The sequence below is a fragment of the Passer domesticus genome, chromosome 2, assembly GCF_036417665.1.
Source record: "Passer domesticus isolate bPasDom1 chromosome 2, bPasDom1.hap1, whole genome shotgun sequence".
NCBI classification, from domain to species: Eukaryota; Metazoa; Chordata; class Aves; order Passeriformes; family Passeridae; genus Passer; species Passer domesticus.
In genome coordinates, this window is record NC_087475.1 from 100,906,224 (window position 1) to 101,966,498 (window position 1,060,275).

The following is a 1,060,275-nucleotide window of genomic DNA, read 5'->3' on the forward strand; positions in this document are numbered from 1 at the left end:
ACTAGCATATAATAAAGCAGATAGAGAACATAATATAAATACAGCAGTCTGATAAGAAACCACAGCTCTCTCACCATTATTAGGAAAAAATGCAATCAATCACTATGACAACCAAGAGGACTACAACTCCATTTCATGGCAGCCTTCTAGAATACCAAAATAAAATTTGCTTCACGTATAATTAAGGCAAATTGATGTTTCATTAAAAAACAGAAGTAAGCAAAGTGTTGCACAGAAACTTTGATAGGACTTGGGAAGTGGTTTGTTTTCTTTTAATTTGGTCTTTCAGTGCTGGTCTCTTGCTCTGATTCTGAGTGGAGACTTCATTCAGACAAAACAGGGACCAGTCCTTATATAAAGTCAATCTTCCTTCATCTTCAAAGTTTTCCCAGGGAAAAGTTTTGTTGAAATATAAATATTTCTGCAGTGCTTCTTGAGTGACAGGGACACTTCTTGTTCAGCTGAAAATTTCCTCTCTCTCTCTGGGTCTAGCCTCCTAGGACACGGCTGGAGCGGCAGGGGGGCATCCCTACACTTCTGCTGCTCCCTGCCCCTCCTCTGACGCGCAGGACTTCAAGCCGTGAGAGTGCTAGGAGATTGGACGTATCCATGGGGAATAGCTACTCTAATACTTTCCTCCACCCCCCCAGTTCATGAATTTGTCTAGACACAGAACAATTTTCCCCACGGCAGATCAACTTCCTCGGCCCTTCCTGCCCCTGGGCCGGACTCAACGGCGAGAGTAAGGCGACGCGGGAGGCAGAGCCCACGGTCCTGGGCGCTTTCCCCGGGGACAAGCCCTCTGGGTCTCTGGGAAGCGCCTGGACGAACTCCCTGGCACACCAACGCGCGGCCCCCAGACCCGCTGCGCCGCCTGCGGGCGGGGGACGGCGCCACCTGGCGGTGCCGCGGGGGGCGGCAGGTGTCGTGCCCGGGGCCAGTGCCGCCCCGGATCGTCGCTGTCCTCCCACGCCCCGATGTCACCCTGCGCTTTCTGGCTCCGTTTCACTGCCTTTCGCAGGAGATGCTGCTCCCACCCCTCGACTTTCCGCAGGCGGCGCCTGTTTCGGTAACAGGCAGGGCTGTTTGCGTGAATGCCTCTCCCTCGTGAATGCCTCTCCCACGTGAACGGAAAGGCGACTTTTCCCGTATGACCAAATGCTTGTGTAAGAACAGGGGAAGGAACAAATTCAACCCGTCTCGTTTACATAGCCCCACTCTGTCCCCGTGTCTGTGAGGTGCTACGGGACAAGTATGAAACTGCCTGTGTGAAAGTCTCTCCGAACGCCACCGGTGACCTGGCCTTGATGGGTGGCACTGGAGATTTGTGAGCCACTGACATAGCAACGACTTCTAGACCAGCCAGGCCTTCCTCTGCGCCTCCTCTGACCCCAAATGATACTTGTGGCAGTATAACACACGTCGTGCTACTGCACCTCCAGAGAGGGAAGATCTCTGTTCAAAGGCAACAGTTAACCCCAAGCATCCTGTATTGGTGCTCTACAACCTCCTTTCCACCGCCTTCCAAGCCCAAGTGCTGGTTAATAAGCTGGCGAGCCTGCCTGCAGTTGATGCTAAGTGAAAATTAAGTCAGCATGCTTCAATTCCCTAAATGCCATTGTGCACTTTTCATGATGAGCTGCTAAGCTCCAGTGAAACCAGGAAATTTTGAGGCTATTACAGCATCAGAAGGGATGTTTGCAGCCTCAGGTGGAGACAAGTGTGAATTTGCACTGCCTGTCTTTCCAGATGCCGGGATGCGCGCTGTTCCAGAAGATGCTTGGATGCGCGAGCATGGGACTGGCACCTGAGCCACAAGAACACAGACATGCACCAAAATGGGTGCCAGCCTGAGCTGTCACCAGCCCCTGTGTCTTGCAGATTGGGTGGAGCTACCATCATTATGCAGATACACCCCAAAAACATTGTAGCTCAGCTGTGGTATTTAAAACATTAAGGGTGCGGGACACAGAAAGCAGCACATTTGGGTTAAAAAACAAGTTTTTTCTCTCAGTCACTGAAACAGCTAGGAGTGCTTGGGTGGAGGGTGAATGATGAGCAACACTTGACCAAGAGACTGCACACTGCACTTGTTTACACACCACAAGAACTCCACAGGCTTCATTGGATCTATTTGTTTGGCACTCATAACAAGAGGATGGGTACCCAAGTCCTAATCTCACAGATACCTGAAGGTATGTGAGCATGGATTCCTGCTTTACCTCCTCTCTTTTTCCTCATGTTCAACTTTGGCTTTTTAACATCACTCTTGCTTGTCATAAAGCAAAAATTCTTGCTTACCATGCAACATAGGTATATTAAGAATACCTAAACTGTCAGGAAAGGTAACTTCCATTATGCAGTGGTTCTGGGAATCAGGCCCTAAACCATGGATATAGCATTTTAGCACTGAGCACATTTTAAAGCTAATTCTTGTCCTGGTTGGGCCATTGAGGGGTGGGCTAAGAAAAGGTTCAAAATGGTCAGTGTGAATTGCCCCCTCTCAACTGCTCCTTAAAGTGTTGGATTGGTTTTTTTCCTCCTTTTGAAAAGCCTCAGAGAACAAAGTTCTAAGGGAGAGGAAAAGGAAGACTAGAAAAAAACCCACACTTTATTTATGCAATCCTAATAATGGCAGAAGTTCATGTCTGAAGGATGAGGGTAGAGGTTTTCTACTCTCATATTTTTTTAAGAACAATGCATCCTCTTGTTTTAATGACAGCTTATACACATGTGCAGGCTAAAGGAGCTTCCAGAAGACAGCATTTTTGAGAAACATGGTGCATAGGATAGCAGGGGAACCAGGCTTTGCTGTTTCTAAGGATTCAGCACATCAGCTTTGTTGCAGATAGAATAATGAACTAATTTCTCTCTTTAATGTATACAAAGTAATCTGTGTTTCATCCCAAATGGCATCTCTAATTAGACAATAATCTGTTTTATTGTCTAAATGGGATAATCACTTTAAAATAAAAACAATTGAAGTAATTAAAAAATGTACAGTAGTCCCTAGATCTAGAAAATATGCCATCTGGACTGTAAGATTTCAAACAATACAGTTCAGAAAACACATATTGAAAAACATAGGGTATAAAAATCAACGGGGAAAGAAATTTAAAAGAGCAGGACATTCAGTATCTGTTTGCAGCTGAACATTTACTTCAAAGTCATTGCTTCAGGCAATTTGCTAGCTAATAAGTATCAAATTTTCCCACTCTAGCGTCACCTTTGGAGAGAGTTTTCTGCCTGCATGCCCTGCCACTACCAGTCACACAGCAGCTTGTAATATTCCAAGAACTTCTCACTTGCTCTCTATGCTTTTTTTTTTTTTTTTTTTGGTGTCCCCAGTCTAAATGTGCTCATCAGATTCAGTGACAGTTAAACAAAAGCACCATAAAAAAACAGACCAAAGAAAGGTCTAGCTAAATGCAGTATTTCTCAGTGGCTTATTTTCTAGTGGGTTATCCTTGCTGGAATGAGTATGTAACAAACTCTGCTAACCAGTGGAAATTCCAGAGATATGTTCATAGCAGAGATACCTGGCTCCATGCAGTTCTGGGTAACTCGTGCAATAGTCAATCTCAATATTCACTTGAATAAAAAACTGCTAAATGCACTTGGTAGCTTTTTCTGTGTGTGTGTGTATGTGTGTGTGTGTGTGTGTGTGTGTCTCATTTTGCTTGTAATTCATGGAAGCTCATAGAATTAAATATGTGGCAAAGAGAGCAATCATGACAGCAAGGTTTTGGAGATGTTTGTGAGAAGGCAACAGAAACATTCACCCATCATGCTGGAAATTAATTTTAAGCTCAAGAATTATCCATTCAAGACCAAGCCCCCATATTGTCTGCCGATATACCTTTTTGCAGACTTAAGAAACAAACCTTCTTGGTTCTTGGAGGAAATGATTTCAAACAATTCCTGGTGTGGACAATATGTACCCATCTGAACCATTCACTGAACCTTTCAGAACAACCAATTCATTCTTAACTGCATTTCTTTATTGATAATTTTGAGCAATGCTGGGGTTGAGTTGTAAAGAGAATCTGCCTGGGGAACCTCTAGCAGTAGATAACATATGTGAAAGGAAGACGAAGTGCAAGGATACCCCCAACCTTCCCATACAGTGAAAAGAATTTGAGTAGGGGCAGTATCACCAGCCATGCCCCTGAAAGGAAAGCCCTGAGGTGTGTGATAGGAGATCAGATCAGTTATGTGATGGGAGAAACAGACTGGAGAATACATAAGAAAGAAAAGTTAAACTACAAAAGTGGAACAGATAGGAACTGTCATGTAACTTCTTCTCTGTGAGGTCTGTCACTTGTCCAAGGCTCAGAAGTATCTCTTTTACACTCCCATGTGATGTATTTAACATCAGCTCTGCAGAACTGCCAAATCATATGATGAAACTACGCAAAACATGAGCTAAGGGACTAACTCTCACATCACTTCAAGCTGCATTTCAGGCTCTTCCCCTTCTAGAATTGTTCTTTTTGAACACGTGTTTCACAATCTAAAGCCCTGGGGTCTTGATATGCCAGGCAGGAACTGATACGTTGTGCATCTGTAAGATGCTTGCCTTGTAGCCCCTTATTCAAGTGGTGGTGCTTCATTAGCAACAGCTTAAAAATTGATTCAAACATTATGTTCATTGCACACAAACACTTCTCACAGTCTCCTGTTCCCATTGAGGCTAAAAAAATTCCATTGTATGCGTAATCTTTTATGAGTGCATTCTTTGAATACTTTATTTCTTAGAACTGAACAGTTCTGTTTATAAAAAGAAATTATACTGACAGCAATGTTAGAAACTTTCAGAAGGGACCACTTAGATCTTTAAATTTCCATATTAGTCCTGTTTCAAGAAAAATACAAAACAAAGAGCCTCAATTACATAGTTTAAATTCTTTAAGAAACAGCTTCACATGCCAGGCTAAGAGGATAGAAAACCCAATCTTTACCCCCTTCATCAGATCTTGCAGCCTTCTAAGGACAGCTTCACACAGGATTTTTTAATTTGGCACAGGTTTAATAACCAAATCAGGTTTTCATGTTGGACTGGGATATTTAGAGAAGGTAGCAAGCTGAGGACTGAGAAGAAGCACAGGGCTGACTTCTTGCCAAGTTTCAGTGGGAGCAGGGTCAAAGTCCCCAGGGATTCTATGTATGTCAACCAGGATCTGTGTCCAAGGAAACAGATGGAATGGTGTGCCCACTGTCCTCTTCTTAATATCCACATACTTTTTAACATGAGTTACTTTTACTGAAACAACTGCAGTGCAACACTTCAGGACAGGACCTTGGAGACTAATCTGACCACCTGAGTGCTGTTCAGAAACAATTCCCACTGAATCCCCTGACTTTGAGCACAACAGCTGTGGAAATCTAGCATGCAAGCAGTTGGTATGAATTACTACTTCTTTCAATATAGAAGAAGCATTCTTCTTTTTAATGAACATCCTGTCTCTCAGTTTAATGAAGAACAATGATAAATAGCACATTGCTTTAACTGTTACAGTTACCAAATAATCAATCTCAAGGAAATATTCCCTCAGAGAAGTATTCACTCTCTCACAATGACACATGTTGTTGGAAAAAGCAGTTAGCGCTGCCATGAGTGACCCATTTCTGTGTGCTTCACTCTACCGCTGGTAAAGGCTGTAGTCTTTTACAAATCTGCTGAGAAATGAGAACACATGGGAGAATGGGGATAATGCTCTGCTCTATTCCTCCTGCAGAGGTAATTATGCATTGTCTGAAAAGCATTACATCACTGGACAGGTAGACAATTAATTTCAGAATTCAATAATTCAACAGTCAGGGAAAAGAAATAGATCTGACACCCTTGTTTACAAAAAAGCTCTTCAATGCCTCAGTCCAACTTGCCAGAATAAAGTGCAGACTTAAGAATTCTCTTTCCACAGAGGCACTGCACTAGATTAGAAATAAGGGCATTAAAACTTTTCAGTGTTCAAAGCCTCTGTTGTTATGGATCAGTACTTCATGGGCAAATTAAGACATTTCTCTGCTCTACCTGATCTCCTTCTGTAGCTTTTATTTTTTAATACTTTCTTCATGTTTGCTAAAACACTGTTTTGAAGGAAAACAGCAAAATATGCTGCCACAGTAAAGCCTTGGAAAGACTGTGCTGGACAAAAGTACCCACAGTGACCATGAGGTAAACCATTTGAAGAGTTTTGCTAAAGCTACTGCATGGACAATACATGGCCCCCTTTTTGCCATGATGTCTAAGTCATGGCAAAGTGAATACATCTTCCATATTCCAGAGAAGTAAGCCCTTTTGACCACTTGGTTCTCTTGATCTGCTTGAGATCCCTCTTTAATCCTCACTCTACCTTCTATTTTCTTTCCACATCAAGCCAGCCAAAACACATTTTTTAATCACTGCACAGTTAAAAATTGATAATTAACGAGGTTCCCTCCAATTAGCCTGATTTGAATGCAAGCAGTGACTGGAGATCCAGGCAGGGCTGAATGCCTCTATTACCTCCTAATCCTACTTAGAAACACCCAAGACCTCATTTGAATTAGCAGTTGTTGTATGATGCATAGGAGTCTCACATTAGAGGAAGTAACTGAATTGTAGGTCTAACAGCAAGGCATGACCTTTTTTATTTAATCTTGGTCTTTGTGCTGCCTGTAGCTGAGAGAACCTCACTTTTAATTTGCTGCTCTTTCTCTTGCCATTTTCCTGGTTCTTCTCTTATACTGTTGCTGTGGGAGGAAAGCACTCCTTACTCACAGCTTCTGTTAAGCTTTCTGTTAGGTCTTTCCCATTTCCTTCCTTTCACTATGAGTGCTAGTTTGAATATGAAGTAAATTTAGTTTATTTGCAAAAGCACTTGCTTCTTTTTCCTCACATTAAAACTAGTGCAAATAAAAAACATAGTGGAATTTATAATAAAGTACTTAAAATACATTAACTAGTCCTTTGGCCTCGAGGTGAGGCCCAGGTAAAACTTCAAGTGTCATGCATGAATGACACGGGAGCTTACTGGAAACAGTCTGGAAGAGAGCAACAAGAACAAGTGGAGGTTTACACAGCAAGACCTATGAGGAAAAATTGAGTAAGCTGAAATTGTTTCCTTTGGTGAAGAGAAAACCAAAGTGAAGAGAAGTAGCAATATTTCAAACTGTAAAGGGCTGTAGCCAGGTGGAGAGGATTCCACTGATTTTTGTGCTCACTGGAAACAGCATTGGTAGAGGGACAGGCTATTTGTTGAGGGAAAGGAAAGAAACCATCTGGTTTAGTTGTTTTTTCTGAGATTCCATGAGAATCTCTTTCAACTTTGGTGTATTCTGTCATTTTCACTACACACACTCTCTCACTAGACTTAGTGCAGATTCTTTTATTCTATAGTACCAATTATCACCATTTTGAACCATCTATGTTGCTATACTCAGAGAAATGAGCTAGCATTTTCCTGGATTTCCTTTTATTTTAACTGTAGTTAATCTTTTCCTTCCTTTTCAGACCTCTCCTCCAATATACTGGCTAGGAGTACTCTTCTGCATATTGGAAACCAAATTCCAGTTCAGTGAGGGTGATTATTTGAAATTTGTTGCTATCCTCACACAGGAGCCTTTGATTTAATGTCTACACTATATTCTGCTTGGCTGCCAGCCTGCTGAGCAGCACTCCCAGAGGTAGCCAAGTTACTGTGCACCATGAGTGACTGGCTTAAGACAGTGCTACACCTTGGAAAAGAAGATATATTAACTCAGATTCATCCCTATGGCAATGAAACCATCTAACTTAATTTTCTTTCATTCTCAAAAGGGATTTGGTTACTAAGGCTGAACATTATCAAATGGATTCATTTGAGCATTCAAAAAAAAAGTTTTCCTTCTCTCCATAGCCTCAAACTGAGGAAGTCTAGGAAAATCTGAGGCCCTAAGAGAAACTACAGCACAGAGGTTTTACCCAAGGTTCATACAGCCGTCTGCACTTTTCCATTTGTAAAATGAGTTTAAATGACAGTTCCAACAAACTCTCACATGCAGGTAAACGCCATTCACAAAATCACACAGGGTAATGCATGCAATGTAACAAATGCAGATTTCTTTCATACAGATCCATTCCATCAAATTCCTGCAGGTTCTCCCTGGTTTGAAGAAAAGATGAAAACTTATCCTTAGTAAGAGAGTGGGGGTAGAAAAGATACTTCATTTACAGAAGCTGCAATAGTGTGCTGGTAAGTCTTACTGCTGTTTTCTCACAGTGAAGAGATATATTGCATCTACAGGCACTGAGTGAAGCTCTCACTGCAGCCAATTGGCCTCGTAAGAGATCACCATAAACAGGTTGTGAAATCAAGAGATTTATAGGAAAACACTTGAAAAGTGTTCAAGGACTTTATATATTAAATCAATCCTGATTTATTCAAAAAAGCTTTTAAAGTTATTTATACAGGGGGAAGACACACACAAGACTATTTGCCAAGACTTTCATCCTTACGTAACACAAACAGATACACACTTGAAAACACCACACAGAACTTCTCCACCCCCGTGGGTGCAGATTGACCCAGCCTCACTCTGCTTGTACTCTGAATGGTAGGGACAGAACCTAGTCCTGATCTAAAATCCATGCACCCTTCAAATATTGTGCTTCATCTACTGTAATTTTTTTGCCTTTTTGCCTCTCAAAAACAAACAAGAAAACCAAAAATCTAACAGTCCACCCCACCCCTACCAAAAAAAAACCAAAACAAGCCAATGCCTATCTGTCTCCCCCAACACCCTAAAAGAGTACAAAGAAAGTAATCTGACTTCTTCTGGTACTACTTTTCAATAGACCACTTTCTACCTGGTGTCCCAGCAGGAATAGGATAATGGTTGCAAAGAAAAATAGATCACCAGCTTATAGATTAGCTTATTTGACTACAGAATTCTGGTTTTGGTCAGCATCATTATGCATTTTGACATATCTAATCTGAAGAATACTGATGGCATATTTTGGATCGTACAGAGAAAGGAGATCCGATGACATATTTCTGACATGCCTCAGACACCAGCTCTTGGACTCAAACAGAAAATAATTGTCTTTGCTCTCAGAGATTCCATTTGGCTTCATGTGAGGAAAGGAATAACAACAATCACAGTATAAGGAATGACAATTTCCTGATTTGCTTTTTTCTAATAACTACAGTAAATACAGATAACTACAGTAAATCCGGTTGTCTTTTAATGTCTTTTCCCAAAGTATGTCCATTCATTTTGAGGGTCCCATTTTAAGACATCTTAGTCCTTGTGTTTGTACCACCAAGAGAGGGAGAATCAATCCTCAAAGGGCAAGTACTGAAGGCTTTGGAATACAAGGCAATGTAAAGTTGCTTGCTTTTGAGACTCAGGTATAGGGATTGCCAGAATGTTAAAAAAATCTGAAATTTTAAGAATGACAAGTGTAAGGTATTCATCACTGTTAATACTAACTTTAAGTGGAAATGGAACTATATAGGGTTTCTGAATAGCAGCCAGGAAAGTCTGGAACTAACATGTTGAGCAGGTAGTGGTACAGTCTCATCAGTGTGTTTTTCCAAACCAGTGAAATGGAGGCAACAATCTTCATGAGTTTAAACTGTTTTAAATTGGAATTAAGATTTTGCCACCTTCTCAAAAGATTATGCTACCTGTATAAATTACAGAAAATAATTTTAAATCCCTACCGTTTATTTTGTACTGTTCATAATGTGGCTCATAAAATCAAAATTTATGTTAATTGACAAATTAACATACAAGTCAAGACAAACAGTAGCAAAGACCTTCAGGAACTATAAATATGTTTGAAAGCTGCTTGAATAACTTGCAGATTAAATTAATATTCTTTTAATGAAAAAAGGAAAAAATACAGGAAGAGGATACCCTGATTACCTACATCACGAGAATCCAGATGAGTCTACATGGATATTCTGAAACTTTTATCATCTCTAATGATGAGTCCCTGTGTAAGAGTGGAAGGATGCTGAGGTAATGTTTATTTCTTCCTGACTGGGGACTTTGTAATCAGAGTTGCTGACCTCAGTAAGTGGTGTTTTAAATAGGCTGAATATCCTACAAGCAATGCAATGAAAATCCAGATGTCATAGAGAAAGTAAAAGGATCAGAGTAGGGATTTCATCCCTTTGAGATGTCAGCCTAAGACTGCTCTTAGATGCCAGCTGAAGAGATGGAAGTGCAGCTAATGATTTTAACTTCTTATTTCAAATTGACCAAATCAAAAGATCTCAAAACCACCCATTTTCACCAAATAATAAAGCTCGGTGACCTCTGTGAGAAGCAAACTAGCAAACTCTAAAGTAAAAAGAAGTAAACTCAAAGTGCCTTCTAAGACAACAGATTTTGTTTGATAAATGGTTATGCTTTCTATGCTTCCAGAATGGCTTTCCATGTGTTTCCTTATATGGGCAGATTTTCTTTCCTCCAAAACTTCATTGCAATGCATATACCCTGCAAGTCATGAGGAAGGGGAAAAAAAGCCAGCAGACCTTGGAATTTAGGACTCCCACAGACACAAAAAATATGCTATCTTAAATGTAAAAGAACAAAGCAGAACTTTTTCAATTAAATTCAAAATTATTTGCACTGGCAATGGGACCAAGACAGAGCCAATATATATATCTATAAAAAAAACCAAATTGTTCAAAACATACACTAAAATATCCTTCAGACCAAATGACAATATTCAATGCATATACTGTATTTTCCATTTCCCAATGCTGTTTAAAAATCAACTAATTAAACTGGCTGACAGTCCCTGAAGATAAACAGCAATATAGATTATAGTGGTTTTAAATGGGGAATACGAGCATGAACATCATAAAGCAAGGAGACTCTCCTGACTTCTCTTACAGACACAGTCTTGACTTTGCCCATGTTCTCTGCATAAACAAAGGTGATCTGATACTTATGAGCTCAGTCATCTATTTACTAGAAAAAGAACACAGTTTGCCTTTCTAAAACGTGTCAATGTCTAAATTTAAGTAACTTGCATTTGCTGTTGCTTGTAATGTACTGAGAAACATTCTGAGAAACTGCAAATTGTCATGCATACAGAAAATATTGAGAAAAGACCAAGGAGAAAATCAGCATTTTGGGTGGCACATGACAATGAAAATCACTTCTTCCATTTCACAGCTAAAAGGCAGCAGGGGTTTCAGGCTGACTTGCTTTGGATAAAATATCTTTCTTTTCCATTCACCCGCCACAATGTTTTGAGTAAAAAAAGTGCTTGCAGAGTTTGCAAGCCCATGGCAAAAGAAACATCTTGGCCTATATCTGATGAGAGCTGCAGATTTCTTCTTGCAAGTTTGTTCTTGGTCTATGCTTGCCACAGATAAGTGGTTGTGTTTTAGACTTCCAGATATAAGACATTCAGCTATCTTCTGCAGTGCAGAGTGGAATAGTGGCATTATGTATTTTTCATTGGTTTAATTGTCAGGATTAAATTTAAAAACTTAAACAGTGGCACAAATCATATCAAAGGCAGAGGTTTGTCCTAATAAAGTTTTTTTTTAAATGCAATAAAATTCCAGGATTATTGATTACAGTGTCCAGAATAGGAAGAAATACACTATTCTCAGTACAAAGATAAAACACTACCAAAGTAAAATACCAGAATAAAATCCTTTCCACTCAGAATAGAGAGCTAAGAACATTTCAGTCCTCTTCATTCAGCATTTGAAGGCTGTCTTGTATTCCTTTCAGACCCTGGTACCATACTTCTCTCTTGGAAGTGGGTGCCTGGCAGGCAGACCTGGCATGGCTACTGGCATGAGCAAATGGGTCCTTCTCAGTTTTGGAGGTCATGGCTTTCACGCAGCAAGCTCATGAACAGTAAGAACTGCTGAGGTTATTGCCATTGGCAAACTTCCCTGTGAGAACAGCACATTAGAGAACCCCTGAATAGTTGAAAGCAGTAACTGAAGTCTTTGGAGTTTACCAGCCAAATTAACAGGAATCTTTCCATTCCCATCTACCATCATAGCAAGTTAGAACTTGGAATGCAATACGTGTTTTCTAGGAAAAACCTTTTTCATAATCATTTACAAGTAGGACTTTCTATCAGAGACTCCAGATAGCCCCTGCAAGTATGTGCAGCCCTCAACACACTGCCCTGATTTACAGGTGAAGCAACAGAGGCAGAAATAACCAGATTATATCCTGTGTAAAGGAATTACTTAAATGAGGACTTTGAAGTGACTGTAAGTGGTAAGATAAGGATTCAGTCTCAAAAACTAGTGCTCTATGGAGCTCCATAAAGAGCAACTGTGCCATTCTCTATGATACTACCGGATAAAGAACTTCATTTTCAGAGGTTCCCACTACAAGTTGTTCCCCACTGACACTGGAAGCTTAGGCTACCTTAACATCTCTACCCACTGGTCCTATGAGAAGTATATGCTACATTTTTTATGGCACAAGACTTGACCTGCAGTAATGAAAATTATAATGTTGGTTCAAGTGCGTGAAAGCCACTGAACACTCCACTTGCACAGATTTCACAGTGACAAGAAGATTCAGGTCTTGGTGACAAGTATTTTGCATGTAAAACTATCCCCAGTCATATGAATTTTAATTATAAATGTATTCTTAATGAGTACTTAATTAATTATTCAATAAGAAATGTTATATTCACAAGAAAAATGAAGCAATGAATAGAAGGGAGTTTCAGGAATTGAAACAGAAGGTGCAAAATCAAGATGGAAAACAGAAGCCAGATACAGAATTTTCTTCTGGGATCATGAACCCTTCCCTAGAATTTGATCCAAGAATCCATATCACCTATATGTCAGTGGGGATCTGCAGATTTTCAGGGATATTAGTGGGAAGTTGCACAAATCTTCTTGTATCTTGCAGGAACAGGCTGGAGGCTAGAAGAGCTCCCATGATACTCATACCTCTAATTAAGAACAGCAGATTGGAAGGGACTCTTGGGTCATTAAGTTCAGTCCCTTGTTTTTGTAGGCAACCATGCCATATAATCTTTTTCATATGATGGCTCTGCTTATAATAAATAAGAATTTTTTTGGTTTGGGGGTTGGGTTTTTTTTTTTGGTGTTTTCGCTCTTGCTACTCTTAGGGGAGAGCTTCATAGAGTCTCATTTGTTTTAGAATCAGAAACATTTTAAAATCCAGAATAACAGTACAGAAATAGTTTGTATCTACTTGCTCTTGTGTCAGCATTTCCCTTAGCTTAAATAGCACTTTTTCTAATGTATTTATAGAATACAATCTTACCCATCTTTTTGTTTTGCCTGAACATGCTGGCTAATCTTTCTTATTCTTTCTCATAGGATCCTTCCAATCCTGGGAGCACTTTTTTACACCTGTTTGTTTTTTAATTAAGATTTCTTAAGTAACAGGTAATCTGGCTGTACTGAGTATTCCTGACTGATGAAAACTATCAGATATCATGTTTCCTAACAATGTTTTTGGAACTGAAACAGCATGAAGCCCATTTCTGTCAGACATACTAAATGGAAATTTCAGAAAAAGTCCCACTGCCTTCAGTGGGTAAGCCCTGTCTGCTTTTTATTTTCTAATATCCAAACATCATTTCCCAGTAAAAATATAATTTTCACCAACTATTAACATTTTGGATAATAACAAAAACTAGAAATATGTATTTGCACGCACTTATGAAATAAGAAGCAGTAGTACTTGTACCAGAATTGGAACAAATATCTTTGTGAGAATGAATGTTAAGTTGATTGAGTCCAAAAGCAACCACAGTATTTTCTGATTATCTGAGCAACACTTGTAACAGTATATATAAAATATGTATCACAAACAAGAATTTTAAAACTCTGCTGTAGTTCACATGAAACAATTCAGTCTTATCTCACTGCTGGATGCTATATTTGGCATGAATTCCAAATTTGCAACAAGGTGGAGTATTTGATCAAAGGATCCAGAAAATTTACATGGGTAGCCAAAATCAATCTGTTTGGCAAAACATGTAGATGATGTTTCTCTCACATTGCTTTGGTATTTTGGAAAACTTGCACTATCAAAGGAAAAGTGTGTATTCAATGCACTGGAAGCAGTAAGTCATTAAAAGGTGTTTTCTGAAGGAATAAGTAAGCATAGAAGATGCAGGATTTGAGGCTGGAAATAGTGGTTTTTTGTACACTCATAGTACTAATCCAGGAAATTCAAAATTGTGCCTCCATCTGCTATACTGCCCACTTTTTCAAAAGTGGCAGCTGATACTTCTTACTGACTTGATACACCCTGAAGTGATACACATTTCTGATTCTGCTGAAAACTGTGCTCTTTGAAGTATGTCCTAAACTAAGGCACATTAAAACACTAATTACACATGAACAAGCTGGTAAGCATGCTTAGTATCTTCATATATTATATATACTTGTCGAGAACAATAGAAGAGTAATCCAGCTACAGGACATTCTAATGATGAACTCTCATTTATGTGTATTTTTCTTTTTCAACCATGTTTCAGTTTTGGAACATGGACTTAAATTATTTGTAACGTTTTTATGACCAACTCATGCTTCCAGAGTAATGGCACTAATCATATTGTAAATCAGAACTGGTCCTATATTTACTAGATGTGCTTGCAAAAATCTTTGAACGCTTTTAAAAGACAGATTCTTAAGCTGGAAGTCTTCCCACGTTTCCTTCCTGGTCACCCTATTTAATCAATAGGCGGGATTAAAAACTTCACACTTTCCTCTAAAATGAAGCTGTATTTGGTATTGGTGCAATTGCAAATTAAACTGGCTAATTAACATTCCTATCAGTCATAAGGAGTCTCCGTTTAACAGGACTGATGCTCTCTTGGTCCTGGAAAAGTGCTGAGTTATAAATTAGCTGTCAAGATAAAATAGATACGTGTTCAATAAAAACTAGTTCTAATCTTACAACTATGTTTTCACTGCAATTATCATTATTGCAAGACATCAGTACTTCCAACATGAAAAAGGAAGGTTATATAGACAAATTATTATTGTCAAATATCAGGCAATTCAAAAAATAGTGTCAAGAAACCCATTTTCATGTAATTACTGAAAGTCATCTGGAATTTCCAGTATTATCTGCAACTAAGTCTAGTCCTTCTCCAAGGTCTTATATTAAAGTGTGGTTGAACTGGAGGATTGGGAAAGTGACAGCTTATTTGCCTTGGCTGTCGGTGTGTCTCAGCACAACTTTGATATGAAGCAAGCCAGTTCTAACCCCAGCTTTCAGGAACTGGGCATTGAAAGAAGAACAAATAGTTTCAGCTTCAGCTTATCCAGGAACTCAAAGGAATGAGTTATGCTGTCAGTGAAAACTGCTTAAGCCAAACAAATTTAATTTTTCGTCTGTATTTGAATGCAGACATGCACAAACTTGGCACACAAAAGGCACAGGAAGTGTATGTTATTTCATGAATTTATTGCCAGCAGTAGCAGTAAGCTACTCCTAAAAGCAATTTGTGGATGCTTTAAATACACTCCAGCACTTGATTAGAACAGGACTGAAAGGTAGAATGATTATAAAATCAATCAGTGCTACACTTCTTTCCCTCTTTGAAGTCTGATTTCAGTGGGATCAGAGTCAAGCCAGTCCATGGCATAGTTGAAATCTGTCATAAGATTCAGATCTGTCTGGACTACTGCTGCATTAGTCATGGATCTCTCTGGCCTCCCTTCTTTCCTCTTCTTCTGCGCCCACCCTGTCAGAGCTTGTGTTACTGTTCCAAAGGTGCTCCCGCTTTAAAAAATTACCTCTGAGGTTTGTTTGCTTTTCCACAGGCATGGCTCTTACTGCAATCAAATCCTCCAAATCCAGTAGAACAGAGCTGAATCTCTGAGAATCCAAAGAATACTTCTGAATATCCATCATTCCCTGAAGCAAGCACCAGAGACCAGCAAAGAAACATTTCTCACTTTGAAAGGACTGGCCAGGGAAGGGAGACCTACATACCACAAATTATCGGAAGACTCGAATCTGTAGTACTTGTACTATGGGAAGGAAGAGGGCAAAGAAGAGCAAACTGCTTCCTAGCATGACAGGATCATTAGAGGTGTGCGCTAAGGAGAGGGGAGGGCTTGATGCTCAGCTAGATTAATAAGCTCTGATTAAAACACTTGGATGTACAGTCCAATGAATCTGAGCGTGTCTGCCCATTTGTATGTCCAGCTCTGCCGGAGGTTACATCAGTTTAGCACAGCTGTCCAGTGGAAACTGTGCTGCACAGCAGCAATAAACAAACAAAGCCCCCGAGCTTTCCATTCACTTGGGCCAACTGTGCCAGTTTCAACCCAGACAGAAATATGCTGATTTTGCATGGGAGGGGTGCATCAATTTGATATATTAACAGATCATATCTCACATTTCACATGGCTGTAAAATAATGTTAATAATTTATTTAGGGTGCTACGTTATTCGATTAAGGAAAGAAATGCATTTTGATTCTATTTCTATAATGCTTGTTTGCTGGTACACTGAGTAGCCTTAAACAAAGAACCAAGTTTTTCTCAGAGCAAAAATAATGAACTGGGACATCTTTTTTGATTAATATGATCTCTTGTTGCCAAATACTTCACATTTTAAGTAACGGCTTAAATTTTGGCCGTGCTTCCTAGGTAAGTCTTTTCTCATAGCCTTTAGAAAGTATTTTCAAGCAGAGCTTTTACCATATTAGAACTTCACATGCAATTGTGAGACCATATATTTGATTTTTGATCACAAAATTCAAGGTCTCATTGTGGACTTCTCATTATGTAGGTGCATTTGAATACAGGGGTTTGGTTTGGCACCCCATTCTATTTTTTCCTAAATCAATTGTCTTGCTTGTTTTATTTTAAAGGTACTTTGCTACTTTTATTTTTATAGGCACAGGGTAAAGCAAAAAGGAGCTTAAACACTGTCAGAAATAATGAGGGATGCAATTAAATACTGTAATGAGGAAAAAAATGAAGAAACTCTGTTTCAGATTTTCTCTTTCATTTCATATTTAAACTGAAAATATCTGTTAGTTGAACAGTTTGTCTAATGTCAGTGATCAGAAGCAGCTGAGTACTGCATGTAATAAAATAATGAATGTAAAGCTGACTTCCGTGCAAAATAACCAGAAAAACTCATATTCCACTTTAGCTCTTAAAACAGGATTTACATGAAATTCAAAGGGTAGATCAGTTTGTGGAAATAGTTCAATAGCTACTTCCTTTAAAAATCCATGGGACAAAATAATCAAAATCCTATTTAATTCCTTTCCTGTTTATAATTTTACCACCATATGACTCTGACTTCAGAGAGACAGAGGAACAGCCAAGATGGAGTCTGTAACTGTCGGTAGCATCATCCCAGTAATCGAAACATAGTGCAACACAGAAGTAGTAACCTGAGAGATCATTGTGTCAGAGAGCTCTCATACAGATCTAAGAACTCCTGGTCAAGGCTGTACAGATCCCTTTTGCAGTTGCTGGCAATTAAAAAAAAGTTACAGCATAACAATCTAAAACAATGTGTGTCTTCAATTTTTAGCAAATCAAAATGATGATGTGGATTTTTTTGTTTCATTTATTTTTGCTTAATTTATTTTCAAAACAATGGTTTCTAAAACATACTTCCAAATATTTTGTAGGTTTCTTTTCCTATCTGAAAAGCTTTGTTTCAAAGTGTTTCAAATACAAAACTTCAGAAATAAGAGACTACTTATTTTGAACACAAAACCTTACCTATACTAGCATATATTTATGAAATGCTTTCTTTCACAGTTTTTGTGAGCAAAGTTCTGACCAAGACATTTTTTCAGCTCTGTTTCATTTTCACTTACTCCTTTCTGTAGATGCACAGTATCAAAATGTCAATATTTAGGTCCAAAATCCATTCAAGAGTGCCAAGATGAAAGGATTCCACTCTATAACTTGACAAGTCACTTGTCAAATTTTTATTTAATGTGGCAAGTATTTGATCTCTTGCATTACACACAGAGTTTGAATAGGCACTTTGGATCTGTAGTGCCAGACTGAGAAGTGGAAACCTGTCAGAGAACTTAGACAGAACCATAGGATAGACTCATAGAAACATTTACATTGGAAAAGACCCTTAGGATCATTGAGTCTGACGGTTAACCAGTATGTGATGCCTTTGACAGATTTCAAAATCTCTGCTCCAAGAGAAAGCATACAATGAAGGAGAAATTTTGAAAGACAGCAAGAATGAAGTTCCTGTGTGTCACTTATGCATATAAAGAAACTGCTTCATTCACACCATGCCCTGCTGAATTTCTAATACTGCAATTAAACAGCTAATGGCATAACTCTATCAGTAACAGTAACCTCACAAGAAAAATGAAATGTAGTTATACTCATTGTTACCACATACCTTTTACTTTCTTGGACAAGACTGTCTAGCACAAAGAGAATTATTAATTTCAATTAGCTGCTGCTTCTATCCATGGCTACCAGCATTTAGCTGACTGGTAACACAGCTTCATCTTCAACTACATTCATCCAACAGACACTGGAGTGAAAAATACTGCTTATTTTTGCTCTAACTGACCCCTACCTTCAAACTAGATATCTAAAAATGTTTTGTCCTCCTCTGTCAGTGAAGAGATGCTCTATTACAGTGCAGGCTCTGTAAATGTTACTCAGAAAAACCAAGGTGATAGACAGCTTTATTTAGGTAGGATTTTTAAAATAATTAACTGGTTTTGGAGCATAAACACCACTGACTTTTACTGGTATTTAGACAAAAGGAAGCACCTCAACTGCTTTTTCTTTCTGCTATACTACAGAGTAGTTTTGAATCTTTTGGGGGGGTGGGGGAGAAATGTGAAGAAAATGTGAGAAGAGTCAAGAAAAACTAACAAACAAATAAGAACACAAGTCCCAGAAGATTTTTAAAGTAAGCAAGATGCTTTGGGAATAGCTGTTCTGAACAATTACTTATTTGAAAGTTTTTTAATACCACATTCAAAAGTTATCATTTAAGTGTCTCCTTCCAGTACAAAAGCCTGCATCACAACTCCCACCAAAATAAGTCTGCCAGAAATGGCAGGGATTGCATGAGTTGCAGACATTTTCCCTTCCAGTCAAGGTGGCTGCACAATTCCAAGAGCTTGTGCAGACAGCATTTCTTCCAGTGTCTGCCTCCTTGCTGTAAGAAAACCCCCAATGCCCTATTCATGATGATTCTCCTTGATAGTGCCCCAGTGGTGCCTTGCAACTGCTGAAAGATCCCCAGGAAAGATGCTCAGATCTGTGAAATATGTCATAATGCCTCCTTCAGTTTGTTATCTGTTTTCAGTAAAGTGACAGACCCTGATCTACTTTATGAATCAATTAAAAAAATATATCAAAATCACCACACCATAAAAAAAAACTCATCAAAAAAACCCAACCAAACAAAAAAAACAATTAAAAAAAAAAAAAAAAAAAAACAAAGGAAGAAAACCTAAAAACTTACAAATTAATCCTACTACCATCACTTGTCTATGTGAGGTTTTGTGGCATTTTGCAAGTGACTGTTATATTATCATATGGATGGCCTAGGCTGAGAAAAAACAACCACACCTCTGGCTTAATTCCTTTGTTAAAAATTAAAATATATTTATGCCCAAATTAGTACATTGCTGAATCCAAAGATAACATCTGTAGGAAATTTAAATGGAAAGTAGCATGTATCTATCAGAAAACATGTAATTTGTAAGAAATTTTGTTGTCAGGAGCTCAGGCAAACACCCACATGATACATTTTAAGAGAACACTATTTAAATATGGAACAAACTACTCTAAGCCACAATGTATGCGCGTGCCATCTTAGATAATGGAATGTCCTTTGTAATCAGCAGTTTAAGTCCTCTCTACCCCATTCACACTTTTATTAATCGAGTCTACTCATGGCATACAGATGTGAGAAAAGCTTTGCAAGTGTGAGTGCCACCTGATTCATTTCCATGTTTTACACTTTACACATGCAGCAGTCTGACACTGCGTTGATGCTGCTGAACATTTACTTTTGCAGTTCCTCAATACAGTGCGCTCTGAGAGACAGCAAAATTTGTCCATCTTTCCCTCCACATGTGGGAAAGGGATACGAATGCCGTTCCTACAAAGCTACAGATCATATGAAATCTAACCCTAGAAGACAAAGAGAATCCAAGCAAAGAAATCTTGTGTCCACTTGGATGTCCAAAAAACAAAGTTTCTATGTGAGATTCAGCAACTAATCAAAATAATTGTTTTGTTGCTGTTTTGATGGTTAACATTCCTGATATACAGAGACTACAGTCCAGTGACATGCAACTTCACCCAATATTTTGTGACGAGAAATCTAAATGCTGGATGTCTTCTTAGTTCAATCAGTAGCTAACAATAAGTTCCTTTTTTGCTGTCTAACGAGATCCTTCCCTTCGTCCTTCCCCAGCTGCAAGAAAATAGTGGCTGGAACGTGGGTGTTTTATTTCACTCTGTAGCAAGTCTAAAAGAGTACAATTGCTGTGCTCTTAGATATTTAGATTAATAAATGTGTCAAGATTTTTAAATTCCCAGGGGATGTTTTTTTCATATTACCATTTTTTGTACAAGGCAATGAACAAAGAAGACTTAATCTAGCCTAAGGAGTATAGGCATTATTGTAAAACAAAAAATCCCCAAACATAAATCTCACCTTTGCCACTGGCATGTGTCTGTAGTGAGGATGCAACTATTGTGGAAGCTGATGAAATCAGCAACAGCTGCAGCCTCTGCCCACTGTAAAGTTAGTATTTGACACTTGTGACAGACAGACAGTGAGCAAAATAATGGAATGAAAGGGTTACACAACCCTATGGCGTTTACTGGACCTGCTGCTGTACCCATGTAAGTAAACAGTGGTGAGGACAGCAAGCCCTGAACTGTGCCACTTCCTTCCACCAGAGAGCTTGGGAAGGGGTTCTGTTAATGGCAGAATGGAGCACTATTAGAATGTGGCTGGGAACAAGTCTGACATACCATTGACATCTTTCCATCTGATATTTCCTTCATATTGTATGTACACTTCTAGATAGAAGAAAAATCTATAGCACCCATACAAAAATCAGAATCTGATTTTAAGACATAATTATTAGCCCTAATTGCTAAACCAATATCATTAAATACAATTCCATTTTTTATCATGCAACCCTTTCAGCCATTTTTTTTAAGAAACATTTTTTTGCCTTAAGTTCTTGTGTTTGGTCTGTAGCCAGAGGAAATTATTTTGGGAAAGTGTAAGACCACTTGGACAAGAGATCCATGGGAAAGTGGACTTAAAAAAAAAGGGCTGTTGTCACTTGTCACTTCAGAAAAAAGATTGCTTTCCCTCACTCTTTTCTTGCTTATAAGCATATCTTCAAAACCTGGGTTAGAAGACAACTCTAAAGATTACCTTTTTTATTATGTAAGAATGCATAGGATTTTCTCTCCTAAGAAAAAGCACAATTTTTGGAGATGATCATCAAACAGTCTAGACTATGACTCCATCATGGAGCATTTAGCACCTACCTACCATGCCACTCCTTTATATATAATTTGGAATTAACATCACAGATATTTTCACTCACAGATGGTTTATTATGCTAACAGCCTATGTTAATATCCAGCTATCAAGACAACAGAAACTTCCCAGAGAAAGACCTCTTCCACATCCACCACTATATTACAATTCTATAACACGAGACAAAGAAATTTCAGTTTGTTCAACCCATTTCACAGAAAGAGGGCAAAAGGAATCATGTCATAAAAGTATTTTCATTTCCTCAGACTAACCACACATGCCTTCTATCATCTGTCTGCCCTTAGCACATGTAACACAGAGTTTCAGCTACAGTCAATACAGTGTAATTCAAATTTACCCTGACTGTGCCAGATATGAGTTTTCAAGAACCATCTAAAGATTTAAGTTCCACTGAGTCCTCTCCAGGTTTTTATAAACACCATGCCTGGAATATCTTCCTTTATGGCCTATTTTAGACCAACAAGGACAAGAATGCAGAGTATTTCTATTTCTTACCCAGAAGACACAGAGTGCCTAGTTAGTCCTTCTGCAAGAAGGGTAAGCTTGATGCCTTCACTTGGTGGCATCTGTGGCATTCAGACACAAGGAAAAAGTTGTCTTTTCCTTCTAACAATTTACAACCATTTGTTTTGTTGGGGATAGAAAATTGCAGCTCAGTGTAGATAAGGGCAGCAGGCTCTCAGAGATTGAAATAGACATGGAATCTCTGACATAGAAGGGATTTCAGTGCAGGCAAGGAAGGATGAAGGTGTAAGATAGATCTAGGCACGTGAGCATCTTACTCTTTCTACGGTTTTCCTAGCACATGTGAAAAGGATAAAACAAATAACATTTCCAAGTCCCCTGAGGTGAATCCTAGTGACAGACCTCCTCCTCCCACAGTGAGGGGTCTCACAGGTGCCCAAATGGACAAGCCAATACAGCTGGGAAAGGTTCCCCTGTTATTCCCCAGCAACAGGTTCTGTCCAGAGCAAGGCCCACTGAGAAGCCAGGGTACACTCAGAGAAGTGTAAAACACTATTTTGTAACTATGCCACAATATTACATCATCCCCCTTACTAACAATCTTATATTTCCCTTCAATATAATTTTCCTACACGCTCAGTTCTGTGGTTCAGACTCAGAAGTGAATATTCATATCTAGGTGTACTTGCACTGCAGCTATGATAGAAGCTCTGCAAATAATCCCAATGTACATAAGTTCAAGTATTTTTCTGTCTTCTAAATTCTCACTGATTTAACTATATATTCAGTGACATTTTCACTATTGTAATGATTCCATAAACACATTTTTAGGATTCTTGCCAGGGCTTTTCCTACACTAAGTGCTTGCATATGTATATTTTTGTGCATGCTAGTTTTTATGATAAACTTTTCAGTGTACTATTCTTTCTGACTGCCTGATGGTCAGGAATGGCAGTCCTACATTGAGGGGTTTTTTCTATGAGGCTTTTCAGTAACACAAAAAATTATATTCAGATGAATTCATTGACTCTGTGTTTGTTTAGTCAGCTTCCCCCCTACCTTAATCAGGTCTTTATACACATCACTGTCAAATATAAACTCCAGGTGTAAGTCAGAGTACATGCCACAGGCTACTTCACGAGCCTGTGATTATGTGATGCAGGTATACTGCACTTTGGCTCACAAACCAGGATATTTCACCCAGAAAGCAGTGGATATTAGGTAAGGCTGACAGATTATTATCTGGGAAAAATGACAGCCAAGAAGGGTTATCATAGTGGCCCATAAAGTCATGACTGTTACAGGGAAATAGTTCTTCACTATCTCTTCCACACAAGAATTACAAGGCAAAGTTGTTGCCCAAATTCAAATTCTTTGCTCTGGCAGCAATTAGAAAAGTTAAAAGCATTTGGGAAAACCATAATGTTTCAGAAATACATGTACAATATACTAGAAGCTCTCTGGAGAAAACTGATAAGGTTCTGCCCAGTCACTAGACAGAAATGGTTCCTTACAGTTGTTCTTTCACTTAAGGGAGTCAGACTCCAAGCAACAGGTAATATTACAGAATTAGACTCAAGTCTTCAATAGGTGCAAACAGAACTTGACTTGAGAGAAAGAGCTTAAAAATGTCTAATCAGGTAGGAAGACTGTTCACATCATGGAAAAATATATAAGGAAGCTAGGAGCACAAGCTGCAAGAAGACAGCTGTATTGCAGTAGCTGTATTTGAGACCAGCTACAAACAAGAATGGCAAAATGCATCCCATTGTCTAATTTACGTCTTGCAAGTAGTTAGAGAAAAATAATCAAATTTAGATAAGCAAGCACAAAAAAAAAAAAAAAAAAAAACACAAAAAACCAAAAAAAACCAACCAAACAAACACAAAACAACCAACCAACCAAAAAAACAAACAAACAAAAAACAACCAGCAAGCCTATCCCCAATCCCAGATGTTCTGCTCATGGACAAACTGAGCAGGTAGTTCAATACTGGAGCCTTCCACAGCAGTTAAAGACCCATTTTACTCCTGGACATGTACAATAAGATCTGGCCCGTGTCTCCATAGTTGTTTATAGCGATCTTTTCCCCCTCTTTTCCCTCATTTAACCACTATTTCAGACATTTTAGGAAGTTATTTTAGATTTTACTCACAGAATGCAATAGCAAATGCAACAGCAAATGCAACATTTTGTGTTCTTAGGTAGCACAAGGTATCTTTTGTGATGTGTGCAGGAGAGGAAATGAGAGCAACAAAACGATGGGGAAGGAGACAAGGGAGGAAGTTAGATAAAAAAGAAAAAAAACCCTCCAAACAAACAGATGGACAGACCATTGGAATTACCAGCCTTTTACCTAATATACATTCAGTTCTCTCTTAACTACAGAGTCTAGACTTAGCATTGATTCAATTTCTATATGATGGTTTATTTCTCATCTTCCTCTTTGGATTATATGTGAAGACTTCTTTCTCTCTGAGAGGAATCATTAAGGACATAGCTGCCCTTCTTTTAAACTATCCAGAACTGTGATCTCCAGTTACAGTCTCCATCACATGGGCAGTAAGAATCTAGATTTATACTTTGCTCATTGGTGGCCCTAAAAAGCCAAGAGGATGCAATGTTCTCTCTTTGGTCTCCTTTCTTCCCTTCGCAGAGGCACCTTCTGGGTGCTGTAGAACAGGCTGGCTCTCCAAGATGTGACCTGAAATGTGACCTGAGATGTGACCCCCTCTGTATGACCTGCATGGTTTTGTCAGGCCATAGGGATCCTTCTGAGCCCCTGCAGCAGAGAACAACACCCCTGCAACTCCCCTGCAACACATGTGCAGCCCAATTCTCTGTTATCAATAATTCTTTAACTGTATTTACACTAATTTTAATTTACTACCTATTTTCCTGTGAGTACATATCACCTCTCCCTAATAAAATGTTAAAACATAAGTTTTAAGTGAATAACAAATTGAATTACTGATACAACTGAAAGTTCAAATATATTTACAAATAACATAAGTTTGAACAGGGGATGAGACGGATTCTCCAAAGAAATGTCTAAATTTATGGCATAAATAAAGATGCAACAAGTTTCAGTTTTTAAAAAGCATTTATCTTGCCAATATTTGATTCGTAACAGTCAAACCATAAGACAGTTCAATTTTTAAAAAGTCCAAATTTTGTTGTTCTGCTAAGCGATGTCCACAAGCAGTCACACACATGCACACCGTAACTCTGAACTGCAGCAGTTTATCATTTACTTTATTCTAAAAATTAAGAGAGTATTGGATCATTATTCAGAAACAAATATAGGGTTCTGTAAAAACTTTTTATAATAGTTTACTATCTTCTGATACTGACCCTGATTCCCCATTTTAAACCTGCATGCCTCACAATTAGGTTATAATATGAAAAGCCTGGTTTTGCAATACCCTCTCATCTACTGGAAGTTTGCACATTAGCTAAAACCCAGGACTTGCACGCCAAGCCTGCTTTCTTCTCTTGCTAAAAGAAGCAATGTGCCATCAGTAGAATCAAACTTATTATCTAGAACGTTAATAAGTTTCTTTCCTAACATCTATTTTCTTAACTCACTAGGATAGTAATCTGATTTTTTTTTGATGGGTGAAGTCACTTCAGGAAGAAGAGGGAAACTGAAAGGTAGGAGAAAATGTCATTTAGAAATTGCAACTTTTTATGATTATTATTATGGGATTTATCTGATTTCTGTGATTCTGAAAGATAATGTGAAGTGGGTCAGTGTTTCTGTAATATCTTAAAATATAATTTAGAAAAGACCTTTGGCACATATTTTCTTTGTCCAAGAAACACATTATTCTTTATTAACAGCTCTAACAGCAAAGGGCATAAACTGGAAACAATGGGCAGCTGGAAACATACAGAAGAAGATGGACATGGGAGACAACAGAAAACAACCACACTTTTAAAAATTATGTCCATGTGAGAGGAAGTAATGTGAAACATAAGGATTGAATACATGAGAAGACCTGGAAATATTAATGCTGAATGATTTACAAGGAAAAATAAATACTGAATGTGGCTGGACAGTTCATAGGAATAACTTAGGCACTTTTAGTTCAGAGTTGGCTCCTGAACAGATCAGCATTCAAACTTAAGTAACTTTTTAATGTGAGTATATTTGACTTTATAAGACTGCAAACAAAATGCTCATAATCACAATTGCCCTAAGTAGATACTATTCAAAGCATGCAATGTCATTTCGAGTGTTTAATACCGATTCTCACACTGTATAATTCCCAGTGCAACACAGATCTCTCTAAAGTTGACTGTACAGATGTTCCAATACAGACTAGTTGAGATCCTTCTGCAAATAAAGAATTTATATGACAGCAAACTCTGCTTTTTGTTAATCCAAATTTTAACTTTTTATTAATTTGCCTCTTCTTCTTTGTAATGTGTTTTTACATACTTCTGAAGGCTTTTAGTGTGCTCCCTAAACTTTCTCTTTCAACCAAACTACCCCAGCTGTCGTACATTTCTCATAGGTAAGAAGTCATAGACCACTGTGATCACTCTCTGCTGTATTCTGAACCCTCCTGCCTCTGTATAATCATATCTTTAGAAGCTGGGTGCCTGAAGTGAGCCCTTGTCAGCTCTGTGGAGAATATGAATATTTTATTATGCAGAAAGACACCTTTTTTGCAGAAACAGTCATGTTTTAATAATACTGTATGTTATGTGAACAAACAAATGCAAACAGAGAGAAGGTGGCACCCCAAATATTCAGATGGTAAAAGCCAGAACTGGTCTTTTTTAGTTTAAATAAATTAATTGTCTGTCTCTGGATATCCATAATCTATGTTTTTATTTTGTTCAACCTGTGTTAAGCACCAACTGAATGACAATGAATAATCAATCAACAGGAACACACTGAACGCATTCAACTGCTGCACACGTATCAGTCCATGCAACTTCCATTGAAAGCTGCTGAGCAAAAATTCAAATACTCCACCTAAAAAACAGCAGGGGGTTTAATAGTTGGGGAGCTGAATTAAGAGCTATAAGCCACCTCTCTAATGACTCACTATTAAGTTTTTTTACATCAACCCAGTATAGCACAGCTACATATGTATATGCATAAATAAAACACTCCACACTCCCCAATGCTAAATCAAATAATTACATGGCAACAACACTCAAAACTTATGTTCATTCTTATTAAAAGGTCTTAGATTCCTTCCTCATATATAGTATAATTTATTCCCAGTTGTCTTAGGAATGTGGAAAATATTATGACATGAAATGCAATTTAGGAGCATTAAGAAAGTTGAATGTTTATATTCAGTAAACGCCCTTGATCCTTCTTCTGTAGCCAGTGTGCACAGTGCATATATTTTAAAACAACAGATTAAAATATAACTGCATTCCCATTTAACTTACTAGCCAATCTACAGACAGTGACTGGTTCCCAGCTCTCATTTTTAAGAAAATAAATTAATACATATATTGGAATTTCCCCCACCAGACAGTCACACTTGGAATACACAATTCCCTTTCCTAAAGATCCTAAGTTCAGTCAAAGAAGGGGAAAAAAATCTCTTGAGTACTCTCCTATTTCCCTTTTCTTCTAAGTCTGGAAAAAAATATGCTGAAGGAAAATGAGCTCAGAATTGTACATGAAACCTTCTTTTTTGATTGACAATGAATATTATATAGGTATGTTAATGTTAGGGTTTTTTGGCAGAATTTCTACAGAAGCTAAATGTTATACAGAATTTCTTCCTGAAACAGTTTTACTTAAGTGAAAATGTTGGAACTGCACAGTGTCTTTCCAAAATTTGTCCTTTTAGTAGTTTTTAGAATTTTTTTTTAAATGTAAGAGATCCATAAATTTGTTAGCAAAGTTTACCACAATTTTAGCAACTTCAGCAATGAGACTATGACCCATTGTAGGGATCTCATTGACAAAAATAACCCCTAACAAAAAAAAAAAAGCAAAAAGTGCTGTCAAATAAGAAAATAAATTAATAAGACATTTCTGAAGTATAGCCATATTTGAATCATCAAATTGTAATTTTGCAAAGTTGTGAACTCTTAAAAAAAGTTACGAAAAATATAACACGATCTGCAAACTTCTGGTGTGTTACCTGACATTGGCTCTGTCTTGTCTCCCTCAGTGGATTATTCCACAGTTAGAAGCTTTGATCAAGTTCACCTCATCACTAGTTCTCATGAACTTCACCATGAAATTTGCTGCTCCAAAATCATAAAGTTTGCCTACAAGAGACACAGTCTGGAAAGCCTGATGGAAACTGGTCCTCATTAACTGAACACCATGAAAAAAATAAATGAAATCACTTTTTGCTGTTACCACACTGTGGCATTTGCTATTACTGTACAACTTCACCACCTGCAATATAGAGGGAATTAAAAAATAAAACGTTTTTTGCTGGGCAGAGGAAGTGAGTTTGAAGGTAAGAATCAGAATAGAATGTAAGACAAAAAGTGGTAAAAAACTTTAAAACAATCTTAAGCAAATGGACAAAGCTAGATTTCATGAAAAAGAGTGCATTAAACAGCCTTCAAGCTGCCTGTAATTCATCCTAGTTTGATTTCTTTCGTTTACCATAATTAGAGAAACACTAAAAATTTTCAGGCAACATGACTGTGATTTCAAAATACATCCAAGTGCACCCTCAGTCAGTTCACAGACAACAGGAAGCTGGTGAATGTTGATCTACTGGAGAATAAGAATGCTCTGCAGAGGGATTTGGACATGTTGGATTGATTGGCTGAGGGCAGTTGCACAAGGTTCAGTAAAGTTCAGTAAGTGCCAGGTCCTACACTGGGGTCACAACAAGCCTATGCAGCACCACAGGGTGGGGGAAGAGTGGCTGAAAAGCTGCCTGGCAGAAAAGGACCTGTGGGGGCTGGCTGACAGCAGCTGAACACGAGCCAGCAGTGTGTTCAGGTGGCCACGAAGGCCAATGACATCCTGGTCTGTATCAGCAATAGTCTGGCCATCAGGACTAGGGCAGGTATTGTGCCCCTGTACTCAGCACTGGTGAGGCTGCCTTGAGTCCTGTGTCCAGTTCTGGGTCCCAAAATTCAGGAAAGAAACTGAGGTGCTGAAGCCTGTCCAGAGAAGGGCAATGAAACTGAGGAAAGGTCTGGAGCACAAGTCCTGTTAGGAGTGGCTGAGGGAGGGTGTTTAGCCTGGAGAAAAGGAGGCTCAGGGGAGCACCTTATCACCCTCTACAACTGCCTGAAAAGAGGATGTAGTGAGGTAGGGGTCAGTTTCTTCCCTCAGATGACTAGTGATAAAAGGAAATGGACTTAAACATGTTTAGATTGGTTATTAGGGAAAAAAATCCTCATGGAAAGGCTTGAACAGGCTGTCCAGGGAAAAGGCTGAGTTGCCATCCCTGGAGGTATTTAAAAGATGTGTAGATGTGGTACCTGGGCACATGGTTTAGTGGCAGGCTTGGCAGTGCTCGGGTAATGGTTGGACTTGATGATCTTAGAGGACTTTTCAAACTGAAGCCATTCTGTGATTCTGTATTCTTCTAGTAGTGTACCTTACCTTCTGAGATGCCAACAGAATAAGAGCTCAGTACATGCTGTGATTTTCTTTCTTCCATAATACTAAGCAAACAAATTAATATGAAAATGTTATTAAAGAAAAATTATGGATAAAACCAGCTGATAGTTCCAAATCATTAACAAAGTATTCATATATGCCCTTCCCGTTCAAAACTACTCATCATAACAGCCTGAGAAAGAATGGAGTCATGGTATTTGCTACCAGAAAAGTAGAAAGAATCCTATGAGAAACTTATTTCCAGCATCTCTGACTTCTGCTGACTATCCAAACCAAAAAGTGAACAAGGACTTAACCTCAGAGTTTCTCTGGAATGTATATCTGATTAGACAACATTTTATCAAGCAAAACTGTGATAAACCATGGCACAGACAAAGGGGTCCAGCACATTTGACAGCATTTTACAAGAAATTTCTCTTCCCTGAGTGGTTCTTTGTTCAGAGCTGCCTCAGTTTTGCTGCATGGTAAGAATATGCAGAGCTGTCAAGCAGCAGCTGACTTGCTAAACAAACTACTTCCTTCTATACTCAACTGTGTACACCCAGTTCATTTCTGAACATCTCTGGGAGGAATTACTCTAGAATTATTTCTGGGAAGCCTAATGGAGCTACAGAGAAATGACTCCATCAGTTTAGAAAATCAGAACACAACACAAAAAAACCCCACCCAAAATATACAAATAAAAAGCTCCTCTAATTCACATAGACTTCATCTTATGTCTGCGGGACAAAATAATTTTGGCTTAGAGCTTATTCAAATGTTAACAGTAACATACAAACATTGAACTGTTTGAGAAAAAGCAACACTTGTTCACTCCATCCAGTCCAACATAAATAGAAATAAATGCTTCAAGATATGAAGGGCTTTTGCATTTGGATGGAGTAGAAAGGCTTTCACATAACATGCTATGCTGAGAGTTAAAGCTTCAGTAGTTCAGCCTGCCTTTTCTTGTTGCAAGTGCATGAATGACATATGCTAGAAGAGTTTCTGTTCTTTTGTAAAATAAACAACCTTGAACAGAGCACTCACAGAAATAAACCAATGTCAAGCTCTCTATACTTTTAAAAGTTTCTAACACTGAGTTCGGACATGGAGATGGGACTATAAGCAGTTTGATAAAGAGTCTAAAAGTATTCTAGTGCAAAAGAGCCACATTGTTAGAATAGCATAAATCTACATATCTCTCAGTGGAGAATGTAGGGTTTGTACTAGACACATTACTCTCCTTCTATGGCAAGTGGAAGCACACTGTTATTAAAAAGATAAGATAATTATGGATGCCTCACCTCCCTGACATTAATGTAACTGACCTGTATTAGGAGAAAAATTCTGTGAAAGAACATAAAATATAAAATAAGTATTTTTCCTTTTACCAATGTACCTCTTAATATGTTGGCCAAAGGGAGATTGGAGATGAAGAATACTGGAAAATCCTTTCTGCAGGTTGGTTTCTAGGTTGCCACTGAAGTCTCTCAAAGAGACAAACACAAGTGAAAAGCAAGCTTATTAGTATCCTCTTAGATGCAAAAGGTCTAAGTTAAGTAAGTGGTGAACTTACTCTCCTATCATTGTTCTAGCATTACTGAATGTATTAATGAAGGCTGCTTAAAGCTTTGGATAGATTAAATTAAAATAGTAATCACTGATCTAACTCCTCCACCTATATGAAAAGTATGAGAATGCATCCATTATGCAAAATGAGACAAGTTTATAGAACCAAAGAAATTGTTATGAACTTAAAGAGTTGTCTGAATTTCTAGAGTTAGGAAAAGGCCTTTGTCCGGAATATAATACATAGAAATTACCATTTTCTAGTCAATGTTTCAAGATAATGTTTTGAATGGGCACAAAAAAAGAGGGTTTCTTTCCAGATGAAATGCCATGGCAAAAAAAAAGAGACCAAAGTATCAATTTGGGAATGCATGCAGAAATGCTGATATGTCATTGAGCATTTATTTTTTCCTTCTCTCCTCCTGGTGAACATGGTGGCAAGCAAATTTCTTACTCAATAATAAAACTCAAACAACTTCAAAAATCTTAAGAGTGCTGAAATTTACTTAAGTAAGTGCTCATCAACAATGTGCTCATCAACAATGTCAGATAAACTTTCCATCCACATCATCATTTGCTGTAGCTGCTGCCCAGTAGCAATGATTTCAAAGATGAGACACAAGCTGGACAGAGAACTCATGTGTTCTTCATCATCTTCCTAACATGAACCCAGAGTATTTTTTTCCATAATAGACTGCTCTTTTAGAAGCTCACTAAAGTATTTCGTTCTTAAAAAAAATAGGAGGGTGGGGGAGGGCAGGAAGAAAATTAAAGTAGGGGGGAAAAACCCTGTAGTGGTACTTCACTTTCATGAACTTAGCCAGCCTGTGGTTCTTGGGAATAGGTTAACATTGTTTAATGTCTACACTGAAAGAGAGCAATGGAAACACTGAACTGTGAACAAAAATCAGTAACTTCCAACTTAACTCTTACTGCAACTTAACATATAATAAATATAATGGAACTGATGCAAGATCTGCAAGTGGCATTAAACTGACAGGCTCTTTGCCAAACACTCCATAGGCCATGCTCTGGTCTATTACAGCAAAGTAAGAAGATTGAAATAGAATGAAGGATTGAAAAGTGACTCTACCAAAATCTGTGAGCACTGCCAACCATGTCTCTGCTCAAGCTCCTATTTTTCCACAGTACAGCTGAGAGCAGAAGCTGCCCTCCTTCCTTCATACCACATTCTCAGGAGTTAGAATAAAAAAAATACTGTGTGCCCCCAGCACTAAAACTTTATGCAATTTGAGTTGCTACAAGACCTATTTTTGGCAGCAGTAAATATGCAATAGGACTATGTTTTCCCCAGTCCTAAAGAAAAAAATTGTAATGATGTTTGGAATCAAATTCTCATAATATTAGGCAGTTTGAACATTAATGAAGATGAAAAGTTTAATTCTGTCTCTATACAGCTTTTTTTTTTTTTTTTGTGCTGAAAGGAAAATAATTTATTAATTATGTAACCGGGATATCAAAATAGTCTATTATTTCAAAAATTATTAATTGTGTAGTTTGGAAGTGAGCAATATCTGTGAGATAAGGCATAATACACAAGTGGTAGAGATGGATTAGAAAATGTGAACATTTTTATTCAGGTTCTGTTTCATTCCCTTTTTAATTTCAGTGTCACTGAGCCAAGTATTTCCTTTGATCATAAATTTATTTTCCCAAGGATGCTATATTTCCTTTGAAACAGAGGACAAATTATGTTTCTAAAATAATTTTTAAAAACCCTACGCAATCTTTTGACAGAAAGTTTTCAAATAATATACATATCTTACAGACAAAATGTGTGCCACTTGGCTTCATTCAATAAAATTTTAGAAAGCTTATTTAAAATAAAGATATTCAAAATGCACACACAGAATGCATAATACTGCTACCAAGCACATTCTGGTGGAACTGAACATAAGTTTAATTTAATCCTCATTCATGTGTTAAAAGGTTATGATTTTCATGTTTTATCTTGGCTACTTCTCAGAAATTGACAAACACTAGGTTTGAATGCAGGGACAATTTATCAGGTTTGATCATCATCTGGGCCAATGTCCCAATCTCTGAAATGCAGATGAACTGACACCCATCAAATCTGAACTCCTGTATAATATCACCTGAGTGGAAGCTCAGTATTTTGTACAATGACATAGCAATACAGCATCATTAGGGATATTAGAAGATCTTTAATGGAATCAATTCCTGCTTGAAGAAGGGTCAGCCATAAAGTCAGAACATGCTTCTCAAGGTTTATCCACCTGGCTCTTGAAAGCCTCCAAGAATGGAGCTTGCACAGCATTACAAAAAACCAGTTCTGCTGCTTGATTGCTTTTGAAGGGAAGCTTTTCCTTACATCCAGACACAACCTCCTTTTTTCCAACTCAGGCCCACTGTCAGTTGTCCTTCCACCACCATGGAGCCTGTCTCCACCTTTTTAATAACCTCCCCTTAGGTACTGGAGGCAGCTGTTTGACAAATCCCAAACCCGACTGTTGCCAGGCTGGACAAGCCCTGCTCCTGCAGCTGACCTCCAAGGGCAGGGGCATTAGCCCCAGAGGTAACGTCAGTGGCTCCTGCTTACCCTGATGCAATTCACTGGCATCTTTCTTGCACCAGGAGGCTCAACACTGGACATGATCTTCTTAAATATGAAGATGATGTAAGAAGCCTAGTAAGTGCTGAGTAGAGGGAGATAATCACTTTCCCAAGCTACTGGCTATGCTCCTGTGATTACAGTCCAAGATAATGTTCTTCTTTGCTGTCACAAACTACTACTGGCTCACATTCAGTTTGCTGTCTAGAAAGACTCCCAGTTTTAGCAGAATTGCTTCCCCAGTCAGTGAGCTCACAGATTTTATATTTTCCATTGGGCTAATGCTGTAAGCTCACCTTTGAGAAAAACTGCCAGTGTTTAAGTTAACACTGTGAAGAGTTGCTCCATTAAAAAAATATATTATCTTTTTTTTCTGTTTTGGTATGGCAAGCATCAACATCAGCTAGAGAATCTCAGTGGAAATTCCAGAGCTGACACATAGATAAATGAGTTCAGTAAACACAGGAGATAAATGGCATTAGTTACAGCTAGAGTACAGTCTGTATAAATTCTTTTCTTTTTTCAATTCTGCCTCTATCAGGTGATGTGCTAAAGAATCAGCCTTGTAATACTATAGTAAACATTGTTAGACATGTGCTTCCTCCACATACAGTAAGGCCCTGGGTGTATGCTCATCTATACAATGCAAGATCTGCATTTTCAAAATGTGTCCTGATTTTGTATCCTACACTGGATGGCATACAGTGGTTTTGTAGCCAGACCATCCCACTGGCACTAATCTACAGATACAAATGTGAAAGGCAATATCAGGCAGATTCTCAGTATCATGCAGAGAAAACTTTGAGAACTGTTCACTCTCTCCCATTATTCTCCCCTCTAAGTTTATGAATCTACTATTAAAAAAAAAAAAAAACCACCAAAAAACCCACCAAAAAAACCCAGCCAACAATACTCTATAAAAACTGCAATACTGTCACACATTTAATTCTTTTAAAGGCAGACTTGCTGGAAAGACTTTGAATAAAACTTACAATAATGGGAAGCATGACAGAAGATAGAACGTTGCCTGAAACCAGAGGTTAATAAAATATACCATTGGTGAAATGGAGACATTGTTGGTGTCTGTGGTCCTACAATCCTATAGTCAAATAAGATGAAAAAAAGAATAGATTTACATGGGCGTTGCATATGGTAACAGAAATTTACCTGTAGACTTTCAGAATATTTTTATATTAACAATCACCAAAACAAAACCCTGAAATGTTTTCCTCTTTCCTGAATTATGAATTTTTTTACATTTATAGCTGAAATTTGGAAGTGTTAACTTATACCTCACAAGGCTGCTATTGCCTGTGTTATGCCACTTTATATTAGGAGGATTCCTTCTAATACTTTTTGGGTTGTGTTTAAAAACAACATTGACACCTTTACCTTGATAGCTAATCTTCTGCCATCACTATGCTACCCAGCTGTGTGGGAACTCTCCTCCTTTGATAATATTGCCAAACAGCAAGTAGCCACCTACCCAAGCTGCTGCTGTGATGCTACGTGAACAGTCATTTATCTCCAGAGGTTCAACCTCCCAATCTATCCATGGTTATTCTTTCCACTCCTAACACATTAGGTCACATTATTTTAGCTCTTTCACATTCAGGGCAAACTGGGGGTAATCAATTCCTTTATGGAACAAATGTAGGGATTTATGTCTATCTCCTCTTAAAAGATCAAAGTGAAATGCATGTCAATTGTACAGCTATAGTTTTAACCTGGCTCTTCAGGATGATGTTAATAATCTGTTAATAATAGCTCTTTGCCATACACTTTGTATGCCAGAACTAATTTAATTTAATAGAAGAATCTACTACTAAACAAATTGACAGAAGACTCATTGAAAGAAAATGTGCTTGTTCTCAAAAGTCTGATGAACCATCTATCCAAGTTTGAGTACTTCATTAACTTGATTGTTACTAGCAGTTCTGTTTTGCACTATGTGTATAGCCCTACCCTCAAGTAAAGCAAGTACCTGATACAGATTTTGGAAAGGACAGGCTGCCTCAAACAATCCTTTCAAGCTCATAACAAACTAATATATTTTGAGGCAAGAATGGAGTAAGAGGGCTGGAGCGCTGGAGGGTTTTATTGAAAAAGTAGCTTTATTTTTAAAAGGCAGATGGAAACTGAAAGTTTGGACATCACTCCTAGTCATAGGAACGTGAAAACCTTTCCTGCCATGTGTCCACATTGAATTTACTGTCCAGCCTGGCAGTGTGCCCTGAAATCCAGCTGATTATATGATGACCTAATTCAAGTTTCCCATGGATATTTTGGTAAAGTTTCATCTACTAAAAGTCTCATTAGGGAAGCTAAGTATTGCAGTGACCAGAAACCCAGCGGACAACCTGGGACAGGGCAACCATGGGTGTGTTTACAGATTGGGGAATAAGAGGCTGGAAAGCAGTCCTGTGGAAAGGCACCTGGGAGTCCTGGTCCATGGAAAGCTGAAATCTGAGTCAGCAGTGCCCTGGCAGCCAAGAGGGACAACCCTGTCCTGGGGGGCATCAGGCCCAGCATCACAGCCAGGCAGGGGAGGGGATTGTCCTGCTCTGCTCTGAGCTGGGGTGGCCTTGCCTCCAGTGCTGGGGGAAGTTCTGGGTGCCATAATGTAAGAAGGAGATAAACTGTGAGAGAGCTTCCAGGGGAGGGTAATGAGGATGCAGAAGGGCCTTGAGGGGAAGCCATTTGAGGAGTGGCTGAGGTCACTTGGTCTCTTCAGCCTGGAGAAGACTGACGGGAGTTTTCCCACAAGTGGATGTGCAGGGGAAGGAACCGGTCTCTTCTCTGTGGTGACCAGTGTCAGAACTCAAGGGAATGGCCTGAAGTTGTGTTGGGGGAGGTTTAGGTTGGATATTAGGAACAGGTTCTTCACACAGAGGGGGGGTAGGGCACTGGAACAGGCTCCCCAGAGAAGCGGTGACAGCACCAAGCCTGACAGAGTTCAGAAAGTGTTGGACAATGCTCTCGGGCACAGGATGTGATTCTTGTAGTGCCCTATGCAGAGACAGGAGCTGGTCTTTGATGATCCTTGTGAGTCCCTTCCAGTTCAGGGAATGAATAATTCTATGAAGTCTCTGCATAATGTTGTAACATCATCAGATAATCTTCCATATAATTTCATCATGAGGGTGCTTTAATAATCAATAATATAGGTCTAATACTTTTTATCCATGTTATATGTTGGTATTGAACACTTGTAAAGTGCTTTAAGATTCCCTGAAGGAAGGAACTAAAGAAAAACTTTAATTATTCTCTTCTAGAACTATAAAAAGGTAAAGCTATCCTTTAGTCTGTGGTACAGTAGGACATGTGACCAGTGCATGCAAACCACAGAGCAGGAAAGAGTACTGGTTCAGTTCTGAGAACTGAAGTGGTGCTTAGCACCTGAAGCTTATGGTCAGGAGTAAAAAAACAAACAAAAATACACCAACATACAGCTAGTCCTTTACATTCAAACTTTTGTTCCAAAGATAATATAAAAACAGAAATTCACCTCTTGAAGGTATTGAGTGTGTATCCACTGACTTTAGAGGAATCCACTGATTTTAGAAGGGACCTACAGAAAGCTCAGCAAATTGGAGAGAGCAGAACAGTTTAATCATCAAACAAGGATGAGGGTACCTAATTACTCTCTAACTTTCGATAATCTCAACCTAGATTTTTATATGTACAAAATCATCTGATTATTTAAATGTTAGCTGAGTAGAGTTCTACTTTATGCATATCACTTAGTCGTTTGAAACACTACCTGGTGCAATAACTGAACTAACTACATGAACTTATTGCACTAAGTTGTAGCCTTTCTTTCCCTATTCCTATGTTATAATTAGTATGTGTAGCCTTCCTAAAAGCACGCTGTAATCTCTTCACAGCAGAAACTAATTTCTTAATGAGAACCGTAAAAATACTTCAAGTGCTGCAGAAATAACAAAATAACATGAATTCTTTTCCCAGTTAGTTGCAATAATGCAGAAAATGCCCTAGCCAACAGCAAATCAATACCTGTGAGAAATATTAGCAATTAAACCAGTCCTTTTCAGTTTGACAATTCCAAATCTCAGAGGCTACATCACCAGGGTTATGCAACTTCTTTTGCCACATAACACTGTCATCCAGGTTGATGGGTACTTGATTTTTAAGCCTTTTTTGTAAAAAGACAAGCCTAAATAAAATTGTATGCAACTCACTATGTTCTGATCAATTCACTCAGTACTGCTTTAAAAAAAAAAATCTTACAACTCTTTAACCAGTGATCAGCTTGGCCCTTTTGCAAAAGAAGTAGTAAAATCATACCTCATCTCCACAAGCTCTGCTACAAACTTATCTCAACTAAGATACTCATTCATTTTTCTACCTGCTCCTTCCCAGATTTTAAGTCAGGATGGACCTCTAGACTTTCCCTTAATTGCACACTACTGTTCTCCCCTTGCTGTTCTATCTTTCCAGCTTTCTCCACCTATTATATGTTCCAATACGACATAGGTTTTACTAGTGTATTATGGAAAATAACACAGGCCCAGATGCCTCATGCAGGAAGATATATAAATAGAGAATTAGTGTATTTGAGATGGGTACAACTGTTTCGCCCGCAGGAGCCAGTGTCAGCAATCTGTGCCGTCCACTCTCCTGAGTGCAAAGCAATGAATGAGTTAAAATGAACAATGAATGATTTTACACAGAAACCACCAGGAATGCATATTCCTACTGGTTTGTCTTTTTGGCTACATTTGCCTTTTGAGAATACCACTTGGGAAAATTGTTTAGAACTCAGACACAGTGAACAATAATACTGCTCTAAACTAAACTGCTAGAAAGTCAGTGTGTAGATGGAACATGTTACAGCTGCCTCAAGAAAAAGCTGTGCAGTTCAGCAAAACAGAAACTTAGGAGGGTTCCTGATCTGAGATCTAGCAGACGTTTGGAATATAAAGGAAGTTCAATCCTTGAGAAAACAGACAATTTCAAAGACCAAGGGGCTGATTCTTCATAGCTATCTATCCCTTTTTAGAAAGGGAAACTGACCTTTCTGATAAAGACTTTGCATTAATATCTCACTGCCACAAAAATCCTTCCATCAGATGAAGTGAGACCTAGTAGTATTGTAACTGCAACTGGAATAATGCAGAGATTTGGATTTAGAAAAATAAATACAGTAGAAAGTCTTTAATTAACTACAGATTTTACAGAAAAAAAAAAATCCAGGAAATAAATCCAACACTATTTTTCATGTATAAGCCATCCAGCTTGCTTTTCCTCCCGCTCTGTGTCCCCAAAGAGCAAAAACCTAGTCTACAATGCCTTCTGAAGGCTGTCTGCCTGCTATCTTCACTGCCCACCTACCGTAGGGAGCAGCTCCTCCCACCTGCACATAAAAGCCAAATGCATGCTACCAGCAGCAGATCAGAGCAGTTTCTCAGTTCTCCACTGTTTTGAGCCAGTGATCTTCTCTCCTTGGATCTTGTGTACTCAAGGTAAGCTAACTGCTACTTCAGGTTTCTGTTTTAGCCAGCTATTGTGAGAAAGTCTTAATGTGAACTTGAGCACTGCCTTGCTGGGTGGCGCTCGCTGCCCCCCCCCCCCCACCCCCGCCCCCGCTTTTTTTTTTTCAGATGTAGTGTCATCTGATATTTAAGTTAGTAACAGTCTGTTGTTTCAGCAGAGAAATAAAAACAGATCTTGCTGGGAAACATTGTGGCTGGGAAAAGGTCTTCTCTCCCTTTCCGATGGATTTTGGAGAGATTAGTATGCCCAGACCAATTATAGCAATGTATCATCCCTCTTAATAGTCTCCTTTTCAGTCCAGTCAAGTTATGAAAAAAAAATTCACTGTAAAGCTTCCTTAAATTCTGTTTGAGGAAAAAAAAAGTGCTTAGTGTTAATTTAAGGAAGGAGCTGGGTTTTGTTGCTAATGTCATTGACTAGCCAGATTGAGACAATATTGGGACTGAAGTGCATCTTCACAGGTTTCATTGCCTTTAAAAAAGGTGTGATGGAAGCCCTTACGGAAACACAGTAATAAGACTGATGGAATTCATTATATTGTAGCAAATATACTTAAAGTACATATTTTACAAGCAAAGTCCTGCTTCTTGGAGCAACAGACCTTGTGTCTCTATGAAACTTTTACATCAACTTTATATTTTTCTGCAGTTTTCCTACACAGGCATTTCTAGCGTTAGAGGAAGGAATAGTGCCTCAGAGACAGCTACTGAACAGTTAAAACATTTAAAAGTGGTTTCAAAACTATATTTGCATTCTCATCTGTCCATCCTCACAGAGATTAAGCTATTAGTGACTAGTAGCAGTTATTCACATTGTGTGAGTCAGTGCACTTTTAGTACACACAGTCACCTGTTTAAAGAAATTCCATCACAGAAATCCTAATCCTACAATGCCTCTCTCCAGTGCTCAGAGAGGAGGGAAAGCATGAGCTGCCAGAAGCCGCAGTTAATGCTGTCTGTAAATACAAAATATAGTCTTCAGTTAAATAGTGGTATTTTCTTCTTAATGTCTAATTCTCTTTCTAAACTGAGTCCTTTTTGGTCTTTCACAAATAGAAGGTCTTCTCTAGAAAATAATTATGTCCATATATAACTGTATTCACATTAGCTCCAATATTTTAAGCTATAGTACTTGTATAACAGCAGAACTCTGCTTCAAGTACCCTTTTCTGCATACTGTATCCAAGACTTTTTTCTGATTTTGTATGTTATCTATTCTAACTAGTGTGGAAAGAAAAACACTGCCTTCAGCTATTTGCCTGGCAAGATTACATAAATATCTTTAAAAAAAACCCCAAACAACAAAAATCCAAAACCCAAATAAATTGAACTATTCAAAAATCAGAGTACAGTGTTTTCTACAGAAAACTTAGAGTAAAAGTATTTTTGCATCCAGGTAATTAATATAAGTTGCCCATAGAGGAAGGGAGCCCAATGGTTTTCCTCATAACTGGCATTAACTCCAAGCTACAAAGTTTTATTTCTCAGTTAACATGTGGTTTTTACAGCAAACCTCCCCTTTCCAAAAACATCCCTGTTGTAAAACACAGATATGTGATTTTAAGTTCAATGCATACATAATTTAGGTCTACATTGTGGCAGTAAAGCCTCATTTTTTCCCACAGAATTTTACTCCATCAGATAAATCAAAAATTTTAATAGATCACATTTCATGGGAAAAAAAATGCATTTGCCACAGGAAATGTGTATGTAGCAAAATACCTTTTATAAAAGTCTGCTGTGAAATGTAGTGTTTTAGCATTTGAAAAATGGATTGCAGGACATGTTAAGAAAACTTTATTCAAAGGAATTAATCTAATTTAGATCAGAATCTCTTCTGAGTAGTTTCTCTCAGGCTGAGTAGATAATTCAGCTTAGCATCACTGTGCAGCAGGGGATGAAGAGAAACTTCACCCAGCAGGTCTCCAAGAGAGCTCAGATGTCTAGGAATGCATTTATTGACCTCTGTGTTCATCTAAAACTCCTTTTTACAAGAAGAAAGCACACTGATATTAAAACAAAAATGCTGTTAAAAATAATGGTACAACCTAAATTAAGGGGTAAAAAAAGGAATCACTGGGAGAGCAAGGAATTCAGATTTTTTGAGTAATGATCATAACATTTAAAAATAATAAAGGTAAAGAGACTATATTAATTTTTTCGACCAAAGACCAGTTAAGTGTTAAGCAGGGATGCTAAGTCACTTCTCCTGGCAGTTATGCTTAGGTTTGTAGGTGTTTATTTAAGGCAGTAATATCTACTTAATCCACTAGTGTAACTCCCAGCGCTGTCTAAAGTGCTAGACTAGATACATAGAAACAGAGGATGAACATATCACTCTCTGCTTGTCTATGCATAGTTCTGCCACTGCTTGGGAGAAATTCTTACCTTCAGGAATTTATTTTCACACATCTCTTTAGGGACACATTTTGTTTTCCTCTGGCCCTGCTGTCACTAAATATATAAATTATTTTACTCAAGGTCATACTGAAAACTCATGTAAGAATGTCAGATTTAGCTCCTCTGGTTTCCAGGCCAGCACTAATCCCACACTTCATTTTGTATTCAGCCTGATCAAGTCCACCCCTTTGTAGCTTCTCTGTCTTTGCTTGACTCTTTAGGGCTGAACATCAGGGAGAATTCCAGTGACAAGTCTTGAGGGAGGTAATTTACTCCTAACACTTTCAAAATTCCTGTGAAACCCTTTACAAACCCCTTTAAGGATTTACAAATAAATTGTTCTTGGAGGGTGTAGATAAACAATTAAACAAATAAGCAAATGCTCATCTTTTTCTTACACTCTGTGGTTAAAAGAGACCAGGCCAGACCCTTGGCAGGCTGAGGAAGCAGAGATCCACTGCCATGGACCAGAAATGATGGACAGCATCTGACTAGAACTCAGCCTTGGTAATTCAGCAGCAGTAAAGAGCTCAAAGAGAAGCTCATAGGACTTAAGGAAAATTATTGAAAGGATCTTTTAGGAGACATAAATATTAATCTTCCTTTCTTTTTCCCTTCTGTAAACATACAGGATATAATTTCATGCCCATTAAAACAAACAAGCAAGCAAGCAAACAAACACAAACCAAAGCCCCAACCACCACCTTTGTCCTATCCCTCTGATTTTTAGCCCTTAAGTTAATTTATGAGGGTACAGATTCATAATTGCTCCTATGGCCTTGCAAATACTGAATTTCAAAAAAGACCTTAAAGCTAACAAAACAAAATCAAAACTAAATAAACAAAAATGCACCTCACCCAACAAATTCCAGCGCTCAATTTCCAGAGTTATTACCCTAGCAATAAAGGTCTTGTCACTTACTCTTTTAACTTAAAAAGTACTGCTAAGCGTGCATTGTTCATAGAGAAAGTAGTGAACATGTGACAGGTAACTGGAGGACTAGAAAAGGAACCATTAATGGTCATCTCACAGAAGACAATTTTTATATATCTATGAGCATATCTTCATGGCAGAACGTTCTGCCCCCTTATTCTGTGTCTTGCTATATATCTCAGGGGAGGTAAGATTAAGTTTTATTTCTTAAGCCTATAAATATGTCTATACATTCCCTTACTTATTTTGCCTTCCAGTTATTATAGGCTGTGGGTTCTTTCCTTCTACAGGGAGATAATTTTTAAATCACACTAATGTAATATTCCTGAAGAGCAATGGTTCAGTGGAGGTAATATAGTGAGGAACAAGACAATACAAAAACATTAGAGGTTGTGTGTTCTGCCTGTTAAAAAACCAGCAAACAGGTGTATTTAACTGTACAAAAGTTCTTCATTTTTGCCACTTACACTTTCTAGAGTTTTGTGCAAGTGTTGTTGCCTGTTTTGTAGGTTTCCCTCTGCAAACAGAAATCCCAGAAAAAGTTGTGGATCTATATATATGTTCAAAAAGATAATGATGACTCCTGGTTCTGAAGCATTTTTGTGGGTCTGGAGCAATAACTATGCCTATTCCCTGTAGTCACCAGTAAACAATTATGCTTGCTCTCCCTGCACTCCTGAAATGTTAGATGTGTTTTTGTAATTGTCTTGATGTGTAATGAATTTAATGTCTCATAATTGCACTGCAGGGAGTTAATACCAATATGAAGTCTTGGGACATCTTTAGGTGATTAAAACTTCATGCAAGTCCATATTTTATAGCAAAAGCAAGATAAATATAAGTTTGTCGCTTACGAATGGCAGATGAAACTGTTGAGGGTTGACATTACATGGACTCTTTTCAGAGGGGGTGAGAATCAGTGGCCTCTCTTGGTTATAAAAAACACATAAAGCAGTCCTATGAGAGTGTTTATCAGTTCCCTCTGCTGGGTACAAAGCCCAGACCAGATGAGCAGCTGTGTTTGCGGAGGCGAAGGTCTGAAGTTCTATTCCCAGTGCTGTGAGCTGGTAGTGAGCTGATGACTGTGGTGTCTGTGCACGTCTGTGGACATCATTCTTTATTGAGATCTCATCAACAACCACACTGAGTTCAACATGAGGGCACTCAAAAATAATATGGACTGCCCTGTAAGTAAGAAATTTTCCACTTTAGATTTGGAAGCATGCCAGCAGTTATGCCATTCATAATTCTACACGACTAGGGCATCCTTCTGCATCTTATGCACACCTTGCTTTTTCCACCTCTTCAAGACAAATGTGTGTGTGTGCTCATTACACTTATTTTAGAGACATCTGGGCAGTTAGAGCAAATATTCTTGGCAATCCTGAAGTGTAACACTCTAAAATGTCAGCTTCCGAGGACTCCACATTTGCAAGTAAGCAGTAAGTGGTACTCTCTAACCTTAAAAAACTCTAACCTTAAAAAAACCAAAACAAACAAAACCAAACCAAAAAAATGACAAATCAAAACTAATGAAAACTGCACCACGAAACAAAATAGAAAAAGCACCTAATTACTTCTTTTCCATTCCTGTAAGATAAGGCCTATATAACCTGGTTACACGACTGGAAAAACAGGTCATACAGTTTATGCAATGACTTTGAAATAAAGCTGAGATGGAAAAAAAGTGTGCTGCAAACTTAAGAAAAAGTTTTTGTTTTAAAAAAATATCCACAGCACTAAAAATCACAGACTCCTGGATCAGCTATGCCAGTTTACTTCAGCTCCTAGGAATCTATACAACAACATATAGGATACATAAAACCTATCCCATTAAAGGGAGAACGAGGCAAAACTAACATCTTGACATGGTAGATATCAAAAGTATATTAAAAGCCAGAACTTTGAAACATCTGCAGCACATGTTTCCTGCTAACTAAAAAAGCAACCACTCTTTCCAGGTGAACATACTTCTGCTCTGAAAGTAAGAGGTTGACAGTAGCACACTGTGGATTTGCGTAGTGAACTCCAACCAAAGTATTTGACCATTTTTGCAACAGAAAATTCTGGAGAGTAAAACAATTTTCTAACAAAACCCATTCATTATATGAAGCATCAACACATGTATGTAATACATATTTTCTGGAATGGAGATATTACTTTGCCTCTCACTCAACATAGTTTTTTCAAAGGGACAGAATGGAAGGTGGCACAGCCCCAGGGACACACAAACCAAAGATAATCAATTTATCACTAAAGGAATTAGCAGTCAGGTCTGCTTATGGCAGCACATAACTCACTGCTGTTCTGCCCTTCCATTCTTCCCACCATGCATGGAGTTCCAGTGAATGCACAGTATCAGAACAAGAGTCATTATGTAGCTTGGAGACCAGAAATTCTCCTTCAGCTTGCCTTAAAAATAGCAGCAACATCAACAACAAAAAAGGGTTCAGATATTTCCTAGTATTCCTTTTTAAATGTAGTAGGTCATCTTAGTTGAACTCTCAGTTGGTTGATATTAATGTAAAACACACAACTGGGACCCTTGTTGGCAAATTACAGCAAAAAGTCAAGAGGTAGTTGCTTTAGGTCAAAGCTGAGCAATAAAAGCAGGCATGTGAGGAAAGTTTGTGTTGCCAGCATTAATAGATCTGCCACCTGCAATATAGATGAAAAGCAAATAAGCAAAGAGCAGTTAAGGAAGTATATCTCACAAGCACTAGCGTTCGCACAAAACACATTTTAGAAAATGAAGGGGAAAAAAAGACAACATTCAGTACTTATTTCCTTTCAGTCAGTAGCTTGAATTGAATTTACCATAGTAGCATGTCACATTGTTTACTGCAGAAAAAATGCAAAGCTTAGGCCTTTAGGAATAAGTATCTTGTGCTTTACTGATTTTAAAAATGTCAGTGCTTGTCAAAGTGTTTTTGAAGTAAAACCAATACTATGTTACTAAAATGAACTTTCCAAGACAATGTTGTCCAAAACTGATTCTTAGATTTCTTTTCAGTAATAAACTGCCTCTGTGGTTGCTGAGTTGATATGGAAAAGGATTAAAGAATCAAAGCCAAGTTCTAGTTAACTCAGGGTAAAAAAACCAAAAAAAAGCTACCACTGAAACAGAACACAAGCCCTACAGTAAATGGACAGACTTTTGCTGAAGGTGGGCAGAGCTTAGCAAAATCTAGCCGTGCTTTCACTAATGGCTGTAATCATTATTAGGCTCTAATTGAAAATATTCCAGGGTTGCAACATTCATTGTAGGTACACCTTGTGATATGCTGCTGTAGGTTACTGGACAAGCCTCAGTACTTTAATATGTAATCACAGGCTGAATGTTAGCTCAGAAGAGCAACCACGCCTATTTATTAATTCCCTAAGTGAATTAACAACTGGAAGGATTCTGTCCCATCTTATCCCAGCCTAATGGATGAACAGCTCAAAAATACGCTACAGTGAAGGCTGAAGATGTTAACGATGAGCTGAGTTCCTGCTGTGCACACAAGCTGCATGCAAAGCCAGGCAGTGAGAGCTGTGGACTGTTCTCCTCTCTGTTCCTATAGGTGCAGATGCAGCAGCGGTTCCTGTCTTCTATGGAAGAAAGTGGTGCCATAGTTGGACATTCTGTGTCTGTTACAGGAATTCCTGCTCTCCTCCAGTTCAGCCACCCTATCTAAATTTAGGATGGCTGTGCAGTACAGTCCAAGCTGCCACTGCAAGGATATTATTTTTTAAGGATTTTTTTTTTTGGTTTTTTTTTCTGTTTTTTTTTTTCATTTTTATGCTTAGGAACTCTGACAGACTATTATTATTTTTTGGATATCTGAGCATAACTTAATACATCAGGAAACATGGAAGACATTTCAGGATTGTTCCCTAAGCTTACATTACTAGTCTAAGCTAAAAACATTGTTCATACAGAAAACTGTATATTTAACATTCAGTCATCATACTTGATTAAAGAGTAATTTACAGGAGTTTTTGTTTGGGTTTTTTTTGTTTTTTTTTTTTATGCACTGGTATGGAATTATCAGATGGCTTTTAAATTGTAGTTTAAAGGAAATCCATTCATCTCAGGTATGTTTTGTAATGTCACCTTCATTCCACTTTGATTTTAGATTGCTCTTAAGCAGCTAGCCCCAAATACTCAGTGTTTAAAATCCAAGCAGTGGTTGTTAGTTCTGGCCTGTAATTCTTACGGAATATTTCTATTCCACAGTCAGGATGAGATAGCTCTTTGATTCAAATTTCAAGCACAAAAACTGCCTTTCACTGAGTTCAGAATTCACTTACAATGAATATTTTATATTATTTTTCTAAATATCTTATTTTCAACATCACATCTCTCACTTCTATGCTAAACACTGTCAAGAGCTCAATACAAAAGGACTCACAAGCAAAATAAATTAAATTTGTGGTTACTCAAAGGCATTTTCTCTGCTACATGTGCTTTGAACTTTTTACTAACTGCTTATCTCATGAAAATAAGTATTTCAAAAATAAGTAAACAGAAACCTATTACATTTTCAATGCTCCACTTGTCAAGCACGTTTCAAGAGCTGGGGTTTTAGCTTGGACATTCACAACATGCACACTGCCTTATCCTTCAAAACAATGACTGCAGCTGAGACTGAGAGCTGCTCCTGCAATTCCCCCCAAAACTAAAGGAGACCGAGGAACTAACATGGCATTTTCTGGGAGCACTCAGCATCACAGACCTCATCTCGGGGTGCACAACCCTTCCTTCCTGGCTTCTCCTTTTCTGCAATGAGACATGATGAGGAGAAATACTTTTGCTTTCTCAATTGCCTATAAGTTGAGAGAGCTTCAGAAAAACACGAAATGTTGTACCTAATGCCCAAAAGCTATCAAGATAGCAGGAGTTTGTGTCTGCATTCTGTGCATTCTGCATTCTTTGTGTAAACTGTCAGTGGGCATCCTTCTTCCCAAGCTTTGTTAACCTTGCCTGAGGTCTAAGATGCAGAAGCATGTGAAGGCCTAAACCTTAACATCAAGGCCTGAACCTTAACAAGGCAATTCTACCAACAAGTAATTAGTTTTTCTACCCCCTGGCCATTGCTTAGAGCTTCCTTGTTAGTTGCTCTCTGTTTTGTGGATTAAATATCCCTTCTTGCTGATTAGGCTTGAAAGTATACAAAGATCAAACATTAAGGAACATCCTTTCTTAAGAAAATTTTCCATATTCCACATTTTCCAACAAGCGGATTGTATTTCGCAATGATTGAGTTGTAATGGTGTTGTAGTCTACTCTAAAATAAAACCAAACCGCAGGGCGCCCTGAGGGCTCCACCCTGCTCCATGGCCATTGCCTGCGGTAGCACGGTCCTGCGGAAAGCTGTGATGGCCTGGTGGGGTGGTGACAGCTTGCCCTCACCGTGCTGTGGTGAGGGCAGGGCCATCCCAAGCATGGCTCAGGGCCTCTGTCAGTCAGGCTGAGCCTCCTTGCCCTGGAGCGTGGTTGTGGTTCCCTCATGCTCCCAACGTCAGTGCCATTTCTGCACAGAGGCAGTCAGAAAACTCATTTACAATCTGTGCCTCCCATTCCCAAAGGACATGCAAGGGTTGAGGAGAGCAGAAACTCTCCACAGCCCAATCGGTTGAGGAGCATTTGTGGAAACAATGCATTTGAGGTTTCTTGGGTTTCAGAGATACAGCCCCAGGGCTTTGCTGCTTCATGCCAGCCCTCGGTGCCCCTTGGAGAAGGATCTGGGCAGCATTAGCTTGCACAAATGCCGACAGTGCTGGAAGGCCAAAAATGAAGGCAGCTGCTGGGGGGGGTGGGGGTCCACTCTCAGTGGAAAGAAAATGTCACATCATGTGAGGGAAGGCTGCTCAGAAAGAGAAGGAAGTCTGCTCCAGTACACACTACAGGAGATTCAGGACCTTTCAGATTTCCACATCTGGAGGCAAAACTGAAACTGCTGTAAGTTAAAGAAAAAAAAGAAAAAAAAAAAGAAAAAAGAAAAAAAAAAAAAAAGAAAAAAAAAGGAAAGTAAAATAAGGTTCATTTTGAAGTAAATGTTCCTGGATCTTAAAATCAAAAAAATCACCTGCAAAGGATACTACTGTATATGGTATCTAGTATAAGAGTAACCAGTGCTGTAGAGTTGAAATTCTAAACCCTCAGAACTCTTCCAAAAAATACCACTTGGGTGGGATGTGAGGAAAGAAATGTCATGTGAGGAAAGAAAATGATAAACCAACTGCACTCAACAGGCAGGGAGTTCAGAAGGCAAACAGCTGAATGTTAACAGTTTTGTGATTTCTTTACAATGTATTCTCCTGGCCCTGCTTTGTTCGGCACAAAGGTTTTTAAGGCTGAGTTCTTTTGATCTGTAGCATGGTGAAGTCCTGACTCATGATCAAGGGTTTGATACAAACAAAAAGTAGCAGCTCCTGAACTTCAAGGCTTGTAAATTGTACACAGAGCAAAGCTGACTCCTGGACTCCTGCTCCAGTCACTTTAGCAGAGTCCTGTTCACAAAGATGATTGGTATGTCTGGAAAGACACTATGCTACAAATGCTTCACCTCCCTTCCTGGCTTCAGAAGCATCCACGAGCCTCACACACAACAGGTTAATAAATTTATCCTTACAAGCACCCTGGCAACATCTCTCTCATTTTAGAGGAAATTGAGGCACAGAGAAAGTTGCTGGTGTAGCATTTCAGGAGATTGCTACTGGCCAGATTCTCAAATGTCTTCCCATCATGATGGGAGCTAGATAAAGAGTTTGATTCCCATCTGGGCACCTCAATGAAAACCAGATTTTCATGACTGATCAGTACCCGGTAGCTCTCACAATGACACTTGCAGATAGATTTTCTAAGAAATTCCTTTGATCATCTGGCCACTGCCTCAGTGGAGGCAGAGAGCTTTTGAAAAATCTGATCCTGTTTGTGGGTGCTGGGCACTTCTCAAAATTCTTCCTTAAGTAACCTGGCCAAGCATGCAGATTAAAATCTGAGCAGAACCATTATGCCTAATCCCTACGCCAGTGATTAAACCACAAGTGTATTCTTCCATCTTCAGCAGAGAATGAATAGACACTAGTTGGGGCAGCAATCAAAATGCCAAACAGCTGCCAGTATCCGTGCTTGCCAAGAAAAATGCCCAGATACTTGTGGGCAAAGCAGACAGCTACATTTTGGCACTTTCCTGAGAAAGAATTATTTCTAGTAGCAGTGCCAGAGTCTGGCAACCTGGTTTATGCTCTTTCCAGATGTACCTCTTTCTTTCTGGGCAAAAATCTTTGTGAACATGGCCCCATAACAGGCACACCCTTCCCACTCTTCAGAAAAAACAGCAGCTATCCAAATACTGTCCTGTCTCCACTATTATCAGAGAGCCAGGCATGCTTGGGCAAGACAACACTATTTTGTGTAACAACATTAAGAAGCAGTGATCGTGTCAGTGAAGGTTCTTGTTTTCATTGAATATTTCATTCATTTTTGAACATAAGCAACCACTTAGATGCAGAGGAGGAAACACATGCTATTCTTGGCCAGACTTTACCTCTGTGGGAAGCAGCAGCCTCCTTAAAGCAGCCTCTGTACACTGTATGATTTAGCTACATTTATGATTGTCCTGAACCTCAAGCAAGGACTTGAGTATCTGAAAGTTTAAATGTGTGCAAAACCCCCAAGCCCCAGCGTGGATCCTCTATTTTATGACCTGTTTGTGTGGGGTCCATTTGCAAATAACAGTTTCCAAAGCCATGAGCTAAAGGCTAACTTAAAACTTCTTCTTCGAACTGAACATATTCATTCAGCTGCCAATTGAGATGTGTCGCTCAGCAGCAGCTTGTTGGACTGTCTATCACAGGACTCCATGTCAGAATCCAGCTTTCATTAAATATTCTTTGTCCTGCCTCTGTCCCCAGCTTTCAGACCACCTCCCAAGTAAGTATTTGACCATTGAGGCAATATGAAGATAAGGCACCCCTCACTAGTATGCTTTAAGGGAGCGCAGATATCACATGGTAACTATTGAATGAAAATGTTTACAGAAAAATAGTTTTGTAAAACAGCTCAGACTAAGCTGTTGCTGAATATTGAGCTCAAACCTCAAGCTGTATAAGCCAAAAACCACAGCTGTATCTTTTCTAGCTGCAGCTAAAACCAGCAAAGTGTACTGGAAAAACCTTTCTTTTTTGGGCGGGGGTGGGGGGGTGGGGGAGGGAGATACTCTCCTAACAGAGGATTATATCTAGAAGCAAGTGTGAACATTTTTCTGCTTTGCTGGTTCTGTACCTGCAATAGTACACAACATAAATGATGGTTGTGGTTTGTACTTTGATTGTTGAATGGCTGCTTTCACTTGATTCTGACATCTGCTGCAGTAATTATTTTAACAACTCTTGTCAGAAGCTGGACTTCAGAGCACTGCCCCAGTCTAATAATCCAACCTCAGCTTTACAAACAGATAAACTGGGGCAGGAGGTGATGAGCTCATGAAGCACATTTATGCAGGCAGTTAATGGCACATGCTTTGATGTGTGTTGTGACCTAAAATGTTAGAGGGAATGTCACGGAGGAACTTGATTTATGATTAGTTGTATTGTGGGCCTTACTATTTTGTTAGTAAATTTATCACTACAACTTTTCACTTCTTCCATCTTGTGGATTTTTATTTATTTTAAACTCTCTTTTCTTGTCCCAAGAGAAACCAAAGCATTTCAGTGAAAAAGCAGGGGTCAACTGAGGGCCCAGGTCAAGAAGTCTGTCTTGGGTGACACCTCCTGTAAACTCAAAATCTAGCAACAGTTCAAAGAAAGGTCTTAGTTCAGAGAGCAGTGAGGTAATCAGGACACAGCCTGCTGGTAAAGGACTGGGAGACATGACACTGGAGCAGAGGTACCAGAAGGACCCGTGAAAAAGGCTGGCAGGTTTGATAGTCCAGCCTGATGTGCCTTTGGAGCAAGAGCAAACAGGAATTCCACTGGTGACAGGGAAGGATGCTGACAGTAAGCAGGGTTGATATGCAAAAGATGGACCTTCTGTGCAATTGGCTTACTCTGGAGTCCAGGTCTTGGGACAGTGGGGCTGTTCCATTTTGCTTTTCGAGCTATATATATCAGCACTGATTTTTTCTCCTGGTCCTAAATGTAATTTGTGGCTTACATCTTTTGTATTAACAAGATTGCACAGAGACTTAAATGTAGGATAATCACCTCCAGATAGTCAGTCTCATTATGAGATGCTGTTGCTCTGGGAAGTCTGTGTTTCTGTCAAAATTTGTCAAGAAATGCACTCAAGAATTGGGATACATTTCCTTTTATTACTAATGCTTGCATTTCCACTAGGAAGCTGTCATTTTGAATTTACATATTCTGAGAAAATGTTTTGCTTATAAATTCCTGTGTATTCCTTCGGGAAATAATTGGAATTACTTATTAAATATAATCACTTAGAATTGGAAGAAAATTCACTGTCAGGAGAGAACAGTCAGCATTTCCCAAATCATTCTTCTCTCTGTGCCCATGCAAACAGTCACTTGAAATCACTGCCTGACACAGGACTTCTAAGAACCCAAGTCCCATTTTTAACCCAGACAAGAGAAATTTGTACTTCAGGAAACTACAAAAGGCAGCCTCCCTAAACCTAGTAGTTTTCCAGCCGTTACAGATTCACTCATGACAAAGCAAAACAGCCTCCTGACTGAATTTACACAGCTAAGTAAATAACTTTTTAAGTGTTTAAATGTCATTGTGAAAGTAAAAAGATTAAATGTGCTGTATATCATCTCTACAAAACCAGAATTAGTTATATTTTAAATAAACAGAGTTTGCTTGGTATTAGAGACATAGGAAATTCCATTCAAGAACAGACAAATGGCACATCTTGTCTGGTATCCTGCATCTGGCATAGGCCTATAACAGATGCTTAAAATACTTGGCTCCCTTGGTCCACAGTCTCCCCTGTTCCACCTACCACCAACATTATAAATCACTGTTTTCCTAACCCTGCCCTGCTTACTTGCATAATGTGGGAGGTGGAAGCAAGGGCCAAGGGAATATATTTGCCCTGTGTGATCCTTATTGCACTGTTTGGTACCGATTTTGCCCAAACTGTGGTTCTGACTGGCACAGAACATATAAGGCATTGCTGCCTGTGCTGCCCACATAGCCAAACATAGCAGCTCATAGGTGAGGACTGTGCTTGGCTCCAGAGAAAGGGGGAGGGAACTCCTTCTCACCCTTGTTTGCACACAGGAGGCCAGCACAGCTACCACTGGCCTGATACTAATCAGCTGCCCTCTTTCTATCAAGGCACTGCCTCCTAATTGCACCCTAGTGCTCAATGACATTTATATCTAGGTGTTGCTTTCTTAGGAACTTTGAAATTTAACGCAGGATGACTAAAAATTAAATTAGTTTATTGTCTGTCAAGGAGAGTTCACTTTTGTCATTATTCCAAAGTTTATCAAACATGGTCCATCTACCCAGTGGGCCACTTAATGCAGGTTCCCCTCTTCAGGTGACTGGTGCTCCTAGCCATTGTCTCCAGTGTGACATGCCTGTATCCAACAAAACTGACTGTGACATTCTCCCTTACTAGAAATTTTACTTGCCACAGATGATCTCCTTCATAACCAACATGAAATTCAATGGTACAGTTCATTAAAGGCCTCTAAAACAGACAAATGAAAAATCAAAACATTCCAGCTTTAAAAGTTAAAGGTTTTAAAACCCTATTTAGTAATTGCATTAAAGCCTGTCTGTATTCCCATGTGAAATATAGTATATTAAAAAGGCTACAGAGAATTTATGACTATAGGTAAAGCAACCAGCTAGGAAAAAAAAATTGCATTTGAAGGAAAAAAATTGTGCCCCTCAATTTGAGCGTATTGACTCTACAGTTGCTAAACACTTCTTTTAGAGAATGACCTAATAAATCTTTACATATTATTAAGGGAAAACTCAATCCTGATGGTGTGCAAGGGCTGTTGGATACAGTTTGATATGTCAGTTTTCTCCATGTTCAAGGATCTTCTGATTTTGGTTCCTTCCTACTGAATATAACATTCAGTGTCAAAGGTCAGAATGTAGAGCAGACCTTTGATCTAGCTACCCCAAATTTTGTACGAAGGACAACGTCCATGAGGGACAAGACTTGGCCACATCAGTCTTCTTGAAAGAGTGGACGTTTTAAAGCTACTACCATACCTAGGAGAAGTTTGCATCCTTTAACATATTCCAAATTGATATTACATTCAGTGAGATTTGGTATTAACAGGAGCTCTGTGACTTTCTGTACTTCTTTCCTGTTTCATAAGAGCAATGACTTCCAGAATATTCATCTTATTCCAGTCAGGAACAGTTGTAGAGTTTTTTCAAAGCAGACAAGTGAGTCAGACACTTGTTCCAAATAAATTAAAATGGTGTTCCAAGTTTCCTAGACAGCTTTAAAAACTACATACAGAAACTCAGCTGCTTAATCTATTATGTTCTACATCTCACATTTAAGAGGACACAAAATTGCTTGCATTTTATTCCAGATATAGGTTGTTTTGTCCACAGGCACCTCATTTTGTCTCTGCTGTTCACATACATGTTGGCCACCTTGCTCATGCTATTTCTAAGAACACAAGTAGCACTTTTCAGAGCAAAGAGAAACTGCTGAGGTTCCCAGACTGCCATGGATATCGTAAATAATAGTGAACCAAATTTCCTAATGTCTGTGATTGCCTTTGCCCATTTGTTTAATGAGGATGTTGATATTTTGCTTTCCGAGGAGAAATGTTGTAATCCCTCAATTAATATATCCCTTACAAAAAGGGCATGAATTACAGCTTTAACTGTGCAGTAAAACAGAACATCTGTGTGAATACATAATTATAAGGAGATATATAAAACTATAAAAATAACTTTACTGCAAACCTTGCCTTAACAAGAAACATAACTCCTTCATCCCTCAAGAAATCTGAATACACTGACTCATGTCTTTGTTTAAGTGTCATGGTAAATTTGTTCTTTTATAACATGTAGTAGTTTAGCTTTGAACTTCTGAGTTTTGGAAAAGGCAGAGCGGAAAAATGTTTTCATAGGAGAGGAGTGCACATTCCAGAGCTGTTGACTGTTACTCGTTTATGAGGCAGGGGAAAAACTACTTTAGTTTTAGGGTTTGGTTGATGCAATTTGTTGTCTGGTATTTTGTGATAAACCAGAGCTTACACTGTACACTGAAGTATTTCAGTTTTCTCTCTCATCATTACAGCTTTTGGTTGTTTAAAATTCTGACCAAGCTTGAAAATGACTGATGTTGAGGAGAGAAAAACTAGTTGTGTACAACTAGAAAGAATGACCCTTTGTAATATACGAAGCAGTCCAGTGAGAAAATAACACAGTTTTCTATGAATTATAGAGTTGCACCAAAGCATAGTGAAGGAACGAGATGATATTACACATAAAAACAGAACAAACCAAAATAAGAACCGTTCATGGTGCCTTTGTAACCTGAGCAACAGTTTTAAACAAATTTCCCGGACTGTTTCATGTTTATTTCATGAATTAATGTATGATTATGTCAAAAATTTTAAAGTAAGAAAATAAAATAAACTCTGAGTAGGCTTATTTATTCAAGTAAAGTCAAAATATCTTTTTGCTCTCCTGCCTTTTTGAAGGATATTAACATATAGTCTTTCTTCCTTCTTTTTCTAGAAAAGAAAATGCAGATTGTCAGAATCCTTCAAATTTGATACTCAGCACTTTTATGATCTCTTCATTACTGGATGTGGAGTCTGGATATCAGAATTGATATCGTGAAGGTCTCCTCTATTAAACTGAGGTAATTTTTTGACATAATTAATGAAAAAGCCTAATGCTGAAACAATGCAATTAACACATCTAAGTTCCATTTCCTAAGAGAAATTATTGCCATGAAAAAGGACCTATCTTGTCAAAAATCTTCAGAGACGAGGTAGAAACTACATGAGAATGCTGACCTAGAGATGAGAACATTTCATCTCTAGCCAGAGATGAGAACTTCTCCACTCACAAAGCCAGAAGATGTCAGGGTATTCTGAGAGAGGGGGGCTTTGCTGAGGACATAATCTTCTTTTCAGACAGAAAGTGAGATCAGTTTCTTCTCATTGGGATAGGCATCCCTACAGTGGTTTACTTCATAAATATGACTCACTCAGCAGGAAAAGTGCCTTTCTGAAAGCCCACCAGTCACTGGTCAGCAGTGTCACATTTTCCCTCAAGAATGGAACTGCTCACAGCACAGGGATGCTGTAGGCACAGTGTGTTACAGGAGCATGCAGCTGAGGATGCAGACAGGAAGGCACTCAGCTGCAGAATTGTAGTAAAAAATACAGCCTAAGCAGGTGGCTCTGAGACTTGCCCATAAGCATGTAGAGATATAATTAACTTCAGAACCATATCTCTACATGTAAAGAAGATTTTCAGAAAGTATCTTTTCCTTTCCTGGCACACCAGTGATGAAGATACTGTCAGTTCTGTGTCCATTTCCCTAATAGCATTGCACAACATTCATAGTATATTAACATGAATCCTGAAGATTTAAATTGGTTGTCATCAAATCACCATTCCAGACAAAAAGAAATAAAATGCAGAGTTAGGAGCACAGGAAGATCAGCTAGAGGATAGATATATTCTTATATCTAACAAAGCTGCTGCAGGCAGAAGATGCTTTCAAAGTACAGGAATTCCATTACAAAACAGTAACCAACATGGAACATAGTTCTTTGAGGTCATTTAAAGCCTGTCTGTAAAAGAAATGATTCTCCAATTTATTTTTTTTTCCAAGGCTTCATATTTTTAATATATTTTCAGCAATTTTTGTCCTATCTATCTCCTAAACCAGCACTTTGGACTGCTGAGAAATTGTTTGATTAAAGCCAGAACTCTGATTTCAATACCTTTCTTTTATTAATATTCCTTAAGTTGCATTTCCGCCTCCAATCAATGTTTGCTGCACCAGTTTCTCTTTTGATGCGAGTCCACTGTACAGTACCTTGGATCTCAGCTAGAATGCACACCATGTCATATGAACAGTAAAAAACAATATAGCTCAACTTCCCCAAAGCAGGTTGGATCAAGTGTCTTAAGAATAATCAAAACCACATTTTTAACAGCAAGCAGAGCCAGTAAGTAATTGAAACTATACAAATACATTCATATCCACATTGCACTTTATTAGAAAAAGAATCCCAAAGTCAAAAAATTCAGAATATTGAATAATTGTGGAACCAAAAAATGGACATGAGAAGTGCATCATAAAAGGGATTCCAGTAAAACAAGGTGATTCTGCTGACTTTGTATAAACTTTTTTATGCCTTTCTTAGCAGATATTGGAAAACTTGAAGGACTTGTACAGAGCAGTATTACAGAAGAATTTATTACTTGTACTCTTTAGGTGAAACTTAATTATGTATGAATTGATATACAAATATGTATGTATTTGTATATCAACTTTGGAAGTGCAGGTATGTTTCCAGCAAAACCTGTCACTGAATATTTAAGACTACCTGATAGTCTGTCGTAATGTCAATAGATAGGTGCCAGTCAATTTGATATTTTATGTCAGTAGGTTATTCTACATGTGATAATACATGTGTGTAAATTCAACAGTATGTTTCTTATGGATGTTTATGTGCAAATCTTTACAGTACTTTTGTCTAGATCAAATCTGAATTTAGACTGCTGTCACTGAGAATCTATGTACAGTTTCTTTCATGTTTAGTTTAAATACTGGCTTGCTTTTCACTGCTAACTACAAAGGCGGATTTATCAATATAAGTGGAAGTTACCCTAATAGCAGCCAATATAGAAAAGAGTCAATAGCAGCAATTCATCACCTTCTTTAGTTTGCTGTGGTTTTTTTAATGCTCAGAGCCCATACAGGCAAGAAACTATTTCCCATATTGGAGGAGGAAATACTGCTCACCCTCTTGTAGAATACAAAGCTAAGAATTTAAATTTAAATGATTTAGTCAAAACTAAACACTTTCCTTATCTCAGAAAGGTAGCACTGCCCAATTCAGTCAGTAACTTGTGGCTGCCTGAAAAAGGGAATAATTTGATCACCTATGCCTGAAATCACATGTTTTTAAGTTGTTCTAACCACAGTGTAGGCATAGCTTAACTGAATGATTTCACCATGCAGAGTTATTTCCCATGTTCCTTTGTTACTCCAGTAATGTAAAAAAATTCAGGAACTGGAAAGTCATATGATCCACAGAAAAGAGAATATTGTGGTTTCTAAGAAAAATATTTATTACCAAGTAAGCTTTTTTGATTTATTAAATGATAACTTCCCATCATAGTGGTTTTTGATATGGTGTTTGAAACCACAATGATTGTACAAAGCCAGCACCTTATTTGTTTAAAGGCACTCACTTGTGTTTTTCTTCATAGAAGTATCAGTTCATAACAATGCCAGGTTCACAGAAGCTTGTCCAGGAATAAATTTTTGAAAAATTATTTTTTTCCTAGAGTGTCCATTAAGCCAGGGCAGGCACTGTGTCCCAGTGCTAGTCTTCTAACATTTGATTTATAGGATGTTATAATTAACAACAGGTGATGGGCAGCACTACATGCACAGCAAGCAAAGTGAAAAGACTAGCAGCTAATAGCCACTTGTGAATCATCAAAGCTTTTCCTGGATAAACTCTGTAGTAAATCTGATAGGTCTTCTGGCAATTTTTTTGGGTTGGCTTCTTTTTGTTTGGTTTGGTTCGTTAGCTTAGGTTGTTCTTTTATTCCACCACCACCCTTGATCCTTTTTCGTATCAAAGATTAGGGACCATCTGTCTGTTTTTACAGTTGTGTAGCTTTTCCACTTCTGTGTTTACTATCTATAAAGAAACAAATTATGCTTCCCTACTCACAGAAGACTTCTTAGAGGATTACAGACAAGTCTGTGCAAAATTTTGAAACTATGCAGATTTTTAGGAGACACTTGTGTCTCTATTATTCCAGCTCTTTCAAACTTGTGTTCTGTAAAAATAACAGCAAAAAAAGGGTTCAAAATACATACACCCTCCACTTCAGTTTTAAGCAAAGCTGTGCTTCAGCTTAGGGGTAAAAAGGAGGAAGAAAGACATGAATTGGCAAAACAAAAATATGTCCCAAATGAATTTTCCTTTGCATTGCTAAACAAATACTTTTTTCTTCTTCAGTTGTGGGAATATAAGCAAGGCAAGGTATGTTGGGAAAGACAATGACTGTTTAACCAAGTGAAGGACATGCATCCCAAATCTACCAACAGCTCTAACTTCTATGAATAATTCTCAATATACTAACCTGATGTGATCATGATATTCATGAGTTAAGTATATGTTGTAACATATTGATTATAACATAGGAGTACTTTATTTTAATTGAAAAACCACATCTGTTTTGGATAACCTACTGTATATTTTCATGGACAACTAGTAAATACTTTAAATGCACCAACTAGTAGAAATATATAAAAAATAAATACTTAAAAGAAGAAATATTTAACAAGAAAAACAAGTCAGTATTCGTGCTGTAGAAAAGATCGGAGATTTTTCATAGATATCGTGCTCTTGCCAATAGTCCAGGATTTCCTCTACAAATAACTCTTACACATTAAAGTAATTCCTGCTGAAGCTCTTTTAGTGTGTTTCTCTTCTCCTTTCATCCTTCCCACCTCAAAATACAGTTGAATCAGTAACCTTAAAATTCTTAGCACTATTATATTATAGAGCAATTGCTATTATTCTAGGTCTATATTACCAGGTTGCCAACAGGACCACATGGTGCAGTGTTAAAGTTGTCCTGCTTGCTACAGAGTTTGCACTTCATTAAAATTCACACAGCAGTGCTTATCTGTAGCTGAGACAAAACATGGCCCAGGGGAACACTTGTTACTCTGGGTAATTAATCAGAGGTGATGGGAAATTTTTCTTAGTGTTCTTGATAATCTCTAGGGCATCATCCAACTGTGAAATTTTGGCGTTACTGAAGTGGAAAGCAAATTTCATCAGTAACTAGAGCAGGCCAAGACATTTCTCACAAAGCACTTCACGACCTGGTGTCATCTGGCAAAGTTTCTTTCTCAGTACGGTCTTTTTTCAGAGCTGGAGCAGCAGTTCATTCCTGTTGAATGTTTCACATGCATACATTCTTTTGGCAACCATAAGCATATTTTAAGAAAGGTTCTGCACATTCTTTAGGGTAAATACCTTTATAAAGGGCTTGAATCCATAATCAGAAAAAGTCTCTCAGCTCAGTAAACTTGCAATCACATACCCAGTAGGAAATTCATGATTTCACATGGGCAGGGAGAAAATACATAAGACTGTCAAAATGCTTGAAGATTCAAGCACATAGCTTGACACAGCTGGAAAACTTCCCCTTTCTAGAGTGAGGGTCAAAGATAATTTTTTAATTAGAAAAAGAAGAATCATTCCCTCCATCAGATACTCAAACTTAAAGTTGCATTACTGAAAAAACAAAACTCAAACCAAGAGCATTTTATTGTTGTGGTTGCTGGGCACAGATTTTCAAATTTGTTTATGTTGAGACCAAACAGAAGTGTGTTGTTCTTACTGAAGTGCTTCAGGATTTCTAAACTTCTGTGTTGTTCTTACTGAAGTGCTTCAGGATTTCTAAACTTCTAATGCATAGAATAGGAGGAAGTTTAAAAAGACTGAAAATATTTTCAATTCAAAAGAAGAATCTTTCGTAACCCAAAGGACTATTCAAACATCAGTCAAGTCTCTAAGAAAAAGTTCACTCATTTAGAGAAGTGTTAGACAGAGCTGAAACTGACTCTGCAATTTTATTTCCATTTAGCTCTTCCAGGTACAGCTATATTATTAACGACCATAAATGATGAATTAACATTTATTTCATATTTTTATAAACTATTCATTAGTTTAGCCCTTCTTGTCCTAAACCTAAAGATTTTTTCCAGCTATATTTAAAATACTTAAAATGACATTATTTCAAGAGTTATAATATATACAAAATAATTGAATCATGAACAGTTATGGCATATAGGACACAAATTTACAGGCTAAATTTAAATTGACTGATATTTAAGTGTTGCTGCAACATAGAGAACTGCTGAAGAGATACTGATGAACAGGTTTACTGAAGCTCACAAAGACAGCAAGCTTCCTATTTCTTTTTTTGACTGAACCCTAGCTCATAGTAAATTTTTTTCTGATTAAGAACATACTGTGTTACTGCTGGATGCTTTTGTTTTGAGTGTGTTGTACAAATTTCACTGTGACAGGAGCTAAATGAAAGCCCATTTTCTCAAATTACTAAACAGCATCATGAATTCTAGCATGGACGTTTCAAAAAAGTTTCTCATTGTGATGACTAGTACAAGCTCTCCATATTAGATTCATAAAGGGATCAACAATTTTTTGAGTTTAGCAAAGTAACTGGCTCTCAGCATTAATTGCTGCCTTGAAAGTCTATCCTAAACAAGTCATCATAATGCCTTGGATCCAAAACAGAATCAGTTCTTTTCTTAACAGGTAGATACATAGATGGATGTAGCTTCTTGATACTATTTTTTCTAAGTGAAAGTTCATGCTGGTATTGTGCTTTTAGAATGAGCTACATGTCACTGATTGAGTAAATTATGAAACAAGACATTTCTGGGTTCACGGTACAAGCATGCCAAGGTTTGCATTTCAAGTGCAGGACCTGGATGCAAAATCTGTATGCACACTCATGAGGCACATAACTTTCCCTGAATACTTCCAATGATCAGCAGCAAGGTCACCCACTGCTTGTGTAAGTCTGAGTAAAATTTTTGTGTGTCTCAATTTCTTTGTGTGAAAACATGCTGGTGATACACTCCTTAATATACCAGTTAGGATGATAAACTGGTTAGTGTTTGTGAAGTAATAGCATGTTGAAATCTGCTTAGCTCATCTCCCTGGACTCAAGGATAGAGCTATATGAATTCTGTCTTAAAGAACATACAGTCTTTCAAACAGTCTTGCTGTTTGAAACATCCACATTGCTGAGATAAGCAATAAGATAAGGTTCAGCTTAACCTGCTGAATCTGAGATCTAATTCAGCAATCTCAGTCTGAATGGTTGGAGTTAAAGCAATGTATACATTTCACACCAGAGATAGATCTGGTGTGAAATGTATACATTCATTAAATATCTCCCTGATATTTCGTTTAATATTTATGCAAGTGTATACGTGTTTATGTGTAGAATTTTCTTAATGGGGAACTAAATCAAAAGTCACATAGAAACAATATAAACTACACCAAATTTGGGCTACAGAAATAAGGGAATAGTAAGATGAAGTCTATTTGCACAACTAAATTACCTTAAACTTTGTTGGTGAACAGCACAACAAAACCTATAAAATTTCCAGTTCAGCAAAAATATCCTTTCTATTTCTGTTCCCATAATAAAAGAATGAATACTATCAAGCCTGCTAGAGACATATATGTAGTGTATGCTTGTCATGCTAACTAACATCCATATAGATAGTGTGACACTTGCTGTCATTGTATCAGGAAAAACCTGTGATAGCAGGAGAACAAAGGAAATTCAAAATCTCTTCAAAGATTATTATGCAAACTTTACAGATTTCCTTGCACAGAATTACTCATATCACACCACCAAACAGCTGAGTATGACTGCCCCCAAAACTCTGCAGATAAACACTGTAAAAACAAGCTGTATCTATATATATTTGCCTGAGTTTAGTACTACATCTAGGTACAAATTTTGAAAGTCGGTTACAGAATATGCTGCGCCTCAGACCTGACGGATTAAAATAAATAATTATTAATATAATTTCTTTCAAAAGAAGTAATTCCCAAATTAGAATACTTTGGAAATTAGTAGGGAAACGAGCAACTAAAGTGATCGGTATTATTCACAGACTTAGACAAGATGGAAAACAATTAGATCATCCATCCCATTTTCCTGCCAGTGCAGTATTGTTCCCTGCAGTACATTTTCTAATGCTTAGTTTTTTAATTCCCTTGAGAAGGGAGATTCCAGCATTTCCTTTGGACACAAACTGACCTACTGTCAAGCAGGTTTATCCTCCCTCTCTTCAATCAAGCATTTCCTGTCTCTTCTTACTTCATCTTCCACTCAAGAATTCTTCCTCCTCCTTAGTGCCAGAGCCTTTCAGGAATGCAGAAGGGACACTGCCTACAGGAACAGATATTCCCAGTATAGGATATTTCACAGTGTGGAAACCTATAGCAGACAATTTTAGGAGAACATTCTAGTAGGCTCCTTTTGCTGGTCCTTGTGTGCTGGGCAGGATGCATCTGAAAGGTGCTTAACCACCTTGGAACATTTTCAATTCTTCAGTATGAATTTTGGGGAGAATATCTGTGAAACCAAAGGTTGACTGCGTTAGAAGGACTGCTGAATGAACATCCTGCAGTGAAAAATAAGTACTATGTCACTAGTGATTTTCCCCTTTAAATAAGTGGACATAAGAAAGGCCTGAAGAAAGCATAAATATACAGAGAAAAACATTGGCCCAGTGGAGACTGAATACAAACACATCTGTGCTGGATGGATGTGCTGAGGAGGGCATCACATATAGGTACAATATTCACAGTCATGCTACTGACACAGTAGCCCACAGCAATTCATTCAAAGCAGTTCTCTTATTGACAGAGTAGTTGTGGAAAAAGATTTATTACCACTCAGCAGGCTGTGTGCAGACTCAGCACCGTGAAATCCTGGTGTGTGTTGGTGAAGAGATCCCTCTGCAGTTCCTTCAAAAGATGGTGGTTCCTAGGGAGCCCTGGGTCAAATATGGTCTAAAGGTTTAAGACATCTGAAGAGTCAGGTCAAGACAGGAATTTAAGCAGGGTTTGCTGAGTGGAAATGTTAAGCTTGTCAGATTGAATAATACAGCCTTTTAACCTGAGCAGTCCAAGTCTGCTACCTTGACAACAACATTGTACTACAGGTCATGATAAATGTCATTCTTGAACTAGAGGTTTAGCTTTATCTTGAAGAAGCCTTGCCAGAGTACTCAGGGATATCTTCTGAGAACAACAACAAATGTTAAATATCTTTTTGTTCTTCATATTTGAGCAGGTGGACTTAGTAGTTGTTGGTCTTGCAAAACAGTTTGCAGCAGTGAAGGATTAAGTTTCCATTATCTAAGTCAAAAGACTGGCCAAATATAAAACAAAAATGATGAAATAATTTGGTTTTAATTTGGTCTGGGTCTTTGAAGGGATAGAAATATTAATGGATGTGTCCTTTGTTTTGACACATCTATGCCAATTATGAATGGAAAGGCAAAGTTGGAGTATTACTTCCTCCAAACTGTCTCAGCCCCACTTTGTTCTAGTGTCTCTGACAGGATCCCTTTGACATGGAGTGAACTTTCTCTTTTAATATAATTATTCTTGAAGGTGTTTAAAGCATCCAAAAGAGAAAAGGAAAATGTTCTACAAGTAATTTGTGGAAATCTGGAAAGTATCTGTAACTTGTAACTTATACAAGGCAATGTAATTTTAATAAATCTTTTGCTGCTCTTTTAGAAAGAAAAAGTAGAGATAGAAAAGCTGCATCAGTACCTTATTTCACTTAAAATTCAGAGAGCTAAATCAGTGTCTTTTCTTTTATGTTTTACTGAAACTGTCTTGGGTGCTGCTTCCTTCAGCATCAATTTCAGGAATGAAAGCAAATTATTGAGAATAAAGACAAACACATCTGGAGTGAAGAAAAACAGGCTAAAAATTAGATCTTTATATACTTCATTTGAAGAACTGTAAGAGCATTCAAAACGGAGAAAAGCAGAACAAAAGTCCTGTGAGGATTTTTGTCCTGAATTACCGAAAATTGGATGATCATCAACTGACATCCAATTTCTATTTTAAAACATAGGTCATCCTTAAAAAGGGGGCTTTTTAAATTTTGATGTAAGCAGAAAAAGATACACTTGTTGCTTTGAAAAGAGGGGGAAAATAATTTAGAGTGTTTTGCAGTGCTTAATTATTAATTAGCAACACAGTAACCATTGGTTCCCCCATCACACATGTGCAGCTTCATTTGGTGGTAAATTTGGAGTTTCAGTTAATTATTTCCTAGTATATTGTGGAAAGGCAGTTCCTGGGAAAGCCATAAAAAACTTGTCCCATTTTAGTGCGCAAGCTTCACCCATGCCGTGTTTTTGACAGCAAACGATGAGGTATACTAAACTAAATTTTATTCTGCATCCTGACAGGAGGTGAAGTATAGAACAACCATCAACCTCTAGTGATGGTTATGTTTATGGACAGGATTGCAGCTTGGGCAAGCCTCCTCCTGTTAGGGCTCGAGGTAGTATCTTCAGGGCAGAGACAGCACAGTAACATTGCAAAGACCTTAAGATCAGTTCAATATTCGTGGTGAGATTGAAAAAAAAACCAAACAAAAAACCAAAAAAAACCACCAACCTTCTATTGAGTCACAGGAACAGTGAAAAAGAAAATAGGAGCAACTTAGAGTTATGCATGGAAGTTACCATCTATAGTATTTCCAGCTATTCAATCAAATGTGCAGTTAGTCATAAAACTTAGTAAAAGAAGCAGAATTCCCCTGAAGAACCAGAGGGAAGAGAAATCTGAATCACAGGCTTTTTCTCCTATACAAGCAGCAAAACAGTCAGGTATTTGCCAGCACCAGTATGAGATCTATAAAATTGAAAAGAGGAGGAAGTTTATGTACTTGCACTACTTCCACTCCCACCTACAAAAAGCAAAAGCTTATTTTTTTCCTAAGTCACAGAAATCAAAGAACTTGTGTATTTACGAATTTAGGAATTTATCATCAGAAAAACTAACAAAAAAGTAAAACCCAAAAGCCCAAATACCCCACACACCACACATCCCCAAACACACCACAATCAGTTTGGTAGGTAGGTATAAAACAGATATAGGTGAGCAATATAACATTAGTTAAAGCTATTTGATTTTCACCCTAGCAAAATAGGTGAAGTCTGTTTAATAAGCCATCATCTTTTAGAACACAGGAAGAACATTTCCTTGAGATGCATTTCCTGTTTCCCTCTCATTATTCTTTAGAATGGAGAGGGATGGTGCTTCCTTCTCCCCTGGGGCAGATGGTTCCACAGCTTGAGCTACTACTTTGATAAAAGCAGAGGGGGTAAAGATAAAAGCTTTGATAAAAGCTTTTGAAGTCCGGATTCCCATGAATAAGCACATCAAGCTTCTTCACAAATACTTCACAACAGCTTCCAAGCTTAGTGATGGCATTGCCTTGAAACAGTCCAGTGAAGAAGATGAAATCATGTAAATACAACAAACTGTAATGTGTTTATAATGATTTTTTCACATCTAAAATAACTTCTTTTTAATGCAATTATGTCGTTCCTGGAAAGACTCACTGCAGAGACAGATTACAAACTGCTTCATTCCCTTCTCCTGCAAAAGAATCTCTATTCACCAGAAAAAACTCTTGTAAGGCAAATGACTTCTAATCCAGTTGTGGGCAGCTTATTGATTCTTTATCACTACATGTGTATGAACCACCTTCCTTATTAAGCGATGAGGATTTTACATTGAGCAGAGCAATTGAAAACCTTTGTGGCTAAGCAGTTGTCAGTATGGGTCTTCCAACAGAAGCCACCTTGACATAAACAATTTAAGTTTCACTTGATATTCCATGCCATTTATTTCACGGATGCTGCCTCATCCCAACTCCTTTAGCTGCTGTACATCATGGAACCCAACCCACTAGAAGTACAAGTTGTGGCGAGCAGTAGAGGCCGTGAAAGCTGATGAAAATCTCACTGCTGTTTGTGCTGTCCATTGCAGCATCAGCTCAGCCCACAGAGCTTGGCCAGGTATTTTAGCAATGCTGTGAAAACCACAGCCTTCCCAGCTTTGTACACAGCTACACAAACCACTGTCGCTCTTTGGGTGTGAATGATTGGTGACAGCGCCCAACTGTGAGGAGCAGAGGGCAGTTTTTGATTATGGAGGTCACAGTCAAGTCCTCTAAGAAAAAATTCCAGTGACTTTAGCTCCCACACAAAGCAAACATACTGGCTAATAACACTTGGTCTCCCTTCTCTGTCAGATATGACACTTAAGCTCTGCCAGCCACCTAAGAGTTGCTAAAATAAATATGCAGTGCTACTAGCAGGTACTGAGGTACTGTTTCCACTTGTTTGCGTGCCGCACCCCCCCCGCCCCGTTCATGCTGTCAAGAGAGTTTCTCCAAAAGAAAAAGAAACTGTGGGGTTTTTGACAGGGAAGGAAGACCCCAATTTTGTATCAGCTTTCTTTAATTTATCAAAGCTTACACATTATGTAGTAATATTTATCCAGTGAGTTTGACACAAGTGACAGTATTTAGTTTAATTAGACAGTCTCTGCAGAATAATTTCCCCAAATAGCAGTGTGCTAGATTGTATGGTGTTCAGACTCCTTCTTTGTGTTGTCTATGTGACATGAACACTGCATTCAAATCAGAGAGACGTATTTTCAGATGCACTGCTTTCTCTTCTTTAAGGGTATTGATCTGCAAATTCTCTAAAAACTTAGTTCTCACACAACTAAGTTGTCCTTCCTTCCTTCCTTCCTTCCTTCCTTCCTTCCTTCCTTCCTTCCTTCCTTCCTTCCTTCCTTCCTTCCTTCCTTCCTTCCTTCCTTCCTTCCTTCCTTCCTTCCTTCCTTCCTTCCTTCCTTCCTTCCTTCCTTCCTTCCTTCCTTCCTTCCTTCCTTCCTTCCTTCCTTCCTTCCTTCCTTCCTTCCTTCCCTCCTTCCCTCCTTCCCTCCTTCCCTCCTTCCCTCCTTCCCTCCTTCCCTCCTTCCCTATTTTGGTTTTATCCCATGATTTCATCCAAGTTTCACAAATGTACTTTGGAGATAGGTTTCTTAAAGCAGGTCCCACTTTCATAGCAAGGTCTACCAAACAATTCAAATTAAGTGTTCCTGTTAAGCTAAATTTTTATATGATAATTCATTTTTGTTTTATTGGTTTAGTAGGGGAACTCAGATTATGCTTTTCTTATGAATATGTAATAGAAAGATTCCAGTGCAGAAACACAGCTAAAGCAGAAATGAGGATGCATTAATATTTTGTAATTTATTTCTGCAGTTAATTCCTTAGCTGATTCCTGACTGATTTTGCAGGTCACTGGACTTGCCAACACATTTTTGCTCTGAGTCACTTCTTTGCCAAACCAAAAAGAAAGGAAACAAACTTATCTTTCTACCTCCACTGCTATATACAGGACAGGGCAGGAAATAATTATGGAGACAACAAAAGGAGTACAAGTACTTTTACTTTCTGTGCATAAGCACACATGTACTCTTCCATGAAAGAAGTAATTTAATGTATAAAATTTTGGGAAATACTTCAAACCCATCAATACTTGACTGTTTAGTCCTGAATCAATTCTTCTCTACAGCACTTTAAAGGTATACCTCTGAACTAAAGGGTTTTATATTCCAAGCTACATCGTCTAGTCCTCTATGATGCCAATGGGATTCACAAACCTATCGATGTGACAATCCACCCTGCAAAGTGAAGAAAATTCTGCATTTAAACCAGAACACCCTGTTACTTGATACTCGGGTAATTTCCTATTATAAATGTAGCCAAAGCATCACACTACAAGTGCTCCCTGACAAAAGGCAGAAGTCCTCTTCATAATGTTATAGGGGCAGATTATACAACAGCTTTTACATCATTTGTTGGGACACCACCATTTTCTATGGATATGAAACTTTAAAAACTTTAACATTTATTTATTTCTACCCAGACTTCAGTGTGCTAAATGAAACAGACTGGTTTATTGACATCTGTAAGACCTTAAATTTAGAGAATGAATCTATGGTAAGTTCAAATGCTAACTCAATTAGGGTGTTTACATGGGGTCTTAGCACAATGTTTATGAGATGAAGTTTGAAATAAAACCCAGACATATTCTGTTTCTGTTTTGTACCACAAGGATTGCAGTGCAGCTAGGAAACATACTTCAGTGAGTCACATCTTGGAAAAGAAAAAGATAAATGGCTAAAAATGCAATAATAGTAGGATATCTGGAAATAAACACTAACTGAGCTAGCAGATTTTTTGTACTCCAGCTCACAATCACTTCTAGTCCGTGTTCAGGATGTTGCTTCTGCTACCCAACTTTAAAAAAAAAAAGGGAAAAAAAAAAGAAAAAAATAGGGGAGACAATCATTTCTCTTGATGACATTACATCTGTAATAAAGGCAACGGAATTAATTGCTGTTGCTCTTCTGTATTCAGTTGAGTAAGGCTGTAGAGGTTGAGAGTCCCAATATTTGCCATTTCAGCTTCTAGCTTATCAACAGCCCTTAACATTTAACTTCATTTCAGATCTTGGATCTCCTTGCAAACATAATGAGCCAGTGCTTTGGTCTTGCAAAGACACACAGCATTGTGCAGGTACCCCTGCCATGCAACAAGAATTGGCAGCAGGAATTCCATATGTACTTACAGCAGCAGAAATGCAGAGGCCAAACACCAATAATTCTGTTGGTATCATATACCTGTGGGGGTTTTATTTGCACAGAAGCATTCATTACACATAAATATCAAGGGAAAAAGGAGAAAAGGTTGTAGTAAGTAATGAAAAACAATGTCAAAATTAAGGCACTTGATGTGTTTGAAATCTTTCCCTTGCAATTCTAACTTTTCACTTCATCCCTGTTTTTTGACCAGGGTAAGAACTGTGTACGAAGTCACAGTCCAGTGCATCTGTAAAGCAGAGGAGTAGGGTATGTTCTACAAGTAACTTTCTGGCAGTGTTTGGCTCCAAATGTCTCCTCTTCACCTAAATACATTGCCACAGTTGAAAGTTTTTGAGTTAGGCCTACACCCTTTGCCACAAGAAGCACTGCCTTACTCATGTCCTCTGCCTTAAAGCAGGGTTTTCTTACATTGCAGAGGTTTAACCAGAAACAGGACCAAAGTAATCTTTACCCTGAAGCAACCTTATTTAAAAAGTGTATTACTAGAACAGCTGCTTGCTGCGTGCATTGCATTTGCAAGCAAATACTGTCACCTTTTCCAAGTGACTAGGAATTTATTTTGAAGCAGAAGCAAAGGGAAAATATCCAACAAGTCATCTGATTTATTGCAGTAACCCTCATATGCATGCAGTGTTAAAGAGATCATATGGTTGGCTGTAGAAATGCTATGTAATTCAGTTCAGTGGAAGGGTTTAAAGGATTAAGTGATACACATATGCTTTTGTAATTACATCAACATGTTGAAAAACCCAGTATTTTTTAAAAGTGCTAAATCACTGTATAGGATATGCAAGCTAAACCAAAAGCTTACTTTGGAGAGAAAAGTGAAAAGATATATTTGCCAAGTTAGACAACAAAATCTTGGCATCTCTGAAGATCTTGAATGCTTCTACACGTAGGTGTGATTAGAGGCAGTATGCACACATTTCCAACAGCAAGATCTGCAATTCCTCACCATCCTACCAAAAATCCTAGGGGATTCTGATAGTCTCTGTACTACCTTGGCTGAGCCTGCATGTTCACTGGTGCCAGATGCCATTCTGAGTGGTTTTACACTCCAGCATGGATAGCAGGACTTAGTGTCCAAGAAGTCCTTAATGCTTTGTTATTTGTGAGACATAAAACATGGGGGCTTACCTTTCTTTTTATTGTTTTGTTTGGGCTTGATTTTTTGTTTTTGTTTGTTTGTTCTTCTAAAAAACAATGTTTATTTAGTATGATGTTTTCTGGTCTATCAATCTGTTCCTCCCCTGAATAACTTTGGAGGTTGCTGGGCAATTTGAAACTCATCCTGAAAATCTAAAAGAAAACCATATCCTTGCACAAGTTCCTCAAAGTCAGTGGGTGAGCAGTGGGTAGAGACACAACTTGGCATCTTCACAGGTATAAAAGGCAGACAAGATTCATTCAGTTTGGCCTCAGGAAAGCAAAGAATGCAAATCCAGGAGAAATCAAAATTCTTTGGTTTTGCCGCTAATATAGCAACTTGGAAAATCTAAATCTTGTTTTCTTGGGTGATACATAAACAAACCGTTAGGGATCCAATCCTGCTTTCTCACTATTGATTGAGGTAGGAAGGGAGCATCAGTAGAAATACAGTGAGATAATACAGTTTAGGAACTTAATCTTTTATTCCACTCCAACACCACATCTTCAAACATCAACCTGTTTGGTTGGGTTCTTTTGTGTTGTGTTTGTTTTGAAGTGTCACAGGACAGTTACATGTTTCAAAATAATGAATTTTTCTTCAGGGAATATCTGTTTGATGAGACTATTCCTTAAGAACCCAGTTTAGACTAATGATACTAAATAGTAATGATAAACACATAATTCCCTTTTAGCCAGCATTCTGCTTCAGGGTGATCTGCATGGCAGAAAACCAGAATTCATTACAACATTTTTCATTGGCTTAACTGGTCATGTAAAATCACACTAGGACTCCCTTGTAGGCTAACTCTCACTACAGTTTTTGGGTGTCATCAAAAGGTAATTTCCATTAACAAAGCAGATATTTTCCTGGTTAGGCTGAGCAAGAGAGAGAGGGATAGGCTGGTCCAAAAGGAAAAAAAAAATCTCTAGAATAATTCATTATGAAAAAAGCAGACAAGGATATGAGTTTATATCCTGTTTTGAAATTACCTTTTGCTAACACTAGTGACTCACAAAAAATGGATTAAGTTTTTAGCCACATGGATGCTACATTGGGTTTGAGCATGATGGAAGAATTTACCAACTTCAGTCCATTAGGTAACCTAGGTTTGACTTGAGTTCCATGTTGCCTTGAATAAAATTACAATGATCTACCACAGCTTTTGTCCTGTGGGGAAAGAAGTATTCAAAGCTGTTAAAGTGATTTCAGTGTTTTTTTCCAAAACTTCTTTTATAGATCTATTAGGTTCTTGTAAACCCTGTGACAAAATAGGAATCCTGATCATAAAAAATCCTAACTAGAAAAAGATGAAAGAGGGGTTTTTCACTTCATTTGTACTAAAGTGTTATCTTCTACTCTTAACAAAGTGTTTGTAACCAGTTTGTAATCAGAATTTTATTTATGTAGATTCAGACTTTAGCATCTGATATTTGATGTTCAAAATATGAGCTGTCCTTATGGAGACACATGAGGACATACATTTTAAAGATATTTTTTTCTTGACTCAGTAAGGGAATGCTCAGCCTCACATTTTAAGGGCCAGAAGTTGCCATTACAGGTTTAAAAGTCTGCTTGCAGATGGATTCAGCTGCAACTGGCTGCTACAAAGAACATGCCCAACAAAACATTTTGTCATTTAGAACTTGAGCAGAGAAGCCTAAAGACAGTCAAAGAATTCAGATGAACATTTCTGAATTTTGTTTTCTACTACTAGTATTTGCTCAGAGAAACAGAATTACGAGAGAAGCTGAGTGAAAAAGTAGGTTGCCATTGTTAAGAACAGTGAATATGGCATAGCCAACATGCATACCAGACTGTTACAATTATGCTGAAATAGCCACATTTCTGTCTAGCTTTCCTTCCACTGCACTGTCTGCATCCAGAATCCTGCCGCAGTGGCATATGTTGATTGGAGGAATGGTAATTATTGATTACCACTCCTCCAATCAACAATTATTGATTGGAGGAATTGATTAGGAGCAATGGTAATTATTCAGATCCTTTTAATTATTTATTCTTCTGCAGTGCACATATTTGTGCCTGGTCCTTCCACTGCTCACTCATCTTCAGCAACGAAATTCAGCTAGGTTTCCATATGCAAATTATTTTGAATATTATCCTCATCCTAACCATGGCAAATCAAGGACACATTACCTGGGTACAAGACCAATGTTAAGATAAACATAGAATTTGTGGAAGGAGAACAGCCAGATGATCTATCTTTTTGAAAAAGAATGAGCTATTTTCATTGCTTGTTTGTTTTTCCTCATGCAAAACCTTCCATTTAGCAACACATTGTTTAATCTGAGGGACAAGTTAAAGCTCTTCAGATTTGTAATGAAACAGATGACAGAAAATCAGAGCAACCATCATTCTGATCTACATGTTCCATAGGATGGAAAACAGATGCCAGTGTCCAGCAAGGGAACTGTGTACTGAGTTTGAAAGAAAAGGTGAAGGAATTATTGCACTATTAGGGAGGGGAAAAAAAAAAACCAAAACCTTGTCTGAGAAGTGCTGTACACATAATAGAAACCTGAAAGCTTATCATGCATTCTACTACATTTACTGCTATTGAAATACCATATTCTGTTTTGGCTTTTTTATCTAGTCCTACTCAATCTTAGGGTTTAAGCAAAATGAGTTAGTAACAGAACACCTTAAAAATAGTAAAACATCCTTTAAAATGTTGAAGTCTGCAAATTTAGAAATAAAGAGTTAATCACCAGAGAATGTAGTCAGACTGTGGAGAAGTGATAAAGTGGTCATCAGCCTCTCATAAGCAGTATTGCCTCTCACAGGAATACATACCTTTCCTTTTAACACTCTTGCAAAGTCCCTTCTCTCTTACCTTTGTAGCTTAGAATCTTATCTGCATGCACTGCAGGCAAATTTCAAGCTTCACCATTTTCAAATATTTGAGCTAAGTTCTTCAGCTTTTACTAAAATATGGAAACCATCCACATAAGGGCCTAGTTCAACATTTTGCCTTCAAGTAATGCTCCTACTTTCTTGAAAACAGAGCTTTGCTTAAGATGAGTCAGGTATAGTCACAGTTCACAATATCCACAATATCTGGTGCTTTCCTGCCAGAGGTTATTTAGAATAAAAAGAAAAATAGAAACAGAAACTATGCTCTCTAACTCTTTAAAAACAGAGACTTCATAATTATGAATGCCTTATTCCTCATCACAGTATTTTTTGCTATCAAACTGAGAATGGTAAAAGGAAGGAGTTGGGTGGCATCAAATCAAGGCACTTCAAGAGCCTTTGGTGCAACATGGCTCTTCATGTTATGTAAATCCACCTCTATAGTCCAGAAGAACATGGGAAACACCAGATACCTTACTCTGCCCATAGGCTGGTAGAAGAGATCGCCCCAGAGCAGAAACACAAGATATTTTCTCTGCCAGGCCTGGGAAGAGACACACAAACACAAGTAGATTTAGCTCCCTGTGCTTCATCTTCTACAGTCACCTGCTGAGGTAGTCCTGGTAGTGTTTGTGAGGCTGATGTGTCATTAAAAATTATAAAGCTGTTGATCGTTTTCAAAAGTATTTTTGTTCAAAACCTCCTACATTTGAGTTACATTTAATTCATATTTTTCAGGATTATTTCAAGCCTTCCTGAAGTACAAGGTTCACAAGCAGCTTTACCAAATAAGATGTAAAATTCTAATATAATCCCTCCCATTTCAGGAGAACTAACCAATACCTTTGTAACATCTCTGCCTTTATTTTATTAACAGATAAAGGATGGAGAAAGTGTATGCATGTATAGTACAGAGAACAGGGAAGTTGGCAAATTAATTCAGAAGTGGTTAAATGCTCATCCTGCCTTCCCTCCTTCCTCCCCTCCCCCAAAAGTACAAAACCAAACCACAGCACTTTTTAGAGGCCTAAAGATTGACAGTCATTCCTCAGTTAGTGTTATTTTTTCAAAGTGTGGTATGGTAGATATGTTATCAGCATGGATTTATATATATAAATACACACACTTGTTACTACTTTTTCCCCAGAAGAATGACACTTAACAAATATAAACCCACTTCAAAAGCCTTAGCATTTCATTCCGGTTCTGAAATTCATATTTCCATTTTCACTGTCTCCTTAAGTGTGACAGAGAAAAACAAGTAAGAGTATTAAAACAATATAGCAGGAATCAAGAGCACTTACCACTTGGAAGAAGGAGGTGTAGCAAGCTGCAGCCATCTCCAAAATGGCCCTGCTAGGGCTGTAGCTTCTTGGGTCTACCAATAACAAGGAGAAAGCCACAAAAGAAGTACAGTGGGGAGAAAAATTCTTGTTGCTGTCTTGCCAGTTTTCAGATACGGTATTTTTCATTAAGAGCTAGATGTCCTCAAGAGACCATATGATTTTTGCATTTAGAAACAAAAACAAAGACCCCAGATATTTTTGATTAAAACATATTTGCATAGAAATGCAAGCATAAAGTATCAAAACAATCCTCCTGCATCCAGCTTCTGAACCAGTCTAAGGACAGGGAGATGGCAATAACACACCATACTAACAGGCTGTGGGAAGGGCTAAATGAGACCAGATGTACCTCAGTATCAAGGAGGAGTTAGGAAGTGTTTTCTCTCATCACAATTCTAATAATTTCTTCCTGCATCTTCAGTTTTCATGGTCTGCTCTTGTTACTTATTCAGTATCAAGAACATTTTTTAGTGTTTTTCAAATGCTGTGCAAGTTCCAAGTTATTAAATTTGTTTAAAGCTAGTTAATAACTAACCAAGCTTCTCTGAGCACCTGGTAAGTAGATGAAAATTATGTCTTAAGACAAAACTGAGTAAAGTTAGGCCTAATTTCATGAAGGAGTCAGGACACTTGCACATAGAGAAGTGGCTGGTAGCCAGCTAAGAAATGAACGTCCAGGGCTTTGGCTAGTTTGTGTTCCCTGCCCATACATAAGCACTGTAATAAACATAAGATGATTTCTCTCTCAGCAAAAATAAGGAATAATTACTTCTGACTTTATTTCTGGAAGGCAGGAGTGGATAAATCTATTAGCATAGACAGTGTGAAAAAAAAAAAATCTCAACAAAAAGTTGTTAATTTCCCTGTTAGAGAATATAATGGTGCTTAATTGCAACACACATACTTTGGACTGAAACTGTAACCCTAAAACCACCCTAGAGCTGCCACCTAAGCATGGGGAGACCTAAACTTCAAAGATGCTGTACTTCTAGAACTTCCTTCTGTGATGAAGCCATTTGCCTAGAAGAACATGAAAGACAAATAAATTTATTAGGAGACTAGTGATGCTTTAAGTTTAAATGGAATGAAAGTAAGAACATATAAAAATAAGAATCTGTGTCTCAAGAAAGGCTTATTCCTACTGTGTAACCTTGAGAGGGTGTACCTTTAACACAAATAAGAAATTTTTGCAGGAAAATATAAAAAAAGGAGATCAAAACATCTCAGGGAAGTGAAGCAAACATTGAAATCTGAATGAAATAACATTTTACCATGAACATTTCCCTATCCTTACACTCCTATGCTAAGAATATGCTTGAATCCTGGAAGTTAGTCACATTTGTATGAATTCTACTTTACATTTCTTGCATTGAACCTGACCTCTGACAGCTTCAGACATGGAATCTGAAGTCAACCCTCCCTTTCACTTAGCCTCACGTCTTTCCAAATGACTCAACAGAAAAGTTTGTTGCTTAGTGCTGTTCCATAAAACAGTTAATCCAGACCTGACCTTATAAAGCCTGACCCCTGTATATCATACTTCTGGCACAGTTTTATAGGTGAAGATCTAATCCCATGTACATATGGCTGGCTATTAGTGATTTGCTTTAGGTTTCCATGGAATCAGTGCAGACTGGAGTGAATTTTATTTTTTTTCTTCGAATTATCCAGTCCAGAAAGAGTAAGGTGAAAAAAAAATCAAGTAACTCTCATGCTGAACCCTGCACTAACCTCATTTGCACAATATTTATGGTGCTAAAACAATAACGTTTCCAGGTCAGCAGGCATAAGGCAAGGGTAATTCCAGTCATTCCTTCTGCCAACAGAAAGTCATGCAGGGTGGACTCTGGTCCACATGCAGGAACTCAGTCCTGATAGATAATCAGTATCTACAATTTCGTCTGAAGAAAGTCAGAATGAAAAATACCTGCAAGATGAAATGGCCTTATGCATATATAATGTGTCCATAAAGTATTACTGTTCTTACCACTTCAACAGATCATTAGTGTACCCTAAATATTCACCTTACTTGTGCTCTGTAGCTCAGCTCTGTTACATCTGGTCCCTAACCCTAAACAAAATCCTGAGTGCCTGGACTAAGGTGCTTAAATCTGTGCTTAGCCACAGCTGAGCACAAAAATTCATTCTCCAAGTCTCTAGAAAATTTTGATGCTCAGCACCTCTGAAAAGAAGCCAGGCTTTAGGCAATGACATTTGGAAAATGTTGGCCAAAGCTCCTTGGTTAAGCTCTACATATCTTGATAAAGAATTTTGTAAACATGGATCAAGCAAGCAATCCTTGTTTGGGCTGCAGGCAGCAGTGCTTGAGATACACACAAAGGAGCATTTTGATTAGAAGGATAAAATACCAATGCAACATTAGCTTGAGGTGGCTGAGAGGGGTCCACCTGATGGCTGATAAATGAAAAGGCTCATAAACCTGAGGCTACTTGTTCCTGGCTGTTACTTTTTTAAGAATTACAAGTTTTGTTTTCCCCATTCCATAGATTAAACATGCAATCTCAGGGCATGTTAGGGCTTTTCCTGACATGATAGGCAGCACTGTGATTGGTGAAGAATTTTTGGAAAATTTGATAGAAAAGCAAAAAGCCCAGATAGTCTAAGTGTACCCTACTCACTTGAAAATTGACCCTTAAGTTCTTTCTCTTTTGCAGCACATGCTTCTTTCCTTCTAAAGTGTTTTAGGGATTGTTCTGGCAAAAGCAGATAGTCCTTTACAAATCACAGCATTCACTAGTTTTTAAACTCAAGACAGTCTTTTTCTGTTGGCTAATTGCCATAATTCATGACCACTTGCAACAATCTTGGTAACAGTGATAATAAAACTGATGGCATTTGTTAAAGACAGACTTGTGTTCACAGAGTTTCTTAGCAATCTTTTATTTAGGTTGGTTTCAACTCTCAAATTGTAACTTACTTTTCATTAGAACAATCACTGACAATTATAAAACTGATTTCAATTTTTGTTCTTGCAATCAGTCATTCAGTTTGTGGGCACTTATTTAGCTGCTTCAAATTCCACTCACATCAGATGACTGGAACACACATTCAAAGGAAAGAGGGATTTTGGAGATTTGGCTTTTTGAATACCCAGCTGGAGACAGCACAACAAGGCCAACCTTCACCAAGTACAGACCACCCATTTCTAAGAATAAGATTGCCTCAAAGTGTTTCAAACTGAGGATCAGACACTTTTAAAACTTAGGCATACTGTCATCATTTGTATCATGCATAATACTAGAGTTGCTATTTTTTTAAAAAGTAAGGAAGGTGAGACATCAGTGTTCATTATTTCTAAAAAACAGGTGCGATTTTCTGTTTGTGATAGTGTCATGGATTGCTCTGCAAATTTCAGCACCTTGGAGCCACAAATAAAATAAGACTGAAATCTTAATCAGACAAAATTAATTTTTTCCCTGATACTTTAAGCTGGAAAAAGAGGAATAAAAAAAATCATATGAGCAAAATTATCTGTAAATGGAGTGTTTTAAAATGTTTCCATCAGGCATCAGTAGATGGGTCTTTAAATGAAAGCCAAGTATTACAATGGCATCTATTTTAAGTATTACATTCCAAGACAGAAAATATGAGCCAAATAAGTTAGTCTGTGTTGACATGTAAAGTACATCACTCCCACTGGAAGGGCTGTTGTGGATCTGAATGACCCAAAAGATGCTCTGTGGCTCAACTGAATACCAGAGAGCAGAAGCATAAATGAACTTGGACATGGGTAATTAAATTGTAGTTGTTGCACTTCTGAATCAGCCTGTATGTAAACTTCCACCAGACAGAAAGCACCTGGAAAAGCTCTGCTAAGAGGCCTTGATTCTTTGGCAGCTTTGGATGACAGCCTACATAAACAGACAAGAAAGAGAGACATTGTCTTGTTTTTTCACTACAGCACTGTTTTTAAGATCACCTCCAAACCCCCAAATTTACAATTAGAAAGCATTCTCTACAAAGACAGCATGCTTGGGGTTTTAAATATATGCTTGATGTTTTCAACACTCTTCAACTCATGCTGGTTTTCGTTCAGTGCTTATACCTCATTCTCCCCTGAACGCTCTAAAACTGAAATTTTTGCACACACAAAAGCTTCGCTTCTTAGTTATTAACTTAATGTATGATATCACTTCCTTTTGTTGTTTATAATCAAGAAGACTGTTCAGAAACATCCTGTATTTGTGTAATCTAAATTAATTGAAAAAATAATCTTCATTTAGACAAAATGATGTGAAAATCAACATGATGTCAAAGTGAGACTGATTTCAGTCAGTTACTTTCAGACAGTAACTGATTAACTTCATTCTGTTTAACAACGCTGCTTACATTTTCCCTGCCTCTCCTTAAAGTCAATTGTTTCAAAACACAAGGGATTTCTCTTATGCACATCTGCAAATTCAATGTCAGATTCAGATTCACATTTTGGTGGTGAATCAAGCTGGCCTCAGTTCACCCAATGAGAGCCCAGTTTTTACCAGACAAACAAATTAAGGTGATTTAATTCTTGTGGGGTTTAACTGACATATTTACTTGATTTTGCCATCCTTTTTTCTCATCTAATGAATCAAACTTATTACTACACACTGTTGATAAATTGAAAATTATAGAAGAGAACAGATGTGATAGACATTAACAACTTTAAACAAAAGATGCCCAGTTTAACTCACTAATATCTGACACCACCAGCCCTTCAAAAGGAAGATTACATTTTTTTAAAGGATTGGGAAAGAGAACTAAGACTTAAGGATCTTTTTCTTTTTTTTTTAAGCTGGGCATGCTAGAAATATTTGAAATTACTGTACCTTCAAAATTTTATGTCTCAGTAGCATACACATATTACTTAACAACAGAAGTTACCTATATGTATTCTCTTTATATAAATGTTGATAATGAAAGACTGATCAGCACATCAATAGATAAGGAATTTACTTAAATTCTTAGAAAATTAAAAAGCTGAGAACAGTACACTAATGTCTACTAATCTGATATGTATATGCAGTTGTTTAATCACACTACAAAAATAAAGTCTGAGTCTGCTTTTTAGTACAGAATTAAATTATGTTAAAAAAAAAAAAAAGTTACTTAGTGTCTAGTCATGACCTAAGCCAAGTTATGAATTTACATGAATTGAACTTTTTCCACCAATGGGAATGAAACTTGGCTGCTAACATCTCTGTTCAAAGAGATACTTGACTCTACACAGAGCTCAGCAACAAGACCTAAGCTTGGCACTGCCAGTGACTTGCTGGGAGCCTTCAGGCAAAGAATTCTTTCAATTTTCCTTGGTTTTCCTAACTCAAAGTTGGTAGTAACAAAACCTGAATACTTATCCTAGAAAGTCTTGTGGCTGAAAGCTGTCTTCAGCTCTAACCAGCATTACTACACAACTGTCAGTGTTAGGCACTTCATTTTGTTGAGAGCAGAGGCATCATTTCATTTTCTCTGGTTGTGGTATGTCAGCATGCTCCCAAAGGAAGCAATACCCTTTCCCAGTTTTTTTTAAATCCTGACTGAAAACCAGCAGTCTACCTGGAAATGCTGTTTTCAGTGGGCTTTTTACACTTTCACATACATATGTTGTTACACTATTGGTTCACAGGCTTTTCTATCAAGTGGAAATGAGATTGGGCTGCTCCCTTCAGCAGTATCAGTTTGCTGCTGAGCAATAGCAGTTCATGAGACCTGAAGAGTGATCTTGTGCATGTTGCTCATGTTGACTCATACTGATGACTCCCCAAGTTCTTTCATGAGAGGCACTTAGATTAAATAATAATCAAAGAATTGCTTGGGCTGAGAGAAGCAACAGCATCCATGTGTAAGGCAAATCGGGATAATATCCTCATGTTACTCTCAGTTTTCTGCTGTAAAGACAGACTTACTTAAAATATTGTGGAATACTTTCTTGGCCATGTAGAACACAGAGTTTTCTGCTGATATTATTTGATGCAGTGAAAAAAGTCAGAGGACCAGTTTAAACTGAATTACAGGCATTTCTGCTGAGAAAGCAACAGCTGCCTCACAGACATTGAACAATGAGGTCTGCTTTGAAGAGCTAATGCAAGTTTATTTGCTCTGCAACAGAGAAAACCTTCAGTTCTGATTTTTTTAAAACATTCTTTCAATGGTTTAGCCGGGGCCTTTACAGAATTAAACACTCTAGCAGACTGCTGCCAACAAAGGTTGCTTAATTCCTCAGTAAAGGGGAAGTCTTGTTATTTAGATAAAGTAGCTACTGTAGTAGATTTGCAGATATGTTAAGAGTATTACAGGATCTAGAGGTAGATTTAGGAAGAAAATACTGTAAAGCAGAAAAAATTAAACAGAGTACTTATTAAAACTTGAAAGAAATTATGACGTGATGTGATTGCATCAGAAACAAGCAGGTAGAATTGTGTTACCTGCAGTGTAATGCATGTTGCAAAGTGACACTTGATCATAGTTACACTTCCCTTTAAAACATAGTCACCTTTTAAGTCTCCCACTACTAATTACATTGGAGGAAGAAAACAGAAGCCACAGGGTTCTTCTGTCTGCAAACTGTCATATTACATTTTCCTAAGTACCAGTATGTTAGCCACAAATTTTTGTCTGAAACTGGACTGGTGAATTCATCTGCCCTAGGTTCACTGTCACAGGACAGCAGCTGCTGTTACTAGAGGAACCACAGCAACACAGACTATTTAGTCTAATGCCTTCACTGTAGGGTCACTTTGCAATAGCCTTTCTGGAAAAAATTTCCAGAGTCAACTTAGTTTCCATTCTTCATGTGAACACAAGCTTTCATTTTGCTTTACTCACCAAAATGGAAGTATTAAGTACTTCACCATGGTGCATTACAGCAGATGGGCTGCCTGTTGCTGGTTGATGGCTGACTGTCTGTGCTTTGAAACAAATGTCAGGCTCTTGTCATAGAGGCTTTACATAGAGACCTCACCTAAATCACACATGTGTGTGTTTAGCTAGTGATATAGACACTGGAAAGACACAACCAGTCTAGATTTTTTTAACTTGTGAAAAGCTAAAAAAATTCATCTGTCAGACCAACCTCTTGAACAAACATTCTGAGATTTTATTGGAAAAAATTACTTGAAGAGAAATGTTCTCCCAGCACTCTCAAAACCCTGTATGCAAATGCGGTCCCTTTAGAGACTCAACAAATATTTTAGCAGACTCAGCTGCAGAGGTTTTATTGTCAGGTTATTATAAGCTGCATTTTTTTTAAAATATAACTTCAAGAAAAAAATTTAGACACTTACAGGAGACTGACAATACTAAAATATGGAGGAAGAAAGAGACACCTGGCAAAATACATGAGCAAAACCCAGAGCTGGTTCTCCTCAGAGCTTGCTTTGCATAAAATATTTATGATCTCCATCAAAGCCCATGGACTTGCATAAATTTAAAGAGGAATCAGTCGATGTGTTTGCTGCACAAAGTGAATGCATAGGAATTCTTTCCTTTCCCTGTATTCTTGGATGATGTTTTGCTACTAGAAATTACAAACTAACTAAGCATTAACAAGTGCTTTTCCCTAACACCACTGAATGGTCTGGTTTATTACTTTTGTTTTGGGATGATAACAAACTCTGGAATCAATAGGTTTTTAATGTAAGGTGTGATTTATCTTTTGTTCTCTACTAGATATTTATTACGCTAATAATATTCCTTTGGTATCTCAGTGTCCCCATTATTTGACACTATGAATATCTGCCAGTATATAAATATTTAATGAACTACCCATAACCTTGTAGATACACATATAAATCATTAACAATTGTAAGAGAAATTCTGGCATGTTTCAAGTCAATGGCAAAACTTTCCTTGACTTCAGCAAGGATCAGATTTTGCCTCTGCCTGGTTTACAATGTGTCTAGCATGTGTCACTGCCCTTTTAATGCCAGCTGTCAGCAGGTGTCTTTGCTAGAAGTTCCAAATAACAGCATTTGCCTTATTATCCAGCATATTAAAACTGTATTTTCTGCTGGCTCACACTGAGCTTTCAGTCCAAGGTGGAGGTTGTGACATCTGCTCAAATGAGATTGCATACTGCTGGAATGAATTCCCAGATCATTCCCTGGTGTGTTTGGAGCTAACAGAATCATAAACTGAAATGGGTTTGTGTTCTATATGGTCAGAGGGTTGTAATAAAGCCTTAGGATGGTTGGTTTGTCCAAAGCACCCTGCCAGTTATAACTGGTGTTTATACCACTGACCTCATCTGAGCAACTGTCCAACACTGCATTGCATCAAGTAGGTTTCTGTGCTGGCATGTGGCAAACACGTGAGCAAATCATCTGGGTGTAGAAATAATAATATTAGTGAATATTTTGGATCTCTGGCACACTTTTCAGTCCAAGAGCTTTAAATAACTACACATGTTCATTAATGTCTTCCAGCTTCCACTATGAGGTGTGTAAATATTAACATAATCATTCTGTACATGGGAAGACACTAGCACAGAGCTGTTAAATGCCCTGCCTGCTGGCTGGTAGGACTTCTGTGGGTGGTGGACCCTGCATGTAACAAGGCTGTTTGTTGTGTGCTCTCAGGCAAACCAAGTCAGCTGAAGATAAGCTGACAACGTATCTCTACATGTTCTGCCTAACGTACCCATCTTTTTTCAGTCTCAGAATTGGATCTACCATGTAGGTGATAAATGGCTTCTTGAAAACCACATTTCATTTCCTCTGCTGGAGATACTCATGTTCAATGAAATGGTGACCTCTGCAAGAATTCATACGTCTAAGTGATGGAGAGTTCATCTCTGGGGGGAAATTAACTCACAGGGATATCTTTCTTTGAAGAAGAGCTCATTTTAGGAGAATAAAATACTAATTTTCTCTTGTTATTTTTAGGAGTCAGAGCATATCTGCTTTTCCCCATCTTTAGTCATTGTCATCCCATATCTGTCCTCAGATATTTTTACACTTCTTTCCCCGATAAAAATATACCTGAAAATAGTGATATAAAAAGAGGATGTTAATAGCTGTGCAAGTCTATTGCTAGTTTTGATCTCTAACACAGCTATGTTGATCAGTCACATATAAATCTGACCCATCTTCCTTCATCAGACCTCATTCCAGTCGATCTATTATTAAATTAAAATAACCATATCCTTTTTATTGCTGTTTTCATAACCAAATATGGTATCTACTAAAACAGATAGCTATCCTGCTAAGATCTGAAATATCTTCTTAATGTTTGCCAGACGTAAAACTTATCCCAGCCAACCTTGTACTATTATTGCCTAAGAAATTAAAGGCATTAACCAGCTGCTGAGGAAGGTAACTAATTTCATGGTTTTGTTTGCATTTGTCAGTTTTTGAGGGAAGAAATGGTTTGTATTTTTCTGGTTTCCAAAAGCTAAAGGTTCCATTTAATTATGTACTTCCATAGTTTTAGGCTATCACTTCTAAGCATGGCCAGGTTGGATGGGGCTGTGACCAACCTGCTTTAGTTGAAGATGTCCTTGCCCACAGCAGGGACATTGGAACCAGATGATCTTCAAGGTCCTTTTCCAACACAAACCATTCTAAGATTCTGTGATTCCCATCTCCCTATGACTTGGAACCAGTGAAGGTGTTTAAGTATGTTAAATTCTCCACATTTTGAGTCATGAAAACAGGGGACGGATTTATTTTCTACCACATACAACACAGAAATTTTCTGCGGGTAAAGTTATATCCATGTTGAAAATTAAAAGTTTACAGATCACTTTGACTGACATGTCACCGTGATGTTATCCAGAACAGGGGTGGAACTTACCTATAAAGTGGTTTTACAAGTGTTGTAGCATATTACTTCAAATTAGTTCAGGTTAAAATACCAAGGATAAAAGTAAGGGGGGCCTAACTCCTGGAGAGTTCTCTCACATGCACGGAAATTTGACTTTAGTACCAAGTGCAGTTTGAACTCTAGAACAGAGACGTTATATTGTCACATTCAGATGGCTACAGTATGTAGAACAGTTTAGATTTAGCCACTCCATCCCATTCTGTCAAAATCCTTCTTGCTACCTCCTGAAAAGACAGACATCAGACTCAATTCTACATTTATGGAAAAGCAAAATGAAATAAACTACTAATATTGTCCTGAATTTGTTCTTAATTAATCTAAAATGGTACACATCTGATTTAGACTTAAAAAGACCATTTCCATTCTGCTGGCCAGAATGTTGTCAGCATCTTACAATCCATATTTATTCAAGATCTTTGCTTTCTACACATCTTCATAAATTCAGATGTGTTAGAACTGTGATTAGAAACATTCTATCACCAAACTTTTTCTTTTAACTCAGAAGAGGTATCTATCTTTAGAATTAGCATTAGTAAATCTTTTTATTCTCAGGAAATCATCAAAGCCTGGACTTCTGTGGCTTTTTATAGCTGAAATATTTACAGAATCTCTGCTTAGTTATGTTTCCATCCAAATGTTCTTTCTGTTGCTGTCTATAGGACTTCAGCTAATTCAAAGTACTTACTTTATTTTGCAGTGCTTGTGCTATCTCTTATTATATAAATTTGAGAAATTTTTTAATGCTCTGTATCAGGGAGGATGGAGCTAGGGGTTCTTTACAGTCCCTTCCAACCCAAATCATTCCATGTTTAATCAGTCATCATTTTTATCAGCCCATGTTATTAGTTATAAATATTCAATGGCACTTGCCATGTTTATTGCATGACTCATGCCTGACATCTGAGCATCACTGCTGACTTGTCACACAACTCACCTTACAGCTGCTGTCTCTTTAAAGCTTTTAATCTGCACAGCTGTACAGCTGAGAGCCTAATGCAGTCACATGTGTAAATACCACCTACATAAACAGGTCAAGGGATGAAACTTCAGAGCAGAAATTCCAAGCATGATAGCAACACAGTATGTGCTGTAAGTTTTAAGTAGCAAAGTACACTCATAAGATATAAATAATTCAGTGCTTGGAAAAGTGGAGGCATTGCTTTTGGCGGTTAAGGAGTCAAGGGGCAGGGGAACATGAAATCTGGCTCAGTTCACAAGGATATATCCCAAGTGCAACACAGTTCAAGAGGTGGGATGTGTCATAATTCCTTTAAAGAGAAGCAGTGTTTGTGCTGCTACTCCTGGATAAGGCTCCATGTTCCTGGAGAAAGGAAGTACCCTGAGACAGGGAATACCTCCTTCCTATGCCCCACATCTCTTACACATCTCCTGACCAGCCTTGGGGGGAGAACTTAGCCTCATTCCAACCACAAAATGGGAGTAGTACCTCTTCTCTATCTTACAAGGTACTGTGAAGATAAATATGTGACTATTTAGGTACTACTGTAAAGATGACCAAATAAGCCACTGGCATGAGCTTATTGGGTACTATATTAGCATGGAGAGGAATTATTTTTGTCTGTAATGGGAAATTCTAGAATCTTGCCTTAAAAGGAACAGACAATAAACAGCATGAATCCCTGAGGGGAATGAAGAGGAGGTCACACTTTACAGTCCATGTAGACATTTTGCTTCCAAGGGGAGCATTTGGAACATATTCTCAGTAGTTTTTACTCAGTAAACCTGAAAGCATTTTCCTCTGTGATGAAATGTACAAATATAGCATTTCTCATTTCTGATAAATAGTATTAGACTGTGGTCCTTTTCATTTCCTGCTCCTAACCTGAGTATAATGTCTGTTTTATTACTTTGATTCTATTCAAGAGGAAAAGTATGGTGAAAAAGAAAAGCAGCCATACTTTCCTATCATTGGTATTTTGATCCCTGCTATATATGGGGGCATTTCCACCACTTTAATATGAGCCCATATTCAACAAAGAATCTAATCATATACACAGCTCAACATCTGACACTCTCAAAAATAAATGAGCTGCCTGCTTAATTATTTATCAACTTAGTGCTCTGGAGACTTGAACAGAAAAATTTTGCCTTTCCTTTATGATGTGAGATTCTATAATGACAATGTAGTAACTGTTTGGCAATTTCATGTCCTTTAGGCTTTTCCATTTCCAAAAAATCAAAGGTATAGAGTGTTCTATATTCAGTTATCTGGGTATCATCAATGAAAGATAGAATTTACTTTTGTTTGTTTGCTTGTTTCTGCACATGTACAGTGTGCAGATGACAGTCAGAGTTGTTGTCTGCCCTGATATTTTTCATCTGGATTGCATTTATGGAGTTTAGATTATTTCTTTCAAATATGCACTACATATTAGTACTTACAGAAGTTAGCATAGTCCTTATGGCTCTCCCTAACTTTTAGAGAGAAATTACCTAAAAGGATGTAGTATGGGTCATGGATTTTATCCAAACAAATCAACAAAGCAACAAGAATTGCCTGCCAGGGTAAGGAACACTACCTATACCTGTGATAAACAGAGCACACTGGTCATTAGCAAACTATAGGTTCTAACTTTTTATTAGATTATATGAAAAATGTGCACTTATTTTTCCTTATGAGACTAAGCTGATAAAAATTCCAGAATGGATAAAGAATTGGTTTGTTGAGATTGGCAGCAGTAAGGAACTGGAAAGTTTACACTAATTTTCTTTTTTTTCCCCTTCTTTTCTTTTTTTTTTTTTTTCTTCAAGAGGCACACACAAATAACCTGTCTAAATTACACCATGCCCTTTATACCCACTCTTTCCTTTTACAAGTACCTCTCCCAGAAACAGCTAGTCTTGGCTGCACTAGCAAATCCTTCGATGGGTTAGTTAGAATCAGGAAAAAAATCAAGACAAAAGTTCAGTAGTCCTAACAGAAGTTTAGATTTCATAATAAATTTGAATTTCTGTCCAAGTTCATGATGTAGAAACATACCAGAGATAAACATGCAGAGATACATAACTCTGTCCTGAAGGCCTGGCAAAATTTCTGTCTGGACCAATAATACCTTTTTATAATCTTCTTGGTCCTTGGAGGCCTACTCATTAATTGCAGTTCAGTGTGTTCCAACAAACCTTTTCTGGGGAGGTGGTTTTGGAGGAATTACTTTCAGGCTGAAATGACTGAAAAGCTTATCACAGTTGTAAGCCACTATTAACAAGAAACACATCTTGTGATAGTTCCAGTAAGAAATGGAGTACCATTACCCCATGTGCTTTTGTTTACCTCCAGGCATGGATCTCACACATTCCCTGGCAAGCAAATACTAAATTATTTAATTTTCATGGACTAAACAAAATACAGCAACTATACCTATTTGCAAACAAGTTGCAATCACACCCCAATAGCCTCTGATAGCGCAGTCATGAAGAATCAAGTTACTGATGTTTGATGGATTATAGAAAATAATACTTACAGAATAAGTCCAAAGTACCGCATAAACTAAGGTTGAAAAATTCCTTGGGCATGATGAGGCAAATTAAAAATGAAGAAAAAGGAGAACTTTCTTTTATTGGCTTAGGAGAACACCTTTACAGCTAGATACTGAAAGCATTGTGCTGGTTCCTAATTATTCAGACACATATTTCTCTGAATAAAGTCCTCAGGAATTGTCTGCCCAAAACCACCCATTTAGTTCTTAAATGTTCACCATTTTTCCATAAAGTGCCAGTTCACTTTCCATGTTTACTGTCTCCTACACAGCATTAAAAAGTGGCATAAATGCAGCCCAGCCTAGCATGGTATGCACTGAACAGTTACTTTTGTTATCATCTGAGGAAAAGTCAGGTTTTGGTGAGGAGTGGGTAGGAACAGGGTCCCTGCTCATAAACCAGAAGAACAAAGTAGTGTTAAGCAGAGCTAATATTTATCTACCTAAATCACTCAGATTATGCTTCATATGCAGACTAAGTTAGCCACGTATACTGAAATAGTAAATTCCCTTTAAAAGGCAGTCAGAATGATTCTTTTCAAAGACAAAAACCACAAGATGTTTTTAAGCAACACAGAAATCCCGTAAAGCTAACAGGAGTACTATCTCAATGATTCTGAATTTACTACAGTGGGGGAAAAAAATAGGCAAGAGGATGCCATGACATCCTGGCCTTCTGTTGTTACTCTCAGTCACTGGTAGAAACTTGGCACACCATTTCTGATGCGACTGCAACAAACTCAGTTTTTCTTATTTTCTGTTCGTGGTTTGTTTGTTTGTTTGTTTGTTTATTTGGGGTTTTTTTTGTGGTTTTGGTTTGGGGTTTTTTTTGGGGTTTTTTGTTGTTTTGTTTTTTTGTTTTTTTTTTTGTTTTTTGTTGTTTTTTGGTTTTTTGTTTTTTTTTTTTTTTTTGTGTGTGTCTGTGAAGGAGCATAAGAATGCTTTTACCTCAGTGTTGCTCAGGGTTTTGGTTCTGATTCAAGCATCTCAAAATATTAAAAATAATTGCAACATTATGTGCTGCCAGCATTTGCAGTACAAAACTCTGTGTCTTTCTCACACTTTATTTAAAAAAGAACATTTTGCACCTCAATTGCTAGTTGTGGTTTTGGATCAGAAAGCACTAAGGGTTTTGTTCTGTTCTGATTCCCACCCCTTCTGTCTCATTTTTCTTGTGGCTTAGAACAAAATATTAATGTGACTCATCTGTCATAAGTAATTTTCATATCCTCTACCTTCTGTTTTGGTGTGTGATTAGACAAACGCTGTAGTTATGTAAAATTATTTGTGGTTTCCTTATAATGGAAGATATGAATCACAGGTACTTTAAGCAAAAAAGAGAACAATGTCAGGAGAAAAGTGAATTATAAATGAAAGCAACTTATATATATTATAATTAATAAATACTTTATAACATGCTATTTCAATTTACTATTTCTTAGTATTAAATATTACAGCTGTCATCTCTGGAACACTGTAAAAGGAAGTACTAAATGAGAAAAAAACCTGAGTTTATGGACTGTCTTACCCAAAGTGAGTCCCAACTTTGATACCAAAACATTTGCAAGGACAAATTATTTATACTTGGAAAGCTGGAATTCAAAATGGTAAATGTCAGTTCTGGTACAGTTGAGGAAATCCTGTGTCGTATGCTACTTTCAGAAAAGGCAATTATGTGTATATACTCCTGTAACTTTTCTCCAGAGCAACCTTCTATCTCACAGTAGTACTTTCTCACAAAAAAAAACCCTTAAAATTCCCTAGAAAACAGAAAAATGAATCAGTGCATTAGTGCTACAAAGGCATTTCCAACAGTTGGCCAGATTCTTCTTTTCTCCCTCAAGTAGCAGACTGAAATATTTTACTAAGTGGATCCAGTTCAGTGCAAGCTTAATTCCATGAAAGTCATTTGCATTTGGGCTGAATACTGAATGAGCAGGACTTAAATACCTGCTTAAAATAGAAGTTCTATTTCTGTGACTACTTAAATTAACTCAGGACCATGCTGTTTCTGTGCTAAGAGAGAGAATACAGTGATTTTCTACCTTTTTGCTTTTGTCTTTCTGCACTTGAATTGCAAACACAAAATGTTGTTTTCCACGCTGAATTAATACCTGCAGATAGCAGAGTGGAAAGGAGAGAAGACTATAAGCCGCCTCACTATATTTGAAGATTGGTCCACAGAACTGTACTAATCGTACTAATTGAAGATTAGTACACAGAAAATAAGTTCTCTCCTCTCCTTTCAGATACAATTTTGCACAAAATAATTCTTAAAAGCAAAGCAATGAAATAAAACTATAGCAATCAAGAAAATCGATGCTTAAATGTTCTTTTAGGAATGATTTCTATCATTCTTCTCTCATATTCCCTCCCTCCCTTCCTTCTCCAAGAAGCCTTCTTGGGATTTATTTTCTCCATAGCAAAAAAACACTCTTGTTGCTTCAAGTTGCTTACATCATGGCTTGTACTTAGGATTTCTCCAATCTATATAGCAGGATCTGCACGTGACTGAATAACACAGGAAAGTCAGCAATTGTACCAGTAGGAAATCTTTCAGGATATTTTTTCAAGTTGAAAGAAATTATCTCACCATTACAGATTATCAGTTCTGAAAGTAGTGAAGTGGAGGAATGCACACCAAGTGATTGGTCTCAGAACACAAAGAGCTGGATAATAATAATCATAATCATAATCATAATCATAGTAGTAGTAGTAGTAGTAGTAGTAGTAGTAGTAGTAGTAGTAGTAGTAGTAGATGAATGTTAAAGAAAGCATCTCAAAGTGGCCAGGAGTTCCCCTAAGAAAAATCAGTGGAAGCCTGTTGAATGATCTACTGGAACTGGAATTTATCTTTTTATTTGTTACATTGTGTAACAAAACCAAACTCCCAGCTGAGGGCATCCTTGGAGCAGACAAGGCAGGCAGGGGTAGCAGTGGTGGTGTGGGATGGGGAAAGATGTGAGAGTGGGGATTGAGGGCTTCTGTGTGAAGAAGTTTAAAGGAGACAGGGCACTTTTTCTCATGAAGCTGCTTACCCTCCTTGTGACCCCTTCTTTTACTTAATTTTTCTCCTCCTCAGAGGGAGGACACCCAGAGACTTTCCCTTTACTTCCATTGTTTCCAACATCACCATCTATACACTTTTCTTTTCTTTTCTTTCTTGATTGTCAAGTAGGGATCAGTCCTGGTTTGGACAGACAAGAACTAGGCCAGGACCAGGGCAAAAAGGCAGAGAAATCCTGCTGCAGATAAAAGGACAGATGTGACTGCTGCTGTACTGGGGCCCTCTGGTACACACTGGCATTCCTTTACCCTCTCCCTAATCCCACAAAGGCAGTAACACCAGCATGGATGGTACAAACAAGAGGCAGGAATGAGCTGTTTGGCTGAAATGCCTAATCCCTCTCTCACCAGTCACAGGCAAAGTAGCTGCCATCCCCCCTTCAGTGTGGCAGGTTTCCATTTTGCTAAGTATACAAAGCTACTTCTGACTTGGTGACTTCCCCTCATTCACTCAAGAACCTGAGGCAAAGCCCCAGCCTTAAATACCTGAAAGTTGCAGAGAAGTTTGTATACCAAGCTGAACTGCAGAGCACAGAGGTGTCTCTAAAAGTTCTGATAGGGTGTAGATGTGTTCTGAATTACTGCCTCATCCTTTGAAGCAGAAGGCCTGTTTAGAAGGATAAACAAGGAGAACCTACTCTTCAGAAAACTTGGAAGCAAATGACGACAAAGTTCTGCACAACACATTGGCAGTTTCTGCTCTTCAGGCTTTTTTAGAGTCCTCTCAGAAAGGTGGCAAATGAGCATTTCCTTCAAATGAATTGGATGAAATAAATTGCAAATAATACATGCTACTTAGGCATTATCTCCTGTTAGTTCCCCAGGTGATCACATATCTCCTAAACTGCACCCCAAAGTCATCAGGGATCTGCTTGCAAGTGAGGGGTGGAGTGAGGAGAAAATCAACACAGATTATCTATAAAAGCAAGGGTCGATTGGAGACCAGATTGGTGTTGCCAGAAAACTTGGCCTATTATCATTAAAGAGATTTTTTAAAATAAATTTTACACTAGAGGTCAGAAAGCTTTGTCATGATTAATCTAATCCATAGTCTAAAACAAAAGGCCTGAAAAGCAGCCAGTTTCTGTCTGGGTTTGGACTTAAAGGGGAAGGTGCCTACTGGCTGCTATGATGCAGCAGCTCTCAGAGCCTGTGCTGGGACTAGGTGGGCAGCTGGAGTCAGATGAAGAGAGAAACAGATTCCCGACAGCAATTAGAAACTCAGGGGCTGGGTGGAAACAGTGTTACATGGAGGTACCAGGGCTGATGTTTGGAGATCTCCTTTCTGGCAGAAAACTCTCTGCTGTCTAGAAAATTCAAGCCTCTTTTGTTAAAATTCATTGTTCTGAGAGTAATTTAACTAGTTCTTTTGTCAGATTTGAGAGACTTTACAATAGGCCTGCTGTGGCATTCAGATGAAACAGGGTAGTGGGCACATTTCAAACAGACTTGAATAAATCTGAGGTAAAACAGTCAAGCAGGTTTCCATTGGGAACTCAGTACTCCTCCTTTTCAAAATGCTTCCGGCCCCTCATGGTCTCTTGGTGGCCGGTTTGCATGGTCTCTTGGTGGCCAGGCTGCCTGGGGTCCACTGGCTGTTGGGGTACAGGGCAGTGCTTCAGCACAGCCCTGCAGAGGTCAGGACCTACTGATCTTGAATTTGCATTTTGCTGATAAATGCTTAAAGTAAATTGAGAGATACCTTTGGGTGTCTTTGGCTCCTTGGAGTTACTCTGATTGGTGGGAAACCAGTGGCTCTGGAGAGAAAAACACAGGCAGGGAAGATGTAAGCCAAGTACCTCAATTTTCGACCACAAAGCAAATCAGCACATGAAAAGCGATCACCCTGCTTTTCCATGAGCTGGGTTGCTGGAGCCCATGGCTCCCTGTGGGACAGATGCTGAGCAGCAAGTGCAGTGCATGGTGAGCAGCTGAGGGCAGGGGCTATGCAGAGGTTCAGGGCCCTCCCCAGCTCTGATCCAGCACAGCACTCACACATATGCTCATTCCAGCTGGAGCACACTCATCCAGAATTCTCCATGTACAACTGAACCCTAAACAGCTCGATGGCAGCTGAACCAAACAAATCACAGGTATTCTTCCCAGTCATGTCAGTGGGATTTGGGTCAGGTAAAGCACAGAGGACTTGGTAGCAGCTGTGTGAGAACGATCAGAATATAAAATGGAAAAGCAGATTTTATTTTATATAGAACACTAGCATTGTCTGTGGCTCCCCTTGTTAGTAACCTCACATTATGAGTGCAGTAATGCTTGGGACTTTGGTAGTTTCCAAGCATAATGCCTCTTGGGAACTAATGATTTTATTAATGCATTGCATGAAAGGGTTTATATGTACATTTTCATGGGCACGACACACATGGAGAAATATAAGAGTAGGTAAAAGTTTTTCATCTGTATTTCAGACTGATAATTTTATACCTTGTAATCTGAAAAAGTTATGCAGTGTCTCTGTAGAAGGGTGGGAACAATGCTCAAGGTACATTTGAAATCCAAACCCATATTTTTATTTACGGCATAATTATTACAGGATTGCCAACAAAAACACCAAACACTAGGATTTTTGGTCCATAGTCAAACTGCTACATCAGTTTTCACAAGCACTGAATAAGTAAAAAGGCTACTCAGAGTGAATTAGTTGGCCAGTTTTCATATTTCTGAAGAGTAGACCTTGAATAAGAAGCTGAAATAGGGAATTAAAAGACCAAGTTAAGCCACTATGTTTGAAAATTTTGACTAATGGTTCTTGATGTTTCTGGCGGGGTAAAAAAAGGATATTATCCTCATACATTTCTTAAAAGCTTTATTTTTCCCCTAGGACCAACCTAAAATTGACAGATTAACACTGGGCCTAACACAATCAGGAAATCTGTGTCTCTTAGTGTGAAAAGCAACCAACCTGTCCATCTTCTGCCCTGTCCCAAAACCTCTATGTAAGTAAGCTTTTGTAATGTAAGCTTTGCAATCCAAAGCAAGTTCTATGTAATGCCAAAAGCAAAGCACAACAGTTTAAAATGTTGACAACTTAAGACAATGTTGACATTTTAAGACAACTTTGAAAGTTGTCTTAAAGCCATCACCTACACAGGATTTGATAAGTTATTCAAGTGTTTGCTATACACCAAAGCTTTTGAATTTTGAGTGGAAAATTATACAGTACATAAATTTTGGTGATCATCTTCAGCAGCACTTTTTATCATAGACAAAGAAATCTACCCTTTCAGTCATTCTCCATTCTCCATTTCAGTTGTTTGATAGGAGAGAACATGTATAGCATTTGACATATTTGTGTTTCTGTAAAGAAGCTTGGTTTTATCTTGGAAGTAGAATGAGCCACTCTGCTGATGTGCTTTTGTTCCCCAAAATGCATATGTACATGTGTTCACTTCCAGATGTATGTACATGCTAAAATGTACAGCAGTAACATTCATTGAGAATTCCATACTTAATACAATGTTTTGTTTAGCTCAGTAATGAGAAGAATATGTTAAACATCATTCCGAGCCTTAATGGAAAAATTTCTGATGAGACATTAGCTCATACTGTCCACGGTCATCTTATGCCTATGAATATTGTTTGTTATCAAGTGTGACTTCTGGAAGAAAAAATGCATTATTGCTTAACAAGTTGCATTACAGTAGTGTCCTGCACTGTTTTGGTTTCTAGAAAGCTAATGAATTGAAAGAATCCTCATGGTAATAATTAATCATGGTAATCCCTTAGACTTTCTGGACATCTTTTAAGGAGGCTGAGTGCCACATTCAGTAGCTTTTCTCGCTTGTGGAGAAGTCATATGCAATTTGTCTGAGATGAAAAACCAGCAGAGTCACACAAACATGGGAACCCACTGGAGAGCTCTGAACTACGAACCCAGTGGGGAGAACTGGTGCAGTGACAGAATTTTAGGATCTCTCGCCATTCCATGGATCTCCATGGCTGAGGCTGTCCCTGGTAACTGTTTTCACCCAGCATCAGCTGCTGTGATCAGCTGCTAGAAAAGTCTAACAAGAGAAAAAAGAAGGAACAAAAAGAGAAAAAAAAATGCTCAAGACTCTAGCTCACAAACTACTGACAAAGAATAAAACACTTCTCCATTTTTACTTTCTCCCAGAGCATCCATAAAGTTTTAGAGCCCATCCACTTAAGAAAACATCCATCCATGAATGGCAGTGGACTTTGATAATTCAGCTGTGAAGTTTCTGTAGCAGTTGGTGAAAAGACTGTGTAACATCACTGCTCTGTTCATTAGTCATTTCTTCAAACCTTTCAATAAATATCTTCTGGTGTTACATAATTTAGATCACTTTTAAAAAGTATTGAGTTTTCAGTGGTTTAGAGTCCTTTATTATAACAGGTGAAACAGTAATATAAGCTATTAAATACAGCTGCTAGACAAAAAAAAGCAACAGTTAAGCTAAGCATTACAAATTAGCACCCACTACTTCTCAAGAGTGGCAAAATTGCTTTGAGAAAAGCACTGTCCTCAACAATTCACAGATATCAAGGAACAGAGAATTAAGGGGAACACAAACTTAAAAAGAGGTTGAAAGTTCTGGAAAATATTGTTATTTCCTTTTTTTCTTTTAATCTGTTCCAGTGAATGGAGAAGAATTTCAGCAAAACATTCAGATCTGGATAGAAATATACCTCAAATGGAAAGGAAACAAAGCCCTCTATCTGTAGCAAGAATACAGAAAATTTTCAGACTTGATCGTCAGCTGGCAGACAGATCTGAAAGGCATTGGGGTCAAATAGAAGTCCTGAGCTGCTACCAAAATCAAGTCTAATTGTCTCAGCTGAAACTGGGGCTTAGCTGTTGGGTTTCCTGTAACTAAATCTTGTCACAAACAGCTCTGTGAAGTTTTTCCTCCAATAATAAAATAAAATACAGCAAAAATAAGATAAATACAACAGACAATGAAGATGAGTATATAGTTCCCAAATAAGGAGGGGAGCAGATGTTAGAGAAAATTCATGAAGAAATCAAAATAGTTCTTGTCAGTTCTAAATGGTTAACATGACAGTTCTTTAAAAATAAACAATCAAACATCTGAAAGTAATTGCTAGACTAAGGATTTTATTTTATTTAAGCAATAAGGTATTTTAAAAATATACTTAGAATGTCAAGCTTGCTTCAAATTGCTTTGGTTTTCTATACAGTGTTGTGGTAGTCACTACCCACCCAAAAGTGGTATTTTAATAATATTTTTTAATTGAAAGACAATAATTGAAACAAAGGAAGCAAAACCATTCAAAAGGGTTACCAGAATGCTTGACTTCAGACACTTTCTAATCTGATCAGGAAGTAAAATGAAAAAAAAAACCAAACCACTGTACTGAATTCAGAGGCACTGTGTCAGATTATAAAGTTATGCAATTTTATGTGGATTCACTGAGGTCGTATCTCAAAATCCAAAGCAAACCTAAGCGACTGAAAGTAATGTTTCAGTTTATATAGTCTGATATTTTTTCTGTCTATCCTTTTTCCTGTTGAACTGCCTTTTATGCCTCTCAGTGTATAAACCTCTTGAACATAAGCATCTCCTCTGTCCACAGTTTCCTCCTCATTTTCTCATGCTTTATGTGCCTCCATTCAATCCCTGCTTATCTGACAGTAAGGATCAGTTTACTCGTCTGCCTTTCCCTGTCTGACTTGGGGAGCTGGAAATACTTGGAAGACTTTTAGTGGAACCTAAACCTCAAATTACTCAAGTATTTATGGAAATGTTACCTTATATTTCCAGGACCATTTATTTTAAATAGGAGTCAGTTGCTGGACTTCTTCACTCACTCATGAAAACATAGCTTCAGACTCCTCACAGCAGCTTTGGATGGGAGGAAATTAAAGGAGAATTACAAAAGCAAAATCTTTTCCAAACATAGTGTTATTCAATAGCTTAGAAATTTACCTGTTGGTGAATGTGGTTTCTTTAATCCAGGCATTATTGTGAATGAACCCAATGGTTACTTTTGTCTGTGTTTTGAAGAAAAGGGGCTTGTTTAGGGTGTTAGTAGTGATAATTGATGCAAAAACTCCAGTACAGAAGAACACATAAAAAGAACAGGATGAACTTTCCTCCACGAATGATTAGAATTGGGGATGTTGTATAGAAACCTCCTGCTTGCTGTTAGTAATGATGGTGATCAGTTTATGATCCCAGGCTGTGCAGAGCAGAGATCTGAGGAACCTGCTGCTCACTAAATTCTCTGCTTCCAAGCCCCCCTATGCCCCAGACCAACTCACATGAAAAGAACTTGAAGGAAGTAGGCAAGAGATTTTTACTCTGGTAACAACAAGTTTTTTGAAGACTGGAACAATGTGCCTCTCTGATTTGGGAAACAGTTATACCAAACAATAAATGTTCTTATAGGTTTTGCATTATGCATAAATCCTCCTGTTTATATGCTAAAGCATATGGTTTATTAACCACTAACTCATTAACAGTAACATATAGAGCATACAGCTGCCATCTTCACTTTACCAATGTTTTCCATACATTTTCCACAGCTTTCACATTCAGGAAAAAGTAACACTAAGTGAAAAGTTTTCTTTCAAAAGCCTCATTAACATAATGTACCAATGAAATGATTCCTTGTGAACTCAGTTTCTTTTGGAAACACCAATGTATTTTCTATGCAGAAGTCTCTCAGGAAATGGTTCATTTTAAGACAGTTTTCTAGATCCTAAAGAGTTCAGACACAACTCTATTAATGCCTTTGCCTTGTAAAGTTCAAGGAAGGCTACCACAGTGTGAAATTAAATTTTAAATACTTTAAATATTTGAATAGTCAGAATAATCACCCATCTAATACTAAGAGTTCACCTAAAACATTTGTTATATAATTCAACCTTCTATGTAGTTTCAAAGGAATTTCATGTAGCTGTCTGGTTTATTTAAGTAACTTATTAGGCTCTCCTGTTTTAATTGGCAAAGTTACGCAAATAGCAACAAATATTTCAGTTCACAGTAGTCTTCCACAGGAACAAGAATGGTTGAGGTCTAAAGGCACCTCTGGAAGTTACCTTGTCCGGTCCCCCTGCTCAGGCAGGGACACCTAGACTGATTGCCCAGGACCATGTCCAGAAAACTTTTGAATTATTTCCCATGATGAGACTCCACAACTTCCCTGGCAACCGATGCCAGTGTTCAGTCACCCTCACTTTTCTACTCTCTCTACTCTCACAATTTCTACTTTATACATCTCAACTGTCCTTTGTACATGTTCTCTGCAACAGTCTAGCTCCTCATTTACAAGGGTGGATGAATGTTGAAGCACAAGGCTGAAATCAGGGATATTTCATTTAAGAAGGCAGTGCAGTTCTTTGCTGAATGTATTTTGGACCATTTAGTTGGCAGTCACCTGTATGTTCCTGTCTTAATGCAAGATGGTGTAAATGGAGTCAGCTGTGCAGAAGTAAGGATTCGGGACACAACTTGGGAATATGCCAGTTGATGGCAAAGCTAAGACTTTCTATAGAATATTTTCTGCTTTGGGTGCAAACAGCATGTTTCATGCTACTTTGCTTGCATTACAGCCATTTTTAAGCAATCCACAGAATGGAGACTAAGTATTTTGAATGTGCAAAAGGTCTGGTGTGTGCTCAGGTCCCCCTTCCTGTGCAGTGTTTGTGAAGCTGTCCCTTGATAAATGACAAACTGAAAAGACAAAGAAAACGCAACAGCTTGTAGCCTCTACTGACAGTGTAAATAGAAATTTGAGTTTGGCAGACAAAGTTCACAGTTTGCAGTGAAAGGTCATAAGGATTTCAAGCATTTTTGGTATTTTGTCTCTGCTGTCTGCTCAATATCAAGCAAATAAAAAAACCCTGATAGACAGCTTCCAAATCTGTATACTTGGCATCCCTGCTCAGCCTGAAGGAACATAGGAAGTTCTGTCTTTGGCATTCTGCAATTACTTTAGGACACACCATGCTAACAAAGCTTTAACACTTACTTGGTCACAACTTTTGATGTGATGTTTGGTAAGATAAAAGGCTTACCCAGCTCAGGTAAGCCCAGTGGTCTGCAGTTTTTCTGCTAAAAAATTAGCATGATGAGGAAGAGTTATATGTTAACTCTCAACAGGATATGTTTGTTTTTTCCCAACCATTGTATACATTAAAATACATCAAAAACTTTTATGAGAAATCTCCTACAATCTGCAGTTGAACCAAATGAGACTTGGAGGTGTCTGACTTTTTATTATTACATTAAATTTTGCCTGCAGTGAGTTCATTCCCTCTTTTGGATATTATTAACATCTCTTTTAGGAAAGGTTTAGCTCTGGCCTCAAAAACACTGACAATGATATTTTTATTTCCCAAACTCAATTAAATATATACCAAGTGGAGATTGTTTTCCTGGAGGTATGTAATCTCAGAAATCTAAAGAAAAGTTATATTACCTATGTACCTCAGATGTGACTGCAACCGCTGCTTTCTGTAAAATCACTACTTGCTGTGGTCAGGACTGTGCTGTGGAAATGGAAAAAAAAATCTTCTGTTTTAATCTTGTCTTTGGGTGCATCTCTCCTGGACTCAGAATATTCAAAGATATCTTAGGAGTGTTATTGGGATTAAATAGGACAGTGGGTGAGCCAGGTGTTGGCTGAATTTTATTTTTTTTTTTTTTTTCGCAAAGTGTATCCTTTTAATCTTCCAAGTAAGTTTTTTCTTTGTGTTCCTAACTTCACAACCTGTGGCATATCTCAGCATGATCATACAGGAGGAGATTGTTGTTCACACTGTGAGTGCCAAACACCCAAGCCCACTTTGTGTCTACAGGTGCTGAACATGCCTGGAGGGGTTTTCCCTGTTCCACCCACAGGCATGAGGGATCTATTTCCAAACTCAGATGTTCACATACTTTGCACCCCTTGTCCTTCAAGCTCGGGCAGAATACCCATTCCAGCTACTGTGCAACTTATTCCTTCATATCCTTCTTGAGGCACATATTTCTATACCTTGAGATACTAATTTCTTTACAGTACCTAAAACCTGATGTCCTTTGTGCCTGGCTCAGAAGTTTTGTTACCCACACGAGTAACAGTGGCTGTGAAAAGCAGAAGATTTAAGATCTTTCCAGACAGTCCTCCTTTGACTTCCTTCTCCTTTTGATTTCCTCTCCCCTCTCACTTTTTACCTGGATATGGACAATTTTTCTCTGAGATTCAGTAGTGCCGAATGGAGCAGAAAAAATGCCTGAATGTAGGTGTTTCCTCCTCCTCCTACCATGGCCAGATGTGGAACACATACACCATTTCATGTTGTGATTAAACTCAGCCAGGAATGGATATGGCCCCTAAATGGAAGTTGTAATGGATAGGAACTGCAGACACACTCAAACTTTGTTCTCTTTTCCCCCTAAATCTAGAATGGTTAAGATCAAAGGGCTGATGCTTACCATTTTCTACTCACCAGCAGAAAAATCTGCAGATTTTGCTATGCTCAGAGCAAAGCACATTCCAACATGACACATTTCCATAATAGCTAGAAAACAAAGCCTTTTGACAAGTGAGAGAGAGTCTAGAAAGTTAAACACAGTGTAAAAGACCGGAAGGCAGAAACGACTAAAAGGAAAGGTTTGTTAATGCTTAGTTTATATAATATTTGCCCTCGCCAACACAAGGAATACAGTGCTTGTAATGAGCTCTCTGTAGGTGATAAAAGTACCTGAAAGGAAGGCAGACTCTCCTCATTCAAAGGAAAACACTGTGTCTTAAAATATGACTTTACCATTACCAGAAAAAAATATCTTTCATTTATCACAACACTGAAGGCGTTGTAACACTGCTGTGCATCAGCCAACACGGTCCACAGCATCTATATAAAGGACAGTTATGTGAGCATCTTTTTATTATTTTGCTTTTCTTCTTTGAAACACAAGAGGAGCATTAGTCCTGTGTCTGTGCGGAGCGGGTGGCTCACGCCACCTGCAGGGCAGCTTCAGTACCGAGACGTGTCTGCTCCCGAGGAGCGCCCGTGAAAACCCAATGCCGTTTCCATCCTGATCAAAAATTGCTCCAACAGACATTTGAACTGGCTGTAGCACCTGTCAGTATTTAAATACATATACATCTATAAGAAACATTTGATCTTCAGATGCTACACCGTTTGGCATTCAGTTTGCTTGATTTTATAAATATAATTTATAAATATTTTTAAAACCCCATTTTTTATCATGGTTACAGATAAGTTTACAAAGACATGTATTTCTCCTTTGTTATTGCTACAGATCAGTTATGGTGACTGTATCTGGAGTTAGAAAAATTATACAAGATGGGTTTTAAATGCCAAACCCATTCTGTCTACTAAAGACTGCAGTAAGGAGTCTAATAACCCCAAAGTTTACAAAGCTGCAATTGCTTATAAGAGTTGACCATCCCTGAACTGCCCCGTGCAGTGTTTGCATTAAGCCAAGATGAATTCCAGAGTGCAGCTTTGATGCTAAAGAGGAAAATGCCTTGGATTATAGCTGTAGAAATAGTCCCCTTTTCTTAGGACAAGTACTTGTTTCCTTAGGGCTAACACTAACACTATTGCCTTTAGAGAACTGTGCAGGTATCAGCCTTCCCAGTGCTTTCAAAGGCTCATTTCTATCACCCATTTCAGCTCTCTTTTTGCTCATTAGCACTACCTAGTTCTTTAGTCATAACAGGTCACCTCCAAAAGCAGGCCTCAGCCTGGGCTGCTGAGCTTGAAGGTGGGGCCTTTGATGGTGGTAGGAGTCCTTCCCCCTAGAGCAAAGGGTTAATCCTCTGGGACAGCAGCCCCAGGCTGGCTTGCTTTGCCACCCTGGGAGAGAGTGGAGGTGGAGGAGCCAGAAACTGCATATGTGAAGCCATAAGAACTGCAGTACCCCTTCCCCACCCAGCCAGAGCACTGGAAACAGCCTGTGGCAGGAGGCCAGTGCATTCCCAAGACATGGCTTCCCCATGCATTTTACCCAAATCATGCCCTGTTTTGTCTTGTCTTCCTTCAGCAAACTGGGCTTTTTACAGCATGACAAGGACTACTTACATGATTAAAACAAAAAACTATTCCAGACCATATTACACTGTTTTCTCATTTTTAATGTACTAATTTGCAGAAGGTCAGTGTGATTTTTGGTCAAGGCTTCTTTACCCTCCTCACCTCCTATTCCCTAGGACTCCTGAAGTCTCAGTGTATGCCATATTGGAAAGTTGACAGTAAGGAGGGCTCCCTTCCTGTTTGTCAGGAGATAAATTAGCTACAAACATGAAGCACTGGTTCTGTTCAGCCATGATATCCCAATTTTACACATGGACACTGCCATTGATGCAGTGGAGGATTCTTTTAAATAACACTACTCAGAGATGAGCATCAGGGCCTAAACTTTACTCCTCTCTCACAAAGTGTAGAGTTGTTGTAAAGTTTCCTTCCAGTAAGACCTGTTATCTTCTTGACAAATGTCTTTTCAGGAAACAACTCTTTTGCATCTGACAGCCTTGAAGAGAACCTGAAGAAGTGTGTCTGCTCATCAAGACTGACTTGTGGTCTCTGTGTGGCTTTATCTGAAGTCAGAGGTTCAGAGACACCTGTAAACAGTCACCTGAAGGGACTGGAAACTGTGGGAAACAATGCAGTGCATAAAAGAGCTTACTGCCACTTACTGCCACACTTACAGTAAATTCATTTGGGAAAAGTGTAAGCCAGTACTTCCTTAGTTTTCTTGGGGCAGCATGTTCTCCTAGGAGATGGGAACAGTATTTCACAATTATCATTTTCTAACCCACTCCCCTCCAGCACCGTCGGAAGAAAGAATATCCTATGAGAACAGTAAACATTCAGCATGTGCCTGTTTCACCATTCTGAATCAGAGCACCAGCCCCACATTCAGAGATAACTGTGGGAGGCTGTGTTTTATCTGCAGTAAAAACACTGTCTTTTCTGCACACTAACACTTCAACTCATTTACAATGTGCATCCTTTGGCAGCACAGAGCTGAACAAGGTCATAGAAATGTATTTTAAAATGTCGTAATTCAAATTGGGTTTTTCTTGAGAAGCATATATGTTAAAATGACAATTACACTGTTGCATTTCTTCACAAGACAATTCAATTTAGGATTATTACTTTCAGTCAGTGAGGCATCATCACCAAGAGTGAACAAGCCTGAACTATGAGAAAGTTTAAAGCATCTTACTAATGAGGTTAATATATTTGGAAGCCCTGGATCCTCCCATGCTTTTTTTGCACTGATTTTCTGTGCTTGGACAAAGATCAAACATAATTGTGTAGCCAGCACACAAATATACATGATCACTTTGGTGAAATTATAAAAAAGGCTAACATCTAACTTGTCCATTTCATATCATTTGGCAAAATAATGATGTATTTAAATGGGTTTAAGTACCAAAAACATATGTATCCATTTACATTTAAACTTTTTTCCTCCCCAATTTACAAAATAACGCTTTTGTTAGAGAATAAAATTCAACGAGCTTCACATGTAACTGGTGAAATTCTGTAACTCAATTATTTCTTCATCACAATGGGATGAGAAGCTTCAGCACACAAATAATGTAGCAGACTTATAGAGCTGATTGCAGCACTAACACTAGCCTGCAGAACTCCCAAGCAGGCCAATGAGGAGTAGCCTTTTCCACAGGTATGAAGTGGGTTTGCTGGTGGCATCAGTTAATCCATGGTGAAGGATATGAGTAGAACATTTCCAGCCCTACTTCCAGCTAAATCAAGAAATCTTTGAAGTATGATATGTTGATTTCATGAGTGTTTAAAGAAAGCTACTGCAGGCAATGGGATCCACATGCATGTTTTCTTGGGAGTTCCTTGTAAAACACTAGTCAAGTCTGAATATAAGTATGTATTTTTAATGTGACAGATTTACATTACAGGTTCTTTCCTAATTCTCCTAGTGCCTGTAGGTCTGTACACCAAGAGAGACATCCAAAATCTGCTTTCATTTAATCAAATGAGATCTTTGTTGCCAGTTGAAAAAAAGGTCAGATATATGAAATAATGTCTGTTCTCATTACATTTCCAGCCCAGTTTCCAGGAGGACTTTGGGATAGTTTTGAATAGATGAAAAGAATGATAAGAAAAACATTTCCTTAAAAGAAAATTATTAAAGGCAAGCAACACTCTCACTTATCTTCCAACTCTTCCATCTTTGGAAAATTTCTTTTTAGCTCAGAGGGGCTAGGCTAGTGAAACTGTTCATCTGGGACATCCCATTAAATGTCATAACTAGCAAGATAAGTTGCAGTAAAATGGACTCAGTAACCATCACTGTTGTCCACTTCAGACCAGATACATGAACCACACTGATAATGTTTACAGCAGAATACCAATATCAATAAATTAGGCACATGCAAAACCTGGGACTCAGTGATATTGGTTTTTCTCCTTAAATGGGAGTTACCTCCACTGCAGTCAAAATGCTTCTATAACTGAGTACAGAATCTGGGCCAGTAGTGGATACCTGTTTACTTAGTTGCACAATAACTGGCCAGGGTTTGGGTATATTTAAGCTAACACAAACCAGAGTGCTTCTAATTTTACTGCCTGAAAATGGTAATTTCATAGATCTAAACTGACATTTTTTCCTTGCCAAAATATTTTACACTGGCACTTACTGTTGAAAAGACTATTTTTTTTTCTACTGCCAAGAATGGAATAAAAGTCAACCAAATTGTTCAGTTCTTAATTGAGCAAAATTCTCATTGTAGTTTTGCTTGATTATGAAAAACGGGCTACAGTCTACTGCATGGATAACTGTCTGGGTATGTACAAGTTGAGATTAATTTAAAAATATTTAACAACTAGCAAATTTTATGCAGGTTACAGTTCTCATTGTAATTAATGGTGTTACCTACTTATGCCAAACTGCTTGTCTGCACAAGTGACCAGTACTCCAACTCCTGAGTTTCACAAGCTTCTAATGTTCTAATCTTGCTAATTGTTACATGGAAGTAATTAATTTAATTACTTGAGAAAAATCTATTCCAGATCATGTAGTGGCCCGAATTACTGAACTCTAGGAAATATACTTTTTACTTTACAAAATACATATTCACCAGTATAATCAATGCACAGGACCTGGTGGGACACAACTTTCTCGAAGTTACAGTCTCTATGGCATGTATTTTTCCATCATGCTGTTCAGATTTCTGCATTTTATCTGTGTCACAGATCCTCCCAAGGAGAATTACTAGACCTTCATAATCAGGAGGTTTCATAAAGTATTAAACTTCAGCAATCATTTTTTTGCCTGAGGCAGACAAGGGAAAACTAGCCAGGAAATTCTTCAACAATATTGTGTTAATTTGCATTTACAAATGGAAAATAAGTAGGTTTTTCGTCTCTTCCATAACAGTTATCACTGGACTATGAATGCCACAGCAGTGTTGTATGGTCACAAAACACTGATGACTGCAAGTGCAGGAAAACACAAATCTGGATATCTTGTCATGGCTTAGTCCTCCAAACACAAGTTAATTTCAGGTGTCACATTTAATCAAGATGAGGACTTCATTCCAAGCCAAAGACATAATAGCGTGTAATCTTTATTACAGTACCCAAAAAAGTAAATAATTTTCAATAGACCACTGTAAGAGACTGATTTGAGGAATAAATATTAAGCACAAGAAAGGATAAAACAAGATATAGCTATTAGTCATAGAGAGAAGACAGAGAAGTAAGAAGGAATTCAAGAAAACAAGAAGCAGGAGTAGAATTTAGCAACAGTTCTCAAAGGTGATTTATGAGATTTGTACACATATTAGGAGATAATCCAGTCTAGAAGCTGAATAGGCAAAAACCCCAAAACTGAAAAAAAAAAAAAACCAACCAATTTGAGGGTTTTTTGCAATTTCTTAGTGATTTTAATTACTGGTACTCCCTTTTAGGTTGAAAAGGAGTGTGATAATTTATTTCTATAGATACTATTCAAAATGAATCCATTTATAGGCAATGACATTGTCATGTGGCAGCAGTTTGTACATTCTGCCCTCTGTTTCTTAAAAGAAGAGATGAAAACTCTTTGTAAGTTTGCCTTACTTCCCCTCTCTGCATGTTACTTTCAAAAATCTGTATTGAGTACAGTATCTGATGAAAGAGCAAACATGAATGCCATAAACTCCCAGAGATTTTAAAATCTTTTGGATTTTTGTCCAGTACAATCACTGCTGATTTATTATTAAAGCTTAAGTCAGTGATGATGGAAGAAAGTGGATTACCTCCCAATTCCAAGCAGAGAGCTGTTAAATCTCTGGTATCTCAATTAATTCCTTCACACATTCCCCTCCATTCCAGACCAAGTTCTCCTCCAGGTGTTTCTTCCTTTGCCTGCCATGAAGCTGCTGTGCTCAGTGTGAAACAGTTATGTCAGCACAAGCTACTCATATAGATGCAGAAATACCAGCAAAGCTGACTTGGAGTTTTGATTTCTTTATTTGAATTCTCACTGATTGTTTCATTTGTGTGCATATGCTCAGGTGTGCATACTTGGGCTGTCCCAGCACTCTCCCAGCACCTTGCTCAGGGCTGCTGTTTTGGCTGCTTTTCAGCTACGAGTAGCTTGTCATTTAGTGTTTCAGCAGCAAAGTGCTCCTGCTTTAATCACAGCCCAAACTGCACCTCATATCCAATGCTGGCACTTGTCCACATGTCTCACAAAGCTGCAAACACACCTTTGGAAACATTAGCCCTTGGGTGACTTTTACTAATACAAACTGTGAGTACAGTCCTCTAAGGAGCTCATTCCTGCAGGATCAAATCAGCCTTACTATTTAATTTATTGAGAAATTTGTGACAATTTTCAAGCAATACTGTTCAAACCAAAGAAAAAAACCCTCTCACTCTGATCCTGTGGGCTATAATTATATACTCCAGAATATCTCTTTCATTAGCATAGTTACCACAAAGAAGATCAGAAGTTTTTCTGTTAAGAACACATTATTTCTGCTCACATTTGAAAATCTGAGTATGTTTCTTGACTAAATGCAAAATTAACTTGGAATTAATGTAGGTTCCCCATCTCAGAGTCAAACAAAATGCACAAATGAAAATAAATTTTAAGCACTGCTGATAGCCATCCCGCCGTATGAAACATAACTCCATTTTGCTTGCTAAAAAAATACCAGCCTAGTGGGTTTATTTTTGAATTTGATTGAGCCATGGCCTGTAAGTAGCCATAAACCTTTGGTTCTGATGTTCAGCAGTGAGAATCTGGTGGACAAATTTAGAGGGAAGGATATGGAATAATTTAAGTGCATTGCTTTTTCTAATGCCATATTTTGTGGAATTAGTCACTGTTGATCTAACTGCATCATTCTAGGAATATCTAGCACGTGCCTTAACTACACCTTTGCACAGATACAAGAATAATTTTTACAAATGTTTATCTGCTTTTAAAAAGTCTAGATTTTTAAACAAAAAAAAAAAAGGAGGGTGGGGCAGGTAATGAAGGTCTTAGCTGATTGACAGTACAGGATATAGAACCTTTCAGATCCTAATCCATGAGGGGGACGTTTGCATCTGGCTCCATAATGCCTGAATTAGATGCCGGTACTCCAGGCATGTGTGTAAGTGGAGTTAAGTGCCTTGGAGGGGTATTCACAAAAGCCACTGTTTGGGGAGTTGCCTAAGCCAGCCAAATAGGGAAGGCTGAAGATTGCAGTTCATCCTAAGTCCTAGCTCTGTCCTGGGTTTAAGTACCTTCTGGTGAATGAAGTACACAGGCACAAGTTCCTCCACTCTTGGCTCATAGCTCACAATCCTCTTTTGAAAGCAGGTGCCACATTTTTCTTTAAAATTCCAAGCAACCATCAGCAGCTCAAGCACAGTCTTACTTGGACTGAGGAACATTGGTCTAATTCTTCCTTTAGCAAAAGGCGCTTCTGAGGTTTGCATTCCCTCCCTCCTGGGCATGCCTGAGCCAGGAGGCTACAGGCATCAGCTCCCAAGAGGTGGGTAAGAGCTGGCACAGGTCACAGCAGACCCAAGAAACCATGGGGAGGAGGGAAATCAATGAGAGACTTCATCTGAAAACCTGGGAAGTGTCCACAGGTAAAGGGACACTTTACAACAGCACAGCCAGCACCAAGAAAGGCTTGTGCACTGGGACCAAGATGCCTTTGAGGAGGATTTCAGTGGTCTAACAGCTCAGGCATCATCTTCTCAGGCCCTGATCAGGGGCTTGGATTTCAGTTGTGGATTCCAGTGGTTTAATTTCCCCCACCAATCCTACATTCTCCTGTGCTTCCAGCCCCAGCTCTACCTTGTAGTGCTGCAGGAAGCTGAAGAGAGGCAGGTGTTCACCCTCGATCCAGTTGAGCAGCTTGGTAGCTGCACGTTTGTCAGTCTATCCCTTCATACTGGCTGCAGCATGGATGAAACGCAAATGCTGGCTCCCAGTGCGGATATTTTATAACTATTAGTCCCCAGAGCTGAGCACCGACCAGCTTTCCAGTCTGTGCATTTGCTAGTCTCAGTCATCATGGGTCCAAATGGCTGCACTGAACATTTCAGATTGTTTTCCTTGATTAGAGTTGAGAGACTGAAGTGAGTGACTGATAGTATTTGCTCCTCAAGGCTTGACTTTGCTTTCCTTTGGCCTCAGTCAAAGGAAGGTGACAGATGTGGTAATATCAAGTCCTTAAACCATAGGACATTGGATTGCATACAGGAAATTAATTCCACCTCATGACATTTTTGGAGTTCAAATGACTGTATCTTTCATAACTTTCATAGAATAAGTGTATGTGAGTGGAATGGGGAGGGTCTTTCCTCTGTGTGTGTGCGTGTGCACGTGTGTGTGTGTGTGTGCTTCAGAGGTTTTTTTTTTCCTTTGCTGTGCCTTTGAGAGGCGTGGCAAACTCTTGCTGTAAGTATTCACTGAGTCAAACCTACAGAGAGCATTTCACAACTTAGGTTGAAAATTTTTTTGGTTGCGTCCTGCTACCCTGATTTCTGCACTTGCAGAGTGGGAAGTGGGTGGTACCTGTGTAGGCCTGTAAATGTAACACTTGCTAACAAATAACAGTGAGTTCAAGCTTTGTCTCTCTGCCCCTCCACTGATGTGTGCTTTTGTGCTGAAGCAGATTTGAGTAAGATGCATTTCTTAGCTGCTACAACAAGAGGAAAAGACAGAAGGTCTTTAGGAACAGATCTGTTCCTGCATGACACAGGGATGTGTGTGTGCAGTTCAGCCATGATGGTAGCGTAGAAGAGCTTTCAGTGATTTTCAGCAGTGTTTTTTACGCAAATGCCAGATGATGAAGGGACCTACACTGGGAGATCCACTGCCTACCATCTAGCAACTCCACCTTCATGTCAGCCCAGAGCACAGAGGGTCTTTGACGAAAATTACAAGACCAGTTTTGAAACCATTTTAACCAAGTGAGTGTTTAGTTGTAGTTATTGTCATCTTAGTCTTTAGCAAGAAAAGTAGCATAAAAGTAAAATAATTTATCCATTTAGGAAATATGTTTGTGAGCTAAGACCTGCTTGAATTTTGTGAATGGAGTGTCAAGTCATGATTAGCACATCCTAACAAATATGATGATACCTGCCATATTTGACAACAAAATAGGAAAATAATTACTGCTAAATAATTTTAAAGCATGCTCCTGATTTCTCTCTGGGTGGAGTAGTTAGTTTGTTTAATCTTCTAAGGCAAGACAATTTCTTCCACTGTTTGAGCAAAGGTAGGAAAAGCATGCAAAGGGCAGGAATTTTTTAAATGGCAAATAACCTTCCAAGAAAAAATTGTCTGAGAGGAAGTTTTCTCAAGAAAAATATTTTACAGACATTTGTTACTGTTTTCATATCTCCCTTGGAATGGGACTTCGGGTTTCTGGGAAGTGGCAGAGTTAGAGCACAGCAAATAAAAATAAGGGAGTGAGGAGCTGCTCTTTTTCTTGACAAGCTGCTCATCAAAGCATGGTGAACGGAAATATTGTAAAATGGTAACAATTTGTCTCCAAAATAAAGTCTCCAAAGCCTCTTGCTTTTATTTAAAACAAAAAGTCATGAAACAGCATGAGGGAAAGAGCCAAGAAAACACATTTTGTATGCCATCAATGTGAGAAAAGGAACAGAAATGCTGTGCCAGTTTCAGACAGAGGCAATCAAGTAAATTTTCTGGCAAGAAGGCAATGCATAAGGCCACAGGATTGCAACAGGAGTCACAGAGAACAATAAATTATTTCAAATTAGGATCAGACCAAGTACTTCAGGAGACCCACACAGATTGCAAAGGATGGAGTATGATCACTGCAAAGGGGCACAGGAAATAAAATTTCTTTATAACCACAAGACTGCAACCAAAAAATCTGCACACACAGACTTTCTTAATGAGATTTCTTGATCTTGATTCCTTGATAGGGGTTAAGGGCTCCCTGTAGTGGATGACTGTAAAGCATTTAAATTTAATCAGTGCTAAAAAGAGCTAGAACATTCTACACCTCAGAGAGGGTCCTGCTTCATCCTGATAATAAACAGGCTAAAACTTACCCCTTTCCAAAGAGCCATCCCTCCTGCCTGCCCCAGGCACCCTAGAGCTGCCAGGAGCCCTCACCTCCCAAACTGTCTCACAGCAGACCACTGGCCAGACCAGGTGTTAGCAGAGACAGACACCTGTCTTTCCAAAGCTGTGGCTGTGTTCTGTCCACCCATGACAGAGCAGCCTTTGCATCCCCAAAATGAAGACATGGTGACATTGTCCATGGCATGGCAGGATATCACACCACACATGGTGTTGAGTGGCTCACAGGTCATGCAGGGCAGGTCAGACCTCAAGTGGCACCAGCGACTGAAACAGTACTTGCTGCAGCCTTGGGATCAAGAGAAACCCAAGAGCAGCTTCTGGCCACTTTTCCCTTGTGTCCTTAGGTTTGGCACCAAGTGTACCTCAGGCTGAGAAGTCCAGCCTACACGAATATTACAACTGCAGACAGCTGTACTGCTTTACATAGCACTTAAATAAGAAGACAGATTATCTTCCCTGCAACACTTGCAACAATCAGTCCCTGTCATTATCAAGAACACTTCTATAATCAGGATTTTTCTTTCCACTGCCATCTTTTGAGAAGTGCTTAAGAAAAAGACATACTTCAGCACTTTTGTGTCTTGCATGTGTCAATTAAGAGAATTTCTGCATGCACATCTTAAGTTTTCTTAAAGGCGTTGAGATCTACTAATTCATAGAATGCTCCTTCTCCAATCAGTCCTTCAGACACAAGACATAAAATCCTAAACCATGCCATATTAGAATAAAAAGATTTAAGACTCAGTGCACCTTCACAAAGCTGACAAAATATTTTTTTACTTTTAGTACAGTAATTCAATTAACTGAATGAGGAACTAAGAGTTCTCTAACCAGTAAAACTGGTAGATATCCTTCAGAATAGCATTCTGGGACTTATGCATATTTGGCCAAAGATTCAGGATATACCTGAGTTTGTTAATTGTCGCAGAAAGAGACAGTCTTCTTCCCTCACTTCTGTCTACTCCCACATATCGGATGAGATGGAACATTCCACTGACTAGCAAGTTTAACAATGAACTGTGTGGATTATTCCCTTGTCATTTAGAGCCAATTGCTAGCCTCTGTTCTCAAAGCTGTAGCTGGCTACCCCAAGAGGTAGTGAAATGAAAACTCTTTACACGTCTACCAGTGAGTATAATTCATAGCAGCACTGCTAGAGGCACCACTTTGGATTAAAATAGTAAAATGCTGTGATGCACTTTGCAAACTATTATACCATAATAACACAAAAACAATTGTATCATGAAAATTTGGGAGACTTCTACTGCAGGGAGCCAGCACAACCTATCCCAGGGCAGAGCAAGGCCAAGAATGACGAGTGACAGCTGAGAAGGGAGGTTTCCAAAGCAAGCCTGCAGTTCCCTATTCACACTGTGAGGAAACCAGCAATCACCATAGTTCATTATCAGCACCTCAAGGTTGAGCCTACTAATCACACGCTTCAGTCTGAAGTGCATCACCAGTTTTGTGTCTTTGCATTATTATGGGGTCAGTGGACTGGCAGTAGATGTGAAGTGTTCTCACCGAAACAAAACCCAAATCAACAACACCCTAGGGAAACAGTTGGTTGACTATACAAGCACTTCCATGAAAACCAGCCTCCTTTCCAGTGTGTTGTGCATGGCAAACCCATTCCATCTGATAAGGAGAACTCCTTGGACGATGTCAGTGGCTGTGGCATGTGGGAAGCTCCTTCTGTAGCGCTCAGTAGCACCAGCCCAGCAGAGAAGGAGCCCTCAGCACAGTTCCCACATTGAACAAACAGCTGTGCTCAGACACATCGGTGGCCAGGCTGAGGCTCTGTGCCAGCAGTGCAATTCCGTGCCGATAAATGGGGAGGCGGCTCTGAACTTTGATCACTTTGTGTGTTCCACATCACTGGGTCCAGCTTTGTGTGCCGATTGCTGCCGATCGCTGAAGCGGGATTGAGTGGCAGTCATTTAAGTGTCTCCATCAATCAGCCTGCCACCAAGACTGCAGGCAAACTGCCCAGAAGAGAGCATTAGGCAGAGGATTCGAGTGTATGCTGTATAGCAGAGAACAGGAAAATATATTCAAAGGCAGGTATTTGCTAAAGCCTACCTATAATTCATTCTAATCCCATCATTAAATTCGTGTGCTTTTCTGCAAACATTCCCCCACGTTGGACTTCCACCTCAGGCCAATTCATGCAAAAGAGTACATGCCACGAGGAAAGAGGGGACTGTGGTCACCCGACCCGTGGTGCCCAACTTACTGATCCTTGTCACGGCTCCCTGCCATCTGACTTAAAGTAGCTTTCAGGCATTTTCCAGCAAACAGCATCTGGGCCAGACCCTCAAAAACACACAAGAGACGAACCTGCCTGGAAATCAATTACCAGCGCCGAGCATCTTGATGTCATCATAAATTGTGAGCTTCTTGCTTGTGCTGAGCAAGCAGAGATCTGTGCATGGGAGTTGGGGTTGTGGGGATGTGAAACTTACCATGCCCAGGTTTGCAGAGATGAGGAGATGCCTCCCTGAGGCATAGGTAGGCTCACAGCACACTGGGCATGAGGAGGAGGCTAGAGGCAACATAATTATGTCTGCATTGGGCTAAAAATCTCCTTCTCGTTTTAGCTGCTTCCACTGGGAGGGTGTTTTCACACATAGGCACACATAAATACCTGCACACAAGCAACAGATAGAGGCCCACATGCAGATATACTCTGTTTGGAAATAAGAAACTGAGGAAGCCCAAGAGTGCCATTTTCATACAGAAGGCTGGGTGATCATCCAGAGTGAGCACACACATGAATGTGTTTGCAGACAAACTGGAGCAGAGGCAAGTGCTTTGTTTTTGGAAATGCATTTATAAATGGATAAACAGAGACCTCCCCAGGCATTGCAAGAAAAGGTCATATAATCAGCCGTGAAGCCAAAGAGAGCGTATGGGTGACCATTGTTTTTTAAGATGAAGCCATTTATTTAGATGTTATCACACTTCTCCAAGAAAGAAGCTCTAGGCACCATTTTGATTTTTAAAAAAAGTAGAAACAAGCATCTGCCATGTGTTGAATATTCCCCATTAGCAGCAGGTTTATGCATGCATGTATTTTAAAATGTTTATTATGACAATACTTCTTATGACTGCCTTAGCTTTAGTAAATACCGCATGATAATCAGACACAGTTGTTAGACCTTGAGCAAAATATGATTTAATTTCTTTTTAACATACTGAACAATAGCTATTTCTTGGTAATCTAAACTGAACACAGACACTTGAAACTACTTTGTTTCCTTTGAGGGGACAGTGAAAAGGAGGAAGGGAAAAAAATAAACCTGATCTCTGTGGGAGTTTCTCAAGAAGCAAAAAGGCAGGATTACATTTACCATAAATCCTACTTTCCTCCCTACTGAATGCATGAGCCCTTATAGACCTTATAGCAAGGTAAATTCTTCACCTACTGAAGAAACAGGTATTGCCTTCAGTGGAGTTTTAGGCACTGTTACAAGCAATATGGTGCAGGACCCCAAACCTCTTGAGGCATAGATCAACCATCTCATGCCAGTAGCATGGCTGGGTCCTCACCCATGGGCTGTGCTCCTCTTTACTGTCCTCCTGCTCTTCACTGATGAAAAAAAAGATGAAACCACTGCAGCTAGTGTTAATTTGGGTTACAAAACAGGTTAGCTTTCAGAGGAAATCCATCTCAAGGTATATTTGGCTGCCCTCACTCCCTGCTTTTATGTGGAATATGATTGAATTTGCAAAAAAAGAAACCCCCTACAGCAGTGTTTAATTAGTTTGCTGGCAAACTGGAAAACATCTGTCCAAATGAGATAAAGACTCATTTGGCACAGAAAGACAGAAGTGTGGCAATGTATGTGTTAAATGGCACTTGAGCACGTACAAAATTATATGGCATGCAGAAGGTTTTGTTTTTCCAGTACCTGAAAACAGAAGTTTCCACTAAAATTCAGTCTCTGTACAGTACAGGGTACCCTCAGGTCTTTTCAGAAAGTACTCACTGACTGACAGGTTAGTCCTCAAATGAGTTAATGATCCAGAGATGAATTTAAGCTGTGATTAAGTTTTGAAATAGTGTTTTTGAAAACTGTGGACAGCAGTGTGCTGGGAAATTCACTGCTGAATTTGGTTACACTTTACAGCACCAGTGCTGAGAACAACAATCAACATTTGCTTTATTCTTGTACCTGAAAACACCCCACCCTTGAAGTCACAAGAGCTGTTCACTGGATAGGAATAGCTTAGTTCGCTACAGGAACTAAAGCCGAGATAGCTGCTCTTCTAATTTTGTGCTGAGAATTCTTCCAAAAAAGGTACCTAACAGAATTAGTTTACGAACGCCAACACCCCCATCCCCAATTTGTAAGTCCAGTGCTTAATGCAATGCTTTTCATGTGGTGGAAACCTTAAGAAAGACATGTATGTGGTGGGAGTGTGCACGTTTGCGAGCACAAATCAATCAGTGGTTTAAGGGATCTGTATTGTAGAAAGCAGGGACAGGATAGGTACTTGTTCCCAAAGTAGCACTTAAAATGCAAACAGAAAAAAAAAAAAAAGAAGTGCTCAGTTTGTGAGGACTTCAGTTTTCTCTTATAAGCCCTTCTGTAACATTTCTTGAGCTGTCACGTACCTCTGTGTATGAACTGGGGCCGGCCAGTGGAAACCCCCCAGAGAGCAGCTGTGCACCTCACCCACCAGCTCTCTGCAATGCATTGGGGCTGCTCCTTATGCACCTCAACACTCTGTTTGCCATTTCCATTGCATACCACTGCTCTTGCATGTCTCGTCCATATGCCTGTTTGCCATTTCCATTGCATACCACTGCTCTTGCATGTCTCTGTATTACAGACACTTTAGTGAAGTGTATAATGCTCCTGTGGGATTGGATACACCATTGTAGATACTTGGTAATACGATCTGTTATCAAGGTCCCCCCAGAAGTCATCCTAACTACTTCTGATCTCAAGACAAAAACATGCTGGAGAATCTACCTTTTTATCTATCGTCAATTTTTTTTAGTAGCACTCTTCTGTGAACAAAATATCCAGTCACTAGGATTTTTATTTCGCAGCACTCCTTTTCCATGTGGAAACTAGAGCACTAGCAAGGCCATCCCCGCAGTGCAGTGGGGAACTGGTCCCTGCAGCTTCAGGCAGCCCCTATGGAAGGGACCACAGGGCTTCAGGTCACTGAGATCTACTCATGCCTTATGCCTGTTTGGGAAATACAGCAATTCAAAAGCAAGGACTGGTAAGTTAAACCCATGGGGGTAGTCCATGGGGGAGTATCTTTTAAGTTCTCAGACAACCCAATGTTGGTTGCAGAGTGATGACTTTCCTGTAAGAACCAATAAATCAAGGTCTAGCTTCCACTCTTTGCAAGACCACCTGTGATTTCAAGTTCCAAGTGGGTGGGCATCACTCTTTCCATATATTCTTTACATAATTAGGCTTAAACAGCCAAACTACTTCAAATCAATTTAAGAATTATGACTGCTGGTACATTTTGTTTTGTCTCCTGTTTCTGCTGACAAACTCAAATAGCCAGAGGAAGGTCCTTTATAGTTTTCTCAGGAGAACAGCTCTACCAAAGAGATTATTGAGAAATGTTCTCAGTCAAGCTTTGCCTGTAAAAATATATTTTTTCATGGATTCTCTCTCACCCATAGAGCCAACCAGATGCCTTCACACACAAGCAACTGAACACTGTGGTTTAGGATAATGTTCCTTCACCCTCAAGTGTCTTGTCACACCCTAGGTAAAGCAAAATGTTTGTTGTGGCCTAATCTAAATGACTGGTGCAAATGACATGTCACATTGTGGGAAGGCTCAGTGGCTCCTCTCCTCCATCTTCCTTCCAATATCCAAAGTCGCAGTAAAACTTTGCTTTCTCCAAGCCCTTGGCTTCTCTAAAGGTGCTCTCCTGCATTTATTAACCTGCCACAAACACACAGACACATTCCTATTGCTTTCTGACAAAAACCCTAGAAAATTCCAATCCAAAGCCAACAATCACTTTGGAAAGCATGTCAGATCGCATTACATGAATGGGTTTGGAGGGTGATCCCTAAATTGCTGGGATTTGGGTGAAGGGGGTGGGAAGTCTTACACTTTGGCTGCATCTTCAAAACAGGTTTTTCTCCTCTTCATTCTCCTTGAGAGAGAGGAGGAGAAAACCTCTTTCACCGCTGGGAAAACATCTCCTTTAGCTGTCCAGAAGCTCTAGAGGACCTTTCCAACATTTAGGATCTATAGGCTTCTTTTGAAAACCAAGAGCAATATTTTCAGTAGCTTTTAGGCATTTAAAGATGCCCATAGTCAATGGGTTTCACTGGGAAATCCATTTAAATGGTTTCCTAGTGAGGTCTTCAAACTAGAGCTGTGCACCCAGGCAATTCAGAAACAAACTGCAAGGCAGAAAAAACACACCTTCAACTTCTCCCAGTGCATAAATAACTTTTTAGAGAAGCTGAGTAGGATGAAAGGCAATGAGCAGAAACTGAAGGACTATCCCCGGCATCTCTCATGCTTCTGAGCAGGCTTTCCCTGTAGTAATGGTATCTGATAGCAATAATCTAGCAGCAGCACATATCTCTCATCTCTCACATATCTACCACATCTCTCATCAAGACCAATTTTGTCTGATCCCTCCTTCCTTTGGGAGCAGGGGGAGACAAGCTGGACAGACAGTACCAAACACAGCTTGTGTCTTCAGTAGCTGTAGCAGACTCCAAGCCCCAGACAGCTCATGAGGCCACAGGGGAGGCTCTGACCTCCTCCCACAAGTATGTCAGCCAAGTCCCATCTAGCCCAAAGTTGTTCAGTAAATAAACTCTCACCTTGCACCTCAGCTAGTCACACGCACCTGCCCCAGGCAAAATCAATAGATGAGAAGCAATCTGTCACTTCCAGGCCACACTGATTGGGTTATGGATGAGTCAAAAAACACTACTGGAAACACAGATGTGGTGAGATCACCTCCTTCTCTGGAGCCTTCCTATTTTCACAAGTCTTGCCTGATCTCCCTCAAAATTTCCATGCGCATACACAAAACAATCTTGTGTACCTTGTGGTCATGCCTGTTCCAGTGCAGGTGCATTGCGTGATGCTTGGCAGCCTGGCACGAGCAGCAGGAGGCTGAGTTCACCCTGAACTGCAGGCAGGCTGGTGTCTCCCCGTAGGAAAGTTTTTTCAATTATTTCAAATGCCTCCCACTTGCACACAAAGTCCATGTTTTGTAATAAAAACAAGGAGAAAATCTCATCCAAAGGAATTTTACCTATTTCCCCCTCTACTTATTCCACTGAAGGTATCTTTTTTTAAAAAAACAACCCCCCAAAACTGACCATCAGAACAACAAAGTAGCCAAGATGCTAAATTAATACCCTCATTCGTCAAAATCCACCTTGCCCTTCATACTGACAGTCCTATATCATCCAGTATCTTGTCATTTTTTAAAAGGATTCACTGAATTTCTCCCTTCATACAGATAATGTTTTTCCTTTGAGAGAGAGGCAGAGAATAGTGAAAATTTTCCAGTTACTGGGATTTTCCCTGCAAACTAGGATAGGCATTACCCTAGTCAGCTGCAGAGACGCAAAGGTGTTGCAAGTTACTCCTTCTGTACAGAAAGGAGCAGGAAGGCCAAGAAAGACAAGGGGGATCTATTCCTGCCTCCCCCATTCCCCCCCAAAAGGTTGCTTAGGGTCCATGTGTCCAGATGAAGCTGCAGTGGGTTAGTTCAGTCACCCCAGCCAAGCCACAATAACTGATCATGCACAGGCTGTCCTCCCACTCCAAAGCTCACCATTTCCGCTTTAAGGAGAAACACCACATTCCAAGGCCCTAATCCTTTAGCTCACAGCAGCACAGCCAGCTGTGGGCTAAAAGCCACACTAAACTCACTGGAGGAGAAGCATTTGCTGAAATACTTTGCTGAACAAGGATGAGCAACTGTGCTTGGGCTTTAGCTACACTTACAAACTCCTGTACATCTTGGCTCTGGTTTTCTTTGCCACATGGCAGTTGGTTACGTCCAAGAATTCCTGGGAGGGAAAGTGACTGTAGAAACTCAGCTGTGCAACATATGCTCCATCTAGTGTTTATTCGTAGTATTTCATTTTCTTAAAAGGTTTGGTTTGCTGTTAACACATATTTCCATCTTTTCTATAGTTCATGTGTCTATATATGATCATTGTTGAAAACAACCTTCTGCTTGTTTCAACTACACCATTTTGATCTAGCCTCCACTTACACCTTCAGTAATGATTATATACCTATTTCCATTTAGAGATTTAATCTCATAGAGCAAAATGAAGGGAAATGTTTTAAAAGAGCAGCAAGGGTTTCCCCAGGTACTCTGCTAACACCAAGTGAATGGAAAACGTCAAGCAGGAGTGAAACATAAAACCTGGAGGACACACAGGGCATAAATGACATAAATGTTTCTCCCCATAAATGATACTTCCCAGACATGAGGGCACAGTGCTAAGCCCCTTTGCCATAGACTGAGGTACTTTTTTGTTCTCTATGTCAAGCCAGCTGCTGGGAAGGGGCAGGAAAATAAGCAGGTGACATAAAGTCCTTGCTGCCTCTTCAGGCTACCTTCATCACACCAGAGCACAGCAGCTGCTGGGAGCAAGTCCTGACAAGCAGTTTGGCAAAGCTCTGGAGCACAAATGACCTGGAAATGCACACAGGTTGACTGCAAGGCATCTTTGCATGGTAGAAAAAAGGGACAGTGGCAACAGCCACCAGGCTTGGCAACTGCCATATGTATTTGGAAAGAGCAGGACTTGCATGCCAGATTTGGTTGTGGGGCAAAATACTCCAACACACAGTCTCTTCTTATCACATGCTGTCCCCTAATTTGCATTATACTTGAGGGAGTTCCTGGTTCCTCATTTGCTGTTCAGCTGATTGTAATGCCCTTAACTGCAAAAAGAAAATCCAACAGCAGGTGGGACAAGAAGTCCCAAGCTAACATTTTGAAAAAGAAGTAAAAGAAAGAAAGCCCAAACCCATTCTGTTGTGTTAGCAGGACTGGTGAGGTGTTGGGATGGGCTGCCTTGCAATGGGCCAGGATCTGCAATCGGGAAGACCTTCAGAAAAACGTTGAACATTCCCAGAGGAAGGCTTGGGTTGGCTGATTCCTACCTGGAGTGGTGGCAGCCTGAGCAGGCACACTTTTTCTGGGAGGTGGCCAAGAGGATCTCAGCCCAGCTAAGAGGAGAGCTGGCAAGGAGCTGTGATAGAAACAGACAGTCCTTGGACACTGCAGCCACAGGGTACAATCCCAGGCACAGATTTAAGCTTAGAAACAGAACTTTCATTGCTGTGGAAAGTAGAAGGGGAACTGACAATACAGCTTCCTTTGGCAGAATGCATTTAGGAGATCCCCACATCCCCTGCCTGCTCTTCCCATGTGCCAGAGCTTGCGGCAGAGCTCCCCAAAGCTGTGCTGTGGCACCTGCACAGGTGAGAAGGCAGCAAACTGGGAGCAGGCCCCTGCGTGGAGTAACAACAGAGGGCTCCTGTGGGGTGGCATAAAACTAAATACATAGAAGGGCATTTGCTGTAATAGCACTACTTGAGTAGACCGTCCAATAAATCAGATACAGGCCTGCTGCAGGATATCTTCTAGGGCAGCACACAAACCAGGGCCACTTTGCAGAGATTTAGATCCAGTTTGCTGCAGAAAATGAGAACAGCTTGCCCGAATGAGGAATGCACAACATGAAAAAACATCTTCCAACTGTGTGTTTTGTGGTGCTTTTCACAGGTGATGGTCATGCTGCTCTTCCCCATGCAGCTGCTGGCAGTGGCTGTCACTGTTTACCTAGAGCTGGTGAGGTCTGCTCAAGGTGGTGCCTACTATGGGCTCAAGCAGCTGCCACCTCAGGTGCCCCAGTACCAACCCCTCGGACAACAAGTACCTCACATGCCACTGGGCAAAGAAGGCATCCCAATGCAGCACCTGGGCAAGGAGGTGCCCCGCATGCCCTACGGGAAGGAGTACCCCCATCTGCCCCAGTACAGGAAGGAGGTCCCGCAGATGCCCATGCTCGGCAAGGATATGGCTCCCAAGAAAGAGAAAGGTAGGTCAGCATGTCCCTCTCTACTCCTGCATGGTCCCATCTGGCATGCCAGAGCACTGTTTGCCGTGGGGAAATTGAACATTGGAGCAGGCTGTTGCTGCTGCAGGCTGGGCACAGCACCCTTGTCCCAAAGGGCTGGCCAGGCTCATACTTGGCCACAGGTGGACAAAACAGGTTCATGGGAGCTGTGGGGCAGCTCAGGGTCACCAGCACAAGACCACAGTCATCCTCTGGGCTGCAGCACAGCCTCTGAGCAGCCCTACCTGCAATGAGCCTCCAGCACAAAAGTTTGTTCAGGTGCTGTTCAACTCTAGGAAAAACCTTGTTTTCCCACCAGTTTGTAGGAGACCCTCTCATGGGTTTCAAATGATGGCCCAGAGTCCTGTCTGGATCTGTTCCCACTCTCACTGTAACAAGCAAACATATGAACTAAGAGCCCCAAGGCTTGAATTTATGGGAACATCATCGTTCTGTCTGACTTGTTCCAGACCCTGTGATTTTGAGGTTTACGGATAAAAATATAAAATTGCTCTGCAGCTCCGGAGTCCTCTTTCTGTACATTATTTATGGGTGTAACAGAGGCATTGAAAGTACAGAGGATTAATGCACAAGTCTGCATGTACAAGCACTTTCCCTATTCAGTAAAGGAAGTTTGGACATTATTAAGGTATTTAAGAAAAAAAAAGTCCAAAATACAAAGGGTGACCAGGAACACCTAGTGTCATAAAATCCTTGTGAGGACCACCAGCATCTGTGCAACTGCAGACAAACTGGGTAATTTTGTATTATTGATGCCCCAGCTAACCACAGCCTCCACTGACTTCAGAGGGAAATGGAAGATTTCGGGGCCTATTTTTGGAGTGTCTGAACAAACACCATTGGCTGTAGTAAAATCAGCCTACCTCGTGAGCAAAGATTTTTGATGTGCATAAACATATGCAGAGAGGGAAGGTTTCTACCTCCCATAAAGCAGACGTCTGTCCTCAAACCTCATCTCCTGTCCTTCCCCAAATCTCTCACTTCTTTACACATTTTAGAGCTGGAAAGAGTTTCCATTAACCCAAAAAGCAGTAGCTGGAAAAGCAACCAACCCCAGCAGCAACTTCCCTACCCTGACCTGCAAAGATAAGTGGTCACATACACAAAAATGTGGGTTTCAACAATAAAAACCTTTTGCAGAGTGTTTAGAAGAGCCATAACTAGAAATGGCTATGCCAAAAGAGCAATACTGATTAAGGCTGCAGGTTTCCAGTAATACTCTAATGGGAACCAAAGCCATGGGGAAAATACAGACATACCCTATATATAAACTTCTTACTAATACAATCTTTTTTAATTGATCTTGCTCATTTACACCCCTCCAGAAAAAGCACTTTTATGCTAGGATTCCTCCCACACCACAACAGCGCCGAGTTTCCTGCAAAAATTCTTAAAAGTAGATTGATCTATAGCAACATGGGACAAAATACAGATTTTGCTGTTTAAGACTGTATAGGTAGAAAACACCACCAAAGCACAAATGGCTTTTACATATGACGCACAGTAATTACTTTGTGGAAACAGAAGCATGCATGGAAGTTTGGAGTATGAAAAACAGTAGTAACATCCTCTTCATTCTCAACACCAACCTGTAACTTGCTAGCTGTCTCTGTCTACTACAGAACCACAAGGCATCATAAAAAGCATATTCAATTCAAAACTGCCTGTTTTTTGAAGGATGTGACTGTATTCACCTTTTATCTCTCTCTCTCTCTCTTCCCCGCTTTCTTCGTTTCTTCCTGATCCAGAAATTCCCATGCGCAGTCTGAGGGGTGAGCAAGGTCCCCCGGGTGAGCCTGGACCAAGAGGGCCACCAGGGCCACCAGGATTACCAGGTCATGGTGTACCAGGAGCCAAAGGAAAACCAGGCCCTCAAGGATACCCAGGAATTGGAAAGCCGGGTTTGCCAGGGATGCCAGGAAAACCAGGGGTCATGGGGCCCCCAGGGCCAAGAGGGGAGATGGGGCCGAAGGGGGAGATTGGGCCCATAGGGATACCTGGACCACAAGGACCACCAGGGCCTCATGGGCTTCCTGGGATAGGGAAGGCAGGTGCTCCGGGACTGCAGGGGCAACCAGGGCCAAAGGGTGAGCCTGGGATGAAGGGGCCACCAGGAATCCCTGGGATCCCAGGGCCAAAAGGGGAGAAGGGGATCGGGATCCCAGGTTTGCCAGGTCTGAAGGGTCCACCTGGGCTGCCTGGTCCCCCCGGTCCCGTGGGACTGCCAGGGGTTGGCAAACCCGGCATGGTTGGCTTCCCTGGCCCACAGGGACCCCTGGGCAAACCCGGACCCCCAGGAGAGTTGGGTCTGCAGGGGCCTCCAGGGGCCCCTGGGATCCAAGGCCCTCCTGGCCCACCTGGTATTGGCAAACCAGGCCAGGACGGCATGCCTGGCCAGCCTGGCTTCCCGGGTGGCAAAGGGGAGCAGGGATTGCCAGGCCTGCCCGGCCCCCCTGGCCTCCCTGGGGTTGGGAAGCCGGGTTTCCCCGGGCCCAAAGGGGAGCGAGGTGTGGGTGGTCTGCCTGGGCCCCTGGGGCCGAAGGGGGAGAAGGGGCACGCGGGGCCACCTGGCATGGGAGGGCCACCAGGGGAGCCCGGCCAGCCAGGACTGCCTGGCATCATGGGTCCCCCGGGGGCTGCCGGTTTCCCAGGACCTAAAGGGGAGGGGGGTGCCGTAGGGGCACCAGGACCAGTCGGCCCCAAAGGGGAACCCGGCCTGCAGGGTTTTCCAGGAAAGCCAGGCTTTCCTGGGGAAGTGGGTGGCCCTGGGCTGCGGGGGCTGCCGGGTCCCACAGGACCCAAGGGGGAAGCCGGACACAAGGGCTTGCCGGGGCTGCCGGGAGTCCCGGGTCTTGTGGGGCCAAAGGGTGAGCCCGGGCTCCCCGGTGCCCAGGGGCTTCAAGGCCCCTCGGGCATCCCGGGCATCGCGGGACCCAGTGGTCCCATCGGCCCCCCCGGGCTGCCAGGGGCGAAGGGGGAGCCAGGCATGCCCGGCCCCCCTGGCTTCCCTGGGGTAGGCAAACCTGGTGCTGCGGGGCTGCAGGGACCCCCGGGAAAGCCTGGGGCGCTCGGTCCTCCTGGCCAGCCTGGGCTCCAAGGGCCACCGGGCCCCCCCGGGCCACCAGGTCCCCCGGTCATCATCCCGCCCACGCCACCAGCCGTGGGACAGTACCTACCTGAGGCGGGGCCAGGAATAGACGGCTTGAAGCCCCCCTACGGCTATAAGAGCAAGAAAGGCAAGGCTGGCGGTATTGTCTACGAGATGCCCGCATTCACGGCAGAGCTCCTCACGCCCTTCCCCCGCGTCGGGGTACCCGTGAAGTTCGACAAGCTCCTGTACAACGGCCGGCAGAACTACAACCCCCAGACGGGGATCTTCACCTGCGAGATCCCCGGCGTCTACTACTTCGCCTACCACCTCCACTGTAAAGGCGCCAACGTGTGGGTGGCGCTGTACAAGAACAACGAGCCGCTCATGTACACCTACGACGAGTACAAGAAGGGCTTCCTGGACCAGGCTTCGGGTAGTGCCGTGGTGCAGCTGATGCACGGAGACAAGGTTTACGTTCAGATGCCATCCGAGCAGGCGGCAGGACTCTATGCCGGGCAGTACGTTCATTCGTCATTTTCAGGGTATTTATTGTATCCCATGTAAAACAAAACAGACACACATACACAACAGACACACAAAATAAAAACCTTTCTCCTGTGCTTCTAACTTTTATACAACAAAAGATGCATTTTATGACCATTTTGGACCATCTTGTACAAAACCAAAAATAATAAATACAAAGTTTAACATTATGCACAGCTAGTTATAAAAAAAGGTGTGGTGAACATACCTAAAGATGTGTATCAGGTTCATAAACAGTTTTGCACCCAAGGGGGACATATTAGCTGTACACATTATATATTTCCGCAATGCCATGCTTACTTAATTTCATTCACAGCAATTCAGTACTCAAATTCAAATCAGTGTATGTCACTCACTCCTGTTGCATTGATCATAGTTATGAGATGAAAAACAGTGACTTAAAGCAGAGTAGGTCAGTCTCTAATTATATTTTTTAAAAAATTGAGTGGCTTATTTTCTTGGTGGGGGTTTTCTTGGATTTTTTTATAGCAGATCTACCTGACAAGTAAAGGTTTCCTTAGCTGGAGACTTTTATTTCCCTTCCCCTGTAATAAAATAATCCTGCACGTGTCGTTTTTTTTCCTAAACAATTTATTTATGATGGAAGAGGAATCCTGATGGCATGACCATTCCCACCTGAGCCTTCTCCAGCAGGACCTAAAATGGCACTAGTGACTCCAGCAGGCACTGGTTTCACTTCGAAATGCCACAGCACTTAAAAAGTCTCCGTTCTCTTATTCACACAGCTCAAGTAGATGAGGTAAATCTCCCCCATTTACTCGTGCCATGTCATTAAGACATTTTGGCCAACACATGGTAATACTTCAGGGTGGTATAAATTTGCTTGGATTTCTGTGCTTGTACCAAGAACTCACTTGGCTTGTCAGAAGAGACACCTATTCTGCCACTCAGCAAAAGCTGAATCAGTTTGCTCTTCAATGACTAGGCAAAGCAGAAGTAGCTCTGTTTGCTTAACTGATTTGTTGCTTGAGAACTACCAATAACTTTACCAGCAATACTGATCACGCAAATTTATCTGAGAACTTGGTTCTGTCTAAAAACTGATTTCCAATCCTTATTTATATATTACCAGTTGTCAAGGAGAACCTGCAGGCCGCAATACTTTTCTGTACTTGAGGACATCGACTTCTGTGCATGAAGTCTCTGTCTGCTCATCAGTGGTGCTAATCTCACCTCAACAAGTGTTGTTTCCAAAGGGCAGTGGACCTTGCTCTGGTTCCCTGTACGGTGCTGCACATCACACACGGCTGCGCTAGTTCAAGTGGTTAAGTGCTCATCACTTCCTCAGTGTCTTTAACTACCGCTACTGCTTTTGATTAAAAAATAAACTAGATTTTTTCATGCAGAACTAAAATCGGATTTAACTGGCATTACCATTATTTAAATGCAGAGTTTAATGCAGTCTAACATTGACTAAGGATTCCAGTGATATAATGTGGTGCTTTATCTCAGAAATTTTATGGAACAGTGGCAGGAATGGACAGACAGTTTACCAGACACTGGTGACTTCAGTATGTTCCCAGAATATATGAGATATGTCAAAAGCAAGTAATTTTGTATTTAAAATTTTTGTACTGATTTGAAAGAAATATCTTATTAAATATCTTTAAAGATAAGACCAAAAACCAATTCTGTCTTCATTCAGAACTATCAGAAGGAACATTCATCCTGCTAAACTCATTTATCAGACCACAAGGGCTCTCTGAAACCACTGACAGCCTGATATAGAAGGGAAAAAATAAGAGATACACCCTTTTCTCTAGTTCCCATCTCCTGGCAAAACATGCTCTAAGAGAGGGAACACACCCCATTTGGTGGGAGGGCACAGCAGGGTCTAGGGGGTACACAAAGAGGGAGGGGCTCCCTCAGGCAGCACCTGGGGACAGATACTGCTCAGCATGAGCCAACATGAGAGTGCAGCTGAAGAAGGCAGAGGGGCAGCCAAGGAATCAGCCACAGAGGTTGCTGCTAAGGGGCTTGTGTTGCCTGAAAAGGCAGTACTGGCTGCCCAGGATGAGAGGTGCTGGCTCTCCTGATGTGGCTTCCCCACCTCACCTCAAGACAAGCATTTTGTCCAAGCTGGTGAACTCGTGAACTGTCCTTACTGAAAGCAATACACTGAATACCTACTGTGCCAGAGAACTGTTATCCAAATCTCTCTTGGACTCCCTGAAGCCCTCAGCATCTCATTTTTACTGCACAATGGAAAAACAACTAGCTAAGTACTGCACTCAGCATCTCTTTCTCTCTAAAGCCATTTTCACTTTCTGAAATTTTTTATTGCACACTATCTTCTTTGTTCTGCATCTCTTATGTTAGCATTCCTCCGTCAGCCCACAGTAAGACCAGCTTCAAAATACAATGAAAAATTTGAATCACAAGGATGCTGCTCTTCATCTTACCCACAAAAAACATGTCTCAGCCATGCCCATACTCAGCCTGGAGTTAGATCTCTAGCCACAGTGCAACTCTGCCCACCTAGGTTCAAAAACTTTCAGTTGTTTGCTCTACAAAGCACTAAAGTTTGTTCCAGCACTTGAAACCGTATCTGACAACACCATTTACTTGCACACTAATAATAACAGCCCTGAGCATACCCACACATCCACACTCGTATGCAGAGCACCAGCCTTGCAAAAATAAGTCTGAGGGCACTGTCTTTAACAGTTTATTCAAAGGAAAATAATCTCCTTCCACATGTAGCATTCAAAATTTCACTTGAAACAACTCTAAGAATTCTTCAAAATACAGGTGGCACTTTAAAGGCATATAAAACTTAAGACAAATGGCAAATAAGTATTTCCCAATACCAAAAACATATGCAGAGCTTTGTATATTCTTAAAAACCACAGTCCACTTAAAAGGGAAGGTATTTATACTCTCCCCCAGAGCATTGCTAAAAAGGAAAGCACGGCATTGGAAACAGAAAGTACCACATGCTGATTAAACACCGAAGTTGTGATTCTGAATTATTATCGCCAATACAGTCCCTGAAAATATCTGGAATATGTTTAGGAACATCTTTTAGGCACTCTCAGATTCACATTTAGTGCAGCAGTCTGTGACTTCCCTTAATTATTACAGCAGAGGAAATAACAGTTTCCCAACATCCCTTAATTATTACAGCAAAGGAAATAACAGTTTCCCAACAAAGAAACCTCATGAAAGTCTGAGCCAAATGGAGCTTTCAACCAACATGTGTCATCCTGCCTGTTCTGTACACAGTTTGGTATTTCAGGGCTGTGTCTGTCTGACAGTGCAGCATTTTGAGAGGGGTGGCAGATAAAATGCAGAAGCACCTTTGCTGTAAGGTGACGCTGTCTAGAAATTCAGGAAGCTGCCAGAGAACATGAACAGAGTTAATAAGGGAGGAGAACATCTGACTTCAGATACAAAAATGATAGGAGAAACTGGGGACTTACACAGTTACACCATTATCAGACACAGAAATAAAGCTGGCAGCACTCTGGGATTCAAAACTGGCAGCTTCACTCCTGATATAATAAAAAAAAAACCTGGATAGCTCTTAAAGGGAAGTTTCAGTGCAGATTTCATTTTCAGAAATGACAAAAAGGTAAAATAGTCTTAATAGCAGCTCAGGTTCAGGAACTATCTAAATATTTGGTGTTAGCATTATTTTTTATTCTGAAAGCCGTAAGTTAAGTCTTCAGTACTGGAAAACACCTGTGAAAATGTGTGCCCAGACAGAATAGACACTGATCTGTAAGTACTGCTGAGAAACACACTACACATGGGTGTTCCTGCCTGAATGAAGTTCAAAGCAAGACATGTCCTCGTGGCAGAGCAGCAGGAATGATGTGCATGAAGCAGGTGCTGGAACAGTACACAGGATCTTGTGGGGAAAAAAATTCATTACTTGGCTCACTCCTTATTATAGAGGAGAAAAGCTATGGGCCTGCAAGCTGGGATTTCAAAAAAAACCAAACCAAACCAAAAAACCCAAACAAACAAAAAACAAACAACCCCCCCCCCCAAAAAAAATCCACCACAAATGGCCCATAGTTTATCAGCAGCATCACCTCTTGGCTTGATCCTGAGGGAACAGTTTAATTCAAAACATTACCCAGTCACCCAGGGACAATAACTGTGGTGAACTCAACACCCCTGGCAGGAGCACAGAAGTGGGAGAAAAATATCCCTAGAAGTACTGCTTAATTTGAAAAATAAGTCAGCCATACCATGGGAAGGCTTATTAGGATATAAAAAGAAACAGGTGATATGGATAAATGCTTGTAGAGAAGAGAACATATTAAATTCCTTGAGAACACCAAACATTATTTTTAAAAAAATTCAGGGAGATCAAAAAGCTGATGTGGCAAAAGTGAAGAAGACTGAAGGGATTTTTTTTTAACTACAAAGAGTTTGGGAGACACCATTTCTTTACCATGAAGCTGCTATTTTTTCCAATTATTTTGTCTGTTCTGCTACAGCTAGAATCCAAATCCCAAAAAAACCAGAAAACTAGAAAAATCAGAGAAGGAATCAGTTTATATTAGTGGGAAGAGTATCTCTGGAGATTAAATAAAGCAGAGAAAATAACCACATCTTCAAAAGCAGAGATCAGTACCCACTTCCTGGAACTGGAGCCAGGGTGGAGAAGCAGAGGGATGCAGTCACCACCATCACAAGAACTCTCCTCACAGTGTCTGGAAGATATTCAACAGCTCTTCTGGAAAAAAATCCTCATGGACAGCATCCTGCAAGACATTACATGGATGCAGCTGGACCACAGCAACAGCCATTGGGAGAGCTGGGGGCCCCAGCTCTGGAAACAACCGCAGGTTTTGAGGGTGAAGGGGCAGCCCCGCACTTCTGCTGGCCTTGGCTCTCAACACAGTCTAAGATCTACCCAGGGGCTACTCTGCAACAACAGCTTGGAGAACACTGCTATGTCTGCAAAAAGCCTTGCCACAGCAGTGGAATTACTACTGTCAGGAGTTTAAATCACTGTACGTCTGCAGCGGAAGAATCACATACAAAACTCTTTAATTAACTTAAATAACCAGGAGAAATAAATGCTGGTAGAGACACAAAGATAATAATGTCACTATTTTCTTAGGTGAAACCCCACCTGTTATATTGAGATTTTCAAGCAAAAAATCTCTCCAAAGTCTCAGGAAAAAATAAAGGAAATACATAAAATTAAGAGCCCTTCTGCCGCTTGAAGAAATTATTATTTCCTCCATTTCTACCACCAGTGTCACCTGTTCCAACACCTGGGGACATGCTCCCTCTCCTCCACACCCCCACCTGCCACCCTACACGCAGCTGGAGTGTAGGTGCAGCCAAGCAACATGCAGCAGACAATACACCATGGCACACCCTGCCCCTTGCTGGGACACACCTGCATCCTTCCCCAGCCCATGCCACAGATTTTTCTGACATCTCAAGTTATTTCAGGTATGTCCAGCTTGCTTGAAACAGACCAAAGCTCAGGAATCACTGGGTGAAAACACAAGCCTCCTTCCCTTCAGCTGTGGCACCTCTCCAGACCACACTGCCCTCCCCCTAATTCAAAATGGCAATTCCTCTACATAGCTGCAGCAAAATAAATTGTGTTCAGTACTCTTGCAAGCCTCATCTTCTGCAAATAACGTTATGTTCATATTGTGATTGTTTGCATTACTCTTAAATGTATTCTCTATATAATTTTATTTAAAAGCAACAACAGTACTCCTACCAACTTCAAAGACTTTTTAAAGTGGACTTATTTGTGCTTTCTTCAGGTTTGATTGATAAACCACAAAATATTCCAGAAATTCTGCCATAATTAAAATAAAAATTTTATACAGATGTCCTGTGAAGAGAACTGGAACTGCATATTGTTGTTCTTTGACAGCTGTCAAGCGTGTTCCCAAGCAGATTTAATTTATTCACAGAGACAAACCAATACAGGAAATATAAACATCCCATTAAATGTTTCAACTAAAATCTTGAGCAAGTTCCCACTGCTAAATGATTTACTTCATCCACAAACTTCAACCTTAAATATCAACACAGAAGAGGTAAAATGATGATAATTCAGCTGAGGTACATGCTGGATATTCCCTACCATGCTCTACTACCAGAAATGGGAGTATTCCTTGTTTGTATTGGTTACAGCATCTGAGGAAGGAGATTGTTCTCATTTGGAAAAATCCACCTGTTTTTGAGGACCAAACAAAAAAATGCGTGAGATGCTGTCCTGGAGAACTAGAACTCCAACAAACATTGACTCTAAACTCAGGCATGAACATCTCTGTCCAAGCTTGTGTTTCTATTGTGGTGTGGGGGCTGACACACAGGTAGTTTGGACAACTCTTCAGTCTTCATATTCCCTCTTTTTTAAGTCGAGTCAGCAACTGTAAGATTTACTGGATGAACAGCATAGAGAGTATGATTTTTCCATAAAATGGGTACAACACAAGCACTGTCAACACCAACATCTCCATGAATCGGACAAAGGGTCTTCACCTTCAGCAAAGGCAGACAGAAGCTCAGAGTTGATGGTCAGCGCAGAAGCTGTGGCTGCTTGGGTGAAGGTGGACATCCTCTCCGCAGGAGTATGGCAGAACAAAACCTGTACAGTCTGTATGTTCCCCCTTCTCCAAAACACACAGTAATGATTTTGATGCATAGTTTTTTTCATACAAGACAGACAGTCATGACTTTATATTCACCTACTGAACGAACATCGGTCATCTCAATCTCTTGACAGTGGAACTCTTTTGGAGGACAACATCAGAAACAAAAGTATTCCAGAGAATTAATCATTTGGAAAGAGTTCTCAGTGATAATAAAGTGATGTACATCACATTTTTATATATCCCTGATACTTTCAGTTGAAAGTTTCATGGTTTTCCCACTATTAAATAGCTTCACAGAAATTCAGTTAACTCTTTTTGCAGAAGTCCATTACCCTCAGTTAAAAGCTTTTGCCTTGATGGGGTTTCTGGGCTCCTTTAAACAGTAAACAGTTATGCTGCACTTAAAAAATAAAAATGTCATACAAAAAATAAAAATTTTTCAAATCTTGAAAATAGTGATTGTTCTTTGTATTTTCCATTCAGCTTTCACGTCAAATTGACTACAAAGTTCTTGTCTATAAGCTTCTTCAAAAATTTCTGCTCGGCGGTGATGTTGTGGTATTCATTCTAAAGAGATGTGAGGGAATAATAAAATTAATTATAAAATCAAATTATAACCAGTATCATCACCTGGCTGTTCATTTCTATTACCTGGGATACTTGGAAGATGCTAAGAACAGAAAAGGTCTGGGGAAAAGACTTCTTAGCAAAGGCTTAGCAGTTTCCCAAGAAAACAGGATGCTCTAAACTAGATTAGGTATTTCCATAAGGACATGACCAAAAAGGATGATCCTTTGGTGATAAGAACAGGTGAAATGTGCTCTCGCAGAAATCCTTCCATTATTAACTCTCCCAACTCCTTGTCCTGCTTATTCAGAACAACAGCTGTGTAAGAACATTTACAGCACCAGCAGTAAGAAAACTAGCAACCCTCAAAGCTCAGTGCAGGTTCTTGAAAGGCACATCAGGCACTTGTGGTTCAGATACATCCTGCCAATTAGGTTCAGCAAGCCTAAAGCAACACATCTTCTGTGCTATATCCAGGTTCTGGATACACAGGAGACTACTAAAGTTAGTGGAGGGCAGCACAAGGAAAGTAAATTTACTTAAAGACACTGAATCCTGTAAATTAAAATTAAAATTAATATGTATACTACATAAAAGATTATAGAGATGTCGTATACTATTTGCAATTTATTGCCATTAAAGAACTAAAAGGAACATTTTTGTTTAATAGTATTTTTTTAATTTTCAAGACTTAGGAAACTTATGGATTCAATAATTCAATAATTCAACTAATGATCAGTCTTACTCAAACTGAGTATGTCTTGCAGAAACGCATCTGCAGAGAGGAGCCTCCAAAGGAAGGTAAGATCAGTGTCAGAGGAAAATTATCTCAGAATAGCAGGCATCTAGGAGTTCTGAGAAAAACATGAAAGGTTCCTAAGGGCATTGTCTCTACTCTTCCTCTTCAGCAACTGGAAGAGGAGGAAAATGGTAGCCATATGCTTTGGGAAAATGGCAAAGAAAACTTCACACTGCAGTCAAGGGCTAAGACAGGGTTGCTTGAAATACAGAGACGAAGATAACTGAATACAAGAGCAGAGACATAAAAAAACCCAGGGGCATAGCCTTAGCAAAGCAGCAGGAAAGAGAAGGCATTCCTGCTGTTTTCCAGGCTCTTGCTGCTCCCTCTCCTGCTGAGTTGTGGCTTCCCTCTCCTGGAAGCAGTTCCTTCTCTTCCTACCCTCCTTTAAGAACTGCTTTTCTTTTCTGCTTTAAGTTCCCAAAATTCAGTTCTTTTCCTATGCAAGACCTATACAAGTTCATAGGTCTTTATTCTTCCATTTCCCTTTGCTCTTCTTTCTGCCTTTTAAGGAGTCTGACAGCTATGACACACAGTACAACTAGGTGCCAAGGAGAAAGAGAACACCAAAAGAAACAACACGGCTCATGTGCTGACAGTGCTAACAAAGATGTCTCTAGGACAAGGGCTGTGCAACCTAAGGAAAACACCAGCAAAGCAGAACACAACATACAAAGGACATCTCATGCGGACACTGGCAGAATATGGTATAGCACAAGGGACACAAAGATCAGTATCTGCATTTTTCAGAAACAACAGCAGACAAGAGGAGATTCAAGCAGTGTTAACTAACAAGTAGTTGAACCAGGAGAAGGTGGGAGGCCCTTCTGACCTGCAGTCCACACTTCTATCTATATTGAAATGCCTTCCTCAATTACCAGCTCTATTTCTCTCAGCACAAAAAGTGTTAGTTACCTGCATCATCTGAGACATGGTTTCATTGCCATAGTAGTGCAAAGAGCTATTTCTGTCAGTGAAGTCATACTTGAAGCCTGCCAGGTGGACTTCATGGCATATGTGAAATGCCAGTGTAATGGCAATTAGCCCCGTTGTTGGATGCTTGGGTTTCTGCAACAAAACATAATGAGAACACACACATATATACCTGGCAGCCTGATGGGAAGAGCAAACTTAAGAACAGAGAACAAGGGTAATCAGGCAGCCTTGGGTCTTCTACAGATGTTTGGTTTCACCGGCTGATCCCCTCCTGTCTCTAAAGAAATAAGGTACTGCCCCCACAGGTTTCCCATGACCAGGGTGTCTGTCATGTCAGCCTTCCCTGGAATTCCTTGGTTTCTAGTGAGGGCTGAGCCCATAGTGTAGCCCTTCACTCCAGAGAAGCATCAGAAGTCTCCCCATTGCTCTGCTCAGCTTCTTTCATAAAACTGGACAGGCTTCACTACACTGGAAAACAATTTACAACTCCCTCAAATTTAATTGAATTATGAGATGTGCTCAGAAGTTGCTAGATGATGGAGACCCTGATGAACAGAACATGATATGACAAAATTTTCATAGCAACAAACTAAAAAAGCATGAAGGCTATGGCTACACAAATTTGACTGAATTTGCATTTCTTCAAAGCAGGGAAATTCCAGAAGAACTTTGCTTTAGACCTTCCCATGCTATCCCCATTAAAAGAAAAAAGATTTTAAATATAATTATTTCTCTGTACAATAAGTTCAGAAGCAAATGCAATGTAAGATGAAGAGCACATCATAAACAGGTTTTAACTGCGCAAAATTAAGAGCACCTAACCAAAAGGTAGCATTTCTCAGAAAAGCACTGAAGAACTCCATGCAACCATCTGCCCTATCTTGTGTTCAGATACATGACACTTTAGTAGCAGCAGAGGCTAATATGATCTGGGGAAGTAAATGAGGCATGCTTTTTTAGAGAGATTAACTCATTCATTTGACCATGACGAAGCTAAGGTGAAAAGGTGTCCCCAGAAATAGACAAAACTTTCAGGCACCAATACCTTTCTTAGCTCAAGAAATATTTTTCTCAGAGACCAAATGAGCTATCATATGCTCTTAGTAGTGGCAGTCAAACCTCAAACTGAGCACAAAATCATGGGCTTTTTTTTGAACTCTGACCCTAAGACTCAGTTTGCCTCTGAAAAAGAAGCAGACAAACCAGTACTAGACAACTCTGCATAGAAAAGACAAAGGCACTCAATGTATTTCATTGTGACACTTTCTGTGACAACACAAAAAATCCCCAGGAAGAAGTTATTATTCTCAGCTCTTTAAAGCCTAACTGAAGTCACAGAAAGGAACGATCACCTTTTACAGAAAATTTTTTGGTACCTTTATGCAACTCTTTGAGTATTCCAGAAATATTATCTGCTTTAAATGCGCACTATGCCAAGGGCTCCTGCCAGTTAGCAAAATAACTTTCTGCCCTAGGGGCCCAACATCATAAACTTAGTGGCGACTCTGTTGCAACATCCATACTAAACAGGACCCCAAAACATGGCAGGAATGCTACACATTGGGATTAGTGCTATTTGGAAATACCAGGAATACCAGAGGGTGTAACTACCTCTGTTTAGCTGTAGCTATCATAAAATTCACCTAAAAATATATAATTTAAAAGCAACTACTTTTAAACTGTACTATCATGCAATATACAGATATGCTTCACCTGCAATTAAATATTTTCAGCCTACTTAATGGGAATAGGCACAGCCCTGGAATGACACCACTACACTTTCTGAGTTTAATGGTGCTGCAGGCAGAGGGGGATGAAGCACAGGATAGCGAAGGCAGCACCAGCTCTGCCCAGGGACAAGCAATGGTACAGAGAGCCTCAGTGTGAGACCTTCCTCTCACATAGCCCGTAGTGTGACCTGCTAAGCTTAACCAAGTTGTGCCAGGGCCACTGCAGATGTGCAGGCTCCCAGTCACAGAGGTGGGCATTACATTCTATGGCAATAAAGATGCAACTGCCTCTAAATACACATTTCGTTGCACAAAACTAGAAGAGACAAAAGGAAAAGTGTACCTCCTTCTTAGGAAACCTTGTTGGGAAATGAAGCCACTCATAAGCAGTTTTCCTGGTGATGCTGGGATCAAGAATCCTGATTTGACTCGATTTGTATATCATATTCAGAGCTGGTTTCTTCCAAAAGCCCTTCACGCTCTGTGACAGGCAAGTAAATACACATTTTTAACAACTGAAAACAGTTGAATTTAGTTTTGTAGCAACTCTAACCAGTGTAAACTCCAAGAGCATGAGGTTAAAGAAGAAGAAGTGCTAAGTTCAAAAACACCTGCTCTTGCAACAGGAAACACAGCTGTGGCCAGCTGGCTGGAAAACAGCATTGCAGAACAGTCCCTGATGGACAACATGTACCAACAATATGCCCTGGAGGCCATAAATGCTCAGTGTGTGCTGGCCACGTTAGTAAGAGCATAGACAGGCAGACAGAAGCTGCTATTAGTCTCAACTAGTTTGCACTGTCCCCTTTCTGCAGTCCTAAAAATGCTGTGTTAGGCTCTTCTCTGTGCAGAAGAGTGTCAATCAGCAGATGGTCGCTACAACAGTCAAGGGGCCAGAGCTCACAGCAAACAAAAAGGGTCTGAGCAGGCTGGATTTGTTCAGCCCATCTTCAACTATCTGGAAGGGGTTAACAAAGATGAGATCACACTCTTCTCAGAGGCACAGAGTGAAAGGACAAGGAGAAATTTTCTCCTGCAAGTGTGCTGAAGCACTGAAATGGAGTTTGTAGAAATATTCTTGGAAATACTCAAAGTTTACTCAGACCTGAAAACCCAGTATGACTTTGAACCTGGCCCTTAATGAAAAAGACTCAAAAATATTCTGGACTTAAGACCTTCTGAGAGAGATCACTTTTAACATAATTCTGCAATTCCTGCAAGTATGCAGGGTAAAACAATTTGGGAAATGGCTGGAGCATGCACATTAAAATATCAAACAACATTAGGAAGAGGATAAAAATACATTTCGCAGAGGTAAACTGCTCAGTGGTGAGGAACTGATCAAATATGTGCATTAGAAAGACGATAAAGCATTTATGGAAGAGGGATATTAACTACAAGGAGACTGACTACAAGGAGATCCAGAGCTCCTCACAGAATTCAAAATGTTCACAGAATGACTAGGTTAGAAGAGACCTTAAAGATCATAAAGTCCAACATGCCCTAACACCTCAACTAAACCACAGCAGTAAGTGCCTCCCTCTCAGCTGGGAGGACTACAGTTAAAAGCAAATGTGTATTTCACACAAGAAATGTGTGGCAAGACAAGCCATGGCACATGAATAATTGAACTCACTATTTTCTGACCACCAAGTATCTCCCAAAGCCACTTCAAGTCCCGTGGTTTGAAGACGATGAGAACAACAGTGGTATTCGGGTCGTAGTGGATGGGATCTGAGAAGATAGATTCTGGATAAGAAAGGCGGAAAGTCGTCCTCCTCCCAACATCCTCTTCGTATCCTATCACAGGGCCATTATTCATTCTGCAGAGGACAGAGGCACAGAGACATCAGTGACTGCCCCACCCGTGTTCTTACTGTGCAGTGGCTGCCACACGAGTTATTAGTCTGCAGGACAGACACTATGTCTGGGTACAGGAAATTTAGCAGCCCAGCATTTAGGTATCACATTACACAGCAAAGGAGTGAGCAATTATCAGGTGCATTCCCCCTCTACACTCAGAGGGATCGAGCACACACAGGAACATGGCCACAGTCGTTTGGAATAGAGTCACACAATTGCTTATTGTGTGTCACTCAAGCAGAAAGCAAGTGTTCTGATTTGGCTCCACCACACACACACTAGAGAAGGGCAGAGAGAGTACCTGGCCTTGGAGAATTACCTATTGCTCTGTGTACACAAAATGAAAAGGAGATAGCATTTACCTTATTATGACATCATACGAGTCAATTTTTTCCCCTAATGTCTTATTTCGAAGTACTCCTCCATTACCAACCACAATGCACCGTCGACAAGGAATGCTGTGGAACAAAGAAGTTTCAATATTTGTGACTTCCCTGGCTTCATATTATTAATGATACTTCTGCATGTTAACTGGCTTATTTTCTAAGTGAGATCCTGTATCTTTTGCAGCCCTTGGCCCCTACAAAGCAGATTCAATCCTGTATCATGTACTATGGCTGCTTAAAAAAAAAAAGGCACTATTTCAGGGACTGACAAAGTCAATAATTGACTTCTCTCTTGTGAAACTTTTTACACATCTCCTTTTTCTAATGGTCTGCTGTTTAAGATCATCTACCCAGTTTGTGATATGGGTGCTATTTGATAAATCATCTGCCACAGTTCTTTAAACTTGTCCCAGTCTGGAAAAGCTAACTCAGTATTAAGGTGCTTCTGCAGTATTATACAATTCCACACCTCCAAACAAACTAAAGCAGCAAAATTTATGTTCACCTTACAGGCCTATGGACTGTACATGTAAAAAATCTTAGCCCAATGACACACAACAGCTTTTCAAATGAATATGGCATGGATTCTTCTCCCTCTACTTAAAAGGTGCCATCAAAACACGTTTACATAAGTGGCATGTGTGCTGTCATAATGTAAAAAGATGGATTCCTTGATTAAAGGTTGCATTCTCATATGATCAGATTCAAATTAGACAGCATTACTAAGCCTATAAAATACTATGTGCTAAAATATAAGATATTATACTGCATCAAATCAAAAGAGAAATTTTGAATTTACAATACATTTAGAGATAAAAAGCATGCAAAATAGTTATTACGGAGATGTTAAACTTGAAAGTTTAAGGGTAAGATTTTCAAAGTCACCACAGGTTTTTTCAGTGCATATTTAGCTTTGACCATCTTGTTTCAATGGTACTAAAATGTACTAAAAAAAAGGGGGGGGGAGCACACAAATAGGCTTGCGGGTTTTTTTCTTCAATATATTTTGTCTTTTTAGGGAAGGTTTAAATCAAACATGTAAGACTGTAAACTCCTTTCAGAATAAGCACATCATTTTTTGTTGTAGGAATGCCTCTTTGTTTAGAGCAAAAGCCATTCAATTTGGTTGCAGCAGGAACAATGAGAAAATATGAGTCGCTTCACAGTAACACCCCACTCCTTTAGTTCTTTCTTCAAGTAAGAAAAAGGCTCTATGCCACTTCTTGCTCTAGGTTCAGGACACCAACACTGTGTCCCAAAAACCACTATAACTTATATTGAATTCCCATCGTGGCACATCATGCAAACTAATTAATTTCTTTCTCCTCAAATAGTCCAACCTGTTTTTTCAGCTCAGAGTTATTATTCAATATCTATGAAAACAACTCGTTCCAGCCAAGACTGAGCAACATCCCAATGTACAAAGCAGTTGCCTCAATTTCCTACAGAATTAACAACCTCTGAAGAGATAGCTGCCTTTAAATATATATGTACGTATATGCATACACACACACACACACATATAAAACCAGTGCTCTAAGTGCAGCTTTTAGGGTTGGGTTACATGAAAAAAGCTAGCATACCTTTCTCTACTGTTTCCTGAACAGCTTAGTAGAAGGTAAGCATTCATAAAAAGACTTCCAGCTAATACCGTAACTCATGTGACCTGGTATCTTGAAAATCAGAAGGGTGAAAACCTGTTATACCATCCTGTCTGCAGTACGCTCACACCCTCTACACCCTTAATTCCCTTCCTTCCCTCCCCACCCTTAACTCCTTCTGACCATTCATTTTCCATTTTATTTTTCTATCTAGTTTGAAAGTATCTTAAGAAAGCAGGCTGATAAACATAAGCCTCTTACAATTTACAGCAAGAGTAAGAATGCAGAAGTTGCCATTTTCCTAAATTACACCTTGTTACTTACAGCTATAGCTTAGAGCTCAAAGTAAGAAAGGAAAAGAGAAAACCAGATAAAAAAATGTGATCAGTAAGTAATGAGAGTGGAGTGAGGGAGAGGGGCAAAAAGCACAAGATTAGCATATGGTTGTATCGTGTGTCCTGGCATTTACTGTGAGGAGGCACTGCTTTTTCTGTTCCTTGTAGATTATAACTTAAAGTAATTCCTTATTACATACCTTTCAACTTTTGGAAGAGGTGATTTAAGATACCTGTTCAGCAAGTTCATCTCTAGCAACTGAAATAATGCCTTCCACTCTGGTATACAATTAAGAGGTCTTTGCTTTCTCCTCTCTGTAGTCATGATGCAGCAGGACACAGTATAGGGAGGGCAAAATAAAATGTAACTTCAGAGCTGAGCAACTGAGGTTTGTTCAGCTACACAAGTTGTGTAGCTGTTCTCAAGTTAAATTCAACCTTTTTTCTCACTGATGAATGCAGACTAGATTTTGTTTATGACTAAGAGTTGACTAGTACTACTTGGACAGAAAACAGAGTGGAATTTGATTAAGTTTCTGAATTACAGTGCCCTTCATAAGATGCATACTCAAAAACAAAGTTATCACCTGCCATCAAATACCCAATAAAAATCTGAAATTAGTATTTGAAGTTTTGAAATGGGTAGTCAAGAATCAGATCAAATATGCCTAAAGAAGTGTACACAAGTACAGTCAAACAAATTAAAATAAACAGTAGTACTGGGCCCACTAACAACAATAAGCAGGGAGGGAAACTGTTTATGTTAAAAACCAGAGCATACTATCATAAAAAATGAACATATGATATAGAGATAAAAAATATGTAGCAAGGCTGAACTGCATTTAAAGGTTCTGAAGTTAAATAAACAGCAGATCACAGGTCAACACATGAATTTTCAGCAGACCGTTACTCCCAGGTATTTTAACAACCTCACTTCTTAAAATTTCTTTTTCCTGTTTTCAAATTGAACAACCCCAAACATTCAACCTTTCTCCAAGTCAATATATTGACAAGAAGAGAAATTAGTTTAGATATCCTTAAGCTGCATCAGCTGTGCTACAAGTAAAATATAACAGACTGCAATATCTGGCTCTTCAGTAGCACAATATTTGTGACAGTGAAAAATATTATACCTTGGCTGTACCAATAGCTGTAGGAAAGGTCTGAGTGACAAACAGATATGTCAAAGATCTACTAAGAATACAAACAGATCCCAATGCAAACACCATGGTAACTGATTTCCGATGTCTGCAGGTAGTAAGTCACTCAAACCACTGCCTTATTCAGGTGGTGAATCTCAATCTCAAGGCCAGGCCTTGGATTATGTAGTTTGTTTCTATAGTGAAATGCTAAAAGAAACATTTTCCTAGTCTATAGAAGAAAAATATTGATAAATGGAAATGTAGCCTCTAAAGGTCAGAAGGTTTGCATCCTCCACATTCTACTGAAATACTATTTCAGTGGAAAAAGAAAAGATCTCAGACTCCACTCCTTCAAAACACCCCTGTAGTCACTTGAGGAATGCAAATTATTTCCTTTGAAGTTATTTTATGAAAGGAGGATGCAGAGGTCACATTTTGTTGACTCAGGCCTGTATACAATTAAGAACTGCATTTTTAAGAACTGTTGAGTTTAGAGACCTTAGAGCACTCAGCAAAGAACTGAAGTCACAATCGAACTGAAGTCAGTGATACTGTTCATTTCCAAACTCTTTGGGAGAGCCACACCTTTACAAAGTGAGAATTTGATCTTAGTTTGGAAGAAAAAAAAACCCAAAAACTTTGTAGCTCACTGTGTATAGATTTACCTAAGTTGTACACAAATACACCTATATAAGCACCACAGACTTTGTGCTTATCTAGCCTAATATTTGTCTGCCTTAAAAAACTTTTATAGGGAAATCTGGTTTGTGTTCTGCCAAGAAGGCTGAAGGACGACAGCATTACAGAGCTGCCTAATAATTCTGTATTACTGGAGAACGTTGTCAGGATTAATTCCTAAAGAGTTGCACTTTTAAAAGCCACTACATCTCAGTGAAATATATGTATAAAACTCTTCCCAGATACAGTGATTCATGCCCGAAGAGGGCTGTACACAAAATCTGATGGATCTAGAAAGAACATATTGTATGAAGTCATTGTCTGCTTGATTTGTTTATATTACTGCCTATTAAATAGTAATAGGTCTCATTTTGCTTCAGTACACTGAAGTATGCTTCATTTTATTAAAAGTAACATACTTCCCAGAACTACTAACCACATCTACATCTCAGAGGATCTACATTTAAAGGATGAATACAGATTTCCTCACTTTTCATCTACGGGACAAACATTTCCAAGGTACAAGCATCTCTGCTTTACAGCACAAACAATTAAGGTCCTGAACTTATGGTTTCAGAAAATTTCTAATGTAATGTTTGGCACTCTCCTCCCAACTGCAGACAAAAGAGCAGCTTCTGTCAGCCAATTCTGTATAAATTTACCCCATTATTACATTCCTGAAAGAAAATACAGAGTTTTACTTTTTCCCTTCCTTTTCTTAAGAGTAGACTTGAACATCCTAGAAGCAGACTAATTACAGAGAAAGGTAGGAGTACAGTAGGGGGGAAAAAAAGAAAAACTCTATTAAAACAAATCCTTAGGTCTGAACATATTCCACCCAAGTTTAATTAAACTGTGATCCTGACATTTGGCTTCAAGCAGCAATCTTTTATGATCTCTGTAATTAAAAAAACAAAAACAAGTACAGCCAAGCTCAGCATTATTTGCATTCACTCTATTAAGAAATGTGTATATTAATATCACATCTGGCAGGCTGTCAGCCAATTTGCTAGACTGCAAATCTAAGGAGTCATTTGCATCACACTTTGTAAACACAGGACTTTAGTCTACTTGCCAACCCTACCTGCAAAAAATCCCAACAAAAGCCAAACAAAAAGCAAGACACACAAACACAAAGGCCCTCCAAAACAAAACAAAATCCTGCAGACATGGCTTCCAACAAGAGATTTAATCTAATTAAAGATTTATTCTAATTTAATCTATCTAATACATGGCAAGCAAGTTATCTAAGGCGTTCTTCCTTCCATGCCACACCCTTGTTACTTCCAAAAGGACAGCCTTTCCTGTCTTCCTAGGTTTCCCTCATCCACAAGGAAAAGGAAATTGAGCGCAAGTAGGAACAAGGATGCACAGAAGCCAGCACATCAGAGGCACAAGCATACGCCCATGATTTGTTCTGCTTAGAAGCAGACACTGGTTTGCAGCTGCTTATCTCAAACATTCTCCATCTTACACTGAATTTGCAAGAGAAGGTCACATTCAATTTAAGTATGAAAAGATACTACAGGAAGATGGGACTGCATTCAGCTGGAGAATTTCTAAAACATTTATAAAAGGAAATTTCTATGTTAAAGATCTCTCAGAGTAATTTTTCTAGCATGCTGATACTACTGAAGTGTAAAATCAAGCCTACTGAAACCTTGGAATCAGCTCCGCACTGCTTGGACCCTGTAAATCTGCTCTAACTACGTGTCTTGACTAATTTGAGCAATTCAGGATAACCCCACAGACATTCCTTTTCAGGTAAATACTGAATATTAAAAATGCCACTAACAGAAACAGTGGCAAATAAACCATCTCACCTGTCTTCTTCACTGGAAAGGCCACAGTTCTGCAGTCTTGAAAGGGCTAAACGAAAAAATTGCTCTAAAAAGCACATATAAACAAGATTAATGAAAACACTCAGTACTTGCAACACAAAAATATGCATGCCACCCTGACCACAATGTTTTTAAGCACAGCAGTACACTGTGCATAAAAACATCAAAGTCAGAACAATTGTAACTTAGTGCCACAGATCAACCAATGATGCCAAAGAAGCCGAGATCTATCACAGCTCCACTGTGAGTTTTTTCTGCCTCAAAATACAAAATAGCATGAAATCTCTGTTTAAAAAATCATCTTAGTTACAGGAAACAAGAACTGGAAGAATTTCCAAAATCCACATCCTAACTCACTTTGGTTTTTCTTCTACCCACCTTCAGGTGGGTAGACTCAAGTGGGTCCATACAGCCAGGGATAGTAATAGCATTATGTATCTTAGGAGAAGACATCAATCAATGTGGCAAAGCTAGACAGACACCTTCCCATCCCAGCCCACCCCTGGTGGGCAGGCTCCTGCTGGACACTTAATTTGCCTCAGAGGAGAAATCCACTCATTCCCAAATGTAGTTTTCCTCACTGTAACCCCAAAAGTGCAGGAAAATGCACCATCACTGTTACCACTGATGGAGGGCAAATCAAAAGTTGAAAGCCCAGATTAGGAAGGTGCACTGTTAGTGTTAGAAACCCTGAAATTTAAGACATTACAACCCTTTCCAAAAGGGTGGCTAAGACTCTTACGGTGTCAGCCCTATTTATACCAGCCTGACCAACATAGGCAGTGGGAACGTGCCAGCAAACCTTTCGACAGGTCCAGCAGCAAGGCAGTGTCACCAATTCCCCCCTGTGGCCCCTTCCACAGCAGGAGCAGCCAGCTCAGTGTCATGGCTTAGCCCCAGATGGCTGTTAAGTGCCACACAGCCACTGAGTCTCCACCATCTGACAAGTAGGAGGATCAGAAAAGCTAGCATTTGTATGGAAAAGGAATGAGAAAGGGGAATAAAACCCAAGAAAAACAAGTGATGCAGAATACAATTGCTCACCACCTACTGACTGATGCCAGTTCCCAGGCAGCTACCAGCCACTCCTGTTTAAGTACTGACATGTCATATGGCATAGAATAGCCATTTTCCAGCTGGGGTCAATTGTCCTGGCAATCCTACCCTCAGCTTCTTGTGCACCTGCTCACTGACAGACCACAGGAAACTGAAACATCCTTGACTCAGAGTAAGCACTACTTAAAACATCCATGTGTTGTCAATATTATTCTCATGCTGAATCCCAAACACAGCACTGTACCACCTACTAAGAAGAAAATAAACTATTCCAGTCAAAACCAGGACAGTAAAATGAAAACTTCACTTATGTAACCACCTAAACCTGAGGACTTCTGCCTCAGTAGGACTCTGAGTTCCAACCAGTTTAGGTGTTTTGACTGATGCCCATCACACTGACTCAGTATTTCCCCTAGCAAAGCATAGCTCAGTATCTCCAGACCACATACAAACAGAAGGAAGCTGAATAAGGTCCAGTCTTCCTCACTCACACCTTTTTGGAACTTCTCTGCTAAGAGGGGCAACCCCAACCCAGTGTTTTACTTGCTAAAACCAAAAAGGTGTCAGGTCAGAGGGACTGAACAAAACCATTAAGACACTGCTAGACACCCCATCAGTGCACAGGAAAGATCATGGCCACAGATTCAGGTGGCTTTACAAACCATTTAGGTATTTCTGATTAAAAATAAGGGAAATACATGGGAAATACAAACCTGCTCTCTTTATTCCATAAGGTAGTTCAAACTTATTGCTCCCTTGGAACTCTGCCACTCTGATAAAATCATTAGCGCACAGGAATGGGTATATTTTGTCAACACTGATGAAGGAAAAAAGGAAGAAGTTTTAAAATCACATGATGTACCTGCATAAGCCAGTAAGTCATGCAAGTCCTTTGTAAAAAGCTCTCTTTATACTACTATTACCATTTTTATCATATTATCACCCATTTTTAAAAGAAAAAAATCCACGAGCACAGGGAATGCAAACAGATGACTGAAAAGGGTAAGATCTTGTAGCAGAAAATAGAGGCAGAGAGTGAGATAAAAAGACTGGTCTATTTGTACAATTTATATAGACTCATTAAAATTGTGTGGCTGAAAGCTTGCACCACAAGACCACATATTTAAGAGAAGACATAACCCAAGAAGACAGTGAATAATTTCAGGTTTGAAAATAACAGAGGTAGAAAGGAAAATTAAGAGTTATTATTGTACATGGCAATTGAATAAATAAGAACAGAGTTTGAAGCAAGGTGTTTTAAATTGAGAATACCATCTCCTGGTTTGAGCTGCACTCCTATTCCAAACAGGTGACACTATATGACGGTGTTGACAGTAACAAGTTGTTTGGGGCAACACGGGTGTATCTAAGCAGCAAAAAAGTATGGAGTTCTCATGTCCACATTACATGCACCTTGGGTATTTTATATTCTGTACTAAATCTAGAAGGGTCCCAGCCCTTAGCTGCACCACATGGGCTACGCTACTGCAGTGCATCTTCTGGCTTAAGCAGATGTCTGAAAAGATCCCAGTGCATTCACACCAGGGCCACCCTGGGATGAGAAGCATGGTGTGTGGGGATCACAATGACATTTGCCTCAAAAGCACATTCTTCCTGAAAACTACAGCATGATGGCATTATACCTTGTAAGTGTCAAGCTAAAAAGAATGGGTGACTTTTTTGTTGAAAGACAGGAACCACAGAAAAGGGTCTTTCATAGCACGGAAGGCACTCCTATTGCCTTAGTGCCAAGTCCACCCCAATGAGTAACAGCAGACACAAACATGTCACATGCTATCATGCCCTTGGCTTCACCTTTGAATTAACTGAACGCGCGCTCAGTGTACTGGCTGACTTTGTAATGATCCTGCATATTAGGTCTTAGATTAAAATGTTAACACAGAAGTATACAGTCATCAGAAAACCTAATGTTAATCATAAAAAGCCCCAGTCAGCACATGACTTGTTTGTCCACTAAGAACATAAATAGCTATTAAGAAAACCTTCTTTCAGTTTCCCAAATCAAAGCTAATTTAAGCTCTATGTATTAATAAGATACTGACAGTAAAAAGGGAAAAGAACCCCAAAACCAAAACACTACAGCTCACACACCACGAAACGGGCCATAGCTTAACTAAGCAAGACCAATTAGCTTTGAGACACGATGCACTAAATATCCATATCAAATTTAGTAACGTGCTCAGAAACAGCTGCTAAGCTTAGACATAATAAATAATTTACCTACTGAGAAAAGATCCTCAATTCTAGCTTTTCTAGCTCTGGTTCCTTTCCAATAAATAATTCTGCAAGGTTAGAAATCCTTTCAACCTCCCAGGCTATTACCAAAGTGCACAGAACAGATCTTCAGCTCATGCAAACTGTCTCTATAAAGAAGTTACAGAAATGCGTGAGACTGTCCTAGCTGTGCACATACCTTCTTCTTGCTGTGTACCTCTGAGCCCATTCCTGCTCCTCTGCTGAACACTACAGCTACCCTGCTGCACCCAACACGCAGACAGTCTGGGCACAATCCATGGGAATTAGGATCACCTCACCAGACCAAGAGCTAACAAAACTCAAAGGCTCGAAGTCTGCTTTGGGTGGCACAAACTTTACAGGCTTCTATGTGCTTCAAACCCACAAAAGCACTAAAACTATAGCCACATTTTCTTATATACAAAAAGCACCAGGGAGAAAAAAGGCCACAGTGTCTTTCTACAGACGTTTAAGACTCCTTCAACCAGTTCTTGGTCTAATCTTTGCAAGCTTTCTCAGGGCACTACTCAATGTTCACTCCAAAATGCGTAAATAGCCCAGTTCTACCTCAATCAGCACAGCCATTCCTTCCCCATCTCAATTCTCATGGAAGACTCACCCCAGTAAAGATTCAAATGCTGGTTTCAGGAAACAAGTGTCCAATGCATTCCTCCTCTCTACAGCCGTAGGCGGCAGCCTGCAAAAAACCAATTCCAAATAAATAGCAAGACCAGGAATGGGTAGCACAAACAAGGTAAAGGAAGTTGGACAAATCAAATTAGTAAAAGCTGACTACTGAGTTAAGATCACACTAAGATTTCATTACTCCCTCCCCCTGTGATAGAGATGAAACTTTCTCATTGCAGCACAATTACTTTTACTAGCAAAGGCTTTTATCTCACAGTGCTGCTCCAAGGGAAGCTGTGACCTCCCTCACTCAGCAAGTGTCAAAAGCAGGCATAATCAGAAGTGAGAACTGAGGCCCACCTCCAGAGAAGAAGGGCTCCTGCACTCAATCACCCCTGCAGCCTGATAGCATCCCCATAACTCCTCAGGGAGCAGACAAAGTCTTGTTTGGAGAAGGAAATTGGGCACTTTAAGGAAAATTATATTCTTTGGGGTAAGACATTCCACCCATAATAAGGTTAAGACTCACACTTCTAAGCACATTCCTGACTTGGAGATTTAGCCCATTTAATCACAAATATGATGCCCAGAAGGGAAGGTAAAGTTCAGTGTGAGCAACACGTGCCGCTGGATTGCATTAAGGACAGAAGGATGAAACCACCACATCAGAACCACGAGCCAAAGAGACCATTAAGGTTAACTGATTTTGGTAACCTCAAGTTCTTATGGTAACCTCAAGTTCTTATGTGAATACTGATGCTGAGAAAGCACCCTGTGATACCTATCAGCTGGCCACCTTGCTGCTTTCCAGCATCACAGATGGCATTTTGCAGCATACCTTCAGAGAGAAGAGAGGTTTGCTTTCCAGTTTAAGCATAGGTGCTCATTAGTCCCACAAATCTAACTGCAAGAAGTCACAAGCACAAAAGCTGCCTATATATACACTCGAATACAACAACTGAAACACACTTCTGGTTTAATAAGTTTTAAGGAAGGAAGTTGCCCTCCAAGCTGTGCTAACTTTGTTCAGGTATAATTCAGAATTGCACAGATTTGAAAATTATAAGCCAATGTCCTTCCAACAATTCACTGCTTGTTAGAGACAGTTATTCAAAATGGCCATAAAAATTAAACAAACACTGGAAACATAACATGGACAAATTACTTTTTGACAAACACCTTACCACTGTGTTTATAACAGGAACAGCCACTGGATGCAACTGTACAACTGAGCAGGGAGCCTATCGAAAAAGGCTACAGATTTTAGCCTCAATCCCTCCCACCTATCCAAAACCAAAAAAAAAAAAAAAAACAACAACCCCACCACAAAAATACTCAACTGCTGAACTTACTGATTGTAACTGATTGTAACTCCACTAGTCACATAGGAAGGAGAAGCCCTCACAGAGGAAGTCTGTCCATAAAAGCTAATCCTGCAAAAAGGGAAATGTCACAACACTGTGGTCTGCTGTAAATAGAAACCACAACGGAAAGCTATTTGTATCAATTGTACACCATAAACAAGATAAAGGGAGCACATTAACTACTTTTAAAAATTATCACTTATCTTCATAACAGTCTGGTCAGTCCTGGTCACAGCTGTGCAAAGACCAATGGAAACTCAACTTCTTCAAGTAAGTCTCCCAAATTTTAGGTACCAAGCCACCCGTCCTGTGAGCCTGGAGACAGTGACGCCTCACTGTCCTCAAGGGCTGCTGCTGGGCCTCAACAAATCTCAGTTTTCCAAGAGGTGCCCCCTGCACCTGCAGTTATTCCCAGGTGTGGAAAAGGCCTCCCCCACATCACTTATCAGACATTTAATAGAACAAACTAACACTAAACCCACATGGGGTGGAGGGAGATGTGGACACCTTATCTCTGTACTTCATGTAACTCCTCACCTGAAGACCTATTTTCATGAACCTCAGAGGGGCTCCCTACCACTGAGGTCCTGACCTCTCCATACAACCAGGCTCAAATTAATTACTAGGTTTGAAAGTGACACAAGAAAACAGGTGACAGGACAAAACAATCATACCAATTTCCTCAGAATACCAAAAGATCTCAACCACAAAACACACACACACAGAGTAATCACTTACAATGATTACTAGTAACACTCATGGAGCAACACAAGAATTCACAGACACATGTCTCATACAGCCATGAGGTGTCTGCATTCTAAATGAACAAAGCATCACCATACCAGTAGAAGTTATTTCTCCACAGATTTCCATGCAGGATACCATACATAACAGCAGCAGCCAGGATAAAAACCAGAAGAATTCGTTTCATGACTGATAAACCTGAAATGTAAAAAAAACCAAGAAACTGAAACACATGATGAACTAATGCATGAATTTTCTCTAAAGCATCTGGAAACCTACAAAAGAGAAGTTATTGTCATTACAGACATTCTCTACCACCAGAAGTCTGACAGGTGATCCCTCCACTTTGGTTTCTCACATAAAGACCCGGTGCCAGGAGCTGCATGCTGCTTTGCACCTACCCTGTGTGTGTTCTCTGCATAGAAGCATGGATTCACTCTAGGTTCTATCTGAGGCCATGAGAGTAGAACTCTTCTGTCCACTGGCAGCCCAAAGAAACCAGCTGGCCTTTAGCAGTGCCTGTGCTTCTCCGGTTTCTTGTGCCACACACCATCAGTTTCCATAATTACGCAGTAAAACCAGCATTGGCACAGTGCAGGAGGCAGATAGGCTGATGCTGATGAAACAGAACACGGCATGAGCTGCCACAAATTTCTACTGCCTTTTTTAGGGTCACTGAGTGTTCTTAAAATCCAGTTTTGGCATTTAAAGCTGCACTGAAACTATCTGCTTATGCCTGCACAGTCTTCAGCTACTGACCCAAGCCAAACTTCACTGCTCAAGCAACAGAAAAATGTTATTTTCACACATTGCAAAGTGAGGAAGAAAAGTTAGGATCCCATGTGTTGAACTTATGGAGAAACATCAGAAAAAGAGTCCATTTTTCAAATAGAGTTTTTGCCTCATCACACACTCTAGCAAAAGAAAAAGAGAAATATCAGAAACACAGATCTGGCAAGACAGACTCAAGGAAAATCAAGTCGTGTATTGCTCACATCTTAAACAGTGAGCAGCCTTTTCAGTAGCTATGAATGAACTGTTGTTGCTTAATCTTGTGAAAGTCCAAAATAGCCATTCCGGCCACAAGTTACCATGGAAATTTACTTGACAGGTACAGCCTCCTACTATTCCACTTCTCCCCTAACAGCATCGTCATTACTTTACTTGAGTGTAACAAGCCACTACTTCCTTATTCTTCTCCACTCATATCTTGCACCAGAATTTAGCTGTAGAATTAGAGATGTGGTTTTATAACAGTACCTACCAGTAACAAAGCCATGCAATGAACCAGGCAGAATTTCTCAATCTTAAGTATATCGTACAGGCTATCCTGCTCTGTTCTGGAGCAAATACCTCACAGGCTGCAGCTGTTGCAATTCCAACCTTTCAACTGCCTTTGGAAAGTAGCACTGCCACTTTTCAGCTCCAATTCCCTTGACTCTACTTGAAGGATCGCTGCAAATTTGTCTTGACAGTCACTCTCAACTTCTAGAGCCATCTCTAAGTTTTTGCAGGAATTTAGTAAGAGTTTTTCCTTAAAACTCCAAATATAGAGGAAAACTCACCTACTGGGTTCACTCATGTGTCATTAACAGCAACTGGCTCATAATCTCAAGTGCCATGACAAGACACATACAGGACAAGTGAGGGACCAGGCCCAGCTGCATGGGTTTATGAAAGGCAGGTCTGGCTTGACCAACTTCATCTCCTTGTATGACAGGGTACCCTGCACAGAGGATGAGGGAAAGGCTGTGTATGCTGGGTACCAAATCGTTCGTAAAGCCTTAGACAGCATTTCCCACAGCATTCTCCTGGACAAACTGGCTGCTCGTGGTTTGAATTGCTATGCCCTCCACTGGGGAAAAAGCTGGCTGGTTAAGCCCAAACACAGGTGGGGAAGTTACATCCAACTGGCAGCCAGTGGGGCTTCCCAGGACTCAGTCCTCTTTAATATTTTAAAGAAAATATATGGTCTGGACAAGGGGATTGATTGATTGTCACTTTGCAGGTAACACCAAGCTGAGTGGGAGTGTTCATCTGCTGGAGTGCAGGAAGGCTCTGCAGAATGATCTGGACAGGCTGGATCAATGTGCCAAGGCCAATTGGAGGAGGTTCAACATGGCCAAGTTGAACTCCTCTGTCTGGGTCACAACAACCTCAAGCAGCACTACAGGCTAGGGGAAGAGTGGCTGGAAGGCTGTCTGACAGAAAAGAACCTGGGAGTGCTGGTCAGCATTGGCTGAACATGAGCCAGTGTGTGCCCACACAGCCAAGAAGGCCAGTGACATCCTGGCCTGGATGAGCAAGTGTGGCCAGTGAGATGAGGGAAGATATCACTTCCTCCTCTGTTCTCAGGACTGGTAAGGCCCCACCCTGAACCCTCTGTTCAGTTTTGGGCCCCTGACTGCAAGACAGAAACTGAGGTGCTGAAGCAAGTCCAGAGAAGGACAAAGCGGGTGAAGTGTCTAGAGAAGCAGCAGCTCAGTGGGGACCCTGTCACTCTCTACATCACCTGAAATGGATTTGTAGCAAGGTGGGGTTAGTCTCTTCTCCCAGGCAGCAAGTGACAGGACAAGCAGAAACAGCCTCAAGTTGCAGCAGCAGACATTTAAATTAGGTATGAGGGGGGGAAAAAATTCTGAAGGGCTTGTCAAGCACTGAACAAGTCTGCCTAGGGAAGTGGTTGAGTCCCCATTTCTGAAGGTATTTAAAAAATGTCTAGGCATGACACTTGAGGACATGTTTGAGTGGTGGATCTGGCAGTACAGGGCTAATGGTTGCACTCCCTGATCTTTTCCAACCTATGTGATTCTATTATTTACTTGAAAAAGACTGCACTCTCTAGTAGCTCTTTTCCTTTCACTATTAGCATTTTTACCTCATTCTGCTTTGAAAAGGTTTGCCAAAACATCCCACTAAAGTGTTTAGCCTTACTTCCTAATTCAATCAATGAAAACTTCAGCTAAACAGAACACAACAAACTAGCTGTTTAGATAAAGTTGCTAAACTAGCAACTGATTAAATTGCTGATTTTCCAACTTCAGTGTAAGAAAGAACCTTGCTGAAGAGTCAGACCAAGCTACAAAACAGAAGACAAGGAAAAGCAGGCCATAAAATATCTACTAAAACCCAGAAATATTATTCGTAATGCTATTTTACACAGAGGGGAAAAAAAGTGTTCCACTTGCAAAGTATTTACAAAGATATTCATACAGCCTGGATTGAAAAAAACATTAAAACACGAGAATAGAAGTCAGCATCATTCTTCAAACAGGATCATAAGGGAGCTGTAACATCTTGCTGTGTTTTATGTAAGATACTCAGCCTGGCACAGATGTGAAAATGGGTCCACCCCAGCTCCAAACAACCAATCAATTAGAGTGTACCTAACACATCCCTTAGACACATCAAATGGTCTTTAATTATGTAAGTATCTTGTCACCATCCCATGCCCCAGTGCCTGGCTTCATTCTGTGTTTGAGAGAAAGTTCTGTAGCCAAGAAAGTCTTCACTAAGAAGACTGTTTTTCTTAATCTGGTTTAGTAAACAGATCCATTGCTTTGTTTATAGAAGAAATTATTCTGGGAGTATATTTAATGATGACAGCATCTTCAAGCTCTTCCTCCCTATTTTAAAACAGCTGAATGCTGCAGAAAGTTAATTAAAGGGACACAAACTCCTACAATGCAAATATTGCACTAGAAAATTTCCATAGTTGGAGACGCAAGAAAATAGGGAATTGAGAAGACACAGTTCAGATGGAAAACAGCAGTTCCCTTTCACTTTATTCATTTCAACACAAGAGCCAGCAGATTGATTTAAGCCCATCAACCCAAGTGACACAGGCCATGGCTCCCTCCCATAGGTCGGTGTCAATCAGAGTTAAACAAAATAAGGAAGACAAAGCTGGAACTCAACTTCAATTTCCTCCTCTTTCTTAAAACCCTGCAGGGATCTACACAATGAAAGAAACAAGGAACCCAGTATGACCATGCCTGGTGATCATGGTGTCAGCTGGTCAATTTTCTAAAAGCAACCAATGGGATATGGAAGTGCTGCAAATCATGCATGGGCATTTTTTTAACAGTAATCTAAGCTAACTTCTATGGGTCAACTTCTCACCCCCTACAGAGGACAGAGTTACAATTACAGAATTAGACAAGACTGACTCTGTTATGCTATTAAGACAACCTCAGAGATCAGCCTGCATCTCCCACTGACAGATTCCCCCAAGCTCCCATCAACCCACCAGAAAAACTCATTTGGGTATGTGATCTATTAACTATATAAGACCTAAGGCTAATATTTTCTTCCTTTGATGGAAGCACGGAACCCCCATTGTTGTCAGAGGCAAATCATTACTTACAATTAGTTTTTATTCTAGTACAGTGTGGTATCTGCTATGAGCCACTGTATCAGACCCTCTCTTTATCTTTTAACTTACTCTTGCAGTCAATGCAGTGATACCACGGAACGTACCCTGCAGGAATCTACAGCTGTTGGGCCAGGCAGTCAAATGACCACACTACCATCACCCTTCTTTCATAACGCTCATAAGCCTTCCTTTCTTCCGTAAAAATTACTAGTGTTATAGCACAATAAACGAAGCTTTTCCATCTGCCCTACTTATTTTGTAAAGTACCTCTGACTACTACTGAAGTTAAGGTAGTAAGTATTTAACTATAAAGTGGATACTACTAAATTAAATACTAGGCAGCTTAAAACAATCTTAGCTCCATAAACTGTCCCAGGACAATGTCAGTTCTTTGCTGGTGCCATTAAGTGTCAGCCTGAAAATTTCAGCTCATTGGGACCTCAGATGCCTAGCCCTTGTAGCTGTGGGGGTGGGAGTAAGCTTGAAAATATGCTTTGAGCAGACCTTGAAATTTAAAGGGACAGCACAAAAAGCACATAAAAACCTAATAAAGGTTTAGAAAGAAACATCAGAATTTTTAAGATGTAGTCAGTATTTTGTGGGTTTGAGCTTGTGACCTGCAGCACTGCTTCCTTTTGGTCAGGATGTAGCACATGCCTGGTGAAACAGCCATGCAGCAAAAAAATAATCGAGGAAGGAGCTCTCACATCATTATCTTTCTCAAGCTGTAAAACACGAGCACATTAGGGCACAGAAGTATTTCTTCTGCCAAATCTAAGCACCATTCATCTTTTCACACTATTCCCTTTTCCAGTTCTTGCTCCAAGTATATGCCTAATTGCATCATTCATTAATTTTCCCCCCTCTTCAGGAAGGGAATGCTGCAGAGAGACTACACAACAGCACTGCCACACAGTCTAAAAGGTACTGAAGTGGCTGAGTCAGTCTAGTGCTTTTCCTCACACCCATGCACCAGAAATTCTCATAATTTCTAAAGCTTTTTCATTTTAGTTTAAGAAACAAAAAGTCCTCAGAAATATTGTTTAAGCAAGATGTATTGGGTTATCCTAGAAAAGTGGCTCAGAATTAAAACTAGTTTTCTAACTCTCCAACAATGCAGACTTGGCTTTGAAGTTATACATTTAGCAGTATCAGAACTGGAAAAGGTTCTTGTTAACTTGTCGTGCCCCACACCAAACTGTTAAGGATATAGTTAGTAATTCATGGAGATAAAGTTGTATTTTTTTTATATATACATACATATATATACACATATATATAAACCAAACCAACTGTATATAGGGGAAGGGAGAGGGAAGAATTTTTATCCTCAGAATGGCGAAACCGCGGCAGGTGGACAGAGAGGCACCGCAACATTTACGTGCGAAGGAAACCTTGGCTGCACAGGAGATGGGCATTCACAAAAGCATGTGCCCAGTGCCGCCCAAGAGATGATGGCCCGGACAAGATACCTATCTGAGAAGACCAGAGCCATCAACACCTGCCATCTGAATGCCAGATTCCAGGAATCGGGGAAACGCATTAATCAACTCCCGGATGAAGGCTTTGTGCAGCCTGGACTGAAGAAAGGACCCAACTTGAATACGAAGAACTCTAAAGAGAAACAAAGGGACTCTGCCGCGGGCAAATTAAAGAGTATAAGAACCGCTGCCTCGGAGCAGCCGGTGTGGACAAGTGGGATTTGGTGCGATAGAGACCATATCTACGCTCACCCAGCTTACCTCCCGGGAGTGTTATGCTGTCCGTTTGATTGTTGGCTGTCAGGACTGTATTACGGTCGCGAAATAAATTCTTTTTTTATTGGAAAGGGGCATATTTAATTTTTACTTATAGTAAAACCAAAGCAGTTATTCCTCTTCCTGAAAACCTGTACAAACCATGACGTTAAAAATACCTAAGGTTTAACTGTGTCAAAATATAACTAAGGGCTGCCAGCATCACACCACATCACATCACACATACAAGTAACTGCTGCCAAAGTTATTCTCTGCACTGGAAGGTAAAACACTTTCTGCCCTAATCCCTTCCAGCAGCATGGGGATAAGCAATAGAGGAACAATTTGCTGTCTATGACAACTGACACCTTCTTTCTCTCCAAGAAAACACCAAACTACCCATTTTACTTCCACAGCATGCAGGTATCAAAAGAGACAGTCTTTCTCCAAACACAACTTCTCTCTGTTAAGGAAAGTTTCCAATGTTTTCCCTATCATTTCCTCTCTGTCCGAATATTGCAGCAAGCCTGACAACAAACAGCAAGATAACCCTTTCTCCAAGTACCCAACAGCAAGCAATAATGTTCAGTAGATATGACATCACAGCAGTAGAGATGTTTAACAGATTTAGTCAATCTTTGTTCTTTATTAGCTTACACAGCCAGAAATGTAGCCTCTGTCGACATTAATTTACTGTGTAGACACAAACTAGAGCTGTGCCCATCTTTGACCTTGTGCAGCATTTCAGGACAGGCAATACGTTGGTTTTGCAATGCAATACATTGGTTTTAGGGCCTAAGTGCTTATCTCCCTCCCCTTCATCATCCTGCTAATGGTGAAACATATTCTGTACCACAAGAGACAGACATTTATTACTCTGTGGACAACAGAGGATTCTTTTATTCTGTTTTTGTCTTTCAATAACGGACACTGGTATTGTGTCCTTCAGAGCATAACTGCCAGCTGGGCCAAGCAAAATGAAAAAGCAACTTAGTATTTTTCACCAATGATTGCTATTTCAGTTTGCTTTTGTCCAGAGTCTACAAGATCTCTGCATCACTTTCCCTCTGGTGTGGGTGTGCAGATGTATTTATAATCTCAGAAACTCTTCCCACACAAGCATACTCTTTGGCTAAAGGATATTGATAAAGATTTCAAGTCCAGTTAAATCTATTGTACCTTCACCCCCTGCTAATACTAATTCACCTAGACAGCATATCTGGTGGAGAGGTAGGTTACCTGCCTTCCCAAAGGCTGCAGGAACAAGCACAGTTCATCTCCGTGTTTTGGGCAGAACAGATGACAGCACCTACAGCTCTCCCAATCTTATCTCAAGCTCCACACATTCTCACCTCATCAGATCAAACAAGATCAGAAAAACACAAGTTTGTAGCCCTCAAATACGACATGTCATCAATACAGAGGGGTTTGGCAAAAGCTACAAAAGACCCAATCGTCCTGACTTACAGTCTCATCACCATGTTCAGACTCCCTTGTTCTTACTGCATGAGATAACCACTGAACAGATGACACCTTATCTGCTTTTTCCCTCTTCCTCCCTCCTCCTGCCTGAGGAACCAGGAGCTCTTACACATATCCCACAGTGGGAACAGAATCAGAAAGAAATTAGGAGACTGCATGCACTCATCAGACTGTTTCTTGGAGAGCAAAAAGGCATGTGTACAAGCCTAGGTCAAGTTACAAGCTTTTTAAAGCTTACTAAAACAGGTCCCTATTTGGCTGCAAAAGAAAATGCTGCGATCCTGTTCTCTGAGGCATCACAATCAATTATGTGCACTGTTTGACAGAGATATCACTTTTGGGCCTACTGATGCAAAATTTCACATGACTTCTAACTGACATGAAATACCAGTTCCACAGAAGCACAAAGCATCAGCCAGTGCATCCTGCCAGAAAATCCTGGTGAGTAAACTACAAGGGAGCAAAGGCATTGTGTTCCACAGAAATGGCCCCTGAACCGGAACAGTATTCAGGCTGAGCTCTTTAGCCCTGCTGAGAGGCAGAATATGTCACCTCCAGCTTGGGGCTATCACAGGGTTCCTATGCCACCCTTGAGATCTGAGCTAGTATTTCAGCTGATTATCAACAGTGCAATGTGGATCCCTGGCACCAGCTCAAGGTGACAGCATGCTTCATGGCATGGTGTACACACACAACTAAAACTGCAAGCACAAAAAAGAGATAAGTAAACTGATATTTTTCATCTGGTAAATGATATTTTTTAATTATTTTTCCCTTCAAGATAAAAACCAGTATTCTTTAATGTTCCAAGATGGCTTAGGATTTATTCCAGTAATGGATACACAGTTAAACACTGCTAACTCAAGCTTAAAAGTCAGCCCTGGATAGATACAAATCCGAGTTATGGCTTTGAGGGGAAAGAGAATAATAACTACAGGATTCTCATCTAACTGGTACTTTGTCAGTATCACAGATTTCCAGAAACCTTGCTTATAATTACAATCAAAAGTAAGATCAAGTCCACAGCCTCATCTTCTTGCCTATTTTTGTGCCTTAAGATGAGGGAGGACAAGAAATAGAAAATCTATATAAAGGCACACATAAGTTTGGAAGAGATGTTTCCATATGCTTTCCCTGTCCTGACCCTCTACAGCCCTCCCATCAGCACACTTCACTTCTTTTCCCTCCTTCTTCCTCCCGTGGACTCAGAATACAGATGAGCAATTTCTGTCACAGCAGCAGCCACAGAGTTGCCATGCAGTGCATAAACAATTATTTGGGGATTGGTCAGAAGCTAACCTGTGCACACGAAATCAGACACAAGTATGAGCTGAGCACAAACAGCTCTGCTTCCTCAACTACCAAAGTTTTAAGCAAACATAAAAAAATCCAGCTTCAACTGTATCTAAAAAAAATATTAAACACACACACACACACAAAGTCCATCAACCTTAGCTGACCGATTTTTTTCCTTGCCCTCTTGCGTTCTTCCAGATTAACCTCTAAAGCTTTAGCCAGCCTAAGCCAGGCTGCTAATTATATTTTACACATCATAGGTGTCTGTATAACAAACAACAAAGAAACAGAGTACTATAAATCCATACAGGTCTTCTGCAAGCTGTGGTGACAACACTGCTCCTTCTCAGTCTGTTTCCCCTTTTCCTTCCAGCTCTTTTTCCAGAGGGGACTGAAATATAAACAAGTCTGAAACATGTTCTGCGAGTCAGAGCTCATGTCCTTTTTTTCTCATATTTTGACTTACACAACTGAAAGGTTTCAGTCAACTTCAGCTGCTCTTCCTACAAGGAATAGAGCATCATGATTTATTTTGCTTCTTCACCTCCTTTTAAAAAAGCCAAGGCCACAGAAATACTACACAATGCCTGGGGGGAAAAAAATCATTAATAGAAAGATATAGTGCAGTACTAAATCAGTTATTCATTCACACCACTGCTTTGTCCACAAGTGCCTTCCGAGTGAGAGGATTGAGGTCAAACCAGCAATCCTTCTCAGGTTTCCCAGAGTGAAAAAAATTGAAAAAATTAAGAGAAGTGGCTGGAAAAAGGCAAATTAGTCAGGCTTCAAAACAGTTCAGTTACAAACCTTATCCGGCTCATCATTTTTTCCTCCAGGAACTATGATCAATCTAAACAAATAAAGGTCCAACCAGAAAAGGTGATCTGTATTTATTTTATGCGCACATTCACTACAGCATTAAGTTCACCTTAAAACAAGCCACACTTTGTCTTCTAACAATGCCTAGGATATCCAAAGCATCCTGGCTGATATGCAGCTAGAGATTTAACCTCAGATCTCACTAAAATGGCTGGAATTATAAAACTAAATCTACCAGTCAGTTAGGGGGAAACAAAGAACAAATCTCAACGAGATTAAAATAAATCCCCCTCAAAAAATCCAAGGAAACAAAATACACAAGAAACCACAACATCAAAGCCCACTCACAAGCAAAAGGAGGGATCACCAAATCCCACTAACAAATTAGGGCTCTCAAGGGTACGGAAAAAACATGGTGAGGTTTTTTGCTGCCTTTTTTTCCCCAATGGATAACAGAGGGCTAATTTAGTAGCTCCACTAGCAACACCTAAAGAATTAAATGCTCCCCATCTTCACTGACAATAAATCCCAAGTAGATCAGATTATTTTCTCACTTCACTGTAACAGCATCAATTCTGACCCATACTGGTGTCAGAATCTGTCCCTAAATAGAAACAGGTGCTTTCTGTATGACTAGTTTCCACAGTAACATTTGTAAACCCTAGTTGTGATAAATTTCAAATGCACTAGGACTGCCATCATCAGATGGCACAGCTTTTTACTGTAATTTTTATTGCCTACATTTCACCACATTTTAAAAAGGAACAGGTTATATTAAGCAGGTTTGTACGAATTAAGAAGCTCAAAAAATAGGTATGAACATGCACCTGGCCAGCATACAAAACTGAACATTTAAATTTTCATTTAAATAACATGCCAAAAATGTCTGCAGTCAGAACCCCAAACACATTTCCTCATTTTTGTTGTGTTGCTCCCTGTCTTGCCTCCAATGCCAAAGAAAAATTTTAAAAAACCCCTATCACCACCATCCCAAAAAAAGACCCAAACCAACCACCACAAAAAAAATCCCTTAAATCCCCAGCTGTTTGTGATGCAATTTGCCCCACTAGCAAATCCTGCAAGTCAATCTGCTGCAAGGTATCTGTGCAGAAGGGAGCTCTAGGATTCTCAGGAATGCAGCAAAACAAGTAAGTGGAAAGTGTAAAGCTAAATTAATTCAGGAAGGGAGGAAAATGGAGATAAGTGGTACCACTTACCCCACACTACTGCAAAATCCTGGAAGCTTCTCACAGCAGGGATCCTGCCAGCTCAGGAGGAATCTGCTGTACACTAGCAGTTTGAGCAGCTTCTCTGATAATGTTAAAGCCTTAAATTTCCCAGTGTTCTCAATGAATGCACTGACTTTGCCTTTGGATGAAAATCAGAACACAAAACTTCAGTGCTAACTACCACCAGAAAACTAACCCAAAACTGACAGTGCCACACTGGAAAAACTTGAATATTGTAAACATTAAGACTATTTTCACAAGCTTTCTTCATACACAGTTTTGTTTTCTTAGCATCGAAACTCAAATACATTATGTACAATAACAACAAAACGAACCATAAGAAAAGCTGTAATGAGCCGCTTCAGAATCATGAGAATGCTCTGTGGACATAAAACGTTTTAGAACTTACAAGAAAATGTCATACAGTTTGCATCAGAGCCTGTATCTGATCCCCTAAAGGCTTTCAGGGCTTTGTTTTGTTTCTTAAATGTGACAGGAAAACTACCACACAGAATATCCAAAGAGTGCATATGCTGAGGACTGAGAGCTACAAGATACACAGCATTGTACAAAAATGTAGGCCTCTACAATATTTAACACTACGTAAAGTCCTGGCATCTTCTCTGAATGGGAAAGGTTACCAGTGAGTCTACATGCATAAAAACGTTTTAAAAAAAAAAAAAAAGAAGAAAGAAAGATTGTTTATAAGGTAGTGAGCTTCCCAAGTGGAACACAGATGAAGGTGTATCTGAGTTCAGCATTTAGAGTATCATTCATTGCATTTCATTAAACAAAACCAAAATCAAATTCATAACAAAAAACAAACGAGCAGGGTAAACCGTATAAGCCCAGAACTCGAATTTTTCACAGGGCAACTGTTTGTGCTGTAACAGAATTCAGTTCCTTGCAGAAAAGTTTGCACATGTTCATTTATGTACTTCTGTGTATTCAGGTCAATAAAGTGATACTACAGCAATCTGTACTGCAGCACAAACTTTTAGTGAGTATCCATCTTATACTGCAGCTCAATAGCCCTGAATTATGCACTTCAGTTTTCTTACCTATGCAAGAGGAAAGCTAATTGTATCTGATTGTAATCTTCAACTGCCATCTGTCTGGGAGGAAAACTGCCTACATTAGTCACTACAACATGCTAAGCTTATATGCTTTTCTCAGTGCTGCACAGAGACACCCATTTAAAAGACTTTCAGACCTCTATCCTCACTGAAGGTTAAACATAACCCCCTTCCTCTCCAGCACTAACTGCTTCCTTTTTCCTTTTTTTAATTAATTGAAAAGGACAGTCATGCCTAAAACTTAGGGGAAGCAAAGGTGCCTGCCACCCCACCCATGCATCCTCCCTTTCGGTCTCACAGCCCTCCTGCTGGGGGCTGCTAAAATTCCTAGAAGCACAGATGAGAGCAAGGAGGTACAAGGGCAGCCAGGCAGGAAACTGAGGGTAGGCTGAAGACACACAGTCTCAGCTACAGCAGTGGCTTCACACAGTATCTTCTCCTGCACATCACAGCTCCCTCTGACAGTTTGTTTTGCTCCTTCACAATCCAAGTCTGGATTGTTGTAGGTGAAACAGAGCGTCTGGTTTTGCTGTTCAATTCTGTTTCACCAGTCCTTAAATGCTACAGCAAAACAAAGGGGAGTTTCTTCCGGACCACAGTATCTTTAAACAGATTAACTATTCTCCCCTACCTGATCTTCTCTGGGCACTGGATATGCTCAGGGCTACATGAGAACATCTCCTCTGATGACAAGAGAGTAAGACAAGGCTCACCCCCCTGTGAGATCACAGCAGGGCAATAACTTTTGTGGCACAGATCTGCTCTCCCATAACCAAACTGCCCCATGCTGCACCAGTGATAAAACACAAAGTCTAATATTTCCTTCAGCATAAAACCTGAAGTCCTCTAGAGCAAAATACACTGCACCTGCTGTGCTGCCTACCGACATCTTTTCTTGCTACCCTTACAGTGCCAAACACAGCTCAGCCTCCAGCACCACCATGTTCTTTCAGATTGCTATCCATGCCACAGACGACGCAGAACTCCATTAGAGCATGAAATGTTATACAGTAAAAGGCTTTTTGTTCTATTCTATCACATGTGTTCTCAGCATGAAATGAGATTTATGCAACCATACTCTGTTTGTGGGCATGCATGCCCTTTTCTTCTACCTTTCAAAAGTTCCCTAAAGAACTTTTGAACCACTTGGGCTGATTTCAGTCAAATGCGAGAGATCAGAAACTTATGTATTTGAGACCTCCTCAAGTTTTGTAAAAATAAACACCAGGCTGGGTAGAAAAAAAAACTACTATGTAATTTCATTTCTCATTAAATATCACATAGTACATACAACATAAAGACATCAAAAATATGGTTTCATTTTATCACACAACTATGTGGTAGAGGTATCACAAGAGCATCTAGCCACTGAGGAAACAAAAAAGTGCTCTAATATTGAAATGCCTTGCACAAATATGTAAGTGTCCAAATTTCCCAACAGAACTGTATGAAGTTCAACAACTTAAATACTCTTTTCAACCACTTAACAGGTAGTGTTAGCCAACTTCCATCACCCAGCTTCAAAAAGTCACTTCAACACTAACCAGTATTTATTATAAGTAATGTTCTCTGTGAAAACTGAAGAATGAGATATTCTATTTCACTTTACATTTCTTTCCGCAAAGCTCTGAACAACATTTTCTATTTAGGTTAGAAATCTTTAATGTAAAATCTACCTTAGCTGGAGGCTAAGCCATCTAAGAACCAATGTCCCAAGTCGAAAACAAATTATAGTGTACTGTTAGCACACAAGTATGAAAATAACTATTCCATTCAAATTGTTTCAATGAAAATGCATTAACAGTATTTCCTTAACACGTACTGCAAGAAAAGGCAGTCACTGTTAAGAAACTATACTAATGGTATGTACACTAACCAGCATTTTAATCACCTGGCTACCCAAAACCCAGTTTACACACCTGGCCTGTGCTCCACAGCACAAGGCGAGCAATGAAAGCACAAGAAACATTTTGCTACATCAGACCAGTGTCCATCTAGTCCAGTTCTGTTTCCAGCAGTGACAGAAGGAGATGATTACTTAGAGGCAGTATTTTATGGCCATTTTGCGTTTCATTCCTGTTGTGCACCCATATCCCCAACATCTCAATTTTCTGAGAATGGAAAATTAAAACTGCCATGGGTGTCATATTCACATTCTCTGAAAAAATCCCTTCACCCACGATTTTTCTCCTGGGAACCTGAGAAGCCTCAGAAGAAGGAAAACAATTCTTACCCCATTTGCTTCTCCTGTGTTCTCCTCATATGGAAAGTTTGGAGATTGTTTCATTGGTTTCTGGTGTGAGTTGTTTTGACTCAATGGCCAATCAGTGCCAAGCTGCATCAGGACTCTGGAGAGAGTCACGAGTTTTCATTATTATCTTTTTAGCATTTAGTAAGTATCTTTCTGAATTCTTTAGTATAGTTTAGTGTAGTATTCTTTAATATAATGTAATATCATGAAATAATAAATTAGCCTTCTGAGAACATGGAGTCAGATTCATCATTCCTTCCTTCCCTCATGGGGGCACCCCGCAAATACAATACCATAGGTGGCTGTAAAACTGGGAGGCCGTGAAGGGGGCTTATACAGCACTCCAGGTTCTAAGCTGAGACAAGTGTCACCCTGACACATTAAATATGACAAAGCCAGCCATACTTTTAACAGTTTCCTGCAAGGGAAAACAAAACAAAACAAAAAAAAAAAATCAAACCCAGGCTTTTCCCAGATGATTCCCAAAATGAGAAGGCAGTAACTTGTCTACACAAGGGGCACAAAAAAACTAGCTACCACATGCCAGCAAGCCTTGTGCACATTCAGCAACCTGGACAAATCCTAACTTGTTCCCATGCTTCACCAAGTGGATTTAATATTATGTCTCCATTTAATCTTGTGCAAATGTGTTCAAACAAACCTTACGCGTCTCTCACATCGACACCACCCTCTCCTGGTCTCAGTCCCACACCTCAACTTCAAACTACCCGAAGCACTGCAGAGATAGAAATTATGTTTCCAGGGTGCTCAGATGCAACACTGGTGGATGATACGAAGTTGGCGGGTTCCGGAACTTTCAAGAACCAGGAAATACCTATTTTAACTGGTAGATGATGAACAAGGTTTCATTCACCAACAGCTCCTTGCCAGCAAACATATTCCTGTCTCTTCACTGCAGTAAGAAAAACCCACAGGATCTTGCTTTGCATTGTGCTTGGATGCCCCTGTTCTGAAACCGGTCAATTCCCCCCATGCATTATCATCCTGTAGGAAAAAAACTGTCAGCACAACCCACCTTCAAAAACCACCTGCCCATGAGGGAGCTATGTTAACCTACATGTACATGAGAAAAAAAAAAAAAAAAAAGATTATGGCAGGAACACAATTTCAGTTTCTTTCTTACTCTGAGAAAGGGACTTCTCATCTCACATGTGATGTAATTTGTATTTTAAACACACACACATTCTGTATTGACTATTAAATGGCCATCACATTTCCTCTGCCCACCTCTGCTAAGGCCCTGGGTAAGCTCATGCCCCTCACACCATTCTCATTTCACTGCTGGCCTCAGGACTCCACAAACCAGGGAAAACAAGCAGTGTCTGGCTACCTCTGCAATGCAAATGTTAGTCTGCAGATCCAGTCCAACAAAGAACTTTTCTGAGCTCTGCAGTAGATCCCTATTTTAGTGTTTCTGACCTGCACTCACAACAAGGGCTAAAACTATTCTTTTAAAAGTGAGTAAAAGAATCTGTGGAAATCTAATACTGCTAGCCACACACCTTACAAATAAAGTTTCCTACTGGCTAGTGGCCCAAAAGAAAGCAATAGTGCAGCACAGGAAATGGAAACTTACATTGTAAATCAAGAGATATTAAGAGTTTCAGGGATTAAGAGAGACTATCGTTTCACTCCTGCCTGCTCTTAAAACCAGTTCCTAGATTACTCCATTCTGGCCCTCCTAACAGAATGGAAGATAAACTGAAGCCTTCCCTTCAAAGTCAGGGCAAGTGGAGGGTATTTCATTCTTTTTACTTTGCTCTTCCTGGCTCTCCATTTACACTAAGAATGTAAAAAAAAAAAAGCCCTGGCACACCATATTCCAGCTTTACTGCTGCTGTTATGGCTGGGAGCAGAGGCAACTGAACAGTTTCACACAAATTTAGGGTATTATCCAAGGACACTCACAATTTGCTTACTCTGTGACAGCGCTGTAAAGGGTCTTTCTCACACGATCCAAGGCTTCATTTTTGCCTTTGAGACCAAAGAACAACCAAGCCTGGAATACTGAAGAGCCAATCCACCTGAGCAAAATTAACTTTAAAAGGACATGGTATTTTCGAATGATAGGTACAGAACACAGCAAGAAGTACTGCTGCAGAGTATTTTACCACACCCTGTACCTGCACTTCTTCAACCCATTTTCCTAAAGGTAGAAACACTGCATGCAACCCATGCATTCCTTGCTTTTGCTTCACAGCCTACTCTAGCTAATACTGCCCCTCATTTTTCAACCTCACTGTACAAATACCACTACTGGTATCAGTGATTAATACACTAAACTGCAAAGTGACAGCTGTTGAAAAGTGACTTATAAAGAAAACAATAGCATGCACATCCTGTTTTCCTCTAGACTTCAGTGTAAATCAAATCAAGAAAAGTTGAGGTTTCAGGCTCTTCTGAAAGGAGGATAAAAGAAAAATTTAAGCTTTAGGAAATTCACACAGCAAATAATATGTTCAAGTAGCTTTATTTTCATTTCTCTTGAAGACTGTGAAAAACTACGCAAGCAAGCATATATAACATTGCAAAAGTAGAAGAAACTGTATTAAAGGGGAAGTTTAGGGGGTGGTTTACTCTGCTACACATCTTCTGGTGTTTTGAGAAAATTGATAGTACAAAACAGACACTCCGAAAAAGGAAAAATTCTGTACATTCAGTTACCCCATAAATTAGTTACTCAGTATTACTATACTATAGCTTATCTATAAAGCTAGATAAATTGATGAATAAATTATTCAAATGAATTACAAATTACATGTCATAAGCTTGAAAAACTAAACTCCTCCTCAAAACACAGGGCACACTTCAACTGATTTAGGTGAAACAGTGCAAACATCTGCAGGAAAAGTTCTCTGTAACAAAAGGTATTTCAAGAAGTCTTGAGCACATCCCTAAAATGCATTTAACTAGGGAGCCAAGGCAGAGTACCTCACATCATACATGAAGCAAAACCAACCTTTTATGCTCATAAGTAAAATAACCTTAAATGTTAATGCAAAAAGACAAACCCAGATCCTGTGCTACAGCTAGCAAGCCATACTGTGTACGAGCGAAAAAAAACCCACAAAACCAAGAGCCTTTCCTCAAAAGCCCTTTTAAGTCAATGGTGTAGACAACCTCATTGAGACTTATGGTGGTCTCACAAGTTTTATGTTCAAATGATCTATGTGACTGCATCCTCTTCCAGGCCAGTGTATCTAGAACAACACCCAGAAGCATATGAAACAACACCAAAAAGAAAACCACCAATCAGCCAAAACAGGTTTATGTTAACTTTTCCAAGCCTGTTTTGGGGAGACAAACCAAACTTTTACCAAGAGACACCAATCACAGCATGTTCAGAAACCAACAAAGAGAACAAGCCCAAGATAGCTTATTTGTGCTATTAGCGCTTCTATCACAACACCTTCTATCCAAAAATGAAGACCTAAGGAAGAATGCAATCACCAAAAATCTTCTAAAGCTGCCTCTGCTTGTAAGCTGTCAAAGTCTTGAGGAGGAGGTAAGGGAGAAGCAAAGGAGACCTGCCACCACTTCACCGGCTGTATTTTCCTCTTCAGTCAGGCAACTCCCCTGCATAATTGCTGAAACCATTATTTAACAGCACACACAGTATGTATCAACATAATGTCTTGTTCAACACCTTGTTCTAGCCAAAACCACTGTAACTCAAGTATCTCCCCACCTGCTGATAACTTAGAACTCAGGTACTGGTGATCTTTCTATCAGCTTTCAGGTCCTAGTCTCAATTGGACACTTTGCAGCTGTTCCCACGGACACATTCCCAACTAGCAACTGCTTCCAGAGAAGAGCTTTTCCTCCTACCTTTTAACAGGGAGGGATAAGGGCACTGGGAGACTCATGAGCCTCGGGGGATGAGTCATATATCCCACAAGCATGAGAAGTCTGCTAAAGCCACTATGACCTTCAGGGGACACCCGAGACTTAGACACCTTTAATTCTGCTGCCTTAATAACAGCCATAAGCCTAAAATGTAACTTAATGATACAGTCATCAGTTCAGCAAAGACAGATGAGCTAAAGGAGCAGGTACTGCATCAGATTGGGGAAAAAAGATAAGCAGATTTATTTAAGTGAAATAAAAACCAGAGGTACAGCTGTGAAAGGAGAGTTATTTTGCTTTCAGAAATATCAATTCTGAGACCTAGTCAGACAAGCATATTGCATGTTGATGGGTAGGAAACCCTGCTCCGTGCACATTTCCTTTTCCTTCAGACCTCTCTGGATTTAGTTTCTTCAGTTTAGGAGTGACCAGTCTAGTACCATGGCACTCTCCACAGAAATATTTTATATATACCTTTTCTTTGTAACATTTTCATATTTTTTATCTATAACATTTCCACACAGTTCAGCTAAATTACCACGTTAAAATAAGTAATCTTATCTCATCACGAAGTTCAATCTAAACAGTTCTGCAATCACACTATGAGAGAACAGCTCAGTAAAACACGGATGAAGAAAGAGACAAAAATTGAAGAAAACTAGACAAAGTTTCAGCTAGGTAACAACAGGCACAAATCTCAGACCAGCTGCTCATCTCCCTGGAAATTTTGAGAAAAGGCAGCAGGACTGACCTCACCACTTGCTCTAACTAAAACTGAAACACCACCCCCACTGACAATTAATAATACAAATCGTTAAAAAGTAATAAAAAAAAGCAGCGGACACGAAACTTCCAGAGTTTGCTTCTTTCCTCAAATGCAAATAATGGATTTGCATAACTTAAGGCAGAGTCTACCCACAGAGCCATTGCTCCTTCCCCGAGGCCTTCGGGATTTCAAAGAAGCAGCTCCCTTTCGGTACCCTCGCTAGAAGCAATCTTTCATCCGAACCTGCGTGACCGGCAGGCATGGCAAAGCGGTCATGGATTATCCGACCCAAGCAATTCAGCAGAAGCCACGAAATCTACCGTCTAATTTTACTTACGGGTCGCCGTCAGCTCCGCCGGGAGGATCCCCTTGGAGGGGCTGTTCTGCCCGCATGAGCCCACCGTCGCCCAGCCCTGGTCTGCCCACCTCGGAGCACCGAGCCCCGCCGCCCCTTTATCCCCCCATCCCCTTTCCTGCACTCACCTCCCGCCGGCGCGCTCGCCCGCCCGCCGCGAGTCACCGCGCGCGGGGGGCCCCAAAGCGGCTCCACCCGCCGCCCCGGCCTACCAGCGGAGCTGCTCCGGGAGGCCGGGGAAGGCGGGTGGCTCACACGCCCCGAGCCCACCAGGAGCAGCCGGGGAAAGTCGGGCGGCCCCTTCCCTCCGTCAGTGCCACCCCCCGGAGCAGCCTACCTGTGTGCGGAGGCGCACAGCTGCCCGCTGGACCCTCCCGCGCTCCCCGCTGCTCGAGGGAGGCGACACCCGGCCCCGCATGCGGACCCGAGCAGCGCCTCAGCCTGGCCTGTGCCCCGCTCCCCGGCGCCGGCGGCCCGCCTGCGGCATCAGGCGCATCCAAGAGCCGCCGGGAAAGCGGGGGGCGGCGGCAGCACTTCGGTTTCTGTTGGGCTCATCCCCACCGGGAACCGGCTCCCGGCTACACCGCCGTGTTAAGAGTTTTGCCGTAAAGTTCCCAGGAATCTCTGGGAAAGGTCTGGGACGTCTCATCTCACCAACTCTCAAAACCGATTAAAATTGTGTTCTCTTCAAAAGAGGCTTGTAGAGGCAGGCTCCATCCCTCTGGAAATACAGTTTAATTCCTTGAGTGCTTTCACCGAGGAACACGCTGATGTACTGAAAGAGTTAGCTCTGCCTTTGAATACGCGGTAATTTACACTGAATAACAATGGCAGCTGCTGCCATCAGCATTCACCTGAAGGAAATTTTAAAACTGGAAGCATGCATACAAACTCTACATGAGGTTAAATCTGGAAGCGTTCCTGTCTGAAATGACGCAAAAACATCTTGGAACGGTTACGGTTGGAAAAGACTCCCGAGATCCGTCGTGTCCAACCGTGGAACGTCTCCCGACAACCGTCACATGTCCTGCGGCAGAGACGCCGGCAAACTCGGGAACAAGCACTTCCAGCGCATCCAGTCCTACGGGTTCAGGCAACGTCCACGAGATCCACTCAGCCTATGCAAGGGTTTACAGAGCTATACTGGATATACAGGGGTGTTCACTTACCGCTTGTTAACAGAGCAGCTTATTTTAAGTCATCCCAAAGAAGAGGACAGAACTCGTCGCTTCTGCTCAGGGCCGCCCAGGCTGTTGCTGCAGCCTCTGGTAGGTCCAGCCCGGTTCCCACATGGTGGTGCTTACGACGGGATTCAAGATAAAGGCTTGTTCAGCTGAGCCCCAGCTAGAAGAGAAAACGTAGGAGAAACCACGTTGTGTATTTACACAGAAATGTTCTGCTCGAGCGTGCTGAAATTCCTCTTCTATTTATAGCAAAGCCCACCGGGGGAGGAGATACTCACGTGACGAGAGATGATGCAGTGCTACGTCTTCCCCTTAACAGTGTCTGTCTTTTCTGACCGACTTCCCTACGGAGCCGCCGACTCTACTCTTCCACCCTCTCCTCCCCCGCCTCGGGCCGGCGGCAGGAGCCACTCCCCCGCCCCGACAGTCCGAGAGGGGGTGGGAGACTCGCAAACCGGGGGTCAGGGAACCACCCCCAGCCTTCCGGAATCACCATCTGTTTATAAACTAATCGCCACCGTGTGTATGTTGAGGGGGATTACGATCCTGTAGGGGCAGGATTACCCCTCCTCAAATTTTAACCCCTGCCATGAAACCCTAGGGAAAGCCGGCAGGGGAAGAACTACCCCCTGAGGAGCTGTTGCCAGGACCAAAATGAAGCCCCACCCAACTGAGGCGGGAGTCACTGGGCTCCTGGAAAATCTCTCCATACCTCAGCGCTCAAGCGTTTGGGGCTGGATCTTGCTATTTCAAAAGAAAGTTATTAAATAATTCTGCCTCTAATAAAGAGGATGAAAAAATGAATTTGTTTGGAATCCTGTACTGCATCAATGCTGTGTTTTGCCCAGAAAAGTGTATCATGCCAGAAGAAATCTGAGGGGTTGTTAATAATTTGACTGTTCTCTCCTGTTTCTATCTTTATACTCCTGACCACTTCTAGTCTGAAAGTTTTCTATATGATGCTTCAGTGACGTCACAGTATGTTTTTAGCATTGTATCACAACAAGATGATTCTTTGATTGGAAAAGCAGCTCCTGCTTTCTGATGGCTGTCACTGGGAATGACCAGAGATGGATTCTGTTCTCAGCGGCAGTCTTCTACAGCCTATGTGTACACATAATAAAAATAACAGATTGAAAGCTGGGAAATTCTGTCTGTTCTTCAGGGGCTATTCCAGCCTTTACCCTGCCGAGATAATTTTCAGTTATTCTGGGCTGGGAACCAAAGTTCAGACCTCTGTAATTTTTCTTCCCTTGAGCTGAAAATACCTTAGTACTTTTCCCCCCTCTCCCAAGAGGCTCCTTCAGGTCTTCACCCTTCACATCCTGCCCTTTACAAAACCAAGCTTCTTCGAAGTATATAGCTAAACTGTGTGCCTTCTAAAGTTATTTATTTAACTCTGCTATATCTTTTCCCATTAGCTGTCAGCTCTTCAGTCCCTACCCTTCAATTCACCTAGGTATCATAGGCACACAACTGATTTTAAAAAAAATCATTAAGGATATACAACAAAGGACTCAGAATTAGGATATATTAGAAGACTGATTTTGTGACTTCATGTCAGTCCCCCTGCTCATACGTTTCAGGACCTTCTTAAATTATGTAGTCCAGTATTATTTTGTTCTGGCCTTGCTTTATTTTTCAAGGCCTTGTCTTTGTTTAGGATACAGGATGGACTTTCAGGATGTACCAGATTTTTGCAGAGCAAGTCCCAACTATTCACCACAGAAGAGTGTAGGAAACCTTGAGGAAATGGATGGTATTCCTGCCTCTGTTCCAGATAGCTGTGTGTGCTGCAGCTGCAACTTTTGTGCATGAGTTCATGGGCATGAGCTTATTTCATACTAGCTAAGGTAGGGTATCAGTACCAGTCTAGCAGGGATCTCTGGGCAGGCTGAAGGGCACAGGAAGAAGAACACAAACATGCTGTGGGCAGGACTGAGCCATGGCCCAGAGGCCGGCTCAAATTACTGGTGCACATCTGAAGTGAGCTAGACACATGCAGTGTTCATTCCTGTGGTGGTGCCATGTGGCAACTTAGAAGTCATTTGATTTTACAGCTGACTGCAAGTTAAGTGTTTGTCAATTTTCTCAGAGTCTTGCACGAGGCATCTAACTCTAGGAAGAGCTGGGTGTTCACAACTGCAGCCCAAAGTCCATAGGAGATACAGTTCACTCACAGTTTTATTCCCTTCTGTTAAAGGCAGTGTGTGTAAGAATTGTCTCTAAGGTAGCTGAATACACCTTTATCTGGAATAAACTCCACTATATTGGTCAAGAAATGTAATAATCTAACTTGCAGTGATGTAATTTCACTTCGGTTTCTTCTAGCAATTGTAGCTGTCCCACATCAGCAACAGAATGAAAGCTGGTGTTTGTTGTTATCTAAATATGTTGAGCTAAATTCAAGGATTCAATGGCAATTTGAATAATTAATATAGTGCAGAAAAAGTTTAGTTCCTAGTTGTTTTCCAAATAATCTCTACAAGCAATAAGTTAGTAACTAATCTGCAACCCAGTGAATTTTTGGGCACAAATTACAAGGAAAAGATAAGGAATCACTGGATATAGTCTATTGCAAACAAATTATTTGACAACAATAAGAATCTTTCAAAATGCTTTTGAAATGATGACTACCAGGAAGTCAAATGAATTCTCCTGCAAACAAATGCAATGCATGTGACCAAAAAGTCAACAGATTTGCTCTTTCAGTTGAAAATCAGCACTCCTGAGACACAAATCTCTCCCCAAACCAAAGATGAAACCCCATAAACCTTTAAATGTAAAGCAATAACTAAAATAAATCTGAATAAAATGTAGTAATATTTTAGTTCCAGGAGAAAACATGTACCTCCTGAGCTGTTACTAAACTAAGAAAGTAATGTTGCCTCTATCCCAGCTTGCAAAGTCAGAGAAAAATAAAGAGGAAAATTACAGGAAATGGAAGGGGAAACTGTTGAACATGGGAAAATCAAAACTAGAGAGAAGAAGGAATAAAGAGAATAGAAAGATGCAGCATCACAAAAGTGATTTCCCCATCAATCCAATAAGAAAGATGACTAATCAAGCTACGTGTGGACAATGCACCATATCTATCATACACGTCTGGTCTTAGAACTAAAATGCAATAGAACTGTCACCCTTCATAATTACTTTGGGAGATAATGCATTTATAGAAATACAGATTGTCACAACATGCTTGTGGGTCCCTTCCAACTCAGAATATTCTGTGATTCTGGGATCCCTTCTCCACTTATCTTCAGGCTTTACTGCCCACCATCACAGTCTGATCCTAATCTTTATGTCATGCCATGAGTACTGCCCTGAGTTCCACACATGCCCAAATCTCTCCTACTGAGCTCCAAAACCTGTCTCAGCACTACTCTGTTTTGTACAGGTTCTCAGGTTCTCTCAGTTCCCTTGCCTAGGTGCTTGGGGCTGCCCCCAGTTGCTCTTCACTGCACTTACAGCTCCAGTTGAAGTAAGCACCAGTCCTTACATAGCTTTAGTCGTCAATCTGTGGTTGCATGATGTTTCTTCCAGAGACATTTTGCCAGGAGACAACTTGCTGAAGCCTGTCCCACGAGCTTTAAAAAATCTGGTTAGTGGTTGTAGCACATCTCACCAGAACCCACAGTGTTTGTCATGAGCTCACAGTGTACAACCCCCACCTGGTTTGAGGTCACTTTTTCAAGACTTGGTCAACCAAAGAACTGCTGAGACAACCAAAGAACCAAAGTCACGGCTGTGACTGCTTTCTCAGTCCCCAGGGCCTGCCTTTGCTGGGAATTGCAGAGGGCTTTCCCCTGCTCCAGGCTGTGCAGTGCTCCTCTACTCAATCTGGGAGACAGGACACCAGCAAACAAAACATGATGGCAGGAAATGTCATGGGGGTAACCCAGGCAGGCTGAGACAGCTTCCCTTTATTTTTACCCCAGTAAAATGCAATCTGGGGTGGTGAGCACATTAGGAAGTGCTGTTTGCCAACCAAAGTGAAGCCTTTAATGCATGTGTTTATGCATGAGCATCTACAAACCCATAAAGAAATACATTATCTAATAGGGACTAGGCATTCTTGTGCTTCATTAGGCATATGCAGAGGAACAAATAGGTCAAAGCACATCCACTGAAAAGCATTGCAAACAAAACAATGGAAAGGAAAAAGGAAAATTGTTTGAAAAATTACAGAAAATAGGAGCAGCTTGTGGTTTTCACCAGGTCAAGAGAAACATTAAACCTCAGGTTTCACTGCACCAATTGTTCTCTTGTTTCCATTTAATTACAGTGTCATATGGAATTCAAGTTCTCTTCTTGTCTCTTCATCCTCCCAATGGATGTCAGTATACTGAGTGACTCCACCTCTATGTGTGTCCATGGGTAACCCAAACTAAAGCTTCATGGTGCTGAAAGCAGCAAAGCAGGCAAGAGCTGCTGCTTCCTCCCCTGCCAGGAGACAAACCTCTCAAGATCCAGTTCTCCTACCCATCTGCCTGGGACAGCAGTCTCCTCCCTGTAGCTTGCAGGTATGCAGTGGACTTCTGCTCCCAGAGAAGGTCAGCTGTGGCATCTGGCACAAGGGAAATTTTGGAAAAGGAGAGAAGTGGAGAGGTGCATGGGACAGTTAAGCAGCTGAGGGGGGTAGCAGGGTGGTGGGAGACTCTTACTTGCAGTCTGCTGCTAGGTCACAGCCCCAGTGCCAAATGCAGGGGGGCACTGAGCTCAGAGAAAACTAGAAGTCCTTGATCCCATGGATCTGGGTCCCTACCTACTTTGCCTGTGTGCTCAGATGACTGACATAAGCTGCTTCTGGAAGATGGAATCCTTGCTCTTTTATGATAGCTCTGTTAGGCCTACAGTACCATGCCAGGACCCACTCTCCTTGTCTCCTTTCCAAGGAAAGGCCTGCATGTAAGATGCCTTTGCCATTTAAAGCTCAGCTTAATGCCTGGTTTCTTTCTCTGTGCATTTTGTGAAAATGTTTCCCTGTTTTTCCTGCTGGCTCCGCAGCCTCTGATTCTGGCCTTCAGACCCCCAAGTTTTTGTCCTATGTCCTGCTGGCTTCACCCATACAACCAAGTCATTATTACAAATGCTCAGGCAGTTACTGCAGCTCTCAGATATATAACCTTTCCACTTCATACTTTGGGCCCACTTCTTTGGCCAGTGTTAACTGGCCTGGATTTCTTTACTGGTTTGCTGCCAAAGTTCTGGGAACAGGTGCACAGTTTTTCTGGCAGGTACTTTTCAGACTGGTCTTTACTTGAAAATATGATGTAGCAAGTCAGTATGCAAAACAGGGCTATAAAAACAATACAAATAGCTATGATTAGATTCCAAGGAGAAGGAGAGTGAGAAGTTAGGTGAGCCTCTGTAAGTCAGAAATGTTATGACAAATGGCTAGACGCCTTGCCATATGTGATCAGCATGCTAATTTCACATTTCTTACTTTTAAAACTTTTGCATCTTTCTTACTTTTAAGACTTCAAGTTGCACTCAAAGTCTTGGATGTAGAAAAAACATGGGAAAATTTCAAATGCATTTCTTTCCATGACTGACTTACCTACTTACAACTCCTGCCAGGTAATGCCCATGGCTAGTGAGCAAATGGTCACTTGCCAAAAGTTTGGAAGAATCAGTAGGAACCCACACAAAACTGGGGTGGTGACACAGGAAACAGGATCTTCCCTTCATGGCACTCCAAGGTGAAGAGAGCAATCCTATGGCAGAAAAGGCTGGCTTAGTCTCTGTAACTCGGGAGAAAAATAGCTCATGGATCAGACTTTTCTTTTTTTACTGCTCTGCTCCTGTTCCAAATGGAAGCTAGACCTGACCCAGGTGGATATGATCAATAGCCAATATCCAAGCCATATGCAATCTTAGTATAATATTCCTTCTATTTCAATGTTTAGCCATTTAATCAATGCAAGTGGAAAACCAGCTGATCTTTGCAATTTATTAGAAACCATCTGTCAGTTAATTCACCATCATTTAATTAATCATAAAATTCCCCATTGTATGGAAACAGGAAGCTCCACTTCCAGCAGCCCAAGCCACCTGTTCACAGCCTCTGTTTTTTTGGGGGAGTGGTTGTTTTTGATTTGGACACATCATTGAAACCCGGCCTTTCTTGTCTGCAGCTAAAATATAATCAAGAAAAGGTCTATCACTGAAATGTTATTATAGAAACATTACTGGGAATTGTGTCATGGCCAATTTTAACTTCTTAGATACTATTTGGGAAACAAATACTTCTAATAATAAACTTGGGCCCAGCTAGCCTTGTGTGTGACAGCTATCAGATTCTTTCTCAGTACTCACTCAGACAAAAAGAGACAATCTCAAATTAGTAAGTAATGAAGACACTAAAAAAGAACTGGTCATAGAAAACTGTGTTGGGCTGAGTACTCAGCAATCGTTTCCATTTCCATGGACAGAAAAACAAACACAAGCAAAGGGCAAACTGTCAAATTAAGGAAACTCACTAGCAAATTCACCTTGACTGAGGAGCTGGAATACTTGACTGTGGAGGGAGATTGGGATAGATCTAGATCAAAGATACAAAAACTCCCAGTGTATATATTCCCAGCAAGAAAAAAATCTTATTGGGAAACACTTTAGACCTGAATAAATGGGGGGGAAATCACTTCAGAAAGGTTCTTAGGAGTCAGAAATAGTAAACAATCCTGGTCAACAAAGATAGCTTTAGAGTAGAGATGCATAGGATTAAGGCCAGTTTTGTCAAAATTCAAATGAGCTGGAACATGCAAAGATGATTGAAGTAAACAAGAAATAAATCTTCATCCACTCACAGAAAAGAGAACATGCCTTAGATAGTGTTTCCCTAGCAGAGGCAGGGAAGCAGTAATGCAAGTGTACAGAACTCTCTGTGGTGCTTCCCCCAGAGCACAGTCTATAACTTGTGCTCGCACACTTGAGAAGAAGGCAGTTCTGGAGAAGATACAGAGAAGTGTTACACCAAGCACAGACAGTCTGTCTTGTGAGAGCAGCTAAACAAGGATGGCAGGAGAACAAAGGGATACAAATTGACTGTGAATTTAATAAATTCCTTGCCATAGGAGAAACCTGCTGACTTGTTGGTACCTTTGCCATGCTTTCTGCCCCTCTATCTCTGGCTCATTATCCTTTGGTTCTTGGGCCTGTTCCTGCACCCTGAAGTTTGTTGTAAAGCACTTGAAAAGACCCTTGGCACAACATAAATTGGTGGGATATGAAGGAAATGTTTTATGGACATTTTTGAACAACAAACTCACTGTGCAAAGTTGCATGCCTCATAGGGTGGGGTTCATCCAATAAAACTGGTGTCATTTGAAGACAAATGCATTTCACCTTTCTCCTTCTTCCCTTAAAAGCAGGGATGGGCTAAGTCAGAATACTTACAAATGCACACAAAAAAAGAGAGCTCTTTGTAAATGGAGAGTGCTTGTAGTAACCCACCTGATAAAAAGCTGCAAACTCACACCTTCTCTTACAGAAATATAACCAGAATTAAGCAGCTTTCAGTTATATTACAACCTCCCTGGCACAGCAGATGTTTGCATCATTACTTGTGCTTTTGAGCTGGTTGTTGAACTTGGTATGACCATGTGGAAATATCTTCTCTCCAGCAAGTACACGTGAAGCCCAGCTGTCATTGCAATGGAGGTAGTGAAAACCAGGCACTGCCCCTCTATTATTCACAGCTAAAAGCAGAATCCACCTCATTGCCTGTTTTAACAAGCTTTTTTTTTTTTTTGTTCTGAAGATTGTTTTTGGGTTTGTTTAATTACTTTTCTTCTTCTCTATTTTAGTAATTGGGAAGATCAGTTTTCTTTTAACTTTCTTATGAATCTGCTCTGAACCAAAGCAGATTCTTGCCCTGAAGGAAAGAAGGAAAAGATAATTACAGAATTAAATTACCTGTGACAATGAACTTCACTTTGCCAGTTTATGAAGTTGTCCCATGAGTTAGACCAACTTGGGTAGCACAATATTTGGAATGGTCAGAAGTCAACTCTAATGTACATATGTGATAGTTATTTCAAAATAATTCCAGCTAAGTAAATAGCTCTGTTAAGAATTTCCCATTACCGTGCTTGGTAGGAGCTGCCTTGTACCCCTACAGCAAAGACAACCTTGGTGGAGTGTTGCCAGAAGGATTTGCTTAAATATATACTTAGAGCTGAATTGATAAATCAGAGGATACTTTATAAAGTGAACATCTACCTTTAGGTGACAGAAAGTTTGATCCAAAGTCAACAGTAAAGTCCACATCCCACAAGTAGGTATGTTCTTGTAACTCATCATGTTGAAGAGTCATGACCATAAACATGACAATTACCCCGCTACTATTGTGCCACCGTTGCTGGCAAAAAATCACAATCAGTGATTTACAACAGAGCATTACAGAGATAATGATAGAGAAATTTGGGAGCAGAATCTGAATAATTGATGCTGCAAGTCAAAAGGTGCACTTTATTAGAGAGAAGGGTCCTGTGACCTTTGCAGAAGAGTCAAGTAGCACAGGATGCCAACAGTCGCAGAAGTTGCAGAAGTTATCACCTCAGAAGCAGACGTGGTCTTTGCAGAAATCATACCAAGGATTAAAGACTTATTTTCAAAAGGAAGAGAACTTAAGATTTTATCTTGTCGAGGCTGAGCTTTTTTGCCTTTACTCTTTCCTGTGTTTCCAGTTTTCTGCTCCAATAGGCTGTTCTCCTTGTTTATCCAGTGTTTATTCACTGCTTGTGAACAGTGTTTCAGCATGGTAAATAACACAGCCTGCTTTCTGAACATGTTTTCTTCCATCTAAAATGCCTGCAAAGTGGATGATTACTAAAATACCCAAATTAACTATCACTTATTACTAGAACTTGCCTGATTATTTTAGATTATCTTAAAATTTATCAAAATATCTTCCGGTGTTAAGAAGCTTCTGCAAAGTGAATACAAATGAATGATGCCATGTGCCATTCTAAGTGGAAACTTTTTGCTTTTTACAAACAAAAAAGGTGATTTGTTTGGCCTCTTCAAAACAGTGTTCAGTCATTTCTTGAACCAAGACGGCAAACTGCTCCCACCTAAATGATGACATACATCTTGATTTTTCAGGTTTTCAAGATCAGTAGGCAAAAACAGAGGAAGAAGACAAGGCTATTTGGAGGGAAAGAAGAAGGATGACTTAAGAAAACCCCAAAATTGTTGAAAAGGGGTTGGTTTGGTTTTTCTGAAACTGCACAGTTTTAGTTAATTTTTTCAACAAACATTACCTGCTTTTTGACAATAACTTCTATTTATGTCCAAGGTGTCTGGAAAAAGAGGTTTTGGGCCGACACTGGAGTTCAATTCAGACACATCATGATTCAGATCAGTCTTCAGCTGCTGCGATCAATGTGTCCTGTGGACAACGGTCAGCTGACTGAAAGGGTACTGCTGGCATGTGTACTGGTTGGAGGTGCCAAGTACTAATAGGGAGTCCACCAGTGAAACTTGGGAACGGCAAAGGACATGACTCAGATTTTCAAGAGCTGCCAAACATTTGTAGAAAAGCATTGCTACGGTGATCTACCAAGTGTTTGTCACACTCCCTAAAGTCTTGAGAAGGAAATCACTGAAATACACTGTTAATGTAAATAGCACCAAAATCAGTCCAAGTTTTCTGTGTTTAAGTAACTCAATGAGTGTGAAGTTGTACTAATGATCCCTACAAATGAAAACACCTTCAGAAAACAACTGTGGTCTGGTCTGTGCCACTTGACCCAGCAGGCTGCTAATACCAACAGTGAAAGCCCATAAACACCATCTCCAAACATCAGCAGCTTTTCCAGTGCTTCCTCTGCTTCCAGTGCTTCGCGTCCCCACACACACCTCAAGAAAGCAGGAAGTGCAAGGACCTGAAAAGAAAAAATTAAAAAAGAAAGGCAGATAGTTTGTTTCTCTCTTGTACCCTTGGTGCACTGGTTGGCCAACACAGCATCACAACCCAGGTATATCTGTTTGAGCTTGGATCTCCCAGGAATGTCCACAGCAGGTGGCTGATCAGCTCTAGAGAATAACCAAGGTTTAAAGGAACTAATAGAGGCAAAACTTAAGAGTCCTGGGTATTAACATTCACCCATGGAGTGGAAGTTCTGAAGGTTTCTAACCAGGAAGTAGCCTTTAAGTAACCTTTAAGAAAGAGTTATCTTTTTAAAAAGGCCTTCAGCTCTTCTTGATCTGTCTCATCTACTGGATCATGCTTTAGCTCTCTGTAATAAAACCACAAGACACAATCATGAGACACAGTCAAACATACACTCATTGTTCCCTCTCCTCTCTTCATTATGGCAATTTTGGGTGTTAAATCAGATCTCTTGGTTAAGGTACAGCTGAAATGACACAAATTTCTTAGCAGTTGAAGGAAAATTAATAGAGACGTCTAGTAAAGCTATTCCAGCTACCCCACAAATGAAAACTACTCTCACTATACACCAATTTGTGATTTCTATATTTGCTCATACATGAGCTGCAATCTACCTCTTATCGTGGGCAACTATTTTCTGTGTGGATGCCTTTTCAGTAGTCTTGTTTTCTTGCATATTTTCTTGCCAAGCTCTCTCCTTTCTGTTCTGCACTAAAGCATGCCCATTCTCATACTTTAGTTTTTCTTCTCAAGTATCTTATCCTCTTTTCTTTCCTCCCTATGAAACTAATCATATGTGCACAAAAGGCTTCTCTCCTTCTTCAGTCTTCTTTTTACCACCCACATCCCTGATTTCTGTCCAACTCTTCGGTCACTTGGAAAGAGACTTCCCTGATCCCAGGATATGGCCTCCAATAAAGCCCATCAATACAAAAGAGAAAAATACCCTACAGAATTCCGAAAATGCTTTTGTTGTATGGTACAGAATCTGTGAGCCTGATCTAAAACACTGAAAGCCTCCTTAAAGCCACTGAAACACTTACTCTAATTTGGACTGAAAGTTAGGTTTTACAAAGGGGAACAAAATAAGAAGTCTTTTATAGACCAGCTCTTCTGTGAGTCAGCGAGCAGAAAGCTTGGGTTGCTTCACCCCTGTGTAAACAGCTCTTGCTGGAAGAAGGATTTGGGGGGGGGGGGTGGAAAAGGAAAAAAACCTTATTTTGAGGTAGCTACCTGTTCCCAAAGCAAATGTCTGATAAGAGCTGTCTTTGCACAGTCGTCCTAATCCATTGTTGATTTTGCTGGCATTATTTTAATTTTGATCAATGTAATTTCCTCAAGGCCTAAATGGGAAAAGATTACTTCTTTATGCATTTATTTACCTTCAGAATCTCAGCAATGATCTTCATGCTCCATAGAAGAGGACAGCTGGCCAAGTTTTGTGTCTACCCACTCAAACTCTTTACTCTGACTTAGTTGTAATGATTTAGCTAAAGCAGACTGACAATCTGAAATTAATTAACCACAGATAATAGACTGAACTAGCTTCAGTTATTGATGACTTAGGAAGAATACACACAAACAGTATATGCATTGATTAAAATTAATTGAGTCAAACTAATGCAATTGTCTTGATCATCTTCCTCTTGGTTTCTCAATCCTGCATTATTTCAGAAGGGCCATGACATAGGCTTTTTTTCTGGAAAAATGCGGATAAAATAATTGCCTCAGAAGACTTTTCTAATTAGAGTCCATGTGGTGACCACCAGAAAAAAGATCACAAGGTGGAATTAAAAGAGATATAAGGCATAAAAGCTGTTATACTTAAAGCCTAGCACTGCTTGGTAAAGCAGTGTTTTTGTGTCATTTCATTGATTGGGATTATGCACTTGCTGCACTATGTCAGCCAGACTGCTGATGAAAATATTTAATGACGTTCCCTTCCAATCTAGGCACTTCCCAGTCTGTCTGCATCAATTAAAACTGAATAATGGCAGAGCGAGAAGAACGACTAGGTGAATTTAACATGTCTGGGTTAAAGTAGTTTTCTACTTGAGACCTCATGGTATTACAATAAACACACATGCAACAAAAATTAATGCATGGTTCTACACAATTTCTCTGTCACACCATGTGGTTTCACATATTGCCCTCAATTATGCCATGGCCATATACATGCAGTATGTACCAAAAAACCTGGGTGAGTGGTCTGGTAGGAGAGTAGAAAGTGCAGAGAGAACAGAGGTGGGCTGAAGGAAAAACATAGCGATAGGAAGACACACAGCAAAGGAAGGAAACTAAGATAGAAGGAAAATGTGTGTGAACTAAAGATGTATTAGAAGAATAAGACTGAATTAAGAGAAGAAAACAGTCAGATATTCCAGAATTTCTTCAATAAGAATACTTGAATGACTATAAAAATAATAAACACTTCACCCAAATGATTACTAGGGCTGGAACTGTCAGTCCAGTTTGCAGACCTGTACAATTCAGTTTTCACTTTTGAGAACTTTACCTGGGATACAGGCTGCTTTTTGCTGGCATTGGAAACATCATGGCTACCTGGTGCTTACTGTTTCAGGGGACATTATGTCACATGGGCTCCTCAGCCCAAACGGTCCCTTCATCACTGCAGATTGCCTGTGTGATCTAATGTTTTACAGCAATGCATGGGCCAAGATTAGGGTATGTCTTGGAGCATACACATCCCCAGGCTTAGACCTGAATTCCACAGTCCAAAAGAGAGAACTGAGCATGTATCTGAGCACTTGCATACACAGCCACAGACTGGTTATGAAATAGCCACACGGGCTCAAGAATAAAACAACTGGCCCTCTCTGTCTTTGCTCCCTTATATATATTTTGTAGGCATGAATGAACTGTGAAAAGTAGCCAGAACATCTTGCATTCTAAGCCTTGTCTGGAGGCTCTGGTGTGATCTCAAGAAAGTTATGTCTGATAAATCCCTGATTTCAAGTTTCCTTCTCCTTAAAACTATAGCCTTCTCTATCTCGTTAACAGTTTTTTCTAATTGCTGTTGCTTTCCTTTTGTTCATAAGGAGTGAAAGCAATTTATATTCTTTAACATACCCTTCAAAAAAACCCCGCCCCAAAACCCCACACCCAAACTACAAAGCCAAGGAGGATCTTAAAACAGGTTAAGACAGCCATCAGGCCAGTGTAGCTTGGGGTGGCTACAGTAGTTAAAGTTTATAAACAAGATCATAGTGGAACAAAAGAAGTTTATCCCAAGTTCTATCTGGAATTGCTGTTTCCACTGTTATTTCAGGTGAATGCCAATGTAAATTCATCACATGCCACCTTCTGATGTACATATGTATGTTTTAGCTTTTGGACGACAATAAAATAGTGACATATATATACAACTTCTATATAGAGAAATAAGGTATACTAGTCTAATTAATTTGGTATCTTCTGCTTTGGTTTAACCTGAATATTGGAGAATGGAAACAAAGCATAGATGCAGTCAGGATACTCCTTTCCTGTATAAGTAAGGCTCAAAGTGCCAAGGCCTTACTTTGAACTCCAGGTGATCTGGAGTATGTGTCCATTGGCATGACTGGTTGTAGACTTGCTGGGAGGTCCACATGTGCTGCCTGACAGTTCCCTCTGCAAGGTTTAGTGGAGAGGAAATGCTAGCAGAGGTTTTGCATTTTACAGCGTAGGTATATGTGGCTTTTAGGCTACAGCAAGCCATGAAGGAGATTTTGTAACCAATACGCTCAGGCCCCATTTTTACTATCATGAATGCTGCCAATCACAGAGGAAGAGCCATCAAGAGTAGATTAAAAAGAGGATGGTTACATACTGTACATCCTTATGGTTTTCAGCAATATTCACTTTCAATCTTTTAGAGTCATGAGAGTGCCTGAATCATGGCTTCTCTTTGACACACATGTGACCCTGCAAAGAAACCTGGATGTTTCCTTAAGGAAGCATTCATTTACTTACACTCATGCTGCTCCAATAAGTGTTTTATCCCCACATCCTGCAAAATGTGATCTCCCTATGGCTATAGAGAAGATTCATTATCATTCCTTGAGATTACAGCAACAAGAGGGTCCATTCATATTCTCAGGAAGAATTACTAGAAATAGTATCTTTCACTGGTGTTGAAAAGCAATTTAAAAGGACAGTAATGCTACTCCACATTGCTAAACAGTGTAATATCTGCGCTTCTGTCTGAAGGCTTACTCATGTGATCACATGACTACTACACATAACCTTCAACTGCTTTGATAAAAGTAGTCTTTCAAAAGTCTTATTAAAGATCTAAAGCTGAAAAATCTGACCCCCTAGGTAAGATGGCAAATAGAGAAGAACTGAGTTATTATGTATTTTAAATAAATCTTGTGACTTTGAGTGATCTTTGAATGCATGGCTTAGGCAGTATCCTATCTCCTAACCACTCCTTAAACTCTGCTGATAATCTCAGTCCCCCAGTACAAATATTACAGACAATCTCATTTTAAGAGAAATGTGTGGAAAAGATTGTACCTTCCAGCATGTTTGTATTGGACCTGGCCATAGGAGGCCTCATTTCCAATTGCACAGTGCAGAATTGTAATTGCCATTTGAGCAAACAAAACAACAGACACTGCATCAAGTATTTTCTTTGCATCTCACTGTTTTTATTTTACTTTATGGGGAAGTGCTGTGTCTAGAACTGAATAACTACTGCAATGGATGGCCTGCTGCTCAAATAATGAAGGCTGAAGTCTAGAGACTGGATTTCTACATTCAGCTCTGCAGGATTTGAAAATGATGAAATCAGAAGCAGCCAAACCATGTTCTTTAACTATGACTACTATTAATATCTGATGTATTGCGTAGCTCATAAGACACTGGATCCAGACCCCTATAATATTACACATTGCATAAATGCAGAACAGGAAGCCTGGCTCAGTCCCCAGGGTCTTACTGCTGAATGACTTAAACAGTCATTTTTGGATACTTGGCTGGCAACACATTCTGCCAGTTTTCAGAAGTCCCAAGGGGAAGTAGCTCTCAGCAGTAAGAACTAGGGCTGCAGGTCCTCAGCATCCTTCTATTTGACTTAAGAAGTGAGCACATTCTAAGATCCTATGGCTAGTGTTTTTGGTTGACAATAGTTTTTTAAAGAAATATGGTCAGACAACATGAATACAAGTTGTTTTAACAGGGCCTAGGAAATGTCCCAGACATTGAAGCTTGCAGCATTAGCAAACATTCTGAAAATTTTGGTAGTTGTCCTTGTACTCATCAGAATGTAATGTGAAGCAGAACTCACCAACATTCTGCAAAGGGTTCATTAATCACTGCTCAGTCTTTACAGTTAATATGATTGAACCAACAGACCTTAAGAACACTAACAAAAAAATATGAATGACTAATTTCTTCTCAGCTAAAGCACCCCATGTACTTATCCAGGTTGTTAATGTTGTTAATGAAACAGCAAACATGAAAAACACAACAAACAAACCAGAAAAGCAGTGTCAGCCCCAAACTGCTGCTGTTTATATTCATGCCAGCACTAAGCAATGCAACCATATGCTAAAAAGTTAGGGGTGAAGGCATTTTACTAAACCCGCACAACATAATGTAAGAAGCAGAGAGTATCATGACAGAGTCACTTCTTAATGGGAAGATAGGTGATTACCACAATTTCTCAAGGACTATAATGTACATCAACAAACCTTGCAAAAAAATGTTTGGGCTCCACTCTGCCATGCTAAGTCTGAAACCAACTGAAGGCCTTTGATTCAGTTGTTGAATTTGTGTCTTTTTCCTTTTTCTTTTCCTTTCTTTCATTTAGGAATCCAAGCCTATCTGAAGTTGTGTTCCAGTTAATTTTGTTTCATTTTTTGTCTGTACTCAGAAAAGAGGTCAGCATTTCTTGGTCAAATGCTGGATATTTTGCCTCTGATTACTGTGAAGCTAATTATTCGGTAGGTTTAGCCTCAGATATCTCATGCGCTCAACTGTTTATGCATTTTAGTCCCTCCCATTACAATGCCAATACAATGTATCACATGTTTGTGGCACAGGCACATGAAATGGCTCTTTCTGTAGTTGATGCTCCTTCATGGGTGTTCAGCAAACATGGCAGATGAAGAACTGGGGTTTACACGATGACTTGCCAGAGAACCTTTGAAAGGTATCTTTTTCAGTAGATGTATATACTTGCTTGCATACAGTCTGAATTAAGCATTCAAGGTTTTGGAAACAGAGGTCACAGAGCAAAATAACTGCTGTGTGAAATTAGCCAAATATGCTGTCACTTGGCCACATACATTTTTGACAATAACAAGTCAGAAACCTTAGTTTGCTTCTCTCAATCTACTGCCTTCCCCCTTCTCCAAACAGTGAGTTACCCTGTGGTATTGTTTTAACAAAAGGTCAAGTTAATCTTCAAAAGAAAAAAAATGTCACTAGGTATATGGTTAACAAGAAAAATATATCTTATGGGGTTTTTTTGGTGAAAGTAACTACTGATTTATAATATAAAAGGAAGAGAAAGTTATATTTAGAAAGCAGTGCTGCTATTTTTTTGAGCAACATTCATGTTGCCAGCAACATTTTCTTGAATACATGCCTGTCTTCCTCTGAAAAATGTGTGGTGTGTTTGACCAGCTTCATGCCTACACAACTTTCCAGAACCTATATCTATCTACCTTTTTCACAAGAGAGCCAGAGTGTGCATTGCTCATCCACATATTTGATCTGTCACCTTCCTTCTAGCTTCAGCATTCTTTCAAAACCTTTATCTGAACAGAGCTGTAAAAAATAATAAAAATAGCAAGATATATGCTGTCTCATAGTTATGTTCAGCAAAACTTGAGCACCAAGTGTAAAATGTGTCCTATTTGTCATTTATGGTTGCAATTATATATGTGATAAAGGATGTGGCTTCTAACATAGCTGGCGCAAATTCAACAGCTTATGTAGGTCTTCCTTGTAAGGCAAGACATGCAGCTGCAGGTGAGCCCAGCTGCAGACATAAATATCGCTCAGACCAAGAAAAAGCAAGAAAGATGAGCATAAAAGTAACTCTGAGGTCAACACTTCTTCCTCTCCACCCTTTCCTGCCACCACAAAAAAGTGCACTGTCTGATACGAATGACAAAAGTGTTTTTCAGCCATTCTATTTTTGACAGAAAATAAGACTGACTTTGTGACATTCATGCCTGAGTTAGAATATTTCTGTAGTGAGAGGCACCAGCAAAGTACAGCACCATCTATGGAGACTTTCTAGCATTGGTGCTAAACAGTGTGGCAATAAAATACTGGTTTCAGCTTAATGTAACTACATCACGTTTTGTTTACTTTATCATAACATCAATGGACCTAAATGGGGTAGGCACTGTGAAAAATCTGGAGATTGAAGCTCATACTCTTCTTATTTGAAAATAATAGCCAATGAAGTGACATCTATACACCCTTGGTATTCTGTAAGATGTGCATTTGGGTAAGGCACAGCTGGAATTTCTAAATTAACTTCTTGCTGATCTTAAGGACAGCTCTTCAATAAACCCAGAGGAAGAGAATACAAATAGAGTAGTAAAACACAAATGTATTACTAAACAAATTATTGGTTGCTTTGTCTCTTGCAGAAACAACTGGAGAATTGCCTAGAAGGGATGAGAATGTCAGACTCTTCTTTGCTGACCCCAGAAAACAGCCATGTGGGACAGAGAGAATCACAAAATCATAGAATGGTTTGGGTTGGAAGGGATCTTAAAAATCATCTGCTTCCAAAATCCCTGCCATGGGCAGAGACACCTTCCGCTAGACTTCCACTAGGTTGCTCAAAGCCAGGCATCCATGTCTTCTCTGGGCAACCTGTTCCACTGTCTTTGAAAGAAGGAAAATGTGTCACAATCAGCATGTGTGATGTAAGCTGAAAATTTTCTAGTATAAACTAACTAAATAAAGAGTTTGTAATTTTTCCTTTTCCCTAGCGGGAAGCTTATACCCATGCCAGTACCCTAGTATAACAAATTTGTTAAAAATGGCCGAAAGCTTACTCTTTAAATTAGAGACAAATGGGAATTCACCTTAAAAAATAAAGCAAATATTGAGTTCCATGTAATTCATACCTCAAAAGAGGCATATACATTGATATATATTCAAGACCTTACAATTCTCCAACTCCCTCTTACTGGAATTCCTTGTATAGTCATTATTCAGATTTTAGTATTTAGTTTAGAAAAGTATAAACCTCTTCTTATGGTAAATTCAACAAAACAAGCATTCTGGTTGTGGTTGTATCAGAGTGAATCTGAAACAACCCTGCTGTATTCTGCAAGTTTCTTCCAACCAACAGAAAAAACAGAAGTCAGGCTCTGGAGCTCAGGACCCAATCTGAGATGGAAGTGAGACAGATAAGTACTTTTAGCTCAAAATAACAGCTCAGTATGCTGACAATTCAATCATTTTCACTTACTTCCTTGAACTGTCATCAGGTACCAAACAGTGCTTATTTTAGTACTGGAATGGACTGCTGTAAGACACTTAGGAGAAACTGCCCTTTTAACTTTATTTTGAAAGTTATGGTCCATATTTACAGGCAATTTTGTTCCTGCAGAAACATAGAGCTGGGGCACTGCTTTTATTGTGAACCTTTTATTTTCTCTTTCTGGCAAGCATCCTAGATTTTGTAATTTAATATTCCTGCCAAAAGCACTGGAAACATTTGAGAGGATCCTCATGAGATTAAGGACAAACTCTGGATTACATTCCTGGCATTGCGCTACACTGGAAGCCATAATTTTTCTTGCTATCCCTGAATATTTTTGAGCTAACCAAAAAAGAACACAGCAGAATTAAGAGTAATTTGATGTTGTTTTACTCTTTCTTGTCAAACCATCCCAGGGTCTAATTCACTTGTGCTCTTAGTCTAGGGAGTATGTTTAGGTCAAGCAGATGTGTTTATGCTGATTAACCTTGCATATTAACAAAGTGAGAGCAGGTTGTGGTGTGGCTGAGGACGTGATTTTCACTTTTTTTTTTTCTGCACACTAGAAAATGTGTACTTAGCCATGAATCCTGCTTCCCAGATGTTGGGGGTCAGTGACTTAAGGACAGCCACAGTGAATCAGACCAAACCTATGAAAAGCCAGGCTCCTTCCTCTGACAGTGGCCAGTAATGAGTATTTTGTGTAAGAGTACAAAAAATGGGCAAGATTTACTCTTCTTTTAATACATCGTAGTGACATCTACTAATTCGCTGCTCAGGGACAGACAGAGCCAGAAGCTCGTTGTACATCTGTGCATTTAAAAGCCTTTCTATTATTTTCTTAGTTCCTTTTTTAAGCTCATTTACACCCTTGGTCTCTGTAACACCCTGCACCTCTCAGTCTCAGTTTATTTCAATTGTGCTGTGTAAAAAGAACTGGCCTTTGCTTGCTTTAAGCCTGCTCCTGGTAATTTCCATAGACACTCTGACTTCTTGTTCCATGATACAATAATCCGCCTCAATCACCCACAGACCACATGCTGAATACCAGGTCAGCAGCAGTGGAACCACAATCACCAGTGTGTGTCCCACCATCCTCTGTGGGGCAGTGGCTTGATTTACAAGTACAAAAGAAGATATAGAGACAAAACAGAGTACATAAAGATAAAACATACATTTTATCTTTTGCCATCACCATAGCCACAATATGGAGAAAACTTTCAGAAAGATAATTGCATTGAATCTCAACAGTTTCTGAACTCACTAAATAACAACCAAACACTTCAGGCATCCAATAGGTCTCCGTTGCAGAAAAAGCCCAGGGTTTTGTACTTTAAACAAAGAAACTGCTCAGACTTATGGATGACAGCTGTTAGAGTTCACCTTCCAATATTTCCAGAAGGGCTGGAAAACATGCTAGTGGGAAAACAGTTTTCAAAATCCAAAGATGTCAGTACTAAACAAGTCAATCAAATATATCAAACAGTTCAATGCAAGCTGTAACCTGCTCCCTGAGTTGATGAACAACTTGTCAAAAATTACACAAAAAAGTATACAGCAAGCATTAAAACATACAGAACAGTTAAGCAATTTCTCTTTTACACTTGTAAGTGAAATAACTAAGCTTCAGATAACATTGACTTCAAATTCCCAAGAAATCAATCAGTTTAAAAATTACAAGAATTAAAGAACCTTGCCTATTTTCTATATTGTAAGATTATTCTTCAAGAAAGGTGTCTGCTTTCTAAAATGCTCATGCTTTCATGAAGCCCTCAAAGTAACCCAGTAGACAATACCATTATAGTCCTGTGACAAAACTGCCATGGAAATATAACAGGAATCAGTCAATATGTTTAAGAACAGTATCTTCCACAGTTCCACTGTCTAATAGAGAGTACTGTATATGGTTTGAATTATCTAGAGAAATGTTACAGCACTATTAAAAATAACTCACTTTTCTGTTACATTGGACAGTTCAAATAATGCTCCACAAGTTTACAGAACTTGATGCACAGCTCTGAGAGAGCTTAATATTTTATGTCCTATATCTTTTCTTATAGCTAAATACAACAAAAGCAGGTACCATGCTCCTGTGACATGTCATATCTGACATTAGCAGAGAATGAGGAAGTCCAAAAGAGAGAAAAAGTTTGAAACTTGTGGGAGAGGAGAAGCTGCAGGAATGTTACACATAAAGGAGTAGAAAATAGCTCTCTCATGAAAAGTAGTCTCAGGACAACAAATGTAAGGACTTGTGTTATCAGCAGACATGGGATCCATGGGGAAAACCAGTGATGAGCATGTGACAGTCTAGCCAGGGGTTTTCAAGGCAGTTTTGAAGAACAGAGGAAGGAAAGCATCAGGACAGTGCTCTGGGGTTTATTACACTGAAAAATAATGAAACAGAAGAAGTACCCAGAAGGGAAAGATCCAGTATTGTCTAAGACACTCCGTTTCATTTAAAAGCTGAAAAGACAATGAAATCCCACAGAACTCATGACAAGGCAAGCCCTGGAAAGAAGGCCAACTTTTATAAATAGACAAGAAAAGGAAGTCTAAAGCTGAGATGGTGCAGCTGCCCTACAACATCCTACACCTTATCGGCATTTTTGAAATCTCTGGTAGGGAGTTGTACAGAGTAAGTTCTTGACAGCTCTAGCATCAGTTAGAATTTGACTGTGGTTTTCAATGCACTGACTCAAATCCATTTCAGTCCTTGCAACCCCCACTTACCCAAGAGGGCTCCCTTGCAGGAGTTCAGACTGCTTTGGAAAACTAACCTTTAAAAAACATTATTAGTGTTCAAACAAACTATCCCAACCTTTTCTGCCTCTGCTTTTGCTCTCTTCAAAGTACCCCCATCTGTAGAGGGCTTGCTCCACCTCTCCACTCTAGCCCAGTCCCCAGCACTCCTGCCTAGACTTGTCTTTGCAGTCCTCAGGCTCATCTCTGGCATGATATTTCCGCTTTGGTGATATTGCCTCGTCCACAGACCTAAACCAATGTGAGGTGAAAGATTAAGAAATTCAGGCAATGAAGGAAGTGAAAGCTGTGATTCAAAAGGTGGTGATTCACTTTAGGCAAGACTGCAGTCTGAGAGCTGCCAAGACTTTTACCAACTGGCCTTTTAAAGTACTTCTTTTCAAACCAGACACAAGAACAGGGAGTAACAAAACACTGGTTTTTGTTTTTTAGAGTTTTGAGAGAACAAAAACTGCTGTAGGCAGTGAGTTCATTTAGAAATCCACTAGCCTGCTGATGAAGTTTCAGGTTGAGAAACACATGCATTTTCAGGGGTAAGCAATGTGTTCTTGACACATCCTTTGCATGTGGATGGGGACAGTGGTCACCATGCAAAGGAGTTAAAGGGTTATGATTCTCCACTCTGGTGCAGAGACAGGCCTGATGGCATGGATAGAAAAAACTCTTCACTGTCTCTTCAGCTATTCAAGAATAAGAAGCCATCAGTGACGCTAAGAGAAGCTGTGTTCTAGGCAAGCCCTACAGATCACAATGCTGCTTGCCTGAGGATTTTTTAGCTGCAGAACATTCTCAAGAGAGACTGAACAAGCATTTAGAAGAGAGACCTGTTGACAGTCACTAACTGTGTCAATAACACCAGGTTCAGGAAATCCCTAAAGTGAAAACACACATAGTCTGGGAACGTATCTGGCTGAAGTATTGTGCCTTATTCTTCTGCTTCCTGGCATCTTTCTTTTGGATTTGGCTTGCTTTCAGTCAGGTCAGATGTTAGGTCTGGTAATAGAATAATGGCCTTGGCAAGACCTGTAGTTACAACTTCTATGAACTAACAGCATGAGGAAAGAGTTACCTCTTATTTGACAGCAAATAATGGACTAAGCAGGCTTTATAATTAGTTTTCTGGAGGTGATGCAGGAAAACCTGTTTATCTTATTTTCATATAATTCCTGACCTTATCCCTGCAGTACAGTATAAGTAAGGGTCAGATAAAGATGGTGCATTAAGCCTACAGTTCAAACCAGATGGTGAATGAGTCCCACTGCACCAGGTTAAAAATGCCTGAGCCAGGGATCATCATGAGTCCCAAACTGCCAGCTTTAAAATGACCACCGAAGCCCTCTTGTGTGTTGTGCACAATTCTTAATATTGGTCACTTTCCTTGTCAGCATGGGTGAGCATAGCACCTTTTCCCATGGAAATTGCTTTTCTGTCCTAAAATCCCCTGCTGCTTCTCCACATATGCATCCCACGCTTCCCTGCCTCTAGTCTTCCTGATAATCCTGAGCTGCCCAGACAGTAAAGATATTTGAATTATACTACCACAATGTATGTCTGTTACTCAGAACTAGCTGCAGACACAAGTCTCTCAAGACCTGTGAGCTAATTCAGCCAGTCCTTTAGCTTAACCATAAAAAAAAAACGTACCTATTATTCCAGAGAGGACAGAAAGCTATGTATTTTGGCTTCTGGGTGGACTTTCATAACAGTAAACATTACATTAATGTGTATAAACATCTACAAAAAAAATTATTGTGACACTGGGGCAGGGGAGTAACACAAAAAGAATCCTTGCCAAGAGATCACTTCTGCTCATTGTTTCCCTTTCCTTGGAAACCTGGGAGAGAGGTCATACTTTGGCTTTTCCTGGATGAAGTCATGTGCAATAGTTATGGCTGGGGAAAATTCCTAATGTTTTATGAAGATGGTGCTATGTGACAGCAAATCTGAAGGCAGAGCTCAGGGAAGGGCACAGAGGAAGTGGGAAAACCATGGATCTCATCACACAGAAGATGTAGTACCTGACCTGGAGTGCTAGCACATTTCCAGGGGAGGCTGCACACAAAACACATTTTGGGGCCTGTTAGTGCAAACCTCTATATTTCACTTTTTCACTTATTTTTTATTAACTATGCAAAGGTGATCAATCAGTAGTGGAAGAAAGGTTTTCCTAAGGCACTGCATAACTCCTCTTACCTTCCAGGAGGTAGCCTAAAAGAATTCCAGCAGCTTCTTGTTCTGTAGTTATCCTTTCCTTCCTTCATACACCCAGGGAATCAATCCTGCATTTTAAAAAAATGAGGGAAAAAAGGAGGATTCTTATGAATCTGCCATCCAGACAAATTACTGAGATAAAAGATGCAGAAAGAAAGGTTTTCATCTTTCTTTTACAACCTTCACATCACCTACTGTTTCAGCTCAGTCACCAAAGCTTTCACTTCTCTCTCACTGTTATACTGAGATAATAACTTAATTCAACTTGTAGTATCATGCAATACCTTTGAGATGACCTCTGTTAAACAAGAGGACTTGTCTAACTACAAGCCCTCAAAATCTTTTTGAAGTCACAATCAATGCTTTTTGTGATAAACTGGATGAAAATGGCTCTTTCAATTTCAGAAGTAAGAGAAATGCCAATTGATGGGGAATTTTTGTGTTCTCAATGCATCTTTTTCTTCCTATTTTCTGATAAGCAACTGCATTAATTTAGTACTCAAAATAAAAGTATCCAACAGCCTAAGTGAAAGCATGTGCATGTCTCAGTATGAATGAGACTTGATTATGCTTTGCTGCTTTAGAACATGCAGTGTCTCTTGTTCTTTTGTTAATATCATTTTTGTCCATTAAATTCTCTGTAGAAAGAAAAATTAAACCAAGGTAGATGACAAATAAATACAAGCAGAAGCAGAGAAGCTTCAGAACTCTTTTTCAAAGTATAGGGAAAAACAACAACAACAACAAAAAATTAAAAGCATTTTCTTCATAAGAGATCACCTTACATAATACTGTAAGTAGAAGTCCAGTTCTTCAAATCTACTTGAAATCACTGTAGCCCTACAACCTTCTCTAGAATCACACTCACTTGCACCAGTAGAGGTTTTGACTACAAAGCAAATCTAAATGGCTTTGCTGTCACTGAAAACAAAACCTATTGCAAGACCCTCACAACAAAACACATACAGGTATGAAAATGGACAAGATGCTAAGAGACAAAATATTTGAAGTCATTTCACCCATGCATATTTTCAGTCAAACTTTTAAAACTGACATGGAGATTTTAAGGGAGGCCAAAACCTTGGGATTTCATGTAGCTCCGTAAAAGAGCAAAAGGTACCATTCCTCAGATTCAATTCTTGTTCAGGTAAACGCAAGACCAATTCCAGGTTTAAGTCTTTGCCCTTCACTAAACTCTAAGTGCCTTTTTCCTCTTCTATGAGTACTTCCACAGAAAGGCCTATCCTACACACCATCACTATACACTGCAAAAGCAGATCAAAATGTGAGCTGTCATTTTCTTGCCTCGTATCACTGCTGAGCATCTCACACACATCAGTACTTGGCTGACATTTCAGCCTTAATGTGCTGCCAGAGAGGAGATCCTTGCAAGGTGCTAACATGACAGGATTCAGCACAGAAACATTGTGAGTGTCTTACACTGTGTCACTCCTCATCACCAACAGAGAATGAAAGCCTGACTTGGCTTCTGCATCCAGCCTGAGCAATCCCAGTGTATAAAGCAGTCATGCTTCTAAACTTCACTAGCAAGAGCAAGACATTGACCTGGGAATGTGGTTGCAGCAAAGGAAATTCTCACCAGATTCTTCCTGGTGGGGGTGGTGGAGTGCTGAGGCAGGAGCCCAGGAAAAACGAGGAAAGAGGTTTTTCTAACTGCAGCTGGATAAGGAAGACCTTGCACAACCTCATCCAGCCTGGGAATGGTGAACCCCTGGGGCTGGACTAGAGACCTCCAGAGGTCCTGTCCAGCTGAATTACCAGATGTTATCAATTAAAGATTGCATTCAACCTCATACAGAAAAAAACCCACCAACATATGAAATCAGCAGGAATGTGTTTTACATGTCTTGGCCCTGACATTTATTTGTTTTTAATAATGTCTAAAAAAAAACCTACTGAAAGAGCAGAGCTTTACTACAGTAAAGAGCTTGGAAGGGCACTAACATCTTAGGGGTTTTGGCTACTCTAAGCAGCTCTTTCCACAGTTCTTTATCCAGGGCTGGCAGTGATAGCTCAGTTTCTTCTTGAACTGTATCTACTGAATACATCTAAACGTTTTGATGCTAAACAGTATGCATTATGCACTTTCAAGCTATTTACAAGCCACAGACCTCTCTTAACACATTCACTCCTACCTCCACTGGGTCGGGTTTCCTTGCTTATCAGGGATCATTTTCTCCAGCTGATGGCAGAAGAGAGATAAGCGGAGATCTGTTCCACGTTGCAGAGCTTCAGCAGCTTTACAGCATTCTCTGCTGCCAAAGAGCAGAACCAGATCAGAAATAAGAATATGCCTGAAGATAACGTTTGAGCAAACGTTATCACTTTATACAGACACTCCCCCCAAAAATACTCTGCAGTGAAAAGAGGCAGATAATGAAGCCCAGATCCATAACAGAGATTAATCTCCACATTTTCCACAGAGCCACATTTGAAACTGATCTATGCTTGGGTACTACAGGTGCAAATCAGTTCAGAAATACCAGATTACTGTTTCCAAGGAACAGTCCCATAATGAAGTGCAATCTTTGCAGAGCTGAGCCATTTTTATGCTATGCAGTACTTTTTAAACACCTGGCACTACACAGACCTTCTCTTTGGTATTCTGAATTCTTCTTTTCACAGAATCACAGGCTGGGTAGGTTGGAAGGGACCACAGTGGACCATCTGGTACAACCTCCCTGTTCAAGCAGAGCGATCCCAGAGCACCTGGCATAGGATTGTGCCCAGATGGTTCTCCAGGGAGGGAGACTCCACATTCTCTCTAGGCATCCTCTTTCCATGCTTGGCCACATTAAAGAAGTTGTTCCTCCTGTTCGGGTAAAACTTCTTGTGCATCAGTTTCTACTCAGTGCCTTCTTGTTCCATTGCTTGACACCACCAAGCAGAGCCTGACATCCTCCCCTTCAGTTATTCATCGACACAGATGAGGTCCCCTCTCAGTCATCTCTTCTCAAGGCTGAACAGACCCAGCTCCCTCAGCCTTTCCTTGTAAGGGAGACACTCCAGACCCTTAATCACTTTTGTCACCTGTGGTTTCTCCAGCAGGTGTCAGGGTAGTTAAAGTCCCCCCGGGAACCAGGGCCTGTGACTGTGAGGCTGCTTCAAGCCGTCTGTAGAAGACCTCATGCACTTTCTCCTGCTCAGGTGGCCTGTAGTGAACACCCACAACAGTGTTACCTTTACTGTAACCTATTACTGTTACTGTTACCTATTAGTCTGCCCTTTTTTCCTAACACGTGAGATCATGACTTGCTTGTTTTCCACCCAAGTACTCTCTGACAGAGAGGGAAACTCCACCACCGCACCTTTCTGGTCTGTCTCTCCTAAACAGGGCATAGCCCTTCATGACAACGCTGCAGTGATGCAAGCTATCCCACCATGTCTCTGTAACTGCAGTGAGATCAAAGCCCTTTCACTACGCGTCTCTAGTTCCTCCACTATATTAGGAAACAACATGTGCTTCAACTTTAGAAAGAAAAAAGGATGTATAAGCATGTGTCCTCCCAGATCCATGGGAAATAATCCTATTGCACTAAACTGGTGGTCCCACAAACTATTCAGGTTCTAAAAACTCCTTACTATGAGTAGAAAACCAGAAATACCATACACAGAAGAGCAATTCCACATGGTTCACAGGACAGCTCAGTAAAATACAGCCTTACCCCTATTCCAGCAATGCCTGGCCCTGCACAAGCCATTACTCACAAAATTACTCTGCAGCCCCATGTAGTTGCATCAACAATATCAGGTTATTTGTAAGCAGTATGCAGAGATATTTTATAGGCACAAGGACAGCACAGCCCCCTCTCCCAAAGCTGCGTCAGGCGAGGTGTGGCACCTGAGTGCTGCATCCGTCGATGCCTCTCCCTGTCACGCCACTCTCACGCAATGGGCAGCCCAGATCCTGATGGGAGGGTATTAGGATGCTTGCACTCTTTCACAGCAGTCAGTGTGGATGGGCTTTCTTGTACAGACATGTATGAGCCAGCTGTGTGCCAATGGCATTTTGGCCTCTTTCAGAAATAGCATGACCAGCAGGACTAGGGAAGTGATTCTTCCTCTGAACTCAGCACTAGTGAGACCACATCTCAAACACTGTGTCCAGTTCAGGGCTCCTCAGTTCAGGAAGGCCATTGAGGTGCTGGAGCAGGTCCAAGGAAGAACAATGAAGGTGGTGAAGGGTCTGGAGCACAAGTCTTATGAGGAGCAGCTGAGGGAGCTGGGGTTGTTCAGCCTGAAGAAAAGCAGGCTCAGGGGTAACTTTATCTCTCTCTACAGCTACCTAACAGGAGGTTGTAGCCACGTGGGGATCACTCTCTTCCAAGCAACCAGCGAGAGGACATAGTGTTAAGCTCTGTCAGGGGAAGGTTTAAGTTAACATTAGGAAGAGTTTCTTCACAGAAAGGCTGTTTAGACATTGGATTGGACCGCCCAGGGAGGTGGTGGAGTCACTGTCTCTGGAGGTGGTGTCAATGTGGTGATAGACGACAGACCAGACTGGATGATCTCAGAGGTGCTTTCCCTAATCGTTTCCGAAGGCAGACAGACATTCGTATCTAGCGCGGCCCCCGCCCCGCCCCGCCCCGCCCCCGCCCCGCCCCCGCTCCGCCCCGCCCCCGCCCCCGCTCCGCCCCCGCTCCGCCCCGCCCCCGCTCCGCTCCGCCCCGCCCCCGCTCCGCCCCGCCCCCGCTCCGCCCCGCCCCCGCTCCGCCCCCGCTCCGCCCCGCTCCGCCCCCGCTCCGCCCCGCTCCGCCCCCGCTCCGCCCCGCTCCGCCCCGCCCCCGCTCCGCCCCGCCCCCGCTCCGCCCCGCCCCCGCTCCGCCCCGCCCCCGCTCCGCCCCGCCCCCGCTCCGCCCCGCTGGCACCGTGGCGCCGGTCATGGCGGCGGCAGCGCGTCTGTTCCGCGGGGCCGCTCGCGGCCCGCCCGCCGTCGCCTTTGGTCGGGCGCTGGGCTCCGCGCGGCCGGGGCCGGCGGGCTGGGGGGCGCGGCGGGCCGCGCTGGCGGCCGCGGGAGCCCTGGGCGGGCTGGGGCTGGCGCTGGGGCTGTGGCGGCGGCAAGCCGCGTTGGCGGCGGCCCGGGAGGACGAGGAGGAGAAGGAGATGCGGCAGCGGTTCATGGCGCCGCCGGTGAGCGGGCTGCGGGAGCTGCGGCGGCGGCGGCGGGAGCTGCGGAGCCGCATGGAGCTGCTCATCATGGAGACGCAGGCGGAGGTGTGTCGCGCCCTGGCCGACCTGGATCCCGGTGCCTCCTTCGCCGTTGACAGCTGGGAAAGGAAGGAAGGTACGGGGAAGCCGCGGGGGAGACCGCGGATACCGGCACCCCGGGTTCGGTCACCCCTCGGTGACCCTGACCTGGAGCCTGGCGTTGGCAGGCGGAGGCGGCATCAGCTGCGTGCTGCAGGATGGCGAGGTCTTCGAGAAGGCGGGTGTGAACGTGTCCGTCGTGTCCGGACTCCTGTCCGAGGAGGCAGCGCGGCAGATGCGGAGCAGAGGGAAGTCTCTGAAGGCCAAGGACGGTAAGGCGTCTGTCGCGCAGTTGGGAAAGGGAACGGGGACGTGTTCATCTGAGTATTCCCGTTCAAGTACTCTGAAAGCAACCTGGCCTTTGAGTAGAACATGAGGAAGGCCAGACTGATGAAAGTTCAAAGGTTTTCATTTGTATTATAGTGATTTCTGATCAGTAAGCCTGATAGGTGGATTTTCATGTCCCTAGAAAGCTAGGTACGGGAGTGCTTCTCTCTCTGTCTTGCTGCTATGAGGAATGTATTGTCGGCACAGGTGACTTCTCAGTAATGACGCTGTAACGCAACAGTGAAACAGTGCAGGAATGTTGTATGTACCAACGAGGTGGAGGGAGAAACCCAACAACACCTGTAGGCTAGAGGGTACTCAATACACCTTTGTGTAATTAAGGGTAATTGTGAGGACTGGGGGTGGTAGAAGGCAGTGCCTTATGGTTTAAGTGGTCTTCATCTAGTGGGTTCTCCAAAGTATTGTCATGTTTTAGAACAAATACCAAGGAAATAACTGAGTTCGGTGCACAGAAGTGTATAGATGAGAAGTAACTTGCCCACCGATTAATAATTATGGTGACCCAACATGAGACTGTTTCCTGTTGTGCCTTGGAGCGTAAGGGAAAATAGTGATATTTCTTAAATTATGACAAATGAAGTTTATTGAAAAACCGAAGAGCTTTTTCTGTGCATCTTTTTATGCAGGGAAGCTGCCTTTTTGTGCCATGGGTGTGAGCTCTGTTATCCATCCAAAGAATCCTCATGTTCCAACCATGCACTTCAACTACAGATACTTTGAAATTGAAGAAGCAGATGGTAAGGATCATAGTCCAATGAGAAATGTATGAAATGTCTGACTCTGCTCCAAGGAAGTGTGAATGCATGGCTGGGGTAAGAAATCAAGAACCAGTGTGAGTTTGCTCCCAGCTACGTCAAGAGTCAGCAGCCCATCTTGTGAAACTGCTGTCCTATAGTCAGGGTCAGTGGTCGAAAATGGTTTTCACTACCTTGGAGTTTGTTTCATCTCTTCCTGAAGTCACTGATCATTGCACTACCTTGTAGGCAAATTTTTCACTATTGATGTTTAGGGACACCACTGAAAAATGATGTTGTTTTGTATTGTAAAAGTAGTTGTTATTTCTTGGTGAACCACTAGCAACAAGTTGCTGTTCAGAAGTTTAAAAGAAAAATGTTGCTGCTTGCCTCTGCTATAGGAACTAAACAGTGGTGGTTTGGTGGTGGGACTGACCTCACTCCAACTTACTTGAATGAAGAGGATGCCATTCATTTTCACAAGACTCTGAAAGAAGCCTGTGACAAGCATGATCTGAAGCTGTATCCCAAGTACAAGAAATGGTACGTGGATGAAGGTGTGCTTGGGGGGAGCAGAAAGCAGCACTAGGTGTTGGCAGTTAAGTGTATGCTAGGAACTGTAGGTTCTGCTGCCTTTTGAAAAGTATCAGAAAGCCCTAATGAAAATCAGAAGTGTACTGGTACAAATTGTTGTCTAAAGAAATATCTTTATTTACATAATCCTGGATTTTCAAGTTATGATCCTGACAACTAGGATCGTAAGTCTATAGCCCAAAGAAAAACCAAGCTGATTCATCAAGGTTTTGTTGCACTAGGCAACTTAAAATTCCTTTTAGCCTCTGGTGTTAAACTAGGACAAGACTTCTGCCCCATGGACTTGTACAAATTCTGTTTACAGTGAACTCATGGTAAAGGTGCATGATTCAGTGTGAGCTCTTGGGCCATCACAGCAGTTTTGAAAATCCCACTTTTGTTTTTCTGCCTTCAGTCTGGCCTTTACAGCCAGGTAATTTCCAGGTATGTGAAGGACATTGTCCTTAATGTAAAATCTTCATACTTTGATGAAGCTGTATTTTTTCCTCTGGTGACACAATCACTGGGAGTTCAACAGCACATTTTCTAAGATGCAAACTTTCAATGTTCTTCTTGAGCTGAGAGATACAAGTGATGGGATCTTCCACTACCAAGTGGGAGCTTGCTGTTCTGTGTCTGATAATCCTATCTGCCACAAGCTGTGTATGCAGGAAGGTGGGAGTACCCTTTTGTAAGCTATTGGGTCTTGTCTGAGGACAGGAGATAAAGTGGGTGTTATAGTTTGGGTGGCAACCACTTAGTAGAGAGACATTGTCTCTCTGCTTTCTGTCTGAGGATTTTTTGCATGGTAGTTTAGAAAATCTACCTTAATAGTCTGGTTCTTTGCTGCTTAAGTAAAGCTGCAGGGGATAGGCCTTTTCCCACTTTGTTGAAGATAAACATTATTACACTTACCACACTGTCTACCTGATCTAAATTTAAGATTTTTGCCAGGCTTATTCTCTTTTATATTTCTGACTTGGCATTTTTCTCTAACTCTTCTGCCTATCAAAAAACAGAAAACACTGATTGATTATCCCAGTGAATAAAAAATAGTATAGGTTATCTGTTACATCTCCATGTCTCTCTTGTTATGGCCATGCCATGTATAATGCTTGAGAACAGTTGTGGATATATGGAAAACTGGTCCCGTATGGAAAACTAGTCATAATGGAAGAGCCGGGTTTTCTTGATGTTGATGGTTCCTGCTTCCTACTTCCCTTTGCTTTCTCCTCTGTCTGAAGAGTTGCACGCTCAAGCAAGGAATTATAAAAAAGACAGAGTTAAATCATTCAAGTTACAGTAATTTCACAACTAAATACTCCCTGTAAATACAAAAGAGATTAATTGCTTTTAGGATAAGCTGTCCTTACTCATTTATAATCTTAAACATGAGTCATGAAAAGCCACTGCTATAATGACTCAGTCTTTCAACTTACAACTATTTAAAAGCCTTTTTCCAAGGAAGGGTGCTGTGACAGTTGCTTTCTTATCTGGTCTTCGCACCTTAGATTACTTGTGTTTTGATGAAGAAAATTCTTTTACTTGGATGGCGAACAGAATAAATTCTGTAAATAAACTCTTCCAAATTTGAGTTCATATAAAAGCTGTCCAAATAATTTGAGAACTACATATAATGCTAGGAACGGAATCTATCAAAAGCCCTTAGTTTTTAAAGTTTTGAAATCAGATGTCCCTGTTCCAAGTAGGTAGAGGATGTGGATTGGATCAGCCCACGTGGACGCATCTGCCATGGTGTTCAGTGACTTTGTGGTGATGTGTAGCTTTACAGAGACCATTTAATCAGAGCTTTTACTGCAAGTGACACAGGAGTGCTTTCCCGGTGATGCTGCACTGTCCTGTCTCTGGGCAATCAGGGAAACAGTGGGGCACCCAGCCCTGCAGAAACTGACTTGTGGGCAGTATTTCACTGGTTCTGTCCTGCAGCATGTAGCTCTTTGGAGTACTGTTCATGTCTTTGAATACTCTGGACCATATTAGTAATCATCTGATGCTGCTTCTAGGTGTGATGACTACTTCTACATCAAGCACCGTGGTGAGCGGAGAGGGATTGGAGGCATATTCTTTGATGATATGGACTCTCCCTCCAAGGAGGAAGTATTCCAATTTGTAAAGAGTTGTGCCAAAGCTGTCGTGCCTTGTTACATTCCCATTGTGAAAAAGCACTGCCATGACTCTTTCACACCAGAGGAAAAGCTATGGCAACAGCTTCGGAGAGGACGGTGAGTACACAGGAGGTGGACTGGGCTGGCAAGAAAAAAAAATGAGCTAGTTTCTTTATGGTTACAGGTTGTGTGGACCAAAAAAGCTCACCAAGAATTTCAGCATTTTTGTGCATAGAACTAATTCTGAAATCCAGTGCTGGATTGCTAAAGAGGGTGCAAAGAAGGCATTTCCCACTCTTCCATGTTGCAATACAGGCAACCCATACAAAGCACCACCATTTCTTTTCAACTCCTTCAAAAAGCAAGAAAAGAAGAACAGGCCAAGGGGTGTGGGTGTGCTTTATGTCCTCAATCCTGCCCTCTCCTGCAGCCCAGAGATACTGGATATAGGGCTGCCCTGACACATGAGGAGTTAAGGGTGAAGGAATGGTGGCTTCCTATTAAGTAGTGCAAGAAAACCTCAGAAAGTCAGGAAGTAACTGTACTTGAGTACTTTCAGCTCCTTACGTACATATTTATTCCATCTGATCTTGGCATTGAAATTCCTGTAAAGGAATTGAGGATACCTGTAGAAGACTTAGGAGGATGCTTGTTAATGTCACCAACTGTTAATGCTGCAAAAGCTTAAGTACATTGGTCAATACAGTTGTACTCTGTTCTCCATGTCCTGTGAGTGTTTGAGCGTATGGAGAATTGAAACTCTGCTTTGTGCTTAACTGGAGTCTTTAGTTTCTGCCTGTTCTTCAGAGAAATGTAAGACTGGCATGGTAAGAGTGTAAGCATTCAAGTTCAGATCACTGGTCTGCAGCTGCTGGTCACTTAAGCAAGCGTCCTTAATTTGGTGGGACTGTTCTTGGAAACATCTTTCAGGATCCAGTGTGTGAATGGGATTTAGCAAACCTGCAAAGTTTAAAAGGGGGAATAGCTTTTCTGAGTTGCAGCCAGGACCAGCTTGCGGCCTATTTCCCTGGGTCTGTTTGCAGGTTATGGGGGCTATGTAAAGCTTTCCATTTCTGCACATAGATAAGAGCTTTTGCCTTCCTGTATCTTTAAGTACAAATGCCCTGTACTGGCTCTTGAGATAATCCCTGACGAATTGTCACAGCTCTAGTCCTATGCTGGTAGCAGAAAATGGTCTATTTCATCACTTACAAATCCCAGCCACCACTCTTAAGCTATCTGACTTCTGCTGTTTCCAGATCTTCCCAGGAACCAGGAAATACTGTTCTAGCCTTGCTGCTTAACGTGTCCTTCAGCATGGAGGACTGCACAGTAGGATTTTTTGTCTGGTTATTTTCAGTACCTTTAAGGCCTCTCTATTACACACCCACAAAGAAGAGAAGAACCAAGGTAAATGTAATGTTGAGCTTGCCAGCAGGGCTGAGGCCTGGGAGGAATACAGTACAGCACAGGAGCCTGCAGACCGCTCTCCTTTGAACAGTTGGTGTGCTCTAGTCTCTTAGCTGAGGTCACTTCTCCCAGTGTTCTGTGGAGTGGCAAGGTCACACCCACATTCCTATGCAGAGAACGCTAAAGAACAGTTGACCCCAACTCAGCAGAAAAAGAGTCTGGTTTTGTTTGACGTCTGCCATTTGAAGAAAGCACAACCAATTTCTGCTAATAAGCTAGGTTTTTTTCTGTTGCATCTCTTCATTCCTGTAGGTATGTAGAGTTCAACTTGGTTTATGACAGAGGTACAAAGTTTGGCCTCCTGACACCAGGATCAAGAATCGAAAGCATTCTTATGTCTCTGCCACTGACTGCAAGGTAAGGGTGTGATTATGTGGGGTTGCAGCAGGCACTGTTCTTAGTAAAATACTTAATAGGATTAAATCAAAGGTCTCTCCTGGTCTCTAGTCTCTTAACAGTGATAAGTTCATGCCTGATACAAGAACAGTTCTCTGTTCTACAAATGCAGATGCTTCTCCGTTGTACTCACCTAATTGCCAGTAGTATGTGGCATAGAGATTTTCGGGCAAAAAAAAAAAATACAGTTCTTGTGCTTAGTTCCTCTTGATAGATTTATTGTTCTCGCTCTATGGGTTTATGTTTAGTAGCCCTTCGAAACCATGAGAGCTTCTGGCAATCCTGCCAAATGTGGGGCAAGGAGCTCCATGGTTTAACTAACTGTGTGTTGCATGAGAAAGTACCTCTTTGTTTTCTTCTTGAACCTGATGACTTCATCTGACTTTTCACTAAGTAACATGATTTTCTTCCTGTTCATTTTCTCCATAACAGTTTTTATTTTACAGGCTTTTGGGGGTTTTCATTGTTTGTTTTCCAGGCTGACAGTTTGTTTTCCTGCTCTTTTTTGTCTTTTGTACAGTTGATGTTTCATCCTTTTGCCACTTTTACTAGGCTTAAGTTTTCTGTGCCTTTTCTGAACTGGGGATAAGGAAGAGACAATGTAAGCTACATATCTGGATACAAGATGCAGGTGTGCTCCTGACTCATAGTGGCATAGCAATATTTTAATTCATTATTCTTTCCATAATCCTAGTATTCTGTTTGCTGGTTTTGACTGCTGTTCAGCAGTCAAAAGGTGACCACTTCAGGTGGCTTTTTCATAGAACTGTTACAATGCCAGGGTCTTTTCTGGGCAATACAATTTAAGTCAATTTGTGTGCAACTTTTTTCTGTGTCCATCACATAAATCAACAGTGAATTTCCTGCCATTTTATTACTCAGTTGCTTGGCTAAATACTGTTTTTAACTGTCCTTTTAGGTTTTAACCCATCTTGCTTATGCTTGTCACACCAGCCAATTTGGTCATTTACTATTTATTCCCACTTTCAGGTTGCTTTTGGGTATCCTGTCATGAATTCCTAGGAAAAAACTGCCTGCTGCCTTGTAACTGTGAAGGCAGTGCTGTTCTCACCATATATCTTCATCCCACTGACAACATCTGATGTGTCCCTGACCTGGTGGTGCAGCATGTTCTGTGTTTTGTTATAATTTCTGTGGTTGTCTGGGTTTGCTCTTTTTCATCAGTAAACTAGCTCACTTCACAGCATGAATGGGTCATTCCTTGTGGGGGTAAAGGAGCAAGGAGGATATACCCATATCTCTTTGACTGCTGACACTTTCCTTTCTCTCTTGTGTCTCTTTCAATTGCTTTTTCAATGAAAAAAGGGATCTTTCACCACTTTTGTTCTTAAAACCAAGATTCAACAAAGACTCATAGAGTTTCCAGCCAAAATTCTGGAAAAAGGTTGTGTCACTGTCAGAATTCAGCGTGTTCCTGTTTTTGTTCACCTTCTTTGTGATACTAGGGTGTCACAAGAGACTGTTACAAGATTTTTGCAAATAAACCTGCATGCCTTGTGGGGAATGGGGTACTGCTCTTTTTCCTTGTCCTTCCAGATTTTTCAAAAGTTGGTAAAAAAGATGAAGCTAACATTTCTCCTGTCTACCCTGGTGGCATTATTATTTGTTTTTACTGAACTTGTGATTTGTAACTGTATCTGTCATCTCAGCCAAGAGTATCAACTGTATATGTAGCTTTGCATCCTAAGAAAAGGCAACTCCAGTCCAAACACAGCCTGGTGCAGAGAAGTGGCTGCCAGCTGGGCCATCTGAGTGAGTTTCACTTGTCCTTGCAGGTGGGAGTATATGCACAACCCACCAGAGAGCTCGAAAGAAGCAGAAATTCTGGAGGTTCTGCGAAATCCCAAAGACTGGGTGCACTGACACAGATCATGAACAAGATTGATTGCTTCCACTGAGCCATTCTGAGAGAACAGGAATACCTGCAAACCAGCCCATTCAAACTGCTGTTGTGTGGTGTTTCAGTGTGTCTATTTATACTCTTACCTCCTGCCTTAATTATGCTGTAGACTTGTTAGAACTTGCAAATGTTTGAACTCATTTTTTTAGACTGATGGGCTAATGTTGTCATCCCCTGTTGCTGTTGCCTTGTGAAGGACTGGTGAAGGCCTCACAGGGCTACTCTGCACGCTTTAGATGACTGCAAAATGGCAAACTACTGTGGTGTCTTCAGGGAAATGAAAGCATTATCTGTGCCTAAATAGCACTGCTTACCCTTTTAAAATGTTGGTGTGCTTAAAAACATTTTTTTAAAGAATAAAGGGAATATTTGGTATTATATTAAACCTTAAACTGTGCTTTCAGGAAGCTGTGTAAAAGGTAGTACTTCACATGTATTTTGGTGATGTTTTGATTGTAGGAGCGGGGGAAATGGTTTAAGATGTGCTGCAGCAGCATAATTTGGCTGATGTGGGTTGAGGTCTCGGTGTTACCTCATGAGAATGGAAGAATGGCTGTCTTTGAGAAAATCAGCACTGAGCGTCTGTGCCGCGATCACACAGCAGAGTAATGCTGCTCGGGCCGGCTCCATTGCCGGGGAGGTCCATGGTGGATCAGGACGCTGCTGCGTGCCTTCATGCTCCTCCCAGCTTTGGACAAATGTGATTGTCTTGTCTCTCAGCTCGAACTTGCTGAGCTGGGAGGGGAAAAGCAAGTGGGGCGTGGGTTTTTTTTCCCCCACCGTTTGAGGGGGGGGAAAACCCAAAAAGCTAGTATGTCTCCCCGTCGGGGAATCGAACCCCGGTCTCCCGCGTGACAGGCGGGGATACTCACCACTATACTAACGAGGAATTAGACATAGGGCTCCTCTCTCCCAGTCATCACGTGGTATCAGCTCACCTGCTGTCAGCTCCTGGTGTACGGGTGACACTTGGCCTGGCCCAGAGTGGGATAGGATGGGGAGAGGTGCCGGTCCAGCTCGCACTCACTGTGCCCCCATGACCGCCCAAGTCCAGTTTCCTCTTGGCCGTACCGCGTTCCTTTCCGTGTTACCCCTCCGCCCCTAAAACAAAATAAAGTGATCCTCTGCAAAGTCAGTAATCTCATGGCTAAGGGGGGGGAAAGAACCCAAAAACAAGCACAATAACGTGGCCCGTACGGGGATCGAACCCGCGACCTTGGCGTTATTAGCACCACGCTCTAACCAACTGAGCTAACCGGCCAACCCGTCGAGGGAATATTAAGAACCAGTATCCAAGGCACTCCCACACCCGTGCTGTGGGTGCAGCTACTGCCGAGCGCCGTTCTGCACCATTACTGCGATCGCTCTTCCTAGACACCGCCTGCGTGAATTGTTTCGGGGAGCCGTGGTAGAGCAGCAAGGGCACTAGCCAGAGTGACGAGCATTCCTAAAAACTTGAGACTTTAACAACCTTTCGTTTTTCTCTGCCTGTTCCCTCCTCCGGTGCGCAGGGGGCACGGAGCGGCTCAGCGAGGCTGCACCCCGCACACGGACGCGCACCTCCCAGCGGCACCACTGCAGCGAACCGCCACGCTTTGTAGGAACCATTCCCGACCCTTCCCTCTCTCCCTCCTTTTGGCCACGCCGCGGACGGGAATGCGATGGAAAGAGTGATGGGTCATTCCCCCGGTGATGGCTCATTTGGATCACTCGTGAAATCAAGACATTGATTAGAAAAATGCAGAAAATATTTCAGAATTAAATACCTCTGAGTCAGTGAGAAAGCCGGAGAGGAAGAGGACGTCATCAAATTCCCAGCCCTTCCCCTCACAAACTGTCAGTATGAGTGCTAAGTTTAGCTCTTCTTTGTTGTTTCATTTGCCATTAACACAACCTATCATTAAATACATCAATAAAAAACATACTGGGAAGCTAAATGTAAGGTAATATCTGCATAGAGAAGCATATATAAAAGTGTCATGACAATACAAGAGCTTCCTCAAATCCTGGGCAACATTTAACAGACATGTTCCCACAGGCTGCAGAAAAAGACCCCAAAGCTGCCACCAAAGCAATGACCAATACATGGTGTGAGGAAATGGTCACAGATCATGTGTAAGAAAATATGGAGTAAGGAAGGAAAAGGACAGGAGACATCTGATGAAAAAAGGGCAGAAAACTACAGATGTGCATGAAGAGGAAAGAAGCAGAAAGCCCCACAATAAGGGGACTTTTTAGAATAAAAATTTCTAAATTGAAAAGGCATCATTTATTAGTGACATGCTGGGCCTTAAAAAAATAAGTGGGCAGTCTATAAAATAAAAAATTATTTGATTAGCTGTAGAACTGGAAGAATCTGCAAAAAGTCATATACCTAAAAAAGCAACCCTGACGTGGTCTAATTTCAACTGGTGCTGTTTTTCTTTCCTTAAGCAGCAGCATTCAATCACTAATACGGTGGGACTCCAAGACTGTAGGTTTTCCTACAGTCACCGGACCACAGTCCTCGGAAATTGATCAAAAAATTTTAGGAAACAGGACTGAAGCAGTAGAATCACTCCAGAGGCAAGATGAAGAGTGTCTGTTGTAAGCAGAATATGGATTTTAAACTCTGTCTCATGCTTTCTCAAAAACACACTTCTAATGGATTTTGTTAGATTTTCAAGCTCAAGAAGCATCATGATAAAGACAACAGTCTGTTGTATTGTGTTTTATTATCTTTGTTTGTTGCATTGTGTTTTATTATCCTTGTTCTCAGTTTGAAATGGTTTCACCTATGTACCCCTACTTCCTTCCCGAAAATGGTTTGCCCCCAGTTACTCCCCTCCTCCCTCATGTCAATCCTCCCTATATCTGCAGAGCCATTCCCTAGTCTCCTCCCTGTACCCCTGTTAATCACCCGACAGCCCTTCCCCTCTTTCCAGAATCTTCCCTCAGAGGCATCGAGTGATTGGGCAGAGATCAGGGCCCTCCCTTAAGGTACCTCCTAATTTGTGATCCTTCTTGTCCATCTCCCGGGTTTACACACCCCCTGTTTCCCCTATTGGATGTTTGCTGTATCTTTCCCTTGTTTCCGCCCCCTCCATTATAAGCTGGTGCAGGGGGTCAGTTTGTGCTCTCTGCAGTAGGTTCCCATGAGGTTTGGGGCTTTCTTGTGTCCCGTAATAAACCTTGGATTTACCCCTGCTGAGAGTTGACCCTTTCCTCCTCCACCGTCGTCTGCCAGCTTCTCCTCTGACTTAGGGTTGATATCCTTAGCTGCCCTCCTGTACCCTCTGGGCACAGGGGACTGTCCCCTGCAGTCGACCATGTCAGGCTGCTTGGTCACTGAGAGGACGCGGTGACAACAGTCGGAGAAGAGAGAAGCTGTACAGTCACTTTGTGTTTCTGCTGTTGTTAGTAGACCTCAGTGTAAAATAATTTCAGAGACACCAGGACAAGACCTTTTCCAGAGCAAATTGCTCAGTAAAGAAAGAACAACTGCAAAATTGTGTGCCAGGACCCAGAAGATACAATGCAACTGCAATGAAATGCGTCTTTCTGCAAGAGAAGGTATTTGCAGCCCTAACTTACATTATTACCAACCTTGACTCTTTTTTATTAGGTTATCCCTAATTTATTGACCACTCATTCGTTTAAAATACCATTTTCTAAGACAATTATGAACTATTTCACCATTTTTAAAATGCAAGAAGCACAGTTTGTTTTGTTCCTATTTAGCTATTGTGTCATTACAGTTCAAAATACATTTCCAAATACATTTTCCAGTCTTTCAGGATAAGAAGGATGCCTAGGGAGAGGTGTACATTATTTTTTCTTCCTGGAGTAAGAAATAAGTAATTGTCTTGTCAACTGTTGCATCAGGAATGTGCAGGTGAAAGATGGTGAATCTTTGATGACAGATGTTTGTCTAAATGCAATACTTAGAACTACATGTTTGAAATGCCTGTTTCCTTTTCTTTTCCCCAAGGAGTCAGATTTAATAAATTTAATACTTTCAATATCTTTCCTTTCCCAGGAAAAACAGTTGTTCCAAGAAAACCACATAAGAAGAACTAGTCCAGGAATGAGGAAGTAAAGGATGACATTTACTTTCCCCCTCTTAAATATGGTACGTTGCAGGTAAGTGATCGTGTTCGTAAAACTGATTTTTGAACTTCAGTTTAGCTAAGAACTCTTTTACAATATAATGGTTTTAATTAGCTTTATAATTAATTTTTAATAAATCATAAGCAGTGTGTACTACTCATAAACGGTGTGATTTTCCACTGTAACCAGCAAGCAGCAAAGTTTATTTTACCAACTGCTATTGTTAGAATAGATTTGGAAAATTAATTAAACTTTTGAAGTTTTTGCCAAACTAACCCTGATGTCACCTTCAGTGAACAAAGCCTGGGGGAGAGAGGTATTGCTACACCTGGAATGCAAAATTTATAGCCTTCCTAGGACATGTTGCAGGAACCAGAAGTTAAAGAAGAAACTAACAAAGACAATTCAGCATTTGTGCTGGAAATGCCTTATTAGGGAAAAAGATTAGTAAAAAACCTGAAAATGTTCATAATGAGAAATCAATAACCAACAAGACACAGAATACTGTTTAATGAAAATAATTACATAGTTTATAACCAATAGACATTAATTTCTTCGTTTGATAAAAATGTGTAAGTAAGTGAAAAGTTTTGAAAGTGGCCCAGCATTTAGGCAGAGCTATATCCATGCACACACTGGCACTGTGAATAAAGCAATGCCTACTTTCTAATACTAAAATATAGTGTTTGATTTATCCCGATGCTTTTGGCGACAGGTGGAGCAAAAAGACGTATGTACATGGCCAAAACTGGTTACAAATGTGCCTTAAAGATGCTAGATTCTGATGGCTTTCTGCAGGTTCTTGATCCCCCCCAGACTTGTGTAACACTATAGGAAATGGCATTTTTAAATTGTTATTGCCCCCTCCCTTTTTTTTTTTATTACTGAAACCAATTACACAGTGCCAACTTTGCCGCCTTTTTAGCAAGGAAAACCCAACTACCCTTGAGAGACTATCTGAAATTTCTGAATGTAAACCACCCAGCAAACCACGCCTTTCATGATGGCAGACAAGAGGTTGATGGATTTGGGAGCCAGGGGGTGGGTTTCCCTGTCAGCCATACCCTTCAAATGCGCTCCGTGAGGCGGGACTCACCGTAAACCTCGTGTTCAAGCTTAGAGCAACGCAAATGCAGGAAGTCGCGAGCCGCAGGTAGTTAGGAAAGCCTCGGTGGGGTCTCCCTCCGTGCCCGCTCGGGCGCGGCAGCGCTGACGGCTCCCTGAAGGCGCCCAGACGGCCGCCATTTCCCCTCAGGCGCTTCCTGCCTAGCCTGGTTACACCCGGCCTCAACATACTAAGGCGCTCCTCGTTAGTATAGTGGTGAGTATCCCCGCCTGTCACGCGGGAGACCGGGGTTCGATTCCCCGACGGGGAGGTCATGGTGCTATTTTGCTGCGCCATCGCCACTTTACTTTTCTTCGGTGAAATTGCCATCCATCCCCTTACCATCGGGAACATGGCTGGAGGAGTGGGGCGGAAAGGAGTCGGCGTCTGCGGCGGTGGCGCCGGGCGTTGGGCGGCCGTGATCGTATAGTGGTCAGTACTCTGCGTTGTGGTCGCAGCAACCTCGGTTCGAATCCGAGTCACGGCAGGAGCATGTGGTGTTTTGCTAGGCTTTCTCGTCTCGTCTCGTCTTTTTCGTCTCCCTGCCGCCATCGTTGTCTGAGAGCGCCTTAGCCGAGACGGGGCGAGGTGACTTTCGTCCTCCTGACCCCGGCTACGGGGTGGGTACGCCTGGGACTCGTTCCTGGGCGGGAGCGGTTTGATACCAAGAACGCTAAAACGGCAAGAAAAAAATAAAGGCTAAAAAAAAAAAAAAACCAACCAAAAAAAAACCCACCCCAACAAAAACCCCACACCAAAAAAGGACCACCCAAAAAGCCTGCTGGCCCGTACGGGGATCGAACCCGCGACCTTGGCGTTATTAGCACCACGCTCTAACCAACTGAGCTAACCGGCCCACTGTACAGGTGCTCCTATAGGCTTGATTGGCAGCCTATCAGCTGCCTCGGTCCGCCCCCGCTTGCGCAGACGGGTGGGGGTGGCTCCGGGACTCACGCGCAAATCCCGGCGACCCTCGGCGGGGGTGGCGCCGAGTCGGGAACACGCTAGGAAGAAGTACTGCAGAAAGTGAGGGGGCGAAGGCGCCGATTTGACGGACAAATGCGGAAAACCTGAGAGACTGTATATGCAGTAGTCGTGGCCGAGTGGTTAAGGCGATGGACTAGAAATCCATTGGGGTCTCCCCGCGCAGGTTCGAATCCTGCCGACTACGAAGAGGTTATTTTTCTCCTCCTAAATATTCTTCTCTCTGCGGTGTCCCAAATTCTCTTCCTCTTTGCCTTTTTTTTTTTCACGAGAAAAAATTTTCACCAGTAAGAAACGAAGAAACGAGGGAATTCGGAGTCACTCCCCGAGAGTCTCAGCTCAGAGCAGGAACCCTCCAGTGGGAAAAGGATGCCCTCAGGAGCGCCTCGGATCTTTTTCCACAGGGCGAGGCGGTGCTGTACCCGGCCCGCCCGGCGCCGTGGCTTAGCTGGTTAAAGCGCCTGTCTAGTAAACAGGAGATCCTGGGTTCGAATCCCAGCGGTGCCTGTGTTATCCATGGCGTTTCCCGCCGGTTTATTTTGGACGAGCCGCCTCAATTCCCTCGCCGGGTTTCTTCCCCCTCATCCCGTGCCCGCAGCAGCGCAGCGCGGCCCAAGTTGCTCGTGTCTGCACTGTAGCGGGTTAAGGTGGGCGTCGATCGTTTTCATCATTTACACCGCATAGACGGAGGAGCCCCCCTGTACCCATGTGCCGTCCTCTCGAAGGGCGTCTTCTAGTGCCGACGGGCATCTCGGCCCGTGTCGTTTCCTACAGGAAATCGGGCTGTGCCCTCCTGCGGAGATCGCCCGTGACAGGTGAGCCCTGAGCAGCGCCTTTCCTTCAGCCCCTCTCTCACGTCCGGCTGGACACTGTCCTCCACAAGCATCAGCCGCGGCTAATCAAGTCGTAACCGTAGCAGCTTTTATTTGGCTCTGCAGGTGAACACGGAAGGGTGTGGGCGCCTCCAGAAGGCGAGAATTTTCTCCCTCTTCTGCTGATCGGCACAAGGAGTGCGTCAAGAAGCCACACCAGCAGTCCCCATCACCTGGGCGAGGCCCAAAAAAAAAAAAAAAAAAATGGCCCGTACGGGGATCGAACCCGCGACCTTGGCGTTATTAGCACCACGCTCTAACCAACTGAGCTAACCGGCCTGTTGCTTGAATTTTTTTTGTTTTTAATGAGTTTTCTACATGTCAGACGGCTGCCTGGGCAGTACTAACCACGACCTGCGCGGCTGCCGCGGCGCCGATCCCTACTGAGCCGATCCGTAAGGGCATCGCCTGCACCGAACGGAGGCGCAAATGCGTGGGCACCACGCGTGTCCCTGACGCACTTACCTCCGCTCACCCACCCGCGTTCGACGGGACCACGCATCAAAACAGCGCCTCACAGGGCCCAAGCAGAAAATTCGATGTCAGGAGTGGGATTCGAACCCACGCCTCCAGGGGAGACTGCGACCTGAACGCAGCGCCTTAGACCGCTCGGCCATCCTGACCGCTGCTGTGATTTTCTGGCCGCCCCAATTCAGTTCCACCGGAACCCGGGGCTCCCCCGACCATACACGGAGTAAAAGTGCATCGTTTATGCCACCTGAACGGCACAGCAGCAGAGCGATGCCAGGGTAGCAGGGCATCCCAGCTGCCCTTTGCAGCCCCCAGGCACTGTATAAGCGCCCCCAAAAGGCCACCCTGAAACACCACTCAGCAGCAGGAGCCACTGTTCTGTCACGCCCTCAGAGATCACAGGTGAAGAGGGCTCTCAGTCCTCCACAAGAGACCAAGGATTTCTGGGTTACAAAAACCCACTTACATTAGAGCAGTCCAGAGACCAGGACTAACATTAGAGATACAGTTTTGCACAGACCTGTAGATAACTGCGCAAACCAAAGTCACTTATTTATTATTACTTAAAAATAATTGTGTGATTTTGGTATTCAAAGTCAATTCACATCACTTTGCAGCAGAAATTTGCCAGTTCATGAGATGGCAGCTAAAGGTGGTGCTAGACCTTCAATTTCAGAATGTCCTCAAAACCAATAGTCAGAAAAAAAAACAAAAATCCCCACAACAATTAGAAACTCAGGTTCTGTTTCACAGAAACACAAAAGAAATCTAAGTCCCTACTTCAGTAAATATTTTGAGCAGGGTAGAAAAAGTCCTCCTCAAGAACAAAGGAGAAAGTGAAGTATTTGTGATGGTGGAACAGCAGGCCAGAGCCTTAAAACTGAGCCCTGACTTGAGCAAACAGAAACCGTGAGAAAGCTGCCAGCTCTGTGAGAAGAGAGTCCTGCAGCAGTGGAAAAAGTGGAAAACAACCTGCTTTCTCTGAGAAAAAACTCTAGGACTGTGAAAAACACTAGCCACCTGTATGAACTTTTTACAACCCTTAGGTGGAAAAATGAAAACATATCACAAACAACTTTTTCTGCATGTACACACCAGGGGATTGAGTGACCAGTCAATACAGGGTAACAACTTGTTACTACCCAATCAGGGATAGACAGAGGGTGTTCTTTAAAACTCTATATAAAGAGACATGGGAATAAACTGACACCTTCTTTTGCTCCATAAGAAGTGTATCCCGTGTCTGTCTTTAACAAGCTCAACAGCAACAGTATTCTTCTAAGTCCTTCCTTAATTTTGTCACATTTCTAAAATGTATAGTCTTACAGAATACTCATTTTTTTCCCCTTTCTTCATGCCCATATAACCTCACCACACAACCTCTGAACTTCCCTACCTCATCTTTGTCTCCCTTTCTTGTTGCACTTACACCTGTGCAACACCTGAAAAGTGTTCTAAGTAGAAGGCATTCAGAGAAAACCAAGAAACATTTTTGTTTTAAAACAATACCTTAACTTTATTAACCTTTGTATAAATGATCAATATTGAAACTAGCTATTGAAGTTGATAACTTTCCAGAACAGTTACAAAAATGTAGTTGTTCAAAATAAACTACCACCTCAGAACAGAAGCCTTATGATGAAATCTGCAGTTACTCGCAGGTATAAATTACTTTCTGTTGGGTATTGCAAATAATAATTAGATGCCAAAGAGAATTTTGAGGTCAGCCAGAGTGAGCTTAGCGAAGGTCTCTCCTTTGCCTGACAGAACATGCTGGGCAAGACCTTTCTTCCTCTTCTGGAGTTGCAGGATCTTTTCTTCTACCGTTCCTTCACAGACAAACCTAAAAAAAAAAAATTTAAAAAAGGACAAAACAAATGCACACCATCTCAAGTGCTACGAAAAAATGTCAGTGTTATATAAACACTTCCCCAGTACATTTCAAAAGACTCATCTTACTTAGAAATTAATAATTAGCCAATTATATGACTGATAAAATACTTTTCCTCCTATTTTGTCTCAAACTGAGACAACCTCTGAACAGAAAACAGCTATCCATGATAGAATTTCAAATATAAGTCTGATGCACTTCAGGTCTCAACTTTGGTCATCTGAAATAACATCAATCCTGTGACAAAATCCTGCAATTATTGCACGATAACTGATGGCATCTATTATACAAAAATAATACCCAAAAGAACATTTTAGATTCCAGTCTTTGAATGTACTGTGCATTTATAATAATTAATTTAATTGTTCAGTACTTTGTTACAGATGCTTTTTCTAAAAGTCAACTTTACCATTTATTAGAAATGCTTTATGTGTTTTTTAGAAGGGCTCAGGCTTAGAGATCACAGTGAAAAAAATCTCCACTTAATTAAGAAAAATGGTTTGGAGCCCAAACTGTTCTCAGGAATGAACAGGACATTCCCAATAATCCACAGGCTAAAAAACAAGAAACCCCTGTTAGCTGTTAAGACAGCAACATGCATGCAAGTGCCACACAGAACACATGAAAACATTTTTATTTCACTGCCCAAATCTCAATGCCACTGTCAGACCTTGTGTCTAGCTCCAAGTAGAGAAAGCAAGGTCTTGTTTCACTAAAGCCAGACAATGCATAAGCAGCAGCTCCTCATTCTGCTAAGTAAAATGCTGACCTGTGTATCACAACATCCTTCTTCTGCCCCACACGGTAAATGCGGTCACATGCCTGGTCCTCCAGAGCAGGATTCCTACAAAGTAATTAAAAAAACCAAAAAAAGTTACCTCATTTTGCTGCCTCCAAGAAATCCTGTTTTCTTCCTCTGTAGAACTAAAACTGCTTCCAGGCTACCTTAGGTTTACCAGCTTGATGGCCAGCCTTCACCCTGATGGTACTTCCCAGGTACTGCCCTGGGTTTCACACAAAACCAACTGCAGACCACTGGACTGAGACCACTGGTCCACATAGCCCTAAGCCTGGCCAACAGTCGCTACTCAGAGAAAGCTGAGGTGAGGCAAGAGAGTGAAGCAAAAAGGCAAACCCCAGTGAAAAAGGCCATCACTCAGGAATATTTACATAAGAGGTGGGTCCATCTGTAATGATAACAAGTTTCAGGGAATACTTGTTTGTGTAACCTCCATATTGTAGAAGCATCTCCTTAACGATACTACATAGCAGCTGGTTTTGTATGAGGCACATTAGTTTGCTTTTTAAGTTCTCATGAGTAACGTTTAGTTTAAAAAAAAAACTGATTTTGATGAGAAAACCTGACTTTGATGAGATAACACAAATATCAGGAGTTGCACACACTCTTCTCATATCTAAAACCCAAAGGTACTCTAGCTGTGCCCAGTTACTGACTACACTTAACACCATTGACTTTTTTCAAGCCAAACCACCTGCAGGCATTACTGCACCACTTCTATTACTGCAAGAAATGAAGCCAGAGACTGCCAAGTCCCTGGTAGCATTTTGTGATACAGAGCGGCATACCTGGATTGCTGTTATATTCCTGTATTTTTTCTTGGCCCTACAGAACTGTATTTCAGGGCAGTGAGCACTGGATTGACAAATCAGTATTTTGGATAAAGGCCACAGTAAAAACACTTTTCCCCAACTAACCACTAACCCCAGCTATAACCTAAACACCTCCCTCCTAACCCAGCTGCAACAAACATTACGTTCAGTGACAAAGCAAGCAGCATGCACATACATATCCTCTCCAAGATGGAATTTGTATTTCTCTTTACCAGTGCATGTCAAGGAGAAAGAGATGGTTTCCTCCAGTCAAGTTCAGGCCAACGCCTCCAGCCAGCAACGAGACCAACATTACCTTCAAAGGCCAAAAGAGCGTTAAGGAACCTGTTTACAGTCACAGAGTCAGACATCACAGCTGCTCATAGCAGGGCTAGGGACTGCTTCCCTGCCCTGAATGCATACCTGAGGCCCTTTGGGATTGTTATTGAACTCTTCCACCACAGCCATCCTCTGTTTGGGATTGACAGAGCCATCCACTGTGGCATACTTCAGCCCCAGGCGCTGCAGGTGCACAGCTACAACTTTGAGCATGCTTGTCCACTGAGAGACAACCACGCTGGAGACAGAACAGGGAATTCACAACCAGCACTCCATACTGGAACAGTTTGGTCATTGCAGTGTCTCACCCAAGGGGTCACAACTATTCAGGCACCCTTCCCCACTGCAAACTGCAGCCAAGCCCCTTCCCAATTCAGAAATAGAGGTGTAGTGGTAGAACTTGCTGTGGAAGACTAATACCCAATAAACTTCATATAAATTAAGTCTATAACTTTCACCTCTATTTTTGGATTTGACATTTTCACCTCCTAACCACAAACCTGAATCACAACATAGCTTTTTCTGAAAAATCAGAAAAATGAATACCAACATCAAGTTTAGATTCACTATAGCCTGTCACTCCCCAGTTTCTTGGACTAAGCAGTTTGTGAGGCAGTAATTTGTTTCATAGTTTCTTGAAAGGGAACAAAAGCAATGTTGGTGCTTGCATTCTTATGAAGGGAATGCTTTTTGGAAAAGACTGGAAAAAAGCTTTCTATAGGTCCTCTGATCAATGCATTCCTTTATCTCTAACAGGTTCAGTTTTAATCTCTACTTTAGTCCTCCACTTCTTTTCGTTATGGGGTGGGCAAATACTTCTCATCACAACTAAATTATTCCCAATCCTATTTCTGGAGAATAGTCTTCCTGGGCCTCAAGGCCCGAGACTTCTCACACATTCCCTTATGTTTCCACTTATCTGTATCTTGAACTCGCTCTTTTGACTTAGACTTTTTTTCTTCAAGAGTTGTGTTCAACTACTGCAGCACTGTCACCATTTTATCATACCATGAGTTTTGTACTCAATTATTTTAAGCTATTTCTGTTGTTATCAAGAAACAGTGTGCTTCTCTCTATCACTATGACTAACAAAAATGACATGGTTACTAACCTTTTATGAGGCTCTGTATGGCTCTGAATAGTTTTCAATTCAGCCAAGAGTTGAGCTATCTGTAGGAAAAAAATCCAAAACATTAGTCTACTTGCTCTCATAATCCAGCTCATGCTTGGATATTCTTTATTAAAAGTAGAAAGTGATCAACTTTTCTTTTCAACTGAAATTTTCAACTGAAATTTCTTCTGTGCTTAGAGTTTGAAGAGGTTTTAACAGTCATTGGTAAGAACACTCCCCCCACAGAAAACAGGGCTAGGAAATCAAATCATACAAGCCTGTCTTACAGATTCCAACCTTCCTGTGGGAAGTTATTGAAACCTCTCCTCTTGCTGCCAGCCCTTTTTTCTAGCTCATCACAAGCACCATGATCTCACATGCAAGCTCTTCTGAGCTTCTGGGAATCCAGTGCTTAAGATTTTCACTTACAGTTTTTCAGCAGTCACATTCTCACAGCTTCACTAAAAGTACCCCTCAATGTGTGAAGTTGGAGCCTTCTCAGAAGGGGCTCAGCAGTCTATCAACCTACTCATCTAATTTCATCTCACTTGGCAACTTTGCCTCTTAGATGGTAATTGCAAATCAGGCTAAGTGCTGAAATCCAAGTTTCTCAAGGAAGATAAGAATGCCACAGTCAGAATACCTTGGTGCTCTCCCTGGTGATGTCAAAGATATCTGTTTGAAAAGCTGTGCCATTGAGGTAAACTGTGGACTTGGAATCAGGAGTCTGGAGCTCAGACAGTGTCAAAGCACCAAGCTGTTCCTCAATGGAGAGTACAAGGCCTTCACTGTTCAAGTTAACTTGATCCAGAGCCTGTGGGAAGAAAGCAAAATAATAAGGATCACAGTCAAGCCTGAGATCAAATTCAGTACTGATCCAGACAACACAGTATCTGCTGAGGACACTGGGTTTGAAGGATGCTATGCAATATGAAGACATAACAATTAAGAAACCCTACTGGATCAAACAGTTCCTTTGGACCTTTATTCTGCCCCAAAAGGGACAGTGTATGGAAAGCATGTGAGCCATTTCCTGTGGTCCAGTCTCCTTGGACTCGCCCCAGCCTCAGCATTTAACAACTGCAGGACTGCAGATGTTAGCACATAAATTCCTACCTGTTCCCCTAATAGCTGAACTTTCTCTACAGCTGCTATATATGTATACATATATAGTTCAGAGCCAAGAACTCCTGAAAGATTAGTTTGCTTCATACAAGGCAACCTCATAGCACTGACAGAGCTCTCCAACACAAAAGCCCTTGAAACAGGCTATACTTGTGGACTTTTCAAGACTAGGCTAAGATTACTTTACCCTTAAAATTCTACTTCCCTTTTTGTTTGAATAAAGGTATTTCCAAAGACACAGCTGCCCATATAAGTCATGCTGGGGAACTCATCAGTAGAAGGTAAGCCCATGTAAAACATCTTAGGCTTCAAAACACAGAGTCCTAAAATTGACGCTATTCATACTCTCATAGCTAAGAGAAACAAAGATGTTACCAAATCTGTTAACGTGCATGAACACTTTAAAAAAACCCCACAAAACTCCCCACACCACTACAATGCAATTACCACTTTCAGTAAGGAGAGATGGCAGCAGCACTGACGGAGTCTCAAGAGCATGGACAAGATATGGACAGTACTTGAGACCTGGGAGACACTTTTTGAGCCTGCTAGAAATTCCTTTTGACTGATTCCAAACTCTTGTGCAACTGCTGAGGAAGAAAGACACAACGTCAAGAGCTATCGGAGGCATTTCTGAGCACTGCCCATCCACCTCCAGGAAGAGGCTCACAAAGAGGAGTCAAGAATTAACAGGCAAGCAAATACCTGATTTAATATAGGAACCCATCAACCCCCAATTTAAGTAAAAAAAAGGGAAAAAAGACAACAACACAAGTCAGAGTATGATATACCATACACTCATGCTGACATATGTTATCTGAGCAACTAGACCTTTAGTTCAAAGGAAATTTTAGGCCCAGAAGGGTTAAGAGATTTTCTGAGAGCCACAACAATGAGAACACACTTAGAATACTAAGATACAAGTCTTTGTAACATGAGGGGAGCATTTTCTGAAGAATTTCTAAGTCCTGACCCCAGGTCTGTTCCCCCTTCTGAGCTGTGCACTTAAGAGCCACTTCTGAAAATATTTTCAGAGAAGGGCATGCTCAAACCTTTCTCAAAGGGGTTACCACCATCATACTCTCTGTCTTCATTTTTCTGCTCTTGTCTCTTTAGGTACGACTGTAGTGTTGACCTGTAAAAAAAAAAAAAGACAAAGACAATGGGATTCACAGCATGAAAAAAGGCAAGAGGGACCTGAGCTTAGCAAACTGATGATGCATTAAGGTAAGGAAGGTTTCATTAATCATTCAGTCACAAAAATTATCACAAAAAACCCCCCAGTCTTGTTTAACCTGAGTATGATCAAAACCAAAGATGCATTTTGGAAATCACAAGGGAAAGCAAGTCTGCTTTTTGAGTATGAGAACACTTTTAAATGTATATTTAAAAGGAAGGAAAATTCTTTACAGTGAGACTGCTGAAAGAGCCTAGGAAAACACAAAGTTATGCTGGCTTACATTATAGCTATCTGGAGAGGCCAGCAAAATTTCTAATTGTACAAGAATCACAGAGCAAAGATGATAATTCTGTCATTTACAGGTGCTCACACATCATCATTTAAGAACTACTTGTTGCAATTCCAAGTCTTTGGAGTCTTGAAATCAGTGAGATTAAGTGTAAGGCGAAAATACAAAGCTCATATGAGGCATGAATATATGGGAGAAAAAAATTAACCAGTTTTGCCTGCTACCTGAACAAGCAGTGTATTTTCAAACACACTAGACAGATAAATCAGAAGGGAAAAAAATTAACAGGAATTTATCCAACTTCATCTGAATTTAATTTTTCCTCTGATTTCCATATTAATAAGAAACAAACCCACAAAATACCGTATGTCTATCCACATTCATACCTGGATCTTGCAAAGAGCACATTGTACACAGATTGCTCCTCTGCTCTAAGTTTTAACTGATGCAACTGTATCCTGCGCTGGGGCAGGGATACCTGAAATGAAAATTCACATGCTCAGATGTATGTAGTGCAAAAGTCTTAGACAGCATCACAAACAGCAGCAACCCAAGATTTAACACAACACTCTAAGTCTCAGAAGACAGCTGTTTGTTCACTAAAGCCATATTAACACAGTTATGACAAAACACAGAACTCCAAGGAGCCTGGTTAACACTCACAAGAAAATCTTTATTCTAGCTCATCCAATAACAAGTTCATACTATGTATGAACTGCTCAACAACTACCATAAAGGGATTAATTTTTGTGTTGTTAAAGTACCTAATTTCCCCATTCAAAATCAGACAGGACACCAAAATGATACCTTTTAAAGGCTTAAGACACACCTATGACTAATATTCCATTCAACAGATGGTTTGTAAAAAGCAATGCAGAAAGCCAGTGCTCCAGCACACACCAGTCCATTTGACGTGTGGCAGCTTGGAGTCTCAGATCCAGGCTAGTCCAGTGATCTGGACTAACTTTCCACTGAGTGGCCATCTGAATGCAATTACTTGGCATAATTTTGTCTGCATGTGACTTATAACTGAAAGGTTTCATCACTTTCTTTAATTCTGATTTCTGGGTAAGCAACCAAATCTTCCCACAGACATTTGCTTCTCTTGCTGAAGAGGCTGCAGCAGATAGGAAACCCCACCCATTAACAAATTTATGCAAGTAAATAACTAACTGTCTGCTGCAAGGAAAACAATGGAATGATGGTATAGTTTTGGAGGGTAAAGTTCTTACCAGGGGCTTGCCAGCTGAATCCAGCTGGCCCTTAGTTCTCTGCAGTAAGAGGCTCCTGGTTAAGAGGCTTAGCCTCTCCCCTCCCTTCCTTGTGTTGTTATCTACCTGGTACTTCCAAACTTTGTATTCATCAAAAGGAGAGCAACGTAGAAACCTGTGACAGGAAGGAAAGAAACTTCACACCAAGGGAAGAAGAGCTCTTCACTTTGGAGTGACCAGAACCAAATTTCTTGCTATTCCTTGCTACCAAAACAAGCCATTTCCAAATGCCATAACTGCATGACCAAGGAGCAGTAAAACATTTCCAGTGTAATAGTGGTAATAACTTGTTTGTTTAGATGTCCCACCATCACTTATATTTTAAGTATCTGTTTCTGATTCTGTACCCATCACTTCCTCTTAGCCCGTTGTTTCAAGCATCACCAGCAAACAAAGGACATCCAGATGCAGAGGCACTTTCCAAAAAGCATATTCTTCTGTTATTTCAAAATAGCAAACTTCTTACTTGACAGTTTATTTCAATTATAATTTATTAATTATAAAATTTATTTCAAATGCAAGTTCTCTCTGCTTCTCCAGCACCATTTGTAACCTTTTCCCCATCAGCAATGAGGACCACCTGTTTATCACTGTGCAGAGAATACAAAGTTTTCACCCTTTTCTTCAATGTCCTTGTAGCACAACACTCCAAGAAGGTCCTCTCAGGATGTCCTATTAACAACAGGATTAACTTAGAAAACCTCTGCTCATTAAAATTGGTTTTGTCCATACTCATCTTGAAGACAAACAAGATCCAAGGTAATTTCCCCTTTGTTCTCCATGGAGGCAGAAAAGCTACATGTAACAGCAGACACATGGTCAGTCTTGTGCAACCACGTTGCCTCAACCACAGCCTTTGCAATCCAGTGCTTATCATTAATATAACTAATCCTACTACTCCACCTATCTTAGGGACATCTCAAACTTAGAAACAACTTCCGCACTTCATCAGAGAAGAATTACTAAGACTGGATCCCTGTCCACCTGGTCACGTGCAACCAGCTCACCTCAAGAGAGAGTACATGTCCAGCAAGTTGTTCTGTATCGGCGTCCCAGTGACAGCCCATCTGGCACTGGCTCTCAATTTGCACACAGCTATAGAGGTTTGAACCCGTGGGTTTTTAATATTGTGAGCTTCATCCAATATAATTCGAGCCCAAGCTACCCTGAGCAAAGGGGAACAGGCAGATGATCCACTCTGAAAGAAAAGCAGACTATAACCTGAAGCAAAACCTAGGTTCTCTAAGGAGGCACAAGCAAACGCATTTTTCCAGCACATTTTTGTGATGTTAGTCAGCAGCAGTTTGTGCTCTTACTGTCACGTAAGAAATGGTCTCCAAAAATCATCTCTTTAAAGCTTCCATGTTTAAAGTTTATAAGCCAAAAACTAACTTATTTGCCTGATCTCAATAATAATTTCTAGTATTTTGTTAGTTTTCTTGCTTTTAACATTTTATCTTATAATATTGTTGTTTCAAGAGGTGTTTCATATCAGTAAAGTTTTGCTATGCTGAGATGAAGGACCATATATAATTATTCTGATCTCTCAAAATTTTACAGATGCCACCTAGAAATTTCAGAAAATTCCAAGTCCTGTTTTCTTCAAGAGCTACATCTAGAGCTGACAGAGAGGTAGGAGACAGCAAGGGACTTCCTCTATACTGTGTAGTCATTTCAGTCAGCAATCACATCATCCTTTTCATAGCCCAGCCAGCACACTGCTGTTTCTTCAAGGCAGCATGGAAGCTGCCTCAGTCTCAGTTCAGACTGACCAAAAGCCTGAGGTTTCTGGTAGTTTAGGGTGGCATTAGTGCTTCAAGCAACAAAGAACATCAAACAGGAGATTCTACTACTCCTTCACCTCAAAAGAAGAATAAGATTCACCATTGCATTCTTAAAATTACTTCTTAAGTAATTTACATTTCAACTGTCTGTATTCAATGTAGCATAATTCTACAGAACATATATATTGTGAATATATCTGTTCTTGCTCCACTTCACAGCACTTCCTCTCATCACTTTGCTTTTACAAAAATAATCAACAGTAGTTATGAAAAAAAAATCAAGTTGCTGCTCACTGTAGCACATATAAGGTGCTACTTGAAACAACAATGGTAACACCTCAGAACAAAACCTTAAGGCAATGCCCTATTGACATTATGGCTTCTCACCCTCACATCATAGTCCTGAGCAGGGACTTCCCCCTCCTCTTTGGTTGTGGGAACCTCCTTGGAGAGAAGGCTGTAGGTTGTGACAACAACATCATATCCAGAAAGCCTGAATGAAAAGAAAGTAGTGATCAGGAGCAAGAATCAATATGGATTTTTTTTTTTGCAAGAGAGACTAAATGCATGCTGAAGAATGCATTTAAGAACAACAGTGCTACAGGAGCTGAAACCCTGAGCTTTGTTGCAGTTAAACAGGAAAAATGCATCATCCCCATTTTAAGGATACTGGAAGTAGACAGATCAAGCTCAAGAGGACAGTAAAAGCCCATGGATCAGAATGCACACCACATGGCATGAGCCCTACAGCCTGGCACCCAGGAATACTGCTCAGCATGGCCTGAAGAGGTCTGGAACATATGCTGAATTATACATACCGCTGATAAAAAATACAGCTACCAAGCACAAGCATGGAAGAAACTGCCATTGACAATCTTTGCAAGCAAGAGATATTTTGAAAAATATACACCTTTTTTTTGCTAGCAGAAGCAACAACAGCCTCCACCAGAACCTCTGCCTGAGCATGGGCACAGGCCATAAGCATTTTACTAAATACACCTTGACAGCACAAATCAGCCTGGCTTTCTGGACCTCCCACATTTCAATACTTCCTGTTCTCCCATCATTCTACATCCACTTCCATTTCAACTTTGATAAACACAGTCTCTTGCTACATAGTAGTTTGCTTTTTTTGGTCATATTTATGGTTTAGCACTTACACCTCTGCATGCTTATCTCTATTTGCCCCGTGGTACAGGCAGACCCTCAGTTTGCCAAAGGCCACGTGTCCCTCAATCTCTTTCTTCCAGTGGTGGATCAAGGATGCAGGACAAATTACTAAAGTGCCATGGGAAGGGATAACAGTGAAGTCTAAAAGAAAATATTGCAAACAGGTTTCAATGTCTTCACATTAGACTAGAACAAAGACAGAATTTTTGGTAATTCACAATTGAAAAGAGTGTCCAACTAATTCCATGAGGATACAGACAGCACAGACTGTGGACACAACAGCAATACTTTTTAAAAAAGCACTAACATCCCCACTGTCTGTGGACAAGATAAAAGTAATCTTTGGGGGAGAGCTGGAAAGAAAAAAGATCAGTTACAGAGAGGTGAGTAGTAACTATTTGAAGTCCCTATGAAAACTATGCATATGTTTAAAAAACTGTGAAATCTTTTGCAAACCCAGCGTATCATTCTCTACAACTTCCTGAAAGGTAGTTGTAGTCAGGTGGGGGTTGGTCTCTTTCTCCAAGCAATAACTGACAGAATGAGAGGTCATAGTCTCAAGCTGCATCAAGGGAAATATAGGTTAGATAGTAGGAAAAAAAATTTCACACTAAGAGTGATAAAGTACTGGAATGGTCTGTCTGGGCAGGTGGTGGAGTCACCATCCCTGGATGCATTTAAAAAAAGACTGGATGTGGCACTCAGTGCCATGGTTTAGTTGAGATGTCAAGGAACAGGTTGGACTCAATGATCTTGAAGGTCTCTTCCAACCCTGTGATTCTGTGATATGCTGGCTTTAACTATTTCAGGAAAACAGTAAAAAAAAAAACCAAAATCTCCAAACAATATAAAGTAATGAGTTGGAAAATCCTACACATCCAATGGGAGACAAAAATGACCCTGATCAGAGAAAGGCCATGCAAGGAGGCACAGTACAATTTAGCCAAATGAAGGTTTCCTGCAGAAGAAAAGTGAGCACAGATACAGTGTGTTGTTCTACAGCCCTTTAACCTGTAATGCTTTAGGCATTTCAGATGGCACTTCATCATAACGTACATGCTATAGGATGCAAAAAAAATCTGTACCATTTTTGGATAGCCATATTTCTAACGTCTCCTTTCTTTTCTCTGTCTTCAGTTGCTTCTGGGCCAGAATGAGAGCAATCATCGTTAGAGTCTTCCCCAAGCCCATGTCATCCGCTGCAAAAAGATGCAAGCAAGTTATCACCTGCAGAAATGAGACCCCTTAGATCTACACTGAGTGAAATACTACAACAGAAAGTAACCATAGATGAAAATGTCAGGGTATGATTTAGTAATTGGTTAATACTGGTACTTGGTAATAAGGCACAGAAAATAAGCCCTTTTGACATGTCTACAAAATTATTGGCCTCCAAGTAAGTTACATGCAAAACTATGCTGCCATAGGTCTGCCCCACAAAATCCACTTTGCCATTCTGTTGCTCACCCAGAATTCCTCCACATGGCCTCTGACTCTCTCTCCAGAGGAGCCATGCAAGCGCCTGTTTCTGGTGCTGCAGCAGTGAGACCTGAGGGGGTGAGTGAGACAGAGGATTTGAAGGAAACACCTGGCAAAATTTAGACACTTCTGCTTCCTTTATCAATTGTCATGTTCCAACTGTTTTACTACAATCCCGCTAGAAGGAGTTTACCTACCTGATCTTCTTCCACATGAGCTGGGATACCCAAGCTAAGCAACTTCTGCAGACAGGAGGTAAGCAGTACCATAAATGAGTCTTCCCAATGTTTCCTGCACTAACCAGCCTAATGCCTCATAGTGCTCTCAGAGAACAGATAACAATGGCTTGTTCAGCCAGAAAATCCACCCCAAACTGCCTTACTTACAACAGATACCACTGTCAAGGAAAGGGATTGAGAACACTTTCCCTTTTCTCCCCGAGTCTAAGACCCCTACAGACTCTTAAAACAGGAAGATGGACTACATACTACCATCACAGGACATTCAGTGGCTTTGCCCACCACTGAAAAGGTCCCAAGACAACATGACAAGTGACACAACTTATATGCATCTACACACCACCCTGTAGAGGCATGTGCCTTTGTTACAATACCTTGCATATAACCCCAAACAGATCAGAATGATTCTGGAATCCATCACATTCCATGAACACAATCACCTGCAAACCTTTTTTGAAAGATTATTTCTTATAGCTCACCAGGAAGAATGAAAAATTAGGTTCTCAACCTGTTCCTCACAGCTCTGTTCTGCCAATCACGTATAGATAACATGGATGGAATGTAATTAGAGTATCTCCTTCCAGCAGGATGCAAAGTGGGAAGGAAGGAATGCTCTAGAGTACCACTCAGAAGATGTGATTCATTCATCAGCATGACAGCTTCCATCCTTGCCAACCCACCTTCAGCCCAGAGGGATCTTCAGCTGCTGTCTCCTCTGTTGGACAGGATTCTAGAGATTTGTGAAGATGATTAATTGCCTCAGATGTGGCACTGTGTACAGCCCTGATTCGGTCTTCTGTCATTCTTCTCCCATACAGATTCTGCACGCCAACACTCACTGCAAAGGTACAGTACCAGGGATGTGTTTACAAAGCTAACTTTCCCTAACAGATGTTTCACCTCAGAGATTGACTTCAGTGTCTACAGATGCCTGAGGGACAGTATGCAGCAACAAAATAGGCTTAGTACTCTCACATGTATTCACAAGTCTCAGGATTATTTCAGAAATAGTACTCAACAGGATTCTCTGTAATAGCAAAGTCTTTCTATACTTACTTCCAAAACTTTGGCCACTGGAACCCAAAGTAGCAGCAGCTGAGGGGTGACTCTGTGAGCCTGCAGAGGCCTTTGCTGTAGGATCCTGAAGCAGGAGAGGTGTTATCAACTTTGTATCACCTGGCCTGCCAACTGGGTTAGATAAAGACTCTTCACAGCAGCTGCTGCTTATGCTATCCTGCCCTTAAGGAGAAAAGAATCACAGGCTGAAAAGATTGCACAGTGAATCTCAGAGCCTTGCTCTATGGTCCAGGGAAGAGCCTTCATTTTGCCCAACAATCTATTGCAAAATACTATGAAGTGGTGACACCAGTTTAATAGCAGATTACCACATCACCTGAGCCACTGCAACTACCAACATGTGCTCTTGGCCTGCTACTGTGACAGGCAATGTGTCCAGCTGCAGCCTCATTATGTGGTTTCTAGCAACACAGTGAACTCTGCAGCTGTGATCAGAGTAGTGCAGACAAGTTTAGTTTTGCACCCTGTTCCCAGATGATTCATTAATATTGAAGGCATCTCTCTTGTCAACATTTTGGACACAAAAACTATTGAAACATCCCAGAACAAATGGGCCAAGAGAGCTTTTCTCTCTCAGGAATGGCTGGAAGCTGCTCATTTTGAATCTGGTAACTGGAATTCAGTGACAATAGCATGCATGAACAGCACAGTTCCATAATGCAACAGAGGGAGTGAACACTTCATTGGCATGTTCTCATAGAGATACCTGTCTCAGTCATGTAGCCAAAGCTGGAAACCAAGATCCTAAGGGTGGGTGGAAATTCCCTTGGGAAGCCACTACATTACAGGAGAAACATTTGAGTTGTTCCATTCATCTGCTCCCAGACACGTACTTTGCAATTAACAATTTTCATCTTCAGTAAATCTCAACAGACAAACATTTTATAGACCACAGGCCATATATAAGTATATGCTATGCTTCCTCCATATTAACAACTATTTTAAGAAAAACTGTTTTGTAAACTTCTGGAGAGAAAAAAAAAATATATATATATATATTAGCCCTACCTTTTTCACTAGTATCTGCTGTTGAAATGCTAAGAGCACTGAGTGCAGCTTCCAAATCCTGCACTTGCTTTAATAAGCGCTCCCCTTTATCTGGCAGCATCTGAACGTTCACTGTAGCCAATGTACTCTGCAAAAAAGAAAGAAACCAAAACTTGAGTGTAGTCACCAAGGTCTCTGCCAATACAGAACAATCAGGTCACAAGGTTAAAAAGAACTAATCCTATCCCATTTTAATTGGCATTTTGATACTGTTATGTAGTCTCCAAAAGCTTTTAAGTGCCATTCAGTGCAATTAAACAGTCTTTTAGCAGAAAATAAACTAACCATTAGTGTTCTTTAGAAAACTAACCATTAGTGTTTCATCAGAAAATATGGCAGGACACAGGGACTCCTCCTTTTTATGAAACAGGCAGTCAGGCGAGTCAGACAATCTTAACATCTCTCAAAACATCTACAACATTTAACCTACTTGCACCTTTCTTTCTATGCTTGCACAAACAATAGTTCTGACTTTATTTCAAGGTTCTGTTCTGAACTCCAGACAAACAGAGGAGTTCATAATGAAAACTGTAAAACATAGTGACTGGCAATTATTGAAAAAAAAAAGGCAAACAGGCAGGTAGTTTATTTCACCCCAGTGTAAGCTTTCATAGCTAGACCACTCCTACTGCACAAGGCCCAGAGAGGCTACCAGAACAGCCATGTTATTTACAAAGGTTAAATTGGTTGTGCACTATTCCATTTTATGCAAATTATTTTCAGGGTAAAAGACAAGACAACCTCAGGTGGGTCAAAACTGAGCACTCCCAAAGGCAGAAGATAGTACTATCTTAGAAGTAACTGGTTTGTATCTGCTTATTACAACCAGTCTATTACAAAGGCTGAATTCCTTCCATCCCACATCTTCCTAAACCCCATTTTGAGTTTCTGCTGTGAGGAGACATATTCTGATGCCTGTCACAAGTAACAGAAGTCATCTTGAAAACAGAACAATAAAACCCCCAAATAATAGGTGCAATAAATGACCTTTTTCTGTTTCAGCTGGAGTAGAAGATGGTTATGAAGCACTTTAGGGTCCTGGGGTCCTTCCATATGATGTGATGCTGCTGCTCCTGGCAAAGGTGTCCCCTGCACACTCTTTCCTGATTTTCCTGAAGGAATCTCAACTGATTTCTCAGGTTCATTTTCACCTGAACAAACAAACTGTTCTTCATCGCTGTCACTGCCAGAGGCTTCACCAGGAGGCTGTGGCAGCCCTGGCCTGAGCTGTGCCTTGGGCAGCTCTGCCTCTGCCCCTCCTCTCAGGGCAGCACACCGAGATGCTGACTGCACTCCTGCTGGGGAAGGGGCATCTTCCTTAGACACAAGTGTCATTTCACCATTCTTCTGACCAGTGCAATCCTTCTCTCTTGTTTCTCTATCCCTACAACTTCCTAAGATTTTTTCACCAAGCTTCTCCTCTACTGGAGGCTTGGTACTTGTACCTTGCTTTCCAAGACTTAGTGGGAAGAGTTTTGATCTTGTGCCTGGCTCCTTGTCCACACAGTCAGAAGGCTTCTTGGATTCCTTGCCACTGCCACCATCTTTCTCTTCCTCTGAAAGTGTATTTTCCCCTTTCCTGGTCTCAGAACAGCAAAGTTTAGATTCAGACACTGTAGTCTCCTGAAGCTCTGGATCACTTTTACTTCCTGTGGATGATTTCTTTTTGAGCTCTTCCAGAGGTACTGTCTCTATGGAGGAATCAGAGAGCGATTTCTTTTCTTTATGTGACACCAGCACACTCTCATTCTCTGCTTTACCTCCTTTTGCTTTAACTTCCTCTCCATTTCTTTGCTTCATTGTTTTCCAGGAAGATGGTGCATGACTCTCATCTAGCACTTTGAATGGATTTCTTTGGCTAGTGAGATTGAAGAAAGGTACTGTTCTGGGCTGGGATTGCAAGGGTTTTGACACTTTGGTAGTTTTTGGATCCTGCAATATGTACATGGCAGTAAATGCAAATGTACAAATTATTAAAGCCTGTTCATAATACACACAACCTTATCACCTCAAGCAAGACTTCATCCTCTACCAAGATTATCTTTCCTATCATTTTAACAGAATCAGGACAACATTTCATAAGAAATCCAAAACAAAAGCTGATTTTCTACTTTTTTGCCATTCCCATTGGTTTTTTTTGGGATCAAGTCTCAATAGCACAATCTCTAGAAAAGAAGACAGCCAGGAATCAAATCCAAGCTTCTTCTAAGACTGAAGAATAGTGAGTACTTCACAGAGCTTAGGAGAAAGAGAAATCTCATCTAGAGGACAGCAGACCTCATACACTTCTTGGCTGGAAAATATAAAATCTCCCACTAAGTAGTTTCAGAGGTGATTATGGCATATGGAATGAAAAGTCATGCTGGAGTAAGGCAATACTGGAATACAAACAAAACACCGTACCTGCCATGGGAAGCTTCCACACCATTTCTTCCCATTCAACTTACTCTTAAGGCACCGGTAAAACAACCTACCAAGGATTAAAACAAGATTTCAATCCTAGGAGCCAATAAAGAAGCTCTATTATTTTAAAAGTACTTTGCAACAAAAACCATCACAGACAAGTTCTACGAATCTGTACTTGACATTCAGACCTTTGCACAACAAAAGCCCATGAACACTGGCAACAGAGCTTTTTACAGGAGTAGTGTTCTCTGAATAAAGATTCCTAGGGTTTGGGGTTTTTCTAAATTTTAGCAGTAGAAGAGTAACTGCTCAGGCAAAAACACTATCTATGTTTAGAGCCTTAGAAGCATCTTATGATTTCAAGGTGCAAGGAAACAGCTCTTCTTTTAGTTGCACTGCACAGGCTACCTCATCTTTATAGCAACTTTTTTTTAAACTAGCAGCCAACCAGGATTACTGAAAGTACTTTATCAGAACTAACATTGGGAAATTTGACCCTGAGTTTGGATGAACCCAACCACAGAGCCATGTTCAATTCTGTTAAAAAAACTATTATCTGATGACCCTGGTTTATACTATTGGATGTAACTGCTAATAAAAGTGGCAAACATTTGGAAACAGGGTAGTGAAGGCCTCAGAGCTCAATGACTCTCTTCAGTTTTAGAAGGAAACCGCAAGTTCTGTCTGGTTCTCCAAAACCATTTGTTTCAACATGTGCAATAAACCTCTGCTTTCATTTTGAATGATTTGTAGTTCAACTCTCTCACTTGTTCATAAATAATAAAGAGAGCTAAGAGCCTCCTGATCCTAACAATCTTTATTTTTAAGAGGAAGCAGCCTACAAAGTAAGACTTCAAAATGCCATAAAAATGAGATACTCTAAATAAGGGCCCTCCTTTCCCCACAGAACACAGGTACAGCTTAGGTGGATGTTAAATCCTTATTAAACTACTTAATCACAGGATTCAATTTTTTCTGAAGTAAAACTGTAAAAACTAAACGACCATTAGTCAGAATCAGTTTGAGAACATTATTTCAAGCACTGAACATAGGAAAAGAAGGAAAAAGGGACACGGGTTTTACTCGTTTCAAGGCAGACATCCGGTTTTTTAAAAATTTGAGGAACTTACTGGTATTCATCTCTGTCCGGCTGCTGAACCAGGACTTGCAGCTCCACCACGCACCCCTCATGGATCAAGCAGTGAGAAGCAGGAATCCTGAAGGGAAGAAAGGAAAAGCGGAAGAATACAGACAAGACGAACTGCCCAGGAAACTGCCACCGCAAAGCAATCACTTACGACAAAACAAAGGCTACGTAAGAAAACAAGTTTGCGACTGCTGGCACAGCAGTGAACTTCCCTCAGGACAGCCAAGTGTATCCCCTTTCCCATCGTCCCCCTCCTGCCGCTCCCGCCCTCCACCTACGGCGCTGGGAGGACGAAGCCGCAGGCAGCGGGGCCCTGCGTCCCGCACACGTAGAAGCTCTTCCCTTTGTTGGGGCCATCGCGGACGCCCGTTTTCAGGAAGCAGAGGGACCCTGCGGAGCGGAGAAGAGCGGAACTGGTCAGGCGGAGCCCCCCACACACCACCCCTCATGGAGACCCCGGACCGCCCCTCACCGTGCTCGGCGCACAGCACGGCTTCCATAGCCGGGCAGCACGGCCGCGCCCGCCCTTCGAACCGGCCAATCACGCCGGGCCGGCGTCCCCACCAATTACCGCGGGGCAGGGGCGGGGCAGCCAATCGCCGCTGCGCTGTGCTCCCCTCGCGCACAGCCCTCGCGCCCCCGAGGACGGCAACAGGCGGGCGGGGAGATGCTAAGGGGGCGTGGCCACACGGACAAGAGGCGTGGCCCTGTGAGGGCGGCCTCGGGCCCCGCCCCGCGGACACACCCGGCGCGGCCGCGCTCCTAAAGCCGGCCCGGTGAGGAAGGAGCCGTGCTCCACCCGGGACACCTTCCTGTCCTGGAAAAGGCTCCAGCTGCCGCGCCTGACAGGATCATCCTGGACACACGTTTAAAAGTAAAATATTTAAAGATGAACGTAAGTTGAAATAATAGTACAAACACCATAGACCATCAGGAACTGGAAATAAGTTGTTTTTTTTTCTCTTCTGTATTTAAGATGGGAAATACAGTTTTACAAAACGTGTGCATTTCTCAATTACTGCTTTTGTTAATGATAACTCAAGTGAGAGAATGACTCTGGTAACAGAGTTATGGAAGGGTTATAATGTGTGTACAAAAATATGAACAACATTTACACTAACAGATTAGTGACATTAACACAGGCAGCCGAATCCAGCCATGGTGTAAACTCTTGCAACGCCCCCAGACCTGCTTGAAGGCTGCATTTGTCTCAGTACCTGTGTGAAAAATGTGCTTTTTACACAATCCTATTGATTTTCTGCTTCCACACATGCCTTGGAATTTTTTCTCCTAATCACAGCATTTTGGGCCAGCACCTACTCCTCCACAATGCATTCATACTCATGTGTGCCCTTCTGACATTCAGCAGCAGCTCTGCTCAACTTGTTTCAAGCAGGAGTACAAAATAAAAGGGAAGCACACAAAATACTTCCAGGCAAGTGCACAGCTTAAGGAGTGTTGAGTACTACAAGGGACTGTGATGGTGACAGCAATAATGACCTTGCTGCAGAGTGCTTCCCAGCTAATACTGGGATTTTTGGTTCTTTTTTTCCTAATGAATACCCACAGGTGCAATCTCTAACATATTAGAAGTAAAAAATGCAGGAGTTAGAACCTCCCTATTATTAATTGATTTATTCCTGCATTACACTAAGAGCCATCTTTCTGGAGCTTAAGTGTTCTTGCTCCAACAGCCTGTACTTAAACCAGCAAACCATGTACTGAATTTTAGGCATGCAGTTATATTTTACATGGGAAGGCAATGGGATTCAGGCTTGTTCAGAAAATCAAGTTGCTTTGTCCAGAGATGGATATAAGCTTGTGCTGAAATACAGTACTGGACCGAGGCTCTGCCTCACAACACTTTGCTTCTGTGCCTCTGAGTAAGTCATACAAAGACAAAACTTAATGAGTGTACACTCCGTTTTTACCCAGATGGAAACATCCTGCTCCTGATTTCCAAACAATCTGTGGCAAAACCTCATCCAAAGCACTTCTGGGGAAAGGTAGAGCCACAGAGGATCAGACAGAGTAAACAAATGCAAACCCTTGGTCCTTAAGTCTATTTGCTACTGACACCAAGGAATTATCCCGCTCACTTATGTCTCCTCTCTGACATACACAGTAAGGCAGGGCTTTAACCCCACAAAGCAAGGAAGGGGGTAGTCCATGAAGGCATGGAAAGGTTCCTCAAGCTGGATATACTCAAATGATCCACCTCTTCCCTCTTTTCCTTACAAAACTTGCCACCTTTGCAGCTTGTTTCACTGCCTGCCAGCAGCTTGGCTGTGCCAAGTTCCCCTTCTTTGGCAAGTGGGGCTGATCAACCCTCTCACAAAGGCCTAACAAGGTAATGTCTTAAGAACATGCAAAGTGCAATATAAGTGCCAAATGTTCTTATTTTTGAGATTAATGAATTAATACTCCAAGCAATAGAAGCACTGAGGTAACTACAGCTTAAATACTACATTCCCTCATGATTTAAAAAAAAAACAAAAACAGCTCTCTTCTCTCTAGAAGATGAACCCTGAATATGAAGTGATAATATTTATATTCTGTCAGGTTTAACACAGACACAGAGTGCCCTTTTAATAACAGCAAAACATGAGCTGAAGTTCTCAGAGAAACCAAGAATTCTGCACTAATGATTTCCTCAAATCCCACCTCTGTGCTGTTCCCAGCACGTTTACTCCCATTCATTACAGAGGAACTGTTTACTCCCATTCATCCAGAAGAGCTGGTGTCCCATGCCACTGAAGGAAAACACAGTCTAATGTCAGATCTGGCATTCTGATGGCTGAACAGACAGAAATATCCCCCAGCAAAGGTAAATAGCACCATAATCTGCTCTCGGAAAAGTTCAGGTTTTGTCCTTAGCGAAGTCCATGTTGCTCAGCTGGGAGTAAGGCTTTATGTCTTATCCAGTGCACAAGCTCCTATCAGAGCACTCCAACTATCAAGTATCAGCTGATTATCCTGTGGTCAGATGTCAATGGATGTAACAATGAGTTAAACACTGCACATACCTTTTCTGTTTTGTTCCTGTATCAGCTTTGGCCAATGGACCCAAGAGTCAACTGACTAATGATGTGGTCAACAAAACCAAGCCCTGCATTCCTATATGCTGTATGATAATGATGTGGCAGAAGAGTCAACTGCACCCCAACCAGTAAACTAACACTGCTGTAAAATGCTAATGCAAGTACCAGAACCCAGCTGTTTCCATGTGAAAAAACACTGGAAACATCCTGACGAGGTGTCCTGGTTCTGGTGAAACACTACCAGCTGCAGTTAGCCCTGCTTAGTGGTTTCATTCTGTTTTCCCACTCCAGTGCTTGTGTCAAATGTTCCCTTCATCGATGCTCTGCAGCTTCAGTCTTTGGCTGGCATGGGGTCTGGCACCACACCGGGTGTACCCACTGCTTCCTGCCAGAGTCCATGAGGGGAACAGGGCTCCTGGTAAAGCATCTTCCCCAAACAGGCTGAGTTTCACATCAGCTTCTATAGCTTGGGCCAGACTGGCTGCATAACTGTCCAGAGATTTATGAACTTCAGCTTTTACATGAAGAGCAGTATTCTTTGCAGCCTCTGGAAAAAAAATAGGTAACAGTTGGTAAGCATGGCTGTGTAAATGCTTGAAAACTAATATAGATCCTGTTGTAAAGGCATGATCATTCCCTCTGCAAAAGAACTACACATTCATCCACAATACTCAAGCTTCCTACACCATTCTATGAACGCAAAGCTTACAGAGCTTCAGACCTGGATAATCTGTGTCACTGAAGCTATTTTTGTAGCATCTGTACACCTCTCCATCCACCAACATGTTGACCAATACAAGAGTTCATCCTAAATGTAACTCTTCAGTGAGGCTGCTGAAATACTTTAAAGCCTCAGGGACGCTGACAGAAAGCCTGAGACTCACCAAGAAGAATTGCTGAATCTGTAGGGAATTGTGTACTGAGACTTTCCTCTTTCACTCTCACAAGAAATTAGATGTCTGCTCCTATGTAATCACTCAGAAAGATAGTGGAAAATGTATGCTAATGTGTTTATACAAGGGAATATAAATCTCATGCTGGGAAGAGGGCAAAAGGAAATTTTGCCAAGATGTTTAAAAATTCTATAGAATAGTTTTCCATAATTTCAGGTTTTATTATTACTTGATTCTTAAAGGCATTATGCTCATTTTCATAATGTCCATAATCACATATTGTTTAGAAAATTCAGTTGTTATTATCAAGTCTTCTATTGGAATTACTATAACTATCAGCAAAAATTAATGTTCCGACATTTTATAGATGATCACTGCAATGTTCTGCTAGCCCAGAAGCAACAAGCTGACTGAAAAAATTGCATGTGGTTCATCTGTTTTCACCTATACCTGCTGAAGAACACACCTAGTAAAGCAAAGTAGAATTTAAGTACGAAAAATTAAATTAAACAGAATAAAATTATATTCAGATCATTAAAGTCTGTAAATGGAAGAATTTCAAGTCTCTAAGTGATAAAGTTGAGAAGAGACAGAAAATGAGAAACACAGGGATGATGCAACCAAAATATGAGGGCAGGAAAATATATTCCCCAAGAAACACAATACAGGCAAAACTTGTAACAGCCACTACGATGAGTGAAATTGGAGAGAGGATACTGCTGTGCAATTTAATTTATATATGTGCAGGGAATCGCAGCTTCTAACTCTTGTCCTTGCCTGCTGCTACTTGAGATCTGGAAGAAAGGCCTGATTTTGCTTTCTGTTGTACCTGCATGAATGATCAGGTTTGTCAAGGCACACAGTGGTCAGATACTTTTCAAGACAATTCTCAAGGTCCCGTGAGGTTTCCTGAGCATTCAGTATAGTTGACTCTGAGCATTTTCATACTTACCCCAACACTCACCTTTAATTTGTTCCACTTCATCTTCAAATGTCACTGAACTCCTCCTTCGAGGGGGACAGATGCAGGGTGGGGCATGAGGGCCATCTGAGCCATAATCTTCAAGAAGCATTGTATCTGTTCCTGAAAAGAGCAAGAATCCCCAAGTAAAACAGTAACACTGAGATACAATATGGTGACAAAATATTTTCAGCAGTTCCTTCAAAAGATGTCTAAACCCAGCTTTTGTGAGTAAATTTCAGCTCAAATTAAACACTGCACAGGAAAAGAATGAGGACAGTTTTCACTGAAAGGATTGGGAAATCTTCTCATTAGAGACTGGGCATTGCAGGTCCCAGCATCATGTATTACATGCAGCAAGCAACACACAAGAGGGACTAAGGCTTCCTTCTGCTCTTTAGTAACTCACGTAAAAGCATACAAAGTGAAACAGTATTTCACAGTGGATCACTGTGTATCTATTCCCAGGTTATTTTTAGCGCTCCCTCCTTAACCAGCGGTGGCACTTCTAACAGCATTTTGGTATTGCTTTAGTTTTGTTCAATTGCTTAAACTGCTGTCACAAGATGGTAACACCACATCCTCTTAACTAAGGCAGGTTTACCAGGAGGCTGCTCTCCTTTATCACATACAACTGCAGAATATCCACAACAGACAGAAAACTACCAGCACAAAACAACTACCAAAAATAAATCCCAGCTCCACAGACTTCCTTTACAAAAGTAGGAAACAAACCCCTTACACCAAGCAACCCTTAAAAGATCACCCTCTGGTGTCTCTAGAGCAGAAATACTCTCTAAAATAACTACTGCAGTTAAGGACTGGTAGCTGAGTCAACTGCCAGAAAAATCTAGCAACAGATCTGGATAGAAAATTACCATCAGAACTCTTTTTCCCTTTTCCAAACCATCTTCAATTGAGAGATCTTAAGTAGTAATGAAACCATAAGCTGAAACCATCCTAAGTGTTCATGTTTACACTGCAGGATGATCAAGACAAGGTATCTTACAAAATAGGAAACAGGGAAGGACATTGTTCACTTTGTTGCTCTGTTCCTTGTGGATACAGAGAAAGTCTCCAAAGAACAACAGAAACTGAAGGAGAAGGGCGCAAAAGTAGGAAGTCTTGTTCCCAGGACACGTTACCAAGGGACTGTCATCATTCTGTAAGCTGCATTTTGCAATTAAATCTATTGAGGGCAAGGGAGGAAAAAAGCAACTGCGGCAGTTTTGTTGGAACAGCTACAACAGATGCTTCATGTAATTTGTCCACCAGGAGGCATGTGTGGCTGTAAACATTGGCTGTATACAAGACTGCTGCCAAGTGCAAACTTCTGCCCAAGTAGGGACCAAGAAACTTGCAGTTACCTGAATCCTGTGAGCAGCTGAAACCTGTGTCTCCTGTGCTGCTGCTGTTTCCCAGTGGCCTCCCACCTGCCATGAGGGCAGTAAGGTGAGGAGATAGTCCCAAATCTGCAAGAAAGTTTTGTTTTTGTTACACAGTGAATGATTAAAGAGTTTGCAAAGGTAAAAACCTCTTCCAGTAATACCCACTCTACTGCCTTATTTATTATTCTGCATATAAAACTTACCTTGGTGAAGCAGAGAGCACAGCTTCTGGACTTCCCATCTTATAAATCCAGTCAGCAGCTCTCAGGTTTGGAAAGGCAAGTCTCCTTTCTCTCTACACCATTTCCCTCCCACTCTTACTGCAACTGTGTGTGTTTTGTCAGCCAGACAGGATGAGCACCAAGCATATTTTTTCACATGGTTTGGAAGATGGGCCAGGCATCTTTTAGAAAGAGAATAACCTGGTAGGCACCAGCAGCTGTGACAGGCCATTAGTGTGGGGAAGAAGTTCAGGAGCAAGGTAGGGGCACAGAGATACCCAAGTTCTTTTAAATCTCCAAAACAAGAAGAGAGGAGATTGTGTGATTTTTACGAAGGTGCTGCTTTAGATCCCACCTTGAGATTTTTTTGGGAATGTTTTTCTCCTCCCTATCAGCCTCCAACTAAAACATCTGATAAGAAGCTGACAGCTTCAAGTTTATCGCTTGGAAAAAGAAAGACATTTCCTGTCTTTTCCCTCCCCACCTCAGCTTCCAATGTATTAAGTCACAGCATTTCCTGGATACAGACTTGCCAAAGCTCCTGGAGGTTATGTGGCTACAGCTCCATAACTCTTTCATTTACATGACAGTGTCTCCCAGTGTTCCCAAGTTGCAGAAAAGATAACGGATGCCTTGCTGCTCTCATCTTCCTTCTGCATTTTAGATCATCCTTCCCAAGTAAATAACTTCAGTTCCTGCCTTTGCATGAAATATCCCTTGAAGATGTTCTATTTTTGGAAGCTTCTGAACACGACCAAGGAAATTATTAAAAATCTGAATGTCACTGCATTGCTACTTTAAAAAAAAACAAGCCACCAAACTGAGCAACTGGAAGTCTCAGTCTGCAACTTGGGAACACATCAAATAGTTCTATGGCTTTACACAGATTTACTTTGTTTATGATCTTTTCTTCCTAACTATTAATCCTAAATGCTGAACTTGCAGAAAGTTATGCCAGTGGAACCTCAATGGATTTTAGAGAGTTGTAGCATAAGGCCATTAATCAAAGAAAAAGTGCAGTAAAAAGTACTGTTGGTAGAGCTCAAATCTGGGCAATGCAAAATGGAAGCACACAAAACAAAATGTTTGAGAAAGAAGAAAATAAATTATTTTTATTAACATCATCACTATGTCTTCTCTGCCTGAGAAAGCTTTACTATAGTAGAATGATGTTAACTATAAAAAAGAGAAAAATTCTCCTTTCAAATGTAACCTGATTGATAAAAGACTGCTAAAAATTCTAGAAACATCCAACTCTCTTTACAGAGTCCTGAAACATGTCAAACACAGGCAGACAGGAAGCCTTGCTCTTGGTGATATTAGGAAAGTGGTTTTTGCAGCCACATCTTACCTGTGATCCTGTTGGAAATGCTGAAGAGCCGTGATGTCCTGTGCCGCTGAACAAAGGACTTGCGGTAATACCGATCCCCAAAGCACATTCCCAGGAGTTCCTTGCGCACTGTTTTGTTCCACAGCCCATAAATTAGCGGATGGCAAATGGCACTGGAAAAGGACAGCCATGTAGCCAAGGTCTCCAAAGCAGGGGAAATACTGTTTTTACCCCAAAGTGCCTCTGATGTTATTACTACCATGTAAGGTCCCCACGTAATGACAAAAGCCCCAATGACAACCAAGATGGTTATGAAAGCTTTGCACTGGTTGGCTGAGTAAACAACCCCTTGGAAAGCATTCCTTCGGCTGCCAGAGGAGGACGTGGATGTGCTGGAGTTCTTCCTCCCATTCCTCTGTGAGTCCTCCTCCACAATGACAACACTCCCACAGTGAATTTTGCGGGCCTTAATCCTTGCCACACGGAATATGAATCCATAGCAGATCATCATGACCACAAACGGCAGCAGCACACACCAGATCTGCCAAAAGGCCGTGTAGGCAGCCTCCTTGTGCCAGGCTGCCACACACATCCACTTGAATTGGTCAAACTCCAAGGAGGACCAGCCGAAAAGGGGAGGGAGGCAGCCAATAAGGGAATGCAGCCACACGTAAACAAGAGCTAACACTGCTCTGTTGCCTGTTATCTTCATTGGATAAACCATAGGGTACAGCACAGCGTAGTACCTGCGGGGCAAGAAAAGAATAGTCCACAGGAGAATAAAAGACATAAACAAAGAAAAGAACATGTTTTAATGATGCTGATATCTAGTTCTTTTTTCTTCAAACAGGCTCAGAAGCCCTGTTTCTAGAAACAGGTACATGTAAAAGTAGGTATCACTGCAATCAAGACTGTCAAACTTGGCTAAGGCACAAATGCAACCATTAAATCTGTTCTTATGTGTGAGTAAGGTGTGAGCTTAGGGTATAATCTGGAATTTTAAGTCACTATTTCATGTTTATCAAATAGTATGTTATTATACCATCAAGAGCTTTAAAAAACTCTGGATGAATGTCTGCATTTTCCATTATTGATGACATCATTTTCTCTTGCTCCACATCAAAAGTTCATGAGGGGCTGAAGTAAAAACGATACTCCATCAGTACACCATGTAACCCTCTGCAGTGCTTCTCAACTCTATGAACAAGAAGTGGTTACGCTATGAGAGGACCAGGCAATTTGTTACAATTCATTACCAAAGAGCAGCTTACCGGTCTATAGCTATGAGTCCCAAAGTGAGCATGCTGGCTGAGCTGATCAGCATGTAGAGCAGGGCTGAGAAATTGCACCAAACAACCCCAAAGATCCATTCTCGCCTGATGGAGCTGGTCACAACAAAAGGCAGCACCAGCACGGAGAGTAGAAAGTTGGAGAGGGTCAGGCTGAACACAAATTTGTTGCTTAAGGTGAGAAGGTATGACTTGCGATATAGAGTAACAACAATCACCAGGTTGCCCAAACAGATGAAGATGGCAATGACAATTATAGCAATGGACTCGGTGACTCTGACTGCCCCATCTTCCTCTGTGGTCAGGTTCCTCAGGCCCTTTCCATTGCTGAGGGAGGAATTGCTGCTCATGGTCAGAGTGTGCAGATCTGGAGCAGCCAAGACATGCTGAGCAGCTAGAAGCAGAACAACGTTCAGAAACATTCAGGTAATAGTTCTTCAAACTCTTTCCAAAGACTGGAGGCCCTTTTGCCTTTGTTGAAATTTACCTGTAGTATGCAAGAAATTGCATATTTTAGATGGGCAAGTGAAGGGGCAGTAAATTTCCTGTGGGCACACCAAAGAGGATAACACCAAGCCTAGAAGAGGGAAGACAAGAAAAGGTGAAGGGGGAGGAAATAAGAAAGAAAATAGGCACATTTTACTTTAAAATTTTCTACAGATCTTACTTGTTTCTAAATCCTACTTACCAGCCCCTTCAACTAGGCAGTGAAGAAACAAGACAAATATCAAGTATCTTTCCTTATCTTGCTTTAAAGGAAGTCACATTTTTAAAAAAATTCTGCCTGTCCTGATAGTTACCTTGTATTCTGCCTATACAGCATTTGCTGGTTTCTATGGATGCCTGGCTAGTCATACCTGCTGTTTATTGCACTAAATAGTTTATTTAGTTGTTTTGCACTGGGTTTGGTATTTTGCACTGAATAGTATGTTTGTATCCTCATGGGATTCCCCTCTCATATCACATGGTCTTCCCCTCTGCCCTAAGCCCCAGTGGTGGTGGTTTCTCCCTGGTCTACCCCTCCTCTGGCCCCTCTCCTGACTTGTATCCCACTGGCTGTAGCTCCTCTCCTCTGCCCCCCTTCCCCTGGGCTTAAAATCTCCCAGGAGGGAACCTCTGACCTCTCTTTGCCTCCCTTGGACTTCCCTGGAGTGGTTCCACAATAAAGTGGGATGATCATCCTGAGAGGAAAGAGCGCCTGTAGTCTTTCACTTTTGTCCTTGTAAGACTGCGAGGGGCCAGGGTCCAGAGCTAGCTGGATTGGACCCAAACAGCCCTAGAGTTCAGTCTTACACCCTGCTGACTCTTCCTTAACAGTTGCTAAGTAACATTGAAAGACTCAGGGACCACTATATGTACTCTCCCAACATCATTTCTGCGTGTTCATAATCACCTTAGCTACACTGCTGATTGTATTTTACTGCCAACACCAAAGGACTGGAGGAATTGGCTTTCTGTACATGAGGTTTGAAAGATACTTCCTTGCATTAAGATGAGCTCCACGCCACAGAAATGCTTGAGAACCTTTAATCCTTGACTTCTCAGTGTTAGCATCTATTCCATTGATTCACAGCCTCATTTTGTGAAACCTTGTTATTTCTTCCAATTCCTTAGCAATTTCTCTTTTCCCTGCTGCCTTCAAATGGCAATCACTACCTACTTTATTCAGTCCTTCACCTCTCTGTAGGACAGCATAATGAACAAACAAAAAAAATGCAAATATGCAGACAAAAAAAAAAAAAAAAAAAAGAAGAAGAAGAAGAAAAAATAGTAAAAGAGTCCATCAGTGAACATAAAGTTGATTTTAGCATTTCTGGGATGGGACTCAGAAAAGTTATCTTAGCTAATTTTGCAACTCTGCCAGACATGGGTCCCAGACAGTACTTACAGAAATGCTTCCATCTGTGTGGCTGCTATGGCATTAGGCAGCACTGTCAGTCTGGAAAGACGCCTTTTTTCCATTTTTATCAGTGCTCTCCTAAGAACATAATTAAAGACATTACTGGGCCATGCTTTGAAAAAAATGTAACTTAGCTCTTCCCTCTGACTGAGGATGTGTGCAAAAACACTTCTCCTCGAATCTCTTTCTCTCTCAGCATGCCTGCACCTCTGGGTGCCTTTCCAACACTTTTTGGCCGTAGCGGGTTTTGGAAAGGCGGCTTCCCCCGCGCCCACACTCTGCGATAGCGATGCCCGGAGCACCTGGAGCGCCCCGTCCCCTCACGGCGGGAGAAAGCGACATCGGCAGAGGCGGCCCCCCCGGGCCAGGGCTGCCCAGGGCGGGGACAGCATCCCATCCCATCCCGTCCCGTCCCGTCCCGTCCGTCCCATCCCATCCCATCCCATCCCATCCCATCCCATCCCATCCCATCCCATCCCATCCCGGCCGCAGGCACCGCGGTCAGGCTTCCCGCACACCCACGAAGCGAGTGGGACCGAGTTGTAAATACGGTGGGGAAGGGGGGTTTCGCCATTTTGCCCCTGCGCTCCCTCCGGCAGTGAACAAAGGGCTGGAACAGGGTCCTCCGCCCCGGGCATCCATCGCTTCGCCCCCACCCGCCGGTGGCGAGCGCGTCCCGCCGCCTCTGTCCCATCCCCGGCTCTGCACTCACCGCCTGCCGCCGCCAGAGCGGGACGTTCCTGGCTGGGGCGCCCGGAACCCCCGTCAGCCGCCGTGGCCTGCCCCACCATGGGCACGGCCCCGGCCCCGGCCCCGTGCCTGCCCCTCCCGCCGTCCCGTCCCGTCCCGCCCCGCCGCCTCAGCCCGCCGCGCCCCCTCCGCCCGCCATGTTCTCCGTAGCCGCGCCGGGGGCGTCCCCGGGAACTCGGTTAAAAGGGAGGGGAAAAGTACTTTTCTTGGATAAAGTCAAGTCATTTGCCCCGGCTCGTAGTGCCAGGCAGCCGTAGAGCCTAGGTGCTAGACTTCCTAGACCCCGAAACACTATTAAAGTTAACACAAGATTTGGGGAAAAGTTTTTCCCACACGCATATCTGAAGCAAGACATCGGATATAGTGTCAGTATAAAGGGTGAACAAAAATTAAATGCTGTGCTTGTGCCTCCCTAGTTTCTGCCTTTCCCTGGCAATACCCTTGAGCACAGAGGGTGACTGCCCTGATGTGAGCTGTGCTATATTTTGATTGCTCTGTGGAGTTTTTAATGCTGTGGACATCAGTTTTCTGTAGCTGATGCCTCCGTTTTCTCCAATGCTCCAACAGCAGGAGCTGGACTGTATGTCTTGTTCCTGTGCCAGGGGAAGTCCACAGGGAGTTAGTCTGCTCTTTTGATGATGCAGAAAGGCAAGACATGCATCCACCCATCAGTGCTGGAATACTAAGCTGATGCATCATTCTCAATCAGTTCTACTGATACTTTTCTATAGTCTTTTTTAAGCTTACCACACCATTGCACTTCGACATTTTAAAAAGACCATTTTTGGACAGTATTCAAAAATGTATCAAACAAGAGATTACACAATGAGCAAAAACTGATGCACAGTAGTTCCACCTGAAAGTGAGGAAGAACATATTTCCTATGCAAATGACTGTGCATGGGTTGCCTACAGAGGTTGTGTAGTTTCCCTCACTGAAGATATTCCAGACCTGTCTAGACACCATCCTATGCCATGTGCTCTGGGATGACCCTACTTGAAAAGGGAAATTGGACCAGATGATCCACTTTGCCCCATTCTAACCTTGCCCAGATGTGATTCTGTGTGCACACATGTGTGTGTACTAACACAGCACAGGGCACCTGTGTGATGGAGCCAGGCAATGCTTGCTGCAACTGTGAGTGAGGCCATGGAGATGGCCCAGGACCACCAGAGGCTTCAGAGCTCCCCAAAACTGCTCCTACCCACTGCTCTTGGTGAAGTACCTATGGGGAAGTAGCTGAGGCACAAGCACTTGTGGGGCACACCAACATTCTCCGCTAGCTTCTGCAGCGTAGCTTCACTGAAACAGGGGTTTGGGTGAGCTTGCTGGCTCTTCATCCTGGGCAGTGGAGATTGGAGAGCCCCACTCTCCCCACGGTGGCTCCAGAAGCACAGAGAAGTGTGGATGCCCCTTCCTCACCCATCTGCCCCCCATATCACCTCACAGAATCACAGACTGGGTAGGTTGGAAAGGGCCACAATGGGTCATCCCAGAGCACATGGCACAGGGTTGTGTCCAGACAGGTCTGGAATATCACCAATGGTGGAGGCATCACAACCTCTCTGGGCAACCTGTTCTAGTGCTTGGTCACTGCACAGTAAAGAAATTCTTCCTCATGTTCAGGGGGAACTTCTGTGCATCAGTTTCTGCCCGTTGCCTCTTGTCCCATTGCATGGCACCACTGAGCAGAGCCTGGATCCATACTCTTGGAATCCCCTCCTTATATATTTGTACACATTGATGAGGGCCCCTCTCAGCCACCTCTTCTCGAGGCTGAACAGGCCCAGCTTCCTCAGCCCTTCCACCTAACAAAGATCAGTCACTTAATCATTTTCGCTGCCCTCTGCTGGACCCGCTCCAGGAGCTCTATGTCCCTCCCGTCCTGGAGAGAACACTCCAGATGTGGGCTCACTAGAGCTGAGCAGATGGGCAGGATCCTCTACCTCGCCCTGCTGGCAACACTCTCCCGGATGCATCCCAGGATTCCGCCGCCGCCGGGGCTCCGCACCGCGCGGCCCTGGAAGCGGAAACGCTCCGAGGCGGCGGTTCCGGGGGCGCCGGCGCTGCCGTGAGTGCTGTGCGGGAGCAGACGGGAGGAGAGGGGCTTCGCCGCCTCCGCCCCTTCCGCCGCCTCCTATCTTCTGCTCGGCGAAGAGGAGGCCGCCATGCACCCCGTTTTCCAGAGCAGCCGGCGTGACTTCACCTTCGGGCCGTGGAAGCTGAGCGCCGCCCGGACGCACATCATGAAGTCGGCGCAGGCCGAGAGGTGGGGCGGACTCTGGGCTGGGGGTGCAGGGGGACACAGCACAGCACCGTGTCCCCGCTGTTCGGGGAGCTACCGCGGGGCTGCGGCCTCGGCCGTCACAGCGAGGGGCTGGGGGCGTCGGGTGGCCTTGCGAAGGAAACACGCAGCGTTCCCAGGGCGGGGGAGACGCTCTTCGGCTCCCGGGGTTGTTCCTTCTCTTCAAGCTTGATTCTCTGGCTGGAGAACTCGGGCGATTTGGGTTACAGGTAATTTCCAAAATTTTGTTTCAATGATTGCAGAAGGCAGCCTACAAGAAAGACGAAGAGGGACTTTTTACAAGGGCATATAGTACGGGGAAAAAGGGGAATGGATTCCAACTGAGAGGAAATTTAGATTGGACCCTAGGAAAGAAATTCCTGACTGTGAGGGTGCTGAGTCCCTGGAACGGGTTGCCCAGATAAGCTGTGGATGCCCCATCCCTGGAGATATCCCAGGCCTGGAGATATCCCAGGCCAGGCCAGGATGGAGCTTTGGGCAACCTGGTCTGGTGGAGGTATCCTTTCCCATGGCAGAGGCGTTGGAACTTCACCTTTAGGTTTCTTCCAACTCAGACCATTTTGATTGTGTAATTATAATGGTTTTGGATCTCTAGATCTCTGTGAACTGAGACCCGCTAATTAGAAGCCTGATTTTTTAAATTACTTTTGAAAAAGAATATTTTTACTGTCTCCTACCATGTCTTGGTAAAACCTCTTTTAAGATAGTGGTTTTCATTAAAAATTTATAATTTTCTCTCTTCTTGTAGGACTTTCAAGTCCACTGAAATCATTGGAGGAAATGTTTCTGTATCAGCATCAATTACTTAAGTTAAATTTGCTAATGTGGAACTGGAGAGTTCAGTTGTGCCATAACTGACCTTAAAGGCGGATGGATTTGGCAGATACTTCTCAGTTTCGTTTTCTGGAATAAATTTCAGTATACATAGAAATCTCATCAGTCTTGTTAAATGTACTTTCATTTGCTTTTACCTTTTCTGAGGCTAATAAGGCATCCTCTGGGAGGAACTGGCTGCTTATGGCTGGGATGGGTGCACTGTTTGCTGGGTAAAACATTGTCTGGATGGCTGAGTTCAAAGAGTGATGGTGAATGGAGTTACATCCTGCTGGTGGCCCATCGACGGTGGTGTTTCCCAGAGCTCAGTGTTGGGGTCAGTCCTATTCAATATCTTTATTGATGGTCTGGACAAGGTGACTGAGTGCACCCTCAGTAAGTTCACAGATGACCCCAAGCTAGGTAGAAGTGTTGATTTACTGGAGGGTAGGAAGGCTCAGCAGAGGGATCTGCACAGGCTGTATCAATGAGCTGAGGCCAGTTGTAGGAGGTGCAACAAGGTCATAGTGATCCATTATGTCTTTTTTATTGCTTGGGGCACATTATTAGTATCTGTAGGAATTTTATTTCTGGCAAATATATATTCCAAAAATCCCTCCGCAACCTGTGTGGAAAGGTGAAGGATTAAATGTGCCATAGCCAAGAACTCTTTTCTATGCAGGGGTTGGGTTTTGCAGGTCAAGGGCTCCTACACTTGATGAAATGGAAAAGTTCATAATGTTATTCTGCCTTCTTTGGGAAAAAACATAGAATCTTATTTTCCAGGTCTGTGAATTTACTGTTTTTATTTTAGTTAGGTTAACACTGTTCTTTTGTATTCAGGGTTACAGAAATAACCACTTTTGTTCAGGAATGTCTTGTTACCAATGTGAACATTATGATTGGACACTCTTCTCTCTCCCCTCACTCAAATAGGTGTATTTCCTAAAGCTTTCTTCTCTTCAGATTTCAGATACTCCTTTTTGATCTTGGGAAGTCAGGTAGGCGAGGAGGAAAAGTTTAGGAAGCGTGCCAGTATGTGTCTTCTACCAGCAGAATACAGTAGTGTCTTCTGCAATTTTTACATACTCTGCCAGGATTGTACATTTTTTGTAGGCTTCTGAATTTGGAGCTATTATGCAGTGAATTCAAACTTGCATATGATGAGTCCTTATTCCTAAAGGTTTCTTTGAGCACCTACTGAAGTTAGTCCACTGACCATCCAGGGATTTGCTAGCACAGGTGGAAAATTGCTTCTACATTCTTCTCAGATACTCTTGATTCCTCATGTGTGAGAATTTTGTCTGAGCCTGATGGCGAAGGAATGTTTTAGGAGTATTTTTTTTGGTGGAAAAGTCACTTCAGATCAATGAGTCTGCATTTCAGGTGAAATGATTAACCTGGTGATGTGTCTTCTAAGTTATCATGGTCTAAAGAATCCTAGTTCCAAAACAAGGACTGCTTTCACTTAGCTGTGATCAGCTGACTGATGCTTCTCATTTTTCTCTGCAGGTTGGCTGATGAATTACACATGCCTTCCCTACCAGAGATGATGTTTGGAGACAATGTCCTAAGAATACAGCATGACCATGGTTTTGGAATTGAGTTCAATGCTACAGATGCTTTAAAATGTGTCAATAATTGTCAAGGTATGATCAAAGTCGCTTGTGCAGAGGAGTGGCAAGAGAGCAGGTACAGTATTTTTATCACCAGTGGGCAAGTACTGGGTTGTTGTCTCTGGAACTGTCATACAGTAGTTAAAGGAACAAACTGAACTCTTGAGGACCACATTGCATTTGATTCTACTCTAGATGCAGCATGTGATCACAGAGGACACTTTGCTTTTCTTTGCTGTCATCGTCCTTTCTGTCAAATTGGGTCAGCTGTATTTTTCAGCTGTGTCATGGATTTCTTAAAGTAAATGTCAAGTTTAACATGACTTAATGCTGTTTCTGTTTATTCAAACTCAGAGAGCCTTAAGCATTGCAGGACTGTATTGTGTGGTGTTCCAAAGTGCTGTACATGTTCAAAATCTTGGCCTTAGGAATAAAGCAGAACAGTTGCCATGCATGAGAACTAATTATGATGCTTAGTATTTGTCAAATTTGATTTAGTTGTAGAGCATCTGGAAATAAAGCACAGAAACAAATCAAAGTTATCCTGAAAACAAAGTTATCCTGCAGTGTTAATGATTGCTGTGTGTTGTCAAGAGATCACTTTCTGCCTACTTAAAGAAAGATTCATCTTGAAATAAAAATTTTTCAGCAATAACGCGTGAGAATCTTTATTATGAGTCAGAACTAAGATAGATCAAGAATTCTCATAATTGTTTTCAGAATTATTATGGAAACAGATGTGAAACCATGATTAAGTCTTGACATTGTGATTGCAGCTCAGACAATGCTGCTGTTTTTCATTAGGAACAGTGTCAGAATTCTAATGCACAGTCATATGTGAGGTTGTAATTTTTTGACAATTGCTATGAAGCAATTACTACAAAGCTGTTTTCTCTTTCACTATTGAGGAGTGAGACTGAGCACAGTAAGGAAATTGTCAAGCCATATGACTGGACTTACACAACAGATTACAAAGGAACTTTGCTGGGAGATACTGCAACATTAAAGGTAATAATTTTCTTTTTGTTAATTGATGACTGCATCTTGCTTCAGTCAAACTTTTTTTAAAGCTGTTATTTACCTTTCAGTAGGCTTCTTTAAAATCTTTTGTGCTTTGTAATTTCTGATTTCAAAGTGTAATTTGGGCTTCTCATGTCTCTCAGCTCAATTTATCCTAATCAAATAATGGCTTATTTTAATAATGAGGGTGGGTGGTGTCTTAAAGCATTTTAGAATTAAAGCATATGGGAGGCTTCAGCTCTTGCAGGGGCCTGCTCTGGAGCCTCAAGCTGCTCACATACAGCAGAACTATCAGCTGTGTCATTCTGTAGTGCCTTCATGCTCTGCTGCTTGCATGTTTGTCTGTTTTCTGACCTGGCTGCTTTCAGTGGTCTGATATTTTTCTGCATCAGCAGCTCAGTAACTCCTCATATTTAAACTCACAGGCCCCCCCCATGCCTTTATTTTTGTGAAAATAAGACTGAAGTTCCCAGCTTCTGTTTACTGCATACAGGTTGCTTGCTACTAAGCTGATAATCTGTATCAATTCACTAGAATTGCTTTAGTCAGAGATCATTTGAGTTGTGCTGGAATTAAAAGTACAGCATAGAAATGAACAATGTTGGTCCATAGTATTTGGACACCAGAAGTGTCTGTGGAGACCATGAGATGCAAAACATAGAGGTACTTGATTTCCATGGAAAAGCTTTATTAGAATCCTTTTCAAGGTGTGTTGTGGGCTACGGGTGCTAAATGCACAGAATTCTATTTATAAACCTGAACTTCTCATATGTATGTTGAACACAAGACATCTTCAAATGTTTTTAAAGAAAGCAGAATTGTTTGTAGTTGAAACCCTACTGAGCCTGGTACCCAGAGAGAAGTTTAGTCAGAATTTTCCAGAAGAAACTCTTGGAAACTTTGATTTTAACTTTTTCTCTTAGAAATTTGGGGTGTCTTAAGCTTAGTGCCCTAGAAGATTTTTCCTTATTAAAACTGTGGAATTCAAAATATCAGAACAAACTTTATGTAGTTTGGCAAAAAGTTAATATCCTAACTGCTCTTAATATTTTTCTCTAGGTTGTTCCTACAACAGAACACATAAATACAGAGAAATTGAAAGCCAGGGAACAAATTATGTTTTTTGAAGAAGTACTCCTGTTTGAAGATGAACTCCATGATCATGGAGTATCAAGTCTGAGTGTGAAAGTAGTGAGTATTGGGAGGTGTATAAAAGATACCTGGGGACTCAGTTGGCTGATTAATGCAAAGCTGCTTTTTGCATGTTGTTTTTTCTGGGACTTAAACTTTAAAGCACGAAGTTCCTCATCCTTGCTCTTACAAATATGATCTTACTGGAGATGTTGTCTTGAAACCTTTGTCATCTGTCATGTGCTCCAGGGGAAAATCTTTTGTCTCCTGTGTCCTGCCTAACAGTCCTTTGAGACACTGTCTGCCCCGCTGCCCAGTCATAGCTGTAGCAAATCAACCGCCCAAACTTTGACTTCATTCTTGAAAACTTCTCATATTGTCTTGCATTGTGAATATCTGATGTAGACAAGTACATGCTTAAAGTAAGCCTTTGTAAGGTGCTGAATGGGCCATCTTTATTTTTGCAGAGAGTTATGCCGTCCAGCTTTTTTGTGCTGCTGAGGTTCTTCTTGCGAGTGGATGGGGTACTCATCAGGATGAATGATACAAGGCTTCATCATGAGGTAAACCCTTACTTTCCATGATTAATTACTTTACAGATGTTCCCTTGCCATTTTACTTCCAGTGACTCAGTGATATTCCTCTAATTTAATACTGATGTTTGGGAGCACAAAAACTTCCGAGTGTATTTTATTATTGTGGTAGTGCTGAGCTAGCCACTGAGTGCTGGATGCCATATGTATGAGCAGAGTAGGCTACCCCTCATGTGATGTAATCATTTAAATACATTTGACAGACACAGATTAGAGAAGGAAGTACAAGAGGAAAAATAGGCAGCAGTAAAGGGTTCAATAGGGTCTTGTCTCCAAGTACATTATTTTTGTCTTACACTTGCAGTCTAACTCTATTAGGTAACTTGCAAACAACTGTCCATAGTACATTGAGTTCTGGTGTCTCACCAAATAATACAGGATGTTAAGATTTGGGGGTTGGTATTTCTGAGTAGATGTGTAGGAGTTCTAGCTGAGTAAAAATTAACAAGCATATTCAGTCATATTTTTTTGAAACATGTACGCAGGTGGTTTTTGGAAAAAAACAACATTGTTGTCATCTGTCTTCATGAATTTGAACGTACATTTCTTCTCCTAGGTGAAAATTTGTGGTCAACCAAATTCCAATGCTTCCTAAATTAAATGTATTTAAAATTCTTGTTTTACTGATACCAGATGATTGATTTTTTCCATTAGGCTGACAAGACCTACATGTTGCGAGAATACACATCCAGGGAAAGCAAAATATCAAGTCTAAAGGTATTGGATTTTTAAAACTTTGGTTCTTTTCCTTCTGTGTGCTTTTTAGTTTTATGGTCAGCATAGAAAATACTGTCTCTTAAGTGCTTCTTTGTTTGGTTTGGAATTAATACCGAAGAAAGTTCTTTCTGCTTATGCAGCTTTTGTTTTGGTGATTTTAGAGCAGATTTACATTTTGTAAATGCTCAGATCACATGACAGGGTATGGGATTAGGACATTTTTTCTACTATTGAGGTCATAAAATGTTTTTATTATTTTATTTTTTCATAGAACTGTTTAGCTGCAGAATCAGGTACTCCATGTCCCATGATGTTAAATTTCATGGCTGGTTGTATGCTTCCAACCCATGTTAGGGGTTAAGATCTGTTTGGTAATAGACTTCTTCATTTTTTTCTCAAATATTTGAGATTAATAGGCCACCTTAAAACTCTAGTAATGGCTCAGAATAATTTGTGGTATATTTGGAGTTGCAGCTGTGGTTGTTATTCGTGACAAACACCTGAACTTTCATTTTCTTGTACGTTTTCTCCTCCTTTACTTTTAGTTTGCCTCTAAAAAGTTTGCCTGTAGTGGTGTTTACATTCAGTAAGTTATAAATTGTCTGTAGTAGTTTGGAGTTGGAATACTTTTTCTTATCCCCTCTTTTCTTTCACTCATTTAATGTAAAATTTTTGCTTTTTAGAACGTTCCACCTTCCCTGTTCACGGAACCTAATGAGATCTCTCAGTATCTACCCATAAAGGAGACAATCTGTGAAAAACTAGAATTCCCAGAGAAGCTGGAGCCTAAACCAGAAACATCACTGGAAACCACATGTGCTAAGTCTAAATAAATGTGACTTTATAGGACTTGAAGTATACTGGAGATTATGTGATCGCGGTTGTTGATATATGGGGGGTGTTTCACTACTAGTGGAATGAAGAACTTGGCTAATTTTTTTGTAGCCTTTAGAAGAAACATTTCAAACAGGTTTTGCTAATGGTGTTTTTTGTTTGTGTTTTTTTTAACCTGTGTTTGGAGTTGATGATAGACTGGTGGTGAGTTACAGTTTTCAGCAGCATTGGAGAAATGACTATTGGGAATCTGGGATCTGTTTAGTTCACCAAACAGGCAGGAGTATTGTCTGGACTCCCAAACACTAACAATTCTATGAAGATTTTGTCATTGCTGCTTCAGATACTATGAAACTGCCAGAGTTGTAAAAATGGCGTGATTTTATTTTTATTGAGAAATAATCCACAGGGGGAAAAAAAAAAAAAAAAAAAAATCCGCTGCATTTATTTTGATCTGTACATCCTTGACTACCCATTTTGCTTCGCTTCCCCTACTGGTAACCAACAAAGTTACTTCTTGTAGTTTCTGATCCAGGGTATCACCTAAGAATATTCATTTCATCTGAGATAGGTTTAAGTGTAGGGAAAAAAAGTATATTTGTTTGACCCTATATAAAGGTAAAAATTATTTGTGAAGCATTAATGCCAGAGCAGGAGGAGAGCTGGAAGTTAACAGAGAGACACTGCTAAGTCTCTTCACAAATGCTGGTTTAATCTGGTGTCAGCTGGAGTTCTGTGGGCAGTTTTGGGACTCTCTGGGCAGTTCTGGGACTCTCACTTGAGGTCCCTGTGCTGCTCTGGTAATGTACGATGCTGGAAAGGTATTGCCCTGCACTGGCCTTCTCTTGGATGTGCCCACATGGGCCGGTTCTACTGCCCTGATAGCCAAGTTGCAAAATTGCAGTGAGGCTTAAGGCTGGGTAAGTCTGATCCCTAAAGGGTGCTGGTATTTGCAGTTTTAGAAATGAGATCCTGTGTGGCCTTAGAAGGATGCTAACATGTTTTCCAGATGCATAATTTTGATTTATTTTAAAATTCTTCTAAGTTCTAGTATTGGTAGAAGTGTGATCACTTGTATAGTCATGGTTTCAACACTCTGAAACTGAATACTTGTATTGCTTTTGGAAATTCTGCAGTATATTACTGGTTTGGCTTAAGAATGGGGCAGCCAAGCAGGCTTGCCTGGGTTTGCTGCTGACACTCAGTGCAGGAAGCAAGTAAGTGCAGTGAAAAGCAGGCCCTGTGGTGCAAGGTGCTTGCAGATAAGAACATGGACATTCTGATGTCTTGGGGTTTTTGTTTAAAAATCTTCATATTCTACACCGCATGGCTTACTAGCAGCAACACACCACAAAACCTAGTATTTAATAATGTATTTTGTGAAGTGGTTTTCATGTAGAGAAGACCTTGAGGTTTTTATTGGGGCAAAAAAGTGTACTGCCATGTAAATGACTGTTTCCTTATTAAAAAGAACACACTGATTTCACTTTTATTTGAGACAGCCTGGTCTAGTGAGTTCTACAGCAGGTAAAAAGGCAGGAACTAACTGCAGTTTTTCCTGTGTTATTGATTTACTCTAACCATGGGGAAGACATTTTTCTGTGCTTCCATTCCCTGTATGTAAAAATGAGAGTTAATATATGCCTACCTCACAGAGAGACTGTGAGGATTAGTTTGTACAAAATTATTGATTAGAATTTTTTTTTTCCTGAATACAACTTCAGCCTTATCTTTGGAATTCTTTGGAAACGATTACTGCTAAAAAATTATGTATAAGATAAGTGAAGAGAACTGATAGTTTCTGAAAGAAGTTGTCAGCTGTGATAATTACCAGATAATTATCAGACATGATCTGGGTGAATGAATTTATGACCACTTTGAAATAGAAGCAAGGTCCTCTTATGTTCCCTGTTACAGTCCTAAATTCTCTTGGCTTTTTTTCATCTTCCTGCCCTTGTTTCCTAAACATTTTAGTGTCAGGATGAAGAAAGGGACTACAAATGAATGCAGCACCAAATAGATTAAAATCCATTTAGTAATGGAAGATTATTTTTTAATCCATTTCCCTCCATTAATAGAGGGAAGTGAGGAAAGAGTGAAAACGAAGAGAACGACAAATGGGGATGAAGAGTTATTTTTCTGGTAGAAGTAAATCATGGCACTTGCTCGAAGGCATGTATACTAATAAATGCTTAGAGTTTATAAAAACACTCTTTTACAGCTGGTATGACTGGGAGCAGAGCTCATGTAGTGCTGGCATGAAGGAAACTATATCTGCATTTGTTAATTCAGATTGTGATTTGAGCTTGGTCAGTGATGCTAACATTAAACTCATTTGGTCTGAAATAGTGTGGGGGAAAGCCACAGAGTGGGGAGGGAGCAGTGGAAAGGGCGCTCTGCATGTTTAGCTTATACTGTGTGTTTTCTCTTGTCCATCATACATCCTAATTTGTGACCTATTGGTAAAGTTTTATGGAATTGATTTGTATCCTGACTGTAGATAGGTGCTCTCGGTCTATGCTAAAGAGCGCTTTGCATTTCACTGAGACACATATTTGGGAAATCACAAGAACACCTTTAGGAGGTTACAGTTACAACAAGTTCAAAATCAGAACACTTTGTGACTGTCTTACACCAGGCAGATTACAAAGAAGCAGTGGTATAAACTGGCTTACAGCAAGTGCTCTGACACAAATTTTCCACAGAGAAGTAACACTTTGAATAAATAACTTTGGCGGGGAGGGAGTGGGGTGATTCTCCAGCTGTTTTGTGTCGAGTTTTATGTGGCAGTTTACATTGTTCATTGTATGTTGCTAAATAAAATGTACCAAACGTTTTACAATTCTGTTTTTAACTGAACAAAATAAACTGAAATAACTACTTGTGATGCTGAATTTTGGCTGCTAGTAGGACTTTGCATCCACACACCTTTGGCAGGAGACTGCTAGGCTCGTTACGAAAATAAAGTAGCAGGAGAAGAGCCACAGCCGTGGGATTAAAATGAAACCTCACTGACTATAAAATGAGTTTTGCTACTGCCAAGCGATGGACTGGAAAGTGCTGGGAGGAGGGAGGATCCATCACATCTGGACTACATTCCCCGGCAGCCTTCGCGCCGCCCCGCCGGCCTTCCCCTACCTGCGGCGTGCAGGTGGACGCGGTGGCTGCCGGGGCTGGTAGTCCCTGGAGAGGGAAGGGAAGGGCAGGGCATTCCGGCCGGCTGGGCGGGCGGAGTGCGGAGCCATGGACAAGCTGAAGCGGGTGCTGAGCGGCCGCGACGCGGAAGAGCCGAGCGGCCTGGCCGAGGTATCGCTGTGGCTGCCGCCCCGCTGACGGGTCGGGGACCCAGCGCCGCCCGTCCCCGCTGTGCTCGGCGTGCTGGCAGAGCAGCCGGTGCGAAGGTGCCGGTGGCATGGGCGGGCGGTCCCGCGTGGGCTCCGCCAGCGCTGCCCCCGCGGCTTCCCGGGCCGTGGCATGGCCCCCTTCCCGCGGGACGCTCGGGAGAGTGCCGAACAGGACACGGCGCCGCAGCGCCTGAGGAAGTTTTCGCTTTCGGTAGAAGGCAAGAGCTAAAAGTAAAGAAGTTTCACTTTTGTTTTTCTCCTCGTTTCCAGGTTATCGATGCGACTTCCTTAGGCTGGGGCGCCCGAGTGAAAGGTTTCATTGCCTGTTTTGCGATCGGATGCCTGTGCTCGATCTTGGTAAGGACTTTTTACCAGATCTCCCCAGTATCTGAATTTCAAGAGCCCAGATAATGACAGCCTCCCTCTGTGCTGCTGCTTGATTTTCCCGAGTCTCTGTGGAGACCTTTGACTCGGTTCCAGTTAGATGCAATACACTGACTCTTAACAAGAATGCCAATAATCGCGATTTACTTTCGTATGCATAATTCTGCAGTTTGGCTCGAAGTTTTCTTAAGATTACTTTCGTGACGTGACACTTCTTGGATATATATGTTTGTTTCAATTTAAAACCTGTTCATTTCCCCCTCCCCCTTTCTCTAAATGTTCCTTTTTAGGGTAGTTGTCTGCTATGGATACCAAAGAAAGGGCTGGTTCTCTTTGCAGTGTTTTATACCCTGGGGAATATTGCATCCATTGGGAGGTAACAATCTTTATATATATTTTCCCTAATAAAGATGATAAACAAAAGCACAATGATAGTGCATGAGTGGTAGAAGTTGTTGCATTTGCGAGAGAAGATTTGCTTTTGTAGATAATTTTTTCATTGAATTCTACAGAACAGCATTTCCCCAGTAGTGCCCTGAAATGGTAAAGAAAATTTTCATTTGTTTGTTGTTCTTAGTAGTGCATTCAAGGTAAAAGTTGCTCATCAGTAAACAGGAATCATACACATGCTGTAAGCATTGAGGTTTTTTGATTTTGTTGGTTCCTCCTCCCCCAGATAAAAATAATTCTTTGCCATTTTGCATTTGGCAGTGTTCTGTGTGTTTTGGTGACTATGTTTGGGGCAGTCCATCTGTCAGGGCAAGCATATATAGTAAGACTTCCTGGCCTTCGAGGTTCATGAAGCAAAGCCCTCCATACTCTGTGACAAGCCCAGTTTTCTGTGACTGGGGAAGCTTAGCGTGATGCAGGAAAGCATAAATAATGGAATTGGAAGTAATATGCTAATGAGGCAGAATTATATAGTATATGAGGCAGAAATATCACTTCAGATAAAACTTTCACCTTGTGTAATTCATCTATTATCTATCACCAGGGCCCTAAATGAGGCTGCAGATCTGGTAAGGGATCAGAGAACAGATGCAGGCATGAAAACAGCCTTTTATGTAGAGGAATTGAGTTGGATTACTTGGCAGTCCATACAGAACCTCTGTGGATGGTGTTCTTGAAAAGCAGATTTAAAAAGCATTTTTTGAAAAGCACGTTAGAAAAGCATCTGTCAAGGATTATCTGATTGGAGCTGACCTTGGCCTGTGCTTCTAACTTAATAGTTCTGCTCTGCTTCTGTTAATTTTAATGGAACAAGTGTGAATAAAATTGTAAATACCTTGCACAAAGAAAAGGGGGAATGGATTTTGTCTCATTGTATAATCCCATTTCTTCTGTTTTGCTGCACTGAGTGCCATAACAACACAGTGTACTGATGCCCCTATGGCAGCAGACAGTTTAATCTTACCAAGTTTCACTTTTGCCTTTCTCATTTCCATGTTCATCTCGACTTGTTTTTCACAGCACCATGTTTCTTATGGGACCAATGAAACAATTGAAGCGGATGTTTGAGCCTACACGTTTGATTGCTACTATTGTTATGCTAGTAAGTGTCCAAGGAGTCACTTTTAACTCATATAAACCTGGTAATTATTTATTGTGAAGTCCTTTCATATCCATCAATCCAGGTATGGCTCAGGACGTCCCTGGGGGTGGTTTTTTGGTTCATGTTTTTTTGTCTTTTCTTAAATTGTCCAACACTGCACATCTGCTGTAGTGGAAGGGTAAGTGTGGCAGCAGAAACGCAACTCTCTGTTAGGCAATACTGAGCTGAAGCCAGCTTGTTTAGCTAAATGAGCATTATGGGTCTATGGCTGGTCTGTGTGAACCATGCATGTGCTTTTTTAGGGTGCTTGAGGTCACAACATCATATTTATCTGTGCTTTAAGAAGTGAATGATGGGAAACTAATTTTTTAAAAAGTTTTCCTATGAATGGCACTAGATATTTTATTTTGCATTGTTTTGTCTTTTTATATTGGGTCTGATTGCCTTGAAGGAGCTGTGTAGGTATTTCTACCTTGATAAATCATCTCTTTGTAACAAAGCAGCTGGGGAAACTGTGCCTTGGTAACCTTGCATTAGGGATCTTCCCAGCTGGCTGATCACTTCAGATTTTGAAACTTGTATGACAGAATGAAATTGCAAATTCAGCATTCAGTGGAGTCACCCTGGGGATTATTTTATTTTCAGAAGATGGAAGTTATAGCAAACCTTGTATTGTGTGTGTTTCTGTGTCTGAAAGTTGCTGTTAAGTTTCAGACTGACTCTTCTTTAAAGTACACAGGTTTTTTTTTGTCTCTGCAACTTTCCTGTTTGCTCCTGGTAAGTCAAAAAGTTGAAAGGTGGTTTAACTTGCATGAAACTCCCATTTTCAGTCTGAATGTCTTCAGAGTGCTTGCTTGTATCAGCACTTCCCAATTTCTCTTTACACATCCAGAGATGCTGCAGAGCTTGAGAAATTGACTATGTATGCTTGCAGATCCAAGCAAGAAGCTACTGTGTGGTGTATATATGTGTGTTTTGTATGCATTCAGGATGCCTGGAGTCAGGAGAATTCCTGGAGTGTTATTCACTGGGATAAAGCCAGTCATTAGATGTATGATGCAGTATTTAGACCAATATACAAATCACCACCTTAAAACTAATGGAAGAAATGCATTTATTGTCAGTACTGGTTGAGCTCAAGTGTATGATTTCATTGGCAGTGCATGTCTTAGTGTATGAATATACAGTACTCTAAAGAGGTTTTTTTTCCATTCTAGCAGAAAGATGCACATTATAATCTCTAGTAGCACAATGGTGCATGTGTATCTAAAGGCTGTTAGATGCTGATGAAGAAGATGAATTATCAGCATCTATCATAGATAAATGAGCTGTCATATCTTAAATTGAAAATGAAAACTAATAAGAGGCGTCTATTAAAACTGAGGATTAAAGCAGAAGATTATCCTACTACCCCCAACATTTTAGCTGTGTTGCACATAGTGCAACTCTGAAAACAGAAAAAGTGCTGGTTTGAATGACTGTGCCTTACTTCAGTATATACACAGGAGAGCTACTAAGCAATAGCCCAAAGTTCTTGAAAATGTAATGTGGTTTAATTTGTGAGCTTTTAAGTAATGACATAACTTCAATGCCATGGTAACCATGTAATCATCAGGAACTGTGCAGCAGCAGAAAGGCTAAGAGTGGTAACTGAAAAGTGTTTGAAAAGTCTTACTTATGCAAAATAATGAAATGTGGTGTGTGCCTGTGACACCAGGAAGTGTGTGGGATGGAGTTTGGACATACAAAAGAGCTGCAGGAACCTCTTCCTCTTGCTCCTTTGCAGCCATAAAATAATTTTCTGGAGATACCACCCTGATATTTTCTGATTGCTTTAATTCACGTCAGAAATCTAAAAGTGAGAGCATTTTAAATACAAGAAACTTTTAAATATGAGGAACTCTTATAATGCAGAATTGAATAAAACTGTGAAATTATGTAATTCATTTCTGTCTCTGTGAAGGACCCCATTACAGTGTTGCAATATTTATAGAAACTGGAGTTGTATCTATTTTTAATTAAAATAATTTACTTTCTTCTAGTTGTGCCTCATACTAACACTGTGTTCTGCTTTCTGGGTGAGTACTGGAGTCCTGTATGTACATATCACTGGAGTTAATGTAACTGGAGTATATTTTAAAAGTAAGATTCTTACATTGTTGTCTCTGCTGTTTTTCTTCCTCCCTCCCCTCTTCTCTCCCCTCCAGTGGTGTAAGGCAGGACTTGCACTGCTTTTCTGCATCTTACAGTTTTTTGCCATGGCATGGTGAGTGATTTCCTCTCTACACACTCCACGTTCTGTTGCACCTGACACCAGTAGCTGAATTGTGAGTGGATTTTGATGTTCAGTTAGGTGGAAGGAAAATTTTTACCTTGTCAATCCCTTAGATTCAAGACAATGCGTCAGTGAAGTGCTGACCTGTTCCCACTTCTTGGTCTCTCACACCACTGCAGAGGCCTTGGAGACACCTCAGGGCTCCATTTCTAGAGGAAGTTCCTTTGATTTCTCTGAGTTTGAACTGAGCTTATTTTTTTTTCCCTTTTAAATCAATTTGTTGCCTACTATCTGGTATTCCTCTTTTACTCTCTCCTGAATTTGTCTCATTCAGAGACCCAGTTATGCAAATCAAACTGTCAGTGTTCTTCATGTAAACATATGACTGTGCAAGGTCACCAAAGGAGTGCACAAACTGATATAGACACCTAGCCAGCCCTCAGTATTAATCTTGCCTACCTGTAGGTGTTGGAGCATGAAGAATACTGGATGCAGGAGAGTTGTGTTTAAAATGCTTCCACAACATCCCCCTCTATTTTGCCCTAGTGTTTCATACCCTGGCTAAGATGGCTTGCAAGGGTGTTCTCCTGTAGGGTAACTGTTCTCCCAAGGGTAACTCTTTTCTGTTACTCACAAACTCAGAGCTTCATTTTGGTTATGTAACTTGCAGTTTAGAATATCAGAGGGGTTGTTCTTATATGTGATTCTAATAAAATCTGACATGAAAAGTAACTTTCAAAATCCTTCTTCTTAGGTACAGCATTTCCTTCATACCATATGCAAGGTAAGTTTCTCTACTCTCTTACTGTTTGTCATTTTGAGGTTTAATCATATAGAAGATTAGCTTAGAGAAGCATTGTCATGTGTGGCTTTAGAGGGTTTCCCATGGTGCAGGAAATACAAGTAGTTACATCTGAAAATGAAAATAAGCATTTTCTCTAGTGGGAGAACACAATTGGAGAAAATGAGAGGGCTTCCCATAGGAGTATATAAGCTTACTGACCAAATGCTGAGCATAAGGCTTACCTTTGGAATGCCTGAATGTTGGTCCAAACTGCTACTAGACAAGTATATTCTTCTGTGTCTCTTTTGGCCTGTTCTCCCCCATAAGCACTGTTCTGTATGAGCACAGTTGTGTCTCCTGCCCCACCCTGCTGCAGTGCCCTGCCTCAGTGAAGTCTTGCAGATGTCACTTCCACAGCAGGTGGGCATTGAGCAGACCTGTTTGTCTCTAAAGCAATTGTATAGTCATGAAAATCAGGTTAATGCAATTAATACATGATCAGCTGATCTCTGCAGTCCTCAGTGTCAGTAGGATAGTGGCATGGAATGACTCTTATCAAATCATGTAACTGAGGTGACTCTGATTCTCTTGTGTTTTTTTCTTTCTTCTGCCTGTAGGGATGCTGTGAAGAAATGTGTTTCAGTCTGTCTGTCCTAACAGGAATACTGGGTGTCTGACGAAGTTCTAGGTAGAACTGTGTTGGATCACTGTGTTGTGTAGTCTCCTACTTCTGTCTTCAACACGTGCCTTTCAGCTGCTTGTTAGAAGCTCCTTGTGTTATACCCAGCATCTGCATGCATTGTAAGCAATGGTGTCTGTGGGACAGGGGGCTTGTGATCAAATGAAATTCAATTTGGCAGAAGAACTGGGCAGAGGTCCACAATTTGTTATGGTGATTCTTGCATAAATTCATGCATTTGGTTTTGCAAAAGTTTCAAAGTAATGTGTGAATTCTGTAAAGTGAAAATCTTGGCTCTGGTGGGACTGTGCCAGTTCTGGAGTTGAAAACTGATTTCTTACCAACAACTTGTTTTTTTTTTTTTAATAGCCTTATGTCACTTAATCTTTGCACTGTTTGCCTTAGATAATGAAATATTGATATTCTTTCTTTTCCTATCTCTCTTGAAAAATTTTAGTTTTATGAGATTTCTAAAAGATGTAATGCTAAAACTAAACACGGTTTTGGACTAACCATGAAATGTTTGCATCTTTGATGAAATACTTAATTCTCAGTCCATACTGATACTCTTTCCTTAAAATACATGAAAGGGACATTTTCATCTGAAAAATCTTGTTCCTGTTGGAAAAGCATTCGTAAAATAAGGTCCATTGATTTTTCAGCTACCAGGAACCTGAGTTCTTTTCCTTGCTCATGGTTGCAAGGTAGGAAGCTGACATTTTTCACACGAAGTGAGGGGCTTCTCTTCCAGCTGTAGAATAAGAGCAATGCAAAGGGCGTGGTAGGCAAGCAATAAAATAATTTATGTATGTCCTTTCTCAAAGGACAAACTGTCATAAGGTAGAAGTGGGTTATTGTTTTTAAGCAGCCTGGGTCAGGGACATTTTCTTCTGAACTTGTAAATAAGTTAAAACTCCAACATTTATCTTTGTTTCTTTGTAAGTAGAATCAGTTTTCTTTCTGCTAAGACTCTTGCACACACCAGTGAACTTCTCTGCATGGAGGAGAAAGCACAATATTCTGTTGCCTGTGGTAGCAAGGAAGGCATGAAATAATCCCTCTGCCAGCTCCAAACAAGTGCTGAGTGGTCTGTATCCAAATTCCAAGGCCACTCTGTTCTCTTCATCTTCTGAGCTATATATAATCATTTACTCCCATGGCATTGCAGTGGTCAGTTTAATATCTGAGCACAGATACCTGATTCTGCTGTGTGAGATAATGTTTAACTACTTTCCCCTTTCCTCTTACCAAACTGTCTTGCTGAAGCCAGTGTTTAAGATTATGGTTTTCCAGTGCACTCTAGTGGAAACTGAAGCATCTCTTCCTCAATCTACTAAGAGTTTAGTTGTTTAAGAGCATTGTGTTTGTATGGCAAGGGTATCCCTGACTTGTACCACAAAGACTTTAATGCAAGAAAAATCTGGATCTACCTGGCTGTGAAGTATAAGCTCACAGTTTAGGCTAATACTTCTATGGCTTCCAGAAAGTTACTAAGAAATTAATTGATCCAAAATTTTAAATTTAAGTGTCCTTCTGATAATTTATAAAGCTCAGTACCATCCACCTGTAAGGATCCTCCAGAAAAAAAATAATTTAAAATTCCCTTTGTAGACGGTATCAAAGGGAGATTTTGATAAGCGTTCTGTGGATTCTAGGTGCCAGAATTACTGCTGAAAAGGAATTTGAATGGAAAATGCCACCTTGGAAAGATGTCACTGATGTTGGAATGAAACAGTTATGCAGATTCAAGTACTGCGTCCTGGTGCTTTTTTGCCTCCCAGGATTTAGAAGTCTGTTGAAATAAATATGTTGACTATTAATCTTCTTGAAAAGATGATTTGATTAAATACCCAAGAGAGACTGGGAATTAAAGAAAACTGATCCTTCTTTTCCCTGACTGATCTAAGACAAGTGTCTAAACTGATGTGTGTCTTTTTTTATCAGGGACTAAGTTCAAAACCTAATTTACATCAGTCAAAGGACCTATGCCAGTCTTTTCTTAGGACTTTGATAATGTTTACAGAATTCCTTTTGTGTAAGGGAAATTGAAATGCAATGCTCAAACCTTTTACATTCCAATATTCCTTTAATTTTATAATCTCCGAATGTCACTGAAAAAAGCTACAAGCACAGTATCCATTGTTTCTCCTTCCCCTCTCCAGTTAAGTTACGTTAACTCTGATCATCATTCCAGGTTCAGCAGCCACGATAACGGAATTTGACTTTTGGGATTCTTTTTTTTGATTACTTTAGATTGGGAGGAGTACATACCTTTTGATTATTCCTTGGATAGCTTGGGCAGGGTTCTGGTAGCCTGACTCTCTGGCAGTTCTTTTGGAAGAACAGTACAGTTGGGTATGGCGAATATTAGTTTTTCAATGTGCACTATTTCTAGCTAACTAGAACCTTTTAGCTGGCTCTTGTGAACACAACCAATTAGAAGTAGGAAATTTATGAAAATACCAGTAGAGAGCACATAAATGGATTTTTGTCCTTTCCCCCTCTCGTCTCAGTTTAAAACTGTAATTCCAGCTTCACAGCCTTTTATGCAGGAAGAGAGAAGAACAAACCTTCATTTGACTGCACAGCACATGAGGCTAGGCAATTGTGCCCTTACAGGAAGTGAACTCAAGGGAAGATGGCAAGGACAGACACAAGGATCACAAGAGTGCCACTGGGGTTTATTCAAGAGTTGCCCTTTAGTGTTTTATTCTGTTCCTCAGGACATCAGACAGTAGGAGAGACTTGCCATATTCTTGCCAATATGTGAAATGTACTCAGGGTTTGTTGCTTCATCTTCAAGCAGTTTTTATTTAAAGTAGCTCTCCCAGAACAAAACTCTTTAGATTCTTACTCACTTTCAAATAGTTGTAGTGACACTGTTTACAAGTTTATCAGCAAAAGAAATTTCCCTTTTATTGAAGTATATTTTATATGACTTTTACATAACTAGGGAGTAAACTATATGAATAAACTATATGAATATTCCCTCTTGAGTAGTTTTAAATCTGAATTAGATTATATCATTATACCTTTTTTTTGGTCATTAAACCTACTTTGTGTTACATTTTGATATCATCAACTTTGGTTATCTGCTTGGCAGGAAGCATGGTGAGTATTTCTGAAGCTTTCCATCTCACTGTCCTTGAGGGCAGGAATGTGTGTTGGTGTGTTGTGTGCACTTTACTGTGAATAGAGAGCTTCTGGTTGGAATCACAAAGCTCCTTCCTTCCCAAAGTCCTTGCTCAGTTGCTTACAGCTCTTAACTCAAGGCTGACTTCCCTAAGGAAACTTCTTTGGTGTTGGGTGCCCATCTCAGTAGGATTTGGTGTTCTAAAAGAAAGTGCTTTTTGCTCATTCTGTTGACCAATTTGTCCAACTTTTTTTCACTTTTTGCTGTACAGATAACCTCAACCAAGCAGCCTTAGCGTACAGTTCTAGCAGGAAATTTGTGTATTCTGGATCAGCTGACTTTCCAGCTATATTAGAAAGGGAGATAGGGAGTGTGATAGTCATCTGTTCCCGAAGTACTGAGACTCTATACATTGAAATACGGGAATTTTTTTTCACTACTTCAACATTTTGCTCTTTTCCATGTGATTAAGTCCATTCTGCTGGATCGGTCCATGTCTCACAAACGGGATGGGACTCTGACTGGTTGCAGACTTAGGATTTATTATCTGTCTGTATCATACAAGCAAAAAGCAAGAGACACAGGAAAATAACAACATCCATGCAAATCCAGATCAAAGACAAGATGGCAGCTTATGCAGAGCCTTTTTCTACATATTCTTTGAACCAGTAGCATAAAAGAAAAGGTGTAAGGTCATTATATTCTAGCCAATAAGAAAAGGATCCATGTGGGTTTAACATTAACAAAAGGACTTCTATAAACCTCAAACAATACACAATAATTCATTATTTAAGATTGAAACTTTTTCTGTCTTTGCAAAGACAAAATATATCTAGAACTTGTCACATCTTGAACTAACAATAAGTTCTTGTTCTTTCTTGTTCCTTATGATATATATAAATGTATTCACTTGGTTTTTAACTTCCTAGTTTCCCATGAGAAGGTTTAGAAATTTCCCAGCCTTTGTTAGCTTTGTGTCTACTTTCTGAGGATTTTTGCACTTTCTAAATTCTTTTACCTTTTTATATTCCTACAGTCCATTATGAATACTCATACTATCTGAAATGTTTCAACACTGATGATGTGAACAATTTAATCTAATTCAGTATTTATAGTAATAAGATTGTTCATGAGCTGTTACAAAAATCAAGGAAGAATTTTCTGCCACAAGTTCTTTTCAGAAACCATATTTTTTAAAGGAAAGTATGTTGGGCTCTATGTGTGCCTCCAGCTTCCTGAGAACAGCTTTTCCTTCATTTTGGTACTTAATCATGTTCATGAGATCACTGTGCTATTGTAAACTGAGGAGGAGGAGGATGTTTAAACACATTTGTCTTAAATACTGATGTTTACAACCATAGCATGTGCTGACCATTTTGGAGGGAAAGCACACAAATGATTTATTGTCTTAAAACCATGTGCCTCGCTGGAATGTAACTAAATATTTTACCAGCTGTGGAATATTTTTGTAAAATAGAAACCAAACTCAGAAATTCTCTGCAATATTTTATGCTGTTACTGGTTGTGTTTGCTGATGTGCTTTTCCTATGTATTTACATGTTGCGGTGGATGCTCCATGTGTGGGGACACGAGGCTCGACTCCATTTCCTCAGAAGGCTGATTTATTATGTTATATATTATACTAAAATACTACATAAAAACTATACTAAAAGAACAGAGAGAAAAGAATGATCAGAAGGCTACAAAGAACAAGAATAGAATAGAATGCATAACAAAATCCTGTGACTGCTCACAGCCTTGGCACAGGTGGCTGTGATTGGTCACTGATTGAAAACAATCCACATGGACCAATGGAAGATGCACCTGTTGCATTCCACAGCAGCAGATAGTTATTGTTTACATTTCTTTCCTGAGGCCCTCAGCTCTCAGGAGGGAAAAATCCTAGGAAGGGATTTTTCATAAAATATCATAGCTACATTTACACTGTTTGATTTTTACTTTGATAAACATCTTTTTTTCTGACTTACAACTTTCTCTGTAATGAAGTGAAACCCTTACAAGTGGTGTTTATTTCCTTTAGTAAAGTTATCACTGTATTAAATTAATTGTTCTTACAGTTAATGTTCTGAATGTTCTTGTGAAATACAAAGCTGTGTTTCGTGTCAGGTACATACAGGCAACCTGTGTATCTGTGATTGTGATATGTGTGGAAACTGACCATGGGACAGTTATAAAGACAATTCTAATAAATAACTGAGGAAGTAAAGCATGGAAGAAGGCTTTTAAACCTATCCTTTGTTTGCAATTAACCTTTATAAGTCTTAAGTTGATTTAGGAACATTCGAATTAAAGCTTTGAGGATGTTGCTGTTTGACAGGAACTTTCTGCTTCTAGCTAAAAAGTGTTTTGCAATAATAACCTTTTGAAGTATAATTTTAGAATATTGCTTGTAGTAAGAATCTTTGAAACTATAGCTTTAGAATATATAAAAAGGAAACATGCTTATCTCGATGCCTTAACAAAATATTGAAAAGGAGCTTGAAAAAGGAAGATGAACATCAACTCAAGGATTGATAGTTTCAACCAAGGGAAGCTGGACATCACTCTTATGAGATTTAGAGTCCTTGCAATTAAAAGGTGAACCCACATCTGGAATCTGGACATCACCAGCTGGGAGACTTCTTCTTTCAGAAGCTGGACCCCACCATATGAGGATACTCTTTTCTGAGATACATCCTGACAAAAACTAAATCACAATAATGTATAGAATTGTGACGTAAAAATTTGGAATAGAAACTGCTGAGAAAGCTTTTGAGTACTCCTGTATATATCTGTAAGCCCCAACTATCGGTGTGCAGTTGGAGGGAAAATTTCCCCCACTGCACCCAGCACTGTATTGCTCATACCTTACCATATTAATTAATAAATTGATTGCTGCTTGAATACTGACCTAGTCAAGCTTCTCATTTATAACATTCTTATAGCTTTTTAAAAAATGCTGATTCTCCTGATGATGCTGGAATTGCTGTGGTTAGTTTATTTCCTTTTATTCGTGTGTTTAGGTTTTTTTAAATTACTGTCCTGTCCTCACGTTCTTTGCTGTGCACACAGCTTGTACTGCTGGGGGGAGTTTTTGTGTCACCAGTGTTTTGCAGCAGCTTCACTGAGCAGTTGCAGGCACCTAGACAATTAGTTGGTACAAGTGGAGTTGTTGAGGTGAGGATGATATTTTCATTACTTCATATTTATTTACCTTAAGAGTCAACCTAGGTATGCCAACAAGCTATCCTTAGTCCATGCTACAGAGGAGATAATGCCTGGTCTTATTCTGTCAGCAAAGACAACAGGAAGCAACACACCTCTGAAATAAATATGCTCTGAGTACTGATGTACACTCAGTAAAATGTAAATAAAGTAAAATATCAATGATTTAGAAAGTTGTGTTAAAAATAATTAGAGGCAATTATTTTATTTTTCTTAGCTTTCAAAGAGCTGGTCTGTTTAACTGTGTGCCTACTATGCATCCAAAGACCTGCCGTGGTTTAATATTTTTTGGCAGTGTATCAAGGCTGTGTGTCCATCAGGCTGTTCAGGGTATGTTACACTGTCTCCTAACTGACAGGCAGGTGGGTTTTTTCCCTGTCTGCAAGGGTGGTGGCGAGACTTGTGTGCTGTGGGAGACTGTTTTCAATTATATTTTGTTGTTTTTGTTGATTGTCTGTCTCACAGCTGACTGAAGTGGACTTTCTGTCCTATAGGAGACTCCAAAGTTGAATTTGGAATACAAGCAGCAGCCTGTCTTTGGTAGTATAGAAACCTAGGGGTTTGCATTTTATCTTTTTGAAAAGGTTAGAGTGTCCCAGGAATGTCAGGAAAGCTGGATACATCTGTGTCATATCAAGGCAACTGCAATTCCTCATAGGGCAATAAATCCTTTCTGTGTCTAATAGCTTAGAGGTATTTTGCTTGCCTAACTCAACTTCCTGCATAACAACAAAGCTGTAGAACTTTGGCACTTCATTGTCATGCTGAGGTCTTAATGCTTGAATGATTAAAAACAAAAAAAAGGTGAAATATTGATTTTTAATCCCTAAACAATGATCAGCTGCCCTAAAGCGCATTCTGTTGATTAATGAATTTGCACTTTAGAAATGCTCTGAAAGGGTTCGTCAGCTGTGCTACAGCATCTAGTCCCTGAATCCCATTACCTTGCAAAGTCACCAGCATTCAAATTCAGTGACAAGGCACTTGGAAAGCTGCTGTAATGTCTGCCCCTTTCCCTTCTCCTTCCTAAACGTCTGATTTGCAAGAGAAGGTATTTAATGCATGTGAGCCATTCAAAGGTGGGGTTTGATAGTTATTTTGCATCCCTTGCTTGTACCTTTCCTTTTGAGCTCAGCCATGGTTCCAATATTTGTGGGGGTACAGGCTTCTAACTTCCTAGCCATGAAGAGCTGGAAATTCCTAAAGGGAAAAAAATTCAGGTTTTCTCACTTTTCAGAAGAAAGCTGCTGGTGAATTAGAGATGGAATAGTCTATCTAAACTGCCAGTCTTTAGGATTGCTATTTTAAGTTAGCCTGGTTAAAACCCTTCTAAGTTTCTCTTACGTTCCCTTGTGGCCTCTCTAAGAGAAGTTATTCCTGAGAATTCGTGCTTTAAAACCTCTGTGGGAATAAGTGTGGAGTAACATGGGTGTAGTGTAAAAATGGTACAATAAAAGTGTCACCTGCTCAGTGTGATTTCATTGCAGCTCTGAGGGGCTGTCATGCCCTAAAAGCTGGGGAAATACTGAAAGCTGGTGGGGGGCTTTGTACTGGGCACATAGTGCACAGGACAAGGGTGAACAGTTTCATACTGGAAGAGGGGATGTTTAGATTAAGGATTATGTGGTAAATAGGTATGATTCGTGCTGACAAAATTGAAACAGTGATCAATATTGATACAGTAATTAATATTTGGAAATAATGAAACAGTTAAATGTGTAATGCCAAGAAAGAAAGGGAGAAGAGGGGTTCCCCCTGCCTTCTCCTGCAGATGTTCAGAACAGGAAGAAGCAAGAGATAACTATTACCAAATTTAGTTAGAAGAGAGGAGAATTTGGTTGGACACCAGGAAAATGTTAATTATATGAGATTTATTGCTTTAAAGTTAGAACATAATATTGGCTTATATTATACCAGCTTGGTGCACATGTGTAATCCAAAAGGTTAACTAAAGGACACCGAGGAAGAGGAGGGGGCTTCCTCAAAGAAGACTGCCAAAGAGTGGCGCGACCCCCTAAAAGAATGGTGGAGGATGCGTGGTAAAGGGCAGTGATACAAGTCTGACAAATCAAAAATGGGAGGAAATGGTAATGACATACAGCATAAAAGGGGAAATTTTGGCTTGGCAAGCTCGTACGTACAAAAGCCCTACACTCCGTACCCCACACCCCCAGTTATTTTTGCTTATGCACTATTATCAGAACCAAATTATTCCTTATTTTAAACAAATTATATTGTCAATATTTTGAGTGTATTTAATTTTATATATATTAAGCTACTTAATTAAAATTGCTGTCACATTTAATTTCGGGTTTTTGGTTTTTGGGTTTTTTTATTAGATAATTGGGCAAATATAACAATTAGGAAGAAATCCTTTACTGTGAGAGTAGTGAGGCACAGGAACAGACTGCCCAGAGATGCTCTTGATGCCTCATCCCTAGAAGTGTTCAAGGCCAGGCTGGATGGGGATCTGAGCAACCTGGTATAGCAGAAGGTGTCCCTGCCCATGGCAAGCAGGCTGGAATGAGATGATCTTCAAAGTCCCTTCCAACCCAAACCATTCTATGTTGCAATATGTGGTGTGAAAAGAAAACATTTTAAGATGAGCATGTGCTCCTGTGGTTTCTGTTTGTGTGGAACAGGATGTGTCAGGCTCATTGCTTTTGAGAGAGTCAACTGCTTCAACCGAGTTATAATTGCAACTTGTTTAGCAGAAAGCTTTAACCTACACATTCAGGTCAAAAGTGCATGTTTGGTTTGCCAAGTAAACACTGAATGTATTATTTTCGTTCTGAACTCTTGTAAGTAGAACTTAAAGCTTTGCTTAGAATCTCTTTACTTTTTTAATTATTTTCTGATCTTAAAGATGGGAACAGTAATAGTTTCTTCCTCTAGGTGATAATTCATGTCTGAAGACATCACTAAAGATCTTCAAGTCAAAAAAAAACAAATTAGAGATAAGTATTCTTGTTTAAAGCAAACTAAATTACATTTATCACCAGCCTGACTATATATATTTGGTTTCCTGTTAATGTTTTGGTGAGGCGACGACAGGGGTGGCTTCCCATACATTGACAGAGCCACGGCCAGCTGGTTCCAAGATGAACTCAGTGCTGAGTAAGGCTGAACCTGCCAGCAACAGTGGTAGCACCTCTAGGGTAACATATTTGAGGAGAAAAAACCCTTACACTAATGCAGCCAAAGAGATGGGAGAGAATTTGTGAGGAAAAAAGCACTGCAGACACCAAGGTCAGTGGAGGAGGAGGGGCAGGAGGTGCTCCTGGTACCAGAGCAGAGATTCCCCTGCAGCCTGTGGTGCTGACCATGGTGAGGCAGCTGTGCCCCCACAGCGCATGGAGGTCCATGGGATGCAGAGACCCACCTGCCAGAGCAGATGGATGCCCATAAGAGGCTGTGATTTGTGGGAAGCCCAAGCTGGAGCAAACGCCTGAACCGAGGAGCCCACACTGGAGCGGGTTTGCTGGCAGGACCTGTGACCCTGCAGAGAACCCACACTGCAGCAACCTGTTCCTGAAGGATTGCACCCTGTAGCAGCTGGTTTGAGGGGGCTCCCGGGGAGTCCCTGAGGGGCCCCCTAAGCTGCATGTTTGCTGGTAACAGCAACAGGGAGACTCCACACAGCTTCTGAGGGTGCTAATTACATGAGGGTTTATTGGGGGTCCCACCCCCTGGAGCTGCATGGTTTCTGAGGGAGAAGGGGGGAAGGGGGAGGGAGGGAGGGAGGGAGGGAGGGAGAGCTCACAGAGAAAAAGGCCAAGAGAGAGTCTGGTCTCCCTCACACAGTTTAACAGGGAGATTCAAAGTGGGTGCAGAATTAAGATTTGGGCCAATGGGATTACAGATACATGATACTTCAGGGGAGGACCACAGGCTTGGAATAAACTGTACATTTTTGAGGGGCAAGACAGAGCATACCATTTAACTAAAATGTAACACCACAGCACCCCATGGAAGTGACCCATACTAGAGCACTATGTGAAAAACTGAAGGCTGGGGGAAGGAGTAATGGAGACGTTCATGGAGGACTGTTTTCCATAGGAGAAATACTATGCTGGAGGAGGGGAAGAATGTGAGGAGCCCTTCCCCTGTGAAGGTCACTGGCAGGAAGGGAGAAGAGAAAACCAGAAGGAAAGTTAGGCCTGGGAAAAAATGAGGGGTGGAGGGAAGGTGTTTTAACATTTGGCTTTATTTCTTATTAACTTACTCAGTTTTGATTGTAATAAATTACACTAATTTCCCCAAGTCAAGCCTGCTTTGCCCAAGATGGTAATTGGTGAGTGATCTCTCCCTGTCCTTATTTCAACCCATGAGCCTTTTGTAATATTTTCTCTGTCTCTGCTGAGGAGGATAGAGGTTGGGAGAGACAGAGTAGTACCCAGCCTTTGGCAGGTACCTGGCACCCATCCACGGTCAACCCGTCACACTACATTAGGTTTTTTCCTTGGGTTTGGTTTTTTTTTTTCTTCTTTCTCTTTTAAAAAAGCATGGAAAATATTCCCTGCTCTCTGAGCTCAGAATTAATCTCAGTTAAAACACCAGACAGGGAGGTACCACTCAAAGAAGCTGCCTGCCTTTCTGCTAAAAACATGCCTGGGGGATGTTACTGAAACTGTGCCCTCATCCCGACATTAATGAAAAGGCTAATCTTCTTTAAGTCTCCTCTAGCCTAACAATCTCTTAAGGGGCTGAACACATGATTAAAAAACAGAAGGAAAGCAGCTGTCTTTTTATCCGTTCTCAATTATTCCGTGGTAGCTGATAGGTGTTGATTTCCTGGGATGGAGGTTACATTTCCCTGTGTTCTTGGGACTCACTGTTCAGAGGGGGGTTAGTTGAATGCTGCAGTGGGAGCTTTGGAGATGGAAAGAGTGAGTCTTATTTTCTGCAATTTCATCTGATGATGAAGGGCTTCCTTTTCTTTGGAAACATGCAGCTAAAGGCCACAAAACAGCTATCCAATGTCAAGGCAATAAAGGCCTCTTTAATTACCTTTTTCTTGTTTGCATTTTTTCCCCCTCCTTTCTGTGTACCTCACCAGCTGGTGGCCAGGAGCATTTAAGAATAAGCTTAATTAGAAAGTCAGAAATAACCCCTTGCTTTTTCCTGCTGTAACGTAGTAAGTGAAGTCCAATAAGTATTGCAGGATTGTTCTGATTGTTCTTTCACTGCTCTCCCCAGTCCTCATTGCTTCATTTAAAATGTGAGTTACTAAATTATTATTAGTAAATGGAGATGATTGTGAGTGTTGTGCTTACATTCTGAGCTACTTCTGCCTATGAGCTACAAGGAGTCTGCTTGGAAATGCCCAGCTCTCCCAGCTAGGTTTCAGGGAAAGCTTACAAATTTGCAGGTTTTGTAGGGGCATTTTCTGGTCCTTCTGCCACCCCTACTGCTTTGCTTGTCTAATTAAATGGGTGATAAGTGCAATAGGGGAAATAAACAGTCCCCCCTTCCAGTGGCACTGGCTGTCAGTCACCAGGAACACTTACTGTGCTCCTCTGTAAGTCCAGCTACCTTTTCTTCAAATGCCAGGTTCAGGGAAATTTAACTTCCAGCCCAAGAAATAACTCACACTGGAGAATGGATTGGTCTCTGTGCCTTGGCAATATCTACAGCTAGTGACATTAATCTGTTTGGGCCTCTGTTCCAGGACCTGTAGACTTGAAAAATTAATCTTGCAAGAAAGTAGGAGAAAGAAGGGTTGTTTGGAAGGCATTCCAAGTTGTTATTTAGGTGAATAGAGGGACAAAAGATTAGAGGATGTCTCTCATTTCTCTTAAAACAGGATAAATATTCAAAGTAAATTTCCACACGTAGTATTTTTGTTAAATGAAAAGCCAACAAAAAACAAAGAACTGTGACTCTGGATCTCTCTGGTTTCTGTTCTGCAGCCCTCTCCCACGGCAGCTGTGTGACACAGAGACAGTGCACAATGCAAAGAAGCATCATTCATGGAATCTGGAAGTGTGTTTTAAAGTATAATCTCAGGCCCAAGTACATTCAGCTGGTCATGTTCTTGCATATGTGTAAACTTATTATTTCTTTGGGTAATTCTTTTAGGTTGGAAAGATATGTCAGTGGTGAACTGTGCCTTCTGCTACATCCAACACAAATCACTCTTAGGCTGAACTCTTAGAGCTGAAACAATCTTCCCCATGCTGAAAATAGTAATTGGGCTGTTCCCACTAACTAACCACAGGTAACTACTCTCATTTTGGAAAGTTTTGAGGTTTCAGGTGTCCTGAGCTGTGGTAACATAGTTACTAAAATTCAAACTGTATGAAAGTCAGGTATTTTAAGTTGTTAGATTTGTGGTTTATTTTTTTCCTCTGGACACTAGACTTTCAAGAATCAGATACCTTCTATGAGTGATAACTAAGCACACAAGTGTTACCCACTTCTGGGATGTGAAAGTGCATTTTATTAGTGTGCAGGATACAAGTTTTAGTATGATATCCCAAAGTAAAAACATTCATGCTTCTCCCTTAGGTATGCTAGCTGTAAAAAAATCCAGTCTTATTGATGAAAAACTCTCATCCCAAACCATTCCTTCCATACATGCCTTCTTCCCTACAGCTCAGTCCCAGGAGTGCTTTGGGCAAGCAGCGCACTCCAAGCAGGCCTTCCCTTTCTTTTGCTTTGTGGCAGCCTCCATTTCCAATAAATTTTTTTCTGAGCAAATCCTTTACCTGTAGTGATGCACAAGTGTCTGCTGGTGAGAGAGTTTAACTTCCTCATTTACAAACACTTCCACCAATGTGAACTGTTGTTGCTTTTTTGCATGCTTTTGGTTCCCTTTAAGTTCTAAGCATCTTGAGGAAGGTAGATGGGATCTGATTTTTTGAGTCTCTAATCCAGTATCGCTCCACTTGAAGCCCTGCAGGAGAGATGGACAGTGAGTACTTCTGAAATCCAGGCTTCTTCTCTTTTTATTTGTCTATAGAAAGAACTGTGTGTAACTACTGGAATATTATTACTTTTATGAGCTGTTGTCTCTTTACCTGCCTTGACTTTGAATCTCCAGATTTCTGAGCAACTATATCTAAAAAGCCTGTATGGAAATAGGGCTTCAGCTAAAAAAAAATTCCCAAAGTGACATGTACCTGTTTTAGAAGTTCCTGAAAACCTGAAAATGTTTAATTAAAATTCATGGCACTTCCACCAGCTCCAATTTCTCTAGCTATTTGCATCTGTAGTATAATAAAGTTTAAAATTGTCACATATATTTTCCTATGCATTTCCTATGCCACTTGATCACATGAAGGGAAAAATTACAGTAGTAGCTTCTCTCTCCTCTTTGAGTATTTGAAAAGGGGAACCCAAACATAAACATATTCTATTTACACCAGCATACCTGAGATGCAATTATTTTTCAAATGCAAAGTGGTACCCTTCCAGGTACCTAAATATCCTATAGATTTTGAAGTACATTCTTTAGTTGTTCAGCAGGGAAAGTGGGCTGCTTATCAACTAGAAGTTGCTATCTGACACCTGCTATTGTAACTCACCTGAGTTTACTTGTAAAATAATCTAGCTATTTTGGTTATGAGTTGACAATTAAAAAAAAAGAAGAGGGGAAGAGGTGTTGGAGTGTGAAGTTTGAAAGCAGCAAAGAACCACAGAATTATTTGGGTTGAAAGGGTTCCAAATAAGGTGCCATCAAGCTCTGGCCATTGTTGTTTAGGTGGATGGCACCTCTCAGTTTTTTTAAAGGTGAGATCAGTTTGCCTTGTTAAATGATGGATTTAACTTAAATTCTCTTTTATAAAGCCTGCCATGGTCTTTTTTGTCTGTAAAAATTCCAACAGTGATCCACCACTTTATTTTGTCTTTCTAAAAGAGACAGAAACACAGAAATTTAACAAGGGCTATTGAATCGAAAGAACTCAAAGTTCTCAATAAGCAGACAGAAAATTTATTTCTCTAAAAATGACCTCTAGGACTATGTTTTCATAATCAAGTCCCTGACTATGTCATGTCCAGCAGACCGGAAATTTAAAATACATTATCAGAGATAGATGTATCACAAGAAGTTAGGTACTCCAGTATTTGTTGTATACCAAAGCCCAGTGTTTACAGGTCACTGTTATTTGTGGGGCTTCCACTTAACCCTCCATCAGGGGACTGAGCCCACATCTCTTGTCTCCTTAAATGCTGAAATTGTTGGAGACCTCAGTAAAATGGTGGCTTTTTTGTGGAGGGCTTGTGTTGTTGGATCAGGCTTGTCAGAGAAGGTCTCAGGATGAGGTGAGAGGGAATGACTTATGCGGATGCTGATGGAACTTATGCATGAGGTGGTCCTTATGCAAGGTCCATTGGTGGACCTTGAGCTGGTCAGCAGTGCCAGGCCTCAGACAGTTAATCTCATACCAGCCCCAGAAGTGTGCGGTCTGTCCCTGGAAATGCAGCCAGAGGGGTGCTCAGCCACCTGTAAGGTGCAGCAGGGGTTTTGTGAATGACAATGGGACCAAGGGATGGATACAATATCCATCAACAATGGAGGATAGGGATGCTGCCTTCTTGTGCACTGAAACCTCAGTGCTGCAAGGTCTCTTACTATTATATTTTGATTTAGGAGTGTAGAGGAATGAGGTTAATGCATTTATGCAACATTCATGGTGAAAATATTTTAAGACAACCTTCTCTGTGTAACTATCTTGACTCTTCCCAGCTCCTTCGTTAGAGTCCGCACCAGCGTGAATGCAATTTCCATGCATTGTTTCAGTCTGGAAATGAAACAATTTTCATTAATGGAAATCTGGTTCTCAAGCAGAACAATTAGACCCACTTCAGGTTGAAAAAAGATAAAAGCATGCTAATTTGGATGGAGGACTCTTCTTTCAAGGCAGCCAATTGAGTCATCAGCCAGCCACCCACCTGACTGTCTAACAGGTAATTAGGAGATAGTCCTCTTTTTGTGTGGAGTGTGTGCGTAAACCTCCACACACTGGTGTCACTGCCCATTGGGACTTCCAGGGGAAAGAGCTAGGCAGTGGCAAAAGAGTGAGGAGAGCACATTTGTCAGATGGTGCCCAATGAACTGACTTCTTTTTTAATTTTTCTTATTATTTTTGTCTTTTCAGCAGCTACCTGAAGTTTCTGGCAGTAAAGCTGTCATGGCAAACCTGGGCTGCAAAAAACCCAGCGACTGCACCGTCTCCAGGCTCCTCAGCGTAGTGGAGAGTGAACTCCTGGCTGGGAGAGACAAAGGAGACCCCACGGAGAAACAGCTCCAGGTTGTCTTGGAGGATGCGACACTCTGGCAGAGATTCAGGGAAGTCACTAATGAGATGATTGTGACCAAGAATGGCAGGTGAGTGATCTGCTCAGCACTGCGGGCTCAGTGGAGGTAACAGCCAGGGGGGTTAAGCTCTGCAATAATAAACTGTGTGTGCAGACTTGAGAGAAATGCAATGAGCACACCAGAGTTTATAGGGGACTGCAGCCTTGCAGTCTGCTAAAACCAGTGCATGAACAAGACGGGGTGACCCCACTTTTTTTTTGTCACTGCCAAACCATTCCTCCTATGAAGCATACTGGAAAAATATATAGACTAACTTGTGATTGCACAAAAAGGAAACTTTTGTGAGGGAATATCTCTCAAAACCTTTGTAATGAATTCTTATGCCAATAATCATCAGTCTGTATTAGCAAGTCAGCACCTATAGGCTTCAAATTACTGCACAGAAGCAGATTGGTGTTGTTACACCCAGCTGCAGTTCCCATCCCTCTGGCCATGGGAATTAAGAGCTTGTACAAGCAGTCTGTACCAGCGTGTGTACAATAAAACTGCCCTACATGCTCTGTGTGTATGTGCAGTCTGAATTGCTTGGTCCTACAATTGTTGCTGGTGCCCTTAAAAACAAGTGTGGAATATTGCTTAATATACACTGTTTTAGAAGGACAAAACATTGCAGTGTAAATGAATGTCTTACTATTTGGGGAACACAGAAAGGCACAGGAAAAGAGAAAAATCTGGTGAGAAGGATGTTAATTCTGAATCAGGCATTAGCTTGAAGAAGGTTCACCACAGAGATTCTGCTCTGAACTGGGCTGACAGCAAAGTCCAGTCCATAACAGACAAGCAGTTACCAGAATAATATTTGCACAATGGTACTAAGGTTTTTATTTAATTTATCCTTGCCAGCCTTTTGCTGCCCCCCACCCCAGCTGTTCCCTCAACATACGCATGTTTTATGAGACCTCTCAGGAGATCCACATAGGAGAGAGGAATTAAGAGATGGAAAGATTTACTCATGTGGTGTGACTTTCAGTAATTTTGCAGACTTTGATTTAGCAGAATTTGTGGATGAAATTACTCTTGACTGTAGCTTGATGAGGGATATAAATGAAAGCAGTAAAAATGAAAAATCTTGTCTCTTGGCTCAGCAAGGTGATTCTGCAATGAGAAGCTATCTTCCCAAAGTACCAGCTCTTGGTGTAAGAGCACTGTTGCCATTCTGATTCCTACTAATAACCTATACTGATAGAAGTCTGCTGCTGAGATTCTTTTTATATCATGAAGCTGCTTTTGCTTCATTTAAATTGCTTTGAAAACTGCTGTTAGGCTACAGATAACTTCCAAGTGCACTTTCACTTGGTGTACAGTAGCTTAAACTGTCTCCCTAAAAGTGTAAGTGACTAAAAATGTGGTAAGATGGGTTCATCTCTGATTAATTAAATTGGTACAAAGAATCACACCTTATCAATAGGGTTTTTTTCAGTTTCTTTCCTTGCAGCTAATGAAAATCATGACTTCACAATGATAGTAGTTCCTTCTGAAACGTCAGGGTGAGTGTGCAGATAAAATATTTTTATAATGTTGATAAGGGAATATTTTGTTATCCGAATATGGCTGGGTGCTTTTTATTTCATTGTGTAAGCTGTGTGATTTTTAAATTTTAATTTATACACTCCTTGTCAGTCTGATTCCACTTTTTCTATAGCCAGTGACATCTCTAGAAATGTCAGTGAAAGCAGCAATAGAATTCTTTATGATCAAACTACAGCAAAACTAAAAATTACAAAAGTATGTCACACTGCCATTTACATTAATCCTTTTAACATAGTTGCTGTAGCAGAGACTATGAAAAAGGATCTCTGCATTTCTGAAAGTATTTTTCATTAAAAACCACAGCATCACACTAAAACAAAGAAAATACAGACTGTGGCCTGCAGCAAAGAACTCTGAACCATACTATTCAAAAGGAAACAAACTTGAGACAATTTCCTGTGATTGCTGAGTTTTCTCAGGTTCAGGATTCTTTAGTGATTATCTCCAGAGAGATTCTCAGGAAAAAAAATATTGATCTTATTCTGCTGCTGCTAAATGAATACAACTAAACCATTCTTGATGAAGGGTAGATGAATGCATTTGAAACTGTGTCCTGCAATGAAAGAGAGGAGCCAGCCTGAACTTGTGTGTGTGGAAACTAAAACAGTTGGTGTGGACAGACACATTGTCAGCAAAGCTCAGAAATTAAACAGAAACCCAATATAGGAGTGTCCCAGAGAATGAAAGCCTAATTGACTAGTGATCCTCAAGTGTTAAATTCTAGCATGCACAATTCTATCTGCTCTGAGTCATCTCTAATTGGTACCGAGGGTCCCAAAATGTCACAGTTAGATGAACCAACTTCAGTGTTAATATACAGATATACCTCTGTGGCTGTATCATACTTCATTATAACAATCACCTGCCCTAGCAATATGCCTAGGGGAAATAGATATATTCTGAACAGGACAGACATAATTAAAATTGAAATATGTGCTATATCACAAAATATATCTCACTGGGTGCAACTGATAGAGTGGGAAACCATCTCCTATTTTACTCAGACCTATTGTATTCAATTGACACTTCAATATCAAATGCAGTGTTATCTGACTGAGTAGGTTTCCTCTCTCAGTGTTATACCATACTAGCTACGCAGTATCCTGAGACTTTGCAATCCCTGTTATTGCCTGGAGACAGGTAGGTGCCACTGTTCCCCTCTGTGTATGAGGAGAATCCATAGGGGATCAGTTCAGGTAGCCATGAGTGGGGAAAAAGAAGCTCTTTCCAGGCTTGAATGCTTAAAAAAACCCCCAAAAAACTGGTAACTGCACATTCAAGTTTGATATCAAACATCTTCCCACTCAAGGTCTGCACTGCAGAATAATTGCAGCAGATTTTGCTTTAAACAAATTGAAGAGGCTGAAGTGTTTGGCTGTTGCAGCAATGGAGGTCAGGTGTGCACCTACCTGATCATTGAAACAAACATTCTGACTGAAACAAATTTGGAGAAATCACAATTTGCCATGCTAAAATACAGATTTTAACAGTAAAGCCAGCAGAAGATGTTAGGTGGTAAGTTTTCCATCGTTAGTCAGTACAGTCAAAACATGCTGGTCCAAGTGAGGCAGGGAGCAACTGGGAGTGAAGATGGTTAACACAGGGAAATACTCTAATTTTAGTGCTACAGGAGGTTAAAGTGGATGGTGACAGTATTCTCTTCTGGATTGGTCTATAGGTCCTTTGGAGCTAAACTTGAGCCTCTCAAATAAAAAGGCAGAGCAGCCTGCCTGCACTGTGGGCAGAGGAATTAATAATGTGTGTGTAACACAAACAGCTCTGCACAATCTAGTGACATTAAATTTTCATGTGGATTAATTTTTTCCTCTAATTCAATTTTAGCTATGTATCTAAATATGTTCCTTTAAACATTGACTGGAGGAGATCTAAGCATTGGAAAGAGCAATGTATCCATACTTTTTATCACATCCCAGTTTGGTAGCTAGTACATCCTTATCAGAAAGCCATGTGTAGTGTGTAAATCCTTGACTAAGCTTCTATTTAATTAGAAAGGTCGCAGTTCACAGTTCCTTGGAGACCAGTGAGGAGTGCTATTCCTGAGGGGTCAGTACTGGGAATAAAGCTTTTGTCACCTTTGTTGGTGACAGGGGCACACCCTCAGCTATCTTGCCAGCAATGTCCAGCTGTGTGCTCTGGTTGACATGTGGAGGGAAGGGATGTCATCCAGAGGGATCTGGACAGGCTTGAGAGCGGGGCCCACATGAACTTCATAAATTGAACTTTGTGGTTCTGCATTTTAATGGACAAGGACTCAGGAGAGTTGGTGGATAAGAAGCACAACACGACCCAGCAATGTGCACTGACAGCCCAGAAAGCCAAACACATCCTGGGCTGCATTTAAAGTAGCGTGGCCAGCAGGGCAAGGGGATTCTCACCCTCTGCTCCACTCTCGTGAGAACCCACCTGGACTGCTGCATCCAGCTCTGGGGTCTCCAGTACAGGAAGGACATGGACCTGTTGGAGCAAGTGTGGAGGAGAGAACCTCTCCTATGAGGAAAAGCTTAGGTAGCTGAGGTTGTTCAGCCTGGAGAGGAGCGAGACCTTTTAACAGCCTCCCAGTACCTAAAAGGGGCTGCAAAAGAAAAGGAGAGGGACTTATTTTTTAAGGACATGGAGTGATACAAGGGGTGGTGAGGCACTGGGAAAGGCTGCACTGGGAAGCTGTGGATGCCTCATCCCTGAAGGTGGTTCAAGGCCAGATTTAATGAGGCTCAGAGCAACCTGGTCTAGTGGAAGGTATTGGGGACACCAATCTAGAGACTAGGACAAGATGATCTTTAAAGTCCCTTCCAACCCAAACCATTCTATGATATCTTCTTCAATACTGCACTGACATATATCAACAAGTATTAATATTAGATGAAAAATCTCAAATTTTTCAAATTCTGTCTTTCCCTGTCAGCAGAAGGTACTGAATGTATGCAGCAAAAACTATATCAAAGGTATCCAGAAAGGTGAGTGGGATGTCATGATTGTTAGCAATTTGCATTTGGGTGTCAGTAGATAGGATGACTGCAGGGGCAGAGACTTCCAGTGTGCTTTGAAACAGCCTGGAGTTTCAGCTCCCTTCTTATGGATTTTGGATGTCTTGTATGGCTACCTAAGCCTTGAGAGCTACCTTACCTTAACACCATTGCTGTGGACCTCGGGCCATTCCTCTGGTTGCTTGGTATACTCTCTCTGTACCCATAGAGAGAAGAACCTCAGAGATTAATTTGCTTTCGTTGGAATTTATGGTCCATAAAAATGTCGCATGCAGAAATGGCAGTTGCCAGGAGAGGTCAGTATGGAGATGACTGAGGCAGGGAGGCTGGTTACTCATGGGAGAGGAATGTAGGAGGTGATATGTAATAGCAATTACGTGTGTTCCTTGACAAGCTAAGAAGCTTAATAAATAGGATACCTTTGCTGGGAGACACCTCTGTTCTGATGTCCACACATTATTCCCAGTTCCTGCAAGTGTTGGAGCCCTACTAGCTCTACTGCTGCAGACTTTCAGGTGCCAATTCAGAGCTGTGTGGCATTGATCACAAGCACTGGGACAGATAGAAAACCACTGAAAGTCAAGCTATGACCTCCTGCAAATCTTCTTTACAAAAAAAAAAAATAAAAATAAGAGGGGATTGAGAAAAGGTGGCATTGCACCTTTGGGCAATGGAATGGAGCTTTTTCCCAAAACTAAACAAAGGCAGGATTTCAGTTTTAAACACATGAGATAATGGAAGGCTGGGAAGAAGTTTAGAGCTTGATGTAAGATGAAACTTAAAGCAAAAGGACATGGTCAAGCTGCTGAGGTCAGGGAATTTTGAAGTATGGGACCAAATTACTGGAGAAACTGCCAAGTGCAAGGTCTGATGGAAAAGGTGGATTGAAGGAAGGGAGGATGTTTTTTTATACTGAGCTAGTCAGTGAGCATCTGGAAACAAACATACTGAGAGGAGTCTTTCAAGAGCAGTTTCCAGTCGTGTCCCCCCTTTTTGTTTCCCTGGCCAGGCGGATGTTCCCTGTTTTGAAGATCAGCGTGTCAGGCTTGGATCCGAATGCCATGTATTCCTTCCTGCTGGACTTCGCTCCGACTGATGGCCATCGCTGGAAGTATGTCAATGGAGAATGGGTGCCAGCTGGGAAACCAGAGCCACCAAACCACAGCTGTGTCTACATCCACCCAGACTCTCCCAACTTTGGGGCCCATTGGATGAAAGCTGCCATTTCCTTCAGCAAAGTCAAACTTACCAACAAGCTCAATGGGAGCGGGCAGGTATGGCCTGATGTTTCCACATCACCTCTTGGCTTCAATTGCAAGCACCTACCAATCAAGAAATATCAAGGGTGCATTTATGTAATTATAGAAGCCCTTACAGGCCTCTTCACCCACAGATGCCAATTATTCTCTGGAGGCCAAATGTAAACAGGGATAAACAGGCCTTAATTGGCACTTTCAGATTTTAATGGACTTCTTGATGTTAAGAGAGACAGAGTGCTGTGGTTTACTTAATCGTCAGGGGTCTTTTCAGAGCTGGTCTTGTGTGCTTAGGATTTTTACATAGGACTTCAGAGAAAGGGGGGAAAAATGGCCACGAGTATTAGGTTTTTGTTGTGCTCCCCAATGTTGTTTGGTGTAAGTGGAATGTTGGCAGGAGTCAGATGGCAGAATAAAAGGCTGTTCCTAAATGAAATAATTACTCTGTCTGCTTCTACATCATGATAATTATCAATATTGTATTGAATCAGCTTTGGCCTTTGGAAAGAAACCACATGTACCAGAAATAAGTGACTTTCTCTTTGAACCGCTTAAAAATACAAACAGGAAAATTAGTTTTGTTTCATATTTTATTTTTGATGATGCATCTAAAGGCAAAATGTTGTACAAGACCTTTTGTTTGCTTGTTTGTTTGGTACAAAACTCCTGCGGTGGATGATACTTGTCAGCCCAGAATCAACTTCTTTCATGTAAATGTTATATGCTCTCAATCTGCTAGTTCCATTAGGTTTGTGAGGTACCTCTGTAAGCTTAGTGCTCTAATGAGGTAGGAAATTATCTCGGGTTTTACTGGTTGGAGAACAGGAAGATGATCTGACTTTTCCTTAGTCATATGTGGAACCAGCACACAAGAATTATTGCAGAGCATAGAACAGGATCTGAATTTGCAAATGCTTGTCATGTGTCCAGGATCGCAGAAAAGTCAAAAGCCTCAGAAAAACATGCATGGGGGGGGGGGGGGGGAAGCTACAGGAAACTTGGAGGGTCAAAGAGTCCCTGGGGAAAAAAAACAGGGGAACACTCTGTATATATACGAAGGAGAGCAAAACAGTAGAAAGCAGGAGAGGAAAAACCATATGAGAAACAGAACCCAAACAAAAGTTACTAAACAATAAATGACTGAAGCTTCCTTTGTTTTTTTTTTTGAAATCATGACCATAGTGTTAAAATAAACCATGTTCCCACTCTGTGCTTCAGCTGCCCCTTCTGTGATGGTATTAGAAAGTAATTGATGATTATCAGCTCTTTATGCTAATAGCTGTGTTCTTTCTTATATATACATAGATATGTATGCATGTATACATCACTTTGCAAAGTACCAATTTAAAAAAGACTCTTTTTCTTGCACTAGAGCCAATTAAAGGACCTAATAGACTTCCTGGAATCAATGCTGTTCATAACTTTTAGTGCCAGTTTAGACGATCTGCCAAGGCCTGTTTGGATACACTTAATCTTTCCCAGAGAGGAGTCTGGATGACTGCCTTAGCTTCCTGCTGGCACCTTTTCTGTGATGGTGATTCTGGTCTTTCAGAAAGCAGTAGCAGGACAGGGAGTGCCCCTGAGCTGTTTCAGCCGCCCCTAGTGCAGTGGGAGCCCAGTGGTTTGAGGGTCTTGGCTGCTAACACAACTATCACTGCTGCTGCTGCTGCATCCAAAGCCTTAAATCCAGTCCAGTGAAGTCTCATTCTGTTCAGCCTGTGGTTGTTGCAGGCGAGGAAGGCACCTGCCCTCCTGCTTCAGGAGTCAGTGGCTGACGAGGTTCAGCAGCGACAGCTGCTCTGTCACAGAGCCAGAGGGTGGCTGTGAGGTACCAGAGTGGCACTGGGGGCTGTCTCTCTGTTTTGTTTCCTGCAGATAATGTTGAACTCCCTGCACAAATACGAGCCCCAGGTGCACATAGTTCGCGTAGGCGGCCCCCACCGGATGGTGATGAACTGCTCCTTCCCTGAGACGCAGTTCATAGCAGTGACTGCCTACCAGAATGAAGAGGTAGGCAGGTACCACACTGTGCTCTGGTCACCACTGATAGAAGCTGATTTACTACAAGACCAGCATGCCTTTTTCTTGTTTCCCCACCAGTCCTATGCAGTGTAATACTCCACCCACTCTAATACTCTGTTTTTTCTCTGCAGTAGAATATTGTCTAATCTAGTGTCTGGCTTCAGTACTAAGCCAAGTTTAGCTTAATATCCTGCCACAGCTATTCCAGACTGGTTCATCTGTCCCAGCTTGCTGGAAATAAAAGCCAAACAGCCCTACAGTCAAGCCCAATATCTTTCTCCAGCAATAACTGATAGTCATAATGATAACCCTATCTCTCCATGTTCCCTATAATACATAAAACTGCAGAATAACACAATATTGCATGGGAAAATTCCTGCCCTTGAGGGATGCTTTGGACTGTAAGAATTGTTAACTCCTAAGCCACATCCCTTAGCTAATGTTGCTGCAGATTTTATTTGTACTTGATAGGAATTCAGTGTTTAAACCCTCTTGAAAGGGTCCACCATTCCACCACATTTACCAGACAAGCTCATGCCAGGCTACCCCAGCTGGTGTTTTGCCTGTGTCATTGATCACTACACAGCAAAGCTGTCCCCTACACAGCCCTGGGAAATATCAAGTGTGGGGATATATTTTAGGCTAACCCAGGCAGTTCCCCTCAGATTACTCTGGAGGATGTTTTGTCAAATTTTTATTTCAAATTGCCTTCACTAACATGCCTTGTTTTCTGTAAACTCAAGATAACAGCTCTCAAAATCAAGTATAATCCCTTTGCCAAAGCCTTCCTGGATGCAAAGGAAAGGTGAGTTCATATTTTGGTTGTTTGTTTTTTTTTTTTTTTTTTTTTTTGATCCAGTAGCTTTTTGCTGCTGATATGGTTAAAACTGTGACATCACCATATGAAAGATAAATTACATAACTGAATCTTGTTTCTGCTAAACCAGAGTCACTCCAATGGTATTATGGGGGAGACTCTATAATTATAATAATAGGTGCTGAAATGGGTCAACATGCTCTTGGGGATCCTGGCACTTATGTCTGTCTATACAGAAAGCCTGAAATGAGATGGTGTGATCTCCCCCAGTAGTGTTATACCCCACATATGTCTACTACAGTATACTTGCACTCCAGTGAATCCTGTAATTTGATAGGTCAGGGAGAAAAAATGTTAACTCCAAGTGTCAAAAAGCATAGTTGAAGTGAAATGACAATGTAACTGTAATGTACATTACAGTTGTAACGTAATGTAACTACACTGCTGTTATTAAGTCTGTGTGATAATTTATGATGGTTTTATTAAAGGTAAGATGTCGGAGACGTTTCCATCGGAAATTAATTGTAGTTCATCTTGCAAAATTTTCCTTCCATCAGCCACATTAATACACAGTGGCATCCAAATGATGCATTCTAGCCCATAATTTCTAGTTAATTTTGTTTGGACCTGCTTTATCTTCTGACATGTGATGTGTCCCACATGCCTGCAGGAGAATCTGTATTTCCTTTCATTCCTCTCACCACTTAAGAAGTTGCTGTGTCTCAGTGTCAGGGTTTCCAGTTGGGGAAGGGGGAATGTGGCCTCAGCTTGCCTGCAAGCAGGAATGATGCCTAGAGGCAGATTTAGAATTCCATGTTCACCTCCCAAATATGGCAAAAAATTAGGAACATTTTTGTTTACATCAACAAACAAAAGCTCAAGCTTCCTTTATGGCAGAATGTAGAAAGGTTTACTGCCGCCTAGCAAGGTTAAAGAAGAGGGATTTCCCTCCTTTTTGACTCCTCCAATTTTTAATTAATAGTTCTGGTTATAACTTTTGTAATTTTTCAAAGAGAGCACTTACCACTAAGTATTTTGCTTTTCAGAAGTCATTCTAAGGATGCTCCAGATACAGTCTCTGAAGGTCAACATATGACATATTCTCACTGTAAGGTTTTTATTTATGTCAGCTGCAAGTTTTGTGAGATATGATGGATGCTGGGAACCTGTGCCTTGCTTAACAGTTTCATGCTGGTCACTTACTGAGTCCTGAATTGTGTTCATAGAGAGGGACCCTTTAAAAAAAATAAGAAGATTGAAGAGACCTCACAGTAGGAAATAGAGGTCCTGCAGAGGGATCATTTTCCATAAAATCCAATTTTTCAATATTAAAAGGAATCTAGAATCAAGATGATATATGATATTTTTAGAGTTTTCTTACCCCTTTGTTTTTATATTTGTGAATGTTTTTGTTACCTATAAATTTATCTTTCATGGGTAAACAGGTAAAAAAATGAGGGGAAGCAGAAGCTGCATTTGCTTTACTGATAGCTTTTCTTTCACTTGTTCTTTAATGTTTGTGACATTTTCTGGTTGCTTTCAGGTCTTGTTTTCAGTGTTGGTGGGTTGGGAGGGAGGTGGAGGTTTGCTATTTTTTTGTCAGTTGTTTCACAAACCAATATCTTAGCATCTGCTTGGTATTTCTGAGGCACAGCTGATTCTGCAAGAAGGCTGTTTATTTCTTAGTTGTATTGTAGCACTTACAGCAATAGTAATAGTTTTGTTCTCTCTTTTCTCTCAAAGTGGGTGGCTGGTTGATTTCCAACCCAGATCCAATGTGTGCCTCGGGAAGCTCTAATTACCAGTACAGTGGAGCTTTGCCTCTGCCCACTCCACAGGCTCCCCACAGCTGTGAGAGATACTCAGCCCTGCGAAGCCATCGGGCTGCTCCATACCCACCCTCCTACATGCAGAGGAATCACTCCCCTACAGGTATTCCTGGAGCACTGCTCTGCTGCTTCTGCCTGCCCCTTGCTTTAGGTTAGCACAAGCACTGGAGCAAGGCCGAGCTCAGGCTAGGAAAGGACATGGTGAGTCTCTGGGACAACCTGCACAGGACCCTTCAGGCACCTGCGGTGATTGAGGCAGCAAAACAAGAGGTCCCAGGAACTGGGCGCACTCTTAGTGATAAACCAGGGTGTATGGTCTTGCTTTCACTACAGCTTCCAGTTATACAAAAAGAGCATTGCAGGTCTTCTTTCAATGTCCTGCCATGACAGCGTTGAGTTCTCAAGTCAGTGCAGCTCTCAGATAGGAGCTGATGTGAGGCAAAGGCATTTTGGTATTGTCAGAACATCCTTTGAGTCCCTTTTCCTTTCTAGATCTGAGTGCAAATCCAGAAATTGATTGTACTTCGATCAGAGGAAGTGGGTCAAAAAGCAGAATAGGGATAAAGTAATCTACTTGCTAATTATAATTTAGCAATAATTCCTGTTTAATGGAAGTATTTATCATGGAAGGGTTTGGCTTGAAAGGGATCCTAAATATCATTCTGTTCCAACCTCCTTGCCATGGGTAGGGGCACTGTGGCATGTCCTGGCTAGATGGTGAAAGGGGGCGTGACAGACCCCCGCTTTGAGCTCCGCTGAATCCCAGCTACCAGTTGGGCACAGCACGGAAACAAAAGAGCAGAACGGTCCTGGGGCGGAACTGGGGCAACTTTATTTGATGGCAAAAATCCCCCTCCCCAGCGTTCCAGGACCCCAAACTGAGGGCAGACAACAGCTTATAAATGAGAGGGAGGTCTCAGGGGAGGATATGATCTTTAACTAATCAGGAGAACTGGGGGTGGAACACAAGGTGGGGAATACAATGTGTAAACCAGTAAAGAATTTCAAGGGAGGAGAACAGCTACAGTGAACTAATGGGGTTTGGAAAAATAGAAAACTGACAGGGAAGTTTCTAGGGGGAAGGCAGGTTTGGGGAGGGATTAACATTTAATGAAAGGAGGAATAAGGAAGGTTCTGGGGAAAGGGCAGGGACAGGAGGGGTTAGCAACTGGGAAGGGGAGGGAGGTTTAAACTTTGGAGGGGAGTAGCTAAGTAACAAACAGAAAAACCAACACTTAACTAAATAACAATGAGGGAGCAAGTCTAGTTTTAGAAACATAAAATACAAAATGGGAAACCTGTGCCACTCTAAAGGCAGAAAAAGGACAGCGTAAGGAAATGAAAAAAATTACAAATCAAACAGTTAAGTATACTAATAAAACTAAAAAAACACATTACCACAGGGCACCTTCCACTAGATCAGGTTGCCCAAAGCTCCATTTAACCTGGCCTTGAAAATTTCCAGGAATGGGCAGTATTTATAAAACTTTATTAAGTATTTTAGCTCAAATTATAAGGAAATCTGTATCAAAACATTGCCTGATATATGTCAATTGTGAAAAACTATTAGTCAGACTTGCAGAAATGCAAATCCTATGTCTGTCATGTTGTACCTTCTCATGTATCACCCCTGGGATTGGAATGGCACCTTGCTGCTCTCTTAACAAACATGGGAATTTTGCCCTGTGGTTAGGACTTTTGTCCTATTACCTGTGGTTGGGCACTTCATGATCAGATTGCTGCCTTACACCTGTCCGTGTTTTGCTGTCTTAAGACCTTGTCTGCAATGTCACTGAGGATTTGTTTGTTGCTTTTTTTTTCCTCCCCAAAGTTAACTTATTGGACAGCTCCAGCAATAATCTTCAGGTATTCTCAGGACACGACAGCTGGACTTTGCCATCTTCTCCACACACTAATTTGCTCTCTGTGCCACACACAAAGGGAGGTGCCAGCCCTGGACCCAGGTAAGGTTACAGGAAAACTGCTAGTATGAGGAGCACTGAGGCTGGTAGGACTGTCCTGGTGATTTGCCCTTTGTTCCAAACTTTAATCAGTGTCTGGGATTTGAAATGTGTCCTAAGTGCCCAATTCAAGATTCCTGGGCAAATCTTTCTGACAAGCTAATCATTCTCTGCTCTATGGAAGCTTCATTTTTCCCCAGCACTGCTGAAAACCAGGATCTTGGAACACCTACAAAGAATTCTGGTCTCTATAATCTGTGAGCATTTTAAAACCAAATTATTTTTCTTCCTGTATTACTCACTATTATCCTGCATGAAATGAGGATCCTATTCTAGGGGTAAATGGAATTTATACCTAGACAATCAATTAATTATCAAATATTTTCCCTTATTTTCCCCAAAGGAATGCAATAATTTCTTCTCTAACTTAGGTGTCAGGAAAATCAGCTGCAATTTCAAATGCACTGTAATCTGATTGAGTAGGTTTTCTTCTCAATGTTTATACCCTAGTAGCTAGGCAGTATCCTGAGACTTTGTGACCTCCCTCTCTAGAAGGTCTTCTGACTCAGCCCCTAAGATGGGAAGAAGAGAAGTCACAGAGGCGCATAAAAAGATCCTTACATTTTGAAATCTTACATATACTTGTACATTTCTCTCCATACCTCCTTCCAGGGTCACCAGGTGATGGCTACTGATGATTTTTCACTTAAAATCTTCAACACTGATCTAGTTTGGTAACCTGATTTGAATAGCTACCTTTTAACAGATAGTGAAACTGACTTTACTGTGGCAAATCTTATGCAGGCTAAATGCTTTGAAATAAGTCATTTGATCTGTGCTGCTTCTTTTTCCAGCCACTACCCTTGCCTGTGGACAGTGAGCAACAGTGCTGTAAATGTTGCCAACCCAGGAAGCGAGGTGAACAGCAACCCTCCAAGTGTGTTTTTAAGGGGTAATGTCCCCTTACCTGCTGCATCATCAGTGCAAATCCCTCTGCAGGGAATGGTGTCTGGTGGCATGGAAGCACAAGGGGAAGGCACTCTCACCAGACTGACTGACTCTGCGTGGACATCCTCACACTCCTTTTAATGGACAGGCAGTTCCTGAGGGAAGCTCAGCCAACCAAGACTGACACAAATGGCAAATGATCCCCAAGGAGTGCAGTGCAGAGATGTATGCAGGAAAAAGACTTAATCACTTCCCATAATGTACCTTTTGTGTGCCAGCTAAGCCAAAATGCAAAGGCAGGAAATATTATAGGAACCAGCTTGTTGCTGCAACTTTTATGCTTCATTCAGGATAATGTCCACAAAGAAACTTTTTAGTTAGCTTTGGTTCTATATCACATTAAAAATGGTCAGAGACATGGGACTGAGTGAAGCAGACATGGCAGCTGGATACCCGCATGTCATTGTAGAAGTTCCTTCTGTAACTAACAGCCAAGTCCAGGGAAAATTGTGAGCAAGTTTGCAACTGGTCATTTGAGGGGACAGCACTGTTTTAAAGGCTTTCTGGATCTCTTACATAGAGGCTTTCACAATACCTGAAACTAAACCCCTCAGGGGATTAAATTAGTCTGACATCCTAATCCCACCTGCATACAGCACTCCCTGTCCCCTTCCCTTCTTCAGCTGCTGTTTGCTGTGTGTGTGCCGTGGGGACAGTGGGCAGACCCCAAGTGCTAAAGTGGTCACATTGTAGCAGCAGGGTGAAGGGCAGCTAGTTTCGCATTTAGAGTCTGATTTTACAGTCTTGGAAATGGAAAGCTCCAGTGTTTCCAATATGTGCTATTTTTGAAAGGGTGGAGGGAAAATAATTAGAGAAAAAATGTTCAGCTTGCATTTCCACTTTTCTTTAGCTATACTGTACAAATAAACTATGAATACGTGGTGTATTATCTCCTCAGTGCCTTTCCAAGGGGTAAACACACACAACAGTCTTTCTCACTTAACAACCTCTGAGCTATTTAAAGAAACTCTGCCAGAAGCAAGTTGACAGAACAGGAATTTTCTATTCCTTGTCCAGTTACTGGGTGTAAACTCCTGGGCATGGTATTTAATGTCTTCACACCTGTTTCCCTTCTCACTTTGTCTGCTCCAGCTTCCTTTTTCTGGCTACTGCTTTTCCGATCCTGTGTGAGTGTACAACATTTAGCACAGTAGAGTCCTGATTCTGTCTGGGATTTCTAACCACTACTGTGATGCAAATAACAACAGTCATCCCCCAGTCTTCCTTGTCCTTTCAAGTATGCCCTGAGGCAAGCCCTATCAAATTCTCAGAGAAGAATTTTGCTGTTTGGTCTCTATAAAGAAAAACTAAAGAAATCTGCAAGCTAACTAATGTAGATATCTCCCTGTATAATGCAATGCCCAGCAGCAATTCTGGTCTCTAGAGTCATGTGCATTGGTAGGGGACCATCCCCAGCACAGAAGAGGATTCTCTAAAGCTCCTGTGAGCTGATGTCTCTGCTTCTGCTAGATACAGCAACATTCCCTTTGTTAGTACTAATTTACTGCATACAGATTCTGGGAGCAACATTCTATTTTGGGTAGACATTAGAGGCAGCAGCAAGAGGAGCCTTTTGATACACATCTGCCTGGTGAACTCAGCAAGCTTCCATTTGATATTCTATTACCTGGCCCAGAACCACCCCCTTAAGTCGCTCTCAGTGTTATGCATTTTCATGCCTTCCCCATCTGGCTTTTCAGATCTGCTGCAGGCAAGATCATGTGCCAGAATGTACTCAATAACAGTTTTGCTGACTTGTGCTGTAATCCCCTAAGATCAAAGTAATACAGTTGCTTTGGGTGTGCATTTTTATTAATAGCAGCATTGGTCAAACAAGAGTTAATAGAGTGCAAACAGCTCTGCATCCTGCTCTCAGTCTAATCGTTGTCAGTTCTGACTGCAAATCTGCCTTCCCACATTCTGACAAAAGCTTGGTGATGGGTTTGCCAATGTTATGTTTCTCTACCTTGTGGCAAGAAATCTAAGTAGGTGTTTCTCTCCAAAATAACTGCTTTACAGATGAGGTTTATTAACTAACTTATGCTACCCTCTTCTGGCTGTTCAGCTCTCCACAGACATACCACACACAGAGTCTACATAAAGATGCTAAAAAGCAAGCAAGTGGTGACTTCTATGTGTTCCAGGACTTGCAATGCTTCTTTCATGGTTAATGAATTGGATAATTTCTTATCCCATATTACTGCATTACAGTAATACACGAGTAATTATAAGGTGTTACTCAAACTGCATTATTTCACAAACAAACAATGTAGGGGAACATCTAATTAGCTTTCCTGAGAGTCCCATAGGATTGGAAGAATTAAAAAATTATCAAAATGAACAGTCAAAGTAATTTGTCTTCCTTTTCACTGTAAAAGCAGCCATGACTCATGTCACAGGAGGCAAAAAGTTCTGAGATCTCAAAACTGAGCTAAGTCTTTGTCATTGCAGAAAACCTGATTTAGCGTGACCCTGAGAAATGATGCAGAAAAATAAAAATGTCCTTGGTTTGCTCACTACCTGTGCCACTATCTCAGTACAAGCTGGTATTTGTAGCCCAAAGCCTTGGGCTTCAGGATAGCAGGGAGTATACTGATCTCAGGTTTCGTGTTAGGGAGTCCTGCAAGGAACAGGGAGTAGGACCCAATCCTTATGGGTTCCTTCCAACTTGAGATCTGTGATTCTGATCTATAATTTTGCAACTCTGGTATATTATTTGGGAACTGCTATCTGGTTTGGACAGATTACTTCTAAGCATCAGAAGCACTGGAGAAAGCTTTCGCTACCTGTTCACAAGAAAAACTGGTGTTCTATCTTCACAGCTGTCCTTTCTCAGAACAATGGACTTCCCCACAGCAAAGTAACAGGCTGGGATGCTGGCTGCAGTGTTCTCCTGTGGGTGGCAGATTCCCTTAAACTGTGTATAAAACTGTTCCTCTCCTAATAAACCATTACTATGGATTTGGTTTTGCTTATTGCATCATTACTATGGATTTGGTTTTGCTTTAGAACACTTGTTTCTCAGCAGATTTCTGCTTGGCATTAAAACCCATACAAGGGTAATTTCTGAATGAGTATTTCCCCGGTTGTTGTAAGCCGTAACCAAAATGGCAGCATGAAACGAGAGCAAAGAGCCTTCTCTGCAGTTTTTATATATGTTTTGATAAAATCATTTCCTGACTTTGTGTAAAATAAATATACTACAAGACTGGAATAACTCTTTAGAAATCTCCAGGGTAGATATGCTACCTGGTATTAATGATAGTTTGTAGTTTTTAACTTGATTTGATCATTGTTATAGATGAAAAATGAAAAATAGCCAATTTTAATAAAAGATGGAAAAATAATATTTATTTCGCGACCGTAATACAGTCTCGACAGCCACCAACCAATCGGACAGCGTACCACCCCCGGGAGGTGATCCGGGTGAACGTGAGATTGGCCTCGCTAGCACCAATTCTTCCCCGTCCACACTGGCTGCTCCGAGGCAGCGGTTCTTATACAGTTTGTTTCGCCCGCGGCAGGATGTCTTTTTTTCTTTCTGAGTTCTTCATATTCAAATTGGTTTCTTTCTCTGGGACTGCACAAAGCCTTCCTCCGGGAATAGAATAATACACTTCCCCGATCCCCGGAATCTGGCATTCATTCAGAAGGAAGGTGTTAATGGCCCTGGTCTTCTCAGACAGGTATCTTGTCTGAGCCATCATCTCTTGGGTGTCACTGAGTGCATGTTTCTGTGAATGCCCATCTCCTGTGCAGCCGAGGTTTCCTTTGCATGTAAATGTTGTGGTGCCTCTCTGTCCATCTGCCGCGGTTTCGCCATCCTGGGGAAGAATCTCTCCCCCCCGCCGTATACCAGTATACCAGTAGTTCATTTTTTATATAAATATATATATTTGATACATCTTTTATTCCCACGAATTACTAACCATATTTATAACAATCATGAAGCCCACACGGTAGGCTTTTGTCCTGCCAGAAGCAATGCTGGGTACATGGATGGTACCTCTGAGGTCTCTCCCCAGGGCAGCCAAGGGGCCAGGGCTTGGGAACACAACTACAAGCAAATCTCCATATTATTAGAGGAGGGAATCCTTCATTTTCAGTATTTGCAGAACTTTAGTACTACAATACTCAATATAGCACTATAGTACTCACCTACTAAATGTGAGGTTGCAGAGTGGTTTTTGTGACTGTTCATATAAGCATATTAAAAAAGAAGTGGAGTGTAGGTACACAGTTTGTGGTGATTGGGAGTGGGGCTGTAGCTGAGCCTCATCCCTTATGGGCTACTGCTGTGAAAAGCAGGTGACTAGCATTGAAAGCAATGAGACATGGAGTGCCCAGGTGCACTGACCCATCACCAAAGGCAACAGAGGTCACACAGGTGCAATGCATGTAAGATGAAGGGTATAAAAGGTTGGGCTAAAGAACAAGAAGGGCAGACACTTGAAGCTTTCTGATAGAGTATGGTGTTACCCTGTATGGGTATGCTTAAAGCTTTCTGGTATTGTATGGTGATACTCTGTAGATTGTGACCATCTTGACTGCGACATGTGCTGTGACATATGCTGTGACAGCAGAGGGAAGTGGTTAATGAAAGCAGAAGAGCTATATGGTAAAAAATCCAAGATGTCAGGACAACCTGGTTCCCTCTGATGCCGCAGTTGCTGCCCTGCGGTCTGCAGCTGCCGCTGGGCATTAATGTCCCTGTTCTGGGAGCCTGCCCCTAAGTTCTTCCTGGGGACTCCAGTGGCTCCTGGATTGGGTCTTCTCCTTAGCCTTCCTGCTGTCCTGAGACATGTGCCTTTTGTCTCAGGCTTTTCCCTCGCAGTTTATTTTCCTGGCTCTGGGACATATCCTGCGTCCCAGTAAGGCAAAGAAGTGCCTCTGGCTATGCCCAAGGAGGTGTGGAGCAGGTTTCTTCTCAGAGCCCATAGCTCCCCAGACATGTCCCTTTGTAGCGCAAATGGAAGGCTGGTGCCTACAGCTCTCTGGGCACTGTGGGGGGTATGGTCAACAGCCTGTGTATCCTCATCCCAAAAAGTCCCTTCTCTCTCTTGTGCTTCACTGTGTCTCTTTGGGAGATGTGCTGCTCTGGCAGCACCTCACTCAGGCCAAGAGAAAGGCTTAACATGTGGCATCAGGTGTTCTCTTCCATGACTGTTGAGTCTTAAGGGAATGTCCCTATGCTCCCTGATAGGCAGAAAACTGGAGAGTGACAAACACCTCCTGCTTGAATTCTCCAGTGCGAGCCCAGATGTTTCCTGTGAGCCAGTCCTGGGTGCCCATCCAGACAGACACCCATGGTCCTGACAGTTTACACTTTGCTGCTGTTTGTCCACAGTGGGTGCTTGGTTCAGCACTCGGGTGTAGCTTTGTTGTGAAGCTGGTTCTGGTTTCTCATCCTTGGGCAGATCCTCTGCACAGCTCGTTTGGCTTCTCTGTTTCTGTTTGTTCTTAAAATAAGCTTGGTAACAACTGTTAATATTTAATAATTTTTATATTTCAGCCATGTATACTGGTTATACAAGTTAAAAATAAACCTTCTAAATTTAACTCACTGGTACAAATCCACTGTTTCTACCTAATGGTTGTAGCTGTTGTGTGTCACAGTCTAGTAGGTCTACAGCAACAATAAATAATAGTCCTTACTACAGAGATGCTAATACTTGCTATGTGGTTTGGAAGTGTCTCATTTTGAGAAGTTGTTGAAACATAGATTATGAGTGATTTTTATGGATAGCTCATTTTTTAAATGAAGAATTAATGGAACTAGGGGGGGATATGACTTTTATGGGCTGAACACCAATAGTTTTCATAGATTTTCTGTAGGAATTTGTATAAGTTATTAAGCCTCATAGGTCAGGTATCCAAGCATCTTTTTATTGTCTCAGTGGCAGTGTTGCATCAAACATCTCAGTTTCTTATCTGGAAAATGGGCATTTTACCTTCCTCTCAACCTCTGTAGCGGAAGACTTCTGGGGTAGGAGCTTCCCCTTACTGCCCATATGTACTAACAAAATGACTCCTTGTCTTACTGGGGCGTTTTGGTGTAGTCTTTCATGTAAAAGTTCCACATCCTTGAGTGTTTGTATGTGTATCACCAGCAGAGGCAGAATCAGTAGTACTGTGGTCTTAACACTCTAAAGCTTGTGAGTTGTGCTCTGAACAAGACATCATTGTTGCTCCCAAAACACAACTTGGCTCCGAGAAGGAAGCAATGTGTCAGTAATCTGCTGTGGGGAGTGATATCCCTAAAAATGTTTTAGAAATGTGTTTGGCGGTCTGTACATTTGCAGTGAAATTGAGGTAAAGTTGTCTTCTGTTGTTCTAGGTTGCTGTGGGAAAAATCAGGGAAGCTTCCCTGTAATTCACCTCACCCTTACTTTTGTGACAAGTATCGTACAGAGGTCAGATGCAGCCCTGGACCAGGACAGACTGTGGGCTTTCTATGTTGCACTGGGTGTCATCACCAGGAGTACCAAACGCTGTGAGGATGGAGGTGCTCTTGCAGAAAATCTGTTGCAAAAAGTGCTGTTTTACTGGTCAGGTCTGGAGTTTGTGTCCCCATGTCACTGATCTCTGTGGCTGTAGCTGGCACAACACTCCTAGAAAAGGAGTGAAGAGTCAAATTCCACAGGCACAGTGTGCTTGCTGGCTGCTGTAGCCTGTACTTATTGGATTTTACTATTAGATTGCTTTTCAGAGAGGATGTAGTGAAACACTAAACCATAACTTCTGGTGATGAGACATTTACAAAGTGCCTAATTTAAAACACAAAATACACTGTGACCTTTGCTTTTGCCAGATTTCTGAGTTCACTAATTAGCCTTAGTTGTCCTGAACTCCCTACCTGGAGCCTCCACCCACACTCTTGGAGCCTTATTTAAACTCAGTCTGAGGGTATTAGTTCCTACCTGGGTTATTTTAGGGAGTTATGTGCTCTGACTCTTGAGTTGGTGTTTGACTTCTGTCCTAGGTTACAATAGGTAACCTACTACTACTAGATATTCTATTCCCATCCTCAAGAGCTGCTGAAACCAGGAGGGGCATTGGTTTTTTTCTTTATCTCCTGTTAACAGGCCCATCAAAGTCTTGCCTCATGACTCAGAGATAACTCCTTCCAGGAGCCATTTCTGTTTAATGGGCAATCAAGGACCCACCACATGACTCAGAAGGATATCAGCCCATTGTGAGATGCTCTGCCCAGTGGGGAGGAGTTAAGCATCCCCACCTGGATATAATCTGGGTTTTGGGACACAACAAGCAGTTTTTTCACTGGTTTCCCAGAGGAACGGCCACCCTCACTCACTAATTTTCCAGAGGACAAAGGTTATCAGATGGTTTCTACAGGATCACCACTTCAACAAGACCATTTCATCTGGACTGCTACCACCACCCTATCTAACAGGGTGTCAGGTTGTATTCTGACTCTGTCAGTGGTTTTTCTTTTGTATTTATGTGTCATTGCAGACAGTTATGACTTTGCTCTTTGGATGCTGTATTTCTGAATGCCGCGTTTCATTAGTTATCCTCAAGGGCAGTATGAAATGCAGAAGGTGCAGACTTTGCCCCTTGCCCAGAGGACTAAGGCATTGTCAGAGCAGAAGTGTGGAAGTTTAACTGAGGGTAGGTGTGAGTGTCAAGCCCTGCTCTGTTTGAGATGGCTGTGTAACTCGGCAGAAGGACTGACTCTGGTGTGAAGATCAGGGAACTGAGTTGTTCTGAGGCAGGCTTTCAGTTACTGTGAAATTCCACTTTACAGTGGAAAGGGTTTCACCAGCTGAGCATTTTCATTTGAAACTCTAAAGTCTCCAGAGCAGTCAATTTTAGCCCTAGGATATCTGTGTGCATGTGTACCTATGGATAATCTGTATGTGTAACCCTTCCCCTAACAGTAGCTGGCAGACAGGAAACTGGACATGTTTTCTATCTGATGTGTTTCAGTATCCTCAGGTCCTTGCCATCTCCTCCTATAGAAGTTCCTCTCTACCCAAGAAAATATCCAGGCAAAAGAATCCATTTGTGTAATATATGATGGTCAATTGCGCTAATTTTGCTCTGAGAAATCTAGTGCCCAAAATGGACACATTGTTTTTTATTTATTCAGTCAGCTTGCAAGAAAATGTTTTGTCATGATTTGTTCAGATCTTTGGTTTGAATCACCTTGAGCAGGTTTTTTTGTTTGTCTTTTTGTTTTGCTTTTTATATTGCTTATAGCAAGAAATCTAGTTTCTGGAGCCTTTAAATGTGTTCAATAATTTCTCTGTTAGAAAGGTTGATATAAATAGATGATCAACACAAGAATGTAGAAAGGTCAGGGAGCTCCAGGAGTATGCTCTATTCCCCTGCCATTGGAAAGAAAACATGATTAATTTTATAAACTAATCAAGATTTGTTGGAATATTAATTCACACTTAGGACCCAGTAGGCCATGGAGAAAAGGCTGACATTTAGAAAGCTTATATGTTCTAGCTTAAATGTGTTTATGGCTAATTCATAAATATTAGTTCTTGGACCGGTCTGAACTGTCCTTTTGCTGAAATTATTAATTTCTTCTTTCATTTTTTTTTTTATGTGGTATTGAGGTTTTTGGCTATGTGTTGTTTGTTTGTTTGTGTTTTTTTTGGGGTTGGGTTTTTTTTTTAGCTGCTGTGCTTGGCAGCACTTGACAAATTGCCTTCTGAGTACAGTTTTATACTACATTTCATTGGGTCTTTCTCCTGCTGAAGGAGGAGATGCTTGCTTTTTCCTCAGCTGCACATTCTTGCTGCTCCCTTTGTCCAGCCTCTCCATGCTGCAGGCTCAGAGTGAGCTGTATGGACTGGTGATCTCCCTCACTTGGTGCTGGGGCACTGTGGGACTGCGGCAAGTGGGACTGCTTTCTGATGGGCAGCTGCTGTCAGAGCAGATTAAAAGTGTTTTTTAACTGCAATCTCAGTATTAATTTTGCTGCCCAACCAAGAAAAGGTTTTGTTTTAATTCACTCCCTTCTGAAGTATTTTGTTTTTCTGTTGCTGTGTTCATCCTAGTGCTCTTTTCTGTGGTGACTCAGTTGAAATCCATCAATCCTGCACTTGGTGAGCAGAGCTGTCTTCAGTATTTCAGAGTCACTCTTACTAGTGTTTTGTACAGTGCCACAAAAACCACCCTTTTTCTTCTGGAAATACCTCAGATTCACCCAATGGTCATGCTTGCCTCTCTCACAAAAGGTAAGTTTCCATTTTGGCAGAACTGATACATGAAGAATGACCTTTATTTCCCCTTGCTGCTGAGGGGAACCTATGATTCAGGAACTCTTGCAGCTTTTACAGTATTATCTGAACCAGCCTGCTTTCTGCTGTGAGGTTTTGCTAAATTATTAGTGGTACCAAAAAAGCTGTAGCAGAGGGAGAATAAAGGAGAAGATGCATTTCACCTGCAGAGGGTGAAATCCTGGCAGCACTTGTGCTGACATAATAGAGGTGCAATAGGAGTCAATAGAGAACCTGTCCTTTCCCTCAGTATCTGACTTAACCAGGACCTTTCATCAAATCTGATGTCTGACTGTTGAACATGTGATTCATCCCTAATTTCAGTATAGAAGTAGGAAAACAGAGGGGGAAGAAAAGCAGGGGGAAGTAGGAAACTCAACCTCCACAGTATCCTTTTAACCGATGCAATTTCAGTCAGCGTTCACCTCAGTGAAACAAAAAGCTTAATCATTGCATCACATCTTATAAGAAGCCAGATGATGTGTGAAATCAATTTGACCTGAAGAAACAGAAAGAGGGTGCAGTCTCCTGCTCTAAATAACTAATTAAAAGCTATCATCTTGCATCCAAAAGCAGTGGCAGCTGCCTAATTGGATGTTAAAAATATGCCTGCCAGTCTTTGAAGAGTACATGTTCATGTTTGCATGGCAGTGAGAACTGGTCCTTTAGCCTTTGTACAGGATGTTAAAAACCAGGGGCTGATGTCTGAGATAATGTCTGAATGTGTAATGGCTGCTTCCTCTTGCTGCATAGGCTCTGCATCCCCAGCCTCTGACTCATACTGAGGTCCCAGATTTCAGCAGAAAGCCAGCTCATTTTTACACTCCTGCAGAATTCTATCCTGACTTTGCAGAAATCTTGTTTACAGGACAGCTGTATGCTTTTCTTGTGGTTTTTTTTTGTGTTTGTTTGGGTTTTTTTGTTTGTTTGTTTTCTGGTGTTATTTAATCAGGAATGGGTAAGGCTGGTATACAGGTCAGTGACCCAGAAGTGTCACTGCGTGGCACAGCCCCCTGTAAAATCTGCCCCTGGGCAGGGGCAAATTTTTGTCTGTGAGTGCCTGTTAGTGTCAGCAGCCCAGATTTGCCTTTAAGAAAGAAGAAAGCAAAAATAAGCCATGGGTGAGAAGAAAGGAAAAACAAGACATGGGCATTGGTCCTTCTCACCATGCCAAAACATTGGCATGGTGAGAAGGACCAAATCAAAGCCACAGACACCTCAGTGTTTGGGGTGGTATCTTTTCCCTTTCTGCCTGACAGTGAGTTGCTAGTATAATTTTTTTCTTCCAAATCCAGCAGATGGTGTTAGATGACTATTTAATGACTTGCATGGGATGGAAAGATCCTGGTAATAGAGCTGGGAGGGTGCAAGAAAGAACTGTTTATAGGGATGTTCTGTGAATCTGAAAGCTGTGATAGGCTCCTGTTTTAAGCATCTGTGTGTATGTTTTCAGCTTGCTACTACTAGGGGGTGGGGAGCTTTGGAGCTGTAGTATTTGATTTAAATTGAGGTTTCTGTGACATCTATAATATTTTCCCTCTAAAGGGACTGTCTGCTTGAGTGCGATGGAGCAAAATTAATATAACCAATGGCCCTCACTGGGCACTTTGGGGTTGGCAGTTGTATAACTTATTTTGGATTGATTTTTTAATTGGATTTTTCCTTGTGTGCACCTTAAATGGAAAAGTGAAGTGGTACAGTCTCTGCAGTGTACTCCTGTGACAGAAGTATTTCCTAAATCCCACAGTCCATACAAATAGATAAGTGAGGAAGAATCAATGTGAGCTCAGTAGGTCCAGCCAGGCTAAAACATGGCAACAGTTTCTGTCTGCTGTTAGCTGGATGATGAATGCACTGGGCCTTGATCAAGCTCCATTGTCTGTCTACAATGACCTGGATCTCATACAGATGATATTACATGAGGAAACCGATGTCTGAAATTTATGAGTACCTCTGGGTAGGAAAAAAAAATCAACCTGGATAGATATAGACACAGATGGGCTGTAATTTGCTACTGTTCAGGAAAGATTTGGAGTATTGTGGATATTTCATAGACAGTCTGGCACAGACACAGCAGTTAAGAATTGTAGAGAAAGGTAGTCAAACATCTGTTCTGTGGCTATATATGCCAGTGGTATAACCCACCTCTTGAACACTGTAGCCAGTCCTAACAACCGTCTTAAAAAGCTTTAGAAGAGCAAGAAAAGATGTGGAAGAGTACATAACTAGTTTGACCCTTGACCCTGGAAGCAAAGGGACTGGGGTGGGATATGGAGGAATGCTATAAATAAGGGATGTGGGGATATGCTAAAGATGAACAGAGAAAGATTATTGCTATTTATTAATATAATTGAAGAAAACACCCTACAACTTCCTGTGGTTTTTTGTTTGGGGCTTTTTTAAAGTCTGCTGGTTCCCATAGTGCATGAGGAAATTGTGGAGCTTGTTTTCACTTGACTTTTCTTTCTTCTTTGTGGCATTAGGAGAAATAAATGGGCAAATTCAGAAGATCCATTGTTGGCTGTGAGGTATGTCTGCATGAATGCAGGTTCTGGCAACATAAGATGAGAGGAGTCAGCCTGCAAATTCCCTTTCTAGTCTTTTGCCAAGCATAGTGTTTGCTGGCAATTTCTGATGGGTCACTATAAGCGTTCAGTGGTTACGCTGGGTGGCTACTGGAAATGGGATTACAAACTTTCTTTCCTGTGAGATGCACTATTTAAGTGATGGATTTTAGAGGTGGGGCTCTACAGGTCTGTTACTGTAGGCCTAGATGCACCTCCTGCAGCCTGTGACTCAGCTACTTGTAGAGCTCAGCCTGAATCTGCTTCTGCCTTTGAAGCACCCTTCAGCCTTAGGGCTGGGCCAAGGATTCTGGTAAGATTCACCTTTAAATTAGACAGCTAACAGGCTGACACAGAAAATCATCAGCAGAAGTCTTGACATGCCAGTCAAGGGAATAATTTATACAATCCCAGGAAATTTGTTTTTATAAAGTAACAGCTTTTAATGGTGGCATAATGTAGTCTACTTGTTAGTCTTGTTCCTGAGCAGTCACTAGAAACAGCACACACTGGGGTATACAAATGTCCTGAGGAGAGACACAAGAAATAAAAGAAAGTTAGACTAGCATGACTTGTCTATTATTAGACTGCAGGACTGCTGGGTTTTCCTGATTTTTTTTTTTTTTTTTTTTTTTTTAAGAAGCTACTCCTTTGACAGGATGGGGCTGTTTTCTGTCCTACAGTTCATAAATCCACACCCAGTAATTAGAATAATTTATACTATGGTGTTTAATCTTAGAGCATCCTAAAGCAATTTACAGCCTACTGTCCACAAAGAGAGCCTTATCAATAACTGATTTGGGAAGATGAGTCATCTCTAAGTGTGACCAACCCTTTCCTAGGTGGTCATCATGCGTCCATTCTGCCTGCAGAGGCAACCTCCCCATCTGCCCGAAAGAGACAAACACCCTCCTACCTATATTGTTATTCCTAGCCAGCTTTCAGAATCCTTTAGAGGAGGCAGGGCTGTGATTTTGCCTCATGATCTGAGTTTTCCCTGGGAATTTGCTTTCCTCCATGTTTTTCCTTGTGTTGGATTGCTCAGAGACAATAAAAGAAAAACCTGTGTAAGGAAAGGTTAAATGCTCCTGGTTAGTGCACCTCAAAGGCCTTGCTGGTTAGAAGGAGAATGTTGTGGATGCTAGTACTGCCTTGATATCTGATACATATGCAATTCTGCATTGCAGATCCAATGTAGATGAGCTGGCTGAGTGTGTAATGTACACTGCTTGGGCATTAAACTTGCTTAGCTCTTGGTTACTTTTGAAAATTCTCTTAACCGCTTTCATCCCTTCTGGATGTCCATAGATGGTGTCCTTGGTGGAAACAGATTTATCCTCACATTTGCAGACAATAATTCTCTTAAGTTAGTGGGGTCTGATTGGGTTTTTTTCATTCTGCTGATGTAAATTTAGCTTATCAGTTTCTGACACAGCTGTGTCTCCACACTGTGTGGGCTGAAGGGGAGCAGAGGCTCTCCAAATGGCCCTTGGCAGCCAAGAGGGGGCAATTTCATGAAAAACTGTTGCTGCGGTAACACATCAGCACTGTCTTTGTGCTGAGTTTTCACTGGTAGGTGCTAACATTTAGGATTATTAACCTGGGCTGGGAGTGGTCGTGGTGGCAGAGAGCTGCAAAATGGGATTAACCACTTGAGGGTGAGTTAAGTGAAAACATTCAGTCCTTGCCTAGATGGCTCTGCAGATTGGTGGGGGGATAACACAGCTTTTAGTGGGTTTGGGCTCTTTAGTGATCCAGACAGAAAATGTGGGTATACAAGTGGATAAGTCCCCAGGCTTTCTTTTGTCTTAATTTTGACAGTCTAAGCAAAAAGTCCAAGGGCTGAGATGAGAAACTGGTGCACTTGGATGTGTTCAAAATCCTCCTTTCCTTGCCAGTGACCACTAACCAAATACTGCTGAGAATTGACAGAGGCACTGTTCACGTTGAGGCCAAGTTGTCAAAATCTTTGGGATGGTTTTAGCACAAGTCCACTGACAGTGAAAGAATAAATTGAAGCATTACTTAGGAATCTAAACATCTTAATTTCTTCTCCCAATTATGCTTCTTGAAAACAACTTGTTCTATTTTTAGAGGCCAGCTAGAAATAACATTTTTAATCTTACATGTATTAATATTCTCTCTGGAGTGGAAGAACAGCATGCATTATTCAAATGGACTGTATGTTTGTTTGTGTTTTGGTCTTCTTTATCAAATCAAGTGAGATTAATTTAATTGTATTTATATTCAATTTTATTTTTTGGTGTGTGTGTGCTAACTCTGTCCCTAAATAATCTTCCTGGGTCGAAGAAAGGTTTATTTTGTCTTTTTTTTTTTTTTTGATGTGTTCTTGTTTGTTTGGTCTTTTTTCCCCCTTTTTATATGAATAAATGTTTGTTACTTCTAATCATATAGCAGCTCTGGATCTTGAGAGGTCTATTTTTTCTAAAATATCTCCTATTTTCAGGATTAATTAAATCATATATGCTTCAGTTTATATGAAGTACCTTTTTTCTGGCAGTAGCTTTGGATTTCATGGGTTATAAGCCTGGATTTAAAATGAAGTCTTTTAACAGCCTATCTTCTCACTGCTACCTCATCTTTTCTCACACTAAATATGCTTAGTTAATATGAAACATGATGATTTCTTCTGAACTTCTTGCTGGTGTCTAAGATATTTACTCCTGTACTGTGCATGCAGGATCACATTAATGCACCTTAAATTACCATGTTTTGCCTGACAATTTGGTACAGGGCTTTCAGAAGTTTCAGACACGGCAATTGCTATGACATTGGATTTTGTGAAAAACGCCAATCACTTGTTTTTGAAATTTTGAAAGTTTAATAGTAATAAAATGGTCATAAAATAGTAATATAATCAGAATAATAAAATTTGAACATCTAAGATTAGGACAATATGAGACAATAAAAACAAAGAGATAGGGACGTCCGGGTACCTTTTTCTGGGCAACACAAGCCCGAAAAAGGACACCCCTTAACAGAGGATTAACCCTTAAAAACAATTGCCTGTTGCATATTCATACATCTCATACATGATGCATAAATTCCATTCAAACACAGGATTCTGTCTGGTCACTCAACTTCTTTCTCTTAAACCTCATGCCATCTTCCTGTCTGAGTGAGGTGGGAAGAAGTTCGTTTTCTGCTGATAAGGGAGCAATAAATTCCCTTTCTCTGAAAGATTTAGGTTTCCTGTAGCTTCTATCTGGTGCGAGTCCTTTCTTAAACAAATATCTTGCATAGCATAGTTTCTATTTTAACATTATGTTATAACCTAAAACTATATTTAATACGCTACTTAAGAAAATTAATATAGCATAACTTTCTAGCATAATACAATATTCATTTTAATACTTGCGAAAAGCCAATCATAAAATACACATTTTTTACAAATCTTATTCTATTTTTATGAACTGTTGATCTTCTGTGAACTTTTAGCACCAGCAGCTTTTGCTTGAAGAATTTTACATCCCCCGTGTTATAAGTGAAAAATGAAAAATAGCCAATTTCAATAAAAAAATTAAAAATAGAATTTATTTCGCGACCGTAATACAGTCTCGACAGCCACCAACCAATCGGACAGCGTACCACCCCCGGGAGGTGAGCTGGGTGGACGTGAGATTGGCCTCGCTAGCACCAATTCTTCCTGTCCACACTGGCTGCTCCTAGGCAGCGGTTCTTATACAGTTTATTTCGCCGGTGGCAGAGTCCCTTTGTTTCTTTCTGAGTTCTTCATATTCAAGTTGGTTTCTTTCTCTGGCTCGGGCTGCACAAAGCCTTCATCCGGGAATAGAATAATACATTTCCCCGATCCCCGGAATCTGGCATTCAGGTGGAAGGTGTTGATGGCCCTGGTCTTCTCAGACAGGTATCTTGTCTGGGCCATCATCTCTTGGGTGTCACTGAGTGCATGTTTCTGTGAATGCCCATCTCCTATGCAGCCGAGGTTTCCTTTGCATGTAAATGTTGTGGTGCCTCTCTGTCCATCTGCCGCGGTTTCGCCATCCTGGGGAAGAATCTCTTCCCCCCACCCTGTACACCAGTAGTTCATTTTATACATATATATTTGATACATCTTTCATTTCCACGAATTACTAACCATATTTCTAACACCCCGTATATTTCCTTATGATACATATCAAACTTAACCTAATCTCTTATTCTCCCTAGTGAAGCAGTGTTCCTGTCTGATTTAGATGATTCAGGAAGTACTTGTCTGCCTTTAGTGCAAAATAACTGCAATAACTCAACAGCCTCATAGTGATTTCTTGTCTCAGAACTGATAGTTGTACTTCTTTGCCAGCATGGGCAGTGTAAGCCTGTAAGCTCCTCTGTGACCATTATTTAAGAATACATATATTTTGGAGGTGCATCTGGGTCAGCATGCAGCCTTACAACATGGTTCTTAAATTTATTAACTCCATATTTAAGCCAAACATCAGTCTGGAATGATCGGGACAGATGGCAATTAACTCTCCTGCAATTGTGTGATGCAGCCTGCCTGTTCTACAAAACCTTCTGAACTTTGACCAGGTCAGAAAACTGCTGTGCTAATTTGCTTTTGGCTGCTTCAAAGGTAGAGCATCAGCTGAGGGATCTCTTCATGCTCTTAAGGACTGAGTGGAAAGAACTAATAGTATTTTTCCATCTGTGCTACGGGGAGATAAGTGGGGAGAAATACTTTTTCTCATCTAAGACAAAAGGATGCAGCTTCATTCTATAAATCAGTAAGGTAACAAAGATAAGTTTCTCACTGCTGAAACCATGTCCCTGTTTAAGGCTCAGTCTTTAAGACTTCAGCTTTGCAGTTGTCTTTTTGCCCTCAGGCCTGGAATTATCTGTCAACATGTTAAGGGAATTTAAACCATGAAATGTAATTTGGGTGAATTGCAAAATTCCTGATTGAATTCAGGAAGGGAGCCAGCACCCACTTTGTCCTTCTCTGATATCTTATCACAAATAAGAAACTACAGTTGACAGCTGGAATTAGTTCTAATATGAGTGGAAAGTCCCATATTCCTCCCTCCTCTCTCTTTTCCCTGCTCTCAGCCCTGGGAAAGAACAGGACAGCAGCACTCCAGTTAGTGGGTTAGAATTTGTGCTGGTCTTCCTGTGATTCCCTGTGTGGGTGTCCAAAGGAATGTAAATGGCACCAGAAAAAGGTGTCTCTATTGAAGATGAAGTTTTTGTACACAGTACCATTAAAACCATACCAGTGTAGTCCTGCTGCGAAATTCTGCTTTGTAGGGAAGCTTGATGGATGTCACACTAGGCTTATTCTTTGCATGGTCAGCAAAATAGTCCAGTGCTTTCACATGAGATCCAAAAAGCTTAGAAGCTCTTGTCTCTTCAGCTATTTATACCAAAGTGCAGGACACGAAAGACCAAATGATGTTTCATTTTTCACAAAGCTTTCACAGTCATTTCTGCTTTTTTTGCTATGACCCCCTTACTGAGTGGCTGATGGGTCTGCTGCCATTCCCACTCTACAGCAACTGTTCTAGCTCAAAGATTTCAGCCTCTCCTATATTGCAGACATCTTTTCACAAGCTCATCCTCCCAGACCTGCAAGTGCCATAAGACGGGAACCTTTGGGCACATTTTTCACCCTTGAGCCTTCTCTGCTCAATATGTAGGGCAGGCTTGGATCATGGCTCCTTGTAAAAGTAGCTGTTTTCCTTGACTTCCAACTGTATATTCCTTATGCTCTGCTAGTGGGAGACTGCAGAACAGATTGGTTGTTTTTTGTTTTGAAACTGTCATTGAGCCTAAGTATAAGATGGGCTGGAATGCTTTGCTAAAAGTATTTCCCTGGTGAGACTACAGAAATTTTAATTCTTCTTGTTGCTGTTCTTTGTCTTGCTGCTTTGTGTGACTTGTTTTCATAATTTGATTACTGCATGATGCTGGAGAAGGAAAGAAAGAGAAAGTTGCTCCTGTGGGAGTTGCAACAGTTAAGAGGTCACCAGCAAAAAAGTCACAGCCTGCATGGTCAAAACAATAAACTTTTTTGAAGGATGGTAGTAAAGATTGGTTTTGTGTAGAAAAGCCATAGCTTCAAAAGCAATTTTAAATGAATGGGTCATGGTCATGTTCATATATCACATCACATTATATGCTGTTGTATGGTATCACATCATATGATATTGTCCTGGTTTAGGGCAAGTTTGGGAGAAAACCCTCCAGAAAGCAAACCCACACACCCCCCCTCCCCCCAACTGGTTCAGGAAAGGTTCCTCAAAGAGAAGTGTAAAGAACCTGTTTATTTAACAGGCAAATTACCCCCCAGCGCACAAAATAAACAATATTGGATGACAACAGTCTTTCACGACTCCGATAAGGGTGACAAATTCAGAAAGTCTCTAGTGGAGGTGGTTGCTCTGTTATTGGTTGCTCCAGCACTGGGAATGGCTGCTGCAGGCCACAAAGTGCAAACTCTGTTTCCCAGGTCTCAGTCTGGAGCAGGTTTGAATGGTTCCAAGAAAGAAAGAAAAACAGTCCAGGGAAAAATCAGACTGCTTAGCTAAACTAACTAGCAAGCAGAAGCAAGAGCAAAGCAAAAAAAAAAAAGCTGCACTATGTACTGCCCCATCTCTGTGTTCTGCCAGCTGTGGGGGAGCAGGCTGATGACAAAACAAAACTTTGCTCTTCAGAGTCAGTCTTGAAGGTACAGAACATAATATCCAGCATAAACAGAACAACGACTGGGGATACAAGCATCATAACGTCACCCTAGGATAGATATTGACACATAAAGAACAGAAATTTTAAAAATATCTGATTGTTCCCCTCAGAAAAAACTCGAGAGAAAAGAACAGCTTACCCCATCTACCCTTTCACAAACAAATACCAAAATATTGTACCTAAGCTGATGCTTGAATTTTAAAGCCAATCTGGGAGATAAACTAGGGTGAAGTGCCTCCTGCTGAAAAGGCTCGTGTGCCTACTGGATTGCTTAAAAAACTTGATAAAAGGAAAAAAGGGGGGGGGGGGGGGAGGAAGGCTTTAGTGTCTTAGCTTCAAGTTACCATCAGATTGCTACTGTGCTTGAAGTTATCCTGTCCTGCCAGTGCAGAAGCTCCTGTCTTAGAGAACTTACTTGCATCTAGATGCAAAACTTCTCTTCAGATTATATACTTGGAAGCAAGCCTGGCAGATAGGTGATTTGTAAGTCATTCAGACCTTGATGTGCCTAAGTGACTTCTCTTCTTCCCATCTTGAGAACTGAGTCAAAAGCGTTTCTAGAGAGGGAAAAGTCTGTGTTCTCCATTCAGTTCTTGAATGGCTCTGAAGAGTAGCACCTCAAGCTGATATATATATATATAGATAATAGAAATGAGAACTGGATGGGTGGTTGTAAGGTTTGAATGTTCTAAGGCTCTATCATGTCCGGTATATGAGCACAACTGTCAATGATCAACATTAAAATCAGCCTCACAAATGTGCTTCTTGTCTCTGCTTGCAGCAGAAATGCTGCCCTGGCTGACTTTCCCTTTTTTGTCTTACAGACAGGTTTGCCTTATCAGTAGCTTTCACGTTCCTGTAGATAATCCTGGACAAGTGTGCAGCAGGGCCATTCATTACACTGACATTACAGCATCAGATTCTTAGCAGTAGCCATTTTAAACTGCCTCAGGGAATAAATAAATTAAAAAAGAAGGTTCAAAAACCAGTATTTGATTGGAAGTATTAAGTGACCTCTATGATACCCACAGAGTTGACAAATACTCAGATTTCCTGGTTTCAGTAGAGGTAACCCAACATCTGCCCCATTTAATCCAGAATTTTGGTAGAGAAGGGTTAACTAACCAACCCCAAGGTGCTGGGGACTTGAGTATTTCTTACCTACAAAGATCCAAACCCTCTGCCACCCTGTCTTTGCAGATAAGTGGTGAATAGGGTATTTCCAAGATGAGCTGCCTTGCCAGGGGTCATTTTGTCACGCTGGAGGGGAGAGGTTGTGTGGAGAAGTATTAACATTTTGGCCAGCTCTTGCCTTGTGCATTGGGCTGTGCCAGCCCCCACTTCAGAGCGTGGGTTTAAATTATGGAGCATCTGACAGGGGTGATGAACATCGTATGTTAACGTCTGGGAGAGGATATTGTTTTATTTATAGGTATTGGTTAGTGGAAAATGGTAGCAGGTTAATTTGTTAACCACGCCTGTCTGGCAGTGGTGTGAAAGTTGACTCAAACCAAGCATTTGCTGTCTCTGCCCTAACTTTTATTTCTCCTTCTGTAAATCTCAGGACTAGCACATTCAAAATGTAAATACTCTTTTATAGGAATTTCTGTCTCTTTGTTACATTATCTGCGCAGCTCCTGCTTTCAGGGGACCTGCACACAGACAAAATTGATCAGTGGCCGGAGGAGGAAAGCAGCAGTTGCTGTGGCAACTAGTGATGACTCACCCGGGTAGCAGTCAGCAAAAGCTGTGAGGCTGCAGTAATTTTCCAGATGCTTAATCCAGCTCTCGGGGCTTTTTTTCTCTTGCTGACAGGCAGAAATCCTCCTCTGCCTTTCTTTGCTCAGAGACCCACATAGGCTGCAGCCGTGATCAGAGTAGTCCTTTGTGGTGCTCACTCAGGATGGCGTCACAGAGACGTGTCTGGACAATGTAGATGAGCTACTTCACTTAACTGAACTGTAGGCCCCAAAGATGATAAAAATAGAACCTGTCTGTCTGCAAAAATACCGCAGTGTGTCATTGGCTGCCCTCAATTTCTATTTCCCAACTAACAAGACATTTACTGTAACTACAGCTATGAAATATTTAATCAGTTCATCTTGTTTCTCTCAGTAATGAGGCTATCCCTGTGCTGCATACGGAATGTGCTAAAAAGAGAAAAGTGAGCTGCGTTCAGTACATACATTTCCATTAATTAGCTTCTCATTTGTATGACCTGCTAATTTTTGGGCACAAATTTCAGTCTGCACATAATGAAATAGAGCAGGTTAAGAGCCTTACCCAGGACAAGGGCAGTTAAAGGAGCAATGCCTTCCATGTTACTCAGGGGATACCTGCCTTGGGGTTTTCCTGCAATGACTGCACTGTAATGCAGGCCTTGCCTCAGGTGGGGCACTCTTATTAATATCTGCGTAGTTATTTACTTTCTCTGGTGGTGATGTGGAGTTCTTTGTGATTGCTATAGGATGCTGAAGAATCCAAGTGTAACTAGATTAAAAGTAGTTTCAGCTTGTTTATGTAGAAGGTACACATTCCTCCGTAGAGCCAGGAGAGCAATTAGCACAGAGTGGTGGTGGAATTTGGTTTCCCTATTCAAGTGAGTTCATCTGGCTGTGAGGAAAACAAAGCTGCTCTGCAGCATGTGGAGAAGGAAGAGCCTGTGGGGAAAACAGGGAAAAATAGAAATAGAACTAAGTGTTTGCTTCATGTTGGGGACAAAAAGTATTGATGCTGCCAGCTGATGTCTCATGCAATTGCTGGAAGGCAGATGGCTTTCTGTGGGTGAATCAAGTGAGGCCATCAACTCTTCCTTCCACAATGCAGCTTCTTGCTTTCAAGTCCTCATTGAAGATTTGTGAGGGTGTGCAGCTGAATCAAGCTGCTGCATTGCTGATAGGCTCTGCAATGTATTGCTGGCTGAAGTTAAAGCCATGTAAAGCCACCACGTGTGTGGGGCATGAGAAAGCTGTCTGTGATGTTTCTGCTATATGTATTGTCTTGATTCTGCCTCTTGTTAGTAGGTGGGATGTGTAAGCACTTAATGAGTGTGCTGTGGCTGCTCTTCAAGGGAAATCAGTTTGAAAGATCACCCATGCAGGCTCCTCTTGTTCTTGTGAGATCCACAGTTGTGGTGCTGTTCCTAACTATGGCCAGATCTTGGATGTCCAAGGGGAGATCTGTTCTATGATCAATGCCTAATACTGCAACCTTGTTCAGGTTAGAATATCTGGTTTAGGACACTGACTCTGCTTCACTTTGCATCCTTTCTTGAGAACTAAGTACACTATACACTGCTGAGTTTGTTGAAAGATGTCCTTTCCAGGAGCAGACTGTTTTGGTATCAAAAAAATCGAAAGCCAAATACGAGATTTTTGATTGATTCATCTCACCCCTCAAGATGGGGAGCATTTTCTACCTGGGCAGAATGACATGTAATAAAAATATTAGTCAGATCTGCAATTTCAGCACCAATTACTGCAGGCCTGCCTAGCTGTGCTAGTTTTATTATAATGTGTATTATTCATGTATTTTAAGTTAGCACCCAAATCTCTGCAGTTCTAGCAAAATCCTTGTGTGAAATCAAATCATCAATTGCATTAAGCTCATATATATCTTGTGGGTTCTCTGTATTTTTGGAAAAGCATTTTTAATGCTGTTATATTCATTACTGATAAGGATATATTGACTTGCTAATGCATTTTCTAATAAATTAGACTTCAGTAAATTGCCTGAAATCTCATGCAATGGCATCTGCTATGCTGAGTGTAGGTAACAGCATCTGTAATTAATTGTATGCTGATTTCTTGGATACTTGGTTTGCACAGGCACATTCTGGACAGAAGCTGGCTAAGGCCACTGTACCCCTTGAAAGGGCCTGTGGAATTAATTAATAAGGGCTAGAAGCCTTACTTCTTTACAAGGTAACAGTGTATTTCCAGATAACTTTTTGCTCTTGGAAAACATAGTTACTAATAATTGCGACTGGATAAAACCTTTAATAATCAGGGCAGCCATGGGATATTTGGGGTTGATGAAAAATCATATACTGTTACCCTTGCTGCTTCTCAAAATATGTAAAATTGCATATTTGAAATCTTTCCCCTCCTTGATATTTTCTTTCTGAAGGCCTTTTGTACTGGGAGAACACTCTTCCAAATCTACTTATTGGATATCCTCTACCATGGGAGCCTTATGGGAAGGTAGCACCCGTCTCCCTTTCAAAGTCATCCAGGTCAGTACCAGAATCAAACAGAGAAAAGCGCTGCTGAAGCTGACAAAGACGTCTCATCTCACTTCTCTGTTCCATGCTGTGGATGAAGTCAGGCATCTAACCTTGCATGCAAGCAAAGGATCCAACCTGTGTGTCAAAATCTGCCCCTGCCATGGACTCCCAGCAGTATCTTGGTTTCCTGGATTGCAAAAACAAATACGAACAGATTTGGAAATCAAAACAAGCTTTGCTGGTGGTTGAAGTCTCTTTGTGGAGTAAGTGAGGTGTGAAGAAGGTTTGTTCAGTGGAGGCAGAAGAATGGTAGAGTTCCACACACTTATATGTGATTTCTCAGCTAGCTGGTAGTCTGGAGATGCTGGAGCAGGAGCACCATCCATCATTGCTGTGGGCTGAACTGGTATCCTACTGAGCCAGTCAGCTCTGAAAAAAAAAAAAAAAAAGAAAAAAAAAAAAAGGGGGGGGGTGACATTGTATCTCTGTGGGAAATCAGTAGTTGCCCTTGACTTCACAAAGCTCTAGGCTCAGTTATCTCCCTGGAAGTGCTGTAAAAAATGGGTTTTATTTTTGCTTATCTTAAAAGACATGTGGCTTTGTTAGTTTACAGGAAAGAAATATTTAAGCATTGGGAACAGCATGAACTAAATCCCAGATTCTAAACAACCGAGCTTATATTTTCATTTGGATTTTGAAACTGCCTGTTCTAATAATGTGCTCTTTAAAACCCTCTGATCCAAGTTAGTGTTTACAGAAAATAGGAATCTTATGTCTGTGGGATAAAAGGCTCTGGGGAAACTTAAAAGCCAGGTTTATCATACTTCATGATGCCCTATACCAACAAGGGAGAGAAAAGTGTGGTTCTCATCTTGGTTGGTGCTTGGCATCTTTGTATGGAAACTCCCAATCAGAAGCTCTTTACTGCTTACTCAGTTTTGGCATTTGGATGATTGTCTTTTGAAAACAATATTGTAGGTGGTTGAAGAAAGCACAGTCATCCCACTAATGAGATTTATAAATTTGCCTTCATTTTAGTGCATAATATTTCCTAGTAGTGAGATGTATCACTTTGATAGGTTTGCAGGGGAAGCAGTAGAAATATTACTTTCTTAAGCCTTAAAAGCCACAATTAGTGAATTTTGGGAAAGGTGCTGGATGTCCTTGAGTAGGTGCTGTGCAGTGTCTGGCATGGCAAATCCTAGTGGATGTGGCTGCTACATCACCTCTGAATAGCAGCAGGACTCCTCACAGCGCTATGAAGTTATGCCTTATTTGCACAATGTCTTCTAGTACCAGGATGATGAGTGAGAAGCTGTGTTCAGCATTGCTGGATGAAAACAGAGAAAATCAAAGTCCTGTAGCGTTCCTGGGCTCCTTGTTTTTCATGGGATTGATTTTTATCCTTTGCGCTTCTTTAAAGATGCCTACCTGAATTTCCTTTGTTTAGGGATGCATGGAGCTGTCTGTTAGTAAATCTCCTGTATAAGAGACACAGAAGAAGTTTGTAGTCAAAGTCCTGTGATACTAAAGTTTCTGAAGTAATTAAGAAAGAAGAATCTAATGCTTTAGGTAATCTGTTATTGCACTCAAATTTAGTCTCCACTTTGTGAGGGGAAGTGGACCTGAGCTGCCTGTACTTTCCACGCGATAGAAATCTCTTGTCTTTGCTTCATGAAACAGTTGCAGCTCTGTCTAGCAGAGCTCTGGCTTGTTATCTCTCTGTTTTTATACTGTGTTCATAGTGAATTCTATTTATCTCTCCTCGGTGTGCCCCAAATATCTATGCCACTGCTGGACACTGATTCAGAATTGAATGCCATCTCCTGTCTTTTGCACTGTTCCCTAAGGTGTGGTGAGATTTCTCTGCAAATCTATCTCTGAAGTTTGGGTCAAGTCTGCTTTGCCTAGATAAGAACTATCAGTGGTGAATGCAGTTGTCTTTAACAGTGAGCAAAGTTATCTTTAGTTTTCTTCCTCTGTTGGCTCCTCATACATTTTCACCCATGAGCACTGCAGAATTTCCTCTGTTCAGCATCTGTGTGTCACCTGTGAAGCTTAACTAGCACCAGTGTGACTGGGTGGTTTGCTGGGCACAGGCTTCCTCCCTTTTTATTTTCTTTTTCCCCCCCATGTCTTCATTATTATGGCACTTGTGTCAGTGCCTCCTTTGGCTTTGCAGGTAAGTTCACTTAAGACCCCTCCTGTGCATCTGTAGTACAGCACAAAGTGATTTGAATGACCTATCAGTGCAAACAGTTTGGGTGAAGACCACTGTATTTTAACAGTAGCCTTTTCTTCTAACCTTTTTAACAGGTCACCTGTGTACATTGTGTAACAACACCCTGTCACTCATTTGTCTGAAGTTTTTTCTGCCAAGAGTATTTGGCATCTTTTGCTAGTATTAGGTTCTCCATAATACCTTATTTATTTTAAGCAGCACTTACATTTCCCAGACTGACAACCACTGCCTTGGGATTCCTGGGAGCATCAGTAGAGAAAAAGAATTTTCTTCCCCTACAGAATTCAAATTCCTGTGTTTTTTTTTTCCTTTTCTTTCTTTTTTCCCCCCTATGATATGCCATTTGAAGACAGTAGATCTAAATCCCTTTATTTTAGGAGAGGGCAAAAAAAAATTAGAAATAAGCTTTCAAAAGATGCTTCCATTTTGCAGCTCTCACCTAATGAAAAGGATGAATATTTTTAAGGATACTACTGGGGAAATTAATTATGTTGTAGAAATACACCACACTGTCCTCCTACAGGATCCTTCAATGCTTCCATTTTTCCTTGGAAGTCAGCTGAGGGCTAGAGAGCCTTTTGTTGTCCTGAATGGAGGGTATTAAAGCAGCCCTTGAAGTGTTTTCAGTTTAGAGGAGCACAGCCTAAGGCTGCATTCCTGTTTACGTTGGGTTTTTTCCAAGTTCTGCAGCCCTTGGCAAAGGAGGAAGGCAGTACCACATCACATGGGAGCTTCTCTCTTGCTGAGTTACTGGGGATGAAACACATAATAATTTTGTTAATACCTGAAGGTCATTGTACATCAGCTTGTTGGGAGAGTGAGAACATTACACAGGCACTGCTATAATGAAGCATGAGCTCGCTTTATCCTTTACCTTTACTAATTCAGTTTATCAGTTTTAGTAAATGTTCTTGAGATTGCTATTTATGACACTCATAACTTTTGGGCTGGGCTTGTTTGTGGTGGTTTTTTTTTTCTTTTTTTTTTTGTTTTGTTTTTTGGTTTTTGGTGTTTTTTTTTTTTTTGTGACTTTGGTGTGGTAGCTCTTTTCAATAAGAATTTATGCCTTTTCTGACATGTTGCCTATGAAATATAATTTTAAAAGTCAATAAACAATAAGGTGAAATCACTCTTATTTGAAGAACTAGCATTGCATAGCTTCCAGAGCTTTACATAGAAGTGTTCTTACATGGAATCTTTATATGCATTTAATAGACCTGGCCAGGATTTGACCAATGCTATAAAGGTGGAAACATGATGGTTTCTTCCTTGAGCACAGAGAATAACTCATGGGGATCTAAATCTTATTCTGCATGCTGAGGGATGGCAAAATGTTGCTTATTTTTCAGAGGATAATCTTTTTATTCCTACACAGTTGTGGTGTATTGTCATGGGGTGCCTCAGTTTCCCTGGTTTCTCCCTGAAGTTTCCTTCCCCAGGTGGTGTGTCAATCACCTCTCCTTTCCCCCACCTTGACTCCTGCTGAGCACTGTCTATCAACCCAGAAATTTCAGGGGAGCATCGAGTGATTGGCAGGTTCAAAGGATGCTCTCCACCCTCTGGGGGCCATTGGCCCATCCAGCCTCTCCCCTGAGGCCCCCTCCCCCCGTACCTGGTTGGTGGTCCCTGTGTTCCCTCTCCTGCCCCTCTCCCCCAGGTTAAAAGGGCAAGCACACCATGCGCTCGGAAGAGTCCTGGTGGAAGCTGTTACTACATTCAGAGGCCATGCGGCCCAGAATAAAAACTCTGGATTAAACCCTCCACCAGGACTGACTCCTTCTTCACCATCACCTTAAAAGGTTTCTCCAGCACAGGGAGGCCTGAGGAGTGACCCTCTTCTACCAATAAGCCCCAGCCTGTAAGCACTGGAGCTCGGGGCATGCCTGGACTTGTCCCCAGTGCTTGGGAACTCATAGCTAGCCAGAGCACAACTCATAGCTAGCCAGAGCGTCTCTGGGGTGAAAACACCACAGTTGCTGCTATTTGGTTCAGCAGCTGGTGTGGTATTCACATGCCCTCTGAACAGAGAGAAGCTTTGAGACAAGCAGAGAAGAAGGAAAAACATAATTCTTATCTTGCTGTGCTGAAGTGGAATGCAATATAGAGATTGTTTACCCGAAGTGAGGATGTTTTGTTCTCTTGGCCTTTCAGGGCCAAGACTTGTGGGTGTGTTAGACTGTCACAAGACAGTCAGGAGAGGATCAAAGATGAGTGCAGGTCTGTGCAGTTGTGAGCAAGGGTGAGTGCAAGGCAGATTCACTTTAGATACAATGTATACAGTATAGAATAATAAAGTAATTATTTAGCCTTCTGATGATGGAGTGAGATGCATCATTTTCTCTCCCTCTTCACACACGTCGGGAGCTGCCTGAGCTAACAAGCAGGGACCAGACAAGCCAAGGTACGTCCCATTCAGTAATATTGGTAAAAACCAACACTACACGTTGCAATTATGGCAGATCATGCACAGAGTGTACCATGCACTATTTCTTCACTTGCTAAATGAAATGGTGTTACCACACTTAGAATATGGGCATGCATGAGCTCAATGAGCTCTCTGCAGGGTAGGTGAGGAAAAGTGCCTTAAGGAATAGCACTTGGATGCAGAATGCTCCATTCCTGTACTTGGCAGTGGAGGAATGTAGCCATGACATTTCATGAAAAATCCTTTGCTAGGATTTTTCTCCTATTCTAGCTGAGAAGCCTCAGAAAAGAAATGTAAACAATTAACTAGCTTATGGCTGTGGAATGTGGTCTGGACATTGTTTACCAACAGGTGCAATCTGTGATTGGTGCATGTTGATTGTTTCTAATTAATGGCCAATCACAGTCACCTGGCTTGGACTCTCTGGGAGTCGGGAGTCTTTGTTATTCATTACATTCCTGTTCTTTCTAGCCTTCTGATGAATCCTTTTCTCTCTATTCGTTTAGTATAGTTTTAGTATATAATTTTAATATATATCATAATATAATAAACCAACCTTCTGAAACATGGAGTCAAGATTCGTGTCTCCTCACACAAAGCATCGACCAGAGAGGAAAGCCCATACAGCTTCCTCCTTGAGAGGATTGCACTCAAGACTGCTGCAAGGGTTTTGATGGGGTGAGAAAAACTGGGGAAAAACTTTATCTTACTTTGGGGCTACAACTTTTCATGTGATGTATAGGGAGGGTCCCAAGCCTGGATTTTGTTCTGCCTTTCCCTGCTGCTTTAGTATTGTGTGGTTCCTGGGAGGCATCCTGGATGATGTGACTAGGAGGTGGATAGGGTGCTGCTGCCTTCAAATGGATGGGCACCTCCCTCCTCCCCTTACAGCTGCCTCTTACTCATAAAAATGTAATGATCTACAAAGTGAAAGGCTGAGGCTCCCTAATAGATACAAAAGTATCTTAACCATTCAGTAGTGTTGGTTCAGCCCTCAAGTTTCACCTGACAGGCTTTCCTGGTGTATCCTAAGAGTAAGCAAAGCCTGGATACCATTTTCATCCCCCCTCTGAAAGGTGCTTTTAATTATGAGCTGCCAGAGCATGTCAATTTGGCAGATGTCATCAAGGGCAGACTGTTTCTGGACCCAGACCATCTAATCACATTCCCACTTCTGACAAAGCAGAGGGAACCATCAACTCCTATTTTTTTGATTGGTAAAAATTAATTAGTCTTTCAAATGAAAACCAACTGAATTCACTCTGGGAGTAAAGCATTCAAGGACAGTTCTTGACAAACAATTCCCAGGCTTCAGCTGAAAATGCATATGGTAGGTAATTCTTCTACATTTTCCTGAAACCTAAGGGGAAAAAAAATGCCAGAAACAGTTGCAACTTAGAAATGTCAGTGAAAATGGTATTCTTTACTTGTTGTAGCATTAATTTGATCCCAAGTGCAGGGTTTGGGTTATTCTCTAATATGGGGTATTTAGTATAGACCTTCAGGAAAAAAAATCCATTATGAGATCCAGTAATGTTAGGAAGTTATAAAGTGTTTGATATTGGAGTAGTTTTATAACTATCATACTAACATGTTGGGTATTATCCTGGTAGACTTGATCTTGTGTCAGAGAAAACATATGTACCAGATAACTTGAAGAGCTCCCCTGCAGCTGTATCTTTGGAACAGGCAGTTTCCCTTTTTAAGATAAATCTGGCTGTGATGATGTGCTACCATTAGTACCTTACAGGCACAGAAATGGTTTTAAATAGCCAGGAAAAGAGAGCTGGGAGGCCTAGGTTCTATTCCTGCTCTGCAAGTCGACTGTGGATGAAACCTTTTGCTTTCTAAGTTAACTTTCTGGACCTTATCTCCATCTCTCTAACTACAGATTCATTGGTGTGGGACTGATTCTCAGCATGTCTTTGCAGAGCATTGAACACAGCACAGCTCCAGTCCTCTTGGGGCTGCAAAATGACGATAATGTTAATTCTGATTTTCATTTATGGGTGAGGGAAGAGTAAAAGGCAGAACTTGGAACACTTGAAATGTTGTCTTAATAAGCTAGGTTACTGTTTTTACTAACAGGGTGTGATTCAAAATATTGGGAGCTGCTTCTGAGAGCAGGTTGTGCACCAAAAGGCAGAGCCAACAAGATGGGCAAATCCTGGCCTTGTAAAGTGGTGTCCTGGTTTAGGAATGGAATTCTTAATTTAGTACTCCCACTGAAAAAAACATCATGTGCTGCTTCTTCCCCTCTGCTTCTCCAGTTTAGAGGCATTTGATTTTGTAGAATCAAAAAGGTTTCCTTGGTTCTGCCTGCCACTGCAGAGGCTGGAACAAAATATCTCTATAGGGAAAAAATTGTGATTAATTAGCACTGGTTCCCAAGGAAATAGCACAGGGTGGCTGAATACAATCCAGCAGTGGGACGCTTTGTTTCTGGCAGCAGGGTGCAAGCCAGAGGCCTGGCTGTGAGGAAAGTCAAAATGCTGAGGTGCTTGCCTGTTCTCCCTGTAGGCGTTTGGTATGGCTTTGCCTCCCAGCTTTCTGCTTCCAGCCCTCTTGGGATACAAGCAGCTGGGAGAAAGCTCTTTCACATGGGAAGGAGGAGATACTGGTTTTTTGCTTTGCTTAGAAACTTCTGCCTGTCTTTTTATTTATATCTATTTATGTATAAAGCCAAACACCCTAAATAAGCATAGATAAATAAATTCAAGCATATATGAATACTCAAGTACTGCCATAAAAGGGGGTAAATTTCTGGACTGAAATCTTACTGGCTTTTATTTGCTCTAAAGTTAAATGAGATCTTTATTCTTATTATTAATGTAGCAAATCCTTTTTAGAGAATATTTTCTTCTAAAACACATTGTGCTATAGAGTCTATGAGAACAGAGGTACATTAGTGAAATGTTCAGAGATCCATGAATGATTATTTTTTGAAGGTCAAATAAATCTCTTGGAATAATGATATGCCCTCTACCTGGCTTGGATGATGAAAATATTGAGTGTAGATGGTTGCGGTTTGGTTTAATCTTGCATTTTCTTGCAAGACCACTTTTAACTGTAGCTTCTTTAATAATGGTGTAGCTATATTGGGATGTCAGAACATGATAGAGAAGGGGGATGGGACAAGAATGTTCCTTTTAAAGTCAAGGAAGCACATATAAACCTCACCACAAATGCCACTAGATCTGTGCAATTTGACAGATTATATAATTGGTAACATCTCTTATTTTATCAGTAAGCAACAGAACCCTGCTGATAACATTTCTGCTCTTAGTAGTAGCAAGGATTGTAATTAATAAATCATCAGGTATAAGGCATACCACAACATGATGTATTGTAGAAGAAAAATCTACAGTAAGAAAGACCAAAGTTATTTCTGGTTGTTCATTAAACAGTTGAGCAAAAAAATAAAATGCAATGCTTAGCATGATTCTAATACTTAAGCAGGCTGGTCCCACTCTGACTCTGCTCTTTTAACAAAGACTCCTGTGTTGATTTTGTGACACAAATATAGCTGAGGCAGGCAGCAATTAGAAAATAGCAGGAATGACTAGGAAGAGCCATTTTTAACTGAGTATTTTTTGAAACTATCTTTCTGTACCTTGGAAGAAGTAAAGACATATATAAGTTTGCCAGCTATTATCCTGCTACTGCCATCTGGCCTCCAACTCCAAGAAACCGACTGAAATAATGGAATGGTTCCTGGGACATGATAGCTGCCAGGGAGCTCTTGGCTGTAGAACAGATGTGGTACTGCCATTGTTATTGGGTAATTGGGTGTTATCTTTTTCCCTCCGTGACCCTGTAGGAGAGTTCAGAAACTGTGGAAGACACAGCGAATTAATCTTCTCTTGGTACCTGGGATAGAAACTACCAACCACTTCAGTGTAAAAAGCTTCAAAAAATGTCTTATGGTTGATAGAGATGCCTTTAAAAATGCACTCTTTCTACTTAAAATAAACCCCTGTGTCACCATGATATTTTATGGAAAATCCTTTCCTAGGATTTTTTCCCTCCTGAGGAGCATGGAACCCCAAGAAAGAAATGTAAACAATAACTATCTGCTGCTGTGCAATGTAACAGGTGTATCTTCCATTGGTCCATGTGGATTGTTTTCACTTGATGACCAATCACAGCCACCTGTGTCGAGGTTGTGAGCAGACACAAGATTTTTGTTATGCATTCTATTCTATTCTTGTTCTTTGTAGCCTTCTGATCATTCTTTTCTCTCTGTTCTTTTAGTATAGTTTTAATGTGGTATTTTAATATAATACACAATATAATAAATCAGCCTTCTGAGAAAATGGAGCCTCATGTCTCCACACATGGGTGGTTCGCCGCAACAATTGGTGACCTCCAAACATGTGGAATTGATGGTCACCCCAGGAGTGACCACGGAGTCCAGCCTGGAGCTGAAGAACCGAGACCCTGAAGATGGGCAGAGTTCACAGCCAAGGCAAGAAGAAGAACCTTTTGGAGTTTCCTGGACATCATGTCCAGAGACCGCAAAGCAGCACAGCTGCACAGTTGATCCAAGGACACTGTCTCAAGGTACTGTTATTTTTTCCCTTCCTGAAGATCCTGCCATTTGCAGAATGTGGGAGGAATGTTGGCAAAATGTACCTTCGGAAGCTCAGGTTCCATTTACTGCATCAGATGAGAAAATTGTTAAGCTCTGATGCAGATGGGGATTTGAGGATGGAATCGATATGTTGGAGAGACAATATTATGAGTTTTTCAGATGGGCAAAATTTCATAGATTTTTTTACAGATGTGGTATACTCCCTTTATTTAGATTTAGATCTTTGGGATTTCATGGAGTCTGTTTTTGAGTGGACAAGGGACCAGAGTGTTAAAACTCCCGACAATGTATGCAGTGTTCTGAGCCCTCTTCCGTGTTTTGAAACGAAGAGAGGCTGTCGGGGGGCTTGTGGCTCGCTGTCGCGCCCGCGCCCCGTTTACACCAGGTACGGCAGAAGAGGAACCTCTCGAAGAAGACCAACTGCCGGTTCCCAGCCCCCCCGCAATTCCCGTGGCTGAACGAGAGTTTTTTTCTGCGCCTTTGGAGTGTGCGCAACCTTCCCCCCACCCCGCTCTTTCTCTTGGGGGGGATGGGGAGCCGGCCCCGCCCGCTTCGCCGCGGCATTCTCCGCTCCCCCCGTTCCGGGAGGGCGCGGACCTGGCCCCGTCCGGCCCCGCGGGAGGCGCCGGTCCCCGCGGCCCCGCCGCCGCGGCCCCGCTGTCTCCGGCAGAGGTTGCCGGTGTCCCGACCGCGGCAGCACCGCCTCCCGCGGATTCGCCCGTGTTGCCAGGCAACGCGATCGACTGCAGCGGCCATCAGCAAGAGCCTGTCCCGCTGCCTCCCGGGCCGGTTCCGCCGGCTTTGATGGCTGCGCGTGCGCCGCGGCACCCGGAAGCGCTCCTCGCCGATGCCTCTGGGTTGCCAGGCAACGCGATCAACAACAATGGTTCCCCGGCGCCGCGACGCGCGGCTGTGCTGCTGTCCCCGGGAGCTGCAGGAGCTGCCTCCGTGCCTTCTCCCTCTGCATCCCAGCCGGCAACTGAATTCGCAACGGTGCAGGCGGCGCCGGCACGGGCCGACCCCGTGCCGAGCCCGCCGCTCCCGGCGGTCCCGCCGCTCCCGGCCAACCTGACTGCCGTGCAAGAGCATGCCGAGAACGGTGCTGAGCCCACGGGACCGTCTCAAGAGCCGATCCCAGCGCCCATGCCGCCCTCACCGCCCACCCCAGCTGTCCCACTGCTTTCCGGAGCTCCATCCTTCGCATCAGACCCTGCAGCCAGCCTGTCCCTCCGTGGAGGGGGAAGGCCCGCCAGCTGACTGCAGGAGCAGCTCGGCTGGCTGCTGTCAAGCTCAGCGTGTTTCTCGGGTCATTTCACGTGTGATCGGGGGCTTCTCCCTGGGGGCTGGAGTACCTGCCTTCCTCTGTGCGCCCCAGCGGCGTGGGGGAGTTGGCTCCTGTGGCATCTGCCTCTGGTTCCCAGCCCAGAAGGGATGGGGGTGGTGCCGCGGGGCAGAAAGCAGGAGCAGTTGCGTTTGCATTGCAGGAGCAAGAGAAACAGTGCAAAGCAAGCATTGCTCACTTGCTCTGGGGACAAGAACCCCTCAGATCTGGGATGAAAATTCCTGAGAATGCTTCCCTTCCCGAGCTGCCGGTGTGCACAGGTGGTGCTTATGGGGACAGGAAGCGTTTGGTCACTTCTGCTCTCAAGACACTGGCAGCATGGTCCTGCCAGGTTGTGAGAACACAGAGCCAGCCTCACGGGCTGGTTCTGGGCAGTTTGGCTCATTTCCCTGGGCCGGGACCACCGCCCCATCCTGTGTTGGGTTTGGGAGCTTTGAGCTCCCTGCCCAGACTTGGGCCAACGTTTTGTGGGCCAGGTCTGGGTTCCCTGGTCCACCCACCAGGACCAGGGCCACCGAAGGGTCCTAAAAATGGCCCTCTGCTGCTGCTCTTTTTTTGGAAAAAAAAAATAAATAAAGTGGAAAGAGCTAGCAGCTCAAAAGCATTGAAAAGCAAAAAATTAACCTCAGCCCAAGTGGTTCAATGAAGGGCTGTGGCCAAGGCATTCCAGAAATTTTCTCTGAATTGTTTGATAACTGTCAATTGATTTTTTGATAATTCTTGTTGATTTTCTCTTTAGCAGTTCTTTGTTTCAGAATTCTGCAAGCCTGTTTCAGGACCAAAAGAGACTTCCAGAGACATCAGAGAAGGACATCTTCAGTCCATGGACTCTGTCCTGAAATTCAGCTGTTTGGACTTGAAACAATGAACTTCATTTGCATGAGTTTTTTGCATTTTCTTATATTTTAAGATTGTTTTAGTGATATGGTAGAATTTGATGTTTTACAGGTGCAGAATTTCCCTGAATGTTTTACAGGTGAAGAATTTCCCTGACCATTCCACATCAGCAGTTGATTGAGGTTTTGATTGGCAACAGATGAACCTCAATAAATGTTTGTTCTTTCTTCTGCAAGGGCCCAGTAGAAGAAATTACAAACATTTCTTTTTCTATTTAATTTAATAAATTTTAAAGGGTGACATGTCACCATGATATTTTATGGAAAATCCTTTCCTAGGATTTTTTCCCTCCTGAGGAGCATGGAACCCCAAGAAAGAAATGTAAACAATAACTATCTGCTGCTGTGCAATGCAACAGGTGCATCTTCCATTGGTCCATGTTTTCACTTGATGACCAATCACAGCCACCTGTGTCGAGGTTGTGAGCAGACACAAGATTTTTGTTATGCATTCTATTCTATTCTTGTTCTTTGTAGCCTTCTGATCATTCTTTTCTCTCTGTTCTTTTAGTATAGTTTTAATGTGGTATTTTAATATAATATACAAGACAATAAATCAGCCTTCTGAGAAAATTGAGTCAAGCCTCGTTGACATGGGTTGTTCGCCGCAATACTCCTGTAGTAACCTGATGCTTCTGTACCAAGTGTGCTCATTCTGTGAGTAGAAACCAGGGAGCTTTTTTTCTTGTAATTACTTCCTCTGCAAACTCAGGCTCTGGGCCTGTGTGATGATGAGCCCCACGACAGAAAGGGACAAGATTGTCCACACAAAAAAAACCACGCTGAACTAATACAAACTCTGCCAGTTAAAGTTTGGTTGGAGAATGTCAAAGGTGCTGTTTTATCTCATAGATTTTATGTTAAGTAATTTCATCTGTTCTTTGGCAGCTGGGATAAAAGAATAATGCTGTTTGTGTTCTGTACTGCTTCAAACTGCAGCTGAGCAGCTGCACCAAAAACTGGTCTGCTGTGGGTTTGAAAAGCTGTTCCTCTCAAAAGATGTTTGCTAAGGATACAATTCCATGTATACTTCTTCTAGTGCTGGTGCCATGCAAACAACTTGAAGTCCTGGGGTTCAGCTTCCCCCCCAACTTTAAACAGTCATCAGATTTGAGTCTGGCACAGTTGAGATCTACCACATCTCTGAGGCAGAGATGGGAAATGGAGAGAAGAATGAGAAAGGGCAGGGACAAGCAGGAATATTTTAAATCAGCTTTGTTATCAGAGAAAAAATGTAACACAGCTTTGATCTCAGAGGGATGTGTAGTCAGAGAAATCAAGACTGGGACTTGATAAACAAATCTGCTGATGTGGAGTAGATCTGTGTGTGCTTCTTCAGAGCTGAGTTGCCTCCGTGTGGTGAATAGGAACAGAAAATAAACTCAGGACAGTCAAACCAACATATTTTCAAGTAACATTTTGAGGGAGAAGAAATAACAAAAGGGTTTTTTTGAGGTAATATGTTGTTTTTTCTTTTATGTTGGTTTTTATAATGAAGGTCTGACATTTCACAGTTTCAACATTAATCCTTGAACATAGGTGTCAATTCCACGTTTGAGTTCTTATCCCTATCTGATGCTCACTGTGAAAACCCCAGCCCCACAAAACTGGGGTTCTGAAAACTTGCCTACTGCCTTTGGGATATATTCTACTTTGGGTCTGTATGCAGAGCAGACAGATTCTGGATCCCCTCTGAGGAATTAAATGAATAGGAGAGGACACGGCAGGCTGAATGCTGCTGTCTTCCCTTTGGAATCCTGTTCCTGATTCCAGAATGGTAAGAGGATGATGTCAGGCTGGGCTTTCTTCTCTACTCCTAATGAATGGGTGTAAGATCATCCAAATGTGTTACTATAGCTGTATCCTTTCTAACATCACATTGTCTGTTTTACTTTTCAACTTTTCCCTTGTGTTTACAGCACTTCATTATTTATATTTGTATTTGTGATGTGGCACTGCTGTAGAAGAAAAGTGTGATTTCGTAAATTCTTGATCTTACTTCTGGTGGTAAAACTGAGCAATGCTGTGCTTGGTGAGATCAAGGCACAAACAGTATTGCTGCAGGCATAAATAGAGATAGACTCAGCAGTGTGGCTGTGCAAGTGGGGTAGAAAAATAAGTAAATAGAGGCAGAGAAACAAATATGGCTGTTACTGCAGGAAGATACTTGTGTCTGAAATAAAAAGTGCAAGGAAATTAAGTCTTTGTGGCCCTGTATTGTAAATTCTCAATGAATTTTTTTTATGTGAGTGTAAATGTCAGTGCTCTGCTGAGAAGATGGGATAGGTGTCTTAAAATAACTTTTCCCCTGCCTGTCCCCATACCCAGATCAAAGGTGCCAAAACCTTCACATAGGTTTGAAGAACTACCATCAGGAAACCGGCAGTCAGCTTCTTTCGAGTTCTATAAATATTTCAAGAAAAAGAAAGTTGTGTCCCATCATTTGGCTAGTGAAGCCCTAATGTGCTCATGTAAGTAATTACATTAAGCTCTAAATCCTTCATATACCGAGTGAAACCCATTTTCCAGAGGTAATACCTGTTTACAGACTGGTCATGACAGGAAAATGGGTCCTCGTGTATTGAAAAAGAGACAGCTATGGTTCTTTATTTGTAATTTCTTTCTCTATCATCCTTCAATGTAATTTGTTTTTGTACTTTCTAGTGCAGAGTCCTTAATTTTCTTCCCTGGGAAACATAATTTCCAGTACTTGTTTAAGAAATTAGGGAAGCTCTATTTTAGTATTAGTGTGTGCACTTAAATCTTATCACAAGTGTTTGTTGGGATGTATTAGTGTTGGTCTTGTTATGGATCTAATGGTAATTCGTGCTGATAGAATATCTATATAAGAATAAAATATAAAGCTTTGAAATCATACTAGCAAGGGAAAAGGGGATTGCTTCATAGGGTGGCAAAACTGCAGCTGACAGCTGAGGAGGAGGTATATCATTAACACACGAAGTGAACCTAGCCCAGACAGGAGATGCTTGTTCTCACTGGTATGAACAAGGGAATGCCCAGCGATGATGGCCCATGAAGATGTTCATCTTAGATAGATGGGACCATCAAGGACATACATCTGAATGCGGGATTCCGGTAACCAAAGAGTGGATACACATCCGTTTCCGGACAAGGTTTTGTCCAGCACAGGGCAGAGAATAGAGGCAACTTGAATATGAAGAACTGTGGGGAAAGAAAAAGGGACTGCACCACAGGCAAGAAAAAGAGTATAAAAACGGAGTCTGCCAAGTGGCATTTGTGAATGCAGGGTGATTCGGTGTGATAGAGGCCAGATCTGTGTTCACCCAGCTTCCATCCCAGGGTTGGTGCTGTGCTTGATTGTTGGTGGTCAAGACTGTACATTGGTCACAAATAAATTTCATTTTTATTTGTATTAAATTGGCTCCATCCCCCTGTGGTAGTGAGGGCTCTGTCACAGGGATTGTTGACCTAGCAACTTGCTGCTTGAAATATGGCTGATTTGCTTTTAGTTTCCTTTCTGTGGGCTGGCACTGGTGCTTGGGTGGGATCCCTGCTCGGTGTCCCCTGAATGCTCAGTCTCTTCAGTGGGCAGGTTTTAGAACCATTGCAAGCTTGCTAGGAGTTCTTGTGGTATTGCTGCCTAGTCTGAAGTGGGCACAAAACATGAATGGAACTTCTTGTACTCTTTGTAGGAGGAAACAAATCTGTTTCTGAGAAGCATCATGCTTGGATCTGTTCCTGGAAAGTCACATAGATTTGTGTGCACTCACTTTCCCCAAACATCAAGAAATTTACAACATGTAAAAGAAAGATCATAAGATGTTAAAGACTTCTCAGTCTTTAACATCTTGTTTCTGTACAAGTGTTTTGTGATGCTACAGAATATGCTAGCCTGATGGTCCCCTCTGGTCAGCAGTTTCTGAATTATGTTTGCTATTCTATTTCTTTTTTTTTTGTTTGTTTATTTGTTTTGAGAGGTTTGTGAAAGCAATGGCAGCCTTCATCTTTCTGACTGGCAGTTAGTACATGCTTTTGCCTTTCCTAACTGAAGGTAATCTTTGCATATAAATGTGGATTTCATTAGACCCTGCTTTGTGGGAGAAAAGCTGATCAAAGAATGCTGCATTATTTTATTTTTCCTTTTAATGCTGAATGAGGGAACACTGTTCTTTTGTAGGCTACAGTTACTTTCCTTTTGCTGTGTTGGTCATATTATGAATATTGTGGTAATTCGTTCTGGTAGAATATGATTATTAGAATAATACAATATAAAGCTTTAAAATCACGCTGGCAAGAGGGAAGGAGGGTTACTTCACAGGGTGACGAAAACCGCAACTGGCAGCCGAGGAGGAGGTATGTCTGTCATTAACATACGAAGTTGTTATAAGTAAAAATGAAAATATGCCCAATTATAATAAAAATATAAAAAGAATTTATTTCGCAACCGCAATACAGTCCCGACAGCCAACAATCAAACGGACAGCATAACACTCCCGGGAGGTAAGCTGGGTGAATGCGGGAAATGGCCTCTATCGCACTATTGTCCACACCGGCTGCTCCGAGGCAGCAGTTCTTATACGATTTATTTTGCCCGCGTCAGAGTCTCTTTGTTTCTTTCTGAGTTTTTCATATTCAAGTTGTTTCCTTTTTTCAGTTCAGGCTGCACAAAGCCCTCATCCAGGAATTGAATAATACACTTCCCCGATTGCCAGAATCTGGCATTCAGATGGTGGGTGTTGATGGCTCTGGTTATCTCAGATTGGTATCTCGTCCGGGCCATCATCTCTTGGGCATCACTGGGCACATGCTTTCGAGAATGCCCATCTCCTGTGCAGTGGAGGTTTCTTCACATGTAAATGTTGTGGTCCCTCCCTGTCCATCTGCTGCGGTTTCTCCTTCCTGAGGAGAAAAATTCCTCCCTCTCCCTTTCCCTATATACAGTAAGTTCATTTTTAGATATATTGTAAAAATCATAGTATTTTTCTCTTAGAAGCTATAAGCCTGTTCTTATCATGGTTGTATTTCCATTCAGTTACCAGCAAGAAAGGATACCATTATAAATTAGAGATGCTTTTATACATATTCCTTTTATATAATTCTATTGCATGAATTGCTAACTATATCTTTAACAAAGTGAGCCTAGCCCAGATAGGAGCTGCTCGTTCTCACTGGTATGGACAAGAGAATGCCCAGCGATGATGGCCCATGAAGATGTTCATCTTATATAGATGGGACCATCCAGGACATACATCTGAATGTGGGATTCCAGTAACCAAAGAGTGGATACACATCCGTTTCCAGACAAGGTTTTGTCCAGCATAGGGCAGAGAATAGAGGCAACTTGAATATGAAGAACTCTGGGGAAAGAAAAAGGGACTGCACCACAGGCAAGAAAAAGAGTATAAAACGCCAACTCTGCCAGGCAAGAGAACAGGGTGATTCGGTCTGATAGAGGCCGGACCTGTGTTCACCCAGCTCCGATCCTGGGGCTGGTGCTGCCTTTGATTGTTGGCGGTCGGGACTGTATATTGATTGTGAATAAATTTCATTTTTATTACAATTGGCTGGATAAGTTTTTACCTGTAACAGTCATGTCTTTAACTGGGATGTGCACTGAATGAGCTGGGTACTTTTCGTGCTTTGTTCAAATAAGTTATTAGACTCTCTAGGGAATTCAAACACTGTAATGAAATCCCATTCCTGCCTGCCATCCAGGCTGGTGAGAGGGAGGAGGGAAGGTATCTATTCAAGACACTGCAAGGTGCCCTGGGTAGTATAACAGTACTTTTTATTTACACTTATGACAGCTTTTTGTATGTGCTGTGTCCCCTATTTTATGGATGGGAACCTGCAGCACATTCTGTCACATTTCCAAAGGAATTCATCATAGAGGTTCCTTATAGTTTTGCATGTGTGTTTTGTTCTGTTCTTCACATACTTTTCTACATTAAAATAATTGAAGTTGAACATCTTGATCTTGTGATAAATGTATTAAATTAGTGCTTATATAAATATGATAAATATGTTTGTACTTATAGAAATATATATCGAATCATGCTTTTAGAATATATGTTACAGAAAACACCCAGGTTTTAGAAATCTTACACAGGGACTGGGAAATCGGTTAGCTCACTGGATTGTAACACACACAGGTGTTCATTGAATAGAAGTCCAAATTAGCAAGTGAAGGGATTAGCTCTGCAGAAACTCTGAGTGTCTCAGAATACCGAAACCATCATCGGCCAATAACGACCGTAGATAACCGAGGACAGCCCTGGACTGGCATGTGAATACCCAGTTCCCGTAACTCGAACTTTACACATATCGGTTCCCGCACGCGGTATTGTTTTTCCCAAGACAACTTTGTCCGAGCAAGAGACAGAATTCCTCCAACACCGGACTTCCCTGGTCGCTGTTCTGTCTACTCAAAGATAGGATTCTTCCAGCACCCGACAAGGGATGGGGACCGCATGAATATTCGGGGAAAGAGAAAGGAACAAAGGAAACTTCGCTCCAGGCAAGAAAAACAGTATATATAACCGCAGCTCACCAGATGGACTTTGTGAACTAGGTAGATCTGATGTGAGAGGGGGTGAGATCTGTGTTCACCCAGTGTCGAGTCCCAGGCTCGGTGCTGTCCCTTTGATTGTGGCTGGCAAAGATTGTATTTCGACTCGCGAAATATAATCTATCTCTTGAATTTTAATCTGGCTTTCTCAAATTATTGATTTGGCCTTATCTGCTTGTTACCTATAGCAATCTATAACAATGCTGCTGAAAACCTTTCTGTAACTTTAGGTATCTGAATGCATTGCAGAAAAATCTTCCAGGAGCAGGCTTTCAAAGGTCATGCAGGGAGTTTGTGAATAAAACCTGATTATGAGGGAATACAGAGCTGAATTTTGCCCCCTGTTTGCCTTCCTGCATTTTCATTTTCCAACCCAGGTGGTGTACTAAGTGCAGAAGGGAAAGGAAGTGTTAAGAAGACAGTTTCAATGGTGTTTCTGTGGTGGCCAGCCCATCTTGCCCACTGCTTGACATAGTGCCAGTTTTCTGAGGAAAATGCACACCCTTCAGTGAGGCATGCTCTCACCAAAAGGAGCCAGGAGCACAGAGCTGTGCTGCAGACAGTGCAGCTCTGCATCTTCTGAACAGATGCGCCCAGGGTTTGCTGGACCCTGTTACACCATACAGTTATTGTAGCAGTGCAGCTGCTGATGCAGAATCCCAGGAAAGCTGCATTGAGTAGCCTCCTGAGCACCAGCAAGCCCACAGGATGCTGACAACAGGGTCACGCATCTCATACCTTTCCTCATACCTCAGCACATAGCCGAGGATGTGTGTGTGACAAAACTATTGCATGGTTACAGCAGAGAGGTGAATTACCTGACAGTTTTCAAGGTAAAACTGTGTCATCACTTCCTTGACTTATTTTAGTGATAATTTTATGGCTGACAATGGGCAACAGTGTCATCTGGAAATGCAGTGAACTATAAGCTTAGATCTTAGTGAAGACAGAGGATATGATATCAAGGTAGAAATAGCAGTAGTTGCTGTAAAGTAGTTGCTGTCTTCTCCTCCACTGAGTATACTGAAGGTTGTATTTAACAAGTATTTACCAGACAGCCCTGCTTATATCCCAGGTTGTGATCCAAGCTAGATAGTAGTATTGCTTCTTGTTTTACAGCTGATTGTTCAGCACAGTTGTTGCACAGTGTATTAGGTGCCTCAGCCCCTTATATTGCTTGTGGCCTTCTCTTAGTGGCTCCATGAGCTGCCTTGCACAGGCAACTCCATGCCCTGGCCTTCCAGGCTGCCATGACTCTGCTTTTACAGATCCTCTAGGGCATTATTTCCTTTCCCTTGTTGTTTGTATTATTCTTATGGCCTTGCACTCACAGCCTGAAGTGACAATCACAGCTGTGAGCATTACCTGCTGGGCTGTAGCTCTTGCTTTTACCTGAGGGCACCCAATGATGTGTGCACAGAACTGGCACATGGCACCTGCCCCTGCTCAGCATGTGCTCTGATCTTTTTCTGTGGGAAAAGGATGGGGAGAAGTGACCTGCTGCACTGGGGGTATGCCTGGCAAAGATGCTCATTTGGGAACACAGTCGCTTCTTGTCCTGGATAGCCACAGGAGAGTGTTTTTCCTTCCTCTTCTAGTTCTGTCTCTCTCCTTTATTTTTTTCATTTTTTTTCTTCTAAAAGGAAAGGAGCTTTTATCACTACAGTTGATGTATAGCATCAGCTGTGGATGCTGTAACAAATATTTTGTGAGTACACAGGTTGCACTGCTCTTTGTGAGGGTGCTCTAGTCTCGAGTAAGACAGTCCTTTTACAGATTAAATGCATCTGATGCTAATGATGGAGGACTCTAGAAATTACCTTTCATCTTCTAAGCATGGTTGTATAATAATTAAATAAAATCTCTTTAACTTTGAGTAGTGCTTGAGACTGATTGTGTCCAGACCTAAGGAACTACTGCAGCCTCACATATGCTGAGAAGGACCTGGACTCTGTATTAGATTAATATTATATGGCAGCTTTTCAGATAGGCTTTGATGAAGGTTAAAGTGATCTGGACCGGACCCTGCTTTCAAGCTGTGTGCCTGGGAGCAGGACAGGAAGCAGCTATGGAGCTGTCATTTTACTGATGCAGTTCCACATTGACCCAAACTGAAGTAGTAACAATATCAAAAGAGCTTATTTGTCAGGCAGAGAGGGCTTAATTCTCCACTAGTGTTATTAACCTGAAGGAGCAATAGAGTCAGTGATGCTGGAAATGCCTGTGCTTCCCTATTTCTAACTGACTAGGAACAATTGCTTAACTGGGCTTTGTACCTTGCTTGCAAACCCTTTATTCCTATCCGAATTTTGCTGTGGCCCTTCTGCTTGTGAGGTAGAAGGGGTAATGGCTTATGTGAGGAGTCTGCACAATGAAGGCACAGCTGCAGGGGCTTCCTGCAGGCATTTATTCCTGCTTCTGTTACCTTCCTGCAGCTTCTGTGTGCCTTGGGTGAAGGCTGTGCTGTGGCAGACAGCAGCCCATCTGCACCTCTGCTTGCAGCTTGGGCACTTGCAGCCTAATGTGACACATAGAAGGCAGGGCTCTCGCTTATCTCGGGCTTGGCTTCTCTCTGTTTTGGTTTCCTCTGACTTCCCAGTGGGAAATGCTTTCTAACCTGTACCTTCTTATCTTAGTGTTTACCTTCAGAGGCCCAAAGGAAAGGATTAGTCGGCAAATGTGATATGAAAAATCCAGCATATATTCGTAGCAGAAAGTCTTGTTGTAAATGGATCTGGGGGATGAATAAGCCTTGAAGGATGATACTTTACAAATAGCATTACTGATGAAAATGCAGATAAATTTTATAAACTTGAATGGTCCCCTGCAGATGCATCCAAATGTGGTGAGTTTGCACAACCACTGTGAACTTGCTCTGGTTGGAATTTGCTTTCTGAGTTATAGAATCAAAACTGCAAAGAGATGCTTAGCAGATCTTGCTGAAGCAGCTGGATGGACTTCCCTGCTCTCCTGTTATTCAGTGCTGCCTTAACTTACAGTACACTAATTGCATAAAACCCCCTGCAATTTAGGAAATTCTGTATTCTACAAGATCTATTGATTCATTTAACTGGGTACCTTTGCTTCCTGAACAAAGCAGTGGGTGCACTTGTCTTGTACCCTGCTTTGTAGAGTCATGATGGGGAAGTGAGTTTCTGGGTGTTGTTGTGCCAGTTATAGTGACTAACTCTAGATGTATCTGAGGAAGTGACTGCTCATTTTATCAATTTTTAATTTTGTAGCACCTGGACTGTTGAATTAAGTCATGTCATGGTAAAGAGAGCTCTTTTTCCACTTTCATAATGAATAATTTCTTACCTGGAAAGTACCCAGAATAGCAATTATACAGCTAATGTCTTTCTGGTTATTTTGCTATCTGCACTGTAGGTGAATGTTTTTGTGGGCTGGCTTTTAGTTTTGTTTTGGTGTTTTGTTTTTGGAGATTTTTTTAGAGTTTGGTCTATTTGGCTCTGTGACTTTGGAAACCAAGTGTAAAACCACAGTTCTTTTTCAGAGGCTCTTTGTTTCAGCTTTGTTATGTATATTATACACAGTAAAACAGATTGTACAGGCAGCAGAATTGCAGGCCTTGGATGCAGGATCAGCTTAAGAAGAAGTTTTAGATCTTATTCACAAGGCAATGAAATGACCATATCCAAACTTTGATTTGTCTTAGTACCATGAAGCAATTGATATTCTTAGTGGAAATTACTGAATGCAGAAGCCATTTTGGAAAAACTCTCATGTAATAAGCTGTGGAATGGTGCAGAACTGTGCTAACAGAATGAGCCTGAAATCTGAATGATTGCTCAGTTATACTGAACCAGCCACGTTCAGAATTGACATCAGATACTGGCTGTTTTATTATGGATGTGAAAGCCTTTTGAATGCCATAAAAAGCTGTAGGGCTAATTTAATATAAAGTTTCAAAACAAACACATGCACAAAAAAAGGAAAAGCAAGTGTTTAAGTCCTGACCTTTTTACAGGTGAGACAAGGGAGTTACTCTGAAAGACTGCCTAGAGCAACAGAAGGTAGGGGATAAACCATGCAGTGTTAAGGCTGGTGGTGGGGAAAAAGGGGTGGCTATAAAATCCCACCATCCTGTGTACAGAGGGATCTGATTCCTCTCCTGTGTGCTGTAGTGGTAATTCAGAATGGATGGTACTGTGAGTTCACACTGCTAAGTGCAGCATGAAGATTTGGAGCTTTTCTGTCTCTAGTGTACAGGCTGCTCTTCTACATATCAGCTGAGCATATACTGAATATCTTTAGACCAAATCTGACAGAATATAGGAATTTTTGCAGAAAGTCAAATACCCACCTAACTTTGTACGTCTTTCTGACAATGAGCAAGAGTGAATTGCAAGGAAAGTACAGGACCATAACTCTATCATGAGTGGAACTTTCCCCAGGGAACTGTCTCAGACCTACCAATGGATTATATGTATCCTAGTAATCCTCATTTCTTTGAATTTGTCTAATTTCACATCAAACCCCAAACTTGTATTGTCCACAGCACCCTGGGGTTGTCAATCTGATGCTGCCAATCTGCCTCTGCTTGTTCTGTTCTAGTTGCTAATCTCTACTGGTATATTCATTGAGTCAGTCCCTCTGGCTTCACTGCAGCTGCTGCTGAATCCTGCTGCCTTCATGAGCTGAAGGGAAGATTGGATATGTCAAAACCTCAGCTTTCTCAGGAAACTCACCTCCATCTTCCTGCTAGTGGATGTGGGTTTTCCTGGTGGATCCTGTACCTATGTCATGACAAGCCAAGCTGAGTCTTGGTCAGGCCTGTGCTGCACATCATTATTTCCAAATTCTGCTTCTCTGTGATAATGTTAACTGTCGTTGTGTGACCTTTTTGCTGTTTGGTTTGGAGTAATACTTGTAAATCCATCTGAGACACCTCCTCTACCCAGCAGGTCAGCAATCCCATCCAACATATCCTTCTCTGCCCATCAGAAATGCACATACAGTCATGGAGAGCTTAATCTCCTGCTGCAGACACAGAGCATGAGTTGCAGGATCAGGCTGATCTTGTATCAGACACTTGTCACCCTTTCTGAATAGGAAAATCAAAGTGGAGGGGATACCATGACCAAATGCAGTGCACTCTTGTGTGCTGTTGCCTCCAGAAGCAGGAGACATGACTTGTCTGTTTTAACCTGAAGGAGGGATGCTTACAGTTTAGTGAATGACTGACTTAGTAGTGTCTAAAAACTGCAGTAAACAACTGATGTGCTGTTATGTTGGTTGTTGTATATGAATGAGCACAGCAAACTCTATTGTGTTAAGTGACATTAAGTTTGTCTTTGGCACCAGCTCAAAGCTCCGCTGGTGCAGGGCTTGTCACCGGTGCTCATGATTCATTACTACTGTCCTGCTAAGTACAGAGTTTTCTTTTCAAATTGGGTTTTCTAGGTTACTTACATAAAGTTGTTCAGTGTTCAGAATTGGAACCAGAATTCACACACAGCTGGATCTTTTCCTTCAGTGGAGTTTGTGTCTGGATTGTTAGGTAAATTAAACTTCAGGCTGACTTTATGCTGCAGAACATTGTTATCCAACTTGGTCTCTGTCCAGAGTAGCAGGGGTAAAGTGTATTATCCTCCTATGCCTGCCTGCTATTTCCTTCCTTCCCAGGTGGGAGAAATCTTGTATGGGACTCTGATTAGCACAGATGGCCGTGTCTGTTGTTTCAGCTTTCCCTATGATCTCAACAGATGGAGTGGGCTTGGTGCTCCAGTGTTAGAAGCTGCATGTGTGTGCTTGGTGGAAGCAGCAGACTGAGTTACTTAAATATTTGTGGTGTTCTTCCTGTAGGAAAGATTAACGTTGAGATGAAAAGTGAAGGAAAAATTGCTACCCTGCAGAAGTAACCATGGTTTCCAGTGTGGAACTATTAACAGCTAAACTGTGAAGGCTGATTTGTGAAGAACAATAAAAGGAGGAATTCTGCTGAACTCAGTTACGTGATGATAACTCTTAGGTCATGATGAAGGCAAGCTGCTATATAAAGTGGAGCACAAGGACACAGACAAATTCAAGGGAGAAGAAATGAGTATACATACAAAAAGCTGGTTGAACATTGCAGAAATATTCTGGGCAGTGAGACCTTTCTTCTGCTTCCTAAGGAGAGTGGGAGAGAGCCCCAGCATGATGAATTGGTTTTGTGGTGAATAAAACAAGGTATGCTGTGTTAGAACTTGATGGCTGTAGAGAGATGAAGAAGGGACGAAATGTGGACTGTTCACATCTCAGAGCTGGCTGTACAAAGGCAAGTTCTTGCTTCTTTGCTTTGGAGCAGGTGTGTGAAGAGCAGCAGGTAGACACTGAAATTATTTGTCCTAAAACTTCTCCCTCTCTTTGTTTCTTTTTATGAAATTGGGCTCCTTTGGCTCTTTTGTGAATCTCTTTTTTTCTTTCCTTATAGCCTGAGCCAGCTCTGGCTTGTACAGCCTGCAGGCTCTTCCTCATTCCTGGAAACTTCTGAGGGGATTAATGTAAGCTGGAGCCAGCTGCTCAGACTTTCTTCACATGACAGATCTGCTTGGAGCCTTGCGAGGGAAAGCATAAGACACCAACTTTGGAAACAAATTCTAGGGACCTAAAGTCAGGTTACCCCATGCCTGCTTCTCTGAGATGGTAGAGATCATACTCCTTTAGCTTTTCTAGTCTCTGCTAGGAAATACCTCAAACCATAGGCTCTTTGGAATCAACTTGTTCCTTCTCACAATTTAATCATTGCAGTCATATCAATTCACTGAGTGAAATAGGCTTTGCAAGAGGTAATTTACCGCCCAGGTGGAAATCAGCAGCAGTACCAGTTAAATCGAAAAGTTATGAAGTTTGAAAGTTGTAGGAAAGTGAAATGAAACACAGCCATTTAACAATTAAATAGCTATGATTTTTCAAGTATATTTTTCCTTCTTAAGAAGCATCTTAGAGCAATACAGGATAGATCAAAAATTACCAAAATTCCAGAGGATAACAAGGTGAAGTTTCAGAGGATTATGTGCAATTCTCCTCAACACAGGGCAATCTTAGTCTTATACAAATGCTTCTTTCATGTTTTTTTTTTTTTTCCATTCCCCTACTGCAGCCTGTCACCTAGTTCACGTAATAGTGACTTCTTGATAGTTTGGCTTCTTACTTTTGATTAAACAAAGAGGAAGAGAAACCCAAACACATTTCCATGTATCCTTTTGGTCCCTTATTGATTCCTGCTGAGAAAGTACACCATTCACATTCAGCTTCCAAACAGAAATCTGCAGTTAGGTGTAATTTAGGATATGGTTTCCTGGGGAACAGCAATGCCAGTGAGTTCTGATTGTGCAAGTAAAGAAGCAGACCATCTATCCTGTGTTTGTTCTGGGGCTGCACTATTCCATCAGGAGAAGTGGAATTGCTGTCTCCTACAGGGGCCAATGTATGTCCTGTAGAAGTAGGGATAAAAATCACTTAAATCACATCTCTATTTAAGGGCTCAGGTTGAATTAGTGAATTCCATACTATTTGTGCAGAGTAGCTTTATTGTCTGAAGTAAGAGAACAAAGAACAAATTTGGATTTTATCTCTTGTGATTTTATTTAACTTTTGTTGGTTTTTATGAAGTTACTGTATTGTGTATCACAGTTACATCCCATACCAATAGATTTTTGGTTTTCTCTTTTTGTCTTCATGGAATCTCTAATGCATAAGGCTTGCTCCACTTTCTGCCATTTTGTCTGGACTTGGAGCCAGACAAAATGCCACAGTTTTAGCTTGTGGAGGATTTTGAATGTCCTATTGGTGAATTGGACTTTTTCTTCAATTGCTCTGTAAAATGTTTTTCCAGGTTGCTTGTTTTCTCTTTCCTAGAAGGTGCTAGCACTTTATAAGGGAATTGTACAGGTAACAGGTCCTGGGACTGTGTTCCCTTCTGGTCTTGATAATGCCTCAAAACTTTGCAGCTGGCCATTGCCAACTGAGGAGAGAGGATGGGGTACAAAGTATACTACTGCAAGGCTAAGTAAATATTTGTTTGCAGGAGGTTTCCTAGCGAAACGGAGGCACCTGGAACGTGGTTCTACACAGGCTTCTTATACCCTTCAAGTGTTCAGGTGCAACGCAATTTGACTAGTCATCATCTCTCACATTGCCAATTACTAATCATAGCCAAACTACAAAGCAGCTGTATTTCTGCAGCTCTGTTGCTGTTTGTCTATTTATGCAGATGTCTCTGGAGTCCGTTTTGCTGCAATTACTTATCTATTATGCTAGACAATGTTGGGAGGGTTTCAAAGATGTTAGAGGGGCCAGGAGGCTGGTTATCCACAGGTATCTCTTGTCCTTCATGGGCAGCTCTAAGCTTCTGAGAATCAAAGCCTTTATTTCCAGGGCCAGGCTGTACTTCACTTGTTTTATATAAGCATGAGCAGTACCAAAACCTACATTAAAATTCCACTACTTCCTTACGTTACAGTATATATTGTAAACTAATAAATATTTACTGTTATAGTCATACAACAGTTTGTTATTATAGTTAGGGAAGGGGATTTTTGTAACGGTTTAGAATTAGTTTGAAAACTTTTCTGGTGGACTCTGAGTATTATTTAGTTTTTCTATCAATCAGTGTGGCAAATTTTTGTGACTTTATCCACAATGACAGTATTGAAAGTTCTTATTTTTGTACCAGCACAGACCAGAGTGTGTGTTTGTGGTTTTTATAATTATCTTGCTACCTAGCACCTAACATGGTCTTTCCTCTTGTTATCTGAAAGGTAAAATGATCTACATCTTTACCTATATTTGATGGGTACCTTTGGGACAATGCTAGTTATATATGCCTTATGCTGATAAAAATGCACAGCCACAGGACTGGATTGTCCCTTTCTTGACAGCTGCTCCTGTGGTTGCATCACACTCTTGTGGTTTCCACTGCACTTGACTTTATCTGTCTCCCACTGCCCAGGCAGTGTCTCATCCTTTGTTTTGCTTTGTGACGAAAAGCATAGCTATATGTCTCCTCTCCCTTCCTACTTAGAACAAAAGAAAACATCTCTGCCACCTCCCCTCTTCCACACTGGCCATCCAGTCTTGCCTTTCTGGGCTTATTCTGTTCTTTGTACCTGTTATTCTCACAGAGACTTCATGTCTGTAGAGTGTTCTATGAAAGCAGTTGGTGTGGGAGCAGCCTGAGTTACTGTATCCATGCTGCTTAACAGGCACCCTCAAGCACAGTAACAGGTATCTGTTAAATTTGTCATGCTTTTGATTCTTGCTGTCTGTAACAGCAATCCCTACACTATTTTCAATTATTTTGGAGAGCAAAAGACTTGAGAGATAGCAATGGATTGATTTTGAATACCATCAAAGAAGTAAATATCTCTACCGATTATCTCAGTTTATTTAAAATACAGTAGAGAAGAATAGCTGATGTGAGAGTAGGGATGATAATTTCTGGCAGAATAATGGAGTGGAACTCTTCTTTGAGTGTAAGGTGAAAAAAGGATCAGTTGACTACTTTTGGTGGTCAGGATAAGTATGCCCTCAGCTGTTGTGCTGGGCCTTAACCTGTCTGACAAGGTAACTGAAGGCTCTGTACATATTTTGAAAAGCTTCTTTATGGCTTTGGGCATTGGGTGAGATGACTACCAGCTAGCACCCCAATGCTAAGAGAATGGCATCTCTGGCAAGCATGACATAGTAAGACCACAGTGCTAGACAGTTTTTCTCTGTGGATGGACTTTCGGAATTATTGTTAAATGTCATAGGGTAATGTAAGGTAGGGTACTCTTGGTTACTCTTGGGGATAAGCCACAAGAGCCACAAAACTAACCCAATCAATCTATGGCTTGATTCTATTTGTTCAGGAAAAAAACTCTATGGAACTTTGGAGCTCTTTCTTGCTTAAGAAAGCTCTTTCTTGCTTAAGCAAGTTTGCTTAAGCTCTTTCTTGCTTCTTTATCATGATAAATAGATGAGTTGAAGAAACAATGAGGCATCCTTCAGTGCAGGAAAACAACAGATCTTGGATGATATAAGGGGCAGTGCCAAAATGAAGCTGCCGGATAGGACTGTAACAAAAATAACTTGCTAATCAGGTCTAGAAAAAGGCTTTATTTCCTGGTGACTAGTACTGACTGACTGGTCAGGGCTTCCTGAGCTTGGGGGCTTGGTCAGAGGTAAGTTTCACATGAGAAGAGTGATGTGGTTGTTTTCACAGCCTATCTGAGGAAGTTGTGTTTCAAATGTCCACCACTCACCTGGGAAACAAATGGGAAAGCTGAGGTGTGCTAAGTAACAGAAAGTCAACTCCCACTCTTGGCTGTGTCTATAGGGTCCATATAGAGGGGATAATTTTTATACAACCATATGTAGTTACCCAGGAGAGATGAAAGTAATCCTTAATGAAAAAGGCTCTGTGGATTGTAAGGTATGCAGTGGATTGTAAAATCAGAGTTGGGCCAAAGACACAGAAGTGCTCTTGGACCGCTGCTCTGAGACACTGAATTGAAAAAGAATGCAGAAGAGGATAACAAAGGGCTGGGTAGAAGGGGAGAAAAGTGACTCCAAGCCACTTCTGTTTATTCTGCTGGGTGGCTCATTTAATCAACCAAGTTTACCACAGATTGTCTTTTCTTGGTCTAAATATGAGCACTGCTAGCTCAGATCACTCTGTTGTTGAACTTGCTCTTATAATAGCAAAAAAGGAAAATCATGGCTTCCTGAGTAATTTTCCATTTGTTTGTCTCTTGAGATGCCTCTATTCAGACATGAGATAGCTGACAAGAAAAGCCTCATCCAGAATCAAGTTATGACAGCTTTGCACTAAGGTGGTATTTAGTTTCATCTCTCTGGAAATGGACAGAGAATTGCAGAGCCACATCATTTGGGTCCTGCAACTCCAAAATGCATTAATGTCTTTGTGGGTATCAATTCCTGTTAATTTCTTTCAATCCAGTTAATCTAGTTAGTCACCCACTGGGCTTGCAGCTCTCCACAGCAAAGTCAGCAGGATAAAAAACAGGGTACACTTCTAATCTTTCATTTTTTTCCCTTTTGCATCCTTCTGCATCACATGACATACTTGAAGCTAGGAGTTTGAATAGTCTCCAACATGTAGCTAAGTCAAGTGTGTGCTGACTCTGGAGGATCTGATCAGCAGAGCAATGTGGGTCTAGCCAGGGGTGCTGTCTATCCCCATCAGCAGTGTGGAGCAGGAACAACAGAGCAAGCTAGGGAATTTAGCCTGTCGTGATAATTTGTTTCAGTTGGTGAAAACTGTTGAGGTTTGTTAGACACTCCAGCAGGAATTAAACACCTTGGCAGTTCAGTGAGAGGAGAGATATGACATGGATAAACGTACAATAATGCCCATTGGCAAAAGTAATCCAAGTTTCTCTTGCTTGCCTGAGCTCTGAATTTGCTGTGAAGACATAATGTTTGGGTAGATGCTATCGCAGCTTAATGAAGTATAGAGCCACAGTTTGAAAAGGGAACTGAGCTGCTTGTGTGTTTGGAAAATTGATAAAGTAACACAGAGGGAACTCTAATACATGGATATTCTGATTAAAGAGTTAATGGCGAACACACAGGGCAAAATTGATGCTGTGGTTGCCTCCTACTGAGAACTCAGTGGGTCAAAAAGAATTATCTGCTTGCATGGATATTAAAAGCACCCCAGATTAAATATATGAGAAATACTTAAAAGGCTGTTCTATCTGTATTCTTCAGAGGCATGAGCTATTTCCTCTTTGAGACATGGAAGAAGCATTAAGGACATGGGTATTGTTTCTCAGAGGTTTGTTTAACATCTTTCCTTTGAAGCGTTAGTACTGGCTACTGGCAGTGAGACAATACACCAGAAGGGACTCAAGTCTGATCCAACCAGGAAAAAAGTTATACTTCTGTCTCAAAATTACAGTGATACATAGTACAGTGCTCTGTTATATCAGTTAGCTCTCAGATATTTTGTCATCCCTCCTCTAAAGAAATGTACTATCATCTCATTAAATGCTAGATCTATGAAATTTTGTGCTGAGTTGGGCAACATTTCATTCACCAGGACATAGCTTCAGAAGTCTAAAAACTCACATGCAAGTGGTGAACTTTTAAGATAGTCTGGAAGACTCTGCATTTCTGACAAGAGCAGGCTTTTTTCTACCAGGTTGGTCTTCTTGTAGCAAGGTTGGTCTTCTCTGTAGCAAGGCACAGAAGAGTATATGAAAAGCATTTTGACCTCTAAAGGAGTGTAGTGTAAGGATGTACCAAGGAATACAAGGTGAACCAAGGGCAGGAACTACATTTAGAGGTTGCATAATGCTCTTCATATTTACCCTGAGTGGTTTCAACACATAAAAGTAGGAAATACAAACACTTTCAAATGTAGTTCTCCTTTTTCAAATGCACAGGACAGACTATACTGCCTTTTCATAAAGTGATCAAATGACACTATGCTTTCAATACCTTACTCCTGATTTGCCTTTTCAATGCCAAGTTGCAATCCAAATGCTTTTTCCTGGAGCCATATAATTTGCAGCCATTATTGCACCAGATGGCACAACTTGGGTTTCTATTTTTTCCTGAATTTGCCAGTCTGGATTTGTTTGGTTGGTTTTTTGCAAGCATTATTGTGCTGGGGAAAATGTTGCTCTGGCAATCTAATGGTATTACTGTCCTCCTTGCAGGCTATAGCAGCACAGGAAGAACCAAACTAAATTTCCAGGGAGCACACCTGGTGCCTGGGCATGGCCAGTCCTTGTGCTGCTCCTGATGTATTATGGGGACTACAGTGTGATAAATTTGCATTGTAGACCACTCAGACATCAAACTGAAACAAAGCATTTCAAAAGGGCCCTTGGAGGCTCAAACATTTCCCATCACAGATCTGAGGTCTGTTACTGCAAGTACCAAGGTGAACATGCCAGGTCTTTTTGATTTCATCCTGGAGGTACCAGTACTGTGCAAATTCATGCTGGTTGGGAATTTGAGACACCTTGTGTCATTTCTTCAAAGCTTTGCCTGCATCAGGTTGTCTGTCTGGGTGCTCAGATGGCTTTACCTCAAGGTTTGTACAAAACATTCTAGGGCAATATTGTGCAAAAAAATCTCATGTCAGCCTTTTCCCTAAGTGGTCAGTGGGATTTATTAGCTAGTGAGCATTTTCATTGAGGGACACCACTAATGCCCGTGTTGTGTGGTACAGACCTTCTATGCATTCAGCTCCTGAGACACTAGTCTGATGTATTTAGATGTTTTTTAGTTATTTTCTTTATTTAGTTCTTTTCTAGGAGGGAAAGCATAAAGAAACTTGTTTCCCCAAAGTCATTTTGTAATATGTAATTTAGGATAATTTGTGCTTATGTAGAATATGATAGAAATGTGCATGATATAAGTTATGACGTTTTAAGGACTACCCTTAAAAGATTGCAAGTCCACACGATGGAGCCGAGGGATCATGCTGAGAGATTGCCTCATGCCGTTGCAAAACCACAGATGGCAGAGAAGCCTAATTTGCAACGAAAAGCATGTGGCTCTGGAAGGGATGGGCCCTTACTCAGGAACAGCCCGAGCGATGAATACCCGATAAATATCAGAAATCAAGATAGCAGTAACATGTATCCCGATGCCAGGTTCCCATAACCAACATCAGCACTCATCGTTTGCCAGGAACTGCATTGTCCAGCCCAACACAGAGAAAGAAGACAACATGACTATGTGTAACCATGAAAAGAACAAGAGACTCTGCCTCATGCTGAATAAAGTGTATAAGAAATGCCCGGACCAGAAAGCCTTAGTGAACAGAGGGGGATCCGGTGCAATAGTGGTCAGATCAGTGTTCACCTAGTGCCGATCCTGGGCTTGGGGCTTGGCACTGTCCCTTTTGATTGTGGCTATCGAAGACTGTATCTCGGTCACAAAATAAAATATATCTTTACAAATTATTAATTTGGCTTGATCAATTATTACCCATAACACTTTTTATGTGCATTAATCACTTTAACTGGCACACTGCATGCCTTCTCAAAAGCAGCTGCATGGTATGTTCCCTGACCCTAGACCATCACTTGTTGAGGAAACAAATCAAAGACTGACTAGATCCTCAGCTGATGAAAAATGGAATTGGACGCTAATCAATTTTTGCTAGCTAAGGGCTTGAATCCTGCTCCTTAAGAGCTGCCTTCTTCCCTGTTTTAACAATTTTTGTTATGGGAAGCAATTATAGAGTAAAAGGTGAAAAGGTATCCAAAACTGTTCTCATGAGTGACTCTTCCAAAATAGAGTTGAAGGATGAGAAGGAAGCCTGAATAGTGTTTGTATAGGGAAGTTGTATGGATATGGTGGTAATTCATGCTGGTAGAATATGGTTATATTAGAATAATATAAAGCTTTAAAATAACAACAGCAAGGGAGAAGAGGATTGCTTCACAGGGTGATGAAAACCACAGCTGGCAGCACAGGAGGAGGTATGTCATTAACATACAAAGTAAACCTAGCCTGCGCAGAATATGTTCTCACTGGCATGAATGAGAGATGATGGCTCATGAAAATGTTCATCTCAGACAGACGGGACCATCAAGGACATAACATCTGAATGCAGGATTCTGGGAACCGAGGAACAGATACACATCAGTTCCTGGACAAGGCTTTGTCCAGCACAGGACAGAGAATAGACACAACATGAATATGAAGAACTCCAAAGAAGGACAAAGGGACTCCGCCGCGGGCAAGAAAAAGAGTATAAACTCGAACTCTGCCAGGTGGCATTCGTGAACAGGGGGATTCGCTGTGATAGAGCCTGGATCATAGTTCACCCAGCTCCGATCCTGGGGTTGGTGCTGCGTTTGATTGTTGGCAGTCGGGACTGTATATTGATAATGAATAGGTTTTTTTTTTATTACAATTGGCTGGATCAGTTTTTACCTATAACAGAAGCAATAAATCTTTGTTATGCCAGAATTGGCTATTTTACTGTAATAAAGCACGGACTTTGGAATCTGCTACTGCCATCTAGGCAGGAATAGCTGTAGTCTTGTCACCATAGAGTGAGGGAGGCTCTGGCTATTTTCTCAAGCATTCCTATGACAGTCACTGAGTACAGGATACTCAGCACTGCATTCAAAGCTGCCCCTGCTGCAAGCAGTGCCTAGACCTTAGTGACTCCCTCAAAGCAATTTAAGTCTGAGTGGCTGCTGTTTTTGAAAATAACCTTCAATTCTTTGATAATGTAATAGTACCAACCTTTATTAACTTGCAGTCTGTGCTCTGCATTCACAGCAAACTGCTATTTACAGCTGCCTGTGTGGTTAACCCATGGGAGTGGATGTAAAGAGGCACAGCTGTTCCTCTGAGCATAGAAAGGAGTTAAGCATACATTAACCATGTGTTTTCTGCTAAGAGTCTTGGAAGTTTAAAGATGGATGGGCTCTAGTCAGGCAAAGTATTGCAAGTACACATCGTTGCCCCTGAGTCAGTAGGCTTCCCATTTTGTTATTGTGTGTTGATACAGCCCAGCAATGTGCTGTACTTCAGTACTAGACTGAGCAGATGCTGTAGAAACTTGACTGGTTTCAACATTACCTGTTTTCCAACCCTGCCATGGGGCTCTGTCTTTTCTAGTAAATTTGAAGACACTGATTTCTAGGTTTCATTTCCTTTTTCTCTTTGTACAACTCATGTCGTTCAGGCCTGGTACCTCACATGCTGTCCTAGCATCCTATGACCAAATGAATGAATTTTTTCCCCATTCCATATGCCCTTTGGCTCATAGGGCGAAGAAAAGGCTGGCTTGACACACAGGCATCCATTGCAGACCTTTGGGGTGAGCTGTGACCAGTGTAAAAGTCTGCCTCCATTACAGACCCTCAGCACAGAGCCAGTCCTGATTATCTTGTGTTTATCATTCTAATTTGTAAAGTGCAAGGAGTCATCCTGCCACAGGTTGTGAAGTCCCCAGAGGCAGTGACAGGCACAGGCCTATCAGTGGTGTAGGGCAACATTGATAATGATGGTGGAAGAGCCTTGGTTCCTACTGCCTTTTTTGGGGCTCATCTTTCCATAGAGACTAGTGTTTTTCATTTATGAAATTATTCCCCCAAGTAATGTTTCAGGCCTGAATGTCTTGCTGCTTATGCCTTGTATATTTTCTGCTCATCAGCAGAGGATTTTAGTTTCTGAAATGTGTTATTGTCCCTACAGTTCACTCAGCCTATGACCAGCTCTCCTGGCATCATAGAGATAGAACCCAAGGGCAAATCCATGTGCACCGGCACTGACGCTCACAGAAATGTGTTCTTGTAACAGAAGTGGCAGTCCCAGGAAGGTCTGAGTCTCACAAGTGAAAGTATGGCTTGCTAAAGAGCACAGTGGTCTTGTGGCCAGGAAATAATGTCTTTTCATGGTGTGAAGCATGTGGTAAGGTGGGGGAAAATATGTATGTGATGCTGCTTACTTGGAGGGGAAATGTTAGCAGAGGGGAGGAATAGGGTGTGTGGGGAAACATCTGTGTGAAGAGCAGTGGTAGGAAAGGGTTTGTGTGTGAGGAGGTTCATGAGTCTGGTGTGAGTGAAGGAAAGAGTGGGCTTTGCTGGTGACAGCTCTGTGTGCTTAATGATTCTTTGGCTTACACAGGAGGAGAAATGTGGGGGAAAGAGTGGAGTCATCGGGCTCTTTTGAGGTAATAAATAACCTGTGGGTTCAAGAGATTTATCTATAGCATGGGTGGCCATCTGAATGGTTAAAGTGAAGAATGTTCCCATGGGTTCGGTTTCCTTCCCTCTCATTAGTGTCTGTAGCTTTTAAAGGTTGCCTTGGGGCAAGGCCTTTCTGGTGAAGGATCATGGAGAGATTGAATACACTGATCCCAAACCATACATCCTCCTTCCTCAGCATTTGAGCTGTGGAGCTTAGTCTCTAGAGTGTGGGGTTTACAGAGCTTACAGCTCAACTTCCAAGAGGCTGTATGTCTCTTATCTGGTGGTTGTGAGCATTGGAGAGCAAGTCATTCAGACAATGTTTGAATGTTTAACTAATCCCAGTTTCTGAATCCTGGCATGGACTGCAGAGAACTCAAACTTTTTGGCTAAAACCCTTCTGATTCTTCTATCTTGCAGAAATTCTTTGTGTGCTGTAGTTGGTAGGGCTATGTTCTTCCTCTAGGTCAGCTACACCTCACTGAATTTGGACCATGATCTGTCAGTGTGATTTACCTCCTTGTTTAGAGACATCTGTTTTAATGTTAATTATGTCATATCCAGAGTGCAGTTCAAAAGCCAACTCTAGTGCCAAGTGTCTTTAAGTGTTACCTGAGGTCATCCTATCCCTGAAACTGTGGGCTAAAAGTCAATCAGCAAATTTAATTGATGGTAATAGCAATGTATGATTCCATTTCTTTATGGGGGAATGTCTAAGCATAAGTTAAGATACCTGTAAGGTTTTATTTTTAGTTGAAAATAAACAAGTAATCTGTGCCTGTTCAGGTTAAATCCAGTAACTTGCCAAGGAATGGCTTGTTCATCCAAGGCTGTAGGCATACCTGTTTATCTGGCAATGTATTCACAGACATCTGTGGTGCCTGGTGCTCTCTGATATTTACCGTGTTGCAGGCCCCCAAAACACAACCTGTGAAAGCCAGCTTGTAAGCTGAAATTCTTCTAATTTCAGACTGATATCTCAGCTAAAAGAAATGGCTTTGCACTGAGAGAGGTGTTGACACTCCATGGTGGTGAGCGAAACTCAGGCGTCCTGTTCAAGGACAGCTTACATGATGTTGTCAGCTTCTGAGTGGTGACTATGATGACAACCCTTGTCTGCACCTGTGGCATTCTTTCTCCCTAACTTTTCAGCCTCTGGTTCCAGGTAGGTCTGTGACAGCTTTTACCTCAGCTTTTACCCGGTGTTGCACACCGACCTTTTCAAAACAGCTATAAACTTTTCAAAGGATGATTTTATGGAGGAATGTGTGAGAGTTTTGCATGAGTATGGGATAGAAGTACACAGAGGCAATGTGTGACAGCTCAGTTGCTAACTGTAAATTGTGTGAAAGCAGGACTTCAGTGTGACATTGAGATATTGGTACAAGCACTTGCAAGCCCATATTTCTAGAGCACCTTGCCAGGTTTGGGGGATAATAGAGTGATTCAAAGTGAAGTTGAACCATAATTTACCAGACAATAGAGTGCTTTCTGTTTTACCAATTTCTTTATGATGAAGAACTGAGAACTTCTGCTTCTGTTTCATGTATAGCTAGTTATATAAAATTATATTGTAAGTGGTTATTATTGTTGGCATGGAAGGCTAAGGATGCTGGCCTTGTTTGCTCTAATTTTGAATTTGGCTTTTGGCAAAGGCAATTTTGTGTTCATGATCAGTCACTTTTTTATTTTTATTTGTTATAAAACCAAATAAATGAAAGTCTGTCAGCACAGAAGTGGAAGGAAAGGAGTCAAACCAGGATGGAAAGCCAAAGAGAATGAGATGAACTAGATATCAGATACACTCACATCATAATTGATAGAGGATATTTCCTGCCTTGAGATAGAAATGGATTGTGTTTCTTTGTCACATTGTCATCTTCTTAAGGCTAAGGCTGGATAAAAAAGTGGGATTCAGTTCTTATGCGGAAAAATCCTTCTTCTCTCAGTCCCCAGGTTCTGTTCAGGAAGCAGGAGACCAGCAAAAGAGAAGGGGTAGAAAATCCATTCCCAGGCTGCATCTGAGTGAAAGAGGATAAATTGTGCTGTCACTTGTGTGCACTTCTTTTTTGCTGTGGAACAGGAATAAAGAATTCCTGATAAAGATAAAGAATTAGTGGAGTGAATACACAATGGTTTTAGGACTAGCAGAAAGCTTTTTAGAGCTTTGCTGGAAATGGCTGGAGTTGAATTTTGGCCAGCTAGAATATTCTTACGCTAATTGTCTGTTCATCTGACTGCATCTTGAAAGTACTTAACTATAAGGTGTATTGTGACTTTCCTGTTGGTGCATTCCTACTGGAAAGGGAAGTGGTTCTCTATGAATATTTTGTTTATGGTAATATATTCTGCACTGTGGGAAGGTAAAGGAAAGGCAGATAATTCACAATATGGATTTGGCTCATTAAGCCCCATTTAGATCCACAATGAATTGTCAAAATGTTGTGCTATCTTAAAAGAGTAAGTCTTGTAACATGTTGTTCCATTTTCAGTCTTGTCATAGGCATTTTGACATATTGCTTATAGTATGCCTAAGATGTGTTTTTGTACCTGTTTTGTGCTATCTCTGTGAATGCTAAGCTGTGTTTGTTTGGTGTTTCAAGCCTATTTAAATTCAAACTAAATACTTCCCAGAATATTACCGAGGGCCACAGGAAGATTTGCTGTATTTGAATCAATTGACTTCAGTAACCAGAAGGGGAGAATAAGTATGGATCATACATCCAGTATAAGAATAGGTACAGAAAGTAATTTTCTTTTAGGAAGTGCGTGCTGGAAACCTTCTGCTTTTAGTAAAAAACTATTTCTTTGAAAACCCCAATTTGAAAAATTCCTGAGAATATCTCCAAAATTAAATGGGATTTACCCACTTACACCCACTTAGCAGCCTGTAATAAAACACAATTAAAATTTGTATTTAAGGAACATTCTATAACCAACATGTACAGTATGGACAAGGACTAGCTTAGAAACATCTAGCCATGAACATTCAGCTGAACATTGCTGAAAATCTGACCCAGACCTGGATTATCACCTCACATGATCTTCCAAGTCTAGAAATTTCTTTCATTTTCACTTGCTGAAACAGTTAAAAATTGAGTTTACTCCAAAGCAGATGTCACATGTCAATGGCAGTTTCTGCAGATGAATAACAAAGCTCTTCAGTAGTACTAAAAATAGACATAAACTATAGCTGGGAAGAGTCAATCCCAAACACCTAATCTATAAATAAACAAGCTATTGACTATTATGATAGGTTTATATCTTTCATGTATTTTAAGCACTTTGGAAAGCAGAGATAACATGATGTGGATTTTAAAAGAATAAACTAAGCGACAACTTCTGACACATGGTTTAGGTGACTTGCATCACAGATGTAGGTTTTTGGGATCCTGCAGAGCAGTGGTACTGTTTTTCAACCTTCACCAATTTCAAAATGTAGTGTGATAAGATGGGTGGGACATTTTTAAATGCAATCCTACCACTAGATGGGGAGCAGTAGTTATCTTGACAGTACTTCACAGTTCCTCTTATTACAAGAAAAAACAAAACAAAGCAGAAACAAAACAAAACAAAAAAGGCTTTACTGTATATGCTTCTTCTATACCCAGTATGCTGCTTTTAAGCACAGTTGGCCTGACACAGTGCAGGTGCTTGCAGTCTGAGCAGGTCACTTGGACTTTATATGCAAGAGAGAACAATAGTCACATCAGCAGTTCATTTTCTCTTTTTCTAAAGTAAATCTCTAAACAAATAGGCAGCTGAATGGCATGGTAAAAGTGCTTGTTTTAACATGTCCTGGACTATAAAGAGATCCTAAGTGGTATCTCATCTCAGATGGAGGCATCTTTGTTGTAGGTGTCAAAAAGTGGATGAAGCAAGCCCCACAACTCTCTTCACTATTTGCAGGTGCTGTCTTTCACAAGCTTCCTTTCTGGGAAAGCACTTCTGTCCATTGGACTGAAAGATTAGGAAAGGACCTCATATGCCTTTGTAACCTGAAAGGTTTGGGAGAAGTCTGTTTCTGTTTCACCATCTGTTGCCTCCAAAACAGAGGAATCTCAGGGGTATGTAGTTGCTTTGCTTTTATCAGGGGGATCCCACTGTGGCCAGGGCTCCTGCACACTGCAGGCTGCTTTTTCTGTTTCATCAGTGTCACACATGCTCCAGCTCTCTGGTTAGAGCTGAGGGAGATTTCAAGTGATTTCCACATCTACTCCTTTCTCTGAACAGCTTTCACTTTAACTCATGAAAATGTACAAATGTTGGGGGGGGGGGGGGGGGGGGGGAAGGAGGAGGGGGAGGCTTAAAGATGGATTTCTAGAGGCAGTGCTCAGTTTTGTAAGACTTATGACTGTTATGATACTTAAGCCAAGCTGAAAACATCCCCTCAGGTAGTTCTTCACCTTTAAAGAGGCAATTCTGAAAGACTTAGGTCTGATTCAGTCCACAGAGAACATTAGTAGCAAAATTGTTTTGAGTTTCACTGGCAATGGATAAGGCACAGGATTCACAACACATCCAGATGGGTTTCCCTATTAAATTTTTCCAGCAAAAGTGCTAGCAATTATAACTGCATTGAAAGCTGTTACATTTGAAAAAGCGCTAAAATCTCCCAACCTGTACCTTGCCAGGCTTATGCCAACTTATCTATGTCCTTGAACTCTTTGTTCATGCTAAATTAAAAGGACACAAATTATTGTGACCTGGCTTGGCGATAGTTTAGCTTCATCTTTCTTCCTACCTTCAGAAAGACTTACATGAGAACAGACATAATAGACCTGCCAGCAACTTTTAAATTTTGCTGAGGCTTCCTGCTTCCTTTCTAACGTGTGAAAATGTGGCTTAGTTGTAAGGAGGCAATGATGAGAAAAATTAAGAGTCATGCACCTTTTTATTTAGATAATGTTTTGTTTTCAATACTCCTTTTTTGTCCTTAGAAGTGTTATAGGTAAAAATTAAATATGTCCAATTCTAATAGAAAAACAAAAAGAATTTATTCATGACCGTGATACAGTCCCGACAGCCAACTGACAGCACAACACCTTCGGGAGATAGGCTGGTGAACATGGATTTGGCCTCTATTGCACCAAATCCCCCTCTGTCCACACTGGCTGTTCCGAGGGGACAGTTTTTATACTCCTTATTCCGCCCGCGGCAGAGTGCCTTTGTCTCTTTTTAGAGTTCTTCATATTCAAGTTGGTTCTTTTCTTCAGCATGAATTGCACAAAACCTTCCTCTGGGAATAGATTAATGCTTCTCCCCCCGCTTCCCCGGAATCCTGTATTCAGGTGGCAGGTGTCCATGGCCCTTGTTATCATAGATGGGTATCTTTGTGGGCCATTATCTTTGGGCATCACTGGATACATGCCACCGTGAATGACCATCTCCTGGGCAGCCGAGTTTTCTTTCATATGTAAATGTCATGCCATTCCCTTGCCAGTCTGCCGCGGTTTCACCATCCTGAGAATGAAATCCCTAGCCCCTCTCTGTACAGCCAGTTTGATTCATATACCTTATAGAAATCTATATTTTATCGGCATGAATTACTAACTATATCCCTAACAGAAGTGATTGGTCCTGTAGGCTTTTAATGAAGATCAGTTTAATAGCTATGTATGTACATATGCACACAAAAAATGCATCCAAAGTGTTGCTTGGCTCTTACCAAAGTGGTGCTCTTGGGATGAATAGAACTTCTAAGGATTGCTTATTTGGATGGATACATATTTTTTAAAATAAAATAAATAAATTGTTTCTGTTTAAAAGGTGATTCTTTCAAATTGTCCTTTCAAAATGAAAAGCTTAGATCTTTAATTTTGCAGATTTCAAGCCAGAATAGTTTTGTTTTCTCAGCACTAAATAAAGTAATGTCTTTTAATCTAAGTGCATTGTATGATTTTGCAAATATTATTGTCAGCCTTGAAGACTGCCATTCTGGGGAGAATAAGTACTTGAGAGAGTGGAGAAAAAGAAAGGGAAAAAGTCCCAGCAGGTCTTGCAATCTAATGAGCTTTCTAATCAGAAAAATAATGTACAGGTGTAAGGGAAATAGGTAGGGTAGTAATTTCAGATAGAGCTTGAAATAAATGGGCAGGAGATCTTTCTCCTTTTTAATGCCTTTATTAAGAAGAATCAGCTCAGGTGGGGAGAAATCGACGGGTTGCGCCCGCACCGCCGCTGCTCCCAGGCGTGGCACGGAGAAGGAGGATGATGCAGCTTTGTCCGCTGGTCTGCAGGCAGAGCTGGGGACTCTGTCCTCACGGGAGAGTCGTAGATTCCTGGCTTGTTTGTTTAAAAACCGTGGGTGTCTCTTTAATCAGTATCTTTTCAGGTTAGGGTGAGAAACAAAAAGGGTCTAAGCAGGTATGGGACTACGCTCCCATCCTTAGACGTCACTTAAGTCACTTGTTGGCTCGTGATTTTAGGGGTTTTTCTTGTAAAAACTGTAAAACTGTAAAAATTCAGGGCGCAATGCATTTCTCATCTGCATACTGGCTCTGATGTCACTGCCTATTCTCTTTACCTTGGAGGGTCTGTCCTGGTGTCTTCTTGGCAAGCAGCCAGCATCAGGGAAACAATAGTTAGTCACTGGCCATTAACAGGTAATTGAAGAGTTTTTCTTCGGCAGCCAAACCAAAGAGGCCTGACTTGTTTTTTAACTCTGAAACTCAAAAAAAATACAACTTTCTATTCATAACAACGCTAAAGCAGGGAATGTTTAGTTGCTAAGGCTGTTAATCTTGACTTGTATTGCCATTATAACTGATTTTCTTTTTATACAAGGTCCAGTTGAGAACCTGGATGGTTTTTTTCCCTATAATTACAGGTCCAGCTGAGAAGCTTTTAGGACCTTTCCCATCCTCTTGAACCTGGAATTCTGAACTGGAATTCTGGCTGGATACCATGAAGGAGTAGTTTTCCAACACTTTTCAATTCTACTAATGTTTAGAAAACCTTCTCTCTTTCACTGGGAAATATATAAGTTCATCAGAACTGTGAAAGAAATGTGCTTCAGTTTCATGATGGGAAGGTTGTTTTTCTACCTAAGCTATGATATAACACTGTTTTTAAGCTTTCTATCATCCATCCCCTAGCCAGGGTAAAATTGCTCTTTGAGGCATAAATTCCTTTGTTCTGCTAGGAAGGTTCTGAATGAGGAGCGAGCATTATTTAGAAGCTGAGCTGATAACCAGGAGAGCTACACTGAGTCCCTTGGACTGCCAGCCTCAGCAAGTCACTCCTGGGCTTTAAGCCACCTATAGAATGGGATCAGTGATGTGTTCCCTCACTGTTTGTTTCACTTCTGTAAATTGTAGAACATATGGTCCACAAATTGTCTTTCCCTTGGTGCCAAGGACACCAGGGATCTAGATTGCAGTTGTGGCTTCCAAGACAAGCCATAAACAATAACAGGAAAATACATTTTTTTCTTGACTCTGTTTTAGACAGATCTCATTAAGAATTCCTTTGTGTTCTTCCACTTAATGTGTAAGGATAACCAGCTGTTTCTAATGGGGAGCTACACACTGAAAAAGTGAAAGTATCAAAGTCTCCTTACCAGGAGAAAGCTTCTCTACACCTACCCCTGCCCTCCTTTTGCTTATTCTTGCTGGGAATGAATTTTGACTTGTGAATCAGTGAAGATGGAGGTACTTTATGGCAAAGAGAGGAACCCGTGGGTGTGGTGAGAGTAAAGAGATGGGATGCATAAAGCAGCAAAAATGTTGGTAACATGGGGAAGATGCTGAGCAGTGTGGGAACACAAGACAGGAGTTTTGTGTAGACAAGAAGGATTTAGGTAAAGCACAGGTGTGTATTATGTTAGTTCTGTACAGGATGAATTACGAACTGCAAAATCCCGTGGCTCATTCTGCTGCAGGCAACAGTGATTTTTGTGAAAATTTCCACAGGAAAATACTGTCCTTAAATAAGAACCTGTTATTTCCTTTGAGAAAAAACCTGAAAAATATAAGGTTAAATCAGTATTTTGAAGGGAAACAAGGATTTTCATTTGTCTTTTTCTTAAGATGCTTTTGTCTATTCCTTGTTTATGAATAAAAAATATATAAAACACAATTCTGTTTTAAATTGGCATAAAGCAAAACTAATTGTTTTATATCAAACCACAAGAGTAATCATGAAAGGGTGTTATAAATTAATACTCCAATAATTAAAGAAATTTATTAAATTATCAAAATATAAATTTGGAATAAACCACAATCTAAAATGAACTCTGATGTAGGCGATCAGAGTTGGGAAGATGTAGGATTTGGTCCTTTCCACCAAAGTCCCTGTGGTTCTCCAAAGAGTAGTTCTCAGAAGGTCTGTTTTGTACAGTTCTTCATATCTTTGGAAGGGGCTCCTCTTTAGCATGTCATTGTGTTTCCGGTGGATGATTGATGGAATCCTGTCAGAAAAAGACTTTCCAGGAAAGACTTCTGATGATGCTTATCAATATGCCTCCTGCTGGAGTCTGGTCAGACAAAAAATCCCTTTGGATAAATATTGGAATATGCGTCTCTGGAGGTAGTGTCCTGGTATTTGAATTTCTATCACTTAGTTTGTGGTTGCTGGTGATGCTTATCAAAAATGCCTCCTGTCAGACGACAGCAATCCCCTGGAATATACATTTTTGGGTACAGCTGACTTCCTATTTGAATTTTCTATACATGGTTAAACTGTATATAAACATATGTTTATGTATATAAACATACATATGTGTATATATAAACTGTATAAACTGTAGGGTTTTTGTTTTATTTCATTTAACATGAATTATTTTATAGTATATATAACAAGGGGATTTTTCTTTTCATGGCTTAATAGTTGTGAATAAAGGGTTTTTTCATCTTTTCAGGTAATTTTTAACTATCACTAAGTTGTAATGTGCTGTTTAGTGTTTGTTTCTTGACAGATAAGATAAAATGCTTTGTTGGGAAGGAATAGTTGCAGTGTTACACACTTCTGACTCCCCTTTTGGGTAATTGTGGCTTATATGACCTCTCCTGCTGGATTTGGAGGCGTAAACAAGGTGCATCAGGACCACCATGTAAACATAGAGAAATGAGTGGCCTCAAAGCTGTATAGAAATCCTTCTGCTTTGTCATCTAACCATATCTGCAGTGACAGTTATTGGTATAAAAGAGATGGAGGCTGCTGTGGGCAGCCCAGAGCTGCCTACCTGGCCTGTGCCAAAGCCCTGCCAAAGGGGTTTGAGCTCTGGGGCGCCGTGGCTGGCCCCTCCTCACACCACAGCCTTGGCCACCCTGCCACGGGCAATTCAGCTGGGGCTTTGTGTCCCACAGCTCTTCATCCCAGGTTCTTGTCTGTTATAAATGTGATTAGTAATTCGTGGAAATAAAAGATGCATCAAATATATATGTATAAAATAAACTGCTGGTACACAAGGGCGGGTGGGGGGGAGAGATTCTTCCCCAGGATGGCAAAACCGCGGCAGATGGACAGAGAGGCACCACATTACATTTACATGCAAAGGAAACCTCGGCTGCACAGGAGATGGGCATTCACAGAAACATGCACTCAGTGACACCCAAGCGATGATGGCTCAGACAAGATACCTGTCTGAGAAGACCAGGGCCATCAACACCTTCCTTCTGAATGAATGCCAGATTCCAGGAATCAGGGAAGTGTATTATTCTATTCCCGGAGGAAGGCTTTGTGCAGCCCCAGCCAAAGAAAGAAACCAACTTGAATATGAAGAACTCAGAAAGAAACAAAGACATCCTGCAGCGGGGCGAAATAAACTGTATAAGAACCGCTGCCTTGGTGCAGCCAGTGTGGATGGGGAAGAATTGGTGCTAGCGAGGCCAATCTCACGTTCACCTGGATCACCTCCCGGGGGTGGTACGCTGTCCGATTGGTTGGTGGCTGTATTACGGTCAAGAAATAAATTTTATTTTTCTATTTTTTATTAAAATTGGCTATTTTTCATTTTTCATGTGTAACATTGTCTTTCACATTGTTATAGGTTGTCTTGGGTTGAAAAGACAGGAGCCTGTGAAGGAAGGCAAAAGCCTCCTGTGAAATGGAGAAGGTAAACCCCCTCCCTCCGAATTATCACAACTTCAGAATTAAAAAAAGGCTCTCAGGCAAAGATATGGGAAACGGGAATAACAGTTCTTTACTGGAAGAAAAAAAAACAACTAAATAACAATGTAATTTAACACAAGCAAAACAACCACTGGCAGAGTGAGAAAAACCTGGCACCCTGAGAAGTCAGGGTGCTGATAGCAGTCCAGCCAAATGCTGGCTGCTCCTCCTGGAGCGGCGATCTGCAGAAGGGTGTAGATCCCTTCCGAAAATGCAGCGAAGGAGCAGCTGGGCCTCGGTTCCTGATTCCTCTCGGAAATCCAGCGAAGAAGGCTGTCTGTGGTCTCAGAAGTGCTTGTTTTATGGTGGCAGGGATGCTTGGCTCCTCCCTCAGGGTGGAGCATCTCCCAATGGGATGATGTAACTAATCTTACCAGCCACAGTGAGTGATTCAATAGCCCATTAGCAGGACATTGTCTTCCTGGCAGTGTCATTGTTCTTGAAAGAGATAAGAAAAAACTGCCTAACCCCCAACAGATGGCAAAATAGAATACATGCTTATTTTACAAGCCAGGACATAGGTAAAAAAATTGATCCAGCCAATTTAATAAAAATAAAAGTAGAATTTATTTGTGACTGATATACAGTCCTGACAGCCAACAATCAAGGCACAGCACTGACCCTGGGATCGGAGCTGGGTGAACACAGAATCCGAGCTCGCTAGCAGTGAATCCCCAATGTTCACCAAGAAAGCCTGGTAGAGCTGGCTTAAATACAGTTTTTCCAGCCCGAGGCAGAGTCTCTTGTCTTCCTTTCAGGACTCTCATCTTTTTTTCAGGTTTTCCCTATTCATGTTGTTTCTTTTCTCTGTGCAAAAGTCCAACAAAGCTCGTCTGGGAATCTGGAATGAATTTTCGCTGCTGAGTTCCTGGAATATGTCTTTTGAGATGTAAATTTCTGATGGCTCAGATTATCTAGGTCAGACATCTTCATGGGCCATCATCGCTGGGTGGCTCCTGGTTCATTCCAGAGAGAACACCCATCTCCTGTTTCGGCCAGTCTTTTTCGTGTGTTGATTCGGATTCCTTTCCTCTGCTGCCAGCTGTGGTTTCCTCACTCCCTGCAGCAATCCCTTGTCTCTGGCTAGTGTGCCCTTCATGATTTCTTTTATTAGAAATCATACTACATCCTATATAATACTCATAACACAACTCACAGAATACTCATAATGTACGAATTATCAATATAGACATACACATATAGTCTCAATCAGCACAAAATACACATAACACCATGGTGAGAGCATGGTGAAATCTTGTCCCTGCTGTCTCATCCCTTGGCATTCACACTGACTCAGTGCATACAGTTCTGCTTGGCTGAGCAACAAATGCTCTATGAGTCTGCTTCTCACTGCATTAGGCAGTACTGAAGCATTCATCACCTGCATCTTCTGATCAAAGAAGAAGGAGACTTTTCTGGGAAAATGCTTCTCTACAGATTAAACTGTGCATATTGCCTGAGTCAATCTGGTTTTTAGCAGGCTGCTGCAAATCTATGCATGTCTTTATTTAGAACAGGATCTTCAGCTTTCCTTATAAGATAAAAAGCCAGAAGAAGGGCAACTGACAGTAAAAGTAATTCCTTATGTGTGTGTTATAGGTAAAAATTGATAAAGCCAAATTAATAATTAATAAAGATAGTTTTTATTTTGTGACTGATATACAGTCTCGATAGCCACAATCAAAGGGACAGCATTGACCCCGGGACTGGCGCTAGGTGAATACTGGTCCAATCTCTACTGCATCGGATCCCCCTCTGTTCACAAATGTGGTCTGGTACAGTCTGGTTTTATATTGTTTTTCTGGCCCGAGGCAGAGTCCCTCTTGTTCTTTTCATAGTCAATCATATTAATGTTGTTTCCTTTCTTCGAGCTGGACTGAAGAATACAGTTCCTGGCCAGCGATGAGCACTGGTCAAGCATATTCATATCGTCCTCTTCCTCCGGGTTGTGTTTGACAACATAGTTCCTGGCAGGCAACGATGGCTGGTGGTGAGGTTACAGAAACTCTCCCCGTAGCTCCCACTATCTTGATCTGGAGCAATGAGCATTCAAGTGGTCTCCACCCAGGCTAGGTTCTTTAGATTGTAAATTAGATCCCTTCCTGCTGTGGCTGCAATTTTGTAATGGTATGCAGTTTTTCCATAGCATATAGCATGCCTCAAACCCTGCATGTGAGTTTAAATAATCCCTGTACATTCCTTCTAAACATTATAACATGTATTTATTTTATATTCTAAACAGCACGAATTACATATATATAACATGTGTCTACTGTTTGTGTAAAATACAGTCCAGCAATGTTTGCTGTGTCAGTTGAAGTACAGAATTGTTTTTTGAGTTCTGAAATATTGGCAACTGTGGAAGAGCATGTCAGCCTAGTTGTGTATTGGTTAAAGCAACGGTTCCATTTTTGGTGCACATCTAACATGAGAATTAATGTCTTGGAGATGTCAGAGAAGAACCTAATTATGGACTTGAGTTTTTAACTGCTACCCTGTTTTGACAAATGTCATGTGTAATTGGAAGCAGAAGACTAAGCTTTGCACTCTAATCTTGTTAGGGAAAAAAGGGCATCCATTAGCAAGTAAATATTACCTCTTGCCAAATGACTGTTGAAATGAGAGTTGTATATTCTAATATTTGCTGTGGACTGTAGGGAAATAGTAATCCAAAGCAAAATGTGTTATTGTGCTGGCATTTTTTACATACAGAAAACTGGAAATCAAGCATCAGGGAAAAAGAATTAAAATTGAAAAAGTAGAGCAGCATTTGAAACTTATGATAGATTATTTTGATCTTCTGGTGGTCAGGAACAAAGGCCATGTATTTTAATGTTAAAAACTATCTGGTGTGTACTTGGATAGGAGCTTTTCATTGGCATCCAAACTTCCCTGGCAGTGATAGCAATTTGTTTTCTCTCTCAATCAACTCCAAATTGATGGAACAGGGAGTTTGTAGACTTCTAGTGGCAGGAAACAACTATCCTTTAAGTGACATATAAAATTGAAGACTTAGCCTTACATTTGATCATTTCAATCCACTCATTTCTTCAAGGCTTTGTGTTTGCTGTAATTTTATTTCTTGTCTCTTGCTGTGGTAAGGTCTGATTTGTTTGGTATTTCTTGTTTCCTGTCTTCACTCTATGTTTTGGATGTGAGTTAAGCTTGAATCCCTTTTACTTCAAGCTTCTCTTCCTGATACTCTAGTTAATTCTGTTTTAAGCTGAAACTTGCCCACTCAAAGAAGTCCCTTTTGGAATTGAATGTAACAAGAGCTTTGGATGTCACAGTCACTTTGTGTTTGTCAGTGCTTTCTAGAAGATGGCTAAAACTGGAGTACTATTTAATTCCATATAATTGTCACTGTTCTTGGTGGCAAAAAGTTGCCACATGGGGATCTGAGCCTTATTGAATCTCCTCAATATTCAGAAGTAGTTGTGAGAGAGTCCTCAGTCTGATCCATTAATTTAAAGGCTGTCTTGAGGTGGTATTATGGTAATATATCATACTTTCTGGTCAAAAGCATTAGGAAGAAATGGACTTTTGATGATCCACTAAAATTTAGCAGGAAAATTTATATTTTTTGTCTTTTTTTTTTCTTTTTTTTTTTTTTTTTTCCCCAGGGGAAAAAAATATATTTGAAAGGTATTTGTGACAGTTCTTATGGAATGACTGCTTTTCTCATACTTGTTTCTTTTTCATACAAATTATACACATAGTGCTGCTTTTACCTCTGGTTGAATTAATAAGAATAGCCTTTAAAAAACACTGAATATGGAACCTAAAGTCAAGTCTTAGAAGTGTGCCCAGAAATTCAATTTGTAGTTGTTTTTGGGGTGGTATGCTTTTTTGTTTGTTTGTTGTTGTGGTTTAAATTTTTTTCCCCAACCCTCATGGCTGTAACAAAGGGATTTGGGGCAGTAGACTGCCAGCCTTGCTGATTTGTTTCTGTCTTTCTGTGCTCTATCAGAAAACCTCTGAGAAATCATACTGCAGCAATTTGAAATGTCAGAATGCTGCATTTCATGGGCATGTAACAGTACTGACAGATCTTGGTGTCTTGGCTATCCCACCTTGCTGTATGAGTCTGCTCTATTAATTTATGTTGTAATGAAAACAGGCCTGCACAGCTTTGCTGAGCAGAGAACTGGAGTGTCAAGCAGACAGAATTCTTACACCAGAATTCTTAAGTGGTATAAAATTGGTGAGATAACAGCAAAATTGGAACAGGCCAACTCTGTTGCTCCAACCTCAGACTTGGTAGGCTTGAGCAGGCTGAAGGTGTAAACACTGTCAGGTGCTGGACAGAGTTGGCTTGAGTATATGTGCAGTTTTATGTCAAAGCAGAAAAATTTCTGCTCAAGTATTTGTGTTTCAAAACCTTCACTTTTAATCTGAGTAAGGGCTAGAGGCTTAAGAAAGAATATTAGAAAAATACTCATTTGAAAATGAAAAAAACTACTTTAAAAGCAAATAAGCACAATAGTCCCTGCTCCCCAAGATTTACTCATACATTTTGCTGGTCCTGTTATAAAGCAGAAGACAGTTTGAAAAATGTCAAGTTTAAGTCGTACCATAGTCCATGTACCCCATTTTTCTCTGATACTTAGGCTAATATTGCTTAATGTTATGTGTATTTTGGTAATTTGTGCTGATTGAGACTATATGTGTATGTCTATATTGATAATTCGTACATTATGAGTATTCTGTGAGTTGTGTTATGAGTATTATATAGGATGTAGTATGATTTCTAATAAAAGAAATCATGAAGGGCACACTAGCCAGAGACAAGGGATTGCTGCAGAGAGTGAGGAAACCACAGCTGGCAGCAGAGGAAAGGAATCCGAATCAACACACGAAAAAGACTGGCCGAGACAGGAGATGGGTGTTCTCTCTGGAATGAACCAGGAGCCACCCAGCGATGATGGCCCATGAAGATGTCTGACCTAGATAATCTGAGCCATCAGAAACTTACATCTCAAAAGACATATTCCAGGAACTCAGCAGCGAAAATTCATTCCAGATTCCCAGACGAGCTTTGTTGGACTTTTGCACAGAGAAAAGAAACAACATGAATAGGGAAAACCTGAAAAAAAGATGAGAGTCCTGAAAGGAAGACAAGAGACTCTGCCTCGGGCTGGAAAAACTGTATTTAAGCCAGCTCTACCAGGCTTTCTTGGTGAACATTGGGGATTCACTGCTAGCGAGCTTGGATTCTGTGTTCACCCAGCTCCGATCCCAGGGTCAGTGCTGTGCCTTGATTGTTGGCTGTCAGGACTGTATATCAGTCACAAATAAATTCTACTTTTATTTTTATTAAATTGGCTGGATCAATTTTTTTACCTATAACACGTAAGACTAAAATTAGCTCACTCTGTTTTCTTCCCTTGGCCCAAATTCTTTCTGACTTTGGGGGACCAAGGCTTGGTTTGTTACTTACACTGCAGTATTAAAGTATTCTGTTGCTCCCTACCAAATAAAGTTTTACTTTGTTTTCTGATAAGATTGTAATTTGTAGTCTTCGGTCATGTTCATATTTCTCTGGATATCAGAGGAGTCTCTCTGGTGATTGAGGGCTTTAAAGTTCTTTCTAGGATCTCTGTAGTATAACTCTATCTCTGGAGGCTCGAATGTGGCCAGATATCCTTCAAGTATCTGCCAAACTTTCATCAGCCTCACTAAAGATATAGAGCTGGAGAAAAAAGCTGCTTAAGTAGATTTCTTCTGGGAGTCCTGAGGTAGCACTGCTTTTTGTAGTCTCAGCTTGCATAAATCTAAAGCTACCACTGAGTGGTTTTGGCAAGCATGAAGGAAAGCAAACATATTTAAATTTACAACTGGCTGGTTGTATCCTCAGCCCTAGGCTTATTCTTCACTAAGCCAAACATGAAGAAAAGAACAAAGAGCTATTGATAGTCCATGCTCTGCTGGTTTCTCATGTGCTGCTTTTGAGTTTTTCTTCCCTTCCTCCCACCCCTCCCCCCACCGCCTCCATTAACAATTGTAGATTAGATCCTTTCAGCTTCTCTGACCACCTCAGAATGGTTTCTTTAGAGATGTTTCATTAATTCAATGACTGCACTTTGCATACAGAGTGCGTTTTACTGGGTTTAATATTTAAGATTTATTTTAATATTTTAACTATTTTACTGATTTTATCTGTTCTTCAGTCCCTCTGTAGGATTTCTCAAAGAAAATAGCAAGCATAACACTTACTTGGTGAAACTGAATCCAGTGTCTGCATCAGGGATGTGCTCACCTGCTCAGTCTTGTATCTGGCTCTGCTGAGATCGATGGGTTCACATTCCATGCAACTGGCACACACTATGATTGCTCTTCCAAAAACCCTTCCAAACCCTCCTTCCTCTGGACATTGTGTTTATGTATGTAGCTTCATTAACAAATAACCTTGGTACAGCACATGGGCTTCTGCAGGGTTCACTGCTTTCACACAGACAAAGCAATTTACACATAGCTGAGGTCTGAGATAGGTGCCCAGCATCAGCAGTGACCAACTTTTAGCTATTTCCTTTAGAGGGTTGGCTTTGCCTTTGGCTCACACCTACAGTCCTGGCAGTGTGGGTGTCTGAGCCCTTTCCAGTTCATCTGGGGCTGTATTCCCTTGCAGGGAGTTATGTTATCTGAGGGAACCTTGCCTTTTGGGACAAGTATTCCTACAGCACAGAAGTGTCTCTGCCTTTTCTTTAGATGAGAGTTTTAACAGGTTTGTCCTAATCTTAGGGACAAGGGGGAAGGAACATTGTACCAGGGGCATGTTGAGGGCTGGATACAAACAGGACAGTGGGCCTCAATCCAGCTATGAGGTGTTTGGGGGAGCTAAGCACCCCTCTCCGCCCTGTGCTTTGAACAGAGCTTGTGAGAAGACTTGTGCTACTACTGTATTTATTTCTCCTCCTCCTTATTTCTGGTTTAACTGTTCTCTGATATCACACTGGCACACACAGAAAGCCAGAGTGGCCTGTGAAGCACAGGGACTGGTGAGGGCTGAGCAGCAAACACTAAGAAAAGACCTTAGGGTTTGGCTGGAAGATTAGTTTATATTTTTGCTTTTGCCTTGGGCAAAGCACACTGTGAAAATAAATTGATCTAAAAATAAGATGGGAGTTTGTGTGAAATGGGAATAACTAAAAAGGGGGTGACAGGAAAAGCAGCAGAAATATACAGGACAACAGCACTAGTTAGAATCAGAAGGTAGGGTAGAAAAACTAATGTGAAAGCAATCAAGTCCCCTCTTCCTACATCCTTTTACATACACATAGTTGTACACGAGGCTCACCTTGTTCACATAAAACACAACCTGTTCCTGTGGGGTTTTTTGTAGGTGTGGAGATCCACCCTCAGAGCTGCTTGCCACTTAGCTAGCTCTGCTTGAGGAAAAGGAAAGTTGCCAGGAGGGTACTAGGGACAGATAAAAAAACTAATACTGGATTGCAGACGTACTTGCATGATCCCAGCACCAGCAGAAGGCAAACTCAACTCCCGTAAGAGAAAATTATATTGCTCCTCGGGTGACTGAAGAGATGTTGGTCTCTGGTATAAGCCAGAGGTTTGGCAAAGGAAATGTACCAATTCAGCACTGGGATCTCATGCTGGGGTTTTTTTGACACCATTAAAATATCTACTAGTAGAAAATATCTAATAGTGGAAAAATTTTAAAATAAGATTATAAAATGTTTCAAAGAATATCTGCTGCATCTGGGAGAGTAGAGGTTAGTACCTTCAGGTTTCAAGAGTCTGAAATGAGGAATCTGCTGACAGGGCTTTCAAGTAAGTCACAGAAGAGCAGACTGTCCTGTGAACCTGAGATAGACTGTCCCTGGCCTACTCACTGGAAAAGCTCAGAATAAAAAGACTGAAAAAATCACTGTGCAGTTGAGGAGCCCATTCAACTCCTTTGTGAAAGTCAAGTTGGAATGTCAGAAACGTGGGGGTCTTCTGTAGCTAAATCTGTATTTAAAGATAGACCTATTGTATAGGTACACACTGTGTGGGCTGGTTTAGAGTTACCAGGAGGCTGCTGTTCTTTCTGCCATTGTACAGTGCTAAGAATCTCACTCCCTAATATGTGAATGCACGTAAAACATGTCTGTATCTGTTTATATAAAATGAGGGGGAGGATGAAATGGTGCTGGTTATTTCTGGAAACTCCTCTACAAAAAATCACCCATGCTTCTGTCTAGATAGTGTGTACATGTTGGTCTAATACACAGTATATTTAAAAAATATATTTATTTCTTCATAAACAGCTGTCATTCTAAAAACACTGCCCTCCCTGAGGATGGAGCTCATGTCTTTTTTTGGAGCCACCATTTATCAATATTTTGGTTGTAATTTAGTTATATCATCTAAGACAGGATGTTCAGTTACTGAAAGGATAGAGGAGGAGAGGTACTTCAGTGCTGCAAGGAATTTTGTTATATACTTGGCAATATTTCTTTTATTTTTTTTCAGAAGCAACATAGTAGAACTTGCTGTTAAGTACCTCTTAACAGCTTCTGCAAACTTCCTTTAAGTAATGGATTTCCATTTGGTTTGCCACCTTAGAAAAATAGAAAGTGGTTAGCCATCCTTGCCAGAGGTAATCTGCATGTTTAGTCAATGCAACAATGGTATAATGAGAAAAGTAAATTTATCATGTTTTTGTGACTTTTTTTTTTTCCTTTTGAATTTTAAAGCTAAAGAAAAATCATTCATGTAGAGAGATATGTAGAGAGATAAACAGTCTAAAGGAACAAGCTTTGGAAAAACTCCCCTACTCCAAGTTTTGGTGTCCCCTTCCACATCAGCTCACATTCAAACTGAGTATTAGACACCAGTGAATCAGGACAGTTTTATGACTAATTCACATGGAACCCCAATTCTGCGTACAGCGTTCACTGTCTTTTGGGGAGTGTAATGAACCAAAGATCAGAACAATGGAGAATGAACTCCACTGTCATTCTCAAGCAGTCAAACAAACTTTGTCCTTCTTCCTAATGTTACATGTTTGTTCACATTTTTTTTCAATTTACAAAATAAGTCTATGCTGTGATGTGGATGTACATACAAAACTGTTGGAAAAAATACATAAAACTGGAATATGGATGGACTACAGTATGTCCTTGAATTACAGATTAGAGGCCTCTCCTCATCAGATCTCATCTGGAAATGACTGAATTCGATGTATATTTAAAGAATCCACTATATAGTAGGTAAGCAAGTGACAATTTACACTAATTGAAATTCATATGTAGTACTTAGGAGATTTTAAATCAGCTCTATTGTTTTTCCAAGACTCAGGAATGCCTTGGAATGAAGATTTTTTGATCTGTTCTTAGGTCTAACACTTACTAGTAGTATAACAACAGATGTGGCACTCAGTTTCTGTGTCAGCTTACTCATTATGTGATGGCATGTAAGATTTATCAATACCTAGTTTCTGGGGTTATCATAAAGTTTTAAAAATTATCATTATGCAACCAGACATTCTCAGGTAGGAAAAGCAATCTAAATGATAGGTTTTGACAACGAGAGGTAGTGAAACTCAAGGTTATTGACCTTCGGAAAATACAAAATTCTGTAAAAAGAAGGTGTTTCCACTTGGTAACAGAAAAAAAGTAGAACTTTCTCTGCAAAAGATTTTTTTTTTTTGATTTTGAGGAGGAAATATGTTCAGCTATTCTGTTTATTTAAAACACATAGCAGTTTCTCTGGAATTTTATTTCTAGAGGTTTTCCAGGCTACATCCAAGCATTTGAGAATAGTTGTTTACCCTTGGTACAGAGAGTGGATTTGGTAAACTATGACTCTTCCACCTTGGGCAAGGGTTCTTTGGACTTTCTGACTCCTAAAAAAGACTTGTGTTCATACAGTTGCTTTGGAGCTGTGCAGTGATATCTGCTTCCCTTTGGATTAGGGACCCCAAGGCTTTCCTAACCTGAAATGACAGAACCCATGGTCCGTCCTGGGGCCAGGCCACACAACTCCTGCACAGTCTGCAGATCCAGATAGATGGGTGCCTGCAGGTGTCAGTATTTGCCCTTCTGGCCCCATGGCAGGGGCAGCAGAAGCCATGCCATGAAATCAGATTAAAATCACAGCTGTCAGAACTTCTCTCCTTGATGAAACATATCTCTCTGACATCCTAATGTTGTGTGGTGTCCTGTTGAAGTCTTGGGAATTGCAGGAATTGCAAGTCTCAGCTTACAGAAATTTTGTGGGAGCCCATTGGAGTTCTCATGGAGTCTCCTGAGGCTTTGTTTGGCCAGGAGGAATGAACTGGGCCCAGAATCAAGACAAGCTCTTGGGAATTGTGGCACTTCTATATTGAATTTTTGTCTGAGGGGATCACAGTTGTCTTGGTTAGGAGAGACGTGTCAAGCTGTAATTACAGTTTTGGGATGGTGCATCTTTGAGTCATTGCACAAATCTCTGTTAGACCAACTTCAGGACAGCTCTGCCAGCACTGCTCAGCTCAGCAACAGGCCCTTGGCATTTGTGTCTCCATGCTAAATTACTGAAGAGTGTTGCTAGAGAACAGTGCCACAGAGCTCCTGAATTTCAGTGCTCACTGATTCTCTGTGCCTGTGTGTTGAAGCAGAAAGCCTCTGCATTTATTTCATAAGCCTTACAAATGCTACCCTTGCTGTGAGACGCTTTGGCTGAAAGATACCCAGGTGACTCAAACAACCGTCCTAGAGGTCTCTTGTACCAGAACTCACAGCAGCTCACAGCAAAACCTTTTGGTTCTATCAAAATCCTTTGAATTCCTGTACTGTGCTAATCAATTGATAATATAAGGATATGAAGAACAGCAATGGACTTGTACAGAAAATGAGAGAATAACAAGCTTATCTGAGCATTGATTACATAAATAAACTTGGAGGATGGTCTTAAAGATTGACAAACTCTGGCTAACAGTTGAAATGAGTATTTCAAATAAGACCTCTCTTTGTGCTCAATAGAAAACATCTTATTTACACTCATTGTCTGGTTCAGAAGGGAGAGGGAATTGTTTCCAGTCTTCTGAACTGAGCTGGGTCAAGAGCATGATACAAGGCAAGCACAAATTGGATTTCTGACCTTTCCTGTTGTGAAATCTTCTCCATTGTGAAAGGGATAAGGATTGTGAGGATTGCTATAGAATCTCTTTTGACATCGTTACTGTTCCAGCCGTGTCTACTTTTCCTGTACTTTATTCACCAGCTGGTGACCACAGAGGCCATTCCCATGCAAACAGTAATTTGGTTTTGTTACCAAATATAGTAGTATTGAGATGATCTAGACTGAGAGGCCTGGAACCTGATGTCCTCGCCCTTTGGAGTGATTCCATCCTGAATACCTTCAAAACTAGATTTTCCTCTCAGGATTTATCTCACTTCTAATGGGTACCAGCAGAGGAAGCAAGCAGGGGGCTTAATTGAGATCCTTATTACCTGAAGTGTGGCTTAGGAAAATATTCAGAGGAGTTTATGAAGCACAGGAGAAGCTGAGTACCTGGCATTTCAATTGATCTAGAGAGTGACTGTGTATGGAGGCCAGTTTTGGGCCCTTAGTTGGGTCTGTGTCTTCCAGTGAGGTCCAAAAGTTTTGGCCTGGGTCCATTGGCTGGCCTAAAGCATTCCTTTCACATTGAACACTTGGACAGATGTTTTCACAACTTCCTGATGCTACTAATCTACAGATGGTATGGGAGTGGTACAGGCTTCTCTTTTTTTCTTTTCCTTTTTTTTTTTTTTCCCCATATATCAGTTTCTTGGACATTAGCAGAATTCTTCATTATTTCAGATGTAGATTTCATAGTGTCAATTGTTACAAAGGATTCCTTTGTATCACTAGCAGTAGTCCAAGATGTTTTAAAGTCTAAATCATTCATGATCAGCATGCAGCATGCTCGGATACATTCTGTGTTTTCCCCATCATATCACATGTAGGATCTACTGCTGTTCCAGTAGAAAACTCCCCTGCTGAACAGTTAACAAAAAGCAAAACTGTACTTTTGATGACACAAGGACCATTTATATTGTGTAGTTAAGCAGAATTTTGCTTATACTCAGCAAGTAAAGTTGGCAGAGAATTTCTTCTGGTGTAATGGCTTTGTAGAGACCCTGATGAAAGGACTGTGCAACTCTGCATCCCCTAGAAATGCAGGAGACCCAAATAGTCACTGTGCCTGCCCTAGCAAGGCTGAGATTCACTAGCTATTTCAAGTGATCAAGCATGCCTGCAGCCATCTGTTTGAGTGCTCGAATTTCTTCTTGAAACCTTTTAATTTAAAATGAGTTAGGCAAATATTTTCAGAATTAAAATCAAAGTGATTTAACAGATAATTTTGTGAGTTAACCTGTGAGTTTAAACTTCAGGAATATGTTCGTTAGCTAAGCCAAAAGTTAATAGAGCATTTGTCTTACACTAAAGAATCTGGCCTACTGTAAGCAGGGACATACCTTTGCCTGTCCAGAAGGGGTTTATAACAGGATCACAGTTAACTCTAACTCTAGCTGATTTCATATGAGGCCAGGAAAGAGAGATGGAGCAGATCACATAAAAATGCAATCTCATACAGTATTATTTCATTCTTGGCACTTATTTTGCCTTCTTATCTTACGTAACTGTATGTGAAGGATCACTGACTCCACTCTGACTGTATCAGCTTGTATTTGGAGTCTTGGAAGAAGGACATTATAAATCTTGTGCAGTACTGGTTGCCCAGGCCCCCAGGAACAGAAGCAGAAAGGCAGTAATTCATATGGTGTTGAATAAATCCAGAAGAGAACTTGACAGAGAAAAGGAGCTAAAGGTTAATTGATCTGAACAATCTCAAATTAACACACACCACCTGCCTGCTCCTCCCTCCCTCTATCAGATTTGAATCAGCTCTTCTGAAGCCTAGAAGTGCTTTCCAGTAACCCATATTTTCAGCAACAAAAAAAAAAAAAATCCTGTGGGAATAAACAGCTAAAGCAACCATGATTTTGTCAGTCAAAACTACTGGGCCAAATTCTGCACATCCTCCATCTGTATTCTGTTAAATTACTGCTGGCATCAAAAAGAATAATTTTGCTTGAGTCAAAGGATAGTGATGGCATGGTGCTTCTGGGCTGAGTGAGTGTGTCTGGATACATTTGCTACTTGACTGTGAGAGGACCAGCAACACAGTCTGTGACATCAGTGAGAAAGGAGCCATGACTTGTGTTTGCAAAGTGAAAAAATCACACCAAATGAATAGCCAGAAGGACCCAAAATCACAGCTGAACTCTCAGACAAGAACTGGAGAAATAAACAGGACTGCATGATTTGTCTGTACGATCTACATTTTAAAAAGACAGTCTGGCAGCATTTTTAAGAGTGTTAGGAGACTTGGAAGATGTGAGTTTTTGTCTGTGTTCACTGTACTCTGGGAAGCTCTCATTAGCCTCCCTACTCCTTCAGTGCTCTCTGTGAGGACAGCTCAGTGGGTAAGAAGAGCAAGCCCAGATGGCAGCAGGTGCTGGAGATAGCCTGACAGCAAGGGAGCCTTCATGGAGCCCTTAGAAGTAGCATTGCTTATTCCAGCAGAAGTACAGGACAAGGCTTCTTTTGTTTATTTTGGAACCTTGAAGGCAGGTGGGTACTGTCCATGGCAAATTTAATCTGAAATAATAGAAGAGAGGGGAGAAACTCTAGCATAAGGCTGCAAACTTTTAGTAAACTGAAATAATGCTCTGCTTCAAGTGTCTTTATCTGATGGCAGGCTTAGACTACAGTAGGACAGACTGCCCATCCCTCCTTTGATGCTCTTCTATACATAAAGGGAGTTTAGATCCCCCAAAGGATCTTAGTACATTTGGCAGCTTTTTCTAAGTTGTAAGGAAAAATTTATAGCTTTGTTGATTTATAAAATATATGCTTTTGACTGCTAGAATTGCAAACTTCCTAGATTTTGGGGTGTTCTTTCTTATTTTCCTTACTGAGTTTTCTAAGCTAATTATGTTACAACCAATTCAAAGCAGCCATGTATATACCCTGTGCAGCTCTTAAACATTTGCTGAAAGGTGTAACAGGTGGCTGGGTGGCAGGTGGTCATAAATAATTCTTTACTGTATTAAATTAAGATTCAAACATAGAGATAAGTTGTTCTCTGTCTCCTTTCCTGGCTCTTCTGTGAAGATGGTGTCTGTGGGGTTTTCTGAGGGCAGTGCGTGATGGGCATCATGACATTGTGTACAGTGAAGCAAGCAAGATAATTTCCACAATTGTTATCTGAGTAAAAATGAGGTTTTGTTGGACCTTCCCCCAACCACCTTTTGTTCATTGTGGGTTCCCTATTGTGTATTTTCCCCTCCATTAGCCCCATTTAACCAGCCCACAACTTTGTCATAGGTGCAAATGTCAAGTGGCTTTAAAAATGAATCAGATAACCCTGGGGTATCTGATTTTCTGTATTTGCTCCCTAAACTGCTTGGTATGTGCTAAGTTGGACTAATTACTAACATATAAGTGTAAATTGAATTACTGGAACTTATTTGGTTCCTCAGCCATATTTTGGACTTCTCACATATTTTTCCTTAGTTGTAACAGCTAATATGTTTAGTACCTCATCCCACACCATATTAGCATCATTGCCAGGATTTATAGGGGTTTCCAAGAGTACTAATTTCTCATTTCTCAGACCAAAATGCAAACTTTATAAGAACAAATTCTATTTCATTTTCCAGGAAATTAATATTTTAAATTTATTTAATTTTAAAGCTTTTACGGATATTTTATATTTAAGGTTATATTATAAATAAGTGTTAAATTATAAAAACACAATAAAATTTAAAAGTAAATATTATTTTTAAAATTAATATAAACTATAAATACAAATGTAGACAGATGAAACAATTAAAACTTTCAGGATTTTTGTGGGATTTACTATTGATATTGCCAACCCAGGAGTTTGCCAAGGTAAAAATTAATTTTTTAGTTACAAAAATGTTTTGGTGTACTTGAGACTTCTTCTTTAAATTTCTGCAAAATCTCAACTATCAAATGTCATCTTCAGTTGTATGAGCAGGATTCCTTATTAAAGTGAAATAATATGATTTTGTGGCTTCAAGGAGCTGTTTTGGTTTATTCAATGAGCTTAGATTTACTCAAAGGGCTCTGGAGCCTCAGACAGCTCAAACCCCATTTTTCCATTTAATAAGCAATGTATGGTATGATAGACACACCTCTCCTCACATGATGCGGTTACAGCTGGATTTCTCTGAATCTCATGCAGTTGTTAATTCCCAGAAAAAACAAGCAGAGGTGTAGGGTTGACTGGAGCCAATGTTTGTTCAGAGACTTCCTTCCTGCCTAGTGATTTACAGCTTCAAGTAGTTTGTGTGCACATGGTGAGCTTGCTGTTTCTTGCTGTATTTGGTGCCCTCTTTAGTTACTTGCAGGAGGTTTGTTCTGTCACTTATGAATGGGTTTGAGTGGCTGTGGTGCACACAGTGATGTTGGGATTGGGGATAACTTCAGGATTATGAGTAGCCTTTGAGTTGTTTTAGGACAACTACATGGCCCTGAGAGTACATTTGAGGAAGCCTCTGTGGCTGGGCCAGAGAGTGGCAGTGGGGTGCTCATGGAGCCTTTTGAATCCATCTGGAAGACAATGTGGTCTTGGGACAAGTATCAGGAGTGGCCATGGTCTCTGGAAAAAATGCAATCTTTGATGCATTTGTCTAGCCCTTCGTGTGTGTTGGGAATGACATTCACTGCTCTGCTCAAAGGTCTTTTCTTTCTGACCTTTCATCTGATATTTCCTTGGCAACTTGCTCCCATTGGAGATTAGTCCTCACATAGTTCTTGTGAGATTAGTCCTCTTCATAGTTCTGGGTAAGGAACCTGTAGAAGAGAAGTGAGGCCAGGCTGTCATTGCACTTCTGATTCCCAATCCAAGATTTGCTACAAATACTTTAATGGGACTTTTTAAATACATTTTTCATCACACATTCCATACAAAATCAGGCAGCAATATTAACTGTTCATACACTGAGCACAACTATAATTATCTATATTATAAATATATATAATTATGGTCCTGTGCAGTATCTGAACAGCTGGCATTGCTGTATGCAACTGAACTACTCTGAGAGGTCTCATATACAGAAAATAGCTGGAGAAGCATTGGTAAAAGGGTAACTAAGCTGAAGGGTAAATGTACCTGGCAAAAAACATTATTTGTGCTTAGGAAACAAGTATGTTTGTGAAGAAGCACTAAGTACTGCCTGTAGGAACATCTCAAAATGTTCTCACAAGGACAGACCAATGTTTACATAGAACGAAATCTGCGCTCCTTTTTCTCCAAGTGTAAAAACTGCAGTGATTTTATTTTTGGTGCCAACCTTTAGTATTATACAACAGCTATTACTTGTGTATGAACAGCAGCTCAGCTCCAAAAAGGAAGGTTGGCTTGTCTTAAGATAGGTATCCAAAAATAGAAGTCATTCCCTCCTATCCTTGGGCAGCAGTTTTGAAAAGAACGAAGTGTGACTGTCAGAAGATCAACAGCTTTGTTCTGAGAGCTAGGGAAGTAATGGTGATCCCAGCCATTATTCCTCTCTTCCCCATACAGGTGTGTTCTGCAGAGGGAACTCACTATGGCAGAGATGAGAGTCTGGGCAGCTCTTACCAAGAAACTCAGAGTATCTGTGAGCATGTTCTCAGCTCACACTGCAGGAATCAGCCTTCTAAGAGAAACTGGGAAATGACATGGGCACCACAATCCACATCTATTGTTGCTTGTCCCATCTAGATGGTGACAAACAGGGATGTGACACCCCCTTCCAAACCCCGCAAAATCCCAGCTACCAGTCGAAGTTCAGCGTGGAAACAAAAGAGCAGCACCATGGGTCCCAGGGTGGAACTGGGGTACCTTTATTCGATGGTAAAACTTCCCCTCCCCAGTGTCCCAGGTCCCCAAACTGGGGGTAAACAGACCAGGGGCAGGTCTCAAGGGAGGATACAATCTTTAGCTAATCAGGAGAATTGGGAGTGAAAAACAAGGCAGGGAATACAATATATAAACCAATAAAGAATTTCAAGGAAGGAAAACAGTTTCAGTGAACTAATAGAGCTTGGAGAAATAGAAAATTGACAGGGAAGTTTCTCGAGGGAAGGCAGGTTCAGGGAGAAACTGGCATTCAATGAAAGGAGGAGTGAGGAAAGTTCTGGGGAAAGGGCAGGGACAAAAAGGACAGCATAGAAAATTACAAAATTACAAATCAAACAGTAAGCATACTAATAAAACAAAAAACCACACCACTATAATAAATAATTTCTTTTTTCTCCTTTTTTATTCCTGTCATTCACTTTTCTGATTTTTTTGTCTTTTCACCCTCTATCTGCCTCCCACACTCCTTTGGCACTACTGTTATTCCCTGTTGTTCCCTTTCAATTTTTTCTTTTCATGACAGGACCAATACATCTCCCCTTTTTTCACTCCTTGCAATTAATTTCCCTCTTAAAAGCTATTGTTGCTGTGCCTTTAACACTGGATTTTTAGAAAAAAACAAACTTGCCTCCAACAGCAAATTCCTTGAAAATTATCCTCACAACATAGTCTCATAGGCACGTTTTTATGTCACTTTTTCACTCAATTTTTGGCAAAATCTCTCTTCTTTAGTGTGTTAGTCAACAGACCTATTAGCTACCTTGGTTACACTTCTAAGCCTTGTCACCTTTGCATAGCCCCGGTACTTAGCAACAAAGAAACCTCAGGGTATTTTTCTACAGACTTTCTCCTGCACCTCTCTCTGCACATGAGAATGTTTATAGTAAATTATCCCTCCCCCCCACCAGAAATATTTGGCTCTGAAAAACTACTAACAATGTGGCAAACAAGGAAGATAAGCTACAGAACTCTTCAGGAAAACACTGTGAATAAGCAGCAGCAAAAAACAGCGCCAGTAACTTCAGTCACTCAGTAAGGTGAGGGTGCAAGGGTCACTTCACAAAATGTTAGAGGTGTCCTTTGGTTTGGCTTGTCCATGTTGTGTGAATTTGTTTAATTTTGTGCTTTAATCTGAGTCTCTACAAAAAGGTTTTTTCTTGTTTGCTGTTATGTATATGAGAGCTTCAGCAGAAGGTATGGTCTGTGGATTTGAGGCTGTATCTCCACTGTAAATAGTAGGCAACAGTGGTCTAAAGGTATTAACAATACAAAGTCAGGAATAAGACTTCATTATATAAATCACTTGTACTCTTTTGTCTTGAATGTTGTTTATGTTTCCAAAAGCAACAAATTTTGTGTGTCCTCACATCTGTAACACATGTAACAATAAGATAAAATTCCAACAAAGAGGTAAGATACATTGTCAGAAGTTGACAGGCTGATAAATGAGGTTACTGGAAGATTAGGTCTATATAGACAAGAAAATGGTAAGTAAGATGTGAAACACAAGTATGCAAGGCAAAAAGGGAAAGACTGTATCTGAAACTGGCTTGGGAATGTTCATAAAATGCCATTAACCCATGCAGCTCATTGCCATAAGGCATCAATGACATTAGAAGACATTATATATAAGGCTTCCAGATGTCACAGTTATAGGAGAAAAAATAAGAGATTTCTGAGGTGCAGAAACTCTCCTTGCATTAAGTTGGAAGCCCACCACTAAGAGAAATATTTCATTAGACCAGGTTATGCTGTAACTGCCTTCAGCAGAATTTCTTGCTGTTTTGATCAGAGGAATCAGCTCTGCGTGAGAATGAATTCGAAGCTCACCAGACTGCAGGTGCAACATGGTTGGGAATTCCTGTCTTCCTATTGGACTGGAAATTTGCATCTCACTATGTGCACAGTGACTGTGGTGTGAGTCTCACTGCTCGTGGCTTCTGTGTTAAGGCAGAAAAGAAAGTGGTAAAAATGACCCTCAATTAATTGAGTTTTTGTACTATTGTTCATTTTTAAGATCCTGGTTTTGGCAAAAGTGTAAGTGGAGTAGTGGGCACTGGGCATGTGTAGATGATTTAAGTTCTGGTGACAAAGAACTGTGTCTTTCCTGTCCATTATTTGTTAGTAGCCACCATGTGAAGGCATTTCCTGTTCAAATCCTGTTGTGGCTGAAGTTCTCTGAAATATGTTTCATTTTAGCCAGTTTTAATTTCACTGCTTTTCTGCTTACTATGCTGCCTACATTTTGAATCTGGTACATGAAAGGCCCCACAGAAGCACAGAATGGCACTTTCTGCTTGACAGACCACTGACAAGATCAAAGGAAAGGCCAATTTAATTAATGGGAATAAGGTATCCCAGTCATAATAGCTGTGTATTCCAGTGACTGCTCTCCGGCACCTTTGATACCACACATTCTTTTGTAGGGTGGAGCTTGTCCAAAGTTTAATACTTTCTCCTGACTCTAGGGAGCCCTGGCTTGTACCACAGTGTGCTTAGGCTGGCTGAGGGAAAGCATGGAAGACGTGTTCTCTCCTGCAGAACTTAACCATCACCACAAACCACCTCACGAATCCTGCTTTTGAACAGGGACTCTGCTAGGCAGCCACAGGGAAGTCTGTGGGCTTTGAAGCAAAAGCACATTTTAAGAGCTTGCAAATATGTTTGTGTAATTCCAGACTGTCATCTGAAGTCCTGGGAGCTCTTAAATGGTTTTTGAGATGGAAAATGCCACCCATTACAGCTACTAAAACCTGTAGCTGTAACCATAAAGCTTCTTGCAGAGTTTTCTGTGTGATAACTGTTTCTTATGTCTCTAGTTTAAAAGACACATTTTTGTAATTTTCATTCACTACAAGTAGTCACAATAGGGAGGAATCAACCAGTTTGAGTTTAAAGAGTGAAGTTTACCCCAGGCATTTTTCTCCAATTGGATGATTTTTTAGTTTTAAAAATCAAATAAAACTTGATCTAAGGCATAAAAATATGCCTTAGATCAAGTTTTAATAATTATATAATGAACTGTATCCAGTAAGTAATTACCACTTCACTTTTTTCTAGGGTACTAAAAATCTTGAAATGGAAATCTGCAGTATTTTGCCAGATTAGTTGCTTAACTCATTTGGTATTATTACAAGTCCTCCTGAGCAGACAAGGTCTCCCTCATGAGAGATACTGATGCTAGAAGGCCTTTATAAATCAAACCTGAACCAGATAGCAGCTCATGAAAAGCACTCAAAGGATACTGCCAGGTGAATTGGTGACTCATAGCATGGGAATTCCTGTTCAGGGTTTATTTATAGGCAGGTTTTAACCCTGGATGTTGACTGGACCCCTAACAGTCATTTTCTTCTCACGTTGCACAGGAAGGCCCTGGGCACTTATCACTTGAGGGGTTCTGTGTGAGTCAGTGTTATTCCACTGCAGAGTAACTTGCTAATGGCTTCAGAGCAGTTGGCTTGTTAAAGCTGACAACACAGTGGATGTTAGATGACAGAGGGTAGGAAACAAGTAGGTATTTTTCCCCACTGAGAAGCTTATAAAAAACTTGCCTTGAACATGTGTCCACTTGTGTGCATTCATATTCTTGTACACTCTTAACGATCACTCTTTTCAACACCAATCTCTCAGAAAGACTCCAAGTCTTAGTGCTTAGTCTTATGACAATAATGGTTCTTGAGAAAACTGTAGCCTCAGAGTGGAACCAAAAGGCTCAGAAACTCAGAGGGGACAAAAGAGTTATTGGATTTGTTTCAAGTGTTGAGTTTCTAAATAGCTTTTGAGGTGTTTTTTTCCTTGAGTTTTTAAGGATTTAATGCAAGAAATATTCAATATGATACATAATACTCAGCCTAAATCAAATAACAGACAAAAATGCACAAAAATGAACAGTAAATAATTAGGAGAGCAGGACATGAGTTGTTATTTTTGGAGTCCTTTCCTTGTGCCTTAGTGACAGGACCAGATATTTCCTTTGCATAGCAAACACATAATAATTTGGTCTAGGCTCTTTTGTCCTAAACCACACAGGTGGGAAGGAGAACCAAAACTTTTCCATGAAGAAGCCTGCTGTGCACCCACATTTTTCTGTTGTTCTTTTAAAACATCTAAGAGTAAAGGCTATATGCAGGCCTTGAACCAGAAATGCAAATATCTCAAGTGAGCCTCACAAAGTTAAAAAGTTCATTTAAATTGCAATCCTGTAATTCATTTGGTATAGTTATTTACTGTTTTATACAACAGTAAATGGAAGGAAAAGTAGACATTGGCATAACAGTAGAATACTTTTTAAATCTTCTGTGCAGTGTCTGTAGGAGTTGTCTTGGTAAGTCTCTTCTTCTCAGATCCTCTAACCAAACTAAAAGTTGTGGGTGGATAGATAGCAAGAGGTGTTAAAAGGCAGACATAAATAGCTCTCAAGATAAGAAAGGGCCATCATGGCCATGGACACCCATGGGCAGTGAGAGCAGTCAGAGGTGCCCATGGAACTAGCCAGGTGCTACTGCTGGAAATACCTTGGAATTACCTGTTCCCTGGGACATGCAACAGTGATGGTGCTGACCACAAAACACTCTATAGAGAGCTTTATAGGGCCCTACAAATCACGCCCAGATAAAATTTGTGTTTTGAATTACACTGACAAGCATCTGCAGATTAGTGATTTCAGATGTTTCCAGTTTGTTCACACCCACATCTTTGCTAGTGGAAGAGTGTAGTTGAGGGCTTCCAGGTTTATGGCACTTCTTTTAAGCTTCTTCTTCTAAGGTGAAGAGAGACTTAATGCACATGCAGTGCAGAGTTGAAAACTCAAGGGAGCTGCTAAAAGACTATGATTTATTAAGGACTTAATGCCAGATACTTCATACCACTATGTGCTGAAATGACTCCTTGTCACCCCTTTTCTATTTTTACCCTCTTTCCCTTTTCCTGTACTCACTTGCCATAGAATTTGAATTACTATCTTCTGTAGCAAATACCAACCATTTGGGTTAAGTAATCAATTAACTGGCAGTTTAGAATATATGCTTTAGCTTTCCAAAATGCATGCACTGCATTTTTCCACAGGAATGGGAGAAGAATATAATTGTGTTTGCTAAATTAACATGTCTTACTTTTTGTATCATGCACCAATATTTGTACCTCTGTACATCACTGATGCTATTTTGAATAGGGTCACTGATGTACAGAGGTACACAATCCTCCTCCATTTTCTTCTTCCCATTAAGGGTCTCAAGCAATCTGTTAAAATAGGTGGTCTGCTGATGAAAACCTCCAGCATAAAGCAAAACACAAAAGGTAGTCAGAAGTTATGTAAAAAACTAAGCCAAAACAAAACCAAGAAACTCCAAAAATCAAGGAATATCTCTAACTGGGGTCTAGGCATTGAATGATGTGTTAGCAGTTTCCAGGAAAGCTGATGATCATTGTAAACGTTTAACTTTCTGGTTCCTTAATTATAAATATATAGTGAAAAGAATACAGAAGCAGCTATATAAAGTCATTGCCTAGGAAGAATTACTGCTTTTGTGCCAAAAAGCCAGCGGACCCAAAGGGGTGGGTAATTGCCCTGTCCACATCAGCTGAAGTGAGGGAAGGTGTGAATACTCACACAGGCTGAGGGTTTCTCCACTGTGCTCTCTGGTGCCTTTTCCTCTGTGCCAAAGACCCAAACAGAGTGCATCTCTTAAGTCTCTGTGGAAACTTAATTGGTGTGGTGTTGTAGTGTGCTTTTGTACTTTGTAATACTTTGTAATAGTTTTGGTTTTGTATCCCCTTATTTTCCCAAATAGTGTACCCCTTTTTGTACCCCCTTCCTCTACCTGTGTAATCATTCTCCTGTGTTGAGATCATCACCAAATCCCCGCCCTGGCTCTCTGTCAGTCACTCAGCATCCCATCCCTTCTATCTAGAGCTTTCGGTCCAAGTTGTCGAGTGATTAGTCCGACAGGCCAGGGGTCAGCCCCCCAAGTATTATTTTACACGCTATCCCAAATGTCCATCTTTAAGGTTGCATCCCTGGAGGGTCTTTATTGGTCAGTAAATGTATCTACCTTCGGTTTCCTCCCCCCCTTTAAATGTAACCTTGAGAATCCTTTTGTTTTACTCTGAGCAAGACGCACACTGAATTGAGGGGCTCCCTTGGGAGCTCCGAATAAACCTTGGACTGGCCCCTTGCTGAGAGTTGGCCTTTATCCTCTACCGATGTCTCCAGTGTCTCCTCTGCTGCAAAGGCAACTAGCCTAGCTGCCCTCAGTACCCTCAGGGAACCAGAGAGTGTCTCCCCGCTGCCGGCTGCTTCGGGGCTGCCCCCCATTGTCTGCCGACCCGGGGCTGGCCGGGGTTCACTGGGAGGCACCCCCAGAGAGATGGAGACAGTGTGGTACAGGAAAGGCATAGTTGATTTTTTTCAAATATTGATGCCCACTGGCCTGCCCACATATATCTGGAAACTCCTTTGTGGCAAAGTGGTGCACGGGTATTTCAAAAGGAGTCAATGAAAATCAGCTGAAGTCTAGCAAAGGTTGAGCAAGAAGGGAAACGGTGACCATATGTTCACTGCTCTCTACCTTACTTGGAGAAGAGATGTTGGGCAGCCAGGACTTGGAAGAACATTAATTCAACCACAGCCCCAAATCTTCAAATGTACCTTAGGCCCTAAGCCTATTTTTTGTGGGTTTTGTGTGTTTTGCTGTTTTGTAGGTGTTTTCTAAGATGTTGGAAAGACCAACACTATGGTTCCTACTTGCCTCAAATACAAGAGCACCACTCTGGCTCTTCATTTTGCATTTTCTTTTTGCATTTGTGTGTATGAAAAGGAAGTTTAATCATGTTTTCCATTCTTTCTTTGGAAAGACTTAGGGAAAAGTGCTAGGGAGAAACAGAGCTATTACAGATAAACTTCCAGATTATCCACAGCTAGAGTTGTCAAAAATAGCACACAACTGAAACCATAGCTAAGGCACAATCAGAGAAAGACAGAGAAGCTCCTGGAGTTTAATGTTGAAGTAGGAAGAGATACTGAGGGCCCTGATCACCAATAGTAATTAAATGTCAAGGACTGTGGAAGGATCTCTATAGATCTTGCAAGGTATAACAAACAAGGACTAATTGTTAAGTAGGATGATCACTCTTAAAACTTATACATCATTCTATGAATTTTGATGAGGATGAACAGATATAAGGTATTAATTGCTATGTGATGGTTAATATATCCTCATATTGGGATAGTCCTAATTAAAAAAAATATATTCGCTTTGGCAAGATTCATCCCAGGATATGATACTATTAAGTATGAGAATAGGCATTAAAATTCTGCCTGCAAAAAGCATGCTAGATAGTTTGGGTCCTGGATGAATTTGATCTGTCAGTTGATGTTATTTATCTGCAAGTGTTTACCATAAAAATGGTTTTATAGGGGACCTGGTTTGTAGCCTACAAATACTCTGGTGATGTTGAAGGGAGCAGAAGTGTTTCTGTTGTCTATAATATGAGGATCTGGGGCCTTGAGATCAGCAACTCAAAATTATTGAACAGTTTATATAGCGCAATACTCCAGTAACATCTTACTGTCAACATTTCATTCTACCTATAAAGCTCTCCTTGCAAAGTTTGTCGCAACAAGTATTTTTTCCTAGTCTTGTTGCTATTGGGAACTTAAGAAAGGAAGCATAACTCCCAATAACAGAGACTCAATAGCCTGCCTTGGTCTGTTCTGTAGGGTAACACATATGGTCATCATTCTTTTCCCTGCCTTGGCAGTAGCACTATTAAAAACTTGTCCTGGATAGTGAAAACTAAATCTGTTGCCCCACACAGGACTGAGCTCTTATAAAATGTGAGCCACGAGAGACAAATTCTTTCTAAAGTTTTGACCAGAGCAGTGAATGTAAAGACTGACTTTTAGAGTAGAGTGATCTTATTTGTATGGTGCAGTTTGGAAGTGCTGTAGTTCCATGAGTATCTTTGAGTAACTAAGAGGTTATGTAGGATGAAAAGCCCATAGGTTAGCAGCAGTGCAGGCTCCATCCATGTGGTAATATGAGTGGAACTTTATTCCAGAAGCACCTCTGCCTATACCTCTTCTCTACCCCTCAAAGTCCTCAAATGCCATCTTTTTTCTCTCTGAGCAGAGAACTCTTCAATTTCTGCTTCTGGTAACGTGGGGACCACCCAAGGATGGTATGAACATTATTTCTGAAGTATGTGAACTTTTGAAGAGGTATGATCTGAAATGTGAGCTGAAATATGATGTAGAAAGCTTGGAATCAGATCATTCCAAAGCCATCTGAGTAATAAGTCAGCAATAGTGTCAGCTCTAGCTCAACTAGCCTATGAGTTCCAAGATTTGTGCAGTCATCTTGGTACCTGTTTCATCAGTATCCATCTGCATTATAATCTTGCAAACAAACTTGCCATTTGATTCAAGTTTATAGTAAGTTTATTAAAATTCAAAGCCTTCTGTTAGTAGCATATATCAGTTTTAAGATATTTCCATGTACATAGTTCTCTAGGGCAGGGAGTTCCTATGAGTTTGTGAAATACAGATTCCAGCCATGGTTTGTTCTTATTCAAAGAAAAGCAATGGGAAAAGCAAACCAATTGTTTCACGTTTGTTTCACGAGGGCAAAACTGAAGTAACTTCACAGATGGCATTGGTAGGATAAGGCTTCCCCAGGGCAAGACCGAGCAGGGTTACATTCATTTAGTTACACTGAATTACTCCACATCATCCCTAGGTGAGAATATTCACACACACTGTTGTGAACTGAGCTAATAAATAGTGCAATACTGTGTGTAAAAATAGAAGACTCAAGGATCATCTTCTGAATATGGCACTGATCAGGGAATAGCCTGAAGCATGAAATCAGTTTGTATAGGTTATATAAGAGTGACTGACTAACTTAGACAGCACCTTCTTAAAACCAGCACTCAATGCAGAATGTTCTGGTCTCCATCAGCATGGAGGTCTGCACTCTCCTAGCCCTGTGGGTGGTCATCCTCACTACACTGCGTGAAACTACCAGTCATTCACCATTAAATGCCATCCTGATCAGGACAGCAAGGATGAGATGATATCTACATTCAGCTGTAAATATATATTAGCAAGCATTTCAGAAAATAAACAGACTAATGGAGTTCAACCATAAAATGAAGAAGTCTCCAGGCATTCAACCAGAGATGAATAGATTCTGGTGAGTTTGTGTTTGTTCCAAGATTTTATTGCCACTTAATAAATAGGAAATAAAAGCAGATAGTAAGGTTTTCCTCGATGTTTCATGCAGCACTGATGATGATTCCAGCTGGTTGGTCTTAGATACTTGGATTATTTGCGTTTGGCAGCACGTCTTTCATCTATTCTCTTTATAGCAGCCTGAACCCATTTCTGATTAGGACTTACACAGATCTTGATACCTCCTGCAGTGATGAACCTATTGGAAAAAGGAAAGCAAACCAGGCAGCCATAAAATTCTAGTCTCTATATACAGGTCTGTTGTTCTTGGTTTATATTCAGAACATAAGTAAAAATGTGGTAAAACAATATCAGGTGCTGAAGTTTGTAAATGTTAGTAAGACTAACACCAGTTAGTGATGTCAGTTCCCTGTTCATGGCATAGGTACATATGTAGCATACATGGTCATGTACATATATGCTGATTTTAGATAACTGAGCATACCTGCTATTCTGGGACTTTATGCTAAATCTTGATGAGAATTTATCTCCCAGGAGCTGATCCCACTTGAGATAAAAATGCATGCATCTGAGATCAGAGGACCAAACACAGCTCCTGGCAAGACTCAGATTTACTCCATATTCTTTCATGTGATCTTTCTCCCTGACTCACTTCATGCACAGGGCCTCTGACTGCTCTGCCCTTGTTGAGATTTTTCCTCACTCACTGGGCACAAAGATGTGAGCTGGTCAGTGAGCTTCCTGACATTATTTATGAGCAGCACACATCTGTCAGCTCTCTGAGGCCTGCTTGTGGCCCCTCACTCCCTCAGTTGCCATGTGGCATGAAGGAACTGGAAGGGTGACCTGGACTAACCAGATTTAGTGAGTTGGGCCAGCAGAATTGAGTTCTGCTGCCCCTTCCCTATTTGATGGTTTTGTGTTTGCATAAGGAAGTCTGAAGGGTGCATGAGATACTTACATGATGGCATCTGTTGGTACTTGTTGCTTTTCATAGCTCACAAGATTTCGGATGTTCAACTGCTTTGTAGACAGATCTACACACCTGAATTTGCGCATGGATTGACTGATAGCGCTCCCTAGATGGGAAAAATAGATAAATTACAAAGGGAATAAATACTTTTATTGATATTTAGCCATAATTACTTAATAAACTTGGAATTCCAAAAGATTCCTGGTGATGGTTAGACCATGAGAGTCTCATGATGTACAGCCACAATACCAGTCATACCAGAGAGCCTAAGCTATTTTTTGTGATGCATCCTACCATCTCTAAATTGTTGTCTATCCCTATGGAGTCACTGCCTGCATAGCAATAGAAGAGTTTGACATCATTCATAATTAGGTCTACATCATCTGCAAGTAAGTACGCATATGGAGGTAACATTTAGAACTGGCATTTTATTGGGTATATTTCCATATATCTTTTGAATATGGATTAGAAATTCCTCCTTTTTTCCAAAAGGAAAGTGAGCCTACTTCTCTCACATTCAATAGCAGTATTAACAAAAATTGTTAACAGAAAGGGAGAGATACCTGCCGGTAGAATAAGTGCTTATATCCTCTGGCTATAACTCTGATTTCATGGGCGGTGGGGTGCTTCTTAATCCTTGCATTCCTCCAAGATTTTGATACAATTCAGAGAAATGTAGTGGTGATTAAGAAAGAGGATCACAATATTGGTATAAAATTTTCTGGGCACTTGTTATCTTACATGATGATAAGTAAAAATGGGAGCTCACTTAAATACAATGGAATTTACATTAGTGTTATTCTCCATTGCCAGTTCCTGGTTTTCTCCTGTTCGTGGAAGACAGATTTGGGAAAGCATGCAGGGGACAAAAAGTACACTGCTCTACTCTGTGGTTTGTTTATAAAGAATTTGGAGAGGTACTGGCTTGAGAAAAGTCCAAGAGCTGTTGTGGTGCACCTTGCTAAATGTAAAACCTGCTGCACACAGTCTTGCCATTGAAATAATTGGAGTAGCTGAGACAAACGCAAAGACAAACTTTGGAGAAGGTGTGGGATAGCCATTGCACAGGTACTGGCAGATCTGCTAATTCCTGAGATTTTGTTTGCCTGAAGGAATCTCCCTTCTGATCTTACTTTAGTAATGAGTAACACAATGTAGATTTTTTAGTGTTTCATGACACATTTCTTACTGCCTCAGACTGGTTTTCAAAATGTGACATTAAAAGAGCTCAAAGACAGTCAAGCAATTGTTACAAGTCCTGGAAATATTTCTCCTGCTACTGCACAACCTTCAGGGAATGGATGCAGGGAATAGCAGCAAAATTTCTCAAGACTGGGAATAAACCCCAACTGATCTGCACCTAGAACTACCTTATTTTTCAGGTGTATTTGGGTTTTTTTTCCCATTCTTTCTAATCCTTTTTTCTCTCCCTTGTAGACCATGTCATTGTGCTTTTATCAAACTTGGTGATACTTTGGGCCAATTACACAGCCTGGACAATGACATTGTCTGTGATATGAAGCCACTGTTGCCAGGATGAAGGGCAGTGTCACCAATGAAAATAGGAGAATGTAGTGGGGTGTAGCTGCAGAGGCAGTGGGTCGGCATGAAGGCTGTGTAGCCTCATAGACCTGTGAATGCTTAGCAGGCCACAGTTTGGATTTGGAGTGGTTTTGTGAGGATACCTTTTCTCTGTGTTTCTGACTGCATATTTATGGATTTGCATATAGCTTGCATATCAGTGGTTTGTGTGAAATCTACATGTGATGATATGACGTTTGTAATGGGAATATGTTCATGTTTCTCCACGATCCATGGAGCCTAATCCAAAATTACTGACCTAACCAGCACTGCAGACAAACCTATTTAAAGCATGGCTAATAAACATGACTCATCTCATTGTTCATAACTGGTTTGAAAGAAGATGTTCAAGTGTATGAATTAGTGAAACGAGAGAAGATATTATATAAATCTATTACTCCCCTTTTTAGTTATTGTTCCTTTTTTCCCTGCCCGTACTAAAAGGTTTATCTAGAAACAATTCCACAAACAATATGGAACTTATAAACTGTGGAGAACTTCTTAAAATGTAGATATTAGAAAGATTAAGACTATATTGTTAGAGGAATACATATAACAATTAATACCATAAAATTAATATAAAAATAATATATCCGGATAAAGGAAAATGTACATATTATCCTAGAAAGATTTTTCATGACATGTTGTTAACCTATAGTACACATGTATATATGGTATCAATGAGACTAGAATACATGGTATATGGCATCAGTGAGACTAAAAGACATTGTGCCTTCAAGAATTCTTTGATTTTAAGTGGGAAATCATTGCACAGAAAGCCTATAAGGGCTCTCAGGCACAGAATCTATCCTTGCATCAAAAGAGACACCGACCACCAGCAGGACATCAGATGAAATCCGCCATAAAGCTGCCTTTCTTGCAGATTTCATCTGGATGTCTTGCGTGTTTTATCTTATAAATCAGCTCTCTGCAGCAATTAATTTTGCTCATGAGACCACAGGTGCAATGTGGAGCAATTCTTGTCATCCTCTTGACTTGCAGACTTACCTTTGACTGTGTGCACAGTGAAGACACCAAGCCAGAAGAGGAGCAGGATTGCTGCGGTGTGGAGCTTCATCGCTGTGGCTTCTGTGTCAAGGCAGAGCAGAAATTGTCTACTGTCAGGCCCCTATCTCAGGGTTTATATATTGTCATTCAGTGGGCACTTCTTGTGTTCATTTTTATGGTGTTCTGGAGGGTCTGACTATAAGTGGAAAATTTGAGTATGCAGTACTTTTTCTGGTGACAGAACCGCCTCCTGTCCCGTACCAGTCCTTCACTAGCCCTTCTGAGAAGGCTTTTCCTGCTCAAACCCACTGTGGTTGCACTCGCTTCTGTACTGTGACTTGGGTTTATTTCAAGCTGCAAAAAGTGAGAGCTCTTGTGCAGTAGTGGAAACCTGTAATAAATGTTCCTGTCATTTCACACTTCAATTTTGAGACCTTTAGTGGAGCCGCACCGCAGAGACACAGAGTGACATTGAGAATTACCTCGCTGACCAATGAACCACTGGAAGGGGGAACTGTGAGCTAAAGGATGATGGAAACAGGAACACCGTGGCTCTTTCCAAGCAGCTGTGGGTGGTTTGTCACGTTAACTTGTAGCTGTGGAGGGGTATCACTGCTATTTCTTATGAGCAGTGGATGTTGTCAGAATGCTTGTGTTTGCTCTGTGACTTGATATGGCCAAAGCTGATATCACTGTGCTGGAAGAAGCAAGATTGAACACACCTTTGGATACAGATCCAGATCCAGTATACCTCCTGCCAATCAGGCATAACTAAAATGTGATGGTTTCAAAGAGGAATGAGAGTTTGTAAAGGGTTTCTTTGCTTGGGTTTGGATTTTTTGTGGTATGAACTTTCTAGTGCAAAGAATGAGGCCCAAGAAAGCAACTTGGTAATCAGAGAGGTACAATTTGTAGAAAAGATCAACAAAAAAGATTATTTGCACTTTCATGTAAGCATGCTGCTGATAAGGCCTGTGAGCTTGTTACAATTATACCTCTATCAAAAGCGCCTTTTTTTTGCACAGTGTGCCAACTCTTTCACCCAGATTTAGGTGAATGTGGTCTGAATTACTGGACAGCATTGCTACAAGCCAGTGGTTTTGAGCCTGCAAATATTTGTCAGGCCAGTTTTGGACTTCCAGACCACACACAAAGCAGCACCGCAGCTGGCATCTTTTTCCAGAGCCTCACAGCAGAAATCTTCTCACATGCTGTGAGAAAGGAAGTCCGCTCCTCTTAAATTTTTAAGAGTTTTAATAAATGATAAGAAAGGATAATCATAAAGCAAATTTTGCTATTACAAGTCTGGGTGCATGGCAAGACCAGAGACACACCCAATTCTTCAGTCTGCAGTCTTTTATACTGTTACAGTTCCTGTACTTTTACTTCCTTGGATGATTTTGCAGATTTATTTTGGGCTTGTTGACTACAATCTTGCTTCAGATTTTTGCGATGTTTGCACAATTCAATAGTTGCAGATACTGGCAGTCTAGGGTCTTCTGGGCAGTCTGATGGTCTTCTGACCCCTCTTTAAACTTGTTACACTTCCTTTTATGGTCTTCTGCTCTCCACTTATTCCATTTTGGATATACATTTTGCAATAGCAAGGATATCTTCATATACATCTTTCACAAGCCCGCTTACATCTTGTGAAAGCCTTGCTTCCCCATTTACACTGCTCACAAACAAAAACTTGAAAAGCAGTTTAACACTTAATTAATTACAAACAATTACAGTTTTATAATTAACACAAATTTTAGTGAAAGCCAACTATTACGTAGCCGTTTATAACACGTGCCCTCTGCAGCTCTATAGAAGAACCCAGCTAGTTTTGGTATGAATAGGTAAACACCAGGCTGCCTGATGCCTGCGCTTGTGAACAGCTGTCAGTGCAAGGACTGGAGAAATCATGAGGGTATCCTGGTTTTGACTGAGATGGAGTAATTTTCTTCTTATTGGGTGATACTGTTCTGGGTTTTGGATTTAGCACAAGAATAATGTTGATAACACACGATATTTCAGTTGTTGCTGAGTAATGATTACCCTGAATCAGGGAGAACTGCTAAACCTAATAATTTTCTTAATTTGTAACAAGGTCAAGAATTTTTTACTGTAACAATTGTGGTATGTACACTGCTTCATGACAGCATTCCTGCTGAAGGAAAAGAAGTATGCAGTGAGCAGAGTTTTGCCTAGTATCAAGAGTTTACGTATCAGGGCAAAGCGTTTGACGTATTGAATTTTCTCATCCTGTAGTCAGCTTTTAAAAAGAGAGGTCAAGATCTTCAAGAATAACTAAATTCCTAAGCACTCCTAGAAATTATTATCTCTAGTGGGTGTTCAGCAGTCCCTTGAAGATGAATTTGTACCATCAGGTCACTCAATCACTTCTGAAGACTAAATGAGGCATTCAGTGACTTTCAGAGGGGACTTAAGAACCTCAGCTTAAACATGGCTGTATCTCAGTTAACTGGTTTTAGGAGGGACTTTGTCTACTCCAGGGGATAAATATCTCTTTCTATTATCAATAGAAGCAATTTGTGCATCTGTCGTATGCAGGACACAGCAAGCTAGGTGGAATATATGGGACCCTAACGTATTTTGATTTTACATTGTTTCTTAACACTTGGAGTACTGGTTGAAGAATTACCAGCAAGTGACATCCAGTTGTGATGTTCCCATTATTTTCTTCCCTTGATTTTCATCACTTTTGCTCTGTAGTTTTCATTCTGATTTCTTAACTACCTGAAATAGTAGTTTGTGTTTAGTATTTTGATTCATATTGTAATGGGGTAGAAGCAAACACATTCTCAGTGCTCACATCTCAGCTGAGAGATGATTTCTTGTCTAAATTGATGGCTGCAATCACATTTTTAATAACTACTCTGTTTTGTTCTGGTTTTGGCAGAACTCCTTCTTTAGAAATGTAACTCTATTAACAATACTTTCTCTTAATCATAATAGAGTTTTTGCTTGTAGACCATCTGTTTCCACTACTACACTGCCAACTTTTTCCTGCCAGGTTTTCCCTGGTCTGGCCAACTTTTCTTGATGTATTATGTGCTCTTAAATAATAGTCAAAATTCAAATCAATCAAAATCTTTCTTTAGTAATTCAACTGGAAGTATTCAGATATGTAAAATTACACTGGGAAAGATTTGGTTTGAAAGGGCCCAGAGATCTTTGCTCTTTCTTTCATTCAGTGTCATCTTGTTTTGGTTTAGTTCAATGACCTTGTTTTTCTTTAGCTATACATACACCCAAGATCTACAAAAGCAATATTCATATTCTCATCTTTATAATCCTAGTCCTGTGAGATTTTTTTGTTTGAGAAATCAATTGTGGGAATTCAACTAAACCTTGTGCAATCTATTGCTGCAGAAAAGCACAGAGGTGAGTGTTGCTCAGTTCTGTGATGGTACATAATATTGCACATGCTGAAACAGGAGTCAAATACCTTTGGAACTTTGTAGAATATTCTCAGTCCATGTAGGGATACCTCCTAGCAGCCTTCCAGTACCTGAATGGGGCTTATAGAGAGCTGGAGAGGTACTTTTTACAATGATATGTAGCTGTGGGACAGGGGGCAATGGCTTCAAACTGGACAAGGGTACTCTTAGATTAGATATTAGAAAGAAATTATTTACTCGGAGGGAGGTGAGGTGCTGGAACAGGTTGCCCAAAGAAGCTGTGGATGCCCCATCCCTCGAAAGGTACAAGGCCAAGCTGGACAGAGCTTTGAGTGATCTGGTCTAATGAAAGATGTCCCTGCCCGCAGAGTAGGGGAGGTTGGACTGGATAAAGTCCCTTCCAACACAGGGCATTCTATAACTGTATGATATGAATATCCTTTTTCTTCCTTGTTTTGTTGGAATTTTTTGTTATTTCTTTTTCCACTGCCTCAACTGTCACACAAATCAGAAAAAGCAGATTTTGTTTAGTGCTTCTTTTTGTGTGTGCCATATCTGCATGATCAAGGATGGGAACCAAACTTAACTGCATAAGTGTTGTTAGTCTTCAGGAGAAGAAAAAAGATGGTTTTGTGAAAAATAAATAACTTTACCTGAACAATGCATGGTCAGTGCCTAAAGCACTGGAAATGGATCAGAACCAATATGCTGTTTCTGGATAAAGCTGAGCTTTTCTCAGAAAACTGAAGAAGTTCAGCTACTTATGTTTCTCAGTGGGTAACAGTTTTGTCAGTGGTACCTCACACTTTAGAGAGAGCTCCTTGGCCAGTCTACATATATTTGGATTCCTTTGCTCCATGAGAGTCATCACAGGGAATATGTTGAAGAGCTAAGATTGTTGGTGGAAAGAGGGAGTTACAGGTACAAGAACATACATCAGTGATATCTGTATGCTTCAAACATAACAGTGTATACAGTTATTTACAAGTATACAGACTTTTTCTTATTTTTCACATTAAATACTTCTGTCATCATATCTGTTGAAGGGCAGGCTGTGTAATACAGAATCACAATAAAGCACCAACTTCCAGGGAGCAGAGCAATAACCAGAACCAGTAAGCCTGGATTCAACTTCTGGTCTTTCACCTGCTAACTTTTCTTCCCTCCACCCATTAATTGTTCCAACTCCTCAGCATATGTTTTCACGTGCCAAAGGAAACCATGCATCCACACTTGGCTGTCCAGGTCACTTGTGCTGTCAGACCTGCTGCATTGAATATCCCTTTTCTGCTGGATTTTCCCCACAGAGGAGGTACCATCCATAGTCTTTTTGCTGTTGAGATGCTAGGTTTTGAAAAATTCATTGGGACTTTTGCCTATTGTTTACCATAAATTGAAATTGGATTAAAATTAAATATAGTGGATAAAAAAAAAATTAAAGGACACATGAATAATTTCAAATTCCTTTTTTTTTTTGAAAATGTCACCTTCTTGAACTTTCTAAAAGAGTTCAAGGTATTTTTCTTCTGTTCTTTGTTTGGGTGGCTTTCTTTTCCCCTTAAATAGCTGATTTCTAATAAATGCATTTGTTTAAAACAATAATTATCCTTGTAAACATTTTTAATATCCAAACCTTCATGAGGTCCTACCACAAAATTAAAAAAGATATGACAAATTTTAACATATAATTATGATTTTAACCCCTACAACTTCAAGGATAAAAAAATATTAAAAAAAACATCCCCAAACCAACCAATCAAACAAAAAAACCCCACCAAAACAACAAAAATCCCCTAAGCAAAACAATTAACCAAGAAAAGATAAAACAAAATGAAAAAAAAAAAACCTAAAACAAACCAACCAACCAAAAAACCAACCCCTCCCCCAACCAACCAACTACCACCAAACAAACCCTCCTGCCCACCAAAACACAGAGAAGAAGATAGGAACAGATCATTCAATAATTTTTGCAAAAGAAATCTGTGGATTTTTTTCCTCCAGAGAGGATACTTTTTCCTTTCTTCAAAGAGAATTACAGTGGCCCCTGGAATAGGTGCTTTTCTACTTCATCTCTGAAGATGAAGAACTGTCACACTTTCTAACCACACTACTGGTAAGATACATTGTCTTCATTCACACTGGTGAATTTAATCTGACAATTTTGGGCCACATCCTGTTCCACAAAGCATTTTAGAGCTTCTTAAAACTTATCACAGCACTTGATCCCCACCTTGCAATGAAATGCAGCTTGGTGCTCTTGCAGCTGTACCCTCAAACAGATACAGACTAAGAAGTAATGTTTTTCTATAAGCTGGTTTCTGTATTAGATATTTTCTCAGTGAGCCCCTAATAGCAGGAGAGTCACTGTACAGATGAAGGCTTAAATGAGAGAGGCAAGGGAAAAAGAGCTTACAAGGTGCTGTAGCAAATACCCACACTTGAAAATGTTCCACTCTGAACATTCTAAAAGAGAGTCCTTGGGGTTTATTCATTCTATGTTTTTTTCCTCTGTTGTAATGACAGTGAGTATGAAACCACGTGTTAGACAAATGCATCAGTCTGTATTCTTCACCTGTGTTCATTGCAGTACATGATGCTAGTGGGAGGCAAGGGGCACGGGAATGTTCTCCCCCTCAAGTTAGCATTAATTTTATTCTTTGTAGTTTCAGACTGTTAAATGCTGTTTCACTTCTCCTTTGCAAACTACTTCTATTTCTCACCAAGGACTGTAGAAACCCTCATCACGTCTGAGACAGCAATAAATTAAGAGCTCCCTCCCATGGTTATCATATTTCTTGCACCTAATTTGGTTGCATTCAATGTGGTTGTCAACTTCTATATTCCTCACCCATGATTCCAGTTCCGCATGGCCTTATGTGTAGCTCTCCACCTCATGCAGCAAAGCTTACCAGGCATGGTGAATGCCTTCCCCTTCTCCTCCTCCACAAACCCAGCCCAAACCAGCCACATGTCCCCATGGCCAGTAAAGCTGCCTGCTTGTGCCAGGTCTAGTATCAGATTATCTGTTTGCTCTCTATGCATTGGTTCTCCATTCCCTATACTACTTCTTTAAGATAAATGAGTATTTTCCCTGTTTTGTACACAGAATGAAATGGAGGCCATCACTCTCACACTGTCAAAGACATATGTGAGAAAAGATGACCTAATATCTGCTTGGTAGGGCAATTTGTACTTCAGGGCTAAGCAGATATTGATGCAACCCCAAATGAAATGAGATAAGAATCACCTGATTGACGCTAGTTGCAAGATTCAGAGACTGCCCTGCCTGTTTATCTTGGTCCTCACCATGCTCAATCTCTTCTCTGTCAGTCCAGCTGTGAGTTATTTTGCTTCCTCTTGCCATGTGCAGCTAGCAGATTTGTGTAAACAAAGACACATCTCTTGCATAGCCCTTCTCTCCAGAGATTATCAAAAGGTTGTAAGAGTATTGGACTGTTTAATCCCAAAAGAGAAAAGATCTGGGTCTAGTAAAAGAGGAAATTACTGCTGCAGCAGTGAACTGTTCCTCAAATTGTCTGTGAAGAGGGCAGTGTAGTTTTCAGGCACCACTTGTCTTTGCTTCATTCCTGTGCTCTATCAGTGGATAGAGCTCTGTTTTTCTATTAGATGTAGAAGAAACTGCATGGCCCAGGTCTCAACGGCATTAGAAAATAGCTAAGTAGGAGCTAGACTCTGCCTTGGGTTAGCAGTAGTAATATTCAATAACAATTTGCTACAGTTATTAGAGTTTAGGTAAGATTTATATGTGTGTTGTATTGTGTGGCAGTGAAAACCACGAGAGGTGTGCAGATCTGGTGCTCCTTGCAGAGCTGCAGGAGTTCCCTCTTAGAGAACTGGAACTGGGAAGTTTGCAAACTCTTCAGTTCTGTCTCTACCATTTGTGTCTCAATCCTTCCATCACAGGCTTGGTTGACCTCACAATTGGGATTTATTCTTCATCTTTGAAGAATCTCATGCTCTTACTTGTTCTCTTCTATGTCCTGTGACTAAACATAATCCATTCCTGTGTTTTTTCTTTGTGAGGAAGCATAGCTCTCATTGCAGATCAACAGCTCATCAGCTGGATCACATTCCAAAGCTCTGCCTAACTCCTCTGGGCTCTGTCCATTGCTTCTTCTCTGAGTGGGATGATAGCTGGGTCATGGAGGATGCTCCCCTTTTCTCCAGACCTTGGCTTGCCATGTAGGTGGCTTGAGCAGAGAGTAATGAACCTTGTCACAGTGTTACTGTGCTACCCTCCTACAAGCACTCACCAGCTTGTAGGGAGGGAATGTAGAACTTCCACAGAATGTGCTAAGGGGAAGTGGACAGAGGTAGCTGCAATCTAAACCCTCTAAGTCATAGCCTTTAATAGCTCATCTACTTCCTTATTGCCTAATATCTGTTTTGTGATTTAAACTTTACCTTGGGGGAAAAAAAGTTTGAAAGGTGCGCCATGAACCCAAGATCTTAAACGTGGGAGACCAGGCTAGCCTGAGGAGCCAGGGGAAAAAAGAGATTGAAAAGAGAAGAAACTGGCAGGCAAGTGTTAAGCCTCTTCTCCATGGACAGAGCTGTTGAATGCTGGAGAGGAGGAAATATCAAGGATTTAGAGGCTTGGTTGCCTTGGGGACATGGAGTCTAATAAAATGAATTTCAAGGGAAAACTGAGCTGGCTTATTTTATTGAGAGGAAAGAAACTGAATGATGTTTGCCATATTGTGAACAGCCTCATTCTTCTCAGTCAGGGACTGGAGACACTGATCTTAGACTTGCCCTGGCCTCACTTCAGGTTAGAAAGAGGTGCCTTTTCCCAGCAGCTATTCTCTGCAGCAGCCTTTGTCAAGCAGGTGTGCTGGTCCTTTCTGGCCTGAAAAACTGCTGAAAGCCACTTCCCATCAGCAGAGCTTGCCTTGCAGCAATTCAGTTTCAGATGACTTTGGGCATGACCTTGTTTAGGCTTGTTCCCAGAAGGGGAAAAGAGGATAAAGTTCAAACAGGTGAGAATCAGGTTTAGTGCCTTCATGGTCCTGGTGTGCCTTGGAGGCTCCCAGCACTCTGATTGCTCTGGATGGGTAAAGGCAGGAAGCTGGTGAGGCAGAACAGAGGTGGTTAAAAATCAACAGGATGTACCAACCAGAGATAATGTGCTGTGCTCTCAGAAAGGGAGAGAAATTACTCTCAGGGCTTTTTTATTGATGTGCAAATGTCTTTATGTAAAGCTCCCCCATTTAGAAGCTGACTGTTGAGGAACATCTACTTTTAAGTTTTGTTTTCTAGGCTGTGTGTTAAGTCTGTTTACAAACAAATCACTACACTTTAATGATTATAGTCTCCAGGCCAAAACATGGGCAAGTAGTCTGATTTGTGCAGAACAATAAAAACAATACAGTATTTTTCTTGGTCAGCTACATCATGATCTTAATTCTGAATTAACTGTATGACCTAAACTGTCTTCTAAAAACTTCTAAAGCCCCTTTCAGCATAGACTTGACCTGCTCCAGAGGAATTTTTTTCTTATTCTCCTCCATATGATTGTAAGGTATTGGACCTGCTTGGTGCAGCATGAACAAGTAAGCACATGAATAGTGCAAAAGTGCACAGATGGTCACATGTATTTTTTCATATTCTCTCCATGGTGTGTGGTATTGTTCCAATTTTACCTGAAAAATAAAGGAATTGGAACACAACAAACAAACAAGCACACCCCCCCAGAAAACCCCACAAACAAACAAAAAAAACAAACAAAACCCCAGCTGAAACAAAGTAGGGAAGCCAAATGCAATTATCCTTAATGTCCATCCTCTTTTGTTAAATAGTCACCCTTCCCCATACCATCTGGATCAAGAGGGCTTCTCAGTGGGTAATCTTTGCATGTTCAGAAATATGAAGTATTAGCTTATGAAAGTGTTTAAGCACATCCAGAACCTGATTTGGATTAAGCTGAGGGAGCTTTCCAGAAGTCTGCTGTACTCTCTGTTATGAAAGAGTGAATAATATTCCCTACTGGATTTCTGAAAAGGCAAGTGAACCTCCTGACTTTGTAACGATCACTTAAGGCTAACTGCCTTTGTTCCCTCTGTTTCATACCTGGGGATTCAGTGTGTGTGTGCAGATGTACCACCTCTCTGCTATTCTAAATGGGGTTACCCAGCAGGTTCCTTCCACAGCAGGTTTTGGTTTTTCTTTCTGTGTGTTGGTGGCTTCAATTAAGACATGCCATGCCAAGTCATCATAGTGGTTCTTTATGCAAAAAAAGAGCCTCATTTTTTCAGAAATATTCTGAAGTCTGGATTTGTCTTGCAAGCTACTTATTTCCTCCTGTAAATTTTTGCATGTGTCTTACATGCAAAATGCTGCTATGCCTACCCAGTCAGAATGTTGTTTATTTCCTCCTCTTAATGTAAAATATGTGCTTTTTGGATTTATGATAACCAACATTTCCAATCTGAAACTCCAGGAAACTGAAGCTTCTTGAAACATGCGGTTAGATTGAAACACCGTTGCACTTTATCAAAAGAAGGGTTTGCTTTTCTGTGGTGAGAATTTTGAGTGTTTAGGGATATGGTCGTGTCATACTGTCAATATTTTCTTCAATATCTTGAGGGAAAACTTTATTTACTCTAGAAGTTGAAACACGAATAAAAAGCTGCTCTTTTATGAAGCAGGTGTGCCACTTACTGAGTGGGAAAGCAAAGGTAGGGAATGTAACTGTCCTCATTGCACTTGGAATTCTGGCAACATTGAATGTCAGATGACAAGTCCCTTGGGCACCACTCTAAAATAATGCTGATATTATTGTTTCCCTGCTTCTTCCATTGGGCATATGGTTCCAAATAACGAAACAAATGAGATGAGTGTCAGCCTGGCATGTGAAACCAAACCTTTACCTTCTCCTGCTGATCATGCCTCTGACTCACTTTGAAATGAGATGCTGGGCATAGGTCTCCTTCATAAAAGCAGCTGGGTGGCTTGAAATATATAAAAGCCCTCTGGAGCAATAATGCTGTCATGTGGCAAAAGCTAGACAGGCTTCACAGTTTCTTCTTTCATCTTGGTGAGCTCTGTTTAAGCCCAGCCTTTTCTGAGGGGCTGTAGGCAAGCAAGTGTGTGTGTGCTCAAACACACCTTTGGTTTAGCAGGGTGCCTCGGTGCTGCCTGTTTTGCCTGCACCTCTACTGTTGTAGAGAAGCAGTTCCAGGAGGCACAGACAGCTGGGGTTTTTTTCTTCTGCTTTCTTTAAAAGACTGGAGTCCAGAGAGACTTTGATCAAGGTCAGCTTTGCATCCTGCCCCTGCCTGTGTATCTCTTTTCCACACAGTCACAGACAGGGGGTCACAGACAAGCCTTTGCAGGCTTGCCAGGTTGTAAACTGACCCAATAGGTGATGTCAAAGTGTCAAATGCTGTTGAAATTGGATTCCAGCCCCATCTGAAACTGGTTTGTCCCTGTTTTCTCCTCTAATAAACACTGTGGTAATTGGTGAGTGCTGTCTTGGGGCTGTTCTTACTGGAGGATGTAAACCTTGCAAGTGAATTTTGGGATCCTATTCTGAGAATATGAAAGGCTGTCAGCTTATATAAAGTCTCATGCAAGGAATTATTCTAGGGAGCATTCAAAGCTGATTTTTTCCTCCCACCTGTGGCTATTCATTACATTTTGCCTACGTGTTCTTTCCATGCCTTTTTTATTCTTTACTGAACTTAATACCTAAGCTACTGAGCACATTAGTAATGCTTGATTGCAGCCCCTAGTGCCTGTGCTGCAATGCTGTAGCTCTGTTATGGAAGTGGGAATGTCCTTGGCCTCTTATTCAGCTGCTCTATGAGCAGGAAAAACAGTACCTTATCAGTATGAGGTTGGAGTCATTGGAGCGAGTCCTGAGGAGGCCACTAAGATCATTAGAAGGATGGAGTACCTCTCCTATAAGGAAAGGCTGAGAGAGTTGGAATTGTTCAGCCTGGAAGAGAGAAGGCTTCAGGGTGGCCTAATTGCAGTCTTTTGGTACCTGAAGGGAGTCTGCAATAAAGATGGAGGAGACTATTTACAAGAGCATGCAGTGACAAGACAAGGGAGAATGGCTTCAAACTAAAAGAGAGTAGGTTTAGATTAGGTGTTATGGGAAGCTGTTTCCTGTGAGGTTCTTTTATGGTATTTAGCCTATCTCCTGGCTATTTAGAGGTCTGCTTTGCCTATAAATGTATGTAGAATCGTCTCAGTGCAGTTTATTGATGGACTTAGTATTGTGCCTGCTTAGTCTTTACCCTGAGCTGTTGCAGATTTACCTGGCTGGGTGTGGTCTGGAGACCAGCTGCACTGCTGGGGGGGCACACTGGGTGCTCTGGGGACATGAGTGTAGTGAGCTTGGGGGCAGTGGTGCTTCCACCACATGAGGAGAGCCCCATGGAACACACCATCAGGGCCTTGGGTGCACAGGGCAGCACCTTGGAGCTCCTCCTGTGAGGAGCAGCTTTGTGCTGATACAAACTGCAGGAAACTGATACTGTGCTCTACAAGTTTTCACCTCCCTCATGTGCTGCACATTAGAATAAGTTGAGCATATACAGTAATGGAAATTTTTTGTCTTTCTTGGTACGTTTTTTCTCTGTGAAGAAACCAAATAGTGCTGTACTGTAACATTTGTGCATAGAGGTATGGATACCAGTTTTTGTGTACGGGGAGAGAATATAGTCTAATTTACATTTACTCTCTTGCATATTTCAGATCTCTGCAGGACAGATTTAGTTGAATAAAGAGTTTCTTTCACTGATTCATCTATTTAGAAGGGCCTTCCTTGTGGGGTGATTAGTGACAGGACACTGTAACCAGCTTCATCTGAATTTAACAGCTTTACAATTTACTCTGAAAACTGCTGATATTTCTGTACTAATTGTGTCCAAATATTGCACTGCTGCAGGGGACAGGCAGCTGCCTCTGAATTCAGTATATTCTACTGGTCAGAAGGGATTTACACTTAAATTTTTCAATTTGGTATTAAAACATTGTTCCAGATGTATTTTGAAAGGGAGAGACTCAAGTTCCTATAATATTATTTCTGCTGCTTGTTAGAGATCTCCTGTGTGGATGTTTGTCAGAGGTCTACTTAAGATGTACCAAAAGAAAGGTAGAGAACACAAGCGGGAAAAATTTCAGGCACACAAGCATTTCTACTCAAAAAACAAATGTAAAAATTGTGCTTGTTTGACATGGAAATGGAAGATGGATTGTGACTTGTACAATGTACACAACTGAGTCTGAGAAAATTCAAGTAAAAATTTCAGTTTTGGATTCTCAGAGGAAAAATTAGCTATTGATAACCTATTGCTAACCAACAGTTAGTTGAAGTCTCAAGCTCCATCAAAGGAAATATAGGTTAGAAATTAGGAAAAAGTTTTTCTTGGAAAGAATGATAAAGTACTGGAATGGTCTGCCTGGGGAGGTGGTGGAGTCACCATACCGGGATGTGTTTAAAAAAAGACTGGATGTGGCACTCAGTGTCATGGTTTAGTTGAGGTGTCAGGGAACAGGTTGGACTCGATGATCTTCCAACCTAGTGATACTGTGATTAATGATAATAATTATACTTCATACAATAAATTATTCCAGAAGCTTTTCCACAATTGGTTTTCAAATTAGAATGAAGGAAACTTCATCAGATTAAATACTTTTCTAGCAGTTAGGGTCTCCCTGAACAGGATCTACTAAGGATTCATTTTAAGTCATGTCAATTTTAAATCAATAAGTTTAAAATTGTCTTTTAATTCAGTGACATTGGTACTCACATTTTCCAAAATCAGGAATTGTGGTGCTAACTATAAAATATTTTAATTTGATTGTTGGCATCAAATGAAAATCTTTACACAGTATAGCTGGGGGTCTTTTTTCTGATAAAGATACTCTGTGCATCCTTAGGAAATTATAAAATATTTCTTTCCATTCTAATATTCCCACTGTAGATTTAGGAAAAGGAGAATTAAATGTTTCATTTCTGGCTCAACTACCTTTCTGTTTGCTCTTTGTATCAAGTTAATCTTGGAAGAAGACTGAAACACAGATTTATATATTGAACACCAGCATTCTAAATGATTTCTAATATGACTTAATAGATTTTCCACACTGAACAAGTTTCAAAATATTCAGTAAAAGTTGCACTTTAAAGAATTCTGGATAACAGCAGTGAATATGCCAATATAGAAAATCTGTATGTGATGGCATTTGGATGAAGACAAAGTTTCTTAATTCAGGAAATGATTTATTGTACTTTATAAATAAATAAAAATATGATAATTTAGTTAAAGATATTTCACCCCATTCTTTCAATTAAAAAGATCAACTACTATAACTACTCACAAAAGCTTAATGAGTCAATAAATTATAGTTTAAAATTGACAAACTCATAGTATTATAATTAATTATTAACATTTGCTGTTTTAATTCCATTTGAAATACAAAATAGGTTCACTTCTATAAATATAACGATATAATCAGAGAAAAACTTGAAACCTATATTCTAATACTTTGAATAAATGATTTTTCTCTACCTTGTTTACTTACTAAAAATTGAAGTTTAAAAAAGATAAAGCTACCTTATTAAATATAAAGATTGCTGAAACAAAAGAAAATAATAAGTAGTCAGTAGTGATTACAGAAAATTGCTGTGGGTGATCTGGAGTAGAAACTCAGGTTTCTAATTTCAATAATGTAGTTTTCCCTCCTATTGAAACTAATTTAGGAGGTTTATTTCTTGTCTGTCTGTACTTCAAATTACCAGCCTGTCTTTTAACTCAGTGCTGGAGATGGGTGTTTAACTGGTGCTGGTTAAATGGCTGTTCTGGATGAGGACTTCAGGACTTTGAGCTTATTTAGGCCATGAAACTGTACCAATGGGATGCAAATTCCTGGTGGCAAACCTGCTTACTTCCTAGCAAGGACTAGCCCTGTGAACTTCAAAGTTATGCTTCCTTTATGTTGAGCCACTTAGATATGTAAACATTTTATAAAGTGGAGAGCAATAACTCAAAACTCTGATTTTTAAAAAAGTGTATTTGACAAGCTAGTCTATATTCTGCCCCATTTTTGGCAGTGGGAGGCTTAATTGGCAAGCAGAAGTTGTGGAATATTGTTTTGTTTCATTTTATTGTTTCCTTTGCTGTTTCTTATGTCAGTCTTTAAGGCTTTGATCAAAGAAAGCTTTGAATTCTTTCTTCTTCAGTTCTTAAGAAACTCTAACTTTAGATCAACCAATTCCATAAACATAGAGGCCAACTCCCTCTTGTTTAAAGAAAGTCAGCCCTTCTCAGTGTGGTAAAATGCACCTCTTCAGTGAAGAATCTAAATAGAGAATTTGAAGTTTTGGTTCATCTGGAAGAATTCTGCAAAGTAACTTTGCAAAATGATGTAATTAAAAATGTGTGGTTTAAAATGCTCTTTCTTGTACATTTAACAGAGATGAAACTTGATTTTCTTTGCATGCTCTTATTAATGTAGTCTAAGTGGAAATATGAAGTTACATTGTGAAAAGACAGGAGATAAACACAAGGATAAAATGGCAAATAAACACATTAAGCCCATCTCAGACTGATTGAAGTGCAGAAAGTAAGCAGATTTAGTAATGGACCCATTTTATTGCCTTAACTCTTGTAATTTATCCTGAATCAGTCTATGCTGTTTCACCAGTTGCTTTCATTTTATCCCTTGCAAGCAAAATAATGTGCATCTAACATCTCTGACAGTGATGCAATCCAAAACATGTCTGTCTGTCTTTGTGGTTTGTTACAGGATGATAGCATTTGTGCTCTCTTCTTTCCTTCTCAAATCATCAATCTTGACTCTTCTACTCTAATTGTTTAAGGTTGTAGTCATATAACAAACCGGAAAAAACCACAGAAAGTCTCTACAAGATAAAAAGAATGTACATGTAGAGTATTTGGTTGCCCATCTTTTGTCTTTTTTACTCAAGTTGTGAACTCCTATTTTAATAGAATTATTATTGAATAACATACTATGGTCATTGACATGCTGTCTTGGGCTCAGTAAGATAATTACATCAAGGTTCTGTCAGATTAATAAATTATCTTATAAGTTAAAGATTGAATACTGGCACAAATATTCAAGCTAGGTCATGTATTTCTTCTTTTTCATCTTGTTCCCAATGTTGTTAAGAATTCATATCTGAAGATTGTTCACACTTTTTTTGTCCACCAATTCATCACCTCATGGACAAGGATTTACAAAGTGTTTTTGTAAGTCCTTCAAATCAAACATTTGTTGGCTGCTATGGAAGGTAGGGTCAGCTGGCTGCTCCTGATTCTAAAGGAGATGTCATTGACTGTGTAAGTTTGAAAATGGGATGCATCTTTTCTTTTATACAACTTGCATATAGGTGATCCTTTAATAGCATTGCACATCTTGTCTCTTTTGGTAGTTTCATCGATTATTCAGAGCTATTGGCCCCATGTAAGTGTAGCAATCACTTCAGTTGAAAGCTTTAGGACAGATATATTTGGCCTAAGGAAGAATTTTATTTGTAATCAAAATAAGATCCAGAAACTCCAGTCCTGTATCAAGAACCATTGTGGCAGAAAATAAACAAAAATGTAACAAAATAATATTTTGTGAAGGACAAATCCACAATCTAAGTAAACAGCTGAAAGGTCTAAGCCAAACAGGCACCCAGAGCCACATTTGAAAGGAAGATTCCTCAGTCTGACAACGAAGCTGTCATTATGGCAAATGATTTCACGTTATGTTGTAGGTCTATGTAACCACATAAACATTTATTTGTAAATGTTGCATACATTATATCAGATTGGTTTTGTTTCATATCAGATTTCTCATTTTGTATCAGATTTTTACATAGAGATGTTGAGTCACATCTGTGTGACTGTTAAGATATGCAATATTTACAGCACATTGTAATAGCACCATTTAGGTTGTTTGCAAGCTGGAAGTCCTCCTAGCCCATTTCTCCTTCTTTCTGCCTATCAGATACATAGGCAGGTGGGGAAATGTTTTCTTTTCAGGGAATTTCTATTACAGAAGCTTCAGTGGTCAGTGCTGAGCAAGAGTTGATTGGCTTCCCCTGTGTTTCCTTCTGTGTGCTTTTGCTGCTCATACATACAGGAAAGGAAATAAGGAAATAGGAAAGTATCTCCAAATCAATTGATACAGAATTGGAGAAGAATTCAGAGAGGTTCTTCTTGAAGAAGGCAGACCTCAGCTATAAAATGTGCTTTGCAGAAGAAAACAGCTGAGGATTTTCAGTTACATTCATAAATCTGCTCTCCCAGCTGACATTGATTTAAAGATTAAATTAATACATTTGTCTACATGACAGCTAAAAGAGAGAACATACTCATGTTCATAGGGATGGCAAGTGCTAAGTTAAAAAAGTGGAAGTGTCTTTATTAAGAATTAAATTAAAGATGGTAATTCCAATAATATGATTAATAATCAAATATCTAAAAAAAATCATAGTAGTATGGAGAGCAAGGTAAATGTTATGCCTTTTTTTACAGCTGAAATACCTACAGATATGACCCACAGAAATGCTACCTATGGAAGCTGTAACAAAAACATCCCCATGTTATCAATGTTGTTTTGGTCACAAATCCCAAACATAACACCATGCAAGTTATTACACAGAAAATCACCAGCCCAAACCAGGAAAGGATAAAATATCTCTTGTCTTTTGAAAACATAGAAGACTGAGAGATATGGCCTGCAGCATTAGATGAGCCTGGAATCGTTACTTGAAATGAAAAATCTTGATGAGTCTTTGAGCAAGGAAACTCCTGAGCACCAGCTCAACATACTTAATTTTATCTCTTTTCTTTTCTTTCTCTAAATAGACATGTGTTTTGTTTGTTGGGCTTTTTTGTTTTGTTAATGTTGCTTTGTGGTATAATATTGCATGTTTCATTAGGCTTATTTCCAGATATGCTGTCACTGGCCATGTTGTACAGCTGTGAATAATTAGTACCTAAAATCTCCACTGGCACATGCGAGAAGTGTGAGAAAAGGATCTCATGAAGTAGGTGTACAAGCAGGATATCATCTCTAATGTTTCAGTCACTGGGTTTGTGCTCACGACCTCTTAGTGTCAGAGAGGGCAGAGGTTTTGAAGGAATTGGTAACATCTTTCCTTATACCAGTTTAAATATTCACAATATGGAAGGAGTATCAGGGTCGTGAGAGGCTTAACTTAAAGAACTACCTTATCTTCAGTCTCTCAGGGACAGAAGAAAAACCCACAAAAATGTTCAAATTATAGATTGTCCTGCATGAAGTGCCTTCCTTTCCCCAAGCTTTCTAATTTTGTTTCAATGAGTTTATATTTGGAAATTCTTTCTCCTTTTCTTTCTTTTGATAGTTACTTCATGATTATGCAGTCATAAGGTGTTTTTGTAAGGTTTCTGAAGGTCCAAGGCTGGCTGTGCATGAGACCATGGGAGCATGGTTTGCTCATAAAGAGGCAAAAGAAAGTGTAAACAGATAGATGGCAAACATATCCAGAATTTTAAAATCCAGCTGATTCTTCCTTTCTGAAGACTTATCTACTCCTACACCTCAGTGTGCCAGTGACACAAGCTTTGACTCCCAGCACAAAATTTGAAGTAATGGGGTATGAGATGGCTGGTAGATATGTGTAGCTTGTGAGTGAGACCAAGCAGTATTTGACTTAACATTATTTACTGGATGCATTGAGGGAAAAGACAGACAATTTTGGTTTCCTTATTTTAAACTCAGGGACTGTTTCTGTGCTAATAAACAGTCCCAGAGGTTGTTTCTATATGCTGAGTATTATTTTTTTTTTTTAATACTGTCATATGAAAAGGGGAAATTTGCTCCACCCTTTAGTGTTTTGGTAAGTCTGTCAGCTCCACAGGAAAACTGGGACCCTTGTGCCAAACCAGTCTGTCAGTGTCTTGTTGTGAGGGCCCTTCACTGAGCAGTTCCCTACATGGAAGGGCAGTTTGACTGACTTGTTTAGGGTCACATGCCTGAGAAACTTTATCCTGGGTCTCCACACCTTTACTCACTGCCAGCATGCTTGAAGGATTCCCACTAACAGGTGATGGAATAACACTCTTTATTAATATAAGTACAACAGGCTTAAGGGCTGCTGCTGGTGCTATCTCACTTCAAAAAATGTATTCAAAGCAATAGAATAATAAGCAATATAATTCAAAACAACATACAAACAAGATCTAATCCCTAACAAAAGTTAGCTCAAGATAACCCTTCAGTGTGTGTAAAGTACAGTTCTTACCCAATAGGCGTCCCTTTGGAGGGAGGAGACAGATTCAGCCTGTCAGCTGATCCAGAAATTATGATGGAGTCTTCCCCAACTTCTTCCCATTCTTGACTCACTTCTATACTATTTCCTTACATTTATGCTGAGCTTGAGTGAATTTAGTTATACATCTGAGTTACTGAGGAGTGGTCATACCATGGGGCAGATATCTCAGTATGGCATCCAAGAAAAGTGTTGCACGGGCACATGGATCAGTCCAAGGAGAGTGATTTCACTACAGCTGCTGATTCAACAGGAGGACATCTTTCTCTGTTTCCCTTGGTTTTCAGCTGTTGTGCAGCTTACTGGCTAGAAAGTACCACTGAGTTCCCTCTTCTGCAAGGGTTTTGACAGAGTGTGGCCATGGTGTTTCCACTCTGCTTTGCCGCTCCTCTTCCTCCCGGCTAGCTGATCATAGGGCAGGGGGTGGCAGAACTTCCCTAGAGCTTGGTTGAATCCCAGGTGTCAGCTGTTGGCGCGTCATAAAACACAGGGGAGCACACAGGTCCCAGGGTAACTTTATTTGATGGTAAAACTTCCCCTCTTCCTTGGGACCCTGATCAGGGGGGAAAGGGCACTTATATTTGGGGCAAATCCCAGGGGAGGATACAATCTTTAACAAATCAGGAGAATTGGAAATAAAAAACAAGATGGGAACCACAATGTATGAACCAATAAAATTCCAAGGGAGGAGAACAGTTTCAGTAAATTTCGAGAGTTTGGAGAAATAGAAACTAACTGATGAAAAATCTGGGAAAAGGCAGGAATAAAAAAAGAAACAGCATAAAGAAAACTACCAAATTACTAATCAAACAATAAACCTACTAACAAAACAAAAAGCACACTGCAACACTGCTCCACCCTGTGTTTAGCTCCCCTTAGACTGTGTTGTGTGTGGGAGGTCAGGTGTACTATTCCATCCTATTTTATTTTCCTCTGTAATTTCTGTACTGTTATTTTTCAGCCCTAGTCATCTTCCCACAAGTGTTCAGCTACTGTCACTGATCTGTTTTGGCCCCAGACAAATAATATGCTTCCAGACAATTCACAGGCACAGCTTGAAAGTTAACAAGGACTAAAATGTTTTGGGCTATAAAGGAGTTGGGCTTTAGAAGTATGTGAAAAAAAGTCCAGTCTGTTCTAGAGAGTAAGTGCTGGGGGTGCATTTACCATCCCAGTATGGACATTAGGTATACAATGAATAATGTATTTTGTCAGCGGTCTGCAGTAAAATGGTTGTGCGGCTGTCACTTGACATGGATTAGCCAGAGCTGAATCTAGTGTGGGCTCATAAAAGGGTGTTTTTCCTCCTTATGTTTGAGTCTGACAAGAAAATTTGGTGGATCCCAACAATATTTTCTTTTTAGAACAGGTAATTTCCTCCGCTGTGTAGTTTGTGTATCATCATAATCATCTGTTTGAAGATGAAATAATTAAATTAGTGGTGGTTTGATTTCTTTTCCTATTAAATAATAATTCTTCGCATGGAAGATGATCTGACTCATTGCCCTGTTTCATATTGGTGAACACTGTAGGTAAATGAGAATAGTAATGGAAAAATAGGACTCTGTAAAGTTTTGAAAAAACCTACCCCTTATGCTTCTGAAATGTCATCCTAATTACTGAAAAACTTTTAATTTATATCAGCTGCTTCTGTTGTGGGGTCACCTCCTTGCACTACATCTCCCATGATTCACCCACAGCCTTGGTCTGCTTCCTCTGGCACTCACCTGCCTTTGCTGACTCATGAGTGATGACACCTGCTAGGAAACATCTTTTCAAGCAGTCAGGCGTTTTCCTGCATAGCATTTTGGTTGAAATCCTGTCTTTCAAGTCTTCCCAGGGCTTTGTAATTTTGAAAGAGAAGCCAGTGTAATAGTTTTAACTCGTCACTGCACTCTGAAAATGCTCTGCAGCACAGGGGAAGTTCTGCCACCCGCAGACGATAGACAGGGAAATAGAGGCATGGTGACTAATCTGCAGTGAATAGCATATCTTAGGAACAGAGTCCAGGTCGAGTGCCCCCTGCCAATTATGCTAGAATTGGTGATTTAAAGGTGAAAGGCTGCAACTGTGAGAGGAGTGGCCTTCCTTTTTCAACATTCCTGAAAAGCCTGCCCAGGCTTATGGCAGGTAGTCATGATTAACTGCCTCTGAGGATCTTTATGCAATGATTTACATGCCAGCTGTAACAAGCTCAGATGCCTGAAACCTTGAAATTTTACTTGCACTATTTTAAATTTTCTCCTTAATTTAAATAAGGAATATTCCTAAATGTTTTTATGGTAATAATATGGAGGTATGTAATTTCTTCTGGAAGAAGTGAACTATTGGAAAACCTCACTGAGGCATTTAACAGATTTATTTAAAAACATAAAATCAAACCTAGAAATGAACTTTCTAATTCAATTCCTTCCTGCACTGGCACAACAGTGCAGTGGCTGTTACTGCATCGCCCAAGTTTCCCTGCCTGCAGTGGTTTAGCTTTTCTGCCTCCAGTAATGAGGTACCTCCCCTTCTAACAGAGCAAAGCTAAATTTAGGCCCTGCAGAGTGCACTATTCCTATATTTAGTGCTGTGAAATTCAGACTTCAGCAAGGAACTGGCTAAACTATGAGATGTTCTGCAGTCCAGGAGACAGAAATAGAAACACAGCAAAGTGCCTCTTTGGATTTTCCCCCTGTGGCCAGGCAGCAGTGACAATGAAGGTCTCTGTGCAGGGACAGCATTTAAAAAAAAAAAATATATATATATATCTATCTCAGCAGTTATAACGGAATACCTGAATGTGAGCAGGCAAAGAGCTGCAGAGCATTTTCAGAGCCTAGTGCCACTGGGAGGGCACGGAGCAAGGCTGCTGACTTTGCAACAAAGGGAGGCTGCTGGCACCGAACTGGGAACACAGCGGCAGTGGTTCTGGTAGGCTATGCAGCATACCCGGGTGCCAGCAGCACTGGCACAGTAAAACACAGCAGGGTGGGCTCCAGCTGTGTTTTACTCCTCTACCCTGCAGCTGGATAGCTGCTCACATACGGTATGCATAGAAATATGCCAGTGCTCATGTGGACCATCAGGGTCCGATTCTCATGTACCCAAACTTGCCATGTGTTAGCTTGGTGTGATTTGTAAGACAATATAATACTGTTTGTTAAGCCAGGTGAAGTATTTGGGAGGGAAGCAGGAAATTTGTGGGTACTTTCCTTTGGGTTTTCCATCAAAGCAGGAAATGCACGCCACAGATGCGCTGTGGGGATGGAAATTGTTGTGGCTTCTACTCGTATGGTACTGAGCAGGTGGAAGAGTGGAGTGGCGATGGCAGCACCCACCACGATGGGGGCCCGGCTCTGCCTGGCCCACAAGCATGGACAGCACTGCTAGAGGGCTCTCAGGATGGGGATTGCCATGTCTGAAAGAAAACTAATTAAAACTGTAAGATGTGCTAACACTGAGCCCTTTTTCTGCTACTGACAGAGGTTAACAGAATTATTGGAAACGGGTACTCAATGATCACTTCAGATTGTCTCTTGGGCACCGCCAGCCATATGATTTAATTCCTGTGTGAATCAGAAAGCATCTTTTGGATAGACATTGTATTGATTTGGTCAAGCAAATAATTTTTTGGGTTTTTTATTCAAGTCTGCAGAGTTTGTACCACAAATAAGAATGGATGAAAGTTTGATGAAAAAGACTTAGTGTATCCTAAAACCCTTGGGAGAAGCCTGTTTTCAGAAGAAATGTAAACAGTCAAGAAAGAGAAGTATATAGAGCTAGAAGATTCCTGAAATTATCCTCTGCTTTCATAGCCATCAGGCCACACAGTAATAAAACTTTCCTAAACTAATGTTGTTACTTTCTAAAAATAGACATGTTTTTCCCGCCCTGTTCTCTTCCTGGCAGGTTCTTGCAGAACAGTACAGGTAGAATTGTTTACTAATTCCAGCCTAATTTTATTGTGGCTCACTTATTTCCATTTTTTCTTGTGCCATTTTTTCTTCATTAGCTCTTCTTCCTCCCCAGTGTATCCTCCCTATAATACCCCTGGGATAATTATATTTTGTGCTAGCCTTTGCTTCACTAGGCTAAACAAGCAGAGTTCTTAAAATTGCACATTCTAAAATAGGCCATCAAGCTTCAGGACTGTTGCCACAAGGCATAAGGACCTTTTTTTTAAATCTTATTTTACCCCTTTGTCTGTTAGGGAACATTGCACAAGTGGGGGTACTGTGACATGGGGAAAATTTGCCATAATGTCTTTTTATGAAGTGTGGCAACAGAGTAGTTTTCTGAGACAGAATATTGCTCTAAGAGACCCACTTTATGATGCAAATTGGCAGGTACTGGTCTAAATGAGCCATTTGCCTTTGGAATCTAATTTTTTAATGTAGAACAGCTTAGTTGCTATAGAGAAAGTCATACTGGTATAAACCAAGGAACATGACCTCAGAAAAACTGAAAGCCAAGCCATCTATTGTTATAGATGGCTAATGAGATGATTGGCTCTTGCAATTAAGAGATAACAATTGTGTGAATATTAAGAAAACTTTAGTAATATATAGTTACATTATTGTAGTTTAGATGTCCTCTGTTCTCCCTATAGTTCCCTTCCCCCCCCCCGTATTGTTGCCATCAGACAGCCTGGGTTGTCTAGGACATTTAGAGAGAAGGCATACACGTGTCCCTTACCTGGGGCAGTTTGGAATGGAAAACTTGTTGCTTAGGGGGTGAGGCATGGCAACATCTGATCTCCAATCAAGTTACAAGAAAGCAGTCTCCACCAGTAAATGGCAAAGAAGAGCTGACTGACAGACTTTGGGAGGAGCCAGGGCTGGCTGATGCAACCCCCAGGGGTATAAAAGACTGAGCATCCATCTTGAAGATGAGCTGGTTGCATGTGAGCAGTTCCCAGCGCTGTGAATTTTTCCTTGTGTAGTCCTTTGTTGTATTTTTGTTAAGGTTTAATAAACCTTTTTGAATTTTAAAGTGAGCAGTTGTTTTCTCATAGTATCAACAGCAGAGAAATAGAGCAGAGCCTTTGAAACATCTCAAATTTTCCTGAATTTTCTGTGAGATTCGGGAGTATATTAAAAATATTCAAGACAGCATTCACATATTAGTATCTTCTCCCTTATGGGCTGGTTCTTGGAAATAGGAAAATGTTTCTAGCCTTGCCACAATATCCCAGACTGCAGTGAGACCTCTGCTCCTTTTGTCTTGTCTCCTGGCTGAGTTTCCATGCATGCAATGAGTTGCCAATGATGGCTTTTCACAGAATCACTAGGTTGGAAGAGACCTTTAAGATCATTGAGTCCAACCTATGCTGTAACACCTCAACTAAACCATGGCACTTAGTGTTACATGCAATCTTTTTTTAAACACATACAGGGATGGTGACTCCACCACCTCCCTGGGAAGACCATTCCAGTACTTGGCAGATGATTCCAGTACTTTTGACCACTACTTTCAGCTGTGTGACCTGACAGGCAGTGAAAACTGACTCTGTATTGGAATGAGAAAAGGGAAGCATCTCTGAAGAACAAGGTTGAGTCCCTGCAGTGCTCAGTCTGTGTAGCAAAGCTCATGGCCGGGAACAGTCAGTCAACAACCATTGTTGACTATGGAATCACAAACCCTGGACTGTCCTGAGGCAGGAATGACAGGCACAAAGACAATGCCAAACCTCTCAAGTTCCTATTAACTTGTCTGTTGCCCATAAAGTATGCTGTCTTCTGAGCATTCACTCATTTACACAAGCATTAAGTATATCTGCAAAAGTATATTTATCTTGACATCCTCTGGCTCTGTGATCAGGGCAATGCTTTGATAAAAACAGGGAGTGAAAGGGTCTTGTTTTAGCTGGAGGCTAAAAGCTGCTTGAAAGGAATGGAAAGGGAGGGGGATTCCGTACTGAAGGTAGTTAAAGAAGATGAAGTACTTAAGTAAAGTGAATGCTTCACTGTGCAGAATTAATGCTGAATTTCAGTGCTCTAGGAAAAGAATGTTGCTGCTCAGATTTGTGTTAATAATTTTCTTAAATGCTACTGAATGACCCAACTCACTTTGTTGTGGGAACAGAATATGATCCAAACGACTTAAGGAAAAGCTCATTATAAAGAAAGCCAATTCTGTGCTGTGACAAGACAACATGTGAATTTTTAATGTTATCCAGGAGATCCAGGGGTTAAAGGAAATGGAGTCTTTGTTGGACAAACAGTGCCCAAGACATGGAATCACAGCTCCAGTAACTTGTAGTCTTAACAGATGTAAGGGAAACACCTCTCACAAGGGAGGTGAGAAGCAAGAGCAGCATGATCTGATGTGGGAATGCACCAGTCCAGCAAGCATTAATGGCTCACAAGAACTTTATCTCCCCCTTACCATCACTCCGGGCTGAAAGAAAGGTGATGGGAATTTAACGAAATACAGATGCCATTCTAGCAGAGAGTCTAGCAGCAGAGCGACTGCAGGCAGCTCCATATGGGCTGGCTGTGTGGCAATTGCCAAGGTGATGTCTATAAGTTCATCTTCCAGAGCCTGTATATCCATGTTAGCACATTGATTTGCCTCAGCTGCAGGAGCCAGGCACAGCCTGGTGTGGAGCCCCTTTTCCCAGTGCTGGGCACCATTGGAGCAGAGGTGCTTGGGGAGATCTGGCCTGGCTGCACCCATTTAGCTAGTAATGCAGCTCAGCCTTTACCTGGACCTGGAGCCTTGGTTGTTTCTCAGTATCACAAGGCATTAAAGCTGTGTTGAAAACCGGATTTGCTCAGGTCTGTTGTCAGATTTCCAGTGACTCTGAGGCCAGGATTTCAGCCTGGCAAGCTATTCGGCAGTGCTATCCTCACAGCTGTAACTGAATTAACCATGGTACTCAAAACCCTTTGTGATTTTCCCCTTCTTGTTTCTAGTTCAGTTGCTAAATAGCTACACATACCAGTTGCCCTTTTTCTGTTTCTCAGGTGCTTTCTTCTGTTCCCAAAACATCTCCCTCCCTGGTAGGCAACATGATGGAGGATGGCACTGCTGTCCTTCCCCAGATGGTCACTGCTGTCTCCTCCTCAGCCACCAACTGCAGAATGTGAAAGGATTCATGACACAAGTGTCCACATAGTGAGAGGCTGAGAAATTCCCTGGCTTGTAGTACTGTCCTCACCCTGACCTTCCTCTTCATCTATATTTTCATTTGCCACTCAGGGTGGAGGAGAGCGGCCATGAGTCATCTTAGGGGCTGATGACTCATATTTTCAGTCAGAGCAGTCAGTGTGCTGAGAGTTTCTCAAGGCTCTGCCCAATCTTTCATGCCCAGAAGCTCAGCGCAGGGTTTGTGCATGGATTTCCCTCCTTATGATTTCTAGCCCCCAGCTGGATTTTCTCTCTGTTTCATTGTTTCCTCCCTTGCCAGTAGGTTTTCCCTGCCCCCACAATCCACTCTGAGCTTTCCAGTTCTAGACTAAATCTGTCTGCTCCATATATGCTGACGTTTCCCTCTAATATCCTGTATGCTTTTGCTGCTTGGAGAGAGCCCACTAGTATTTGCTGTCTGTGTGAGATGCTGCTTCGTCATGGCTTGGACAGCCTGTGGCAGTGTGCTTGAGTTTGTGCTAAGAAACGCCACATTCTTTTCAAAGCTAAGCTGTACATGTTGATGTATGCCATCCCTTGCAGCTGGTATCAGCACAGAATCCTAGAATGGTTTGGATTGAATGACACCTTAGATCATCCAGCTCCAAGTGCCCTGCCATGGGCAGGGACACCTTCCACTAAACCAGGTTGCTCAGGGTTCCCCTCCAGCCTGGTCTTGGACACCACCAAGGATAGGACATCCACAACTTCTTTGGGCAACCAGTGTCTCACTACTCTCAAAATGAAGAATGTCTTCCTTGTATCTAATCCACAGGCTTTTGTAACAAGCCTCTTTCCCCTTTTTTAGATACTGAAAGGCTGTTCTAACTTCTGCCTGGATCCCTCTCTTCTCCGTGCTGAACAACCTTAACTCTCTCAGCCTGTTGCCATAGGAGAGGTGCTCCCTCCCTCTCTGGCCACCTTCCTAGCCCTTGTCCAGACCTGCTCCAGCAGGTCCCCATCTTTCTCATGTTGGAGACCCCAGAATTGGATGCCGAACTCCAAGTAGGATCTCACCAGAGCAGAGAAGACAAAAGGCATTTCCATTTTGACACAGAGTAGGGAAAATCATCTCCCCTGACCTGCTGGCCATGCTCTTTTTGATGCAGCCCAAGAGGTGTCTGGCTTTTTGGGCTGTGTGCCCTCAGGGTTGCGTCATGTTGAGCTTCTTGTCCACCAAAACCTGTCAAGTCCTTCTCCTCAGGACTCCTCTCAGTTTGTTCTCCACCCAGCCTGTGTTTCTGCTTGGGATTGCCGTGGTCCAGGTACAGGACCTTGTGTTTGGCCTTGTTGAACTTCATGAGATCTGTGTAGGCCCAGCTCTCAGGCCTGTCCAGGTCCCTCTGGATGGCATCCCTTCCCTCCAGTGTGTTGACTGCACCTCACAGCTTGGTGTTGTGGGCAAACTCATTGAGGGTGAGCTCAGTCCCACTGTCCATGTAGCCAACAAAAGTGTTAAACTGCCCCTGTCCCAGCCCCAGCCCCTGACTGCACTTGAGTGTAACCATCCAGCCAAATCCTTCTCCACTGTGGTGTGGTCTGGGCCTCTCCACTTCAGAGACCAGGATGTTGTCTGGGAGAGTGTCATCTGCTTTGTTTGTACAAGGCCAGGTAGATGATATCAGTTACTCCTTTCTCATCCACCAATGCCCTCACCCATCATGGAAGGCCATGAGTTTTTTCAGGAACAGTTTGCCCTTAGTGAAGCAATGATGGCTGTCACAAATCTGCTCCTTATTTTCCATGTACTTTAGTATAGTTTCCGGGAAGATCTGCTCCATGATCTTAACCATGGGTAAAATGGGCAACTTTCCAGCTGTGCATCTGTGGTTCTTAAAATACCCATCCAGTCCCAAGTTAAGGTCTGCATATGACCTCATGGTGAGTGGCTGAAACAGCTGCTAGGCCCAAGCATTACTTGTCACTTCTTGTTTGAGGTTCACCTTCACATTAGACTACAGCACCCAGATGAAGCACAAATGGGTTCTCAGGGAGCAGTGGCAAGTTAGGAGGTTGGCCACACAGCAATGAGGTGGTTCATGAGAAACTGTGGGAAGAATTCTGCTTGATATGTAAGCCAGTGGTAATACTAGAAGGTGATCTGAATGAGAAGGGCATATGAGAGGTGCAATATGCTGGGAAAACTATAAAAGAGGATAGCATTAAAGTGTAACAAATAAGTAATTGAAGTAACCCCAGCTCCATTGAACTGACAAATATTCTTATATTCAAAGATAAGCGTGCACAAAAAAAAGAACTTATTTTTATAGTACAGTGCATGACTGATATATTGGCAGTATTTTGTTCTCACTCTGCATGTCTTTTACTTGAGGTTACCTAGAAACAGCAAGGGATAAAAGTGTTTCACCATGACTGAGTCTTAATTATGGGAGAGTTCGTAGAAAACCTAAACCATATCAGAGGAAAGAATGGAAAGCCAAATTAAGTTGTTCTCAGTCTTTTCAGCTTCTCTTTGATTTACAGACTCTTTAAGTAAAAAAAAAAAAAATAGATAAGAGTTATGTGAACCAGTTATGGTTTGATCTATTATGTTTTTTTCTGTTTTCCCAGCTTGAAAGGGAGAGAGAAAAAAATGAAAGCTAACTTAGTTTAGGGCTCTGAGTCAAGAATCCTAAGCAGAAGTTAAATTTTGAATCTCACTACAAACGTCCTTCATAATACTTATTTTTTAAGAAAGTCAAAGTTTTTGTGTTTGCTGGAGAAGTAAACCAAACAATATGAACTGAAACCACAAACCACACTGTACTTGGTAGAATTGGCTGATGGTCTCTGGATACGTCTTTTCTTCAATAGATTTAAAGGTGTGGGCTATGCAAAGAAATCACAGAAACGAAACCATTTACCAAATTGCAGTGAATCTCATATTTTATGTGGAAGGCTAAAAAATTTCCATTGCATTAAACAAGCTTATTCATGGATAATAAATAAATGAGCTGCTAAAAGGCTATCAAGAATGTGAAACTACTCTGTCCCCTTTTTTGTAATTATAAAATCTCAAGGATACCAGGCTAGGAAGTACATTTACACAGAAATTCCCAGATCAAAGTGCTCCCAGAACAAAAGATTTGCTGGAATAAAGTAGCTTCCAAAAAACTGGATAATTGAAGTCTTGGTGGAGCCAAGCCCCCTGGAAGCTGCCAGCCGTGTTGTGTGTCATTTGGCACCTCTGCAACATATATAAATAGCTGGAGCCCCTTCTGCAGCCAGGAACAAGTGAGATGAGAAAAGGCTCTGTTTCTAAATTTGAAAAGAAAGCTGTAAACAACAGGCATGCTGATTTTAGGTATGCCAGGGGACTATGGGAGTCTGCCCTTTGGTCCTTGCTGCAGGCAAGGTCAACTTCCCCTCCATTTTGTTTTGCAAACACAGATGGAGCATGACCACAGTCTGGGACTGCTCTTTCTGAGAACCAGATCACAAACTGAGAAGATGAAACTTATCCTGGTGTGATCACAAGCCCCACACTGAAACCTTTCCTTTAATAAGGCTTTGCTAACCAATTGTCCAGAGTAGCTACCTTAATAATGTTGCTGTGCAGTTCCTCTTCTTAATCTAGCCTTTGAAGGTGTCAGTCGGAATTATTTATAAGGTAAATACAAGGAATAAAGATCTTGGGCCACAGCAAATAGTACCACATTAAGTAAATGACAATTCATTACAGCATGAGCAGTGGAAAAGTTCATGTCCTTCCTCTGTCCAGGACCACCCTGAATTTGGCATCTGGCCACATGAGTTTGTAACACGCCTTAGATGTCTTTGCTGTTCCCTAGTCCTATTGAAATGCCAGCCATATTTCAAACACCCATGAACTCTGCACACTCCACACAATGAACTGGATATTCTGTTAATGGTACAGTTTTAACCACTTCTGATCCAGTCAGGACAGAGCAACATGGTTTACTGAGAAGCAAAGATGTATGTTAAGCTGTGTTTTCAAGGATTTCCATTATCTAAAGACTCAGGGTCTCATTTCAAATATTTTTGTTTATCCTTAACTGAAAATTTTGCTATGTTATTTTTGCAGAGATGTTTGCATAATTTCATAAAATTGTAGGACCATTGAGGTTGGAAAAGATCCAGAGCTCCACATCTACACATTCTTGTATCTGAAGAGAAATATAATCCAACAAGACAACTGAGGGTTTTTCCAACTACAGTGTTAGGTTAGTGGAATTTTAGTACCTTTAGGAAAAAAAAAGGTTGTATGCTGCACTAGGAGCACAACTGAAGGCAGCAGCTGCCTAGGTGGTATTGTGTGTCAGTGGAAGCTGTAGCTGAGCAGGCAGCTGCACATAGCGCATTTCACACTTCACCAGCCCATAACCACTAGGATAACTTTTCATTTATTTCTTCCTGCAGACAAGGTGGTGAACTCCAGAAAAAAATACCCACATAAAATAATTCCTAGTTCCCTAGATTATTGCTTAAGGTGCTTCAGTTTATTAAGCCTTTGGCTGCTTCTTGTATGCTCTTCTGGTTCACTGAAGCGACCCTTCAAAATTTGCAGCACAGAGGGCTCTGGCTACAAGCACTTTTTTTAGCTTGTTTTGCTAGTATGTTTCAGATACTCTTCTTCAGAGTCATTGTTTCACTTCCATCTTTGTAAAGCTAAATAGCTTTTTATACACCCTATTTTTACACCCTATTCTTTCTTTTTGGGTCCAGATTTGACATAGGAGAGGAAGGTTAGTTCTATGTGCCATGAAAATATTTGTCATGGCACTTTCTGTTGTGCTATTTGACAGTGGCCTTCTTGTATTTGGCCAGTTACTTTTACCCAACTCTTTTTTCTAGAATCTACAGCCCATTTATCACAAATGGTCCATGGAGTATTCAAACATTTGTGCAAAGCATGTTTTCCTCAGAGATCTTGTTGTGGTTTAACCACTGCTGGCAACTAAGCACCACACAGCCTGTCACTAATTTCCCCTCCAGTGGGATGAGGGAGAGAATCTGAAGAGCAAAAGTGAGAAAATTTGTGGTTGAGATAAAGATAGTTTAATAAGCAAAGCAATGTGTGCAAGTAAATCAAAACATGGAATTCATTTGTTCCTTCATTCATCACTTCCCATGGGCAGGCAGGAGTTCAGCCTTCTCTGGGAAAGCAGGGCTCCATCATATATAGTATGTGTCCCCCATCATGTATAATATGTGTACCCTCTTCCTTCTTCTTCTACTTCCTTTATATGCTGGGCATGATGCCACATGGTCTGGAATATCCCTGCGACCAGTTGGGGTCAGCTGTCCCAGCTGTGTCCCTTTTCAACTTCTTGTACATTCCCAGCCTACTCACTGGTGGTGTGAGAGGCAGAAAAGGCCTTGGCTCTGTGCAAGCCCTGCTCAAAACATCCCTGTGATATCAACACCGTTTCCAGCACAAATGCAAAACACAGCCTCATACTAGCTACTATGAAGAAAATTAACTCTGTCTCAGCCAAAACCACCATAGATATCCATTCTGTTACAGGTTTTGCTTTTTCTTGTTTTCCACAACATTCTTATGTCATGATGACACTGATTCCACCTGCCACCATAGTAAACTCAGCTTTATTAGTAGCATGTAATAATATAGAGCAGAGTCTGGACACTGTAAATGAGATCAATTTCTCTGTCTCACAAGGGAGCACTGTTCTTTCTGTTTTGTGGGCAGAGAATATAGCCTTAAAGAGCCTCACAAGAATACCACAGAGAAACCTGATTTGTTTTCTGAAACCTTTTTTTTTTAATCCTAATCAGAGGACCATCCTGCCTTGCTGGCATTCCTCTGGTGCTGTGAATCACAGTGTGCTTAATTACCAAGTAGCGCTGTTCTTCCATGCAAGAATATTTTGTTCTCAAATCTTCATCCCAGCTTCAAGACACAAGAAATATCTGTGTAGATGAAAGAGCTATTACTTTAGAACAGCTGTTCAAATGCACATAAACACCCTGCTGAAATGGCTGTTTTGCCTATGATTTACATTTTTAAGAGGCCTTAATAACTGTTTCTAGTATGAAATTTCAGCTCAAGCTTAGAGCTAACACTGGTATAAGCTGCAGTACTGCCAGAACGCTGTTCTGCTCTCATGCTGCTCTGCTTGCTTACCTGCTGAGAGTGGAAGTGACTGACGAAAAGCTGCTTCAGGAACATGCAATAGAGGAAACTCTTCCCTTGATGCCTAATGGTATTTATCCATTTTGTCTCCACGGTTCCTGCCTCTAAGAGCTTTCTAATTTCCTCTGTGATGGGCATGAGGATGGCTGCAATTTGATTTCTGGTGAAGAGTTTCTGCATAGCTGATGCTATGTGTTTGGGGTTATTTTTATTATCATAACAAGGAAAGTATCAGGGCAGTGGGGACACAAAACTTTTCCCTGAGTGTGTAGCTAGGCAAAAAGCTCATTGTGGTGTGATGGAAACGTATTTGATGAGTGGAAAAACAGAGGTCTGCCATCTCTAAGACACTGTGGCCTTTCTTAAAGGAGGATACTTCATTTTTCTTCCCACATGATGAGTTCCTAAGTGACTGGCATGAAAATACAGAGAGACACCAAAATGAGATATTGCTGCATTTCCAATATCCAGTATAACTGCAGGGAAAGCTCTATGTGGTGATGGTAGAAGCAGATATTTGCACACCCATGTTAATGGTAGATGCAGATGAGCAGGTAGAAATTTGCCCAGTGTGCTGTCTTTCATGGAGGCACACCACTTAGAAGCAGATGATGGTGGTGTTACTATAGCAGCACAGCTCTACAGCTGTCAACCTGTGTCATAGGTACAAGGTGAAAATTTAAAAAGTTCTCAGTTTCCAAAACCAAAAATTAAATACGTTGATTTTTTTCTTTTTTCCAAATTTCATGGTTTGTGATTAGAGAACAAATACTTCAGATTGAAGACTGACTTAAAACACCAGGGGATATGGCAACTAAAATGTGGTGATTTTGTCCTGAACCTACTGGATCAAGTCATCTCTCACTTTACTGTTGTAGTGGATAATTGCATTGCCTTGTCCCTGAGAGCATTCTGTGAATATACCTGCTTGGTGGTGAGGAAGGCCAGCAGACGGTCAGCCATGGAAATAAATAGTGAGTAATGTCAATGTAGGTTTTTTCATATCTTTTCCTTATTAGTGTGCACATGCCTCCTGTCATATGCCTTAGAACTGGTCGTGGTGGGAGCTGATCATTTTCCCTCCAACACATCAGCTCACAATTCTTAGTTCTCAGTCATGGACCAGTCCCCAGTGAAAATTATTGGCAATACTGACTGTATTTGGTGCTGGTGTCAGGGTTTTGGCAGCAGGGACTGCAGCGTGGCCCCTGTGAGGAGAGGACAGAGGTACCCCTAGCTGGGCACAGCCGGTTCCAGACAGCTCCAAACGACCACCACAGGACACAGCTGAACCCCGCAGCCACAGGGAGAGGCTGTGGGATAAAGGACTAAATGCTGCTCTGCAGGAAGAGTGAGGGAAAGAAGTGTGATAAACACCCTGAGCTCTGAGGTGAGGGCAGGAGCAGGGGAAGGAGGCACAGTAATCTGCAGATCTCAACACGGCACCAAGAGCAGGGGTTTTCCATTGGAATGGTGTTATTAATGATCCTAAGAAGTTGTGTTCTGAGATGCAGTGCTGCAATCTAAAAGAATAAAATGCCACTTGGCGGTGTCTGGGGCTCATTTTTCATCCTAAACTGCTGCTAGTGGCTTCAATTGAAGACCATTCCAGTTTTGAAACTGGGACTTTGTGAGGCTGAAGAATGAAGTAAACATAGGGGATGAGCGGGAAGCTGTAACTTATGTGTCTGTTAGGTCGTGACATGGCTGTGTACAGAGTGATACACTGGCAACACCAAAATCCCAGCAGTTTACTTACAGAACTTTCTTCTTAACTGACAGATGTCATGTTTCTAAAAACAATTAGATCCCTAAGAATGCCCAGAGGTGCCTCATTGCGCTTGCAAAAGTGTCTACACATTCAACTTAAGGGCAATAAGTGAAGTAATTTTCATTTCCTTATTTGCATTTTGGATCCTTAATGTTTTTTAAAAAGCTGTTGCTGGGAGGTCAGATATGTTGCAATTTATGTTTATTTCCTGACTAATTTGTAACGGTGGCCACAAGTTTTACTAACATTTTTGCTATAATTATACCTGTCACACAGTGTGCATGCCACAGAATTATTCTAAAATTGACTATATCTGTTTTAAAGGAATTCATACAGGTTGTTTTCTCCCTACTATCTAGTTCTCACATAAAAGGCATAAACAATCAAAGGATATTGTAAAAGTTATATGTAAACTGTTAATTATTCTGAATCAGGAATTACTTATCTCATGGGGCCTTCTGTGCTTTCCTTTCTAAAGAATTATCCTTCTCTTCCAAAGAGATTTTGCTTCCCAGTGATTGCCTAATCATGCTTCTTATTAGAAATATTATGTTAGGCTAAGCAGGGAAATGAAATCTTACCTTTAACAGAGGTGACAAATCAAGCAAACCAAGTACATTGCACACTGCTCATGTTGAAATGCATATCTATACAACCAAATTGTTAACAGTTGTTTTCTTTTCTTTTCTTCTTTTTATTTTCTTGGGTTTTTTTCTCTTCCTTCTTCTTCTCCTTTTTATTTCCTCTTCCTTCTTTTTGCCTTCTTCATTTCTTTTCCTTTCTTTAGGTTGGCTTAATCACAGGTGGAGAACTATATTTCTAGACCTTGGTTCAGCCCTGAGGGCTTAACCACAAAACTTACACCTATTGCTAGGTCAGAATGGTAGGTCTTAACCTCCCCTTACATATAAAATTTAGTGAAAGGAATTGGAAAGAATATGAGTTACACTGACACCAGAGGAAAAAACATTACCTTTTTTGGGCAACAATCAGGATTTGAAGATTTTCTTTCTGTAAGCATGATATGAAGTGCATTCAGTTAGTGAAAGCAGGAAAGAAATCTGGTAAAAATTTCTGCTGACAATCTATAGTACTGGATCAAAGAAGTACAACCCAGCATTGGTGCAACAATTGCACTATTAATGTGCATTTAATGAAGAAAAAAACAAACATCTTAGGTTGCCAAAAAAATACTTGTTTTAGTTATTAATATGCAGGCTAGTTTGGTTTGACCAAACCAAAGAAAGAAAGAAAAATTCATCTGTCTGAGTTTTCTGGCTATGCTCCCATTTTTTCTGCATAATTTAAAACAAAATATGGTCTTGCCATGCTTGTTTAAAGGCTCTTCTTGCATTCCACTTGTTTTGTTCTGAGTTCATGATTTGAGGGTTTTTCATTCTCTTGCCTCCAGCCAAGGTTTCCCATATTGCAAATGTTGATCATACTGAGAGATATATATATTTTAGTTCTACTGTGAGGTTAAATTGAAATGTTTGTTGCTGTCCTTCTCTGGCAATGGCGAGGTTATGCAAACATAAAAATTTTATTTGATAGAAGAAATATGATTGTGAAATGTTCCTTAAGTTTGTAGGTCAGGTTTGGATATGTTCCCATTATTTATATTGTCCCCCAGTGACAAACTATCTCATATTTACCTGTCCAATATCCACCAAGCCTCCAGGGTGGATTACTTGTACTACAGCAACATCTGGGCCATAAGAGCAGCCTAGCAAGGAACAAAATAACTGCAAAGCACAGAATAGGCATGTGAAGAGCTGGGTGGCTGCTGGATATTTCTGCAGCACTTGATCACGGACAGCTCTGTACAACTGCAACTCCAAAAGCAGTGAACAAGCTGTTGCCATCAGAAAATGCCAAGTTTGCAAGTAGAGATTTCTTTTTCTTCTTGGATACATTTGAGTGTTAGTTTGAATTATGTATAACCCCTAGAATTACCTCTCATCTGATCTCAGAAGAGTGTTTAGGAAAGAAACAAAGTAAAATTTCCAGGAAAACAAACAGGCAATTCACTTTACTTGTAGGGTACAGGGAGGTAGGTTCTGTGGGTGACTCATTTGCCAGCCTGCCTGCAGCTTGGAGACAAAGCCCTGCAGTCTCTTTTTCTGCTGGAGCTGTGCCTGGTGTCATTTTGCCATCCTTCAGCCCCAGAACTGGTTCCAGGAACACTACAAGGCAGCCAGGGTAGCAGCAACTCTGGAAGCTGCATTCCTGCTACAAAACCCTAGAGATTGCCTTTTCTATGTTGCTAGAGGCACTAATAAAATCAGTAGCTCTTGACATGCCAATTGGCTTGAAAGGCTGTCCTGCTGGTGGTAACCCCAGTGTCCATCAAATTACTATTCAGTGGTGAAGAAGAGTGGGAATTTGCGGTTAAGTGTAAGTCGGGCACCAAGACAAGCCTGGAATGAAGCAAATGAGCCCAAGCACAGGATTTGTATTATGATTAATGCTATTGAACAATGCTGGATAATACTTGTTCTTTCTGTGAAGTTGCTGTGAGTGATAGCTTGAAAATACTCTCTGGCTAACTGGCAGAAAGATGCCAGTCAAGCCAGCTGCTCTCCAGACAGGGCACAGCAGTACCTGCATGTGTTACTGCTGCTTCAGCTTTTGGAGGAGACTCATGGAAAAGCTGAGGAGACACATAGAAATATGACTGAAGGCAGAGAATGGTAAGCAGCAGGTGCTGAGCACTCTGTATGAAGGCTGAAGGCTTCCTCTTTGTGCCACAGGTGTGCTCTGTCCAGCTTTTGCCCTGGAAGCTTCTGCTCTGGAGCACAGAGCTGACACAGTCCACTGCTTTTCTAGAGAAAGGCACCTAAAAATATTTGGGGAGCAGCAGCCAGCCTGCAAATAAGAGCTTGTCGAGAAGCTTGGAAACTTATGACACACAATCTGTGCTCCTGTGCTTGTTCCACAAAAACTTCCTGAATTTAACTCTTGATGAAAATAATTTAGAAAAGATCATAAGGAGGAGGAGTATGAAAGATCTGAGAAGCAAAGAAGGTGCAAAATTCCATAGAGTGGAGCTACTTTCATTAAGTATTATAAGACTTCATTGTTTTACTCTACCAATGCAAATTGGTTACAACAGCAAGTTTTAACATTAGTTTCTCAATAGAAGATCAGTCTGAATGACAAATGTTAGCAATATCAGCAGGCTGTAGAAACATGGAGCTTTCTTCTATCCTTGCAGCAAATCTCCACTTCAACAGGTCTTTTCTTTCTTGCTGCGGTGTGTAAGCTTTTGTGCTTTTCCTGACTGTCCTTTGTGTAGCCTCACAGCACTATAAGAGGAATATCTAGAAGCAGCAGTCCACAGTTGTGTGGGAGTGGTTGATTTGCACTTCACAGCACTTTGTCAGCACCGCGTTAGCAGCTGCTTTTGTGCGCATTCCCCTCTAAAACTCCAATATACAATTTTACCAAATTGATAATTACAGAAAATATTTTTTACCATGCTTCTAGCTTTCTATGGGCTGAAGTTTTCATTGCTGATCCAGTGTCATATGCAAAGTATATGTTTCACTTCTGTCTTTTTTTCCTTTGGCTCTCTCCTATTTCAGGCAGGATGAGTACTAAAGTATGAAGTAAGAGACGTGGTTGCTTTTCATTTCAGTTTCATTATGTGGAGGGTACAATTATGAAACTGAACTGGCTGCCTACACTTGGTGTATTAGCCACGGTAGCATAAATCTGGACACTGTTGAAAGGTCCTGGATATGAATGCCAGAGCAGGTGATTTTCAAGTGAAATGCCTGATACAACCTTTCCTTACCCACAGTTGCTGGGTAGTGAGGCTGGTTCTGTGACTGGCTTCTTCAGCAGGTTCTGGCTAAGAGGTGCAGGGGTGTGAGGAAGCCATTCTTCTCTGGCAAGTGAACATGGAACTACTTCAGTGTGCAGGCTGGCTCATGGGATGCATTCTGAGTCTCATGTGCATTGTAGTTTTGACAAACAGTATAAATATTTACAGATTGTGCTTCCTTCTAGCTCTCCAAATAGACTTCTTCATTAGAGAGAGAACTAAATATTATGTGCTTCCCATGCAGTCAGCAAGATATGAACTGGGATTTAACCCTGTGATGGCAGTCCATCAGATTCAGAGGTTTATGGACAGCCATGACATGACCCTTATCTAAAGAGAGAGGGATCTGTGATTGTGTCACAGATCATGCAAGACTGCAGACTGCACTGATTGGTGCCAGAAGAAAGATTTAATTTGCTGTTAAATGTGTCCTTGAGTTTGCAAAGCCAGCATTTGGGGAATGAAGGACATATTATTCTAGTTTTAGAGACTTTGTGTTTCATCTGGTGTTAATGAAAGGCAATAAATGTTGTATGAGAAAGTACCATATTTAGTGAATTTTCTCTCAGGGATAGAAAAAATGGCCTCTGAGTTGATTAGAAATTTGGTGTATGTATTCTCTTTATTTATATTCTTATTGCCTAATGAGGAAGAGAGGTGTGTTACTACAGTTTCAGTACACAAATAATAGTCAGATTTGGCTCTACAGTGTTCTGTTTGGTCATGTTTTCCCTTAACCTGTGATGAGAACAAACAAGCAGGAAAGGTTTTGCCTGGGCAAATAACCATCAGTCTTCTGAGCTTTCTGGGCAGCATGCTTACACTATGAACTTCTGCCCTCGGAGAAGAATTGAATTTAAACCATCAGCTGATTTCTACAACCAACAAACATCACACTAGATTGTACCAGCTTTTGATCACTGTGAACTGGGCCAGATTTAGAATGGCCATGTGGACCTGGAATGTTACAGCCATGGTGAATCCCTCATTGCCACAGATAAATTAATGCTGCACTGCTGTCCAAATCCTCTACTCCCCGGGCTAGGGGAGGACACTGCACCAGCTGAGCTGGGGCACAGCAGCTGACAGCGGGGGAGTGGGGGGGGGGGGGGGGCATTTCCCAGAATCCCAGAAGCACCAGGGACGTCCAGGGAGCGCCTCAGCAGGAAGCAGCGGTGAGCAGCAAACAGGCGAAGAGAGTAAAGAAAAGAGGGACTCCTCTCGGGGGCAAAGTCCTAAGGTTTATTGTCTCCAGGGGAGCCAGACCAGAGAAGACCAGGAGCAAAGGAATACAATGGTATATAAAGCGGGTGGAACAATGGGGTAGGGATGATACAATAACCAGTGAAGGAGAACTTAAGAGGGAACACACTTGTGAGGGACACACCGGCTAGTGAATGGGGAAGGTACTAAGGAGGGACTCTTGTTCCTGATCCAATCACCCACTGCCGAGGGGAGAACTTTCTGGAAAAAGTGGAGGGGTCAGTGGGTGATGGACAGGAACTCGGGGAGGGGTTTACAGAAGGTATCCAGGGAAACAGGGGAGGAGACAACAAACTCACAACTCTCACATATGGGATGGGGTTACCAGTGGAGGAAGGGGAATCCTAGGACCGAACCATTTAACAGATAGGGGTAACAGAACCAACTCTAATGGAACTGAACGACACACCACAACAAGTTAACTCCCTGTTGTATCCTCATCTTTGCAAGTGCTTTCCCTCAGTTTAATTTTAGTTTGTGCAGCAATAGTAGCACTTAAAAATTTATGTGCAATTTAGTTTTCATGCCATCTTTGTTTTGTTTCTTCGCCTCTGCTATAGATGGTTTTTTGTCATTATAAAATGATCAAGAAGGTTGGCACTTTAACAGTAAAACACAAAATAGAAAGGACAAAAAGGAATCCACAGGTACCAGCAAAATTATGGTCCAAGGGTAATTTTGCTAACAACAGTTTCCAGTTTCATGAGATCAATTCTTAACTGAAAATCATTCCACCCTACCATTTTATACGAAGATTTATTATGTCTAGGAAACAAACTGAGTGACTATTCCCTTGTGTATCTACACACACCCACACACTTTTATAATTTATTTCGTTCTTTTTTTAAACCTATAATAATGTGGGAAAAGTCCAAGTGAGAATTATGGCTTGGCAGAACTTTAGGTTATATTGAAAAGATTTGATGTTGTTATGATGTAAAAACTATTCTTTGCTCCTGTGTCAGAAAGGGCCATATAGACCATCTTTTACCCAAATACTGCCCTAATTTTCTTCCTTGATGAAAAAAAGTGATTGATTATCATAAGCTAATTACATTTAATTCCAGTGTGCTGAGAGAATGTAATAGGATGCATGGGGCAAGTGACAAGGTTTTGTGGCTGACTAAGCCATGAGCTATTTTTAATTACCTGCTTGGCCTGTAGCAGTACCTGAGGTAGGAGTAATAGCTTTTCCTAACCACTGAAGGCTAGGGATAGCTTCTCCTGACAAGATGTCATAGAACAAGACATTTTAAAAATCTATATGGTTTTGAGAGGCCATATGATTGCATTACATCTTTTCCAGACAGTGACTTTCCCAGTATAATTAGGCTGAAGCATTTTGAGAAGGTGTTTTTACAAATTAAAGTGCTGGGTCCCAGAATGTGAGAGTATCAAGATATGGGAGTTCAATGTGTAAAAATAAGAATATATCAGAAAGCTACACATTCTCTATCTTTGTTATCAACATATATAACTAATATAGCTTTCTTGGTCACAGCAGAAAGGAAGAAGAAAGGCTTTTCTCGATACTCACTGCCAGGTGACTGACTTAATACTGTCTTGGAGATCCCTACTGATGAAAAATTTGTACAAATACCTTCTCTGTTGGCTACTTTTTTGTATCTGAGTAAAAATGCTGCAAGGTTCAGGAAAGGAGGTAACAGATCCAAAGTACCTTACCATTTCTGCATTCTAAGAATCTTGGTTTACTGTTCTCATTTCTTTTTATTTTGAAGGAAGATGTTTCTGGTGGCAGCATGTGGAGTGTGTGTTTTTGCATGCCTACACATAGTCTTTAAAAGACTGCCTTGACATTGGCGCTGTAGTTGATTCCTCATCTTTAAAACCTAACTCTGCAGTTAAGCTCTTAGAGGTATAGTTTCATTTAAGAATGCAGGAAACTTTTACCTTATAAGGTGTCAGCTTTATTTGATAAAGCTGCTTTGAGCTGAAAGAAATAAGTAAGTTGTTCTGTAGGTGATTAGATTAAGAAAGGGATACATCATAAGAAGAAAATTACTCTTCCTGTTGCCAGCTGCATCATCTGCTCTGGCTGTTGTTAACTAAACTAGATAGCTGTACTGTCATTGTCAACTGCTGATTGTGCTGTCAATCTGCTGATCTGTGAGCTCAGGTTCAGCTGAGGGCCAGTTTTTGTCTTTCAGTACTAAGGAAAGCAAGGAAAATAGTTCTCTTTTTCACCTGCATGGTGGACTTATTTTTACTAATAGCATTTTGCTTACTTGTTTAGGCCTGTGAAAACTAGGGAACCCTGATTTAGTACATCCAAAAGCCTCATGGTCTGGGAATATGTGATAAAGTGAAGTAGCTATGTTTATAGGAGTTCACATTGAGTTTACATATTATTTCCTGTATGCTTTTTATTCTTTCAACCTTTCAAGAAACAAGTATCAATGTTAAATGTTACATTTTGGAGATAAATAATTCTCAAAACTGAATACGATGCTACTAAATTAGCTAAGCTGAAATATATGCGGATTGTTTCTAAATGAACTGAGGTCACCCTTTGCAGCCTCAAGAGGAATTGGTCATGGATTGGATTAAGCACAAGTAAATAAGTGAATGACAAAAATGTTGAAAATGTAGTTACTGTGCTAGAGAGCTCATAGCATTCACCTATGAATGAATACAGAAGGTAGAGACTCTGTTACAGCCATATAGCTCTGTTAACTTCATCAGAACGAGAGCTTGCATTTCCCCAGAGCTTTGCACTGGCTCTAGATGGGCTTGGAACTTAAATTCAAGTACAGGAGTTGCAGCCAACTTTCAAATCCCCTATGTCCTGCCTTTCTCTAAATCCCAGACTTCCTGTAAACTAGAATAGAGTGTTGCTATATTCTAGTCTGTTTGGTGCATCATCTGTCTTTGAAAAGTGCAAGAGAGACCATCCATTGAAACAGCTGAAAGATATCATGTCACACAGCTTCTCTAAGAGATCCTCCCAGATAACCCAATGCCTGCCCTTCCCTTTCTGTCACTCCTTTTCTGGGAAATAATATACTAGGCCAGTTAGATCCAATATCGCATGAGAAACTGGAGCACATTGCAAATTGATGTGTAATGAGATTTCATATAAACTCACCTTCCGTAGAGACAAGGAATAAATTGTAATTGCAGGTCACAGCTTTATCATTGATTAGGAGATATCAGGGGTTCTTATCCTAATAAGGATTAGTAACAATGTACGTTAGCTTTCATTTTGGTCTACATTTGTAATAATTTCTTTATATTTGCTGAAAATTACCAAAAATAAAAAAAAAGAAGAAAAGCTTTCTTTTTCAATGGCAAAAACCAAGTGGCTGAGTTCTATTTGTGGAGATCTGCAAGCCTGCAGTGCACAGGATAACAGGGCATTCGTTTGTGGAATACATAATCTCTAAACCAGCACTGCTCCTGGTTGTGTGAATTGATAGACAATTATGCTTTAATGACCTATAGCACAGAGGCAAATACCCCTTGGGGGATCACTGGATGGTCTACTGGCATTACCATCATCCTTGCTCAGGTGCTGTGCCCTTTCTGAGAATTGGACAATAGTGTGATAGTGTGTTAGAGGACAACATGTGAGAATCACCCCCAGGAAGGTGCTATAAGAAGCAGGGATGTTGTTTGCTACCTGTTTACTTCACAATCTTTTCAAAATTAATCCAGTATGCAAGGAGACAAAACATTCCTTAGGGTAGAGAGAGCAGGATTTCTTTTGCAGTCATGGCACTAACTCAGTGTGGTTCTGGATAAATCCTTTCCCCTCACTTACATTCATTTTCAGGAGCCATAGTATCAGCCATTGAATAATATTTGCTTAATAACATTTGCTGTTATCGTGTGCTGTTAATGACTGCGAAATGCTTTGTGGTTCGTAGCCGAATGGCACCAGATTTATTGGATACACTGTGCTGCATAAATGCTGGGTATGTTTGAAAAGTGTAGATGAAAAAGGGCTGATTGTAAGCCCTTTGAAGTCTGGGTTAAAAGTTTTTACAGATTTCTGTGGGCTCTGGATCAGATAGTGAGTGTGAAGAGAGGGATGGGAGAGAAAATCTTACTCAAGGTCATCTACTTGCTTTTAAACAAGGAACGAAGCTGGTGCACTTGTGATTGATTGCACTTTTCCCTTTTACTTGGAAAAATAAAGATGAAGGAAACATTACTGGTATCCCACTGATGTGCATCCAGTTTTGGAACAGAACATGACAACTCTCAGCACCATGGCTGTCTGTATGTCTCTGTCTGCAAATGATGATCCATTGATGAACACAGTCATGTAGATGGAAAGAACATTCTACAATGCAGCCCTGCTCAGCAAATCCTCTCACAAATAGACCCTCCAGCTACTCAGAGTCATGTTGCCTGGTTTATTTCAAGGGTCAGTGCCCGGGTGAGCAATGTTACATACTAGGTCATTTAGGTAACCACCTAATTGTGTAACAGGTGAGGAGGGAGTCCATGAACAGTGAAAAAAAAAATCACCCTGCCATTTTCCCCTGCATTGTCAAGCTGATTATAATGAAGAAAACATATAAAGCCAGAGAATCAAGGCTTGGAGCCTACTCAGAGATTCAGAGACGAGAGAGGGTGGTTGATTCCATGTCTGATGGCATGGTCCCAGGAGCTGTGACCTGTGTGTGAATCTTTATTTGGTTTCTGTTCAAGTTATGATGCCGGAGCTTCTTATCTGTGAGTAATATAGGAGAGGCTGTGTTGTTCCCAAAGGAAGAACTGTCTGCCTTCATTGTCTCTTCTACAGACTTCTCCTTAGCTAGCAGCCTGTAAAACACTGACTGTAGACCAGGGAAATGTGCCCTGACTGCACTTAGTCCCCGATGAGTATGCACATCAGCTGATAGTCAACAGCTTTTCTGCTTCAGTGAACATGTGTAAAAATAGAGCTCATCCATCTAGTTCCAATCATTAAAAAAAGAACATTTATAATTGTTCAAAACCAACAATTTGCTGAGTTTGTGCTCACCATAAATTCTGGCAGATGTCTTACATCTTTTGCAGGTTTCACTCCATTTATGGACAGCATACTGTTGTATCTAGTACACTCAACCTGATCTTTTAAAAAAATATATTTCTCCAGGTTTACTGGGGCTTTACTATATTATCATTAGTAAGAATATTGAATAACTAGTTGCACTTTCTTGGGGGAAATACATATGCATGGTAATAGACATTGCTTGAGTCCAGATGAGTGTGTTTTAGCAAAGTTTCATAAGCTGCTTATTTTTTTTAATGTGTGTTTTCTCTGACACAGTTAAAGACGGTGTTTTGCATATTTCATGTTATTATGATCATAATAAATATGTTATCAGCCTTATTAACCAGGTTAGAGGGAAAGAATAGAAAATTAATAATTTACATTAAGATGATGTTGGAAGGCATATAACTCTTACAGCTTATTTGCCACATTTCTCTGTTGGCAACCAAATCATTTTGTATCTGCAGCACTTCACCACTACGCTGGGCCATTTCCCTCTGTGCACACATAATATTTATCATTATTGTGTTTATTAAATCAGCATCCTTTGACAGATTTTCTTCTTGCTTGGGTTCTCCCTGTGTAATGAGTGTCTCATTTATTGTCTACCTGGGTGTTACTTATCTAATAGAGGAGGACAGATAAAGTGAAAGAAGCAGTGGTGCTCTGATGCTGAAGTCACAGTGAACAGGAGGTCTTGCTCTCTACAAGTGTCTGCAAGTGCATCATCCCACTGCCTCTCCAAGTCAAGCAGGAATTCATCTTATGCTCCATGCATGTGTCACAATCATGGCAACTCCCTTAAATTATCAGCTTTGTATTCTGTCCCCATGTGGACACAGATCTAAAGCCTGCTGGATTCCTTGAGAGTTGGTTTGTCAAGCTGGAATAGCCTTTATTATCCAGGAAAGAGTCAGGAGAGTTGCATGTCAGAAGCATGTAGATATGCAGGAGGAGTGTCTCCCCACTAGCCACAAGCAGGGAGTGCACACCAGGACCAAGGCAGAGAGAGAGAGAAAAGTATTTTTGACATCCTTAAGAGATCCAGGGGTAGATGTTCTTTATGCAGCAGTGACTGAAAATATCCACAGAAGTAGAGAAATTTCAAGAGACACACTCCACTGAGAATCAGTGGCAAACAAAGAATTGTGAAGGTTTTCTCTTGTTTGGTCCTGTTTGAAACAGCCCATTTACAGGCCTTCAGCACTCAAGCAATCAAAACATCTAAGCTGTTTGCAGAAGCTATCTATATGTTTTACTGCCAGGCCACTGAGATTCTGGTTTTTTGCTTCCTTTAGTCTGTGCCTAACCCACCTTTACTGGAAACACAATGGGGAGAGAGTGGAAACAATTTAACAGGATTCACAAAGAAAGGTATGGTGCTATACTAAACCTGACTCATGGTAAACCCACTAAGCTCTGTGGAAAGCCTTAGTTGTGGTTTTAGGACCTTAGATTTGGTATTGAAAAATATGCCAAGAATAGCTCAAAAATGAGGCAATTTCTGCCTTACTGAGGATTTTCCATTGATAATTCCTGTGCAAGGTCTGCCAGTATCTGATATTCTTAGCCTACTGTATGAATGCTATCTGGAGCACTACCCTCTGTCCTGTGCTTTTCATTCATTCACTTCTGGACACAGTCCAGTGTCCCTGATGTCCCTCCATTGATTTAAATTTGCACTGGATTAAGCCCAGCAGTTGCCTAAGCATATTAATTTCATGGTTGTTTGTGGTTATGTTTTGGACATTATAAGGGTACTGACTGTTACAAATATCTTTATAGTTTAGCCTTATAAAAATGCAGTGCCTTTACCATGTTCTCATGTTTTTTTATTATTATCATTACTGAGTTACGCTTTTAACTTTTAAACCATCTGTGGTTTAAAAGTAGAAAAACCTCCTTAGAAAAACATAGCAGGCTCCTCCATAGTAGAGTAAGATTTAATGAGAAATCATTAGCTATGGAGCACTATGACTTGGCTTGTGAGCATTTAGCCTAATCCACTAGCTAGTACCAGTCCTAGCACATGGGTCTTAGGTCACAGTACTCCCCACTCAAAAGTTTCTCTAAGCTCTGTGAGAAGCTGTGCTAACAGGGAGCTAAAAAGGGTTCATATTTTCTTGGCTACCATATCAAGCAGCTTTACATCAACATCTTCAAGTTACATCTAGCCTTGACCTTCAGCATCTGAATTGGGACTTTCCAGACTGATGTTCTTTAAATGAACAGTATCAAGAGTTTAGAGCCCAGTCTGGTCTCTTTTGTTTGGGCTACTATAGAAAATGCACATACAATTTCACTATGTGTTAAAAGAACCACAAAGTGCAAGTGCCCAGTAAAGTGCCTTGGCACATCCCTTCAAACTCCACCAAGCAGCTGTTTCAGTCAGACTTATCTGATTTCTGTATGTGTATGAACTTTCCATGAAAATCCAGACTAATTTCTGCTGCTGGACATAAACTCACATATTCAGTTGCTGTTGACTCCAGCCTTAAAACTCAACAAGGTTTTCAGGCATCTTCACCTGCAGGACTTGGTTTTACAGGTATTCCCAGGGCTAGTGGTCTGGTGCAGGCTGTGCACCAGCCAGCAGTGGTTAGGATTAAGAACCAGTTTCCAGCCTTCCACAGCCTGATTTACTAAGAATTTGCCTTCCCCTTTTCCACTTCCAGTCTGCATTGCTCATTTTGCTGAAGCCCGTCTCCTCCACATGAAAAACTTGATCTTTGTCAAAGCAAATTACTTTTTAATGCTGAAAATATGAATTGTCAAGCTGCTTTCTCTGTCTTTGGGGTCTTAGTGCTGTTGTAAATCTGGTCATGGGTGATATGTCTGGCAGCTCCCTAGATCAGTGTCTATAAAGCATTCTAATCCAAGTCACACTTTGATCCTTCAAGAACATTTTCCCTCCTTACAGTAGTGGAGGGATGCAGTGGTAGCTGGGGAAGGTGTCCTTGGTACTGTGTGTGTTGCTTGCAGTACTTCAGCTGTTGGTGTTCTGTGGCTGCAAAGTGCAGCCATAGTAACTTAGGGACAGCAGAGTAGCTCCACCCCTCTGTCCTGGAGATCCTAGCCATTCTAGAAAATTTGTAACTGGAATGACTGAAAAAGATGATGTTTGCCTAGACCATTAGTGCAGCTTATCTCTTCAGCAGATGTCCAGAAGACCGTAGACAACCAAGTCCTTTTTCCAGCTGGCTCATTGACACCATCTGCATCTGGTATCTGACCTGGCAACAAAAGTCATGGTGGGTGTGCTGGCCACATGAGTTGTAATGTGCTTTGACTCCCAGAAGACAAATCCATCTTTGATAGGTAAGAAATGGCCACCTGAACAGGGAACTTAGTGCTGTTTGGTGCATTGTGGTGTCTGTGCTAATTGGGAAAATGTGATGCTTGTGCATTGACTGTGGAGGGACCCGTACAGAGCCCTGAGGAGTCAGGCAGGATGCCCTTGGTATCAGTACTCTGGGCAAGCACAAAATGCCAGAATGTGGAGCCAGCACACTCACACTGAGATTCATCTGATCTGATTCATATTTATAGAGGTGTCTCAGCTTTCTCCTTGTCATAGTATCTTAGAGCCTCACTGTTGTCATTACATTTATTTGTGCATGATGCCAGTGACAATTTCTATCCCTGAATAATGGAAAGAGAGATGAGATTCAGAGAGACACAAGGCATATTTCACATGTCCAAAATACACGTGGAACAAAGCACAGTCTTAGTGTTGACTGAGCTATCCTAAAATCAGGCAAGCTGTGTTAGCTGAAGTCTGTGCTTAGATTAATTAGCAGCCTGGGCACAATGAAAGTATTGCTTTGAAAATAATGTTAGCATCACAGTATGTGGCTTGTAAGAATATCATCCTGCTTAAAGTTCCTAGAATTGACCTTCAGTCCTATTCTGCAATGTGTCATGAGAGTGTAAGTGACATAAGTGACCCTCCTATCCCCACATGAAAGGTGGATGGACGATCAGGAACTGTTCAATTCCTGGGCAGCACTTTAACCACTTTCTTTCCATAAAGACTATTCATAGGGGTACTGTTCATGGTGACTTATAAAGGGTTTTTTGTGGGGCTAATTACATCTCAGTCCTACTGTGGATGCTTATTCCCCCAGATTCCTTTATTTTGTGAAGGTTTCTTTCTTACACCCACTCTTTTCCCTCTTTCTTTTTGCTGTGAAACATTATGTGGCATGACTCAGACTTTTTTTTTTTGCCTTGCATAGCATCCAAGATGCAAATTGCAGCCTGAACAGCTTGTTGGAGCATGATGCTCTAAACAGAATAATGGATTTGTTCCCTCAGTTGAGGAGTAAGCAAGAATCAGTTAAAAGCTTCTGCCTAGGTGAAGCCTGGTAGATGACATGGACGTTTCTGCACTGTACTTTCAGCCCAACAGCTTCCTAAGGAAAAGGTGGTTGGATTATTTTCTGGAATCATCTTCAGGCTTTTTATCCTATACCTACACATGCACTCTAGTTTTTAAGATTTCAAACAATTAATTACTTCTCTAGCAAAGCCTCATGATGAATATTCCCTCTTGATTTGTTTTTAATTGGAGTGTTCCTACATCATCAGTATGCTCATACATAATTTAAAGAAAACATCAGCTCTCTTCTTATTGTCAGGTTGGCAGCACATGGGTTTAGAGTACATACCTCACCTGTCTTTCTTCCTGTGAGGGTTTATTCTATTTCAGACTGGCTCTGGCTTTCAAATATAAGGACCATGGTACCATGGCCATTGCACTAAGCTGATGCTTATAATGAAGAAGATGCCACCTTCTTATCCTCTCCCATCCTCTATCAATCTCAATTTCTAACAGGTTTTTTCACTGTCTATGCAGAAATCAAGAAAGTACAGTATCACATGAGGGGTGAGAATTGAAGAAAACTGGAGGTTTTTCTGCATTTTACTGTGCATGGTGCACCTTAGAGCAGCATCTTTCCATACGCAGGTAAATGCTGAGCAAGCTAGCTGGCATACAGAAATGTACCTGATCATGGTAGAATGGGCTTATTCCTTCTCCTCTAAAAGAGTGTCAAACAGCATTAGGCTTTCTATCAGGAAGATCTAGGTCTCAGCAGCAAGGGAGACCCATTAGTAGAAAATAGTCTGTTTTCTGATTACAGCTTTTTCTGAAGCACTAGGTGGTTTTTGTAATTTTTAATTAAGTTAACAGGAGAATTGTAATCAAATCCTTGGTATTATGCTCTGGCCAACTGGAACTAGACTACTCTCACAAGTTCATTTCGAGATGTCCTAGTGTGTCAGCACCATACTGCAGTCTTCTCTCTGTTATGGCTAAGACCCTTGTTGACAAAAGGAGACAAAGGAAAATTCCAGCATGGGAATTCAGGTGTGTCTTGCATAGTTCATCCTTTTTACCCAGGATGTTTGGCTCTGTGGATGCATTTATATTTTGATATTTATTTCTGTTCATCCCACACTGCTTTATTACTCTCTTTGTTTATTTGGTATGGTCTTCCAAGAACCAGACCAAAGACTGAATCAATTTTTTAATACAATGAGCAGGAGAATAATACATATCAGTCTGATGCTCTTTCTTTCTTTCTGTTTGATCAAAAGGCTTAATTCATTAATACATTCATGCTGTAAACTTTCAGCTTACAAACGTGTAACAACAGCTCATTATCTTTTCAGGTATTCATACAGCACATTATGGAAATATGTTATTAACTTTATTGAATATGTAGATAGAATTTGAGTGTTGTGGTACAAGTGACTATATCTGACTTTGCATAACTGTTTAAATCTAACTCAAATAATGAGATCAATGGGCACAACAAACGGAGAACAAGGACACACATATACTGTTGAAGAAGGCTGATGTCCTCCTATGAGAAGTCACCTGCATGGTAGGTGAAGGGAAGGTGGTAGGTGTATTTTTCTTGATTTTAATAAGGGTTTTGGCTCTGCCCTCCACAACATCCTTTTGGGCAAGTTGCCATCTGTGGGATGAATGGATTCATGGTGTGCTGGGTGGTGAACCGGCTGAAAACAAGAGCTCAGGTGGTTGTAGTGAATGGGGTTACATCTGGCTGGAGACCAGGCACCAGCAGTGTTCCTCAGGGTTCAGTCCTAGGGTCAGTGCTGTTCAATGGTCTGGATACAGGGGTTAAATGTAGAATTAGCACATTTGCCAGCAATACCAAACTGGGAGGTGCTGTTCACTCTCTTCAGGGACAAGAGACTTCCAGAGGGATCTAAATAGACTGGAGCATTGGACTGTGATTAATTGGATGAAATTTAAGAAGCTGAAATGCTGTATTCTGCATGCTGGGATGGAGGGATGAGTATAAATAGGAGATTTCACTGTTGATGCTAATGCTTTTACATTAATAATGTTTCATCTTTTTAGTTGTTACTGTGGTGTGAGGGGAAAGCGGATGAAATGACATCTTGATGGGCTTGGCAGGAGCCTGGTCAAACTCATTCCCTTGGGTTTAGGCAGAGCACAGAGGCTGGATGGAACAGTGGCAGTGACAGCAGCAGGCCCTGAGCAAGCAGTGTGGCCATGTGCTCAGTTCACACCAAGGGGGAGGTGCTCTCCTGTTGCTGAGGAATTCTGTCCATGGCACCAGGGGGTTGGTTGGGTTTAACAGAGAAAAGTAATAACCTGAACCCATGAGATGCATTTCTTGCTGGTGATCCTGAGACTGTGCTGTATGTGTATGAAGTGGGTGCAAAGCACCAAAGTACTCTCAGTCACCATTTAAAATTAATGTCACGGAGATCTACATATTTACTGTGCCTGCCAAACAGCACTTAATTACTCAGAGCCCTTTTCCTCTTGTCTGCTGTGTTAAATAATGCAGAAAGTAACTGCAAATGATGGCTCAGGTTATTGGGCTGTGAGTGCAATGTTTGCTGTGCTGCAGTGTTAAGTGCAGAGTCTGTGATGCATGTGCTGTAACTCCCATCTGCATCAAAGGCAGATGTCAGAGGCACCTGGAAATCAGGTAATGTTAAACCAGCCAAAGAGCAAGCCGCAAGTTTTGATGCTATAAAGGTTCAGGTTTAATATTTCCAAGCAGTACAGAAGGGTGTTTACGTCAGTCTTGTCTCGTGTAATTGTCTTTCTGAATTGCAATTAAATATGTTGGAGTAGGTGACTTTTCCCAAACCACTGTGGCACATTCAGCAAATAATATCCTTGGGGGAAAAATTATTCTTGATGATGCTACACTTCAGTGTAAGAACTACAAGTCTGTTACAATTCAGTGACTATTTCATTGCCGATTTAAAGTTCGTTTTAAGGTCATAAGTCAGTTTTTAGAAGAGAAGTGATGGTGGCTAGAGTTACTTATGCCCTTTGTTGCTTGCCTCAGCAATACAGCTGTCATTGAATAAGCCACAGACACTCAGCAGTTCTCCTAAACACCAAGGAGGTACCCTAGGACCCAGGGGAAGGCAGACATATGAGACAGAAAAATGCTTTGTTATACAGATAATAGTTTCTTCAAGGCCACCTCAAATTCTCCATCAGGGTCAAATTCACTCTGAATAAATTAATAAAGATAAATAAAGGAGGAATTATTATTACATCTAACTTTCCAGGTAAGATCATGGTCTGAATTTATTTATTTATTCTAGCAGGATCTTCTTTTGGTGATGAATATATCCATTTCCAAGTGAAAGCTTGTTCACTTTAACAGGGGTCTGAACCCAAGCCAGAGTCTTAAGTAACTTCAACCTTTAAAGAAATTTGAGTAATATGTTTATATTAACTGATGCAAAACCTTGTATGCAGCGTCACACAACCATGGACAAATAGAATTTCAGTTCAGAGGCCACAGGTTGTGCCAAAGGCCCATTTTCATTAGTTTGTGAGAATTTATTTGCTTTTGTTCTTTTCTTGCCACTTTCTTAAACTGTGATCACATCTCCTCCTTCCACTTATGCTTCATTGTTAATTTATTTCTTCAGTTCTTATTTCTCTGATTTCTTTGGTCAAGGGTTAAGAGCTCTAAACACAAATTAAAATATTTATATCAACATTATCAGTTGGTTCTACTTCAATTGCCAACTCCTCTGCTTTTCAAGGATGATGTTTGATGTACTGTGCTGGCTTTTTTCTTTTCAAAGTTATTTGGGGAGCTTTCTCCAAATTCTTTGCTGGTATTAAACTATCCTAGTAATCTCATCTCCTAAGATAGAGGAGCATGCACTTATTTCAAGAAATTACATAATGGCATATTCTTCAGGTGGCTTCATATCTCTTTCATTGTTTTCACTCTGGTTCTTGTCATTTCCCTCATTTTTCTCTAGATAGAACAATCTCTTCTGCACTTTCATGTGTTCTTCATGATTTGGGATGATCTCTTTGGGATCAGGTTATGCAGTGTGATGATTTGTCTTGTTTGGACAAGACCTGGAAAATTTGACCCTGCAGGTAAACCACAGCTACAAAAATGTAGCTGTGACCTTTTTTGGTATACTGAGATTTATCTATGACAAGATAATTCAATGTTAAGCTTAGCAAAACTTTTTTTTACTTTTCTTAAATGATTGAAAGATAACATAAGGCAAAGTGAGTCATGGTCTTCATGAGGTTAAGTCAGATTTTCCAAGCAGGATAGAAGGGAATACACTGTTTGAATTGGAAGTGACCTACAATGACCATCCAGTGCAATGGCCTGACCAATTCCAGGCTTTTATGTCTTAAGAAAGTATGTACAGAATACGTGCTGCCTTGGCCATTCACATGTCTTTTGGCACACTCTTTGACTGATTCCCATTAACTTGCATTCCATTTTATCCAGTATTCCTTGCAGAGATATATCAGCTGAGATCCTGAAAAGTATTTACGTGCATGACTCTTAAGGCTGAATTCAGTTGAGTTTGGCCAAGCTGCACAAGCTGGTGAGATTGAAATGGTTTTTGTTCAGGTATGGAGCTCAGAAAGACAAAGACAAGCCTGTTGTCTCTGATCTGCAGGCACTTTTTTTAGTCTTTTATTTTCAGCATGTGGGCAGTCCTGTGCCTTTTCTAAATTTCTCTATCATAGGTCCAGCTTACTATTCAGGACATCAGCTGAACACATATCAGAACCCTGAAATGTGAGAAATAAAGTAGCAGTCCCCTGCGTAACTACTCTGTCTTGAAAAGTAAATCTAAGCACAAGCACTGTTTTATGTTTGATAATGTGTTATTAGCAGAACTCCTCCTGCCTACAGTTCACGCCAACAACTCTGGCACAAAGTGCTACTACTAGTGATGTTCATACTCTCTGATTGCAAACAGTACTGTAGCTTTACAGATGCAGGCCAGCACACTAACCTGTTGCTAATGCAATGGACTTGAAATCAAGTTTTAAAATAGAAAAAAATCAGTATCTGTGCATTAAGGGTCAAACCTAAGTAAGTTTTCCAAAGAGCCATCGGTCTTCTGCCATATCTTCTGGTTCACCCACAGACTGGTTTCCCTTCACCTTGGTTGACATCTCTCTGCTTAGATAATGCCATGACTCTCTGCCAGGTTATCTCATATTAAAAAATCCGTATTACTGGACTAAAAGGTCTCTCTTGATCTTACAGGAAAGACATATTTCAACATGGCTACAGGTTTGTTATTTCTTTTTTTCATCAGTGCTATGTTGCCGTGGTGTATTTATCATGACATCAAGGTGTATTTTTCAGGACATCAAATACATGATAGTATTTGATGTCCTGAAAAACAGGACCTAGAATATAAGATCTAATATAATAGAATATAAAAACAAAGTGCTGATGTCCCAGCTCTCATTTTCAGGTGGTTACACAAGAATCTCAGCCTTCACTAAAGAAACGCATTTCAAGGCTCAGCATTGTTGAGAAGTAATTGGAAACACTGTTTGAACACTTGAAAATTACTGAAAGTGAAAAATACTGGAAGGGCTTATATACTCTGCAAATTGAGAAATCAGAATATCTTTAAAAACAGAGGTCATTCTTTTTATTTTTTAACAGAAGTCCCATGGTTTTTAAGTTACTCTTGAGATTTAGGAACAGGAGTAGTCCTTCTCTTTGACTGTCTGTTTTCCCTAATTACTTACGCTGTTCTGTTATTCAAACCTGTCCTCACATTGAGTGGATTGAATGGAGGATGTGGGTTTGTCTTAGCACCTGCCTTTGCTGAGTTTCAAGTTAAAGGAGACCCACAAAGGGAGTCTGGTGCCTGTTGGTGTTTCTCTTCCACAGCCAAGCCACCTTACTCCACCTTTTATATTTCCATTTAGAAAAGCTCAAAAGGTTCTATCTGTTTCTTGAAGTTTGCTGTGTTTCCCTTTGTGAATGCAAAGATTTTCCTGCCCTAGTTAATCTAAAACATATTGCTGACAAGTGTGCCATCTGCAGCCCTTGTAGAATGGCTAGGGCAATGCTCAGTATTTACAAGGGAATGTTTTTCTCTCAGATGTTTGAATTCAATCCATACTGTTGTTATTTATTAAATAGATAAAACTTTATTTCCTGATGTCTTATTTATTAAAGACTAAGGATTTATTTAAAATGTTAGGCTTTGTGTTTTTGCTCTCAGGTTAGGGATGACTTTTACTCCATATAGTACAAGTGCAGGTGTGGTGCTTCTGTGCCTTGGAGCACAGGAGAATGAAGTGCAGTGGGCTCCCTGCACTTAGCATCTGTGCTGGGCTGTACTTGGTCTGGCTGGGCACAACTCTTCATTTCACTGCAATGGCATCTGATTTATGCCAGCAGGAGTGAAAAGTGGCTCAGGTTTGGTGTCCTAAGGTGTCCTAAGCAGGTTGAAAGGCTTGCTTTCCCAGAATGGCTTTAGGAAAGTTAAAGCAAACTTGATGAGGTTTTGAAGCAGGCAAACTTTTGTGAGACAGCCTTGTCATCACCTCACACTGTGCTAAGGAATTTGGGCTGGAATCTTAACAGCTTTGGAGCAGTGTTTTCCCATACAGAAGAGTTAAGTCAGCATTAAAACTGGATACTGCAATTTAGATAAAAACTTATATAAGGGCTCAGTTTAGTTCCTAGTTTTGCTAACTAGTTGTCTTAGGACTTCATGGGAACCACTCTTTCTCTGCCTCTGTTCTGGTTTTGGGTTTTTTCTGGTCCATATCCCATTTCTGTCTTCCCCCAAGATACATTCCATTTCCCACCCACACCTTTCCTCATCTGAGAATTACTTAACTTTCTGAAGAGGAGTCCTGTGAAATGTATCCTACACAGATGCACTGCTAGGGTGGAGCTGGGAATAGAGCATGGGTAGAAACAAGGGACTATAGGGAGATAGAATATAAGAAAATAAAGATATGATATATTAAAAAAAGTGCAGAAAGTAATCTCACCCCTAAGGAGTTGCAGCTGGGCTAATTACTAAAGATTAGGAACAGACCTGACTTCAACAGGCCACAGCTGTAACCAATGAGAAGAAGAGTGTTATAAAAGAGTGGGTTGGCTAGTTGAGAGGGTAACTGGAGTTACTTGGCTACTGTGAGGAAGAGTCAGTGCTCAGAAGAGCTGCCAGTGAAACCACACCAAGAAGGAGTAAAACTTATTTGATAAGGCGACAACAATATGAAACCTTTGCAATAATATGACAACAATTGGTGACCCTGACATGATGCAGGGGAAAAAGGACTAAACGCTAAACTATATGATCCCATGGATTTGGAAAAATAGTAAATTATATGACCTGTGGATTTGAGAAAAAGGACTCAAATACTAAACTATATGACCCCATGAATTTAGGAAAAGGGACCTAAGTACTAAATAATATTACCCTGTGGTGATTTGGAAAAAGGACATAAGAGTCAACCAATGTAATCCCGTGGTATTCAAGGAAAAAGACTCAAATACTAAGCAACGTGATCCCATGGCTAGGTGAGAGAGAGAACTGCAAGAGGAAAAGCAACAAAACTGAAAGAAGGATGGGACAATTTACTAAAGTACTGTAAGAACTTGAAAAAGAAAAGTTCTATTATTCAGAACAATAAGTTTATTGATTAGTGAACATATTAATTGCAGCTATTATTGTTTGTTAAGCATGAGCATAAAAGATTTTTAAAATAAGTACTTTGTAAACTGAAAAGCTGCAAAACTGAACCAACACTTGAAAATGTACATGTTCTTACTGTATTATGTTGTTTGAACATTTGTATAACTATTAGTTCTAAATGAAATATATTAATGTGTCATAATGTTAATATACTTGAACATGTCTTTCTAGAAATGCTGTAACTCTGTAATTAAAAGAAAAAGGGAATTGTGGGGGAAGAGAATGCAAGAAAATAAAGATAGGTGTGAGATTACTTTCTGCACTAAGGAGTTGCAGCTGGGCCAATTACTAAAGATTAGGAACAGGCCACAGCTGTAACCAATGACAAGAGTGTTATAACCAATGAGAAGAAGAGTGCTATAAAAGGGTGGGTTGACTGGTTGAGAGGGCAACTGGAGTCACTTGGCTACTGTGGGGAAGAAAGAGTCAGTGCTCAGAAGAGTTGCCAGCGAAACCACACCAAAAAGGTATGAAACTTGTGATAAAGAGACAACAATATGGAACTTTTGCGATAATATGACAACAAGGGACTGGGCCAGGGATGAAGGAGAACAGAGGCATGAGCCAGCAGTGTGCCCATCTGACCAAAAAGACCAGTGGCATCCTGGTCTGTATAAAAAAATACTGTTTCAAGCGGTACTAAGGAAGTGACTGTGCCTCAGTACTTGATACCGGTGAAGTTGCACCTCAGATTCAGTGTCCAGCTCTGGGCCCCTCATGAGCAGAAATATGATGAGGTCCTGGACTCAGTCCAGAGAAGGGCAATGGAGCTGGTGATGGGTCTGGAGTACAAGTCCTATGAGGAGCAGCTGAGATAATTGGTGATCTTCAACCTGGGAGAAGGGGAGGCACAAGGGAGACCTTATCACTCTCTACAATTACATGAAAGGAGAGTATAGCAAGGTGAGGTCAGGCTCCTCTTCCACACAACCAGAGACAAGGACAAGAGGAAATGCCCTTGAGCTGTGCCAGGGGAGGTTTAGGCTGGATATCAGCAAGACTCGTTCACTAAAAGAGTGATTAGACATTGGAGAGGGCTGTCCAGCGAGGTGATGGAGGCATCCTCCCTGGGCATGTTCACAAAACAACTGGGCATGGCACTTAGTGCTATGGTGTTGGTCTCAATGATCTTGGAAGTCTTTTCCAACCTTAATGATTCTATGATATAGGACAACATGACACTGGAGCTCCAGGACAAGAGACCAGAACTGCTTAAGATGATATTTTACTGTCCCATTAGAGGCCTTCATAAGCCTATGGTGTGCAAACAGAATGACTAGCAGCCTAAGTAGTCAAGACAAAGTTGTGTGGGAGATGGGCTTCCATCTAGAGCAAGTATTATCAGGGATGATCCTCCTATGCCTAATTTTAGTGACAGCCTTTTCCACTGATTCCCTGGTATGAGTGCCTTCTCTTCTGGTGCTCTACTGTTCGGAGTTATTTGGCTTCCTTTGCCTGTCTACTAGAGTCAGTGATCAAGCTTCTCCAGCTTCCCTAAGCTTATCACCTAAATATCACCTAGCTGTCACCTAAATATCTCAGTAACTGGCTCTCACAGAATTCCCTAATCACCTTTATGGTTTCTCAGAGTGATGGAGGGTTTGTGTGCAAACTAAGGCACTGGTGTAAGGAAAATCAATAAAGAACAAGGCTACAACAAAGCAAATCCTAGCATTGCTTTATTGAACAAAAGGGTGTTCTTCTAAACATGCTAAAAATGCTTGGAATATGGAAACTCACTGGCAGACACCACTGTTTACTATGAAGCTTTGCAGCCTAAATTTGGCATGTGGAGTCATCATGGCCCTTGAGCCAGCAACACCAAAGCCACTGCTAAGTTCACCAATGAATTCATCCACTAAGAAACTGAACCCTGAATTCTGTGTTGTTCAAGAGTGAAAATCCTACCTCAGATCTTTCTGAAACAGATCAATATTCTTTGCTATTGGACTGCAGATGCACAAGTGTTGTGCAGTTTTGAAACATGGTCAGTTTATACTTTGTAGGCAATAGGATCTGCAAACTGGAGGAACTAAGGTCACCTAAGTCACTAACTTTGTCTATTTTAAGCCAAGATTGTATTACCAAGGGAAGAGGTATGTTGTACAGGCATTCACAGCGGAAACCAAATCCACCTCAAATTCAGACTCCTGAAGAATGTCATATCTGTATTTACTGAGTGTGAATGGCGTGATCTACTGATCTGGGTTTGGCCAGACCAGGCTTCTTGGTTAGTTTTGTCATCAGAGATTAAGACAATATAAAAGAGACTCTCAGTAAACCTGTGTTAGTCTTCTGTTTTTATTGATGGATCTACTCTCTTTTTTATCAGATACTGATGTCTTCTGGTTGTAAATACCTGGAATTCTCCTGTGTGGGCAGACCTTTGTTGCAGTGGAGTTATGCTGAGGACTGTAACAGGTAGTGCCAGATGCAGCCATCAGACACCTCCCAATGACATTTTCTGCACACTTCCAGCTGGGGTCACTGGATTGGTTCCAAGTACAAAATAGAAGACAGGAAAGTCTAGTGCATGTTGGCAAGCGTATACTATGTTTCCACCTCATTTGGAGGGGCTATGGTGCTGGGAAGCCATTTCTATAGAGCTGCTATGTGAAAGGAAGTTGTATGTGTTGAGAATGGCTACATGTATATATAAGAAAGGTAACTGCATATGCCATAGATTTGTGTATCATAAAAAGGTATGTCATAAGCAAATTTAATTGTGGGATACAACTGTCAGTGCAGCTTGAAAGAATCCTCTGAATTCCCTGTTGCAAGCATGTGGGTTGGCAATTTATGAATTAGCTCCAGAGGGAAAGAATTATGTCTTCAGCAGACAGCTGATGAGTCTTGGTACATTTTTGTGAGCCTAATTGATTTTCTTCTGTAATCACTAATTTTATCCCACCCTGTCTGTCCCCAACATTTCCAGGTGGAGTACACTCAATCTTTTTAAACATTTTGAAATGGGCAGTCATAGTCTGTCATCCTGCAGACAATAAATTTCCACTGACGATCCCTGCATGAAAGAGAGACAAGAGAGAGGTGTTAGTGAGCCAGAACTGCAGAAGATGTTATACAATTAAGAGTAACTTTATACCAGGCAAGAAAAACATCTGTCTGCCATTAACTGACTTTCGTCTGAGTGCTCTGTCTTTTCAAGAGCCAAAAGAACATTAAATATGTGTGATAGTTACAATTCCCTTACACTCCTTTACAAGATAAGAAAATCAGCTCTCTGAATAAGTAGGTCTCTGAAGACAATGAATCCTGCTGGTGATAGTCCTGAATTGATTTATAATCAGTGACCAAGAGGAAAAGGATAATTCTGTCAAAAGTTATTGTCATGTCATATATTGTTCAGTAATGTGTAAAAAGTACTTGGGTGATTGTAAGCTATGTCTAAGAGGGGAGTTATCCAAACAGCAAATATTGATTTCTCATCCTTGATCAAATCACATTTGAAGAAAAATAACATTTATGAATGTAAGGAGAGTTTATGCTCTTCTCAGTTTGTGATTGGTATTCTCTCTCAAGAGAGCAATAGGAAACCTAATTGTTAGTAGGAAGCCTGACTGCAGCAGTGGGATTAAACAGTGGAGGCCAGTGATTTAGTGTCCAACAGCTACAACAGGCTACAAATTTATTTTTCTCTCTAGCATATTGTGCATTAAATTTTCCTTTGACCAATAGGCATGAGATCAGAGGATCAAATACTGTCCTGCTGTGAAGAGAATGTTGAATTTAGGCTGCTTGATACTGGCTGACTTGAATTTAAATCCAAACTACAGTTCTTGCAGATGGCAGTTGTCATTTATATTGATAATGGCTAGTCCTCCAAGAGGTTTCTGAAAGCTTGAATTCTGCTAAAAGTGATGTCCTAAAGCTGAGGCATAGGATGGGTAATGCCGGTAATGGGTGATTTAATAGGAGTTTGCATTTAAAGACCCCTGCTTTAAGCTGGTGCCAGACTGTTGCCTCTTGGGAATGTGCTGAGAACCCTGAGCGCAGATTTTGGTATTAACTGTGCTTAAATGGTGTCATTGACTGGGTGACTCTGTCCTGGAACAAGACTAATTTGACCCTTAAGCCCTGTAGTTATACATTTTGTACCTACCGTATAGGTATAAAATATCTCATTGCAGCTTTCATTAACTGAGGTTTTTTAATTGGAAATTTACTGTGATGTTAAGCTACGAGTTTATCCTGAGTGTCATTTGGAACTGGGTCTGTGTTTTGCTCATCAGCAAGTATGATGTAACAGTTACGTATTTTGGCTTTCTTTAGATCTTTCCTAGATGTTTTAAATTGTAATTTCCTTGTAAAACTGTTACCAAAGGTTAACGAAATGCAAAATTCATTTTTAGGTTTATTTTAAGAATCCCTTATTTGGGCTATGTGCATGATTTTCAGAGACAGTTATTACTCTTTTGGTCACAAAGTTACCAAGAGATATAAAAAATAAAGAGGATCTCTTTGTGGAAAACAGGATTATATCCGTCTGCTAAGATAGCACCCATTGTCAGAGAGACTTTTAGCTCAAAATCTTAGATCAAGTAGGTTTTCTAAAATAGGACATTGTGAAATGAAAAGTCAGGCTCTTTAAAAGAAATGTATTTTAGTCACCTGAATTATAAACATGCTTTAAAACACTGGGACAGAATTATTTCTGAAGCTGTCATTTCAGCTTGGACTTGCAGACACCAGCATATATGTACATGCTTGACGCATTTATGGAATATTATCTTTTTTTCCCCTGTTACTTGTGTTTGAACTCAAGCATACATGCCTAGCTTCTCAGGATGCAGGCAGTTACTTTGTACTATTGCTATTGTGTGCTTAGTTCAGTAGTTATCAGCCTGTTTCAGTTTGCAGATCTCTTACAAGTCTACTAGTGGGGATGCAGATGCCATCAGGAATTGCCTTGTGAGGCATACACTAGAATATATCTGAACTTGCCTTTGCAGATCTTAACACCAGTTTGTAGGTGTCATCCCTTCCCAGTTGCTAAATTAATGCATTTTTCTTGGCTTTGGGAATAAATATTGAACTGTCATTTTTGCTTTTCAGCTGTCATGTCCTGTCAGATTTGAATTTTTGATGTATGGAGAAATTTATCTCCAAATATTGTTGAATAATCTGTTTCCAGTTCAGTTAAAAAAATTCTATGAATTCCTATTCATATTGAGTTTGACAAAATCCTCTTTCATCAGTCATATGAAACATATTAGGGATCTTAAATACCCTATAATTTAGCACAGCTGAGCTTGGTGGATGTCCAGCTTGTCTAGGCATTTCAAACGTACTTTACTGTTGGGGTATCTGGCTGTTGATTTATTTTTCAGTGATGATGTGTGAGCAGTTAAAAAGTAACTGGCTATCCAGATGACCCAAACAAATGGAGCAGAGAAGAGTTTTGTAAAAGAAACGAGCTTATGACAGTCTGCATGTGCTATTTTTATACAACATGGCAAAGGACAAGCTGTGGCTCTTACCGAGAACACCTGGTAATTCCCACCTACCCAGCAAGGTACTTGCTGCAGGTTGGGTTGTGAGTGTTCCAGTGGTGCTCTCTGGACTCAGGAGCGTGTCCCAACAAGATCACAGCTACTTAACAATGCTCCACCAGAAAGTCATACCATCATCACTTGGCACGTTTCAGAGCTCACGCTGAAGGTATTATGTTGTTTGGTTTGTGGGTTTAATTTTGGAAGCTCTTTTGTTAAGGGTTTGCAATGTGCATGTGTATGTGGGCAGTTTCAGTCGTTTATAGCCTGCTTCAGAGAGCCCATGTCCTTCTCTGAAATTTGACTGTATCAATCTGTCTGACACAGATACTGCCCTTCCCTGCAAATGTTCCCTTATTTATGTCCTTAGGTCATCCTGTCTGCATCAGTGTTATCACCACACTCCTGAATGGGCTCCTGGAGATACTTCAGGCCTTTTCTAATTCTTTCCAGCTGCTTTTGTCTTGCTTTATAGACAGTTGTTTTCTCCTTTTGACCTATTTAAAATAAGACTGGAAAATATAAATAGTAACCAGTTCTGAAGTCTGTTCTTCCCAAAAAAGCAGTTTGATGATCAACAATAACTCTTTCATTCATTTATTACACAGGCATGGAAACTCACTGACAGTGATTACAGAAGTGTTGGTGGGGATAGCATCATTCTAAATTTTCTCTGTCCTTTGCCACAAGCATCACACGCTGTCTCAAATATCCTTGTATCAACAGTGGCCTCACTGATGCAATGTCATAGGGAGTAGGAAGGGAAAATATGATCTCTGCAAGTTTATTGAAGAAGTCTAAAAATACCTACCTGTTTGAAGTGACTGGGAAAGTTTTAACTGAAATACCTTTGAGGCTTTTTCTTGCCTCTTGTTAGCTCAAGAACATTGTCCATATGAACTAAATAATAGGGACACAAGTTTAATGTGCTTGAAAATGAAGAGGAATTAAAAAGTGTTCACAAAAACAAGTGGAAATGTTCATGTTCCAGTCAGGCTGAGACTCAGAAGACCTTTTTCTGCACCATGAACTGCAAAAAATCATTAAAGATGACAAATTTGCTGACTTTTGTGATTCATCCTGCTCAGGAGGAGTGTTACAGCCTGAATCTGAATTCGGACCTAGCAAGATTTTTTTTTCCACTTCATTCTCTTGGCAACACAATTTGTTTCTGGTTGTTCTGAAAGCTGAGAACCAGCTTCATTGGTGCAATAAACTTTTCTACTTTGCAATTTATGAAATATTTTCTCTGTAGTTTCAACCTGCTATTGCAGGTGTATGACTGCCACCAGAGCAGAGATAGGACAAAGGTGTGCTGGTGACTTCTTCCTCTTCCAGGCACTGTGGTCCTGTGGGGACCTGTACTCCCAATGTACATTCCCATGACACTGCCTTTGCTCCTGACCAGTCACCCCACTGCAACCCTATTCTGAAGGCTGCCCTCAGCAGCCAGAGACAGAAATCTGCTCAGAGGCATAGGTTACCCTGGCTGCTTTGTTTTCCAGGCCTGTCCTTGTGATTCCAGACTTTACCCTGGTCCACATATGATAGAGTCTGGAATCCAGCTGCAGGGGAACGCACTGTCTGCATTATTTCCCCTACTCTCTGCTGCAACCATGAGGAACAAGGATTAAGGATAGCGCTGGGAAATATTTAAGATGAAAAGCCCAGAACGGGGCTGTCCCTTATGACCTTGTGATTTCTTTATCTAAAGCAATAAATAGATACCCTTGAGTCAAGTATCCATGAAATATATTATTCTACTTGTAGGAAGAATTTGGAGACACAACTTCCATTTGGTAATAAACAGGATAATGTATTTTAGCCAGGAAATTATAGTTATAGACCTGCAGTGGTCTTACAATGTGCTGTCATTCTGGAAAAGCCTCCTTGTTTTAGTTGTGGGCTCCCTATGGTGAACTTTGGCAAGCTGAGAGCATTACAGTGACAAAAGCACTTTGGCTGCTTTGTGTGCTATTAGAGACAGCTTGAAATATTGATGTCTTTAAACTCCCACTTCTCTCTTCTCTTCCCCTTCTCATGTAGCCCATCTTGGCAGAGCAGTGCAGCACACCTTGCCTTGCTGTCTGTATTTTGCTTGATAACAAATGCTTTAATATACTGGTCTGAGGTGCCTAGCAAAAGACATCAGTAAAGAAATAGCTCACAATTGATGTATTAGAGGGCAGCTTAAAAGAATCAGGATCCCTCTCCCACAATCAGGTTTCAGTGACTGCTTATACTCTTCTTAAACCTGCTCTGTCTTAAATCTGCTACAGAGATCCCTAGGCAGACAACAGTGTGGGATTTATGTTAAAGCCAAAGTTTAAAACTTTGCAGTTGTGCATAGTAAAAAGGGAGAAACATTCCTTTTTAACTGAATGGAAAAATTGTGAATCCATTTGCATGACTACAACTTCACTAGACATAGGGCCTCTCCCAAGAGGACTAGCAAATGCCAAGAAATGACCAGGACTGATCAATAAAATGTAGTTAACTCATTTTCTGGAAAGAGATCAAGGTACACTGCCTGAATTCCTGGAGTGGCTTGAATCTGTAAATTGTGCTGAAATAGATTGGGCAGTTTAAAGCATTCACATCGCAGTTTGTACGGTATTAACTTTGCATACTGGCAGATTCCCTGCTTCTCTGCAAAGAAAATTGGACCAAAATAGGTCCCTCATTCCCTGAAGGCACAGGGTGTTTTTACTGATGTCAATGAAATATGGTCCAAGTAGAGGTAGATGAGAAAGCATACAGAAGATCTGTTGCATTTGGTGAAGGTCAGATTCGGCCCAACCTACCACTGCTGTATTTTTCACTGCTCAGTTGGACATGACAAATTATCCCCATTAACATGCTCTGCTCCTGGTGCACCATTCTGGACAATAAATCATAAGTACTGTGAACTTCAGTCCTCAGAATTCCTAGTGTGATACTGAGTACTACAGCAGAGGGTGTATAGCCATGCACTGTTGGGGGGAAATAGAAAAGACAGGCATTTTAAAATTTTTAATGAAACAGGTGAAAAGCAAACCTGTGCACAGCAGAGAAAGTTGTGGTTGCCCCACGGATGTAATAGTCATAAGTGTACATCATCATGTCCATATCTTCTCCATAGTGTCCTGGATATTCTGTAGTTAACCTTTACATTAAAGAAAAAAAGATAATATCATTTGCTGTCTTATAGAAGAGTCCAGTTGAATGATTACAACTCAATTAGTAGATTTCTCCTGCCTCTTTGAAAGTTCTTGTTTTTTCACAGCACTACAAGATACAGTCTCACAAGACTGCCTTTCTCCTCTATGCAACTAATTCAGGTAGCTATTTGAATAAAATTCAGACCCTTAGAACAATTAAGAGCAAACTGCAATATTGGAATATATGTATATACATCTGCAGCTCTGGGATAAAAGCCATCTGAACAAGAAGATAAAACTCATCTACTACTTATGTCTTTATTGCAGGGATTTGCTCCAGCAAATTTTCGTCTTGTGAATCTCTTTGGTTTGCAGCTGTAGACTGCAGTAAATGTTGCCAAATAAAAGGATTCTAAGCGTTTATCCATGTATGAATTTTATTAAGTGACTGTAACAATTAATCCATTGCTCTTTGTTCTTTCCTCTCTCTGCCTAATTTATAATGTAAAAATATGGGCCTGGACAGTATTTGTGTGGTGTATTTGATCAGAGGACCGCAAAGTGTTTCTTCAATTATTAACTAAATTATGATTGCTGCTTCCCTGGGAAATACGCAAGTAATACTGTAATTCATTTTACAGATAATTAGCAGATTCAGGAAGGGCTGGAAGCTGGACCAGTACTTTCTGTCAACATTGTATTTGAAGTCTGAATGGAAGCCTGGCACTCTTTATATTACATCATTTTACATGGGTGTTCCTACTGGAGTTGTCAGCCTCAGTATGAAACAGCAAAGAGAAACCTCAGGTCCCCCATGAGGGAGATGCTGAACCTGTGGAAATAAACAGCCCAGCTCCTATTGAGACTAACAGGGTTAAGACACATTTACAGAAACCTTGGCAACCTTTTCCTGACTTAATCCAGCCCAGCAGTAGTACTTGAATGATGCTTGAAGGTGATTGAATCACATTCCAGGCAGTACTCATGCATGTTTACATTTTGTTAAATCAGTGGAGTCTAAGCACAGGCTTAAATATTTTACTCACTAGGAATATAATTTTTGGGATGGGTTTGAGTTTTTATGAGGTGCTTTCGGTGTATTTGGAGCCCAAACCTATAACTGTTGGAGAACTCAGAAGCGGAAAGTTTACCTGAAAACTGTGGTACTCTGGGCCATTAGGTTGCTTTCCAGGTCATACTCAGCTTTTGAATGTGAAAGATCATTCAGTTAGAACATCATTCCTATCAAATCATTTTTCCTTGACAAATGAAAAATGTGTCTGCATATGAAACTCAACCATGACCTTATAAGAGCCTCAAGTCTAATCAACTTCTTTGAAAATATCTTGTTCTCATGCTTCCTTTCCTTTGGCCATGAAAATCATCACACAGATTCTGACTTACAGTACAAGGACACCCATCCCAAAGTGTGTTTAGAAAGCAGAAAGTCAGGCCTGGTCACAGTGTCTATTATCTGAGTTCTGACCAAGGACACTTGGATATGCAAAGCCCTTGAGGTGCTCTGCCATTGGTAAGAAATAACAGCAGTATTTCACAGGTCATCCAGATAGATGCTGCAAACTAGGAGAAAGAGAAGAAACCATGAACACTGCCCACTCAGCCATAGGAGAGTGTCCATATTTAGTTTAAATATTTAGTTTACTAATTTGAAACCTGAATGTCTGATGGTGCATCTTCAGGGTCATAGAAGGTTTTAAAAATGAAGACCAGCTATGGACCAGGATTTAATTTTGCATTCTCCCATCAACTCCATGTTTTGACACTTTTTGTTTAGCTATTATTATGAGAAACCACTAAGAAATGTGTTTCTATATGTTCTACCAAATATGTCTCAGAACATCTGTTTGGCACTTAACAAGGAAATTGTTCTGTAATCTTGACCAGCAGTGTGTGCTGGGCAGATGAGACTGTGCACCGCACAAGGTTAAAAAGCTGCTTTTTCCTCTACTCAGAAACAGAACAGAGTCAGTTCTTTGAACTTCTTTCATGGGCCTCTCAGTTGAAAAATAAATCTGATGACAAACTTCTGAATTGCTGTGGTCTCACAGACCTTTTGCAGAGGCATGCAGTGTTATTCTGAAGTGCAGTGGGAGTCTTTAGTTTCTCTCTTTTTTCAGACTGTTGCCATCTTCCCCTCCCTCTGTATTAACTTCTCCACATTACCATGCAGCCTCTTAAGGCTCCTCCACTAAGAAATGTTCAAAAAGCAAATCTATGCAATCACCAAAAAGAAATTATTTGGGAACTTGAGCTGCTCTGAAGTGTGTCTTGTTTCATAGGCAGATGCCTAGTGGCTCCTTTTGTTCTGGAGAGAAGAATTGCTGCAGTGTTCAAGTTCACAAGTCTGTGTGGTCTGTCTAATTCATTTCTCTTTGATGATTGCTGTACTCATTTCTGAAACTGTTCCCCTAAGCCCCTGCATTTCAAGGTTGTCTGGCTTGCACTGTGTCCTTTAGAATGAAAAGCAATTGATTGTCCATGTAGCAGGACTCTGTGGTATGTCTCATTCCTTTTCTGTTATCTCCATTTTTGGAATCCCGAGGGTAATTCACGCAAAATGTGTCTGCAGTTAGAGATGCCCTTGTGTTTAATGCATAGGGATAGTCAGTATGTGGTTTTCTCATCATGAAGGGGAGAAAGGTAATTTAAGATAACTATTGAGGGTCTTCCCAAAGTGGTCTGCCTGGCACAGGACAGTGTTCCCTCAGGTTTTGTTGTAGCTTGGTCTGTACTCTTATTATCAAATACATAACTGAAAATGTTAAATGTTTTAGTCACTAATGAATGAATACAAAGTGCATATCAACTTGTGAATCACTTACTATGGCCCTACAGACACATAATTTATTTACAAACATGATAGCATTTGTGAGCCATGTGTGGCAAAGTATGGTTTGTACCCGAGTGGAGTCACAAAATGAGTGTGAGACACTTTTTGCCGTAGTTAGTGAGGATTTGCCTGCCCATGGGCTTTTCAGGTGGGAATAGCCATCCACAGTAACCTTCACAGTGCTCTGTAAGCACTGCTGGCATTGAACTCATTGCAAACAGAATTGGGCTGGGGGAGCAGTGAGAAGCCTGGGAATTGCCAAGTGCCCAAAGTTGCTGCTGCTGTTTGGAGTGTTGTATGACCAAGCCAGGGTACCTGTGGTGCCTGAGGGAATAGGTGACAGGGGGCCCTAGGAAAGAGGCTGGCAAAGCAGCTGTGAGAAGATGTGTGTTATAGCAATTCTGGGCTCTAGGCACTGAGTAATTTGTAACACTGAGGGGTAGGGGCCAGCAGGGTACATTTAGTGGAATTATTTGTTAAACCCAGATACACACAGGTGTTAAGTTTGTGGAAGGACTTGTAGGGGAAAAAAGAGTAATGTGAGACGATGGTAGACTTTTCAGTCTGTATGATCTGTTTGCAAGAAAACAGAGAAAACAGGAATGCTGGTTCAGCTTTTCAAATCTACTTCTGGATAATACTGGGTGTCTGATGTCTGGGAGACTTGAAGCACCAGTGGCATTGTCGAGAGAGAAGAAAGAAGGTAATTCTGTATTCAGGACTGGGAAGGGAAATCTTGTGATAAGGGGTGTAAGTAGTTTGGCCTGTGTGTGAGCTGGAAAAGTTGACAGAAAAAGGTATTTTCATAATGGCATTTTTAGCTAGAATAGGGTTGATGTGGAATGGTTTATCTTTTCAGTGGTTACATTGCTCCAACCATCCACACATTTTTCTAATGTATTTCACTATAATCCTATAAATTTTGCTCAGGGTAGCATATGTACTCATAAAAGGCATTAAATCTTTCTCAGGGTTACTGTTGTTTTTATTTTAATCTGAAAACAGCTGTGTTGTTTATTTTCCATTGTGAAGAATTTCTATGGTAGAGATTAATAGAAAACACAGAGTTACTCATTTAGCACTGAGAAGAATGTTTTGTACTAATCTACAGTGATCTGTAGCACTCTTTTAACAATTGACCTCAGAAATAGTTATCATGAGTCCATTATTTACCAATAAGATGATCAAGTCACACCGGTGGCCATAATATGTACTGCCTGCTGATTAGAGAAATAAGTGAGAACTGTGGGTATGCCTTGCTTTCAGATGCCAAGCAGACAAAAGAAATTAGTCTTTTCAAATATGAGAAACAGTCAGTGGTAGAACAGTTTCTGGCTCCAGTTGTGGAATATATTTATTCCCTGATCATAAGTACATGGTTTTGGAATATCTTACGCTATTCACTTCTTGTGCAACTATAGTGCTGACAAGATGAATTGCTTCTCTTTAACCTTCATTTCCCTCTTTGTGGTTGAACTCTTTCTCTAACAATACCACAGCCAAAAGAAAGAGCTGTTTCATTTTAAGAGGAAGACATAAGCTTTAACATTAACTTTCTGACATTTGAGGACAAGGAATGTCTTTTGACACTCCTTAATTTATGGGCTTACCTTCAGATGTTGTTTGCAAGTGCTTCAAGAGTATGTCTTTCCTAAAGGAGAAATTTTGTTCAAGAGCCACAAGCCTGCAAGTTACATTCAAAGAACATGGGAATTATATGACTCTTTAATCAATTTCAACTCTTCCTCCAGCTGGAAGACAGAGGTCATCTGCTTTAAAAAATGCATCCTATGTTGAAAAGCCAAAGAAGGTCTTAGTAAGCTGTCTACAGAAATTCCAGCAACTGCTCTGAGTATAGATCCCAGACTGCCAATCTGCCAGAGAACAAGAGGTGTCCTGGACTCCTCTAGAGATGAGATGCTCTCTTGTGTGGCCATGTCATGTGTTTTGGGATTGAGCTCAGGCTCCAGGCTCTGAGCCCATAGATTCACACAGACACATCACTGCTGCTGTGTTCCCACTGTGTTGCACTGAAAACCACAAGCCCTTCCAGGGCTGAGGAGCCACAAGGCTGGAGGCTGGCACAATGGGAGCAGAGTTCTTCCAGGCCTGCATGAGCTTGTGCATTGCAGGTACAAGCAGCAGCAGAGAGCTCAAGGCAACTTGTGCCTGATCCTCAAGAAAGATATGTCCAAAACAACTTGGCCAGATTTCCAATGTCAGATCAAATGTGTTTCTCCTAAAATGTATCTGGAAGATGGTTCTGCAGATTGAACTACAAGGTTGTATTTGATGGGTAATATTAAAAAAAAAAATCAACTTCCCCCAACAGTTAAATACCTTTTAAAAAATTGAAAAAGAGGGGAGAGTAATTGGGTTGTCTAGAGCTGCATGTTTCCACGACATCTATTCTGAGTTCACCTCTTGGATTTGTACCTCTGCTACTGGTCATCTCTGAGAAACCTGCATAGGATCACATAATTTTCTATATGTCTTGTGTGGCAGGTTGACCCAGGAAAACAAATAAGTGCTTTAAACCCCATAACTCTTGGAAAATGTAATTGTTGCCTGGAGAGTGTCACCATGACAGAGAGCAGCCACAGCTCCAGACACACGTTCTGGCATCTAAAACTGCTCATTGTTTTGAGAAGGAAAACAGTCATAAACAGTCTGCAGACTTGGGGCTACTCTGTGACATGTGTTTGCTTTTCAGAGTATGGAGTCAAGCTTTCATTTCCTGGGAAAGAGAAAAATCGGAGCTCTAATGGGACCACTTAGTGACACTGTCTCTGCATTTATGATAGATTTGCTTCCTTTATGGTGCAAATCAGCACACAGTTTATTTTACTGTGGTAGCATTCCCTAGCTAAAGTAAAGGGAGCTTTTCTGCCTCCTGTGAGGAATGTTAATTATTTTCAGTATGTTAAAAATGTGCAGAATCTATGACAAGTCTTGGCATGATGAAGAAGGAAGCTAAGTACTTGTAAAAAAACTTAAAAAGCAAGTGCAAAACTATGAGTCTGGAAAACATTAGTAAATTTGTTTTCAATATGAGCTTACTGCAGAAGAAATCTGGGAATTAATGGTGAGAGGATGAGCTGTGAAACAGAACTACTGGGTTCAAACAGTAAGAATATATCTGCTAACATATAAAGTCCTTCTGCATGTATTTGATTTCAGTCATTCTTTTAAGCAAAGTGAAAGCAAAGCATTGGTTTCACTCAGCATGGTGATGTTATAAATTAGTATTCCAACAAATACTAACAGTTTTCAAAAAACACGGGGATATTCTAGGTGTAAAAGCCAGGGCAAATTCTAACAAATCTGTTGCATGGCTTATGCACATAAGAAAAACCTGTCATTATTTATTGTAGGGTCATCTCATTTCAGGAAGAATGTAGTCCTGAAGCAGAAGAGACAAGAGAAACCATGCATGAGGATCAGCTGGTTTACTGCTTTTATATGTACCAGAGAGGCCTGTATGGAGACAACTGGAAGAGGATGGAATCAAATACCCAAGGTGAGAGCTAATTTGAAACAGAGTTTTGTCACACTTCAATATTGTCAGTTTTCTTAAAAATGCATTTCTGCCCACATCTGGTTTCATACTTAAGGATACATTGCACATTAGAAGTCAAGGCTGCTGAGAAATTGTGCAGTGTGGATTTTCTTTGAATATAGATTTTCCTGTATAATGTATGATCCACAAAGTACCACCATCATAGCATACTTTCCTGATATTACTTTTCCACATAGTCATATACTAATGAAATAGTATATTTCATGCCTTTGCATGAAAATAAGCGTCTCCAGCCAAAAAATAGGAGTCAGCAGCATGTTGATTGCCAATTCTCCACGGTTACTTTATTTACAACAAGTTCCTGGAACAGAACAAATACTATTATTTTTGGGGGCAGAAACTGTAATAAATAATGATACACTATACACACACATTTTTGTTGTGTCTCACATGCCTATACAATGTGAGGTCTTACTCATGGTAGCCCAGAACTACTTTGCAGTTTGTTTGGAAAACATATTCTTCCTGTCAAGTGCCTGTTAACTAGTGCGAGATACAGACCAGAAGCATGATGTGTGAACAAAGTCTTGTGACAATAATTTGGAAATGCTAATGAAAGTTATGTTGTGAGTGAGATCTCCTGAGCTTAGGAGACAGGAAATTTGGTTTCAGTACACTGAAATTTAATAACTCAGACAAGTCATGTCTGTGACTTCATGAGTAAAAGTGAATCCAAACATGGGGTTTCACACTACCCTGGTGAAGTTAATGTTGGCTATATGTTGCCATAACAACCAGTACTTGCCCAGAGTCCTACTACACCATCTAAGCAGGGAAAGAGAGTGAACCAGAAAAGAAACCATTCCAAGCAGATGATAGAAAAGAGACCACTGTTTTGGAGGAGAGACTTCATCTGCGTGGTGTGGGTCCTCCAGTAAAAAAGTCCTCCTGTGTGGGACCCCAGGATAGCTCTGGTGGAAAAGGACTTCAAAAAGTCTCTGTGACAGCCCTCTGCTCCAAACAGGGTCAACCACAGGGTCAGACCAGGCTGCTCAGCTTTTATTTGGTTCAGTCTTGAAAGCCTCCAAGGAGCCTCAATGGGAAATCGATCCTCATAGAAGAAGCAGTTTTCTTTACATCACACTGAACTGGCAGTCCTGCCCTCAGGCATGTCAGCTGCACCCCCAAGTCTGGTGTCATATGCAAACTTGGCCAGCATGTGCTCTGTTGCCTCCTCAAGGTCATTGATAGAGATATTAAGCAGGACAGGCACCCAGGTGGGATATCACCCTTTAACCACTGCCCTCTGAGCCTGTTAAACTGTTATATTTTAACTCATCTAGTTGTCTGTCCATCCAGACCCTAACATACTAATTTAGATAACTGCATGTGGAAAGAGCTTATATACATACACCTTGCTAACTATAGAGGCAGAATTTTTTTTAATGAACCCATAATTACAAACTATACACCAGAAGCTTTTCACAAGCCAGGTGACACAGCTTCCTACCAGTTTTACAGCTCTCTCCTCCCAGAAGAATATGAGTACATGGGATTTCTACCTGCTTAGAGGGAAAAACACTTCACCAGCTTTTGAAATGCTGCCTTTTCTGCATGGAACCGCAGGTGAACTACATAAGGCTTTCTTTCTAAGCACAAAAATGGAGTGTTGTCACTGTTGGAAATAGAAGGGCAGTATAGGAGTGTGTATGCAGCTGAGATTAAAACTAAAGACTCCAGTAACCCCAAACATTTACATCAGGATGTGCCTTACTCTGAATGCCAGCTTGTAAAGCAGACACAAAGCTGTTCCCAGTTGTCAAGACAACATCTGAGGGAAGTAGAGCTGTCAACAATAACAAAAAAAGTCAGAGATTTCTGTTGTCTCTCTGAAAATGTATGCAATATTAGAGTAGTACAAGAGATTGAAAGAACTGATTTAAAGTCTGAGTGAGTTTCCCTCAGAGGGAAGAGCCTGGGCAGGTATGTAAATAAACCATCAGGTAGGGAACATACATAGGCAAAGTCTGCTGGAAATGAGGAGAAGAAATTTCAGAAGAATGTTCAAAGACTTTGTTACAGAGATCCTGTAATTTAAAAGCATTAAAAATAATAATAATAAAAACATTTATTTGCCTCCTGGCTGCAAGGAGACTGAAGGATGAAGAGCAAGGCAGTGCTGTTGTGTTTGGCCAGTAGCCAGTGAGCCAAGTAAGACCAACAGGCACATAAACAGTTTGTATGCATCTCAGTAGGAAGCCTCCTTCAAAGCTGACGTCTGGAAAAAAGGGTTCAAGCACAGGTTTACTTTTTTCTTCCTCTACTTTCTTTTTTTTTTTTTTTTTTTTTTTTTTCTTAAATGTAGGCAGGTTATTCTTTCTATCACTGAAAATAGCTAAATTTAAGCTGAATGCAACCCTGGAGCATAAAATGATGACTTCTCTTGAACAGAATGGACAGGAGAAATACAAGCTGCCTCTACAAAATCTGCTCCTGTCTTTGGTTTTAATTTAGAGAAACCACACCTATGATGTGTTTTAGAGAAACTGGGAAGTTTGGGATGCACAGCTCATTTTTTCACAGTCTCCATTAAGTTGCCAGTACTAGTTGTGATGCTCTGTTGAGACCACATTTTTCTTCTGGGTTTATGATCAGTAGCTTGTTTTGACTTTGATCTTTAAACATTTTTGAGAGAGAAAGCATAGTCATATGCACTACTGTTATGAATAAGGTGGTAATTCGTGTTGGACATGGAAGATTATTAATGTAATATAAATTAAAGCTTTAAGATTATGCCAGCAAAGGGGAGAGGGAGATTGCTACACAGGGCAACTCACAGCCGAGGAGCAGGTGCATCATTAACATACTAAGAAAACCTAGCCCGCACAGGAGATGGGCACTCCCTGATGGCATGAACGAGAAAACGCCCAGCAATGATGGGCCATGTAGATGTCCACCTCAGATAGACAGGACCATCAAGGACATACATCTGAATGAAGGATTCAGGGAACTGGAGACAGATACACATCAATTCCTGGATGTGGCTTTGTCCAGCACAGGACAGAGAATAGACACTGCATGAATATGGAGGACTCCAGGAGGGGACAAAGGGACTCCGCTGCAGGCAAGAAAAAGAGTATAAAAATCAAACTCTGCCAGGCGTTGGTGGTGAACAGGGGTGTTAGAGATATAGTTAGTAATTCATGCAGATAGAATTATATAAAAGGAATATGTATAAAAGCATCTCTAATTTATTATAAGCAGACAGAAAACAAAGTGGCATCCTTTCTTGCTGGTAATTGAATGGACATACAACCATGATAAAACAGACTTGTAGTTTTTAAGAGAGAAGACTATGATTTTTACAATATATATAAAAACGAACCTACGGTACACGGGAAAGGAGAGGGAGGAATCTTTTATCCTCAGAATGGCGAAACCGCGGCAGGTGGACAAAGAGGCACCACAACATTTACATGCGAAGGAAACCTCGGCTGCACAGGAGATGGGCATTCACGAAAGCATGTGGCCAGTGACGCCCAAGAGATGATGGCCTGGACAAGATACCTATCTGAGAAGACCAGAGCCATCAACACCTGCCATCTGAATGCCAGATTCCGGAAATCGGAAATCGAGGAAGTGTATTATTCAATTCCCGGACGAAGGCTTTGTGCAGCCCAGACCGAAGAAAGAAGCCAACTTGAATATGAAGAACTCAGAACGAAAAAAAGGGACTCTGCCACTGGCAAATTAAAGAGTATAAGAACCTCTGCCTTGGAGCAACCGGTGTGGACGAGGGGGATTGGGTGCAATAGAGACCATTTTCCACGTTCACCCAGCTTACCTCCCGGGAGTGTTATGCTGTCCGTTTGATTGTTGGCTGTCCGGACTGTATTACAGTCGCAAAATAAATTCTTTTTATATTTTTATTATAATTGGGCATATTTTCATTTTAACTTATAGCAGGGGGATTCGGTGTGATAGAGGCTGGATCATAATTCACCCACTCCGATCCCGGGGTTGGCACTACTTTTTGATTGTTGGCGGTCAGGACTGTATATTGGTCATGGATAAATTTAATTTTTATTTTTGATCTAATTGACTGGATCAATTTTTACCTATAACACTACTAATATTTTTTCTGAGGTAAGTGGTAAATGTTAAGTCTTGTAAGTCATTGTTGCACAAATATGTAGCACAGAGATGCTTCTGTAAATGTGCGGGATTTATAGTAGGAAAATGTCACTCCACTTTGGAGACTTCTGTCATGGTTTCCAGCACAGCCAGGCTGATGCTGATCCCCAGACCTGTTAATTGAGGGCCAGCTACTATGTTGTGCTGTTCAGTGTAACTGCAACCTTATTCGTTGCCTTAGCCTTGGATCCTTAAGAATCCTGTGGCAGACTGGAAATAACAGGCTTAGCTCCATAAAGCACAGTTAACTCTTTTTCAGACAAGGTGTCTGACAGGTCAAGCAGCCAAAGGCATTTATAAGGACTGTTGGGAGAAAGAAGATCACAGGTTTGGTGTCTGCTTGAACTCACCAGCAGGAATATGGGCACCTCTGGCTATAGCGGCAGCAATAAAATTGCCATTCACGGTCCAGCACTGATGGAAAATACTGACTCTGGAAACCAGCCACCAGCCCATTGTTTGAGCAGGTTTGATACCTAATAATGAGGGGAAAGAGAACACACAAGAAAGACATGGTATTAGATTCCTTCTAGATAGTTTCAAGCATTTCTCAAAACAGCATTAACATTTTTGATATAGAGTGTGTGTTGAGGGTTTGACTTTGTGCTGAGAAGCATAGTTTGCACTTGCTGTGTATAGAGTAACAATTTTCTATAAGAAAGCAGCAGTAGTTAACCAATGTCTTAACATCTATATTGCACTTAAAACTATTTAATCAGGCTAAAGTATTTAATCATTCTAGTATGCTAACCAGGAAAGAAGATTGTTCTGGTGTTGATATTATTCTCAACTGTTTACAAATTATAAGACTGACTTCAAAAGAGTCCATAAAATAGTCCGTTGATATTTTTGTTTATGACTGTTGGTATTTGAGGATTTGGGCTTTATTGAACTAACCTTTCCAACTACTTCTCTACCACAAAAAAACTCAAAAAAAACAAAAAAAACAAAAAAAAACCAAAAAAAAAAAAAAAAACCCAAAAAAAAAAAACCAACCACAAACCACAACACCAAACCTTGAGAAGCTATGTTATAAAAGAAGTTCATTACCTTTTTTAATTGCTTGCTTTCACAACTATATGTCTCTAAGAGAAGGGATTTTTGATTCAAAACATTTAGGCTTATGATGAAATTATTATTTGATAGCAGTCACATAAGGAAAACTGTGATTCAGATGTTACATAATTTTAACAATCACAGAAAGTTTATTACTGGATTTTCAAAAGAAAAATCTGCTGCTTCATGCTTTCTGTGTGCTCGATAATTCTGTCTATGTGTGACTCACTGCCTCCAGGTAGAATAGACATAGTGTCAAAGCATGCACCCCTCTGTCTGCACACCCTATAACACCTTAACACTCATACCCAAAGTAATTCAAGTGGTAATCAGTTTGGATAGCTTGCTTCTTGGAGACTAAAAACAAGGACCTCATGAAAACAGACAGGTCATTGGTTCAGCTATCAAGTGCGCATTCTCTCAAGCACCCTCCTGGTCTCACTGTTTCCCTATCCTGAAAATTATAGGAATGCTGTTTCTTCCATAACTTTTCTTTCTTTTCCTTTTATCAAAGAAAACCTGTAGCAAACTTTCTCTGCAATTTCATAAAATCAATTACAATGATCTATCTGAAAGACACTTTCAGAAGTAACTGTATGTATAACAGATACCAAAAATCTCCATTAGTTTCATTCAATGACCTCATTATTTGTCCTAAAGGCCTGAAGTTCCCAGAAAGGAAAACATCATCTAGCAGAGTTTGGTGTTTGGAAAGGCATTCACTTATGCACTGGGGTGTTAGCGCTTGCAAAGACAGCGTGAGGCTGAAGTATGCAAAAGCTGAAAAACAGATCAATTTTGACCAGTGCTGTGATGAATTTCCCTGCCTAGTTTTCAGCATCCATTTCTGAACCCAAGGGTCTCTTCTCTGTCTGTTCCCCTGCGTTCTGTTGTTCAGACGAGTATTTACATTTGTTTGCGTCCCTATATCTCCCACGCTGATGGGACCACAGTACTTGTGTTTTGTGAGACTTTTTCAAGGACTTTCAGAGTTCAGTCGTGATGGGGACTCTGAGTTGCTGTGGTATCACACCAAGTATGGCAGTCTGGCTTTCACTCAGTGGATTTCAGCAGGGCTGTGATAGGAAGTTGTTCTGGTTTTCACTCATAGGCCATAGGAACATATGGCTAAGACTGAGTAAATATATTGGATAGCTGCAGATGATTGGTGTTATCCTGATGGAAGAATGGTTGATACATAGCAGTATAGGGATTGGTTCTACCTGTTGCAAGATGAGCATTAAATTGTGTAAAATAGCAATAAACTTGTGCCTCATCTTCCGTCTCTCACCCTTTCTATCTGCATTTGTACTGCTCAAGTCCTCGTGCCCCTGGGAGATTTTCTAGCTCTTTTGCATAGGTCCAATGTTGGGAGCACTTTGTTTCTCCATTTCCTTGGCATTTCCTCTCAGAAGCTCAACACTGCCCTGCAACTTCCCATCCCCACTGACCAGATCAGTGTCTGATATTCCTGCTCAGTTGTCTTTGTGGGAGGTTCTTCCTTCTTTTCTCTTCCCACCTGCTCACATTCAGTCTGGGAAGTCTTGTCCTCTTTGTCTTTGTCCTACAACAGTTTTTATTTTCCTGACACATTATTTTCTACTAGTATAGTCCGGTTGTGATGGAAATATTCATTTTGAAAGAGATGTTGCTCATGGCAACTTCTCCATAGTGAATTAAGGAACAAACCTAGCTAGCATAACACTCATATGTTTACATGCACTCATATTTGAGTACTGGATTTTAGGAAGGTGTGGTTGTTTTTTATTCTGATTCTATCTTCTCATTATAACTTTGATTAAAATATATAATATATAAATATATAATATATAAAATATATAAAAATTAGTTTCTTAGATGGAAAGTGTACCTGGACATAAATACTGTTTTATAATTAAATTGCAGTTTAAAAAAGTAAAATTTGAAATACATATTAAAGGTTATGTTCAATTATTTGCTTCTGTCTCATACACAAGGACCTGTAATCATTAATTCAAGCTCAGTATTTGGTTTAGCAAAAAAAAGGTAATAGTGATGTTGAAGTACTTTTCTTTAGCTTTGAGATAATGTAAGATTATTTGCCTTAATCTTTCTAGTTTTTAAGTAAAATCCAGACACTCCTTCAAAAATGAAGAGATGCTCTCAGAACTTGAAGTGCTTATTTGTAAGGTCATATGAAATATTTCTTTCCCTTTCCTTTTCCCAGCTGGCCACCTTCCTACAAGCAGAAAGTAATTCTTCAAGGGAAATGAACAACCCTCCCCACACACCTTTTCAGCCAGTTGCTCTATGAACTAATCTGAAAACAACACTTAATATATCAGAATTTTTTCCTTCTCTTTTGAATTCACTGTTCTTGTCAAAGCAAATCCTGAAGCAAGTAGGTTGAATAAAAACTAGTGATTCAGGGACTTGGATTTATAGCCAAGTCAAAACAATATTTTTTCACAAGACCCACTCTTTAGCACTTTTATACAAAGGGTAGTTCAGTATTCAGAGTTAATGTGACTGGGTTCTCCTCACTTCTGAAATCCTGATATTGCTAAGAAGAGAAGAAAATGTCTCTTACAAGGTGAATGCAGAAGAATGTGAGAAACTGACTGGGACTGTGTGGGATTAAACTTGGCAGTGGGTAGGTTTTCTTTTTCTAGTTGGCTCAAGTTGCCAAGTGTGAAGAGTTGCCTTTTGGATCTGATACTGGGAGAAGAGGAAGGCAAGCTGGTTGGTAGGGCGGGAGTGAGAAGATTGGTGGTGAAGATCAGCTGCTATTGGATGGGAAGTTGCCCTTGTCTTGGGTACAAGTGTGGGAACTGACTGCAGTGTTCCATAGAAAGCCTTTTTCTGGGAGGAGTTCTGTGTAGTAACAGGGATATAGTATCTGAGACTTTCCTGGCCTGCTGTGATTCCTGTGAAAAACCTCTCCTCTGCCAAATACTCTTCTGAAGTGGTTAATGAGTGTTGTACAGCTGAGCTCTGTCATGGCAAGTAATCAAAGCATGCATCCATGTTACAGATTTAGTTCAGGTCAGAACTACTTTTATTCTTCACTGGAGCTTTCATCTGAGACCAAACAAGAGCTGGTGTGAAACAAACCCACCCAAAATGCATATGTGATTTTTGGATCCATGCATGACTTGTTTCACCCTATAGATCCTCTTCAATTGTGCCACATTATTGGTGAACATCAGTAACAACCTCAGCAGCCAAGCATGTTCCTCATTGGCTCAACAGATGTCTGCCAAACTGAATACAAACATTGCTTACAACAATAGAATTGTTTTGAGCAAAGGAATCAGCTTTGGTGACACTTCGGACTTATGCCTGCACACAAATTTTGCTCTTTGCTAAGCAAAGCCCCAGAATGTTGTGCCCCATCTAATGCTGGTGCTGTGTGGGAAGTCTCCCTCTGAGGCCCCCTGTTCCTCAGCTACATCAGCACCATGTTATCCTGAGAATGAGAACCCAAAGAGGAAGCCCGTTCATTGCAAATCTGCTCAGGGAAGCCCAAGTTAAGCTGCAGGAAGTAGTGCTGTTAGAGAATGCACTGAATTTCTGCTGCACTGACTGGGATTATGCTGTCTAGAGCCATGCAGAGGCTGACACACAGCTCAGTAGGCACTGGGTCATGCTGCATTGAGGGTGATTTGTTCCTAACAACAACAGGGTAACATGAGAGTGTCATTCCATGTCCCTGTGGAGGAGAGGCGCTATAGTGCTCTCCTGAGTTATCTCTGCGGAGTGCCTTCCCTCTGTGTAATTGGATTAATTGTGTGATTAGAGCTAATTCAATGGTCAGCTTGTTACAGGTGAATGGGCAGGCATAGAGGTTGAGGGCAGGCTCGGAACACTTGCGAGTCTTGCCCCCAGACAGAGGGAAAACAACTTTTATGTGTTTGATTAGGCCACATCAGTCTCCAAAAGCCAATTCTTCAAGGAGTGTTCCCTATCTGTTGCAGGGTGCTGAGATATGTTGTTACGCCACATGCCAAAGGCAACGTCTGTAATATCTTCAACAATATTTTCTTTCATTCAGGGGGCATTTATGACTTTCTTCTCCCTGACCAAGGGAGGGCAAGGCCCTTTTCACCCTAGTGATTTCTTCTTGACAGTAGCTGATGAGGCCTCCTTTTCTGCAGAAACATTCCTCTTCTCCTCAGATGATCCCTCTGGACTCAGTCCATTGCAGCTGTGCTAAATGGACTTGTAGCACTAATCCTTTAACATAAACTTAGGGCTCTGGAGAAAATTAACTTGTTTGTGTACATAGTACAAACGGAAAAAATTTCAAAGAGCAGCTGGATTGTTGGGCTTGGGTAATACAGCCTCAGATCTGAAATTTGGGATTGGTCAGAGATTGGGAACAAAAATAGTTCCTACTGATATACCAAGGTGTGCTGCCAGAGCCTGAACAGGAGGATCCTTTGCTCAGCAGTCTGCCTTTGCACCTAGTTTGTGGGCAAAAGAGGGAGAGAATGGGAGTGGGGAGGGAGAATCTATACATCTGTTTTTTCCAAGTCCCATCTAAGCACTTTCTCAGATGTCTAGACAAGAAAAAGAGGCAATAAACATGGAGTAAATTACTTTTGTCTGGAAATGCTTCTCCTTTTTGCTTTACAGCTAACAGGGATTATAATGAGGGTATGGCATAGTTTCATCTGTATCATGTGGTGTAAACCAAACTTATTTTACTGGAGGGAAGAATTGCTTGTCTTCACTTGCAAGATTTTGTTCCTTTGTTTGTGTGAACCCTGTCTTTTGATATGATCATTTTTGGCAAGAAAAATAGCTTTTCTTAAAACCGTTGTTCAGAGACTGGTCTGTAGAGACAACTCTGTAGTATTCAACAAAGCAGTGAAGAAAAGTCTCATCCTGAATCATTCAGACCTTAGGTGATGAAATATTTAAACAAGGTCAACATTTCTGCAGTACAAAAGGAGATAAGAACATAAAATTTGTGCTTCCTGAAAAGATAGGATTCTTTGAGAAACCGCAGCATAAAAATTAGAGGGAGTAGAAGGACTCGAGGACTTCTGTAGTAGAATGACTGCAGAACCAGGACATGCTATGGAGACTTTTCCCTACTCCAGACATGAGTATTTCCAAATTATCCAGGAACTGGTTCTTGCTCTCAGTTGCTCTCTCTATTTTAAATATCATCTTGGTTAGCAGATAGTTAACCTTACTCTGAAGGAGTAAGGTGTTGAAACAGATTCAACAAAGTCTTTGTACACATACTTAACTTTAAAAATATTCACAGATTAATGAGGCTGAGAAGGCATACCTGATCATCTGATCCAATCTATTGCCACAATTTCCCCTTTGAGTCTTCTAACAAGTTCACAAACTTCTTATGTCCTTTCAGCAAAGCACAAATGCACATAATCTCTTCAGAAGCACATGAACATATATGATTAACTTCAGGGATGCATTTTTGCAGTGAAGCACCATAGTTACATATATTCTGAAATGCCACTAGGTAATTCTAGGCAGTGGTCAGAAGGGATTGGTCTTCATGAGTCTGCTTGTGAAAGAGATGGGGTGCACCAGAGAGCAGTTTTTATAGTACCTATTCTCTCCATTGACACTGGAAGGAGGCAAAGGTCATAAACTATTATTAGGCATTAGATGCCTAATGTGGATCCATGTCATTGTCCTCTTTCTGTTGGATAGATTTTTCATATCTGAAAGATTCTAAATTTTATGGTTTGATTCTCTAAGTCTACATAATCCCTAGTGTTAGTGAAGGAAGCAAACTTACCAGGAAGCTCTGCCATTGGTTCTCTCTTGCTCCCAACTCTCCTATCCCTATGGCCTGCCCATCCATTTCTGTCATTTTGTCCCAAATACTGAAGGCCAAAGAAAACAATGAGTTGGAGACTCTTTCTTGTCTCTTTTATAATTCTTCTTCATTTTCTCTCCTAAGCTTTTCTTTGGTTATTGTCTTTTCTAAAGAAACCTCTCTTGAGTTTGGTTCTATCGTGCAGCTGTGCAGCAGTCAGGAATGGTCATTTGAAAATCACCATTTGAAATTTGAAATGCCATAAACATAATATGTCAAAGGTGGGGGTTTTTTTTGTGTTTCTGGCTGAGAAACCAGAGGGAATTCAGAGAAGAGCTGTAGGTATGATCAGTGCTTGCTTAGGACTGTTGGAATATAAAATCTCCAGAAGAGAACTAGAAGAATGGAGACATGTTCAGCCTGAAAGCAAAAGCATGGATGAAGGTGTGTGGGTGAGGGAAAGGCATAGCTGCTACCTATTAGCAAGTAAAAAGGATTTTACAAAATATTCAGCAAGCTTGTTCTCATTGCTCAGTGAAGGTAGGGAAAAGAATAAAAAGCCTCAATTGCAGCAGAATAGCAATCTTTGACAATGGGTCCCACAGCATCCTCCTGGAAGAGCTGGCAGCCAACAGCCTGGACAGGTGGTGGAGATTACCATCCCTGGAAGCGTGTAAGGACAGACCAGATGTGACACTCAGTTGACCTGGTAGTGTTCGGTCACAGGTTGGACTCAATGATTTCAAGTCTTTTCAGAACTAATTGATTCTGCAAAATTTAGCAAAAACTTGGCAGACTTGTACTTACTGGTGGTACAAGCAATTGAGTATCATGGGATGTGATGTGCAAGGTGAGACAAAATACTCTGTGAGACAGAGCTGAAGAAGGAATATCCTACAAGGATGGGAAAATGTACTTGCAAGTCCAGCAGAGTGCTGTGTCAGCTGACATGAGAATGACATATTGCTCGCCAACAGATTAGTTTGTTAGGAGATCAGCAGGGAAGAGAGCTGGCCAAACAGGAGCCATTGGTACAGATGGTGACTCACATTTTTGGTCCCACTTGATTATTGAGTGAATCTTTTTAAAACTGGGGATGGCTTTTAGCACCAAGGTGGATGGGGAAGAGAGAGAGAAAAGGGACACCTCTGAGAAGTAAGAATGCCAAGCGAGAAGGCAGTTTCTCAAAGGTTCCCCAGGATATATCTGTGCCATCACATTAATTTGAGGCTACACTGGCCTACACTTTCACTCCAGTCACTGGGCTCTTGGGCAGCAGTGTTGGCATAACCAGGGATGTGCTTGCCTGCTGCAAGCCTCTCTCCATGAAGCAAAATCTAACCAGGCACAGCCAGCTAGGATTCATGGGAATGGCCCAAGTAACTAGGAGCACAAGTTCACCTTTGGGAAGGAAGGCAGGAAGGAAGGCAGGAAGGCAGGAAGTGGCGGAAGGAAGTGGCGGAAGGAAGTGGCGGAAGGAAGGAAGTGGCGGAAGGAAGGAAGTGGCGGAAGGAAGGAAGTGGCGGAAGGAAGGAAGGAAGGAAGGAAGGAAGGAAGTGGCGGAAGGAAGGAAGGAAGTGGCGGAAGGAAGGAAGTGGCGGAAGGAAGGAAGTGGCGGAAGGAAGGAAGTGGCGGAAGGAAGGAAGGAAGGAAGTGGCGGAAGGAAGGAAGGAAGGAAGGAAGGAAGGAAGGAAGGAAGGAAGGAAGGAAGGAAGGAAGGAAGGAAGGAAGGAAGGAAGGAAGGAAGGAAGGAAGGAAGGAAGGAAGGAAGGAAGGAAGGAAGGAAGGAAGGAAGGAAGGAAGGAAGGAAGGAAGGAAGGAAGGAAGGAAGGAAGGAAGGAAGGAAGGAAGGGAAGGAAGGAAGGAAGGAAGGAAGGAAGGAAGGAAGGAAGGAAGGAAGGAAGGAAGGAAGGAAGGAAGGAAGGAAGGAAGGAAGGAAGTGGCGGAAGGAAGTGGCGGAAGGAAGGAAGGAAGGAAGGAAGGAAGGAAGGAAGGAAGGAAGGAAGGAAGGAAGGAAGGAAGGAAGGAAGGAAGGAAGGAAGGAAGGAAGGAAGGAAGGAAGGAAGGAAGGAAGGAAGGAAGGAAGGAAGGAAGGAAGGAAGGAAGGAAGGAAGGTTGATCTATGCAGAGTAGGCAGAGAGATGTAAGGATGTTGGACTGGAAAGATAAGCTAGTGAAGAATTACTAAAATAACTCCAAAAACTAGTAAAGGGAGAGAAACTGAGATAAACAATGGTTGAAAAATAAATGCATTTGGAGAAAATAAAGGGTTTGCTATAGGAAAAAAGTAAGCAACCATGAGGACAAAGTGAAAAGATTTTTTTAAGAGGTGAAGGAAACAAGATTCAGATAATACGCTGTGGATGTAGTCATGCTAAGCATACAGAGCACAGTGATGAATGGTTACATAGCAGAAGAAAATGTTCTGTATAGACTTACACACTGTCCTGTTTGTGAGAAGTGAACTTGACAATTGCTGCCAGGGATTTTTAGAAAGCAGAAAAATTAGTTTATTTTGAACAAAAAGAAATGTATAATTCAAAATTATTATGCAATATGTAGAAATTGCATCAGTATATAAAAAATTAAGAAGTCACCCAGGATTATCACAATGTGTTCTTTCTGCCTGTTTTGCAGCTCTCCCCCTTTTTTCAATTCTTATTCCAAAATTAAACATGGGGTCAATGATTTTTTTCCCTAAGCAATTGCATCAGCCATAGGCATATATCACATGGTAAATGAAAGAGTATGAATAATTCAGAACAAAATTTTGAATCATTTAAAAAGCAGAAATTTCATATTTCATTGCTAACCTATTCCCATATAACAAAATTCAAAAATCACATTGCAATTTCTGCGACAAAACTATTTCAAGTATTTGAAAATACTCATTCCTGCATGTATTTTGTTCTGTCCAAAGAATATTTCAATCCCAGAGTTGTCCAAAACTCCTTTTCCCATTTCATTAAAATACCCAAAAAATAATTAAAAACTGGGTATTCTGCCCAAATATGAAATGCTATAAATGTTTCCAGAAATTATTGTCTCCACATAATATGATCACTTTTGCCTCCAAGGTTGTTGGAAAATGCAACATTTAGTTAAGCAAACTGATGGTATTAGGGAATGCACATGATCTTCTGCTATCACCATGCAAATATATATGCCACCATCATCTCTTGTTAGTGTGGATTTTTGGCTCCTGTAATAACAGCACAAGTAGAAAACAGCGTTTGTTTATGCTTAAGCCAAAAAGCTTAGCAACAAAAACACAAAGCAAAGAGCCAGTGCAATACAGAGATTATTTTTTCTAGCGATAAGAGCGTGAGGATGGAGTGAGGAGTTTTGCAATTTGTTTCCCAGTTTAGTCACTGATTCAATGTGACTTTTCAAAAGGGACTTTATGCTCTCGTCACTGTAGGTGCTTGACTCATTTTCCTCATCATCAAAACAATAGCAACACCAAACCACTTCAGAGCTGAAGTTGTGAGTGACCCTTCCAGCAAGAAATTGCTACAGAGAAGACAAATGTGATGCTGATCAGCTCCAATGCATGGTGAATAAAGAGTCTTAAGGCAGTGAAACCTGCTGGTTATCATGGCATTCATATGCATTTGCATTTCTCTGACCACAATATTAGGAGCCACATTCCACAGGGTTTACCAGGGCTGTGCCCTACAGGGGTGGTTGGGGGTTATCCTACCATTCAGTTCCCGCCCTGTTGATCTCTTCCCACCAGCACTCTGTCGGCTCACCGAGGCTCTGGGATGCTGGCATGCAGGCATAGTTCCACAGTCTGTCAGAGCCTTCCTTCTTGCTGAAGACACTTCTGATGGCCACGATCACCTGCCCATGTGGGCACTGAAAGTTGAAACCTTGCCGGTACACATTGACCCATTCATCATTATCTCCATAATTATAGGGACCATAGTAATAGTCACTGTACTGGCCCCATGCTACAGTCACCAGAGGCAGGAACACACAGAGAAGGAAAATGTCCATCCTGAAGTTGTTCCTGGCTTACAAGTGCCCCTCTGGTTTGTTGGGCTGGCCCTTTTATATTGCCTCTAACATTTGGCTTCCAGATGTTATGTTTTCAGATCCAAGTGCAGTGTGTCATTGCTTAGCAAACCTTCTCTGAGCTAGAGAGATGTCCAATTACTTTTAAGGTGGAATTCTGCAAGTACAGTAAGACTGCCGTCCCTAAAAGCACAGCCTTCTCACCACTGCAAACTATCTGTGATCCTTCACTGCAGAGCTACTGTGCACAGCAAGCTACATGTCATAGTACAACTGTCACAGACATCCCACTTTCATCTTCCAGACAGCAATTAAGTTTGAAAACTACTTTATTTGAAATTAAAGCTCTATTTGAAGTTGCCATTTTCCAACATTAGTTACATGCAATCAAATGTGATCCTCTGTGTGTGTGTAGTCATTCTTTTTCCTAAATGTGTATGTCATGATTCTGCCAATGCCTAGAAAGAAGAGAATTGGCAAGGTGAGGGAATTCACTGCTCCTGTTGAAAAAACACCTTTAGATATTTTAAGCTGGTTTGGTTGGAGGGAAGGTGGAGCCCAAATTACTGAGACTCTGTCTTGACGTGGAAACAGCCCACCCTGAGAAGTAAGGCATTGGCTTCCTCCAAGCAGAAGTGATTTTGCTATGACTGTCTGTGAGCTCTGTGAAACTGTGGACTCAGCAGATATTTTAATTTGAGGATAAAGCACATAAGCAAGTTACAATGAGAAAAGCTTCATGCGTGACCAGATCCTACCGAAATCTTTGAGTGAGGGCCTTGAAGCTACCTTGATTTTATCCTGGACTAGGAACACAAGGCTGCTGCTGAGGAACTGCTGTGCTGCAAATTCAAAACCTGACTTGCCACTTGGAAAGTGTTTATATGCAACACCCTTAGGCAATTTCTTTATCAGGAACCCACTCTTTTCAGGAAAGTCTGGAATGGTGTTCTTTACTTAACTGTGTACTTGACCTATTGAAAACTCTGGGACTTGAGCATGTTTTAATAAGTAAGACAGTCCAAAGTCAATCTAATATTAATCTACATATGCCTACGTTGCCTCTGCTGTGTTACTAATAAAATGTGTAACCCTTGGAACAGTTCCAGATTCAGATTCCGTCTCTTTTAATGAAATCCAAAGACTGTTTCTTGCTGCAAGGTTCTTCTCAAATCTTTTTATGACCTCTCTTCCACATTTGGACCATGCACAGAAAAAAAGGAAAAGAAGAAAAGAAAAGAGAAAAGAAAAGAAAAGAAAAGAAAAGAAAAGAAAAGAAAAGAAAAGAAAAGAAAAGAAAAGAAAAGAAAAGAAAAGAAAAGAAAAGAAAAGAAAAGAAAAGAAAAGATAAAAAAGTTTATGAGCATTTATTCTGTTGCTGGTACTGACAGAAAGACCTGTGATAGTAACTGGACTTGTTCCTCTCTAGGGATCTCCAAATCCATCCTGTCTGGTCATTTTTTTGCAGGACCATAAGCATCCCAGGAGACAGGTGCATTTACTAAGAAACCTTAGGACTCATAACTGCCTCCAGCCTCATCAGCCAGATGCTTTTGTGCCTTTAGCTAATAGCTTTTCTTGTAGCAGAGCCTTGTTCACCAAAACTGTGGGTGGTGGTTGGCTCTTCTCCTGAGCGGTGCAGCAACATCTCAGTTGTCTGTGCTCATAGCCAGTGCAGATCCTCATGCACCAGACATGGTGAGAGCTGCTGGTGTGGCTCAGTGCCTCATCTCCAGCTTGCAGCAGCCCCAGATGCCTGGGGAGGGGACTATGGAGATAGCAGAGAAGACCCCTTTCCTTCAGCTGCCCTCCTCTAGATCTTAGGTACCAGTGGGGGAGACAGGTACACAATTCTCTTAAGAGAAAGGAAATTTAAGATTAAAAACCCTCATAGTTGTCTGATGAGCACCAGAGTGCATGAGCTGCACAATCTCACACGAGTTTTTCAAATAACTCAATAGTGTATTTTTTCCTCTCTTACTTCCTTAAACATACAGTCACATCAGGGAATGCTGCACACTGCTGTCGATGCCTAAGAGGCATTCTGGAAGAAGTTTTAGCATGAAGAACCACATTCTCATGTACATATGATCCTCACCTCACATAACCCTTTATAAGAACCATTGCTTGTAACAAAGTTCTTACACAATCCACAAAATTACAGGCAAGAGGGAAGGAGAAGGTGGAAGGAAGGTTCTATGGAGACTAGGCAGTCTTTGCCTACCTTTGACATATGTGTGAAGCTTTGAGGTGTCTGTTTTCACTTCTAACATACAGTCTACCCTGCCTGATCCCAGTTAGTGGTAGAGGGGCACTTCCATGCTGCGCTGTGATCAAGAAGTGGTTTGTCTGCTATGCAGGGAAGACAGTGAACACAGCAGATGGGGAACAACAACTCCCTGTAGCAGTTGTGGCAGTTTAGACATGTCCTGGCCAGTCTGATTCTGTTCTGGCCACTGAATCAAGTGCAACAGTTCAAGAGCCAGTGCTTTTGAGCTGCAAACTAACCTGCAGCTTGGTGTCTTTGGTTGTCTTCTGCTCCAGTTTGCACTGCAAGAAAAACCTGATATTTAAAAATCAGTGTCTCTCTGAAATTACCTACCTTTTAATTTGACTTGAAAAATATCAGCCTTGCATATCCAGTCTGGAAAAGCAGAAAGTGTCAATGAAGTAGTAAATATGAGGTGCTAAGATCAATCTTTCATTATTAGTTCCTTGCTGTGTAATCTATATTGTGTAGTAATTGTTCCATCAGCTCTAAGGAACGTTGCATTTAAACCACATGAAAAAATTAATTTCTGTCCTGCCCAGTGGTGACAGATATAAGTGGTTACTCTTGATACCCTGCCTCCCTGGCCTAACTTTGGGGTTAACTCAGTTTTTAACACAGTTTTGACTAAAGAGGAATCTTCTTTCCAACTTGAATTATTCTGTGTTTCTGTCCTGCTTAAGGTACTAGATACACCATTACTTAGTGATGCAGGTGTTATTAGTGCTTTGGAGCATTAGAAGAAATGATGTACTATTCTCTTGCCATGCTGTGACACAGGCATGAAATGCAGAAAGATTTCAGTGCTTTGAACTAAAATCACAGATGCAGAAGTATTATTTGAATAAATAACAGTAGCCAGCCCAAGCTCTATACTAAAATAGGAGAAAGAATGGTAAAGCTTAATTTATTATTTGGCAAAAACAAAGATGCTAGAGCTGCAAAGAGAAAAGCGAGGGTTCATGCTTGGTCAGTGACAGTACAACTAGATCTGTTTCTACAAAACTGAGTTGCATGAAAGTAGTGTCATGTGGTTTTATTGCAGTATTTGTGCTGTTTAAATTCACGTGTCTGCAAAGCACTGGCTCATGGGTAGCCAGGTTTTACCCCACTTTGAGGGCAGAAGGAGCATGTGAGGGTTTTATCTCACAGCAATCCACCATTTAGATGCATAGGAGAGATTCCATGTCATATTACTCAGGACTATAGCCAGAAGTAAAGCTTTGCATTTTGGGCTGGTGAAGGAAGCTGAGTGTGTAATACTGAGCCCTGAAATCCTCCATACAAAAAACAGGTATGGCAGAGGCAGTACCACTAGCAGCAGCAATATATGTCTGCTTCCAAGCTAATGAACTGCATCGTGGCATTTCACCATGAGAAGTGTTTTTCATGACTGCTCATATCATCCCTGAGGTCACACACTGTGAACATATTTACCATATTTTATTTCACACTGTCTCAGTGTGATGCTGGCAGTTCTGATAAAGCAGAGTGGCTTGGATGAGTCAGGGAGGCTGCATGATCTGGGAGCTGTAAATTGAATTCAATTGCAGATTTCTTTTCATCTGTGCAGCATGGGTTATAAATAAATAAATAAATAAATAAATAAATATATATATATATATATATATATATATGTATATGTTCAGAAACATAATAAAAGCATCCCAAATCATCAAACTTTGAAATGCAGAGAATTTATATATATATATACATAAAAAAAAAGTTTCTTACATTGTCAGTTATCATAAAAGTTTGAGGATGTGAGGCGTTTTCATTCTATTTTTATATTTATTTATATATTTTATATTATATTTACAGAGACCTTGGTATTGTGGATGACAAAGCTGCTGGAAAAACTGCTTCATAAGGGGTAAAGATACATCCTAGTCAACTTTTTAGCTCAGAGATACTATCTTCTTTCAGAATAATGTTTGTGGTGAAGGCTGGAGTTAATTTGTCAAGTTTTCCTGCTATTAATGATATTTTGTGTAGCTCTATTCACTTGATGTTCTCAAAGTATTTTGATAGGCCTTTTGAACCACCTTTATGAAAAGCAGGAAAGGCTAAAACTCTTTCCACAGTGGGTCCAGTGATCTGCTCAATGTTCACCAGTACTTCAGGGCTAGAAAGAGATTTTAAAATTCAGCATCCAGACTAGAATTTAAAATCCTACTCCAGTCCTGGGAAAGTATACATTTTCCCAACCTTTTCTTCCTGCTCCTTCCCTACAGAGATGTTGGTTTGCTTCTACTTTGTGTAGCTCCTTTTGTGTGAAAGGGAAGCTACTACTCAAGATACTGTGATACTGGAAGATATTGCAGGGCAGTTTTCTCCTTGGAAGTAGTTGTAGAAAATTCTGATATGATACCACCTGGAATATTGCTGTGGAGGAAAAAAAGTTCTTGCTGTTGTGCTGTTTTTCCAAGTTAACATAAGCCTTTGAATTGCTTTTGTAATAGCTTCCTTCCAGCATATGTATTATTAAATTATGGATTAAATAATAGAAGCAAACAGGAAAAGCAAAGCTAACATCACAAAGTCTCTGAGAAAAGGGTAAGAAAGCTGCACTGAAACATTAGTAAAGAAAGAACTGAAACAAGTTTTCTCAGTTTGGGAAACTATCTAGATGCCATGATGACTATTTTCCTTCTGTGAGCCTGAGACCTGTTATTTTGAAAACTTAATTTTCAGATAATCAGCAAACAACTGCATCGTAGATTAATCACCATTGCTGGATCAAATAACTGTGTCATAGATTAATCATCATTGCTAGATCAAATGACTGCCCAAAACTGCTCAAAAGCAACAGTCACAAACCTTTGTGACAAACCTTCCCCATATTCCCTTTGAGTAGGGAAAAGTTGGATACTATAGAAAAGAGTTGAGTTTGCAAGAGGAGGCATCTTCATCAACAGCAGAGTTTGTACAAACATCTTAGAATGACTACCAGAATATTTTGCTGTTAAGTAACCCAAGAACCAATTGCCATCATTACAGACTTCCACAGATCTCTCCACAGATGTAATGTCAAATAGATTTACTAAGGGTCATTTAACCAGTTCTGATACAGCCATTCATCAAATACAGGCATGAGAAACCTGGTAACCTGACTATTACATACATATTGTAAGAAGTCATGCACAATTTATGAACAGAAATTGGTGCTTTTTTCATTGTTGCTCTTCCGACCCACTAAAACTGAGCAACTTCCTCTATGGTTTAATTCTAATCAAATTCAGGCTTTTGTCAGAGCAGAAGTATAACTGCTCCTCCCCAGCCTGGTCCATGTACTATAAAAGCTGCTCTGTTGTAGTAACTCTTACCATTTATGTTAAAATGCTCAATGCCTGAAGTCGTGATTACAGTGACCCTTTCAGGATCCTTACAATAAGGAAAAGCCAAGTTGAGAAGTGTTTGCCATTACAGTTTCACATGTCAGGACAGAGCATGGTACCTTTTCAATCACATGTTACTGCTAAAAGTGAGGTGGTTTTTCTGAGTACTTTCTGCTAACAAAGTCTGTTCTTATTGCTGTAGTTGCTTGTACCACTTTCTCTTTTAGCAGATAAGCTTGAGATCCATACCAAATCTTTAGCTTCAGTCCTGTATTAAGCCTAGATGCTCAGGATACAGTGTCTGAAGGTGAAGCTGCCAAAAGAAATCAAAAAAGCCTTGAGGATACAGGAAGTTCATGGGGCATTGATTCAGGAAAGAGCCAGATGCTTCAGGCTGAGTCAGTGCTGAACCTCCTCACAGATTTGTAGGCAGCATTTTGCCATGACCTTTTTATAAGTTGAGCTGAGTAATCCCCTTTTCATCACTCATCCGTCTTGCACACGCACATCTGTGTGTGGACTTTAATATAAAAATTTATATTAAATAATAATATAAAAGTTATATTTAGTCTTTGAGCTAAATTCACACCTTTCTATCTCTGTGCTTTTGTTTTTTCCCACCTGATACAGCAGGAGACCTTTCTTGGAAGAGTAGTCATCACCAGATCATCACAGAGAGAAATGTTCTAAAACTTTGTGACTCCTCCAGAAAGAGACTTTTTCTCCAGTGGTCTCATTAAACATTTGAGTGCAATTGCTACTAAACTTAATACATAAGGAATTTTGTATATGATAAATTACTATTTCTGTCTTTCAACTTGTTTTAAGTTTGGCCTCAAAATGTGTAGCTTCAGCTGATTCTTGAAGCATTGAGAAAGTCTACTGAAATAAAACAGGTAGGAAAAATGTTACAGTTAAAAATAGAAGTTACAAAAAGCAAAGTATTATTGAGGTTCTCTTCATAATCTGAGAAGAGATACAACACAGGCCTCAGCCCCATTTGTTTAATTTTGAAAGTCCAACACAAAGCTTGTTTCCATGTAAGGACTGGTTACTTTTGTTTCAGTTTAATTCATGGGATACCTTTTAGAAATGGCCACAGCAGACAGATGTAGCATTTTTTAAATCCATGAACTACTGACCTGGGGCTTAATATGGATGACATTTTCCAGGGGTGTGACTGTAGGTGTCCGACTGAGCCAAGTTAAGAGATCAGCTGTGATGCTTGTCATGCAAACTATCTGTTGTGGATGGAGAGTGAGTTTCACTTTCAGAGAATTTTGGTATCATTAGAAAGTTCTCATATGGCTTTCTTCAGCATAGTCTGTGACCAACAGCTCATAGCATCACTGTGAAATGCTAGAGGGGAAAATCTGAACTAATCACTCATAATAACTCTGCACAGACCCATGGAGTAAGTTTGAGGTCAGGACTGAACTGATCTTTTGTGTGAGAATGGCAGGAACCGTAATTCACTTGCTGGTCATGGGAATGGGTTGAACCAAAGCCATTTTTTTTCTGAGGCAGATAAGGGGAAAAAGAGCTGACAATGTGACTTAGAAATATCTCAGTTTTACATGCAAAGGACCCTATCTATGCATGACCTTTCAGGCCTATGCAAAGTGAATGCTGAGTAGGAACACTCAGAGCTCATGGTGTTTTATTCCAGTTTTGTGCTTTTTTTTTTTGTGTAGGCTTCTTTGTGTCAAAATAAAATCTTAAGAGTACATAATGATTTTGCTGTAACAGTCACTGAAGTCAGATGCTGTCTGGCAGCCCATGTTATGTGGGAAATTAAATGAGAAGCCTACTTGGTCCTTTTTGGCCATGTGCTTTGTGAATTTGGATAGCTGGAGTGACCCTGAAACCCAGCTCCCAGCACTGACCATCCATTTTGCATTCTGGTAATGAGAATTATTTCTCTTTAATGTTTTTCTTTTGAGATGCTGCAGATTGTGGGGGGAAGAAGTGGGGAGAGAGGAAGAGAAAATCTGGGGAAGGGGCTTCTGCACCCTGCCACTATAATTCATTGTGATCTGACCCTCTGGATTTTCAGCCCTGCTCAGCCATCCATCACTCTTCATGTGACTGTCACCTCATATTATTGTAATTAGCCAGTCCCAGAGATTTGACAGTGGAAGTGAAAAAGTCCCAGAAGCTCTCTGGGAACCCTGTCATTATGGAACAGATTGTCCTGCTCCAGAAGTAGCTCCTTGGCACTTGCACTGAGATAATAGCATGGTCCTGCAGTGGTATCCAGCTCCTTGACTCCCTCTACTTTGTGTTATGAGTAGAAATGTTGTCCATTTTTTTTAAAGTTGCAGAGTTAACAAGTTAAACCAATTGCTGCTAAGTTGGAGTTTTAACTAGTTGTTGTTAATAACTTCATGTTGTAATCACCTGTTGTTAATAGTTTTTCTTTAATTACCTGTTGTTGATGGTTAGAAATCCCTCTTTGTCGGGTATCCCCCTGCTGCTTCCTGGAAAATGATACCTGGGACTGTGAGGGGGAGGTAACATTGAAGCTGGTATGCATAAGAGGAAGCACCTCACCAAATCTAGCAAGAAAAACCCCTAAAAAACAAGCCACCATGGAATTAAGAGATCTACGTGATCTAAGAGATCTAAGCTAGAGGTGAGGAACTGAATCCAGTGTCTGCTAAGATCCTTCTTACCTTTCACCCTAACCTAAGGATGTCGGCTAGAAAGAGGACCTCGAATGTCAAACTGAAAAACTGGCATCTCCTGGTGCTCTTGTGAGGATGGAACACCCAGCTCTGCCTGCATACCAGTGGACACAGCTGCACTCATCCTCCTCCTCCATGACACTCCTGGGAGCATCTGCATGACCCGTCATTTCTCCCCACTCGAGCTGATTTTTAATAAAGGCATTAAAAAAGGAGAAAGATCTCCTGCCCTATTTATTTCAGTTTGTTGTCCTTGTGTCCTCCCAGCTCTCATGCTGCTTCATTCTTCTTCCTCCCTACAAGCCACCCCTCTTTGCTGCCTATGAGAATGGAAGCTACTAATGAGGGTGCTCAAGCCAGCAGTCCCAGTCCGTGGGTGGATGATAAATTCAGCTTTCTGTGGTTGTGCCAATTGAGGACTGACTGCTCAGCCTCAGAAAAGACCCTGCTGTTCCGTCTCTGTTCTTCCCATCCTTCTGGGACTTATACCCCTGTGCCAGCACTGCAGAGTGGAGAGCCACCAGGGTCCCTGCCCGTTCGTGTGACCATTGGTTTGTTCTGCTGTCTAAGACTCTCTGTCTTTGTTGCTGGCGGTGTCTCAGCCAGATGGACGAAAGCTAGGTCAGATCTTCCTTCTCATGCTACAAGTTCCTCACCTTTGCTTATAAACTTTCTCCGAGTATGATTTGCAGATGCTGTTGTCAGGCGCCTTTTTACATGGCATTTACAGATCTTGCTTCATTGTCTTTTAAGCAGGGGGTGGCTGGAGGTCATCCTTGTTACTTTCTTCAGCTAATGAGGTGCAACTCCTACTCTGCAGCTGTACAGAAGTGACAGCACTGACAGGTCACTGGAAGATTGCCTTCCCCTGGGAAATATCTGGGGTTGCAGACAAAAAATTGAGATATGGAGAGTGTGACAATATCTGATTCCCAGTCTTTGTGGTCATTCTATCTGTTCAAACAAATAGAACACAGTCAGGTAATGAAGGTCCTGATGGTCCTGCAGTTCAACTGGGTGATGAACTGCTTCAGTGAGTGTGACAGGCAGGTTTGACATGGCCTGGGCTCAGATACCATTCTGATAGAGTTGGCCTATAATCAAAAATGTATTTGCTTAACCCATTCTGCACCATTCTGTCAAGGCACAGCTTTTTTTTACTCTGATGTTCACAAAAGCTGGACCCCTAGTCCTTAAGGACAAGGTGATATCTATTTTTTTTGCAGTAGTTCTGCACTCCCTGAATGATCAGTTCTCATCCACGGTGTACTTTTCTCCATCGCCTTGCTCTTGCAAGCAGTTACAAAGATCAGTATTGCTACAAACTGTCTACTATTAATTTAACCTCTCTGGGAGGCTGGGCCAGAACAGCTTCTGCTCATCACCACAAGAAGTGTAACTGAGAGCCCCTGAAATATGATTTTGCTATATAGTCTATATATGCTTAAGCCATGAAGTTTCTGAGCCTGCTCTCAACCTTCAAACATTTGTCTTTACACCACACAGTTTACTGAGCCTTATGCCAACCCACATGGCAGGGCATGTTTATGTGAGCACTCTCGTATTTTGTTGGTGTGCCTGACACCACACTAGATACCAGCAGTAGCTGTGCTCACTGAGAAGCAGATAAAAGCTGTTACTGCCTTAAGCTTTTCTAATCACATCAAATTCCCATGGTTTGCCAACTACATCCACAGAATAATGTATTCTTTTCTTTGTGCTACATTCTAGCTTTTTTTTTTTTTTTCATTGAGAACTCCAACAACTTTATTAGGGCCGCATGTTCTCTGTGTCTCTTCTCAAATGTACTAAACTACATTTACAACCGCTGCTCATCATGAGAAAAGGTTGCATGGAGGAGTAGCCTTGAGGGTGCATAACTTTGGTGTGCGTAAATGAAGAGAGAATACTTGCCAGTAAATGGAAAGATAGATATGGAAAGAACAAAAAAGAATTAGAAGAACTCTAAAAAAATCTCTGTAAGCAAAGATGTATGTTTGGAATATTCATAACGTGAGGCATGACGGGCACTAGGGAATAGTCTGTGTTGCACTTCATGACTGCCATCAAGGGAATATGACAAATTAAGGAGGAATTTCTGCTCATCACTTAAATGCCCGGCTACATTTTATGTCTACACAGTGCGATGCGAAGTGTCAGCACTCACTGGTTTAGGAGCTCACAATTTAAGCTAACTGGAAATGTTTATGGATAAGTCTTGCACTATGGGATTGAGATGCTTCTGTATCCATACCCAAAGACTCTTCCGGGTGAAGCATGATAAATGGAAGAGTTTTGTTCAGCAGAGATCAGGTACTTGACTGTGGACAGGAAATCAAGGCCAGAAGTTGCTATTCTGCTAAGCATGGGAGGCAACATCACACCATCCTTAAGTTGCAACAGGTACAGCATAGTTCAGGTTGGAAGACACCTCTGGAAGTTTCCGAATCAGCTCCTTGTTCAAATGAGGGTTGGCTGAAGATCTGACCAGATTGCTCACAGCTTTATCTACTCTTGAATATCTCCAGGGATGGAGAATGCACACCTTGTCATTTTTCCACCTGCAGACAGAAAGCATGAGTTATACAAGTGTAATGTAATATCTTTGTGACCAGAGGAACGTGGTAACAGAATCAGAGCTGCTGTTACTCTGCTACTTGAGCACTCCTTGCTCTGTAGCTCTCTTTATCACTCTACTCTTCAAAGAATGATATTGAAAATAGTATATTTTTCACTTTAGGAGGCATGTCCTGTTTCTGTGCCCTTAGAATGCTTAGCAATATGGATGCAGATGCATGCCACACATGCAATGAAAGTCAGACTGTCTCTCAGCACATTAGGCACATTTCCCAGCTCTCACGTAATAATTTTTATGATGAATTCAAAACCCAGCAATTAAAAGGAGTACACTAGTGTTCTTTTATGTCAGTAATGGGTTAGACTAATTGCCTTTGAAACTATCAGTGTCCCTAGCCCAGCAGTGTTGCAGCTCTCCAGATGGCAACCTTGCACCCAGTAAAGTGCAAGGTTGAATTAGTCTGAATTGCCCAAAACCCTTTTTATATCATCCTTCCAACAATATTATTGTATATTTAAACCTAATCTTCAGAATATCAACAGTTCAGCAGGAGTTGCTGGTTTAGTAAATCCTGGAATCCTGGGATAATAAGTCTTGACACACTGGGTTTAGTCATAGCTCAAGATACCTCTGCCACTCTACTATTCTGAATCCTTAAACAAATTACTTTGTCTCTTCATATTCCTGTTTGGCGGTCTGCTCATTTTTGGTATTTCTGACCTAATGCTGTAAACTCAGTTCTTAAGTTACTGTGTCATTATGGATTTGACAATTGACGTCTTGCGACCCCAAGCAAATACCTACGCTCTCCAGTTATTAACGATTATTGCTTGCTTCTTGCTCTCTGTCTTTTCACAGGTGAGCTCACAGTTTTGTGCTATTGTAGGAGAAAATGGGGGAAAAACCTACCAACTATTCAGCAGAAAACAAAAAGTTGTTTCTTAGCCAGTGCCTATTAATAACTGCTATGAACCAATCTCTCTTAATATACGATTTCCTGACATTAACTGAATTTGGCATTTACATTTGCTTTTATTTCTTCCAAAAGCCCTGTATCATTTTTTCCCAATTTAAAGTGCTGTTGCACTCTGAAAATTGTTTTTAATATTGGCACTATGGGGCTCTCTATTTATTCTGTCAAGTTTACTCACAGCAAAAACATGTGTCTTGACAGCAAGAAACTCTCTCTCTGGCTTTTGTGGTCTCTGGATTATGGTGGAAAAGGCCTTTGCTAACTCATAACACTGTGGACCCAGATGCCAGAATCTGTGCAGAAGTGATGGAGAGTGATGAAGGAGAGTATGACGCACAGTGCTGAGAATAGAGAGCGCAGGAAAAGCAGAGACAGCAGTCTTCTCTCCCTTCTCCCTCTCTCCCTGCTACAGAGAATTTATGACATAACAAGCTTTGCCGTGAGTTGAATATGAAAAGAATTTCTCCCAGACTGTAGTACAATCATCATTTGTGCTGCATTGGCTTCATTGCTTTGCTGCAGTACTTTAGTGAGCTGACTGGCAAAATCCAAAGCTGCATGCTAAGATTCCTGCAGCACTGCAGTCAAAAGAGTGCCCAAGCTACAGAAATAATGAAATTATGTAACTCATAAGTGCCCTTCACTTAGTCAGAAGATTCCCTGAGGAACAGCAAAATCCTGGAGAAGATGTTGCCAAAATTCCTTTGCTGTCATCCACTGCAGAGCCAATAATTTGCTATGCTATTTGTTACTGCTCAACAAATTCCCTGATACAGTCTCTGCCCTACACACCAGAACACTACTGGCTGCTTTCATACACAACACAGAGATCCAGATTCCTATAAACATGAGGCCAGGATGATGGGATCACTTATCTTTTCACTAAGATGAAACCCAATCAGAAAAAGCAATTTCATTGCGGTATTTACATTTCTTACCAGCTTATTCTATCCTTTACTGTCTTTTCCTTGCAGTCTGGATACGAGGCTCTTGAATAAAGTTATTAGGTGTTCACAGTGCTGAAGACAATGATAGGATCAAGGATCTTGATCTTCCTTCGTCAATCACTATCACAATCACATCAGCATTTATTTGTTTACGGTGTGTTCTTTCTGTGGGAAGGTCTGCTTGGACCTCAGTGGTAATACGAAGAGAGTGCTGCTTTTCTCAGCCATGCTTCCTTTTAAGAATATAAAGGGCATAGCTCTTTATGGCACCCAAAATGACATTTTTCCACAGATACCAGTGAATATTTTTTGAGTTGGCTTTTTCCTTTTATGCCTAATTGATACTTTTTTACACTGTATATTTAATAGCTTTCTGGCACTTTCCTTGTAAGAATTTTGAGGTACAGAATTATTGTATCTATTTTACAGACATGGGAATCTGAGGAAAAGCGTGGAAAGGTTTAGCTGTCATCAAGGTCATACACTGAGTTTATAACAAAACTGACATTTAAAAAAATCCTAGCAGTTCACCACCATTTCTTTCCCTCTTTTTAGCCATTCCCGTTCTCTGTACCTTCTCTCCTTCCTGTCTTTCCTTTTCTGCTACCATTTTGCCAATGTCATGTCCTCTCAGAAGGCCTTATCCCTGAAAGTGGGGTTTGTTTTCCATATTTCTGAATCTGGATCTGATCCTGAAACATTTCATATGCCATGCAGACTCATTTGCTGCCAGTCCTGCTTCTCTTTCAGATGCTAACAGCTAGGAAATTCCATAGGAAACTCCCAGCTATTACAGGGACCTTGGACACTGCCAGTAATGCTCCTTTCTCCTGTTATTTTTTCTGTGGCCGTTTATGGTGTTGGATTTTAACTTTGTTATGGGCCATTAGTATTTTTTTTTATAAACAGGCCATTATGAAATGTTGTGGAGCATGCAGTGTGTACAGACTCGAGAATAGTTTTCCATGGGACTTTCTGGACTCAGTATCTTTTGTATGACTGTGTGCAGTAGTATGTGGTGATGCAGCCCCTCTTTTCTCAGCCTCTATTTCAAACAGGATTCCTAATACAAATTTTCTTTCAGTATTCTTACATTGAAAATGTCCCCAGATTTCTTCCTGGATGAAATCTTCAGTGTTGGCCCTACAGTGCACCCCAAAAAAAGACAGTCATCTGTGTATACAACAGCTGGTTAAAGGACTTGTTTAGGCTTTGAATGAGGTTTTCTGGTCAGTATTTTTTCCTCTTTACTTTTCCAAAAAATAACACAAATTCTGCACGTGGTTATTTTAAAAACTTCTGGGCAGTATACTCTGTGAAGTCAGAATAATCAATTCAAAATTCTGATTTGTATTGATGTGGGCCCTCTTTATATTTTAGACACTCTGTAAATGTCTTTTCTGGATAGATTTATTATCTTGTTTTTAATACATTGAAACAAGGGGCAGCTGCTAAGGAGGAGGGGAGGTGCTCTGCCAATGTGAGGACACCAGGGGAGCTGTCTGCCAATTTCAATAAGAGATGAACAATTTTTCCTTTGCTTTCCACTCCTCCCTCCTTCCTAGTGCTCCTACTCCCTTACATTCACTCCTGGAGAGAGGTAGGAGTTCAGTCTCCAAGCTGAATCAATTCTTGCTGCCTTCACTGAGGCTGCCATCAGAGCAAGGTTAAGTATCACAACAATGTTTTTGTGCTGTGAATAGCTTTTCTGTCTGCACTTGCTTGATATAAGCAGGCTTGTAACCCCTTTCCCCTTTATCCTGCTCAATGCAACATACACACTGTAGATCACTAAAGCTGGAATTACTTGGCTTTACAAAGCTTCCCTAAAACAACTTGTCTCTCCCTGTCTCTCTCCTAAAAGCACCGCAAGATCTCAGAAACCCTGTCTTTTGTCTGAGTGTGCTCAGAGAAAAAAAATCTTTATTTTAAAGACTTATTTTTCTTCTCACTCATTTTACATCTACCACCAGTTATCTGTTTGAACAAGGCATGGCAAAACAGCAATAAGAAAGAGTAACTCCATACTGATAAGATGGCTACTAGTTGACCTGCCTTTACAGCATGTTCCAACTATCTCTACGCAAGAAAACCATCAGTGACTGGAGTAACAACATGGCTGGGAGAGTCTCAAGGGACTTAGCCAATTCCAAGTGGATCAGCAGCCTCATATAAGATGGTCTGGTACTGGTGGAAATTACAGTTTTCAGGTGGGACAAGAAATGAACTCCCTACTGTGCTATTTTCCACAAGAGTAGAGACTGTAACAGTGTCTGTGCTACTTCTTGCAAGATGCTAGTAACATTATGTCCTACTCAGAATTTCCCAAGTACTCTTCATTTGTAGAAACAACCCTCTCTTCTTTCTGTCCTGAGCTCCTGCTAAGTAAAGAGTAGTTACTCTCCTGGGAGGAAATTTACCCTGTATGTGAAACAGAGAGTATACTGGAAATAGCAAGTGCCAGCCATGCTGTTTGATGGAATGATAAAACTTGCTCCTGTTGCTTAAATGGCATCATTCCTATGAAGAAAATCGTAGCCTAATGATGGAACATTAATCTGATGAGAAGAACTTCTCATCAGCTTGGAAATCCATGTATAGTTGACAAAGCATCATCTAAATTTGGCCCCTTGTTCCCCCTTAAAGCTTTAAGTGCACTTCAACTTTTGAAGCTAACCCCTTCTGCTGGAGAACTGCCCAGTCTTGCTTTGGCTTGCCTCTTTGGATCCCTGCCACATAAGAGATGTTAGCTACTTTGCTTGTGTTTTAGAAACATGGGAAATGTGGCTCATATAAGCTTATGATAATGGATTGCTGGATTTTCAAGCTGATGTTGTGTTTTGTATTCTGCATTTCATGCTCAAGAATTTCCCTTGTGTAAACTTCACCCCAGTTTTTTCTTTGCAAAAAAAGAAGTCTTTTGGAGAGGGGACAGGATTTACCAAGAATAGGAAGGGAAAGTCGTTTGCCATGAAATGTGTGACATGTTCTGTACTTCACTGGAGCTTTGCAGCAGAATCCTGTTTTGCTGCTCTCTGATATCCTCTTTTGCTCTACATTTGACTGATGTTTGTAAATGCTTAATTACCAGTCTGCACTGCTGTTTGAACCATCTCATGACTTGTTGAGGTTCACTGGCCATCACATTGTCACCCACAGCCACCTTGGTTTTGTATCATCAGAGAGAAGAAAGCTGTCTGACAGAAGCACTTCTTACTGGAGCTTCCAAACAGACAGCCACCACAACACTGTACCTAAAGATATGCTCATGAGGTAAAAGGTGAGAAAAAGGTTATTTATTTAGTAAAATAATGTATGCATTTATATATCCTACTGCCTATTTAGATTTATATTGAGGTGTCCCTTCAAAAATTATAGACCATCAAGGATTATGTGCAGAGCAGATATTAAAGTGCATGATTTTATTGTAAGGCCCTTGGTCATGGGGAAAGTTTCTCTCCATATCTCAAGAAGGGGCTCCCCACCACCCCAGCACACACCTGCATGAGTGTGGTTGTGCTAAGGCAATGTATGGCTTCACACTTTCACTTCTTTCTTCAGATGTCTGCCAAAGGTATGGCAATATCTTGGCATTAGACTGACTGCAGGGAAGAAGGGTTGGCTTAAGAGCTGCAGAGCTGACTTGTGAGACAAGTTTTTTGTTTTTTGTTTGGCCTTCGCTTCCTTCAAATGCTTTGGCCATTTTTTGTTAGTTGAACAATGTCAAACTTCTCAAGAGGACATTAAGATATGAGCACAGGCAAGAGTGGTGAAATGCACAGCTCCTGTCCCATGATGGGTCTCTAATTGCTCTAAAGAATTACACACTCTGTCGACTCCTGTTTGTAAGTCCTCTCTTGGTTCAGCCTGTTTTCCAAAAGGGGGAAGTGGAGGTGAACTGCTTAATTTGCATAGCACTTGGAGACAAAAATTTCAGAAAAATTGAGGCCTTGACATGGTGATTTTTATATGCATGTGGATGTCTTGTCAGCCCATGGCTGTCCTACAAAGACAGCATTTCCCTGAATGGCTAGGTTATGCCCATGTATGAAGTGCTTTTCATTTCTGATAAGATGAAATGCCCTTAAAATAAGACCTGTCCCCACAAAAATAAAGAGCAAAGCTCCCAGTGACATCTGAGGATGCAAAGTATTACAAAACCTAACCTTCTAAAAATGACTGAAGTCTGGACAGACCAGCTTTTTCTAAGGTGCTAGTAATCTGCTGTACAGAAGAATTTCATTTCTTAGCCTTGTGTTTTGTGCAAACACTTTTTGTTTTAGGAACAGGCTTCCCATGCTGATCAGGTCAAGAGCTGAGCATTTGATAAGAGAATTTACAGCTCTATGGAATGAGACCACAATGTTCCTGTTTGGGTACTGGAGTGTCTCATGGAAAAATCCTGAAACATCTGTCTGAAAAGATTAGGGAGAATCCCAGTTTCAGGTCTGGAATTCAACTACCCTGATAGTTTTTCATGGTTCATATTCCAAGCCTAAACTGGGATCCAGACAGAGGCATATGGTCATTCTGCCACTACAGAAGATCTGAAACTGCAGGCTGGCATTTCCCTGACCTCAGTCAGAGTTGTTTCTACTGCTGTGTTTTATGGCACCAGCCCATTTCAGCAGGAGCATTAAGTTAAAGGATACCCAGAGGCCTCCTTGTCAATCACAAAGGAGTTCAGCTTTACTCCCAGACACATAATTCCTGCCCACAGCCAAGGTCTGAAATAAAGCTGGCCGAGGAGAATTGCTCAGACATGCAGGTCATGGGCAGGCCAGAGTTTGTGCTTGGAGTGAGTCAGCCCCAGAACCTCTATGAGGCTGACATTTGAAGATGAGGGCAGAGGAAGACAGGCCATGAGTGCATCAGTAACACTTGTGTGTGTGCACATCTAAGCTAGTCTGTGAGTGAAGTCCTTGCAGCTGGGTAAAAATTTTGCAGCCATGCTTGGCAAACAATGGAGGGTGGGAGGAAAGCGTAAAGGTAACTTCCCACCTGAGAAGTGCCATGACAGGGACTATATTTCATGCCCTTCCACTGATTTCTGTGCCAGGCAGCCATGGTGACTGTGGCCATACTAAAACTAAGTATTTCCTCTTCCTCCAGGGGAAAAGAGAGGCCAGAAAAGAATGACATACCTCACCTACCTTTGGAACTGTGCTATGGCTGCTGCTCAGCTGAGGACCTCTGGACTGAGTTTTTCTCTGCAGTGTGACCAGGTGGCTTTTGGTACCTGCTGCACATGGCTGCGTGGGATTTGCTTGTGGGAATGAGAGGAAATGGCTCACTCTGTGCCAGGCAGGGTAGCATCAACAGGAATTAGAGGAAAACTTGTGCATAAGGAGGCAGGACCAAAAAGTGCATTTCTTAGGAAACGCATTAGTCGCAGTTAACAGGATCAAGATGAGTCATGTGGACAAAAGGCAGTAATTCTACTACTGTTTCAAATTTCCCTGTAGCTGCTTCACAGATCAAGAGATCTGTGAAGGATTTGTTCCTGGGAACAATAATGTGGAGTCCTTCTCATCTTGATTGTAGCAGTGTGAATCAGGAGCAAGTCTTTGGAAGTGAGTGCACATGGCATAGTAAAACAGAGGATGAAGGTGTATAAATCCAAGAGCTAGGAAAGGCAAGTCTTAAACATAAACTGAAATGATTGACACAAGAGGCAGTAAGAGTGCAATTCCTTCCCACACTACTATTCACCTGACCTTAAACTTTAGGAAGAATTATTACGTAAGGACTGCTCTGCCCTGTATCCATTTTGGCTTCTGGCTGCTCTGCACCATCAGCCAGTGGGAGAACTGCTGTGAAGTGCCTGGAATCAGGCCACCCAGCAAAGCACGCTGCTCTTGTCCCAGCATATACCAAAGGATACTTATGGCAGCATGAACAGCTCTGAAGGAGCAGTCAGCAGCAGGGATTGGTGAAACCCTTTCCTTACTAAGCCTGAGGACAGGCAAGGACTTGCAGGGATATGTACTGTTTAGTCCCAATTGCTAGTTCCCATTTCTCTCAGTCCTGGATAACTGGCTGCTGAAGTTAAGACTATTTCTAACATCTTGGAAAACATTTTACTTTAGCTTTCTACCTGATCATATTGGTACTGATGTTTTCCATTGTTGTGGAAAAAGGCTGGCTGGACAGTGCAGCCCAGAGCAGAACTAGATGTTCACAGAGCACCTAGGAGCAAGCCCAGGACAGCTAAGCCAGCTGGTTCTGCTTCTGTGTGCAACATATGCCATTGCAAAGAGAGGGTTTGGGATGTTTGTAAGCTCTTTTTGATGAGGCAATATCTTCTTTTCCACCAAATATATGCTGTCCTATTCTTTAGCTTTGCCTAATTTCCTATCAACAGCTTCTAGGAGGCTTGGATATAAGGTGTTCACTTTTAATCCTCTGCCTGCAGGAGTTGGAGATAGGGCTTGGAGGACAGGCAAAGATATAAAAATTGCTCAAAATACTTGTTCAATTTCCAGTTGCCACTTCCTTCTCTTACCAGATCAGGAGATGTCTGTATTTCCTTTCCAGTTCTAAAGGAGAACGTCTGCTAGTACTTTCTCATTGACTGCATTCATTTTAGAGAGCAATCTAGTAATTTTGTCATTCATTGCAAGCTTCTGTTCCCTCTAGTGGTGGCTGGGCTCGGTGTAAGCCATAATATATAGGAAGTTTGTTTTAGGTCTGAACCTATATTTAAGATCTGATTTACCCTCAGTCTTTGTTGTTCATCACAGATATTCACTAAGAGAATAGGAGATGTTTAATCCAAGCTCTGGAGGTTGGAAATAGTCTTTGTGTGGGCCTGAACTTCTCAGGATGTTTTGTGTCAAGCACCAGTCCACCAGCAGGTGTCCCAGAAGCCCAATGGTTTTCGGCACAGCAGGCACAGATCTCTCCTACCTGGTCCTGGATCTTCTGAAGAGCTGTACGGATGCTCTGCCATAAGCAGGACGCAGTGCCAAATCAAAAGCACAACGTGCAAATTAAAAGTGTGTGGCTTGCAGGACTGGGTGTGTTGGAGCCAGGATCTTCACCTCACCACATGGATATGCTCTGAGTAGCCTGCTGTTGCCTTGGTGGCTGGAGTCGACTCTATCAGCACAGCCAGGAGTGCTTAATCCACTATAGTCCAGAGGATTAAGAATGAGTTTCTGCAGCACAGCACAAGAAGGGGTGAGTTAAGGGATGACGTCAGGCAGATATCATATTTTGTGTCATGTTTAGCCAACACGGGAATACTGGGTTGAGACAGCTGCTTATCATTCCCCAGTGCTGCAAAGAGAGAATTGTCTTTCTCGTACTCCAAAAGCCTTTCATCTTTGACATGAACAAGAGATCCATTGAGGACTTCCAGTTCTCTATTAGCAATACCATCAACAGACAGTAGTTTCTCCAGCTCTTGCAATGGAAATGAAATCTCTGTCTAAAGGAAAAGCAGAAATAATGTTGTACTAGTTCATGATAAAAGCACAGGAGCACGTACTAGCACCATCTAGCCAATATCCCCATCATTACAGCACCAACTACTCTCCTCTTTTTTCCATCATTGAGCTCGATGCAAGTAGTCCTCTCTTTTCAACTACAACTCTTACTGTCTTGTATCCTTCGTCCTCTGGCATTACTGCACATCCTCCCCCACTTCTCATTGTCTTTCAGGGAGAGGCTGAAAACTTGCAGGAAAGCTATTGATTATGCCCCAGTATGCGGGAGAGAGGATGAGATGTTCTGGTAGTATCCCAAACCTGAGATCCTCTGACAAGGGTGAAGCCATTCCTGAATTCTGCTTCCAATATGGGCCTGAAATAACGTGAAAATGGCTACAGTGTCTGCACTGGGGAAGCTCTGCCTCAACCCAAGGCACAGCCCTAAAAGCAGGGAGTGGTGAAGTCACCTCTGCTGCCTGCTGTCTCCTGTTGTGGCAGCCCCAGGTATGGGTCAGCTGGACCCACCTGTCTCATTTCAAATCCATGTGACCAAAGCAGTGTGTGAGGAGCCATAGATGAGCAGCAATTAATTACCCGGGGCAAGTAATCCCTGAGGACTAGACAGTGCTGTGGGGACAGACATTCTTGCGCACTATGGAGAGCAGTACCCTGTTTCATGCCATGGAGCCTGTCCTGGCAGCCCACCCTGTCTTGGAGCTGATCTCTTGGTCTGCTTTTCCAGGCTGTGCTCTGCCTGGAGGCAGTGCAGCAGTGTGTGAGCGAGGGCAGGATTTCCCTCTCTCACACACATCGGTCCTTGTCCCCAGTGTGTGAAGGTCGCTGGCTCCTGGGTAAATTTCCATCGGATGCGGCACTCTCCCGTTGCGACTCAGCATTTCTCATACCCAACTGCAGCTCCTCTTTCTCATTTGATCATTTTCTTCATAAGGGGAACTAACAGCCGTTACTAGAGTGATTTGGCCACCATCCAACAGTGTGTATATTACTCACACATTTCCCTGCTAGCAAAAGGGTTTTTTTTCCACTGTCTGGTTACAGCCTCTTCCTATCTTCATCATTAGATAGCTTAGAAGGTCAGTGCTAAAAGAGAAATCTTGGAGGCTTTCTTTATAACCCAGAGTAAGGAAGGGCCAGTGCTGAGGGAGAGGAAAGGGGTAAGAATAAAAAGGAATGGAGGGTATGCCTGACTGAATTAATTCTTCTCTAGGATTGCCTCTGGTACAGCTGAAAACACGATCCTGGAAAATGTAATTATAGAAACTGTACTGCCCTGGTTGGATAAATCTCAAGGTCATCTGATGATCACTGCAAAAGGACTGGCCAGATACTGCTGCTGTTGCCCTGGCATCATGAGACCGTGAGACCTTCAATTCAGCACTGAAATATGCATACAAAATGGGGTCATACTACCTCTCCTTAACAACCATCTCTCCTGAAACTGCCTTAAGAAGGAAATGCACAGCCCAGCAGTGAGGAGGTTCAAAATGCCTGCACGGCTTCTTTTTTTTTTTTTTTTTTTTTCCTTTTCATTGAGAACATTAAGCTATTAACTCTAATTCCCTCAGACGCAGAAGTCTGCAATTAATCTCACATATAAGACTTCGCAGAAGTTTGCCTGAAGGACCAAGTGTTGGCCTGAAGCCAGTTCTTTCATTTCTGAGTCCTTTCCATTCCTTGAGGGAATTCTGCATGGACAAGCTGGATGCCAAAGTCCCCAGAGAGAAAAGAAGAGCAGAGGATTTGTGTTTTTCACTACATCTGCTATATTCCTGCACAAAGACAAGTCCTGGCCTTCTCATCAGGTGGACACAATCCTTCCACTGCCCCCAAAAGTACTAACTGTCAAAGAAATTGGTGGTCATGGGGAAAGGTGAGAGCAAGGTCATGACTGCAGCTATTTCATTCTGGTCCAAACAGCTGTGCAGATCTAATGAGTGAAGGGTCTCCATTGGAGAAAATGGAGTCAAGGAGGCACTGTCCTGAGGCAAGTACAGGAGGAGGCACCTTCCTGAGCACAGAGCAGCATCTTCCCTAACATTTTGCTTCTGAAGTGTTTTCTCCAGTGGGGGTGCTTGCAAGTCTTTAAATTTTGTGTGTGGGATTAATAGAGTAAATTAGGATAATTATTTGTGTCTTCAAGCATTTATTCAGCTGTTAACCAAAATTCTTGATTGCAGTAGCAGTATTTTAACCAATGCAGCAATGCAAAGCAGTAATAAAAAAAAAAGAAAAAAGACTGTGATACAGTGGTCTGTAATAATAATAATCATGTTGCAACTGAAACAAGGAACATGGAAAACATACAGTAAAGGTGAAATCTCAGAAGAGTAAAAAGCATGAGAGATACCTTTCTGCTGTTCATGACCTTGGGCCTGATTCAGCTAGGCCACACAAATTTGTGTGCCCAGCTGTACTGGAGCATGTCCTTTGGTGCTCGCTCAGGTGAGGCTGGAGGGCTTCTGTGAGCACCTCCCTGGTTCTCAGCCCTGCAGCACTCCAGAGAGCCATTCCCTTCTGGGTAACTGGAACCTGGTCTGCTTGTCTCCATGGAAATACTACAAATATCTCCTGTCTGTCAAGCTGCTCTGAGGTGGATTTAAGCCTAGTATGTACTGTTTTGGTGAGGAGTCAGTTATGATGTAGAGTTCATGAGCAGGTAGCTGGCCAAGAATACACAGCTCAAGGGAAGTTATGGGAAAGCACTGGAAGACTAACAGTTTTGAACACAGTGTCTAACAACCTGAACCTAAGCCAAGTTCAATGGTTCATTAAACTCAGGTGACAGGATTTTGTGGGTCAAGGAGAAATGGATGAGGAAAAACGCTGTGGAAAAGCATTAATTTAATGATGCAGGTGAAGGTGAAGACTGTATGTGAACAAGCAGTGCTGTACATAAACATGTTCAAACATGAAAGGGAGATATAGAATAAGACAGTTTAAAGCATTTGACCTCCAAATTCCCAGATCAAACCTCCCTGCTCTAGGAAGGAAAAATTATGTTAGATTTAAAGGTGGGTGCTATAGGGAGAGCAGTGGTTTCTTGTCTCTCTGAAGATTAAAGGCTGTGAATGGTATGAATTCCTAGCCTAGGATGGTCTGTCTTGCTAGGACTTGTGTGAAATTGAATCCACTCTGGAGAATTCATACCAGAAAGGCTGCAGCTATACGCATGACATTCTCATGGATTAGAAAGATGAATTTTCATGGGCCAAATTACTTTAGAGATTCTGGCACTGTCATATCAAGGTGAATCCTATTATCCATCCGGGGTATCCAGGACAATATGAAAACACCACTGGGGTATGGAATGGAGAGGCAGCTAACTTGCATGGGAAGAGATAGTTGAATGCATCAGTGGGACAGAGGTCTGTGTGTACACTGTTTTTATAAACTTCAAAATTTAGGGCAGAGAACATAGGCTGAGCACAGTCTCTTCCTTGTCTTCAGTGTTGTCTTAGCTATATTCTGGAGAATATAAGGTTGGCTTTTAATCAGTGAGGTCCAGCTCAAAGAGGCAACATTTGCACGATGCATCCAAAATAAGCCTCCATTAGGAATCCTACACTGTTCCTCAACAGATGTTTTTAACTTTTCTTTGAATTCTTTCAAAAGGAAAATACATTGCCCGGATTTGCCAGCTACCTTGATGATTAATGGAATGTTGAGGGATCAGGTGTATCAGATGGCCTCACACAGGGGTCTGGTAAACAAGAAAGACAAAGCTGTAGCTCAGACATTGTGGAGACCTTTGTCTGCTTGGGGTTTTTTTCTCTTAGTTTTTAATGCTTCTTGTTGAAAAACTGTAGTGTAATAATTATTATATTTATGTACCAACACATGTAAAGGAGGCATGAATAAAATTCTCTTCTTAGGTCTTGTTCTTTGGCTATAGCACCAACTCCACAGTCATTTTCTCCTGCTGGATGTAGGATCAATAATAAATATATACATTTTTAACACTAGAGAAACCATGCCAAACAGTGCCAAAGAGGCCCTACAGAGAGTGCACAGGTTAGGGGTGTGTCAGGTAAGAGGAACATAATTTATTCATTCACTCCCTCTGTTTCATGCCTTTTAAATTATGAAAAAGTCACAAAAGTCTCCGCCTCCTTGCACATTTTTGAAAGAACTCCAAGCAGAATGACCTCCTTCTCTGTTCTCTTGGTGAGAGGACACCCTTCTGCCTACAGTGAAAGGAAGAAAATACTAGCATCTGCTAGTCCAGCAGACATATCAGCAGTGGAAGTTTACAGGTTTTGTCTGGTATTTTCCCTCTTCCTAAGGCACATGTTAACAATTTTGACCTTTCCAGTAATTTGATTCCAAAAACGGTGTTGGAGCAGCTGAGCCCTATGATGCCATTTGGAAGATTATTATCGCTCTGAAATCAAAGCAAGCAGCTGCTTGTTCAAGCCTGTATGGAGATCCCCTCACTCATGCAGATCCTCCTCTCTCATTTCTCAGTGTCCTCAGCCCTGGGCCTGCTGTCAAAAAGTTCCAGTCTTCTTGGCCAATGTAAATGACAAATATGCTGCCAATTCTCTGCATTTGTGTAGTACAAAAAAGCTGTAGGAGAGCCAAGCTGGTTGAATATACTAAAGGCAACCTTGCACCCAGATACCTAGGATAGAGGGGGCAGGGTCTGTAAAAACTTTTGTTCGTGGTGTGCAATTAGTTGAAAGGACACCTAGGCTATTTAAAGATAGATCAGAAAGTGTTCTCTTCTTGCCTTAAGCAGAAGCTGGCTCATGCAAAAGTTCTCCTTCCAGATTTGCATTTCCTTGGCTCCTCCCACAGTGTGAATAATCCCTAACACTTCCGTGACTCAGTGGATTTGCTATGGAAATCATGGCAATATTTTCAGAGTCATAGTCTAATACCTGAGCCCCGACAGGATTCGTGCCCCCACATCTCTGGCATTTTGCATAGTTATGTAACGCCTCTTACTCATGGCACTGAAGTCAGGAGTATGTCCGAGTTGTGAGGAACAAGTGAAATTTGGAGTAAAAATCCAAACCTCCCTTTCCCTCACTCTTGAAAACCTTATCATTCATGTTTGAGTATGCAACATTTTTTTAAAATGTGATTTGCAGATATCTTGCTCTGTTGATGACAGCAACAGGGTTACAACTTTAAATTTCTTATGCATGGCAAAATTCAAGTTTCTGTGTAGAAAGAAAATCTGATTAGCTACTTCACAAGACCAACATGAGCATCTGGCATTTCATCCCCTTTTCTCCTGGTCCCCTCCCTGTTTTTCCCTAAATGCTCAATAAGAACAGTAGCTGGGAGACCAGGTGTGTAAAAAAAGAGAAAGTAATCTCATTCATATAACCCCTTAAGCCCACAGCTCTGTTTCTTATATCAACTGAATATATAGCTGTTCTCAGAAAACTGATAATAAAAATAATTTTAGAGGTTCACTGTTCCGTGCAGAACAGTAGCTTTCCTCAATGCAGTTTCTGGTTGCTCCTTTATGCAAAGTATCCTTTCTGCTGTGTGTGACACAGATTGTTCTCCCAGGTTAAATGGAACACTCACAATGAGTGCAGAGGCCACAGAGCCTTGTCAGGGGGTGGCTCCACTGGGGAGTGGTCACAAAAGAACTATTCAGATATTTTTATGGGATATTCAGAGAGGGTATTTAACCTGGCTAACTGAAAAGTAGGAGTAAATCACCTTGCAGTGAATTCACATTTATAAATACAAATAGGATTTGAAAGTGGTAGGTGTGCATGGCTTCCATATCAGCCACAGCTGCCTTCTCTAGGCCATAATCATATTTTCTGAGAAGTTGTATAAGCCACTACTGCTGTCTGTAATAATAACAGTAGCACTGACTGTTCTGCTCATATATTCATATAGCCATGGTCTCTTACAGCAAGAGCTACCTCCCTTGGGGCTACAGAAAGCAGATCCACCTGCAGACTGCCATGCCGCAGCTGTTGAGCATGTGGGGAAGACAGAGCCAGAAAAGCAGTCATACATTGCAAAGCCACTCTCAGGTTCTGTTTCACAGGTGAAGAAACTGAGACAGATGGAGGGCAAGTGATTTTCTCAAAGTGATATGAGTAATATCACTGCTAGTGCCAGGTCTTAAAACTAATCCTGGCTTAGGCCATATTCTGGGAAGTGTACAGTAAACTGAACAGCAACATCCCTGGGCTTCTTGCTCTTGCCCCAGGGAGACTCACTGCAGACATGTGGCACAACTGGCACTGTGGGTGCACCACTGTGTTGGCTCTGGTCCAACAGTACTGCTGTGGGACCTTCCCCTTTCTTTCTCCCGCAGTGAGCAAGTAGTGATTATTTACATAGTAGGCACTCTTTCTTAAATTAAAATGATCCCTTCTGGGTTTTGGTCCTGTTCAGTTTGGTCTTCCCTTTTTTGACACATTATGTAGTTGGGTGACAGAATTATCTATAGGTAGCACTTGGCACTGGCAAAGACACTGACATTTCACAAATCAGTAGGGATGAAACAAAGGATTTGTTGTTTGCTGCTGCTCCAAGAATAGGCTGCACTGAGAGCAAGCACACCTTCTATTTCCCCTCTGCTCCTTGTCCCTTCAGTATCCTTTATCCTTCCCCAGTGCACTCTGAGCAGTAATTCCCACTTCTTTTCGTTCTCCATCAGTCCCTACAATTGGCTGCCCTGGGAGCACATTAAGCTCGGGTGCTCCATGACCTGATTGCACCAAAGTTTCAGTAGACCATGGGCAAAAGCTGAAACAATCACCTTTTTTTTCTGTCAGAGGTATTGCAGTGTGAAGGATCATGACTCTCACCAACCTCTCTAACTGTGAGTCTGGGGTGCACCAATCTGCCCCCTTCCTAGATCTTTTCTCTGCCATTCTGAAAAAATTCCATCTTTTTATTTGCCGAGTTCTAAGGTTCTGCTAGACTCTTGTCTCTGACTAAAGAGCTTGCTCACCCATGAGTCCTGTTTTGGACTTTCATCTTCCTCCTGTTCCTCCAGCTTGGCCAAGTTCTGACCTTGAGCAGATAGTCAGGTAGGCAGTACTGTCTGCAGAGAGAGTGAGGGCTGCAAAGGAGAAACACCAAGGAAATAATCCCAAACAATGCTTTTGGCAGTAGTTTATTTGCACATGATGTGATATCACAGAATCACAGAATCACTAGGTTGGAAGAGACCTTCAAGATCATTAAGTCCAACCCAGCCCTAACACCTCAACTAAACCATGGCACTGACCACCACATCCAGTCCTTTTTTTAAACACATCTTGGGATGGTGACTCCACCATATCCCCAGGCAGACCATTCCAGCAGTTTTTCTCTCTTTCAGTAAAAAAACTTTTTCCTAACATCCAAACTAAATTTTCCTTGGTGAAGCTTATGTATCTATCCAGGGCCACATCTAATCTTGTCTTCTTGTCTTTTCTTGTCTTGTTATTCTTGTCTTCCAGGAAAAGTGGTGAGGCTGGAAAACAGCCAAACAGACTAGCTTGTCTTAGGGCTAGGAGTTCTATGACTTGTATGGGTCTTTGATGGCACCCATGGATTCCAGGCTAACCCAGGATTCATTGTCTTTTCTAGTTATTCAGACTTTCCCTAGCAGTCCATCATCCTAGGAACCAGCTAGTTTCCTGAAAACTAACACTGTCATTTCAACCCAGTATTTTTGGCAGTCCTAGGACACTTCTCTTACTGTTTGGTATGCTTGGATCTGACCTAGATAACCCAGACAACTTTCCCATTGTTCTTTGAACAGCATAACCCTCTTTGCACTGGTTAGTTGTTAGGCCAAAATATAGAAATGCTCTAGGTGATGTGCTTCACTTTTAAAAGAGAAAGAGAAGAGCACAAATATACACATAGAAACTACCAAATTATGAAAAACAAGTGGTTTCTTAAGTTCTCTTTTCAGGTGGCTGACTTGAAATCCAGTGTTAATTCTTTATTGCTCCTGTCTCCTGAAAAGATATTTAGAAGGGAGAGGGAGTAGCACATTTCCAGAGCTAGATATTGGAAAGGATCAGTAGCTCCATCTCGTAGTAACACTCGTCAGTCAGGCGTGTGCTGTGTATCACTCAGTGGAGGAGTGCCTGCTCTACGGTGCAGCATCTCTGCTGTCACTGACAGCTTCAGTCCTGTATTCCTCACTTAACTTCCCACTGTGACTCTCCTCTGCACCTTCCATCCCCTAGTATCAGACTGCTCCCTGCTTCTGGATCATCCCCTTTCTTGACTGTGCCATGGGTTTTGTACCTCTATGCCTTTTGCAGTGTCTCATGCTGACTGCTTTTCACACTTTCAATCTCTTTTATTTCTCCTATTTACCCCTCCCTTCCTGGTGTTTTCAGCATTAAAATAATATTTGGCATGTCTTTGAAAAACATTTTTAAGCCAGAATCATATTTTCTTCAGGTTTTTATAGTTTTATCCATCTCACAATGCCAGAGGGAAAAGTGAAACTAAGCACACTTAGTGATCACCCTACAAAATATTAATGTCAGAAGCTGACTTCAAGGTATCTCAGTCTCAGTACATGGTTCTCTGGCAGGGCATGAGCACTGCACTTTCCTCAACACCACTTAAAACGTGGGAACTCCTGCCATCACAGATCAGCCAGTGGGTGGCCTGTGCCAGCCCCTTTGGAGCCTGCTCTGGTACAAAGTCAGCCAGAAAGGCAGGCTGGTGAGCTGTGTACAGGTGGGAGTCATGTGCAGGATTCCAGCACCAGTTTTGGGCATATCAGCAAGCAGCTGGAATATTGCAGTGTAAATCTTTTTCAGATGCTTAAAATATGCACAAAAGTCATGGATTTGGCAAGAGGGGAGGATGTGATAAAGTAGACAGATCTTTTCTTTGTCCTTTCTGATCTGTAGGATACTACAGTTATCTGATGCTGTGCTTTCAGAGCAGGAGCAGACTCTGTGTCAGCATCAACACAGGGCTGAGTGTAACTTGTCTACCTGGAAATATACACATGCTTTAATTTATTGTAATAGAAGTGTAATAGAAGGAAATAAACCAAAACATTTCCCCATTTATGAGGGCAATCTGTGTGTCTGCTGAGTATTGCTCCCCCTTGGACAGTGCTGTTGGATGGCTGTCAGCACACTGAAGGCTTTTACATGCAAGAGAAAGCCAACCTAAACTCCCCTCATCTGGTCTGGATAATCTGACTGATCTCACCCTTTCTGCCGAACAATGGAAAATTGCCTGAATATTTAAACATGTATTGTTCTTAGGGAAACAAAATGTTCAGCTAGTTTGGTTGCCTTAGCAACATTCACTTCTAAAAATACAAAAGACACAATCTACAAAATAAGTGAACGTGCGGAACAGGCAAGGAAAGAAAAATGCTTCTTTCTTCCTGACCCAGAGCGACTTCGTGGTTGGCAGAAATGCCTTCATTTAAATCTCAATGAAGGATTTAGGACGTATCTTCACACACTTGTTGAATACATTTAATTCTTAATAGTTTATAACATGGCTGATGTTCTAAAGGCAAGTCCCTGTGACATCTCTTTTCCAATGGCTCCAAACCTATTCTGTCAGTGGCCCTTTAAAAAGATGTAACTCAGAAAGCAGAGATTGCACCAGAAGAAAATAACAGGTCACTGCAAGGGTTGCTGTGTGCTGTGGAGCAGGAGGGTTAAAACAGTAAAAGTTGATCAAGAATGATTAAAGGCCAGCCCAAGATGCATCTTGCAAAGGCAAGTAAGAGAAAAAACAAATTATTCCCTTGTGACATGATGTGGAAAGGACCTGTGCATGCTTGGGGGAAAAAATGAGGGGATCCTAGGTGTGTCCCAAGGACAACAAAAATTAAATTAGTAAAACTCCAATTTTCAGTAATTCTGACAAAGGAGAATATGGAGCAAACACTGTGTGTACAAAAAAGGAAATTACTGTATTTGAGATGAAACAGGAACATAAGCATCTTGATCAGCTCCAGTCACAGGGACCAGAATATCTCAGAATATTGAGATAACTGGCATATGAAATGGCAAATCTTACAGGGCGGATTTTTAATTAATCTGTCAAGTTGGTGGTGGCACTGTCTGACTGCAGAATAACAGATGCAGTGCTTCTGTTATCTCTAAGAAAATGAAAAGAGTGTAATCTAGGGAAATGCAGACCCATTCTTCTGACCCCCACAGTACTTACAGGTTTAGAGCCAATCTGTAGGAGGGAATAATTTAAAAAAACCACAGAGGCAAATGAACAGTGAGGAACAATGCAATATTAGTTTGTCAAAGGCAGAGCATGCCAGAATAGCTCGATATTTCTCTTTGATAAAACAACTATTTTGGATTGGGGAAATTATAGAGATCTTACCTGTCCAGACTACAATAAGGAATTTGACATAGTGCCATAAGTGAAATTAATATCTAAAATAGAAGTTATGAAAACGTTAGAAGTTAGATAAAGACCTGGCTGATGGGGAAACAGTCAGGTTGTACAGAAAGGGAAGGCATCAGTTTGGAAGAGTGGAATTCAGTTGCCGGCTTTCCTAGTACCTTAGCTTTAATATGCAGAAATGTATCAGCATCTGTAGCACAACACTGTTGTGGCTCAACAGCTGGAAATGCCAGAGAATGACAAAACTTGCTCTAAATAATATACCACACTGTCATTGCACAGTGACTGCAAGCCCCAAAAAGTTGCAAGTGTGTAAAGACAAATAATACCCTACAAAGTATCCAGAAAGAGAAGGAAGAGTGATTAATGATATGCAGGACTCAGGAGAGATCTCATCTGAAAAATGGAGTACAATTCTTGTTGCCCACTTCCTAGAAAAATGAGTTTCAGTGGGGGCTGGTGAAGAGTGAGCACATGTGACCAGGGCAAGGGAGGCTCATAACCTATGTAGAGAGACTAAGGGAAACTGCCTTTTGCAGCCAGGAAAGTGAAGGATGAGAGTGGCTAGATTTCCTCTCTATAAATCTATTGGAGTGTAAAAATCAGATACTACAGCTGAAGGACCTCCCAAGAACAACTGAGTCTAAACTGACCATAAAGGAATTTACTCTAGAAATTAAAAGAAAGCTTCTAGCCATCAGAGCAATCAGGTTTAGAAACAGTGTCTAATAGGAGAGGCAAGGAAGGAGGCCAGATGCTTTAAAAATATTTCACTCAAATGAAAGACATTTTGTTCTTTGGCATCCTGTCATAGCACTCAGTGACTGAGAGGCTTCCAGGGCTATATTTGCCTAATCACAAATCAGTTTGTTACCATCCATATCAAAGAGGTCTTTTCCACTTTACCTAAATTAAAGTCTGTGCTTTCAGCCACATCAGTAGAACTTAGGGTGCAAAGCAATGATTCACAGAAAACACCTGGTGGGAGGAGAATGACAGCAGGGAAAGGAAAACACAATTTCAGCAGAAAGCTGTTGTCCTTCCCTGATGCTGAGGGACATGCGATAACACCACGTTTGCCAACTGGGGATAAGCCCTGCAATGCTGATGCCAACAAATGAATACAAGAGCTTCCTGAAAGTATAGCAACTGCATATATTGGGTATAGATCCATCATGGAGACAAGCAGAAATGGATTCAAATTTCTCACTGTCTGTTTCTGTTCGCTTTCCTCCATGAAGTGTGACTTTGTTGAGAATGTTCAGATAAAAACTTTTTTTTTTCTCTGTTGTTGTTCAGCCTGGTTTTTATCACTTAGAAGGTAGTTGCAATCTGTTTTATATTCACCATGGCCCATGATATTTTGTGACTGTTCCTTTCTCAGAAACTTTTTACAGAAGATAAACTGATGTTCACACCAGTAGGATGACTTGGCTAGAGCTGTTTGGGCAGTCTGGGGTAAAACAAATACCAAGTCACTACTCCGTGCCTCACCATAAAGTCAATGTCTCTGCAACCCTTCTTCTGTGTTTCATTTTCCCCTTCCATTTCAGCCTGTTTCATTCAAGATCATTCATGTCCTCTTCACTCCCTTCTTCTCCTTGCCAGCTGAAGCACATGGCTGAGGTGCCCTGCTGCAAGCCTCTGTCCTCTGATTTCCCATTATTTTCCTGTTGCTCCATCCATCACTCTCATGGCTGTCACAGTTGTACATCACCACAGAAACAATGCAGTGGTGCTAGGATGAACACAGAAAAAATTAGTTACTACAACTCCAGCTGAGACAATACACATGTAGAAATGGAAAGAGGGCCTTGGGAGTGCCCTGGGCAAAATTTTTGGGTTATACGGTGGATAGAAGCTGATATGACACACTTGGAAGATCTTGCTCATCACAGCAAAACTCTCGCAATTAATTCCTACCTCCTGGTTCCTTCAGCCAGCAGCTTTTGCTCTGTGTTTTTTCTGCAGCATTTCATTTGCTGTCTACCCCTTGCCACCCCTCCCATGCCAGGCACAGCTGGTGAGTGTAATCTGTGATCTACTGCAGACCATCTGGCAAACAGTGGCACCACAGAGGTTGGGACACAAATCTCTGATGCTGTTACACAAGCCAATGAGCCACATTCAACTCCCATCAGTGCAATGTACAGAGGAGAAAAAAAGAGTTGTCAGAGAAGAAGGCAGTCCTCAGAATTAAAATTTATGTGCAATGTGGAAGGTGTTTGTCAATGCTGCTGCAGCCCTTTTGGTGAGCTGTGTTTTTTTTCTCTGAACTATCAGAACTTTTATGTGTTTCAGTTGTGATGAGAATGGAGACCTTTCTCATAATATATATGTTTTTCCAAGTAGGGAGTCTCAAAACCAACTGTGATATAGTGAAAATGATATCTGACTGTAGAGCTAGGCACAGATTCTTGCCTTCCACAATCATTGTGTTACTATCCCATTTATATGGATGTAATTTTAGTGCACTTGCAGCAATTGTGTACAAGGAAAATTACTTAATTACACATAAATGTAGTCAGTGCTGTTATATATTTTGATATATTATTAATCAGCCAGATCTACAGATGAATCAAGTAAATATTTGTCTCAGAAAAGTGTGAGGGCAAGGTGACATGGGTTAACATTTTATCCAGCTAACATCACCCTGCAAAAAGATTGAAATTGATCCCAAAGTAATGTTATTAAAAGGAGTTTAGCGTTTGTGCTACTGTGCCACAGATATATCTCCCTTGGACACTGATATAGTGGCCAGAGATTAAGGTGTGCTCTCCCCTCTTGTGCTTCTAAATAACAAGAGAAGCAAGAGACATAAAGCTGGATGTTTCATGTCAGTGCTTATGAACTTGCTGTCAAAGATGACGGGTGCTTGGTAAGGCATTAAAGGTTTTCTACAAAATACTGTGAAAATACACACCAAATGATACATACATTCCTCCTTGCAAGAAATGAGAAAAAGTAGAAGGAGAAAGAAAATGTTATTTAATTTATATAAACAGGAGGGAAAATAAAAGCACATACAAATTTTTAGTCTATTTTTTAGTTGATTATAAAGGAAAAGCAGTGAGCTGTGTCTGTTTTTTTTGTTTTTTTGGTTTTTTTTTTTTTAATAAAGACTGAATTGCTGAGGAACACTGCTACACTCTGCCTCAGTGCAATTCTTTTGGTCAGTTTTCTGCCTGCTTTACACCACAGACTCTGACAAAGCTGGGACCAAAGATCTGTCCCACTCTATCCATTTTCTCTCCATCCTCTCTTCCAGCTAAAGAACTCACACACTAAGGTGAACTTGAGGGTTCATACCTCACTATCTCTACCACCACACCTCAGTCTTACCATTTGGAGAGTTATCTTTTTTTTATTGGCAAGATGATTAAAGGGCAAACTACTTCATATATACCAGCTGCTCATTTGCAACACTTTTTGCTTTGTTCAGGGAGGTTCTTCTTCCCTGGTATCTGAATGACTGATGTGGACTCATGCCCTCTTTTCTGAGGCATCACATCATGGTAACAAGAGAGTTTAACCCTGTGGTCGAGTGGTCACAAGCAATGTTCCTGTCATGTGATCCCCTCTCCCCTGCATGTGTGTTCCTGCTTGGCCTCTGTCATCAGGCTGCCTAATTGTCACATCCCCTTCTCCATCAACCATCTCCAGTTACTTGTTTCCTGCTACCCTTTCTTTGGCCTGTGATTAAAGTATCTGTGGGAATTCACTGGCTCGGGGACTGTCATGACAGGCTTTAATAAGTATGTGGTGTTGTAGCAATGCATCACTTTACAGTATGGGGATACAGCATAAGAAAAAGGAAGGGAAAGTGGTGAACTGAACTGCAGCAAAGGTTGTGTCAGCTCAAGGCAGATACAACATCTGTACACATTCATCTGTAGTCATGCTCTGTTGTGCTCTCCTCCTCTGCTTCTCACCAGGTGGAAGAACCTGCAAGGGTGAAAGAGAATCTCAGTGGGGAGACCCCACAGAGATTTTGCTATGTCAATTACAAAAACTACCCAGCTGTCACCAGCTTTTTCTTGTAGCTTTGATTGCAGTTACTGATTTATTCCTATACCTGGGGGCAGATGTGAGTAAGACAGTAATAATGTCTTTACTCCTCTTCCCTCTTTAAAAAGGAAAAATGGTCACGAACTTGGAGCTCTTATTTGACAAGGACAGGAACTGTGTAGGGTTCCTTGTTAAAAAAAAACCAAAAAACTGTCTTTCTATGTGGCTGCTTCTGCTCTCTCACTGTCAGAAAATGTCCTGAGCCCAGGAACATCTCTGCAGATTGACACTGGTTAGAATCATAGAATTGCCTAGGCTGGATACAACTTTTGTGATCATCAAGCCCAACCATTAACCTCACACTGCCAAGTACAACACTAAACCAAGACCCTAAGCACCACATCTACATGTATTTTAAATACCTCCACGGGTGAAGACTCAAGCAATTCCATGGGAAGCCTGTTCCAATACTTGACAACCCTTTTAGTGAAGAGATTTTTCCTAATATCCAATCTAAAACTCCCCTGTTGCAACTTGAGGCCATTTCCTCTTGTCATATTGCTGGTTACTTGGGAGAAGAGTTTTGGTCTCCCTTCAGGCAGTTGTAGAGAGCGATAAGGTCCCCTCTGAGCCTCCTTTTCTCCAGGCTAAACAGGCCCAGCTCCCTGAGCTGCTCCTCACAGACCTCCATCAGGTCCCCCACTCTTCTCTGGACACACTCCAGCACTTCAATGTTTTTCTCGTAGTGAGGAGCCCAAAACTGAACACAGGATATGAGCTGCAGCCTTACCAGGAGGGTACTCTCGGTTGAGGGGGACAGTTCCTACCCTAGTCCTCCTGGCCACACTATTGTTGATACAGGCCAGAATGCTGTTGGTGTTATTGGCCACCTGGGCACACACTGGTTTATGTTCAGCCCCTGTCAACCAACAAGCCTGGGTCCTTTTCCACCAGGCATCTTTCCAGCCACTCTGCCCCATGCCGTAGTACCCAAACTATTGCTTCTACTGCACAGTGTCTGCCTGGGGCCTGGTAGGAATGAGAAGTGAAACTGCCACTACAGTTGAAATGTAGATCATGAAACTTGGTCTTGAATGGACCAGGTTTCATGCAGAAAAACAACTTTGTTTCAATATATAAACCATTCATGGGACCATATGGAGGGACAGGGAAATTTTTGCTTGCTCAGCTTTCCTGCCTGAAGCCAAGAACTCCCCCAAGGTTTGAAAGGTTTTGAAGATAGGGTGTGTGATATAACTAGAAGTTTGTACTTTGTAACCAGCAGTTTTCCTCATAAACTGGCCTAGAAGGCATTCAAGTACATGGGAGGACCACACATGCACCATGCTGTGACTGTGAGCAAAAACAATTCCTGCAGGCTTGCAAGCATAGCAAATCTCCCCAGCCAAACCTAGACTCCCCTGAAGTCTTTTTCTGTCTTGGATTTCAACGGAGCTGGAATATTACCCCTGTATCTACTTTCATTAGATAACCTTTTTTAATCCTCCACACTGTTTCTTAGCCAGCAGGCATCCCATAACATCCATCTGACCAGTACCTTCTTCCCATTTAGAATCCTGACCATCTTCTGCAAGAAATCACTTAATATGAGTTACTGCTTTTTCATTATGTGATTATTTTAGGTATTTCTAGGGCTTTTCCTAATCTGTCAGGATATGCTATATCAGCCTAAACCATGTCTCTGTGTTTGGTCCTACCAGAAAGATCCAGCTCACATCTGCTTCTCACAGGTGAGTGCCTCCCATCCCTTGGTGTGCATGGAGATGAGCATGCATGCCTACACAAGCATCCCATGGAGGTGGCCCATTTAACCCCTTGCATTAATTCCAGAAAATCTGGCTGGATCATAGCTTTGCAGTAGGCACCAAGAAAAGCTATCCTGAAAAGCTGGCCTTTAAAGCCATGAACTGATGATGTTGTCAGCACATAGTGTTCATTCCCAAGTCATGAAGTTTATTCTGGGACCACTTTAGAGCTTCAAAGCTCTTCCCTTGCCAGGAAAATATCTGTGCTGTTGAGCTCTCCTTCAGATTCTCTCCACATGCCATAAAAGAAATATTCAGAAACCTAATCTGAGGGGGATCGGGATACAAATTCTCCTTGTCTTCATCAGCTTTATGGGACACGAAATCTGAGGGTCCTATAGAAATCAGGCAGCTTTTCTAATGCACACCAGCTGTGTCATATGCCTCCAGCAGGGAGGCAAGTGCTCATGTGTCCCTGTTGCTTCAGACTCCACCCTTGCTGGTACTCTGCTCGCTCAGAAGGACCCTATGCCTGTAGCTAGGACCGCTGCTAGGTAAGCAAATAGGAATGACATTTTCCTCCCTTGGAAAAAGAGCGAGAGGCGAAGGATGGTCTTGTGACTGAGATGCTGAGCTGTGACTCAGAGAAATAAAAATTTCTCTTCCAATCTCTGTTGCTCAATTCTTGAGTGACCTTGACAAGTCACAGCTACTGTTTCAATTCCTGGTTTTGATGTGGGGAAAATAATGGTTTCTTGTTCTTTTGCCTAACTGTGTCAATGTTCGACTTTTTGTGCCACGGACTTCCCTCCTTTGTGTGTCATCCAGCACATTTAGCCCTTAACTCTGGGTGAGTCTTTAGGTACAATTATGATATGCCTAAGCAGGAACAGGAGTGGAGCCTGTGGAGTGGAGCATGCATGGGCAATACACTGATTCTGACAACTTCCTGCTTGTCCTGTTCTGTTGGTGCATTTTGACTCAGCAAAGGCTGGCACAGTCCACTGAGCATGAAATCCCTGCTCTGAGCTACAAATAACTACCCTAGCCTCAAAAGGATGAACAGCAGGTGCTAAACATTCACTGTCAGGTGCTACATTGTAAGTGAAGACAGAGTTTAACCTACTTTTTTTACCTTATCCAGGATGTTGAGATGTGCTCTCAGTTCTGCTGACACACACCTGAGGGGAAAAGCTAAATCAAGCTACATAACCCTCACTACAGAGGGCTTATGGGCCATCAGTTGGAGGACCAGAGAAATGCCAAATGCCCAACAGTATTGATGGCAGCAAAGCAATGTATGTTTTGGAAATTATATATAAAATTCCTGTCATTGTCAGGGAGGTCTCTGAAAAAACAGAAGCCACTTCTTCAACACAGACTGCACTGAGAAATCAGGTGGGAGATGAGGGGAAAATATATCTCCATGAAAAAGAGGTGTTTCCCCAGTAGGAGTCACCTGTTTGGCTGTTTTTGGGCCACGTGATTCCAAGCTAAATCAGCTACTGAGGAGGACTTGATGTCACCAGAAATCAACAGAAGGGTAAAGCCCTGTATGAAGGGGAACCAGAAACAAAGCAGCTTAAAGGTGTGACCCAGAAGGTTGCTGCTTCAGAATCTAAACCTGGGTCAATTCTTCTATACCCTGAGCAGAATAAGTCCTGTGGGATGGGACAAGGGGAACTGTGAGTACAAAGCTGGAGGAAGGACAACGGAGAAAGATCTTGTAAAGAAAATGAATGGGAAAAAAGGAGTAGAGATGAGAAGGTTTGAGAGAATGGGGTGAAGGAATGAAGTTAGGAAAAGACCAAAAATTGAGAGGCGGTAAAAAGACAGATTTTTTGTGGCCTGTGGAGATGCAATTGTTGAGCCAGGTGTACCTGGAAGCACACCTTGAAAGATGTATCTGTGGCCCACCTGGTCGGCCTTCTAGAGGAATATTTTATGCACTCCTCTTACTTTTTGGTCTGGATTAGGAAAAAATGTTAGGAAGACTCAGTTCTCTTCTGTAGGATCCCTGAATACCAGAGAAAACTAAAATCAAACTGTTTTCCCAAACACACTTATAAAGAGTGGCATTTTTTCAATGCTTTGAATTCCTTAAACTCTTTTCTCTGATTTGAATAATCCCTACAAAGCTGTGTGATTTCAGGTATATCTTGCTGACAGCAAAGGCAAATTTAGGGTATGATGCAGCTTTACAGAGATATGCTAAGCCCAGAAGGACTTCTTTCACCAGGAAATAGCTTTACAGGCTCTTCCTCTTTTTCTATGCCAGTTTGAAGCTTAGTGCTGGCTTAGATCTAGTATGAAGCTTCAGTCTTTGCTTCAGTCTTTCACCTAAGCCAGCCATATGCTGATTCTTCCTACACAAAGTATTCTCTCTGTGTGTGTGTGTGTGTGTGTGTGTGTGTGTGTGTGTGTTTGTGTGTGAGGTTCCTCAAGATCCATGGCAATTAGCATCATAGTTCCTTGTTTAATTGGAAGTTTCTCAGTTGTCAGAGGTTCTTTGTCAGAGTTATGGGTTTAACCAAAGTTCAGCTTTCTTTTTATTTAGTTAGTGTAACTTTCCCTGGTGGTTGCTGAGAAGAGTTTTAAAACATGAAAATTGGAAGTTTAAAAGCCAGAAAAAAATTAATTTTGAAATAATAGTTTTAAGTGAATGCCATCATTACTAGTTGCCTAATTTGTAATTTTTAAACAGATTGTGTTTTTCAGATATACTGGAAAGGGAAAATGTGATAGTGGCCAGTATGTTTGTGTAATAAATTTTCTGCAGCTTGTTAAGATAACTTAGGTAAATGTGTGATACAAACTGTCAGGTTACTTTCTTTGTGCGTATTTTTTTTTTCCAAAAAGCTGTTTACTTTGAAATAGAGTGGCCAAAACAAGTAAAAATCTTCACAAAAGTAACTCACAAATGGAAGCAAAGCTGAAGGATTCTTAGAATTATGCAATGTCCATAGATAAACCTATTCTATTGTCTGAATGGATCACACTAGGGTTGCACATGTGTTCTGGCACTTCCATCAGCACACCTCCCACTTTTAAAAAGACTTAAAATGTTGTGGTATGCTATAACAACATGTCAGAAATTGTGCTGCCCAGATCCAGCAATCACCTTTGCCTCTGACTCCTGCAGAGTCCCCTGGTAATCCTGGTAATGCACAATGACATTGCTCCACACATCCAGGTGTTTTACTTGGCCCTCCAGACAAGCAACAATGTCCAATCCCAATTAATTTTTGACTGCAGCATCAAAACCAATCAGACTTTAAAACACTTCCTGACTAAATTAGCAACCTCTATTTACTGCTGCTTTTACCATAATTCATTAATAACACTGAAGACCTTTCACTTTGAAAGCACCTCACTGGCTGTTACGGGCCACAGCACACATTATGGAAATACAATTGCAGAACAGCAGCCATATGTGTGGCTTGGGTCCTGGCTCTGTCTGCCATGCCTAACAAATCCAGTCTGCAAACCTAGAGAGCATCTAGGAAGTTTCATGGTGTTTGTCCCCTCCAAGCCCCCAGGAGCGGCCAGCAGGTACGTTCTCACCTGCCTGCAACCTGCCAGCAGCCCATTCTCCTGCTGATACAGCAGTGCTCAGCCTCAAGCAAGGCCAAAGTGGGACAAGACTGAAGTGCTGCTGGCAGTGGAGGTGTGGAGCTAGGACATGGGTGTGCCAGGACACTTGGCCCAGCAGAGCCTTTCTTAGTTTTGCTAGCACAATGAGGAAACCTCAGCTGGCCTTGATGCAAAGGCAAGTTGACTGCTGTTTTATTACTGATCCTTCATGTAGGTTCTCAAATGTTCCCCTTCCACTTCCATCTGGCTCTGGATAGAAACCTATCAGCATCTGAACACAAGGCTGATGAAACCTGTTACTTTCTCCTTCCTTGCAACATGAAGTGTATGGAAATGTAATTATCAATAGGAGGGACTGTCCAGAATAGCACGGGTGCAAAAATAGTATGTCCTCTTTGTGTGTGTGTTTTCCCTGTGACACCCTCCTATTTCATAATATGGTCAAGGCAGGGTTTCTCTTGTTTCCCTGCTTGTGCAGAAGTCATTGTAGATGGTCAGGCACCGTGTGAAATACTCCACATCTACCAGGAACCCAGATCCTGGCTCCTGTGCAGTCTGCAAAACTAGAAATCAAATCCACTGGGCAACAACAATAGAGGTTGCTCAGCTAGAAGACCTGACTCACTATCAAGAAAGAAATTAAAAATTATTGAAATGAAAAGCATTTATCTTAAAAGCCCATTGGACGCTAATCCCCAGGCTATCTGGCACCACAGTCAGTCTCCATCACAACAGCATCCACACAAGTTGTAATCAGGACCAAGTGGTCACACTGGTGGCTTCTTTCCACATCTCCCAGGCTGCAACACAATAATAACAACAGCATCAATTGCATTTCATATTGTCTGCAACCTTAGAAACACCAGCAGAAAACAAAATGGTATTAAATAGGCTGTACCAGTGAGACAAAGCTGATTGGTGGCCTAAAGGGTATATGAGTAAAGATTTAAATGGTCATTTTGGTGTGTGCTTAACTAAAGTTACAGCCATCCACAGCCATCTACACTATTTCCATGCTGGTGTTTATCTGGGCCCATCTTCTGGCATTTCTGGTGTTTTTCTCATTCACCTTGGTGCACTTGAGAGCTGGCAGCGCAGAGAGCACTGGGGTGACCTGAAAAAAGAGGGAGAAGTGCAGTTATCCAAGCCTGAAGAGAAGGACACAGAAACAATACTTGGCAGGAATACAGAAGTCTCAATAAAGAGATATAAGGCATAATGTAATCAGCAGACCTACAGTATAGGGCCAAAGCTGTTGGAACCCAGGACTTATGATGTCCCCCCAGGTATGAGAAAGGCGGACTTTTTTCCTTATTTCTGTTTTCCTAAATAGATGGTATATTATGACAAGACTCCCTTGGCAGTGTATTTGCATGAATAATGTGGCTGTACTGTACCCAAGTAAATAATATTTTGTTCTCAAACATTCCCAAATGTGGTTTGTGTAATTCTGAAGTCTTAAAATCCTACCTGCCTGGCAAAAGTTTGTTGCAGGAATCAAAAGGAAGTGATGCATCCTGCAGGGCAGGAAACCATCTCCAGGACTGCAAGTATGTGGAGATTCCAGGGCTGCCCAGAAGAAACTTCACCCACTGCGTATCTGAAGCTACTTGGTTGACAGTGGCTGTTGGATACTGTGTGCAAATTGCTTTAGGAAACAGAAAACTGTCAAGCAGATGCTGCTAGGACATTCATGGTGGGAGGAAGTACTAGGAATTTTTATTTAGGTACACTATTTTCAATAGTGACACTCTATAAAGGGCGTTTTGAAAGAGCTGCTCTGTCATTGCTTATGGAGAGCATCAGAAAGTATCTTCAGAGGTGTACAGCTGCAGGATACCATGTGACAGCATTGGATCAACACCTGAGCAGGGTTCACTTTAAGGTCTCCTCTCCAAATACTGACAAGTGGAATTCAAAAAGAACAAACAAGCAGGAGCAGAGAAAAGTGGAATAAATAACTAAAATATTATTTTGTGTCAATGAGAGAATAACTAAAAGAAACATGCTGAGCTATTTATTTCTAAAAATTTAGTCAGAGAGACCAGTTACCAGGCAGCAAACACCTCATAAGCTGAATATCTCTAGAAAGACAAATGCTATGTGGAAGTGGTTTGTAACTAATTAAACTGGAAATTTTTTTTTTTCTATTTGATGCTCTGTCATTGCTAACAGGAAAAACAGAGAGGATGTTACGGTAACTCAAAGGTTCTGGTGTGACTAAGGTACTTAAAGTGGCCCATATGGATTCTAGACCACCCACCAACCCACCCCAGCCCTTTGTCAAGTCAAAACAAAGCATTACATTTTTGAAGAGTTGCAGCTATGGCAAAAAATACAGGCCTCTAAAAAGCTTATTATTAGACACTGCCAAGATAGTTTTTTTATTATAATTTCTGTTAATTTGGCAACACAAATAAAACACCAATATTTTTTATTATGGTACGTGATGTGAGGTGGAGGCTCTTTGGCAGGTATTCATCTTTAGGGCTCATCTCTCATAGAAGATAAAGGGAGCAGGACATGGTGGCATGCTCTCACAGTTGCAAGTTCTCATGCATTCATCTCAGTGAGACAGATTCTCCTTTCTACAATGTGGGAATAGTCCCCTAGAAATGACCAGCACAGAGCCAGTGTGAGGTCATCACTGAAATGCAGGGTCATGGGCAGCTGCACCTTATAGAGCAGCAAGAGACATCCTGTTCCTATGCAGCTGAGTTTCTACAGGAGAACAAAAAAGTCTGTGGTGTGTAGCCAGGACTACTGCTCCTGTTCCAGATGGTCCACTGAGAAATTTTCTAACCTGAATGATCTAAGAGCCCAATTGCCATTTACATTTAAAATTAGACTCCAAAGCAGTTTGTGCTATGCCTGCAATTAGTTTTACAGCTGTTAGGTTTCTAGTTTTGAAATCAGTGCCTTTATTATGTCCCCAAAGATGGTCCTTTCCCCAAGTGTGGCTTGTTGGCTGAAGCCAAAGTGCCCAGGGGAGGTTCAGTCAGTGCTGTCCTCAGAGTCTGATACAGTGCCCTATGAAATATCTTTGCAGGGCATTTCTGGAGGCTGTTGCAACACTCAGTAAACCCTTGTATCATATTCTCATGACTCTGTTTTCAACAGGGTTCTTTCATTATAGCAGACAGCACCTGCGATATTCCGATTCTGGAGCCTTGAGGTCCCAGTGCACCTCTGTGCTCACACTTCTATTGGGACACATCATAGTTTTACTTCTGCTTTTATGGGGATTTATCTTTCTTTAGCCAGAAATTTTTGATTAGGATGAGCTATACAACACAGTTTACATCATGTTGAGTTTGTTTGGATTTTTTTGGGGCCGGGTCTGACAAAACCAGATAAGGAGGTTGAGCATTTTGAGGAGAAGCTGATAAGAGTGATTAGTTTCAGGCACACAAGAAAGAGAAACAATAGAACTGTTAGTTTCGTACCAGGAATTAAGAAAATGTGGGGGTTTTTTTATTTTTAGATATTTTCTGTAATCATCTGAGGTGATGCACAGAGGTGTTTTCCTGTCTTTGCAATTGTTCAACTCACACTATCCTTGTTGTCCTTGCTGTCATCTTGTAGCAATTAAGTAGAAAAGGTTCATAAGGTAAGTCCCAGATGAAAAGTGAAGGAGCAACACAAAGTGTTGCTCCTCTGGCTGCTGTGGGGTGAGGTGGCTGTGGTTCATGCATCAGTCCCATAGTTCCTAAGAGCTGGCAGGAGCAGATGCTTCTGAGCTCAAGTCATTGACTGCCCACCTGCTTTCAGCATTTGTCCCAGCCAAGTTCCTCCTTGAGGCTGTAGAAAGGATTCCTCAGGAGGAATGGAGGCAGGAAAAGTGCCACTTGTAGGGCCAGGATTAAAGGATCAGAGCTTGTGCGAGCAGTTTTGAGCTATTGGGACTGAACTCACTGTCTGTTCCAAAATAATGACAGCACGGCAAATTAGGGTAGGTTCTTTCTCTGCTGAGAGGATATTTTAGCATCTTCGACAAGTGGTCTAATCTTTGAAGCCTGATGCAATGTGTTCCAGCTTTTCATGACAGGGAAGACACAAGTCTGTAAGAAGGTCATGGAAGGGCAGAGTGTTGGGTTGTTTTTTTTTTTTTGCTAAGAAGTGTTGTTAAGAGTGGAGTCTTTTATTTCTGCCACTTAACTTGCGCATGAGACACCCAGAGACAGATATTAAGACATGGATTATGACCCAGGAACATGACTGAGCAGAGCAAACTCCTCAGTGAAAGAAGAGAGGGAGAGAATAGCTGGAGCAAGTACAGGTCAGCTATGCAGAAGAGAAGGAAAAAGGGCTGTAGGCTTTGAAGGCCAGGGACATCTGTGTGTAACTTCTGCCTGCTTTTCTGAAGTGGGACTGTAGGAGAGGATCCTGCATATTGAGACAATATTTCATGATGGCAGATTTTGGGAAGCCCTCCAAAATTGTGACAAGCCAAATCGCAAGAACTCTGATGGATGAATCTCCAAGTGTTGGAAATTATGTGGTTTATCTGCACAGAGAAATTGCAGAGGCTTTAAATATCCTGGAGTCAAATCTCTGTGATCTCCACTGTGAATGAAGATTATATTTGTATAAAGGTGTATGATGCCAATACAACCATTTCAGTATGTGGTGGGGGGTGGGGAAAGAGAGAACACACTTCCAACTGAAATAGTTATGCCTATAGAAGAAAACAGTGTCTTGGAACTACTTAAGCAGAATATGTTTATCATACCAACTAGCTCCAAAAGGCTGCATTATAGTCATTAGGAGATGAAATTCATATCCTAGACTAAGACTACATTTGAGACTGTAATAAACTGCTAATGTCCTTTCTATTAGCTTCTGCCACACCTGCTAGCTCTAAGGAGCTAGAGGAAACTGTCCTGAACGAGGGGTAATTTTCTTTTTTGTTCTAGTTCCTCAGCAGACATGGCTGTGGAATTCTTTATTGGCAACAATATATATCATAGCTTCAGTAATTCACATGGGAGTAGATTTCAGGTTAAAAGTTACTTAGATAGACTTAGCATTTTTGCTCGAGTCCCCTGGCTTCCCAAGCAAACATGAATGAGTCTGGATTTTCTCAGATCTTCTGAGCCAAAACAACTTTTATGCGGCTAGATGGGCTGACTATATAGAGGTGTACAGTACCTTTCTGGACATACACATCTGGACTTGGGCTTGAGCTCCACTCCAGTGGAGTGTAAATTGATAGTGGAGTATGAGTACCAGCATATTCCTAGATTAGACAGAACTGATTTCATTTTCCTAATTCCAAATAAAATTCAGAAAACATTTTTCTAGGCAGCAGTAAAAGCAAGAGAGTTCCTCATCAGTACCTGAACCCTCTTCTAGGAGTGCAGGGGAGGATACCTTCTACAAATAGATGTCACAGAGATGGCTGCCCTGGCAAAACAATAGTGTCCCAAAATAGTGTCTGCCAAGGACCTGGCAGAGGAGGGGGAAAAGATCAAGTGAGTAGATGGGGTAGAGCTCTCTCCAAATTGATAATTCAGCTGGCACAGGGGCTGGTATTCTGAAAGGGAAGCTTTGGCTGCCTGACTGCCAGTTTCCCTGTCTGGTGAACAAAGAGTTTCAGTGTGGCTTCATCATGATGTCTCTTCACCTTTCACAGGACCTACAATTACATGAACTCACTAAATAATCACTAAACGTTCTCCATTAAACCTATAATACTTCAGCAAAGTTGTAACCAGTTTACAGTAAAGCTGCTAAAGTAATCCAAATCTCTTTTCTAGCCCATGTAACTTAAAAACAATGTTATGTATTTGTCTGAGTGTAGATAACTGTACATTATTCTAGTTTTATATAGAATAACAAAGACCTATGTAGTTCAGTAACCCATATACAGGAAAAGGAATTCAGCTTAACTCTCCCACAGAAAAGTGCTGTGTTTGACTGTAGCAACCCTGCCTTAGTTTCTTCCCTGTAATGAGACCAGATGTGCTCCTGTCTAGGCTTACATATTTCTGAACGACAGACAAAAGCTAAAGGTTGAGAGCAGCTTTCTTGTTTGCACTAGGAAAATTGAAGTCTACAATGTAAGCAGCTTATAATCTGAAATATTTATGCATTCTTCCCTATAAAAGCACCTATCCTCTCTGTAAAAGTACAGTGAAGCAAAATGCACTTCCTGCTGCTTAAAATGGTTATCAAGGGCCTCTTAATTGATTATTGTGAATTTCAAATTATTTTCTTTTTTAGTTCTCTTTGCTGCATCTTTTGTCTTTAGAGAGCAGGTCAGCCTTCCTGGAGGGCACACAAAACCTCACTGAATGCAATGCTTACAAACAAGGTCCATTGCAGAAAATGACTTCTGGTGTCAAATATTTTGTATTAAAACTGTCCACCCAGTGAACCCTTCTTATTCAAGTTTATTTTGATATTTGATGAGTTTAGGACCACAAAAAAAAAAAAGCAGAAGTACACAGATCAAAATCCTACTTTATTACTTGGGCTACTTTGTGTCAGAGTGAATATTTGATAACTGGACCCTATGGATGGAAAGGAACGGAGGGTTCAATAATTTAAGCATTAGTCGATGTTTCAAAGACCTGTATTCAGTTCTTAGCTATCAAGTGATCTAAGTCTCTCCATCATCCATCTATGAAACACTTTCAACAGCTGCAGCTTTTTTCTGTAAGAAGTCTTATGAAAGTGAATGTGTCAGCACCAAGAAAATGTGTGGGTATCATACAGCTGTGTCAGCCAGTAATGCAAGCAATGTATTGGACAGTGTAGTGAAGAAAACGTTTTCCCATTTGCCATGTTAAGCTATGAGTCTTAGAAATTGTGAAATAGTGTGATTTTCCTCTTCCATAGATTTCCAGCATTTTATCATTTTTTGTAGCCTTCTGTAGTCCTCTCAGATTCCTTTCCAAGTCAGAAGATAACTTATGTATGCCTTCTGTACCTTGCACATCTGATACACAACATCAGGACATGTTGAAGAGGTGGTGAGAAGGTGTTGTGCAGATCCATGAGGGAACAGGAAATTTCCTGTGATGTCTCTGTCTATGAGAAAACCCACAGTTATAGAAATGTTTCTTACTTGAGCTATTAGGAACTTGATGAAATTGCAAATACGCTCATCTTTTCTTCCCTGAAGCTTCTCTCTAGCTTGGCTGAAACTCCAACAAATGCTTTCTTTGCTTGAAGGGAAAACAAAAAGAGAAGGCAAAAAATGAGAAAATAAAGTATCTTTAAAATGTATTTGGAGCTGATGCAGTAAATTTAGCCGCTCAGTTGCTGCTTTGCAGTTGTTGTTTCTGCCATCACTCACTAATGTAGTTGAAAAGCTAGCTACTGAAGTCATTGAATGCCTTTTCATTTATTCTTTCCTCTATTTTATATCCAGTATATATTTTCATAAGTTGGGCTGTCATTACAGTGAAGGTGAAATTTCTGTCCTTTTTCTAGAGACTAATTGTATAAGAAAATAAAACCCCTAAATATTTATAGATCAACTGCACTGTATCTGAGTATACCTAGAGTCTAAAAATACTGATTTTAATTAGCAACCTCTTTGGGGTGAGGCAAGAGCTCCATTTTTAGTTACAAGATATTGGTGGAGGTGGAACTCCAGGACAGTTTCAGGGCAATAAGTAGCACGGATTTTGGTAGCACATTTCCTAGCCCAGCAGTGGAGGGGGAGGGTTCGTGACTATGCTGTTCGACCTCACAGCACGCTTGCACTGTAACAACAATGTGACTGAGACATCTTTAAAACCACAGTGTTCTATATTAAAGATCCCACTGATGGCTAAGTGGTGCCAGACTGATGCTAGACTGCTAGAACTGTAAGACTGCTAGAACTGCCTGCTGTTATGGGGAAGTAATTATGTACTGAATACCTAAAGGCAGATATATTTGAGGGAAAGAACTGGAACTGGGCTTGTAAAAAATAACTGTGAGTTAATCAGTGATATAAATCAAGTTTTTCAAACAGTTGTATTAGAGAATTCTCCTTTGAGTTCTGCTTTTGTGTGTGCATTCCTAAAGTGAAAGGCAAGACAAAATTACTCCATCAAATTATTTGCCAAAATTATAGTCTGGCACATTCTGCTGTCTGACTAGCCTTGGTGGCCAGCGTTAATATTGCTTTGAAAACTGAATTTAAAACCTTAAATTCAGTATTCAAAGTTTTCAAAGTTTCAAAACCTAAAATCACTATCTGATTCACAAAACCTCAATCTTAAATATTATATTAGGGAAGGGAGGGGTGGGGGGAACTTTTATCTTACACAATGTTTTAAAATAGTAATTGTAATTGGACAGCAGTTGTGTCTTGTTAGTTCTATTGTTCTGAAATAGTAATGATAGATGACCATTTCCTTGCCTGTATCTACACACATGCAGATGTTACTGCAGGGTAGCTTGGGAAGAAGCTACCATTTGCTACTCAGAGGCCCAGACTGTGTGCATGCTCTGACCTTACAATAAGTTTCAGTCATCTTGCTCCCTTTTCACTAAACCCAAGTCCCTTCAAGCTTTCATTTACTGCTGCATAAGAACATGTAACTGAGAAAATAGATAATCTTAACTTATTCCTCTGCTTGAGCTATTCCATAGCTCTGACTGACTTCAGAACAGCAATATCTGGTTCTGACAGCAAAGGGAATCAGACTGGAGTTCACAGACCGTGGAATTTTCAACAGGACCTAAAGGAGAGGGATGACTACCCACTAGTCCATGGAGCTCCCTTACACCCTTGAGAAAGTATCGTATGCTGTGCTTATCTCTGCATTCCTAGTTACTAGCTCCAAATAGTTTAGGAGCAGTCAAGTTATTGCTCCATGCTATGATTAATATGATATGCTGTTCATGTGCTATCATCTGGGACATCTCGGTCGTTTAGGGACATAAACAGCTATCAGCAATAGGTTACAATAGATGAAGGGCTTGAGCAAACTCTGCTGAAGCCAGTGTGAGTTTTTCCCATGACTCTGATCTGAAGCTAGATAGAGACATTCTGGCATGAAATTTATGCATACTTCTTAGTCAGTCTCCCTGTAGGAAAGTGTGGAAATAAAACATTGAAGGAGGGCTTAAGAGAAACTTGTTCAGCTGTGATCAGTGCTGCACTAAAGACTGTGCTCTCAGGCATGCAAGCTGGTCTGCTCCAACTTCGCCAACTCCACTTACAGTGTGTTTACCTGTTACATTAAGGAAGCTGAAATGCTTGGTGGTTTGTCCTTTTAGATGCTCATTCTCCTCCAGCTGTTGTCAAATACAATTAATTGTTACACAGCTGCTGAATTTATGGTGTTGTATGACTGCATTTATAAGGAGGAAGAGCCCAGTCTGAAATGAGCCTGGTTTCTCAATGGCAGGAGCACTTGCAGCAGGTGTTTGATAAGAATACCTCTGGAAGAGAGAGGAAGAGCAAGTATGCCTGTATATATCACTTTGCACACTGACACTCTTCCCAAGGCAACTGAGGAAATAAGCCAGCTAAGGTTGAAAATAGCAGCTATTTGACAATCCTTTTGTCTAATTCTACAAAGTTTTAACCAGATCTGTGTGTTTGTCATGAGATTCATTTAAAGAAACAGCTGTTCAAAGAAATCATCTTATTTTTCTGCTGTCAGTCAGTATCAGTTGGCTGCCCAGGTGGTAAACATTCACCTCCACCCTGTGTCTATGTATTCAGCCAGTGGGAATTCACACCAAGCAGTCAGCACATCTTTATTACTGAGAATTAGCACTATCTGTGTGCAGATGTTCCTGCTGTTAACTTGAAAATCTGGCTGTGTAGTGTCAGAAACATTTATGAATCTGGGATTCTCTTCCAGGGTCTGCTACTGAAGCCTGATCATTTGACTGTAGTTAGTGGGGATCTCACAAAAGATACACCAGCAGGACTAGTACAAATTCTACTCTCAAAAGAAGTAGTTACTCAGGTGACCAGAAGGAGCTGCTCAGGTGTGTTTATTGTAGGTTAGAAAGTGCCTTTGAAGGTAAAATATTCTATGTAGTCACAGAATAGGTGCAGCAGTGATAATGATTTCTAACAATGTCTTCAAGCACTGACCATAATAAAACTCTGTGCTGCGGTGCCTGTCCTTGAATTAATACTTACACATTGTAATGATGTGATTTTATGTGGATAACTCTCCACCAGGAACCAGAGAAGGATGTTAATTTACACTGCACAGTCATCTAATTAAGTTGTTAAAATTCATTTTGTCCACAGTACTTTGGGCTGACTTTTAGTTATGTAGGAGCATAGTAGATGCCACTTACATATATTAGAAGATCTGGGAAGAGGGATGGGTATAAGATGGCAATGTTTGCAGGTAATTAGCTTGTTTAGGCTGGATAAATCTGGAAAGAGTGAGAAGCTTCACAGAGATATAGCCAAATCTGGGGATGGGCAGCAGGCTGTGCAAGTATGTGGGTGTATCAGTGAGTATTGGGGAGCTAGAGGCACGTAGGATCTATTAATACATCTCATGTGAGTTAACTGCAGCCACAGAGCCACTTGCTACCACTGACTGTCTAATGGTGCTTCATTAGCACCATGCTTTTGAAATAAGTTCTATCTATTATGGATTACAGGACAAATTTATATAATTTCTCCATTTTGCCCAGATATTGGCCCCTCACAGAAAAAATACCATGTCCTGGATGATCTTGAGTGAGCTAATCTGGCACAAAAGTTTTTAAAATATTAAAAGCTTCATAGTCCATTGCCATTCTTCTGAATCCTTCCCATTATTAACTTCATCTCCTTATAATACCTCTTTTCAACAGGAAGTTATCAAGTGGATTCCAAGAATGTGGTGATCCTGACCCAGCTCATTCAGATTCATTTGTCTTGTGATAAAAATTATAGACAGAATACACCAGGTGTACAGAAGAAGACAAATAGTTCAAATGTCTATGCGGAACCACTGTAAGTAGATAATTTCTCTCCAGTAATGTAATTTTATCTTGCTGTATCTAATTGAACGTGGTTACTGAATCTAATTATGAGATTGCTCTGTTTTCTGTCTTAACAATGTCTCTAAAGCCTGAAGCAATGAGAGAAAAATCAAGATTATTCTAAATTATCTGGAGTGATTGATTCCACTGTAGCACAGAAGGATATTGTTCTTGGGCTTTCATAGATTTCTGTAGTTTGAAACTATATAGTCTTCTTTTATGGAAAAGTTGTAAAACCTCCTGTAAGGTGAGAATATTCATGAATTGGTTTAGTAGTCAATCACCAACATGTGAGACAGAGCCTGAACTAGCCAAGCATCCTCTTAGATACATTACCCCCAAAAGCAGTTTCTGACATTTCTAAAATGTAAAATGATGATGTGATGCTTCTGATTTGGTGATATTTTACTGATTTAGCTGTGATTTGCATGAGAATTTCTGTTTGCAAAAATAGACACAGGTGGTTGTTCTGCAGTGTTAAACCAGGTGGCCTCATATTCATGGTCAATGTGCCACCTGGAACACAACTTGGGAGTCTCCTTGCCAGCCATAGACCTCTGACACTCGAGCACGAGCTGGCTCACCATTCTGCCACAGATGTCTGTTCCATTCATACCTAACCCTATCTTTTAAATTATTCAACAGGTTTGATCCCTGCACTAGAGGGCAGTCAGAGCCAGCTGCACCAGCTGGCAGGTATGCCACACCAGCCCCAGGAAAGGTGGGACAAATCTCAGGACCTGCTTTTCGTCCTTCAGTCCCTTAGTATTTGCCTTTACCAGAGCAGCACAGGCTCTGCCACTTCTCATCATGAATGAGAAACTGACGTACAGTGGCTGAAGGCCATGATTTCAATAGGATAGGCCTTGGACAGCTGGCACTGGTTTCAGTAAACATTTAACAGCTTGCGATTGTCTAGAAAATCTGTGTTTTAGGTTTACATGAGACAGAATTCACTGAATATTTGGAAAGGTATGCCATCATGTGAGTGGAGAAGTGTGTGTGAAGAACAGAGCAGAAGTAAAACTGGAATTTCATGGCAATAGGTCTAGGATGCTGAGTATGTGATTTTTATTTTTTTTTAGAGAGAAAGGAATTTTTCTCCCTCTTAGCCAGCACTGAATCATTCATGGAATTCTGAATTTGCCACTTGAGAAGGTGGCATTGGCTGATGCCTCAGACAAGATACTAAACTTGGTGGTTGCTAGTGTGACTTGGCCTAGCAGATCCTTTTCTATGTTAGAGGAAGAACTCTGGCAACCACCTGCTTCGTTATTTCTACCCTTGTGTGCAACCGGATTTACAGCACCACAAATATGAGGAAATTATATCCAAAAAGGAACTTCACAGAAATACCATGCTGTTAAGGAATAGCAATTTTTTGTAAAGAGCAGTTGACTTTGCAGACTAGCCCCAAATGGATTTTGGTTAAAAGCTGGGGTTTTTTCCATCAAAAAGCTGAAAAATGGCAGAGAAATAGAGGATGTCTTATTATCTCTGGTTAAGGGCCATGCCACCAAGCCATCTTGGTCAATCCTCCTCCTCCTCCTTTGGCCCTCACATGCACTGCTCAAGACTGTCTGCAACCCAGTAGCCAAGCCTGGCTTTCTACCATCTGCACCAGACAACCTTTTCTTTGGGCCTGCTGCTGCTGTTCAATTTGCCAGTTCAAATGGCAAACACAGATACAAGCATTACCAAAAGCAAAGCCCCGTGTGGAGGGGACAGTGTGCTTCTGGACCTGGTCCAAGTTGAGTAAGTCGACTTTCTTCCAGGAACCAGGAAATATCTTCAGGGGATTTCCCCCCGCCACTAATTCCTGCTTATTCTATTTATAAAGAACTGGCAATTTGTAAACATCCTCAAAGCACAAGGTGCACTCTGAGTTTTTGTTTTCTCAGGTTTCATATCTGTTTACATTATAGTAAGTCTAAATGAATAAAGGGCAATAGTAACATCTCCTTGCTTTGTTTTTTGGCTGGCATTTCCAGTCTGGTCTGGAGCAGCTGAATCCAGGAAGGCATTCCCACTGCTGTCAAGGGCTCTAAATGAATATTCCAGAGCCAGTCCTACATTTCTTTTATTTTGCATGCCCTAGACTCCCACCAGTTTTACTGGATGCTGACGATTTTTGCCTATGGCAGCATCAGATCCCCCAGCACGGATCCATTTCCTGTGCTCAAGCTATAGGAGATTCATGTTTCATTTCCCTGTGCTGTGTGTAATCCTTTTCTGCAGCATAAAAGCACAGGGAGTACAAAGCCCCACCATTCTGATTTCATAGTTTGTGCAGCACCTTTGCACTCCCCTTCTATAGGGGACTGCATGCAATGCAGGGCAGTGAGGAGGAGGAGATCTAGGGCCTTGGGAAGTGCTTGTTCTGATGACTGAGACTTAGTAGGTCTTGGGCATGACCAAAATAATTTTAAAATAGACCCAAACCCAAATCCTTCTTTCAAACATCAAGGTCCTTTCCTTTTTATCCTTCCCCTTTCCATTTAATCCTTTTTTTTCCCCACTTATCTCCTCCTTTTTATGTCTCCTCTCCTATGAGCACCAAAATTTCTTTTAACTTTCCTCTCAGCTAAGACCTCTCTCAATTTTTACATCTCTGACACAATAGACATCTCTGGCCTCAAACGGGAGCTGATGTGCCAAAACCCCATGAGAGAGGTCTATTCTCACAGTATTTTGACCTATTTTTCTTGTGAGTGGAGATGGGTACCCTCTGAAGCTCAGAATGGTATCTAGGGTTTCAAATGTTTTCCCTGACCACTGTGGCACTTGTCCATCACTTATCCAGAGCACATACTCTGTGTAAATTACCTGTCTGCTTAAGGGAAAAAGGAGTCATCACAGGGGTGAACTGCCGTCAGTTTGGAGAGTGAAAGGGTAGGAAATGTCACTCTGCCTTCTCTTTGGTAGGGAAAACAGTGGGACAGTATATCATAAAATGACCACTTGAAAGTCAGTAAGGGACAAAAGGACTGGATTCAGTCACATTTCAGGTCAGCTGGGTTCCAGGTTTTCTCTCATCCAAGGTATGATAGCGGTTTCAAGCATTTTTCTTCATGACAGTAATAGTAGACAGGGTTTATGAATAAGAAACTGGAAGACAGAGACATAAAGACGACAATTGCTTCACAACACAAAGGTGGGGCTATTCCCAAGGAGAAAACACTGGCGCTTAAAGCTGGACCTAGACCCTTTTGGATGAGGCAGGGTACACAGTAGCACAATTCCATCAGCCCAGTGCTTGCTCTGGTGCTGACAAGGAGTCCTTGGATAGTTATGCCTTTTTCTGTAGCTTTGTTGGCCAGTTTAAAACCATTTTGTTTGTGTCAGTGCAGGCTGAAATTGAAGATGTGATTTGGGCTGTGAAAGGAATGGCAGACCAGAAACTGCAACACTCCCTGGCACTCCCTGTCTTCTCTTTTTCCTGTATTATCCAGTACTGCCTCCCCTTTGTCTGTCACCTCACACCAAAAATAACATCATATCAGATTGATTTCTGGTATATCATTTTGGGAGCACAGACATGCTGGACTCTGTCAATGAAGTTTATATAACATGAAAAGAATCTTTAAAAAAATTAGACAGTTCTACAGTTCTCTAAAACCCTTAATTGACCTGCATTAACCCTTCCACATAAACAGCCTTAAAAGCTCTGCAAGTCAAATCCTGCCTCCTCCGTGCTTTTCCCCATAGATTTGGTGGGTCCCAGATTGCGTGGTTAATTTGGAAGGCAAATACCATAGAGATGATGCCCAAGGACAGAAGTCCACTATATTGCCTTCATGGTGCAGAATATATCCAGGCAAGGGCAGAAGAGATGGCGGAACAACAAGCCCTATTGTGTTTCACTGAACTAAGAACCAATTCCATGTCAGCAGTTATGTTGATTTAGTAGTAATTTTACATAACAGTTTACCACACTAGCGCTGCAATTCCAAACAAAGCCCTAAAACCTTTAATAGTAATGCCTGGGTTTAAAGGAAGATGTATTTCACCTTTTTTTGCCTCTTTGCTTTCCTTTTCCTTTGGAAAAATGCCCAACAGAAACCATGTGTGTTACTTGTACACAGTAGTACATAAAATGAGAATACTTTTCAGAAATTTTTCTCTTCTTGTGTTAGAAGTGGATTCAGGCCTATAAATAGATGCATTCTTTACAGCATTAGCAGTTTGTTTCAATTTTAATCAGCCACATTGCTATCCCATTATTATTTAACCTGTAATCGTCTTTTGTCCAGAAGCCCAAATATTAGCATTGCTAATAAGAACTCACTAAGGTGGCACTCAGGGGGGTTCTATCCTCTGAATGCTGCCAAGTAGTTAAGTTATAATATAGTCAGAGATTTGAAAGGCTGCAGTTGAAGTACTCTCCCTCGTTAAAAAATTACTATTCTGGGAACTAACCATCCAGTTAGTACAATTACTTATTTCCAGTAACAGCAGGTCCAACCCAGTTCAAAGGTAAAATACCTGGTGAAGTGTAATGGCATAGTCTACAGGGAAGTTCCTCTCTGAGAACAAGTATGATCACCTTGAAGCAAGTACATTAAAAATACTCGAAGATTTGTACTGTACATGGTGTTGCTAGAAATGCTGCTTTATTCAAATTCTAACACTATATTTAAGCAAAAAAAAAATCATAGGCTTTTTTCTTCATGAATAGGTTGTGGCAATGTGAGGGCAAAGCCAGCTGACACTGAACTCTAAAATGCCTGATTTAGCAGAGCTGAAGGGAAATCCAGGAAGAACGTTGCTGTGCATGGCGATCTGGCAATATGCAAATAAGCAAATGTTCTGGTACCATGGACATTTTAGATCTGAAATATACATGCAGCCTTTAGATCAAAGGGTTCCTAAGTGTTTTATTATGCTGATCTATCTAATAGTATTGAGCAAACTCCAAAGTACCAGTTATCTGGTAAACATTCACTTACCCACCTCTGATATGGAGCAATTGCAGGACACAATCATAGTTACATTCTAAGGCATGCAACAAACTAATTTCAGTTTTGTGGCAGGAAAATTGGAAGCTCTTACTCTCATACGAAATGACAGGAGAAAGTCTTGCAGCTGATACCCTTGCCATAGTTTCATGTGTATGTACCTCGGTCTTTTTCAAGCAGCAGAGGAGATGTAATGTGAGGTTAGGGGCAAGATCCTGCTTGGGTATGGAGATTGCCCTGGGAGTTCTCATGGAGAGGAAGGTGGAGAGGGTGCACAAGCACTGGCCCAGCACAAAGAGACCAGTAGCAACTGAGATCTCCTTGAAGGTACACAGAGCAGATGAAGGGGGAATGAACTGGGGACACAGACCTTCACTGGTAGGTGGGTGGGTTTGGGAAAGGGGTGAAGGAGTGTGAGTGTTTGCAAGGCCTCTTCGCCTGTGTTGTCTGATGTTGCACAGGTGTCTGTGCAGGCAACAGGGGGGACTTCAGCACCTCTGCCAGGCTTCTGTGAGTTCCAGCTATTCTGAAATATCTGGCACTGAGTGTGTACAGAGTGCCAGTTGTTATCAAGGCTGGGAAATGGTGTTGGTAGTACCAAGTGGAGTTGGCCCAAAAATTGCACTTCTTGGTTAACCACTAGTGGCCAAATTAAACATAAGGTGAGGCAGCAAGTGGGTGTAGGCTTGTCACAGAAGGTGACTGAGGAGCACCAGGAAGGGCAGCAGCTCAGTAAAGGACAGGGCAGCGTGATCTTAAGAAGACAGACAAATGTCATGAAACTAGAGGAGGAAGAGAAGGAAACACTCATGCCATATTCCTTGAAATTTCACTGGCTCCTCATTGATAAGCCTTAGTGGTATTGCCACACTTTTCTGGCATTTGAATTAGGAACGGTTCAAATGTTCTTCAAATGTTGAATGCTGAAAATCAGCCAGAAACACCTTTTTCTTCTGCCAGTGGGACAGAGAAGAATCACAGTTTTGCCTATTGCAGGGGGAAAGGGAGTTAAGTTGTTGGAGCTAGGGTATAATAGCACTTTTTACGGTATGGAAGGGGAGGGGTTTGGTTAGGTTTTTTTTTCCTCCATACCAAGCTTTTCTAGCCCTGAATTATTTTAGTTAGAACATATTACTATTTTCATCTCTCATCAGTCCAAACCATTGGCCTAGTACGTCTTCTGAGATAAAATTCATTATTTGATATGGGAAAATTGATGTCAGTTAAAAAAAAAAAATTGCATGCTCACCAGACAAAGAGAGCGCTTAAGGACCAGGTCTCAGGCTCTGTATTTGCAAATGAGTGCTGACTCAGGTAATTGAGTTTTTGGCAAGATAGTGAGGACCTCACAATGTCACATTGAGGCCCAAAATATATTAAAGTATCTGTTTGCAAAAATCATGTGTGTGCTCAACCTATTTGTTTACAGAACTATCCAAAATAAAAGGTCAAAACATCACTGTAGTTTAGCTACAAGATTCTTAAAATAAAGAACAAGCAGCATGATTTCCTTCTCAAATTTAGTGTATTATGTGTTAATTTAAAACTTTCCACTTCTGTGAAGAACAAGAAATGAACCTATCTGGAGGCAAGTGGTGAAGATAAAGAGTTTGAATTGTTCTGACCCTGCAAAGAGAAAATCCAAGCACACAAATCAACTCTTCTATCAGTAAAATAAATCAGGTCCTTAACATTTTCACAGCTATATCTGAGTCATGGGGTTTTAATAACACTACCAAGAATGCCATTATTTATATGCCAATTATTTAATTATTCAAGGAAGAACATCCCCAGCCTAGGCTTTCTACCAACTCTCTTCTCACCATTCCTGGAGGATTGCTCTGAAAAAAAGATGGCCTTACTCTAGCAGAACCCTTTAGAAGTCTGTGGGAGTTTGCTTTCACTGTGACTTGCAGGAAACAGTTGGTGAAAAGCTAAGTCTGATGGTGAGTGCTGTCAGGCAAATGGCCCAACCCAAGAAGGAATACAGGCACCTAAACACTCACTGATCTCTGTGACAGGCTGTGGCTTACATTTCAGGTGGCTTGCTCCTGTATCTTCATTGTTCTTCAGGATTTACATATCAAAGTTCAAAAACTTGTTTATTTTCACAAAGAATAAAGAATGTGTGTGTTTTCAAGAGCTGTGGGCAAACTGGTCAGCAGTGCAGCAAGGAGAGTCTTAGGGAGGATGGTTAAAAAGCCGGGGGCAAATTTAGATTACTTGACATGCAGATGGGCTGTGCTGAATGCACAGTGCCTTGGCTGTGCTATGTGGCTGGGCAGAGGGTAGCAGTGAGTCTGGGCACAGGCAGTGATGTCTCACAGCCTGCTGATGACAGCTGTGCTATTGGTGAAGCAGGGACATCCAAGGATTCAGTCTCAGAGCAAATGGAGCCAGTGCTCTGGTGGCCCTGAGTGTCTTGTGCAAGCATCCTAGCTGCCCCAGATTTCCTAAAGAAAACTAGGGCATGGGAGAGCTGTATCCTCCAGGTATTTTGTATCTTTGCAGAAGTCCTCAGAGGCCACGAAACCTTACAATCTTTGGGGCAAGAAAATACAGTGTGACTGAAAAGTGTCTCATACACAGATCTAGGAATGCATCAGGTCTAAGCATGGGCAGTCTACTGAAATGCAGCATATATTGCTTTGGTTTAGGAGTTGACAAGCCAAACTTTCATCAGTATCCACCACATATACAGATTTCCCTGAGAATTCCATGGTTTTCCCAGCCTGTGCCTTTTCAAGATGTCATCACTGTCCTCTTAGAGTCACTGCAGCTTATTGCTGGGGACACCCACACCATGCAAGCAAAATCCTCGCAAAGCACCTTCTTTCCAGTCTTGTTGTTTCTCTACTCTATGTGAAAGGTCTTCCAGACTAACACACAGATACAGAAAAACATTGCACAAGAAATGAATGCTTTCCTGGGCAGGCACAATGCAAAGAGGATTTGTTCCACCCCTGTCAGATATCTAGAAGGTTAATCTTGATGGTAGTGCAACCTGGGACGGCTCTTCCCTGACCCCCACCTTTCATGATCTGCAGATGACTTTGCATTGCTTTGATGCACAGTCTCCAGGGCTGGGTTAGCAATCAACCCTCAGAGCTCACAGGAGCACAGCCCACACCAGTCAGCAATTTTCTCTCCTGACTTGACACAGACCTTCACTTCACTTGCAGCTGCCCTGAACTTGCAGCTAGGTAGGATGAACAGAAGTTTTGCTGAAGTAAGATTAACAAGTTCAAGCCTTTGTTAACATCCAACTTCCAGAAGCGGATGTGATCTAAGGAAATACATAAATGCTTTTTTACTTCGTGAGAAGATAAAATGTTGCTTAATTAATTGTGGCAGGTTAAGATTTCTATTAAAACAAGAGGCTTGAAGAAGAGTACATGCTTTTTGGAGAGAGTGAGATAAAAAATAAATACAAAGAACTATCACATATGTATATAGCTACTGAAAAAAAAAAATTAAACATTTAAAGTGCAGTATTCAGCAGTGACAAATTATCCATCTCTTTTGTGTCTTAGAGAAAAGTACAATAAAATTGCAGGCCTTGATCAATGGTAGATGAGTAATTTAATGACAAATGACTTGTCATATAGTGACGAGTCCAAACCTTTTAATTCAAGTACATTTTAATCTCCTGTCCTGCTTAATTATCCAATAATGGCAACTTGGATGGAGAATGATAGACTGTGCATACAAAAGTATCTTAAACTCCAAATTTTATTTGTAGGCTATCAGTGAAGAGGATGCTAAATAGGCTAGATCCTGACCCCTTCTGAGTGCTATTGCACTTACTTGACCCAGATGAGGAGCATGCCTTTAAAAGTTAAAAACTAAAGTTTTTAGTTTTTAACTAAAAAGTTAAAAAAGTTAAGTGAAACAAAGAAGTCATCACACTTTGAAAGGCAGAAAGAAAAATACATGACAGCTTGCATTATGACCTAGAAACTCAGCCACTGAATTTTCATAACCTTTCCGCTAAAACCAGGAACATATAGCCCTGCCCTGCTCCAGAAACTATAACATCCTGTCAGTTTGTATGGAAAATGTGAACGTTCTCTCAACTTAATGTAGGCCTTTGTTTTGTTTGCTTTTTATCTACCTTGTTTCTCCTAGTCTTCAGCCTTCTGTGTTTGCTAAAGCTATTCAAGAATGCAATGCCAAACAACGCCCTATTACTGCTCTGCAGCTTTTATTTGAGAGAGCAGCCTCTCAAATGTACTTATCCTACGCAGCAATAGCTACCTTCACCCAAAGTTAGGGTTGCACAATAATTTCCATTTCAAGAGGGGGTTTTTTGGTGGTTTTTTTAATTGGTTTGGTTTGGTTTTTTTTCATTTTCCCATCTGAAGTTGCTTGTAAATTCACTAGATTTGATTACTCAGGCTGAAATTTTCCATGCTGGGTGTGTACCACAGGTCTCTTTTCCTTAATTTAAAACAAAACATCTTCACTATCATCCATTTCTGAGAACAAGATAATGCAAAACATGTTCACTTCCCATATCAGAAATCTTACTCTAAATTGAAGCGTGCTGATGCATTCACTCCTTCGCCTTGTGTGGAGGTCAATGCAAAGCTGCTCTGCTTCTTAGAAGAGCCTTTGTCATTACTGTGGTATTTCTGGAAATTTGAAAAAGTGCAGGACTGAAACACTTCAGCTCTGCCTGGTTAAAAGGAACCTGGAGTTTGCAAACTAAATTCTGCAAAAATGTGCCAGCCTTTCCTGTGGAAACCAGCACAGTCTGAAGTGTCACAGCAGTGACACAGCACTTGCTTGGCTTCAGGAAAAGTGCACAGGCATTAGAGAAAAGAAGGTCAGCCACAGGCAGAGGATTTTCCTCTCCAGGTCCATAAGTAAAACTGAATTTGTTGTTCATGTTCAGCACGTAATTTACTCTATTTTCCTCTTAGAGAAAGTCAATGATTATGAGTTTTTCACCAGGAGTAGTTTCTCTGTAATCTCAGGTTGGAAAGGGCTGATGAGGAGTTGATGTTCCAGATATATCAGATAATCCTTGTGAGGACTAAGGTGAAATTTTGATGTTGCCATTGTTTAGTTTCCTTATAGTACCTTGGAAGCATTGTGAAATGTACTTCACACACCGCCATTAACTCTACAGCCCTTCAGAAGCCAGATCTGCCATTGCAACTGTATTCAGCTCCCCTATAAGGCATGACAGTAGTGTGGAGAGTATAGAGAAACAGTTCAGAAATTATTATGTCAATGCGACCAACTGGAAAGCCACATTCACCTCCGGACTCCACTGTCTCCTCTGGGACTTAAGACTTTTTCTTAATAAGATTCAAAATATCACCATTTGTTTTTACGTCAGGATTCTTCCTCTCATTCCCTCTCCCTCTGGCCTATGTTAATGAAAATATTGCTATACAGTGAATAAAGAGCACATATGTGGCTAAAAGCAAGCCTTATGGCAAGATATTAAAACTCTCATCATAATAATTGTCAAAAAAGAAAAGGTAAAAATGCATTTTTTGAGAGGCATAGACTCTTTTAGTTACATTTTTGGTCTTCTGACAGAAGCTGTAGGAGCAGGTCTGTGATTCTGTCACAAGCCTGGAGCAGCTGGGGACAGGTCTACTGCAAGCATGGACAGCACAGAGCTGCCTGGGGCAGCTGGGGACTGATTGCCACAGGACCTGTTTGGCCAGCACAAAAACTCAGGGTGCTGCTGGAGCTGTTGCAGAAAGGGCCAGATTCCTTCCCTGGCCCCTGGTGAATGAGGACAGGGTCTCAGCACATCTGGCTCCCATTCTCCTGTTTCTTCCTTGCATCCTTCTGAACTGATGGTTCAGAATGGTAACTTTGTCTGTGCAGCTCAGTTAATTTGTTCAGTAATGCAAGAAAGGGTTACTGCTGAATAAATACTGGGATAAGATCCTTGGAAAAACTTCACTTATTTAAAAGTATTTAAGAGCATTTCCTCCTAGAACTCTGAGTTCTAGGAATAACAGGATTTGCCACTCATCAGTTATATGGTCATATCAAGCTCAAGCCATCTCATACAATCACATATGTTCTTCAATTTGCCCCCTAATGCACTTATGTGAAATGTTGTGACAAATGCAGAGACAAGCGATGTCAAAAAATAGTAAACATATAACCTTTTTATAAGCATATCAACAAAACCAGTGAGACAGTATTTCATATTTTTTTGTCAAGTTTGTCAAAGATGGATAACCCCAGCAGCTTCAAATGTGATCAATTAGGATTGATCATCCAGGGATCCTCACTGTGCACACCTTCAAAAAATTTGCAATGGGATCATGAAACTGGAAATGTTTGTGTTTGAGAAAGTTGCAGTGCTAAAGTGGCTGTAATTCAGAATCTCTGATACCTTTTTGATGTTGCTTAACTTTTAGCACTAATGATTTTTAAGGGGTCTAGTTATCTTAAACTGCTCTAAAGGCTTAGATTGTTTTCAGCAGTTTAACTTACAGTTGTGCCAGTTCAGGGGGGTTAAGGGATCCCAGTCAAAGCAGTGTATGGTCAGGACATGTCAAGACATATAGTTCAGCTCTGATGAATGTTCAACATGTTGAAGCAGTCATAGTTTTCAAGCTTTTTTTCCCTTGTTTTAGGGGTTTTTTAATAGAGGACTATCACACATAAACATAGAGGGTTTTTGGCACTGAGGCTCAGGGAAAATATTAATTTCCTCAGAAGTATTAACTCTGAAACTTAGAGGTGAAAGTCTAAAGTGATACTTTTTGGCATGTTACTTATTTTGGGGCTTTCACTGCTGTCTTAGGATTGCTCTCTAGGAGCAGATCATTGAAACAGATCCTAGCTCTTAAGTAGTGCTTCTCATCTGCTCATTGAAGTGACTGTTTGCATTGCTCTCTCCAATGTGAAGAAGGGCAGGTGACAAAGTTTCAGAGGTTTGCAACAACTACTTTATTTTTATTGAGACGTAGTAAGAAGACACCAGTTTCTCTCCTTTCCCCTTGGGGAGGGAACTCACCATTCCCATGAAACCAGGCCCAAAGACCAAGCAGGCCAGCAGTCTGCCTGGAAGCATTCATGCAGGAGGCAAAGGCAGATGACCACACACTGCATCCAGAAGAGACTCATGGCAAAGAGAAGGGATAGGGTGGTGAAGACATGGGCACAGAACACAGAGGGACCCAAAGATGGTGACAGAGAGCACAGCTGTGCCTGTGTGATAGAGAATGTTAGCTTTGCTAATCATTATCTGCACAGCCTAGCTTTTCCAGCACAAATTGGTTCTTATTATATTGCATTAAATTCACATGATACAGTTGTGCTGAAAGGCTTTCTGGAATCCTAGCTGCAGAGGAGAGTTGCAGCCCTGTGTTTCTTGTCTTGTATTGAAGGGGTTCACAGCCAGATGATTGGTTACATCTTCTTATCACAACTCCTCACTCCTTCCAAGAGTCTATTTGCTCGTTGGCATATCTCCTCCAAGGAGAGATGGCTCTGCCATTGATTCAGCTGAAAATGTAAGAATGGACCTTGATGAGTGAATATTTCTGTCTGGCAGATGCTTAATATGCTTGGCACACTGCTAGGGATATTTCATTAGCAATAACAGTAGTACTGTCTCTCTAGTAAAGATCTTTACAAACACAGGAGAGAGGACTAAACCACTACAGCAGTACTTTCACCTGAGGCAGTTACAGAAAAATCCCTTTTACTACTGTCACCAGCTCTAACTGGGGAAAGAAAGGGTCTTTTTGCATTTGTGTTCCTAATTTTGGAAAGAAAGGGTCTTTTTCCATTTGTGTTCCTAATTTTTATATAACTTTTATATAATACCATAGAAATGCTTAAGATTATGAGACATACAGATGAGCAGCAAGAAATAAGAATGAGCCATTGTATTTCTGCAGTTCCTAATTCAGTTTTTAGAGTCTACTGGGCACAGACACATTAGTCTGAAATTAGTCACAGGCACAGATGATTTGGGCTTTGGGCTCTGTCTCACCTCTGTCATTTTAAGATGAGATGCAGACCATTCTCCTGTTCCCCTTTCACCTGTCATTCCATGTCCTTTGGCACCATCATGTCTTAACTACTTTATATTACAAATACCTAACCAACTGCCTTGTGAGGAAAGAGACTGTAATTGCACCCATGTGACTCATTAGAAACTGTAGGACAAGAGGATAAAGTACACTATCCAAGATCATATTGAAAATTTCAGCAAGTCAGAGAGATCAACCTGCTTTTCTTAAGTTCCAGATTTTCTGTAAGCCACTGGACATTGGCAGAGGAGGCCTGCACTCTTCTAACAAGCTCATCAACACAGCTAATTAAAATCTCCAGGATAAAAGCACATGCAGAAATTAGACCATTTGCACTAGATCAGAATTCAGGAAAAAACCCAAAATATTAACTCTTTAAATATCAAATGTTAATTGTTCTGGATAGCGCCCCTTTATTGTCAAGAGCTCTGGTTTGCATATTCAGGTTTACTGCAGTCAGTTCTGGGAAAAAAACGCAGGAGCAATCTGACTTTATCCAGCAATTTTGCAAGAATTCACAGAACAGCTTACACAAAGGACAGAGAAGAAATAAACTGCATATTTGTAGACTGGCTCAAACTTTCCTAAAGAGCTAATGTGTGAGAGAGATCAGAAATTTAAACTACCCTGTTCTACTGATTCCTAATTGTTCCCACAATATCCCTAACCATGGGAAGTCATGCAGGAACAAACAAAGGCACACATAAAACTGTACCTGGAATTGCAGAACAAAAATGAAAAGCATGCTTTCCAGAGAATCCAGAGAAAAATACCAGTGCAATTACTGTGAAACATGAAAATGTAAAGCTCAGAAAAGGTTTTTCTGCTGTTATTTGAGACAATAGAGATTTAGTAAATAAAGGGTTTCCATCAAAAGATGAATGAGTAAGACCACTGCCAAAGAAAAACCTACCAGAACCATACCAGAACTTTTACTTGCTTTGTAACATTAGCTTGCCTTTATAAAGCTGTGAAGGCAGTGCTGAGCTCAGCATAGTGCCTGGGCTTTACTTTCTTTTACACTAGAGCCTGGAGAAAGTGTCCAATCAAAGCTGCTGCTGCAAGGCTGGTGGTCCCCCAAGCTACTTCTCTTGACACCAGGAGAAAAGATGGAGAAAAAGAATCAATGTAAGGGGCTGGAATGAAAACAGTAAGGGAAGACAAAACTAGGTCTGTAGGTCAGGGAAGTCCAGAAGGAGATGCATCCCAATGCTGGAACAAATTCTTGTGGATATGAATATATATTATTCACCCTTGGGATGAAAGTACTCCAGTAATAATTCTCCAATGAAAGTGATCTCAGCATCAAAAGAGTTTTCTAATTGAAATTTGGACTAAGACAAAAAGGACAGGCTTGTTCTTAGCTTGTCCTCGCGAGAAGATTGAAAAGGTGACTAAAGATTTTTGTAAGGGTTATTGCTGTTCAAAGAATGAAAGAGGCTTGAAGTAATTTGCTAAATATAAATACGGGAGAATTATAGGTCAGGAGGGTACTTTTTGTCCATGTCTGCATCTGAAACTAGATGACTTCTCTGGCTGAACTTCTGCTTCTCATTTCCAAGGACAGGATGATACCTCTCATCTCTTGAAGCTGAACAGGAGCTTCCAGTCTGTTTAAATTTAATGAGAAAATTGAAAAAGAGAGACCAGCTGTGATTTTCATGAAGCTAATCTCCCTTCTAACAAGGATACTTAATAATTCTCAAAATAGCCCTTGAATTCCTTTATTTCTCTCCCTGTAGACATCCGACAGGACTTCTCTCTGAACCTCCTGGATGAATTTTGGATGCATAGCCACTGTTATTAGCAGATATTAGCAGGTTAATGGGGAGGTAGGAAGCAGAGAGAACAAACAGAGACCTGAGTGCCAAGGACTAGTCCCACAGGGAGCTGTGGAAGATCTATGCAACAAATCACATCAAAAGAAATTAAAGCTAATGTTTACCTTCCCCTCAGTTTAATGCTCTCAGCTGCAGAGAAACAAAGCAGAAGAGAAATCAGGAATAAAATCCAGTCATGGTTTCAGTTGGTTTCACCTGCTTTTGAGTGCACAGGCTGATGCAGTTGTGAGATGCTGCTGCATCGCCTTAGAGGGACAAGCATTGCTGGTAGAAGTTTTGTGCCAACTAAATAGATAAGTGAAGCTATAATGGACAATAGGCTTTTTCTTCAGGAATTCTATCTTATGGAAGACTACAAATTGCATTTATTGATCACTCCTATTGAGTGAAGAACTCTGAAAAACAATAATTCCATTTATATCTTAGACTTGCAAAACAGAGTTGGGGTGTATGATTTCTAAGAGCTGGTCCCAGTAAGTTGGCCCAGCACTTCATCATGCCATGGAGAACTGCAGTGTGATAGTGAGAATATTGGGGAGAAATATGTCCAAGGAAAGTAGCAGCTGTGCATTCAGTGCAGGATTCAGCTTGTGGGAAGGATGCCAGGTGCAGAGATCCATATGGAATGAGGACGTAAGGATCAGCCTGTTTGTTTATTTGATCCATGGCATATAAGAGGGTAAGTCCAATTCTAGGACTAGGGTGAATGCACCACAGCTACATGATGCTCAGTGCTGAAATGGTACATACTTACTCTGTTGTGTCAAACGCTTTTTAAAGAAATGAAGGGACACTCTGTTCTGGCAGATTGTATATCATGCGCAGTCTATCTGCGCTTCACTGATTTCGTGATGAGTCAAGTGTGGTCTGTCCTTCCACAGCTGGTGTAAGTCCTCTATATGAATTTAATGGCTCCTAGCAGCACTAAATCCTGCGAGCTTTGGCTGAAAAGATTATTAAAATGTGATTTTATGCTTGTATCTGATCCAGATGAGACCTATTCTGCCATGACCCAGTAGTGTGCAGTCCATGTATCAATGGTTGCAGTGTCAGTGTTCATGTTTGTCCCTTGCCTGTGCGGAGTATTGTGTGGGCTCCTCAGACAAAACAGTTTGTGATCCTGCAGCTGGAGATCATATCACAGTGCCTTACCACCAGCAGGGCACAAAGGTTTCATAGGCAGTTTTAATCTTGGCATTTCCTACCCATGACTTTGTCCCCTTGGTGATTTCTTTTTGTGTGTCATATGATCATAAGTCTACACTTGTGAGCATTTTTTCTTGCAATATTTAGATATTTTGTCTATAACTCTTCAACAGTGGGCTTTTGTGTCTTTCTTTGTAGAGCTTTTGCTACTGCTCAGTTTGTAATCTTTGGTGACCAATTCTGCTATGAAACAAAGCAGTCTAAGACATGATTGCTTAAGCATCTACAATAATGAGACTAAATGTTTTGGCATTGAGGAGCTGCCATGAACAGAGTTTCTTTTGTGATGGGTTCTTCCTGGAAGTTATTGAAATCTCCTATCAGTATTTCTTGTTAAGTTTTAAAACATACTGCTTCCTTTATTACCTGAATCCCTAGCAATTCTCTCTGTCTTTCAACAAATTAATAACCCAGCTGTGTTAGAAGCCAGTTTTGCATGTGAACTTGAGGGTGACTTTCACCAGAATGCAATTCAGCCACGTGCTGTGCCAGGTGCCAGGTGTTGGGGCCAACCTGGGACAAACACTGAGCTGGTTTGTTACAGAGCTCTTGGAAGTGAGGCTGCTTTTGTGTCTCTGCCAGGAAAGAACAAGCAGCCTTCCTTGCTGTGAGGCTGGTCACTGTGCCTCTAACCAGGGGCTGCTGGTAGCTGTTGTCCCATTAGGAGCTACAGCAGATAACCTGCTTTTTGAATGGGAGCTTGTCCTTGGTAGAGATCAAAAGCCCTCACACTGCAAATGGAGTACACTTTTAAATAAATGCAGCACCTCTTTAGAGCAGTGTCAGGTTTTTCAACTGAGCAGAAGTGAATTTAGCTGTCTTAACTAAGAGGAACAGATACTGAGATAAAATCATAGAATGTTGTGGTTGTAAGGAACCTTAAAAATCGTTAAGTTCCAACCCCCTTGCCATGGGCAGGGATATCTTCCACTTTAGAACAGGTCTAAGCTCCATCCAACCTGCCCTTGGACACTTGCAGGGGTGGGGCAGCCACAGCTTCTCCGGGCAATCTCTTTCAGTTTTTTACCACCCTCACAGTAAAGATCCTAATCTAAACCTGCTCTCTGTCAGCTTAATGCCATTACCTCTTTCCTATCACTACATGCCTCTGTAAAATGTCCCTCTCCAGCTCTATTGTGGGTTCCCTTCAGGTACTGGCAGGGGCTCTAAGGTCTCCCTGGAGCCTTCTCTTCTCCAGGCTGAACAATCTCAACTCTGTCAGTCTGCCTTTATAAGAGAGGTGCTCCAGCCCTCTGATCATCCTTGTAGCCTGCTCTGGACTTGCTCCAGCAGTTCTATGTCCTTCTTATCTTGGGTCCCCAGATCTGGACGTAAGATTCCAGGTGGGGTCTCACCAAAGTGGAGCAGGCGGGGAGAGTTCCCTCCCTCACCCTACTGGCTACACTGCTTTGGATGCAGCCCAGGATATGTTTGGCCTTTTTGGGCTGACAGCATGTGTTGCTGGGTCATGTCCAGCTTCTCACCCACCAACATGCCTCCTTTGATCTATGATCCTAAGATCTGCTCCTATGACAGAACATGGAAGGAAGGGATGGGGTACAGATAGAAGGGCAGTAGTGGTGACCCTGTGTAGAGATCAGAGGAGAGAGGAAGATCATGCTATTAGCCCTGATGTTGGAAATAGCAGCTGTCCACACATTCTGTCCCCAGTCAGAAGGAAGGAAGCAGCAGAAGACAGTGTGACTCTTCAGCACCCTGGAATAGATAAAATGGGCAGCTGGGTCATAGCTGGCACATGCTTTGGCTTCCTGCTCTTGGAAGTTCATGGCTTCATTAATTCCTAGAACCAGCCCTGCATCTGTTTAAATATAGCTTCAATTACATCTCTTTTATGTTTGCATTGCACTACTTTTCCCCTCTCTCAGCTACATCCCTGCCCATTCTCATTTGCATAGGGATGGAAAGATCTAACCAGCACTCTTGCAACAGGGATGCACTTTTAATTCAAAGGGTAGTAGTCTGTGAGATTGTACTGACCATCTTTGTTTCCATCTCCAGCTGCCCTCCTCTGCAGGGTGGCCTATTGCAAATGTGTCAGATCTAGCACTAACATGATGGAGTCTCACATCAAGCAGATGAAAAGACAACAAACATCCCCCCAAATTGTCAATGAGGGTGAATATTAGCTTCATTAGTGGAGATTCTCTCTCTTTCATGCCAGCACATAATGTTTGCAACAGCATCTTTAGTTTTTATCTGAAGAATGCTGCAGCTATGCTGACTGGGAAACTACCCATGTGCCTACATCCATCCAGGAGAGCAAGGAGAGCATTTTCCTCTGTGTTGCAGCCAAACCCACTTTCTTCCAGCACAACAAAAACCTGCTACACAAGCTTCATGCTAGAGGTGTTGAGGGGCATAGGAAAATATGGAAGTGTGGCCAGAAGGCTGGTGCCTCAAATACTCTTAGCATGGAAGTTGTAGCTGTGTTTCAACAGTGACAGAAATACATATGAAAAGTGAGCAGCTACTCTTTTGTCCCTAGCAGGAGACCAACATCAACTCTAATTGAGAGAATGTGATGGAGTACAGCCACAGTTTTGTCTGGATCCTGGGGACCTGCCAGCTGCACACAGCTGGGAACCAAGGCAGTGCATCTACAGGAGTGAGGGAATGTGGGCATCAGCCAGAGGAAGGTGATGAACAGAAAGGAATTGGCAAGTAGAAGCAGGAAGAGTATCATATGTTGGGAAGGTGGTTGATGATCAGGAATACTTGTCCTGAAAACAGTGCTAGCCTATTAACAGCATTGACTTGGAGATTGCAGTGTCTTCTGTGATCCAAAGGTTAGAATGAATATTAGGCTCAGCAAGCACAGCAATAAAGTGGGGAACCCAAGCTAGCTTGCAGAGTAAAATCCAGGAGGTGGTTTAACTGTATCACAGGCTTGCATAGAATTGCTCAGTAAATTGCTAGGCTCTGCTGTTCAATATGAGTTGCAAAGCTTTAAAATATAGTCTTCTACTCTCTTTCCATTTCCTGATACATGTAGTATGTGTGGAAGGCTTGTTTGAATCCCATAGAAGCCTGGAGGGTGTTTCTGTTCCTCTGGAATCACAACAGGGAGAAATTTCCCATGGCAAGTTGTGGATGGGACTAGGGAAGTGTCCCTCCTGCTCCCATGCACCCTACTGTCCAAACAGCTCCCACATGGAGGGTGCCCAGTGCTTGCATGCAGGGAGAAAATGTGGAATATCTTGTGGACTAAAAATGATTCCCTCAGTCTTTATACACATAGGCTCTAATCACAGAAAACTGAGCATCCTTGCAGCGATTTTCACCAGTTCCATTGTACCGGTTTAGTGACACATCTGAGATTTCTTCAACTGAAAGAGCTCTCTGAAAATTAAGAGGTGATTACCCAGCCCTTTGTAGGGTTTTAAAACTAATCTATGGAAATTACTTAAACATTTCTTTGTAAGATCTATTTTAAACCTAGCTAGTGCAATTTTCTTGTGGTAGCAGAGGTAAAGAGGAAAAAAAAGGAAGGGAAGAAGGCAGAGGTGGGTCACCTCTGTGTGTATGTGTGTATGCTACCTTTAAAAACAAGGCCCAGCTCAAGCATTTGAATGTCATGTTTTCTCTTCTCTTAGGAACCAGAATAGAAATTTTCATGAGCTGCCAACGATTGATAATATACTTAGGTGGGACAACCACCAGCTGGATTTGTACTTGTTACTTTCTCGTTGTGATTTCACACAAGCAGGGCAGAACCATTCCTGGAGTTGAGGGAGGAGATAAGAAGGAGTCACCATATCTTAAAATTTTACTCTCTCCCAATAACTCACTTTTTCCCTGTGGACAAGTTTTCAGTTTCTTTGTGCCTGGGAGGGTGGCTTGATGACACAGAGTCTTCTTTGGTAATTCAAGCTTTAGGTATTGCTACTTCACTTCCTGTCATCATCATCATCATCATTACTCTCTCCTTTGCTTTCTCCTTCCTCCACAGCTCATTCCTGTTCCTCTGACACTGCATGTTACCACTGTGCTCATTATTAGTCAATATTTTCCAAGCAGAATTGTCCCTCTGGTAACTGTTGAGATTATAAAGCAATATAAGAACAACAACAACCCCTGTGTTGTGTTTGCTTATTTTTCAGTTGGAAGTTACACCACCAGGTTTATTAAATAAAACATTGTTTTGAGGCTCAGCCATCTGGGAAGTGGCTGTGGCAAAAAGGAGGAGTGGGGATGAGGTAGAAGCAGCAGTTGCTGAAGACTTTGCTGCCACCACGTTCTTTATGCTGACACACTGTGGCCTCCATTTTAGCCTTAAACATAAATGAGAGAAGGTGCTGTGAGTCATCACCAAAGGATGTTTACAAAGGGCTTTGAGTTACCTTACAAAGAAATGTCTATGAAGAACAGACATCTCTGTTGTTACCTTACGAGATTTTGCAGGCAGGCAGCAATAAACAAGAATCATTGCAGGTCATGGCTAGTCATGAAAGAATCACATGTTTTGAGAAGAAGGAGGGAGGAGGGATTGTTATTTGGCAGACACATTTCTGTTGTCTAATTGCAGGAAGGTGGAGGGAAGACTCAAAGTTATGGGTTGAGCTTTTGACCCTGTTCAGGATGCAGTTGACTGAGCAATTTTCATCTTAGAGGCTTGTAGTCTCATAGGCTGCTCGTCTATAAGAGTGCAGTAAGGCTGTGATATGCAGTGACCAGCTGAAGTCTTATAATTCTCCCATTTCACCATGGGTTTTTTTTGTCATTCTGTCTCAGCTCAGTTGTCCTATTGATGCTGGTACAAGCATTTATGCTGTGTGTCAGACAGATGTTTGAGGGGAAAGTTATTTATCATCCTGAGCTAATTCAACAGCCAGGTGGTCAAACACTGGGTTCAGTTCAAGCAAGAGTGAGGTGCAGGAGCATGAGTACATGATTAAAGGTGAAGAAAACCAAGGTTTTTTAAGCCAAGTTAAGCAGGTGTGGCACAGCTGAGCATGTAGCACACTGTACGTTGTACTGGGTAGATGGCTCCCAGCAAGATCTGTGTTACAGAAACACTGAGATCCAGGTGTTGTTCTATTCAATGTTTTGTACATGACACCAAGGTAAACTGTCTGTGATTAAAACACCTCTAAAGTCTCCAAAGACAGCTCTGGGAAAGGCTGTGGGAAAGGCTGTCATTCAAAGGCTGCATAAAACCATTCAGCATCCAGCAGATAACAATTCCTCTGCAGTGACACTGGTGCTGGTTTTTGGGAAATTTGATATGGGAGCTCAGTGAGGAGGGAGCTGCTTTGATGACTAGAAGAAGTGAAGGAAAAATAAGAAGAAAAGAGGGAAGAGAAGGGAGAATGTGTTGAAAAGGGAGGCTGGTCTGAGGAGATCAGAAAGGAGGACGTAGGAACAAACTGCTATTCAAGAAGAAATACCTGATTTAAAATTGCAGAAATGGATGACATTGTGAGTACAGGTTTGAGCTTGCTAGTGTGGTTCTATGTCTTTTCCTGCCAGCCTTCAATACAATAGCCCATGCACCCAGCTCTTTGCAGTACATGTTTTATCTTTCCCATTTCTTCTCTTTTCCACACAAGCCCATATGGCTCTGGGGCAGAAGACTCCCCGTAGCTCCCTAAAGGGAGTCAGTCGGTCTTGTACACCTAATGGTGGGTGTGAGGAATATTTATTTTTGGCAGAGCTTTTGGGATTGGGGGAACAAAAGAAAAGAGGATCCATGCAACAGTGAAAATATCTTTTTTTTCTTGTGTGTTGCTGCTGCGCATTACTAAGCTGTTACCCCATATATGGCTGTGTTTCAGGAGCAAGAAAAGTCCTGACACTCTGGCAGGATCCCATGGAACGGGATGCAATAGGCCAATGTGAAACTTTAACTGCCAGCTCTGCCATTGCTCTTGGAGTCAACATCCTCTTAAGACTGGACTCCCCATTTCCACAGAAATGCCAGCTCAGTTCTGCAGAAGTTCGGCACCATTTAACATGGTGTTTGTTTTGTGTGGCACAGCTTTAAACACTGCAGCCTGCCTCTCCTTTCTGCCCCCCCCCCCCCCCCCCAGCTTTGTTGCTTGCTTGCTTTCATTTTGCTCTTTGTTTCTTCCAACGTATTGTTCATTTATTTGTCCTCCCTTTGTGCCTTGTCTCAAGGCTGTGAGCAACGTCTCAGTGCAGGGAATTCATTGTGCTACCACGTCATAGTGAAAAGAGCTCCCATTCAGAGACAAGGGAGCATTTTTAAAAAGGGAAAACCATGTTATCCACAGCTTTGTGTTTGTACAGCACTACATGCAAACAGTGTCCCCTTTGGCACTACTTTATCTCCTATTGTTTACGACAAGGTATGACTCAAGGAAGAGAGAAATTACAACAAAGGAGGAAGTTGGAGCCTGTTGAAAGGGAGAGTAAGCAAGCAAATGCCCAAAGTCATAGGCCACAGAAAGACCTCACAGAACACAGCTATGATTTCGGGCAAGACATCTAACAAAGGGGTGGGAGCAGAGAGAAGGGTCTACACCTCTGTGTGAGGTGTCACATTTTTGCCCCCAAGCTGCTGCAGTTTAGACGCAGATGCATTCAGTTGCACTTGATGATCTTAAGGGTCTTTTCCAACCTAGATGGTTCTATGATACCTTGAGCTCACCTCAATTTAAGCTTCCATCCAGATATTCAGCAGTGAAGAAGAGCAGCTGAAAAGCAGCTGAACACCCACTCACTTCTGAATGGGGTGTAACTGCCACACAGCCCTGCAAAGTCTGTCCCTGAAAACAAGTTGGTGCCTGGGCTTCCCAGATGAGGTTCAAGACAGCGGGGCCATCGGAGTGGGGCCACCAAGTTGCCATGATAGCAGTAAGAAGATTAACTCCAATGGTTATGATAAAACAAGGCTTAAATGAAAGAAAAAGTTCATCACTGTCAGAATGAAAAATATAAACAGGGATGCTTGGAAGAGAAAAATTAGCATGCTTTGTTAACTCCACTCCAAAACATTATAAACATGGTAGCTTCTCAGGTGGGTAATAAGATCCCATTTGTGCTCTCTGTTATAGATGAGGCTTGCATGAGTGTGGCCTAACAGAGCTCCATGGAGAAATTGGTGAGGTTAGTGAAAAGGTAATGGTGACAACTGCTGCCTGTGGGCAAGAGCGGGGAAGGGAACTGAAGAAAAAGTCCTGAAATCAGGCAGAGCCATAGCATAAAACTTTATAAGCAAGGACCCAGATCCCACATGGCCTTCTACAGGTACCTCTGCTGATACCAGTGTGCAGTCTCTGGCTAGGGTGGATTCAGCAAACAGTACATGCTGCAAGATAGCAAGGGAAGGTGGTTTGCACTTGTGCTCTGCAGTGAAAGCAGAAATTGCAGTTGCTTAATATAAGTAGAATTCCATGAAGACACAGTTTCCTATTGTGCTCCCCCTATACAAGTGCTTGGCTGGCACTGTCACTTGGTCCTTGACAAGACTGGGGCCTGAGAGCTGCTCCTGTATAAATTTCCTTGCTGGCATTCAAACCTGAATACATAGATTTGGTTTCCAGGCACTAGTGCTGAAGTCATAGAATTGTTTAGGTTGAAAAAAACTTTCAGATCATTCAGTCCAAAATTTAATGTGTAACACACTGAAAAAAGTTATGTGCAAATACCTATTCCTTGTACCCAATGAGATTTTCATGTTTATTCTTCAAGTGGTGGATATTTCTTTAGATATTTTGAGATTCATCACCTCTATTTCAGAGATCAGTGTGACTTCTAATAAGACATTAAGTCCATGTTCCCATTAGCTGCAACTTTACCTGCCATTGAGCACCCAGCAATAAAGGGTGTGAAGATTCTTGTGGCCTAGGAAATGCATCCAAAAACCAGGAGCAATAAGTTACAGACAGATATTTGCAGACTACTGAGAGCACATATCAGGAGCTGTGTGTTATCATCAATTGTGGTATTTAGTATAGTTTGGATTTTTCATTAGTTTTCAGAAACTATGGTAGATAACTGATGGAAAAATAAGGATAAACAGTCCCTCTTAAGGCACTTCTGTCTTGATGTGCATCAATTTTGAAATAGTTCTGGCTTTACAGGCAAGACAATTTTTGAGGCTATATAGTGATGAAAAAACAAAGGCACTTAATAGGATTTTATGTTGCTACTAGGCACAGGAGGCACAGACAGCCCATCAAAGCCATTCAAGAAGTCTATACAGAGCATAGGTATCTATAATCAACTCCTTTTTAACTCTGTTACTCAAACAATGTTGGGCCAATAGCAGCATTATCCCAGTAAGAGAAAAGTTCTTCCTCTGCAGAGCTCCCTGGCTTCTAAGCCTCCTTCACATTCTATTTTCTGCCCTGCTAGAGCAAAGGGCTGTGGTGAAAAGGGGTAGAGGTTATATGTGCATGGGGCAAAGCTGTCAGGTGTGGGGGGAAAATTCCTATGTCAAAGGTGCCAAGTGAACAACCAGCACTGTGCCAGAGTGGCATATTTGTAAAGGGAAGGAAAAAAGTCCAAGTTAGAGGACTGATCCCACAAGGACTTTTGGGGTAGTAACCTGGAGGAGAGTAAAAAAGACATTTTATTCTGCAACATTTTTATTTTTGTGTGTGGGTTTTATACAGAACTTTGTTGTTCTCCATAAAGTATAGTTTTTCAAATGTGCAGTTGACATTCAGGTAGAATACTCAAGTGGCTGAGACAGTTTTTCCTCCTTCTCATTGCAACCTTTTGATTTTTAGACAGTTTGAAAATGGAAAATTCTATTTTCCCATTCTGCTGGACAGAATGTCATTGCTGTCTCTTGCAAAGACAGTACAACTTCACCCTGTGTTTTCCATAATACAAATGTTTGGGTGTTGGTTGTGAATGGCTCATGCATGCATAAGAAGGCTTGACTGCTTTATGGGGAGCTGGAAGGGTCAGAGGAGCCTGCAATGAGCAGTTTTTTGCACATGGGACTTTTAATGTGATTTAATATACAGTATTCTCCTGGAGCATTCTCTCCTTTAGTTACTGCCTACTCCTAGGGGAACTGATGTGTCTGCTCTGGACAAGGGGTCTGGGCAGTAGGGTGGGAAGCCAGGCAGCAGCCAGGGTGTGGTAATAAATAGCTCCTTTTCAGCTGGCAGCCTGTCACAAGTGCGGTCCCTCAGGGATCAGTGCTGGACCCAGGGCTGTTTAATATCTCCGTAAGTGATCTGGATAATGGGATCAAGCATGAAGTTTGCCAGTGATACCAAAATGAATGGAAAATGGATACTTTGGAAAGCAGTGCTACCCTGCAGGAAGATCTGGATAGGGTGGAAGAGTGGGCTAACAAAAACGTTGTGAAATTCAACAAAGACAGATGTAAGGTATGGGAAACATAATCCTGGAGTGCAGCTCAGTCTGGGATCTACCCAGCCAGGGAGCAGCTCAGTGGAAAAGGACCTGGAGGTCTTGGCTTAATGCACCACAGCAGCACATTGTTCACTCACAGCAACACAATAGGATGCTGGGCTCTACCAACAAGGGCATCACCAGCAGACATAAAGAAGTCATTTTCCCACTGGATTCAATGCTTGTCAGGTCACCTGTGAAGTACCGTGTTCAGTTTTGGTCCCTGCTATACACAAAATATGTTGACAAGCTGGAAAGGGCCCAGAGAAAGGCCACAAAGATGATCAATGGTGTGGGAAGCCTGTCCTATGAGAAAAGGCTGAGAGAAGTGGCTTTTCTCAGTCTTGAGAAAAGAAGGCTTAGGGTAGACCTTATCACCATGTTTATCCAGTATTTAAAGGGTGGCTGCAAAGAAGGTGGAGACTACCTTTTTTCTCTAAATCACATGGAAAAGACAGGGAGTAATTCTGCCGGATCAGTCTGCATCTCACAAACGGGATGGGACCCTGAACTGGTTGCAGACTTAGGATTTATTATCTGTCTGTATCATACAAGCAAAAAGCAAGAGACACAGGAAAATAACAACATCCATGCAAATTCAGATCAGAGACAAGATGGCAGCTTATGCAGAGTCTTTTTCTCCATATTCTTTGAACCAATAGCATAAAAGGTGTAAAGTCATTATACTCTGACCAATAAGAAAGGGACCCACATGGGTTTAACATTAACAAAAGGACCTCTATAAACCTCAAACAATACACAATAATTCATTATTTAAAATTGAAACTTCTTCTATCTTTGCAAAGCATATATCTAGAACTTCTCACATCCTGAACTATCAATAAGTCTTGTTCTTTCTTGTTCCTTATATAAATATAAATGTATTCACTTGGTTTTTAACTTCCTAGCTTCCCATGAGAAGGTTTCGAAATTTCCCAGCCTTTCTTAGCTTTGTGTCTACTTTCTGAGGATTTTTGCACTTTCTAAAGTCTTTTACCTCTTTATATTCCTACAATTCCCCCTCTCTCTTTCAACCTTAAATAAACCATCTTTGACTTGTCAATTATTTACTACTTTACGTTACATAGCTTCACTATCGTATATATTTCTTACCCTAGGAAAAAATGTTATAAACTTTCTATATGAAGGCACCCTTTTTTGTTTGCTTTAAGCTCTATCACTTTAAGTTAAAGCATTATCAATGCCGTGTAAAGTCAGGTTTAGTATCTGCATCAAGTTTTGACAAATCTTGATCTTTCCAAGGTCGAGGTCCAACTTCCACTGGAATTCCCATAACGTAAATTGTGAATTAGTTAAAATCAGACTCACCACATTGCGACAATCAGTTGGTGGGAGTTCATAAGAGTTAAAAATGCTTTTTAACACATTATTAAAATAAGGAGAGTTAATTCTGCTTTCTCTCAAGGTTTAGAAATTTCCCAGCTTTTCTTAGCTTTGTGTCTACTCTCTGAGGCCTTTTTGCACTTTCTAAAGTCTTTTACCTCTTTATATTCCTATAGGTAATGGGTCCATGTTACTTCTGGGGAGCTTCCAAGTAGACACAAGAGGAAAATTTTTCACAATGAAGCCAATCAGCCATTGGGATAGTCTCCTGAGGGAAGTGGTGGATTCCCCAATACTGGATACTTTTAAGATTTGTCCATTTGTGGTTGTCTGTCTTGTCCAGACTGTGTTTTTGGCAAAAAAGGTTAGGCCAGATGATCCTTATGGTCCCTTCCAGCTTTTAGCACTGATGGATAGAAACATAGGAACAAGCTGGATATTGACTTTCTAAGATAGGATAGGGAAATGAGGGCTGCTCTCTCGCTGATTGGATATGCATCAAAATGCTGAACAGGGTCCTGAAAACCTGCCACTAATGCTTCATATCTCACATTGCCAGAATATTTTAAGTGGTTCTTGCTTCTTTCCTGAACAGCCAGTTCTTGCAGCTGGATGTTTGGAAAGCAGAGAGTTTGTTTTTAGTGATCGGTTTTAACTGTGGACTAAACAAGGATTTCTCTCAAAAGGAGAAGCAGTATTTGAGGATCTTAAAACATTTCCATGATTGGAAATGAAAATTTCTGAGCCTCTTCAGAAAGGAGTTTCTGAAGAAAGGAGTTTCTGAAGAAGAAAGTACAAGGGGGAGAAGATTTTCTTCTATTATATTATCAAGGAATCAGTCCTAATTTGGTGGCTGAAGAGAACAGCGTGCTTGAGATTTAGTCTGTGTGAGGTACACTAATGATGCATGAAAGACCATCACTTCTTTTGTACGTACAGAGAATCTTTCAAGCATATCTGCATTCTGGCTCTCCTGCACCAAAATGAATCTGGATTATTTCCACTGCAGACAGATAGAACTTCCTGTGATTTACAGCAGAACCATCATGTTTGGAGGCAATCAGGCACAGTAACAGACAATCATCCATGACCCACTGTACTTGAATGCAGTTTTTAGTCTACATCTGACCTTGTATCACCTCCATGTATCTGTTAAGCACTGCAGATGTCACATTGAGTCCAAGGACTTGCAAGTGGAGCGTGCTTGTTTAATAACCTTGTAACTCCTGCAAAGCTTCTCAGGAGCAAGATGTGGTGTTCAGGTCTGACACTGCCTCTAGTGTGTCCAGCCCCCCCCTCTTTTTTGTTACACATACTCACATGGCATTAGAGAGCTGCCTCACAGTCATTGCTCTGCTGTCCTTCTGGTGTAGGTCGGTCCCTGCTTTTTAGTTTGGAGTCCAAATAAAGCGGCACTTGGCATTTACAAACCATGTAGCCCAAGCAGAACGTTGTCCAAACATGAAGATGCTGACCCACATGCCAGTTGTATGAATTAGATCACCCTGGCTCTGTTTTGTCTTCATAGTACAGATAAGGAAAATAATTTATCCCTGTGGAAAGTGGGCTGGAAGTCAGTACAAGGATTTTAGTCCCAGCAGACTTGTGTTGTTTTATTTACCAGCCCTAAGAGGGAATAATAAAAAGGAACAGGGGGAGAAAAGTCATCAAGTGCAAGGTGCATCCTGTGCCCCAGCCAGAGGATGCCATGTGAATAAGCTGGGGCACTGCCTCTAAACAGAAGCCTATGTTATGCTGATGATACTGAGATCCCAGCAAGGGACAATCCTTGTTTAACTGATCTGCAAGTAAATGCACAGGAATAGACCATTCTTGCCCCACAGCCACTACAGTACATTTGCTGAGAGGGAGGCAGGAAGAGGATTCAGCCTATGGATAACTGAGAAGAGGTGTGACTTTTCCCAAGCTGGAATAAAACCTGCCCCTGGCAGGGCAAAACTTAAACCCCTTTCCTCCTTTCAGTGCTTAACCATCCCTTCTCCAAATGTCCCTCTTCGGCTGTGCCTGCAAAGCTGTCATGCTGAGGAGCATTAGGCGCTACCTCCGAAGTGACTTCAGTGCAGTTTCTCTCTTCCTCACCCCCGCACCCTCTCTCATTAACTTGAAAGCTCCTATTTATAAACCTGCTCAAGATTGCTTGTTCAGAAAGGAGGAGCTGAGACACACTGCACACAGACTAAGACACTCAGCAGAGATGCCAGCAAGAGCTACTCCTCACTCAAAGGGTAATAACCAGATGGAACAAGTCAGCAGGAAGAGTGCCTGAAATGTCACAGAAATGAGATCAAGCAACAGCTAGAGCTGTGTGTCTGCAGGCAGAATAGGGAGAATCACAGGAAACAGTAAGAAAGAAAGGCTGAGAGGAAGCAAAACAGTCAAGTGGGTAAACACATTGGACAAAGTGGCCTGAAAATTTCCCTAGACCACCACATTTCCATTATGCATTTTTGACACTCTATTCCAGCCTCTGTGACAGTGATGAACAGGAGGCCTATAAAGCTCGCTTGCTGCAAAAAAGTGTGCCAGGCTACTGACTGTGGAATGACTTGTCATCTCTGTTGTTAAACAGCTCACTCGACTCCCTGAATCTCATTGGGATGCTGTTTGTAAGCACAAAACTTGTTAAACTCAGGCCTGCCTGCAAGTTCTGCACCACCTGGTGATTTTGTATTGGCAAGCTAGAGAACAGGCTGATGACAGCTTGAACCCCTGTGAGGGGAGAAGTCAGTACCTAAATAGCTGTCCTACATTGTATGGCACTGTTTACAACAGCCTGACTTCCTTTATCTTTCCTCCTGAGTGTATTTTATGATAATGATCCAGACATGACCCAGCTATCTCTGCTCTTCTGGAGAAGCACAGCACCACTATGACAGATCAGACAAGCTCATCTGCTATGAAGATAGGGGGGAAAAGGGCCAGTCCCTAAGTTTTATATAAATAAACAAAACTGCAGTAACCCATAAGGAGTCACATTCATGGAGAGAAACAGAATCACATTGTTCAATAAATCAGAGAAGAGCAAAGCGGTTCAATGACAAGACCAAAGCCATTTCTGCTAAGGAGCCTGCATCCTGAACATAACCTCACCTCTTCCCCTTCCAGCTTAACAAGTGATTTCATGGAGATCTTTGTGCCAGCATGCAGGCCATTCCCTGAGCTGCTTCTCTTCACTGGGCTTCTCACTAGAGGGCAAATGATGAGCTATACCAAGTGCTCTGCTCTGCTCTTTTGCAGTCTGAATTTTTCCTGTTACTCTCAAATGTTTACTCTCCTTGACATCTACACTCTTAGGAGCTTTGTTATCTGATAGATTATTATGCTACTTAAAAAACCCTAAATTTAAAGCCCACAATCTTACTATTAAGTGACAGTTTACAGATCCAGTAAAGGAAGGACATGCGTTCCCACAAAATGCCCACAAGGTGCCAAAGACAAGACAAAACCACTGAAGAAAAGAGGTAGACTGAGGGAATGAGTGAATCAAGAATTAGGGTAACAAAAATAATGTGATGTGCATAGTTGTGACATTTTCAGTCTGATGATTTCAATGACGGTGTGCTGGACATACCAGAGTACTGGGTATGTACCCGTGGAGGGTTATGTTTTGGAAAAGTAAGTGATAGAGACAGTATTTCCCTCTTCTAAAAAATAAAATAATATTGCATGTTATGTTAGGGAGAGCTAACTCATATGAAATATTCAAACATTCTAAAAGTTGTTAAAATACAGGAAGTCCACCTCACATATGAATTAAAAGACAGTGAGAACTAAAGGAGCATTTCAGTAGACCAGAGTTTGGGCTGTATCCAAGGGTTTCTGCTGAGAAAAATGAGCTAAAGGGATCCCGTTCAGCCCTGTCCTTCCCCACAGGTGAGACAACATCTTCCTGTTTCATCCCCTAGCTGTTAAAATCAGCATAAGCTCCTGGCTGTGAGATTCATTGGCCCAGAAGAAAGGGAAGTGGTGGCACAGTTATGCAATGACAGTTTTCCTTGGGAAATTTTTCGTCCTTTTGATTAAACAACTCAGCATTCATCTGTCTTCTGGATTTATTGCAACAATTGTCTTTTAAGAAAGATTGCAGGGTGATGGGATATTGCTCACAGGACACTCCTACAATAATACCAAAACATTTGTAACAAGAAAGTTACTGAATTTGTATTTGTTCTCCTTGCTGGAGAAAACCTGATACTGATACAGTTTGTGGCATCATCTGACGTATCTTATATATTTAAGAAGCTGTCTGCAGACATCAGAGAAAAAACCATTGTTCTATTTAAAGCATGTCTCAGTCACAGACACAGACAGAGGTGAGTTTAGAAATGAGCAGTGAAAACTGTCAAAGCTCTAGAAAACCTGGTAAAGAAGAATTATTGAAGGAATTGCATTTACTGGATTTAGAAAAAAGAAATTTGAGGAGGAACATGGGAAACCATCTTCTAGCAGAGCTATAAAAAGGACAGGGATTAATTGTTCTCTGCTTCTGTGACAGGAGGGGTGTGCCACAAATAATGGCCAGCTTTGTTTCCATAAACAAAGATATTGGTTAAGTATCAGAAGGAGATTTATTCTGAAAATAGGAAGAAAGAAGCAGTGAAGCAGCCTTGAAGGCTGTGAAGTCCCTCAAGAACAAAGCTTTGTTAGTCAATGATGGTGGTGGAATGTCTACTTTTTCATACAGAAGGGGCCTCTGAGGTCCTTCCAGCCCCATATTTCTGTAATTTGTATTAAGTCTGCAGTTCTAGCAGAGCAAGGCTACGAGATGTAATCTCATTATATAAATAAACAGAAATCTCCATTGTGTTCCAAACAACCAGACCTGGAAAGGGAAACAGACAGTTTGGCGAAAACAAATGCCCCAAGAACCTTTAAAGATTTATAGGTGTAATTTGACCCTCTAGCTCTATTTAGGAGTATCTGCAAAGAGTGTACTGGGTTGAGTAGGCTGAAGAAGGGTAAAGGATCCCTACTCTGCTTCCTTAGCTTTGTGGCAGGACAAACTGGCTTATCCTGTGTATAAACAGCTTCAGAGCTGGCAGTGAGATCCAGCCTGTATCTCAGTGACTACACTCAAAGGGTGTAAATAACAAAACTTCTAACAAAATTTTATTGATGGAAATATCCTGAGGTAGCTAAAGTGGTTCACAATTTCAAAGGTAGAAGAGGAGAGAGGTTTGTGAAATTAAGATGTCTATATACCTTGTCCAAAATCAGAGGAGAAAGCTGAATAGCACATTGGTAAAATACATGAACTTTAAATTAAATTATGAATGACCTATGGTATAAGTATTACATATAAGATTGCTGAATATTTTTAAACAGCACCTGTTGGGTTTGAGTTGAAACATTATACTTACTCAAGTGTAAGTTCTCTTAGTTAATAAAACCACATATGATTTGGTACTGGATTGATGAAAATCTAGTATGTTTGCTTTGTGAAAGTTTCATCAGGTTTCTTTTTTTCATCCCAAATAATTTACTGATTGATCATTTTCTATAATCTCACCGTTTATGGTTTTGCCTTTATTTTTTGTTTTTGTTTAAAAAGGAGGTTTCCATGTCAAATGTAGAGGTTCCTAAACAGTGATAGATCATGAGTGATGATCCTATCTTGAGCACTCAAGTACACATGTAAAAATTGAAACACTGTGAGCTTAACTCCGGAAGATGATAAGAACTGTGGCCCCAGTCCAGCAAACTGTATTTGTCCTGGGAATAGTATGATTCAGCTGGATTATTTGTGTGCTCCAATCTAAGTGTCGGGAAGGAGAGCAGTTCAATCAGGACCTGTTGAGATAAAGAGAAACAGTGCAGATTTGATCACTGCAATGAAGTGCACTCCCTTATCTTTGGTGCAGTTCCTCTGATGTATGCAAGGGACAGTGAAACTGGATCTGGATCTCTAAGGTCCTTTCTCCCTTTAGATTCCAGTTTTCAACATGATCTCTTTCACTTGGAATAACATCAGTTAGTTGAGATAACAGGTATATATCACTCATTTATGACAGAAAAAAGTTCCCCAGGTTCTGTAGAAATTACTTATCTTTGTGTTACATAACCTAATAAATATATATTCTCCAAGAAGATTAAGCTTGAAGTATCTAAAAGTCCTATCTAAAGTCCACAGTGGTTAAAAAAGCAGGCTCTGTCATGCTGCCATGACTGTTTAGCCAGGCTAGGGTGAATTGATGAGTCTCAATCCAGCTACAAACAGGAGCCTTGGCTCAGCACTGCTACAAGTATCTCTGTCCCAGGCTCCACTACACAGGACAGAGAAGCACACAACCTGATGGGAAACCCACAGAATAAACTGTTCCAGAGGTCAGATCCATCCTAGGGTCTAGATGTTTGTCACCGCCTTTCTGTCTATCATCTTTGTTCAGTGTGACCCAGAAATGAATAAATGCAAACGCCTATTTGAATCATGGGGCCTCTGCTTGTTCTCAAGTTTCTTGGATGAACAGCATTTTACTGCAATACTGCAACATCTATATCCTGTTTCTAGGGCAGTTTTCCATCTCTTTCTTGCTTCAGAGTAGCAGAGTTTGGACCACTGAAAATAATTAATGGTAATGCAGAACAACATCAAGTCCAGAGCTCCTGGCTTAGTGAAATGGACACTTCCCGTTTCCATGCAAGCTGCATAGCCTGGATCTGAAAGGTGGTTAGCTCATCTCACTGGGGGTCTTTGGTGCAGAGCTATAGATGGTTATAGATGGTTATGCATAAGGTTATTGGAGCCTTATGCATATGATCACTCAGTAATGCTTGTGTATGTTGACAGGAAATGGAAATTTTAAAAAATAGAGAAAACAGCTAACACAAGGCTGTTACAAACTGCAAAATAAGAAGGAAATCCACTGTTTTCCATACAGTTGAAATTCTCTGTTATTTGCTTTCCTTGCTGTTCTCTGCTCCTTCCATAGTCTCTCAGTGTATAAAATCAATAATTGCATTGCATAACTTACGGCGCTGATGTCACTGTGGAATTTGGTGCTTGGCTGTTGGATTTATTTTTATTAGATGCATTGATTATAATCTAAGCAGTGATCATAGCTTTAAAACATCTACAAATATGTACTTGTTACCAATGGGGTTTTCTTTGTACTTAATTATCTGTCTGATTCAGAATACTTAGTGAAACTTGGAGAATGACTGTGTATGGAGAAGTTTCAAGAGGGGAGGTTTAGATCTTAAAAGCATAGTCAAATAACTTAAGGGCAGCAAATTTGTACTGTAGGGCAAGGTGCATCCACATGCCACAGGAATGACAGCCTTAAAAGAGCTGATTTGCTTACTAGACTGAAATTACCATTCTTCATGTTTCATTTTGGGGTGTCTTTCCTTGACATATCTGGCTCTACCAGCAGGTGTAGTCATTCCAGAAAAGGAGTGCCTTTTTCTGGTTTAAGATAAGCCACTCCTGTACTAGGTTATAGGTACTGTTCAGTGTTACCTTGCCTGGTCTCTTCAGTACTGTTTGCTCTCCTTTTTGTAGCCATGTTGTCTCTTCAGGTTGCCAGTTTTTCTGTCTCAAGCTACCTGCCTATGCAGTCCTTGGAAAACCTGTTATCATGAGAAAAGTAAAATAAAAAAAATTGAACATTTTCCACCATATGTTCACAGACATGAGGAGCAGGTACATCTTTGGGAGCTATCAAATCAGAGTCCACATTTCAAAATATGTTCTGGCACACATTGTTTGTTCGGGAGAAGTCATACAGAAATACTTCTGAGACAGCTACACCTTGTTTATCAGTTGAATGTCATTGAACTTTTTCTCCTGTCCTTTCACCAGAAGGAATAAACCATAAGTGCATACAAAAGGGTCAATGTTTTGGAAAGGTCAGTAATTCCAGATTAAATGCAAACCTAAGGCTTAAAAAAAAAAAAAATCTCCATTGAGCAATAAGGCTCTTAGAGTTTGACTTCGTTACGCAAGAGAGAAACTTTCCAGCTGGCTGGCAGTGGCTCCAAAGGGTGTCCGTGTGGTTATTAATTAATTAAATGTACTGTTACTCACTTCTTTCATTAATCCAAGTGTTTTCTCTTCACTTGTGTCCCTGCATAACCCTGTTCTAAAGATTTGGAATCTGACAGAGACAACTGCTTCGAATATCAGGTTGCTTATTTGAAAGGCTAACTCTTCCTGTCTCAGAAATTTCTGAGTGTGGCATTTTAGACCTCAGAAGAATGAGAAAGCTACTTCAAGTTGAAGGTGTCTCCAGTCTCATGTTCAGGCCTGGAACTCTGTAATGTGTAATGTATAACAGAGAAGAAGAGCACAAAAGGCTGGGCAAGAGCAGTGGCTCCACTGTGTTCTGTAGCACTGCACTCAGTTCCAGTGCTGAAATACAAACTTTAGTGGGTGGTGTGAGGGACAGATGTCTCTACAGGGTTGACACTTGCTGTCAGGGTTCTAAATGTCTGGAGGAGTGGTGTGGAGGATGAGATTAGTAATATCAGCTAGCCAACAGCACAGTTTCACTTCTCTGTGTACCCACCTTGGACCCAGAGAAAATCTCTAAATAGTCTTATACCCCATAGTCATGCCCCAACAACCAAAGACCCTGAACAGCACTGCTAACCCAGCAGTAGGAGGCTGTGTCTAAAAACCCAGAGAAAAGCCCAGCCCTTGCTAGGCCACACAGTCCCCAGCATCTGTTTGCTGTACTGAGCGTACTTTGTGTGCTGGTCCCTGGCCCGGTGCCACTGCCTTGTGTCACACAGGAAGCTGAAGCCCTGCCAGCTGGGAGCCTCTTCTGGTTGCTATCTCCAGCCATCGGTGCTCGATTGCAGCCTGTTACCCAGGCTCCTGACCTGCCAGCCTTGCAGGTCCCAGGCATTTGCTTTTGAGCCCTTGAGATAGCAGAGTCTGTTCTACTGCCATTAATGTGTTTAGGAAATGCCAAGTCTGAATTAACTACTGCTGGGTACTGGGATTCATTTGCTTGACTGGATGCATTTGCCAGAAAGTAGGACGGACTGCGTTCATGCCCAATAGCAGGCCAAACCTCTCTGATAAAGCTTCCCCACAGAAGCAATTCTTTATCACAGCAGTGACAAGTCACTCCTAGCTCCTTCCTGCTCTATACCAGCGTTATTTCCATTGAAATACAGGGGTCATTTGAAGGGTAAAGCTGCAGCAATCACTCAAGTCAAGAGAGCACCACCTCCACCTTTGTGCAGCAGGGAAAGAGAGGAGACATTTCTAGTTCAAGACTATTTGGCTGCTTTACAATTTTGCTTGGAGAACATAAAAGAGACTTGGAAATTTCACAAGCTTCCTTCAGGAAATCCTTTACAAGTTCCTTTAGTAGATGGGTTTTACCTCAACAATCAGTCACTTGATCCTGGAAGAACAGGGAAATCGTATCATGCACATTTCATACAGGATTTACTTAAGCATTCTGGGTTTTAGTTCTTTGGCACCTGCAGTTAGTCCTTTTGCCTGTAATTTTGGCTGGCAATAGTACTGATGCCTTCATCAGAAATGGGCTTCCTCTTCTGAAGAGCAACAACAATGGTGTCAGCTGGCAGGCTCACTTCTTGCAAAAAATCACAGGCAAACAAAATATGCATAGGTTGGTCTTCCAGTCCAGAAGGATAACAAAGGAGACATCTGTGCCTGGGGAGGTCCATTTTCCTCCAGTTGCAGAGGGGGAGGGAGGGAGGGAGGGAGGTAACCAAAGATTACCTTGCTGGTAAGTGCAGATCACCCTGGTTATAGCAGTGCTGCTAACAAACTCTGTGGTAAACCTTCATGCAGCACAGTATCAGGAAGGCCACATCCTTTCTCTAAAGCGTTTTTAAATGGGACTTCTTAACCATTTCCCAGCCACAACAATGTGTTAGCCATTGTGAGAGTCTGTCCAGAGGACCTAAAATCTCAGAGGGGCTGGCACCAAAACCTCAGAGGGGCTGGCATCGCAGATGCAAAGGAGCAGCTGTGGGGAGGAGCAGACCTGTTAACCTTGTGTGCTGCTTAATCATATAAATGTCTTGAGCACAGAGGAAATTTGCAGTCAATTTGGTGGAAACAAAATATTTCAGCATAATTGCAGTAATTAAACAGGAATGCTGCTTTTAACTAAACATCTGTTACCTTTTTCTGATTGAATTAAATAGTTATAAGCCTCTGAGGCTCACTATTAGTCTCTCTTCCTTTCTATCTTAAATCTATTTTCCTGCTGTTTGTTTTATCAATCAGTGATTGTGCCTGAGGATTTTGCAGTATCTCTTTTTGATCAGATTATAAATGTTTGTGATTTCTTGTTCTCGGAAGCCTTGCACACACAAAACAATCTTCCATGGCTACTCAGCAGAGCTTTTTGTGCCAGCAGCTGCCTGCCCTTCTCTGCTGATCCACCACCACTGCCCTAACCTCTGTGGAGGGGACTGATCCTGGAAATATTTTAATCCTGATATGAATAAAGCTGCCAGTAGAAGCAGATAATGCTTTGCCATCATACAGTTGTATCTAACACATAGGAACACGGATGTAGCCTTTCCCTGAATTAGAAAGATGTTTCACCTGCTTTGGGTGACCAAAGCAGATGTAGGCAAAACCATTTAACTCTCTACCCCATCAAAGAATTTGATTGTTACTATCTTCCCCCTGAAGAGCCAGCACAAGCAGTGTTATGGGTAATGATGTCTAAAAACTGCACTACCTGATCACAGATCATAGTAGGGATGACTCTTCCATCCTTTTGTCTCTTCAGATCATTTTCTGTTACTTTCTCATCATCTTATCCTCATCCACCTTCTGTGTTTTTCTCATTGCGCTCTTCAAATATTTCTGTATTGGGTGTTTTAGGTCATCTAAGTGAAGCTGGAAGAAAAACTGGTTATGAAAGAGCAACAGTGATAGTCAGCTTAGCAGCACGACTCCTGTGTACTCAACATCACTAGGTTCCCTTGAATGTAAGTGCCTGACCTCACCTGGCCTGTGGCCCCAAGCAGTCCTGCCTTTGTATCGGTTTAAATTTGCTGCAAATAGGTCACCCTATCTAAGAAAGGCTATAAGAAAAGAATCCTAAACATTTTAATTTCTGAACTGGCAATAATCTTGGACCGTGCATGATGGAGCTTAATAAATAGCACTTTGAGTGCCCGTGATGTCACAAACCACAAGAGCATCTGACTTCTGATTTATTACATCAGAATCATGACTTGTTCATAGGCTTGTAGTTTGCAGCTTATTTACAGTCAGTACACCCACTATTATTCGTAAGCCATCAGTGTTAGGCAGATATATCAATGCTGCCTGGAACTGAAACAGTAAACAACCAATTAAAAGTTTAATCTCTTCCTTTCTGATCATTTCCTACGTGATTAACTGAGGATGCTGTTGCATAAATTACAGTTGTGTCAGATAATGAAAAATTGGTGTTCTTTCATTTGCTGGTGTATCACATTTACACTAAAAACACTTGCAGATTTTTAAAATATTTATGCTCAAAAATAATTTCTCATTAAAACTGCATTCATTTGAAGACAATTTCTTTCCTTTTCTTCACTTCAAGATTGCTGTTTTACAAGACTTCCTAGAATAAAACAGCAAAAGCAAATTTCTGGAATTTAATGAAAGAATTTAAATTCTTTTTATAGTTCTTGACACTGCACACATATACATACAAATTGGTTTATCTAAACAGTAGCTTGAAAAAACAGAGTTGGACAACGTAATTAGGAAAGGAAAACCTTGCTATTCAGATTAATTAAGCCAACTAACATTCAATTTTTATGTCACGTCTTTTTGGCAGAGGGTATAATCTCATTTACTTTGACCATGTTTCGGAAGAAATCACAGTTAAGATTTAAATACAGACCAATATAAACCCCAGGCATTAATGAATCCTGAATGTAATGATTTTAAGATTGGAAAAATTCTTTGTTCCATTCCCTATCTATATCACTGAGTTAAAGGGATTATTTGGTTTTGAATAGCCCATTCACAAAGAAAGGCACTCACCTAAAAATCTACAGAAAGAACTAAGCCAGTCTTTGTTCAACTACATGCATTTTAAAATAAAGAAAATCCCACCCTGAGAAAAATGTGTGATTATATTCAGGTACCTAAAAACTGGTATATCCAGGTATCTCAGGGTGGACAAGAGAGTAACTGTATCATTCAGAAATGGGAAAATGGGAAATAATTTATGTAGGCCCTCTCAACTGAGTATCAGTGGACCTGGCTGGTACATCAGCGTATGCTCCCTATCAAAGGATACTGTAAAGCACTTCTAAACATATTGTTCTGATTTACTCCCTCACTTTTTAAAAAATCCCTGAGGTGAATCTAAGGCTGTAGGAGAAGAAAAACAATTACCAGTACTAATGTCCTGTACAATACCTGGCTCTATGTCTCATTGTTTCATAGTCTGTGATCTTAAAAATATAGTCCTCAGAACAAAAACTCCTTTTGTATTCTCACAGTACAAAGTACCCTAACCCAGTTGGTCGAAGGCAATCAAACACTTCATGTCAGTGGGATTTGCAAGACAGACACAAAGGAAACTTTTCTGTAACCAACTGGTTCTTTCTAAACATTCATTTGTATTAAAAGATTTACAGTGTTAGCAGCCCTTGCTGGAACTGGAACTAAGTGCAGATAAGTCAGTTCAGGATGAATGAGAAATCAGGTTTATTGAAGTCTTCTCTGTACAGATTTTGCATTAAATACCTAATCTTGTTTTTAAGTAGCGAGTTGGCTGGCTGAGGTGTATCAGTGGCCATGAAAGAGAAATCTAACGCATAGCCTGTCAGCAGTATTTCATCTAGTTGAGTTTATATACATCTGTAGGTGGCCTCCTCAAAACTGGCTTTTATTCATTGTGATCCGCTTTTAAATATGAGTATTTCCAGACTCTTGCTGGGGTAGGCAGAGAGTTTGGTGGAGATCATGGGAGAGCCATGTGCTTGCTATCTCTGAAAAGACGACACACAAAGTGCCTTAAATGGAGGAAAAAAGCTTATCTTTGTTCAAAGAAAAAATATTTGTGAACACTGCTACTAATCTCAGATTCTCAAGGAAGAAACATTCAAAATTCAGAAATCAAATTACTAAGCAAATAAATAGGGGGAAAAAATGAATGCCCCCGACTATGGGGGACATTGGTGAAGAGTGTTGTTTTCAGGACTTTTTATGCAGTCATGACAGCTGAAATCCCATTTCCCGTTGATCTAAGTACCTAAGCTACCCTTTGATACCGGGAATTGCAGCTCTAAGGAAAATATTGCAAAACTTTCCTGTATGCAACTACGCAGATTTTTTTGTATCATCCAGTTCCTGTCCCACTGCCACTGGCAAAGAGCAGTGCTGGAGGCTGACCAGGTGCCTTCCACAACTACCCACTTTGGATCTTCCTATGTCTTACCATATCCCTGGACATGTGGTAGGAGCCCGTGTCAGAACCTGGGCAATGGCTAAATAAGCCTCTGCTGGCACTTATTTCTTATGTCTTATTTTGGATTTGAAAGAGTTAATAAGTACACAGATTTGTTTTTCCTCCTCTGTAATTAGATCCCAGAGTAAAAATGTCATAAGCCTCAACTACATCCTTAATCTCTTGAACAATAGAAGCTGTGTTAAAAAACCCAAAACAACTGTCTTCCTGGGAAGGGTGGATGCTCATTGGTGATCCTCAGCTAGGTTTCTAGTGTGAGCCTTGCACAGGCTGGCTGGGGGCACCGAGGGGGCTGCCTGTGACTGCAGGGGCACCTCCTGCTTGCCTGGGCTGGGCTGGGCTCCTGCCAGGATGGTGTTTGTGGCTCAAAAACTGGCACGGTGCTCTGCAGCAGTGTGGAGAGGTGTTGGAGAAGGGGGAGCCTAGGCAGGTGGGTGAGCATCTTGCTCACTGCTGTAAAAAGTGGCTTCTTTCCAGCTTGGAGTGCTTTGGCAGAGGGATGGGGTGGACAGATACTCTGCACTTGCCCGATTTATCTTCTGGAGAGGTGCCTTCCCTCTCTGGGTCTGTCAGCTCCCCTGCACTAAAAATACTTCCCTGAAATGTGCCCTCCTGTGCACTCAGTTGTGCAGAGAGCCTGACCCTCAGCTCAGCTGGCAGAAATCAGTCTTCTGGCATTTTCTGTGTTCTTCAGGAAGGGTACAATTAGCTGCCCTGAACCATTATCAAAAGAATTGGGACATAGAATTGTACACATTAACCCAGCCTCTCCTCTCTTCCTCCTCACTCTGACTCAACATGTCGTGTAAGTTCCAAACAGCATCCTTATCCTACAAGTGTGTTTAATTTCCCTAACAAATTGAGGTATTAGGAATCTTAAACCCTAGATGTTTCTCAGAGTTTTGTAAACCAAGAGCCACCCAGATGCTAACGTAAGAGTAGAGGGAAATTCCCTTTGGGAACATATGACTGGCCCATGGATGTAATGGGCTGCCAAACAGTGTTATTCAAACTGTGACCTGTGACGTGCAACAGGATGAGATAGCAAAAGCCCAAGGCAAGGAGAATGAGGTGAAGGTGTAAAGTGACACACTGTTCCTTTTCTTTTTCCTCAGGTGGGCCCTGGGAAAATTAGAATATACTACAGCTATACCTTCCAAATCAAGAGTCAAGTTCTCCTGTGCATGAATTCAGGCAAACACCAGAAAGAGGCCTACAGGACAACAAGTATCAAAAGAAATAAGATGCAAGAAAACAGGTAAATGTTAACATTCAGTGTTTCCAGTGTACTGTATTTTGTTTCCCCCTCCTTGTTTCATTCCCCTTTTAGGACAAAGAACTGTCATCTGGAAAAGAAGAAATTTCTTCTTGTTTTGTTGCTTTAGGGCATATAGGAAGGCTTGAAAAATCTTAGGTATTTGAAAATTACTATCTATTTTCAGAACTGTCACAAACACTGAGTCTGTTTCCCAGAGGTCTTTTGTGGTGACCTTCAGATGTTGGCTATGAAGTCTGAATTCTTAGGGAAAGTAGCTGGGTCTTTTTTTCTTTCCAACAGTTTATTTTGTCCTTTCAATTGAAGAGATGTTAATGAACACACACTGTTATAAACAGCTTTTCATGCCTTGTACTGGAGCTCATCTCCACCATAATAACTCTGCTGAAAAGAAAAAAATTATCTCCAAATGTGGATTCAGTCCTGTGTGAACTTTTGCTTTCCGTTCTTCTGCAAGGCTCTGTCCCTCACCCAGAATGGGCTGCCTGCCTCTGTCTATCCTGGGATGTCCTGTGTTACAGGGATCAGTGACACAACCTAGCCTTATCTTGTACTAGGAAATTATAGAGCTATCAAGAGGGCAGAAAATACCTTTTCTCTCCCTCTCCTCCCACCAGCCAACTGCAATCAGCACAAGCTTTACTGTAAACACAGTGGTAAGAGGAAAAAAAACAGCAGCAGGAGGCTTTTTGCTGGTGTGGCTTAATATTACTATCTGAGAGAATAAACTCCAAATGCAGTACTGAGGTTTGCTGGTTACACCATTGCCCCTGTAACTGTATCTTGTTTAGTAGAAGCAAAAAATGAGATTGGAAACTGTGCAACCACTGTGGCAGGATTTTATGAAATGCTGCAGCATCCCAAGGAGTGAAGGAACTAAGCTGTAGGTACCTAATAAAAGCATTTGATAATGTTTTGAGGACATCCACATATATATGGGGCCTTTCCAAGGGGGCCTTCAGAAAACACTGTGTGTCTCTTCTCATTCTATCTCGCCTCTGTTGAGATACCAAGGAATCCATAGCCAGGATGTCATCAGGCCTTTCTGGCTGAAGGGTACTGACTGCAATAGTGTCTGACTCAGTTTCAGGCTAGTGGCCTCCTGAAACTCTCAGTATGTGCCAGATATGAGGAGCTCTTCATCATGCAGGTATCTCCAAAGAACCAAATTGAGGCCAGTTTATCCTGTCATGTAGAGTACTAATCTGAGGCTGAGTCACAATTTAATCTCACCACACCAGGTTTTGAATCAGGTCAGAGGATCGGTTGCTTATTGTCAAAATCCTCAATCTCTCCATCTCTACTTGCCAGGAAAGATGTTTAGCTTCCCACCACTGTTTCAAACATTACTCATTCAAAGTGGCCTGTGCTTGACTTCTCTTTAGTGCAGCTCCCTGGAGAGGAGGAAACACAGCGTCACCCTGGGCCAGGGCTGGCTGCCCTGGGTGCATGACCTTTGCCATGCTAACCTGCCCTCATCTTGCCCAGCAACATTAATTGCCTCTTAGGGCAGCTTTGTCGCCAGCTCTGGGAGGTTGGGACAGACAGCTCATGCTTCCGCTAGTCAGGAGCCAGTAATAGCCACTTTGTGTCCTGGCATGAGAGAAGGAGAGGCTGGTAATACCCCTGTTTCAGTGCCCCATTAGAGTGGAGGAATCCTCAAAATGTGGGTTAGTTTCAGCTGAGCCCCTTCCCTCTCCATCCCAGCCTCTTCCCTCATCTTGTTTCAGCTCTGCACCACAACCCACGTGAGGAGGGCGTGATGCTATTTATTCTTGTTTCCTCCCTTTCTGAGATCCTATCAGGAACACCACTCTGAGTCAGAGGCAGAGGCTGTGACTGAAATGAGAGAGAAAACTTGGAAATGCACAGATTTCAGCCCAGTGTGGCTCTTTGGAAAACTGGGCCTCAAAAATGTGTGAGATACTCAGCAAAACAGCACGTAAAGAAAGACTATGTGAATTAGAAACTGCCTAGCAAGCAGCAAGAAAAGGAGTGGCTGGCTTGTCATAGGTAAGGAACAGGACTCAGAGGAGTGTTGTAGCATGGGTGTTACATGACCTTCTACCCTCTTGCAATAGCTGCTATTTTTGGACATTTGCTGAGAAGAATCCCTCCAAGATCACTCTGGTTTATTGGGTGGTGATAGCTGGGTTTTCCAGCACAAACAGAACTGTGCTACAGTGATATTTTTCCACATGCGTTTGGATGAAAAGTCTTTTGAAAGACTACTCTCTGCATTTGGCAGGTAGGGGTGGGGTACAACAAACCAAAAACATATGTCCAAATATCCCAGTCCCAAACACTTAGATATAGATGCTTACAACATGTGTCATTGCATATTAAGCAGTACACATCTGGAAGGATCTGAAAATACTTTCCACATCCAGATCTCTCCAGCAATAACCACGTCTTGGGCAGATTGCATTTTTATTGCCTTCACCGGCCTTGCTGAAATTATACCCCAGTACTTAAAGTGAACAGTGTGAGTAATGGTACTTCAGCAGAACAGAGCCATTTACTTCTGCTCAAGTGAACTGGTGCTTAATGGTCTGTACAGTTATATGACCTCTGGTTGCAATCTGATCAGATAGCACAAACTAAATGCAGTGGAGTCTTGCTGGTAATGGGAGGAGAATGGAGGCTCAGGATCTAGGATATTGCCCAAAGTAGGGACAACTGGTCAGCAGGTGGCAATCTTATATCTCAAGCAGGAAAGGCCCACCGCTGCTACAAAAATTTGCTACCAGCCATGTCTTCTGTGAGATGTGTAACTGAGAGATCTGGATGCTTTGTGTATTGGTTCTAATAATGTTTAATTTTTCTTTACAGGTTGTTAACAGCCCACCTTTGCCATGTCCCAGATGTTTTAACTTAGTTTCCCTTCCTTCCATTCTGCTGTGCCGTCAAGTTGCAGATCTGATAGGTTATACTCAGCCTCCTCCTTGGCCAGACAGCAGTACAGGTCCAGATGTGCAGCCTTGCTATTTTCTGCTAAAAAGCTGCTATGGAATGGGTGCACCTAGCAAATGTAAGCCATGTAGTCTCATGAACCAGATCTGGTGCTCAGGTGTGTGAGAGAAGGGCACCTTGGTCCTTGCAGGCATGAATGGCTCACTGACTTCACTTGCCTGGTTTGTCCATGCAAAGTCAGCTGCAGCAGTTTGATCAACACCACCTTTGACACAACACTTCAGCTTAAGCCCTGCTGCTTATATAGTGCTACTTCCGGAATGTTTTAATTTGGGCCTTTTTATAATACACAGAAAAGAGTCGTACAAACCATTTCCAAAGCATTTGACCTCATTTTCAGCCTGTCAAGTGGGAGAGAGGCCGTGAAGCATAAGAAGAGTAGTTGAGACCAGGCAGGGAGTATGCAGCAATGGCAGCATTTATGATATATGTTGTCCTAACAACAGCAGCTTTCTCTAAGCCAAGATTTCCTGTGCTAACATCTTGGGGAATCCTTGAGTATGGCCTGTTACCTGAAAGGCACTTCATGCTCTTGGGGGGAGGGAGGAGGTGAGAAAAAAAAATTATGCTGCTGCTTTTAAACTGAATTTAGCCTTAAGGAGAGTAACTTGTTCCCAAAACTGAAGCCACAGGGCATGGGAAGCAGGCAGAGCTGGAGCCAATATCCCTGTCCTGAGTTGTCTAGGTGGACTGAGACCTTGCATCCATGCATGTGAAGTGCTGCAGGAAAGGGGCAAGTGTTGGTGATAGCCAGCCACTTTCTTGTGGACTTTGCTGAGCCTGTATAGTGACCAAACTTCTAACAGACCTCAGAGTACCAGCCCCCAGTAGTCTGCTAACACTGCTTACACTGCTTTCAGGAAAGCAAGGTAAGGGGTCTAAAACCAGGTGACCTGGGCATGGTTACATGACAGGTTTGTTGCAAGACAAGCAGTTATACCAGAGCCTCCTGAATCCTTTCTCTTGGGTTTAGAGCAGCTGCAGTTGCTGGTTCAGATCTCAGCCCCAGAACAAAACAGCTAATTTGGGCCTATTGCAAGTGAGATATGAACCACTGAGGATTAAAAGTCACTTTTCTCATCCTGCCAACAGTCACCAACTGGAATTTGACAGCTAAGCATTGCTAGTCTGTGCTTCATCTAAACTGGCAGCCTTCTTGCTGAAGTCAAGGTCACCAGGAGTAGCACAGTACAGTGAAGAGCCAATTAAAGCACACACGAGCCACCTAGGCACTCACAGCAGGGTTGATTTCTCACCCCTTCTGTTGCCCAGTTTTCACAATGCACATCTACAGATTCAGGTTATAACCCCAGAAGTGTTGCAACTTAGGGCTTGGAGCACATTTTGTCTGCAATGTTTGCACAGTCTGTCTCGCAAGCAGCCATGGCTGTCCCAGGCACACTGGCAAAGCAGGTGGGAATGGCTGGATGAAACTTCCAGGTAGCGAGCAGGGTTTTACCTTCCATCCCATTGTAACCCAAATGGTGTCAAGCATAAGTTCCCTGAAACTGAAACCTCCCTACTTATTCCTTGCCTGCAGCACTTACCCTGAGAGCTTGTGGAGCTGCAGCAGTACAGATCAGTGGTGTGTGGGAAAAAAAGGGCGAGCATCAGAGTGGTGCTGGCTCAGACAGCTGCTCACACCCTGCCCACCAAAGCAGGAATCTGCATTCAGAACCTGACCCAATTCCAGGCCATGCTGGCTTCACAGTAAAAACACTGGGGTTCTCAGGAAGCACTTGCACAACAGCCGATACCAGCTGAGCTGCAGGCCGAGACAGATGTGTCATCAAAGCAGTGTTGCCACATGTGTTGCAAGGACAAGTGAAGGGCATTGGCTTTTTGTGTCATTCATATCTAGAGGGCCATTTTCTCTTTTCAGATGCAATTAAATTGGAGGGGAGAAGAGATAACCATGGTTGTGACTTCAGGACACCAGTTATCACTGTGAATGTGTACCTGGTATAAGGACAGTTCTTTCAGTAATGCTCATGTTGCTTTTATGCTTCTGTAGAAAACTCATTAGTGGATTAAGACCAGGAAAATTATAGGGGCCTTTTCTTCAAGAGAAGGGCTATGACCTGGTGGTGTGAAATTACTGTTTCAGAATTTTTCCCTTCATATTTGACATTTGCTGTACATCTGCCCAGGAGCTCTGACCCATCTCTCATGAACAGCCTCTAAGCATAAGTGAGCAAATGTGAAGGAAAATATATTTTCTTTCACCAGTATGAAGAGGGAAAGCAGCAATGATGGGAAAAGTCCTCTCTTTAGTATGAACCAGAAGTCTTCCAGGTCTATGGCTCAGAGTGGATTGGGAGTGCTGGGATGGATGAGACGGCATGGAGTGGTGAACCTGCCCTGACCTGGTCATACATGCTCCTTGTGACCTTTGATGAAACACTGGTTGTTTCTCTCTGAAAACCATTTGCTTTCCACCTACTGTGTCAATCCTCAGAAAAGCATGCCTTGGAAAAAAATGGCCTGGTCATCAGCCTGGTAAGTCAGACTTCTTGTCTCCTCTCTCTTGCTCTTGACCTCTTTTCTCAGTGAGAAGCATACATGCCCTAGACCCACAGAATCCACATCAAAAATCTCTGCTTTAGCTTCCCTGGATCTGGGAATATCTAGAGAACTAGAAGAAGAAAATGAGAGCAGAAGATGATGCAGGGAGGTGTCAAAATAAATAGACAGGAAAAATTAGATCAATGTGTGATCCCAGGCTAGCGGATGGGTCTGTGAAGGAAAGGAAGGAACAGGAATTTAGAAGAGTTCTCACCCTAAAGGAGCTGGGTGAGAGATGTGGCAAATTTTACTATAAAAGTCTCCAAGACTGAAAGATGTCAAAAGGCTGCTAAGAGCAGGGAAACAAAACAGCAGTCATCTTGGAAAATGTGAGGCATAGGGATCACCACAGCCCTATGGAGAGGTTCACATTTTTCCTTAGATGGCCCTTGTTTAGTTATGCTCTGCACCAGTACTTACAGCACAGCCCTGCTGATGCCACAGCTTAACCCTGCAATGTTAGCAAGTGTCTGCATGGCTGGTCCCAAACCACATGGGGCAAGGTGCCATGGCTTTCCTTCTTGGCTAGCACCCAAGAAGGAGCTGTAGCAGTTCTACAGGTGCCATCCCCATCCCTGTCTGCCTGGGGGCGTCCCAGTGTCCTGGCCAGCTTGGCGTGGGGGCTGGGAGGACAGCGGTGCTGGTGTAACTGGTTTGGGCAGCATACCAGACCAGAGCGGTACAAGACAGTGCTGCCTTGGCCGAAGGGCTGTTCTGCTCCTCGGCACCTCCGCGGGGCACGGCAGCAGCAGGGACCGGCATGCCGGCTCCTCGGCACCTGCGTGAGGCCAGGCTGGGGCCGGGCCGGGCAGCGTGGGGAGGGAGCAGCTGCCACTGAGGAAGGGCCCCATGCTGTCAGGTGGGCCGTGGAAGGCGGTGTGGTGTCGGAGGAAGCAGGAAGGAGCACGCACCGGGGCCAGGCCCAGCTGTGGGGCAGGCTAGGGGAGCGAGAAGCACGGCGGAGCCTCAGGTGGCTCCGCCAGACCGAGCGGAGGTGCCTCACATCAGCTCCAGCCACGTGTGCACAGGGTCAGGGCATTGGCACCGCCTGGAGCACCCGCAGTGCCACAGTCTGGTCTGCAGGGAAGCAGTGTCCTTGCAGAAAAATTACTCTCAAGGTCCCTTTCCTTTGCTGTCCCAAGTTGCCCTTGATGGTAGTGGAAAAAGCCAAGCCTGGAGTCCGGTTCTGCAGCATTTTCTCTTGAACTCCAGAAGGCAAGTTGATGTTGCTGTAAATGCAGCAACATACCTCGCCAGTGAGGCATTTCTGTGTGGCTGACAGGGATTTTGCCTAAATGTCACGCAGGAGGCCAGAAATATGTCATCCTAGCCTTAACCACTCTTTCTTCTCCTCCTGCTCTAAGGACTGGCATGAAATAATGAGAAGGGCATCACGTAAGGACAGCTAGCCCCTGTCTTCTACCAGTCAAAGTCTTAGCTGGAGATTCCTAAGCCCAGGAAGCCTCCTTGGAACAAGCGAAAAACCAAATCCAAGACCTTGAGGTGAGACTCAGTCCTCACTGTTATCAGGCTAGAAAGCATGAAGCCAGGCAGGATTATTTCCTACTTTTGTTTTAATTTCTTTTGTCTTGAGGCCCTGATGATATGGACATAATTAAGAAACTTACCCTTGTGCTTCTTTGGGAATATTTGCATGCTTCTTGTATCCTGGGAGCATGCAAGTTTCCCATCCTCTTACCACATATTGTATGGTTTTTTAACCCCTGTTTTCTGCAATGCATTCCAGTGAGAAATGTGTCCTGCAAGTGTTTTGTCTCAGACCATCCTGGCCTCCACAAGCCAGAACTTGTGGAAAGGAAATCTATTCAGGCTAGGAAAGTGTTAAGTATTCATTGCTGACTCTCCCATCAGGGGCTGTGATGTGCCAGGGATTTTCCACCAGTTCTGCCTTTTCAGCTGGGTGCATTCTCCCACAAAGATCTAGTCCCAGAAGTGCCATCTTCACTGCTTAGTCACTCAGGTAAAGAAAATAGTTTGAGCGTGGTTCTCATGCTGCCTCCTTCCTACCAGGCACTTGCCTTCATCTTGCATTATAAGTGAGGCTAAATCTTTCTGAAAATCTATGTGTCAGCACTGAATTATTTATAGTCATGTCAAACATTCCTGAGTATATGGATAAAATCTGGGATAAAGTATCCTAGTGTGCCACTGATGACAAAGAAGTGTTGTGCCAGTCAGAGAACCAGCCTTGATGTGATACAGACAAAGATGACTTTTGCAGGCTGGGGAGCAGGTGTCAGGGGGGTGGTGCTTGCTGTAGCAAAGTCAGTATGTTGTATTTTAGGATTACCTTAATAATCACATCTATAATAATGTAATTTTCCCAGCAGCTGACTGCAGCAGCAGATAAAAACCTAGAATTATGTTTGTGAATTTGATAGAGGAGATTGCAGACTGTTCCCAGGCCATGTTTGTTCTCTTTGCCAAAGCCAAGTGTTACTTAAATAGAAAGCTAGAAACACTAGGCTGCAGCTGAAATATGACCCATTATACAAGCCTGAGAAGCCACAATTAAAAACTCAAGAAATTCTAAATAATTTCCCCCAAATAAAACTAGAGAAGGGGAGGTAATTTTATTGCTGCACAAGTTATAAATCCAGATCTTGCTTTGTAGATGTTTTTATTCTTTATATGCTACTTGTCCTTATTTAAGGAATAGCACAGGCCTTATACATCTGCATATAAAGTATGCAATAATACATCATTATCCTGCTTGTTCTTTATTCATTTTCTATTTAAAAATCTTCCAGCAACTGGAGCACTCATCCTTATATTCAAAAACTGCTTGACATTAGTAACTACCCTCTCCTGTTTCCAAAATAATTAAGGTCTCCACACCTTTGCACTTTTTTATTTAATTTCTGTCTGTGTTCTGACATATGTATTAACCCAGCCCACTCCCACTACCCTCCACTAAAGGAAACTGTGACTGACAGATCCTGTCTTCAGTTAGGGAAGGTCTCTCAAAACTGGCATTTAGGAATTCTCTCTGGCTGCTTTGGTACTCGGTGCATTGTTCACACAAATGGGCTGGACCATTGTCAAAAGAGTGGTTAAATCTCAGCCAAACCTGAGAGGGTTCAAGTGGGCAAGGAATTATAGCCTTTCACCTGTTTTGACCTTCTCAGTCTTATCATAGCAATATATGCTTGCTTGGTCACTCCCTTTCGAAAAACAGTCAGTCTGATGAAAAAATAGATCCTTTGGTTTGCTCTATATTTAGGCAAAACCAATCTTGATTCCAGGACTATAGAAATGTACGCTTTTCTTTTTATGGTAATGCCTAGATGGGGTAGAAACTTCAAAACCATAAAGGAACCATTGACATCCTCAATGTCCTGAGGGCTGAGGACAGATCATTGAAGGGAAAAGTGAAATAAAAGGTGGGAAAATTGGACTTACTGCTGTTGGCTCCTCAGCAAAGCTGTGTGACTTCTCACAGTGGAGTGAATATTTGTCTCCAGGTTAGTTTTTCCCTTTCTAAGGGGTAATGATGGTATTGATAACATGTATATGGATTATTGTGTATTAAAAATTTTTTGCTGTCTTGAGGTATACTAGTTGGGAGTATATAGGAGAATACACATCCAACTTATCACAGTTCTGGCCTTAGCATAAGTTAAATTATACTTGAAAAAAAAATTGCAGCATAGTCTATTTAAATAGCTGAGAAGATAACTTCTCTGGGGTATGAATGGCATCTCCATTACTGAAGTATTTTTGTTATGGCTCTAGCAATATATGCATATGCTGGAAAACTTTCATTGTAAGCATACCCTAGAGGAACTGGGTGTCCAGCTGGCTGATGAAGTCACCTATGTATCTAACTCTCTCAGACACACTCAAAATCACTGCCTAAAGTTTCCCTTTTGGAATAACAGCTTAACACATTTCACCAAGTTCCCTCCCACCCTTGTGAGGTCTGGATGAACAATGTGGTAGCATCTTCTCTCAATCCTAAATCCAGCAACAGCTCACCCTGCCTTCAGCGCTGCCTTTCACACATACACCAGGCAATAAAGCTGGCAGAGGAAGCTTGGGGTGGGCTGGGCTGGAGAGAAAGTGGAAGGGTAGGATGAGGTCTGTCAACAACATGTTTTTAACTGGCATATAGAGGGACATTTCCCTTCAGTGACAAGACCTGCACCTGTGATGCAAATTAAGTGGAGTATTTGCAGTGTCATACCAGTTTGTGTAGGTTCCACTTGTTTAAGATACACACAAATCAAAAACCTATTTTCCCCTTTCTTTTCTGCCTCTGGAGCTAATGCATTTAACTCTCAAAGAGGAGACAGCTTATTGCTAGCTTCAGATTCTCTTGATGTTAATTTTCTTTTTTTAAAAGCTTGCCTATTATTCTATATTAATTGTATCTTTCTGTAAATAAAATCATTGGAATGGGTCCACTTCCCTCCCCTCATTCTGCTCAGTTTCTTCCTTGATTCCTTTCACATGTCCCTTCCCCAGTGAATACATCTGAAAGTTATGTGTTGTTAATTAAGGATCTTAATTGCATATTTGTCTTTGCAAAGCCTGCCAGTATTTACAGGCAACTGTGATTGATTGACAGTATGCGAAGAACAATGGAGAAGCCTTAACAAGGCTTGGCAAAGCAATTCAATCAGTGGAGAGCATGCTCAGGGGAAGAGTTTCAGGCAAGGATTTCAGGAAAATCTATGCTTCGTGACTTTTATTTCCTTAATCAACGGCAGGAAACAATTCACCCCTGCTGCAGCAGTGATAAAGTAGCTCACCTAAAGCCCACTGCTAGATTAAATAACCACATGGCTTGAGGTAGAACAAGCTGTTCTGGAACATGCACTTTTGTGGTTATTTGGAGAAGCCTTAAGAAACTGTGGCTCTTCTCAGCATTGACCTGGAGCTGGGATATTTTGACTTTGGGCTCTGCAGTTGTGCCAGCACAAGGTGCTTGCGATGCTGGTGCAGAGACACTCCCCTCCCAGCTGAGGTCCTGAGTGATTTACCCAATGATACACAGACCAGCCATCTGTTCTGCTGCCATCCCAAGGTAAAGCTCAAGCACACTGGAAGAGAAAAGGTCTGGATTACCTCAACTCATGCAGAAAGTCTTCCACAGACAAGGTGAGCTTCAGTTGCAGCCACCTGCCCAGGATGTCAGGAGAAAAGCTCATCCCAGATCTGTGCACCATCCACAGGGCTTGCCTGTCTCACATGCTGTGGTCATCTCTGGTACCACCAAATCTGAGTACCAGACTCCTTCCCTCAAAACTTTGCCTTCTCCTCACATTCATAAGGGGCTAAAAATTGCTGCAAGCCCTGATTTACAGGAGACAAGTGGAGGTACAGAGATGTCACCTGTAACCTCTTCAGTTTCCTAAGCAATGATGAGAAATTTTAGGGCAGAACCGGAAATTAAACCTAGTTTTCACAATGATGTTTCTTGGGGAGTTACCTCAGGAGCTTCCAGCCCATGGAGCCAAGTAACACATAGGAAGAGGTGCAGTGGTCAGGCAAAACTCTGAGAGAAATCACAGCAGTCTGGGATCTGTTACATTTGGAAACAGTAGCATTACGCGGCAGAAACTGCTTTCCCTCCATCTGTCATGCCTGGAGTGGCATTTACGCATGTAGATCGCTATGCCAAGGGGTCACGTTACAGCCCAGTTCTCTGCTAACCATGTTACTGCATGTTTTTGTTTCACCTGTGTGTGCAAGTCCAATACATATTACAGCTCAGAGGACAAATTCCTTGCTGAAACAGAGTTTGACCTTCTGTTTAGCAGCAGCAATGACCACTGTTGCAGCAGGAGTGCCAGGCGTGTTCAGTTTTCTGTGCAGACAGATCTGCTCACACCAGTGAAGAAGGCCACCAAAGAGAGGTGTGCACTGTAAACCTCAGGGGCAGGAGAGTGTGATGATATCCTGACCTATAAAAGTCTGCACAGCTATTATTTTTTGCCTATTTTACCTCCTCCTTCCTGTCCTGCACTTGTCTCCTGAGTTGAGAAGCACAGAAAATTGGGTGCTGGCAAAGCACGTAGAGTCAATATCTTTGCCTGCTGCAGTCCTTTGCATTTGAGCTGGGTGAACCACTTGGGGCTTGTCTGTACCAGGTGAAGTAAATGCCTGGGAAGTCATACCTTCCTGTAGGCAGCAGTCAGATAAATTCACCCAGGAAAACATGGCATGACTGTCTCCTGATCGATTTAGAGCTTGTTCACACAAAAGAGGTTGCCTGGGCTGCAGGGATGGCCCAGTTCCTGAGGAAAGCAGCTGGTGAGCCCCTGTGGTTTACAGCCCTCCTCATTAAATTATAAATGTAAATTAGCACCAATACAGGAAACTTTAAATAAAAAATGGGCACACTGGATCCCTCTATATGTCTGTCTAGTCTAGTATCCTCTCTTTGTCAGTGGTTGATAGCAGTTGTTTAGAGAAAACCATGAGAAAGGCAAGCATGTAGTAATAATTCTCTGGTGTGCTTGCCAGGCTGTGGGTTCTTGAAAGCTTCCTAAAATCTTGCTGTTTAATAGCACTTAATAGATCTGTTTGCAACTTTGTAAAATCATTTTTTGAAATCTGTTTTAGGCATCTGTAGCACTGCTGGCAGCAAGCTCCAGAATTTAATTATCCATTTGATGAAGCTTTTCATTTTGTTAGCCTTGAATCTGACACCTCATAACTTTATATTATGCTGTTTCTTCTGTATAATCCTGTCATGTGACCAAACTGTGTGCAAGTCACCAGGACAATTCTCTGCCTGGTCTTGTCTATAGCTGCATGCTGTGCAACTGTGGTGGTTATATTGTGAACATATGTGGCATATGTATTGAGGGGAGGTTTTATTTCACTTAACCAAGCCCATACCAATATCACTCTCAATTTTAAATTCCATTACAATAACCTGAATAGGTCTGCCAATGATTAAATTCTTTTCTTGGAAATGAAAGTTTTGCCAATGTGAAGCACTGTTGGAAGGAACTCATCAGGATCATCAAGTCCAACTCCTGACCGTGCACAAGACACCCCAGGTGTCACCATGTGCCTGAGAGCATTTTTTCAAGTGCTTCCTGAGCTCTGGCAGACTTGGTGACCATTTTCCTAGGGAGCCTGTTCCAGTGCCCAACCATGTGCTGGGGGGAGAACCTTTTTGTAATAACTAACCTAAACCTCCCCTGACAAAACCTCAGGCCATTCCGTAGGGTTCTGTCACTGGTCACCACAGAGAAGAGATCAGTGTCTGTCCCTCCTCTTCCCCTCATGATGAAGTTGTAGAAAGCAGGTGTAGTCAAAAAAGTTTGTCCTTCAGCCACAGCTTTGTACAAACCCTTTTCCAGCACCAGTGAGTGTCGTGTCTCTCTGTGGAAATGGTGTGTGTCAAGGCTGTGCTTTGTACCAGCCTGTAGCTCACAGGCAGAAAAGAGGGCTTTGCTGCAGAAGTGCTGCAACAAGGCAGCTCACCCCTCTTTGCCACCAGATCCATCTGTAGGCCAACAGAATTCTTCAGTAATCCAGCCTTTGAGGCTAAACCAGCCTGATGGGGTGCAAAGCTGTCCTTCAAGTCATGTGAAAGAAAATGTAAAAATATCTTTGTGAGGTCTAAGGAGCCTCCCCACTCAATGCCTGTATGAATGGCACAAAGTTCATGAAAACCTGTGCCTATGATTTGTTTAAAAAGCCACATCCCCAGTCCATATCTGAAAGTCTGATAAGAGACTTGATTTCTCAGGAACCCTTGAGTTTCTATTAAAAGAGGTGAGAGAGATTGTGAGTTCTGCTCATTTGAAATTTAAGTCATTCATGTAGGAATACAAATATGGAGTTGGACTTTTATCTTATGATATATTGGCCTTTGTCTTGGGCTGTAGTAAAGCAAATATGATAAGCTAACAAGTAGCATAAAATTTTCAGCTACTTTCTAAGTGTTACAGCATCAAAGAACCAAGCAGAATTACTGAAGGGTCAAAGGCATAGATTAGAAACATCATTAAGAAATGGTAAGAATTACTGATAAGCTTTAGTGTCTTTGTTTTATTACTTCCCTGTCTCAGATCTGCAAACACACTGATTCACGCTTAATTGAACAACAGCTTCATTGTGAAACCTGCTATTCTTAGCTCCAGTAAAGAAAATATCTTTAAAAACACCGCCCTCGCTTTCTAACATTGTACAAAGAATTACAGCTCATCTGCCATAGGATACACTCTACAAGTGGCATCATCTCCCTTAAGTCTCCTTTTCTCTGTCATACATAGTGTGACAAGTAGCAGTCTGAGGACCTGTGTGCTGTGTGTGCCTCTGCGCAGCAGGGCTCCTTCCCCCTTGTCCTTTGTGCTCCTCAATGCCTCATTCATCACCAGCAGCCTCTGGGCCAGTGTCCCAAAGCTGCAGAGCAGGGAAGGCAGGTCATGCAGGAGGTGAGTGAGGGTGACTTTCACTTTGAGTCCCCAAAGCCCTGCCCATGCTCCCGGTTGAGCACAAGCAAATGTGTCCCACTTCCCTGAAAGCAGCACTCCATGGAGCATGTTCTGCTTCCACTGGCCATGGGCTGTAGCATTCACTGCCTGTGATCAGATGTATATATTTGATTGCTATCACAGAAATAAAAAGGATTAGCTGGCTCTGTAGAGCATTGGCCTACATTTCACCATTTTGCTCATGAAGCTGAGCTGGATAGGAGTGTGAAAAAAAGAGCTTTTGAATGCCCTAGTGCTTACACAGTTATGTCAGCAAAAAACCACCCAAACCAAAACAAAACAATAACAACAACAACAAAAAAACTTGTCTCAAGAACTAGTTTCCTTTTGGGTGCTCTTCTCTGTGGCTTTCACTGCTGCAGAGGCGAGCCCCACCTCACGCAGATCATGCAATGCAGAGACGACAAGGGCGTGCAGTCCAGCCTGGCTGTGGCTCCAGCTGTGTGCTGCTGGCACCTGCTCTGTCCACGCAGTAGTCTGGTGTCCTTGGTGCAGCTCCTAGGAGAGGCACGCACCTAGTGCAAAGTTTAGGCTTGAGGATGACACATGAGAGGCTTTTGACCGGCCTCTGATTCAGGATACTGCATCCACGTGCTCAAGTGTGCATTCACCTCAGATTATTTCAATTCCAGCATACAGGCACAGTGCAGTGGAAGGTGCAGTGGCTTGGAGAAGAGATATCCTATAGCAGATGAGCTGTCATTCTTTGTCTGTACAATGTTAGAAAGCAAGGGCAGTGTTTTTAAAGGTATTTTCTTTACTGGGGCTAAGAATGGCAGGTTTCACAATGAAGCTGTTGTTCAATGGATGATCCTTTAGGTCTGACAGTATGCAGAATGCCCCAGGGTATGTCATACATCCTGTGTCTGCCTCAGGCCGTGGGAGATTTCACATCTCTAGTGTCACATAACTTCACCACAGTGATCTAAATTGATGTAACCAAGGCAAAAGTGACACTTCAGTACAGATAAGCCCTTGATTTTTAAGTTGGTTATTTACAGTAGATCAGCCTGTGTGAGTCACAGCATCTGACCTGAACAACACATTCCACTACTTGGGTAAGGATTTGTCTGGTTCTGTCATTTTTTGCCATTTTTAAATGCCTAGTGAAGTCAAGGGTGACAGAAGGAGGCTGGAAACTTATCTGGACCAGTGAAGCCTTCTTTTGCTCTGGGTTTTGACCTTTAATCATTTTACATTCAGCCAAAATTCCTGGAAGTTCTTTCCTCCTAATCTGTGCACTACAGATTATGAAAAGCTGATGAGAAAAGCTAAATCTCATTTGCTTAGAAAGAATAATTCCATTTTTTCTTGTGGCAAATGAGAAAATTAGGCAAACAAATGCATTTGTCTTAGGCTTAGTTGAATACTCTGTTTTATTCGGCTTCATGTAAAGGTACTGTAAGAAGGGCCTGGGCATAGGTCCCTGATGGGTTAATAACTCAAACTTTTTTTCTACAGGGTTTTTCAGAACACTGTAGTTTTCCAGATGGAGAACTGGCAACATGAGGAAAGGTCTAGACCCAAGGGGTCCTGGCAGTAGAAAAGCAGGATGGGTCGTTGTCCATGAATGTTGCAAGAGAAAACCATGTCTGTAGACCTTTACCTTACAATGGTGCCCAGTTCTGCTGTAGACCCCTGGCTTTGGCCAGATGGGTCCATGAGTCATGGTCCAAACACAATGTCACTATAATTTGATTTGTGAGTGTGTGTTTCCAGTGCCCTGGTAAACATCTGTCCATTGTGAACAAGGCTAAGTCACTTTTCTTGCTTTCTAACTGAGGCAAAGGTAAGAAGTAGTGACTTTTGTCCTTAGTATCATGTTAAGATGCAGCACTGAAGAACTGCTCACATGTTCTGAGCATTTCTGATGATCCCAGAATGCTGAGACAGTGCAGCACAGTAAGGGTGGTGTTATATTTGAATTAATTAAGTCTTGAATTAAGACTGAAATATTTAAGAGTTAATTGCCTACCCTAGAGAGGCTATTCTCCATTTTTCTGTCCTTCTCATTTTTATGCTTTATTCCAATGTGTGTTTGCATCTCTCTGCACTGCCCAGCCTCATGCTGTCATTTGGGTGATAAACAGAAAAGGCTAAATTTGTGGCTTATGTATGAAGAAACCTCGAAAGTGCCCACAAAATCCTCCTTTTGGCTCCTGCAGCGTGCCTGAGGTTGGCACCACCCTGCAAAGGTTGCAGGTTTTGCTGACACGTTAAGATAAGAAAAAAGGACTCACCTTGTGTCCTCAAGAACCTTGGCATAGCAGTGACAATAGAGACAGGTGTTTGAGGTTAGGAGAAGTTTGCATTCATTCTGGTGTAAAAATTTTAGCCTCCCCTGTAAAAATATTGGTGTTTCCCCTTTAGGTTTTTTTAACTGCTTGTAGACAAAAGCTGCATCCCCAAGAAGGCAATAACTTACGATTTTGCACAAAAAGGCATGTCTGTCAGAGGGAAAAAGATTATAAGGAGTAGTTTTCTAAAAGCAAAACTGATTTCAATTGAAAGCATGTATCCAGCAAAATGCCTGGAAAATGTGACTTCAGCAAATACCTGACTTTATGTTTCAGCCAAAGATAAACTATCAGGCAGACTCAAGAAGTGATGGAATGAAATTATACTGTTTGTGTTGTGCTGGAAGGGCATAATAAATGATCCCTAGACTGCAGTCTCAAAGGACTGTGGCATTTTCATGAATTTTCTGCACAATGTTGCTTGGAGTCAGACACAGCAACCACTATCTTGTTCTTCCCACTTTGCCTCTCCTGTTCAGGTCTGTTGCAAAGCCTGATGTGGAAAGGGTATAAAAAGAGTGCTAGATCTGCACAAAACAACTTCTGAAGTGGAAGAATGAGAGTGGAGAGAAAAGGTTCTTCCCTGCATACTTGCGTATGTCTGGTCTCCCCTACTTCTGCTCCTGACAAATCTTTTAGATAATCCCATATAAGACCCTTCTCTCTCTTGAATAGCTTATTTACAAAAGAAAATGGAGGGGAAAAGTCATCTAAGTGAACAAGAGGCATGAATTTTAAATAGGTGAGTCAATTATATTAAAGTGGACACCTTTAATAAATGTGGGTTAAATCAAATGCTCTTCTTAAGCTAAAATGCTGGCATGCGGCTTTAAAGTGGTTTAAATAAGTTTTTCAGTTTCATCACTTGAAAAGTTCATTCAAATTAAGTTTCAGGAGCATCTCCATGTAGGTAAACCCACAGTTTCTCACACTGATGAAATGGGGACTTTCCTGCCTTAGGAAGATGCTGCTGCCAGACCCAGTTCCCAAATACCTAGAAAGCACTTTGCTCTGCTGGAGGCACGGGGTCAGACAGGCACAGCCCTCTCTCCTAAGTGCAGCAGACACAGGCTCTGGGCAGCTGCTCATGGCTCTGTGCACGGCTCCCAGCTGCAGCTCTCTAGACACCTGCCATCTGGCAAGGACAGTGCTGTCACCTGCACAGAGCCATAGCTGAGGTGGCAAAACACTGGCACTGCTCTTTCTTCTGCCACCAGCTCCCCATGTCCCACATGCACCTACAGGGAACCGAGGCCAGAACCATGGATGTGCACTTAGTCTCTAGTGTGCTTGGAAGTCCAGGGGGGAGAAGAGGATTTGCAGGCCTGTCCAGTGCCTGATGTGGATGACTTTCCTGTGCCATTTCATTAGGGAACTCAACTGCAGCAGATTCCTGGAAATCTGATCCCTGAGATAAATGTGGAAGAACAGAAACAGCACTATCTGTCCAGTGCTTCAGACTGTCAGTTCAGAGGCAGGTCAGAGCCTCCCTGACCTGAACAGGGCTGTCAGTATACAGACAGCTGCTCTCACTCATAGACACCCAGTGGACCTAAGTGGAGGCAAAAGTTATACTAAACAGTCACACTGCTTTCAGAGTCACATGAGCACTACTGACATGCATCTTCTAAGAGACTGATGACATTTAAAGCTCTTTGAGTAAACTATTTGCTTTACATTTATAACAGGGTAATCATCCCACTGCTTGCCCTGGGAATGAAGCACACTGATCAGCCTTCCCAATGACCAAATGCTTGCCATCTCAAAAACATTCTCCTGGAGAATAAAATACACATCTTTATTGTACAGTTCTTCCTCATCAATAATGCTGGGACAGATTCTCTTACAAAGATATCAGGTTTAAGAGAGCAGCCATCTTACTAACCACACCAGCCTATTTCCAGATGGCATTTTGAACACAATATAGACCAGGGACCTTGCTACCTAATCCGTTATGCAATTAATTAGCACTTATAAATTAAGTATGGGTCTAGCAGAATGTATCCTTCCATGTGGCAAGCCTCATGCATCAAGGACAGACCATGAGCTGGTGAATCACCACAGGTGACACAAAGGCCACCTCAGCCAGTCATTTCACTGGAAAAATGAGAGGCAATTCCCATGCGCTAGGAGGCTGCATCTGAAGAAGGAGAAAGGTTCTCTTTGTACACTCTTGTGCTGTAGGTTGTTTGTTTTCTGGTGGTGTTGACACGTGGATGCTCAAATAGCAGCGTGACAGTAAGACAGGTACCTCCCTCATCAGGTGAACTACTGTGTGTCCACCGAGGTTTACGGTTCACCTGTAACTGCACGCCCCATGGGAAGGCTGATTTGTGGGCACCCTGAGGCTAATGGTGACTTACTCAGCCAGACCAGGAACAGCTCTGAACCCTCTTGCTGGGCTGTGGTGAAATGAACCAGTGACAGGCCAGTGCTGGCTCTTACTGTGCAGTGTGTGGCTGTGGTGACACCTCCCTCGCCCCTGCACCCCACTGGCCTTTAAAGCTCACCCAGGTGAACTTGCAGGGGCTGCAGTCACACCATTAGGCTGTGTGACCATTAGGCTAGGGTGAGGTGCAACGTGCTGGATACAAACTGCTTCTCCAAAGTGAGCCACAGATTAGGCTGGGGACTATGCCCAGTTTACTTAGCTGCCAGTGTACTCCTTGGCTTGGGAAATCCCTAGGTGGCAGACTCCTGGCACCTGGGAGGTCACACTGGTCCCTGTGTACTTGCTCTGTTCTTAGGCTCTTTTTCTAAATACTTGGTACTGACCACAGCTGGAGAAGACACACTGGATTAAAGGGACCTTTGGCATGTTCCAGGTGTTTCCAGTGCTTGCAAGTCACCAAAACAAACAAAAGTGGTTAGCTAAGACCATTTTGGTAAGGAGTGTTCATTTGTGAAGTGCTTTGAATATCAGGCGATAGTAGTTAATCTTTGATTACCAGTAGTGACTGCTTTTCCAAAAGGAAATATGGGTGGGGACAAAAAAGGAATTTCTATTCAGTTCCTGGTCCTGGTTGCCTGGTGAATTATTTTAACATGCAAAAGAACAGATTTGCATGTTGGTATTTTGGGGATGTTTCCTGTGAAAGAAAAAGTGCAACTCAAAACTAGCTGACTTGGAGGTCTTGTCACAATTATATCCTCTAAGGATTTGTGTTATTCAGCTGATAAATAGGGTTTAAATAAGGGAAAAACAAAGGTATCACCTTATGTCAATAACAGCAGCATCACAGCACATAACCTGTCCCGTTGTTAGGGCAGACACAGTGGAGCTGTTTGCTCATGGTGTTCACTTCCCCGTGGCAGTCACTTGTAGTATCTTATTTAGCCAGGATTGAGAGTTTCTGAGAAATGCCTGATCAGTCTGTGGCCACAAGCAACACAAGTGGCCAGGTCCCATCATGATGTTGCAGGATAGATTCACTTTGACACAGATCTGGTACAAATGTCCATGTCACATATATCCTGGCTATCTGAGCACAAAGGCAAAACAGATTTTCCAAGGTATACAAGCATCTAAAAATACACACTGAGGATCATCCAGCTTTTTTAATCATTCACACAGGTCAGGTTCTTAACTCCTACTAATTATAATAAAAAATTATATGAGAATTATAATGAGAAAAGTGCTTTTTAAGCACCTGTTGGATGTGTCTGCCCCCTTTGGCCTGCATGATAATGCCTCTCAGGCTGTATAGTGTGCTGCAGTCCACAGGACTGGCTTAAAGAGAAAAAGGAATTTCAGACTCCAAAATGGTTACCATGCCACCAAATTCATACAAGTGAAATGAAAGCAGACAGCTTCCATCACAGCTGCTGATGTCTCTGGTCATAATAACTGGATGTTCAGGACTGTAGAGGGATTCTCCAGTGAAAATGTGTTTGGTTTTTACATGTCATGTGTCACTTCAAGAGAGGGTGCAGTGTTGATCACTTCAGGATGTCACAGTGGAACCAGACATCCCAAGCCAAACCAAAGTCCACCAAGAAGGCCACAGTGGGAAGCAGGCTCTCTGGTTTGCAGAGACATCCACTTTCAGCTGGTAAGAAGCTCTAGTACGGACAATGCTAGAACAATCTTTAAAACTACCACATCCATCTGTGAATAGTTTCAGGGAAAAGACCTCCTATGAGGAGAAGGAGAGAGGCCTCTGGCAGGCATTGTAAATCATGTACCATCCCACTGATGTTTAGGAACAAGTCAAACCTGAACTTACCATTCCCACTGCCAGTTCCTGTGTGGTGCTGCTTAGATAAGTCTTGCTCCTGACAGCTAAAAATAGAAATGTTTTTCTGCTCTGATTTTGTTTTTCTTTTTAGAAATTTTGTTTTTCTTTTTCTTTTAGAGAAGGCCTCAAAATAGTTTTGGAGTTTATTTAGTTCTCGTTCTTTGACTTGGTTTCCTGCTGGATGTCCTGGGCTGGCTGGCGCTGGAGACAGCAGAGCTCTAACTGGAGCAGACAAGCAGGCTGGTGCCCAAATACAACCTTCATCGGAAACCCATATGGGGCTCATGATGGGGGCCAAGTGGAGAATGAGGTCCTGTGATCTTACTACCTGTTTTGAAAAGTGCTGGCAGCCTGTTGAGAGGGCGCACAATGCTTCTATATCCAGTAGGAACCAAATGGGGACAATTTTTTTTTGACCAGCAGGGTTGAAGCTGTATCAATGCCTCAAACTTGCAGCTGCTGGCTGCATCAGGAGCTCATGTAGCTGCCTGAGCTTGGTGGCTGCATACCAGGAAGCTGGCTACTGCTCCAGTAAGGTTCCAGGTGCCTGTTATCACAAAATATGTGCTCTTGATAGCTTCATAGCTAGTTCCTGGGTAATGCTGCTTCCCTGTGTGGTGATCACTTCCAGATGTGCCAAGGAAAACAGGGTAGATTTCATGCAAGACAGTATTTTCGTATTATTTTCTGTGAGATCAGAGTAATTTTTTCCATATAAGCCCAAAAGCAAAATTCTGGCAATATGACGTGACTTCTGCTGCCTTCCCAAGTTGCCTTTGTCTCTATCAGAACAGTGTTGGTATCTGGCAGGTTTCACTGTAGCAATCACCAGAACCCCATACTGTCCACTAGAAGTATCTATTCCAGTTGTCAAACACCAGGCACACATCATGTAGTCTCTATTGCATCCCCCTTTTCTGTCTTCACCTGCCATCCAGTCCACCCAAAAACCCTTCCTTTGTCCTGCACATAGTCACCAGTTCAACACAAAGTGAATCTTTTTTTCTATCACTGAGCATTTAGACCTTCTCCCACCAGGACTGGTCAAAAGACTGCATCAGCTGGTCATTGTGGCAGGGAAAAGTTGTTCAGCTCACATAAATTAAACCAAATGAAATGGTTTATTGACTTATTAAGTGTTGTATTGCACTAAATAGTTATTTAGTTGTTTGGTAATTTGCACTGTTCATATGATTTGTATTCTACCACCACACGGTCTTCTCCTTTTCCCCCCTCTAAGTGTCCCCCTGGTTTACCCCTCCCACCCCCTCCCCTCATCCCCCCTCATTTGTATCCCATTGGCTGTAGTCCCTCTCCTCCAGCCCCCTTTCCCAGCCCTTAAAACCCCCTAGAGGCAGCTAGCCCGGCCTCTTTTTTCCATGTGGGTAGTGGAATCATCTGATGGTTCTCCTGGGAATAAACTGATGACATTTGTCCCCATGTGGAGAAGAGTGCTTCTGGTCTTTTGCCCTTGTCCACGTAAGATCGTGTGGGCTGGGGTCCATAGCTAGCTGGATTGGACCCAAACAGCCCGTCCAGACACAGATTCATACAATTAAGGACATATAACTAATGGACAATCCATGAACTATACATTCAGAGTCTATGTCAGCAATACAGCAGTTCAGCCACTAGGTTAGACACTTAGAAAACACTTATAAATACCTGTTGTTTCCTAAACACATCTTTACAGCTAATCCCCAGACACGTGGGCACCAACCCCTGTCCTATTGACATGGGAGTCACTTCTGGGAGCACAGCTCTCCCCAGTTATGTCCTACTCCCACTGGAGTTGTGGCCACTCCAGCGGTGGGGGTGCCCACACCACTCCCAACAATCAGCTAATGCATCTGCTGGCAGGAAGGGACACCAGTAGGGTCACCCTGTTCCATGTGAGTCCAACCTGCTGCACCCCATGGGGTCAAGGCCATGTACTAGGTGCCTGCTGCTGATGGTGTCACATGGATGCATCTGACCTTCACAGAGGCTGTGATGTGCCAAATTAGATTCTGACAGTCTGAGGCCTCTCCCTGCTCTGTTATTGGTTTTTATTTTTCTTTCATACAGTCTTTCCAACCAACTCATTCTTTGTCTCCAAATTGTCTTTGTCATTCCCTGGTTACCATTTAATCCAGCTGACAGATGCCATCCTCTTTAGCATGATCAGCTGATGTCTGCTATTTGTTTTCTTCTTCAGCAAAACAAGTTTGAGGCAAATGCCTCAGACACTTTTGGGTTTTCCATCCATACATGCTCCTTAGTGTCACTTACCTGTTTTATTGGCTGTTGTCTTACACCTCGTTTTGCCAAGGGTGAGCTGTGGAGGCACTCCACCATAACTGAAATTGACATTAAGGAAAAGAATAGTGTCCCCATTTCTGAATTTGGGGGGAGGTTATTTCTACACATATTTACTTTCTCAGGGCCTACCAGTTCATGAATCCTTGACCTTAGTTACCTCACTTTGCACAACTATGTGCAGTTAATCTGTTTAAATTGTTCAGTCATTGCGCTCAGAGAACCAACTGCATGTCTGTAAATCTAATCGCTAGTGACCCCACACCTGTAAGAGGAACAAGGAGTGGAAGGAGGAAGACTTGAAAGACAGTTTTGTCCTGGGAGACAACATACCCTGCTTGAGCCAGTGTTACGTGTAGCAGCCCCTAAATGGGTTTTTTTCTCCTGAACATCCCAGGCAGAAAATTGGAGAACAATCCCAAGGCAGTGTCCTGCAGGACCAAGAAGCTGGCATGGGGACCAAACACTGGCATGTACTTTGCTGGGACCCTGAGGGCAGTTCTTGAGGGTCACTACTCTCCCGCTCAAGGCCACCAGACAACTATAAAATGGTTGTTTGCCACCTGGCATCTTGACAGCAGTCTGAGGGCTGCCATTCAGTTCCTTGTCCTCTCTCACCTGTTGTGTGTGATGCAGGCTTGATGCCAAGCAGTTGAGCAGCTGCCCTTTTCCAGCTCCTGGGCATGCCCATTCCCATTTGTTTGCAGTGACAGCCCATGGAACAGTACTGACTTGAGGCCATTTTGCACACTTCTGTCGCCTTATTACTCGCACTTGGGTCCCACAGCCTGAGTTGTTCCCTGCCCTGGCATGCTCATCACAGCATCACCCACAGCCATCTTCAGAGATGTTTCTAGATCACACATTGCCCAAATTTTCTGTGTGTGACCATCGGCAGCACAGTCTCCTTTCCCCCACAAAAATGGCACTTAGGGGCAGAAATCAAGCCAGACAAATCCTTACTTTGCTTTGCTCTGCACTGGCCATTTCTCTTTTGCTGCTACATTAGAAATAGTTGTCCACCCTCCTGCCCCATAGTGAGCACCTTTCTTTGCTCTGGGTGCTTTCTTCCAGTCCCACAAAGCAGGAGATAGAAAGGAAGCAGGAAATCTCTATGATGGCTATGCTCAAGGCAGTGAGATAAACGCTTAGCAACTTCCATCCTGTAGGCTGCTCCTTCCTAGGTGTCAGTGCACAGCTTTCCCTAACCCCATCCTTCGTCCTGCAGCTAATCTCCTGGACATGCATTACTTTGCACATTTTGTTCTTGGCAGTTTCCACCATTGCCTCAGGCCCTTATCGCCTTAAAAAATCAGATCATATAGTTGTGGCCTTAGAGACTGCCTGATTGATATCTGAACAGCCAAACAAACAGTAAATTTGAATAAAATTTGGCACCTCATTGCCTATTAGTTCTGCTGATTCTGAGAGGATAATTCACAGATATCAAGGTAAAGCGCATGTCCTGAGCATGCACAGGACAAAGTCTTCAGTTTTGTAAAAGGTTGGCAGGAATGGTTTGAGACCCTCACAAAGGGCATTTTGCCCATTCCACATCCTGCATGCCCCAGCCTGTGCAGTCACAGGGATTTGATACTTCTGGCCACCACCAACCCAACAGGACTTGTCTGTATATTTATACAGAAATACAAATGCTTGCAGGAAGATGAGAAAGTTTCCCAGTGATCCTTGAACAAACACTGATGAAGTCAGAAGCTCCTGCAGCTCAGCTTCCACCAGCAGCACTGGAGCTCGTAGTGATGGTGTGCTGTGCTCAGAGGAAAATCGTGTTTCTGGGTGGCCATTTACTATGTAATCGCGATACAGTTCTTTAGATCTTCTCTAGTTGATTTCTTCAAAGTCACTTTCTGTGGTCATAGGAAATAATGCTGTGGTAGAGTGTATCCCTATTAAAATCTCTGATTTCAGTATCACCTTGGACCTCCCTGAATGTCCCATGCCTGTTTTATTTTGGATGACCCTATTGCTCAAGCAGTAGGCAGGAAGGAGAGGCTGCACAGACTGCTGCTGTTGCATGTGCCCTGAGCTAACTCATGTGCTGTTTCTCCCACAGGGCAGATGAAGTGGGTCCTGTCCTGTAGAAAACATGACACAACATTGCAGGGCAGGCTGTCTGGTGAGCAGATATCATGCCTGGGTGACACCACCATGCACCCATACATAATTCCCTAACTGCTGTCCTTTGTAGTGTAGCACACCTGAGCTATAAATTTGCACCCAGGGCGTTAGAAGGATAGTTGGTTCCGCTCTTCTGTTGCCACTGCAGACTTGCAGCTGCAAGCTCTCAGCCCAGCAGCTGAGAGGAACAGACTAGCTGGCAAGAGCAGCAACCGCACTGTGGTCTGAGGAGTCAAGAATGGATGTTTTTTCCTTCAGCAGTGCTTGTGTAGTTATTGGTTTGATTGTAATCACAGCTGCCTTAAGTTGTAACTGATAGTACCCTCCTGTAGCGTAGATGATGTTCACTTGGGTATCGGGTACTGCTGTCTGTATTTGCTTTTGTTATCAACCACCATCACCAGGATTCTTTAAAAGACTGGCTCTGCCCAGACACCAAGAAGAAAAGAGAGATGTCAATTACCCTCTTTCCTATGGCTTTCCAGCTTTTTCCCATCACATAAACACCACTGAGAGCTGATTCTCCTAACCCAGGATGAAAATCTGTGTGGCACACCTGGCTCCCTTTGATCATGTATAATGGTGCATTCATCAGACCAGCCACTTCCAATTAAACACATGCGGCCATCTAGGCACCCAACCTCCGTGTGTCTCTAACCCATAAGCCTTCATGGCTTTGAGAAGTCTGGTTGCATGTCTAAAGCTAAGGAAGCCATCCTCAGTCACTGCCATGAGTGTACTTGTAACCCTGAGGGTATCTGGCCTGTCTGGACCTAGACCTTGAGTGGCCCCAGCAAAGTAAGATTGAAAGCCTAAAAAAGCAGGTTCCTTAGTTGCTTCAGGGGCTGGTTCAGGGTTGTAGCCATGGAGAAGGGTGACTCATTATCACTTGTTCCCTTTAACAGCTTAGGAAGGGTATGTGATAGTGGTGGCCAGACCACTTCTTCTTGAGACCTGAGAAGAGCATGTTGAGTTTGGGTGATCCTTGATTCCAGGATAGGTCATTCTTGCAGGGAACTGCCAGAATGTGCACCTGCTAGGTAGTATTAGGTAGTATTATGGAAGGGCTCATCTTATGTGCATTCATTGCAACTCCAGACCTTTAGAAGAAGAAGAAAAAAAAAAAGATTAAAAAAATGGAGCTAAAGTTCAGAGAATGTATCAGTAGCTTAGGGGCAAGATAATATGTGGAATACAATATTACAACCCGACAGGAAGTTCAGAAGTAAACTCAAGTAGGCTTGCATGCACAAATTTAATTTAACTGTCCTGTAATGGTACCAGGGGACCAAGGCACATGGGTTACCTGTGATGACAGAGGTGTCCCCGCAGAGAATCCCCCAACCCCACCCTGCTGGGCCCGGGGTGCACTGCCGACGGCTGGGTATTCCCCGACCCCGAGGCGGCTGTGGCGTTTGTGCAGTGCCCTGAAGGTCACCCCGCAAGGGCGGCGGCTGTCGCGTGTGTGAGTCGTGTCCCTCCCGCCACAGGGGACGGGCAAGTCCTGCTGCCGCTGGGGAGCTCCTGCCCGCCCCTCCCGGCTGGTGCTCCCAGGGTGCGGGCGACGGAGCTCGGGGCCGGCACGGGAGTGCTGTCGGCGCTCATGATTCCGCAGCCGCGTTACACTCCGGTGAGCCCGCCGGAGTGTGGCGAGTCCGGCGGAGCGGGGCGGGCGGCCGTGCGGGGCGCCGGGAGCTCCTGCTGGGAGACGGACGGTGCTCAGCAGCGCCCGGCCGACTGGCTCTGCTGCGGGGAGCAGGGACCGCAGGGCGCGGGCGGGTCGGGAATACCGGGAACGGGCGGGCGCGTGTGCGGACCAGCGCGCTCAGGTGCGTGGGTGCGGGCACACAGGCGCCCGCGGTAGCGCGCACGCACCTGCCCGGCCCAGCGGGTCGGAGCTCCGGCGAGCCGCGGGCGGCCCGCGCCCACCCTTCCCCGCGGTGTAGGTGCCGCAGCCCCCCGCCCCCTCCCTCCTTGACGCTCCCGCCGCCGGCGCGCCCCCACTGCGCCCCTCCCGCCCCGGGCCCCGCCCGCGGAGCGCTCGGCCGATCCGCATTGGCGGCGGCGCGGGCAGGGCGGAGTCCGCGGTGTATATGAAGGGGCGCTGCGCGGGGAGCGCGGCTGCTCTGTGCCTTGTCCCCTCCGTGGTGCTCCCCTCGCCGCTCCCGCGGTCCCCCATCCCCGCCCCCGGTCGCCTCCCCCGCTCTGCCCCGTCGGGCCGGCGCCGCCGGGGCGGGCGCACCCACCCGCACCTTCCGGGTCCGCTCCACCCGCTGAGGGCTTTAGATCTGTGCACGGCGCTCGCCCACCCCGCTGCTCGCCATGGCCCGCGGGAAGGCCAAGGACGGTGATGGCAACTGGAAGAAATTCATTTGGAACTCGGAGAAGAAGGAGCTGCTGGGCCGCACCGGGGGCAGTTGGTGTGAGTGCGGGGCCGGGGGGCGGCGATGCGGCGGGCTCTGCAGCACGGCCCCGGCGCTCCGCCTCCGCCGGCTGCGGCGGGGCTGCGGCCGGGGCGGGGGGGGCTGGCGACAGGGGCGTCCCTGCGGGGCGAGGGAGGCAGGGACGGGGTCCCCTGTTCGCTTCCCTCGGTGTCCCCTCGGGCCCCGCGACGGCCGGCGAGCGCTGCCCCCCGAGTGCGGCTCCAGGTGGGTCCGGGGGTGAGGCGGGGTCGGGCCGACCTTGTCGAGGGCGCCTCGTCCTTGGGTCTCCTTCCTTTCCCGGTGGCTGGCCCGGCCCGGGAGCATCGCCGTCGGGGGACCTTGACCTCCCAGCTCTCATCTGCTATAGACCTTACAGAGGCTTTTTTGGTTTTTTTCTGTTTTCTCTGGATAAGTGAAACTAAGCGAGTTTTACTCCGCTGAGAAAGAGCAGTTGACTTAATATCTCCGCAAGAAGGAAATGGCTCTATGTGCATTCCTCATAAATGCTTGTGCTGTATTCATTGCATTTAGCTTAAAGAGGTTTTTAATTTCTTTACGCAAATAACAGTCTTCCAGTTGCTGCCAACCACAGCTGATGTTGTCACCCGTGCGATATTGAATTCAGCTCCTATTGTAATGGATCGGCCCGGAGGTGCCACGTCCAGAGCCGGCACCTCTGGCAGGCGGACTAGAGCAGGCTTCTGCCGTATCTTTACGTGAGCAGAATGGGGTTGTGGGTGCGCATGGAGAGGTATTTTCTGCTCCTGAGGCACCAGGCAACTGCGCAGTGCTTCAAACGTGGAGGATCAACCAGGTCCTTCTCCCAGTGTCTGTACCTATCTGCCTAGGACTGATTTCTGTTTGCTGAGTCGATCTACAGATCAGATTCTTCTGTTATAAGCCTACCTGTTGCAAGAAGCTTTTTCCTTCAACCCTGTGATGCACAATTTCTAGATCCACTGCGTATTTTCTGATATCTTGGAGTGGTTTTGACCTTTAAGGTGTCTTTGGCGTTTAGAGCATCCTGTCTGGCAACCTGATTAAATAAGCTACCTCCCAGTGTTTGCCTTTTGATGTTACAAAACTCAAAGGCATTATGCTGCAGACAACAGCATTAGTGTTTGGTTTGTTACAACAGCACCTCCTGTGACCGTGCTCTGGAAAAAATTTCCACACGTCCATGACGTCATGGCCATTTGCTTTATGCTGCCTGGATACCAAAGAGTGCTTTAACTCATGGAGCACCGCGTGCATGCGAGGAAGACAAGAGCATGGAGTGCCTTTCTGATAATGTCCCTCAGCCTTTGTTTCTCTGGGTGGCCCTCTTGTTTGCCTGTCTTTCAGAGACTTAGAACAATCACAACTGCCAGCTTTCATTGTGAGACTTCTCTAATGATGTAGGGTGGTTTTTTATGGAGCTGAGCAGTGAGGAGGAATATTTCCACCCACTACTTACTCCCCTTCTCTGGCAGCTCATCACTTCAAGTCTTTCGAATAAACTACAGCTGTTTTGTTTGTGATTAGGTGAGGACAGTCTGAGATCAAGCCTGCTCGCTCTGAAGTTGTCTTTGGCCTCTGTCTGTCCCTGCAGCCTGATGAGCAATGCAGCTGCTTGGTATGGGCTGGCCTACCCTTGCAGATGGTGTGGTGGTTCATAGTACACCATATTACCCTGCAGTTAATCTGTTCAGATAATCCTTGTAAACTGGTAACTGATACCCAGAACTGGGCTGCGTCTCCAGACTCTTCTCAGTTCTTCCCAGTTCCCCTTCAAGATGATTCTAGACATTTCTTTTGGACTGAAACTACATTCAGTCTTTGATTGTTATGTAATTCACTCTCTAATTGGTATGAGCAGTGCCCGAGTGCTTTCCTACATTTGAGATGGATTACTGAAGTTAATTGGACCTGAACTCTTTACCCTTGTCTTTTTTTTTGAAGTGATGGCCTGAATTACTAGAAGAGATCAGGCTTCACAATGGCTTGTAAACGTGAATGAAACACTTAATGGTACTGCTCCTGGAAATAGCTTTGAGCCCCCGAACTGTGTGGAATGAGTATCCTTCAAGCACGCCCATGCTTGCTGTGGGGCAAGCACTTGGATCACTGACCGTGTCAAGTGCAAGGGCCTGTGGTGGTGGTGCTGGGTCAGCCAAGGGATCCTTGAGGTGTGGGGGAATGTGGTTTAGTCTTTATATTTTATAAGCCCAAACCCTGATTTACAGATTTCTAAGTTTTCAGGGACTCATGTTTCCCCACCACCAAACAACTGGAGTGCCTTATATTTCCTGTCTGCATCAGGGTATAATCTCACTGTTAAACAGATGTCTGCAACATCAGAATTTTGTGTGCTGGGCACCTCCTTGCAAGTGGCAAAGGTTGGAAGTACTGTCCTGAAACACGACTTTCATGAGGACTTGATTTGATTACTCTTTCTTTGTTTTCTCTTGCAGTTAAGATCCTCCTCTTCTATGTCATCTTCTACGGTTGCCTGGCAGGTATATTCATCGGGACCATCCAAGTGATGTTGCTCACTGTCAGCGAATTCGAGCCCAAATACCAGGATCGAGTGGCACCTCCAGGTAACTAAATAGGAGGCCCGTGTTTGACTTTGTGCAAGCTGTTCTGGGAAGGCGGGGTTGGTTACTCACCTCAAGAAGGAGGATGAAATAAGCATGTTGTTGCAGCAACACATATTTGTAGGGGGTGGGTATGATCTCAGCCTTCTGTGTTAATAGTACTGGGGCTTGAAGAAAATCCTCTAGAATTAAAGCTTGCATCACAGGAAAAATGTCTCCTCTCTGAGAGGAACTTAAACCTGCTTTGGTTTTCCCTTCCCCTAAGCTGAAGTGATGGGGTGAGGCTAAAAGGCTTCACTTTTGGGAACAGGCTGTATGAGGAAGCTGGGTTCAGTTTTTCTTTCTTCAGAACCACTCTGTTCACGTGGGTAAGTAAAGGGATAAAGACAAAATGTTGGCTCTATCAGTGGAAGCGGCATGCACAAGGAGCAAGGGGACAGTGCCAATTCTGGGAGTGCTCATGGAATTGCTTTATCCAACACCAAAGTACCCCACGCTCTAGAGATGCTGTGGCACTCACTAATAGGAATTGCAACTGACTGGCATGGGAGGTGAAGAGAGGGTGGGTCTGGTATCTGCTGATGTGTGACCTGTCCTCACAGAGATGGAAATCTCTGCTCAAAATGATGCCTGAGCAGTGCCTGTGGCCAGCTAGCCTTGGGTAGGGCAGAAGGAGTGAGTGGCCCTTGCCCAGGCTGCGCTGCGCCATCCAGCTCCCGCTGCGGCTGGAGTGCAGGGGGAGCTGCGCAACTGCTGCTTTCCCACATTGCAAATGACCTTGAGGCTGCCTGGCCTGGGCATCCTAACGATCCATCTTCAGTTGCTCTGTGAAACAGTTCAGAAGCTTTTAATAACAGTGGTATTTAAGTGACAATTGTGAGGCTGATGGCTTGTCGCTGCACAAGTCAGCCCTGGTGGTGTGCTGTGTCTTGCAGTCTCGCTGCCTGCAATGCTGTGCTGTGAATCCCTGTTCTGAATAAAGGGAATGTCACAGTCACCAAATGGTGTTGCAGATCAGCTAAGTCATCTTTTCCACATAACTGCTTTTCTACCGGCATGCTTTAAACACAGAACAGAGGCTTGAACTGCTGTGTTAGTGTGTTATACTTCTTCATGTACCACCACCATGGCTGGGGCAAATGCTGTCTTAAGCACTGAAAGCAGTTCTTTTAATCTCTGCAGTGGATCCTGACGTTTGCAGGAAAGACTTGTCACTGATACTTCCCAGAGCCATTGGCTGGATCTGAAAAGCCAACATGGCTAATTCTAGGGTAACTGTTACTCAGTAATGTGTTTTTCCCCTTCATGAAATAATTATCGAAGACACCCATGGATCTGAGGTCTCACCCAGATAGATCTGCTGTTCAGCCAGATGTCACATAATTACCTGTTCTAGATAAATTGTTTGCTTTCTGTGAAACAGCAGTTTATTATTCCAATTTCAAAGCAGCTCTGGTAAAATATTTGTGGAAGACTTCAGCCTTCAGAGGATTTTTACTAATACCTTAATTGCATACTGCACCAGTTTTTCTGGGGCTTCTTTTTTTAACAAAGAAAAGGAATTGAATTTCAAGACACTCTTGTAGTGTGTGCTGCAAAAATCAAAATGGAGGAACGATGACAAAGTTGTCAGCAATCTTTTGTAATAAGCTTTCAGGATGGGTACTGAAATCAAGGGGAACAAAATCCACCTCCTCAAATGTGTGACAGTGGGGAGCCAGTAAACAAGGGTTTTGAACCAAGCTGCAATGGCGTATGCATAAAGCTTCAAAGAAATAATTAGTAAATAGAACAGGATCCTTTGCAGAGCATCACTTGGCAGCACTTCCTACAGATGTGGACAAGCTGATGTAGGACATGGCAGAGGCTGGCACTTAGTATCAGTACATTCCTTGTCCTGTAGCACAGCAGCCGTGAAACTGTGACTCCAAAATCGTCTTTTAATGCAGGCTTTTAGAGACACTGACACATAGTGAGTGGCTGCACTGCTGTTTGGGGGCCAGCAATCCTTGTATTTTCAGGCTGTGCAGGATTCTCCCCAGTGCTTCAAGCACAGCTGCTGTTCTGTCAAGGAACACATGTGTGGTGAGCACCAAACTTGAAATTTCTGTGATCTAAGACACCTGCAGCTGATGAACTATAAAGTAGGATGCTGTGCAATTCTAATTCCTGGTTCTTGTGGGAAAATTTGTGAGTCAAGTAAGTATACTGGCAACCTGATAAAATCCTGGATTTTCTAGGGAGCCAGAAAAGCTGCTTTTATTGTTGTTACAGTGCTCTGTCCTTCTTGGGCAAGTCACTGTTGTGTCAGCCCAGAATGTTTTGAGAAAGGGAACACTAACTTGCCTTCAGGATTTGCAAGCAAAAATGCTGTAGGGCTGCTATAATATCATTCTTGTTCTGAAATACAACAGATTTCATAACAGCAGCAGAACCTACAGGGTGTTGTATTGAGTTATTGACATGGGTATAACATTGAAAGCCATAAAGTGCTATTTTTGTAGCCAAGTGCCATTAATATGGTAATTGGTTTCTGCATTGAACACAACAGGAATGTTATACAGGGCTTCAGGGCAAGCTGAGTATTGTACCTTTCCATTACACTATTTTTTTCTTTCTTTCTTCTTGTGGTGGGGGAAGGGACAGTGCAGTTCACCTGCCTGTCCAGCCCTGCCATTGCAACAGCCCCAGCTCCCAGTTCCATGTGTGCTGCAGGCTTGGACTCTGCTTTGAACACAGAGCACTTACCCTGCTATTAGTGAACTATGAGGATATTGCCTCTTAAGCATAATCCCTAAAAAATAATGCTTCACTCCCTCTCCTTACCCCAATACAAATTGAGCTGTGTATCCTGCCATCTTGTGGTGTGTGTCCCGTGGAACAGCATTCCATCACGGCCTGGCTGAGGGGACAGCGCTCACTGCAGCCTGAAGCAAAGCTTTGTCAGTGGTGGCTGGAAGGAAGAATCCCTGCTCCAGCCAGGGGATTTTGGGTGTTCCTGCTTCAGGCACTGCTGGGCAGTGAATGCATCGCAGAAAGGCTGCTTTGGTGTGTGTCCCCCACATGGCTTACTTAGCTTGGACAGCAGCAGGGAGGCTTCAAAGGAATGTGTGCTGCCTCCTGTGAAGTTGCACCTCTTTGCTTCTCTCATCTCAGCAGCACTTGTGCTTGGGAAAATCTCGGTCTCTAGGATGTTGCAGCCAAGCAGGTTTTGCTGTGTTTGCAGAAAACTCACACCTGCTTTTTGCACTATGGGGATGAGGTTGACTGGAAGCTTGGAAGGACGTTGTTTGATATGGTGGCTTTTAAAATCTGTCCTCACATAGTGAGCTTGGGGAGGGTGTAGTGACAACTCAGTTTGTTGTTTGTGCCATCTCAGGAGTGTTCATACTCATTTGGAACAAAGATTGCATGGTACTTGGAGATGACCACAGTGTGATAGAGCAAGAGTGGTTACTATGGCCTTATACAACTGTTCCTAATAACAAGCCTGACTTCCCACTTTTAGTTTCTTCCTCTTTACCCTCAGGATACTTCTCCTGAAGTCTTGCTATTGCAGCTTACAATGATAAAATCTATGTGGAAAACTGTTTTTAAATGAACTTGAATAAACATGATTTTAATCTGCAGTGGCATTTTGGAAGTGCAACTGTAGCTGAAAAAAAACCTCAAATGACTTTATGTGGGGTTTTTTTGGTGTTTGATGTCCTTGTATAATCACAGCCAACAAAAGGTGGTGTCCATTACCAACTCAAGGCATTGCTTATCATTTATATGGACAATGTCAGCCAAGTGAAGATGAGTCTTATTTCATAACAAGGCACTCTGAAGTGCCAGTTGTGGCAATTTTCTAATTTGTCAGTATTTTAGCAATGAGTTACTTCATTCTTTTGTGTGGAACGAACAGCATAACCATGTGACACCATGGTGCATCTCTGTCATAACAGCTTGAGATGTAGAGCTGTGTCATACATATTATAGTCTGAGGATGGAGTTGTTAGACTCCTGGCTCTGAAAGCACCTGTGGGTTTGTTTCTTTCCCCCCATAGGACTTGCTCATGAATGGCTTCCTCAAGTGCATGCAGCCCCTAAAAGCTTCATTTATGCCAGCCACACACTTCCTTAGGTGTCTAGCAATACATGCCAGGTAGTACTGCAAGGGCTCGGCTTTTAAGTGTTTTCTTGTCCTGCTTGCTTAAGTTGCCAAGTGGGGGTGAGAGAATGTTCCAGAAAGGTTTGTGTTCTGCAGAGAACACAACATTGTACAACATGCTTGGTTTTCCATACAAGATTGCTTAAGGTTTCAGTGATAGCCCTGCTCTTCTAACAGCACTGCAGCTTTTAGTTTGCCTATGGGATGTACAGAAGGAAATGAGACATCAGAGCTTAGGGCTTTGCATCCAGTCAGTTGCAGGCATATGAGAATGGAGGTTGTGGTAGAAGCCATTAACACAGTTTTTAATTAGGATAAAGGTATTTTTCATTACAAGTCTTTAATATTCATAAAGATTGTCTTTCTTGCTTTGTAAGTGGGAAGATTGATCTCCACTTTGCTCTTATCTTAAAGCAACCACTTGTGTGTGCCAAAGCCTGATCTACTCTGGTTCATCCCTCCACCTGGAAATGCTCCCAATTAGGCAGAAAACAGCCCAGCTTGGGCCACGGGCTACCTGGCAGGAACAGTGGTTCCTTTGTGCTGGCCGCTGGAACAGCTGTTTGGACATACTGCCTGGGCTTCATGGCAGTTCTGTGGAGATGTGCAAGACAGGGATGTTTTGGGATGGCAGCCTGTTCTCCAGCCAAGTCACTTGTCTGATGGGCAGAGGGTTGGCTTTGGACTTCACCTATCAATAGCCAGGATCTCTTAAAGAGAGAACAGGGATCTTCTACTGGGTGCCTTTTACAAACCACAGGGTTTATTGCTGACCTTCACATCACCTTTGCCAGGCCTGTGTGGGTGCCGTATGTGTTACCTCGGCCAAGAAAAGAAACAGAGATGGGGAGGTCCTGAGCAAAACTGACAACTTCACTTGCCTGACTGAAACTTAACAAGCCTGGCCATGTTTTCTTATTTTTTGGTATTTATACACTTGAATATGTATGTGAATATGTATGTCACCTGTAACTTGAACTCTGGAAATGACAGACCCAGGAGAGGACCCAAGGCCTGGCCTGCCTCTGCTGCAGTTCCAGACAGTCACTTCAGGTGACCGAGTCTGTTCTTCCCAGCTGAGTGGTAACATGAGAAGGGCTTAGCAGGATGGGATTGAAGTCCCTTACTAAAATGGAAACTGGCGTATTTTTTCTATATATAACTGTTTGTCAAGCAAGAAAATTAGTAATTGCTCGAAAAAGGGTTGAAAGCCACTGACTTTGGAGGGTAGGATGTCATTCTGCTAGAGGAAGAGAGAATTGCTTCTAAACTTGTAAACTCAACCTGGTCTGTTTGTAGCAGAGGGATTTTTGAGCAGTTAAAAGCTGCTTCAGGAATTAAACTTGAGACACCGGAGCTCCTTGCTGGACTTCTCGCAATCTTTGGTGATCAGGAGCTGTTTAGGGGAACAAAGGTAATCTTTGTCCTAGGTTACAAATTCCAAGTTAGTGTGTAGTGGCAGGGGGGTGGGGGGGAGTGGTGAGTTGGTTTGTGGAGGGACTGAGCTGAAGCACTCAAGTGGCTTTGGAAAAATTGCTGGAGTCACAAGCTCTTGTGGGTTGGGGCCAGCCAGCTAAGCTGCCTGAGTTTTGCACCAGAGGAGCTTCTTGGCAACAGGCCTGTTCTGAAAGCTGTCAAAGCAAATGCTGATCCATTGCTCCTTTTCTTGATCTTGCTAAAATGAAGAGGACAAACTGAACTGAAGTCAGGACCTCAATAATTACAGCGGCTGCCACAAAAGCAGCACGAACTTGGTCCCCGTTACTTAAAAGTGTTAGCCATGCATCAATACTTTCAATTAAAATGTGACCTAAACATTGCACAGGAGCAACTATTTCCAAGTTCCACAATGAAGAGCAAAGGAGATGGTGCTTTTCATTATCTGTAGGCATTTCTTGTTTATAGTCTCTTCTCTGTGCATCATTATTATATTCTATATCTAGCTGGTTAGCACAGCCCAGAAACTGGAGAGTCTTTTAAACAATTCTTCTGTGTGGTGGCATTTCCTAGTCAACTCCTTGGTGATGAGCTGCTGATAAGAGAGCCCAGAAGATGAGTTTTACAGTCAGAAATAGCCAATTAGGCAGTAAAAACAGAGGAGGCAGTGCTTAGGCAGCTGAATTTACTAAGGGAGAAATGTCTCCTGCCCCGCATCCCACAGGGGAGACACAAAGGCCACATGGATTCCAACTGGCAGAGTGTGACTGGACTTGGGAAACCTCTTGTCTTTTGTTGCAGGAGCTCACGAGTGGAGAGCTGTGCTGTATGTTAAACACAGAGTTTGCAGACACTGAAAGCAGCCTATTAGGGATACTCGTGTTCTGTGTGGTTGATCTCACATGCCGCTTCTTTTCTGTCCTCGAGGAGGAGGCAGAAGTGCACAGTGAACTTGTGGTTGGCTGTTTTTCTTGAAGGAAGCCTAGATTTGTAGCCTCACTTCTCCATTTTGTGATTTTTGGTTTTTTACCTGACACAAACACTGTGATAAATATTTTAAGACAGTTGCTGGAAAGAGGAGAACCTCTTCTCCAGTAAGCTTAAGCTGTTTTGTCAAAGTTCTTAAGTCTGAAAAATAGAGATTATTATTATTATTAGGAGTTATGGTCTTGGTATTGCCTAGAGGATGTGCAGCTCTGAGGTGTACTGAACGTTTTCTCCCTGATTTTGCTTTTCTTAGGACTGACTCAAGTCCCCCAGGTTCAAAAGACAGAAATTGCCTTTACTGCCTCTGAACCCAGAAGTTATGAACCGTATGTGAGGAACCTTGATAATTTCTTAAGGGACTACAGTGCTGAGCAACAAACTGAAAACATTGTGTTTCAGGACTGTGGAGGTAAGTCTTGATTTGTTTCCTACAGCTGATGACTGAATGACCTCTGTCAGGCCCACCAGAAGCTGAGGTTGAGCAGTGGTGGTCTTGGTCTTCAGCGATTTCCAGCAGCATGTGTGTTAACTGGCTGCTCATTAATTTCATTTGGGCAGACCACACGGGGCCATTTAGCAGCTTATTGTAGGGTTGGGAACCCTCACATTTCACTTGGAGAACTCACTCTTCAGTTGACTCTGAAGATGGCACTGACCTTATTCTCTCTGAAAGCCACAGGGGTTTTACTGATGACTTGCTAAAGCTAGTGTTGGTCCTCTTCGTGCATGCAGTCAAACATCTGGGAGGTGTTTACCCTTAATAGGTTATTTGTAATCATGTGAATGAGACTCTCACTTCATAATATGCCTCTATCAAATCTGAGGGAAACCCACTTGTAAAAGCTGCCCAGAAAAAAATTAGTCTCTCAGCCAGATAACTCTGGAAGAAATCTCAGTTATAAAACAAAGCTTCATAAAACTTGCTGGTCTGGGAGCAGCCCTGTGTGGGGGGTGGCTGGGCATAGGTCTGTGGAGTGCCTTAACTACCCTGGTGAGGGAAATCCTACCTGCCCAGGGAAGTGTGACACGCACAAGATCCCACTGCATATGGTTGTGTTTTCCTTCCCCTGCTGTGACAGAGACACCTACTGAATACAAAGAGAGAGGACCATATAATGATGCCCAGGGCCAGAAGAAGGTCTGCAAATTCAAACGTGAATGGCTGGAAAACTGTTCTGGATTAAATGATCCCACCTACGGCTACAAGGATGGCAAACCGTGCATCCTTGTCAAGCTCAACAGAATTATTGGCTTCAAACCTCAGGCAAGTATCTTTTTTCCCTTTCTAGCAGAAGCTACTGATAAAGAAGAAGGGTTGGCTGCAGATTTGCTGTACCTGCTTTTTGGTCTCCAGAAAGAGATCAGTATTAAACCCTTTCTTCAGAGGACAAACTGAGACAATTTGAGTAATTTGCTTTAAATATGCTTTTAATTGAAAAGCAGTGAATGTTGTGCACTGCAAGTTGGTAACAAGTAGCACTGAACCTCACAGTGCAATCTTCTGGTTATTTATCTGGAAACTTCTGAGCCTGCTATTGGAGTTGCTATAAAGGGGCGTTTTCTTCAAATGCCAAATCCCATTTTAAATTCCTGTATGCTTCCATGGCACCATCCCAGACCAACCCTGTCTGTAGTAACATCAGTACAATTTTTCATGCCTTGATGCACACCATTGTTTTCCTCAGGCAGTGCCGTCTTGTCTGTCTTGCCATAACTGCTTAATTAATTTATGAAATGCTAATATTAAATACCAGAGTGAAACACAGGCTCTAAAGAGTAACCTGCATTTGAAAGTCAGGCACAGCTGAAAGAAAGGCGAGGAGGTCTTTAGTGAATTTAGTGTAGTTTTCCAGAGGCTTTAGGGTATCTCTGCCAACTGGTTGCTTTGTCCTTCACCCAAAGGGAAATCTGCAATAATGCCAGAGGGTGTTTTAATCTGGATATTCGTGGATTTTCCTTCTGGTTTTTTCCCCCCAGTGCATTAAAATGCTAAAAAATTCTTTTAAGTATTCAGTGGCAAAACATGTGCTGTTGAATAAGGTGGTGTGCAAAACCTGCCACTCCGTCTTCTGGATGGAGAACAGTGCAAATGGCGTTCTAGGCCACCTTCACTCCCATCTGTCAGGGCACTTGAGGATGGGAATTGGTGATGTCTAAGGAGTCCTGAGGAATGTTTTCTTTCAAAGGGAGCTTGTCCTGTGCTACAAGACATGAGAAAAATTTTGGTTTATCTGATGCGTGGTGGAAACATTTTAGCAGAATGTATTATGGTGACTGTGGGGGTTGATACGAGATGACTGGGAAAGAGAAGAGTTTGGTGGGTTCCTCACTTTTTTTGCAGTGGAGCTCTGGAGACCTCCAGACTGCATTAGACAGCAGAGTCTGGTCACCTGCAATGACTTTGCAGGTTTCATTTAGAAACAATATATCCAAGGCAGTATTTATTTTGCAGTTCCACACTCCAGCAGAGACCCTGTAGTTCTTGCATTGAGAAAAGTGTGTGTAAAGCAGATCTGAAACTGCAATGCTGTCATACAATACTGCTGCACTTTAAAAGCCTAAAGATGAGCTGGGTTAGTGGTTGGACTATGAGAGTTGGCACTCACTTTCTTTGATATACCCAGAGCTTTTGTTCTTCCTTGTTGGTGGTGTTGAAGTTCAGCAGTGGCAGGGTGAGACTGCCACACTTTGTTCTATCCTGTGCATTTTCAGTCCTGATTGCACACACCTGGCAGGCAGGTGGCAAATCCTGCACCAGTGCAATCCTGCCACTACCTGAGCTTGCAAAAATGAGCACCTCTAGCTACAGACACTCTGCCATGAAACACTTTCCCCAGGGACACCATGGAACTACACCCAGCCTGACCTGCTCGTATCTGCAGCAGGTGAAGCTGTAAGAACAGCCAGCAGTTCTGATTGAGTCAAGATCCCCTGCTTCCAGTTGTGTTACACTACTTGTCTGTCCCAAGAACCACTGAGAGCTGTTGCCTCTGAACTGTGCTTAGAAGGGATTCCAGTTAATGGTGTGTGTTCAGTACTGTTGATCTTTGTTGCTGCAAAGGTGCTCCAGTCTGGAGTGTCCAGTGTGTAACATCCCCTTGTTCTGGATTTCTTCTAGGCTCCAGTCAATGAAAGCCTCCCTCCTGAGGTTATGGCAAAATACAACCCAAATCTCATCCCTGTTCACTGTGTTGCCAAGGTAAGTTGGAAATGTGACAGAGCAGAGTTGGGAAGCTGCAGGGGATGACTAAGCCTTTATCCAAGTGTAGTTATCCCCTCGCCTGCCTTTCCATAGACAAATGGGGTAGTTCTTACTTGGGATAACAGAAGTTTCTTAAAGCCCTGCTGATGGATGAGTTAGTGCTACCTTCACAAAGTGGGGTAAAAGCAGGGCACGATAGTGAAAGGTATCATAAAAAGTAGCCATTTGGCTTCCTAGTGTGGTGCTGGAGCCAAAAAAAAAAAGGCCACCATGGAAGGTATTTCATACTTGCATGTGCAAAATCAGCTGAGAAACGGCAAAGTTTCTGTAGCCAAAGCCTGTCCAATTGTACCACAGGACACTCTGGTGGTTTCTAACTGTGTAAGTGGCTGCGGCTTTAAATTAAGCAAAGCCCTTTTCCTGGCTGATGTGTGCTGACACGTCCTGTGAACCACTGGCAGCTCTTGTGCTGTCATGGTGGGGACCTGCACTGACCAAATGGGAGATCAGTCTCAACTGAAAATCAGCTGCTGTTTATATAGCTGAGGGCTGCCAGAGTTTGGGTGGTTGTCATTGCTTGTGCCTCCTCTTCCCCCCCACAGCGAGAGGAAGATGCAGACAAAATTGGCACGGTGGAGTACTATGGGATGGGTGGCTACCCTGGCTTTGGGCTGCAGTACTACCCCTACTATGGGAAGCTGCTGCAGCCACGGTACCTGCAGCCGCTGGTAGCCGTGCAGTTCACCAACCTGACCTATGATGTGGAGGTGCGTGTGGAGTGCAGGGCCTACGGGCAGAACATCGTCTACAGCGACAAGGACCGCTTCCAGGGACGCTTTGATATTAAATTCGACATAAAAAGCAGCTGATCGTAAGCACAACTCTCTTCCTCTCCCTCCTCCTCCTCCTAGCCATTTAAAAAGGTTAAAAAAAAAAAAAGAACAAAAAAGAAAACCTACTAGTCTTGAACAAACTGTCATACGTATGGGACCTACACGTAATCTATATGCTTTACACTAGCTTTCTGCATTTACTAGGTTAGAATGTAAACAAAGTGTAGCAATAGTGACAAATATTTATTCTACTGTAAATGACAAAAGAAAAAAAATTGAGCCTTGGGACATGCCCATTTTTACTATAAATTATGATTCCATAACTGACTTGTAGTAAGCAGTGTTTCTGGCCCCTAAGTATTGCTGCCTTGTGTATTTTATTTAGTGTACAGTACTATAGGTGCATACTCTGGTCATTTTTCAAGCCATGTATTGTATCTGTTTTCTACTTCTTGTGAGCAAAGACTTTTGCTGTCCAAGGTGTAAATACTCAATGGGACTAGAACTGGCATGAAACTTCTCATTATTTTGTTCCTTTTCAAAGAAAGGCCCACCTGTGAGACAATATTAAACAGCACTCCATAAGGCTTCTGGCTTTTCTGTGGTGTTTAGGGTATTTTATTTGGAGGGGTGGCAGGGAAACTAACTTAAGTCAAAGAGACTAGGTGATTGTGTACTGTGCTTTGTAGTGAATGCTGTCTCTCTCTCCACCTCTTCCCTTATCCTCCAGTATGTTGTGTGAGAGACCGGGTCAGGCTATCACTCTCCGCAGTGATAGGCATAACTCTTTGCTTTGTATATTTTCTTATCTTTTTCTTTTTTTTTTTTTTTCCTGCTGAAGGCATCGCACACTGTGGTGCTAATGTCTTTATTGAATGTTTTAGCCATTTTCATGGTGGAAGAATTTTATATTTATGCAGTTGTACAATTTTATTTTTTCTGCAAGAAAGTGTAATGTATGAAATAAACCAAAGTCACATGTTTGAAAATAAATCTTTATTTTAAACTTTATAAAAGCAATGCAGTACCCCATAGAATGGTGTTAAATGTTGTCTAAAGTGCAAAACTCTATGTTCTAACATGTAATAATAGCCAGGAGTACAGTGCTCTTGTTGATCTTGTATTTCAGTCAGGTTGAAACATTGGACAAATAAATGAATGAACACACAGTTCTGTGTGCGTGTCTGTTGCAGTGGGTGAGGATGGAGCCTGTTAGTTGTCCAGAATCTTGAAGAAGTACTGCACCTATTTCAAACAGAAAATGCATCTTTATCATTCCCAGACGGTCTCAGCACAAGGGAGTTAAAATGCCTGAAACATTGAGCTGTTACACATCAGTGCTGGGGTCTGTTCATTACCTGTTTTCCCTCTCCCTACTCTGGATGAGAGGCTGCTGTGCCTGTCAGGATTCCAAAAAGTCTCTTCCCAATTATTGCACATGCTCCACCTTGGGAGGCACAGCCTCTGTGTTCCAGACAAAACAAATCCTCAGTACAGGTTAAAGCTTCCAGCAGCCAGAAGGGAGGCTTCGCACTGAAGCCACAAGAGTTTCAGGGCAGCCACTTGCTCTGTGTTACTGCTAGGCCAGTGGCCAGGGCTGAGGACAGGCTGTGCCTGCTGGGGCTGCTCAGAGGTGACAAAACGTGGCAGCTGGCTTTGTGCAGGAGTCAGGCTCACTTAGTGCTACATGATGCAGATTACCAGGGAGAATGTCTCCATGTAAAGTGATAAAACAGGACTATCCTAGAACAAGGGGCTTGATAAAGACTTCCTAAGTGGAACACACAATCCTGGAGAAGCAAGATGCTGAACTCTTTGCTATCTGCTGGAAAGAAAAGTATGGTTACGATATGCTGTGGTGGTTAGTGCAGCCATTTAGTTGTTCCATGTTGTTTTCAAGGAGCAGGTGCCAGCAGAAATTGCACCTTCAACTTTCTTTTGCTGCTGTACATTTAGAGCAAGCATTTAAAAGGCTGTGATGAGAACCATAAAATACTCCTTAATGGAAACTCCCCCTGCAAAAAGAACTGCAGGAAAGCTGAGCCACTTTGACTCCCAGCAACTGATGGGTTCCTACTGCTACCATTTTGAGTGGGGATGGTGTTGCATGGCTCTAGGTTTGGTAGGATCAACTGCCCTACAATTCAGTTCCTAGGTGAAAAGTCTGTGACAAAAAAAAAAAAAATCAAATCAACAACAAAAAACCCCAAACCAACCAACAAGCCAAAAAAAGTTCCCAATTTTAATTGTATAAGACCCGACTCATGGTTAGGTACTTTACTGCCTTTTAGTTCTCTATATGAGTGCGAAGTCCAAGCATGGACTACTAATAAAGAGTCTGGCTTATTCCAGGGGCTGGGACAACCATTGTGGAAAACTTAAATGTGCTTGTGTTTGATTCAGTGAACAAAAGTCCAGAAGGGCTCGTGTAACATACTCTTAGGAATTGCATATGAAATTAGGCAAAAACAAACCTTTACCCAACATCCCTGCCCCAATCACTTTCCTGTCCCACATCAGTGAAAACAGAATGGCTGCTCAGATCACTAATTAACCAGGCAGGAAGGGCAGTAGTTATCCTAGCCACATGCCCTGCAGCCACCCACTGAAAAGTCCCACCGGCTCCCAGGCTTCAGGACAATTCTGCTACCAAAGGACCACACCCCCCATGCCCCAAAAATAAACACCCTCCTCAGTGCACCTGGTCAGACACATCCCCTTCCCCCATTAGAAATGGCACTGTAATTTGTCAGATCTACTGGCGATGGAGCACTAGAAGACTGCAGGATGGTAAAAAAAATTCCCAAACAGCTTAAGTCCAAGGAAACCTCACCCCACCCCATGACAAGCAGGTGTAGACTTTTAGCTGGGCACCCCGCTCGCCCAGTGGCACCAGTGCTTTGGATACACAATAGCCTTGATATCAAAACGGCCTTTCACAAGTGGCACTGACACAGCCTCTTCTGGGCCGGGGCTGGTCAACAGCCCGGGGCAGAGGGACTGCAGGCAGGGCAAGGGCCTCAAAGTTTGACATCTCACCAATCCAAATTAAACCATGCCTTCGAGATTCCTTATTTTAATCTGTGCTCGATCCACTCTCCTTAGAAGACATTGCTTTCCTTACTGCCTAATAGGACATTACATTATAAACTGCCAGTCTGAACATGCTGTGCTTTCTGCCAGATTGACTCAGCAAAGTATAATTATAGCCATTAAAGTGAGTTTTATCTCCTTTCTTGTTATATGGAACACCTGCATTTAATAAGAGAGACACACAAAAGCACTAGAAGAATAAGCAGAGAGAGAGACACATACATATATTTAACAACACAAGCCTTTAGGGCTGTGTCTGCACAAACACTTGCACTAGCACACACCAGCTATCAATTTTACAGCTCTGAGCACTGGCACTTCTGGACTTACGTTCCCAGCTTGGCCAAGGGCAGGTGTCCAGCACAGGGCAGGCACAACCCTTGGTGTGGGTGGGGAGCTGTGCCAAGAGTGAAGAAAAAGGTCAAGTGCAGTGGAATGCTTCTTCCTAGGCAATAACTCCGTGTCCATCCTCAGCCCGGTGTGCTGATACAACTGCTGCCACCACAGGCCTGTTTCCCTGCCATGGAGTGGGTTTAATAGAGCTAAGTCAACTCCCCCGCACTGCCTGGGCTGCCTCAGCTGGAGCTGCACAGCCACCCCTGGGATTTAAGTACTGATCCACCCCTGCAGTACACACTGAGAGAGGTAAATGCTGGCCTTGCCCAATGCCTGCTCACTTGACACTAGCAACAAAAGGATTTGTGCTATTTTAGTCTCCAAAGGCCCCCTGGTTTTGTACAATCAATTTTCCCAAGCTGGGCTGCACATCCTCAGTTTACTTAAAACCTGTGCAAAACCTCTTCCTCCTCAATTAGCTTTTAGTGGATTGTTTAAGACCCACACAGACTGTATTGGCAAGGCTCAGACATCAGAACAAGCAACATTACATTTCATATACTGTGCAAAACCGGTGCCTGTATGTTCTCTTTAAGTATAATTAACTTTATGTGGGTCAGGTGCCACCCAGCTCCTAGTAAACCAGTTAAGAGCTGGCATATCTGTGGTATGCAGAAAGGATCCTTCTCTCTATGAACCTCACTCTTGGGAGCATGGCAGTGCTGGATAAGAACCACCAGAACTTAGTCACCCATCCCATGACCACAGGTATGGTGTTATGAGAACAATCAATGCTTCAGAAGAACCAAGATTTCGGCACTACCAAGAGATTTGGGGTGCCCCCATCTTATGAGGCCCCAGCTGAAGACACCTTGAAGAACCCCCATTCTAAAAGCACCAGGTCCTTTTCCAAGGGGATCCAGGACTTGGTGATAACTTGCATCCAGATGGGGATGGTATTGATAGTATTTTAGATAGTCCAAAATACCCTGTATTTTAGGAAATACAGTTTCTTGCTTTCCCAAGGTCTAAGCATAGTCCAAACCACCGAAAGGGGAGCTGTGCCAGTACAAAACATCTGAACAAGCCTCACATTTCACCAAGGGCAAGGTCAGCCTCTCTGAGCCAAGCACACCTCTGATCTCTACAAGATCCAAGGCTGACAGAACACAAATCCACACCAGGAGCTGATCTGAAACCAACCAACACATTTCACAGATGCCACCCAAATGCTTTTCCAATGATGCTAACATTCAGGTCTGCTCACTGTTTCCCAGGGGTGAGACAGGATCTAATTTAACATCAGTAGTCCCCTTGCAGACCCCAGGAACCATCTACCTGCTTTGCAGCAAGCAGCTCCTGTTCAGGGACAAATAGCAATAATGCTCAGGAAATAACAACAGGTGAATAACCGTGACCTTCTGTCTCTGACCCCATAAACCACTTCACTGAGGAGTAGCTGAGAGCTGCTTCAGTTCCATGAAGTTTTGCTTCAGTCACACTCACTCACAGCAAAAGTCATGTTAATGAAGTTGGCTGCTGTCTCTGAGCACTTCCACATGTTACCACAAAGTTTCAGGAGCTGATACAGCAGGCAATAACAAAATCCAGCCAAATGCCCTGGCTGAGCAAGCAAGTATCATCTGAACAATGTGTGCCCTAAGCATATGGAAAGGCCAGGCGAAATTATAAAGGGGGAAGCAAATCAAGTGAGACAGCCAGTTTTCCAAGGGAGAGCAAAAGATCTTGGTATTAACACAGGGCCCTGCACAGGCACAAAGTGTGCTGAAGATTCCAAGTGTAAGAATTACAGGCACGTACAATATAACTCTCTTTCTGTCCAGAAAACAGTGCAAACAGCAGTGCTGATGAGAGGTTCCTGCTGAGCAGCTCTGGCGTTAGAGCTTTTGTCTACAGGCCAGACCCAGGCACACCTTGGGCTGCAGCAGCACTCCACACAGGTAGAACTGCAGCCTCAAAGAAAGCCCAGCACTGAAATAGTACTTCAACTCTCATTCCCCTTGTTCCCCTGGGCTGGCAGTTTTTGGTAAGAGACCCTGTTAGTCTCCTTCATGGCAGAAGCCAGGGGGCTGACAGGGTGACACACTATCAAGAAAAAGGCTGAGTTCAAAGATTCACTTCTCATCCATCACCAGAAAGGTGACAGTAATTTTCAGTCCTTCCTCATCTCTGTAGAACCAAAACTGGCAGCTGGGACATGGAAGCCTTTTCCATCCCTGTATCTGTGTGGAGCCTGTCAGGAATCTTGGTGCCTTCCACACAGCTAGACAGACACTCACCAGCACCCTCTCCCCAAAACCACCACAACACTCTATCTCCTTGGTCAGTGTAGGCATCCAGGCACATGATCCAGAGTCTTTGCTGACCCAAAGTTTCAGCATCAGTACATTTTCCCTAAACATTAAGGTCTGATAAATTTTTACATGTTAGCTCAGTTTGAGGTCACAAGTAGGAAAAAAAAGCTTTTTTTGCCCATTAACATTGGTTTGTACATTTGCATGAACTCACCAATGCTGTTAGCAAAACACACTTGCTAACACCTGACACCTATACCACACTTCAGCTACAGTTCACTCAGCTGATTCACATGACTAAATCATTAGATTAACACATGGAAACCCCCATGGATTCATACCAACCTTTCAGCCATAAGCACTCCAGAAAGAAGACTGTTTGTCAAAGAAGATAGTCAACTTACTTACTATCGTATGTGTTCTGAAAATAAAGACTTATTTTCCCACACAAATCTGAAGAGGGTTTGTTTTGTTAAAAAAAAAAAAGGGCATGTTTATCACTCCTGCCTCTCTCCCAGGCATCACACAATGTAAGAAATAAAGCCAGTCAGGCTGCCCAAGAGAGAACAATTTGTACACACGCTCTTCAACTATCCACATTAATTTCTTAAGTAGAGCTGGTCTAAAACCCCCTATGCACTAAAAAAGCCAACCTTGCAATGGAAGGTTTTATTACATAAACACAAAAGTGTTTATTACATTACTATGTCATGTGCTGTTATAACTGTCACCTCAAAAATTGTGTATAGCTATGTTCAACTCTGAAAACACAGTGGAAGAGAAGGGCAAGGGAAGCTATTTGGAAATTGTAACAATAAAATAAAAGATTAGAAAAATGTGAATTCCAAACAGGATGGAAATGAGAGGACAAGACAGTAGTGCATTATACCACAATTACAAATACCAAGAAAGTGAGTTTTATGCTATTCACTATAAGAAAAATAAGTTAACTCTGGAACTACTTTAAAAAAACAAGATGTTGTTTTTATATCATGTGTAACTACTGTGCTGACTCAGATCACTGACTTCTGAAGCATAGATACTTGCAGATTTAACAAGAAGGTACAAGTTCATTGAATCTCCTCAGTCCCCATCATAAGCCAACTGCTCTGTAGCTGGAACTGAACATATTAGTTCAGAACTGTCCCACCTGGAGTTCTACTTCTTATCTAGTAACATCTTTGGTCACCATCAGAATACATCAATGGCTTGGTAGAGTCACTTGAATGAAATAAAGTGTAAGATCCCATCTCCCATCAGACGTGACAAAGTCCAACATGACAGCAAGTACTGCTTTCCTGAGGAACCCAGGCAGCTCACTGAGTGATCAAGATCACTGCCTCTGCACTTCACACTTATCTTGAGGGACACTTGCTTGCCTGCCTCACAGTCAGGAGTTGCTGTGGAGGCCTTGTAGGGTGCCCTTGAAGCAGCAAGCTGAGGTGAGACAAGACACCATAATTACACCACAAGTGTCAGTGCAAGCTGCAAACACATCTCAGGCACTGGATAAAAACACTGGAAAGGGCCCTGCTGCTCATAGATACCTGCAGTATCTAAGTAAAGCTAGGTTTGGATGTGTTTGTACAAGCCACAGCCACAGCCTGCTCATAGAGCACTGACAGTCATGGTCCTCACGAGCTACCAGGTTATGGCCAAGACAGGAGGAAGTGATCACACAGAGACAAGAACATGTTTTCTAACCACATCATAGATTCAAGTGAGGATGGAAGCAGCAAAGAAGCAAAAAAAGCAGAAGGCCCCCATCATTGAAAGTCCTTCCTGAACAACTGTGATGTTCAGCAGATTATTACTTGTGCAGGAGACCTGTGGGAATCCATAGGATTGGAGGATTTTAGGAAAGTTGGGATAAAGAAAGGCCTCAGAGACAGTAAGGATAGTGAAATGCTAAAGCAGCAGAAAAGATATATTGGCAGTAGCAAAGACATGAGAAATAGAACAATAAAGCTGCGTAGTTTGGCTTTCTAAGTTGCAAAAAGTATATTTTAGTAAATATTTAGAAGGTTAAATATGAATGGGGCTCTATGCTTTGTCTCTTATAAATGAACCATTGTATGAGAGAAAAAGCTGCTATTGTTTTAACCAAAGCTACGTGTGCTTCATATGGTTGGATAGAACTACTGTCAATATGCTTTTGCTCTATGTGATTGGCTGAGACTGGGCCTGAGACTGACTTATAGTATGTTGCAACATTAAGTTTCCTTGACCTGCTGTCTGGATTGCGAGCTGCTCGCATCGATCCATTGCCATAGTCATGCAATGAGACTGATGCTGCTTAAATAAACAGCTCATGATGCTATTCAGATGTGGTCCCATTCCGTTCATGTCTGTATATAAACGGCCAGCGTCAGAGATCCAACAGGGTACACATGGCAAGAGTGCTAAATTTATGAAGATGAGACAGCAACAAAATATCCTGAAAGAAATTACCAGTGGAAGGCACCAGCAGCAGGGGCCTTCCATGCACCACCACAAGCCCCTACTCTGATTGTGGCTCAGTGAGCTGACAGGAAACATGCTATCCACACCAAATTAATGGTCTAAATTCCCCAAGCATAGTGCTCAAAGTACCTTCTGAGAGATGCCACTGAATCTAGAAAGCTCCATTTCCTTGTGGAATGGGTCAGTATAAAAAGGCCAAGAGTTTGTTTCAAGTCTCATCAGCTTTCACTGATTTCAACAGTGCCGCTGAGCGCTGAACCATGTACTGCCATGGCAGGACACCTCAGAGATCTAGTTACTATTCAATGGCTGGACTAAGGCAGCTACCTGAGGAAGCCCAAAGTTCCAGTTTGTGGCTGGATAGTCTTGGCACACTGTGTCTCCCCGTCAGAACAGTAGTAACTGGCACCAATGTAGAAGGAAACTTGCCCACTTAGCAACTCTGAATACTCCAGAGAGAATTAACTTGTCTGGTATTATGCCTCTTGCTCAGAGACTTGCTGACATATGTCAGCATATCTCAAGAATAGTTGTGGATGCATCATTCCTGCCTATGTGCCAGTGCACTTAGGGGTTAAAGACAAAGAGGAAGAATGCAGCTCTTACTGAAACCAGAAGATGCTGGATGACTTCAAGGAGCCCTAGACTACAGCCAACATCCTTTCAGGTGACCAGTGCCATCCTATTTTTTGTTTGCACAGCTGCTAGCACAGGATCAACACAGTGTCTAAGCCCAGCACTATGACAGCACAAAACCAGTAGTGGCATGAGACTATGCTTTGAATCATTAGCTATTATTAATTACTAAAGAAGAAGTAGTTTCTAGAGCTTGACAAACTATAAAGTCAATGTATCCCATGGTATTAGCATCTATGACAGACAGGAAACCTTATTCACAGTTTTCTATCCATATTAACATACTTGGCTTTGAATTTTTCCTCCCATGCTTCATATATATTTCAACCCATGTATGAAAATAGCTGACTTAAATTCTCCTCTTAATTACTGTTGGTTGATGGTAGTCAGTGAAGGAAGCTGCAGTGAGATGGGAAACCTAGGAAGCACCAGCAGAGATAATAATTTGTCTATTTGACCTCTGAGAGAGAGGTGGGAGGTGCAACTGGCTGAGGTCAATAACAGGAAGCCACATAAAAATTTATGGGCATTTCAGAGGATGTTTGTTATAAAACAACAGTGTTTCTCTTACCCCCCAGATAAGATGCAGGGCCCCTTGCTCCAGAAATGAAGGATATTCGGAGCTTCTATGTGGCTGTACAACTACAACATGCCCATACTGCTCTTGCTGTATAAGCTGTTCCCCTGGGCCTTTTTGTCTTCTTTGCAGTAGTTTGCCCATAGTGCAGCTGAGTTGCAGCCCAACTGTTGCTCTGCTTCAGCTCAAGGAAAAGGAGAAATGGAAAAAGGACCTGGGCTTTTTGGTTAAAAAATGAGAACATGCTGAGGGAAAGAAAGTAGGCAGCAGCCTCAAAGTCACAAACTGGGCCTCAGATGAGTTATCAAGAAGTGCCACACCTTCCCTCCACCTTGACCTCCCCTCCACAAAATTACTTTGCTCAGCGCAACACAAACATGTGCAAAAAGCCAAGCCCTGTTTATCACATAGGTTACCTTCAGGATCAGGTGAAACTTAAAAGAGCTTTGGCAGCTGCTTGGTTCACACTCATTAACTTCATCTCTCTGGCACTTATAGACTTGGCAGAAGAAGGGGTAACTGGACCTCGGATTTTACCCAGAAGTGGAAGCACAAGAGGTGAACTATTTCACAACTCTGTTTAAACAAGTTCCTGGTTTAGTTTGCCTGTCTAGCCCACAAACATAATAGTTATACAACTATGCTTAAAATGAAGCTGCACGTGACCTAATAATACAATAATCTTTTAAAGAGAAATCACCAACGTCTCCAATATCCATCCATCTATTAATGTTATTTCTAATTCTTAATTTCCTTCAGAGAGGCCTAGACAAAAGGATTACTTAATTTTTGGTACAAGTATATGTACAGCACCAGGAAACATTGCAAGTCAGCATTCCAATGCTAGCTAACACGTTCTGATATGCAAAGCCACTACCAAGTAAGATTAAGTTTTCTTACACTCCAGATTCTTTCCAACCTGTTCCCACAGCTGTTAGATAAAAAGTCTCAGAAAGTTTAAATGGAGAAGCATTTGAATCATAACAACCATTATCTGATAGACCTCTCTAAAAATAATTTTGTACCAGGAGAGACTAAAATTTCCAACTGACAGACAAAAATATCTATTGCTTGGATGAAAACTTGGGAGAAAAAAGTGCTAAAGCCAACCTCACTCAAACCACCCATTTTACCCTGGATTATGCAGCTCAGTGTGGGCCTCTAATAAAAGACTTCATTCCAAAATTGCTGTATGACTGAGTGAAACAGTGGCTTCTTTATTAAAATATTTTAAAGACTCCTGAGGGAAATGCAGATGGCTGAAATGCCCTCAGTGAAAGGTTCATTGCCATGCTATGCACTTCTGCTGTGTAATGTTTTACAAGCTGGGCTGCTCTGTGAATGGGGAGAGTTAGTTTTCGACTGGCAGAGGCAGCTTGCATAATACCAGACAAGTTAATCGGTAACAAGCTATGCAGGAGACCTTTGTTCCAAGTGTGACACACACAAATTCCACACTAAGCACATCGACGCTTCCGACAGTTACTCATTGACATGCTTTATTAAATTGCTTGGACTATACCTCAGTGCACCAAAAAGGACTAGTTTAACAGAGCTACATCCTTCTGATGTCTTCCATCCTAAACTGTTGCACTTTAACTTCAGCCCACGGATCAGTTCATTACTGGTACAGAAGCATTTCCAGGGTGGATGATAGCGAGCACCTTGCAGCACACCCACATGTCCAGACAATGGCAGTGGGCAGCCAAGGAGGTAGCCTGTCCATGCTGAACAGCTTGCTAAAACCACCCTGCCCTCAGCCTCCCTGAAAAAATGGAAAGGAAAAATAAGGCATGCTTCTCCTGGCACAATCTGGAATGCCAGACCAAGGGCAGCTGGCCTTTAGCTGGTGGAATATACACTGAACCAAAAGCTTAGGAGCAGCACAGCTCTTAACACTCAGCAGAGCATTCAGTTTATACCAAGTTGGAGGAAAACTATCATGGTTTTCACTGTCCACAGCACCAGCCTGGACACAACACTTCTGCTGAACTGGACCATCCTGTCACCGCTCACAGTACAACATCACCTTCCATCTCCCCAAGGCTGGATCCAGGTGGCTGACCTTCCAATGCCAGAGCTATGGGAGTCTCGGTCCAGCAGATGACCAGAGCTGATCTGTCCCTAGGTGATATTACTTGTTTGCTTTAATGCCCTAGGAGAAGTAAGCCAGTCTCTCTGGTACAAGGCTGAGCAAAGGAACAAAGAGCTCCAGCAGTTTATTGTACAGTCAGCCAGTCCCCAGCCCTATACCTGAACACCACTGTACAGCTGAAATTCAAAGAAGTGATAGCAAAAAAACCAACTGTCATGACAGCTCCCTCAGAAGACAGATGAAACCCACTCTTTGATAACAGCAAAGTCATCCCCCTTTGATAGGTTATTTTCATGTCTGTAAGTGCCACAAATAGCTCTAAGGCAAGGGAAAAGGCCAGCAAACGATACTCGAGGAGCTCCTCACTCCTGCCTGTCTGGAGAGCTGCCCGTGACGCTGAAAACTGACACGGTGCCGATGCCCAAGGAGGAGCCTGACGCAGCCGGCGGCCATGCGGCGGCACACGCAGCGCCAGCTGAGAGCGCCCGTGGGGACACAAGATTGGGAAGGCAGTTGGCACATCCCTCACCCCCACGAAAGTGGCTTGAGAGATCACCCCCCTCTGCAGTTCCACTCGTAGCATAGCAGGCACACGGGTAAGCACACACCCGCAGCAGCTGTCACGATATTGTCCAAGGATTAATCACCTAATAACAGCGTCGCCCTCGGCAACAGGGAGAAGGCTGTTTCACCCAGAACTCAAGTTTTATCCATCCCACAGCAAATCCTTTCTCATGCATGTCTCACTGAGGGCACCATCCTCTCCTTCTGTGTCAAAGTACACACACAAACACACGTATTACTATTAAGGACTTGGTAATTATGCAAAGAAACTCATGAGACTGACTGATTGCCCCAACACCATGGCACAGGAACACAAAGCCAGCCTGGGTGGCTCAGCAGGCTGCAGTGCAATGGAGAGACCTCTCAGGTGACCTCAGATGTGTGCATTCTATGACCCTCAGAGTGATTTTCTACACTGCAAATGCCCTTATGGAACTGCTCACACACACAAAAAAACCAAACCAAAAAACCTTGAACTGCACAGTAATGAGCAACAAGTTACAGGCAGAGCATGCCAAACCCCAGAAACTCTGGTTTTGTTGTAACTGCAGTTCGGGGCTACCACTTTTTTAATTATGTGGTTTCCTGCATAATCTGAAAGGTACTGAGCCACTTGAGACCCAGAGAACTGAGGTGTGTGTACAGCACCACCTCCTGTGGGAAGTTTTACTCGCTGTAGTTTCAGTGATGTGATTAAGGCCTTTATGACTGATTTTTAATTTGCATTCACTTCTTTAAAGAGGGACACAAACTATGAAGTCTGGTAGCCACAATACTTGCATCATTACTTTGATTAAGAACTATTCCAGGAGTGATCAATTTTAAGGAAACTTCTTTTGTCTAGAGAATGATGATTCATCAGATCCAATGGTTTTCAAGCTTCTATTTCATCAAGATATTTATCAGAAACGTTTCTCAGGTCAAAGACGGTGAGTTGAGAAACAGAATCATCTTTCACCACATATAGATGACACATCTCTAGTCTGTGAAACAGAGCAGTTCCTTGGCATATAAAATACGCATGTTCCAGTCCTGGCTCTATCTGACTCAGAAGGAACATGAAAGCAGGTGAGTACTGTAATTGCTTTCTCCAAATAGTACCTGCTTTATACAAAACAGAAAAAAAAAAACTTGACTACTTGAGAGGTAGAGCTGTACCTGCTTTGGATGTGGGAAACAAACGCAACTGCCTGTTCTGAATGAATGTCCTACACAACATCAGCTGCTGATTGAACCTTCAGTCATGAAACTGCATCATCTCACAAATACTCCATTGCTATCAGTCTCCCTTCTCTACTCTTCCTCCTTTCTTTCCTCTTCTCATTAAAATGGGAAACTGGTGACAAGGCTGAGAAAACAGACTGTTCTGAGCTATTTGTGTCTATCCATTGTCACTTGTAAAAATACATTTTGTACTGATAAGAGGACACACAAGTCTATGAAGTGAATAAGTAAGTGCCTGACCTAGTAAGTCAAACAACTCATCTAAGAGATGAGGGCAATATTCACATTCCTGTATCACTAAACTAGAATGAAAAAGAGCACTTAAAGTTCAGCAAATGGAAATACACTGATTTTACTACTGTGACCAGCCACATTTAAGGTTCAACTGCATCTTCCCTTCTTTCTTGAGCCAAAGTGAGTTATTCATTAATTCCGATATTCTTTAGTCACTGCCTAAAATGTGAAGTAGTTTGTAGAACAAAAACAGGAGTTAAGGGTCATACTGGTGGGAGCAAGTGCTTGTATTTGCTTTTGGGGTTGGTTTGTTTGTTTGAGGGGGTTTTAAGATTAAAAGTGAACTTTCTTTTTTTCAGATCCATGGAAAGGAGGTCTAAGAGAAAACCACTGAAAAATTGCTGTACTACATTATTTAAGTATAGTGTTTTAAACGACTGGTCCTTGTTGTTCTGTCTCCTTTCACCAAATGCTCCTTAGTCATGATTTTTGGGAGAAAGGTCACAACCTTGCCCTTCCTAGTGACAGTCAATGAAGTGCAAAACACCAAAGCCACCTAGAGTTTGGCTATTGACTTCAGGAAGCATTTTATCTAATTTCTCAATTACCTAGTTCAATTCCTCTAAGAAGTCTCCATTTGTGGACAATGAGACAGCAGTTGCCATTGCAAATTCTGCAAATTTCAGCTAGATCTGAAACTGGGTGATGACAACTGCAGAGAGGGTGAAGAAATATTAAGATAAACAGTGTCTTGCACTAAAGGTACCAAAGTTCTCAGGAAGGCATCAGTGTATTCCCTTCTACAAGGGAACATGCTTCTGTTGTGCTTCCATAAACATTATGCATTTTAAGGCCCATCACAGAATACTTGGTCAACCCCTTCCATCTCAATTTGGTTCTGGAAGTTCAAAAGGCACTAAACCAATTAAGACACAAACCAACCCATTCAGCTTTCCATACACAGTGTCAACAGCAGCAGTTCCTCCACATTTCCTCCAGGATCCCTTGGGCACTGCAGGCCCTGCACACACCCTATGTGCACACAGGACACACAGCCACAGCAGAAGTCAGGACTGTGGCAGGAACACCTAATGAGCTGCTTCAGCATTAACAGTGTAAATACTCCACACATCAACCAACAGGTACAGCCAAGGCTTCCTTTGTACAAACCCACTGTGCTCAATTCAAAACATTCACTGCTTTATTTACTCACTAAACAACACTGAGTGATGTCCTTTACAAATGCAGGCTTAACCTGCAGAAGAAACTACAGATTGATGAACAGCAATATTCTGCACACAATTATGCCTATGGTAAAAAAAAAATCTTAGATTCCTTTTCCAAAAAAATACAATTAATAAGCTACTGTTAAAATGATCAGACTGCACCAGGATTGCAAAGTGTGTAGTCAGAGTAATACCAGATCAACAACTTTGGTTATGACTGAGCTGCAGGATTCGAAAGACAAACACATGTAATGGAGACCCTTGAGAAAAAAATGCCAGCCTCAGTTTTTGTTTTGGAGAAGCAATTCTTGCCTCACTTATAGCAGCCCTAAACTCAATTTAAACAACCAGCAAAACCTGCTTTGCACCAGTGGAAAGGCAACAGACAGTGGAAAATTCTGATGGATTACTAATATGCTCTTTGAGTATTGGCCTGTTTAATTTTTCCCTTACAGGCTGTGCCTTTTGTTCTGCTGCCATGCCTGAGAAACTTCAGGTATGCGGTGAAAAAATACCTGTTTGCTTGTATAAATCCTAAGGGAAAAACAAAAAATTGACAACTTTTAATGGCATCTTGAAAACGGTCAAAAAAGATGCAACTTTGTTTATAGTGGTTGCCATGCTCAGTGTTGAATTTCACTAGCCGGTGCCTTAAACTAAATGGGATTTCCTAGCAAAAGCACTTTAACCCACAGGTTATTTCATGGAGGAAGATGATGTTAGCTCTTCCTCACTCCTCCATGAAACCACCATTTTGGCAATGTAAAATTATCTAAGTAGGACAGCACTTGCTGCTCAATGATTCTGCTATACCTGACAGCAAAGCACTCACAAATACATACAGGCAGCAAAAAATACGCTGTGCATGCACTGGAAAGGCATCTCCATTGACACAGAGATCCATCCAAGATTACACATCACTTCAACCCCCTGCTGTGGACCTTAGTCTTGAGGCACAGAATTAAGTGAATGAGCTTGTTCTGGTTTTCTTTACAAATTCCTGTAATTTAACATTTTCTCATTTTATTGGACTTTTAAATTTTGGCATACAAAGCCAAAATCAGATAATAATTAGTAAGTTAATTTAGAACACAGGAAATATTAACTGATATGTGTAAGTATGACTGTCTACAAATAAACCTGGGCCCTATCTGGAGGATTTGAATCCCTAATGCCTGTAATATTCCAAGCTCCACACAAGTTCACTGTAGACAGAATCTACTTCAGGAGTCAGGGTGGTCATCCAAGAAAGGGCTAAGGAAGTGTCGCTGCAGAAGCACTGTCAGGTACTGATGTTCAGACCCAAGGACACATTCAGACAAAGAGAAGACTCTTGAGTTCCATTCCATTGAATACTTCATTGTACTATATTCATTCAAGAAAACTGCATGGATGAATTTTTTTACAGTATCAGAATTAACTGAGTCAAACACGCTTAATCAACTCTCTGTTTTTGTGTCTAGTCTGGTCTACAACACAGCTGCCCCACAGAGAAAACACTTACTGGCTTAAAAGAGTGTCAAAAGAAGCATTTCACTTTACAACTTCCCATGAGAACATGTTTGTCTAGCAAGCCTTACCTCTAAAAGCCCATCTTCAGGCAGGTCTGTGCAGTGAACAGCATTCTGAATCTTGTCCTTCCCAAAGACAGCACGCAGAGTCCCAGGTCGGAGGTGACGGGCCAATGCCTATTGAACACAACCAAACCAGACCTTTGTGAACCACACTGTTCATCTGTATCATGGATGCAAGAAAACCTTATAATGTAAAATATTATTATGCTATTAAAATATGTGTATGTGTAAGTATATTAAAATATTTGTAGTACACTGTAAAAGAAAACAGATTGAAAGCAGCCCGCAGGAGAAGGACCTGGGGGTGTTGGTGGATGAGAAGGTTGACCCGACCCAGCAACATGCCAATTGTATCCTGGGCTGCATCAAAAGCATCATGGCCAGTGGGGCAAGGGAGGGGATCCTCCCCCCTTGCTCCACACTGATGAGACCCCACCTGGCATTCTGCATCCAGCTCTGGGGTCCCCAACGTAAGAAGATTGTGGACCTGTTGGAGTGAGTCCAGAGGAGGGCCATGAATGAAGCACCTCTCCTGTGATGACAGGCTGAGAGAGCTGAGGTTGTTCAACCTGGAAAGTCTCCAAAAGAACCTTAGAGCAGCTTTCTGGTACCTAAAGGACGCTACAACAGAGCTGGAGAGTGACATTACTAGGACAGGTAGTGATAGGGCAAGGGTGAATGGGTTCAAACTGAAAGAGAGCAAGTTTAGAAATACACTACAAATAAATTCTTCACTTTGAGAGTGGCGAGACACTGAGACAGGTTGCACAGAGAAGTTGTGGATGCCCCATCCTTGGAGCTGTTCAAGGACAGGTTAGATGGGGCTCTGAGTAACCTGGTCTAGTGGAAGGTGTTCCTGGTTATGGCAGGAGGGTTTGGAACCACTTGATCCTGAAGATCCCTCCCAGCACAAATCATCCTATGAGTCTATAAAAGAGAGACACTCCAACCTGTACTACACACATAGCTGCTGAAAAACATGACCATGACTATGAATACCTGCTTGAAATTGGGCCAATCAAGCCACATTGGCTGGCCTTCATATTGCAGAAACACCTTACTGGTACTTGTATTAACACAGTTAGCTCATGTTAAGACCTTTGCAGGTCTCAAGCACAGGATGGGCTGTCTGTGAGCAGACACAAATGTGCTGCCTTGCAGATTGCTTCCCTTAACACGGAGCTACTTGCTTCAGAACATGACATTTGTGAGTCCAGCTGCTGAACAACTTCTCAGTCTTCTCCTCTGACACTGTGAGGACTGCCAACATCTGATCCCCTCTAAGGAACAGTCCAGACCCTACATCTTTCTTTGTTCTTTGAAATTAGCATTTCAATACTCTTCCTCATCTACAATGCCAAATACCTCTTAGGACTCTCAGAGGTCTTTTTACTAGAGCAGATACTCAGGTCCTGAGATAACATTCCTCCCCTACATCTTTACTCTGGTATTTCCCTCATACCCCAGAGGACTGCCTTCACTGGCTCTCCCCTCCACCAAACTCTTTCTTTCAAGCCACAATGAAGCCCTGCTGTACTTCCCTGCACTATCACCTTGCACTGTTGTGTTTTACCCATTTCCTATGCCACCCACGTATGTGGCCTCTCTTCCCAACACCCTGGAGGCACTTCTCCAAGATCTATCTCATGCACAGTGAAATTAATCCAGTTTTCCCTCCTTAAAACCCTCTGGATGTTCTCTCACAAGTGCCTGTGAGGGGACAGGTGGACGACTAGTTTACACTACAGCTACTGAGCAAAGAAAAGAACTCTTTCCTTGCCAACAAAGCGTTCATCGGTCCCTTTCTGAATACAAACTAGGTACATTAGCGTGTAATCACTTTGGAAGTGGCCAGTGCAATTTCACTGCACCACTCCCGGGTGTTTGTTTCAGTGTCACAGCTGGAGGTTACTGTTCCCACAAATGAGTAATCAAACTTGGATTGTCCAAGCATTTCTTAACTTTCAGTGTCAAATGGGTTCGAACTGACTTAATCAGTAGCTCTTAGCTGACCTGAAAAACCTTGCAAGGTACAAATGAAAACTAGTCCATGATACACAGTCTCTTCTGGGATGGCACTAAATGTTTTAAGCCAGTTCCAAAAGACCTCACAAGAGCAATATCTGACAAACAACACCCTTTGTCCACTTTCCAGCTTCACCCATTGTTTATGTCTCATTATCAAACTAAGACAATTGGACTTTAGCTCAGCAAGTCCTAGATATTTTCCTGTCATAACAATTAACGATTATTATGGTCTGTTACCTACCCGGAAGACAATTAAACTGCTTTAATGTTTGGAGTGTGTATAACCCAAAATATGATATGAGGAGAAGTTTCAGTTCCTCATTGTTATTGTGTGCACATGACAGGTTATACAAGATCTTTTGATATGAATGTCAAGGACATTTGAATAAGACACACTCAACATCAAATGAATTTTGCTAAAGAGGAAAGTTCAAGAGTTTCACCTAAAAAAAAAAAAGCCCCGAGGAGAAAAAAACCCTCCTCTACATGGTCCTCATTAAAGGCTTGAGATAAGGAAGTCTGCTGGAGAAACAAAAGTCACATGCCAGTTAACTACGTGATAGTTTAATCAAGCCTTCCTTCAAGCACCTGGTGATTGCAGTAACAACTAGCTGTCAGGAAGCCAGCAATAGCACTGGAGCTTTCAATCATTTTAATGAAAGTTTGGGAATACTAGAAAAAATGATCACGGCTATGAAACCTTTGGAAACAATTTAGGAACAGCTCAAATCCAAAAAGCTAAAGCTTGGTACTGTGAAAAATGTGTATTTTATGATTGGCTTTTCGCAAGTATTAAGATGAATATTGTATTATGTTAGAAAGTTATGCTATTTTAATTTTCTTAAGCAGTGTATTAAATATAGTTTTAGGTTATAACATAATGTTAAAATAGAAACTATGCTATGTAAGATATTTGTTTAAGAAAGGACTCGCACCAGATAGAAGCCACAGGACACCTAAATCTTTCAGAGAAAGGGAATTTATTGCTCCCTTATCAGCAGAAAACGAACTTCTTCCCACCTCAGACAGGAAGACGGCATGAGGATTAAAAGGAAGAAGTTGACAGTGACCAGACAGAATCCTGTGTTTGAATAGAATTTATGCATCATGTATGAGGTGCATGAATACTCAACAAGCGATTGTTTTTAAGGGTTAATCCTCTGTTAACGAGTGTCCTTTTTCGGGCTTGTGTTGTCCAGAAAAAGGTACCCGGACGTCCCTATCTCTTTGTTTTTATTGTCTCATATTGTCCTAATCTCAATTGTTCAAATTTTATTACTCTAATTATATTACTATTTTTATAACCATTTGATTACTATTAAACTTTTAACATTTCAAAAACAAGTGATTGGTATTTTTCACAGTACTTTACATTCGGTTTACTTCCTATCCAACAAAAACTCTCTCGCTCAAACTGTTCTTTCCTCCAACAGGTCCAGAAAGGCTGCTTCTTATGAGAATTCCACAAGATTTTCCTTGACTCATCTTCCTTATCAAATACACTTTTCTTTTTTTTCTTCTCTCTGTTTTTTAAGAGCAGCTATGGTCTATTAACTTACCATTTGTCCTAAGCTGTCATTTCTACTTCACAACTTCATGACAAAAGACATCGTGTTTCTTCCTGTGGACTCACTCTTTCTTATTTATGTGAGGAAAAGCTCCTGCTGTTGCACTGTGCAATTTCCTGTCCTTCCTTCCATTTTTCAATGCAGGTTGCTACACATTCTAGCGCCCTCCTGAAACTCTTGCACAAAGAGGGATGAATTTTGTTCTGCCTGGGATTGCACTGGGTCAGAACTGCTCAAAGGTAGCAACTGCTCAAAGGTAGCAACTGCTTCAGCACTTTACACTATTAGCACCTGATTAATAAGAATCTAAATAAGCCTTTCTTGCCATTAGTTAACAAACAGGATGAAACTGTCTCTACTTACATTTAAACAGCCAAAAAAAAAGTACAGTAATTGTCAACTCCAAAGTTTTACTATTCCACTGCTTTCTTATTACACCACTGAGGAATCATGAAGAAACAAGGCCTCTGTAAATGATGGAGATACAAAGAGCTGTACAGCTCATATATTGTGTCCTTGTGTATGTGTGGTTGAAAATCTTGGGAATGTTTCAGGGAAGAAGAGAGTTCATTATGGAATTTATTGCTCATAGCAATTATTAATACTTCTGGTCCATGAGAGGAAGCTTATCCATCATTTTATTTATAGAGCCTCATCTGTCACAACAGGGAGATACAAACAGTGGACTTTGGGTCAGTTTCCCCATGCCCCAGCAGCCCCTTTTAAATCTTTTTCCTAAGCTTTTGGCTGAGTCTAGTTTCTGGAGTATGTATTTTGTGCAATGGTTTTCAGAATTTTTTTGAAAGGAATTGAGAGTGGGATGATGAAGGAGTTAAGGGCAGCTACAGCTCTACCATATGCAAGAGAGGAGACTGATGTGTGTGTGCTGGAGCTTCATGTGCATGTGCAAATAGGGATGACACAAAACTGGCACCTCCCACAAGAAGACACTGTCTATGGCAAACCAAACCAGGGCAGCTGTACCAAAAGGCTTCAGCCTCTGGTCTTATTCAGCAGGTTATTTGATCACCCCTTACAGCTGGGCTTTGATCTACGATAACCCTTTGAAGATCCTTATCCCATGTGAGATACAGATGCATGTATTTTGTGTTTCTCTTTATCATGTAACTGTGTCCAATGCAACACTGCCTGCATGAAGTACTTAGCACATTTCTAAGATTTTTCTATTTCTACACAAGTGAAAAGAAACAAAAATGCCACCAATGCCAGTAATATGTCAAAATCAAACTGAAAAATTCATAAACACATTCATAAGCCAAGCTCATTACCTGCTTTTCCTCCAAAAGGCTGTGTTTTTTACATGGGCTGGATGGAAGTTATGTAGAATACTAACATATATTCCAGCCAAAACTGCAGATTTCAAGAAAATTTAGCAAAATCTGAAAATTTCAAGAAAATTTGGCCAGCTTTTTTAAAGCACTGTCCTGAATATTTAATTGGTTATCTAGAAAGGCCATTGAATGGAGCAAAACTACACAAAGGAACTTTTACAGCCTAAGATTTTGTTCTTCTTAAACATGAACTAGAGTGAAGGAACCTTGAAAATTTACCAGCCCTCTTGAATGAAGCAGAATAAAAACAAGAGTTTGAAACCCTCTCTAGCCAGGTTCCTTCTTTTAGGCAGGTTGCTTCTTTTAGGCAGGTTGCTTCTTTTAAAGGAACCTGCTTTAGTGGCAGTTTCCTTCTTTTAGGCAGGTTGCTTCTTTTAGGTTCTTTTAAAGGAACCTGCTTTAGTGGCAGGTTCCTTCTTTTAGGCAGGTTGCTTCTTTTAGTTTTGCTTGCAGATCAGCAGCATTCAGAGGATCTCTTGGGCTGCAACAGACTGCACAGATACCTCTACACTCTCAGTAAAACAGTTTTCCTATTCCAGCCGAGCCCTGGCTGTGCCCCTGCTCCTTGCTCTTCTTGGCATTCCTCATTCATCCCTTTCTGAAGGCTTTGTGTTGACTTTGTTTCACCACCTCTGTCTTCCCCACCCTACACTCACGAAGCTTCTTCCTTCTGCAGTTCTCCATGCTCTGCTGCTGTCAGCAATGAGATGGTCCCTCTCTCCCCTTGAGGGTGCCACCAAATCCAGAAGGCAGAGCCAGCCTCAGGCAAACAAGCAAATGCCTTTCTCCTCATAAGGACCAGTAATGCTTTTGTCAAGAGAACAGAAAACACATTAACTGTGAACAAATAAAATAATGTAAATTCCACCACTCACCTTGGAATTTGTCTGGCTGACCTTTAGGCATTGGAAAGCCTACTGCCTCATCCAAGCAAGGCACCTGAGCTTCCTCTCTAGTGCGTAAAAATGATCTAAAACAACATTTGCAGCACAGCAATTATGGAAGCTAATGGGTAAGTGCCTCTCTCTCTTCGCACCATCATAGCTCTTAAGGTGATTTTTATTTTCAGGGCATTTTAGCACCAGTCATATCAAACACTGATGGTTGCATTAGGTAGCTGGACAAAATACTCATTCGTACAAGCCATCAGCAAGAAGTAACACGACAAAAGCAGTACAGTCTTTGTCATACAAAACAGGATACTAGACAGCACCTCCTGCAATGCTGATGGAAGCTACAAACACTTTTACATTACTGTTACTGTGAGAACAGCCTCAGATCAGTCCAAGAGAGTCTTCACAAAAGTTCTCATCCAAAGACAAATACTTAAGCACCAAAGTGAAATGTGTGGTCACAGGTGACCTTGCGCATGACACCAAAAGGGCTAGCTTGCCTTGGCTTGCTTCACATTTTCTTTGCAGGTCATACTCCCTCCAAACTCTAGCCAATGACTTGTGATGTATGTGCTTCCCGATTTGTTATCTCAGCTCTGCCCTGGCTTATGTTGCTCAGTTTCACGCAATAGGCCACTTGGAAATTGTTATAAATATGGTTAGTAATTTGTGGGAATAAAAGATATATCAAAATATATATGTATAAAATGAACTACTGGTGTACAGGGTGGGGGGAAGAGATTCTTCCCCAGGATGGCGAAACCGTGGCAGATGGACAGAGAGGCACCACAACATTTGCATTCGAAGGAAACTTTGGCTGCACAGGAGATGGGCATTCACAGGACCCTACACCCAGTGACACCCAAGAGATGATGGCCCAGACAAGATACCTGTCTGAGAAGACCAGAGTCATCAACACCTTCCATCTGAATGCCAGATTCCAGGAATCGGGGAAGAGTATTATTCTATTCCTGGACGGAGGCTTTGTGCAGCCCCAGCCAAAGGAAGAAACCAACCTGAATATGAAGAACTCAGAAAGAAACAAAGACATCCTGCCACAGGCGAAACAAACTGTATAAGAACCGCTGCCTTGGAGCAGCCAGTGTGGACGGGGAAGAATTGGTGCTAGCGAGGCCAATCTCACGTTCACCCGGATCACCTCCCAGGGGTGGTACGCTGTCCGATTGGTTGGTGGCTGTCGAGACTGTATTACGGTCACGAAATAAATTTTATTTTTTATATTTTTATTAAAATTGCTATTTTTCTTTTTTCATCTATAACAGAAATCAACATCAGCTGCTACAGAACACAATTTTCTATTCCTGCAGCAATTCAAGGTCCAGTTCATCACCCCTAAACTAATTCTTCTGTCTCTATTACAGAGACAAATTACGTAAGAGGGTGGTGCTGTTGCCACTGTAAAAACTTTAACTGGGGAAGAAGTTTGCCTTGAAACCTGGGGTCTGCCTGTAGAAAAGTGCTTCATAAAGCTTCTAAATACAAAACCAGGTCAGTGTTAAAGAGTACGTAAGAGGCTTTCTTCAGCTTACATTTCACAAACCAATCCAGAACAGAAGTCACTTGTTGAGTGACGTTTTCTCTTTGTGTTCCACATGAGCTGCAGCAATGCCATGTACAAATAGAGAGTCAGTATCAAAGGCCTTAAAAAGACTTCAAGGGAGTCACTGTAACCTGAAAGTGCTTTTGTACTTTCCATGTATCACAAAAAAAAAAAAAATCAAGTCAAAGTAACCTCCTTTAAACACACACACTAAACTCCCCTTGCCTTTTAATTTTTATCACAAGCCAACCTCAAGAACCTGGAAAAGCTGCATTCAAACATTCAAAGTCTTTACAATACTTAGCCTAACCGTCTCTCCCCTTAGCGCTGTAAACTTCAGCTAGACTTCCAGGATGTCTTCTCCTGGTTGATGGCAGAATACATCACTTATTGTCCATTCTGACTTTTAACTAAGCCAAGTCCGTGCGCACCTAGTTCTGTACGTGAAAGAGGGTGGCTGTAAAGGTTTGTTCAGCAAATTAATTGATCTGATCCAGGCAACAGCAGTCAAATTTTCAATTGCAAGGCCTATAAAAAGTGCATGCAAGGCGAAACTCCTTCCAAAATCAAACAGTTTTGTAACAGTAGCAGCAACTTCTCAAACCATAGTTTATTTTATTACATAAGCTTACTCTTGTCTGTTAAAAAAAAAAAAATCCGTCTACTTTTGTGTTGATTTTAAAGCCAGCCAACCTCCGAACTACCGGTCTGAAACCCTGTGTCTTTCAAAGTTTTGTTAATGGACCTAAAATTATAATCCACACTCCAGTGTTGGCAGTTTTCCGGAAGCTCACAAGTCTGTACAAGTTGTTACACTGTCTCCTCCTCACCCTCCATCCCCCTCAGGCACTTTGATTCTCTCTGTTTCACTCCCACACCTTCCTTACCACTCCTCCTCCCTGGCAACCCAAAGATTCTGCACCAGCTCTCTGCGAGTTCTCTGCTGTGGGCAGCATACGTGGCGTATTTTGCCAGCATGAGACAGTATTTTCACTGGTCTTGGTGCTTCTGGTTGATGTGCAAGTGATTCTAATGATAAGTGGCCTACTCAGAAAGTTTGTGTGGCTGTCTGCCATAGACAATGTGCTGAACTCGGGCAGCCACATGCCTGAGTTAAGCGTAAATGGATGGTGAAGCCTTGAAGATAATTGAGCTACCAAATACAAGCTGGTCACAAAACAGGAATAAAGATAAAATATCCAGCTTATCCCATTATCTGGGTGCCATAAAGGATATTTATGTCACTTGACAAGCTGGAAAAAGAAAGCATTTAACAACTGAAAAGCATCTAACCCCACAAGACATCAGAACATGCAGTATAACTGTAAATTTCATTATTAGATACTTTAAGTTTTAAAGGTGAGATGGTCCTACTGATGCTTTTCCTGTGCTTTCCAAGCCACCCAGTATATCATCCATTTATTAATTCACCTGTAAAACAAGTACAAAAACACACTAGGTTGCAAAACATATTTTGGGATTTTATTAACTCAGATTAGCAAAATATGTGAAGAGCCTCTAGTAAAACCCACTAGAAGATTGCAAGACATTATTTTTCATCTGCAGATATTTTGGCTGATTTTTCCCCTGAAAGAACAAGAACAATTACAAATCATCTTTTCCTCTGATTTTTTTGAGATTAAATTCTACATTTGTGAAGCAGTCCAGGTATTGGAGCTTTACACTTTCCAAAGCAGAAAAAATTGCTTTGAAATTCTACTGAGACTTCCCAAGCTGAACCAATTTCAGACCATTCACTTCAACAGAAGATGGAGATGGATTGAAAGATAAAATTCACATTCCTGCTGCAAATCCCAGAGATCATTCTCATTTGATTCTTAGCATCAAATGAGAGAGACCTTCCCCTTCCTTTCTGTGCCCTAAAGCCTCTTTAGTGCAACCTTGGTGGTAGCAGTACTGCCATCTTCCTACACAGTTGTGAGCAGCCCTGTTCTGATGGAAGGAATCACTCATTATTTGTGTTACAACTGCTTTTTTAAAGCCCCTGCTCTGTTCAGGACTATCTGTATTAGGCAATGTGCCTATACATACTAACAAATGGTTCTTGGCCTGGAAAACTTATAGGAAGAGACACAAAGAACAGAAAATAGCAGAACAGACCCCATTTTCTGGAGTGGGAAACCAAGAGAGTGAGACAGTAATTTTCTAGGGGCACAAAAGAAATGTGTAATTCACAAGAATCACAAGTTCAATGTCTTAACTTTCAGCTCAGATCTTTAAAATCTCAGATTAGATCCTCAACTATTCTCTCTCCTTGATGTAATGCTTTGTAATTCCTGGGTAGCACTCCGACAAGAAGCTACCACCTGCAGAACTCAGACCATACCAGGTCACCTATGGGAACTTGAGAGCTGCCACGGGAATATGAAGAACTGCTGTTCACCTATCTTCTACTCTGACCATGTTCTAGTCCCTTGAGGTGGGAAGTCAATGGAAGCAGAAAAAGGAAAAACTTCTTATTAGGAGTATTGAAGGGAAGTCCCATGTACACATCAGATGCAGTCTATCATATTGTAAGTGAAAGCAGCTGATAAAAATTCAGCTCAGGTGGCCCTGCAGCAGAACAGAGGATGTCAGCCTGAATCAAAGAGACCAGCAAGCAGTACCCCAAATTATTCAGCAAGTTCTCAGAAATTGAATTAAGCATTTTGTATCCAGCTTCTAAAATGCTTTTGTTTAGTTAACAGTATCCTCAGGCAATGAGACCAGTGATACATACTGAAAACTACTGCTGCAGTTTTTCTCACAACAGTGTTGGCTGTCAGCAGTTGATGAGAGGAGGAAGAATAATAACAATAATAACAACAACAATACCCATCATCATTACAAATGTGAAATCAGACTACTTTTTGTACAGAAGGGAAGGCTTAGGCCTCAGTATTTGTCTTCATCCACTTTGAAGCCTTCATTAATGTAGTTCAAGTAGAAAATAACTGCAGATACAGAATCACAGAATAAGCTGCCTTGGAAGGGAACCACAAGGATTGTCAATCCAACTCCTGACCCAGCACAGGACACTCCAAGAGTCACACCAGGTCTCCAAGACCATTGCCCAAATGCTTCTTGAGCTCTGTCAGGCTTGGTGCTGTGACCACTTCCCTAAGGAGCCTGTTCCAGTATCCAACCACCCTCAAGGTGAAAAGCCTTTTTCCTAATATCCAACTTAAACCTCCACTGACAAAATTTCAGGCCATTCCCTCAAGTCCTGTCACTGGTCAGCACAGAGAAGAGATCAGTGCCTGCCCCTCCTCTCCCCCTCACAAGGAAGCTGTAACTGCAATGAGGTCTGTCCTCAGTCTCCTCCAGGCTGAACACACCAAGTGACCTCAGCTGCTCCTCATACAGCCTCCCCTCAAGGCCCTTCTCCATCCTCATTACCCTACGTTGGACACTCTCTAACAGCTTTATTACCCTTCTTATGCTGTGACCAGAACCATACACAATGTTCCAGGTGAGGCCACCCCAGCTCAGAGCAGAGCAGGACAATCCCCTCCCCTGCCCGGCTGTGATGCTGGGCCTGATGCCCCCAGGACAGGGTTGGCCCTCCTGCCTCAAATTCAACTCTCCATCGACCAAGACCCCCAGGTCCCTTTCCATGGTGCTGCTTTCCAATGTCTCATTCCCCAGTCTTTCTGTACATTCTGGGTTGCCCCATTCCAGGTGCAGAATCCAGCACTTTCCCTTGCTGAACTTCACATGGTTGGTGATTGCCCAGCCTTCTCATTTACCAAGGTCTCTTTGTGGGTTCTCTGCCTTTGAGGGAGTCAACAGCTCCTCCCAGTTCAATATTATCTGCAGACTTACTCAGTATCCCTTCCAGCCCTGTATTCAAGTAATTTATGAAGATGTTGAAGAGCAGAGGGCCAAAGATGAAGCCCTGCAGAAAGCCACAAGTGACAGGTCACCAGTCTGATGTCATTCACTGTAACCCTTTGTGCCCGACATGTGAGCCACCTGCTCACCCATCCCATGACATATTTATCCAGCTGTATACGGGACACCTTGTGCAGAAGGATCCTGTGAGAGACAGTGCCGAAAACTTCACCAAAATCCAAAAAGATTACACCAACTGGCTTCCCTTGATCAACAAGGTGGATCACCTTGTCATAAAAGAAAATCAGGTTTGATAAGCAGGACTTTCGTTGCACACACAAAGTCATGCTGGCTGTGACCAATGATTGCATTGTCTTTCAGGTGTTTTTCAATACCTCACAGAATAATCTTCTCTATAACTCCAACTTCTCTCATATTCATCATTAAGAGTACCTAAGATACACTGTGATCTGCAGGTCCTTTCTTTGACTGTTACTAGCTCTACTACCAATGCATTGACCGAGCAGAGCCTGAATAAGAAATCCTCTGGAATAAGGAAAAGAGAGAATTAAGTCATGCACTTCTAGGAATTGACCATTCATAATCTGCTGACTGAAAAACATGAAACTTTCTGGAACGGTTACAGCCAACTTCAGGATACTCACAATGACAACATCATCACGGCTGTGATGCCTTGAGAGGCTACCTAGAACAGAGGCTAGACAGTGCTAAAGGAAGAGAGTTGGTATTTATTAAAAAGGCCTTCAAAGTATACACCTTGGGCAGTACGAGACCCTGGCTGAGGCTACATCCAAGATGGATGACAGGTCATACATTTTCACACTTTTCTAAGTTTTGGCCCATTTACATATTGGGGTGAATTGTCGAATTCCAGCTTCAGATTATGAAGTCCTGTCCTCCCAGTTTGCTCTCCTCAATTCACTGCTGTTTACACCTTTTGGGCCTGAAGCTGTAACAGTGTCCTTGGTTCTCGGGCTGGAAAAGGATTGTTTTGTCTAACTAAACTCTGAGGAGAACTTGCTAACACTTTATATGAAGTTCAGAATTATATACCAATGCAGTACAGAATCTGGAAAATATGAAAGCTAAAACTTAAGGCATCAGTTGTGTGGAAAAGTCAACTGTTTCACTGCCCTTTTTCTACATGGTTATAACTTTCTCTATTGCACAATTTCATCAAGCAGCTTTCTGTGTTGACTCTTGCTAACTGCCCTCTACAGAATTCTAGAAAAAGCACTTGCTACTCTACCATGTTCTTCCTTGATTTTCTTAAACATTCAACCTTTATTATTTTCTTAATTTTAAAAAATGAAATATCACTCATATTATCTCATAACATGAAGTATTTGCAACAGCACAACATAACCAATATGTTCCAACCAGAGGCTGGGACGAATTGTAGTGAAGGACAAGGCTATCTACAGTCAATAAAAACCTGAGGCATGCATGTAAGCAAACACTCTTAATCTATTCAAATCAAATATTCTACAAACACACAAGGTCACCATGACCAAAGTGCTAAGAAACTAAAGGAGAAAATAGTTGTTTAGTGAAGTAATAGTATAATTTTCTTTCCCAGACAGAGTGACCTCAGAACTTGCCATATCTTTTGGAAACAATGCTCCCTTTTTTCAAGGAAGAACTGAAGATATAAGCTGGTTTATTTTCCTGAATATTTAGTTTCTGGTATTTTATATATTAAAAAACACTGCTGTCCAAGGTAAAAGAGTGATTTGCTGTCTGCTGTAACAAGCTGAACATAAGGGAAGCAAAGAAAACAATCTCATAAATTGAAATTAACCCAGAACCACAATATTCCCAAAAATGTTCTTACCTTGCCTTTATGGACTGAATATATTAATTAATCTATTCTCAGGAACCTCTGCAACTACAGCAGAACCTTAAATAGGTGCAAAGGAAAAAAAAGGGAGAAAAAAATACTAAAAAAATGAAAAGAAAGGGAATCACCAAGGAAGACAGACATCCTCTGACTGCAGGAGGACACTACAACCTTAAAGTTCTGATGATCAGCTATTTCTATTGCTGACAAAGACTGTTTTCATGAGAGGGTTATACTCTTGCTTTTAAACAGTATTACAACCCTCACCTAGGTCAGGTAAATGACAATGTAATCCAGTGCAGCTATGAGAAAGAAGCCCTGGAAAGAACCCTGCAGATTACCTTTGATCAACCTAGCAGTGCAAAATTACATTGTATATTTGTCTATACTAGGCTGGTATCACATGATCAGCTGCTATGTTAGAAGCCTATCTCTTTCTCTACATCAGCGGGAACCAAAACTTTTCCCATTAATCCATCTAAGATACCTAAGTAGATATGCAACAAAGATATGATATATTGAAACATATTGATTTTGTATTATTTAGACAAAAACCAAGTAAATGCCGAAAGAAACTAGGCAAGCACTTCTAAAATTTTGTGTGGTCACTTTTAAAATAAAATATGAGCCATCAGTATGAGATACTAAATCTGTAATACCACCCTGAAGCATGGCATTTATTCAAAGCTTGGAGAGAACATTACCAGGAAGATCCAATACAAACAGGGCGTAGAAGCATTCATTTTGCAGAACAAGACCAGCAGATGGACAGTTATTACTAAAACTCTGCGCAGTCAGAAAAACCCCACCCCCTCAAGGCTGAATAGACAAATTTATGTAACTCACAGCATTTGTAAGAATTTTGTGTTCATCACAGTTGCTTAAAATAACCAATTCTTTAATAACACACACCTACCACTTTGATTTGTGCTCAGTCTGAGTGCACAGTGAGCCTTTATGATTTCTAAGCCAGTCTTTCAGTCTTCATTCCCACCTACGTACAGATGCAATTAGTCTTTGTAATTTCAGATCAGATTAAATGTCTTCGTGTGTCTGCAGAGCTGATCAGTACCAAGGTCTTGACCAAAAAAATTGAGTTTTCTTAAAAAGTAAATATTCTAGGTGCAGCTTAAACCCTTATCAAAACGGCTAGTCCTGTGACACTTTTCAGGGAAAGCCCCAAACATCCAGCTCCAGGATATCCTGGCACATTAGCCATTCTGGAGAGTAACTAGGAGTTCTCCATGGTAGTTCAGCAAGCCAAGGAAGATCAGTAACCAGTGCTGTAAATGCTTTGTGGCACTGCCCTGCTTTCCTTCAGTCTCTGGGATCATGTTTCACTCCTATTGCTGAAATAGGGCAAGTGATTCCAGCCTGGAACAAGGCGAGAGGTACCCTGAAAGAAACATTTCCAAGCCAGAGACACATTGACTTAAGGGAAAGACAAAAATGCAGATGAGAATCCTGAAGCTTCTGAAGCTTATGCTACTTTCTAGAAGGACATACAGAATCTTTGACAAAATATTGTAACTTCCTGCAAATGTCCAGAAATCAATTTAAAACGTGTCTTGTCATCAGGGGATACTAAAATATCATAGTGTCAGGTAGCAGAGTAAATTCCAAAAAAACCCTCTACTACATAGGCTAGAGAGATTTTGGTAGTCAACTAATTATAAAAAAAGACATTGCAGCAACAGGAAATGAGATGCAATTATACTCTCAGTCCTCTACCAGAGGGCACAAACACCTTCTCTCCAGAGGATGAAAGCAGCAGACTCTCCAGTATCATGCCTCTGTGGTGGCAGTGGGCCTGGTAATGGACAATGCAGTATCTTTTATTAACTATTTTACCACATTACTCAAATTTGGGACCATTGAACTCAAATCCAGTGGGCTGACATCCAGGATGTGTTTAGGCAGCAACAGTTGCACTGATAACACATTCAAGTTCAGTAGCTCTGGAGCCGTAGACAAGGAGTGGCAGATAAAAGTGTTTTTTTTCCAGCTATAACTTTGCCAACATGCCTCAATCACACTGAATTTAAAGTAGCATTAGGTCTTGAGGGCTCTGTCAATATTTAGTCTCCTGATGGAGACTGTCAGTCACCACTAATAACAGCAAATTTAATCTAGCCATCAAGAATCAAAGTGAGCCTACAAGCTCCAGCTCCACATGACACTGAACAGCCATCATACGACAGCAACCTTGCAGCAACAACAAACCACATCTAAAGCAAACTACTTGCAAGCAAAGGGTTCCTCCACTACTACTGCTCTGATTTTTGTTCTAATCTCTGCACAAAGACATATTGCCTGGGGCTGAAATCCCTCTTGCCATTAAAGGCCTGCCCATCACCTTCAAAGAGTGGCTTGGAGGAGACAGTCTGCAAGAAACACAGCTCTAAGCTGGTCACCTCAAAACTGTAAGCAGATCATGTATCCATGCCACTACAAAGCACACACACATGCGATCAAAGCAAATAGGGCAGCAGGGGTAGGGTGGGTGTCAAGACCCATCAGACCTCTGCAGTACATATTCAGAAGCAAAAAAGGCATCAGGAGAAGTTACTATGAGCACTGAATTCATGCCTGTAAAAATTACTTCTTGGATTCTTGACTCTCAGCAGCTCCCAGGGCTACACAGATCTTTGAGAGGAAGAACAAATAATTATCAGTTTTGTTCCTGGTGCAGTTAGTGCAGACTCCATGCATTTTAAACCAGGGAAAGCAACTTACTGCCACAGGTGTGGTGTTTGGCATCCACAGACACAGGCTTGTCTCTGGCAAGAAACTGTAATACTGTTGGAGGTAAATTTCAAATCATACACCAACATACCAACAGTCTATAACAGTGGTGACAACTCCTAGTTTGCAGTCACATTGCAGCTATGGGTCATTAGAGCACAGCTACCTCAGCACTTCCTTTCTTCTAGATCCCCTGCCTGTGCACAAACAGGTGACATGGAAAAAGGCAGGAGAAGTTCTGAACCTGCAGATACCTTGGGCTTTAGGAACCAGCAGTGCCAGCTCAGAAAATGGCACTGCACTAGAAGGAAGAATGCATCTCCGCAGACAAAAACTACCCTCTACCCTCTCTCCTAACTAAGAGCCTTAGCTCTGTCTAGAACACTTTTTCATTAGACCTGCAGAAGCTAATGTAGAAATTAAAAACTGAAAGGACAGAGTCAAATGATTGACCCTAAATAACATCTAAGCAATTCAATCATGTTTTCCCATTGCTGACTTAAACAGCAGGATATTGTAACTGGTATTGATTGGTCCGTTTGCTACTCTAGCTGCTAACAGTCTGCCTCTGAATGAAAGTTTTTATTTTTATTACATGACTCACACTATCTGAGCAGATAATCAATTCTATTAAAATCTTCTTCATTAAAGAGTTAGATTAAAATAATCTTATTTCTCTTGAAAGACATTATGTACTTCATTGTCAATACTCTCATCAGGGCTCACTAGGCTATAGGGAGAATCCACACTGAAATAGCTATAGAGGTATAACCAGAAAATGAGTACTTGGAAGCTCAAAAACAGCCTTTATATTCCTTTACATCTTCCACTGAACTATTCCTTATATGATGCAGTATGAAAATGCTGTGCTGATAATGTAGCTCTAGGAATGAACATGAACATTTTAGGCCTCACATATATCTATTTTTCACTGCTAGAGATTCACAGGAGGTCTATAAAAACAAAAATCTTACAGCAACAGTGCTCTTTGGCTCATAGCTATCCTTATTTAACTGATGTGATTAACTGAGGCAGAAAGATATTGAACTTTTTGTCCAAGGTCACACAGTGAGGTCAGGAATGGAGCTAAAGCAGACTCCAGCTCTTTCAGCTCACTGCTTTGTTTTAAACCATCTAATCTCCCTTTCAGCTCTTTCATGCAAAAGTCCAAACGACTTGATACACTGTTACACAAAAAGGTGCAAATCCCCAGTGTAAAAAGAATGCAGGTTAGGATTTAAAGCAAGCATATGAAAATCCCCTTTCAGTCCACAGGATGCAGAAATATTGCAGCACATCCCATCACTTTAATAATATTTCACAACAGAAGGGACTTGAGTCACGTTTAGCGTACTGCCAATGCCAAGTAAAAGCTCTTAGGAATACTAAAATTTATGTGGTCAGCCAGGAACAGGTAGCTGATGTAGACTCTTGGAATAATGTATTATAACCAACTTTTAAATTTGCATATGAACAAAAAAAACCAAAAAAAACCCCACCCCAAACAAAAAACCCCACCTTAATTTCTACAGCATTTTCCAAGTGTTTTATGAATACTAAGTAAGCATCTTGACAACTCCATGACAAAATGGTACCAAGCAGTTATTTCAATATAGAAGCTGCACAAAGATGTGAAAACTAAAGCTGTAGCTTCAGACCTAAGCAATAACAAAAAGTCTCCAACTGCTCCAGCAGCCAAAACTGTACAAACATTGTGAAATGAAATATCAATGCCAGCAAACTCAAGTGGTGACAGGATACCCAGGCCACCTTCCCCTTGTTCCAAGGTTTTCCATTACAGATTTTACATCCTAGTCCATGTTAAAGCAAGCCAAATCAATGTAGAATAGGTTGTTTTCTTTTTCTTCCTTACTGAACTTAAAAAAGCTTTCTTCATAATACACACTGTGCTGCATTTATCCCTACCCCTCCAAGCATTTTAATTTCTTTACAACAAAGGAGAAACACAACTTCATTTCTGTCAGACTTTGGTCCAGTTAGTAACTTTTACCTCCAAGTAATAGTGTGTACTGAAAGTTGAAAAGACACATGTTCTGTAAGAATCAGATTCAATTAATTTTTTTTAAGTCCTCTTCCTAGCTTTCTAGAACAGTTACCTCTTTACCATAGGTAAATTATTTTAATTATTTTTTCTTTCATTTTTTCCTTTCATTTTAACTGCACCAGTAGAAACAGAGTGAAATAGCACCCACCAAAAAATGTGTAATTTAAGAACCTGCATAGCAAGATTTGATAGTGTATTTTAAAAAAGGGCTTAAGTGATCCAGACACACCATGGAAATCAGTGGGACCTGAAGTCATTTCATAAACGCCATTCTTACTTGTAATTTAAATATCTCAACAAAAGTTCTCAGCTGCTCATATGATGTCAGCATTTCAAACCTTATAGTTTTGTGTGCATAGCAGAGTCTGAGGATGCCTCCCCTCTCTGAAAAGCTGCAGTCTTGTGTGACATTCAGAGACCTTTTTAAACAGCTCTTATTAACATTGCAAATAAACAGTTTCTTCACTGTTTAACAGAAATCTGCAAACTTTTTGAGACAGTACTTACGCCTGTCATCAAATTGCACACAGTATTTACAGATATGTAATTATACACCTCAAGAAATGAAAAATAAAAGCTAGAAGCAAACAGGTAAGAGAACTTTGACACACTTTTTTGTTTGCTTCCTTTTAAAAATCAAAGGAACCTACTCTCCTTTCAGCTTCATCCTAGGAGAATGCCACAGACTGCAGTAAATTAACATGTGATCACACTAGCATCCAAGATGATGGATGAAATAACTGTTCATTCCAGGGCTCTGAAGCTTTGCATTCTTATATTTGTGAATCCTTTAACAGATATTTTTGCCTAGATAGTTTTCCTTTCACATAAATGTCATCACACTATTTTATAATTTGGTTTAGGTAAGATCAGAAAGGTTGCTAAAGTATTTGCAAATTGGTCCACCAAGGTCAGTGTCTGACCTCGTATAATAATGTAATACTGACATGTTCCTAATGAAAGCAGCAGGCATGTGGCAGCCATACCACATTTTGACACTTTAATTCACTTACAACATCAATTTTTTATGCATTATTTATCACTCAAGAAAGTACTTACAGGGTCAGTAGGACCACAGAAGTCTCTGAACACTTTTGAAGGATCGAATTGTCTAATCTCCATTGCTATGCAGGGGCCTGAACACAATTCTGAAATCATCTCCTGGAAGAGAAAGCAGATGGAAAAAAGTTGAACACTTTGGGTTTCAGCAAGGGTTGCATTTCTCCCCAAAACAAGGCCCAAATTTATAGGAAAGGAACAATTAAGAAATATGCATTTAGGAAAGTGAGGACACTAAACAGATACCTTTGGTTTTCACCACAAAAGAAATGTTTTCCAATTTGCTACTTGGTTTAGAAGGAGGAAATTGAGAAAAATTGGATATTCAGCTTCAACAGGATTCTGAATAGCACATAACACCAACCACAATACTTTAAATTCTTTTGTAGGTACATCCTCATTGATCTGGACCTATATTCCATGGCAGTAACTTGTCAAACTAGACTGAATCACTGGAATGCACTTTGCTGGGTTTTAAACCTGAAAAATCATGCTATGTTCAGCCAGTTCCACAGGCAGCAATGTAATTTGCAGTGTTCCCTGCCAGAAGCACAGTACACAGCCTATATCTGTTTTCAAATATACACTCATTCAATGGCTTTAAGTCATTAAAATGTCTCCTGGGCTTTTGGTTCTCTCTATCTTTTCCTCACAGATTACTACAGGAGCTGAAACACACAAGCCAACAGAATCTGTGCCTGCGGCACAACCTGTTAGGGAAAGGGTCTGGCAACATTCTTGTGATGTACTAATATCAGGATCTCAGTTACAGTGAAATCATCTGTTTCCCTGGAGTCTCCAGAAGAGTAAAGAGACATCGTGAGTTCTGTGTGGGTGATGAAGATTGGTCTTAGTTTTCATAACTCTGGGCATTAGTGCCAATTTGGAGTTTGTTAATTAGAGGTATAGGTTTCACAAGCAGAAAGAATCTATTTTGATGTTCCAGTCTGACTTTCTTTTTTAAATCATGCCCTTATAATTGCATACTTGTCTAGAAATCTGGACAGACAAGTTTTAAACAAATCAAGACAATTAAAGGAATCAAAACCAATGAGGAAAGACAAAACAGAAAGTAAGCGAGGATAGGTAAGGACTAGCAAGGCTCTGCAATCATGCCCACCAGCCACAGGCAGATCAAAGATGAGCCATGGCAAAGCATACAGAGTGATGAAAGAGCAGAAGGAAAATAACAACTAAGTCCTTCTCGTCCTTCTATGAATCATGACAGAAAATAAATACACAATGACTCTGAGTCAAGCAGCGCTGTTCCAAAAGCTGCTATCCCCATACTAGATTCCATACTGAGAACGTGTGCCTAAGCTCCCCTCTCTGAATTTTATCTGGTGCCTCTATCATCAACCAGATCCTAGGAAATTTAGGTAGAAGTATTCATTAAGGACATGAAAAGAGTGCAGACTAGCTTCATGCTCTACAACATAAATAAATATTTTAATTGAAAAAACTGTTTCATCACCAACAGATCCTCTGTTCAAAACAGGTCAAAAGCCCATGTATTTCATTCTGCTAAGAAACAGTAAACAGTTTCTCCCTCTTTTAATTGTTTCTGTCTCAGCACAAACATCCCACCAGCAACAGTGAACAACATGACTGAAGTTACTCCTGACTCCTTCATTACTGCACACAGCTGAAGACCTGAAGACCAGCTGCCACCAGGTACTGCACAGAGGCAGGTGATTCTCTGTCAGACAAGCCTGATCTACTTACGCAGCACCATCAAGTCCAAAGCTGAGTCTAAACAGCAAACAGCACTTGTCTGGTGAGGATCCCAGTCACAGATACATCAAATTTTCTTTGGCAAATAGTTTATTCATCAAATAGCATGGTTTGTGGTCAGCCAGAACCATTCCGGAAGGTGGATCAAGCTCAAGCATTTTTGATTAACAAAGTGAATTCTGAGCTGAAATAATCTCACTTCTTTTCCCCCATTTTCTATTCTGGCTAGAGTACGAAATACAAAGCAAAACAGCAGAAAAACTAAGCAACAGTATGTAAAATCCCATGTAGGAGATACTAACAAAGCTAAAATTTTGGGCAATTGTACAGCTTTCTCTTTTCACAGAATACTTTATATACAATGTCAAACCTTTATCTGACTGACAAAAAATAACCAGAAGAAATGGAACTACAGTTTTTCAAAAGGATTTCTGGATGCTAGTATCTTCTCTGCTGAGTTATTTTTGGAATGATAAATAAAATTTAGATCAAAACAGATGTTCTGAGTCACATACAGAATTGGTCATATTCTTTTTCCAATATCCTGTTTTGTAACACACTTTCCTATTTGGACTGCACCAGCAATATCCATTGCTGTTCCTATGTGTGCCTTCTCTAGAACCCTTTACCATCATGATTAGCTTTTCTGTTTTCTGCTTTTTAGATATTGAGTGCATGAAAATATTAATTTTATTTCTTTTCAACTGAGTCAATCCAACAATATAACTTCCAGGACAGAGCCCCAGATTCTCACTTTTCTTGACATCACCTACAACGCATTTTATTTATTGACTTACCTTGTTTAAATGTCACCTTCCCTTCTGAGTAACTCTCCAATTAAATTATATAACTAAAATTTGCAACTTGTTAGAGGGTTAGAGATTGTGCAGCCCAAGAGCTGCAGAAAATGGTAGAAAATTTCCCATTTTGTTCAAAGCAGAGACTTTTGCAGCACTACAGGACTCCTCAGACCCTGAAATACTGGTCAGATACTTCAATTTTTAAATTCTGCCACATACCCACAAGTATGCCTGTCCAATCCCCCTTTGGTACTTGTCAAAAATGATTTTCAGAGGAGGCTTTATGAGTATCTGAGAGTGAACAGCACTTCTAACCTATTTAAAGACAAATCTACAAACCCCGTTGAAATTAGTTAGCCTGAACGATCATAAAGGGGGAAGAAAAAAAATCATTTTCAGAGTAATATTAGTAAATATGTAGAAAACTTACAATAATGTAACCATTTAAAATTTAAGGATAATTTGCAACATAATAGCATGGCAGTGAAGCTAAACTCATTACTATGAGTAAATTACACAGTAAAGTAAAAATTACTATGAGTAAAAGGAACCAAAATCCTCTGAGACAAGGTGATCCAGAAATACAAACTCATCTTCTTGTATTCCCATTGTTCTATCTGCAGTCAGGAAGTTTTACGTGACAGTACAAGAAAGCATAATACTATAGAGAGCCTCAGATGTCCACTGGGATTACAGCATATCGCAAACTTCTTAATTTTTCTGAATATTTACGAAAGTCACATAAATAAACCAAAGAATAGTTCAAGATGTCATTACGAAAGCCTCCAACACAGCAGCCTCATTGTAAATAAAATTAATATGTATTTTGATCCAAGCCACTGTTACAACATCCAACCAAAGAAAGACGCGGGTGTGATACATTCTCATAGCTCAACATCAATAAAATAACCTTTCTGGGGGAAGCCGGAGACATGTCTCTGTTGTATTTTACAAATTCCTCGGCTGAACAATTTTCATGTAAGGCTCTCCTTGATTATGACACACATAACACAATTCTCACAATGAATTAATTTATTTGAGAACAGACTAGAACTGTTCAATACCAGGTTCATAAAAGAAACCACATCACAATCCCAAGCAATAAGAAATGTGGTAATTTCCTCACTTGAGCATATTTTATTTTTAAACAGATTCCTGTTAAACTTATGCTTACCAGGTATTCAGGGACAACGCCTTTGTAAATCTCATAAAATTCTTCCACATTTGGACGCTCCATGTTGAACTAAAAAAAACAAAACGTTAGCCAGTCTATATTAAACAACAACAGGAATACAAAGACACCCATTCTTAACCAGCAAACATTCAGAATCGTCTAACTTTTACTAGGTAAAAGGAATGGCTTTAATATCGCAATATGAAGCTTGTCAGCAACTTAGTGATGGCACAAGCAACATAGCACACAGTATCTTTTTCCACATCAAATACAAGCAGACAATGCAATGTTGGCTGATCCCACTAAGAAAGGGACTATTCTTCATTTGTGATAGAAATTGAGTGATAGAAGAATGTCAGATCTTGAGACTCTCACCACAACTGAAGGGCAGAACTCTTGGGAACAATCTCTGTGCCAAATCCCTTTAACTGCTGAGGGTATTCAGGGTGTCAAAACCCCTCAAGTACCTTTAAAAGCATTCCCCATAATTCATACTAAATATATATTTTTAAAAAAAATTAAGGAAGGATATTAACAATAGTTTAATTAATCTTAGCTAGTACATTTCATAAAGATATCTCAAATTGCTCCAGAAAAGGCGAATATAATTACCTCCCTGCTAACTATAGGGAAACTCAGATACAGGGAAGTGAAGTATCTTGGCTCAAGGTCACCAAGCAAACAGAAACAGATTAGCTGATCAGTCAGATACTAAAACACAAGGACAATGCTGATCCCAAAACACTGCTACAGCCTACACAAGAGTTTTATACTGCAGGAAGACACCTGTGCACAGCTATGACGTGCATACAGCACTACTCCAACTTCTGTTTATCATAGAAACACACAAAAGGAAACCTACCATCTGCAAAGCTGAGATCTCAAATCCTTCCTTGAGGATGGCTTTTATAATCTTTCCAGAAAGCCCTGAGGAAACATGGAAAATACAGCACTCAATTTCAAAAAGCAGATTTTACTACTGAAAGGTATTATGCCAATATACTGCTTATTCCCAAACTGAAAAAACAGTGTTTGTGTAATACTTGAGAGGAAGAAGAGAACAGAGTTGAGTTCACACTATGTTCTCTATGAGCTTACATGTTGATGGCTTCAAATAATTAAACTCCATGCAGGTGTTGAAAAGCATTTCTATTAAAAAAGGTAATTAGTGAAGCCTTTGCTTTTCTCAGATCAACTGCAAGACACCCAGTTGCTGCAAGACCAAGATTTAGATTTTTAATGAAGACCCCGGCAATACTGATGCTTAATCAGTCACCAATTCAGAGCATCAGCTGTCTTTTTCTTTTTGCAGGTCCTACTTTAAGCCAGAAACAATGCAGGATGATAACAAATGTTGCCAGTAAACTAGCACAGGAGCTCATGTCTGCGATGGGAAAATCACATTGGTGCAAAATAACCTATTCCTTCGAAGTTTACAGCTCACAAATATGCTATTGCTGATGATACTGTTGCTTATTCTCTCCAGAACACATCCTAAAGACTGAATGATGTTGTAAAACAAAACATGGAACTTCAGAAAACAAGAACCACTGATTTTCCATTGAATGTATATTTTAGATTTGCCCATGCTTATAAGATCAGGCCATTTTGAAGATTATGTCAGCCAAGCACATTACTCTGTGTGAGTGAATTTCAGAGAATTTCTGGACATTTATCTAGAAAAGACTTAATCACAGAAAAATACCCTGTAACAAATGACAACGGCAGGATGTGACTCCTGGTCATCAGATCCTTTTATTAAGTAGTCTTTAAATTGCAGGATATTTAGTGCTGCATACATTTAGGAGATGAGAATAAAACAAAGATAGTATGGAAGTTATAGCATGCTTGAGATACAGCCTTCTAATACCTGTGGCATAGGACTGGGGAGCTTCCCTCCACATCAAAAGGTCAGTGGCAGCTCTGAGCAAACGAGACTGAGGGTTGAAAGGCTTTCAAAAATTGTATTTACAAATGAATATGAAAAAAACCCATGTCTCAAGTATTTTCTATCACATTTTCACACTAAGGTTTGTGTAGAAAAGCCTTCCCTCTACAAAATATTGCATATTTCTTCCAAAAATCTTCGAGCTACTGAAGGGAATACCTGAGATTTCAGTGCATACTCAGTACATGCAGCTCTTTGTGTTTATAGAACTTAGAAACAAGCAGAGGCAAATACAATTCCTATCCCACTATATGTTCCACCATGTTTTGGTAGAAGTTTCCTTTTAACACTACTGTGAACCCAAAGGAAAAAAAATCCCCCTTTTTTAAGATTAAAAAAAAAAAGTTGCAACCACAAAATGAAGGGACTTGGACAGGTTTGCCCAGGAAATGCAAGACCACATCAGAGAGAGAACCCAGAGCTCTGGTTTCTTTTTGTCCACCCTGCTGGAAAGGCTGAGCATCTCATATGCTTCCACACAGATTCCACTGAGGCAGTGAGCCTTCACTCTTGTTTTCAGAGATGAATGGGCAGTTTGTAAAGAGATCAAGTGACTGGCTGGGAATCATTCACGAAATGAATAAACAAATTTAATAAATAAATGCATTTCATTAATTAACTAATTTAATTAACTTATTAAATATGTGACACAGCATAAACATTTCCTCATTCTCAATCTTCAAAGACAACACTCTGGTCAACTGCTTCACTAGAAACCAGCAAAGATGAAGAAAGGGCACTGGCAGATAAATGGTCACTGTCACTTGCAGGGAAAAAGCTATGAGAAAGGTAAGGGACGGCTGCTTTGCCTGACAGATGTCCATTTCACACTTTATCAGTCAAGAATGGGCTATTGCATAGGCACTCTAAGCCAGCAAGGATCTAATTAAAATACATCAAGTTATGGGGTACTATGGAGAATCTGCTTTTTACAGAACTTTTGTCTTCAGCAGTTTTACATGCTACAAATAAAATCCATGTTTTAGAGAAGCAAAGAGGGACTCTATTCAGCTTTCTGGGCTGTTTCTCTACTGAAGTCACTAAGACCTATCTCTTGTGTAGAGAGGAGATAGGAGACTTTAAGATTAAAGACCTTTGCATAAAGGTGTTTAATGCAAGGTTTCTTTAATAATTGTGATAAATCTCTCAAGATTTTCCTCTACACTGTATTTCTGAGCTCACTCTCACTCATCAGAGCAGCAGAGCACTTCATTGCTCCAGAGAAATTGCCTATGTCTGCAACATCCAAAATGCTTAACCAAAGGACTTGTCAGCATTCAGACAGAAAGACACCTCATCCACAAAATTCAAAGTGCCTTGAGGAAGAAGGGCCATGAGGTTTCATTTATGTTTGCAAAGCAGGATGTTAGCTCCACTTCCAAGATATGGAAATTGAGGCAGAGGAGCATAAGCAAGTTGCCAGTGGCAGCACCGATCCAGAGATCCAGTGATTTGCCCTCCCTTGTCCCAGTTTGGGGAATCCATGTATCATTCCTCCTAGGGACACTTTGCTTTCCATTTGCCTTTCAAATTCTATCTGAACCAAAATAGAAACAAAAAGCACAAAGGCAATCCCCAAGCAACAGACAATGCAAGCTCAAGGCTCAGCTTGGGATCTGTCTGAAGCTTTCAGCCAGCTGCATGACTGAACTGGGACATATCCTCTTCTTTGGGAGCAGATAAGGCTCAGGAAAATACGAGCTAATTAGAGTGCCATTTCAGCAGCTTTCAACAGTTCTTTTCAACTTTAAAATCCAAATCTGTAGTGAAAAAAACAACTTTCTAAGGACCCTTCAAAAAGGGTCAGTGAATATTTAAAATGTAATTACAGTAAGAACACAAATCAAAGCCACAGATTAGGCACCAGTTATGATGAATTTTCAGTCTTAAAGCACAAAAGAATCCCAAGCATTACTAAATACAACTGAGGGAATTTAACACTAATCCAAGCACAAAGAGTGAAAGAAAGGGAGCACGAGCACACATTTTTTGTCTGCTGGGCAGCATTATATTACTAAATACCTAGTACAGGACATAATTTTCCAATATAGACAGCAATAATTTTCCAATATATTTTAATCAGGTAAAATGATAAAGTACTAAGACTTCCTCAGTACATTAATATTATACCTTTGTTGCTTTACAACATACAGTATTTGAAAATTGTCCTTAATTAAGAAACAGAAAGTAGCAGGGAAGACACCAGACTGAAAAATGTTACCACTGTTTGCAGAATTATGCATTGGGATAAAATGAAACAGTTTAATGCAAGTCACTTTTAACTTTAATCAATGAGCCACAGCAGCTGTGCTACTGGGACCTTTCAGTCCCTGTACACTATGAACCATCACCCCTAGGAGTAGGAATGTTTCATTGTCTTCCTTTTCTTCTTGACCTGTTTCCTAATTTAACCATTCCTCTGTTAAAAGCTCATTAGGCAAGATAGCAGACTGCTCTCAAAGAAAGGCAAGAACTAGATTCCTCATCTCAGCCTTCATATGTAATTTTTTTAAATCCTTCCAATAATTAAAAATAATTCCTCTTAAACATCAGGGGATTTTTGACAGGAATACAAAAACTGCCATGGCTGATCAGATTGATGATCCACCTCATCCAGTAACATATTTCTAAAAGTAACCTGTACTGGGTGCTTAACATATCAGTAACTATAAGTAGCAATTTGATTTCATGTCTTTTTCTGACATTTTAAAATGCAATTTTGCTTCATAGTATAATCAAAAATTCTGATTCTTTCCTACCAAGTGGTAAAGTCCTATTTCAAAACTCCAGAGAACCACAATCAGGCTTGACTCCAAGCAAAGTCCTTTTTGAACTCTAGAAGATAGAAAAGTGGGATTTAGAGTTGGGCCCTCCTGCAATGTATTTCAGTTGAAGTTCTTGCTAATCTTTGTTTCAGACAACATTGAAAAACACTGGTCAGTAAATAAATGACAAATGTCCTCTCAAAAAGTGTACTTCTTCCTGTCAGTTGGTCAGCCTATACCCTGAAGAACAAGGTTTCTCTCTTCTTCTTTTTCTACTTAGGAATAACATAGCTCTACGCATTTTTACTATGCGGCATAAATACACCATTTCTAGACTCCCCAAAAGTTTGGTCATGGTAATAATCTATAATTATTGGTATCCCAGCCCCACTGTGTACTGTGTGAAAAAGGATATACAGTCATTTTTGCACCTGTGCTCTGGCACACCAGGGAATGACAGAGGGTCTCCTGAGTGGCAACAAAGGAGAGGGGGACCTCAAAAGCCACCCAGGCTAGTGATGAGGAGGGAAAGAAAAGACCAGTGGATACAGATGGGAGAGAGAGGAGCTTGTGAGAAAATGCTGAGAGAATATTGTTCATAGTGATAGAGTCCAGGATTTTCCATTATCCCTCATTTCTGTCTAGGTACTATATTAAAGGAGAACCTCAAGAAGTTTGAAGGGCAGTTTTACAGACATTTATGGAGAACTTTGTCAACACTGCAGCACTGGTAAAAACCTTTACAGAAAATATTCTTTGAAAATACTAAAAATTAAAGGAGTAAAAACAAAGATATCACCATGGCCTTACTGGAAAATAGAAGTCAGGATACTGCTAGCACAAGAAAAATTATGCATGCAGATATTAAATCTCAGGGGGCCTTGAAACCAAAACGACCAAGCGTGTGACACAGCTGAGAATGGGAACTGACACATTCAAAGGAGGCGGAAGGTTCAAAGGCTTAATTTTAGCTGCAACTTTCTGAACTGCTATGAACAAGGCAAGACCACACATGTGAATGCCAAACAGGGCATTATAAGATGCAAAATGATGAAAATCCATAGGGGAAAAAAGGTATTCTGGCAACTCTTGCATGGGAACAGATGGGAAGAGTCACACCATTCAGATACAAAGGCCAATAGAGAAATCTAAGGCAAAGATCAGAGCCAGACTACACAAAGTATCCAGCAATTTGGGTGGGCAGTGTGAGCCATTGGAGAAGAAAATTTGAAGAAGAAAGCAATATTATGAAGAAAAGTCAGTATTTGTGCAACAATTATGCTGAACTCAAACTGACAGCTGTGTATCTCCAATAAAACCCAAAACCCAGAAAAGCTTCGTTTTCTGTCTTTCTTTGTTCTTGTGTTAAGAGAAAGTTTCAAAAGAAATATCCAGTTTGCTTTGCTCTTTCTTTCACAATGTTCATTACTTTACACTCCTTTAGCACATCCAATCAGATTTTATTTTTCTTTTAACTTAAGATTATGGTCAATCATTTTAGCATGTAGAATGTTTCTATGGCTATAATGAGTTTCATTTATTTTTGCTTATACCTTAAGTGTGAACAAAACTAAATATTATATTTTTAGCTGAGGCTGTACCACTGGATTATATGAAGGCATCTAGTATTGTAATTCAAACCATTCACACAATCTTAGTAGCATATCTTTCCTTTTCTCTGGTTATCCCTGCTGACCACTGTGCATGGGACTTTTCATGAACGGTTACAGCTACAGAGATGAAGTGTTTAAAATTACTCCTTGGAATGTGCGTTAGCTCATAATTACAAACAATAACTTTAATCTATTATTTCACTGTCAATTAAATGAATTCTGGAGGTTAAAATCTTCATGTGATCCCCTACAATCTGGAAAGTTCACTGTCCTTGAACAATAGTAAATACACTGTAAGCTCTATAATTTATTTCCCACATATTCCTATATTCTGTGCCTTGGCTGTTTTCAGATCCAGTATATCGTCTTTCTCCTTACACTCTGATTTGAAAAGGGCAGTAAAAGAAGAGACTTAATATATTTACCTTTTACTCCAAGGTACAGTGAGTTAGATTAGGCATGGCCACATTTTTTTCATTTTCCTAAAATATTCACAAAAATTTCAGGTTCCGTTACATCACCAAACATCAGGCCAGTGATACACTACAAAATATTCCTTAATGATTACATTAAATCTTCTTTCTTCTAAATTAGTAAATATGCTCATATTTATTACAGGGACATACAGAAAGCTGTATGTCCCTGTCTTACCCATCTCAGGTTAAATAAATTAAACCCATAAAGTTTCCATTGGCAAAATTTCTTATTCTTTTGCTCTCTTTTTTTGTTCTTTTTGAAACAGAGTGCCCAGAAACTGGATATGATAAGCAAGTTGGATTTTCATTAAGCAGAACTAGAGGGTACATAGTGAACACAGATTGTGCCTGTTTCATCACTATACCAACAATTTCTCAAACTTTTCACTGATACTCTGCCAGTTCTTCTTTATTTTATATCTTTGCATTTATTTTCCCTTCTCCACAGTAGTGTTATGCAGTTTATATTTAGTTCCATCATCTTTGCATCACATAATTTCTGCAATTCATCATGAATGAATGTTCTGATGTTCTGTTCACAGAAATGTTCTGTTCACATCCTTCAAAATTTCAGTAGGCACTCGGTACTATGTGTGAACATTGCAAGCATGCTCTGTCCTCACCCATCCAAGCCACTAATGACAATATTGACAAGAACTGGTCCCAGGATGACTCATAAGACTTCATTTGCAAAACCCTTTTAATTTTACATGCTCATGTCCAGCCCAACATTCAGGAAAACATTTAAAGCTATGAAGATGCCTATGTTGTAATGACCTAAACATACAAATTATTCCAGTAAAGGAAAATTCTGGTTTCCTGGCAGCAAAGAACTTTCACAAGGGGACTGATAACCAAGTGAATTAGGCTACCTTACACTGTTTTACCTTCCTTTAGAGAAAGCATACTTGGAGAATTCAGAGATCAATACAGCATATTTTCCTTCACAAAAGACATGCTGGCAAATGCCCATCAACCACTGACTGATTCCAACGAAATTATACACTCCTGATTCATCAGTTTCCTTGGTATGAAAGAAGTTTCACTATTCTGGTCCACTCTTAACATTGACTTTTCTCTAACCCTTTACAAGTGAAAATCCCAAAATGCAGTAGAAAACACTCATTTCTAATGTCTTTTTTTTTTTAATGATAATACCATCATCCCTGCACAGAGACGATTTCTAGTAACATGAACACCACCAGTATAAGTCTACTGAACACAGCAGCAAATACATTCTTTCCAGTTGGAGGATATTTATGAGCTTCAGCAAGGATTGGCTGTGCCATTTGATTTGTTTGGTTCTCTGAAGTGTATCTCCTCCTCTTCCTTCCTGTCTCAAACTGTCAGAAAGGATTTCCAAATTCAGTTCACCTCCTCCCCTTCCAAAATCTATTCAAATGTAAAATATATTTTCATACATCAAAAAAATAATGTCACTTTCCCAGTAGTCACTGAAATTCAGAATCACTCTAAGCTGGGAAACCAATACTAAGGTGCTAAAACTACAGGCAGAAATAAAGGAGAAACACTATGGGCTTGGTTTCAAAATTAAACATCCCAGGCAAGGAATATCCATCATTACAACTACAGCAAAGAATTAACAACACAGATGGAAGTGTATGGATGACAGATCTCATGAAAGCAAATTTTTTCTTATTCTAAAAAACGGTGATGAAGTGGCAAAGTAGGTTGTTTTCACTTTAACCACTTTTTTCTAGCTTCTCTAAAGAGAAAAAAACCCAACCAAACAACCAACCAAAAAAATCCCAGCACCACTAGACACCACCAAATGCTTCAACATCCTATATAGTATATATATTCAAGGAAAACACAAGAAACAAACTGCATTTCATTTGACATAAAATACCTCTCCTCCCTGGGGAAGTCTGTCTGCAAAAAAATGCCTGCAGCTGAAAGCAGTGTTTTGCTAGTTAGTAACACGACTGCAGCACTAAGATTGCCATATTGCATGTGGGAATACCCTGAGGTCACATCTCAAACCATCCACTTTAAAGTAGCTGCAAAGATTTGTGTTCATTCCACAATTTTTTTTTTCACTTCCAGATTCTATCTGCAAATAATTCCTTCCACACTTCAAATCGTTAAGTTCATCAAGGCTAGCACTGATGCCCCTTTGCACTCAATCTTGTAGACAAAATCCAAAGAAAGGTTCTGCCTACAATGGGTGAACTCCACAGCATCTGCACTTCACCTTTCTATTATCTGCACACTTATCACAGACAGAAGATGTACTTTCAGATAACTTATGAGAAAATTGGACTCCTCATTTTTTCTCAAGGCAGTTTTCTGAAAACCCCGTTCTAATTCTAGGTTTCCTGAAAATAAAAACACTTAATTATTCAAACTTATGTCTCAAAGGGGAAAAAAAATGATAACAGTTTCCAGAGTTTTTGTATCTAATGAATACAAATTGCCTTGAGAAAAAACTATAAAATAGGTAAGTCATGCTGAGAATGATAATATGTTTGTATCTCTACTATATCATCCTCTTTCTTTTCCAGCTTATTCAATTTCCTAACTACACACAATATAAGTAGCATTATATGGAGGTGAACTGGACATTTTCATAGTAATGCCTTCTCTCTTTCAAAGAGCAACAAGTGTATTGTGTGTCAGGACAGTTCTTCAGTTGTCTGCAGTCAGATAATCCACTACAATGCTGGATTCCCAGGCTCTACAGTCCTCTCCTCACTCTCTCCTGTACAGTAAATTTGCTTGAGATTCTACATAAGTAAACCTTGTTTCTGTACCTGCCTGAGTCTGAACTACCATCCTTGGTATTCTTTTCATCACATTTAGATTTGTCTTTGGAGCTACAAACTACTCTGTCAATTGGAATTTTTCTGCCTTTGAATAAAGAAGGAAGTAAGATTCTTACGATTTCCTGTCGTGCAACGTTTTGTTAATCAATGTAAAGTTATACAACTTTCTAAAGCTGTCTGCTAGCTACTAAGTTAATATAAAAGGTCTCTAAGTTTTATCATCCACTCAGAACAGGTCTAAAAACACATTTCCACACAGTATCTTTTCCATTTGGCAAGAAGATATTCCTGTTCCTTTTATTTTCTATGAGATTTGAATTGTCTTTAGTTGAAGAATACTGTGGAAGACAGCACTTTTTTTTTTTTAAATTAAGAGGAAAAATGAATTAACTTACCAGAAATGTTAGAAAAAAATCTCAAGCTTAACACATACAAGGAGAACAAACCTGTCTGGGTAGTCAGTCTCATGCCTAGGACCTCTCAAAACCATAGAGGCTTCCTTGCCTCTAGGCAGCCCTTTCAGTTTGCATATTACACACTTCTGACCTCAGCCTTTACAGCCTGATCATCTATATTTTAAAATTTTTCGCCTGCTAATTTTCCAAGGAAACATCAAAGAAACTTTAAACCCGTCACAAAAATACCAAAGTCTACTTCCTACAGCAAACATGACTAAACTGTTACACATAAAAATATTAAAAGTTAATCCCACTCGGGTGCTATTTCTGCTCACAAAACAGTCGAATCATAACTGTCCTAAGGGCATTAAACTGATGTTTATCCATTCAGGAGAATTTACATTTGGCTTCTGGGCACTAGTGCTAATACATCCAGATCTACTAACATGAGGGGAATTGCAAAAAGAGAATACTTAAGTGATTGCAACTATGATCATTTATCTCCAGAATCAGAACCCCATGAAGCAGGAGGATTACAGAACACAGACCCACACTAAAAATTTCAAATTATTAAACAAATTAACCATACAATCCTAGAGCTGTGCTCACTAGTTACCATCCTCCTTGACTGAAAACTGGTCTCAGAAGAGGAGGAAACTGAAAGACACCGAGAACTTAACAGATTCTAGAGGGGATAAACCACATCATGTCTCCCTGATGCAACCCTGGTCACAACAAATTTGCTTGGAGCAGCATCCGGTTGCTTTTGCATTCTTCTAGCTCTCAGTGAAGAGGAACTGGACTGCTCTTGCAAAGCCTCTTCAGAGTTCACCTCACTGCTGCCAGCCAGAGAAGGAAGGTCTCCATCTCCACTGGGAGCTGTCACCAGTGAGCTAAAGCTGTCTAGTCCAGAGCTCTGGGCTACACTGCCTTCCACGGCCTATCCATTTCTGATCCTCTCTCTACAGAAGATGTTATGCTAACACCAGACACAAAATAGCTATGGCCTGACTTCTTTAAGAGATGTGCATGGCACACATTCCTAGAGGGCCAGCGATGCCAGCATTACCAACACTCTTGACAGCTGAGCTTAAACTTCACCTTAGTCCCCCAAGACCCTTTATCAGGCCAGGGTTCCCCTACAGCCTGGCAGACATGCTGACAATCCTGCTTACAGGAATTCTCAGGTGCCTGGGCACTGCACCAGGTCCCACTGTGGTTGGCTGGGCTGTGCTGCTGTGGCTGCCTAGGACCTGACACTTCTGTACATCCATCAGAAGAGAGGCAGCAAGGCCAGAGATAAAACCAACACTGATTTTCCTCTACTATATCACTGGAAAGGCCAGCTGTGGCAATCAAAGTCATTTCCTGAGAGTACTGTGCCCAAGAATTAACTAGCATAAACTGGAGATTACATCCAGCATTTTGTCAGCAAGTTAAGCTCACTGAAAAGCACCCTAGTTTACAGCTGCCATTAAAGCAAATAATCTTCCAGCACAGAAAATCAGGAAGATTTTTCCTTCTAAGAATCAGTTATGCAACAACAGACTCTGGAGGAAAAATAAACACTGAGGAAAAGGGCCAAAAAGCAAAATTCAAATCATTAATTCAGCCAAATGTCTCTACAAAAATAAAAACTAAATCTCCGTATAAACTGAAGTACATAAGTGAAACTTCATGTAATTGTAAACATGTAATGAGTAGCTTATATTCATGGTAATTAGATAGCCAAGTTCAAAGCCTCAGCAATGCATAGGAAATTGCAAAAAGGTTTATTTTTAGATACTCAATACTGAAAATTTGTAGAGCACAAATCAAAATTCCAATGCAAAAGAGGCTCTGATGCTTTGACCCACATGATTTTCTCTCCATGCCTCTGGCTTTGACAAACCACCTTTTCCTACTGAAGGCCACACAGGTTCTCCTTTCCTCTCCAGCTGCTGTGTTTCCACTTACCTGACTGTGCATGCAGCTTTTGCTTTACCTACTAAACTGTTCTTATCTTAACCCATGAGTTTCATCACTTTTACTCCTCTGATTCTCTTCCCAGTCCCTGAGAAGCGAGTGAGTGGTTGTGTGGGGTTTGGTGGCCAGCTGCAGTTAAACCATAATAAAGTGACATAGAAAAGTCAGTTCTGATTTCTTTGTTTTTGAGGGTAGTAATCACAGCAGCTTGGAGGGCGAACACAAAGTGCACTTTTTGTCTTTCAAATTTTAGTTGTTTTTTGGCAGCTGTCCTCTGACTTTCCAGACCTCTGTGGTGTGACAAAAAGGACTATATAGGAAACATTAAGACCTGAGGCTCTGTAAGACCTAGACCAGCACTCACACTGCAAAGAGCTGGATGTGCACATACATTTTTTGTTTACCTACATCCACACCACCTCTTCCCCCTCCTCCTACCCTCATGACCACCCTCACCCTCCTACTCATACTCCCAGAGGGATGTGCAAAAAGGGTCACAATTTGTCTTCTGGCAACTCAGAAAAATTAAGAAAGTTCAAGAAAAAAAAAAGGAACAGACAGGACACTATGAAAACTACAGAGATGAGTAAGATTAAAAATAGGAAGAGAAAAGATGAGTCTGAACCTCTGTATGTAATAGAAATTTTATCTTAAGTCTAAAAAAAGCCAGTCCAAGCCATCTACTTCTCTATTTTTACACTCAAATGAAGGACCCTAACAATCCTGCCACAGAAAAGCTTGTCCTCTGCAAACACGTAGCTAGGTAAAATCACAGTCCCAGCTGCTCCCCATATTTCTGTAAAAGAAACATCACTGTGTCTTTGCTGCATGGCAAACTTATCAGCAGCAGATACCATGCAAGGTCTGGAAGAGATAACAAGTGCATTATCAGGAGCAACCACAAAACTCCTTCTTGTGAAAGCCTTTTTTTAAATTTCAGCAAGCTCTCCAGACATCCCACCTGAGGTGTGAAAGGCCTGGAAACTGCTCCAGCCACTTCTGCCGTTTCCATTTAAGCTATCTACAAAGAAGCGATTAGAATGTTGCAGTGTGCCCTGCATCTTACTAAGAAAAACATGACTAAACTGTTACTGCTGATATTTATTCTGCATTCAAAAATACTGTTTCAGTGCCTGTGTCAAAATATTTTACTTCACTCACTGCTCCTACACATGCTCCTGGATCTAAGTACAGGACACACAAGCGAGGTCATTTTTGCATGGTAACAGTAGAGCATTAAACATTTCCAATACTCAAACTCCCAGGGCACTCTCCAGTACAGAAAGCATCACAGAATCAACCAAATGCTTTAGGTCTTTGGCTCACTTTCATAAACAAGCCTTTCCTAATTTCTGTCCCCACTGCATTCAGAAGATTTGCAACAGCACAAATCTCCCTTTCTGAGTTATTTTAATCTGATGTGCTAGTGCCTGAGTGGAGGGCCCTGGATCATGGCTAGGTGCCCTGCTTTCACTCTCTTGGGAGGATGCTAACCTCCTGCAGGTGACTGTGCTGGGCAAACAGGAGCAAGGACATGGGAAGTGGTCTCAATAAGATATGCCAAACCTCACATAGGTTTTAATCCTTCTCTTTTTTGCCTCTCCCTTCTTATTCTGAAGTGAACAGATATCTGCATGGAAAGCAAATGACCCACTCACTCTTCATGGAAATGAACTGCAGAAATACTAAATGTGTATGAAAGACAATGTATCTGCAAGTGTTGCACATATTGTGAAATACACCCTGTGCTCATACAGTCTCATCCTCCCAAAAAGAGGGTACAGGAATGGTCATGGATACCATGGACACATACTGCTTTCTCCTCTGCTATCTGCATTGCTTACCTTCATTAACAGCATGAGGCTTAATAATGCAACAAGTACAGTTTGTGAATTTGGCACTGCTGACTGGTCCACGACCTCCACTGGAGGGAAAGAACAACTCCAGCTCCTGAAAACAAATGTAATTAAACACATTTTAATCTAGCTGCACATATCAGCTTTTATCATGAGTAACAAGATCTGAAGTATCCATAATCACAGAAGATTAACATTAGCACAGATTTTTTTTCTACAAATACTTCTTCCCTAAAATATTATCTCAAATGTATCTTCTCCTCTCTGGCACCATTGCTACAATCATAAAAACAGGACTGGACTATTTCTTGCAATGTCTTTCTTTTCAGTTCTACAGTGCAATCTGTTCACACTCAGAGCACTCAAAATGCTGATGCAGCAATAATTTGGTAGAGGTGTTCCCAGTTTTACCAATGCTCACTCTTTTTTCCTCGGTATCCTTCTAAATCCACTCCCCTATACACATTTTTTTTTTTTTTCAAATATTCTTTTCTCTACATGACCAAAAATACAACTACTATCCATTTCTCAGTATGTTTTCTTTCCATACACAAAATGTAAATTTGGACCTCCTTCCAAATTGTTTACATTTTCTTCCTTTCATCTTAAGCAATAAACTTGATCTAAAATTGTTGTGTCACTTCTTAAGCCTTATTAGCCCTATAATTTTTTTTTAAGTCCTAATGGATTGAAGCTGATGAACTCAATTGTTTCAATTTCTCAGATAAATCAAAGGAAACGTTTTGCCTTCAATCTCTTTCTTGCAACCACCACTATTTAGCCATCAGATACCTTGGGTCTTAGACCATACTGGAGTGAACTTAGCAGTCAGGTTTCTTTCCTTAGTGATATTTTTTCCACTGTTCACAGCTTCACACTTTTTCCATACCATTTATTCACATATGTTACACAATCTGCCAATCAACAAATGTGCAAAACACAGGTTCCGTTTTTGTACCTATCCATCAAATTCAGTAAGAGAAATGATACATCTCCATTTAAGAGGAAACATTTCTTCCAAAAAATACTAGTACCAAATGTATTTGACTTTTTCCTGTGTAACAGTAGCAATGCTAAAGGCCATTTCCTGCAATTGTCTCCCTTAATTTACTAGCTCAGCTTAAATGGAATAGACTTTCATTTAGCTCATGGCACTTCAACAATTTCTGTAATACCTTGTTGAAGAATTACACAATTCAAACTTGTCATGCTTTGAATCTTGGACACTGGATCCTGGACAATGGATCTTTCAAAAGAAGGAAAAAGCACTTTTGTTTTTCTGCTGGCAAATAATCCACATTTTAAGTGGGCATACCTGAGACAATAGGGTTCATTCCTTACATCCTTCTACTGAAAAAATTCTGCATGATTTAAGGGACTTGTCGCACTTTCTTAATTGCTATTTACTCTAAAAGAAGCAGCCAGAAAAAGGCAGTAAAATACGTGTAATAGTTAACACTTCGTTTTATCCATTAAAATTCATAAAAGGAAATTAACTCAATAATGCTGAAGGACTTGCATAATGAAAGGCCAGACTATAATCTTGTGGAGCCTTAAAAAAAAAACAAATAAAATTTCCTTACCCTTTATTCCTGATCTAAAGAAATTACAAAATTTGGCCTGCAGAGAGACAGCAGCTTACAGTGCATCAGAAACATACTTTCACTTGTTATTTAGCCATCAAAAGAACAATGCAGCTTTCCACTCTAACTGTTCATCTTACAGTACATTCATTAAATGTGGTTGAGACTTCAGTTTTCTGTCAAGATAGTTCATTTATGTCCCTTTATCTTGTAATTCCTTCTTTTCAGCAAACTTCTGCAGGCACAGCCAACTAGTTTCCATAGCAACTGCTATACAGCCATATAATACTAGGCCTACTAAATTAATAACGACACAGGGGCACTAAATTCACAATTTTGTTTGATTTATTAAAGATAGGTATCAATAACACCACAAAGATGCACACACCTACAGATGTTCAGCAAAATAATCCCAGTGTCATAAAAATGGTGCAATGAACAGGGCCTTCAGACAGCATTTCAAAAATAATGAAATGCAACAAGAACAAACTAAAACCTAAGCACATACTTATGCTTCTAACCAAGAATTTATGCTAATAGATACTCTTTCCTACACTCTCAGCTCAGAAGCTAGAACAGTTGTCATGGTAGTACACAGGAAAAAATAGAAACTTTCACCTGTATATTTAAGGACCTCTAACTATTTAACCAGAACTCCAAAGACTTTGCTGACTATAACTCTCCTTCACCAGAAAAGATCACTTATCCAAACTTTTTCTGAGTCTGCAGTACGTTCATCAAGTCAGCCAACAGAAAACGTTCTTCATGTCCACCATGTGATTTCTTGCCAAAACCTGAAGCACAGAGAGAGGATCCAGCAGCTCAGACACAGTGCAGAGCAGCAAGGTGAGTGCTTGGCCAGCAGAAAACTGCCCGTGCTTTGCAGTCAACCTCACAGCCTAACAGCACCAGAAGGGGAGGCTACCCAGCTCTGCCCTCAGCACCAGGGTATGATCTCTGGGCACATTTTCTAGCATATATTACTTGGCAGCTCATTAGGTATTCTGAGGCAGGTCTCTCTCCAGCTGTGCTACTGCAGCTGTTCCAATTTAAACAGAGGGAAGACTTGAATCAAGGAAGCAACAACTGGTATCTTCTCCTAGCTAAAGTGGTATGCAGCTGAGACACAACAGTGACACATCAATCAACCATGAGATAAATTTTATTCTTGCCATCATTTATTAGCATATCTATCCCACAACAATGCACACAAAAGTCACCTTAATTCTATAGAAATGATAGTATCTATTACCCAGTCCCGGGGCTTTTTCTTAGCACTGAGAAAGAAACATGGCAAACAAAGCAAAACAGAACCAAACTCCGCAAAGCCATGTCCAGTGTGTTACCTCTCAAAGCACAAAGCACGACAAAGTGGCCTGGTTTTTAATTTTTCATTCTGAACAATAATAGCAAAGTAGGCTACAAGCAGAGCACTAGTGAGAACTGTGAAGGAGAATAGATATGTGAAACACAAGAGGGCACAAAAGAATTTAATTGTTTAATCCCTTTCTTTTTATGACCAACATTGGTAGACTATAGGTAGATTACAGAGATTATGCAATCAACTCATGGTTTGTGATGTACAGGAGACATTAAAAATGACCAGGCATGCTCTCCTGATCAAAGCATCCAAGATTCACTTTTGTGATAAACAAGATTTCTGTTTTCAGTTTATTTTTCTATGCTAAAAAGGAGCACATGAAAAATATGTAAACTAGTTTTGGACTCCACTGTGGAAACAAAATGAGAAATTCCTAATCCCATTGTTAGCAGATGAAAGTAAAAATAAACCTCAGTCAAGAAAGAGTAAAAAACTTACTTTAGCAGCTGAAGCAACTGAATCTGGGCCATGAGCTGCATCTCTGAGGCCACAATGTCCAAAGCTTTCTGAGATGCTGTCCAGAGTATCACTCTCAGTCGTCACAGGGTTTGCTGGCCCCACTATTGCTCTCCACTTACTCACTGCATCATCTCCTAAGAGCTCCATAGCAAGGATGGGGCCACTCATTATTAACTGGAGAAGCTCACTGCAAAATGGAAACAGCACATGGTGATCCATGCTACAAATTAAAGCCAACAAAAATATGACCCAGTGGAGATGCTCAGAACTCAAACTGGCAAGACCTCGAGCAACCTGATCTAACTTTGAAGCTGACTCTGCTTTGAGGAAGAGGTCATGTGCAGACATTCCTTTATTACGGTTGTTGGAAAGAAACAACATGTAGATAACCCAAACTCACTCAAGCTACTCTGAAGAGTCTTAGATTTCAAAAGAATTTTTAAAGGATCCGCACTGGTGTCCTGGTAACAGTGAAAGAGAGACCCTGGTAACCACTTGTCTGACTGGAATGAGTCCTAAGCTTTCCTCTTCTGCACAGCAGCATTTCAAGACTCTTATACATGACCTGGATGTGTATCCCACTGACACAACACCAGCACTGCTTTCAAGCTGAATTTTCCACTGCCCCACAGATCTCTCCTATGGATTTTGCCCAGCTAAAGTTCGAAGTGGGAGACAAGGGAAGGAGTTGAAAAGTCTGCGTGGGATAAAGGATTTACTCACAAGGTGAGTTATTACATCTTGGCATCTTGAGATTTTAATGGGATGAATCCAAGTAAGGAGAAGAGGTTGTCAGGAGCAGCCTGCCTCCCATCCTGACCACCTCACAATAGAAAACAACCACTCAAAAGTGGTAACCCAAACATTCCATTTAAAAACCAAACAAAACACCAAAAACTATAATTCAGTATCCTCACAAAACATGCATACCAATAAGCCTGTCTTTTTCACTGTTTAATCTGGACAGAACAACCAAGGAAAACACTGACCCTGGTTTTTGTACTATTTTGTTTAAAAGAAGAGCTTTACACAATTATAACAGTGGATGCGCATGCTTCTCCAACTACCTTCTTCCTAATGATCACTGGTCAAGAAGAGAAGAGAAATCCTAGTAGTTTTTTGAAAAAGAAACAATGTCAAAACTATGAAAAGTTACACAAAGAACACAATAAAAAGCAATTGGATGTCAGGTTCTGTTGGTCAGAGTCTGCTTTTTTAGGACAGTTAAATAGTACACATACATACACCCAAGAAAAAAGCAATTTCTATAACACTATTTACCGTGCAGACTAATCCTTGAACATTATTTAAAAAAAAAATATTTAATATGAAAACCATTATTTTCCAAACAATAGAATTGTTATTTTTTCCTTACTATTCACTAGACTTACATTGACTAGTGAACTTGCAAACTAAATCTGAATTTAAAGACAAGATAGAACATCAAATATAAATGAGTTGTAGATTTCACACTTTACTGCCTTGAAATTTCTTGTTTCTACTTGATTTGGAATGCTCTAGAGAGCTATTTATTTCTAATTTAGAGAAAAATCCTATACAGAAGAGGTAGCCAATAGGACTGTAGGATGGGAAACACACACATCACAGTGGACAAAGGCTACAGCTCCTCAGACAATTACCATTAGTATATATAGACACCTGTGAAATAACACTTCAGGCAAAATTCTTATTATTTATCAATATAATCAAGCAGGCTTACTCAGCAAAGAAAAGGCAATTCCAAATCATGCATTCTGCATTCTCTGACCTCCAATGCGGTCAGACACAGCCTGGGGCCATGTCTCTCTGAAGGGCTTTGAGTTTAGACCCACAACAAATCAGCTGCTGTTGATGGAGAGCAGCTGGCAATGCTAATTCTCAAGCACTTTGTGACAGTACTAAAACCAGGTCTTTCAACCACATCAGTGCAAACCCACACACCAATATGGCTGAAAAACACAAGGCACTTCTCCCTAAAGAGGCAGAATGCACAATGGAGAGGGAGGAAAAGAAAGTTGCTGGCACTTTTAGGGAAAGTAGAAACAGCTCAGTCTATAGGTCATGAGCATCCATCTGGTCAGTTATGGAAAGACTAAGGCTTTCTCACATCAGGTGGAGCAGTCTAGCATCATGCAAGTTTGACAGTTGTCCAAGGGTAGCAGTACAGTAAAAACTACCCCATGAACTATCCTTTCAGTTACTTATGATTTGGGATACTTGTTACCAAATCAATTCTTACAACTAAGTGTTCACCCTAATTCTGCAAGCTCCACTCTGATCCTGAAGATACCCCTTCTCTTGGCTTTGAAGTTTTGTCCTGCTAGGAGCATTTTCACTCCTGAGAGACAAAAGACATTCCCCTGATACCACTGGGTTGTAAAAAGTGTGAGTTAAAATCCTGAATAGCTGAAATAAGGATCACTCCCTGGAGGAAGAAGAAAAAAAGATGCATGCTTTGCAAAGGGCTCCACTCAACTAAGACAAGCTCTGATTTTCAGATGGTCCTGTGGCATCAAATACGGTAAATTAATTTCATGCATTCAATAAATAAGCTTAATACACATCAAGCTGAAATTTATATACCTACTGATAAAAAGGTTTTGCTCGATAATCAGCATAGAAATCAGCTGCTTCTTTTCTGAAAAAGTAAAAAGACACAGATATAGTTACATATATATATACATAGATAGATACATACATACATACATACACACACACACACATAAAACCCCACCTGAAAACCATAATTATCATTCAATCAAATATCATTCATAAATATTTCTACAGGCAATGTCTCCCTAAGCTGGACAACTTGTTGGGGGCTCATGTCCCAAAACAGAAACTACATTTAAATTTCATATTTTGTGTGACTATCAGTACAGCTGACAACTCCTCGTTCTCCTGCTCTGAGAAGGATTTACTAAAGCCCATTTCAGGGTCATTGATGGTCCCTACATTCTCAGGCTGAGAAATAAATGCAGCAGAATCACCTTCTTGCTTATTTGCTGTTATGTTGGTTTTATCATTCATCAGTTTGAGTGGGAATACTGGTAAATGAACGGTTTTAAAGCATAAACAATTTATCTGCTCCACTGGAATACTTCTTTATCAAGGCTAGTGTAACAAAATATCACTCAGTGTCCTCAAATCTTACAAGTTGCATAGGCAGCACAATGCCCTCCATATTAAAACTGGATTTCTTCCACACTTTCACACTTCAAAACTCAATTTGGTCTTGCAGTCTCCTCAGGGAACACAGCAGTGACTACACAATGCTTTCCTCCAAAGCAATGGGGTTTCAGCAGTGAGGGGTCTCCTTACACTGCCAGACAAAGGCTACTAGGCATACCCTGTGTGTCTGTAGCACAGCTGTTACTCAGCCTTTCCTCAGGAGCTGGAAGCAAAAAGATGTCCTTTTCAGACAGGGTGGTGGCGCTTCCCAAACTCTGCATTGCTCCCACCAGCACTGGGCTCAGCTACCCAACTACACAGGTTTTGGGGACCACCACAGTGCAGAGCTACCATCCATCCACCAATGGACACACCATTTTGTGGCTTTTCACCCCACCAGCGAACCTATTCTCTTCCCTGTCTTCTTCCCCAACTGCTTCTCATATTTTACTATTGCTTACTGAACTGCTTTTTCTGCATAGTAACAGCTAGAAAAATCCACGGAGTTTTTCAGTTCTAAACCTGCTATTGTGCAGCTTCAGAATTCCTGTTGAGAACACAGGCTCAGTATTGGCTTTCTCCAAATCCTCATGTGTGTCACTTCTTGAAGCCAGAATTTGTAGAGAAGGACAAGCTCTTCAAGAGGATTGACAGGTGACAGAAAGCAATATTGCTGACCTCTACTCTGGGTACAGAGTTCATAATAAAGCAGGGCTGTAGGGTGAAATTCCAAATTGGAAAGTTGTTTCTACTTGCAGCACAGTCTTCTGATTTTTTCTGGTCTTCATAGTTTGCTTATTTTCAGCAGCTCTCTTTTACTGACAGAAATTTCCTACATATTTTTCAAATAACAGATTCCAAGTATGAACAAAGGCATAGTTCTGTTATCTGAAATGGAACTTTTGACACCTCTCTCCCATTTACAGTCCAGACTTAAACCAAATATTGCCACAGGAAAGAAATAACATCAAGAAGAACATAAGAAGAATTTAATTTTCTTAACATTTATCAATGTTTGAACAGTAACATTTTTCTCCAGCTTTTTTATCAAAACAACCTGAGTAATTCCTGGTTTGTTGCTTTTAGTTCAGTAAAAGTATGAACCATTCAAAATCCAAAATATTTTTATCAACCATACAGTAAATTTGCTTCCCTTCCATTTCAAATTAAGGCAGAAGCATGATGTAAAAATTATGTTAGACATAGGAACTCTTGCAATCTCATACTTCAAGCCCATACTCTGCAAAACGTTTGCCTACAATTCATTATTTCACCAGATAATGCTCTTCTGAAATTAATTCAGCAAAGAATTTTGGAAAGCAAATATGAAAAAGGTATGTGAAGAGATTAAGTATTACCATTTCTGATTGCAAAGAAGTTTTTGAGAGGTCTGTTTCTGAAACGAATTGAGCTCTATCACTCAGTTAACAATTCCCACTGAAATAAATATCAAAGTGCAGTTGTGTTGTATAACTTGGTTCCTTTTTAATTTTATTATTAGTTATCTGTTTTCAAATAATGGAAAACAGTGTTCACCTATGTATAACAGACTGAACTGACACAGAATTAAAGGAAGAGACTGATGAAGCAAGTGCCTGCCCACACTTTCATATCTTGGCTACAACTTTTACAGAAGGCATGAATCTACTTAACAGTGATTGACAGGCAAATGTTGTTAATAATCACTTTAAAGAAGGCAGTAGACGATGATGATGATTTGAACAAGCAACCCTGCAGAAATCTAAGGGTAGAAGATTTTAGCAAAGCCATAGTTCTATCACTTTAAAATGGCACAGTCCCAAGAAACGGAGTAGATAGTATGCAGAGAAACCACAAAACACTCAAGACACTATTTAAATTCATTCAGTATCACAGCCCATTCTTGTGCCTATTAATAATTACTTTCAATTATACAAGACAACCAGAAATTTTTATATTGCAGTAGGCAGTAAAAGTTCAAGTCTCCATTTCTTCTCTTCAACATGAGTCAACACGTCTCTGACAATCCTAAATCACATGACTTGGCTCAATAGTTTGACTTCTCAGACATCACTCAAATAAAGCATCACCCAAAAGAACACTTCAGGATCAAATCTCTCATATTGCAGGAGAGAGGAAGCAAAAAAAAAAGCTAGCCTGAAAGACATTACGAATTGCAAAGAAACATTAGAAACATGTTTGAACTCGTGGAGTTGTTGGGTGGAGGATATGGAACCAGTACCATCAGATATTGCAGCACATGCAAGCAGAGACAAGAGGAGGAAGTCTTATAGTTATTTCATCAGTATTTCAGAAAGCCAAAAAGGTTCTGAAATGAAGGAAAATTGTTGCTGACCTCACACATAAAAAATAAGAATACATGAAAATGGTATTATGTAAGACAGATAGCTTTTCTTTCCAAAAACATGACGCATATGAATAGGTTTGGCAAAGCAGCAATGGAGAACTAATGCAGTAACTTTGGGAAAGTCTCCTAAGATAAATTAATTTATGTTCTCTTTCCTCTAAAGCATGCCTTCTTTTACATCTTGGGGCTCATTAAGAAGTGGAGAACACTGAAGATTGGGGGATTAGGAAGATGCATGAGTAAAACCTGTCCAACCCTGCACCATCAGAAGATCACTTGCTTTGCCTAGGCCTTTCAGCAAAAATCTGAGAGCAAAAATTAAGACAACAGATTTACTGAGAGCAAGCAAACCAAATATGTTAAAGACAACATTATTATAATGAGCAATGCCATTTGTATGAGGAAGCCTTGAGGTGAGGACATACAGACATGTCAGTAGTAAACACTGCTGGATTTCTAAAGCTGTGGTAGCCACCTTGGATTCATACAGACATGACATATTTCATCACCCATACTCATTTGCACAGCACTTTTTAATACTTAGCTTAAATCTCTAAATACTTTCAGAAATCTACAGAACTATGAAACTGATGAGTTTCGTGAGTTACCTCTCTTACTCACTGGAACGGATATGATGCATGGAACAACACAGAATAGCTTTAGAGAATATTCTTAACGGCAAAAATATTTAGATACAATAGAGCTGACCTTAAAAAATCCTTACCTTGAAAGCAGCATCATTTTGGCCTTAGTTATTGTCAATCCAACATTAATAATGATATCAAATAATTCTCCCATCTTACGCATTCCATCAGGTTTAATTAAAGCCAGTGTTCTAGGGAGGAAAAAAAATATATTAGAGAGGTACAGCCAACATAACTTTCCTTAGAGCATTTGGTGTGCATGTTTGGTCCATATTCAGACAAAAAAAACAGCACATCAAAGAGAAAAATTTTGTCACTGTCACATATTCACTGTCCCAGTGTCTCATCAATTTCCATGTAGTTCTTGAATGCCTGTGCAACACATTATTCTGATAAGAACAAGCTTTGCACATTTTAATTTCCTTGGCTTTCTAACCCAAGTCAGCTCACAATGTTCCACCAGTAGTTATTATTTACCAACTTCTCCCTTTGCTCTCAGAGCACACAATTTGACCACTTCTTCCTTAGATAACTGGTATCTCAACAGCTCCTCAGTCTGGGTCAGAACACAACTGAATTGTTAATCTCTCCCTATGCTTGCTCAGCTCCCTTTTTCCCTAATGTTAATCATACAAATAAAATTGAAGCTGTTAAAATTCCTGTTAAAAATATTACTTAAACATGTGCCTCTTCCATAAAACTCGAAGTTAAATAATTGTTTTATTAATACTTCTAAAATACTTGAAGTCCTCTATGAGAAGAAGATCCTCTTGTCCTTGGTACAGTATAAAAACTTCATGGTATAGAACGTGCATGCCAAATAGCTGAGACTGTTAATAGACACAATAAAAGGATGGAAGAGGAGGTTTTTAATCTCTTATACTGACTGACAGCTATATTCTATATTCTAAGGGACATAAACCCAAAAATCTCTACACTCTCCCCCACATCTTTGTTTCCAAGTACATCCTGTCTTCTAGGTAATTATCTTCTTACACTGTACATCCCCAGGGCCAGGACTGTTTTATTAGTGAGCTTTGCATAGCACCAAGAACACCATCAGCACAAAACATATTATTAATCAAAAATAACAAGCACCGAAAGAAGATTTGTAAAATTTCATTTTCTATTTGCATTCATCTTTGGTGAGTCAGCTTCAAATGTGCTTGGCTTACAAACCAACAGATTTATTCAACCCTGCATCTCAGAAGCGCCACGTCTCTGACAATCCTAAAGAGCAGCTTCCATCTTTTACACTGTTTCCAATAAAGAAGGTTCTCCAAGATGGAATTTTTATTGCAGTACTTCCTTGAATGAAAGACAAATAATTGCAAATTTCCTATTTTATATACCAGCATAGCATGGAAAGCAGCCCTTAGGTTAGCAGCAACATATTCCAGTCAGGGCAAATATGCTGAGATTATAGGAGATGGATGAACTTCCACTACATTTGCTCTGAACCTTAACTGACCTCAGATTGACAGATGCTTTGGCAAGAGACAGACTATTTCACAGCAAATGCAGAGCAAGGGAGGTGTTAGGACCAGGAAATGTAATCAGGAAGATTTGAACATATGAGACATTTTATCTGCAACTAAGGGAGAGGTGTAGATGACCTTCAGAGCTCCAAAACAAACAAATTTCCTCAAGCACCACAAAGCCCCCATACACAGAGCACCTCAGGCTCAAACCCATTGGGAAGAACGATACAAAAAGACTGATGGATTAAGGCTGCAGCCAGAAACTGCATGGAAGCAGTCAACTAACACTGTGCTTCAGTCCACTGCAGTGCAGGCTAAAGTTGGTTTAACTGCATTTTCAGATCAGGAAGAGCTGACCGCTCACCAACACTGAACAGTTTGCCAGCATACTCCATGCAGCCTTAGAGCCTGGGCACCTCTTCCCCAAGGATTTCACAGCTCTCCCTCATTTTATGATATTATTTATCATATCACAGGGTGTACCTCATGAATTGAGGCCCATGAGGAGGAGCAGCTGAATGTTTGACCAATGAGAATCACACAATGCATGACCTGCATGCTGGTACAAGAAGTTCTCAGTACTGTCATTTACCACCAACAATAAGGATCAAACCTCTGGAATGGGATCTCCAGCACCACTTGCATTTCCTCAAGGAACACTTTTTTGAGTTTATGTTATTACATAGGTTGTTTGAGACAGACTGGTAATGCTAGAAATAAATTGTCCCTTGCTTTTCTAATTTCAAGAGTTTTAGTAATAGTGTAATTCCTACAAATTTGCAAAGAAATATTGCATGATAAAGCAATTTACCTAGAAGACATTAATACAAACTGCAATAACACTGATATTTAAACTTTAACATTTCAGAAGCAAGCAGGATACAAAAAGCAGACTTCAGGATGCTGAGGACTGTTTCTGAGATTGGATTTTGATTCATATGCCCTATTTTTAGTTTTAATTAGGAATACGTTTCATGGGGCATGATGCAGTCTGCAGTGTAGATTTGAAAACAGCTTAGTTAGGAGCCAAAGAGAAAGAAGGAAAATTAAGCTCATTTTCAGAGTACTGTGTGACAGTACTGCAATGAGTACTGAAACGACAGAAAATGAGAACTGATCAAAGGAACAATGCACAACGCATGCTGTGACTATGCTTTTGAGACCTACTTACTTCTAATAATAGGACTGCTGCATGTACAGTAGCTTATGTCTTGAAGGGGAAGAAATGCTGATTATGTCAATGATTAGAAGCATAACATATCCCACTCAAAACAGAACTTAAGTATTTCTGGGTGACACACAAGTTTTCTAACATCATTTTCAACAGCAGTGATACTGACTCTAAGTAATGCCTATTTAAGCAGGACACACTGGCCAGACACATGTTTACTTCAGGTTACAACCATCCAGGATCACAAGTGAAAGGATAGAGAAAGCCCTGTTCCCTGCCAGTGATGCCTTATGTGGCACACTGTAAGTAAGCACATGCTGATCTAACCATTTTAGTCACTGTTTGTGATAGTTTTCTTATGATACACTGGGAAGAGAACAGAAATGCAGCACACAACAATATTGAAAAACAGACCCAAGACTTAAGAAAAGTAGAGATAGAAACTGAAATAAAACTGTCTTAATAATTCTAGCTTAATTCTAGAAAGTGCCTGTGCAAATCTAGCCTTTTTCTACGCATCTGTTTTGTATCTCATGTACCTAGGGTCACATTTACTTGTTTTGCTGACAAAAATAAAGGTTCCTAACTCAAAACATTCGAGATTTTTTTTTATATTCACTCCACAGTCTCCCTCAAAAGCCTCTACTGAGCCTGTCTGAGCACACATTGAGTGACCAAAGAATGTATTTCCAAAGTCAAACTGATCTGCCATAGTCCTGTACAATACAACAGGAAAAAAAAAAAAAAAAAAGAGAGAAACATTTTGCTTCATACAGCAACCTTCAAATTATTAATATAATTCCAATTGCAGATTATTTTGGGAATTATCACGCACTGCATAAATCTTATGACATCTAATAACTGCTGTAAAACCTGCTATGAACAGGACAAAAAGACAAATAACTCACATGCAACTGTTTTGCTCACGGAAACTTTTTTAATATGACTCTGTTTCCCCAGTGAAAGCTTCTGTGAAGAAAGTGAATTTGGAGGATCCCTTGCCTGAGTAAGGCACATTCCTTTGGGCTATTCTGAATGTGCAACACCACTTGAATATCTATGTTATCTTTCAGCCAACATTCTTAAAATGTTTTCCAAACAGCTGACATGTCATAAATGCCTTTTCCTCCTTTTGTAGAGCAGTGCAAAAATTTGCCTCCTCCTAAGACCAACACAATTACAGTGTTGCCGTGTAGACTGCAACACTTCCTACAATAAAAAATGTCATTTTATCATTAGCTGCCTTTTCCTGGTATAACTGCAGGAGCACTGCAAGAGCACGAGGCATTATGTTAGTTTAGGCAGAGCAGGAAATATACAACTTTACACTGATATAAAGATCTACTAAATCTTTATAATCTACCCAAAGCTGCACTGAGGAACAGAAAGAGTACCCACATATACAGAATCCATCCCTTTGTGTTCCTGACCTCCTTTGCTGCCCTTTCATCATGCCCAACCCCAGCTCAGAGAAGTACCAGAACACCTCTGGAAAGACATAATGGCAGGCATTTTCACAGCAATTTTTTTTGTGCAGTTAAGACAAAGATGTGTGTTAAAACATGCAGCTCTTCTTCTATGTCTGGTTATGTACAACTCTCCAAAAAGCATTCAGAACAAGCCCATTTACTGGGAAGGAGCAAGAGAGCAAGTGATTAAGACTCTCTGGAATATCATACCTAAGAAAATGTTCCGTGTTCTTTTCAAAAAGGCTGGAGGAGATTATAGAAGTGTATTAATTTGTAAATTCAGAGATTACCTGCACTGCCATTAAACCAGATGTAAATTTCTTGTAAATTAACCTTAGTGTCCTCATATTTTCAGTCCTGACATGTGCTCTCAAATGGCTTCTCAAAGTCTTTTCCAAAGCAAGTCTTTAAATCAAAAATATGAGTCTTATCTTCATCCATTATAAACAAACAAGCCTCTAATTTTTACCAACATTCTCACACTGTACTTTCTGTTCTCATGCACACAGAGGTTCAGAGAATCTGAAAAAAATTCTCAGAAAAAACCTCCATAGTGAGGAAAAACAACAGAGAATGGGAGTGGTCCTCTAGTATTTTCATTTATTACTACTAACAGCAAGTAGATCAGACTAATGAGGCACTAGGCTTCTGCACATATTCCAGAGAGACAGCTGCAACTTTCACAAGGTCCAGACCTTTCAAGCCCAGCACACGTTAGTTACCATATCAATTCTGCCCCAGGAGAATCCACAAATCAAAAGAACCCTACTGTTGCCTGCCCTGGCTGAGTAACAAAGCCAAATAGAACCCATTTTCCTCCTCCCCCTCCTCTCTCCCAAGATACTTAGAGGAGCCAGCAGCTGACACCATAGACAAGCTGAAGTACCACAAGCATGTACCACTTTGCTTCTCTGCAGTCATGAGAAAATCAGATCCCTCCAGACTGCATGCAAACATGCAGCCACCTCCTCTTCTGCCCACATTAGTACAGAAACCTCATTTCTAGCAAACATCTACTTCGAAACCCCAACCACAAGATTCCAAAATCTCCCTTCTCACCTTTCTTCACGGCTCCCAAGCTTGCGAGACGTGTACAGATTCCCATAGTCCACTATGGTGAGGTGCCGGGAGAACACAGTGACTTTGCTGCCCACATAGAGATCCTCGAGGTGCAAGCTCTCATACTTGGTGCGCCTCAGGAACGTGCGACGGTTCTTCACATCGTACTGCAGCAAAAACAAGATTAAAATCTACCTAAGCATGAGACTTAGTTGTGGGCAAACTCAACTTAATCTTTACTGTCAGAAATTTCTATAGTACTGTGGGATTGAATCTGATCACTTAATCAACTTAATTCCAAGCCCTTTGAACTTACAGGTATACCAAGAAAGCTTAAAAGTCTAAACCACAATTACAAATTTATTCCATTTAAACAGTCTCAGGCTAAGAGCTATCTTTGAAAATTTCTGGTTTGTAATTTGCTTGTTCTAATTCAAGCTGTGATAAAAGGCTCAGGTTCCTGGTGAATGCTTCTGCTCAGCTTCACTGAGAGTTCTCCCAGCACATCTGTGCTGTTTTGCAAGCCCAGTGGCTCACACCAGAACAAGCAGGATACACACTGGCAGGTCTGCTCTTCAGGGCATCATTCCAGTGATATTATACGCTATTTGACTGCATAAGACTTGGCATTAGGGACGGAGAGATGATTGCAACACTTGGCTAAGATGTTGCTTGCAGCTCTACTGCCTAGAGCTGCAAGCTCAAAAGCCTGTCAGAACAATTCAGTTGCATTATCACTCCAAGCAAGAAGCCAGACATTATTGTGTACTTTTCTGGGTGGGCTGGCAAAGCACAGAAGTCAACTTGCTGAACAGTTTCTTCTCTGCAAGTAGATATTACAGATGCCTTCCAATTCCTGGGGAAGTGGAAGCCTATGAAAGGAAGAGCTTTGTCCTCTTCAGGCCAAACTTCCCCTTCTGTCTCAACCTACAGGTGCTGTCCTCTACTGCAGTGGTGTATCCATTAGAACAGCATTAAAAGAAAGAACATCATTCCCACAAATTTGGGAAGGGAAAAAAATTAAGAGCAAAATTCCATGTTCTGAAAAGTGAGTATACAGTCCTGTTAGAAGGCTAGAAGAATTCTAATTGTTTTCAGGATAGCCAAAACTTTGCAGATTAAAGAACTGAAAATTATTTTGATACTGCCTTCTGCTGAGGTATGATTGTGAAAAAGACTCCTTCCCTCCTGAAATGTCCTTAGCCCCTCATATATGCTCCTACTAAGTGTTCACTATTCAAGTGCAGTAGGGAATGAAATGACATGATTAAAAAAAAATCAAAGAAACCAACTTGAATTTGGCTACTTGTTTCACCTGGACTTTGTCAGGAAGCCTATCAGCCTGTCTCAACCATAAGCAAATTATTCAGTATCTTGAACAAAAATCTGAGTATTTCTTGGTTATTTCACTAATGGTTGCTAGAAAGGCACCCCAAGGTGCTTCTCTCTTCTCGAAAAGAAGAGGGGATCCACCTGTGTTAAAGGATTCCTCCTTAGAGTGGACTTTTGAATATGTTTAAAAAACCTTTTTATAAACTTAATGATAAGCCACAGCAGAAGAAATATAAAACTGTTTGGACTGTTCCACTCCCGCCCATGTACATGTAGAAGTAAATTACCCAAAACAAAATAGTTCTCTGATAACAATCTGTCCTTATTAAAGATTTCTTATCACTTTTTAGGAAATCTCTTGTAGAAAGAAATATTATTAAGTCTTTAAGAATTCCCCATGTGATCTATGGAAAACTTGGAGAATGGGGCCTCTGTCAAGAGATCCAGTTTGACTGAAAGAACTGCTCACTGTCCTTGGACAAAAATCTATGCTGTCTTCTTACAGCAGCAAAGCAAGCTGGAAACTTCTCTCAGTATACCCACTGGCATTCTACTTCACCAAGCAAGATATGAAGGACAGAAAGAAAAGTTAAGCTCAGGACTTCATATAACACAAGCCTTCAAGAGCTCTGCTCCACCTCAGTGAGGTGTGTGATAAGGGAGAGCTGTTGTCAGGGATGGGGGGGAAGTGGATGAAACATCTTTCTCATATGTGGGGGAAAGCTGGCTCATAACCATCACATCCCTTCTCAGATATGTCAGAGGTAAGAACAGGTTGCCATCTGCACAGGAAAGTACTAGAAGATGCAGAAGAATAAGGCAGTAATAATGAAAAAAAAAAATCACCAAGTTCTGCAGAAATTTAAAAAAACTCCAGAAAATAATTCTAAATGTAATATCTGTCCACAAACTCATCCCCAAAAGTGATTTTGAGATATTATTTCTCTAAGGATGTTCACATTTTTGTTCTTCTAATGCCTGTGCTGCCCACATGCAGTCTATGGCCATGTACACATCACACTACTTTAACCTAAGAGCACACCAAAAAAATGCAAAAGTCTGCCAAGACATAGGTACTGCATTAAGAAGCTCAAGAACACCTTGGAAGCTCTTGGTTTTGAGACATGTAGGTGAAATGAACAACAATTTTGCCAGCCTACACATGGTTGTGTAGGAAGATTATTACAGTTCCTGACTGATCAGCTACACTGTTTCTGGGAAATAAAAATTAGAAACCTCACATTTTAAAAACTGTTCACATACAGACATCATACAAAGACCTAACTTGGTAATCAGTGCAAAGTGCATCTTTTCACACAACTGGGTATTACTGCTTCAGTGAGGAGCAGTTTGGGTAAGAAATAGCCAATTCCTCTAGATTTCTTATTTCTGCAGTTAATTTTTATAGCAGGAAAGTTAAAATTTGATAATGAAATTCCTAAGTGTGAATATTTAAATCTAGGCTATTCTTAGACTCTTCACTAAGAATTGGAACAGTCTAATCCCTACCATTTAATCATTCCTAAAAGGAAGCACAAAGCATTGGTTGGCATGAGGATTATCTTTACAGTACATATTATATTTTTATACACATGCCTGCTACTGCAAAATGCTGGTTTTCACTGCTGTCAATAAGCAATGGGATTAGTTGTATGAACGACAAGTCAGAAAGGTCTGTGCAAGCACCACTGATGAAAAAATTTGGATCTCACTGTCTGAAATGTCCTACCTCTCATTAAACCAAATTTACCATCTTCTCTACTTCAGTAAGACCCTTTTACAGTTTACTCTTCAGAGACTTCTGGAATTCCTGCTGAAGCTTAGTCTCCAGTTTGGAATTAGCATCAGCTTACTCTTCTCAAGCAGTAGGCCAGAGTTGCTGAGTTTCAATTCTGAAACCCACGTAGAGACTGAATGAAAACAGATTTATGAAAATAATCTCTCCACACCAAAGCAAGCTTTAAGAAAGAAAAAAAAAATCATAAATGCAGAAGCTATTCCATATGCTTCACTTGCTTTTCTTTTCATTTTAGAAACAGAGCAAGATACATTTTAAATTAAATTTTCTTACCTGGAAAATTATTAGGCATAGGCAGTGACTTGCCATTTTATGAACTATTTAATTGGATACTACATTTATGGCAACAGATTTTTTCTTACATCCTTACCATTTCAATTGATGAATCTTTCGGATAATACAGAAGTTCATAACGCCGAAAGAGTGAAGCATTTGGGTCGTACCATTCAGCAATGAAAGCGTATCTCTCATCTTGACTCTGGAAGAAGAAAAGGGGCAAAATTGGCTATTACAGAAAGCATACATAGTCTATACAAAAAAATACACAAATAAAAAGCTTCCTTCTTTTGTTATCAGAAAAGTAAAAAAAAAATCACTTGTAAATGGACTTGCACACTCTGCATATTATCTCCTGCCTACCACAGCTGGTGACATCTTTTCATTTGTTAGCTATCATCTTTTAAATGGGATGGAACTTGGATCATGGCAGTTTTCCAGACAATCTCATAACTTACCCAGATTTTATCATTCATGAAGCACAGACTGCTGCTGAAATTGTTGTCAGACTTCCCAACTTAGTCAAAGTATTTGATTTACTTTCTTTCATTAAAAAAATAGTGTTCACCTAAAATTAAATTGCAGACTCTTAATATATCTTCTATATATTTTACAAGGAAACATCTTCCTCTTCCTAAACAGTCATAGCTAAATTTCTCTTAATGATGAGATGAATATAGTCAAGTTAAAGACAACATTAGTTTAATTCACTACCTAACTTCCTGAAATTTACATAAAGCATAAATAGCTCGACCTCATTTACAATTCATTTTCTGCCCCTAAGGAGTGCAGATGACAAAAATGGATTGCAGTAATTCCAGAAGTGTAACTACATTAGTAGCTTCTCTCCATGCCTCATCCTCAGAGGACAACAGCCCCCACCAAAGCAAGAACAAAGGCAAGGCACAGCACGTGGATGTGCAATTCTCATTCCTCTTAGTGGCACATGTTTGTTAGTTATTGATGCAACATCAGTTATTTGATATCTAGAATAGTTAGATTGAGCTCTAAATTTTTAACTCCCACATCTCCTCTAAATCTGACTGCTATTCCTATGGGCAATCACGGTCTTATCACAGACTTCCACACTTCACACATATCTGCACACTTATACACTTTAAACATTGAGGAACCACTGGTAGTTTAACTTAAAGCCATGTGGGCCTCTTCAGTACATCAGATTTTAGAAAAGTGCAGCATTTCAGTTGTTACAAAGACCACTTAATAACCAAAAAGACAAAAGTTCTGTAAGTTCCATGACTATTCTAAAACACCAGCAGGAAAAGAATGATAATTTTCCAGCATCTTCAGCTTACCACTGACTTAGGACTAAGCGCTTTTGCAGGTTGAAGTTCTAAGAGAAGCAACATCAGAAAAGAATGAGATCGTGAAGAACAAATTCAGAATTTTACCATGTGATGAATACTAGTACTTAGCATCATGTCAAATGCCCCACCATCCTGTCAGCTCTTATGGTACTCCCTACACTGCAAACAAAGTATGACTGTACTGCAGAAACACTTATGCCACAGGGGCAGCACAGTGCCCTGTGAAGGATGCAAAGTTTCTATTTCTCTCTGTGCAGAAGGCTGTGCAACACTGGAAACCTTATTAGCATCAGCTACTCCAACTTCAGTATTATCTGTACAGCACACACTGCAGCCTTTGACAAGAGTTAAGCTCATCTTTTACGTGCAGCATCCAGCATGAAAACTCCCTAGGGACTTAGCCTGGTTTCCGGCCCTTGCTTAAGCTGGATGTGTTTGCGTCATTACTGCCACTGCCATAGTTTTGGAGAAATGCAAATCAGAACAAACTCTGTCTTATGGCAAAACTCAGTCCTGGTTTTTCTATATAGGCAATAAGGAGTAATAAGGGTTGGCAGACTGATTTCAACTTCAATCTCACACTCATACTACTGGACAACAAGATATTTGATCAATTGATTTGTCTGACCATCACCTTGTCAAGAATGGATTCTATAGAGAAGCAATTATCTGCCAAAGAGCTTGTCTAAAAAGAAAAACAGACCAGTTTCATAGAACCATAGAACGGTCTTGTCATAGTTGAGACAGAGAAAATACAAAGCAACACACTCCATTTTCAGAAGGCTTCAAACCTGTTTTTATTATAGCATGCATGCTTTTTATATATTCTTACAAAACTCCTAAGTTTACACTTTACTCATTGGTCACAAAAGACAAACAAGGTGCATATTGGAATAGGCAGTTGCAGGTTTCTCTTATTAATCCTTTTTTCTTTCTTGATTTCTATGTCAATGACCTTGGTAGGAAATTCTTTTGGGGGTAAACATGGATCCGCTTATCAAACTTCTCTCTGGCTCACAGAAGTTGCTGTAAAACTTGTTCCACATGGTCTGGCTTGGAAGGGACCTTAAAAAACACCGAGTTCCAAACCCCCTGTCACAGCAGGGGCACCTTTCACTACACCAGATTGCTCAAAGCCCCATCCAACCTTGAACACTCCCAGAGATGGGGCATTTCTCAAGTACTACCTCCAGAAAAAGACTCTTGATGGATGAAATAAAATAGATGCACCATATTTAATCAATGCCTCTTCATAACATGAAGACATATAATTGCATTACTACATGCCACTTTTTCATGTTATAGCATTGTTTTCAACTATATTTTCCTGGTAGCAGTTGCCACAGAAGTTACCAATTTTCACTTAAGTAAAACTTCCAAAATTTCTAAATTATTTGTCTCAGGGAAGTAATGTATTTATGTGAACAACCAAAGAAAGCACCATTAGATTTTTTTATTTAGTCACCAGTATCAATCATCAGCACCTTCATGTTTACAGTGAGAAACTGCATTGTGTGCCTTGTGTGGTGAGGAATTGCTTCTTTTTTTTTTTCTTTTAACACAGTCTTGGATTTAAGAACCTGATTTTCATTAAGAATCTGAAATTAATTTTATAAGATTTGTAATAAGATTTTATTCAATGTCTGAGCTATTCATATTCGTTATCAGCAAGCCCTGCTGGCCACTAAATAGCAGAAATCACCATTCTGTATGACCTTGTTTTGGCATTGTAAGCAAAAGCAAGGTCAAAATGCTACTTAAACTCAAAAAAACCTGCAGAGCTAATCCTCAAACACGCAGAAAATGCTATCAGTAAGCAGGACAGCTTGAATCCATTACTGTTATGTATCCAGAAAATATGGAGACCTAATATTTTTCAAAAATGACCAAAACAAAGCCCCTAAAGCTTCTCCTAAGCCATAAATAGAATTTTCTCTGCTGTATGGACACAGAATTATTGCAATAAATATTTATACATGTAGAGAACAGTATCAGAAAAAAGTTAAAAGCTTATGGGAAACATTCTGACTGGAAACATTATCTTTGTGAACATGTCAGTTGTTTGAGGCAGACACTGCAAAGTGAAGAAATTCAACATTGAAAGCAAATTGAAGACCCTGCCAAACATGTACCTAAAGTAGAGCAAGACTCTGATCTTACTATTGCAGATTCATGCAAATAGTCTTAAAACAGATAAAAGGCAATATGGAATACAGTCATGATATGGTGAGCTTATTCTGGGAAGCGCTTGCGAGGCATTGCTGTGAAACTGCCACTCTAAGTCATCAAAAATACCAACCAATTTCAAAATGTAAGTTCTTAAAAGTGAGTACATATTAAGTTCACAATATGTTTTAAAATGAGAACAGAAACTTTTATTTACTTATTTAATTAAGTAGGATTTTGAAGGCAAAAACCAAGCACAAAAACTGTCCACTTCCCATCACATACTGTGAGGATTGCAATAAGCCTTCATAGGCCTGAAATTCTAATTTCTGAACACTTATTTTCAATCAGTACACCACTCAGTTACAGAACTTCTATAGCAAACAACCTTCCTATACCCCTTCACTAGTGTGTCCTGACTGCAAACTGGGAAGGAGTCTCAAGGATTAGGAAGAACTGTGGGAGGCAAGCTAAGTTTCACTCTTAGCTTCTGTCCACCCTCCTAACAAAGGAAACTCAGAGAAAATTACTCTCCAAAGAAGAGTGATTAGAGAACAGTGGTGACCTGTCAGGGGGTAACATGTTCAATGCACCATACTGCTTCAGACTGAGAGTGAGTCCTGAAAGGGGAATATTTCACAGCTCTTGACCAGAGAGCATCTCATTCCCTCAGGAAATAGGACAGGCATCTTAGTCACCACTGAAATCACACTCCTTGGAACAGCTCAAGTAATAACAAATCAAGTGAGTCTATAAGTACATTATAACTCAGAAAATTCTTCCTTCAAAGAATTAATTTCCATTCATTTCTGTACCATTCCCTCATTAAAATCACACATAGCCTCTGCTCTCATGACTATGCAAATTAACAAGCAATACCTAATGGGGGGAGAAATATTTTTCACAAATGCTCGCATTAGTGGAAAAATTAATATCACTAAAAAGCCCAGAAGCAATTATGCACTTTACATTCACTTACTGATACTTCCAGAACAGGTGTCTTGAGCTCGGCATTTACATCTCCTTTCCACGGTAAACTCTAGAACTGAGATCAGCAATGTCAAGAGTTCATCTACTGTGATGATGGAAAGAAAAGGTTTTTTCCTCTTCCTTCTATAAGTTGCCCAGAACAACATTTAAATTCTACCTTTTGCTTTTTGTTTATATTGGCATATGTGAATATGCAGTAGGATGGCTCTACAGGCATCAGAAACACTTACTGAAGTACAGATGAAATAAAAATCCTAAATTTTGTACTTGCTTCTGAAAGTGATGGGGGAAGCAGTCATTCTTAGCCAGCATGGGACTAAGTTCTAGAAGGTAAATCCAAGCATCCATGAAAGAACTGTGCTCTCAGAAAACTCTGCAGAGGGAAACGGTGTGTTTGGAACCAAACTGCTAAGGACATTCAAAACCAAAAAGCAGAACTCTTAACAAGCTGGACAGGACACGATATCTTGTCCTGTAAACCTTCTAGAATTACAAAGGGCTTCTGTTCACAGGAAAACAAAAGGACATCTTCCAAAGGTTTTCATGAGAAGCAACAGAAGTAAAAGGGTAGCTCAAGGACTAAGGAACTCCCATGGAAAGGTGGAGAAACCTCACCCCTCTGTTTTGACCTATGAAGAACATAGACCTGGATTTGGTTTTCCAAATGCTTCACCTGACAGCCACACTACTGTACTCTCCTGGGGTGACTACTTCTCTTCCTTCTCTGGTTTTGACTAGAAATTTCATACTAGAGTTGACCTTACAATGGAGAACACAGGGAATCAGAAGCTGATTTTTTTTTCAGCTCAAGAGAACCTCACATGAAACTACCAAAATATTTCTTAAAATTGGAAAGCCCTGAGGTATCTAGAAAGTGCACCTTTACATGCTATTAGTAATCCTGGTTTTTATGAGGTTATACAGGATGTCAAGAACTTTAGCATGCATGACATTATCTGACACAGGCTGAGTATTGCTACATTTTAAGTGTGCAGCTTTGTTGTCTGCTGCTCCTTAGATTTTTCTCAGTGACTCAGTGACTCTGAAATCAGACCAAAGAGAAAAATCAAAGGATTTGAATCATCTCCTAATGAAGCAATAAAAAAACTGCACAAACCTCAGTAAAAGCTGAATCTGATCCATCCTGATATCGTTCTATATTGACATTGTGTTCTATATTTTGTAAAATTCTGCTGTCACAGGGAAAACCTCCAGTAAAGCACAGACCAAGCTATCTCTATGAAATTCACTGGGAACAGGGTGGACCAGCAGACAGGAACTATTCACACACCAAATGGGTATTTCTCCTAATACACCAAAAAAGCTTTCTGGAAAGGTTGCTCTGAAGCTGCCTGAAATAAACAATTTTAAGGAAATATTTCTTCATAAACTGCTCCCCCTTCAAACCAGATTGGTGGAACTCTCAAAAATGCTTTGGAGGAGCAAGAGTATTTTTTATAAAAAATAAGATGGTTTCAAAGCATAAGAATACTAGTTATTATAAAACATTTCATGTGAATATATCATGAAGCTCATTGACTCCAACATCTGGTAGTCTAATTATGCATTAATGTGTACATACCTTACGTTTTTAAGAAGAAACAAGATTTAAAAAATCATAAAAGTATTAGAGCTAGTATTAGAGTTAGGCAACAACAACAACAACAAAAAAAAGCTGAAATGGCCTGTGAAGAAGTATCTTTATCTTTCCTCTTCATAGTTTCTACAAAAAAACCACCAACTATTGCTGTATGTGCTGGTGCATTCCTTAGACAGACCTTCACAGAGGTGAGGTGAGGGACCAGACCAACTGCTTTCACCAAGAATATTATTTTCAGAATTAGGCCCAGAAACTGTTGTTATAAACATATAATCAACTTCTAAAGTCCAGAAGCTACTGCTATAAATGTATGATCAACCTCTAGCAGGTATCTAAGTCCTGTTATGAATTATTTGAAACTGTTCCTCAAAGCCCATAAATCTCCAAGTACTGCTCTCCCAGACCAATCCCCACTTCAGATTTAATGCTACTTCCTAGTCCTGAAGAGGACTTCAGCACAAATGAAAAGCAGTGACTGACAAACTCCTGCTCTGAGGAGCAAGAGCCAAGAATTTCAGCCAGAAGCAGCCACTGTCAGTGTTATACTCCCCCCACAGGCCAGTAACAGAAGCACCGTCACAGCAGCACCTGCTTTCTCCAGAGCCGCAGAAATACTCTGATTGCTTTAAATGGTTGACTTGATAGCTTTCCTGTTCTCCCATTTCAACATCTGGCAAGCCCTGCTTTATTTTCAGCTGAATGCTTTTAGGTGCAGGTCCTGCATGCTGCCAAACTTCCCACATAGCACCGATTGTTCGCAGATTCAGACTACCAGACCAAAAAAATCTAACTTTAATTAGGCTAAAAGATAGTCTTAACCAGTTTTAGGAGTACTACTCTTTGATGGAAGGACATCTTAAATGTGACAATGCTCTGCAGACACAAAGCTGAAAAATAAAATTCAAAACATTTAAAACAATTGAAATTTCTGAAAAATCTCTTTAAAAACTCAAGTACTTCTGCAAGCATGAGAAATAATGAGGCCTAGTTCTCCATATTCATGTTTCCTATCCCTGACTGCTGTGACCAGAGCCCCTCTTCAACTCAGGTGCTTAATAAAGGCCCATACCCACCTGGATTCTCTGATGTCTAACTATAGTTGAGCTCACGGTGAAGTCTAACATTCTGTGTGGCAGAAAGTGCTCTAATTTTCAGCATTGTAGTGCACCTTAAATCCAAAAATGAATTCTCATCAATGTGTGCTTATTAAGCTGTGTTATTCAAGCCATCTTCTGCCTTCACAGTTTATGTAATACAGGATATTTTCCAGGCAAAACTTAAATCCACAACACTGTGTAGATAGAGCACACAATTAGCTCTGTCTCTTAAAACTCATTTTCCTGCTCTTCTTCTATTCATGTTTCTGAAATACAGGCCGGAATAATTTTTAGAACTCCAATTTTGCAGCCCACTCACTGCTATTGCATCTCCCACTACTTTCTCAACAGGCTCTTCTTAGTGAAAAAGTGAAATCAAAAGATCACTTTTCAAAAGGAAAAACATCTGGCAACTGCAATTCCATGACAATGTCTTGACTACAGACAATTCTCAACCTAAGCCATGCACTCAAAAGTGCACTGATGAATTTTGCAAGTGTGATGGACAAGTTTATAAGTTAATGCTATTGAAATTGTTACTGTAAATGTGAAGTTGCAATAAGTTAAGTGTGTTGTAAAACCTTTAATGTTACTGTTGACCTGAAGTTGTAATAAGCAAAGTTGTTGTTACGATGTTAAACCTGTTAGTTACCTCCACTGTTAATCCCCGCATTTCACACCTACCCTTGTAACCTCCGTCAAGTGCTGCTCCCCGGGAAATATGCAAATTAAGGGGAAGTCAAGGGTATCTGACTAAAGACGCTAAAACCAACAAACTAAACCAAAATGTAAGAAACTAAGTGAAGGGTTCCGCTGGCAAAAAGTACTCCTATTCAATTAGTGAGGTTTTAAAAATCACTGTAACCTCAATAGAACAGAGTCAGAGTGAGGATGCTAGACTTCGAGATAGGCAGTTGACTTCCTAGGCACGCTCTTGAGGATGGAAGCCCCAGTTCTGCTGAGCAGCAAAACTGCGTCACCTCCTCCTCTGCGTCGCTACAGGGAGCAGTGGCGGTGTGCGCGACCCTTTGGGCCCCCACCCAGAGCTGATCATTTAATAAAGGCATTAAAAAAGGAGAAAGATCTCCTGCCCGATTTATTTCAGTAAGCGTATCTCTTTTTATCCTCTCCTTGTAGAAAGCAAAGTCTACCTACTGAAAATTTCACACAAATTCTAGACTACTTCAAATTAAGCAAATACTGGATGACCTGTTAACATTCTTAATCATATTTGAAATCTATTAAGTCAAACACTCTACTGCATTTGTGTTTACACTCCTCCAACTGCTGCTACATCCTTTGGATCCACAGACATCCAGTATTACTGGTCCCAGGATTCTCCAGTGCCTTTTGGACTGGATCTGTTCATATGGCTGTTGCTGCTTGGCATCTGTTGCCAAGCAGTATGGAAATACTTCTGTCCCCATAGTACTAACCAAAGGAATCTTCCTCTTCAGCTGAGATTTCAGTTCAGTAAATCATACCCTTATGCTCAGGGGCTGTGATAAACACAGCTCTAGAAGGTTGAAGGCCTCAAATTTTCTTCTCAGATTTAGGAATCTGCAATTCCATGCCACATCAGCAAAACTATCTGGCTGTTCTGGTGATTTACTAAACAAGAAATCTGCCTTTACTACTACATTATGTAAATTACGTAAGCTTCCTACGAAGCATGTAGGCATGATTAGCATAACCTAACCTTTTTTCCCCCAATCTCTCATATAAAATAATCAAGAATTGAAATTCTCAACCAATAACTTCAATGCTCTGTAATTACATGTCATACTTGAGTACTTAGTTACAGGATTCATGTTATTTTTCTAATTATGGAAAACAGTTGCTCTAAAACACATGAAGGATGCTATACTGCTCCTGCTCTGTCCCGACAGGTTTAGCTCTAGAAGACCAACTACACTACATCTTGTCTTTAGGAGAACATGTGGCCATTTAATGCACATTTATAAAGCCGCAGATGAGAGGATCATATATTATTGCACTTGTAACACATGATCACAGGTAATTCCTCTCAGAGTAGTCAGTAGCGCTCAGCACATGCCTATCTGCCTCCACTAACTCCAGCAGAGCCTGACAGTGATTTAAGCAAAAGCAGAGCTGTTCCCTGACTCAGAGCACGATTTGCAACGCAGGTCATCCCATATAATCACATCTGAGCACAAAGCTTAGGTGCTTTGCGCTTAATCAGCCAGTGGTGGCAGAACTAATGCTGCCGTGGTCAGCTGCTGAACACTGTATCTCCACTTCCCACCACAAGATTAATACCTCCATGTGATGCCAGGAAGAGAAACACTGCCCTATCTGTGTGTGGTAATCGGCGGAAGAAATGCGGCACTCAATATGAGCGATCAGCAAATCTCAAAACTTTATTGATAGGCACATACATTTATATCGGTGTTAATGAGGCTAATACATATTGCAAAAGGCAAGCTCATTATTGGTTAGTTACTTATCAGCTAACTACGCCTGCCTTAGCATTCTTGTGACTACTATGTTGCAGCTGTCCACATCTTTTCTTCATATTTCTAACTAACTATCCTCTCCCCCATCCTGATGTTGCACCAAGGGCACAGTGCCCTTGCCTGATTTAGACACTAACCACTGGCTCCTATACCCATCTCCTTCGTCCTTAACTAAGGGTATTATATCAGTGTGACCTTTGTCAGCTAGCTAGCTGTTCACAAAATCCTCCACACCTGTGCACACCCCATTACAAGATCCAACCAATATTGTACTTACAGGAAGAACATTTCTGAAAGGGTCAAAATCTGGCCTAACATTAAAGCTGATGTCAATACTCAAATGTAGTTTTCTTTTACAGAAAACCATTCCTCTGCCAAACCTCCAGCTTTCTATTTCCAATATTTTGAGATATAAAGCTTTCCAAAGGAACACCAATCTGTTTTTTAGTGTTTTTATTAGGATTCTGAAGCACTTTCAGATTTTCTCCCCACACATTCTTATTTAGGTATTCCACGAAAATTTCAACCTCTTGTAGAATCAATCTGGAAATCTTCACATAGAATGGTTAAAATTGGAGAAAGTTACAAGAAGCTGAGAAGTAGAGCTTTGAAAGGAAACACCTACAAATCCTAAACCTTAGCTGTTAACAGCACTTCAAAGCACTATAATGCCTACAGCATCTTCAGATTATTTCAGCTCTCAATAATCTTCTGAAAAGCTTTTTTAACAAGTTCGTTGCCTTGGAATCACAGCTAAGGGAGAGCGGGTCCTTCAGCCAGCCAATACCACAACCAATTAGCACCCGGGACTTTGTGTGAATGCTCTGAAGGCCACGCACCTGCATCCACCTGGAACAGTCAGGGCCTGTCATGTTCTAGTCACAATTTATGGTCCTATGAAGCTGACAAACAACCTTGCTGACACGTTTCTCATTCACTACTGTGGGCACCTAGAACAAGTATTTTGTCTGCACTACTGCTTTAACCAAATACTGGCTTTACTTTTTCCCAGATTGTGTCAAATTCTAAGGGAGTTGGACTAACTCCAGATTTCAGCTAGTAAGGATGTCATGGTCATAATTTATTCTGAAGTCAGACTAATGACGTTACATGCAAACAGAAGTTCTCATGATAAAAGCTGTTCAGCACACTAGTAAAGTAAGAAATCAAAAAATTCTGTGGGGTACAGAAAGCAAAGTGGGTGAGTATAATCATATTCCCAAACTCTGCCAATCTTAATAGACTCTTACAGGTTCACTTTATGAAGATTTGTTCTACAATTTACAGGTTGTTTCTCTCCCAAAGCATAGGACTTTTGTTATCAGATTTGCACAACTGAACTATGTTATTTCCCTGAGATGTAAATGTCTCTGCTGGATGAAGACAGTGACTGAGAGATTCCAATCCCATACATAGTCTGAATAAGATTGCTTAGTTCCACTTACTCAGCTGCCCCCTGCATTAGTGCATTTGATGTTCGGCACCTTTTCAAAAAGGAGGCGATTTTTCCCACTTTTGTAAAATGGGAATAATCATCACCATCACTCCTTTCATGGAAGGATACCAAGATTTAACAGCTAAAATATTTGTACTATTTAGGCATCATAATCACTATTTAGGCGTTCATTTTGACAAAAACAAAGCAGAGGCAGGTTAGTCAGTTCATCCCGATTTCCTGCTTCCACAGACCCTTCACTGGAGCACAGGAACCAGGCACCTGTGGAAGAAGTCAGAAAGTGAAAATGCTGCCCAGCCCACTGCCTCTGCAGCTGCCTCCAGGAAACACTGCTAGTCCAGAATGTCAGTAGCTGCAAGGAGTGGATCCAGACCACAGTTCCTCTACTCCAGCCCAGTGATCTGGGAGTCTTCAAACTTAAAAGATGACAGTTCAAAGAGTGTATTGTAAAAGAGAGAGACCACGGGACAAGGCGAGGACAGCATTGCTCCTATGTACCTAGAAAACATAGAGCATGATACAGTCCCTACAGTAGGAGAAAGAAAACAAGGAAATGCTAAAAATAGGAGTACTAAATTTAGTGAAGGATCACACTTAAATGTGCAGTATGTGGAAGACCAGGTACACAGGCTCAAGCATGCCTACCCACCTCTCTCCACTTCCCATGCGTAGCCCTCTCTTATACGTGGCTCTCCTTCCAAGTGTTTTGGAGTATTCTGCAGAAAAAGTGTGATTTTTAAGAAAAGATAAGGTAGTTACAATCTTTGAAGGATCCCATACAAAGAAAGATCATGCAACAGGCTCTCAGGAACACATCTCGGGAGAAAGCCTCTTCTTTGCAAAGACATGAACACCCTCTGGTGCCCAAGGATAGGTTGAGCACCTTATTTAAACCTCAAGAATTCACTTCTGAAATTATCAGTTAGAAGCCATTGCTATCTCTTCCTAGTACACCTAGAGCTTCAAAACTAGTCACCTCGTAAGAGGAGGTAGAAATGACTAAATGATAAAGCACAGATCACAACAGCCAGGGTGATGAAGTCCTTTCACGCAGGAAAACTGAGACACATGAGCATCCCTCGATGCCTGGCCCTCCTCAAGGCCCAGCCTCCCAATGCCAATCCCACAGCCTTCTAAAAATCTCAATGCCACAGTTTTTAAGTGAGTATCAGAGCTGCCCACTCCAGGACAACTCATAAAGGCACCTCACAGAGTTTATCTCATAACTCTAATTGGCATAGAATATGAGAAAAAAACCCAAAACGCAACTTCTTCCTCTTGTATGCGCTCATCTGACCTGAGATATGCTCATTATAGATGAAAATACTTGCTAATCTGTCATTCTTAGTATTAAACTGTGACACTATGTTCCAAAGCCCTGCCACACATAATTTACTCCCTTTATCAAACCTTATGCTGCCGTTTCTTTCCATTTGGCTGACTGGGAGAGAACTATGGGATTCCACCCACACAACACTATTGAGTGATCTCAGTGTGTGGCTTGAGCATCAGGGCCTCTGGTTTCCATCTGAATAAGGACACAGGGGAACACAAAATAGTTTGGATGCATTAGGCCAAGCACAGCGCTTACTGTCAGGAAATAGTACTTTTGGTGATTATTCCTGGCAGATACAATTATAGTTAAAAGTCAGTGTTCATGGAAAAGCCCTCTTCAGACTTAGAGCAATAGATGCTCCATACAACCATTGTTTCTTACCAGCCAGTTCATGATTAACAGAGTATCCTACCCAGATACACTAGATCACCATAGGATTCTAGAAACTGACACTAAAATGGGCAACTGAACAGCCAAAACCACTTTTTGGAGGGTCACTACTCCTTTGGCTTAAAGGAAATAGACACTATCAAACAGAAAAACCTAAAAGGAGCAGTTTTTAGTGCTTAGCCACTGGCTATCAAAGCTGTCAGGGTCTGGAGAACAGGACACATGAGAGGAGGCTGGGAGAACAGCCTACTCAGACTAGAGAAGGCTGAGGGTGACCTTACTGCTGTCTGCAACTGCTTAAGTGAAATATACCAAAAAGACAGATCTAGACTTTTCCTCAAGGTGCAGAGTGAGAGCAAAAAAAAAAAAGCAAAGGACACACGTGAAAACACAGAACATTCTAGTCACATACTAGAAAAACAAAGAATTACCAAGAGGGTGGTCAAGCACTGGCACAGGATGCCCAGAAGAAGTGTGCAATCTCCATCTTGGGAGATGTTCAGGACTTGCCAGGACACAGCCTGGAACAGCCTGGTCTGGTTAGACCTGTTTTGAGCAGGTTCAAGGTCCCTTCCAACCTAAATGATGATTCTATGGTTCTAATTACAGCTTGGTGTCTCTTTGCCCAAAGGTAATGCGCATCCTTCCAAGCTGCTCCAGATCTGACACAGACCAGCTGGGTTCCCGTACTAAGAATAATTTAGATGTACTTTCAAAAAGTGCTGAGCTCTGACAGTTAACTGTAAATTTTACCCACATCAAATCTGGCTGGAACATCTCTCTAAATAACTACTGCCTCTGTCATCAAATTCTATTATTTTTTACAGCTTACTGAAAGTTTGTAACTTTTCTTTATTCCTGGCACTGGTTCACTGAGTAATTCCTGAACTTCTAGAGTTTCTGCCAATATATATATTTAAAAAACCCAACATACCATTATGACCGACATGTCAGCTATTAAGATCAGTACCCAAAACCCGAAGGATCTGGACAGACAACTCTGGGTGACAAAGGGAGATCAGTATCAAACTTATCATCAGACATTGTTAGGCAACTTGACTATCACCATGTCACCTGTTTGAGCCACCCCATCAGAAGAGCCATCAATTCACCTAAAATTACATTTGGAAAGATGGCAATTTCTGCAAGCAAAGCCAAGAGCTGGCTACAGTAGGAGGTAATTTATCCCATGGATTCTGTCAACTTTGTATTTGTAGGGTGGTATTTTATAAAACACATAATGTCATAATAATCAAATCCAAAATGAGCTCCTGGAACAAAGGAAAGTTATGGGGTTTTCAAACAGTTTTCACTTGACTGACAGAGTGCCAAAGAATCTTTTTTCATCTACATCTTATGCAATGCACACAGTCTACCTGCTGAAGAAGCAAATTTCCACTGTTTGGAATCACCAGTTCAAGACAAAATCATGACACACTCCTGATGCTCACAGGAAGACTCACCATGCAATAAGTAGTTAGATAGAATTTTGCTTATTTTCTCCTCACACTGCATACAAATTTTTTTCCCCTGTGATGAAATGCTGCAAATGAGAGTTGGCCATTAAGTACAGAGAATTGCCTTTGTGGTTGGTTCTGTCTTGCAAACTTTCAATTGACAGGATCAGGCCACTGTGCAGCTGAGGAAAATTCAATGTAATCACCAGCTGTCACTCTAGTGAAACTGAGTCCTGTTTGAAGATCCAAGAAGCAAAATTTCTTAAGCATTAGGAAAGTGTCTTTTGCGGAGATACTGCACATTTTCCTGGAAGAGTTTAAAATGCCTTTTTTTTTTTAATGGCAGCTGTTTTGCAGCAGGAAGTAAGCAATCTGAAAGTTACGAAAAGTAATTTTATTAACATGCACTTGTTCAGGAAAGTCTATTAGCAGGAAAGAGTTTAGTTTGTTTATATGATCAGTTCTGAATGACAGATCTTCATCAAAAACTATTCCATTTTACCAGATCATCCAACATGGTTGAGATCACCAGGTACCAAGAGAAACTCCTATAAACCAATACAGCCCTAGGAGCTGTTCTGTCTTTATATAAAGTCTTCAGCTGAAAACCTGAACATGCCATGAAAACCCAGGCCTCACTATTGTCAAATTATAGAAATTCCTGATTCATTTCCTAAGACCAATTTCTAAAAAAGGAAGTATTTTCCACTGATGACTCAAAGCACTTAAAGAAATTTCTCATTTTTCTTCCCTATCTTGTCTAAAGGGTCATGATTTCCATGTTGATATTCTCCAAGCTGCAGGTTTTACTAATGAATTGATGATAACAATAATTACAGCAAACATGTAACACACAAGTTGTCAGATTTTCTGTTGAAGTGAGCTGAACTGCCCATCCTTTGATATATATAAGATTTTGGTCAAAATTACAAGACTGCAAGCTCTGGCAACCAGGAGAGCAAATTTCATATATATTTTCCCCTAACTCTGCAAAAAGAACTAAGGTAGTTGGACACTTAAATTTCACTAACCTGTCCTTCTACATCCACAAGGTCAAAACCAGAAATCAGACAACTCACCTGGCTTTTATGTGCCTTGATATCTCTATGCACAAGAAGGAAATAATTTGTTTGTCCTGTTGTTCAAAGAGTCTTTGTAATGTAGAATGTGGCTGTCAGGCTGCAGGAGTAACAATAACTGTTTCAAAGGGTGGAAGAAAAGGAAATTCTCTAAACTGCACTTAGGTGCAGAGTTTCCACTGCAATCAGGCTCTATATCTGCGGTGAGCAGAGCCCACTGTCCCCTGGAAAATGCTGCACTTCCATATCTGAAACACTTTCAAGTGTGAGAGTGCACCAAATTCATGAATCAAAAGAAACTAACGTTGTTAAGATCATGGACAAATACATCTCTGAATGTGATTACATGAAAGGTACCATGACAGAATAGCAGAGCATTCCAGCAGTTAAGAGGGAGAGCACATCTTGGGCGGAGAAAAGCAGGTTTCCCTCTGGGAATTTACTGCTCCCCATCCACAGCAGCCAGGTCACACAATTAGAAACCAGATACCAGAAAGCACCAGGACTGATCTGAAATGCTGCCATTTGATGACAAGGAAAGCTGCTCTCCACTGATTAGCAGGATGTAAAGCCAAAGCGCTGTCTTGACAAATAACTGCAGGATATTTCAGAACATTCGTCCCTTTACCCCAGTTTCTGCCACCACCGCAATATGCGTGCCCAGTTTTACAATGCACAAAACCACTTCGAGAGCACTGCTTGCACGTGAGTGGAGTACAGGGTGTGACACAAATGCATTTCAAACTGATTCCCATAAAAGTTACTACGTTTTTCTTTCTGTGGCCATGATATGATTTGTAACGGATATTTTTCTGAGTAGGTATATATGTTAAAACTTACTGAAGCTGCATAATTAAGTGGAAGCAACATAGTACCAAAGGTCAGTCAAGCTTTCTAAACCAAAGTTTATTACATTCAGAATCTAATTAAAATGCTGAGGCTAAAGTCCAGCCTGCAGATCAGTATTAGAATTCACCAGAAGGCATCTTTTATATTCTGATTTTGCTCCTGAGAAAAGATGTTCTGAACATGTTTAAGATGGGTCAGGTGCATAAAGTCATGTCATCCAACAGACACATAACTTAGCCCTTTCCCAGGATCCTGTGTCTATATGTAACTGAGCAGCATTCATTCCCAAACATCTGTTCTCCCATCACCTTCCAGCTCCCAAATTATTCTTAATGCATTTTAGGAAACTGTCAGGATGAAGAGTACATGACTGGAAAAACTAGTGGGTTTTTAAGTATAAAAGAAACAAGCAGGACTCTGTAACTCTTGAAAGACCAGAGAAGAAAGGTCTCAGGGCACAGGAGAAGGGCAAGAGAGGCAGTGTTTGGGAAGATAATGGAAGGAGTTATTAAGTAGCTGGTTATTCAACATCTAAGACAACAACAGCATAATAAAAATTTGTCAAGAACAAATCTTTTACTGACACTGTGAGCAAGGGAGAAGCCACAGTTGTGACAAACAGGGAACCAATAAGGCTTTTAATCTGACACCTGAGAATCTGACAAGCTGAGTAAGGCATTATGGCCTAAACTAAAGAGCAGTTACATCTATCATATGAAGATGTAATTAGGAACACTTCCCTTGCCAACTGGGAGTCAGATGGTGTCCCACAATCCCCCATGCACCTGCCTTATTTTGGATTTTTCTTACTACACTGAAAATGAAACTGAGAAAGCACACTTCCAGAATCTGGGAGAACAGCTATGGTGTGGGAAAGATTGTAAGCATCTTAGAAGCAGAACTCAGAATGATAATATGAAAATTCTATAGAAACAAATGCAAAGTATTACAATAAAAATTCAAATGCAAGGGGAGAAATTGGCCAGACAACAAAACCACAGAAATCTGAAGTTACAGTAGGTTGCAATGAGAGTGAGAGTGCAAAACAGTTCAGGGAAAAAAATATGGTAACTTTGACAATATGAAGATCTAAAACACAAAAAGCAAATATTTTGCTCTGTTCAGCAGCATTGGAACACAATACAGCTAGGAAGAAACATGAAAGTTAAAAAACACATTTAGAGAAAACTGCAGGCAGAGTAAAAAATGGTTAAATTTTAAAACCACAGTTACCAGCAGAAAAATATCAAGCTAGCAAAATTTGTTTACTGAAGAAAAATGTGAAATGAGGAAAGGGCAAAGTTAATCTCTTCAAGTATTTCTAGAAATAAAAGACAAAAATGGAATATTTCTAACCCACAAAGAACAGAACAAATAATCACTGGCATAATTTCCAGTACAGAATATAATAGGAAAAAACTCAGTGACCTATAAAAATCATAACGCAATGAAATTATGTCAACATATCATGTAGTTTCTATCACTGAAGACTTTTCAAAATAAATTAAACAAATATGCCATGAAACATTTTGTTAGAGTTGCTGTAAGATTCCGCACTGCTTTAATGAAGTTGGTGTCACCTCAGAAATAAAAGGATGTTACAAACATGTCAAACTCAGTGAAAATCAACTAAAACAAAGCAAATGCTTTACAACTAAGGTACAACTCACAAAGCAGGACTTCTGCCGACGTGAATAAATTCAACGTGGGAATTGAAAATTACAGTTTTACCTGGATTAAACAAAACACTTGTAACTCCTGTATCTGAAAAGAAACAGTGGCATTGCTATTTAAGTGGCAAATGCTGACCTTGGGTTATGTTCCAAAAGCAAGGTGCAAAATAAGCTGCTGAAGGGGTTGGGAAAAGTTTGAGGTGCTGCAGACAGGTGTGTAAGGGTGGACCCACCCACAGGTGCATCTGCCTGGCTACTATATATGTCTTGTATATGAGTTTGAGTACAAAATACAACTCAAAGCTGTTTATTTTTTAATCAGTTCTACAGCATTGGGGTTTGCACAGCATCTTGGGCAAAGAGGACTCAGTTAAGCATCATTATAACCACAGAATATGCTGTGATGGAAGGGAACCACAAGGACTGTTGAGTCGAACTCCAGGCCCTGCCGATGACAGCCTCAAGGGTCACACCCTGTGCCCGAGACCATTGTCCAAACACTTCTCGAACTCTGTCAGGCTTGGTGCTGTGACCAATTCCTCGGGGAGCCTGTTCCAGTGCCCAGTCACCCTCCCCGAGATTAAAATGCAAACTTTTCTTTTATTATTACCCTTGCAATGACATCCTGTCGTCTGTCCTGCATTACTACACAGCAGATCTAGTCAAGAATAAAGACCGTGGCACCTGAAACGTAGTCCCTCCTCCAAATGCACCACTGCCTTCCCTCCCGAGCTCCTGGCCCAGCCTATTCCCAATTCAGGGCGGCTCCGGGATGGCGGCAACAGCGGGGTACCAACGAGCCAGAACGGCCCCTTCAAACACCCCCGGCTGCGCCCCGCGGGCCCCTCAGCCAAGGGCCAGGCGGAGCCGGGCGCGTCTCTCCCGCGGCGCGGAGGTGCTTTGCCCCGCGGAACCGCCGCGGTGCCCGGCCCCGTGTCCCCGCTCACCATAGCGATGACGGCGATGAAGATGATGACGGCCACGATGGCGATGCCCGGCCCGCCCCTGCCCCGGCAACCGAAGCGCCGCCCCCGCGCCCGGGCCCGCGATTGGGCGGGAGCGGACACGACTCGCGGGCCGCCCCGCCCGCCGCCGGACGCGGAAGCCGCCGAGGCCACAACCGTGGGGTTGTCGTGACATCGCTGCTGCGGGCCGGTCTGTTGGGGCCTGGGCTGGGCGGGCGGTGGCTGTGGGAGGCCCTGGATCTTGCAGGGCTTGGCGTCGTGAGAGGTGCGGTGGGTAATGATGCCAGCAGTGAGGGAGATGGAATAGGAGGGGGACGTGTTGGGAGGCTTACAGTGCTTCCGCACGTACCTGGCCGGGATTGTAGCGTGAGGGAGCAGGATCAGCGGCAGGTCGTGTCTGATGGAGCAGATAAGCCCAAATACTCCTAATCGGTCTTTCGTTGAGTATTCTTGTCTTCTGAGGAACTAGGCTTTCATCCTCCTCATCAAGTAAATAGGGATCCTTAATCAAAAGGAACGAACAGCAGTGGTTATTTTTAAGTAAGCGAACACACAAGTCCAGTTGTAGAAGTAACAGATGGTGAGACATCTCTGTATCTGTAGTTTGAGAAAGCTCCAGGAGGAAAAGGTGTTTCTCATGTCTTCTGTTCATCACAAAAGATAAACAAGAGAAACCTGCCTGACACAAACCAAATCTTTAGTCTAGAAACCCAGAAGTAGCAGTGTCCTCATTGCTGCAATTTTCTTTGTAGAGCAGAGAGCTGCTGCAATGGAAGTCAAAAAGCTATAGTTAAACCGTTTCAGGTAGTGGTACAGGGAAAGAAAGCAAGGGCCCTGGGGATCTCCCTTGAATAATGGGGAAAACTCGGGAACAAAAACAGCCAAACAAATAGGAGTATCCTGATCTCAAAGGAACATAGACCCTAGAAAAGAGAGAGTGTAATTGAGAGTGGATGGCCCTGTGGTCAATACCTTTGGTGGATAAGGGAGAAAATGGCCAGGATGGTGGTTTGGATCAAACTGGGGGTCAACTTTTGTTGTTAGTTAAACTAACCATGTGCACCCATTCAGGGCACCGATGCCTTCTTTGACTCAGAATTTGCCCTATCAAAAAGGTTGTTTCAGCAAGCAGGACTGAAGGAATGGTGCAGCTGTGCAGTTACCATTGTTTCCTCCTCACCTCTTCATCGGCTTGAAGCAGTGTAGGATTTCCTTTTCTTATGGTTCTGTGATTATTTTAGGTTATCTTGGCACGGTTATGCAGTTGTACTGTGGGAGTGTTACAGGCTTTTAAAGGGTAAGATGGGGGCTCACTGAAGAAAGCGGGGAGGGAGACCAGAAAAAAAATAATTGAGAAATGGAAACTAGAACAAGATGAGGAGCAATGCGAAGGAGTTGAAGTGCAGCTCTTGGTGAAAAAAAGACACAAGTGCCAGAAGACTCACAATCTTCTTCTTTTAACTCTATGGGTTTTGGTGTAGTTTTTATCATTTTGTGTTTTCACTGTTTGTTTTGGTGTGGGCTTTTTCACTGTGCTGCTGGATCTGGAGTTTTAAGGTTTTACTAGAAAACAGGATCATCCAAGATTAAGTGCTGTGGTTACCTTGCTGAAGATTTTTTTTTTTTGCCCCCCTCCTTATTTCTTCCTCAGACTTACCTAGTTAGGAAGAGCTGACTGCTAAAGAGAAAATGACATCTTTGGAAAAAGGTAGGTTGTTCATAAGGCATCTAAACAGACTGGATTAAAAAGTACTATAACTGGAATTCTAAACACCAGATTTACACTGTATACCAGGCTCCTTTCATTTAAACTTACTCCTTTTATGCAGCTATGAGGAAGTAGTTCTGTGACTTCATTCTTGCAGTGAAAACCAGAGCTATCTGGATGGAACAGCAATTGAATGTAGTTTTTCTAATCCAGCTCGACGTTGAAAAATAAGTTTGTCACTGGTACTGTGATCTGTCTGTACACTTGTCTGACAGCCTCCTCTGGTATTTAGAACCTGTTGGTACTGATTCAGCAAACTTGAAAATGAGGCAATATAATGGTGTTATTACAGCATTTTTGAAATACATTAATATTTGGATAGAGGACACAAGCTGACATTACTGCCTGCAGTATGAGGGAAAAAAAGCAGTATGTGTAGCTATGACCTCAGAAACTTTGTATCTCTTGCCCATTGTGAGGAAACTGCACTACAATAATTATTTATTCAGCTGAAAACTTAGTGGTCTTAAATTAATTTCAGTATATGTCAGATATGTTTGGGACTATAGAGCAGAATGCAGCATTACTGGGAACACTGGATTCTGTAGTTCAGAAATGGAGCCAACAACTGGGTTGTTGACCTTCACTTGGGCAACTAAAACATGTTAGTACTTAAAAGTCTGCTAAATTTCTGAAGGTGTCAGTAGCTCTCTGGGTAATAGCTGTTTTTCATTTGCTTGTTTTTTAAATGAAACTGCTCTAATTCTGCCAGCTCCCAAAACCTGATTTTGTTGTCAGCCTACAAGTAATGTTGTCAGTAATTTTTTTTTCCAGGAAAGCTCTTTTTTATGTCTGCATTTAATCTTGTATGGAAGCAGGAGATTAAAATTAATGCAATTCAGATCAATGTTTGTGTCTTGTACCGCTGTTGTTAATGAGCAATGCACATCTAAATGAGGACTTACTTGATTAAGGGCTTACTGTGAGGGTGGTGAGACACTGGAACAGGTTCCCAGGGAAGTTGTGGATGCCCCATCCCTGGAAGTGTTCACGAACAGGTTGGACGGGCACTGAGCAACCTGGTCTAGTGGAAGGTGTCCCTGCCCACAGCAGGGGTGTTGGAACAAGATGATCCCAAAGGCCCCTTCCAGTCCAAACCATTCTATGGTTTTCTGACTTGTCCTTGATAATCACTGCTGCAATGGACTATTTGACACAAGCAGTATACAATTAAAATCTCCAACTCCGAAGTACAGAAATTAAGGGAAGACTTACAATGACACTATAACCAAGTGAAAGGTGGTAAACTTTTAATCCACAATTTCTAAATTTCAGTTGATGATGCCTCAGCACCCATTCGAGGACCTGGAGATGGCATGGAAACAGAGCAAACAGCTGGAGCAGTGGAAGTAATCACCGGAGCAAACAGTGCAAGCCATCACATCCACCACAGCCCCCATAAAAAGACAGCTTCTTCCCTGAGTCCTGGAGTTCTGCAGCTGGGGAAAGTACATCCAGATAAATCAGTAGAGATTGAAGCTATTCGATTATTAGTCCCCAAAGCAGCCATCACCCATGTTGTTCCAACTAAAAATGCTAAGGTAGCTAAATCTGTGGGACATAAAGGAGACACGTTCCATCAGTCAGATGGAGCTACAGACCCCAAGAAAGAACAGACAGAGCTGAAAAATGCAATTGAAAAGCTAAAGAATTCAGAAAAGCGGTTGTTGCAGGATAAAGAAGGTCTCTCTAATCAGCTGCGTATACAGACAGAGGTAAGAAGTTAAAGGTGTTTTCTCTCCCACAGCTGAACTGTTTTGGTTTGTAGAAGCAGTTTGTGAATGTGACCAAAGAGAACTGCTATGACACTTTAGCCTTGAAGCAAATAGGTTCCCTTTTGAACTTACCAGCTAAGATGTAGAGTAGAAGCACATAAAAGTATTCCAGTGCTGCTTCTCTGACAACAGATGAAAGAGTCAAAGACTTAGCTGGGAGAAACATACTAGATAGCTGCAGGGAAATGAATCTTTCATGAGGAAGACTTTGCCCTGTAATCACTAAGTGAAAAGTGTTATGCCCTAGAAAGATTGACTATAACTTCCTATTTCATACACCTGTGGATGTCTTGTCTAATCCTTTGTTATCTTACTGTTTCAGGGGTTGAATACTACTGAAACTTTGTTTTCTGCAGTAGGCTTTTATTCTTCCTCTTTGACTGTTAGAATTTAAACAAGAATATGTTGGACATGCATTAGGCTCATATGTTTGTGCTTGCCTGGATAGGTCCCATTCTGGAATGAGAAATTACAAATTGCTAAGAGTAAATTGTCTAAGTTGCATTGCATTCTTAGGAGTGTTTATTGTCTATTGATAGTTACCAGGGAGTCTGGTCTAATTCTAGGTCAATCGGGAGTTGAAGAAATTACTCGTTGCTTCTGTTGGGGACGATCTGCAGTATCACTTTGAACGGATGGCTCGTGAGAAGAATCAGCTCATCCTAGAAAATGAAGTCTTGGGCCGGAATATGGCTCAGTTGTCGGAACAGTTGGAGCGCATGTCTATACAATGTGATGTGTGGAGAAGCAAGTTCCTAGCAAGCAGGTATTCCCCCTCATGGAGCTGTCCTAACAGCATTCTCCTTCAGTCTTTCATCACATACACTCGTTGCAATGTGCTTACATATGCAGAGCACAGCCACAATAGCCATACCGATTCCTACTCTTAAATCTGAGAATACAGGAAAGGTATAAAGTAAGCTCCTTGTAAATCTGAATAGTCCAGCTTTTCAGAAGTAATACAGTGAATCATAACCCTTCTAAAATCTCAACTACAGCTCTGTCAAGAAAGCAAGAGAAGCTCTTAATTTTGATAAAACCACATGCAGTTTAGGGTATAGAAATGTCTTCTAGGTCAGCTGACTTACAGGTAGTTAGTTGATTTTCATCCCCAACCCCCCTCCAGTATGATACAGTCATAAATTGGAGAAGAAGCTGATGTGTTTAGGAGCTCTGCTTACAGCGAGTCAGGGATCTACTATAGAAGAAAGAGATGGGGGAACGCTTTATCAAACACTGTGTTACTGCTTGGAACCTTACTGTTACTTCTTTAACGATAAAAGCAGGTCTGAAAGTCAAAATCTCATTTGACAATGACTTTAAACTTGCCTAGTTGTCTTACCAGACAATAATGTAAATAATGGTCTAGGATTTTTAATTTTCTACTATACTTGGATATAACAGACTGAATTATGATGTTTAATGCATATTACAACATACCTTACTGCTTGAAGGAAATAGCAATAGAATACCGTCTCCTCCCTTTAATTTGCTGAAGAAGTTTCAGCATATGGGGTGTAATGGTACTTGTAAGTCCTAGCTGAGCAAGAGTTACTAGGCAAACTAGGGGGTTATTTTAACATTATGAGGAGTTCTGAAATCAGAGCTGTGAGTCTCAGCAGTGTGGTTAAAGTAACACTCTTCAATATTGTAACATTCTGGTTCATTTTTATCTCATATTTCTAACTGGTGGTTGTTTAAATGTCATTCTGGTTTTGCATTTGGAATATCACAGGCATTTGAAATGCCTGCTGGAGCAGTAGTGCCAAGCCTCGTGACATAGCAAAAAGTGACAGCAGCTGTCTCCTTTGTAGCTCTTAAACACTCATATCTGGCATCTGGTGATTGCCCCTGAGTAGGCCAAAGAGGTAAATGAATGCAGTCTATAGCCATAGCTTCCATTTTTAGAGAAGACTGAACAGATGTGATTATAGCATACTTGTGAGAATTGCTAGTAAATGAAAAATGTATTTAGCTTTTTCTTTCACAGGATCCTTGTCAACTATTCCCAAGATGTTTTGAAATGTCTGTTACTAGATTTGTATTAAGTGACCTAAGATTGTTTAAGCTCTGTCAAAACATAACCTTGCACTGATGTTGGCTGTAGTTGAACAGAAATTATTCTTAATTAGGTTGATGTAGGCTCTGCATGGGGAGGGGATGGTGAACAGCAGCTTAATACTCAAGTTGAGCAGACAAATTATGTTTTGTAGTAGCAAAAAGTGACTTACAAGCTGTTCACTTCCACTGAGATACTGACTGGAGATTTCCTTTGCAGGGTGATGGCTGATGAGCTGACCAATACCAGAGCAATTCTTCAGCGCCAAACCAGGGATGCACAAAGTGCAATCCAGGACTTGCTGAATGAACGCGATCAGTTCCGTCAAGAGATGATTGATACACACAAGTATGATTTTCTAATCCAGACTACCTCTGTGCTAAACTTCATTTTTGTCAGTTTATTTTAGGCTAGAGGAGAATCAAATAACTTTCCCCTCTTCCAGTGATATTCAACAAAAATCAGTTATGCTGATGTATGGTATGGTCACTTTTCAGTCTTAGAGATGAAAGAGCAAAAGTAATAGAATACTTGTTTCATTCCCTAGAGGTCTGAGGTCTTAAGGGTAATAAACTATGGAACTGACATCCCTCACATCCTCAGGCTTTCTTTCTCTAATCACTTACTGTCTTGACTTCAAGTCTTCTCTGTTTCCTTCCAAAATATCAAAGAAGAGATCCTTCTACCTACATGGACTTCACAGTGCTTATTCTGCCAGATGTCAAATAAGTGTTCCCAGGATTAATGTCCTGTGTTGGTGAGGCCTTGCCTTGGAGAATAGCCCATTTGTCTCCTTGTTCTTAAACACTTTTTTTGTCCATTTCTTTGGTTTAAGATGTAGGTTATGTAGTAAGCCTTGGGAAGAGATGATTTCTCTGAAGTGCGCTGGTTATACAATAGAGGATACAAACCCCATTAATAGTGCTTGTTTTCTTTCTGCACAGGCTGCTGGAGGAGCTCATGGTCTCACTTCAGTGGGGGAGACAACAGACATACTATCCTAGTGCCCAGCCTTACACTACAACAGAGCTAGCAGCTGTGAATTGTAAGCTAGCCAAAGCTGTAAGCTCACATCTTCTAGGAAATGTTTGCACTAACAGTCCAAAAAAGACTTCAACAGCTGTGGAGTTTTGCAATACCCCTGCTGAGAAAATGGCTGAAATGGTAAGAACTCTTGATGCACGTTAATCTTAATATTAAGGTTCTGGATAAACGGATATTTCATTTTCAAGTAAGAAAAAAGACGACAAATGGCTTTTGAGCAGAAATTCTTCCTAGCTCTTAGAGAAGGAAAAAGCACACTAAATTGTATAAAAGTATTTTCAGTGTTAATTTTTCCATCCTTAGATGCTGCATGTACTGGATCCAGCTGCACATCCAGAGACATCAACAGAAGTTTCTTTTTCTGAGACTTCTCCATCTTCTTTCCTTTCTACAAAGAAAAGTATTGGAAGGTTTCACCCATATACAAGATATGAAGATGTCACCTTCAATTGTTGCAATCACTGTCAAGGAGAGCTGATAGCCCTTTAAAAGCCCAGCCAAGGCAGCTGCACATGCACTGTTTCTGAAGAATTACACTAGTTGATGTTCAGCAGGCTTCCCTTGTCCTTTTTCCATAATGAGTAGGTATGGCCTTGGAAATGGTGCAGTTTCTGCTTCCCTACCTCTTGAAGTTACAGATTGACAGGATTTCCATAGTCTCTGGGATACTTCTACTATTTCTCAACGGGGAAAGCTACTTATTTTCTTATACAAAGGCAAGCCAAAAAACATTATGCTGGTCCAATTTGTAGAGCATAGAGATGCTCTTGACTATTAACATTTATAGTCCTATTAGCAAATCTTAATGAATTTCCCTTTAGAGGGAGACAGAAGTGTAACCGTACCAAAGCAAATGAAGTGCTGATCAGTTATGCCTAAATTTAAAAATAATGATAAATGGTCAGTTATATGCCTTTTTTTTTTTAATTTTAGCCAGGGTGATGAACTGCCCTCAAGTCTATGTTCTACCTTGTAAAGTTAGTCATAAAAAGGAGTATGTGCAATGATTCTTCATAGCTGTAAGTTCTGAAAGCAAGACTATGTGCAATGTCAGCCCTCCTGTCAAGAAGGAGATAAAGCTTGAGTGAACTCTAGGTATAATACATAAGTAGTAACTGCTTTCAAGTGGGTTCTAGAAAATTGTGGGATGAGGTTTTTCTTGTTTCCACAGAGCTAAAATAATGGCTTTTCCATTGTTTCAGCTTCTAGAGTGAAGCTGCTGCATAGCTGATCCTCAGCAAAGGCAGATTGACAGAGTTCCTTTAGTACATAGCATTGAATCCTGGCCTGGCATTAGGACTCAGTCCTTGCCCAAGGTTTTCCTGAGTATTATTGGGAAGGTGAAGATAAGCACTAAGTTTGCATTGGTACTGTTAAAAAAAGTACTTTTTTACTTGTATGGTTTTATAATCTTTATGTAGATTTGAAGTTCTTGACATAGGTGTGAAGAGAATTTCTAGGAGACAATCTGCTAAATCCAAAGAAGCCTATTTAAGTTTCTTAGTTTGACATCCAAATTTACCATATGAAGCTGTCTAGTTTAGGGAAAAGGTTTCTGAAATGGTTGCTTTTACCCAATTTTCCTTTGAATCTCATACCCATGATCAGAATATGTAAGCTGTGAGTTCTTGCTGTTGCTGGCTCTGATTTAGTTTACATGGAGAAAGTTACAATAAACATCCTTTACTTGCTTTCATGTAAAGGCTGGTCTCTCCAGAGTGTTTGGGTCCCATCCGGCAAGCTTCGGACTGTAGTCCCTTGCAGCCTTTACAAGGACCAAAGTAAAAGACTGGAGGTGCTCTTCTCCTCTCAGGACCAAAAATCCCACAGCTTTGTTGTGGAATTACTCCAGGGGATCTGAGATGGGAAAGAGGCAGTGTCCCAGAAGAGAAGGAGACCGGGGGGTTTCCTCCCGAGAGCTTTAAGTTCAGGGGAAGGGGGGTGCAGGAAGGGGGCCACAGCCAATGGGATACAAGTGAGGAAGGGGCGAGGGGAGGAGTAAACCTGGGACAAACCATTACCACCAGGGCTTTTGTGGGGAAAGGAAATGGGACAGACCATGTGACCAGTGCAAATTACCAAACACCCAGTGCAAAAACAACTACTAAATAAAATATTTAGTGCAATACAACACTTTCAAGTTGCAGTTTTGGATTTAATAAAGTCACATTTCTGACCCTGTTTTCTCTGTAGTATAAATGGAACTACATGACATTGAACTGTAAAACCCTTCACCCTGCTGGTGTGAGGCAATGAAGAGAAGCACCTCTTCTGTAGTTTTCTACAGTTAGGGAGACGGTGTGTGTGAACCTTTCAAACATTCCTCCTGGATTTGCTTGCTAGACACAGGAAGCTCTTCAGGCCTTTAGTGTCAGGGAAAGGTACTGGAAGGAGGAAGGCACCTGTTCCTTACATGTCCCATTAGCTTGTGAAATTTTCATTTTGTGTCCGTGCTTGCTCTCTGTGCTGGCAAAAGCTGCAACAGAGCAGCCTCCAGTCCAACACCAGTGCTCTCAATGTGCCTCTAAGTAGCTCCAAAAATAACCGAGAAAAATGCTACCAGCAAATCTGCTTTGCATCTACTACACTCCCAGAAAACACTGTCAATGTTGAAAAATTTAAAAGCAAGGCCAGGATCATGAAATCTGTTGGGGCATACAGCTGGACAGAATGCTCTTCTTCCTTCACTAACTTTATGATTTCATGAGTGACTTTGGCATGTTCTCTATCAAGAGTTCACAATTTAGCTGGGTAAGGTGGTGTCGTTTGGTAGATTTATTATAATAAACATTGACATTTATATAAGGAATGTAGCTTCCTTACTACTGGAAAAAGGCCATAATTTGCACAACCTTTTAATTCCATGAATAGAAAACTACTGAATTTGACTCACAGAAGTAAGTTTCAAAACCTGTTGCATGATCACCTACACATTAGTATTCAAATCACCACTTTCCAGGAACCTAAAAGAACACAGTCCTCCAGTCTAGAGCTGGTCAACAGATCAATAGGAAGTGATACAAGAAACATGATTTTCCAACAACATAACACCTGGCACAGTCTTAATCACTAGCAGCATCAAACAGCAATATTAATCCACCAAAAATTCAACGTTTTACACAGTAGCCTGCATCCAGGAATCAACGATGGAGGAGAATATAAAGTGCCTTTTAAATAAGGGAATGTGTATTTGCCACCATCATATATACATCTTGCGCTCATTTAGATTTGGTTAAACCAAGAAGATCCCCGAGTTATGCAATAAAGCAGGCTTTTCAACTAAATTACAAATAAATAGATAGTAAAACCATTGTCACTGAAGGTAACTGTTAAACTTGCTTGAAAGCTTTAAAAACACCACAAAAAGTCAGTAGCTGTAAAGGACAAAAATTCAAGCCATAAAAATTAAGAAGATTGTCACCAAGAACTCCGTGGCTACATCAAATTTTCAACTGTAATAATCTGAGAAACAAAAGGATTTGGGCTCTGAATTAAATATAGTGGATGTTCCGCATTTGTCTTGCTCTTCTGGCTTCTAATCTAAGCTGCCTGGCTCTCTCTTTAGCAGCTAGTTCTGCTGCTTCTTTTTCTTCTCTCTTCCTTCTCAGCCAGCTGTGGGGAGAGAAAGAGGACCAGAAGTACTGGCAGTTGTAATTTCAAGTTTTACATTATCCATTCAAAGGAGATTTGCCCCCCCCACTTAACTGGAGCCCACCATGTCTTGTAGGGTGAAGCTGGGTGTTATGGCTAAGACAGTCTAAAAGCCAGCCATACCCAAACACAGGAAGCATTACTTTCCCACCCCAATTTTCGTGTTTCTGTACCCACCTTCACCTCCCCACTTTTGTTAAACTGGATTAGCTTTATGCTCTATTCATGGACTGAATCAACCCAAGGTTGCTCCAGAACAGGCAACAAGGAAAAGATCCCTTTTTCAGCAAAAGTAATTCACTCTTTTCAGCTCAGGTTCTGACAAATAATTTCACAGCAGTGAACAAACAACATCAAGGAACTGACGTATTTTTGTTAGGGTGTAAGTTTAAAAGGGCATATTCATGGAGAAAAAAGCCCCTCCAAAACAATGAGGACTTCAATATCAAAGATGTACCATAAGATAGATACAATTTTGAGATGACAGACTACAGAAGTTTCAAATGTGGTCCCTTAGGAATGACCCTACTCACTCTCTAAAAGCTCTGTCGCAATCCTCTGGGCTTGGAAAAAAGGCTACTTCCTCAGTTTGGCGTCTCAAGACTTCTATCCGTCTTTCTCTCACATACTGTTGGTGCTTTTTTTTAAGCCATGACTGGTAGGCTTCTTCTGGATCCCTGTGCACCTCCTAATTAATAAAAAAGACATGTGTACACAAGGGTTATTGGTAACTAACCTTTATAATAATCATATTATAATAGGGGTTTTTTTGTATTCTTCCAGCATCTCCCCTCCATGAAACATACTTTATAAACACACTAGAGCATATGCTAATCTGGCATAGAATATATACATGAGCAAGCATTCAAAGCACCATGTTTAAAAAAGTACTGAATTTAGCTTTTCAAGCCCATTGCTTTAAGGCAGAAGAACAGCATCTGAATCTCCAGGTTTTGATCAGATCATGCTTAGTAACAACTTCTGATGGTAAGGAACATACTCCAAAGAGTCTTCTGGCTGCTTGTTCACTCAGAGCTCAATCAAGGCTTTCCCCTGGTATATGGCAGCATCACTGTAACCCCTGTGATTTATAGCTGAGTTCATGTGTGCTGCTTCTACACATTGCAAGCCACTCTGCTAGATCAATCATAAATCTGTAAGTCTACCTCTTCACTGAAAACAATGTAACAAGAATATATCCCATTGCTGTAAAACTTCATACATTTAGCTAAGAAGTCAGGTTTAGAATTTGGCTTTCCTATTTAACAAGAGCACTACAAATCCCAGTTCCACATTAGGGAGACCTTACTTTGATGCTCAGCTCTTCCATCTGTTTTGCACGACGAATTCGCTTTTCTTGTTGTACCTGTTCTCTCTTCTTTTGTAACCAAGCTTTAAAAACCATTTCACTCTGTCGTCTCCTCATTTCTTCTAGTTCCCTTTTCTTTTCTTCTTCCTTAAGTGGAAGGAAAACTGAATAAACTCAGTTTTTAAGAGAATTATCTTATTCTGCAGAGACTGTTGCAGGCAATAAATAAGCCATTTGAATTGCATGAGAGACATACTAAAATACAGATGAAACAAGAATACTCAAAGATTGCATCACAGCTGATACAACATTTAGGAAGAAATTGTTTGGAGTGCTTCTGTTTGTGATATATTCAGACACTTTTAGTCTAATCCTTTTTGTGATTACCTTTATTTCCATGACACCTCTCGACTCAGAGACATTCAAATATCATCAGGTGAAAACTCTGCCCCATATCTCTGGTTAGCTTAGAATCACTTTAAATTGATATATTTTAAAAATAAATCCAGCTCTCAGGCTTGATGGATCACTAAACCCTAATGGATATTTAACAACACATGGACTGCAGGCACCATCTTATAAAAAAGAACCTTTTTCGGACATGAAGTTGCAGTATATTTACTTAAGGAGTATTAATAGCTTCAGGCTTTTTTCAAGTGTACAAAATGAACTGATATTTACACAATTGAGAAAAGTTTCTTTTACTTATTAATTACATTTCAGCTAATGATAAGTATGTACGAGGAGGAGAAAAATTTTCAATTAATGCTTCAGAAAGCTGATTAGGACACTTTTACCAGGATTTACTCGCTTTGACACAAAAGCTACAATCCGTACTCATTTCAATACTTCGAGAAATCTAATCTTGCAATTAGATGATGTTCCTCCCACCTACACACAACTTCCTTATATCCTCCAAAGTTACCATTTCTAATTTACTGGAACGAAAGAAACTCCACCAAAATAAAGCAGAAAGATTCTAGTAATGTCAAGAAATGTTTAATGCCTGCAAAATCCATCACAGAATGGAAGAATTCCATTCCAGAATGAAGAAATAAGGTAACACATCCTTACTTTTCCATAAGTCAGCCAACAAAGAAAGAAATTTAGCACGCACTGTTAGGAAAATAACCTTCCTTCCACTCACTACCCTACCTCTTACATTAAATAATAGAGCATGGTTTCAAGAGATCTAGTCTTATATGCACAAAGAAAACACTTCAATTGCTCATCAGATTTCATACCCCTCATTACTAAGCTGAGCCTCAGCAACCTTTTCAAATAAAGCAGGCTAGAGCTGTTTCCACAGATAGAAAGTAACCTTGGAAGCTACTTAGCCAGCTTAATCAGTACATCATGGCGCAGAAAAATGGCAGATGCTTCATGCTCCTTTTATAGAGCAACACACATAGCAATTTACCTTTTTGTAATTGTATCATCATAATGCAAAAAGAAGAAAAAAAAATCACCATTTTTGAACTCTCTGATAAAAAATTTCTGAAGTCCTCATTACAGCTGTCAGAGGCTGACTCTCTATTATATTTTTTTCTGTGTGAGGAGCTGAGAAAGAATTAAAATGGTTCTTACAGTCGCTCTGCTGTGTACATATTATATTATGACTGAACACTCTCCCATATGATAATTGCCCAATCCATACTTGTTGCGTACCCAAATGTGCCCCAGCCTTACTGTGGTTAATGTAAACTTCCTGCACTGCAGTATAATATGTGCAGATATGACACCATGTGCTACATTCCATAAACTGTGGGACTGTGAGAGAACCTAGGTAGAGAGAAAGTCATGAAGCAAAAACAGTAAGAAAACTATAACAGAAGAAGGCCCATTTAAGAAGGATATATTAAATAAATACTTCATTTCTCCTCTGAGCAAGGCATGGTCATATGCCACTCTGAGAAAGGAGCTTTGAGAGAGTCTATATAAACGCCAGAGAATTACTGTTATTATTATGATTGCTGTTGTTGTTATTATTATCATTATATTATTACTATTATTACTATGTTGTTATTACAACTATTATTGCTGCCTCTTTTATCAAGGAAGAAGGGTGTAAATACCCCGAGCCCATGGTCTTTGTGGAGGGGGGGAATAGGATGGTCACTGTCATTTACTTTTCTCTATTTATTTACCTCTCTCTTCAGTCTTTCTTTCCTTAGTTCTATCTGCCTCCTTAATTCTTTTTGTCTGGGAGTAAGACTGTAAGTAGAGCTTTTCACAGGTATGTTTGCAGACTCAGTCTTCTGTTTTCCCAGATCTTTTGCACCATTCAAAGCAGAATCTGGCTGCTGCTTAGAGTCAGATGGAGGCATTTCTTTCGCTTGAAAGGTAGTAGGCAAAGAACCGAAGAGTTCTGAAGTCTGTTGGGTTTCGGTATCTGTAAAAGAAACACTTATTGGGGCCAAAATGCCCTGACTTTCAATATCACATAAACTTAAGAGTTCAAACTTTTCATCTTTTTTGACTAGAAATTTACCATTTGTCTTCTCCTTACCTAAGCCAGCATGTTCTGAAAGTGATTTGTTTTTCTGTCCCTTGTCGTCAGAAATATTCAGCTGAGACAGTCCATCTGAAACGTCTCCTCTTGCAAGGTCAGTTCTACCAACTTCAGCACCTCTTGGAGGAGGAGCTTGAAGATTCACTTCATCCTCAAATTTTAATTTCCGTTCTCTGTTTTCATTCACAGGAGCCTGATTTTCCAGCTCTTTGTTGGCTTCTTCAATCTTTTCCAAGACATAACGCTTTATTTCTTCATCGTCTCCCTCATCCAGTTCCTGCTCATTTTCCAGCCTAGATTCCTGGATAGAGCTTTCTCTCTCAGCATCAGATTCATGGTCCTCCTGTTCAATATGTGACCCGGATTGCAAATATTTTTCATTAGAGTATATCACTTTCACATTTACATCTGCCTCTGAAAGCTGATCTAGATTTTCTTTCATTTCTTCATTGTCTTCCTGAAAGTTGTCTGCAGTTTTAACAATTTTTGCTTCAACATCCTCTTCCTTTTCTTCAAGATTCTAAAAAAAATTAAAATAAACTAGTCTTTTCTCTCAACAAAGAACAGTTATCAAAGAAAGAGTGTCATGGTTTGGCCCGGAAATGTGTTTCTGGAAAAGTCTAAGTCGGGCCAATCAGTGGCCAAATTCAAAATTGGCATGTGATGTGGCCACTGAGGATCTGGATATGCCTCTGAGAACACACAGGGGTTAAAAGCAGGAGATTCCCAGAGAACTTCCTCTTTGGGAATCCGGCTAGAGTCTGGCCTCTCCCCTGCCCAGCTGTGTCTGGGTGGGGGAGGAGGAGGCCATGATGGGGAGGAGGCCGGGAGCCCCAAAAGGTGCAGAGGTGGAGGAGAACATGCAGGGGTGGAACAGACTTGGGATGTCTGGGCAGCCCCCCCGGAGAGAGGGACAGAAATTGTGCTGGCAGTTCAGCCGGCCAGAGTCGAGAGAGGTGCCCAGCAGCTGTGGGAGTCCTTGGGCAGGCAGAAGTGAAAATTTTAACCCCTTTTTAGACTAATAGAAACCTTACAAATACTGAATCCTCCTGAATCAGGATGAGGTGAGAGAGAGAGATGAGAGATGAAATGGGCAAGCGTGAGGAAAGCTGGAAGAGGAGAGAAGAGTCCTGAATGGAAGAGATGATGGAGTGGCCTTGAGCTGGACTCTTTCTTGTATAGCCATGGACAGGCCTGTGTTTATTCCCTGTGACCCAGAGACTGTATTTAAGGGGAGGCAACACCAGGGAGTCAAGAGTGAAGCAGCGGCGTGAACAGAAGTAGCTGAGGAAGGTGTGAGATGCCCTCTGTCTCCATGGAGAGGAAGATCTCTGCTCATCATCACCTCGGCTCCAGGGGGTGAAATATGGGGGGGACTGGTGTCCCGAAGTTGAAACTCTTCATGAAGCCCCTCGGCCCCAGGGGGTGAAATTTGGGGGGGACTGGTGTCCCAAAGTTGAGAGACTGCTGTTTCTGGAAGTGAGTGGAGCATCTTTAAACGGGGAACCCTAAAAGCAGTCCTGGCCCATGTCCACTGGTGAGAGCACTGGACATGGGGGGGGAGAAGTCACGAGGGCCGATGGTCTCTGGGCGGGGCCATGAGTGACACGGAAGCACAGGAGGTTTTAATTGTGTTTCCAGGGGAAGCCTATGAGGCAAGGGGAGACTCCTCTCTCCCTGATGGATTTGAGGGTTGATAATTTGAGGGGTGGTGAATCTGTGGAAAAAAAGGGAGGGGGAGGAGGAAGGTATCTGGAAGGTTTTTATTTTTAGCTTGGTATGTGTTCCTTTTTAGATTTGTAATAAATAAAGTGCTGTGGTTTTTTTCCCTCCATCCCCGAATGGGAGCCTGCTTTGTTCTGTTCCCGGGTCACATCTCACAGCAACCCTTTTGGAAATATACCCTTCATGGGGGCCCTGGCATTGTGCCAGGGTCAAACCATAACAAAGAGGAAAGAAACAATGAGAGAGAAGAGCAGTACAAACTATCTGCATTCTAAACCAGGTTGTCAAATAGTAACTAACAGCTTTTTTGGCACTAACAAGTCTCTTCATTTTCTTCATGTTTACATTCACACAAAGTTTCACTAACTGGTAAAGTGATTAGTGACAGCATAAAACCACAATGAGTGTTATACAAACACTTAAAGGAGTACAGAAGTACTTTTGAAAAAAAGTAACATTTTCAATGAACACTGAATATTCTGCTTTATGCATATTAGAACCAAAATAACCAGTTTGTTGAAATGTTTTCCATTATAATTTCAAATAACCTTCCTTGTCAAATTTCAGTGAATGCATCTACACATTTCAAGCAATACTGAATTTATGCCTATGATTCCAAATATTACTCAATTTTGTCTTCTAAATAACACAACTAGCATTTAATATAACAAATACCTCTTTTTCACCAAGGTTTTGTTTTTCTTCTTCATCAGTTAGGCATTCAGTGTCTTTTTCAAAATCATCCTCATATTCTGCATTTTCTGTTGAATCACCCACATCTGCTTGATCTTCCTTTTGATCAGGATCTCTTTGAGCTTCCTTTTCACTCATTTTGGTGATGTATTAGAGTAATACTACAAAAAGGAGAGGGAATAAAATGTTTTCAAACTCTAGTGACAAACAAATACTGATATCTCTTGTGACACCCACATCAAACTTGTGAGCAATATTAATACAAGCATGTTAGACAGTGCCACAGCACCTCAGGACTAAGGATCACCAATGGCTCATAAATATGAATGGTTTGGCCTTTCTAGCTCTGGCTACTGGGAGAAGGTTTGAGTTATAGCAAATCAAGGTGATTTAATGTCTTCGACAGAGGTTAAACTCATGATCTCTTAACAGTTAGCCTTGTGCTTGGACAAAGAGACCACTATTTTATGTTAGGTTGAAGTGCTACAAACTTCTTGCTTGTATCTTACCTTGTTTGTATCTTATTTTGTTTAAATGCTCTGTAACTTTAAATACTCATTAACCTGTTAATCAGGCTGGATATAATCATGCTCATGACAAAACTGAAGATGAGCCACTATAATGACTGAATCTTTTAAAAAATATTTGTACTGCATAACACACAGGTGCCACCAACTCCTGAAGGACTGCTTAAATTCCAGGGCCTGGTGCTCCAGGCTGCCTGCTGCCCCTCAGTTCAGCTCACTCAGTACAAGGCATCAAACACACAAAAGTTTAAAGATGTGGACACACTCACGAGCCTAGAGACCTGATTCTGCTCTGTTTATAGCTTCAGCCCCTCATAATTCCTTCAATAATTGATTACTTTTTACAAAAGCAGCACAGAAGAAGAAAATATCAATTATTCAAAAGTTCCTGCTCTTTTTGCACTATCTGCTGTAGGCTGGAAGGTGCCACTTCTACATGCCTCTAGGAGGATTAATCAGTGTCATTTTCAATATACCAAAGATCATTACTGTTGTGACAGAACAAGGAGTAATGGGTACAAATTGAAAGAGGGGAATTTTAGGTTAGATAACAGGAAGAAATTCTTTGCTATTTTGGTGCTAAGGCACTGGAACAGGTTTCCCAGGGAGATTGTGGCTGCCCTGTTCCTGAAAACCTTCAAGACCAGGATGGATGGTGCTTTGAGCAACCTGGTCTAGTGGAAGGCGTCCCTGCCCATGGCAAGAAGGTCACAATTTTATGAGGTCCATTCTAACCCCTTAACATTCTATGATATGAAGTGGCAAGACAATATGGGGTGTAAGAGAGAGCTCCAACTCTGGATGGCCCTAGAACAGAAAGACAGCTCTTGCTGTGTGACCATCCTGCCCTTCCAGACAAGAATCACAGAACCAGAGAATCAACAAAGGTTGCACCTGGACTTTCAAATCTGTCTACACGTTTTGTAAAAACTCTTTCATGCAGCAGATGTTGCTTAAATTCTTCCAAGCTTTTTTTCTGATGAGCATCTCTGAGTTCTCAGTTACTTATTCTCAGGAACACCAGCTCTGCTCCTCAGAACTCAGTATTTCACGCTGGTAAAGAGCAATGTTCTTTTAAGCCTCAAAGCTTAGTCAAGATTTGTTTTAGAATGGTAATAAAGCTGGGCATTCTTTGCTGCAAAATTGTACAGAAACTTTTAAAAGCTCTTAATTTTCTCAGATCCATATGTTGTTCAAGAAAACCTGGCAGTTTTTTAACTTCTTTATAGCTACCACTTGCCACTGGAATCACTCATTCACACTAGATTTCTCAGAATTTAAATTTTAAGACCTCACTCAGAATGTTGCCTTGGCTTTCCATAATACTCATGTTTTTCCTGCACTACTTCATATGACATGTAATGATTTTTGCTGTGAAATGCCCCTTCCTTAACAAGTATCCTTGGTTTGGGTGATGACATACCTGGGATCTTAATGGAGATTATTTTGCTCTGGTGCATATTCAGCACAAAACAACTGTTACTCTGTGATTTCATTATAATGATAAGCAGATGCAAAAGCTGCACAGATGAATTGTGCATTTAAAAAAACATGTTCACATCAGTCTGTGGCACTCAATACAAACACATTGAACATGCTGTTTAATTCATTTAGGTGAAGTGTAATAATGGGGAGCAGCATACAAATCAGCTTTTCCTGTTTTAAGATAAAGTAGCCATTGCTGAAGAGTAAACTTCCAATTCAATTACTTGTTTCATAGAATCATAGAATGTTAAGGGGTTGGAATGGACCTTAACATCATCTAGTCCCACCTCCCCCTGCCATGGGCAGGAACACCTCCCACTAGACCAGGTTGCTCAAAGCCCCATCCAGCCTGTCCTTGGACACTTTCCAGGATGGGGCATCCACCATCTCCCTGGTCAATCTGTTCCAGTGTCTCAACACCCTCACAGTAAAGAATTTCTTCCTTATATCTAACCTAGACTTCCCCTCTTTCAAGTCTCCACTCATTTCACCTTGTCCTGCCTCTGCAGTTCCTGACAAGGAGTCCCTCTCCAGCTTCCCTATGGGTCCCTTCAGGTACTGGAAGGTTGTAATGAGGTTTCCACACAATCTCCTCTTCTCCAGGCTGAACAGCCCCAACCTTCCCAGCCTGTCTCCACAGGGAAGGTGTTCCTGTCCTCTTACCAACCTTGTGGCCTCCTCTGGACTCGCTCCAACAGTTCCACGTCCTTCTTATGCCATGTCCTTCTGGTGCCTTGGGGGCACCAGAAAATCCTGAATCAGCCCCTATTCTATTTTGGATATTATGAAATAAAGTGATTCAGCATTAAGAGGGACCGAAAGTATTCAGGAAATCTCAAATCTTCATTTACACCTGCTTCTGTTCTACTTGGGATGTGTCTGTGGGGGGTGTGCGCTGTGACCATTTGTTCTGCACGCTTAGTAACATCTCTACGCGGTTACACTCAGGCAGAGTCACAACAAAAGGCGAGACAGAGCGACGGATTTCTGTCGCTTTGTCCTTCGGCACTAAAACACACACACACATACACGCAGACCCACGAACACGAGCTCCACGAGGCGGGTGGGGAACGTCCTCACCAGCATTCCCTGCTCCCCTGGGACACGCCAGGCGCCGCCGTTCCGTGCCGGGGACGAGGAGCCGCCGCCGCCGGGAGTTGCGGTTGCCGTGGCAGCGGCGGGGCCGCTCAGGGCCACGGCGGCTCCCGAGGGACAAACGCCGCCTCCCGCAGACCCTGGCGCCCGCGAGCAGGCCGGGCCGCGCCGCTCTGTTGCCATGGTGACGGGCCTCCCCGCCGGGTTCCCGGCCTCTCCCCTGTTCCGTGTGGCACAATTCCACCTAAGGCCTGGAAACTCTGGGGAAGCAGAGCGCTGACGGGAGCGGGGCACACACACCCCACCAGGAGAAGGACAGCTCTCCCCGTCCAGCCGAAAGCCCTCTTTGTTGCTGTCAAATTATGCACTCCTCAGGGAGCAGCCTTGGTTTGTGTGTTGTATTATTCATCATGCTCCGGCTGGCAATGAGCAATCGGATCAGCCCAAGAGTGTCAGTGTCAGAATGTGGGCTTTTGTTAGACACAGAATCACAGAACTGTTTGGGTTGGAACAGGATCTTGAAGCTCCAACCCCCTTGCCATAGGAAGGGACAACTTCCACGAGACCAGGCTGCTCAGAACCCCATGCCAACCAGGGTTGGGACATCCACAGCTTCTCTGGACAACCTGTTCCAGCGTCTCACCACTAAAGAAGACAGCACTGAATCTCCAGAGGCACACGTCTCTGTGTTAACCACACACTGTTCCTTGAACTCGGAAATGAAAAAAAAAAACAAACCAAACCAAACAAACAAAAAAACCCTCCAAAACAAACAAACAAACAACCAAACAAACAACCAAACAGGAATGCCCTGAATTAATTCCCTTCTGAGGGAAAAAAAAAAAAAAAAACCACAACCAAAAAAAAACCACCCACCCTGATTTACCTGCGGAGCCAGGAGGGCTGGCAGAGGGAGAAGGATCAGACTCCTCAGTGGAACTAGAGGGAGGTGGCAGGTTGCAGTCTCACCAGGGAGAACCAAACACCCCACTGGTAATGGATGCTGTGCCCCTGAGGCCAGCAGGTCCCCAAAGAGTTGTGTGACCACCAGACTCCCCACAGAGCTCACTGCAAGGGCAAGCAGCTGTCAGCAGCCATTCAGGGTGATAAAGTTCACTCAGCATCACAAAATGCTTCCCAGCACTGAATTTTGGGAGATGACCCTCCTCAGCTCTTCTACCAGCTGGGGCTGCGGTAGCATGGATCCCTCTGGGGGGAAGGAGGGAGAGAGTGAGGGAGGGAGTTCTCACTGGCAGCACTGACATGGTGCCCATCACACTGTCATGGCCCCAAGATCTGGATACACTGGCCTGGCAAAGCGAAGAATGACTGTCTACAAGGCCATACACCTCAGAGGGCAGCACCTCCCCTGTACTAAAGGGTTAATGCTAATGAAAGAAAATACAAGCAGAAAACAGCCATAAAGTCAGAGCTTTGGTAACTCTCAGAGTAACTCAAGTAGGGTCACCCTTTCACTCAAAGTCCCATGGAACAGAAAAGCTGAACCCCTTCAAGGTGAGGTTCACAAGTTCTCTGAAGACATCTGTCATCATAGGCCACATGCCATAGGAGGAGGCTGGACTCCATGACCTCAGGGTTTCTGCTCATCTTAGACCATACAGTGAAAAAGAAAACCAGGTTTTGACATTGGTTCTAGTGGTCTGGCAGGCTCCCTTACACTTACCAGAGATAGTGCTCAGTTACCAGCTTGGCAATAGTTCCTGTTGTACCTGGCAAAATTTCAACCAGTGACCTCACCCAGGGCACGCAGTTGTCCCACCCTTGAAGGCAATGTGCTGAATTTCTGATTTTCCACATTTCATTTTGACAAGTTCATAGCAGTCTAAAATACAGAGAATTGCATACAATACCAAGGCTTTCTGCTCTGCTTTTATTATAAGACCATCATTCATCTTAAAAGCCAGTGCTATCCTTTTAATTCACAAGAGATGCTTTATGCAACTAATTACAAATCAGTGTGATTAAGACAAGGATTAGACCCTATTGTTGGGAAGTCAAGCTGTGATGTTTGAGAATAATAACGTAATGATTTAAGTCAATCAAAATTGATCAATGCATTATTAACCCATATGTCATTAAATGCTGGTTTTCAGATGTTCTCACGTGTGAGGAAGCTGCAGAGCATGGCTACAAAAAATGCAACGAAAACAGCAGTAAAGCAGTGCAGGGCTCCAAGGACAGACCCCCAGCATGTTGGCTGCTGTTTTCCTTGTCACTAATGCATCAGACACTGTTCAGGGAACAGATTCATGGACAGTGAGTGAGTGCGTTTTGCAGAGAAAGGCTGCGTAACACCTCCAGAGCAACATTAAACAAGCACCTTAACACCTTTTTTATATAGTGTAGGAAACAGTTGATACTGTCAAAAGCCACTGGTAACAGGGTTCAGAGCATCCAGTCTCCTGCCCCTTCCATAGCCAAAGTCCCTCTTTCCTTCCCAGTACTTAGCTACAATCACACTGATAAAGAAAACACAACCGCTTCCACACAGAGACCTTCCCTTTCCCTGAGAGCACTGCCAGAGCAGTCGGCTATGTCACACATGCACACAGCCACACCAGGGGCTGAGTGCAACCCTGCCTTGCCCTGGCGGACTCTCACAGCCACTGCTAGCCCAGGGGAGAGCAGCGGGTGCTGCTCCTGAAACAGCAGTCTCTCGCAGCTCTTACTATTTCTTGCTTTTTGGACAGAACAAGCCCAGCACCCAGTCCCTTGCTGTAGCAGTAATCCCAGGAACTACACCTCATCCTACCAGCATCACAGCAAGCCCAGTGCAGGACAGAGATTCAGTTGAAACACTCACCTCCAGCAGCCCCCAGCATCAACTGGAACAAAGAAACAGCCCCAGCGTCCCAGACAGCCAGCCGCGTGTAGTGTTTATCTCATCTCCACCAAACGGCACTGCGTGCTAGATCTCCAGCGCAGAAATTCTGCTCCTTCACAGCAGCTGTGTGCCCCTTTCAGCTCTCTCAGCTGTCCATGATGTGGCAGGATTCGATGGGAGGAGCAAGGACTGCCACAATTCACGTGGACTTGCTTCACTTGCAAGAGGGAGCAGCCTTTCACCAGCACCAGATGAGAAACACTTGAACCCACCTTAAGGGTAATGCTTTACCTGTATGTCCTATTACTTATATTCCTGACATATGCAGAGATTTTAATCCCTGACTCTGTCAAGAAAGTAACCCCTCCACAGCTGACTCCGGTATTCAGCCAGGGAAGACAGATGAATGAAATTCAGAACAGACCTGACATGTGAACAATCATTCAGCAATAAAGCTCTGAAGGAAGCATATGTAAGAAAGCCTGCCCTTCCCCTCTCCTCCCCAGAACACCCCTTTTCTTTTGTTTTTGGTGCTGTGCACAGGCTTGTTGGGCTACTACCCACACAAACCACTGTGCCCTCCAGCCTCGCCTGTACTATGAGGTACAAGCCATATCTTCTAGAAACACGGCACAGGAGTCTTCCAAGGCAGGGTGTGCCAGCATGGGGGGCTTACAGCATTTTTCCTTTAAGGCGTCAATTTTGTAATTAGGTCAATGTAAATAGAAAGGTCCTCCTGCATGGCAACCCTACACCTGCTTTCCCGTACTGTCACCCCCAATTAGACAGGAGCACCCTCACCAGGGCTACCCTGCACTGGTGAGTGATGATCTCCCTCTGCAGACCAGTCTGCACTGAAATTAGAGTGGTGCTTCTGGACTGCTCAGCAGTTAAGAATCCCCAATACAAGACACTCACACAGTTATACAAACCTACACAAGCCAGCCAGCAACTATCAGCTTCTTGAAGCCTTACTTCTTTTTTGTTCAAAAAAATAGTTTTGTTCTAAATTGTTTTTCTCTTTGTTACAAAGATGCTCAGAACAACCTGCAGCAGTAGTGTGATGGATCGGCAGGGAATCAAAAGAGAGAAAAAATATTTTCCACACAGGATAGCTCAGAGTATTTTTATTTAACAAAAATACCTGTTTAATTAGAAACCAACAACATCCACATGGTTACAGATTTTCCTAGGCATGACTGTTAACTCTGCATACAGCTCCTATCATCATCACCACAGCAACAGCAGAGCTCAGAACCTGAATGACATCTAGGTGTGGCTTCCATACCTTGTGGGCCTGAAGACATACACAACGCAACAAGCCTTTCTATTGTAGTTGCCACAGTTTCATTGCTTCGGTGCAAAAATCACTGATATTGCTCTAAGTCATTCGTTAATTTGTGACTTGCTTTTAAAATAACTGGGCTGTTCCCCATCAAAGATTTTATCTCTGTATGAAAAGTATGATTAAAATTGAGCTGCTCCTTTTGGTCACTTGACAGGAGTGCTGTGCACCCATTCCCCCTGCTTTGTTCTAACTGCCATCAGACCAAGGACAGACTATCCCTGTCCCAGGACAGCTCATCAGATAGCATTTCATGGCTTCAGATTTTTTTTTAAAAACAAAAAACCATAGAGAAAGGAATATATACATGGGTAGCTTCAAGTTTAGATTTCAGGATAAGGCAGTTAAGTTTACATGTGTAAATGCCAGTGCAGCTGAGCCCCTCTTTAGTGGGCTGTTTGAAGAGGCAGCATGCAGAAAGAAAAGTTTCTGGGGAGTGGGCTCCCCTGAGCAGCTGGCCTGGAAGGGCTCCCTGGATCCCAGGCAGCAGATGCCAAAAACATTAATCATGCACCTTGTGTAGTAAAGGCTGAGGCTCACAGCAAGTGATGGGAAATATCCCAGTCAGGAGGAAAATACCTTCCCAACCCCAATACTCTGAAATCTCCCTGGCACTAAAAGCAGGTGATGAACCAAAGATGTTTATTCAGCTGATAGAAGAAAGAAGCTCTAATGAACACACAGAGAAGGCACAAAGGGAAAGGCTGCATTGCACCTTCTCCCTTGCTAGCTCTCCTGTACACTTAAACTGACTACAGCCTGCAGAGAAACAGGCACAGAACCTGCACAGAACCTTACACAACCTGCACAGAAAATAGGCATTTATTGTTGTGCGGGTCATGCTGCCTGAGTATCCAGGTGCCCAAGCCCAGGACAACTCTGTAAAACTCCTTCTCACTGTTGAAGCAATTTGGAAAAAATAAATTGTTTTTAAAAACCGATGTGAGGCAAGTCCCAGATTGTTTAAACTGGACAAAACAAAAAAATTTCCCACTCTAAACATTCATTGTTCTGCTCATGTGGAAAGGAGAGGCAGAACTAGTGGACAGACACCTACCAGAAGCAAAAAGGCATTTTAAAATAACAGTGGAAAAATGACAAACCATAAATAATCATTTTTCAAAGCCTCAGGCAGTCATTCTGCTAACTACCATAATTGAAGGTGTCAATTTAATCAACAGAGTCACAATTCTCTAAGGGCACAAAGAACAGCTTAAAATCCTGCGAGTTACCTTCCTTCTCAGTGCTATGCTAACACACACCACCCCTGAAACAGTCCAACCCATGGGTTGTGAGGCAATAATTCCTGTAATCATAGGAACCTGCAGCCCTAAGGTACAAAGTTATCCAAGGGTATCTTGGATTAGCATTTTGCCTATTTCAACTCCCTCTAAGTTTCCCTTCCAGTTACAGTCCTTCCTGGGCACAGGCCTTTGTGGAACAAGTAGTGCTGCTGACAGTCCATCCACAAGTGCCACAAATTGCCCCAGCACACAGTTAAGTTTTAGGGGAAGCACCATGATCAGCTAAGGTAAACCTCTGGCAGCAGGTATGACATACAGGAACAGGAGAAACAGTACAAGCTCCTCAAGGAAGCATGTGCATATTCAGAAACATAAGTGTACCAGTCCTCAAAACAGAGCATCCAGCATCACAGAGCAGCTTCACTGAGTGCCACAATGCAGAGCACAGTCCTCAGGCCACCTCCTATCCTAGGCCTGGGGCTCTCCACAGAGGTCTCTTAGTGTGCCCTCATTTCTGCCCTGTAGCAGCACCTCATGACAGAGAGCAGCAGTTGACCAGACAATCACAAAACTGTCTGCAGATGGACAGTGTTAGACTAAAATCTCCCAAAGTTCTCATTCTCTGAGAAAACTTACTGTTCTTTGCTGCACATCCCATACATGCAACAGAAGAACAAAAGGCATTTTAGAAAGAAGATATTTGTTCTTACTTACGTAAGAGCTAATATATTTACCTTCTAAAATGTGCTACTAATATAGTATAAATATGGATCATATACCATTAAGGTGATTGCCTTGGGAAGAAAAGGCAGAGATTAAAAACAGACCTATATCTTCATATGTAGTCACCAAGAGTCTTTGCTTAGTGCACTACTGGCTTTCAGGAGATCTGCTTTGTGCCTGCTCTTGTCTTCTGTAAGCTCCCACAATATTGCAGATGCCACTGACCAAGAACACCAGTGAGATGGCCGCAAAGTAAGAGGCATAAATCATGAACTGCAGAAAAGAAGAAAAGAAAATAAAAAGAAGTGGTTAAACTAAGCAGTTTCCAGATTAATAGGAATGTTAATAAAATAAATTAGTTCCCTTCCACTTCTAAAATATCAGGATTCAGTGGTTATTTCTCTGTCAAATCCTTGACCCAGAAACAGGTAGCTGAGCAGCTTTACAGCTTGGTTTATCTTCCTGCTTTCCCCACTTCCCATCGATAAACATAAGAGCATCTATCGTACCTGGGTGAAGATATCCAAGCCAAGCCCACTGGCATCCACAACAATCACAGTGAGGAGAGTCTGAAGTGCTAAGGCAATGAAAGTATTGACCCCAAACACCAGGGCATACCGCTCCACACTGAGATTTGTAGCAATCTGGAACCTGGAAAGAAAGGGACGACCAGAAACATAAGGGAAAGAGCAGAGGAATGCATGAATGGCAGGAACGTTTCTGGACAGAACAACTATGCATCTTGAGAAGTTACATTGACTGGTTTCGTATTTTCCACAGCTAAATTACCTTGCATAGATAGTGTCCTTTTCTAAATAGGATCACAATGGACTAACTTGGAAGCTAGAAGACACCCACAGACACAGGCAACCCCTTTTTTTTAAAGCAAAAAAACAACACAACCCACCACTAAGGGAGCTCTGTGGATTTCAGTGTCACTGAAGCAGCCCTGCTGTCTGATGTAAAGGATCTTGTCAACTGAGAAGATGCAATGCAGTCTGACCCCAGAGAGCAGCTGGCAATCTCAAAGCTTCAGTCTGTTGCTGTGTGGCCCATAACCTTTTGCATCCTTCTAACCAGAACTCCCTTTGCTGTTGCCAGTTTGAGCATCACCCCCCCTTCTTGTGCTTGAGCTGTCTTGGAGTTATTTTGTGCTTCAAAACCAGCTATGTTTTACTCCCCAAAGTGACAAATAACATTGAAGTAGTTTTCCTACAGGTTAGGGTAAGTTTATGCTTCAATTCAGGCAAAGCACTGTCCTTTCCTCATCTGTTAACACTTCACTCCAGCCATGTTTATGAAAAACAACCCCCTAGCAATCAGCCCTATCCAATATTTAGAAGTAGTCACTTCAGTGCCACAAGACTTTCAAGCTTGGGCACACTGCCAGCCAAATATATCCATGCCTCAGTTTCCAACCTGAATCACAACACAAACCCGTGCAACAGACTCTTGTTACAGGAAGGGCACTGCTTTCACACCAGCTGTAACCTTGAGAGCAGTTTACGTTACAGAGATACTCACGTTGCTATTGTGATTAGCATCATGTAGATGATTCTGAAGATGACATAGGATGCATAGCACACCCAGATGTTACGAACAGTGTCCATGACATACACAGCAGCAGCAATAAGAAAGGAGAACAGGGCAAGTGCCACTTCACCCCACTTTGCCCAGGATGTTTTTATGTGACCCACAACAACGACTGCAACAGCTCCTGTGAGGGGAAGGAAAGCATAAATCTTAGTAATTACAGTTGGAGCAATTTGGAGATGGTGCATTGGGAGCTCTACAGCCCCTAACAGCCAAACATGAATGAAGTGGAGGGCACAAATGGGAACACCTCAGCAGCTATCTTTCCTGACCCCTCCCTCACCTAGAACGCTGCTGTAAACTCCTATTTACTTTTACAGAAACAGGAAAAAAAATATACATAGGTCAATGCTGACTGCCTCTAAAGTCTCCTCTCTTACTCCAGAAGGATGACAGCTCCAGGCCTCAGACCACTGCCACTCACTCCTCTGTGCATGACTGTGGAAGTGTTGTCAATAATTAGGCAATTTCTGTTGAGAAATGCAAACCCTGGCTCTCAAAAGCACTCATCTAATTATTTAGTGGTGCTTTAGCAGAGGGTAGGAGGGACAAAGGCACTACTCACTTTAATGCACAGCTGTTAGGGCTCTCTCCTAGGAAGCAGAAAAACCTACATTTACTATCATCTACATACTGGGCTGTAAGATCAAGTAAGACAAGGAGTCCAAATCCACATCTCCTGGGATGCAGCCTAATCACAGGTTGTAATCATGAACTATCGATTGTGCAAGAACAATCCTTTACAAACCAGACAGGTTTGTAACTGGCTGGATTTTGTGAAGGGGGGATGGGGATAAAAGACAAATCTTAGGATGGGAAAGCAGGTGGTATTTCATGCAATTCAATGAGCAGACAAGGTGTGTTTCATGCACTATCATAGTTGCAACTACTGAGAAGTCTAAATACATATTCATTAATAGAAAATTCTCATTCCAAGTAGGCCTTGTTCTGCAAATAAGCCAAATAGCAACCAACAGCATAATGGCTGTACACAGCAAACCAGACAAACTGCATACTGACAAAGGGAGGTTTACAGGACATCTCTGAAAAACAGGATTGTGTTCAGCAGTAGGCCACTGCACAAAAGTGCTGCAGTGCACTAAGTTCTTTGTACCCCTTAGCTGACATGCTGTCTTAGAAAACCTTCAAGCACACCAAGACTCCTCATGCACCACCAGTTTGCCTAAGCCTTCAATCCTGTCAGACCTTACATCAGTCTTGCAGACTGGTGAAGAAGGGCACTATGCCAATGGAAAGGATTTCTTTTCCCCCATTAAAATCTGACTAACATCTTGTTCTTTGAAAGTCTGGCTCCTCCAGTAGCAAAACTCTGAAATGCAAAAAGAAGCTCAGTCTTAGAGCATTCTTCCTACTGTCTCAGCAATTCTGAAATTTGAGAACAGACATGAGGATCTCATGTCAATTCACGAAATGGTAATCTTCCTATGTGCCAGTGTTGTATCAGCCTGACACCCAATTAAGATATTCAGTCTCTGTCCTTCAATGAGACACATTCAACTGCTCAGTGGTTTCACAACCCAACCTGATAAAGGATTGCCACATTCCGAAGAAGGTGCAGGGATGCAACCTAATAGTCAGCTGATCTCCCTAGAAGAAGTACTAATTCTCTTTCCCAGGACAGGGAGCCGACAGCTACGAGTCACCATGCCAACTTAAACCCTTCTGCAGGGCAGGGACGGCAATAGCATCTTATGTAAAGGTTGCCAAACATTGCTCATAACTGAGCACAGAATGACCAAGAGCAATGAAAATGGCAAATCAGATGTGGGACACAGCAGGAGAGATTTCTGATACACGGAGAAGAGCCAACAGCATGTTCTTCTGTAAGTCTGATGCCTCACTGAATAAAGTTGAGTGCAATTCAGATTATCCACCTTCAAAAGGCAGATTTGGTGCAAAGATAGGCACATTGTGTTCTTGCAGAATTAAGGAAGAGAACAAAGAGCTTAACTTTACCAAAGAACACCTGGCTTGTCTGGCCCAGAGCAAAGATTTTGTGCTAAAATACAATCTTGACATGACATCAGAGATAAATAAAGAGCTCATTAATAAGTTCAAACTGTAAATCAGAAGTTAGAGCATTTGCACTAGTGCCTAGGAAGTCAGGTCACTGCATGCTCATTCTTAATGAGTGTCCAGTCCTGTCACACACTTCAAGCTTTTAGTTGTGACTATTAATTCATTAAACTTTGCTTCTTTCAATCAATTAATCTCTATCAGCTGGAAGGATTCTGTCTTTTGAGCAGTTCAGGCTAATTTGCCTGAAAACATCACCCAAAATGATTCAACAATTTATAAAAATACTTGAGGAAAAAAAAGTCAAAATGGGAAACTAAAAACTTCAGTCTCACAAGAGTTTAGGTCCATTGTTCACAGGCCTTTTTAAAAAGGACCTTGTTATCAAAGGTGTTCATTATAAGGTTTGAAAAATACCCTTCTCCCCTTTCTTAAAATGTTTTAAATTGTGCTGCTATTAGGCCACATTATGGGTCTTCTTTTCCTTGATATCAATTCTTCCCCGACTGGGACAAAGGTAGGATGGTAGAGGAAGCAAATCCAAACAAGAAGTAAGAGCCACAGGCTCATGCTAGAGTGGAGAAACAGTGTACAACAGCAAGCTACTTAAGGGCAGGTTTAGCACACCAAGGACTGAATAGACAAAGTCATCAAGTTGCCAACAGTTTCAAACCCAACTAGCAATGCGTTGTGCACCAACTTCTGAAACTATAAACCAGCCACAGCTTCCTACTGAACTTCAAGAAGGGGCTGAGCACACCCAAGGAAGCACTAATAATTTGTGTACCTTGGTTTCTTTTTCCCCCGAGTAGGTGATGTCCACAGCAGATGATGGAATATCAAAGAAAAGAGACATGCTGCAGCAATATCTAGAAAACCTCTCCAAGGCTATGTAAAACCAAATGCACAGGACCCCATGTCTGACTCTGAGTGGCTAAAACAAACATAGCCCCACTTGGCTGCCATGGTGAACAGCCCAGAGCACACAGTCAGCCACATGCCTGGAGCCTTGTGCCAAGTATTTGAGAATGAAGATTGCCTTGGGAGGTTCCTCTAAACACCTACTGGATTACAAGAATCAGGGCTGCTTCAACAACTAACTCACACTGAGCACCCTACCTGTGCGTGTCAGGGAAGACTCACCCCAAATGCCAGGGTTTACCTATCCTGCATGCTTGGTGAAATGCACGGCACTTCCAAATCATGTTCTAGTGACCTTGAAGGAGACAAGACATTTCTCACAGCAGAGGAGGAGCTAAGCTGGAAGCTTACCCAGGAGTGTCGAGGCTGCCTCCACAGCACCATTGTAGATGTCCGCGCTGTGAGAAGGCAGCACCATCTCCCACAGGCCCTGAGCGTAGTTGATGACCTGAAAGTAGCCACAGGTGGACAGTGCCCACCACACAGACCAGCACAGCATAGTCCTAGAGGAGTAGCACTGCAGGAAGTCCTGCCAGAGGTCTTTGAGCACCTTTGCGATGTCTACTTTCTGCTTCTGCGTAGACTGGAGAAGGAAGGAGAGAAATGTTAAGTCTTTTTTTATGAACACTTCACACTGCTTCACAAAATTGCCCCTTTCAGGTGGTCTGATCACTGGTGAGTGACAACACCACTCTTGGACACAAACCCCCACAGAGTAATGAATAAAAAGCTTTCCCATCCCACTGTCTGTGCCAAACAGGGCCGTACCCTTACACGCAGAGGAAGGGTTCAGTCCCAAGCACCTCCCCATCTGTGGCTCTCCCCAGCAGACAGCAGGGACTGCCACATGTTATGTGAGCAACTGAAGGATACCACAGAAGACACACCAGAGAACAGGACACAATATCCACTTAGACAAGACAGGATCAGAAGCCAGTCTTTTACATCATAAAGACAAAAAGTGTCACTAAGACTTTTAAGTCCTGATTGAAATTCAACCAAATTTTGTAGCACTATATCTGTCCCCAAATAAGTTGATTTTCTTTAGAGAAGGCATTGGGAGTTCATAAATACTCAAAGAAGCTATTGCATTACCACACACTCTACCCCTGTTAAAGCTCACCAGCGCTTCAAGAAGGTGAGAGATGTTACCTGGGAATCTAAAGGGAAACTACTTCCACCAAACACTGCTATTGCAAATGGCAGGACCTGCACATACAAGTGCCCTGACATATGGCAGGAGATAAAAAATGAAGCTTTCCACTCTGAATCTTTCTAGAAAGAGCATGCAAAGGGGCAGACCCTTAAAAATAATTGAAAATAGATAATTTCTAGCAACAGAGGATGACAGTAATCAAAATTGGTTTTTACATACAGTTTGTTACAGTCCTGTTCTTTACCACTTTATGTCAATAGCAGCAGAGGAAAAGAGCATGTCTTTACTTTGTAGACAAAAGCTCTTGGTTACATTTGCTGCATACACACATGTACAGACATAGTGTAGACTCTGTAGGGCACGACCCTTCTAGTCTGAGTAGGAAGGGTAGTTACTTAATGTGAGACTGGGCAGAGCCCCAAGGCCCACCCAGCACCTCAGGCCCCTGTGAACTTGGATTCCCTGCAGGAAAACACACAGCATTGTCACAGGACTGAGCTATTGCACATTGTGCTGTCACATGCCCAGTTTCAGAGTGGTTTCCAGAAAGCAGCAGCAACTGAGCACTTGACATTATGCCTTCTCCCTGGGGGAATCATGCAGTGTGTTCCTGAGCAAGACTATTTTTCATGAGCAATAAAACTAATTTCAAAAGGTTTCCACTAAAACCCCAAAAGACCACAGCTTGAAACCTGTCCTGAACTTCCTTTCTTCCACCCCTTCAATTGCCACTGATTTCTAAGCATCTTTATTAAGCACCACACAGTCCCACAGGTACCTTGCATACCTCTTGCTCTGCACGTGGATACCATTCCTCCAAAACACAACAGAACAACTTGGGAAGAAGGGAGCTTGTGGCAATGTGACTTTACACATAAGTCCCACACAGACGATTTTACACAAAGCACAAGTTAAGGCACAGGAAAACAAGAGAAGGGAATGGTCACACACAATGCAAAAACTGATTTGACTGCTCAGCCCCAAGTGAGTGTCTGGTAAGACAGAAAGGCACACCTGCCCTGTCCTGGCAGTGCCTCTTCAGTACAGTTATTCCTACAGCCATCCATGTTTGCGAAATATGCTATTAGCTCAGCAAGAACGACAATCATCACACTCCAGTGCTTCTCAGACTTTAGCACCTGGTGTAAGTGACCTCAGGGGAGTTAGGCAGGTGTACTCCCTCCTTTTCTAAACTTTTCTCCACTACTTTGGTACTACATGTACTCTCACAGGAGAGGAGCAAGGTAAACAAAAGGGATGGATAAGTTATATGTTTACGGCACAGAATTCGTCTTAACAAATACCCTTCAACATGCAAGCATAGCTTGGGTAAAAATATCCTTGGTCACACAAGATTGTGCTGGAGGGGGCAGGATTAAGTCTCTGGAATGTTAATACACTTAATTCCCAGCTATAGCTGGAGAAGCAGAAAGCAGCCATGGATGCTGCCTCCCCCAAGCCAGCTAACTGTGGCTTACTTTCTAAGAAATACCCACTGCTGACTAACCCAGCAGCTGCACTTACCTTCTGGCTTGTCCTCAGGAGCACGGCCTCCTTCTGTCTGAGGAGCAAGGCTGGCCTCTCCCCAGGGCCTCAAATCCCCCTGCCAGGAATCTCCATATATTTGCATTTCCTGGAGCAGTGTGGCCAGCAGGGACCTGCCCAGCAGACAACTACACACTCAGACTGGACCCCAAAACTGGAGGCTGTTCACCCATGGTGGGTCTCAGCGTGTCCCTCCACCAAGCAAGGAAGGGTCCCTGCACTTGTTTCCATACAAATGGCTTTGCCAAGTTACACAGCCCACAAAAGCCACAAGTCAGGGGACTACCTTGGCATTCTCAGGGGTTGCATTAAGCTGATATCATGTAGATGTGCTTCCTGCAATTTCTCCACATTCTGTCCTTCTATTACTAATCAATGTCTGCTTCCAAGTGCCCCCAAGAACTACTGCAGTTTCCTTCCCAGAGCAGCTTCCTTCCAGGATCATACGATAAACCCCAATTATTACACAGCATATTGCAGCACAACTCACGCAACAGTTGGAGTAACAATGCCAAAATCTGAGTACAAGAAGAATCGCCTCTTCTCTGCAAATCACTGGGTGCATCCAGAAGCACACACAGAGTTTGGACATATGCTCAATGTTTAGTGTCCCAGAGATGTCCCCTGCATTGTATCACGGGATGGCAATTTGATGCCCAGAGCATTCAGACTGCAGCCTTGGTGAGACATGAAGAGCAATTTCACAAAAACTAAGGAGCAGCCTACCATGCTCAAACAGCAAACGGATACCAGTAATAATTCTCCCTGTGCCACAAATAAGAGGGATATGTAAAGGGAAGCTTTCCTGCTGTTAGATATTACACCTCTACTGCTAGGTATGTATATGTACCGCATGTATGACAACCACACCATACTATGGCATCTTCTACTCATGTAAACTCAGGGCACAACTCACCTGTTTCTCTGCTGAATGACCCTCCCCATTTAAGGGAACTTTTGTCTCATCCTCCCAGCCAGGTGCCCTCTGCACATCGGGATGATCTTGGACAGCTGCTCCATTTTTACAGTCCATGACCTTCATTTCACAACTAAGCCGCTGACTTGAGAGGTGGTGAAAGAAAAGGCTTTTTTGTGGCATGGGCAGGAACCACGCCGTGGCAAAGGCAATGGATATGCTGGTTAAGGAAACAACGTTCAAGCTGAAGAGGGACCATCCCGCCACTGACACAAGGACCTGCCCAGACACCGAGCCCACTGTGTAGCCCACCAGGGTGGCACTTCGGCAGTAGCTGGTGACCTGCTGGTACAGGTTGATATCGACGACACTGTAGATGTAGGAATAATAGGCGATGTCGGTGGCAGTCCCCATCCCGTAGAAGAACTCAAGGAACTGGAAAGCCCACAGCCCCTGGGCGTACAGCAGCATGAACCAGGTGACGATGAGGCTCAGGCCCTGCAGCAGGACCACAGGTTTGTACCGCAGGTAGTCCGTGGCCAGGAACACGGGGAAGAGCAGCGCCAGGTAGGAGTAAGTCCACACCGGGTAAATCTCGTTGAACACCTGCGGGAAGGAAAAGACGGCGGTAACCGCCGGCACTCCCGTGCTGCGAACAAAGCACAGACACACAGACACAGACAAACACACACTCCGCGGAGAGGCGGGGGGGAGCTTGGGAGGGAGGAAGGCACCCGGAAGGACGCGGTACCTGGGTCTCGGAAAGGTTCTTGTGCCCCAACAAGTATCGAGTGAGGAAGGGCTCCGACGGCCGCACGCTGCAGAAGAAGCCGTAGGCGCAGAGCAGCGCCGTGGGCAGCGCCCAGCCGCAGGCGCTGCCGCTGGCAGCCCGGGAGGAGCGCCGCGACGGCCGCCTCCCGTGCGAGTCCGCCATGCCGGGCCGGGCCGGGCCGGGCCGGGCCGGGCCGAGGGCGCTCCGGGGCAGAGGCGCTCCCGGGGCCGCAGGCGCCGGTGGCGGGCGCGTCCCGGTCACCTCCCGAGACGGGACTCCGGCCCGCGGCCCTGCGCCCCACGCTCATTGGCCGGCGCGCGGGGGGCGGGGCCACACGCCGCACTCGGATTGGGCAGGCCGCCCAGTGGGCGGGGCCAGCAGCCGCGCGCGCGGGAGGGGCGGGGCAGGAGCGGGTCCCGCGGGCCGCCCGCCCGGAGTTCCTCGCGCCGCCGTTCCTGCGGGGCGGGCGCGCGCCTTCCTGAGGGACCTGCTCCCACAGGGATCCTGCCAGCTGTGCCCTGCTTGCTCGAGCCTTCCTGCCCCGGACGCGTGCGGCCGCTGCCCCCTGCCGCTTTCTTCTCTTTCGCGAGATAGGAGCTTTAATCACTTCTATGGTTTAATAAAGCACCACCTTGTCCATCCAGAAGAAATATTAGATAAGTGGGGAAAATAAAACTACTACATTCATTATCTAAAGTTTTGCCAAGTACTACTGTTCCTAGAGCTTAGCCAATCCTCTGAACTATTTGCTGGTTTTCTCTTCAATGTATTCCCTTCCACCTAACTTGATTTGCCTTTCCCTTTGTGCCACTCCCTTGATCTCCATGACATTGCTATCACTCCGAGGGCTTCCTACTTTATACCTACAGTTTGTTCTCCAAACTGGCTGTTGCCAGAGACAATTCAGACTAGGGGTCAGGCCTCCCACCTGTGCAATTGCATATCCTGCCTCCTAGGCATCTGGATATACAGAGTTGGGTGGAAAAGAAAAGTTTTCTCAGCCCCACAACAGATTCATTCTAGTGCAGAATTTTACTATATATTAATATTATATTTTTATTACTATTTTATTACTGTAATCACCATAATCATGCCTTAGTAAACATAACTACAAAGAGGATTTGGGCCATAAGATTACTCAGCTGTCTGTAGAACACAGCTAAATATTTTGGTCTTGATCATTGAGCATCACTGGTTTGCTGCTTTCTCACTATCTTCTGGGTGTAGAAAATTTCCTTTCTATTGTTCTCCATGTTCTCTTCTGTAGAAAACCTGTAAGATTTAAAAAAAAAAAAAAAAAAAAGGTATTGCTATTTCACTACCTTTTAGCTTGAAGCAAAACTCTACATATAAAGTATCAGTTCCTGCTAATATTGGTGTCCATTCCAGCCACAGGCAAGGAACGGCTGATCTTTTCAAACAGCATGGTTAGAGTGAAATGAGCCAAAACAACGACTGATAAACGCATTGCCGGGAGGTCCCTCTCTCTTAGCAGCGCCTCTGTCCCGCTGGCATGTGGCCCAGGAGCAGGTAATAAAGGGACATGGGCTGTTAGCACGCTGGTGTGCACCTTCTGACCATTGCTTGGTGCCGGGCAGGGGCAGGAGGAAAGAGCAAAACCTCGGAGTTCTTGGTGTGCCCTCTCTAGTGGCAACAGTTCCCACAGATCCAGGCTGCTCACTGTATCTCATGGGCCGGCCTTGCTCTTTTCCAAAACAACAATCCTTAGAGCTGTGCCACCGGAGCTCAACTGCTGTTTCCAGTGGATTAGAATGAGTTACATCAGTTCAGCCCTTTTCCTTAAAAAAAATACACAGTCAGTTGGGCAACCTGGATTTCTCCTCCAAAAACTGGAACAGAAAAAGAAACTGCAAAATTTTGACTTAAGTGCTCCATGTTTTCTCAGGGTTTCGGTTTTGTTCTCAAAAGAATTCACTTTGTTTTATTTTAATGGAATATTTTCAGCCTTTGGGAACAGGATAAAATTTTATTCCCTGATTTTTTACTTCTATCTTTTCTTTTCTCAGCCTTCCTCCACATTTTTTCTTTCCATCTCCCCACTTTACTAGAAAAAGTAAGGAAAGTTTAAACATGTTTGATAGTAAAAACCTCAACACTTCCAATATTTTTTCCTAAGATGGAAGACATAAGCTGTGAAAAGTAGGGTTTCTCACATTTTCCTTAATCTTACCCATTTCCTTCTTCTTTCAACTTCTGTCCTGCAGTGTATTGTGGAGGAATTAATAAAATATATGTGCATTAAAAGTTCTCCTAAACTCCTGCCAAGTTGTTTAGAGAAAATCTTCTGTAAATTAAAAACATTAAAAACTGCACTCTTGTGAAGCTGTTGTTTAGAATGCTTCCTCAGTATGTGAGAGCACTAAGATGGTACAAATATTTCAGAAACTATGCTGAAGGAGAGAATAAAAGAGATTTGTTTTTTGCTGAGCATGGAAGGAACAAGGGCACAGAAATATGACAAACAGCAGCAATCACTTTCTTTTTATTTTTTAATTATTTTGGCCATTGTAACTAATCTGGGGAAGTAGACTCCATTAACTAGTATCTCTGTTGGAATGAACCAGAATTAGCAAGAACAAAACAAAAATCCAAATTATTTCTGAAATGCAGGCTGAATAGTTTAGATCAAAGCCTGTAGATTATAGCTATCTGTTAGAACAGTAGACTGGCTATAACTTTGAAGGCCTGTGTCTTCCATTTCCAACCCCCAGCTGATCCTTTGATAATCTGGGGGCTTTCAACAGGGAACTCATAAATATTATATAGCCATAAAGGGTCAATTTAAAACCCCTGTACATGGTGGGGGGGGGGGGGAAGGCAGCATTGTAGTTCACTGGAGCACAGCTGATTCAGAAGCCAGACTAAAATCCAAGCTTCCAAGACCTGCAGAAGCATAAAGACAAACAGTCATCTCTCCAAAATACAGGGGTCACTAGGAGACAGGTTACTATCAAAAGCCTCTTCTACTATCAAAAGAGAACTTCCCTTCTGACCCACACACCACAGCAAACTCTGCATTGAGTCCAACACAGACTGAAGCAGAGAGCTGTTAGAGATGAGGCATTCATGTCTGAATTTGAGGAATTACTTGTCACAGGATATCAGAATAACTCCTGGACTAAGAGGGGTAATGTTGTACAGCACTATACATTTCCATTATGGATGTAACAATTTAAAATACTTTGTGGTCAGCTACGTGAGGAGAAAAATGGAAAAGCCACTGAAGTCTGCTACAAACAGTGGAAAGATTTTCATAGGAAGTGCTAAAAAAGAGTACAATACTGATGTTACAAAGAAAAACAAGCACTTAGAAAAAACATACCCTGTACTTTTATTAAAGAAGCAAATAGGTTGGTCTGAATTACTTGGTGTTTGGTGTATGTAGGTCACAGTGGGCTTAACACAGTATTGCTCCCATTAGGATGGTGTTACAGATGTGCCCAGGAATCCTGAGAATGATCCCGTGGCCTGTTTTGGAGAGTGCTGTACAAACATTCAAGAAGATAGAGTCCTTACCTGGAGGACATTGTAATTAAAGCAGGTTTCAAGCACTGGGTGTAACAAACAAATGGAGAATGGGGCACAGTAATGATAGGAAAGTGTAGATGGATAAACTGGTTATGATGCAGGGCTAGCACAAATAAACACAGCAAGAAGAGGAATATTTTACATTGATTAAGAGGAATAACTGATTCATACGAAACAGCAGTCAGTCCACATAGGACAGTGCTGCATCTCATTTCTGTGGTGCTTCATGGTAACATTGAAAAACAGTCTTCCCTAGCACATATGTGGGCACGGGCAGAGCCTTTCTCTTCTTCTCTCAGGTATGTGCCAAAACAATCTTCTTCTGTCATGGAAGATACCTCGTGAGTGTGAGTGCTTGTGAAGTTGCAAGCCCTCATTTTGTCCCTTGGCACCATCCTAAAATTCTGATCAACCCACCAGTGTTCACGGCCATTTCAGGAGATGTTGGAGGATGCTCAAAAGATTGGTTATTTTTCTGGAGTCCTGGCCACCTTCCCATTTGATGCTTTTTCTGCACAGTTTTCCTGGCACTTCACTCAGACATACTCTTGCCAGGCACCCTCACAGACTTCTTTAATGTAAGAAGAGCCCCAAAGCCCAGAATCATCTTTGCATCTGTGCTGATGCACAGTTCAGGCTTCTGAGTGGATACAGAAACAGGATCTAATCCATTGGGTAATATGCAGCTTTATGTCTCTACCCTGCTTTGCTATGCCAGCAGTGTGGAGGGAACCATCCAGTCTCCAGACTCCTGGGAACCTTGGTGAAGGTGAGCTGGCCCAGCTTCAGTGCAGGTATCCCTGCAGTGCAGGTATTATATTCATAACAACCAGCAGAAAAACTAGCAAAAATGGAGGTGACATTTCCTCTAAAAGGCAGAGGTGTCTGTACCCATTCACATGAGACTGCCTGCATCTTTAGACTGTACAGGGCACCCTGTACAAACCTGTTTGGATACTGACTACTGTATCAGGCTCTGAAGAAACTACTGTGGTGCTGATGCAATATCTATTTCAGAACTGCTCAACTGTCTTCACACATAGCTCCAACTCCTTTCCAATCCAAGTGCAGACACAACCAGTTTAAGTGTCTGTGTGAAGGCGTACAGCCACCACCTCTGGAAAGAAAATGGAAACACTTGGTTGCACCTAGTAAAGCACAAGGCTTCAGGCACAGCCACCCATGTGGTATTGTCACTTGCAGATGGTCAGCTTTGGACACCCTGCAGCCTCTTGGAAGCTGGAATGAACATTAGAGGGCAGCAATTCCATTGTGATGCTGTTTGAGGCTAAAAGCAGTTAACAGTTGACTTTGGACCTTTGGATCAAAAGGTCAGTGTGAAGGCATCCATCCAGATTTGTGAAGAAATTATTTCCTGTATTACTCTGAACTTTGGTCACCACATTTCTCCCTCAGTCCAAAAGAGTTTATGTTTGTTAACTTTAAAGATGCATGTGACAGCATGAGTCTCTGAGAAAATTGCAGGAATTCTTGCTCTCCTTGTGTACTTTGAAAATAATCTCAATATACACAGAATTTAATTCCACAGTGTATAAAAGGCTGTGCAGGACTGTTTTAACTACAGATTTTCAAAAGCCTTGGCAAATTCAATCAAAGATGGCTGCTTAATAAAATGAAAATACTTTGTGTATGTGGTTCAGCTAGGATAATTTTCTTCACAGCAGCCTGTATAGTGCTGTGCTTTGTTTTTTTTACTAAACGAGCACTGATAACACATGTTGTTTTAGCTGGTACTGGCAGTGTTTGCTCAGCACCAAGGCCTTTTCTTTTCCCCACCCTGCTCCACTGGTGAGGCTGGGGCTGCACAAGAGGCTGGGAGAGGACACAGCTGAGCCAGGGGATGTAATATGCCAGACTGTGTGACATTGTGCTCAGGAGGACATGCAGGAGGAAAGGAGAAGGATGAAGGGGGAATGTTCTGAGTTATGGTCTTTGTCTTCTCAAGCAACTGTCAGGTGTGTTGAGGCCCTGCTTCCCTGGAAGCAGCTGAACACATACCTGTTGATGACAAGGGGCAAATGAATTCCTTATTGTGCTTTACTTGCATGTGCAGCTTTGATTTTCTTATCAAATTGCCTTTATATCAACCTGCAAGTTTCCTCTCTTTTACTCTTCCAATCCTCTCCCCCCCACCTGCCATAAGAAAGCCATCAAGTGACTTGAGTGAGGATGTAGCTGCCAGCTGGGGCCAACCTACTGCAGTCCTTTTGGGTGTCCAATGTGAGACAAGAGGATTTTGAGATAACACCCCCGATCAGAGTGTGCTAGGAATTTTTAGCTGTTAGTGGTAGGGGTTCATACTTTTTGTCTTACTGTATGTAAGAGTCTGGCACGTTAGTGATTGGTTTGGACTTTTGCTATTTATCGTAGCACTTACCATCTTACTCTGCTGTGCAAGGGAACGTCTTCTTATCAGCAATGGCCTTGTGTCTGAGGTGGCACAGGGCCCAGACATCTCTGCTCTACAGGGCAGGCTGGAACACCACTGGAATGGGGTTAATTCCCATCACAGTTGCCTGTAGGGTGCTGTGGCTTAGACTGGTGACTAGGGCAGCGTAAACAACTCAGGGGTGTTTTAGGTGGCACTGAACACTGCCACAGTGTCAAGGCCTTTGCTTTTTATCTCTCTTCCCTGCCAGTGAGTAGGCTGGGCATGAACAAGGGCCTGGGGAGAAAATAGAAGCAGGACAGCTGACCTCAGCTAACTGAAGTACCGTTCATTACTAAGCAAAGGCAGAACCTTCAACTCATAAAATTGATGCAGATGGACTGAGTCATGCTCCTGCAATCAGTTTGCAGTTATGTAACTTTACACAGAATTATACATGTGTGTGTGTATATGTACATATAAAGAATGAATTATTTACTTAGAACATTAAAGATTACTGCCTTCTAAAAAAATAATTTCACAGTTATCACATAAAAACTTGGTTCTGCTGAATTCAGCAAGCATTTATTGTCTGTTTTCCAAGGTAAAACCTCAATCCAAAGTTTACATGTCTTTTTTTTTTTTTTTTTTGTGAATATGGCTTGTGTTGCAATTTCATGGTGGTGTCAAACCAACATAAATTAAACACAATTACAAAATACTGAGAAACCAACCTTTAAAGATGAAGCAATTGCTCATACTGATTCACCATTTGAAATTAATTCTAATTGGCACTGAAAATTTTACTTTCCTGTTGCAAACTTTCACTATTACCAGAGCTACTACTGTAGAGGCAAATATACAAAATAAAATGTTGATGCCTTTCATGCTACAAAATTAGCTTTATTTTCCAGTGGAGAATTACAACAGTTTGTGACATAGGAAAAAAAAAAAAACCAAAATAGAAGAAAATATTTGTTTAGTTTTTACACTTTTTTTACTCCTATTCTATACCTTCTCTTTAAAATGCAAGTTCTGTAGGAAAAAGAAATTAAAAACTACTGAAATAAAACTGGCTAACACCAACCAAGGTTCAAATACAAACTACTTTAAAAATCCAGCCTGCTGAATGGTATCTAGTGTTATAAGTGAAGTGCTGCAAATAAACAATTTACAGGATAGAAGTCCAGAACACTACTGAAAGCTTAGCTAAAATTCTGCTGGAATAATGAGTTCATGGACTGTGTATCTATTTTCAGATGTAGTTATCCTGGGAAAAATCCACGTGAAATCTATGCACAAGAGTATTTCCATTAGTGAAACACTGTTAAATTGTAAGAGAAGATGCAGCTGTTTCTGTTACCCAGTTTCGTCTAATCCTCCTCTGCCACCACCAGGCTGTACTGTCACTGAACAGCTGCAGTTCTCAAAGCTTTCCGCATCACAGGAGCTCCCTGAACCAACAGTTTAAAAGTGTATACGGGACTAAGCATCAGGAGTTCTGAATTCTTGTTTTGGTTCTCCCATTGCTGTTCCACGACCTGCCAGGTTAAATCACTTCCCTTCTTGTTTCTGGGATGGAAAGGCACTGCTGATCCCCTTTTCCGTTTCCAGGGCACTAAAGATGAATTCTGTGAAATCCACACCAGTCCTTTGTACTGGGTATGCAAGAACCAAACCAACAACGCCAGTACACATTCTCTGAGAAGGGGTTGCATATACCTGAATGCTGAGACATGTCTAGCCTTTGCCACAGTGTAGGTGAAAGACATGGAGGAGAGGCCAGCCCTACAATCATTTCTCACCAAGGCACTGCTGGAACACAGCACCACAGCTCCAGATAAGCACTGGTTTTCCCTCTCAGCCTTATGTATGGAGAACATCTACCTGCTATAGCTTTCTATTCCTTATCTGCTGCAAAAGCATTACAAAATGGAGATAGTCAGGGCTCAGGATCAAGGCCAGAGTCTCCATTCCTAGGGATTTAGGACTTAATTTTAAGTAAAAATAAGACAGAGTACTGGTTATAATGAAGAAGTGATAATACTAATCAGAAGGGACTACTATTTCTTCCGGAGAAAAGAAGCTGTTTTCTAAAGTGTGTATTTGTAGGAATGAAACACCTTCCAGAGAAATCTCTCAGTCCTGCTGGTAAAACATTATGTTCATTTGACAAAGCACACATCCAAACTACTAAGTGTGACTGTTTTAAGGGCTTTTCAACAAACAAGTTGTTCTGCATGATGACTGCTGGCAGGTTAAGTGCCCCCAGACTCATCAGTCCTTTTCACAGCCAGACCCCCACCAAAATCACAGCCATAGAGTTCGACCCGAAGGGCAATCCCACGGTACCATGTTTTTGGAACAATGCGGATGAACCTGGACAGGATGGGTGGGTTAAAAAAATTCTTGATGTGTCCATTGCTGTTTGTATTACCCAAGAAAACCTGTAAATACACAAACACAATTAGTTAAAAGGTGGCATTTGAAAAATACTCTGCATTTTCTCTTCACAACAGATCCAAGCTGTTGCATTAGTCACACCCAGGGTAGATGGACTGGCTCATCTCTGGTTTTAAACAAGACCACAACAAGTCTCTTCCTAATGTGCTGGGTTAAAAGTAGTTCAGGCCAGCAATACCTGAGTCTGAATGGATTAAACAGCCTCTGTTTCTATGAGAAAATTTGCCATTCTAATTTTTAATGGACCAAACCCTCAAACTCCCCTTATTTCACCACTGATAATAGCCCTTGTGGGTTAGGTTTGTGTGGTAATACAGGGAAAAAATACAAAATACTCTGTCTGCTCTGTGGGTACATGAAATTCCCCAGCTCTGCTATAGCAACACTGCTCACTATCATTAATTTCACTTAAAAAATCAGGGCAGAAATAAAAAAAAAACTAAAAGAGGCCCTGGGGAATCCATTATTCACTCAAATTAAATGTCCTTGTGCATTCAAACTAAATGTTCTCCTTTACAAACAGTGTTAGCTCCTTTTATCACAATTTGGCTGCATTCTCTGCAGACACAGCGTTCATTCCTTTTATTATGATTAATCATGATTACTAAAATCAGATGGGTACTGTGGCATTATCTGTAGTAACCTCAGCTCCCTACCACTTTACAGTCCAGTGAGAATATCAGTTTCACTGGGCATTCTGCCTTTGAGCCTTGACTGTGTCCAGCACCTAAAACCAAACAATTCAATTCAAAACAACAAAAAAATTCAGTTCCCTGGGCTGACAGTGATACCTTTGGTATTGAGCTTGAACCCTCTGTGTAGGATTTCCACTCAGAGCCTTCATTGCTGTACAGAAGAACATAGGTTTTCACAAAGTTTTCAGCTGACATAGATGTGACCCCCTGCGTAGCAATAGCAGTGATCTTCTTAACTGTGAGGAGATCGATTTGCAGCCACTGTTGGTTGTTGTTAAACTACAATTGATATGAAAATTTGTGTATTAGCAAACATGTAAATGTCTGTATTTGCTTAAGTGAAAAGCATGTTAACAGGTAATTAAAACTGTATCAAAGAAGTCCAGAAGAATAAAGCCTGAGGCAAGTCACAAGCATTCTTAGTGACCTATATAATTAACTTCATCACTGCAGGTAGTGTATTTGGAGTCTTAAGATTTAAGCTTTCATGTCCAATGCATAATGAAATATAACAGATTTACCTCCATTTTCACATCATTCACATCATTCCAGTTTCACATCAGATCTCCCAGTGTTAAAACTAATACTTAACACTAATACCAAATGCTTATACAAAAGAGCAGCTTCCACCAAATCTCAAGGTGCTTTGTGAAGAAATGCAGCTCCATTTCAAAGACACAGAAGCTCACATGCCTTGCTGAAGGTCACCCACCTCCAGATCCACTAAGCTGCACTGCCTATAAGCCAACCCAGAATGGGTTTCTTTAACCCCTTTGAGACAAATATTTAAATTGCACACATCTCCTGAAATTAAACAGGCTATTCCCACAGGGAAGTTCTGCAGACTGTGGCCCAGAGGAGACCATCCATCTCTCAAAGTATGTCATTGCTGTTGCCAGAAGCTCAGCAAATTTTCTGCTAAAGAGCTGAGCGGTGCTCTTCCCAAAGGATAGTTGTGAAGTGACCCTATCTGCTCAGCACTGGACAGAGCATGCAGGAAGCACCATGACCACACAGGCAGCACCAATTTATTAACCAGATTTCCCTGCTGCCTTCCCTGTTATGCTCTTGTTACCTTGGCTCGCCAGGCATTCATCTTTCCATTCTGATTGAGACGAGCAAGTGAAGCATCCCATGTGTTAAACCAGGATGTCTTAGTAGATGAGGCTGTTATCTGGGTATTCTTGATCTCTCCACTTTCCATTCCAAGTGGCAAAGAGCAACCTGTTGAGAAGTGCACTGTGTCATCTCCAGTACACCCAAGTGGCCACAGCTAAAGCAACAGTATTGGAATGGAGAAGACCCACGGTTTGTCAGAATGGAAGCAGTTGACCAATTCTTACCATCTACTTCACAGCCCAGAAGCTCCATGCGAAGAGTAGGCCTGTTGTAGGCCTCAGTGGAGTAGAGTCTGATGTACCTAGCAATAATAGGGGGATCAATGCTGTTCTCTTTTACATCATAGGCATTGGAATTACCGTCAAAAATCTGTTTAAAAGAAAAAAAATTAAAAACCCACACATACTTAATTTAATGCAAACACTAGTTTGGATGCTAAAGCCTGCTCTTTTACAAATGTAGTCTTTTTTATGCCCTTAGCCCCATCCACAGTGATAGCACACCCTATGGTGCAGGGCCATTTGAAATATCTCATAGTCACATATTAGCATATTTGGAAGTGTCTGAAGGCCTCAGTTTAAATAAGGAACCTTTTTTAAAATGTAAGTCAATAAAAATACATGAGCAAACAGGCAAAAGGAGAGGTAAAAGACAGCATGCTTTCAGTTTGGGAGTCGTACCACAGAAACCTTGGTGTAAATTGAAGGGAGCTGTAATAGGCTGGTAGGGCTGGAGCAGCTGGGCATAAGATGAACCTCTTTCAGCATACAACCACACTCACCACACAGGCCTTCTGCAGGCAAATCAGACAGTTCAACATTCATCTGCTGGGACAATCAAAGGAAGGGATAAGAAGCAGCATCTAATCCCAAATGAGGTAAAGGCCTGATTTTTAGTTCAGCTTCCTGCTTCCTTCAAAAAAGCTGCCATGGCCTTAGGAAATAATATAGGGGGAGATGCCTGTGAGAAAGCCAGACTCCACACATCAAGGTCACAAGGCCAATCCAAATCCCAGTAGAGGTAGGTCCTCACCTTACAATTTGTCTTCTAGTCAGAATTTCATTAGTTTGGTAAATGCCCTTTGGGGCTTCCAGCTGTACCTATTAAGGCTCCAAAGGCCACAATTTTTTCCACTCTAACATTAACTAAGACTCACTGTATCACTCAGTGATGCCGCCTAGGTTATTGCAACCCCCACGGCACAGACAGACCTTTCTTGTTGGTGAGCTGTCTCCTTTGAAGGTGCTCCATGTCCGTTTGTCTTTGCTGTAAACAAGAAAATACTTCTGGATGTACAAGGACTTTAAAAACTGCCTGGCTCCCTGTGTTTGTATCCCAGTGAGCAAAACTTGTCTCTGAAAGTCCACCTACAAGAGCAAAGAGTGTTTATAAAGTCAATAATGCACAGCAAAACCCATATAATTCTTCGGCACTTTAACATGCATAACACTAACATTCTCTAAGGCAATAATAGATTCCAGAGTATCTATCAGAGATCTATCAACTTAATGCTCTCTCATTTAATTTGTGTTTTTGCATGTGCATTTAATTTCAGCATTTAATGCTGAGCCATTTTACAGGGTTCAGCACTGCACCACAAAGGCACCTCAAAAATATCTGTGTGTCTGTGGTAGGCACAACTCACCCCCTGGCCCAATTTTACAGATAGGTCAAGGACCACAGAGAAATTAAAGGCTCACACTTTTAGAAGCCACCTCTAATTTTGGTTACGAAGACTGCAGAAAGGCATATGACATTCTGAAGTGCTGAAAAGCCACCATTCCTGCTGATACCATATCTAAGCACTTAGCACATAAAAACAAATCTGGAAGGTGTGCCTGTCAGCAGTGAAACTCATTCTTTGGGACATGCCCTCCACACCTCTGCATGCTTCACTGCAGCAACCTCAGCTTCTCACCACCACAGCCCCCTGTTAAATTCTTTCTCTTCCCAATGTTATTTACAGTTTCACATCAGATCTCCCAACCTTCTCCCCCTACTTCACTTCCACTAACTCGCCAGTATGTCAAATGTTGGCAAATCAAACACAACAGCCACCTGCTGAACTTGAGTCTCTCTTGCCTTCCAACCAATTTTAATGAGATTTATAAGAAATCAACTATTCTCCCCAAATTTGGATGCAAATGGCTATGTAGTGCAAAAGTCATTGGGAAGGCAGAAAAACACAGAAGTAAGGCGACTGAATGATAGAGAGCTTGAAGTCATAATTATAAGCTTAGTTTCCCTGTGAAGATAACTGAGCTCTGTCAAGCGGGACAGCAGCAAACAAATCAAAGAAAAACTATCTGAATCAAGGCTTGAGCATATGACACCTTAAATGATCACTTAACAAACATATACATACGAACATGTACTGTTAGGTAGACAAAGGAAAAATAAAGCAGTAGAAACAATGACCCCATTTACCTACAAAATGTTTACAATCTAAATTGTGATGGTAACTGTCCAGTCAATGAGCCTCAATAACAGCAGATACTGGGTAAGCCCAGGAAAGAAGAATAGTTCATGGCATGAAGAATCTTGCCACATTTTTTTCAGTCTTCCCCAACAGTCTTCTCAGTGACAAGAGCAGCTTGACCTTCTAAAATAAGCTGCAGGAAAATCATAACTCAATTATGTTGTACTTTACCTGGATCCAAGGGAGTTCTTCCTCCATTGTAGTACTCCAAGCATTGTATGTTCCATAATTATTTAATCGGGCTAACTTAGGTTCCCAATAGTCTAGACAGAAAATACAAATAAAGCAATAATTTTAAGAGGCACTGAAAAAACATAAACTGAGGCTGTTATTAGCTTTGAGTTGGCTAACAAATTTCCCACCCCCCACCCAAAGGATTAAAGAAAAAAAAAATACAAACAAGAGGTCTAAAACCATAATCTAGGATAATTTGGACATGGTCAGCAAGTGAAAGTTATCTGCACCCTGAAAAGCTTTAAAGTTGGCAAAATGACAAAAATAATAGACTTTTATGTAACACACTGTCTGCTAATTTGGAGCCAGGGTCTTGAGTTTGCTAAACAAATTTTGGCCCCCAGAAGGATCAGACACAAATGTGCTCTACATTCATGGAAGAGAGCTCTCCTTTGCATAACAAGGTTTCCAAGTTAAAAACTGGTATAGAATATATATTACAAACCAGCTTTCAAGCCTTCATAACACTCTGTGGGGAAACAAAGAAAATCAAATCCACAAAAAATTAGGTTTCACAAAAGAAGTTATTTTTTATTTCAAGGGAAAGGATGGGAATTCCTGCATGCGTGTGTAACCTGTACAGTTTGATTTGACACTGTCCGTGTAAAATTCTAAGAAAATTCTCTAAGTAATGATCCCACTTTTGTACCACAGATAAACTTGACAAAGACTCTGTAATTGCTCTGGATGCCAGGGTTCCTAAGTCTTTCATAACAGATATATTTTGTACTTTCACATCTCACACCGCATGCAAATCTCAAAACCTTTTTGAATGCTTGGTGTTATTTTCAAACAGAGAATCCAAGGGACAAAAAATGCTGGATTTATTTCTGATCATCCATCAGGCCACAAACAGAGGCCCTGACTCTCCATCTTGTGACACTGATAGCAGACCTGTGACACTTAAAATACAACGATGATGACTACCTAACAGAGCTCTCAGTCTCTGCTTGCAGCACTAGTGAGACCTTTAGCCTCACAGCTGATTCACTACTGAACTGATCTTGAAAAACACTGGAGAAGCCAAAAGAAGACAGAACTGCAACACTTTGCTGGGGGTGTTCGGGAGCATGCACAGACCTTTTAAAGGATAAACTCACCTATGTGATGTGAAGCATCAATCTGTGAATCAAGTATAACCCCACTTGCCAGGCCCATTGGAATCCTGCACTCTGAAGGGAGCACAGTAAGTTTGTGGTTGAAGTAAATGAGGGCTATTCCAATATATATTCTGGTGAAATCTAAGACAACACCGCTCAGGACAATAGTGTAATTCTAGTACACTATTAATTATAATAATTGTTATTATTATTATCTAGTAATTCTATAACACACCCTCTTCCCAGAGAAGTCTAAATCAAGCCCTGCAATTTCTCTCAACACATTAATCCACTAGTCACAGTAGGGAAACCTCAAATTCAAAGCTAGCATGCCAAAGGAATAAAGATAGTGTGCTAAATAATTCAAAGCTAGCATTGCTGGAAGCTAAATTTTTTTTCTTCTAGAACAAATTTACAGTGACCACTCCACCATGTCCTTAAATGTGAATAATTTCCTAAGTTCTATTTTGTTTTTTTTTGCAGAACAATCTCCCAAATTTATTTCTAGTGATCCTGAAAGGGTAGAGAAGACTTCATAACTTGACTTTCCCAGCCAAAACCCACTGTAGTTCATACCTTTCTCTATAACCAAATAGGATGTCTGCATTCCTGCTTGTTGGTATTCCCCTACTTCAGTGTCTAAAAGCCACCAGCCAGGTCTCTGTGGTTTCATTTCAATTGTTCTAAATGAGCCTTGAAAAAAGGAAATGAAATGTATCAGAAACATTTGCGTTAAAAGGCTGATATCAGTGAGGCTGAATTTTAAACCAAAGACCTTCCTATGACCTAATCCAGAAAATTTAAATACACATTGTAATGAGAGCAGTAACTTCCACCATATCAGTGATTTTTTTTCTTAGCAAGCTAGTTCTAGCTGGAGACTGAGATTGGAATCAGGTTGCCAGATCAAAACCCAACCTTTGGTGATGGTTCAAAGTACAAAACCTTGGCTGCCTGTACATAACAACAGATATCTGCACATTAACTACAGTGCTCAACAGTGTAGTGAACAGTGTTTATTACATAATGGTAAGTCTGTGGAGCTGGTTATGATTCTTACTCTTGCTGTGCCAGTGTGTTGTTCCAGTAATGAAAAGGATATAAAGAAGCCAAAGTGGGAAAATTAGAAGTATGGGCCCTCCCCTCACTTTCTGCATGCTCCAGGAGTGCCAAGGATTAAGCAGGAAGTAGGTATGGTTTCAGTTGCTTGATACACTTTTTAGAAAGCACAGGACATGTTCTCATTGCTTTTCTTGTATTCCTAGTTACTGCAGACAATGCTCCAGGTAATTCCAGCTAATTCTGGTTCCCATTTAAACAAAAATATGTAGATTTCACAATTAAAAGCACTACATTAACAATAATGAAATAAAATAGTGAATAAACTACCCCTAATATTCACTAAAACTCCTAGTATTCCAAGCCAGTCCTATTATTTCGATCTCCTTGTTGTCTTTTCTCTTTCTTGAATTCTTGTAGCTGGCAATACAGGCTTCATAAGTGCTGTTATTGCACACTGGCACTGCTGACACTGATGGGGCAAAGGATTTCATCCTGCAGTCTAATGAATACTTACAGCCTCTTTCTCCCTGGAGAGAGAATAAGAATTCTCCTAGGGCGTACAGTTCTCATTTCTGTTCTGTATCACTTACCTGGACATTAAAACCCCCAAACTCTCACCATATGGAGACCTTTAAATTGGTATGATAATGACAAACTGCAGAGGTCACCCCTTAGAACTTACTCTGCTCTGATGCTTACCTGGGAGGAGAGTGTATGTACCAAGCTGATGCTCTGGCTCTCCTTGTTCTATGAAAGTCTGTCCATGAAAATGAACAACATGAATGTCTTTTGGGCCACCCATATTCAGCAAGTGCCATCGGACTGTTTCACCTTCATACATCCTCAAGCCTTGCAAATTGTAGGTAATCCCATTAATAGCTGAAAATAATAAGATTGTTAGTCAGGAAAACTGATCACAAAACAGGTCTCAAAGTGCTAGAAAGTAATTACTGAAATTAGCAACATATTTAATGAAGCAATGCATTTGGGAAAAACATAGTTTTTTCCAATTTCAAGTGCAACACACTTCACGGTGCATGTAAACAAATTCAGAAAATCCAGGGACCTCAACAGAAGATTTGAGCACAGCTTGGTAGCAGCACATGGCAGCCAGAAGAACAAAAATATTTAAATGTAAGATGGGAATATCAGGCCCAAAAGAAAGGACAGCTATCCAAAACTCTTTCTGAAGCTTCCATTTCCACAGGTACAACTGACATACCTCTATACGGAGAGGTGCATGAAGGGCTGTTCTACAGCTGCTTCAAATTCCTCAATATTGGGATTGGTCAAATTATTAAAATAATGATTGGTCAATAATGATTGGTCAAATTATTAAAATATTTTTAAATTTCTTGCAAGAAGTTGTGAGGGTACTTGCTTCTTATTGCAAAGAAGACTTCTTTGTTTCTTTTTTTCTTTTAATGGGGGGAATATACATGTGAATGCAAGAGAGAAGTTTTTTGTTGAAAGTTTCAGTCTAATATATCCTTTCTTTATTTTAACAGCAAATTTCCCATCACTGCTAATTTTTACATGTAAACCCATGACTGCTATCAGTACAATGGATAACAAAAAAAATTCACATAACTAATGTGGGGGATTTATACATGTTGAAAATTACCATGAGCTGAGATACTTCCCCTGACATCTTTCCCTCTACCCCAATAAACTGCATATTTGGCAAAATGAAATAGGTACCATAGAATTTGTGGCATTGCTGCGTTTCTTGTGTCTTCTCATTACAAGGCCTTCCAGAATGTTTGTCAAAGTACCAGCTTTTCTCTTCATCAAAGACCATAAAAAGCAAGAAGAAGTCTCGGGTATATGTCCTGCTGCTGTTTGATTTGCTGAAGAATCCTTTTTCACAGATCAGTATTGGCCCTATCAAACCAGACTGAATGTCTTTCTCCTAGAAGGTAATAAACTCATATTAGTGGTAAAAGTGGATTTCCGAAAAGATATAAGAAAAACCCCATAGCATTCCGCAGGAAGGCATCAGCCCCTAAAAATCTAAAGCAGGTCCTAGAATTACTGCTCCCTTCTATCTTTACTCTTCCCTGCTCAGTCAACCAGAGTTGCCCAGTTCAAATTCTTCCATACTTTATGTCCTGTTTTAAATGAGTGCAAGAGATTAAATGTCAGGTGGGAACATCGAGCCCAAAAGAAAGGACAGCTATCAAAAAATGTGTTCTGCAGCTTGCACTTCTATAGCCATGCATCATTTGGAGATATTCAAAACCCAGCTGAACATTGGCTCTGGACATACTACTCCAGCTGACTCTGCCTGAATTGCAGTGGTGGACTGGATGATCTCTGGTGATGCCTTCCAACACAAGTGTTTCTATGGTTCTGTGATCAACCCAAGCAACACCACCACTTCTATTTTCATTCCCTTACCAGGTTTAAATCAGAGTAGTAGATCCAGGACCGACAAGCTGCTCCTGACTGCACAGGGCCTGATCGCCGGTTTGCGTACCATACATATATGTAGCTGTTATTAGGCTGAACTTCATCTTCTTTAAACCAAGCAGTAGATTCATCATCATAAACGCTTCCCTCAGAGGACTTTTCATAGAGGACTCCATGGGCGTGGAGAGAATATGGTCTGGATGCCAGATTCTTAAAATGAACCTAAAAAACCCAAAATAGACTCTGTTCAGCAAACTCAGGCCTAAACCAAAGTCCCCACACACTATATTTCCATGACCTCAAACCAGATCAAGATTTGCATAAAGATTACAGGCTGCATTGTACATGGAAAAGCCAGCAGAGAGAGATTTTGATCTCCAGGCATCTCCATGCAGAGTCTCCACCTTTGATACAGGTAGTTTTCTGAAAAATCACAAGTCTAGCTCCCTGTCTTCCACCAAGTCGAGGCTCCCAGGACATTTACTGCTGCCCCTCATACCTGGAGCTGCTTAGTTACTGCCAGCAGGGAAACGGGGAGTCTATCTCATGCTTTGTTGCAGTTGTTATAATATAGTAACTCTAGACCTCTGTATGTATCATTCTTGCTGAAATCCGTGCTTTCCACTTCTCCCAGAGAAACACCAGGATAGTAGGATTACTTATTTACCTCTTCTTAGAGAATATCACTCCCAAGCTGCAATATCTTATTCTTCTCTGACTCGTGATTTAAACATAGCCTGGTAAGTTCCTGTTGCACTCCTACTGAAATAAGCAGAAAGCACTGAGATCTGTTCTCCCTAAGTCCATCCCTGTGTGTTGGAAGATTGGATGAAGAAGAATAAGAGAAGGGAAATTCTACAGCAGTGCTTCCTAATGCAAATATACCACAGTGTCACCAGGGATATGGTTCCTCTTCATCCTTGTTGACAGTTCTAATAAAATCCTGCACATTTACATAGCAAAACTTTTTAGAGGAAATTGTGTATTTTCCCAAAAAGTATATCTTAATCTTGAACACACATGTACTAATTTTTAAGTTTAGACAACTCATTTTTCATTAACATTAAACCTAAATCTTATTTTACAGTAGACCAGTGAGCCAGTATTTAATGTTGGGAAACATAAGAAAGAAAAACAGAATTTAATTTGCTGTGGACAGGAGAGAAAAAAGATATGTTTCAAAGAAACACATCACAGTGCTTACAAGTTCACAGTGCAATTTCTAGCTTTGAAAACTGTTTCCCCTCCATCATCTTTTAAAAAATTGTGGTATTTTTAGATACATTCTGTCACACTCCAAGATCACTGTAAGAATCTTATTCTGCACACACAATCAAAACATTGACCTACTAGGATAACATCGTCCACTTCAGCCCGAATAACTGGTCCCAGGATGCCAAGATGTTCTGTATATTCATCTTCATCCTGAAGAGTCAAAAAGGTACTGTCTGTATAGCTCTGGAAAATCACCTTATGTCTGCTGCCATCTTTACAGGTTTTGTCATTCCTCATTGCACTGAAAGGAAAACCCCAATTAAAATCCCACACAGGGAATCAGAAATAATAGCTTTGATAAAACCTGACAACTCGTACAGCAGAAACATTTTAGAATTCTGTGAATATAAAGAATAAACACTCAAATGGCTTCAAACTCTGTCAGGGAAGGTTTAGATTGGATATTAGCAAATATTTCTTTACCAAAAGGGTTGCCCAGGGAAGTGGTTGAGTCTTGGTCCCTGGAAGTGTTTAGAAGATATGTGGATATGGTTCTGAGTGACATGGTTTAGTGGTGAACCTGGCAGGGCTGGGTTAAAGGTTGGACTCAATGATCTTAAAGGTGTTTTCCAACCTTCTGTGAATCTACAAAATGAGTGTCAGATGATTCTGAAAATCATGGCTTGCAATGTTTAAGCAATTCAAGTTCTACAGTTGGATAAGAGATCCCCCAACCATTTGGTAAACTATCCCTGAAAAACTCCAACAAGTCTCTCAAAACCCATCTGAGCTCTATTTTCCTTTTTTTTTAGCCTTAATAATCTGAATTGGAGCTTGGCTGAGTGTAGTGAGCCTATCACCTACACCATACCGTCTCTCAAATATTTACATCTGATAATACCTGCATTTAGCTGGTGTTAAAATAAACTTTTACACCTTCAAACTGTTGTTCAGATCTTAAATAGGAGCACTGAAACGCTATTATAATTACCTACAAATCTTGCTTTATTATCAATTCTGCAAAAACCAGACATTTAACATAAGTTACATAGCTGAAAACCTGGGTTTTAGCTCTTCAACACACTGAGACAGGATATGCCATGGGCTCTCATAAATTCACTGGAACTATTTAGCTCACATAGCTGAGAATGAACACCTCTGGAGAGACCTATATAGAGGTCTAAGTATAAAAAAATTCTTGATTTTGCAAGTGCCCAAAGAAACTGTCTTGTTTCTGCTATTTTTGCAAGTGCCATTTATATGGACTGAGATGAGGCAGGAGTAAACCCGGAGAATACTGAAAAAGTTTTATTTTTATTTTTATTTCCATCAAATGAAATGGAAATTCAGTTTGAGAAATAACCTATGTTTGGAGATTCATTTTGCAAAATGAAAATATTCTTGCTCCTGTTTTGGCTGCTTTGATAAAAATCCAAAGTTATGCAAGTTTTGGTTCAGCTTTTTGATGAAAAGTGACAAGGAATTCTATGCCTTTTTGGGTGAACACTGAACCTAACCTGTATCAATTAAGAGAGTGATTTTTTAGTACAGTGATTCTCTCAGTATATTCTCACATAATCTTTGCTGTGGCACAGTAGTAAGTCTTGCCTGTCAAAATGTAAGAAAATCCCCCAGCATTAGGATTTGTGATCAAGTCACCTTCTGATTTCTCTAAACAGCAGGAGCAGCTTTGTTTTTACTCTTAATATAAGGCAGTCACCTGTGTGGTTAAACACCTTGCAGCTTTCATATACTTTTTAATACTGCAGCCTTGTGAAGTTGGAAAGTGCTGTTATCCTATTTTCCAACAGAGAACTGAGACACCAGAACTATTTCCTGCTAGTGCTAGAAACTGATTTTATCTACCTATAAGCACATCCCATTCAAGATTCCATCAGTTAGTCCATTAAATTCCTGGAAAGACTTTACACAAGGAGGTCTCTGTCCTGTGTACATGTACCAAGAACAGAAGCACAAAGTAAAACATTCAAGTAGAACAAAACAAGCAGCAAGATTCCCTGTTGACCTCTCACAGTGAGTTTTATAAATGATGTATTAAATACTGTTACTAGTGAGTCTACAAAAGGGAGTTAAAAAGAAAAAAGAGTTCTTAACTGTGTTGTGCTCGATTATGGTAATCTCACTCTGACATTTCTAAGGGGGGTGAATCTCCCGTGGAAAATTCTTATGGTTCTGCCACTGAAATGTCAGAAATCAGATGGCACGTTACAGATGCTTTTGACTTTATCAGCATGTGAATCAACATTCTGCAAGGAAATTTCAGGATGGTGTGCCAAGTGAAAGCAAACGATTTAGGCAAACCTTTTCTTATATCCTGCATAGTTCCAGCAGACCTCTTTAGCTGCAATGTAGTATCTTCTCTTATTTCCTCTGCTGCGCAGGTAGTGCTCAGCAATGTCGTCAGGGTTACGCTGCCTGCTGATGTTCACCTTGGGGTCTGTCATGTAGGGGTCATCAAAGCTCACATAATGGTACTCGTATTCCCCGCCCGAGCTCTCATCGCTGTAGGATTCTCCTATCACATATTCGTAGTCGCCGTCTGCTCGGGGAAGCCCGATTGTGATGGATGGCCTGAACTGCCGCGGGCTGAGGGTGTCACCCAGAGACTCTCCGTGCCTGGCTCTGTTCACATCCACCCTCTGGCTGGCCTCACTGGCTGCCTTGGTGGCATCTGTGCAACACGGCGCTGCTGTGTGGTTGGTCCCACCCGGAAACAACACACGGCCAAACCCTGCCATGGAATTGCTGGGCTTTTTGGGGTATCTACTCCGTGGGCGCAGCAAGTAGGTAATTTTTGCGTCTTCCTTCTTTCTCCTTCGGATCTTGATGAAGGTTCCAGATAAAGTCAAGGTACTGTTGTTTCCCTCCTTTCCTTTCTGAGTTAGGTGAATGTGGCTCCCTTTCTGGTTTTCCCCCATTAGATGTGAGAACCCTTGATACTTCTTCATATCCTCCTTATTTATGGATGCTGTACCATTTCTGCCATGATGATTTAACTTATCACCAGCAGATTTATCTAAGCTTGGCTCTAATCCTGGAATCATCTTTGCAGACGCCAAATTCCATTCCTCACTAGTCATTTTAGATGAATATTTCCTGGCCCCGGGCAATGATGCTTCTACTAAGTTCTTCACTACAGCAGGACTGGAATTAGGGTTTTTATTGTCTAACATATATTCTAAAGAAACAACATCTGCCGGTTTATCTTTGGATATCCTGGGTTCAGAAAGGCTGGATGCATTAGACCCATCTCCTACTATGAGGTCCAAATCCAGTGTCAAGTTAACTGTGTGCATGGCATTTTCCATCTTCTTTCCCTCCTCTTCCAGATCATCATCATATTCATTTGGCAGTTGGCCAGTTCCCATCATGGCTTCATTGGATGTGTTCTCTGTATGATGCACACCATGAGGTGCATAAGTCTTGTCAGAAAATGAGACATTTTTATTTCGGATATGATTTAGAAGGGCATTCATCTTTTGGACAGAGTAAAACTTAATGGCCAGAGAGCTTCGCCTTCTCCTTTTCTTGTTAGTGGTATAATTTCCTCTTCCTGTGCTTTGCTCTTGATGTTCTTCTGGAAAAGGTTTACTGTCCTTTCCACCAGCTGGAAGCTCTCCTGCAATATTCACTGGGCCTTCCCCATTGCTCAGCAAGTGTTCATCTGCAGACATATTATTGTGAGCTATTTCATAGTTGCTTTGGTTTCTATTCTCAAATACCAAGTCAGCTTCTCCATCACTTGTGGAAGCTAAAAATAAATCCTTTTCTGCTGTGACTGATGTGTGATTTGAATGGAATGTTTCAGCCTTGACTGGGGGAAGAGGAGTGATATGAGTTTCTAAGAACTTAGAGTTGTTTGTTGTTCCACTGCTATTTATAGCTGTCCAACCTGAGCCAACTGCCACTTCAGAACTTGTGACATCAGTGTCTTCATACTGCTCCCAGGCCAGTGCTGTAAGATTCTGTTTTTCTTCATCACCTGCTGCCTTTCTTGAGCCTCGGATGGAGTAAAAAGAAGCAAGATAATCTTGGTAATCTGATTCCTCCTTGTTTTCTTCATTTTCCTGCACAACTTCCTCAGCTGAGGTAGTAACAGCCTTTCTTTCAGTCTTGGTGGGACTTAAAGCCACAAAATCAAATGTTTCATCTTCCTCATAGTCACACTTCGCATCCCTGAATCTCAGCCTCATGCCATAACTCATTTCCGGGGTGCCCCAGGATGCCAAAAGCCAAGTACCTGCAGTTGAAATAAAAGTGTTATGAGAATGGACATTGTCTGTCATGTAAGCGGCCAAGGCAAATAGCTGGTGCTGCTTCTACAGCACCTGCTATAGCAGACTGCTAATCTTTATCTGGGATATTAACGAGCTCTCACTGCAATGAAAAAGAATTATTAAATGTAGACAAATAAGAGCAACATATAAACACATCTAGGAGATGCAACTCTTTTGCACAGATTAAGCTGTAACTAGAACCTGAATCCAAAAATAACCCATGAAATAGATGGATGTGAAAAAGAAAGAAACAAATTAAAGGATCCTATGTTTAGATCTGGATCTAAGGGTGAGACCTCTCAAGATGAAGTTTCAATTTTATCCTGTCCTTACTGGTGCATGCACTGCTACCTAGATAGAACATTCTGAGCAGAGCAAATGCATCCTGAGACAACGCTAGCAAACATCTGACAAACACTGTATTTTAAAAGCTTTTGGATGAATCATGGATGATCTCTACTAAGTAAAATAAGAACAAAGCAATTTGAATTTCCAATCTAACACTAGCCATTAAGCTGCCAATCTGAAGCATCTCAGATTAATTTAAAGGTTTTAATAATTCCTCCAAAACCTCATCACAAGGTAAGTTCTCTATTGGAAACTAGAATCTTCAGAGAATAAAATAAAATCTGTTTCTCTAAACAACATCAAATCAAGTTCTTTGCTTGTTACACCTTGCTTTTGGAACTAGTAGAAAAGACAGAATAGACAGACTAACACCCTGAGAAACAGGTTTTTTTTATTAAAAAGGTCACATACAATTCTTCCTGTATTGATCAGCTTCAAGTGACCTGCACAGCTTTCCTGATTTCTAACAGCAAATTTATCAAAGAAAATATGCCCTAGGTGGAAAGAATAGATTGCATACCAAAATCAAGTAAAAATATAACTTTATTACTGGGGAGGTTTCCATAAAGTCTAATAGAGTTCTAATGATTCTCTAGTCTTGAGCAACACAGGCCACTTAAATATTTTTAAGCTATAAGGTCTTGATGCTATGCAATACATAAAATATATATATATTTAAAAATGAGATATTTTAAATGTGATAAGGAAGTTAGAATTATCCTTAGAATTAACCTTGAAGGAAGTTAGAATTATCACTCACAATGCACAGATTTCAATGACAAAGAATCTGTCCTTTTGGAAGTAATGCCTTAACTTTAAACTACATGGGTTCTGATGCCCCCTCTTCCAAGACATGGTGTTAATTCTAGACATTGAGATGCATCCCACAGACCAGTGACCCAGTTCAGGCAGGCAGACTTTACTGCTGCTGAATGACCTCAAACATAAGGTCAAGTGTGGCCATTTTGCCCAGTAATGACCAGCAGAACTTGGCAGTTTCAGCCCATTTTAGACTGCTCAGAACAGACAAGAATGTGGCAAACCTGGAAATCATACAATGGAGCTCATACCAGTTTCCGAGAAGAATCTTACCTTAAAATTATCATTACTAACCCCAGTATGAATTGTGAAGTGAAAAAAAGACAAATCACAAGATGACCAACAAAAAGAACCTCAGTACAGCATACAATTATGCTAAGTTGGTGTAGCCAGCAAGACTCCATGCACATCACTTGCACTGGTGAATGATTCAAAGTTTTCTGGCACTGTGTTTATCAGAAGAGTTTTCTCCCCTGTTTAGATAAGCCCTTACAGACTGGAGATTAAATAATGTCTTAGAAGAGCTGTCAAACACTACAGTTCCATCACTTACCACCATTGTCCATTTCCACTGTGACTGATTCTCCGCTCATTGGGAAAAGGCTCAATGTATCCTCGTATTTCCCTTGATACAGAAAAAAGTGTCCAGCAAGGCGAACAGAGACAATCTCATCATGAGTGCCAACACTGAAAAAGTGCCACTGAACCACAGTATCTCGGCAAAACCCAAGGATTTCACTGCTGTCAGACACATAGCCATTTATTGCTAAAAGGAAAGCAAAGAAAAAGTGGTTTCAGTATTTTTGTTTTAAAACCTCCTGTTCCTTGATGTCAGTGCACTGGAAAGAGACTGGCACAGAGCTGAAACCATGGTATCTGAAAATATTATCTCTAAGGCAGCAGGGTGCTGCATCAAAATTTAGTTAACCCTTGTCTTTGCTTCAGGGTCCAGATCCAGCCTAGCTACTAGTGGCAAGGTGTGGGTAGGCCTTTTCCCCCTGACAGCTAGCAATAAAACAAGTGGAAATGGCCTCAAGCTGTACCAGGAGAGGTTCAGGGTGGATATTAGGAAAAATTTCTTCACTGAGTGTATAACCATTATAACAGGCTCCCAAAGGAAGTGGCAGAGTCATCATCTCTGGGAGTGTTCAAAAAACGATTGAACATGGCACTCTGCAATATGTTTTAGTGGGTACACTGGTATTAGGTGAGAGGCTGGACTTGATCTTGGAGGTCCTTTCCAACCTTTCTAATTTTATGATACTTCCTATTTCTGTCCAGTGCCACCTGGCACAGTTAGAAGTTCACTGACTCTCTGGAGGATTCCCCAATCACATGTACTTCTGAGAACAAGCAATCACTGAGTGCTCAGCTATTATTCATCTCAGTATTCCACTCACTGTGCATTATGTTCGAGTTATAGAACTTGGGATCATCCCTTTTAACAGTGGCTGGGTTGCTGCAGTACTCTTTGATGTTATCCTCTAGGTACCAGCTCTTATTTTCATCAAACACAGCAAACACTGCCTGCTGCTCCTCATCTGCCTTTTTCTGAAAGACAATCAACACAGCAGTTATATTTTATCAGCAGACACACATATTAAAAATTCAATCCTACAACCTCTTTCTTACTATGTAAGCAACACAAGCTTCATCAGAGTCCTGGTAAGTGTTATTCATAGGTTATGTGGAAGGGAGTAGAGGCTCCAGACTTCAATCCTACTACTGCAACCAACCTGCAGTGGAACGCTGAGCAAGCCTCTAGCACTGGTGATACACCACCAGCAGGTGGTTTATGACTGGGCTCTCTGTAACAGAACCAGACTTCTGGTTTGACCTGACAAAGCTTCTGACATTTTTTTCTCTCCAGTGATGCTTAAGTCTTTGCCAAGCAAGATTTCAATAACTCGTAAAGGGAAGCCCTCTCCCAGAACTCCTATGCTGTTCTGGTTGTTCTAGATTCATTGTGCTTGAGATTGTCAGATGCTGTGGAGTTGTCTCTGTTACAGAAAGGAACCATTAGGTCCAGAGTATGAAAATATAATAATAGCAGGAAAATTTATTATCAAGTCTAGAAATAGACTTTAAAGTCAGGCTGACCTTTTGTTGACCTTTCTTAGCGCTTGCTAAGAAACACAGAACATAATTCCTTTACTGCTGGGGACAGTTACAGGACTGTTTCTTCAGGAGCCTGTTGGTTTAACTGCTCTCCAAAGAACAGTTCTCTAAGGGAAGTAAAACTAAATTCAGTGTAGGATAAATAGCATTACTTGAGCAAAATCTGCCCAAACAAGTTACCTGCACACCCTTTTGCGTCAGTGCTTCACTTTTACAAATCAGAAGTGGGCCAATCAGTCCAGAAGCTATATCTCTCTCAATATTTACAGCACTGTGATACAGCCTTGTAATACATTGTGCATCCTTTGCAGTGGGTTGATCTGTTTTAGCAATTTTCCACTCATAAGTGTACATGTTCCCTGGTTCAACTCCTCTACTCTGGGTGCCATTGCCTAAGGAAAAACAAGAACAGTAATGATACAAATTCAGAGACAGCTCTTAGTATCAAGCTGCACCTTCTAATGATATTGGTGTAGTTTGGCCATTAAAAGCTACCTTGAGATAACTGAAATTCAGCAAGAACCTTTGTCTCTCTAAAATCACAAACAAGAACAGAAAACTAATACAACTAATAGAGGGTATTTGTCTCTGCTTTGCAGATAATACCTTGGTTTCTCTATAAGGCAACACAACAGGTAAGCAGAGGCAGAGCACAGAACTGAGGTCTCCCAGTCATGCACATTCCCAGCCACAGCACCTCCTTCAAAGCAACAAAACCATCCATAACAGTTAGTGATATGCAAAAACGTATTTCACAAATTTTTTACTTGTGGGATCCAGAGGATAATCAGCTCCTTCTGCATTCTTTGCAAGTGTCACTCCATGGAAATAAATACTGTAGGGTCGACTGGCCTTATTTTTGAATACAATCTATATTAATAGGTAAATGAAAAACAACAATTAGGATTCAACAAATCCTTGTCTGAATACACAATGAAGTTACCACTACAGTAGAATTTGCCTGGCTTTAGCCCAGAAAGTGTCAGAAAGGCAAAAGGGTGTCTTAAGTATTGTTTGATATATAAACCCAAAGAAAAAATGCTGTTACCATTCTGCTGGACTTTGTAGACCCCACTGAGTGAAGTTCAGTTGCTTACAGCTGGGCTCTGGAAGGTCTAAAAAGAACACTTGTTCTTTTTAGGCACATACTATCTCTGGAAATACAAAGTTACTGACTGAAGTTCTTACAAACCTTCATTATCGGAGAAAAAAAAATTAAAACCAAAGCTTGTCCCAGATTCTAATTCCCAGAGTCGATATGTACAGAAAAGGCAAAATTTCCTGCCTATACTTGACAAAATTTGGATTAAAAAAAAAAAAGAGAGAAAAGGAAAAAAGGAACATGCTAAGCTCAAATTCAGAACCACAGAGTCATGGTGGAAATGACAGAAGCTAAAGGTTATGGAACTTTGTGATGCATCATTAAATGACAACAGTAAGACAAGTGGATGTTGTGGCAGCACAAGCTTGTAATGCAAATATTTTGTAGTTTCATGGTATAACCTCATGAAATAACATTTGATTATGGAAACTGATTACCTTTGTATAAAATAGCCAGAAAAAATATCAGTATAAGAAACAAGAGGCTCATGAAGTTCAGCCTCACATAGAAATGCCCTAAGAAGTCCACACAGGTCTAGGGCTTTTTTTCCATTTTGGACCAGTGTCAACATATATTTTACAGAGTGTGTGACTGAACCATGTTTATGTAAAATAAAGCACAATCATGGAAATTATAGAAGGAACACTGAAAAATGCAAGCTAACACTGTTACTTGTGATCATACCTTTTAACAGGGCCAATATTTAGAACATTAGCTATATTATCTGAAAGACAACAAAAATCACACTAATTCCTTTGTATCTCTACCTCAATGAAAAGCATGCTATAGTATAAATATTTCCTGTATTTGTGTTACTTACTCTGACTTTATCATTGATTTGAGCTCTGATAATAGGGCCCAAGATTCCAGTTTCCTTGGGACGAGGATTTTCCAGACGTTTAGTGAAGCTGGCATCAGTATATTGTGTAAAAATAGCCTTTTTATACCTTTTACCTATGAGATTGGAGAAGTTGTCCAAGTGTTGTGATTTATAGTGTCTTAAAAATAAAGGAAAAGAAAAATCATCAACAAAACTTGAATAGCAGCATCTGTTAAAATACAAAATTAGTATTTAAGCAACTGTTAGAAATGTCACTGCTTGAAAAAAAAATCCAAACCCTAAACTAACCTAATGCTTTTCACCCCAAATTTTAACCTAAATTAGGTAAGAAGAATCTTCAATCATTACTTGGTTTTGGTATTACATATGACCAATTAATATCATAGTTTACATTTAATTTAACAGTGTACATACAAGTATGAAACAAACTGAAGCAGCAGGTACACTTTCAAGGTAAGATAGAAATCACTGTTCTCCTTTTTCAAAGGCTTAGTTGAGCATGGAGAAAAAAAATCCCAATTTGCTCACACTAGCAAAGACTCCAGGAAAAATAGGAACACAATCTTAATCGCAGTCAGGCACTATACAGTAAGTAGTGTTATACTGAGGTTTCAAACTTTTTTTTGCTGTCACTCACACTTGAAAAAAGGTTACTGAAAAGGGATAAACTCTGAAGTTTTGAACAAAGGAGGAAAAATCAGAGAACTGAGATTATTAAGTAAGGCAGTGTGACTGGGAGGAAAGATATAAAAGATTGTTCTGTGCAGTTCAAGAGCACATAAGGGAAGCAAATGCCAAAGGAGAATGAATTGTGCAAACACTGTATTTCTAAGAAGGCATATGAAACTATAACCCTTACAGAATAAGGAATTTGTTTTGTTCTGCTTAAATCCTTAAAGATTCTTATGAATATCAGCTTGTAAAGGCTCGTAAAGGCACAAATAGCACTGGGGAACTGACAGATTGAAAATTTAACCCCACAGTGCACTGACAGCACTGTATACTATGACATCATGTATGTTACAGAATTCCTTCCATTTGTCTTAAGTTGAGCAAAATAGCCCAACAGGCTTATTTATTATGACTTCCCGTCCATCTACATTGGTACTGTGCAGACATCATTTATAAAGAGCTTTCTCCTGTTCCCTAAACTCTTTACTGTACTGAACTTTTAAAATCTTTTAATCTTCAGAAATATTCCCTTCCTCCCTTTCTCTTCCTTTTAAGGATTGTTTATTTCAGCAGAATTGATGCTGAAAAGTATTTTAGAAAATAAGCTTGTATTCTACTTTGGACAATTCCTCAGTCATCTTGTTATTCTGGGCTCCCTGTGAGAGGAAAAAGAAGGTGTCTACTGTTGGGCTTCTCAGCAAAGAAAGTCACTGACACTGGTGAGAGTCCAGTGAAGGGCCACCATGGTGATCAAGGAGCCAGAGCACTTGGCATAGAAGCAAAATTCCACTTTCTTCAGTCAAGCAAAGGCATAGCTAAGGGAGCATCTTATGTTTAACCTCAACTATCAAACTGACATTATAGAGAAAACAGGACCACATGCTTCTCAAAGCTGCATGGTGAAGAGATGAGACACAATGGCCACAAGGTGCAACATGAAGAACATTTAGATATAAGGAAAAACTTTTTCACTGTGAAGTTTCAAAGATGCCAAGAGAAGCTTAGGGGTTACTGTATTTGGAAAAAAATAAAAATGCAACCGCATAAGGTCCAGTGCAACTGGATCCAGCCTTGCTGTTGGATACCAAAGGGTTCTTTCCAACCACAATTATTCTGTGATTTCATGTTAGCGTTCCCTATTACACTGACAAACTAGTATTTTACCTGTCAAGGGTGTCTGGAATACTTGGGGCATAATCCCAGGTAACTTCTTCTGCAGCAATGAAATAGTCCCAGGTTTTGACCATAAGACGTTCTCTATAGGAGAGACGACTCTTCTTCAGCTCTTTGTCCCCACAGTCCCTTACAGTGAGGTAACCGTGCATTCCAGCTAATTGAGAGGAAACAGGACCATAGTGATTTCCCATCTGAGGAACTCTTACCACTTCAGCTGTTTTTTATCCCCCAAAAGATATCTCCAGCTCCTATAAGAGAGATATTTTTCTCATTCTTTAAAACAGAATTCTGATCATTGCTGAAAGATACCACTTTCAAATGGCAAACAGAAAACATTTTCTTTACATCAAAGTACCCTTAGCTGAAAGTACTCAGTTTCTCAGGAAACAGGTGGCTTCTTACTAATTTTATAGTGATGCTTATCTGAACAGTTCACAGAGACTTATATGCTGGAGTATTGAATCTCTGTTGTTCTGTGCTGTGGAGACTGCAGTAAAGCTGCAGGTAAGTACATCTTTCAGTTCACCATGCACTTCCAACACAATGTCTGGTTCTTGGTCAGTTTCTTAGTGAAATGACAAAACCACCTGAAACAGATTAACTGTACCACTGTAAAACAGCAGAAGCCATTTGAGACATAGAAAAGGACAGCTTTACAGGTGCCTAATAACTAGATGTTTCCTTGCCTTGCAGGTGCTTTTGGACAAGAGAAGATATGAGCCACCTTCCTTCCTCAGTCACTGTCATGTTTACAGTGGTTGAGGCTCCTCCCACCAAATTAACAGCAGAAACTCGACGATGTTTTTGCTCCATGGACTGGCCATTGATATGAATGGAGAAGATTTCTGGCTTGGAACTCATTCCTATCAAGTGCCAGCTAATGTTGTCATATGTGCAAGCCTCTAAATCTGAAAGAGACATGAGACAGGGTTCAGAATACAGGCAAATCATGCAAGCTCCCCATGCACCCTAGATTTGAAGTGAGTCTTCACTGAAAACATTAAAAAAAATTGCTGTGATCAATGTTTTCAACAAGAGGAAGTTTCAGAAGCATGTAAGTGGAACAGATACCAAAATCATGTGTCAGCGGAAGACAAATGTTTAAATCTTACCTACAAGTGACAAACTGACTTACAACAAGCTGGCAAAAAACGGGGAAAAAAAACAGTGCCTTCTTTCGGAAAGCTGACCTGTCCTTGCTTGGGGAGTGAGGGGAAAACAGGGCAGGAAGGGAATGGAAAGAACAAAGCAAGGATCTAAGCTAAAGACTGATGTGATACCTAGTGACAGTAACTACCCTTCTCAATATTAAAAAAAAACCACTTAAGACAACCTTTTGTATTTGCTCAATGGATGGGAGAGAGATATTAAAGTTTTTTGTTAGGAAAAGCCCCACTACCATCTTCCTAATCTTCTCACTTGATTGTGTCTTTTAATGATAACTGTCTTTCCACTTTCAGGAAGTTTTGCACCCAGGATTTTCTATATGATGTAGAACCAAGAATTCACTTAAATCACTCTCTCACCATCAGCTTGTTAAAAAAATGAGGAGCTCATTAAATATTTTTTTCTTTTTAAGTTAGTAATCCTTTTCTTCAAGCAGAAGTCTTCTTAGAAGTAATCTCATTGCTCCTATCAGTAATCTGGTGTTACTTCCTTTCAGCAGCACAGTTTTTCTTCCAAAATTCAGATGCTCACAGACATATTCTAAAAAAGACTGTATTCCATTTCTCCATATTGCCATTCCTGTGCATAAAAACCAACTAAAGGTGATATTCAGTGTTCATAAATGTTAGTTTCATTTCACATAAGCTGGAACAGTACCTGGTAACGTTCCATCAGTATAGCCATTAACTGTATACTTGACTGATGCTGATGTTTGCCAACTCTTGTTCTCATCAAACACACCAAACAACAGTACATATTCCCTGTCAAAATGTTTCTGTGACCCATCCTCATTTAGACTTCCTGTGAAGGAGAAACAACAGGTCTTAATTTGAAGCAGAAATAAAGCAGATTTCACATGCAGTTGCATTAATATATATGTAATGAGCTTATTTCACCTGTTAGTATGTACTGGCTGAGCCTAATCCAAACAAAGCCTTAAGAATGCTCATAATGTGATTTTATATCTGGAAGTACTTTTGGATTGGGCAACCACAAAATCAAAAGTCTGAAGAATTCCAGAGAAGATAAACATCATGCAATGAATTGTCTCAGTCAATTTCTGGCAATGTGTTGCAGAGATCACCTTAAATAAGGGGAGTGTCAAACACCTTTAGTTCACAATCAGATGCTGCCCTCTCTTTTCAGACTGTGAGGCAAGGAGAAGAGCAACGGCAGAGTCACCAGCAGCGTGAACAGCACCTTTTTAAACACTGAGGTCATGAGAACCTTTAAAAAGTTTAAAACCAACCACTCAGAGAATAACATTTACACACAAAAGACTTCAACAGACACTCCTGCACTGGATCAGTTACAAGAAACTGTCCTGGGTGATTTTGTGATACAGATGTAACTTCTGTCAAGAAGTAGAATTCATTCTGGACATGCCACACAGAACTGGTGTGATTTTTACGGATTCTTTCTGTAGAGCACTCACACTAAAAACTTCCATTTGCTACTTTCAAAACATAATCTGGTCCCTCTGGATTGCAAGAATGAAGATTTTGCAGACTTATTGATTATTCTACCTAGGAAAAGAGGAAGTGGAAGAAATTATCATTAATATATTTTTTTATTTATGGGAAGCTACAAAGTTCTAGTTTTCTTCACAAAAGAAGCCTCGGATCAACAGAGGAATTCATCTACTTGCCACACAAAGAACATTCAGGCAGTGCTTTAACTCAAAAGTCCACTTTTTTATAACCTCAACCACCTCTTAAATGTGTCAGACCGTGGGGAGCTGACCCTAACCAGCAGCCAAACCCCCACTTCAATGCCTTCCCATCCCCAATGGGACAGGAGAGAGAAAGGAGGAACAAAAATGAGAAAACTCATGGATCAACAGAGACGGTTCAAAGGTGAAGGAAAGGGGGGGAAACAAGCAACACAGAAAAAAGTCACTCATCTCCTACAAGCTGACTGATGCCCAGTCAGTCTCTCAAAAACTGTCACCTTGGAAGTAAACACCCCTCATTCTGCCCACACTCTTGCTTCCTCCTCTGCTCCATTTTTTATTGCAGAATGATGTTAATGGTAGAAAATAACCCTTTGGCCAATCTGTTTCATGTGTCCAGATTGGTCTCCTCCCAACCTCTTGTCCACCCCCAGCCCACCATTTGGGGAGGTCTGAGCAGGAAAAAGAGAAAGCTTTGACATTGTGCAAGTACTGTTCAGCAACAGCTCAAACATGGGTGAGTGTATTACTGATGCTATCAAGCCACAAATCCAAAACACAGCACTACATGAGCTGCTGTAAAGAAAGTAAACTCCATGCCAGGCAGACCAAATCCACAGGTACGTTGCACATTTACCAGACACAGTTCACAGTCAAAAATCTGTGTTCAGCAATCTTAAAAATATGCATAGTGAGCTGTTTGTCTTTGTTTTAGCCAGAAACATGCACACAAATTTTCTTGAAGGCAGTGGTCACACCAGTCCATCTCAAATTCATGACCTACTCAAGACCAAAATGCATGAATTTGAGAAGCCTGAGAAGGAAGTAGTTTCAAAGTAGCCCAGATTAGCTCAACTAGTATGCCATAAAATATGCATATACACAGAAAGTCAGAGAAAGAAAACCCAGGAAAATCAGGAAAGCAACAAGTCCTAAATAATACTAAAAGCACCAATCAACAAAAAAATTCAAGAGGAACATAATTAATACTAACGCAATTCCTTTGGGGTGATAAGAGTAGATGTGTTCTGCATTAAAATGGGTATCTATGGGTGAGGAGACGGTCCTTGTGCAACTCACACTGAACCAGTGCTCTGTTTACTTTCAGGGAAGCTTTAAGGTCCAAGTCCATGCAGTTGAGTCTACAAAAATTTTTCACTCAAACTAAATCAGGCTAAATAACTCACAGCACATGCACCACAAGAAGAATATATAATTTGGAAAAAACTTGGATTTAAGGGACCACTAAGTAGTTTAAGTACTTTACACGGTGGCATGTTGTTTCAGTCATCCTTCAAACCAGGGAGACAGATCTAGCAGCTGTTTACAAGTGCTACAAGACACCAGTTATTAGTGGAGATAGAATTCAATGGTTCAGACTGCTAAAATCTAAAGTCTCTGATCACAGGCAAAAACAATTTTAAGACTTAAAATCTGTTCAAATTTGGCCATATCTTCAAATTACTAGCAAAAGACAGACTGCTCTGCAATTTTAAAGCCATGTTACAGAAGAGTGAGTGTTCCAGGCTCTTGATCAGACAGCCTTTAAAAGACAATGGGTAAAACAATTATTTCCCGCCTTATTCTCCAAAATGGGCAAACCATTTTGAATGAAGTTTTAGAAAAGATTTATTCTTAGACAGGAAATTTGAGGTCATATATTTAGCAGTTAAGCAACTGCAGATGCAACCAGTGCAGGCAAATGTATCTATATATTAATGTTTTCTGCCCGTTCTATAATTATAGGATGGAATTGCATGAAAGCTGGCATTTAAAAACTCTAACATCTAAAAGAATGATGTTAAAAAACATTCATTTTACACTGCATGTAAAGATGTGAAAAAGAAAATAATGAGAGAAGTCTCATTATCATACATCATCCTCTTTGTTAGAAATAAAAATATATTACCTTATAGTGGTCTTAAAGCATTTCATTACCTTTCTTACAGATCAGCAATGCTCCAATCAGACCAGAGTTAAAATCCATTGCCATGTTCTCATGAGAATAATAAGCATAAGTAAGACAAGGAAGGTCAGCTTCTCTTGGACCAACTTCTTCTGGTATATCCCACACATATGTGTAGAGCTGGCCTGGAAGTACAGCGTCATCTCGTTTTTCTGCAGGTGATGTTCTGTCATCATACAGGGAGCCTGCCAAGAAAAGAGTCAGTAGGGCGGCATGAAGAAAAAGAGCAATTAAAATGCTTGAAATATCTTTCTACAATCAGCTCCAAAAGCTTGGTTTGATCTTGCTTATATGATACTTCAGCTTCAAAGAGATAACTCATGATTCCACTCACACATTGCTGACAGTAGCATGGGGAGAGTAGCTAATCGACCACCATCCTGTTTCTTATAGATTAAAGATTTCCTAGAAGTATTATCACTGCCAAAAGGCTGGGCTCTTGATCAGTCTGACTAGGGTTAGGACGGGATGAAGCTTCAGCCTCTGCTCACTGATGCTCTGCAGAGGAATGCTGCCGACTCTGTCACCTTTCTAATTGTCTCTCAAAGCCACTGCATGGGCTGGCAATGCCTTGCTGCCTTAGGCCTTTTGTATACTGCACATCCACATATGGAAGCACTTAATGGCTTGTGTCTGTGCCTGCTATATCCAACAGATCTGCAATATGACAAAGGGGAGACAGAGAATCGAAATCTGAAGTGCAAAAGGTACATTAATTAATTTGATAGTCAAACTGAACTGCCCATCCCTTCCAATGAGATGTTCTGTTCAACTCCATGAGATGGAGCTGCAAGACTCCTTTTGCACCCACACAAAAACCAAAGCCTTGCATGAATTTGTAAACTGCAGGCCAAAGCTCTGGCTAAGCACCCAGGGCAGGGCAATCCAGGAAGTATGAGCAACCAAACTCACTTCGTGCTGGGACAGATATTTTACTGTCCATTTGGTCAGAGTTTATAATCTCTTTTTGCTGGTCTCATGAGTGTGTGGAGCAAAGCACCAGGAATCTGAGCATTAAATGCTGAGTATCAGAACAACATGATCAGCACTGTTAGGAAACTGTGCTCATGACATTCACATTCCTAGTGTTACACTGATGAACAAGAAAGGAGCTAACAATGGAGGTGAAGGTGTAATCCAGGATCAACAGATATCTGTGTTACACTTAGCTTCAGACATTGATCTGGATCCCTATCAACATTTCATGCAGTAGTCTACAAGCAAATGAGCAAAACATGGAGTTTCTACAGTATTTACCTTCTTCATTTTTGCTGTAAACTAGGCCTTGAGGATGAATACTGACTGGCTTGTCAGCCATATTTTTAAGGTGAACCACTAAAGTATCTCCCACTTCAGCACGCAGGGTTGGTCCCAGAAGTCCTGTAGTTATTCAAGATAAAGAAAGAGGAAAATATTAATAAAACAGTATGTCCAGTGAAACAATGAATTTTCTCCCCCCTCAGAAAATATTAGCTCTCAAAGTACAAATACCAAAATTAACACAGAGAATGTAATAACACGGCAATGGAGATTTACCCATAAAAAGGCATATGGAAAATTAAAGCCTATAGTGCATATTCCAAAATGTTATAAATTTTGCATCTGGCAACTAGCACTTCAAAATCATGGGAAAATAAGGGGGAAAAAAGTTATTTACAGATACAGAAACTCTATTAAAAGATTCATCCTGAGGTTCATTGAAAATTTCTAGACATCTTTCACATACAATTTAATTAGTTTTAGAAGATAAATATTTTATAGTTTAAGAGTTTAGAGAAAGGCATTCAAACACATTACTTTAAGTAGCATTCTGAATGCCAGAAGTCACAGAACAAAGAGATCTTTCAATTCCCAAATGTTATCCAAGTAAATAATCATTTCCACACTGCAAATTTCTTGAGGCATTTCCTGCAAAAGATTTCAAAAACTTGTATCCCTACTCCCCATGTTACAAAAATAAGCAATTGAAAAAGCTGGTAAGACAACTTTTGGCTTGTAAGTCTCTTTTTTGGTAAACTATTTTGTATATATGTAGTTCAGGCCTTAGACTCCTTCACAAGGAATTCATAGTGTCATCGCTGCAGCTGTGCCAAATCTAAATGCATGTGGTAAATCTCATCAGATGCTGAAAACAAAGGGGACAACTTTGTATGGTGTAAGCGATTTGCAGACAGCCACATCCTCTGAAAGCCCAACTTCTCTAATGGCCTTTGGAAGCCTCGTTCCTGCACTGTAGAGACCTCATGCCCTGTGCCTATTTGGCTTATGTGCAAATAATGGATGTAAAAATACAAGCGTGCTTAGGTTGCCACTGGCTTTAAAGTAAGGAACAAATCAAAATACTCAGAACATTTCATTCCTGTTTACCTGCAAATGTATTTGCTGGTTTTTCTTTTTTAAAATCCACTTCATATTCTCTGTAAGAAATTTTCTTAAATACAGGATCTGAATGTTCCAATCTGAAACCAAAAGAGTTACAAAAAATATTGAAAGGACAAAGATTCTCATTGCTGTTTGATGGGAAACTCAAAAACATGAATCTTGGAAATATATTTAATCACTTGCATATTTTGCTGAAGGCAAAACACACATTGCAACTCTTTGTAGTATCTTCACTTCTCCCTCTTACTCTATTGAATTTATGATGTTCCCAAACCAAATAATGTCATATAGGGCATCCAATATCCATATCTAGAACAGCTCACCACTGATTTTACTGATGGTTTTTATAGTCCTTTTGATTCTACAAAGGCACAGAGATGCCTTTGTTTTGTCCAAGACACAGAGGAAGATGTCTCAACCATGCTTAACCTAGAAAGCATCTGACAAAATAGAGGGAAAGAAACCTGAATTTCTGTTTATTCAACCCTATGTTTGAACTTTAAGACTCACTAGAAGGGTTTTAAAAGAGCATTAACAGCAAGTTCCTGACACAGGAATGACTCTGAAAGAAAGCACAAAGCTGTTCTCTGACAACAACCAAGGATGTCACAGCAAGTTAGAAAATGAGAAACACTGCAAAGTACCCTTAGTCTTGTTACATAAACAATTTGGCAACCAGGAGACCACACAATGTTTTCTTAGAAAATATTGAGGCAAGCAGAAGAAAATTAGCAAATGACACTTCTGCAATGGAAATAATAACTACAAAAGGGCTGAAAGGGTAACAGCCCTTCACATTTATTGGTTGATTTACTATAGTATGTATGATGACTGAATCCAATAGCAATTCCACTTGCTCTCTTTGTAATGCCCTTTCAGGCATATTTGACAGTGAGGAGCTGAGGGGCTGCTCGAGCATGGGGAGGCTGAGCAGAGAGAACCCACTTCAGTGACATCCAGAGTCCATAAGGGAGGCAATCTCTTCTGGAAGAGATCCCTTGTAAATTCCTCTGCAACCTTCTCTCAACACACCAGAGTCAGGCAGAAGCAATTGGTGTTTCAATTAATTTCCCTCTCCTTAAGGTCACTGTTAAAATTTTGTTTAACTCTTTAAGGGCAAGGATGAGATCTACAACCTTCATTGACAAGAGCTGCCCTAATGCGGCAATGTTCAAGAGAATACGCATGTAAGACTGTAGGGTAGAAGAGGAAATTGATCAGTGCTAATTGTATAGCGAGGAGGAATAAAATACCTAGCACACTAACACTTCAGAAATATCACACTATGCAAGCAGGCCTAGTTACAGAACTCTTAGGAATTGCAGCAGCAACACTACAAGATAATGCACAGATAATACATTCTCACTTTGTGCTGAAGTGCCTTATAAATAAATAGCGCTTATACATAGTAACAAACCTCTACAAAAATAAAACTGACACTCAGAGAAATAAGGTGTCCTTTTCTAGTAAAAATTAAGGAAATAGCTCAGGAAGAATCCATTTTCCTTTCAGCCTCTCAAGTTATTTATAAACAAAAGCACCAAAGTATCAGATTCTTACACTGCATATAGATATTCAGCTTCTACTGAAATCAGCACAATCCCCAATACCTTCAGGATCCAAGCCATCAAGCCATTAACTCTTCCTCAGTGAGTATATCTGTGTTGTGAGGTCTTTTGTTTTTCTGTTTTCTTTTTTTTAGTTTGTAGTTTTGTTGGGTTTTGTGTGCTTATTTGTTTGTTTTGGGTTTTATTTAAATTTCTATAAGCTCTATAAAATTAATTAGACCCATCTGGGATGTGACTTGCTTTAAATACTTAGGCAAGGTAACCCAATAGACACTGCACATAAAATACTGCTGGGTTATCTCAGAGAACTTCAGCTGAGGTTTTTGACAGTCTCTACTGCATGAAAACACTCCATTCACAATGTGAATCTAACCAAACAGCAGCTGATTCTTATATTGATGCACCCACTGTAGAAGAGAATGAAGTTTTAACTAGTAAATCCACATGTCCAGGTCAATACTTAAATGGCAGCTAGCTTCATGTTCCTACCTTGAAATCCTATTTTCCTCTGTCTTGCCAGTTTTACATTATGTTTATACCAGCTCTATTAAACTTTCAAGGGGGTTTTAAAATCACAGGAACTTTGCTATAATTAGAGCTTGGAAAAAAAAATAGTAGGTCATAATCTGAACTGTTTAGAAAAAAAAAATCACTAACAAAAAAAAAAGCACAAGTCATCCACTTATAAAAAGCAGGAGTCTAAAAAAACCTGTAGGAGGACAAGTAATTTTTAATTAATTTTAATGTTTTAGTGTTTTTTAGTAGTTTCCCCCCTAATTTAAACAGAACTCAAAATTACATCCACGTTCTGAAATCTGTAGTATTGCACTTGCAGTGTTTATAATCCTAAAGACAGTAGTAGTAACAAAAAAAAACGTATTTTATATTCTTGATTGGTGGATGCAGGTAGGCTGGCCACTGTGCGATACTATCCAAAAAATAATAAAATTCAGTATTTCACTTAATGAAGCAGAGTAATGCTTGATCTTACCACCTTTACTCATCAGAATGTACATTTCATAAAAGTCCTGAACAACTCAGAAATGGTACAGCTAGTTCCAAAGTTCATCTGGCTCTGATTTAAGTGAAAGTGATAGCATCAAAACTGGATCATAACTATTCCTTCAGCAAATTCTAAAGTCCTAAAGTTTTTGAGATCTTACCAAACCATGACTCAACTTAACATTGCTCAACATCCATGTAGCTAAAATAAACACATTAAAAAACTGCAAGCAATCAACATTAAGCTATTCAAAAATGACAAAAGCAAGTCCTGGAGCTTATTTAACAGAAGCGCTCTGAAAACATAAAAATAATTCTATCCACTAATGCAGCAAATAAAAAGGAGCTTTTAATATATCACTGGCTCTAGTTCAGATCATGCTGTTAAAGTCAACCAAGTTTTCTGAAATCAACAGATTGCACTCCAAAGCTCTCCTGGCCTCTGCAATTCCACAAGAGATGAGAGACAAAAACCACTTTTCAGTCCCAAAGGAGGACTAACTTTATTCTTTTTATCCTGTACTTTGTTACCTGGACTTTTCCTCAGGTTGTGGTTTGTAGGTCCAGCTCGTGATCTGTGCAGCTATATAGTGCTCCCTGACCTTCACAGCTCCCGCCACATGCTGCTCTGAGTCTGGCCACCATGAACCAAGCAGAAGCAAGAGAAAAAGCTGCAAGCAGTGCAGAGTCATGATAGAGATGCCTGTTAAAGCTGCTCTGGAAGACAAGGGAGAAACCACTGCTTTTATTGCTGTTGTTGCTTCTAACTTCCCCTCAGAAATGAAATAATTATGATGCAACAGTGTAACATTTGCTATGCTCAGGTCATTGCTCTTTACTCCACCTCCCCTTACCGAAAGCGATCCAATAGAGATAAAAAACTGTTTAAACTACCTTCTTTCCCCTCCTCCACACCACCTCGCATGAGACAAGCACCAAGGAGAAGCAGCTTCAGCCTCACTAGGTGGTTGGGTCATTGTGTACTGAAGCAGCAGGATATCAGAGGCAGAAGATTATTTAGATTGTGTCAATTACAGGATGTTTGACTTAGGTGGTTAGGAAGAAGGATATTTTCTATCTTCCCAAAAAACAGAAACCTACCACATGGCTGGCACTGATGGAAATTTCCCAGGTAGATGCTACACCTCCAAAGAAATCATTCCCAGGTTAAAAGCAAAATACTGAAGGATTAGGCACAGGGAGTAGAATTGGATGCAGAGCTAAAATCTTGTTCAGATCACCATGCACTGCATGCTCAGAACAGCCGCCCTTCCAAATGTTGCCAGCTTCAGCTTGATTCCCACTACACTCCCAAATACCTCAGGTAAAAGCCAATGGGCTTCTCAGAGGCAGCCAGGAGACTTTTAATCTAGTCTGACCAGGTCAGACAGGAGACTTTAATCTAGTTTTGACTAGGGTCTGTTGGCATTTATCTAACAAGAAATTATTAGGAAAATACCTTTTGATAAGATAATTACCAATGTGAACTGTATTACCAAAAATGTTTCCCTGCTTTTGCCAGTACTAAGAAGCTGGTCAAAACAACAAGTAAATTGTTGATCATGTTTCCCACACACTCAATTACTAGAAAAAGAAAATATCCTATCTATTTTTATTGTGGCCAGAAAATGAAAATAACATTTTCAATAATGTTTTCCTAATATTTTAATGAAAAAATTACCTAAATTCCCAAATGAAAATAACCCCAAGTCCAGGACTAGACAAAAAGAACAACATTTCATTTTGGACTACTGCAAAGGAAAACCTGATCAATTTTTAACAGCAGAATGGCCTAACTGGCAGGTTGGTTAATTCTATCCAAACTATATGGATAAGACATAAGAACTTGAAAGACATAGGGGAGATGGCTCAAAAAGAAAAAATTGATGAAGACCAACAGCTAAATGCTCACTACCAAACATCAGGATCATTTGGTGCAGAAACCTGAGAACAATCGTGCTCACTTAGCACACGACTACGAACATCATGGTATATTTCTTTAAACAAACCTTCCTGTGATTCTGTTTAATGAACTAAGTGTTTGCGATAGAAATATCCATTATAAGTAGGCTTCTAAGAATTTTTCCTTTGAATAAAAAGCTACAATAATGCAGGCTAAAAATTAATACTCAGATTACATGATGAACGCCCCCTGCTTTGTGCCTGTGAGCTGGGAATCATCAAAGCTTACATCAATTGGTTACTTCCCTTTTATCCATTTTGAGGAATTTGGGAGCTGTGTTTTTGAAATTTCTTACTCAACGAATTATACAGCATCACTCTAATGGTAAGAATTTCTTTCGTAAGTGTGGCTGATTATATTGATAATTTTAAAGATCAGTATTGAATTGAACTAGAGATACTTTCCATTAAGCTACACCGACTACCATTTGTTACCCTTCTTTAATCCTTTAAGAACAAGAAATCCAATACTGGCTGCTTGCTTATTTTCTCCTCTTCTCACATTTTAAGTATCAATATAAAATTGACCTGCCTGAAATCACCTGCAGCAGCCTTAGGTTTTTTTCTTTTATTTAAGCTATTCCATAACATTGTATCCTCTAGGCTTTATGAAGTTTCAGTGTTCTGAAAATCATCCAAAGATGCTGTTCCCTTCCACCTGATCATTAATTTCTAATATCTGCAATTATATCCTGTCTAATGTTGTGAAAGTCTAATACATACATATAATTTTTAAAAAATTAGTATTGGTTGCCTGCAAGCTATTACTATTAGTCCCTGACAAGTGACTACAGAATATATTCTTTCAGGCTGGAATCTTCCAAGACAATGAAACTTTATTGGTTATTCATATATTTAGCTGTGATCTTTTCTTCTACTTCACAGCACTGCACATGCTGCAAACTCCATATTTTACCCTCGTTGCTTACTGACATACTCAAGTGTAAATTTCAAGTCAACAACATCAAAACATCATGTAGCGGAATGTGGGCCCATTGCAGGCTGGCATGACAATCTCTGCAGCACAATGAACAAAGCTACTTCTAAAATAAAGCAGTACCTGTGGGATGTACTGATACTGAAATGCCAAATGAAAATCAAGCAAGGAAAGAGAAGCCTAAGAAATATCTTTTAGCACTAAGAGCAGGTCTGCATCTTCCAACTGGGCAAGATTATTATCTGACACCCAGTAATTATGGTCCTGATTTCTCATTATGCTATGTGTGAAAATATCCTAAGGGTATACTTGCAGTCCCACTCTAAGAGCTGACCAGTAAAATTAACTGGCAGTGCCATTTTCCACCTAGGCTGGGTGAAGTGGCCTAGGCTGATTCTGAGTGATCATGAACAGATCTTTAAAAAGAGATGTAAAGTGGTGATATGTATTTTGCTGTAAATAACAAATTAGGATCCACAACAAACTTGGTTCTACTTCATAAAAAAAAAAATACCCTAAGTGCCAGCAGGCAGGCAGTCATATCCTGATGCCTGCCATCAGCCTTCACAACTGGTGACAGACAGGGAGCTAGTACAGAGAAGAAAAAGTTGTACAATTGTGGAATTGCTTGCTAATAATGCCCTAAGAGAGACCTCTCTCTCATTCAAACACACCAATCAATGCACTGCGGCCCAGCGGCGTACTTGGTTTAGTTCAGGGTTAACAGGCTTCATGGGCAAACAAGGAGTTATTTATTGAATCGGCAGTGAACACGTGGCTCTGAAGTAGGTAAAAGAGAAGGCACTTACCAAATCTGCCAGGTACTAACGGGAACAGAGGCCATCAGCTGAATATCTTCACTTCTGCAAGTGAGTGCTAAAGCCAAGAAAGGTTAACCTGTGAAACAGCTCAGTTTAGAAGCCGAAAGTAGATGTGCTATGCCAAAAAAACATAAGAGCAGGCAAAAAGAAAAGAAGGAAGAGAAACTAAGGCTTTCTTTCAGAGAACAAGTCACACAAAAGAAGATGTATATGCCTTGATGATGGCCCACACAAGAAGACATTGTGCACACCGTTAAGGGTAGGCAGGCTGTGCGACTTCTGTGGTCATAAGCAAACTAAAAGGCAGTAAGAATGTAGAAGGGCATTTCAGTTTGCCTTGGCACTTCAGAAGACAAATAATCATGCTAAACCTAAATACATTCATGTTTTAAACTTGTATTTCTCCTTAACAGAAAAGCAGACGTCCCTTGTTAGAACTGGATGTTTCTCCAGTAGATGTTTGCCAAAAACAATTATTTAGCAGGACTGAAAACAATTTGTACAGAGATGCTGAATTCAGTAAAGTTACAGAAAAAAAAATAAACATGTTTATTTTCTAAACACCGTAAAACCGAATTTCAGTGCTTTAACAAATTTGTCTAAAACCACTGGCTTGTGGTCTGAAAAGAATAATCTTAAGGAACAAACAAGGATATACAAGCTTCCTTTCTTAAAAAACAGTGTTAATGATATCTCACAATTTTGGACTGACTCAAGTGAAGCCTATTTTTTTCTTCCTGAGTGTTTAATTTTTGCCAGAAAAATTTCAGTTTGACTCAACAAACTATTTTGCTCCTACTCATTGTTTGTGTTCTGTGTTCCAGTTTGTCTTCTTTACCAAGAGATTTCTGTATTTGCCCAAGCTTACAACTGATATGCACCATGGGAGCAGCTGGCCTCATGCTAAGTCAGTCTAGCAGCATATTCATCTTGGATTTCTTTCTGTAGAGAACAACAGTAAGGATACCAGTGCAAGAGTTTGCAGCTAGGAAGATTCATATGAATCTTCCTAGCTGCAACTGAAACTGGACTATCATAAAAGAGAGAGAGCATCTTATGAAGTTGTACACACCTACTTCTAACAATAAGGATGATACTCTGAATGAATGAAATTTTTCACCCTTTATACAGCTGAATTTTCTACATCCAGATTTTTTTTTCCCAAATAATAGACTTAAAACAGATCTTGGAAGTTACTGATATCAAAGGCTATTTTTCACTAGAAAAGCAGATAGGCATGTTTCAGAAAGAAACATGAAATCAGTAAGCTCTTAGCACAGTAAGACTCTAAATTATAAGTGTTGTATAAACTTCACAACATAGACAAACTCAAAGCATTCTAGTTCTCTAACAATGGCTCAGGCTGTTTGTTAGCAAGCTGGTTAAACAAACTCTACTTTCCCACACCTAAAAATGCTGCTGCAGAAGGACAAAGTTGAAATTGCCCTGTTTAACACTATCTCCATACTTCATTACTTGTAGCTTAGGCTTTGATCAGACTTTTAAAATAATAAATACAGAACTGCACTTCCCACACTTACTGCTTTGATTTTATCTTCCACTTGTATTTTTTATTGGAAGCAAGTATTTATTGGTATTTTAAAATTTTTTCTATTACTATTTTTACATTTCATGTACATTGAAGACTAGATATCTGAAGTTTGACAATAGGTTGTGATGGTCATTATTTTACATCTCTATGAGTTAATTCCCTTTGCATCGTAACTCACTCATTCTACCTAATCAGTGGATCAAAAATTCACCTACATTTTTACTGCATGCAGCACCTGTAAACAAGAACATACCAAAAGTCCAAGGTCAAGAAACAGAAGGCAAGAAAAGAGCCATAAGAACTGAAAGGTGTGTAGTAGGAAAGTGAGCAGAGCAGAACTTCTCAGAAGCTCTTCTGACGCCAACACAAAATTCAGGTAATTAATAATCATGTAGGATTTGACAGAAGCTTTAATTGAAGTTACTATGTTTAAATGTTTATAGCAGTTCCTACAGCAGCAATCTTTGGTTCTATCAGGAATTTTAAACATTAATACCAAAGTAAGCGGAGGATTAAGGTACAGTACAAGTACACCACATGAAATTTGCTTGTAGGTGCAGCCACTTTGATAAGCAGCCAAACAGAACACCATGTCTTAGTCACCAAGGATTGGCTTTTGCAACATCAGACAATGCAGGGCTAGAAATGCCATAAGATATCTAATATCATGGTGATGATGGAAGCCATTGGCAAGTTCTCTTCTGTTCTGCTGTGCCTCTTTTTCTGTTAGGTTCAGAGAAAAAGGCCTTCTTTGGTTTATACATTAAAAATAAAAAAAAAAACAAACAAACACGCCACTTGCTTTCATCAAAAGCCTGACAAGGAAAAATGCAGTATTTTATAACTTAACTTACTGGAGACTTATGAAACTAATTCACCTTCATACAGGAGAATAGATACCTTTTAGGGAAAAGGATGTTTCAAAAGATTCCGATGCATCTGATGCAAAGGAAAAACATATACATCACCACTGCCTATTTTAAGTCATACTCCCTCTCTTTGCTCCCCCATTTATTGGGTGGAGGACAGCTGCTTCCTTGGTTACCAGAAAGCCCAAAACATCTTTGAGATTAGCCTCCTAGGCAAATTCCTATGGCATGACTCAGTGGATGTGGTTAAATTTTTAACAGGTTTCAGCCAGCATTACTCTTCACTTACATAGACATTGCTTAAGATATGTCCAAAAAAAGAGGAAGTGAAGACATATCAAGAGGAAAGTCAATTTTAGCATGGAACACACAACCTGATTATGTGTTCCCATGTAAGTAAGAGCATGGTACAAAGGACAGCCAAAACAGGGACCAGCTGTGCCAGGACTAGGACTAATCTTCCCACCCAACAGTAAATTCAGTCCAGTGCAGACACCCAGCTTCTGGATTACCTTGCAGAATGCAAGATGGATGCTTGGGAGACAAAAATGCTTTCCCGAAAGACAGTTTAAGTGAATCTAATGACTATAAATATATGCACAAATATAGATACAAAGACATGATGGTCCTTTCCTCCAAGCTTCATTAAAGTAAACCTTACATTTTACAGGACAGAAAGTGGTTGCTAAAGCCTGGATGCCTATGCAATGTCCGAATCCACAAACAACTCCATGCAATTTCATCCCAAGGAGGAAACCACGCTATCATACTGGCAATTAGTACAGCTAAGGCAGACAAATAATCAAGATTGAACCTTGCTCTGCCATAGCAATCTTTTCCCTTTACCCTCAAGCTGTATTTTTGTCAATAAGACTGTTCTTTATTACAAGAGAAAGGGACTACATAATGAATATCCCTTCTCTGTCTCCTCAAATATTCCACCTCTAGTCTTGCTCAAGTGGAAATCACCTCTCAAAGACTGGTTAGTTACAGTTACTTATTTAAGCTGTAGTCAGACTTTCTTAACAACACAATCACTTATGTTTTTCATCTTTTAAAATATTCCTCCAGCTAGGGGAAATATAGCCATTCATAGCTGGAAAAAAATCGCTCCACAAAGCTCTCAAATGAATTTAAATTGAAGAGGAAAAAATAAACGTGCATTTTTAGGAATCAGTAACAAAGCCAAAACTATTAGGCTTCTACTACAAAAGTAGATTTCAGTTTCTAAAATACAGGAAAATTATCTCATGGAAGGAAATTAAGGAATTATGGAGAAAAAAAAAATCCCACCTCTTAGTGCAGTATCTGTACTGGAATGAAAGTGATTTATTTATATTACACACAGAGATTTTTATTAAAAAGGCTGGTAATGGAACATTTTATTTTAATGCATCAAGTTGATAAAAGATTAGTTACAGAAATTGAGTATAATGTTGTATAAGTCACATGGATGGGTTATTTAAAAAAAGATTTGATAATTAGAGGAACACATCTCTTATTTCAGTTACATCGTAAAGTGCCTTGTGTAGTCGTATTCTATCGTTGGAATGACTGCCTGTACAAATTTCAAGAAAATAAGAAGGTACCTGAGTTTCTCATTAAGGAAAATGTACAATAGCTAGAAATCCAGCAAAACAAAGCAGAAGTCACATTCAATGGTCTGCTCAGCAGTATTTCTTGCTAATAGGAAAATAACACCTAGCTACTTTAGAGTTAAGAGAGTTGGAGATTAATATTGCAGAATTCTGGTAATGACATTCAATGCTTGACCAAAAATAGACAACCATTCCTGGTTTAAGTAAATGCAGGGAACCAAGAGTTATTTTCAATATATCTTGCAGACACCACAGAAACATTATCAACTCCACTTACACTCTTAACATTTGTTATTAACAAATGCCAAGGTAAATTCTACCCAGCAAGGCTAATCCCTAGCTACCTTCCTGTAGTTGCAGGGAAAGAAGGCTCCTCTCCTCAGTGTTTTAGGGGCTCAGAAAAAGAAATCAGCTCCTAATCTGAGCCATCCTTTGAAAGAGTTCCTGCCTGTTCAGAAGGGAAAGTAGAGAGATTAGCTTAAGCAAGCTGAATGCTCTGCCTTTGCAGAGAAGAGTTCCCTTGCACATATCACTTTGAAATGCATGTTGGGCCTGAATTTGCAGTCTGGAGTATATTGAATAATTACAATCTAAAGTCTCTGTCCATGTGGGAAAGAGGCAGATATGGAAATGAAAATTTAATAGAAATCACTACTTTCAACTGACTATTAAGTTACATTGGTACTGGATGTAAGTAAACCCAATGGTTTGACATAATAGTCTCACTGACCAATTCTTCACAAACAGAAGATATATGAAAATGAGTCAAGAAATGTTAAAAATGCCCCAATTGAAGTGATTTAAAAAAAAAAAAAACAAGGGGAAAATCACCTACTTGCAACTATAGGAGGACTAGGAAACTTGAACAACTCTGACAGACAAGTTATTTTCCAGTCCAATTCCACTTGCACAAATTGAGCAAGTCTCAACTCATACAGTTAATGAGAATTTTACTGATTCAAGACCTTTAGCTGCTCAGTAATTCCTGCTTATTTGCCCTACAGCAGCAAAGAACACTATTTTGAAAGGACACACTTGCTTTTATCACAGAGGTTGCTCCAGTCAGAAAGTATACTATTGATTCCTACAAAGCATAAGTAAGATCACTCAGATCCCTGAAAGAAAATTTTAATTGTGAGGCATTTGATATTGATGTTCAGAGTAGTTTAAGTGATTTTCATTGCTTTTTGTCAGCAATGTTGTTTTACTAAGATATTGCTCACATGCAGAATAGAGAATAGTGGGACCTCTACACCTTCCAGAAATAAATTTCAGATTAAAATCTAATACAAAAGCTGCTCCGTAAGCAGTGATTACACTCTGGATGGAGGCTGTGAACCTCCAGTCTCACCCTCCTACACTGGCATCTCCTTTTCATGCTCACAAAGGAGCTCATCCCAGCACTCCAGCAAGTGCTACCCCAAGCAGCTAGTCACTGTTTTCACACACAATTGTGTTTCAGCTTATGAACCTTGAGGTAACAGACCTTGCACTGCAAGCAGTGTTCAAGAATCCGTGTAGTAATGAAAAAGGATACATGTGAACTCCAAGTTCTCCCCCACCTTCTGCAACAGTCTCGATTATTTTCTTCATGACTTCTGCATGCCTGAAAAACAGATCAAGAAACAAAACATTTAAGGCAGAGGCAACTCCCTCTTCATCAGGATGAATAGGTTTTGTGCAAATTAACTAATTTTGGACCATTAGGTTCAGAAGCAGCAAAATGAAATTTTCAGTTTACTGAGAAAGTAAAATAGTAACAGTAACTGAAAATTAACATTTAGTGAGAATGTAACATTATTTAACAGCTCCTTATGTTCCCACAGAAAGCAAAAAATGTTGTATGCTACAATGTAGACTCAATGTCATATGTCAAATGTTGTATGCTCAATGTAGAGTGCCATGAGAGTGAATGCATACTGCTTGACACCAGTATAACTTTTAATTGCTAAATGCCAATAAAGCCCCCAGGTAAGTCCCTAGAAGGTAATACTGGTGGCAGCCAGCCACCAGAAGTTCCCAGATGCCCTCTGAAGATGATGTCTAGAAACTGCTGTATCATTTTTAGCTGCCTCTGATGCACTCAAACTTGTAAAGCTTGAAGAGGTTTAAAACACTAAAACAATTAATTGTTTCCTAGGAAAGGCAGATTAACTAAATCCTGCACAAATTCAGAACTATTGCTCTAGGACTGGTTTGGGATATGACAACTTTCACTGGTGGTAACTTGGGTTCTATAGCAAACCAACATTTTCTCAGCTAGTTTCTTCTTTCTTGTAACTCTATGATTGTAAAAACTCAGTGAGCTGAGAAGTGTTCATCCTTCCCTGTAGTGCTTTACATTCTCATCAGTGACATCCCTGACCTACTATGAACCACACGATATTTGTACACAAAGCTGGTCCTGGGAATGCAGCACAAAATTACAGAATAGCCAAGGGTGGAAGAGACTGGTCACCATCTAGTCTAAAGCCCTCCTTGCTCAATGAGCAGTCAACTACAACAGATCACTCAGTGTTGAGTGCTATAACTTGTCTGCTATAATTTGGAATATCCTTAATGATAAAGACTTCAGAACTTTTAATGACCATTTACAATTTTAAGTAATGTTCCTGTGTTTAAGGCAGTTCTTCTCTCCCATAAACTAAGGGAGGAAGAACATATCAAATCAGAGGGGAGAACTACTGTATGTTAAATTATGTTTTATTTATGTACCTTTAACACAAACTCCCAGGTTGTATAATTAATCTTAGTTTTATCTATACTTCAACCTTGTTTTAAATAGAGGATTCTGCAGGTAATTTTCACCAGTGACATAATACAGGGCTATGGGTGTCCATATACACAGCACTGCAGGTAAGTGAGCAGCAGTAGTTTAAAATACCCATCCCAAAACAACCAAAGTGCCAACTGAGAAGAAGGATGAGTGGGAAGAAGAGTTTGCATAACTTTCTGACCATGTCTTGATACAAGTACGTCAATCTAAATAGCTGACCAGCAACTGGCATTTAGTAATTATCTCCAAAGTTAATCATGCTGCCAGTGGCTGCAAACAAGGAAGGAAGCTGTTGCAAAGTTACCAAGACACAATGTAAACAGGAACATGCAAGTCTGGGGAAATATTAGAGGTCAGCATTTGTCATTTACTGTTGGTCTTTGCAAGTCAACTAACTCTCAGAGCCAATTCCAATTCTGGATCCCCATGATGCCCTGCAGAACACATGCCATTTCAGGCGCCAAGGCCAGCTGCTTCTCTGTAGGAAGCTGGCCACTGCCAAAACTTAAGTTTTGACCTTATGCATAACTGTACTTTTTACTGGCACAGAAGGCAGGTCACCATGCAGGCATTAGAAGTCTTTAACAGCATACTGACTCAACTTCATACATCTTAATAACATTTGCTCTTTTCTGTTTTTTAAGAACTGTTCAGGTACCTCAAATTCTACAATGGCCACAGAGTAATGGTCATTCTCACTGTCATACAGTTACTCATGAAAAGCTTTGCAGGTGCTTTATAAACTTCATAAAGTTTGTTTCCTGTTTTCAGCCTCCTCCTGTAAGAAAACTTGGAGGAATGAACATAAAATATATAAACACACTACAAAGGAAAGAAATAACTTTTGAAGAAATGTAAGCTAAAATATCCTGCTATCTAGAAATTTTTCCCTGCAGATATTTAGAGCACATTAGAAGTAAAAAGAGTTTGGAAGACTATCACTATTCTGAAATGAAGACAAATAAGTCCTTGGAATCAGTGCAAGTAATTACGATTTAATTGTAAATGTGTTTAGTAGTTAACCTGTTTGATAGTCCCTTCATAGCACACAAAGAAAAAGCTGAGAATCATGATTAAAGCAGTTTACAGCAATTAATGAGGAAGTTAATGTTCTGTGTTCCTCCCAGTACCATAAAAATGCTGACAAGAACTACAACTTACAGAAGAGCTGTACGATGAACAATTTTCACTAACTACTCAAAAGAGAAGCCATCTCAAGCAGCTGACAGTGGGATCCAACTGCTGTTTCTTTCCTTTCTTTAACACCTGACATGAAGACACTCATATTGCAATAAAAAGGTTTGGAATCCTACAAATATCCTACATTACACAATTTCTATAGCATGATGGGAAGAAATAGCAGCAGATATAACTAAACACTCATAGTTCCTAGCTGAATTAAAAAGAAAGCAACAGTTTGGCTATTGGTTTTTAATCCAGAAGCCCAACCTTCTTAGCTGTTAGCCTTATCAATTTGAAAAAATAGCTTAAAACCTCAATTTCAGCTATGCTGCTAGCCTCTTTCTTCACAGCCTCAACAATACCTTTTAAACTCTTTCCAGTGTTAAGTAGGTGCAGATCCACGACATCACTTTTTGAGAAGAGCTACAGTTTCCTCCATTTTGAAGACTAGCAACAGACCTGTTTCACTTCACTATCAATCATCTATTTCATGCTTAAAGCTGAAACAAGTGTCATGATGTAAACCATTCCTTCAAGCATAAGTGTAGATTACATAAAAAAGGAACTGGCACTTCCCTGGCTTCAGAGAAAGTGAAAACATGACCACAGGGCTCTCACCTGTGAAGAGACTCAACCCAAATTCACAGATTAGCAGTGCACTGCTAACACCTCTGCAGAGTAGTAACTAAAATTAAGCAGATAAAATTGCAGCCACAGCCCAGTATAAACTCCACAATTCTACCTAGTCCTAGGGAGATATTTCAGCATGACAGCCCTAGTGAGGGCTGTCATGCTGAAATATCTCTGCATCTTTGTTTGTTCTCAGAGTGCCCTCCAAATACACTCAAACAGGAGCTTCTTCCCAAACAATTTACTAGCAAGGCTTCCACAACACAAAGTAAAATTAAATTCTGGCTTCAGGATTTTTTTCCTCTTTTTCTCCTATTAATCATCTTCCCGGTCAGTCTGCTAAGACCTCCTACATTCCTCCCACTTGACACTCCATCAAAACCACTAGTTGCACAAAAAAAGATGCATCCATTTTTTGTCCAAAAATCCTTCAGACAGCAAATAAAAAGACAGTCAAAGTCACTAACAGGTTGAGATTAAGACTAGTATGTTCGTATAAGGTACAAGAACACCTTACTGGATTCACAACCAAAGATCTACCTGATTATCCTTCCTATTTTATAGAACATGCTCAATAAAGAGACTGGAACAAGCATCTCATAAATGCTCTGTCCAAAGCACTACTAGAACTGCATTTAAAGCATACTGATGGAAATTACCCAAGGACTTTCTTATTCTGAATCCTTCTACTAACTACAGTTTTAATAACCTTGACAATTTTTTATTTCATTAACATACTATGGCTTAAATAAGTACTTAGTTTAGTTAGGTGGTGTGTGCAGAAATTAATCCTTTCTGGCTTTGAAAATGCCAGCAGAGTAGCATTCAATGCCACCAGTTTCACTACTGGAAGAAAACTTAAATCCTATTACTTCACCTCCTGCATCATTCATAGTGAAGGTCACGGATATCATAACGTCCTGCTCAGCTTTTTTCAAATATTAAGGGATACAGATTATTCTATCATTTATCATGGGAAAGAGCTTTTTAACTTTAGTTATCACACACAAATCTCCGTATCTTTTCCAGTTTTAGTCTTCTTTCACCTCACAGACTACAGAACAGATGACCAGAGCTGTACTCCAATATTCAATATGTGGTGGTCTCACAGATTAACAGAGGCCTTATGTTGTTTTATGTTCTATTCTTTATCAGTTGCTTTGCAGGTCTTCCAGTTCTGCTTCTTGTATTACTCTTGAGCACCCAGACTGACATTTTCATGTTAGTGCAGACTTAAACCTGATGATTTAAAAACCAAGAATAAACTTTACTACTCCAAAATTTTCAACTAGACCACAAGACGAGAAAAAAAATACTTCCCAGTACAATGGCTTCTCTGCTCCATACTGTCCACAAGTAAGTCTGACTGCTTGGCAAAAGCCAACACTTTTGAAAAGCAGTGGCTAATGAACTGTGAACTGCAAGAAACATGATATACAGATTTACAAAGCATATGAATATCTATCTTCTTAAGACCAAAATTAGCCATAAAGTACTTGTTGCAAAGTTCCCTTGCTCTCTTCTCTAAATGCTAAGCCAGAAGCAAGAATGCTTTGAGTCTGTGAAAATGACCACAAGCTTGTCAACAAGTTGATTATTTGATACTCAGCTAGTGACATGGATAGCCTAAGTGTTTAAGTCAAAGGAAATTAAACTGGCAAGCTGAACTCTAATTTTTTTTCTTTTAAACATATGCAGAGTATCATATAAAGAGTATCTTTTCTTAAAAGGTAAAGGCCCAAACATGTACCTTCAGGAACTTCATACTGTCAAGAGGAATTACACTGTTTCAGATACTGGCTCTGTATCACTAAGACACCTAAAAGGATGTTAGGGCCTACATCTAAGACAAGATACACCTTCCAAAGGCCTAGAAAAAATATCTGTGCAGCTAGTTGAACTACAGGCTCCCTATGTCTTGGGTAAGAAACATGGAAAATGGAACAATACCCAATAAAACCAACTGTGTTTTGCAGTTGTGTTCAACAAATACTTCAGTGTGACAATCACAGGATCTCTATTAATCAGTGCAAAATGTAAAGGGGAGCAGGAGATAGTTAACATAAATAAGAAACTGCTATTTAACCTAAATAAGAAACTGCTATTTAATGTTCAAATAGCTTTTTCAGCTGCCAGAAGTATACACTGTACTTCTACTCTCCCCAAAAAGTAGACAAAAGGATAAAACTTTATCTCATGGAATTCTGGTAGTCTGCCATCTCCTGGAGTACACAGGGAAGAGGAGTTAAAAAAAGCAAGTTGATCAGAGAAGACAGTGCTAACTGCAGAACACACTGCACTGAGCACTGGAATGAACTCAGAGAACTACTGATCCCTTCCTTTCATACTGCCTCAGAAACCAACAGAGCAATACAGCAGCCAATTATAGAAATATGTCCAGAAGACCTGAACAAAAGCCTTAACAAGAGCAGTGAAGTGCCTTGTATTGCAGGCACTATCAGACCAGAAAGACTTACCTGCATGGATGAACTGAACACATGGGAGGTGGAGGAAGATGAGGATGGTTTTCAATGGTCACTGTTTTTTTGACATGATCTTGACTAATATCTTCATACATATGCTCTACTGTTAAAGGCTGCCGCTGCTAGAGGGGAACAAGGAACACGAGAACAAAAGCATTACTAATCTTGCTCCTTTCTAACATCAGTAACAGACAATGCTCCAAAAATTACAGGCATCTAAAATATAAAGGTTCTGAAGGTACAGTGAAAGAACTGCATAAAAATCCACATGGTATAAAAATAGTACTGCACAGATTTTCCTTTGAGCAGTGTAGTCAACATATTTAACAACCAGCTAGGTTCCCACCTCAGTATTTGACCAGTGGGCTTTACCCAACTTTAGCTCACGAAACCTAGTGATTAAAGGGAAGAACTATTCATATATTCCTTTCTTTTTGAAGGAGATGAAAGCACATACCTGCTTACTTGACCAATTCTACAGTGCTAACAAAAACACCAGTGCCTTCCTTCAAAATACGCTCAGTTATCATGTACAGTTTTTAGTGAAATTGTTCCAACTTTCTGTAAGTACAATAAAAGACCTACCTACAAGCCTATATTATTTAATGGTTTTCTTACCATTTTTCCCTTTAAATTGCTATTGTGAATAAGCAACAAAATAGCCTATTTGACACAGCGAGCCACATTTCACAGACACAGGAAAAAAAACCCCAACATAGATATACCTCATCATATCCAAATAACCAGAGCCTTGGAGTCTGGTAATATTTGTCATAAGTGATGTAGAGGTCATAGGTTCTAGTCTGTAGAATAGCATCTTCCCCTCCAACATCAACTTTAGTTTTGTTAGCTTCTACAATCTGTCGTGTGTCGAGCGTTGCCTGGTTCAAGGTAAAAATAACAAGATTAGAATAATCTTGCTTGAGTTCCTTCCTTTCCCATCCTAAGTAGTTATGTAAAACTGTTAATAATGTTCTTAAGTGGGCACAAAAAACCCCCAACTTACGGTTTGTTTTTATTTCTAAATTAGGAGCACCAGTTTCTCCACCAACAAGTAGTTTTTTGTTTTATTTTTGGTGAATTTTTTTACTTTTCAAAAAAGGTCTGATTTTTCAATGAAGTAGGCAGCTATGCTGTTACACCCCCTACCTTCTTTCACAAATAACAGACAATTCCACTGAAATTCACAAGGTAAAGGTCTCAGTTTGTGCAGGTTCATTAAGACTATAGCATAGTACCACAAATAATGAGGCCTTCTGTTTTCTCTATAAACGTCTGAGGTATTGGTGTGATCTACTGAACCTACAGGCCACTCATCCTCCCTGTGTAAGCCCCAAGAATCACCGCTGCATTTTTTAACTTCTCGTGAATACAGCGGTGTTTGTACAAGCAGAGCAAAAGGATTAGCAAAACCAAGGAAAATTTCTGTGGGACAAATCTTTGAGGACCCGAGGGTTCAAGTTAGTGCAGTAGATTGGCAGGAGACAAATCCATAGAAATCCAAGCTCAGTAATCCTACTACTCATAAGCTTGTTATTTCAGCCATTTATCATTATTTTTACTTTGCTTGTGCTTATATTGTAACAGGCAAGAGAGAACTGTTCACTCACATCATCTGTCTCCAATAGCCCACTTTCTTCATACTCTGAAAAGAAGACCCATAAAATTTTGTGTTCAGCTTGTAGCCAGTCATTATATTTATCATTCATAAACAACTACTTTAAAAAAATTGACATGTATCTAAACAAGTTTTATTCAGGTAATCTTCCCAATCCCCAAACCAGACTATCTCTTTTTAAACACAAATTTGACCAAGACTACAGTAAGTAGCTGGACTGATACTTCAGCTATACTTCGCTGAAGTATAGCTTCACCTACTTACTGTAGGTAATAAATAAAATATAATAATTACTGTAGGTAATAAATAAAATATAAAATTTTATATAGGCAGATTTTATATGTAGGTACAATGTAGTGTTCATACCTACACTTAAACTCAACTACATTTGAGTTTAAGTGTAGGTACAAAGCTGGAAGGAAGCTGTGCTAAATTCCTAATTTATACTTTCTTAGATTTGTTCTGCTACACAATTTTCCAATCACTAATATTCAGTCAGGTTTTTAGCACACCATTTAGAGTAAACATGTATCAATAAAACCATACAAAGGACATTAAAGAGCACAGGCCTACTGAAGTTTTCAGCATTAATTCCTTCCAAAGAATGAGTAGTGTTTTAGAGTGCACTGCTTTAGTTAAAGACGTGAAATAAAATATGTCCCACTCAAGTTAAGGAAATACCTTCCATGTCTGCAGCTTCTCCTTCATCTTCCTCGTCATCATCTTCACAAGATGCTGAACACTCTGGTATTTTTATATTATCCTTTAGAAGTTAAATTGAAAATACTGCTTTAATGACTGCTGCATTTACACAGCCTAATAGCCCCAAAAAACTGGAGGTGTTAAATCCAGTCAACACATTCAGTGAGCCAGAAAGCTAACTCCTGAAATATTGAGAACAACACTGAACTCAAATATTTGCTTAATAACTCATCCTTGTTTCAAAGTCCTAGTATGACATTAAAAATCCATTTAAAAAGTTTTCCTTTCACTTTGCAATCTGGAATGCCTTAATCCCTAAACAACGAAAAGCAACCATGGTGTTAAACAATCAAGAGATCCACCTATCTCAAATGAAAGGCAGTAACTAAACAGCTAAGACTAAACATGTAGGTTAAGAATTTTTTTAAGTTCTAACCCACAGCCAACTATGAAGCAGTTATCATAAAATATCTCAAGGAAGGGACCCATAAGGATGATCGAGTCCAACCTCCTCCTCTTTGTGGGACTACACGAACTCTATTATATGACTAAAAGTGTCACCCAGTTTCACAGACTATGAGCCCCGTCCAGTTCCATAATTGTTTTAAACCACAAGACAGTCACAAAAGGTATCGCATTTTGATATAATTCTGCAACACAAGAATTACAGTCCACCAGAAACGAATACAGCACAAGCCCATAGGTAACTTTTGGGCCTTGCACAGCATAGAATCCAATGAACAGCTCCAAAGAAATTCAGAAAGTAAAGGTCTCAATTTACAGAGGTTTCTGAAAGATTTTAGGAGAATACTCCAAATAACTACTACAGTTGGAAGCTCCTTTAATTCTGAGCATCAGGTGGCTGATTTTTCATTAGAAAACCCAAACCACCAAAACCAATAAAAAACTAAGTGACAACGTGCATTGTCAAACAGAACCTGGATTGGACCCACAAGCAAACAAGTTTTTCTACACACAATAGAGATAAAATCCAACGCAAAGCACACAACAGCAGTTATGAATCACAGTAACATTCTGCAAGTATTGTGTTTTGCAGAACAAGTTATCAACTTTAGTCATTCCTTGAGTATTTCTTCCACTCTCATGTTACTGACTTGTAAAAAAGCAGTATTTTTACTATATTCAGCAAAGTCATTTGGAATACCTTCACTTCACTGTTCATCAAATCGATAGCATTTTTTGAGCTGTTTATAATTATGCAGTAGCATAGGACAGCCCATTTTCCCCCCCCTAATTTTCAGAATCCAAAGCTTCTTGGATGCTCACAGCCCACAGACAGAACTCCCCATACAAACTCATCTTTAAAAGCATTTTGTGTCTCTGTCACTTTCTTCATGTTTCTTAAACATGTTAGTCAATACATTTGCATGTCAAGTACTTCCTGAGGACATAAGTTTCAGGTTTGTTTCCTGATGAAGTGACTTTTTGGAAACATGCAGAAACTGAGGACTACATAACATGTATACATTTAAACAAATAAAATTCTTCTAAACTGAAGGGCATAAACCTGTCAAACTGGACCAATGTGCTAAAAGTCTCCTTGCTGTAGTTGAAGATTGCAAAGAAACACTTTACATTCCCACATTACTTTTCGACATAAAAATTTCTTTACATTGGATTTCCAAACACTAATGTCTTGAAACACAAATGTGTGACATCAGTGTGAACAGAATTTAGTTTTCAGTTTGTAGAAGCCTGGCACAGGAGCACTGGCTAAAGACATTGCAAAAAGAAAAATGCCTCAGGAAACACAGCGATACGGAGACGCACATGCTTAGACTAATATCACAGGCTCTGAGGGTCAATGTACCTCTGCAAAACAATTTGTAATGAAGTGCAATTTAATCTTTCACAGGGAGTACTGGAGTACTAGATTGACACTGGTAAAACTACTATTACCTTCAGGTCTGTAACAAAGCAAGAGAAATTTAGAAACAAGCACCTTACTGTCTAGTGTGATCTCCTTAACTGCTTCTGTTGCACCCACTATACCTGTAAATTGAAGAAGCTTGTGTTAAAAAAGCTTGGTTCTTGGTTAAAGAACAGCACAGAAAGAGTTTGCAAGGATTTTAAAAGCAATGTCTCATCTTTAAAGTCACACCTCAACAACCTTGATATGTGAGAGGCTGTTCATTCAGTATTGGTAACCTGCTTAATGCGGGACATCCCTAAGCAAACCATACCAGTAACACAGAGCACCACAGCACAGATGTGCCACATCTTAAAAAGTCTGTGATGGAACTCTGAGAATTTGGACTTCTATTTTAAGGTATTTTTGCATAAAAGTGAATTCAGGAGAAGCACTCACATCACAACAATGAAACTCAACTTCATGAAAAAGGCAGGCATTTATGAGTATTTCTGAGCTTCCTGAAAGCAATGACAAAGCAAAATGTAGCACAGCAATCAATGCTTTTAGCTGAGGGAAAGTGGGGATATAAAACCACACCAAATCATAGAAGTTTCCAATCTTGAGATACTCCCCATTAGCCTTCTAGTTCTTACTGCAGTTCTCACATAATACCTTTTGGCATACATGCCAAGATTCTTTTTTTGACAGAGTACATTTGTCTGATTAACTCTTCAGCTGTGGAAACAGATTTTATCTCATTTGACAGCATTCAGACACCTGGTGAGGTTTAGCCAGGGTGTTACAGATGTGCTGTACTGTATGGTGCCCAAACCAGTCAACTCTAAAAGGAAAATCCTGGCAGAGGAGTCTATTCACAGGAGGGATGGATACTGCACACTTAATTCAAGGACATGACAAAGCTATTCCAAATTATTTCTTTGGTGTGGGGGCATTCAATTATGAACTATGATACCTTTAAGAATTGCCAATGATGAAAAATGTATGCCTACAGAAAAAAAAAAGCATCATCTCCAACCCTTTTCCTCCCCAACCTGGCAAACTATTTAGAGAACTTTCTCTATATTACAGCAAAAAAATTTACACCAAAGAAAGTAAAAACTTAGAGAAGTACTTTTGGAAATGGTGGAGAAAACATCATTGAAGGACAGAATTGTATTAACACATGATGGAATATCATGAAACAGATTAAAACTAATATCATTGCCAACTAGAAAAAAAACAGAAGTATTTTTAAGACACTGTGCTAGAAAAGCCAGTGAGATTCATATAAGCAGTATTTTTTAGACTTCTTTATAAACACATGCTCATTTAAGGGATTATTGTAAAATAGGATCATCTTCCACTCTCATCTCAGTACTTAACATCTTTCTTTTTAGTACAGTATCCACAATTTAAAATAACATCATCTTCACAGGATTTCCTTAATAAGGAATGAGTACTACACAGCTCATACTTTAAAATAACTTCCTAGAACTTTAGTGTCATCATCTCTGAAAAGGAGCCTTTTTCAAGCATATACAGCCACACAGTTAAACACTGTGTACCAATGAGATGGGTAGCTGATAATGTAACTTATTTCCTCCAGACTACATATTGGTACACAGAGGTGTATTTAAGAAAGATTTATTTTTTAAGAGTGGAAACTGAAAATCAGATTGCCAAATGCAAAGCCTGCAGCAAGACCTTGAATACCTGCATTGTGAAAAGTGTCTACCCATCCCCCATCACCATCATCTTCTTCTATAATTGCCTCCTGCTCGTCTGAGTATTCCATCTGCTTACACCTTTTATAGCACGGCACTACAAAAAATGACAAAACAAAAAGAATGCAGTCAGTCATTCTTATACAAAACCAGACTGGAGCATGATATTGTCCTACAAGGCCTTCTAAAATGTGTTCTTTCATATATCCCTATTTAAGGAATCCTAAGGCTATATTTCAAATGCAAAAATTTGAACTTCCAAAAATATGTTGATATGCTGTACCACATATTTTACTTAATGTAAAATACAACTATTGCTATAGCCTTAGAAGTTCATCTTTCTGTTAAATATTAGAGCAGTTTCATCCAATCTCTTAAGGATTAGAAAATAATTTCTCATTTGCTAACAACTGGAGAGAACCTGTAAGTTTTCTTCACACTGGTAAACAACTAAGGACAACTTTGCCTGGATTTTCATCAGTTTTCCAAACTCATTTAGGCTCTAGAATGCTGCTAAAAATTTGCAGCAGCTACTTATGCAATACATTAGGTATGTTTAATTATAATTTAACATCTAGAAATTTCGAAGGTAAGAATTCATGTGATATTAAGAATAACTTCTGTCATATGCATACAGCCATATGCATACAGAGCCATTTAAATTGAGACTTAGATAATGTTTTCAGAAAACAGTCAAAGAAAGACTGAATAACTGATCAAGACAAAGCAGGCCTTTCCCAATAGCGTAAACAAGCACTATGTAGAAAATGCTCCTTCCTTTTCTATTAATGTGGAGAAAAATAGATCCGCTGCATGAAGTGCAGCATTTGAAAACTGCTCTTTAACCTTTCAGAAAGGGATAAAACAGGTGTGAAAGTCAAAGTGAAGTCATCCAAAGACTTCTAAAATGAGGTCTGTAGGATGGTTCCCAGTTTCAACTACAGCCGACAACTTTTACTCAGGTGGGAGGCCAATGTGACACCAGCAGCAGGAAGCACATTATTTTGGAATGTGATCAAGATGATCAGAGCAACGAGGAACCTCAGTAGTGACAAGGAAAGAAACAAAGCAGATCAACTGGCTATCAAACCATGAGGCCCATGTCAGGAGAATGTCCAGTGTTACTGTAGTAATTTTCTCATGATAGTGTACTGCAAGATCCCAGAAGCCAGCAAGGAAAATACAAGTATATAATACATTCCTCTGCAGGCAAAAATTTCCTCAGGCTTAGTGCTAATGCTTCATCTAATAACTTTGACACATTTTGATACAAGATCTTTCGTATCTCCCCATAGTTGTGCCAAAATGTTATCCTTCTTATCCATTAAAAAGTCATCACCACATGTATTATATAAACACAACTGTGAAGGTGAAAAAAATTAATTCAAGATTGTATTTATATGATTCTAATTGACAAGAGCATTGACATTAACTACATACTTGAATTAGAAGTATCAGTGTCAGCATAAAAAACATTTTGAGAACTCTTTAATAGCCTAAGTTTCCAAAGGAATGAGGAAAAAAAAAATCTTCATTTTAGACACTGAACATGAGTTGAAGCAAAGACAGACAAAGAGGTTAATAATGTTTAAAGTTCATTTATACTTCATCAAGGCAAGCTTTATGTCTCATATAAAGCTCTACAATAAAGTAGTCTAAGAAAAAGAATTTAGGAGTGCAGGAAAAACTTCTTTAATATTGGAAAGCCAGAGCATCTGAAGCGTAAGGTATTTGCTTCCCCTATCATTATAATCGGTACAGTTGACAGCACAGTCAACCATACTGTTACATCTAAGAACATTTCAATTTCAGGCTTACCATTTTTAGTTACCAGAAACTGTTTGTCTGTTGGCAGATAAGCTTTGACTTTTAGTTCTTCTCCTGAAGCCCTGTAAAATGAAGTGCACCATTTGAGAATTTGATGACCTGCAAACAAAAGATCCCTTCTATTTTCATGTTGTGTCAGGAACATTTTATATAATCCTCTTGACCTATTCTCAGAATTGGTTTGCTATGACTTTACTCTTCCCTATATACATTTGGTATGGTGTTAGAAAGCTTTGCCACCCCTAACTGTTCTGAGATCAAAACCATTTTATGCCTCAAAAACTTTCACTCTGAGATGGCCAAGCAAAGGTGGACTGACGAAATAATCTATTCTATATAAAATTTTCTAGGATCAGCAACAACAAAGTGGCAAATGTCTGAAGAAACAGCTTCAGAAATGCAAGAAACAGACCTCTATAAATACAAAATCTGTCCATAGTTACTAATGCTTAAGTACTCTTAATTTCACATTATTCAAGCATTTGCTTTCACCTTGAGTGTTTTTGTGTTTGAAATAAGAGTAACATTCTAAACAGCCCATTCCAAAATGCTGCTAGACTCAACATCATGTTTTCTCTGAATGAGACGGCAAAGGAACAGGGAAACAATGATTCAAACATAGTAATTTTTCCTTCAGCCATTTGAGGCTCAGTACAGAGCCAAGACCCTGATGATACCAACTGCACAGACAATGCTCATTTAGGAGCAGTTTCATAATGCAAGACACCAGTAAAACACAAGGAAGCACCTTATTTGAACCCTTACTGTGCACAAAACACAAAGGATTTCCAAGGGCAATCACTGCACAACATGAACTGCTGTGGGCTAACTTGAATATATTTATTAACAAATGCTTGTCAAAATATACCATTTACAGCTACTGCCTAACAATTCCAGTTGCACATGGCCTTTACTTTTTCAATCACCAAGACAAACCCGGGGAGACATGCTGCTACTGCAGCTAAGCACTAAAAGCATTCACAGTATATAACAGATTATTTTCCCTAAAACCTTAGGAAAACAAACAAAAAATCCCCAAGCAAATCCTCATCTCAACTACTCCTATATGGCAATTAGTAAGCTCTATAGAGCCGTCATAAAAGTTTTACTGGAAAAGTACACTTACTGCTCTGACAACTTTATGGCTAAATCCAATGGAAATACAACAAAGCCCAGGTAAGAATGCTAGCTTTCTACAATTCTTTCAATTTTCCTTACCATTGCCAAGTAGGACAGTGGTGAACTAAGTGGTCTCCAGCTGCAACAAACTGTTAAGGCAGGAAAAGAAATTACTGTTACATATGGCCAAAGACAACAATCTCCATTTTTTTTCAGCATTAGTATTTCAGTTCCACATTCCTTTGATTGATTAACTGTGTAATTAGCAAACGTTTCAATCAGCTTGATGCTTTATTTTAACCCCATATCTCAGCTAACCATGAAAATGGAAAGACTAAATCAACTTCACCTGAAATGCTTACTAAGCACCATAGCAAATTCAGTGTTTCAAAACCTGTGATACTACCTTCCAGTCCAGTAAGAACCAAAATAGTATCTGGACCTAGTAAGACTATTTACTTTGTAATAAAGAAATTATTTTTATTTGCCACTATTCAAACTTTTGCAAAGATAACAAAGAGCTTAATGTAAAAAAAAAAAGTTTAATTCCCTTTCCTTGTTCAAAACAATTTTGCAGTAAGAAAAGCAAGACCATCAATCCACTGAGTCAGTGAGAGAACTGCAACAAAGAAATAAACAGCATAGATTTCATGTAATGACTACCACTATAATAGCTGATCACTGATGTAAACTAAAAATGGATTACCACTTACCTAGTACACTAAAAATCTTATCAGCAACTTTGTTCTGAAGAAATAGTTTTTAAAAAATTCACTCTGCTTGTTCTTAGTGTCAAAGATAAAGCCTTTTATAAAATTGCATTACTATTTCAAAGTGTTACTGTCATGTTAAACTTGCCAGCAATGTCATGTGTGTACAAACTAAAAATTCATGCAGCAAAGCCTAACCCTCTGGGCTTGTCTTTGTACACATAAATTGAGGAAGGCAAGCCCGCACTCAAGTGATTTTTGTGGCCTTTGCAGCACTCCCTTTGGAATATGAGGTGCACAGCTATTGCTACAGGTGCTGTCTTGTCTTGAAGTGCCACTTTCCCTCCCCAGCTGCCCAGGAGCTGCTGCAGTGTGATGTAACAGGCTTGCAGCAGGTCACAGCCACTTCCTCATCACGTCCTCCAAAGGCAGGCGGATCAGTGCTGCAGGAAACACCACAGTGCACACTGCACATGGATTAACAAACTTAATCTCTGCAAAAGTGCTTCTTTCACCTATTTTCAACAGAAACCTCTAGCAAAACTGAATCCTTTAAAAAAACCCAGCAAACTCTCCCAACACACAGGAAAATTTTAAAACTCATTATTTCTTACATAGTAAACATAAATGAAATTCCAGAATTATTTAAAATTCTCTGTTCAAGGAATTGAAGCTCTGTTTATGACAGCAATGTTGAAATATATTACTAAAGATGAAAAACAGTGTAGTTTGTGGGTCTAACAGATACATAGCCCTAAAACAGCACTTGAAATTTCATCTATTTTTTTTCACCTGAGGCAGCAAAATTATCTTGCTGGTTTCACTTTCTATTTCTCAAGCACTGATGCTACCTCATATCTGAATCAGTACTGGAAAGCAGAAGGAGATCAATTTTAGGACATCTTACTTCTAGTCCTGAAGAGAATGGTTTTACCAATTTCCCTCTATTTACACACATAATTAAAACAGGTGTCATCTTTTGGCAGTATTAACTAGTAAGAACTCATGACGGGCAAGAATTTTTGAAAATAAATCAAGTGTACAGATAAGTGAAAAAAAGGGAGTAGGTGTTGAGTTTGATGAGTCATCTTTAGTCTCAATTTACTCATCCTCAGAGGCAAGCCACAGGTACCCCACAAAAATCTATACACCAGTTAAGTGTCTCAGACTAAAATACAGCTTAAATTACCCAAGAAATACAAACTCATGCAAAGACAACATCCTAGTGTCATCATTCTTCTTTAGCAACCATTCCTATACGAAGACTGTCCAAAGGGTAATCATCAGGTCCATGCTCCAGCTTTGTCTAAATTTACCAAAAATTTAATCTTGCTGTATAACTGGTTCCCTTGACTACTGTTTTGAAGGATCCAATTTATTCATCCCAGCAGCATCTAACTTGACACACAGAACATGGACTATTCATATTCCTAGTGGTGTTTAAAGGCTGCAAACTGTTTAATGTAATACAGTGTGGTTCTTGCTATGTTCTATAGAAGATACCTTTTCTTACAATACTACTGCAAATTCTTCTCCCATAAACCACAAAGGGATTAAGCATTGGTATAACATTTGTCCAGACTTTCTCTGTTATTCTAGTTTATATATAAGACCACGTATTATTGTGTAACATATATTAATATTTATATACACACATACATACGGTTGTCAGAACAGAACATCATGTTGCTAAGCCTGTTTTTCTGTGTGGTACTTCTGTGTCAGAGGGAGAGAGTGAGTGTTTGCTTGCCAGGGCAACACAGCAGAAAAATACAGGCACCAGTATTAGGAAAAATACTTCTGTCCACATTATCTACCCTAATCAATCATCATTTGTTCCATTTTTTTTCCATCTCATCTTTACAATTTTTTATCGTCTCATTTTTCTTTCATTCTACCTAACAGTCTTGACACTGTTTTATTAGAACTCTGTAAAGACTAAGTTTTTGCAGATCAATAGCAGTTCAGTATGAGAAAAAGTGTAAGGGGGAAGTGAAAATAGCTCAACACAGCCAGTGTTCTTACTGTTCCAGGAAAAAAATCCTGTTTGTTGCTCTTTGCATTGGAGTTCTTAAAAAAATACAACTGCTTGGCAGCAATTCAAAATACAACCAGACTAAAGAGAAGAAGAGGGAAAAATAATAATCATTGGATACACGGTGTGGACAAATATATGTAATGATCTTCACAGAGCCTTGGAAGGAACAAAAACAGAGGTAAGCAAAGACTGTTCCAAAGATAAAAGCTCCCATTCAAGTTCCTCAGAGGAAAGAAACCAGTACATTCCTACTTCAGTCCTGAACTCCCATGACAAATGGAGCTGTTGACCCAGCTTCTTTACAATCTTTTCACAGCATAATAGGGGAAAGAAGCATCCCACATTCAGATGCCTAATGCTGTTTCAGAAGAAATTATGTTGATCTATTTTAATCTGTAGAGTAAAAAAGGCCACTTAGAAATTTCACTTTGTGGAAATTATTTTAAGCAGCAATAATTGGCAAAGACATGATCTGTTTAACATGGTTATTTTGCATTAAAAATGCATAATTACTTACAAAATAAATTTAAGTTTCTAAATACTTACTTCTTCAGGTGTAATTACTCCAGTTTCTTTAAACTTGGACTCCTGCAAGAGAAAAGTTTCTGAGAACTACTGACAAATCAACACAATCCACTTTACTGAAGACAAACATCTTCTCTACTCTCATTTTGCAATTAGTTCTGTCCAGAGATCCAAGAATCAGCCTGGAGGCAACCTCTGCCACAACTGACAGTCAATTTACATTAGAAAATACGGAAGGAAGGCTCCCCAAAATTGCTTGTTGCAAAATATGAGCTGTTATGAAAAATTATCACCCAAATTAATTTTTTTTGCTACTGCAAATTATAGCAATAATGAAGAAAAGATGGCTGGCACTCAGTATTTCGTTTGCCAGTAAGAAACAGAAAATCAGTTGGAATCAGTGATCTGTCAAGGACTCCAGAGTTCTAGGCATTGAACAGCATTGCAATGCATCAATATGAGGTTTGCAGCTAAGTAAAGTCATGAATGAAAGACCAAACCAACTCTGCTCTGGGGTAAAAAAAGTTAAATACAAAGACTTAGTAATATACTCTCTTTTAGTGCCCATTTCTGTACTTTCATCATGCACCCCCATGGAAACAGCTTCAGTTTTTACATATTGTTGTGGGGAGCTCCGTGTATGAAAGAATAGATGGTGAGGAGACACCAGACTTATTCTGCATGGAGAAATTAAGTACTTTAGCATTAAAGGCAACACTTATGAAGCTTAAGGATAACACATCTTGTGTCATGCTCAAATCTAGACTAAGCATATTATGTTTTGACTTGTGGTTGTTTCTTCAGAAAAGCCTCAAGTACCAAGGTATCCTACTGCTCCCCAGCATTCGAGCTATTCAAAACCAGCTTTTGAAAGAGAATACAATTTCAACCATGGCATAACTGACCTCTTGCCCTAAAGAGCCTATTTTTTTCCCCTACCTAGACTAAAAGCATCAACTGAACATGCCTTGCTCCCAGCCACAACTTCGCCATATTCAACCAGACAAAAAACACTGAATAAAAGCAGCCCCAGCTAAACTTGGGTATTCACATTCCTTCCCTCAGTCTGTGCTATCACCTGTGCTACAGAAAACGAAAGAAGCACACCTGTTTCATAGGTACTGATTACTGCTTTTCTGCCCCAGTCCTAAGGAAGATACACTTAAGAACAAGATAAAGATAAGGAAAACAGCAGCTCTACAAACATTGTAACATCATTATATACTAGGTGACTGAAATCAAAGTAATTTCAATTGCTATAAAACTCAGAATCCTCAATAACACATTGTGCAACACCACAGTGGAGACAACTTACTAGCTCCCCTCAAAATGAACCATAAGCAGTAGGGAACATGCACAAACTCTTGTCTCTGTAATTACAGAAAGAAAAGAGGTAAAACATTCATCCTTTTTTCCCTGAGGTTAAATAGCTCATTTTTCCACATAAGTAAATTCTTCAATTGTCAGAGACACAGGTCTAGTTTCTTTCAAAAATTACCAAGTTGGAGTATTTATTTTGCCCTCATAAAGGGAACATATACACACAATATCAACACCTTCCATTTCTGGAAGGTTCCACTCCCGCCTCCTCCCAGTAATGCATCTGGAGACAAGGATTCGTCCACTACTACACCAGCTGTGCAACAATAACTGTACTACTGAACAACTCACTTCACCTTCCCATGGCACAACTTCACTGCAACTCATACATTTCACATTGGTGGACAACTCTAGGCAGGTCCACTACCCAGACAAGAGCATCCCAAACACCACAGAGGAACAAGTTCAATTAATAATTGACTGTCCCTGGTATTTACGCAGAGAAGTAAGCTGCAGGGTGCAAAGCACATAAAAGGTCAAACCACAAAGCCACAGGCAGAGAGACTGTTGTCATAAACAAGTGTTTTTTTCAAAAGCATGCAGAAGCATCAAAATCAGTAGTGAAAAAACTGCTGCAAAGTTAAGCACTTGTATACAAATTTGGGGTTTCTATAAAAAATTGTTTGTAAATAAGAGTCAGAGAATGGGATGTAGTCTAACAACTGCAGAAAATAATAATTTCTTTCTACCTAAATATGCAGTAACAGGAAATATGACAGATATGCTGTCTACTTTTATAATGACCCAATGGCTCATTTCTGCTATTCTCAGCTACTTTGGTACACAGAGGCTTGTATTAATACTGTAATTCTGATACAGGAATAAGCTGGGCAATGTAAAACCTGCTCACCCAACGAAGGTGTGTGGCTAATTTTGTTGTTTTGGTTTGGATATTTTTTATGTCAGCTGAAAAAGTTGCCCTTTACCCAAAATAACCATGCAATGCAATTCCTGAAACCAGGCTCAAGCCTCTCTGTACGCTCGGATTTCAATTCCTGGACACACAACAACGTAAGACTTTCGTAATTTTAACAGAAAACAGCAACACATTTAAGTTATTCCCTGAGAAGCAGGAGCAGCAACAGCTGTTCTTCGCGAGGCCCGCCCCTCCCAGGTGGATGCTCCCCCTCTGCGGGACGAGCGCCAGCCGAGGTCCCCCCATCCCCTCCGGGCCGCTGGGGGATGAGGGCCGACGGCTGTGCCCAGCACCGCGCCCTTCCTGACCCGCAGCCACGCAGCTCCTCGGGCCCGGCCGGCAAGGGCACCGACAGCTCCCGGGGCTCACGCAGGGACGCGCGGCCACGGGCGCCCTTCCTCCCCGTCCCGTCCCAGCTCCTGCGCAGGACCGGCACCTTGAGCACGGGCGTGAGGTACTCGGCCACCTCCAGGGCCTTCCCCTTCACCGTGTTGATGACGTTCTGCATTGCGGCGGACGGACGGACGGACAGCGGCCGCGCCCCCGCCCTCGGCACGGCGTTCCCGCGGCCACCGCCCACGTGACCCTCCCCTCACGTTCCCCCCGCCCCCCGTCGCAGGCGCGTGACGACGCACGGCGCGCGCGCGCAGGGAGGGAAGGCGGGGCCGTGGTTTACGCGGCCGCCGAGGGGCGCGCGTGAGCTGGGGGGGGCGGAGCTCGCGCGTTCCTGGAAGCCGCGGGGGCGGGGCGGGGCCGGTGGTGCCGGCGCGGGGGAGGGCGCGCGCGTGTCCGCGCGGGGCGGGGCAAGACGGGGGCGCGCGGCAGCGGCCCCGCCCCGCCAGGTGAGGTCGGAGGGTGGGGGGGCAGGGGAGGGGGTGAGGCGGGAGCGGGAGCGCGCAGAAGGGGCTTCGTGAGGGACCCCGAAGGGAGCCCAGCCTTGCTTGGCGGGGATGAGTGCTGCCGCAGCCTCCCGGGACTCGGTGCGCCGGGGTGCGCCTGGCCGCGGCGTCCAAGCCCCAGGTGTCTCGGAGCCCCGCTCGGCTCTCGCGGCCGCCGCCCCGCTGCTCGCGGCTGCAGCCTGAAGCAGCGACGTGGCAGGAGGCGGTCGGCAAAGCCCGGCGACTGTTCCTCCTCCGCTGCGGAGGGGGTGGCGAGGTGGGTGTCCCCCCGGTCCGGTTAGCTGCGCTCCGGCCGCCATACCGGCATGGGACGGACCGTCACCGTGGGACGGAGCCCAGCTCGCATCTGGTCCAGAGGGGTTCTCCCTCCCCGCTCTTCCCTCGGCCGGCTGTTGGGGGCCCGGGGCCCGTTAACGGGTTGGGCGAGTAACGGTGGCGCTGGAGGCGAAGGACGCGGCTCCGGTGCTTGGCTTCGGCTGCCCTGTGCCTCCCCCGCCGCTGGGAACGAGCCGGCGCCAGGTCAGCCCCAAGGGGTTGGTCTCGCTCTGCTGCTGTAGCGTTTGTACTTGCTGGGATTAGGAGCAAGACCACTTGAAAAATATATTAAAGAAAAATCAGCATGTGAAATATTTAATCCTTTTAGCTAGTCTGTATGCCGTAGTTGCGGACTTCTCAGGGAGCAGCCTCCTTGTGCCACCCTCAGAGTCCCTGTGTATCGTTTCACCCCCTTCGATGGTCCTTGTAACACATCCTTCTCTCAGGGGTGACCTTATCGCTCTCTACCTGAAAGGAGGGTGTAGCCAGGTGGGTCAGCCTCTTCTCCCAGGCAACCAGCAGCAGGACAAGAGGACGCAGTATTAACCTATGCTACAGGAGGTTTAGGTTGGACATCAGGAAGAATTTATTCACAGAAGGGATGATTATGTGTTGGAATTGGAGGTGATGGAGTCACCATCCCAGGAGGTGTTTTAAGGAAAGACGGCGTGGCACTTGTTGCCATGGTCTAATTGACATGGCAGTGTTCGGTCACAGGTTGAACTCGATTTTTTTTTTTAAGTAAGAAAACTATAGTTGTAGAACAAGATCATGGCTTGTTCTATGATGTAAGCATCTTTGTATAACACAAAGCAAGTAAAACACACTTAGATTGGCTCATGTAACCAGTTTCTGGAAGTACTGTTTACAGCGGATTTTTATCCTTTCATCCAAAGGGCACTGACGGTGAGGCAGCAGGATGAAGTTGGAGTGGTGTAGTCGACTTGCCCTTTGCTCCAAGACAACCAGCCAGACCTTTCTGCTTGGAGGAGTGTTCATTGCATTGGGTTCAAGTCGAATCCTCCTGATGAAGTATTCTGCCAATGAAGGTAGAGTTGGGCAATACCCATGATGAACCTTGAATAAGAAAGTGTTGTTATTTGGGCTAAAACATACCCAAAAAGCCTAATTTGCATAAACATCCTATTATATTTATAGGGATGTGTTTCTGCACTGGAAAAATTCTGTCTAGCCTGTGGACTACCATAAAGGTGTAACTTGGGCTGCAAGGTGTATGGTCTGCCTTTAAAAGATGAGGCAGGTGAATTATTTTATAGCTAACTCTTCAAAGATGACCTTGTTGTGTAAGCATTCTTGGCAGTACATAATTTGATTGAAATGTTTTCCTTGCAACAGGCTTAGAAGAGAAGTGGTATCCTACTGGATAAAGTGCTGAAACTGGCTGCTATTGCCAGTTCTAAAAGATTATGTCATCGTGGAAGCTATCTTTTGTGGAGGTTAAAAAATACTATATTGGTCTTTGGGGAAAGCCTTCCCATTGTAATTTGTTTTTAAAACAGCCACGTTCTTAAGTTCTTCCAAAAAAGTTCTGCTGTAAACTGGGACCAAATGAGGAATGATTTCAACTCAGAAAAGAGGCTGTTCAGGAAGTTGTATGTCATAAACTTTGAAACATTTATAACTGAAGTTCTGACAAAGCCTTTTATGACTAAAATTATGATTGTAATGTTTAAAATAGATTCTTGCTCAAATTACGAATGCAGGAGACAGAAACTGATTGTGTACTCTTTGATTTGCTGGATCCCACAGATAACAAGTATGATTATCTTCCTACGACAGTGAACATGTGTTCTGAAGTAGTAAAACTGGTCCTATGTGTAGTGTTGGCACTCTGGAATAGGAAAAAAGGTAAGTACCTACATTTTAAATAACTGAAATGTGTTTACTTTTTAAGATTTGCTGTCCTACAAACACTTTTTTTTAACAATAGATGACACTTGCCACTTGCCACAAGTTTTGCATTGCAGATGATTTTTGTTTTTTCTTTCTTTTCTGTCCTAATGTAAAAACAACGAGAGTAACTTAATAGCATTTCAAAATGTACAGAACAAATATTTGAATTGGGAGTGGGCATCAGGCAGTGGAGGTTCATGTTAAATTGAACTGTTGGTTTTGTCTACTTCTCCAGGAAACCGTCGTGGCTCTGGCAAACTGATAAAATTTTCACCTTCCCCATTTAGTACAGACTTACCTAAGATAGTAAATATATTCAATCAGTGTTTGCCATCCTTGCCTACTGCTGACTGCATGTTTTCTTTCTTTTTCTTTCTTTTTTTAAAATCCAGATGTCTGAGTTTTGCTGAACTCAATGTGTCGGTGCTTCAGGAGAGGATTAGATATCATTGGGTAGTTTTAAATCTATGTTAACAAAGTACTTTTGGCATTAGCTGTGGAGTAGTCTAAAGTTTATCACAGTTTTCCTCCTAAAGTTTGTGTCCTGAATACCTAAGTAAATGTCATTCTTTGTGCTTTGTCCTTTCTTCCTTCTTTTCTTCCTCTATGTTCTCTTTATACCCAGATCATGTGCTGTGGTCTGCAAATACTGAATTCTGGTTTATTTTGTACTTCTGACTTTACTGGCTGACCTTTGGGTGCTCTATGAAGGAATCCACTGTCTATGTCATTGTTCCTGTTGTAGATTTGATCAATAATCAACAGGAAGTCACACCCAGTAAGGATGTCACTGTTGTGTAGGGCCTCTGGGGTGCTTTTTGGCCCTCAAAGAATGGTTGACAATGGAATTTTTGCTCCCAGTGAACAAACACTGTAATGGATGTAACAGGTTCTGTGACGTTTTCTCTGCTGGAGCAAGGAGGTGAGCACCACACAGGGTTGTTGCTCCAGCTCTGTGTTCTGTCCTGGAACACAGGTTCCTGTGTTGGCAGAGAACTGTGGAACCCAAGGGTTCAGTCTAATGGTGTTCCTCAAAAGAGGACAGTGGTACCCATTCTGTTACAAGGGAATGAGCTTTCAATAATAGGAATGATATCTTTCTTACTGATTTATTTTCCTTTCAGAAAAGGGTTGTATGGATCATCTCTCTGAATGTTTTTCCTGGAAGAATATATGCAATTCCATGAAATGGTCAGTTCCTGCCTTTCTTTACTTTTTGGATAACTTGATTGTCTTCTATGTACTGTCCTACCTCCAGCCAGTAAGTATACTTACACTGAACATGACTTCTCATGTCTTTGTGGGTAATGCTGCTCTTAAGCTATCTACCGTGGTAACACTGGCAAGGCAAGATTGTAACTGAGCAGTCTGCTGTTTTAACACAGAAGGAATAATCTGTTACCTTCCCATTCTCTTTCCTGCTCATCAGTGTTGTACACCTTTCAGCGCAGACAACTCTTTATATTTTCTCTATCCAATGTGATTTAGAAATAGGGTGAAGAGCTTAAGTAGGAGGGGTTCTGGTACTTTTCTTCCTTTACCTTCTTCAACTCTGCATTTCTTCTTCAATCAATTTGTTTCTCTTGCTATTATTTGAGCTGCAATTTTCTGTGGGGCTTTTACCACTCCATGTATGTGATGTAAAGTGAGTAAATGTAATCTCACAAAGGGAATAGATGTAACAGAAACTGGGAAGGTAATGAAGAAAACTGACTTAATTTTTGCATTTGTTTGTTAGCTATGTTTAGGTACAAAATTTAGTTGGTACTTTCTTCTAGGTACCCTCATCCTTTTGGATGAACCTGCATATGCTGAGGAAATTTTACAAGTTTTGTCCTTGCTTTTATTTTTGTATCATGATACTTTTTGGTTCAGAATCTATGTTTGCAGTATGATGGAAACAGATGGTTTGTGCCTGCTATAAAATACTGTGGCTGCCCCCGTTGAACATTAAAATTAAATGGCTTTCTACCTTCTCTATCAGAACCCCTCTTTAAAATATTATTCTCTTAAGTGTGTATTTCTGCCAGGGACAGACCAGTCCGGAGTCTAGACCAGGACTTATCTGACTCTTGATTTTGCTAGGTTTTTTCAGCTATCTTAAAATAACATGCACAGCTGTTTGGTTCTGTGGTTTGTTGTACGGGGTTTTTTTGTTGATGAGATTTTTTTTTGGTGGTGGTGGTGATTTTTGATTGGTAGAGGTTGGTGGTTTTTTGGTTTTGTTTTGGTGGTTTTTGTTTGTTTTGTTTATTTCTTTGTGGGTCATTTTGGTTTGTTTTGGTTTTTAGTTTTAAGAAGGAAATTCAGCTATAATATTTGTAGAAGCAAATCCTGATGTCTAGGAGGTTACATAAATGCTATTTTTCTCTTAATCAATTTCATTTGGTTCAGTTAAAGTAATCCTTTATGAAATGGACAGCTTTTGTTTTACATACGTACACACCCAGACATACCTTGTCTCTGTCCCCTCAGAACATGTGCTCTGAGATTCCTCTTTTTAGAACTTTTAGCATCTTTTAGTTAACATTATTGTGATAGAGAAGTATTAAAAGAGATAACTAAATATCTCTATGATAGAATATCTTGATAGTGTATGAGACCATTAAAGTGAAATGTGAAGATGCTTAAAAGGAAGATGGCCGTACCTGACTGAACTTGGTCATGTGACTTAAAATACAAAGTAGTTTTGGGACTAAGTACCTGGGTGAGCAGCTGCTGGAATTAAAGAGTTGCTTTGGTGAGATTTTTTTTGCTTGAAACTTCAGCTATAACTGTGGATACTTTTTAGTGGCTAAGTTTCCTAGGGACTTACCTTTTGAGACTTTGCTTGTGATGTGCATATTAGTGGCATGGGGAACTTTGATATTCGTACTCCTTTTCATCTAGGACAGAGATATCTTGAGGTTTCAGAGAACAAAGTGACTCAAAATTAATTTAACTATCCTTCTAAAGATTTTGCTCATAATTTATCAGAGATGTTGGATGGGCAGCATTGACTGTGAAGCAGAATCAGAGCATGCGTGAAATACGTCTACATTTTGCATAAACGCTATTTCTTTCCAGAGTGACTAATGCCAAATTTCCTTGTTTATTCAATATTTTTCTCCTTACACCGTGTTCACCTAACATGAATATTTACTGAGTTTTAATTTTGTAAATTAAGATGTGTTTTCTTAGGCAGGTGTCTCATTGTCAGTAAGTGTTCAGCTTATTTGAGAGCCTTTGTTGTGCTGTTTCATCAAAATTACTGTTCAGCAGACAGTATGTTGGGATAAAATGGAATGAAGGTAATGAGAAAAGAGTCATTTCCTCTGGTGAATGAAAAAGACACTCTATAGCAGAATTGGGAATGCGGAAATGATGAGAAAATTTAAGAAAAAGTCTGTGTTTTGTACTCCTGAATCCATATATGCTTGTGTGTAAAATTGTCTGAAAAGGTGAGTTCATTCTGAGGCTCAATTGGACCAAAAATTTCAGATGCCTGGATCTTTTGTACATGTACTGACTATACATGGCAGTTAATAACAGACAGTTTGCAAAACATCCCCACCCTCAAAAAGAGGATTTTGTATTCTTGCTGGTGCTGGTGGATTCTGATTTTTACTGGCAACTGGACTGCTTAAAACAGCCTCTTCTTGGTCCGGTGCCCCAGTAGAGAGAGTCTAATACAGAGACAAAACAGACAAGCCTTGCCACAAGGAGTCTGCAGCTTGGGATCATGGATTAGAGAACTGATGTTATTATGTAGTTATTCCGAAATTAAACAGAAGCTTTAGAGTTGTCTTCAGTTGTACTTCAAAATTGATTATTTATTTAAAATTACAGTTGCAGTCTTAAAAATTCAAGCCAAGCATCTCTTTCTCTTTGATAAATTCTACAGCAAAAGCATTTGACATAGAAGAAGTTTGTTTTTTGCAAGTGGCTTGTCCAAGTCTGGAATTTCATGAGCACTGCAAATGGCACTGCAGCCAGGAGCAGCCTCACCTTGCTTTATTCTTTGCTTATTCTCATTTTGGAGCAACTTCCTCTTTTGTGCAAACGCAGCTGTTTTTGCAGCTGACTGGTCAGCCCGGCTGAGGAACTGATCTGACTGGAAACTAAACTGTTCTCTGTTAAGTAAGTTCTCTGTTGCATTGATTTCCTCACATCTTCATTTCAGTATAGCTTTCCCCACTGCAGTGGAGCTTGGGCTCTGTGGTTTCCCTGGAATTTTGAAATGGGACTTGACTATCATTTTACAGGTGTGTTATTGTACCATTTGAGTGAGGAAGAAAATTCAGTACCAGTGCTTTTCACTCTGACGCGTTGCAGGAAGGTGAACACTTGAAGTCTGTAGGTTTTGGTGTCTACAGCGTGTCTGAAGTATAACTTTATTTCTCTCCTTCTCTTTCAAGGCAATGGCTGTACTCTTCTCAAATTTTGTCATTATAACAACAGCTCTTCTCTTCAGGATAGTGCTAAAGTAAGTAGTATTTGCTAAAGTAAATGAATTTAAATCTTCCTAGCTTTGATGAAGTTAAGCTACATTTTTTCCTCTTTGTCTGATGGGAGCAGTAATTCTCTTTTCTTGAGGCTATACCAGCTTGGAGAGGTGGTTTTGTTTTCTACATCTGAAGGTGTAGGAAATATGTTATTAGGAGTCCCTTGATATGTCGACACATTTGGTCAACTCTAGTAGAAAACATGATTCTATAGTTGAAATCATGATTATATGTTATGATTAGATTATATCATGACATTATATGTCATGATTATATTATATCACAAGTCATTGAATGGTACAAATGAAGCTTTCATTTATACATTAAATATCTTATTTCATGATTGCTAGTACTTCTTACCAGTCTGTTGCAGTTCTTAATTGAATGTAAACATGGTCTAGTAAGAGGAAATGAGATACATAAGAGTGAAAGATAGAGGTGTGTTTGGTTTATTATTCATGTGACAAAAGCCAGACTAAGTGTTCCACTTTGCTGAATTTGTGCTCTTTATAGTATTATTTTGATTGAAAAAAGACTGTCAGGGAAATGGTTATTAACTTTACACTGTAAAAGTTGCTTGTGTTGAATATGGCACAAATAAGCCTTTTCTGTATGTGTTAATTATGCCAAAACAGTGCCTGATAGTCTGACTCGTAATGCTTTTTCTCATTTTAGTTTTGTGTCTCTTGTGATGTCACAGTTCACTTAATCTTCCAAATGTTTGATTTTTCAAGATAGACAGGCTTTGTTTGAGTGGAAAAACATTGTAAATAATTCTAATAGTCTTATAAATTACATTTTTAGATTTATAAGAATTACATCAGAAAATACTAGAAAAGGGCTCCAAATCATGGGGGAAAAGAGCAGCATAGCGAACATTTTACAAAGAAAGATGGTAATTATTTGGATGTCTGTGATTTATTCATCAGACCTTTGTTGCCATGGAGACAAGAGTTGCTTTTAGGCACTCAGTATCTAGAAATAAGGTGCTCTTGAAAGGCCTTCTTTATTTCTTCAGAATACTTCATTTTGTACTTCTTTGTTTGCCAGACTTGGCCCCCTTTGCCATAGAAAATCATGCTGCATTTTTGCATTTTATTGTATTCTGAAGAGACTTTTCTTTACACCTGTCTGTCTCCTTATCTGTGCCATGATGTCTTTTATATGTTTTATAGATCTGGATGTTCTGTCATTTAATTTATGTCAGTGTGTTTCTAAATTTAGTGGCTTTTTCGTGTACCAGGCGAAGACTCTCTTGGGTACAGTGGGCGTCTCTGGTGATTTTATTCCTGTCCATCGTTGCCCTGACTAGAGGAACTGGAGGCCATCAGCACAGCTTGGCTGCACATGGATTTCATCACAGTGTGTTTTTCAGGCCATCTAACCACTGCCTTCTTGCTACTGGACCTGAGGAAGCATGTGTGGAAAAGGGCAACTGCGCAGCACCAACTTTCCTTCACAGCTTCCAGTGGAATGTGACCAGTACCATGGCAGGAGCATTGAAGCCTCTCCGCCTCAGCCTGGGCCATCTGCTTATTCTAGTGCAGTGTTTTGTGTCTGCCCTTGCTAACATCTACAATGAAAAGATGCTGAAAGATGTGGATCAGCTTGGGGAAAGCATCTTCACACAGAACAGCAAACTCTATGCCTTTGGGGTGCTGTTCAATGGGCTCATGCTGGCACTGCAGGCTAAGGACCGGAGACAGATAGGGAACTGTGGCTTCTTTTATGGGCACAACATCTTCTCCGTGGCTCTTATATTTGTCACAGCTTTCCTGGGGCTGTCTGTAGCCTTCATCTTGAAGTTCCGAGACAACATGTTCCATGTTATGACTGCTCAGATCAACACTGTCATCATCACCACTGTGTCTTTCGTCATCTTTGACTTCAGGCCTTCTCTGGAGTTTTTTTTGGAAGCTCCTGTGGTGCTTCTCTCCATATTCATTTATAATGCCAGTAAAGCGAGAGGCCTGGAATATGCCACTCTGCGGGACAGGGGAAAACTCATCAAAGGAGATGCATGGGAGAGATCAAGTGGGGTAAGACTTTTCAGTACTTGTCTTCTTTGGTTTCTCTTTTGTCTCACCTCCCTTTATGCTATATGTTTGGAAGCATCAACTTCTGTGCGATGGGACTCATCCCTCAACACCAAAGTTCTGCAGTATTTCTTAAAATCTTGGGTATTGCTTTCCATTTGCCACTTTTTGAAATCATAAAGCCTAGGTAAGCATTGCTTTCCTGCTGTAACTGTAGACAGTCCTGTGAGCAACTTCAGCTTTATACAAACCTATTCTTGAAAGCTTTATAATAAAGAGAGTTTACTTACCCAGGGCATTCAGAAATTGGAATTGATGCCTGGGTAGGGATTGTACCTAAGTAGAACTGGTAAGTCTGTCTAGCTTAGGCCACATAAAAAGGAAGTTAACACTTTCGATGTTAAGGTTCTTTCTACCATAGCAGTCAAAGATAGCTCAAGGCAAAAAGGCAGTGTTTAAACAGAGTTTTTGGTGATTTGGGTTTTTTTTCTTGCTATATATTTCCTCCAGGCCTGCTGTGTTTTTATGTTCTGATTTGAACAGTGATCTAGTTAGCTAGAAGGTGTCGGGGATGGCTTGCTCTTAGAGCTGTCGTTCAGCTGAGCTGAGGAGTCACCTGATGGGAAGGGTTCGTGTTGGTGCCCGTCAGCCCGCGGGTGCGGACGGGACGTGGATGCGCGTTGTAACCAGCAGAGAGCGCTGTCCCCACTGCGTTCCAGCAAACATTAAACTTGGAGATGTTTTTCAGAGATTCCACATGGTGCCTTTTTAGATTGTTGTTTAATGAGCAATAAGTAACACAAATTCATATATTTTTGGTATGCTAGGTGTCATCTATTTTTGCACTTACTACTAAGCAGCTGTTGTAGAAACGAATAGCACTGTGTGAGCATGCAAAGCCAGCTATATCTTGTGCTGCATCACACTGCATCAGTGTGACCAACAGGTCAAGGTAGGTGATTCTGCCCCTCTGCTTTTGTGAGACTCCACCTGTAGTGCTGTGTCCAGCTCTGGGAACTTAGATCTGCTGGAGCGAGTCCAGAGAAAGATGATCAGAGGGCTGGAGCACCTCTCCTATGATGAGGCTGAGAGAGTTGCCGATGTTCATCCTGGAGAAGAGAAGGCTCCAGGGAGACCTTCTAGCATCCTTCCAGTACCTTCCAACCCAAACCATTTTAAGGTTGTATGGAAGAAGGGTCTACAAGCTGTTTTAGGCAGTAAGTTACTAAAAAGTGTTAAAGATGTAGGGAATGTTTTTTATGAGTATGTATTTCCTAAACCTTATAACACACTTGTAAGAGATTTAAATTACAGTGATTACAGGATTTTGCTTTAAGTGGTACCTTTGAAATAATCCTTAGTCTTTTTTTTTTTTATCTAGTGGTATTAATAACAACATGATTTTTGCTCACATTGCTGTCTTTTACTTCTGGTTCCCATAGGATGGAGAGGAATTTGAGAGGTTGAACAAACCAAGCAGTGACATCGATACAGATGAAGATTCCCTTTAGCATGAGGCTGGCTTGGAGGAATGCTGTTGCTCACAGTGAGACAGAGTTAATCTTTTATTAACATAGGGATGAGTCGTTTTTCCCCACTGACAGACTATTTGGAACTGTTTGGGGGCTGGATGTCAAATGTGAATGAGGACAATATTCAAGCTGTATATATGGAGAGTTGTATTCATTTGTGCCTGTCTCCCAGTGTCTGGGGAAATGGAAATCTGGAATGCCTTTGTATCAGCCGGTGAATTTTACATGCAGCTTACTTGGCGTAACTTTGAAAGAGCTTGAATAAAACAAAAGTGTATTAAACAGTATGAATGCATCATCTTTTTTGTGTGCGTGTGTAGAGGCTTAGTTTGCACTGAGCCCACTACTGAAAACAAATATTATGCAGCTACAGTAATGCCCTTCAACATCTGGAGCACTGACCAAGAGTGCAGGTGGCAGTATCATCTGGTGTTGTTCTACCCTAGCAGACTTATAAGGTCTTGCATTCATTTTATAGAGAGAGAAGTCATTCTGCAGAGTGCCAGGCATAGTGATCTCAGAATTTCTGTTGAGGCATCTGCTGGATTCTATTTTGACTGAGATGAAAAATAGGTTCCAAATTATTCAGAGAATTTTGAAACAGCAAGGGAACAGGGATGCCGATAAGGGATTCCTGGTATGTTCCAAAGCCTCTTCTCTCAGAGCAGTGGAAGAGATGTTGGTTTATAATTTCCTCCCTTCAAAAATGTCTTTCATAGTTGAAAGATACTGTCAGAAGAATTCTTAAGATAAGCAGTGAGTTCAGTGTCACAGCTCAGAGCCTCATACCAGAGTGTATAGTAAGCAGTAAGTGATGCATTTCTCTGGAGTGAAGACAGTCCTGCCTTTGTTCCCCTCTGCCATCCTGTCCAGGCTCTGTGTATAAAGCTTATGTGTACTGTATTGATGGCTTATTGCTATACCTCCTGTCTTTGATCCATCAAGAGGGGCAGCCTGTTTTCATATGCAGCCCATGGTTTATAACTTTCAAGTTAAAAATTAATCTAAAATTTATATTTTTTCTGTATTTTTAGAGTATATATTAAGAATAACCACACAAAATTAATTTAATGTTGTTGGTGAGAAGTTTTTGCATCTAATTTCATTGTGCTTGTATAGCAGGCCATTTCAACATAAGAAATCCTAGTTGTTTGCATCGGAATTGTTTGCATCAAAATCAGTTTGTACAGAATGAATAGAAGGTATATTTCAGTGCAAATTCCAGAAACACTGTTGCTCTCATTGATGTTGTATTTTGGGAAATGAAACATAAAAAAATCCTCAAACTGTTAAAGGCTTAGTAGCAATAAGACTTTTTTTTCCATTGCATTCAGCTTTGCAATATATAACTGAGTTTGTTGCCTTTTTCAGTCACAGCTACCAAATTTAGCAGGTACTTTCAAAAAGAGTGAAAGTACTGTTAGCTTTAGATGGCTTTGCATTTACGTGAGCAGTAACATTTTACATGTAGTTCCAAAGCCTTGCATCAAGTGAGAACATAGAAATCAGCCAAGATCATACTTCTAAAGACACAGCACCAAACCAAAGATGAATATCTTAAAAATCATATTTGACCTTTGTGCCTGAAGTATCTGGATGAAGAGACAGGAAATATGGAAATGACTGATCTTCAGCTATTATAAAGTGCATTTAGTTCTTGCTTTCAACTCTTGTCCTGCTTAATGATTTTCCTTTCTGTAAATTTCTCCAGTGCTATCATGCTTATTTGCCAAAGTCTAGGTTGCACAAAGGTATTGGTTATATAATAGTTGATCCAAGTTTTTACTCATGCTGCAAATTTGGTTCTAACGTGTAGAAATCTTTCTGTTATCTTCAGGTTGGAGGTCTCAGAGAAATTATGTTGGATGTCTAGGGAGGTTTCTTGTTATGATGAAGGAGAACTGTAGCAACAGGAATGTTAACTGATGTCTAAAAATGGGTAAGGATTTGCATCCACTTAGCAGTAACATAGGGTAAATAGTAACCCAAAGCATAACATGCAAATGTTTGCAGCTGTGCTATCCATGGTAATGGTAAAATTTAGTGTATAGGTGAGATTTGTTAGACGATGTGACTGAACAATTGTCAGCTGGAGAGCAGTGCTGGTGAGCAAGAGGGAGCAATTCTATGGAGTTACATGTTTCAGATAGATCATGTGAAATCTCACTTGATTAAGTACTTCCACTATATGGAAACTACTCCATGTTGGAAAGCTTAACTTATATTTGCTCAAAATTACAATAGGGAAATTTATGAGGATGTTTTTGGAGAGCAGCATTAGTTTGGCACGTAGTCTTTAATGAATACATTGGCAGAGTGCTCATGCTCAGCTTTGATTTAGAGCCCAGATTCACAAATGTTTGAGCTTAATTGCTGCTAAGGGTGTTATGTTCCTCCCTCCAAGTCTGAGGAAATCGTTGACAAAACATCCCAGGAAGAGAGGTGTGTTTGTGTTCCTCTTGCTTGTAACAATTCAATTAAATAAGTATTTATTTTGGTTAATTTCATCTATTTTGTGAATGTAGCAACTTCAAAGGCAGACTGTGGATGAAAACAGCTTGGAGCTGAATCAAATGCCGTAAATATATATAAGAAAATAGATTTTTCTGTATCACATAGAATCTTCCCACTAAGATATGTTGAAATAGAATCTTAATCTCAGTAAGTCTGTCTTGGAGTGATGCTGCAGGGACAGATTCAGTGATCTGGATTTGTTTTACCAAATGAAGTCTTCATTTGGAGAAATATAACTCCTGAATGCTTATAGCCTGCAAGATAACTACATGTTGTCTTTGAAAGAATATTTTGGCTTGGTGCTCCTTCTGGCTTTGCTTTTAGTTTTCCATAAGGAAAAGTGGGTTGCAAAATCAGGATTTTAAATCATTGCTATAAGTTTCTGCTGATTTTGTATCATTTTGTAATAAAGGCAGAAATAGGCACCAGAATGTAGAATAATAGAGTCTTCTACAAATTCTGTGAATATTTGGATGTGTAGTTTTGGTTAAGAGCCCATCCCTACCTCCCTTGATAAGTAGACCACTTGTTTGGAGTTGACTTTTTAATGCAACTTCCACTGAATGCCTAGGCTGGGTTTGGTACTTGCACAACTTGACTTTGAATTTCAGACAGGGGTATTAAAAAAGGCCATTTGGATCAGGTGCTGAGCTCTTTTTAATGTAAGTTAACTCTCACAGCACAGGACATTTAATTTATGTGATTTGTAATGTGAGTTAAAAGGGCTTTAATTTAAAGGCTTTCCTGTAATCTTGTTTTCATGTAAAGTTTAAATGAACACCTGAAAGAAAATGCTCCAAGGACGTGTTTCTTTTTGTCTACAGGAGGTGCCAGTTAGGCATCTGGTATACTTTCCTCTGCTTTTGCTTTAGGCAAGGAAAGTTAGGCAGCTGACCTTGATACAGTAATGCAATGAGCTCTTGTTTTCTAAAAGTGAGCTACAGGACACTCCATTTTCTTCTAGAAACCCTTCCATCCTGTTATTCTTTTCTGGTTTTTTGAATTTTGAATTTTTGAATTCTGAATTTTGGAATTTTGAATGTCCACTGCTTTCAGCTGTGGAAGTGCTGTTGTCACTGAGAGCTCAGAAGCTCTCTGCAGGCAGCAGTCCTCTCAAAATCATTCTGTCAAATGCCTTCCCCCAGTTAGCTCCTGTCACCTGAGAAAGATTAGTCAGGAGCTGTACCGTGCACTGACTAGAGCTTGTGATAGGGAGGGCAGCCTGCCCCAAAGAGTGACCAGGTTTGTAAAGCTAAGGCCTTGTGACCATTTGTCTGCCTTTCTGAAATTCAGAAGGGCAAGTAAAGTGCCTGACCCTTTGTGACTTAAATTTCTAAAGAAAGCATCTGTTGTTGAGTGAATTTGTTGCTTTAGCCAGTTTTGTTTTCATCTGGGGAAAAAAAATCAAGTCAAAATGCAGAGCATGCTCTGGCCAGCTTAGAGCTGTTCCTGTGCTACTTCTGTGATGGCAATGCCCAGTACAAGTGCCCTGTTGCGTGCATCTATATGTGGTGTGCACCCACATCATGGATTATAAAAAGAAATGTGACTGGTCAGGCACACCTCTGACATCAGAAGTGACCAATGTACCATTAAAAAGGCTGACATGGTATCTTCACTTAAAGATATTCCATAGTCTTTCTGCTGCATCTTAATGTTTAGAAATCTAACCCAAATGGCTAGAAACCGTGACTACACATGGTTGAAACCATGGCTATGTATGCAGTTTCTGACACTGGTTTCAGTAGGGTAGGGTGGTGCTGCAGCTTCAGTGTCCAAAGACATCAACGAGAAGGGAGGAAAAAAATTTCTGAAAGTGTGGGAGAAATAGATTAATCTCAAATACTTTTATAAACATTTAATCCAGATCACTTTTATAGGTGAGGGTATGAGAAGAAAAGGTAAAAGAAAATCTGAAATTTAGAATAGCAGTTTAGTTAAAAGCATTATTATAGAGAGATAGTTACAACTCATTGAAAATATACTTGAATGAGATTTCTTTTTCTGATGAAAATTATGCTTTTTTGATTTCTGTATTTCAGACAGTGCTAACCCTGGTTGGTGTTTCCACTTAGCTCTCATTAACTTGGATTTAACAGTGAGGTGGGCAGGACCTAAGAGAACAGGGACCCCAACTGAAAGAATAAATAGCCATGCAGTAAGCTTTGTAGTTAAGAACTTTACATTGTATTGTATTGGAACAAGTTCTGCAATAGCCATAAATCTTATTTTCATTCATAAAGGCAACTAATTACAATGGTAATGCACTCTAGAAGGGATGCTGTCTTTTTAAACATGGTGTTTCAAAAAGATTTTATTACTGTTGTTGTTATTATTAAAGAACATGCCCCATGCTTCTTTCTTAAATTTTTCTTTTCTGGGAGAGACCCAAAATGTGGTTTTTTGTTTCTCTTCATAAGCATAATGAAATCTCACTTTCCAATAAATATACTTTTTTTCCTCCTTAGAAAAAGTAATAAAAAGCACATTGTTGGACAGTTTGTTTCCTACTCTACTGTAGTGCCGATGGCTGGGGCTCTTTTGTTTTGTTTTAATATAAACAGCACCTGCTGATAGCCTTTGTTTATAAAGGTTTAAAAATATAAAGGAGTCTTTATTGTTTAAAGCTTCAATGCTACTGGTTTGAATTGCTTCACTGTCAAGGCTTCTGCATTTTTTGAGAAGGCAAATGACCAAAGTCCCTTATTGAACAGTAGAAGAATGAGGCATGGATATCTAGGTGGCCTGGGAGGATTTTCTGCAACTGGCCATCTGTTGATTGGATAGCTATTGGAAGACAGACACTGGGGCAGCCAGAGACTAAGTCACTCTGTTCAGTATGGATATCCATGGTGGTAACTTCCGTGGTGACGGTAGTCATCTTGGTAGCCTTCCTGGTAGCCCTGGTGGTAGCTGTGGTAGCCATACCCACCATACTCATCATCGGGGCATTGCATGCCCAGCGACTGCTGGATTGTCATTTCCTGGCGCCGGAGCTGCATGGAATCAATCAGGTCATACACAATTGCCATAGACCACATGGGAGAAGGATACCAGGATTTGACGTTGCCATCTTTCCCCACAAGAAGCATGGAGAAATATTCCGGACTAATTTGGAAATAATTCCGAATGTCTTTCACCAAATTAGGTGGGATGTCTTCTCGGTCTACAGTTGAGCTTCCTAGAAAGTGATCACATAAAATCAGTATTAATGTTTTGTTTAAGCAATGATGATGGTTTCTAGGTTAAAAAAAATAGCAACAGGAGATAGGATATAGCCCAAGAGACAATATAAGCTTCTTGTCATTTTAAAGTTCAGATCCATTTCCTGGATAATTTCTGAAATGAAATTATTGTGAACTAAGGATGTATTTTTAACAGCTTTTTTAATTTTAGTAAACTTGTCCTTATTCCCCATCCTGAAGCTACTGAAGCGTGCTACATCTTTTTGTCACCCAAAATCCATTGATTTCTTTGATGTATTTTCAGCTTGGGTCACCAGTTTATGTATTGCAGAAGGCATATGTGGAAAACAGTAACAGTGAAAGAAATTAAAAGAATTGAGGTGTGATAGAAGAATTGCAGGATATAGAACCTAGAGAGTCTCACTCTTGAACTGTCATGATATGTGAGGTATGGGATGTGGTAGATGTAATTTCCTTTTCAATGTATATGTTCTAGGGTAAATCTGGTGCACTCCAGGCTTTTAAGTGTGACATCTGTGTTGGACAAATGGGTAGAAAGTGTAAGGCAGTAAGTAAACTAAGATCAGTGGGCACATATATACATAGCTGGCTTGGCAACAGGACTCTTACACGGTGGCACCCTACCTTACAGACTTGAGGTTCTCTGAAAGAGGTCAGCAAGGTTAAGGGTGGCCTCGCTGACAAAGGCTATGTGAATTTTCAGAAGGCTTCAAAAGGTCCTTTGATAGCATGGTTGAAGCAGAAGCAAGGTGGGAGAGAATGTCAGTGTTACTTCAGGGATGGATAATGGATTAAATGTTCACCTTTTTCCCCACACAAGAAATAAGAGGAATCGAACAAAGGTATAGGGGCCAAATAAAAGGTACCTCTATAGAAGTTCTCACAGTAGAACATGTGCTAGAAGTCAACATCAATTCAAGGGGAGATTAGACAAAGATCTGTTGATCTTAACAAATAGGAGCTATAAACAAAGTCATGAAGCCACCAGTGAAAAATCAGTGGAGGCTGTAAGAGTGTTGATGGAAGAAGTCTGACATCAGCTTCCTCTGTTTATTTTTTCCTCATACATGAAGTTAATGTTTCTGTGCTATAGAAGGACTAGAATGCTTTCATGCACAGAGTAAATAAGCTGCTTTCTGTCTTTGCTCCTCCACTGATAGAGGCAGTTGTTTGGATTAGGTAGCTGAGGAACCCACAGCATCTGACAGTGAGACTCTCTTAAGGATACACCTGGAAGAGCCTGCTGGGATGCAAGTGGAATAGTAAAGAAAGCTTATAAGATGGGTAAAGACTTTTTAACAGGGTCCAGAGACAGAACAAGGGCTATTAATTTTACACAGAAACAGGGTAAATTTAAATTAGATATAAGGAAGAGGTGCTTTAGGATATGGGTGGTGTGACCCAGGAGCAGGTTGCCCATATGGATGCACTGTCTCTGGAAGTGTTCAAGGATAGGTTAAATGGGGCTCTGAGCAACCTGATAAAGTGAAAGATGTCTCAGCCCATGGCAGGGGCTTGGAACTAGATAATCTTTAAGAGATCCTATTCACTCTAAGCCATTCTGTGAATATAAATGAGGGATCCATAGAGGAGAGTCTGTGAGTGTGTGTTCTTTTAGCCCTGCAAACTCTTGAGCATGTAAAAAGGCACAGATATCCCTTTGATAGCAAGGCTGGCAGAAGAGTGTCTTGGGGACTATAAGTTTAAGCAGGAAATCAAAATGTGAGATGAACTTTAGATATTTGTCCTTTTCTTTCCTGAAGAACCCATAAAATATTCAGCGCAGAAATACCAAGAAAGCTTTTTGTTTGTTTTTGTCTAATTTCTTAAAAGAAACAAAAGAGGAAAACTCATCCCTCTAAAGAAATTACAGTGAAGAAGTACTCAGCCCTGTATAATGCCCTTCATGGGTAGTACTGAAGAAACTGGAAACAGTCACCATTAATTGGATACAGCTCTAAGACACCTCCAATGTCTTCTCCAACTCCCAGTAATTTGAGGATAGTTATGTGGCGCAGACCTGTGGAGGAAATAAAGAAGGTTTTTGGGTCAGACCAGATCTTTGGGCAGATTTCAGTTTAATCAGCCAGGTCTGTGCTTACTACATTAGAGCCCAGTCTCAGCCAGCCCTCCAGGAGAGTTACTGATTTCTATGGCCTCCCTGCCAGTCACGTAATCTGTCCCAAACATAAGGATAAGCTGATGTGTTGAGTAAATGTGGTATCAGTTGCATACAGCTGTTCTTCCAACGTCAAGTAGCATGGTGATGTGGTTCTGTAGCATAGGGATACCAGCATCAGAATTGCCAGTAAATTGCAGAGGCCATTCTCCAACTCCAGAATCTTCCTGCACTGCTTTCTTGACTAGTAAAGCTTTTACATATCATACACACAGCAAAAAATTATTTAGCAGCAACATAACCTATGCCAGTTAAACTCTGAATGACTGCAGGGAATAGCTTATGACAGATACTTACTTCCATTTGTTCTGCACAGAGGCTTGGACTGTTGCCTCTGCTTTGAAGAAAGACCTTAGGGACAGCAGGAACTGTTCATGTAACATGAGTCAGTACAATATACAAAATCTTTGATGTAACTGGTTTTATAACTTGGAGGTAAGATGCTTGGAAACATACCACTTAGTTAAAACACCCATTGACAAGTGCTTTAGAAACTCACTGGATTATGTTCAAGCTACCAAAGGGTGGGGATACTCATCTGTTTTGACTACATTTTATTCTTCAGAAAGCATTTTCAGTGGCCTATGTCACAGTTTACTTTGGTACTTTCTAAATGAGGTGATGCTGATGCTCTGAATGAAAGGCAGGTGATTGTGAATAAACAATAATACTGTGCAGATCTCCCTTCTGGTGCAATTGAATGCATTGAAATAGCAGCTGTTGAAAGGGACCTGTTTCATTCTGTTTAAGGAGTTGAGTCTAGACCCTGTATGGTGTGTGCATTGCTAGGAACTTAAGGAGTACGTCTCTGCACTTCTTGACATGAGGACAGAAGAGTGCCTCTGGGTCTTGCCCTTAGCTGTCTCCTGGAGGAGCCCTTCTCTCTCCACTGACTGTGTAGGTGGATGGGTCTGGGAGGGTCTTTACTGGATTGAATTGGATTCCATTAATATTTTTGCAGATTTTGGCAATGAAGCAGTAAGGAAAAGAAAAAAACCTCTGATGTCCATGAATCTCCTTGATGCCTGCCCCAGTTCTCAGTTGGATTTTAAAGGATCTGCCCTTAACAAAGCATTTTCCTTATATTGTTAAATTGTGCAGTACAAAAAAGCCCCAAAACAACTATTACTCTCCTGAAGTACAAGCCTGAAGAGAAGCTTTGGAGTGCTAACATTTCCTGCTACATTAGTGTAATGTTTCAAAAATTATTCCAGGGAATGCTTCGTTTAGCTGTCTTAGCCACTAGCGTGCTGTACTACCTGCTTAACACAATCTTCCATTTGGATCTGGAGGAAAGCTTTCAGTTTTCAGACTCCTCAGACTGTCCAGATTCAAACTTGACCAAAGGAATCCATCACATCATCAGGAAGGATGTGGTTTGGGGGAGCAAGAATATAATTCCTTCTGACTTACCAAAATTGCAGGCTTGTCCACTGAGAGCAGCAAGCTGCTGGGAATAAGCCCAATCTTCATCACTGGGAGCAGAGATCACCACCAGGCGCCTTCTCCATCGGAACCTAAAAAAGAGCGTGGCCAGGCATGGTCATGACATGTGACTCCAGTCCTCTCAGCATTTCTGTTTTCTGTCGGGTGAGATATGTCAAATCTCTCACAACTTCTGAGTAACAGCGGATAGGAAGTCTTCCCAGTTCTGTCCATCACTGGGAGAGGATAAAGTTTTGTTTTAATTTTATAGCTTGTTTTGAACTTACAGCTCCAAAACTTTCAAAGAAACACCTGCAGGGCTGCTGCTCCACCAAACAAACACTGCAAAGTTTATGATCTTTGCTCAAAGCCTTTCAGTAGTTACAGCAGTACTGAGAAGTGTATATTCAAGAGAGAAGGATTCCTGTGGAATTCCTCACTAGGCATTTAGCTTTCACCTCATTCACCACTGCTGGAACTGCAGAGTTATTTTGCAGTCCAAGGGCTGTCTGAGAACTGGGGTGGATCTTCATTTCAGACATAACTCATACTTCTGTTTAAATAATCACTGACCTCTTTTTTCTTTCCTGCACCACATTTGCACAAAATACCTTCGACATGGCTCTAAATCTGAGCTTGTTTGTCAGTTTGTGGTTGTGTCAGCCTGTGGCTTTATAGGGCATGCATGGGACAATAAAATAAATGTTAGAATATTTCTTTAATAGGGACTCCACCATCTATCCAAGATTTTGCATAAGGATCATATTTCTTTTCTGTCAAGGAAAGGCAGTGCCATAAGGACACTTGAAATTTTTAAAAATTCTAACCTCTAGATGTTTTTAACACTGTTTCAACAACTTGATTTTTAAATATAGGTACTTCTGCACTTAACCTAAATAAATCAGATTTATAGGAATTTGCAAAGCTGCAGAGATATTTTTACAGCAGGAAATGATCTTTTAAATGGATGCAGATGTTACTCTGCTATAATAATAGCCTGCTTTTCTGCTGTACCATGTGAAGATCTCAAAATGAAGGCTAATGCAAATGGTCAATTCTGCTTCACTTAAGAGAAGCTGAAGATAGGGTGGGACTTGCTGAAAGTCAGAGAAGTTGTTAGAAGAGCAGGGCATGCTGATGTCTTTTCTTGTTGATTGATACTGATGTTTGTTTGTTGGAAGTTTTTTGCAGGACAATGGACACATACAACATATGCACCATCCAGCCTTCATAGAAACTGAATAAGGTCACCGTGCCCTTGAAGGACACGAAAGGAGAAGAACATGCTCAAAAGCAGACAGTTCAGGATGCAAAGGCAGACAAGAAAACCGCAGCGAGACACCTGAAGAAGGAAGAATAACTAAAATTAACTGATATATTAAAATGCATGCGTGAAAAGGACTTAACCAATCATGTATTAGCTTGAGGCATGAACAATAGAAAACAGTATAAGTATAGTTTGCTTTTTGTAATAAACTGGCTTCACTTGATCATATGGCGTGATGTCCCATTAATGATCCTCCACAATATTTGTTTACAATTAGAAAAATTAATTCTTGAAAAGCAAACCTCCTCAATTTTCATCTTTTTCAGGAGGAACAGCAAAGAAACTTGACTATGTATTGGTTTCTCTGGGTCTGGATTGAACGCACTTGAGATGGTAGCTCATGTTCGGACTCAGGTGTTTATTATTTCTTATCAGTAAAACAGTCTCACAACCATGAGTTCGGCAGCCTTTCATTAACAGGGCACAAAATGGCTAACAATCTCTTGTTACAAGGTCTTTTAAGACTAAACTATCCAATTAAGAAAGGACGCCTAGATTATTTTCCCTTTTAACCCAATAACTGATCCCTGGGAGCCTGTAATGTGAACTTTTCTGTGCAATTACAAAACACCACTCAAACTCAGGAAGAAGAAGGAAGAAGAAGGTGAAGAAGAAGGAGGAAGAAGGCAAAGAAGAACAACCTGCCTCCACCCTAAAACTTCCATCTTGCTTCATAATTATTTCCATATTCTAAAATCCCAAACTCTAAGTTTTCCACCCTGTGATATTACACACTTCTAATCAATTACACACCTGTAATCCCAGTACTATCAATCAATTTTGGAAGCTTTCTTCACAGCCCCGGGTCAAATGCAGTGCTCTCTTGCAAGTCTGTGCCTTTCACCACAGAAAGTTTAAAATTCTCAGCATCCAGGGTTCCAACAAATGTGCATGTACAGTTAAGTGAATAGGAATGAGGAGCATTAAGAATCACATATGTGAAGAAAAGGAGGGAAACTTTGTGTCATTATTCTACAAATGGGGAACAAAATAATCTTTAATTTTGTATAGAAAAGCATCTGGTTACTTACAAACAGTGAGTGAGAATGTGGCCATTGGATCATATGTTGCCTAGGGAAAAACTGTGAGTCACTTTTAAGATACTTTTTTTTTTTTTTTTTTTTTGAGTTAAACAGAGCTGAAAAGTGTTGAAAGCCATTCAAGGTGTTTATTCCCTGGGCCCAGGAGCACTTGGTGTGCTCATCTGGGACTACATCTTAGAAATTAATTCAGTTGGTCCCTCACAGCTGTTAATTTGCCAACACTAATGTACAGATTTCTGCTTTATTTCTGACATCAGAAGCCATGGATCAATACTCCTGAGAAATCTGCCAGACCCTTCCCTTTGTAGATTCTTTCTTCCTCTTCTATCTGTTTTGTATCCTGTTCTGATGTGTGAGCTCAGAGAGCAGCACAGCCAGCATCTAGATCTTAGAGGAGGACTTACCCCCAAATTTAAGTTTTTCTTCTTTCTGCATGTGGCTTTTAAGCATTACTCAAGCTGGTTCTGGCTCACATGGTCTCCTTTCACACCACGCAAGTTTGTTAAGAACAATATTTGCATTATTACAACTTAGCTCTGCAAGGAGCAGCACCAGGGAGATGATGCCAAGGCTCTTGTTCAACTGGAAAATGACATTGGACAAAGCTGGAATTAATTTTACTGGGAATTTGACCAGTTAATGTGGCTAGAGAAGTCCACCCAATATTTAAACCTTGATGCTTTTTTCACAGACAACTAATACATTCTGTGCAGCCGTAGTTCTGTTCATAGATGCAACGTTCTGTATTTTTTGTGCCCAGTTTCCTAATGTGTGTTTATTGCTAGGGCTGTTTCCAAGCAAAGAAGGATTTGGGGCCTGTCCCTTTCCAGTACACAAGATCTTTCTTGTGCTGATCAGCTGTTTCCAAACTGTGGTTCTTCTTGGTGGTCTCAAGGATGAATCACTGGGTCCTAAACGGGAGGTGGTGAGGTGGGTGGGGTGGATCTTGTTAAAGGTTCTCTTTCTGTTGAAGTGGCCATTGAATTTTAAAACGTTTATGAACCAACAACCTATTCATTTACTTGTTGCTCATTTCCTCCTCACCATAATCCATCATGCTGCCTCACTTATTTTATAAAGCCTATTTTAAAGCTTATTTTTAAAGCTTAGTTTTAAATTAACAGTGTGTTCCCATGGATTCTCATAGTAGGTGAGGAGGATGCAGTGGAAACAGGTAAGGTCTAGAATGATGGAGTAGCCCTAATTTCATGTCAATTATCCTGTGATAATTGAGAGAGGGCTGTAGCTGCACAGATCTTCTGTGGGTCTGAATGCCCACAGTCCAGAAAAATTTATTGCCTGGAATTTAGGTCTCAGAGTAGAGTAATAACACAGCATGTAGGGATTGCATAAACAAAATTATCTTTCTGTAGAAGGTCTCCAACATTTTGCAAAAGACATCTGCAAGACCTTTAATAATATGCATGACTAATACTGGCAAAGATAAACTGTTATGTCAAGCAGGATAAGAAGGAAGTTAGAGAGAATTAATTGCTGATTTGAACTACATGGAAGGGATTAGAATGGGATTAATAAGATTGGGATAGTTGATGATCAAAACACATAAACACTGTGCTTCATACATTCAAAACATTGAGCTAACATCTGTGAATTAATCCTTATTTACTCTTCTAATACAAATCAGTTTTATTATCTCCATGTCAAGATGGGGAAACTGAGGCACTGAAAATCAGTGTCCAAGGAAGATTTAGTTCGTCAGGAAACATGCTTCCTGTTTTTCAGCATTCTGTACAAGACTGCATGCAGCTCTGGCTGCATGTCTATATTTACTTAACATTGTAAATACTGACAAATCTATATTTAAAAATCCCAGAAATAGTTACAGGGGTATTTTTCCAGTAATAATAATTAGTAAATAATTAGTAGAACTAGCAGCAGATAAGAACAGAGGTGATACCTGGATAGGAAGCTCTCAAGGGATTGCTTCTTATCTTCTTTGCAGACAATGCCCTCTTTTTTCTGTCTTTCCATGTCTTTAATTCTTGATTGGAAGGTGTCAATCAAATCAAACACAGACTTCATTGCTATGGGTACTTCATAGTATTGCTGTTAAGAAAAAAACCAAAACAGGTGGGTATGAGGATGCTCATATTAGCAGCATTTCTGCATGTATCACACCACTGTAGGATATTTAGAGATCCAAGTATTCTAATTTGCATGCAGGCAACAAGGCCTAAAACAGATCAGAAACTATGGAAAATAGAGTTGTTTTTGCAGTCAGACTGCCCTTTGGAAGTGGCATATTTTCACTATTTGCCCAAAGTGATAAGGCCAGAACATTGCAGTTATTATATTCTTTTGTAAGGCCATTGAGCTAGAGGATTGTCCTTTTGCAATGTGCTGTCATCCTGTTGAGCAGCCAAACTGTGTGTTTTAGAATGGCAGGTACTACATTAAAACCCTCTCAGGTGTAGGGAGGTTCTGTTCCTCATCATTCCAGCAGAAACACACAATTCCTGAGACCCCCTAAGTGCAGAAAATGAAGATAGCTGTCTAAGTTATGAAAATTTCACTTATTGTTCTTTTGCTTGTCCTCCAGCAATAACCAGATCCTGCATCAGTATCTTACGTGCCTCACATGCAAATAAAGTATAATTTCCTAAATTTTTCAAATTTTCTTTCATATGTCTCCAATGCATTTTCTTTCAAAAGAGCTGAGTTCAGAGTTGAAACACTCACCTTGACCCTCATGTCAGTGTCTGTCAGCACCATGAAGAAATCATTGTAGGTCATCCCATACTCTTTCCTCAACTCACTGATGAGCTGCTGGTCCACAAGATCTTCATCTTCTATCACTCTCATGGGCTTTTCATTATCTTAATGTGAGGCAAAGGAGAAATAAAAATAGTCATGGAATCACACAGCACTCTGTCTTTAATTTTGCCTCAAAAGAAAAGGGAGAATTCATTTCTCAGAAACTCTCTTCCTGCTGCATATTCAATGTATTACAAACCATGTGTGTGAACTTTTCATTCATATGACTTTCAACTGTCTTGTTTTCTATCCCAATAGTCTTTGAAAATCAGTTGATCCTAGGGCTCATTCTCTTCAGTATTTATCCTTTGTATGTTCTTTTGAGAAATCTTGCTTCTTCCTGGAAAGATCTTTGAGATTTTTTCAATATGCTCATATGTGTATATGCATGTACTAATCATTTCACCAGCTCCTGAAATGTAGCCACTTCTGCAGTGGAAAATATAATTTTGACAATGTACACCATGTGCAAATGAAAAGCATAGGTGATTTGGGTCAGTAAAATATAGTTAGGACAGCTTGAGGTAGGCCAGAACAGTAGAGTTAACCTTACCAGTCATAAAAAATTATGTGTAGTGACTATAAGAAACCAGAAACTGTTTAACATGTCTTGAATGCTGCAGTGCTGGCAGTATACATCTCTAGATACCCCACTTTGGCACTCCTTCCTCCTTCTGCTTGCTGATTCTAGAGGCCTGACAGGCAAAAACTTAATTTTGAGTACGACTTGTACCTACTCAGTGGTCCATTCTAAGACAATATTCTGAAACAATGAGAAAAAGACTTCTGAAGACAGAGATTTGAAGACAAGCCTGTGGAGCTACTTAGGTTCCTTACATCCTTTGGGACCAAGGTGCATTGTAGTCAAGGTCTGTAGCATCCAGCTACATCCAGCTGTAGAATCCAGCACAGCCCTATACAACTGCAACAGTGCTGAAACAAGCTTCCATATGCAATTGTAGGCCTGGAAAGCTAAGGACTAAAGGCTAAACCACACACCAAGTTTTGCAGGACACCAAGAGCTCCCTGCAAACACTGCTTGCGTATGCCCTGTGGCACCACTATGAATGTGATCTTCATATCCTCACTTAGAAATCCCAGCCATGGCTTAAGTGACCTGCCTGAAGTCAGAGACACAGCAGGTCATCAAGAAGTGGAATCCAGGGGTGCAACTTTTCAGTCCCTTGCTTGATAATTGTCAGCAAATAGAGATATGATTAACTGATCCAAGTTAAGCACATAACAACAAGAAAGATTTTAGTCATTATACAGCAAAGCATTTAAAATAGTTTTCTAAACATACATGGCTTTTAAGGAGCATACTGATCTGATTCAAATTTTGCAGCAGGTCCATCCTGTGTATACATGGAATGAAACTTCTGAATTAAAATTTTGGGGAAATGTGTGAATTAGAATCTGATCTTTAGGTTTCACACCTTGAAGCCACTGTTACAAAAAAAAAAAAGCCAGCAAATATTAAAATTTGATTATACTTATCATGTTATATATCTAATTTATATGAGTTTTCATTGTTATATGTACCTCAGTTCAAAGTTTTATAGAGAATTAACAAGCAATGCTAGGAGCTTGGATTGGATTGGCTGGATTGCTAGATGTGCTAATTTGTTATCCACTTCAAAATCCTGCCTCAGGTGCTTGATGAGTGAGATTTATGTATTACTAATGGCAAGTATGACCATTAAAACACAGACTAAAATTTCATGTTTAAAAGCCAAGACTATCTCTTTGGCCTAGATGGAGATAGAAATATGCAAAAGTTGTCATTGTGAAATGTGATGGAAAACAGCTAAGATACGGGAGTACCTTAGACCCACTGACCTATGGCACCCTTCTGCTTTAAACTCTAGATATCAACATGAAGTTAACCATTTAGAGTTTCCTTTTGAGGAGATTTTCTTTCAAAACTTACAATGAAAAGAAGAATATTAAATTACAGAGTGATAAACAAAATTCTGTATCAAGGACAAAAATAATGCTACAAAGGCTGACCTGCCTTTCAAACTTGGAAATTATTTCTGTGGAGAAAAAAGAAGAAATTAATCTAATTGTCTCTTTCCTTCCAAGTCACTACTTGTCCCTGACTCCCTCCTCATAAAGGATATTTGGGATCTGCATGAAGATCCACCAGAGCTGAGACTATGCTGCTACCTGCAAAGTCCTTGCTCTCTTTGCTTTTTCTGTGAAAGAATGGAGAAATATTCCTCCATACATCTTTGGCAGCTAGACAGGCTGGGAAGATGATTGATCTTTAGAAACAGTTCCAACGAGCTTACAAAGAAGGCCAGCAGGTTGTTTTAGGAGTACATTGGCCTAATAGATTAAGTACATGCTTTGATTATAGGATGGGTAGCCAGGGGCTGATGTTTAGTTGATTAAAGCCCTGTTTCTCATGGTGAAAAGAGACCACATTTGCTACCTTGGGCTGAAGAGAAGACCTCTGCAGTGACACTCATCTTTTGTGTCATTCCAGTGGGAAAGTGGGAAATATTCTCTGGTATCACTGTGAGCTACACTGACCACTTCTAAATGCATTTGAAATTTCAAGTGAAAAGTCTTTTCTGTTGACTTTTCTGTTCTTCTCTTTTGCATTTCAGTCCCAAGATGCAGCACTCCAAGTAGACCTCATTATGCTGGGGGCTCAAGCTTCTCACTACAGAAACATACTGTGTACAAAATGTTTCTTAGGAGCTTTTGCTGCCTTTGATGCTCAGAGAGTGAGCCTTGAAGAGGCCATACAAACAGGAAGGGTGGAGGAGAAGGGGTGGTAGAACAAAAAGATATTTGTATTATTTATTCGTATTATGTGTATTGCTATAAAGCCCAGGATTTGGTGTTTTGGGCAAAATTGTAAGGTGAATTTCATCTAAGGTTTAACCTACACCCTTCTAAATCTCCTTTTTCCTTCAACAATTTAATTCCTCCTGTGAGAACTCAGATGTTATATACACTTATGTGGTTTGGGGCAAGTTTGGATGTAGGTTAAGTTTGGAACAGGCTGAAAGAGTATGGTCTGTGTCAGAGTGAATATCTGAATACTAGCCAGACTGGAACTAAATATAATCCTAAACAGTCCACTGACAGGCAGATGGATCTAGGTACACAAAAAGTAACCTTGAGTAACCTTGGCCTGATGTGGAAAATCCTATACTGCTCCAGATTTGTCAAGGAGGTGCACAAATGGACAGTCTGACAGGATTTGTGACTCACTGTCACTCAGTGACACAAGGCTAGATCCTGTCTCTCTGAGAGTAGCAGAGGCACAGCTGGAAGCCAGACATGAATCTGTGATCTTCTGGCCATTTATATGCCAGACCTGAAACACCCGCAGCTGGTCAGGCCCTGAGCTTTCTGTTCCATCATGCATCTTTTCCCAAGGTTTGGTAAAACCAGATGAACTTGAGGGGAAAGATGTGGTGGACTTGTAAGCCATATTAGAAGCTTTTCTTCTATTTGGAATATAGAACTGTAGAATATTTGTATTTCTTTGGCTTAATCCAGCAAAGCACTTATGATGGTGTTAACCTTTAGATTCAGACAGAAATGAGATAATTCAAAGATTCAAGAGATACCTAAGCTTAAGTGCTTTGCTGGACTGCAACCTGAAATCTTTGTCCAGCCACTATTGTTGGAAAAGGACAGGTTTTCACTGGCGTTGGTGGGTGCTTCCCCAGGACCTGAATACTGACAGCAGTTGTTTCAAAGCTGGCTAAGAGAGATGGATGCCCAGTGTCACCTGTCCACATAGAAAATCTGAATGTGAAGAAGGTGGCACTAAATATGTCTAAATGAGGTACTTAGATCTCATAGTCTTAGATTTTGACCCAAGCTGGGGTGATTTTTCCTGTTGCTGTCTGTATTGTGCCCATGAGATGGAGAGAAAGTATTAAAAGAAAAAGAACCTAGCTGGAAGTGGTCAATTTTCATGCTGCTGTTGTTCATGGTGCCAAAAATTGTGATGACTGAGATCTTCCTTGTTGCCATCTTGCAGAAGCTCTCCAGATACTCGTCTCGCTGCTGTATGTACATGGTGTTGTCCACCTTGGGGGTTGTGATCAGCTGGTTGGTGGCAGAGACAAAAGAGTTTGTTTAGTATAAGGAATGAAGTGATTGTTTTACTGAAGGAGAACAAGCGGCTGTCTGCAAAGTGGGCTCTCTTTCCCACAAAGCTGTTATTTATTTCTGCTTGTAGTGTGCCTTCATACCCAGGCCTGACCCAAAGACATTCAGCCAGCTACAGGAAAACCTTCAGAAGCAGGTACAGCTGGTTGCACCAGCTCCTCTGCTGCTTCTGCCACAATGCAGGTAGAAGAAATATCACAATATTTTACAGAAAGCCGCATACTCTCCTTTTATCCCTTGCCCTGCCAGGCCCACCAGGTCTCCCTCACAGCCTTCAGTGGCGCTCTGACTCACTCACAGGGCAGCTGCTCTGCCCTCGTCCCATGGTTCAGGCAAAGCTCCCTTGCCTGTTTTGACTGCCGAGGGGTGAGTACAACTAGGGCTACATGAGTACTTATCTAACAGATGGCCATCTAGGAAGACCTTCAGGACTTGCTAAGGCCACTGTGAACTCATGTGAAAATGACTGATTTTGCTTTTCTTTGTTCTAAGCCACTTCGCTCTCTTATAGGACTTTTACTTGCTCAAAGGCACAACTGTGGGCAAAAAGGAAGAGGAACAATTACAACAACAAAAGTATAAAAAGTTCTACATTCTACAGTACTTATTTCAAAGCCTCCTGAGGATTACAAATATTTAGTTTTTAAAAAGTTCAGAGCACTCGACTGAGATCCTTCATCAGTGACTGAAATGAAAATATTCCAGGGAAGAGGTGTGCATAACAACATTCAGTGATCCTATGCAGCAGTTTCCAGCAGAAAATGCCTAGGAATGCTGCAGCTCTAGCAATGTAATCATTCTAACTGGCAGCAGTGAACTGCAATCAAGCACCTGCCACTGATCCCCCAAATACAAAGGGAGCTGGAATACAGACTCAAGTTTTATGATTTAAGGTCACAAATAAACACCAAAATCCTTCAATTACAAATTTATGCTTTAATCTGTAATAGGAGTAATAATTTTTTGGCTGTCTTCTGAAGTTTGTGGGGTCTGAAGGCTAATTTTTACTGTACATTCTTTCTAAATCCAGATCATCAATGTAAAAATATTTCTAGGCTTATAAAATCCGCCTCTCATTTATGCAAAGGCTCCTGGCATGGCTACAGCTTTGGGACATGAAGGTGAATGAGAGTGACAGACAGAAAGAAGATTTGGTTTCAGGGCTACAGCATGTAACACATTGCTTTTAAAATGCATATAAAAAAAAGCTTCAAATAAAAAAAAAGGATTATGAGAAGGGCTTGAGGACTGAGATGAAAAACAGACCATTGATTTGTATTGTCTCCTCCTAGTTTTGGAGATCATAAGCTGGAATGCAGAGTCAAGACTGAATCTGATCTGCTTCATCAAACCTTGTAGAATAAAGCAAATTTCCCACCAAAGTTTTGTGCCAGGTCTGTTTTAACCCAGGCTGTATGTGCACTGTCTCTATCAGTGTTTGCATCACAGAATCACAGGATGGTTTGGGTGAGAAGGGACCTTCAAGATCATCTTGTTCCAACCCTTCTGCCAGGGACAGGGATACCTTCCACTACACCAGGTTGTTCAAAGCCCCATCCAGCCTGATCTTGGACACTTACAGGGATAGAGCATCCACAACTATCACTCTCCCTCTTTTTTATAAGCTCTCTTTAGGTACTGGAAGGCTCCTATAAGGTCCCCCTGGAACTTTTTGCTCTCCAGGGCAAACAATCCTAACTCTTTCACCCTGTTTCCATAGGAGAGGTGCTCCAGTCCTCTGGTTATCTTCCTGTTCCTTGTTTGCACGCATGTGTGCGTGTGTGTGTGTGTGTGTGTGTGTGTGTGTGCATTTGGGCATATATGGAGTGTTACAAATAAACTGTCAGTTAGCATTTCATCACCACAGAGAAATAAACAAAAAGCCCAAACTCACAAGACCAAAATTTCTAAACATTTGTAAGACTGCAACAAAAGCCCCACTTACAGAGAGGTGGGGCTGTTGGACTGAAAACCAACACAGTTTGGTTTTTTTCAGTTTCTGCACCTGGGACCTATATTTGTCATTAATTGAATTTAACCCAGAATACACTTCAAAATTCCAGAAGTTTGAAATTCACACTGAAATCTGAAATTGTTAATGATGTAGAGCTTAAAACCCCATGTCCTTCTTAAAAGATGTTTGGAAAAGGACTGAATCAATGTCCTTGGAAGCCAGTCCAAAAGACAAAAATATAGCAAAGCAATGGGGATGAACTTGGGTAGAGCCATTTCTGCAGCAATGTGGGCTAATTCTCTAGAGAGGGAGTTTAAAGACAGAGTTAATTGTAAGGATTTTTCCCCTAAGGGAACTGAAGAGTTTGATTGGAAGGAATGCAAATAGGCATGTGTGTGGATTCAAAGAAGCTTGAGAAGTTCTTTATTTTCCACATGTGCCATGAGTGGCAACAAGAAAATAAGAGTTCAGCTGCTGCTTTTACTAATAACCAAACCAAACCTATTCTTCAGGGGCTTCAGAGGAAGCATGTTGAGGATGTTATTAGATGCTGGAAAACTGAGGTGCAGCATGGCATAATCATTTGTCTTCAGTGAGTTCTGGCCTGATAACCTGAGATTGTGCAACTCTTTTCTCAGAGATCCAACTGTGAGGTGGCCCAGTATCAGAAGGCTTAAATTTCAGACAATCCTTTAAGTTGCCAGGACTGTGGTGGTGTTATAGATTAGCAGCCTGACATCTGTGAGCTCTACTTTTGGGTCTTTTATTTTCAAGTTTGTTTATATTTGTCCTGATGCTACATATATTCTTGAAAACCACAACATTGAAACCAAATTTCAAGGATCCCAACTTCTACATAGTTTCTCTCTCTGAGCTTTTGTTTTGGCTAAATATTTGTTAACAAGTAACTAACAGGCATTATTTGCAAAATTCAGTCAAGTTCAATTTTTTAAAATATATGGCTTTTTTCCACTTCTAGTGCTAGCTCTGCACATGCCCTACATCTTGAAGAATGGGCATGGGGAGAAGAAAGTTGCCTTGTTTTCAGGCCCATGAATCATCAGCAGAATGATTCATTACATTCCAATGGTTGAAATCTTAACTTGGCATCTTAGCTTGGCACCTTAGCTATTTGTACTGGAATATGGAGCATGAAAGTCAAAGGTGTTTGTAACAATGCCTATTGGACAATAACTGTGAAAGAGACCAGCTTGCAGTAGGGTAATTGCAAGAAACCAGCTCCCACAATAATATTTTTAAAGAACTGTTTTCCAAAGTGTACCCTTCAGGATATGTGTCATCTGCCAGAAAAAACATTTGTACTACAACTAAAACTGTTTCCTGTCCCAGGTGAAGTGGTTTTTATAAGTAGTTGGAAAAACATACAGTGCTATAAAACGTGGAGACAAGTAACTCCAGACCATGCTGAAGTTCTCAAGCTTGAAAACTTACTGGAATGTTACAGCTTAATACAAACAGCAGGAGAAAAACCCAAACCAAAATAAAGTTTGCACAGGATCTGTGAAGATGTCTAGGAGATCTGAATGCCAAATTCCTATCAGATCTTAATCCCAAATTCCCCATCCCTCTGGGCATCTGATCACAAGCCTTTGTGCATATCCTCAGTCAGATGTGCACTAGTATTGCCAAGCCACCTGGCTTGCTTCCAGCTTTAGGACACCAGCACCAATACGAAGCAGGTGTGCAAGCTGGCAGGACAGGCAGAACACTGAAGCGTGGTAACTTTGGCAAGTACCCCAAGGAGACAAATGGATGTAATCCACACTGGAACCTCATTTTATTGATCATAATGATACAGATCCTGACACCTACATATCCACTGGAAGCAAGATAATCTGATGGCTATATGATGGCTCATGGAAGTGGCTGGGAACAGGTTTTATCCTAATCTCTGGATGACTGATTCTTATACTGCATGTAAGATTTCCAGTATGAGGCTGTGAAACCTGTTGAAAACAATCATTTAGGTCTACAAATTTTACCTGTTAAGATAAAGCACCAAAAAAAGAGTGATAAAAACCCCCTATAAGCATATATTTCCACATACTCCTACTATGAGGGAGATAAGACTTTATTTAGGTAATAAAATTCAGATGAATGAATTACTTACAATGAGTCTCCTCTTGCCTTCAAAATATTCCAGGAGGTTAGTTACTGATTTCCTGGGAGGCTGTAGGAAAGTCTTCTTGTTAGACTTGGGAAAATCCTCATTCTCAGTCATGCTTCCCTTCTTCTTCTTACTGCGGTCTTTGTCCTGCTTGCTCTTTTTTTCAGCTTTGACCTTCTTGGACTGCTTCTCACTCTTCTGCTGCTTGTCAGGTCTGTCCTTCTTCTTCTTCTTCTCAGGTTTATCCATTCGGTCATGCTTCTTTGATTCTTTTCCTTTCTTTTGGGGAATATTTCCCACTGCAAACTGTTCCTCTGAATGGGAACTAGCAGGCTTGCTTGAGTCATATTTATCTTCATACTCATTACTGAGTATCTTTTCTTGGGTCTTCTTTTTTGGTGGTTTTGTCTTAGTTGGTTTGTGTTGCCCAGGTGTGACATTCAGGTCCCTGTGGTTAAAGTCCTTTCTGTCAGTTCTGTTATCTTTAAATCTACCCACGTTTGCCTTTGTATAGTGCACTGAGGGAGATGTTGGGCGTTCTGTGAAACTGTCATAGCGGGCAGTCTTGTTTGGTTTCCGTGTGGCTGCCAGTTGTTTCTCTTGGTGGCTGCGCTGCCGGTCCCTGCGGTTTGTTTTCCACACAGGAGAGTAGGAGTCTTCAGAGGCTGTGACTCGTGGTGTGGTGGTATCGGGGGCTACTGGCAGCCTGTGGTACTCTGTGATGGAATGTGACTTCATGGTCCAGGTCCACTGTGTGCTGGGCAGGGGTGTAGTTGTAGACTGTGTAGACTGGCTGGCTGTTGCCACTGCATGGGTGGTGGCACGAGTAGTTGTGGTGGGAGGGAGGGTAGTGGTCCTTACTGTAAGCAGAGGAGTGGCCACTGTTGTTGTCATTGGTTTCCTCACTATTTTGATCCTTGTTTGTTGATGATTGCTCTTCCTTGGATCCTCCTTCCTTGCTGACACCTGGATATGTTCACTGCCATGGGTAGGCTGCATGGTACCCCCATTATTGCCTTCCTCAACCACTTGCCCCTCCACCCCAGCTGCTTTGCATGTCTGGATGAAACCCTTTTGCCTCATCTTCTCAATTTTTCTGATGGGGTTCTGATCAATGACTTCATACATGGCCTCTAGCCTGACTGGATAAGGATACCGTTCCTCCACTTGCAGGGTTTTCTTCAACAGTACCATGCCAAATTTCCCTTTCTCTAGTTTCAGAAAGCTCATGAGCTTAGGGATGAGGGCAGGATCTAGTGGCTGTTCCAGGATTTTTCCTTCATTGGTTATCCTTCTAACTTTTCCCCCTTCTTCCCCGTCCTCATGGAACAACACAATCTGCTGGATGTGCCTCTCAGCCAGTTCACAGTAAACATCATTTTTCAACAGGCTCATCATGAGCCGGTAGTAGCCCTCAGAGGCATGGGGGGCAGAAATAACCCACACACGATTTTTCCCAGCAAAGCTGGCCAGGATATTGGGAGAACTTGATCCTGAAGGGAAATGTACCCCTCGTGACTGGGTGGCAGAGGATACCCCTTCATCCTTAATCATCTTGGACTTGGGGTATTTGGCTGCAGCTGTGAGTCTCTGTACCAATCTCATTCTGGTCCCTGTGCCCCTGGCCTGGGAATGTGCTTCCCCTTGCAGGAGATTGGTGGGTGGCTTTGGAGGTGCTGAAGAATCCCTCTTGGTGACAGGGTGTTGAGGATTTGGGCTTGAATTCCTCAGGGATGCTCCAGACCTTCTCAGGAGGCTGCCTGAAGCCCTGTAAGGCAGGGGCACTTTCCTAACTCCATGGCTCCCCCTTTCCTCTAGCCTCTCTGTCTTCTCAGAGCCACACACTAACCATGCTGCCCACAGCAGGGCTAAGCTGAGAGCTGGCCTCCAGTTCATTGTGCAATCTGTTCAGTGGGGGGAGAAGGAGAAAAATTAGATGTTAATAGTATGATGATATCTTGCACAAGTGATTAAAAATGCAAAGCACAGACTGGCTAAATATGTGATTTATAAGTGCTTGATTACACCTCAGTCCTGCCCTAGTGGCTTTGTAAGTTTTACAGTTATTTTTGGAAAAAACACAGAATGGATCACTTTATGAAAAAAATGAGATCATCCTTCTGTAACACGATACTGTCTATCCAAAAGGACACTGTGATCTGCATCCTTCTCTCTCTCTCACTTTCCCCATTTCTCTCACACCCTCACTATACACACATGCAAAGACACACAGAGAAAGGGTCCCATATAGACAGCAGAAAGACAAGAATTTGACTTGAAACTTACACTCTCAGGGAAGTTCCCCTGCCAGAGACGAGTTCTCACGTCTTTTTCCTTTAAAAGGAGACCAGTGCCATACAGCTTTACTGTTGTTCAGTGATTTATCTTTACGCAGCACAACAGATCGCAGAGCCTGTTGTGTGTCTTATAACTTTCTTCTTCACCTTCTTGACAGGCGGGATGAAGTTAGCGGAAATTTCCTTTGTGATCTCTTCTTCTCCATTTACCTGCAGGTCTGGATTTTTGCTGTACCGGTTACCCACACAGGCAGGGATTTCATTTAAGAAAGGGAACTTCTGGTTTCTCCAAGTCCCTCTCTTTTAAACTTCCCAAACCTCCTCCCCACTCCTTGTTTCCTCAGTCCCGTCTAGCTTCTTTGTTTCCAGAGAGAAAAGCACCAGCACTAATATATTTTCCAGGCTGAAGAAAAACACAGGAATGTGATGCTGGGAAAAAAAAAAAAAAAAAAAGGTCGCTTCCCTTTCCCCTTTCTCCACACTTTGACAAAAGCAAACTGTAAAACACTCGTCTTTTTTTCTTCTTGGCTGGCCGCGGTCCCAGAAATGTCAGGGCAACCCCAGCTCTGCTCCGAACCAGCCTCAGACAACGGCGGCCACTGGAAATGGGAGAAACTTCACTCACGACTTAACAGCTCAGCAGAACCCGCCTCCTCCCTACTCTGACACAGGGAGGGCGGAGGAGGAAGGCTCTGGGGGCTGAAACACTGCACAGCATCACAGCACTTCAGAGAGGGTGACTCCAGCCTTAACTCTTTCCTTCACACATCCCAGCTCTATGGTGTTCTCCGACCGCAGCTTTTTCTTTCCTCCCTCTCACCAAACGGACGCTGTCTGGATAAAAAAGTATGTTTCTCCATTAGTCTCAATAACAGCTCTGGTGTTTAAGAATTATTATTTAAAACCTCATTATTTCTGTCTTGTCTTTCCCCTTTCCTTGTTTTTAATTGTTTTCTGGGAGTTCCTCAGTGAAATTCAATTTTTCTTCACTTTCCAGCCAGTTTCTCTTTCAGGTTCTCATGTATGTCGATATATTCTTTCCTCAAACATCGTATGGGCATGACTGTTTGTTAATTTGTAGTTTTTAAAGAGATCGGGTTGTTTACTATTGTACTAAAATTAGAGTCATATCTATTTCCCGTGAATGTGCACGAGCAGTGGGGAAAAAAAAGAGAAAAGGTACAAAAATACCTGCAGAGACAAGGGTAAAGGCAGGGTCATGTCCTTTGCTCTCCCTTCATGTGTAAATGACACCATTCTATTGAGCTGATGTAAACTGGCTCAGCCCTGCTGGCAACACCTGGTCTTTAGCTGATTCATACTGGCTTCAGTGTGCCGAGCACCCTCAGTGTAAAGCACCACTTAACTGTAGTTAGTGGGTACCCACCTAAAAATATCCAAGTCCTTAATACTACTTTAACTGTTTTCCAAGATTTTGCTTATTGATAGGGATGCTGTTACATGTCTGTGATAACACACTGGATTTGATCTCAGTTATATTGTCTGGAGGTGAAGGTGCACCTTCTACTTTCCTTGAAATTAATGTTTCAAAAAACCCCCAACTTTCCTTTCTTTCTATCTTATTTTCATAGGTATTTTTTAAAGTTTTCAAATGCACTGATAAACATTAGTGGTTTTGCTAATATGCATTCCGTTTGTGTTTTGTGGCCAGTGATTTGCCCTGGAGGTAGGGGAGAATGCTGAATGTCTGTGCTCATATTAACACGAGGGCAAAAATTCTCAGCCTTTCCCAAAATATCACATCCTACATTCACTGGGAGGTAAGGGGACTGTCCCTCTCACAAGAATCACAAAACTGGAGTTCTGTGGAGTAAGAGTGGGTAACATTTCCCACTTAAATTACTGTCCAGCTTGCTGGTTTATTTATCATGACAAGGGAAAAATGTCATTAAAAATTACCTTGTTTCATGATGACATTTTAAACAGACTGTAAATAAAAATGAGGTTTTAATTTCAGTGTTTCATCTAGTTTCATTACAAAGATTTTAAAAAGAAGTGACCCTACAGTGCTGAAGCCAAGCATTTGATTTGGGGTAAATCAATTAAAAATTTAAACTTCCTCAATTTTCTTGGTTTGGTAATAATTTGAAACCACACAGAGGCAAAACATCACTCATCTGCACAAGTCTAATGATGCCAAGGAAAATACGCTCAGTACATAACTTTAGAGGAAAGAAACAGATTTCCATATTAGCTTTGCTGTCTATCCTGTCCAATTACACACGTGCTGAAGATCTTCCGTGAGGATTTTCCTTTGCTTTCCCAACCTGACTGAAGAAGTAGAACACTACAAAATCTGCCTTAAGTGTATGAAAGGGTGGCAAATCAGTGAAGATGACGGGTTATAAGGCAGGTGTAGGGAGGATCTAGCACACAAGAAAACATGCAGCCATGGGGATTATTCTCAAGGCTGATGTTTGATAGTTTATTATGATGTTTGATAGTTTATTCCTTGCCTTTGTCCAAGGTGAGGAATAAACTTGAAATGACTGCTGGAAATATTTGACATGAATATTTCTTAGAAAGTAAATAATTTATACGGGCCAACAGGGGACTCCTAGTAAAGTGAACACATATTTTGAAGGGCCAATGCAAGGTTTTGCAGCAAGAAGAAAAAAAATAAAGACGTAAAACATTCATAAGATTCAGAACAATTTACTTGAAGGGAGCTATTCAGTAAGAGACTTAAAGGTCACTGTATACAAGCCCCTGGAAATAGGCTTTTGGTGTGATATTGCAGCGAGGAGAAAGCCTGCCAGCAGCCCACTGCCAGCAGTTCAATGGAAGTTGGAAAGTCATATGTAGTGTCAATAATGTGATTTATGCTGTACACATCAGGCTTTTTAAAAAAATTGTAAAGGGTTCAAAAAGTGATGCGATAGCTGGATATGATCCTGCTGAAAGGGAGGTGGGGAATTAAATGGGTGGAAGGCACAGCCACACATTGTTCATTATTTTCTCATGCATACACAGAAAAGAGACATGTGCAAATAAATTGCTTTTTAATCCAGCAGGGAAAGGCAGAAGGATAACCAATGATTAGGAATTAAATCTTGCTAAGTGCAGACTTGAAGTAATTGCAATTACTTGAAATTTTCACCAATTACCTTAGTTAATTCTGGAATAATTTGGTCAAGAATGTAGCTGTTTTCTCTGTCCTAGTCCTCAAATCAAAGCTTTAGGACACCTTCTTGGCTGGATTGGAAGTAATCACAAAAGGATGGAGTGAACTCCCCCTGGACACTTCTACACAGGAAATCTGAGATCAAAATGACACCCACCCCTGAAAAGCACAGCTCACTGGAGGCTTATGGAAATTAATTCTGTAGCCCACTGTACTGAATTGAGCAGTTTGAGAAAGGTGGAATGCAAGGTACAAAACCTGTATCCCTTAGAGTGCTTTTAACAAGGAACTGAAAATTAATGCTATGCCCACAAAGAGAAATTATGTATGTTTCAGGATGACACACTCCGAGTCTTTTTATACTCTGCTTTAGGTATCAGACTTAAATATATCAAATGTGTCAAGAGGTGTGCACACATGTACAATATTTCAACTGCTAAATAATTAATAGGAATGTCAAGTACCCCATGAACTGGGATTCCTTCTCAGTCCTTCAAAACCTGGAGAAATAAGGTAGTAGCAAGAAGGAGATAGCCAGAGGGCCAGCTGAGAACTTTCCTTTAAGTAGGCTTCAAGGCAATCCTCCAGAGAGTGTGGGAGAAACTGCTCCCAAGGAAGGTGAAAGGAGGCAAGAGGCTTAGGAAAACTGGCATAGTTACTTTGCACAGTGCTGGGAAGCTGGGAGCCAGATAAGCAGGTGTAGGCTCCCCTGCTGGTGCCAGTGGGGGGTTATTAGGGTGGAGAGCACCAGAGCCTGAATCCTGTGAAGCCAGACATTGTTGATGCTCTAAGGGCCAGGTCTCTTGATCCCTGCTAGGTCCTCACTTTCCTGAGGGGGAAAGAGGCTATTATTAGTAATCCAACTAGGGTCATAACCCAGCCAGCAGCTGGAGAAATAACAACTAGTAATGTAAACAGGGGAACTGCACTTCAGCCCCCTGTATGTGAGCAGGAAAGGGAGTCAGTACAGGGAGGCTTGCAGATGCAGTGACCCGTGATGGAAAGAGCAGTGCCTGGTTAGTCAGATCAAGCTCCTAAAATAGAAAGGAGCTTTTGATAAATGGGTTGGCTGGACTAATTTGAATCTTCACTTTTTCAATATACATTTTTCTGTAGAGTCCTCAAGAATGTTGCCTAGAAACAGGTGATGCAATATGACACTCAAGTTTTAAAAATAAATATTACAAACTATAACATTAAATGTTTTGAACCAAGGCTAAGCTTCCTAGGTACTGATAGGATTGTAGCCCCAAAAGTTCAGGCTATAGTTGAGATTCAGGGAAGTTCTGATGTCTGGATGTTATTAGTGGCCTATGTTCAAGCTGACCTTGACTTTAGCAGTTCTGTTTGTCCAGTTTACAGAGCTTCCTGGTGAGAGGAAGGCTCTCACATAGACCCATTTCTTGTTCTACATCTGGCTGACAGCTAGGATGGAAACATCACCCGGGGAGAACAAAATATCTTCTGGAAAGGACTGACACAAGTTCTGCACCAAGCTGACTGATGCAACTGGTGTTATGATCACTAAGATGAAAGGGTTATACAGAGAGCAAATGAGTACAAAGGTTGCCATCTGCCGGCCTTGCAATTGGTGTTACCCAGCCACAGGCTGGGGGGTGGTAAAGCCACTTCAGCATGCTGCAAGTGGTCTCTCCACGATACATCTGCTGGAGTGAAGCATTCAGAAAACCACAGGAGCAGTCTCAGAATAGTTACAGACAGACAGTCACAGGAATTGTTCTTGAGATGATAAAGAAAACAAGCTTAAATTAACGTAAATTGTCAGTGGGTGAGACCAGCATCCCTCTGTTACAGTGATAGAACCACACTGGGAAGCTGTGGTAAAGCATCTCATAATGGTGATGTTGAAGACTGTCCCATGAAGTGCTGTTAGTTACAGCTACCAAGTCACATGCCTGCAAAGCTAAATTAATTTGGCCACTGCAGTGAAGCCATCAGCTGCAAGGGCTTGGATTCCCATCTCAATTTCACACCTCTGTAGCAGAGGGCTTTATGCTAGCCCAGGTGTGAACACTGACCCAGGCCACATCCTTTCTCTGGTGTGTTTCCTTTGTCGGTCTCCCTTAGTCTGGAGGCTGCCAGCTGATATTGAGCCTTTCTGAGCAAGAGGGGAAATTGCCTCATGGCTCTCACAGCCCTGTTTTGTGGTACAAAGCAGATTCAAGCAGGATAGAAGCTGGTGCTTGTGCACTTCTCACTGCACAAATATTTGGTTTCTTAATGCTGAGCTCCCAGGCCTGATATCTTTGACAGCTGTTTTTCCCAAATACAACCACTTATGGCTTTGCACACCTGGAATAAGATCAAGTAGAAATTGTCTTGCAATACAATCAGCTCATTCTCTTACCAGGGAAGACTCAGCTCTCCTCTCCACTGGTAGAGGAGCTTCAACGAGATCCTGCCAGAAAACAGAGCCCACTGATTCAGGAGTGATTGTTCCCTATGTATTAGTGGGAGTCATTACCTATCCTAAAATATCCTGCCTTGCAAATTTTTTCTTGCACCCTTTAATTTACATTTTAAAAATATTGATTTGTTTGTTTGGGTTTTTTTGAAGACTTGTTTTCATTATGAAATTGAAGGGGTAGAAATGGAGTAGTATCATGTGTAAAAAACAGCCTGTGCCACAGTTCATCTGTAGAAGAGTCTTCCAAAACGGGCTGTGCACAGTGATTACTCTCAGGGACTACATGTCAGAATACCTTGGGGATGAATACAAAAAGTTACTAGTTGCATGGCTGCACACATTCTTGACTAACATTCACTGGTAGTCAATGGAGAAGATTCAGATTCTCTGATGATTTTAAGTCAGAAATGCAATTAAACATACACTGAAGTACCATCTCACTTTGCATGGCTCAGTAGAGGGAAGGCAAGGCAAGACAAAAGATTGACGTAGAATGAGAATTTAACATTTATTCCCCATTACTTCAGGTCAGACTGAATACAGTACAAGTCTGAAAGTGACAGCAGGAAATATAATGCACTCTTCAGGCTGCTTATGCTCACTTGCAAGCACTTATGGCCCTTGTCTTTATTTACAAGTTATCAGGTACATCAGGGCATTTAATCTTCAGAAGAGCCACTCTTCTCTCTTTCGTTCATGTAAATAGGCACTCTTGTGTCTCATTCAGTAGCAACCTTTGGCTCCCCCTTGTCTCCTCTGGCCTGAACCAGATCTTCTCTGCCAGACATTTTTGGAATTTTTCCTTGATGGATGGCAGAGGAGGGGGCACCCACTGCAGGGGTCACTCTGTCAGGTGCTCCACAGGCCAGGTGTCTGTAGGTGGAATCAAAAAATTAGGAAAAGGAGTATAAGTAGGTGGAAACTCAGGGCCCTCTAGTTATTTTCTTGAAGTAGTTTTCAGCAGCGGTGTCTACTATCCAGTGTCCACTGGGAGACAGAGAAGAAGGGGACAAGTATTGGCTTAAACTTGAGTGTTTAGAAAATCAAGTCAGAAGCTATCTTATTTAGAGGGAGAAGAAGATTCATGTCCTTCTTTCAGGGGTTTCATTTGCCTCAGGAAGGCCCATGCCAGCCTCCTGAAAACTCTCTTTGGCTGGTGAATACAGATATTCCTATTTCCTTACAGAATTTTTTCCTTCTGTGGCTATGTAGGGTCAGAACCTACTCACCTGGAAGAGGGGGAGAATGGCTAACCTGGTTAGTGTCATCATTCCACAGACAGGGACATGAAATCCTGTGACTTCCCTATGCTACTTCTGGAAGTAGAAGTATGCACAGAACAACGTAGGTAGCTAGTTCTTAAACCATAATTCATGAGATGATGGTGAGTGGTCATCAGCTGCCAATGGAACAATGTTGACTACTCTAGTGCTTTCAGCTGATAACAGGAAGAGGGTGAAAAATAATGTGAGAAGTCATGACATAGGCCCAAAGATTGGGAATTAGGAGTTCTCATGTCTGGTTTTTTTAAGTCTTTGACATAGTCTCAGCTCAGACTGGAAATGTACCCTGGTGTCATGTGGATATATTCCCACCAGGCCAAAACCTAACAACACAGTTGAATCCTAATGGTTTCCTTAGCAGAAAAAAAACAAAGAATAAAAAAGACTCATCCCTGATAGAGTGTCTCAGATTGAGAAGATGTACATATGTATCTGTTTGCTGATTGGCAATACTAATACTACTTTTTAATCAAACATTAATAAAAAAATCTGTTTTGTTTTGGTTTTTTAATTTTGTTGATGTAGGTACTTCACAGGCAATAAATTCCCATAAACAAAATTGGTGCCGAAGGGATTAAGATATACAGCAGAGGTAGGGAGTGGTTTCTGCCAGGCACTGGCAGAAAATCAGTGTCAGTATTTTCATTCAAGATAAAATACTTTTAAAGGGTGGAAGAAATTATGCACATAAATTCCACAGTTCAATTTTGCACTGCAGAGTAAGAGACATTTTTCACAGTTATTGACAAAGGACATTCCATCAACTAGATCTGGATTTCATTATCTGTTTTGGGCTACAGTGCAAAAGTACTATCTGCCAGAAAAAATGTGGTTGAAGCATGTTTTATTAATATATTGCTGCTGTTCTTGGATTATACCCCTGTAGAGGCTCGCATCTGAAATGACACATCTATGTATTAGATAGCATTTCAAAGTTTATTTTTTGGATGAGTTTCCTTTACAATATACTGGGGCCATGCATATTCCTATTTTTAAGTGAAAATTTTCAGAGAAAAACCCTTAGTGCCCTTCTCCAAAAGATCATTGTGGGCTGCTCATGGAGCACATTAGTGTTAGAAGCACAGGTATAACTACAGTGCAGCTAGCTCTTACCAGTGAGTTTGGTACCTCTGTACATATTTTATGATAAGAGAATGACTTTCTAGCCCAGGCAGCTTCTGTCTAAATACATGGAATAAAGCAGTTCAGTGCTGCCAAGATTTCTGTCCAATGAGTGGGCTGAGTCACTGGAAGTATCAGGAGGCCCAGGAAGACCTGGAAGACTGTCATCTCAGTGTCACCTCACCTTGCAGAGTTATGGTAATGATAAAAACTCCCTGTCAATTCACAAACTCCAAAAATAACAAAAAAGAGAGGGTAAATCTGTATAACAGATTTCTTCAGAGAAATACATGGTAAGGACTGATACTTCCATTGCTGGTTTTACTTTCTTATCTTCATGTTAAAGGCAGCCTTGTATGTGAAGCCACATATGTTCCTGATATATGGAACCCAGCTGCCTTGAAATCAATGGCAAGGTTCCTGTGTTCAGTGAAGACTCTTGGATTTTGCTCGTATGTATAGGATACATTTAAGCTGAAAAGTGAAGAGACACCACAGCCTTCCAAAAATTAAAGAGGAAAGAGAAAGAAGTGAGAAAGCAAATATGTGGTGAAAGAGATCCCAGGTGAAATCATTGGTCCAAGTTTTCATGTCTGGATGTTGTTATTTTTTCCATAATTGCTATAACAAACTCCTGCTTTCACCGAGGGGAGGTGACCTGGGATTTTTCCAGTAGCAATGGAAATTTAACACACAAATGACCAGAATTGTTAAAGCTTTTTTACTCATGTATGTCAGCACTGGGAGATTCAAGATATAGCCAACATAATTTAGTCAAAAGCAAAATTTTGTGTATTTGTATGTCCATGCACTCAAAATGGAGACCAAGGAACCAAAAACCTCTATCTACCAAGAAGAGATTAAGTACCAAGTAATGCACAGTAATGTAGGCATGGATAAAACATGATTTAGATATCTCATTTTGTTCAGTTATCTTTGAAAGTCACATTGTTGGAGTCAGGAAGTGCAATTGACACTGATACCACCTTCAGCTGACACAGCACATCTGCTGCTGTTGGGAATGCCACTGTATTTGGAGCTCCAGTTCTCTTCAGTGTCCTTTCTACAGAGGTGACTAATATTACAGTAGCCAACTCACTTCACTTCCCATAATGAATGATTTTCTAATCTCCAGAAGCATAAGAATATATCCACGCTCTCCAAAATAATTTGAGATCTGCCTCATCTCTGCTGGATACAAAGGAGATTATCAGATATCCAGTTCATTTAATTCCTTTTCCACAGACTTTCTTCTCTGATTTTCATTGTGTCACTAGGATTATAGTTCCTAACCCTTTCAGAGGACCAAAAAAACCCCCAAAAAAACCAACCACCACCAATAAACAAACAGAGACAGCAACCCAGTCCTACTGTGGACAAACAACACTGCAATTTATCAAAAACTACCTACTGAAAAGTACTGTTTCACTTGTCAACTGATATCTCTCACCCCACCTCGAAAACTGTCTGCAAATATCTCTTGCCAATATTTGTCTGATGCTAAAACTGTAGCCAGCATGCTGATCCTATCTGTCCTTAATCTCACCCTTGGAAATATACTATTGCATCTGAAAACACCTTATTCTTGTTAACTGCTAAGAATTCCTGTAAGGAGTTTATGGTTTCACCCATGGCTATTAGTAGCCTGACTGTGGCCATGATTCTATTGTACCTGCAGTGTGAAACCTAGGACATGAAGAAAGTCTCCTCTTCAGAGAGATTATAATCTCTGTTGAGACAAGGTGGAGAGATGGATGCAGGGCTCAAGGGACAATGAGAGTATGGAGGCAGGAGTGTCAGGCCATTGTGGTGGTGGCCAAAGTTTTGTCAATTAACTCAGTGGCAGTGGTGTGGGGGCATTTTGGCTAAGAGATTTAGGGATTTTTAAGAAACAACATGAAGGAGAAGAATGAACACCATTTTTCCCAAATGTAAGTGGCAAAATATGATGTTATTCATCAACAGCAAAAAGCAAAGGGAGCCCAGTACAGGACTAGTCTTTCATTACTTAGTTCATTTAAGGCAAGATCTCAGGTTTTTGTGTTAGAGAAATATTTCTTTATTGCTGTACTGGTAGCCAAAAATGTCTGACATCTGCATGACTAACATCTGCATGCCATCATGCACAGATGGTGGGCTATAACATGTCAAGAAATTTTGGTAATGGAAAGATCAGCAGCAGACTGAAGCACACACCAGAACTATTTATAAAAGGAGAGTTTTCATTTTTTTTTTGAGAAGAACAACACAGGTGTTTGAGAGACTGACTTATGAGGAGGTAGTGAAAAATGTAGCTATGTTAAGCTTGGGCAAATGACCAGCCACCAGCCTGTGATATGAAGAATCAGAGAGGAGATTTCTTGCTGGGGAGCCTATAGTGATGGCATTACTGGTCAAAGACAAGTCCAGGGTGAAGCTTTGGAGGCTAAGGAGAAGTTGTATTAAAACTTTGCAAGTAACTCTCCAAGGGAGATAGCAAGAACTCGTTGTGAGTCATGTATATCTGAGCTGGCCAGAGCACTAGAGGATCTCTTGTTGGCAGGGGATTAAGTCCCAGATGACTGTACTGGCCTTCTGTGTCTGCTCCACCTCAATTTGGCATTCTAGTCTTGGAGAGTGTTGGGTGTATACACACATCCCATGTAGAAAGAAGAAGGAAAATAGGAAGTGCCCACCCAAGCTTACAGGTGTGACTTGGCCTTTTATAAACATGAGCCTGCTGACTGCAGAACAGGCACAGCTCTTGAAGGGAGCTGGGCTGTGCCAGGCTCACACATCATCATTAGCTAAACTGTACAGGTGCAGCCAAATTGTTCTCCCTTTTAATATCTGCCAAATCTAAAGCCTCCAGTTCAGCTACACAGCTGTAACTGAGCACAGACCTCAGAGGCAACGGGCAGTGCAGCTGTAATTCAGAGGTAAATTCAGCTGGCAGCCCTGGTCCAGGTGGAGACCATTCCCAAAGCTCCCAGCAGAGCAGCAAGCTAACTCCTAGCTTTTACTTTTCACATTGTCAGGGATCCATCAGCTAATCTTAAGTATTAACAGACATATGACCTCCCCATATAGATTTTGGAAAATCGGCTACACCACAAGCTTTAAGGGAAGGCAGTGACTGAATTGGCTGCTTGACATTACAATGTGCCTGACAAATTTTCCAAGTTAGGGCCATATTCAGTATGGGAACAGCCCCAACTTTGCCACTTTCTCTGGTTTCAGTGGATTAGCTTGGTATAAGTGAGTGTGTGGCTTCATTTGCAGGAGCAGCCTGTGGTAGAGAAAGAAAATGGATGATTTCTGTATTGATTCTTTCATTTTATTCATACGTGAGTTAAATATGATTAAAAGAGATAGGAGCTGGTACCCAAGCCTGTTTTAGTGACCGGGTAGACATAAACAGCCTCTCTGGGACATTGCACGGTAACAGAGCAGTCTATTACACAACTTTCCCAGCCCAGCCCTGTCGTCTGCCACCAAACTGTGCCGTAACTGTTTTGCAACGCCATCTAGTGCCACATGGGGACCCGCGGAGCGCTCGGAACACTGCTTTCCTCTGATTTTCTTGCACCGACTTAAACAGCCAGTGGCTTTGCAAGGAGAAGAAATGTTTACATTTGACAGCACTGACAATTAAACCTACAGACAGGAGAGGAGCATTTGATCCACAGGATTTGAGCTGTTAGTTTATTCTAAATGGGACAAAAATTGTGTACTGAAGCAATAACCAGTTCCTGGGCAGTACTCAAGAGTTCTACCCCAGCTTCATGTCTTGGTGTGAGGCTTCATGATACACAGATTGCCTTTGCTTTTAATGTCAATATAAAACACTATGTCCATTTATGTTCCATGGAAAAAGACCCCTAAATAAGCATAGTATGTAAATTATGCTGGTGCTCTTTTAGACCAAATTAAAATACCCTTCACTTAATCATAGGCCTATTAAAATGGAAGCCATGGAAGCCTTGCTGAGAAGTTACTGATGAGTTCCCCCTTTGATGAACCTGCTACACAGCAAGCTTCCAAGATTTATAAATCTCTGAGGAATGAGAAGGGAGAAGAGTGATACAGTCCCAGTAAAACCAAGAACCTCCTTCTATAATATTTAACTGTCTAGAAAGCAACAAACCATTTCCCCCCTTACTTTTTAAAACTTTAATATTTTGGAAAGTGTTGGATTATTGCTGGATTTTTTTTTTTTAACTGATATTTTTTTCTCAACTTATTTTTAAAAAGGGATTAATGAAAACCTTACGCTTGAAAAATGTAGTGATTTGGAGGAGTGGTGAAGCCTTTTTTATCCTGTAACAAGTTAATAACTGAATTCTCCGCCTTTCTAACAATAATTCTTACTCTGGTTCTCCATTTGCTTTCTTGGACGGGATATAATGAGAAGTTACTTTCATCTGCTAAACTCTTCCCATCCTGTTCCTTTTGAAGGGTTCTGCTCTATTCTGTTCTGTTTCACAGCACAAACATTTGGTGCTGTGTTTTTTGCATTGAACAGAAAGTTTTGGAACAATCCCTTAATCCAAACCAGACATCTCTTCCCTCATCCTTCTCTCTAGCTGACTTTCTAGCCAGAGGGCTGTGTGATTAAGGGATATGCTCTTCCCTCAGCAACAGCCAGCACAGGCCAAACTCACTTGTAGAGGGAAAAATGGTACTTAAAACATTCTACTCCATGTGTGTGGGGAAAAAATGAACATATTCTACCCCAGGGGAATTCTCCATCATCTGTGCTGAATACTGGGTACCTTCTAGAAGGCAGCCTGTAGTTTGAGCAGAAGCTGTGAGGGTGCATGCGATGCAGTGACAACCAGAAGCCCCATTTGTGTGATAAACCTCTTTTACTTATAAAAATCTCTGCCCACAGATCCATGTCTGTAGGAGGTAATTTCCCTTTCTGTTATTCCAGGAAACAAGTGTAATAACACACCATGTAACAGGTCAGAAATACATGTGTCTAGGCATTGCTAAGTGTTTTTATTAGAATCAAGTGAGACAATGCTGAACAATGCCACAGTGCCTTCATTTAGTACCTACACTGACCCATCTCCGGCCAGTGTTTTTAGTGGCTCTATACAGACTTATATAAATACAAGCCTCAGTCCCTGTCGCGCCATTCACAAAGGAGATATTATGGCAGCGCTGTGGGTTTTTTCCTGTTTCATGAATCGTGGCCTATCTTGGAGGATAATATTGTCTATATCTATTATTTGCTATTGGAGTTCCTAAACTGGAAGCTGACATTTAGCAATATGTAAGCTTCTGCAATAGAGGCACTTTTGAAATACAGCCTTTGCCTCATGACAGCCTTCCTGTCAGCCAGAGTCTGTAAATACAGAAACAAAGATTGTAAGAAATTCAGTGGCTTTCTCTGCCACTCCTATTTAGAATAGACTTCAGTAATGTCAGCTCCTAGTCCATTTTACCCTGCACAGGACATGGACTCAGACCTGCTGTTCTTGAAAGTGGGTTTATATGTCATCATCACTTCTAGTCAATAAAACTATGCAGAAGTGGGGGGGGGGCAGATAGTCGTGTGGGGGAAAGTACATGAACAAACATGTAGATGATCCTTCATTCTTATGTAATTCTTGAAAAACTTCCTAAGGATATGACACAAGTTCCATCATTCTAGTTTGGAAATGCATGGCCTATAAATGTCCTGTTAAAGCAGCCAGTCTTAACAAAAGGCATGTTTTTAACTCTGGAATGTATGATTCATTTTTTTAAATGTATTTTTTTCTGTTGCTGCTTCTAGTGGGCCTCTCATCACCTCCTCTGTGTATTTCTGCCTTTTCAGTCCTTACTGACAAAAGACAGGATTCCCATTAATGCAGCTTTTCCATCCCATAAAATGCTACAGTGTTAGCTATGGGTTTGTTGGAACATCCCAAAGTGTCCTGCTCCCTTTGACTGCATGGGTAGCAATTACTATGCAGCCCTGATATCAAGGAAGGTTTTTACAGTTTAGCAAGCCTGGCAGGCAGCTGTGCATATAAAAGGAAACCTAAAAAGGATAGAGATCCAAAATCACACTAGGAGAGCAGCAGGTGGAGCACAGAGCAGGCTTCAAAGCCAGGCAGGAACTTTTAGGCTCACCTAGACCAAGTGGATTGAGAGAACATGGCCTTACCTACCAGAGCATAAACATATTGGCTGACAGACTGGTAGCTGATGGCAGGATGGAGGCTATAAATTGCAACTCACCACTAAATTCTCCCTTCTCAGCACCTTCTCTTCTACCCTGATCATGGCTGGGAAACTTTTTCCTTTGATTTTAAAAATAGTTCTTTATGCACTACTGTCCTAACTCTTCACACACTGCCACTATTTCTGAAAGTGTTGTCATCTCTTCCTTTGCTCCATGGCATATGACCCCCTTCTCCCTTTCTCTCCTCCTGCCCTGGCTGGGAGGTTGGATTTAAACCTGGTTATGAATGACTTGCTTATAATTACTGTTCTTTGCCCATTTCATTTCTACTTTGGCAGTGGCCAGGGCTTAAATCATTGCCTGCAGTACCCAGTGTCAGCATGACAAATCTGAGATAGTAATGACAGTCCTGGATGTGATAAGACTGACCCTTCAAGTTCAGAGTTTGAGTCCCAGCTCAGTTAGAAAATTAGAAGTTCTGATGAGGAAGAGGAGAAGGAGCATATATGGGAGAGCTGACCTCAGCTATTGACTTCAGAAAGAGCTTAAATTTCTTTGGACCAGGTCTTGGATCTTGGAGTATGCCTTAATCTTCATGGAAATTTTATAGGTCCAGAGAAGGATTAGAGTCAAGGATGAGGACATGGACTGCATAGTGCTCTATGTGAACTCCAGATGTAAGTGAAGCAGCTACGCTCACAGTCCTCCTCTTGAGCTCAGACATCCCAGGTGTCTTCCTGCAGAGCAGGCATAGCATGCTGCACTGCTGGTGTCCTCTGTACACCAACAGCTTGTTATATTTTCCTTGGTTTCTGAGCATTGTGCAGATGGTGGCCTGAGGGAGCCTGTTACCCCAGGGAATGCTGTAACACCTGTAAGATACTGGGGTGAGTGTTGTCAGTGTCTATGAAGCTCTGTGGTCCTAGATGGTTTGAGAGGAGAGAATTTTGTTTCATCCTCAAAACCAGAGCAGGGATAAGGGATCTGTAGGTACGTTATGTTGCAATATGCAGCCTTGGTGTCTGCAGATAAATTTTCAGAAATAGTGATTCTCTAATTAAAGGGAAGGTGGTTTGAGGATTATGTGATTCCAGCTTATTTGAAAGACTGTGAGAGAAAAAAGTTAGCCATTAAAAAAAATCACCAAAATACTAACATGAGCAGAATTGTTCAGGGGAGGGAGCAAAAAGTAGATATTTGAGTAGGCATTTGTGATCAGCCACTGCACTGGTTCAAGCTGAAGGAAGGGAGAAGGAAATGGAAAGCCTGTAAGGAATAGCCCTACTTTTCTTGAAATTTGGTATATTGCAGCCTGTAAACAGTGAGGTAAACTGAGGATCTTCACTGAGTTAACAGTGAATCTGGCACAATTCATTGCTGATGATGGCAAACACAGCTACTTGATTTACCAGGAACAGAAGAAGTGAAAGTCCTCCATGGTGTTTTCAGTGGGTTGAGATTGCCTTTGTCAGAATATTTGCAGATGTCAGTTTGGACAAATGCTTATCATTCACTTCCAGTGCTATTCCTCTGTCAGTTGAACCAAGTGCTAGAGAGATTCCTGAGCATTCATAAGACTTTATAAAGAGATTGTAAGAGGCAAATGGGAAGGCTGCAGAATACCAGTAACCAATAATCCAAGAGGATTCTGTGGCTCCTTTTTGAAGGAACATTTTGAGAGCTACTTGACTTTGGAGGAACCACTAATGATACATGTTCACAGCCAAAATCTCCTAGTTTGTGACAGCATCAATTAGCTCCTTGTGCAATGGAAGTGAGAATGAGCAAGAAGGGAGTAGCTTCTCATTTGTGTTGTGCACTGTCCAGTTGAACTGGCTAGCTGAAACAACTCAGACATATCTGAGAACCTCTTTCATTTTACTTGCTCTTTTCAGAACAAGGGTGAGTTGTGGAGGCAATTGAACCATCTGTTGAATCATGACATCTGATAGAAAATCCAGAAATCCAGAGTTTTTCTTGGTTTACTACCTGGGTAAAAAGTTTATTTATATGAAATGCTGGATTGCTTTGCGAACTACGCTAGCAGGCCAAGCCAAGTTGGTCTTCCAACACCATGAATTTATGTCCTTGCTGTGGCTTTCTGCCAGCATCCTCTCCATTGAACTGTATTTACATTAGCTCTGTAAAGCATTACTTCATTCAAGTGTCTGAAGTGAAGCACTCACTCCATGCACTTTGTCCTTGACTGTTGCCAGCTGGTGAAAAGGTAGCTGGTTGCCTTTTCCAGCTGGGCCCTGCCATTCTTAATGTTATGAGAATTAAAGCCACTGATTCACTGGGGCTGCTCAGGTTCCAATTTTGAATTAAGTTGTCTTAGCTAATACAAATGCAAAATATTGGACAATTAATTTCTTCATCTAAGATTGAAAGTAAATCCTTTGTTTGAAAAATAAATGCCTTCAGCAGGCATTGCCTTTGGCATCAGTTCTTGGCATCCTTAGGTCCATATACTGGTAAACTAATCTGGTTGATGGTTCACTACATTTCAGTTTGTTTTTTTGGTTTTTTTTCTTCTTTCAAAAGAAGAAAAAAAACTTTCAACTTTCAAAGCTCTTTACAAAGTGGAAGGGTTTTCATTTTATAGAAGGGAGAAATGGAGGGAGGAAGAGGCAGATTGTATTGTCTAACATAGTATAGATCCTCATGTGAAGCATCTTGAGTTTGATGAATAAATGTGGTGTTCCCAAAGTCTCTTAATGACAGAACTAAGACAACTTCTGTAGGAATGAAAGGTAAAGGAGGTTTGACTCTCTTTGGTGTGCTCTGGTGCATAAACGTTCATGATGGAATTAAAGTCATAAGTTCTTCTGCACGTTCTAAAAGGGCTTTCTGGAGGTGAAGATTTGCTCTATGACAAGAGATTTGAATGAGGATTCTTTATTTTTAAATTTATTAAATAGTTTGGAAATGAGATTTCTCAGAGAAGTGTCCTTGTTTTGGAACATGTAACTATTTCATTGTTAATATACAGATTGCGGTATAGCAAAAGTTTTCTGATCTAAAACACTGATCTGCATATCAGGAGACTTCATTTTCTGTCTTAGTGTTCCTTCATTTGAAAAGGACAATAGCACTTAACATTCATCACCAGGCTGTCAGGGGTGTGTAAAGAGCCTCAAGATGCTTGGATACAAGGTTTGAAGGTACTAACATAGCTAGCTAGTACTGCTATGTCTCTTAGTATTATTTCAATTTTATTCCTTCCTCATTCTTAACTTGCTCAGATTTTATCCTCAGTCTGTGGAAACCACAAGAAGAGAATAAGGAAATGTTTTCTTGGCTTTGTGGGAGGCAAGAAAAGGAAGTTTGTTGTAGGGCTGTAAAGATGGTCAGCAATGAGAGCTACTGGCACTGTCTTCTTCCCTAGAGGCTAAAAAAATCCCCAAACAAGCAAAAGTAAATTTCTCCATTACTGCTATGGTACCTACCTGTGGAGCATTGATGTTCATCAGGACATCTGTGCAACACCTCTAGGATTTGAAAGAAAAATTAAGATAAATTAATGAAAAATGGTTTGTTTAAATTTGCTACACAGGTGCTTGCACCTTTGTGGGAAGAAGCCATTTCCACAAGACAAAACCACTGTAGAGCTGCAGTTTTCATGAAGGTAGCTCATCTCTCCCTCCTGGGCATACAGGCAGCTGCTGCCCTCTCTCATATCCAAAGAGTTTCCCAGCACTGTGAGCCTAGGATCTCTCTGAAGCAGGTCTCTCTTTCTGAATCTAAAATGTACCATGTCTCCTACCGTGGCTGAAAATACATCCTGCCTTCCATGCTAACTGATACACTCCTGGAAGGATTCTCTTGGAGAAGGTGCAGGTGACACCAGTGAAGATGCATTTAAACTTGCCTGGGAACTTGATCTTATTTTAATGAAGAATATATTGACTACTTTCGTCTACAGGGTCATGGCTGGTCAGCAAGGAAAGGACTTAAAACACTCTGGAAGCCCACTTTGGACCTGTCAAAGAGTACTGTGAGCACTTCTGTTTATTTACTCTCCCCTCCCTTCTCTTTGGTCTAGATTATAGGTAAAATTCTCCAGAGAGTGGATTCCTCATTAAGATTTCTGATACCTCCCAGTCTGCAAAGGCTGGGATTACCACATAAAGGCCATCCTGCTATTTTTGCCTCTGGTCCCTTTGAAGGGACCCTGGAACACTTTACAATAGTACAGATTTATGAGCACTGTGCAGCCAGCCAGAGCCTTTCTGAGATACTTTTGTAAACTAATTATGGGAAACTGCCCCAGGCTTCTGCCATTAAAAATACATTCTTAGCATTTCATGAACAAAGCTTAGTTTCCTCCTTCTGTTCCTATAGGATATGATCTGTTTCCTGACAGATGTTTATTCTAAAACATCAAGTGATTGTTGCTAAGGAAAGTAAGTGAAAAATAGTGTGTCACCTATGATGAGTCACAATGTGAATCCTGAAATCCCAGTGTGATCTTAACTTCTCCAATGCCCAAGGAAATTGCTTTTTAAGATTTTCAGCTTGTTTACATTCATCTAATTAATTAGAGACTGGGCACTTGGAGTTCTGTAGTTTGTCATCAAGCCTTCCTTTTCAACACTGTCCTAGCATGGCTTTTGACCAAAAGCCATTACCCACCCACTGGCTACTTGGGCACCTGAACAAAATGAGTTGATCCATCCAAATGCTGGTGCCTTGCTGGCTCTTAGGTGCTGCCCAACGGGATGGCAGGAAAGGCAGACAGATACAGAAAAAACAAGAGTGGCTGTTGGCAGGAGTGGAGCGCTGGCTCGTAAGGGCGGGGACACAGACAGTTGGGGCTGGATGTGTGTGTGATCCCAGTGCTGGAGCACGGGGCAAGCTCTGTGCACATGGACCATGACTGCCCGCATGCAGATGTGCATGCTCTCCATGCACCCATCTTGAACACTGCCCTGAGAGACACACGCTCTCTACATAGGCAAGAGCACAGGGGCAAGGTGAAAGAGAGACACCAAATTCAATTCTTCCTCATGGAAAAGACTGGGGCACCTTCTGGCTCAGGCAGGTGGTGAGGTAATCACCACTTACCTGATTATCTAAGTCCAACTGAGCTGCCAGGACAGGGTAAGCTTCAGATTGCCTAGCCTGTAATTACTGTATCATTAATTATTTTCATTACCTCAATGAAAGTCTGACATATGTCAAGTCATTCACCTGAGTTAGAACTTAAACTTGCATTTTGCCAGTGAGCAGGGTACTTATAAGCACTTCAGCTTGTTGCTGCTGTTGCATGTGGAGGATATCAACTGGCATCCTAATTCCTGTTAAGACCTGAACTCCCACCTGAAAGGCCACACACTCCTGTGTGTGTTTTAGATGCAATGGGCATGTGCACAGTGCTCACACAGATCTCGATTTTAAAGGAGGTGAAAAATCCAGGATGGAGTTCTTCCCAAGGCTTTCATCTGGTGTATAGGTCAAGTGCCAGATGATCTGCTACATCACAAGGCTTTGAACTGTTCCCTGAAATTCTACAGCCATCTTCTTGCTATAAGGTTTTGAGCTGCCAAGTAAAGTGCACTGGCATATTACTGGGAAAAGTGATATACAGAAGGACGTTCATATTTTCCATCTATAAATTCTTAAGACCAAAGATTCCAGAAGAACAGATATATCTGTTTTGGGGTAGTATTATTACTGAAGTTCTGATTCAAATTAGCTCCCTGAAGATCTGATTTAAATTAGTGTTCTCTTCATCTCCCCCTTTACTTTTTAGTGTTGTTTTGTTTTTTTGTTTTTGTGGGTTTTTTTTTTGTTGATTTGTTAATTTTGATTTGGTTTTCAGGCTTTTTGTGGGTGTGGGGTTTTGTTCTGTTTTTATTTTTAATCTGTTTTTATTTTTAATCTCTGTCTCCTACTAATCTAGGTTAGTAATGCAGGCTGGCCATAACAGGATGTTGACAGTGCAGTCTTCTGCTGTGAAGGTAATTTTTTCCCCAGCAAGTGATGGGTCTGGAATTCTTCCTCAGAGTGAGATAGAAGCAGGAAGAGAATCTAAATTCACCCTCCTCCCCCTGCCACACATGCACAGAAGAGGAAATACTGAGAAGATTTTCTGTGGTGTGAAGATTTTAGGGGGCAGAAGGCCTCTTACTAATGCTGCTGGAGATGACAGTAGCTGCAGAGGAGTCAGTGAGGAAAAGGGTATTGAGAGATGAGGTGAAGGTACATGCAGGAAAATGCTGGTACATGCCTGGACAAGCTGAGATGGGTTAGGGAGGAGTTGCAGAGTTCTCTTCCTGTATCTCATCCCACGAGGAGGTGTGCAGGCAGGGAGAGACCCTTGCAAACATGGATGGTGGTTAACTGATTTCCATTAGCTGAAATTCTGTCTCTTGACTTCATAGCTTTCTACTCATTCTTGACTTTGGTGTAAATTATTTCAAAAAATAGGGGATAAGAGAAAGAGGCTGTGAGGCCCTGGAATACTGGAGGAGCAGCACAGCACAACCTCCAGTTTGAAGTGACCAGCTATAGGTGAGGCAGCATTGAGGGTGGGGAATGATTTGGTGAAGCAAAAATTGATGGACTTAGCTGTCTGTTTCCACATGTGGCTCTTCTGATTGTTTCCTTTTCTCAGCAGCATAGCTTGGATCTAAGCCTATTCCAGACAACCTTAACTTCCCCCTTCCTTATTTCCCATAGTAAAGTTAAAAAAAATCAAATTATAAAAAAATTGTATGCTCAAACTTTCCTTTAGAACTTAGAGGAAAAATTCCCTGCCTTCCCTCCCCACCCAATTTCTCACACTCTTCCAGCCTGTTTTGGAAAGATTCTCAGTCTTTCCTCCTGAAAGCTGATGTTGTGTCCAGCAAGGGAGACAGAGAATTCTCACGGAAGAATGGGGCAGAAGTGTGTGCATCCCTGTGATTCTTCTGGAAAGGGAAAATGAGGGAGGCAGGGTAGGCTACTTTGCAGCTGAGGTCTACCATGTGTGACACAGCCAAACAAAAATCTCAGCTCAGAGCCCACAAAAAAAAATAAAGGATGGCTTGGATGGGTTTTGGACTGGCTTATAAATGTGCTGCAGGGGCTTCATTCTGCTACAAGGCTTTTAATTAACCCTACCCCCCATCACCTGCAGTACAACAGGACAGCCTCCTATGCCAGAGCTAGCAGACACCAGCTTGAAGGGCATTTTCACTGTGTTGCTCTGCACAGCATGGGCAGCATGGACGTGCTTTTCTGCTCTACCGTTGCCTCACAGGGTGTCTGTGTGTCTGTGATCCGATGCCATCATGCTCCTGTTTCAGCAGCAGGAGAAAAGGCATTTTAGTGCCATTAAAGCTCACTTGTGAACCACAGGCTGTTCCACTACAGCTTTTCCACTGATTGGGCACTGACTGCTGCCCAGACACAGGGGAAGAGCTGTCTTATTAATGACTTTTTTGTTAAAGCATGAGTTGATACAGACCTGGCTGTTTCAACTTCTTCCATCTACTTCCACTCCACAAGAAACCAAAGGTAGAAGCAATACATTTGGTCTCACCTAATCAGTCTCTGGCAATGTGGAATAACTCTTACTATAATGCTGATATTTTGTTGTATTTCTTATAGAGTAAGTGCTCTCCCTTCCTTTTAAGTCCATTCCACATCCTGACAGATTTCTTTATCTTATGTCAGTAAGAAAGAGTCACTTCTGGAGCTAAAAGAGTGATAAGAGGCTTAGACAACATGAAGTGAGAGTAAAGACTGAGAGAGTTAGTTTTGTTTAGTCTAGGAAAAAAGAACATGGCAGGAGTAGAGGTGAGAAATATGATAGTGTTTGAACATTTTCAGGGGTGTAACACAGTGATCAGTTCAACAGGTCAGGATGGGATACGGAAAGGAGAAATCAGCCTAAGTTCAGCAAAGAAGACTTAGATTAGATCTATAAGAAAGGTAGAAAAAACCCAAAAAACTTTCTAGCTGTAAAGGTAGTTAAGTAATGGCTGTTTCGGGACTTGTAGAATTATTGTTCTTATAAGGTTCATGAGAAGGCTGGATAGGTGAAAATGAAGAAATATGATCCCAAATTTTCACTGCATTTCCACAGTAACTTTTGTGGATCACCATCAATTCAAATACTTTTTAGTTTTGACTAGATTCAGCTGCTTGCAATCACCTGTCTTTGCATTTTCTCTCCCCACCTTCCCACAAATAGGTGTTTTCCTGTATTCTGTATTCCTCTTGAGCCATTTCATATTGCCAGATGAAAACACTGAGTGATTTTAGTGTTCCTGTAATTTCTGTACATCAAATTTGGACATTGTCATTGTAGAGAGCAAAGCTCAGCATTTAGCTTTTTGGGTTTAGCCATAGGTCTGTATGGCTTCTAGCATTGCAAGATTTTTGTCTTTTCTGTCACTGAAACCCCAAATGATCATAGAATCTATGATTCTAGAATCATGGAATGTGCTGAGTTGGAAGTGACCCACAAGGATCATCAAAAGCCAGCTCCTGACCCTGCACAGGACCATCCCCAAGTCATACCATGTGCCTGAGAGCATTGTCCAAACACTTCCTGAACTCTGGCAGGCTTGGTGCTGTGACCACTTCTCTGGGGAGCCTGTTCCAGGGCCCAACCACCCTCTGGGGGAAGAACCTTTTCCTGATATCCAACCTAAATTTCCCCTCCTAAAACTTCAGGCCCCTCCCTCAGGTCCTGTCACTGGTCAGCACAGAGAAGAGATCAGTGCCTGCCCCTCCTCTGCCCCTCAAAGGAAGCTGTAACTGCAATGAGGTCTGTCCACAGTCTCCTCTTCTCCAGGCTGAACAGCCCAAGTGACCTCAGCTGCTCCTCATACAGCCTCCCCTCAAGGTGTGGCAATATCTTCATAGCCCTTCTTTGCACACCCTCTAACAGCTTTATATTTTTCTTATATTTGTGTTGCCCAAAACTGCAAACAGGATTCGAGATGAGGCCACTCCAGTGCAGAGCAGAGCAGGAAAGTGCTACAGGAGAATATAATAATAATAATAATAATAATAATAATAATAATAATAATAATAATAATAATAATAATAATAGCAACAACTATTAGCACTCTTCTACAAATAGCTCTATCTTTGGCTGCAGTTAAGCATTAAAGAGAGCCAGGGATGTTTGTGGTGTTGAGCTGGATGAAATATTAGCTCTTGGCTACAGCAGGATAACTGCAATGTGGAAGGTACAGTATGTTTCAGTTGAAAGGTCCATGACTGATTATGTAAAGCTGCATGAGAAACACATTTGGTGTTTCATAAGTATTCACCAGAGAGCAGCAGGTCAGCAGTAAGATCTCATGCTTTGGAAGGATACACTGCTACATGCATTTTTGAGCTAGTGTAACCAGTTTTTTTTAAAGGAATCCACTGAAGACATGTGATGCAATCAGACCTCATGTGTCAGCTACCCACATCAGCTGCCCAGTGAGACAGGACCAGACTTTATGTTTGTGTGTGCTCAGACTCCGACCCTGAACGAAACAGATTGGAAGCAAAAGAAGATGTGAGGGTTAAGTCATATGTCCTGCTTAGCTACTCAGAGTCTTTGAGCAAATCCCAATCATCCTGTGCTTGACTTTCCAGAGGCATTACTGTCCCTAATGAGGAAGAAGTGGCTCAGTTCCTCCTCTGTCTGCATAGGACCACATGCTGCTTCTGCATTAGCATCCAGACTTACAGCCCAAACAGCATCATGTAGCACAGCAGAAACCACAGCCAAGATTTCCTGTGGGAAAGCTGGCAGCCCTTAGGAACCTCCTCCAGGTCCACCTTCCTCCCTGCCTGTAACCAGGCAGCCACCCCAGAGTCCCCTGACATGGGACTGTGACCCTCTCATCGCCCTGGGCACTGACTGGCTTGGGGCTGCAGCCCTTGTGGGAGCACTGTAGCCCAGCAGGCACTGGGACAATCCCTTCAGGGGAGCAGTGTCTGGCTGGGGAGTGTGTGTGCTAAGCTCTTGAAACACCTCTGTGTCCAAAGCCAATATCCTCAAGCTGAGGCAAATCAGAAGTTAGGGGTTGGTTGTGAAGGTTGAATTGTGACATTTTTAAGGACACTGAGACTCATTCAGTGCACACTTTGGCAGTGTGTCCAGCCTGTCACGAGCATGTGGTCTGAGCTAGTGGCTGAAGGTGAGGGAAACATCAGCCCTCTTAACTCAATGCGTGCAGACATTGCTTGGAGGTAACAGGGAGTCAGGACCAGTGACCGACACAGAGACTTCCATGGCAGAGTATCTGGCATTAGCTGATGGCTGCCGCCCTTGGATTAAACTGCCTCTGCTCAAGTTGTGCCATTTTGTAAGAATAATGGTCAGGATTTGGTGGAGTATTTGGTTTTGAGGCTGACTTGTAGATAATGTGGGGAACATGCCCTTTTGAAAGCATTTCAACATGAACATATGGTCTCTTTGTTCTCCCTGCTTTCCAGAGTCCCCTGGAGATGTAAACCTTTCTATGGTGCTTGCTCCTCCACTTGCAGTTTCCCCCCACCTCTGAGGTACTTACCAGCTGCTGCTTTTCAGGCTTTTTAGTCAGTGAGGCAATAAGAAGAATTGCAATTTAAACCAGCCCATAGGATACTGATGACATTTCCCCCTACTGTATTTTAGACCATGCTGGCTCAAGCCATCTTGTATCTATCCAAAGCTCGTGCAGACAAGGCAAGCTTTGATCTTTCCAAAAGTGCAGTAGTGTACGTCTGCCGTAATGTGATGTCTCTTCTATTATGGCTGAGCCTGGAACATAATAACATCTTATAGAGGGCTTTGGAGTTTAGACTACAGCCCATTTATTTATTTTGCTGGAGCAGTGTCCCATAAGGAAAATCCTAGGCTGGGTTTAAAGAGCCAGACAATGGAACAGCCATCACATTTAGATGTTGCTTTTGAAACAATACCCTAATGCTACATCACTTTGCTTTGCTGGGTTCTGCTTCTACTTGCCAGTGGCAGAAATCACAAGACCAGAATTAGTGAAAGGGCTTTAGGGATGTTTAGTGCAGAGCATGTTGAAAATGAAAACACTGACTCAACTCTGCTGAAAAAGCAGCTCTCTGTCTCCTTCTCAATCAGTAGATAGAGGCATTACCTCACAGCCAGTATAGTCAGGCTGTGTGTCTCAGACTTCTGCAGGAAAACAGTAACGTTACACTTACAGTAAATATTAATAGTGCCAAATGTATGTCAAAAACTTAGACCACCTATTACCACGGAAAGGGCCTTGTGACTTCAGTATTTATAGAAAAGGAAAAGAGATATGTCTAGTCTTACTGTCTGTGAAAAGAATCTTGAAGCATTTTTGGAGTCTACAGATAGCCCAAAATAGCAGCTTAGAATTGTATGACTTGTTGTATTTACAGCCTAGTGGTTTTTAACAATAAAATGAAAAAAAAGAGCAGTATTTTGTAACAATATATTCTGTTGGAGTTTTTCTTTAAAAACTGTTTTTAGTGAAGAATTTTAATGCTGTTTTGCTTGCTCTATTTGCCAAGCTTCTCCTCCTGCTCCCAGTTTTAAAAAATACAAAAATCATAAATATAAACAAGTAAAAGCAGCTGCATATGGCAAAGGGGCTTGGGGTAAATAACTTTTTCATTTATTAAACAAAATATGGAAACCATGACTGACATTGATAAACAAAAACCTGAAAAAGTATTGGAAAGCAAACACTTGAAATTTATTCTGTAAAGTGAGCTTTCAATTCTCATTAGCTTGAGTAGAGCAATTTATCCAACAGTTCTGTTGTTGGCTTCCTTGTGATATTAGGCACCTTTTACAGATTGCTGAATATCCTAAACATTTAAAAGGACTTACAAGGCACTTAAGCACCACTGTTAAACTTCTAAATCTCACTTGCTGTCTTAAAATCAGTGATTTCTACAATACAATTATGTGCAGGGATTTTGGAATCTGGAGTTATGTATGCACATATATCTGTATATATATGTCCAAGATAGACACTGAGATACTAGGGCAAAGAGATTTCTGCATTATTTTTTAATTTCCTGATGAATCCCTTCACAATGTTAGTACTTGTCAGATTTATGAACTTCTTGAGATCTGTCTGTCACATCAGATTGCTGCAAAACCTGGGATTCTTGCAGTGAAAATTAGGGCTAGTTTGAATTTGATTACATGCATTTTTGCTAATAATTATAGGAACAGCATATTTGGCGAGCTGTCATTTGACAGGGTTACAAGTATGGAGGTCAAGCAGGGTGACAGAAATTACTGGAAGCAGCTCTTTCAGCCAAGTTTGTTTTTTAAAGGACCAAGTCAGCAGTAACAGACCAAAATAAAAGTCTAAGTCTAAACTAGAACAGCCAAGACTTTGTGTGATATTCTACCTAATTGCTTAAATCTTTCTAACTGATTACTGCTTTCTGTGTTTATTATGAATGAGTACAGAGTTTCTGAGCTCTTGCTCTGAATATGAACCCACAGCCCTGCATATGTGCAGCTGTTAAGATCCATTTAGAACTTACTTTGTGCAAAGGGATATTCTATTGGATAAACTGAGAAATACCAGGTCATGACAGAGCTGAAACATAGCACATGCTTGGGGACAAGGCAAAGGCTGTGGACCCAACTGGAAGGCTGAAGTGACTAATTTCTATATGATTAACTATGTGATCTTTGAAAAGCCTGAACTGCAGGAACCTCATATCTTCAAGATTTTTGTGAGATACTAACAGCATTGGTCTGTGTGGTCTTTTTGCAGAATGATTCAAAGCCTGGAAATCTTACCTTGGGGGTAGAGATACAAGAGGCTTAATCTATTCATTTTAGCAAAGAGAAGGTGAAGAGGTGGCTTGGTCAGAACCCACAAGACTTTAGTGTGGTAGAAGGTTTCTGTGAACAAAGAACTCTTTTATGCAGCAGGGAGAAGCATAATAAACCCTGTGTCTGGAAGCTGCAGCTCAGTTTATACAGATGGGAACTGAGGTGCAAAATCATGGGCTTGAGGCAGGAATCACTGGCAGAAATTCTATGCCTGGTGTTACACTGTGGATCAGACTAGGTCATCACAACCAGCACTCTTGGCTTTGAAATCTGTGTGCCTATGATTAACGTGATTCCCACATTATATGCACACATCAGCATTGCATTTAGCCACTGAAGAAGAGAGAGAATGTATTCAATTAGCTCTGGGCTTTCTGCCTAAAAGGGCAAAATGAAGTGAGATTTTGTGTAAGGACAACCCTGGTAACACTGAAAAACACCACGGAATTACCAGCATTTGGGCAGATTGGACAGGTTTTCAAGGCCCAGCACAAAAGGCCCTGCAGAAAGATCTCTGTTCAGTGAGCTGCACAGAGAGAAGGCCAGAGCAGTGCCATGGAAAGGGACCTGGGGGTCCTGGTCAATGGAAAGTTGAACCTCAGTCAGCAGTGCTGGAGCCAGGAGGGCCAACCCTGTCCTGGGGGCATCAGGACCAGCATCACAGCCAGGCAGGGGAGGGGATTGTCCTGCTCTGCTCTGAGCTGGGGTGGCCTCACCTTGAGTGCTGGGGATAGTTTTGGGTGCCGCAATTTAAGAAAAATATAAATCAATTAGAAAGTGTGAAAAGAAGGGCTATGAAGATGGTGCAGGGCCTTGAGGGGAAGACGTATGGGAAGACTGAAGTCAGTTGGTGTGCTCAGCCTGGAGAAGAGGAGACTGAGGACAGACCTCATTGCAGTTACAGCTTCCTTGTGAGGGGCAGAGGAGGGGCAGGCACTGATCTCTTCTCTGTGCTGACCAGTGACAGGACCTGAGGGAGGGGCCTGAAGTTTTAGGAGGGGAAATTTAGGTTGGATATCAGGAAAAGGTTCTTCCCCCAGAGGGTGGTTGGGCCCTGGAACAGGCTCCCCAGAGAAGTGGTCAAAGCACCAAGCCTGGCAAAGTTCAAGAAGTTTGGACAGTGTTGTCAGACACATGGTTGTGATTGATGGAGATGGTCCTGTGCAGGGTCAGGAGTTGGCCTTTGATGATCCTTGTGAGTCCCTTCCAACTCTGCACATTTTATGGTTCTGTGATACCATACGGGGCTTAGTTGTGGCTCTAGAAATCATATGGCATGCTTAAATAAACAAATCAGAGATAGACAGGGCTATACTAGAATACTTTGTTTCACTCAGATCTGGCTTAAATAGAAAGGAAAATATACTTTTTTTTTACCTGAGAATGGTCTATTTTAAAATGGTGGTATGAATTATTATGATGGTGATGGGAAGGAACTGCATTCTCTCCAGAGCAGCCCTGGTTTAAATGTTTTGGTTTGCTGGAAAACTCCTAAGTTCTTGTAAGAACTTGAAGAGAGTCACTTTAAAGTGTTCCTGACTCACAGGAATTCATTGCATTGAAAATGCAATTTTCAAGGCTGAAAAATAGGATTTTCAAACACAAAGTAACTTGTCTTTGAAAAGGCAAGCAAGATACCATTTTTCAATCTGCACTTTCAAATCTCATTGAAGTACTTAGAGGGTATTAAAATGAATTTTTTTGGTGATTCAGAGAGAAAAAGTTTTAATAATAATTATGGTGCATGAATAGTGTTCAGTCCTTTGACAGTTTATTAAGATTGAAAGTACTTTGAAGTTGTTTTTCTCAGAATCAAAGACTGGGTAAGTTTGGAAGGCTCCATAATGGGTCATCTGGTCCAGCGTCCCTGCTCAAGCAGGGTCATCCCAGAGCCCATGGCACAGGATTGCACCCAGACAGGTCTGGAATATCTCCAGTGAGGGAGACTCCACAACCTCTCAGAGCAACCTGTTCCAGTACTCAGTCACCTGCACAGTAAAGTGCAGTACTGCATTTTATTTAAATGCTATGCTCTGCCTCACCTCTCCAAAATGTCTGGTATATCCCAAGCCTGTGGTCCTGCCCTGAGCCATCCTGTATCTGTAATCCCATTGGCACAAGTCTGATTCCGCGCCCACTTTCAATCTGCCTCTTAAACCGTGCGAGCCAGACCAGCCGCCCTCTTAGCCTTTTCTCTCCTCTTAGCCTTCCTCCCCTCTTGGCCCTTCCCTCCCCTAGGCTCCCCCTCCTTCCCCCTTCCCCTTCCCACTCAGTAACCATGCTATTCCCAGGGATGGGACCCCCAATAAACCCTCATTTAATCAGCACCCTCAGAAGCCGTGTGGAGTCTCCTTGCCTGCCTGCTGCTGCCAGCCAACTCACAGCCTGGGGGGCTCTCCGGGGACACCTGGGGGTGCCCCCCCAAAACGAACAACAACAGTAAAGAAGTTGTTCCTCATGTTCAGGAGGAATCTCCTGCATATCAGTTTCTTTCCATTGTCTCTTCTTTTGCTTGGTAACACCAAGCAGAGCCTGGGTCCATCCTCTTGACACCCTCTTTTAATGTGCAGGACCCTGCATTTGCCTTTGTTGAATTTCAGGAGGTCCCTCTGCCCTCCAGGCCCTTCTGAAGGGCTGCACAGCCTTCTGGCCACTCCTCCCACCTTTGAGTCATCAGTGAACCTGCAGTGGAGGTGTCTGCCCCTTCACCCAAGGCACTGATGAATGGGACAAAAATATTACTTCCTGTACAGTCTTTATTTCTGCTGCCATGGGGTGCTAAGGCATCTGTAGTTGTACACAGGCGAGTCCTTTCAACACAGCTGTTTATTTTGCTTTTCCATTCTTTCCATCAGAGTGTTGAGTTATTGCAGACCAGCACTTGTATTTGTTGAACATTTCCTATCATCTACCTCCAAGGTCCTTTGTTTAAGCAAAACACTAAGGCATGGATAATTGAACACACTCATTTGGGAGCTTGGGTTGGTTGTTGTTGCTTTCTCTTCTCTCTTGCAAACTGTCATTTTAAAAGATCACAGTTGGTTTTGTCAAGTTGTGTAATTGGGTGGTCAAGTTGTGGTCTTGGATTTTCTCATTCTGTTTTCCAGTCACCTTGCAAAGGAAGTATCCTGTGGAGTCATGCTTTTGATCTCACCTAGGATGCTGGGTCTGCACTATGCACATCTGAAATAGCTAGTTTAGACCTTTTTCATTTTCATCTTGTTGCTTTTGGCAGGAAAAAAAGTGTTCAAAAGTAAGAGAATTTGTTCCTGTCTGATTTGAAAACTGAATGCCTCACTGTTTGATTTTTTTCTTTTTAAAAGTCCTTTACATGGGACTGTTTTTTGAGGGCTTGTGAGCATGCATGTAGTTTGCTTTCTGTCTAGCCACAGCAGTTTACCAATGACAAAAGAGTCTTTCAGCACCTGATCCTATATTCAGGGCAAGCTCTGCAACTTTTAATTGTTTAATTAGCTGGTCCTAGCTTAAAAATATTTAACAGCATTTTCTCAGGTAACTCCGTTATTTCAGGATGCATCCCCACAAAATATTTTCACTCATTTTCCTTTGCTATTTTACCCAGTAAAAGGAAGCAAAGGTCATCTCTGGCAGTGATCAGCTCATCTTCAAAATACTTCCAAATAGCCCTCATCTTCTCAACTAATGAAATAAAAGCCATTCTGCGAATCCTCTTATATACTATGCTGTGTGTGGCTTGATGTGCTTTCTGCTGGGGAGGGGTATAAGTGGTGGAGAAAAAGAAAAAAGTCCTTGTATCTTTTCATTTCTTCTTTGTTTAGTGATGAGTGGGAAATCCTTTCATCTGAAAATTTGTTTGTTCTTTTTTTCTTCTTGAAAGGGTGGAGTCGAATATAACCCCAAGCTGGGTATGAAGGTACTTTAAATACAGTGACAAATTACACAGAACAAAGACTGCTTGTCCCGACTTCCAATGTCAAAAAAACCCCCAAAAAACCAAAACCAACCAAGAAAGAAACAAAGAAACAAACAAGCAAATAAAAAAGGTGGTGAGTAAAGGTGAAAGGCAGTGCCTATAAAACTGCTTGAAATGCATTCTTTTTTTAACATCCGTTAACTGTGGAAGGTGTCATGACAGAAATGAAATCTTGTGGGTTTGCAGATTTTGACTTGATGAGGAGAAAATTGAGCTACTGAGTTGTTTTTATTCTTCTTTTAGTGATATTCAGCCACTCCTGCTAGAGGAAGATGAGTTAGCATTTGTTTGCCGCCTTTATCAGACTGTCAATTAATCTCTTCTAGTTTATTTTCTTTATTTCCAATATTTTAAATTCTGTAATGCTGGAAGCTAAAAGATTAAGAATAAGCTGCTCCAACCTTTATCTTTTCTGTTAGAGATAAGAGTGAACATAAAGTACGTCAGTAGCACTTTCAAGGAGCCACTTTTTAGACTGTAGCTTGCTCTTAAAGTCAGCATTGCACTTGGCTCAAATGATGAGATACTGACATTAAATGCTACTCAGGCAGAGCCAGTGTTAATATTTTCAATGCCTTATTGAAAAGGAAAGAATGTAAAATAATTCTACTTTTCTTGTGATGGAGTTCTTTCATAATATCTGAGCAAAATTTTTCTAAGACTCTTTCAGCACTTAGACAAAATGTAATTTTCTGCTGTTTATTTGGGGCAGGAGCAGAGCGGGCACAATTTTTTAAAATGCTTACTGAGAGTCAGCCAATTTTCCTCATCCCTGTTTGAAAGTTTCCAAAAAAAAGAGCATGAGGAAATCAGGTTGACTCCCATGGTGAACAGCAGCCAATGCTAATGAATACATGTACTTTTGGTTAGTGAAACTCATTATCCCCTTGTGCCAAAGCAGAGACAATGGAGACAAAACCCACAGCCTTTCAACTCCAAATATGTCACTGGCTAAACTTGCCTGACATTACTAAGAAAATGATGGATCTAAAGGAATTACAGTGCAAGAAAAACCCCACTTCTCTATCCTCAGTCTTGTCCTCTCCAGCATCTGTCACTGGCTAGATAGTCAGTCTACAGGGCACCCCACTGGCTGCTGTTATTTAGCTACAGGAAAGACAAAATTTCTGCAGCAGGTGAATACTAATGCATTAATTCTGGTAACCCCAGAATGCAAAGCATCAATGTGTTAAGCTATCCATTTTGCAGATGAAGAAAAGAGTGGCACTTTCACTTCAGCGTTAATTTGGTCTGCTTTGAGTCCTACCCCAGTCTGTACAGTAGGCTGACCTATTTCAATTCTAGCAGGCTCATTTGCTATGTGCCTGCTTTATAGCCTGAGCTAATCTGACTCCTCCACTGTGTGTTGCTACAGCCCTACCCTCTGCAGTTCACACCTTAATTCACAGTGTGGTCAGTGTGGTCACTGTGGTCACCCTCTATTCTAGCTTCTAACCATAGCAAGCTATAGGCTATCAAAAACCGGGGACACTGCACATCCAAAGAAGGGTCTGCCTGTGAAAATCTGGAAATGAACAATGCTGAATGGGAAGCAAGAACCAGACCATATGAGAACTAGACTATTTCCTGTTGGGATAAAACAGGATAGACCAGAGTCATTCCATTACCACAATTTATAATCTGTAGTCTTTCTGTATCTTATAGTGACAGATCTTATGAATGACATCTCCTTCTCAAATGCTCCACAAAAAAAATATTGGCCCCAGCTGGTGATAAATACCATGAGTAAGTTTAAGCAGTTAGGCAGTCCAATGCTTTGCAGTTGTAGAAGTTAATAGGTGTTTCTTGTAGCTCTCTTTTTATTCTTTGGATGGCTTTGGATGACTCTGTTTTCCTGAAGGGTGGATGAGGATATGAAGTCTGTGAGGGTAAAGTGGTAATTCTTACTGTTGCTCATATGAGAGAAAGTTGAAAAAGCCTGTGAACTAGAACCAATGGCATATATAGAGATTTTCTGCTTCTTGTCACAGTATGTTGACTGAACAACTGTGTGTCATGAACCAAGGTTATGCCTGGTACCAGCTTGGCTGTATCTCAGCCAGGTCAACCACTGAAGAAAGGTGGACTTTAGGAATTTATTCTATTCAGTTTGCAAGTGGGAGGAGAAAGTTCAGTTTCCTGGTGCTGCCACAGCTGAGGAAATGGTGTGATATACAGACATGTTAAGCAGAGATGGAAACCAAAGGAGAGTTACGTACTCATGGTGAATAAGTAAGGCATATTTCTGTTGGAAGAAAGATAGAGGAGTTTTCACTATTCCTCTCCCCAGTTAAACAGGACTTATGCAAGTAAAAGAGTTGCACTAAGAAATACCTTTATCTATGTTCCTAACTCCTTCAACAGAAATCTAACTAGGTCCAAAGATTCACCAAACCTGATCCTGCAGAGAGACAAAAGCAGCAAAGATGTGAGGAAAAAACCCACAATTTCAGTAGTTTTTAAGCTATTGCCTTTCATATTCACTGTAGTCTACTCAATTCTCTTTTACAGTAGGAAAGAGAGATGTGATTGTCCCACCCTGGACATCACAGTGTAGTCTGTTCTTTTTATTTAACTGCTGTCTTCGTTCAACAGCCAATTGTATGTCCATGAAATTCTCCGTTTAAAATTTTTCTTAGGCTTAGGGAATTTTTGCTGACAATCTCAAGACTCCATCTACTTGTCAGTCCTATAAACCTGTGTCAGCTTAGACTAATTCCAGTTGGCCAGACTGCAGTGCCCTTGCCTGTGATAACCAGAGTTTTGCTACACAAACTGGCCTGCTCTCATAAGGGATTGTGCTCAGCAGAGGAGGTTTGAGCTAACTGCAGTAAAATGTATTGTCTTGATATAAAAGTCTGCTGTGTGATAAGAATCTTCCTCATCTGGATGATGAAAATCTGTTCTTTCCTTCCTTTTGGTGAGTATATATATTTATAGCCATTTCTGTGGTGGCCTGCGTCAACAGTGAAAGAACCTGTCAGAAAGTAGAAAAGCTTTGAGAAGCTGGAGATACTTTTTAAGAGCTGTAGGGAATGACAAAATTAAAATTTTGCCAGGGCACAATTTTTTACAACATTTGGTCCAATGATTTTCTAGTTGTTAGGTCTATTTGTTAAAATCTGTGTTTTGTGCTTTAGAAATAGCTGCACTATATTTAGGTGAATATTTATAGGAAATTTAAGCCCTGCTCCTAGAGCTTGTCTCTACTTTTCTCTCTTTTAAAACTTGGTATTTATATCATCTAACCATAGGAAAGCATGGGCTTCAGGACTGTGGCTGACCAAATTCCTGAGGGCCTGCCACACAAAGGATGACTTCTCCACTGGTTAAAACCTATGAAAAACAACTTTTCCACTGGGTATGCTGGGAAGCATCTCACTGAATAAGGCAACTTTTCTAAAGAGGATAGAGTTTTGTGGCATAATTCTGCTGACTACACTGAACTTCTGCCTCAGAAGGATTTTGACGCTTGCCTCTTGCTTTATCTGTTAAAGATTTTATAATAAGCTCTTCTTTTAATGGATAATTGAATCTTGGTGTGTTTCTTCTGAGTAAGCTTGCACAGAAGCAAACTGCAGCAGGATTTTGTACATTGCAGCAAATCACAAAGAATAAATCACTAGAGTATTTTTCATAAAAGTTAAGCAAAACCCTATCATACTCTCTGCTGTTTGAAATTCTTGGTAAGTTTAAGGTAAAAACACAGAGACTGTATAGCTTCCATTTCAGAACATCAGAAATGCCAGATCCTCAAGTACTTTCTGACAACCTCTACCACTTCAGTTGCAAAAATAGCATAATTTAAGGCAAAAGGCCATTGCCAGTTTCATCTGTGTTTTATAAACAGAAATTAACTAAAATTGGAATGTTACCATCTTATCCGTCCAACCACTGAGGTTTAGTCATAAAGGAACACTAGTATGAGCCATCCCATGCCTGAACTCACAGAGCAAAACCAAAATTGGTGAGGTTTTCTGACATCAAACTAAGCCTACCTCTCATAACAGAGATAAGAATAAACTGAAACCCTTTTTGTGGATCCTAAACTGTGGTGGTTTAGATGAATAGGGACCTGAGACCAGGCTACCCACAGAAGGTGGAATGAGCCACCTGGGTCAGAGTCTGGTCCCAGCAGAAGAGGCAATTTCTTGTAGTTTCTAAGAGAACTGGAATATCTGTCACGATCAGAAGGCTGTCTTTCTACTCAGAGAAACCCCAAATGTTGACACTGTGATGCAAAGCTGCAGCCATTCTGCAGAACAAGCTCTCTCCTTTGCCAGTCCCAGAAGGGCACTACAGCTAGCCATTTGTGGAAGCAATAGCCTCATCCATAATTAGTGTCTGAATGGCCACACATGTAAAATGCTCTTGCAACATTCTCTCCTTGCATTAGTTCTCTTGCTGCACAAACAAGGATAAATGACCTTCAGGTTTACTTTGGATTTATTGATCTCATGACCAGCTGTGGCCTCAGAATGACACTTGGCAAATATCATGTGGCCATTTGATGACATCACTGTTTACTCAAGTAGTCCTGTATTTTTCATCTCCATATTCAAGATAAGTTGGCTTAGTCACCATTAAAAATTATGTTTTATTCAGGATTGAGATAACCTTTCCCAGCCCACCAAGCTTCATCTCTGTCTCTGCTAATCTTTCATCTATCTGAAACTTTTTTTTTCCTCTAGTAAATAAGCAGTTATCTTAAAGAAGAAATGTGGAAATAATTCTGTGAAAAGGGTAAATGTAAGAAAAACAAGGAAATAAGATTGATTCAGTCCCCCAAGCTGTTGTTTAGTTTAGGGTCTCCCAGCCAAATGATGTATCTACCACACTTGAGGATGTGAACAAATAGATGACTAAAAGCACATGTGTTCTTGCAGAAAATCTCACTCTATAAAAATGATGAAATTTGCATTTATGGTGTTTATGCAAGATAGAGTTTTTGACTGACCTTTGTTCAAGGCACCTTGGAATGCTTTGTGTCAGCTGTCTCTCTAGCAGCAGTGCTCTGTCATTTTCTAATTAAGTCTGTGCAACTGTTCATATTGGAATTAAAACTCAGCAAAAGGTTGCAGAGTGCTGTTTCTTCATTAGCTATTTTTCTCATCTGGTGGCTCATGCTGAGTTGCATTCTGCTTAAACAAAGCAATATGGTTCTTACTGTTGCGAGCACAGGACTGCAAAGAGCAAGCTAGTCCATGGCTTGGTGTTGTTTTGTGCAGTACCAGCTGGTTTTTACTGAGGAAACTGTACTATGTAATTGAATAATTTTGGTCTCTACAGTCCTTATTGTTCTGTTTTGGAAGGGGTGAAAAAGAGAGTACTAAATCCTTTGAAGATCTAGGAGCTGACAGTAACTGGAAGAGTGTATACTGCACAGCTGATGAAGAACCAGATGATCTTTTTTTGTGTGTGTTACTGAAAGCACTGATTGATCTATGATGGGTTTACAGAGGAAAAAAAAAAGGAACTTTCTTCTATTTTCCTTCTTCTGGTTTCAAAACAGTTAGAACATAACACTGCTCTTCCATAAATCCACCAGATTTTTCTTCTCAGGACTGTCCCACTCTATTTCTGCCTAAATTGATCACCACATTTGCAACATCTCACCATGCATCAGTTTCCTTCTCTGTAAAATATCTTGAGTATCTTGAGCTCTTAAAAAGAATTCTTTCTCTTAAGTTTATGACTTGCAAACTTAGAGATCTGAGGTTGAAAAATATGAAGGTCACACTGTAACCACTTAGCAAACTGATCATGGGGCTTTAGTTACGACACTAATGCTGACAGATGTCAGTGAAACAGATATTTTATTTCTTTTGCATGCACATTTCTCTGTGCTCTACCCTGAGGACCCTAAATTTCTCCTCTGTTAAGTGATGAATCTTCCACTGGAAAAAGATCTATTGCACATATTAGTAGAGAATTGGGCTGGTGCACTCAGTGAAACTTGTTGCTTGCTCCTATCTACTCTTAGGTGCAGCATGCAGGTTGGAAATTATGTCAGCCATGTTTTGTGGCATCTTTTGAAAGCAGCCATGAGCTGAATGGACTTCGAGCTGCTCCTCCCTATGATGTGGAGTCCTTCTGTGAGTCAGGTCAGAGGGAGAGAATCAGCCTGGGATGTGGCAGCAGAAGTATGAAATGTCTCCTTCTTCTCTGCCAAGTGAGTTTCTTGGGAGCATATCCCAAAGCAACAAATGGTGTGAGATCAGAGCACAGCTCTAAGCTTCATCACCCAGTTTTCTACTGTGCTTGTGGCAAAGCAGAAGGTTTCGCTTGCTGGAAAGAAACATCCTTGTGGAATGGGGACATGTCTTTTAAATGAATGTGGTTGGATGGGGAACAGTGGGAAGGGCTGAGTAAAGAATTTATCCTGGTGTACATTTCACATATTTCACATGATGAAATTTCCCTTGCTGAAGCAAACCAAGCAAAAAGAACGGAGGGTTTTTTTTGTGGTAGAGCTGTGCATCACGTGCTGTGTTATGAAATGAATCCAACTGTATGCAGCAGACTTTAATTAACTTCTTATTAGGAGGGGGAAAAAATCAGCTCTACAATATAGAAGAATAGTTTAAAAATGAAGCATATTGGCTATTTTTGACCCCAAATGCACAAAGGAACCAGACTACAATACATTCCAGTTGCTTGAAATATTTTGATTGTAATAAAGAAGTGTAGCTAGTTTTGAGTCATACAAGAAGACATCGCCACATCCTTAGGTTTTATTGCCTTTACTTGCACTGAAATAAATAGAAATAATTTATTGTGAAATCATTACAAAATTTCAGAACTAAGAATGGCATCTTCACAGTGAATTTCTGCTTTGGATGAAACATTCAGAGCTAAATTGCTAATCTCTTCATAAAGTCTTTAACTGAATGAGACAAGTCTGTGAAGAAAAATGCTGATTTTGGGCTTAATATCAGGAGTATATGTGTCCATATCAGAAATTACATAAATAAACCAGGATGAACATGGAGGCCCTCATCATCTTGTTCCCACTGCTTAAACAATGGCTAAGTTGCTTCTAACCTACCCTCACTCACTCTAATTTCTTTCTGGCAAAAATTCTGGAGTATAAGGTTTTCTTCATTTAAAGCAAAAGAAGGATGATTTTTTTTTTTTTCAGCTGAATTAGTAGTCTAGCTTTCCTAACCATAGCTTCCATCTTCACCGAGGAAACTTTTGAACCTTATGGAAATCTCAAAGATAATTATTTTCCTACAAGTTTTGTGCAGAACAAGAGAAGAAAGTTCCAAAGTAATGCCTTAATGAAGGAGAGACAGAAAGCAAGCAGCCTTTATTTATTTCACCAGCCATGCTATCTCTTCCGCAGGGGTTTGCACAAGTAGACTTTTCATAGAGTGGAAAGTAGCTTTACCAAAGTGGGAGAAAGCGGGGGGAAAGAGTTGTACAAAGTCATGACACCAAGTAACTATTTTTCTTACAATTTTTGGGCACAGTGAACAAAACTATTTCGTAAAAATACTAACACCTTCTCCTGCCCCAAGAAAATGTAGAGTATAGCATTTACCTAGTCCCTGTCTTGAGAGTTGTGTGCTTCTGTCTCAGAACGTACAGAATACATTGTCTTCAAATTCAGTTATTTTTTAGAGTTGCAGAAAAAAGAATGAGAATAAAATTATTCAGTTCACCAGAAAAACATTTGAAGGGATTTTTAAAGACGTAAATTTGATCTAATTTCTTTCAGCTCTCAAGGAAACACAGCAAATTATTTGATATACAGGATCCACAGAGCAAAAATGTATAAACCAGTTCAAGCATGTCTTCTCTCAAATTCAGTTATTCCTGAAGCTGAAGTATATTATATGAGAGCAAATTTGTCATATTGAAGTTTGTTACTGCTGTGTAATTTTTATTAAGAAATAAGATACTTAGAGCCATCTTAACTTTTTCTTAGTGGAGCCCAGAAGATGACTGTGGAAAAATTTTCTTTAAAAGACAGCATTTCCATGAGAATCACAGAATATTCTGAATTGGAAGGGACTCACAATGATCATCAAGTTCAGCTCTTAAATGAATTGTTCATATGAATTGTTTCATATCAATTTTTCAAATGAATTGTTCAATTGGGATCAAACTCACAACCTTGGTGTTACACTGTCATCATGCTCTAGACAACTAATCTCAAGGGGGTAAGGGGTTGCCCAATATTAATAATTTATCATCACATCAGATTATTTGAGGATTAAGGATTGTCCAGAAAAAAAACATACATTTATGAAGTGTAGAACAGAATTCAAAAGCATTTTGATTCCATGGAACCATTATGTTGCCATTATTTTAATTTCTTCTCCATTAACAACTTCATTGCTTCTAAAACACAGAATCCATTCTTCCCCAACCCCAAACATTTTGTGCCAGTGTTAGAATATACATTGCATAAATCACTCCAATCATACTTGATCTAATGTAGATGTAAGTATCTAATACTTTTACAGTAAAATAGTGCATAAGAATATAGGAGATATTAGGCCATAAACATAGAAAGGGCCCAAAGCTAAAGTATTAAAAAAACCTGTTGTGGTGTGTTACTTAGTTTTACTGAAGTTGGTTTGTCCTGTTACCCCTACTTACAAAAATGGTTCAGTCTTGGGATCCCCCTCGCTTCCCAGTCAGCCCCTCCCCAGCATAAGAGCTGTCAGTTTGTTGTCTCCTCCCCTGTTTCCTTGGATGTCTTCTGTTAACCCTTCCCTGAGCGCCTGTCCATCACCCACTGACCCCTCCCTTTTCTCCAGAAAGTTCTTCTCCCTGCAGTGGGTGATTGGACCAGGAACAAGAGTCCCTCCCTATTACCTTCCCCATTCGCTAGCCAGTGTGTCTATCATGATTATGGTCCCTCCTAAATTCTCTCTCATTGGTTGTTGTATTGTACCCATCCTATTGTTCCACTCCCTTTATATACCATTGTATTCCTTTGCTCCTGGTCTTCTCTTGTCTAGGTCCCCTGGAGACAATAAACCTTTGGACTTTTCCCCCGAGAGGAGTCCCTCTTTTCTTTACTCTCTTCACCTGTTTGCTGCTCACCGCTGCTTCCTGCTGAGGTGCTCCCTGGATGCCCCTGGTGCTTCCTGCTGTCAGCTGCTGTGCCCCAGCTCAGCTGGTGCAGTGTCCTCCCCTAGTGGGAGGAGTAGAGGATTTGGACAGCAGTGCAGCAAAAACTTCTCCTTTTCAGTTTCAAAGTTTAATGCTTTAAATTTGGGGAGTGCATTAATGCTTAGTGTGGGACAGGAGAACACACCACGGGGGAGTGTGGAAGTGTTTCATGGCTGCCCACTCTGGGAGACAAATCCCACTGAGGGAGGGCATGTGCCGAAAGCAAGACACAGCCTCTGCTGTGAGGAACACACAGCCTGAGATAAGGGTCTGTCCCTGGGGCCTCTGGCATGACTGGCAGCCAAAAAGAGCTGTGCATGATTTCCCAGCAGATCATAACTTCCTCACTCTCACTGCCTGTGTGTCAACAAAGGCTGGGGGCCGTCGGGATACACTGAACTGGGAAAAAGGGAAACTGGAAGCTTTTGGCATCCAGCCCAGGCTTCAAAACACACAGCTATCTTAGGAATATTTTTGTGTATCTGAACAGGGGTTCTGTTTGAGGTCATGTTTAGCATCTGTGAATTCAACCAAGGACCAGTCCTATATATAGCATACTTCTTTATGTTGGCCTGCTGTGCCAGAAACCCTCTGTCCACAAGATCCACATCTTTGACTCATTTTGTCATTGTTCTTTCCCAGCTCTTGCTCATCAAGGGCATATCTGTTGCAATCTGGTACTCCACTGAATTTGCAATTCATTATATATCAAATAATTCTGAAAACAAATTTCATAGTTTTTGGTCTTTGCAGTTGCACAGAGTCTCCAGCTTTGTGCTCCTGTTTTATTCTTGTTATAAAATAAAGTTGACTTGGAAGATGGAGATTACTTAAAACAAAACCTGTGTGTGCAGGGGAATGGGAAGGAAATACCCCAGGAGTAGTTTATTGGGAACTACATCTAAGACTGAGCCATTCAGAGTTGCTTCAAGCCATTTATAAGTTGCTTCATTTTGAGAAGTTTCAACTCTTAAAACTCTTGTGAGCTATTGCTCATCCCAATGTAAAACTCCACGGTTTATAGTGACTTCCCTGAGATGGCTCACTGGTTATTGCAGTATCTTCTGACACACAGAAGATACAGGTCTAAACAAATAGGGAATATAAGGATAATTCTGGTTTGGGCAGCTGGATTCCATCCTGTGGTTCACTGTGGTCCTCTAGTCCTCTTCATTGTCAGAAATCCTGTCTGGCTGGATGAAGGCAAGCCCAGGAAGTCATGTGGCCACAGTGGGGTTGCTCTGGACCTCAGGATAAAGATGACACAGTATTGGTGTGGCAAAATTAGAATGATGTTCCCAGTGATGTTGTCTGGCACTGGTGTTATCAGTGTATCAACAAAGGCTGGGGGCCATCATTGCAGTGAAGATGGCTTTACATGCCGAGCCTCAAGATAGGGAAGAATTTATCCATCTGCTTCTCTGCTAGGACTGCAGTACTACTTATGTTTCTGGCACTACTGCATGATTGTTTCTCTGTACCCTTCTAAATCCACCTTTTTGAGCAGAAAAAATTTGAGCTAAGCTGTAGCACAACAGAGGGTAGTTACAGTATTTCGGCAGGGCAAGGAAAATCTGACTCACCAGTGTCAAAGGACTAGGGGCTTCTCTGTCTTCCCTGATAAACTTATGCCTGTACAGTGCAGGAACATACATATCTACACCTGGGATCTAAGCTGCACTCAAGGCTGTATCCAGGTGCTTGAACTGGAAGGAGCAGGCACAGAAGGATCTCAGCACTCTTACAGGACATTTCAGACAGGAATAAAAAATTTGGCAGGTTTCTCCAGTGAGGAGCATTAATTTAGACCAGTGAAAAAGTTGCTGTGGTGAACAGCCTGCTGCAAAGGTCTGCAGAGCAAAGTAGCATCACAGTTCACATTTGAGCAAAACAGATGGGAAAGCTGATGAATGCCTAAAGCTGTGAGGTTCAGGACCTACTAGAAACAAGCTGTTCCCATGCAGAAAGGTCCCTGGTGAAGCTGTCAAGTTCTGTTCTGGTATTCTGAACCAGAAAAGTCAATGTTTGCTCATCCTGGCTCAGCTTCAGCAAAATCATCATAATAGTTTCCTGTGTGGTCTGAGATGAAAAAAATAGCAGCTCGAAATGGTTTTCTCTTCAGATTCAGTTCAGCACCCTCTCCAAAAGGCACTCATTCTCAGAGCATACTGGTGTGCCTGGATGGTAAGAGGAAAGGTTTTAATTGCTCTGTGGATCTTGACCTCAATTTTGCCCGTCCTTTGTTGCACCTACCATTGTGTAAATCACTTCGTCACTGCTCCCTACTCATTCAGCAGCTTCACTGGGATGAACAGTTGAGTCGCATCTTGATTCCTGGTAGGTGAAGACCCATCTTTACAAAATCACTGCTGTGCTTGTACCTTCACAGAATGAAAGAGGCCAGTGCCTGACTAGGCCATGGAAATCGGCTTCTTGGGCCTCAAAAAGAACCCTGGAGATTAAGGTTGCAACACATCAGCATGTGCTGCTGGCAGTAGCCACTGCTATAGCTAATCTTTTAACACGTGGAAGATATCAGGCTCCAGGATCATCAATCATACATTCGTTTATTTTAATGAAAGGAAGGAATGAAGGCTCCAGTTTCCCTGGAAAAGGATGAAGAAAAGCTTGAACTAATGCCAGACTAAAAATTATTAAAGGGAGACTGTCCCTTTCCCCTTCTCTGTAGATAGGTGTGCTGCCAGTCCCTGGGCCCCAGACCCTGCATTCACTGGACCAAAATAGCCATCTTCGGTGTTATTCTTTGTGCAACAAATGCACTGTTTAGACCAAGGTCAGGCTGGAATTAGTGCTTTTCCCCTTGAGGGACATCACTGCTGGATTATGCCAGAGCCTGTCTGCACTGGGTGAAGTTCCTTTGCTGGATTATCCCTTCCCATCCCATCTGCTTCCTTGCCCTGTGACCCTCAGCCTATTCACAGCAGTGTCCTTATGGCTCCTGCAGTGCTGGGATCCAGCTGGCAGCTTACCCAGAGTTGCTCTGGTGAAGGTTTTGCTGGGCTGTTCTCCTCTGCCTCCCTCCTGCCCTAAAGCCGCACGCTTTCATGCTTAATGTACACACAGGCACAGCACATATGGACCCATACAACAATCTGCTTTATCAGCCTGCATGTTTTCATGCATTGAAAGTTTACACTCCCAGCTGCCATGGTTACAGCCTGACTTCACGGGCAAGGAATTAGACTACTGAATGTCTCCTAAACTGAGAAGGCATTTGAAAGGCTGCTTTGCAGTGAGCAAATTTATTTTGTGCAGAAGGAGGCAAAATTATCAAGTTATCAATTTTATCTTACTTTGAGCCAAATCTTCCCAAATTAAAGCCCTAAAAATCACTGTGCACATGCAACAAATGAAAGAATTTGGACCACAATATTCAAGGCTGTTGCTATAGATAGAGCGACAAAAGCTCTCTGGTTATGTTGCAATGTACCATAAAACAGTCCCTTTTAGCTGTGATTGGGCGGTAGAACACTGCTTCATTTTATCCTGAGGATTCCCCTTTGATTTACAGCTGAACTTGTTCCATTGCTGTCAGTGAACTGACAGAAGCTCCAAAACAGGCTTTGTTTTCTGCATCCTGCAGTGGCTCTTGCTTTTGCAGGTAATGTTTGTAAAACATCTACTGAGAAGTGTGACAAGAAACACGGTTTGCTGGATGCATTTATTTTCCATTCAGTCATACCTGTACCACAGGAGAAAGCAACAAGACAAAAATAAATTAATAACTGGTGTAACTGAACACAGAATTGGACTTACCCGATTTCAACAATTATCAAACTGTTTTTAATTTTAGCTTATTTTACTTCTTTCAAAATAACCTGTGAAATCATAGGCAGTCCACTCAGGAAGTGCATTTCTTTCATCATTTGTTGTACTTCATTTTGTCTTCTGTAAGCAATTTTTTTTTCCAAAAACTTCAGAAATTACATATAGAATTAGTTAAACCTATTCCGATACTTTGTATCCATATATTACCCCTATTAATTGCTTCAGGAAAGCTGCTACAGTATCACTAGTCAAGACTAAATACTGGCTGTCACTTGAAATTAATGTCCTTCCACCTTTTCCCCTCCATTTCTGAGGAATTTGTTGTGCCTAGCACAATATATCTCACAGTATATTCTCTCAGTCACTCCCTCTGCTCCGTGTGGATTTTTTTTCCCCCTATGAAATTTTAATTTCCTTTTCGTATGCCACCAAATTCCTGGCTACAGAAACTGCCACAGTGGCTGCCTGGGTTCTTCTTTTCTTCTCTCTGAGATGTGAACTGGACTTTACAGCATACTACTCACCTTTTCAGTTTGATGTTAATCTGGGCCAAGTTTCCCCCTCAAAATTACTGCACATATGTGACAGCAGTAAGATTAAGTCCATGGTACTCAAAACTGATGCTACAGATTTACACCACCTCTGTGGTACCACTCTGTAGCAGTCATCCAATATTCAGTAATGATGTAATGGGTTTGGATAATTTCCTATTTTTTCTTAAGCATCTTAATTCTGACCTCAATAGCCTCAGTCTCCCCGGTACAGAAACATTCTGCTCCTAGTCACATTTGTTACTTATCTGTCGTAAATCCTCTGTGGCTCTTTTGGAGGTGAATACGGTATTACAGGCAACTGTGTGCCATTGATTCATATAATATTTCTATAAAGTTCAATGCATTATTTCTCATTCTGACATAATAAACACATTTTTAAATCTTAGGAAATGAGTAGATAATGCAATACTCAAGTCTTCTAGTCAAACGTCACAGAAATTGTCATGCATAAAAGAAGCCCATTTGCAGTTCATCCGTTCTGTCCTTTGGTCCCATCAGGACTTTTGGTGTGTCTGTTATCCAGCCTTGGTGGCTTTTTTTCTGTTTTATTTGCTCCTTCAGAGCTTCTAGTTTCTGACAGCATATTATCTTTATTGTCTGAAGAGGTTAATGTCAGAATCAGCTTCTCTCAATGCTGTTCATTTACCCAAAGGCCAAGGTGATAAAGGTTTTCTGCAGCCAAGTCCCTTAACTATACTCCATTGGAAAAGTGGAAACATTGGAAACATCCAGCTGTTTTCAGAAGCACCATGAAAAAATAGATTACAGGAGCATTTTACCAAAAAGAAGGAGGGATGAGAGGAATTACTACTAACATAGGGAGTCTTTCACCTGGAAGCCAGTAGTTCTAATCTGTGGTAACCAAAATTTGGTTAATCCTGGATCTCTTTGACTGTTTTGTGCTCCCTGTCATTGTAGTCAAACAGGTTGAACAGCTGTATCAAAACAAGCACTGACAGCTCCAACTGCAGCTTGTTCTACAGCGAGGCACACTATGCAATCTGTGGATGACTGAAGCCCAAAGCTAAACTTAAAGTAGCATTGAATGGATTTACACTGCTCCTGTGTAGCTCTCATAGTGGGGAAGAAACATATGGAAAGCTGTTAAACTAATGCTAAACGAAACTTTAAAGGAATGCACTTACTCCTCAGTGCGAATTCTTGTCCTAATATAAACACTGGAAAAATTCCCCGTGAATTATTCTGGATTTAACCACAGGACCCTGGAATATTCAGGTGAATAGAAATGGGATCTGTCCTGGCCAAAGTGATATAGGCCCCTACCTTACAAAGTGGTGGTTAGACAGACTTTTCAGACAAGTGTTCACTTTTGGTGTTTATTTTAATGTATATTCAAAATTGTTTGGGGAAGGAAAGCCAGGAAGAAGTAGACAGGCTTTCACCTTATCTGAGTTATAATCTGGACCTGATTGCTGTTCTACAGCTCCAATCACCATTATTTATTTACCCTGATCAACAAGGAACACTGCAGTGGAGTCTGTATCATAGCCCTGACCTCAGCCAAAACCTCTCCCTGGGTATGACCTCACGTATGCCTTTATTGTGCCTGCCCTGAATATTTGCAGGCAGGAACAGCAGCCTGAACTGTTCCCAAGCTGGAAAGGAGAGCCAAGGTGCATTATATCATACTTTAGTAATTCAACCAAGAGACACTTCTACCAAATCACTAAATTTCTCTTTTCCCCCTTCTTCTGGAAAGAAAAGAAATTTCTATTGTACCAAGTTCTAATCACATTTTGTGACTTTTCTGGATTGCTCAAATGGCCTGTTGGCCTAAGGGAGTTAGGGAATGAAGTATCATTAAAAAGGTAAAAATTAATCACGGCAGTCAGAAGAAAGATGTTTGATCAATATTTTCCCCAATACCCTGCACAGGAATGCTCCATCAATAGCTGACACACTGGTATATACAGTATTTTTGTGGGAATATGTCGGTTTGTATGGACCTTTGTGTGCAACCAGTGAGTTGCTATCTATGTAAACAGATGTTTTGCAGAGAAAAATCTTTGATCATTACTTATCTTCCATTCTATATGGCCTAGGATTTCACAATAATCCTTAACTCTACTAGCTAGCACTTACTTACCTTCTGTAGGAGCTGCAGGGAATCAGGATGGTTGGGACAAGTGTAGATGAGAGGTATCTGAAGCTAGGTCTTGGGACTTGACCTTTATTGCAGAGGGCGTGGGTGCAGGGGCCTTGCTTGGAGCTGCCAGGCGCAGCTTGGAGCAGACCCCAAAGAGAGAGGTAAAGAGAGTGGTAGAGGGACAGGGAGAATGAAGAGAATGAATGCAAGAGTGTGGTAAAGAAAGGATGAAGAGAATGCAGAGAGAATGAATGAATGGTTCCCGTTACAATACAATAAATCTTCTGTGTTGAATATTCTAATTCTTACTAACCAGTCTAATACAAGATACAAATCCTATTGCATTTACATACAGCCTATAAGAATCATTACGTTACCATACTGTGTTACATTTTAAACCCTAAAAACTACTCTTTGGACCCCTTCTGCTAAGCTAGTAGGGTCTGCTCTGACCCTTGGACCTGTCTGCAAGCAGAAAGTCTTGTTTCATCAAATGGGGATTACCTTCAGCCAGCCACACTATTGTTTTCCAGTTGTTCAGTAACTAAGGTATCTCAAAGCTTGCTTTCATTTCAATCTCGCTTATAGTTTCCATATTCTCAAAATCTTTTGCCAGACAATCATATTTATAAGGCTTTCCTGTATCATCTTCCCCAACAACCTTCAAGAAAATCTTCCTGACTCAAAGCCTTCAGCAAAGGAGAGAATATGACACATCCAGTCCAAAGGTTGACATCTCTTTGCAACACATACAATGAGCAATATGCAACATGTATTAGTTGCATATTATCTTTAAACTAACTTTTCCTCAACATTGATTTCTGGTAATGAGATGCAATGAAGCAGCTGGGCTGGGATTAAGCACATACTGCTTTGGTCAGAAGCACATCGTTTTGCAAGCATAAATCTGGAATCTTAGCTCTACCTACAAAATCTTCATGATGCAGTTCTTAACTGCTGAAAACGCTGCAAGGAATCCTGAAGGTAAGGAAGGTGCCCCACAGATCCTGGGAGTATGGTGTCAGTGACTGAATAAACCAAGCATTTGTTTTGCCATAGCAGTGCCATTAGAGAAGGCTTCCTGGAAAGCCTGAGGCAGCATATGTTAATGGGAGAGGTAGACACTTGCTCCAGCATCTGGCTGGCATCAGTCATTTGTTCATTTGTTTTATGCAATGTAAGGTCTGGTCCTTTTCACTTTTTTAATCAGCAGCTATTATAAATTAATCCTGGCTTAGTGCTTGAGATGTAGTGTATTGTAAAATTAGTATATAATTCCCTAGGAGACTAACATTATCTCTGATTCAGTTTATCTTATTTTCTTTTGGCAGGAACATCTTTGTGGACAAGACGTTTTAGCACTGGGAGACAGGAAAGGAGAGGTAAAGCCAGTACCTGAACACTCCACAGCTAGGAGAGGATGTGGGAAGTTTGTAATTAGATCCAATCTTGTTTTACATCTATTGTATTGCATTTACACTTCGTGCTTGATCAAAGTACTACTACATTCACGTGGGGAAGAACAGGTTCAACATCTGAATCTGGAAGAAAACTGTGTTGAGTTCCACTCAACATTAGGGATTTGCTTTTGTCAAAGCTGATGGCTTACCCACTGACACTTGATATGGAGAGTATCCCTTGTCATTGTGTGTTTGTTGTTTTTAATGTTCTGGCCTCTTTGGAATATTTTAAGCTGAGGCAGAGTGCTTACCTAGATGAGTACATACATGAACCATGTGAAAAAACAAAGTATCTTTTTCGCACCCAAGCCTTCTATAATTATTCTGTACATTCTATACATGGCAGGTGAATCGCTCATGTTATGAATAAAAAGTTATCTATTTTTTTTTAGGTTGCAGAGTTAAAAACAAGTCAGACCAGTTGCTGTAATTTAGTTTCATTGTTAAAGAGTTCTTCTTCAATTACCTGTTAATGGCTGGTGATTAACCGTTGTCCCCCTGATGCTTGCTGCCTGCCAGGGAGGGACACCGGCACCCTCCCAAGTACCAGGAGGATAGGAGTGACATCAGAGCCAGTATGCAGATGAGAAATGCATTGCGCCCCGAATTTTTACAGTTTTCCCAGGAAAACCCCTAAAATTACGAGCCAGCATAGAACTAAGTGACCTAAGTGATGGGAGCGTAGTCCCGTACCTGCTTGGATCCTTTTTGCTTCTCACCCTAACCTAAAAGATGTGGATTAAAGTGACGACCCGGGGTGTTAGACAAAAAAGCTGGAATCTGCTAATCTCCCATGAGGACGGAATCCCCAGCTCTGCCTGCAGACCAGCGGACACAGCTGCATCACCCTCCTTCTCCGTGCCACGCCTGGGAGCAACGGCGGCGTGGGCGCAACCCGTCGATTTCTCCCCACCTGAGCTGATTCTTCTTAATAAAGGTATTAAAAAGGAGAAAGATCTCCTGCCCATTTATTTCAAGTCAGACCCACTGAAGCTGTCTGCAGAGGCAGAGGCCTGCTTTATTTGGTGTCCAATATAAAATGATTCACATTTTTATGAGAGCTTTTGAATTCTCTTACAGAGCATCAGCCCTGGTGACTGATCCAGAATTGCTGGGACATGGCAGTAACACCTGAACTGCTGTTACAGAACTGGGTCACTGATGCATAAACCAAATGAGTATAAAGAAAAAGAGGACCAGAGTGATGTGTAAGATTTGCAGACTCTCTAAATCTGTGGGTTTTTAATGTTATCCCCTAGTTTTTCACTCTTTGTGAACTCATCAAACTCATCTTAAAACAGTTGTTTACATTATTTTGTCAGCTCTAAAAGTGATTCATGACAACCTACTTTACTGACTTCTGTACAGCACTGCAACCATTAGGACAATTTGGAATCAGACCCCTCCTTCATATGTGGGGTCTTGTTTCTCACCTGGGCACTGTTAAAAGATGTACCTAAACTGAAATGAGTGCATTAATCAGTGAATCCACCACTGTTCTTCAAGATATGAATGTACTTAGCACATTGTTGAATTTATGTCCTTACTTTAGACATGCAGGCTCCCTTGTAACTAGTTCTGTAGGGTTTTTTCAGAACCTTACTAGCACTCCTAATGATTCCAAAAGGTAGTAAAAAAAGTATTAGAGATAAAAAAGAAGTTATTTTGAGGTGACAGAAAAGGAGTTGATGCCCTTGTGCAGTGTGTGAGATGGTTCTACGTGTCAAACACAAGCTGAGTTGCCCATTCTGCATGATTATGTAATGAAAGACCCTATTGTAACAAGATGATACACCCAGGGAGAAGGGGTTAGAGCTGCTCTGCGAACCTTCAGTCTGAACTTCCTGATCTTTCTGCAATTAAAATTTCAGACTGCCTTGCATGTGTGCATTCTTTAGACACTGCATTCCTTGAGAGGGTGTCTGTTTGGATTTTGGGCAAGACACTTGAAAACACTGTTGGATAAATAAATGTAAAACAGCTGCAGATGCCATTGTGTAACTATTACTCCTCCCTAAAACTCCTGCAAATACTAAACCTCTGTGTAATGAATGAGTGGTTTCTGTTAATAAGGTAGTTTGAAAGGTGTTAGGGTGAGGGAAGGGAAAACAAAGCGAGGGATCATGAAGTGCTTATGAACTTGAGTCTGTTTTTCTTTTCACTGGAAGCACAGCCAAGTGCTGCACAAAACACACAGTTGTTGCCCTCTGCTTTAGCTCGTTTTCCTTTACAAATTCCAAGCAGGCCTAACACTTCTGACTGCTAAGCACAGTCCTTTTCTTCAGGCTGTTCAGCAATTGCCTTTCCAGTTTTAAGTCTCAGTCTCCTGTAATGTGTTAATTACATGCTGCATATCTGAATATGCTGGATGGATGTATGGTCTTTCTGTGACTTAATAATTACAGGGTATGAGGTCCCTTGTGCCCCATCTGAGTCTTGACTGAATAACCCAATATAATTTCTGCCACATGATGCACAAGCATGCCTTCAAGAATAGTATTTTGCAGAGAAATGTGAGTCCCATATATGAAAGTGTCTCATCTTCTCAGTATGGTCAATTAGCCCAACTAGATTTCCACATTAAACTCTTTCTGAAGTAATTTTGGTACCTGAACAGTGCCAACATAACTCTCTAGGGGCAAGACCTGAAGCTAGGCTGTGGATTTCTCTGCTGTCCTTTGTACACAGGCTTTTAAAAACTGCAAGCCTCATCTGTACCCTTGTGCCTCTCCCAGGCACTTTAAAGCTCTTGACAAAGTAAGACTGCAGGAACATGAAAGCAAGAGACAGTACAATTTTCTGCCTGAGCAGTGCTAAAGGCTTTAGTGTAAATGGTCATTAAGCTCTTTGATTCTGGATAATGCAACACAATCAGTGACACTAAGCCTTTGGAATTCATGGAGGTTTTCTTTCCTTTCTCCCAAAATGAGAACAACCACCCTCCCACGTCATGGGCTTCTAAAAGGGGAATATTTCTAGATGGAAAATGGACTACACTCTGCTCAGAGAGAGGCCTCTCTGGTATGGAAAGAATGAATTAACTATGATTCATGTCCTCCAGTACACTGTAACTTCAGTAAATTCCACGTGAGCTAACAGCTTTTATTGTCTGTTATAGGTAAAAATGAAATAGGCCCAATTCTAATAAAAATAAAAATAAAAATTTATTCGCGACCGTGTTACAGTCCCAACGGCCAACAATCAAACTGACAGCGCAAAACCCCCGGGAGATAGGCTGGGTGAACGTGGATTTGGCCTCTATCGCACCAAATCCCCCTCGTCCACACTGGCTGTTCCGAGGGGACAGCTTTTATACTCTTTATTTTGCCCGTGGCAGAGAGTCCCTTTGTTTCCTTTCAGAGTTCTTCATATTCAAGTTGGTTCTTTTCTTCAGTCTGAACTGCACAAAGCCTCGTCCAGGAATAGATTAATGCTTCTCCCCTGATTCCCGGAATCCTGTATTCAGGTGGCAGGTGTCCATGGCCCTTGTTATCATAGATGGGTATCTTTGTGGGCCATCAGCTCTCTGGATACGTGCCACCGTGAACGACCATCTCCTGTGCAGCCGAGGTTTCCTTCATATGTAAATGTCATGGCATTCCCTTGCCAGTCTGCCACGGTTTCGCCATCCTGAGAATAAAATCTCTAGCCCCTCTCTGTACAGCCAGTTTGATTCATATACTTTATAGAAGTCTATATTTTATCTTCATGAATTACTAACTATATCCCTAACATTGTCCACAGCACAAAACAATGAATTCATTGATCAATGAATGTTCACATGTTCTTCTCCACAACTTCTCTATGAGAATATTCTGGTTGTGAGTCATCCAGGTGTCATAATCAAGGCCTGGTAATACCACAGTAGCATCAGTCTTATACAAGGGATAACTGGGATGCAGAGCCATGTAGTGTTTCACTCATACACTTTCCTGTCCTGGCAAAACACATTTTTGCAGCCCAGCTCAGGTCTAGACTACCGAAAAATCACAATCCTGAAAATCTATGTAATATTCCTAATCTGAGGGGTCAGGGTAGAAGGAAGAATTGAACCTCTACCTCTGTATGGTCATTGGCACAAAATACAGCTGAGTATCGCCTGGCTGAGGAAGATGTGCTCTTGAAAACAGTGTTCTTGAGGGCTGATTTACTCAGGACCTGCCTGTTGTGCTTTGCCTTAAGGAGAAAAGCTGGTCTTTTATAAGTACCTAGAACACCAGCATTTTACTGAATTGTACAGGTAGGGTAGGGCAGCAAATTAGTTTGATGTTATGAATAAAAAGTTATCTATTTTTTTTAGGTTGCAGAGTTAAAAACAAGTCAGACCAGTTGCTGTAAGTTAGTTTCATTGTTAAGAGTTCTTCTTCAATTACCTGTTAATGGTTGGTGATTAACCATTGTCCCCCTGATGCTTGCCAGGGAGGGACACCGGGAGGAACCCTCCAGGTACGAAGAGAATGGGAGTGGCATTAGAGCTAGTATGCAGATGAGAAATGCATTGCACCCCAAATTTTGCAGTTTTCCAGGAAAACCCCTAAGAATTATGAGCCAACATTGAACTAAGTGACCTAAGTAACGTCTAAGGATGGGAACATATTCCCATACCTGCTTGGATCCTTTTTGCTTCTCACCCTAGCCTGAACGGATGTTGATTAAGGAGACGACCCGGGGTGTTGGACCAAAAAGGTGGAATCTGCTAATCTCCCGTGAGGAAGGAAGCCCCAGCTCTGCCTGCAGACCAGTGGACAAAGCTGCATCACCCTCCTTCTCCGTGCCACTCCTGGGAGCAGCAGCGGCGTGGGCGCAACCCGTCGATTTCTCCCCACCTGAGCTGATTCTTCTTAATAAAGGCATTAAAAAGGAGAAAGATCTCCTGCCCACTTATTTCATTTGACACTAGGATTCCCACATCCGGCTTCCCAACCTGCTTTGGATTCTCTGTATGGCATCTTACTTTTCTCACAGAAGAATGAACCACTACCTCCCTGGACTCATAATGTTAAATTTTGGGATCTTCTGCAAGAAAGACAAGTAGGGAAGACACTGATAATCTACTGACAGCAACAAAAAGGTTATAAATGCTGAGTAAAACATGGTTTCCTATGAGTGCTTCACATCAGATTTCCCCTCAGGTATATCAATGTGATTAGGAAATTGTAGCACCAGCAAGGATGTTGTCACATCAGGAGGTCAAGAAAGTTGCATTTTTAACCTTCTTTCCACTTTAGGTTAATCTGGAACTGAAATTGTTCCTGTTCAGTTTCAGTTCAGATCACTAATAATTTGTTAACCTCTCACACCTGACTCACAACTGGAAAAGATTCAGTGGAACGGAGCTTCAGGCACAGAAGATATTACCTCCCCTTGCTACAAAACTAAAGTAAATTTTGACAGGGTCTAGCTCCAGTTGAGGTACCACAAGCCTCCAAAACTACACTACAATTCTGTTTGGAAAGAAAAATTACATTTCTAGGTGGCTTTTGGTTGGGTTCATTCCTCTGCTGCATTGCCAGCAAGTATGTTGTCTTAGTTGAAATGAATAGGGCAGGAGATCTTTCTCCTTTTTAATGCCTTTATTAAAAAGAATCAGCTCAGGTGGGGAGAAATCGATGGGTCGCGCCCACGCCGCCGTTGCTCCCAGGAGTGGCATGGAGGAGGAGGATGATGTAGCTCTGTCCGCTGGTCTGCAGGCAGAGCTGGGGATTCCGTCCTCACGGGAGAGTAGGAAATTCCCACTTTTTCAGTCTAACATTCCAGGTCCTCTTTCTAGTTAAGACCTTTTCTGGTTAGGGTGAAAAGTAAAAGGATCTTAGCAGATACTGGATTAAGTTTCTCATCCTTAGACGTCACTTAGGTCTCTTAATTCCATGTTGGCTTGTTGTCTTTAGGGGTTTTTTCCTGAAACTTACAGGTGAAATGCATTCTCTCATCTGCATACTAGCTCTGATGTCACTCCCCTTCCCCTGCTGCCTGTGGGGTCTGGTATCACCCCTGGCAAGCATTAGAGGGGACAATGGCTAATCACCAACCATTAACAGGTAGTTGAAGAAGAACTCTTAATAGGTGGCTGCAACATGCAGGTGACCTTGAATTTAACAGCAGTTGGTTCAACTTTTTTTTTTTAACTTTGCAACCTTAAAAAAATTGATAACTTTTTTATTCATAACGTTAGTCACCTGCTGTAAAAAGTGATGGGTGATACAAACACAAAAGTCCTACTCACTCATTTGCTCAATGTTTCTAGTAAAATGTGTTTATTTGATTCCTCGCATTTGCAATTCCTCAGTCCAGTTAATCATATTTGAAACAGCCAATAAAGCTTCTGTTACTTAAAAGACTGATGTTCTAATTAACAGATCTTCCTATCAGAAAGGTCTCTTAATTTTCTTACAATTTCTTCCAGCATAACTGTAGATAGTTTTTCCTCTGAGGAGGTCAGACCAATTAAAACTTGTGGTAGCTTTTTCTCCCTCTGTGTGACTCCATACAGAGGGCCAGATTTGCTCCCCCTCTCCCCATTGACAACTTCCTCACATGAGTAGTCCCACAGAAAGGAACACACTTGTATGACTAATCTGCTCAGCATCATACAAAGTTCACTGTCTGGACTAGAATTAAATGACTTTTCTGTAGAGCCCTACAGAGGTTGCAGAGGGGAGGATTAAAACTCAGGAGTCCCTAGTGGCAAATGCCTTGCTTTGAGAACTAGACCGTTCTTCCTGTCTAACTTAACGGAGTCTGGACACAAACATTTTTTCTCAGATATTTTCTTTCCCCTTAAAAATAAATAAAATAGAAAGTTTTTTCCTGTAAGCATCCCCTCAGTTGTGCCACTCTGTCTTAGTTGGATTAAGTGCCTGAAAATGGTCTTGTTTTCCCAGATATTTGCTTGTCGAACTTGTTGAGCTAGCAGACTTATTGCTGTATGTTGGCACATACATTACCTCATCTTAAACTAATTTATGGGATATGGCACCTCTGACACAGTTACCCTGTTCTAAACAACAGTCTTAATCAGTCACACTCAGAAACATGTATAATGCTGAGGAGCTGTAACTACTGGTAGCTTTTCTCTTGATTAGGACTTTGGCGCTGGTCCATTATTCAGCCCTCTGTGAACAAATACATGAAGCAGCTCACTGGAGCAGAGATGGCATTGACAGATGGGTCAGTGATTTTTTTCTGTCAGGAAGAACAAAAATGTGTTGAGACAACTGGGAGACAAGGAAAGTCATACAAGAGAATTCTGCCTTCTTAAATTTCTTCCTTGAAAAAAGATGTCTGGAGTGAGCCTGCACTAGGCCTTGGTAGCATTTATTTGTTGTTTCTTGGGATGCTATGGAGCATAGAGCATCCTGAGGTACTGGAATATCTCTACAGTCATTTTGGAATTTAGGAGTGCTGATTCTGGCGCTGTGCTCTGCTTCCTAGAAAACTGCAAAATGTGTCCCTCAATATAAGCATATCCAAGGGGCTGCTCCAGGTTGGAGCAAGTTTACACATCTCTTCATGGGCTACTCTGAAGTGTGTGGGGACTAACATCTCTACAGAGTCTCTTTCCTAGGTCTAACCTGCTTCATCTTTTCTGAGCTAAGAACGACATAAGAGAGTCCCTGGTTATGCACCATACTTATTCCTGTGTAGGCTGTGGTCACTTTCTCAGCAGAGCTGTCAATTTAGTCTGCTATCCCCTTCAGCATCATTTTAATCGAGGAAAAGGAAGGAGATGCAGGAACTGAGGGCTGAGAATTTACAGAGAAATGCTAGATACAGGTAAGTACAATCCTTTGTCCTTCTGTTTCTGCAGCTTGTTTCATAACTCAGGAAAAGAATTAAAGTAATTAGCTAAAGGAATTCACTTTAAAAAGTGATCAGCACTTAGAATTTTTTGCAAAAAATATTTTTTCCATTTAACTTACAATTTCCCACTGCCTCTTCCTTTACTTTCCAGCTAAGTGAGCTGTTTCAAAAAAGATTTGCCTATCTTTTAAAGGAAAATAGAGAAAAAAGGCAGGAAACTAAAAAGAATGGTCAACAAAGCCAAATTAAAACTTTCAAGTTTTTTTAATTTTTACTAATTAACTTGAAACTGAGGAAAACCAAATCTCTCTGAAGTTTGGTTTTGCCCTTTTTTCACCCTAAAATATATGGATGTGCAGTAAGATGGATGAAATCTTACTGTGAGAAACAGGCTCGAGGTGAAGGTCCCGCTGGTGGGTCTGAAGCAGCTTCTTGCTAAGCTGGCCCAGCTCAGCCTGATGGCTCACAATTTTACCTTACTTCGCCCTACAAAGGACACCCTGTCATACCAGGTGTTTCACCCCACATTTGAAACAAAAAGCAATTAAAAAAGAAGGAAAACATGACTCTGGTTATTTTTGTCAGCCTGAGTAGGGTGGATCTGCTAGCAGTGCACCAGATACTGGAGCTGGCATGGACTGCACTGAGCTGGGCAGGGAGGGAAACAGAGCTGGTTTCAAATACTCTTGAGTTGCCAAACCACCACTTCACATGGCACTAACCCTGCCCTGACCCTCCTGCCCTGCGAAAAAGGCCATTCTGTCCTACCCCAAGGCAACACTGTCTCTGCACGAGGTTTCAGCCCATGTGGATATGCAGGTTATGTCATGGTATTTGGACAGAAGATATTCTGGCCCCACAGGTATGAGGGGAGGAGAGAGGAAGGGAGGGCATTCCATGGGCAGGGCATGGGGAACAGCTGCGAGGCACAGGCACAGACTTGGGGAGCTGTTCCTGAGGAGCAAAGAAGGGGACTGGACTCCCTGCAGCCTTTACTGATGTAAGAGCTGGTGGCCATGGTTCCCTTGAGCTCTCCTGAAGCAGGGAGAGAGGCCCAAACTAACACGTGGTGGCCAAGCTGCCCTACAGCCAGGCAATATGGACACCTCCTGTAGGATCCAGGGAAGGCTCCGGCTGTTTGGCTGAGGACGGAACTCCTGGTTCATCCTGCTGCTTCTTTGAAGCCCCATATACCTTGGTAGTGTTTTTAGGTGTCTGACAAATACCCTGAAATCTGTCACTTTTGCCAAAGAATTATGGGATATGTAAGTATGTGGGACACCTATGTATATGTTCTGTCTGCCTGAAATAAGAAGATTTTTTTCATCTGTCTAGAATGAGATCGAAGGAACAGGGAGGACATTGTCTGACTTTTGAAAATATAAATAGCCATAGATGAGTATATTTTTCTCAGTGAATAGTGTTTTGTCACCAGGGAACTAAAATGTAACAAGAAAATTGTGCAAGAAAAATGATGCCTGGAGGAGACATTGGAAGTACCTCTGGTTTTCTAGATGTACCCTTTTAAAATTACATCCCCTTTACAATCTGGAACCAGCTTTTTCATCCCTCAGATTTAATAGGTTTATGGCAAACGTAATTGTGTACTATGGGTTGAAGATAAAAAAACCCAAAAAGATTGTCATAAGCCAAACCCTAAAGCTTTGTACATTCGACTTCTCCTCATGCTTTCCTTCATATGTCTAACTTCTGTGTGTTAAACTAACCTTGAACTCTCTTCTCTCTGGTAACTCTAAGGAGGACTAAGAGACTCAGGATTCTAGGTTTGTTTTTTTCAGTACACTATGCTCTCTGACTGCCAGCATCCCATAAGAAGCAAATTGCCATGACTAATAAGTTCCATCTCACACTTCACATGAAGAGGTTTGGTAGCTTTTTCCAGAGCCTTAAACTGAATCAGGATAAGCCAATGAAGGGATTACAGATATATCAAGAGTTTACTTTGTGTGATTGCCATGTATTTGCTGCCAGATACAGTATCCTGTTTTCCCTCTACACTTCACTTGGAGATCAAATCAAATAAATCTCAACTTCTCAGCTATGTAGAAATAAAGCAAACTGCCCTCCAGTTCTGAAATTCTTTTTGTTTAGCCAGAAATGAAAAAAAAAAAAACCCAGACATTATGTTGAGACAATTCACTTGATTTGAAAAGAGATTTTGATTAAAGGTTTTTTCAAGTCTTTCCTGGGAGATGAGCCTGTGAGCCCAAACCATGACAAACAGGACTGGGGGAGAGGAGAGAGAAAAAACAAACCTCTGTGGACTTTTTCACTTAAAAGTATTTTGGTAGTTTTCTGAGAACTTTTCCTCTGAGCCCTGACCTATTTCCACCTGCTGCCTGGCATTTGATGAAGCACATTACTAAAAGAATCCATTGTTATGGTTGGAAATAAATTTCCTTACTGGCAAAGGTTAGACTTTAGGATGCTTTTTGAGGTCTTAGACCTTACAGTCAGCACATATTTGGGTGGATGTTCAGTTTTCAGGAGCAGCTCCTGGTGTTGCCTCTCTTCTTAGGTCTCTTGATATGACTGGGCAGAAGTGACCTTTCCTTATCTCCAGAGAGCAGTGTGAGCCTCAGTAGCAAAGTGGCTGCTTGTTACCCAGAGATTAAGAGTCCATAAAAAAATGCTTCGGCTTTTACCTGACACAAGGAAACCCATTGTGTTGAATTGACGGTAAAAAAACATCTTCAGGGTAATTATGTTTTAAGCAGTGATATGTTGTGGTGGATGCTCCATGTGTGGGGACACGAGGCTTGACTCCATTCTCAGAAGGCTGATTTATTATGTTATATATTATACTAAAATACTACATTAAAACTATACTAAAAGAACAGAGAGAGAAGAACGATCAGAAGGCTACAAAGAACAAGAATAGAATAGAATGCATAACAAAATCCTGTGACTGCTCACAGCCTTGGCACAGGTGGCTGTGATTGGTCATCAATTGAAAACAGTCCACATGGACCAATGGAAGATGCACCTGTTGCATTCCACAGCAGCAGATTGTTATTGTTTACATTTCTTTCCTGAGGCCCTCAGCTCTCAGGAGGGAAAATCCTAGGAAGGGATTTTTCATAAAATATCATGCTACAGTGATGTATTTTGAAAGTTCATCTATCTTTAGTTGTGGTGAGTGAATAGGAGGACTAAAATGATCGTACTGCTGAATGCTCTTGAAAGAGTCAGGTGCTGGTGACTGCAATGAGCTCTGGAAAATAATGTGTCTGTGGTCTCCCAGGACATTTTTCTATGAGCACATGAGTCATGACTGCACACCAACATACCCACCAGACTTACCTGTTCTCTTCTGTACTCTTCTATATGCACTGCTCTGCTTACAACTCAGGCCAGGTAAGAGCCTGGCTTCACTGGAACTCAAACAAATCTATTAGAAAGCTGTCATTCCAACAGCTCTTTACTAATGAGGTAAGTCCTTTGTAGCTGCTGGTGGAAAAAAAAACCCAGTTGGTTCTATGGAAAACAAATGTAGGCACTCCAAATAATCTAACTGGAGGAGGAGATGTTGTGGACATTGTGATATGAAGGATTAGAGGCAGGTGCTGAGGAAATTCAGTTTATTTGGCTTCATGGGTGTGAGATGTTGGGATGCATTTTGCCATGGATGTTTAGTGCAGGAACTCTGCAGACACTAATTTCATTTGTCATCCTCTATGAAAATCACAGTCTTAACAGCAGAGTCTGAAGACTTTACTGGCATAGTAAAATGCATGTGTCAATGTATAAAAATGTGTTGTACTGTACAGAATAAAAATAAGGCAGATTCCTGCCCCAGGAGATCATCAATTAGATTCCAAATGCCCATGTTGAATTCCAGAATTTTGAGTGCCAGGCAGGCTTTCCACATGCCTTGAACTCAGGGGTTTGTTGGGATCTCAACTCTTGCTGCACAGCTCCAATCCTTTCTTCTGCTGCTCTGGGCTGGCTTTTAAGAGGCTGTCGCACTGTGAGCCATGAGAGAAACAAATGATTCCACAAACTATTCCAAGATTTTTAGGGCTCTGAAATAGGTTCAGAACTGGGAGATGAATTTGCAAGTTTATACCCTGGCTCTTCCTCTGTAACCAGCTGAGCCTAATAGGTGTGAGTGGGGCATTCCTACTGGCATGGGCCACCTCTAGAGGAACCAGCAGTGGCTTAGGGCCACCAAGCATTCGGGCACAGCAATGAGGTTGGGGCAGCTCTACTCAATGCCTTTGGTAGATGCACTGCAGAAATATGTCAGGATACTGAGTGCCTTCCCAGTGATCTCCAAGGCTTGGCTTTGTTGCTTTTGATTAGAAATATATTGAACGCATGTCTTCACATCCCAGAGTTTAGAGGAAAAGCTTGAAATTCACTGGTAATCTGAATTGGTTGACTCTGACTCAACTGTAATAAGGAAAAAATGGATATAAATGAATATCAAACTTGAAGGAAAGGAACTTGAGAGGGAGATAGAGATCACTGTGGCTCACTGAGAAAAATTTCACTTGCTCTGACCCACAATTTTTAGAAGTGCTGTTTTTTACTGAGAACCATTTCAGCCAGAGAATCTGACCATTCTTTTCAGTGATTTATTTTCATGTTACAGAAGCTGACTCTGTTCTGCATATCCTGATATAATTGGAAGAGGGAGCCTCATTGCATAACCTTAAACTTTGTCCTAAAGATTTTAAAATAAACAATAAACAAACTTCAGCTTTGTTTATTCTTACCAACATATAGCATGGATTGTTGCCAAGGTTCTGTGGATGGCAGGAATCAATTTCAATGAAGTGCCTAGAGAATAGTCATTGTGATGCTAAAGAAATCATCAATTCCTGTTTCCCAGCAGAGGTTTGTGGACTTAGACAGTTGCTGTCTCTTAGTGTGTTATCCCCTTACTAAAATTTCTGTATGTCAAGCAAGGGCTGAAAAAGAGGACATAATGAGACAGGCTATATTTTCCTGATAGGAACTTCATTTTTAGAACTCTCAAGAACACTAAGTTCATAAGAAAAAAAAAATTGACATTATCTTACAAATACTTTTGTCTGTCACCAGGCCAGAAAGCTGCTTTTCTGGAGCTTCAGCTGTCTCCCTGGAAGCATGTAGGCTTTGTGAGCCTGTACTATGTGGAGAACAGGCTTGCCAGTGAACAGGAATTTGCAGTTTATAAGTATGTAGCGCTTGCAATAACATCATAAATATTTCCTTTCACATCACACTTGCAGTTCCCAGCACTGTTAATACAGATGTATTGTCAATCCCCAGACACTGAGGAAGGTGAGCTTGTCTGGAAACTGATTCATTCCTTTACTGGAAAGCCCATTTCTTCCAAAAGTCTGTAGTGAGCTGGTTGTAAAGTGTGGGCCCCTGGCTTCCCTTCTAAGCACAAGGAGATTATTTTTGTTATTTCTTCTTTAGCAAAGACTCTGGGGTCTCTCATCTGACTCACTGACATGTTTGTTTATCCTGGGCTTGAATAAATCCTCCACCTCTTAAAGCCACAGACAGAAGAACATGTCTCTGCATAACATCTTGATTCTTTTAAATCTGTTGCAGGATAGATGGTGGAATCATTTGTTCAGCCAATTTGCTCGGTAATGCATTGAGAGCAGACTGTAGCAGAAGTAAGGCAACACTGAAAATAATTACTGTTTTTCCCTTGCAGGGCAATGTCTGTATATACGCATTAGAATCCCAGCAAACTTCCTAAATCCTTTTGTGCTTCTTTACACCTTAGCTTGCTTAAAAGTGGTTCATTATGAAGCAATCTGAAAAGTAAAGTGTTTATCTGAGAATAAGGTTCTTTGTTTTATGTATCTATAATAACAAAAACTTTAACAATCCACTCTTTGCATTGAACCTGAGCAAAGAATGAATATTAAAAAGCTGATTTTGCTCTTTAGAGGTTTCTGATGTGCAAAGTGTGAAGGTATACCAGCAGTGAATGGCAAAATCTGTGAGAATACAGGTGCAGACATCAGTTTCTGCAAATTTAGAGATGTGTGTCCATGGAACTGCTCTATCACCATACCCAACAGCTGACTCAACTCTCTAGCTGAGAGTTCAGCAAACAAGATTTTTGCTATGTTGTGTTCACTCACCTCTGTTCATGTCAGATTGTGGTCTAGGAATCCTGACTTTCATGGTCCAGTTCAACAGCAGCTGTGACACCATGAGCCCCAGCTGGAGCTGCAATTGCATTGGCAAAGCTCCATGGAAATGGACAGTAGAGATGATGATGATGATGAATTTTGCCTAAGAGCTAAGGATATAGCTTTAGGTCTTAAATCTCTGAATACTCTTGAATACAGTCTTGAATGGAGCCTGCTGGACCTGCTTTGCAGCTTTAGTCTTGCACAAATTCCATGTTCCATAGGGTGGAACCCAGCAGAGCTGCAGCTCTTGCTGAGTACCCAAACTCTGCCAAGAACTAAGAGTTTTAATGCATCGTGTTGTTTGAAACCTACAAGAACCCTTCAGTGGAACCCTGAAAGGGGGATATCACAACATCCGGTTTTCTGCATGGAACTTAGATGAGTAAGGTTTGAATGTCAAAACACCATTGTTTCTGAAGAGATCGTTATCCTGCTTAATGATACAAACACAGATTATAAACCTTGGATCTCATCTTGTCTATTTACAAAGCATGCAAAACCAGGAACACATTCCCCCAAACACCGTAGGAGTCGAGCTGTTTTCAGTTCTTCACTTTTCAGAGACAACATGGTGAAATGTTCACTACTTCAATGTTGAATTTTGTTTCTTTTCTTTGCTCTCACTTAAGTAACTCTGTCTCCTGCTCTAATAAACAGAAGAACATGTATGCCCTTGTGATATAAATATCTACCTAATGACGCTATTCTGCTGATATGTTTTAGGTTTCTAAATTGCTTTTTGTTTGCTGGTGCTTTGGGTGGTTAAAGTACCTGTGCTCATATTGTTAGTTATCAGACTTTGATAAGCTGTTCTCTAAAGACTTTATGTTTATTGTCTTTGTCCAAAGAACTCATTTGAGCTTTAAGGCCGGTTTTAGGAGCTCCATTAATTTCACTCTTTTTCAAATCCAGATACGCAAATTAATGAGGCAAATGCTTATCCCTCTGAAAACCCAGGTAGACTTTTTCTATCCCTTCCCATACATTACCACAAGGAAATACCCTGTTGAAAGTGAGACAATAGCTACAGGAGCAGTGGCTGTTGCAGACTGTACCCCACCTCACTGTGGCTGAGGCTGGATGTGTGGCAGGGTGGTTGGGTGTGTAACCTTGCTTAGCACGAAACAGAGCAGTCCACAATCCTGGCCCACGTGGAGTGAAAACTGTTCTTATACAAAGAACGGGAGAGAGCTATGTGGCACTTTGGACCCTTCACAAGGACAAACCCATGTCAGTTTACTTTGTTGCTTTTCTACAAATAAACATGTGTTAAGTAAGATTTTATTTCCTCTCCCAAAGTTTGTATATTCAGAGTAGTGTTTCCTAACACAAGACTCTGTGCTCATCCTGTGTTCTTTGTCCTTTCATCTCCTACAATCCAACATTAATATTTTGGTTCTGTGGTTTTCCCACTATACTTTAGTATTACACATGGATGTCTCCAGTTTGGCCAATGACATGTGCCTTGAAGAATTATTATTATTATTATTATTGTTAACTTCTGCTACGAACAGGCATTTTGTTAATTTTTAATACAAAGCAGTACTTCTCATTGTTTATTTTCTTTGTAGGGCTTGTTGTCACTGAGTTTTGCTTTCGTACATTTTCATCATCATTTACTGAAGTCTCATGGTGTTTCTGTAGATGTATCTTGTCAGTATTGTCTTCAAATTTATTTAGGGAGAAGACCAAATGGAATGGGATGAAAGTATTCTCTGCTATAGTACCAAGTATAACCAATTGTTTCCAAGACTGCCCTGGCTTTGGTGCACATGGCTGCTGATCTTTGGAGCCAACAAACTCCTTATATTTCATTGTCTAACACACAAACAAGCCCCAGTTGCATAAAATATTGTCATGAAATGCAGTGTGGTTTTGCAACATGTGAATCAAGTTGGGCTTGAAGCAAATCTCCATTTCCTGTGAACCTAAGCAATGGTGAAATTTTGAATCCATGTGTGAATTCTGTAGTTCAGGCTGATCTGTAGCAATTTAATTGCTGAATATTGCTAGGACCTGATTAGTACCTTAGGATTCAGATGCTGACAGTGACTCATTTCCTGCTTACTGCCAAGGGAAATGTGCTTCAACATAAAGCAACAGGGAGGAAGAAAGGATAGGAAAAGTCAGCCCACTGCCATTTCACAAATGGCATTAGACTGAAATCTTTTGTCCTATGAATTGTTTAAAACAATGCATGGTCTGTGAAAAATAATCTGGAGAATGTCCATGATTAATCTCTTCAGAGCAGAGCAAACTGTGAAAGCCAACAACAAATAAACCACAAAGCTTGTTTTAGAGAAAATCAAACAAACAAACAAACAAAAATCAAAACCTAACAACCCATTCCAGGGTTTGTAATTTAGGACAAAAAGTGGAAAATGCTTTAGATTGACTTTGAAAAAATTTAAAAGGCATGTTCTAACTGATTGCAGTGAACCAAGAGTTCTATTACTCTGTTCTTCCAGTGAAGCAGACTAGATTTGTATGTAGTTTTGGAAGGGGGGAAAGAGCAGATTGTCTCTCAAATCAGTTTTGTTTAGAGTGCAGCCTGATGTAGCTCTGCTTTCTGTCATCAATGGATGAAACAACATTTTCTCTTCACACACAATAATAACTGCTAAAGGGTGTTATTTTCTCTCTTGATGGTTTCCAATTGCACTTTCTATTATTCTGAATCACTGATCTTCTTGGAAGAGCCTCTTGAAAGTGCTTATGCAGCTCATAGGCAGGTCTTTATGTCTTATGCCTGCAATACTAACAAAATCTCCTCAGTACATGGTAACTCATTTGCCCCTTGAAGTCAGCCAAAAAGCCTCCGATTTACTTTAGAGCTGTTTGGCTCAGATTCTGAATGTTGATTTACTAATGTCACACCAATAAACACTGCTTGAGTTTTCTGAAAAACAGCTGAAAGTTGTATATTTACTTTTCCTAACTTTCCTCTTAGAAGATGACACACACATCCTTAAGCCAAGCCTAGCCTGAATTAACTGCGGTCAAAGAGTACCTGACATAAATAATGTTGTGTAAAAGGGAGGAATTTTTTTGACTCTCACAATGTTCTCATACGCAGATTTGCTGTATTAATAGGATCTTGTACATACAATTTTGACCAACGTGTACTAAAAAGCTCCATCAAATTAGCATTATCCCCTTTGGACTGGCACTGCTCACTACTTCCATGGTCTTCATTAGAAAAAATATCTCTGATCTATAATTTCACCCCTAAATTGGTTTTCAGGCACTTTCTCTGCACATCACTAGACAACTTCCTTAAGATACAACAACCCACATTTCCTTAGAGAACCTCTAATGAAAATAATTTGGATCAGAGAGCAATTTTAAAGGTATTTAGTGTAAAGCATAATGGGTAAGTGATACCAGGGCAGGGTTGTTGTCATGGGTCTTGATTGGCTCTTTGATAGAAAATAACTGGGGTATTTCAGGAGCTCTCTAGCAATTTTGGTAATCCTGTCTTTCATGAAAATGGTTCTGTTTCACTGCCTCCACAAAAGTAAATTTAGCAACAGGTTTCAGCAAGAATGTAGGAATCCTCACTTAAAATCAGGACTCTGTATGCTACTCTACCTCATGAAAATACTGCTGTCCTCTCCATGCACAGATATAAGGAAATGAAAAACAATTGAAACTACTCAAAAGCCATTTATGTCCACTTTTATAACATAACTCCTCCAATCATCTCTTCTAAAACAAGAGGAAATACATACTGAGATCTAATTCCAATTCAGAAATGTGCTTGATGCTTCTGATCAACTGTAAGCATATTAAAATACTCCTAAATGAAGATGTAAAAGTAAACAACCTTGTTGTAAATCAGGCTCACAGTTTTGTGATAAGAATTCCTATTATTGCATTGTAACTTTCATGAAATAAAGAATGCTTACTGTAAATTTAATACAGTAACCTAGGAATGATTGCCAAGGTTTCTTTTAGAAGGAGCAATCTTGGTTTACATTCTTCTGTATTTTTATATAGTGAATATTCTTCTCAAAACCCCTCTTTTGGCCTTTGTTTTCCTGTCAGTGTGGATTAATGAAACTGCTCTATCACAGAGATTGTCACGTAGATTTTCGTGGAGCTTCTGTTACAGGTATAAGTTGAACAATTTACCTCTGCCTCTAAATGACAAACTGCAAAGGGTTTTACTCATGTTCCTTGCATTCCTTCCTCAAGAAGAATGTTTATTTGTCACTGGTGGCTTTACCAGAGTGTGCCAGGTGCAAATGAAATACAGGGCTGTCACCCTCTAAGCAATTGAGTTCCACAGCAGTATCAGGCATTTGAGTTTTGTTCACTTCATAAGCAGTTTCTATGGAGTCTACTTCCTGAATCTGACAAAACAAAATGCTGAAGGGATAAGCACACAGGTTTGTGGAGTGGTGGAATGATTCCTCAGCTGCCTTGAGCTGAATGTAGTTCCCAACAGATGAAAAACATTTTTGTTCACTTGAGATAACTGCAAGGCAGCCAAATGATTACATTCAAACTTTCCAAAGCTTGCAAATATTTGCTTTTGAGTCACAGCCAAACATGAACAGCTGCTGCCCAGAAGGGATATTGTTGTTTGGAAGGAGAGAGACAGCTATAACTGATTGCCATGCTGAGCCTGGAAATTCCATCTCAACCTTATCTTCAGCATCATGCTTCTGCAGTGCTCTCATGAGCTCCACCACTGCTGAAGCAGCAGTCTAGGATCAGCAGACCCACATTCATGATGCAACAAACTGCTCCAACCAAAATCGTGGTGAGTCCCTACACTGAGAAACAAGCAGTCTAGCAAGCAGGTAGTCCAGAGAACAGAAAGCAGTCATCAGTGTTCCTTCCAAAAAATGTAAATGTACTGCATAAAACTCAGCAACTTTTTTTTGTAAATTTGATTCGGAGTTTTTGATTTGTGTGGTCAAACAAGATGTTCTGCCAGAATTAAATACAGGTCAGCCTTTCTCAAATGAGTGTGAATGGTTGGCTATTAACAGAGAATTTGTGACTTCAGATTGCCTACGGCAATTTATTTTTGTGTGTTGGGAATGCTATTTCATCTGTTTTTTGAAAAACAGTTGTTCTTGGAGTAAGAACTAAGCATTCTGAGGACCTACCATAAATTAAAAAGAAACGTGTAGAATCTTTGCAGAAAAAGTCGCATAGGAAATGCCTTCAAAACATTTTGCATTGGACTGAGCAAGAGATACCCACTGGGATACTTGTGGAGAATCAAAAGTGACAGACTTGCAATATTTGCTCTTTATTTAAGGTACTAATATGTCTCTATCCAGTCTTCCCCAAGAAGGCTTTCCAGAAAATCTTGGTATGATCTTCCCTTCTGAAGCATCTTGCCATTTTTTTAATGGGAGAAGTTATTAACTTTAGGAAACAGTAAAAAAACCCCACTCCCAACTTGAAAACAGTGCTTTTCCTGTGGTGCTTCTAGTCTGTGTATGGATTTCACTTACCACCAACAAAAATGTTCCTTTTCTAAGAGAAGAAAGACTGACTCTTGGAAAGGACTAAGCGATTCTGGGCATTTGGTATCTCTCCGTGCTGCCAGCTTTTCAGCTAAATACAGTTGCAGACTCTCCACTGTGTGCATATGGGGATAAAAAGCAGATGTTTTCCAAATCCCCTGAAGTTTCTATAACTGTCATTTAAAAGAAAACACCTTTGACTTGTGCAGCAGGCAAGCCTGAACTGAAACCACAGGGAGAGAGTAAATATGATCCTCCTGGTGAAACCACAGGGGGAGAGTAAATACGATCCTCCTGGTGTCATTTTTAAAACCTCTTTTCTGTCTGTAACTGCTCTGTAAATGTAAATAAACACCGTTCTCTTAATATGTAAGTTTCTACCCCAGAACTCTATTAGGGATTGCACAAATATTACTTCAGTGCATATTCAGACATTATTAAAACAAATTACTCTATTGCAGTAGAGCTAAGGCCCATTAATTCATTCATTCATGATGGTGGTGGAGTGTGCATGTCCCCGAGGTATGCCAGGAACAACCGTGCTGTTGTAAGCTTACACAATCAGTTATTTAAAATTGATTTATTTTGTTAATATCGTATAATGGCTCCCAGGAGTAGATGAAAACAGATCAGAGCTGATTATGCCTCCAGGTTATAGCTTGAGACAAGGCAGTAACTCGTGGGTCTAGAACTCACAGCTACAGAAAAACACTGCATTGTACTCTGTATGGTTTTTTCTCCCTGCCACCCCTTGAACCTCACAGTATTCATGTGCCTCAGGTCTTAAACCACCATAGGCCTGCATTGTACAGCTTGGCCCAGATTGCCTGGACTGTACCTGGCAGAAGTCTAAAGGGGTCTGTCTTGTACACACAGCTATGGGTAGTTTTAAACCATCCTTTACAGCTTCCCTGTTCTTGGCTTCCTCTAGTCTTTGGCCCACCACTGGCATTGGATAAAACTGGCCACAGAAAAAATATCCAACAGTTGAAAATCCCTGGTGAAGAGAGACAACTAGTTTGTTCCCCCTTTTATACTCTGTGTATTGAAAACACCAAAGAATAAAAACAGCTAGAATAAAAAGGTCTGTATTGGACTTGGCTCAGCCTAGATAGAGAATTTGTAGCCATGTTCTGATTTGGCTTCCAAGAGGCATTTTAACATATAGATGTTTCTCTTCCTCTCAAAACCATTGTTCATGGTTTCATCATTTCATGGTTTTCATCATTCCTGGACATCGTTTCATGTGTTGCATGTTCCTGATTCTCCATTTGTTTTTATTTTCCAGTCAGATGAGGGTTTCCATTTGCTTTAATTAGCTTTAATTAGTCAGTGGTATGACAGTACAGCAGCTTTCTCTTGCCACAGGAGAGGGGTCATTCCTAAGCTTGCTGCTGAGGTCATTCCTTAACCACTGGTGCTGTAAACAACCCATGAATTACTTCTGCAGAAACAAAGCAAAAGGCCAGAGACACGATGGCAGCAGTATGCTATGTCCTGTGTCCACATTCACTCCAAACTGCTGTGAATGCTCTCAAACCAGAAAGCCAGCTGGATGAGGCGTGCTAGAGACAGTGGCTGAGAATGTAATTTCCAAGTAGGACTGTTACACTGGCTGCTGTCACTGTAGTCAAATGCCTTCTGGCTCAGTCACATATGAAAACTGCAATACTGGGAGATGCTTCGCTCATAAGTAGTGAACCACAAAGTGGAATTATCATACACACTCCCCTTCCCAGCAAAGCTGGATAAGGGCTGTCAGATCCTTGCTCTATACCTAAAATTCTTACCTTGGAGTGAGCTACTTGACTGCTGATCATTTTGTATCCCCACAAGACTAAATCCTTGGGATTCTGTTGCCTGGTTGTGCTGGCCTCTTAGATGGTCCCTGTGGAGCAGAATCTGCCTGGCCTGGATGGAGATTGTTGAAAGAAAAGCCATCCCCTATCTGTAAGAGAATCACAAGTTTTCCTTATATTCCCGTATCTCTGAGGCTTCAGTGGATAACATGTTCTTATTTCAGTCCTTTGGCAACAATCTAGGGATCTGTCCAATTAAACAGTTATATTAGTTCAAATAAAAGAGACCAGGACCAAGGATACATTTCTGGTTTCTTAAAGCCTAAGTCAGCTATTGCTACCTTAATGATGTTTGGCCTTCAGATCTAGGCCTGATTCAAATCTCTGAGGGCTGAACTTTCAAGGCAGAGCTGCCTATACAGCTCTTGGTAGGTGTATTAAGTGTAGCAGACTGACCCAACTGCGACCCTGGAATGTACCTACACTTGTGGCTGAAGGCTCTGTGACACTTCGGAGTGTCACTTCTGAGCCCCACTTCTGGGGCTCATTTAGAGAAGGCCTAGACAGCATCTGCACATTTAAAAGCTGTTGGAAATCTCTGCGTAGTCTGAGGTCTGCCCAGACCCAGCTAGAGCCTCGCAGCTTACTTTAACTGTGATCTTCCTTGCATGGGTGGCAGGGCTGTTGCAGGCTCCTCATGCAGCTGGTGTCACTCTGTGGTGACAATGGCTTCATTTTTCAGGTCCTGCTTTATTTGTATTGTTTGTTTTGTTTCTTTTCTTTTTAATTATGGGTATAAAGCTCACTGTTGTTTAATTTGAGTTCCTTATGAGCTGAATGAAAGGCATGAGGTAAAATAGATTAAAAGTATACATGTGTCGTGAAGACTTGAAATTATTTTCTTCCACGCTGTACCTATTTGGACTATTCAGATGGTTTACTATCCACAGTTTTCACTAGAATCTCTAAATATACCAGTAATACATAAACAACATTAAATAATAATAGTGTTACATACATATATCTATAAATATATATAGTATATATGCAACACAAATCTGTTTTGTAAATATCAATTTAGGATTCTGCTTTTTTATTCAGAGCTTTTTATCAAGGCAATCTTTTGGTTAAATGTAAAACCACATGAAATTTCCAATAAAAGTCAAACTCCAGAAAAGTAATAGAGGAGGCACTGGGTCAAAAAGGATGAGCAAATAATAAAGTTTATATGTAGAGTATGGATCATATTTCAAAAGCAAATGGAATAAACTTAAGCAAAACAGCATGTATTCCAAATTGGAATCAGGTATAATATTATGAGAAATCTGTGTACCTCCTATTGTAAATATTTATACTTTTGAATTTCCTTAGTAAACTGCCAGATATTATTCCCCAAAGAACATTATTTACTTGTTTTAGATTTTAGCTTATCTGCCCTTCAATTCTCTTGTGAGATCAAATTCTCACATTACTGACGCATAGGGGTTTTTTAATTGCAGATCAAAGGGAAATACAATTCATACATGCATTACAACATTGTCTTTTAACACCTAGAAGACAATAGTGACTAGAATTTGACTTCATAAGGCATTAAATTTGAATATGATGCCAGAAAAAGTGCCGTAAATCTCCCTGGAGCTGAAATTCACTTGTTATTTTCATGTGAGTAACTTCTGCATAGTCTCCTCTATGCTAAATCACTGCCAGTACTGCAACACAATTTCAAAGGGAAAATTTCATGCATTCAAAGATCAGGGTATTATAAGTACAGGAATTATTCTATTTAAATTTACATATGAATTCTGCTCTGTCTCAGTGTATGTGCAATTATCAGGTTTCTGACAATACACAGTCTATTGATCAGTCTTGTTCAAGATTATGGGAAAGACTCTGAATTCTAGCCTACCATTCTAATTCCAAATTATTGTCATGCTTTAAATTTTATCTGCTGTCTACTTTCCCCAGTCCTCAATAGGGATACACAGAGGCTTACATGCCTTTGACTTATCTGCCTTGATGCCTGCCTGATAAAAGTAATCATAACAATGTAGTTTGTTATTTTTGCTTTGAGCTTTTAAATGGAAAATGCCCTATTGACTTTAATGCCAGAAGATGCAGCATTTTTTTCTACAGGAGGCTGCAAGGGAAATGGAAACTCCCAGTGAAGAGTTTATCTCTTCACTAGCTCACAGAGTCAGTAATTTAAGGTGAGCTTCCTCTATGCATTTGCCTATCTCACACCCTTTTGGAAAATTTTCTCTTTGGTCCAGGAAGGTGTGACTGGGCATTAAAGTATGAAACATGCTGCCAGAATTGCACATGCTTTCCAACATCACTGATAACATCCTGTTCTGTCATGTTGGTGTGTCTATTTAACTTCTAAGTTCCTTAGGTCAAGGACTGTCTACAGCTCCTTGTTTATACAGTAATTACTAAATCTTTGTCCATCTTGATTACTCCCTAGTCATTACAATAATAAACAAAGCAGTAAGAAATCATCAGTCACATCAGATTTGAACCAGAAGCATAAAAGCAAGGTCTCATAATGAATGCATTGTGCCATGCATTCATTCGGCACAAGACATTTCCGCCTCCTCCTTCCCAGCAATCCCCACCTCTTATTTTTTCTTTATGTGGCTAAAAAAAAGGTAAGAGAATAATCTCAGAAGTTCATGGAAAAAATTTGTAAGCTGAGTCCCTCTCAGTCCAGACAACAACACAAAAACAGAAAAGCAAGGGGGAAAAAAAAAAAGAATGTTTAGTTTGGTAAAAAAATTTTGATCAAAACAGTTGCAATTTGCAAGGATTAGATCTGGTCCACTGTCCTACCGAGGTAAGAACTGGACAGTGGCTCTTTATGACTTCACAGCCCTCTGTAGGCTGCCAAATAAAGTATGTTTTGGATGAAATTCTGAAAAAAGAGCTGGCATTAAAAAAAGTTTTGGTGTCCACTTCCAGCCCTAGTCATTTTCTTTTAATCTTTAGCCAGAACATGGGAAATACAATCCTCCTTCATTAAAAGTATTTAAGTGATCATCTGTTGGACTGTATGTGACTTGCAATTTGCCTCCTTTATGGGATGAATAAGCTTCATGGAATCTGGTTATAAGCTGAAAAATCACTATGGAAATTTTTACGAACTTTCCCTCCTCTTTACCTCCCAAAAGGAACGTTTTCACTTCTAGAATTACTTTTCCTTCTGATAGTGTGAGAGGAGTAAACCAAGGACAGCATATATCTACCTGGAATAATACCTAAAATCCTTCAAGGTTGTTCTGCTGTATTTTAGTTCCCTAAGTCTCTCTTTCACTGTCATGTGGCCATCTAAGTGATTTTCTGTGTCCTGTTGTATGCGTACAGATAGAAAAAGGAAAAAATAATTGTTTACTTTCAGCTAGAGCCTGAAATAGTAAGTGAAAACAGATGATGAACAACCAAAGTCTCAGTACTGTACATTGGTTTTGCAGGGTTTTTTCCTAGTTCTTTTGAAATCCACACTCCCACCCCCACATACACGTGGCAGTGTTTGTAGGTTTTGAGCCTTGGGAGTGTTAGCAGCTGAGTCTTGTGTAACCTTTCCACTCCAGGGCAGGAGGTCCTCAGCTTGTGCAGCTAAACCACTGCTGGGCACTGGTCAGCCTGGAGTGAAGAAACCATGGGAAAATGAACAAGCAAACAAAAGACAGTGTCCTGTGGAAAGCATTGCCTGACAAACAGACAAAAGACAGTGATTTATTTGCTGCTAAGTGACATCTTAAATCAAATACTAAAAGACATCAAAACTCTTTCTCTTAAAGGCTCAGTATTACCCTCTGTAAGGGTATTATACACACTTCTATGACATGGTGCAAATGTTAGGGACTGAAGAACAGCTTGCCCATCTAAACTTGACTTGCCAGTTTCAGTTTGATGATACAATTTTCACTTTCTATTCTGTGACTCTTAAATAAATTTGTAGTTTTATAGGTTTCTCAGTTTTCTGTGTTTATGTTCAGAGGTGGTTGTGCTTTGATAATAAAAGTAATACCTTATTTTTATACAATGTGTGTCAAAAGTAGGAGACAATGTACTTCACAAAATAGATCTGCACCATTACCCCTTTACCTGAGGGAAAAACAAGGCTTTTAGAGTTGAAGAAATTGGGTTTTGATTATTAAGGTTTATATTACATATAAAGTATTTATATGTAAATACTTTATATTACCTATAAAATACTTTATTTTACATATAAAGCACTTCATATTACATATAAAGTATTACATATAAAACTTTTATTAAAGGAAGATTACAGCATCCTAATTATTATATTTATTTTTTGTTTACTCTTGTGGTCAATCTGTCCTGAGTTTACAGTAGGCAAAATGTGGTTCTTGGTGATTGCATGCAAATCACTGAACCCTTCTTTCCTTTGTCTATTGAAAATAGTGATGATATTTTGGTTTTAATTTAAAATATGGATGATCATTCAAAGCAGATTAATAAAGTTACATTTAGAAGTAATGAAGTGCTGGAAGTCCTTTGGCTCAGAAGTTTTTAATGACAGGCAAGGCAATATTATTTGTCTGCTACAATATTCTGGACTGCTCTTGAAGTACTGATACTAAACTCAGAGAGCCATGACTGTCTACTTACATGAGCCTTATCGGATTAGCAACGTAAAGGAAATTATGTTTTTTAAGAAATCACTTTTTTATCATCTCCCGTGCTGCTCTGCTGTGGTAGTTCCTACATTTACAGCAGCACCTTGGTTTGGATATTTTCTCAATCAGATTTCACCTTGATAGTAGATTTGTAATGTGCTGAGTTGCTTTCTTCAAATAGAGGTTCTGGAGCTCTAAAAAGGCAGCTGCACTGCACCCAGCCAGTAGTAAATACTTCTAAAAAGCATGGTACTAAGTCATTCCTCTATAAACCACCTCCATATAACCTCCCCTAAGTTTCTCCTGCAGATCTATGCTGGTCCCACCTTTCAACAGGACTAGCTGACCCAGATGCCCCTGTTCTTTGCTGGGACCTCACACTGGGACCCACCCACTTCCCTTTCCTGAAACAGCATGCCAAGGAGCATGATGGATCACACAAGTCCATACCCAGACATCTGTTTGCTTTCTATTTGGAAAAAAAGCTTCTCACATTATATAGCCCAGTGTGCATGTCATCAGACACCCACACTGTGTCTGGAATGTGGTGATACAGGAGCCTCTTGTTGGCAGCATTCAACATTTTTATCAGCATTTCCGTACTGAGAGGTCTGAGTGCTGAGATGGGTGGGTTGAACAGAGGATATGAAGTGGTCACTCACTAGAAATGTGAAGGGAATTAAGGTGTGTGACTGTGATGGGATGCAAACTTTTAATAGTATTTGGCCCCTAGTTCTCACTGTGAAAGAACCATAAGGGTGCAGGGGAAGAGTCAAAATAGAATAAAGAGGAGAATGAGCCTTTGCACTGCAAAGCTGGAGTGCTGAAAAAGGAAGGGAAATCCTTCCTTCTGATATCTGCAGTCCTTTGAGGTCTCATTAATGACTCCCTCCTTTGACTTTTACAATGCCAGCCCTAGAGATCCCACTGAATTTTCCCTATTCTTTTCTCTCTACCCTCAGAACCTACTTACCATTGAGCATTTGAATGTTGTGTTTATCATGGAGAAATCTCCAGTGATTTCTGAATTAGTTTCTTGGTGTACAGTATGTTATTTCTGTTGTTTTTCCTTTGAAATGCCTTATTTCTCAATGTTGTTATGCACAAGAAAATTACTTTTTTTTTCTTTTTTGTGAGAACGTTCTGCTACAAATTAAGCTCTATGTAGGAAAATGTAGGAAATGTATGAAAATTAGTTACTATGTCAAATGTAATAAGAAAGTATGAAGAGAACTAATGCTTCTCTGTGGCAGTTTTCCATAGCGTGAGGTAAAACTGTCATCTAGTGGTCATAATCTGTTCCTGAGTTACTGTTTTTGTTTGGATATAGCCAGAATATTTCTTATACCCAGGATGAAATAAACTGAAGTATACCAGAAAATATTGAGCTAGGGGGAAAAAAAGTGTCAGAAAGACTTTGAGGTAAAGTGAAAAACCTTAGAATCTTTCATAACCAAATTTATAACTTGGTGCATCAAAGCTGTGAAGGCCCTTTTTCCTCTTTCTCCTACAATTTACCACAGTGACATATCACTTTCTGCTTTACTGAACAGCTGCGGAAAGGCTAAAGATCAAGATAACTGAAGCTAAAATAGGCCATCAAAATAACCTGTCAATAGTTATCCTGCTACAGTCATTTTACAGGTCAGTCTCAATTACTCTGCAACAAGCATGTTGATGCTAACAGAATAAAGCTGACTGTGCATCTCCTCTCTTTGAGCTTCTTTGTGTACCAATGTTTTGCAGCTGCTGATTGGTAAAGGTAATGCTGACACCTACATAATAACTACTGGAGTTCAGTGAATAAATGTGAAGAACAGCAGGACTTGTACATGCTGTAATAAGAATATGCTCTTACAAAAGAGGAAAATTGGCAGAGCAAAATGCAGTGTTATGAATTTGATGACTTAGGCTGGAATATTACTCAATAGCATTAGAGTTTGATGACTTAGGCTGGAATATTACTCAATAGCATTAGAGTTGCGTGTAGTGATACTGTGGACAGAAGCAGGTGTTCTGTTTTAAAAAAATTCTTCGATTTTTTTTAATGGAGAAATTCATCTGTAGTGATGAGTGAGGAAGCTTTTATGCAAACAGTATCTCCTGGAGTGAATTGGCTAGTATAAATCATAATACTTAGCAAACAAGCTACCTGTCCAGTTTGGTTTCCAGATTCTGTTTATAATTTGTATTTTCAAAAGGTTGTGAATCCCTAGGTTTGTTTTTTTCCCCTTTATTCAAGGTGCTTTGCAAACTCAGAACTTCAAGATATCATCTGCCTGATAATGCTTAAAGTTTTAAACACATATTGAAGGGCAATGCTTACAGAGGCAGATGATGGGGACCACAAGGAAATTACAAGACAGTCTTTATGTAGTTAAAAATAATTTCAGTGTGCCCACATGCTTAAGAATGTAATTGCTATTAAGCAGATGTCATTGAAGAGGTTTAGCAAAAATATTGAATAAAAACAATGAGGTACCTTCTGGATGTTTACACAGTTTCCTGACTAAGGACAGTGCAATCTGAGGTAAATGACAAACAGCATGAGGTGGATTATTTTCAAACTTAACACATGGTCAAAAATAGCTGTCCTTAGTCCATCAGAGAGAAAAGATTTCTGAATGATGAATGCAAGGGAGAAAAAGTTAGGATGTGGAAGCCTTTCTTACATATTCATTATGAAATATATGTAGTAGTGAATATTCTTTGCTTAATATTTTGTGTGAATAGGTTTTCATCTGACTGCATAATTTCTGTGCAAATGTATTTTTTTATCTTTCTTTCTAGTTATGACTAAATGCACTGTACAGTTTTATTTCCCTACCAATTAAATTTGAATCAGTTTTTATTCTGCTAGAGATTTTAGATTTTTTAAAATTTCATTTTAATAAATTGAGGGTTTTGAAAAAAATTATTTAGAATTCCTTACCAATCCACTCATTCTCAAGATTTGTGTAAGTACACTTATTCTTTAGATTTGTATGAAGAAACCCCTGCTACATCTAGAGGGAGAATGCTCATGTGAGTCACCCAGCTCTAACAGGAAAACTTACATTTCTGTAGCCAAGATGATAAACAGAGAAGATTCTCAGGTTATTTTAATTCATAACGGAAAGTAAGCTGAACAGTACTTCAGCAGTCACACACTGAACCGAAGGGTTACAATGGACAGCAGGGTTACAAACTAGGCTGTAAGTAGTAAAACATCAAATATGAGTAGGTGATACTGGCAGGAGAATATAGCTGTAAATCCTGCCAGTCGTTGGGATTGAGGGAGTGAATAATGTCTGAAACACCCCTTTAACTGGACTCTGTTATTAGGAAAGCTGTTTGACACAGGTAAATGAGCATATAATTACCTTTCTGCTGATATTTGCAATGTTACCAAACCTTATGTGTTTTTGTTACAGTGATGAAGGGCTTGACCTCGTTCCCATGAAACAATTTCCTGTTGGGGACACACAGAAATTGATGCATGTACAGATGCATGTACAGAAGCTATGTTCAGCCTCAGGATTTGTGGAGCATCCATTTTTTAGTATTTCACTGCCATCCTAAAGAATAGGTGAGCAGCTACTCTGTGGATGCACAGCAGCAGAGAATCAGTTGCTATGCTGTGCGTGTGAGCTGGGTGCTCAAGACTCTCCACAGTCATAAGATAACTGAGAGCAATAACTGCTTGTTTAGAGCAGGAAAGGCAGTTATAACCTGTCAGGAGACTGAAAGATGCGTGTGAAGACAAAATACAGCAGTAAGAGTGCAAGATGCAAATTTACCAAAATTAAATGTTGTGGCACGAGATAGAGCGTTGGTAAATGTGGTGAAAGCCAAAATCATTGTGTACGTGATGAGCTGAAAAGCTGCTGACTTTCTTCCTGTGACTTTGCAAAATCCTGGGGAGTTCAGAGGAAAGGCTGGCCTGACTGCAGAGTCAGCCAACACAGCACTTTTGTGTGGAGGATGTCTGCACCACAACAGCAGCATGGTGCACAGAGGAGCAGCAAGCACCCTGAGGGAGAGAGAGGAGTGCACAAAGGAACTCTGCTTTTGAATTCCGTGCTGCTGGGGACCAAGAGCATACCTGTGCATTTGTGTATACATAAGACTCTTAACTCAATATTATTTATCACAGTCACAAACTAAAATTTTGGTTTTCTGCTCATAGCAGTCTGAATGTGGAACAAAGTAAAGGACAAAGAAAATAATCAACCAATTAGCAACTTAACAATGTGCATATCTGGAACTTATGTGATTTAGTCCAGTGTGATAGACCTGTGAAGGATGATAAAACCCTACTGCTGGATAGTTGGTTAGCAGGTAATACTCTTCTGTAAATATAATATATATTGTTTATAAACTGGCAACATTCTACCTTCAAGAGCTGATGAACCCCATTTATGAACACTGAACAATGTAAAACACTTTCCAGTCCACAGAAAAACATTCTTAAGAAGTGATGGCACTCTATTTTTGAGTGGGAAAAAATATCACTGGTCAGTATAACACCTATTTTAAGTGAGAATTTTCAGATGATTATGCCTGTGTTGACTGGCTCTCTTCCTTGGTCAGTCACTGGAAACTGAAGTTCCTTTAAAAGCTGTTTGTAGCTGCTTGATATTCAGCTTTGATCCCTTCCACTCTAAAATGACATACAAAAATGGAGAAAAGCAATACTTGCTTGCAAAAAGCACCTGGAAAAGAGTGGCTGTTTGATAGCTGCTAGAGTGAGAGTAAATAACCAGATGTATCAGTTTACATGAGTATTACATTTAGGAACTGCAATCCGTTTAGAAGTCTGTTTTCCAAGCACTGTGTCATAGTCCTTGGGAGCTTAGCTCAAAAGAAAGCTCTAATGATGTGTGTCAAAAAATATTTCTAAATCTAAAGGAAAAAATCCAGTTCTTCTGATGCTGCAATCAGACCAAGTACCCAGTCAGTCTTCTAAAATAATGAAATAAGGAGTAGTGAACAGAGGTTTGTAAACATGTTTCTTTATTCTTACTTAAGTCAGTTCATACTTTTGCTAGAAAGGCATCAATCAAAACAATTTGAGAGTTGCTACTATATACAGGACAATTTATTTTACTTATTTCCAAGGGATATTTTTTGAAGGTGAGAATAAGTCACCTCAAAATGAGACAATAAGATACATAAGCTAATTTGCATACAAAAAAGTGAACTTGCAAGTCTATTGAAAAGAATATCAGTAAAACATCTAGATATGTAAATGAAACAAAACTTCAGTTTTGGCAGTAAAAATAAATATTACTACAATTAGCAAGCATTTTATCTTTTTTGTACATTATTGCACATTTATAGAAGATATATTTGTACTTGTTTTGTGAAATATTTTATGTTTGTTTTTGGTTAAAGTAGCCTATGAGTTTTGAGTAACATAAGTATTTTACAGTATCTTAATGCTTATACTCTTAAGAAAGAGAGGAATGCCATATCTTCATGGAATCTTATAGAAAAATAATCATACCAGTGATCTGAAGCACAGAATGAACATCTTTAGTGGAAATCACAAAATCACAGAGTGATTTGGGTTGGAAAGGACCTTAAAGATCATCAAGGTGCACCCCCCCTGGCACTGGCAGGGTCACCTTTCACTAGACTAGGTTGCTCAGAGCTCCATCCAACCTATTCTTGAATACCTTAAGGGGTGGGGCATCCACAGGTTCTCTGACAACTACTCCAGTGTCTCACCACCCTCAACGAAAAGAATTTCCTCCTAATATCTTATCTAAAACTACTCTCTTTCAGTGTGAATCTGTTCCCCACTGCCCTGTCTCTCCATGTTCTTGTAAAAGTCCATTTCTGTCTTTCTTGCAGGTTCTCTTCAGGTACTGGAAGGCCACAATTCAGTAACCCCAAAGCCTTCTCTTTTGCAGGCTGAACAATCCCAACTCTCTCAGCCTTTCCTCACAGGAGAGGTGTTCTATCCCTCTAATCATCTTGATGGTCTCCTTTGGATCTGCTCCAGCAGGTCCATGTCCTTCTTGTGCAGGGGACCCCAGAGCAGAGTAGAGAAGCAGAATCCCTTCCTTCCCCTGCTGGCCATGCTGCTCTGGATGCAGCCCAGGACACGTTAGGTTTTCTGGGATGCAAGTGCACTTTGCTGGGTCATGGCCAGCCTCTCATTCACCCCAAGTCCTTCTCAGCAGGGCTGCTCTCAATCTGTTCATGCCCCAGTCAGTGTTGATACCAGGAATTGTCCCAACCCAGGTGCAGCACCTTGCATTTGGTCTTGTTAAATCTCATGAGATTCCCACTGGCCTACATATCAACCTTGTCCAGATTCTTCTGGATGACACCCCATAATGGCATCTTGAAATACTGGATATGAACCTAACAAGTGAATTAGTCATGCTAGTGCAGTCTCCCTAGTGGATGACCTTCTAAATGTATCCCTTATTTCCATTTTCAGAACTAAGCCTTCCCTACCATTATTTTCTGCTATTTGAGGTATTCAGTGATTATCAGTAGGTCATCAGGTCATGTGTTACTAACATATGTATTAGAAAAAAGTGGCTGTTGGTGGAAGAGTGTTTTGTTTCAGTTCAGACGGAACCTTTCTCTGGTCTCCCAAATGTGTACATCATAGTGTCAAGTGCATCAAAGTAACAACTACAAGTGACTGACAGAACTAGGATCCCACAGCACAACAGCAAAGGCAAGACTGGTCACAACTTCTTTTCCAGGAAAAACTATGGTGTGTGGTCAGTCACATCTTTCCAAGGAATAACACATTTTCCCAAGGAAGAAAGCAAAACAGGGAGGAAAAAAAAGAACTATGGACTCGTCAGCAAGCAGAGATGCTTGAACAGACCTAGTGATCTATGCTGCCCCAAAATCTGAATAAATCCTCTAAGTTTCTTTCTATAACCAGTCTTCTATAAAGAATCTCTTTCCTTTTCTGGTGTTGTTGAATCATTCATGTTCCTGGACACTGGTCTTGTGGAAGATTCTGCCCCACTGTTAGATCAGACACTGAGTTGTAAATTACATTTTCCTTCTGCACATAAGTAGTATAAGGTTCCACCTCCATTGTGTCATCCTAGCAAAACAAAACCAAAAACTGTGAATACAAGGACGAGTTTAGCTTGGCAAGATGCTACAAATCTTTCATCTGGACTGAAGAAAATAATTGGGAAATAGTGCTCTCATATTTACTCCTCTTCAACTAAAAAAAACCCAAACAACCCTGTATTTCTTTTTCTACCAAGGAACATGGACTGCTGTTTCTATCGAAGATTTGGAGGGTGAAGTTGAGGTGTTGTTTCACTTGCCTCCTTTATCTTCCCTTCTACTCCCCTTTTGTTGGCCTGAAAAAAAATTTATTAGGGTCTGATTTTCTAGAAAGAGTAAATAATATGTTGGAGTCTTGACCTTGATTCATTCCTAATTAGTCTGCATTTCAGTCTACAGACATGCCAATGAAAGTCCCGTGACATGACAGCAAGAACATTAGTACTTAAACCATTAATTTACATTAATGCAGCTGTGTCTGTCAGCAGCAACTGGGATGGAGGGCAGCAGAACAGCAGGAATACTAGTAACTAGAATTGACTAAGTCTCTTTAGAAACTGAAGCATCTTTTTAAGTTGATAGAATTTGATTCTAGCATATACTGTAGTTGCACAGATAAAACATAATTGCAACACATCTTGTCTGCATAGAGATGCTGTTTGGATTTGGCAGCAGAGAACAGAGACAGAGCTCACAAGTGAATTGCTCAGTTACACAGGAAGCTTCTAACAACATAGGATATCCAAAAATATCTCCCAGTTTGCAGCTCAGCTCTCCTTCCATTGTCTTGAGTATGATTGTTTCTTTGATTGTGGATTGACCATGCAAGATAAAGAGTGGCCTTCAAAACTCATACATTACCATTCTGGACACCAAAAGGGATATTGTTTTACTCTTGGTGTCTGTTAATATTGTTGCTTAATCTTCTTGTTCACTAATAGTTTTCTTAATATCCCCCAACCCATGCTATTTTCTCCCTTCCTGACTATTATTTGGAGAGCAGTTGTGGTCAGAGTATCTGATATGACAAGGAAAATGTGGGCAGACTGACTCCTCGTTAAAATTAAAGGATGGCAGTAGCTGAGTGTTTGCTGTTGGAACACACCTCTACTGTTTGCTCAAAGTCAAAGTTATGGTGAAGATAAGCTTTGTTTTGTTCTATAAAGTGCTAAGAGTAAATATATCAGACACAGTAGTACTTGCTGAAAGTAAAAGTCTTGCTGAGAGTAAAAGTCTAATGTTTTCCTTTCACTGATCATGTTTCCAGGGCTACCAGAATCACCATAATTTGGTGATTGTCTAAGTTGCATAATTCTCCTTACCTGTTGGGAATGTACAGGAGCAATTTCAGGAGGTTTGGTTTTGTGGCATGGTCTGTGAAAAGAAAAGTATTAAAACAAGTTTGCTGGATCACAGCTTGGTTTCTTTGATCAAAAAGTTATGAAACATTTCTTTTTCTTGTCTTCAAGAGTAAAACCTTCTCATCTCTCTCTCTCTCCTTGAATTTTGACTCTGAAATTATAGCACCCTACCTTTCTTAAGAGGTCTTTTGTTTGTGGGTGCTTATACATAAAATGGAAGCAAATTAGAATCAAAGTCCTCTATAAGGATATACATTTTGCAGTTAGTGAAATGGTATGGAACTAATTCTTCACCTCTGAGGGAAGAGGACGGAGAGTAAAACAGTTTGTAACAGGCAAATGAGGAACTTAGCTGAGATTTTCAGTACAGGTGCTAATTCAGCCTTCCACTCCACAAATTATTTCTGTAGGTATTCCTCAGAACTACTTTTTTTCTTCATAGGAAAGCCTAAAGAGACTAGAGCCCAGCTTCACTCAAGGAATTTTTTAATAAATACAGATAGAATCTGCTGTCCCTTCTGTTCATATGGCAGGCTGGCATTGCTCAGTCCTCTGGCATTTAGTGGAACTTATTAGGCAGCAGAATCAATGCCCTCATCTAACCAAGAGAGATACTGGCAGACAATGACAGTATCTGAAGAAGATTTACTCTCACAGATTCTTATAAAGCGTTCATAAAGTGTTCCCCTTTAGGAGGCAATGCAATCGGGGGGCCTTGGCCAACTTCTTCCCATTTATATTTTACTCAGGGGATTCTTCTGGGAAGATGTGTGCAATGCACAGTGCACAGTGTCTGCAGTACAGAAATAGTTGATGTAGTTAATTTGGTTAATCACAGCAGTACAGACTGACAGAATAATATGATTTCATAACACAAAGAGAACTTTAGAATTTCTTCTAGCACTAGACAATTTTTTCTTAGCACCTTAGGGTACGTACATACCTATCACTGTGGAGACTGAAATAGTAAATGACAGCCAACAAGGTGATAATGACCAGAACACAAGTAATGATGCAGGCATACAGGAAAATGTTGGTGTTGGTTTTCTCTAAACATAAAGAGACAGTCTCAGTTATATCTTCTCAATTTCTGTATTATTTCAGTAGAAGATTAAAGTTGCTTTAGCACATACATGCATTTTCAGCATGCTTGTAAAACAAATAGAATGTCCTTCAGCAGAAGGGAAACTTAGTAACGAAACTTTGCTGAGAAACACAAATAGAGTCTCTGCCAGAGGCAAAAGTAGATTCCACTAATGTCACAGTGGCCACTCATAATATATTTTCATTAAGCCCACCTGAGTTCCTCTCAATGACTCATCATTTCTCAGTAGTTGTAAATATTCTCAAAAGCAAGAAGAAAACCAAAGACCAGAAAGCAAGGGTCATATGGTATCAGACAGTCACAATTTGAATGAAGGAATGTATTTTTTTTCTGCTAGCCACTTGATACTTGGCTGTCTGTCTCATTTATAATGATATTAAAATTTGCATTTAAAAAATCCTAATATTCTCATTCCAAGTGATTATATCAATACAAAGATACTGACTGCTTCTCTCTGTTTCCAAAAGCATCTCCACTACCAAAAGAATACTACCACCCTTATATATATCCCTCTTAGGGAAGAAAGCATTAGGAAATAGTGTTCAGAACACAAAACAAGGCGGTGATGTTTCTGGGCAAAGGCAGTCAGGGATGATACTCTTGTCTCTATAGGACTTCACTGAAGATTTCTATATCTTTTTGAGACTTTCCTTCCTAGAAGGAACAAAAGCTGAGAAAGCTGAACAGGGTTTTGAACACGGAGCATACAAAGGGAAGCTCACCTGAGGGACAGCAGGCTATGGTCTGGCTCCAGTTCCCAGCTGGGTGGGACACCATGCAGGTGGTCACATTGGTGACACTGGTGCTACACGCTGTGAACTTGCTGAGAACAGTCACTGTCCCGTTGTCGTGGCACTTCTCCTCTGCAGTGGAGCTGCCCTCTGGGACCCACGAGAGCTGAGCTGGCGGCTTCCCCGCCGCTGCCTCGCACACGGGGCTGCCCTGCTCATCACAGGACAGGCTCAGCCTCGGCGGGGCTGCAAAGCACCAGCAAGGGGACATGCATGGAGTTAGTTTGGCACAGCTGGGCTGGGCTGCTCTTGTTCTCCACCCAAAATGAACCTGATCTGAACCCAGTGAAAAGAGAACAAGGTTGGGGCTGTCATCCCATCCCATCCCATCACATCCCATCCCATCCCATCCCATCCCATCCCATCCCATCCCATCCCATCCCATCCCATCCCATCCCATCCCATCCCATCCCAGACAAAGAGCAGCTCTCTTTTTCCCTTTTGCCCAACTCCCCCCCATCCAGATGAGCCTTTTCACAACCATTCACATCTTCTGTGTGTACATGGGAAATTGCTTTACGCCTGTCATTTCTAACTAGACAGTGGAAACAGGGAACAGCAGAAGGGAGAAGAGTTATGGGAAATAAGGAGAAAGGAGACACAGAGATACTCGCAATTAAATGCATGAGTTTGTCTCAGCAAGAGTCACAGAATCACAGAATGGCTTAGGTTGGAAGGGACCTTGAAGATCCTCTAGTTCCAACCACCCTGCCATGCAAAGGGATACCTTCCACAAGACTGGGTTGCTTCAAGTCTCGCCCAACCTGGCCTCTAACACTGGGATGTCTACAGCTTCTCTGGACAACCAGTGTTCCAGTGGCTCACTATTCTCACAATACCGAATATCTTCCTAATATCTAATCTAACCCTACCCTCATTAGTCTAATAAAATAAAAAAACAGCTCCACTTTTGCACGTTCCTTACCCAGCACGATCAGGTGGTACCTTGTGACGAAATTCCCTTCTGTTGTTGCCGCTTCACAGCTGTAATTTCCCTCCTGGGCTGTTCCCACTTGCCGTATCTCAAGGGCAGGAGGCAGACCTGCTCTGAATGTCCAGTTTATGTTGTCACTGCAGGTTGTTCTGTGTGTCACGTTCGTATCAACCCTGTATACCAAGGTGCACGGGCCTCCAGCCTTGGGCATTATTTTCCATGTTAGCATAGTCATATTTCCTTTGAGAGGGCAGGTGAGAACTGAGCTGTTACCTACAGTCATCACTAACACTGAGGAGGTGTTCCCTGAGGAGAAAAAAGCAGAATGTGTGAGAGAGAGCCCAGGAGTTGTGGTCTGGACTTCACAGGGAAATGTCTGCAGTGCTACAAACAAGCATGATGCCATGGCTGCGCTCATCTGCACATTGTCTCTCGTCTCTTACTACAGCTGTGGATTATGGAGCCAGCTATGGATTATCACAGCCAATCATTGCAATACAAATTTCCCACTGAGGATCATCTTAGTGGATAAGACTGGATACTGGAGGAGGACCCTACTCCTGCCCATTGTCTTCAGCAGTTCCGCATCCAAAGACTGTGCTTGTGTGAGCAAATTCCGTGGGTTGCTCACGGAACCTAAAATACAGGAATATGACTGTTGCATCTGGCCACAGGACAATGGCTTGTCTCTGTAACTGTTGATGCCCACAAAGTAAACAACTTTTACTTCTGCATTCATCTGAAATCCAGCACTGTGGGCAAAGGCCTTGTCTACACCTTTCAGGCATGACACAGGTGCACATAACACTGGTGGAGCTTTGTGTAGGAGGGAAGGATTTTGCCTCGCGTCTCAGGGTTTTCTTACATGTGCATTAGCATTGCCTACATGTACAAAGGCCGCCTCTTTTATGAGGCACTTGTGAGACTGAGAGAAGAAAAGAGTCTGAGGCGCAGGGTGTAATCCAGTGTGAAGAGCAGCTGAGGGAATGGGGCTTTTGTGTCCTCAGGCTTCTGCTGAAGTTAAAAGCAAGCAATCCCTAGATTTCACAACGCATGTGAGTGATACTTTGCAATTAATGGGTTTATAAGAATAATACCCATAGCTGTAGTCCAAACAAACCTCTCTTTACCACTTCACTCATTTCCTCTTTTAGTAGGTGGTCATTAAACTTTGGGACAGTAAACCACTGATGTCTCAGCTCTCTGTGTCACTGGTGAGACACAAGTTGCTTTTTCCTTTGGCTGAATAATGGTTTTAGTATGAAAGCTGTCTTTGAGGAGAAAATCAGAGTACTACTTTCAAAACCTGCATTAATCTGGACAGACAGATCAAGTTAACCAATCTGATTGGTACTGACAAATAAGTTTTTCACAAGTTATTCCAAAAATACTAACCCCCCTCCCCAAAGTTTATAAGCAAATACACTAAAGCAGCAATTGAAAGTTCATCTGGTTTATGCAAAGAATTAGAAGTTTAAATTTTTGCATGAATTCGTGAAACCCTTGTCAGTCTTCCTCTGTGTTACAAGATCTAGCTTTGTTGGGTTTTGCTACTCCCTACCTAGATCTGGAATTCTATTACTTCTGCTGTCCAGCACATTGTGAAGCCCAGTTCTTAAACATTCACAATGTTATAAGAAGCAGTCTTAATGAGCATCAACTTTAGTAATTAGTCAAATCATTACTATTAGCCTCTTTGAGAAAACTACAGTTGGTTTTACTTTACTAATATTGTCTGAAATCTCATTATCTTCGTGAATCTAGGTGAATGAACCATTCCAGCTCAAGTACTATTGGTTTTAATTGACTGTTTTCTGGGGAAATTATTTCTGACTGCAAAATGGACACACTTCACTGCATTTTAACTTCTTATATATTCCTTCAAAGGTTTTTGCCTTTTCATTTTGAGCATTAAGTATCCTTTGGGTGAAGACACTTCAGCTGTTAAGAGTGTTTTGTGCTGCATTATTACTCCAGAGGTATTTTTAAATGACAAATATTTTTCTCCTTAATGGCATTCCAAGAAAATGTGAGGTGTGTGTTTTAAACTCAGATGATTTTACCAGGAGCAGAACTGAAAGAAGTCTTTTGTGTTGTGATAGTTTCTGGATGAGTTCAAGGAGTGCCTCTGAGAACTGGACAACAAAGTGTTTCCTCTCCCACTTTAATGTTGCTGAGACCCTCAGAGCTCCAAGTCATGCAGAGTATGGTTGACTTCATCTGAAAATGACTAAGCAAACTTAAGCACTCAAACCGCCCTGTGTGTTGGAGCTGGGGTTTATTTGGATAATGTTTGCAAATGTTGAGCAAGAGTGACAGTGTTGCACATATTGAACCAGGTACACTTTCCTTTACATATTAAAGCAGCAGAAATTTACTGTCTTTCAACTCAGCATCTCCTAAGCAGCTCATTGCAATGTAGAAGTTCCCCAACACAATGGATTTTCAAGCTTCAAGGCTGTAAAGAAGAAGGCAGTGAAAGTGGTGCTTTTTGCTAGGCCTTTCTGCCATATTCTCCTTTGAATGAATCAGGTACCATTCACTTCAAATAAAAAAACACATCAGAAAGCTTAAAAGCTGCTGAATCAAGCTTACATACAATTTTAGGTTTACAGAAATTATGTAGAAGGCTTATGGAATTCCCTGTATCTTGTTATTGATTCTTAAGACTTTAAGTATGGCAAGAATTCTCCCCAGATGACACATTAATTAGTAAAAAAAACTTCTTGCTTATCCTATCCACACAGCTTCATACTTTTGCAAAGAGGTCTTATTAATATAAAAGGTTAAACTGTCTTCACTTTACTGCCCTCCTATATCGTTAGAGTGCAGGTAAGCAGCATTAGTGTAAATATTAATTGTGAATTTTCTTCCTTGATTTGCTTTTTTTTGGTACGTGCTGCTAGAAACATGATCTTTTGATTTATTTTACTAAAGAATGTGTCTGCCAAAGATCCTTAAAGGTTTGCTTAATTTGTGTTTCTGAAGTGACTTTGAAATGACTCACAAGCAAAATAGGACTGGGTCAGGGTAATACTCGATGGGGAGTTTCCAAACCAAGAAGAATAATGTCATCTATTTTCATGGAAGTTTCTGATGAAGTTTATATTTCAAACTAAAATATAACCTTAGGAAATGTTAAAACTAGCTAGTTCTTATTACAGAGTTAGCTTTACTCAGAAGCAATCAAAAATGTATATTCCCAGAAGTTAATATGTAAATATCTATGGGATCCCCAAGCACAAAGGCAGTTCTTTAAACAGAAATTATCCTCATCCCTATCCTATCCTTCCTGGTCAGCCTTAGCATTTCCTCCACTTTGAAGATGTTGGTAGGACCTCTCGTTGGACTAAACTTAGACATATTCTGCTTTCTCTTTCCAATGAGCGTACCAAAAGCCATCTAAGTATCTAAAAGTATATTTTATTAGAACATAAATCAATACATCATAAAGTGACAGGTCTGCAGGGGACACAGAATTGCTGGCTTTACTCATGAAAGTAAAAGACATGAAAATAAATCTCCTCTGCTCCCTCTGGCCCTAAAGAACAGGTTCTTTCCCTCAGTCCTCTTTTCTATTTCACACGCTTTTGCTGACTTTCAGGTTGCACATTTTTTAACATGATCACAACTGAGCTCCTTTTCCCTCACTTCCATGACTTCTTGTGGTTCTGCTACAATCAAGCCCTTTTCCAAGGTCTCCTAATCTGTTTTCTTTGTCCTCCTTATGCTGCCTGCCCCAGCCTGTGCTCTTGGATATGAGCTCAGCAGCTCTGGGGGAAGGTGCAATCTCCCCTTTTCTCCGGGAATTTCACTAAACCTAGACAGTGTATGTCTACTCTGCAGGAGAACTAAACAAGCAGAAGTGTTTCTTGTGGTTTAATCCCAGCTGGCAACAAAGCCCCACACAGTCACAAGCTCACTTTCGCAGACTTCCCCTACAGTGGGGTGGAGAGAGAATCAGAAAGGTGAGAAAACACAGAGGTTAATAGGTAAAGCAAAAGCTATGCACACAAGAAAAACAAAACATCTCAAGTGCAGGTAGGTGTTCAGCCATTTCCAGAAAAGCAGGACTGTATCATGCATAGTGACTTGGGAAGACAAACATCATAGCTCCAAGCATCCCTTCTTTGTTCTTGCCCCAGTCTTATGTGCTGAGCATGATGCCACATGGTCTGGAATATCCCTGTGGCCAGCTGGGGTCAGCTGTCGTGGCTGTGTTCCCTCCCAGCTTTTTGGACCACAGTCCACTTAGTGGTGGTGTGAGAATCAGAAAAGGCCTTGGCTCTGTGCAAGCACTGCTCAAAATATCTCTGCAAGGTCAACACAGTTTCCAGCACAAATCGAGCTCCATAGAAACCACTATGAAGAAAATTAGTTCTCTCCCTGCCAAAAACCAGCACAGTATTCAATTTCTGTTAAAGAGAAAAAGTTCAGTGCTGAAAGTGCTTTACTTCAGAATTCTCACCACACCACTGTCTTCTGGAATGGTCTTTTCATGTTGCAAAGTGGCTAAAAGTAATTTGCTGCTGTTTCCTCTGTGATAACCAATTGGTTTGTGACCAGTGCATTAAGGCAGATATATGGCGCCCACATCAGCATTTATCTGCTCAAAGGCTCAGAAACAAACCAGCACATTGCACAGCTACAGCTCTTGAGGTGAAATCTCATCTTACAACTGAACTGAACTGACAGCTTGCTGTGGCTGAAAAAGGAGATAATCAGTGCAGCAAGGCCTCATCCTCTGTGGGCCTGCAGAGAACAAGAGATTTGAAGAGGTGTGAGCTATCAAGCTCATCTTGGTGCAGTGCTAACTATGGGCTGGTAATTAAATGTCAGCACTGTTAACTATTTCATTGCATACAAGAGAAATTAAATAAAGGGTCACATATTTATTGTAAATAACATCTGATTTATTGTAAATAACATCTGAACTCAATGTTCTTCACAATTGAGTTAATTCTGGAAAACAGCAATCATTTTTTATGTTAGCCAGAAAGAGCAGAGCTCAGGAAACCAGGAGTATGTGCTGTCTGTCACACTGATGTGGAAAACAGAGGAGTCAGGTTCTGGGAGTTCTGTACAGCATCAGGCAGAACCATTTTATTTTGGTTGTGAATGCAACTCCATTGTGATCAGGTTTCACCTTGGAGGCTTATCTGATAGTAGCAGGCCTGAGGTTCTCCAGTTTGACTGCAGCCTCTGAAATCTATGTAATTATCTAATTATGCCTCTCTCATTGCCTCTCCTTGGCTGTTGTAGAAGACTTCAAGCCATGTCTGAGACAGTTCTCAAGCTCTTCTGCAGTGCACTGAGTGCACATTCCAGTGCACTGACAGACTCCACTTTTATGGAAAAAACAAACTTGGTTGAGGAGTTCACAGGTTTGTGTCAAAAATGTGCTGGTTATTGTTGTCATTGTAAGGTTTCTGTAATTTGAAAAGACTGGGGAAGAAACTTTGCTTTTTTTCAGTGTGGTTTATGCAGTGTGTTTGACAGCTCTCATGAATCACTAGTTGCACCAGCTTCTTTTCAGTATCACTTATTTTGTCATTTCTCCTATTTGTCAGAGACTTTCTCACAGTAAAAGAAGAAAGGTTTTAAAACCAGGAACATTTGATTGTAAAGCCACTAAGCTTTTGAGGGGAATCACTGCAAAATCGGAGACAGCTAAGCAGGCTGAAAGTGCTTTTGGCTGCTTTCAAACATGAAAGATTTCCAGCTTCTGTTATTCTTCATAGCAGGTTTTAAACCACAGTATAAATTTTATTGCCTCAATTTCCATGACAGCCTCTTGCAAAATTTAACTGTTAAAGAGTTTTTGCACTACAAAGAGACTTTCTCAGACATATTTCTCAGACATCCTATTGATTCTTTATTTCTTACAGTAACAATAGCAGAGAATTTTCATGCATCTTTCCCCTACACCCCCTGTAGGTATTAAAGTTAGGGATATAATGAACTGAAACAATGATCATACCACAGCCAATGACTAACTGTATCTTGGAATGAATGTAGTATATAAGTCACAGCAAGTCATAATCAAAAAGGCAGCACTGGACACTTGTAATAGCTCAGGTACAAGTCTGTGTTCTGCATCGGTTTTCCCCTTCTACTGCCACAGAGTTCCTATGACACCCAGCACGGCTTGTCTGGAATGAAATGAAAGATAAATAGAAGTGCTATGTACTAGGGTAGAAATTGTTGATGTACTGACAGATTCTTATATAGCGTAGCTTTGTGACTTTGAAAACACAGTCACACCAGCACAGGATGGAGTGTAGGCTAAAAACCACCCTTGTGTTTCGGGTGAGAAGCAAGTAGTTAGAGTACTTTAAATTGTATTATAGAAACACATCAAATAGCTGACCTAAGTTCATATGACTCTTGAAACCTAGATCACAGCCTTTTCAGCACAGATTATCTTTAAAAGGATATATTAAAGGACTTATAACTTTATTGCTAGTATCACACTCACACTCTTTTACCCATACTTACCATTATTCCTTTAAAAGATGTCTTAGTCTCATTTCATTCTAGTTAGGCTTTTCCTTTATCTTCAAAATTAATTTTTTCCTCATACTCAAATTGTTATTTTGTTCTTCTTTTAACACATTTCTTTTCTGTCACCACTATCATGCCACTTGCAGTACTTTTCTTGCCACTAAGAAAAGTATTAAGTATTATCACTCTTTTTTGCTGTTTCATGCAGGCTGAGACAGTAATCTCACGCTCTTTGTCATTGGTTTTACAACATGAAGTGCTCATAGAATGGCTGGATTTTTTAAGATTGGAAATTTCAACTATTTTGCAGAGGGCTGAGGACACTGACAAGCAGTCAATAGTGATCTCAAGGTTTCAGTCTTCCCTCTAAAGGTGGAATATACCTTTGCAGTTGACAGTTCCTAGTGTGTAATTTTCCTATGATCTTTCAATTCTCTTAAGCTTTCTCCAGTATCTTTTCAAGCAGTCTTTCAAGACAGCTGATTTTAAAGGCAATGAAAAGATGCCAAAGCTCAATTAGGTAAAGATGTGTTCGATACAGTGTCCCCATGAAAAAAAATTAAGCTGAAAGAATAAAGGGACAACTACAGGGACTACAACTGTCCAAGGGATGGATAAAGAACTGGGTTAAGGAGAGAAAGAAAAGACAGTTAAATGGCAGTGCCAGTTTTAAGGTAGCTTGCTGCTAATGTTTCTCAGTAGCTGATTTTGCCATAATTCCATTTAAGTTTTTTACTAATGGCATTGGCTGTATCACCAGCGTGTGAGGAAATTTGTTGAAAGCAGGAAGAACACAGTGTTATTATTGTAAAGAATTGATCTGTTACACAAGAAGAACCAGTTGACCTTGATGAGTAGAACGTCAAATGTGTGCTGAAATTCATCACCTAAAAATGTCATAATAATAAAAAAAAGGGTAGTACAACAAATTTTTACTGGAAAGTAGAATACAGAACCATGCCTTAATCAATATTAAAACCAGCTTTTCAATAAAATGGGTGCTTGTTTTGGTGCTCAAATTGTTTATGAAAACTGTTTTCTAATACAATGCCTGCAATTCGATCCGGTGATTCAGTGATTTATCCCCATGTAAATAGGTTATGTCTCAATATAATATGACTGTAGAGAAAAAAAAAAGGATGGGTACACTTCTTAAATGAAGAAATTAATTGGTGTTTAAATGATGTGTCAGAGTCATGCAGTTTAGAGAACAAACACTGTTGGCCAAATCCTCAGTTGATAATAAATCATCATTGAACTTAATAACCTGTCATACGGTATACCAATCTGGCTGTAAACTTTGAACTTTGCTACTTCTGAACTGTGCAAAGTAAGTAAATCTTCCTCCTTGCAGAATGTGAGCTGGAATGGATGAGGGCAAAAGGCATTTGCACTGGATGTCAAAGTGCCTTTGGTAGTATTGCTTCCAGAGTAGCCCTGTGACACCACGTGTCACAATGTGCTTCCAGTTCTCAGATTGTTTTATATTTTGCTCTATGTGCTGAACTTGGCCTTTTACTCTCGGCCATGTGAGAAGAAAAATAAATCAAGTAATCTTCACTTATGCTTAAAGCAGCATTTTCCTACGATTCTAAACAAGAATAGATCATTGTCTGCAAACAGTAAGTTGTGTGCCTTCTTTTTCATACTTTGCAGAGAGCAGATAACAAACTGCTGTAAAAACATATTTCTGACCTCACTTTTATATGGTTAAAATCTCAGTCATACCTTGTTTAGTGCTTACCTTTAGCATTGCAGTTTTCATTCCAGCATTGTCTTATTCAACACAAATATAAGGCAGCATAAGAAAATCATCTATGCTTTTTTCTTAAGAATGATTGCACATCTAACTGCGGTTTTAAGTAGCACGTGCCTCTAGAAGTGCACTCACAGTGAAAGAAAACCTGCTTGCTTTGTAAGTCATGAAGTATGTGGTCAGTTTGGAAGACTGAACTTCCTTCTTTCCATGGTTTTGAAAGCCAACATGTTCAGGCACAAACGCACTCTGTGTTTGGACCACAGCAAAGTGAAATGTTGGTATCATAAGGATGTGTTTGGAAGATTGTGCTATGGCAGTTTAGATGTTTTCTAAGAAAAGTTTTGCTTTATTTAATGGTACAGAATTATTTTTAAAGAATTTGGATGAGAAAAACAGGCTGTTTGGGTTCAGATGCTTTTAGGCTAAAAGAAGTCAGAATAATTCCTGCGCACAGTCCCAAAGGAGCAGCAAAGAAATAGTGAAATGGAGACAAATGTAAGTTTCCCATAATAGATTTTTTTAGGCTAGGATTTTTTTTTATCTGGAGCAAGATTTCACCATAAACTAGAACAGAAGTCAACAGAGACAGATCCAGTGAAACATACTAGGGCAGAGAGAGTCAAAAGGCAAGAAAACACTGGTACACTAGTGAAAAAGAAAATACTGGTTTTGTTAAATGAAATGAATGCAATAAATGAAAGCAGTAGCATTCAAGGAAGTTATATATGCAGACAAGCTTGAACTGTAGCTAGTTTGCTGTGTAAATCAACTTTACTTTCATTCATCTCATAGTCTATTATACCAAGACAATGTCACTGACTTCAGTTTTTCACTATTGATAAAACTGAACAACCATAGGGAATCACATCTCATTACTGATAATGGATTTCGTGCAGCTTCCTGTGAAGCACTTAGACACATCCACTGTCACAGAGTAAACTACAGAGGCAGTACAGCCAAATGCTGCAAATGTTATTTCAATAAAAAGATATTTATTGCATGGACTCCTCTGCATGGACTTCTCATGGAAGATCTTGCCTGTCCTTACCACTCTCCCTTGGAGTATACACAACCACTTGAGGTGTTGTGTGTGCTTAACTAAACTAGAGAAATCTTCAGAGCATTACCAAAAATATTTTAATGTTGAGTCTTTTTTACTGCTGCTACTGAGGATTGTCACAAAAGGATTTTTAGTAGAGATCATGCCCCAGCAGCTTCAGTAGCTTATTATCCAATTCTACCTGAGGGCAGATCTAGGTATGACAATTAGGAAGCAACCTCAGCCTTTTCTCTGAGCTGCCCCATCTGCTGTGGTAAAAACTAACCCAGTCACACAAAAAAAAAACACGCTGAGGAAATGTTAAGGAAAATGTTAATGGAGATAAAGTCTGGTTACATACAACAAATTTTCCATGACTTTATTTCTTTCAAAGTAGCTTGCTCTAGTCTTCAAAAGTGGGGGGGGCAGGGAATAGTTCCTTCTGAGCTTCATGCAACACTGAAGACTAAAATTATTTGGACAGAATATGCACATTAAATCAGCTTGACACATTTAGCCTGTGATCTCTGAAGGAAAAAACCCCTTGCTGCTAGGTCTTGCTCAGAAGAGCCACCTTCATACTGAAGGAAACAAGTTTAGGAGCAGCCCTAGCTCAAAACTTTCTATCAAATGCAGGCTGCTTTTTATTGGGAGCAGGTTGAGGAAAGAGATTTCAGGTGTGAAATTAGATTTCAATGGAACATCTTTTTCCATATTCTTTGAAGGGCAATATAATTGGTTAACCAAGATACCAAGAAGTTAAAATTCAAATACCTTAGGGTGAAAACCTCCCACTTTTTGGCACTGGACTTTTAAAAAATATTTTCAGCAAAGTGAATTTTTAAAAATAATTTTTACCAGTAGGATTCCCCTTTGTCTCCCCACTTTTTCTCCAATATTCTGTGGTGTATTCATACTCCTTTACTTTTTGAGCAACTGTCTTCAAAAATGTAGACTGTCTTTGATGCTACCATAATCAATCTGCATGAACTTGAGCAGGTTCCTCAATATTCTTTTGAGATAGTTCTTACCTAGAGAATAGGGACAGATCTTTTACCACCAGTGTGCCTGTTGTGAGGTTAATGATCCAAAGTTTAATAATGTTCATGAAGTATTTAAGTTTTTTTCCAGTGGGTAGCAGTGGAGTAACTATTTAGAACCCCTCATTGTCACACCAAAGACATTATTAGATGGGTTTTCCATCACTGCCAACAATGACTGCATCTGTTTTGCTTTAAAATATCATAAAGGAGATATTTTTATTTTCTGACCAATAGGAATGAAGTAACTCATGTCCATGTAGTTTAGCTCTTTATGTCCATAATAGGAATGGACACATGCATGTTACATATTATTCAGAGATGTCCAAAGTTTAATTTGGATCTCATGGACCTATCTGCCTTCCTCCTCCTACACAGAAACAGTTTAAGTTTCTGGAACTGCTCCTCAAATCCTTATTTCCATTATCAAATCCCTGGATTGCTGTATGGTGTCTGGAAGAGCACAAGCTCTGAAAATACAAATGAGCAGTATGTGGGAAACATTAACTGCTGTAATTAAGCTGTATTAAAATGAAGTCAACTACACTAAAAGACAGAAAATTTGGACTGCCATTGCCCTTGGTACAAAAGCCTTTCCTATCTTGATCCTGGTCATGCCCTTTAGAATGAAATTCCAGAAGCTGCTCCCCTCTATCAGCACATCAGAGACCTTCCACTTCTACTCTGAAAGGTCCAAGAGATCCATGCCCTATTTCAAAGTGCCTGCAGCTTCTCTTCAGCAGAAACTACATGCCCAAAAGCTTCAAGTTCCCAAAAACTTTCCCAGGCATATTTTTAGGGTGTCAAAAAGCTCATTTTCTCAGATGATGTGAATTTGGAGGTCTTAGTAAAAAGTCTATTTGTGACAAATTGTATGTTCCCAGCTAAGGGTCACTACATAGTTGCCTACATGGAAGTCACACAGAAAATACCTGGCAGCCTTGTGACAACTAAGAAAAGATGAGCAGGAGTGTGTATTGGGAAAGCACACCTTAATTGTGCTTCATAATTTTTAGCATTTAATTAAAGCCACAGAACTATTTATAGCTTTTATAGAAAGAAAGGAGCTGTGCACATTTCCCCTTCTTACGTTCCAATGGCCAATTGGTCCCAGTTAGACTCACCTGCTAATCTCATGACCATGGTGATGGTGAGCAGCACAAAAACATACATGGTCTTCCCAGCAATCTTCATGTTGGTTCCTGCTTTCATGGCTCAGGCAACTCTGTCATTCCATCCATCCCTCCACCAGCTTAATGTGGTCATGGGGAGCATTTCTTGCCTGCCAGTACATCCTCAGCAGCCAGTGTCAGTTTCCTCTCCCCCTTTTCCATGCCCCTCCTTTAGCTCGGCATGCTCCTGACTGACTGGCTCCTCAAAGCTGGAGAGGTTCCTCCTTCTGACTTTTCAGAGCACTTTTCAGAGCTTCCTGTGCTGAGAACCCAGGCAAACACTGAGGAAACAGGCTGAGCAATTCTGCCTTGTGTTCATTGGCTCTCCTCAGGAGGCTGATGAGTGAAGATAAACCCTGCAACTGAGTTCAGAGAGAGTAAAACCAGAGGAGATCATTCAATGCTGAGTTTAATATCCAAAAAGAAATCTTAATCTTGGGAAACTAGAAGTGTTTCTCACTTCTTTTACTTCTGCTAGTTCTTTATCACGTCTTTGGCACAATCTCCAAGAAAATTCTTCTGCACGTCTTCCTCAAAAAAAAAAAAAAAGAAAAAAAGAAAAAAAGGGCAGTCTTAAATATTCTCTGTAAGTGACACTTTCAATTATTTCTCTCTTAACTACCTTCTTAGCACATGGAATTCTACACTTCCCATATATATACACAGCCTCATGTGAACTTTTAAGTTCAGACCTTGTGAACTCTTAAATAAGTTGTAGGTGTACCCTTACTCCATCTCTACCCCTGCCAGCTAAAATATTACGCATCCAAAACTCATTTTTTGCAGAATCTGAAAAAAATTGTGAATATGGGACAGTTTTCAGGAAAACTGCAGAATGCCTCATTCTGGAGGGTTGAAACAAGGAAACAGTAAATATTTCCAAAATGAAACACTGATACTTCACATCTAAATGATGCCTTTGTTTAGAAACTGATCTAATTTTAAGGTAGCAGAAATCTGTACAGAAGCTGAAATACTGAGCAATTTTATTTTTTTTTTCGGCACAGCTGAAATTACATTTTACTCTGGACAACAAAGACAAAAACCAATTCATTATTATGTGCCCTTAATCTAGTGCAGGGTCACATGGGGTCACAGCCTCCTCTCAGATATCCACCTGCTCCAGCGTGGGGCTGCTCCATGGGCTGCAGATGGATCTCTGCACCAGGGACTGCAGGGGAATCACTGCTCCAGCACCTGGTACACCTCCTGCCCCTCCTTCTCTGACCTTGGGATCTGCAGGGCTGTTCCTTTCACACATTCTCACTCGTTTTGCCAGGTGAAATTGCTTGGCCATTGCCTCCCACTGCTTAAATGTGTTATCCCAGAGGATGGGCTATCCATTGAGCAGGGGTGGAGAAGTTAGTGTGCTGAAATTTCACCAGCTGATATCTGATGAAATTTTATGGGTACTAGAAGCTGTAAAGAAATGAAGCACTCTTTGGGCACAGAGACTTGTTTTCAAAGTTTAATAAGGTTCCTTCCTTTTACATCTTTTTCACCAAGTGCCATAACTATTGTACCAGCAAAAATGGAGATGCTTCATGGAGGAGAGGAGCCAGCCCGTGGGTGTGGTGAGAGTAAAAAGATGGGATGCATAAAGCAGCATAAATATTGGTACCGTGGGGAAGATGCTGAGCAGTGTAGGAACACAAATAAGACAGACAGGAGTTTTGTGTAGATGAGAAGGATTTAGGTAAAGCACGTGTGTGTATTATGTTAGTCCTGAATGGGTTGAATTAAGAGGTGCAAAATCCTGTGGTTCACTCTGCTACTGACAACAGTAATTTTACTGAAAATTTCCACAGGAAAATATTGTCCTTGAACAAGAAACTGGGGTGCCTTTTGAGGAAAAGATACCTAAAATATATGAGGTTAAATCAGAATTTTAAAGAGAAGTGATGATTTTCATTTAGCTTTGTCTGAAACTGCTTTTCTCTTTTCCTTGTTTATGAATAAAAAAATGGAAAAAACAACTATTGTGGATAAGGACAAGTAATACTTAGTCTTGCAATCAGAATGAAGAAGAGACTTGCCCTTGTTCAGAGGCGAAGGCTGAAGCTGTTTCAGAATGACAAGTCTGTGTTAAATACTTGTCACCAGAAATTGAATGTCACCCACATCTTTCACTGAAAAATATGTTTGGGGGTTGTTGTTTTTTTCAGAATACTCTTGTGTGGGTTGTTTTAAAATAATATTGTATCAGTTTCTCCACTTCCTCACTGATACAATAATTTTAAACTCCAGTGTCCCTTTCCTTTCTTAAGCTACAGCATTTCCCCAGCACAATTCTATGGTCAGTGGTGGAGAAAAAGCCTCAGCTATTAAAGCTACAAGTCAGAATAATTAGCAGTGAGGACAGAGACATAAGAGGAAAAGACAGAAAATAGATTAAAGTGGCAGGAAATGAACAACTCAGGCACTTTAACTGTGCACTGTGTTTAAACTGTTCTGATGACTGCAGTGTGGTGTTCTGGTTTTGTTTGTTCAGACTGGTGTTCCAAAATGGTCTGCACTGGTGTTCACTGGAACAGAGGAGTGTAAATTAAAGTCTTATTTAAATAAGTAAAAGAAAGACTGATAATGATCATATAAAGAAAATTATGCAAAACACAAATTCAGATGGATTATCTTGGTGCCAGGAACATCTCATTGACTACTGCTTTTTGTGGGAGGGTGTTCTGTATATTTTTATCCACTTGGTTTTTAACATTCAATATAGGATTTTGACACTCCTCTTGACTGTTCTGAGGTTTTCAATGTGCTATTCACAGTAACACTGGTTTATTTTCTGAATATTTACCATTGACCGTGGAATTAGTAATGCATGTGAACAGATAGCATTGCTGTGTTTTAGACAAGAGCATGGAGAGGAAGAAGATATGTTTATATAAGTAAAGATAAGAAGACTGGAGAGAGAAACAGGCAAAATGCAAGCAGTGTCAGGCTTCAAATATAAAATAAGTGGTGCTCAAATCTGATGCAAAGACAAGAGGATATGAAGATGTAGAAAATGTGCAGATTGTAGTGTACTGGACACAAGATTGCTGTATAAACCAAAAAAATAAGAGATGCAACGAGATAGAGGAGATTTTGGAAGAGAGCAAACTCTCTTCTAAATAAGAAAAGTCCAACTTTAAGTCATCATCATGGAAGATCTTTACTATAGAAATTCATTCACAACCAGAAATTAGACAGCTATATACTTTAGGTAGGGAAGAATAAATTGTCATTAAGATACTTTGGAAGCAACTTTCTGGTTGAGGGCAGCAAAATATGGGAAGTGAGATATGAGAAGTCTGTAGCAGGTCATGACAGAAAACAGAAGTTTACCACAAGGAGTGATGAGTAATCATAGCAGACTTTTCTTCCAGTTATATATTGAGAGCCAGCATCCCATGACATAGAATTAATAGGAACCTAGATTTATTTGGGTTAGAAGGGACCTTAAAGATCCTCTGTTTCCAACCCTCATGTCATAGGCAGGGACATCTTTTCCTAGATCAAGTTGCTCAAAGTCCCATCCAGCCACATCATGAACACTTCAAGGGATGGGGCATCCACAGCTTCTCTGGGCAACCTGTTCCAGTGTCTCACTACCCTCATAGAACAGAATCTCTTCCTCATATCTAACCTAAACCTACCCTCTTTCAGTTTAAATCCATTCCCCCTTATCATATTACTACATGCCCTTGTAAGGTCCCTCTACAGCTCTCTAGCAGGTTGCCATTAGGAAGGCTGCTCTAAAGTCTCCCTGGAGCCTTCTCCAGCCTGAACAACCACAACTCTCTTCAGTCCACTTTTATAGTTCAGGTATTCCAGCCCTCTGATCATCTTGGTGGCCCTTCTGTGGGTTCTCCCCATCAGGTTCACATTCTTCTTATGTAGTGGGCTCCAGATCTGGGTGCAGGACTCCAGGTGGGGTCTCTCCAGAGCAGGGCAGAGGGAGGGAATGACCTTTCTTGCCCTGCCGGCCACACAGCTTTGGATGCAGCACAAAAAGCCAAGCACATCTTGGCGGTGTGCAAAAGGATGTGTTTGACTTTCTGGGCTGCAAGAGGGTGTTGTTTCTCATCCACCAACAACCCCAAGTCTTTCTCCTCAGGCCTGCTATTGATTTATTTTCCACCCAGCCTGTTTTTGTGCTTGGGATTGCCCTGGTCCAGGTACAGGACCTTGTGTTTGGCCTTGTTGAACATCATGAGATCTGTGCAGGCCCAGCCCTCAGGCCTGTCCAGGTCCCTCTGGATGGCATCCCTTCCCTCCAGTGTGTTGACTGCACCTCACAGCTTGGTGTTGTGGGCAAACTCATTGAGGGTGAGCTCAGTCCCACTGTCCATGTAGCCAACAAAAGTGTTAAACTGCCCCTGTCCCAGCCCCAGCCCCTGAGGAATGGCACTCATTGCTGGTCTCCACTGGGACATTGAGCCAGTGACTGCACTTGAGTGTGACCATCCAGCCAAATCCTTCTCCACTGTGGTGTGGTCTGGGCCTCTCCACTTCAGAGACCAGGATGTTGTCTGGGAGAGTGTCATCTGCTTTGTTTGTACAAGGCCAGGTAGATGACATCAGTTACTCCTCCTTCATCCACCAGTGCCCTCACCCATCATGGAAGGCCCTCAAATCTGCCAATGAAGCCATGCTGGCTGTTGCAAATCACTTCCTTACTTTTCATGTACCTTGGTATAATTTCCATGGGGACTTGCTCCATGATCTTGCCAGGTACAGAGGATGAGACTGAGCCTGTAGTATCCCTTGGTCTTCACTTTTTTTCTTTTTAAAAGATGGGAGGGGGTATGTTTCTGCTTTTTCAGTCAGTGGGAGCTTTACCAGATTGCCACATCTCATCTGAGAAAGGAGAGAGTGGGACAAAGGATGACCTAGACAAAGAAATAATGCACGTAGAGGAATAAAAGTTGTCAAGATTTGCTGGCTGCATTAGTTAGAAACATGGTGTGCATTTAATGTAAAGGAAAAAAGTGGAGAGGCTGGGATAGCTGAAGCCTGAGACACTGTTGAGAATGAAGACATTGCCAACAAGCACAGCTAAAGATATGCTTCGAGTAAGTGCCCATTTCCACACAGCAGAAGAGAAACTCAAGCATCATTTGTTTAAGGTGCTATGAAGAATCTTCACAGCCTAGCTGGAAACCGAACTTTCCCTGTCTTCTGAGTTCTAAAGCACAGATCTAGGCTCTGCCTGTGGTTTTCGGTGTGGGTTATTGCAGTGCCATTTTATGTTAATTATCATAAATGTCATCAGATATTATTTGGCAGTCTCTGTGATCTGCTGTATTTGAAGTGGTTTTACTCAGCTTAAAGTCCTTGCTGACAGCAGATTTCATGTTAATAACTAATTCAACAAGAAGGGCAAGAACTGTAAAGCTGGTTTTTAACTTTTAACCAAATGGAGACAGAAATAAAATGTGCTCCAGGAACTGAGTTTCCAATGATGATGTGAATATCAGAGTGCTGGAACCCCATCTGGTACAAACTTAAGCTGGCCCAGTTTTGTTGACTTCTCATGAAGGTTCCATAACTTTCTCCATGTGAGAATTCTCCCTGTTGTCTCTTTCTATGTCAGCTGAGAATCCTAAATATTCAGATAGCTTGATAGTCTGCAAATAAATTAGTAAATCTCTGAAGCTGGAAATGGTTCTGGGAAAGGATCATGATTATCTGTGTACTGACAGATCTGTTTCAGACACAAAATGCTCACCCCAACAATGGTTTAGTCTGACAATTTGGCAAGAAGGTAAAATTAAGCCTGGATTATCGTATACAAAAGCCTTGTTCAAGCTATAGGGCATTAAAACCAATTTAATTATTTCAGAGACTGGAGTGTCTGTCACACTTGTCAGTGAATTTCCTGCCTTTTGATGATCTGTCTTAGAACCTAGATCTTGTTACAATTGTGGAAAAAGAATTTCAGAAGTTTTATTTGCATATTCTTTAACAAATACTTAAATTTTGCATATGGAGGTATGTGAAAGAGAAAATGAAAGTATCCAAAGCAATTTTTTTTGTGCAGGCAGATGCAAAACTTCTCTATCTGCTTAGGAACATCAAGGTGTTCCTCCAGCTATTCCATTTCTTGACTCTAACAGAGTTCATGCAGTCTGCCTGGAACATGATTGACACGTCTGCCTCAGATTTGATTGCCTGGATGTTTGCAATTGCAGATTCTGTAATCTGAGCTTTTGTGTTCACCATGCTTTGAAGGCCAGCGTGCAGTGGTCATTTCCTGGCTCATGGATCCCACCATATGGCAAGTCCCCTAGCAGAATGGCATAATGCAGCAGGCTAACTATGAAGATATAATTTATAACCTTTGTGGCAGCAAAAGTGGCACAATATGCTTATAAAGCTTCTTCCTGGTTGTTCTGTGGTTGGGTGTTGCTTATTCCTGGAAACACCCACGCACCTGAAAGTCCTGATGAGAATAAATTTCCTTTTACACAACTCCTACTGGAGAGTAGGTAAGGCTGAAGTGAAACCCACATTCCCAGAGTCCTTCTCAGGAAGGACTTCCTTCAGGGAAGCTTACATTAAATAACAAGACTGAAACCAGGGGACCTGACTTTGAATTCAGAGTTGTTGGGAACCCTTTATACACATGTGTAGGTAAATAAAATATTAGTCATGTTTCAAAGTACTGCTGGGGTTGAGTGTAGGTAATAAAAGTACTAAAGGCCTCCCTGCAGCCTAGTCTGAAATTCCACTTCCCATCACTTCTGGGAGTCCTGTCCTAACAGCTTCTGCAGGCCACATCTGTGCTGTGCAGATGCTGAGAGAACAGAGCTCCCTGGACTGCCTTTGAGCTGGCTTCAGACACAGAAGCTGTGCAGTGAAGTCAGAACAGCACTGCACACAGCCAGGGCACAGAAACCTGTGTGTGCAACTCTGTGCTACCTGGTGGGACAGAAAGAGTCCACCCAGTGCAATGCAATGGCCTGTCAGCTTTCTTGGAGCCAATTCTGGGTCACTGACATACAGCAAAAGCTCACAGCTGCTGCTGGGGTGAAATGTTGTAGCTCTTTTGAAATCGGCATTAGATGTTCACCCGCCCAGGCTCCAGAGCAGGTCACAATGCCTAGGAGCTTTCTTTTGTAACACACTGTGGTTATGTTCTAGTCTACATCCCAGCAAGGCTCCCCTTGAGCACAGCTCCAGACTGTGCAAGGAAGACTGGGTTTGCTTGCAAAAGTTCTCTGAGAGGAAATGACTGAAAAGTGGGGAGGAAGTGGCTCAGAGGACCGGATGAACTGACACATGTTTCATGAAAGGGAGGGGCAGGAATGTCCAGATGAAGCCTAACTCCTCTCACTTCTGAATGCCCAAAGCACTGGAGTCTGCCCCTCTTTTCTTTGGTTAGGAGGCTGCAAAAAAATGAGGAATTTTTAAGCCTCTGCATGAACAACAAGAAGATGTTTCACTTTTCGGAGTCCTTAGATACTTGACTTGAGAGATGGACAGGATATCTTCACTTGACAACAAAGAGTGGGGCTATTTTTTTCCAGTGGAGAAGCTCCCTAGAAATCTCCCATGACAGGCAAGCTAAGGATATGAGGCAGGAAGTTTTGCATTTGAAAACCCTTTGCAGCACTCCAGTGATGTGGCCTAGAAGTCTGCCAGCTCAGGAAGTTTGGGACCAACCTTGGCACTGCTCTCAGTGTTGTGCTGTGTCTATTATCCCCACTGTGGCTGCACAGAATACTAAGGCTGTATGTGATCTATCCTCCATTATTTCAACTACCCAGACTAAGAAAACATGAGAAATCTGTGGGGATTTTTTTTTTGACATAAATCAATGGAAGTTAGTGGAAAGAAACTGGTGAATGGCGATGTTTGCAGGGTCTAAATGTATTAATTTAATTTTCTGCAACAGATGCTACACATGTAAACAGAAGCAGGAGATTCATTCTTCTGCCTGATTTTGCAGTAAGGGTGATGATTCTAGTAGAATGGATATTTCTATTTCTATCGAAGAAATTCAAGTCCAGCATCAGCTCATTCAAAGGTGCAAGACACTTTCCAATCCTCATGAGTTAGGCATTGGTTTAAATGACAGTACATAAAGCTTAGTATCTCTTTCAGTACTGTTCTTTCAGCATTGTTCTAATTTCTCATATTCACCATAATGAATTATTTATGTTTTATGCAAGCTTGATTTCTTTCTTATTTCAACAGTATCTGGTGATAAGGATGTACACAGCTCATTTATGTGCTAATGTAAAATTACTTTCTTTTCCTGCTTTAAATTTGTATGAGATGGGTTGAGACTAGTCCATCACAGCTGTGTTAGGCATAAAATAGTTCAATGTTCAATAGTTAATTAAATGTTGGTTTAATTAAGATGTGCAAATCTAAAAAAATCTCTAGTATAAATCCAAAAAGGTCAGTTTATCAAGTCTTGATTTTTCTTGATAGTCTCAATTATTTTAATGTGCAGAATGGAACTTCCTGATTTCATGGTGCTGTTCTTGATACTTTCTAAGGAAAGTAGGCTTGATTTGGGGGATTCAGGATAGTCCAGAGATAAAGATCTCTCTTCCAGTTTCTCTACTGGCTCATTCTGTCACCTCTCCTTTTTACTGTGAATTGTAAACATTGCTTCTGTCTCAGAGAAGCTCCACTCCCAAGGCTACATGTATTCCATACCTACAATGCCTGTTGCTATGATGGGGATGCATAAACTGGAAACTGAGAACCCATGGGCTTCTCCCATGTAAGAAGACTTCATAACCCAGCAGTTATATTTTTCTGATACTAACGTATAACAAGAAATCAGCCCTGCTTGCTCCAGCAGAACAAACAAGGCCTATCTGGCACAGAGTGGTGGTATATGTAATTTCTATGATCTGGAAAATAGAGCCTGAAAATCATTTCTCAGCTTGCTGTCCATTATTGATATAATTGACAATGAAATGCATTGGCTTGGGTTTTTCTCTGTAACAACAATGGCTAAAACATGAGCTCTCAGAGCCAAATGGCTCTATCTGGGGCAAAACTCCAAATACCACTTAATCTGGGAACCTGGCAATACTGACAACACTTCGGGTGAAGAAAAGAACATGATGGTACAATGCTGGTAGTGATAATAAATTTGGGTTTTTTGTTTTAATTGGGTCCAAATTTTTAAACTAGGTACTGGTGAATACGAGTGATGACATTTGACATTTTCAACACCCTAGCACTTGGCAAGCTTGTCTGAATAGCAAGAAGAAAACGCCAGTGAGTCAGAAGCTCAAACATTGTAATTTGGGGATATTCTTCCTCATGCTGCTCTGTTCTTTCTTTAGAAACTGCTGTAGCTACTCTTTGAGATTTAAAAAAATGCTGAAAGTAGAATGAAACAGCACTAAAATCCAGGAAATGCTGCAACATGAATTTTGATGAGACAAGTGTGGTACTGAGCAGAACATTTTAAGCTTCCCAGTTTGGGCTGCCTTTCTGAACCCTGTGCCCTTTGATTATAATGGGAACTTACAACTTGAGCCCTGCAAAATGAACTGTTTACCCTGATAAGCTATAAATACCAACAGTAGCTTACTAATGAGTTTTGCATGGCTTTCAGTGAGTAGGCAGCAAGAGCATGGCAGCTTTGTTTTCTCCCCAGATCACCTTTTCCCTGTATTATTGCGATCCAAATAATATCTGAACAGAGAATTAAATCATTTGTGATTAAATATTCTGCTTGCTTTCAGGGTATGTTGGGATACATACATTGACTTCATTACCTAGACCAGCTCCAGCTTCCCAACTTTTCCCTGACAAAACTTGGTTCAGTAATATCATCTAGAATGATATGTATGAAATGGCATAGATAGTTAATGCCTTGAAACCATAGAGGTTTTTTGGCACATATAAGTATTTAATTTCTTTGAGGATCAAAGATCTAAACTTAAGTCCAGAAGGATCAGAACAAACAGAACAAAAGTCACTGGAGAACATTTCCAACAGGGAGTTCAGCCCAGACTCTGTACCCTACAGATGCATCAAATCTTTGTACAGATACTGTCTTGAGTAAAAAAAATTATCTGAGAACTCACATCATGCAACTGTCTTAAAAATACCTGGACCGGGCAGCTGAAATAACTAATATTTGTTGTGTTGGACTTTTACCCTGATGAAGTTGACCACCCATACAATCCATGAGAAGGAATCTGTATATTTACAAGCTGCCTTTTCTCCTTGCTTGATATATCTGCTCAGAAATACAAGCTCCTGTTTCACCAGAAATACTGAAAGATTAGAAATTACTTTAAAAGTAATCATCTATGTTGCAGAGCTCTCCCATTGTATCTGTTTCCATCCCATCCTACTTTTCAGCTATTGTAGCAGCAGGATCTGAGAGATGGATGGGTCTTTTGTTTCTTCTAGAGGAGAAAACTAGCCGTTTTCCTCTATTCTAGCCCCTGGGTTTTGCCAGAATTCACTGAGATCCAAAATGTCTCTTTCACAGCTGTTTCATTATGTTGTCTGATAATCCTTTTTTTCCTTATTGTTCAGTACGTAAGACCAAGCAGTTGGGATAACACACATTTGGCTTGTGGTTGATTTTAGCAGATTAAAAAACCCACCCCATTTACCCTTTCACCACCTTGTGGTCATTCCAGATTATGCTGTCCTATTTCAAATATACATTGAAATGAAATTGAAATTAAATACTTTATTCAGCCCAGAGTCCAAAATTTTATTTGTTCAAAGAAGTACAATTTTATTTGTTCAAAGAAGGTGGTGTGGTGATAAAATATTTTTGAAGGTCTACTTTTTGTGAAACTTTAGGAGAAAGAATGTACCATCATATGATTTTTACCTAATGTAATTGCTTGAATAGGTATGGCATAATAATTGGTAATATCATTATATGCAGGTTTGTCTTAAAGTATTTAAATTGAAAATTTTAATTAGATTTTTTAAAATCCATACTGACAATCACCTCCATTTAGACTCCTGTGAAGATTCATCTTTTTTAAGTACATTTATTCTTCTGTACATTTGAGAATAAGAAAAGTGACAAAATATAATTTAATGAGAATTCTTTTCATATTAAGTCTAAAGACTTAAGAATTTAAGCATTGTAAGAGTTCATGCTTCAAGCCCATGGCATAAGATCTGAAACAAGCAGAATTGAATTCTCTGATGTACTTGATAGCTGTAATTTAAATAGTTCTTTTCAAATAAAACATTGAATGTGTAGTTGCCTCTCAATAAATGGGCCAGAACACAGGCACATTTTTTATTGTGATAAGGTACATATAGGAAGGAGTTTGATAATTCAATATTTTTCCTGGTGTAATGGGCTGAGACTCACTGGTTTAGAGGGTTGTTTGTGCTTGCCCTGTCTCTTAACATGTTGTGTTTAGATGACATTATCAGGCAACACATGAAATGAAGAAACTTTATTTGATTCAATGTAAGATAAACTCCCGATGTAAAGATACTAACCAAATCACTTAATAGGAAAAATTTCATATGCATGAGTTGAAATACCAGCTGCAGTAAAAATAACCAAGGGCCAACAAGCCTGCTGTTGAAAGACAGATAGCAGTAAGAGAAGATTAGGCAGGCACTATCATTTTTGTATTGTTACACCAGGTGCATTGTGAGCATTTGCAATCTGATCCTGAGGATTTAACACCAGAAAGTTAAAAATCTCTGAGATCATCCCAGCCAGATATTTTGCACTGTTTGTCAGGCCAGAGCTTGTAGATTTTTAAATCCTTTTGCACAGAGGTAAGTAGGGCTCTCTCCAGGCTGATTATTATCCAAAGAATAATCCAACTGAAGCAAAATCCAAATTTGATTGTGAATAAAAGTATGGATGCTGACAAAGTCTATATGAAGCCCTAGCATTGTGGTGCACTTTAAATGCAGCCCTCTGGACCAAGGATGTCCTGCTCAGTGGTAGCTATGAGTGACACATAGCCCATTTTATGATCCTACAAATAGCAATTTTTACTTTAAAAAAAACTAACTCAAATTTGTTATTAGCTCCCTTTTACAGCAGATATTCCTGTAATATTTCCCCATTGAAATTCTGACCTTTTACTCTGTTATAAACAGGAGCTAAATCTGATTCCAGTAGTGTTACTGTGTTTGCAATCTCATTACTGAGAGAAATCCAGATGAAGGCAGACATATGGGTGTCTGCAGACCTTGATAGATACCTCATAGCCTTATGACTGTTTTGCCAAGCTGGGGACTACAAAAACCCTTTTAATGGTAGCTAAAATCTTCACTGATAATGCAGTAAAGGGTGGTGGCTGCATTCTTATATTATTAGTTATGTTATTCTTCAGCAGTTATTTTAATATCTAAAGAAAAAAAAAGTATCTAAATCACTGATAAGATTAGGACAAAAGTTTCCATTGGCTCTTAGAATTATGTGTCTGAAAGAGATTTCAAGGCTTCCATGAAATGGAGCTGTGAGCAGAACTCATTGAGGAGTGGTGACACCATTTCCTTTTAAGTATCTTATTCAGAAAATCTTGTCATATTTTCAGCACTGAACCAAAAAGGCATTACAAAGGGATGCAGTCCTTAGAACTACATTTTAAGCACTTACAGAAAAACTGTGTATATACTCCATGCCCTTGGTGATATTTATTTGGTATTTAGTTTTCAGAAGTTTAATATTTAGTTCCTAAGTATGTTGTAAGTTTTTAAAGTTTGATACTGAGTTCTCATAGGTTTTTACTCCTCCCTTAAGTCTGTTGTCTTAACGCCAGATGAAGACAGTTAAATTCCAGAGAACTCAGATCTCTAATCAGCTCTTTCTGTCATGTCATCCAGTTATCCTGGAGCATGTTTATATCTAGAAGAGCAGTTCCAAAGAATCGTCTGACTTGCCCATTGCACTTGTGCTCCTCTCACACAAGGCACAAGCAGCTTTTGCACTCCATATTCAGGTCTGATCTTGTCTCTGTCTCACACAGGTCTTCCATACAGCCTGGCTTCTGCCAGATTCCTGATGTGCAGTACATCTTCAACAACTAGAGTCATGGCTCTCTCTTCACTTCTGTTCCATGACACCCCATTGTTCTGGTGTTATTAGGTCCTTGAAGCTGGGCAGCTTCCACCGGGTGTCATTTTGCAGAGCTGGGCTTCCTGTACCTTCTTTGCCTTGCCTCTGTTATGGGGCTGATTTGTGGCTGATAAATGCCACAGCAAAGCTCAAATGGGGTAGGAGTTTCTTCTTGTCTGTGTTTCATATCAGAAAGAGTTTTCTTATTCTGAGCTAGTGGAAAAAACATATTCTTTCTTTAGCACTGAAAATGTGCTTCTCCCCAGTTCTTCTACAAAATGGTAATATACAGTTTCTTAAGTTTGTGGTATTGATGATTTTGCAGTGAAGTGGTGCTTAGGCATTAGCAAGAGTGGAGTTCTGAGCTAATGTCCTGAAACTTAAGGCCTCCCAGATACTTCAAGAGAATATAAGGAATGGAGCAGAGGCCATGGATACTTAGCACATTCTCCTCAAGCTTGGCATCCGGTACCAATCCTCTTCCATATGTCTGTTCTAGTGCATACTGTCTATCTCTGGAAAATTCAGCATCATCAGAAGCAAAATCCCATAGCCTGGGGGAGCTTGGAGTACTTGTCAGGCCTATTTGTCCATTGAATACTTGCCTACGTGAGAAGCTGTGCTGGAAAGAACCCTCTATAATTGTAATTTGCTCCTGCCACTTCTGGCAGTTATTAGCAGGCCTGACAGGATATCCTAGGTTTGTTCTTTGCTCCCCATCTCTAAAATACTAAAACAATCACCTGACTTATCTCAGTGGTAGAGACTTACTTGCTTAGATACATGATCAGCACTCCTATTTATAATAATCAGGCAATTTTTTGCTGCAGCAAGACCACATTCACTGCAGACTCGATCTTCATGTTAATTTAAAAAATATATTCAGGGCAGTGTAGCTTTCTGCTACAGGATTCTTTGTGGCTTTCATTCACACAGTTGCATTACCATGAAGAACCAATAGCAACCCCAATTTAGTTTTGTGAAGTGCTTACTGTGCTGCTTCTCAATGCAAAAGGAAAATGTTCTCTTTGCTCTGATGGCTGATTTACACACCACACTGTCTTTTTTTTCAAGAAACTTTCAAAAAAACACTTTTTTAAAAAACAGAGTTTACATTGCTTATAAACTCTAGTGCCTACACAGGCACACATATAAGCCTGCATGTCTAGGTAGTGCCTCTTAGTATGTTTATAATTTCTCAAATACTTAATAAAACAAGGATGGATCTGTGCAGAAGCTTCTTTTAGCTAACAGTCAACCTACCAGTTGTATTAGGCGGAAATCTTACTTTTGCCTGTGTTCTTCAGATGTACTCTTGACAACAGAGTGGCTGTGAGGGGAAAAAGCATAAGAAATGTCCAGGGCACAGGGAATGTCAAAACCTCCATAATCAGACCATAACAGGTTTGTCTCTGTCTCTTGCTGTATCTAGTCATTGATGTGGTCATTCTTCTGGTCATAAGAAAAGAGCTTGGTATGTCAAGGCATGCAAAAAGAAAAACAAAACAAAGAGGTTTTTATCCAATGCAGACATATTATGGCCTCTGTAAAAATTCCCAGCGCTGGTTGCAACTTCATATGGCTCAGTGATACAGGACAAAATAATAAGGAAATAAACCTATCCACAGCATCTGCTTGTTTCCAAATAACAATTTGATTTATTTATATTCCAGAAGGAAGAAGAACCACAGAATTTCTCTGTAGAAAAAGCATCCTTGCAATGTGTGCTTCTAGAGGTGCACGCTCACTGGGAGATTCGAGGCTTCCCAGAAAGTGAGGGAGATACAAAATACTTCATGAAATGAAAGTTTTCATATGGACTTTGGACATGTTATTGTATTTGCAGGGATCCTTGGCAGGGAGGAATGATGAATCTGACTCCATGTTCACAGAAGGCTAATTTATTATTTTATTATACTATAATATATTAAAGAATACTAAACTATACTATACTAAAGAATACAGAAAGGATACTTACAGAATGCTAAAAAGATAATAATGAAAACTCGTGACTCTCTCCAGAGTCCCAACACAGCTTGGCACTGATTGGCCAATGAGACAAAACAACTCACACTAGTATCCAATAAGGCAATCAACTTTGGGTTAACAATCCCCAAACACATTCCAAAGGAGCAAAACACAGGAGAAGCAAATGAGGTAAGATTGTTTTCCTTTTTCTCTGAGGTTTCTCAGCTTCCCAGGAGAAAAATCCTGGGTGAAGGGATTTTCTCAGAGAGTGTGAATGCAGTACACATGTAATTCCAGTAATGAAACTGTGCAGTGCTTCTTCTCATCAATGGCTAGAAGGGGCCAGCTAGAAGTAGTTGCCACTGGTCATGGTGTTGACACAGCTAGAGGCAAAAAGCAGAAAGAAAGGCTGGCTCATGACTTTCTGCTTCAACCACTGGCTGTGCTGGTTTTGACCCATTTTTTGAGAAAAGCGTCTCTATGTGGAATACCTCGTTAAAGTGGAAGCCAAGGATCTCAGTGCCACAGGCTCTCAGGACACTTACTGACCCACACAGGGCAGGTAAAGTTAGACTTTGATTTTTCACAGCTCTTCACCCTTGTCATCTTTCTGGCACACAGACTTCTCTTTCAGACTTACGTGATCTACAAGGAAAAAACTTTATAAGCAAATTCTTAAAGCAAGTTCATTCTGCATGGGACATATGGACTAAATGGTGTGACAAGAGTGACACTTGTTTGTCACTCTTCCTCAGTTTCCTTGCTGCTCTTCAAGACTATTTGGTTTGATGGTTATGGTTATAGGTTTCTTCTTGAGATACTCCTATGGGACTTTTCCTCTGACCCTAGAAGCTCATGACAAATCTAGCAATCCTAAATCCCCCTGACTTACGAAATGCAATGGGTCTTATTCTCTGCTGTTACTCACCTAGGGCTGTGTCACTCTTGCTCCATTTCTCTTTTTGGAAATGGCAGGCCTAGCCTTTTGTTTTTATTTTGCTCCTACTTAAATGCTTAGAATTGGCTTGAATTTCAATTTATACAGTTATCTTCCTGTTGTTAGTAATCTTTCTGTTTCAAAATTATATAATTGCTTTTCCCAAGACTCCTAGGAGCTGGGTCTACACTCACATATCTGGGTATAAAATCTTATAGCAGCACTGGACTATACCTGTGCTTTCATTTTCTGGATGTTCCTTTGGAAAGAAAGGAAGATACAGGACTGTCTTCTTTGGGAAGAAAGATTCAGTGAATAGTGCACTGCATATATGAACTGTACAGTTAGGAAGTCTTTGTCCCCAGACTAATTCTGGCCAGGCCTTTATGGGGATTCAGCACTAAGAGAAAGGCAAACACTACAAAACATTTACCACCAAATCTCAGATATGTCACTGCTTCAGATTTTCAGATGAAAGGTTATCCACACTTTCTAGTATGAGAAAAATGTTACTGAATTATTAATCTAAATGAAAAAGTAAATGAAAAAAAATCAGGCTGAGGCACATATTTACCACAGAAAATTCCAGCCCAAACTCACAATATTTGATAATATTATAAACTGAGGAAAACCGACTTTTATAATGGGAACTGTTGCACACTCTTAAAGAGTTGATTGTACCCATCCTATCTACAAGCACTCACTCATGATTCCGCACAGGACTTGCCTAAAGCCTACTTGTGAAAAAAATATGGTATAATTTTACCAGACTAAAAGGCTTTTTCTCCTACTCATGTTTCAGGGCATTCTTTTCTGGATTAAAGTTTTTTAGCCTCTCCTTTTTAATCTAATCCCTTTCCAAACTGACACATTTCACTAAGCTGAAGGTCCTGAAGCCATTGCTATGACTTCCATGAGGCCCACTGCATGAAAGAAAAGGGTCCCTGGATTAAGATGCCACACTCTGTAGCCTAACCTAAATTCAGCCTTGTTCCAGATTTCAGACTTCCTGTTTTCTATTGAGTGGGTAATTGCATGTCATTTTTTAACTATACTCCTATGCATATTAGATGTGCTACTGTGTGAGTAAACATGCTGAAGATTAAGAGGTGCTTACCCAGCAAGGTATTGCTAACTTAGGATACATAAAACAGAGCTCTCTGAAGAGCTCACACAATGAAAATATGGGGGTGGATTTTTCATAATCCTCTGATGGACAGATACACTAAGTAAAACTTAAAAAAAACTGTGGTCACATATTTTCTCCCTTGCAAATAAGAATGTGTGGCAAGGGAAGACTTGAAACTTAGTGATTTCTGTTTTGGTAATGGAAAGTTAGAAGCAATGTCTTGTTTTCTCATAAGAAGCTCCGCCTACTCTTTGTTCACTTTGCACCATTAGTGTGAACATACTACATACTACATCAAGAAGATGATAGGAAAAAAATAGCAAAGAAAATTATATGCTAAATGCACATTATTAAAGATTTGAAAATTAGGCAGTTAGAAGCAGTAAGAAAAGGCCCAAACATTGCATTGCATATGTGCATTATTTTACAGTCAGTAATTAGTCAGAATGTGGTAGTGTACACAAACCACAGAGAAAGACTGTGCAGAAAGAATGAGGGACTTTGGTTTTTGACCATCTGTGGCCGGGCCTTCATTGGAATGACCTGCAGCTGAGGCAAACAGTGTCTGTAGGAGAAAAGAAACTGCAGGGGAAACAGCTTTATTAGAAGATGTGGTGATAGTCTTTCACTTGCTTGACACAGATACCATGCTAGAACTTGGAGTAGCGTCTTCTCCTGGTCTGAGGTGCACTCTCTTTCCTTCCCCAAGAAAGTTCAAGAATGAATTATCTGCAAATGGGCAAAGCTCCAAAGTCTGTTTGTGGTCCTGTGGTGTCCAGGGTGCGATGCTGAGCCTTGCCGTCCCCAAGAGAAGCAAAACCTGTGGCTGGGTTTGTGGAAAGCAGCTGCTAAAATAGATGCTGCTGCTTTCTTTTCTCTCATGCTCTGGCTGGATACCTCCATCTGCAGTGATGATGTTACTGCTGCAATCCCAGCCTGACAGGCCGTAGCAGGGAAGGATCAGAGCAACTTCTCTGTGGCACTTGGGAAATTTTGACCCAGACTAGTGATGGCTCCTGGCTGTACCAAGTTGCTTGGACTCAAAGTTGAATCAAATGTTCAGTACAAGTACAATTGTTAATGAGTTGTGTCCTGAGAGTGTGTGCAAAGCTCAACCGATTCAAATCAGTTGAGTGCCTTCCATTGTGCTAGGTCTGTTTTCCTATGGAAACTCAATCACCAGAGCTACTACAATATGTTTATTTTCTGCAAATAAGAGTGAGATAAAGGCTAGGTTTGAAGAAATGAAAGTAAAGATCCAATTAAAATAAACTCCAAGATTCTAGATTTACATGGCAATTTCATTTGTCTCAAGTCTGAGGCTGTACAGTTCTTCAGAGCATTATTAGGAATGACTGTACCATAGAGTAATTCACAGGACTACATCCACCAGCATAATGCCAAGCTCTACATGAGTACAATATTTTGCTGCTACATCATGAATTGACATGCAGAACAATTAAGCATCTGGGTGAATGTGGGGGAGAAATTATCTTCTTTTCACCTCCAAACTTTTCTCTGCTTCAAAAGTGGACTGAAAATGCTATTTCTCTTACATTTTCATGGGAATATATTTATTGATATGCCCACCAACATTTTTTTATCTGATTATTCACAGCTTGGTGCATGAGACTAGATAGTCTTGCCAATGTTCTTTCTCATGTGTTTGTTACATGTAAAACCAAGGTAACAGTTCTAAAATATGCTATCTATTCTTTAATCTCTATCTTATGTGTTAGGCAAATAACAACACTTATCTTTAAGGGCAGTCAGGGAGTTTAAACTGAGCCAAAACAGCACTTGATCAATTGTGGGGGATTTTTTTTGGTGCATTCTTTATTGTTGGTAGACTTCAGGGAAGACTCAAAGGTCTTTCTCTAAATGTTAAATCTGAATATTTAATTCTATGGTATTTTTGGTTGAAGCAAATTGAGGCATTCAGAAATTCAACATTCATCATAAGGGTATTTCCAGCTCTGCAGTTGTACATCAATGTCACTGTGCACTTATCTTGCCCCTACTTTTCCAGCTTGTCCATAGGAAGGTTGTAGGAGATCATGCCAAAAGTCTTTCGGTCAAGGCACACAACATTGCCTGCTCTCCCTGCTGCACAGAGCAGGTCCAGTCCCTACCTTGGTTACATGGTCACTGCTGAAGCCTATATTATCACTAGTGAGAGTGCTGCAGTGACAGCATGAAACACCAAAAAACCCTCACAGAAGTAAACTCAGTTAATTTTCTGGAGTGCACAATTTCTCTCACTTAAAATGTGCTCCTTGTCTTCCCCAGAAAATGCTTTTGTTTTTCTGGATGATACCTAAATCTGTTATGCCTTGTTGAAGGCATGTAACTTGGTCTGTGTCTCACTGGGCAGGGCCACCAAACAGCCACTTGGATTTGCCGTCTGCTCCAGAACAACCTCCTGTCCTCAACTTTACATGTCAGTAAAAAGTACAGTTTGATGCACATTGCTCTAAGCAGTTTCAGTTATGAGATTTTCTTAATATTAATCTTTTGCCTACCATTTTTTGTTTTGAGGAAAATTTCATTATGAGTGCCCAAACACAGATAAATCATCAGTTTACATCAGGCAAAAAAGTCACATAAGAGCAACTGGCATGCATGGATATGTAGCTGGAAACCTCTAGATTTGGGGCTTCTTCTTCTCCTAACAAAAGATGAACATTTTCCTAAGCTGTTCCCTGCCACTTGTCACCCCAAAAACAAACTCTTATGAGATTCATTCCTGTTCCCCCATTTCTTCCAAGAGCGGATGAAGAAAGTATCACAATGACCTTTCTTTGCTGTGAATTTGCAGTGTGATCTTGTGACACGGAAATCTGAAGTCAACCCTCTGACTGGCCCTGTCCTTCTGGAAGACTACCAATTCTTGGAGAACACAACCCACTATCATTAAACTGTAGCTCCTGCAGGGAATATTCTTCTTTTATTTTTCCATTGAGCTGCTGATTAGCAGCCTGGTTCTGATGCAAGTGTCCAACAGCAATGCAAAGAAGCAATTGGTGGGCACTGCCCTGACCTCCAGCTCTGACAGCTCCTTGCTCCCAAACAGGTCAATCCACTAGGCCATGGATGAAATAGCAATTCTTCATTGAATTGATGGGGACATCACTCTCGCCAACAACACTAAATTTGTTAGAACTTATTTCCTTTAGATGGTATTAGGGGGTTTTGGATAGTTTTTTTGTTTGGGTTTGTTATTATGTTTTATTTTGTTTTGGCTTTTTTTGAGGAAGACAATAGTTGAATGCTCTCTGCAGCAGCTGAGCAGCTTTAGTTGGTATTCGGGGGTTTTGGATAGTTTTTTGGTTTGGGTTTGTTTTTATGCTATTTTGTTTTGGCTTTTTTTGGGGAAGACAATAGTTTAATACTGGTACATGTGAAAAAAACCACCACCAACAAAAAAAGACGAGTACCACCAAAAAATGCATGATTTTTTTTCTTTTTCTGCTGTTGTGATTTAACCCTGGCCAGCAACTAAGTCCCCCGACAGCTACTTGCTTATTAACTACTTCCACAGGTATTGAGCAGAGAATTGGAAGGGTAAAAATGAGAAAATCGATGGGTTGAGAAGAAGACAGTTTAATAGTAAAACAACATTGCATGTGTAGAAAAGCAAAACAAGGAATTCATTCACTACCTTCTATCAACAGGCAACTGCTGAGCCATCTCCAGGAACGCAGGGATCCATCAGGCATAACAGTGGCTTGGGAAGGTAAATGCCATAATGCCAAATGCCTCCCAGGGTGTGCTGCATGCTGATTAACAGCTGAACAGCAGTAATGGCTATAAACTCAATCTAGCACATTCCAACCAAATTTGTCATCATCACGTACTGAACATACTAGCAAGATGGGCGGTGTTCAGTGAGAGGAAGGAGAGATCCTCTTGTCTGCTCTGGGAGTTGCCCAGGAGCCTGTGCTGAAATTCTGACTCCAGAATGCTCAGACTGTTGTATGCTTCCTCCTGCAGAAGGATTTGGGATGGCTTTGAGAGTAAATAGAACAAGGAGTAGGGGTAAGGTGGTTACAGAACCCTGTGGATTCTGGTACATCAATCTGATCTCGTACACTGTCACGGAGGAAAGAGAGATCCTGAACTACTTGAATGGAAACTGTAACAAAAGCTGTGAGCTATTTTTCCTTCAGACTGGAGGCCTGGCCAATTTGGAGAAAGCTAAAGAAACACAGTAAGTGGAGCTCACAAAGAACGTGTCTTGAATACCACGGACACTGGTGGCTGTGGCTGACCTAGGTCATGTCTTTGTTGGTATCTCTGAAACTGTGACCTGCCCTGGAGCCTGTAAAGAGAGGGAAGGGAGATGATCCTCTGTGTGGTCCCTTTGTAACCCCGTGAGAGCCAAGCAGAGCTGCGGTTTTGTGGACGGTCCCACACCAGAACAAGCCTGTGAGCAGAAAGCTCTGAGCACCAAGGTTTGCAGAGGCAGGTGCTCAGAGCTGCTCAGCTGCTGCAGAGGAGATGGAGCTGAGCACGAATTGCAGGCAGGCAGCTGATGAGAACTGTGGAAACTCAGACACCAGGACAGCTACAAGTACCAGCTAAAGTCCCTGTGGTTTTCTGCTTGCTGGCCTCCAGGTAGTTAGGTTACCATACAGAATCAGCACTACTTTTTTTTTTTTTTTTTTAGCCTCTGAATTGTTTATTCTTCTAACTCTTATCTCTGGGTGCATTCACATTGTGTGTCAGCTCTGCAGAATGCAGACTCTATTGTGACCAAACAGCTCCATGTGTTAACAGATGGACAGAATGGAGCTGGATCTCTAAATGTGAAAGCAGGAGTTTCATGGTGCTGAGCCAGCAGAATCATTGTCTGCATCCTGCTGATGTCCTGCAGAAACCTCCTCAGGCAGGGATTTACAGCAGTGTATTGGCTGCACCAGGAAAGGGTGAGAGGCAGCAGGGCAGTGGTAGAAAAGCTGCACAGGAGAGGGAGTGCAGTGACACAGCATTTCCTCTGAGATATAAAGCTGAATAACTGCTGCATAGGTTACTGAGGCTAAAAGCAGGATTTTTTGATCACCAAAAAATGATCAAATGACTCCTTCAGCTACTGAAGGAGTCAGGGGTTTGGCCCTGACTCCTTCAGTAGCTGCTTCAGATGTGAAATGAGGCTCACAAAGCTTGAGAGATGGGGTCCAGCCTGTGTAGAAGCAGTGAAGGAACAACAAAGATCTAGGTTGTGTTTCAGCTTAGACTTCTCTGGTCTCTGCCTTCTCCTCCTTGCACTTGTCATGCAAACTAACTCAGCCTTAGACAAGTATTCTTTCATGGTTTAGAGGCTTAGCAATGGCAGTATGTAATCAGATGAACAATTAAACTCAAGGGTTCCCTTGTGACAGGACCAGTACGATGTGTTTAAATAAATTAACATTCAAGATCTGTATTCTGTGGACTACAGCTCTCTGGATTACGCAAAGGGATAAATTAGAATGAGCCTTAGATTTCAGGAATGGAATAATTTCTGTGCCTCATGTAGCACAGAAATAACTGCTGAAGCTCAAAAAGATTCTCTCCTTTTGTTTTTGTAGCTCGTGGAGAAACACTTCAAAATTTTTATTGCAAAAATGAGAGTTGCCCAAATTTATCTTCAGTCCTTTGTGGTCATCCTGGGAAAGCTGCTACTCAATTACTACACACAAACATTTTTTCTTGATTTTTTTTTTCTGGAAGACACACTACTTAAATACTAGGAAGCAAGGTACCTGAAATGGAATGATCTAATTTAATATAACATGAGTTAATTTCCAATTGCATATATATTAGATTTGACCTTATACAGAAAGACTGATACTTGCATGTGTGATAACAGCACCTGTAGTTGTACTAGAGAGAGGATGGAAGACAGGGTTGGGGAGGATTCAGCTTGCATGCTGTGCTTCTGCACAATTACACTGGCTGCACTGTAGATGTTTGCTTCCCTCTTCTGAGAGTTGCGGTACTGCTGAGTTCTTGCAGCAGGCCACATCACTGACATATAACAGGACTTTCTTTCATCTTTGCTCAAGTCCAGACACCTCTGCAGGTGGAAGCTGCCTCGGTTTGCACCACTTTGACATTGTCCTAGGAAACAAGGCACCAACACCATGAGGACAAGGCTGTTGTGGGAATACAGTTTTGTTTTCTAGGAATGTAAAAACATAATTCCTCCCTTTTATTTGTTAGAGAAACCCAATACCATAAGGCTTCATGAATATGGTCTCACATGAGCATGACCAGAGTTGGCCATGCTCCAGCCAGCACCCAAAGGAAAGCTGCCAAGAGCCGTGGCACAGAGTGGAGCTAAAGCGTGACTCAAAGACAGTAGTTAGTTCTGCCTCTGTGGTGTTTGCAGAGGAATTCAGGGCAGCAACTACACCTTCTGCCAGAGGCCAGCTTAGGCAGACTAATCAGCCAAGCTGCCAGAAATCCCCAGCAGTTACAACAGCAGCAGACCTGTTCAGCTCTCATGCAATACTTCCTGCCTTTCTGTACTGACCTTGCCTTCCCTGGCTTTCTTTACCTAGCACAAAAGAGGTCAAAAGTCTGTCTCTGAGCTCAGATGGGTATTTTGCAGCTTCTTTAATCTTCATAGCCTGGCAATCTTTATTCAAAGATTGGAAAACCCCTAACCATTCCCTTTTGTATTTTTTCTTCTGAATTATTTATGGGAGCAGGAAGAGCCAGGTGTGGACTTCCCTCCCTCCCTGTCTGCCCCAACTGAGCTGTTCCAGTCCTTGCACAAACCTCCATGAACATGTGCAGGACTGATGGCTTTGGGACAGAGTGAGGTGACCATGCATGCCATGAATTAGTACCACAAGTCCTTCTAAGCTCCTCTGGACTGGCCAAAGGGGTTTATGTGTATTGTGTCTCATACATCTCTATTAAAGAAGATGTAGAGCTCAAAAGCAGCCAGCAAGAAGAGGAGACTCATAAGGCTCATAAGGCTGATGACACAGGGAAGAAGGCATCCACTCTTTCTTAGGAAGAAACAGATGCTCTTTCGGTACATCTCACAGACCCTGTTTCCCTTGTGCCTCTGTCAGGATGGCATCTTCTGGACAATGCTGTCTATGTGCTGTACTTCAGAAGATGACCTAAGGCAGCCGGAATACAGCGCAAGACACACAACTGGGAAGAAACAACATACCCCCAAATCCTTGATGGAGGAAGTTTGTCTTTCACTGTATGGCCACTCCTGCCCACAGCACTGCTGCAGGCCTTGCATGTGCATCCCAGCAAATCTCAGCTCTCATTCTCTTCCAGCTGAGTGTTTCAGTCAATTACCTATGGCTGCACACAACTTCCCAACCACATCTTCAACTTCACTCTCTAAAGCCTCCACCTACCAGCCAGCTTCGGGAGCTGTAAGCTGGCTTTCAGTCTTCCCGTCACAACCCATGTGGAACCAAACAATTAGCAACATGTAATGGCACCACTGGATTACAATACATTGATCTGGGTGATCGTACCATTGACACATTTCGGTGTCATGAACTTCTGAATTAATCCCACCTTTCCATTCATCCCTGGAGGTAGATGGCAAATGCACTGCATCCATCTCTTTTCCTGCAACTTCACAAAGGGTTTTACAGTTCAGACGGCACTTGTGTTTATCCTTCCACCTCCCAGTAAATTCCTTACTGGAAACTCAGCTGCCACGTTTCCTGCTGCAATCCTGCCAGTGCCACTTGTGTTTGCTTGCTGCATGAACAGAGGGCTGCTGCACAGGGCTCTGAACATCAAATGCACAAAGGGAAGCTCACCTGAGGGACAGCAGGCTATGGTCTGGCTCCAGTTCCCAGCTGGGTGGGACACCATGCAGGTGGTCACATTGGTGACACTGGTGCTACACGCTGTGAACTTGCTGAGAACAGTCACTGTCCCGTTGTCGTGGCACTTCTCCTCTGCAGTGGAGCTGCCCTCTGGGACCCACGAGAGCTGAGCCGGCGGCTTCCCCGCCGCTGCCTCGCACACGGGGCTGCCCTGCTCATCACAGGACAGGCTCAGCCTCGGCGGGGCTGCAAAGCACCAGCAAGGGGACATGCATGGAGTTAGTTTGGCACAGCTGGGCTGGGCTGCTCTTGTTCTCCACCCAAAATGAACCTGATCTGAACCCAGTGAAAAGAGAAGAACAAGGTTGGGGCTGTCATCCCATCCCATCCCAAAACACACGAGACAAAGAGCAGCTCTCTTTTTCCCTTTTGCCCAACTCCCCCCCCATCCAGATGAGCCTTTTCACAACCATTCACATCTTCTGTGTGTACATGGGAAATTGCTTTACGCCTGTCATTTCTAACTAGACAGTGGAAACAGGGAACAGCAGAAGGGAGAAGAGTTATGGGAAATAAGGAGAAAGGAGACACAGAGATACTCGCAATTAAATGCATGAGTTTGTCTCAGCAAGAGTCACAGAATCACAGAATGGCTTAGGTTGGAAGGGACCTTGAAGATCCTCTAGTTCCAACCACCCTGCCATGCAAAGGGATACCTTCCACAAGACTGGGTTGCTTCAAGTCTCGCCCAACCTGGCCTCTAACACTGGGATGTCTACAGCTTCTCTGGACAACCAGTGTTCCAGTGGCTCACTATCCTCACAATACCGAATACCTTCTAATACCTAATCTAACCCTACCCTCATTAGTCTAATAAAAAAACATCTCCACTTTTGCACGTTCCTTACCCAGCACGATCAGGTGGTACCTTGTGATGAAATTCCCTTCTGTTGTTGCCACTTCACAGCTGTAATTTCCCTCCTGGGCTGTTCCCACTTGCCGTATCTCAAGGGCAGGAGGTAGACCTGCTCTGAATGTCCAGTTTATGTTGTCACTGCAGGTTGTTCTGTGTGTCACGTTCGTATCAACCCTGTATACCAAGGTGCACAGGCCTCCAGCCTTGGGCATTATTTTCCATGTTAGCATAGTCATATTTCCTTTGAGAGGGCAGGTGAGAACTGAGCTGTTACCTACAGTCATCACTAACACTGAGGAGGTGTTCCCTGAGGAGAAAAAAGCAGAATGTGTGAGAGGGAGCCCAGGAGTTGTGGTCTGGACTTCACAGGGAAATGTCTGCAGTGCTACAAACAAGCATGATGCCATGGCTGCGCTCATCTGCACGTTGTCTCTCGTCTCTTACTACAGCTGTGGATTATGGAGCCAGCTATGGATTATCACAGCCAATCATTGCAATACAAATTTCCCACTGAGGATCATCTTAGTGGATAAGACTGGATACTGGAGGAGGACCCTACTCCTGCCCATTGTCTTCAGCAGTTCCGCATCCAAAGACTGTGCTTGTGTGAGCAAATTCCATGGGTTGCTCACGGAACCTAAAATACAGGAATATGACTGTTGCATCTGGCCACAGGACAGTGGCTTTTCTCTGTAACTGTTTGCTGCCCACAAAGTAAACAACTTTTACTTCTGCATTCATCTGAAATCCAGCACTGTGGGCAAAGGCCTTGTCTACACCTTTCAGGCATGACACAGGTGCACATAACACTGGTGGAGCTTTGTGTAGGAGGGAAGGATTTTGCCTCACGTCTCAGGGTTTTCTTACATTAGCATTAGCATTGCCTACATGTACAAAGGCCACCTCTTTTATGAGGCACTTGTGAGACTGAGAGAAGAAAAGAGTCTGAGGCGCAGGGTGTAAGCCAGTGTGAAGAGCAGCTGAGGGAATGGGGCTTTTGTGTCCTCAGGCTTCTGCTGAAGTTAAAAGCAAGCAATCCCTAGATTTCACAACGCATGTGAGTGAAACTTTGCAATTAATGGGTTTATAAGAATAATACCCATAGCTGTAGTCCAAACAAACCTCTCTTTACCACTTCACTCATTTCCTCTTTTAGTAGGTGGTCATTAAACTTTGGGACAGTAAACCACTGATGTCTCAGCTCTCTGTGTCACTGGTGGAAAATGTGTTTTAGTGACAGTCTGAAAGCTGCATGTGAGGAGAATATCTCTCAGGTTGCCTTTTCCCTCAACATCACTGCCCTGTACAGTAGAATGAAAGTGTGAAAACATCCACCCCACTTTTGTTCAAGACATAAGCTGCCCTTTTAATGGAGTTAAGCACGGTGACAATTTCTGCCCTGATGTTCCAAAGCTTCTAGTAACCAATTTCCTTGATTATAGTGGTGACAGATTAAATATTTGAGGAGTCCAGGGCCTTTCACTGGAGAGAAAACCTGTTTCTGTCTGCTGTTAGATGCAGAGATCCTCAAGATTCTCAAGATCACTTTTTGATCTGTTCCACCTCTGCTAACAAAAGCAAACTAGAAAAACAACCAGGAATCTGCATAATTAATGTAGATCAAGAAGGGAAAGTATTATAGCTGTATTCTCAGATCCCATATTTTTGCAATTTGCTCTTCTTACTGAAACTTTCATTCTGAAAAGTTCTTTTTCTTTTCACTTGACAGTCAAATACCCCAAAATATTTAACTTTCAGAGATGTTCATTGAGTTTCTTCCTAGTACTGATGTCGTAAATTTGGGTCTAAGAGAAAAAAAAAAACCCAACAAATTTAACACATATTGAAAAGAGAATTTCACTTCTGTAAAACCAGTGAAAACGACTCCTCAGCTGTGGCTAGCAGTGTTAGTTGCCACATGAATAATAATGACTTGCTTTCAGTACTTTACTATAGAACCTTTAAAAAAGCCTTTTCCATTAATGTGTATAATGAGTATTTAAACTTTTTAACCGTTTTTTGTTAGTGTTTCAGAATATCCAGTCCTTGAGACATCTGTGGCCTTGATTTCCTTCTTGGGACTAGAGACACTTCACCCTGCACCCAATCGCATAGTTTGCATAGAGGAAAATGCAGAGCTTCTTAGCATTTTTTACAAATCATTTGGCCTTTAAAACTCCATATCCTAGTAACTCTAGTTCCTAAACCACCTTCCAAGTGAAAAGAAGATAAGATATACTTTAAGGGGAAGCACAGACTCAGACACAGTCAGTAGAGCTGTTAATGTCACAAAAGAAAGCAGGCAAGCTGGTGTGCTCACCCTGTCCTTTCCAGCATGCTTCCTAGTGACAATATTTGGTCCACCTTTCTCTTAGGGAAATGAAATTCAAGAACTCAGCTGGTTTTGGTTCACAGGACCTAAACCAACTGTCCCAAATGCACCTCACTGCTCTCCCAGAACTCCATCTCCAGCTGGTCTCACAGCTACTCTTCTCCAACAGATATCTGAATGGAATGATGGTTTGACATGTCTCACAATGCTGGGATAGACACGATCAGACCAGATTGCCACTTCCTTCCAGCTCCGTGCTCTTGACTATTGTTTGCAATTTAGGTCAGTGTCAATGGTTATAGATCCCTCTTTCAAACTCCAGAGGAATGATTGTCAGAGTTTTTAATGTGGACTAAATTACTTTTGTAGCAATTCCCTAACACTTGAACTACATAGCCAGCAACCGAAAAGAGACATCTGCTGCCACAGACATGAGCCATAGGCAATGTCAGTGTGAAGGCCCGATGTTTGGCAATAACATGCACTATAAAAAGCAGTCTTTCAGGGGAGATACAAAGCAGGCTTAATGTTGGTCATTTACCAGCTCTGTCCACAGTAACCTGCCATCTTCCATCTCCATACGGTCTGCCCCAGAGAACCTAGACTGCAGTTTGGCCCAAGAAAAAAACAACACCTTCTACTGAAATGTACAGTTCCAGTCTCCAGGTTTTAGATGTGGTTTTACTGCATGCTCTCTGCTAAAATTAGAAGTATTCAAAAGGTCCTATATGACCTTAATTTGTTCCTGCTACCTATGTAGTCATATTAAAAAGAGATTTAATTAGTGGCTGGGACCCTGGCCAGTGTACTGGGCACTTCTCATCATCACGCCTGCAGATGTGGTGTTAAATGGGCCAATCAGTTTCTCTGCTGCCTTCCCTTCTGCATCTGGTGAGCTGTTCTGGGTGTAATGTGCTGCAGAACATGTGCCTGGCAGGAGTAACTATTACAGGGTGCTGTGAAACAGGCAAGTCTGCTGCCTGCAGCTGTGAACTGTGTGGGACTCTAAGTCAAAAGGAGCTGAAAGCACTTGTTCTGCTTCATGTGTCACAATTTGGCACAGAAATGAGGAAATCTACCAGCTCGTGTGGTTATGAACATGTCTCTCTCCGGCCAGTGATTTTTTTCTGTTAATAGATTCACCACAGACTTCAATTCAATTAAGCTGCTGCTTTAGTACCCCCAAAAAAAGGATTAGCAGTGTTCCTGAAGTAATTCTTGAAAGTTTAGCCTTTTTTCCCCCTGCATTTATAAGTATTTGTGCCATAGGCAGTGACAGAAGAGAGGCCTCTCCCATATAAATAAAAATGAAAGTCATCTGTAGATTTATTTGGGAGCACTCTTCTAAGTATGCATGTAGCAGCCAGTGACTGCTGTCTGTCCTGAGCTATGCACATTTGAGCTCTGTCTTGCTGTGAAACAAAGCAGGTTTTAAGAGGACTTAATTTATAGGACTTAGGTAGAATACAGGGTTTTTTCCCTAGGTTTACCCTATTAACTGTTATGAATAAAAAGTTATCTATTTTTTTTAGGTTGCAGAGTTAAAAACAAGTCAAACCAGTGCTGTTAAGCTAGTTTCATTGTTAAGAGTTCTTCTTCAATTACCTATTAATGGTTGGTGATTAACCATTGCCACCCTGATGCTTGCCAGGGAGGGACACCGGGAGGAACCCTCCAGGTACGAGGAGAATGGGAGTGGCATTAGAGCCAGTATGCAGATGAGAAATGCCTTGTGCCCCAAATTTTGCAGTTTTCCAGGAAAATCCCTAAGAATTACCAGCCAACATAAAACTAAGTGACCTAAGTGATGTCTAAGGATGGGAACGTAGTCCAGTACCTGTTTGGATCCTTTTTTGCTTCTCACCCTAGCCTGAAAAGATGTTGATTAAAAAGACGACCTGGGGTGTTGGGCCAAAAAGGTGGAATCTGCTAATCTCCCGTGAGGACAGAATCCCCAGCTCTGCCTGCAGACCAGCGGACACAGCTGCATCACCCTCCTCCTCCATGCCACTCCTGGGAGCAACGGCAGCGTGGGCGCAACCCGTCGATTTCTCCCCACCTGAGCTGATTCTTAATAAAGGCATTAAAAAGGAGAAAGATCTCCTGCCAATTTATTTCATTAACCTCTTACTGTTAAGCACTTTAATTGATCATAAATTTGAGAAGCAGCTGATGGATTTCAGTAGAAGTTTGTCTTCCTAAAAAATATTCAAAGCTATCTCTGAAAAACATGTATGTTTTTGGCTGCCCTTTTCTTAAGGGATCAAAGTTCTCTCGCTATAACTTTGTAACTGAGCTCAATACAAAGAAAGTAGGATACAGCCTCTGTTACCTTCTAACAGTCCTTCCTGGCCCTGAATCTATTAATTGTAATAATGAAACCATCCAGACTTACAGGGCTTTAAACAGAGGGCTGTGACTACAGAAGAAAAAGGGATCTCTGTCTCAAAGGAAAGGCTGGCCTGGGTATAAGGTTGAAATCAGGATATTTTAATGTATTACTTTTATGAAGATACTGATGAAGTTTACTTTCATTTGATGGTGTTAAAATTACAGTACTTTGAAGCTGAAATGTCTCAAGGACATACATTTATTTCTGTGGTTTTACAGCCCTATGAACTGTAGTTATGAAGGAGAACAATGCAAAAAGCTTTATGTGTATTTTTTGATAGGAAAACAGCACTCTGATACATATCAATTAAGTAGTAAAACTTCAGGGCTCTTCTTACTATAGTGTGAACACTGGTGACAACAGTTTTATGGTTGCTTTGGGTTTATTTTATTCAAAATAAAACTGACCTCTACAGAGTTCTCCAATATTGGATTTTACTAATATTACCGAACGGGACTGCCTTGGCTTGTCTGGTCCCAGCTGCTGAGCCAAACAGCAGCACCTCTAGTGTTTTGCACCCTGGAGATGCTCTGGCTAGCTATGAGCACGTGAAGACAAGTCCAGGCATGCCCCGAGCTCCAGTGCTTACGGGCTGGGGCTTGTTGGTAGACGAGGGTCACTCCTCAGGCCTCCCTGAGATGGAGAAACCTTTTAAGGCGATGGTGAAGAAGGAATCGGTCCTCGCAGAGGGTTAATCCAGAAATTTTATTCTGGGTTGCACAACCTCTGAATCCAGTAACAGCTCCATGAGAACTCTCTGCGCATGGTGTGCTTGCCCTTTTAACCTGGGGGAGAGGGGCAGGAGAGGGAACACAGGGACCACCAACCACGTACGGGGGGAGGGGGCCTCAGGGGAGAGGCTGGATGGGCCAATGGCCCCCAGAGGGTGGAGAGCATCCTTTGAACCTGCCAATCACTCGATGCTCCCCTGGAATTTCTGGGTTGATAGACAGTGCTCAGCAGGAGTCAAGGTGGGGGAAAGGAGAGGTGATTGACACACCACCTGGGGAAGGAAACTTCAGGGAGGAACCAGGGAAACTGAGGCACACCATGACAACACACTGTAACACTCCTTGAGAAAATGTTTTGTTGGGGCTTTCTTTCCCTGAAAAAAAATAATTGTTTTACTCATCAGAAGAGCACTTGGAAAACTGGTGGCTGCAGCCAGGAGGGGTATAGTGCTATAGGACAGGGCTGCTTTGCCCTACTCCTTGGCCAAACAGTGCATCAGCACACAGAGCCCTCAGCAGCTTGACAGTGTGGCTGGGCTTGGCCTGAGAACAGACATAAGAAGATATGGAGCTGAAAAGATGATACAAAACTGGGAGGAGCTGTTGACTCCCTCAAAGGCAGAGGGAGTGCCCTGCAGAGACCTCGATAAATTAAAGGACAGGGCAATCAACAACTGTATCAAGTTCAATAAGGGAAAGTGCCAGATTCTGTACCTTGGATGGGGCAACCCTGGATGTATGGACAGACTGGGGAATGAGTGGGAAAGCAGCACCATGGAAAGGGACCTGGGGGTCTTGGTCAATGGAAAGTTGAATCTGAGCCAGCAGTGCCCTGGAGCCAGGAGGGCTGACCCTCTCCTGGGGGCATCAGGCCCAGCTGGGCAGGGGAGGGGATTGTCCTGCTCTGCTCTGAGCTGGGGCGGCCTCACCTGGAACATTGTGTATAGTTCTGGTCACAGCATAAGAAGGGTAATAAAGCTGTTAGAGAGTGTCCAACGTAGGGTAATGAGGATGGAGAAGGGCCTTGAGGGGAAGCCATATGAGGAGTGGCTGAGGTCACGGGCTGTTCAGCCTGGAGAAGACTGAGGGAGTTATCACAGTATAGAACTGCCTCATGAACAGGAGGCAGAGGCACTGTCCTCTTCTCTGTTGTGACCAGTGATACGACCCGAGGGAATGGCCTGAAGTCGTGTCTTTGTAGGTTTAGGCTGGATATTAGGAACAGGTTCTTCATCCAGAGGGTGGCTGGGCCCTGGAACAGGCTCCCCAGAGAAGTGGTCACAGCACCAAGCCTGCCAGAGTTCAGGAAGTGTTTGGACAACACTCTCAGGCACGTGGTGTGATTTGGAGATGGTGCTATGCAGGGTCAGCAGTTGGACTTGATGATCCTTGTGTGTCCCTTCCAACTCCGCATATTCTGTGATTCTACAAACAGCCGGGACTGGGCAGCACCTGCGGCTCTCGGTGGTGGATGCGGACGCCGAGCGCACACGCCATACAGGGCCCTGACAGCCCCCGGCTGGGTGGGGGCAGCCGCGGCACCGCCCCGTTGTCCCGCCCGCTGCCTTCCGGGGCCGGCCGCGTCCTGCCTGCCGCTGCTGGCATGCTGCTGCTGCGGCCGGGCGGTGCTGCAGGCCGGGCCTCGCTGCCGCTGGCCGCCCTGTCCCAGGTGCTGCGGCTGGAGCGGAGCCGCCGCACCGCGATCGTATTCCCGCTGCAGAAGCTGGAGCGGTACCTGGCGCCCGGCACGGACACGGCGCCGTTCCGCCTCTTCCAGCCCGGGCTGGCTGCCCTGCAGCGCGCCGAGGCGCTCTTCAGGTCCGACCGCGGCCACCCCATCGACTACGTGAGCTCCGCCGTGCGCATGGACCATGCCCCGCCGCCGGCCCTGCCCGAGGTCAGGCGAGCGCTGCCCCCGCGCTCCTCGGCCGGGACCGTGTCGGGGTAGCGCCTTCCCCGCTCCCGGGCCACCCCGGACTGGGCTCAGCTGCGCCAGTAAAGGAGTGGTGGAGTGGTTGTGCAGCTCTGTCAGAGCGCTGTGCAATATGTGGGGCACTTGATGCTTTTTAACACAGCGTTTATTTGTTGTTGTTGTTAGCCGTTGCGCAGCTCGGGAGCCTGACATGTTCGTGGCTGAGAAGTGACCAGGACTGGCTTCAGCGAGAGGTGGGCAGGTGTAGATGTGCCTTCTCTGTCTCTCCCCCTGCAGGTGTGCTTCATCGGCCGAAGCAATGTGGGGAAGTCATCTTTAGTCCGGGCCTTGTTTTCACTGGCTCCAGAAGTGGAAGTTAGAGTGTCAAAAACTCCAGTGAGTGACGTTTATAACTTCCCTCCCACTGGGTCATAAGCTGCTACCATGCAGAGGATAGGGCTGAGAAGGCTGGGAGGGAACAAGCTCTTGAGTAGCCTGAAATGACAGAAAGTGCCAGCTCTGGTAGCCATCCTCATGACTGGCAGTGGCCTTGCTCTAGCCCAGGGAGAGGCAGAAGGAGCCCAGCCTAGCTCTTCAGGCAGATGAAGGAGCTGCACAACCTGAGCTGGTCTGCTCTAAAGGCCTTTGAGAAGAACCAAGCTTAGAGACCCATTGAGGTATTTTTAGTCCATTTTGTGATTAGAGCCATGTAGGATTGCTACACGGGTAGGAGACTGGGCAGTTTAAAGCATTCTGGGGGGGCAGGGGTCTGGTATAGAGATACTTTGCAGAGCACATCCTAGTACACTGCTTAAAGCAGCTTTTTTAGAAACCACCCCTGTGCTTCATCTTGCCTCAATCCTCTCTTCAGGGCCACACCAAGAAGATGAATTTCTTCAAAGTAGGGAAGTACTTTACTCTGGTGGATATGCCAGGATACGGCTATCGTGCCCCGCAGGACTTTGTTGAGATGGTGGAGGCCTATCTGCAGGAGCGGCACAAGTAAGGGACCTACCTGTACCTCAGCACAGGGAAAGCCAGAGAGACACCCCTATACAGCATCATGTAATGAGGGGAGAAAATGCAGAGGGGTACCTGCTTCCATCCATTAGTTCTGACATCATTTCCGTAGAAGCTTCTGCAATGTCACTCATTCATGCTCAGACGGGTTAAAACAGCAGGAAAGACTGAGGTGCTGCTCCATGCTGACCTTCAGTTTCCATGCATGGTTTTTCTTGGCTCTTCCTATACCCAGATCCCATGTTACTTGTTTTTGCTTATGAATTTGGAAGTAGCAGAGCAGGTATGAAATAATGGTGACAATTATTGTTGCTTGTATTTCTGGCAGCTTGAAGAGGACTTTTCTATTAGTTGATGGTGTAGTTGGACTCCAGAAAACAGATCATATTGCAGTAGAGATGCTGGAAGAGTTTGGGATTCCTTATGTGGTAAGTAATGCTTCATTCTTGGGTCAGTTATAAGGTACAGGTAATCTAGAAAGGTGTGTACCTCCATCTGAGCTTATGCAAGTTGACCTACCTAAGCAGTAACCCTTTATTGTTAATAAAACAGGTTTGTAATGTGTTGAGGGAGACAAATGGGATTTAAGAGGGGTTTTTATGTGGTTTATTAAATAGATTATTTTTTTTCCAGTGCTCAGCTTGAGCAGCTTGAAAAGGCACACTCCCTATGCAGGCCATAGTTTTGGTGAACTGTGTTAGACTATTTTTTCCCATAATTATGACCACAGCTTTCAGACTGCTTTGTAAGATGGTCTAGGACTCTTACAGATGTTCCAGCTTAACAGCAAAATAATCTTACTTTCTTCTCTGAATCCTCCCTTTCCGGATCCATGCAGATGGTGTTAACAAAAATTGACCGAGCTTCCAGGGGATTATTGTTAAAGAATGTACTGAAGATCCAGGAGTTTGTAAAGGAGAGCACTCAGGGATGCTTTCCTCAGCTGTTCCTGGTCAGGTAAAGCTCCTCTCCACTGCTGCTGTTGCCTTTCTGGTGATGAGTTCAGTATGGCAAGATACCTAACACAAGTCTGTCTGCTCTAGAGGCAGCACCTCTCTGTGCCTCAAGGATAGAGGGTGGGCTGCTGATGGGGAAATATCCCTTCCATTTTTTCCCCCTTCTCTGCAAGTGAGTGAAGTTTGTTTCCAAGGGTGCTTCTTCCTTTGGCCTTTCTCAAAGCAAGGCAGCAATTCCTGTGCTGCATGGTAGCAGGCTTTCCCATTTTATTTGGAGTCCTGGTAACAGTAAGAGCTGCAGTTGTTGGATTACATAGCTAAAGTGCAGGCTTTTCCCAATTTGTACTCTGAGACATGTTACTGAGCACAGCCAGTGGCTGTTTGCCTTTATTACTCCAAGACACATCAATATGTGGCACTGAGCATCTATGCCTCTGTTTCCACAGTTCTGTGGAGTTCTCAGGGGTTCACTTGCTCAGGTGTTTTGTGGCCCATGTTACTGGAAACCTGCCCACTGTAGAGGCCAGCTGAAAAGACCTACCGATCTGCTTGGCTCATCAGGAACAAAAGGTACCAAAACCAGAGGTCTGGGGTTTTTGTTGCAAATAACCTAAGTTACTCTATGGTATTTTTGAATAAATTAGTATTTATAAAGCTAAATTTTTTCTTTATTAGGTTCATCAGTTCAGGAAATTTGCAGTGTGAATTAATCCAGGTTATTATAAAACTGTTTAATAAAACCTACATGATTGTGATAAGGAGAAAAAAAGTAGGTAGCCTCCATAAAGAAGGGAAGTTTTAATACAGCATTTCCTCTCCCTACACTGAAATGTTCAAAAATCTACTACTCCGTGCCTAACCTTTGCTGTATTTAGGATACTAGAGACAGTCTAGTAATTTCATTATTAAAGAGGCATTTAATCTAGGAAAGAAAAACTACAGCCCTAACTTTAAGCAAACTGTATTACCCAGTTGAACTGTATGATACACAGAGATTTACTTCTGTCATCTGGGGTTAGGGTTAGGATAGCAGGGGCCAAAAACTACCTCCTGTCCAACCTACCTGCTCTAAGGCCATGCAGACTGGAAATAGCCAACCTGTTATCTGTGAAGGTGTGTTTGATATCTTATATATTTTACTTTTGTAACTCTTTTCTGTGTCCTGTGTTCAGTAGGTGTAGCAGGATAGCATGCCTTGCTTGCAGACATTGAGTTGTCCCTGTTCCACAAGGATGAAGGAGAGAACACATCTTTATGGGATCTGCTTTTCCAGGAGTGTTGGCTTGAAACAGAGTGGAATAAAAGACCGACATATAGAGGAGCCCTGTCCTGAACACTGTCATGAGTCAGTGCTGCATCTACCTTCTGAGATCCAGCATGAATTTCTGCGGCTCCACGTGGATGAATTGCCAGATCTGAGGCACACCATCCATGATCTGTATCTGCTCTAGCCTGGCAGCTGAAGCACAACACGGATACGTCCTGTATGCTTCAGGGGAACTGCTTCCCACAGCAGCTGTGTCTGTCTAAGAGCACTTGAAACTGTCCAGTTACAAGGCAGAACTGGACAAAAGGACAGCCATCAATAGCAGACCTCATACAGGAGAACTTAGTCTAAAGTTATGAATTGCCTGTGTCAAATCCTGGCACTCAATCTTTGCCATGTCTTGACGTGGCCAGATGTAGTTATGCAGTTGTCAGTTACTTTCATGAAGTGTTTAAACCTCCAGAAAGGAAAGTTCTTTTGTAAACCCCTCTGGCAGTGCAAAAGGACTAGAAATATCACTTTCTTTCACTGTGCAATTTCTTGTACCACACTAGACATGTATGCTGTTTTCAGCATACATGTAAGAAGACGAGCATGTGAGGAATGCGGTAAATGTGGCTTTCTAACCTCTGCACCTTAGTGATCAAACCTGTAATTCTGTTAATATTTTGTCTCTAGTCCCAAAATGCTTCAGGACAAACCAGCCCAAGGGATGCATGATGCCAGAAATGCAGTAGTAGCTATACAGATGGAACAGGTGAAAGTGAACACTTCAGGAAGGGCCTTTTTGTAGTATCTTGAAACCAGGATCTTCCAGAAACATCAAGGCTGTAATTTTCAAGGCCTCAGCCTTGACTCGAGCCTCTGAAAATAACCCTGAATATGTAAAAAAGTGCATTTCTGGTTTTAGTCCCTCCTCAAGAACAAAACCCCTTTCATTTCATTAAAACTCCTTACAGTGCTAGGAAGTCTTTTACTAACCATGTAAATACATTAAATAAGTGCAGTTAATCCATTTGTACAAACAAATTGTATGTGTGTGCATGGAACATTAGGTACCATCTTCTCCAGTTTTACCTAGGGCCACATCTTGGTTTTATTCACAAGTGCTTTAGATACTGGAATAACTCCTACATTTTGCTCAGTCATTTGCAAGAGCGAATGGTTTGATTCTTGAGTGTGACAGTGCCCCTGTGACGAAACGATAAATAAAATCAAGTCCTCTCCCTAAACAGTAAAACTTGGATTTAATTGCCTTTGTGGAAACAGGCTTTGGGAAAGCAGGTGTCTTGACACACTACTGGACTTTTTTTGCCAGGTTCTTAAGGAACCAGTTGAATTTTAGAGTGAGGAGCTGCACTTTCTCAGGCCGGGGACATAAAAGATCTCCCTTTTGCCCTCATCGATGAGTGGGGGGTGGGCCTGGCAGCATACTGATACAGTAGAGCTCATTTCCATTTTAAATTCAATTGTCTTTAGTTGTTTGCAGTGCATAAGCTTCACTTAAGTGGTAAAGCTTTGCCTATTCTACAGCTGTTATTTACAGAGATGATGTTGAGTATTAGCTTCCATGGAAAAGGATTTCACGTTGTGCATCTTCCCTGGTCTTTCAGCAGTACATTCTCCACTTTCTTCTTCTACTCTGTCTTGTGTCTGGTCTGGTCTGTCACCATAACCCTGGCACTGCAAAGGCAGTATTTTTGCAAGTGTGCAAAACTAGAACATTGCAGTCTGGACAGGTGCACTAGTAGGTCAGTAAAAACTGGTTAAACAATTGAGCTCAGAGCATAGAAGCCAGGGGGTCATACTCCAGTCACATGGCAGTTACAAATGGAACACAGCAAGGATGCGTTCTGGAATGTGTCCAGTTTAACATGTTTATGAGTAATGTGGAGGAGGTTGCTATCAAACGTTCCTAGGGCACCAAACTGGGGGGAACAGTGAACATGCTCAAGGGCAGGGCTGGAGCAAAGGGGCTGACAGCAACTGTATGAAATACAACAGGACTGGAGCACCTCCCCTACAAAGACAAGCTGAGTCAGTCAGGTGGAAACCTCACAGCAACTTTCCAGTATGTGAAGGGATCCTAAAGAGAAACCAGACAGGGCCCATCATAAAGTGTAGTGATAGGACAAGGGGGAATGGGTACAAACTGAAAGAGGGAGACTTACCTTGGGCAACCTGGTCTCGTGGGAGGGGTCCGTGTTCACGGCTGTTGTGGTGCACCAGTTTAGTTGTTCTCTTGCACTGGGTGATTGGGAATTTACACAGAATAGTTTTGTATTGCACTGTATAGCTTATGTTATATCATGTGGTTTGTTACCCCATTTCCCCATCACATGGCCTTTCCCTCACCTGTCCCGGTACCCCCTGGTGGTCTCTCCCCTGGGTTACCCCTCCCCTCACCACTCCTCACTGGTGTCCCATTGGCCCATTGACCTCTCCCTCTGTCCCCATCCCAGGGGGTATAAAAGCTCCCTGCCACCAGGGAACACCCTTTTCTCCCATGGGTTTGTCTGCCTGATGTGTGTCTTGGAGCCGGAGTGCACCCCAACAGCCCAGGAAACACGTTTCTTCACACAGCAGAGGAATTGGGGTTAGATGATCGTTAAGGGCCTTTATTCCAACTCTTTTACATTCTATGATTCTGTGAACGTGGGCAAGTGTGCCTCGCTGAAGGGAAGGAAAAGCCCCTGCCAACCGAACAAACCGACCGTGAAAAGCCACCCTTTCTGACCTCGTGGCTGACCCTCTTTCGAGCAGGGGGGTTAACAGACACCTCCCGAGCTCACTTTCAAACTACGCTATCCCGATCTGTCAATCCAACAATGAATGTCATATCCAGGTTTGGCGAGGGTCACGACACCTACGCCGCAATACCACAGCGGTGCGCTCCGCACAGGCAGGCCCGGCAGCGCCGCCCGTCCCGCCCGGCGCGGCTCGGCGGGGCCGCGGGGCGGGGCCTGGCCGCGGAAGCTGTTCCGGGCCGCCGGGCAGCCATGGCGGATGAGGAGGAGGACGTGCCGGTGAGTGCCGGAGGGGCTACTCTTCCCGGGAATCCACAGCCCAGCCACGGACGGGGGAGTGGCGGGAAGGGGCCGGGGCCAGACGGGCGCTGACCGTGGCCTCCGCTCCGCTGTGCCCGTGTAGTTCGAAGAGGACGCGGAGGACGCCGGCGGGGGCCTGGACGGCGGGCAGGGCAGGAGGAAGCGGCTGTTCTCCAAAGAGCGTAAGTCGGTCCGGGCCTCAGAGCCCTGCCCAGCGCAGACCTGACCGGGTCACTCAGCTGAAACCCCGAGCCGACAGCTGTGGGGTCCCAAAACTCACTTCTCCTTAGCAAAACAGCGGCTTTCACAATGTACCTGGGCTGCAATTGCAGAAATCTGCTATGTAGACCCCCCTCAAAAATACTGCTAGTGCATCCTCTGGACCTAGCTGTGCCCAAAGTCAGCTGCGCTGTCACTATGCAGTGCCTTGCAGCCTAAATGAATATTCAGAGAGCCTGTCCTCAGACATGCTCTTCTGTATGTACAGCTCCTGTCCCTACAGGAGGGCTTTTGTTGGCTTCTGTTTATTTCCTGTATGTTTCCTCAAGATTTGTCTTGCCTGACAGATGAGAGTGCCATCCTGGTGCCGGAACATGCAGGCTGGTGAGCTCTAACTAGATGTGTGCAGCACTGAGTGGATGAAAGCCTTACGCTAAGTGTTTCTTTGTGCAGTAAGGTGCATGATGTATGGATTCGGAGATGACCAGAACCCTTATACAGAATCAGTGGACATTCTTGAGGACCTGGTAATAGAGTTTATCACTGAAATGGTAAGTCAGCTCTAGATGGCATGGTCAAAACATCCCCACCAGAACTTTAGCTTTTTTAAGGTTAATACCTCTGACTCAAATACTGCATTATCCCAGGCCCCAAAATCATGGCATTAGTAGAAGAAACATAAACTTGGAATTTGTTTTCTCAAGATGAATGCAAAATTTATGAACCTTGCTCCATGTGGATTTAGAACACTGAAGTGTTTAAGTAGCAGTTAGATCAGTATTGCAGGAGGGGAAATACCCAGCTGACTTTGGGGTTCACTGTGGCATCACTGTGGTATGTGCAGCTGACAGAAAATGTGGCTCAGATTTGAAAGTCTCAACTTTTTGTGTTTGCCCAGTGTCTGTACATGGGATGGGAACTTAGCTCTGCCCTACAAAAGGAATGCATTCTTGGGCCTGAGGCCATTTCTCTTCCAGACCTGGATACCATTTCTAAGTATCCAAACATTCTCCTTTCTTTTGAAATGCTGGTCTTTCCTACCCTTATCAAAATGCCCTACACTGTCCTCTGATACAGTTACCTCACACTGCTTCCAAATTGTGCCTAATCTTCAGCCATTCTGCAGGCTGGGTGTCCTATATGTAATCTGGCCTTCGTTCTGATACCATTATATGATGTATATGTAGTGGTTATGTTCAGTGTGTAAGTGACAGCAGAGTAAGTCCATGGTTTACTGGGAAGTTCTCTTGTGACTAGGATGATGGTGCCCAGAATCTGCAATTGCTTACTTTTTTTATTACAAAATGACAGGAACTAAAGTGGAATTGAGACCTTAAAAAAGCACCATAGCAAAGGGATGCTGCTGACTTTTTTTTCCCCCTCTAACAGACACACAAGGCCATGTCCATCGGGCGGCAGGGTCGGGTGCAGGTTGAGGATATTGTCTTTCTGATACGCAAGGATCCCCGGAAGTTTGCCAGAGTTAAAGACCTCCTAACTATGAATGAAGAACTGAAACGAGCCAGAAAGGCCTTTGATGAAGCAAACTATGGGTCTTGATTCTGTGCACCTGCTGCCCCGTAAGAAGGAAGATCATGTATTGTTTGGAAGGGTTTTGTAGGATGGTCACTGCTGGGATGTCTGCCCTGCCTCACAGCCTTTTCTGAGAAATATTAGAGCAGCTAAAACGTTACTTGATTGTATGTGGTATACTTAGGTATTTTTATACCATTTGATGAAATGAGAAAAAGAGCTCTAAAAATGCCTGCAACGGCAGGAGTCTGTTTCAAGTAGGCCTGTGTTGCATCAGATGGCTCAAGGGCTGATGATTCATGATTCTCTGAAATTGTTTCAGTTGTCACTGGGTATTCCTGTGATGGGAAACCCTGAAAATGGATCTTGGTTATCTGTATGAAGACTTTAAGCCCAAACTACTATCAAAGTTGTGCTCTTTGCTCTGTATTTGCTTCTTGAATAAAACATAAGTTTGTGCCCATGTTTCATAACTAAATGTACATGGATCAGTTCATGTAAGACGGGTAATACAGGCCACACCTGTGCTTTTCTCTACTTCTGGAACAGCTATGGGAAGGTAGGTTCAGTTAACTCCTAATTTCAGAACAAGCATAACAAATGCTGAAACAGCAATAATGCTGCACATCAAGGCTGTCCCCTCTACAAGCAGCACAGAAGGAAGGGTGTAAGGCTTGGAAAGGTGCTGGCAAGTCTTTTGTCCAAAGCAGCAGTGAGTGATCAGCTGCAGCCTTTCTGCCATGGATGGGAACTGTTTGCACTGTGGATTTGACAGCAGCATTTAATATGTGGTCAGGCAGTAGAGAGGAGACACTGGAGTAAGGGTAACAAAGTCACTGTTCCTGGACAAAGGTAGGTAAAAGGATGGTGACTATTCAGTTATTTGAAACACCCTTAACAATCAGCCATTAAAAAAAAAAAAGCTGGTTTACAAAAACATAATAAAATGGTTGTTACTTTCTTAACAGAATTCATTATGTGAATTAATGAGACACCATTAGGGTTCAGAGGGGTTTACTTAAAAAAAAAGCAAACAAAAAAAACCCAAAAAACTAGAATGACTTGACCCCTTTTCTCCTTCAAGTGCAGGATCAGACACCTATTGCTGCAAAAATAGAATCAATATCTGTGTTCTCAGCAGCTTCTTTCCACACAGGGCCAGGGCTTCCTTGCAGCAGCAGCTGCTTAGGGGTCCCTGTTGTGCTTAGTCTGACACGTCCTGTATCAATGCTGGAATGTTCTTCCTGACTTGGAGACCCATCTTGGTAAGCTGGGAGTCTGAGTGATGCACTGTTCTCACAGACCCCAAAAAGCTCAGGAGGCTTTTGCCCACCAGTCTTTGGAGCAGTCTTCAAGAGTGCAGATGATCTGATCCTCCTTTGGCAGAACCGTGCCTGGAGGTGCTGCCTTGGCCAGCGTGCGTGTTGTGACCCATACAGGAGGTATTTACATACAGATGTTTTGACACAGCGCAGCTTCTTCTTCAAGCTTAAAGGGAGCAAAGTGTACAAAGCAGAACTTTATCAGCTACTCAAGTGTCACTTCATTTGGAGTTTGGACAGATTTCATTATTACCTGTCTCTATCATTTTCCTTATCATACCAAGGAAACAGAACAGCACCTTGTACAATAGTAGCCAAAGCAGTCTGAATAAACACAACCCTTGCCTCATACATTTGTTACCATAAAACATGCAGATGATTTAAGTTTCATTGTCATCCTCCCTCCTAAGTACTGTACATTCGTTAGCCTTTTAAATCCTTTTTAAATCACAAGTGACTGAAGCTAAACAGAATGCCCATGGTCAGAGCACCCAGTAACCTGAACTAGTGATCGTGAGTTTTAAAAGAATGGCTCAGACTACTGTGTTTCACTATACTATAGCAAAATACGTAATATTAAAATACTAATGTTAGACTCAGAAATCCCACACCCATGCAAAACTACCTGCATCCTTGAGCTTCCACATGGTGTAATCGGTTGCTTTTCAACAACTTGTTACGCAGAAAATAAGCTTCTGATTTGAATTTGTTGGTTTTGCACCACAGAATAGCTTTTCTGAGTGCCTCTGACAGTTCCCCAAATGATGAAGCTGTTTGAATCATGTGGACAAGAGATCCAGGCTGCTGTGATTTTGCTAGCTGAGACAAAAGCGTTGATGACTTTGCTTTAAAAGGTGTTGATGCAGTGCTTAGACCCTGAAACAAACAGTAACAATGTTTTAAAAAGATGATGTGTCTAATCCTTTCTGCTGGAAGGAGCAGAAGACAAGGATTTTTGTGAGAACATTCCTTATTTACTAAGGAGAAAAGGGAAGAGCAGTCTTGTTTTGTGGCATGCAAAAAGAAGAGGCAGATATTTAGAATTTGTATTCCTGTCTACTGCTGACTTGGTCTCTGGTCATTTCACTTGACAAACCAACAAATGCCCAAATTCCTGATCAGAAATAAGCAGTCACTGATTGTCTGTGCAAAATTTCCACACTAACCTGAGTTGCTAGACAAGCAAAAATAAGGCAGGAAAAGGGGACATTTTCAATCAGGAATATCATGTTTCAAGTGTTAGAGTCTTTAAAATACAAAAACCCCCAAAACTATTGTGTAAAAAAACCCAAACTACCAACCTAACATGTAAAATAATACCATACAAACCTCTTGTGGGGGATGTCTGGATGGCCTAAGCAAGCTCTTCACATCAAACCCTGAGTGCTTCCCTACAGACAGAGAAAAAAGTTCCATTACAACACTGAGGTAGTTTTATTTCTTTGCACAGAGATGCCACAGAGCTCTCAGCAGGCTCACACCTGTACTCAACGTTTCCAGGCAAACTCAAGGGACTACACTCGTGCATTGCAGCTGGCAAGGATTGAAGAGCATGCAGAGGTTTACAGATGACTGCAAAGGAGAACTTAATGGAAAAAAGCTTCACACAAACACATGGATGGCTGCAGTCACTGGCCATAGCCCTGACTGCAGAGAAAGATTTGGGCACAGTTCAGAACCAGCAAGCACAGGATACTTGCATCCTGTACAGACAGCCTTACCTACTCTTGTATGGACTGCAGACAAGTGCCCATAGCTTCTTAGCTATGCAAAAGCAGGAAAGTACAAATAACTACTTTCAGGACCTGTATACTGCATTCATTACCTGCTTCTCTCAAGGCTGTATCCTGTTTAAAAGAAACATCCCCCAAAAATCATGATACTGACATCCACAGCTTTATAAAGGCAAGGGCACATGCAGCATTCTCTTCCAAGGACAGGGAGTTTGTACAAGAACCACACTGTGGGTAGTAGAACCACACTGTGGGTAGTAGAAGTGCTTGGCCCTATTGGAAAGAAGTTGCAGTCAGTCTCTGAGATGTCAGAAACTGTTACATTGGCATAAAGCTTTACCTCTCCTGGTTGTGGGCACCACAACTGTCTCTCCAATGTCCACGGAGCACAGGATGCTGCAGTTTTTCACAGCACTTGTACAGGTCTCAGATTTTTTCTTTTTCCCAACCTTTGATATTGCCTCTGGCACTGCTGAGAAGAACTTCTTCATCCAGCTGGTAGATTTTTTTGTTGTAAGCATTTTAGCATTTTGTTTCTTTGCCTCAGAAGATACGTTAACTCCAAGGAAGTCACCGATATCAGAAGGGAAGGTAAACCCCTTGATATAAGGGGTCTGTTGTGTCTCAGATACCAGATGAAGCATTGTTGACAAGGCACTGTACAAGGACATGAGGATCTGCAACACACACCTGTACTGAATCCTGTAGACAGAGGACAAAAAGGAATGGAGCTTCCTCTAGCAAAACATGATGCTCACTGAACAACTGCCTTCAGCTCAACGGTCCTTTCCCTGTTTCCCTTCAGTACAAATGTACCTTTTTACATTCCATCACCCTGCTTTCCTTAAGTCTGAGCTTTAAGGAACTGTTCCAGATCAGAATGCAGGAGTGTCTTGAAAATTCCTGATCAGTAGCCCCTCTGCTTCCATAGAGTGGAAAGTTTTGCTGAGTGCCACACTTGGGACCCATCAGGTTCTTGGATCATATCCAAGGTGCCATGAGGTCTTCCCACAAAAGCACCCCGCACCAACTCAGGCCTGATGCCATACGATTGCCTGCTCTACATTTCCTGGAGTTAGAAGATTTCTTGTGCCACAGAAAGTTGTTCTAACAATGTTTTTACTCCTTCAGCTACAGAGAGCAGTTATTCTCCCAGACTGGTTTCTCCCAGAGAAACTAGAACAATCAATTTTCCTAGAAAACTCAATAGTATAATAGAACATCTTTAACCCAGCTTTTCCATTTCAGCATGAAGCAGGACTTACTCCTTGCTGCACAGAGTACCAGGTGTTTGTGGCACGCTGACACTAACACTGTGATTTCATTAGAGGTACAGCCAGTTTATTAAGATCCAAGAACAAAGCCTACCATAAGAGTATGTAAGAAGTCTCTCTCTACCTGTACAACTCTGCAGGTGCTAGAATCAAGTCCAAAGGCATGAAGGGATCTCCCCTTCTCCTACTCCCAACTGAATAAAGCTCCCTTAGCAGCAAGGCCTAATTACAAGCCCTTCTCCCTGACAGGCACATCAAACAGACACAAACAAGACAGACTTTTGAACACACAAACCAAAGCCGGCTTAGGAGCCCCGAAGCCACAGTATTCAGGAGTATGAATTCCTTCGAGCAGAGGTGTTTAATGGACAAGCTGAAGATTACAGCAGTTAAGGTTAAAAAAATAAACAGCATGTAATGAGACCTGCTGAACACACCAACTAGAGGCAATTCATAAGGCGATATCCTGGAATAATCTGGGAGATGAGTATCCAAACTTTGTTTGGATACTGTTCTGGCTCAAGGCCAGAAGAGCTGCTAGCCAAACAGCCTGAGGTTCCTACATAATAGCTTGAAAAGAAGGTTTCTGGCTATCACAGAAACTTCAAGTTGCACGTATGAATTGCACAACTGAGTCCATCAGCAATACAGGGCCTACACAAAACCTCATTTTGGTCTCATGAGGTGCTACTGGTGAACTCTTAACATAATGTTTTTGTGTGAAAAAAGGATACAGAAAAGCTTTACAGCAACAATCCAGTAGGCGCAGTATGAGCTTGCAGCCTCCCAATACCTTCAAAGCCACAGTTTCCAGCATAGGCTGGCTGGGAACCAAGCACTCTGCGTGGACTTTGGATGCATTTTTCCTGTGTTGATACAAGGATAAAGAGTTGGTTATGATTTAACATCCTCTTCCTTTAGCTCTGCAGATTGAATTAATGGATAGTACAAGATATGGGATCATGACACTTACTTGGGAATCAGTTCTACCAGAGTTTCCAGGCAACCCACCAGATTCATTTTCCACAGGCGCTTCAAACATTGCTCTACCTAGGAGAAAAGAAAACTACTTTGACTGCTATTTTGAGAGACTGGTCTAAGAACTGTCACTATATTAAACTGTCACTATATTATCAGTTTAACAGCCCACACTGGAGGTTTGTGTGATGGGATGTTCTGGGACATTTATTTCTCTATCTGCACTATGATGAAACACATCCCTTCATCACTCTGCTGTAAATAAAGAATTAAATGAAGGACTGGAGTAGACCATGTTCAAATGGTGCTGCATGATTTCCCTGCTGTATACAAGGGCCTTTACTACTGGATGTCAAGAAGCAAAACACATAAAAAAGTCACGAAGGTAATCACCATTCCTACTCCATTTCAAAACAGTTATTTCAAACTGCTGACAACCCCTTTCTTGGAAAACTGTCACGATGTTCACTTTTCATCTTAAAACAGAAAGTATCTAATAAGTAGGATAGGATTATTATTCTTCCCATCATTACAATTATTTAAGAATGACGTCCCTGTATTATTCATGTATGCAAAGGTATGGAGTTGTACCTATTTCAGGTCTCAGCATGAGTGTTGGAGACCAGGGCAGGAAAACTGAAGTTGTGCTTGCTGCACAGAGCCAGGAAACCCACTGGGCTCAACCGTGAGAGAACAAAAATGCACCTGCTCACAAACTTTTTTTGCACGATGCTCCCGGAGCCAAGTGCTATTCGAAAGGCTTTTCGGGGAGCGGTGACTGGGGGCCGGGAGTACCCAGCTGCCAGGCGGGGTTGGTGCTCACCTGCTGCAGGGCCAGGTAGGGCCGGTGCCGGAGCAGCCTGCTGTGGTACACGTAGAGCACGGCGCGCAGAACGCGTCCCTCGGCGGCCAAGCCCGGCCCCGACAGCCGCTTCCCGGCGATGTCGCAGCGCCGCCGCAGCGCCGACAGTAACCTCACTGCGGGCGAGACCGGGGCACCGCCTCAGCGCCGGCACCGGCGCCCGCCACCGCTCCGGCCACTCCTCCGGCTCCCACCGACCGACCACCCACCGCAAACACCCGGGAGCGGCTTCAAACACCCCCCAACCCTCGGCACCGCGCCGGGACCTGCGGGGTGCTGCGCCGCCAGCGGCACCGTGGCGCTGTTCGCGGGCCAGGGCACGTCCAGCCGGTTCCAAGGCTCGTCCCGCCCGTCCCACGCCGCCCTGGGCGCCGCCATCTTCCCGCTGCGCGCGGCGAGCCTCAACGTGGGCGGCACCATCCGGGCGGGCCGGCGGGGAGAGTCGCGGGCCGGACCAAGTCACCCCGCGGGGGTGCGTCATGGCCCGGGGCCTGGCGCTGATGCACTGCATTCCCAAATGTTATAAGCGAGAAGGGAAATAACTATAAATTATGAGCGTTACTCACACTTTCTAAACCTCGCAATTCTCCCCTGTGTGCCTCGGGAGCTGTGGCCGTTGGGGGCAGCGCATCAGCAGTAGGAGCAGTGAGTGGTCCCGGGGTGACGCCAGTGCCCAGCCGTGCCGCTGTGCTTTCCTCCTCGTGGCGCACACGGTGCTGAAAAAGCTGCGTGATCGGCTTCGCACCACGAGCAATTCATGTCCGGAGTAGAGGACATAGTCTTAAGTTGCACTGGGGAAGGTTCAGGTTAGACATTATGAAGAATTTATTCACAGAAAGGGTGATCAGACATTGGAACAGACTGCCCAGAGAGGTAATGGAGTCACGTCCTTGGGGTGTTTAAGGAAAGAGCGGATGTGGCCCTCAGTGCCACGGTGCAGCTGACACCGGTGTTCCGTCTCAGGTTGGGGACTCAATGATCTCAGAGATCTTTTCCCACGCAATTGATCCTGTGATTCTGGGATATCCATGCTCTGGGCAAGGAAGGGCCTTGCTGCCCATACCCCAGGTACCTTCCTGGCCATCCCGATACTCCATGGTCACAGCTCCAACTGTTGGAATTTGCTATGGGGGGGGCACTGCAGGTGCCTCATGGAGTTGACTGCTGTAATTCATTAGTGCTGTTGAAATAGTTTCCTATGAAAATTAGTTTTGTAGTGTTCTGAGTTTTCCTCCCTCAAGTACAAGACATTTCCTGCCTCTTTCCCTCCCTGCCTGAAGTTGAAGATACTCTTCTTCTGCTTGCAAACATTGCTGCAATTAATGTATTTGTGAGAAACAAGGGAGATAAATTGAGCACAATTTTTGTACACTCTTACTTTCTCTTGGTTCCATTTTGTTATACACTTACTCTGTTTTAAGAAGTCTCATACAAGTACAGAAAAAGTTATGTGCCTTTAAAAAGACAGAGCAAAAAATTGGCACTAATGGTTGCACCTGTAGGGAAGAGAGATAAGAGCAAATCAAGAGCTAGAACCGATAAAAAGCTGCTGTGAAGACTTCTCCAGCCTGGGAAAGGAAGTTCTAAGCTCCCTAGGCTAAAAGTGGAGGTTAGAAGTGAAAGGAAAAATGGAGCCTTCAGGGTGTGAGCAGAAGATTGCAAAGGTCTCTCTAGCTGAGCTTCTGAGGTGTTTTGAGCATCCTTTAAGTGAGGAGCAAGCCTGGGCTATCTGCTTTCAGTGTTGCAGAAAAATAGAGCAGTTGGCCCACAGCCCACCACTCTGTTCTGTGTTCATAAAGGATTCTGAGAGCATCTTTATCCATGCTGATGGTACTGCTTCCTTCAAGCTCTACAAGTCTGGTAAGAGCATAGGTACTTGCAGATGCCAAGTGTTTTCTTCCATAACAGGCTGAAATGTGAGGACAAAGTAGAGGAAGTTTCTTTTCCCCTGCTTTTTATGTTTTTCTTTCCCCCTCTCTTTGCTGTGTACATGTGTCATTAAGCTATTCTCCTGCATATACTTCATTTCAGAGGACTGTAGATGGGTGATAATACAGGTGTATGACCTACTAAATTCTCTAATAGTGCTCTATTGAGTCAGTTGGTTCTAGGGAATAGCTGTGATGAAAGCCTTCTACCACTTATGTTATTTGAAATAAATAGTCTGAGGCTTTGTTATATGTACTGTTCTGTTCATCTTCCAGTGTATGGTTCCTTTGTTACGGTAACTCTCACAGCGGATTTATAATTGGTACTTTCCCTTTTTTTGGTCACTATGTGTTGCCCAGCAAGTGGTAATAACTCTGTGTTATGTAGGGCTGGGCTGGACTGCAGCAGAGGTCAGTGCTAGGCTAACTCTTCAGAGCCTGGAGTGGGTAGTAAAGAATAAAGATCCTGTGCCTCCCCTGGGGGTTGGATATCAATTAGCAAACAACAAAATGCAGTAGCTGTTACTTTGGGCTAATGCTCACAATAACATGAGTCTCCCATGGTGTTTTCCAGGGCTCCCCAAATACCGGCCCACTTTCCCCAGGTAGGACTGACTTTAGTCAGAGGAGTTAGTTACCTTATTACAAACAATGCTTCCTGCTCCCCTCTCTTGAAAAGGGTTCTAAAAGCTGTTTATCAATGTCTGTACAGCTGTTTTTCTCCCCTGATCCTTGTTTTTCCCTGTCAGATGTCGGCAGCATTCAGCAGTCAGAGGGCAAGGTAAGCCTATGTCTTTACCTTCGTTGTGTGTGCACGTACACTCCTGTAGAAGGCCTGCTCAGGAAATGCAGGATGTCTTAGGAAATTATCAAGGTGTTTGAATTTGCTGTGGCCTGTGAGAGTGACTCCCCTGCAACCTGGAAAAGGAAACAGAATGCTTGGACTGAACTCAAGTAAGACAATGGGACTGGGAAACAATATGTACAGATGCTGCCTGCTGTGGCATACACCACAGTCTTTTCCTAATGACTTATATCCTAGAAGTGCCAGTTATGGCCGTTTAAAACTTTAAACCAGCTTAAATGGGGGTATTTCTCATGCTGAGAGATGTGTTCAGTCCTCAGGAGCAGAGGAGTATGCACACATGGCTGGCAAATAAGAGCTGTGATGTTCTCCACAACACTTTGTGCTGTATTACTTCCTTGGTCTCTGTCTGCAGTTGTTGGAGTACTTGGGAGGGGTGATCTATGAAGGCCTAGACTGGGGAATCAACAGCCAAATGGAGCGAGAACTGAGTGATCCTTTGGAGAAACTGCTGCGGCTCATGTTGAAACTGGATGACAAGGCAACAAAACCACCAGTCACCATGCAGGATGTTATCAAGGTTTCCTTCTTCCCCCTTAGTAAATATAGCAGCTTTAGAGGAGTTGATGGAACAGTGCTGTTGATCAAGAGGCAAGACCATTTCTGGGAAAAAGCTGGGTGGGCTGTTGGAGGACAGAGGGAACATTGGCCTTTTCCCATCAGAGGGAACATTGGCCTTTTCCCATCAGAGGGAAAAGGCAAAACCATTTAAGATGTTTGTAAGTGCCCATGGAAAATAATTAAAAAGGAAGACAGTACAGCTCTCCCGCAGCTGTGTCTACAAAGTCCTTCTGTACATAGTCTCCAAATTCAATACCTAGAACACTATAGATATTGAAAAACTCCCTTTCCATAGTATTTGGCTTCTGCAAAGGCTGGGATTTGAATGTCTCAACTCAAACAGATATTTTTCTCTCAGCCATAATTTAAAGGTATGAGAAACTTCCCATCCCTCTGTCTGATCAGGACAGGGAAAAAGAACAGGGCAAGTGACTCCATCTGCTGTGAGTTGTTGCTCTTTGAACTGGAGGCTTCACCTTTCAGGGGATGCTTTTTATTTCAAAGCACACCTTAAGGAAAACAAGATAAACAAATTACACAGCTACTTCCATTATTGTATATAAAAGATTTAATATCTTCCTTCTTTGTTCCTCTGTATCTGCGATAGAAAAAAAAAGGGAGGGGTGAAGAAGATGATTTTTAACCATGGATTGAGGAAACAGAATCTTGCTTTATTACATCCTACTGTGTTGTTTTTTTTTTAAAACTTCAACATCTTTTTTAAATACCTGCACTTCTTTCAGGCCTGTGAGGAGCACTTGTCCAGGCCTTCTGAGGCTACCAGCCATTATGAAATGACCTGTAAGAATCTGTTTGCTGAATATATGGAACTACAGAAGCTTATGACCATCATCCAGACCTCCAAAGAAGTATGTTTAGGATTACCCATTAGATGCTATTCCCTCTACCTTCACACACTCATCAAGTTTTAAAGTAACCTTCTCATTGCACTAGAAATGGAGCACCTGGATGAAGTTCTGCTTTCACAATGTGAATAGTTGCTGTCTCTGAACCATTTTTATTTATTGTAGCATTTGAAAGTTTTTGGAGTTTCTTGGCTTTTCAGATACACATTAGTAATTTATGCTAGATAGATAGGAAATCACTGAGGAATGTAGAGTGATGACCTCATATGCTTGCTTTTCTCAGAGACTGAGAAAAATGGATGTGGAAGATTGCGTAGAAAATCCCATTAAAAAGAAGAAAACCCATGGTGTAAGATACTTATTTTTTTCATTATGGGGACTGGGTTTTTTTGGTCAGTGTTGGCTCTCTGAGGCTTTCCATTGATTCTTCTATGAAAAATAGAGCATGAACACAAATTGAACACTTAGGTTGTTCAGTAGCTTGAGGAGTTAAAGACTTGTTTGTAAAACAAGCTGGGTAGTGAACTTGAAGTTAAACTATTTCATATGTCAACCTCACGTGGGCTTTTATTCTACCCAAAGATTGTCTTTGTGGTACAACTTAAACCACTTCTAAAAATGAAGGTGGAGGCAGTCTTTGGAGTAAATGCCCACAAGTAGTTATGCAGGCTGTTTCTTCCCACAAATGAGCCCCAAATTCTCCTGGCAGGAATTGACACCTGCCAAAAGCAATCTGTTCCTTTCTCATAGCTGGACTGAAAACTCACAGAAAACTCTTCTGTTGTTGGTAGTCCTGGGGTGGACTAGTTCACTCTTATTATGTGGTATCTCTGTGGGTCAGGACTGGCAGGGACTGAAGGCCAGTAGCACTGTCCATCTTTGTGAATATGCAGCTCCAGCAGCTCAAATGAAGGAGTGAAAGAAGTTGAGGAGATGTCACTCCTACCTTCTGTGCACTACCTATTTGTCTTTGCCTTTTGTGCTTCCATAGATGTTGGACTGTGTGTTTGGGGCAGGGAAGGCAACTTACTGTGCTTTTTTCAAGGCCCTACACAGTCAGGGCTCGATCAGAAACAAATAGCTCTTCAGGCTGGAGCTCTGCCCAGTGTAAACAAATGCTCTGTAGTCTGGAGTCTGTGGAGACAAACAGCAAGCCCTGAGAGACTTGTGGACTCGCTCTCTTTGTCTAAATAGCACTTGCTTTGAAGCGTGCTCAAACTATTTGTATGAAAATGTTTGTGAAATGTGTGTTCGGGCATATTCTCAATTTTGTGATCTATTAAAATAAACTGGCAAGCTACCTCAAACCACAAACTCATCAACTGCTGTAGCTCTTTTCTGCAGGGAATGCATGAATAAATACATGGGCTTTGCCATGTGGCCTGAAGGCCAGTGTGTTTGGCCTCTGCTCCTTCAGGAGGCATGAATTCCAAAAGCTGGATGTCTGTTGTGAATCCTCTACTCCTAGTTTCCCAGTCCCTAAGCACCAGCTGATTGTACTGCTCTGACAATCTCTTGAGTTTAAAATAACCAGGATGCCAGCTTCTCTGGGGTCCCACTGTTAGAGCTGATGTCTTGAGTGGTGCTAAGCAGGTAATGTGCTCTATGGACCACACTTTTTCATGATGACTGATACAAAACAGATCTTCTGAAATGCAGACCACAGTATGAGAGTGTGCAGTGTTGTACAGTTTCAGCACAGCTTACATGTCCCAGGTTGATGTTCACCTTGAAATCTAAGCAGTGAGACCTGTTAGAAACACAGCTGTCTTAGCACTCACCTGTTTGAACTCAAGGCAATAGGTTTATAGTGTTGTACTTCATAGGTTGTGGAAAGTTTAGGTGGCTTTTGGCAATACATCAGATGGCAAAAATAGAGTAATTGCAGTGACCCAGTCAGTAGAGAAATAAAAGTATGAGTGATAATGATGTCACCAACATCTGAAAAATGTTTTGAGTGTGTAAGTTGCTCTGAAATGGTCAGCTGAAGGCAATTCTTGTCCCCAAACTAATGTGGCAGTATTACAGTACAGAAGTCGCTCTGAGTCAGGTCATGTCTCTCAGTCAAATTCAGTCACCATGTGAAATACAACTCTATAAAGTGCAAATGTCTTGGAGTGAGCTATTTCGAAAGTCTCTAGTACTGATGAGTTTGCCCAGACACTTTTGTATGTTCTCCCACACAGTATTAAATGTAGCCTAGGAGATATGGCAAGTGTTTGGTCATCCTTCGAGTGTTCTAGTTTTCTGGAGTTCAGGTATGACTACCAAATCCAGGCCAGAACAATCCAACAAAAATATCTGTATTCTTGAGGGCAGCCATCAGTCAGAGCTCGCAGAAGACTCTTCTGTAATTATACCAAGATAACCGAAGGGATAAGTAGAGAGAAGATGCTTCATGCTCGAAGTAGAAAACAGAGAGAAGCCTAAGTCAGATACTTTGTTCTGAGGCAGTTTTCTAAAATGTTTTGCTTCCCTTTCACTGTTTATAATACAATGACTTGTTTTTACTCAGTTTGCTACTGGGATCCAGATTAGCTGTTGATTTAGCGCTTCCATTCCGATGTTGTCTAAACATGCTATTGAGTTGATTACCTTTTTTTCCTGTCTTTAGCTTTTGTTGGGTTATACTGCATGCCTGAGCATCCTTGGATACTAGTGCGGAAACAGGATGAGCAGATGTCAGGGTTTTTAGCTTGTGTCTCTAGGCTGTGACTGCTAACCTATGCTGCTGTTAAGTATGAGATCACTTGCCTACTTGTCTTCCTCTTTTGTTTCTGGACACTTCGACCCTTGGTTTTCTGAAAATCTGGAGGATTTTAGTGGTATTATTTGGGATTTCATTCCCAGTGTTTCCTAGGAACCAGTAATATAGCACTCTGACACCTGGAGCACTTGCAGAAAGAAAATGGGTCTATTTATTTACCTGGCAGCAAAAGCTGTATTTTGCTGAAGTACATCCATAAAGTTAATGACAAATTTTGGGAATGAGCCTGTTGAGCCAGCGACAAGTTTCCTTGTTGTAAATTAACTTATGCAAATAAAAGCAGTTCTCTGCTTTGGTACTGCACCCTGATCTGGAAGTGAGTAGAAGGGCATGTTAAGGACACAATTCTGTGTTTCTGAATGACTTCAGCTGTTAAGTGTGCCCTGTTACATGGAGGGAGGGGATGCTGCTCTGTGAGTTCTAGCCAGCTACTGACTTGGCCTGTATATGAACAGCCAGCATCAGCCCTTGCTGTGTGGCCCAGTGTCATGTGTGAGCTGCAGGCTGGTGTGAGGCTGCACAAGGCTGCCGAGCGACCATGGCGTGTGTCTTCAAAGGAACGTATTCGCTCTCCCTATGAGCTGCTTTTGGATGACGTTCAGCACAAGAGGTACACCCTGCGTAAGGTGAGTGACTGGAGTCAGCAGACAGCTTTGGAAACATCCATTCTTCTTCATTTCTGAGCAGTATGTGTTGAGACCTCTTCTCCAAAGGTGTGCCTTTTTAAAAAAAGGTACATCGAAGTCCAGAAGTGTCTGGGGCTCCCTCTCAGCTGCAGTTCAGCATTAGATCACCCTGTTTGTCCCCCCAAGTACTTAATTTCCAGTAACTTTTTAAAACAGGAGTAGCCACAGTTTCATGAATCAGAACAGTAAACATCTTCTCCCTCCAGAGTCAACCACTCACTTCCCTGCAGCAGTTATTCTGCCCTGCAAACAATAGTTTCATGGAACACACTCTTGCTTCCTTGTGCTTTCCACCTTGGACACTTGTGTCCTTCCAGGCTCCTTTAGCTGTGCTGTACCTGGAATCTTTTACTTGTTGCTTTGCCTTCCCAGATGCTGTGGTGTGTATGGAAGTGCAGATGCACTTCTGAGACAGCTCTCTGCTTAGCCAAAAGCAGAGGCCTCTGAGCAGTGCACTCAGCTACTGCAGGAATTTAGTCAGGGTAAAAAATGTTGAGCCCCTCACAGGGAGGAGCAGAGACTTCCACCTTCACCACTTGGTTGGTGAAGATGACCAGATACAAAAACGTCTAGGGTGTCTCTAAAGGCTTGTGATGCTCTTTACTTGCTGCAGCTTGAGCTGGGAATGATGAGCAGATCTAAAACATTGGCACAAGGCCTTGTGGCATTGATGTGCTTTGCAAACAGACATCTTGGCAGAAGATGAGACACAAGTCCTCTTGTAATAAAGAGCAGTATTACAAAAAGTGAAAACTTTGCATACTGCACTAGACATCAGCTTTTTTTTCCTCTTTGTTGGTGCTGCTAGAGTGTAGCAGGTTTAAAAGCTTCAGCTAAACCATGCACCTCTATAAAATCCCAGCTCTTGCTTGGCTTGATTGTGGCTCCAGCTTCTGGGTAATACTATGTCATGTGTTTGCAAATGGTATCTTGATGGATATGTAAATTAATAGTATTGGTAAGGAGACAGTGCATCATAACTGGCTTGTATTCTTTGCAATTTACTATGTATCAATGTACTGTGCAGTACGGAACCTTAACTCAAGGTGGCAGGATGATCTGGGCAGTGATTTTCTTTCTTTTTTCTTTTACTTTTCTTTCCCTTTCTTCTTTTTAGTAACTTTTTTTTTGATTCACGAGAAGCACAAACATGTTTGAAGAGTAGTAGTCAGAAATACTGAAAGAAAGCAGAGTGCTACTGCTCAGGTCTTTGTGAAGGCTCTTAAACGAGGATTTCCCCATCTGCAAAGCTATTTTAAAGCTTCTCTAGCAAACAGTGGTCTAATTTGCAAATGAATGAAAGCACGCCTAGTGTGGGGAGCTGTAGTGTTGTTCTACCTGCACTCCCACGTGTTCTGAAGTTGTACACACAAGTGAAAGAAAATGGCATAGCCTCAAAATACGAATAAGTGAACAAGGCAGCTAAAGGCATGCATGACTTTTTTTGTTAGTTCTCCCCTATGCAGTAAGCACTGGGCTTGATGCTTCACATGAATATCTGCCCTGGAATTCTATCTTGCTATTGTTCCTAGTTTATGTCGGGCTGGAAGCCAGTCTCTAGGACTCTGGCTTAGGCATACAGCTGCCTGCTGCTGCAGTTCCTGTAACAGTCCTGTTAACCCCTTCAATTGCTCTCCTCCCTGGAGCTGAGCTTTTACTGATGAATATGATGTGACTATGGTGCTTGTTGGGATCACTCCTGACATTAATATCTGAATGCAGTGTTTTCTAGCTGCTTCTCAGAGCAGTTTGGGGTAAAAGGCTTTGTGCTTCTTGTGCAAGCCTCTAAGGACTGTGCAGTACTTCTGATTGCCTCTGGTTTGCTGCAGCCAAATCTTTCCCAAAACCCCATACAAGGAAACATCCACACTTCTCAACTCCTTGTTTTGTTTTGGTGGGTTGTTTATTTGTTTTGCAGGGGGTTTGTGTTTGTTTGGTGTTTATGGTTTTGTTTGGTTTTTTAAGGTATTTTTTTGTTGTTGTTGTTTCGGGCTTGTTTTGTTTTTCAGTGCCTTCCCCATCTCCCCTGTTCCCAAATCCTGACTTGTATCATTCACTGTGCCACTGAATGGCAAAGTGTATAAGGAGCAGAGAAAGAGCTATTTCTTAAGCATCGCTTCTGCTCTTTCAGGTGACCATCAAGCAAAAGCACAGGGCCCCCAGAGCTGATGTAGCTACTCTCAAGCCTCATCTAGAGCCGGTAGGTGACCTGGTGTTGCATCTGATCATAGCAAAACAAGGTAATTCTGGAGGTAACAGGACATTTTGAAACAATATAAAGCTAATACTTTAGCTACTGATTTGTATTTGGGAGAGGGGGGAGGGGGTTATCTTAACCATACTTAACTTTTGAATTGACCCTCCTGCCAAACATGGTACTAGGAAAACAAGAGTTGACATCTTTGTACAAGAAAGATGTTCAATCTTCCTACTTCCTCCACTGCTTCTTTAATTTGTAACATTTTTTTTGGTCTTGAAAGAGCTCCTGGAGTTCTTGACTTCAAATTTGGGAGTTGCTAAAGTATTCCATTATGCATAGTCCACAAGGTTGTCTCATGAGCAGGGCCCAGTGCCCTCTTGGATGACAATGCTCTCAGGCACATGGTGTGACTCTTGGGGTGGTCCTGTGCAGGAGCAGGTGTTGAACTTTGGTGATCCTTGTGTGTCCCAACTTAGGATATTCTATGATTCTACAGAACTGAAATCTGCTCTGGCCTTTTAAAACTAGATCCTGGAGAAGTTATAATAGCATAGGAGTCTGGCCAACGTGGGCCAGAATATTCCCACTCGTATTTCAAAGTGAGGCATTTGATGCTAGATGAATTGATATATTTTGATTTCATGTAGTAAGTGAGCTCATGGAAGGAAAACTTTGTGATATATTTTGAGGAAGGAACTTGATGGGTGAATTCCCACCTGTCTATGGAGTTATTATAACAGAGCACTGTTCTTCAGTAAACCACAATACACAGATTTTTGGTTCTTTAACTCCTGGCTCTGTCATGAAAAGTTTGACTGCTTGGTTCTGGGATTCAGGCTGAGCATATTCCAAATTTCTGTGGAACAGAACTTAAGCCCTAACACATCATGTCTAGCACAGATGCTCTGACATACAAACAGGAATCTGTTTTTGTAAATATTTCTGTGTGAAATGCAGTTGTCTGAGGAAAACACATATGAATTATAAAAGCAGGAAATCTTAGAATCTTAGATATTTTTGCCCAGTCTGAGCTACTTGGAGGAATGTTCAGAATTGTGGTTGAGGTATTACTGCTGAACTGGAAAAACTTTTATATGCAGACTAATATAATCAAATTTGCTTTTTGCTTTTCTAGACAAGGTAGAAACAATGCTGTTGAGATAAAGCATTGAGTTTAAGTTGAATTAATGAGTTGGGTTAGTCAGTCTCTTGAACTGTCCTCCACTGTTGCCATGTATGAGCTGGAGCCAAGAAAATGGTTCCAATGTATTCCATAGGTTGTGTGGGGATGATTATGCAAAGTTGGTTCCTGAGCAGATGCCACTTTAGTACTAGTATCCACTATTGGAGTTGGGCAAGAGAGAGAACAGGTGGGTTGGAAACTTCACTAGCTTGGCTGAAATTTCCAAGCTGTGGAGTGCAGGGGGAATTATCTTTATATTCCAAGAAGAAACAAAGTTTCTAAATGTACCCCACTGATTTTTCACTCTGCTCCGCTTCTGGCTGAGCCTTGAACATTTCTGATCAGTTGTGGGTATCCTGAGTTTTGTTAGGCAGCAGTACTTCTGATGAAGTGGCCTTGGTGTCTCTTATATTCAGGTTATGAACATCCTGTCTTCTGGTCTACAGGAAAACACTCCCAAGCTGCCTGCCAGCACCTGCCTTTCCTCCACCAGGCCATCAGGAGTATCCTGCATCAGCACAGGTCAGTGCACTTCTGGCTGCCCATCTAAACCAGATGACAGAGTACAGCTAGTGGCCTGATGGGCTCCCAAACCCTTGGGCTGGGTTCAATGTACACTTCTTTAATCACCTGGAGATACTTTGCAGGAGAAATTCCAATACTAAATAAAGAGTCTGGGGAGGTGCCCTTAGAAAATAATTTCTCTGCAGTTGACTGAAGCTTGTGTAGCTCCTGCAGCTTCAAAACAATGATTACATGTCCCCAAAGGCCTGACTTGGAATTTGCAGTAAAAGCTAAATGAGTGGTTTGAATATTCAAGTAGAAAGTGCAGCACTTCATTTTATGAAACTAAATAGTGCTAATGAAGCCTCATCAGTGCCTACTGACAAGCATAGTTACTGTAACCTCTGCTTTTTATGTGATCTGAGCAGATAGGTTGGAGGGGGAGAGATGTAAGCCTTGCTACCTTCAGAAAGCAGTGTTGTGCTTTTGAGTATCCAGCCCTCAGGGTGAATACTTAGAAACTGACAGTGGGTTTTCTGCACCCTAAAACTCTCTCTTCCTATCCAGGTCTTGCTGCAAATTGCACATTTCCTCCCATGAGTGCACCCACACCAGGAGACATTAAGCCTAAGTGTTTCTTGAGCACTGGCCAACAGCAGCTACCTCCTTACAGAGGAAGGTCCAAATCTTTAGAGAGAGGCCTTCAAAGCAAGGAGCTTGTAAGTCCAACATGTCAGCAAGCAGCCCTAGTCTGATACATCTGGTAATGACTTGCACCTTGATCCTCATGAAAGCAGTAAGCATGCTCTAAACAGTAAGCATGTGGTTTTTGTCTTGGGACATATGATACACCTATCTAAAGTTGGTATGTTATTCTCTCCTTGGAGATGTCTTTAGAGAAGACTGGATGCTGTAGTGTCCTTGTGGTGGCTTCTCCCTTTTAATGACATTAAATAAAGTTGTTTCTCATACAAGAAGAGGGAAATACCATGACATTACTTGAAAGTGTCCATCAAGGCTTCCTCAAGCAGACTGTAATTGAGAGTGGAGCTATCCTGCTTTCTTCATGTCCATTCCTTGTCTCTAGATTCTGATATGCTCATAAGTATCTTTTAAGCTGCAGTAAGGGGCAATAAGTAGTTAACAAAATGTGAATAGCACAGTATTAGTGACTTTTAAATGTATAATATATGTAGAACTGAAGTTATTGGGGTGTGACTGATGGTTCTGGGAGAAATACTGGGGTCTGTGTGCTTCTATGCAACCTTCTGAATTACAGCCTCACCCTGTTCTGCCCTGACAAGGTATGTTGTACCCTTGTCTCTTTCTTTCCTTCTGCATCCCTCCTTGCCCCACCTTGGCAAGTCTCTAACTGACCTCTCTGATGCCTCTTTGTTCAGCAATGTGGTGGGGGATGCAGGTGTGTTGGGGACTAAAGCACAGCTGTCTCTCCTGGCTGGCCATGAGACCACAGTTTCCATTTGTATGGGTCCGGTAGGTTTCGGGAAAGAGAAGGGCAAGAGAGTGTTGTGTTGTGGAAAGGAATTTTGTATCCAGGAGAGGCCAGGGTGGCATCTTTCTGTGGCCCATTCCAAAGGGTAAAATGTCTCAAAGGAATCTGCTTGAAAACTGTAGCAACCACTCACCTGCCTGTAGTAGTTTCTCTGCTGCTATTGTCAGAGTCACCTGATGCTCCCCATCACAAGCAAAATGAGGTTTTGGACAAAAATGCTCCTGATCCTTTGGGACCCAGTTTTGAGATGACCCCCCCCCAAATAGCTGCTTTCTTCAGCTTAATCTGATGTTTAACTTCTGTCTTTCAATAGGACTGTCCCTTTCCTATCAAGTGCCCATCACCAACCATTGCTGAGCTGATTGGAACCAGATATGCAATAATGGTGCTGAAAGGGCAAGGCCTATTCCAAGGAGGTAGTGATGGCGACTTTCCAAGAGCAAAGGTATGTTTCTCCTCCTTCTCTTTGTGCTGCCCTTGCCTTTTCAAAAGCTGGCTGGTTTCATGACCCGCTGTACTGAACTGCAGAGGCACCCTCTGCCTCAGTTTATCCTGTTCATAACAGATGATCTGAGTTTGGCCCTGGGCTGGAAAATTTTTTTAGTATTTGTGCAGTGATGGCTTCTAATCTAGCTGAAGCTGTATAAATTGCCTAGAAAGTAGCCCAGCCTTTGCTTTTTGCTTCTTGTATGATTCCATGCAAGGAGAGCTGACTGCCCTGACCACTGATCTGTTCTGAAATCCCAAAGTAAATAGCTGGGATTTGGTATTCCTAAACAGTGAAACAAAGGTGCTTGACTCAGGCTCCCACACCAGAGTTGTACTGACTCAAACCACCTTGCCAAGTGGACACGAAGGTGGGGGAAATAAGGGGGACAGGGAAGGAGCTATGTAGCTCAGGGCTATTGGTTGTTCACATTTATCAACTTCTGCCTTATCTCTGAGTATCCTTTAGAGGGAGTGTGGTAACCACTCCTCCGGAGCAGATGTCCTGAGTACAGGCCCTTTGCAACACAGATGTGAGGAAGTCTGTGCTTCTTGGCTTTTGGGTCACTTTTTTGCCCTCATTTATTTAGCAGTATGGACAGAGTCAAAGGTTCTACTAGCAGAGCCATGCTACTTCCACAAGCTGTCTGATGCTCCTGAGACTGAATCCTTGTTTTCTTCTCACCTTACTGACCCTGCTTTAACTTGCCTGCTCGATGACTATTCTAAAATGGCTTACTTACCCACTGCTGTTTTTTTAGCTTTCTCAAGTTCTACTTCTCAAGATAATATCGCTTCTGACTGCCAGCTGTGTATGAATGTGCTCTTTTTTTATAAAGTTCAAGCGACTCATCAGCTTCCTTATGACTAATTTTTTGCTTCAGGATTGAATTCAAATTTGCCCTGATTTAATCTCTTTGGGATTGCTGCAGTCTACCTCAAAGAATGTCTCTCTTCTTTCTCTCTTAAATAGCTACTGTTACACTCTTGCACAATACAGCTATTGTTGCTCAAGAGCCTTTTTTTAAACTCCTGTTGTCTGGCAGCTGCCCCAAACCTCTGCATTATAAAAACACTGGCCTGCAAGTAAGAATTTTTTGCCTTTTTAGCTTTTCATTCCTGTATCTTTGCGATCCTTTACTGGACCTCTGTTACTGTATATGAATCTAAAGCCTTTAGAAGGTTTGTTTATGTGCTTGCTTTTTGGCAGGCAGTGGATACTGTTGGTACAAAGATGTTTTCCATTTGCATTCACAAATAACTTTCCTTTCCACAGATCTGTTTCAGCTGCCATAAGCAGATGTTTCTTAAGTGGCCTTACAGATGTTACCTCTGCAGCAGGTGAGCTGGTACAAAAGGACTGAATGAGGAGGGAGAAAAAAATGAAACAGTGCTGAGAATTCTCAGTATTCATTGGCTGTACTACTGGATAGGACCAGGTTGCTGAGCTCTTCTGCTTTGCCTTACTGCACAAGCCAGGCTGAAGTGTCTACAGCTGGGGAGGATGTGGAAAATCTTGTCTCTGAAGTAGCATCTCAGTTTTAACTCTTAGTGTTAAGTCAGCAATAGCCGAATTTACTGTGCCAGGATTAAATTAGTTTCTCTGAGATCGCTTTCTGCATTTTGCTCTAAAGGTTTGCTCTAACCTGCTCAGCCCAGGGCTTGAACAGGTTCTGAGAGAGGGTCTACACCAGAATCTTCTATTAAGGACTGAAAAAGAGAACTCCAGACCTTGTGACTGGGAAAGGAGTTGAGCCTACTTGTATCCACTTATTTGTCAGAGGCTTTCTGTTCATGAGAGAGTGAGAGAGGAACTTCAGGCTCATTAAGGCTCACTTAAATCTATTTGAAGCAGTTGTGAAGCACCGAATTGATTATAAGCAGCAAGTAAGCAACCGGTGGAAATTGAGCAACTGTCTGGTGGTAGTGCTGGATGAAGTGTGAGGAGCATTTGTAGATAAAGCCTTGAAGCTATGGATGTTAATATATTTCAGATGATTTAAACTGCCAGAAATTGGAAAGCTGGCAAACTGAATAGTGGAGTTCTCAGCTTGTTCATTTTGCCATCAAGTGATTCTGCCACAATCATGGATTCAGACCTACTTTGGAATGAGCTACTTTGTAGCTGTAATATTGGTAGCTGCTGGGCTTTACTCAAATGGTAATGCTGGACTCTTTTGTCTTTCAGGGTTGTCTGCTGTGACTGCTGCATTAAGGCAAGTCTAGTCTTTACAACAGCATATGGGATTTTTACATTTTCCGCTTTCCCTCCTCCTCACCTAGTAATAAGAAGCTTTCCTTCATCCCACTGATAGCTCAAATCTACCCTCTGGCTTTCTAAGAAAATAGAAGAGGGAATAGTATGATGTGTAAAAGTAGCCAGGGTGACACAGATATCTCTTGTCATACTCAGATAAAACAACTCTAGTTCTTTTTTTTTTTTCATCCTGTGTAAAGTGGTTGGGATTACACTGGGCTCTATTTATAGACAGGTCAGAAAGTTCACTGCATTAATGTCTACCTTTTAAGCGCTCTAAGAAATCAATTGCATGGCATACAACTTGTCCTGATAAGAAGGATGTGTTTCCCTGAGAACTCAGGTGACTTGTGTTGTGATTCTAGATGTCCATGCCCTTCAGAACATGTGTACATCTCCCACTTCAATTCCTAAAATTTTTGAGACTGTCTGGAGGGGAGGATCCAGCTACTCAGGAACAGAAGAGCTGCAAGTTGCTACGTGAAATGGAGCAGCAGCAGTATTTTGGGTAAGGTGGGACAGGGTTGTTCTATTTTTACCTGGAAAGATGCCACCATTTACTTATGCAAAGCTACAAACATGCAGACAGCAGTATGTAATATTGGGCTGGTCAGCTGAATGCTCTGTTGAATGGCTGGTTTTAACCTCTAGTCTAACTAGTCCACAGTTCTCTGGAAGTGTTGTGGATTTTAGATGACCCAAAGGGAGGAAGCGTAAGTGCTCCGAAATGCATTTTCTGTTTTAACTGTCAGGTTTGTGCCATGGATTTAGAAGTGTCTGTATCGGCCCAAACATAGAAGGCTCCTGGCAATAGCTTCATAGTATGAGAATTTCCAGACCCCATCATGTTCTATCCCCCACAGCTGAAGGTCTGTCACTACAACCCAGGAGTAACCCCCTTCTACCTAGACATGAAATACTCTAATTGTGGCTCAGGTGCATCTGACTGAACATTGATGCCACAAATGGTTTCTCAGTCCCTCGATGTACATACAGACCCTTTCCTTTTTGTCCCTTGAAAATTAATTATTCCAAAAAGAGTTTTTGACAGTTCTGGATGATAAAGACAACATTCATATAAGTGCAATATACAGGACTGAAAATATTTATGTTCTCTTCTTTCCAAAGCAGTTAAATTTTCTACTTGGCAGACTGGTACCTTCTTTTTCTTCCCATGAAACCATTCTTTAATGTAGCCAGAATAAAGACACAATAGTTTCTAGTTCTAAGGCTGATACTTCAGCTGCCAAAAATCAGGAGTAGTGTTCATTACTGAAGTTAACTTCATGGGGCAGGCAGTGGTTTGGTCTGTGTTGTAATGCAAGTGCTGCAGAAGAGGCCTGAGAGAGGCCTCAGACTGCATTACTGTCATCCTGCAGAATGGCAAAAAAAAAATAAAATCCTACTGCATGAGGATGCAGCCATAACCTTGGACCAGACACAGATATCCATTAGCCCTTTGGCTGATATACTGTCAGTAGAGAGGAGCTGTCAGCTTCTGTTCTGTTCTGGTTCTTTTTAGCCTTCCTAAGTGGTGCTGATTGCTCTTTTGAACCTATGCATTTGGCTAAATTGCTTAGCAGCCTGGGAGAAGGATGGAAGAGCACCATACCCTCTAACAGAAACCAGGGTCAGCTTTCCTCCTTTTGTTTTTCTCTGCCCCTCCAGTGTACCCATTGTTTTGGAGCCCCATGGCCTAGCACAGCCCCTGTGCTGTTACACAGGGACCATGGCAAACTGGCTGACTGCAGACATTTGTACATGGTGTGAGCAATACCTCTTGAATGTGACTTCCAGTCAACAGCACAGCATCCCTCTCAGGAGATTTTCCTGGGCTTGAACCAAACTGGAATGATTCTACCATTCATTTATCCTGTCACTTCTTATGTACCTGAAATAAATAAAACTGATTTATGTACGTACTGACATAAAGGCCTGAATGAAAGACCTCCCTGCTGGTTTGTCTAAGCAGGAAGCACAGTTAGCATTTCTGTATTGTGAAGTATTCTAAAGCTTTGTGGGTTTTGGAAATGTAATTCTTTCTGTGTCGTGAGGAAAATAAATGTTGAAGTATTATCATGCTTCTAGCATTTCTTTCTTTGCACCTGCAGCTGTCATTGTTCTGTGGCACTTTTTGCATTAATTGCTGAGCAGGCTTCATCCTAGGTACTGAGCATGGGGAAACTTTTAACCAAAAACCCCCATTTGTGTGATCACATCACCCTGCATTTTACATGCACTCCTTCCTTATTACTCATAGCACTTAAAGCTCACAGCTTTGATGTATGTAGAATGGCAGTGATAGCTGCTCTGTCCACTTGCATTAGGAAGGTTGTTTTGTTTTCTTTCTTGTGCATTGTCATGCTTCGGCACCACAGCTTTCTGTGCATCTCACAGAAGTACCTTTTGATGCTGTCATCACCCGAAGGGCAGAGTTGTTCTTGACAGATTCTTGCTCATTGTCTTGGCCTTACGCCTCTGCCTTGGCATAAACTGGACTGTTGCAATATTCCATAGATTATTATGCGTGTTTAAAACAAAAAATGAGATGTTGGATAGTAGATTTATTTATCCCCAGGAATTTGCCTTGGTGAGTTTTACAGATAGACAGTGTTGAATGGACTTGTAGCTGGAATGCGTCATGCTGAAGAAACTAATAGCTGGGAAAGGCCAGTTCTAGATAGATGAGAAGGGAAGAAAGACATGTTTAAGCTGAGCCCAAAGTCTGCATCCAAACTGCCAGAAGGGTCAATACCTCCAGCTGCCTTGCACTGGCCTGACTCTGCCTCCTTCCAACTGCCTGTCTGCAAGCTGATGCCTCCTTGCAGGTTTAGGCAAGCTCTGCAAATAAATGAATGTGGAGAAGCTGGAGCTTGAGCTTCCTTTTGGAGCAAGTTCAAGTGTTCTTCTTCCTTCATTCAATTAGGAGGGGTGCTGCCTGCCTGCCCAGGTCCCCTCTTGTATGTGCCAGTCGCTGGTGCTGCTGGGAGGCACATCCTTATCAGGCAGATGGGCTCCTTGCAGGCTGCAGGGAATGGCAGCCAAGCCACAGGTGCGCTTGCTGGCACGATGGGCACAGTGTGGGGCCAGGGGCATGAGGCACACTGAGATGCTTGCTGAGTGGGGTAGTTTAGAGAGAGCCAGAAATGAGCTGAGATCAGCCTGCTTTGTGTTATGTGTAAGGCCAAAATGCTACTCAGAGCCTGGGTGAAGCAGCAGGGAGAGAAGGTGTCCATATGGCATTGAGGTAAACTTGAGTTCACCTGTGGAGCAAAGATTCTGTCTCTTGCACATCTGTTGTGGAGTCATATGGGTTTGGGTCACTGCCTTTCCCTACTTTGTGACCGTGACGGGGTGATGAAATGCCCTCACTTGCAGAACAGACAGGTGAAGGTGGGTGGGGGACGGGACAGTGGCAGTAAAACCTCTGTCCCCCGTGCCCGAGTGACATTTGGTCCGTCTTCATCCCGGCTGAGCCGGGACACCTCCTGTCCACCAGGGGGCAGCGGCGGGCCGCGCCGCCCAGAGCCGGGGCGGCAAAATAGGGCTACCTCAAAAATAACAAAAGATTTACCTCTAAAATAACACCGATTTTATCGTCCTCACCTATTTTTATTTAATTTTGTCCTTCCCGTGGCACTTCCCCAAGCTGGGGAAGGTCCTACTGGCACACAGGGCCCGGGTGACAGCAGTGGGGAGGCTGAGGGGGAAGGTGATGGTTTGTGGGTCAAAGACAGCTGGGACAGAGAGCAACACAAAAGGGTTTTAGGTGGAGGGGAGAGGTGGGAGAGGCCTGACTGCAGTAACTTTTTGTGGCTGTCAGAGTAGTTTGGTGTTTGAAGCCAGCTGGCAAAACACTCTCCAGTAGAATCACAGAACAGCTTGGGTTGGAAGGGACCTTAAAGAACATCTTATTCCAACCCTCTGCCATGGACAGGGACACCTTCCACTCGATCAGGTTGCTCCATGCTCTATCCAGTCTGGCCTTGAACATTTCCAAAGGAGGGTGGTGGAGCATCTGGAGGGGAAGCCTTATGAGGAGTGGCTGAAGTCACTTGGTACAAACCTGCTTGAATAACCTCACCCAGGGCAATGTTGGCAGCACTTTCTTGTCCAGGTTAAAGCTGGCTTTGAGTGGGGTTTCACCCTATGTCTGGTTCACTTTGGCTTATTTTTTTTAATGTTTTGTTATAAAGGATGAATATAAGGACTTCCATTTTACACATGAAATAAAACCATAGATGTAGTGTTGGGCAGGGTTAGAGTTTAAAACTATGTGGGCAAATTCGGGAAATGATCTGGAAGAAACAGGAGGCAGTTGAATAGGGAGAAGTGGAAGGTCGTACACTTGAGCAACAATATGAACTCCCAGAGTACAGAGGAGGGAGTGATGGGTTAAGTAGCAATTCTTCAGGAAAAGGATCAAAAGCTGAATGTCATGGTGTTGAGACGGTAGAAAATAAGTTAAGGGGAGATGTGGGGTAATTGGATCCAGCCCAGCAGAGTGCAGAGAGAACAAGCGGAAATGGAGAAACCATTACCTACCAGGGAAGCCTGAAAGAACTGAAATTCTCTAACCCAAAGGAGAGAACTGAAGTCTTTAAGCACATAAAAAGGCATAATCATTGCTCCTTGTCTGTGATGAAGGAGAGGAGAGAGAAAAAGAAAAAAAGAAAAAAGAAGGCTTAAGTCACAGCAGGAAAGGCTCAATTTAGATGTTAGGAAAAACTTTCTAATGACAGGAATAACAAAGAATAGACTGCCTAGGGAGTGGAGAGCTTTAAGATCAAGTTAAGCAACATCTGTCAGGGATGTCCGAGGTTTAGGTGATCTTGCTTGGGTTAGTGGAATGGACTGGTCTGACCTTTCAAGGTCCCTTTCAGCCCTAATTTTTCCCTCGTTCTGTGGGCTGACATTAATCTTCTTAATGGTATTTAAACAGTCAGCAGCTTCTCTTAAGTAACTGCTAGTAAGTCTCTTCTCTTGCCTGCGGTTTAAAATTAACTTAATTTCCATGCATCACTTTTGCCCTCGAGCTCCTCCAAAGTCCTGCGTAGCAAACCAGCAGCTGAATTCCTTGTCTGCTCGTCAGTACCTTCCTTGTGGCTCTGTAGCTACACATGATAAAAAAGAAGGGATAGAAATGCTGCATATTGGTGGCTATGCCATCAGTGTCAGGGTGCCCTCATTTTCTGCATTTATATGCAGCAGATATGGTCCTCCTTCTTGAGATAGTTAAGTCTCATATGTGGGTTTTTCATTTTTGTGTGCTCCAGGGGCCTGCCTTTCCATGTTGCCTGCACCTTTCTGAGGCAGTTTGTCTTGCCCTGCCTCTGGCCAAGGCTGGCCTTTTTCTGAAAGGAATCATGTCAGCCCATGGCCCTTTGCTGTCGGTTTGTCACAGGGGTCTGGAGCACAATTCTTATTAGGAGCATCTGTGCAACCTGGGGATATTTAGCCTAGAGAATATAAGGCTCAGAGAAGACCTCATCACTCTTTATAGCTACCAGAAAGGAGGCTGTAGCCAGGTGGGGGTCAGTCTCTTCTCCCAGGTAACAAGTAACAGGACAAGAAGAAATCACCAGGAGAGGTTTAGATTGGATATGAGGAAAAAATTTCTTCACTGAAAGAGTTGTATAGCCCTGGAATGGGCTGCCCAGGGAAGGGGGAGAGTCACTATCCCTGGAAGCATTCAAAAGCCCTGTGGATGTGGCACTTGGGGTCATGGTTTAGTGGTGAAGATGGTGGTGCTGGGTTAGTGGTTGGACACAATGATCTTAGAGTCTTTTCTAACCTTAACACTTTTATGGTTCTATGATAAGGTTTGAGTGTCCAAGCCCAGACGCTGCCCAAGGTGTGTGGCACTTCTGTGTCACAATGTGTACAACAACAGGCATTATAATTAACACATTGTCCACAAGTGATCTCTATTCAAATGATTCAGACTCAAGAAAGAAGTCTGAAGTTGGCTCTGGGGCTGGGTCCCCTGAGGTTACTAATGAAGGTGAGTTACATTTTTCATCTGCTAGCAACAGAGTAAGAGGGAGAGACTACATCAGGCCATGATGAGCAGTATCTGGTCCTTGGACTGGTACTGTTGGAAAACAGGAGAGTTGGTGAGTGTGTCCTGAAGGCAGCATATCTGCATGTTCTTAGTTTTTTGCTAAAACTAGAAAAGATGGTGTTTCCATAGCTGGGAAAAACGGTCCCAAAAGAGAGAGAGAACCACTGCCTGAAAATCCTCTTCTTTGAAAAATAACTCTCTACCAGGCACTGAACTGCATGTATGGAGTGTGTGGGGGTGTGACCCTGCTCAGTGTGACCTTGAAAACTGGGTGTATATGGCACCAAGAGGATCAGCAGTACAGGGGATCAGCAGTACAGGAGATAGCAACAAAAACAGGTTATCCATAGTCAGGAAAACACAAGGTTTCCAAACCTTTGTTGCGTACTCTTTAGTTATTTACCTAAACCAGTAAAGGTGACATTTCTGTAGCTGAGACAAATCATCCCTGATGAGACAGGGAACCACAAATATCTGCTCATAGAGAAGCAGTCAATTTCTCCCACTAATCTTATACAGTGGTTTTAACCAGCCAAGATAATTGTGGGCCCAATACAGGTGCCTTCACATTTGCTTTTGTTAATAGAGCAAGATCTGTCTTATCTCTGCATGACAAGCATTAAGAACTGTGTTTCATACGTGTGAGTAACATATAAAGAAACAGAGTGGCCACCACAGCAGCAAGTTGGAACACAAGACCTTTCACTCTTGGCTCTGAGCTCCTTCTTCCAGACCGGGCTGCCACCTCCCAGATGCGGCGGGGCTGTTATTTATACTCGTAATAAAATGCCACCTGAATGCAGCTGGAGTCCTACCTTTGAGCAACGTTAGCATGCCAGGGACTTTATTTACAGCTATTTCACTTTGACCCTCTTGATGCTGAGAATGAGAGTTTCAGGTGTGCGCCCCTTTTAAAAAAACACTGTGAAATATGGATATGTTGAAGTGGGTTGTGCTTTTGTGGAGCCTATATCCCAAACTATATAGTAGCTGCTTTGTGCACAGATTTTACAATTCCACTTCAGTGAAAATGTATTTGTCAGAACCACAACAGCATGAATCTGACTCATTAAATAAGACCTTCTTTTTTAAGGGAATGTCTGGAGTAATACAGATAGAGCAAGCTTATAAGGCCCTTGCAAGGAAAGGGTGAAGCAAGCTTATTCCTTAACTGCTGCAATTTGGGAGACGGGTTTCTGGAAGTGCTATAAAAATCACAACTTTCCTAAGATATTCTGAAAGCTGCTGCATCCCACCAGATTTGGGAAAAGGATGAGATTAGCCACTTAAATGTAAACTTATTTGAACAAAGCAATTTATATGAAATACAGCAGGATTTTTCAAGGTAAGAGAAAATCATCACCTTTTTCATTTTTTGCCCAGACACCTGGGAAACTCAGGACCAGCTACACTTAAGCACTTTGCATTTCAGGCATTGCAAACTCAGAAGTTTTCCAAGTGAGGGGTGCTGCCAGCTGCAGTGAGCTTGATCTGTGCTTAGCTCAGGAGCTGGAGCCAGACGGAATGCTGACACATTATGGCTGCAGGCCTTTCTGCTGTTTTTACTCTGTGGAGTTTTTATGAGACCATATCTGTCAAACGTATGTGTGAAGATAAATCAAACAAGCACAGGCACGGCTGTTAAATAAATGTGAAATCTGAGTGGCTTCCACCAGCCCCTCGGTCCCTCCCCCTCAGCTGCTGTGTGCACTGAGTGTTTTATAGACGCAGCACGGTGAAGGATGGCTGGTTTTAAGAAAGGGAAAGCAGCAGGGAGGCAGCTCCAAGGGAAGGGGGTGATCTTGCAGGGGGAAGCAGAGAGCTACAAGATGGGTTTGGGGCTCATGCTGCTGAAATATTTGGCTCTGGAAAGAGCCTGGTTTGAATCTTGATGACTTTTGAAGAAGAAGAGACTCAATAAATTCCATCAGGGATGTGGTCTGACTGCTGTGATGGCATCCAAAATGCAATGAAGATGGGGATTAAACAGAGGAGGCAGGAAGGCACTCCATGGAGAAGTGTAATGAGATAGACTACGTTTGGAGCTAATGCTGTATGAGCACCACAAGGTTTCTTTAATACTAAAGCATGAGAAGGACATCAAGCTTCTGCATCCCTCACAGCCCATCTTCTCCTGGAAAGTAAAATAATCTTGACCTGATCACCACTAACATTTTCCTATGAATCCCCAAACTCTTCTTCCCCAGGGAAGAAGGATGGTACTTCCAAGGTCAGGGTTGAGGTTACTGACAGGTCAGGGAAGGCAAGGTCAGGCTTGAAGCTAACTCTCTGTACCAAAGCTGTCCCACATAGCGAGAAGGCTGTGCAGTTTCCAAAGCCATCAATCTTCTCCCCATTTTCACCAGCTATTCACCTCTCCCAGTTTTAAGTGGAAGAAAATACAGCCAACCTCTTCAAGTCCTTGTGTTGCGCCTCTGGGAGCTGCATTCCTGCTCTTGAGTGCTCAGTCACCGAAACAGAATAGCCAATATATCATTCCCATTGTTTTATTTGGGGGTTGAAGTTGGATCCCTGTATCTGAAGGCTACTGTAACCAGGAAATGATTCTTCTGATTTCTGACAATGGGCTGCTTCTGCCCCCAAGAAAACATTTGTCACTTCTCCCTGGCTCCACTGGGGTTTGGCTGAAGGTGCTGGTTTGCCCCGGCACACAGGGAGAGCATCCTCACAAGGGGATGGGGACTCAACAGGAGTCGAGGCTCACGAACCACATGGTAGCAAAGTCAGTGTACCATGCCAATGTCAAGGGTGAAGCAGGAGGGACTATGCCACGTGCTCTGGACATGGCCTGGAAGGCAGGACTGTGGGGCAAAGAATATTTGATGAGGCTCCTACATCTGTGCCTCCCTCTGTTTTTAATGCTGATTGACATTAGGAGAGGACTTGACTCATAGGAATATGCTGCACATAGCAGCTTTTAGGGCAGCTCCTGGTCCTTCTGTGTATATCACCAATGTTGAGCTGAATGAAAATAAATACTCAGAGATGGGTTTTGCCAGTAAAAATACACAAGGAAAGAGAAGGCTAATGTACTATCAAGTGCATTTCTGATGATTTGCTAGTGCAAATGCTAGTGCATTATAATAATAATTTATTATTAGCAATAATTAGCAATGCACATGAAACTGCCATTGAACAAATAATCTGTTAACACTCAGAAGGCCAGGAAAATGCTTAAAACAAATCTTTCTTTGAAAGTAAATAATTTAGTTTGGACTTTGTGAGCTCATAGGGCTAGGTTGCTTTGTTGATGTGCTGGCACTGTTACTTTCAATAAAATATAAATCAGCCAGTTTACACGAGCTGAAAATCTTATTCCAAATTTTCTATTGATCATCAAAGTCATTACTAAAGCTGAATATTTAAGGACTAGCTTTTCATTCACTGTTGGAGTTGGGGTTTTTAAGAGTGTGCTGTAGGTCCTAGTGTATAGCATATACATGCAGTTCCAAGTGATTCAGCTGTCACATATCAGCTGAAAATCTGAGTCTATGCCTTCATGTCAATGGGGAACAATTAAATTCTGATCCCAAATAACAGAAACGTGATTCAAAGGTCCCAAAGCATCAACCTCTGTTGACACTGCTGCCCTGTAGCCAGAGTAGGAACCTTGCTGAGATGAGGCTAGAGGTGCAAGTTGGCTTTGACATCTGCTGTCCCGGCTGTTGGGGGAAAGCCCCTCATGCTGGGTTGTGTAACATGCCCTAAGGCACAGGCAGCATGGACAATTATCAGGTCCCAGACCTGCCATCATTCTCTTTGCTTAGTCCAGAGGAGATGGGCACTGGTGGTGACATGGACCATGAAGGAAAATCACCTCCTGCAGGCCTATCCCTCCATTCCTGGCACCATGGGCAATGCTGGCTGCAGGCAGCTTCCTTCTACAGCAGCAACATCTGCTTCCTCACCCCATCTCTCCAGTGGCACTGGGAGCAGCAAGCCCTACCTCCAGAGCTTTCAGTGCTCACCCATCTAGCCTTGCATCCTTCACCTTCCCAGGACAAGGTTGGTGTGGGTGGGTGCCTCCTGATCCTCAGGCATTCAGCAGCAGCTGGAGAAGTGCAGAAATCTCAGTGGCATCTGCTGCAGATGAGGGACTGCAAGGGAAGTAAGTGGAAACAGCCCCTCTACAGAGGGAAAATGAAGATTTGGGGGGCAGACTGAAGAAGGAGGAAGGAGAACCATCCTAGTATTCCTCCCTTCCTTTCCTAGTGAATACTCCTAACAAGGCCTTCCACTTACAGTGTGCCCTTCCCACCCTTCCCCCTCAGCTCCCCCAGGAGAGACTCAGCGTAAACCCAAATCTCAGGTCCTTCTCCAAACCCCCAAGGCAGGACACAGCTGTCATTCCTGACAGCTACCCAATGTTCTTGAAGCTCTCCCGTTAGGGAGGCTTCATGCCTGGACACTTTATGCATTGCCTCTGTCTATTTGCCCTAACTTTCTTGTGACATCAAGTTTGAATCTTTTCTGCTTGAGTTTAAGACTGTTATTATTTCTGAATATCTTTGTTTTGGGCAGGTAGAAGTGACTGGTCTTTCTCCCCTTGTTGCAACCTTTCATGAACTTGCAAGACTTACTCTGCTTATTACAGTTATTTCTTAAGGTTAAGCTTTACCAAGACTTTCAGATTTTTCTCCCAGATCACATTCTTTAGACTCTGATGATTCTTCTTTGTTTTGCCTGGATTGTATTTATTTAACCCACTTTTTTTTTCTTTTTTTTTCCCTTTTCTTTTTCCAAGAGCACTGATGACAAACACTTCAGGTTTTAATCTGCATTAAACCCTAAACCTAACCCTAACTCTAAATCTTAGCTCCAGTAGTTCCATGTCCATATTTGTCAGTCAGTTATTCCTCAGTTTGGACCCTCACATGGATTCCTACTACATCCTTTCATTTTTTTCCCTGATGGTTTCTTGAATTTGTCAGGCTGTTGTTTGCTTTTTTAAAAAAATCTAATCCCATCTTTGATGTCCCTGCAAATCCTTCCAGCTTTGGGCATTGTGCAAAGTCAATCATCTTCTAGTCCACAGTCCAAGTCACCAACAGACTGCGGCTGGAGACAGAGACCTGTACACCTCTGTTCAACAGGTTCCTGTCCGTGGAGAGGGAAGTCCTGCTCTCACCCTCCTGAGTACCAGAGCTGTGTCTGCTCTGCAGTAGATAGACCACACATTCCTTCCTGGCTTATGAGAATTTCATGCAAGACAGTGTCAAAGGACCCACTTGAGTCAAGATACTGACATCTGCTTCTCCTTACTGGCCTGTGAGGTCTGTCTGCTTGTTTTAAAAGGAAATTAGATGTGTTATTCAAGACCAGACTATGAAGCTAATATTGGATGTTACTCATCCCATTACATTCCAGTTTCTTACAAATAGCTTTTTTCATTACTAATTCCAGAATTTTCCTGTAATTGAAATTGAATTAATTAGCCTACAACTCTACATCTCTTTTTTATTTTTTTTCCCAAAGACTTCTTGATTTTAACTTCCCTGGCTTTTGCTATGCTTTTAAATTAATTCTTAGTAAATCAGTCTAGATTTCACTCTGTATAGATGTCTTCTTTATGCTCAAGCTCAACAGTGGCAATCTAGTCAATCTGTTCTTTTCTTGTATATTCCTTTCTCTACACTGGTGTAGAGCTTGCTTGGGCACAACCTGTCTTGCTGCCTTCCTTTTTTGCACCAGCTAGATGCTGAGCTCAGCATCTAGCTGGGTGCCAAAAATCCCCTAATGTCAGGGGACAGGACACTTGTCACGATGATGAGGCCCACACCTGGTGACCTGTAGGCCACACTCTGCTGTTGATGCTCCTGTTCTTTCCCTGAGCTGTATTCACTACAGAATTTCACCTGGCAGAAGTTCTGGGTCACACATCTCAGTGCTGGTGCCATCTTTTTTCTCTCTCTTTTTTAGGCCTCGTCAGAAATTATTGGCATGAATAAGACAGCCATAAGACACCATCTCCTGCCATGCCCAGCAATTATCCATTCCAGCTACTGCACAGTAGAGGGAAGGAATACCGAGGACCACTGGCAAACTAAAGCCTCCCCACTCAGTTACTTTTCTTACCCTTCAAAGTCAAGGTTAGATCTGCATTACCATAGTGGCACTGAAGCCCTAGTTGAAGCCTGCTTTGGATAATGTTTGCTCAGGTGTAGTATCTTGGAAGTGAAATCATTGCTGCTCCTTTCCCAGAAAATATTGTTTGCCACATTTAATTAAGTTTCCCCCTCTGTTCACACAGCCTCCCCCACACAGATCTGAAGTTAGTTTTACAGTTTCCTCTCAGCCCTCTCCTTTGATCCTAAAGTAGCTGTCACCTCAGTACCTACAGCCCTTTTGTTTCTCACTTTGACCAGCATAAAATGTGTTTGCGTGTTAATGACTTTCTTCTCGGGGCAGCTGAATCTCTTTACCAGTCAGCTGGGTGCTGGATGAAATAATTCTCTCTGCTGCTTCAAATATGTCACACATCTATATTTCCCTGCCCTGTTTTATGTTCCATCCCGACTTCATTAATAGGAAATGGTTCTGTTTGAGTTCATTTTGTTTTGGAAAGTGAATCCGTTGCCATGGGAATGTGAGAGATTTCCAGAGACAAGGTCCAAGTTTAGTGCAGGAAGGTGCTACGCAGACTTTGCCACCCACAGCCTGCTGCTGCTGTGCTGCAAGAAGCTGTTTCTTTCTTAGAGCCTCCTTAGCACCAGCCATGCTCAAACCAATGTGTCTTAAGTTCTGTAGTCTCTGCTCTGGTCAGCTGTGTCTGTGATCTGCTGTCCCCACCTTATCTGGCTTCTGTTAGCCAACTTCTCCTAGACCTGAACTAGAACTAACCCTCAGGTCTGCACATCTGGGAAAATCCTGCTGCAGTAATCAGAGCTGTATTACAGCAACTGAAGCAGGGCAGGAGCAAGCCTTCAACTTAAAGTGAAGAAAGTTTAAAATAAATTTTAAAAAAAAAGCAAAAGAAACCCACTTGACATAAAAAAAATGACAAAATAACCCCATGCTCAAGATCTAAGTACAATTATGAGTAGTACCATTTTTAGGCTGTTCTGCAACAAAAGTTATTAATAAAATGCTTTGCCACGAGTGTGGCTTCAATAGCGTGACTTAGAAACCTCAATCCAACGACAGCCTGTCTGCTGTAGAGCCTAATATGGATGCTGCATTTGGCCATGCCACAGCAGGCTAGATTCAAAGTGCTGGATTAGTTTGATTAACCCAAAGTATAAAGCAAACTGGATTTTCTCTGGTGTGCTGTCAAGTCAGAGCTGTTCAGCTCTGGTTCTGGGATGGGACGGATCAACAGGATCTGTTTTGTGGGCATGATGTATAAATAGGGCTAATGGAGGAGAGGGCTGATTTGAGGAGGTCTGGAAGAGCAAATCTGGAAGGGAGGAGTGACAGCATGTGGAGTGAAGTGCCAGAGCAGAGTTGTGTGCAGTAACACACAGGGACCCCAGTGTGCTCCCCCTTGGCTCCTCAGAAGTAAAACCTTAAGCTGCTGTAATTGATGACAGATGCCGGCTGCTGAACTGGAGCTCTGCTTCATCTCAAGAGAGGGAAGAGAAGAAGGCACAAAAGATGTATGTTAGAGTGGTACACAAAGAACTGTTACAGATTGCTGTCTCTGAAATGAACAAATGTTGTTCTCTAGTGTTTGCTATAGATTAGCTTTCAATTAAAAAAAGAACTCACATTTGTAGGGAGAAAGGTCTAGAGAAAGTCTCTGTGATGTTTGCTTTTTTTTTTTTTTTGGTCATTTTGCTGTATTACTATGTCAACAGGCTCATTAAATTTTGCTTCTATGGATAGTTTTAAAATAAATGCTTACACTGTGACCCAAAAGAATGAAGGAAAAAAATACTTCCATCCAAAAAATGGCTGGCAGAGGTTGAACAAAATGTTTGCTTTGGGAATGAGCACTGCCTCTCCCTCTCTCACATGAGCACACACATGCTCTTCCTGGGCAGATCACTGCAAATCAGGCTTACTAAGAAGAGTTGAGGGCAAATCTGAAACAAGGAAAAGCTCTGTCAGTAGAAACAGCTCAGCAGACGCACATTTATTACATTCACTGCAGCAGCACAGAAAACAAAACAAAACAAAACAATTTCTTGGTGCCTGTGTCTGATTTGCCTGCAATGACCTCTTTTTCCTTCAGTCCAAGTCCTTTCTTTCTGCAGATCTCCATGTATGGTTGGCATTCAACAATTAGGGAAGCATCAATAAATCAGTGACAGACAAGCAAGGACCTCAGCTTTCCCTACAGCTTGCAGTGCTAAAAGTTCATCTCCAAGTGCTCCCTCTTCATTCCAAGCAGCAGCCAGGGAGCTTAAGGTTTGCAAATAGGAACAGCATGGGCTCACTGCTGGCCAGGCTCTGAAACTGGAGTGGGAGAGGGGGAGATGTAGATAATATTGGGTTGAACTGAGCACCATTAGATATTGGGCTACACAACAAGCCAAGAACTTGGGTGGTAGCTGTTGTTGTGAATCATGGTCACGAAATGTTATTACATTGGACTTTACATTGGGTTGGGGCCATGGGGATTCAGCTTTGCAGAACACAAAGACCAAAGAAAGGCTCACGGAGCAAGGGGGCAGAAATGCCTGTAAGAAGAGGGCCCAGTGTGGCAAAGAGGATCCTGTATGAAGCATCAGTGGCAGGGTTCAGGTGCATAGGTAGCTTCTGTGGTACAGTATACCTGTCATAGAACACCTCAGGTGAGACAGGACCTTGGCAGGCTCCAACTTTGGGCCCCACTCACAGCAAGGCTGTTTTCAACAGGTTGTGTTGTTTACGTAGTGTTGTGCAGGACTCTGTCCAGTTCAATTTTGAAGGTCTCCAAGGACAGGGATTTCACAATTTCTCTGAAACCTGTACCAATGATGAAATATCTTCCAGACAAGATTTTTTTTCCTTAGCCTCAATGAATATTTCTCTGGTTGCAACCTGTGCCTGTTGTTTCTCGTTCTCTCACTGGCTTCCTCCAAGAGCAGCCTCTCTTTAACTTCCTTTAGCTAATTGAATACTGCAAGTAGATTCCCCCATACCCAGGATTCCCTTCTTCCTCCAGGTTAAACAGGTCCCTTTCTCTCAGCTTTTCCTGGTACGCTCCTCTGTTGACCCCACATCTCTTACTGAGCAGTAATTTTCCTCTGTTCCATCCATTTGGACAGTAAGATCTTTGGGATGGGTATTATTATTTGGTACATGCATGGCAAATGGAGTGGGGAGACATGGGACATGGACAACCACTTTATAGCCTTCTCCTTGGAGTAATCCTATTCCCTTGCCTTGCTGGAGGTCAGAAAGGGGCTGTAATTAAAGCTGTGTGTTCTCTCGGGGAGCAGTGCAGCACTGAGTGCTTGGTTATGGTCTCATTGATGCCCTTGTCTTCTGAAGCAAGATTTGATATACCTGAACCCTTCCTGACAAGTGTGTCTCCAACTCCACTTACATTGCTCCCATGAATGAGAACCTGCAGTGTCCCTCATCTGCTCCAAAGTTTCCCTGTTATTGCTCTGTTGGCCTAAATCTTTGCTGCAAACCAGCCCCAGTTCTCCTCATGCTCCTTCCATGGACTCTGCAGTCTTTAGGACAAGCCCTTATGTATAGAAGGGCTCTTAATGCTCCCTCTTAGTTTTCTCTTCTCCAGACTAAACAAACCCAATTCTTTCATCTACTCTCACAGATTGTGTCTTCCAAAGCTTTTGTGGAGCTTGCTCCTTCACCTCAGAGGGCTCCCCAGTTTGTTTAGCCAGTTGGAAGGGTGCTGCGCCCAGCGTCCTCAGGGCCAACTGCAGCACAGTCATTTTCTCCTATGCCTGCCCTATGAATCTCTCATTAATGAGTCCCACCAACCTGTTTTGAAACAGCATGACAGTGTTGACTAACTTTTTGTCTGCAGTCCTGGGAATCTTTCCCGCAGCTCTTTGACCAATTAGCCCCCATTTCACATTTGAGTTCCAACACCTCACTGTGGTATTTTACGCCTGCTCTTGTGTGATTTCCATCCTGCTGATTTGAGACCAATTCTCCAATTTATCTAGATTGTTTTGAAATCTGCTGCTGCTGCCTTGGCCTCCCCACAGACCCCATGGCCGCGACTCCTCCCAGCTCAGTGGTGCACATAAATGTTATCCTGATTTCTCCATAATATCCCTGACACTGTGGTCCCTATTATCTCCAGTTCTGTGGTTAGGCAAGCTGTTGAATCGCCTGGGGCTTGGGGCTGAATCCTTTTTGCAGCAAACACAGTTGTTAACCTTTTGGGACAGTGTTACAGTGAGCTACACACCTGCTTGTGGCAGGATTTCACACACCACAGGCTGCTGGTGGTTTATGAGGCAGTTTTGCAGCACACCAGAGGCCACTGGGTATTGCTGGGCTGTGGTCTTTCCTGCTGGTTCTCTGGGAGCAGCACTGCTAATCACAAAGGATTGGGGAAAAAAACTACCTTGAGGTCCACAGCTATGAGAAACTGAACTGAGAAAATTATCAAGAGGGAAGTTTAAGGCAGAAAGATGCACAGAAGGATCAGGCAGACTTCCCTTTATATGGCTTCATAAATGCCTGAAATACCCTGGCCAGCTGACAAGACAGAGATTATCCCAGGGTCCAGCCTCAGGACGTGGGGGCTTGCACCAGCCCTCCTCTGGCCCCACAAACTCTTGGATGACTCAAGAGCCCCAGGAAGCACCAGCTCATGCCTGGGACCAGTGTCTTCCCCACAGCTGAGCCTGGATCAGGACCCCTTCCCCACGCTCCCTTTGGTGCCTGGCTGTCTCCAGGCCCTGGCTGCCAGGCTGGGATGTGGGTTAGCAGATTTTTTCCACGCTGTTTCTCCGGGATCCCTGACAGAGCTCGTCAGAGCTGCCTTTTATCAGAATTGCACGCCTTAGTGAGTCTGTCATGACTCACACACAATGTGCTCTGTGCTGGATTAATCCAGCTAGCTTTCATGCTCAGGATGTGGGCGATGGGCAAGGGGTGGGGGTGGGGGGCATGGGGACAGATGCAGGGCTAGTAGTGGCCCAGGACATGGGCAGACTTGAGGGCCCTACAGTACTGGGGAGAAGAACTTTGTTTCAGTATGATCTGGAGGGACAAAGAGACAACAAGCCCACAGGCACAAAATGAAACGGGAGCAACAGGTGGCATGCTCCCTTCCAGCTGCAGGTACTTGTTTGCTCTGACTTTTTAGCAGGAGCCATGCCAGGGAGTTGTGCAGAGGTGTTCAGCCCCATCAGTGAGTTTGTTTGCACTGCCACACCCTTAACTTCCTTCCCTTAGCTTTAACTTCCAACTTCCCAAGAGTATCTGAGTTTAAGCCTGAGGGAGCCAAGGGTGAGAAGCAACTCCTGCCATATACTTTACATTCTGCTTATAGAATGTGCTGAGTTGGAGAAGACCCACAACGATCATCGAGTCCAGCTCCTGGCCTGCACAGGACACCCCAAGAATCACACCATGTTCCTGAGAGCATTGTCCAAACACTTCTTGGACTCTGTCAGGCTTGGTGCTGTTACCACTTCCCTGGGGAGCCTGTTCCAGTGTCCAACCACCCTCTAGATGAAAATCCTTTTCCTGATATCCAGCCTAAACATCCCCTGACTCAGCTGCACCTTGTTCCCTTCAGTCTTGTCACTGGTCACAAGAATGAAGAGATCTGTACCTGCCCCTCCTCTTCCCCTCACGAGGAAGTTGTAACGGCTATGAGGTCTCCTCTCAGTCTCCTCCAGGCTGAAAAAACAAAACCGACCTCAGCTGCTCCTCAAAGGCTTCCCCTTCAGACCCTTCACCATCCTTGTGACCTTCATTTGGAGGTGTTCAAAGCCAGGCTGGATGGGGCTTGGAAGCCTGGTCTGGTGGAAGGGTGTCCTGTCCATGGCAGGGTGGTGATACTGAAGGAGCTTTAAAATCCTTTCCAACTCAAACCATTCTGTGATTCAAATATGAGACATTGCATGCAGCTACTATTTATTTGCACAGTATTTTATAGGTGGACTTGGTTAAGAGCAGAGTTAACCTTTTGCCCCAAAGCTATGAGCATGCTGTGACTGGCTTTGATTGCCTTCTGCCAGCTCTTGAGTCCCTCCAGCTCCTGGCATATCCCATGTGATTTCTTCCACCAAATCATCCACTCAGCCAGCCATAACTTATCCCCACTTTGTGGGCTCACGTAGTACTAAGCATGTATGGAAGTTTTCCTGCAGCTCTGCTACTCCAGAGGCTGAACATGATTCTGGTCCAGCTGGGATCATGCCTGTATGTTGCTGCAGGTACATGAGTATAGTTTGGTGTTCATCTCTGTTACACAGATCTATCCAACCCTAGGAGAAGGACAGACAGATTATCTGCTAATTCATGTGCAAAAACATTCATAGGGGCTGTTAATACTTTTTATTTGGATGTGACATTTCTTTGATGTCTACATCTTTTAAAGCAAATCACTCAGGGGGCTTACATGTCTGTGAAACAGGTATGTCTGAAGCCTTGGTCCATGAACTGAGGGAGAACAATGTTTATAGCTCATCTTTCTTCTTTTTTGGACTGCATTTCCAAAGTAATTAACATTTCTCAAAAATGTATTGTTTCTGAAACAGATGTCTTCAGAAAAGACTGCCATGACAGTCCTCCCTGAAAGGTGTGGGAAGCTTGAGGAAGGCTCTTCACTTTCATCCCAATTACCTGCATGCTATGCAAATTTAGGATGTCTTTCTGCTTATTTGCAGAGAATTATTTCTCTCTGAAAAAAAGAACTGTGAAGCTGAGCTGAGAGAGTTCTCATGAAGGTAATTTATGTTCCAGTAATTTATGTTCCCTGCATAGTTAATTTCTGTGAGTCCATTATCATGTCTCTTAAATCATGTCCAAACTACGGCCATTCAAGATGAGTGCAGAAAAGTCATATTTGCATCTTCCAAACTCTCTTTGGAGCAAGTATTCCCATGACAAGAGCTGGAACCTGACTAGTGCCTTTTGGTGACAGTCACAACAGCTCAGCCAGGCACAGAGGAGGGAGCTTGACCCACCTTCCTGGTACTGATACCCTTTGTAGGGCAGGTTATGGGCATTGCTGCTGCCAACTATGCTGGCACCTTCCTAGTGGGAACACCACAAGAGGCAGGGCAATTATAGCCTGCAGTGCCAAACACAGGCTATTTTGGAAGTTTTCCTACAATACATCACATGAGGGTTTGGGGATATCAGTCCTGAACTTGTTTAAATGGTCTGGTTGCTTTTTATATGAAGAGGAGTAAATTTGCTCAGGGGATCCTAATCTGCACTGACATCTTGGTTAATGGTTTTGAGGTATGCAAAATGGAAATAAAACATTACTGTGCCTTTCTGAAAAAAGACATATAATATCCTAGTCAATATAAAGAAAGGAAGGAAGTTGCAGGAAAGTGTATATATTTCTTGCCAGTTAAAGGTATTCAGTTGTATAATACATCACCACATAGCTCTTTCTCAGTAGTTGATCATTTTATCTTCAGTCACCAAGTAACAAGGATTTTCATTCATCCTCATTAACTGTAGAGTGGAGGACCTAAAATGGTTCATTGCTCCAAAAGCTGCTCTTCTGTTCTGCTTTGTCAGCTTATCCCTTTCACTGTCCTCTAGGTGTAAGACCATGATTTAGCAAGGTGTTTAAACATCTCTTTAAGTTTAAGCATAAAATTAAGTTTATTCCTACCCAGCAGCACCTCTAAACATGTTCTTAAGCATGTGCTCTAGTTGCTCCAGCCACAGTGAAGTAACAGAGCAATTAAGCAGGTGCTTTGCTGAAGCAGAGCCTAAATGACTACTTTTAGTCCTTTGTTAGAAGGAGTATAAATCCTCCTCCTGACAGGGGTGGGAGCAGGGAGGGATGTGTTTTATCATCATCCTCCTCTTTAAAGCCTGACTTGGTCTTGCAGACTGCCCAGGTCCTTCCTTGTGCTGGTGACCAGCTGGTAAGCGGCTGTCACCTCTCTGAGACCTGCAACCATGTACAAAAAATTCAGATTTACAGCAACATTGACAAGATCATCATCCCTTTCATGGAAATGCAGGCTGGTGGCAAAGATGTTGGGAGCTGGCTTGTGTTAACACAGGCAGGGAGAGGACAGCAGGGCTGCCCCAGTTTACACCTGCTGAGGATAGGGCAGCAATGGAGGGAAAGGTTTTCCCTAGTTTTGTTTCACACCACCTTCCCACAGGGGCCGCAAAGCCCTTCTGTGGTCACTGTGCTGCTCAGAGAATGAACGCTGTCTCTGTTTAATTTTAATGCAGCCCTTTAACTAAGCTGCCTCACTGCACTTTGTCCATCTGGGTCGTCCCCTGCCTGCCAGAGTTTCCCTTTCATATTATTCCCCATCGACTCAGGAGGCCCTTTTGACTCACCCCCTCCCCTCCTCCTCTCCCCAGCCCATCAACATTGTGTTGCTCAGCCCTGGAGCACAAGCTGCAGCCATTCCTTGTGTCCCACTGCCAACACAGAGAGGCATCAACCTGTGCAAGGATAAATTGCACCCATGTTCCCCTTGCCCCAAGCAAACAGCCCTTGCTGCCATAAGAAAGGCAAAAACCACAATGCATCAAGGGACCACAGCTATAACAGTGCACACTTATTAACCAGGAAAAAATTGAGAAGGAGGAGGAGGAGGAGGAGGAGAAAGAGGAGTATAGATGTAGCAACAGCAGGGGCTTGCACAGGAAGGGGTCTGGCAGCAAGGGATGCAGCCAGACAAGTAGGGCCCCTCTGCTGATGCCATCAACGATAGAGCCCAGGGCCTGTCTGTTGTCATTGCTGGCAGCATGGAGAGTTGGGGTTTGCTTTTTTATGTTCTTCTTCTTTTCTCCTTCTTTTCCTGTTCTTGTTTGTTTATTTGTTTTGGTTTTGTGGGGTTGGGATTTTTTTTGTATGTGTGTCTGTGGTTTTAAGGTTGGTTTTTTGGTTTTGTTTTGTTTTGTTTGTTTGTTTTTTTCTCATGACGTCTGGGCTGCAGTTCAGCCAAGGAGAGCTGGGGCTGGGGAAGGAAGGGTGAATATCGGATTTTGCCCAATCCACTGATTCTCAATGGAGGCTGTAATGCACTGTGAGGCAGCACTGGCCTGAAGAAAGGAACCTTCATGGGCTGGGGGGGGAAGACAGGCAATGGCAGGCATCTCTCCCACCAGGTGAGCAGAAGCCCAGCCGCTCTCCCCTTCCCCCAGTCCTATTGCCCAGTCAAATCTCTGGCCCCCGAGCTCAGGCCAGGCAGTTGTGCAGCTCTGTAAGATTGAAATGGGTAAATTAATAGAGTGTACAGAGCAGACCTTTGGCTGGAGGCATGCTGTTATATGCCAACTGGAGCTGTATGTGTGAAGCTACACATATACATGTGTATATGTATATAAAAAACCACAGTCCTGCATGGAGCATAGGAATGTAAGGCTGGTGGCAGTGGCAGCAGCTGTGACTTTCCAGCTTGACCCTGCACGGTTCCTTCCCTGAGCCTGTAATCCCTGGCTAGGTGATATAATCTTTCCCAGGAAAACATCTGGTCCTGATTTCAGGCCTGCTGGTGACTGAGCCACCGCTGGCCTTCTAGGCAATGTGCCCTACAGATTAATTACTTTCACAGTTGAAAATGTTCACCTTGATTTTCAGTCTGAATTTGTCTGGCCTCAGCTGCTGGCAGCTGGTTCTCATATATGCCCTTTTCTGCTAGATTAAAGAACCCTTTGATATCAGGACTCTCTCTCTTGAGGTGCCTGTAGATCAAATCACTCCTTGGAAGAACCAGGGAGATCACGCCTTTTTAAATTGCACACCACAAGGTGGGTTGTCCAGACTTCAAACCTTTCCAGATTAAGCCATGTGGTATTAAATATCCTTTGGCATCCACACCTGTTCCTGCAACCCTCACCGGCACTGTGAAGGGCTGCCTGCCAGCCCAGGATGCTTGATGCCTTCAAGATGCAGACACAGCCATGCATGGACCAACAGCGGAGCAGAGATTTGAGGGAGACCTGACAGATGTATTTGGCCATGGAGGGGCTGCTCCTTAGGTGTGAAAGGACAAATGAAATTAAATCTTCTGCTGCTAAGGAAGTCATGGCATGCTGAGTGGGTCAGAACAATTGAGGCTGACCCTCACGAGTGGGAAGGTGGGACAGAGATTGCAAACTGGCCAGCACATTGTGTACCAGCAGCCTTGGAGGAACAGATTCATCTCTAAGTTCAAACGGTGTTTAGCCACAGAAGTCTGTATGTGGAGAGAAAAAAAAAATTGTTGGTTTCCAACATTGATTTTTCAGATTTTAACTTCTTGTGCTAGTATAGCATAAAAGTGGGAAAGGTTTTGAATGAAGCCTCAAGCTCACAAAGTGCAAAGACTATCTTCCTACCCAGTTTTGCAATAAAAATATGCATGTGACAGCAATGGAAATGAGAGCTTTTGTTTGTTTGTTTGTAAGCTCTGCAGCCCAGTATCGCTGCTGTGTTTATTACGCCCAGAGCTCAGGCAGAATTTCATATGCACCTCCACTCAGTTGCTGGAGTGCCACCGTCTGTAACATACAGAGTCTGAGATACTGAGACACTGCTACTCTACTCATAACTCCCTGGGGTTATCATCAGCTGAGATTACAGCCAGTTGGGTACAACCAGCGCTGGCTACAACAGCTGGGGAATATGAAACATTGTCCTTGGCCAAGTAATTTGCAAAAGGTCACCCAGAGCATCTGTAGCACGGCAGGATCTGAACCCTGCTCTTTTAACTCTGGCTCATCATCACAGAACCCTCTCCCAGGTGAGGCCACTCCTCACATGCTTTAGATCAGGCAGAGCTGTCTGAGCAGCCTTTCCCACTAGACTGCACTTCTGAAAAATAGGGTTCATCTCTCACAGTTGTATATTTTAATCAGAACTACAAGTCTTAAGCTGCGTGCAAATCAGGCCTCTACTGCCTATCTGATGGGAAGTAAATCCATAGGGTATCTCAGGAGGGACCACCACAAGAGACTAGTCCAACGCAGACCACAAAACTTTTCATCAAAACCTGATTAAAAATCACATTTCAGGAAGATTTAAGTTATTTACAGACTGGGTACAGTCTCCTATTCTGCAAAATAAAGCAAATGGTAAAAGTCTCTTTCACCTGCCCAAGCAAGACCAGTGCAATTTTCCATCCCACCAGGGTGCTAACTGGTAGGATCTTTCCTGTAGGCCTGTATCTCCTTCAGGAGAACTAGGGAGAGCACTTTGGTATTGTGACATCGAACCTTTTTCTTCCTGTGGTGCTCCGTGCTAATGGGAATGTAAAGGACAAGAAAGATCTTTCTTGCTTCAAGTCCTCCTACCCACCCCCCGTTCCAGTCCCAAGGGTCTGGATATGTGATATGTGTTTTCTTTTCATCCCTGCCTGAGAAACTCATGTTTCAGCCTTAGCATGCAAGATGGAAGAGAGCCAGCATTTCTGGGACTATTCCATCCCAGAGATTGCTTTCAACTTTTCCTCACTGCTTCCCCAACACTGACTGCAGCAGAAAACCCTGTCAGTTTGTTACCTGCTCATACCCCGAGGTGGTGAGCTGCATCTCTCCACTCTGTCAGTGATGCACTAAGACATGGTGACAAGCACCTCTCACCAGAAGCTGCTTTTGGCAGCTCAGGTAAGAGGTGCTCTATAGGGCGCATAGCAAAGGAGGCTTAGCAGAGAGGGGAGGTGGCTTCTTGTCTCACCCAGTGAAGAGGTGTTAAAGTGACTACTGCAACTTTTTCAAGCCCTGACATTCTTTGTCAGCCTGATGAGAACACCCATGACCCAAGTGGCCTCCCAGGAAGCGCTGTGTGAGATCCACTCTCCTTGTTGGCCACTCTTCACCATCCCCCTTTAGTCATCATCTCCCGCCCACCTCCCACCTCGGTGCAGCTAATGCATTTCCATTATTTATGAGACATCCCTTGGTGCTTCCAGCTCAGCCTTTCTCATTCTTACTGCTTTTTGCTTGGCATGTTGAGGTCTATGGCCCAGAAGTCAATATGGCTCAACACTCATCTACCAAACACAAATCCCTTGAACTTTTCCTTTCTGGTATGGTTTGTTTTAAATTAGCAATGTGAGATCATTGTACATGGTTGCACAAAGAAAGCAAAAGTTACAAGTTTTGGATTAATGGCTATGGAAGCAGTGCCTTCTCAGGCTGGCTGTAAAATATGTAACATACCATCAGCAGTAACACAGACCAGAATAATGTCAAAAGATGGAAAAGAGAATTCATCATTTCAGACGCACTCTATTTTTTTGGGTGTCTCGTGTTTTGATGGTTTATCAGTGAGGCAGCCAGCTGGTGCCATACTAACAGGTTTCTTCTGCCTTGCTGTGCACAAGGAAACCATGTAGGACATGATCAGTGCATTTCTCAGGTACCATCATCTGACAAATCCTTGGCCATCACCAATCCCTTGCTCAGGATACAGAGCATTTTATTACTGAGTGCTCGGTATGTGAATAACCCTTCCAGAGCAGCATAAGTAGGTTTGAACTTCTTGTAGTGAGATCACTCACTGCACTACTGCTCTGTAGGAAAATGGGGACTATATTATTCTTTTTTACAAGGCCTGCATTTGCACGCTGACAGAGGAGGCCCAGAGGAATACTTCCTCACCAGACAGCAGCCAGACCTTAGCTGTATGACCTTATAGCTCGCAGACAGCAGTTTTAATAGCACATCCAAAATAAACTTATCCTTTGTCCTGATGCAAAAACTGCACGGAGGCTGTTTCATTTAGAAGCCATTCCTTGGACAGCTTATTCCTCCATTGGCCTGGGAATGTTGTCAGCCTCTCCTGTGAACTATTTACCACATCTGCCTTTTGTAACACCAAGTTATTTTGCTGCCTTGTTCCCTCTCCAGCCCCCAAAGCACAAAAATAATAGTGCACACCCAATTTAAGCCACACACAACTCTCCCAGCATCTTCTGCTGGCCTTCAAGGATGTCCACGGGTTTTCCCACTGTGAGTGAAAGTTTCTCATTCCCACTGTAATAGCCCAGAGCTTGTTGTCTAAATCTGACTTTGAGTTAGGCAAGGGTCCATGGTTCCATGACAATGCCAAGATGTGGGTGGGAGCGGAGTGAAGGATTTTTTCCTAGGGATTTGAAATCTCTTCTTACACTGTTTCTGAAAGATTTCATCTCTCCAGGAAGAAGTCTCTCTAGATGAGCTGTTTGTGCAAGACTCTGCCACGTGGGCTTGAGCTGGAGCCTTCAGATGCAGCCAAACCAAAAGACTGCTTTTTTCCTCGGTTGGGACCAGCCAGGATTCAAACTTCAGGGGAAGATTTTGATCCAAGAAATTGAATCTGAGCTGCTCTTATCTTCAAGTGTTTCAGATGAAAGGATTGTCTGAGCCAAAGAAGGCATGTGAAATGCAGTCACCCTGACTTAGTTGTGGCTACAGGCAGGGAGATGTGATGGGACAGTAAGGGAAGCTGCTCATGGCTCGGGTGGGTACATAATGAAGTGATTTGACAAGGGACACAAAAATAGTCTATAGCAGAGACAAGGAAAAAATTATCTAAAATATTGTTTTGTTGTCCCTGTTTAATCCAGAGAGACTACTTTGCTTGGGCCAAATCCACAGCTGGCGTAAGACCCTCCATATTATCCAAATGTCTAGGAAAGATACAAACATAAAGATTGCATTAGGAGTGAGTGATCGCCATTTCTAACTGGAATTTATGACAGGAGCCAAAGCTGGAGTTCACATGAAACATATCCCATTTCAAATCACCAAAGCCAATGCTTGGGTTGGATTTTCTTCCATACTAAATATCAAGGCTGAAAGCGTGGGAATGCCTTCTCTTGAAATATATCTTATTTCCATGGTCTGGCTAAAGAGGTCCCTCACTCCCAAACCATTACAGCCTTTGTTTCTTTCCTAAATCTCATACCACCGACGTTTGCCAGTGAAATCACTGGGTCAGCGTCCCCCTCCTGGCTGTACTCCCCCCTTCTCTGTGAGCTTGCTGGGTTACACACAGGGAGATGAGCTGAGAATCCCCAGAAGCGAGAGATAAAATGCTGCCAAGTGAAACCCACACTAGTTGCAGAGTCGTGTTTTAACCTTGTCCCATCCCTCCCCTTCTAGAATGCCAGCCTGGGTGGGAATGTTGAGGAGAAATAAGATGTTATATTCATCCCAGGGAGCAGAGAGACGGGGGATTTGTAACTGGAGACCAGGATGGAGGCGGGCGAGAAAGAAACACACAGAAATATTGATGACCCCCTACGTGGGCAGGTCGGCTGTCCCCGGCGCCCCTTTCACAGCATGTTTGGCATCTCTCGGCGCCATGCATCCTCTACGTGCATGCCCCTGCATGCAGGCGCGGGCGGTGGGATTGGGGGGGCGGCTTAAAAAGCCTCGCTGAGAAAGGTATTTCTTGTGGGGAGAAAGACACAGGGGGGGCGGAGGGGAAGAAAGAGGGCAGGCCCCCTCGCTCCCCACTGAGTCCATTTCTCCTGCTTTGCCGGAGCTGTCAGCCTTGAATCCCGGTGGCGTCCCGTAACTAATTGACAGCAATGGGGGCCTTTGGGAGCCGAAGAATACGCATCCTTGCTGGGCGAGCGCTGGAGCAGGGGCTGCGCGGGCAGCTGTGGGGGATATAAAGGGCGGCTTTGAAAGCCTTTGTGCCTGCCCGCAGTGCGTGCGTGCGTGTGTGTGGCGGTTTTGTGGCGAGGTGAGGGATGCCGGGCAGGGCGGCGCGGGGGGAGCGCCGGGAGAAGCCGCCGGGAGCAGTGAGGTTCTCCCAGAGAAAAGGGGCGGGGGAGGGAGGAAAAAGCCCCAAAGGGCGCGAGGAGCGAGGTCCCCGCGCTCTCCGAGAGCATCGGCAGCAGGGAGCTGGGTGGGGGCGTTCGATGTAAAGCCGGGGCCATCGGGAAACTGGATCTCTGTTTTTCATCCTGCCCTGGCCCAGACTGTAAAATATCACCCGCCAGCACGGCCGCCAAGCTGCAGCTTCGAGAAACAAACCCCCTGCTGTGTTTTTTCTGGGCTTGGGGAGCGGGCAGAGAAATCTCGCCTCCCAGGTGTAACGTGGCAGCTTTGTCCCTGTGGTCATCCCACTCTTTCCTGAGGATGCTTTGATACCCACCAGAGGAAGGGCTAGATTTATTTTATTTTATTTTATTTTATTTTATTTTATTTTATTTTATTTTATTTTATTTTATTTTATTTTATTTTATTTTATTTTATTTTATTTTTCTGTCCTGAAGCCAGTTGAACAAACATGTCCCAGCACCGCAGACAAAATACTGTCCGGGAGACATTTTCATGTTTTTGGCTTGACTCATGCAAAAATGCCCCATTGTCTGTGACATTTTAAGAAACAATCTCTGATAAAAGTATTTGCACATTTACAGCTGGAGAGAAATAAATTAACCGCTTGCTTTTCTCTGGGGTCTGTCACTTTGGAATTTAATAACAGAAGCAACCGAATGGGGACAAGTGTAGAAGAAACAGGTCCCAAGGCAGCTAGGCAAGGGTGCAACTACCAAGCAAGCCCAGCACAAAAGTAGGGGCAACAAGGGACACTTACATTTTAGACCTAATCTCTACCCAGTTTTTGAGAGAGAAAGTGAGTGTTTGAAAGATGAGGCATCAGTTCATATGTTTGAAGGCCAAAAGATATTATTAGACCAGCAAGTCTGATTTTCTGTGTTATAAAGACCCCAGTATGATACCCAATTATGTTTATATTGAGCTAAATAACTTGTAGTTATTTATACAGTAGACATTAATAACAGTAGACACTTCCTCCCCTCCCCACCTTTGTCACAGTCCCTTTGTCTCTTTATTTCAACTAGGCCCTATGCAAAAAAAATGCTTGGACCCAGCCAGTCAAGAGCTCATGGGCATTTGGCAAAATGCATTTTTCATTCTGCATTTGCCTCACTTTAGTAGATGCTCTATTTTTCCTGGATCCTGCATGTGGCAATACAGAATGGGAAAGCCAGATCCTCACATATTTGCTGGCTGAGCAAAGCTAATTGCCCAGCTCTAGGCTAAAAGAGAGAGGTGCTCAGCTATCTCCCAGGTCAAGTCCAGAGGCCCTTGGAAGTAATCCAATTCCCAAAAACTGTTGATGCTGTGGGTGAAGCAATGAGTCCTTACTCTTTCTATTGCCTGTGAGTTATACACTACAGGAAATGGGAGCTGCATTTCCTGGGAATGATAAACACCTTTTTGCTTAGCAATAGGTCAGTGTCCTAAAGTTTCTTCGTGAAGCCAGAGTGGGCATGTTCAATGCAAGGAGAAGGGCAAGCCCTGGGCAGGTGGTTGGGCTTCCTCAGAACATCCAGCCTCTCTGGTGCCCATCCAGCAGCTGGCTAGTGTCTCTGCCCGTTTGAATTAATGATATTAAAAGGTGGCTGATCCATTTGTGCTGTTGAAAGAGGAGAGATCCTTGACTATCCATAAAAGCAGTCCCTTGTGTTGTTGTTTTTTGTTTGTTTTTTTTTTTTTTTTTTTTTTTTTTTATGAGCTAGAGAAAAGCATTATTATTAGAAAAGCATATTTATCAATATTTTTGAAACTTCTTTTTCTGGTTTGTTTTTAGTCACATGGGTGATGGTATTCGCATCTCTATTTCCCAAACACCCCTGGGGCCAATACAGCCCTGTCCAAGCTCTGAAAGATGATGTTTGGCCTATCTAGTAACCACTGGCTTGAGCCCAAGCTCCCAATGAACTCAGTAAAAAGATTGACTCAGCTTAAAAGGGAACATGACCTTAGTCTGTACCCTGAACAATAGTTTAGGAATGGCTGCAGGCTGCAGTGACCTGTTGCTGCTTGTAAGAGTTGCACAGTGGGCTCTGGGCAGCTCCGAGCATCTTTATGCTCCATGTTTGTAGAGCATCCAATCTGGAATCAGTATCAATTTTCTGATGGATGCTTCCACACGTTGTGGCAGCAGATAAGTGATATAGCAGAGCCTGTCAGTGCAGGTGTGAGCAGGGATGGCATTGGACTCCCCCTGGGAGCTCTGGAATTTCAGGCAGCTGTTTTGTCTGCAGAGGGGTCACTGGTCTGTGTGGGAAGACTGTGACTGCTGGCAGAGGCATCAGTTCAAGCCTACTGATTGCTCTCTCTCATCTGACAGTAAAAATAATTGTTTCAGATAATACAGCGTTGTTCTTTCCATGTGGAAAAATCAGAAAAGCATGCAAAACTCTCCCTCTTTTTTTCCTGCTAATTGCCTTGATTTCTGCTTCTACATTCCCAGCTGCCGCTCCTCTCCAGGTTGCCCTTTTTGACTCCCCGATTAATTTCTTTGTCCACCCATTTACCACTCAGGACATGGCGACCTTTGAATGTAAATCTGCGCTGACGTCCCTCCCATTTGCCTGCTTTTGTCGGGGCTGACATCTGCAAGACTCCTTGTAGTGGAGATGGGAGAGAGCCGAGTAGATGTGGGATCTGGGCAGTGCCCACCCCTGCCAGGGCTGCTGCCCACCTCCACTCTGTGGTGCTGGCTCCCCATCCCAGAGCTCAGTGTCTTAGCCTGGCATGAAAGAATCACAGATTTTGGTCTGCAGCTCCCAGATGAGACATGAGTATAGGTGCAACCTTCAGCCTCTGCTGTCTGCTGGCTCAGGAGTTCCTGAGTTGCTCATGGCACAGGTGGTTCTCACCTCCTTGACTGACACAGACAATTTTTATCCCAGGTTAATTTGGACAGGCATTCTTCGTGAGAAAGTCCAGCCCACCTACGGTGCCCCTTGTTGTGCCCTGGAGCTGCTGCTTTTTGAAATGAGAGGCTTGTTTGGAAGACACTCCCAAAGCCATGACAATGCATTTGCTCCTTGTGTTACCTCAGGGTGCAAGAGGTCCTACCTGCACAGCAAATGTCTGACAAGCCTTGCAGCTGTGAGGGAGCCACAGACCATTGCAGAGCCTGGCTGTACACCTCACATTAGAGCTGACAGGTGGGGTGGACACAGTGCCATTTTCCAGGAGCAGGGCCTTGTGGATTTTTGAAGCAGAGACAACTCTTTCCCAAATGATGTCCCAGGCTGCAGCATAAAGGCCTTATTTGCGGTGAAGTGGGTTTTATCCTGCACAGAGTTTGACCATTGGGATGTGGAGTGCTGCCTCCTGGGTCCATTGTGATTTTTGGCATCATCTCCTGAATCCTGCTCGGAAGCTTTCTGCTCTGTAGCTTTTCTGAAGTCCTGCCCAGACCTTCCATCAGAGATGTGAGATGCCAGTTTAAGGTTCCGCTTTCCAACACTGTGTAGGGCTTTTGGCTTTAATTACACAAAGCCCCCTTCCCCCAGCCTTCCCCTTGTTCCCAGCACAATGAGGTCAGACACCTGCAAAACTGAACTTTTAGGGAAATGGCCCTGGAGCAGGACAAAGGCGTTAGGCAGTGGGGGATGGGGACGTGAGGGGCAGGCAAGCAGCTGCAGCAGAGGAGGCACAGCTGGATCCCTGCACAGTATTGCCTTCCTGCCTGCCCCTGCCTCATCCTTCTAAGGCCTGTTAGAGTCGCTTCTCCTTGTGAAGGCAGAGTGGTTTCTCCTTGAACTCTGGTAGCACCATAGCTGCCACGTGAAAGGGTCCTTGGACAAGCTTCTTGCTGAAGGCCTCTTTGAACAGTTAAGGGAAGTGATCTTGTTTGATGTTTTTTCACTGAGCCCTTTTCTTCTTCTCAGTTTTACCCAAATGGAGAGAGACAACTTTGTGGAGGTTGAAATAAATGAGCTCTCCCCATCCTAGTATAGATACTAGGAATGGGCAAGTTCCAAATCTCTGCCTTGCCTCACTTAGATCACAGTCTTCCTTCACTGGAGGTGGAATGCAGATGGCATTGCTGACCTGTGTCCAGATGCTTGAAAGACTTAGATTAAATACTTTCCTAAAGGAAAATGAACAATAAGCATTGCAACTGTGCAAAGTGATATGAAGTTGTACTTACATGCTCAAGTGGCCTGTGAGCTTTACAGAGCACTCTGGGCAAATGTGTTTTAGTGAAATAATACATGGATTCATCTGTACTAGGGGTTTTTTTGTCTTTTCCCACTCAAGAGAAAGGAAATAAGTGGACATATCCATTCCTTAAAAATGGGGGAAAAAAGAAGGGTTTAGAAAGAAGCAAAGAAAAAAGAGAGCAGGACTTATAGATGACCTGTGTTCCCATCACCAGTCTGGTTCTCTGTCCTCCCATATGTAAAATGGGAAGAAAAACAATGAGTAGATAATAAAAATGAGATGACAGATAGGGTGGAGTAGGTGGACAATGAGGGTAAAAAAGATTAAAAGGGTCATCAGTTCTCATGCTTATAGATTCAGCTCAATATACTAAGTGCCAGGAGAAAATCTGTAGAGTTGTATCATTGAACAGCTTCCAACAAGATTTCTCATGCTTCTTATTGACATCAGGCAAGTGGACCTTGCCCAATAGTACCTGCTTTCATACAGCACTTCTCCCTGTGTCATGGAGGGCATTGTATGAGAATTGTGTGAGTATAAGAAAGCATCTCTTTAATAAGACATGACTGCTTGGAAGGGCCAAGTGAATTCCCCACCCCACAGAGGCCTACAATGTAGCAGTTACAAGGCAGCAAGTTAAGCCGGACCTTCGGACTTGAGGATTTCCAGTTTAGACTCCTTCTCCCTTCAGAAGGGTTTGTTCTGCCCTGGAAGGGTGTCAGGCTTAAAGCCTTCTCGCCTCGCTGGCACACTGTGGGAATGTTGCTGAGGGGGTTCTGTGCCTCCCACCATCTCTCCTGAGGTACGACCCACTGTGTTGCTGCCTGGGCTGAGAGGTGGTGGTGAAGGGCAGGGATGAAGGGGAGGGGGCGGGGGGAGAAGCTGGTGAAGAGGGTAAAGGAAGCAACTTTTTAAATAAAAAAAATAAGTGATGAATAGATCGGCTAATCCCAGGAAACCTTGAGAATATAGAGCAGCGTCTGTGGAGCCTCTCTTTTTTCTTTTCTTTTTTTTTTTTTTAATTTTCCTTTCTTTAATTTCGCTGCAGCACATATAATCAATTATGGCTTGAATTGGGGATAAGGGGAGGGAAAGTACTTCAATTCATAAATCAATTTTATACGGTCATCAGTCAGGTTGTGAATGCAAATACCTCTGTCGGTTTAGGTTATTCAGAATTAATTGACTCCCACCGGGCTGGGCTGCAGATGGAGAGAAGCTTTCTCACAAAGTCTGCTCAGGCTCAGCATGGGGGCAGGCAGGCGGGCTGGCTTCCTCCTCCTCTTCTTCCTCCTCTTTCCTCTCCTGGAGCATTATCCTATTGGCGTTGAGGAGAGTTTTGTGTGTGCGTGTGTGTGTGTCCCTTCTGTGAGAGGGAGAGATGCTTGAAGAAAGAAAGGGATATGCAAAGATTAAAGTCACAAGCCCCCTCTTCAGCCCTAGACTGTGCAGACACTTTTATGTGATTAGGAATGCTTTGCTTTCAAGGGTTTGCTTTTAAGCCTTGAGCTTCTCTTGAACTTCTCCAATAAGAAAACAAACAGCAGCGTCAAAGCCTCCCCTGTGCCTGGAATTTGAGCTCGAGTTGTGTCATTAAAAAGCCACTTCGCTACTGGGACTTTGGCATCTGAGTCACTGTTTCAAAGCCAGTCTGGGGCAGGAGAGATCGAAAGTCATTCAACATCTAGTGGTTGTTTTGGTGGCCTATTGAAAAATGAGGTTTGGAGGGTTTCAGGGCCCCTGAGAGGACACAGAACAAATGCTGCCACCTGAATCCTTCCTCCTCCTCCTCCTGCACCTTCTCTCCAAGGCTGAAATATCTGGCAAGCAGGGGCTGTATGGAGAAACCCCAAAGGATGGATTTTCTGGAGGGTGAAGAAGTCTGTAACCTGCAGCCCCTCTTTTCCTCCCCCATTAGCACTCCCCAGGTCAGCACACTTTCTGGGCTAAACGGCAGGGCAGAGCTGGCAGTGTACTACAGAGGGGGCTCTCTCAATTTCCTCACACACACCCCCACACCCCAGTCCTCTCATGGGACAGCACTCAGCCTAGAGGCTGTCACCCCACCTGGTACCCCAGGGCTATCACTCCACTCCTCTCCTGGCCCCATGACCCATTCCCTCCTCTCTGGCCAGCTCCCTTTGTCTCACTGGTTAGCTGATGCCATGAGTTCCCCCACACAAGGGACAGTCGTCCTGGTTTTTCCATGGTCTCGTGAACCAGCCCAGGCCTCAGACTGGCTGGCATGTCCACCACATCAGCTGCTGGAGGTTTGTGTCTGGTGTTGGCCCTTCCCAGACATAACATTGAGGAATGGGTGGGGAACACCACTTCATTACACCCCCTGGGAAAGATAATTGGTATTAACATACAGGTACACGCCTTTCCCTCTTTGTTTTGGCTTGTCACACCTGGGCTTTTGCAGACCAGGACATATCAGCATCAAACTGCAGGAGCTCATCTAGACAAGGAGGCCATCAGACATGCATCAGTAGATACCTAACTATGAGATCAATTGCCAAAACCAGTCAGAGTATGTAAGCCTGTTTTGTGCCTGGGGAAACTGAGGCACAGATAAAGATGTGGCTCAATCCAAAGCATCCTTCTTTAAAAAGTGGCATAGCTGGGAATAAAGCCTAGGTCCTATTGTCTGAACTCTTGTAATGGTGCACACCAGGACTAAGACAGCAGATCACCAGAGCTAAAGACGTGGGGCACATCCATACCCTCTGCTCTACAATGGGCTAAGCACATCAGGTTTCAGCAGGACTAGAGGTGCTGGCACATGAGTGGAGTGCCGGAGATGACCCAGTGGAGCTGATCCCCACAATGCCATGGAAACATTAGGTCAGACACACCAAAAGCTCAGAAGAGGCTGTGGAGGCAGTAACAACTGGAGAGGAAGCTTGGCTATGCTTAAAGGACCCTGGGAGGAGGAGGAGGAGGCTGCAAAGGAAGATGAAAGGAGCTGTCTGGAGCTGTCTGCAGTTAAGTGGAGAGGTGGGAAACAGCTTTGCAGTTTTTCAGCAGGAAGCGTGGGGAGCAGGTCTTGGCAAAGGGAAGCAAAAGGGAGAAGCAGAACAAAAGAGCCATGCAACTTCCACTCAATGCTTTCCTCCATTTTGGGCCAATCTGCTATTTGAACAGCAACCAAAGAGCCAGGTGCTTTGGATGGTCTTCTACAAGGCTCTGCCAACTTCACAGCACCCCTCAGCTGCAAAATTCTCTGCTAGTTTTCACAGATGCAATTTTGTAAAAGCCCCCTGCCACGACCCACTCTGCCCCGTCTGCCTCTGCTGCAGTCATGGGCACTCCTACACACGCCATCCTGCCACCCCATTTCCCCTCAGTACTTCCCTTTCATGATACACACTATGGACAGTAATTGATGAGAATATGAATGCCCTAAATTCCTCATCCTGTATTTTTTTTAATGAGCTTGGCCCATAGTCTAGAGAAGGTAAACATGGGATTGTTAGCTCCAGCACCAACCTGGAAGCCTTACGGAATTTACCACCCCTGCCACATATTGAAGTACAACTCATTAGGAAGGATGGGCCTTGTGTTTGCAAGCCTGTCAAATCTTTCACACTGAAAATGAGAATCATCAGGCTGTCTTCTGCTGAGGCTGTTGCACCTTGTAGGTTCACCATGGCCAGCATGTTGTCTCTGCTGCACCTTCTCCGTATGGCAGTGCCAGGGGGATGTGCTTCTTTGGGGCTGGCGGTGACTGGGAACACGGGATGGGAGCATATTGTATGTTTTGTGCGTGGTGTGGGAGTACCAAAAAGCTTTTGCCTTATGTCTCTTTACATGTGAACCCTGTGCTCCCTCTTTCTGTGACAAGCACCAGGAAATCCATGCATTAGATGCATTAGACAAAAAAGTGCCATGATGGCCTTCTGCACATCCAAGTCCCATCCACCCACCAGCCTGACAGTAACCAGGTCTGACTCTTGCTAAACACAGGTCCCTGGGACCAAAAGTTGGAATCTGTGCTGCCCCTGCTAAGCTTTGTCTAAATTCTCTGCTGAATATCTCTGCTTGGTGTTCATCAGGTTGGAAAGCAGTTTAGAAAAAAAAAACAAACACCCTTTGGGATCTTCCAACAAATCCATAATATGTGAGAATTAACCTATTTTTAATGCACTGCCTGCTTTCCCCACACTCCCTCGCTGGCCCAAGGCTGGTTCATCTTTCAGAGCTGAACAATGCTTCATGTGTTTCTGTTTGCTCAACATTTAGAGGGAAGGCCTTCCTCTCTTCAGTGCTTTCTTAGCATTTTTAAATCATGTTTATAAAGTCAAATACCTAAGTGACCAAAAGAGTGGCAAAAGCTGCTTCTCTGCTCTGCAGGGTACTGAAATCTCCTCTTGAAGTCAATGGGGAGGGCCATGCTCTGCTGAAATCTTGATCAGAGCTGGAGCTTTAGCAAAGGGGCGGAGTGAGACCCTTGCCTTAGTACACAGCTCCTTTCACAGAGGCCCGGGGAAGGAGGGGAGAGGTGGCGGGGGTTGGGGCGGGGGGGAATCTTTACACCCATGGTGGGACTTCTGAAGAATTTACAGTCATCTTTCCTAGAGACACTAAAGATTTTATAGCCTTGGTACCAGTGGTTACAATGCCCTATGGAGCACAGAGCTGAAAGTATGCCAGGGACCCCTTCATCTCACCAGAGCCTGGAAGGTGGCCAGGGGCTTCACACGGGGAAGTTTATTTCAGAGAGGGAAAGGAGTGAAGAAGCTGGGAGGGAGAGAAGAGGGGAGAGAGGCCGAGCAGAGGGGGAGAGGGAAGGGAAAACAAAAGCATGTGAGATGGGAGAGTGAGCAAAAGAGGCAGGATGGAGAGCAAAGGTGGGAGAGCAGAGGGAGGCAGAGAAATGAGAGGATGCCAGCATGGGAGGAATGAGAGGAGAGACCTAGAAAGGAGGAATAGAAGGCAGAAATGAAAGGGAGGGAGAAAAACATTTTAGAAGTGGCAGAGGGAGGAAACATGAGACGAAGGAATAACAGAAAAGGACTCAGAAAGAGGGAAAAGAAGAAGTAGCAAATATGAATAAAGTTAGAAAGCAAAACAGGTTCTGCGTGCAGGTACAAGGGGGAGGCTCGGAAGCACCTACAAGCCCAGTCCCCCAGACAAATCCAGCACAGAAAATGAGGCTTTCAGTGACTGTCCCCATTCTCCTGCCAAGTCTTTAAACTGAGAGAGGAGCCAGGGAGCACTTCTGCATACCCAATTCTGCACAGACTTGCACACCCAGGGTCCTCTTGGGCAGATATTCACAAACATGAATATGCATTTATATATGCATGTATGTGTGTGTGCATGTGTATGTACCCTGACACATATGTGCAAGCATGTCATATACCCAATGCTATGACATCCATGCTTTCCCTCTTCACAATGCTGTGCACCTGCTATGCACATTCAGACTCTCCCCATGCCTTCACCTGCCTCCACAGCCATCCACACACCCAGCCTGAGCTCCCCTCACTCCTCGACTGGCTGCAAAACAAGGCTTACACTTTGTGAAAAATGCTGAGGTTTGGCTGTTTGGCTTCATTCCATGCTGGGGAGAAAATGAGCCTTTAAGATGTTGGTTGTTCTTTTTTTTCTTTTTTTTTTTTTCTTGAGAGGAAAAAAACAGACAGAAAAATGAAGCCAGCAAGTGCTCCACCCTAGAACATAAAACATGGACATACATTTAAGAAATGGTTTCTCTGACCTGGTGGTCTGTGAATGTAGATTTAAGGACAATTGTGGTGGTCAATTATAGCCTGGTCATTTATAGCCTTGTGAGGCTATGCTTGAGTCCCACGGCCCAGGAGTTTCAGTGCTGTCAGAGCATTAGAGAGCCAGTTCCATGTTCTTTATCCTATGTCCAGCAAAATCAATATGCTGGCATATCTCTGGGTGCAGTAGAGTGATCTCTGAGCTCTGCATCTGCTTGGTTTGCAGAGGGGGGAGTGTTTGTCCAGGGTTCCCACACAGTGGTGCCTCCTGTGAGCAGAGCCAGGCAAACCTGGGGCTCTCAGGCCAGAGCGGATATCGAGCTCTTGCCAACAATTCACTGTCCATCGCTGTGTTTCTAAAGCAGTGTGCCAGCTCAGTCTCAGGGAGGGTCAGTGGCAATCCCTTAAAGTGAACATTGCCCTCATCATGCTTCTCTCTCGTTATAATGGACAGAAAGGGGCTTGTGGCAGAGATTTTCTATACTTTTATAGGTGTTGCCAGAGCCCAGAAAGGGTAAGGAACCAAACAGCGAGAGACCTAGCAGCTGCATATTGGGATGAAGAGGCAACCGTGGTTTAATATTCTGTTAAAATTGCTCCCCACAAGCTGTGCAAACTTTCTCCTGTTAGAAAAACACTGCAAAGGCCCTGGGTGATACATTGTTAATGGGTCTCTCTCATATGGACAGTAAGCACAGCTCCACACTGGTGAACCACCAGGGGAGGTAGATCTGTGCATGCCACCACTGCAGGAGCAGTGACAGTCCTGACAGCTAAGCAGCATGGCAGGGCCGTGAGGATGCCAGGGGAACATGCTCTCCATGTCAGTGTTAATGTCAGACCTCCTGGAGGACAGCTGCATGTGTTTGGACACTTAAGGGCATGCTGTCCCTGGCCATAATTTGGCACCACCTGAGTGTATTTGACTTAAGATGGATGAAATGTAAAGAGGCAGACCTCCAGTTAGACAGCTCTTGGGGAACAGCTTGAGGAAATGATGCATTTATTTCAAGACCTACCAGGTGCACATTTCCTTCAGCTTGTAATTTAGCCTTTCACTTGTTTGGTGGTGCTTATCTAATGCCATTGGTTTTTACAGCCTCCCTGTGAAACACCACTGCTTCAGAAATGGCCCTGTCCCTGTCTCCCCACACTTTCTTTGACTCTTTTTTGCTTTCCTATAGAATAACCAAGAAATGGTTATATATAGTATAGTATAGTATAGTGTATAGTGCCTCTGGCAAGGCAGAGAAAGCATGAATCAATAGAATAACAGGAGTGCAAGCTGAGCACATCTTCTGTACCCAGCAATGGAAGTCAAATTTACTTTATTTTTTCTGTTCTAATTTGGCCATCAGAAACAGCCATAAAGTCAAGACAGCCTTGGAGATGTGTGGTCATTTCTTCGAGGAGAGAGTACCAATGAGCCTGCATGTCAGGGCAGGAATAGAAAGGAACTGGTCCTTGTGCCAAGACTTTCTTGGTAATCCAAGGAATTCATACACAAAAAAAATTTGCTAAATTAGTTCAAACTATAGTCCAGAGGGGCCCTGGCATCCTCAAGCTATAAACAGAGAAGAGAAATGGATCTGATACAAAGTCACATTTCTGGTAGGCTTGGAGGAATGCAGTGTGCTCAGTACTGGCTTTGCACAGGTCTTTACTCTGGGGCCATGCACTGCTGGTTGATTAAATCTTTTACTCCTGCTGGTGAATAATTATCTGCCTGACCTGTTCCACTCCAGGCAGCAAGAATACCCCATTAGTGATTTCTTCCACAATAAAAGGTGGGGCGCTCACCCCTCATCTGGCTTTACCTGGCCTTTGGCAATGACGCTCAGGCCAGAGGTTTCAGTGCCAGGTGCTGGGTGCTGACAAGAATGTCCCCAGCTTCAGGGAACCCTGTGGGAAACCTGGCTCTTGCAGGTGGGGAGAGCACTGCCTCCCAAAGGAAAGAGCCTGGCACCTTGGGAGGTGTGGCCCAGGGCCTTAGTTATGATGTTATTCCATTCCCTGATTTTGGAAGGAGCGGTGGAAACAATTAGGTCTCTTAATTTCTCTGAAGCAAGATCCAAATACAGAAAAGAATACATCTCCCAGGCAGGGAGAAGTGGGGAATTAATTGCCTTTTTTTGGATGAGATCAGAGAAAGCTGATTTATGAAGCAAAGAGAAAGCAAAGTGCTTTTATGGGTAAAATGTTCCCTGCTTATTTCCTTTCTGTCAGACTACATTCCTCCCACGCTTCTGGCTGCAAGCTTGCTCCTTGGAAGCCTGTTTAAGTATTTCAGCATGTGATGATTTAACTGGGCATGGATTCTGACAGATCTTTGCAAATAACATCACAGGAGTTGCTGGAGGTGACAGCCTAACACCGACTTGGGGCACGTTCAGGAGGACAAGGCTGGCAAAGAGAAACCCACTCATCCCTGTGTGCTCCCAGCCTCTGCCAGGGCCACTCTGAGCATCAGACTCTGGGAGACCTCTGGCCATCCGCTGAGGTGGGGTGTGCCTGGCAGCCTGCTCTATCTGCTGTGTCCCTTGGACAGATGGAGGAGACGTGGCACCGAGGGCTCCAGAGATGGAGCCCCACGGAGAGCGGGGGTGTTTGGTTGCAGCTCAGGCGGAGCGAGGGAAAGCAGAACAGGAGAGAAATCCAAGAAGTTGGGTGTGGAATGAGAAAGTTTCTGCGATTGAATTTCCACACACGAAGCTTTCAGCTCCTGCCAATGTACATATAGGAAGGGATGAACTCAGGGGAACTCAGGAGGCTTATTCCTACTAAGGGAGAATGTTGCAAACAATTAGCACTGAATTATAGAGTACCAGAACTACTCGTTGGACTTGTGAAGTGTTGATGGCCAGGTTGTGCTCTCTGCCCCGGTGCCTAGTGACAAAGACACCCACCCATGACAGATCAAGCTGCAAAGCTGCATCTGCTGCACCCACACATGCAAGTACAGCCCAGTTTTCACTAATAAAGGTAGGGGCATCAATACTGTCTGCACTGTCCAGAGGAACAACAAGTGGAACCACATTGGTGGAGCATGAATGTGGAGCAATTCAATGCACGGATGTAGGAGGTTTTGCACACCCAGCAGACCATTCTGGGGATTGCTGGAAGATTTTGGTACAACTGGCTCTCACTTCTGATCAGGCACTACCCTATTCATGAGGTATCAACCAGAAGGAACTCCAGAGTACCCCCAAGGACACCAAAAGGTCTAGGAATGGGAACAGTCAAACACTTGAAATACCTTCAAAGGAGAAAATTAGCAAAGGAGGTGAAATGAAATCAACCCCCTATGAAGTCAGGCAAAACAGGAAAATGTAGTTTAATAACTGATAATGATATAGAGAAGCCCCCACACTCAGATCCCAAACTGCGGTAGATTTACGGGGGGGGGGGGGGGGGGGCAGGGGGGGTGGGAGCTGGGGGTAGGGAAGAGAAAGCTGTACAAATTTACCTCTCTCCCCACTGCCCCCTCCTTTTTCTTTAAATCCCCACCTAGTCAGGAGTGCTCATTAAGGATAGCTCTCGTTTCCCTAATTAGCCTGCCCCCTTCCCTTCACAGGGCTCCAGACCTCTGCCATTCAGCAATAACAAGAATAACAAGAAACTCATTATTTTACAACCTGGGCTGGGGAGGAGGGGAAGAGGGAGAAGATGGCTTTGTGATGTGCTGCTTGGAGGAAAACAAGCTCAGAAAAACCTGGGTTGAGGGAGGAGTCCCTCCTGTTAGGGAGACCTTGTCTCCTCTTAAACACTCTCTTGCCCTCATGCATGCCTGCACTAGAAGTAATACTATAAGGAATGAGGATTTGTTTGGGGTGGTTTTTCTCCTTTTCTGCAGGCTCATTCTTGAAAGTTGTTTTTCTTTCTAGCAATCATACATACATCTACTTGTTTTTATGGGAAAAGTAACCTCTCGGGACCGTGACAAGGCATGAGCTACCCCAGCCCTGAGCTGGGGAGGAGAAGGTGGCAGCAGTGGCAGTGGGACACTCCATGTGTAATGTGGTCTATATTTGGCATTCGTCAGCATGAGAAGGCTGTGATGGTTTGCCTCAGGGAGGGCAGCAGAGGAAGCCTGGTCTCAGCCCGGCTTTCCCAATTCCCTTTCCCTCTCAGACGCTGAGGCTGTGCACGTGCACCCAGCGGTCAGCCCAGCTGTGCCCACGTGTGCGAGATGCCCCCTCCAGCCATGCCACCCTCCCTGCCGCAATGGCCTCTTTGCGACTTGGACACCTCCATTCTGCATCCTGCTGCTGATCTCCTCTGGAATAGCATCCTAGAAAACCTCACCAGCAGATGTTTGATTTCCAAAGCTGCTGTGGGGAAAAAAAAAAAAAAAAAGAAAAAAAAACACAAAAAAACCACCAAAGAAACCTGTGCCTATTTTACACCCATGGAGCAGAGATGGAGGGTGAGTGAAATGTCTCCCTGACAGACTCCTTGGGTCCCCATTACAAGGGGACATGTCATCATGTCATCAAGAAATGACCTTTCCTGAGTGTTGTGTTGTGTAGCATCCCACCCCAGAAGCAAACAAGCCAAGTCAGCACAACCAAGCATGTGTTTAAGTGTTGTTCTGGATGAGAGGAAAAAAAAAAAATGCTCACCACCTTGCAAAATTAGACCCACCCTGAGCATTTGGAATTAATTTTGTCAAAACCAGCTTATCATCTCCATAAATTGTCCACTCTGTTTTGCAGAGCTAAACATTTCAACATTTTATGCACATTACCAGTTGCACCATCTTTGCTCAATTTATGCCTCATTTAAATAACTTATTACATCAGATATAGGGCTTTTTTATAGCTCAGTTTTTATTCTCATACTCTCTTTAAGACTTTTCTAAGTCTTTCAAGATGTTCTTTCAAGCCCTCAGACCAAATTAAAACATCATTCACTGCAGCTTCAACACTCTAGCAGTCTCTCAGAGATCTGGCAAATACTCTGAAATACCTCGGAAGGAGAAGAAATCCCAAATAATGTCTGTCTTATCTTACACATTGACGTTTGAAGCATGAATGTCCGAAGCTGTGCCTCAGAAGTAGGTACAGGCATGTATGCAAGGGATCCTGAATTTTTCTGAGGTGACAAATACCCCATAATAATGTCTTGAGGGATTTACGATATCAATTACTTGGATTTCGCCTCCAAGCCTTTCTTACAAATGATGGTTCATATTGTTTTCTAAATTCATGTTCATGTCTTAACTCAGTTACATCTGCTAACGGGTTTGGATTGTCCTGATTGTAAATAGACAAACAAGTATGTATCTGTTGGGACTGAGATTTACTGTGCCAAACGCTTTTTAAACACTCTTCTCTTCCTCCCACAAAAAAAAAAAAAAAAAAAAAAAAAAAAAAAAAAAAAAAAGCCCAAACTCCCTAGATTTAGAGCAAGAAAAATTGTTTCAGCTGAAACTGTTTTCTTCGGGTAGGATTTCTTGTGCCTAACCCCAAAACTTTGGGCCACCTGAAACATTTATCAAACTGACATCAATTTTGCTGAATTATTTTAACTTAAAGAAAAGGAGCCCTCTCTGCAGGGATAAGAAACACCCAACCTCCTGCTTAGTTCTTCCCTATTTTTATGGAAGTAAAATGTCCCAGCATATCTGTCAGACTTAGCAAAGATTGTTGTTCAGCCTTTGGCTGTGATCAGCTTTCCCCCTCCCAAGAAACCTTTAGTGGGCACATGGGCTGGAGAGAAGGTGTGTTACAGCTTCATGGACAGCCTGGGCTGGTGAAGGCTCTTCCAGACTATGGAAACATTCAGGACTTTGCCTTTTCCTGCTGGTAAAATACAGCTTTGCTTTTTCAGTTACCATCGCCCTCTTGCCAAGATGGTAACTTGGATATTTTGTCTGTGCTGACCCTCCAGCTGTGGCTGGGACATGTCTTGTCCACAGCAGAAAGAGAGTGCCGCAGATCACACATCTGCTTTTACATCTCCTCTCACTTCTCCTGTTTCAAGCAGAAACACATGGCAGAGGATATCTGCATTACACCAGTGCATCTGGATTGCACTTGGAGGGGAGCCCCAGACTTGCTTCCAAAGGCAGACGATGGCTATACTGAAAGTAGTGGACATGGGAAGGACATGGCGTGCCACAGCTTATCTGGAGGCATGAGCGTGGTTGCCCAGGGGCTGATGGATGAAAAGCACCTACCCCCTGTGTTGAAGCTGGGCAGCACAGCTAGCCAGACACGTTCCCATGAGGCCAGAGTCATGCTTGTGCCAGTCACACACTTTTCATTTTCTCCTTAGTCCACTTGTTAATTATGTGCTGAAGTCACATCTGGGTGGACCAGTTGCGATCACAGCTGCTGGAATGAGAGGCAATCCCAGCAGATTCCACATGTCATGGAGGTGGAGTTGGAGGTGAGGGAGATCTTACCTTCAGGCAACTGCAGCCCTGGGCTGCAGGGTCACCTATAGCACAATGCCAGCTATGCTGTCTTTCACACATAAGAGCACAACAGGAAGTGAGGCGTTCCCAGCTGGGAAAAGACAATTTGCAACTATTCTGAGTTGTACTAGTTGGAACCCTCTTGTGAAAACAAACTGAGAGAGACGAGAGACGTCCCTGGTCACTATTGACTAGCACTGCTAGGACAACACAGGCAGCTTTATTTGGTGAGAGGGGGAATGGAGGAGAAAGCCCCAAATTTTCCTTCCGCCCTGCTCTGCTCCATCCCTGCTGCCCTGGGGTGCATTGTCCTGCTTTATCCCCGAGAAGCACGTGTGTCCGGTAGCACCACGGTTATTTTTAGGTGGACTTGGCCAGCATCCATGGTGGTGGTGGCTTTGGTGAGCTGGGAGAAGCAGACTTTTCTCTCTCTGCCTTTCAATGTTTGGAAACAGTGAGGCTGCCAAGGCAGCCTGTCTCCTGCTCTGCACTTCCAGCCTCTGGAAAGTGAGAATGAACCCTGAAAAGCCTGGCAGGCTGTCCAGGAGAGCTTGCCAGGCAGCCGGCAGCACCCTGCCAACACCAGTGGCCCTTTGCTGCCATCAGCCAGGAAAAACTGGGGCAGGGGGATGGAAAAGGGGAAGTGGCAGCAGAGGGAGAGGCTGGAAAATTGCACAGATCCCTCTTGGGAAGAGCCTTTTCATTTCCTGAGCCTGACTCTGCATTTGTTATGGATGGGAGCAGCAGGGGAGGTTGGAGCAGGGGGAGGTGGGGAAGAAAGAAGCATCCACCACAGTGGCTCTGGGATTTCTCGTACATGTGTTTGGGACTGGGTCAGTCTTGCTCAGGGGAAGGATGCTGCTAGCATTGGCCAGGCTTGGAGACCAGAGCAGTTTGTAAGTGACAATGCAGACAGCCTGGGCCAGGACACTTGTGGGCCTCCCCCTTGCCTCCTGATCCCTGGTTCGGCCATCCTTGGTGAAAAGGGGCTAGGACATCCCTAGATGGGACAGAATGAAGAGGCAAAAGACTACTACACCAAGGGATGCTGCAGAGCATGAGCATGGCTGTGCTGTGGGCAGCCCAACAACTGGATAATGGAGAGGTGTACTATGTCCCTGATGGAGCAAAGACCAAGGCTAACACAGTAAGCAGACTGCTCAGTCAGCTGACATTGACACTGCTATTTTTGCCCCAGCTACTCAAATCTCACCTCTGAATGAAACCAATTGTTTTCTTGAGAAGGAGCAGGAGGCATGTTTTTCTATCAAAAGCTTTGCAGATACCCTGTGCCTCAGCAGGAGCAGTTAGGCTCTCAATAAGGCAGCAGAGGCAGCTGGGGCTGAGGGACAAGTCTTTCTGAAATGCTGGCATCTGTTTCACCACAGACTCTTGTGGGAAGCCCACTCCATAGGCCAGCAGCCTCTCCTCTCCTGGCTGCATGCCAGGATAGCAGGTCCAGGGCAGTGTCTGGAGCCCCCTTTTTCTCTCAGAGCCCCTCCATTCCTGGCTCTGAGCTGTGCCACTGCCAAAAAGGCAAAGGAGTTCCAGTGTTTGAAGGGGAGGGAGAAGGAAAAGAGGAGGCGCAAATGCTTGCGTGCGCGTGTGTTTGTGTGTCTGTCTCTGTGTCTGTGTGTGTGTGTTGGGGGGAGATGGAGACACCGGGTAAGAATAGACTAGCTTTCAGAGTTTGGCTAACACCCTCTCCAGCCTCTTACTCAGCATACGCAGGGTCCCATGATCTGAGTAGCAGCCCCTCTCAAGCCATTGTGTGCCTGACCTGCTTAAATAAACGGTGTTATTTTAAGCAAGGGCAGTCGAGCATTTGCCTAAGGTCCTTCTCTTTCTTGCTCCCTTTCTCCTGTCCTCATTCCCCCTCTTTCCCGCTGCTTCAGTTTCCCCTCCCACCCCACTTTCCTTTACACAGCACGATTAATCCATCAAACCGAATGGGGGGGAGGAGGAGGGGCAATGAGCCCGCACTCCACTGAGCACTGAAGAGGCCCCCATTCATGGGTCAACAAAACCAGGGAGGACTCTTGGACTTAATCAGCCAAGGAGCGCTCCAGCCCTGGAGACAATTAACATCAAAGCAGTGCAGGAGAAAGAGGAGACGGGACAGCCAGGAAGCTTGGAAACCCACACACAAATCCCGATTAAAAAGGGAGGGAGGTTAGGGAGGAAGCAGAGGGAGAGAGGTTGCTCGGCAGCATGCGGGAGGAACTGATCCATGCCTGTCTCCAGGAGGGGGAAACTGAGGTGCGAGGAGGAGGCAAGACTTGCTTGAGGCTGATGTGTGGGGCAGCAACATGGGCTTGCTAAGGGCAGGGTCCTCATCACCTGAATTCTGCTAAAAGTCCCTTACTGAGGCTGCCCTGGGGTAGGAACCCGCATCCTCAGCAGCTGTGGCATGTATCCCTTACACCAGCTGAAGTTTCATGGATGTCAGTGGGGCTAGAATTAAGAAGCAACATGTGGCTGGGTGTTCCTAACCTCCCACACCTCATTTTGAAGGTTGTTTCCAGCAGTCTTGTCACAGTATTGTCACGATACACATAACTGAAAAAACTCAATAATACTTTATTGTTACCTTTGGGCACTACATCAAAGACTGTGTGCACCTAAACATAATAATCATATTTTGCCTTAGTACCAGATGGTCACTTGGCTGCTAATGTAAACTGGCAGTGGTCCCATTCAGTCCTGGGGAACAGCAGGGGTCTGTGGCAAGAGCCTGGCACTCAGGTTGCATTGCCCATGGGGAGGGACAGCCAAGCCTGGAAACTCTCCTTGCACTGGAGCCTGTGGTTTAATTGCTGCTTCCTTTGGAGAGAAAAGCGGCAGATGAAGTTATAGGTGAAGAAGCAACAGCTCCTGCCCCCGTGGCTGTGGGCCCCCACACGCACAAGTGCGCTGAACCGAAAGAAGGGGGTTGCACACTGCTGGGAGGAAGGGTAATGGCAAAGGAGGCTGCAGGGCAATTTTCCAAAACTTTTGCTGCACACTTCCCCCCTTCATGGGCCTCACTCTGCAGAGATCTTTCCACACCTCGGGAGCACCATGAGGAAATGTTAGGCTGCTAGTGAGCTGTTGCAGTTGCAATTTACCATCCTCTTGAGTTACCGTGGGATTATTGAATGGAAAATCAGATCCATGCCACAGCTTGCTAGCACATTCCCTCTTCTCAGCCCCAGACTGTTACGATGTCTCGTCTCCTCCACAGATCTCTGCAACAGGTAGTGCTGTTGCCAGCCTGTATCTACAGCTGTGCTGAGTTCTTACAGTCTGTGTGTCAAAGTGTCAGCTATGATGAGGTTTGCATTACCTCCCCTACCATCAAACTGACAAAACACCATGGAGGTGCCAGAGCTCTCCTGGAGGGGAGCAGGGTCTGTGGACGCTGTCTCATTAAACGCTGGCATCTCAGGTGTTCAGAGAGCAGAACATATGGTACATGTGGTGACTCCATTGGCATTTCCCCTGACTGTTCTTGCCTGTTTGAACCAGTAAAATATCTGGGACTGCGACTTTCTCCTGTGGTGGGAAAATATAAATCCTTGGAGCTCAAAAGTCGGCACAAACCCACTTGATAAAAGTATGTAGAGTGGAGTGCACAATGTGTCATGATGGTCTTAATGCCTGATTTGGGGGAAGGGGACATTCTGGTTCATGGCTTTTGAGAAAACTCTTAAGAGGTACAAATCCATTGAAGACCATGAACAGAAATCATGGAAAACAGAGTATAGAGACCTGGAAAAGCTGGACAAAACCATTGCCACCAATTCATATGTTTTTCAATGTGTAAATGTTTGCTCCATCCTTCTGTATACTTGAAGCCCTGATCTACACAAGTGTCACTGTTCAGGGGCCAAGCTGACAAGCTTTCCTGATGCTGATCTATGTAGCTTTGAATAGGGAGTGAATATCCCTGGGTACAGGGAGAGGGCTAAGTGTATCCTTCAAAAAGTGGGACCCTGAATGATAGGCTTGGATCAACATCAGGGCCCTGAGCCAGTTGCAAGTAGTGCACCAGGTTCTGCAGGAGTAAGGGCTCTTTCCAGAGGGGCTGGGGCCACAGATAGAGCAGGACATGAGTCAGGTCCCACCACCTCATGAACACATAGGTAGCAGCATGGGCAAGTCCACGCAGACAGTTATTCCTCACGGGAGAATGGAGAATTTGGAAGCAGCCCACATTTCACACCACTAAAAATCCTTGTCCTGCAGGTTGCTCTGGCTGGGTTTGATAGTCACACAGCAGCTCTGCACAGCTGGGTTCATGGCTGGCATTGTTGCCACCATGGGCAGACAGGCGCAGAGGACGTGAGGGAGCACCAGCACGAGGGACCAGCTCTGGGTGTATCAGTTCCATCTTAATTGCAGCTGTCTGGTTGCAAGGAAGAACAGGAAGGGGAGCAGAGAGCCAGCCTTGGCTTTTGTTTCATGCACTGAACTTTTGGGCTCCTCTGTCCTTTCTTCCACCCCCCTCTTTTGCTCAGATACAGCCACTCACATGCTTGCACCACACTCACTCGTGCTTTCTTGTTTTGTCCTGTCATGGCCCTTCTCCAAGAGCTTGGAGCGTCTCTTGAAAAAGAAGGAAAGGGGGAGAGGGGCTTGCGTGGAGGTAAACCACTATGCAGCGCATTCCTTCACTTTCCTCTCCTCTGTGCTCTCTCCTGAGCATCCCTCCCTTTTCCTCAGCAGGTACCTATGGAAAGTGACACTGTCAACAAACCCCCAGCAGGATCAGCCTTTGGTCATGCTCAGGCAGCTGGTTCCCATTAAGTGTTCTCAATCGTGGAGAATTCTTTCTCTCTCATCTGAAATATTTTATTATTGCTTTTCCTTTCTTTCAGGTTCCTAAGGAGAAGAGAAGGAATTTGCACGTGTGTGTGCAGTGAACTAAAGGAAGGGAATTTAGAACTCAATCTTACCATGCTCATGTGGAAGGGTATGCATTAACCAGCTGCTGTAACATTTATTCTTTCTTACACACCCACTGAAGTATTGCTCAGATTTTCAATCCCCCGCTGTCTCAGGTGGAGTCCCCAAGAATGAGATACGTTCTGTTTCCTGAGCGTGAGCCCCTCCATCTGCTTGGCTGCAACTAAGGCAGGCCAAGATTTAAACTGGGTTGGGTTACCTGCAGTGGGAGGCTGAGAGCTGTGGCATTCCCATTTTGCCCAGGTGCCACTGGTTTTGGAGGCTAAGAGGAATTACTTTGCTGGGCACCCACTGCTGAAATTACTTTTTCAGCACCCCCTCTCCTGAGCTGCCACATGTAAGACCACTGAATTTAACACATGTAAGCCCACTGAGAGTTTGGAGACACAGTCCTGGGGAAACACAACAGGGCTGAGACATAAAGCTTCCCAGGTGCAAGAGAAGAAATATCTCTCATTCTTTTCCCAGGGCACCCCAGTCTTACCCCTCTACCTTGCATGGTGATTCTTTTGGCCAGCAAGTTTTCTCGTTCATGCTGAGCACAGACAAGTGATTTTAAGCCTGAGGCACCTACTTGTTAGGTGACTCCTCCTTGCCTGTAGTTCCCAGAGCTGTCACTTCTTGCTGTGGAGCTCCTGCATTCTGGCACCTCCCACAGATCAGAAGCCACCTCGCTCCATACCTCAGATCCTGTGTGGGGTGGACCATCTCAGATTGCCAAAGTTTGCCACAGGCTTCCAGCACTGTAGAAACTTCCAGTTTCTGTTGGGAGATGCTGAAAGGAGCAGTAGGCTCTAACAAGAAGGACTATGGATTTGGGTGGTTAGTAGACAAAGAAGGGCTCCTTAAGAAGAGAAAAATGTATAAGACTCCATAAGCCCATGGCATTTCTAAGACTGACTCATGGCCTAAATGGCGTAGCTGATCCTAGGGCTTGTTGCTGAGCTGCCTCAGCTGCAAATGACAGAATGGGTTATGTAAATTTTCCCTGGTTATTGTTCAACCTCTGTTGCCTTTGAAAAGACAAAGAACACATGAAGCCCCCTGCTCTCTAATGACAAAATGCCTGCACTTGGTTTTCTCCTCTGGAATTTCAACTCTTTCCCTCTGCTGTTTGTTTCTGCCCTGCTGCCTGGGTGTGGCCTGGTGTGATGCCTGCAATCTTCCTCCTGGGACAAGAGACACGTTTCTCCTCACAGCTCATTAGTAGCAACCATCATATCATCTTCAGTCATCTGAGAAAGTGTCCTCATCTTGCTTGCAACTGGCTTGCTAACAATCTCCCCGCTGGGCTGGATGGCAGAGAATCCTGCAGCTCTCCTGCCTTAACATGGACACATGTTAAGAGGACACGTGAGAAACAAATCAATCCCAAGTGCTTCGCAGTAGGGATGTAGTGCTGGAAGGGATCTCCTATTTTACCATGTCTTGGCCTTTGCTATTGTCAGCAATCACATCGTGCAATCTTCTGCACAAATATGAAGATCCAAACAATCCTAATAAGTTTTAAGATTCTCCCACTACCCCAATTAGTAGACTCTTCCAGAACTTGACAGCTCTGAGGCTTAAACCATTCTTCTTATTTCCAGTCTCAATTTATTCCTGGCTGGAGCATGTCCACTTGTTCTCGTGCCAACATTGTTCCAAGGCTTAAATAGCTCTGCTCCCTCCCTGGTGCTTATCCCTCTGATATGTTTACCAAGAACAATCATATCCATTCTCAGCCTGCATTTCACTGGGCAAAATAAATCAACAGTCTCCTGCCTCTCGATAGGCACTCTCTTCCCCTGACCATGCTGCTAGCCTTTGTCTGCATCCCTTCTCAACATTTCCCTTTCCAGTGCAAATGGTGAGAAATGGGAACCATTCTCCATCACCTGTGTTCTGAATAAGGTCCTGAGCAGCGCTCCAGTTTTTGTGGGTGTCCCAGTGGCAAAGAAAGTCTGAGTGTGGGGATTTTTATAGGCACAAACTGTTTTTCCCAATGGATTCTGGTTTTGACCCTTGAATGCTAAGTAAAGTAGTGCCTCATGGCAGTATTTTGACACTACTTACGAGCCAACAGCCCTACTCTGCTCTGAAGCTGTCATGCATACTCTTGGTAAAGCATGCAAGACTTGCTCACAGAACTGTAGGGACAAAGTCACTCTTGAGGTTTTGACTCATTTGGTGGCACTAGCTGTTGAAGTTGAGTCTCTGATTTCCCAGCATAGCGAGGCACCCTGAGCTGTACCACTGGATAAGCTTAGCAGAAGATTTTGTTATCTGGTGGTTTTCTTACAGTGCAAGAGGTCTACGTAGGTTTTGTCAGTGATGCTTTCCTGGACATTCAGAATTCCTGTGAACAAGATATTGAGAGGCCCAAATAAATTACCTGTGAGTGTGCTTGTTTTCATAATTTAGTGTGTATCTGACCACTTAATTTCACTTATAAAAAGTGTGCAAAGTGCACATGACAGATTTTTGGGCTAGGATATGCCACAGTAGAAAGAAACAAATAGGTCTACATTTCAGTTAAGCCAAACCTGGACTTCAGGAGAAAATAAACCAACCAGTTTGGGCTCCTCAAAGTATGAGAACTCAGCCATGCTCCTAATTGTCCCTGACAGCAATTTTACTGACATCTGTCCTTCAGTTTAATTCAGTTCTGTTCTGTAGATCTGAAACAACACTTCTTTTATCTTGGTGAAAATCATGTTTTGATTTTGCTGAGTTCCAAGATCTCAGCAGACACATTTTGTATAGAAGCAGCACAGCGGAGTGATTTCTCTCTTGATGGATTGACTCCCTGCTTGAGAAAATGTGACTCTGGCATAGCACCTGTGCCCCAAACTGATTTGGTTCCTTCTCAGTGCCAGACAAGTGCTGGTGTTGTAACACAGTTTGTGTCCTTACAGAGAGGCTGAGGTATAACAGGGAAAAGATACTCAAAACTTAAATGGCTTCTTCCCTTCACTAAAGTATTTTGTTTCTGAAACCAAAGCACAGTAAATCAAGGGGTTCTGCCTTAAATGAACTTCAAGTGCTCTTTATTTTAAAAAAAACAAACAACCCCCAAACTAACCAAATCCCCAAATCCCAAAAAGGAAGAGGAGGAGGAAGTAGATAGGACCTCAGAGAGGATTCATAAATCACGTTGCCATGGACCTGATTCCTGCATTCAGCCCACCAGGCAAAGCGTAGCACCATAATGGGACTGATGGGCCATGTGTGCAGACAGAACACAGCTGACTTGGAGGAGATGTGCTCTCTCTGGCACATAGAGCACATGCTTGGTCGCTGCTGTGGCCTCACTCGATCCCCTCCTGCCAAAATATAAACAAGCCGGATCAAACCTGTCATGGGCTTGAAGTCTTCAGCTCTCCCTTTATTTTAACGTGCTGCACATGGTCTGGTTTCCCAGCATTTAATGCTTTGGCATAGTGCTGAAAACCTGTTAATTCTTCACTTCTTGGACTGTGGCTTCTCGCCTGGTTGTCCAGGGTGTGCCTGGACCCCAGGCAGCAAGAAATTGGAAGGAGGGGAAGAGAAGAGCCAGGCATTTCTCCAAAGCCAGACCTTGCCAAGATTTTCTTGGGAAACTTCTTGCAGAGCTGCCCAGAAAGCCCCAGGAGGGCAGCACCTGAAGTCCAGAACACCACTGCATGACACCCATGCCCTGAAGCAAAAGCAGCCAAGAGCTGAGGCAGCATTTGGGCACACAGAGACAGCGAGGAGCACTACGAGCTGTGGGGCTGGGCATGCCCATTCCCACATGGATCCAGAGGCACATCAGGCTGTGTGCCCATCTCCTGGGGCACAGGCTGGGTGCTGCCACCACTTTGCCTGCACACCGACTGCAGATGCAAAAGCATGGTCTGCCCCCAAATCCTCAATCCCAAAGCATCCTCATCCATCTCTAAGTATTCTGAGGCTTCTTCCTCCATTCTCCAAGCAACCAAAAGGTCACAGATGTTAGAAAGTAACAGCTCACGTGTCATCCAGTGGCCACACCTTCTATCTGGGAACAAGGGAAGTAGGTGGCAGATTAAATTAAAGTCCAGGTTTTTCTGTGGTTTCCCTCAAAAAATAGCTTCTCCTATTGCACTCCCAAAGCCTGAAATGCTTTTGTTGTCAGAAATGGCCTCAGGATGTTCACAAGGGTTTTCCTTGGTGTCCTTTGGTCGACACCTACAACAAGAATATTGGAAAGAAGCTAAATGTAAGTCCTAACTGTTCTGCAACAAGCTGCAGAGCACGTATACTTTTGTTTCCTGTGCACCTGGATACTGACCTGACAGTTTCCCAAGGCACTGATTAGTTCTGAGTCAGGCACCCCCCTTGCCTTTGGCCCCCCAGAGGCACAGAAACAGGCAAGTGTGATGTGATTTGGGCATGCCATGGGCATGCATAGGATATGATATTTTTCTTCTTTTTTTTTTTTCCCTATTCTTTTCTTTATTTGTCCTTATTTCAGGAGGAAGGAATCACTCTCATATGGACTATTTTGTCCTTTGTGTAATGAAAGGGAAAGACAAATAGGGAATTCCAATGGGTTTTGGGGCAGCCAACACCTGGGTGGTGCATTGTGCTTAATATGGTCTCCAAAAATAACTAGGAGCACAAAAGGGGAAAGATTAATAAGGATAATTAACTGGTTTCCATCTCCAAGTGCTTTGGAGACATGAGCTAATCAGTCTGTAGGCACATCCAAGCACACACAATGTCTGTAGTTTGCTCTTCTACTTCCTTACCCCTTCCCCCATAAGATTGCCCACCAAGATTCCTATCAGACAGAACAGGTCTCTTTCTGCCCTTTCTGTAGAGGCCTGACAGTCTTGCCTCCTCAAAGTATACTGTTTCCCTTGTCAGTCTGTCTACTTCCCTCCCCTGCTGGCCATGATCAAATTTCACTAAATGAATCACAGTCTAGTGGAAACTCCCTTCCATCTTTGCCAAGAATTGCAAAGTTGATGAAAATGGGACTCGGAGCCAAAGGCATTTTAGCACAGTGTCTTACCAGTTCCAACCAACTGGATTCCCACTGCAGTTGGTTGCTTCTGATTGTCCTGTTTCTGCTTTCAGCTTGGCACCTTTCCACCTGGAGCATCTTTCCCAGGATTATCATGATGATTACTTGACGCTGCAACACACCTCCAGGGCCCTCCTGGCAGCTGCAGGCTTCCTTCCACCCCAGTGTTCCCTGGTTTTGGGGTATTTTTTCTTCAATGAAGAGGACTTGTTGAGACCAAGTCCCTATCTATCCTGATCACTGGTGTGGGTTTAAACATCTTCTCTGTTCCCAGTTGTCTGGTGCAGTTCTGCCCTTTGAACCATCCTTCCTTCTCTGACAATTTCATGGCGCTGCTGGTTCTTCATGCTGGACCTTCATGGTCTAGCAGAGCAGGTACTCCCTGACTGACAACCACAAGTCCTCTCCCAGGTGGGACCTAGATTCTTTGTGAAACCCAAGGCAATGTTATTTCACTTTTCTCCACCAGTAAAATGAGGGTAATAAACTCCATTTGGGAAAGACACTGGATTTAGTGCTGGAGAGGTATCTCAAAATGGAGAGGAACCACTCCCAGTTCTCTCGGGGCTCTCCAGCACACAGAAAGGAGGTTCCTTCATGCCACCCTTAAGCTAACTCCCAAGGACTTAGCAACAACCTAGTTCTCAGGCCCAGGCTGAAATGCTGAAGCAAAATCTCTTTGTGTTGGTGTCATCCACATGTCCAGAAACAGACCTGTCCTCAGGCAGTTAAGCCTGGTGAGACATTGAGGAATAGTCCCTAGACATTTATGTGTTGATAGGAAGTTTTCCATCCCTGAGGCTCTGCAAGGAGGGCTCCATGCAGGACAGCATGCACAGTTCCCTTGGGGGCTCTCAGAGAGACTGCTGCCCTGTCTGGCTGCTAGCACAGCCTCCCCAGCCCAGAGTGTGGCTGTGACAGGCTGTACAGGAGCAAAAGAAAACATGTTATACACCATCTCTTTATTCTCCAGCCTTCATCTCCTTCTTGCCTTTTCTCTTCTGTCCCTTGCTTTTTCTATTTGTGGTACCTACTATTCTATTTCCTCTCCAAGCCTCTTTATTTTCTCATCCTGCCTTCTATCACCTCCCCAATCCCCTTCCCTCTTGTTTTCTCTCCTCTCCACCTCTGATCCACATCCACCCCAGCTGGCTTCTCTTCTGGAACCCACCAGGGATGTGAGACACATGCTTTGGATCAACAGAGAGCCACGCCTCAGCCCCCAGCTGGCTCACAGCTCTTGTATCCCAGCTTCCCATCAGGAGAGCTCAAGCCCTGACCAGTCTGGGAAGTGATAAAGCCCAGGTGTGCCTTGCTGCCCCAGTGCAAGGTTCAGCCTTCCCACAGGAGCAGGGAGCAGTACACCAGCACAGGCATGGGCTCTCTGACAGGAGAAGGCAACATGCCTTTGCCTCCCCCATCCCACACACCACCACCTAGCCTCGGGGAACAGCCACAAGCCCTTATCAGTATTGGGACCCTTGCTGTGAGGAGGAGGGATCGTTTTCCTTTCTGGGTCTCCCTGCTCTTCCTTTAGCCCTCCTGCTCTCTCCTTCCCTCTCATCCATTTCCTTTGACACTGGTCTCAGGCCCTCTGCCAAGTCTCAGATCCATTAGCGAGGTGCCTTGCTGACTGAAGCACAAATCAGGACAGATCCGGGTGCAATTAGCAGCTTCTAGCACCTCATCTGGAAGGCATTAGCTTGGCGTTTGGGGGAGGGCGTTATGGGTTGGGAGGAGAAGAGGGAATGGATACAAATGCCAAACAGAATAAATAACCACTATTTCTACCACTCCTAGGAACAGCCATCAAGCATCCTAGAAGCATGAGCAATGCATGAGTACGTGCAATAACCATCTGTGGGGGACACAGTTACTGTACCAAGCTGGTGTGACCCATAGACCTTTCCTACTGGAGGATGTAGTTATCATATCCAAGAAGGTACTTAGATGGCATGAAGGTATGCACTTAGCCACAGCTTGTGGGTGACATCCCTCCTGGTTTTCCCTCACAAACAAAGGCTTGTGGTTATGGTGTCTGTAAGTGGACTTGGTCTACTTTGCCTTCCATCTGGCTCCCAGTGCATTAAAATAACTGATAACATGATGCTGTAGTGTCTGTCTTATGTGTGAAGAGCCAAGATAGACTACCAGATATTAGTTATCATGGCCTGTTTGTGTGCTAGACACAGTCCCCAGATAAAACAGTTCTCATCAAGACCAAGATTCTGTACAAAATATATTTGTCTCTGTTTTTCTCTGTATCCCCAGCATTGTAGATACCTTTTAGGAAAACCTTGGCATTGCTCTCTGCAAAGACCCAAGCCATCCCTGCTGTCTTGCCAGCTTGCTCCAGGTTACAGCCTAGGTGCATGGATGCACAGGAGGCTGTGACTCTTGGGTAATCTCAGTACCAAACAACGGGACAGAATAAATATACTCAAAGTGCAGCCTTTGTGCTCCCAGAAAGGTCCAGCTTTTTCACAGGCACAATGATGCTGTCACACAACATGTCTCTGAGGGATTCCAATATTACTGACCATTAGAAAAGGTGACTGTCAGAATGAGAGAAGCAAAGCCAGCCTGTTCACTATCTTCACTTTTGCTTTCTGATGGATCTCAGCTTTGGGGAGAAGGCAGGGTGGGAGTGGGGGACCTGGGGGCTGTCCTGGGTCCCTCTGTGGTGACCAAGCAGTCTACTGCCACACAGGACCCTGAGGGAGATGGGACCACTGGCAGCAGGTGGCTACCATGGCTCTGAAATAGTACATGTTGAACTGGGAGGATTCTGGGGGAAAACCAAACACCAATCCCAGTCACCTCGTGCAGGAGAGCCCACCAGCCAGCAAGAGGGCTGGCTTTTAATTCATCTGTGTATGATTCCCATGCCTACATGCCATGTTCCCCTTGCCACAGCACACACAAGCCATTCCACGGCCCAGGGCCACCTGCTGATGGCCAGGGGCTGAGGAAGCCAAATGAGCCAGAGATCTCATTTCTGTGCAGGCAGCAGCTGGAAGTAGCTGGAAACATCTCTAACAGTAATTTTTCCTACACCAGCTGTTGCCAGACGATGGTCTGTGAGGCTCTGCTGGTTAATGAGCTAATGGAAAGTGAGCTGCACCTGGCCTCCAGGGCCAGCCATATTCTAAAGATTTCCAGCCCTGAGACCGTGGTGACATAGGTGTGGGAGTGCCTTGTTGAGGGCTGATGACATTTGTTGGTTCAAGGAGATGGGCACATGTTACATTCTCTGTTCTCTGCTGGTTGCTGGTACCCTGGTAGGTACAAAGCAAAGGTGTTAATGGTTTATCCTGTCAAGAGAATGGAGATTGGCAATGGTTGATGCTGGGTTAAGTTAGAAGGACAGTGGCTGGAAGGACCCTGTGAGTGTTCTCTCTGTTTTTTGTACAGAGGCAAAATTGCAAGGCATGAGAGAAAGTCTGCACATCCTCCCGCCACATCTATGCCTCTTGCTTGCAAGCAGTGGCCAAAGTCAGGATAGTAGGAACATGACATTCATCCTTTCAGCATCCTTGTTCACTGACCCAATGTGACGAGAAGGCAGCCCAATGGTACTCAGTGTTTCCCAAAGAGCAGATGCACAATGCCTGGAGGACACTGTACAACAGCATGTGGGAGCCTCCTCTGGGTGACAAACACCAACTCTAGATGGGACAAAGGCAGAAAGGGGGAGCAGATGTGCAATAAAGGGTGTGAGTGCAAGGGTGTCAGGACATGCATCCGTGCCATGCCCTAGGGGTGCCACATGAGCAAGTGTCTGCCCTCTCTCTGGTTGTGAGTGGCTGTGCCTTGCCTCCATCCTTGGAGGCAAAGGAGGACACCCGGACACGCTCTGCCGGTGGCTGCCTGCACGTCCTCTCTTGTTTTCCTGGCTGAGGCAGAGAGAGAAGGCCTGGTTTCAGTTAAGCCTTGGTCACACAAAGATGCCTTTCCTATTACTCTTTTGTTTTTCCTTCTAAGCAATGTTCCCATTTAACTCTTTCAACTCTTCCCTGTTAGAGTAGCCTGCCCTGCCTGAAGCTGGCCCAGGTCAGAGATAATTCAGGAAAGAAGAGAAGCTGTTGGGCTGTGGGGCTTGAAAATCCCCAGCCCTGCCAAGAAGTTTTGGGAACTTCAGCATGTAAGAAGGATAACCCTGTTGGGAAGATCTAGGAGGCCAGGATGAAGATACTCCAGTGGTGTGCTGAGCATGGTAGGAATACCTAAAGAGTCAGTCATGGCATTATCATGACTGAATTTGGCACCAACTTCAAATCCACAGAGGGGGGAGTGGGGGAGGAGGAAAAGAAAACATGCAAAGGCCTTTTCAAAACTCAAGACCACAAGAAAATACTTCGTATAAACAAATCAAATGGAAATATTTTTTTAGTTCTATAAACATTTCCCCTTGAAGCATTCAACCCAAATATTGCATCACTGTGCTAAGACATAAATAAATCTTGCAGTGAAAGAGATGCACACCAACAATAGACTGGCCTCTTTGCCTTGTCCAGGCTGCAAGAAGTGCAAAAAACAAACAAACAGGGCAAAGAGTGACAAGCAGAAGAGAGACGTCTGCAGAGTACTTGTCTGAATATTCAAGGGAGAGAAGAATCACACACCCCACCCCCTAAATCCCACTGAGCTTCAATAAGGAAGTTCATCTCCTTCAGGGTCCTTAGAAAATCACAGCTCTGGCAGGTTAAGGACACAAGCCAAACTTGTTTTTCAAAAGCAAGGTAGCTTCTGATTTTCCCCAAATATATTATTTTAAAAAGTATATTCTTTTATACAAATATCTCTTTGGTGAAGATGTATTTATTTTTACAGTGATTATAACGGTGGTATCAAGAACTAAACTGGCGGAGCTGTCCTGTGTTTTACACTAATTTTGTACTTCCACACACCTATTGGAAGACTTGCTCTGAGAAGTAGTTAGCAGCACTTCAGCAAGAGGCAGGGCTCTGGGTCTGGCTTTCAGTTGGTAAAAATCTTTAGAGGCACTCTAGAAAGAAGAATTTGCTGCCAGATTAGAAAATGTGAAGTACCCCACAAGAAACACACCTCTAAGGAATAGCTGCAAAAGGTGATTTTGCTCTGTCAGGACTGCCATTTGCTCTACCTCATGTGTAGGTACCTCTAATCTGGCTCTACCTCCTCCATTTCTCACATTTTTGGGATGCAGTATGACCCTGTAGACATCATACCTCTGAAAGCACACAAAGAGATCTGCCTCCAGCCCCTTCTCTTGCTCCTGTGCCAGGGAGAGCACTCTCCCTGTGTGGGAAAGAAGAGTAGACAAGGACAATGCTGAGTGGCAGTGGCAGTGAGGGATGTGGTGTATTCACCATGGCATAACCATGCTCAGCAATTTTGGTGCTTCCTGGTGTCGTGTATTTCGAGTCATAGTACCATGCTGGGACCAATATTTGGCTCATACCTCAAAAAGACACTAAGAGCTGCCAGGGACCTACTGGCTTGGTCTCTCTCATCATGAGACACAGGCAAGGAGCTTCACAAGACACTGGGGTGGGAGGGAATTTCATTCTTGTTCCAGCTCACACATGAGACACTGTAGAAAGGGCCACCAAAAACAGCTGCTTAGCAGTTCAGTCTCATGGGAAAGTTCCACTAGCAAAAAGCTAGCATAAACTGAAACCTCTTGGGCAGGTGAACTGGCTCTGTATTCAGCTGAAATGAAACAGAAATGTGGTTCTCTATGGTTCTTCAGCTGGGTTCATACTGCAACAAGCAGGCACAACTACGAATTCTCTGCTGGCTTAATGTCCCCTTTCCACAAGCCCTCCTTGTGCTGAGCCATGCTGTGCATGGTCCTCACACTCAGCAACCCTGGCCGAGCTGCCTGCAGCACTGCAGGGAACAGTAAACCTTCTGAGACCATTTGATCTTGCTAGGCTATTGAGAAAATCTTCTCCATGCGTGCTTTCTTTGGTCTTGAGAAAATGACTTCAGGTGCTGCTGTGAGAGCTGATTTATGAGGGGAGGCTGACAGAATAAAAGGCCTCACACTTTTCATGTTATATTGCATCTAGCTGGTGCGAATTCAGAGACATTTACACACAGCTAGCTGAGGGAGAATTGGGCCCAGACCCAGTATATCTGTCTGACAACAGAGAGGATTAAAGACCTGCAAATGCTAAGCAGGGGTGGTCCAAAAATATTAGAATCAGAACTAATGGAAAGAAGTATACAACAGTAAAATTTAAATTGTAGAGAAAAGATTACAGCTGACATCCATTCCCTAAGCCAAGCGTTCTGCCTTCCACAACATGCTTCTAGATATGGATTACATCAGTCAGAAAAGGGGATTAAATGGATTTTGGGTTCAGCATGGTCTGGCACGCAGCAGGCAAACCAGAATGGGAGTATTTTGAGCACTGGTGTCTTGCAAAACTTCAGAAGGCACTCTGCAAGTGGATTACAGCATCCTTCTCCAAATTCCCACCCATACAGTCATGCCTCATGCAATATCTAATGCATGCAGTCAAATGAAATGGTGATAAAAAAATAAAAGCAGCTGGTAGAAATGAAAAATGAAGAATTTCAAAGCTTTGCCTGATTTTTATTTGCCTATAACCACTGGCTGCTGCATTGTATCATGCCACAAAAGAATGTGTGGATATCATTTTCCTCCCTGAAAGGTTAGTTTGTTCTTTGGATTAAAAAAGGATCAGAAACACTATGTTATGTAACTTTTTTAAGATCACCTAACCCTTGTTTTCAGAGGCTATAAATTCCTGAGCATCATAGCCTTGGCATCAGCCATTATTCTTTCTTTTAAGAGAACACCTAGCTCCTGAAGTTTCAAAGAAATTATTGGTAGGTGCTCTGCTATCCTGCTCTTAAAAATGCAGTAGAAGTGTATTTGTGCACAGACTACTGAAAAGACAAAGCAGGGCATATATGTCTAGAGGCATGGAGCTGTAAGACCAGCTCTTTCTCTTTTTGCCTTTGCCCAAGTCTCCAGATTGCAGTAGGGTGATGGTATTCAGTAGACACCATATAGAAGCAGAGAGGAGAGTATTAAGAGGATACTGCAGACAGGCAATGCCTGACCAAAAGGAGAGGGACTCATAATGGTTCAAACATTAGTGTCTGCAAGGCTTAACACCACAGAGTTGAAGGTACTGAGGAAGATGATATTAGGGGATCATATGAAAAATAAGGAAAAATAATGGGAAAGTGCAGGTTAGTAAAATAACACCGTTTTGAGAGACATGTCCTCCAATAGACAAGAGCAGTCTCCTTCAGGGAGAGGGCTAGCCACTGGGGCAGAGCAGGGGAAGGTAGGTTTAAGGAGAGTCACACCTCTGACACTGGGAGTCAGGATTGTCCTTTGGTCCGATGGTCGGCTGGGGAGAGAGAGGTTATCCCAGGCTGCATCCTCACAACCTAGAGGCTTGCACCAGCCCTCCTCTGGCTTCATGAGCTCTTGGATGACTCCAGAAAGCACCACCTCATGCCCTGGACCAAGGGCTTCCACACAGGCTGAGCCCACAGCGGGACCTGCCAGTGCTGTGGGGCTTCCCTGCACTCCCTTCAGTGCCTGGCTGTCTCCAGGCCCTGGCTGCCAGGCTGGGATGTGGGTTAGCAGATTTTTACCACGCTGTTTCTCTGGGATCCCTGACAGAGCCCATCAGAGCTGCCTTTTATCAGCATTGCACGCCTTAGTGAGCCTGTCATGACTCACACACAATGTGCTCTGTGCTGGATTAATCCGGCTGGCTTTCATGCTCAGGATGTGGGCGACTGATTGGGGGGGGGGGTGATGTTGGGGGCATGGGGACAGATGCAGGGCTGGTGGGGGCCTGGAAGACTGGGGAACCCCAGCCTTTTCACTTCCTGAAGTTAAGGACTTGTTTGAGGGCTGTTGCAGAGGACAGGGTGAGCACAAGCCTTAAGCAATGAAAAAGAAAGCTGGAAAGGCAACAGGTGTGTGGGAAAGTGGTCAGGAAAGAGATATTATAGGTGAATAATAGGTGAATAAATAGACTGCAACAAAGAGAGAATGTGATGTAAAGGGAGATCTGTGTGCCTTAAAAGGTAAGCTCCCTTGCTGACAGACATGACAGGTAGCTATTTCCTGCAGATATAATTATCCAGGGACTACACTCAACCTAAAGGGATCTTTTCAGTCTTCAGCATTAACCTGGAACACCTTTAAGATGCCTCCCCATCTTCACTGTTGTTATCTGTAAACTTGCAACAACCTACTACAGATTGGGGAATCATAAAAAGTGTGAAATCCTAAACCCAGCAGAGTCTGTACTGATGAGAATAAGATTCCCATCAACTACTGTAGTACCAGGTTTCCCTGCAGAGTCTCCACAGAGAAAATTAATCTCACGTGAGAAGAAAAAAACCTGCTTTTTCCAACAAACATTTACAAAGCTAAAAATGGATACCAGGAGAAAGGATCAGTCAAAGCCACCTAAGCCAGCTTCACTAAAACATCTCACAATCTGCCATGATTTCCAGCTGAAGTGGTGCACACACACTAAAAAAACCTCAAACTGATTCTTAAAGAGCTGATGATGCTGCAGTTTTATGTACATACATATAATTTGAATGCATATGCTAAAACATTATATACATCTTTCCTCTAATTTGAGATTCACAACATTCACTTCAAATGATCCATTCTATCTAATGCTTTTCACCCATGAAAGTTCTGTTTTCAGCACCTACTGCCCAAGTTACCATCTCCACTTGGAAAGGTGAACTCCTTTCTAGCACCCCATCTTGTCTATCCACTGTACATGCATCCAAAAGTTTCCAAATAATTTCCCACTCAAGGATGAGAATAAGCTTGCCTGCCACTGAAATATCACTGTCTCTTGATAAAATACAACACCTATTTAACAGCACAGAGCAACACTGTCATTGCAAAAGATGACATGCATGGTCTTGGGTTTACATCCTGTCCATCAGGGGAGCATTTCTTATGATTATTCTGAGATGGATTTTGGCAGTGAACCAAAAGGCATGAGGGCATGTCCTACCTCTTTCTGCACACAGCAGGTTCATGGTTCTTTTGTGTCCAGTCTCAGGACTTCCCACATCCAGCACAGGCAGTGAGGTGTGTGGTCATGATCACAAAGGTGGTTATATTGGCTTTCACTGAAAGAGAAGTTTTAAACTGTAGAAGAGTAGTTGCTAAGTTCTGAGGAAGGAAAGCAGGATTCTTGAGGGATGGCTATTTATTCTAGACGGGAAAGGCTATTTATTTAGGGCATTTGTCTGATCTCCTTACTCAAGCAGAAAGTTTTACCAATTGACTTTGATAATTTCCTATTAACAAAACATTTTCTTAAAGACCCTGTCCTCCACTCAAAATGTTCAGTGACATTGTAAAACATTTGCCAAACACAAGAGGATCTCTCTGACTGCTGATTCCTGAACATTTTAAGATAAGGAAACAAATGGACCTGAACCAAATCTTCTCATAGACTTGGGAGCCCACTAACTCTCCACATATTTCCTATCAATGGCCTGACTACAAACAGAATGGTAGTTCTTTACAACATCTCCTGTGGGTATGTGGCATAGAATAGGCACAGCTGTACCTATATATAACATGTTTTATATCAATGTATTTATCACTGCAAGAAAAGAGAATGATACCTTTGTGGGGCTGTGTTTCTTTTGTATTGTTTTTATTATGTTTGAAACAGGAACAGTACTAATAAAATTATCTTGCTGCCAACCCCTGTCTCAGAGGGAGAAGTTAGCACTGGTTGACTGCGATTTCTTAATTTCAAAATACATATGTTATCCCTTGTGTGTGCTTGTCTTCGTGCATGAGGGGCAACATATATATTCTGAAATAAAAGAAATACCGGTGAACATATAATATTTCTGTCTGACATCAGGATGAGCTTGTCACAACCGAGTCTATGTCCCTGACTTGGACCCTAGTGGTAAAACTAAACTGACATCAAGTTGGTTTAGTTTACAGCAGCAGAGATTTCCTAATATAGGCAGGCCCTATCTCTTGTCCTTTCATCCCACCCCCTCTTTAATTTGTCTCTCTGAGTTCTGATGACTGAATCACTTCCCCCTTTGTTTCTCTGATTTGTTTCTTAATCTCCTGCTCCTGAAAGATGCTTAGTTCCTGAATCCCTATACAAATACACTTTCCTTTCTAAGCTTCTCACCAGCCAAACAAGGTTTTATTTGTTTATTTAATTTGACATGCTGGAGAGAAATGATCCCGTTTCCTATGGATTATCAAAGTAACAAATAGCTTTACAAGAGGGTAAACAAAGTAAAACTCATGCTGAAACTCCTTTGAACTGGGGGTTTCCCATTCATGTCCCTTCATAATGTGAGTCTTTCCCCTCTCCTCTACACAGTACACAAAATTACTTTCTGGTCACTTTGGACCATGGCCACTCCTGGAACTGAGCTGGTCATCAATTCCTCATACATCCTTCCACAAACTTATCTTGAATTTACAACAACACGGCCAGACAGCTTTGAACTCACTCTATGATGGAGCATTTTATCCATCTTGTCTTTGCCTCACAATTCCCCCTATCAA

At 41.5% G+C, this 1,060,275-nt stretch overlaps 25 protein-coding genes, 14 long non-coding RNA genes and 9 other non-coding genes across 164 annotated transcripts; 22 read left to right on the top strand and 26 right to left on the bottom strand.

Moving 5' to 3' along the window:
* The first annotated feature begins 5,169 nt into the window (after positions 1–5,169).
* On the top strand, positions 5,170–16,618 carry LOC135295566 (uncharacterized). 2 transcript variants are annotated; one of them, XR_010357691.1, is made up of 5 exons: positions 5,170–5,403; positions 8,096–8,216; positions 9,863–9,990; positions 13,317–13,536; positions 15,780–16,618. It is a non-coding gene; the product is annotated as an uncharacterized LOC135295566 (long non-coding RNA). The 2 variants fall into 2 exon arrangements; XR_010357690.1 differs by having other exon boundaries at positions 8,120–8,216.
* Positions 16,619–39,065: 22,447 nt separating this feature from the next.
* Positions 39,066–124,275, top strand: COL8A1 (collagen type VIII alpha 1 chain). 2 transcript variants are annotated; one of them, XM_064410019.1, is made up of 5 exons: positions 39,066–39,184; positions 55,233–55,359; positions 93,629–93,743; positions 120,117–120,432; positions 122,220–124,275. In XM_064410019.1, the coding sequence occupies exons 4-5, from the start codon at positions 120,120–120,122 to the stop codon at positions 124,124–124,126; spliced, it is 2,220 nt and encodes a 739-aa protein (XP_064266089.1). In that variant the 5' UTR covers positions 39,066–39,184; positions 55,233–55,359; positions 93,629–93,743; positions 120,117–120,119; the 3' UTR covers positions 124,127–124,275. The 2 variants fall into 2 exon arrangements, with proteins under 2 accessions (XP_064266089.1, XP_064266088.1); XM_064410018.1 differs by lacking the exon at positions 93,629–93,743.
* Positions 60,327–122,306, bottom strand: LOC135294580 (uncharacterized). Its single transcript, XR_010356640.1, has 7 exons — positions 122,166–122,306; positions 99,217–99,286; positions 96,542–96,635; positions 92,495–92,549; positions 74,369–74,442; positions 73,538–73,608; positions 60,327–62,897 (listed from the first exon to the last, which is right to left on the bottom strand). It is a non-coding gene; the product is annotated as an uncharacterized LOC135294580 (long non-coding RNA).
* Positions 124,276–126,778: 2,503 nt separating the features above from the next.
* On the bottom strand, positions 126,779–174,791 carry ST3GAL6 (ST3 beta-galactoside alpha-2,3-sialyltransferase 6). 16 transcript variants are annotated; one of them, XM_064410034.1, is made up of 12 exons: positions 174,635–174,791; positions 169,060–169,234; positions 148,737–148,836; positions 147,883–147,963; positions 146,523–146,600; positions 144,361–144,464; positions 142,574–142,637; positions 136,971–137,066; positions 136,382–136,568; positions 135,089–135,226; positions 132,995–133,147; positions 126,779–131,280 (listed from the first exon to the last, which is right to left on the bottom strand). In XM_064410034.1, the coding sequence occupies exons 3-12, from the start codon at positions 148,823–148,825 to the stop codon at positions 131,200–131,202; spliced, it is 1,071 nt and encodes a 356-aa protein (XP_064266104.1). In that variant the 5' UTR covers positions 148,826–148,836; positions 169,060–169,234; positions 174,635–174,791; the 3' UTR covers positions 126,779–131,199. The 16 variants fall into 16 exon arrangements, with proteins under 16 accessions (XP_064266104.1, XP_064266103.1, XP_064266105.1 ...); XM_064410033.1 differs by lacking the exon at positions 174,635–174,791 and adding an exon at positions 169,353–171,210; XM_064410035.1 differs by lacking the exons at positions 169,060–169,234; positions 174,635–174,791 and adding an exon at positions 168,228–168,371.
* A 22,502-nt stretch (positions 174,792–197,293) lies between these two features.
* CPOX (coproporphyrinogen oxidase) lies at positions 197,294–205,632 on the top strand. The gene is made up of 7 exons (XM_064410032.1): positions 197,294–197,709; positions 197,801–197,944; positions 198,647–198,757; positions 199,156–199,297; positions 201,352–201,570; positions 203,176–203,280; positions 205,116–205,632. Exons 1-7 carry the CDS (start codon positions 197,307–197,309, stop codon positions 205,201–205,203), a joined length of 1,212 nt encoding a protein of 403 aa, XP_064266102.1. The 5' UTR covers positions 197,294–197,306; the 3' UTR covers positions 205,204–205,632.
* Positions 205,262–211,577, bottom strand: LOC135294578 (uncharacterized). 2 transcript variants are annotated; one of them, XR_010356639.1, is made up of 4 exons: positions 211,389–211,577; positions 210,426–211,107; positions 206,113–206,341; positions 205,262–205,975 (listed from the first exon to the last, which is right to left on the bottom strand). XR_010356639.1 is itself a non-coding variant. In XM_064410051.1 (3 exons), exons 2-3 carry the CDS (start codon positions 210,984–210,986, stop codon positions 206,264–206,266), a joined length of 639 nt encoding a protein of 212 aa, XP_064266121.1. In that variant the 5' UTR covers positions 210,987–211,107; positions 211,389–211,577; the 3' UTR covers positions 205,262–206,263. The 2 variants fall into 2 exon arrangements, 1 of the variants encoding a protein (XP_064266121.1); XM_064410051.1 differs by having other exon boundaries at positions 205,262–206,341.
* Positions 206,058–206,129, bottom strand: TRNAD-GUC (transfer RNA aspartic acid (anticodon GUC)). Its single transcript has one exon. It is a non-coding gene; the product is annotated as a tRNA-Asp (tRNA).
* On the bottom strand, positions 206,428–206,501 carry TRNAI-AAU (transfer RNA isoleucine (anticodon AAU)). Its single transcript has one exon. It is a non-coding gene; the product is annotated as a tRNA-Ile (tRNA).
* On the top strand, positions 210,634–210,705 carry TRNAD-GUC (transfer RNA aspartic acid (anticodon GUC)). Its single transcript has one exon. It is a non-coding gene; the product is annotated as a tRNA-Asp (tRNA).
* Positions 210,850–210,921, top strand: TRNAH-GUG (transfer RNA histidin (anticodon GUG)). Its single transcript has one exon. It is a non-coding gene; the product is annotated as a tRNA-His (tRNA).
* TRNAI-AAU (transfer RNA isoleucine (anticodon AAU)) lies at positions 211,217–211,290 on the bottom strand. Its single transcript has one exon. It is a non-coding gene; the product is annotated as a tRNA-Ile (tRNA).
* TRNAS-AGA (transfer RNA serine (anticodon AGA)) lies at positions 211,524–211,605 on the top strand. Its single transcript has one exon. It is a non-coding gene; the product is annotated as a tRNA-Ser (tRNA).
* Positions 211,606–211,851: 246 nt separating this feature from the next.
* Positions 211,852–211,925, top strand: TRNAT-AGU (transfer RNA threonine (anticodon AGU)). The gene has a single exon. It is a non-coding gene; the product is annotated as a tRNA-Thr (tRNA).
* A 570-nt stretch (positions 211,926–212,495) lies between these two features.
* On the bottom strand, positions 212,496–212,569 carry TRNAI-AAU (transfer RNA isoleucine (anticodon AAU)). Its single transcript has one exon. It is a non-coding gene; the product is annotated as a tRNA-Ile (tRNA).
* Positions 212,570–212,830: 261 nt separating this feature from the next.
* On the bottom strand, positions 212,831–212,913 carry TRNAL-CAG (transfer RNA leucine (anticodon CAG)). The gene has a single exon. It is a non-coding gene; the product is annotated as a tRNA-Leu (tRNA).
* Positions 212,914–214,250: 1,337 nt separating this feature from the next.
* TTF2 (transcription termination factor 2) lies at positions 214,251–232,576 on the bottom strand. Of its 3 annotated transcripts, none has more exons than XM_064410016.1 (23): positions 232,400–232,576; positions 232,206–232,317; positions 231,911–231,997; positions 230,778–230,844; positions 229,362–230,306; positions 228,336–228,462; positions 227,307–227,489; positions 226,931–227,088; positions 226,000–226,081; positions 225,618–225,731; positions 224,523–224,673; positions 223,750–223,855; positions 222,586–222,776; positions 221,540–221,693; positions 220,694–220,785; positions 219,891–219,973; positions 219,286–219,425; positions 218,357–218,527; positions 217,714–217,772; positions 216,687–216,840; positions 216,497–216,579; positions 215,422–215,496; positions 214,251–214,604 (listed from the first exon to the last, which is right to left on the bottom strand). In XM_064410016.1, the coding sequence occupies exons 1-23, from the start codon at positions 232,425–232,427 to the stop codon at positions 214,460–214,462; spliced, it is 3,507 nt and encodes a 1,168-aa protein (XP_064266086.1). In that variant the 5' UTR covers positions 232,428–232,576; the 3' UTR covers positions 214,251–214,459. The 3 variants fall into 3 exon arrangements, with proteins under 3 accessions (XP_064266086.1, XP_064266084.1, XP_064266087.1); XM_064410014.1 differs by having other exon boundaries at positions 219,286–219,428; positions 232,400–232,575; XM_064410017.1 differs by lacking the exon at positions 229,362–230,306 and having other exon boundaries at positions 219,286–219,428; positions 232,400–232,572.
* On the top strand, positions 219,958–229,538 carry LOC135294581 (uncharacterized). Its single transcript, XR_010356641.1, has 2 exons — positions 219,958–220,065; positions 223,139–229,538. It is a non-coding gene; the product is annotated as an uncharacterized LOC135294581 (long non-coding RNA).
* Positions 232,577–233,571: 995 nt separating the features above from the next.
* GPR161 (G protein-coupled receptor 161) lies at positions 233,572–245,715 on the bottom strand. 11 transcript variants are annotated; one of them, XM_064410031.1, is made up of 9 exons: positions 243,663–243,782; positions 242,939–243,028; positions 242,444–242,731; positions 241,538–241,627; positions 241,033–241,444; positions 239,783–240,507; positions 238,190–238,294; positions 236,826–236,945; positions 233,572–235,515 (listed from the first exon to the last, which is right to left on the bottom strand). In XM_064410031.1, the coding sequence occupies exons 5-9, from the start codon at positions 241,398–241,400 to the stop codon at positions 235,268–235,270; spliced, it is 1,566 nt and encodes a 521-aa protein (XP_064266101.1). In that variant the 5' UTR covers positions 241,401–241,444; positions 241,538–241,627; positions 242,444–242,731; positions 242,939–243,028; positions 243,663–243,782; the 3' UTR covers positions 233,572–235,267. The 11 variants fall into 11 exon arrangements, with proteins under 11 accessions (XP_064266101.1, XP_064266094.1, XP_064266095.1 ...); XM_064410024.1 differs by lacking the exon at positions 243,663–243,782 and adding an exon at positions 245,647–245,715 and having other exon boundaries at positions 241,033–241,627; XM_064410025.1 differs by lacking the exon at positions 243,663–243,782 and adding an exon at positions 245,616–245,702 and having other exon boundaries at positions 241,033–241,627.
* Positions 245,716–245,733: 18 nt separating this feature from the next.
* On the top strand, positions 245,734–255,609 carry TIPRL (TOR signaling pathway regulator). Its single transcript, XM_064410050.1, has 7 exons — positions 245,734–245,969; positions 248,331–248,510; positions 249,343–249,442; positions 250,514–250,645; positions 251,053–251,148; positions 251,833–251,895; positions 252,579–255,609. The coding sequence occupies exons 1-7, from the start codon at positions 245,869–245,871 to the stop codon at positions 252,726–252,728; spliced, it is 822 nt and encodes a 273-aa protein (XP_064266120.1). The 5' UTR covers positions 245,734–245,868; the 3' UTR covers positions 252,729–255,609.
* Positions 255,610–255,876: 267 nt separating this feature from the next.
* SFT2D2 (SFT2 domain containing 2) lies at positions 255,877–267,784 on the top strand. 3 transcript variants are annotated; one of them, XM_064410052.1, is made up of 9 exons: positions 255,877–256,035; positions 256,344–256,430; positions 256,748–256,833; positions 257,928–258,009; positions 258,742–258,786; positions 260,052–260,087; positions 260,217–260,275; positions 261,039–261,068; positions 261,686–267,784. In XM_064410052.1, the coding sequence occupies exons 1-9, from the start codon at positions 255,973–255,975 to the stop codon at positions 261,723–261,725; spliced, it is 528 nt and encodes a 175-aa protein (XP_064266122.1). In that variant the 5' UTR covers positions 255,877–255,972; the 3' UTR covers positions 261,726–267,784. The 3 variants fall into 3 exon arrangements, with proteins under 3 accessions (XP_064266122.1, XP_064266125.1, XP_064266123.1); XM_064410053.1 differs by lacking the exon at positions 258,742–258,786 and having other exon boundaries at positions 255,879–256,035; XM_064410055.1 differs by lacking the exons at positions 258,742–258,786; positions 260,052–260,087 and having other exon boundaries at positions 255,878–256,035.
* Positions 267,785–277,198: 9,414 nt separating this feature from the next.
* Positions 277,199–291,922, top strand: TBX19 (T-box transcription factor 19). Its single transcript, XM_064411331.1, has 8 exons — positions 277,199–277,439; positions 282,975–283,239; positions 285,097–285,231; positions 285,987–286,048; positions 287,107–287,168; positions 287,804–287,992; positions 289,721–289,853; positions 290,705–291,922. Exons 1-8 carry the CDS (start codon positions 277,243–277,245, stop codon positions 290,937–290,939), a joined length of 1,278 nt encoding a protein of 425 aa, XP_064267401.1. The 5' UTR covers positions 277,199–277,242; the 3' UTR covers positions 290,940–291,922.
* A 5,309-nt stretch (positions 291,923–297,231) lies between these two features.
* LOC135295568 (uncharacterized) lies at positions 297,232–297,995 on the bottom strand. The gene is made up of 2 exons (XR_010357692.1): positions 297,779–297,995; positions 297,232–297,469 (listed from the first exon to the last, which is right to left on the bottom strand). It is a non-coding gene; the product is annotated as an uncharacterized LOC135295568 (long non-coding RNA).
* Positions 297,996–303,097: 5,102 nt separating this feature from the next.
* LOC135294582 (uncharacterized) lies at positions 303,098–311,245 on the bottom strand. The gene is made up of 3 exons (XR_010356642.1): positions 311,111–311,245; positions 303,596–303,742; positions 303,098–303,206 (listed from the first exon to the last, which is right to left on the bottom strand). It is a non-coding gene; the product is annotated as an uncharacterized LOC135294582 (long non-coding RNA).
* Positions 311,246–311,416: 171 nt separating this feature from the next.
* On the top strand, positions 311,417–313,841 carry LOC135294583 (uncharacterized). Of its 2 annotated transcripts, XR_010356644.1 has the most exons (3): positions 311,425–311,548; positions 313,212–313,307; positions 313,513–313,841. It is a non-coding gene; the product is annotated as an uncharacterized LOC135294583 (long non-coding RNA). The 2 variants fall into 2 exon arrangements; XR_010356643.1 differs by lacking the exon at positions 313,212–313,307 and having other exon boundaries at positions 311,417–311,548.
* Positions 313,842–317,844: 4,003 nt separating this feature from the next.
* Positions 317,845–573,633, top strand: LOC135294584 (uncharacterized). 46 transcript variants are annotated; one of them, XM_064410060.1, is made up of 8 exons: positions 414,816–415,194; positions 446,287–446,375; positions 458,830–458,975; positions 524,747–524,888; positions 562,488–562,594; positions 566,196–566,338; positions 571,559–571,828; positions 573,259–573,633. In XM_064410060.1, exons 1-5 carry the CDS (start codon positions 415,021–415,023, stop codon positions 562,498–562,500), a joined length of 564 nt encoding a protein of 187 aa, XP_064266130.1. In that variant the 5' UTR covers positions 414,816–415,020; the 3' UTR covers positions 562,501–562,594; positions 566,196–566,338; positions 571,559–571,828; positions 573,259–573,633. The 46 variants fall into 46 exon arrangements, 20 of the variants coding, with proteins under 20 accessions (XP_064266143.1, XP_064266137.1, XP_064266146.1 ...); XM_064410068.1 differs by lacking the exons at positions 414,816–415,194; positions 524,747–524,888; positions 562,488–562,594 and adding exons at positions 415,354–415,540; positions 417,975–418,113; positions 420,923–421,018; XM_064410058.1 differs by lacking the exon at positions 562,488–562,594 and having other exon boundaries at positions 573,259–573,630.
* On the bottom strand, positions 383,858–389,055 carry LOC135295569 (lymphotactin-like). The gene is made up of 3 exons (XM_064411332.1): positions 388,106–389,055; positions 385,505–385,622; positions 383,858–384,781 (listed from the first exon to the last, which is right to left on the bottom strand). Exons 1-3 carry the CDS (start codon positions 388,173–388,175, stop codon positions 384,676–384,678), a joined length of 294 nt encoding a protein of 97 aa, XP_064267402.1. The 5' UTR covers positions 388,176–389,055; the 3' UTR covers positions 383,858–384,675.
* Positions 445,617–474,109, bottom strand: DPT (dermatopontin). Its single transcript, XM_064410078.1, has 4 exons — positions 473,708–474,109; positions 463,520–463,645; positions 452,502–452,609; positions 445,617–446,976 (listed from the first exon to the last, which is right to left on the bottom strand). The coding sequence occupies exons 1-4, from the start codon at positions 474,004–474,006 to the stop codon at positions 446,910–446,912; spliced, it is 600 nt and encodes a 199-aa protein (XP_064266148.1). The 5' UTR covers positions 474,007–474,109; the 3' UTR covers positions 445,617–446,909.
* On the bottom strand, positions 505,724–509,653 carry LOC135294591 (uncharacterized). The gene is made up of 3 exons (XR_010356676.1): positions 509,401–509,653; positions 508,440–508,547; positions 505,724–506,340 (listed from the first exon to the last, which is right to left on the bottom strand). It is a non-coding gene; the product is annotated as an uncharacterized LOC135294591 (long non-coding RNA).
* On the top strand, positions 547,140–552,057 carry LOC135294590 (uncharacterized). Its single transcript, XR_010356675.1, has 3 exons — positions 547,140–547,272; positions 547,981–548,032; positions 551,821–552,057. It is a non-coding gene; the product is annotated as an uncharacterized LOC135294590 (long non-coding RNA).
* LOC135294589 (uncharacterized) lies at positions 557,203–562,851 on the bottom strand. Of its 2 annotated transcripts, XR_010356674.1 has the most exons (4): positions 562,613–562,851; positions 562,342–562,502; positions 559,125–559,234; positions 557,203–557,455 (listed from the first exon to the last, which is right to left on the bottom strand). It is a non-coding gene; the product is annotated as an uncharacterized LOC135294589 (long non-coding RNA). The 2 variants fall into 2 exon arrangements; XR_010356673.1 differs by lacking the exon at positions 562,613–562,851 and having other exon boundaries at positions 562,342–562,573.
* A 19,992-nt stretch (positions 573,634–593,625) lies between the features above and the next one.
* ATP1B1 (ATPase Na+/K+ transporting subunit beta 1) lies at positions 593,626–608,129 on the top strand. 3 transcript variants are annotated; one of them, XM_064410094.1, is made up of 6 exons: positions 593,626–593,768; positions 596,223–596,351; positions 603,179–603,334; positions 604,005–604,189; positions 606,044–606,124; positions 606,730–608,129. In XM_064410094.1, the coding sequence occupies exons 1-6, from the start codon at positions 593,669–593,671 to the stop codon at positions 606,994–606,996; spliced, it is 918 nt and encodes a 305-aa protein (XP_064266164.1). In that variant the 5' UTR covers positions 593,626–593,668; the 3' UTR covers positions 606,997–608,129. The 3 variants fall into 3 exon arrangements, with proteins under 3 accessions (XP_064266164.1, XP_064266166.1, XP_064266165.1); XM_064410096.1 differs by lacking the exon at positions 593,626–593,768 and adding an exon at positions 595,067–595,293; XM_064410095.1 differs by lacking the exon at positions 593,626–593,768 and adding an exon at positions 595,357–595,384.
* NME7 (NME/NM23 family member 7) lies at positions 607,761–696,931 on the bottom strand. Of its 3 annotated transcripts, XM_064410093.1 has the most exons (13): positions 696,795–696,931; positions 689,713–689,779; positions 678,044–678,151; positions 674,544–674,710; positions 669,444–669,554; positions 665,789–665,839; positions 663,181–663,388; positions 659,767–659,872; positions 646,834–646,898; positions 645,972–646,040; positions 642,264–642,365; positions 623,304–623,411; positions 608,231–608,782 (listed from the first exon to the last, which is right to left on the bottom strand). In XM_064410093.1, the coding sequence occupies exons 3-13, from the start codon at positions 678,044–678,046 to the stop codon at positions 608,732–608,734; spliced, it is 1,041 nt and encodes a 346-aa protein (XP_064266163.1). In that variant the 5' UTR covers positions 678,047–678,151; positions 689,713–689,779; positions 696,795–696,931; the 3' UTR covers positions 608,231–608,731. The 3 variants fall into 3 exon arrangements, with proteins under 3 accessions (XP_064266162.1, XP_064266163.1, XP_064266161.1); XM_064410092.1 differs by lacking the exons at positions 608,231–608,782; positions 689,713–689,779 and adding an exon at positions 607,761–608,205 and having other exon boundaries at positions 696,795–696,921; XM_064410091.1 differs by lacking the exon at positions 689,713–689,779 and having other exon boundaries at positions 608,232–608,782; positions 696,795–696,921.
* On the top strand, positions 696,874–705,160 carry BLZF1 (basic leucine zipper nuclear factor 1). 9 transcript variants are annotated; one of them, XM_064410088.1, is made up of 8 exons: positions 696,930–697,002; positions 698,054–698,109; positions 698,464–698,520; positions 699,856–700,295; positions 700,922–701,121; positions 702,634–702,762; positions 703,359–703,578; positions 703,762–705,160. In XM_064410088.1, exons 3-8 carry the CDS (start codon positions 698,502–698,504, stop codon positions 703,945–703,947), a joined length of 1,194 nt encoding a protein of 397 aa, XP_064266158.1. In that variant the 5' UTR covers positions 696,930–697,002; positions 698,054–698,109; positions 698,464–698,501; the 3' UTR covers positions 703,948–705,160. The 9 variants fall into 9 exon arrangements, with proteins under 9 accessions (XP_064266152.1, XP_064266158.1, XP_064266155.1 ...); XM_064410085.1 differs by lacking the exon at positions 698,054–698,109 and adding an exon at positions 697,884–698,014 and having other exon boundaries at positions 696,937–697,002; XM_064410087.1 differs by lacking the exon at positions 698,054–698,109 and adding an exon at positions 697,928–698,014 and having other exon boundaries at positions 696,949–697,002.
* A 1,734-nt stretch (positions 705,161–706,894) lies between these two features.
* Positions 706,895–731,823, bottom strand: SLC19A2 (solute carrier family 19 member 2). Of its 3 annotated transcripts, none has more exons than XM_064410079.1 (7): positions 731,532–731,823; positions 730,781–731,386; positions 727,515–727,746; positions 724,137–724,329; positions 723,122–723,263; positions 722,717–722,885; positions 713,330–713,509 (listed from the first exon to the last, which is right to left on the bottom strand). In XM_064410079.1, the coding sequence occupies exons 1-6, from the start codon at positions 731,712–731,714 to the stop codon at positions 722,760–722,762; spliced, it is 1,482 nt and encodes a 493-aa protein (XP_064266149.1). In that variant the 5' UTR covers positions 731,715–731,823; the 3' UTR covers positions 713,330–713,509; positions 722,717–722,759. The 3 variants fall into 3 exon arrangements, with proteins under 3 accessions (XP_064266151.1, XP_064266149.1, XP_064266150.1); XM_064410080.1 differs by lacking the exon at positions 713,330–713,509 and adding an exon at positions 720,413–720,597; XM_064410081.1 differs by lacking the exons at positions 722,717–722,885; positions 723,122–723,263; positions 724,137–724,329; ... (1 more) ...; positions 730,781–731,386; positions 731,532–731,823 and adding exons at positions 706,895–707,070; positions 707,643–707,797; positions 708,419–708,565; positions 710,566–711,450; positions 716,441–716,581 and having other exon boundaries at positions 713,331–713,509.
* On the top strand, positions 716,738–731,191 carry LOC135294596 (uncharacterized). Its single transcript, XR_010356682.1, has 2 exons — positions 716,738–719,579; positions 727,055–731,191. It is a non-coding gene; the product is annotated as an uncharacterized LOC135294596 (long non-coding RNA).
* Positions 731,824–738,049: 6,226 nt separating the features above from the next.
* On the bottom strand, positions 738,050–778,700 carry F5 (coagulation factor V). 3 transcript variants are annotated; one of them, XM_064410098.1, is made up of 26 exons: positions 775,109–778,700; positions 771,932–772,117; positions 768,816–768,907; positions 767,706–767,828; positions 766,421–766,633; positions 763,468–763,611; positions 762,330–762,551; positions 761,632–761,797; positions 759,775–759,952; positions 758,620–758,722; positions 758,033–758,244; positions 757,135–757,285; positions 756,288–756,500; positions 752,592–754,530; positions 750,405–750,570; positions 749,043–749,276; positions 748,344–748,554; positions 747,342–747,521; positions 746,157–746,273; positions 745,581–745,652; positions 744,418–744,509; positions 742,979–743,134; positions 741,992–742,136; positions 741,724–741,872; positions 740,745–740,927; positions 738,050–739,937 (listed from the first exon to the last, which is right to left on the bottom strand). In XM_064410098.1, exons 2-26 carry the CDS (start codon positions 772,090–772,092, stop codon positions 739,749–739,751), a joined length of 5,811 nt encoding a protein of 1,936 aa, XP_064266168.1. In that variant the 5' UTR covers positions 772,093–772,117; positions 775,109–778,700; the 3' UTR covers positions 738,050–739,748. The 3 variants fall into 3 exon arrangements, with proteins under 3 accessions (XP_064266168.1, XP_064266167.1, XP_064266169.1); XM_064410097.1 differs by having other exon boundaries at positions 772,295–778,700; XM_064410099.1 differs by lacking the exons at positions 768,816–768,907; positions 771,932–772,117; positions 775,109–778,700 and adding an exon at positions 766,783–767,105 and having other exon boundaries at positions 767,706–767,816.
* Positions 778,701–778,841: 141 nt separating this feature from the next.
* On the bottom strand, positions 778,842–801,235 carry ATG3 (autophagy related 3). Its single transcript, XM_064410103.1, has 12 exons — positions 801,079–801,235; positions 798,368–798,409; positions 795,173–795,222; positions 793,946–794,016; positions 792,117–792,224; positions 790,494–790,543; positions 788,510–788,591; positions 787,821–787,855; positions 786,936–787,091; positions 786,205–786,332; positions 780,677–780,745; positions 778,842–779,130 (listed from the first exon to the last, which is right to left on the bottom strand). Exons 1-12 carry the CDS (start codon positions 801,148–801,150, stop codon positions 779,049–779,051), a joined length of 945 nt encoding a protein of 314 aa, XP_064266173.1. The 5' UTR covers positions 801,151–801,235; the 3' UTR covers positions 778,842–779,048.
* A 1,327-nt stretch (positions 801,236–802,562) lies between these two features.
* LOC135294601 (uncharacterized) lies at positions 802,563–804,207 on the bottom strand. Its single transcript, XR_010356686.1, has 2 exons — positions 804,069–804,207; positions 802,563–802,933 (listed from the first exon to the last, which is right to left on the bottom strand). It is a non-coding gene; the product is annotated as an uncharacterized LOC135294601 (long non-coding RNA).
* SLC35A5 (solute carrier family 35 member A5) lies at positions 802,769–812,109 on the top strand. 3 transcript variants are annotated; one of them, XR_010356684.1, is made up of 7 exons: positions 802,769–802,905; positions 803,627–803,725; positions 804,895–805,031; positions 808,168–808,235; positions 809,498–810,293; positions 811,118–811,242; positions 811,733–812,109. XR_010356684.1 is itself a non-coding variant. In XM_064410101.1 (6 exons), the coding sequence occupies exons 1-6, from the start codon at positions 802,776–802,778 to the stop codon at positions 811,799–811,801; spliced, it is 1,299 nt and encodes a 432-aa protein (XP_064266171.1). In that variant the 5' UTR covers positions 802,769–802,775; the 3' UTR covers positions 811,802–812,109. The 3 variants fall into 3 exon arrangements, 2 of the variants coding, with proteins under 2 accessions (XP_064266171.1, XP_064266172.1); XM_064410101.1 differs by lacking the exon at positions 811,118–811,242; XM_064410102.1 differs by lacking the exons at positions 802,769–802,905; positions 803,627–803,725; positions 811,118–811,242 and adding an exon at positions 804,700–804,814.
* A 4,059-nt stretch (positions 812,110–816,168) lies between these two features.
* On the bottom strand, positions 816,169–837,493 carry CCDC80 (coiled-coil domain containing 80). The gene is made up of 8 exons (XM_064410100.1): positions 836,800–837,493; positions 834,517–836,417; positions 830,212–830,368; positions 826,217–826,353; positions 825,435–825,583; positions 821,135–821,238; positions 819,482–819,562; positions 816,169–817,517 (listed from the first exon to the last, which is right to left on the bottom strand). The coding sequence occupies exons 2-8, from the start codon at positions 836,407–836,409 to the stop codon at positions 817,171–817,173; spliced, it is 2,868 nt and encodes a 955-aa protein (XP_064266170.1). The 5' UTR covers positions 836,410–836,417; positions 836,800–837,493; the 3' UTR covers positions 816,169–817,170.
* A 51,090-nt stretch (positions 837,494–888,583) lies between these two features.
* On the top strand, positions 888,584–889,509 carry LOC135295570 (uncharacterized). The gene is made up of 3 exons (XR_010357693.1): positions 888,584–888,966; positions 889,146–889,172; positions 889,363–889,509. It is a non-coding gene; the product is annotated as an uncharacterized LOC135295570 (long non-coding RNA).
* Positions 889,510–905,419: 15,910 nt separating this feature from the next.
* Positions 905,420–906,453, bottom strand: LOC135295571 (uncharacterized). Its single transcript, XR_010357694.1, has 3 exons — positions 906,323–906,453; positions 905,973–906,130; positions 905,420–905,626 (listed from the first exon to the last, which is right to left on the bottom strand). It is a non-coding gene; the product is annotated as an uncharacterized LOC135295571 (long non-coding RNA).
* A 9,146-nt stretch (positions 906,454–915,599) lies between these two features.
* Positions 915,600–938,390, bottom strand: CD200R1 (CD200 receptor 1). The gene is made up of 8 exons (XM_064410104.1): positions 938,041–938,390; positions 933,822–933,888; positions 933,314–933,723; positions 921,839–922,153; positions 920,845–921,099; positions 919,961–920,066; positions 918,979–919,030; positions 915,600–917,684 (listed from the first exon to the last, which is right to left on the bottom strand). The coding sequence occupies exons 3-8, from the start codon at positions 933,399–933,401 to the stop codon at positions 917,562–917,564; spliced, it is 939 nt and encodes a 312-aa protein (XP_064266174.1). The 5' UTR covers positions 933,402–933,723; positions 933,822–933,888; positions 938,041–938,390; the 3' UTR covers positions 915,600–917,561.
* A 27,763-nt stretch (positions 938,391–966,153) lies between these two features.
* Positions 966,154–970,979, top strand: GTPBP8 (GTP binding protein 8 (putative)). Of its 3 annotated transcripts, none has more exons than XM_064410121.1 (7): positions 966,154–966,489; positions 966,802–966,900; positions 967,376–967,506; positions 967,853–967,952; positions 968,363–968,481; positions 968,927–969,050; positions 969,653–970,979. In XM_064410121.1, the coding sequence occupies exons 1-6, from the start codon at positions 966,196–966,198 to the stop codon at positions 969,009–969,011; spliced, it is 828 nt and encodes a 275-aa protein (XP_064266191.1). In that variant the 5' UTR covers positions 966,154–966,195; the 3' UTR covers positions 969,012–969,050; positions 969,653–970,979. The 3 variants fall into 3 exon arrangements, with proteins under 3 accessions (XP_064266191.1, XP_064266192.1, XP_064266193.1); XM_064410122.1 differs by having other exon boundaries at positions 969,656–970,979; XM_064410123.1 differs by having other exon boundaries at positions 969,754–970,979.
* Positions 970,976–972,673, bottom strand: LOC135294610 (uncharacterized). Of its 4 annotated transcripts, none has more exons than XR_010356690.1 (3): positions 972,540–972,673; positions 971,919–971,994; positions 970,976–971,833 (listed from the first exon to the last, which is right to left on the bottom strand). It is a non-coding gene; the product is annotated as an uncharacterized LOC135294610 (long non-coding RNA). The 4 variants fall into 4 exon arrangements; XR_010356692.1 differs by having other exon boundaries at positions 972,485–972,668; XR_010356691.1 differs by having other exon boundaries at positions 972,103–972,668.
* Positions 972,674–972,697: 24 nt separating this feature from the next.
* On the top strand, positions 972,698–974,706 carry TAF13 (TATA-box binding protein associated factor 13). The gene is made up of 4 exons (XM_064410124.1): positions 972,698–972,773; positions 972,898–972,976; positions 973,467–973,564; positions 974,403–974,706. Exons 1-4 carry the CDS (start codon positions 972,747–972,749, stop codon positions 974,571–974,573), a joined length of 375 nt encoding a protein of 124 aa, XP_064266194.1. The 5' UTR covers positions 972,698–972,746; the 3' UTR covers positions 974,574–974,706.
* Positions 974,707–975,545: 839 nt separating this feature from the next.
* NEPRO (nucleolus and neural progenitor protein) lies at positions 975,546–981,177 on the bottom strand. Its single transcript, XM_064410105.1, has 9 exons — positions 980,982–981,177; positions 980,677–980,831; positions 979,849–979,925; positions 979,610–979,741; positions 979,171–979,248; positions 977,942–978,303; positions 977,198–977,259; positions 976,494–976,744; positions 975,546–976,034 (listed from the first exon to the last, which is right to left on the bottom strand). The coding sequence occupies exons 1-9, from the start codon at positions 981,133–981,135 to the stop codon at positions 975,638–975,640; spliced, it is 1,668 nt and encodes a 555-aa protein (XP_064266175.1). The 5' UTR covers positions 981,136–981,177; the 3' UTR covers positions 975,546–975,637.
* Positions 981,178–981,371: 194 nt separating this feature from the next.
* On the top strand, positions 981,372–1,051,812 carry LOC135294605 (protein spire homolog 1-like). Of its 15 annotated transcripts, none has more exons than XM_064410114.1 (16): positions 981,372–981,521; positions 982,515–982,575; positions 983,218–983,248; positions 983,393–983,424; positions 983,864–984,028; positions 984,813–984,938; positions 985,219–985,284; positions 988,158–988,328; positions 990,520–990,588; positions 992,188–992,293; positions 992,843–992,994; positions 994,102–994,233; positions 995,551–995,615; positions 996,463–996,490; positions 996,897–997,039; positions 998,200–998,607. In XM_064410114.1, exons 2-16 carry the CDS (start codon positions 982,537–982,539, stop codon positions 998,369–998,371), a joined length of 1,497 nt encoding a protein of 498 aa, XP_064266184.1. In that variant the 5' UTR covers positions 981,372–981,521; positions 982,515–982,536; the 3' UTR covers positions 998,372–998,607. The 15 variants fall into 15 exon arrangements, with proteins under 15 accessions (XP_064266184.1, XP_064266189.1, XP_064266185.1 ...); XM_064410115.1 differs by having other exon boundaries at positions 981,374–981,588; XM_064410111.1 differs by lacking the exon at positions 982,515–982,575 and having other exon boundaries at positions 981,374–981,588.
* Positions 1,051,813–1,060,275: the final 8,463 nt, after the last annotated feature.

Coding starts and splice junctions, on each gene's coding strand:
- LOC135294584 (XM_064410056.1), top strand. CDS start 415,021: ATGCTCTTTTTGATGCAGCCCAAGAGGTGTCTGGCTTTTTGGGCTGTG. Junction 415,195..446,286: donor TTGGGATTGCCGTGGTCCAG/GTACAGGACCTT, acceptor CTTTTTTATCAG/ATACTGATGTCTTCTGGTTG. Junction 566,339..571,558: donor AATAAGATGCAAGAAAACAG/GTAAATGTTAAC, acceptor TTCTTTCACCAG/TATGAAGAGGGAAAGCAGCA.
- LOC135295569 (XM_064411332.1), bottom strand. CDS start 388,175: ATGAAGCTCCACACCGCAGCAATCCTGCTCCTCTTCTGGCTTGGTGTC. Junction 385,623..388,105: donor CACTGTGCACACAGTCAAAG/GTAAGTCTGCAA, acceptor TTTCCCATCTAG/GGAGCGCTATCAGTCAATCC. Junction 384,782..385,504: donor GTACCAACAGATGCCATCAT/GTAAGTATCTCA, acceptor TTTTTCCAATAG/GTTCATCACTGCAGGAGGTA.
- TIPRL (XM_064410050.1), top strand. CDS start 245,869: ATGCACCCCGTTTTCCAGAGCAGCCGGCGTGACTTCACCTTCGGGCCG. Junction 248,511..249,342: donor GAGGAGTGGCAAGAGAGCAG/GTACAGTATTTT, acceptor TTCACTATTGAG/GAGTGAGACTGAGCACAGTA. Junction 251,149..251,832: donor ATACAAGGCTTCATCATGAG/GTAAACCCTTAC, acceptor TTTTTCCATTAG/GCTGACAAGACCTACATGTT.
- GTPBP8 (XM_064410121.1), top strand. CDS start 966,196: ATGCTGCTGCTGCGGCCGGGCGGTGCTGCAGGCCGGGCCTCGCTGCCG. Junction 967,507..967,852: donor TATCTGCAGGAGCGGCACAA/GTAAGGGACCTA, acceptor TATTTCTGGCAG/CTTGAAGAGGACTTTTCTAT. Junction 967,953..968,362: donor AGTTTGGGATTCCTTATGTG/GTAAGTAATGCT, acceptor GGATCCATGCAG/ATGGTGTTAACAAAAATTGA.
- NME7 (XM_064410091.1), bottom strand. Junction 665,840..669,443: donor AAAATGATGCTGCTTTCAAG/GTAAGGATTTTT, acceptor TTACTTTTTCAG/AAAAGAAGCAGCTGATTTCT. Junction 646,899..659,766: donor GCCTCATGCTGTTAATGAAG/GTAAGCAATGCA, acceptor ATGTTTCCTCAG/GGCTTTCTGGAAAGATTATA.
- TAF13 (XM_064410124.1), top strand. CDS start 972,747: ATGGCGGATGAGGAGGAGGACGTGCCG. Junction 972,977..973,466: donor GCGGCTGTTCTCCAAAGAGC/GTAAGTCGGTCC, acceptor TTCTTTGTGCAG/TAAGGTGCATGATGTATGGA. Junction 973,565..974,402: donor TAGAGTTTATCACTGAAATG/GTAAGTCAGCTC, acceptor CCCCTCTAACAG/ACACACAAGGCCATGTCCAT.
- LOC135294578 (XM_064410051.1), bottom strand. CDS start 210,986: ATGGCGGCAGGGAGACGAAAAAGACGAGACGAGACGAGAAAGCCTAGC. Junction 206,342..210,425: donor GCTTGAACACGAGGTTTACG/GTGAGTCCCGCC, acceptor ATTTTGTTTTAG/GGGCGGAGGGGTAACACGGA.
- TBX19 (XM_064411331.1), top strand. CDS start 277,243: ATGGCAAACCTGGGCTGCAAAAAACCCAGCGACTGCACCGTCTCCAGG. Junction 277,440..282,974: donor ATTGTGACCAAGAATGGCAG/GTGAGTGATCTG, acceptor TTCCCTGGCCAG/GCGGATGTTCCCTGTTTTGA. Junction 287,993..289,720: donor GAGGAATCACTCCCCTACAG/GTATTCCTGGAG, acceptor TCCTCCCCAAAG/TTAACTTATTGGACAGCTCC.
- COL8A1 (XM_064410019.1), top strand. CDS start 120,120: ATGGTCATGCTGCTCTTCCCCATGCAGCTGCTGGCAGTGGCTGTCACT. Junction 120,433..122,219: donor GGCTCCCAAGAAAGAGAAAG/GTAGGTCAGCAT, acceptor TTCCTGATCCAG/AAATTCCCATGCGCAGTCTG.
- F5 (XM_064410097.1), bottom strand. CDS start 772,377: ATGACCCAACCACCTAGTGAGGCTGAAGCTGCTTCTCCTTGGTGCTTG. Junction 758,245..758,619: donor TTATCCTCTGGATCCCACAA/GTAAAAAATTTG, acceptor GTTTTTCCTTAG/GCAATGGCACCCAGAGTAGA. Junction 747,522..748,343: donor GCAATGCCACAAATTCTATG/GTACCTATTTCA, acceptor TATTATTTTCAG/CTATTAATGGGATTACCTAC.
- DPT (XM_064410078.1), bottom strand. CDS start 474,006: ATGGACATTTTCCTTCTCTGTGTGTTCCTGCCTCTGGTGACTGTAGCA. Junction 463,646..473,707: donor AACAGGGCGGGAACTGAATG/GTAGGATAACCC, acceptor CCTCATTATTAG/GTATCAAACCTGCTCAAACA. Junction 446,977..452,501: donor ACTTTCTCTGCTGTGCACAG/GTTTGCTTTTCA, acceptor TCTTTCATGCAG/GGATCGTCAGTGGAAATTTA.
- SLC35A5 (XM_064410101.1), top strand. CDS start 802,776: ATGAAGTTGGAGTGGTGTAGTCGACTTGCCCTTTGCTCCAAGACAACC. Junction 803,726..804,894: donor ACTCTGGAATAGGAAAAAAG/GTAAGTACCTAC, acceptor TTTTCCTTTCAG/AAAAGGGTTGTATGGATCAT. Junction 808,236..809,497: donor CTCTTCAGGATAGTGCTAAA/GTAAGTAGTATT, acceptor TTCGTGTACCAG/GCGAAGACTCTCTTGGGTAC.
- ST3GAL6 (XM_064410034.1), bottom strand. CDS start 148,825: ATGAAACGAATTCTTCTGGTTTTTATCCTGGCTGCTGCTGTTATGTAT. Junction 144,465..146,522: donor GCATTTGAATCTTTACTGGG/GTGAGTCTTCCA, acceptor TTCCTTCATCAG/TGTTGACAAAATATACCCAT. Junction 135,227..136,381: donor TACTTGGTGGTCAGAAAATA/GTGAGTTCAATT, acceptor TGCCTGTCACAG/AGCGTGAAGGGCTTTTGGAA.
- BLZF1 (XM_064410082.1), top strand. Junction 700,296..700,921: donor AGCTGCGTATACAGACAGAG/GTAAGAAGTTAA, acceptor GTCTAATTCTAG/GTCAATCGGGAGTTGAAGAA. Junction 701,122..702,633: donor AGCAAGTTCCTAGCAAGCAG/GTATTCCCCCTC, acceptor TTTCCTTTGCAG/GGTGATGGCTGATGAGCTGA.
- TTF2 (XM_064410014.1), bottom strand. CDS start 232,427: ATGGAAGCCGTGCTGTGCGCCGAGCACG. Junction 226,082..226,930: donor AAGATCCCTCTGGGCTGAAG/GTGGGTTGGCAA, acceptor TCACCCCCTCAG/GTCTCACTGCTGCAGCACCA. Junction 219,429..219,890: donor TGGTAACCCCTTTGAGAAAG/GTTTGAGCATGC, acceptor TTTCTTCCTCAG/CAGTTGCACAAGAGTTTGGA.
- SLC19A2 (XM_064410079.1), bottom strand. CDS start 731,714: ATGGCGGACTCGCACGGGAGGCGGCCGTCGCGGCGCTCCTCCCGGGCT. Junction 731,387..731,531: donor AGAACCTTTCCGAGACCCAG/GTACCGCGTCCT, acceptor TCCTTCCCGCAG/GTGTTCAACGAGATTTACCC. Junction 727,747..730,780: donor GTCATTCAGCAGAGAAACAG/GTGAGTTGTGCC, acceptor TTCCTTCTCCAG/TCTACGCAGAAGCAGAAAGT.
- GPR161 (XM_064410027.1), bottom strand. CDS start 241,472: ATGTTTCTGAACGTTGTTCTGCTTCTAGCTGCTCAGCATGTCTTGGCT. Junction 240,508..241,032: donor GGACTCATAGCTATAGACCG/GTAAGCTGCTCT, acceptor CTTGCCCCGCAG/GTACTACGCTGTGCTGTACC. Junction 238,295..239,782: donor CATTTCCAACAGGATCACAG/GTAAGATGTGGC, acceptor ACTTTCTTGCAG/ATTTGGGACTATCTCCTCAC.
- CD200R1 (XM_064410104.1), bottom strand. CDS start 933,401: ATGAAAGCAGGAACCAACATGAAGATTGCTGGGAAGACCATGTATGTT. Junction 921,100..921,838: donor GTACCACCTGATCGTGCTGG/GTAAGGAACGTG, acceptor GGTGCTTTGCAG/CCCCGCCGAGGCTGAGCCTG. Junction 919,031..919,960: donor TTCAGTCTCCACAGTGATAG/GTATGTACGTAC, acceptor TTCTTTTCACAG/ACCATGCCACAAAACCAAAC.
- SFT2D2 (XM_064410052.1), top strand. CDS start 255,973: ATGGACAAGCTGAAGCGGGTGCTGAGCGGCCGCGACGCGGAAGAGCCG. Junction 256,036..256,343: donor AGCCGAGCGGCCTGGCCGAG/GTATCGCTGTGG, acceptor CCTCGTTTCCAG/GTTATCGATGCGACTTCCTT. Junction 256,834..257,927: donor AATATTGCATCCATTGGGAG/GTAACAATCTTT, acceptor TGTTTTTCACAG/CACCATGTTTCTTATGGGAC.
- CCDC80 (XM_064410100.1), bottom strand. CDS start 836,409: ATGAACTGGAGGCCAGCTCTCAGCTTAGCCCTGCTGTGGGCAGCATGG. Junction 830,369..834,516: donor AAGGCAAGAGGAGACTCATT/GTAAGTAATTCA, acceptor GCCACCAACCAG/CTGATCACAACCCCCAAGGT. Junction 821,239..825,434: donor CTTGAGAGCTTCCTATCCAG/GTATCACCTCTG, acceptor GCTCTTTTTTAG/GTTCCGATGGAGAAGGCGCC.
- ATP1B1 (XM_064410094.1), top strand. CDS start 593,669: ATGGCCCGCGGGAAGGCCAAGGACGGTGATGGCAACTGGAAGAAATTC. Junction 596,352..603,178: donor GGATCGAGTGGCACCTCCAG/GTAACTAAATAG, acceptor TGCTTTTCTTAG/GACTGACTCAAGTCCCCCAG. Junction 606,125..606,729: donor CTGTTCACTGTGTTGCCAAG/GTAAGTTGGAAA, acceptor TCCCCCCCACAG/CGAGAGGAAGATGCAGACAA.
- NEPRO (XM_064410105.1), bottom strand. CDS start 981,135: ATGGTGCCGCCCACGTTGAGGCTCGCCGCGCGCAGCGGGAAGATGGCG. Junction 978,304..979,170: donor GGGCTCCTAAGCCGGCTTTG/GTTTGTGTGTTC, acceptor CTCTGTCTACAG/GATTCAGTACAGGTGTGTGT. Junction 977,260..977,941: donor GGTGCCCACAACCAGGAGAG/GTAAAGCTTTAT, acceptor CTCTGTCTGTAG/GGAAGCACTCAGGGTTTGAT.
- LOC135294605 (XM_064410106.1), top strand. CDS start 982,344: ATGGAGCCTTCAGGGTGTGAGCAGAAGATTGCAAAGGTCTCTCTAGCT. Junction 994,234..995,550: donor GCGACTTTCCAAGAGCAAAG/GTATGTTTCTCC, acceptor TCCTTTCCACAG/ATCTGTTTCAGCTGCCATAA. Junction 996,491..996,896: donor GCTGTGACTGCTGCATTAAG/GCAAGTCTAGTC, acceptor TTGTGATTCTAG/ATGTCCATGCCCTTCAGAAC.
- ATG3 (XM_064410103.1), bottom strand. CDS start 801,150: ATGCAGAACGTCATCAACACGGTGAAGGGGAAGGCCCTGGAGGTGGCC. Junction 790,544..792,116: donor AGACACTTTTCACAATGCAG/GTATTCAAGGTC, acceptor TTCAATTTACAG/GTATAGTGGGTGCAACAGAA. Junction 787,092..787,820: donor GGCTATTGGAGACAGATGAT/GTGAGTGAACAG, acceptor ACCTTGAACCAG/GCAACGCTCGACACACGACA.
- CPOX (XM_064410032.1), top strand. CDS start 197,307: ATGGCGGCGGCAGCGCGTCTGTTCCGCGGGGCCGCTCGCGGCCCGCCC. Junction 197,710..197,800: donor CAGCTGGGAAAGGAAGGAAG/GTACGGGGAAGC, acceptor TGGCGTTGGCAG/GCGGAGGCGGCATCAGCTGC. Junction 197,945..198,646: donor GTCTCTGAAGGCCAAGGACG/GTAAGGCGTCTG, acceptor CTTTTTATGCAG/GGAAGCTGCCTTTTTGTGCC.